Source organism: Bos indicus, chromosome 15 (genome assembly GCF_029378745.1).
Source record: "Bos indicus isolate NIAB-ARS_2022 breed Sahiwal x Tharparkar chromosome 15, NIAB-ARS_B.indTharparkar_mat_pri_1.0, whole genome shotgun sequence".
Classification (NCBI taxonomy): domain Eukaryota; kingdom Metazoa; phylum Chordata; class Mammalia; order Artiodactyla; family Bovidae; genus Bos; species Bos indicus.
In genome coordinates, this window is record NC_091774.1 from 17860410 (window position 1) to 18730776 (window position 870367).

The 870367-nt window shown below is 38.6% G+C and overlaps 7 protein-coding genes, 2 long non-coding RNA genes, 1 other non-coding gene and 1 pseudogene across 35 annotated transcripts; 6 read left to right on the plus strand and 5 right to left on the minus strand.

The window, feature by feature from the left end:
* The first annotated feature begins 13193 nt into the window (after nucleotides 1–13193).
* On the plus strand, nucleotides 13194–53727 carry RAB39A (RAB39A, member RAS oncogene family). Its single transcript, XM_070803363.1, has 2 exons — nucleotides 13194–13604; nucleotides 46619–53727. The coding sequence occupies exons 1-2, from the start codon at nucleotides 13378–13380 to the stop codon at nucleotides 47043–47045; spliced, it is 654 nt and encodes a 217-aa protein (XP_070659464.1). The 5' UTR covers nucleotides 13194–13377; the 3' UTR covers nucleotides 47046–53727.
* A 54618-nt stretch (nucleotides 53728–108345) lies between these two features.
* On the plus strand, nucleotides 108346–235775 carry CUL5 (cullin 5). Of its 5 annotated transcripts, XM_070767576.1 has the most exons (20): nucleotides 108360–108810; nucleotides 120282–120331; nucleotides 128347–128456; nucleotides 160691–160790; nucleotides 175199–175375; nucleotides 176656–176797; nucleotides 178098–178243; nucleotides 178326–178406; nucleotides 194609–194702; nucleotides 195957–196087; nucleotides 196341–196448; nucleotides 198889–198953; nucleotides 217843–217975; nucleotides 219848–219979; nucleotides 225232–225355; nucleotides 225974–226149; nucleotides 226710–226871; nucleotides 227604–227722; nucleotides 228301–228424; nucleotides 232187–235775. In XM_070767576.1, the coding sequence occupies exons 3-20, from the start codon at nucleotides 128386–128388 to the stop codon at nucleotides 232379–232381; spliced, it is 2280 nt and encodes a 759-aa protein (XP_070623677.1). In that variant the 5' UTR covers nucleotides 108360–108810; nucleotides 120282–120331; nucleotides 128347–128385; the 3' UTR covers nucleotides 232382–235775. The 5 variants fall into 5 exon arrangements, with proteins under 5 accessions (XP_070623678.1, XP_070623679.1, XP_070623677.1 ...); XM_070767577.1 differs by lacking the exon at nucleotides 120282–120331 and having other exon boundaries at nucleotides 108346–108500; XM_070767575.1 differs by lacking the exon at nucleotides 120282–120331.
* On the minus strand, nucleotides 234611–248386 carry LOC139176119 (uncharacterized). The gene is made up of 2 exons (XR_011560616.1): nucleotides 247841–248386; nucleotides 234611–244470 (listed from the first exon to the last, which is right to left on the minus strand). It is a non-coding gene; the product is annotated as an uncharacterized lncRNA (long non-coding RNA).
* LOC139176188 (U6 spliceosomal RNA) lies at nucleotides 244989–245095 on the plus strand. Its single transcript, XR_011560644.1, has one exon. It is a non-coding gene; the product is annotated as a U6 spliceosomal RNA (small nuclear RNA).
* A 93-nt stretch (nucleotides 248387–248479) lies between the features above and the next one.
* Nucleotides 248480–277620, plus strand: ACAT1 (acetyl-CoA acetyltransferase 1). Its single transcript, XM_019975363.2, has 12 exons — nucleotides 248480–248631; nucleotides 264571–264618; nucleotides 265952–266069; nucleotides 266343–266438; nucleotides 266645–266745; nucleotides 270089–270232; nucleotides 270666–270816; nucleotides 271814–271909; nucleotides 273748–273861; nucleotides 274698–274762; nucleotides 276575–276732; nucleotides 277243–277620. The coding sequence occupies exons 1-12, from the start codon at nucleotides 248575–248577 to the stop codon at nucleotides 277361–277363; spliced, it is 1269 nt and encodes a 422-aa protein (XP_019830922.2). The 5' UTR covers nucleotides 248480–248574; the 3' UTR covers nucleotides 277364–277620.
* A 23076-nt stretch (nucleotides 277621–300696) lies between these two features.
* NPAT (nuclear protein, coactivator of histone transcription) lies at nucleotides 300697–357030 on the minus strand. 3 transcript variants are annotated; one of them, XM_019975364.2, is made up of 18 exons: nucleotides 356810–357030; nucleotides 345243–345361; nucleotides 334454–334514; nucleotides 332742–332814; nucleotides 331122–331162; nucleotides 330392–330610; nucleotides 328916–328997; nucleotides 327911–327986; nucleotides 324040–324131; nucleotides 323871–323958; nucleotides 319545–319641; nucleotides 318594–318722; nucleotides 314375–316042; nucleotides 312758–312873; nucleotides 312574–312682; nucleotides 307416–307476; nucleotides 306158–307313; nucleotides 300697–305024 (listed from the first exon to the last, which is right to left on the minus strand). In XM_019975364.2, exons 1-18 carry the CDS (start codon nucleotides 356844–356846, stop codon nucleotides 304947–304949), a joined length of 4302 nt encoding a protein of 1433 aa, XP_019830923.2. In that variant the 5' UTR covers nucleotides 356847–357030; the 3' UTR covers nucleotides 300697–304946. The 3 variants fall into 3 exon arrangements, with proteins under 3 accessions (XP_019830923.2, XP_019830924.2, XP_070623675.1); XM_019975365.2 differs by lacking the exons at nucleotides 332742–332814; nucleotides 334454–334514; nucleotides 356810–357030; XM_070767574.1 differs by lacking the exons at nucleotides 331122–331162; nucleotides 332742–332814; nucleotides 334454–334514; nucleotides 356810–357030.
* A 136-nt stretch (nucleotides 357031–357166) lies between these two features.
* On the plus strand, nucleotides 357167–510293 carry ATM (ATM serine/threonine kinase). 11 transcript variants are annotated; one of them, XM_019975381.2, is made up of 65 exons: nucleotides 357173–357329; nucleotides 357513–357655; nucleotides 363270–363364; nucleotides 367975–368070; nucleotides 368153–368265; nucleotides 370740–370885; nucleotides 374282–374446; nucleotides 381794–381959; nucleotides 382616–382854; nucleotides 384433–384596; nucleotides 393500–393669; nucleotides 395051–395422; nucleotides 396200–396391; nucleotides 397130–397225; nucleotides 398291–398516; nucleotides 403063–403188; nucleotides 403739–403864; nucleotides 404757–404846; nucleotides 407140–407311; nucleotides 408141–408340; nucleotides 410620–410702; nucleotides 410800–410955; nucleotides 411763–411838; nucleotides 411970–412100; nucleotides 415516–415630; nucleotides 417270–417443; nucleotides 418287–418456; nucleotides 419871–420117; nucleotides 422976–423091; nucleotides 424128–424254; nucleotides 424729–424928; nucleotides 428954–429128; nucleotides 429678–429842; nucleotides 430648–430780; nucleotides 432094–432189; nucleotides 434662–434833; nucleotides 438951–439092; nucleotides 440692–440868; nucleotides 445304–445481; nucleotides 447353–447440; nucleotides 450032–450187; nucleotides 452761–452848; nucleotides 454719–454807; nucleotides 454906–455008; nucleotides 455649–455797; nucleotides 457128–457232; nucleotides 458481–458600; nucleotides 461603–461837; nucleotides 462781–462948; nucleotides 464746–464859; nucleotides 465395–465612; nucleotides 466103–466310; nucleotides 467302–467415; nucleotides 470618–470776; nucleotides 471225–471363; nucleotides 472405–472487; nucleotides 473942–474082; nucleotides 474870–474986; nucleotides 484991–485140; nucleotides 487812–487977; nucleotides 489301–489387; nucleotides 496484–496598; nucleotides 497311–497374; nucleotides 506074–506210; nucleotides 506305–510293. In XM_019975381.2, exons 4-65 carry the CDS (start codon nucleotides 367999–368001, stop codon nucleotides 506486–506488), a joined length of 9165 nt encoding a protein of 3054 aa, XP_019830940.2. In that variant the 5' UTR covers nucleotides 357173–357329; nucleotides 357513–357655; nucleotides 363270–363364; nucleotides 367975–367998; the 3' UTR covers nucleotides 506489–510293. The 11 variants fall into 11 exon arrangements, 10 of the variants coding, with proteins under 10 accessions (XP_019830936.2, XP_019830940.2, XP_070623671.1 ...); XM_070767570.1 differs by lacking the exons at nucleotides 467302–467415; nucleotides 470618–470776; nucleotides 471225–471363; ... (8 more) ...; nucleotides 506074–506210; nucleotides 506305–510293 and adding an exon at nucleotides 363972–364088 and having other exon boundaries at nucleotides 452740–452848; nucleotides 466103–466621; XM_019975377.2 differs by lacking the exons at nucleotides 467302–467415; nucleotides 470618–470776; nucleotides 471225–471363; ... (8 more) ...; nucleotides 506074–506210; nucleotides 506305–510293 and having other exon boundaries at nucleotides 357167–357307; nucleotides 452740–452848; nucleotides 466103–466621.
* A 13810-nt stretch (nucleotides 510294–524103) lies between these two features.
* Nucleotides 524104–639839, minus strand: C15H11orf65 (chromosome 15 C11orf65 homolog). The gene is made up of 9 exons (XM_019975666.2): nucleotides 639782–639839; nucleotides 596756–596845; nucleotides 575651–575743; nucleotides 560104–560157; nucleotides 559771–559971; nucleotides 557949–558079; nucleotides 537875–538045; nucleotides 527714–527769; nucleotides 524104–524723 (listed from the first exon to the last, which is right to left on the minus strand). Exons 2-9 carry the CDS (start codon nucleotides 596834–596836, stop codon nucleotides 524572–524574), a joined length of 939 nt encoding a protein of 312 aa, XP_019831225.2. The 5' UTR covers nucleotides 596837–596845; nucleotides 639782–639839; the 3' UTR covers nucleotides 524104–524571.
* On the minus strand, nucleotides 593477–594603 carry LOC139176122 (large ribosomal subunit protein uL30-like; annotated as a pseudogene).
* A 16909-nt stretch (nucleotides 639840–656748) lies between the features above and the next one.
* On the minus strand, nucleotides 656749–803772 carry LOC109569844 (protein O-glucosyltransferase 3). 10 transcript variants are annotated; one of them, XM_070803369.1, is made up of 12 exons: nucleotides 803522–803745; nucleotides 737719–737879; nucleotides 734129–734291; nucleotides 724411–724456; nucleotides 711820–711955; nucleotides 676580–676777; nucleotides 672209–672495; nucleotides 669121–669337; nucleotides 667226–667422; nucleotides 665615–665809; nucleotides 658440–658544; nucleotides 656749–657187 (listed from the first exon to the last, which is right to left on the minus strand). In XM_070803369.1, the coding sequence occupies exons 1-12, from the start codon at nucleotides 803638–803640 to the stop codon at nucleotides 657062–657064; spliced, it is 1950 nt and encodes a 649-aa protein (XP_070659470.1). In that variant the 5' UTR covers nucleotides 803641–803745; the 3' UTR covers nucleotides 656749–657061. The 10 variants fall into 10 exon arrangements, with proteins under 10 accessions (XP_070659470.1, XP_070659471.1, XP_070659472.1 ...); XM_070803370.1 differs by lacking the exons at nucleotides 711820–711955; nucleotides 724411–724456; nucleotides 734129–734291; nucleotides 737719–737879; nucleotides 803522–803745 and adding exons at nucleotides 693230–693283; nucleotides 693640–693882; XM_070803371.1 differs by lacking the exons at nucleotides 711820–711955; nucleotides 724411–724456; nucleotides 734129–734291; nucleotides 737719–737879; nucleotides 803522–803745 and adding an exon at nucleotides 693640–693880.
* On the plus strand, nucleotides 776837–788163 carry LOC139187129 (uncharacterized). The gene is made up of 3 exons (XR_011570768.1): nucleotides 776837–777482; nucleotides 786855–786972; nucleotides 787362–788163. It is a non-coding gene; the product is annotated as an uncharacterized lncRNA (long non-coding RNA).
* Nucleotides 803773–870367: the final 66595 nt, after the last annotated feature.

Sequence of the window (870367 nt, forward strand, 5' to 3'; positions counted from 1 at the left end):
AAATCATAAGGAATTTGATTTTGGTCATACCTGAATGGTCTAATAATTTTCTTACTTTCTTCAATTTAAGTCTGAATTTTGCAATAAGTTCATGATCTGAGCCACAGTCAGCTCGTGGTCTTGTTTTTGCTGACTGTGTAGAGAATATAATCTATACTATCTTCAGCTGCAAAGAATATAATCAATCTGATTTTGGTATTGACCATCTGGTGACATTCATGAGTAGAGTGTTCTCTTGTGTTGTTGGAAGAGGGGGTATGTTGCTATGACCAATGCATTCTCATGGCAAAACTCTGTTAGCCTTTGCCCTGCTTCATTTTGTACTCCAAGGACAAACTTGCCTGTTACTCCAGGTATCTCTTGACTTCCTACTTTTGCATTCCAGTTCCCTATGATGAAAAGGACATATTTTTTTGATGTTAGTTCTAGAAGGTCTAGAAGGTCATCATGGAACCATTCAACTTCAGCTTCTTCGGCATTACTGGTTGGGGCATAGATTTAGATGACTGTGTTATTGAATCGTTTACCTTGGAAAGAAACAGAGATCATTCTATCATTTTTGAGACTGCACCCAAGTACTGCATTTCAGACTCTTTTGTTGACTATGAGGGCTACTCCATTTCTTCTAAGGGATTCTTGCCCATAGTAGTAGATATAATGGTCATCTGAATTAAATTCACCCATTCTGGTTCATTTTAGTTCACTGATTCCTAAAAAATCAATGTTCAGTCTTGCCATCTTCTGTTTGACCACTTCCAATTTACCTTGATTCATGAACCTAACATTCCAAGTTCCCAAGGATTATTGTTCTTTACAGCAATATTGTTCTTTCCATTACCAGTCACATCCAAAACTGGGTGTAATTTTCACTTTGGCTCAGCCTCTTCATTCTTTTTGAAGCTATTTCTCCATTCTTCTCCAGTATCATATTGGCCACCTACTGACCTGGGGATTTCATCTCTCAGTGTCATATCTTTCTGCTTTTTCATACTGTTCATGCGGTTCTCAAGGCAAGAATACTGAAGTGGTTTGCCATTCTCATTCTCCCTCCAATGGACCATGTTTTGTCAGAACTTTCCACCATGACCCATCCATCTTGGGTGGCCCTACACGGCATGGCTCATAGTTTTATTGGCTTAGACAAGGCTGTGATTCATGTGATAAGTTTGGTTAGTTTTCTGTGTTTGTGGTTTCCTTTCTGTCTGCCCTCTGATGGGTGAGGATAAGAGGCTTGTGGAAGCTTCCTGATGGGAGGGACTGGCTGTGGGGGAATCTGGGTCTTGCTCTGATGGGCAGGGCCATGCTCAGTAAATCTGTAATCCAATTTTCTGTTGATGGGTAACTCCCTGTAGTTCCCTCCCTGAGGCCAAACTGTGGTAGGTGTAATGGCAGTGATGGCTACCTCCTTCAAGGACTTAAGCCAACACACCACCCACGCTCCCAGGACTGTTGTATTCAGTGCCCCTGACCCACAGCAGGCCACTGTCAACCCACATGTCCACTGGAGACTCCTGGACACTCACCGGCAAGTCTGGCTCAGTCTCTTGTGGGGTCACTGCTCCTTTCTCCTTGGTCCTGGTGGACATAAAGTTTAGTTTGTGCCCTCCAAGAGTCTGTTTCCCCAGTTCTGTGGAAGCTCTATAATCAAATCCCACTGGTCTTCAAAGTCAAATTCCCTGGGGGTTTTCAGTCCCTTTGCTGGATCCCCAGGTTGAGGAAACTTTTGTGGGCCTTAGAATTTTGCAACAGTGCAAGAACTTCTTTGGTATAATTGTTCTCCAATTTGTGAGTCATCTGCTCGGTAGCCCTATGGTGGGGCTAATGGCGACTTCCTCCAAGAGGATTTATGCCACACGCAGCACCTCTCAGGTCTACTGCAGCCAGAGGCATTGTCCTATCAAATTTGTTAGTGGAACACTTATGGGAGACATAAAAAGTGTGGCATCAGGCTGAGATTTCTGAACTGAGCAAGTAAAAAAATGGTGTTTCCATTTACTTAAGTGGTGAAGACTGAAAGAACAGCAAAATTTTTGTTGTCTTCTCACTTGTAAATCACAGCACACATGTATAGATTTAATGTAGCAAACATGGATACTGCATGGAGAATTCCTGAGCATTTTAAGAGAATCTCAAAGTCAGAAGATGCATTAAAAATCATCTAGCTTTTACAATTTTTTACTTTGACTCAAAAGAAATAAATTTTACATCTTGACCCAGCACAGACAAGTATGAAAATACACATACACACACACACACACACACAACACACTTACACACACACACACGTCACTGAAAGAAAAGGTTCATGCAACAAACATCCTTATTATGTATGATGTACTCTGGAGTTTTGTTTTGAATTCTGGTAGTTTCCCACCAGGTTGATTTTACCACCCCTAGCTTGAAAAACACTGATGCAACTCAACCCTTTTAGTGTCAGATGAGGAAATAAAGATCCAGAGAGAGTAAGTGATTTATAAAAGGTCCCCCAAACTTAGCGGCCATACTGGGATCAGAACACAAGTCTCCTAACTCCTGGTTAATAAACAACAAACAGAGTATTCTCCTTTCTAGCATTTTCCATATTTTCTCAGCAGAATGTCCTGAGTAGCAGCTTACGGCGTTTTCTTAAATTAAATTTTCCCTACTATCTGCCTTATTTTCTAAGCTTGCTGCTGCTACTGCTAAGTCGCTTCAGTCGTGTCCAACTCTGTGCGACCCCATAGATGGCAGCCCACCAGGCTCCCCCATCCCCAGGATTCTCTAGGCAAGAACACTGGAGTGGGTTGCCATTTCCTAAGCTTAAATGTCTACAAACATAACAAAGTATTTTATTAAAGTATTAAATTATTTGTACTCAGCTTACATAATTCAAATGTACTTTAAAGTTATTCATGAATTATTCAGAGACGAATTTTAGCAATCATAAAATTAATCAATTCTAATTCATCATGAACCTCATCGCGTTGTGTGCACACTGCATATGTTTAAAAGTTCAGGTTCATGATAATTATGGCTGACAATTCATTTTCACTCAATGAGCATTTATAGAGTACTACTATATAGTACTAGTATAGTACTGTATAGTATAGTACTGCTAGTTCTGTGTGTGCTGGGGAAATAGCAAAGAATTAAGAAGTCCCTCCAGCCTGAAGGAACTTACAATCTAGCAAGAAATAGTCAAACCATAACCATGATTCAATGAGATATCTTATAGAAGATATAAGAGATATTGTACAAGTACAGAGTACTCTTTGCTTACCTGCTTCAGTAACACAGATGAGCGACAAATTGATTCTCCTTGAAAGGCATAGATGGTTTAGAAAGACTACAAAGGAGCCTTTGGAAGATAAATAGAAATTTGCTAACTATATTTTCATCTGGTAAAAAGATATAAGGAAAGGGAGAACAGCAGGGGAAAAAAAGCTAGTATAATATAAATAGCATGTCATGTAGAGGAATTACTGATTAGATTACAGATATCACATTATTATTGGTCATACATGATACTATTAGGTATTTAGATTTTATCCTAGGATGAATAAGTCATTGGAGGTGTTTAATAAAATGGAGCCATCAGGGAAGCCCCAACAAAATAATTTTGGAAGCAGTGTAGACACAAAACGGGGGCCTGCTAAGGATTAAGTTGTTTTGAAGTCCTAACTTTCAGTACTTTAGATGTATATCTTATTTGTAAACAGTCTTTACAGATGATCAAATTAAGATGAGGCCATTCAGTCCAGATGGTGCTAGTGGTGAAAAACTTGCCTGCCACTGCAGGTTTGATCCATAGGTTGGAAATATCCCCTAGAGGAAGGGCACAGAAGCCCACTCCAGTATTCTTGCCTGGAGAATCCCATGGATAGAGGAGCTTGGCGGGCTATGGTCCATAGGATCAGAAAGAGTCAGATACAACTGAAGTGACAGCACACATTAAGTCATAATGCAGTATGACTAGTGTCCTTATAAAATAGAAAAAATTTGGAAACAGACACAGACATGTACAGAGGGAAGATTATGTGAAGAGACAAGGGGAAAATGACATGTGAAGGTGGAGAATTGGAGTGATACATCCATAGTCCAAGTAACTCCAAACAAAGATCACCAGTAAACCACCAGAAGTTAAGAAAGAAGGATGGAATATAGTCTTGCTCACAGCCCTAAGAAGGAATCAAGCTGGGACTTCCCTGGTGTCCAGTGATTGAGAACCCACCTTTTAATGCAGGAGACGTAGGTTCCGTCCCTGGTCAGGGAACTAAGATCCCATATGCTGTGGGGCAACTACTAAGACCACTCCCTGCAATGAAAGATCCCACATACGTCAATTAAGGCCCAACACAGCCAAATAAATACAATTTTTTAAAGGAAGCAACCAATTCTGCTGATACCCTGATTTTTTATTTCTAGCACTAGTACTATAAGCCAATAAATTTCTGTTATTTTGTTGTTGTTGTTCAGTTGCTCAGTCGTGTCCAACTCTTTACAACTCCATGGACTGCAGCACCTCACTCTTCCCTGCCCTTCATCATCTTGCAGAACTTGCTTAAACTCATGACCATTGAGTTGGTGATGCCATCCAACCATCTCGTCCTCTGTCGTCCCTTTGTCCTCCTGCTTTTTATCTTTCCCAGCATCAGGATCTTTTTCAATGAGTCAGCTCTTTGCATCTGGAGCTTCAGCTTCAGCATCAGTCCTTCCAATGAATATTCAGGATTGATCTCCTTTAGGACTGACTGGATTGATTTCCTTGAGTTCCCAGGGACTCTCAAGAGTCTTCTCCAACACCACAGTTCAAAAACATCAATTCTTCCATGTTCAGCTTTCTTTATAGACCAACTCTCACATCCATACATGACTACTGGAAAAACCATAGCTTTGACAATACAGACCTTTGTCAGCAAAGTAATGTTTCTGCTTTTTAATACGCTATGTAGGTTTGTCATAGCTTTTCTTCCAAGGAGCAAGCGTCTTTTAATTTCATGGCTGCAGTCACTGTCCACAGGGATTTTGGAGCCCAAGAAAATAAAGTTTGTCACTGTTTCCATCGTTTCCCCATCTATTTGCCATAAAGTGATGGGACCCGGTGCCATGATCTTCATTTTTTGAAAGTTGAGTTTTAAGCCAGTTTGTTCACTGTCCTCTTTCACCTTCACCAACAGCTCTTTAGTTTCTCTTCACTTTCTGCCATAAGGATGTTATCATCTGCATATCTGAGGTTATTGATATTTCTTCTGGCAATCTTGATTCCAGCTTGTGATTTATCCAGTCCAGCATTTTAAGCCATTCCTTTTGTGTTATTTTAAGCCACTCCTTTTGTGGTATTCTTTTACTTCAGGCCTAGGAAACTAATAGAGATGCCCTTGAGCAGTGTAGCCTAATGTGATAAGAGAATGAAATGAACAGACAGTGGGAAGTTCAGAAATGTCATAAATCTATAAAATACTGTTAAAATAAAAGCAACAAGACTTAATGATTGGTAGAATACAACAAAGAAGAGTGGAGATTCCAAGATAGATGAAGTTTTCATTCTATCTTAATGAACTGAATCTAGTGTCTAAATCCTTAGTGTCCTCATTAGATCTCTCCTGAGGTTGAGGACCTTATAAAAAGTCCCACGCTTTTCCTCTGGCTGGTGGTATCTAACCAAGCCATACAAACCTTTCTTTGGTATGGATTCCCAGTTTTCATTCTGTTAGCTTATAGCTATATCTGGTCCTTCTACCCATTTCTTCTAAGGCCTGCCTAAATTCCTTTCCATTTTAGTTTTGTTCTGGATACTATCTATCAGATTATTAGCTAATAATTAGCTCTACATTCTGCCACCTTTAGACCAATTTCACCTCTCCCCTTTATGCAACACAAACTCCCAGCCTCCTAATTCAGTACCAAAAACTTTCATGTGTCTAAGGAGCTAGGATAAATACTAACACCATTAACCAAATTGTAATACACAGCAAAAGAAAATAGCAAGAAAGCCACCGAATTCATCTTTGTCAGCAAATATGGAAAACTCAGCAGTGGCCACAGGACTGGAAAAGGTCAGTTTTTGTCCAAATCCCAAACAAGGGCAATGCCAAAGAATGTTCAAAACTACCGCACAATTGCACTCATTTCACATGTTAGCAAAGTAATGCTCAAAATTCTTCAAGCCAGGTTTCAACAGTACATGAACCAAGAAATTCCAGATGTTCAAGCTGGATTTAGAAAAGGCAGAGGGACCAGAGATCAAATTGCCAACATCCATTGGATCACAGAAAAGGCAAGAGAATTCCAGAAACACATCTACTTCTGCTTCATTGACTACACTAAAGCCTTTGACTGTGTGGATCATGACAAATTGTGGAAAATTCTTCAAGAGATGGGAACACCAGACCACCTTACCTGCCTCTTGAGAAATCTGTATGCAGGTCAAGAAGCAACAGTTAGAACTGGACATGGAACAACAGACTGGTTCAAAACTGGGAATAGAGTATGTCAAGACTGTATATTGTCACCCTGCTTACTTAAATTATATGTAGAGAACATCATAAGAAATGCCAGTATGGATGAAGCACAAGCTGGAATCAAGATTTCTGGGAGAAATATCAATAACCTCAGATATGCAGGTGACACCACCCTTATGACAGAAAGTGAAAAAAAATTAAAGAGCCTCTTAATGAAAGTGAAAGAGGAGAGAGAAAATGCTGGCTCAAAACTCAACATTCAAATAACTAAGATCATGGCATCTGGTCCCATCACTTCATGGCCAATAGATGGGCAAAAAATGAAAACAGTGACAGACTTTATTTTCTTGGGCTCCAAAATCACTACAGATGGTGACTGAGGCCATGAATTAAAAGACGTTTGCTCCTTGGAAGAAAAGCTATGACCAATCTGGGCAGTGTATTAAAAAGCAAAGACATTACTTTGCCGACAAAGGTCCGTCTAGTCAAAGCTATGGTTTTTCCAGTAGTCATGTATGGATGTGTGAGTTGGACCATAAAGAAAGCCGAGTGCCGAAGAATTGATAATTTTGAACTGTGGTGTTGGAGAAGATTCTTGAGAGTCCCTTGGACTGAAAGGAGATCGATCCAGTCAATCCTATTTTGAGTGCAAAGGAAATCAATCCTGAATATTCATTGGAAGGACCAACGCTAAAGCTGAAGCTGCAATACTTTGGCCACCTGATGTAAAGAGCTGACTCATTGGAAAAGACCCTGATGCTGGAAAAAATTGAAGGCAGGAGGAGAAGGGGATGACAGAGGATGAGATGGTTGGATAGCATCACTGAGTCAATGGACATGAGTTTGAGCAAACTCCAGGAGATGGTGATGGACAGAGAAGCATGGCGAGCTGCAGTCCATGGGTTTGCAAAGAGTTGGATATGACTGAGCGACCGAATAGCAACAACAGTACTCTGTAATGGCCTATATGGGAAAAGAATATAAAAAAAAAAAGTGGATACATGTATCAGATCAGATCAGATCAGTCGCTCAGTCGTGTCCAACCCCATGAATCGCAGCACGCCAGGCCTCCCTGTCCATCACCAACTCCCGGAGTTCACTCAGACTCACGTCCATCGAGTCAGTGATGCCATCCAGCCATCTCATCCTCTGTCGTCCCCTTCTCCTCCTGCCCCCAATCCCTCCCAGCATCAGCATGTTCCTCTTCTCCTGACCATATCTCTTTGGTATGAACACGTATTCTGAACTGGGTCAACCAGACTGTCTCTACAGAAAAATGGAAATTGATTTCCATATGTGTCTAAATATCTAACTTGGAAACTGAAGCAACTACAGTCTTCCATATGGACTAAGTAGCAAGGAAAGCTGATTTGCAGGGAGATAAGGATTAAGCAGATGTCAGACAGAAAGAAATATAAGAGAGACAGGGACACATGCTGCCTGGGTTCTTCAGATCTTTACCTTTCCTGGTTCCAACCCCTTCCTGATAACAGCTGCAGACCAGCCTGTGGATTCTGAAAATACCTCTGTACTCTTGTGATAAGCACACCTATCTTTTTATATCACCCTAACTAAAACTTTTTTCAAAGAATCCTGACCAACACAGAGTCAACTGTGAAATGTCTATATGACATCTAAGAGGAGAGGCAGTTTGAAATATGAATCTGAATACAGAGCAAGGGTTGGGGGAGGACATATGATTTTGATAAGGGAGTAACTGAAGTCACTAGAGTAGATTAAATCATGAGTAACAGCTTAAACTGAAGGAAAACAGGGGAAAGGGTAAAGAAAGGAAAGACAGATCTCTTATGAACTTTAATATGTAAGATATGGATCAAAGGAACAAGAAACTAAGAAAGAATGCTTCTGTAGAAACCAAGACATAAAAGTATTTAGGCTATCAGATCAGATCAGTCGCTCAGTCGTGTCCGACTCTTTGCGACCCCATGAATCGCAGCACGCCAGGCTGCCCTGTCCATCACCAACTCCCGGAGTTCACTCAGACTCATGTCCATCGAGTCAGTGATGCCATCCAGCCATCTCATCCTCTGTCATCCCCTTCTCCTCCTGCCCCCCAATCCCTCCCAGCATCAGAGTCTTTTCCAATGAGTCAACTCTTCGCATGAGGTGGCCAAAGTACTGGAGTTTCAGCTTTAGCATCATTCCTTCCAAAGAAATCCCAGGGCTGACCTCCTTCAGAATGGACTGGTTGGATCTCCTTGCAGTCCAAAGGACTCTCAAGAGTCTTCTCCAACACCACAGTTCAAAAGCATCAATTCTTCGGCGCTCAGCCTTCTTCACAGTCCAGCTCTCACATCCATACATGACCACAGGAAAAACCATAGCCTTGACTAGACGGACCTTTGTTGGCAAAGTAATGTCTCTGCTTTTGAATATGCTGTCTAGGTTGGTCATAACTTTCCTTCCAACGAGTAAGTGTCTTTTAATTTCATGGCTGCAGTCACCATCTGCAGTGATTTTGGAGCCCAGAAAAATAAAGTCTGACACTGTTTCCACTGTTTCCCCATCTATTTCCCATGAAGTGATGGGACCAGATGCCATGATCTTCATTTTCTGAATGTTGAGCTTTAAGCCAACTTTTTCACTCTCCACTTGCACTTTCATCAAGAGGCTACTGAGTTCCTCTTCACTTTCTGCCATAAGGGTGGTGTCATCTGCATATCTGAGGTTATTGATATTTCTCCCGGCAATCTTGATTCCAGCTTGTGTTTCTTCCAGTCCAGCGTTTCTCATGATGTACTCTGCATATAAGTTAAATAAACAGAGTGACAATATACAGCCTTGACACACTCCTTTTCCTATTTGGAACCAGTCTGTTGTTCCATGTCCAGTTCTAACTGTTGCTTCCTGACCTGCATACAAATTTCTCAAGAGGCAGATCAGGTGGTCTGGTATTCCCATCTCTTTCAGAATTTTCCACAGTTTATTGCGATCCACACAGTCAAAGGCTTTGGCATAGTCAATAAAGCAGAAATAGATGTTTTTCTGGAACTCTCTTGCTTTTTGCATGATCCAGCGGATGTTGGTAATTTGATCTCTGGTTCCTCTGCCTTTTCTAAAACCAGCTTGAACATCTGGAAGTTCATGGTTCACATATTGCTGAAGCTTGGCTTGGAGAATTTTGAGCATTACTTTACTAGCGTGTGAGATGAGTGCAGTTGTGCGGTAGTTTGAGCATTCTTTGGCATTGCCTTTCTTTGGGATTGGAAGGAAAACTGTCCTTTTCCAGTCCTGTGGCCACTGCTGAGTTTTCCAAATTTGCTGGCATATTGAGTGCAGCACTTTCACAGCATCATCTTTCAGGATTTGGAATAGCTCAACTGGAATTCCATCACCTCCACTAGCCTTGTTCGTAGTGATGCTTTCTAAGGCCCACTTGACTTCGCTTTCCAGGATGTCTGGTTCTAGGTCAGTGATTACACCATCGTGATTATCTGGGTCGTGAAGATCTTTTTTGTACATTTCTTCTGTATATTCTTGCCATCTCTTCTTAATATCTTCTGCTTCTGTTAGGTCCATACCATTTCTGTCCTTTATCGAGCTCATCTTTGCATGAAATGTTCCTTTGGTATCTCTGATTTTCTTGAAGAGATCCCTAGTCTTTCCCATTCTGTTGTTTTCCTCTATTTCTTTGCATTGACCACTGAAGAAGGCTTTCTTATCTCTTCTTGCTATTCTTTGGAACTCTGCATTCAGATGCTTATATCTTTCCTTTTCTCCTTTCCTTTTCGCTTCTTTTCTTTTCACAGCTATTTGTAAGGCCTCCCCAGACAGCCATTTTGCTTTTTTGCATTTCTTTTCCATGGGGATGGTCTTGATCCCTGTCTCCTGTACAATGTCACGAACCTCATTCCATAGTTCATCAGGCACTCTATCTATCAGATCTAGGCCCTTAAATCTATTTCTCACTTCCACTGTATAATCATAAGGGATTTGATTTAGGTCATACCTGAATGGTCTAGTGGTTTTCCCTACTTTCTTCAATTTAAGTCTGAATTTGGCAATAAGGAGTTCATGGTCTGAGCCACAGTCAGCTCCTGGTCTTGTTTTTGCTGACTGTATAGAGCTTCTCCATCTTTGGCTGCAAAGAATATAATCAATCTGATTTCGGTGTTGACCATCTGGTGATGTCCATGTATAGAGTCTTCTCTTGTGTGGTTGGAAGAGGGTGTTTGTTATGACCAGTGCATTTTCTTGGCAAAACTCTATTAGTCTTTGCCCTGCTTCATTCCATATTCCAAGGCCAAATTTGCCTGTTACTCCAGGTGTTTCTTGACTTCCTACTTTTGCATTCCAGTCCCCTATAATGAAAAGGACATCTTTTAGGCTATACTTATAGAAAATTCAATCACCACTGGCTTAAACAGGTACTGATTAATTTATCTCAAACAAGAAGATGTCCAGAACTGGTACCACAGATCAACAACTCCATCAGGGTCTCAGGTTGTTCCTCTCTCCTACCACCATCTGAAGCATCTAGCCTTCACCTCTATGGTCACACATGGATGTTACATTTTCCAGGTAGGAAGGAAAAAGAAAGGCCATAAAGTGATGGCCAGTAAGGGTTTTGTCATCAGAAAAACAAAAGCTTTATGTCTCATTGATTCCACCTCTGTCATTTGGCCATCCCTAACTGGAGAAGGACTAGAAGAAAGAAGACTGTGGTTTTAAGAGTTGAGTCAGCCAATTAGCTTTCAGCCAAAGAGTTTAATCAACAAAAACTACAGAGGGGTCAAGAATAACTAAAGACAAATGATGAGGTTGTTACCAAAAGGGTGTGGTGGGTGGGGAGTCATCGGGTCTGGCTGCTCAATGCTCAAAAGCCAAGAAATAGGCCAGCTTGGTGGAAAGGAAAGTTTGCTTTATTTCAGACACTGGCAACTGGACTGGGGGAGGGTGGTGGACACATCTGTGCAAAGGCTGACTATCCTCCCCACTCCCGACAAGTAGTGGGTGAGAGCTTTTATAGAGAGATAAGTGTCTAAGGCAGAAACAGCACAGTCATCTCTAACAGTTATCTTCAAATCGGTCATCAGTGGTCTGACTTGGTTGTTTTAGATACAGTTAATCTTTAGTTCCAGGTTCATTTGTTCCCATTTCTTTGCAGCCAGTTCTTGGAATTGTGGCAGGTCATGTCCTGGGTACAGGCTGGCCATCATGTAGCTAACTTCCCCACCTGGTGTTTTAGTATCTATAAGACAGCTCACAGGATATGGCTCATAATATTACCTATAGCCCTTGAGAAAAAGCTAAAAGTCCTTGACTATGCTTAATGACTACATTATTATTATTTAGTTTCCTTTGTTTTCCTTTGTTTCAGCATTTCTCACTTCTCTGATTAAACCTTTTCCTTGGCTAAAGTTTTCCTCAGACAACAGGCAGGCAGAGGACATGATGGGGCAGGCGCAAGGACCACAGAGTCCTGCTCCACTTCAGGGTGAGGAGGATTTGGTAGTTGGAAAGTCTCTGGCAACCTTATCAAAAGCAATAACAGGTACATATTGGGCATGCAGAGGGCTGAAGACTAACTGGTGGGTAAGAAATGGGAATAGATAGTTTTTTTTAACATTTGAAAAGGAGAAAAATGGACAAAACAAAAATCTAAAGAAAAGACACAATAGAAAGATGTTTTGCTTGGTTTCAGGATTGTGATTATTTGAGTATGTCCTTTGGAAGTACAAACAATTGGAAATGGGGAGATTTGAGGGATAAATGGTATGAAATAAAGACTACTTTCAAAAAAAAGGTTTTAAAAAGGATTAAACATATCTTTGAAAACAAAACTTATTCCTCCTAAATAAGAAAGGAAGTAAAGCTGAATAACGAAAGTATAAGTTTGGATGTGGACAAGAAAAAAGTTGAATTGTTAAAATTCTATTTTAACAAAAATTCACTTTAAAACTGCTTAACTTTTAAAAGATAAACCTTGAATTCATTATTAACCAGTTTGAAGAAAGGCATGAGAATCTCGCCAGAATTCAGGTGTGCTTTGTTTACTCAGATTCCTGACCAGAAACAAGGTAAGTAGAGAACACTATGGGATTTTTCCGACATGTATGTAGAACAGAGACTGAGAAGAATGGGAGCTTTTATGAACATCTCACTATTTCATTGTCTTTCCTTCTCTCCTTCCCCAAACTAAAGGGCCCTAGAGACGATGGAGGCGATTGGCATTTTTCTTATTCTTCCGTAGTAATGAAAGCAGTGAGGAAGAGACGGTGGTGGCATGAGCAACGGCCAACGTCCTTGCTTGAAGCATCCAGAACTTGCTCTGCAAATTTATTTCAACTTTGCTCTCAACTCCTTCACCTTAGAACACCTGGGAGGTGGCAGTCAACAAGGATGGAGAGCAGAAAGCCGCGAAGAGATATCTGGTTCAGCAACAGTGGTCACAGAGCTGGTCAAACCCGATGAAAGTGGAAACCACATTTTCAAAAATCAGAGCCGAAATCTGACGAGCCCGCCCTGACGCCTGTAAAAGAAAATGATTTTCACTTTTCATTGGCTGACCCTCCCAGAATTGAGACCTTGTTTCATTTTCATTGGTCATTGCTGCTGTCACGTCCTTTCACCACACCCAAAGCGCCCAGTGAGCTTTGGGGAAAACTGATTTACAGAGGTCGGGGGCGGGAATTCGCGAGCAGCTAGACTATTCCGCGCCCCCCGCCCGCCCCGCCGCTTCCTCCTCACGGCCCTGCCCCGCCCCCTGGCCTGAAGCCACGCCCCTTCCCCGGCCGGGCCCCGCCTCTCCCTCCAGAGAGGGCGGGGACCTGGTGGCGGCCGCAGCCGCAGGAATATGCTGGAAGCCGGCTGGCGGGCGCCGGGGAGGTGCTGAACGGACAGTTCCCGCCGCTTTATTTGCCCGGCGGCGGGTAGGAGGGTGGGGCGGCCTTAGAGTCAGCTGGGCACGTGAGCGATGGAGACCATCTGGATCTACCAGTTCCGCCTCATCGTCATCGGGGACTCCACCGTGGGAAAGTCGTGCCTCCTGCACCGCTTCACTCAGGGCCGCTTTCCTGGGCTGCGCTCCCCAGCCTGCGACCCCACCGTCGGCGTGGACTTCTTCTCCCGCCTGCTGGAGATCGAGCCCGGCAAGAGGATAAAGCTGCAGCTCTGGGACACGGCGGGACAGGAACGGTTCAGGTAGGACCCCGGGCGCTGGGAGCCCCCCCCCTCCCGCCCCCAGGGACCGCGCCGCCCCCTCCGTCCGCCTGGGGCCCCCTCCCTAAGCGTTGGCTGCACCGGCCCGAGTCGGGAGTAGATCTGGCCCTTCCCTCTCGAAAGTGCAAACACTCCATTCTCGCTTCCCCTTTGCCCCTCCTCTTCCAGGGACGACTTCCTCCTCCGCAATTTCTCACTTCTTTCTTTGGCTCCCATTTCCTGCGCCCCCTTTCCGTTTTTCCTTTCCCGCCTGAACCCAGGTTACCCTCACCAGCCCCTCTTACCCAGCGCTCTGGCCCTGCTGGCATTTTAATCCCCAACTCTTCGGTTCCCCTGCTGCCTTCTCCCCAAACTCAGCGTCCCTCGCTGCGCACGCCCTGACCTGGCTACCCTTCTCCAAGCTCCACTTTTCCTCCTCTGACCGAGCAGCTTCCCATCTATGCAGCCCCGGAGAACTGCATAGAAGGATTCCCAGATTCGTGATTGATTCGTTTAGCTTTACAGCAAGCAGTGCTCCAGCCCAGATTACAGCATGAGCTCATTGGGCACCGTGCAGACGGAGATGAATGCGGTAATGGTCTGAATATCTCACAGCACGGAATGTGGTCATCAGAAATACAGGGCCAGGACCCGTGAGAGTGTGTTTTGTACAGCAACCAAGGACACAGTCACAACTGAGGAGTTTTTGTTTGTTTCATTGTTATTGTTTTTTAAGGATTGAGTTGTCTTTAGAAGTTTGTCATCACTGGTGCTCTGATGGAGAAAAGAGAGATGTACATACTGAGATTTGTTAGGAACTTTTCCTTTATTTTATTTATAATAGGTACTTAACGTTCCAGGGTGATAATAGATCGGGAAATACTTTTCTACATGGAGGAGGAATACAAATAAATAGTCTCATTCTCCATGCTCACTGAAAGCCTGAAGGATTTCACAAAAGTGACTGCCAAATAAAAACTAAATGTAAATTGTATGCATTTCCTAGATATTCAAGATGGAATCAGATATGAAGCACATTTAAAATTTTTAGGATTCAAGAACATTTTTTTTTTAGAGGAGGGTAAGGGATCTGATATATTGTAGTGTTTGGGACTCTTTTAAGGTTCTATTATCAACTGGAACTCATTAAAGCAAACATTTGGTAGTCTTCTACTTTTGGAATCGGTACTTCTTAACCATACTTCCCAAACATGGCTCCCCCTCACCCCATCCAACACCCGTTCTGAGTGAGATCAGCCTACTTCTCTGAGAAAAAGAGAAAGAGCCTCCTTTAAAATAATTTTTCAAACTCTAATTCCTCATCTGTAAAATGGAGTCATTATGATCTCTAAGATTCATTACAGTTTTACCATTGTAAGGTTGACAGCAAATTCATTCACTTGTGATCTCAGTCAGAGATGAACATTAAGATATTTCATGGTCAGTAAAAAGCATTTACAGTAGATCTTGCTCTACCCTCTAAAGTGAAGTGAAGTTGCTAAGTCATGTCCGACTCTTTGCGACCCCGTGGACTGTAGCCCGCCAGGCTCTTCCGTCCATGGGATTTTCCAGGCAAGAATACTGGAGTGGGTTGCCATTTCCTTCTCCGAAGGATCTTCCTGACCCAGGGATCGAACCCAGGTCTCCCGCATTGCAGGCAGACTTCTTACCCTCTGAGCCACTAAAGTGAATATAGTAAAAACATGTTCTTTATACCTTAACTTCTATACCATAACTTTATACTTTAAACTTCTAGCAACTACTAATAATTAAGAAGGCAGTGGCACCCCACTCCAGTACTCTTGCCTGGAAAATCCCATGGACGGAGGAGCCTGGTAGGCTGCAGTCCTTGGGGTCGCTAAGAGTCGGACACGATTGAGCAACTTGACTTTTACTTTTCACTTTCATGCACTGGAGAAGGAAATGGCAACCCACTCCAGTGTTCTTGCCTGGAGAATCCCAGGGACGGGGAAGCCTGGTGGGCTGCCGTCTATGGGGTCACACAGAGTCGGACACGACTGAAGTGACTTAGCATAGCATTAGCATATGTAGTAAAATCTTCTTGAATCTAAAACACTTCCCTTAAAAGTAACTCTTTTTTAAAAAATTAATTTATTTTAATTGGAGGCTAATTACTTTACAATAGTGTGGTGGTTTTTGCCATACATTGACATGAATCAGCCATGGGTACACATGTGTCCCCCCCACCCTGAACCTCCCTCCCACCTCCCTCCCCACCCCATCCTTCTGGGTTGTCCCAGAGCATCAGCTTTGAGTGCCCTGCTTCATGCATTGGACTTGCACTGGTCATCTATTTTACATATGGTAATATACATGTTTCAGTGCTATTCTCACAAATCATCCCCACCCTGGCCTTCTCCCACATAATGCAAAAGCCTGTTCTTTACATCTGTGTCTCTTTTGCTGCCTTGCACATAGGATTGTCATTACCGTCTAAATTCCATTTATATATGTTAATATACTGTGTTGGTGTTTCTGTTTCCGACTTACTTCACTCTGTATAATAGGCTCCAGTTTCATCCTCCTCATTAGAACTAACTCAAATGTGTTCTTTTTTTTTATTGCTGAGCAATATTCCATTGTGTATATGTATCATAACTTCCTTATCCATTCATCTGCTGATGGACATCTATGTTGCTTCCATGTCTTATTTATTGTAAAGAGTGTTGCAATGAACATTGGGGTATACATGTCTCTTTCAATTCTGGTTTCCTCAGTGTGTATGTCCAGCAGTGGGATTGCTGAGTCCTATGGCAGTTCTCGGAGAATGCAATGGCAGCCCACTCCAATACTCTTGCCTGGAAAATCACATGGATGGAGGAGACTGGTGGGCTGCAGTCCATGGGGTCGAGAAGAGTTGGACACGACTAAGCGACTTCACTTTCACTTACTTTCATGCATTGGAGAAGGAAATGGCAACCCACTCCAGTGTTCTTGCCTGGAGAATCCCAGGGATGGGGGAGCCTGGTGGGCTGCCGTCTATGGGGTTGCACAGAGTCGGACACAACTGAAGCGACTTAGCAGCAGCAGCATGGCAGTTCTATTCCCAGTTATTTAAGGAATCTCCACCCTGTTCTCCATAGTGGCTGTACCAGTTTGCATTCCCACTGACAGTGTAGGAGGGTTGCCTTTTCTCCATACCCTCTCCAGCATTTATTGTTTGTAGACTTTTTGATGGCGGCCATTCTGACCTGTATGAGATGATACCTCATTGTGGTTTTGATTTGCATTTTTCTAATAATGAGTGATGTTGAGCATCTTATCATATTTTTATTAGCCATCTGTCTGTCTTCTTTGAAGAAATGTCTATTTAATTCTTTGGCCCACTTTTTGATTGGGTCATTTTTCTGGTATTGAGCTTTGTGAGCTGCTTGTATATTTTGGAGATTAATTCTTGGTCAGTTGTTTTGTTTGCTGCTATTTTCTCCCATTCTGAAGGCTGCCTTTTCACCTTGCTTATAGTTTCCTTCATCGTACAAAAGCTTTTAAGTTTAACTGGGTCCCATTTGTTTATTTTTGTTTTTATTTCTGTTACTCTGGGAGGTGGGTCATAGAGGATCTTGTTGCGATTTACATCAGAGAGTGTTCTGCCCTTGTTTTCCTCCAAGAGTTTTATAGTTTCTGGTCTTCCATTTAGGTCTTTAATCCATAAAAGCAGCTCTTAAACTTATTGTAAAGGATGGTTAAATTGTTAGATTTTAAAGATCTTTTCTGATAAATACATCATTGTTTTTTATTGCCTTTAAGAAAAATGTACATTTATTTTATAGATACTTTTTAAACTGGCTTCCCAGGTAGCCCAGTGGTAAAGAATCCACCTGCCAATTCAGGAGACAAGGTATCGATCCCTGGGTAGGGAAGATTCCCCTGGAGTAAGAAATGGCAACTCACTCCAGTATTCTTGCCTGGAAAATTCCATGGACACGGGAGGCTGGTGGGCTATAGTCCATGGGGTCACAAGGAGTCGGACATGACTGAGCACACACACACATTTAAATCAGACAGTAACACTCATAATAATGCAAGGACATTTAGGGAACATTTACTGACAGTGAGTCATACTATATTTTGTTTGGCTCTTTACCAATGATGTATTCCTAAAATCATATATATATCAGTAGCTACCTCCAAATACTTGCTTTTCTCTCATTTAGCAGAACAATTTCTCCATAAAATTGCATTAAACAGTTATTGTTAAATCATTCTGTACCTTCCCCTAAGAAAATACAGATACTTATTTTGAGTAAGTGCATTTGTTTCATAGAAAGGTACTATTCAGTTCATGAATGTATAGCCCTGTCATTAGTTGTAATCATACTGTTTAACTGTAATCAGGAATTTGTGGGAAGCATTCCATTTACATTCTATTTGAAGGTTTATTGGTGATCAGATATAAACAAAAACAAATCGGTTTTAGACAGTTTAGGAGATAGCTTAAAAGCATAAACAAATATGTTACAGGACAACAAAATAGTGAGCTGATGATTATGATATAAATAGCCTTAAGATATCTTTTTCTAGGGGGGGGTGGCGGGGCAGGGTCCAGCTGGTAAAGAATCTGCTTCCCCTGTGGTCCAGCTGGTAAAGAATCTGCCTGCAATGTGGAAGACCTGGGTTCGATCCCTTGGTTGGGAAGATCCCCTGGAGAAGGGAAAGGCTACCCACTCCAGTATTCTGGCCTGGAGAATTTCAGACCATGAGGTTGCCAAGAGTCAGAACAGGACTGAGCAACTTTCACTTTTCGTCATTTTTTTTTACCCAAATTTATTAAAGTAATAATTAATAAAGCCTTAGTTTTTAAAGTTCAGAGCATATATTAATATGCTTGTAGCCAGTAACTAGTCACAAAAAATAAAAGAGAACAAAATCAAAGTGAAGAAAGTTTAGAAAAATGATGAATATGTGAGCATCTTTAGGAGATCAGCCCTGGGATTTCTTTGGAAGGACTGATGCTAAAGCTGAAACTCCAGTACTTTGGCCACCTCATACGAAGAGTTGACTCATTGGAAAACACTCTGATGCTGGGAGGGATTGTGGGCAGGAGGAGAAGGGGACGACAGAGGATGAGATGGCTAGATGGCATCACCGACTTGATGGACATGAGTTTGAGTGAACTCCGAGAGTTGGTGATGGACAGGGAGGCCTGGCGTGCTGCAATTCATGGGGTCGCAAAGAGTCGGACACGACTGAATGACTGAACTGAGTTGAATACTCAATTGTTAAAGTTTTTGTTATTAAAACTGTGTTTTAGTCAGAATAAACGTTAAATTACTGTATTAAGGATACTTAAAATTACAGTGCCTTATTTAACGATAGTTCTCTCTTGTTTAATTAAGGATACTTAAAATTACATTGCCTTATTTAACGATAGTTCATTTCTCTCTTGTTTAACAGTCTCTAGGTAAGTGGTCCATCATTCAGGACCATCATTCAGATGCCTTCTACTCTCTTCCTATCCAGGCCATCATTCAGATGCCTTCTACTCTCTTACTATCCAGGGCGTCATTCAGATGCCTTCTCTCTTCCTTTCCTACCATCCCTAGAACATTATCATCATCTCTGTGGACAAAGCTGGGTTGTAGGCACACTGTGTGCCTGTTCAGGGAGAGGGGAAAGAAAGGATCTGCATCAAGGAATGTTGCTTTTAAGCAGGTGAGGCCAGTGTGGTGCAGATTACTTCAGTTCTCAATTCTTGGAGGAGAAAGAGGTCACAAGGCCACACTTATGCAGGGCTGCCACGTGCTCAGGGAAAGGGGAAGGTGGATTCGGCATTGCAGGCACTGGGTGAAACTAACAGTCACCACTTCTATTTTTCAGTCATCATAGTGGAAGAAGTTTAGCAGGAAAGGAAACAAAAATATTGTTTAACAGTATTAATAGGGATGAATAAGTGTAAATATGGCTAGACGTATAGAGAGCACCAAATGTAAGAAGATAAATTTTGAATTTTTCTCATGAAAAGCATTTAAGGCAATCTGAAGATAAAATGAGATATAGCAACATTAGCTGTGGGGATAGAAAATCTGAAGCTTCAAGCCAGATTTGGCCTTTTATTTCCTGTTGTCTGGCCTTTGGGGTATTACAATTACAGCCAGAGGTTGTAAAGCTCAGAGAATAATGGCCTCCTAGTGCAGTGCTTCTCAAAGTGTGTTCTGCAGAACACTCAGACCATGTGATTCTTCTTAAAGGATGGGTTCTCTAATCAAATATGTTTGAAAATCCTTGTATTCCATTTCTCTCTTACAAAATTCATATCAAAGACGCCAAGAAGTCTTGAGTAAAGAAACATATTTACCTTTGATTAAACTAGCATTTTCACCATTTATTTGAAGGGCTGTTCTTAAAATATGAAAATCTATGACTGGTAGTGTTCTAAGTATTATAATTTGGGGGAAACCCATTTGACAAATTGTTTTAGTCACATTCTTTGAGCAGAACCAAGTAAACTTTTGAAGTTTGGAGCAATGGAAAACCTTTTCCTCTAGCTCCTCTCCTATTGTGTATGTTTCTCTTCCTTATGTGTCTTACCCTTCCTTAAACTCCTTATTTTTTAATTTTCCTTTACCCTCTTCATCTGTCAGTTTCTACTCATAGTGTCCTCCCACCTTCTCTTCTTTCATTTCATTTTAATGTGTCTTTTTTGATCTCATTTCTTTTTAGCTTATTTCTCCTTATTTATCCCTCTGCCTCCCTTATGTCTCTGTTTTCTCCTTTGTCACTTCAAAACATTCATATGAAGTAAATATTTAAAAGTGGTTTGTTTTCTGTTCATAATTTTAAAAGTAAGCATCATGAACATTTTCTATTTTTCCTTAAGAGATCATTTAAGTTTTCTAAACTAAATGGGTTTTTCTTTTGTTTTTAATTAATTATTTAGTTGCAGCTGCACTGGGTCTTCACTGGTTTGCACAGGCTTTCTCTCATTGCAGCAAGTGGGGGCTACTCTTCATTGCAGCACACGTGCTTCTCATTGTGGTGGCTTCTCTTGTTGGCAGGAGCATAGGCTCTAGACGCGTGGACTTCAGTAGCTGTACCACTCCAGGCCAGAAGTTGCTGCATGCAGGCTCTAGGATGCATGGACTCAGTAGTTGTGGCGGCATGGGCCTAGTTGCTCCACAGCATGTGGAATCTTCCCAGACCAGGGATCAAACCCATGTCCCCTGCATTGGCAGGCAGATTCTTTACCACTGCACCACCCTGGAAGTCCTGTTTTTGTTTTTTAAGGAAACTTTATTTGATCTGCACCCTCCTTACTGTGGTTCATGATTGTCAATAGAGATTTTCTGATAGTGGATTGGTGGGCTCATAGTTACATAGGTAACAGAACAAAGATTGTTTGCAGTTAAGTGCTATAATCATTGCAGTCTGCTGTAGTTCCAAGTTATTAGAAACAATAGAAAGCTGGGCTCTATTTGTATTGAGTGATCAGATAATACAGTGTTTTGATTAAAATTATTTGTGTTGTAAGTAACAGAAATAAAGCCAAATTAGATTAGATATAAGGGATAAATTATAAATGATACCGATTTCATGAGAAGCAAAATCTCAATGAACATACAGGTGTTCTAACAACATGTGTTTGTGGATTTTCTCTCTATTTCCATTTATCCAGTGCTGTCAGCTCCCGACTGTGTCAGTCCCTGAGCTTCTTATTCAAATTCTTAAAAGAAAAAATATCATTGATATTTGATTGGCCAGTGAGTCAGCTCCCCTAGGGTTGGGTTATTAAGATAATATACACATAAAATACAAAGGAATTATACAAATATTGAGATATGTTTTATGAGTCATACAAAGCAGATGACTCTGTAGGAGTCTACTTTTGGGGAAAGAGAAGTTCACAGAAGAAAAAAGTGAGCAGTCACCCCAAAAAGTATACTTTCTCATGTTTCAGAGTAAAATGATATGTAAAAAGAAGCCAGCATCATTTCTAACAAGTGTAGCAGAATGTAGAAAGATGACCCTTGTAGCCAAGTATATTTTTATATGCTGAAATTTATTTTCACTGTCCATTCAGAACATTCAGGCCATTTTAAGTGATTGCATAGTCAGTACAATTAAGAAACTAGCCATTAAAAAAAGAAGACACTAGCCATTAATTTCAAAAATCTGTGATTAGTTTTCTTAATTTCCTTTTTCTTCAATGAATCAATTGATTTCTCCTATGTAGCCATAACCTCAATGACATATTGGTATATGAAGGTGATTATACATCCTCTTTAGTAACTAAATATTGTAAATAAAGTAGACTAAATATTGTACTTTAGTGTTTGAAGACCCTAGGCCAGCAGTAGGCAAAATTGCAAAATAAGTAGAATGCATTCTTAGGGCCTTTGGTGCTTGCCCACGTTTTCTTTCCTACTGTTTTTGAATAGTAAGATCTTGACCAACTCTTCTATTTTCCCTCACATCTCAGTTGAAAAGCCATTCCTTACTTCTCCATCCTAGCTTCAGAGAGAGAAGTAGCTGGAAGACCAAGAGATACAAAAATATTAGAAGAATAAGGGTTCTTCTAGGAGTATTTCTGTTCTAAAAGAGAATGACCACCTTGTATCATCTTGAGGTAATGTTTCCCTGTTGGTGGAGTTGTGAATCTGTGGCTGAAGGATGTTGGAGTTTCCTCTCATCATGCTGCGTCAGTGACCACCTATTCTGACATGCTGGCCCCACATTTAGCTTTCAAGGAAACAGCTAGAAAAAAAAATAGTAATGTTGTCAGTATATGGATCACTCAGTAAAGTTTTCCCATGAAGAAAAGTGCTTTTGCTTAGTCTCAGAGAAAGAGAGAGAATAAATTTCTACCCATTGTTGGTCAGTTTCGATAGCATATAAAGATTTCTTAACAACTTAGCCTCCATAGCCATTTTACTTAAAGTTTAAAGAGCAACTTCTTGGAATGATCAGAGATTATTTATTTTGATGTTTTAAAGAGCCAGTTATTCTTATCCTGAGTTAGAAGAAATCTGCATTCTTCCAGTTTGTTCTATGAAGTAGTGGAAAAGAAAGGTGAACCACTCAAATAATACTGAGGTACACACACACACACACACCAGAGAACATCAGATTTTACTTTAATAAAATATTTTCATTCTTTCTGAAGTGAAATCCTACAAAACCTATACTTTATGATACTAATAAATCTGCCTCCAAACATCAGTAACTTTTAATCAATTCTGACAATATGTAATTCAGAGTTTATTTAAAAATTATTACCCTACACAGTCTACCTCACTTATCATGAAACAAATATCATTAAAAACCCATTGTTTTCTGAAAGGAATCACTTCATGTAATAAAGTACTATTCTGAGCTATAGGAGTTCCAGAAAAATGTGAAACAGAGGTCCAGTACACTTCAAAGTTAAAAGTATATTTTTATTTTAAGCTGTGAAAGAGTTTCAAAGTAGCGATAGTAGCTCTGTATATCAGAGTCGGACACACCTGGCGCGACTTACCGTGCATGCATGCATTGGAGAAGCCAATGGCAGCCCACTCCAGTGTTCTTGCCTGGAGAATCCCAGGGACGGAGGAGCCTGGTGGGCTGCCGTCTACGGGGTCACACAGAGTCGGACACGACTGAAGCGACTTAGCAGCAGCAGCAGCAGCAGTTCTGTATATAAGCATGACTGAGAAACTGTAGATGGCTTGGTGGCATATTATTTTATTTTGGCTGAAAATCTTAGTGTTCTTTAAAACATTCTTAAAATGTACTGAATTTTGTTTTTTCTATTTCCTTCCTATGGTAATGATTCATTTTTAATTGAGGAATAATATGCTAAATAAACTTTATTTTTTACTGGGAGTAAGTCTTGAAGACCATCCACTCGTACCAATATCTAGGATATAAATAAACCATCAAAAATGTCACAATGCCAAAAAAATTGGTAGGGTAACAGAGACTTCTCTCCTAGGTTTATTTCCACTTCACTGGTATAATGAGTGCATTAGAGTCACCTGAGAAAGGTCTTTAGCAAGCCAGGCCCCAAAAGTTATCAGTGACTTTTCTTGGCAAAATATTATCCTTCTGTTGTGGCTCAGACCATAAAGAATCTGCCTGCAGTACAGATAGACCCGGGTTCAATATTTGGGTTGGGAAAATCCCCTAGAGAAGGGAATGGCTACCCACTCCAGTATTCTTACCTGGAGATATTTCCGTGGACAGAGGAGTCTGGTGGGCTACAATGTCTAGGGTCACAAAGAGTTGGACACAGCTGAAGCTATTTAGAATGCATGCATATGCCTATTTCTTCCCCTACTTTTTCTGTAATTGGTCAGAATCTCTGTCTAAATTATCTTCCTGTATCAAAAGTAGTTTTTCATCTGATTCTTCAGCCTTTGCAAATGTATTTCTGTTTTGTAGGACATAGTGCGATATGGCCTGAAACAGATAAAGCTAAAGGATAGCTTTAATAACAGACTCCTGCCTCAGAAATACAAAAGAATAATAGTGTGTGGCCTGAGCTGAACCCTCTTCTCTGAGGAGAGATCAAGAGAGAATACTGCAAATGAGAGTTAATAGATACTATGAACTTCTTGGCTATAAGAGAAGACATTAAAAAAAAAAAAAAAAAGAGTATAGATTCTCAAATTCTAGGCATTGCTTATCATTTTTCTTCAGAGTAGCATTTTTCAAAGTAATAGGTATAATTTGAGTAAAAGTTTCCTTGATCAAATACTGTTAGAAATGCTGGGGTTTTGCAAGATTTCTCAGAGCTTTAGTATAATACTAATATTCTAATATACTTTGTAAACACCCAAGACATACATAGTGTTTCCCAACCCAGAGTCCCATTATATAGAATGGGAAAGACTAGCGATCTCTTCAAGAAAATCAGAGACACCAAGGGAACATTTCATGCAAAGATGAGCACAAAAAAGAATAAAAATGGTATGGACCTAACAGAAGCAGAAGATATTAAGAAGAGGTGGCAAGAATACACAGAAGAACTATACAAAAAAGATCTTCATGACCCTGATAACCACGATAGTGTGATCACTCACCTAGAGCCAGACATCCTGGAATGCGAAGTCCAATGAGCCTTAAGAAGCATTACTACGAACAAAGCTAGTGGAGATGATGGAATTCCAGCTGAGCTATTTCAAATCCTAAGATGATGCTGTGAAAGTGCTACACTCAATATGCCAGCAAATCTGGAAAACTGAGCAGTGGCCACAAGACTGGAAGAGGTCAGTTTTCATTCCAATCCCAAAGAAAGGCAATGCCAAAGAATGTTCAAACTATCATACAAGTGCCTTCATTTCACACACTAGCAAAATAATGCTCAAAATTCTCCAAGCCAGGTTTCAACAGTACGTGAACCATGAACTTCCAGATGTTCAAGCTAGATTTAGAAAAGGCAGAGGAACCAGAGATCAAATTGCCAACATCCACTGGACCACTGAAAAAGCAAGAGAGTTCCAGAAAAACATCTACTTTTGCTTTATTGACTATAACAAAGTCTTTGACTGTGTGGATCACAACAAACTGTGGAAAATTCAAGAGATGGGAATACCAGCCCACCTGAATTGCCTCCTGAGAAATCTGTATGCAGGTCAAGAAGCAACAGTTAGAACTGGACATGGAACAACATTGGTTCCAAATAGGGAAAGGAGTACGTCAAGGCTGTATATTGTCACCCTGCTTATTTAACTTATATGCAGAGTACATCATGAGAAACATTGGGCTAGATTAAGCACAAGTTGGAATCAAGATTGCCAGGAGAAATATCAATGACCTCAGCTATGCAGATGACACCACCTTTATGGCAGAAAGCGAAGAACTAAAGAGCCTCTTCATGAAAGTGAAAGAGAAGAGTGAAAAAGTTGTCTTAGGTCATGGCGTCTGGTCCCATCATTTCATGGCAAATAAATGGGGAAAAAATGGAAACAGTGACAGACTTTATTTTCTTGGGCTCCAAAATCACTGCAGATGGTGACTGCAGCCATGAAATTAAAAGACGTTTGCTCCTTGGAAGAAAAACTATGACCAACCTAGACAGTATATTAAAAAGCAGAGACATTACTTTGCCACCAAAGGTCTGTCTAGTCAAAGCTATGGTTTTTCCAGTAGTCATGTATGGATGTGAGAGTTGGACCATAAAGAAAGCTGAGCGCCGAAGAATTGATGCAACACTATGGTGTTGGAGAAGACTCTTGAGAGTCCCTTGGACTGCAAGGAGATCCAACCAGTCCCTCCTAAAGGAAATCAGTCCTGAATATTCATTGGAAGGACTGATGCTGAAGCTGAAACTCCAATACTTTGGCTACCTGATGGGAAGAACTGACTCATTGGAAAAGACCCTGATGCTGGGAAAGATTGAAGGCAGGAGGAGAGGGGGACGACAGAAGATGAGATGGTTGGATGGCATCACTGACTCGATAGACATGAGTTTGAGTAAGCTCTGGGAGTTGGTGATGGGCAGGTAAGCCTGACGTGCTGCAGTCCATGGGGTTGTAAAGAGTCAGACACGACCGATCGACTGAACTGAACTGAACTGAACTGATTTTGGGAATCGATAGATTAGAACACTTCAAAGAAAGTAGGCAATTCCTTAAATTTTAGAATATATTTGAGAACCTCTCATGGTTTCTTCTCTCATTTGATTCTGTCTCTTTTTTAAAATTAGTTATTATTTTAGTTTTGACTGTGCTAGGTCTTTGTTGCTGCACAGGTTTTTCTCTAATTGCAATGAGCAGTCGCTACTCTTTAGTTGTGGTGCACAGGCTTCTTTCTCTTGTTGCAGCGCACAGGGTCTCAGGTGTGCAGACTTTGTACCTGAGGCACCTGGGCTCAGTAGTTGCGGCTCCCAAGCTCTCGAGCACAGGCTCAGTAGTTGTGGTACACGGGCTTAGTTGTTCCACGGCATGTGGGATCTTCCTGGGTCAGGGATTGATCCCATGTCTCTTGTACTGACAGGCGAATTCTTTAATGCTGAGCCACCAGGGAAGCCCTCTCTTTTGCTGGTGCTTCTAGATGACTTCGTCAGGTCTCCGTTTCAAAATTAAAAGGTTCCTTCACTTGTTTTAAGGGCTACAGAAAGGTTCTGGGAGTAGAAAATCAAAAGTTAATGAAGCAAATATGAGATGAAATTTAAGACATATTTGATAGTACTGGAGGATAGACTCTGAAAAGAGAATTAGAAGTAGAAGAGAAGGTATAACTAATTGTATAGGAGAGATCTATTGGAGGCAAGGTAAATTAATGAAGCAAATATGAGATGAAATTGAAGACATATTTGATAGGACTGGAGGATAGACTCTGAAAAGAGAATTAGAAGTAGAAGAGAAGGTATAACTAATTGTATAGGAGAGATCTATTGGAGGCAAGGTAAATTAATGAAGCAAATATGAGATGAAATTGAAGACATATTTGATAGGACTGGAGGATAGACTCTGAAAAGAGAATTAGAAGTAGAAGAGAAGGTATAACTAATTGTATAGGAGAGATCTATTGGAAGCAAGGTAAATTAGTTGAATTGAAAATAAAATCCAAGAAAATTCCATGGACTGTATAGTCCACGGGGTGGCAACGAGTCAGACACAGCTGAGTGACTTTCACTTTTCGGCTTCCCAGATAGCTAGTTGGTAAAGAATCCACCTGCAATGCAGGAGACCTCGGTTCGATCCCTGGTTTGGGAATATCCCCTGGAGAAGGGAAAGGCTACCCCCTCCAGTATTCTGGCCTGGAGAATTCCATGGACTGTGTAGTCCATGGGTCACCAAGAGTTGGTCATGAGTGAGTGACGTTGACCTCAGCTCCATGTAGCTTCTACCCTGAAAAATATTTTGTTTGTGTACAACCCCACCACACTCCCATCTCTATAGATCCAAGTTAATTACTGTGTCTACTCAAACCATTATTTTTCAGCTATATTCAGAAACAAAAGGAGAAACAGCTTTACAAAATAGAAGTGGTACTGATAACTGACAGCAAACACTTGTGGCTGCAACGACAATCAACTTTCCCCTGCATGCAGTACTCAGTGACTGCACTGACACACTTAGTAACAGGAATGAACCCAAACCACTGCAAAAGAAGAATTTATATGAAGTTTTTTGCCTTGATAAACACGGAAAGATACTGGGTATTAAGCAAGTTCAGTTCAGTCGCTCAGTCGTGTCCGACGCTGCGACCCCATGAATCACAACATGCCAGGCCTCCCTGTCCATCACCAACTCCTGGAGTTTACTCAAACTCATGTCCATCGAGTTGGTGATGCCATCCAGCCATCTCATCCTCTGTCGTCCCCTTCTCCTCCTGCCCCCAATCCCTCCCAGCATCAGAGTCTTTTCCAGTGAGTCAACTCTTCGCATGAGGTGGCCAAAGTACTGGAGTTTCAGCTTTAGCATCATTGCTTCCAAAGAAATACCAGGGCTGATCTCCTTCAGAATGGACTGGTTGGATCTCCTTGCAGTCCAAGGGACTCTCAAGAGTCTTCTCCAACACCACAGTTCAAAAGCATCAATTCTTCTACGCTCAGCCTTCTTCATGGTCCAACCCTCACATCCATACATGACCACAGGAAAAACCATAGCCTTGACTAGAAGAACCTTTGTTGACAAAGTAATGTCTCTGCTTTTCAATATGCTATCTAGGTTGGTCATAACTTTCCTTCCAAGGAGTAAGCGTCTTTTAATTTCATGGCTGCAATCACCATCTGCAGTGATTTTGGAGCCCAAAAAAATAAAGTCTGACACTGTTACCACTGTTTCCCCATCTATTTCCCATGAAGTGATGGGACCAGATGCCATGATCTTAGTTTTATGAATGCTGAGCTTTAAGCCAGCTTTTTCACTCTCCTCTTTCATGAACAGTATGAAAAGGCAAAATGATAGGGTATTAAGCAAAGCTACAAGCAAATACTGGCTATGGTGTCCTAAAATTTCAAAAGTACTATGAACTAGCTTTCTATTTTTTTTGAGAGAAACTGAAATCCATCAGGATGATGATTTACCCTTGGAAATCTATGCATTTATTTAAATTAACTGGGTACAAGTCACTATACAAAAATAGATGTAAAAATAAATAAGATGTAGTCTCACATTCAAGGCCCATGTTGTCTCTATACTGGATAGAGTACAGACTATATTGCAATTCAGAAACTGGCCAAATATGGTACCTTAAATGATACAGAATTTTGTTTCTGTCTCCCCTGTGTTAATGGTCCAGCATGAGCAGTTCTGGACTATTTAGGTGACTATGCCTCAGCATCAGTTTCCAGGGTTTTCCAGTCATTGCCATTCCTAACAAGCAAAAAGGAGAAAGAAGCAGCCTACGGTAAATGGCTTCTTTAAGCAGATGAACCTCAGACTGCACATGTAATTTATCATGTTCCATTGATCCAAACTTAGTGATATGCCAAAACTAAGAAAACTGGGGAAATATAGTTTCTATATGAGTTGCTGTGTGCAAGCAAAAACTCATGGAGTTCTATTACTAAAAGAAGACAGGGAGAATAGACCCTGGGGGACAATTAGAGATCTTTCTCACAGACTCATAGCAAAGGAAGATAATAAATAATTGGAATAAAGGCTGGTAAGTACTAAAATAAGTTCTGGTGGCAGAACAAAGGGAAAAATTGTCTTCTGTGTGTAGGGTGAGGGCTTGTTTCAGAGGATGTATCTGAAAGAATGTGGTCCTTGATGCTGAGACATGAAGGGTATGTCAGTAGTAAGAGAAATAACAATAGGAAGCAATAACAATAAACTGGAAGAAGTGGCTTCCAGTAATGACAGCAGATTGAATAATTATGCCTTTTTTAGCTTTTTTTCTGAAACCTCACCAAAGTGACAGTTTTGGTTTTTAACCATAGATCCTAGCAAGAACAGGTAACAAGACAACAGCAAAAAAAAATCTGATGGAGGAATGATACATGAATTAGCAATTTAAAGAAAATTAGCTTCTAAGCTAGGGGGTGGGAAAAGTGAAAAATCAAACCAGTATATATCATTGAGTTGTCTAAAGACCCAGTAAATGGTGACACCAAATACTTCTGAATTAGGGATACTTCTGAATAAGGATCATTGATTGTCAATCTGTTTAAGAAAGATTGGGTCCTCACATCTCCTCCACCATTCCATGCAACAGTTGACTTCCTCTTCCCGCATATCGGCAAAAAACTAGAAATTCATTCTTTGAAAAAGTTAAACATAGAATCTCTTACTGAAATGATTAGGCATAATTGAGGTTCGGATCCCTTATTAAAAGTAAGGACTTTAAGTGACTGTGTACATGTTGTATGCTAAGACTGTCTAGCCTTCTTCCCTGTCTTAGCTTCCAGAATGCTGACAATCAGACCTTCACCCTTCAAACAGAACATTGGTGAAATCATTTCAGAAGAATTTGACTAGGCCAAGAAGAAAGACTTACGATACCAGCATTAGCAATTCTTCAACTAAGTGAACCATCCTGATCATCTTATGAGTTAGGCTTTTAGTCTCAATGAAAGATTACAAGAAATATTAGGAAATCCAAAATAGAAATCTAGAAACTGAAATAAACAGAAGCCAAAAGCAACCAGAAAAACAAATTTGATAAGGGAGAAGGGAATGTTTCCGAAGTACAACCCCTCCCCCCCAAAAAAACCCCTGTCTTTTATTTTCTCAGAGAGAATAGGAAAATATTGAAATCATAAAAGAATAGATACTGTTTTTTCAAAAGAATATTCTGAGAAAAAAAAAGCTTTTGGAAACACAATAGAAAAAAATAAAACACAAAATAAAGTTGGGGAAGTCTCTCAAAAAATAGGACAAAAGGACAAAGACTTAGAAAATAGGAAAAAAAAAAAAATATATATATATATATATATTTTTTAGTTAGAGGACTGTTCCATTAGGTTCAATAAAAACACAACAGGCATTCCAGAAAAATGGAACAGAAAAAAAAAACAGAAAAGAAATGATCAATGAAGCAATTTAAAAAATACTTCCAAGATGTAGGGACCTGAGTTTTCAGATTAGAAGAGTCCAGCACAATAGATGAAAGTAGACACATCCTAAGGGACATTGTCATGAAATTCTAAACCCTGGGGCCACAGAAAAGTTCCTACAAACTTCTGGAGTAGGGCAGGAAAGGGATATGGGATAATAGGTAATAGGTCACATAAAAAAGATCAGGAATCAGATTGACTTCACACTTCCTGTAAATAACAATTGAACCTCGAAGGCAATGGAAAGATTTCAAAATTCTGAAAGAATTCTGTGTCTGACCATTCAACTGTGAAAACAGAATAAAAACATGCAAAACTTCAAAATATTACCTCATGCATCTTTTCTTCCTCATGTATCTTTTTTTTAAAGCTTTTTATTTTGTTTTAGGGTACAGCCGATTAACAATGTTGTGATTCAGATGAACAGGAAAGTGACTCATACATATACATGTACATATATGTACCCATACATATACGTGTATCCATTCTCCCCGAAACTCCCCTCCTTTCCAGGCTACCACATAACACTGAGCAGAGTTCCCTGTACTGTACAGTATGTCCCTGTTGGTAATCCATTTTAAATATAGTGTGTGTACCTGTCCATCCCAAACTTCATAACTATCCCTTCCCCTCATCCTTTCCCCTGGCAACCATAGTTCATTCTCTAAGTCTGTGAGTCTGTTTCCGTTTTGTAAGTAAGTTCATTTGTAGTATTTCTTTCTAGATTCTACATTAAGGGATGTCATATGATATTTCTCCTTCTCTGTCTGACTTACTTCACTCAGTATGACAATCTCTAGATCCACCCATGTTGCTGCAAATAGCATTATTTCATTCTTTTAATGGCTGAGTAATATTCCATTTTTTATATGTACCACATCTTTATCTGTTCCTCTGTTGATGGGCATTTAGATTGCTTCTATGTTTTGGCTATTGTAAACAATGCTGCAGTGATCATTGGGGTGCATGTATCCTTTTGGACCATGTTTTCTCCAGATATATGCCCAGGAGTGGGATTCTTTGGTTATAGGTGGCTAAAGTATTGTAGCTTTAGCATCAGTCCTTCTATTTCTAATTTCATAGCATTGTGATTAGAAAAGATGCCTGATATGATTTCAGTTTTCTTAAGCTAACCAAAGCTTACCTTGTGGCCCAGCATGTGGTCAATCCTGGAGAACCTTTCATGTGCACTTGAGAAAAATGTATAGCCTGCTATTTTTGGATGGAATGCTCTATAAATACCAATTAAGTTCATCAGGTATAAAGTGCCACATAAGGTCTGTGTTTCCCTATTAATTTTCTGTCTGGATGATGTGCCCATTGATGAAAGTGGTCCACTATTATTGTATTACTGTTGATTTCTCCCTTTATGGTTGTTAGTATTTGCCTTACATATTGAAGTGCTCCTGTGTTGGGTGCATATATAATGGTTGTATCTTCTTGGATTGATCCCTTGATCGTTATGTAGTATCCTTCTTTTCTCTTATAAGAGTCTTTGTTTTAAAGTCTATTTTGTCTGATATGAGTATTGCTATTCTAGCTTTCTTTTGATTTCCATTTGCATGAAATACTTTCTTCCATCCCCTTACTTTCAGTCTGTAAATGACCCTAGGTCTGAGGTGGTTGTCTTGTAGACCGCATATATTGGGTCTTGTTTTTGTATCCACTCAGCCAGTCTATGTCTTTTGGTTGGTGCATTTAATCCATTTACATTTAAGGTAATTATTGATATATATGATCCTATTACCATTTTCTTAATTGTTTGGAGTTTATTTTTTCTTTTCCTTCTCTTGCGTTTCCTGCCTGGAGAAGTGCCTTTAGCGTTTATTGTAAAGCTGGTTTGGTGGTGCTGAATTCTCTTAACTTTTGCTTGTCTGGAAAGCTTTTGATTTCTCCATCAAATCTGAAGGCAAGTCTTGCTGGGTAGTGTATTCTTCATTGTAGGTTCTTCCCTTTCATCACTTTAAATATATCATGCTATTCCTTTCCGGCTTAGAGGGTTTCTATTGAAAAATCAGCTGAAAGTTATGGGAGTTGGCTTATATGTTATTAGTCATTTTTCCCTCATTTCTTTTAATAGTTTATCTTTGTCTTTAATTTTTATCAATTTGATCACTGTGTGTCTCAGCATGTTCCTTCTTGGGTCTATCTTTCCTGGTACTCTCTGCACTTCCTGGTCTTAGCTGACTATTTCTTTTCCCGTGCTGGAGGAGTTTTCAGATGATTATCTCATCAAATATTTTCTCAGGTCCTTTCTCTCTCTCTCTTCTCCTGCTGGGACCCCTATAAATATGAATGTTGGTGCATTTAATGTTGTCTCAGAGGTCTCTTATGCTGTCTTCATCTCTTGTTTTGTTTTGTAATATACTTTTTTGTGGCTGTGATTTTTTCCTTTTGTCTTCCAGGTCACTTATCTGTTCCTCTGCCTCGGTTATTCTGCTATTGATTCCTTCTAGTATTATGCATCTCTGTTTGTTCTTGATAGTTCTTCTGGGTTTTTGGCAAACATTTCTTGCATCCTTTGCATTCTTTTCCTGAGATCATGGATCATCTTCACTATCATTATTCTGAATTCTTTTTCTGGAAGATTGCTACCTCCACTTCATTTAGTTGTCTTTCTGGGATTTTGTTGCTTCATGTGGGATATAACTCTCTGCTTTTTCATCCTAATTAACTTTCTGTAATGTGGTTTTTGTTCTAACCATTGTGGGATCGTGGTTCTTCTTGCTTCTTCTGTCTGCCCTCTGTTGGATGAGGCTAAGGCTTGTGCAAGCTTCCTGATGGGAGGTACTGATGGTGGGAAAAACTGGGTCTTGCTCTAGTGGACAGGGCTGTGCTCTTAATCCAAATATCTGCTGATGGGTGGGGCTGCACTCCCTCCTTATTAGTTTGGCTTGATGTTACCCAGCCTTAGAGTCTAAAGGCCCTGCATGCATGCCTTCATGCTAAGTCGATTCAGTTATGTCCTACTCTTTGCAACCCCATGGGCTGTAGCCCGGAGAAGGCAATGGCACCCCACTCCAGTACTCTTGCCTGGAAAATCCCATGGACGGAGGAGCCTGGAATGCTGCAGTCCATGGGGTCACTGAGGGTTGGACACCACTGAGCGACTTCACTTTCGCTGTTCACTTTCATGCATTGGAGAAGGAAATGGCAACCCACTCCAGTGTTCTTGCCTGGAGAATCCCAGGGACGGGGGAGCCTGGTGGGCTGCCATCTATGGAGTCGCACAGAGTCAGGCACGACTGAAGTGACTTAGCAGTAGCAGGGCTGTAGCCTGCCAGGCTCCTCTGTCCATGGATCTTCCCAACCCAAGTATCAAACCCACATCTCTTATGTCTCTCTCATTGGCAGGTGGGCTCTTTACCAGTAGAGCCACCTGAGAAGCTGCCATGGTAGGACTAATGGCAGCCTCCAAGAGGGCTCACACCAAGGGGCACCTCCTAGGACTACTGCTGCCAGTGCCCCCATCCCTGCAGTGAGCCACTTTGCAGGAGACCCTTTGCAGGAGACCCTCAAACACTAACAAGTAGATGTGGTTCAGTCTCCTGTGGAGTCACTGCTCCTTTCCCCTGGGTCCCGGGGCACACAAGATTTTTGTGTGTGTGCCCTCCTAGAGTGGAGTCTCGGTTTCCCCTCGTCCTGTGGGAGTCCTGTAATCAAATCCTGCTGGCCTTCAAAATCCGCTTCACTGGAGACTCCTAGTCCCTTTGCTGGATACCCAGGCTGGGAAGCCTGACATAGGGCTCAGAACCTTCACAACAGTGGCAGAACTTTTTTGGTAATATTGTTCTCCAATTTGTGGGTTTCCCAACTGGTGGGTATGAGATTTGATTTGATCATGATTGTGCCCCTCCTACCATCTTGTTGTGGCTTCTCCTTTGTCTTTGGTTGTGGGATATCTTTTTTGGTGGGTTCCATAATCTTCCTGTTGATGGTTGGTCAACAGCTAGTTGCAATTTTGGTGCACTCACAGGAGGATGTGAGCACTCATCCTTCTACTCTGCCATCTTGAACAAGTCTCCCTCATGCATCTTTTTTAGGAAGGCACTTGAAGATATGCTCTGTATCTCTCTATATATACATAGACAAGCACACACATGCATGTAAAAGAATAAACTAGGAATGAAGACGTGGGCTATGAGGAACAGGAGATTTACTTCTAAAGAAAAGCAAAGGAAATGCCCTAGAAAATGGTGAAGGGAGATCCAGGATGCTTTCTCTGCCCCAGATACCAAGGACAACCAGGCCTGACTGACTGGAGCAGGGCAGAAAATTGTAGGAGAGAATCCTCCAGAAGGTGAAATTGACAGAAGAGCTAACTGGAATTAACTTTCTAAAAGATGGCAACTGGCAGAGTTTGGGGTTGGATTATTGAGGCCTGCATGGAAAACTAGCAAAAAAAAAAAAGGAAGGAAAAAATGTGGTAGAGAGGGCTCACTCATTATCTGATGCTTCTTTTCCTCTGGACACATGGGAGGAATATATTTCCTTTCCCTCTTGCACTTAGAATCGTATGACTATTTCTGGCCAATAGATTTGACCAGAACTCACATGTGATAGTTTTAAAGTACAGCCCAGATTTTTTTTTTAACCTTCTTCCTATCAAGAGGTGGGTTATCTCTTGCTGTAGCATAGCCTGGTCTATCTTGATTAATATGCAAGATAGTTATCAACTCTAAGGAAAAAAAATCATAGTTTATTTCAGGGCTCAGCATTGAAAAGTTTACATGGTCAGAATAACCAAATGCCAAGAAATGATCTTTCTACAATTATGATATGATACAGTATTGGCAGGTTTGGGGAATGGGAAAAATAAGGATGTTCTATAAGTACACAGTTAACTTTGATGAAAACATGAATTTAGAAAAAGAATAGAAAAGAACCTATTCTAATTTCTTGAAAATAAAAGCTGCATAATTTCAGATACAGAATGAAATGAGAAAAGGATAAACACCAACATAAATTATAAAATATGGAGAGATATACAAAGCCACATGAAATGAAGCAATATTGAGAGAGTCATATGGAAGCAGACGTCACAAAATGGTAGGAGGATTATAGCCCAAGAGAAAATGTTCTTTACTTACATTAAATCACATAATGCATTATGTTACACGGAAGATCAAATATGAGACGCTATCATCATCTCATTTTTGTTCTGCAAAAGGATGCCAGAGAATAAGTGCTAGTCTTTTCTACACTTTCTGGTACCATACCAAATGGAAAATAAGCATCTTTCATTATTACCTTACAGACACATGGTGAAGCTAGAAACATTTCTCATTAATTTCTAAATAAATTATTTGGATTTTCACATGACATGTCTACCATCTAGAATCCACTACAGGGGACAATTTGAATTACTACCAATTTAAATACGGTAGTTCTTTAGAAAAGGTGAATGATTTCACCTATATGTTTATAGTGTGTGCTGCTATTCAGCCCTCTTCTCCTCTTTGTTATTTGGCCTATTTCATGAATCCCCACTATAAATATCTAAAGGAGATAAGCTCTTTTATATTTTCCTCTGTTATTCTCCCATTTGCTTATTTGCATGCTGCCTGGGCATAGCCTTACAGAGTCTCAACTTACTAATTCAGTTGTTTATTTATTTACAACTTGCAATAGGCCTCACACATGCCCAGTTTTGTTTTAGACACTAGGATGCTGCTGCTGCTGCTGCTGCTAAGTCGCTTCAGTAGTGTCCAACTCTGTGCTACCCCATAGATGGCAGCCCACCAGACTCCCCCGTCCCTGGGATTCTCCAGGCAAGAACACTGGAGTGGGTTGCCATTTCCTTCTCCAATAGACACTAGGCTACAATGCACCAAAAAATGAAAAAAAAAAATCTTTGCTCTTGTGTAGCTTGTCTTCTACTTAGGGGAGATAGGCTATAACCAAATAAGTTGGAAAAATTATATAGACATTAGAATGGGTTAATTACTACAGAGGAAAATAGAGGATACAGGGTGAATAGAGCATGCTTTGGGGAGGGTGATAAGAAGGCCTCACTATCATAAAATGATGATCTGTGGTAAAGGGGGGGAAAAAAAAGATGGTCACACGGGAATTAATTCCCATATCCAAAGAGAGAATGTGGCCATTGGGTATTGTAAATATTACATATAGCCTCCAAACCACAAATTTGATTTTTGATGAAAAGACCTTGGAATTATACAAAGAGAATTTTAATATTTATTTGTATGAAAAAAGATATCCTATAACCCCAAGTTTTAGAAGTCATCCCTGATAACTCAGACGGTAAAGAATCTTCCTGTAATGCAGGAGACCCTGGTTCGATCCCTGGGTCAGGAAGATCCCCTGGAAAAGGGAACAGCAACCCACTCCAATATTCTTGCCTGGAGAAGTCCATGGACAGAGAAGCCTGGCGGGCTACCGTCCATGGAGTTGCAAAGAGTTGGACACAACTGAAGCGACTTAACACATTTCAGAAGGCAAGAGCAGGGACTATTAAAGTCAGTAATAATAAGAGGAGGGGGGCGGGGGAGATGTGTTTGGGTGTCTTGAAAGCAGTCCTAAGGGCCTGGATTACAAATGAAGCAGGTAAGTAAAACATCAACACAATGACTATTCCCAGAAGGGCAATAAGAATGTAATGTCATGGTGAAAAAAGGCACTCCCAAAGCTATTGCATTTGTAGGCTGCTTGCTGCCAACAGCCTTTTAACATCAAAATACTTCCATCTTCCAAATGCCTATTTGGCAGTTGGCAAAGCCACAGGAAGGGCATTCAGAATGGAACAACTGGCTCATTTTACCCAAGTAAAGTCAGCAAGTGTTTTCTATGTTTTGTTGCTTTTGTAAGAGGCTAGTGCACATCCTATAAAGTTCATAATAATAACATATAAGATCTCATTTACACTTGGTTGCATTGTCCATATATTAAGTAACTCTATAAATGTAAGCTAACTCCAGTGCTCTCAAGTTCATTTGTCTATATGTATTTCAGGAAAAAAAATTAGAATGATTAAACAGTTTAAAATGTTTACATAAACAAGACAAACTTTTTCCTTTTCTATTCTAAAGTAAATATACATGTAGGAATAAATTTTGAGATGAATGGATAAAGAAAATGTGGTATATACATACAATTGAAAATCATTCAGCCATAAAAAAGAAAAAGAAACCCTGTCATATGCTATAACGAGGATAAATCTTGGGAGCATTATGTATTAATATGTGAAATTGAGACAGGAGAGAAATGGGCAGGTCACAATCTTTAAAAGAATGACATAGTCATTGAAGAGATGACGTAAACCGGTTAGAATCAGCTAGGCCAAGATTGCAGAAGATTTGACTTCCAACTGGGTGGATCACAATAAACTGTGGAAAATTCTGAAAGAGATGGGAATACCAGACCACCTGACCTGCCTCTTGAGAAACCTATATGCAGGTCAGGAAGCAACAGTTAGAACTGAACATGGAACAACAGACTGGTTCCAAATAGGAAAAGGAGTACGTCAAGGCTGTATATTGTCACCCTGCTTATTTAACTTCTATGCAGAGTACATCGTGAGAAACACTGGGCTGGAAGAAGCACAAGCTGGAATCAAGATTGCCGGGAGAAATATCAATAACCTCAGATATGCAGATGAGACCACCCTTATGGCAGAAAATGAAGAGGAACTAAAAAGCCTCTTGATGAAAGTGAAAGAGGAGAGTGAAAAAGCTGGCTTAAAGCTCAACATTCAAAAAACGAAGATTATGGCATCTGGTCCCATCACTTCATGGGAAATAGATGGGGAAACAGTAGAAAGTGTGTCAGACTTTATGTGGGAAATAGATGGGGAAACAGTGGAAAGTGTGTCAGACTTTATTTTTTGGGGCTCCAAAATCACTGCAGATGGTGATTGCAGCCATGAAATTAAAAGACGCTTACTCCTTGGAAGGAAAGTTATGACCAACCTAGATAGTATATTGAAAAGCAGAGACATTACTTTGCCAACAAAGGTCCGTCTAGTCAAGGCTATGGTTTTTCCAGTGGTCATGTATGGATGTGAGAGTTGGACTGTGAAAAAAGCTGAGTGCTGAAGAATTGATGCTTTTGAACTGTGGTGTTGGAGAAGACTCTTGAGAGTCCCTTGGACTGCAAGGAGATCCAACCAGTCCATTCTGAAGGAGATCAGTCCTGGGTGTTCATTGGAAGGACTGCTGCTAAAGCTGAAACTCCAATACTTTGGCCACCTCATGCGAAGAGGTGACTCATTGGAAAAGACCCTGATGCTGGGAGGGATTGAGGGCAGGAGGAGAAGGGGATGACAGAGGATGAGATGGCTGGATGGCATCACCAACTCGATGGACATGAGTTTGAATAAACTCCGGGAGTTGGTGATGGACAGGGAGGCCTGGCGTGCTGCTATTCATGGGGTCGCAAAGAGTCGGACACGACTGAACGGCTGAACTGAACTGAGACTTTAAGCCTCATTGTGTGCTCATTGTTATATAGTAGCATGCTAAATGACATACCCACAGGTGCCATGAAAATTCCCAAACTGACCATAAAAGACCAAAAAGTGGGCAGTGGTCCAACTCCTGGAAATCCTTGTCCCTTCCCTGAAAGAATTGGAATAATCCTCCTACTTGTTAGCATAGGTAGTTACTCAGCCCATAAAAACTCCCCATTTATCAGGGCCTCTTGACTTTTTAGATGGCCCACACTTCGTCTCTGTAGTGTGTATCTCCCAGAATAAACTTATTTTCACTTTACTATGGCTTACTCTTGAATTCTTCCCTGCCAAGGACACTTACTTGGTGGCCTGTCTCAGGGACTCACCTGAGACCTGGGACATGACTGTCCTCTTGTTCCCCATTTTCCTGCAGCAAAATAAGCCAGTCACAGAGGGACAAATATTGCATGATTCCACTTATATGAGGTATTTGCAGAAGTCAGACTCACAAATGCAGAAAGCAGAATGGTGGTTGTTAGGGGCTGGGCATGTGGGAGAGGGTAGGAAATAAGAAGTTACTGTTCAATGAGAATGGAAGTATCAGTCATGCAGGATGAAAAAGTTCTAGAGAATCTGTTGTACAACATTGTGCTTATAGTTAACAATACTGTATACTTTAAAGTTGTTAAGAGAGTAAATCTTAAGTGTTTTTTACCACAATTTTTTTTTTTAATGAATGAATTTTGGCTTCATAAAACTATGTTGAAAGTTTATGTTTGTAACTTTGTTTTCCATCATTCTTTCCTACAAAATATCTGTAGCCTCTGTCAATCAGATCTTTGGTTGCCAGCAGCAAATCAATTTGAGGACTTTAATAAAAAACAAAAGCTACTGGAAGCATGTCTGTGTCACAGAGCCTTGACAGGATAGCGGGGGACCAGGCTTGGAATGAACCCAAAGATCCCAGGGCGAGAACCATAAGAGGCCAGTGTGGTCCCCATGGTAGTTGCCCCTTTTTTTGCCTTTTCACCCATTACCATAAGAAACCCTGAATGGACAGTTGGCAGTCTCAGCTACAAATTCAATAGAAGTGTCACGAGGTTCTCTAGTGAAAGCGTTTCTCCCTTGGATGCTAAAACCTTTATATCAGCAGAGTTCAGAGTCACAGAGATTAGAAGCAACAAAAAATGTTAGTGACTCATTAAGTGTAATTGTGAAAGGTACCATCACCCCACTTTTACCCTTTGTTTCCCATACCACAACATCTTTTTATGGGGAAAAAATCACTACCTACTATATTCCTCACTAGCTTAGAACATATACATCCTGAAGGATCATGCTAAGATTTTACAGGGTGTCAACTCCTGGGCGTAAGCATAACCAAATCTTTTTTTTAATTGAAGTATAGTTGGTTTACAGTGTTGTGTTAGTTTCAGGTGTACAGCAAGTTGATTGAGTTTTTTATATGTGTGTGTGTGTGGTAGGGGGGAGGAGTTGTGTGTGTGTTCTTTTTCAGATTCTTTTCCACTTAGGTTATTGTAATGTGTATTGAATATTTTATTTATTTTTGGCTGTGCTGGGCCTTTGTTGCTTTGCCCAGGCTTTCTCTAGTCCTGGCAAGCAGGGGCTACTCTTTGTTGCAGCACACAGGCTCCTCATTGCAGTGGCTTCTCCTGTTGCCGAGCATAGGCTCTAGGTACCTGGGCTTCAGTAGTTGTAGCACGTGGGCTCAGTAGTTGTGGCACATGGGCTTGGTTGCTCCTCAGCATGTGGAATCTTCCTGGACCAGGGATCGAACCCATGTCCCCTGCATTAGCAGGCAGATTCTTATCCACTGTGCCACCAGGGAAGTTTATCTAAACAAATAGATAAACTTTTTGTTTATCTATTATACATATGTGTGTGTGTGTATCTGTTAACATAACTGGATCTTAATAACCCATTCCACAGTTTTATAGGTGTATGCCTCTAGGCGATTGTGACATAAGCTCATTGAATCTTACGGAATCAGCCCATTTCTTCCCGTTAACTGAAACCTTTTGGTCTGTAGCAAAGTGTGGGATATCATGACTCTATATAAGGCATTCCATAAATTCATGGATGGTGGTGCTAGCATGGCTTGAGTCCACATTAAATGTCTTTTACAGTGAGAACATATCAGTGTCCCCTTTGTGATGGTTTTCCCAGGTAAGGTACCATATTCAAGATATCATTAACTGCTAGAAAATTGAGTATTAAGCTATTAAACTTGAGATACGAGAAAGTCTATGCTGAGCCCAGTCAGCTTGCTACCATGATCACTTTGAGTCCAAAATAGGATAAAAATACCGACTGATGAGTGTAGGACAGGACATTTTGTTTAGCCGATTATTAAGAACTCCTTCACAGAGGAGGCTTTTGGTAAATATTTTCATTGGACACAGTATTTGCATACTCAAGACCCATCCACACATCCCAAATATCCTTATTATCAATCTTCTGATTTTGTTTTTTCCAACATACCTAACCCTTAGCCTCTGCTCATGAATTGATGTAGGTCCTTAACATACATTTCTCCATCTCTTCCTCTGGTGAAAGTTCCTCATTATGGAGGATTTCTCCTTTGGAAGAAATGGAAGGATTTCTCCTTTCCACTATTGAGTGGAATTGACCGATACCAAGATATTATTTCGGAGAAGGCAATGGCGCCCCACTCCAGTACTCTTGCCTGGAAAATGCATGGATGGAGGAGCCTGGTGGGCTGCAGTCCATGGGGCCAACTGTAAGGCAGACTTGAATTTTTTTCCTCTTTGATTATAGGGGAAATCCACATAAGGCTGTAGGTTGAGAGGGTGTTGCAGAAGTAGACATGCTAGATGTGTGTGCCCTGTTGCTCCAGGTCTCCTCAGGTTCCACCCCTATTCCTGCCTGTATATATGACTTCTGTTTGATGACATAGTTCCTGCCTATGAATCAGAACACCTAGCTCTTGATGAGCACTCAGATTGCACAGACACCTGTTGTTTGTTAATCTCTATCAAAGCCAGGTTTTAAGCCAAGAACTATTTCTCAAAAGCATAATAGCTCTTGACAAAAAGGGCATGTCTGTATTCTAAAATGTCATGCCTGTAATTGTCCAGTGGAACCTTTCCCAGGCTTTCTTTAAATCATTTATTCATTCAATGAGACTTTCAAAGCCCAGAAGGAAATAGATATAAAATAACATGCAAAAGATGTTGTTGCTTAAAAAAATTGTTACTCTTCATTCTTTACAACTCTTGGATTCTTTACAGGAAGACCTATCTACCTAGTTCTTTTAGGGTTTATTCCCTGCCTCCTTAAAACACCTTTAAGACATTCTGAAGACCTAGGTGTCTCAACCCAAGAGAGGAACTTCCAGAGAAAGATAGATGCCCCCTCATCATCTCTGTAAGACCTGACTCTCAAGTTCTATTTTTCAATCTTGAGGCCTGTCTCTTCCCCTAAATAATTGACAGCAGGGATATCCAATTATTTTAGGGAAAACCCCACTTCTTAGGACAACTAATTCTGAATTTGAAGCCTAACTATATCAGAATTCTAAATCTAATATCTGGATACAAACTGGAGATCAAGTTATTATATTGAAAAAAGGCAGATGTCCTATTGAGGCCTTTTATTTCAACTAATTATTAATAAGGGCTGTTTTATAGAATATGTTACATATATTTTGCTATTATTTTATTCTATAGAATGTTTTGCCAACTGTATTCCAAATATGTTTTCAAAATTAAATACAGAGTGCTAGAATATATAGCATTTCCTACAGTGTAAGACATGCCTCTGCCCAATAGACAAGCATTTCAGTGTTGAGTTTTTTTAATTAATTAATTTGTTTTAATTGGAGGCTAATTACTTTACAGTATTGTGGTGGTTTTTGCCATACATTGACATGAGTCAGCCACGGGTGCACATGTGTCCCCCAATCCTGAACAGTGTTGCGTTTTTAACCACAAAAGCATGTGGGTTTGGGCTTCCCTGGTGGCTCAAAGATAAAGAATCCACCTGCTCATGCGGGAGACATGGGTTCGATCCCTGACCCAGAAAGACCTCACATGCTGTAAAGCAACTAAGCCTACGTGCCACAACTATTGAGCCTGTGCTCTGGAGCGCAACAGCTGCAGCTTCTGAACTCCCATGCCTCAACTACTGAAGCCCATGTAGCCTAGAGTCCATGCTCAGCAACAAGATAAAGCCCCACAACAAGGAGCCCACGCACCGCTCCCGTCCCCACTTGCTGCAACTAGAGAAAGCCACGTGCAGGAACAAAAACCCAGCAGAGTTAAAAGTAAAAAAAAAAAAAAAAAATTTAAAGGCATATTGTTTTAAATTATACTGTTAGGAAATTAATTGGTGAAGGGGGAGTAATACAGACTTGGTTCTGAGTAAGTGAAAGCTTTCAATCTAATGTCAGCCTTATGTAGGTTTCCCTAAGACTCTGATGCTGGGAGGGATTGGGAGCAGGAGGAAAAGGGGACGACAGAGGATGAGATGGCTGGATGGCATCACCGACTCGATGGATGTGAGTCTCAGTGAACTCCGGGAGTTGGTGATGGACAGGGAGGCCTGGCGTGCTGTGATTCATGGGGTCGCAAAGAGTCGGACACGACTGAGTGACTGAACTGAAGACACTATGTGCTAAGTCGCTTCAGTTGTGTTTGACTCTTTGAGACCCTGTGGAACTTGACCTGCCAGGCTCCACTGTCCATGGAATTCTCCAGGCAAGAATACTGGAGTAGATAGCCATTCCCTCCTCCAGGAGATCTTCCAGACCCAGAGATCAAACCCCTGTCTCTTAGGTATCCTGCAATGGCAGGTGGGTTCTTTACCACTAGCGCCACCTGGGGAGCCCTGCTGCTGCTGCTGCTGCTGCTAAGTCAGTTCAGTCGTGTCCGACTCTGTGCAACCCCATAGACGGCAGCCCACCAGGCTCCCCTGTCTCTGGGATTCTCCAGGCAAGAACACTGGAGTGGGTTGCCATTTCCTTCTCCAATGCATGAAAGTGAAAAGTGAAAATGAAGTCGCTCAGTCGTGTCCGACTCTTAGCGACCCCATGGACTGCAGCCTACCAGGCTCCTCCTTCCATAGGATTTTCCAGGCAAGAGTACTGGAGTGGGGTGCCATTGCCTTCTCCCCTGCACATCTGCCTAAATTCCAGCATATATAGATGAGCAGTAAAACAATAACAAATTCGTTATCCCGCAAAATTAAAAAAGAACAGCAACAACTTAAATGAACTGCATCATTTATAGCCTGCCAGTGGTAATAGGAGTGTGCTTCCCAGGTTGCGCTAGTGGTAAAGAGCTCCCCTACAAATGCAGAAGTTGCAGGTTCAGTCCTTGGGTCTGGAAGATCCCCTGGAGAAGGGTATGGCAACCTACCCCAGTATTCTTGCTTGGAGAATCCAATGGACAGAGCAGCCAGGTGGACTGCAGTCCATAGGGTTACAAAGAGCTGGACATGACTGAAGCAACTTAGCACTCACACAATCATAGGGGGAGTTTTTTCTTACTGTCTCCAACTGTATGATACAGCAGTCCTTGAAAGAGGTTTTTTTAAGCAGTCACTTAAGAGCCTCTCTATTACGAATTCCAAGGAGAAGGGCAAGCAGGAGATATGCAGAAGTGAGGTAATCTTTCTTCAACAAATTGTACTTGTGGTATCCAGACACTGAACTGAGCTGTGATTTTAGCAATAAGGATAAAGAAGGTATGTAAAGTAACTGACACTTCACAAATATCTTTGGTGCCTCAGGCAAGTAACAGGAACACTTGTTTAAGGATGATCTAAATGCTTAAGATCACTGACAACTTGGGTAATTCCCTAACAGTGCAGTGTTTAGGACTCCATGCTTCCACTACAGGAGTCCCAGGTTTGATCCCTGGTCAGGGAACTAAGGACTTTCCAGGTGGCTCAATGGTAAAGAATCTACCTGCCAAGCAGGAGATGCAGGCTCAGTCCCTGGATTGGGAAGATCCCCCGGAGAAGGAACTGGCAACCCACTCCAGTATTCTTGCCTGGGAAATCCCAAGGACAGAGGAGCCTGGCCAGGCCACAGTCCGCGGGGTTGCAATGTCAGACACAACTTAACGACTAAACCACCACCACCACCAGGGAACTAAGATTCTGCAAGCCACGTGGCTTGACCAAAAAAAAAAAAAAAAAAATTACTGACAACTTGGAAGCTGAGACACTTATGTGATCTGTGGCTCATACAACATTTAACATGTTCCCTCTCCAATAAGATTAATTAATCCAATATAACAAATATTAAAGTACATCCATCACTTGTCAGGCAATTGTTAGATACATAGATGGAATATGTTTAGCCCTCAAGAAGGAACATATTTGTTGTTATGTCTTCATTAAGTAGAAGAAATACCAACAAATCCAATCAATACATTATGAAAATTGATAAATAATGGCAGTATGCCAAAGGTTCAATGGAGTTATTAGAGAAATACCTAAGAGAGGTAGAGGAGGAGAAGACAGTGACAAGGAAGGCTTTTTATATGATAGGATTTTTTAACTGACGCTCTAAAGAAGAAATGGGAGTTTGCTAGGCAAAGAAAAATGTAGAAGACATTCTAGGTAGAGAAAACAACATACATAAAGGCAAAAAATATAAAATAGTATGGCCTTGCCATCTTGCCTCTTGATTTAGTCAGGAAACAAATGGCATGCTTGAAAGGTTAACTGCAAAGAGTTTAATGAAGATGACTATTTCCAGAAATGTGGGCCATGTCAAGGGCACCAACAAAGAATGGTGAAGCATTCAGTGGGAAGCTATAATGCCGTGGCCAGAAGGGGCAGGGAAAGGGAATGAGACTGCCAGAACCTGCTGAGAGGCAGAGCCGTGGGAGAGGGACTACCCAACAGCAACCTCAGCAAGAAGCAGAAGAAAACAACCACTACAAAATCACAGCCTGGCAGAGAAAAAGGGAGGGGTAAACACCCTGTCCTCCCTTTCCTCCAGTCTCTAGCAGACCCCCCTCCTGCTAGCTGAACCCCACTGCAGGCCAGAGGCCAGAGGGGTTTGAGAAAGCTTCTGTAAAGGTTGGCTTTCTGAGGCCAGGAGAGCAGAGACTAGATCCGTAGAGGCCAACAATCATTAGTACATGCATCTCAGATTCATATCCTGTGTCTGAACAATTTCCTGCTTCTTGAACAGGTATAGCTAACCCAGGACTAAACCTCTAACTGAAGTGACGAGTTTGCCCTCGTTTCTTCTTCCTTAACTGACATAAGGAGTAGCTTGTTGACCTAAATGATAGGAAAAGAGTCTTAAGATCATTGTAACTTCTGCTCTGAACCAAAACTTTCTGTGTACATACTTTTAATCACAGTAATGTGATAATTATCCTATCGGATATTTAAAAATAAGTAATCCTGAGTGTGAGATGACATATAAGTGCTTATTTGTCTATCTAAAAATATCTACTTTAATATTGTCAGTGGATGAAACTAGCTTGCATATTAGTTTCATAGAATTTTTTTGTTCACTTGAGACACTTCATATTTGATTTATAAACTCTAGTTAACTCACAGTTAAAGTATCTTCAGATTTTGTTATGGTGTTACATTGTTTGAAATAGAACAAGTTGTCCTCTTACAACCTTTTTTTTCCTATTTATTTTTCAGATCAATAACTCGATCTTATTACCGCAACTCGGTTGGTGGATTTTTAGTATTTGACATTACTAACCGACGGTCTTTTGAACACGTGAAAGATTGGCTGGAAGAAGCAAAAATGCACGTACAGCCATTTCAGATTGTGTTTCTGCTAGTGGGACATAAATGTGATTTAGCTTCACAACGTCAAGTTACACGGGAAGAAGCTGAAAAACTGTCAGCAGACTGTGGTATGAAGTATATAGAAACCTCAGCAAAAGATGCTACGAATGTTGAGGAATCCTTCACTATCTTGACAAGAGACATATATGAACTTATTAAAAGGGGAGAGATTTGTATTCAGGATGGCTGGGAAGGGGTTAAAAGTGGTTTTGTTCCAAATACTGTGCATTCTTCTGAGGAAGCAGTAAAGCCCAGGAAAGAGTGCTTCTGCTGACTTCAAACATGCCAAAGAATTAAGAACAGATTGGGTGTCATTTCAGAATAAATACCAACATTAACAACAGAATGATATGATGAAAGCATTTTAAAAAGTTATAAACCCACGCTAACGCTGTTTTGTAAGGTATTTAATTCAGAGCAATATGCTAACTTGTTAAACTACCAGATTGGTATTTTGCTAAATTATCAAGCAAAGCAGACAACATTTTCTGGAAACTGGAGTGTCTACATAATTGCCTTCATTCTCATTTTGTTAGCATATAACTGACCATAATATCCAAATATGTCAATATTACTCGTCTTTCTTGATAGTTTGAAATGGATGTTTTATGCACACATATAATCTATTGGAAAGATTTTATCAGGAATTACATTCTCTAGCATTAATTAATATTAAATAGTAAAGTGGATTTAAAAGTGCACTGTTCATTTACAAAGTAAACAATCTCAGAGTTATTAACTAGGCCTAAAATAACAATTTCTTGCTTAAGGTGGCAGGTTTGTAACCATTCTCTGAAATATTCTCCCTTAATTTTGCCTGAACATGAAAAGATAAGTTTTATATTAATTTTTGTTCTCTGATTTATTGCTCCTGAAAATTTTATGTTTTATAGAGACATCTAAGGATCTCAGCAAAATATTTTATTATAAATATTTGTAAAAATCAAAATGAAGGATCACTATCAGCAAATGTTTTGTTTTTATAGTATACTGTCCTTAATAAAATAAGAAAAATGAATTCATATACTGATGACATTTTCAAAGAAAGTAAATTCAGTCTACCTTGAGTATTGTCAAAATTATCAATATAGGTAAGTGTAGAATATTTTTAATAATTGCTTTTTATGTTCAAGTGAATTTCCAAATTTCCCCATTTTCAATACAAGGAAAGTGTAGAAAATATTTTTCTGGGCAAGAAAAATTGGCTAGATGTTTGAAATAGCATTCAAATTTTATTTTAAAATATCATCAGTAAAAATAAAAATAAAATAATGAGTTAAGGCTATAAGATAATGTTTGAGTTTCCTAATTTTTAACTTGTTAATTAAATTCCCCTCCTGGAAGGGACATTTTTATGACAATGTCAAATATTTTATAATATACATTTCTATTCTGTTCTGTAAACCATTCTTGATCACAAAGAAACTGCTTTTTGGAATCATAAGGTCTTTACTGTTTAACTATAGTTGCTTCATTTGTTTGAAAACCAAATTTGTATAGTAGAAAGAATACTTAATGAGAAATCAGAAAACCTGATTCTAAGCTTGCCTTTGCTTTCCAGTATTCATACATGAGTAAGTAACTTAACTTCTGTTAGTTTTCTCATCTGTAAAACAAGGCTAATGACTTCATTAATTGTATTTCATGGAATTATTTTGGGAATCCAGTGAATCATTTAGAAAAGCTTTGTAAGTGCAGAAAGAATTATACAAATGTGAGATCAATATCAACTGCTGATGGGCATACTATTATACTTACAATGAATGAGAATTTGTACAATGGATGAGAATTTTTCCCATGTTCTTTTCCTTCCCTCCCACACAGAAGGAGCAAAGAAGGTATATGCTTTCATGGACCTGGTGCAGTTCTTGGTTTGATGTATTTCTGTAGACTGTTACCCTGAAACTCCACTCCTCTAAAGTGGAAATGATAGGCAAGAAAATCTGACGAGACTTAATTCAATCAAAAGTCATGTTTGAATGTGGTTTTTGTGCCTCTTTGAATGTTTAAATACTAGTACCTTTCTAGGTTAATGTAAGTATTTTTATAGTGCCTGTAGAGACTATAAATTATACCATCGCTATAATTTTTTGAATATATTGTCAATGTTTTCCTGATATCCTTGGGTTAATTTTACTTGAATAAGTTCAAACTATAACTGGCCAGATAAGACAATACTGTCACCCCTAATGTGAAGTAGTCTATTTTTATTGTTACAATTTAAAATCTTATAATTTTCATCAGTTCAAAGTAGCATAAACTCACATAGTGAATACTTAACAGTAGTTTAAAGTACGGTTATTTGTGGCTACTTGTAAAGTTAAACGGCTAAAATATAAAATGTGATTTAACTTTCAGTGGATACCCTTTGTAATACTAATGTTGGGATAGCACTCATGTTTGGTCAAAGCGTATGATGTGTTCTAAGATTTAGAATCGAATTAAGGAATCAAAAGAAACAAATGGGAAGGCAGGGTCCCATAAAGCTGATACTTAGCAGAATCACACATGAGCAGAAGCAAGCATCGAAGTGTAATTCTTATATCTTGGTTGGTATTCTTTCCATAATCATGCTGTGTCAGGGTGTGTGTGTGTTTGTGTGTGTGTGTTGAAGAAAAGGGGAAATGTTATCTAACTGAATCCACAAAGTCTCAAATTGGGCCAAATCATTATATTATAGAGGAGCTAAAATTTTTGAGTTCTTATACCAGATTGCCAAATATCTTTATAACCTTAGCCAGATATCTTTATCTATTTATCTGCCTATCTCCCTATACATATAAGTAACTGACCTATTTTCTTACACATCATTATGTAGCATAGGGATAATAATGCCAATGTAGTAAAGATATTAGCTCCAGGCAAAACATTTTGACTAAGGTTCTTATAAATCAAAAATACTCGATTTTACATTAGAATTATATAATTTAATATTTAATTTAAACCTTACTTAAATTAAAATTTTTAAAATGAACAATGTAGCTAATTTAATAATTAGCTAATTATTAAATATTTTAAATATGATTAAAAAGAAATGAAAAATTATCCAAGCATATAACAAATTTGTCCCTGAGAGAAATTGTTCATCTTGAGTATTATTAACACTTTCAGGGCATGTAGTGATATGTTTCATTAAATGGAAAGCTTAAGCCAAAATGATTATGTAATTGGAGTGTGGAGTGTGTAAATGTGGCCTTTATATACACGGTAGTAGCAAACAAGAGTTTTTGAGCCTGGACACTTGAGAGTTTACTCGAGGTTTCCCAAAGCTTCAAACCAGTTTTGGTTTGTTTGGTTGGTTGGTTAGTTGGTTTGGTTTGGTAGCAACCAAAGCAGTCATTTCTATTATTGTTAAGATAACTTGGGCAGTCTTTTTATCTAACTTTACATCATGAAAAAACTGAATCTATGGATTAATAAAATCATCTTCGTGCTGCTTTTGTCAGATTTTATATTGCCATTGGTTAAATTAGGAACAAAGCTTCAGGCTTCCTTGGTGGTCTAGTTGGGTTAAAAGTCTGCCTTGCACTGCAGAGGACACTGGTTCCATCCGTGATCCAGGAAGATCCCACATGCCGCAGGGCGACTAAGCCCATGTGCCACAACTACTGAATCCACGCTCTAGACCCTGTGAGCCGCAATTACTGAGCGCAAGCTCCTCAATTTCTGAAGCCCTTGTGTCCTAGAGCCTGTGCTCCACAAGAGAGCCACCAAAATTAGAAACCCGCACACAGCAGCTAGAGAGTAGGCCTTGCTCACCGCAACTAGAGAAGGCTTCATGCATGGTAATGAAGACCTAGCAAAGCAAAAATAAGAACATAAATGAAATTATAAAAAGAATATAGTTTCCTTTGACTTTGTGAAATAAAATTCACAGATATGGCAAGATAAGAAAAATCTAAACAAAAGAACTCTTCTCTGCCCTTTGGTCTCCTCTCTCCCCCACTGTGCATCAACCAAATCTCTTTCATCAGCAGGAATACCTGCTCAATCATTAAGAGCACCATTGGCCTAACATCAAAAAGACAACTCCTTAAAAGATAACATTCCTTCTTGGTCTTATAAAGGATCACATAACCTACCACGATGACACTTAGACCTGGATTATGTAAACTGTCACTAATAATATGTCATTTGATGTACAGCCTTCTGTCTCAAAGAACTATAAACTATGCCTTGACTTATAACAAGTAGAATAGTTCTCAGAGCTTTCTGAGATACACTTCCCAGGTTTTATTTCTCAAATTCAGCTTGAATAAAATTTTCCAATTCTTTCTTAGGTCGACTGAATAGTGTTTCTTCTACATCTTAAAAGAGTGCACTCTATTTCCTTACTTATGACACAGAAACATTCAAAAGACTAAAGACCTGTTTGATAAGCTAATTCATTTGTTCCCCAGTAACTGCCTGAAGAGATTCAGCTGGAAATGCAAAGGAAATCATTAAGAAAAAATAAAGTCTATGAAGGCTTTAAAGTTAGATTTTTAGTATTTTAAAATAGAATGGATTCCCAATCAGAACCTACTTTTGGATATTCCACAGCTGATAAACAACCATCTCTGCTTCAGAATCTTTCTAAATTCCAGTTTTCTCATTAAACTTTCCTGAGCAACTGATCTTAAAATAACTAACAAACTGTTCTCCTGAACCTGAATGAACTGCTACATGACTTGGTATTTCCAAAATCTTAATAACATATGAGTGATGAGCTATGACAATCTAATCAATTACTATACAATCTAATTCACATCATTATGATATAGAATAAATATAAAAGAAAAAATTTAAAGATATTAAAAAACTGGTATTCCTTGTTATGTCTCTGGGTAAATTTTTCATCATTTTTTTTAATAGTGCCTAAAACATTATCTATGTGACATTCAGTGACTATTAATTAATGATTATTATGTTGAGTTAATCCTATTTAATGTGGGATCCATATATTTATAGTTTATATATTCCATGGAGGAACAAACATGTTTTGCTACAATTTCTCTTGCAATTTTTTCAGAATGACAGCCAATGGAAGAAAAATATGGCATAGTTTTTGAAGTATGTTATTTGATTTTAAATAATGAATAAAAAGAATGAGAATGAGAACTCATTGTCACATGATTGTTACATTATCTATTTTTAGTGCGCCATCTTTAGCGGTGCTTTTAAAGCAGAAGCAACTACTAAATACGTGTGTGTATTTATTCACAAGTGAAGTATGAATAAGAATCTGAGATCTGAAATCTCTAATATATTACATAATACCTTGGCAGAGTGTGGGGTAGAACAGTATAATCAAGCATTAACATATATGCAGCAAAATGTATGAATATTCACACTAAAAAGACAAGTTTATCAATAACCAGATCAGGTCAAATTTTTGTTGCCAAATGAGTTATCAAAAGAATTTCAGATTTTCAGTTTTTTGGATTTCAGAATTGCAGAAAAGGGAACATGATCATCCACCTTGCTTTAACAGATATTTCAGAATTTGTGACTTTTTTGTAGTTGGTTCATCTTTGTCATGCTTCAGCCTCTCACATAGTAGGAACTTATTAGATTTTGAATTGAGCTGTTAAATCACACAAAATTTTCTTAACTTCAGCATACGTAAACAGTTTTACATGTAAAATATTTACAACAATGATTGGTACATAGTAGGCACTTGATAAATGTCACCTATAATTTTTATTTTATTTTTAGGAAAATTCTTTTAACTACAAACTTGCCGTGAAGCCAGTTTTAATCCATATGATGTGCCAGGAACTAATTGTTAATAACGGCTATCTCACTGGTCCGATTCTTGGAGTCAGAGAAGAACGCTTTAACAAGGATTGTTGGCGATCCCTAGCAGCATCTGACCAGATGGACAGGTGCTTGAATGAGCATAGGACATCATGCCTGTAAAGCAATTCTGGGAAGTCATCACCACCAACAGTGCACATGCACTCTGTGCTAAGAACTGCAGGTCAAAGGATTGGACTTCTTAGTTATATATAAAATGGTTATCAGCATTGTTTTTTAAAAGATATTTTGGTAACAGCTTTATTGACATAGTTTACAGACAAAACCCAAGTACACTCAAAGTTGTGCAGTCATCACTGCAATCAGTTTCAGAACATTTGTGTCACCTGAAAAAGGAAATTCTGTACTCTCTAGCTGTCACTCCCAATACCCTCCCCACCCCACACTACCAGAGTCCTAAACAAACATTGATCTACTTTGTGTCCCTATATTTGCCTATATTGCACATTTCATATAAATGGAATTGTAAAATATGTGGTCTTTGATGACTGACTTCTTTCAATTAGCATAATGTTTCTAAGGTAGTACCATCATTTTGGGCTTCCCTGATGGCTCAGACTGTAAAGAATCCGCCTGCAATGCAAGAAACCTGGGTTTGGTCCCTGGATCAGGAAGATGCTCTGGAGAAGAAAATGGCAACCCATTCCAGTATTCCTGCCTGGAGAATTCCATAGACAGAGGAGCCTGGCAGGCTGTGAGGTCGCAAACAGTCAGACAGACTTGACTGAGCGACAAACACACACATTTTAACAGAAGTGTTCCCATTATGTAATGAATACTAGCTAATTGTATAAAATTTGGAAAATATAGAAAAATAGAGTGGTGACAGAAGAATCACTGTTAGACTCATTTCTGAAAATAATTATGTCAATATTTAATTTATTCCATATTAGTAATGTAAAAAGAAATATATATATATATAGGAAGGGAGATACATAAAGTAGAAAATGAAAGGCTCCTTTTATCCTAAGTCAATTCCATTCTCCTTGAAGAGAAAATAACTGTTCACAATTTTATGTATATCCTTCATGTCATTTTCTTATGTATTTACCCATGCTATACACACATAGACAGTGGAAGAGGGACTACATAAATGAAATTCATTTATATTATTCTGTTACTTGCTTTTTACACATAATAAAGATCTTGGAAATTTCTTTCTGTTGACATACGTTGATTTTTCTCTTTGACAGCTTCATAGCTAAGCTAAGTCACTTCAGTCGTGTCTGACTCTGTGTGACCCCATAGACGGCAGCCTACCAGGCTCCTCTGCCCATGGGATTTTCCAGGCAAGAGTACTGGAGTGGGGTGCCATTGCCTTCTCTGACAGTTTTATAGAGTACCACAATATAAAGGGAATTATCATATCTACTTTTAATAGTAGAAATTTATATTTCTTCAAATTTTTCTACTATAAATAATGTTACAATGAACATATTAGTGAACATATTTTGGTGCAAATGTGTGGGTAGTTTATATGATAGATTCCTAAAAGTGTCCTTGCTGGGTCAAAGGGCATTGCACATTTTTCAGTAGCTATTGCCAAATTTCATTTAAAAAGAAGTCAGTGATAGTCTCAAAAAAGAAAACAACATCTGTTGGTAATTCCCTGCAAGTCCAGCGGTTAGGACTCAGCACTTCCGCTGCAAGGGCCAGGGTTCAGTCCCTGGATGGGGGAACTAAGCTACATGGCACAAGCTGCATGGCACAGCCAAAAAATTTGTTCCCCTCACATCTTTATTAATACTAAATACTGGAGAAAATTTTTCTCATTTTAATTTGCATTTTTCTGTCCTGAGGCTGAGCAGCCTTCATAAATTTATTGATCATTGATTTTTTTCTATGGTGAATTGCCTACTGATATTCTTTTTCAACTGGATTATTAGAATTTTTCTTACTGTTTTTTAAGTAAAGCTTTCTATAGTACAGATAAAAATTATTTGTTTTTATTTGATTTTGGCTGCTCTGGGTCTTCACTGTGGCACACGGACTTCTCTAGTTGCAGGACATGGGCTTAGCTACAGTATATGGGATCTTAGTTCCCCAACCAGGGATGGAATCTGAACCGCCTGCATTGGGAGCACGGACCCTTTTCCTGGACCACCAGGGAAGTCCCTTGTTTTGTGTGTTGAAGTTACTTTCTTCCAACCAGTTATTACTTGCTTCTGCTATCTTTGGAGAAGGAAATGGCAACCCACCCAGTACTCTTGCCTGGAAAATCCCATGGACAAAGGAGCCTGGTAGGCTGCAGTCCATGGGATCGCTAAGAGTAGGACATGACTAAGCGCCTTCACTTTCACTTTTCACTTTCATGCATTGGAGAAGGAAATGGCAACCCACTCCAGTGTTTTTGCCTAGAAAATCCCAGGGATGGGGGAGCCTGGTGGGGTCACACAGAGTCGGACACGACTCATGCGACTTAGCAGCAGCATGGTATCTTTTGCTGTAAAATTTTTGTTTTCTTTTGTGTTTTCTAGAATTTCTGTCTTGCGTAGGAATTTCTTCCCTGACCCCAAATTATAAAATACTCTCCTACATTTTGCTTTTGATGTTTATTCTTTTACATATCAGAACTTACCTATACATGATGGTATGACATAGGAATTTATTTCTGAATCAGTTCAGTTCAGTTCAGTTGCTCAGTCGTGTCTGTCTCTTTGCAACCCCATGAACTGCAGCACACCAGGCCTCCCTGTCCATCACCAACTCCCAGAGTTCACTCAGACTCACGTGCATCGAGTCGGTGATGCCATTCAGCCATCTCATCCTCTGTCGTCCCCTTCTCCTCCTGCCCCCAATCCCTCCCAGCATCAGAGTCTTTTCCAATGAATCAACTCTTCACATGAGGTGGCCAAAGTACTGGAGTTTCAGCTTTAGCATCATTCCTTCCAAAGAACACCCAGGACTGATCTCCTTCAGAATGGATGGTTTGATCTCCTTGCAGTCCAAGGGACTCTCAAGAGTCTTCTCCAACACCGCAGTTCAAAAGCATCAATTCTTCGGCGCTCATCTTTCTTCACAGTCCAAGTCTATTTAGTCTAAATAATCCATTGTTCCAATGTCATTCCTTCCTTTGTCCAAACATTTGAATTGCCATCTTTATCACATAGATTTACATTTCTATATTTTAGCACTGTCTATTATACAGTGGAAGTGAGAAATAGATTTAAGGGCCTAGATCTAATAGATAGAGTGCCTGATGAACTACGGAATGAGGTTCGTGACATTGTACAGGAGACGGGGATCAAAACCATTCCCATAGAAAAGAAATGCAAAAAAGCAAAATGGCTGTCTGGGGAGGCCTTACAAATAGCTGTGAAAAGAAGAGAAGTGAAAAGGAAAGGAGAAAAGGAAAGATATAAACATCTGAATGCAGAGTTCCAAAGAATAGCAAGAAGAGATAAGAAAGCCTTCTTCAGCGATCAGTGCAAAGAAATAGAGGAAAACAACAGAATGGGAAAGACTAGGGATCTTTTCAAGAAAATCAGAGATACCAAAGGAACATTTCATGCAAAGATGAGCTCGATAAAGGACAGAAATGGTATGGACCTAACAGAAGCAGAAGATATTAAGAAGAGATGGCAAGAATACACAGAAGAACTGTACAAAAAAGATCTTCATGACCCAGATAATCATGATGGTGTGATCACTCAACTAGAGCCAGACATCCTGGAATGTGAAGTCAAGTGGGCCTTAGAAAGCATCACTACGAACAACTCTAGTGGAGGTGATAGAATTCCAGTTGAGCTATTTCAAATCCTGAAAGATGATGCTGTGAAAGTGCTGCACTCAATATGCCAGCAAACTTGGAAAACTCAGCAGTGGCCACAGGACTGGAAAAGATCAGTTTTCCTTCCAATCCCAAAGAAAGGCAATGCCAAAGAATGCTCAAACTACTGCACAATTGCACTCATCTCACATGCTAGTAAAGTAATGCTCAAAATTCTCCAAGCCAGGCTTCAGCAATATGTGAACCGTGAACTTCCAGATGTTCAAGCTGGTTTTAGAAAAGGCACAGGAACCAGAGATCAAATTGCCAACATCCACTGGATCATGGAATAAGCAAGAGAGTTCCAGAAAAACATCTATTTCTGCTTTATTGACTATGCCAAAGCCTTTGACTGTGTGGATCACAATAAACTGTGGAAAATTCTGAAAGAGATGGGAATACCAGACCACCTGATCTGCCTCTTGAGAAATTTATATGCAGGTCAGGAAGCAAGAGTCAGAACTGGACATGGAACAACAGACTGGTTCCAAATAGGAAAAGGAGTTTGTCAAGGCTGTATACTGTCACCCTGTTTATTTAACTTATATGCAGAGTACATCATGAGAAATGCTGGACTGGAAGAAACACAAGCTGGAATCAAGATTGCCGGGAGAAATATCAATAACCTCAGATATGCAGATGACACCACCCTTATGGCAGAAAGTGAAGAGGAACTAAAAAGCCTCTTGATGAAAGTGCAAGTGGAGAGTGAAAAAGTTGGCTTAAAGCTCAACATTCAGAAAACAAAGATCGTGGCATCCGGTCCCATCTCTTCATGGGAAATAGATGGGGAAACAGTGGAAACAGTGTCAGACTTTATTTTTCTGGGCTCCAAAACCACTAGAGATGGTGACCGCAGCCATGAAATTAAAAGACGCTTACTCCTTGAAAGGAAAGTTATGACCAACCTAGATAGCATATTGAAAAGCAGAGATATTACTTTGCCAACAAAGGTCCATCTAGTCAAGGCTATGGTTTTTCCTGTGGTCATGTATGGATGTGAGAGTTGGACTGTGAAGAAGGCTGAGCACCGAAGAATTGATGCTTTTGAACTGTGGTGTTGGAGAAGACTCTTGAGAGTCCCTTGGACTGCAAGGAGATCCAACCAGTCCATTCTGAAGGAGATCAGCCCTGGGATTTCTGTGGAAGGAATGATGCTAAAGCTGAAACTCCAGTACTTTGGCCACCTCATGTGAAGAGTTGACTCATTGGAAAAGACCCTGATGCTGGGAGGGATTGGGGACAGGAGGAGAAGGGGACGACAGAGGATGAGATGGCTGGATGGCATCACTGACTCGATGGACGTGAGTCTGAGTGAACTCCGGGAGTTGGTGATGGACAGGGAGGCCTGGCGTGCTGCGATTCATGCAGTCGCAAAGAGTTGGACACGACTGAGCCACTGATCTGATCTGATCTGATACAAAAGTTGTTTCCAGACTTCAGTTTCATTAATTATTGTTCTATTGTTGAGCTTACCAAATTTTCATTTACCGAATTTTTATAATATAGGTGTCACAATGACGAAATCAGTTGCTCTCAGTCCTTCCCACATCCACCAACATCCAGACTCTGGTGTCCATGTACTATTTTGCACTGAAAAGAGCCAGGGCTCTTTTACGACATGCCTGATTCTTGGTCTGGAGCGGGAAATGAACAAAATGACCCTGGGTATCTTATCACATCAGAAAGTAAAAAAGCTATTAAAGAACACTGTGGACATAGCAAAGGGACTTGGAAGCAAATCTGAAGAGGCTAAAACTGGGACAATATGAGTGTCACAATGAATAATAGTGTAGTAAAATATTTTAAAATCTGTGAGTTAAATTGATAGAAAAACTCAATGTATAATGAAAGGAGTCACCCATACTTCTGCTTTGTGATTCCCAGACCCATGTATTCAGGATATAGGAAAACTATAGCACATAATGGTCTCTGATTCAGTGTGCTGCAGTCCATGGGGTCGCAAAGAGTCGGACACGACTAAGCAACTGAACTGAACTGATTCAAAGCATATACTTCATTCTTTAATATTGAACCTCATCCTTTTACATTTTGTCTCCTGTATGACTCTGTAACTGAGTCTGCAGTAAGCCATTTTACCTTTCAGTTAGGCCAGCTGCTTCTGGGTAATGAGGTATGCAGGAAGACCAAATAATTCCATAAGCATGAACCCAGTGCTGTACTTCCTTTGCTGTGAAGTTAGTTCCTTGATCAGACCCAAAGCTATAAGGGAATCTTTTGAGTTCAAGTATGGCCATGAAGCCAAAAGCATTGCAAACAGTGAAGGTAAAACCATACTCAGTATGTACCTATTCCAATGTGGACAAATCTGCATACCTTTCATGACTGTAAAGGTCCAATGTGATTATCCTTCAATGAGTGATCAGTCCCTGTCAAAGGGGACCTCCAAGACCACACCCAGTTTCAGTAATTCACAGAAAGATTCAGAGAACTCAGCAGATAATCTACTCATGGCTGTGATTTATTACAGCAAAGGATATAAAGCAAAATCAGCCAAGGGAAAAAAGTGCATGGAACAAAGCCTGGGGGAAAACAGTCACGAGACTCCAAGGGTCCTTTCCAGGTGCAATCACATAGGATGTGCTTAATGCCCCCAGCAAAAACTTGTGGCAACACTTAAGAAATGTCGATGATGGGAGCTCATTGAGACTCGGCTCCCAGAGTTTTTATTGGGGCTGATCACATCAGCAGCCTTTACCTGGCACATATTCAGCATAAACCACTTATTTGTACAGTTTTGGCATCATAAGCCGCTCTTATCAGTTCTGGGGATAATGAGAACCTTCCTGAAATCCAAGTTTCCAGATGCCAACCAAGGCCAACCTTGTAAGCAGATCTTTCAAAGCACAGTAGTCAGGCCTGCTATGTTATGTCCCCCATGGCCAATGGTCTTGAAATATATAAGTATTCCCTTTTCCCCTGGTCATAGTTACCCAAACAAATAGCTGTATGTTTTGAGGAGGAAGGGAAAGAGAAGCCATTACTATGTACATTTGCTGAGATGCTGCAGAGTGTGATGTGGAAAACCGCCTCTGTGAATTGGTGCCAAATCAAATCTCAGGGACAGAGTTTTGGGTGAAGGAGAAAAGAATAGCTTCATTGCTTTTTCAGGCAAAGGGGGACAGTGGTATACTATCATCCCTATTCCTGTTGGGAACCCTAGTTCTGTAATGACCTCCCTACCATAAACCCTAGCCTGCAGAGAAGAGCTAAAACTGAACTTAGTGACATAGGCGCCCTTCTTACCAGGACATTCATCTGGAGAATTTTCCCCTTTACGAAGTATATCCCCTTCAGCATGCTCTTTTTTCTGAGACTTTTATCCCTTCCTCTACCATCAGTCATGGTAAGTGTTGGATGTTACTTTTTCTATGTTTCTAGAAGGCATCCTGGGAGAAAGTTGGCACCACCTCCTGAGGTCTTTGCCAGAATTTTAAATATAATATCTGTGACAGTGTTCCCAAATCAATAAAATTTCCTTATCCAACCTTATATTCTGGCTTGCTGATCAAGCACCTTTAGACATCAATAGTATGTCTAATCCCTGAGACCCTGACAGCACATCCTAGAAGTCCTGCAGTTCCTTTTGGAATATAGTCTCTTTTTTTCCATTATCAGACTCAGCATATTCTTGACTAGGTTATATTGTGACTTAACCCTTGTTAAGGCTAAGAAGGGAGGCACATATTGCCTTATGAGGAAAAAAAAAAAATCAATATCATCAACAAGCCAAGGGAGATGTGTGAGTTCTTAATAGGGAAGTGTGGCCTTCTCAGCCTCAGAAGGTTCAGGGGAATTTGGTAATTCAAGATGTTTTAAGTCATCAAACTAGATGACTTCACTCCATGTGTCCATTCTTTCTCATTCAGGGCCTCAGGCCTGACCTTGGCATAAAAGACCTGCCTTACAGGGAGTTTAACTCTCTTGAAGCCCATTTACTTTAATGATTAAAATCTTGGCTTTCTCTATCCTCCGACTGTAAGAGATGAAAGCCTCTTTGTAAGGTATCAGAGAACCTTCTAGATTTCAAACTTAGTTTGCAATTGGCAGTTATTGCTCTCAGCTTTGCATTTTTATACTCTTGTGCTAAATGATAGCCACCCAATACCACTGTCCTTATCGGAGAAGGCAATGGCAACCTTAACTATAATTACCCGTATAGTTAGCACATATTACTCAAGTACCTTATATATCACACCAGCTGTTCTGTTCTAGCATGTATTCATCCCTGGGGAAAGTTTTAACCTTTGATGGTGTACTTCGCATACTAGTAAGAAGTGATTCCATTTCAAAACCTCATTTTAGTTGCTCTTCTATTGAAAACCTCCTGGTAGCAACTATCACAGGATGTATGACTGTGAAGCTGTCTGTGAGACAGGAAGGAAGCTGACTGTGAGATAGTTAAGCTGAGATGTTGAGGCCTTTATTCCTTTTTGTTGGTAAGTTGCCAGAGATGGGCCTCCCAGAGGAAGTGTGGCCTTGGGTATGACTTTGGGTGAGGTGGCTCTGCATCTGAGGCAATTCCCGCAGGAACTAACAGCTGAATGTAGTCTTCTGGAATGTTGGACAGCAGAGCTGGAGCAATAAGTTCTTCACAAGAGGGGATCAGGATGGGATATCTCAATGTCTACCATAGAACTTGTGAGTTAAAAGAGATTTAAGGGATATATTGATCGTATGTGTTATATTGATCATGTGAGCCTGTTTTAACTGTAAAGAAGCATTTTCTGACAGTCAAAGAAAGGTGAATATGAAACAGTGATATTAACACATTATGCTGAGTTTTAGGTGTGATAATGGTATTGTTATCAGAACCACTGACTGAAACCACCCACCCTGGCCAGGCATCATAGTAACCACTTGGATGAGTTATCTTCTAATAGGTGGTCCTTGTAAGGAAGAAGAACTAACAAGCTACCACCAACCAGAAGAATTTGGGAAAGATCCAAAGGAGAGAAGAGTCTTCAGTCCATATGTCCTACCAACCTTCCAGAATCCTTCTCACTGGAATTCATCTTGGCTGAGAGATGCGTGCACCAGCAGGTGGGACCCTGAGTGAGAATGATTGGCCAGAGACAGACTGGAAACTAATAACCGCACTACCATAATACCTGGGACTGTGAGTCACATGGCAGAGCAGTTCTCCTGCATTTCCTTATCCTGCTGCTGTCTGCCTAGGCTGCTCTTCCCAATAAAGTATCTGGCTTTGTCAGAACGGGTGTCTCCTCGAACAATTAATTTCTGAATATTAGACAAGAGCCCACTCTCAGGCCCTGGGAAGGGATCCCGCTTCCTGCAATAGTATTATAATGGTTTTTAAATGAGCTCTTAATGTTTTAGAGATACATACTAAAATGCTTATGAGTGAGACAATAGGCTGTGAGGAATTTGCTTCAAAGTAATAGATTAGAAGTGGATTGGAGTATACATGGGAAAAGAGTGACTATGAGTTGTTTCTGTGAACTGAAGACAAAATAATGCCTCAGATGTTCATGTCCTAACTTTGATAGGGTTAGACTAAGATAGTTATACAGGTAGTGGTAGAAGTCCCAGTGGGGGACTGTGAATAGATGGAAACAGGAAAATTTGGCAGATCACTGTAAGTTACGATTGCACCAAAAAGCTATCAGGGTGTCGTGGAACAAAGCAGACTTGTTTAACTATAAAACCATAAATAAAAGTACAAGATATTCTGTGGGTCATCAGGTGAAAGAAATATGTTGCCACCCTTCAACTAATTTGAATAAGTACCATGATAATCCTAGTAACATCTACTCAAAGAAGGCAATGTTTTCCCCCTTTCCCACTTTCCTTTGATTATAAAATTCAGCTGTCTTCATTTCTTTTCATCCTTTTTTCTATATTCTGTTCTGCAGCAGTGATTTCCACCATTTTGTCCTCCAGGTCATTTATTCACTTTTTTGCCTGCTATTGGTTCCTTCTAGTGTATTATTCCTCTCTGTTTTTTTGTTCTTTAGTTCTTCTAGTTCTTTGGTAAACATTTCTTGCATCTTCTCTATCTTTGTCTCCATTCTGTTTCCAAGATCCTGAATCACCTTCACTATCATTATTTTGAATTTTTTTTCTGTAAGGTTGCCTATCTCTACTTCATTTAGTTGTTTTTCTGGGGTTTTATCTTGTCCCTTCATCTGGGACATAGCTTCCTCTTTTTTCTGATTAACTCTCTGTAATGTGGTTTTTGTTTTAGTCACTATGGGACTGTGGTTCTTCTTGCTTCTTCTGTCTGCCCTCTGATGGAGGAGGCTAAGAGGCTTGTGTAAGCTTTCTGATGGGAGGGACTGGTAGTAGGAAAAACAGGATCTTGCTCTGATGGGCAGGGCCTTGCTCAGTAAAGTTTTAATCCAATTATCTGCTGATGGTTCCATGGTCGGATTAATGTCAACCTCCAAGACAGTTTATGCCAAGGGGGACCTTCCCAGACTGCTGCTGCCAGTGCCTCCATCCCTGTGGTGAGCCCCTGCAGACCCAATCCTCCATAGGAGACCCTCCAACACGTGCAGGTAGTTTTAGTTCAGTCTCCTGTGGGGTCACTTCTCCTTTCCCCTGAGTCTCGGTTACATGCAAGGTTTTGTTTGTGCCCTCCAAGACTGGAGTCTCTGTTTCCCCCAGTCCTGTGGAAGTTCTATAATCAAATCCTTCTGGCCTTCAAGGTCAGATTCCCTGGGGATTCCCAGCCCTGTTGTCAGAACCCCAGGCTGGAAGCCTGATGTGGGGTTCAGAATCTTCACAACAGTGGGAGAACTTCTTTGGTATTATTATTTTCCAGTTTGTGGGTCACCCACATGGCAGGTATGGGATTTGTTTTTACCGTAATTGTGTCCCTCTTACCACCTTGGTGTGGCTTGTTCTTTGTCTTTGTACATGGGCTATGTTTTTTTAGTGGGTTCCAGTGTCCTCCTATTGATGGCTGTTCAACACCGAGTTGTGATTTTGGAGCTCTCACGGGAGCAGATGAGCGCACATCCTTCTACTCTGACATCTTGAACCAGAAGCCCCTTTTTTTCCCCTTTGGGCTTAGTCGGGTTTCATGTGCCCACAGGGGGCCACATGCAGAGGCCTCACACCCTGCTCTTCAGACTGGAGTTCTTCCTGTGGAATGGCTGTTCCAGCACCACAGCTAAGTGGTTTTGCAATCCAAGATGGCGGTCGGGGCTGTGCTGTTGCTTGGTGACGACTCTTTGGGCACTAACACCTGAATGGGAGACCACATTGGAAGGGATAAATCTAAAATCATAAGTGCAAATCTTGACCAAATTGTGTGAATTTTGACTTAAGAGTGGAATTTTGGATAACATGGGAGTTAGAGACATCATCTCAGGTTTGGGTCTGAAGTGAGTCAGGCTGCATCAGGCCCAACCAATACCCCTCTGGGTCATATCCTCCAGAAGGGGAGAAGTTCAGACAACAGAAATTAAAAAGAAAAAAAAAGAAAGAAACGTATTAGGTTATGTAGGGTTCCCTGGTGGCTCAGATGGTAAAGAATCTGCCTGCAATGCACGAGACCCAGGTTTGATCCAGTATTCTTGCCTGGAGATTTCCATAGACAGAAGAGCCTGGCAGGCTACAGTCCATGAGGTTATGTAATCAGGTTTGGCCACAATATGAGTTACGAAGCCAAGAAAAGTGGCCACTAAACAGGTCCCTGAGTTATGACACTGTATTTCAGTGGTGGCTCAGACAGTAAAGAATCTGCTTGCAATGCAGGAGACCTGGATTCAACCCCTGGGTCAGGAAGATCCCCTGGGTCAGGAAGACTCCCTGGAAAAGGAAATGACAACCCACTCCAGTGTTCTTGCCTGGAGAATCCCACGGACAGGCCACAGTCCATGGGGTTGCAAAGAATCAGACATGACTGAGCAACTAACACTTTCTTTTATACTGTAGAAGGAAATTTAAATGAAATGAGCTTCTGAGTGTTCAAATTTTCATGGCCTTGTATTTAGACATTGAGACTGAAAAGGAATTTAAGGCACGTGTATCTTGGGGGATAATTCTAGCAAGGACATAGAAGACATTTTAACTCATCTACACCAAAGGGCCGTCAGATAATCAAACCCTCCACAAGAGGAGCTGCTCCTCCAGCTAGAGCTACTCCGCAATCACCAGGTGGTAGCCGCTATACCAGAAGCAGCTGTGGCTCCAACAAGGGCCACACCTCAGGTAGGAGCCCCCTCCAGCCGAGGCTGTTGCCCCAGGGGAAGACACAGCTAGGAATGAAAAGATATTTCCCCATATTCAGGATCCTCTTCTTTTTACCCTGAGTTTCCCAATGGGCCCATCCTTAGCCCAGCTAGCACTTGCAGCAGTGTAAGTTACCAACTGACTGCCCCTACACTTTTGCCTCTGAGAGAAGTTCCTGATGAAAATCAAGGAACAACAAGAATCCCTGTACCTTTCTCAATGCATGTTCTAAGTATGGCAGAAGACAGGTTGGGAAGTTTTTCTGAGGATCCTGAACCTCTTACAAAGGGGTTTACCTGACTAGTGAGATCTTTTGATCTCACCTTGGAGAATTTACAGACCTTACTGTCCCACTGCTGTACCCCTGAGGAAAAGCATCGTGTAATACTAGTGGCCAGATCCCATGCAGACCAACTAGCAGCTCAAGCCTGATAAAACTATGCAATGTATCCATTGGGAAATGATGCTGCCCCTGGGGCAGATCCCCAGTGGAATTACCAGGTGAATTCTATTGATAGAGATAGACAGGACCATATGATTATCTGTTTAATAGAGAGCATGAAGAAACTTAGAGTAAAACCTGTTAATGATGAAAAGGTGAAAGAGGTGCCAACAGCGACAAGATGAAAATCCTTCAGTCTTCCAAAAGAGACTAGTAGAAGCTTTTAAGAAGTATATAAACTTGGATCCCTCCTCCCTCAAGGGACAGGCCATTTTGGCTATGCATTTCATATCCCAGTGTATCCCAGACATCAGATGCAAAATTCAGAAAGCAACTGCTGGTCCTCAGATTCCAATGAACAATTTGCTTCAAAAGACTTTTTGGTTTTCAATAATAGGGATATGACCGAAAAGGTCTAATGCACCCAAAGAAATATGCAAAAGGCCCAAACGATTGCAATGGCTTTGTCTGCTCAGAGACCACCAACTGGGAGGCTAGATTTTCCAGGCCAGTCTGGCCCTGGCAGACCACAAGGCCCATGGGTACCTATACAAGGCCAGTGTACTCTGTGTGGACAGAGGGGCACCGAGGGAGGATTGTGATTGATGCACCCTTTGCAAACAGCCCGGACATTGGCAGAGGGAAAGCCTCAGATGCCAGAGAGTGACAGGGACCCCTCAGCCACTGATGGTTTTGCAATCAGAAGACTTACAGGGCCTATGGTTGAGAGTGGCTCTGTCTAGAGATACCATCTACATAACTAATGTCAAGCCTCAGGTGGTCATCGATGTGGCAGGCCACTTAATAGAATTTCTCATAGACTCTGGTGCAACCTTCTCAGCCTTAACCCAAAGGATTGGAAACGTTAGCAGTCATAAGGAATACTTAATGGGGTTGTCAGGCAAGAGACAAGAGCACACTTTCCTGGAGCCCCTTTTGTGTAACATCAATGGTTAGCTGTTTTTACATTCGTTTATGTGGGTGCCTGATTGTCCCATCTCTTTAATGGGAAAAGATTTATTAACTAAGCTAGGGGCCACTCTGTTTCTCAAGGGGCAAAGGAATGACCCTCACCACCAAATCATTTTAACAGAAAGCAGAAAGGAATAGATTGAATCTGAAGCTGAGATAAAAGCCTTAGTAGACCCTGGAACGGTTTACTGGTTTTGCATGTTTTATTGGTACTCTGTCAGACACACCATTGGTGATATTGTGTGTGTGTGTGTGTGCATGCACTTTGTCACTCGATCATGTCTGAGTGGACTGTAACCTACCAGGCTCCTCTATCCATGGAATTTTCCAGGCAAGAATACTTACAGAACGGGTTGCCATTTCCTTCTCCAGGGGATCTTCCTAACCCAGGGATCAAACCCACATTTCTTTCATCTCCTGCGTTGGCAGGCAGATTCTTTACCTGTGGGCCACCTGGGAAGCCCCAATACATTGATATTACCCATTCTTAGACCTACTGAGGAATATCTATTTGTACAAGATCTAAGGTTATTAATGAAGCAGTGGAACCCCTCTATCCTATTGTACTTAGTCCTTATACTGTCTTGACTTAGATCCCAGGAGAAACCAATTGCTTTACTGCACTAGACTTAAAGGATGCTTTCTGCATTCCATTAGCTTTCTGCATTCCATTATCCAAAGAATCTTAGTTTCTTTTTGTCCTCCAGTGGACAGACCCAGACAAAAAGAAACCCAACAATATCCTTGGACTTGACTCCCCCAAGGATTTAGGGATAGCCCACATATTTTGGGGAATGCCTTGGCACAAGACCTAAGAGAATTAAAATTAACAGATGGTGTTATTCTGCAATATGTAAATGATCTTTTTTTTTCTGACTATGTTTTATTTGTCCTTTGTCTTCAAACAGGATAACCAAAGATCCAGACAGTATTCAATAAAATAAAATAGATGAAATATAGACTGTGATGCCACATGCTACAGTTAACCTAATTTTTTTTTTTCATGCTTTCCTTGGAATGGGGAATAGATCATTCAGTAAAAACACAGAGTAAAAACAAAATATGGCTTATCACATACAACTCTGAAACTGTAATAATGTTGTACCTTAATTACTTCCATGAACACAAGTCTAACATTAGTTTTTTTTTTTTTTAATAAACACACTTAAGGCTTCTAGGGAAAAGACTTCTAGGAGCATTCTATAACAAAGTAATTCCTAATTTTTCTTTGTAGATATATCAAGCACCTCCAAAATATGAATTCCTATACACTGTGAGCACTTTACTTACAATGAATTCTTAAGTAAATTAAGGACAGCCTTAGGATAAGCTGACATTATATATTCAGCTAAGTAGGCAACAAACCATAGGCCAAATGGAAAAAGTGTATTTGCAAATAAGCTTCAAAAACGAAGTTTTTTATAATTAAATACAGAAAATATACTGATTTGCTAAAATAAATAAGATGTAATGTAGTAATACCTTACTATAAAGAATGCATACTTTTATTGTAAACTGTTCTTAATAAGATTCATTCACCATTTATAAATGCTCTGTAGATGATATTTTAATAGCAAATTTTTCAAAATAGGCATTAGATGAGAACACTGTTAAGATTCTAACTCATTTATGGAAAAAGGGTTATGGAGTGTCTAAGATGCAAGTTTCTAAACAGAGGTTTCATTATCTGGAATGCATGCTTACCCCCAGGGAAGAGGTCTATATCTGCTGATAGAATGGTGTTAATTCAGAGATTAAGGTCACCAAAAACAGTAAAACCACTTAGGGCCTTTTTGAGGGGTAACTGAATGTTGTGGATTTGGATTGCTGGTTATGGACTAGACACCAAACCATTATATGAGCTCCTAAACTATATGACCACTAAACTGGGGAGATATAGAAGAACAGGTCTTCCAAACTCTAAAATGAAAATCATTAGATCCCTCTGCTCTGGGATTGTCTAATTTAGAAAAAAAAAACATTTTTTCTCTTTGTGACTGAAGGAGGGGGTATGGCCCTTGGTGTGTTAACTCAGCATTTAGGACCCACATATCAGCCTGTTGCTTATCTATCTAAGAGCCTGGACCATACAACAGCAAGATTGCCACCTTGCCTACGAGCAGTGGCAGCAACTGCCTCACTAGTTATTAGAGACTGCTAAGCTGATGCTGGGCCAAAGGATGACAGTGCTCACAGACCATCAGGTGGTTTCTGTTTTACAAGCAAAGGGAAACCATTGGATGACCAGAGGATTCATCATTAAGTATCAGGCCCTTCTTCTAGATACCCAGAAGTAGATTTGAATGTATATCAAGCCTTAAACCATGCAACTTTTCTGTCCAATTTGCATGTATGAGGAGATCAGGAAGAGGAAGTTTTGCTTTGTGATGGTGTACAGGCTATTGAACAAGTATATTCTAGTAGGCCTGACTCAAAGGAGATTCCCCTTGAAAACCCCGATGTTGAATGGAATACAGATAGAAATAGTTTCATAGGAGAAGGAAAAAGAAAGGCAGGATATGCCATAATAAGTGCTTATGATACCATCGACTCAGGACCTCTACCAATGGGACTTCAGCTCAAAGGGCCGAGTTTATAGCATTGACCAGGGCACTTAAACTAGCAAAAGGAAAATGAGCCACAATTTATACTGGTTCTCAGTATGCTTTCTTGATCCTCCATGCTCATGCCACCACCTGGAAAGAAAGAGGTATGCTGAGCTAAAAAAATTTCCCTATTAAATATGGCAGAGAGATTCTTGAATTGTTAGAGGTAGGACAAGATCCTCAAGAAATAGCTGTTGTTCACTGTGTGGTTCAGCTGGTAAAGAATCTGCCTGCAGTGCGGGAGACCTGGATTCGATCCCTGGGTTGGGAAGATCCCTTGGAGAAGGGAAAGGCTACCCACTCCAGTATCTGGCCTAGAGAATTCCATGGACTAGTTCATGGAGTCACAAAGAGTCGGACACAACTGAGCAGCTTTCACTTTCACTCTTTTCACTGTACGGGACATCAGGCTCAGATTCTGGGTTTGAAATTGAAAAGAGAAATCCCCAAGTTGACCAAGAAGCAAAGAAAGCAGCTCGCATACCAGCAGATAGAATAGAGTCAGTTTTCTCCATCTATTAGTGTCCTCTTTGATTTCTTTCACCAGTGTTTTATAGTTTTCTATATATAGGTCTTTAGTTTCTTTAGGTAGATATATTCCTAAGTATTTTATTCTTTCCGTTGCAATGGTGAATGGAATTGTTTCCTTAATTTCTCTTTCTGTTTTCTCATTATTAGTGTATAGGAATGCAAGGGATTTCTGTGTGTTGATTTTATATCCTGCAACTTTACTATATTCATTGGTTAGTTCTAGTAATTTTCTGGTGGAATCTTTAGGGTTTTCTATGTAGAGGATCATGTCATCTGCAAATAGTGAGAGTTTTACTTCTTCTTTTCCAATTTGGATTCCTTTTATTTCTTTTTCTGCTCTGATTGCTGTGGCCAAAACTTCCAAAACTATGTTGAATAGTAATGGTGAAAGTGGGCACACTTGTCTTGTTCCTGACTTTAGAGGAAATGCTTTCAATTTTTCACCATTGAGGATAATGTTTGCTGTGGGTTTGTCATATATAGCTTTTATTATGTTGAGGTATGTTCCTTCTATTCCTGCTTTCTGGCGAGTTTTTATCATAAATGGATGTTGAATTTTGTCAAAGGCTTTCTCTGCATCTATTGAGATAATCATATGGTTTTTATTTTTCAATTTGTTAATGTGGTGTATTACATTGATTGATTTGCGGATATTGAAGAATCCTTGCATCCCTGGGATAAAGCCCACTTGATCATGGTGTATGATCTTTTTAATGTGTTGTTGGATTCTGATTGCTAGAATTTTGTTAAGGATTTTTGCATCTATGTTCATCAGTGATATTGGCCTGTAGTTTTCTTTTTTTGTGGGATCTTTGTCAGGTTTTGGTATTAGGGTGATGGTGGCCTCATAGAATGAGTTTGGAAGTTTACCTTCCTCTGCAATTTTCTGGAAGCGTTTGAGTAGGATAGGTGTTAGCTCTTCTCTAAATTTTTGGTAGAATTCAGCTGTGAAGCCGTCTGGACCGGGGCTTTTGTTTGCTGGAAGATTTTTGATTACAGTTTCAATTTCCGACACTAATAGATGGAGAAATATACCATGTTCATGGATTGGAAGAATCAATATAGTGAAAATGAGTATACTACCCAAAGCAATTTATAGATTCAACGCAATCCCTATCAAGCTACCAACAGTATTCTTCACAGAGCTAGAACAAATAATTTCACAATTTGTATGGAAATACAAAAAACCTCGAATAGCCAAAGCGATCTTGAGAAAGAAGAATGGAACTGGAGGAATCAACCTACCTGACTTCAGGCTCTACTACAAAGCCACAGTTATCAAGACCGTATGGTACTGGCACAAAGACAGAAATATTGATCAATGGAATAAAATAGAAAGCCCAGAGATAAATCCACGCACATATGGACACCTTATCTTTGACAAAGGAGGCAAGAATATACAATGGATTAAAGACAATCTCTTTAACAAGTGGTGCTGGGAAATCTGGTCAACCACTTGTAAAAGAATGAAACTAGACCACATTCTAACACCATTCACAAAAATAAACTCAAAATGGATTAAAGATCTGAATGTAAGACCAGAAACTATAAAACTCCTAGAGGAGAACATAGGCAAAACACTCTCCGACATACATCACAGCAGGATCCTCTATGACCCACCTCCCAGAATATTGGAAATGAAAGCAAAAATAAACAAATGGGACCTAATTAACCTTAAAAGCTTCTGCACATCAAAGGAAACTATTAGCAAGGTGAAAAGACAGCCTTCAGAATGGGAGAAAATAATAGCAAATGAAGCAACCGGCAAACAACTAATCTCAAAAATATACAAGCAACTCCTACAGCTCAACTCCAGAAAAATAAATGACCCAATCAAAAAATGGGCCAAAGAACTAAATAGACATTTATCAAAAGAAGACATACAGATGGCTAACAAACACATGAAAAGATGCTCAACATCACTCATTATCAGAGAAATGCAAATCAAAACCACTATGAGGTACCATTTCACACCAGTCAGAATGGCTGCTATCCAAAAGTCTACAAATAATAAATGCTGGAGAGGGTGTGGAGAAAAGGGAACCCTCTTACACTGTTGGTGGGAGTGCAAACTAGTACAGCCACTATGGAGAACAGTGTGGAGATGCCTTAAAAAACTGGAAATAGAACTGCCTTATGATCCAGCAATCCCATTGCTGGGCATACACACTGAGGAAACCAGAAGGGAAAGAGACACGTGTACCCCAATGTTCATTGCAGCACTGTTTATAATAGCCAGCACATGGAAGCAACCTAGATGTCCATCAGCAGATGAATGGATAAGAAAGCAGTGGTACATATACACAATGGAGTATTACTCAGCCATTAAAAAGAATACATTTGAATCAGTTCTAATGAGGTGGATGAAACTGGAGCCTATTATACAGAGTGAAGTAAGCCAGAAGGAAAAACATAAATACAGAATACTAATGCATATATATGGAATTTAGAAAGATGGTAACCATAACCCGGTGTACGAGACAGCAAAAGAGACACTGATGTATAGAACAGTCTTATGGACTCTGTGGGAGAGGGAGAGGGTGGGAAGATTTGGGAGAATGGCATTGAAACATATAAAATATCATGTAAGAAACGAGTTGCCAGTCCAGGTTCGATGCACGATACTGGATGCTTGGGGCTAGTGCACTGGGACGACCCAGAGGGATGGTATGGGGAGGGAGGAGGGAGGAGGGTTCAGGATGGGGAACACGTGTATACCTGTGGCGGATTCATTTTGGTATTTGGCAAAACTAATACAATTATGTAAAATTTAAAAATAAAATAAAATTAGGAGAAAAAAAAAAAGACAATTAAGAAAAATGAAAAAAAAAAAAAAAAAGAATAGAGTCAGTTTTAAAAGCCCTGGGCTTGATAGAGGAAATGCCACAAACTTGCTATACCAAGGAAAAAGAGGATTGGGCTAAAAATAGAGGGTTAATAAATCAAAGGGGATGTTACATGTTAAATGAAAAAATTATGATTCCACAAGCTCAGCAATGAAAAGCAACCAAGGCCTTACATGAAACCATCCACTATGAATGCGAAGCTCTTTGGAATTTACTGCAAAGTTTGTTTGTGGGTAAAGGAATAAAAATGGTGGTGGCCCAGTTTATCAAATCATGTGACACATGTTTACCAAATAATCCTAAAACAGCATCACTCTCTCCTCTATTGATTAAACCTGTTCAATGCCAGGGAAGCTACCCAGGGGAGAATTGGCAAATTTATTTTATATAGATGCCCAAGTCCAGAGGATACAAATATTTACTTGTAATGGTAGACACATGCACTAGATGGGTAGAGGCTTTCCCCACATGGACAGAAGAGGTAACAAAGAACTTGATTAAGGAGATAATCCCACATTTCAGAATATCTCAATCTATACAAAGTGATAATGGACCAGGCTTTACCTCTAAAATTACCCTTCAAGTAGCTAAAGCCTTGGGCATAAACTATTCCCTTCATGCAGCATGGAGACCCCAGTCCTCAGGGACAGTGGAAAAAATGAATGATACTTTGAAGCAAATTATAGTCAAAGTATGCCAAGAGACTCAGGAAAACTGGGTCCAAATACTACCAACTGGTCTAGTGAGAATAAGGGCATGCCCCCAAACAAAAGCTAAGACTCAGTCCCTATGAATTAATGTATAGGAAACCCTTCTTAATGAATGACTTTTTACTAAATAAATAGCTGTTATTAGAGATTATGCTGCAAACTTAGGACACGTACAACTGACTCTCATAGATTATGGGTAAAGCAACTCAATGAAATACTGTTAGCAACAACCCTGGAGATTGGGTTTTAATCAAAAGCTGGAAAGAAGGGGTCACTAGATGATCAGTTAGAACCAAGAAGGAAGGGTTCTTACAAAGTGATATTATCAACTCCCACTACAATGAAAATAGAGGGGCATCCCACTTGAATCCACATCTCAAGGGTTAAACCATATAACTCTTTTGAAATGAACCCGCTTACTCTTGTAAACCTGTCAAGATTTTAAATTCTTGTCCAAAGACAGCCTTAGATAAGATATGCAGATTACTTCTGGAATACCAATATGGATGGGAAAGATTCTCCTGCTTCTTGCTCTGTGATTCCTTCACTTACCTGGATATACTGATTTATTACAATTGCTGGAAGAGAACCAGAAGAGACCACATTACCACCTTCGAAACAGATAAGTGTTCAGCAAGAATTTCTATATCAGAAGCTATACTGTGGTGCATGGTTGTTTATACAGTGTTCCTTTGGCAAGGGCCAAGGTAAGTTCTATGTTTTCCTGACTTCGGCTAAAGCTTATGTGGATTTTACTAATAATTCCAGTTGTTGGCTATGTGGGCAACTTCCCCTCTCCATTGCCTCTGGATTGCCATGGTGGATTTCCCCATTCCAGGGGGCCGATTGGCTGGGATTAAGAGATTTAATCACTGAAGAGAGAAATGCAAGCATGACTTTGAAGGAGAGGTCCATTACTATGCAGGACCCTCTTAACTGGCATAGAGCCTCTATTGTACAAAATCATGGGCATTCTTTGAAATTCTCCCACAATAAAATGGTCACCCAAGCCCATCAGATAGCATATTCCATGGTCAAGGATAAGAACACAAGATTGTGGGAATACAATTTGATTCAGATTTGGTATGGATTCATTTGGTTCACTCCAGGACATGGTCGACCAAGTAACAGAGCTCCCTTATGTTGGAACAGAGAAACCATTCTTGAGTGCTCTGGGCAAACAGGACTAGAGACATGGGATGGTTATCTAGGGTCTCTTGTCACCACATTAGGATCCTTAGAGACATTGGCTAGGAAAATAACCAATGAGCGAGGAGACCAGGAATATACTGGATGTCTCCTAATGGCACCCAGTGAATATATGGCAGAAATATCTTGCTGTAGCTTCCACCAGGATGATTTATTCCAGAAAAATCTGCTGCTGCTAAGCTGCTAAGTCCTTCAGTTGTGTCTGACTTTGTGCAACCCCATAGATGGCAGCCACCAGCCTCCCCCGTCCCTGGGATTCTCCAGGCAAGAACACTGGAGTGGGTTGCCATTTCCTTCTCCAATGCATGAAAGTGAAAAGTGAAAGTGAAGTCGCTCAGTCGTGTCTGACTCTCAGCAACCCTATGGACTGCAGCCTACCAGGCTCCTCCATCCATGGGATTTTCCAGGCAAGAGTACTGGAGTGGGGTGCCATCGCCTTCTCCGATAAATCTGCTAATGTATCTCAATTACTGAGTCACATGCACAGATAGAGGCCCTAAATGACCCTCTCCCAGATTTAGGAACTATTTTGGGGAAATGGTTTGAGTCCCCAAGATCATGATTACAATCTCTCTTAATGATTCTTTTGATGCTCATTATTGTATTTCTCTTGATTTGTGTTTTTTATAGACTTATCCTACACTATTTAACCTCTATGATGGCTGTAAAAATAATGTTAACCGAGCAACATTGCCTTGCGAGTGGGCTAAGTTGCCTCAGTTGTATCTGACTCTTTGCAACCTTACGGACTATAGCCCACCAGGCTCTTTTGTCCACAGGATTCTCCAGGCAAAAATACTGGAGTGGGTTGCCATGCCCTCCTCCAGGGCATCTTCCTGACCCACAGACCGGACCTGTGTCTCTAATGTCTCCTGCATTGGCAGGCGGGTTCTTTACCATTAGTGCCACCTATGGCCCTCCCAAAAGAGAAGGGACAGTTAGCCAGGTGTTCTTCTGCTTTCCTAGTCAGGCCAACTCCAGACTCAGCAGAAAGTAGTTAATGAATGGTCATCACCCCATATTCCCCTTCAAGCATAAAGGGCTAAAACACTTGGCAGGTGGGGGGTGGGGAAATGATAGGGATAGAATAAGATAGGGATACAGGTAATTGTAGAAGTCCCAGTAGGGAACTGTGGATAGAGATGGAAACCTAAGAAACTTTGGAAACCCACTGTAAGTTATGACTGCTCAAGAAAGCTATCCAAACATTGTGGAACAAAGCAGGCTTGCTTAACTATAAAACCATAAATAAAAGCACAAGAAATGCCCCAGGTCATTAGGTGAAAGAAAAATGTTACCACCCTTCTACTATAAGCACTATGATAATCCTATGACCTCATAGGGTTAGACAATTTCCTGCCTGATACAAAGGAGGAGCTAGTGATATAAGCCTGACATCTACCGAAAGAAGGTGGTCTTTTCCCCCTTCCCCACTTTGCTTTGATTATAAAATTGTAGCCCACTTAATCTTCAGGGCAGAGCCCCTTCACCTGTCAGCTTGCATCTCTCACAAGTGTGTTCATTCCTCAGTCATGTCCGACTCTTTGCAACCTGATGGACTGCAGCCTGCCAGGCTCCTCTATCCACAGAATTCTCCAGGTAAGATACTGGAGTGGGTAGCCCTTTCCTTCTCCAGGGGATCTCCCTGACCGAGTGATCAAACCTGGGTCTTCTGCATTGCAGGCAGATTATTTACCATCTGAACCACAGGAGAAGCCCATCTCTCACATGTGTCCTATATTAAGAAATCTACTTCTTGCCTATTACTTTGCCTCTTGCTGAATTCCTTCTGTACTGAGACACAAAGAACCTGAACCTCAGTAAGTCCAGACACCGGGTGAGTGATTATAGTCAAGACTGTAGATTCAGGTCCCAATCACAATTTTGGCCAGGTTCAAGTCCCAATCTGAAGTGCATGGTTTCAATCTCCAGAACCTATGAATATACTATCTTACTTGGCAAGCAGAATTTTGCAGGCCAAGGATTAAGGATCTTGAGAAGGAAAGATTATCCTCACCATCCATGTAAGGCCCCATTGTAATCACAAGAGTCATAAGAGGAAAGCAAGAGGGTCAAAGTCAAAACAAAAAGAAGAGCATGTGGTCAAGGAAGCAAGAGAGAGAGAAGAGTCAAAGGGAGAAGATGCCATGTTGCTGGCTTGGAAGATGGAGCAAAGAGCCACCAGCCAGGGAAGGTGAGCAGCCACTAGAAGATGGAAAAGCTAAGTGAAGCTGAGTAAGACCCTATGGTACAAATGGTAGGACCTCCCTGGTACGAATCCTTTCTGCATCCCCCATTTCTTGTTGTAAGAAATAGGCTTCATTCAGCTTCCTTGACCTTCTCTTGAGTTCCAAAGGGCAGAGTCAAACAGTTGCTAATCAGGGAAGGGAGGGAATGCAGAAACAAGGGAAGAGTGGCCCAAAAACAATAGTGGTGGTCTAGTGGTTAGGAATCCACCTTCCATTGCAGGGGATACAGGTTCAATCCCTGGGTGGGGAACTAAGATCCTACATGCCTACAGGACAACCAAGCCTGCGCACCACAACTAGAGAAGCCCACACACTGCAATGAAGGTTCCCATAAGCTGCAACTAAACTGCAACACAGCTAAGTAAATAAAATAAGTAAATAAATATTTTTTAAAAGACATTTATAAAAAAGAAACAATAGTGAAACTTTGGGGAAAGGTCTCGGTTCCTCCTCAAGGAATACCGTATACATAACAGTGTCTTTGAGTTCTTTTGCAGGAACTAAGGCCCCCAGCCAGGTGGAAGATGGCAACTTCAGACTGAGCAAAAGATTCCTGGAGCACTGCTCACCACCAACCCATCAGAAGAAAGTCACACACTCTGAAGCCTTCACTCCACATTTTGTCTACAAAAACTCTTCCCCTGAAAACTATCAGGGAGTTTGGGGCTTTTGAGCATGAACTACCTGTTCTCTTTGCTTGGCCTAGCAATGAACCTTTCTCTGCTCCAAACTCTGACAGTTTGGCTGGCCTCACTGTGTGTCAGGCACACAAACTTATGTTCAGTAATATAAGGAACAGTTTCTTGCTTGAAAACTTTAGAAGAAATTCAGCCTTTCTAACACCTAGATTTTAGACTTCTGACCTCCAGAATTGTAAGAAAATAAATTTGTATTGTTTTAAGCCACTAGATCAGCCCTGGGTGTTCATTGGAAGGAATGATGCTAAAGCTGAAACTCCAGTACTTTGGCCACCTCACGCAAAGAGTTGACTCATTGGAAAAGACTCTGATGCTGGGAGGGATTGGGGGCAGGAAGAGAAGGGGACGACAGAGGATGAGATGGCTGGATGGCATCACTGACTCGATGGACACGAGTCTGAGTGAATTCTGGGAGTTGGTGATGGACAGGGAGGCCTGGCATGCTGCGATTTGTGGAGTCGCAAAGAGTCGGACACGAATGAGCGACTGAACTGAACTGAACTGAAGCCACTATAAGCCATTAAATTCATGGTAATTTGTTACAACAGCAATAGGAATCTAATAAAGTATGCACACAGAGTTTCATTGTGCTTTTTCCTCCTCTTATGATCTTTTCTTTTTATTTATTTATTTGGCTGCACCAGGTCTTAGTGTGGCACACAGGATCATCTGTCTTCATTGCAGCATACAAAATCTTTAGTTGCATCATGTAGGCCCTTTTAGTTGCAGCATGCAAACTTAGTTGCAGCACATGGGATCTAGTTACCTGACCAAGGGTTGAATCTGCCCGCCCCCCATTGGGCCCATGGAGTCTTAGTCACTGGACCACAAGGGGAGGACCTGAAATTTTCTTTAATAAGTTTTTTTAAAAAAGAAAAACCAGCATTGAAAAAGTAACACATCATTTGATATATAGTTGGACAAGTCCTCTTTTGCTTTTTAAAATTATTTTTTGTTGTTCTTTCACATTTTTACCTCTCAAACACATTTTAATTGGCTTGTCAAGTTTCTATAAAAATTAGGTATTTTATTACAATTTTATTGAATATAGAAATTAACTTGTGGAAAATCACATAAAAAAATAGATGTAACAGGATGTCCCTGCTAGTACAAGCTGATCCTTATATATTCCATGCCATCATTGCTTCTAAGTTGCAAGAGTTAAGGGAGGTCTGGAGTTCTCTAACTGCCCCACCTACAACTAAGTGGACAAGTTCTATTCAGAGAGAAGAGAGAGAAAAATAAAATAGTACTTAGCTTCCTTTCAAGACTCACTTTCCAGTATAGCTTTACCACCATGATTTAAATATTTCAAGATCTGTTTGTCCCCTTATATTTGTTCTCAGTTGGCTCCTAATCAGCATTTCTAAGTACATATATTCTCTGAAATCACCAATACATTGTAAGTAGTCAACTAAATGATGGACCTGAATGGACCTGAAGAACACAAGCAGAACTGATTCCGAACATTTTGAACCAAAACAAAATAAACAAACAAAACTGAGGGGGAAGAAGTGAAGGCCAGTGGAAGAAATGGCAAAATTTAGGTATTAATATTGATGTGCTGTCATTACTTAGACTTGTGATGCCTGGGAATATTTTAGGTTTATAAGAAATAAGTTACTAACCAAAAGTACAGCAGGACCCATCTATCATACTGTAATTACTAGGTTGCTTTGGCACAGCAAAAATACTCTGACAATTCACATATAATTCAGCTAAAAATTTGAGTTTCATGTAGAAGGTAACTTTCTAATTTTGATTACTAAAATATTACTTTCATAATCCATTCTTATAAATTGTCTAAACTGATAATTTAAAAATAAGGATTTTAAAAGATAGTTGCTTGAATTAAAAGTATTATATAATTAAAAAATAAAATTCTGGGACTTCCCTGGCAGTCCAGTGGTTGAGACTCCTGTGTAGGGGTTACAGGTTCAATCCCTAGTCAGGGAACCAGAATTCTGCATGCCACATGGCATGGCCAAAGGCATTTTTAAAATAAATAAAACTTAAAAAAATAAAATTCAGATTAGATTAAGTCTCCAAGTGATAGCATTAATAAAGTGTTATAACTGGCCAACATCTGCTAATTTTTGTTCTACCTAGCATTTGATTAGACAACATAAAGTTTTTTTCCTGGTATTGATTAAGTGAATAACTGTGTAATGATAACTGTCTAATAAAATAAGTATTAGAAGTGCCGGGATGTTTCTTCCAGAGTCTTTTATAAATCCCTTAAGGTGAAAAGTTAACGTGACCTCCTATGGCGGCTCCTGCCACTGTAGCTAACTGACATAGCGCTAGTGGAGAGATAGTGAGATGCTGTTTGTTTTAGGCTTGTTTGTTTGTGCCACACCACATGGCATGTGGGATCTTAGTTCCCCACCCAGGGTTGGAATACATGACCCCTGTATTGGAAGCATAAAGTCTTAACCACTGGAGCACCAGGGAAGCAGGAGATGCTATTGGAACACTTTCCATCACAGCTGCCACAAGCCCAACAGTGGTTTCTGGAGGCCTCCAGAAGGCAAGGTTAGGCAAGGTTAAGGATCCCAGAGTTAAAATCTCTGACTTGTCTTCTCTTTTCATGGAGGAGAGTTTGCAGCTACTGGTGCATCTACTTATTGGGAGGATAAGAGAGAATGGATAAGCTTGACTTGTGCACTGGAGGATACTGGAGGTCCAGAGGATACAAAAACAGGTCCAGGAAAAAAGTTCAAAATCTTGCAGCCATCTCTGCATTAGCCCCTCCTCTCCTATGTGAAGAGAGTTAGGGTACATTATCTGAGTAGGGCAGGGGAGATTCATTGCTGTGGACAGAGGGCAAAGAGGAACTAGAGTTCAAGCCTTCTGTGAAGCAACTGCAGAGGAGCCAAGAATCAGGTCCAGGAGTGAAAGTTCAGCCTCACAGGACAAGCAAAACATGCCTTGAGTATTTGTTTGTTTTTTTACCAAAATCATCCTTCAGACAAGAAAAACATTAAATCACAAATCTGAAGACTTGGATCTAGTCCCAGTTCTGTCAGTCAACAAAATCAGCTGATATGGTGGTTCATATGAAATGCCAGACTGGATGAAGCAAAAGCTGGAATCAAGTTTGCTAGGGAAAATATCAATAAACCTAGATACATAGATAACACCAACCTTATGACAGAAAGTGAAGAAGAACTAAAGAGCCTCTTGATGAAAGTGAAAGAAGACAGTGAAAAAGTTGGCTTAAAACTCAACATTCAGAAAACAAAGATCATGGCATCTGGTCCCGTTACTTCATGGTAAATAGATGGGGAAGCAATGGAAACAGTGACAGACTTTATTTTTGGGGGTTCCAAAATCACTGCAGGTGGTGACTGAAGCCATGAAATTAAAAGACACTTGCTCCTTGGAAGAAAAGTTATGACCAACCTAGACAGCATATTAAAAAGCAGAGACATTACTTTGCCGACAAAGGTCCATCTAGTCAAAGCTATGGTTTTTCCAGTAGTCACATATGGATGTGAGATTTGGACTATAAAGAAAGCTGAGAGCTGAAGAACTAATGCTTTTGAACTGTGGTGTTGGGAGAAGACTCTTGAGAGTCCATTGGACTGCAAGGAGATCCAACCAGTCCATCCTAAAGGAAATCAGTCCTGAATGTTCATTGGAAGGACTGATGCTGAAGCTGAAACTCCAGTACTTTGGCCACCTGATGCAAAGAACCAACTCATTTGAAAATACCCTGATGCTGGGAAAGATTGAAGGTGGGAAGAGAAGGGGATGACAGACGATAAGAAGGTTGGATGGCATCACTGACTTGATGGGCATGAGTTTGAGTAAACTCTGGGTGTTGGTGATGGACAGGGAGGCCTGGCGTGCTGCAGTCCATGGGGTCACGAAGAGTCAGACAAGACTGAGTGATTGAAATGAACTGAACTGAACTGAATGTGACCCCAAGCAAGTTCATAGGAAACAAGTTAGTCAACAGAACAAATTGGTTAAAATATCTATTTATTCTAGAAATCATATATCTGACTGCTGGTTTTTCAAGAATTGATAATTGTGAAGACTTACAGTATTTTTTAAACAATATTTTTAACCTTTGTATGCTTTTGCTATTTTTCAACATTCGGTGAATTTTTGGTTACATGAAGAGACTATTATAAACCCCATGTTATTTTTTAAACTGTTTATTTTATGTTGGAGTATAGCCAATTAATAATGTTGCAATAGTTTCAGGTGGACAGCCAAGGGACTCAATAATACACATACATGTATCCATTCTCCCCTAAACTTCTCTCTCTTCCAGGCTGCCACATAACATTGAGCAGAATTCCTTGTGCTATACAGAAGGTCCTTGTTGGTTTTTAAATATAGCAGTGTATATATGTTTTCCATCCCAGATTCCCTAAATATCCCTTCCCCTCATTCTCCACCCCACCCCACCCCCAGCGACCATAATTTTGTTCTCTTAAGTCTGAGTCCGTTTCCGTTTTGTAAACAAGTTCATTTGTATCATTTCTTTTTAGATTCCACATATAAGGGATGCCATAGGATATTTCTCCTTCTCTGTCTGACTTACTTCAGTCAGTGTGACGATCTCTATGTCCTTCCATGTTGCTGAAAATGTTAAAGCCCAGATCATTTAATTATTTAATTATGAATATAATTGAGGCATATGCTTTAGGCATTAGTTAGCAATGGTTAATGAAGGACCTTGAAAGAACAGGTGACTATTCACCAGTTGCTTTGAGAAAACTACGCCCAAACTAGTCATTAAAATTTGTTCTTCAGGGAATTCCTTGGCCGTTCTGTGGTATTCATCTATGCAAAGTGCACAGAGCAGTGTCTGACATATAGTAAGCATTATAAATGTATTAGGTCTTATTACACTTATTGAATTCTTACATGTGCAATATATTATAATACATTATACTTTACACATATTATCATATTTGATTTCTGCAATAACTATGATGCAGATGCTACTATTTCTATCCTAATTTTACAGATAAGGAAACTAAGACTCATCAAGGTTAGTAATGCACCCAAAGTCTCTTACAGCCCGTACATGGTCAGACCTGTTGGGTTCTAAAGCACATGTTCTTAAGCACATGTTCATCATTAGTACATATGAAAATCACCTGGGATACTTGGAATAGGCAAATTTGGGGCCTAATTCCTGGCCTATGAAATCAGAATCTTCACAGGATGAAGCATGGAGGTCTGCCTTTTTAATAAACACTCTAGGTTATTTTCCAGCAAATTTGGAAAACTCAGCAGTGGCCACAGGGCTGAAAAAGGTCAGTTTTCATTCCAGCCCCAAAGAAAGGCAATGCCAAAGAGTGTTCAAACTACCACACAATTGCACTCATCTCACATGCTAGCAAAGTAATGCTCAAAACTCTCCAAGCTAGGCTTCAACAGTACCTGAACTGAGCACTTCCTGAACTGAGATGTTCAAGCTGGATTTAGGAAAGGCAGGGGAATCAGAGAGAGATCAAATTGCCAACATCTGTTGGATCGTAGAAAAAGCAAGAGAATTCAGAAAAACATCTATTTCTGCTTTATTGACTACACCAAACCCTTTGACTGTGTGGATCACAACAACTGTGGAAAATTCTTCAAGAGATGGGAATACCATACCACCTTACCTGCCTCCTGAGAAATCTGTATGCAGGTCAAGAAGCAACAGTTAGAACCGGACATGGAGCAACAGACTGGTTCCAAATTGGGAAAGGAGTACGACAAGGCTGTATATTGTCACCCTGCTTATTTAAGTTATATGCAGAGTACATCATGTGATATGCAGGGCTGGATGAATCACAAGCTGGAATCAAGATTGCCAGGAGAAATATCAATAACCTCAGATATGCAGATGACACCACCCTTATGGCAGAAAGCAAAGAGGAACTAAAGAGACTCTCGATGAAAGTGAAAGAGAAGAGTGAAAAAGCTGGTTTAAAACTCAACATTCAAAAACTGAACATCATAGCATTCAGTCCCATCACTTCATGGCACATAGATGGGGAAACAATGGAAACAGTGACAGACTTTATTTTCTTGGGCTCCAAAACCACTGCAGGTGATGCACTGCAGCTATGAAATTAATTAAAGACACTTGCTCCTTGGAAGAAAAGCTATGACCAATCTAGACAGCATATTAAAAAGCAGAGACTACTTTGCCAACAAAGGCCCGTACAGTCAAAGCTATGGTTTTTCCAGTAGTCATGTATGGATGTGAGAGTTGGACCACAAAGAAAGCTGAGTGCTAAAGAACTGATGCTTTTGAACTGTGGTATTGGAGAAGACTCTTGAGAGTTCCTTGTATTGCAAGGAGATCAAAGCAGCCAATCCTGAAGGAAATCAGTCCTGAATAGTCATTGGAAGGACTGATGCTGAAGCTCCAGTAATTTGGCCACCTGATGCAAAGAACTGACTCATTCGAAAAGACCCTGATGCTGGGAAGGATTGAGGGCACAAGGAGAAGGAGATGACAGAGGATGAGATAGTTGGATGGCATCACTGACTCGATGGACATGAGTTTGAGCAAACTCTGAGAGTTGGTGATGGACGGAGAAGCCTGACATGCTGCAGTTCATTGGGTCACAAAGAGTTGGACATGACTGAGCAACTGAACTGAACCAGGTTATTTTTATTTTAACTGATATATTCACCACATTTAAGAAACTCCTTCATATATACTTAATGAATACACAGAAAACAAATGAGAATAAAACAAAAAGTTGACAGTGGATTCATTTCTTAGGAGGTGGGAGAGAGAGGAGACTATAAAAAATTTTCATTTTCTAACCTAGGCAGCATATCAAAAAGCAGAGACATAACTTTGCCAGCAAAGGTCTGTATAGTCAAAGCTATGATTTTTCTAATAGTCATGTATGGATGTGAGAATTGGACCATAAAGAAAGCTGAGCATTAAATAACTGATGCTTTTCAACTGTGATACTGGTAAGCCTCTTGAGAGTCCGTTGGACTGCAAGGAGATCAAACCAGTCAATCTTAAAGGAAATCAACTCTGAATATTCACTGGAAGGACTGATGCTAAATCTAAAGCTTTAATATATTGGCCACCTGACGCAAAGAGCCAACTCACTGGAAAAGACCCTGATGCTGGGAAAGATTGAAGGCAAAAAGAGAAGGGGGTAGCAGAGGATGAGATGGTTAGATAACATCATTGACTCAATACACATGAGTTTGAGCAAACTCCAGGAGATAGTGAAGGGCAGGGAAGCTTGGCAGTACTGCAGTTCATGTGGTCACAAAGTGTTAGACACAAGTTAGTTACTGAACAACAACAACAATAATTAGATCTTCAATGAGCAGGTTATTTTCAAAATATTTTAAATGAATAAAACATAAAATTTATTTCATTTTCTACCAAGCACATCTAAGCATTGATAACATATTTAAGATATTCTTACAGTTTCCCCCTATTCAGAGTAGGAAATAAAATTATAGCTCTTTTAATGTTAGAATCATAGTACATATGTGGATTTTTGCATCTTCTATTTTCATATATAGTTTGAGCATTTTCTCATGTAATTAGCCTTCTATGAGTTTTTAAATTTTATTTTTAATTGGAGTATAAATGCTTTACAATGTTGTGTTAGTTACTGCTGTACGACAAAGTGAATCAGCTATATGTATACATATATCTGCTCACACTTGGACCTCTTTCCCACCCCACCCCTACATCCCACCCATCTAAGTCATCACAGAGCACCAAGCTGAGCTACCTGTGCTATACAGCAGCCTCACACTAGCTGTCTATTTTGCACATGGTAGTGTATATGTGTCAATGCTATTCTCTCAGTTCATCCCACCCATGTCCACAAGTCCATTCTCTGTGTCTGTGCCTCCATTCCTGCCCTGGATACCATTTCCCTAGATTTCATATATGTGTGTATGTATGTGTGTGTATATATATATATATATATACACACACACATATATGTATTAATACACAATATTTTTTTTTCTCTTTCTGACTTACTTTGTAGAACAGACTCCAGGTTCATCCACATCACTACAAATGACACAATTTTTTAATATATATATGTACCACTTCTTCATCCATTCATCTGTTGATGGACATCTAGGTTGCTTCCATGTCCTGGTTATTTCAATGAACATTGGGGTACATGTGTCTTTTTGAATTATCATTTTCTCAGCATATAAGGATGACACAAACATTGAGAGATATACCATGTGCTTAGATTGGAAGATTCAATGTTATGAAAAATGACTTTACTACCCAAAGCAATCTGCAGATTCAATGCAATACTTATCAAATTACCAATGGCATTTTTCACAGAACTAGAACAAAAAAACCTTACAATTTGAATGGAAACACAAAAGATTCCAAATAGCCAATGCAATCTTAAGAAAGAAAAATGGAGCTACGGGATCAATCTTCCTGACTTCAGACTATACTACAAAGCTACAGTAATCACGACAGTATGGTACTGACACAAAAACAGAAATATAGATCAATATAACAGGATAGAAAGCCCAAAGATAAACCCATGCACCTATGGGCATCTTATCTTTGAAAAAAGAGGCATGAATGGAATGGAAAAAAGACAGCATCTTCAATAAGTGGTGCTGGAAAAACTGGATAGCTCTGTGTAAAAGAATGAAATTAGAATACTTCCTAACACCATACACAAAAATAAACTCAAAATGGATTAAATACCTAAATGTAAGAGCAGACACTATAAAACTCTTAGAGGAGAACATTCTTTCATTTAAATCGCAGCAAGATCCTCTTTGACAAACCTCCTAGAGTAATGGAAATAAAAACAAAAATAAACAAATGGGACCTAATTAAACTTAAAAACTTTTGCACAGTGAAGGAAACTGTAAGCAAGATGAAAAGACAACTCTCAGAATGGGAGAAAATAATCGAAAATGGAGCAACTGACAAAGGATTAATCTCCAAAATACACAAGCAGCTCATGTAGCTCAATATCAGAAAAGCAAACAATCCAATCAACAAATGGGTGGAAGACCTAAACGGACATTTCTCCAAAGAAGACATACAGATGGCCAATAAACACATGAAAAGATGCTCAACTTTGTTCATTCTTAGAGAATGCAAACCAAACTACTATGAAGTATCACTTTACACCAGTCAAAATGCCCATCATCAAAAAATCTATAAACAATAAATGCTGATGAGGATGTGGAGAAAAGGCAATCTTCTTGCACTGTTGATGGGAATATAAATTGATACAGCCACTATGGAAAACAGTATGCTGAAAAAGCAAGGAATAAATCTGCCATATAACCCAGCATTCCCACTACTGGGGATATAACCTGGAAAATCATAATTCAAAAAGACACATGTACCTCCAAGGTTCATTGCAGCACTATTTACAATAGTTAGGACATGCAAGCAACCTAGGTGTCTATCAACAGATGAATAGATAAAGAAGTTGTGGTACACATATACAATGGAATATTACTCAGCCATAAAAAGGAATGGATCTGTGTCATTTGAACTGAGGTGGATGAACCTAGAGTCTATTTTACAGAGTGAAGTAAGTCAGAAAGAGAAAAACAAATATTGCATATTATCACATATATATGAAATCCAGGAAAATGGTACTGATGAACCTATTTCCAGGGCAAGAATAGAGGCACAGACATAGCGAATGGACTTGTGAATACAGCAGGGGAAGGATGGAGGGGACAAACTGAGAGAGTAACATTGACATATATGCTACCATATGCAAAATAGCTACCTGGAAGCAGCTGTATAGCACAGGGAACTTAGCTCGGTGCTCTGTGATGACCTAGGGGAGTGAGGTGGACAGGTGGGAGGGGTGTATGTATCATTATAGCTGATTCATGTTGTACAACAGAAACCAATATAACATTGTAAAGTAATTATTCTTCAATTGAAAAAAATAAAAATAAATAAACTGAGACGGGAAAGCCTTGGGGAGATGAAAGATAAACACAAATGGACCAGTAAAAGTTATAGTAACGGCTGTTAGAGAAGAAAGAAGATTGGAAGTTACATTTTCCATATTGTCAAGGTGAAAAGACCATGTAAGGTAATTGATTTTACTGGGGCCACTGCAATGTGGGGAGCACTGCAAACCCGAAGATTAAAGGTGGTTTCTTAGGTTGATTTTGCCTGCAAGAGCAGCCAAACTATAGGTGAGGTGATTTTGTAACTAAGCAGAACCCTATCAGACCTTCCCAGAAGAGATCTCTCCCCCATATCCTCTGCTTTAGCTCGTCTCTGAAGTACGTAGATAATAGTGTCTGATGCATATTTCCTGAGTTGTTTAACATATGCTAAACCATTACCACGTGGAAGATGTTAACTATTTGATGACTATGAGCCTGTAGCCTCCAGACCAACTGGTGGCTATGGATTGATAATATTAACCCCTATGACACCGCCCCGTTACCATCAACCAATGACAGAACTGTGCATAAGCTGATCACATACCCTGGGATTCCCCTCCCTCACTTTGTCTTTAAAAATGCTTTGCTGAAACTCGTCCAGGAGTTTGGGCTTTTTGAGCACTAGCTGTTCCTAACACTTTGCTTGGTGCCCTGAAATACTGGGTTGGCCAGGAAGTTCTTTTGGAAAGCCCAAATGAATTTTTTTGGCCAACCCAATAAATGCTGCTCTTTCTTTCATCACAACCTGGTGTAAGTAGATTGTCTTTACTGTATGCAAGTGAGCAGACCCAAGTTTGGTTCAGGAATTATTTTACAGGTAGAGTTGTTTTTATAATCTGAGAATCTCTGCCAGTCAGCTAAACAAAAAATGTTTACCTCTGTGTCTAAAGACAGTTTCAACAGAGGACTAATAGTTCAGCTTATCCTTTATGAGATCAAGAATGTGAATTTTGTGTCTATGTCTGGCCTTATCACAGGTAAATGAGGCAGCCACCTGTGAGTCTTCAGGGAGTCATGAAAAAAGCATGGACACTGCTAGTCCAGTGGTTAAGAATCCCCCTGCCAATGCAGGGGACATGGCTTCTGTTACAGGGAAGAACAAAATGTGACTCCATGTTGGGTCTGTTTCTTTTACTTTAACCTTTACTTGCCATTGCTTTTATTCACTTAAAAGGATACTGTCCATACATAATGTCCTGCCTCAGAGAACCCTGTGCCTCTGCCTGAATGTTAAACCAAAGTGCCTTTGTTAAGGAAGCTGTCCACCTGTGGATGGCTACAGGAAGAAATTAACCCATTCCCTCCCTGAGGCTGGTCATTCCAGGAGATATTTGCAAGACTTATGATCTTTTGGGGCTTCCCCGGTGGCTCAGCTGGTAAAGAATCTGCCTGCCAATGTAGGAGATGAAAGAGACCTGGGTTCGGTCCCTGGGACAGGACGATTCCCTGGAGAAGGAAATGGCAACCCACTCCAATATTCTTGCCTGGAAATTCTATGGACAGAGGAGCATCTCCTCCCCCTCTGTGTTCTGTAAAAGAATCTGGCATCCATACCCCAGTAAGGTGGTTTTTTTTCGAGACACTAGTTGGCCATTCTCTTGGACTGCTGGCTTTCCAGATAAAGTTGTATTCCTTGCCTCAATGCCTCGTTTTTTATTCACTGGCCTGTTGTGCAGCAAGCAGAACAAGTTTGAAATTGGTAATAAATCTGATGAGCCAACCAGGAGACTTGCTGCTTGTGGCTAGTCAGCCCCAGTCAGGGAATATTAGGACAAGGCCCTAGTAGGTACTGGGACCATTTGTCCTGTGGTTCTCCCCTTCAAAATTCCCTAAAGGAGCACTGTCTGCCACAGCACTTGGCAATTGAAACAAAGAACCAACAAACTTCGGCAAGTCAATGGACTCAATTTTGTAGGGTACGTCTACCCATTTCAGCAACCAGTTTGTTGGTGTTATGTCTTGGTTTGTGAATCAATGGACCCCATTTTGTAGCATAAGTCACTCCAGCTCATGTGAAGAGTTGACTCATTGAAAAGACCCTGATGCTGGGAGGGACTAGGGGCAGGAGGAGAAGGGGACGACAGAGGATGGGATGGCTGGATGGCATCACCGACTCGATGGACATGAGTCTGGGTAAACTCCAGGAATTGGTGATGGACAGGGAGGCCTGGCGTGCTGTGATTCATGGGGTTTCAAAGAGTCAGACACGACTGAGCGACTGAACTGAACTGAACTGAAGTCACTCCAGTGGATACTGGGAACATAGTCATCCCTCAGTTTAGACTTTTTCTTTACGGAACAAGCCAATTTAGTTGTAGTACCCTGTTGGAGGGGCTTTCCTTGTGGCTCAGCTGGTAAAGAATCCACCTGCAATGCAGGAGACCTGGGTTCAATCCCTGGATTAAGAAGATTCCCTGGAGAAGGGAAAGGCTACCCACTCCAGTATTCTGGCCTGGAGAATTCCAAGGACTGTATAGCCCATGGGGCCACAAAGAGTTGGACACAACCAACTGAGCGACTTTCACTCACACACTCACTCACCCTTTTGGAGAGTGGAATTGTTGTTGGACTCTACCTGAGTTGGAACCAGTTCACTGGGAACTAATTCATTGTTTTTTATAGGGTAAGCCTACAAAACCGATTTGGGAACTAGTTCATTGGTTTTTGTCTTGGTTTTGTGTGCATCAGTGCTGAAATTTGTGCCTTTTGTATTGGAATTTCTTTGTGTCTTTTGTATTTTGGTGTTACCAAACTTATAAAATGGGAACTATTTAATCTTTCCTGAAGGAAGGCTCTTTGGGCATATGCTAGATATGTTAAGATCAGAAGAACAATGGCCCTTGAATGGCTTACTCAGTTATTGTACAATCTTGCAGTTAGAAGTGTTTTGCAAAAGAACAGGAAAAGGAAATGAGATCTCATACATAGAAACATTTATGCTATTGCATCTGGAGGAAAAGAAGTCAGAGGGCGCCCACTTTGGACCAGAAGCCACTTCCATGGCAGGACAATTTCTCTGTGCTGATATCCTGCATGAGGCCAGGTGTCTCCCCTGGACTTGAGGTGTCTGATTCTAATTTCACCACAGGAGCCCTGGGTAACTTTGACAGTAGGGAATAAGATGACTGACTCTCTGACACCACTCTCCTTTGTAAATTAAATGCTCAAGTAACATTTTTGCCAGAAGAGTTTGACATCAGTGTCCCACCAGGGCATTTTTGACCTTGTCCGATTTGGAGAACAGTTGCTCCAATTTGGGGGAACTTCAGTTCCATTTGGGGAGCTTTGGTTCCAATTTGGGAAGTTCTCCTCTGAAAGGAAACCCCATTTATTTGGCACTTTGGACAAAGGTCACAGGACTAATATGACTGGGAAGTCATGTTTGAGGCCTTTTTGCCATTTGACTTTGAGTGTGACTTTCTGATGATAGGGTTTTAGTTTGATCTGGTTACTTTGGTAATGAATGGACGTCTGGTACTAACTGCTCAAGCTAAAATGGGAAGTGCTTCCTCCAAGATTCCACCCTGACCTGGGAGCCCCTTGGAAAATTTTAAATGACTGATTGCCTCAAAAGTATTTGTAAATAGTTTACCAAAATGGGCTAAATGAAGAAAAATAAAATTTTCCAACATAGGTAAATATGACTGAGGTAGCCACTCAATTATTTTAAAAAAAAGAAAAACAAAACTCTCCTTGTTTTATAGTGGCAGTCTTTACAGGACCATAAGTATGGTTCCAAAATAATCCTAAACCCACCAATCCTTTTACCACTCCCAAAACCTTTCATGTTTATCTTAAAAGGCTTGTAAGTATTAAACAAAGGGGAAACAAAGTCATCCTAGGAGAAACATATTTTTGAGATGCAAATGTCCTATCTGGTCTTCTCAGGAACTCTAATTTTTCTGTCTTTTTAAAACACAAATTTTATTTTTTATTTTTTCAAGGGATCTAATTTCTATTTTTTAAATTAATTAATTAATTAATTTTATTTTACAATACTGTATTGGTTTTGCCATACATTGACTTGAATCAGCAATGAGTGTACATGTGTTCCCCATCCTGAACCCCTCTCCCACCTCCCTCCCCATCCCTTCCCTCTGGGTCATCCCAGTGCACCAGCCCCGAGCACCCTGTATCATGCATCAAACTTGGACTGGCAATTCATTTCACATATGATATTTTACATGTTTCAACGCCATTCTCCCATATCATCCTGCCCTTGCCCTCTCCCCCAGAGTCCAAAAGACTGTTCAATACATCCGTGTCTCTTTTGCTGTCTTGCATACAGGGTTATCGTTACCTTCTTTCTAAATTCCATATATATTCCTTAGTATACTGTATTGGTGTTTTTCTTTCTGGCTTACTTCACTCTGTATAATAGGCTCCAGTTTCATCCACCTCATTAGAACTGATTCAAAGGTATTCTTTTTAATGGCTGAGTAATACTCCATTGTGTACATGTACCACAGCTTTCTTATCCATTCATCTGCTGATGGATATCTAGGTTGCTCCCATGTCCTGGTTGTTATAAATAGTGCTGCAATGAACACTGGGGTACGCATGTCTCTTTCAATTCTGGTTTCCTCAGTGTATACGCTCAGCAGTGGAATTGCTGGGTCATATGGAAGTTATACTTCCAGTTTTTTAAGGAATCTCCACACTGTTCTCCATAGTGGCTGTACTCATTTGCATTCCCACCAACAGTGTAAGAGGGTTCCCTTTTCTCCACACCCTCTCCAGCATTTATTGCTTGTAGACTTTTGGATAGCAGCCATTCTGACTTGTGTGAAATGGTACTTCATTGTGATTTTGATTTGCATTTCTCTGATAATGAGTGATGTTGAGCATCTTTTCATGTGTTAGCCATCTGTATGTCTTCTTTGGAGAAATGTCTGTTTAGTTCTTTGGCCCACTTTTTGATTGGGTCATTTATTTTTCTGGAATTGAGCTGCAGGAGTTGCTTGTATATTTTTGAGATTAATTCTTCATCTGTTGCTTTGTTTGCTATTATTTTCTCCCATTCTGAAGGCTGTCTTTTCACCTTGCTCATAGTTTCCTTTGTTGTGCAGAAGATTTTAATTTTAATTAGGTCCCATTTGTTTATTTTTGCTTTTATTTCCAATATTCTGGGAGGTGGGTCATAGAGGATCCTGCTGTGGTTTATGTCGGAGAGTTTAAAACACAAATTTTAAAAGGAGGGTCAATTTGAACTTGACTTGTTTTCCATAAATATTAGTAAAAAGAGAAAAAAACCCTTAAAATTGCTTTCTCATTCCAACTGTTATTTATAAACTAGTGAGTTTCATATTGTGATATCTGATTCGTGACTAAGTTTGAAAAATGAAGCTATGTGATCTCCCATGTCTGTCTGGATATATATATGGCTCAGTATGTGTCTTTGGATATTATCACTGAGGATAATTTGTTAAAGAGCTCTATTTAATTGCCTTAATGAAAAGTAAGTGCTTGACTGTTTCTGAAGACTGCCTGCTAGGGACCTGGAGCTCAGCAGCACCAGCAGAGAATGACAATTCCCTGGGTTAATTCCTCTTTCCGGTCACATTTTACTATTCCCCAGCATCCCACCACCCTGCTTGTCCCTGCCAAAAAATCCCAGCCCCTAGCCTTCCCCAGACAGCTTTCAGGCCTGTCCTGCAAGCTTCCTTCCCCAGGCAAACCTCAGTCTCAAAACGGGGCTCACAGTGTGTGTAGCAGAAGGGTTGGTCATGTCAGTGCCACTTGATGTGGGGATGACCAGCCCCCGCCAGGCAAGGGGAAGGCCGGCCACATGTGGATGGAGCTGCAAATCCAGAGAAATGGAAACTGAGGCCCTGCTTCCCCTGCCCTTGCTAGAGGGAGACCGAATTCCCAACACCCATTGATGTGGAGCTCCTAAAGCATGGAATGCTGAGCTCAAACCCTGAACTTTGAAGTGGGAGCACTGACTCCAAGACCCTAAACTACCAGAGAACTAACCCTAGGGAGTATCAAATAGTGAGAACTCACACAAAGGAAACCACTTGAATACAAGACTCGGCATCACCCAACCAACCACCGGAAGCACCCAGTGCAGGATGCCTCAGATAAACAACAAACAAAACAAAAATATAAATCCAGTCATCATCAGACAGCATTACCACCTCACTCAGCCTTGCCCATCTGAGGAAAAACAAACAAACAAAAACTCAGCACAAATCTCACCCTATACGAAACTTACACAAACTGCTGGACCAACCTTAGGAGGGGAGAAACCAAAAGGAAGAACTCATTCATGAGACCTCAAATATAATAAGTTGAAAAAAATAATGAAAAGGCAGAGAAATACTACACAAATGAAGGAACAAACTAGAAACACAGAAGTCCAAATTAGTGAAGAGGAAATAGGCAAACTACCTGAAAAAGAATGCAGAATAATGATAGTAAAGATAATCAAAAACCTTGAAAATAAAATGAAGAAAAAGCAAGACTCAATTAACAAAGACCTAGAAGAATTAAAGAATAAACATACAGAGACAAACAATATAATTACTGAAAGCAATCAATCTATAAGGAATCAATAGCAGAATATCTGAAGTAGAAAAATGAACCAGTGGGCTGGAAGATAAAGAATCGTGGAAATAAGTTCTGAAGAGCAGAATAAAGTAAAAAGAATGAAAAGAATTGATAGTCTCAGAGACCTCTGAGACAATATCAAATGCACCAACATTTGAATTATAGAGGTTCCAGAAGAAGAAGAGAAAAAGAAAGAGTATGAAAAAAATTTTGAAGAGATTATAATCTATAAACTATGTTGAAAATTTCCCCAACATGGAAAAGGAAATAGTCAATCAAGTCCACAAGAAGTGCAAAGAGTCCCAAATAGGACAAACTCAAGGAGAAACACGCCAAGACACATACTAATCAAACTAACAAAGACTAAACACAAAGAAAGAATATTAAAAGCAGCAAGGGAAAAGCAACAAGTAACATACAAGGGAAACCCCATACATATAACAGTTGATCTTTCAGAAGAAGCTCTGCAGGCCAGAAGGGAATGGCAGGATACATTTAAAGTACTGAAAGAGAAAAATCTAAAACCAAGATTACTATACCCAGCAAGCATCTCATTCAAAACTGATGGAGAAATAAAAAGCTTTTCAGACAAGCAAAAGTTAAGAGAATTCAGTACCACAAAACCAGCTTTATAACAAATGTTAGAGGGACTTATATAGTCAAGAAATACAAGAGAAGAAAACAATCTACAAAAATCAACCCCAAACAATTAAGAAAATGGCAATAGGAACATATATATCAATAATTACTTTAAATGTAAATGGATTAAATGCTCCAATGCACCAAAAGGCACAGACTGGCTGAATGGATACAAAAACAAGACCCATATATGTGCTGTCTGCAAGAAACCCACTTCAGACCTCAAGACACATATAGACTGAAAGTGAGAGGATGGAAAAATATATTCCATGCAAATGGCAAGCCAAAGAAAGCTGGAGTAGCAATCTTCATATCAGACAAAGTAGACCTTAAAATAAAGAATATTACAAGAGATAAAGAAGGACACTACATAATGATCAAGGAATCAATCCAAGAGGAAGACATAGCAATTATAAATATCTATGCACACAACATAGGAGCACCTCAATACATAAGACAAACACTAATAGATCTAAAAGGAGAAATTGACAGTAACACAATAATAGTAGGAGACTTTAACACCCCACTCACACCAATGAACAGATCATCAAAACAGAAAATTAATAAGGAAACACAAGTCTTTAATCATACAGTAGATGAGATGAATCCCATTGATATCCTCAGGACATTCCATTCAAATGCAGAAGCATACACCTTCTTCTCAAGTGCTCATGGAACATTCTTCAGGATAGACCACATCTTGGGTCACAAATCAAACCTCCGTAAATTTAAGAAAATTGAAATCATATCAAGCATCTTCTCTGACCACAACACTATGAGACTAGATATCAATTACAAGAAAAAAACTGTAAAAAACACAAACACATGGAGATTAAACAACACGTTTCTAAATAACCAACATGTTACTAAGAAATCAAAAGGGAAATTCAAAAATTTCTAAAAACAAATGACAATGTAAACATGACAACCCAAAACCTATGGATTTAGCAAAAGCAGTTCTAAGAGGGAAGTTTACAATACAATCCTACCTCAAGAAACAAGAAAAACATCGAATAGACAACCTAACTTTACACCTAAAACAACTGGAAAAAGAAGAAGAGCAACAACAACAACAAAAGAAACCAAAATTAGTAGAAGGAAAGAAATCATAAAGGTAAGAGAAGAAATAAGTGAAAAAAGAAATGAAAGAAATCATAATAAAGATTAATAAAACTAAAAGCTGGTTCTTTGAGAAGATAAACAAAATTGACAAACATTTAGCCAGACTCATCATGAAAAAAAGAGAGAAGAATCAAATCAACAAAATTAGAAATGAAAAAGGAGAGGTTACAATAGACAATGCAGAAATACAAAGGATTATAAGAGACTATCATGAACAACTATATGGCAATAAAATGGATAACCTGGAAGAAATGGACAGACTCTTAGAAAAGTTCAATCTTCCAAGACTGAACCAGGAAGAAATAGAAATTATGAACAACCCAATTACAAGCACTGAAATTGAAGCTGTGATCAAAAATCTTCCAAAAAACAAAAGCCCAGGACCAGATACTTCACAGGAGAATTCTATCAAACATTTAGAGAAGAGTTAATGCCTATCCTTCTAAAAGTCTTTCAAAAATTACAGAGAAAGGAACACTCCCAAATTCATTCTACGAGGCCACCACCACCCTGATACCAAAACCAAAGACAACATCAAAAAAGAGAACTACAGGCCAATATCATTGATGAACATAGATGCAAAAATCTTCAACAAAATTTTAGCAAACAGAATTCAGCAGCACATTAAAAAGCTCACACACCATGATCAAGTTGGGTTTATTCCAGGGATGCAAGCATTCTTCAATATATGCAAATCAATCAATGTGATACACTCTATTAACAAACTGAAAGATAAAAACCATATGATAAACTCAATAGATGCAGAAAAAAGCCTTTGACAAAATTTAGCACCCACTTATGATTAAAAGTCTTCAAAAAATGGGCATAGAAGGAATCTATGTCAACATAGTAAAGGCCATATATGATAAGCCTACAGCAAACATTATCCTCAATGGTGAAAAATGGAAAGCATTCCCCCTAAGATCAGGAACAAAACAAGGGTGTCCACTCTCACCACTATTATTCAAAGAAGTTTTGGAAGTCCTAGCTACAGCAATCAGAGAAGAAAAAGAAATAAAAGGTATCCAGATCAGAAAAGAAGAAGTAAAGCTCTCACTGTTTGCAGATGACATGATATTGTACATAGAAAACCCTAAAGATACTATCAGAAAATTACTAGAGCTAATCAGTGAATTTAGCAAACTTGCAGAATACAAAATCAATACACATAAATCACTTGCACTTCTATATACTATAATGAAAAACCAGAATGAGAAATTAAGGAATCAACCCATTCACCATTGTAACAAAAATAATTAAATATCTAGGAATAAACTTACCTAAGGAGACAAAAGAACTGTACACAGAAAGTTGTAAGACACTAATGAAAGAAATCAAAGGCAACATAAACAGATCGAGAGATATTCCATGTTCCTGGGAAGGAAGAATCAATATTATGAAAATGACTATACTACCAAATGCAACCTACAGATTCAATGTGATCCCTATCAAATCACCAATGGCATTTTTCACAGAACTAGAACAAAAATTTCACGATTCATATGAAAACACAAAAGTCCCCAAATAGCCAAAGCAGTCTTGAGAAAGAAGAATGGAGCTGGAGGAATCAACCTTCCTGACTTCAGATTATAATACAAAGCTATAGTCATCAAGACAGTATGGTACTGGCACAAAAACAGAAATATAGACCAATCGAACAAGATAGAAAGCCCAGAAATAAACCCATACACCTATGGGTACTTTATTTTTGAGAAAGGAGGCTGCTGCTACTGCTAAGTCATTTCAGTCATGTTCGACTCTGTGCGACCCCATAGATGGCAGCCCACCAGGCTCCCCCATCCCTGGGATTCTCCAGACAAGATCACTGGAGTGGGTTGCCATTTCCTTCTCCAATGCATGAGAGTGAAAAATGAAAGTGAAGTTGCTCAGTCGTGTCTGACTCTTAGCGACCCCATGGACTGTGTAGCCCACCAGGCTCCTCCAGCCATGGGATTTTCCAGGCAAGAGTACTGGAGTGGGGTGCCATTGCCTTCTCCGGAGAAAGGAGGCAAGTATATACAATGGGGCAAAGACAGTCTCTTCAATAACTGGTGCTGGGAAAACCGGACACCTAGGTTAAAAGAATGAAATTTCAACACTTCCTAACACCATACACAAAGATAAACTCAAAACGGATTAAAGACATAAATGTAAGACCAGAAACTATAAACCTCTTAGAAGAAAACATAGGCAGAACACTCAATGACATAAATCAAAGCAAGATCCTCTATGACCCACCTCCTACAGTAACAGAAATAAAAACAAAAGCAAACAAGTGGGAGCTGATTAAACTTAAACGTTTTTGCACAGCTAAGGAAACTATAAGCAAGGTGAAAAGACAACCCTCAGAATGGGAGAAAATAATAGCAAATGAAACAACTGACAAAGGATTAACTTCCAAAATATACAAGCAGCTCATACAACTCAATACCAGGAAAACAAACAACCCAATCAAAAAATGGGAAAAAGACCTAAACAGACATTTCTCCAAAGAAGACATACAGATGGCTAACAAACATATGAAAAGATGCTCAACATCACTCATTATTAGAGAAATGCAAATCAAAACTATAATGAGATATCACCTCACACTGGTCAAAATGGCCATCACCAAAAAGTCTACAAACAATAAATGCTAGACAGGGTGTGGAGAAAGGGGGACACTCTTGCACTGTTGGTGGGAATGTAAATTGATACAGCCACTATAGAAGATGGTATGGAGATGACTTAAAAAGCTAGGAATAAAACCATCATATGACCCAGCAATATACCCCAGTATATCCCACTCCTAGGCATATACCCTGAAGAAACCAAAATTGAAAAAGACATATGTACCCCATTGTTCATGCACTATTTACAATAGCTGGAACATAGAAGCAACCTAAATGTCCATCGACAGATGAATGGATAAAGAAGTTGTGGTACATATGCACAATGGAATATTACTCAGTCATAAAAAAGGAATGCATCTAAGTCAGTTCTAATAAGGTGGATGAACCTAGAACCTATTATAAAGACTAAAGTAAGTCAGAAAGAGAAAAATAAATATTGTATTCTAAACCATATATATGGAATCTAGAGAAATGGTACTGAAGAATTTATTTACAGGGCAGCAATGAAGAAACAGACATAAAGAATAAACTTATGGACATGGGGAGAGGGGAGGAGAGGGTGTGATGTATGGAAAGAGTAACATGGAAACTTACACTACCATATGTAAAATAGATAGCCAACGGGAATTTGCTGTATGGCTCAGGAAACTCAAACAGGGGCTCTGTATCAACCAAGAGGGGTGGGATTGGGAGGGAGATGGGAGGGAGTTTTAAAAGGGAAGGGATATATGTATATCTATGACTGATTCATGTTGAGGTCTGACAGAAAACAACAAAATTCTATAAAGCCATTATCCTTCAGTTAAAATATAAAAAAAAAAATTTTAAAGTAAGTACTTGCAAACCGAACAATTCTAAACACAAGATAAATTAAGCTAAATGAACTAGGAAATAATTTAATACCAGGTAAAACTGTGGTGTTGGAGAAGACTCTTGAGAGTCCCTTGGACTGCAAGGAGATCCAACCAGTCCATTCTAAAGGAGATCAGTCCTGGGTGTTCTTTGGAGGGAATGACACTAAAGCTGAAACTCCAGTACTTTGGCCACCTCATGCGAAGAGTTGACTCATTGGAAAAGACTCTGATGTTGGGAGGGATAGGGGACGGGAGGAGAAGGGAACAACAGAGGATGAGATGGCTGGATGGCATCACTGACTCGATGGACGTGAGTCTGAGTGAACTCTGGGAGTTGGTGATGGACAGGGAGGCCTGGCATGCTGCAATTCATGGGGTTGCAAAGAGTCGGACACTACTGAGTGACTGAACTGAGCTGAACTGAACTGATTAATGTTTGTTTATTGATACAAAGTTGTCAACAAGAAAAATAACTTGATGTGAAGAAAATTTAATGAAAGAAAATGCAAATGAGATAAGCGATTCAGGTGAACTTTTAGAAATAATTATATTTTAGGGTCTCTCCAGATATTCGACAACTTGAAAGTTAGAATTGCGCTAAAGTAAGTTAAGTGATTTAAGTTTATGGACAGTGGACCTCAAAAAAAGAGTTCTGTACATGATCAGTCAGGACTAAGTTTAAAATAAGTTTAGTTGAGTAAATGAACTTTAAAAAGTAAACTGGTGCAAAACTTGAATTTGGCTTTTCTCTCTGTTAAAAAGACAAGTTTTCTTAAGATATTGAACAGATTTTAAATTTCTTTTCCTTTTAAGTGATCTCTTCTGAATTTGCCTTTGAAATCTTTATTATCACTTTGGCTAAGTAAACAACCATTGTTTCACAGTCATGATCCTGTTGTGTTTTAAAACCCTTTTGATTTTTTTGAAGTCAAATTATAATGAAGTTCCTTTGACTTCTAGCTAACTTTGGGATGCTTCAAAGAGCCCCTAAAACACCCGCAAAGGGAGATATTAAACTAATTCGGTCTACATGGTATGTTAAATTACATACCAAGTGTTGTCAAATGAGTGATAAATTTTTTCAATTACATTGTATGGTAAATGTTAGGTATTCTTGAGATTATATGGAGCCCCTAAAATATGATATGTCTTAGTAAAATAATATTTGAAGTGTGTTGTATGTAACAGCAGTAATTGAGTTATTAATACTTTGTCAATTGTGTTGTAATCAGATTTAAATATGACTTCTTAAGTCTTTTATCATTATAGACAGTTATGGTTTCACTTTGACGCCTTTGTAAAAATGCCTCCTGTTCAAGAAGATTTATAAAAAGGATTTTTGGATAATACAAGTTTCTGACTTTCACATCATAATGCTGAACTGGGTAAGAAATTGAAGAATTCTAATATAAAAATCTGATGGCTTCATAAAGCTGTTAACAAAAGGATCAGTTACATAGCACTTAGTCAACTGGTAAATATGGGTATAACTTTTATGATTTCTATCTAAAAAAAATTTACTGGTTTACATCTGTGTTTTCCAGGTATGGGGAAAACCTTCCCCTTTAATTATGACTTAACAGTAATTGAGTAAATTATACCTTTGTAAGCAGAATTGAAACATTTATATTTTTCTCTCTACCTGGTTGATTCTGCCAGTAGCACCTGCTTGTCTCAAAGATTAAGCCATACATATCTAAGTATGCACTTCCAGTACAGTGAATCTGTGGATAACTCATTAAATCAGTTATGGCTCAGTTGGTCACTCAATTATTGCAACTGGATTACTACTAGTCATACTAATCATTGTCTTAATTTGTTCTTTGTTTTCAAATTGTTTGTACTTTTGTGTCTCCCTGCTATACTGTCTTTGTCAATGTTACTAGCTGCATTACTTATATTCTCCTACTTTATGAGATCATTGTCTCTTATAGTACCCAGTATGTAATAAAGCCTCCAACAAAACTTTTATAGCTAAGCATTTTGAGGAAATGGATCACATTTATAATATAAAATAATGGTAATAGTGTGATTCTATGTATGGGAAGAAGCAACAAGAGAAAATGTTTCCTGGGTCATAATTAGACATAGGATCCAGAGGTGAAAGTGAAGTCCCTCAGTCGTGACCAACTCTTTGCAACCCCATGGACTGTAGCCTACCAGGCTCCTCCATCCATGGAATTTTCCAGGTAAGAGTACTGGAGTGGGTTGCCATTTCCTTCTCCAAATCCAAAAATTAACACTTGGATTAATATATCAAGAATTTTCATCTGATCTGGGATGAGCCTCCCACTGCTATGGGACAAAATTTGATCACAAAATGTCTCCTAAATATTGGTCAAATTCCTTATCACGAGGGGAGGATCTGAGAAATGGAATAGTTTCTGCCACTATAAGCCATCAGCGATCGCAGCCCTCCAATGTGAGCTGGTGAAACCTGAGGAAACTCAGGAAGGAGAATAATACCTGCCATCTAGCAGCCATCAGACTGCAGCCACTACCTATAGTGAACTCCGAGGAAACTCGGGATATGAGAATACAGGGCCCTAGATAGCTGAGGTGCATATCAAGGGAATGATTTCAGGGATCCCTGACACTTGCTTCTGTATGGGATACAGAAAAGTGCTAAATTCTTTAACTTGAAATGCTGCCTCCTGGGTCTGAAGTCCTCAAAATTCCCACTGAATAAAACATAACTCTTAACTTTTAGGTTGTGAATATTTTTACAGTCTACAGATGTAAAGTACATACTCTCCACATAGGAGCAAAAGAAGTAACATTTGGAACTCTGGTATGGATGATGGGACATTCCCAGAGAGATCCATCTGACAAGATACAACAGGAAGCAATTAGAATGGTCATCTCCCTCTTTTCCACAAGATTGTAGAATGGACATTGACAGTGGGGAATTGTTACAGGGAAGAACTGACTCCATGTTGAGTCTGTTTCTCTTACTTTAACTTTTGCCTCCCGTTGGTTTTGTTCACTAAAAGGATACTGTCCATACATAAAGGCCTGCCTTGAGGAACCCTTAAAAGTTAAACAAAAGTATGTTTGTTTAGGACTTCTTCTTCTAGTAGATGGCTATAGGGTGGAAGAAATTAACATATTCCCTCCCTAAGGCTGGTCATTCCAGGAAACATCTGCAAGACTTATGACCGTTTTACTTTCTCACCTCCTCTCCTTCTCTATTCTATAAAAGAACCTGGCATTCAGACTGTGATAAGATGGTTTTCTGGAAACACTAGTATGCCATCTTCTAGGTCTGCTAGCTTTCCAAATAAAGTCATATGCCTTGCCTTAACACCTTGTGTCTGACTCACTGACCTGTTGCATGGTGAGCAGAGTGAACTTGGACTCAGTAACAGTTCGATCCCTGGTCCAGGAAGATTCCACATCCTTTGGGGCAACTAAGCCCATGATCCACAACTCCTGAAGCCTCTACACCCTATAGCCTATGCTCAGCAACAAGAGAACCCACCACACGAGAAGCCCACATACCACAACTAGGGAGCAGTCCCTGCCCGCTGCAACTGGAGAAAACCCATGTGTAGCAACAAAGACCCAGCACAACCAAAAATAAATAAATAAATAAGAGAAAAATAATAGACATACAAAAAGAAAGAACGGATAATCTACGCCATATGCAGATGGGTCTTCCTTTGTAGTAAGCTGTCTCTGGAAAACAAAGTTTGGTAGGGGGATTACCTGCCACTGTTTTGTAGGAGCACCGGGCTCATGTAAAGATCAATGGTGTCAGTATGTTATACCTGAGATGTTTGTGAGATCCCAAGTAGAGAGGACAAGCATGTGACTGGATATACGAGTCAGGAATCCAGGAGAGAGGTTCAAGTCTGGAAATACATATTTGAAAGTTCAGTGTTATAGCTGATATTTAATATTATGGGACTTGGTATGATCACTAAAGGAGAAATTGTATATAAAGAAAAGAGGGACCAAGATAGAGCTCCAAAGAACTATAACAATAAAGGTTAAGTAGAGGAGAAGGGTACAATACGAAAGAGACATAACCGTAATGTAGGAAACAGGAGAGTTTGGTATCATGGAGGCCAAGAGAGGAAAGTATTTCAGGAAAGGGAAAGTGGAAAACTGCACTAAAAGATGTTGAGAATTAAAATCAGGGCAGTGACAACTAGAATGATGAGGGAGTTAAAGGAAGGATTTTTTTCTTTGGAGATGAAAGATGCTTCTGAACTTTTAAAAAATATATATAAGAATGAAATAAAATAGGAGAGGGGGGGAAAGAACTGATAATACAAAAAAGGTGAGGGATGGATGGTTCTTGAGATAGGATCCCGAATACAAGTAGAAGTACTGGGCTGGAGAGGGGCCCTGGCCAATAGCACAGTAAGAGAAAGGGATTAAAAGCTAGAAGGACAGAAGTTTTGATCTTGGAGAGACAGCAGTGAGCAGTGGTTTGAAGTGAGATCTTAGTTCTCCCCTGCCCAGGAGTAGGATCTAGGTAGTCTGGATAAAAACCAGGAATCCTAACCGCCAGTCCAGCAGGTGCTAGAGGCTGGAAGTAAAATTCCTCTGGCCTTTGTCTCCATTGAAAAATGCATTTCTCAAGAAGCCAAGACTGTAAAAGTAGGTACAAAGGCTATTACTAGATAGATATATAGTACATATATAGATAGATAGATAGCCTTTATACTAGGTATAAAGGCTATTTCCCACACAGCACAAGTGGGAAAGCACACAGAGAAACAGTTTAGTCAAGACAGAAGCAAGGCAAAGAGCAAGGATGGGGCACCCTCACTAATGAGAAGTGCAACCAACAGGCAGTTAAACCACTTATATAGGGCAGTTCTTCTGGATCTTTGTTTACTTTTGGCTAGTTGTCTGTTTCTTTTTTCCACACCTGACCCACCCTAGAAGAACCCTCCCCAACATGCAAGCACAAATATTTTCCAAGAAGTATTCCAGCCCAGAGGTCTACTATGGGGTGATGCTCCCTCCTTTTTGACCCTCAGGGGGCCTTTCTGGGCATGTGAAATGTCTCCCTTGCCTCAAGGAGGGGAAATATGTGAACTCTTGATCTTTTACTCAAACAGGGATTAGCCCCTCTCTGTACCTGCCGTAACTATTATCTCAAAGTGTCCAAAGGAAACAAAGCCTGTTTTTTTACCCTGTTTCTGTTGTTCTTTCTATTTCAAAGTGCAAACAGGAGGCTGACTGTAAATGCCTAACCTGGAGTTCACCTACCTCCTGTCTCAGGAAATGCAAACAGGGGGCTAGTTTTAAGCATCTTGCCTGAAGCCCATCTATCTCCTGCCTCAGACTGAAGATTTCATGGGAGAAAAGAAAGATGCCATTTATATTTGCAAGGAAGTAGAGATGGAGGTAATTCACTGCAGAGGAAGATGGGGAGTAAGTGCTTATAAAATGAAGTAGGCATACTAGGAAATGGAATGGAAGAGCAAGCCCACTAGAGAAAAATAGGACAGGATTGTTGGGTAGTGTTAAGTTCCCACCTGAGCTCTGAGTTTGAGTCTAAAGTAAAATCACACAACTCAGTTTTGAGCTTTTCTCTAGCAATGTTCAGCTACTTGGGTGTAGGCATGAAGAAGATAGAGAGGATTTATTGAAAGGTTGTTTTTACTACTTAAGTATGACAGAGGAGAAAAGGGACTAGGCTGTTGCAGATATTTTTAAGAAAGTGATTATTTAACATGTATAAATTAGACTGTGGGAATTTCACTCCTGACCATTGTCACATGGGTGAAAATCTCAGGATGGTTCTCTTCAGTTTCAATAAGTTGCTAGTAGGGATTTCACTTCCCTACCTCTCCATTCTCCAGCTACCCATCTTGTCCAGGGCCCTACTTTCTGAAAATAGGAATGGAGCTTAGGAATGTTTGGGGCCATGGAAGAGGAAGTCATCCTAACAGAGCAGTCCTGTGGGCTGAGCAGACTTAAGGTACAGGTGATTGCCAACAGGTAATACGGAGAACACAGCTGCCTCTGGGATATTCTCTCCCAACAAAGACAACTACTACACCTGTCTGCACTGGCAATGTGTGGCATCCTCTGGCACAGCAAAGAAGGAGTTTCTGGTTTAGGAATAAGGATAGAAATTGATATAGGAATACAGTTAGATTCCAGTTACTGTTAGGCTTACGGTTGGGTTTAGGGTTGGCTTTGTGGGTCTTCCTGGTGCCAGGCAGTCATACAGTTTTTAGGGTGAACTCTTCTTTTTCTCCATGTAGTACCCAGAGGTCTAGGAAGCCCCAGTAGCTATCTTCCTTCCTCTCCCACTCCAAAATCTTGAAAACCCTTGATGCTCCATCTACTGTTTTACCAGTTATTAATAGTTTTTTTTTAAATAATTATTTATTTTTGGTTGTGTTGGATCCTAGTTGTGGCATGCAGGATCTTCTTTGTGGCACGAGAGCTTCTCTCTAGTTGTGGCTCGTGAGCTCCAAAGCAAGTGCACTCAGCAGTTGCGGTATGAGGGCTTAGTTGCCAGGCAGCACGTGCGATCTTAGTTCCCCAACTAGGGATTGAACCCGTATCATCTGCACTGGAAGGTGGACTCAACCACTGGACCACCAGGGAAGTCCTTAACTAAGAGTTTATTGATTAAGCTTCATACACCACCTTTATATGTACAAAGCTTTGCTTTTTCTTCTTACAAATGAAAAGCTTTGAATTTATTATTGTGCTAAAAATGGACTTCAAGAGCCTATTTTGGAGGTAACAATCCCAAACTTCCTGGTAGTTAACAGATGCTTTATGGTCTGCCAGTCTTGCTTGGATTTCTATAAGGAAGTGTGAAAAAATAAACACGAATATATTTTTCAGATTTATATCATACAGCTGAGTGGGAAAAAAGATGTTAAGTGTGTAAGTGGTATGCCATTGTTTGTGGGAAGAGAAAAGAAATACACATATGAATGTTTATATATGCAGCAAATGTCCTAGGGATTCACAAGAAATTTATAATTGTTATTTCTGAGTAAGGGACAATGGTTGCCTGAGGGACTGTGAAGGAAGGGAGGTCTATTAAAAAAATTTCCCACAACATTTAATTATGAAAAGGGTTAAACATATAGATAAACTGAAAGATTTTACATAGAGGACACTAGTTAATCCATCCCAGATTCTGCCATTAACGTTTTTTACTATAATTGCTTTGTCAACTTTTCTATGCAACCATCAATCCATCTTATTTTTGATACATTTCAAAGCAAATGGTAAACACAACTTCAGTTATCCCTAAATTCTTCAGCCTGAATATCATTAACTAAACTCAAATGTTGTTTTGCTTTTTCTTTTGAATGAAATGCAAAAATCTTAATGGGTACACGGGCTGGGTTTTGACAAATAAACAGAGGTAAAAATCTGCCTGCCAGGCAGGAGACATGGCTTTGATCCCTGGGTTGGGAAGATCCCCTGGAGGAGGAAGTGGCAATCCACTCCAGTATTCTTGCCTGGGAAATCCCATGGACAGAGGAGCCTAACAGGCTACAGACCATGGGGTCACAAAGAGTCGAACATGGCTTAGTGTTTAAACAACAACACAATAACAATACACCTAAATAAACCAAATACCTACCACAATATAGAACATTACCCTAGGAAAGGGAAGGAGGCTTACTTTTAACTGTATTCCTTTTAGTACCTTCTGAATTTTATGTTATGTGATTGTGTTCTCTATCTTTAAATAAATAAAATATTTAAATGTTTTAATAATGATGGTTTACAGAAGCTAAACTGGGTGAGGAAGGAAGTGAAAAAGGAGGGAATGATAGAGAACAAGGAAATAGTGGGGTCAATGGAATGAAGAACTCATTTGAGGTCAGACTGTAGCAATGGGATTGCCAGAGCAAGCAAGTTTGGAGAAAGGAATGTCTTGTTAGACAGTGGGATATTTGAAACTGAAAATTCAGAAGTAGTCATAAGGTTCAGAGTGTGATCATAGGAATAGTACAGGATAGTAGTCCCTTCCAAACCATATGTTCAAAACTGCACATTTTATTTTACCCTTGCAGTATTTATCACAACTCCATTTCAGAAACATTTGATTCGTGTAACTATGCTTAATATCTAGCTCCCTTATTAGACTATAAGCTCCAAGAGGACAGAGGTCTTATCTGTCTCATTTAATCCTAGATTTCCAGTGCTCAGTACATAACAAGAAACTGGAACAGGCATTAGATATTTAATTACTTAATAATGAATTCTTTAAGAAGGATCATTAATTTATAACAAATTCAACTGTTACATTGCAGTTTGTTGCCTAACTTTTTACTGGTACATAGTTATAAATTAATCAACTTACACTTTGCAAATAAAGCAGTAGAGCTGGACTAGGGTTGAAGACAACCCAGTGTCACTGGAAAAGGGATCCATAATGATACACAGTTTATTCTGGACCAGACTTTTTGCCCCACCCAGTTGTGACCTTGACCAGAAAGAAGTTTTCACTTTCTCATCTGTAGAACAAAGATTGGAGAAGGCAATGGCACCCCACTCCAGTACTCTTGCCTGGAAAATCCCATGGATGGAGGAGCCTGGTAGGCTGCAGTCCATGGGGTCGCTAAGAGTCGGACACGACTGAGCAACTTCACTTTCACTTTCCACTTTCATGTACTGGAGAAGGAATGGCAACCCATTCTTCTTGCCTGGAGAATCCCAGGGATGGGGGAGCCTGGTGGGCTGCCATCTATGGGGTCACACAGAGTCGGACACGACTGAAGCAACTTAGCAGCAGCAGCAGAACAAAGATGACCTCTAAGAGTCATCCCCATGTTGACAGGACATTACAGACCTAGTGGCTCTTAATCCTTGTTCTACCATGTAGTCATTGTTTAATCATGCCTAGATTACTCTCTAATAAATCACTGCAAAATGTTGGCCACCTAGGTGGCATGATTGTGTCCATCGAATGAGATAATACAAAAGTTTTCTAAATTACCCTTCTCATTGGATTCACTACAGACCAATCACGTTGAAATGGGAGTCTGATCATACAACTCTGTTCAAAAACCTGCAATGATTGCCCATCTCACTGAGAATAAGAGCCAGTCTTTGCTGTGGTCTACAAGGCCCTATAAGGCCTTCTGCTCTTCTTTCTCTCTACTCTAAACACACTAACCTTCTAACTAACTGTTCCTCTGAAACTCTGGGCAACTTGCCACCTGTGTTCCCCCCTATTGGGAATGCTCTCCTCCCAAATATGTCCTGGCATTCTCCCTCACCGCTTTCAAGTCTTTTCGCTCAAATGCCATCTTCTCAGTGAGACCTACTTGGATCCTTCTGTTTAAAACTGCAAACTGCATCCCTCTTCTCTATTTTACTCTATAGCTCTAACTTATTTCTCACATATTATGTATGAACGAACAGTTCGGAAATGTGTAGAATACAATACTAGGTAGGTATTACATGTAGGTTCTACATATAAATTACTTTCCCTTTATTTGGCCAGTGGTTTGAGGTCTGAAGGGATAAAGCTTAGGGGTCTTACAGTATAGGATGTTCTGGTATACCTGATCAACCTCTTAGAGGTTATTTCAGTGCCAGGCCCTCTTGAGTAGAAATATTAATAGTTAACACGTTCGTGCGTGTATTCATTGATTCATGCACACAAATATTTCTTGGGTCCCTTCTATGCACCAGTTCTCGAAGACAGCTATTACAAGCATTTCACTCCGGATAATGTCTTTTTCGTAACCTCACCCCAGCACTCGGCGGCGGAAGACACATACTCCTGCCAGCAGAGGGCGTCCCCCTGCCCTCGCGGCGTGATCTCGGCCCACGACGCTTTCAGGCTCCCACGCTCGCTCCCGAGCGCGGCTCCGCCCGCCGCGTCACGTGACGCGGCCGCCGAACCAGAGCGGCCGGTCCCAAACCGAGCTAAATTCGTTGCCACTGGCCTCTGCGGGTGCCACCACAGAGGCTCATCTGAAGGAGTGGGGAGGCTCGTGGAGCCGATGCTTCCTCTTCCGATTTCAGGTCGGCTCCTGTTCCCTCTCACCTTTCGCCGCTGCCGTCTCCCTGAGTGTTTGCATGAGCTCTCTCGTTTGGGGAGGCCCCGGTGACCATGTAGGGAGGGAAGAGCGAGGAAGCTCCGGGAGTGAGGGACGAGGTCAGCGCTGTGTGCACGCCGGCGCCCACCTTATCCACAGTGCGGGCCCGGGGCCCCCTCGGCCCAGGTGGGAAACTCGGGCCTGCAGTAGTGGCCTGGCACGGAGCGCCACGAAATCTCGCGCGGTCTCGCGAGAGTCTAAGTTGAAGGAACATGGCGACGTCTAATCTGTTAAAGGTAAGACCCTCAGTCCGGCTTGGATTTCTACTCCGGGAGCGGTGGGTTCAGCTCTTGGGGAATGGCTCGGTTCTGGTTCAGCGGCGAAATGGGGGAGTGTTCAGGGGTTGTCTACCGGAAGGGAAGACGGGGAGGCAGCCGCCGAGGAGTGGAACGCGGTTCTCCGGCCTTGGGGTCGAGAGGCCCTGGTTGTCCCTGCTGCCGGTTGCCTGGTGGATGAAAGGCCCGGCCAAGGGCTTACGGCGGGCAGTGGTCTCAAGGGGCCAGCGCTGGCCCGGGACCCCGGAAGAAAGGTGATGCCGTGTCCTGACGGATCGGTCAGTTAGTGTCCTTAGGGTCTCAGTTTCTTCTGAAGCGCGAGTCTTGAGACGCATAAGAAAAAAAAAGAAAATCCCAGAAAATGTTGTTAACAGGTTTTAATGACTTGGACCTCCACCGCCTCAGTTTCTCTTCTCATTCTGTCTGCGCTGATTTCCAAGTCAGACGGCAGCGCCTGTAGCCCCACTCCCTCCCTTAACTGCAGGCTACACGTTCCCTTCTGTTCTTCCTTTCTTGAGTTCGTATTTTTACCTTTTTAACTTAGGAAACTGTTCCCCAACCCCATTACACCACACAACCAGATGACTATAGTGGAAGCACTGCCGTTGTTTTAGGGCTTAGGAAAGTTGCCTTATCAAAGACAACCGTTAAAGTTAGTTTTATGTATTTGGGATAGCAAGGGGGATCTAGGCCTAGAGAGGCAGATTCTCTACCATCAGTTACAAAGTTGAGAGGAGAAAGAGGAAGACATGACACTAGTTTCTTCTATGGTATGTTTGTAGTAGGCAATACTTTATACCTTAAAAGTATTACTGAAATGGGGGTAGTAGATGAACTACTTCTCCCTCAATTAGGCCTTCAGACAGTGTTGATAGAGAATAGAAAATATATTAAAACTTACTGTAACCTCACTCCTGTCTTCTTTAGACTACGGATACTAACTGTATTAGTCCCTCTAATTTTACTAATTTTAGAGGCAGTATGTCTTCTTTTGGAGAAGGGAATGGCAACCCACTCCACTGTTCTTGCCTGGAGAATCCCATGGATAGAGGAGGCTGGTGGGCTACAGTCCACGGGGTCGCAAAGAGTGACACGACTGAGCAACGAACAAACACATATACACCGCCCCGCCCCGCCACGCCCCTCCACCGTCCCGCCCCGCCCCGCCCCGCCCCGCCCCTCCTACCCAACCCCGGGTCATCTTTTAAAAGAGGGAGGAACCTAGAACTAGACCTAATTTCTGCTACTTAGAATTTCTGCTCCATGACTTTGGGCAAGTTTCTAAATCTCTCCGTTCCTGAGTTTCCTCATCAATATAATGAATTATCAATAGCACTTATTTCATAGGAACTTTGTGAAGATTGAGCTAGTATATATGTAATCTTAAAACAGCGACTGGATCTTAACTGGTATGCAATACACATAAATTACTACAGTTACCTCTGCTGTTTCTCTAAGAAAACAAGTTCATGGGAGTTGAGTAACTCACTACTTTTATAGCAGTATAGCAAAGTTCTAATATATTAATTCAGAAAGAAAACTTTAACTTGCAAAGACTCCTGTTAATGTATCCATGCATTTACATAACCAATAGTGTATGTTATTAATTGAAATGTGTTTAAGAAGTAATTGTGAATTTTTGACTTACTGATAACGTGGATATAAAGCAAAGTCTTTTTTCCTTCCGGATTTGTGTCTCAGGAAAGAGTGAGTCACTTTATTCTACTCCATACAAAGCCTTACAAAGCATTGTTTGGAGGAGATATAAGTCTGAAGCTCCTTCATTCAATACTCTTAAGTCGTTACCTTGTAGAGATTATCAATCTATATGTATAGCACACACCCACCTATAAACTGAAAACGACACCTGAATGTATAGAAATAGGTGCTTAAGACTTAGGTTAAAAAGATCATAATTCGAGCAGTTCTGTAACTCAAATAACTTTTATAAATAAAAGGAAAGTGATAATGTTTTGACAAAACTGGTAAAAGTCACAGTCTCTAGTGAATATGAAAAGATGACAGATACACTTGAAAATTTTCAATTATTTAATGAAATGTTGAAAAGGGGGGAAAAGAATTTCTCAATATTTTATGTAGTATGTGTTTTTTAAATACAACTAACAATGGATATTATAAGTAGACATTTGATTCTTTTATCTGTATCACCAAAAGTTTCCTTATTCACATTGGTCAGAAAACTTTTTTTTCTCTCTTCATTGAAGTGTGTGTATGGATGGAGGGATTGTCTTGTATTTATGCCTTTAGAAATAGTTAATGAAAAAGTAGGAAATTTGTTTTGGAGAAATGACAGGGAGACCGTTACCAGAATTCATAGGGTCATTTGAATTAAAGTCTGGAGGAGGTTGGGGGGAAGGGATGGACTGGGAGTTTGGGATTAGCAGATGCAAACTACTGTATATATAGAAAATAGAATGGATAAACAACAAGGTGCTGCTTACTATATACCACAAGGAACTATATTTAATATCCTGTGATAAACCACAGTGGAAAAAACATGGAAAGATTGTTTATATATATATGTATATGTATAACTGAATCACTTTGCTGTACAGCAGAAATTAACACAGTGTTGTAAATCAACTGTACTTCAATTAAAATATAAATAGATCAATAAATAAATTCAAGTTTGGTAATACCTTGAATAGTCATAGATCTGGCTAGGGAATGGCCAAGTTAGCCTCATTTCCTTTTTTAACAGGTTTAGTAGGCTGGTTCACTAGACAGATGTCTTGGACATGGTGCAATTAGATTTCATCAGAGCATATTTGACAGAATTACCATGTCTTATGCGGTTCATGGGGTTGCAAAGAGTCGGACACGACTGAGCGACTGAACTGAACTGATGGTCAAAATTGAGAAGTGTGGCCTAGAAGAGAATACAGTTAGAATTTGACTATCAGGTAAACAGCTGTATCTGAAGAATGATGAGTAATGTCATCAACCCTGAAGGGAGGCCTTTAATGTTCTGCTGAAAAATAATGCCCTCTTCCTGTGTACCAGTAAGAAGTTAAGTTTATTGAATTTGTGAATGAAGAGTTTGGAGGGATAGCTAATATGTTATGAAAGATAACATGATTCAGAACTTTGTTATGAAACTTAAAAGTAAGAACCTAATGCAGTAGAAACCACCTACTTTTTTCATATTGGAATTTGATTGTATTAATAATGTGTTCACTAAAGCAAGTAGACCTTTGCTGGATTTTAGAACTCTTTTGGATATACAAAGATTTTGTGTTGTACATTTTGACATATGCAATTACCAGTTGCTTATGGGCTTGCCTGGTGGCTCAGACGGTAAAGCATCTGTCTACAATGCGGGAGACCTGGGTTCAATCCCTGGGTCGGGTAGATTCCCTGGAGAAGGAAATGGCAACCCACAGTACTCTTGCCTAGAACATTCCATGGACAGAGGAGCCTGCTGTCCATAGGGTCGCAAAGAGTTGGACACAACTGAGTGACTTCACTTTTCTACGGGCTTGCCAGGTGGCTCAGTGGTAAAGAATCTACCTGCCAATGCAGAAGACACAAGTGCCTTGTGTTCAGTCCCTGAGTCGGGAAGATCCCCTGCAGGAGGAAATGGCAACCCACTCCAATATTATTGCCTGAACAATCCCATGGACAGAAGAGCCTGGTGGGCTACAGTCCATGTGGTCACAGAGTCAGAATGGACTGAAGTGACTGAGCATGCATCATGCATCTTACTCCGAATAGCTGTTCAAATATTTTTTGTTAAACCTAACAAAACTATTCAGTTCTTAGCACATTATCTAGCTATTTGAATGCCCTTAACTTCCTTGGTCAATAACACAACGTTTCCTAGTTTCCCCTATGTTCTCCTCTTTTCCAAGGCACCTGCTCCATTGCCTCCTTCCGCTTGTTCTTATTCAGCTTATGTTTTCCCACCAGGACTTAGCAGCCAGTTCCCTGTTATTTTGTTTCAGTCTTCTTTATCCTCACCTCTCTTGTGTTTTTCACCGACCTCCCTTCTCTCCTTTCCCAATATAATTATTTCGCAGGATTTAATCTCCATCTTTTCTCTATTTTTGTACCTTCCTCTCCACCCTCCCCACCCCCCAGAAGTCTTAACTCCCATGATTTCACTATTTTTATCTCTTAACTCTGATCTGAGAGCTAGGACAAAGCACAGTGCTGACTGTATCAGTTTCCTGCTCATATACCTTTGATAGTTCAAATTCTTCGAGATCTTTCTAGTGAGGTCTTCTCCTTAATTTCTCTCTCGTTCTCCTTCCCCTCTCTCCCCCTTCCTCCCACATGTGCATGGCCTTGCAGGAGCGCACACATACACATACATTCCTTCCCTCCCTCCTTGCTGGTTACTTTTTGGTTTATTATTGTACCAGAGTCTTCAAGACTTTTTATGTTTGCTGTTTCTTGTGTTAGGAATATCCACCGCCCCCCCCCCCACCCCACCCCACCCCCAACCTGTTAAAATCCTATTTAAGTCATCAAGACTCAGCCCAGATAGCTCCTTTTTTCTGAGAGCTCTCATTTGGAATTAGTTGTTGCCTACTCTGCATGACCATAGCACTGCATCAGTATCTTCGAGCATTTACGTTTTGCCTTTTATGTTAGTTACAGGATCTGTTTGTGTATCTTAACTCCCTTTCTGGATTGTAAGCACTGTTAGTGTAGGGACTTTATATTTGTTGATGCTTTTAACCATTTAGTGTGGTGATTATTCATGCTTCATTTCAGTTCAGTTGCTCAGTTGTGTCTGACTCTTCGTGACCCCATGGACTGCAGCACGCCAGGCCTCCCTGTCCATCACCAACACCCGTAGTTTACTCAAACTCATGTACATTGAGTCGGCGATGCCGTCCCCTTCTCTGTCACCTTCAATCTTTCCCAGCCTCAGGGTCTTTTCAAATGAGTCAGCTCTTTGCATCAGGTGGCCAAATTATTGGAGTTTCAGCTTCAACATCAGTCCTTCCAATGAATATTCAGGACTGATTTCCTTTAGGATGGACTGGTTGGATCTCCTTGCAGTCCAAGAGACTCTCAAGAGTCTTTTCCAACACCATAGTTCAAAAGCATCAATTCTTCGGCGCTCAGCTTTCTTTATGGTCCAACTCTCACATCCATACATGATCACTGGAAAAACCATAGCCTTGACTAGATGGACCTTTGTTGGCAAAGTAATGTCTCTGCTTTTTAATATGCTGTCTAGGTTGGTCATAACTTTCCTTCCAAGGAGTAAGCATCTTTTTATTTCATGGCTGCAGTCACCATCTGCAGTGATTTTGGAGCCCCCAAAAATAAAGTCTTCCACTGTTCCCTCATCTATTTGCCAGGAAGTGATGGGACCAGATGTCATGATCTTAGTTTTCTGAATGTTAAACTTTAAGCCAACTTACTCATGGTAGGTGTTCCATAAATGAGTGATAGTTGACTGAAAAGAGAAGTCCAGTGCAGTATCCATGCATTGTAGATGGCTCAGCAAATGAGCGTTGGTTGGTTAAAGGGAGGAATTTCTGGCTTTATTTCCTTCTAATTAGATCTAGAGAGAGGGGGAGAGAAGGGAGTAGAAGAGTAAAAGCAACGCACAAGACAGTCCAAACTTACAAGTGAAATGTGAAGCACTACTTTTTTCAGTGGAAACTTTCTTACTCTTTGAGAGGAAAGAAAATGGAAATACAAAGGAGTGGTTCAAAGTGCGTATAGAATTAATTTTTATTAAAATAATTTTATAGACTCATGTGCAAGGCACCAGGATATAAAGATAATGGAAAACAGTGTTCATGGTCTTAGGGAATTAACCAGATATTAAAGGTTTTAAGGCAAGAACTTTAGAAGTGTTACCATGTGTTGGATTGGTCTCTTATAGAAAGAGGAGATCACTTCTAGTGTGATGATCAAGAAAAGTTTTATTTAGAAAGTATTGGAACTGGATTTTGAAGAAAGGTAGACTTTTTGTTGGTGATGATGGGGGGAAACTTTGGTAGAACATGTTTGGCAGAGAATATGAATGTGATACCCAGATTTGAATAATGTCAGTGAATGTGATTAAGATACACAACTGGAATTATTTTTTAATGTCTATTTAAACATAAACGAGAGCCTTATTTAGAACCTAACTTTTCATTGGGTTGATGGAAATTGCCCTTTTGAATGAGCATCTAAGGGGAATGTGATCGTTAGGGCCACTGTCCTTCACTCCAGTGGCCTGACCTAGAGACCTGGTTGCATTTGACACTCACAGCTGAGGGAGAAAACCAATTCAGGGGTGCATATATTGGCCAACCAAGTCAAGGCTGCATATATTGGCCAAGGGTAGGGGTGGGAGTGGGAATAGAAGACTAAATCGTATACTTATTTTATGTGATACTTACTATAAAAGTGTGGAAATCTTTCATGTTTTGTGAAAATAAGTGAGTGAGCAGTTACATAATCTGGAGGTGATATATTGCTTAAAGCTACTCATGGGAAATGACAGTTTAAGATAAACTGTGAGAGATCCATTATTTATCAATGGATTAGAAGAGAGGAACTTTAGGTTGCAGTGAGGTTTCAAGAGGACGTTAGACATCCAGCTGGTGGATAGAGAAAAATGAGACAAAGACAGGTGTTTCTTATTAGGTATTTTGCAAGGGTCCTAGTGAACCTAGTTATATTATAGAAAGTCACGGCTCCTGCCTTGGTGTAGTGTATACAGTAAGTTGGTGCCTAATCAGTTCTGTTCACTTCAGTTCTTGTCTGACTCTTTGTGACCCCATGGCCTACAGCACTCCAGGCTTCCTTGTCCATCACCGTCTCTGGGAGTTTGCTCAGACTCATGTCCATTGAGTTAGTGATGCCATCCAAACCATCTCATGCTCTGTCATCCCCTTCTCCACCTGCCTTCAATTTTTCCCAGCATCAGGGTCTTTTCCAATGAATCAGTTCTGTCTCTGCTTTTTAATATGCTGTCTAGGTTGGTCATAGCTTTTCTTCCAAGGAGCAAGTGTCTTTTAATTTCACAACTGCAGTCACCATCTGCAGTGATTTTGGAGCCCAAGAAGATAAAATCTGTCCCTGTTTCTATCGTTTCCCCATCTATTTGCCATGAAATGATGGGACTGGATGCCATGATCTTAGTTTTCTGAATGTTGAGTTTTAAGCCAGCTTTTTTCACTCTCCTCTTTCACTTTCATCAAGAGGCTCTTGATTTACTCTTCACTTTCTGCCGTAAGGGTGGTGTCATCTGCATATCTGAAGTTATTTATATTTCTCCCAGCAATCTGATTCCAGCTTGTGCTTCATCCAGGCCGACATTTCTCACGATGTACTCTACATATAAGTTAAATAAGCAGAGTGACGATATACAGCCTTGTCGTGTATTCCTTGTCCAAATTCCATTCGCAATTTGGAACCAATCCATTGTTCCATGTCTGGTTCTGACTGTTGCTTCTTGACCTGCATACAGAGTTCTCAGGAGGCGGGTAAAGTGGTGTGGTATTCCCATCTCCTTAAGAATTTTCCACAGTTTGTTGTGTTCTACACAGTCAAAGGCTTTGGCGTAGTCAGAGTTCGAAAAAAACGTAGTCCACTGGAGAAGGGAATGGCAAACCACTTCAGTATTCTTGCCTTGAAAACCCCATGAACAGTATGAAAAGACAAAAAGATATAACACTGAAAAATGAACTCCCCAGGTCAATAGGTACCCAATATGCTACTGGAGAAGAGTGGAGAAATAACTCCAGAAAGACTGAAAGGACAGAGCCAAAGAGAAAACAGTGCCCAGTTGTGGTTGTGACTGGTGCCTGATAGGCTCTGAAAAGGAACAAGTTACAGCTCAGGTTAAAACATAGGTCATTATACTTGGAATACATAAAGGTAATATCAAGGATATTTGATCCGTACTGGGCTTGTTCATTCCACAAATACATTAGTATCTCCTCTCTGTTGCATACTATTTTAAGTGTCAGTAACACAGTAGTGAATATGATAGACAGGGTCCCCAGTTCTTTGGAGCTTATATTTCTAATGTGTAAATACACTAAAGGAATAAGTAACACTTTATTTATTAAAGTGGTGGTTTTTATAGTAATGAGGTCTGTGATGAAAACAGTATAATCAAGAGTGCTCAGAAGACGGTGCCAATATTTTGCTTCCTTATTTACAACAGAAAGTCATTTTTCCTGTAAATATAGCTTTCAGTTACGTTCTATTGAATTGTCTTTCCCTGCTATTTGATGACATTTCAGCCAGATCCCAGAGCTTTCTGGGTTTTTTTTTTTCCCAAGTACTATTTAGAACCCTGTGCTTCCACTGTCGGTGGGGGTGGGGTGGGGGCTGGGTTTGACACCTGGTCAGAGAACTAAGATCCCATAAGACGAGTAATGTGGCCAAAAAAAAAGTACTGTTTAGTCTGAATTAAAATTTCATTCTTATAGCTAATCAAAGTAGCTGTTTTACTGGCTTTAGATCTTGGCTCTGGATTTGCAGAAAGGAAAAGGGAAGGGCATTTTCCTTAGGTTGGCTTGAGAAGGCCTCTCTGAGGTGACACTGACCCTAGACCTGAATGATCTGCTTTCTAGGCAAAGGTCTGAGGTGCGGTGGTGAGCTTGGAATATTTGAGTAACACCTTTAAAAGGGTGGTGTGGCTGGAACATAGTGAGAATTGCCAGTACTCAAATACATACTGTAGTTTTGTGGTTCTTTTGGTTAATGGGGATTGCAAATGTGGTTTCAGATCACATAACTGAGAGCAATAGTGGCTTGTAGATGTTATGGGAACCCACACATTCAAATAGCTAGCCTCATGATTTACACAAAAGCCCTAAAATATACTGATTTGTTTCCTTTTGAAAGTTATTAGAAGGCCATCATTGGATATAATCCACATTCAATACACTGGGAACTTTTTTTTTTGGCCACACTGCGTGGCATGCAGGATCTTAGTTCCCTGACCTGGGATCGAATCCATTGCCTTTTACAGTGGAAGCAGCGAGTCCTAACCACTGGACCGCCAAGGAATTCTAAACCAGGAACTTCAAAGAGAGAACAAATACAAACATTAAACAACTAAGCTCCTTGTATTGTGGTACAAATGTTACAGGCTTGAAGGAATACAGGTGACAAAAAATAATTGCTATCAGTTGTGTGAATGTTATTTCTTGTCTTGGTTACAACTTCTCCTTAACTTTTCTTATATTTTTGTCATCCATGAAGATGTAGCAAGAAGACCTATAGCAATAATAATTACATTCTTTGTTTCCTTCTAAATATACAATGTTTGACATCATCATAAAATGTTGTGATATTGTTTGCACAATTTGATGAGGGTATGTATGTTTTGTCTTATATGTTGTATTAGGATTTTAGGACATTTTCAGGGCAAACTAATAGGTCAGTGTTTGTATTATTTTATTGGAAAGTAAGTGAGTAATTTAAAAATGACTCTGTTGGGACTTCCCTGGTGATCCAGTGACTAAGACTGTGCTCCCAGTACAGGGGGCTTGAATTCAGTCCCTGGTTAGGGAACTAAATCCCATATGCTGCAGCTAAGAGTTTGCATGCTACCGCTAAGGGACCTGAATGCCACAACGAAGATGGAAGATCCTGTGTGCCGCCACTAAAAACCTGGCATAGCCAACTAGATTTTTGAAAATCTGACTCTGTTACTTTTAAAACATTTTGCAAGCCAGTGGGGTTTTCTGTTTTTGTTGTGTTTACTGAAGCATTCCTACTTCTTAGCATGATACAAATTTTATATTTGTGCATAAGCAGTTACACATCTACTCTTTGTTGGGATTAAATAACATGGGATTGTAGTTGAACTCATTGCTTGAAAAAGCAGTTGTGAATTTCAATGGGAGGCGTGCAGATTTTTAAAGCGATGATATATTCTAGACAGATCTATAAAGCATCTTTCATTTCTGACCTGTAACACCTCCACCCACTCCAGGGCACTACAAAAATTTATTTATTTTTTCTGTAATTTATTTTCTAATGCTTGTTTGTTTCTTTGAAACAACCAACAGGGCTAAAAATATGAGATTGGGGAACTTCATTGTCAATCTGTTTTAGAACTGATTATTCTACTAGGCAGTGTTTTTCAGGTAAAGCTGAATGTACGTAATGTGAGTCTGGGCAGCCAACATGCTGTATTAAGAGATCCTGATTCTTTGTACTGAGTAGAGCGGGGAAAGGGAGCTGAACCTTTGCTCCCCTGTTTTTCTTTTCATCTTTATTTTAGTGTTTTTATTCTCTGTGTTCTAATTGTGAGAAACTTTACACTGATTTTTCCCCCCCTTAGCCCTCAGGGAGAGATCTTAAGTAAAAAGCAGTTCAGTAGTAGATAAGTTTTTATCTTATTTAAAATAAAGAAGGGAGAACACAGGAAAAAAGAACATGAAGAATTATAACTTCAGCATTTGCTTTTATTGGACAACATCCAAAATGCATCACCACTTACAAACCTTCCAATTCAAATGAGTTATTCTCCTGCCATTTCTTCTGTGATCAGTGATCCCACCAGCCATTCATTAAAGTCACAGACACTGTACTAGCAAGTGAATTACTTGAGAACCTTTCATTTATGTGTCCCAGTGACTAGCATAATTCTTCTACAGTAGGCACTCAGATGTTTGTTGAATGAATTAAGTGTAATAATAAATGATAAAGAACCCCAATAAGTTCACACTCTTTAATTAGTAGTTATTTTTTCCTCCTTAAAATTAGTTGTTTGGGTTTTTAAAAATATAGGCATCATCAGAATTTGTGTAAAAAAATTTTTTTTTTGCCTCTAGAAGAAACCTAAAAGCCTTTTTTCTTTTTTTTGACTCCCCGTTTATGGGTCAAAAGAAATGTAAAAGATTTAAAGGGGAGCATAATGTCAAATTTTTCATTTCATTGGGAAAAAAATTTTAACTTTTTGGAAAATAGTGTCCTACTCCCCCAGCAGGTTTAAAGAGAAATATGTCTTTTATGTATTGATGCTTTCACCTTGTGGCTTCTAGATAATTGCCACTAAATTTTTATATTCATAGATTTTCTTTTCCCTTCAATTTATAAGCCTGATGAGATGAAGCCAAGGGCTGAATCTGACCCATAGTTTAGAAGTCCCACCAGTCCTCTTCCAGGAAGGATCCAGGGAATGTTTAAGAATGTGACAGAACTAAACTGCTTGGACTTGGCCCCTTGCTCTGCACTTCGTGCTTGTAACCTGAGGGAAGTGATCTGACCCAATCTCAGGTTGCAGTGTACAGTTTTCTCACCTCTAAGTGTCACCTAACACACAGGGTAGTTGTAAAAATTAAATGAATTAATATTTGTAAGTATTCAGAATCGAACACATGATTAGCAATCAGATATTTAAAGTAAAATGATCACAGTGATGGGAGTGATCTATATTGAAGTTAAATGATAGAGGGTAAAAATAGCTGAACTCATATTTTTTTCCACAGATCTTAAATGTTTGAGCTACCCATGGAAATGTAAAGGAGACTATTTGAAGGTAAAAGGAAATGCTCTTTTGTACGACATTTATCACAAATACAAGATTTATTGGCTTGTGTAGCCACATGCCTTATATTTGTTTTTTTATTTATTTGGTTGTGTGAGGTCTTAGTAGTGGCATGCGGGTTCTAGATCCCTGAGCAGGGATCAAGCCCAGGCCCCTGCAATTGGGAGTATGGGGTCTTGGCTACTGGACCACCAGGGAAATTTTTTTCATTACAGTGTCAAGCATCGTATGTACTTTTACCTTTTTCTGTTTTTCTAACTCGGTCTAGTGCTCCTATTCTGATAATTCAGCTCCACTACAGTCTCCAACTCACTGATTCTACCTTATTGTTTAATGTCTTAAGTCTGTGGGTTTATAGTTTGCACCAAATTAGGAAACATTTTGGCCTTTATTTCTTCAAATATTCTCTGTACCCCAAGATTCTGGTTATATGTAGGTGAGGACATTTGAGGTTCTCTCACTGCTCACTGATATTCTTTTCATTTTAAATTTTATTTATTTATTGAAGTATAGTTGGTTTACCATGTTGCTTTAGTTACAGGTGATTCAGTTATACACACACACACACACATACTTTTTCAGATTCTTTTCCCTTATAGGTTACAAAATATTCAGTATAATTCCTTGTACTATAAAGTAGGTCCTTGTTGGTATCTGTTTTATTTATAGTAAGTATGTATATGTTAATCCCAGATTCCTAATTTATCCTCCCTGATACTTGTTTGAAAACATCTTTTGTTTTTGTGATGTTCACGCTTTCTACTATCTTCTTGTAAATGTGTGGAGTACGTGTATAATAGCTGGTTTAACATCACTGTCTACTGAAGCTGTCATCCATGTCATTTCTGGATCAGGTTCTGTGGTTTGGTTTTTCTCCTGATCGTGGGTTTATATTTCCCTGCTTCTTGTCTGCTTGATAATTTTTTTTTAACTTTTTTTTTTATATCGGAGTAGGTGGCTCAGTGGTAAAGAATCGCCTGCCAGTGCAGGAGAAACAAGAGATGCAGGTTCAGTCCCTGAGTTGGGAAGATCCCCTGGAGGAAGAAATGGCAACCCACTCCAGTATTCTTGCCTGGACAATTCCATGGACAGAGGAGCCTGGTAGGCTACAGTCCATGCATAGCCAGTTAATGATGTTGTGACAGTTATAGGGACTGTGACAGCAAAGGGACTCAGCCATATATATACATGTATCCGTTCCCCCCTAAACTCCCCTCCCATCCTGGCTGCCGAATAACATTGACCTGCTTAATTATTTTTGATTGGATTCCAGACATTGTGAGTTTTATGTTTTAGGAACTGGAGTTTTAAAATTTCCTTTAAATATTTTTAGGTTTGGCTATGACATAGTTAAGTTACTTGAAATCAGTTTGATCTTTCTAAAGCTTGCTTTTATTGATGAGTTTTGTTAGAGTGGGTCTGAACAACACTGAAGGTAGGGGTACATTGGTATCATTATAGATGGAGTAGTTTTCTGAAGACTGCTAGATAGCTGGCATGTTAAGGAGTGTTTCCACTCTAGCTGGTGGAAATGTGACCTATTACTAGGTCTGTGTGGACTCCGGTGATTGTTCTGTTTCTTTCAAACAGTTGTTTCCCCAGACTTTGATAGTTTTCTCACTCACACGTATGGGTCAATATTTAATAGTCAGAGGCTTGAAGGGACTCCTCTGCATATCTCCAGAGCTCCCTGTCTGTACGATTCCTTTTTTTGATACTCTGTGCCACACAGTTTCATCACTTTGGCCTCCCCAAACTCTGAACTCTGTCTCCGAATCTTAGTAAAACCACCAGGCTCTTTGGGTTCCCTCTGGTTATGCTCAGTCCTGAAAACTCTACTCATAGGTAGCATGCTTGGGCATTTGTAGGGCTCACCCCCATTTGTGTACCTTTTCAGGAAATACTGTCCTGTACTGCCCTTTGGCTTTCCAGTCGTTTAGGCAGGAGGGGAAGTCTGGCACTTGTTATTGCATCCTGGTTGGAAGCACAGGTCTCTGTCTTTCATCATCTTGTCTTTTCTCTTCCCCTTACCTTCCCAGCCTAAGTTTTTTATTCAGTCATTATAATCACTCCCTGAAATACACTTTGACTCCTTTGCTCCTCTCCTGTTTCACTGGGGAAAACCACACCTGGGTTCAATCCATCTCTTCACCTTTCAGTGCCAGCCTCTATGCAGTTGAATGTTGCAGGAGAAAAAGATCCACACCTGCTACTTTCACTTTAAATGCATAACCACAAACTATAATAGAGCCCAATCACACTACACTTCCATAGTCGTTTGTTCTTCCACTTTCCTAGATGTCTATTTCATATCTTTCCTGTCAAACCTTTGGCACCTCCCCCATCTTTCAAATGTGGTGCTGGAAAAGTCTAGAGAGTTCCTTGGACTGCAAGGAGATCAAAACTGTCAATCCTAAAGGAAACCAGCCCTGAATATTCATTGGAAGGACTGTTGCTGAAGCTGAAGCTCCAGTACTTTGACCACCTGCTGCAAAGAGCCAACTCATTGGAAAAGACCATGATGCTGGGAAAGATTGAAGGCAAAAGGCGAAGAGGGCTGCAGAGGATGAGATGGTTACATAGCATCACTGACTCAATGGACATGAATTTGAGCAAACTCAGGGAGATAGTAGAGGACAGAGGAGCCAGGCATGCTGCAGTCCATGGCATCCCAAACAGTCAGACACAGCTTAGTGACTGAACAATAAAAAGTCGGTTTACAGAATACTACCCTCTTTATTTTCTTGCCACCTCTCTGTTGCTTTCTTTTTCCTTTCCTAGTTCTTACTCTTCTCCCAACTCTTAATATTAAGTACATAAGGACTCAGGCCTGGTTCTTTATATTTACTCCCTTTGTGATCTCATCCAGTAGCAACTTTTAAAAACTTTCTGTTTTTAAATGTACTCTTGATGACTTTCAAATTTTTCTTTGCTGGCCTGATCTTTCTTTTAAATTCTATATTTACTTATTGAGCTGCCTAGTCAACATCTTCAAAAGACTGTTTGATAGACATGTCAAATGTAACTGTCTGACCTCCTGAGCTTTCCTTAAGCCTTTATATCTGCAGTCTTTTCCATTTCAGTTGATGGCAATGCCATATTTCTTGGACATGTCAAATCACAAAACTAAAACAGTTTACTAAGGAGTTTGATGTCCTTCAGTCAGAGGAAAATAATCAGTGGATTCGAGTTCCTAACAAGCAGTGGAGTACTCTTCCTGAAGGATTTTTATGGAGGAGCGAGTTTTATATAACATTAGAAGAGGCAATACAGAAACAAGGCATGATTGACTAGGAGGTCAGGGATTTCATTTTGAGGTAAGCTGGTGCTATTTTTTTAGATAAGGTTAGCTAGATAAAGCTGAGTTGAAGGATTGTGATTGGCATTATATTTTCTTGACTGTGAGATGTTTACCATGTGTGCGGGCTGATTTAGGTTTAGATTTTAGATGTGGTCTGGGCCAATAGGGTGGCCTCCCATTTTGTGGGTCCCAGTATACAAATTTATCAGACAAAAACCTGAGTCATGCTTTATTTCCTTCTCTCATCTCAGATACCTGCGGTCAGGAAATCTTGTTACCACTACCTTTAAAACATACAAATCTAACTGCTACTCCCCACCTCCACTGCTGCCACCCTGGTCTGTATCACTGGTATTTCTAACTTTGCCTCCTATACACAGCTGTAACACTTGCCTCTTATAATGTATTCTCAACATAGCAATCAGGAGATTTAAAAATATAAATCAATTCGTGTCACTTCTTGCTCAGAATCTTTAATGGTTCCCCATCTCACTTACAATAGAAGCCAAACTTTTACAATGGCCTTCAAGACCCTATAAGATCCAGCTCTGTGTTGCTTCTCTGACCTCATCTACTCTCTCCTCTGTCCTTACTTTTCTCTACCTTGAATATATCAGACATGCTTCTACTGTGGGATCTTTGCCATGGTTGCTTTCTCTGCCTGGTAAATTCTTCTAGTTATCCCCCATCGGCTTCTCCATGACCCATCTGAGGGAATTAGTTGTGTTGTAAGAAATGAAGGATAGAGGGACTGGGTTTTGGCAAATGTTGAAATCCTGTTGGTGTAAAAGAGCCAGTGGGTGAGAGAATCCTAGACTTAATAGCTATTCTGAGTGTAATGAAAGAATTAAAGCAGAAGAGACTTGTAGCACATCAGTAAAGGTGAGGCAGCCCTTAGTTAGACCTCGGAAACATTCATAAATCAGAGTTCATAGTTTGAAGGTGTTTTTGCTTATTAATATCTTTCGTAGATAGTAGGTTTGGTGTCTGATGCTTGGCTATGATTTAATGATGTGCTCTTCAGTTTGACAGAGAATAGGTCAAGGAACTACTTGAGCATCATTTTTGGAATCTACTATAAAAGCTTGATAGGAAAATTCAATTATTTAATTCCTCCTTTAACTGAGTATTAGATGGAAATGTTTCTGTAGTTAATCTTGTATGTTTCATCAAATAGGAGACTGTTTCCTGTCTTTTTGCTGATAAATTTTCCTGTCATTTTGCCATCACTGATAGATTTCAGAGCCTAACCAGTGTTTAACCAGTGTTTATCTCAGATACCTGTTTAGTCTTCTGTACCTTTTTGATTTTTAATTGCAGGATTTGTACTATGTTTCATTTTATAAGTTGTCAGAATTGCCTATGGAAATAGACTTAGTTGACATTATAAAATACTCTCTTTTTAAGAGGGTATTATGACACCACCCTTATGGCAGAAAGTGAAGAGGAACTAAAAAGCCTCTTGATGAAAGTGAAAAAGGAGAGTGAAAAAGTTGGCTTAAAGCTCAACATTCAGAAAACAAGATCATGGCATCTGGTCCCATCACTTCATGGAAAATAGATGGGGAAACAGTGTCAGACTTTATTTTTCTGGGCTCCAAAATCACTGCAGATGGTGACTGCAGCCATGAAATTAAAAGACAGTTACTCCTAGGTAGGAAAGTTATGACCAACCTAGATAGCATATTGAAAAGCAGAGACATTACTTTGCCAACAAAGGTTCGTCTAGTCAAGGCTATGGTTTTTCCTGTGGTCATGTATGGATGTGAGAGTTGGACTGTGAGAAGGCTTAGTGCCGAAGAATTGATGCTTTTGAACTGTGGTGTTGGAGAAGACTCTTGAGAGTCCCTTGGACTGCAAGGAGATCCAACCAGTCCATTCTGAAGGAGATCAGCCCTGGGATTTCTTTGGAAGGAATGATGCTAAAGCTGAAACTCCAGCACTTTGGCCACCTCATGCAAAGAGTTGACTCGTTGGAAAAGACTCTGATGCTGGGAGGGATTGGGGGCAGGAGGAGAAGGGGATGACAGCGGATGAGATGGCTGGATGGCATCACTGACTCGATGGACGTGAGTCTGGGTGAACTCCGGGAGTTGGTGATGGACAGGGAGGCCTGGCATGCTGCGATTCATGGGGTCGCAAGAAGTCGGACACAACTGAGTGACTGAACTGAACTGAACTGATGAGTCTTCATGTCATAGTCAAGAAAAGATTTACATGTCCTTTCTGTGTTTCTTCCATATTTGTTTATTTGCCCACTCTTCCCTCAGAGGGAAGAGTAAATGAAGAAGATGGTTATAGGAAACTAGTAACAGGAAAAATGAAACCAGCCATAAGATTAGTACACAAAGTATATACCATAGGATCACAAACCTGACTGAATTTCTCATTAACCAGTACAAAGAAAAGCAAAGTTACCTGCATGATTCACTTAAGTCCATAAGGTAAAAACAAAGTAGTTGTTTAGGGAAGCACAGCTAATCCCAGTACTAATTTTTGAGTATCTCCTGGGTCTTTATAAGAAGATTGTTTTGTGATAAAAGTAGGTACCTGGGGTGAGACAGTACAGTTACTTTTAGGATCACCTGTGTAGATGTAAGAAGAAGTATCATTTGCTTTCACAAAAGTTAAATGTTGGTAGTTCTTAATCTTCTTGGGGTCATAGACTTTGTAATGTTTTTATGTAGTTTTATCATGAATTTGCTAAACATGTAAATTCTGAACTCAAGAGATTTCTGATCCAGCAAATCTGTAATAGGTTTTATAAATATTTGTGTAATTACCACTCTACATGATCCTGGTGTAGATTCTTGTTAGACCATATGTTTAAAAACTGCTTCTGAAATATAATTTCAGGGAGTTTGAAGATTCCATTCAGTACATGGATCTTATCTGACACAAGGGAGCAATATTCTCAACAAACATATAGTAAAATCAGTAGTGAAATTCATAAGGGTGTTTGGTGCTGCCATATTAGAAAATTAATGATTTTTGTTGAAATTTATTGATTAAACCAAGTCATATGGCCATCAGTTCAGTTCAGTTCAGTCACTCAGTCGTGTCCTACTCTTTGTGACCCCATGAATCGCAGCACGCTAGGCCTCCCTGTCCATCACCAACTCCCGGAGTTCACTCAGACTCATGTCCATCAAGTCAGTGATGCCATCCAGCCATCTCATCCTCTGTCGTCCCTTCTTCCTCCTGCTCCCAATCCCTCCCAGCATCAGAGTCTTTTCCAATGAGTCAACTCTTCGCATGAGGTGGCCAAAGTACTGGAGTTTCAGCTTTAGCATCAATCCCTCCAGAGAAATCCCAGGGCTGATCTCCTTCAGAATGGACTGGTTGGATCTCCTTGCAGTCCAAGGGACTCCCAAGAGTCTTCTCCAACACCACAGTTCAAAAGCATCAATTCTTCAGCACTCAGCTTTCTTCACAGTCCAACTCTCACATCCATACATGACCTCTGGAAAAACCATAGCCATAGTTAACTTGAAAATGAAAAGTATTCATGACTAACACATATGGGGTGTCCCCCCCCCCATTTTAATAATGAATTGATTTTTTTCCCCTTAGATTGAACCACTTTCACATTACTGGAATAAACATGTATGATTATGAGGTATTATTTTTTTGATATGCCACTTAATTTACTAATATTTTTAAGAGTTTTACATCTATATTTTTAAATTAGATTGGTCTAGAATTACCATTTCTTGTTCTTGTCTCACAGTTTGGTATCAAGGTTTTGTAAGCATTATAAAATGAGATGAGTATCTTTCTGTTTTTTTCTTCCTTCCTCAGCTATCAGAGTTTATTTGGATTTTCAGTGTACTTTTTGTGAGGAGTTAGGGCACAGTCTCTAAACACAAGACCACCCTCACTTCTGACACAAGCTGCAAATTTGGGGGATTCCCAAAATACTGAGACTCAATAATTTGTTAGAGATATTCATAAATTTGTGAAAATAGTCAATAAGATCTTACTGAAAACTGCTCTGCTGATGGTTATGTTTATTAAGGGCCTTTTTTCAGCTAAAGGAAGAAACATATAGGCTGGTGTCCAGGAGGGTCAAAAACAGAGCTTCCCATGTCCTCGCTGGTATTGTCAGGTCTTCTCTCCTTCCCTCATTAAACGCAGGGCATACAAGTACTGCCAGTCAGAGAAGCTCACCCACACTTTGGTGTCCAAAATTTTTATTAAGGCTTCATCATGTAGGCATTGCTCATGTGGGTAATCTCAGTCTCCAGGTTGACCCCAAATCGCAAATGACCCCAAATCACAATGACCCCAAAATCTCATTGTTGGTATTTCTGGATTGACCAGCTCCCACCCTAAAACTATATAGGTTTACCAGTCCCCTCTCTAAATCACATTGTTAGATTATCCAGTATGACTCAAGGCCCCCAGGGACTCTCTTATCCCAACTTTCCCAGGACTCAGGGATACTGCTTACTAGAAGCCAAGGGCAAAGTCCAGACCTGCTCTTTGGAGAAGGCCAAATTCTTCACTATACCCTTTCATGTAACCTTTTTTTTTTTCTCTTATGGTGAGTTCTTCCTGTGATTCCTTGATACCAGATAAAGTTATAGGGATTCCATTATGGAAGTCTGACTCTTTTAAATTTCTCTGTTTGTCTCTTATGAGATAAAAATAACACACTTCTGATTTAACTGCCCTTCAACTACTCTGTCCTTTTTTTTTTTAGAATAAAGGTTCTCTTCAGTTTGAAGACAAATGGGATTTCATGCGTCCAATTGTTCTGAAGCTTTTACGCCAGGAATCTGTTACAAAACAGCAGTGGTTTGATCTGTTTTCGTAAGTAATCGGTTCATTCTAACTTTGTGCTAACATAAAGGAAATTTTGGTGGCTGTATTCAAATGGAATATTGGCTCCAGATTGGACTGCTTACCTGTTTGAAGTAATTACTGGTATTGAAAGTGAAAATGTTAGTCACTCAGTCGAGTTCAACTCTTTATGAGCTGTGGACTGTATCCCACCAGGCTCCTCTGTCCATGGATTTCCCAGGCAAGGATACTGGAGTGGGTTGCCATTTCCTTCTCCCAGGATCTTCCCAACCCAGGGATCAAACCTGCATTTCCTGCCTTGCAGGCAGATTCTTTACTGTCTGAGCCACCAGGGAAGCCCATTACTGGTATTGGGGTACCACCAATCACTGAACCATTCCTAGGCTTCCTTGATAGCTCAGCTGGCAAAGAATCCACCTGCAATGCAGGAGACCCGGTTCAGTTCCTGGTTTGGGAGGATCCCCTGGAGAAGGGAAAGGCTACCCACTCCAGTATTCTGGCCTGCAGAATTCCATGGACTGTATAGTCCATGGGGTTGCAAAGAGTCAGACTCGACTAAGCGACTTTCATTCATTAATATTTCATTGTATTTATGAACCACAACTTCTTTATTCATTTATCTGTCAGTGGACACATCTAGGTTGCTTCTGTTTCCTAGCTAATGTAAATAGTGCTGCTTTGAAGGTTGGGGTACATGTGTCCTTTTGAATTACTGTTTTCTCAGGGTATATACCCAGAGTGGGGTGGCTGGGTCATTTGGTGGTGGTTTTATTCCTAGTTTTTAAAGGAATCTCCATACTGTTTTTCATCATGGTTATATCAATTTATATTCCCACAAACAGTGTAAGAGGGTTTCCTTCTCTCCATATCCTCTCCAGCACTTATTCTTTGTAGATTTTTTTTGATGATGGCCATTCTGACTTATATGAGATAGTGCCTCATTGTAATTTAATTTGCATTTCTCTAATAATGAGAGATGTTGAGTATCTTTTCATGTATTTGTTGGCTGTCTGTGTGTCGTCTTTGGAGAAATGTCTGTTTTGATCTTCCACCCATTTTTTTGATTAGGTTGTTTGTTTTTCTGATGTTGGCTATGTGAACTACTTGTATATTTGGGGGATTAAGCTTTTGACAGTTGCTTCTTTTTTGATTATTTTCTCCCATTCTGAGGGTTGTCTTTTCATCTTGTTTAAAGTTTCCTTTGCTGTGCAAAAGCTTTTAAATTTAATTAGGTCCCATTTCTTTATTTTTGTTTTTTTTTTTTCACTACTCTAGGAAGTGGGTCAAAGAGGGTCTTGCTGGGGTTTATGTCAAAGAATGTTTTGCCTGTATTTTCCTCTAAGAGTTTTGTAGTTTCTGGCCTTACATTTAGGTCTTTAATCTATCTTGAGTTTATTTTTGTGTATGGTATTAAGAAGTGTTCTAATTTCATTCTTTTACTCATAGCTGTCCAGGTTTCCCAGCACTACTTATTGAAATGGTTGTCTTTTCTCCATTGCCCTCTTTGTCAAAGATAAGGTGTCCATAGATTTGTGGGTTTATCTCTGGGCTTTCTATCTTGTTCCATTGGTCTATATTTCTGTTTTTGTACCAGTACCATACTGTCTTGATTACTACAGCTTTGTAGCATAGTCTGAAGTCAGGTAGGTTGAGTTCTTCCAGTTTCATTTTTCTTTCTTGATTGCATTGGCTATTTGGGGTCTTTGGTATTTCCATACAAATTGTAAAGTTTTTTGTTCTAGTTCTGTGAAAAATGCCATTGGTAATTTGATAGGGATTGCACTGAATCTGTAGATTGCTTTAGGTAGTATAGTAATTTTCACAATATTGATTCATCCAGTCCAACTTTGTATCCTCTTTTATTTGTTTCATCAGTGTTCTATAATTTTCTACATACTGGTCTTTTGTGTCTTTAGACAGGTTTACTCCTAGGTATTTTATTTTTGTTTTAGTGGTGAGTGGGATTGTTCCCTCCATTTCACTTGCTGATTTTTCACTGTTAGTGTGTAGGAATGCAAGGGATTTCTGTGTATTGATTTTGTATCCTGTGACTTTACTAAATTCACTGATGAGCTCCAGTAATTTTCTGAGGGTATCTTTAGGGTTTTCTATGTGTAATATCATGTCATCTGCAGACAGTGAGAGTTTTAGGACTTCTTTTCCATTCTTGATTCCTTTTATTTCTTTTTCTTCTCTGATTGCCATGGCTAGGACTTCCAAAACTGTGTTGAAATAATAGTGGCAAGTGTTATCTTGTTCCTGATCTTAGAGGAAATGCTTTCAGTTTTTCACCATTAAGAAAAATGTTTGTTGTGGGTTTGTCATATATGACCTTTCTTATGTTGATAGGTTCCTGCTATGCCCATTTTCTACAGAGGTTGTCATCAGAAATCGGTGTTGAATTTTTTCAAAAGCCTTTTCTGTATCTATTGAGATTATCATATGATTTTTATCTTTTACTTTGTTAATGTGGTGTAACACCAAAAAAAGATGTCCTTTTCATCATAGGGGGCTGGAATGCAAAAGTAGGAAGTCAAGAGATACGTGAAGCAGCAGTCAAGTTTGGCCATGGAGTACAAAATGAAGCAGGGCAAAGGTTAACACTTCTGCCAAGAGAACACCCTGGTTATAGTATACACCCTTGTCCAACAACACAAGAGACAGCTCTGCATGTGAACATCACCAGATGGTAAATACTAGAATCAGATGAATTATATTCTTTGTAACCAAAGATGGAGAAACGCTATACAGTCAGCAAAAACAAGACCTGAAGCTGACTGTGGCTCAGATCATCACTTCCTTATTGCAAAATTTAGACTTAAATTGAAATAGGGAAAACCACTAGGCCATTCAGGTATGACCTAAATCAAATCCTTTATGATTATACAGTGGAAGTGACAAATAGATTCAAGGGATTAGATCTGATAAATGCCTGAAGAACCATGGACAGAAGTGTGTAAAATTATACAGGAGTTAGTGATCAAAAACATCCTCAAGAAAAAGAAATGCAGCAAGGCAAAATGGTTGCCTGAGGAGGCCTTACAAATAGCTGAGAAAAGAAGAAAAAGAACGGCAAAGGAGAAAAGGAAAGATACACCCATGTGAATGCAGAGTTCCAAAGAATAGCAAGGAAAGATAAGATGCCTTCTTAGGTGAACAATGCAAGGAAATAGAGGAAAACAATGGGAAGAAGAGAGGAAGAATGGGGAAGACTAGTGATCTCTTCAAGAAAATTAGAGATACCAAGGGAACATTTCATGCAAAGATGGGCACAGTAAAGGACAGAAAACATGAGGCCCTAACAGAAGCAGAAAAGATTAAGAAGAGGTGGCAAGAATACACAGAACTATACAAAAAGGCCCTGGATAACCACAATGGTGTGATCACTCACTTAGAGCCAGACATCCTGGAGTGTTAACTCAAATGGGGCTTCAGAAGCATTACTATGAACAAAGCTAGTGGAGGTGATGAAATTCCAGCTGAGCTATTTCAGATCCTAAAAGATGATGCTGTTAAAGTGCTGCACTCAGTATGCCAGCAAATTTGGAAAACTCAGCAGTGGTCACGGTATTGAAAAATGTTAGTCTTCATTTCAGTCCCAAAAAAAGGCAATGCCAAAGAATGTTTAGACTACTGCATAATAGCACTCATTTCACATGCTAGCAAGGTAATGCTCAAAATCCTTTAAGCTAGGCTTTAACAGTACATGAACTGAGAACTTGCAGATGTGCAAGCTGGATTTAGAAAAGGCAGAGGAACCAGAGATCAAATTGCCAACATCCACTGGATCATAGAGAAGGCAAGGGAATTCCAAAAAACATCTACTCTCTGCTTTGTTGATGATGCTAAAGCCTTTGTGTAGATCACAACAAACTGTGGAAAATTCTGAGAGATGGGAATACCAGACCACCTAACCTGCCTCCTGAGAAACCTGTATGCAGGTCAAGAAGCAGCAGTTAGAACCGGACATGAACAATGGACTGGTTCGAAATTGGGAAATGAGTACTTCAAGGCTGTATATTGTCACCCTGATTATTTAACTTAATGCTCAAACTACCGCACAATTGCACTCATCTCACACACTAGTAAAGTAATGCTCAAAATTCCCCAAGCCAGGCTTCAGCAATATGTGAACTGTGAACTTCCAGATGTTCCAGCTGGTTTTAGAAAAGGCAGACGAAACAGAGACCAAATTGCCAACATCTGCTGGATCATGGAAAAAGCAAGAGAGTTCCAGAAAAACATCTATTTCTGCTTTATTGACTATGCCAAAGCCTTTGACTCTGTGGATCACAATAAACTGTGGAAAATTCTTCAAGAGATGGGAATACCAGACCACCTGACCTGCCTCTTGAGAAATTTGTATGCAGGTCAGGAAGCAACAGTTAGAACTGGACATGGAACAACAGACTGGTTCCAAATAGGAAAACGAGTACATCAAGGCTGTATATTGTCACCCTGCTTATTTAACTTTTATGCAGAGTACATCATGAGAAACACTGGGCTGGAAGAAGCACAAGCTGGAATCAAGATTGCTGGGAGAAATATCAATAATCTGAGATATGCAGATGACACCACCCTTATGGCAGAAAGTGAAGAGGAACTAAAAAGCCTCTTGATGAAGGTGAAAGGGGAGAGTGAAAAAGTTGGCTTAAAGCTCAACATTCAGAAAACGAAGATCATGGCATCTGGTCCCATCACTTCATGGAAAATAGATGGGGAAACAGTGGAAACAGTGTCAGACTTTATTTTTCTGGGCTCCAAAATCACTGCAGATGGTGACTACAGCCATGAAATTAAAAGACCCTTACTCCTTGGAAGGAAAGTTATGACCAACCTAGATAGCATATTGAAAAGCAGAGATATTACTTTGCCAACAAAGGTCCGTCTAGTCAAGGCTATGGTTTTTCCTGTGGTCATGTATGGATGTGAGAGTTGCACTGTGAAGAAGGCTGAGCGCCGAAGAATTGATGCTTTTGAACTGTGGTGTTGGAGAAGACTCTTGAGAGTCCCTGGAACTGCAAGGACATCCAACCAGTCCATTCTGAAGGAGATCAACCCTGGGATTTCTTTGGAGGGAATGATGCTAAAGCTGCAGTACTTTGGCCACCTCATGCGAAGAGTTGACTCATTGGAAAAGACTCTGATGCTCGGAGGGATTGGGGGCAGGAGGAGAAGGGGACGACAGAGGATGAGATGGCTGGATGGCATCCCTGACTCGATGGACGTGAGTCTGAGTGAACTCCGGGAGTGGTAATGGACAGGGAGGCCTGGCGTGCTGCGATTCACGGGGTCGCTAAGAGTCGGACACAACTGAGCAACTGAACTGAACTGTAGAGTACATCGTGTGAAATGTTGGGCTGGGAGAATCACAAGCTGGAATCAAGACTGCCAGGAAAAAGATCAATAACCTCACATATGCAGATGACATCACCCTAATGGCAGAAAGTAAAGAGGAACTAAAGAGCCTCTTGAAGGTGAAAAAGGAGAGTGAAAAAGTTGGCTTAAAACTCAACATTTAGAAAACTAAGATCGTGGCATTTGGTCCCATTACTTCATGACAAATAGATGGGATAGAATGTGGAAATAGTGACAGACTTTATTTTCTTGGGCTCCAAAATCACTGTGTACAGTGACTGCAGCCATAAAATTAAAAGATGCTTGGTCCTTGAAAGAAATGTTGTGACAAACCTAGATAGCGTATTAAAGAGCAGAGACATTACTTTGCTGACAAAGGTCTGTATAGTCAAAGGTATGGTTTTTCCTATAGTTATATATGAATGTGAGAGTGCGACCATAAAGAACGCTGAGTGTGGAAGAATTGATGCTTTCAAATTGTGGTGCTGGAAGAAGACCCTTGGGAGTCCCTTGGATAGCAAGGAGATCAAAGTAGTTATTCCTAAAGAAAGATTCATTGGAAGGACTGGTGCTGAAGCTCCAATACTTTGGCCTCTTAATGCAAAGAGCCAACTCATTGGGAAAAAAACTCTGATGCTGGGAAAGATTGAGAGCAGGAAAAGGGGATGACAGAGGATAAGATGGTTTAATGGCATCACTGACTCAGTGGAAATGAGTGTTAGCAAGCTCTGGAAGATAGTGAAGGACAAGGAAGCCTGGCGTGCTGCAGTCCTTGTGGTCACAAAGAGTTGGACATGACTGATAGACTGAACAACAACAACAGATCACTTTAATTTATGTATATTGAAGAATCCTTGCATGCTTGGGATAAATCCCACTTGATCATGGTATGTGATCCTTTTGACATGTTATTGGATGCATTTGTTTGTGTTTTGTTGAGGATATTTGCATATGTAAATCAGTGATACTGGCCCGTAATATTGTGTGTGTTGTAGACTAAAAAAAATACAAGCAACCTGACCGTTGAGAATTAGGTTTTGTTTGGTGGAAATGTTAGGATGGTGGGAGACATCATCTCAAGTGACCCCAAGAAAGTTGACTCAGAGGAGGTGGGGGAGGAGCCAGGCTGTGTATAAGTTTGTAGCAAGGGGCAGGTAATCTGAATATTAAAAGATTACTGTTAATTAAGAGAAAACTAAATTTATCACATTAAGAGATTTAGCGATCTTCTATGTATGGGAAAATACAAGCGTCTGGGCTTGCTAAAATCATTTCTTTCATATGCATCTAGGTATTTGGGGCCAATCCTGCTTCCTTTATTGTTCACATACCAATTCCTTGTTTATGGTAAGAAATAGCATATGTGGTGGATGGCTGCCTCTCATGTTCCCCCAGCTCCTTAGTGCTCACAGGGGAGGAAGTAGCTGATAGCTTCCAAATAGCTGGCTTTGTTTCACCTGGACTCAGAAATCTGTATTTGGGAAAGGCTTGTGTATTGGTAGAAAGATAGTTGTTATTTGTTCTCTAAACATTTGATGGAATTCACCTGTGAAGCCATCTGCTGCTGCTGCTAAGTTGGTTCAGTCGCGTCCGACTCTGTGTGACCCCAAAGACAGCAGCCTACCAGGCCCCCCTGTCCCTGGGATTCTCCAGGCAAGGATACTGGAGTGGGTTGCCATTTCCTTCTCCAATGCGTGAAAGTGAAAAGTGAAAGTGAAGTCGCTCAGTCGTGTCCGATCCTCAGTGACCCCATGGACTGCAGCCTTCCAGGCTCCTCCATCCATGGGATTTTCCAAGCAGGAGTACTGGACTGGGGTGCCATTGCCGTCTCCCATGAAGCCATGTAGCCCTGGACTTTGGTTTTTGGGGAAATTTTTTGCTTACAAGTTTGATTTCAGTGCTGTACCTATTTTCAGTTGGTCTGTACATATTTTCAGTTTCTTCTTGATTAAGTCTTAGAAGGATATACTTTTTTAAGAGGTTGTCCATTTTATAGGTGTATACAATGTTGCTCATAGTAGTCTCTTAATGATCCTTTGTATTTCTGCATTGTGTGTTGTAACATCTCCTGTTTCATTTCTAATTTTATTGATTTGAGTCTTCTCCCTTTTTTTCTTAAGGAGGCTGGTTAATGGTTTGTCAATTTTCTTGAAAATTTTTCTTGAATTTTGAAAACTTTCTTGAAAACTTTTCTTTGAAAAGTTTATCTTTTCAAAGAAGCAGGTTTTAGTTTTATTGATCTTTGCTATTGTTTCCTTCAAAGGCATAAATTTGCCTAGTTAAAATTAATTCCTCCTAACCATGACATTTGTCTTAGAAAAACAGCTGTCTTTCTCCCTCAGTTTCTGTTGTCTGTTGTATTGTTTAGTCACTAAGTTGTGTCTGACTCTTTTGGGACCCCATGGACTATTGCCCCTCAGGCAAAAACTTTGGAGTGGTTTGCCATTTCTTTCTCCAGGAAATCTTACCTACCCAGGGATGGAACCCACATCTCCTGCATTGGCAGGCGGATTCTTTACCACTGAGCCACCAGGGAAGCCCTGGACGCTTTTTACATGCCTGAGGCGTTGAGTCAAGTAAAGTACAACTGTGGCCATAAAGTTCAATTTGACCTGAAAATTTTTCAGGGTTGAAGGTAGTGTCGTGATAGTCAGGGTACACATGAAAAGAAATACAGTTTCAGAGGATCCACATGGTACCCCTGGAAAGAAAAAGTTTGCATTTCTGGGTACTCCAGGCAAGACATAAATTAGATATTGGATTGGCCGAAAATTCCCTCAGTTTTTAAAGTAAAAATTGTTGTTGTTCAGTCACTTAGTCATATCCAACTCTTTATGACCCCATCGACTGCAGCACGCCAGATTTCCCTGTCCTTCACCATCTCCCAGAGCTTGCTTAAACTCATGTCCATTGAGTCAGTGCTCCCATCCAACCATTTTGTCCTCTGTCGTCCTCTTCTCCTGCCTTTAGTCTTCCCCAGCATCAGGGTCTTTTCTAATGAGTCAGCTCTTCGCATCAGGTGGCCAAAGTATTGGAGCTTCAGCTTCAGCATCAACCCTTCCAGTGAATATTCAGGACTGGTTTCCGTTAGGATTCACTGGTTGGATCTCCTTGCATTCCAAGGGGCTCTCAAGAGTCTTCTCCAACACCTCAGTTCAAAAGCATCAATTTTTCTTCAGTGCTCAGCCTTCTTTATGGTCCAGCTCTCACAACCATACATGACTACTGGAAAAAACCATAGCTTTGATTAGATGGACCTTTGTTGGAAAAGTAATGTCTCTGCTTTTTAATACACTGTCTGGGTTTGTCATAACTTTTCTTTCAAGGAGCAAGCATCATTAAACTTCATGGCTGTAGTTATCATCTGCAGTGATTTTGGAGCCCAAGAAAATAGTCTGTCACTGTTTCCATTTTTTCCCCCATCTATTTGCCATGAAGTGATGGGACCAGATGCCATGATTTTAGCTATTTGAATGTTGAATTTTAAGCCAGGTTTTTTCACTCTCCTCTTTTACTTTATCAAAGAGCACTTTAGTTCCTCTTCACTTTCTGCCATAAGGGTGATGTCATCTGCATATCTGAGATTTCTGATATTTCTCCCAGCAATCTTGATTCCAGGTTGTGCTTCATCCAGCCCGGCATTTTGCATGATGTACTCTGCATATAAGTTAAATAAGCAGGGTGACAATGTATAGCCTTGAAGTACCCTTTTCCCAATTTTGAACCAGTTCATTGTTCCATGTCCGGTTCTAACTGTTGCTCCTTGATCTGCATACAGATATTTCAGGAAGCAGGTAAGGTGGTCTGGTATTCCCATCTCTTGAAGAATTTTCCACAGTCTGTTATGATCCACACAGTCAAAAGCGTTAGTATATCAGTGAAGCAGAAAGTATATGTTTTTCTGGAATTCTCTTTCTTTTTCTATGATCTGACAGATGTTGGCAATTTGATCTCTGGTTCCTCTGTCTTTTCTAAATCCAGCTTGAACATCTGCAGGTTCTTGGTTCACGTACTGTTGAAGCTTATCTTGAAGAATTTTGAGCATTACTTTGCTAGTGTGTTGAGATGAGTGCAACTATGCAGTAGTTTGAGCATTCTTTAGCATTGCCTTTCTTTGGGATTGGAATGAAAACTGACCTTTTCCTGTAAAAATAAGAAAAGTATAAGTAAAAATAGAAGACATATTTTTCATTTCTGCCAAGAGCTTTATTGAACATCATATTCATTGTTTTGTTCTACTACCTTTTGCCATTTTTTGGGCAACATCATAATTCCATCCTTTTTGAGCAAAGAACTTTTGCAGGTGCCTTTCACAGTCTCCTAGGGAATGGAAATTTTTTTCATTAAAATTTTGTAAAGACCAAAATAAATGCACTTCCAAAGGTGCGATATCTGGTGTATATGGTGGATGAATCAGACCTTCCCAGCCAAGCTGTAACAGTTTTTGCCTGGTCATCAAAGGAACATGCGGTTTTGTGTCATCCTAAGGGAATATTGTGCATCTTCTGTTGACTAATTAAGGATACTTTAAGTTGAGTGCTGCTTCCAGTTGATTTTATTGGGATCAGTACTTGTTGGACTAATCATTTGTTTTTCTGGAAGGAGCTCATAAGACAGGATTCCCTCCCTCAGCAAACCACTTTGACATGTTGGATCAGTCACAGCACTTTGTCCATATAATGCACAAGTCATTTTTTTTCATTTTGTGTTTTAACTTTCTTAAAATAATAAAACATAGTATCCTGAAAATGTAGCTTTTTTCCTTCCATCTTCAATATTAAAATGGGTACACGAAAATTCACCAGTTTTGGTGAAATTTTAAAAAAAAATCCCTGCTGATATGACAGCTGTCACAAAATTGTTTCAAATAAAGTTAAAGACAACTAAGCACTACTTAAGCCATCTTACAGAAAAGATGGAACGAATCTTTTGGCCAACTCGATAGTGTAAGCTAACAGGCCCCCTCAGTATGTCATCCCATGGGGTCATTCACTTTAGCATTCTAAATTTAGTCTGTTTAATTTAGTTCATGACTTGTTCAGATGGACTGCCTGAAGGCAATTAGTTCCAATCAGTTTCTTTATCCATGACACCTTCTCATTGGTTTCATAGTGTGGACATCGTTTAGAGGTGTTCATTGTGAAAGGTGTAGCAATTGGAGCTGCTTCCTGCTATCTCAGAGCACTGGTAGGTATGATTGAAACATGGCATTCAGTTTGAATTGAAAGGACTCACTGGAGTGTGGGAAGCCAACCCCCAGAGTTTTCCTTCAGGAAGAAGGGAAAGATTTCAAGAATACTTAAGAAAAGCAAACATCAATGTCCTCCTCTCTGTACTTCACCAGGTGCTGTGTTTTATTTTTTTCTCTCTTGTAGGATCTGTGTGTCCCATTCAGCAATGAAGACTTTTCATTTTTCTCCCAATCACCCAGACCTGGAGGATGAACAGAAACATTTTTACAAAAAAAAATTTTTTATACAACTTAACTAGAAAGATATGTGATTTGGGATTAGTCTGTATGAAATCAAAAATTTTCAAAATAAGTTTATGTCACCTCCTATACCTTTTTTGTCCTGATTATTTACCTAGTGCAGTGTGTGTATTATGCTGGCTAAGTCACTTCACTTGTGTTCAGATTCTTTGCAACTCAGTGACTGAGGCCTGCCAGGTTTCTCTGTTCATGGGATTCTCTAGGCAAGAATACTGGAGTGGGTTGCCATTTCCTTCTCCAGGGGATCTTCCTGACCCAGGGATCGAACCCAGGTCTCTTACATCTCCTGCATTGGCAAGTGTTTTCTTTACCACTAGTGCCACCTGGGAAAAGATCAGTTCCTTTCTGGAGATAGCTGTGGTTAATAATGAAGCTGCCTTAATAAGTGTGTGTGTGCAAGGAATGGTAAGGTGAATGTGAGGGAAATAAAATCAAGTTATTAATTCATTCTTGAAAGCTGCAGCTAATCCAGAAAGCTGGATACAAGTCCATAGCAGTGAGACTTCCCTGAAAAGGAATCGTGACTCCAGTCTGTAACAAGTGAGTAGAGTGCATTCTCCCAACTTACAACTTTTGGCAGTAGTCATAAGTTAGGAATGTACTTTAGGCCTGTGTAACTGACAGCTTGATGGAGATGGCCCTGTCATAGAATGAGCCCTTTCCTATGGGCATCTGCAAGTGATTCAGATGGTCTAGCCAGAATCCATGATGTTTTCAATTTAGGCTTCAGAGAGGGTGTCTTAAATCTTCTACAGTCCTTAAGTCAAAGCCCTGTTCACTGAGCATATGCTTGCTTTAGTTCAGCACAGCTTGTGTTGAGGTTTAAATAGCCAGTATCAGACTATTGTCAGTTTTTAGCTTAGAGTCAGAGCCAAGTAATTAGGATTTGTGAATTCAGGATTCTGAAAAAGCCAGTGACTTTTCTTCAGCAGTGGCCAAGCCAAGATGCGGCAGAGCAGATAGTTATGTTCTAAGTCCAAGTGACAAGCAAGACTTTCCTATTCCCTTTTCATTTTCTTAGTCTCAGAGTTCAAATTAATCACTCAAAAGTAATGCATATCGTGCTGGAAAATCATCAGCCTTTCCGGATTAGATATCTGACTTCACAAGAGCTCAGTAACAACTAAAAACTGCTTTTTAAAACTCCAAAGGTGTATTTCTGCTTGGAAATTTCCTTTGTTTACATGTCTCCCTTTTCTCTGAGATGGCAATAAATAAAAATAATATTGGTTTGGCCAGAAGTTCGTTTGGTTTTTCTATAAGGTTTTGCCAACAAATGTCCGTCTAGTCAAGGCTATGGTTTTCCCTGTGGTCATGTATGGATGTGAGAGTTGGACTGTGAAGAAAGCTGAGTGCCAAAGAATTGATGCTTTTGAACTGTGGTGTTGGAGAAGACTCTTGAGAGTCCCTGGGACTGCAAGGAGATCCAACTGGTCCATTCTGAAGGAGATCAGCCCTGGGATTTCTTTGGAGGGAATGATGCTAAAGCTGAAACTGCAGTACTTTGGCCACCTCATGCGAAGAGTTGACTCATTGGAAAAGACTCTGATGCTGAGAGGGATTGGGGGCAGGAGGAGAAGAGGATGACAGAGGATGAGATGGCTGGATGGCATCACTGACTCGATGGACGTGAGTCTGAATGAACTCCGGGAGTTGGTGATGGACAGGGAGGCCTAGCGTGCTGCTATTCATGGGGTCGCAAAGAGTCGGACCCGACTGAGCGACTGAACTGAACTGAATGTCATTTGAAACAATTTTGTTAAGATTGTATTATAACAGCTGTCATTATCAGTGTGCATTTTAAGACACACTTATCAAAATTGATGAATTTTTATATATCCATTTTATTATTGAAGAAGAAGAAAAAACAACATTTTTGGCATATTGTGCTTTATTATTTCAAGAAATGTAAAAATGCAACTGAAACCCTAAAAAGGATTTGTGCATTATATTGAGAAGGTTTTGTGACTGATCCAACATGTCAGAAGTGGCTGGCAAAGTTTCATGCTGGAGATTTCTCCCTGGATGATGGTCCATGCTTGGGTAGGCCAGTTGAAGTTGATAGTACTCAAATCAGACATTAATTGAGAACAGTCATGCTGTATGATGACGGAGATAGCTGACATACTCAGAATACCCAAATGAAGCATTGAAAATCATTTGCCCCAGCTTGGTTTATGTTAATAACTTTGATGTTTGGGTTCCACATAAGTTGAGCAAAAAAACCTTTTTTTTTTTAAACCATATTTCCACATGCAATTCTCTACTTAAATGTAATAAAAATGTTCCATTTTTAAAACAAACTGTGATGGGCAATGAAAAGTGAATAGTGTACAATAATGTGGAATGGAAGAGATCATGGGGCAAAAGAAATAAACCACCACCAACCACACCAAAGGCAGATCTTCATCCAAGAAGGTGATTTTGTATATATGGTGAGATTGGAAGAGAGTTTTCTATTATGAGCTCCTTCAGGAAAACCAAATGATTTAATTCCAACAGGTATTGCTCCCAATGAGACTAAAAAGCAGCACTTTATGAAAAGCATTCAGAATTAGTCAACAGAGAACTAATAATCTTCCATCAGTATAATGCAAGACAGCATGCTTGATGACTGAACAAAAATTGTTACAGCTTGGCTGAAAAGTTCAGATTCATCTGCCGTATTCATCAGACATTGCACCTGTGGATGTCCATTTATTTTGTTGTTTTTGTTTTCTGCTGTGCCATGTAGCTTGTGGGATCTTAGTTTCCTGACCAGGGACTGAACCCTGGCCCTCTGCTGCTGCTGCTTCTAAGTCACTTCAGTCATGTCCGACTCTGTGCGACCCCATAGACGGCAGCCCACCAGGCTCCCCTGTCCCTGGGATTCTCCAGGCAAGAACACTGGAGTGGGTTGCCATTTCCTCCTCCAGTGCATGAAAGTGAAAGTGAAGTCGCTCAGTCGTGTCCGACCCTCAGCGACCCCATGGACTGCAGCCTTCCAGGCTCCTCTGCCCTCTGCAGTTAATGTGAAATCCTAACAAGTAAGACTGCCAGGAAATGCAGTGTTTTGGTCTTTACAAAATTCTCTTAATGGAAAATATTTCAATTCTCTGAAAGACTACAAAAGGCACCTGCAGCAGTTCTTTGCTCAAAAGATAAAAAGCTTTGGGAAGATGGAGTTATGAAGTTGCCTGAAAAGGGGCGGAAGGTAGTGAAACAAAACAGTGAATACAATATTCAGTCACGTTCTTGGTAAAAATAAAAATTGCATTTTTCATTTTTACTTAAATTGAAGGAACTTTTTGGCCAACCTAATAGTATCCATTATGGAGATTTATTTATTCTGTTTCTTATACTCAAACAGTTTAATTTTCTAATCCACTCACCAGCAGTGAAAAGCAAGCAAGGTATGTCTCTCTTTGTTTTGCAACTTTTCCTGATTGATATGATCCATCTAGCATTTATGAGAGTGCAAGCATATAATACTGTATATTTTTATTTCTCATACCTCCAGATGCAATAGCCACAAAATACAAATGCATCTTTTAAACTTTCCCTGCCTCTTTTTCTTATTGCATATTTATTCAAACTTCTAGCGATAAATTTAACATTTACAGTATTAACATTACAGTCGTTGGAAGTTCCTGACTGGAAAGTAGGAGGCATGGAGGGGTTGCTAAAGCAGCAGTAGTTAGGCTGAAGAAACAGCTGAAATAGTTTCCTTTCCTTTTGTTATCTAAAGCTTTCTCCAACCCTGAGACCTAATATAACTTTTAATTCCTCATGCTTGGAAGAGAGACCAACACAAGTGTTTAACAATTTTGGTCCAGCCAAAGCTTACCTTTGAGAACTTTGGGCCTTTTCTCCTGCGGTTCAGAGGTGAGAACAGAAACCAGAGGTATCACCTGTACTGTACTTTTTCTCTTCTCACTTCAGTCATCATGGCCAAAGCAGATTGAAGATTGAATGAGCCAACTCTCTTAGAGTTAGGTCTGTCATTTTCAAATTTCAAAAGTAACTTTTACCTCTCTCAACAGACAGCAACTCAGCTGCTGATTCATCGTGGGTAATTTCATAGCCATGCAAGTAACAAAGTTTCATCATCCTACCACTTCATCCTTCCTTTTCTCAAACAATGCTTTCACCATGTTTAATGAATCCCACTTCCTGACATCAGCCCTGTCAGTGGTCTTTAAGACCACTCCCAGGTTCAGTGATTGTTAGGAAGACTCATAGGACTCAGCATATAATTGTGTTCATGGCTATCATTATACAGTAAAGGGTACAAAGCAAAGTGCAACAAAGGTGCCTTTGGTAAAGGCCAGGAGAAACCAGATACAGGTTTCCAAGCATCTTCTTCTAGTGGAACATATCCTCTTAATTCCTATAGCGACTAATTGTGACAACACATATGAAATGCTGTCTACCAGGGCAGCTTCTTAAAGATTCAGTGCCCAGGGCTTTTAATAGAGATGGTTACAAAGGCAGGTTCTGCCTAAGGTGAACCAAAATCCTAGACTCCTAGACAAAAAGCAAGTGTTTGACAAAAATAAAATTTTTATGTAGCAGTTTAGGCACAGTGAGTAATTTTTATCAGGAAATGCTAAGAGCTCTTGCAAAACTCAAGTCCTGCCAGTCAAGAACTAATCTTGCAACCGTGTCTTCCTAAGGATAGTAGTTTCATACCTGGTATAATTTGTGTGTGTGTGTGTGCATGCGCACTAGTAAAATACTATATCAGTGAATTGTAGATGCATGACTGAATAATCCATACACATTAAGCTGTTCTCATTTTTTTTCTTTCCCTCATGAGAAAATAGTCTAATCTTAAATAACATAGAACTTCTTGCATTATATTAACCTATATCCATGATTTGGCCTTTTGAGAAGTTAGAATTTAGTAAGAAGCAGCTGAGACATTTAAAAACTTTATAGCATTCCTGTATATGTATATAAAAATAATTTATTTTTCTTAAATTATTTAATCAAATGTATTTTATGAACAATATATTGAATGTGTGGGTTTTTCTATTTTGTTTTGTTATTGCCACTTTGTTTGATAATTTGATTTATCATGTAGAATAATGCTTGATCTCTGTGCACTTCTGACTGGGAAAGTTAGCATAGTGTGGTGGTGTTTTCTGCTTAAACTATACATCTTAGCTGAAATAGTACTTGCTATTTAAATCCTTGATCTCCTTGGAGTTATCCAAGGCTGCTCAATATGTGTAATCCTTTTAGGTTAAAAGATTCCTATAGGGGACTTCCCTGGTGGTCCAGTGGCTAAAACTCAGCACTCCCAATGTAGGGAGCCTGGGCTTGATCCCTGGTTAGGGAACTAGATCGCGCATGCCACAACTGAAGATCACGCATGCTGCAAGGAAGATCGAAGGTCCCACATGCTGTGACTAAGACCCCTTGCAGCCTCACAAATAAATGAATATTAAAAAAAAAAAATTCCTGTATATCTTACCATGTCATCACCAACTGTAAGACCTACATTAATTAAAACCTTTCCAAATTTTAGCCTATTTAGCCTTGTTAGTTAATAACTTTTAGGTTACTTATAATCTTTCTAAATCTGAAGTACTAAAATAATATATTTGTATTGGACTGTATTGACTGTTTTCTCATAACTTGAATCATTTTTCAGTAGAGGTGCTATTGGTATTCTGGGTCATTATAAAAGATTGTTCTGCATATTGTGACATGTTTATTATCTCTGGCTTTCAGCCTCATAAACTCTAGTAGTGGATACTTTTTGTGTACACTTCTCCCCACCCCTCATTTATTAGAACAAAAAAAAGCTCTTATTTCCAAGTGTCTGAGGGTACAGTACCATCCTCAGTTGAGAGCTGCTGCTTTAGATATATATTGTTTGGTTTGACTCTGGTTTATGACATTGAGGCCAAAATTGAAAAATATTTTTAATTTGTGAGATTTTATTTTTAATTTTTTAATTCATCTTTAAATAATTTTGAAATGTTTTTCTTGTTCCTAAGTTGGTTTTTATGATACCACTTTTTCCTGTTTTTCTCCTATCTCTTGTCTGCCTCATCCCAGTCATGTTAGCTGATTCATCCCTTTTGTGCCGCTTAAATGTTGGTTTTTTGCCGAGTTCTGCTTTTTCTTACTCTTCTATCTGAGTTCTGATGTCTATGTAAGCAATCCAGATCAGCTTCAAAGTGGAACTTCCATATCCATGTGGCCTTTGTTTCCTGCATATGTCTGTCCCTTAAGTTCTGTAAGTACTCCAGGTACAGAATGATGAAAATCTGTCATTTGTAGTCTGAAATAAAGAATCTGGAAGCTTCTGTCAACTTCCTGTTTTTTCTTTTTACTCCTTCATATTCATGATTACTAGATTTCATAGATTTTTATTATCTCTTGACTTTCTTTCCATCCCATTTGTCTTTTCCCCCCACTGTCTTGCCTAAATGATTACAGTAGTCTCCTGCCTTCTTTGTTGTTTCTATTAGTTATCTACTGCCACAAAACAAAATATATTAGCCTATGAATTATATACACTAAAAATATTGTGTACTACAAAAGCCATTTTGTAATATTGGAATGAACTATGACTTGCATGGGTAGGATAGGTTAGGGGTGGTGGAGCAAGGTTTATCTTGCAGTTTCCCAGTAACCTTTCACATCTTAAACCAGAGAGAGCAAACGGGCCAATGAGTTCCGTTTAGCCTGTGCATGCATTTTTCTCACAAAGTATGATTATCTCTTGGTGATATAAAATTATTGCCACTACTTAAAGAGATTTTACATAAAATCCGACTTTCCAGATTCTCTTACAAAAATGCATGATGTGGCAACACAGGCACCACATTCCCATGTGGGAACAATTGACTAAAGCTGACTATTGTCTAGCGAGACATGGTCCCCACTTTCCGCACAGCTTCCTACTGTCTTATGTACCTCCATTCATTTTGCCTGTGTGACCCCTACCACTGCCTTAAGGGTTTCTCAAGGAGGCTTCAGGGCTCTAGGTCCCTTACCACCAAAACAGCCTCACTTTAATTAGTTTTATATATTGGCCTCCCAAATAAGATTTCTCTGAAGATTTTCTGCTTGAGGATTTAGATTAATAATTTAGATTAATAATAAATTTTAAAATGTAACTTTTGAGCACCTGAAGGTAGAGGAAAGCCACTTTAAAATTTTCTTTAGATAGAATTTATAGGTAATCTTGGAGAAGGCAATGGCAACCCACTCCAGTACTCTTGCCTGGAAAATCCCATGGACGGAGGAGCCTGGTAGGCTGCAGTCCATGGGGTCGCTAGGAGTCGGACACGACTGAGCGACTTCACTTTCACTTTGCACTTCCATGCGTTGGAGGAGGAAATGGCCACCCACTCCAGTGTTCTTGCCTGGAGAATCCCAGTGAAGGCGGGCCCTGGTGGGCTGCCGTCTATGGGGTCGCACAGAGTTGGACACGACTGAAGTGACTTAGCAGCAGCAGCCACAAAACAAATTACCCTGAAGTGTAGCAGCTTAAAATAACAAACATTTATTATCTCACACTTTCTGAGAGTCAGGAATCTGATTGCAGCTTAATTGAGTTACTCTAACTCAGGATCTCTTACGAGGTTGCAGTCAAGCTCCAGGCAAAGATCTAGGCCTATATTCAGCTAGGAGTGGATGATCTTCTTCAAAGCTTACCCACATGAGTATTGTCAGGCTTCAGTTCCTCACTAGCTGCTCAGTTTCTCACTGTGTGGAACCCTCCATAAAGCTGCTTACTGTTGCGCAGCTTGGTTTCCCTAGAGCAGGAGTGTTCCCAAGACAGAAGTCATGGTGGTTTTTTCTTGGCTGTGCTGGGTCTTCGTTGCTGCTCAGTTTTTTTCTCTAGCTGCAGCGAGCAGGCTTCTCATTGTGGTGGCTTCTCCTTTAGCGGTGCATGCGCGCCAAGGCACTTGGGCTTCAGTAGTTGCGGTTCTTGGGCTCCAGAGCAGGGGCTCAGTAGTTGTGGCGCACTGGCTTAGTTGCTTCGTGTCATGTGGAATCTTCCTGGACAGGGATCAAACCGACGTCCTCTGCATCGTAGGGCAGATTCTTAACCACTGAACCACCAGGGAAGCCCATTTTATAAATCTTGGAAATTACAAACCATCATCTCTCTCGCTCTCTCGCTCTCTTTTAATTATAGTTGATCTACAATATTGTGCTAGTTTCAGATGTATAGCGCAGTGAATCAGTTATATGAATACATATATCCACTCTTTTTTTTTTCTTTTTAGTTCTTTTCCCTTATAGGCAATTACATAATATTGAGTAGAATTCCCTGTACTACACAGCAGGTTCTTTAGACCATCATATGTTTTGTATACTATTGATCACACAGACAAATGCTTGTACACTGTTGGAGGGAACTTTTTTGTGGGTACAGATACCAATCAGGAGACAGGGATCATTGGGGGCCATCCTCAAGACTGTGTACCTCAGAGTAAGTAGATGATGAAAGGTTTAGAAGATAGCTCAAAAAACATTCTAGTTTATATCACTAGAGAGAAGTAAAATGAGAGAGACAACTTTGAAAATGAAATAGTCAAGATAAAGATCTTTATAATAAAAAATAAAAGTTAATTAATTTAAAAATACCGAATTAGTAGAAAAATAAAAGAGTTCCCTTTGAATGTAGACCAGAATGTGGAAAATTAAATAAAAATGAAGAAATACGAGAATGTCTTTAGAATTTGGCTAACTTAGAAGAAGAAGGAAAGAGAAGAAAATGGCAGCCCACTCCAGTGTTCTGGCCCAGGAAATTCCATGGACACAGGAGCCTGGCGGGCAACAGTCCATGGGATCGAAAGTCAGACACGACTTAGCAGCTAAGCCACCACATACTTAAAAGAGGTTCCAGAAGGAGAGGACAGAGATAGTAGAGGGGAGGATATAATCCCAAAGGATAAGAAGGAAATTTCCTGGGGCTGAAATCTTGTATCTCCCTACCTAACCCTACAGATCTTCCTCCTCTTCTTATTTTTTTTTCTCCTGTTTCTTCTTCTGTCTTTTTGACTGTTATACACACACACACACACACACACATACACACACACACATACACATATTTAAACAGCTTTACAGTGCTGTGTTAGTTTCTGCTGTACAGCAAAGTGCATCAGCCACACATATACATATATCCCCTCTTTTTTGGTTTCCTTCCCTATTAGGTCACCACAGAGCACTGAGTAGTTTCCTGTGCTATACAGTTGGTTCTCATTAGTTAGTTATTTTATAAGTAGTGTAAATATTGCCAATCCCAATCTCCCAATTCATCCCACTCCCCATCTTCATATTGAAAGTGCTAAAAAAAGTCATGCCTACACATGCCTTTAATTTCAGAATTCCAAGGATAAAGAAAATAATCTAATTCTTAGAAATTAAAAAAAAAAAAAAAAAACAGTTAACCTTTCAAGCAAAACAGACTGTCTGTGCACTTCGTTGGCCAAATTGAAAGGAGGAGGTTGACACATTTTTCTTTAAATATTTAAAGGGAAGTTATTTTGAACTTAGTGTTCTTTACCTAGTCAAGTTTTCAGTTATGTTCAAGACAAGATGAACATATTTTCAGACAACTAAATATTTAGTAGAAGATTTAAGGATTCTGCAGAAATGGAACCCTTTTCTCCACTGGTATCAACACTGGCCATAAAAGAAACTGGGCTTTACTACACTAAACTGAAGGAGGTGCTCTTGAACTAGGAATCCTGACCATAAAAGTGAAAGTCGCTCAGTTGTGTCCGACTCCTTGCGACCCCATGGACTACATAGTCCATGGAATTCTTCAGGCCAGAATACTGGAGTGGGTAGCCTTTCCCTTCTCCAGGGAATCTTCCCAACCCAGGAATCGAACCTAGGTCTCCCTCATTGCAGGCGGATTCTTTACCAGCTGAGCCTCAAGGGAAGCCCAAGAATACTGGAGTGGGTAGCCTATCCCTTTTCCAGGGGATCTTCCTGACCCAGGAATCAAACTGGGGTCTCCTGCACTGCAGGTAGATTTTTTACCAGCTGAGCCACAAGGGAAGCCCAAGAATATTGGAGTGGGCAGCCTATCCCTTCTCCAGAAGATCTTCCTGACCCAGGAATCAACCGGGGTCTCCTGTATTGCAGGTGGATTCTTTACCAACTGATCTATCAGGGAAGCTCTGACCATGAAATGAATGTAAATAGAAAAAAGCAGACATTACCTATCCAAAACTATTTTAAAAAGTACATAAATTATAACATTTTAGGTGATAAAAATTGTCCCACAGAAACCAGCTATGAAGTAGAACACAAATGCAGCACTTCAGATTGAGTTCTATGTTCTCACCCAACCATGTGCGGTTATAAAACAAACTTGAACTGAAAATTTAAGAGCTTAGGAGAGAAATCAACAAAAGTTGAGGAAATAATGAAATGAAAATTGAGCTCAGAAAACAAATAGAACAAGACAGAATAATATCAGAAATCAATCATCTTAGTAGATGGAGAAAAGACATAGGATCTTTCCAAAATGAAATATAAAAAATGAAAATATTATTCTTTAAACTGGTAAAGATCATCTATAAGTCTCTTAGCAGCTATATCCCAATAATAGTATGTTGGAAGCATTCAATTTAAAATTGGGACCAAGTATCTGTTTACACACCTCATTTCAGTTTCCGGTAGGTTTAGAAATTTGTTGCCTTAGAATTATAAGTAGTATGCTTATATTTTATATGTGGTTATATCTCACTTTTTATCCTCAATCCTACATATTTTTCTTCCATATAGATGTTAAGGAGTTGATCCATTTTATAGGTCTTTTCACATAATCAAGCTATAAAAATTACTTTGATACGATTTATCAAAATATATTAGAACCAACTGTGCAATACAAATTCATAGCCTTCAATTCATATATTACACAGAAAATGCTAAAAGTGCACAGTCTAAGTTTTTATTTCAAGAAATGTGGAAAAAAACGACAAACTAAACTTAAAGAAAGTAGAAGGAAGGAAAGACAAAAGACAAAATTAATGAAATACAAAATAATTGTAAATAGAGAAAAGAAAAAAGGGAAAAATTAGTTATTCAGAAAAAATAATATTCCTTTTTTGTTTTCTTTTTGGTCTCCAGTTTATTTTGTTCTTTGGTTTCTTAGTTCTTTTATTAGATTCTTAGTTTTTAAATTCTTTTCAACATTTTTCTTTACAATCAAAGCTTTCAAGTCATATTTTTTTCTTTAGTTCAGTTGCTTAGTTGTGTCCGACTGTTTGCAACCCCACCCCATGAACTGCAGCACACTAGGCCTCCCTGTCCATCACCATCTCCTAGAGTTTACTTAGACTCATGTCCATTGAGTTAGTGATGCCATCCAACCATCTCATCCTCTGTCGTCCCCTTCTCCTCCTACCTTCAGTCTTTCCCAGCATCAGGTCTTTTCAGATGAGTCGGCTCTTTGCATCACGTGGCCAAAGTATTGGAGTTTCAGCTGCAGCATCAGTCCTTCCATTGAATATTCAGGACTGATTTCCTTTAGGATGGACTGGTTGGATCTCCTTATAGTCCAGGGAACTCTCAAAAGTCTTCTCTGACACCACAGTTCAAAAGCATCAATTCTTCGGTGCTCAGCTTTCTTTATAGTCCAACTCTCAAATCCATACATGACTACTGGAAAAACCATAGCTTTGACTAGACAGACCTTTGTTGGTAAAGTAATATCTCTGCTTTTTAATATGCTGTCTAGGTTGGTCATAACTTTTTTCCCATGGAGCAAGTGTCTTTAATTAATTTCATGGCTGCAGTCATCATCTACAAATCTACAGTGATTTTAGAGCCCAAGAAAATAAAGTCAGCCACTGTTTCCTCTGTTTCTCCATCTATTTGCCATGAAGTGATGGGACCAGATGCCATGATCTTAGATTTCTGAATGTTGAGCTTTAAGCCAACTTTTTCACTCTCCTCTTTCACTTTCATGAAGAAGCTCTTTAGTTCTTCTTCACTTTCTGCTATAAGAGTGGTGTCATCTGCATATCTGAGGTTATTTGTATTTCTCCCAGCAATCTTGATTCCAGCTTGTGCTTCTTCCAGTCCAGCATTTCTCATGATGTACTCTGCATATAAGTTAAATAAGCAGGGTGACAGTATACAGCCTTGATGTACTCGTTTTCCTATTTGGAACCAGTCTGTTGTTCCATGTCCAGTTCTAACTGTTGCTTCCTGACCTGAATACAGATTTCTCAAGAGGCAGGTCAGGTGGTCTGGTATTCCCATCTCTTTCAGAATTTTCCACAGTTTATTGTGATCCACACAGTCAAAGGCTTTGGCATAGTCTTTCCCATTCAACTGTTTTTCTCTATTTCTTTGCATTGATCTCTGAGGAAGGCTTTCTTGTCTCTTCTTGCTATTCTTTGGAACTCTGCATTCAAATGGGTATATCTTTCCTTTTCTCCTTTGCCTTTTGCTTCTCTTCTATTCACAGCTACTTGTAAGGCCTCCTCAGACAACCATTTTGCCTTTTTGCATTTCTTTTCCCTGGGGATGATCTTGATCCCTGCCTCCTGTATTCTTTTCTTAATACTACTTTTATGGTCACCATAGGTTTTGTGGTATGAAATGTTTTTCTTTTTCTTTCTTGGTTGTTAGTAACTTTTGTTTTTTCTTTAATCCATGCATTATCTAGGAACTGAAATTTCCATATAGTGAAGTTTTAATTTAGTTATTTATGGATTATAATCAGTGAAACAGCCTATAAAATTATTTTTAAAAAATTTTGTGTGTTTGCCTGAGCTCTTAGGAAAAATTTATCTTTTTGTGAGTTGCAAGAATCTCTGCCTAGTAAGTCATAGACATTAACTTTTTTATTTTTTGGTCGTGCCCCTTGGTTTATGGGATTTAAGTTCCCCAGCCAGGGATTGAACCCAAGGCTTCAATAGTGAGAGCATGGAGACTGCCAGGGAATTCCTCGATAATTCCTGTGTGTCTTTAATTTTTTTCTTCTAGATTTTATTTTATTTATTTTTTAAATTTTATTTTTAAACTTTACAATATTGTATTGGTTCTGCCATATATCAAAATGAATCTGCCACAGGCATACATGTGTTCCCCATCCTGAACCCTCCTCCCTCCTCCCTCCCCATACCATCCCTCTGGGTCGTCCCAGTGCACCAGCCCCAAGCATCCAGTATCGTGCATCGAACCTGGACTGGCGACTCGTTTCATATATGATATTATACATATTTCAATGCCATTCTCCCAAATCATCTCACCCTCTCCCTCTCCCACAGAGTCCAAAAGACTGTTCTATACATCAGTGTCTCCTTTGCTGTCTCGTATACAGGGTTATTGTTACCATCTTTCTAAATTCCATATATATGCATTAGTATACTGTATTGGTGTTTTTCTTTCTGGCTTACTTCACTCTGTATAATAGGCTCCAGTTTCATCCACCGCATTAGAACTGACTCAAATGTATTCTTTTTAATGGCTGAGTAATACTCCGTTGTGTATATGTACCACAGCTTTCTTATCCATTCATCCGCTGATGGACATCTAGGTTGCTTCCATGTCCTGGCTATTATAAACAGTGCTGCGATGAACATTGGGGTACACGTGTCTCTTTCCTTTCTGGTTTCCTCAGTGTGTATGCCAAGCAGTGGGATTGCTGGATCGTAAGGTTGAGAGAGTCTCTGGCAGACACTGTTGATTGGCTAGGCCTTACTCCTTTGCCTTGTGTTCCTCCTACTATGGAGGCTGGATAATTTAATATTCACTTCTTGCTGCTAAGGTGGCTGGGTACATTACACATTCTGGCAAATACACCTATCAGAGGGCATCTAGGAACTTTTTTGCTTTCCAGATGAATTTAACTGATGTGCCTGGCACCCTCTTCCCTTTCCGCCTTTGACCAGTCATAGGTGAACATGCTAAAGTGACAAAACTGTAGAGAAAGGTCTTAATGAGTCTCTGAACAAAACACTAGCCTTTTCCTACTTCTAAACTTCTTGTTACATAAGAAAAAGAATCTAGTAATCTAAGCCATTGTTGATTGAGCCTAATGTTTTCATCCTCCTGATATAAGGATGTTTTAAAGTATTCAAATATGTCAAGTTTTTACATTTCTATTTGTTTTGCATTTTACTATGTATATTTTTGGTGTAAATAAATGGACATACATTAATAAATGATGCTTTTTTAATCATTACATGATGTTCCTATCACTAATCCTTGTAACTTTAAATTCTTCTTTGGATGATGCTAATATTGCCACTCTGCTTTCTTTCAGTTTATACTTGCCTAGCATCTCTTAAGCCATTAACTTTTCTTTTTTTTGGTAAAATTGTATGTTGCATAAAATTTATCATTTTAGCCTTTTTCAAGTGTATGATTCAGTGGCATTGAGTTCATTCATAATGTTGTACAAACACCAACACTCTCCATTTTTAGAACATTCACATCTCAAGCAGAGGCTCTGTACCAATTAAATAATACCTGTACCTCTTTCCCCCAGCCTTTGGTAACCTTCATTCTGCTTTTTGTCTCTGAATTTATCTATTCTAGGTACCTCACAAAGTAGAATCATAGTATCTGTCCTTTTGAAAGGTATATTCTCTTCTATTGGGATGGTTTATTTAGGTTTAATATTATAACTGATATACTTTTTATTCCTTCTATAATTTACCACTTTTTAAATACTATTGTTTCTTCATTTTTCCTTTTCCTTTTTTTGTTAATCTGAAAGTTTACTTCCATGAGTGGTTCCTTTCTGCTTTTCACTCTTAATCAGAAGTATATGGTATTGGACCTTCCCTCATGGTTAGGAGTCCATGCTTTCACTACAAAAGGTGCCAGTTCAAGTGCCGGTTCAATATGATCCCACATGTCCTGCCATGTGGCAAAAAAGAAAAGTAGTATATGGTACTACTGTTAATTAAAAGCAGCATACCTATTTTTTGCATCACGGTCACAGTATTTCTCTTGTCTTCTTAACCTGCTGCTGCTGCTAAGTCACTTCAGTCGTGTCCGACTCTGTGCGACCCCATAGACGGCAGCCCACCAGGCTCCCCCGTCCCTGGAATTCTCCAGGCAAGAACACTGGAGTGGGTTGCCATTTCCTTCTCCAATGCATGAAAGTAAAAAGTGAAAGTGAAATCGCTCAGTCGTGTCTGACCCTCAGCGACGCCATGGACTGCAGCCTACCAGGCTCCTCCGTCCATGGGATTTTCCAGGCAAGAGTACTGGAGTGGGTTGCCATTGCCTTCTCCATCTTTTTAACCTAAAGAAGTTGAAACCTTTGAAATACTTCTTACCTCTTGCTTCTTTTGTCATCCTTTCTGTCTCTCCACTTAAACCTTAAAAAAAGTTTTTACTTCATCATTCTCCCATTTCCCAGCTCCTTGACTTTTTTAATATACTTAAGTATTTAAAAACAATTTCCAGAGGGATGGTATGGGGAGGGAGGAGGGAGGAGGGTTCGGGATGGGGAGCACATGTATACCTGTGGCGGATTCATTTTGATATTTGGCAAAACTAATACAATTATGTAAAGTTTAAAAATAAAATAAAATTAGAGAAAAAAAAAAATAAAAACACACACAAAAAAAAATAAAAAAAATAAAAACAATTTCCTTTACTTTTAAAAAAATATTTAGTTTTTGGTTGCTTTGGGTCTTTGTTGCTGTGCATGAGCTTTCTCTAGTTGCGGTGAGCGCAGGATACTTTGTCGTGGTGCGGTGGCTTCTCTTGTTGTGGAGCATGGGCTCTAGGCATGCAGGCTCGTTAGTTACAGATCAAGGGATCATTAGTTGTGGGTTGTGAGCTCTAGAGAACAGGCTCAGTGGTTGTGGCACATGGACTTTGTTGCTCCACGGCAAGTGGGATCTTCTCAAGTCAAGGATTGAACCGGAGTCTCCTGCATTGGCAGGCGGATTCTTAACCATTGGACCACTTGGGAAGTCCACCAGGTCCCTTTTTAAAAGCACTTTGATTATCTGTTCCAAGACGGTGTGTTCTTATTCATTCAGACTTAATTTCAGATGTTTATTGCTCATCCATAATTCCTTCCCTTTTATGTTGAAGTACCACTTGATGTAACAGACGAACCAGAACTAATGCACTTTCATGGGTAAATATCAGAAACACGTTGAGTAAAAAAAATTATTTGAAAATATTATTTGATATATTTCTGTAATCAGAAACCCTCATAGTGTGTTGTAAAACTTGAAAACCTAAAACAGCAAATTCAGACTTAGTTACTTTTGGGGAGGAATGAGAGAGTAGGATTAGAGAGAGGAACATAAAGGGCTTTAAGGGTATTATCATATACTTTTCAAGAATTGGATTAGCCAAAAATTCTTCTGGGTTTTTCCATAATATCTTACAGAAAAAAACCCAATGAACTTCTTGGCCAGCACAATATATATTATATTCCTCAAAATGTGTATGAGAATTGGCCAGGAGCCTCAACATGTTCTGTCGTGTGGTGGTGAGAAGTATTGTGTTTCAAACAGGAAAGAGTGTATTGCCGATCTTCTTCCATGATGTAACAACATACAGAAGTACCTGGAAGTTGAGGAAAGGGAGCTGGAGAAGACATGTGGATCACAAGTTTGGCTCTTTCTTGGGTACCCAGTGCCACACCATTCTCTCTTGCCCTTATGAGACTCAAGTCACATTTGAGCCTTTCCAGCATGTGCCACAGTGGGTCTGAGTAAGCAGGGATACTAAGGTAGTCCTATTTTAGAGAGCTAGGGGACTCCGCTGACGAGTGACTTGTGCTCCAGAACGCTTCAAAACTTTCTTTACAAAATTTTCTTGAAACTGTAGTCTTAAGACTCTTGCTACTCAACCTTCTTTCTTCCTAGTCTTTCCCACAGGGCTCAGACTGGCATTGTGGGCTTCTCTCTCGCCCAGCTTCATGTAACTCACTTCCCATTGTCCCTCACAAACATTGCACGTGTGCTCAGTCACTCGGTCGTGTCCTACTCTTTGTGACCCCCATGGACTGTAGCCACTTCTGTCCATGGTAGTGTCCAGGCCAGAATACTGGAGTGAATTGCGATTTCTTTCTCCAGGGGATACTCCCAAGCCAGGGATCAAATCTGTCTCCTGCATTGGTAGGTGAATTGTTTACCACTGAGCCACCAGGGAACCCCTCACAGGCATTACCTTCAATAAATCTTTTGCCATGTCTGATCCCAGCTGTTTCTCAGAAGACCTAAACTAATACATAGGTCAGTATGTGTAAAGTCCTTGGCAGTCAATACATGCAAGTTTGTGTTACAGTAAATTAAGTAAGAGAAGATGGTAATTTTGACTGTGGTAGTGGTGATGGATGGAAATGTCCAAATTGCACAGACACTTAGGTGATGGATACAATAAGACTGAATGAATAAAAAAAAGTTTGCCCAGTTTCTTGCTTCACACTTGACATGCACATTGAGTGGTTAATAGTTCACTGTGTACACCCTAGTGATCTACAGTTCTTTACTCACATTGTGACTTTTTCATAAAATGGCCTTCCTTCACCCTCTTACACGTTTTTCTGGCAAAATCCCACTTGTTCTTTGAGATAAACTTAGAAATCATCTCTTCCAGGGAGTCTGCCCCTTTTCTCTTTACCTCTCATTTCCACCCTTTCCTTTTCCTTGGGTTCCTAAACCATCTTATGTTTATAGGCTTAGAAGTTGTAAACTTATTGAAATATAATCAATTTATATTTGTATCAGTTTTTTCTTTTAAACTCTAGATTTCTTTAGCCATGAGGTGAGATTGCAGAGGTATTACAGAGGTCAGTTAACTATTTTGTACTTTATTCAAAGAACAATAGTAAACCATTGGAAGATTTTAAATATAGAGGTGGACATGCTTGCTAAGCCACTTCAGTGTGTCTGACTCTTTGTGACCCCATGAACTGTAGCTTGACAGGCTCCTCTGTCCATGAAATTTTCCAGGCAAGAATACTGGAATGAGTTGCCATTTCCTCCTCCAGGGGATCTTCCTGACCCAGGAATCAAACCCCAAGTCTCTTAAGTCTCCTACATTGGCAGGCAGGTTCTTCACCTCTGGCACCTCCTGGAAAGCCACAAATACAGAGGCAATAAGATGTAATTTGAATTTTATGAAGGTCATTTTAGCTACTGTTGGACTGTTGGATGGTTTGGAGAGGTGCAAGAGTAAATTAAGAGAAAACAGTTTGATGTGAGCTCTGGAGCCCAGTTGCCTGTGTTCACTATATACTAGCTGTGTAATCTTGGGAATGTTACATAACCTTTCTTTGCCTCAGTTTCCCCATCTCTAAGATAGCAATAAAATTGTACTATATCAGAGTTGCTGTGAAAGTTGAGTTAAAATAGCTTAGAATAGTATTTAGCATATAGTAAGCAGTTGGGAAATAGATGGGGAAACAGTGGAAATAGTGGCAGACTTTATTTTGGGGGGCTCCAAAATCACTGCAGATGGTGATTGCAGCCATGAAATTAAAAGACGCTTATTCCTTGGAAGGAAAGTTATAACCAACCTAGATAGCATATTAAAAAGCTGAGACATTACTTTGCCAACAAAGGTCCGCCTAGTCAAGGCTATGGTTTTTCCTGTGGTCATGTATGGATGTGAGAGTTGGACTGTGAAGAAAGCTGAGCACTGAAGAATTGATGCTTTTGAACTGTGGTGTTGGAGAAGACTCTTGAGAGTCCCATGGACTACAAGGAGATCCAACCAGTCCATTCTAAAGATCAGTCCTAGGTGTTCTTTGGAAGGAATGATGTTAAAGCTGAAACTCCAGTACCTTGGCCACATCATGTGAAGAGTTGACTCATTGGAAAAGAGTCTGATGCTGGGAGGGATTGGGGGCAGGAGGAGAAGGGGACGACAGAGGATGAGATGGCTGGATGGCATCACTGACTCGATGGACATGAGTTTGAGTGAACTCCGGGAGTTGGTGATGGACAGGGAGGCCTGGCATGCTGCAATTCATGGGATTGCAAGTGAGAAGGCAATGGCACCCCACTCCAGTACTTTTGCCTGGAAAATCCCATGGATGGAGGAGCCTGGTAGGCTGCAGTCCATGGGGTTGCTAGAGTCCGACACGACTAAGCGACTTCCCTTTCACTTTTAACTTAACTGAATTAAAGTCAGTGTACCTTTCCCACGGAAAAGGAAATGGCAACCCACTCCAGTGTTCTTGCCTGGAGAATCCCAGGGACGGGGGAGCCTGGTGGACTGCCGTCTATGGGGTCGCACAGAGTCGGACATGACTGAAGCAACTTAGCAGCAGCAGCAGCAAGTCGGACACGACTGAGTGACTGAACTGAACTGAAGCAGTTGGAGGGCTTTCCCTGGTGGTTCAGATGATAAAGAATCTGCCTGCAATGCAGGAGACCTGTGTTCTATCCCTGGGTCGGGACTATCCCCTGGAAAAGGGAATGGCAACCCACTCGAGTATTCTTGCCTGGAAATCCCATGGACAGAGGAGCCTGGCAGGCCCCAATCCATGAAATTGCAAAGAACCTGACACAGCTGAGCAGCTGACACACTAGCAGTTGGATGAGGCTTCTCAGGTGGTGCTAGTGGTAAAAAAAAAAAAAACCTGTCTGCCCGTGCAGGAGATGGAAGAGACGTGGGTTCGATCCTTGGGTTGGGAAGATCCCTTGGAGGAGGGCATGGCAACCCACTCCAGTGTTCTTGCCTGGAGAGTTCCATGGAAGAGGAGCCTGACTGGCTATAGTCCATAGCGTCGCAAAGAGTCAGACATGACTGAAGCGATTTAGTACAGCATGAGCAGTTGGATGTTACCTATTATGTTGTTATTTAACAAGTATTTATGTGCTTAACTACATCTACTCTGGACCAGATACCACTATTAAGCTGAATTCAACAAATGATGAAAACAAGTTCAAATTAATATATAGGTGAAACTTTGGGTTATGATTATGCCCCTAAGAATCTGAATATAAAACCAACTATTTGGCCATTATTATATGTTAGAATTCTAGAGATAATTTTTTTGGCCTTTTTTTTTTAATCATAATGTAGATTTTAAAATGTATATAGGGCTCTATAAAGTACTGGGGAACATTTTTTGAGTAAGAGAATCCCCAGTATAAGACTATATTCCCTGGTGGCTCAGCTGGTAAAGAACCTGCCTGCCAATGCAGGAGACACAAGAGACTGAGGTTCAGTCCCTGGGTGGAGAAGATCCCCTGAAGAAGGAAATGGCAACTTTTCCAGGCAATTTTTGCCTGGAAAATTCTGCAGAGGAGACTGTGGGGCCCCAGTCCATGGGGTTGCAAAGAGTCAGACTCGACTAAGTGCTTGTGTGTGATTGCTTTACTGTAACTGTTTTACAGTGTTGTGTTTCTGCTGTACAGTAATGTGAATCAGCACCCATACACACAGTATGAGACTCTAGCTTTTAGTATGTTTCCCTGCTCTACTATGTAGTAATTAAAAAACTCATTCTGTGAACATGTATTAATATTAAATATGTTTCTATAATGAATGACCTTTTGGGTAAAATATGTCAGCTTTAGAGTTTAAAGAGCTTTTGTTTCTGTTTATTTTGTTGTTTAGTCGCTAAGTCATGTTTGACTCTTTTGCGACCCCACAGACTATAGCCCATCAGGCTCTTGTGTCCATGGGATTTCTCAGGCAAAAATACTGAAGTGGGTTGCCATTTCCTTCTCCAGGGGAATCTTCCCAACACAGTGATCAGACACAGGCAGATTCTTTCCACCAAGCTGCCAGAGAAGCCCACTATTTGTTTTTTTTATTTGAATCAATTATAGTTTTTTTTTTTCCCCCAAAAAAAGTTAAGTTTTGTATTTTGTTGTATTAGAAAGTTGAAATAGTCACTCTTTTCTTTCTTTTTTTCTTCTTAATTTTTTTAGATTTATCTTTTAAATGGACTGTAATTGCTTTACAATGTTGTGTTAGTTTCTGCTGTATAGTAACGAGAATCAGCAGTGAGTATATGTGTATTCTAAATAAAGGAGACACAGTGATAACTGCTGTGTAAATGTGATGAATATTTGGGAGAAATTTGGAGTTTTGTTGTAATAGTATTTAAATTACTAACTTTCTAAAAACGGATAGTTTATATGTATATATATATTGTGTTATATGTTAAAGAATTTATATTTGTCTTTGCACAAGAAAATTTTGGTAGTATTTAACTTTGGAAGTCTGATTAGGAGATGCTTTTGTAATTTATAAATTTAATCAATAAAGTGGCAAAGATTTAAGGAAAACTGTAACAAAGAAAATAAAAATAGAAGCAAGTGTACCTGTATGAGAAAGCTTACAAAGAATGCTTTGTTCATATGAATGGATTCAAGCACCCTTAGCATGATCCACGGAAACCGTATTGAAACAAAACAGTTTTGTGTTTGTTCTTGTTCCAGTGTTAATGTTTGTTTACCTGCTTTATTTTTTGCAGGGATGTACATGCAGTCTGTCTCTGGGATGATAAAGGCCCAGCAAAAATTCATCAGGCTTTGAAAGAAGATATTCTTGAGTTTATTAAGCAAGCACAGGCAGTAAGTTTTGTATCTATATATTGTTTAAGACTTTACTCAGTATCATCCTGAAGTAATTTTAAAATATCACATAAACTTTTGACACACTTGCTAGTTAAAATTTTTTAATGAAATGATAGTCATTTATTGTTGTCTCCTCCCACAGTGGCATTTCTTTCAAACGAATATTTAGTTACCTCAATTAAAAGATGCCATAAAGAATTTCATTCTTGTACATTCTTAAGAATCCCCCTACCATTATTATTGGCCACACATCAGTCCACATAAATCTTTTCTTTTCTCACAATTAATACCTGTTTTCAGGCTGAAAGTAGTTTTTTTCGATTCTGAATAATTGTCTGACTGTATAATTCTTGGACTGTCCTTTGCATTGCTCCTGATGAGCTGAAATTCAGTACTCTTGGGTTGGTACTGTGTACACATGTTTAATATTAAAATGAAGGCAGAGCTCATTTAGGTATTTGTTTGTTTTGTCTTTACTGACACTTTTTGTCTTTTGGGAAAAATTAATGCAGAGGTAAAGTTTTATTTCAGATCAACTCTGGCATCACTGATGCATTGTTTATCACTTTGAAGAAGGCCTAAGAACATAAGGTTAATTTCCTTTCTATAAAATAAAGTTTGAAAAATAGAGTTAGAATTTCTTATTCTTTATTTGAATTCTTGCATCATTATCTTGTACAACATTAGTAAAAGTCTGTTAGAAATTTTGTTGAATATTAATGTGTTAGCAGTTGGAAATTAAAAATGAATATATGACTTGAAGGAAGATACTGAAATTGAATATATGATTGGTATATATTTAATTCTGATGACATAAGGATGATGTCACATTGGATATTACTTACAAAATGAAATGTCTTGTTCTTGATACCATTAATCCTGCCATGTTGATCAGTGATTTTTTAAAAATTAGAGTTTTATAAGAAAATTATAAAATTATAAGAAAATTATCTTTTAATGAAAATAAATCATCTCAATTTTTCTAAAAAAATTAAATCTTTCAAATCATAATTTAATCAAAACATACATTTTTCTAGAACTGTTTAAGGAAAAATGGTTTCTTCTTGCATTGGAAAGCATATCAGCTTATCTGTTAATGACTTTTGATGAAGATAAATCATGTTTATTTCAAATCAATAGAGTATTATTCTTTAGTTTCTGGAAATGGGCTCAGAAGGAATCATCTTAGAAATATTTAGAAATATATTCCATACTAGAAAACAAAATATATTAAGTGTTTCACTGTAACTTGATCTGAAACAGTTTGGAATGTAGGCCTTAGCAAGAACTTGAAGCTAGGATTTAGCGCCAGTAATTCAGAGCTGTTAAATTTCAGGACCAGCAGTGCCAAACATAAGTATATAATTTTAAAACATTTTCAAAACTTTTAAGAAGATACAGCTTTGTGAGTTTAGTAAACTCAATTACTAGACTAATTGAGCTTATCTTGTTGCTGCTGCTGCTAAGTCACTTCAGTCATGTCCAACTCTGTGCGACCCCATAGATGGTAGCCCACCAGGCTCCCCCATCCCTGGGATTCTCCAAGCAAGAATACTGGAGTGGGTTGCCGTTTCCTTCTCCAATGCATGAAAGTGAAAAGTGAAAGTGAAGTCACTCAGTCGTGTCCGACTCTTCAGGACCCCATGGACTGCAGCCTACCAGGCTTCTCTGTCCATGGGATTTTCCAGGCAAGAGTACTAGAGTGGGGTGCCATCGCCTTCTCCGGCTTATCTTGTTCAGTTCAGTTCAGTTCAGTTGCTCAGTTGTATCTGACTCTTTGTGACCCCATGAATCGCAGCACGCCAGGCCTCCCTGTCCATCACCAACTCCCAGAGTTCACTCAGACTCACGTCCATCGAGTCAGTGATGCCATCCAGCCATCTCATCCTCTGTCGTCCCCTTCTCCTCCTGCCCCCAATCCCTCCCAGCATCAGACTCTTTTCCAGTGAGTCAACTCTTCGCATGAGGTGGCCAAAGTACTGCAGTTTCAGCTTTAGCATCATTCCTTCCAAAGAAATCCCAGGGCTGATCTCCTTCAAAATGGACCGGTTGGATCTCCTTGCAGTCCCAGGGACTCTCAAGAGTCTTCTCCAAAACCACAGTTCAAAAGCATCAATTCTTCGGTGCTCAGCTTTCTTTACAGTCCAACTCTCACATCCATACATGACCACAGGAAAAACCATAGCCTTGACTAGACGGACCTTTGTTGGCAAAGTAATATCTCTGCTTTTTAATATGCTGTCTATGTTGGTCATAACTTCCCTTCCAAGGAGTAAGTGTCTTTTAGTTTCACGGTTGCAGTCACCATCTGCAGTGATTTTGGAGCCCCCCAAAATAAAGTCTGACACTGTTTCCACTGTTTCCGCATCTATGTCCCATGAAGTGATGGGACCGGATGCCATGATCTTCGTTTTCTGAATGTTGAGCTTTAAGCCAACTTTTTCACTCCTCACTTTCACTTTCATTAAGAGGCTTTTTAGTTCCTTTTCACTTTCTGCCATAAGGATGGTGTCATCTGCATATCTGAGGTTATTGATATTTCTCCCATCAGTCTTGATTCCAGCTTGTGCTTCTTCCAGCCCAGTGTTTCTCATGATGTACTCTGCATATAAGTTAAATAAGCAGGGTGACAATATACAGCCTTGATGTACTCGTTTTCCTATTTGGAACCAGTCTGTTGTTCCATGTCCAGTTCTAACTGTTGCTTCCTGACCTGAATACAGATTTCTCAAAAGGCAGGTCAGGTGGTCTGGTATTTCCATCTCTTGAAAATTTTCCACAGTTTATTGTGATCCACACAGTCAAAGGTTTTGGCATAGTCAATAAAGCAGAAATAGATATTTTTCTGGAACTCTCTTGCTTTTTCAGTGATCCAGTGGATGTTGGCAATTTGATCTCTGGTTCCTCTGCCTTTTCTAAAACCAGCTTGAACATCAGGAAGTTCATGGTTCACGTATTACTGAAGACTGGCTTGGAGAATTTTGAGCATGACTTTACTAGCATATAAGATGAGTGCAATTGTGCGGTAGTTTGAGCATTCTTTGGCATTGCCTTTCTTTGGGATTGGAAGGAAAACTGATCTTTTCCAGTCCTGTGGCCACTGCTGAGTTTTCCAAATTGGCTGGCATATTGAGTGCAGCACTTTCACAGCATCATCTTTCAGGATTTGAAATAGCTCAACTGGAATTCCATCACCTCCACTAGCTTTGTTCGTGGTGATGCTTTCTAAGGCCCACCTGACTTCACATTCCAGGGTGTCTGGCTCTAGGTCAGTGATCACATCATCATGATTATCTGGGTCGTGAAGATCTTTTTTGTACAGTTCTTCTGTGTATTCTTGCCACCTCTTCTTAATGTCTTCTGCTTTTGTTAGGTCCATAGCATTTCTGTCCTTTATCGAGCTCATCTTTGCATGAAATGTTCCCTTGGTATCTCTAATTTTCTTGAAGAGATCTCTAGTCTTTCCCATTCTCTTGTTTTCCTCTATTTCTTTGGCTTATCTTGTTGCTGCTGCTGCTGCTAAGTCGCTTCAGTCGTGTCCGACTCTGTTCGACCCCATAGACAGCAGCCCACCAGGCTGCCCCGTCCCTGGGATTCTCCAGGCAAGAACACTGGAGTGGGTTGCCATTTCCTTCTCCGATGCATGAAAGTGAAAAGTGAAAGTGAAGTCACTCAATCGTGTCCGACTCTTAGCGACCTCATGGACTGCAGCCTACCAGGCTCCTCCGTCCATGGGATTTTCCAGGCAAGAGTACTGGAGTGGGGTGCCATTGCCTTCTCTGCTTATCTTGTTAGGAAGGACCAAATCTCCCAAATGGGACAGGTAGTGAGCCTTAAAATGTTTATTATAGCATTATTTTAAATGACAAAAAAAGGAAGTAAAAATAAATGTGCACTGCTTAGAAAGTTATTAGGATATTGAATTTTTTTCTTTTTTAAAGATTAACATAACTCTTGTATTTGTACGTAATTCTGTGACTTAGCATTTTGGGCTAGACTCACCTGAGTTTGCCTAAGCTTATTAATGTGGCAGCAATAAGGTGGTGGATCTGCAGGGACTGGATGGTCTAAGAGAGCTTTTTTCATATTTCTGGTGTTTAGCACTGTACTGGCTTCCTTCTGGGGCTTTTCCCCCTCATGTGGTTTCTTGTTCTCAAGGAAACCAGTCTTTGTGGTGATAGTGGAGTCTTGCAAACCTCTTGAGATCTTGGCTCAGAAGTATCAGAGTCACATCTGCAGCATTCTGTTGGTCATAGTTAATCACAGGACCTGCTAAAGTCCAGTGGAGAAATAGATTAGGATCTTTTTTAAAAAAAATTGAGATAAATTTGCATACCAGAAAATTCCTTTTAAAACGTGTATAATTTTGTGTGTTTTAGTATATTCATTAAGTTATATAACTATTGCCTAATTTTAGAATATTTTTATCAGCCCAGATTGGAGAAGGAAATGGTAACCCACTCCAGTATTCTTGCCTGGAGAATTCCATGAACAGAAAAGCCTAGTGGGCTACAGTCTGTGGGGTCACAAAGAGTCCGGCAAGACTGAGTGACTAACACATACATCAGCCCAGATATTAATAGAAACTCTGAACCCATTAGCAGTTACGCCCCCATAAACTCCCCCTTGCCTTTGGCAAGCAGTAATCTACTTTCTGTTCCTGTGGACTTATTTATCCTAGATATTTCCTATAAATGGAATCCTATAATATTTGTCCTTTGATGACTGGCATCTTTCACTTGGAGTAATGTTTTTCAAGTTTCATCTATGTTGTACCATTTAGCACTATTTCATTCCTTCTTATGGGTGAGTAATACTCCATTGTATGAAAGTGAAAGTGTTAGTCACTTAGTTGTGTGTCTGACTCTTTGTGATCCCATGGACTGGATGGAGCCCACCAGGTTCCTCTGTCCATGGCATTCTCCAAGCAAGAATACTGGAGTGGGTTGCCATTTCCTTCTACAGGGGATCTTCCCAACCCAGGGATTGCATCCAGGTCTCCCACGTTGCAGGCAGACTCTTTACCAACTGAGTCACCGGGAAAGACCTATTCCATTGTATGTGCTGTATTTTGTTTACCTATTTGTCATTGATAGACATTGGCATGTTACTACTTTTTGTCTATTTTGAGTAATGGTGCTGTGAACAAATATTTGTGTACAAGTTTTGTTTTAGATATAATTGACATACAACATTATGTTAGTTTCAGGTATACAACATAGTTATTTGATATTTGTATATTTTGTAAAATGATATGTACATATTGCAAAATGATCACCACAATAAGTCTACTTCATAACCATCACCACACATAGTTAAACAATTTTTTTCTTATGATGAGAACTTTTAAGATTTACTTTTCTTAGCAGCTTTCAAATGTGTACTCTATTACTAACTGTAGTCACCATGCTGTATTGAGTTGGCCAAAAGGTTCCTTTTGTTTTTAAGTAAAAAATAAGAGGCGCATTTTTCATTTTCACCAAAAACTTTATTGAAGAACGTATTCACTTTTTTCCATTTGTTGTTGTTGTTTAGTCGGTAAGTCATGTTCAACTCTTTGTAGCACTGTTGATTGGCAGGAGAATTTTTTATTGCTGAGCCACCAGGGAAGACCCTTTTATGCCAGTACCATACTGTTTTAATTACTAGCTTTGTAAAATAATTTGCAGTCAGGAAGCATGATGCCTCCAGCTTTGTTATTTCTCAGGACTACTTTGGCTATTCAGGGTCTTTTATAGTTCTACAAATTTAGTATTCTTGGTTCTATTTCTGTGAAAAATGTCATTAGAATTCTGATAGGTATTATAACAAACCTATACTACTTTGAGTAGTAGGGACATTTTAACAATCTGTAAGCACAGAATATCTTTTTATTTATTTGTGTCTTAGTTTCTTTTATCAGTGTTTCAGTGTAGGTCTTTTACCTCTTAAATTTATTAATATTCTTAGATATTTTGTTCTTTCAGATGAGATTTTAACTGGGATATTTTCCCCCTAATTTCTTTTTGATAGTTTGTTATTAATGTATAAAAACTCAGGAGATTTTTATATATTGATTTTTCTATCCTGCAACTTCACTGAATTTATTACTTAATGGAGTCTCTAGTGTTTTCTATATATAGTATCATGTCATCTACAAGTAGTGACAGTTTTACTTCTTTCTTTTTCCTAACTAATTGCTCTGGATAAGGCTTCCAGTAGTGTTGGATAGGAATGGTAAGAGTAGGCATCCTTGTCTTATTCCTGATTTTAGAAGAATAGCTTTCAACTTTTCACCATTGAATATAATGTTAGCTGTGGGCTTGTTCTTTATTAAGTTGAGGTACATTCCCTCTATACCCATTTTGTTTGAAAGTTTTTAATCGTAAATATGTGTTGAGTTTTGTCAAATGCTTTTTTCTGCATCCATTGAGATGATCATGGTTTTAATTCATTTTGTTAATGTGGTGTATCACATTCATTAATTTTTAAGTGTGAACCTATTCTTAAATGCCTGAAATAAAATCCTACTTGATCATGGTGTATGATGCTGTGGAATTTGGCTTGCTGATTTTTTTCAGAATTCCTTATATCGACATTCATCAGCGATTCTGATTTGTAATTTTCTTTTGGCATCTTTGTCTGATTTTGGCATTTGGGTAATGCTAGGCTAATAAATGGGTTTGGAAGTGTTCCCTCCTATTCTATTTTTTGAAAGAGTTTGAGAAGGATTAGTATTAGTTCTACTTTAAATGTTTGATAAATTCAGCAGTGAAACCATCTGATCTTGGACTTTATTTGTTGGAAATATTTTTTTCTACAAAACGCATTTGTAATTGGTGGATTAGAAGGAAAACGAAGTTTCCTTTTCCATTTGGATCTGTGTGTGAGCTTTTTTTTTTTTTTTAACTTTTTATTTTGTGTTGGGATATAGCCAGTTAACACTGTTATGATAGTTTCAGGGGAACAGAGAGGGACTCAGCCATACATATACATGTATCTGTCTCCTGCAGAGTCCCTTCCCATCCAGGCTGCCACGTAACATTGAGGAGAATTACACAGTGCTTTTTAGTAGGCCCTTGTTGGTTATCTATTTTATTATTTTTTAAAATGCATTTATTTTTAATTGAAGTATAATTGCTTTATAATAGTATGTGGGTTTCTACCATACATCAATACTATTTTAAATATAGCAGTGTGTATATGTCAATCCCGAAATATCTACTTATCCCTTCCCCACATTCTTCCCCTACCCACTTGCAACTTTAAGTTTGTTCTCTAAGTCTGTGAGTCTGTTTCTGTTTTGTAAGTAAGTTTATTTGTATCATTTATTTTATTTTTTTTAACATTTAGATTCTAAATCTTTATTAATCTTTTTAATAGTATCTTCCACCTTTCTTGTTTTGTTTGTAATGGATTTCTCCATCCAGAAACTGATTAGCCAGTTCTTTTTATTTTGGACACTTAGTTTATTTGGAATTTATTTTGAATTATACTTTGGAGTAAGGATCTAACTTCATTCTTTTTCAAAGAGCTAACCAGTTTTCTCAAGATCATTTTTTTAAACTTTTTGTTTTGTATTGGAGTATAGCTGATTAACAGTGTTGTGGTAGTTTCAGGTAAACAGCAAAGGGACTCAGCCACATATATACATGTACCTGTTCTTCCCCAAACTCCCCTCCCATCCAGACTGCCACAGAGTATTGAACAGAGTTCCACGTGTTATATAGCAGGTATTTTTTGGTTATCCATTTTAAATATAGCAGTGTGTACAGGTAACCATAAGTTTGTTCTTTTAAGTCTATGGGTCTTTCTGTTTTGTAAGTAAATTCATTTGTATCATTTCTTTTTAGAGTCCATGTAGAAGGGATGTGCTATGATATTTCTCCTTCTCTGTCTTCCTTCACTCAGTGTGACAATCTCTCGGTCCATTCATGTTGCTACAAATGGCATTATTTCACTCTTTCTAATGGCTGAGTGATATTCCATTGTATATATGTCCACATCTTCTTTATCCATTCCTCTGTTGACTGGCATTTAGGTTGGTTCCATGTCTCGGCTATTGTAAACAGTGCTTCAGTGAACACAGGTGCATATATCTTTTTGGATCATGTTTTTCTCCAGATACATGCTCAGGAATGGGACTGCAGGGTCATATGGTAGCTTTATTTTTATTCTTTTTAAGGAACCTCCATACTGGTCTCTATAGTATATCTACCTGTTTACATTCCCACCAACAGTGTAGGAGGGTTACCTTCTCTCCAAACCCTCGCCAGCATTTATGTTTATGGATTTTTTGATGATAGCCATTTTGACTGGTGTGAAGTGATATTTCATTGTAGTTCTGGTTTGCATTTCTCTGTAAATTAGTGATGTTGAACATCTTTTTATGTTCTCTTGGCCATCTGTATGTCTTCTTTGGAGAAATGCCTATTTAACTATTCTGCCCAATATTTGATTCGGTTGTGTGTTTTGATGTTGTTAAGCATCATGAGGTATTTGTAAGTTCTGGAGACTCTTGTTTTCCACATCATTTCTCCCAGTTTGTGGGCTCTCTTTTTGTTTTTCTATGGTTCCCTTTGCTGTGCGAACCCTTTTAAGTACATCCTGTTTGTTTATTTTTGCTTTTATTTCCATTATTCTGTGAGATGGATCAAAAAAGATATTGCTGCCATTTATGTTAGAGAGTGTTCTGCCTGTTTTCCTCTAGGAGTTTTATAGTGTCCGCTCTCACATTTAGGTCTCTAATCCATTTTGAGCTTATTTTTGTATATGGTATTAAAGAATTATCTAATTTTTTTTTTTTTTTTACATGTAGCTGTCCAGTTTCCCAGCACCATTTGTTGAACGGTGTCTTTTCAACATGTAGTCTTGCCTCTTTTGCCATAGATTAATTGACTGTAAGTGCATGGATTTATTTCTGGGTTTTCTATCCTGTTCCATTGATTGATATTTCTGTTTTTTTGTGCCAGGACCATACTGTTTGGATGACTGTAGCTTGTAGTATAGTCTGAAGTTAGGGAGTCTGGATTTCCTCTAGCTCTGTTTTTCTTTACCAAGGTTGCCCGGCTGTTCGGTATCTTATGTGTCTTTGTATAGTTTTTAAGATTTTTTTTGTTCTAGTTCTATGAAAAATATCATTGGTAATTTGACAGGGATTGCATTGGATCTGTAAATTGCCTTAGGCAGTATAGTTATTTTGACAATGTTGATTCTTCCAACACATGAACATGGTATGACTTTCCATCTGTTTGTCTTTTTCTTTCAACAGTGTCTTGCAGTTTTTGGGGTACAAGTCTTTTGTCCCTTTAGGTAGGTTTATTTGTAGGTATTTTATTCTTTTTGATGTGATGGTAAATGTAATTGTTTCTTGAATTTCTCTTTCCAGTCTTTGATTGTTAGTGTATAGAAATGCAACAGATTACTGTGTATTAATTTTGTAACCTGCACCTTTACTAAACTCAGTGATGAGCACTAGTAGTTTTTTGTTGGCATCTTTAGGATCTTCTATGTATAGTATTACGTCATCTGCAAACAGTGACAGTTTAACTTCTTTTCCAATTTAGAGTCCCTTTACTTTCTTTTCTTCTCTGATTACTGTAGCAAGGACTTTGAAAACTATGTTGGATAAAGGTGAGAGTGGACATCCTTGTCTTTTTCCTGATCTTAGAGGAAATACTTTCAGCTTTTCACCATTGAATATGATGTTACTTATAGATTTGTTGTATATGGCCTTTATTCTGTTCAGGTATGTTCCCTCTGTGCCCACTCTCTGGAGAGTTTTTATCATAAATGGGTTCTGAATTTTGTGAAAAATTTTCTGCATCTATTGAGATGATCATACTGTTTTTATTCTTCAACTTGTTGATGTGACGTGTCATATAGATTGCTGTGCAGATATTGAAAAATACTTGTATTCCTGAGATGAATCCCTCTTGATCATGGTGAATGATCTTTTTAATGTATTGTTGGATGCAAATTGCTAGTGTTTTGTTGAGGGTTTCTGAATCTTTGTTCATCAGTGATACTGGCCTATAATTTTCTTTTTTGTGTGTGGTATCTTTGTTTGATTTTGTATCAAGGCGATGGGGGCCTCATAGAATGAGTTTGGAAATTGAAAGTTTTCCTTCCTCATCAATTTTTTGGGAACAGTTTCAGAAGCATAGATGTGGACTCTTCTCTAAATGTTAATCTTCTCTAAATGACAGTCACAGTTGCAATTTCAGTGCTTGTGACTGGTCTGTTCATGCTTTCTGTTTCTTCCTGATTCAGTCTAGGGATACTGTACCTTTCTAAGAATTTGTCCATTTCTTCCAGGTTGTCCATTTTATTAGCATACAGTTGCTCATAGTAGTCTTATATGATCCTTGGTGTTTCTTTGGAGTCAGTTGTAACTTCTTTTTCATTTATAATTTTATTGCTTTGAGTCTTCAGCCTTTTTATATTGCTGAGTCTGGCTAAAGGTTTATCAATTTTGTTTATTTTTTCAAAGAGCCAGCTTTCAGTTCATTGACCTTTGTGATTGTTTTGTCTCTATTTTATTTATTTCTGCCAAGATCTTTATAATTTGTTTCCTTCTACTAACTTTAGGTTTTGTTTGTCCTCCTTTCTCTAGTTTCTTTAGGTGTAAGCTTAGGTTCTTTATTTGAGATTTTTCTTGTTTCTCGATTGTATTGCTGTAAACTTCTTTCTTAGAACTGCTTTTGCTTTATCCCATAGGTTTTGGATCATTGTGCTTTCATCATTATTGTCCCTAGGTATTTTTTAATTTTCTCTTTGATTTCTTCAGTGATCAATTGGTTGTTTAGTAACATATTGTATAGCTGGCACATGTTTGTGTTTTTTTACAGTTTCTTTTTCCCTTGTTTATTTCTAGTCTTAGAGTTATGATCAGAATAGATACTGGATATGATTTCAGTTTTCTTAAATTTACCAAGATTCACCTTGTGGCCCAGCGTGTGATCAGTTCTGGAGGATGTTCTGTGTGCACTGAGAAGAATGTATAGTCTGCTGCTTTTTGGTGGAATGCTCTATAAATATCACTTAAGTCTATCAGATCTAATGTGTCATTCTTTTAAGGCCTGTGTTTCCTTATAAATGTTCTGTGGATGATCTGTGCATTGATGAAAGTGGGATGGTTAAGACCCCTACTATTATTGTATTGCTGTCAATTTCTTCTTTTATGGTTATTAGTATTTGCCTTATATGTTGAGTGCTCCTGTATTGGGTGCATATTTACTTATAATTGTTATATCTTCTTCTTGGATTGATCTCTTGATCATTATGTACTGTCCTACTTTGTCTCTTACAACAGTCTGTGTTTTGAAGTCTGTTTTGTCTGATATGAATATTGCTACTCTAGCTTTCTTTTGATTTCCATTTGTATGGACTACCTTCCCCCATTTGTTTACTTTCAGTCTGTAAGTATCCCTAGATCTGAGGTAGGTCTCTTGTAGATATGGGTCTTATTTTTCTATTCACCCAGCCAGCCTGTGTCTTTTGCTTATGCATTTAATACATTTACATTTAACATAATTGTGAATATGTATGATCTTATTGGGCTTCCTTGGTGGCACCACTTTCTTAATTGTTTTGGGCTTATTTTTGTATGTTTTTTGTTTTTCTTGTGTTTCCTTCTTAGAGAAGTTTCTTTAGCATTTGTTGTAAAGCTGATTTTGTGGTGCTGAATTCTCTTAACTTTTGCTTGTCTGTAAAGCTTTGGATTTTTCCATCAAATCTAAACAAGATCCTTGCTGGGTAGAGTTTTCTTGCTTATAGGTTCTTTCCTTCCATCACTTTAAATATACTGTGCCACTCCCTTCTGACTTGCAGAGTTTCTGTTGAGAAATCAGCTGATAATCATATGGGAGTTCCTTTGTATGTCTTTTGTGCGTGTGTCATTTTTCCCTTATTGCTTTTAATATTTTATGTTTGTCTTCAGTTTTTGGCAGTTTGATTGCTATGTGTCTCAGTGTCTTCATCTTTGGGTTTATCCTGTCCGGGACTCTCTGCTTCCTAGACTTTGTTGACTATTTCTTTTCCCATGTTAGGGAGGTTTTCATCTGTTATCTCTTCAAATACTTTCCTGAGTCCTTTCTCTCTCTCTCTTCTCCTTCTGAGACTTCTATAATACAAATGGTGTGTTTAAGGTTGTCCCAGGGGTCTTTTAGGCTGTCCTTTTTTTTTTTTTCGTTCTTCTTTTTATATTCTGTTTTGCAGCAGTGATTTCAGCCATTCCATCTTCCAGGTCACTTATCCATTCTCTTACCACAATTATTTTGTTATTCTTTCTAGTGTGTTGTCTATCTCTGTTGGTTTTTAATTTAGTTCTTCTAGGTCTTTGGTGAACATTTCTTGCATCCTCTCCATTCTTTTTCCAAGATCCTGGATCATCTTCACTGTTATAATTCTGAATTCTTTTTCTGGAAGGTTGCTTATCTCCATATCATTTAGTTGCTTTTCTGGGGTTTTATCTTGTTCTTCATCTGGGATGTAATCCCCTGCCTTTTCATTTTATTTAACTTTTTGTGATTGTTGTTTTTATTCTGGAGGCTGCAGGATTGTAGTTCTTCCTGCTTCTTCTGTCTGCCTTCTGGTGGATGAGGCTGTCTAAGAAGATTGGGCAAGCTTCCTCATGGGAGGGACTGTTGGTGGGAAAAACTGAGTCTTGCTCTGGTGGGCAGCACCATGATCAATAAAACTTTAATCCCATTTTCTGCTAATGGATGGGCTGTGCTCCCTCCTTGTTAGTTGTTTAGCCTGAAGCAATGGAACCCTGGAGTCTATAGGCTCTATGGTAGGGCACATGGCATCCTCCAGTGTCAGTGGCACTTCCTAGGATTGCTGCTGTCAGTGCCGTGATGAGCCACTGCCACCTCACACCTCTGCAAGAGACCCTCCAACAGTAGCAGGTAAGTCTGGCTCAATCTCCTATGGGATCACTACTCCTTTCTTGTGGTTCTTTATGCACACAAGATTTTGTGTCTGCCCTCCAGGAGAGCAAAGTCTGTTTTCCACAGTCCTGTGGAAGTTCTATAATCCAATCCCACTAGCCTTCAGTTTCCCTGGGAATTCCTTGTCCCTTTGCCAGAATCTCCAGGCTGGGAAGCTTGATGTGGGGCTCAGAACCTTTACAATAGTGGGAAAACTTTTTTGGTATTATTGTTCTCCAGTTTGTGGGCTGCCCACCTCATAGGTATGGGGTTTGATTTTATTGTGATTGTGCCCCTCCTGCCGTCTTGTTGCAACTTTCCCTTTGTCTTTTGTATCTTTCTTTGGTGGGTTCCAGCATCCTCCTGTTGACGGTTGTTCAACAGTTAGTTATGATTTCAGTGCTCTTGCAGGAGGAGATGAGCACATGTCCTTCTACTCTACCATCTTGAACCAATCTCCCTTCTTGGGAATTTTTAAATTCTGAATGACATATTAATAACTTACCGGTAATCTGTGTACATTTCTTTTTCTTCACAAAAAGGTTTTGGTTGATTGTATGTTTCTAGGAATTTATCCATTTCTAGTAGATTGTCAAGTTTGTTGGTGGCATTTGGTAGTTCATAGTAGTCTCTTATGATCCTTTTTACATGTGTGGTATCAGTTGTAGTGTCTCCTCTTTCATCTCTGAATTGAGATATTTGAATCCTCTCTCTTTTTTTTTGGTAAGTGTGCATAAGTTTTTTGTGAACATTTTCTTATTTTGGTAGACAGCCATTTATAGTAGCGTTGTACATGATAGCCAAAAGTTGGAAATGATCCACATGTTCACCAGTGAATAAGTAGATAAATAAAATATGTTATGTCCATGAAATGGAATAGTATTTAGGAATAAAGTACTGACCTACAATACTACTTGGATGAGCCCTGAAAACACTGTGGTGTGTAAAAGAAGTCAGTCATAAAAGTCTACATATTATATAGTTTCATCCATATGAAAGCCCAGAACAGGCAAATATACAGACACAGAAAATAAATTAGTGATTACTTAGGGCTAGGTGAGGAGGGCGCAAGCAAGAAAGGAGGAGAGTAGGAACGTAATAGCTAAAAGGATATAGGATTTTTTTTTTAATTAAAATATAATTGACACATAACATTTTATTAGTATACCATGTAGTGATTCAACATCTGTATATATTGTAAAATGTTCATTATAGTAATGAACTATACTATAGTATAGTATAGTTTTTTTCTTGTGTATATACATAAGTTTTAATTTCTTTTAGGTATAATTTAGAGTATACAATAACTTAAATTTATGGCATGATATGTTTTTTTTTTCCTTGTGTGTATATATATATATATATATATATATGTTTTAATTTCTTTTAGGTATAATTTAGAGTATACAATAACCTAAATTTATGATGGCATGAATATGTTTTATTTTTCTTTTAGCACTTGTATTTATTTAAAATTGATTCTCTTTTTTTCAGCGAGTACTGAGCCATCAAGATGATACAGCTTTGCTAAAAGCTTACATTGTTGAATGGCGAAAATTCTTTACACAGTGTGATATTTTACCGAAGCCTTTCTGTCAACTAGAGATTACTTTAATGGGTAAACAGGGCAGCAATAAAAAATCAAATGTAGAAGACAGTATTGTTAGAAAGGTAAGTCAATTTCCTCAGTTTTCCCTAATATTCTTCAGAAATAGGATGAGTTGAAGACTTTCGAAATAAATTTGCACTGAAATGGGTTTTTCTACTTCACATATAAACAAACTCTTGTTCGGCTTTTGCTGTGTTGTATTGACTAATACTGCTTTTCTTTCATCTACTTTTAGTTTTAGTTCTCTCTTCTTTTATGTGGTCTTAAGCTGTAGATCTGTGTTCAGACATTACCGCCTTTGCTTTTCCTTTTCATTTTCTCCTTTTCTGTTTCATTTTCTCCTTTTCCTAGTTTTATTTTCAGAATTTTATTTTCTTTTTTATACTTTTACTTTTTTATAAATTAAATTACTTTTTTTCTGTTCAAAAAATCCTTCCATTAATATATTACCTTCTGGAATTTTTGTGTTTAATTGTGGCTAAACTGCTGTAAAAACTCTGTGCCCAGTGACAACTCATGAATTAATAGAAAGAACTCAGCTCTGAAATTGAAGAGTTCCAGATTTCCCTTTCAGTTCTTCAATCAGTTACAACCTAACTTTGCTGTCCTTGTTTTTCATATGTATTTAATACATATGTATTTCTACTTGTGAGAATCAAATGGAACCACAGATTTTAAAAGTAAAATATTCCGTTTGAACGTTGAACACCTCACTGGTTATAGCAACCAACATAGGCATTCAGAGTGGCCTGTACTTTGTTGCCTTTTCCCAGCCTTAAAGTTTGTGCTAATACTGACAGCATATTCATGAGTATGTATGTGCTCTTTCCATAAATAGAAAATTTATAAAGTAAATTTGTATATTCTTTTGTGATTTATTATCAAATGTATTTTCAATTTATCCTTTTCCCATTTATCATATTTTATACAGCTATGCATATGAATGTCCCAAACACATATCATTATTTCTAAAATTCAACCTTCGAACTATATAGAGAAAGTAACATTTTCCATGTATTACCATGTTTAATTTTGCAACAAACACATGAAATTTGTACTGTTATTTTCACTATTTTACAGTTGAGAAAGGAGACATATAAATAACAGCTGGAATTCAAATCCAGTTGTGTTTGACTCTAACAAACACTTGTTCTTTGCTGTTGTTTACCAGATGATATTTACCAAATTTAAATATATTGGTTTCCTATAGTATTCAAGTGAATGTAGGACTAAGAGTTTGCTTTCCTTTTTTAGCATTTGTACTTAAAATTTTTGTGTGTGTATATGGTACTTGGTATATTAATAATTAAAATGATTGCCTATTTTGTTCTTTTTTTCCTAGCTCATGCTAGATACATGGAATGAATCAATCTTTTCAAATATAAAAAACAGACTTCAAGATAGTGCAATGAAGCTGGTCCATGCTGAAAGGTTAGGAGAAGCTTTTGATTCTCAGCTTGTCATTGGAGTAAGAGAATCCTATGGTATGTTCTGAACTTTATGATCAAATATCCTCTTCATGGAAATTCTAAGACAATTATAGAATAGTACTATCACAGTTATGTTTGTTAGCATATAGTGACATCTGCTTTTAGTGCCCTATGCTTTAACAGTACAGAAAAGATATTCTTCAATGAAACCTGGAAAAATTCATATTTGTGTAGTTAATATTTATTTTCTCCATTTCACTCATCTCTTAGCTAGTAAATCTTTTTAGCTATGTAAATTAGAGAAACAGTCCTAAAATTCTAGCTTATAAAAAGTAACCATTTTTTTAACTTATATTTTTAGGGCATCAGTTAATTTCATGTGTGTACATTCCTTTCCAGACTTTTCTTATTCATTCAGTCAAATCCTCTGTTTCCTCATAGAGGTCTTTCCTAATTCCCAGACTAGGTTAGGTGCTTCATAGTACCTGTGCTTTCCTGTCATAATACTTTAGCATTTTTAACTGTGTTCTTGACACTGTATCTTTACTGATCATAGGATGTCTGACACAAACTAGTTTTCAGTAAGAAGATTTTATATTAATGAACCTTTGGTTATCTTTGACTTGCTTTCTGTGTTGTCCTTGTATTTCTTTAGATATAAAGTCTATATTTTCTTTAGCCATGTCCCTGAAATTTCTTCCTTTTTATTTCAATTGCCACCAGCTTAGACTTCTTTAATTTCTACTTCTAGACTTTTGAAACAGTCTTCTTATAGTGATACTGTTGCTATCATTGAACCCATATACTTTCACAAGATTAATTTTTAAGTACTGTTGTATTGGTATTACCCATTTAGTGGTATGCCATGCTAAATTTAGGTTACTTAGCCAGAGAGTTGAGGTTCTCCATAAGCATTCCCAGCTTGCCATTCTGCCTTATCTTCTATTAACCTTACAATCCATTCAGATAACCTCATTGTTTTATGTTGGTTTGATCTTGTATTGTTCTACTTCTGAGGATTTACTAACCAGTGTAAATACTAATTTGTTCCAAAAGACTGAATTCAGATCCCATCTTTTCTGTGAATGGTTTCTTGATCATCCAGTTATTCATCAGTCTTGTTCCTATTCAAAAACAGTTCACATTTTCTGTACTATATGTCACTTTACTCCTTTGTGTTTTTACCTTTTCAAGTTTTTTATAGAGAAGGATTTTGTCTTATATGACTGTGTGTTCTTATGGGCATGGTCACAGTCCCTTGAACATGACTCCTCAATATTTGTTTTTCATTTATTGTACTCAAAATACTGATTTCAATCATAATTAGAGTAAAATTTTATTTTCTGTTTTTCAGTTAACCTTTGTTCTAATCCAGAGGATAAGCTCCAAATTTATAGGGACAATTTTGAGAAGGCATACTTGGATTCAACAGAGAGATTTTATAGAACACAGGCACCCTCGTATTTACAACAAAATGGTGTACAGAATTATATGAAATATGTAAGTCAGAACCTAGTATATGTGATCATTTGAGCTGTTTTCTTGATGTTCTTAAAATGATTGCTATTTTGCTTCTGGACAGGCAGATGCTAAATTAAAAGAAGAAGAAAAACGAGCCCTACGTTATTTAGAAACAAGACGAGAATGTAACTCTGTTGAAGCAGTAAGTAATTTCGTAGTTGTTTGTTTTTTGACATTATTTAGAGTGCAATAGCACAAGGGTGGCAACTACATGATGCAGGTAACATTATTTATCATTTCTCACTCCTGTGACCAGTATTACTAATTGATTATAGTATTCTTTCCCACTGAGCCAAAGCACAGCTTCAGAAGGCACCTTATTCAGAACTCATTATTTTTCCACAGAGGTGATGTGCAAGATAAAATCTGTTTGCCATCCCTGCTCTAGACTTTTCTATATTTATTTAGTTTTTAATCAGTCACCTTTTATTATATTTTGTGCATACCTAAAGTTAATCATATTATGGATTTTCGGGTGGCAAGTAAAATATGCTCCTGAGAGATATAGTTAATTCTCACTATTCATGGTAATTACATTTTATAAAATAGTGGCTGCGAACATCAAATGAGTGAGCACCAAATCATTACTACAGGGGGATATTTCTTGTTACTATGGGAAGATGTTTTCATACTTCTCTTGTAGGAAATAAAATATTAATTACTTGATAAGAGAACATCAGTCTTTTATATAGTGTTTGTTTTATGTTGTAAGTTCCTCATTTTAAAAAAATGACCAGAGGTATTTGCCATGCTACAGTATATATTCTGGTGTTTTCTCTTACAGGGAGGGTGACAGTGTGCTTTGTTAAGCAATTTAAGAATCAAATTTAATGTAGAAGTAATATTTCCTCTAGTTCCTTTCAGTTTTTGGAGCCTACTAACTAAATTTAGATTTACATTCAAAAATGTAACATTCAAGTTTGCTTACAACCAGACTTTTGAACTACAGTTGGGATTTCTTTTTTCTTACTTCTGATTTTTCTTTGGCTTCTTCCATCTTGAGTGATAGTGATGTTTATTTGTTTAGTAATTGGACTGAGTTGGACCTTTTTTCTCTTGTCTGTTTTGCTTTTTATTATGTGCAATACATTTCCTCTTTCAAATAACTCTGATACTGGCAGAAAAGGGAGCATATGTAATGGTTGTTTTTAGAAGTTCTCTGTAGAGATTTAAAACCAGTCTTGGTAGCTCCTGGTAGGTCACCTGGTAAAGAATCCACCTGCAATGCAGGAGACCTTGGTTTGATTCCCAGGTTGGGAAGATCCACTGGAGAAGGGATAGGCTACCCACTCCAGTATTCTGGCCTGGAGATTTCCATGGGGTTGCAGAGTCAGACACGACTGAGTGACTTTCACTTGAGCTTCATTCAGAAGTTAGGGAAGGCCATTGAATATTTTTAAAACAAGTATGCCATGTTCAAAGTTATCCCTCAGAAAGATTAGTGACAATATGAAAGATTAATTGGAGTGGGTAATAGCTTGGGTTAGAAGTGGGAGGTTTTTGCAATAATTCAAGCAGGGTATTTGGAGTACCAAATAGGGTTATAGCAATGGAAATGGAAAGAAAGAGGGTAGAAACAGACTTCCCAGAGGTGGAACATTATGTCTTATGAATGGGGATGATATAGCTAAAATCAACAATGTTTCTGAGGTTTTGGCTTAGGAGAATTGTGCTGCTGCAGAGAGACTTGGTATAATAATATATCTTGGTAGTGAGGGAGAGAGATGAGTTTAGTTAGAGGGATTTGAATATTTTGAGTTGATTGGTCTGCATATATCACTTGATGGGGATGTTGTAATTTTATAAGGTAGAATTGTTCTTATACTATAGTTTATACATCTTAGTTGTATCATATTTATAGTAACCTGAACAGAAATTCAACTATAGAGGTCCAATTAATAGGGTGAATAAGAGAGAGGAAGAAAAAGAGAATGAGAAAGGTAGAGATAAACAAATACACATGAAAGCTTATATAGAGCAGTTAAATCTCCCTCTCTACTTTAAAATATGCATCTATACATTTTGGGAAAAAACTTGAGATAGAAGATGTGAACTTGCTCTTTCAAGGAATCCAAGTAGTATGAACATCTTATCACGCTGAATGATTCTAAAGTCTAAAGATACATTTTTGTTTTGTTTCAAGAAAGATCTAAGTGCAATATAATATGCTTGCAAACAAATGGTGCTTTACTGGGGAGATGAGAAGTCTGTTTGTATGGTTTGTTTTTATTTTCTGTTTATTTTTATAAATTAACTATTTTGATTGAAATATATATACAGGAAAGTGTACAGAAATCTGAGGTTAATAAGTGAATTATCACAAAGTGAAGGTACCTGTGAAATCACCAGAACAAGAATTATCAGCAGTTAAGAGCCTTCCATCATGCTCCTGCAAATTATTATTACCATCTTTTTTCCCCAAAGGTTATCACTTTTCTAACTTTTAGGAACATAGATTAATATTAATCAGTGACCACTTATATAGTTTGTACAGCAAAATTTGGTGCAGAGAAGACATTAAGCATGAAAACTGTGGACTTAACTAACACTGGGAATTTAGGCTTAATGCAGATACGTTATTATATATCTCATTGAGGTAAGGCTATTATACTACATATATAATATTTGTTATATATTTGTTAATTTACAGTTTCTGTTTCCAAGAGAAATGATGTGTTAAGATGAAATAAGTTCTAATAGAAGGAACAGTAAACCAAAAATCACCAAGTCCTGGGTTCTAATTTAAAATTCCACAAAGTATGAACAGTTTGAATCAGATCAGATCAGAAAAGAATTACTGCCATCCCTGAAAATTATTCAGACCAAATTTACTACCCTAAACTCTGTTTTAGAGGAATTATTAGCCATCAGAAAATGGTATGCTATATCTTAATGCTTTATTGATACTGATTTTAATCAAAACTTACCTGTTAGGCTATTCTTACTAGTGGAGGACAATTGCCTATCAGTTCATATGGGGATACGCGTATGCATAATGCATACACAGCAGTGCACACCAAAGTTTAATTTTAAAGTATGTACATTTTTGACATTTGTGTTTTCTCTGAAAATTAGGAAATTATTATGATATATGTTACCTTGTTTGAAAGTTGTAAGACTTAATCTTCAAAACCTTGCATATAATTTATATGCAAGAAAACAAATTTCTGGACTAGTATTCTATATAATAGAACAAGTCTTACCTAAGTAGTACCCAGTTATGAGGCCAGGCCTAATAAAGACCAAATACACATTTCAAGTAATATTCATATAGTGCTTAGCAGTTTACTGAATTCCTTCCTTATTTATAAGAGTTTTATTTTGTTCTTTGGGGTATTCCAAGCATCTGATTATATCTTTCTAGTATAAATACCTCATTTTTTTCCTTCAGTGGATTAAATCTGCTAGTGGTTTATTTTAGAAAAATGTTAATAATATTGGGATCTTTGTCTTTCAGTCTTTGAAAGGAGTGCTTCTAAATTTTCACCATTAAGCATGATGCTTCTTTTTGGCATGATGTATGCATTTTATGATGCTAATAAAGTATTCGGTTTACTTTTATTTTATTAAGAATATTATCAGGAATGTATCTACCTTAGCCCTAAAGCCAGTATCTTATTTTATGGAGAATCATAAGAGGCATTTCCATGAAGATCATTAACAAGGCAACTGTATCCATTATTTCTGTTGCTGTTTAACATTGCAATAGAAGTATTAGCCCATGAAACTAAATTACAGAAATCAATTAGAGGCAAAAGAATGGGTAAGCCAGAAGGAAAACTCTCACTTTGAAGATGATATGATAGTACTTTGGAAAAACTTCAGTTGATGATAAAACTAACTCAAATTGTAAAGTAATTCAGGAAAGTAATAGGATATAAAATTAACATACAAATATCAGTCTTCGTATATACAAATAATAAACAGAGGCTATAACATTAGGACAAACCTTACAGCAACAACAAAGAAAATTAAATACTTGTATAAAATTTAATAAATTTGTGAAACCTGTAAGAGGAAAACCTTAGACACTCCAAAGACACAAAAATAGATTTGAAAAAATGGGAAGATACCTCTTATTCTTAAATTTTGTTACTCAAAATGATATAGATGTCAGTTCTTCCTTAAATTAATTTATATATTTCCTGTAATTCCAGTAGAATGCCACAACTATTTCATGAAATTAGACAAGATAAGAAAATTCACATGGAAAAATAAACATGTAAGAATAGCCAGGAAAACACTGAGAAAGAAAAACTTTGAATAGAACTAGCACTATCAGACATTAAAACGTAAATTTTCTGTAATTAAGTAGTGTAGTATTACAATAAAAGAAACAAAAAGGTGAACAGAGAAGAATTACAAAAACAACTGAAAAACAGGTAATAAAGGGTCAGTAAGTACATGAAAGTGTTAGTTGCTCAGTCACGTCTGACTCTTTGTAGCCCCATGGACTGTAGCCTTCCAGGCTCCTCTGTCTGTGGAATTCTCCAGGCAAGAAGACTAGAATGGGTAGCCATTCCCTTCTCCAGGGGATCTCCTAGAGGTTGAACCCAGGTCTCCTGCATTACAGGCAGATTCTTTACCATATGAGCCACTAGGGAAGCCCCAGTAAGTGTATACATATCAATAATTACTTTATATGTCAGTGGACTAAATGCTCTGATCAAAAGACATAGGAGGCTGATTGGATAATAAACAAGACCCATCAATATGCTGCCTACAAGGGGACTGTAGTGAGGGGTTGGGTTAAGTATTTCATGCAAACAGAAATGACAAGAAAGCAAGAGTAGCAATACTCATTTCAGAAAAAATAAGCTTTATAACAAGGGCCATGATGAAAGACAAAGACAGGCATTATATAATGATAAAAGGTATGATACAAGAAGAGGATATTGCACTTGTTAACATATATGCACCCAATCCAGGAACATCTATATATAAAGCAAATAATAACAGATATAAAGGGAGAAATTGGCAGTAATACGGTAATAGTAGGAGACTTTAACACCCCACTGACATGGGTGGATATGTCATCCAGACAGAAAATCAGTAAGGCAACAGAGATCCTGAAAAAAGAATAGATGAGTTGGATTTGTTATCTACAGGATATTCCATGGGGGGGAAAAAGGCAGAATACATTTTTTTTAAGTGTACATGGGATGTCTCTAGGACGGATCACATACTAGGTCACAAGACAAACCTTAATTTGTAAGGATAGAAATTCTATCAAGAAGTTTGTTTTTTTTTTAATGACAATAGTGTGTAACTAGTATAACTAAAGAAAGAAGAATGGGAAAATAACAAATGGGAAGACTAAACAGCATACTCCTAAAACTTCAAAGAGTACGTGATGAAAATCAAAGAGGAAATCATAAAATACCTCTAGACAAATGAAAATCGAAACACAATTTTCCAGAATCTGTGGGAGGCAGCAAAAAGCAGTTCTAAGAGGGAAGTTGATGCATTTAAAGGCTTCCTCAAGAAATAAGAAAAATTTCAAACAGCCTAATTCACCACCTAAGAGAAATAAAAAAAGAACAAACAAAGCCAAAAGTCAGCAGAAGGAAGGAAATGTAATAATAAAGATCATAGAGAAAATAAAGTTCAAAATATTTGAAAAGATCATTGAATCCAAGAGCTAATTTTTTGAAAAGATAAGCAAAATTGATAAATCTTTAACCGGGTTCACAAAGAAGAAAAGAGATAGGGCCAAAATAAAATAATAAAAGAGGAGAAAGAACAGCTAAAACCATAGAAATAAAATAAGTTGAGTAGGAGGCAGTACTCCTAGATTCATTCTGTGAGTCCTCATAGCAAAGACATTACAAGAAAAGAAAATTACAGGCCAATGTCTTTGATGAATACAAAATGCAGAAATCCTCAGCAAAATATTAGCAAACCAAATACAATAATTCGTAAAAAGGATCATATACCATGATCAAGTTGGATTTATTCCAGGATCACAGTGATGGTTCAGTGTATGCAAATCAATGTGATAACACCACATTAAAGAAAGGAAAGATAAAAATCACAGTATTATCTCCATAGAAACAGAGAAGACATTTGAAAAAAATGAACATTTGTTCAAGGAAAACTCTTACCAAAGTGAGTATAGAGGGAGCAAAACAAATGCCATTTACAGTAAACCCGCAGACACCATAAAGCTGAAAGCCTTCCCATTACATTTAGGAACAAGATAAGAATGGCTATTCTAGCTGTTTCTGTTTGATATGATATTGGAAGTCCTAGCCACAGCAGTAAGACAAGAAAAAGAAAAAGATATTCAAATTGAAGGGAAGAGGTAAAACTGTCACTATTTGTAAATGACATGATACTTGATATAGAGAACCCTAATGTCTCTACCCCAAAACTATTAGAACCAAGAAATGAATTCAGCAAGGTTGCAGAATACAAGGTTAATGTATAGAAATCTGTTTCTTTCCATACAGTAATAATGAAATGTCAGAAAGAGAAAGTAAAAAAAAAAAAAATTTGAAATTATCAAGAAAAGTTTTAATTATTAGGAATAAACGTAACCAAGGAAGTGAAAGACATATACTCTGAAAACTATAAGCTGTTGGTAAAGAAATTTGAAGATGATTCAAGAAAATGGAAAGATATATCCCATGCTGGCTTGGATTGGAAGAATTAATACTATGAAAATGGCCATACTACCCAATCTATGCAATCCCTATCAAAATACCCATGACATTTTTCTCAGAATTAGAACAAATAATCCTAAAACTTATATGGAACTGTAGAAGACCCTGGATTTCCAAAGCAGTCTGACAGTCTCTTCAACAAGTGATGTCTGGTGAAACTATATTACCATGTTAAACCAAAGAGATGAGAACACTCCCTCACACCACATACAAAAATAAACTCAAAGTCATTTAAAAATATAACTGTAATACCTGAAACCATAAAATTCCTAGAAGAGAATATATTCAAGACATTTTGTCATAAATCATAGCAGTATTTTCTTGGATCAGTCTCCAAGGCAAAAGAAATGAAAGCAAAAATAAACAAGTAGGGCCTAACTAAACTTAAAAGATTTTATACAGCAAAGGAATCTGTCAACAAAACAAAAGCAACCTGGGAGAAAATATTTGCAAATGATACAGCTGAGAATGTAATGTCTGCAGTGTTGGAACAGCTCGTACAACTCAATATCAGAAAAGCAACCAAATCAAAAAAATGGGCAGAAGACATGAACAGACATTTCTCCAAAGAAGATATACAGATGGCTGAAAGACACGCAAAAAGATGTTCAACCTATCTAATTATTAGAGAAATACAAATAAAAATTACAGTGATGTACCACCTCACACCTATAAAAATGGCTATCATCAAAAAGTTTACAGATCACACATGTTGGCGAGTATGTGTAGAAAAGGTACTCTTGTACACTGTTGGTGAGAATGCAAATTAGTGCAGTCACTATGGAAAACACATGGAGGTTCCTTAAAAAACTAAAAATAAAGTTACATCACCATTTAGTAGCTCCGCTCCTGAGCATGTGTCTGGAAAAGACAAACACTTTATTTGAAAAGATACATGCATCCCAGTGTTCATTGTAGCATTATTTACAATAGCCAAGACATGGAAGCCATCCAGGTACCCATCAACAGATGACTGGATTAAGAAGATATGGGAGGGAGGGTGTGTGTGTCTGCACACACGCACACACCACCAGTGGAATATTACTCAGCCATAAAGGACAAAATACTGCTATTTGCAGCAACATGGTTGGACTTAGTATTAAGTGTTTGGTAATGGAAAAATAGTTACTATGATGGGCTTCCCTGGTGGCTTAGACAGAAAGAATATGCCTGCAATGCAGGGGACCTGGGTTCGATCCCTGGGTCAGGAAGATCTCCCAGAGAAAGGAATGGCTTATCCACTCCAGTATTCTTGCCTGAAAATCCCATGGACAGAGGAGCCTGGTGTCCTTGGGGTCACAATGAATCGGACATGACTGAGTGACTTTAACTTACTCAAGATGGAGAAACTCAAGAAACACTATCTTAATCAAGTGATCAAGATTAGCATCACAAGTAATAGGACATAGTGACATTATGTACCCCTTGATATGATACATTTAAGAAGAGTACAAAAATCATTTCTATGGAATTATTGTCAAAAATTTATAACTGAATAACTTATTCAAATGAGAGAATTCTAGACAATCCCTATTTGAGAGGCAGTCTACAAATAACTGGCTACTGTTCTTTAAAAGTATCAAGATCATAATACACACACACAGACCTAGGAATTGTCACAGGTTGAAGGAGACTGGGAAAACTAACAACCGAAAACAGCATGGGCTTATAGATAAGATCCTGGAACAGGAAAGAGACATTAGTGGAAAAACTGGTGAATTTCTAACAATAGTTAATTCATAGCGGTAAATCAATATTATTTTCCTCATTTTGATAGTTGTGCTATAGTTATGTAAAAAGTTACCATTATAGGAAATGGGGTGATGTATGTTTGGGCATGCTCTGTTATTTTTACTTTTATGTGCTAAAATGAAAATAAAATGTAAAAAAAAAGGATATTATGAAGAATGCCTTTTTTTGAGGGGAGATGGGAAGCATCAGTGGAGATGATCATATGGCATTTTCCTCCATTGAACTAATCAGGAAATTGAATTAACAGGGTTTCTAACATTATACCATTCTTTCATTTTAAGAATGAACACAAAGTCCCATTTTTAATGGATAAAAATTTATATCCCAAAGGGATTTTTACATGTATAGCCAATAAAAGTTACTCTCAAGATTTTTCTCTAACAGTTTTTTATATGTAAAATGTTTAAATTTTATGTTTAGTACATAATCACAAAAATATTTTTAGGATCCCCTTATAGATTTATCCTAATGTAACTTTCATTTTAATTTCTCTGTTATCAGTACAGCAGATTATAATAGATGAATCAAAGAAAAGTGAGTTATGCTGTGAATTGTTTAAATAGTTGTTTTGGATATTTTGAACTGAAATCTCTAGGCTAAAAGTTTTCAGTGAAGGTAGTGTCTACCTCCAGGAAGTGTGAATTTGTAGAGGCATTTTAATGTTCAGTGGTCCCACTGGCCACTCATGTAAGAGAAAATCTTTTTTATACTTATTTGAATCTAGAATTTAATTTTATTTTACTTATAAACCAAAACACTTTTGCATGATACTAGTAATACACCTCATTTTCTAGGTATGATATTATTTTGTAAATTAAAAAATGGTAATATAGTTTGAGTGAACTCCGGGAGTTGGTGGTGGACAGGGAGGCCTGGCGTGCTGCAGTTCATGGGGTCGCAAAGAGTTGGACACAACTGAGCAACTGAACTGAACTGAATATATATTTTGTTTGAAATCTTAAATTTTTTTCACTGTTGGATATTTATCTCATCTATAGTAGTAGTGTTCATGTTATTTGAGTCACCAGTGCACCTGTGTTGAATTGAAGTCAGGATCATGAATGCTGCCAGTTTGTCCCTCCGGTTTGTGACCTGAGAGGAGTCTTAACCCACTGGTTTTAATTAGCCTCACTCTAATTGGCCTAGTTTGGGCTGAGTGGATCATACACTTTGTGTGTAAGTGTGTCTTTGTATACATGTTGCAAGCATGCTTGAGTCATCAGTATATATGTGTTTGTAGTAGGTATTATATAGTGATACTTGACTCATCTAGAAGATAACCCATTTAGCAACTTTAGCTACTTGCAGTTCAGTGGAGAAACTAGAAAGTTAGGCCAAGAGTTCTGAGCAGCTGCATTGTATTAGATGTCTGATAGGCCTACTTCAACTTTTACTTATAGGAGAGCAACTTAATCCCACTTAGATCCAGTTATACACACAGTTTTAGTAAGATTGATTATCATTGATGGGCCTGTGGCAGATGAACAAAACTGGGTAAAAGACTTCAGAGCTCTGCTGCCTGAAGAGGTGCTATTGACCACAAAAAGTGACACTTAACAGTAAGAAAAGAATGAGAAAAAAACAGTCCCTCTAAAATGATGTTGCCATTCTTTCAAAAATTTTCACATTATTATGCATTAAAAAGTTGAGAAAATTAACACTGTTGGATTAAAAGTGTGGCTAATATTGTGACATTTTCCATTTTCTCCAAATTTAGAAATTTTATGGCAAATTTACTGATTATTAAGTAGATTAGAGGGCCTGGGACAAACTATTAACAAAAGCATGGCATTTGCCTACATTGTAGCAAATAGTGAGATTATTTACAATAATCTCATTGTAGTGAGATTATTCTTTTATGTAAAGTATATAAAGTATTTCCTTTTATATATCAATTCATGCCCAAAAGAATGAGAAAAAATATAGAAGAAAATAACTTGAAAAAATTTTTTTCTGAGGCAATTAGTATTGTAGGTGATAGTCTTATATACCTTGGTTTTACCTGAAGTCATATGTTTATTATTTATTATGCATCTGAACTATGTCAAGCCTTGTGATAGCAAGAATAAGAAGATAGAACTGCTTCCTGTCTTCAAAGTAACACTAGAGTTAAATGGAATGATGGAATAGAGAGAGTGAAATGGTGATGGTTAGTCTTCATTTCTTCACAGTGACCAAAACTCTGAAAGGGAGGCAGTGTGTTACACTGATTAGGGGCATACATGTTGGAAGAAGGTGAGGAGTTTAATTCCACTGTCATTTTACTAGCTGTGTGCCCGTTATCAATTTCTTCAAATTGTAAAGTGGGGTAATACCTACTTGTGTTTAATGCACTACCATATCCAAACATTTAAGTGCTGTGCCTAGGATGGTACTTTTACTTTTAGGGCTGTGGTTTACAGAAGTTGCTTACTTATTCTCAGACAGAAACTATTTTACTACATATGCAAAACATTGAGTAAAAAACTGAATTAGCAACAAGGTCACAAGTCATAAGTTATTAGCATTAAAGTACTTGTTAACCTTCAAGTATTTAAGTATATTAAGGGTGGTATTTAAAAAGTCAAGGTGAGTCTAATTGGCTTCATTGGTCTATAGAGAGTTACTTGTATAATTAGTTTAGAAATGAAGCAACTTAACACTGGTTATAAAGTTTTTTAAAAAGAAGTTAATGTTGAGAATAGCCATACATGGAATAAATGAATTCTTGAATACATTATAGATATCTTTGTATGGTTAAAGACCTGATAATGATAAAGTAGAATCTTAAGGTGGAGTAATCTAGAATAATTTTTAATTCGATGACTTTATTTTATAGCTCAGGGAAAAGCAAATTATTACTTGTATGAAATTACATAACAAAAGTCAGAACTGTTCCTATTGCTTTCATTAAACTTCAGTGAAGTAGCATTAATTGTGCAAATTGAATACCACTAAAAAAGACTCTACTATGTCAGTTAGCCTACCTATCCAAACTTTCATCTTCACAGACCTATGCATTCATTCATTCAACAAATACTGAGTGCCTGCTGTGTTTTATGGCAGGCATCATCTTTGAAGAGTTTTGCTATAAAGGAAGGTAAAAAAAACATCAAGCACATTGATAGTTAAAGTGTTTCACCTTGCAGACCTCTGGGGAGATTGCTATGGATTTAGAAGTTGTGCTCATCTCAGGCAAAATACAGGAATTGATGACATATGGCAAAAAGTTTTTTTCTTCACGGAAGCTAGCAAAAGGAGACAGAAAGGGAATACAAGGTGAGAGAGATGGTTTATCACTATCCTTTCCATTCAAGATGTATTTTTCAAATAACCAGTATATACTCAGGGTTGACTCTGTTTGTAGGACTTTGGTAAATGATGGGGAGAAAAATACAAAAGAGCAATAACATGGTCCCTGCCCTCAAGGATCTGACCCTCTTGTGATGGCGAGACTCTTTGGAAATAAGCAACTGCCCTTTCTTCTTTTTGCCTATATAAAGTAGTTTTCTAAAGGATTTTTCAATACACAGGGATCTATACCATAATTCTTCTCTCTTCTTTTAAAAAATTATTTGCTATGAAACTTTTCAAATATTTACAAAAGTAGAGAAAATAGTGGAATGAACCCCACCCTCCAAACTCAGCCAGCAGATTCAACAATCATCACTGTTTTGTAATACTTCGTTAAGATCTCTTTTTTCATTTCTTTCCTTTTCTTTTTTCCTTTTCCACCTTTCTTACTCTTTCTTTTCCTTCCCCCTCTTTTTTTTTTTTTAGCATTCAGGGTCTTAGTTCCCTGACCAGGGATCAAACCCAGGCCCTCAGAGTGAAAGTGCAAAGTCCTAACCATTGGACCACCAGGGAATTCCCTTTTTTGTTTCTTCTCTTTTTTTCCCAAAGTTTAAAAAAAAATATGATGTACATTGGTATGCTAAACACGTCTGTATTATAACATTATTTTTAATGCCTCTAAGTATTTCATCATATATATGCACTATAGAAACCAATTCTCTACTGATGGGAATTTTCATTATTATTCATTATTATTATAGATTATTTTTTATGAATAGTTCTTCCTGGAATATATTTACATGCTTATATCTTTATATCTTATATCCTTCTATATTTTTGACATCTTTATGCATACATCTTTCTTACATGTGGCATTCTCTTGGAATGGAATTTCCTGGAAATGAGATTGCTGAAGCAAAGAGTATGCACCTTTTACAGATTGCTATATAGTACCAAACTGATTTTCAGAAATATTGTTGTTAATTCTTATTTCCATTAACAGTATGCTTGTTTATTTTTGCTGATCTGAGTTTTGTCAGTCTATTAATTTTTCCAGTTTCCTGGTGTTGTAGATTTTAAAAGATTTTTTATGTGCATTTAAAACTTACTGGGGGACTTCCCTGCCAGTCCAGTGGTTAAGACTCTGTGCTTCCAGTGCAGAGGGCATGGGTTCCATCCCTGGTTGGGGAATTAAAATCCCACATGGTGTATGACATGACCAAGAAAGGAAGAAGAAGAAAAATTAATGAGGCTGAGCGTGTTTATTCTTATATTGAACCATTTGTATTTCTTCTTTTGTGAGTTCAGGCTACTCTTTTATAAGCATCACTTTCAATTTTTATTTATTCAGAAACCATAATATCATTATTTTCAAGGCCCTTCATAATTTGGTCCTAAGTTCTGTTTCCAACTTAATACTGTCCAATAAGAGTCATCCTACCCACTAAGAAATAATTACTGATTCATATACTTCATTCTGTTCATTTTTTTCTTGGATTCATGCTTTTAAGTATCGTTTTACTATTCTTTTCTTCCTGTTCAAATCCTTCAGAATTCTTAAAGCCCATCTTGCAGTAGTCTCTCTAAATACTCTAGCCTTCATCCGTTTTCTCTTATTTGAATTCCCACTGTAGCTATTGTTTCTACAACTTGATTTAGTAGCAGATTATAGGCTGCTTTATGTTATTTATCAAGCACTGTGTTGAGTCCATAAGTATATAGCTGGACAGAGCACAGTCTATCCTTGTGAAGTTTATAGTGTAGTAATAGTGTGTTTATTTCCACTTCTTTGCTTTATTGTAACTGAACTTTTCATATACCTCTGTTATGTATGAAGAATACATACATTTTTAGATATACTATAGTTGCATAACCCCAACTATATTGTGAGAGTATTGTGCATATAAACCATGTTTTATCTTCTCTATTTCTTACAACACTTAACTAATTTCTGAGCACACAGCCATTACTAAGTATATACTTGCTCTCTAATATAGTATCAAAAGTCATAGGCTTGGAGTAACGTACCTGACCTGATACTACAGCTCAAGATCTTATGAACTGTATAATATTTGAAAGTAACTTAGCCTCTCTAAGCGTATTTGCTCATATGTTAAATACCTGTTTCATAAGGTTGTCATGGGTTAAATGACATATTGGTATTAATCAGATAATGTATGTAAAGGATTTAGCACAATGTTTGGTACAGCATAGATTCTTATTAAAAGATATTAGTTATTGTAATAATTTGTTTAACCTTTCAAGCTAGAAAGTGCTTCAGTAACCTTTGTTTTTTGTCCTCAGTAACCTGTTATAACCCTAACTCCTGTCATCTAAGCAGTTACCAAATTCTGCTCAATTTACTTCAGCTATCTTGTCAATGTAGCCTCTCCTTTATTTTATTTATTTATTCATTTATTTTTTTGGTTGTACCACATGGCTTGCAGGATCTTGGTTTCTTGATTAGGAACCAAACCCAGGCCCTTAGCAGTGAACGGCTGAGTCATAACCATTGTACCACCTAGCCTCCCTAGCCTCTCCTTTTAATCCTCACTGAAACCCATAATAAGAAATACATTTTTTATTGTAACTTAGTATGTTCTTTGTTTATTTACTCATATCTGAAACAAAATTATATGAAATAATATTCATTGTTATTGTATGTGAAGCACTTTGATATTTTTGTTGTAGTTCTGTTCTATATTATTTTAAAAAGAAAAGCTGGTCACAGTCATTAAAACATTTCACAACAAACAGGTTGAAACACACAACTCTAGATTTTTTAGAGTCTGCAGAATTTGGACTACTCCAGAGCTAGATTATGTTCAAGTGTAAATTTTCAGTGAAATAGAAAACAGATGATTATAGAAAATAGAGCTTATTTTAGAAAACAGAGCTTATTCTGGTTGCACTTTCTTATTCATTATAAGTTATATATAGTTAGATTTACCTGTTCTCTGTTGAAAGTGGGAGTGTTCTGTTGTGCATATTCCAGAGCCGGTATAGAATGAAATTACTCAGCAGTTGGGTCAGAGCTCCCCACCTTGGCAGAAATTTCTCAACCACGTCATATATCTATTGCTTGTCTTAGGACAGAACTGACATACATGGACTTTAAAGTCATTAGCATAATTCTCAAAGAGGGAGGGACCTGAAAACTTTTATTGCAGAAATTTTTTTTAACATTTTAAGAAGTAGAAACAGTGGTATAATGAATCTCCATTCCCAAATTCAGCTTCAGTAATTAGCAACATTAAGTCAGTTCTAAGAGGAATTTTTAGCAAAGAACTTGTAAGGCACATATAATTCCCTTTCCTTAATACAGATAGCTGATCTATTTTAAGAAGAAGAGAGATATCAGCCTTAGTGTACCTTGTGTAGGTAATCACAACCTATTCATTTTGATACCTGCAAGGAGAGTAAAAATATATGACACAGAGGAGCAGTGATGGAGTGGGGTGGATTTTCCTGAGACCCAACCAGAACGTTACACCCTGATCATCTTACTTAGAATCTTTCAACAGCCTTGTTTGTCAGTCTCCCTACTACCACTCAGTACTACCTACCTTGTTGATCAGTTAGACTGATCCTTTAAAAATGACTTGGTGGGGGAATAGAAGTTCATTACATTTATCTTCTGTTTAAAACCTTTCATACCTATAGAATGGGCTTCCCTGGTGCCTCAGGAGTAAAGAATCTGCCTGGCAATTCAGGAGACACAGGTTCATTCCCTGGATGGGAAAGATCCCCTGGAGAAGGAAATGGCAATTCACTCCAATATTCTTGCCTGAAAAATCCCATAAACAGAGGCTCCTGGTGGGCTACAGTCCAAGGGGTTGCAAAAGAGTCAGACACAGCTTAGCACCTAAGCAGCAACAACAACCTTTGAAGTCCCAAACCTTAGATCTTTATTCGTAATCTCGCTCCAGTCTACCTTTCTAGCTTTCTCTCCTATTATCTCTTCACTGCCATAGTCAGTTTCATATTCTTAGAATAACCAATCCATTTTAAGACCTGTATTCACTTTTCAAGATCCAATTTAAATTTCATCAGGTGGATGAGACCTTTTTAACTACCCAGAAAAAATGATAGTTCCTTTGTTTGTATGTGTGTGTTTTGCCACTTAACTTAGTTTATTTATTAAAGTTTGCCCTTTATAAGATAGTGATCTTCTCCAGATCTGAGGTTATAGCTTTCTTTTCTTGGTATTCTAACACTTCTTTGGTGCCCACGGCAGTAATACCTACTATGAGTTGAACTGAATGTTCATACTTTTAGAATTTTAGCATCTAACTCCAACACAGGTTCTCTCCAGATAAGAGTTCATTAAAGTTTGTTTGTTTTTTTTTTAATTTGATTTTGTAGATTAAAAAATTTTTTCCTTCCCTCACTGGGGACTTTTACTGAAATTTCTATAGAGAACCTGAGTTCCTAGGCTTTTCCTTATGGGGGAGTATATTTGGTAAACAAATATAGAGTATCTATCTTCATCAACCCTCTAATAAAGGTAAGTAAAATCTACTTTCAGTATACTTAGTTTTTTGCTGTTGTTGTACAATGGGGTTTTATGGAACTGTAAAGCAAAATAGAGTGGAGTAGATTTGTGCTTTATTTGTGCTTATAATAGCCTTGACCAATTTTTGATATATTTCAGCTCATGGAATGCTGTGTAAATGCCCTGGTGACATCCTTTAAAGAGACTATCTTAGCAGAGTGCCAAGGCATGATCAAGCGAAATGAAACTGAAAGTAGGTAAAACAGTACATAAAGTTATACTTTTTTAATAGGATATCTTTGAAGCACATCGCTTTTAATACATTACTGTTAGATCATTCTTTTTATACATAGGTATTTTCATTATGGCAAACTGTGTAAAGAAAAGGATAAAAATATTTAGCATAGTTAGAAATGCTGTAAAGAAGATTATGAACTTGTATTTTAAGGATTTTTTTCTCCTTGGGTATCAGTATGTTTGTATGTGCTCATGTACATTTCAATTTGTTCTCAAAAGTAAGACTCTGCTTTTAAAGGCTAATTTAAATGATAAATGTACAGTATAGGATAGAACTAGGTAATTTGACTTTGGTGTGGAACTTTATGACTAATATTTTTAGAAAGCAATAAAACTCCCTGTGTTGGTAATCTTGATCCCTCTCCCCCATAAAGTTATATTTGGGAAAGTAGAAAGTATATTAATACCAAAAGAAATACATACCAAAAAGAAAAATTAACCCATATCCTTACTGCTCAGAGACAACCACTTTTCACATTTTGATGTATTGCTCTCTAGATTTCATGTTATAAAATTGCAAGGTCCTATCTAATCTCTAGTTGTGTTTCAAGTGTGTATTTCAGTTCACTTAAATCTATACATTCTTCAGAAGTATTTTTGTAGTAAAAGCAAGTTTCTCACTTGGTACAAATGAAATATTTGAATTTCTGTATGCCAAACTAAGTCGAGTCCACTGATCCAAGGTGGGGGTTAACAGGAGAAAATTTTGTAAACTGAAAAATGCTTTATGAATACAGTTTTATATTATCTTATCACTCTGAATAATCTAAGGACATGATTATTTTACCCCTTGATGTTGCTGTGTATCGTGTGTTTAATATTACATCTAGCTTATGAAATGTACTTATCTTCTGTGTAAACTTTTGTGTTTCTTAGAATAAATATTTTCCATTTTATTGAAAGTCAGATGACTCACCTTTTAAGAGGAGTTGGGTTTTACAGTATGTGATCACTTTATTTAGAGTTTCTTTTAAAAATAATTTGTGTCAGACTGAGAAGGTAGGTCAGGCAGTTATAGTATTATGCTTATGCTTATTATAACAACTCCTAAACTAATTGTACTCGCAGAATACTGTTAAAGCTGTCAACTTCCAACTAATATTTCCCCACACTCTTATTATCATAGGCTTTCTAGATCCATGATACAAATCAAAGAGAAAATCTGTTCTGATGGATGAAATGATTACATGAGTATGTCCTATCCTTTCAGAATTACATTTAATGTTTTCATTGATGGACAAAGTTCCTAATGGGATAGAACCAATGTTAAAAGACTTGGAGGAGCATATCATCAGTGCGGGCCTGGCAGATATGGTAGCAGCTGCTGAAACTATTACTACTGTAAGTTTCCCTCAATGACAATAATAGGTATATATCAAGGTTAATTTGTAAACGCAGGATCAGGTATTTAAACTAGTAATTGATGGCAAAACAGTGATGTTGGAACACCTTTCTTAAGAAAAAAATATTTCAGAAAATTTTCCAAATTTTAAAGCTATAATGATTTATTAAAATTATGTTTATATTTTCTTATTTTTTGTGTATTAGTCTCTTTTTTAAAACTCATCTTAATATAAAACACTTTATTTTTTAGGACTCTGAGAAGTATGTTGAGCAGTTACTTACACTATTTAATAGATTCAGTAAACTTGTCAAAGAAGCTTTTCAAGATGACCCACGATTTCTTACTGCAAGAGACAAGGTAATATTCCTGTATGTTAACACTATTGTCATAATTTAATTGTAGTAAGAAACTTGCATCATTATGCTATTAAACCACAAAGTAAAAAACCTAGCAACTCTTATTTTTCAACAGTGGAGGGCAACCGTATTACATATGGTTTCTTATATGCTTTTGTAAGGATTGGGTATGGTTGTGGACCAGAATTTAGCTAGAAATTAGCTCTCTTCCTCATTTTTTCAAGAATGTTTTCCTCTTTAGAATATTACTGATTATTGAATTCCTACTCATCCTTCCTTAAGACTCAGTTCAAAGTATACTTCTCTTGGAATTTCCTTGATACTCTGCCTCTTCCAACATCCTGTCCCAAGCAGAGTTGATTTCTTTGTCCTATTTCCTTTCCTACGGCTCTTATGAGAGTTATATCACATTTATCCCCGTTTTCCATACCTTATTTCCCATCATTATAGTCTAGGATAATGATAATGAAACATAATATTATCCTTAAAGTTGTATCTTTTTCAATGTCATAAACCTATCACTAGAAATTACCATTAGTTTTTCCACTCTTAAACTACCTTTCCTTACTTCCCAAGTGAAATATTTTTCTCGACTCTAAAAAGACAATCAGCTTTCTCCATAATAGCTTTCTCCACTATGTTTAGATAGATAAATGGATAGAAAGGTACATAGGTAAATAAAATATGAAAGGGATTTAAGGGAGTATGGAGGTAATAAGGTGGTTTGAAATATTAAATTGAATGGCCTGCAAAGGCTTTATTGAGGTGACATTCAGATTAAGATTGAAGTTGATTAAGAAATAAGTCACCTGGCTTTCTGAGGGAATAATGCTTTAGCCAGAAGGGACAGCACTTGTCAAGACTCTAAGGCAAGACTATGCCTGTCATGTTCCAGAACCAGAGAAGAAAGAGATCATTGTGGCCAGAGTGGATCGAGTGAGGGGGAGAATAGTAAGAAATCAGAAATGGGTAGTCAGGGATAACAGGAGACCAGATCATCAAAAGACTGTGAGAGCCATGGTAAGGAGTTTTATTTCTACTCTGAGTAGTGTAGAAACTCATAGAAAGATCTTAAACTAAATGACAGGATCTGACTTAATGTTTTATCAGAATCACCTGTCTTGCTACAAAAAGAATAGGCTGAAGGAAGCAAGGGAGGAAGCAAGATTATGGGTTAAGAACCTATTTAAGTAATTCAGTTAAGTAATGATGGAAGCGCAGCCCGGAAGGATAGTAGGTGGAGGTAGTCAAAAGTTGTTGGATTTTTACTGTGTTGTGAAAATAGAGTATATAGGACTTGATACTGGAATCAGATGTGGAATGTGATAGAAAGAGATCAGTCAAGGATGACACTCAGATTTTCTGATCAGTTAAAAGTATATGCTTGCTGAGGTGAGGGAAGATGAAGACTTTGAAAGAAGCAGGTTTCCGGGGAGATGGTTAAAGAGAGACTAGGAACTCGGTTCTGGACAAAGTTAACTTTGAAATGTTTATTAAACATCCATATGGCAACATCAGATCTGGAACTTAATGGAGGGGGTGGGCCTGCAAAAATAAAATTGGGACCTTCAGCATATAGATGGTTTTTAAAGCTCTGACACTTCAAATTAAGAGTGAGGGTAGCAAAGAGAAGAAACCCAATAGGAACCATCTTTCCTGAGGAGAGAGGAGAATGCTGTGCTAGAAAACAAGTGGGAAACACTCTTTGCAGGAGGAGGGCATGGTTTGCTGTTTTCAAATCCTGTTGACGGGTCAGGTAAGATAAGGATCTAACCGACTGTGGTCTTCAGCTACATGGAGGTTGTGAGTGACTGACAAGAATGATTGATTGGAGTAGAAGTGGTGAAAGCCTGATTAAAACAGTTTCAAATAAGAATGGTAGTAGTGAAATTAGTGACAGTGAGTTAGATAATTCTTCTAGAAGTTTAGCTTAATGAGAGACAGAGAAATATGGGGCGGTAGCTGAAGGTGGACAAAGCCAAGCGAGAATCTTTAAGATTTAAAATAATATATATGCATACTGAGGCTATAAAAATAATGGAGAAAGGGAAAATTGATGATGCTGGAGAAAAGAGGAGGGAATTCTGATCACTTTGGTTTTCTCAGTGAAATAGGAGGTCCATATCATCAGCTGAGAATATGCATGAGGGAGGAAATACTGGAGATTTGAAGAAAAAGGAGGTGATATGAAAATATTTTGTAGGAGACTGTGGACAAGAGACAATGTTATGGTTATCAGGCCGTATTAAGAGCTCACTTGAGAATAATGATAATCATAACATGACAAGAGCATGTTGAAATCCTTCACTTGAAAAATTCTATCAGGCCAGGTGCATCATTAAAAAAAAGCTAATTTGATTTTTTTAGAATTACAATAATTCCTCTGACTGTATTTTAAGTATTAAAACTAATGTTCATATCTTATTTTATATTATTTGCAGGCATATAAAGCAGTTGTTAATGATGCTACCATATTTAAACTTGAATTACCTTTGAAGCAGAAGGGGTAAGTGTTTTAAATCATGTTTATAATTGCATTTTATGGAGTGTGTTATATGTTATTGGACATGCATATGCAAAGTGCCCTATTTCCCTAACCCTATGAGCTTTATTTTTTGTTTTTTTAACTGTTATGGTTTTGCTGCCTTTGATTATTAAAAATTCTATCTTTATTTTAAATTTTATATTATTTCCTCTTGTAACCAAAGAATGTTAACCTTATTTTTTTAAGTTAAAAAAAAAAGTTTTGTTCTTTCAGATTCTTTGCTCATCATTTTTCTTCCTCATCATTCACCAGTTATTTTATAATGTATAAAAGCATAGAATAGGACTCTCTTCACCATGATGATTAAAAAAAGAGAAATTGGAACTAGTCCAGTGGCTAAGCATCCACACTTCCAATGCAGGGGACTCAGGTTTGATCCCCTGGTTAGGGAGCTAGATCCCACATGCTGAAACTGAGAGTTGGTATGCCACAACTAAAGATCCTGCATGCTGCAACTAAGACCTGGCACATCCAAATAAATACGTAAATTTTTTCCAAAGGGATATAAATTTTAATGTAAATGTTTATGTTACTATTTTTTTAAACTCATTGTTGGTGAGTTCTCATCTCAAGTAAGATGGATTTATTCATGCTAACAACTATTATAAAAAATCTGAAAATGAAAATGTAATCATCTATTCATTAATCTAAGCTAGTTATAGTATCTTTAGAGTAGTACTAAGTAGCACTAAAAGTTAATTTGAAAAATGATCTTTTGTAATTTTAAATAAATTATACATAACGTTAATATACTTGAAAATAGGGCTTTGTTTTTTGTTTTGTTTAAATCATTTTCATTTTGTCTTTTTTAAACCATATAAGTTATTTAAGTACTAGTACAGTGGAAGACACCTGGGTCATACACTTTTATAGTAATTGGCATTGTTTAGAAGGGCATTTGTTGTGTTCTCTTTATAAATATGAAACGTATAACCCTGCATCTTGGAGATTTCTTCATATAAATACATAAAGGTCTTCCTTATTCTCCCGTTTCCACCTTTTTTCAATGAAAATATTCAGACTTAAGAGTAAAGTCACCTCTGTTGCTTTATTAAATAATGTATCTCCCTGTATATCCATCAGTTAACTTTTTAAGTACATTTCAAAAGAAGTTGCAAGCATCAGTAACCATTACTCCCTAAACATTTTATCATGCAGTCATTAATTGAATATTGTGTTTGCTTTGAGATAAAATTGACCTACAGTCATATCTATAAATCTTATGTTTTTAATTTTGTGAGATCTGACAAATGCCTACATCCCTATTAAAATAAACATTATTTTCATCATCCTTGAGAGATACTTCATGTCCATTCCCAATCAGTCCCACCCCTATCCCCACCTTCTTCCAGAAGGCAACTGTTGTTCTGATTATTTCAACGTAGGTTAGGTTTGCCTGATCTAGGACTACATAGAAATTGAATTCATAAAATAGTGTATTATTTGTGTAAAACTTTTTTTCAACTCACCATAGTGTTTTTAAGATTTATCCATGTTTTTGTAAGTCACAGTGGTTTGTTTCCCAAAGTGGTTGTACTATTTTACACTCCCACTAGCATGATTTTTTCATATATTTCCCACCAGTTTTTCATGTATTTTTTTGGTATTCTTATATTTTTTGGGAATGAGGATTAAATGGTATTCTCATACATCCAGAATTGACTGGATGTATGTTCCGTTATCTCAGTACAGTTTTGTTTTATTAACTGCGCTGGGTCTCAGTTACGGCCTGGGGACCTTGTGTTGCAGCACACAGCCTCCAGTTGTGTGTGTGGGCTGCAGGGCGCACAGCCTGCAGTAGTTGCGGCCGTGGGCTTAGGTGCTCCGAGGCTTGTGGGACCTTCGTTCCCTGACCAAGGATCAGACCCAGGTCCCCTGCATCACAAGGCAGATTCTTAACAACTGGGCCACCAGGGAAGTCCCCTAAGTATATTTTTGATTCCCATTTCCCTCATGACTATTGATATTGAACAGTTTTTCATGTATTTTTGGGGTATTCTTACATTTTTCTTTATAAAGTGTTCAGATTTTTTGCCTGTTTATTAGTGAGCTATGAGTTCTTACATATTCTGTATATTGGTCCTTTGTTATATGTGTGCTTTTCTTTTGTGGATTTTGCTATGTTTTATCGAGGAAACCTCTGTCTACATCTACCACTAGGACAAGAAGATAATCTTCTGTTTTCTTTTAGAAGCTTTGTAATTTGTAGCTTTCACATTGAAGTCTAAGGGCCACGTTAAATTGATATTTGTATATAGTGTAAGTTAGGGGTTAAGTTTAATTTTTTTCTTTTCTGTATGGTGGCCAGTGGTTTCATCACCATTTATTGGAAATATTTTCCATTCCCCACTGCATTGTTTTGGTGCCTTTTATGAAGAATCAAGTGACTTAAAAATATGTATGTTTTTCTGGACTTTCTATTCTATTCCAGTGAATTAACTGAATATCCTTAGGCCATTTCAAATAGTTATGATTAATAAAGTTCTGCAAAAAGTTTAAGTCAGCTGGTATAACTTTGTTCTTGTTTTTTTCTTGAGTGCTTTTGATACTCTAGTATTTTGCTAGTATATAAAAATATGGTTGTTTTTTATAAATTGGTCTTATATTGTTAACCTTGTTAAAGTTATTAGTTCTAGTAGTTCTTTTATAGATTTCCTAAAATTTTCTATGTAAAAAATCATGTAATCTCCAAATAAAAGAGTTATTTCTTTTTATGGTTTGACCCACTGGATAGGATCATAAGTACAGAGGGATGGTATGGGGAGGGAGGTGGGAGGAGGGTTCAGGATGGGGAACACATGTATACCTGTGGCGGATTCATTTTGATATATGGCAAAACCAGTACAATATTGTAAAGTTAAAAAATAAAATTAAATTAAAAAAAAAAAAGAAACAGTGAGAGTGGGCGTCCTTACCTTTTTCTGCAAGCTTTGAGGAAAAGCCTTAATATTTTGTCTCTAAGAACAAAGTTAGGTAAGGATTTTTCATAGGGTTGCTTTTTATTCGTAATTTGCTGGAAAGTTTGATGGTGAATGGGTGTTGATTTACTATATGCTTTTCCTGTGTCAAATGACCATAAGGTTTTTCTTGCTTATTCTTTTTTCTTTTAAGTATTTTTATTTATTTGGCTGTGTCAGGTCTTAGTTGCAGCATGTGAGATCTTTCATTGCAGTGTGTGGGCTCAGTAGTTGCAGCACGTAGGCTTAGTTCCCCACAGCATGTGGGATCTTAGATCCCCAACCAGAGGTCGAACCGGAGTCCCCTGCATTGGAAGGGAGATCTTAACCACTGGACTGCCGGGGAAGTCTCTTTCCTTCCTCTTTTGATGTGGTGACATACACTGATGGGTGTTGGATTGCTGAGGATTGTTGAAGAGAGATGTATTTGAAGGAATTGGCTTATGTAATTGTGTTGTCTTGTGCTTAGTCACTCAGTCATGACCAACTCTTTGCAATGCCATGGACTGCAGCTCGCCAGGCTCCTATGTCAATGGGGATTCTCCAGGCAAAAATACTGGAGTGGGTTGCCTTGCCTTCCTCCAGGCATCTTCCCAACCCAGGGATCAAACCCAGTTCTCCCACATTGCAGGTGGATTCTTTACCATTTGAACCACCAGGGAAGCCCCTCAGTACTGTGTAATTGTAAAAGTAAAGTATTAGTTGCTCAGTCGTGTCTGACTCTTTGAGACACCATGGACTGTAGCCCACCAGGCTCCTCCATCCATGGGATTTTCCAGGCAAGAATACTGGAGTGGGTCACCATTTCCTTCTCCAGGGGATCTTCCTGACCCATGGATTGAACCCCAGTTTCCTGCCTTGCGGGCAGACTCTGTATCATCTGGTAGCTGTGGGAGTTTGTCAGGCAGGCTAGCAGGCTGGAAACTCTTGGGCAGGAGTTGATTCTACACTTGGGGCAGAATTTTTTCTTAGAAAGAAACCTCAATTCTGCTTTTTTTTTTTTTAAACTTTCTTGATGAAAGTGAAAGAGGAAAGTGCAAAATCTGGCTTAAAACTCAACATTCAGAAATCTAAGATCATGGCATCTGGTCCCATCACTTCATGGCTAATAGATGTAGAAACAGTGGCTGACTTTATTTTGGGGGGCTCCAAAATCACTGCAGATGGTGATTGCAGCCATGAAATTAAAATACGCTTACTCCTTGGAAGGAAAATTATGACCAATCTAGACAGCATATTCAAAAGCAGAGACATTACTTTGCCAACAAAGGTCCATCTAGTCAAGGCTCAGGTTTGTCCAGCAGTTATGTATGGATGTGAGAGTTGGACTATAAAGAAAGCTGAGCGCAGAAGAATTGATGCTTTTGAACTGTAGTGTTGGAGAAGACTCTTGAGTCCCTTGGACTGCAAGGAGATCCAACGAGTCCATTCTGAAGGAGATCAGTCCTGGGTGTTCATTGGAAGGACTAATGTTGAAGTTGAAACTCCAATACTTTGGCCACCTGATGTCAGAGCTGACTAATCTGAAAAGACCCTGATGCTGGGAAAGATTGAGGGCAGGAGGAGAAGGGGATGACAGAGGATGAGATGGCTGTATGGCATTGCCAACTAGATGGACATGGGTTTGGGTGGACTTTGGGAGTTGATGATGGACAGGGAGGCCTGGCGTGCTGCGGTTCATGGAGTCGCAAAGAGTTGGACATGACTGAGCAACTGAACTGAACTGATATATATATATATATATATCCATTCTTTCTCAGACTTTTTTCCCACTTTGCTTATTACAGAATATTGAATAGAGTTCCCTGTGCTTTAGAGTAGGTCTTTGTTGATTATCTATTTTATATATGCATGTGTGCGTGCTAAGTCATTACCAACTCTTTGCGACACTATGGACTGTAGCCTGCTGGACTTCTCTATCCATGGGATTCTCCAGGCAAGTGGGTTGCCATTTCCTCCTCTAGACAGTCTTCCTGACCCAGGGATCAAATCCACATCTCTTATGTCTCTTGCATTGGCTGACGGGTTCTTTACCACTATCACCACCTGGGAAACCCCATTTTATATAGAGTAGTGTGTATATGTTTGTTTTATAATTTTGTCTGGTTATTTTTGGCTGTGCTGGGTCTTCGTTGCTGTATGGGCTTTTCTCTAGTTGCAGTGAGCGCAAGCTACTCTCTAGCTGTGGTACATGGGCTTCTCATTGCAGTGGCTTCTCTTGTGGGAGAACGGGCTCTAGAGCACGTGGGCTCGGTAGTTGTGGCTCTCAGGCTCTGGAGCACATGCTGAGTAGTGGTGGTGCATGTGCTTAGTTGTTCTATGGCATGTGGGATCTTACCAGACCAGGAATCAAACCCATGTCTCCTGCATTGGCAGGTGGATTCTTTACACCTGAGCCACTAGGGAAGCCCAGTAGTGTATATATGTTAATCCTAAACTCCTGGTTTATCCTTCCCCACCCACTTTTCCCCATTCATAACCATGTTTGGTTTCAAAGTATGATTCTGTTTCTGCTTTGTGAATAAGTTCATTTGTATCTTTTTTTTTTTTTTTAGATTTTACTTGTAAATGGAATCATATGATATTTGTCTTTGTCTGACTTACTTTACTTATATGACAGATTCTAGGTCCATCCATGCTGCTGCAAATGGCATTATTTTGTTATTTTTCTGGTTACATGATATTCTGTTGTATACATGTACCGCATTTATTTATCCATTCCTCTGTGTATTCAGTCACTCAGTCATGTCGGACTCTTTGCGACCCCATGGACTGCAGCACACCAGGCCTCCCTGGCCATCACCGACTCCCAGAGCCTACTCAAGCTCATGTCCATCGAGTCGGTGATACCGTCCAACCACCTCATCCTCTGTCATCCCCGTCTCTTCCCCGTCTCTTCCCCGTCTCTTCCTGCCCTCAATCTTTCCCAGCATCAGGGTCTTTTCAGATGAGTCAGCTCTTCACATCAGGTGGCCAAAGTATTGGAGTTGCAGCTTCAACATCAGTCCTTCCAATGAATATTCAGGACTGATTTCCTTTAGGATGGACTGGTTTGGATCTCCTTGCAGTCCATTCCTCTGTCAGTGGCCATTTACTTAGGTTCCTTTCATGTCCTAGCTATTGTAAATAATGCTGCAGTGAATGTTGGGTTGCTTGTATCTGTCGAGACGAGCTGGACAAGCAGGGTTTCCGAAAGCGCAATACAGCGAGAGAATGAGAAACGAGACACAAGAATTAGAGAAAAGCAAGGATCAGGGGACCAACACCACTCCAAGGTGAAGGTGCCGAAACTGAATCCAAGCCAGCTTTATTAGACTTTCAGCCGTGAAGGAAAGAGTAAGCGGGGAGTTAAACTATAACTCTTGTGGCCTTCAGGGCCAAAGAACAAAATGATCATTAACCATTGAGTAATTAGGAAACAGTAATCAATAACAAATCAGTAACTAAGACTAATATTCTCATCTATAGATTTTTCACCAGATACGTTAAACATGTGACTCTGAGACGCCAGTTGAGAAACAGTCTGGGGTCGGTTTTCCGACCCTAGGATCATTCTTGTTTTTAAGATTATAAACTGTTCCCTCTGGACTTATTCCAGAGTCTCATGCCTTATAGCATCCAGTTTATCAATAATTATAAATTTCTTTTATTTATAAATAAATAAAAAATCTTTATTTATTAACAGGCCCTTGATGGGGCCTGTTTTTCTTTTATTCTTCCTGTCTCCTACAGTATCTTTTTGAATTATTTTTTTTTCTGGATATATGCCCAGGAGTGGGATTGCTGGATCCTATAGTAGTTTTATTTTTAGTTTTTTAAGGACTGTCCATAACAGTTGTACCAACTTGCATTCTCACCAACAGTTTAGGAGGGTTCTCCACACCCTCTCCAGTATTTATTGTTTATAGACTTTTTAGACATTTAAAAAAAAAATCATTTTATTTATTTATTTGCTGTGCTGGATCTTCGTTGCTGCACAGGCTTTCCTCTAGTTGCAGCAAGAGGGGGCTGCTCTCTTGTTGCGGTGCACAGGCTTCTCACTGCGGTGGCCTCTCTTGTTGCAGAGCATGGACTCTAGGGTGCATGGGCTTCAGTAGGTACAGCTTGTGGGTTCAGTAGTTGCTGCTTCCAGGCTCTAGGGCCCAGGCTCAAAAGTTGTGGCCCATGGGCTTAGTTGCTCCATGGCATCTTCCCAGATCAGGTGTTGAATCCATGTCTCCTACAGTGGCAGACAGATTCTTTATCACTGAGCCACCAGAGAAGCCCTATTTATATATAGAGTTTTTGATGCTAACCATTCTGACTGGTGGTGTGATACCTCATTGTATTTCGATTTGCATTTCTCTGATAATTAGCCATATTAAGCATCTTTTCATGTGCTTTTTGGCTATCTGTTGTCTTTTGAGAAGTGTCTGTTTAGATCTTCTGCCCATTATTTGGGGTTCCTTGGTGGCTCAGACAGTAAAGAACCTGCCTGAAGTGCAGGATACGCAAGTTCGATACCTGGAGGATCCTCTGGAAAAGGGAATGGCTGCCCACTCCAGTATTCTTGCCTGTGAAATCCCATGGACAGAAGAGCCTGGTGGGCTACAGTCAGTCCATAGGGTTGTGAAGAGTTGGGACACGAATAAATGACTTTCATTTCACTTCATTTCACTTCAGTTCACTTCCCTCTTTGGTGTCCCAGGTGGTGCTAGTGGTGAAGAACCTGCCTGCCAGTGCAGGAGACATAAGAAACGTGGGTTTGATCCCTGAGTTGGGAAGATCCCATGGAGAGGGCATGGCAACCCACTCCAGTATTCTTGCCTGGAGAATCCCATGGACAGAAGCCCATTATTCCTGGTGGGCTATAGTCCATAGGGTCATAAAGAGTCAGAAACAACTGAAGCAACTTAGTACACACGCATGCCCATCATTTGATTAGGTTGTTTGTTGTTTTGATATTGAGCTGCATGAGCTATTTGTATATTTTGGAGATTAGTCCTTAGTCACTTCATTTGCAAATATTTTCTCCCATTTTGTAGGTTGTCTTCATTTTGTTTATAGTTTCCTTTGCTATGTAAAAGCTTTTAAGTTTAATTAGGTCCCCTTTTTTTTTCCCCACTATTCTATGAGGTAGATCCAGAAAGATCTTACTGCAGTTTATGTGGTTCTGCCTGTGTTTACCTCTACGAGTTTTATAGTATGCAATCTTACACTTAGATCTTTAATCCATTTGAGTTTATTTTTGTGTATAATGTTAGGAAGTGTTCTAATTTCATTCTTTCGCACGTAGCTGTCCAGTTTTTCTGGCATCATTTATTGAAGAGACTGTCTTTTCTCCATTGTATATTCTTGCTTCCTGTGTCATAGATTAATCAACCATAGATGCATGGATATATTTCTAGGCTTTCTACCCTGTTCCATTGATACATATTTCGGTGTGTGTGTGTGTTTTTTTATATCAATATCGTGCCAATACAATATTGTTTGATGACTGAACTTTGTAGTATGGTCCAAAGTTAGCAGGAAGCCTGATTCCTTCAGCTCTGCTTTTCTTCCTCAGGAAACACTGAATTTTTTTAAGGAAACATTTAACCAAGTTTGAATTCTTGGCATAAATTCTACTTGGTGATGATGTATTAATTCTTTTTGTATATTCCTGGATTTAATTTGCTTATGTTCTGTTAAATATTTTTGTTTATTTTGGGGAATGATTCACCTCTTTCTGGCCTTTGTGCCTTGAATAATTTTCATTTTTGTGATATCTTTATTGTTTTCTGATTTTAGGATTATGTTGACCTCATAAAAAGGGTTGAGAGTTATTCTTTCCTTTTGTATGGTTTTAAAAGAAATAGGTTAATTAGTATTACTTCTCCTTAAATGTTTAGTAGAATTCATTGGTAAAACCATTTGGGCTGATAGTTTTCTCTGTGGGCAGATACTGACAAGTTCAATTTCCTTAATAGATACAGGGCTCTTCAAATTTTTAAATTTAATCTCATTTTAGTTTTGGTTGTGCTTTTTAAGGCATATGTTTTCTCAGTTGTCAAAATAATGTACACAAAGTTGGAAGTTTCATTATCTTTTTCTCTTTGAAAATATATTAAAACTTTTTTTCTAGAACTATTTGAGAGTAAGTTGTTCATTATTCCAAGTACAGTTGTGTATATTTTCTACAAATATAATCCCAATAGAGCTATCAAAATAATTAAAATTGACATTGATGCATAATAACCTTCTACTCAGATCACTAAGCTTATTGACCATATTGTATTCTTTGTAGCAGAAGGATCCAGTACACAATCGTGTTTTACATTTAGTTGTTATATTTCAATGGATGTGAGTTTGAGTGAACTCCGGGAGTTGGTGATGGACAGGGAGGCCTGGCATTCTGCAGTTTATGGGGTCGCAAGAGTCGGACATGACAGAGCGACTGAACTGAACTGAACTGAACTGACCCTTTTCTTTGGTCTGGAACCATCTCTCCTTTGACTCTTGTTACCTTGACATTTTTGAAGATTACAGTCCAGATTTTTTGTGGGATGTTCGTTAGTTTGAGTTAATCTGATGGGTTGGGTTTTTTTTTTTCTTAAGAGTCAGGTTTGCATCTTTGGCAGAAATGAAAGTCTATTATTCTAACTGCATTTTTTGTTTTTGTTTTGGCCATGCCACATGGCTTATGGAATCCTAGTTCCTCAACCAGAAAGTGACCCTTGTCTGTGAAACAGTGGAGTCCTAACCACTGGACCATCAGGGAATTCCCTTACTGCATCTTATCTAAACAACAGTGCATGATTTTGATTTATTGCAGTATCAGTTTTATTTAGTTTGGTCACCTGATTAAGTTGGTGCCTGCCACACTTCTCCACTCAGTTATTTCCTTTTCGTTTAGTAATTAGGTATTTGTTGACAAGTACTTTACAACTACGTAAAGATTCCATCAGTTCAATTCAGTTCAGTCACTCAGTCATCTCCAACTGTTTGTGACCCCATGGATTGCAGCACACCAGGCTTCCTTGTCCATCACCAGCTCCTGGAGATTGCTCAAACTCATGTCCATTGAGTCAGCGATGCCATCCAAACATCTCATCCTCTGTCATCCCCTTCTCCTCCTGCCTTCAATCTTTCCCAGCATCAGGGTCTTTTCAAATGAGTCAGTTCATCACATCAGGTGGCCAAAGTGTTTGAGCTTCAACTTCAGCATCAGTCCTTCCAATAAATATTCAGAACTGATTTCCTTTAGATCCCATCATTGCTTGTTAAATTTTCAGTTTGTACATTGATTTTTCTTCTTAGTATGGATTCAGTTTACTATTACTATATTTATTCAGTGGGTTCGCTATTTTTTTTGAGGCAGGGTGTTGTGCCACATGGCTTACAGGATCTCAGTTCCCAGGCCATGGCAGTTAAAACCCTGAATCCTAACCACTAGACACCAAGGAACTCTCATTTTGTTGTTGTTATTGTTCAGTTGCTAAGTCCTGTCAACTCTCTACAACTCCATGGACTAAAGGATGCCAGGTTCCTCTGTCCTCTACTATCTGACAGAATTTGCTCAAATTCATGTCCATTGAGTTGGTGATACAGTCTAACCATTTCATTCTCTGCCACCCTGTTCTCCTTTTGCCTTCAATCATTCCCAGCATCAAGGTCTTTTCTAGTGAGTCAGCTCTTCACATCAGGTGGCCAAAGTATTGGGGCTTCAGCTTCAGCCTCAATCCCTCCAATGAATTATTCAGGTTTGATTTTCTTTAGGATTGACTGGTTTGGTCTCCTTGCAGTCCAAGGGACTCTCAAGAGTCTTCTCCACACTTTAATTCAAAAGCATCAATTTGTCAGTGATCAGCCTTCTTTTTTGTGGTCCAGCTCTCACATCTGTACATGACTACTGGAAAAACCATAGTCTTGACCATACCGACCTTTGTCAGCAGTAATGTCTCTGCTTTTTAATATGCTGTCTAGATTGGTCATAGCTTTACTCCCAGGCAGCAAGTGTCTTTTAAATTCATGGCTAGAGCCAGTGTCCGCAGTGATTTTGGGACCCAAGAAAACAAAATCTGTCACTGCTTCCACTTTTTCTCCATCTATTTGCCATGAAGTTGTGGGACCAGATGCCATGATTTTAATTTTATTTGTGTTGAGTTTCAGGCCAGCATTTTCACTCTCCTCTTTCACCCTCAACAAGAGACTCTTTAATTCCTCTTCCCTTTCTGTTTTTAGAGTGGTATCATCTGTGTATGTGAGGTTGTTGATATTTCTCCCAGGAGTCTTAATTCCAGCTTGTGATTCATCCAGCCTGACATTTTGCATGATGTACTCTGCATAGAAGTTAAATAAGTAGGGTGACAATATACAGCCTTGCCATTTCCCAGTTTTGAACTATTCAGTTGTTCCATATCTGGTTCTAACTGTTGCTTCTGACCCTTATACAGGTTTCTCAGAAAACGGGTAAGGTGCTCTGGTACTACCATCTCTTTAAGAATTTTCCACATTTTTTTGAGATCCACACAGTCAAAGGCTTTAGCATAGTCAGTAGGTGTTTTTCTGGAACTCCCATAATTTGCTTTTATTTTTTATTTTCATTTTCAAATTATCCTAGGTTTCATAGTGGCAACTGGTTTCTGAGTCCTTTTAACAGTAAATTCTTCCTTTCTTTTTGGCACTTGAGGTTTCCAGATTCATTTTGCAATTTACGTTGCCTGGCCACAGGATTAGCCATTTTGGCAACTTTGACAAAGTCCTAGTTGATTTTAGTGGATGTTGGTATTTAGTGAGCAAAATCTGGTGCTGGGTGTATTCATTGGTATTGTTGCTTCACTGGTCTGGTCCCCCTCAGTTGGCAAACTAGGGTGGGTATACACAAAAGTATTTAAATCTATAGTACCTGGCCTTGTTTCTTTGTGGATACACGCCCCACCGTGCTAAGGCTCTGACTCCCCCAACTGGGCCGCCCCCTACATGAATGCCTTCCTCATCCAACTGGAGCCTTAACACTTCCCCTTTTGCCTTCCCTTTGCGTGGAAACCCTCCTTACCTATTTGTTCTCTCATCCTCCATACCTGGCCACTCCATCTCATCCATATATCCCTTGTCTGTTGGTTTTTGACACCTGGATGCTAGTCCTTTCTAGTGAACGTCTAATTTGCCAAGCTTAGGCTCTGACACCGGAGAAGGCTATGGCACCCCGCTCCAGTACTCTTGCCTGGAAAATCCCATGGGCGGAGGAGCCTGGTAGGCTGCAGTCCACGGGGTTGCGAAGAGTCGGACACAACTGAGCGACTTGACTTTCACTTTTTACTTTCATGCATTGGAGAAGGAAATGGCAACCCACTCCAGTGTTCTTGCCTGGAGAATCCCAGGGACGGGGGAGCCTGGTGGGCTGCCGTCTATGGGGTCGCACAGAGTCAGACACAACTGAAGCAACTTAGCAGCAGCAGCAGCAGGCTCTAACACTGCATGCAAGGCTTTAAACCCTGCAAAGATGGCTCTTCTAGTCTGCTTGGGCTTTCATGTTCTTGGTTAAGTTTACTTCTAGGTATGTTTTTCTTTTGGATGTTACTATAAATGAAATTGTTCATTTAATTTCCTTTGGATTGTTCACTGCTGGTGTGTGAAAGCACAACTAATTCTTGTGTGTCAATCTTGTACCCTGCAACTTTGCTAATAAATTCATTCATTGGCTTTAAGTAGCTTTTTTGTGGATTCTTTAATAACTTTATATATAGAAGGTCATTACATCTCTTACTAAAGATACTTTTATTTTTCTTTCTTTCTAATTTGGAAGACTTTGTTTATTCATTTATTTTTGCCTAATTGCTCTAACTGGAATTTCCAGCTCTAGATAGTGATGAACAGCAGTGGTGAAAGTAAACATCCTTCTCATTTTTGCTTAGCATGTTATCTGTAGTTTTCTTTTTTTATAACTTTGTTATTCTTAATAAAAAGCATGGTGTTATGACTGGTAGATACAGCATGTGCATGCTAAGTTGCTTCAGTCATGTCTGACTCTGCAACCCTATGGACCATAGCCTGCCAGACTCCTCTGTCCTGGGATTATCCAGACAAGGCTACTAGAAGGGGTTGCCATGCTCTTTTCCAGGGGATCTTCCCAACCCAGGGATTGAACCTACGTCTCTTTTTTCTCTGCATTGGCAGGCAGGTTCTTTACCTCTCGCGCCACCTGGAAAGCCCAGATACAGCATAGTTTATTTAATTTATCCTTTATTTATACACTAAGTAGTTTCTGATACTTTGCTATTTATTAATAGTGTTCCAGAGGATAATATTGTATATATGCCATTTTTTGTTTCTGTACTCTAAATTCCCAGAAGTGGGGATTACTGGGTTCCTGTCTATTATTTTTATTCTAAGGTGACCATGTCCTATCTTTAGGTCCACACTAAGTAGAAAATTTCTCCGGAATAAAATGAGTATTATTAGCTTATTCAGGCAGCAGAACATGAGTGTTGGGGCTGTTGGAGGTGCTTAAAGTAATTAATGTTCTAGGAGAATAAAGCTGCTAGAAACATCCAGGTTATTTGGAAGACTCACTTCTGAGGAAGAGTATAGTAGTCATGGTGAGGCAATGCTTCCACTGAGAACAAGCAGGAGAGTCAGGTAAACTTAGAAAATAGTTATTTTAATATAATATTATCAAAGAGCTACAGAAGCAACTAGAACACACTACTCAAAAGTTATAGAAATGAGGGATAACCTTTCAGAAGTTAGCTGAGTCTTTGTAGCTTTGTTTCAAAGAAGTATCTGAGAATCTAGATTGCGCTTAGACTGGGCAGTACCGCTAGGGAACAGTAGAGCTTTTGGTCGTCGCACAGCATTGAATGACAAAGCCCACTAGGCTCTCAACTGAAAGCCCGCAAGGAACATTCCTTAGACTCATTGGCTAACCAAATGTAGACCAGTTCTTCAAAACTACAAGTCATCATCCTTGAACCAAAATAGTTTGATTGGGTTAAAGTCATCAACCTCTTCCTTAGCAGAACAAAGGGTGAATACACTCTTAATGGAAGATAAACATCATCTGGTCCCCTGGCACGCTGCAATCCATGGGGTCCCAAAGAGTTGGACACGACTGAGCAACTGAACTGAACTGGTGGTGCCTCTGTGATTTTTTTTTTTAGTTGAAATACAGTTGATTTATAATGTTGTGTAAATTTCAGGTGTATAACAAAGTGATTGTTACACATATATATTTTTTTCAGCTTCTTTTCCCTTATAGGTTGCTATAAAATATTGTGTATGGTTCCCTGTGCTGTACAGTAGGTCCTTTTGGTTATCTGTTTTATATATAATAGTATGTATATGTTAATCCCAAACTCCTCATTTACCCCTCAGCCCCTCCTCCCCGATTCTTTATATGCAGTGCCTAGTATTCATTGCGACATTACTACTCCTAAGATGGCAGAGAAATTTATGGTCAACTAAGAGAAAAATAATTTTAGATGCAGACTCTCAGATGACCCCGTATTAGAGTTATCAGATAAGTACTTTAAAATAATTAAGATTAGGACTTCCCCGGTCGTCCAATGATTGAGAGTTCGCCTGCCATGTAGGTGACTTGAATTCAATTTCTGATCTGGGAAGACTGAAGATTTTACATGTCGTGGGGCAACTAAGCCTGTGCGCCGTAACTGCTGAGCCTATTCTCCAGAGCCCACAAGCCGCACCTACTGAAACCCATGCACCTAGAGCCTTTGCTCCAGAATAAGAGAAACCACCCCTTTGAGTAGCCCGTATATTGCAACTAGAGAGTAGCCCCAACTTGCTGCAATTAGAGAAAGCCCACAGATAGCAACAAAAACTCAACACAGCCAAAAATAAATAAACAAATAGATAAATAAAAAATATTTTTTAAAAAGTAATTAAATTGATAGCTTAACCACAGTGATATATACCACTAACACCCACTAGGATGACTGAAGTTAAAAAGACATTAACAAGTGTTGGTGAAGATGTAGAGAGAAATTGGAATCATATATAGTTGGTGTGTAGCTACTATCGAAACAGTTTTGTAGTTCCTCAAGAAGTTTAACATAAAGTTAACATGTGACCCACAATTCCACTCCTGGATATATACCCAAGAGAAAAGAAATTGTGCGTCTGCTAGAAACCTTGGAGATAAATGTTCATAGCAGCATTATTCTTAATAGCCAAAAAATGGAAAGAAACCAAGTGCCCATTATCTGATGAAAGGATAAGTAGAACGTGATTTGTCTATGCAATGGAAATATTATTTAGTTATAAAAGGAAGGAGATTCTGATATATGCTACAATATGAGTGAAATCTTGATAATATTTTACTAAGTGAAATGAGCCAGTCACAAAAAGAAACATTTTCTATGATTCCACTTACACAAGGTATCTAGGATAGGAAAAGTTATTGATACAGATAAGAAGGAATGGAAGATTATTATTTACAGGGTTTCTGTTTGGGATACTGAAAAAGTTCTGGACATAGTGATGATATTTGCAGAACATTGTGAATATGCTTAATGCCCCTAAATTGTACACTTAAAATGGCTAATATGTTAAATCTTTTGACCATGTTTAAAAGTAGAATTTTTTTGAAGGAACGAACTGATATGTGCTATCATCTGAATGAATCATAAAAACATCATCCTAAATAAGAGTTATCAGTCACAAAAGGGCACATATTATATGATTCCATTTATAGATGTCCAGAAGATACAGAAAGTAGATTAATAATAACCAGGGACTGAGAGGCAGGCATCACTGCAGAATGAGATTTGACTACTAATAAGTATGGGGTTTCTTTTTGGAGTAATAAAAATGTTTTAAAATTTTATTTTAATGATAGTTGTACAACCTTGTGAATATACTTTTAAAAACATTGGATTGCACACTTTAAATGGATAAATTGTGTAGTATGTGAATTATATCTCAGTAATCTTAAATAGGTCATAAATAATAAAGAGTAAATAATACATATGGATAATTAATAGACAAATAGGTGGAAATTGTTACCTGAGTAAAGGTGAAATATCTATAACAATATGTAATTGGAATAATAGAGAAAGGGAAAGGAGGCTTGAACTGTTGACCAAAATTTTTCCAAGTTGAGAGAGACGCCAACTTTATATTCAAGGATCTCTCTTTGATTCCCAAACATAATAGTTAGAAATTAAACCATTCCTAGCTACATCATACTAAAACAGCTAGAAACTGGAAACAGAACAAAGCACTAAAACATCTAGAGAGCAGAGAGAATGACACAGTACCTTCAGAGAAACAATAAAAGACTGACAGCTGTTTTCTCAACCTGTTGAATTGAAAGAAGGGGGATAGACCACTCAGCTATTATAGTAGTTCACACAAAAGCTAGGCATGGGCAGTGCAAATAGATCGGAGGAGATGAATAGATTCTTGTGAAGTAAGTTAGTGGCCTTCAGACTGGCTGTTTCTCCCTCAAGAGATACAGAAGGAATTCCCCAAAGTATGCCAATGTAGATACTTTTCAGGAAATCACTTTCTGAAATTGAGCCCTCTGGTGGAGGTATCATTGCAGTTTCTCCTTTCCACTTCTTTCTAGAATTACTCTTCCCTGTTTTGTAAACAAAGGAATATTTTGAAGTATTGGTACCATTGTACAGAAAATGAATTTCTGATGACCAAGTATTATATCTGTTTGCAAGATGACTTCTAATTGTTTGCTTTCAACACAATTGATGACTAATTTGATCCATTATTAAAAGTAACTTTTTTTTGTTAGATCAGTATGTGTTTTTTAACAATAATTCAGGAAAGGGTCAATGAATTGAGTAACATTGTAAGGAAAAATTCTTCTAGTACTATTCACTTACTTATGTGAATACGATTTTTTTGGGAAAATACATTAATTTATAAATATAATTTAGAAGTAAGGAACTTCCCTAATGGTCCAATGGTTAAGAATCCGCCTTGCAATGCTGAGGAAATGGATTTGATCCCTGGTTGTGGAACTAAGGTCCTACAAACAGAGCAACTAAGCCCACATGCCATAACTAGAGTCCATGCGCTACGAGGAAAGATCCCACATGACGCAACAAAAATCCCACATGCTTCAACTGAGACTTGAAGCAACCAAATAAATATTAAATATTTATGTATTTTTTAAAGTAGGTGTAGGACTTCCAGGTTGGAGAAGGCAATGGCACCCCACTCCAGTACTCTTGCCTGGCAAATCCCATGGACAGAGGAGCCTGGTGGGCTGCAGTCCATGGGGTTGCAAAGAGTTGGACACTACTGAGCAACTTCACTTTCACTCATTGGAGAAGGAAATGGCAGCCCACTCCAGTGTTCTTGCCTGGAGAATCCCAGGGCCGGCAGAGCCTGATGGGCTGCCGTCCACGGGATTGCACAGAGTCGGACATGACTGAACCGACTTAACAGCAGCAGCAGTAGCAAGACTTCCAGGTGGTCCATTGGTTAAGAATCTGCCTGCCAATGCAGAGAGCACAGGTTCGATCCCTGGTCCAGGAAGATTTCCACATGCCATGGGGCAACTAAGCCAATGCAAAACAACTACTGAGCCCACATGCGTTAGAGCCCATGCTCTGCAACAAGAGAAGCCACCACAATGAGATGCCCTCATGCTGCAGCTAAGTAGTAGCCCCCACTCCTTGCAATCAGAGAAAGGCTGTGTGCAGCAGCAAAGACCCAGCACAGCCATAAATAATTTTTTTTTAAGTAGAAGTAAAATTGATCATTCCTGAGTTTATAATTGGAAGGGGAAAAAACGTTACATCTACTTCATTAGACAAAAAAATTTTGCACATGCATGTTTTATACACATACACAATATAATTACATTGTTTTGTTATGTTGTGTACTTATAATTTCTGATAACAGTTAAATTTTATATATATACAATCTTTAAATCTTGAATTTTATTTACATATATAGCTTAGAGAAGTAGGGTAAAGAATAAAAGACTTTGAAGCATAAAATACAATACACTGGTTTTAAAGTTTTGTTGGGAAAGTGAAATAGTGATATAAGTTCATTGTTTAAGGAAAGTTTGTTTATAGTTTTTTTTTTTTAATGGATAATGATAGATATATTACTGTGAAATTTAGGTTACATTTGATATGTTTCAAAGAGTAAAGTAACAGTTTTATTTTAACCTATTTTTAATTGATGTTCTGAGTCAGGTCAGTGAAAAGCAGAAGAGGATATTGTGTGACATCTTGCTAATAAACTGAACACTGAGTGCTTTAAAACAAAAAAGTTTTAATTGTTAACTTATAAGTATACAAGGCTTCCCTGATAGCTCAGTTGGTAAAAGAATCCACCTAAAATGCAGGAGACCCCGGGTCTATTCCTGGGTCAGGAAGATCCGCTGGAGAAGGGATAGGCTACCCACTCCAGTCTTCTTGGGCTTCCCTTGTGGCTCAGCTGGTAAAGAATCTGCCTGCAATGTGGGAGACCTGGGTTTGATCCTGGGTTGGGAAGATCCCCTGGAGAAGGGAAAGGCTACCCACTCCAGTATTCTGGCCTGAGAATTCCATGGACTGTATAGTCCATGGGGTCACAAAAAGTCAGACACGAGTGAGCGACTTTTGCTGTGAGTATACAAGGATTTACACAGTTTTCAATACTATTTTAGCAGCATCTGAATAAAATCTTTTAAAGATTATTGGCAAAGCTGCCTCTAGAATGAGGCTAGGAAGCATGTAGCTCACAAAATTCAAGGAGATCTCTGTCAGTGTTCTGTAAGTGTACTTACAGGAGCCCAAGAGTGAGTGCCTTCTTGAGCTATGCAACCTCAGTGTAGACTTCCTCACCCTAGTCCCACTGGATTTATAGAACATAACAAATCTGTGAAAAATTGGCTTTAGAAAAAATATTTGCAGATTCAATCATTTTTAATCACCTGCTTTTAATGTGTTTTTTAGGGTAGGATTAAAAACTCAGCCTGAATCAAAATGCCCTGAGCTGCTTGCCAATTACTGTGACATGTTGCTAAGAAAAACGCCATTAAGCAAAAAGCTAACCTCGGAAGAGATTGAAGCAAAGCTTAAAGAAGTGGTACGTAATTTTTTCTAACTTCAAATTTGTAATTATCTTTGAATTTGTGTTTTGATTATAAAGCTTTCTGTGATAGCATCAGTTTTTCTTTAAAATATATACCTATAAGCAACTAATATTATGAAATTTTGCCAGTAAAGACCTCTTTGGTTTTTTTACTGAAAATGTTTACACTATAGCTGCCAGAAAAGGAAATAGCATTTAATTCTTCCCCTTTCTTGATTCTTTTTTAAAAGTCAATTAAATTCTAATTCCTATTAAAGGACAGCAAAAGGAAAAACAGAGCTAGCTGGTGGTGTTTGGATCCCCAATTGAGAGACTGGGAGTTTTTCACTTCTTTTTTGTGAGGGCCCAAAATAGATAACCATGGATAAATGAGTATAGATAAAAAGTTAGTTGCTTTTATATTTGTTTATCTCTGCTTGTTGTTGTAATATGATATAAGCCAAGGACATCAAAGAGGAAAAAATTAGTAAGTGAAGATGTAGAGAAAAGGGTTAGGGTTAGAAAGGGAATACCCTACCATTTCATGCCAGTCAGAATGGCTGCTATCCAAAAGTCTACAAGCAATAAATGCTGGAGAGGGTGTGGAAAAAAGGGAACTCTCTTACACTGTTGATGGGAATGCAAACTAGTACAGCCACTAGTATGGAGAACAGTGTGGAGATTCCTTAAAAAACTGGAAATAGAACGGCCATATGACCCAGCAATCCCACTGCTGGGCATACACACTGAGGAAACCAGAATTGAAAGAGACACGTGTACCCCAGTGTTCATCGCAGCACTGTTTATAATAGCCAGGACATGGAAGCAACTTAGATGTCCATCAGCGGATGAATGGATAAGAAAGCTATGGTACATATACACAATGGAATTTTACTCAGCCATTAAAAAGAATACATTTGAATCAGTTCTAATGGGGTGGATGAAACTGGAGCCTGTTATACAGAGTGAAGTAATAAGCCAGAAAGAAAAACACCAATACAGTATACTAACGCATATATATGGAATTTAGAAAGATGGTAACGATAACCCTGTATGCAAGAGAGCAAAAGAGACACTGATGAATAGAACAGTCTTTTGGACTCTGTGGGAGAGGGTGAGTGAGGGTGGGATGATCTGAGAGAATAACAATGAAACATGTATATTATCATATGTGAAACAGATCACCAGTCCAGGTTCGATGAATGATACAGGGTGCTCGGGGCTGGTGCATTGGGATGACCCAGAGGGATGGGATAGGGAGGGAGGTGGGAGGGGGGTGCAGGATGGGGAATACCTGTACACCCATGGCGGATTCATGTCAGTGTATGGCAAAACCAATACAATATTGTAAAGTAAAAAAAAATAAATAAAATAAATAAAAAGAAAAAAAGAAAGGGAATACCCTGGTGGTTCAGTGGTTAGGACTTACAGCTTTCACTGTCTGGGCCCAGGCTCAGTCTCTGGTCAGGGAACTAAGACCCCCACAAGCTGCACAGCACAGCCAAAAAGTGGGGTGGAGTGGTGGTTAGAGGGCAGATTAGTGTCAGAATAAAATGAAGAAGAAACATAGAAGAAAAAAATGTAGGGGGGAACTACTGATTTTCATATAAAGTTTTGTCACATATTATGTAAAATCACAAAAATTGATGTTTCTAGGACCTAAAGGCTATTTGGTTATAGTCTCAAGTTTGCTAACATCTTGAAGAAGTATTAAAGTAGTCTATCAGGACTGGTTGTTTTTCAGAGATGGGCAATTTAGTAGGCCTCTATCTGTATATGCTTATATAAATCTCTGAATTTTGACAACAAGGGATATAGAAAAGTCCAAGTGAGAAAGGAATGGCTAAGAGTGTGTGTATATTGAAAATAACTTTGTTTTCTATACAGCTCTTGGTACTTAAATACGTACAAAACAAAGACGTTTTTATGAGATATCACAAAGCTCATTTGACACGACGTCTTATATTAGACATCTCTGCTGATAGTGAAATTGAAGAGAATATGGTAGAGTGGCTAAGAGTAAGTAAAATTTTTAAAACTATTTGATTTTCTTAAGATAGCATATGGTTCATATGTATTCGTAAGTAATGAATTTTGGTGATATTTTAATATTGAAGAAATAGGGAACATTTTATAAGACTATAGCATCAATTATATAAAATAAAATATATTTTGTTAATAAAGAGCGAAGTGCCTTTGCTCTTCCTTTGCTTCTGTTGTTTCACTCTTTTGTATCTCCACCCTCATTGAACTGACCTTATTAAATAAGCTAAAGGACAAATCACTTCAATTTTAAGATAAGTTTAGTACTCAATGTTTAGCCAATTTTAAGATAAGTTTAGTACTCAATGTTTAGCCAATTTTAAGATAAGTTTAGTACTCAATGTTTAGCCATTGAGATGTTTGTAAATAAATACACCTATAAAGGAAAAGTTAATGAGTACTAATTATGGTCAAATTCCCATATTAAAATGCTTTAAATCTGTTCCTTTCAGTTCATTTTAGTGGAATTTGAGTTATATTAGCATACCATAAGTGAATGTCTTTGATTTATATACATGGTGTTATAAATATTATATTAATATATGATAGTAAAATATGTATATAATTGTATGCATGTTTGTATTTTTTATATATATATATATATATATATATATATATATATATGTGCTTTTCATTTATATGTGTATTTTACATTAAAGATTTGCAAATAGCCCTGCTTTGCATGGTAGTGTGGGATAGTAAAAATTACTGTGCAGGTTATCTTAATATAAACAATCACTGGGGAATTATTGGTGCCAATGTTTTATGACTTGGAAATTTTTGTCAAAATATTAGAAACTCTTATTATCTGTTATAAAGTATTTGAAATTCACATGTCTGATATTGTATCTAGAATATATAAAGAACTCTTACAACCCAACAGTGAAGACAATCAGTTAAAAATGGACAAAGTATTAGAATAGTATACATTTCTTCACAAAGATATGCAAATGTATAATAAGTGCATGCAAAGATGTTCAACATCATTAGTCAGTAGAGAAATGCAAATCAAAGCCACAATAAGATGCCACTTTACTTCCACTGGGATAGCTGAAAATTCAGACCATAACAAATATTGGCGAGGAAGAGGAGAAATTGGAACCCTCATGCATTGCTGATAGGAGTGTAAAATGGTGCAGCAACTTTGGAAAACTGACAGTTCCTCAGAAAGCCAAACATAGTGTTGACCTGGCAATTCTACTCCTAGATAATTCCGCTTATGAGAAATAAAAACATATGAACACATAAAAACTCGTACATGAATATTCATAGCATCATTATTCATAATAGCTAAAAAGTGAAAAGAACCCAAAGGTCAATCAGCTGATAAATAGATAAAATATGGTTTAGTCTAATATAGTGGAATGGTCTAGTGGTTTTCTCCACTTTCTTCAATTTCAGTCTGAATTTGGCAACAAGGAGTTCATGATCCGAGCCACAGTCAGCTCCCGGTCTTGTTTTTGCTGACTGTATAGAGCTTCTCCATCTTTGACTGCAAAGAATATAATCAATCTGATTTTGGTGTTGACCATTCTGGTTATGTCCATGTGTAGAGTCTTCTCTTGTGTTGTTGGAAGAGGGTGTTTGCTATGACCAGTGCGTTCTCTTGGCAGAATTCTATTAGCCTTTGCCCTGCGTCATTCTGTACTCCAAGGCCAAATTTGCCTGTTACTCCAGGTGTTTCTTGACTTCCTACTTTTGCATTCCAGTCCCCTGTAATGAAAAGGACATCTTTTTTGGGTGTTAGTTCTAGAAGGTCTTGTAGGTCTTCATAGAACTGTTCAGCTTCTTCAGCGTTACTGGTTGGGGCCTAGACTTGGATTACTGTGATATTGAATGGTTTGCCTTGGAAACGAACAGAGATCATTCTGTCATTTTTGAGATTGCATCCAAGTACTGCATTTTGGACGCTTTTGTTGACGATGATGGCTACTCCATTTCTTCTAAGGCATTCCTGCCCACGGTAGTAGATACAATGGTTGTCTGAGTTAAATTTACCCATTCCAGTCCATCTTAGTTCACTGATTCCTAGAATGTTGACGTTCACTCTTGCCATCTCCTGTTTGACCACTTACAATTAGCTTTGATTCATGGACCTAACATTTCAGGTTCCTATGCAATATTGCTCTTTACAGCATAAAACCTTGCTTCTATCACCAGTCCCATTCACAACTGGGTGTTGTTTTTGCTTTGGCTCCATCCCTTCATTCTTTGTGGAGTTATTTCTCCACTAATTTCCAGTAGCATATTGGGCACCTATCAACCTGGGAAGTTAATCTTTCAGTGTCCTATCTTTTTGCCTTTTCATACTGTTCATGGGGTTCTCAAGGCAAGAATACTGAAGTGGTTTGCCATTCCCTTCTCCAGTGGACCATATTCTGTCAGATCTCTCCACCATGACTTGTCGGTCTTGGGTGGCCCCTACAGCATGGCTTAGTTTCATTGAGTTAGAGAAGGCAGTGGTCCATGTGATCAGATTGGCTAGCTGTCTGTGATGCTTAAAATTCTCCAAGCCAGGCTTCAGCAATATGTGAACCATGAACTTCCAGATGTTTAAGCTGGTTTTAGAAAGGGCAGAGGAACCAGAGATCAAATTGCCAACATCCGCTGGATCATCGAAAAAGCAAGAGAATTCCAGAAAAACATCTATTTCTGCTTTATTGACTATGCCAAAACCTTTGACTGTGTGGATCATGATAAACTACGGAAAATCCTGAACGAGATGGGAATACCAGACCACCTGACCTGCCTCTTGAGAAATCTGTATGCAGGTCAGGAAGCAACAGTTAGAACTGAACATGGAACAACAGACTGGTTCCAAATAGGAAAAGGAGTTCGTCAAGGCTGTATATTGTCACCCTGCTTATTTAACTTATATGCAGAGTACATCATGAGAAATGCTGGTCTGGAAGAAGCACAAGCTGGAATCAAGATTGCTGGGAGAAATATCAATAACCTGAGATATGCAGATGACACCACCCTTATGGCAGAAAGTGAAGAGGAACTAAAGAGCCTCTTGATGAAAGAGGAGAGTGAAAAAGTTGGCTTAAAGCTCAACATTCAGAAAACAAAGATCATGGCATCGGGTCCCATCACTTTATAGCAAATAGATGTGGGAACAGTGGCTGACTTTATTTTCTTGGGCTCCAAAATCGCTGCACATGGTGACTGCAGCCATAAAATTAAAAGATGCTTACTCCTTGGAAGGAAAGTTATGACCAACCTAGACAGCATATTGAAAAGCAGAGACATTAATTTGCCAACAAAGGTCTGTCTAGTAAAGGCTATGGTTTTTCCAGTGATCATGTGTGGATGTGAGAGTTGGACTGTGAAGAAAGCTGAGCGCGGAAGAATTGATGCTTTTGAACTGTGGTGTTGGAGAAGACTCTTAAGAGTCCCATGGACTGCAGGGAGATCCAACCTGTCCATCCTAAAGGAGATCATTCCTAGGTGTTCATTGGTAGGACTGATGTTGAAGCTGAAACTCCAATACGTTGGCCACCTGATGCAAAGAGCTGACTCATTTGAAAAGACCCTGATTCTGGGAAAGATTGAGGGCAGGAGGAGAAGGGGACGACAGAGGATGAGATGGTTGGATGGCATCACTGACTCGATGGACATGGGTTTGGGTGGACTCTGGGAGTTGGTGATGGACAGGGAGGCCTGGCGTTCTTGGTGTCACAAAGAGTTGGACACGACTGAGCAACAGAACTGAACTGAGTTGAATATCTTTGGCAATAAAAAGAAATTAAGTACTGATACATGCAACATGGATGAACTTTGAAAATACTATGCTAAGCAAAAGAAGCCATTCACAAAACACCACATACAGTTGTTGTCTGTCACCCAGTCTTATCTGACTGTTTGCAACACCAGGCTTCCATGTCCCTCACTATCTCCCAGAGTTTGCCCAAGTTTGTCCACTGCATCGGTGATTCCATCCGGCCATCTCATTCTCTGTCACCCTCTTCTCCTTCTGCCTTTCCTAGTGAGTCTTTTTCACTGAGTCCGCTGTTCACATGAGGTGGCAAAGTGTTGGAACTTCAGCTTCAGTATCAGTTGTTCCAATGAGTATTCAGGGTTGGTTTCACATACAGTATGATTCCCCCAATACAAAGTAGCCAAATCTGTTGAGACAAAATATAAATAATTACCAGAAATGGAAGAGTAGAGGAATATGGTAGTGATTGCTAGTAAGTACAGAGTTTCTTTTGGTGATGATGAAAATGTTCTAAAGTTAGATACTGGTGATAGTTGCATAACTCTTTCAGTATACTAAAACCTGATTAATTATATACTTTAAAAGGGCAAATTTTGAGATAGATGATTTATATCTCAATAGCACTGTTACTAAAATGAAGAGTAGTTTGACTAGTACTTATTTTCTTGTCATGTGAGTGACAAGTTACTTAGTGAGCACCTTTTGTTTATTTTGAAGAGTTGTCATACTCTTTGTAAGTTTGAGTCACCTTCCAAACTTTTGATTTTACAGAGTTTTTGCTGGCATCACTTCCTCATCTATTTTTTTTTTTTTAGTCAATACCACTTTTTTCACTTATGTTGATTATTTGCCTTCATTAAGTTTCTATACCTATTTATCAACAGACATTACAGTCACTGTCAGCCCTTTCTTCTAAAGCTCCATTTACGTTCTGCTTTATTTTCATTACAACATTATTTTCTCTCTTTTTTGTCTGTATTTTTATCATCTTTCTTGACTTCTCTCAGTTACCCATTTTTGTAAAATATCACATGATTTATCAGTTGAGGACATGGGTGCAACAAAGCTACATCTTTGCTGTCTGTGGGTGAACTGAATAAACAGATGACTAACAGATTTTGAAAGAAATACTGTGATTAGTCATTGATGGATGTGCTCTTTGTTAGTGGTTTGTATAATGAAGAGCTAGAAGTAAAGTTTGAGCTTTATGCCTTACTCAAATTTAATGTATAATGGTAATTGAAAGTTGAGCAGTGTTGTTGAGGTACTGGTATTATTTCACTACACTGTGGTACCTGAAATTCATGCATTTTAGAATGGTGCACAAAAAGCCAGAATTGCCTGTATATTCTGTGTAGTCTCAAAGAATCAAATTTAATAGGTATTGGATTATAAATATAAATATAAGAGAAGAAGAATTTTGTATTAAAGCATATAAAATTTAGTTTTCCATTAAAATTTTTCCTAATATATCATTTATTACTTCTTCTGTCTTTGCTTTTCATAGGAAGTTGGTATGCCAGCAGATTATGTAAACAAGCTTGCTAGAATGTTTCAGGACATAAAAGTATCTGAAGATTTGAACCAAGCTTTTAAGGAAATGCACAAAAACAATAAATTGGCGTTACCAGGTATTATTTTATAATTACATACATTTAAAAAACTTAAAAAAAACTTTGTTTTCTAGTAAATTAAAAATAGACCTAAGCAGCAATCAATACAAGTATGTTTCTAAGTCCACATTCCTTGAAGATATCCTGCAAAGCAGAAATTAGGTTTACTAACTCTTCAGTTCAGTTCAGTTCAGTCGCTCAGTCATGTCCGACTCTTTGCGACCCCATGAATTGCAACACGCGAGGCCTCCCTGTCCATCACCAACTCCCAGAGTTCACTCAGACTCACGTCCATCGAGTCAGTGATGCCATCCAGCCATCTCATCCTCTCTTGTCCCCTTCTCCTCCTGCCCCCAATCCCTTCCAGCATCACAATATTTTCCAGTGAGTCAACTCTTCGCATGAGGTGGCCAAAGTACTGGAGTTTCAGCTTTAGCATCATTCCTTCCAAAGAAATCCCAGGGTTGATCTCCTTCAGAATGGACTGGTTGGATCTTTGAAACAAAAAGACACTTTTAACAAAATCTTTAGAGTACTGTTTATTTTACACCAAAGTTTACCCACTGTCTATGTATTTTGAGTTTTATCCATTGTTAAGATTATTTGCTTTATATTTTCTGACATACATTCCTATAGCTGATTCAGTTAATATAAAAATTCTGAATGCTGGTGCCTGGTCAAGAAGCTCTGAAAAAGTCTTTGTCTCACTTCCTACTGAACTGGAGGATTTGATACCTGAAGTAGAAGAATTCTACAAAAAGAACCATAGTGGAAGAAAATTACATTGGCATCATCTCATGTCAAATGGAATTGTAAGTAGATGGTGTGTTAGTTCAGATATTGGTTTGGTTGTAGCAAGACTCCAAATAAGATTTGTTCAAACAAGGTAGATCTTTCCTTTTCTTGCAAGTGAAAGTTTGATCAGGTATAGTGGATCTGTTCCATGAATTTGTTAGGGACATAAACTATTGGTTATAGCACCATCCTTAAGGTATTCCCTTGCCTGCAGAATCCAGTATGATCCTCTCACTATGTCTGTGTTCTAGGCCAACAGGAGACGAAAGATGTAATGGTATAATTTCCTTTAATGGCAACTTCTGGAAGATTCTCCTATTATTTCTACTCAAATCTCATTGGCCAGAACTTAGTCACATGGCCACATTTTGTGCAGGAAAGCTGAGAGATGAGCCTTTATTTTGGATAGTCATTAAGGTCTGCTGAAATTTTTATTACCATGTAAGAAAGGAAGAATGGATATTGGAAGATAACTACCAGTCTTTTATATATAATCTCATATAAGAGATATTATAGTAGATAAATGGTAATCCTCATAAAGAGATTCTTATTTTTAAAATTATTTTATCTATTATAGATAACATTTAAGAATGAAGTAGGCCAATATGATTTGGAGGTAACTACGTTTCAGCTGGCTGTATTGTTTGCATGGAACCAAAGACCCAGAGAGAAAATCAGCTTTGAAAATCTAAAACTTGCAACTGAACTCCCTGATGCTGAGCTTAGGAGGACTTTATGGGTTGGTTTGTTTTTATGTTTTTTTTTTTTAGTTGTGTCCTCTCACATAGCAGGAAATAGGTATTGTCTTGTGTTATAATAAATTTATGAATTCATAACAATCAAATGACTTTTAACCAAGAAAAGCACACTAGTGAATTACTTATGGAACAATAAGAAATTGAAAACATGAAAGTTACTGAGCCCGAATGGCAAAAAAGAGAGAGAAAGATTCAGTTGTTATTTAAATGTTACCTGTGAAAAAGCATGACCAAAGATTTCGTATTGAGAATGTTGTTCAGTGATTTTTATGATAACCAAAACTCTTAAGAATTAGAAAACTTTGGTTCTTTTGAGGCCCCGCAAAATGTACTTATTAGCCCTCCTGTTCAAAACTAAATTTTACCCCTAGTCCATATGCCTCTTAATAGTTGCAAAATAAATTACTCTCTAGAGAGAAACAGCTGGTTTGTAACTGACAGTGGTGTTTGCTGTGGTCATATATGATCAATCCCTTTAGTTTTGTTTTGTTTTTGTTTGTCTTATTGTAAAGAGAGCATTTATTGTTTCCTCATAACCAACTCTTTTTCTCATTCTCTTTCCTCATTATGCATGAACATTGTTATGTTTATGAAGTAGCAAATAAAAGTTTGAATTCAGAATTTGTGCTCATAATTTTTCTCATCTATATTGGTCATGTTTGAGAATTCTATAGTGTTGATAGAAACTATTTTTTTTTCTTTATTCTTCACAGTCTTTAGTAGCTTTTCCAAAGCTCAAACGGCAAGTTTTATTGTATGAACCTCAAGTCAACTCACCCAAAGACTTTACAGAAGGTACCCTCTTCTCAGTGAACCAGGAGTTCAGTTTAATGTAAGGTTTATGTTGGTTGATCTAAAATAAAAATAGCATGTTTGAATTTTGATATTTTATTGTTAGGAAAATAATTACCTTCTTTACATGATATTTAAAGCATATCTGTGTGCTGCCGTCACTTTAGATTTATGCCATTTAGTTGAATGAACTGGATACTTTTGGTGTCTGACTTTACACCATATTGCTTTTCATCTTTAAAATAAACATCCTTTTGTACTCTAAAGCAACTTTATCCACACAGAGAACTATTTCCTTGAGATCCCAATTAGAAGATAATGCTGAATTATAACTGATATATCTTCAATTATCTAATGACTTTCATGACAAAATAAATTATATTTACTTTGTTATTATATGGAGTGTACTCATACTTAAGTATTAACAGAGCTTTGATCATGTTTGAGGGAAAACATAGGGTTCATTTTAATAAAGCTATATGTTGTTATTTTTCCCTTAAGCAATGCTGAATATTAATTTTTAGAATATTTCTAAATATTTTCTCTTAGACATTGTTGCTATAAAATGATGTTTAAAAGACCTTTCACCGTAAAATATTTGATTTAATTTTTTTATAGAAAAAATGCAAAAGTTCAGAAAAGGGGTAAAATCAACTTGATTGGACGCTTGCAGCTCACTACAGAAAGAATGAGAGAGGAAGAGAATGAAGGAATAGTTCAACTAAGAATACTGAGAACCCAGGTTTGTAATGTTAAGATAGAATGTCTAAATTTTGAAAAAGTTGGTTGTTGTTTTTTTTTAATCATTAAATCTTTTTTTTTGTAATTAAAGAAATGTAGGTACTCAAACCTCTTGTAACGGGAAAGCTACTTCATTTTCCTGAAATTTAAAAATTATATTAATAGAATTCTCCTAGTTGCTGGTAGAGGTATTTGTATGACTTGATGGTCTATGGTAGATTCTATTGGTTGGGCCAAACCTTGGTTTTAGGTTATGCTTCTCTGACTGTATGTCAAAGAGAATATATATATATTATCAGTGACAGGTTACAATTCTAGGATTGAGTATTTTCATTTTTATTTAATCTTAAGATTTCTGATTCCATTGTAATGGGAAATGAGGGATTATTTTAAACATTTTAAAACTAGGATTTTGATAACCTTCTGAACATGATAAGAATACCTATTGCAAACTAATGAATGACTGTTTTAACTTTAGAACTAATTAAAACCAAGTTGTCCCACTTTTACTATTTTCATTTAATATTGTTTGAAACTATTGGCCAATGTAATCAAGCATGAAACAAAAAAGAAAAGATTAAAATTTTTCAGTACTTGTAGATTATATGATATAATAAAGGAGCAGAGAAAAGATAAGTAAAAATTAAATGCTTTTCTATTTGGTGATAAACATAGAATTCACAGACATTTCTTTAAAAAGTAGTTAGACCTATATGATGGAGAAGGCAGTGGCAACCCACTCCAGTGTTCTTGCCTGGAGAATCCCAGGGATGGGGGATCCTGGTGGGCTGCCATCTATGGGATCGCACAGAGTTGGACACGACTGAAACGACGTAGCAGCAGCAGCAGCCGCAGCAGCCGCAGCAGCAGCAGACCTATATGAAGAGAGGAGCCTTCACCTAAGAGATTCAAAAGGAGATTTGAATAAATAGATCATGTTCCTTTTTACTTACTGTATATTTTTTATTGAGGTGTAATTTACATACAATAGAATACACATTTCATAGTTTTCAATGTGTTTTGCTAAATGTGTATCACTGTATGACTGTCACCTCAATTAAAATATGGAACATTTCTATCACTCTTTCCTCATGTCTCTCATTCAGCCAATCTCCCCCTTCAACCTACCTGATTCCCGTCACTGTTGCTTAGTTTTGCTTGTTCTTCAGTCTTCATATACATGGAAGCAGACAGTATATGCTTTTGTATCTGGATTTTGTTTAATGTGAAATACCATATTTTTTAATGATAAGGCTGAATTAACCCCATACTAGTAATGAGTCTGCTGAATATCATATAAAAATTCAACTGAGGTTTTCCTGGTGGCTCAGTGGTAAAGAATACGCCTGCCAGTGCAGGAAAGACAGATTTGATCTCTGGTCCAGGAAGATCCCACATGCCATGAGACAGCTAAGTCCGTGTACCACAACTATCGAGCCTGTGTCCAGAGACTGGGAGCCACAACTACTGAGCTCATGTGCAACGACCACTGAGGCTCACATGCCTAGAGCCTGTGCTTGGCAACAGGAGAAGCCACTGCAGTCAAAAGTCTGCACGCTGCAACAGAGAACAGCCCTAGCTCGCTGCAACTGGAGAAAACCCGCACAGTCATCCAGCAAAGCCAAAAATAAATAAATTAATTAAATTTAAAAAATTTTCAACAAGGAATATTTTTGTAATTTTAAAAATGGATTCACAGTTTTACCAGAATAAATAGATGAGGGTGATTAAGAACCTTAAAATATAAAGTGTTGGTGGTGGAACTTGCCTTGCCAAATATTAAAACTTATGAAAGTATCTACAAATATGAAACAGTATAACAAACAGATTAACTGAAGAAAGTAACTCAGAATTAAACCTCCTATATAAGTGTAGATGAACTTTGCAATAAAGGAAATGATTTCTATGTCCCATGAAAAGGGAATGTATTACTCAGTAAGAGATTTCGGAAAATTTTACTTCTGGGAGGAAAAAGCATGACATAGTCCTAGTTTATGGCTACACCAGGGTAAATCCAGATGGATTCTGTTGAGATATGAAACGAAATGGGCAGGTATAGTCATACTATTAACATAAGATGTGCAGAGAAAATGAAGTTTTTTTGTTTTGTCTAAAACTAATTCATAATTATGGTCAGTCTACTAATCCAAGCTGTCCCTTTAAGTTATAGTTGGACTTTCTGTATTTCTCCCTGATTCTGCTCCACCCATCCCCCATTCTTTGCTATTTTCACAGAGGCATCTGGATGTACTGAAGTTGAGAAATTCACTTGACCTCATAGTGACAGTGAAGGGATTATCATGTCTATATGGTTGTGACAGTGTTCTGTCAGCTATAGAGGGCTTTATCTGTCACCTATGGAAATATAACTTTTTGTTACTATATATTGCTGATATCTGTAGCAAATGAACTATGGTTCATTTTTTTTTCCAGCAGTAAGACTGCATGGCCTCTTTTCCTGGTCTGGTTGCCTGTTGTCTGCTCTTACTGAGTTCCTGAGCCCTCTAAGGCTCTGTTACATATTCTTTGTGGCCTTTGGCTTACATGGCACACTGTTATTATCATCTGCTGCTACAGGGTCATGTTTTCCTGCCACTGAAGGCCCTGTGCCAGGTCCATGAGCTCTAAACTCTATCTATATCATATGGAAACTGAGAAATTCAGAATTGCAAATTATTTCCATCATATCATGCCACTTTTCAAGTGACCTCCAACATATTAAATGAGACCAGGGCCAGAACCCCTGTGATCTCTGTTTTTCTCTTAACATCTCTAACACAGCCATCATTTTCACCTCTACCAAAGCTAGAGTAAGAGAAATTAGAATATTTACAATTGTTCTTTCCTCCTTACTGGTTTCTGTAATGTACAAGTGCCTGAAGGAAGACATACTTTTTCCCTCTTCCTTCTTTCTCCCTGAACCCTTGACATAAACCCCTGTGATCCAGAGTGTGGATATGGACATACTGTTAGGAGTAATTCTTCTGACTTGCTAGTGGCAGTGTAGGAATTCTCATGTCTGTACAGAGGAAGTTGATGGTATACTTTTCTCATACTGAATAGTGCCTGAGTCCCAAGCCTATTGCCTTGTAGCAAATCTCCGTTTTTCAGTGTTTAAAAGCAAATATTAACACATTTCTGTTTTCAAACTTTTTATAATGAATTCTAATCTCCAGTAAGGCAGATGGATGCCTTTTGTTGACTAAGAAGAGACCTTGTACTGGAAAAGACAAAAGAGAGAATAATTAGTAATTTTCTAATTATCTATATTATATAGATTAATAGTAATTAAATCATCAAGGAAATTATTAATAAGATTGACTTAGATGAAAAGTGCTTACTCCTCCAGAAAGTTGAACCATTTAGTCGAGTCATTATAAACTGAAGGTACTTGAGAATAAGTACAGCTCATTAATCTGATAAGTATATAAAAAGTAATGATTATTAATTTTTAAAACAGCAACTAAAGCAACTGACTGCTACTACTATACAAAGAAGTAACTGTAAATACAAGGGGAAAAGTATGTAAAAAGGGATATGAGTAATTTTGCTTTTCCTTATTTTTCAGAATATCCATAATATGCAGATTTTGTTTTCCAGAGTGAAAAGAAGATACTTTTGTTTGTTACGGGTCTCAAGGTTAATCCAGTGATTGCTAATCCTTTGGATAGATGTTGGATAGAGGATAAAAAACATTAAAAGTCATTTTTTGTTTTGTTTTACTTAAAATAATTTAATACTTTATTTTTATTTTTTCTTTTAGGAAGCTATCATACAAATAATGAAGATGAGAAAGAAAATTAGTAATGCTCAGCTGCAGACTGAATTAGTAGAAATTTTGAAAAACATGTTCCTGCCACAAAAGAAAATGATAAAAGAGCAAATAGAATGGCTAATAGAGCACAAATACATCAGAAGAGATGAATCTGATATCAACACTTTCATATATATGGCATAATTTTGAATATCATGGACAATATTAAGAACCCAAATTTTGGAGTGCTTCGGCAGAAAGTTCTTACAGTTTGTGCTAGGGGAAGGTTTAGTTGGACTTTGATTACATAAATATTAAAATCTCTGCCTTACCTAACAAAACAACTATATTTTGCCAATCACATTAGTTAGCATGGTGGCATTCCTTTCATGTTGCACCACTCTGTTTTAACAGCATGCTGTTTTGTGGAGAAACTTGCATTCACAAAGAGCCCATTATGAGCTTTTAAAAACCTGATTTATACCCACCAGAAGAAATAACAGTTGGGAGGGTGAAAGTGGGGTTCTTGTTGCTTTTTTTTTTCTTTTTTTTTCCTCTCTTAGAAAAATGTATTTGCACAAGGAAGGATCTTCAGATGTTTGTGCACTGAAAAATGCTGTTGTGTTTTGTTTTTTTAAAAAATGCAATTAAAACTAGAAATAGCACTCTTGATTTCTTTTGATCAAAAGAGTGAGCTGGTCTACACAACATTGGGACAGGGCAGATATAGATGAAAAGTATTTAGTATTATCATATGTTCAAACACTGCTTCAGTATAACAACTGGATTTTAGTGGTGACTTCAAAGTGATAGTAAATTTTTCCACCTAAAAAATGTTGGCTTTCATTAAGCAGGAGACTACTGTTTTAGTTGTTCATTGTTAAATGGAGTGTTTTTTTTTTTTTTTTATCTTATATGGCCAGAGAGTTTGTTTTGAAAAAGTGAAGCTCATATTGTTATTTTAGTTGTTTAAAAAAATGTATGGAGATAGATCATTTCAACTTCAGAGTCAAAAATAGCAAAACTCGCGTATTAAGTGTTTACTAAGACACTTAATATTATATACCTAATATTTATTATGCTACACTCGAATTCATTAAAAAACAAGGCAGAAATCTCCTGCTTTAATATAATACAATTATATAACTGACCTCTTAATCTGTAGCATAGAAATACTTTGAAGTTTTAAAGTCTCATTATTAGGGATTTGTAGCCTCAGGTTTCTGGAAAGGAAGACATTCTGTTTTAAAAAGTAATAATTATCAGTCACCTAGGAGGTAAAGAAAAACCACAACATAGACCTGAAAAGCATAAGCAGAATTGTTGCAATCTTAATATGAACAATAAACTTGCCAAATAATATGTATATGTATATTTATATATTTTAAAAGTAAACATTTAAATAATGTTCAGAAGGCAACACTTAAACTTGTTTTTTTTCAGTCAATCCAAAGTAGCAACTTTTTAGTTGCTGGCAACTGAATACCCAGAGTAATGGAGATTTTTGGACTTGAGGACGTGAACAACTTAAAAAAGGAAAACTTATTCCCCACTGGGAAAGAATGGGTCAACATGGATTTTATTCATTGTGGTGCCCATTTCAAAACTTTTCTTGCAAATTATATTTTATTTGATATTAAGTAATATTTTAAATGATTTTGATGGTAGTAGAAAATGGAGTGCCAGAGTGTTGAACAGCATACAGTATTATTGTAGAGTGCTTTTAACAGCATTTCATGGAGTCTGTCCCCAGTCCCAAGAGGCTTTGTGAGATGGCCTGATGAAGGAAAGCAAACTTAAAACATTTAAGGTTTTGCTGGTTATAGTCAAAGACCTATTGTGAAATTCACAGGAAAATCTTACACTTGAACTCTTAGGTAGCATATGGCAATGACTAAGAATATTGTGAAAATTAGTCTAAATTAGTGCTTACTGTTTTCTTTGACTAGATGACTGTTAACAATGGAATAAATTTGAAATTAAAAAAAACTGATAATTTGGTAATAATTGTGGCCCTTATGTTTAACAAATAGTTTGGTATCGGCATATTTGCTTATCCAGTACAGGAACACCAAAGGAAGAAGCAATGGAAAGAAAAATTATAGTCTGTTTCTTAAAGTTTAAAATTTGTTGATGTTTTAAACCAGAATTGTTCTCAAAACTTGTTTGGAATTTCTAATCTTTTTCAGTCGTTTAAGAATGAGAGCCATGATATTTTGATTTATAAAGGTAAATTTAATGCAAAAGTGGGTAACTCTAAATCCATAGCAAAGTTTTCTATACAATTTTATAAATTTTTTAATAGCTTATTATGTCCTAGTTGTATATTGGGGAATAGAACAGCAGCAAATACTGTAGACTTACAGTTTTCATTATTTTTTTCTTTATGTATACAAAAGTTTATCTAACTACAATTTGGTGTTCATGAAAATCATTTAGTTGACAAGGTGCCTATTCCATTGTTGAATTTTCTTTAAATATATTTTGACAATAAATTTGCTAATTAAAAATTTAAAAAAAAAGGATCTGGAAACAAAAACCTACCAGCAATTTGCTAAAGGTACAGAATCACTGTTAGTATCCTTTATTAATAAGTCCCTTTTCTCTAATGTGAACTAAAAATTAGTGCTATCTGAGCAGGGATGAAATCTGACATGGTTAAGGGAAAATGTATACAAATATACGTATATATTTTTTTCATGAGCAGTATGGCAATAGGACACTTCAGAGGTTAATTTAAGATTTGAGCATTCATCTTCTAATATAAAGGTGAAGCCATCTTGCAAATGCTAACCTTTATTACCATCTCATTGCCAGAGTAAGGAGATATGAAGCAAAACTTTCCAAGTGAAAATATAGAACAATTTTAATGCTTACAATGAGTTAAATATTTAGAATATTACTGTTCCAGTGATTTAATGAGGATCTTGAAATAAATTCTGAAGTCTTCCAATTTTTACATTTATTGGAGGGATCCCTGCATTCTGGCAAACTTTATTTAAATCTCTTTACTCTTATTTTGTGCATAAATGTTAAAATTTCCAAAAAGGAAATGTTAGCTTTCTTAATAAATTACCTTTTATTAAATTTAATACAAAATATGACTGGACTAGTTTAAAAGTATTTTGCATTATTTGGAGTAGGATGTCATTGGCCCTGCTCAAAGGGCAAATTTTAAAAATTCAATTTGTGTGAAAGATCTGCTAGTTTTCCAGAAAGATTTGCTATCTTAAACTCAAGCTTGTTTTTTCTATTTTCATGTAAATGACTGGGATGCTGTCTTAAAAACTCTTCCAATGTTATGTTGGTGAAATAAACACTACAATGAGAGCTTTCCTGTCATCTACACTATATACGTTGTCTGGAGTGTTGAACAAATTTGAGTTCCTAAGTTGTAATCTATCCTCGTATGGTATATACGATTTTGAATGTGTGCCACTACATACTGAGATGATAATGCTGTACAATTTTAAATGGTAGCAGTTTCTGTATGTAGTAGGCTGAAATATTTTGATGAACTGCTTAATTTTTGGATTTTATTTTTTAAGTTGTATAATTTATTTTCTTGCAAAATAAAAATGTAATATAAAAGCTTTCACCTATCAAGAAAATGTTGATGTTCTACTGATAGTTTCTCAGTAGTTTCTCAGAGTTTAATTAAAATTTTTATAATAGGTGCATTTACATATTTCATGGTGAAATGGTAAATTTTAGCCAGGCTTAGGAATCAGAAATACAAAAAGTAACCCGCTTCTTTCTTTTAAATTTCAAATTCAAGTTCAAAAGGAAAGCTAACAGGAATATCTTTTCTGTTGATGATAGCATAGGGCTGTCATGCCTGGAGGAGGTCAGAATTTTAAACCTGAAACTGCATTCATTCATCTGTTTAGATATGCCGTGTCATTACCAAAATTTAAATCTTATATCAAAGTAAAAAATATAAAACTAATTATTTAATGTTTTGTGTGTATTTTGAAATTTTTGAAGTATTTAAATTTCAAACCTAGAGATAGTTTAGTAGTAAGTTTATGAAGACAGACTGTGTCTTAGTCTTGGTGGTTATAAAAAAGTACCGTGAACTGGATGACTTATAAATCAATACAGATGTATTTCTCATAGTTCTGGAGGTTCAAAGTCTGAGATCAAGGTGCCAGCATGGTTGGTTCTGTTGAGGAACCGCTTTCAGGTTGCAGACCGCTGATACCTCACTGTGTCCTCACATGCAGAAAGAAACTTTAAAGGGCTTTGGGTCTCCTTTATAAAGGCACTAATCTCATTCATAAGGGTTCCACTCTCATGACCTAATTACCTCCCAAAGTTAAAGGCCCCACCTCCCAGTAATGACACATCGAGAGTTAGGTTTCAACATATGACCTTTGGAGAGAAGCAGTCATTCAGTCTTTAGCACTTCATAATGACCCTAAATGGAGAAGGAAATGACAACCCACTCCAGTATTCTTGCCTAGAGAATCCTGTGGACGGAGGAGCCTGGTGGGCTGCCATCTATCTATAGGGTCGCACAGAGTCGGACACGACTGAAGCAACTTAGCAGCAGCGGCAATGACCCTAAAATCAACCTTGGACTTTTAACTGGGATTTGAGCAGTGAGTGGAAATTGACTTGGAAATGAAGGCAGTAAAAATTGTGACCTCAGTTTAAGATTCACCAGAATCTACGAACAGATTAGTCATTAGCTTCTGGGTCCCTTAGACCTCCCAAGGCCCTGGAAAGGGCACTAAGAGCTTTGTTACTTGTAATTTATATTTTGTTACTCGTAATTTATATTTTATTAGTTGTAATTTATATTTTTCTCAAAGAGATACCCCTAAATATCCAAAGTTGGATCCACTTGATAAAACAATGCATAAAGAAACAGTCTGGCTTTGAGATGTGAATTGAACAAATGAATGAGAGCATCTGTGCTTGAGAACAAAGTAGAGTTCAATACTTTTAAGTTTTAAATGGGAAGACTTTATTTTCTAATTCCTTATTCTTAGACAATAAAATCAAATATGGCTTTTGCATGTCACTAAACTTCTATTTTTAACCAATGGACAGTCTGAAACAGGTGCCTTAAACTGTTGAGGAGTTACAGACTTGGTGAGCATCTGATTAAAGAAAAAGACATAAAGATACAAACAATTCTGTGTAAATTTTAAGTATTGCAGATTAAAACATCTTTGATAGATCCACAGTGGGTAAAGAGAGTTAAGTAGCAGCCTGGTCTCCCAATTGGTAACATCCTAATGTCACAAGTGCTAATCCCAACTTGGGTCTACATTAGTTTTTGACTGTTTTTATCTAAAGAATGACTCTACACATGGACATCATCAGATGGTTACTACTGAAATCAGATTGATTATATTCTTTTCAGCTGAAGATGGAGAAGCTCTTTACAGTCAGCAAAAACAAGACTGGGAGCTGACTGTGGCTCAGATTGTGAACTCTTTATTGCAAAATTCAGGCTTAAATTGCAAAGGGAAAACCACTAGGCCATTCAGGTATAACCTAAATCAAATTCAAATCCTTTATGATTATACAGTGGAGGTGACCAATAGATTCAAGGGATTAGATCTGGTAGACAGAGTGCCTGAACAACTATGGACTAATTGTCATGGATCTGGTACCACCTCTATGAACTGGAGACAGGTTCATAATACTGTACAGGAGGTGGTGACCAAAACCATCCCCAAGAAAAATAAAGAAGGCAAAGTTGTCTGGGGTTGTCTGAGGAGGCCTTACAAACAGCTGAGGAAAGAGAAGTGAAAGGCAAAAGAAAAAGGGAAAGATGGACCCAAATGAATGCAGAGTTAAGAGAACAGCAAGAAGAGAGAAAGCCTTAAGTGAACAATACAAAGAAATAGAGGAAAACAATAGAATGGAAATGAATAGAGATCTCTTCAAGAAAATTGGAGATACCAAGGGAACATTTCATGCAAAGATGGGCACAATAAAGGAGAGAAATGGCAAGGACCTAAGAGAAACAGATTAAGAAGAGGTGGCAAGAATACACAGCACTGTGCAAAAACAGTCTTAATGGCCCATGTAACAACAGTGGTGTGGTAATTGACCTAAAGCCAGACATCCTGGACCTTGGGAAGCATTACTATGAATGAAGCCAATGGAGGTGACAGAATTTCAGCTAAACTATTTAAAATCCTAAAAGATGATGCTGCACTCAATATGCCAACAAATTTGGAAAACTCTGCTGTGGCCAGAGAACTGGAAAAGATTAGTTTTCATTCCATTCCATTCCCTAAGAAAGAAAATGCCAAAGAATGTTCAAATTACTGTACAATTGCACTCATTTCACATGCTAGCAAGATTATTCTCAAAATCCTTCAAGCTAGGCTTCAGCAGTATGTGAACCAAGAACTTTCAGATGTACAAGCTAGATTCAGAAAAGGCAGAGGAACCAGAGATCAAATTGCCAACATCCACTGAATCATAGATAAAGCAAGGGAATTCAAAAAAATATCCACTTCATTGACTACACTAAAGCCTTTGACTGTGTGGATCACAACAAACTGGAAGATTCTTCAAGAGTTGGGAATACCAGACCACCTTACCTGTCCCCTGAGAAACCTGTATGCATGTCAAGAAGCAACAGTTAGAACCTGACATGGTTCTAACTAATAATGGACAGGTTCAAAACTGGGAAAGGAGTACGTCAAGACTGTATATTTTCACCCTGCTTATTTAACTTACATGAAGAGTACATCATGCAAAATGTGGGGCTGATTGACTCACAAGCTGGAATCAAGATTGCCTAGAGAAATAACCTCCAATATGCAGATGATACCACTTTAACGGCAGAAAGCAAAGAGACACTAAAGAGCCTCCTGATGGAGTTGAAAGAAAAGAGTGTAAAAGCTGGCTTCAAACTCAACATTCAGACAACTAAGATCATAGCATCCAGTCCCATCACTTCATGGCAAGTAGATGGGGGAAAAATGGAAACTGTAGCAGACATTTTCTTGGGCTCCAAAACTCTGGACGGTGACTGCAACCATGAAATTAAAGGGTGCTTGCTCCTTGGAAGAAAAGCTATGACAAACCTAGACAGGGTATGTTGGCAAAGGTCCATATTGTCGAGGCTATGGTTTTTCCAGTAGTCACATACAGATGTGAGAGTTGGACCATAAAGAAGGCTGAATGCTGAAGAATTGATGCTTTTGAACTGTGGTGCTGGGGAAGATTCTTGAGAGTCCCTTGGACAACAAGGAAATCAGACCAGTCAATCCTTAAGGAAATCAACCCTGAATATTCATTGGAAGGACTGACGCTGAAGTTCCAATACTTTGGCCACTTTATGCAAAGTGCCGACTCCTTGGAAAAGACTCTGATGCTGAGAAAGATTGAGAGCAAGAGAAGGGAGGAGGAGAGGTTGGATGGCATCACGGACTGAATGGACATGAATTTGAGCAAACTCTGGGAGATAGTGAAGGACAGGGAAGTCTGGCATACTGCAGTTCACGGGGTTGCAAAGAGTCAGACATGACTTAAAGATTAAACAACAACAATCTAAAAGAATGACAGGAAACTTCCCTGGGTGTACTGAGGTTTGCTATTTTCACTTAATGATAAATGAGTTTTGTGTGTGTGTGTGTGTGGTTGCTGAAACAGACTGATACTACTTACAAGTTTCTTCAACAGTGTTTGATGTTTGAAGGGTAGCAGTGGAAAGTAGGAAGGCAGAGAATAAAGAGCCAACTTTCAATGAGCCAGATTTGAAAATTAACACTCCTGGTTAAGAGACTGTAATTCTCGTAACTCTAAGAAAAGGTGGGGCATGGGACTATTTTTACAAGGCCTTTTCCTATGGCTGCTAAGTGTAATTATCCTTCCCCCTACTCTACCTTGGCTCAGTGGTAAAGAATCCGCCTGCAATGCAGGAGACACAGGTTTGATCCCTGCATTGGGAAGATCACCTGGAGAAGGAAATGGCATCCCGCTCCAATATTCTTATGAATATTGGGAGAATCCCATAGACAGAGGAGCTCAGCGGGCTGCAGTCCTTGGAGTCACTAAGAGTCAGACACGACTCAGCGACTGAGCGCGCACACACACTCTACCTTACCTCCTCCGTTCTCAGCAGATGACTTTACTTTGAGAAAATAAGCAAAGAAAATAAGACTTTGAAACATGCACTTTCATAACCTGCTTCTCTGCCTCTAAACTTTACCTCTGGTAATGCACATCTTCATTGGCCTACCTATCTCAGAGGAAGGGCTGCCTCACTTCCTACTCAAGACCAACTGTTTTTATGCTTTCACTGAAGTGCTTCTGTGTTTTGCTCCAGGATACTTAACATTTCGTATATCTTCCAAACATCCTTCTATTGATTATTTCCTCCTTAGCCTACAACAGGGGTTCTCAAAGTTTTAGTCCACAGACCAACAGCGTTATCATCACTTAAGAACTTGTTGGAAAAGCGAAGTTCTTGAGTTCCACCCCAGACCAACCATTCAGTGTATGGGGGGCCAGGGAGCAATCTGAATTTTAATAAGCCTTCCAGGTGAGGCTGATGCACTAAAGTTTGTGAATCACTGGCTTACAAACATATTCAAGTATCCACCATTCTTAAAAAAAATTTCTCCCACCACCTTGGTCATGTTATGACCTTGTTTTACTCCCTTTATATTCTGCTAAACATCTTTAAAGAAGAGTACAGTCTGTCTCTATTTCTTCTACTTATTACTCATTGGCTTATGTCCCACTGGTCCTCTTGCCAAGGTCATCAGTGACCTCCTATTGCTTAATCAGAAGTTCATTTTCAATCTTCCTTTTACTTGATCTCCTTACAGCATTTGAACCTTGAACACTCCTGGTTGTTAATTTGTTTCTCAAAGATGCCATTCTCTCCTGGTCCCACATTTATCTCACTTAGCTTTCTCATTCTCTGGCTCTTCCTCTACCTGCACACCCCAGAATTTCATTTCCATTTCAACTCACTGAGCTACATGCTCTTCCTGTGTGATTTTATCTACCTCTGTGGCTTCAACCTCTGAATGTTGATGTGCCAGACTGTCTCAAATCGCTCCCAACTGATCAACATGTATTTCCAGCTATTTCTTAAACATCTCATCTTTTGTCACAGACTTGCTCCACTTAATAACTGTCTCCATCTCCCAGGTTAGCAACCATCATGCAACTGATTATTGCTTCCCTCCCTGTACCATATTATTGATTCTACTTGGGTAGTATCTCTAGAACCTGACCTTTGTTTGTGTTCACTTCTACTGTATTCACTGAATGAATAGGAACATTTCATAGTATGCGTATACCAGGCGAAGGAAGTCGGGACTAGCTGTTGGGTTGCTTCTTGGCCTATGTTTGGAAGTAGAATAAATGTTCAGAGTGGTAAGCAGTGGTCAGTAAGATTGTTTGCTTTCAATCCGTGGCATTTCTGGACCACTGGCCTATGTCAAATTTTTCTCTTGAGTTCATATCTCAATGGCTGAGGCCTAAGACACCAGCGGATATGAATTGAGTTATTCCTTTTAGCCTATGGCTGAGGAGCCACCCCAATCTAAAACATAAAAGATTTTCATAATTTAAAAAATTTCCCACATTTTTAGTGCAGTTCCTTGTTCAATGGGGACCCACTGCTTGTAAAATTGAAAGGCTTGGGAGCCACTGTTGAGCAGACCAAACCATCCTCAAAGGTGGAGGAACATGGAACAAGCTCAAAAGTCATTCTTGAGACAAGTAGGATTTCTGTCTTTAAATCACTAAGAATTTCCTAAAATATCTTTTGTATCTTTTTGTTCTAAATTCCAAGATAAATTATATAAAAGTTACTTCTAGGAACTCGCTACTATTCTGCATCTTCCTATTGTAATCATTTTCTTAACTCAAATACATGTCAAATGACAAAAATAAACTTAATAACAAGTTTGATATCCTTTATTCAAGAGAAAACATGCAGTTGCCATGGATTAGGGGAGTAGAGTGCCTCACAAGCAGTGGACCACTCTTGCTGAGGGATTTGGGGCAAGAGCAAGTTTTACAGAGCTTTAGAAGTGGCAACGTGGAAACCACATGATTGGCTTGGTGGTCAGAGATTTCCTTATAAGGCTATTAGGTCAATCAGGGAATAAGGAAAGAGTATTTGGCTTGAGTTTGTCTGAGGTTGCGTATCTGTTCTTACTTAGAAAAAAGTTATTAAAAATTCTTGCAATTGGGAATTTTCTGGCTTGATATACTCTATTTCTGGGCAAGTGGAGCATTTATAGGGACATGAATATTATATTATTTAAGTTTCAGTTTGCTGATTTGGCACCCAAGGCAGGAGTAGCTTCATACTGGGCTTAGAAAATTGTTTCAACGATGGAGTACAAACATTCCCAAAGGTCTGATGAAGCTTTTGACTCTGTCCTTCCCAGGATTTCACAAAATGTGGGTTATGGGTTATATAAATAAAAAAGATAAGGATTGGTTTTCTATGGCAGCCATAACTAAGTACCACAAACAGAGTGACTTAAAACAATAGAAATGTGTTTTTTCGGAGTTCTGGAGTCTGGAAGTCTGAAATCCAGGTGTTGGCAGAGTTGGCTCGCTCTGTAGGTTCTAAGGGAGAATCTATATTCCTTGCTTCTCTCCCAGCTTCTGGTGGTGGTTGGAACTCCTTGGTGTTTCATTTTTTGGAGGTGAATCACTCCAACCTGCCTCCTGCACATGGCTCTCTCATTTGTGTGTGCCCTCTCTTTTCATAAGGACATCAGTCATTGTATTTAGGACTATGACCTCATCTTTATTACATCTGCAGAAACCATATTTCTGAGTCAAGTCATTCACAGGCAGGATTTGTGGGGGACACTAGCCAACCTAGTACAATGAGTTATTCCAACAGACTAAGTATAATAGAAGTTACTTGTTGGGCTGTGCTGGGTCTTCCTTCAGCATGACTCACTTGTTGTGGTGCCTGGGGGCTCGAGAGCACGTGGGCTCAGTAGTGGTGATGCCTGGGCTTAGTTGCCGTATGTGGGATCTTAGTTCCCTGACTAGGGATCTGCACTGGGAGCACAAAGTCTTAGCCACTGGGCAACTAGGAAAGTCCCAGAAGTTACTTGTTATAGAAGAATTTAATGAGAAGTGAATAGCAAACCTCCTTGCATTTTGAATCTAACACTCACATTTTTCTAAACTCTTACATTTTCGTTATTTTCCTCTTTGTTCCCTGCTATGGGACTATTGTTCTAATGTTTCTGAAACTAAATTATACTTCTACAAGAGCACCCTGGGTCTTATGACTATAGTTACGGGTGTTTGCAAAGAGGAAGAGGCCAAAACATTTATTTTATCAATATTGATAGTATACTTTCCAAGACATAAGTCTCCACCTAACTTTTTGGCTAGGTTAACAACTGTAGTTAACTTAGAATCTAAGATGAGGTACATTTCAAAAGATGTTGCTCTTTATTAGTGACTCTGTGTCTGAACACTGTTATCTACTGTGACAGGAATAACTCAAAAGTTATAAGTTCATATATGAAAAAAAAAGCTTTAATCCTCTTTAAACTGAACGTCATTGCTTTCTTTTTTTAATTATCAAAAGCTTTATTTGTTGTAAAGCAATTATCCTTCAATAAAAATAAATTTTTTTAAAAAAGCTTTATTTGTGCAGTTAAGGGGTAATGCCCAATAAAAACAAGCCAGGGCCTTGACTCAAAACTGCAGAATGGAATGGATTCACATTGTGCAAGCTGTAGATCAGTCTGTGATTCAGAGGTTCTTACTGTGCCAAAGGCAGCATTGGCGTGAATAGTAACCTGTCCAAAGGTTATGGATCAAGACACAAAGAAAACCAAAGCCCCAGTCTTGAAAATTCTTGTCACTTGCCTTTCCATATTTTATTTTGGCTTCTTTGTTGTTATTTAGTTGCCAAGTCGTGCCCAGCTCTTTGTGATCCCATGGACTATAGAGGAGCCCACCAGGCTCCTCTGTCCATGGGATTTCCCAGGCAAGAATACTGGACTGGGTTGCCATTTCCTTCTCCATTGACTTAATTGTTTTTGTTTAAGCACTTCATTTCTATCTCATGGAAGAAATGTTAATCTAGTCATTTTCACTTAAACTCAGTCAAATTCAGTCATCTTTTAATACATCCTAGGTTAAAGGTTGCTTGGAAGATTGTTTGCTTCACGTCTTCTATCCTGGGTGTTATACCATCCCGCTCTGTCTCATATCCAGCATGGTAATGGCCCCAGACTTGTAGGGCCCAGTTTCCTGTAGTGGAGCCCCTTGAGGGTCACCAGCTCCAGTTCAGCTAACTTCTGTACTCTTCACAGCTATAACAGAAAAATCATCCATTTAGCTCTTTGAGGGGCTTTTGGTGTCCTGAGGACTTTCTGTAAGGCTACCTTAGGTTCCTCATATCCAAACACCCTAAACAACCACCTCAATCTTCCATTTAACCTTGAGTGCTCACGTGGGCTACTTTTTCAGATAAGCTGGTTTGAATCAGGGAACAGATCTTCTCTCCCTCATAATCCTGAATGTATCCTGTGTGTGTGTGTGTGTGTGTGTGTGTGTGTGTGTGTGTGTGTGTATGTGTGTGTAGAGGGGATGGTTCTGTCACATTCCCCTGTGGCTGGACTTTAGGAGGAGACAAGGATCATGGCCTTTTCTTGGGGATATTCATCAGTAGCTGATCCTCCCTCTGGCTTCCTCTCCAGCTCTAGCCTTTTTCTCCTGAATTCTACTTAACTAGTATTGGGTAGGGGTAGGAAAAATGGATTTTCAAATATTTCTTGTCTTCTACCTGAACTGTGACTTCAGAATTTTGGAATAAAAAATTTAGTATCCTGTGCTCGCTTCAGCAGCACATATACTAAAATTGGAACGATACAGAGAAGATTAGCATGGTCCCTGCGCAAGAATGACACGCAAATTCGTGAAGCGTTCCATAAAAAAAAAAAAAGAAAAATTAGCGTCCTGTTGTCTGTTTTCTTTGGATCTGTATCCCCTCAAGGCGGTTATTGCTTCACATCCAAGGTGTGAATGAGGAATTATCACAGGTGTGTAAAGAAGTGGAGGTGGAGAGTGCAGCATGGCTTAGCTCACAGAGTAATCTGGTTCTCTGACACCTTTCTTTTTATAATTCTTGCTCCATCTACTCTGATAAGTCCTTTTCCTCCACCTAAAAGTAGGTGTTCCCCAAGTTTTTTCTCTGTAGACTCTTTGGATAATTTCATCTACCTAATACCTTCAGTAATTACCTTTCTGCCCTAAGTCCCAATTTTATGCTTTAATCCTGAATTGGTTCCCAGTTAATTTTTTTTGATTAATGTAAATAAAGATCAGAATTAGATTTTATTTACTTAGGTTCTAAGTGTAAAGCACTCAAGTGCTTACACTTGCATTGCAGTGATTTTCCCTATTTTCTTAAAAAAAATTTGACTTTTCAAAATTCTAGACTCTTAAATGAAATTGTTAACTACATTTTGGCCTTCTGCTCATATTTATGTTGAATATGCTCATATTTTGAAGTTTGAAGGAGTTATCTGCTGTAGTTCAGGAGCATATTTGCTATCCTTCTCTCCCAACTGCCCCTAAGTCTCTTTGAACTGCTCTAGAAGTCATCCTGTCCAACATAGAGGCAATATTTCCTGATAGTGCTTTTGATAACAGAATTGCCAAGTCAAAGTTGACCCCCTGTGCTTCTAAGGGAATTCTCCTAAGGCACAGCTAATTTAGAGATTAAGACCCTAGTCCTGGCAACCAGACAGTCTGGGTTCAGATTGTAGCTCTATCACTAATTACTTGCTCTGTGACCTTGGACAATTTATATAACTTATCTGTTTCTTTATAGAAATGTGAGCAATAAAACTCCCTAATTCATGGAATTTTTGTGAGGATTAAGTTAATTAACTAGTGAAAGAAATGCCCCATACTTAGAAATATGTAAGGAGCTATTAATACAACCAGTCATCTTTTGCTTTTTCCATGTCTAGTTATCAGCCTTGGCCTTTGTTTATTAGGCCAGACTAGCTGTTTAATTTTCTGAGTTCTTTAAAAATTCAACTTTTTCAGATAAAGATAGGATATATCTTGTACATTTCACACAAACACACAAACACAATTAAAGAACTGGTACACATTGTAATGATTTCCTTTCCACAGCTATTATAGCAGTAGGTATGAAAATGTTTGTGCCTGGCCTAGAGTAGGGTCAGCAAGAGAGGAGATTTGAGTGTGACATTCAAAGGAAGGAAGCAGGATTTGATAGCCTATTGATATACAGAGGCATCACACCTCACTCTAAGGGACCAACCTTGGGTGACTAGGGAAGTTAGGAGTGCTGTATTTATCTATTACTATGTAAAAATGATCCCAAAATGTACTGGGTTAAAACAATAGCCATTTATTTTCTATCTTTGTTTCTGTGGATCATTAATTCAGACAGGGCAAAGGGAGGGATGGCTGGTCTCTGCTCCATGATGTCTAGGGTCTCAGCTGGGAAGGTTGGAGTCTGAGGACTGGAATCACTAGACAAACTTCTTTATCCATATTTCTGTCTAGACCTAGCCTGGGAGGACAGAACACAGACCCCCACCTCTACTTGGAGGAGTGAGCATAAGTCATATTGAAAGAACTTGTAGGGTGAACTAATTGTATGATTAGGCCACCCAAGATGGCTGTTCTCTTGCTGGCTGTACATCCCCTTCATAATCAGACCCTGCTTCAGCTACATCCTACTCACCTGACTTATCTTGCCTCTTAATCATAGAGCCTGATCAGTAAATGCCTACATAGTTGCCCCCACCCCAGCTACTGACTGTTGTAATCTTTAAATCAGAACAACTTCACAAAGATGGTTTATCAAAGGGGCAGTGAGGATTGTGCTCTTCTGCTGGTTTTCCTGGTAACCAATGAGCCATCCTGATACCAATTTTCTCTGTAACAATTCCCTCTTCTGACAGGGAAGACTCTTGCCACGGCCAACCTGCCATCTGTCACCCATAAGACTGTGTCTCTGTAGAACCCTCTTGCTTCTGGTAAGATTCCCTATCCAATAAACCATTGATATCTCTCTTGCTAACTCTGTGTTCCTTCCATCTTGAGGATGAGCAATTAAAAGGCTTTCAGCCCTGCCGGGTGCAGGTCAACCCTAACTTTAAGTGTGGTCAACTTTGAAAAATACAATCTCCCACTTGTTACAAAACCTAATTAAGGGTGGGGATTTTACTTTAGGAAAAACGTGGGTTTGCCTTGGGATAAGTGAAGTCCTCGTGACAACCTTATCTTCTGTGTAAAATAAATATAGACAATTCCTTGGTCCGCCCGTGGTTAGGACTCTGTACTTTCCCTACTAAAGGTCTGGCTTCAATCCCTGGTTGGTGAACAAAGATCCCACAAGAGGCACAGACCACGCCCCCAACCCCCCCCCCCCCCGCCCCCGGAAAAAACCCCAGACAACAACGACAACAAAAGAAATATAAAAAAATAAATAAAGAAAAATAATGTTACAAAGTAACAAAGTTTTGCTTTCTCCAGCTGAAGATCCAAAATTAAGCAATGGGTTCCCCAAATGTTAGTTAACAGTATTATCATTCTCTGGAAATATGTGTAAGAAAGCAATTCCACGTAATGATTCCAGTCCAGACCCCACCTCTACAACTTTCCACGCATGCACAAAAAAAATTAACTTCTTTGTACCTGAGCTATCTCATTAAAGAGTAGATGCTGCTGCTGCTAAGTCGCTTCAGTAGTGTCCGACTCTGTGCGACCCCACAGAGGGCAGCCCACCAGGCTCCCCCATCCCTGGGATTCTCCAAGCAGGAACACTCGAGTGCGTTGCCATTTCCTTCTCCAGTGCATGAAAGTGAAAAGTGAAAGTGAATTTGCTCAGTCGTGTCCGACTCTTAGAGACCCAATGGACTGCAGCCCACCAGGCTCCTCCGTCCAAGGAATTTTCCAGGCAAGAGTACTGGAGTGGGGTGCCATTGCCTTCTCCGAAAGAGTAGATAATAACATGTAATTTATGGAATTTTGATGAAGGTTAATATAATCTTGTTAATTGTTCAAAGTCATTAATGTTTTCTATTCCTCTTCGTCCTCCTACTTAAGAAGCAATTGAAAAATTATCATAAGTGAAAAGCTAGACTGGATTGCTTAAAAATATTTTCATAAATTTCCTTTGTGCTTTGCGTGTGTAAATGAGAAAAACAGGCTCAGTTTACACATAAACCAAAGGCCTCAGAACTAGTGGCTTCTGCACTGGCGCTGCGCCAGGCTCCGCCCGACCCCTCCTTGGCTGCTGGCCAATGGCCGCCGACCGTCGTGGTCCGAGGCTGCTATTGGAAGAGGCGGCGCAGCGGGAGGAGCTGAATCGGGGTCGCGCCGCGCCGCGCCGGCCAGCACTTCTATTTCGGAGAGAGAGGTCGGAGATCATGCCTGTGTTAGCGGCCCTTCTGCGGCGCGGCCCCCTGCTTCAGAGGCGGGTGCAGGTGAGAGGGGCTGGGACTCGCCTCGCGAGGCCTTGGCCGCGAGCGTGAGGCCGGAAGGAGCCCTCAATGAGGGCCTCGGGAAGACCCCCGCCCCCGCCCCGAACCCTGCGCTCGCGTCCAGAAGCGCAGGCTTCTACGCAGCGTTTCCATTCGCCGCGGCCCTGTCGGAGTGTAGACATCGCTTTCTAGTCTCTAGCGGTCAGGTGTTTTGATGCGCAGAAAGTCCGGGGCTTGGTCTCGACCTTGCCTGACGGGTAGCGAAGTCCGCTAAAACTGCTTCCCAGCTTTTTTTCGAAACATATTTGTGAACGTTACTGTCAAGAGGTTTTAATTTCATGCCGTAGGTGATCATTTTGGGCTTACAGAGTGATAATAAATCGATGTGTCAACTCGGAGCAACTTCAGGCCTATTAGGGAAAATAAATGGCTCCTCGGTTTCTTGATGACGTGCTGCGATTCATGGGGTCGCAAAGAGTCGGACACGACTGAGCGACTGAACTGAACTGAGCGCTTACGTACCAAGGGCGTCCAGAGCCTTGTTTCTGTTCTGGCTTCTTGTGCCAGAACAGAAACACAGGAGCGACAGCCTTGGAAGAATCTACAGTTTTCCATCCATCAGAGCAAGCTAGCTTGCACCACAGGTTTAGGGTCTGGCAAAAGCCGAGAAGTAGGTCTAGAATTTCAGGGTGTGGTTGTGAGGCGTGACTTTTCTAGTTTGGTTGGAGCAGTAAAGTTTGAAATCTAGTTCTATTGTTAAGAGTTTGAATTTGACTTAAGTCAGTGAGGACCGTTTATATTTTTGTTATTGTCATAGTTAGAGGTGTGGAACGATTTGAAGGGGGGGTGGGAATCGCAAGAGGGAAAATCACAAGAGATTGTGAAAGAATAAATGTAGAACTTGTCAAATGCAGAGTGAGAATGGAGAACCAACGGAGAAGGAAAAGTCTAAAATTAATCCTGGGTGACTGAGATAATAGAAGTCAGCACATCCTGAGTTTCAAACTAGAGTTTACTAGGTGAATTAGGTGAAAACTAGGTACGTAAGTTAGTAAAAAACAAAACATAAACGAAATGCAGAACCTTCTTAATTTAGTTTAATTAACAGCTCAAAATCAAACACAAATGTTGCTGATGAGAAAAATGAAGATTATATAGTGTGTGATTTGTGGTGTTCATTTGTTACTTAAATTAAGTGGTCATTTACTGAGGCATGGAGATACAGTTTGTTTTAACAGGGTTTTCAGTATTGCGTGCCATTTTGTGGAATGAAACGTAATCTCTAACCTATTAACTGGCTTTTTCTCGTTTGCCTTCGAAAACACACAGGTCTCCCTTAATCGGCAACAAACTTTTATGGACTTAAACAGAGCTTTTTGCTTTCCAACTGGAATTGCTTTTTTCTTATGGTCAAAAGAGTAGTCCTCCTTGTCACCCTTCTTTACATCCATTTCCCTTTAAACCTCTGCAGTTTGATTTCTATGCTACTCAACTGAAGAATACCAGTGCTTTTCATATCCTGTGTTTCTTCTTCTTGACCTTTATTTACACTGTATTTGACAGTGTTGATGGGGCCTCCCTGGTAACTCTGTGGGATTCTCTGGTAGTTCAGTCCGTAAAGAATCTGCCTGTAGTGCAGGAGACATGGTGTTCAATCCCTGGGTCAGGAAGATCCCCTGGAGAAGGAAATGGCAACCCACTCCAGTATTCTTGACATTGTTGATTATTCCCTCCTTTAAACTCCTGTCTTGCTGTTTTGAACCAAGTTCATTTTCTTTTTTTTTTTTTTTAACTTGGAGCTTTTTATTTTGTATTGAGGTATAGCCAGTTAACAATGTTGTGGTAGTTTCAGGTGAAGAGCGAAGGAACTCAGCATTGCATATAGGTGTATCCATTCTCCCCCAAAGCCCACTCCATCCAAGCTGGCAGATTACATTGAGCAGAGTTCCATGTACTACACAATAGGTCTTTGTCGGTTATCCATTTTAAATATAGCAGTATGTACATGACCTTCCCAAAGTCCCTATCTTCTCCCGCCCACCCCCCGCAACTAAAAATTCATTTTCTAAGTCTCTGAGTCTTTCTGTTTTGTAAGTAACTTCATTTGTATAGTTTATTTTTAGATTCCATGTATAAGGGATGCCATATGATATTTCTCCTCCTCTGTCTGACTGAGTTTTAGGTCTGTCCATGTTGCTGCAAATGGCATTATTTCATTCTTTTTAATGGCTGAGTAATATTCCATTGTATATCTTTATCCATTTTATCATTTTATCGTATCCACGTCTTCTTTATCCATTCCTTTGTTGACAGACATTTAGGTTTCTTCCATGTCTTGGCTATTGTAAACAGTGCTTCAGTGAACACTGGGATATGTGTATCCTTTTGGATCATTAATTCCAGCAGTGGAATTGGAGGGGCATATGGTAGTTCTATCTTTAGTTGTTTAAGGAACCTCCATACTGTTCTCCATAGTGGCTGTACCAATTTACATTCCCACCAACAGTGGAAGGAGGGGTGCCTTCTCTCCATACCTTTCCAACATTTGTTGTTTGTGGATTTTTTGACGATAGCCGTTTTGACTGGTGTGAAGTGATATCTCACTGTAGTATTGGTTTGCATTTCGCTAATAACTAGCAACATTAAACATCTTTTCATGTGCCTATTGGCCATCTTTTTGTCCTCTTTGGAGAAATGTTTATTCAGGTTGTCTCCCATTTTTTGAGTGGGTTGTTTTTTTGATGCTATTTTTAAGCATCCTAGGCTGTTTGTAAATTTTGGAGACTAATCCCTTAAAGGTCACATCACTTGCACATGTTTTCGCCCAGTCTGTGGGTTGTATTTTCATTTTGTTTATTGTTTCCTTTGCTGTGCAAAAGCTCTTGAGTTTAAGTAGGTCCTATTTGTTTATTTTTGCTTTTTCCCCCCATTATTATGGGAGACGGATCAAAAAAGATGTTGCTGTGAGTTATGTCAGACAGTGTTCTGCTTATGTTTTCCTCTAGGGGTTTTATAGTGTCCAGTCTCACATTTAGGTCTTTAATCCATTTTGAGCTTATTTTTGTGTATGAAGTTAAGGAATGATCTAATTTCATTTTTTTATATGTGACTGTCCAGTTTTCCCAGCACCCTTTGTTGAAGAGATTCTTTCCAACGTTGTGTAGAATCATCTTTGTCATAGATAAATTGACCATGGGCTTATTTCTGGGTTTTCTATCCTGTTCCATTGATCTATATTTCTATTTTATGCCAGTGCCATACTGTTTTGATGACTGTAGCTTTGTAGTATAGTCTGAAGTTAGGAGTCTGAGTCCTCCAGCTCCCTTTTTCTTTTTCAACATTGCTTTGACTATTTGGAGTCTTTATGTCTCCATACAAATTTTGAGATTTTTTTTTCTAGTTCTGTGAAAAATGTCATTGGTAATTTGTTAGGGATTTCATTGAATCTGTAGATTGCCTTGGGCATTAGTCATTTTGACAGTATTGATTTTTCCAACCCACTACAAGGGTATATATTTCCATCTGTGTATATCTTCTTTAATTTCTTTCATCAGCATCATATAGTTTTCAGAGTACAGGTCTTTTGTCTCCTTAAGTAGCTTTATTCCTAGGTATTTTATTCTTTTTGATGCAATGGTAAATGGAATTGCTTCTTGAGTTTCTCTTTCTGATCTTTTGTTATTAGTGTATAGAGATGCAACAGTTTTCTGTGTATTAATTTTGTAACCTGCAATTACCAAATTCATTGATGAGTTCTAGTAGTTTTCTGATGGCATCTTTAGGATCTTCTATGTATAGTATTCTGTCATCTGCGAGCAGTGACAGGTTAACTTCTTTTCCAGTTTGGATTCCCTTTACCTGTTTTTCTTCTCTGATTGCTTTAGCTAGGATGTCCAAAATTATGTTGAATAAAAGTGGTCCTTTGCCGGGGACCAGCACCGGCTGATCCAGGGTATTTGAAGGAGAGACGGTGTAGGCGAAGATCAGGAAACAATTGCTTAATTAAATGTTAATTAAGGATATAAAGACTAATAGAATGAGGATAGCTCAGTGAAGAAATTCAGTGGAGAAAAGAGGCTGAGTAATTCAGCCAGAAGGTAAGAGAAAGAACGACATGGTGAGACCAAGTTTCGGTGAACAAGGCCCGCACTTTATTTTCCAAAGTAGTTTTTATACCTTAAGTTATGCATAGAGGATAATGGGGGAAGGGGTAGAGTCAGGCAGCAAGCCAGGCTTTCTTCCTGCAAACTTATCATATGCAAAAGCTTAGGTGATTTGCATCATCTTCTGGCCCGGAGGCCTGTTAACATTTTAAGACCTTCTCTTCAGAAAACTTATTTTTCTCTAAAGGTGATTGGTCAGGAGCCACCCTCCAAAAGCATTAGATAAAGTTGCATTCCTACAGCGCAAAGGTGTGGTGGGCTACAACAAGAAAAAGAATTAACTCAAGGGTCCCAGGTTACAAACATTAAAGCTACTATTTACACCAATTATATTAATCAATACACTGCCAGGGACACAGCAGGTAAGGGATATGGAAACTTAGCAGCAAACATTGGCCCAACAAGTGAAAATCCCTTCACCAATACAATTTCTAATCAATCTTTTAACTACTCAAAAGAATCTGTGTTTAGACAGTTTAGAACATCTCCTGCCTCTCACAGTTGGGAGGCTCTGAACAATCACATGTGGCCGGAAAAACCTATTCAGGCAGGCTAGAGGATTTCCTAAGGAGTTTGTAGGTTAAACACTGTCACACCCAGGAATTATTAACTGGAGCTGATGTGTATTAACTGGAGGTAGTGGGAGTCAGAGGTGTAGGTGAAAGCACAAAGCAGAAAGTAGGCAGACTCTGGTTTTGGGTGTAAATGCTCGAGAATTTCCAGGGGGACTCCTGAGCCTCGATCCCGCCTTTGCGTGTGCCGAGCCTCCTTCCTCATGACCTTTGTCATGGGCGGAGTTCCTCACGCTGGCTACCGGCAGTGATAGAATTCCAGTTGAGCTATTCCAGATCCTGAAAGATGATGCTGTGGAAAGTGCTGCACTCAATATGCAATATGCACTCAATATGCAATATGCACTCAATATGCAATATGCACTCAATATGCAATATGCACTCAATATGCAATATGCCGGCTCCCGGCAGTCCTTTTCATGTTTGTCTTGTTCTTGGTCTTAGAGGGAATGTGTTTACCTTTTCACCACTGAGTTTGATGCTAGCTGTAGATTTGTCATATCTGGCCTGTTGAGGTATATAGCCTCTATGTCCACTTTCTGGAGAGTTTTTATCATAAATGGGTGATGAAATCAAAAACTTTTTCTGCATCTACTGAATGATCATATGGTTTTCATTCTTCAATTTGTTGATGTGGTGTATCACATTTATTGATTTGGGGATGTTGAAAAATCCTTACATCTCTCGGATGGATACCAGAGATCATGATCTCTGATCGCAGTGTATGATCTTTTTAATGTATTTTTGGATATGAATTGTTAGTATTTTGTTGAGGATTTTGGAATCTATGTTCATCAGTGATCCTGTCCTGTAAATTTCTTTTTTGTGGTATCTTTGTCTGGTTTTGGTTTTGGGGTGATGGTGGCCTCATAAAATGAGTTTGGAAGTGTTCCTTCCTCTGCAACTTTTTGGAACACTTTCAGAAGGGTAGGTGTTAACTCTTCTCTAAATATTTGATAAAAATTCAACTGTGAAGCTGTAGGGTCCTGAACTTTCGTTTGTTGGGAGGTTTTTAATCATCGTTTCAATTTTAGTGCTTCTGATTGGCCTGTTTATATTTTCTGTTTCTTCCTGGTTCATCTGAGGGAGACTGTACCTTTCTAAGAATGTGTCCCTTTCCTCCAAGTGTCTGTTTTATTGGCATACAGTATTTATAGTGGTCTCTTATGACCCTTAGTATTTCTGTGGAGTCAGCTGTAGCTTCATTTTCATTTTTAATTACTCTGATTTGAGTCCTCTCCCCTTTTTTTTTTTTTTTGATGAGTCTGGCTAATGGTTTATAAATTTTCTTTACCTTTCCAAGAACCAGCTTTTAGTTTTATTGATCTCTGAGATTGTTTTCTTTGTCTCTATTTCATTTAATTCTGCTCTGATCTTTATGATTTCTTTCTTTCTACTAACTTTATGTTTGTTCTTCTTTCTCTAGCTGTTTTAAATATAAGGTTAGATTGTTTAGTTGAAATTTATCTTGTTTCTTGGGGTAAGATTTTATTGCTCTAAACTTCCCTCTTAGAACTGCTTTAGCTGTATCCCATAAGTTTTGGACCATTGTGCTTTCATTTTCATTTGTCTCTAGGTCTTTTTGTTTTTCTTCTTCTTTGATTTCCTCAGTGATCCAGTGGTTGTTTGGTAGCACACTGTTTAGCTGCCAAGTGTTTGTGTTTCTTCGAGTTTTTTTCCTTGTTTATTTTTAATCTCATAGTGTTGTGATCAGAAAGGATGCTTGATATGATTTCAGTTTTCTTAAATTTACTAAGGCTTGCCTTGTGGCCCAGCATGTGGTCAATCCTTGAGAATGTTCCTTGTGCACTTGAGAAGAATGAGTAGTCTGCTGCTTTTGCATGGAATGCTCTATAAATATCAATTAAGCCTAATTCATCTAAAGTGTCAATTAAGGCCTGAATTTCCTTATTGATTTTCTGTCTGGATCATCTGTCCATTGATGAAATTGGGGTATTAAAGTCCACCCCATTATCATGTTACTGTCAATTTGTGCCTTTATGTTTGTTTGTATTTGCCTTACATATTGAGGTGCCTATATATTTATAATTGTTATATCTTATTCTTAGATTGAACCCTTAATCATTATGTACTGTCCTTCTTTGTCTCTTATAACAGTCTTTGTTTGAAAGTCTGTTTTGTCGGATATGAATATTACTGCTCTAGCTTTCTTATGATTTCCATTTGCATGAAATACCTTCTCCCATCCCCTTACTTTCAGTCTGAAAGTGTCCACATGTTTGAGGTGGGTCTCTTGTAGACAGCATAGATATGGGTTTTATTTTTTTTTATCCACCCAGCCAGTCTATGTCTTTTGGTTGGTGCATTTAATCCATTTACACGTAAGATAATTATTGATGTGTATGATCCTACATACATAGGACTTCGCAGGTGGCTCAGTAAGTAAAGAATCTGCCTGCAATATGGAAGACCTGGGTTCGATCCATGGGTAGGGAAAATTGCCTGGAAGAGGGCATGGCAACGCACTCCAGTATTTTTGCCTGGAGAATCCCCATGGACAGAGGAGCCTGGCGGGCTGCAGCCCATAGGGTCACAGAGTGTCAGATGTGACTGAGCAACTAAGCACACACAGCACATGATCCTGTTCAGTTCAGTCCTGTCTGACTCTTTGCAACCCCATGGACTGCGTACGCCAGGCTTCCCTGTCCATCACCAACTGCCAGAGCCTGCTCAAACTCATGTGCATCGAGTCCGTGATGCCATCCAACCATCTCATCCTCTGCTGTCCCCTTCTCCTGCCGTCAGTCTTTCCTGGAATCAGGGTCTTTTCCAATGAGTCAGTTCTTCACGTTAGGTGTCCAGAGTATTGGAGCTTCAGTTTCAGCATCAGTCCTTCCAGTGAGTGTTCAGGACTGAATTCCTTTAGGATTGACAGGATTGATCTCCTTGCAGTCCAAGGGACTCTCAAGAATCTTCTCCAACACCACAGTTCAAGAGCATCAGTTCTTCAGCGCTCAGCTTTCTTTACAGTCCAACTCTCACATCTATATAAGGCTACTGGAAAAACCATAGCTTTGACTATATGGACCTTTGTTGGCAAAGTAATGTCTCTGCTTTTTAATATGCTGGCTAGGTTGGTCATAGCTTTTCTTCCAAGGAGCATGTGTCTTTAATTAATTTCATGGCTGCAGTCACCATCTGCAGTGATTTTGCAGCTCAAGAAAATAAAGTCTGTCACTGTTTCCATTGTTTCCCCATCTATTTGCCATGAAGTGATGGGACAGATGCCATGATCTTAGTTTTTTGAATGTTGAGTTTTAAGCCAACTTTTTCACTCTTCTCTTTCACTTTCATCAAGAGGCTCTTTAGTTCTTCTTTGCTTTCTGCCATTACAGTGTTCTCATTTGCATATCTGAGGTTATTGATATTTCTCCTGGCAACCTTGATTCCAGCTTGTGCTTCATCCAGCTCGGCATTTCACACCATGGACTCTGCATATACATTAAAAAAACAGGGTGACAATATACAACCTTGACATAAACCTTTCCCAATTTGGAACCAGTCCATTGTTCCATGTCAAGTTCTAATTTTTGCTTCTTGACCTGCATACAGATTTCTCAGGAGGCAAGTAAGGTGGTCTGGTATTCCCATCTCTTGAAGAATTTTCCACAATTTGATGTGATCCACAAAGTCAAAGGCTTTAACCTCGTCAATAAAGGAGATGTAGATGTGTTTCTGGAACTCCCTTGCTTTTTCTGTGATTCAGTGGATGTTGGCAATTTGATCTCTGGTTCTTCTGCCTTTTCTAAATCCAGCTTGAACATCTGGCATTTTTTGGATCATGTACTGTTGAAGTCTATCTTGGATAATTTTGAGCATGACTTTGCTATCATGTGAGATGAGTGCAATTGTGCTGTAGTTTTAACATTCTTTGGCAATCCCCTTCTTTGGGACTGGAATGAAAAGTGACTTTCCAGTCCTGTTGCCACTGCTGAGTTTTCCAAATTTACTGGCACATTGAGTGCAGCACTTTAACAGCATCATCTTTTAGGATTTGAAATAGCTCAGGTGGAATTCCATGACTTCCACTAGCTTTGTTCGTAGTGATGCTTCCTAAGGCCCACTTGACTTTGCACTCTAGCTTGACTAGCTCTTGGTGAGTGATCATACAATTGTGGTTATCTGGGTCATTAAGATCTTTCTTGTATAGTTCTTCTGTGTATTATTGCCACCTTTTTTTTTTATTATCTTCTCCTTCTGTTAGGTCTGTATACCATTTCTATCTTCTAGGTGCCCATCTTTGCATAACATTTTTTCTTGGTGTCTCTAATTTTCTTGATGAGATCTCTGGTCTTTCCCATTCTACTGTTTCCCTCTGTTTCTTTGCATTGTTCACTTAGGAATGCTTACTTGTCTCCCCTTGCTATTCTTTGGAACTCTGCAATCAGGTGGATATATCTTTACTTTTCTCCATTTCCTTTCACTTCTCTTTTTTTCTCAGCTATTTGTAAAGCCTCCTCAGACAACTATTTTGCCTTTTTGCATTTCTTTTTTTGGGGTGGGTTTTGATCACTGCCTCTTGTACAGTGTCGGGAGCCTTGTCCATAGTTCTTCAGGCACTCTGTCTATCAGATCTAATCCCTTGAATCTCCCTTCTGCTGTATAATCATAAGGGATTTGATTTAGGTCAGACCTTAATGACCTAGTGGTTTTCCTTACTTTCTTCAATTTAAGTCTGAATTTTGCAATAAGGAATTCATGATCTAAGCCACAGTCAAGCTCCCGGTCTTGTTTTTGCTGACTGTATAGAGCTTCTCCATCTTTGACTACAAAGAATATAATCAATCTGAATTTGGTACTGGCCATCTGGTGATGTCCATGTATAGAGTCTGCTCTTGTGTTGTTGAAAGAGGGTGTTTGCTATGACCAGCACATTCTCTTGGCAACACTTTGTTAGCCTTTGCCCTACTTCATTTTGTACTCCAAGGCCAAATTTGCCTGTTACCTTAGATATCTTTTGACTTTGTACTTTTGTATCCAGTCCCCTATGATGAAAAGGACATCTTTTTTTGCTGTTGTTATTTCTAGAAAACCTTGTAGGTTTTCATGGAAGACCTTCAGCTTCTTCAGCATTAGTGGTTGGGGCATAGACCTGGATTACTGTGATATTGAATGGTTTGCCTTGGAAATAAACAGAGATGGTTCTGTCATATTTGAGATTGCACCCAAATACTGCATTTATGACTCTTGTTGAGAGCTACTCCATTTCTTCTAATGGATTCTTGCCCACAGTAGTAGATATAATGGTCATCTAAATTAAATTCTCCCATTCTGGTCCATTTTAGTTCACTGATTGCTAAAATGCTGATGTTCACTGTTGCCATCTCCTGTTTGACCACTTCCAATTTACACTGATTCATGGACCCAGCATTCCAGGTTCCTATGCAATATTGTTCTTATAGCATCACATTTTACTTTCACCATTAGACACATCCACAACTGGGTGTTGTTTCTGCTTTGGCTCAGCCTCTTCATTCTTTCAGGGGCTATTTCTCTGCTCTTTTCCAGTAGCATATTGGACACCTAGTGACCTGGGGAGTTCATCTTTCAGTGTCCTATCTTTTTGCCTTTTCATACTGTTCATGGGGTTCTCAAGGCAAGAATGCTGTGGTGGTTTGCCATTCCCTTTTGCAGTGGACCGTTATATCATATGTATGTATATGTAAACCATATATATCCATAATAGGGTGATACTGCTTAGGTTTGAAATCCCATGTCTGCACCTTGTTGGCTCTGTGACTCTAGGCAGGTTACTTGACCTGCCAGTGCTTACATTTCTTTACCTGTAAAATAAGAATAATGATACCCACCCATTAGCTTGTTCTGTATATAAAACATGCTCCATATCCATCTGTTTGTATCCACCCCACTTGTGACCTCCTAGCGTTTGCCACGTGAGCTCTTGCCCAGTCTCCTTCCCCTTTTCACTCCTGCTCCTACAGTTATTCTGTACACTTCAGCCAGAGTGGTCTTTTTATAATAGTAAAGCCTTCAGTGGCTTCTTGTTATACAGACTAGAGTCCAGACTCCTTCTCAGGCCCTGTTTGGTCACTGCTTGCTTCTTTAGTCTCAGCCAGACTGTCTGTTCTCTTGAGTATGTGGCTCCCACTACACGAGTCCACTTTTTCTACTTATGCATGTGTCACGTTTGTTCCTAAGTCAAGGCCTTTGTCCTAGTTCTTCCTAATGCCTCAGATGCTCTTTCCCTAGACTTTTCCCAGGCCGATTCTCTTAATATTCATTTTCTCAGCTCCAGTGACACCTCCAGAGAGCCCTTTTCTGACCATCCTATGTAAAACAGGCCCTCATTCTGTAACTCATTATCCCATTTTGTTGACTTCAAAATGTACTTACCCTACCTGAAATGTTTTTCAGAGGTACTAGTAAGACCAGACTTTGTTTATTTGTTAAGTGTTTCTTGTCATCATTGGGATAAAAAAATAAAATTAGTCTCTTCTTGAAACTCAAAGGCTGATAGGGAGACAGTCAGGCTAGTGAGGGAATTATATGTTCGGGAAAATAGAGCATGCTTATAGGTGTGCTGCAGAAGCTAAGATTGAAGTGCCTGCCTGCATTGTCAGGGGTGGTCTCTAGAGTGCTTGGAGCAGATGAGCTGTCCTTGAAAGATGATTGTGACATGCAAATAAAATTTAAGTGGCCATGTTCATTCATCATGTGTCTTGATCCTACTATAATTTTGCCATTCCTGGGATACTTAATGAGCTCTAGGCATTATGCCAAGTGACAAGGATATAACAGTGAGCCAGGAAGGTGGAAGAGAGGATTCTTGTATTATGTGCAGAGAAAATAAATATATACACCTTGTATTTACACAGTATGAGAAGTGCTTTAGAGGAAATAATCATGTTGAAATAGAAGCTGACTTAAAAGTAGTCAGGGAGAGGTACTGTGTGGTTGTGTTGTTTGAGCCAAATCTGAAGAACAAAAATGAACCAGGCAAGGCAAGCTGGAGGATTGTTAAGTGGTGGAGACACACTGTAAAGAGCTTGAGGTGGAAATGGGTTCAGAACAAAGAGGAGGCTGGTGTGGCTGGCACAGAATAAGAGTGGTATGGATGGAAAGAAAGTCAGGAGCCAGATCATACCATCCAGGTCATTAGGAGCTCCAGTTCCAAGAGCCAGGAATTTGTAGAGTAAGGGATAAACTTTGGATATCATTCCAAGGGCAGTGGAAAGCCATCACAGGATTTTAACCAGGAGAATGATACAAACTGATTTATGTTTTGCATGCACGTGTGTGTGTGTGTGTATGTGATTTTGCTTTTTGGTCCATACCATGCAGCTTATGGGATCTTAATTCCCTTGGGATCTCAATTCCCTGATCAAGGATTGAACCTGAGCCACAGCAGTGAAAGTGCCAAGTTCTAACCATTGGACCTCTAGGAAACTCCCTGATTTACGTTCTAAAAACTAGATGCACTGAAGAAGGGAAATCGGGGATGCAGGAAATGAAGTAGAGGCTGTAATAGTGGCAAGAAATGGTGGCTGTGCAGATGAAGTAAAGTGGAAGAATTTAGGTATATTTTAGACACAATATTGACAGTACCTGTGATAGAATATCTCTGACTATTAGGCTTAGATGGAGGGTGAGTCCTTAGATTTTTGGCTTAGCTCCTGGGCAGATTGTGATGTGATGTCCTCAGGTGGGAAATACTGGAAAGAAACTAGTGTTCTAGCGTGGCAGTTGAGAGCCATGTGCTGGACAGTAAAATCAGGCTAATCAAGTTGGCACTTGGATATATGAGTCTGGAGGTCAATTGAGTGGTCAAGACTAGAGATAGAAATTTGGAAATCATCAGGACATAATTGCTGTTTAAAGCCGTGGGGCTAGATATGATTATGGAGACAGTTAAGTTTGAAAATGAAAAGGGGCCTGGAACAAAGCCCTGGGACATTCCAGCAGTTAAAGGTTGGAAAGGGAATGATAGGGAGGCTGAAGAAAATAACTAGAGAAATAAGAGGTGGACCACAAGATTGTGTTAAGATGGAAGCCAAGAAAAAGGGTTTGGGTAATGGTTTATACATATTACCTCATTTCATTCTCACAACTACTTGTGCAGAGTATTTTAGAAAACCAAGGTTAACACTCAAGAATACTCAGTTTCTCAGTCTGTCGAAGGATGGGATAAGGGGAGGGGAGGGAGACTCAAGGGAGGGAGCATCACTACAAACAAAGCTAATGGAAATGATAGAATTCCAGCTGAGCTATTTCAAATCCTAAAGGATGATGCTGTTAAAGTGCTGCACTCAATGTGGCAGCAAATTTGGAAAACTTAGCAGTGGCCACAGGACTGGAAAAGGTCAGTTTTCATTCCAGTCCCAAAGAAGGGGAATGCCAAAGAAAGTTAAAACTACAGCACAATTGCACTCATCTCACATGATAGCAAAGTCATGCTCAAAATTATCCAAGATAGACTTCAACAGTACGTGAACTGAAAAATTCCAGATGTTCAAGCTGGATTTAGAAAAGGAGAGGAACCAGAGATCAAATTGCCAACATCCATTGGATCATAGAAAAAACAAGAGAATTCCAGAAACACATCTACTTCTGCTTTATTGATTATGCCAAAGCCTTTGATTGTGTAAATCACAACAAACTGCAGAAAATTCTTCAAGAGATGGAAATACCAGACCACCTTACCTGTCTCCTGAGAAATCTGTATGGAGGTCAAGAAGCAACAGTTATAACTGGACATGGAACAATGGACTGGTTCCAAATTGGGAAAGGAGTATGTCAAGGCTGTATATTGTCACCCTGCTCTTTTAACTTATATGTAGAGTACATCATGTGAAATGCCAGGCTGGATGAAGCACAAGTTGGAATCAAGATTGCCGGGAGAAATATCAGTAACCTCAAATACGCAGATGGCACCACCCTTATGGCAGAAAGTGAAGAGGAACTGAAGAGCCTTTTGATGAAAGTGAAAGAGAAGAGTGAAAAAGCTGGCTTAAAACTCAACATTCAAAAAACTAAGATCATGGCATCCTGTCCCATCACTTCATGGCAAATAGATGGGGAAACAATGGAAACAGTCACAGACTTTATTTTTTTGGGCTCCAAAATCACTGCAGATGGTGACTGCAGCCATGAAACTAAAACACTCTTGCTCCTTGGAAGAAAAGCTATGACAAATCTAGCCAGCATATTAAAAAGCAGAGACATTACTTTCCTGACAAAGATCTGTCTAGTCAAAGCTACAGTTTTTCCAGTAGTCATGTATGGATATGAGAGTTGGAGTATAAAGATGGCTGAACATTGAATAATTGATGCTTTTGAGCTGTGATGTTGGAGAAGACTCTTGAGAGTCCCTTGGACTGCAAGGAGATCCAACCAGCCCATCCTAAAGGAGATCAGTCCTGAATATTCATTGGAAAGACTGATCCTGAAGCGAAAACTTCATTACTTTGGCCACCTGAAGCGAAGAACTAACTCATTGGAAAAGACCCTGACGCTGGAAAAGATTGAAGGTAGGAGGAGAAGGGGACGACAGAGGATGAGATGGTTGCATGGCATCACCGACTCGATGGACACGAGTTTGAGCAAGCTCCAGGAGTTAGTGATGGACAGGGAAGCCTGGTGTGCTATAGTCCATGGGGTCTCAAAGAGTCAGACATAACTGAGTGACTGAAGTGAGGCAGACTCAAGAGACTCACTCATATATATGTAATTGTGACAGATTTGCATGGTTATATGACAGTAACCAACACATATCTTTAACTAATTTTCTACCAATTAGAAAAAAAAGAAAAGGGAAAACTTAGCTGGTAAACCCAGGCTCTTAACCACTGTGGGTGTTTCCCAAGAAAGAAAAGTGAGTCCCAGGTTGCCACGAGGATGAGATGAACATACCGAGGTCTTTATTGGATTTTGCTATCCAGATATTGTTAATCTTGCTCAAAGCCAACAGTAGGATAGATAAAAGCCAGACTGAGTGGACTGAATAGTAAATAGGAGGTGATGACAGGAGACATATTCTAGATAACTTGGAGGAGCTAAGAAATGGGGTGAACGCTCAGTGGAACTCTGGGTTAAGAGATGTTTGTTTGTCTTTAATTCTTTTAGTTGGGAGGAGCCAGAGACTATTACTGTGCTTGCAGAATAGTCGAGGAGTAAAGGGGATGAATGATGGAAGAGGGAATGGTTAACTGAAGATGTGGCACCTTTGAAAAAGCAACTGAAATGGGATCCTGGGCAAAGTGGAGAGGCCCAGGGAACTTAGTTAAAGAGAACCAGAAACTTTAAAGTGGTTTAGAAAAGGCTCTTTGATTGCAAGGAAAAATATCCACACTAGCTAAGTAGAAAGTGGCTTATTTGAAGATACACGCTAGGTAAGCTCTTGGACATCCAAAGTTAGGAAATAAAGTGAAGCTGGCCTTGGTGTGGAAGCCTATCTAGAAAATCATTAACTAGGTTACCTTGTTTTGTCTCTTGTAGTATGCCATGGTCTTTCCTTCCTTTCCGAGTGTATATGTTACATTCCCTTGCTTCTCTGGTTACTCATGGCTTTTCTCTTTACTGTAACCTCTGCTTTTACATGGCATTGGCCCTTTCACTTCCAGTGCCCATCCTCCAGATGATCAGGTTTCTCAGAGTGCTAGCTTAGTTCATTCCATTTGTGAAATGGGGCATAGTTCATTCCGTTTTTGGTCCATCAGCTCTGGCCAGTGGGAGGAGGATGGGAATCACCTTGTAGGTACTTAGGGCTGTCCCTCCCAGACTCTCTGAGTAAAGGGTGTAGTTGGAAAGACAATGACTGGCATGTTTACTACAAGTAGAAACTTAATTCAAAGTTTGGTCACAGATAATATGCTCAAATCTTTTAGTATAAGTAGGTTATATAAGCAGCAGCCCAATTTGGCTTACTTAATTTAGAACTCAGATTTAATTTAAAATTACATTTTATAAAGTTTATACTTAAAGGATTAGAAACTTTAATATGATAAACTTATCAGAAGTTAAAACATACATTTCCAATGAATAGTTAATCAGGTAAGCGTATTGCAAAAGTAGTAATATTTAAATTTCAACAGTAATATATGCTAACTGGAAAATTTAGAAATAAAGGTATAATGCATAAAAAAGAAATTACCATAATCCCATTACTGAGTAATATAAAGTGATATAGATTAATACTTTTTACATCATAACAGATATTTATATTACAGGAAATAAGGTATGCGGAGCGAAGTTATGTATCAAAACCCACTTTGAATGTAAGTATAAATTTAAATGTGCTTTAAAGGAAATGTAGTCAATTAAAAACTGCATATTCTTACTGCACGTATAGGTGAGTGTCAACTTGATAGTTAATTACTGAAACATTAAGTCAAACTCCCTTATTACCATAAAATTTTTTAGATCTAGTGCCCTGCATAATTTCTGCTTCTTCCCCAATCACTGTCTACTGTAAACAGCCTTCTCTAAAATTAGGCAGTGTTCTTCCTTTACTCTCGGGGACCCCTGGTATATTGTACTGGTACATTGCAGAGGCCACATGGAAGATACTAGAAGAAAGATGCTGAATGAGCTGGAGATTAGACAAGAAGAACCATTACTTGGTCACCTAATGCTTTCTGAAGGGTTCTCTCTTTGTTTCATAGGGATTCCTAAAAAGACTTAGTAATAAGCTCCAACCAGAATGTAGAAAATGGTTCTCTTATTATCTATGATAAATTATGTATGTATGTATTTAAGAGAAAGTAGAAAGCAAGTGTAAGGAGAGAATTGTTAAAATAGTGTTTTGCAGTGTTTAAGAGAGTTTTTATCTATTTTTTCTTCAATTTTATGTTGTCTTATTAATAGTTTAAGAAGTTATGCCTGTGCGACTTCCCTGGTGGTCCACTGGTTAAGAATCCACCTGCCAATGCAGGGGACAAGGGTTTGATCCCTGGTCTGGGAAGATTCCACATGCCGTGGGGCAAGTCAGCCCCTGTGCCAGAACTACTGAAGCTCGCACGCACTAGAGTGCATGTTCTGCAACAAGAGAAGCCACTGCAGTGGGAAACCCAGCACTGCAACCCGAGGGTATCCCCCATTCACCACAATTAGAGCAAGCCTGTGTGCAGCAGCAGAGACCCAGTGCAGCCAAGTAACAGATAAAATACAAAGAAATTATGGCTCTGGCTGTGTCCCAGTTAAGCGGTGTTGCCCCTACTAGCATGCAGGTTCTTAATTCCTAGCCTAGAGTTTCCTTTCAGTGAGGAAGCCCATTAATTAGGATTGTTTATTACGCAGTTCACAAGGGTAAAGTATTCATTTCTTAAATTTTGACTAAGTAATAGAATTGAAACTTATGCTTATGGTCCATGCCTATTTTAGGACTGGTTTGTCTTAGTTTTCTATTAGGTTTTAAGTCATAAAGTGCTAGCATTATACTGGTTTTAGTGCTGTTCAAATGCTGAGATTATTTTCATCTTTGATGAATAATTAGACATTCATAAAAGTCTGTTTCTTGAATAATGTATCTATGAATCATGTTTATTTATGAAAGATGATTTTGATGAAATATTTAAATGTAATAATTTTTACCATCTTCTGTCTTGCCAGGAAGTGGTCATAGTAAGTGCTATAAGAACACCCATTGGATCCTTTCTAGGCAGTCTTTCCTCTCTGCCAGCCACTAAACTTGGTTCCATTGCAATTCAGGGAGCCATTGAAAAGGCAGGTCAGTAGTTGCTTTACTTTTTGTGTTGAGAAGATAGTGATTCATTGGAACAAATGTTTATTTTGCACTTACTATATACATAACACTTAGAAATGAATTAATGAATGCATTTTTGAATTCTCTTGAAAAGAAGTCCTTGGACTACAGTGTTAGTAATAAAACTCAAAATTGACAAAAACCATTCCTGCTATATAATGTCATGTACTTTACTAGGTAATTACTAATTATTGAGTTGAATAAAATATGGAAATGCTTCTTGCTTTTTTAAAAAAGGGATTCCAAAAGAAGAAGTGAAAGAAGCATACATGGGCAATGTTCTACAAGGAGGTGAAGGACAGGCCCCTACAAGGCAAGCAGTACTGGGAGCAGGTACTAGGAATACATTTTTGTGTTTATACTTGAATGTTTGACATGGTGAAATGGAGGTCATTTCAGCTTAAATAGACTGTAAATGCATAATAGACTTATATTCACCAAAGAAATGTTTCAGATTACAGTTTAACATGCTCTATTTTTATCATAGTTGTATTTGAAAAGAATCTGTTTTTCAAAAGTATGATTTATATTGGTTTTAGGCTTACCTATTTCTACTCCATGTACCACTATAAACAAAGTTTGTGCCTCAGGAATGAAAGCCATCATGATGGCCTCTCAGAATCTTATGTGTGGACATCAGGTAAGAAATACCTTCTTTTCCACTTTATAATTAAAATAATATGCAGTGCTAAGAAAACACTAAAAACCTAAACATATTCGTACTTTAGAAGTGAAATTCTTTCTCGTAAGTGCAGTTCCTGTGTTGTTTCAGACACTGAGGAGTGTTTGGATTTCAGTTCCATTTGAAGTAGAGGTTAGATTGATAGCTGAAGTGTCTCGTATTAAAAGTAGTTTCCAGCTAGGATGTTTTAGTGCCCCCTTTCACTTAGAGATTCTGGGGGATTTAAGACATCATAAATGTTGTATTTGCTAGATTGAGAAGGGCTTTCATTATAAGTGAGAATAAGGTGCTTACCCTGGGGATCAAATCATTGATTGAGCCCAGAATTGATGATTGATTTGTAGTGCCTCATGTCCAGGTTTGGCTGTAAAATTGTGCGGCTTTCTATTGGCCTTGATGATTTTGATTTTGTTTGAGACTGGGCAAGAGACAGGCTGCTCAGCAAATAATATGTTGCATCAGGAGACTAGACCTAGACTCAGAACTAAGAGTTTATCAGATCCAAGCCCTTTTTTCAGTTGAAGAAAGAGGTTGAGATGACTACAAACATAGTTACAGGGCTTACATTAGAAAACAGGTGTCCCTATCCCTGTGTAGTGCATTCTGGCCTATCAGGGCATAATACACCAAGGTAAAAACCAGTTGTGAGGTGTCTGCAGATTATTTCTTATATATATATAAGAATCACAGTTTTGCATACCCTTGCTATTACTCGTCCCTTGCTTTGTTTCCAGTTGTAAGGCAAGGCAGAGGGGGGAAAAAAGAGAGTGATACCTGATACGTATGCTAAAAACTGAAACGGTTTAGAAAATTATAAAATGAAAAATCTTTCTTCTTACCCTGCTCTAAGTGTCTAATTTATTCATCACTTTCTTGTATATTCTGCCACCTAAGAGCAGAGAAACTTTGGGCAAGTTGCTTAGATTCTGTGCCTCATGTAATATCTTGGAGATCCTTCTTTATCAGCACCTGAGATAGTATTCTACTGAACTGAACAAGTATGATATATTCTGGGGGTCCTTATTGAGTGGATATCTAGGTTGTCTCCAGTTCTTCTCTGTTTTAAATAATGCTCCAGAGTACCCCTATGCGTGTATCTTTGTGTACCTATAAATACTTAAATCAACTCTTAATTCACTATACTAAACATTATAATGTAGTGGTTAAGAACAGAAAGTCTGGAGCCAGACTAATTTCAAATCCTAGCATTGCCTGTCATCAGCTGAGGAATTACATGTGGACATTCACTGGAGACAGGTGAATAAAACATTTTAAAAAATCTTATCATGTGTAGGTCTTTCTTTTGGAAAAATTCGTAAGAGGAGAATTCCAGAGTCACAGATTTCAAAATTTGGATATTTGCAAATACTTTCCATAAAAAAAGTTATGCCAGTTACATATTGTCCAAAGGTTGTGAGAGCTTGTTTGCTTATACATAAGGTAACACTGACATCAGGTATTACCAAACCAAACCCTAGTCAAACCAGTGGGTGAAAATGCTCATGAGATTGTTAGGTGTTTGAAAACTGAATGACAAGGATAATTTTGTCTCAGTTGATTCTTTTGTGGTTCTCTAGCAAATGCTTTTAGTTAATATTCTTGATTCATATCTATATTTTTAAAATTATCTGACTTAGAGGAATATTAGGAATTGCCTTATTTTGAATATTATCTAATGATCAATTTTATTTAATACTGTAGAACTGATAACGATTTCCATCACTTATTTTCATCATCCCCAGGAAATACTCAGTATTTCAGGATAACAGAATAAAACTTATATGAGAACTATTTGAGACTCTCCATATTTCAAAATAGGCAAAATATTTAGGTTTCTTTGGTACGGAGTTTCTGTTTGTCTTTATTCCTAATTAAAGATTGTGAGAATATAACGTTAGTTTTAATTTTATGTTTACATTTATCTTTTATATTAAACTTTGTTTCAAATTAGCCTTTGTAATGCAAACGAATTTTCTCTTGTTGATCTGTAATTACAGGTTAGTTGATTAATATTTACTAAACTTCTATATATGCCAGGCACTAGTTATATAAAAATAGATATGACAAAGTTTCTGGCCTCAGAGGAGCCAGAAAGGCCTCACTAGTTTAGTGAAAAGGTTTGACATATAAATATAGCTACAATACTGTGTAATATTATTAATAAAAGGAATACACAATAATTGGGGAACACGAAAGAAGGAAGGGAGACTATTCCAAAAACGGATAGGGGGGAAAAAAAGGGATAGAAATAGGTAGTCAGGGAAAGTGGCTGACAACCGATTTGTTGGGTTGAAGGGGCTGTGTCTTCATTAGTTTTAAAGGAAATGACAGTGTTTTTCTTGTTGGTGAATAGGTCAGAAGTGCAGAGGTGTGTGAATTAGCATGGTATCTTTGAAGACCTTGATTTTTTTTTTTTCCCTTCTTGGCCTTACGGCATGTGAGATCTTATTTCCACAACCAGGGATTGAGCCCATTCTCCCTACCGTGGAAGTGCACAATCTTAACTGCTGGACCACCAGGGAAGTCTGTTTGAAGACCTTTAAACAATTCTGTATGACCTCCACTCGTGTAGGTCCAGGCATGAGACTGGAAAGGGAGTGAAAAGTCAGATTGTAAAGAGTCTTATATACTATGCTGGGGAGTCCTTTACAGAGTGGAATGACCAGATTTAGTCTAGCCAGAATGACTCAGATGAGTGTAGATGACACTTGGATGCAAGGAAAGGCTTTCTGTCAGATGACCAAGTTAGAAAGTTATTATAGCTGTTTGGAAAGAGTTGATGAGGAGGATCACAATCAAGGAAGTAGGATTATTTCTGAGAACTGAGATTATATTTTTGGCAGTGTCAGTGAAATGAAGGATTTAGAAGAATTTCAGAAGATGGTTTTACATTAAAGATTCTTATTACTGTCTGATTCTGATCTTAATTATCATTACACATTTCAGACCATTTCCTTTTACCAGAATCAAGAGGGTACTTCTTATATTGACTGTATAGCGATGTTTCATAAAGTTCATGTAGAATCCTTGTTGCTGTGTAAAGGGTATAATGGATTTGCAACTACAGTTGATCCATGAACGTAGATTTGAAGTGTCTGGGTCCACTTAATGCACAATTTTTTTTTCAATAAATACGTACTGCAGTTGAGTCTGCGGATCTAGAACTGTGGATAAGAAGGGCCAACTGTGAAGTTGCACCCAGATTATCAAGTGTGTGGAGGGTTGATGTTCCTAACTATGGTGTTCAAAAGTCAGTGGTACCATTTGAATTAACCCTGGGTTTTTATGTGTTGCTGAGCAGGACGTGATGGTGGCAGGTGGCATGGAGAGCATGTCCAATGTCCCCTATGTAATGAACAGAGGAGCAACACCATATGGTGGGGTAAAGCTTGAAGATTTGATTGTAAAAGATGGACTAACTGATGTCTACAATAAAATTCATATGGTAATTATTGCTTTTTAGTGGAGAAATGCCATCTATACATAATACTGCTTGGTTAAAAAATGTTTTTGTTTTTGTTTTCAGAAACTGAAGGATATAAATATGTTGATTTAGCCATTCATTTTAGGAAAATGTTTTTCTATGCTTATTATATCAGTTTGGCTCAATGTTTTAATAAATTGCCCCACACTGACATAGTGCATTTTCTGACTTCTAATAATGGATACCATAACTATTTAATTATTTCTCCTCAAAATAGCAACTTCTGGGCTAATTCAAGTAGCTGAGATGTGAGTGAGAGAGTTACTGAGTACAGAAAGAAGTATATTTTAAGAACTAAATTTAACTGCTAACCACTGTTTTATGTTATAAAAAGCAAATGTTTTATAAGTTTTGCAGAGTTACTTAGATTCTTTAAAAATTCCAACTTTATCAGGGCAACTGTGCTGAAAATACCGCAAAGAAGCTGAATATTACACGAGAGGAACAGGATACTTATGCTCTTAATTCCTATACCAGAAGTAAAGCAGCATGGGAAGCTGGAAGATTTGGAAATGAAGTTGTTCCTGTCACAATTACAGTAAAAGGTTGAAGGATTATGTTCCAAAATAGATTTTAATTTTTAATAGACTTTACATGTTGCTAAACTTTTTTTGTTGTTGTTGTTGTTGCTAAACTTTTTATGTTTAAGTTTTAAATTGGTCCTTTTTAAATTTCAACTGAAAACACTGACACTGCTGCTGCTAAATTAGTAAAGGGAAATGTTGCTAGTTCAGAGATAATTAAACCCAATTTAATATCTGATTCCAACTCAATTGCAAATTCCACTATGCATATTTTTTTGAGAAATATATTTATTAGAACTCTTTCTAATATAACTGATAGACTGTTGAACACATGAAGTAAAAAGGGGGTATTTACTAGAAGGCTAGTTGGGTGTTTGTCCCAGAACTGAAAGATGTATGGCAGCAACCAGTCAGCCCTGGGAACTTCAGGGATTGGAAGAGAATGGGCAGCACCATTAGGACATGCTGTCTTGGCTTCTCAGTGCTGCTTTTGTGCTCTCAGCTTCCTCCACTGCTGCCTCCATCTCCAGAGTCCATCTGTAGGGCTCTCAGTCACAGAGGAAAGATACTTTCTCACCAACTGCAGCAGAATAAATCCACAGTATAGACACATTAACTTGGTTTAGGTTACATTTCCATTCTAGACATAATTACTGTGATGAGAATGATGGAAGACCCAAACTTAACCAAACTTACCCAGCCTGCGTCTACATTGGACATCTTCCCGTGGGGTTAGAAGAATGTCTATGATAGAGAATGAGCTCAAGAGAGAAGACAGTGGGATGTGGCTGAATAGAAGATTTAAATTGCATCAAGCTACTTAATAAACTCTTCTTGAAGATACTAACAAATTACAGATGGTAGATTCTTGAGTGGAATTTACTTGGGATGGTATAAGGTATGTGGGCACACAAAGGGAAGCAGAGACTATCAGGCACCTTTTGCACCGTTTCTTACTGAGCAGGTAATTATTGTCTTTACTGCAAAGATGACTTAATTTAAAAGGTTTTTGTTTTAGGTAAACCAGATGTAGTGGTGAAAGAAGATGAAGAATATAAACGTGTTGATTTTAGCAAAATTCCAAAGCTGAAGACAGTTTTCCAAAGAGAAAATGGTTAGTATGAAGAAATGAAGCATATGAAAAAAAAAGTGACAGTATACCATATCTAGTTGTAGAACTGCCTAAGGATTTTTTTTCTTTTTTCTTTTTTTTTTGCCTAAGGATTTTTAAAAAGTAATTCTAGAAAACACCTTGATGTTATTTAACATTTTCAGTGTATCAGGCTCAAATGAAATTAACAAAACATTTATTTATCCAAGGTATATTTTAAATTGTTTAATAATTAATACTTTGTTTTTGTGTATGTGTGTTTGAAGTTTTTAAAAATTATTTTTTATTGGAGTATAGTTGATTTACAGTGTCGTAGTAGTTTTTGCTGTACAACAAAGTGAATCAGTTTATATATATGTATATTCATTTTTAGATTCTATTCCAATTTAAGTCATTACAGAGTATTAAGTAGAGTTTCTTGTGCTATACAGTAGGTTATTAGTTATCTATTTTATATACAGTTAATACTTTTAATATTTATATATAGCCTCTGGAACAGATTGTAGATGACTGTATAATTCAGTTTTTCATTTGCATTTCATCTTGAAAGTTTTTTTGTGATATGAAAGTCAAGTTTACATATTATGTTAAATGTCTATAAGCCTCTGGAGAACTAAGCTGATAGCTCTTTTTTTACTGTTGTTATCTCTAGTCCTCAATAAATAAATGTTGAATGTTTATCTAAATGGGGTCCCAGGGTTCTAAATCCTTCGAGGAGAAAAGGTCACTTCTGCTTTTAAAATTGGCTGTATATAGCTGTGATAATAATCTGAAGTAACTTTTTCCCCCTTTTCTGACTGAGTTTCTCAATGCAAGCTATAGGAGTGGATCAATGTTTGTTTGTTTGTTTTTTAATATTGTAACGAATTTTCTTACAAGTTTATATTATAAGGAATTTTCTGTCAGTACAGTAGTTAGGACTCTGTGCTTCCACTGCTGGGGACATGGGTTCAATCCCTGGTCAGAAACTAAGATCCCACAAGTCTCATGGCTTGGCTAAAAAAAAAATTATATTGCCAAAGTATATTTTTATAATTTTGGCAGCAGTCTATAGTAGTATCTTCATTGGTATTTATAAGGAGACAGGTTAATTGACATATAATTTGTATACCATAAAATTCTCCTGTTTAAAATGTATAGCTTAGTGATTTTTAGTATTCATTTAACTTCAAGTGATTGTAGAGAAGAAGAAATATCTGATTTTGACACTGATTTGCAAAATGGGATGAGTGTCTGCTCTTTTGTGGATAAGGGAAGATGTAGAGTTAGGAAAAACATGAAGTGGTCCTTATCTTTGATGAATTATAAACCAGAATCAAGGCAATGGCACCCCACTCCAGTACTCTTGCCTGGAAAATCCCATGGATGGAGGAGCCTGGAAGGCTGCAGTCCATGGGGTTGCTCAGAGTCGGACACGACTGAGCGACTTCCCTTTCACTTTTCACTTTCATGCATTGGAGAAGGAAATGGCAACCCACTCCAGTGTTCTTGCCTGGAGAATCCCAGGGACGGGGGAGCCTGCTGAGCTGCCGTCCACTGGGTCGCGCAGAGTCAGACACGACTGAAGTGACTTAGCAGCAGCATCCAGTGCCGTTATGTATGCATTTTGAGCTAGCTTTGAATAAATACAAAAAACTAACATAAAAAGACATACTTACTTGCACTGTGTTATGTACACTTACACGTTTAGTTATGTATGTTTCCTGAGGGCAGGACTTATCTCCATCCATATCTTCATGCATCCAGCAACCCAGTCAGTATTCTGTAGGAATTTGTTAAATTGACCCAAGTGAATTCAGTGTGAAAGAATGTTCTGATGTCATGCTCATTGATACTTTCAGGTACAGTAACAGCTGCCAATGCCAGCACACTGAATGATGGAGCAGCTGCTGTGGTTCTGATGACTGCAGATGCAGCTAAGAGGCTCAATGTTAAACCACTGGCAAGAATAGCAGGTAGAAAATGTTCTGACCTTGTTTATTCTTAAACCCCTGTAAACTCTTCTTGATATTGAGATTCTTTCTCAGTAATACATAGAAGTTGGCTTACAGATTTTTATCTGTAAGTCTTACTTTTTGACATAATTTAGTACACATTTTAATTGAGATAGAATCTCCTTTAATATTTTTGTTATGATTTGATTTATATAAGAGAAAGTTTTCAAAAATCTTTTTCTTCTGGATGATGTGTGGGAGAGTACAAGGTACATGTTTTCCTTTGGCATTGTCAGTTAAAATAAAAAGAATATGAGCTTAGGAGTATGAAAAATGTAATAGTACTGGCATTTATTATTAACTATGTGGTCTCAGCATTTCCTCAGTCTCTTTAAGCATATTTGTAGCTGTGAAGTCTGCCTTGCCTTCTTCATAAGGAGTTAAACAGATACCGTTTTGTTTAGATCATGGTTTCTTAACCTCAGCAAAACAAATAATTGTGTTTTGGGCCTGTTCTATGCATTGTAGGATTTTTAACAGCATCTAGTTGGCAGCATCTTCTGCCCACTAGATACTACAATAAGTGGCATTCCACCTGTTGCAAGAACCAAAAGTATCTCTAGATAATGCCAGTGTCCTGGGAGGCAATTCCCTCTTAACTTCCTGTGTGTGAAAATCAATGGCTTAGATGATTGGTATAATTTTATAAAGTACAGAATCTTAGAAAAGGCACAAACAAATTTAAATATTTTAAAAGGTTAGGAAACTTGAATCTTTGCATTTATATAAGTTGTTAGATATAGCTTTGGGTACTTGTAAAAAAGATTTTAATGACCTTTTTTTGTATATATATAAAGCATTTGCTGATGCTGCTGTAGAACCTATTGATTTTCCACTTGCGCCTGCATATGCTGTTCCTAAGGTGAGAACAAAATAATAGATCATATCTCATTCTGCCAATTTCTGCTTTTGCTTATACCAAGGTTGCATGTTTTAGATTTTAAGTGTTATTCATCTGCCAAAGCATAGCAGTAGCTTAGTTTCAAATCTCACTTCTCCTGAAGAAAACAATGAAAGCAACAAGGATAACAACAAAAGTAAAAGAGCAGCACACAAACTATGTCTTCAGTGGAGCAGATAAAACTATATAATTGAATTCCTTATGCTGAACTCACACACCAAGAATGGTAACCACAAAGTGGGAAGTTGGTGTGGCAGAGAAAGGGGAACGTTGAGAGTCCAGGGTTCTAGAATTCAAAGCAGATACTCATTATTTAGAAGGAGCAGTCTTCTAAGAGGGGAACTGCTGGTAGCTGGTGTTAGAGTAAAACTACAGATAGCAAGCACTCTACTCCAAATTGTCAGTTTGAGTCTTTGTGGGAAGTTGCTAAGGGGTCACATGAAAAGACAAGAGTGTTTTTTTGGTTTAGGGGTTAAGGGATTTCAGAAGACTGCAGCAAATATTCCTTTTCAGAAGTAGAAGGCCACACCCTGAGAGAGAACTTCTGGGGGTAACATCCAGATTTAAAGAGAAAAAAACACCAGAGGGGAATAGGATAGCAAAGGATAAGGAACAACAGGGAGTGATGACGCTCTGTCCAGAGGTGGCAGACCTCAGAAAACCACACAGTTACACAGCTTCTGAAAGTGAATGCATCACACTGGAAAGGAGGGGTGATAAATAGTTCTCAGCTAGATTCTGAGAGTGAAAAAAGTGGCTGCACTTAGGTACCTGTTTTATCTCATGTTGTTGAAACTAGGGGAAGCTGTTTGAGCTCTACAGCTTTGAAAACTACCTGAGCCTGCTGTTAGAATAAAGCAAGGAGGAGGGAAAGTTTCATGTTAATTTTTTTGTTGCTCAGAACAAAAAAGTTCTAAAGATAAAGGGCTCTAGCAATATTTTATAAAGATAAAAGCATAAAGATAACATCTGCAATAGCTGAGGAACTATCAGAACAAGAAATCATAATAAGATTTTAAATAAATCATTCACAATGAAGACACAATAGCTCTGAATAACTGTGCCCCACATAACCCAATGGAACCTTTTATAAGGCAGAAACTCTAGGGGATGCAATGAAAAATTATTAGAGATTAATGGAACTCTTTTGACAGGTAAGGGCTTCACAGGTGGTACAGTGGTAAAAAATCCTCCTGCCAGTTCAGGAGACACAAGAGTCATAGGTTTGGTCCCTGGGTTGGGAAGATCCCCTGGAGTAGGAAATGGCAACACACTCCAGCTTTCCTGCCTGGAGAATCCCATGGACAGAGGAGTCTGGTGGGCTACAGTCCATGGGTTCGCAGAGTTGGACACGACTGAGTGACTGAGCATACACACACACACACACACACACACACACACACACACACACACAATACACCTCTCTCTTTGACAGATAAAGAACCTAGAACTAAGGAACATATAATCAGTAAAGTAGATCTTAAGAGTACATGTCAAGTATGTACCCCCAAATAAAGACTATGTGTTCTTTTCCATGGAATGTTCAAGATCGATGGAATGGTTAAGAAAATTGTTTTCTCTTTTCAAAATAGAAATATGGCAATGCAAATAAAGATGAGAAATTAAGGAATTTCCTGTTGATCCAGTGGTCAGATTCCACACTTCTACTGCTGGGAACAAGGGAGACACAAACGAAAATTGCAGAATTTTGAGAAGATAAAGTAGGTTTTGACTTAATTATCTGAACATAATCTTTATTTTTTTCAAATTCAGGTTCTTAAAGATGCAGGTTTGAAAAAAGAAGATATTACTATGTGGGAAGTAAATGAAGCCTTTAGTGTGGTCGTACTAGCAAACATTAAAATGCTAGAGATGGATCCCCAAAAAGTGAATATCAACGGAGGAGCTGTTTCTCTTGGACATCCAATTGGGTAGGTAAAATCATAAAGAAAAAGAAAGCTAGGTTAATGGCTATCTTTGTGTTTCTCTCTAAATTTAAACTGCTTCGTGATAATGCCTGTTGCTCTTGGTTTACCGTTTTTTCTTCCTTCTCATCCTTCATAAGCCAAATACCATTTCTGATAGGATCCCCTCTGAACACAGAGATCTGTCACACCTGTTGCTTGAAAACTAATGTTGTTTTATGCTGAAGAAGATAATTTAAGATTGAAGATTATGTTTGGGCTTTTGTGGGGCTTCCCTGGCTGTCCACTGTTTAAGACTCTGCACTTCCACTGCCATGGGTAGGGCTCAATCCCTGATTGGGAAACCAAGCTCCCACATGCTGCTCAGAGTGGCAAAAAAAAAAAAAAAAGCTGTAACCATTCTTGAAACAAGTCTCCCAAGTTAAAGTAGTTAAATTCAGCTATAAGTCATGGCTAATTTGGTTATTCACACAGTCTATAAACCATTAAAGTACCAAAATGCTTTCTTAATCCTAGGATGTCTGGAGCCAGAATTGTCGTCCATTTGGCTCATGCATTGAAGCAAGGAGAATATGGTCTTGCCAGTATTTGCAACGGAGGAGGAGGTGCTTCTGCCATGCTGATCCAAAAGCTGTAGACGACTTCTGTTGTCTAAGGCGACAACCCTATGTAGCTAGAAAGGCCTGCTATAATCAGGGTGACTTCTGTCAGAATAATCGAGTCTGCCTGTATCGAAACAATTTATTTAAATTTTGATTATTTTCAACTCTTTTTAAAAAATAAGGTAAAAAGATCAAATCCCAAAACCTTTTGAGATTATAGAAGTTTTTTCTTCTTCTTTACATTTTTGATAATGTTGAACAGATTTTTGTTATAAAGCTATATTGTTTGAAATACCATTGTGCATGATTGATTATGTTAGTGACTTATAAGTAGAAGCTTCCATGTTAGAGAATAAATCTTAATTTATATTTCTGAAGATTGTTAAAGATTAAGTGAATATTACCTGTCACTAATTTAGATTTAATAGACTCTTCAAAGTGAGAGTAATTATTCTGTGCAAACTAGGGATGTCTTATGTTATTAGTCAAGAAGCCAAAGACATTGTGTGTAGTGTTGCTAGAAATAAGAGGAACCCATGCACTCAGGTCTGAAGTGGGTGCAATTTCTCATAAGCTCATCATTCAGAATTTGTTGGGGGTGAGGTTAGGGATTTTATTTTCATTACTACAGCAGCACAGAGAGTGGGAAAGAAGGTGGAAACTAAATTGCTCAACGGAATGGATTTATGAAGAGAAGAGATTGTCATATTCAGGATGCTACAATGCCTGTTCTTAAGCAGAAAAAAAAATGCAGCATAAGTATCCTGTGTTGCATCTTATCTAGAAAAAAAAAAAAACACATTGTAGGCAGGGTCTATGCACACCGACCTCAGCTGTAGTTCAGAGAAGGGAAAGCTTCTGTCCAAGTTCATACTGACAATAGTGGATGATTGAGGGGACAGAAATGTGGTATTACAGATCTCTCATGGCAAGTAATTCACAGTGACTCCTTATCTTTGAAGGAACAAAAAGATAACATATGGAAAAAAATTGTTCCTAGGACTATGACAGGCTGCTTTCAAAAATTTCTTTGTAGTCGTTACAGCTAGCTCCCTTTTGTACATCATTGTGTGCTAAGTACTGACCTAGAGGCCTTATTTGTATTCACTCCCTTAATCTTTACAAAAATTCAATAGGGTAGGTACCATTGTTATCCCTCCTATATAAATAATGAAATTGAGGCATGAGTGGTAAAATGGAATTCCTCAGGTCAACTACCTGGTAAGCAGCTGAGATGGATTCAGTTCCAAGCAGTCTTACTCCAGAGCTCAAGTTCTTAATTCACTATGTTTGTCTCCTCAGTACTTTCAAATAAGTATCTGTCCTAACTATAACAGGAACTAGGTAAAATACATGGGGGAAAAAAAACAAATATAGAATACTTCACTGAAGATAATCATAATTAACATTGAATCCAAAAGTCAGTCATCTGGAAAACACCTGCAAAACTCTCTTAAATCTGGGGGAAAAGAAAATGAAAGAAAAATAAAAATAAAGGACCAACAAGTAAATGGTATTTATTAAAAAGAAAAATAAATGGCACTCTAAAGCAGTAATTAATATAAGATAAAAACTTAAGATTTTTACTAATTGGGCAGATTTAAAAGGCTTTGTTCCATTAAGGTGTCTTCACTAAAGAGATCAAACCAGTCAATCCTAAAGGAAATCAACCTGAATGTTCATTGGAAGGGCTGATGTTGAGGCTGAAGCTGTAATACTTTGGCCACTTGATGCAAAGAGCCGACTCTTTGGAAAAGACCCTGATGATTGGAAAGATTGAAGGCCAAAGGAGAAGGGATTGGCAGAGGAAGAGATAGTTAGATAGCATCACTGACTCAGTGGATATGAATCTGAGCAAACTCTGGGAGACAGTGAAGGACAGGGGAGCCTGGTGTGCTGCAGTCATTGAGGTAACAAAGAGTCAAATATGACTTAGTGACTGAACAACAAGAACAACTTCATTAACAAAATTAACAGAAATGTTAATGTTCTGGGGAAACGTAGTAAAGAAAAAACTCTTCGGACATCTAGGTAGAAAAATTGGAAGGCTTACTCCTTGTTTCTATTATATTAACTATCAGAAGACAAGTGAACAACGTCTACATACTTTTAATGGAATAAGAGTGATGAAGATGCTAGGAGTATCAAGGCATGCAGCAGCTTAGAAAATATAGTACTCTGCTGTTGCCTTCAAAAATGCCAGTTTTATACCAGCATGTGGAGAGAGTAATCATGAATTTTGGAATATGAAAGTTAAAATTTTAAAAAATGATTAAGGACTGAGTAAAGAGCAAGGGAAGGTAGGGGTAAAAAACATAAATATGCTAAATCCAAATGCCAGTGGAATGAAAAAAGGAGTTCCACATTTTAAATTACTGTGGAAGATAAAAGCTGGGAAACCCAGTAAGAGAAGACTGGCATATATCATAAATTATTAGACATCAATGCAGAAAGTGTTAAAATAGGACAAGAACTATTCTGTATAAGGACAATTACTCAAAATGAAGTTATGGAGAAACCGAAGATGGTCACAGAAGAATTGGCTCTTATGAAGGATGACACGAGAATTTAGCATGCATTTAGGAGCTGATTGGGACCCTCCCTGGAGACTGGGGAAGCCAGCAGATACCATCTATACCTTCTCACTTAAGCCCACTCAAGTTACTGTTATTCAATTGTGTCCAACTCTTTGTGACCCCCATGGACTGTAGCCCACTGTGTTCGTCTGTTAATGGAATTCTCCAGGCAATAATACTGGAGTGGGTAGCCATTCCCTGATCCAGGGATTGAACCTGAGTCTCCTGCATTGCAGGCAGATTCTTCACCATCTGAGCCATCAGGGAAGCCCTTTAGCCCACTTGTTGTTCAGTCACCCAGTGGTGCCTGACTCTTCGCGACCCCATGGTCTGCAGCACGCCAGGCCTCCCTGTCCCTCACTATCTCCTGGAGTTTACCCAAGTTCATGTTCATTGGTGATGCCGTCCAGCCAGCTCATCCTCTGATGCCCTCTTCTTCTGTCCTCAGTCTTTCCCAGTGTCAGGGACTGTTCCAATGAGTTGTCTACCCACTGCACATTGCCAGTATCTCACTAAAAGGAGCTTATACACATGTCTGCTGCCTCAACTTCTGTAGCTGCTATGGAAGGGAGAGGCCCCTGGATCACCTGGCTCAAATAGCCAGCAGGTTTTATGCTTATAGATGCCATGGAACTGTAGCAAAGAATCAGTTATTAATGGGTATAGCAGCCCTGCCCACACCTCACAAGGGTATATACCTGGGCTCAGTGTAGAGGGAACATGCAAGAAAGCCCATCACCCTGATTTCTCTGTAGGAGAGCCCTTACTACTTCTGCTGTTGCTGCCTACCAGTACAGCTTTCAGTCAGCTTGCATCCAAAGACTAACTGCAGTCTTCCTCTTTAGGATGACGACAGGTCTTACACATTCTGAACTACTGTGAGCCACTAAGAACAAAGAGGGCAGCATTGAAAATCACAAAAGTTTAAGACATGAAGAAGATCTGGCCAAGCTGATGTATAAGATTCCCTTATACAAGATCACTCTGTCAAGACTGAGAGAGTAGCTCTTTTATCTAAGATACCGAAGCCAACATAAAGAGTCAATGAAAATGAAAAATGAGGATATGTTTCAAACAAAAGAATGAGATAAAACTCCAGAAACAGACCTTAATGAAACAGAGATAAGTGATTTATTTAATAAAGAATTAAAAATAATGGTCATAAAGATGCTTACTGAGATCAGGAGAACAATGTTTAAACAAAGTGAGAATTTTTTTAAAAAGGTAGAAACTATAAGAAAGTACCAAACAGGAATCACAGAGCTGAAGAATACAATAACTGAAATGGAAAACTCAGGAGAGGAATTCAGCAGCAGACAAGTAGAGGAAAGGATCAGTGAACTCAAGGCAATGAAAATTCATCCAATCAGAAGAACAAAAGAAAAAAAATGAGTAAAAACACCTTAAAGGACTTAGGTGACACCATCAAGTGAACAAATATATGCATTATAGGGGGTTCCAGAAGTAGAAGAAAAAGAGAAGGGCGCAGAAAGCTTAGTCAAAGAAATATCACTGACAGTTTTCCTAACCTGATGAAAGAAACAGATACCAAAATTTAGGAAGCACAGAGAAATCCCCAAAAGATAAATCTAAACAGCTCCACATTGAAACACATTATAATTGTGAAATGTTAAAGGAGAGAACCTTAAAAGCAGCACGAAAATACTTGTTATGTTCAAAGGAGCCCCCATAAGACTATCAGCAGAAATTTTATAGTCCAGAGGGGTGTGATTTGATACATTCAAAAGGACGGAAAGATTTAAAAAAAAAAAAATAAATAACTGGCAATCAAGAATACTTTACCTAGCAAAGCTGTCCTTCAGAATTGAAGGAGATAATTTCCCAGATAAGCAACAGCTGGAGGAGTTCATTACCACTGGAGTAGCTTTACAAAAATGTTAAAAGGGACTTCATCCACCTGAATCAAAGGATGCTAATTAGTAACAAAGAAACCTTTGAAAGTATGTCTCACTGATAAATATATAGTGAAATTCTGAGTACACTACTGTTGTAATGGTGGCAGCTAAGTCCTTATAACTCTAGTATGAAGGCTAAAGACAAAAGGATATTAAAAATAACCATAGCTTAGATTTTTTAATGTTATACACAGGGTTAAAATATGTAAATTGTGACATCAAAAACATAAAATGGAGGGAGGAGTGTAGAAATTAAGTATTTGAAGTTGTTATAGCTTAAAATATACTGTTATAAATATGAGATGGTTTATATAAGCCTTCTGGTAACCACAAAGCAAACACCTATACTAGATACACAAAAGATAAAGGAATCTAAGCACACCCCTGCCAAAAAAAAAAAAAAGGAAGAGAGCAAGACATGAAGGAACAAAGGAATTACAATGCAGCCAGAGAATAATGAACAAAATGGCAATAATAAGTCTCTATCTATCCATCCATGAACTTTAAATGAACTACATTCTCAAAAGACAGACTGGGGAAAAAAAAAGAAGAACTGGACTGGCTTGATGGTGCAGTGGATAGGAGTCTGCCTGCCAATGCAGAGGACATGAGTTTGGTCCCTGGTCTGGGAAGATTTCCACACGCAACTAAGGCCATGTGTCACAACTACTGAGCTCAGGGCCCACATGCTACAACTACTGAAGCCCACATGCCTAGAGCCCAGGCTCCACAACAGACACCCCCACGGTGAGGAGCCCATGCACTGCAACCAAGAGGAGTCCTGCTTGCCATAACTAGAGAAAGCCTGCACAAGGCAACTAAGACTGAGCACAGCCAAAAATAAGACCTAATTATATGCTGCCTACACGAGACTCACTTAGGCTTTAAAGACATACACAGACTGAAAGTTGAAGGAATGGAAAAAGAGATCTCATGAATGGAAACCAAAAGAAAGCAAGGTAGCTATATTTATATTGGACAAAATAAGACACAGAATGTAATAATCTATAAAGGTCACGATTAAGGAGTCAGGCCAACAAGAAAAAAAAACAATTGTAAATATTTATTCATCTAACATGCTGCTACTGCTACTGCTAAGTCACTTCAGTGGTGTCCGACTCTGTGCGACCCCATAGATGACAGCCCACTAGGCTCCCCCGTCCCTGGGATTCTCCAGGCAAGAACACTGGAGTGGGTTCATCTAACATAGGAGCACCTAAATCTATAAAGCATATATTAACAGACCAAAGGGAATTCCTTGCTGGTCTAGTGGTTAGAAACACTCGGTGCTTTAAAAAAAAAAACTTGGTGCTTTTTAAAAAGTTTTAGTTATTTGGTTGCCTGGGCTCTTATTTGTGGCATGCAGGATGTTCTGTTGAGTGCATGGGCTCTCTAGCTGTGGTGCACAGGCTTAGTTGCTCTGTGGCATGTGGGATTTAGTTCCCTGGCCAGGGGTTGAACTTGCATCCCCTGCATTGCAAGGCAGATTCTTAACCAGTGGACCTCCAGGGAAATCCCAAGCCTTGGTGCTTCACTGCTGGGGCCTGAGTTCAATCTCTGGTTGAAGAACTGAGATCCTGCGAGCTGTGTGGTGCTGGTGGGAGAAAAAAAAAAACAGACCTAAGGAAGGAATAGATGGTAATGCAATAATAGAGGACCTCAACATCCCACTCAATAATGGATATTTCATCCAGATTGAAAAATCAATAAGGAAAGACTGAATTTAAATGATAGACCAGGCGGACTTAGATACATTAGAACATTCTATCCAAGGGCAGCAGAATACATGTTCTTCTCAAGTGCCTATGGATCACTCTCCAGGACAGAGCGTATGTTACACCACAAAAGTGCCCTTAATAAATTTAAGGAGACTGAAATTGCATCAGACATCTCTTCTGACCACAAAGGTATGAAACTAGAAATCAATTATAAGAAAAGTGGAAAATCCACAAATATGTGGAGATTAAAAACCATGCTACTGAACAACCAATGGGTCAAAGAAAACTGAACAAATAAATATTCTGACACAAATGAAAACAAATGCAACACACAAAAATATACAATGCAGCAAAGCAGTTCTGATAGGGAAGTTCATACTGCATTAAGAATCAAAGATCTCACACACTGGGGAGTGGGGAGGAGGGAAGTTGGGCTGGATAACAGCTCTGCCTAAGGAGGAGCTAAGCAGGCCCTGCGGTTAGAGGAAGACCAGAGGAACAGCTTTGTCCTCTGGTTCCCCTCAGGGAATAGCAGAGAGCAATTGGCCCTCTCTGCTGCTTGTATTTGTTAATATTAAAAAACAAAACAAAACAAAAAAAAAAAGATCTCACACAAACAACCTAAATTCACAGTAAAAGAACAAACTAAGCCCAAAGTTAGGAGAAGGAAGGGAATGATAATGATCAGATGAGAAAGAAATGAAACACAGATTAAAAAGATAATAGAAAAGAGAAGAGCTGTTTTTTTTTTTTTTTTTTAAAGAAAACACAAATTATTAGCTAGACCTAACAATGAAGAAGCCTCAAAATTACAAATGAGATATTACAACTATTAATAGTACCACACAATGAATTATAGGAGCGTATGCTGACCAGTTATACACTAAAAGACTGCACAAACTAGGAGACAGAAAAATTTCTAGAACCATATAGCCTACCAAGACTGAAGCATGAAACAAAAGCAAATCTGAATATGCTAATTACTACTGAGGAGATTGAATCTGTCATCAAAAACCTTCCAATTAAGAAAAGTCTGGGACCAGATAGCTTCAGATGGATTCAACCAAGCATTTAAAGAATTAATACTGCTGCTGCTGCTGCTAAATTGCTTCAGTCGTGTCTGACTCTGTGACCCCAGAGATGGCAGCCCACCAAGCTCCCCCTTCCCTGGGATTCTCCAGGCAAGAACACTGGAGTGGGTTGCCATTTCCTTCTCCAGTGCATAAAAGTGAAATGTGAAAGGGAAGTCGCTCAGTCGTGTCCAACTCTTAGCGACCCCATGGACTGCAGCCTACCAGGCTCCTCCGTCCATGGGATTTTCAAGGCAAGAATACTGGAGTGGCATGCCATTGCCTTCTCCGGAATTAATACTAATTCTCCTCAAATTCTTCCAACAAATAAAAGAGGTAGGAATCCTTCCAAACAATTTTATAGAACATCATTACCCTGATAACCACAAGCAAAAAATCCACTAAAAGAACAGAAAACTACATGCCAGTATCTCTGATGAATATAGATACAAATATCCTGAGCAACATATTCAGTTCAGTTCAGTCGCTCAGTCGTGTCCGACTCTTTGTGACCCCATGAATCGTGGCATGCCAGGCCTCCCTGTCCATCGCCAACTCCCGGAGTTCACTCAGACTCACGTCCATTGAGTTGGTGATGCCATCCAGCCGTCTCATCCTCTGTCGTCCCCTTCTCCTCCTGCCCCCAATCCATCCCAGCATCAGAGTCTTTTCCAATGAGTCAACTGTTCCCGTGAGGTGGACAAAGTACTGGAGTTTCAGCTTTAGCAGCAATCCTTCCAAAGAAATCCCAGGGCTGATCTCCTTCAGAATGGACTGGTTGGATCTCCTTGCAGTCCCAGGGACTCTCAAGAGTCCTCTCCAACACCACAGTTCAAAAGCATCAATTCTTCGGTGCTCAGCTTTCTTCCCAGTCCAACTCTCACATCCATACATGACCACTAGAAAAACCATAGCCTTGCCTAGACGAACCTTTGTTGGCAAAGTAATGTCTCTGCTTTTGAATATGCTATCTAGGTTGGTCATAACATTCCTTCCAAGGAGTAAGTGTCTTAATTTCATGGCTGCAGTCACCATCTGCAGTGATTTTGGAGCCCCCCCCCCCCCCGCCCCAAAAAGTCTGCCACTGTTTCCACTGTTTCCCCATCTATGTCCCATGAAGTGATGGGACCGGATGCCATGATCTTCGTTTTCTGAATGTTGAGCTTTAAGCCAACTTTTTCACTCTCCACTTTCACTTTCATCAAGAGGCTTCTGAGTTCCTCTTCACTTTCTGCCATAAGGGTGGTATCATCTGCATAGCTGAGGTTATTGATATTTCTCCTGGCAGTGTTGATTCCAGCTTGGGCTTCTTCCAGTCCAACGTTTCTCATGATGTAATCTACATAGAAGTTAAATAAGTAGGGTGACAATATACAGCCTTGACGTACTCCTTTTCCTATTTGGAACCAGCCTGTTGTTCCATGTCCAGTTCTAACTGTTGCTTCCTGACCTGCATATAGGTTTCTCAAGAGGCAGATCAGGTGGTCTGGTATTCCCATCTCTTTCAGAATTTTCCACAGTTTATTGTGATCCACACAGTCAAAGGCTTTGGCATAATCAATAAAGCAGAAATAGATGTTTTTATTGAATTCTCTTGCTTTTTTGATGACCCAGCGTATGTTGGCAATTTGATCTCTGGTTCCTCTGCCTTTTCTAAAACCAGCTTGTACATCTGGAAGTTCACGGTTCATGTATTGCTGAAGCCTGGCTTGGAGAATTTTGAGCATGACTTTACTAGCATGTGAGATGACTGCAATTGTGTGGTAGTTTGAGCATTCTTTGGCATTGCCTTTCTTTGGGATTGGAATGAAAACTGACCTTTTCCAGTCCTGTGGCCACTGCTGAGTTTTCCAAATTTGCTGGCATATTGAGTGCAGCACTTTCACAGCATCATCTTTCAGGATTTGAAATAGCTCAACTGGAATTCCATCACCTCCACTAGCTTTGTTCGTAGTGATGCTTTCTAAGGCCCACTTGACTTCACATTCCAGTATGTCTGGCTCTAGGTGAGTCATCACACCATTGTGATTATCTTGGTCGTGAAGATCTTTTTTGTACAGTTCTTCTGTGTATTCCTGCCACCTCTTCTTAATATCTTCTGCTTCTGTTAGGTCCATACCATTTCTGTCCTTTATTGAGCCCATCTTTGCATGAAATGTTCCCTTGGTATCTCTAATTTTCTTGAAGAGATGTCTAGTTTTTCCCATTCTGTTTTCCTCTATTTCTTTGCATTGATTGCTGAGGAAGGCTTGCTTATCTCTTCTTGCTATTCTTTGGAACTCTGCATTCAGATGCTTATATCTTTCCTTTTCTCCTTTGCTTTTCACTTCTCTTCTTTTCACAGCTGTTTGTAAGGCCTCCCCAGACAGCCATTTTGCTTTTTCACATTTCTTTTCCACGGGGATGGTCTTGATCCATGTCTCCTGTACAGTGCCACGAAGCTCCGTCCATAGTTCATCAGGCACTCTATCTATCAGATCTAGGCCCTTAAATCTATTTCTCACTTCCACTGTATAATCATAAGGGATTTGATTTAGGTCATACCTGAATGATCTAGTGGTTTTCCCTACTTTCTTCAATTTAAGTCTGAATTTGGCAATAAGGAGTTCATGATCTGAGCCACAGTCAGCTCCTGGTCTTGTTTTCGCTGACTGTATAGAGCTTCTCCATCTTTGGCTGCAAAGAATATAATCCATCTGATTTCAGTGTTGACCATCTGGTGATGTCCATGTGTAGAGTCTTCTCTTGTATTGTTGGAAGAGGGTGTTTGCTATAACCAGTGCATTTTCTTGGCAAAACTCTATTAGCCTTTGCCCTGCTTCATTCCGTATTCCAAGGCCAAATTTGCCTGTTACTCCAGGTGTTTCTTGACTTCCTACTTTGCATTCCAGTCCCCCATAATGAAAAGGACATCTTTTTTGGGTGTTAGTTCTAAAAGGTCTTGTAGGTCTTCATAGAACTATTCAACTTCAGCTTCTTTAGCCTTACTGGTTGGGGCATAGACTTGGATTACTGTGATACTGAATGGTTTGCCTTGGAAACGAACAGAGATCATTCTGTCGTTTTTGAGATTGCATCCAAGTACTGCATTTCAGAGTCTTTTGTTGACCATGATGGCTACTCCATTTCTTCGAAGGGATTCCTGTCCTACAGTAGTAGATATAATGGTCATCTGAGTTAAATTCACCCATTCCAGTCCATTTTAGTTCACTGATTCCTAGACTGTCGACGTTCACTCTTGCCATCTCCTGTTTGACCACTTCCAATTTGCCTTGATTCATGGACCTGACATTCCAGGTTACCATGCAATATTGCTCTTTACAGCATCGGACCTTGCTTTTATCACCAGTCACATCCACAACTGGGTATTGTTTTTGCTTTGGCTCCATCCCTCCATTCTTTCTGGAGTTATTTCTCCACTAATCTTCAGTAGCATAAAGGACACCTACTGACCTGGCAGTTCCTCTTTCAGTATCCTATCATTTTGCCTTTTCATACTGTTCATGGGGTTCTCAAGAATACTGAAGTGGTTTGCCATTGCCTTCTCCAGTGGACCACATTCTGTCAGCCCTCTCCACCATGACCCACCCGTCTTGCATGGCCCCACGGGCATGGCTTAGTTTCATTGAGCAATGTATTAGCAAACCAAAATCTACAGCACATTAAAAGAATTATGCACCATAATTAAGTGGAACTTATTCCAGGGATGCAATGATGTCTCAATATCCATAAATCAATGTTATTCCAGTTAACAAAATGAAGGATAAAAATTGTAAGATCTCTCAAGATGCAGAAAAAGCATTTGAGCATTTGATAAAATTCAACATTCATTCATAGTAAAAGAAGAAAAACTTCCAATATATGAAGTGTAGAAAGAATGAGATTCAACATAAGATATGTATGACAAGCCCACAGCTAACATCATACTGATGAAAAGCAAAAAGGTTTTCCTCTTAAGATCAGGAATATGTACTAGGAAACAAATATACGTGTAGTGGTTTGCTTTATTGCAGTGTCTGGAACTGAACCTTCCATATCTCTGATATATGCCTGTATTGAGATTTTCTGTTCTGTTTTTTAACAAATTGAAGCTTTACGGTAATACTGTACTGAACATTTCATAAGCACGTCTACCCGCATCATTTTTCCACAGTGTTCACTGTGTGTCTCTGTAGCACATTTTTAATTCTCATGATGTTTTAAACTTTTCATTATTGTTATATTTGTTATAGTGATCTGTGACCAGTGATCTCTGACGTTATTATTGTAGTTGTTCTGGGGCACTACAAACCTCACTGATAGGAAGATCAGTGTGTGCGCTCAGTCGTGTCCAACTTTTTGGGACCCAATGAACTGTAGCCCGCCAGGCTCCTCTGTCCATGGGATTCTCCAGGCAGTAATACTGGAGTGGGTTGCTGTGCCCTCATCCAGGGGATCTTTCCAACCCAGGAACTGAACTCACATCTCTTGTCTCCTGCATTGGCAGGCTGGTTCTTTATCACTAGCACTACCTGGGGACCCCTCTGATTGCTCCACCAACCAGCAAGTCTCTCATCTCTCTCCTCCCGGAAGGGAGAGAATATGCCTTCTTACTCCCTGAAACAATAATATTGAAAGGAAGCCAATTAATAACCCCACATGACCTCTAAGTGTTAGAGTGAAAGGAAGTCACATGTCTCACTTTAAATCAAAAGCTTGAAACAGTTAATCTTGGTGAGGAAGTCATGTAGAAAGCCAAGACAGTCTGACAGCAAGGCTTTTTGTGCCAGTTACCAAGCGCTGCTCCAGTGAACACAGGCATGTGAAGGGTGAAATAGCCTCGTTGCTAACAAGGGGCAAGTTTTAGTAGTCTGGGTAGAAGATCAAACTAGCCACAACATTCCGTTAAGCCAACTGCCAATCCAGAGCAAGGCCCTAGCTCTCTCAAGTTCTACGAAGGATGAGACAGGTCAGGAAGCTGCAGAAGAAAAGTTTGAAGCTACCAGAGATTGATTCATGAGGTTTAAGGTAAGAAGCCATCTCTATAACATCAAAGTGCAAGGTGAACCAGTAAGTGCTGATGTAGAAGCTGCAGCAAGTTATCCAAAAGATAATTCATGAAGGTGGCCCCATTAAATGACAGATTTGCAATCTAGATCAAACAGGATTCTATTTAAAGAAGATCCCATCCAGGACTTTTATAGCTTGAATGGAGAAGTCAATGCCTGGATTCAAAGCCTCAAAGGACAGGCTGACTGTCTTGTTAGGGGCCAGTGCAGCTGGTGACTTTAACTTGAAGTCAGTGCTCATTTTTCTGAAAATTTAAGACCTTTAAGAATTATGTTAAATCTATCCTGCCTATGCTTTGCACATGGAACGACCAAGTCTAGATGACAGCACATCTGTTTACAATATGATTAGCCAAATATTTTAAGCCCAGTATTGAGAAATGCTCGAAAACAAAATTCCTTTCAAAATATTACTGCTCATTGACAATTCGCTTGGTCACCCCAAAACTCTGATGGAGATGTACATTGAGATTAATATGGTTTTAAAGTCTGCTGACAGCATCCATTCTGCAGCCCATGGATCAAAGAGTAATTTCAACTTTTAAGTCTTATTTAAAAAGCATATTTTGTAAAGCTATAGCTGTCATTGTGATTCCTCTAATGAATCAGGAAGAAGTCAGTTGAAAATCTTTTGAAAAGCATTCTCTAGTCTAGATACCATTAAGAGCATTCTTGATTCATGCCAACATTAACAGAAATTTGGAAGTTGATTTTAACTCTCATGGATGACTTGAGTTCAAGATGTCAGTGGAGGAAGTAACTGCAGACATGGTAGAAATAGCAAGACAACTAAAAGTGAGGCCTTAAGATGTGACTGAATTGCTGCAATCTCAAGATGAGACTTGGGCAAATGATGAGTTGCTTGTTACGGATGAGAAAAGGAAGTGGTTTCTTGAGATGGAATCTACTTCTGGTAAAGATGCTGTAAAAACTGTTGAAATACAATTAAAGATTTAGACTATAACACAAACTTAGTTGATAAAGGAGTACCAGGGTTTGACAGGATTGACTTCAGTTTTGAAAGAAGTTCTATTGTGGGTAAAATGCTACAGAGAAATTGTTTATAAAAACAAGAGTCAAGTGATGTAGCAAACTTCACTGTTGCCTTAGAAACTGTCACAGCCATGCTAACCTTCAGCAACCATCATCCTGATCAGTTAGCAGCCATCAATATAGAGGAAAGACCCTCCACCAGCAAAAAAAATTATAACTTGCCAAAGGATCAGTTTTTAAAATTTATTTTTATTATTTATTTTAGATTATTCGATCTACTTTTTTCTTTTTTTTTTTTTTGGCTAAGTAGTATGGTTTGCAGGATCTCAGTTCCTCAACTAGGGATTGAATCTGGGCTATGGTAGTGAAAACCTGGAATCCTAACTACTAGGCCACCTGGCTGTGTGTGCATGCTAAACCACTTCAGTCATGTCTGACTCTTTGTGACCCTATGGACTGTAGCCTGTCAGGCTCCTCTGTCCATGGGATTCTCAAGACAAGAACACTGGAGTGAGTTGCCAGGGGATCTTCCCAACCCAGGGATCGAACCCTCATCTCTTATGTCTCCTGCATTGGCAGGCAGGTTCTTTACCACTAGCTCTACCTGAGAAGCCCTGGCCACTGGGGACTCCCAGCAAAAAAGTATTTTTATTTTTAAAGAAATATTTTATCTACTTTTAGTCTTCATTGCTGCATGTGGGCTTTCTCTAGTTGCAGTGAGCAGGGGCTACTCTTTAAGTTGCTGCCCAAAGGCTCTAAAGCACAGGCTCAGTAGTTGTGACACAAGGGCTTAGTTGCCCTGGGGCGTGTGGAATCTTCCCAGACCAGGGATCAAACCCATGTCCCCTGCATTTGCAGGTGGATTCTTAACCATTGGACCACCAAGGCATTTCAAGTATTTTTAAATTAAGGGATGTACATTTCTTTTTTAAGACATGATATTATTTTATAGGCTACAGTATAGTCCGAAGATAACTTCCATGACTGGGAAACCAAAACATTCATGTGACTTGTGTTATTGTGATATTTGCTTAACTATGGTCATCCATAACTAAACCTGTAATATTCCAAGGTATGCCTGGTACAAAAACCTTTTGCATTTATATACACAAATAATGAACTATCAGAAAGAGAATTTAAGAAAACAATCCCAATTGTAGCTGCATCAAAATTAATATACCCTAGGAATAAATTTAACCAGGGAGATGACAGATCTGGACACTGAAATGTATGACACTGATAAAATAAATTGAAAACATAAATAAATACAAAGATATTTTGTGCTCATGGACAGAAAGATTATGGTTAAAATGTCCATACTATTCAAACCCACCTATAGAGTCAATGCAATTCCTACCAAAATGCCAATGGCATTTTCTCAAAGAAATAGAAGACTAATTCTAAAATTTGTATGGAAACACAAAAGACCCTGAATTGATAAAGCAATCCTGAGAAAGAACAAAGCTGGAGAAATCATGCTTGTTGATTTCAAATTATGTTATAAAGCTATAGTAATTCAAACAGTATGGTATTGGCATAAAAACACAGATCAGTGGAACAGAATAGAAAGCCCAGAAATAAATCTATGCATATATGACCAATTAATTTACAACAAAGAAGCCTAGAATATACAGTGGGGGAAAGGACATGCTCTTCAACAAGTGGTGCTGGAAAAACTGAGCAGCCATTTGCAAAACAATGAAATTGGACCACTATCTTACATGATTCACAAATCAATTCAAAATGGATTAAACACCAAAGTTTAAGACCTGAAATCGTGAAACTTCAGAAGAATACACAGGAGGTAATATCCTTGAGATGCATCTTCATTTTTTTCTATATATATTTTACACCAAAAGCAAAAATAAGTACAACTAGATCAAACTAAAAAACTTCTACACAACCAAGGTAATCATAATGAAAAGGCAACCTCTGGAATGGGGAAAAATATTTGTAAACTATCTATAGACAGGAGGCTAATGTCCAAAATATGTATTGCATGCATGCATGCATGCAAAGTCACTTCAGTTGTGTCTGACTCTGTGCAACCCTATAGACAGCAGCCCATGGCTCCTCTGTCCACAGGATTCTCTGGGCAAGATTACTGGAGTGGGTTGCCATTATTAGAACTGATATAATTCAACAGCAAAAAAGCAAACTGATGAGAAAATGATCAGAAGATGAGAACATCTTTCCAAGAAGACATACAAATGGCCAGAAGGTGCATGAACAAGCAAGTACATAAAAATCCTTTGAGCTAGGCTTCAGTGGTGCATGACCCAAGAACTTCCAGATGTACAAGCTGGGTTTAGAAAAGGCAGAGGAACCAGAGATCAAATTGCCAACATCAACTAGATCATAGAAAAAGCAAGGGAATTAAAGAAAAAAAAATCTGCATCACTGATCACGCTAAAGCCTTTGACGGTGTGGTCACAACAAATTGTGGAAAATCCTTAAAGAAATGGAAATACCAGACCATCTTACCTGTCTCCTGAGAAACTTGTATGCAGGCCAAGAAGCAACAGTTACAACCGGACATGGAACAAAATCAGGAAAGGAGTACGTCAAGTCTGTATATTGTCACCCTGCTTATTTAACTTATATGCATCATGCCAAATGCCATGCTGGATGACTCACAAGCTGGAATCAAGATTACTGAAAGAAATATAAAAAACCTAAGATATGCAGATGATATCACTTTAATGGCAGAAAGCAAAGAACTAAGCCTCTTGATGAAAGTGAAAGAGGAGAGTGAGAAAGCTGGCTTAAAAACTCAACATTCAAAAAATGAAGATCTCAGCATCTGGTCCCATCACTTCATGGTAAATAGATGGGGAAAGAGGCAACAGTGACAGATTTTATTTTCTTGGGCTCCAGAATCACTGTGGATGGTGACTGCAGCCACGAAATTCAGACTCTTGTTCCTTGGGAAAAAAGATAAGACAAACCTGAACAGCATATTAAAGAGCAGAGACATTACTTTGCCGACAAAGGTCTGTATAGTCAAAGCTATGGTTTTTCCAGTAGTCATGTATGGATGTGAGAGATGGACCATAAAGAAAGTTGAGCACTGAAGAATCAATGCTTTTGAACTGTGGTGCTGGAGAAGACTTTTGAGAGTCACTTGGACAGCAAGGAGACCAAATCAGACAATCTTAAAGGAAATCAACCCTGAATATTTATTGGAAGGACTGATGCTGAAGGTGAAACTCTAATACTTTGGCCACCTGATGCAAAGAGTCAATCATTGGAAAAGACCCTGATGTTGAGTAAGACTGAGGGCAAGAGGAGAAGGAGGCGACAGTGGATGAAATGGTTGGATGGTATCACTGACTCAACAGACATGAGTTTGAGCAAACTCCAGGAGATAGTGAAGGACGGGGAAGCCTAGAGTGCTGCAGTTCAGGGGGTCTCAAAGACTCAGACATGACTGAGTAACTGAACAACAACATGAAAAGGTGTTCAACATTAGTAGTCATCAGAGAAATGCAAACCTAAACCAGAATAAGATATCACCTCACACATGCTAGAATGGCTATCATCAAAACGACAAAAGGTAAGTGTTCAAGATGTGAAAAGACAATCCTTATGCATTGTCGGTGGAAATGTAAAGTGGTGCATAAAGTACAGAAAACAGTATGGAGATTCCTTACAAAATGAAAAATTGAGGGATTTCCCTGGTGGTCACTGGTTAAGACTCTGCCTTCCATTGCAGGGGCTGGGTTTGATTCTTGGTCGGGGAGCTAAGATCCCCCATGCTTTGAGTCCAAAAAACCAAAACATAAAACAGAAGCAATGTTGTAACAAATTCAATAAAGACTTTAAAAAATGGTCCACATAAAAAACTTTTTTAAAAAATTGAAAAAATATGATTCAGCAATCCCAGCTCTGGGTATACATCAAAGGAAATTATATCTCTCTCTCTATATATATAATAAATATATATATTATAAATATATATATATATATATATATAAATCTACATCTCCATGTTCATTCCAGCATTATTCGCCATAGCCAAGATATGAGAAGATTTAAGTGGTAGTCAATGGATGAATCAGTAAAAGATATGGTAAATATATACAATAGAATATCATTTCACCAATGAGAAAGAAAGAAATCTTGCCATTTGTGACAACATATATGGATCTTGAGAATGATGCTAAGTGAAATGGGCCAGAAGAAAGACACATACTGCATGTAATCATTTACACATGGAATCTGGAAAAAATATTAAAAAAACACCAAAAAGAAGCCCCCAAACCAAATCAGTAGGACAACTAGGGGATGGGAGTATACAAGAAAAATAGGAAGAGGTCAAAGTGTACAAAATTTCAGTTATAACATGAATAAAGTCTGAGGATCTAATGTATATTATGGTGACTGTAGATAATGGGCTTCCCTGATAGCTCAGTTGGTAAAGAATCCATCTGCAATGCAGGAGACCCCAGTTCAGTTCCTGGGTCATGAAGATCCTCTGAAGAAGGGATAGACTACCCACTATAGTATTCTTGGGCTTCCCTTGTGGCTCAGCGGGTAAAGAATCTGTCTACAATGCAGGAGACCTGGGTTTGATCCCTGGGTTGGGAAGATCCCCTGGAGAAGGGAAAGGCAAACTGCTCCAGTATTCTGGCCTGGAGAATTCCAAAGAGTGGGACACAACTGAGTGACTTTCACTTTCATAGATGATAATACTGTATTATGAAACTGAAATTTGCTGAGAGTAGAACTCAAATATTATCCCCCTCCCCAAATTAAAGATGAATATGTGAGGTGATAGATGTGACAAATAACTAGTTGCGCTTTCAACAATGCATATGTAGATCAAATCATGATATACAGTACACTTTAAATATGTTACAGGTTTGCCAATTATCTCAATAAAGGTAAAAAAAAATGAAGTTATGCTACTTACAGACTATGCACTAATATCAAACAACTTAACTAAAAACTATATCCAAGATAATTATAATGGGAAATTAAATATTTTTATCAAGTATTAAAAGCAAAGTTAAATGGGATTTGATAGTAAACAATTAAATATCAAACTTTGTACCTTTATAAACCTAATACTTGTTTTTAAACACCTATAAAACACAGAAATTTTAACCTTTTAGCCACAACAATCAAAATACTATAATGTTTAAATAAAAAAGCATGCTACCTTATTCTAAGTAGATAGAAAAAAAAATGAAAATACAATGAAAGTAACTTTTTTCCAATTTTGATATATAAAGGTAAAATCAGAACTAAATTCTTAGTGTTTGTTGACTAAATGCTTAGGAAAGATAGGAAACAATAAGCAATTAGTGAATCAGAAAAAAAATTATTTTTAAGTGTCAAGAGGTGATTTTGTTAGGAAAAAAACACATGTAATTTAAACAGAACAAAAGCAAAAATTGAGAGAAAATATAATTTAATTCAGTAAAAAACTCATAAGTCTGACAAGAACAATCAGATTGAAAGAAAACTGGGGGAAAATAAACTGAACTGCTTCTGCAAAAGCTTTCAGTCTTGGATAATTTATTGGTGATTTAGTTTCAATTTTGTATTCCATTCTAAATACACTTACACCAAGATATGGAAGCAACCTAAATGTCCTTCTACAGATGGATAAAGAAAATATGATATATATATATATATATATATATATATACACACACACATTAGTTATTAAAAAGAAATCATGTTGTTTGCAGTCAACATGGATGGACCTAGAAATTATTAAACTAAAAGAACTAAGCTGAGAAAGAGAAAGACAAATATATATTGTTTATATGTGAAATCTTAAAAAAAAAAAAAAAAACACTAATGAACTACAAAACAGAAATAGATCCACAGACATACAAACTTATGGTTACCATAGGGGAGATGGTGGGGGAGGGATAAATTAGGAGTATAGGATTAACATATACACACAGCTACTAATAAGAGAGATAACAAACAAGGATCTTCTGTATAGCCCAGGGACCTATACTCAATATTTTGTAATAACCTGTAAGGGAAAAGAATCTGAAAAAAATATACATTCACACACACACATACATATATGACTGAGTATTTTGCTATACACCTGAAACTAGTGTAATATTGTAAACCAACTATCCATTAAAAACAGTCACAGAAAATAAAAATCAGCATCAGCTAGAGTAGCAGCTAGATGTTAAAATGCTTATTATGTTTCAGTGACCTAAATGCTTTACATATATTGTCTTATTTAAGTATCACATTAAAAATAGGTACCCTTTATTATTCCAATATTCAGACACATTAGAAAGTTTCAAGTTCATGTAAAATATTGGAATTTAAGCTTGAAACCAACATCAGTAAATATTTAAATAGAAATTGGGCAAATCAAATTTAGTTGTTTTTTTTTTCAAATTTAGTTCTGTTTAAAGAAACACTAAGACTGCAAAGTATACAATATTAGGGTTAGAAATAAAAAGAGAAATTCTGGATTTTTTATTTAATAAAAATAATTGATATTAGAAGAGCATCCAACTAGGTTGAACAGATAATCCTGATATAATTTTTTTACATTTTTCTTGGCTGGTGGCTCATAGGATCTCAGTTCTCTGACCAGGAATTCAAACCAGGCCATGGCAATGAAAGCCCAAAATCCTAACCACTGGGCCACTAGGGAACTCCCTTGATATAAATTCTTAAAACTCTACAAACAAAAGCCAAAATTATACTCAGCATTCCTATTAAAGAATAAGACAAGAAAGCCTACTTTGATCATTATTAGTTATAACAGAAATAACTATTTGTTGTAAGAAGAAATTGAAGCTGGAAAGAAAAGCTGAAGTTGATCAGTTTTATGAAGACTTACAAGACTGCCTAGAACATCAAAAAATGTCTTGTTCATCATAGTGGATTGGAAGGCGTAAGTAGGAAGTCAAGAGATACCTGCAGTAATAGGCAAGTTTGGCCTTGGAGTACAAAATCAAGAAGGGCAAAGATTAACAGTTTTGCCAAGAGAACACACTGGTCATAGCAAACACCCTCTTCTAGCAACACAAGAGATGACTTTATACATGGACATCAAAAACAGTCAATACCAAAATCAGATTGATTATATTCATTCTTTGTAGAGAAAGATGGAGCTCTATACAGTCAGCAAGAACGAGATCTGGAGCTGTGGCTCAGATCATCAGCTCCTTATAGCAAAATTAAGGTTTGACCTAACGAAAGCGGGGAAAACCACTAAGGCAGTCAGATATGACTTAAATCCCCTATGAATATTAAGTAGAGGTGACAGATAGATTCAAGGGATTAGATCTAGTAAACAGAATGCCTGAAGAACTATGCACAGAGGTTCGTAATATTGTACAGGAGGCAGCGAACAAAACCTTCCCAGAGAAAAAGAAATTTTCTTTGCAAGAAGGCAAAGTGGTTGTCTGAGGAGGCTTTACAAATAGCTGAGGAAAGAAGAGAAGCAAAAAGCAAGGGAGAAAGTCAAAGGTACACCCAACTAAGTGCAGAGTTCCAGAGAATAGCAAGAGACAAGAAAGCCTTCTCCAATGAATAATGGAAGGAAACAGAGGAAAACAACAGAAGGGGAAAGACTAGAGATCTCCAAGAAAACTGAAAATATCAAAGGAAAATGTCACCCAAAGATGGACACAATATAGAGAAACGGTATAGACCTAACAGAAACAGATCAAGAAGAGATGGCAAGAATATATAGAAATGTACAAAAAAGATTTTAATGACCCAGATAACCACGTGGGGTCATCCACCCAGAGCCAGACGTTCTGCAGTATGAAGTCAAATGGGCCTTAGGAAGCACTGCTGCCAATAAAGCTAGTAGAGGTGATGGAATTCCATCAGAGCTGTTTAAAATCCTAAAAGAAGATGCTATTAAAGTGCTGCCCTCAATATGTCAGTAAATTTGGAAAACTCAGCAGGGGCCACAAGACTGGAGAGGTCTTCATCCCAATTCCTAAGATTGCACTCATCTCCCATGCTAGTAAGGTTATGTTCAAAATCCTTCAAGCTAGGCTGGCTTCAGCAGTATGTGAACCGAGAACTTGCAGATGTTCAAGCTGGGTTTAGAAAAGGCAGAGGAACCAGAGATCAAATTGCCAACATCCGTTGGATCATACAGAAAGCCAGGGAGTTCCAGAAAAACATGTACTACTGTTTCATTGACTATGGTAAAGGCTTTGACTCTATGGATCATAATAAACTGGAAAACTTTTAGAGATGGGATACCAGATCATCTTACAGGTCACCTGAGAAACCTGTATGTGGGTCAAGAAGCAACAGTTAGAACTTATATGGAACAATTGACTAGCTCAGAATTGAGAAAGGCGTACAAGGCTTTTTATTGTCACCCTGTTTATTTAACTTATACACAGAGCACATCATGTGAAATGCTTGGCTGGATGAGTTACGGGCTGGATCAAGATTTCCGGGAGAAATACCAACAACCTTAGATATAAAGACGATACCACTTTAATGGCAGAAAGTGAAGAGGAACTAAAGGGCCTCTTGATGAAGGTGAAAGAGGAGTGTGAAAAAGCTGGCTTAAAACTTAACATTCAAAAAACTAAGCTCATGGCATCCTGCCCATAACTTCATGGCAAATAGAAGGGGACAAGATGGAGGCACTGACAGATTTCCTGCAAACGTCACTGTGGATGGTGACTGCAGCCATGAAAATACTTCTCGGCAGGAAAAAGCTACAGCAAACCTAGACAGTATATTAAAAAGCAGGGACATCACTTTGTGGACAAAGGTCCATATAGTCAAGGCTATAGTCTTTCCATTTGTCACGTACGGATGTGAGACCTGGACCATAAAGAAGACAGAGCATCAAAGAATTGATGCTTTTGAACTGTGGTGTTGGAGAAGACTTTTGAGGGTCCCTTGGACTGCAAGGAGATCCAACCAGTCAATCTTAAAGGAAATCAACCCTGAATACTCATTGGAAGGACTGATGCTGATGCTGAAGCTCTAGTACTTAGGTCACCTGATGTGAACAGCTGACTCACTGGAAAAGACCCTGATGCTAGGAAAGACTGAGGGCAGGAGGAGAAGGGGGCAACAGAGGAAGAGATGGTTGGATGGCATCACCAATACAATGGATATGAACTTGGGCAAACTTCAGGAGAAGGTGAGGGACAGGGAAGCCTGGCACGCTGGTCTGTGGGGCTGCAAAGAGTTGGACATAACTTGGTGACCGAACAACAACAAAGAAGAGATTAGAAAATAATTATATTGAAACCATTTATCTTTAGCAAATTAAAAATAAGCATCAGCAAAGTCATTAGCTCCATAAAGTCTATTCCGTAAGGGGTCCAAATAGAAAAAAAAGGACACAAAATAGACTTCCTATAGCACTTAAGGTGTTGCGCTACTGGTATATCTTTACAAAAACAGACCAATGAAACAGATTGGGAGTCCAGAGGCAAATCCACACATACTCAGTTTACCAGCTTATGACAGCATAACAGTACAACATATTTGGGAAAGGATAATCCTTCTCAATAAATGTGCTGGATATGCCATGCTGTTCTAAGTCTTGTCTCTTTGCCCACCCCATGAACTGTATCCCACCAGGCTTCTCTGTCCTTGGGATTTCCCAGGCAAGAATACTGGATTGGGTTGCCATTTCCTCCTCCAGGGAATCTTCCTGACCCAGGGATCGAACCCACATCTCCTGCATCAGTAGGTGGATTCTTTACCACTGTTCCTCCTGGGAATCCCTCTCAACAAATTGTAGTGTGTTAACTGGATATACAAATGGGAAATCCATTACAGATGCATTATTTATCAAAATATAAAAGGCTGAATAAAACTTAGAAGAAAAAATGGCAAAATATTCAGACTTTAGATGTCCATCTGAAAAAGAACTTATATCGACAGCGACTGACAACTGGAACTCTCCTTACACTGCTGACAGTCATATGACTTAGTATAGCCACTCTGCAAACTGAAAAATCTGAGTAAGGTTAGATATATGCAACCATATGACCCAACGCTCCCCTCCTAAATATATGTATATATATATATATATATATATATATACACACACACACACACAAGTGAAAAGTGTAATACATTCATCAAAAAATATACACAGGGATATTCACAGCAGTTCTGTTCATAACAGCTCCAAACTGGAAATAATCTATATGTTCAAATACACAAGAGATTAACAGTGGTACAATACAATGTGGATAAATACAATGAAAAATCACTACAATGATGACAACTGAATTAGATACGTGAATGGATCTCAACTTTGTGCAAGAGAAGTAAAACTCACTATATCCTGATAAGTCAATTTATGCAAAGGTAAGAAGAGCTAAAACTATAGTTTTAGAAGTCAGAATAATTACCTGTGGGGTTAGCAGTTAGTTACTAGAAGGAATATGGGGGGATTCTAGGGTACTGATAATGTTCTAGTCTTGACCTTGGTGATTTGTGTGGATTTGTGTACTTCTAGAAAATTCACTGAACTATATAACAATATTTTATGCACCTTTTCCCTTTTGCTGCTGCTAAGTCACTTCAGTCGTGTCCGACTCTGTGCGACCCCATAGATGGAAGCCCACCAGGCTCCTCCGTCCCTGGGATTCTCCAGGCAAGAACACTGGAGTGGGTTGCCATTTCCTTCTCCAATGCATGAAAGTGAAAAGTGAAAGTGAAGTCGCTCAATCGTGTCTGACTCTTAGCGACCCCATGGACTGCAGCCTACCAGGCTCCTCTGTCCATGGGATTTTCCAGGCAAGAGTACTGGAGTGGGGTGCCATTGCCTTCTCCGTTTTCCCTTTTAGGTTTTCATAAAATTTTTACTTAGTTAAAATACTGGAATGCAGTTCCCTAAAAATAGCAAAAAACACCATAATATCCAGTTTAACAAGAAATTTATGAGAATAGGGATAACTACAAAATTATGGATATATACCATATTACTGTTAGCCTCTTTCAGTATCATTAACTCATAGGGTTAATGTATTTCAAATGAATATTCAAGTATCATTTTAACTTGGAAAAAATACAAGTGATTCTAAAGTTAGTCTGGAAGCATAAGAGATGAATTCTTGAAAAAAATCAGAATAGTTAAAAAGACACAAAGCTATAATGCTTTCATCAATGGCACAAAATAATCTCTACACTATATACTGTATTTATATGTATACAAATTTATTAATAATATAGGTACAAAACCTTTGATTTTATAACTCTGGTTAACTGGGTGTCAGCATTCAGAATATTTAGAATTTTTTAGAAGTAGTGTATGTATCAAACACCTCCAGCTGAGTCTGAAACGGTGTACTAACTAAGCACATTACTATTTTTCCAGAAAAATATGAATATTCGTATCAAAAGATATAAAGATTCATGTAGCCTCAGGTCAAACCAGGTCAGATTTTGCCTTGAAATGAATTTTGATGCTAAACTTAAGGGAAAAAATTAGCTGTCAGAACATTTTGGATTTTAGAATTGTGAATAAAGACAGACTGGGAATCCATGTAGGATAAGAGACATTATACATGTGTGTGAAGAGAGAAACCTTATTTTAAGCAGTTATATGAGTCAAACGTTAAATATTTAGGGGAAAAGGTACTGATTCTTTCTTCGTATCAGATATCAAAACAAATTACATACGGATGAAGAGCTTATCCTAATTTTAACAAATCAAGAAGAAGTAAATAGAAACCAAAATGATACAGTTGAATATTATCTGTGGTAAGGGATAAGCATGTGCTATGGAAGAAATGACAATTTCCTGCCAGAAATATAAACTGAAAAAAGTTTTCTAAAGAATGTGGCAAAATGTATTGAGATCCTTGAAAAGATGTACACTAACTTTCTGACTTGGTAATTCCATCCTCTAAAATATTACCTAAGGAAATAATCGAAAACATAAATATTTATTTACAAACATGTTCACTGCTAGTTATTTTTTAATAAGAGCTAAAAACTGGATAATGCTTGATATTATTTGAAGTAAAAAAAAAAACCTAGGAAGTCATATTTACAGTTTTAAGTTCAATTATGTAGAAAAAATAATTTAGGACAAAAAGACCAGAAAGTATACAAAAATGTTATCTAATATTTACAAAAAGAGGAAATTCTATTACAAGAGAAAGCATCATATTAGTCAAAATTTGATACATAATTTCAGTAAGTTAAGTCTGAGACTGAAAAGATGGTGGTCTGAAAAATGATGAACGTAGAATATATAGCAACATGCTTTTAAAATGACTTCTTTTATCAAAGCTTAACCTTGGTCTTCCTACTAGTCATGACATCTAGCCTTTGGCTGAATGCTGATGGATGTTAACTTACGTACAATTTCAACATATTTACTAAATGGTTCTAACTAAAACAATCAAATATTTTAATTGTAAGTCTTCTAAGATTTGTCATACAACTGAATACACTAAGTAATGTCCAAAGAAACAGTGGATCCTTACATGTAGTTGCAAAAATACAGTACCAGGTACAGCAATTAAGTCTAGCACATTTTGACTTTTAAGGTAAAATCAGAATTATGGTTTTGTTCTTGAACATAAATGAAAGCTCTGAATACAGATTATCTTCATACTATTTATCTAGTGGATTCTGGCCAAGTGAGTTTATTTTACTAGTATATGAATTCTTAGTACTTAGCATATACAAATTAATTGAATGAGAAGAAAATTTATAATCTTCAGCATTATGTAAACTTCTGAAAACAACAACTGACTTGGAAAGGGATTTATTAAAAGTATCTAAACTAGAATGACTGCCAATATGAAAGAATTCAAACTTTTGAAGTTAATGAAAATATTTATTCAAACCTAACTGTACAAGCTTAGTTAAATAAACATTAACTGTATTAACTATCCCTGGTTCTTTAGAAACAGACCACTTCCACATTATAAAAATTTATTACAACACAAATTTCTGCAGTAAGGTTCAGCAAGTAAGACGTGATTTCCACATTGAGAACTGTTGTGTTAAAGTAGGATGTTAAAGGCCCAGTATTAAAAAAAAAAAAAAGTTAAGGAAAATGACTCATAAATATAGACATTTTCAGAAAAAACCTTGCATATACTGATAATAAACAAAACAGAAAGCACTTAAGAGAACATACTTTAATATCTAGGCACAATTGGTCAAATATGAATTATAATTTCTGTACTCATTTAAAGGTTTAAACCAATTCTTCAACTTGACTGATGTGTGTGAGTCTAACATACAGAAGGCACCTCTTTCATTCTCCTTAAGGACCTTTTGAGAATAACTCTATAATAAGGGGTACAGAGACAGCATCCTCTATCCAAGTGTAACACAGCCCATTTTAGGAGAAACTAAATTAAAATAGAAAACTATGATTTCTCTTTTTACATCTTATGATGGACATGGCTTTCTAAAAGGACAACAGAAGATAATCCTCCATACAAGCTTTAACATAGAACACAAAATTTAAATTAAATGTGCATTGGTCACTACTATGTAAGAAGTTTATGAATTAGTGCAATTCTTTAAATCCCCAGTATTTAGGGGAAAAGTATATACATACCAAGAAATTTCAACTACTACATAACCAAACTTTTTATGGCTCAATAGTCTAAACGCTTAAAGTTTTGTAAAAGATCTTACAAGTTATAAGTGAAAGATCAGAACACTTGAATGGTGTTCAAATGGCATTAATATTCTCTCCTTAAAACAAAGAGACCGGAACAACCAGAAGAGACAAAGTGTAAAATTTTAGGAGTACAATCTTTACTGCAATTCTAAGGAGTGGCAAAGTATTCACTCTAGGGAAAAAACCCAAATCGTTAATTTCTGGTTACTTTATTACCATTTGAATTCCTTATCACTTCTGCACTAATTACTGGCTGTCTTCAGATGTCTTGTAGGACAATTACTGAAGGCAATTTATAAGGAAAAGTGTAATTTTCCCACTCAAAGTGAGAAACTATTCCAGATGAGTAAGTTTCAAAATTAGAGATCATAAGAAACCAAAAAATAAAAGAACATCAGGCTGATTTAACCTCTATTTCAATAAGATTTACACAATATTAACAAGATGCAATTGTTAAAGCTATACAGTTTTGCAGATTGGCTTTACTTACATTTCTGCAAATGTTTTTTCCACAATACCAGGCACATCTATTTACAAATTAGGAAGCTGTTTTAAAACAGCATGATTTAGAAATAAAGTGAAATTTCAGTACAATGAAAGAAAGTGCAGGTCATGCTCTCAGATTCCGTCAGTATCTCATTCCCTACACTCGTAGTTTAAGGAACTGTAGTTTTAAATAGCCAATGTTCTTATATGTTCAGAATATTTACTCATCATAATGCAATGATAACAAAAATTTGTCCACATCCATTCCAGCTGGAAATGAACTGGGTAGCTTCTTTTTCTGTCAAAAAAAGAAAGAAAGAAAAAATGAACTAAGTTGACATATCAAACTTAAACAAGGCCCAAAAGCTAGCTTTCTTATTAAGTCATGTAGAACTTCATACACTACCAAAATTTTTGTCGGAAGTTTAGTTCATTAGAATTTTAGTTATACAGAAAGGTAGACACAATTTTTTATAAATCCAAGTTTAATAAAGTATACTTCAATGGCACCTCAATATTATTTTAGAGCACAAAACATTATACAAATTCAGTATATGAATGTTGAGACAAGATAGAACATGCTTTTTATATAAGGTACTCATTATTGCTAAACCGTAAACCTCAGAAAGCTTTACTAAGATTTTAAGAGTAACAAGTACTTTTCAAGTTCCAAATATTTAATATACTCCAGACACTTTACAAACACTACATTTAGTCTTACAGCCATTGGGTAAGATGTGTGTAACTTCATGTCCAATGATGCAGTTAAGACTCAAGGGATGTTACAGGCTATTTAATAATTAATGGTAATAGAACCAATAAGCAGGAGATGCAGGATTCAGCCCAGGCTTAGAAACCAGGATTCTTTCCTTGATATCATACTTCCTTTATGACATTTTAAACCTTTCTATTCATATTCCACTTACTAAATGGCTAAACAGATTGAGGAAAAATTACTTTATCAGTGATAATCCTATATTACTTTCCTCAGGTAAGCATGGTTAAAGACAGGTAAATTTAACTTTTACACTGCTCCAACATATTAGCAAGTATAACAATCTATGGAAGAGATGGCAGGACATGGGAAAGAAACCTAAGATGAAGGGGCTGCAAGCAGTTTTCACTTGATAATTACAAATAGTAGCTTCCCAATTTTTCATCTTATGTCATTCTTTCCACCAAATACCTTTTCCCAAGGAAGATGTTTATAAATAAATGCCTTAGCAATTGTTTGGAAAATGTTTCACCTAGTTAACTTCTGAGTACCACAATGGCTGAGAGATACTGCTAGAGAATGTATTTTATCAATCAAAACCCAAAGCTATCTTGGTTAAATGTTAAGTAGCTATGGCAAAAAATGATGAGACCTTTAACCTGAGCGCTCAAAGAAGGACAACGTGTGGTTTTGAAATTAAAGACTTTCAAACTTGCCTTAATTTTCTTCTTTTTCATTGGCATTGACGAATTTGCAAGACCTTTGTTAGAAGTGCGGGAGTTTCGCTCATGCTCATCTACTTCCTCAATTTTCCGCTTTTTTGTGGTGCTTCTTGAAGATGCTCTAAATTGTTGGGTATTGTCTTTTAGAGGAGTAGAGGAAGTAGTCCTAGAGATGGCTGCTCTGGAGAGAATCATTAATGTATGGGCGGCCATGTTCACACTGTTTTCACTCCCTGTTTCACTGGCAGGGCTGCAGGCAGGCAAGTCTGGTGTGACAGGAGGGACCATTACTTTGGGTGTGCTGTCTTCACCAAAACGCCTACTAGAAGGGACCTTAATACCATCTGTAGGTTCTTCTTTAAGTTTTTCCCCTGCTCCTGAGCTAGATGTTCGGGGTACAGATAAATCAGTACTATCTGTCAGTCTATTTACTGGGCTATGCCACTGAGTATCTTGTAACATTTCTGTGGTATGTTTGGTGAGTGGGTTAATCAAAGAACTGGCAGACCTGGTTTGATCTTGTTTCAAATCCTTCACAGGTGCACCTACTGAAAAGACATTTTTACTGTTTGAGGATGTGCCTTGTTTTCTGGTTAGCTCTTGAAGTGAAGTTACAGTTTTCTCATTCCGCACACCCCCATTTTGCTGCCCATTAGACAGTTTTGAAGTTTCTGGATTTTTCTGCCTTTCCACATCGCTGCACAGTTCATTCTCCTTATTAGCTGTTGCTTTATGGAAAGATTCAAGTATAGTTTCTGTTGGTGAAACTTTCTTTTCTGACGGAGTTTCTTTTATGGTGGCATGTCGGCCAATGGGAGTTTCTGATTTAGATAAAATTTTAGGCATAGAAGGTTTCTCCCGCTCTCTTCTGACAGCATTATTAGCAGGGGGTTTTAAGGTGGAGGACACAATGGGTGAGTCAAGGTTAGAAAATGAAATGTCATTTCTTTCCTTGCTTTGGGACACCAACTTTTGATTTGTCCCCTGTGTATTTGCCACAGGAGAAGCAGTGGTATCAAAACAGAGCACACGTCTGTGGCTTTCAAATGGCTTGCTAACTGGAACTGTACTTTCTACTGAGAAGGGAACTGTGGTTTCTTCCAATTTTTTCCCAAGATCTGTAGCCATAATCTTGTCAGAAACTTCAGTTCTACAAGAAAAAAAAATTTTTTTTCTTAGCCACATAAAGAAATTCTTTGTTTTTAACTTGAGCATTCAAATATTCTATGACAGAAACTATGTTTATGCTCACCGCTGTGCATGACATCCAACTGAGTGACTTGATGAATCCACCAAATTATTTACCTGTTTCCCTGGAATTATAAACAAGTTAATTAGAAAAGAAAAACATTCCTGAAAGTACATTTTTCTGAAAGAAAATAGAACAGATCACAGAATCTGACATCATGAGAAAAATTTAAGCTATAGCTAATGTATAAATGAAATACTTTAATATACTGGATCTAAAAAAACAGCTTGGTAGTATATACAAGATAATCATTTTACTGAAGAAATATGTAACAAATGACCTGCTTCAACTTCAGGTAAATATGAATCCAGTCTTTGATCTACAGATTACAATGATCAATGTAACAGTTAAGGGCAGTACTTAGATCCAAAAAGTTACTTAAACAAAACACTTTATTCCTATTTAAAAATTCTGCTTATTTAAGGTGTCATGTTTGCAAACCTATGTCACTGAGAGGACATGCTCTGGAGTTTTAATATCCATATTTTAATTTCCAAGGACTTCTGAGTTTATGTGGAAGGGCAGCAAGATATGAAGCTGGGAAGGAAAGCAAAGATGATACTGTGGAGGACTTTGTGTATTATTCAAAAGGTTTTATAGAGAATCTTTTAAGAGTTTTAACTAGGGATGATGTATGAATAGATTTGTTTTAGGACGTCACTCTGGAGATGGCACAGAAGATGAATTAGAAATAGGAATTCTACTTAGATGGCTAAAAATATTAGAGGTAGGAGATGATGAAGGTCTTACAGATGGGCACTCGCACGGATATGAAGAATAAATGAGGAATACATGTTGACACTAACCAAGAGGTAAAAGGTAGGCAGAGGAGGTTTTTGAGGAAGAAGAGAGACTTAGATATGTAGAGTATGTAGATCTTAAGTTACATAAAATTAGAAAGGGAGGAATGCATTCATTCTAGAAGCTACCAAGAGTATCAACTGTTAGACGGTAAAGTAAGAATGGAAAACATCCAATGGATATGGCAGTATTAGGAGGTCACTGGTGAGTTTAAACAGTTTTAGTAGAAACATGAGAAAGGACATAATATGGATGAACAAAGACTGGGAGATAAAGAGGGTTGGGGATAAAGGGCTGGCAGGTGGAAAAACCCTAAAGGAATGGTGGGAATGATCCTTGTATCGATAGTTGAATAGCCACAGACGGAAGGAGCCAAAGAAAGAAAAGATGAAGATACACAGAAGACAGAAGGTAGACTGCATTAACCTTAGAAAGAATGAAATATTTCTCTAAGAAAGAAGGGAAAAGGGAAGAATGATTTTAGATGAATGGGTACATATTTAGTGGGAGTGATGTGAAAAAATGGACGTTACTATTGATAAAAATCAAAATCATTGGCTTAGAGTGAGGATAGTAGTGACTGAATAGATGTGAGAAAACCTGTGTAAGTATGAAACAGTATGAAGGAGAAATGGGAAAAAAGAAGACAGGTAAGCATTTAAAATGATCACTAAATGGCAGTGAGGGTGAGAAAATTTTAAGTGTTACTGAATGGCATCACTTCTGCAGTCATTAAGTCATGTTTGACTTTTTGGGACCCCATGGGACTGTGGCACATCAGGCTTCCCTGTCTCCCGGAGTTTGTGAAAATTCATATCCATGAGTCGGTGATGCTATCCAACCATTTCATCCTCTGTCGTCCCCTTCTCCTCCTGCCTTCAATCTTTCCCAGCATCAGGGTCTTCTCCAATGAGTCAGCTCTTTGCATCAGGTGGCCAAAGTACTGGAGCTTCAGCTCAGCATCACTCCTTCCAATGAATATTCAAGGGTTGATTTCCTTTAGGATGGACTGGTTTGATCTCCTTGCATTCCAAGAGACTCTCAAGAGTCTTCCCCAGCACAATTTGAACACATCAATTCTTTGGCACTCAGCCTTCTTTATGGTCCAACTCTCACATCTGTACATGACTACTGGAAAAACCTTAACTTTGACTATACGGATCTTTGTCAGCAAAGTGATGTTCTAAAGCATTGCTAAGAAGCCCAGGTATAAAGGCAGAGAATCTCTGGCTGCATAGATCCATGACTAGAGGGTATCAAGCAGACATGTTAGAAGAATGTGAATATGAAAGTGTTTAGGAATAGTGGGAAAAGTGGCTGATGTGGTAGATTCTGGGGTTTAGCCTAGATAGGGAATGAAATGAACCCAAGTGAAAATTCAGGTAAAGGTAAGGATTCAGGTAGTAAGAGCTCTCACTGGTTGAAGACAGATTCAATGGTATATCCATGAAAATGAGAGTATTTAGAGAGAGGTTACTGTTCAAAATTACATCAGATCAGATCAGATCAGTCGCTCAGTTGTGTCTGACTCTTTGCGACCCCATGAATCACAGCACCCCAGGCCTCCCTGTCAATCACCAACTCCCGGAGTTCACTCAGACTCACGTCCATCGAGTCAGTGATGCCATCCAGCCATCTCATCCTCTGTCGTCCCCTTTTCCTCTTGCCCCAATCCCTCCCAGCATCAGAGTCTTTTACAATGAGTCAACTCTTCGCATGAGGTGGCCAAAGTACTGGAGTTTCAGCTTTAGCATCATTCCTTCCAAAGAAATCCCAGGGCTGATCTCCTTCAGAATGGACTGGTCGGATCTCCTTGCAGTCCAAGGGACTCTCAAGAGTCTTCTCCAACACCACAGTTCAAAAGCATCAATTCTTCGGCTCTCAGCCTTCTTCACAGTCCAACTCTCACATCCATACATGACCACAGGAAAAACCATAGCCTTGACTAGACGAACCTTTGTTGGCAAAGTAACGTCTCTGCTTTTGAATATGCTACCTAGGTTGGTTATACCTTTCCTTCCAAGGAGTAAGCGTCTTTTAATTTTATGGCTGCAGTCACCATCTGTAGTGATTTTGGAGCCCAGAAAAATAAAGTCTGACACTGTTTCCACTGTTTCCCCATCTATTTCCCATGAAGTGATGGAACCGGATGCCACGATCTTCGTTTTCTGAATGTTGAGCTTTAAGCCAATTTTTTCACTCTCCACTTTCACTTTCATCAAGAGGCTTTTTAGTTCCTCTTCACTTTCTGCCATAACGGTGGTGTCATCTGCATATCTCAGGTTATTGATATTTCTCCCGGCAATCTTGATTCCAGTTTGTGTTTCTTCCAGTCCAGCGTTTCTCATGGTGTACTCTGCATATAAGTTAAATAAACAGGATGACAATATACAGCCTTGACGAACTCCTTTTCCTATTTGGAACCAGTCTGTTGTTCCATGTTCGGTTCTAACTGTTGCTTCCTGACCTGCATACAAATTTCTCAAGAGGCAGATCAGGTGGTCTGGTATTCCCATCTCTTTCAGAATTTTCCACAGTTTATTGTGATCCACACAGTCAAAGGCTTTGGCATAGTCAAATAGATGTTTTTCTGGAACTCTCTTGCTTTTTCCATGATCCAGCGGATGTTGGCAATTTGATCTCTGGTTCCTCTGCCTTTTCTAAAACCAGCTTGAACATCAGGAAGTTCACGGTTCACATACTGCTGAAGCCTGCCTTGGAGAATTTTGAGCATGACTTTACTAGCATGTGAGATGACTGCAATTGTGCGGTAGTTTGAGCATTCTTTGGCATTGCCTTTCTTTGGGATTGGAATGAAAACTGACCTTTTCCAGTCCTGTGGCCACTGCTGAGTTTTCCAAATTTGCTGGCATATTGAGTGCAGCACTTTCACAGCATCATCTTTCAGGATTTGGAATAGCTCAACCGGAATTCCATCACCTCCACTAGCTTTGTTCGTAGTGATGCTTTCTAAGGCCCACTTGACTTCACTTTCCAGGATGTCTGGCTCTAGGTCAGTGATCACACCATCGTGATTATCTGGGTCATTAAGATCTTTTTTGTACAGTTCTTCTGTGTATTCTTGCCATCTCTTCTGCTTCTGTTAGGTCCATACAATGTCTGTCCTTTATCGAGCTCATCTTTGCATGAAATGTTCCTTTGGTATCTCTGATTTTCTTGAAGAGATCCCTGTCTTTCCCATTCTGTTGTTTTCCTCTATTTCTTTGCATTGATGGCTGAAGAAGGCTTTCTTATCTCTTCTTGCTATTCTTTGGAACTCTGCATTCAGATGCTTATATCTTTCCTTTTCTCCTTTGCTTTTTGCTTCTCTTCTTTTCACAGCTATTTGTAAGGTCTCCCCAGACAGCCATTTTGCTTTTTTGCATTTCTTTTCTATGGGAATGGTCTTGATCCCTGTCTCCTGTACAATGTCACGAACCTCATTCCATAGTTCATCAGGCACTCTATCTATCAGATCTAGGCCCTTAAATCTATTTCTCACCTCCACTGTATAATCATCAGGGATGTGATTTAGGTCATACCTGAATGGTCTAGTGGCTTTGCCTACTTTCTTCAATTTCAGTCTGAATTTGGCAATAAGGAGTTCATGGTCTGAGCCACAGTCAGCTCCTGGTCTTGTTTTTGCTGACTGTATAGGTCTAATAAAACATTAAAGGTAAAGGTATGGGAGGGATTGGCTGAAAAGAATATTAAAAAAGACTTAGAAATGAAACTAGTCAAAAGTTCCTAAGGTCAGGCATTTTGTCACCCATGAAGATTAAAAAGTCTGAGCTAGAGAAGTTTGAGAACTCAGCACAATATTCATAAAGGTCTTGAATGAAAATCTCATGTTACTTTGCATATGCTGTCTTTTATTGTACTAAAAATCATTTACTTTAGAGTAGTCAGCATTATCAAATTTTTTCCATTTATAAATTATTCTTTTTTAATTTTTCAAAAGCAATCCTTTATTTCAGCCCTCATTAGGATTCTTCTATATTTTCTTTTATTATTTGTTTTGCTGTTCACTTTTACCTGTTAATCTTCTTGGAATTCCTAATTTTATATACAGTGTGAGGAAGAGATTATTTTTTCCCTGTAATACATAATAGCTGGTAGATTTCATTTATTAAACAAACCATTCTGTTTCTTCTGACTTTTGATGTTATCTCTACTACATACAAGTTCCTATAAATACATGATCTTTCTAAATTCTGTTCTGTTCCATTTTTTTTTCTATTTACTGCAAAAAACTTTAAGCAAAGGTTAGACAATCACAGTTAAGAAAGCTATTAATATTAAAGAAAACAAAAAACAAAAAGATTACATAAAGTTGACATGAATCAACTCAAAAACATACCTGTACCAGGTTTGTTTTTTAGTCCCTGACTCTTCAAAGATTTTTGAGGGATAGGGAATTGAGAGATACTTCTATTGCATACAGGTGCTGCCAAAGGCATATGAAGGACCTAGAAGAGAAGAAGCCATTAACTGTATTTTGTTTGAAAAGTGGCACTGAGCCATTTTCAGTTCATAAATCTTACCTGCCGAGGAGGAGCAGAAAAGGTATTTCCATTCTGTCCAACCACAGACACAGGAATCATTCCCACCATTCCTTGCAGTACAGGTTGGACCGGAGAAGCGATTATAATGGCAGATCCTTCAAAAACAATGATGACAACAAAAAAAACAATTCTCAATAAAATGAGATTTTTCTTTCATAAATACAAGGCACCAAAGTAATTATTAATTTGAAATAAATTCTATACAATTATAAATTCCTTTTTATATAAATCTACTCTCCTTAAAAAAATTAATTTAGGGACAACAGCAAGACTAACAAATTGAGAAAAAGTCAATATGAAGTAAAGTATTCTATGGCATTTAGTGAAGCTAAACGTCATGAGTAAGCATAAGACTCTATAGCCAGGAGATCATATTACAGTTGTAACCTTGATTCCCCTCTAGAAAAAACAGTGAAAATGATTGAAAAGTTGGTAGTACAGGTTTCAAGTCTGAATCTTTTACCATAAAATTATGTCCTAACTGAAGACTGATAAATCTAAGATTTACTCACAAACCCAAACTATTATCTCAGTGGTATTTGTCCAAAAAGGTCCAGATAAGTGAGCAACAAGTCAAAACTGTGGGGGAAAGTACAATGTTCACAAGGAAACATCAACCATATAGTCTACGGCTATTATAATTCATTTAATCCTGTCCTATAAATGAATCTTTTCCTAATAAATTCATTAACTGTTCCTGTAAGTTTGATCTCCTCACCTTCATGAACACTTTTCAGTCTCTCAAATATCCACCTATCCTTGTGCTGCTTAAGATTCCCTTCCTTTTACTCCAAATACTACTTATTTCTCCAAGCTTCGGCTGAAGACCCACACGGCCTACTAATTCTGACCCTTTCTTTAACTTTAGATCCATCAGGCTTGATACTTAACTGCTAATATTTAATCTGCTTTAACTGTATGCCTAAATGTAAAAAGAACAAAAAAAAGAAGGGAAAAGAGCTTGGGAATCAATAAATAAGAAGTATAGATGAATGTGCCACAAACTCCAACTATAAGGAACATACAATCAAGAATGACCATCATGACAGGCATTCAATCAGGAACTACATATAAAATGGCATGTAATAAATGCCACAAGTCCTCCTATAAACAAAGAATTCAAAAGACAGGGATCAATTTTCAAAGGTGGAAAATAGTGAGAAATTACAGAGTATTACAGAGGGAGAAATTCAAGTTTTTGTCTTGGAAGTCTGTCCAAATAGGTAATAAATTGCTGGAAAACCAAGACTCTAAACAGCTATTTAAGAAAAATCTCCCACAACATTGGGTTTTAGTAGGTATACAGCTTTTTGATGAATTAGTCTCCCCACTGCTCTTTTTCTTATAGCTTAGACACGGATTGAGAAGTGTGGAAAGAAAAAGAAGTGAAACACTAAACCACTGAATTTCATAGCTGAGCAGTAGATTAAAAAAGAAGTATGACTGAATTCTCTAAAGTACAGAAGGCATAATCACAAATTTCTGAATCTTATACCATCATCCATGATTTATTACCTTCTAGTCAATCATTACACACACAAACTAAAGTAGATCCCGTTCCAGAGAAATGAACTTCACTATGATGTTCTTAGTTACCTTGTGAAAAGTTGGGTGACACAGCTTGATTGACAGCAAATACACTATTTGACCTTGGGGGTGTCTGTAATTGAGATAGTGGAGGTTGAGCAGTCATAGGTGCAGAATTTCCAGGCAACACCACAACATTTGACTGACTGACAGTTGTTCCTAAGGCTGTTGGATCAGTTACACAAGTAGCTATCAAAATATTACTTGAATTGCCAAAAGTTGTGCTCGTAGCTGGCATTAACTGTATGTATCCTCCATCCTTGGAAACACATGGCGTAACATTGGTTGAAAGAGCAATGCTGTCTTCATTCTGCATGTTGTTTACTTTAGAGTCCTCAGGTTTGAGTGCTAAAAGGCTCTGTTCCATTGAGGCTGAATCCCCAGTTCCTTCAGCAGATGAGATAGCACCTGTGGTTTCTTCGGAAGACAGGCATTTAACTAATTCTGCATTTCTGGCAGGTGATTTAGCAGGAGAAGACAAAATTATAGTTGGCAAGTTTTCTCCACTGATACTAGAAACTGCACTGTTAAGTTCAGTATCTGAGGAAACAAATGGATCATCACTGATGATAATTTTGAGAGAGACTATATTTGATGCATCTATCTCTGTAGATTTGTCGTTAGCAGGTTTATTATTAGTATTCTGGGACTCAGGATGAGACTCCCTCATTGAAGAACACACAGATTCTGAAGGAAGAGAATGTCTATCTTCTATAGGATTACTTTCTGAAGGCATCAGTGTAACTTCTTCACAGTTATTTTCACCTAAAGAGAGAAAAATACTATCTCCATCTTCTTTTACAGAAGATGAAGGCTCTTGTGAATCCAAAGCAGCTTTCTCAGACTTGGAGGACTGAGTTTCATGTATTGTATGATTTAACTCAACAGATGATGAATCATTAGACGGTTGTTTAATTGAAGATACAGAATCTTCAAGGTGAATTTCTCCTTTTTGTTCAGATACAGTTAAACCCGAATTTTCAATAGACGCAGGTAATATCTGAAGCGAAGAATTATCTTGGCAATCTCTAAGATGCTGTGATGTAACTGGTAACACATTATTAATTTCAATTTTATTCTGATGAATTTCTCTAGAATCTGGTGACTTGGAATTATGGAAATCAGCTTTAAGTCTTCTTGTATCATCAGAACTTTCACAAAATTGACCTTTTTTAGATGCCTTTCCAGCTAATGGAATATTTTGGGGTAAAAGCTGAGAAGTTTTTCCAGAAAGAATTAAGTTCTCACTGTTAGTTTCACCACCAAGGGAAACAACTGAACTTATTGGTATAGGAGACTGATCGGGCTGTAACTGAGATTCATTCTGTACATTGGGAGATAAAGAATTCTTTTCAACTTCCAGAGCCATTTCAGTCTCAGTGGACATCTGACTGGTGTATAATTCAGCACAATGCTGATTACATTCAGCATCAGAGTTTACTCTTTCATTAAAGTCACTCAAACTGGGCACAGACTCAAAGGTAATATCAAGGTTACACTTCTGTTCAGTAGATACAACTGTTTTAAACGCCTTTTTCTGGATGCTAGAGTCTATGTGGGAAAAATGTTCCTGGGCTTCCTGTCTAAGCTCATCATGGTTGCTGCCATTCTTCAAAATATTTGATGTGTCTTCATTTTGATAGGAAGTACAAAATGAGGGTTGACCAGATGGATCATCTGTAAAATATCAGGATGGCAGAAACATATGTTGAGTGTATATAACAGCCTGAGGTAGTCATCTTTAGTGTTAAACATATTTTCCAAGGAGATAACTAATCTTTGACATACCAGCAAATGGAAATATGATAAATTCTCTCATTTTTTTGAGTACCAAAAAATTTACAGATACTTCTCTTATCACTGATGCCTATTTATACAAGTGTCAAATTGTTTTTCAAGCTTTTTAGAAAACAGATGACACATGAAGAAAAAAATATATACTTTTAAGAACATTTAATATGTACCAACATATAAAAACTGGCTACAAACACAGTTTTTTCAAAACTGCTGACTTTTCAACTTCTACCATACTATTTGATATATTCATTAAGAAGGTGAAATGGGGCCAAGTACATTTTGCATAACTAACATTTGATGTTATTGTGTACTGTTTAAGATTACACACTGAATAGCAATCATATGATCAGTACTGGGATATAAAGATGAATGACCCAATTTGCCTTTGGTGATTTAGAAAGGGAGGCAGATACAGAACAGAAAGTCATAATAAAACATGCTAATAACTGTAACAGTATAGAACAAAAGGCACCTTTTCGAGCCTATGGAATGTGAGAAAGTTATAAAGAAGTATGTCATGAGGAGACCTTGACAAATAAAAGAAGTGCAATAGTTAGAAAAAAGGGCATATGAGAAAATACTTATATACTGTCATAGATCATTCACAGTTTAGAAAATATTAACAATATGAAATATATAATGGGAAAAATCTAGAAAAATGTATAGCAATCATTATCAAATTCTGTTAATGTGACACTGGTAACATAATAATGGGTATGGAGCACGTGAAAATCCTTATTGTGGGGAAATCAGTAAAAATTACATCCAGGTAGTCAGTTTCAATGGAGAAGGCCATGGCACCCCACTCCAGTACTCTTGCCTGGAAAATCCCATGGATGGAGGAGCCTGGTGGGCTGCAGTCCATGGGGTCACTAAGAGTCGGACATGACTGAGCGACTTCACTTTCACCTTTTACTTTCATGATTTGGAGAAGGAAATGGCAACCCACTCCAGTGTTCTTGCCTGGAGAATCCCAGGGACGGGAGCCTGGTGGGCTGCCGTCTATGGGGTCGCACAGAGTTGGACACGACTGAAGCGACTTAGCAACAGCAACAACAGTCAGTTTCAATCAAGTGGGAAGAGACTTTCTTAGAAAATAGGATTTCAAGTTTCATTTTGTGCAGGGCAGGGTACAATCTTCCACACATAATATATATGAGAAAGACATCCTACTACAATTCAACCTAAGAAGAAATGGAGGATTGGGCTTGGGTACAGGCAAAGGACTCTCAGTAGGAATGTAGTCTGACATATTCTAAAACTAGGTTTTGGAAGACATATTGTGAAACTTGGAAGTCATGAAGTTTTTTGACGAAGTTGGAAGGAGTAATGGCATTTAAGAACAGATGAACAGAAAAGATTACGTTGGCATACCTTGGTGTAGACAAAAACAGACAGAGTGGTACCAAACAGGCATAAAGTTTAGCAAGTGTGAGATGCCAGGATAACATGAGAGAAGCCAGGATAATGGTTATGAAAGGAATAGTGGTTGGGAAGGGATACGAACAGATGTTTTTGTGGTGCTGGCGGTATTCTATTTTTTGACCTGAGAGATTGTTATGTGGGTGTTTCCTTGCTGATAATTCAATGGGCGAAGTACATTTTTATTGTACAACATTTCTGCAAGTGTTACAGGATTCCCAGGTGGTACTAGCGGTAAAAACCTGCTTGCCAATGCAGGAGATTTAAGAGACATGGGTTTGATCCCTAGGTCAGGAAGATCCCCTGGAGAAGGGGATCTAGTATTCTTGCACCCCACTCCAGTATTCTTGCCTGGAAAAACCCATGAACAGAAGAGTTTGGTGGGTTATAGTCCATGGGTCACAAAAAGTCGGACATAACTGAAAAGTGACTTAGCATGCATCACATAAATGAAATTTTGAAAAACTTGGCAAAATTTTAAAAGATCTGAGACAGACATATTCACTGCCTGACCTCAGTTACTGTAGGACAATTATGTGCCATACTGGTATTCCATGAGAGGCAGAAACATAAGAAGTGACTTAGTAAACATACAGGAATATGACCTAAAACCTCAAAAATCTATTAATTCAGGACCATCAGCAGAGTATACAACCTCCTCTAAATAAGAGGTATAGATACTGAGCACTCAGCTGTATTTGCTTACTAGGCTGGATATTAATACCACAAATCAACCTTATATATGGGATTTATTCTGAACATGTGCCTCAAAAAATTATGTTTGAAGTTATAGACTTTGGTTGAATTGGTCAATACTAGTCATACCAAATTGTGCATGTCAAGTCTATTGTATCATGAAGGAATGAATAATAAAAATTCATCATTTAATCAAAGTACTAAAAGTGTGGGAATAATTCAAACAATTTTCAAATTAAACAACATTTTCTGCCCTAGAGATTTTCGGATTGATATTAGGATTTAGACTGATATTAACACATCGCATTCTTACCAGATTCTTCTGTTTCAAAAGTACCTTTAACTGCTAGATTAGTTTCACCTGCTAAGACTACACTGGGATTGGTTTCCATATGCTGACTGCAAATGCCTTGTGATATATTTTTATTATTCTTTGTTTTACCTGTTAAAACAGGAATAGGGAAACAATTGGTTAAATGACCAAAATAAAAATAAGCATCAATTAATACATCTTGACAGTGGTCAGCAAATATTAAAGTTTGGTTTTAATTATAGTCCTTTGATTATGGTTTTTAACATGTTGCCTTATATATCATTGACAAGTATGATTTTTCCTCTAGACCAGTAGTTCTTATACTTTACTGTATATCATAATATACAGGTCCAAGAATTTGCATTTTGAACATGTTCTCAGATAATTCTGATCTGCTGGTTAGGAGACTACACTTTTAGCACTACTGCACTAGGCCGTAAGATGGAAGGCAGTGGCCAAATATTTTTATTTCTTTTGTGTTATCCAACTGTGTTTAGTATAATATGTGCATAGTAGTAGACCACATTTTTTTTTTTCACAACACATTTTTGATGACTGGAAATACTGCTCACAACTATCCCTCTCACCCACAAGACTGCTCTCTATTTTTACAGCTACTCTTTAAGAGAAACAAGACTTTCCTGGTGGTCCAGTGGTTAAGAATTAGCCTTCCAATGCAGGGCATGTGGGTTCTATCCCTGGTTGGGGAACTAAGATTCCATATGCCTCAGAGCAGCTAAGCTCACATGCCACAACTAGAGAGCCCCACGCACCACAATGAAGACCCAGTGCAGACAAAATTAAAGAGAAAGAAAAAAACTCTTTCATATGAAAAAACACGAACTTTCTCCAGATGCTCTGGGAAATGTTATTTCACCATTTAAGCTACTTCTCCAAAGAAACTGGAGAAACATTTTTTCTGAACTATCTTGAAAGAAATGGTCTACCTACCATAGTCAAATAGATCAAAGAGTGCCTGAAAGGCTGGATCTGATTCTGTCTGCTCCAATATATCCTGTATAGCTTCTTCAGACATATGGATCTCACTCTGCAAAAACAAAAACAAATAAAAGTGACTCCAATTGAATTGATATGGTTTAATACCAAGGAAGTAATTACAGGACATCTATTCCCTTCCAAGAAAATTTTCTTCTGATTATAACACTATTCACTCAAATTAAAACAAGAAGACTAGCAAATAGAAAGTGAATGTTCCCCAATTCTACTATTTAATCACTTTGGTGAATATATTCCCAAACATTACAATAAAATAAATCTAAGAATATTTATGAATACAAAGTAATATCAAGCTGCAATGTTCATACTTGAGATACAGCACTGTGTAAGTTTAAGTTATACCATGTAACTTGATGTACATATACTGTGAAATGATTACCAAAAGAAGCTTACTTAATATTCATCATCTCATACATATTTTTTAAAAAGAAAAAAAAAAAAAGTTTTTTTTTCCTTGTGAGAACTCTTAGGATATACCCTCTTAACTTTCAAATACTGTTGACTGTTGAACAACATAGGTTTGAACTGTGCAGGTCCACTTATATGCAGAATTTTTTCAATAAATATGTACTATAGCCCTACAAGGAGAAGGAAATGGCAACCCACTCCAGTACTCTTGCCTGGAAAATTCCATGGATGGGGGAGCTTGGTAGGCTACAGTCCATGGAGTCGCAAAGAGTTGGACATGACTGAGTGACTTCACTTTCTTTCTTTCTATAGTTCCTTTTGGAGAAGAAAATGGTAACCCACTCCAGTGTTCTTGCCTGGAGAATCCCATGGACAGAGGGGCCTGGTGAGGCTGCAGTCTATGGGGTTGCAAAGAGTCTGACACGACTAAGCAACCAACACAGAGCCCTACAAAATCCAACTTTGGCTGAATTTGCACTTGTGGAACTGATACATGAAGGGCTGACTATAAGGTTTGAAGTGGGCTTTTGATTGCATGTGGGGTCAGCACCCCTAACCTCAAGCTGTTACAGCAGTGTTAACTGTAGTCACTGTGTTACACACTGCATCCCCTGCACTTATAACTGAAAAGTTGTACCTTTTGACCACCTTTGTCCAGTATTCCAACTTCATATCTCTTTTTCTATGAGTTTGGTTTAATAATGTTCTTTAATCAGCTTTCTTCATATTAGTTTGTTGTACACTGCTTTCTAGATCCTCCAATATAAATCTATCTCATTCTTTTTATCTGCTTGTTTTTGTCTCATTTTATTTAAAAATTTTTTTTACTTTTTTTGGCTGTGCCACGAAGCATGTGGGATCTTAGTTCCTTCATTGGGGGTGGAACCTGTGCCCCCTGAAGTGGAAGCAAGGAGTCTTAACTCCTTACTGCCAGGGAAGTGCCTGTATCCATATTTTAAATACTTCCTCTAAATGTTGGACAATCCTTTCTTATGTGCTCATCCTTAAAAGCAGCATGCCAAAAGCTACCTTTAAATTCTGTTTAAATTCTTCAATTTTGGTGAAGCATACATTTGGATCCCAAGGGAGAGGAAATTCATGTGGAGCAAGAGATAAGGTGGAACTCTCATGAAATGATTAAAAGCTTGCATTTTTAAAATAAAAATGGCCATAAAATGAAAAGAGAAACTAAAGAACCAGTTAACCTTTGACAATGAAGATGTGCAGAGACCATCAATAATTCTTGATGAAATGTGATTTAGAAGAAAGCCAGGAGCTTGAACAAATACTTCTTTATCTATGAACTTGAAAAATCTATCATAATGTAAATAATGTCAAGAATCAACAATCCAATGTTAATCAAACTATGAAGTGGTACATAACCTCTTCAAAAGTTATTGCTGAGGAAAAGCAATTTTCTAGTAAATTTCTCATTACATTCAAACTTTAAAAATAATAATTGAAAGAATCCTGAAATACATGTTCCAAACTTGTCAGTCTGCCTTTTAACTTTAATGATGCTTTTAAAAAAATAATTTCTAAAACTTAAAACAATTTGTATTTATCTTTTATTTTTGGCTGTGCTGTGCTGTTGCTGCATGGGCTTTTCTCTAGTTGCAGCAAGTGAGGGTTACTCTTTAGTTGTGGTACACAGACTTCTCTTGTGGTGACGCATGGTCTCTAGGCTTCAGTATTTGTGACTCGTGGGCTCAGCAGTTGTAGCTTCTGGGCTGTAGAGCACAGGCCCAGTAGTTGTGGTACATGGGTATATGGGATCTTCCCAGATCAGTTATCAAACCAGTGTCTCTTGTATTGGCTGGTGGATCCTTTACCACTGAGCCACCACGGAAGCCCCTTTAATGTTGCTTTTAATAAGCACATATTTTGAATTTAAGGAAGTCTTAAAAAAAAATCACAGTCAGTGATTTGTATAACCCAAGATATCTTGCCTATCCCAAGGTTACAAAGAAGTATAAAAATATTTTTAAAATTTACCTATTTGTACAAGTGGCTCTGTTCTCTTAGTGAAGCTGATGCATGTATTACTCCATTGCTGTTCTTTCAGTTATTGAAATCTGAATTTTAAACTTTTCCCCAGTATACAATATTATGAATACCATGAACAGAGGGCTGTGTCTTCATTTTCTTTTAACCTCTCACAGTATCTAACAGAGTGTCTTCATTACAGTAAGCACCTGATGTATTTGTGGAGAAAATATAAGCAAGGAGTTGAAGATTATAAAAATTTAGAATAGGGGATATGTTAAACTTTAAGACAGTGGAAGACTACTAAATAATTTTAAAAGTGAAAGTGAAAGTTGCTCAGTTGTGTCTGACTTTGTGACTCCATGGACTGTCCATGGAATTCTCCAGGCCACAATCCTGCAGTGGGTAACCCTTCCCTTCTCCAGGGAATCTTCCCAATCCATGGATCAAACCAGGGTCTCCAGCATTACAGGTGGATTCTTTACCAGTGGAGTCACAAGGAAGCCCAAGAATACTGGAGTGGGTAGCCTATCCCTTCTCCAGCGGATCTTCCCGACCCAGGAATCGAACTGGGGTCTCTTGCACTGCAGGAGAATTCTTTTACCAACTGAGCTATCAGGGAAGCCAGGTTGCTTTCAAAAAGCTTGTTCATATTTTGTTAAAATTTACTGAATTATAGGAAAATGTATAAAAAGTTTTTTTTTTTTTAAGTATTCTGAAGGAAGTGATTAAAAAAAAAAAAACAAAACTGAGTGGTTTTACTCAGAATTCATCATCTAAAAATAAACTGCTATCATGAATTCATTATTATGAATTCATTTGGTGGTATAGCAACAAAATGACTACATTATCTCAGAGTCTAAGTAAAAGCATATGCAACAACCACAATCTCAGCTGCTTTTCAAAAAGATATTTGCAAATCTTAAAATATGTATTGTTCAATTCTTCCTTTACCAGCTCATCCTCTTTCATCTTCACTGTCACTGGACTGCAAGTGATTATAGCCCCTATTTATATACTCTCAGCAGTAAATCTCACAGACAAGTATTCATTTAGTTAGTAACTTCTTTTTAAAGTGTCATGCTCACTTTATTTTGTTAAATATTACTTGGATTCTTCACATAAATTTAACATATCATTTCATTGTTTCTTTACTTTTTATATAGTTTGTGCACGTGCAGAAGAAATGTAATTTATTTTATATACATTGTTCAGTACTGCTTACTGAACAAAAACACATCCACTGCTGCTGCTGCTGCTGCTGCTAAGTCGCTTCAGTCGGGTCCGACTCTGTGCGACCCCATAGACGGCAGCCCACCAGGATGCCTCGTCCCTGGGATTCTCCAGGCAAGAACACTGGAGTGGGTTGCCATTTCCTTCTCCAATGCATGAAAGTGAAAAGTGAAAGTGAAGGCGCTCAGTTGTGTCAGACTCTTCGCGACCCCACAGACTACAGCCTACTAGGCTCTTCTGTCCATGGGATTTTCCAGGCAAGAGTACTGGAGTGGGGTGCCATCGTCTTCTCCAACTAGATGGGTTAAGAATGTCTTATTCTACCATCTCAATAAAGCAATTTTAACATATTTAAATCAAATCATTGTACTGCATGCCTAAACTTATACAGTGATGTATACCAACTATTTTTTAATAAAACAGGAAAAACTATTGCAATTTTGATACTGAAAATTCGCTAACACATTTTCAGGAACAGATTACATTTGGATAATGAAGGAAATCTGTATTTTAATTATTATTTTAAAGCATCTTATACATATGGTTAGCCATGGCTTTGAAATGAAACCAGAATACTATCAGTTTTAATGATGAGTATACCTACTGCACACACACATACACCCTTAACCATACCTGAAGTCCCAGGAGTTCATCAATTGAAGTCTCTGGTTCACTAGGGTTGCTATCTGTTTGCTTAGGTACTTGAGCAATACTGTTGTCACTGTAATACGCAAAGGAAAACTTTTATTGTAGTTCTCAACTAGGCAAAAACAATTAGGTATTTTAGACACAAATATTTTACCTAGTCAAAAATTTATTAATGTTTTCTGCAAGCTTTTCTTGAAGAGACTTGTTGCTTAGTATCTTTTCTCGTGCATTTTCAATAACCATTTGCTGAAAAAGAAATCAGTATTAGTAAAAGCACAAGATGGAGTATTATGTTATTTGTCTAAAAAGAATCAATGGAAGCTGGATAGTTTTAATGAATCTAGGTAGAAACTCAAAAGTTATGGTGGTGCCTTCCATATTAATACCAGATTACTATGTTAACCACTTACAAATATTTTCACAGATCCTTCACCAACTTCTTTTTCACTTTGGAACTGCATAGTTCCAAACTCTTTAGCTTTTCATACAAGGTTTTAAATAAGCTGACTCTATTCTGGAAAAATGTCCTATTATATTGCATAATCCAGCAATAACAGTGTATTTACAGTTTCTTCAACATACTTCTGTTTCTTACTTGGTGCATTTGCACGGGTTAGCTATTCTGACTGGACTGTTTCTTACTGGTAAATATCCCTACAGTCTTAATGATGTTCTTCAGTCCCTTAAGTTGTGTACTATTCTTTGCGCCACCAAGGACTGCCAGCATGCCAGGCTTCCTGAGCCTTCACTATCTCCTGGAGTTTGCTCATATTCATGTCCATCAAGTTGGTGATGCCACCTAATCATCTCATCCTCTACTGCCTCTTCTCTTTTTGCTTTCCATCTTTCCCAGCATCAGGGTCTTTTCTAATGAGTTGCCTCTTCACATCAGATGGCCAAAGTATCAGAGTTTCAGCTTCAGCATTAGTTCTTTCAATAAATATTCAGGGTTGATTTCCTTTAGGATTGACTAGTTTGATCTCCCTGCAGTCCACGGGACTCTTAAGAGTCTTCAGCACCACAATTCGAAAGCACCAGTTCTTTGGTGCTCAGCCTTCTATATGGTCCAACACTCACATTCATTTGTACAGGACGACTGGAAAAACCACAGCTTTGAGTATGCAGACCTGTGTCTGTTTTTTAACATGCTGTGTAAGTGTGTCACAGTTTTGCTTCCAAGGAGCAAATGTCTTTTAATTTCATGGCTGCAGTCACCATCTACAGTGATTTTGGAGCCCAAGAAAATAAAGCCTGTCACTGTTTCCACTATTCCACCTTCCTTTTGTCATGAAGTCATGGGCTGTATGCCATGATCTTAGTTTCTGAATGTTGAGTTTTAAGCCATCTTTTTCACTCTCCTCTTTCACCTTCATCAAGAGGCACTTCAGTTTCTCTTCATCGCCTGCCATTAAAAGTGGTACCATCTGCATATCTGTGGCTGTTGATATTTCTCCCAGCAATCTTGATTCCAGCTTATGCTTCACCCAGTCTGGCATTTCACATGATGTACTCTGCACACAAGTTAAATAAGCAGGGTGACAATATACAGCCTTATTGTACTCCAGTCCCAATTTTGAACCAGTCCACTGTTCCATGTCCAGTTATAACTGTTGCTTCTTGACCTGCATACAGATTTCTCAGGAAGCAGGTAAAATGGTCTGGTATTCTTTTTTCTTAAGAATTTCCCAGTTTCTTTGTGACCCTTACAGTCAAAGGCTTTCACATAGTCAATGAAACAGCAGTAGATGCTTTTTTTGGAATTCTCTTGCTTTCTCTATGATCCAACAAATGCTGGCAATTTGATCTCTGGTTCTGCTGCCTTTTCTAAATCCAGCTTTTTCATCAGCAAGTTCTCAGTTCACATACTGCTCAAGTCTAGTGTGAAGGATTTTAAGCATAACCTTGCTAGCATGTGAAATAAGCGCAACTGTATGGTAGTCTGAACATTCTTTGGCATTGCCTTTCTTTGGGATTGGAATGAAAACTGACCTTTTCTAGTCCTATAGCCATTGTTGACTTTTCCAAGTTTGCTGACATGTGTGCAACACTTTAACAGCATCATCTTTTAGGATTTGAAATAGCTCAGCTGGAATTCCATCACCTCCACTAGCCATGCTCTTAGTAACGCTTCCTAAGGCCCACTTAACTTCACATCCTAGGATGTCTGGCTCTAGGTGAGTGACCACACCATTTTGGTTATTTGAGTCATTAAGACTTTTCCTATATAGCTCTTCTGTGTATTCCTGCCAGCCGTGCTTAATCTCTACTGCTTCTATTAGGTCCTTACCATATTTTTCCTTTATCATGCCCATCCTTGCATGAAATGTTCCCGTGCTGTCTCCAATTTTCTTGAACAGATTTCTAGTCTTTCCCATTCTATTGTTTTCCTCTATTTCTTTTGCCTTGTACACTGAAGGCTTTCTTCTCTCTCCTTGCTATTCTCTGGAATTCTGCATGCACTTGGCTGTATCTTTCCCTTTCTTCATTGTCTTTCACTTCTCTTTTTTTCTCAGTTATTTGTAAAGCCTCCTCAACAACCACTCTGCCTTCTTGCATTTCTTTTTCTTTGGGATGGTTCTGGTCATTACCTCCTGCATAATGTTATGAACCTCTGTCTGTAGTACTTCAGGCAGTCTGTCTCCCGGATCTAATCCCTTAAAGTATTTGTCACCTCCACTGTATATTCATAAGGAATTTGATTTAGGTCACACCTGAATGGCCTAGTGGTTTTCCCCACTTTCTTCAATTTAAGCCTGAATTTTGCTACAAGGAGCTAATGATCTCAGCCACAGCCAACTCCTGGTCTTGTTTTTGCTGACTGTATAGAGCTTCTCATTTCTGGCTGCAATGAATATTATTTATCTGATTTCGGTATTGACCATCTGGTGATGTCCAGGTGTAGAGTTTTTTCTTGTGCTCTTGGGAGAGTATGTTTGCTATGACCAGTGTATTCTCTTGACAAAACTGTTATCCTTTGCCCTGCTTCATTTTGTACTTCGAGGCCAAACTTGCTGTTACTCTAGGTATCTCTTAACTTCCTACTTTTTCACTCCAATCCACTATGATGAAAATGACATCTTTTTTTGGTGTTAGTTCTAGGTCTTCTAAGTCTTCACAGAACCAGTCAACTGCAGCTTCTTTAGGATCAGTGGTTGGGGTATAGACTTGGATAACTGTGATACTGAATGGTTTGCCTTGGAAACGAACCAAGATCATTCTGTTATTTTCGAAAGTGCACCCAAGCACTGCACTTTGGACTTTTTTGTTGACTATGAGGGCTAATCCATTTCTGCAAGGGATTCTTGCCCACAGTTATAGATAAAATGGTCATTTGAATTAAATTCCCCCATTCCCATTCTAATTTTAGTTCACTGATTCCTAAGATGTTGATGCTCGCTTTTGTCATTTCCCACTTGACCACATCCAATTTTCCTTGATTTATGGACGTGACATTCCAGGTTCCTATGCAATATTGTTTTTTACAGCATTGGACTTTACATTCGCCACCAGGCACATCCATAACCGAGTGCTATTTGTGCTTTGGCCCAGCCTCTTCATTCTTTCTGGAGCTATTAGTAATTGCCCTCCATTCTTCCCTAGTAGGATACTGGACACCTTCTGACCTGGGAAGTTCGACTTCTGGTATCATGTCTTTTTGCCTTTTTTTACTGTTCATGTGGTTCTTGTGTTAGTAATATTGAGAGGTCTGCCATTTCCCCCCACCTCTAGTGGACCACAGTCCACAGTTTTGTACTTACAGTCTATCCCAAAGCAATTCTACGACAGTTTTTTTTGTGTCACATCATATGGCTTGCTGGATCTGCTTCCTGACCAGGGATTGGATCCTTGAAGTGGCAGTGTGGAGTCCTAAACACTGGGCTGCTAGGGAATTCCCTCAACTGTAGTTTTACAGAAATAGTACATTTTACACAGACACACACTATATATTTATATAAATCGTATACATATGAATAGTTATAAACTCAGGAATATCTTAAGTTGCAAAGTTTGGGAAGGTCACTTACTTTTTCTACTACAAATGCATTTGGATCCTGCAAATTTCGTATTGTTGAATGAGGCCCAGACTTCCGTTGAGATTCACTGAAACACATTTTAAAAGCTTATCTTTTAACTAGTATGAATAATCCAATGATCATTACATATAAAGACAAATCTTAGTCATGGTGGAAAAGATATTTTCTCTATTTGTGGTAGGAACAAAGGGCAGTAGAGTTGAAAAGCATTAATAGTCTTGAATTGAGAAATGAATCTGAGATCTAGCTTTATTATTTATTAACTATATGGTCTCTACCAGGTACCCTCTGACCTACTTTATAATGGGATAAAACTAAAGCTTTACAGGGTTAATGCAAGAATTCAATAAACATAAAGTATATGTAAAGACTTTATAAAAAGGTCAAAGTTCTTATAAATGTTAGATATTGTTACAGTACTTTTATAATTTCATGTGGTTAAGTGTGAAATCTTGCCAAAGAGGCTGAGGTCAGCCTTGAACGAGAGACAACCAATAGTAAACATTCCAACAAAAATACCCAGGGCATGGCAATTGAGAAAAAGCAAAAACATTTTAAACTATTATCTCTCTTTTCTGAAATATTCTTCAAAAAAAGACACATGGGCTAAATAGGACAGAAAGAGTACTTCTCAGAGAATGTCTGAGAAGATTTATAATTATCAGTTTAGGAGTTTAAATATATGTTTGTAGACCCTAAAATATGCTGATAAAAAATGATTATTTCCAAAAATCTGAGTTAACATTAATTTTAATGTTTTTCTATACTACTACAGAAAAAACACTTCTAATGAAACACATTCCTAGATCATTGATTTCTGAAACAATCTGATTTCAGGGAGATTATAAAGTAAAAAAAAGAAGTGCTTTGAAACAGCTATAATAGTAGAGTCTCAAGTACTTAATGCAATTTTGTTACTTTATTCATAATGTAAGTATCCTTGTGCAATTTTTTTGTAATGGTTACTGGAAACATGTCTTTTTAGAAAGCATTTACCTTTTGCGTCTACCAGGAGACATTAAACTGGCATGATTTTTCCTTTCCTGAGCACCAGTATTATTATTTAAAGCCTCTCCAGCTGTATTTCAAGAGAACAAAACAGTAAGTCAAGGAAACAGAATAGTTTTTTAAAACTTGAATTAACTGAATAAAAATAGCACTACATAGTGATTATTTTAAATTCAGTTAGTATATATTGAGTGCCTACTATGTGCAAGGCACTACAGAAGATATTGTGTGTGTTAGTTGCTCAGCTGTGTCCCACTCTTTGCAACCCATGGACTGTAGCCCACCCGGCTCCTCTGTCCATGGAATTCTCCAGGCAAGAATCCTGGAGTGGGTTGTCATTACCTTCTCCAATAGAAGATATTAAGATACATAAAATATAGCCCCCATGACTTAAGGTTTTACAGTAAAATACAAAGTAGAGTATACAGAATAGTTTCAACAAAAAATGCCATGGCAGAACAAACGAACTGTAAGAAGTATAAACTAAATATACTGCTAAGTGTTTTTACCCAGAGGTGTTAAAGAGATTGGAGCAAAGATGGAAATAAGGGAGAATGTAATGGTTGTCAATACATTTTACATGCACAAAGAGAAAAAAAGACTGGTCTAAGAACCGAGAGGGGTGACACCTCAATTCTAATCCCAGTTCTGTTACTAACTAGCCTTTTGCTCCTAAATATCATGTGCTTTTAATACTATCAAGTATATAACAAACAAGAAGTACTAGATGACCTCTAAGTTTATTCTTAGCTCTAAGATTCAGCCAGGAATACGTAGGATTTTCAACATGTAGAGATGGAGGTTAACCAGAAAAACATTCCTCATTTCAGCAGGACAGACTACTATGAACAAAGTGTTCACATATAATGTGCATTCCTTTTAAAAGCAAATAAGAGGGTTTTTTTTTCCAATTAATGCAGATAAGTGAGAACTAGAAGAGACTTCAAGGTTGGACATCAGTTAGAACAGATAAAAGAATCCCAGATTAACACATCTCACAGATTTAATAATATGCTTAATGGCAAATTGAACAAGTGAGCACGCACATATTATCTAAATTTACCCACTTCTAGCCTCTTATCTTGGAGAAGGCCATGGCACCCCACTCCAGTACTCTTGCCTGGAAAATCCCATGGACAGAGGAGCCTGGTAGGCTGCAGTCCATGGGGTCGAGGATACGACTGAGTGACTTCACTTTCACTTTTCACTTTCATGCACTGGAGAAGGAAATGGCAATCCACTCCAGTGTCCTTGCCTGGAGAATCCCAGGGACAGGGGAGCCTGGTAGGCTGCAGTCTATGGGGTCGCACAGAATCGGACACAACTGAAGCGACTTAGCAGCAGCAGCAGCCTCTTATCTACTTTTTGCCATATTTTATACCATGAATATAAAGATATTATCACATCATCTCATTCACACAATTTGATTAAAACAAAATTTAAAAGCACAAAATGTAAACTTACTGGTCATAGTGTCTTGTGACTGTGAATGGTTGACCACTACAAAATCTGACCTCAAAGGAGCTGAAATTTGGCCAGTTGGCCTAATAACTTGTGTAGCTGTCAAAGGAGAATTGGTAAATTGTCCTAAAAGATACGGTAAAGGCTCTGAACTGACAGGAGCTGCTTGAGATGCAAGCCTTCTCTGACGTTTGATTTCTGCAATCCCATTTCTTGTTCGGGCTGAAACACACAAGCATTTAAAAAATTAACTCAATGTCAGAGTAGTTTGGGAATTTTAAGATGTCTATACAATATATGTTCTACACATTTAACAGTGAACCTAAAAAATAGCCCCTAGAATTATCACCTGTTTATGTGATAATTTCACAAGAAACAAACTAAAATTGAGTACACTTGAAATTTTAAAAATCCAAGAATACATTTCTTCTGTAATAATTAAAACTGATAACATCTCCACAATCAGGAAAACAAATTTATGGAATGAGAATTAAAGATGTGAATACATGAGAGCCAATGAGAAAAATAAGATATACTATTTTAAATGCATATTTTTACAATTAATGAAAATATTATTTTCTAATATGATAACGGTACTTAGAAAAACAGAAGTTTAAACAAAATGTAAATGCAGCACACATGTATTGTTAACAAAAACGCTCATCTGACATTAAATTTGAGTTAAAGTAAAGTAATTCTGAACATTATTTAGAGTTTAAAGTTGAATACCAACCTCTCTGACTGGCAGCAAACCCTGGGGAACTTTGCATGCTCCTAATAAACAAAAGTAGTTAGACATTAAAAAATTTCTGTTGCTACGATACATTCTGATTTAGTTACAGTCAGACCTGAAGTAAATTATGAGTTAAAAGGCAAGAAATTTCTCTCAGATAAAAAAGATAAGCACTTTTTTTCTGGGTAACCAAATCTTATCTGCTTTAGGAAAAAAACAGTGGCATATAAAAATGCAAACATGTATAATTTTATTAATCAAGTTTCTATCCAATGCAGTAAGCAAGAGCTTTGAAATACCATTAAGAATACAATTTGCCTTGAATTTAGGAACTCAATATATTTAAGAAAGTTATATATAATATTTTATAATTTTCAATTATCTTTTATAACTATAAAAATGCCTTCCCAGAGAAATTCTGATTTTATATAACTGCATACATAAATACTTCAGAATCCAAGTTGATTTCAAAAGAGATCCTGCTTTCATCAAATTTATGACTATGACATTGTTTCACCAAACTTCTAAAGAAGGAACAAAGCAAACAGGTAAGAAAATTCACAATATAAACTGATTCTCCTTTTGCTATGAATTGGTTACCCATGTATTTTGTAAACAATCAGATACTGTGCCATTTTCCTCAGAAATCTGTCAAATAAGTGTCTGCCAACAAGAGCCACAAAACTTACTGAATCAAATAAGCATTTTTAACAGCACACAAACCAACCTTGGAGAACACCTGGCTAGGAGGTTTCTTTTTTTATGTAATACCTTGTCAGTAAAACACTGCAGTAACTTATAAATACTTCATAGGTGTTAAGTTGTGAATGTCTTTGAAGACTGTTTGCAAGGGAATGAAAGAGGAAAGGGAAGTCAGGAAAGGGGAATAAAAGTAAGACTACCAAATAAAATGTAGTACAGAGTCACACAAAAAGCACTTGGAGCCATTCTAGCAGTTTCAGCTGAGGAAGGAAAGGAGGCCCCTGCTGAAGTGGGGTATTCACTTGTAGCTCTGGGAGAAAGTGTAAGAAAGGATGGTTTTCATACTAGACTCAAGTTGAGTAAGATATGTTATAAAATTGATTCCTATTCTAAAGATAGTGAGACTAGCATTCCAAGGCCATGACATAGTTAAGTTCTAAAAGCAGAAGTGTTATTATTCGGGTTTGTTCCTTTATCCAGTAGTGTTATTATTCGGCTTTGTTCCTTTATAAGGGAAGAACAAAAGTGGCATGGATTACACATATCAATTTTCTGCATGTGTAATGAAGATGCAACTGTATAAGGGAAGTCACATGGGGCTTGAGTTAGTAGATTTCTATCCATGAAGACTGGACTAGATTTGTATTCAGCCAGAGATCTGCCTCTAAATTGTTACGGGAACCTGGGAATATCATTAATTTCCTCATTTCTAAATATTTTATTAAAGTACACAACTTATTTAAAATCATCTAATCAAAGACAAATATCAATAACCTGTAGCATAATTTCAAAATTAGATCAGTGTTAAATGCACAGTGTGGGTCATAAGATTTAAATGTGAAGTGACTCTTAATTGTGCTTGCATTCCAAAATTATTATGCACATTCTGATAAGCTGATGGTATAAGCCTTTTATTACCTGATCTGAGAAAGTGTATGGTCTAACTTCTTCCACAGAGATGACATAATTGCTGGGACATCATTTGATGTTTCTAAATCATAAGAGGAAATGTTTCATAAAAAATCCATCATTTAATTTGAACAGACACAGAAAATCAATAAGGAAAACTTTTCTCTCAGCTGCTGATATTATGTTGGGAACTGAGAAATAAGCCTATTTTGTAAAGAACTGCAAAGCTATAATGATGTTGCTTTTTTGGCTCAAGTCACTGAGAATCAGATACAATATGAGGGAAAAGGAAACTTGTGAAAACTATGAAGTTTTTTTAAGATCAATAATCTTGTATTTTCTTTGAATAAAAAGACAAACTATTTTAAATCTTTGTTCTACTTACGTGAAAGTAGTAGAATAAGTAGTAGTAGAATAAGTAGTACTTATTTCAAAGTCAAAATAATTTGATTTATAAATTTATAAAATTATACAAACTCATGTAAATATAGAAATTAGTTTTCTATATCCAATGTTTTCAGGTCCAAATCACCGTGATTTCTCAGCAACTCCTTGGTTACTCAGAATTACAGATAAAATTCTGCAGGACTAATCAGTCAGAATTACAGATAAAATTCTGGAGGACTAATTAGTCTTTTTCAGGATGTGTTCTAAAGCCACACTGATAGGAAATTCAAGGTATTTATATTCTTTACTATATACTTCTAAAAAGCTCAAACAAGAGAAAGTTACCAACATAAAAGTGGGATATAAACCTTTGTACTGCAGTAACATATTGTTTCTGAGGTCATTTGTATTTATATTCTGAGGTCTAAATATTCCTGTAAGATAGTTAAGATAGTCTGGGAAAAGAAAACCTTGGTAGAATGATCAAATAACCTATTTAAGAGAAAGAAATGAAATTCACACTTTGAAATTCTAGGCTTATTACTTTCTACAGTTTCTAGTTTTGTGATATTAGAAAAGTTATCTGGCTTTCTAATCCTTAATTTTCTGACACTAGGTCTAGTGAACTTCCCTGGTGGTCCAGTGGTTAAGAATCTACCTTGCAATGCAGGGAACTTGGGGAGGATCCCTGCTGGGGGAACTAAGATCCCACATGCTGTGGAGCAACTGAGCCGATGCACAGCAACCACTGAGCCTGAATGCTCTGGAGTCCCTGTGCCACAACCAGAGAACTCTACAGTCCTTGCGCCACAACCCGAGAGTTCTGTGAGCTGCAATGAAAGATCACACGTGATGCAACAAAGATCCCTTCTGCTGCAACTAAGACTTGATGCAGTCAAATAATGAATAAATTAATAGATCTAAAAAATCAATACCTCTCATTGGATTATTTTAAGGACTGAAATAAAACCTCTGAAAGAACCTAGCACAATGTTGCAATAAACAGTACTCAATAATGTGAAGCTTCCATTTTAAAATGTTATCAACTGTACTACTTAATTCTTTACTGCTGAATCTTTTCTTAATATGTTGCAAACTATGGAAATAACGAATATGAGAGAATAAATTTAACTTTCCTCTTCAAGACACTAATTTAGGAAAGTATTAGTTATATTTATCACTCAATATAAACAGACTTTAATTGGCTATCTCTCAGTGAATTTTTAAAATTATTTCAAAATTTAAAAAATCACTAATTAAAACAATTAGATAAATGCTGTATAAAACTGACAAAAAAAAAAAAAAAAAAACACACCCTGAACCTGAATTCTTACCTTTTGCTTTCATAGCTACATATTCATTCAAAATTGTTGTCAAATTTTTTCCAAATAAAGACTGAAAAGAAAAAGATCAAGCATTACCAAAACCATAAAATACTACCAATAATTTCCCACTATGAAATATTTCACCATAAAAGTTACTAAAAGATATAGATTAAAAATTAATCGATAAGGAAATGGTAAAGAGTAGGTCATCAAAGGACTTCCTCGGTGGGTTAGATGGTAAAGAACCTGCCTGCAATGTGGGAGACCTGGGTTTGATTCCTGGGTTGGGAAGAATCCCTGGAGAAGGAAATGGCAACCCACTCCAGTATTGTTACCTGGAGAATCCCCACGGACAGATGAGCCTGGAGGACTGCAGTCCACAGGGTCGCAAAGAGTTGGGACACAACTGAGTAACTAAGCACAGCTGCTGCTGCTCCTGCTGCTAAGTCACTTCTGTCGTGTCCGACTCTGTGCGACCCCAGAGATGGCAGCCCACCAGGCTCCCCAGTCCCTGGGATTCTCCAGGAAAGAACACTGGAGTGGGTTGCCATTTCCTTCTCCAATGCATGAAAGTGAAAAGTGAAAGTGAAGTCACTGAGTCTGTCCAACTCTTAGCGACCCCATGGACTGCAGCCCACCAGGCTCCTCCATCCATGGGATTTTCCAGGCAAGAGTACTGGAATGGGGTGCCATTGCCTTCTCCAAATAAGCACAGCACAGGTCATCAAAAATGAAAACAGTCACTCCTCAAGGACTGAATTCTTCTGTGGGTAAAGAAGCTTGTCTATTGAATAAGATATCGTGACTATGTTTCTTTAGCTAAGATAGTACAATAGCAGGAATGCAGGTTTCAGTTTGGGAGGTAGGGATCCAGTCAAACAGATAAGGACCTACTTCTTTCTGCCCTTTTAATGCCAAAAAAAGCAAAAAACCTGAGTGTAAGACATATCCTTTCCAAGGATCAGTACCTTTTCTATTTTCACTTCTATCATCTCATAAAGTCACCCCATCCCCCACCACCTTTGTATCAATAATAAAGGGCAGGTTTTAATCGACTCAAGTTTGAGGTCATATAATAGAACAGGGAAAAGCAAGGATTTTTTAGAACAGACAGTTCTGGATTTAGGTTCTACATTTACCGTATGTGTGAAAAATTACCCAGATTTTCTAAGGCTTACTTTCATATATAAAAACAGACACAGGACTTTTTAATTAATACAATTTTTTTGTGTGTTGAAGATTGAGGATATACGTAATATATCTAAGACAATGTCTAACACATAGTAGCTAATTAGTTTTCTTTCCTCTCCCGAACTTTCATTGCAGATTCCTATTTTATTGTTCTGTATTATTAAAAAAAATGATTTTATATTGGAGTATAGTTGATTAACAATGTTGTGCTAGTTTCACATGTAAAATGATTCAGTTATACATATACATGTAACTATTCTTTTATAAATTCTTTTCCCATTTAGGTTATTAAAGAATATTGAGCAGTTTTTCCTGTGCTATATAGTTCCTTGTTGATCAGATCAGATCAGATCAGTTGCTCAGTTGTGTCCGACTCTTTGCAACCCCATGAATTGAGGCACACCAGGCCTCCCTGTCCATCACCAACTCCTGGAGTTCACTCAGACTCACATCCATCGAGTCAGTGATGCCATCCAGCCATCTCATCCTCTGTCGTCCCCTTCTCCTCCTGCCCCCAATCCCTCCCAGCATCAGGGTCTTTTCCAATGAGTCAACTCTTCGCATAAGGTGGCCAAAGTACTGGAGTTTCAGCTTTAGCATCATTCCTTCCAAAGAAATCCCAGGGCTGATCTCCTTCAGAATGGACTGGTTAGATCTCTTTGCAGTCCAAGGGACTCTCAAGAGTCTTCTCCAACACCACAGTTCAAAAGCATCAATTCTTCGGCACTCAGCCTTCTTCACAGTCCAACTCTCATATCCATTGATAATCTATTTTAATTACAGCATTGTGCACATGTCAACCCAAAACTCCCAATCTATCCCTCCTCCCCACCTTCCCCCTTGGTAACCATAAGTTTGTTCTCTAAGACTGTGAGTCTGTTACTAAGTAAGTTCTCTTGTACCATTTTCTTTAGTTTCCACATATAAGTGATATGTTTGTCTTTCTAACTTACTTAGCATGGTAATCTTCAGGTCCTTCCACATTGCTGCAAATGGCATTATTTCATTCATTTTAATGGCTGAATAATATTCCATAGTGTTTATGTACATCTTCTTTACCCATTCACGTGTTGATGGACATTTAAGTTGCTTCTATGTCTTGACTATTGCAAACAGTGCTTTACAAAACATGTGGTGCACCTATTCTTTTGAACCATGTTTTTCTCCAGATATATGTTCAGGAATGAATTTTCTAGATGGTAATTCTATTTTTAGCTTTTTTAAGCTCTATTTTTAGTTTTTCTCCACTGTTGCTGTACCAATTTATATGCCCATCAACACTATAGGTGGGTTCCCTTTTCTTCATACCTTTTCCAGCATTTGCTTGTAGATTTTTTGATGATGGCTAGTTTGAGGTGATATCTCATTGTAGTACTGACCTGCATTTTGTAATAATTAGCAATGTTGAGCATGTTTTCATGTGCCTCTTAGCCATCTTCATGTCTTCTTTGGACAAATGTCTGTTTAGATCTTCTGCCCATTTTTAGATTTAGCTGTATTATTTATTGACTGAATGAACTATTTGTAAATTCTGGAGGTTAATCCATTATCAGCTGCATTGTTTTCAAATATTTTCTTCCATTCTGGGGGCTGCCTCTTCATTTGCTTATGGTTTCCTCTGCTATGCAAAAAGCTTTAGAGTTTAAGTAGTTCTCATTGTTTTAATTATTGTTTTTATTTCCATTACTCTAGGAGATGGATCCAAAACAATACTGCTGCCGTTTATGTCAAAGAGTGTTCTGCCAATGTTATCCTTTGGGAGTTTTATACTATCTGGTCTTACATTTAGGTCTTTAATCCAGTTTATTTTTTTTATATGGTGTCAGACACTGTCTAATTTCAACCCTTTACATGTAGCTGTCCAGTTTTCCCAGCACCATTTATTGAAGAGATTCTCTTTTCTCCATTGTATGGTCTTGCCTTCTGTGTCATAGATTAATTGACCATAGGGTTTATTTCTGGGCTTTCAATCCTGTTCCATGGAGCTATATTTCTCTTTCTGTGTCAGTACCATACTCTTTTGATGACTCTAGATGTCTAATAAGAGTCAGGAAGCCTGATTTCTCCAGCTGTTTTTCTTTCTCAAGACTGCTTTAAGCTATTCAGGGTCTTTTGTGTTTCCATAAAATTAAAAATTTTTTTGTTCCAGTTCTGTGAAAATGCTACTGGTGGGACTTCCTTGGTGGTCCAGTGGTTAAGACTCCATACTATCAATACAGGGGATATGGGTTTGATCCCTAAATTACAGAAGTAAGATCCCATATGTCCCAGGGAGGAAAAAAAAGCCACTGGTAATCTGATAGGTATTGCATCAAATCTATACATTATATTGGGTAGTACAGTCAATTCTGACAGTACTTGTTCCTCCAATCCAAGAACATGGTTGTATCTTTCCATCTGTTTGTGTCTCTTCTTTCATCAGCATCTTACTGCTTTCAGAATATAGGTCTTTTGCCTTTGTAGGTACGTTTATTCCCAGGTGTTTTATTATTCTTTTTGATGCAATAGTAAATGGGATTGTTTCTTTCTTTTTCTGATCTTTCATTATTAGTGTATACAAATGCAACAGATTTCTGTGTATTGATTTTGTACCCTGCACCTTTACCAAATTCATTGATGAGCTCTAGTTTTCTGGTAGCATCTTTAAGATTTTTATGTACAGGATCATGCCATCTGCAAACAGTGATGGTTTTACTTCTTCAATTTAGATTCACTTCTTCTCTGACTGCTGTGTGTAGGCCTTCCAAAACAATGTTCAATAAAAGTGGTGAGTGGACATTCTTGTCTTTTTCTTGATCTTAGAGAAACTGCTTTCAGGTTTTCACTGTTGAGTATGTTAGCCGTGGGTATGTTGTATATGGCCTTTATTAGGTTGAGATAGGTTCTCTCTATGCCTGCTTTTTGGAGAGTTTTTGTCATATTAATAAATGGGTGTTGAATTTCATCAAAAGCTTTTTCTATATCTATTGAGATGATCATATAGTATTTAATTCTTCAATTTTGCTGACGTGGTGTATCACACTGACTGATTTGTGGATATTGAAAAATCTTTACATTCCTGGGATAAATCCCACTTGACCATGGTATATCATCCTTTTACTGTATTGTTGGATTTAGTTTGCTAGCATTTTGTCGAGAATTTTTGCATCTGTGTTCATCAGTGATATTGATGTGTAATTTTTCCTTTTAGTGGTATCCTTATCTGGTTTTGGTATCTGGGTCATGGTAGCCTCACAGAATGAGTATGAGAATGTTCCTTCCTCTCCAATTTTCTTGGAATAGTTTCAGAAGGATAGGCGTTAACTCTTCTCTGAGTGCTTGATAGAATTCACCTGTGAAGCCACCTTGTCCTGGACCTTTGTGTTTTAGTCAGTTTCAATTTCAACTCTTGTGACTGGTCTGTTCATATTTTCCATTTTCTCCTGGTTCAGTCTTAGGAGATTGTACCTTTTTGAGGATTTTCCCATTTCTTTTAGGTTGTCCATTTTATGTGCATATAGTTGGTTGCAGTACAGTAGCTTTTATGTTATTCAAAGTCTGAGAAGTTAAGGAATTGCCTAATACTAACCTAGTCATTATAACTTGCTTTTAGTAGCTAAAAAATAACTGAATGAATGCTATATAATGAATTATGTCCTCATAAACTCATATAGCGCTTCTCTGGTGGCTCAGAGGGTAAAGGATCCTCTGGTTTGATCCCAGGGTGGGATCAAATGGGAGGCCCTGGTTTGATCCCAGGGTGGAAATATCCCCTGGAGAAGGACAAGGCAACCCACTCCAGTATTCTTGCCTGGAAAATTCCATGGACAGAGAAGCTTGGTGGGCTATAGACTATGGGACTGCAAAGAGTCAGACATGACTGAGCGACTAGCACACACAAACTCATGTGAGGTCACAGCAAAAAGGAGGTTGTCTATAAGTCAGGAAGACAGCCTTCACCAGGAACTGAAACAGGAGTACTTCATCTTGGTCTTCCCAGCCTCCAGAACAATGAGAAGTAAGGATTTGGGTGGTAGATTTGCTGGTAGTTACTAGGTTATCACTGTAGCTAGGACCCCACAGCACACAGTGCTACACAAACAACACAGACAGGCTACTCCACATTATTTCTGAATACATCTGTACATATATTAAAATAAACATTAATTTGTATTGATATCTCTGACTGTATAATTTAACACCACAGGTCTCATGCTTATTTGTATTTTCTTTCTCACAGAGTGAGAAGCTTGGCCCCCACTGTCTGTATGAACTTACTTGTTAAAATTGCCTACTTAGAAGAACTAAGAAGAATTTTAAGATTTGTTCATGTTATTATATGAGTCATCAGTGCTGCTTTTTACTGCTTAGTAAGAAGAACACACCAGTTTATTCACTCACTTGTTGAAAGACATCTTGGTTATTTTCAGTTTTTGACATCACACATAAACAGTATGTTTTTGTGTGAATATAAGTTTTCCATTTCACTTGGATAAATATCTGGGTATATGAATGCTAGGTCACATGGGACTCGGTTGTTTAACTTTAAAAACAACAGCCAAGCTGTTGGGGAAAGCAGCTGTATGATTTTGCAGCAATTTAAAAATTATTTTTTATACTAGCCATTCTAACATGTATGTATTGGTATCTGCTTGGGGTAGTAACGGTCATTTTCCTAACAGCTAATAACGTGGAGTACTTTTTTCATTTTATTGCCAGTCCTATAGTTTTGTGGGGACAGGTCCTCAGATCTCTTGCCCATTAAAGAAAAAATTCAGTTAAAAAAAGTTTCTTATATATTCTACACACAATCCCTTTTTCAGAGCTGCAAAAACTTTTTCTTACTCTATAGCTATCATTCTTTTAACAGTGTTTTTTATAGAGCAAAAATTTTAAATTTTTATAAAGTTGAATTTATCAAATTTTTATTTTACAGTCAGTACTTTTTGTATCATGCCTAAAAATTCATTACCAAAACCAAGACTGCACAAATTTTGTTCTATGTTTTTTCTGGAAGTCTTACGGTTTTATGTTTTACAATTTTGATCTATTATCCAGACTGGTTAACTTTTTATGAGGTATGTGTAAAGGTTCTTTTTTTTCTTTTTTAAATCTGGTTGTCTAATTGTCCTATCACCATTTGTTGTTAAGATTGTCCTTTTTCCAGTGAATTATCTGAATTTTTGCCAAAAATCACATTTGAAGTTTGTATTTTGTTTCACTGATCCAATGCCTAACCATTTCCTAATGCCATTCAATCCTGATTACTATTGCTGGTTAGTTAAGTCTTAAGATCAAGCAATGTGAGTCCTTGAACATATCCTTTTTAAGAACTATCTGGGTTATTTTTCCACAATACTACTTCAGTGGTACCCGTGCTCCTCCTCCAAGGGACCAGCATTGCTCATCAGCAAGCCAGCAACAGTAGTGGCTGGGCCTCAGGCCCCTGCTCACCAGCACACCCACAGCAGTTGCAACTCAATCACAACAGCAAGGTGCACACAGCCCACACAATGCATACCCTTAGAGCACCTGGCTTTGGTGACAGGGGAATTGTACTACTGAGCCCACAGGACACCTTCTACGTTAGGCCACTCTTTCAAGACCAGAAAACACAGTTTATACACCTAATAATAGAAACAAATACAGAAAGTTAGGCAAAATGAAGAGACAAAGAAGTACCTTTCAACTTCAGAAAATGAACTAATTAACAAAACAGAGATTATCAGTTCACCAGATAGTTTATTATAATAGTCAAAAAGATGCTCACTGAACTCTGGAGAAGAATGGATGAACTCAAGGGAGAACTTCAACAAAGAGAAAATATAAGAACCAATAAAGACTGAAGATCACAATAACTAGAGTGAAAAGAACACTACAGAGAATCGACAGACTAGAGAATGCCAAAGAATGGATCAGCAACCTGGAAGACACAGTGAAAATCACCCAGTTAAAAATGAAGACTGAAAAAAATGAGGATAGTTTAAAGGATCTCTGGGACACCATCATGCACACTAATATTCCCATAACAGGGTTTCCAGAAGCAGAAGAGAGAAAGAAAAGAAAACCTATTTAAAGACAAAATGGCTGAATACTTGCCTAATTTGTCAAAGGAAAAGACATCCAAATACAGAAAGCATATACTCCCATACAAAATGAAATGAAAGAGACCCACACCAAGACACAATATAATTGCCAAAAGTTAAACAGAGAATCTTAAAAGAATCAAGACAAAAACAGCTCGTGATATACAAAGATGATCAGAGGATATTTCAGCAGAAAATTCACATGCCAGGTAAAGGAGAGATACGGTTTCCTAGACGTTCAAAAACCAAAGGAGTTCATCACCACTAAACTGGCCTTGTAAGTAATGTTTAAAGGGACTTCCTTAAATGGAAAAGTAAAGGCCATAGCTAGAAATAAGAAAATTATTAAAAAAAAAAAAAAAAAAAAACCTCACTGGTAAAGAAAAACACATAGTAAAAGTAGTGGATCATCTACTATAAAGCTAGTATGATGGTTATATGCGGGTACGTGCTGTCTACAAGACACTCAGTTCAAATCGAAAGACACATATAGACTGAAAATGAAGAGATGGAAAAAGATATTCCAGGCAAATGGAAATGGAAAGAAAGCTGGGGTAGCAATACTTTGATAAAAGAGACTGTATAACAAAGACAAAGAAAGGCATTACAAATAATAAAGGGAAAAATTATCTTTCATTTGGGTGCTACTTATAAAAAAATCAACTACTGGCAATTAACCAATTCAATATAAACCAATCTGATACTGGAATATAAGTTAATGTTAAAAATGTGATTAGGACTTCTTTGGTTTTTTGGAACAATGTTTTTTGTAGTTTGACAAATAATTATATGAAGTATTTGGCAGGAAGGATAAATTATTTCTGGAATAAACCTTATTTTATGATGTGAATTCTAAAAAGTTTACTGAGTAATTTTCCCTGAATACTCTCATTCTTTAAAAGTACTGTCATTAAATAAATGAAGAAGCCAAGAGTATCAAGTCATTGGCAGTGAAGACCCCAAATCCCTGAAACTGTTGGGATTATATGTGCTATTTAATTTTTAAAAGCATCTAATGTTCACAAGAAAATTGAGAGGAAGGTATAGAGATTCTCCATAAACCCCTGCTTCCATATATGCAATGCCTCCCCCATTATCAGCATCACTCTTAAATGTGTTTTAAATTTCAGATTATGGATATAAACTGCATATTATGTATAATATGATACATATTATATAAACTGCAGAGTTATGTAATAACTGTTGGGATTGGGGCAGTATCCCACAATATAATATTAACATTTCTACAACTAAATGGATAAACAGTTACACAGACTTAGACTTTTAAAAAGGGCTATGAATATCAGTTTAAATGAGGTCCTGCTGTCAAGAGCTGTCGATATGTATAATTTATAAGATGTTATCATCAGTTTACCAATGATGAGTACGTTCCTGGCAGATATTTCGTAAATTAGGAGAATCACATCCTAATTGGTATCAAAATGAAAGCTGATTACATTAAGTCTCCTACGTGTGAATGAGTTCCATTCCAAGAGCATGTTTGTAAGTCCAACAAAGTTAGCCTAGGTACCCAATTAACACAATTGGCTATATAGTACTGCACTGTGATAGGTTTATAATACTTTTCACACAAATAATACGTAAAAAATAAACAGAAAGAAAACAGTTTTGAGTTTACTTAAAAAAAAAAAAAAAAAAAAGGAAAACATTTTCAATCTTATACTACAGTACCTTGAAAAGAACAGTAGTACAACAGCTGGCATGGAGCCAAAAGGCAAGAAGAAAGTTACTGACTGGAGGAGGAAGTGAAGGTGGGATACAGTAGAGCTGAAGGATTGTCAGTAATAGATGGAGGGAAACCTGCAATTTCACTCACACCTGACTTTGAAGGCGCAGGTTCTGGTTCCTTGATGGATTCAATTTTATTTGCTCTCTTGAAAAAAATGGTCCAGTGATATCTTGGTAGTAAGTGGCATGCTTGCATCTTTGAAAGTTTGCAATTTCAAGGTTTATATGTAGAGGACTTATTATATTTCCCTTAGGCAGACACAAGGACTTGTGTGTCACATTGTTAGACACACTCCCCTTAAGCAAATGTGTTAGATATAGTTTGTCTGTTTATTCTTGAAAAAACTGTGTAAACAGCAAAAGGATGTACATGGTACCTTGCAGGCAGATATATTCAATAAACGGCCATTTCAAAACAAACAAAAAAATTACTTGTTGGGATTTTAACTGTAATAAATGTATAGATCAAAATGTAGAGACTGGACATCTTAATAGTACTGAGTTGCTCATTCCATGAACACAGTGTATTTTTCCTTTTATTTAAGTCTTTGAATTCTTTCATACAAATTTTAGCATACAGAGTCTATGGATACTTTGTTAGCCTTATTACATAAGTATTTTATTTTTGTTTGTTGAGTGCTACTGTAGATGATATATATATATTTTAAAAATTGTTCATTGTAGGTATAAAGAAATATGATGCACTTTTATATACTTTGTATCCTCTGACCTTGCTAAAACTCTGGCAATTTTACAGGTTTTTTTTTAAGGTTTCCTCCATAGATGATCATGTTGTCTGTGACAGCTGAAATGAATCTAAGGATCTATGTTTAAAATAAAACGACAAAATACCATTTCAAATAATGTAGTTCTAGCATATATCCACCAATACCAACAAACAATGCTCTATTGGTCTAGTGATGTTTAAAAAACAGGTGACTAGATATCAAAATATCTGTTTTATACTTTTCTGAAGTAAGCAACTACAGGAAAGCCAGATATAGGAAAGACTGGACTGCTATATAACGTCATAGATCAGGTGGCTTAAATAACAGACATTTTTTTCTCATTGTTCTTTCTGAAGGCTGGAAAATCCAAGATCAAGTTGCCAGATGATCTGCTTCCTGGTGAGGACCAAATTCCTGGCCTTATTCCCCTTCTTGATATGTGTTCACATGGCCTTTCTTTGGTGTGTGCAGAGATTTCTCTTTCACTTTTCAAACCACATCATGAGGGTCTCAACTGCATGACCTAATCCAAAACTTAATACTTTCTAAAGGTCTTACCTCTAAGTACCATCACACTGAGGGATGGGATTTTAATATGTGAATTATGCAGGGATACAAATATTTAGCCCCTAACAGGCAATAAACAAGTGAGCCCCAGGACAAGCAGTTGTGAAACTAATTAGAAATGAGGGTGTCACTTTAAAACTGATTCTCAAAATCAAAGTTGTAATTCACTTCCCAGCTTTGACATAAATGTGGGAAAAGAAGCTAGTCTTCTTTGGGTCTTTCCACTTACGCATGAATACAAACTATCAAATTTCTGCCCATTTGGTTTTTGCTAATGAGTTGATTTTTAACACAATATCAGTCAGACTCATATTAACATGTATTTTGTTACCTGAATACTATTGACAGGAGCGTTTCAATATTGACTTACATAACAAATCGCTGGCCAAAGGAATTAGTTTCTGCAAAAATCCTATGGTCAATGTTTGTTAAGACGGTGTTTATAGTGTCTTATGTTGGTCAATGATGAAATACTTCCTTAAGGAACAAATCACTCACCAGTAGGCAGGCTGGGATAAAACCTTCATCTGTACAGTGTTCTGCATATTCTTTTAAGTCTGAACTTTCCAAAATAAAAGCCTGGCAGGTAGAAGTAAGGTTCTCCTGTTGTAAGTATCCTAAATGAAAAATAAAATGGAATTCAGTAATATCAGTAAATTCTGAACTTTTGATTAAAACTGCTGTTTTAAACACTATAGCAATTTCATATCAGAGATGCAACTTCAGATGAACATTATGGAATTCTGCAGCCTTGCCAGAAACACCAATTTGTGCTGAAGTACAAAGCAGAGATTATAAAATAGCTGTTTAAAAGAAAAACTCTAGTTAATAGGCTATAAAGTCATAATTAACAGAGTATTTAGTATGGTACTGGCATAAAAATAGACCAGGGAACAGAATTGAGAGTCTAAAAATAATCCCCAGGATATACGGTCAACTAAATTTGAGAAGGGAGCCAATAATACTTAATGGAGAAAAGACCATCTCTTCTATGAATGGTGCTAGGAAAACTGTATATTCACATGTAAAGGAGTGAAACTAGACCCCTGTCTTACAATACTCATGAAAAGTAACTTGAAAGGGACTGACTTAAACATAAGACCTGAAAGCATGAAACTCCTAGAAGAATATAGGAAAAAGCTCCCTGATATGGGTCTTGGCAATGATTTTCTGGATTTGACACCTAATGCACAAGTAACACGGAGAAGGCAATGGCACCCCACTCCAGAACTCTTGCCTGGAAAATCCCATGGATGGAGGAGCCTGGTAGGCTGCAGTCCATGGGGTCGCTGGGAGTCGGACATGACTGAGCGACTTCACTTTCACTTTTCACTTTCATGCATGGGAGGAGGAGATGGCAACCCACTCCAGTGTTCTTGCCTGGAGAATCCCATAGACAGAGGAGCCTGGTGGGCTGCCGTCTATGGAGTCGCACAGAGTCAGACACGACTGAATCGACTCAGCAGCAGCAGCAGCAGCACAAGTAACAAAACATAAAATGAACAAGCTGATTACATCAAATTAAAAAGCTTCTGTACAGCAAAAGAAACCATCAACAAAATGAAAAAACAACCTGTGGAATGGGAAAAAGTATTTGCATATATCTGATAAGGGATTCATAACCAAAATAAAGAACTCAATACAATTCAAGAGCAAAAAACCAAATTATCCAGTTAAAAAGTGGGTGAGAGACCTGAAGAGACATTTCTCCGAAGAAGAAAGGGAAAGGTCAACTGATATGTGAAATAATGCTAAACATCACTGCTGCTGCTGCTTCTGCTAAGTCGCCTCAGTCGTGTCCAACTCTGTGCGACTCCACAGACAGCAGCCCACTAGGCTCTCCCGTCCCTGTGATTCTCCAGGCAAGAACACTGGAGAGGGTTGCTATTTCCTCCTCCAATGCATGAAAGTGAAAAGTGAAAGTGAAGTCGCTCAGTCGTGTCCAACTCTTCTCGACCCCATGGACTGCAGCCTACCAGGCTCCTCCATCCATTGGATTTTCCAGCCAAGAGTACCGGAGTGGGGTGCCATCGCCTTCTCCTACCCATTAGGAAATACAAATAAAAACCATGATGAAAGCATTTCATGCCTTTTTAATGGCCATCACCAAAACAGACTCACTTAATATGATAATCTCCAAGTCCAGTCATGCTGCTGCAAATAGCATTATTTCATCCTTTTTTATGACTGAGTAACATTCCTTTGTATATATGTACCACCAGTCATCTGTCAGTGGACATTTAGGTTTTTTCCATGTTTTGGCTGTTGTGAATGTGCTGCTATAAACATAGGCATATGTGTTATCCTTTTGAATTACCATTTTGTCTGGATACATGCCCAGGAGTAGGGTTTCTAGATCATATGGCAATCCTATTTTTAGTTTTTTGAGGAAACTCCATACTGTTTTCCATAGTGGCTGCACTGACCTACATTTCCACCAACCATGTAGGAGGGTTCCTTTTTTTCTACACCTTCTCCAGAATTTGTTGTTTGTGAAACTTACTAATAATGGCCATTCTGACCAGTGTGTGAGAAGGTACTTTATTTCTTAATAATTAGTGTAGCAATATTGAACATCTTTTCAGTATATGAATGCTCTTATTTCAAGAACACTGTATGTGCTATTGCCTTTGCTTGGGCAGCTTATCTTTTCTTAGCTTGCATGTGAATGTTAGTCGCTCAGTTGTGTCTGACTCTGCAACCCCATGGCTGCAGCCCATTAGGCTCCTTGACTGGAATTCGCCAGTCAAGAATACTGGAGTGGGTATTTGTTCCCTTCTCCAGGGATTCTTCCCAACCCAGGGATCAAACCCAGGTCTCCTGCATTGCAGGCAAATTTTTTACCATCTGAGCCACTAGGGAAGCCGAAGAGTACTAGAGTGGGTAGCCATTTCCTCCTCCAAGAGATCTTTTTGACCCAGGGATTGAACCCATGTTTCCTTCATTGTAGGCAGATTACCATCTGAGCCACCAGGGAAATTCCAAAGGGAGAGGCTGGTGTCATTGCTGTTTTTACTTGCTAAGTTTGTCGACTCTTGCAACCCCATGAACTGTGCATAGGATTTACCAGGCAAGAATACTGGAGTGGGTTGCCATGCCCTCCTCCAGGGGATCTTTCTGACTCAGGAATTGAACCCACAGCTCCTGCTACATCTCCTGCTACATCTCCTGCATAGCAGGCAGTCCTTTACAGCTGAGCCACTGGGGATGTTCTTTCTTAGCCTAGCTAATTCCAACTCATTCTTCAGGTCTACTGAAGTAATTATCACTTCCTCAGAGAATTTTTTCTTTGAATTCTCTATATATCATACTCCTATTACAAGATGCTCGATTCCCTTTATAATATATTTACCTCAGTATCAGTATCAGTTCAGTTGCTCAGTCGTGTCTGACTCTTTGCAACCCCATGAATCGCAGCACGCCAGGCCTCCCTGTCCATCACCATCTCTTGGGAGTTCACTCAGACTCACGTCCATTGAGTCGGTGATGCCATCCAGCCATCTCATCCTCTGTTGTCCCCTCTTCCTCCTGCCCCCAATCCCTCCCAGCATCAGAGTCTTTTCCAATGAGTCAACTCTTCACATGAGGTGGCCAAAGTACTGGAGTTTCAGCTTTAGCATCAGTCCTTCCAAAGAACACCCAGTGCTGATCTCCTTTAGAATGGACTGGTTGGATCTCCTTGCAGTCCAAGGGACTCTCAAGAGTCTTCTCCAACACCACAGTTCAAAAGCATCAATTCTTTGGCTCTCAGCTTTCTCACAGTCCAACTCTCACATCCATACATGACCACAGGAAAAACCATAGCCTTGACTAGACGGACCTTTGTTGGCAAAGTAATGTCTCTGTTTTTCAATATGCTATCTAGGTTGGTCATAACTTTTCTTCCAAGGAGTAAGCATCTTTTAATTTCATGGCTGAAATCACCATCTGCAGTGATTTTGGAGCCCCCAAAAATAAAGTCTGACACTGTTTCCACTGTTTCCCCATCTATTTCCCATGAAGTGATGGGACCAGATGCCATGATCTTAGTTTTCTGAATGTTGAGCTTTACGCCAGCTTTTTCATTCTCCTCTTTCACTTTAATAGTTAATAACTACTAAGCCAATTTTGGGGCTTCCCAGGTGGCGATAATGGTAAAGAACCTGCCTGCCAACCCTGGAGACATAAGAGACATAAGTTCAATCCCTGGGTTGGGAAGATGCCCCGGAGGAGGGCATGGGAACCTATTCCAGTATTGTTGCCTGGAGAATCTCATGGACACAGGAGCCTGGCAGGCTACAGTCCAGAGTCGCACAGTCGGATCAACTAAAGTGACTTAGCATGTGTGCATGCAAGGCAATTATTACTAAGGTTTTTCTCAACTTTAAAATTATAAAATTTACCGACAATAATATCTTTAACCAGGCCCTACAAGTCAAAAAATTGAGAAGCCCTGCAAAATTATTATATACGAGCATTAAAAAAAGAAAAGGGCAAGGAAATCGTCCCATTTTAGGGAGAAGGAAATGGCAACCCACTCTAGTATTTTCACCTGGAAAATTCCATGGACAGAAGAGCCTGGGGCCCTACAGTTCATGGGGTTGAAAAGAATCAGACACTACTAAGCGCACACACATATGCACTGGCTGGGATGCTGGCACCCATTCATCAGTGGCTCAGCAGTAAAGAATCCACCTGCATTGCAGGAGACACAGGAGACCCGGGTTTGATCCGTGGGTCGGGAAGATCTCCTGGAGGAAATGGCATCCCAGTCCAGTATTCTTGCCTGCAGAATCCCACGGACAGAGAAGCCCAGTGGACTCAGTCCACAGGGTCACAAATAGTCGGACACGACTGAAGTGACCATGCATGCGTGCAAGCACCAGTTTGTACTCACTGCTGATGAATCAGTTTTCCAACCTCTTGTTAATTAATGCTATAGAAGAAATAAACATACCAAAGACACTGTGGTTTGGAGTGTGCAAAAACACTTAGAAATCAGAAGAAACCCTTTATTTCAGATACTACTATTTCAATATCCCCATCACTGAAAATATAAAATCACCTTTGATGTGAAATTAGGTGGATCAAAGATGGCTATTTCCCTTTTTTTTTTTTTTCATTTTTCACAAATAAAACAATCCAATATAAACCCTCATAAAACTATAGCCAGCTGAAATCAGTTTTTATGATTGGCTTTCTGACAGTCACATTACTTGGAGTAAGTTAAGTCAGCCACCACTAGGGTTTCATGAATTTAGAAATTTAGACCACTATAGTCCACTATAGCCTACAGACCACTAGAGTCATCGTGGAAACAGGGCAGTCAGTGCTTTTTCTTTATATGCTTCAAAATTTAAATCAAAGACCCCAAACTGTTTCTTTTTACGGTAGAAAGTTTTAAAAGTACTAATCACCCCAGATACACTGGTAATCACTTGGGGCTTGTAATAGGTAATGGCATGAAATCTAACTCCTTAAAGTAGATTTGCTTTTCTCTAAGACCAGGTATTCTCAAAAACAGTGACACAGCCCCAACGGGGTGACAACTGGTACTGGGGAGGAAAGAGAATGAATTAAATATGTCTTTTATGCATAAATCACAGGTATACATACAATATGTAAACAGTCTATTTGTAACTTGGCTTAAAACATTAAAAAAACTAAGATCATGGCATCCAGTCCCAATACTTCATGGCAAATAGATGGAACAAATAGGGGAAACAATGGAAACAGTGACAGACTTTATTTTCTTGGGCTCCAAAATCACTGCAGATGGTGACTACAGCCATCAAATTAAAAGATGCTTACTCCTTGGAAGGAAAGTTACAACCAACCTAGACAGCGTATTAAAAAGCAGAGACATTTCTTTGCCGACAAAGGTCCACCTAGTCAAAGCCTGGTTTCTCCAGTAGTCATGTATGGATGTGAGAGTTGGACCATAAAGAAATCTGAGCGCTGAATTGATACTTTTGAACTGTGGTGTTGGAGAAGACTCTTGAGAGCCCCTTGGACTTCAAGGAGATCAAACCAGTCCATCCTAAAGGAAATCAGTCTTGAATATTCATTGGAAGGACTGATGTTGAAGCTGAAGCTCCAATACTTTGGCCACCTGATGCAAAGAACTGACTCCTTTGAAAAGACCCTGATGCTGGCAAAGACTGAAGGCAGGAGAACAGGACAACAGAGGATGAGATGGTTGGATGGCATCACCAGCTTGATGGACCTGAGTTTGAGTAAGCTCCGGGAGTTGGTGACGGACAGGGAAGCCTGGTGTGCTGCAGTCTGTGGGGTCGCAAAGAGTTGGACACAACTGAGCAACTGAACTGATACTGATATTTATAACACTAAAATTTCATGCAAGGGGTACTTAGGGAAAATAGCAAAATAAGGTTTGAGAAACACGGCCCAAGACTGAATGTAATGATATACAGTTAACTTTTCTAGAAAATATGGTGGGAATTCCCTGGTGGTCCAGTGGTTAAACTCTGTGCTTTCACACTGATGAGGTCTGGGGTTCAATCCCTGTTTGGGCAACCAAGATCCTGCAAGCAGTGCGGCCAGAAAAAAGAATCACCAAAGCTCAGACAGTTTTTGTCTTCTCATATTATAGTTTTGTATAGTCTACACTTGAGCAAAGGCTTTGTTAAAAAGATAGAATGTCTTTTAACAAGTGTTTAAAAAGTTAAAATGCATCTTTAAGTAGCAGTATCTGAGATGTATGTCTTCTGCTCTTAAAAAAAATAAGCCCAACTTTGGACTATCTAGAATATCCATTTCAGGCTTGATGTATTCTGGTTTACTTTTGTCCAGAAAGTTCCAAAATAAGGTTAAAGTGACAGCTGATTGCTTTATGCTCATTTATTATTACATTTACATTGCCTACAAAAAGCTTATTTATCATCCTTACGTACCTATTGTACAAGTTCTCAATCAGAACAATGGGGGAAATTTTAGGTACAAATTATCTGAACTCTAAAATGCTACAATGAAAACACAAAATATAGACCAATTATCTTTTATCAAAAAAAAACAATTACTCTTCAATCAAAATGTTTTAATTTTTCTTTTTATTCCTTTAAAAAAATTTAGAGTAAGATAACTACATCTTTTGTATAAACTTACTGGCCTATGTTCAAATAGGTAACTTGAATTTCTTTTTTTCTTAATATTGTCCTGTGCCTGCTTTTCAGTGGAGGTAATGACAAAATAGACTGAAGGGAAAACATAACTGAAAAAGAAAAGGTAAAATCCGAGCTATATCTAGGGTTCTGAATTTTCGAAATTTGGATGCCAAGAGTCTGCCTTCTCTTATCCCTATTTATAGAGAGGAAACGATAAATTGCCATGCCCTCCTCCAGGGAATCTTCCCGACCCAGGGATCAAACCTACATCTCTTGTCTCCTGCATTGGCAGGCAGGTTCTTCTTCACTAGCGCCACTTGGGAAGCCCCCAGTAATGAGTAATAAGATAGACTGAAGGGAAAACATAATTGAAAAAGGAAAAGACAACATCATAGCAAAATCTAGGGTTTTGAATTTTAGGAATGAGGATGCCAAGATTCCGCCCTCTCTTATTTATAGAGTGGGAAAGATAAAGAGAGATGCATCTGATGAAGAAACCAAGAGTGAGCTAATCCCCTTATCTGAAAATATTTCCTTTACATATTGTAATAGTTTCCTCAAAATATCAGTAGTTTGAGATTCCCCCATCCCCACCACCCCTCCATGCACCTTGTGAGATTTTAGTTCCCTGCCCAGGGATGGAACTGTGCTCCCTGCAATGGAAGGGTGGAGTCTTAACTGCTGGACTGCCAGGAAAGTCCTTAAGATCTTAAGACTTAACTTCCAGTGCTTTATATTACTAGATCCACAAAAACAAAGAAAATCTCTCCAAAAGAAGCTATAGTCTACAAGGACCCAGAAGATATATATGCAAATAACTGTAATAAAAAGCAAAGGTGGTAAGACAATTAGACTTATTTTATAGGGGCTAGAGAAAGTATAAACTGACTTGGGGAATATTACACACGTTTCAAGGAAGAGATGAGTCAACCAAGCTGATGGAAAGCATATATGGAACATGTTTGAAGAACATGCCTGGTTTGAATGAAGCACAGAATCTATGATAGAGAACAGTTGGAAATACAACTGAAAACACAGAAGGGGTGAGGATCATAAAATGCTGTAAATGTCAGCAATGACATATGATTATGAATAAATAACAGAATCTGAATAAGTGACAGATATTATTCAGTCGACAAAGGGGAAGGTCATGATCACAGCTACACCTTTGTAAATATTTATTAAATATCTATGTCTTAGTGATACAGTGATGCAAAGGTGAATAGAACCAGTGGCTCTTCAACTTTTGCAGGGTATGCCAGTCCTGGTTGTTTGCCTTCAAATCTACTCTGCCTGCTTCCCCTGCTCTGTACTGGAGTTCAGGAAACCTGACCCCCCTGCAGACAATTTCCTGGGTTCCATGTCAGCTGGCTTCTGACTGGGTTCCATCAATGGGAAGCACCAGTGGGAGACTGGAGGGCAGTTGTTAGGAGCCATGGTTTTTTCCTCCCATTTCCTCTTTACCCTCGTAGAATTTCCTCTACTACTGCTCCCATATAAGACAAGTCTACCTTCTAGTTTTCACATAGTGAAACCAGCCTCTGGGTTTCATCTCTACTTGTCCTCCTGATATCAGAGTGGTTTCCTGCTTACTGCCCTCCAGGTTGGCTCATGTAAGCTGCTCATTTTCTTAGCTTTTCACCAGTGTAACCAATTCCTTCATTAAATTCCTCCATGCTAAATACTCAGATTAGTTTCAGTTTTCCTGAATGGATGCTGACTCATACAGAAAGGAACAAATTTATTTAGGAATCTACAGAAAGTTCTGGATACCTTACCTCTAAAAAATGCCCCACCTGTACATAAAACTTTACAGATAGTTTGGGGCCTCCCACAACTCTTGAAGCCTGTACATTAATTCTAGAATAAAAATACTGAATGGAGTAGCAAATGGCAACTCACTCCAGTATTCTTGCCTGGAAAATTCCATGGGCAGAGGAACCTTGGCACGCTATAGTCCATGGGGGTCACAAAGAGTTGGACAGGACTGAGCATGCACAAACAAAGAATACTAAATAGGTCAAAAAGTAAGTTTTGGTTTGGGAAGGCAAAGTTCTACAAGTGAGATGGTGATGGTTACAGAAAAATATGATTGTACTTAATGCCACAGAATTGTAAAAATGGCTGCTGCTGCTGCTAAGTCGCTTTAGTCACGTCCAACTCTGTGCAACCCCATAGACGGCGGCCCACCAGGTCCCGCCGTCCTGGGATTCTCCAGGCAAGAACACTGGAGTGGGTTGCCATTTCCTCCTCCAATGCATGAAGGGTTAAATTTCATATTAAAAAAAAAAAAAGAGTAAGTAAACACACAGCTACAATAAAACAAAGAGAGTATAATACAAGTAATCTACAATGCCACCAGAGCATGTAAGGAGAAAGTACTAACTGTACCTGCTGGAAACAGTTTGAGATTACAATTGACCTGAACCTTAAATACAAGTGTACTAGGAAGAGAAGGAGAAAAATATTGCAGGCAGAGGGAACAAAATACATTAACAAGAGTATCTGGAGAAACTGCAAATAGTTTGGAATGCCTGGGGCATAGGGCATATGTTGAGAACTTGAGATCAAGCAAAAGAGACTTGTAGGATCAGGTCTGAAGAATACCTTGTATGACATAAAAACCAAAACTGGTGGCCCAGAAACAACAAATGGCATTTTGACGTATATATTTTGACCTGTACAATATTTAAAGAAATTCTAGCAAGGCAATAGCTGGATATGGCCGAGTAGCAAGGCTATTTAAATGGAGTAGTGAGGTATAAAAGTCAGTGTAGTATGTTGAAGAATGAAAGTTAAGTAAGGAAGTACAGTAACTAAGCAGAGCTTATTCTTTGAATAAATTTGACTTGTAAAAGGGTAACATAGAGCATTAGATAAAATAAGAGGTGGGGGTCTAGGAAAGTGTTTTGGTATGTGTGGTAAGGGTAAAAAACCTAATTATGTAAATTCTAAGGGGAGAACTCTATTTTTAGCAATTGGCACAGTGCCTGGAACATACTAAGCAACCAAAGATTTGCTGCAAGAACATGATGAACAAAAGGGGCAACAATGAGAAGGAGTGAAGGAGTACTGAGAGGGAGGGAGTACTGACAGAAGAATCATGGCAAAGAATAAAACTGTTAATTTTTAAGCCACTAAGTTTTGTGATTCATAGATCTCCGTGGTGACATGATAATGCTAAATGAAAAAAGCAAGAGTGGTGATATTTGCTTTTTTTGGTAGTATATATTCTTTCGCACAACTTGAAATTTCTGGTAAGTGCACAGCTCTTTCAACTATTAGAACTGGAGGTGTAGTGTGAATGCTTTAGGCAGATTTTTGTAACCACAAATAAGATGAATTACAAGACTATATGAGAAACTATGAAAACAGTCCAAAGGAGAAATGGGACGCATACTGTTAGGACTGGTGGCAATAAAAATGGAATGTGAATGACAAGAATTTTAGGATAAGAAACAATGACTGTAATTTTTATCCATTTTTAAAGAAAAAGGAAGTCTAGGAGAATACTCACAAGTTTGTTTAAATTACTCCAGTTAGAAAATCGTACTGCTTTCTTAAGGCCAGTGGTCCTTGCCCTTCAGGAAATATACTGGCAACATTTGGACACTTATTCTCACAGCTGGGTGAAGGCGGGAACTGGGTCCCTGCTGGCATCTAACGGATAGAAGCCAGGGATGCTGCTAAACATCCCACAAAGCAAATAGGACAGCTACCATAATAAAGTATGTCAGTCTTATTGTGAATTTTGTGAAAGTCTATTTTGGATCTGTTTACAAATAAGCCTAATTAATATAACAATTACAAGATAGACAGCTTTCTTCTTTCGATGTAGGTTAACTGTTGATATTCAGTTTTGATAAAGTGGGCAAAATATTAACCAAACATTAACAAAATATGAGTTTAAATTTAAGTGATTATTTTCTCCAAAAACAGATGGTTAGAACCATTACCCTCTAAAGTTTCCTGCAAAATGTGCCTGTCAAGATTCTGTGCGTAAAAACTTTCTTCTTTTTTTGGACAGGGCAGAATACTTTAAAAAGGGAATAAGAAATGAATTTTTCTGACAGTAAAATAATGTTAGTAATGGCCTTTGGATACCAAGGGAAGTTTTAGAACAAATGTTTACCATTTAACCATTCACATATGATGTCTGTAAATCTGGCTCGGTTTTGAGTTTTATGTGGCTCTCATTCCCAGCAATACAATACTCTTTATTCTTTCAGGGGACAAACAACAAAACCCGTTTCCTGCACAGACAATACACCCTGACAACTGGCAGTGTCACTCTTCAAACTGAGGAAAAACTAGGACTAGAATACGTTCAACTGGAAGGCATTTCCAGTGAAAAGTCTTGCTAATTAAAAAAAAAAAGGAATTGCTGCTGTCTTAAAAGTATGAAATTGGCGTTTCACACCTCTACATTCTACGACTTCTTGCAGGAGGTTGGGGGACAGAGAGGCAGGATCACTTCATTCGTTCCAAATTCGTCGCTCTAAAGGCAAGTTATGAGAAGGCCGTCAGGAAGGTCCTTCGCTAAAGCTAGGTGGCTGGGGAAGTCTTTTATTTTTCCTTATTCGGCCCCAGCTCTGACACGGGAAAGTGAGCCCAAGCTTGAAGAACACGCAGTCCATCCATCACGTAGGCAACTCCCCTGCAGGATTCTAATTAAATGTGCAGGCCTGACTTTCCCTCCAAATCCGGGCCTCAGGTGTTCCACCCGGAGTTTCTCTTCAGCCGCCCCTCGCCAGAGAGTCTCGGAAGAGAGGAGCATTCACATATAAAGAAACTTAAACCGCCCGAGCCTCCCACTGAAGAAGATTCACCGCTAGTCTGAACTTGTAGGTGGGGAGGCAAAGCCCCAAAGCTTCCCCTCCCTGGGAAAAACCTCTGGCTCCAAAGGTCCTTCCGTCCGGCTTAGCATGATCCAGTACCCCTCCCTCCCGCGCCGGCGCTTACCCAATACCAGCCGGGCTACATCCGAAGGTAACAGCATGATCGAAGCCGCAGAAGAAACCGTAGTGAGAGACGAGACTCGGGTAAAAACCAACACAGCGACAGCCCCTGCGCCGCATCTCCCAGTTCCAGTGGCGGCACTGAACCCGCGGCAACTTGTCCCGCCTCTTTCGCTCCCCGCCAGCCAATCGCTTCCGCCGGAGAAAGAAAGGCGCCGAAAAGAAACCCGCCTCCGTTCTACTTGGAGCTGTCGTCACATCCGCCCTCACATTTGGATGGGGGCGGGGCGGGAAGGCGGGAGCAGAGAGGCAGAGCAGGCGCTAGAGGGCGAGCGGCGGACGCAGGGCCGCACGCCATTGGCTGACAGGGCGCACGCGCGTTTCCCTCAGATGAGCGCTGTGTTTGGGGAAGCGAGTCTTGGGAGCGGAGAGCGTGCGTGTTTGGCCAGCGTGGGCAGACGGTGCCCCGGCGCCAGTCCGCCTTAGTGCTTCCTTTGGAAACGTACGCTGTGCGATCATTCCAGGTTTGATCCGGAAGCCAAATAGTGCTTGGACAGCCGGCTCGGGCCTTGGGGGAGGCGGGTTGAGCGGGCTTGTAGGCTGCGGACATCACCGCTTACAGAGATTCCGCTTCGGCCGAGTCCAACGGTAGGGCGGCCGAAGAAGCTGGCTTGACTAATCATCTTTTTCTCCCCTCTTATAATTAGCAGTTTTAATCACCGAGCAATTTGTAGAGGCTTAAACTGCAGTCTCCTGATTAACAGCTTGGGCTTTGGAATCACTCTCCAGTTCAAAATTCTGACTGTCGGCTGACTGTGTACTATCTTCCCTGTGGTAATTTTATCCTGTGGTAAGTGTCGTGGTCTGTGTGGGGGTTGGAAAAGAATTTCGAGGCATGAGGCAGAATGAGGAGGAGGATAAACTTTATTAGAGTGGGAGCTGCTGTTAAAACAGCTGGCCATTTCAGGGGAGAGCCAAATGCTTTTGCAGGCTTACAGCCAGTTTCCATAGCCTTAAGACAGAAAAACTTCCCACTGGAATGGTGGCATTAGATGATTGGTTAGGACGCTATAGGAGAAGGCAATGGCAGCCCACTCCAGTACTCTTGCCTGGAAAATCCCATGGATGTAGAAGCCTGGTAGGCTGCAGTCCATGGGGTCGCTAAGACTGAGTAGCTTCACTTTCACTTTTCACTTTCATGCATTGGAGAAGGAAATGGCAACCCACTCCAGTGTTCTTGCCTGGAGAATCCCAGGGACAGCGGACCCTGGTGGGCTGCCATCTCTGGGGTCGCACAGAGTCGGACACGACTAAAGTGACTTAGCAGTAGCAGTAGGATGCTATAGGATGGACAGTAGGGTGGGTATCTTACATATTATGGGGTTAGGGTACTGGCCGGTTTAGATCCGGAGGGTCATGGCAACAGTTTGCTATGGGGCTTGGTCAGTTCCAGAGATTTTTTTCCTGTGACCTTGGTATAGGGCTCCACATTCCCCCCTCTTTTTATTTATGGGCCACACTTTGGCCGGTTAACACCCTGCTCACGACTACCTGTCTACCTACCTATCCTTGTCTCAGGCCGCAGGGACACAAGTCACTGGGGAATGGGGCAATGACCACTCTGGCTTCTTCAAGCCGAGCAGGGACATTGTGGGGTCCTGAGTCCCAGTGCCCACTTTCTGCCAGGGTGCATTTACAGAAGGAGGTGAGAGTCCACAAAATGATAAGGCAGCTTGTTCCAGCATTGTCTGGATGTTGGTTGGGGGATATTCTAGTCGTATTACTATTTGGAGATGTATTTGTTGTATTCTAGAAGAAACAAACTTAACAAGAAAGTTAAAGAAACATGGCCTAAAGCTTAAAAGAAGTAGAAAAACTGCTGAGGGGCTCACCAGGAGAACCAAGACCAAACATTGGTCCGTAACGTTAGTGTTTCTCTAGGTATGAGAGGATGCAAGAATTTGGGCTCATAAAAATCTTGACCTGAAAACATCTGACTATCTGAAGGCCTGTTCTTCCAGTTTTTCACAGAACACAAAGTGCCTTATTTCTGATCTCTACCCTGAACTTCTTTTAGGGGCTGTTGAAGCTCAGCAGCTTGCAGTGGTCATGATTTAATTTTTGTAGAGGCATCTGGCAATTACCAATGTCCAGTCAGCAGGTCCCCTTCATAGCCACATTTTTGACCGTGTTTTGGAGGCATTTCATGGCCACTGTGTCCCACAATGCGGGGAAGGCTCATTCCCAAGTCTAGTGAAGATTCCATTGATAGGTCACTCAGTGTACTGTTACTAGACCAGGCCTTGTGAGTAGCAAAAGTCTCTGGACCATCCATGTTTTACTGGCCTCTTGGTCCAGGAAAATATTCCCTCCTGTTACTTCTTCCCGTGTCTAGAGTTACATTATTAAAATAGTTGATCTCATATGGAACTGCATATCAGCATTTTATCATAGGCTTAGTCATTCATTTGGTAACATAAGAAACAAGTTTCTGAAACAGGTGACATAGAATATAATATACCTAGCAGCAGCAGCAGCAGTTGTTAGTAAGATCATAAGTAAGAATTTAAGTCAAGAACTTCCATTAGGTATAGCATGGTATATGCCCAGGTCATCTGACTTAGTTGTTAAATGACTATAGCTTCAGTTCAGTTGCTCGGTTGTGTCCAACTCTTTGTGACTTGATCAACTGCAGCACGCCAGGCCTCCTTGTCCATCACCAACTCCCAGAGTCCCCCCAAACCCATGTCCATTGTGTTGGTGATGCCATCCAATCATCTGATCCTCTGTCATCCCCTTCTCTTCCTGCCCTCAATCTTTCCCAGCATAAGGGTCTTTTCAAATGAGTCAGCTTTCCGCATCAGGTGGCCAAAGTATTGGAGTTTCAGCTTCGACATCAGTCCCTCTAATGAACACCCAGGACTGATCTCCTTTAGGATGGACTGGTTGGATCTCCTTGCAGTCCAAGGGACTCTCGAGAGTTTTCTCCAACATCACAGTTCAAAAGCATTAATTCTTCAGCACTCAGCTTTCTTCACAGTCCAACTCTCACATCCATACATGACTACTGGAAAAACCATAGCCTTGACTAGGCAGACTATAGCTTGGTGGCAATCAAATTAAGCCTTTTAGCGATATAACAACTATCTCAGAAGTGAGTGTTAGTAAACAGACCTTAGTAAACAAAGCTAGAACTTAATATTCAGTGAAGCATATTTTTTTGTTTTTTTGTTTTTTTTTCCTCTATTGTGAGGACATTAACCCTGTAGCCAGAGAAGGCTTTAACTCATCAAATAAAATGAGGTTTGTCAGGGACCTGGGAAAATCCAAGTGGTCATCTTGGATTTACCTTAGCCCTGACTCTGAGTAGCAGCTATTCACCAATTTTTAATTCCCCAATTTAGGAGTAGACTCAGTTCAATTCAGTCACTCAGTTGTGTCTGAGTCTTTGTGTTGACTCTGAGTGGAGTGCTACACTCAAAGGGTGGATTTGAGTGGACCATTCTTTGAGTGGATTATTGCCATGTTTTAAATTGACAGGGGTTAATTTTTGCAGAAGCAGAATAAGCTTTGTCTACATCTACCATAATTTTTATAGATCATGGTGAAATAATGCTTATTTAACAAAGGAACAAAAGATTTTAGAAACAAATATAAATCACTTAAAGGCAAAGAAATTCACAATCTGTGATCAAAAGCTGTATTCTAAGAAAACTTTTTCTCTTAACAGAGAGAGACGACCAAATTCCAGTCTGGTACCAGCTTACTGTTAATAATAAAATATGTTTATTTGGTTAACCTTAGAAAAGTCTTTTCCATAAATCTTGAAGTAGCAGTATTCTTGCAAAGACATCAGAGTGAAACTACAGAAGACATGTTTAAAATTTGGTTAACTTGCCATTGACAAAGAAACCTGGTCATTGCTGTGACATGTAACACTTTAACATGGTAGGTAACTAGAATTATAACTGACATTTTACCAGGACATATCAGATTTTCATGTATTCCACATAATTTTTAGGATATCTGCAGTAGAAGCATCAACCATACAATATAACCTGAGATGATTCATCATTCCTCCAACAGTACTTCTCATATAATTTAACATGTCAAATGAACCCAAGTAATTTAATATCTCTTTTTGGAACATCTCACGGGCCCTCTGAAGCATCCTAAAGTTAGCTAAAAGTCAAATCATTTGGAAAGTTTTGTCAATAAATATCAAAAGGGTTTATAACAGTCAGATAGGCTCATATTGGTCACTGTGAAACAATAGTTATTCACTTAGCCAAAGTAGCAAAAAGGATTTCAAAGGCAAATATAGAACAGATCAATTAAGAGGTAAAGAAACTTAAATTTATTATTGGAAGCAGGACATACTTTCTGAAGAAAGTATGTCCTCTTAACAGAGAGAAAGGCCAAATTTAAGTTTTTGCACCAGCATTTAAATTCATTTAAAAGCAAATTAAATTTATTTTAAACTTAGTCCTAACCATGCACAAAACTTTTCTCAGGGTCCACTTTCCACAAAACTTCTTATCACTTTCTGTACCCATTACTTTGTTCTCCCATCCTGAAGCAACCACCTGTAAGTCAGACTTACTTCCTTTTCCCTTCATAAAATGCAATTTCATTCCTCATACCTTCTTTATTAAAAACATTCAGCCTACTTTGCTTAAGCAACCAAGAACTGACCTTTATATTAGCATTCTGTAGATTGGTGAGCATAATTTCTAAAAAAACCTTTGCTTTCTTATAGAAAATATCTCAGAGTAGCACCAAACATATTTATGAATAGTCCCAAATCTCTTTAGTTTCTCTGTAAAAGGAAGTTAGCGTTCAGTGATGAATATTTCAGAATCTTATTTGGAAGTGACCTAGGTATTCAATAAACTTCTGTCACTTAGTTTAGGACAACTGTAGACATTCAGGTTACCAAAATCTGGAGAGATTATTTTAGACAGACATTTCTAAAGTATATTTATTCCTAATAGAGTTTATCTAAAAGCTCATATCATTTGCATATTATTTTTTAGAAGTTTCTTTACTCGAGATATTTTCCTCATTGACAAACATGTAACAGATATAAAATATAACTATTTAACATGTTAAACCTAGGCACAATGAAAACATTATTCTTAATGTTAATGACTTGACATGTCTATATTAGATTAGCAAACAAACATTAATACTAGATACTTAATATTGAATATTTCCCAGCTCACGTGAACGTCAGATTCATTCAGTTAAGTTTCTCTTGTATTTAGAATTGTTTGATTTGTAAGCAATTACTTTTCTTTAGGCCAATTAAATTAGAGCTCATTTATATCTTAACTTCAGTATTATCGAAAAATATACACACTGAGAAATACATAAGTCCAGATGGACAGATAGAGATCTCATAGTTTTCCAGTTGAGATTTAAAATGTCTCTTTGACACTTTTTTTTTCTTGGCTTGAAGTTCTAATTTGACCAAGGCTGAGGTCTCAGGCAAAGTGGGCTGTGTATTTCAAAGACCTGGCAAGGGTTAACATCAAGTTTTCCCTAGGCAGGCCTTTTTAACAAGCTAGTTGTTTTTAATTGCCTATCCAAAAAGAACTGTTTTTGCAAGTTTCCAAGAAAAAAACTTCATTTTAACCAGTTTTCTCCAGGGTCTAAACAATATACGGCCATCCGTGTCAAAAAGTCATCTTTCCTTTCTGCAATGATAGTTTTATAACTAAAATATAGACCAAATAGTGCTCAAATTGACTCTCATGTCAGAGACAGACAGCTGATGAAAATATTGGATTGCCTGTCTGGGAGAAGTGGGGTCTTGTTTGATCAGAAGAATCTGAAGGAGTAAGGGAATTTGCAAGGGTAGGGAAGGAAGCTTGGTCCCTCCCCACCCTGAGAGACAGGAGTAGCTAGAAGGGAATTCTCTAGAATGTTCAGGAGAGTTTTTGATCCCTCAAGCTTTTGGATATAGGAGAAAGACCTGGACCAAAGGGAACCTCAGAATCCTTTCCTAGTCTCCAACAATAGATATCAAATGGGGATAGGAAAGGTTGAGTACGGGTTGTCTAGGAAATCTGATGGAGAAGGAGGCAGAGGGGGATGGGATAGGGAGGCAGCAGAAACACACATGTAGCATGAGTCCCTCAAATCCAGATTCTAAGGGCCATGAAGGACTGAACATAAGGGAACTCTGAGTCCTTTCCCTGATTTTGGCAAAAGAGATCAAGTTGAAGGATTCTGCTACAATCTAGTGTTTCATTCAGAGGATATTTTTTTTGTTCCCCCAGTTTGTATTGGGTCTAGGCCTTTTGCAGCGTCAAATTTTTCCAGTTCCAGAGAATGTAGCCAAGGGGTGAGTCTGAAACAGAGGCTCCCAGGACGTACCAGAACCCACTGTTAGCCTGCATGCCATAGCATGGGGGTACTGAGAGTCACCAGCTGACAGAAAGGCGTCTCTTTTGTTCCAGTGATCTCTCCGTGCGACTGATGGCACAAAATGGCTGACCGTCTCAACAGGTGCATCGGGCAGTGAGAGGTGACCCCTGAGAACGGTTCAGCTAAGGTACCGTGTGATCCAGGCAGAGAAAGAGATTCTCGGGAGCGACCATGGTTGACTCACCATTTGGCATTTCCCTGAAGTGTGGAGGGCACTCTTAGAATGGCTCAGAGGCAACACCTAGGCTCCTGTAAATCAATCTGGACTAAAAAGGAAAGAAGTGAAAGTGACAGGGAAGATAGGCTGAGGAATCCAGCTTACAATCCTATTGGGGAGGCGGTGGCCAGCGGACGATGGGCTCTATGTTTTGATTCAACCACTATGTGCCTAACATGAAGCATGGAAGTTGTCTTGCTAGGGGGTAGATGCCCTTGTGGTGTGATTCATTCCATGATTCCCTTATCCTCACATGGGTATCTTCATGTGGCAGACACCATAGTGGCTTTTAAGTGCCTGGCCTGTGCCCACACAACCTGGCCTGTGCCCACACAATGTTGGTTGGCCTAATCCTCAGAAAGGAGTCAAAAGGAGAGACCTTCACCCATCTAGGTGGCAGCTACTGGGATGCAGTGAGCAGTGGGAGCCTTCCAGACAGAAAGTAAAGTGCATGTAAAGGCAAAGAGATGGGGAAACAATGGAAACAGTGACAGACTTTTATTTTCTTGGGCTCCAGAATCACTACAGATGGTGACTACAGAGCCATGAAATTAAAAGATGCTTGCTCCTTGGAAGAAAGGCTATGACCAACCTAGACAGTGTATTAAAAAGAGACATTACTTGGCTGACAAAGGTCTGTATAGTCAAAGCTATGGTTTTTCCAGTAATCATATATGGATGTGAGAGTTGGACTATAAAGAAGGCTGAGCACTGAAAAATTGATGCTTTTGAACTGTGGTGTTGGAGAAGACTCTTGAGAATCCCTTGCACTGCAAGGAGATCCAACCAGTCCATCCTAAAGGAAATCAACCCTGAATATTCATTGGAAGGACAGATGCTGAAGCTCCAATCCTTTGGCCATGTGATGCGAAGAGCTGATTCATTAGAAAAGACTATGATGCTGGGAAAGATTGAAGGCAGGAGGAGAAGGGGATGAAAGAGCACAAGATGGTTGGATGGCATTACCGACTCAATGGACATGAGTTTGAGCAAGCTCTGGGAGATGGTGAAGGACAGGGAAGCCTGTTGTGCTGCAGTCCCTGGGGTCGCAAAGAGTCGGACACAACTGAGCAACTGAACAACAACAAGGTTATGCAGCTTTTAAGTGGCAGGACCAGGATATGAATTAGTACAGTCTGACCACAGAGCCCACACTTTTACCATTAAGATGAGAATGGCATGCCAAGGGCAGAATTAGATCCAGGAAGATCAGTTATAAACATCATTGTCAAATTATGCAAAGGGATCAACTTGATTGAGATCAGCAAAGGACAATGGATTTGCCAATTCAGAAGCTATTACTTAAGAAATATGTATCCATACCAGTTGCATGTTGGGACTGGAACCTAAATTGTTGTGGATTAATATATTAATTGAATTAAACTCTATCTAGTGATGCTCTTACTCTAGCTAACTACTCTAGTTCCTCTAGTTATCTTAAGTTCCTCCAACATTCTCTGCCTTTTCCATCTTAGGAACCTTTGGCTAGGCTAGTCTCCTTCTCTAAGATGTTAGTTCTCTTAACTCTTTCTGTGATTGGCATCAGTTCATACAGATCTTGGCTTTATTGTAAGCTCCTCTGATACATTTTCTTTGGTAGTTTATAAAAAGTAAATTTTACTTATTTTTTTGTTGTTTTCGGTCATTAAGTCATGTCTGATTCTTTGCGACCTCATAAACTGCAGCACGCCAGGCTTCCCTGTCCTTCACTATCTCTGCTGCTGCTGCTGCTAAGTCGCTTCAGTCGTGTCCAACTCTGTGCGACCCCATAGACAGCAGCCCACTAGGCTCCTCTGTCCCTGGGATTCTCCAGGCAAGAACACTGGAGTGGGTTGCCATTTCCTTCTCCAGTGCAGGAAAGTGAAAAGTGAAAGGGAAGTCGCTCAGTCGTGCCCAACTCTTAGTGACCCCATGGACTGTAGCCTACCAGGCTCCTCTGTCCATGGGATTTTCCAGGCAAGAGTACTGGAGTGGGGTGCCATTGCCTCACTATCTCTAGATTTGCTCAAACTCATGTCTGTTGAGTCTGTGGTGCCATCCAATTTATCTCATCCTTGTTGTCCCCTTTTCTTGCCCTCATCCCACCATCAGGGTCTTTTTCAGTGAGCTGGATCTTCTCATCTGGTGGCCGTAAATAGTATTTGCTTCCTTTGAGGCATATGTCACAATTTGGAATTATGCATTGACTTATCAGTGTACTAGTTTATTGTTACTCTCCCCAACTAGTTATGACTCCATGAAGGTAGGATTTGTTCTTTAAGTTTCTACCCCTAGCGTAGTGCCTTGAACACAGTAGTTGCCAAGTAAATATTGTTGCTTGTATCAGTGAAGGAACATTTCCTATTTATATAGATAATACTGAACTATTTTGTTTTCTTGAAAATAATCAATCTTTGAGAGATGGATAGGGAGAAGCAAAGTCAACACAGCTTAAAAAAAACACTTTAGAGCTACCATGTCTTGAAAGTGTCACATGTTCAGTAAGCATGCATTTTTTTCATATTACAAATAACATATTAGCAATATAGGTACCTGCCTGTATGGTTCTTTGGATGTTGCTAAGGTGTTTTCATTGGTTCAGTTCAATTCAGTCGCTAAGTCGTGTCCGACTCTTTGCAACCACATGAATCGTAGCACGCCAGGCCTCCCTGTCCATCACCAACTCCCAGAGTTCACCCAAACTCATATACATCAAGTTGGTGATGCCATCCAACCATCTCATCCTCTGTCGTCCCCTTCTCCTCCTGCCCCCAATTCCTCCTAGCATCAGGGTCTTTTCCAGTGAGTCAACTCTTCACATGAGGTAATCAAAGTATTGGAGTTTCAGCCTCAGCATCAGTCCTTCCAGTGAACACCCAGGACTGGTCTCCTTTAGGATGGACTGGTTGGATCTCCTTGCAGTCCAAGGGACTCTCAAGAGTCTTCTCCAACACCACAGTTCAAAAGCATCAATTCTTTGGCGCTCAGCTTTCTTCACAGTCCAACTCTCACATCCATACATGACCACTGGAAAAACCATTTCATTGGTTAGAATCCCAATTTTATTTTCATTATTGACTCAAAAGGGGTTAAACTAAGATTGAGCAAGAAGAGAGAGTTCTTGATAAAACTATAACAGAAAAATGAAAGCAACAGTTCTTGTCTTCAAGAAGTATACAGTCAAATGAAAATGGCTATCAAGTAATCAACAGCCTATATTATACAGCACAGTAAAGGAAGTTGTAAAAGTAAAAGAGGATGATATGGTTGGATGGTATCACCAATTCGATGGACATGAGTTTGAGCAAGCTCTGGGAGTTGGTGATGATCAGGGAGGCCTGGTGTGCTACAGTCTATGGGGTCGCAGAGTGTTGGACATGACTGAGACTGAGCTGAACTGAACTGAAAGGAGGTTGTAATAACTCATTTATTACTGTAACTGTAAAGGAGGGGTAAAGGAATCAAAACAACTGTTGAATATAAATGGAGAAGACAACTAGAGCTATCTGCCAATAGAGGTAGTTCTGAGTGTCTAAAGAGACAGTAGTAGTTTTGTTGGAGAAATTTCTTCCTTTATAGGAAGTTTGGACATGGTCTCTCAATTCCTCCCAATTTTAAGATTCTGTGAGGTATTGCAGGGGGAGAAAAATATGCTTGATCTTGAAAGATTGAGTAGAACTTAAACGTGAAAAGATGGGGAAAGGACTCAGCCCTCCTTTTTTCCTCTTGAGATGTATATGTAGTGTAGGTATAATAGACAGACATAGGGACATTGCTTTTTTTGTTTATAAACATTTCTACTAATAATGAAGCTTCTTTGTAAAAAGGCTCAGAAACACTAAAACAGTGCTTTTCTTGAAAGATTATTTTTTAAGTTTATCAAAGAAAGGTTTGAGTATATCAAAAAATCTGAAAGGAAGTCTACTGCAATGGCATTAAGGTATAGAGTAAGCTATAGTTGACCTTTGACATTTACAAAGCTGTCACTAGAGCATGTAATTTCCTTCATTTCCTTGTATAACAATAGTATCATTTCCCTCTATTTTTATGTATTAAATGAGAACCATAAATCCAGTTGAGATGTAAGTGCTCGGCGGGGCTAACTAGCTCTGAGAACCTCTTAACATATCAATGCGAAAACACAATTTAAGCTTTTGGTTCAGGAAAATGGCAAGTCACTATCTATAAAAAAGGGTGCTTTTGAATAGTTCAGTCAATGTTAAATCCTCAAGTGCTCTTTTCCTTATTCTTTGCCTGACAGTTTTCTTTATTCATCTTTTATATTTTAATATAAATGTCAGGTTTCTTAGAAGAGGTCTCAAAACAATAAAGTAAATTATACATTTCTTATTTTTATCCTACTGCACCTTCAATACATTTGCATGTTAAGGCTTTGTTTTGATATATTCTAAGAAAATCATTTAAATATGGAAATATTAAGAAAAATCATTATGCTTTGTAATATGTCTCTAGTTATAGTTAGATCTAACTATATAATACCACAATCAAATAATTTTACATATATATGTATTTTTTTACAGATACGTTTTCTGAAATTCTGAATCATGAGTCTAGCACTTAATGATCTGCTTATTTGCTGCCGTCAACTAGAACTTGATAAAGCTACAGAGCGAAGGGTAGTAAATTACTTAAATTTAATCTTTCTTTGAAATGAATGTGTGATTGGTAACTCATTATTTTGTTCTTTTTCATTTTCAGAGAGAGATTGAGAAATTTAAGCGCCTGATTCAGGATCCTGAAACTGTTCGACATTTAGATCACGATTCAGATTCCAAACAAGGGAAATGTTTGAATTGGGATGCTGTTTTTAGGTATTCGATTCTAATTTTTTTTTTCTGTCTTACTTTTCTCTTTCCTTTTTATTTCTGTTGTGATATTTTTGTGTGTATATAGGTCAACTTATCTTTGCTCCTTGTATATCGTTGTGCCTTGCATAGGAAATTGATGCTCGATATTTATCTGAAACATAATTTTTAAAGGATGTTCATATAAAAAAGTTAAGATTTTTGAATTATTTGTTCAATAAAATGTCTTTGACATATCTCACTCAAGATGAGAATTTCTTTCATATCACTTTTTTCATAAGACTTTATTTCAAATTATAGAATAAAATTAAGTTATATTAAGTCCTTTATAACTTTGACATCTTTAAATATTGCTCTAAGTAACTGCCATATATAAACATAATAAAAAAGTAAAAAGGAATTTTAGAAAAATTCCATATGATTTCAGTTAACAAACAAAACTCATGCTTTGGAAAGACACAATTCATTACTTGACTGGAGTGGCAAACAGAATTGATGCTTTTATATAAAGGCATAATTTTCAGTTATGAAATCCATTCATAACTAGAAATAGGTGGTAAGACTTAGGAAAGATAAAGTATTTTAAAGTAACGTAGAATACTGATAAACTTGAAAGAACATTTTCAGTCTAGTGAAATATGAGTATATATTCATTCTTGAGTGTTTAGAATAGATAATCTATTTTATTTTTTAGTTTTTATTTGACACTAGACAGACCATTGAGGATTTCATTGTGGATAACATGAAAACACACTTCTTTTCCTGTGGTTCCTTACTGTATTTCAGATGCCACAAATAATTTTTGTTGTTTTAGTCACTTATTCCTGTCTCTTTTGTGACCCCATGGACTCTAGCCCACCAGGCTCCTCTGTCCGTGGGATTTCCTAGGCAAGTATACTGGAGTGGGTTGCCATTTCCTCTGCAGGGGATCTTCCTGACCCAGGTTTTGAATCCACATCTCCTGCATTTGCAGGCAGATTCTTTTCCACTGAGTCCCCAGAAAAGCCTACTACAAATACCGTTATTATCTAAAGATGAATATTTTGCATTAGCAGATCATGTAGGCCATCTGTGTACCTAACACTTCCAGCTAATCATGAATATCTTATAGGCAGACTTCATTTAAATTAGGGCTAGAAACCTTACCAACTCTTTAGGAAGGAGGTTCCTATTTTGCTGAAAGTTTTACTTTTGTTTTAGGTTCAAAGGATTTGTTAACAAAAGAAATCACTTGTTACAAATCAATAAGTTCAACTTTTAATAGATGATTATTTAACTTAATTTCAGTTCAGTTTAGTAGCTCAGTTGTGTCCGACTCTTTGCAACCCCATGAACCACAGCACACCAGGCCTCCCTGTCTATCACCAACTTCCAGAGTTTACCCAAACTCATGTCCATTGAATTGGTGATGCCATCTAACCATCTCATCCTCTGTCGTCCCCTTCTCCTCCTGCCTTCAATCTTTCCTAACATCAGGGTCTTTTCAAATGAGTCAGCTCTTCGCATCAGGTGGCCAAAATATTGGAGTTTCACCTTCAACATCAGTCCTTCCAGTGAACACCCAGGACTGATTTCCTTTAGGATGGACTGGTTGGATCTCCTTGCAGTTATTAAAAGAACAGAAATAGAAACAATAGAGAAGAGTAACAGCACATACATCACCAAATTGGGCCAACCGACATTCAGACTTAAACAGTGCTGGGAAGTCCCTTGTTAACAGCAATCTGGAGTCCCAATTGGGAAAAGGTCCTGGGCTGTACGTCCACCCCAAGGGTGAGACTTCAAGTTGCTATTTTAGGGGCTCTCATTTATAATCCCAGGCCACTAACTGATATCATCTTCAGTTTACATGCACAAATGAAGCTCTGATTTAATTTTTACAATGTGGTTTCACCTTGTGAGTCATAAGACGTTTTAGACCCTGGGGGACTGGCCAGGTCCTCAGGGGCTTAAGAGATTCCAAGACCCATTCCTTTCTTATATCAAGTGCCCCCTGACTTGCTATGCTTGCAGGCAGGTATGAAATCCAGGCAGTGTCCAGGCAGATCAGAAGCAGGTGACAGGCCTACTCTGTTGCTTCTGAATTTGGAGAAGACTTCCTCCATTTTAATTTCCCTAATAGTAGGTCATGTAATACACACACACACACACACACATACATGTCATGTACTAAATAGCAGAAAGAGGTGAGAAAGAATTGAGAGCTCTTAATTGTATTGCAAGCTTTGATGATAAATGAGAAAGCAAGCAGGAAAACAGTAGAAAATCATGGAAGTTAATAGATTAAGAACTTTGTAGACCAGACTTTAAATTGGTGTTGAGGGCTTGGCCTTGGAAATGTAATTGTTTTGGTTAGTGTACCTTGTTTGAAGAAGTGTGGTTTAAAAGCTCTTTATGATGGCATGAAGAACATTTTGAAACTATTAAAAAATAATGTTAGTATTTAACAAATTTCTGGAATTCCATTTCATTTTTTGAAGGTTTTTACAGAAATATATTCAGAAAGAAACAGAATATCTGAGAACAGCAAGACAAAATGTATCAGCCTCGACACAAGCCACTAGGCAGAAAAAGATGCAAGAAATCAGTAGCTTGGTCAAGTACTTCATCAAATGTGCAAATAAAAGTAAGTGCTGTTACTTAGCTTAATGGGTTATTGTTTCATGAGTTTGGTCTGAATATGGTGAGATAAAGTTGAGTACTAACTCTGATTTCTAGTACATATAATGATTTTTAATATTATAGCTTCAAATATTTGGAGGAATTTATACAAGCATAGTGAAAAAGTGAAAGTGAAAGTCGCTCAGTCATGTCTAACTCTTTGCAACCCCATGGACTATACAATATTCTGCAGGCCAGAATACTGGAGTAGATAGCCCTTCCCTTCTCCAGGAGATCTTCCCAACCCAGGGATTGAACCCAGGACTCCCTCATTGCAGGTGGATTCTTTACCAGCTCAGTCCCAAGGGAAGCCTGTTATACAAGCATAGAATGATAGAATCTCAGGGTTGAAAGAATTAAAAGATAGTATTTCTGGAGAAGGAAATGGCAATCCACTCCAGTATTCTTGCTGGGGAAATCCCATGGACAGAAGAGCCTGGCCATCTACAGTCCATGGGGTCATGAAGAGCTGGATGTGACTGAGTGACTAAACAACATTTTTTTGTTTTACTCTAAAGATAATGTCATGGTTTTCAAAGGTGCTTTTGTAGCTGGAGGGATGGTTTGATGCCTTTCAAATCTGAACACTTAATGCACTTCTCAGCTCCTCCTGGATCCCCATCCCTTTGTCATATGCAGGTGTCTAGGCTGCTGGCGGCCGCTGGGTCTGGAATGCAATCTCCATTGCCTCCGCTTCCGCTGGCAGACAGAATACATCCTCCTTTTTTTCTGTATCACCTGCAGTTTAGAAATGAGTTTCCAGAGGCTACTGAAACAGGACCTTAATTATGGACTTTACATGGCAGGAATCTACTCGTTAGAGCTTGGAAAAAAAAATTATTTCATCTACCCATTTTTCTTGAATCCCATCTATATATCCCTGGCACTTAGATAGTCTCAATGATTAAACATACCTTTGAGACTTTGTTTTCTATCTTTGAGTAGTTCTCATAGTAGGGAAAACTTGTCTGTTTGTTACTGCTTCTATTTTCTGAGATAATACAGAAAAATACTAATCTTTTTAATATGATGTCCTTTGAGATAATTGAAGTTAGACATGATATATCCTGAGTCCTCTTCTATAAGCTAAACAGACCTACTTCCTTTAGCTCGTATGGCCTACTTTTGTGTCACTTTTGTAAACATTCTTCAGTTTTATTCTCTCTCTTAAAATGTGTGGGACTTAGTCTTATAGGCATATTCTGATTGGTATGGAGTGGAACAGGGCTTGGATATCTTTTATTCTATACTTTAATTCATTCTAAGATCAATTAGCTTTCTTGGCAGTCAGAACCCATACTCAACCAGCACCGTGCTTATTATAAATAAATAAAAAACAAAAGACAAGTTCTTTCTTGCTCCTGATGAGCCGCATAGCTCCCATTTTATACTTACACGGTTGATGTTTTGAAAAGCTAATATTTTTGAACCAGAATGCAGAAATTGCTTTCTATAAGGAAATGGTTGTCATACAGTGCTGAAAAGCTAGAAGCAGAAATATTTGTTTAGGAACTTGGACTCAAACTGTTTACTCTTCAGAAAGTGGCTTTGTGATGCCAAGTTTAGTTTAAGAATCAGAAAAGCCGAATATGGGTAAACGTTATTAAGTAGAAGGATATAGAATTGTTAGTAAATGATACTTCAGAATGATAGGATGCAAGTTTAGTCTAAAGACAATGGCTTTAGCAAAAATTTAGTTTTCTGTCTCCTCTGAGATGCCATTTCATGTGAATAGCTCCAAGTCCTGAGAAGAGACTCCAGCCATAGACAAAAGAAAACCACACTGAAATGTTTTTGCACCTGCTTTTGCTCTGTATCTATTAAAATCTGTGTTCTTGGCTACTACTGCTGGGCTCTTAATAGATCTTAATATGGTCTTACAGAGTTTATGATTGAATGAAAGATACTTGTAGCTCATTCATAGCCCATCAGAAAAGTATGCAGCTTAGAATTTTGCTTTAAAGTGAAAAAAACCCTTCTATTGCAAAATTAGCAATGGGGATCACATTTTAAAGTATATTTTTATTTAAGACTTTTTTTTCTTTGGAGTTTTACTTTGTAACTTAAACATTGTTAATTTCAGAGCAAGACCAGGCTGCTACTATCATGTTATCTCACTTCTTAAATTTTTTTTCAAACAGTTTGAGGGTTAATGGGAATTTAACACATGTCTAAATCTTGCCAGACTTGCTTAACATCTAAGGTTTGATGAAAGAAACAGAGATGAGAAAAAAAGAGGTATCTGGAAAGGAACCAGTAAGCAAATATTGTTCAACTATGACAGAAGTTATAGTTAAGAAAATATTACAAATACTATAAGAGAGAAATGCACAGGTTGTTACAGCAGAGGATATTGTGATTGTACATTTCATCATTAGCCAGATTTCTAAAATTATAATGCAAGTCATTAGTAAAAATAATATTTTAGGCAAAAGGCCAAGGAGCAATGATTTTTTTAGTTGTATCAGTGTATTTTTATTTATCATACTTCTATACTGAATACAACTAGTCTTATCACAAAAAACTCTAAACTAGTATATATTCCGATGTACATAATGACTTGCTCATAGCTCACAGCAAAATATATATATGCAATTTTAAGGTTGTTAGTAGTGAAATATGAAAAATTTCAACTGTGACACCAGCATGATTTACTGTAACAAAAGTAACTAAGTAATTTTTAAATGTATGTTGTTACCTTTAAGAATATATCCATTTTATATATATATGTGTATATATATATATATAATGTATTTATGTGTATATATATATACACATATATATATATAAAACTTTCAGGACCTCTAATAAACAAAACTAAAAATTATAGCCTTATATATTAGTATGCAATAAATGCTATTATAGGACTTGAAAATAATTTTCTTTTCAAAGTAAATAATAGTCTCCTTAATATCTTATTCTAATATATTCATATTTTTATTAAAAACACCGAGAAACTTTGAATCATTTTAGGTCTAATGTCAGAAAGTGTGAATTATTAAGGATAGAGTGAATGATTGTTTTTGTTATATAATCCTGCAGATTTGTCAGACTAGCAGATTGGTAAAGGGACCAGATATAAATGTTTTTGACTTTTGCAGGCTATATAGTCCCTGTCTCAACTACTCAGCTTTGCCATTTTAGCATGAAAGTAGCCATAAACAATATGTAAGTTAATAGATATGTCTGTGGTCTAATAAAATTTTGTTTTCAAAAACAGATGATTGGCTGAATTTTGCCCGAAGGGCCGTAATTTTCTGATCACTCTTTTATGAGAAAGAGGTTCATACAGTTGCTGTTTCAAGCATCCTTAACATATTTTTCTTGAGATTAATGTTTCTGCTTGTTTATTTTTAAATAGGAGCACCCAGGCTGAAATGTCAAGAACTGTTGAATTATATCATGGATACAGTGAAAGATTCATCCAGTGGTGCTATTTATGGAGCTGATTGTAGCAATATATTGCTGAAGGACATTCTTTCAGTGAGGAAATACTGGTGTGAAATATCTCAGCAACAGTGGCTGGGTATGTTTTGAAGTTTATTGCTTGTGATTTTTTCCTTGTGAAATGAAATTTTGCCAAAAGAGCATTGAGAGACTATATATATCTCCCAAATGACCTCACAGTTTAACAGTACCTTGGTAAAATTAAATGGTTATAGATTTTAACAGTTTTTATGTATTATTTACTTCCTAAATTATTATCACTAATAATGTATTTGGTGCCTGCTATCAGAACTTAAATTGCAGAATTGAAAGATGCCATATCTCTCCTCAAAGGCTTGGCAGTCCAATGACAGAAAAAAACAAAGTAAACCAAAAGTTAGAAGGAAGTGAGTTCACAGATCAGTAACACCTAAACTCAACAATGATTCATAGAGTAGAAAGAAGAAAACAGAGAGAGGTGTCATAAAAGGGAAAGCAAGAGAGTTTCAAGTTGGAAGAGGTGTGTTTCAAGTGTTGTAGAGGTAGTAAGACACAGAAGTATCAATTGGATTAGGAAGTTAGCAGGTTACTGGTAAGGTGCTGTGCTGTGCTCAGTCACTCGGTTGTGTCCGACTCTTTGCGACCCCATGGACTGTAGCCCTCCAGGCTCCTCTGTCCATGGGGATTCTCCAGGCAAGAACACTGGAGTGGGTTTCCATGCCCTCCTCCAGGGGATCTTCCCAACTGAGGGATTGAACCCAGGTCTCCTGCATTGCAGGTGGATTCTTTATCAAAAACTACTATAATAGAATATATAGGAGTCAATGACTTAGAAGGTAAGTAGAGTGGGATGGATGCCAGCGAGGAATTGTTTAGTTTCTAGGTGAGAAGTACTAAGTGACCACAAAGGAAATTTGGTCAGAGACTGAAATTTTTGAGTTTATTGATTTCAGAGGTAGAGTATTTCTGGCTCTGGGTGGGCTTAGTGGGTGGGAATGGTATTTGGCTTTAACGAGGTGACTTTAAGCCAGCTGTCAAAGTCTTCTAATATAGCTGCCTCTGAAAATTTAGAAACTCAGTATTTTTCATTGAGAAGTATTCAAGATAAGTTGTGATAATTTAATAGACATTTATCTATATTTTGTTACTGTCAGTTTATCATTTCAAAATAAGATGTTTGTGGACTGTAAAACCATGACCTAATCGGTGCCCTGAGCTGTATTCTACTGTTCCTACATGAATAAAGGTTTTCTCAGCTATTGGTTAATTTCTTATCTATCTGGGGCCTTTGCTGTTTTTCTGAACACAAAGGAAGTTGTGTCTCAAACAGGGCCTCAGAAAGCCTAGAAGCAGCCTTTGGAGAATAGGCCAGTGATGTCTAGGATACTCCAACACATCTGTCACCAAAATAGTTCAGCCTAAATATTTAGGATTTTGTACATTTTAATTATTACTTGTAACAATGGGTCTCTCTGAAAAATAGACAGTCATTCCTCTAGTCTCTGTATAATGATTCCATCATCTGGCACGTTCTCTGAAATTCTCTGTATTTTTAAGGAAACTACCTCCACTTACAATAATCAGTCTTTTTGTTGAATTTTTCTAGTTAGTTACCTTCTCTGAAATTTACTTCTCTAATTGGACTTCCCTGGTGGCTCGGTAAAGCGTCTGCCTACAATGCAGGAGATCCGGATTCAATCCCTGGGTCTGGAAGATCTCCTGGAGAAGGAAATGGCAACCCACTCCAGTATTCTTGCCTGGAAAATCCTATGGATGGAAGAATCTGGTAGGCTACAGTTAGTGGGGTCGCAAAGAGTTGGACACAACTGAGTGACTTCACTCAATGAAACTCTGCTCAAGAGGTGTTTACATTCAAAATGTGTTTGGTAGAGGTGGCTATTGAAACCATTGTTATGGATGAAATTGTCTAGGTAGAGAGCTTAATATGAGATGAGAAGATGGCCTAAGACTAAACCAACATTTCTCTATATATTTTGGAATCAGCATGTTAACTTCTACAAAAAGTTCTGCAGCAGTTTTATTTGGATTGTTTTGACCCTGTTGAACAATTTAGGAGAGACAGACATCTAAACAACATAGACTCTTCCAGTCCATGAGCATGATATATCTCTCCATTTATTTAGGTCATTTTTGATTTATCAGCATATGCAGAATTTGTATAGTTTTGTTAGATTTATACTGCTGTAGTTGGTAAAGTTTACTGTCTTTTAAAAACATTTTCTTTTCCATATTGTTCAGAAATACCATATTGATCGGGAACCTTGCTAAAATCACTCACTTATTAGGTCTAACACCTCTTTTGTTCATTCTGGGGAATTTTCTGTTTAGACAGTCATGTCATCTGCAAGTAATAGAGAGTTTTACTGAGCCATGTGGCCTGATTTCTTTTTTCACCTTATATTGGCTAAGACCTCAGTATAAGTATTTTTTAATGATAAGATATGCATAACATAAAATTTACTGTTTTAACCATTTTAATGTATACAAATCAGTGGTATTAAGAATATTCATTGTTGAGCAACCATCACCACTCATTTCTAGAATTTTTTTCTTCTTCCTAAACTGAAACTCAGAGAAGGCAATGGCAACCCATTCCAGTACTCTTGCCTGGAAAATCCCATGGACGGAGGGGCCTGGTTGGCTGCAGTCCATGGGGTCGCTAGGAGTTGGACACGACTGAGCGACTTCACTTTATTTTTTCACTTTCATGCATTGGAGAAGGAAATGGCAACCCACTCCAGTGTTCTTGCCTGGAGAATCCCAGGGGCAGGGGAGCCTGGTGGGCTTTCGTCTATGGGGTTGCACAGAGTCCGACACGACTGAAGCGACTTAGCAGAAGCAGACTGAAACTGTATCCACTAAATAAGAACCTGCCCTACTTCCTCCTCCAGCTCTTGGCAACTATTCTGCTTTCTGTCTCTGAATTTGACTATTCTAGCTACCTCCTATAAATGAAATTCTACAATATTTGTCCTTTTCTGAATGACTTATTTCACTTAACATAATGTTCACATGTTGTAGCATTCATCAGAGTTTTCTTCCTTTTAAAGTCTTAATGATATTCCATTGTTTATATATACTACATTTTCTTTACCCATTCATCTGTCATTGGACACTTGGGTTGTTTGTATGTTAGGCTTCTGTGAATAATGCTATTATAAACATGGGTGTACAAATAGCTCTTTGAGTCCTTGCTTTCAGTTCTTTTGGGTATATATTCAGAAGTGAAATTGCTGCATCATGTGGTGATTCTATGTTTAATTTTTTAACTACTCACCATACTGTTTTCCACAAGGGCTACACCATTTTATATATTCACCAGCAATGGACAAGTGTTCCAATTTCTCCACACCCTCACCAGCACTTCATTTTCTTTCTTTTTTTTGATAATAGCATTCCTAATGTAAGGTAAATATATGGGAAGTGGTATCTCATTGTAATTTTGGTTTACATTTCTTTAATGACTAGTGATGTCAAACTTTTCATATGCTTATTTGGCCATTTGTATATCATCTCTAGACAAAAGTCTATTCAAATATTTTGCCCAGTTTTTATAAGGTTGGCTGTTGTTGGATTGTAGGAGTTCTTTATATACTTTGAATATTAATCCCTTATCGGATATATGGTTTGGAAATATTTTCTCCCATTCTGTTGCAGGAAGGGGGACCCCTTCCAGGGCCCAAAAGTGGGCTCTTATCTTAACACTTGGAAATGAATTGTCCAAGGAGACACATGTGCTGAAAAAGCAAGATATTTAATTGGGAAGATGTGCCCAGGCAGAAAGCAGCAGGGTAAGGGAACCCAGGAGAACTGCTCTGCCACGTGGCTCACAGTCTTGGGGTTTATGGTGATGAGGTTAGTTTCTGGGTTGTCTTTGGCCAGTCATTCTGACTCAGAGTCCTTCCTGGTGGCACAAGCATTGCTCATCCAAGATGGATGTCAGCAAGAAGGATTCTGGGAGGTGGTTCGACACGTGGTGTCACCTTTTGACCTTTCCTGAACTCTTGCAGTTCAGTTCAGTCGTTCAGTCATGTCCAACTCTTTGCGACCCCATGAACTGCAGCACACCAGGCTTTCCTGTCCATCACCAGCTCTTGGAGCTTGCTCAAACTCATGTCCATCGAGTCGGTGATGCCATCCAACCATCTTATCCTCTGTCGTCCCCTTCTCCAACGGACTCTTCCAGTTGGTGGTGGCTTAATAGCTCTGTGTTCCTTACCAGGACCTCCTTCATAAAACAACTCATGCAAATGGTTGCTATGGTGTCTGGCCAGGGTGGGTGGTTTCAGTCAGTGTGCTTCCCCTAACAATTCCTTGTTGTTTAGTTACTAAGTCACGTCTAACTCTTTGCAACCCTAAGAACTGCAGCATACCAGGCTTCTCTGGCCTTCACTCCTGGAGTGAAGTTTGTTCAAACTCATGTCTGTTGACTCAGTGATGCCATCCAGCCATCTCATCCTCTGTCGTCCCCTTCTCCTCCTGTCTTCAGTCCTTCCCAATATCAGGGTCTTTTCCGATGAGTCAGTTCTTCACATCAGGTGGCAGGCTATTGGAGCTTCAGCTTCAGCATCAGTCTTTAAAATTTAATATTCAGGTTTGATTTCCTTTAGGATTGACTGATTTGACCTTCTTGCTGAAGAAGGGACGCTCAAGAGGCTTCTCCATCACCACAACTCGAAAGCATTAATTTTTCGGCCCTCAGCCTTTGTTATGGTCCACCTTTCACATCTGTACATGACCACTGGAAAAACCATAGCTTAGACTATACAGACTTTTGTGGATTGCCTTTAATTCTGATGATAGTGTCCTCTGATGCACAAAAGGTTTTGATTTGATGAATACAGTTTATCTATTTTTTCTTTCGTTGCCTGTGCTTTGGGGGTCATTTCCAAGAAATCACTTCCAAATCCAATGTCATGAAACTTTCCCCCTCTATTTTCTTCCAAGAGTTTTAATAGTTTTTCCTCCAATATGATTTTGATTAGGAGTGGTGAGAACAGACATCCTTTCTTGTCCTGTTCCTGGTTTTAGGTGGAAAAATTCAGTGTTTGCTCATTAGCATGTTAGCTATTAATACAGGCTGAGGACATTCCCTTCTATTCTGGTTGCTCATGGTTTTTTATCATGAGTGGTTATTGAATTAGGTTAAATTTTTTCCTGCATATATTGAGATAATCATAGAACTTTTTGTCTTAGTTTATTGATAATAGTGAGTTATGTTGATTAATTTTTCATAGGTTGACTCAACCTTATGTTCCTGCTATATACCCTACTAGGGCATGATGTATTATCTATTTTATATATTGAATTTGAAGGTCATGGTTGTTGTAAGGTTTTTAACTATGAACTCAGTTTCTTTAATAGATGTAAGATTTAGGTTATGCAATATAGATGCAATATATTTAGGTTATATATTTCAGTGATATTTGATTATTTGTTTCTTTAAGAATTTGTCCATTTCATATAAGCTGTTGAAAGTATGAGTGTAAAGTTCTTAAATAGTGTCTTACTATCCTTCTAAAATGCTTAGGCTCTGTTGTGATATTGCCTCTTTGATTACGGATTCTGATCTTACATTTTTAGTTCCTTCTGTTTGTTTTGGGTTTCATTCTCTAGTTTCTTAAATGTAGATCATTAATTTAAGAGCTTTTTTCCCAGTACATGCATTTAATATAATATATTTTTCTCTAAACACTACTTTAGTCACATCTCACAAATGTTGACAATGTTGAGAGAGCAATTTATAGCATTAAATGACTACATTAGAAAAGAAGAAATATATCAAGTATATATATGTAAGTATATCAATATATACCTTAAATTCCAAGTATATCAATATATACCTTAGATTCCATCTCAAGAACTAGAAAAAGAAAAATCCAAAGACTTCAAGCAGAATAACAGAAATCAATGAACACAGAAAACAATAAAGAAAAATTATAGAAACAAAAAGGTGACTCTTGGACTTCCCTGGTGGCTCAGTGGTAAAGAATCAACCTGCCAGTGCAGGAGACATGGGTTCAATCCCTGAGCTGGGAGGATCCCACATGCCACACAGCAGCTAAGCGCATGCACCACGACTGCTGAGTGGGTGCTCTAGAGCCTGGGAGCTGCAACTCCTGAAACCCACACACCCTAGGGCCTGTGCTTTGCATTAAGAGAAGCTACTTCAGTGGGAAGCCCGCTCGCTGGAATAAGAGAGTGTCCACTGCTCGTATCAGTGAAGACGCAGCACGGCCAAAAATAAATTTAAAAAAAAAATAAAGATATTCTGGTTACTCATGGGCTACTCTATTCATTCTGGCTACTCTGAATACCCATCATTGCTGTGAGAAATTGTCCTTTTTCTCTGATTAGGAATCTCATGTCTTCTGTCAGTATCCATAAAACTGGTATTCTAATTTTTTTTTTACATTTATCTGACTGCTGCTGCTAAGTCGCTTCAGTCGTGTCCGACTCTGCGCAACCCCATAGACTGCACCAGGTCTTAACTGTGGCACATGGGATCTTCTGTCTTCCTTGCGACATGTAGGATCTTTTAGTTGTGACATGTGGGATCTTTTTAGTTGGAGCACGTAGTATCTTTTCAGTTGTTGCATATGGGATCTAGTTCCCTGACCAGGGATCGAACCTGGGCCCCTGCATTTGGAGTGTGGCGTCTTAGCCACTGGACCACTGGGAAGTCCCCTGGTATTTTAATTTGTTAGATTGCAAATAGCGTAAAGTCTCAGTCTTTTCACACTTCCTGACACACTATACACACATTATTAGGCAACTAGCATAGAACAATATAAAACTATGGAGAACACACTGTCTCAAGTGCTTTCTTGGGCCTAGCCAAAGGAATTTAGGAATAGAGAAATTAAGTCTGAGGTCTGGCTCTTAAACTGGTGTTCACATACTTTGCTGCCTATAGTTGTTCCTGTCTTTTTTTTTTTTTTAATGATTTTTATTTCTTTATTTTTGGTTGTGCTGGGTCCTTGTCTCTGGGGGACTTTTCTCTAGTTGTGGTGAGCAGAACTACTTTTTAGTTGCTGTGCCTGGGCTTCTCTTCACGGTGGCTCCTCTTGCTGCAGAGCACAGGTTCTAGGCATGTGGGCCTCAGTAGTTGTGGCACATAGGCTTAGCTGCTCTGCAGCACGTGGGATCTTCCTGGTCCAGGGATCAAACCTGTGTCTCCTGCACTGGCAGGCAGAGTCTTTACCACTGAACCACCAGGGAAGCCCTGTTCCTGTATTGAAGACAGTTTAATTTATAAAGTTAAATGTTGATGGGATTCTTTAACTGTATTAAATATAAATTAGTATAATTTTTAATGTTTTGTTTATGGGATTACCGAAATTTGAATTGTGGCATTTAATTAAATGTTTTGATAGTTTTCTTTTTAAAAACATAACTAATACTTTTTTTTTTTTTTTTTTTTAAGAATTGTTCTCTGTGTACTGCAGTCTATATCTTAAACCTTCACAAGACATTAATAGAGTTTTGGTGGCAAGAATAATTCAAGTTGTGACCAAAGGATGCTGTTCACAGACCGATGGATTAAATCCCAAATTTTTGGATTTTTTTTCTAAGGCTATTCACCAGGCACGGTAATCTGATCTATTTTTGTTTTGTATTGGAAATCCATCTGATCCTTTTTACAAGACTGTGTTTTATATTCAGTGACTACAGTTTTTTAGCAATCTTAAGAAAGCGTTGGACCTGTTATAGTAGAACTAGTGGATTCCCTAAGAAAGTGTTAGGTCCAGTACTTCCTGAATATTTAGTATGCAGAACGTGAAATAATGTTCTTGAGTGGGGAGATGTCTTGCTTTTTTAATAACAGGGAAAGCTTTATGGCCTCTAAGTATTTTTATTTTCCCCATTTTCGAAGATAAGTATAATGCGCTAAGAATAAAATGAATTGGGGATGTGTTTTGGAAATATCAACATCTTATTGTGCTGCATTACCCAATTTATAATGTGAACTATTTTGTAAGTGGTAGGTATTATGGATTAGTTTATTTTTAGACAGTGCTTTAGCAGTAGGGAGAGAGAACAGATCTCTTAGTGCCAATTAAGAACTGTTTTTTGCTGTTGCTATGCAATACTGCTATGATTTTATTTTATTTTATTTTTTCCTGAACAAGTCTGAAAGTAAGATTATTTGGATGTCAAATTTTTTCTTTCAGTGTGCAACTTCATAACTGTCTTCAGTTTGTGCATTTTCCCCTGTTGTATTAAGTCTTTTTATTTTATGTTACAGCCAAGAAAAGAGCCCTGCAGGTCTAAATCATATCTTAGCAGCATTTATTATCTTTCTCAAGACTTTGTCTGTTAACTTTCGAATTCGAGTATGTGAATTAGGAGATGAAATTCTTCCTACCTTACTTTATATTTGGACTCAACAGAGACTTAATAATTCCTTAAAAGAAGTAATTATTGAATTATTTCAGCTACAAATTTATATTCATCATCCAAAGGGAGCCAAAACTCAAGATAAAGGTATAAAGAAAGTTTTTTCCTATTTTGAATTTGTTTTTTCATTGATATACAAAGGGTTAAGTATGAAATCTGTATGATCAGGAGGTTATGACCTTCCTCTGGATTGTTATGCATGGTAATATAATTAGTCATGAGGATATCTTTCACTTTCTTAGAAAAAAATTGAAACTGTGGTAGCAAATCATATCATGCATTGCCATTTGTTTAGTACAGTTCTGCATTTTATGAGGAGTACAAAGATGAGACACTGTTTCCTCTAGGAGGTGATTATGTAGTAATAATTAGGCGCTAAGAGGTGTGACACAGAGAAAGCAAGATCTTGTTTATCTACATATGTATTGCTTTTATTAGAAAAATAAAATAGATAAATATGGACTGAACCAGCTAGATGTCAGTTCCCAATGAAGATAAATACATATTGCCTCAAACCTCATAGTTATTCCAGGCTTCTGTTTGCTAGGAAAACTGAAAATAAATGACTTATCCTCCCTTCATTCCTTTAGGTTAATCTTTCACCAAGAGAGTATTGCTTGGATGGTGTAGTTCCATTCAGTAGACAAGAATTTTAGTGGGTAGAACCAGAATTGAATGAGTTCACTCATGATTAGGCTATGTTTTGACTCTTGCTGATACTAGCTTTTAAGTCAATTCATCATGGTTAGTATAATGACCTTACTTTATCACAATCAGCTGTGTGTGTTTTGTGCGGTCTTCTAGTATACATAGTTAGATGTATTTATAGCCCATGAAATGACTATAGGTCAAATAATAGTGACTTTTCTCAGTTTTTCATCTTTCATATAGCTCTTACCAGAATGAAAATTAGGCTTATTAGGGCATGGTGTGATATGTTTAGGGTTTTAGTTAAATGCATGTTTAGGATGAATTGAAAATCGGCAGATGATAAGGCTGTCAGAAATGCTAATACAGTTTTAGGCTACATTAATAGATTATATTAAGTTTTTAAATAGATTAAATTAAATTCATTAATAGGTTTTAAATAGGTTATTTGTTTGTGGAAAGTAATAGCCCCACTGTTTGTTCCTCATACTTATTAGATCAGAATTGTGAGTATTCTGGTATGCTCATGAGATTTTGTAGAATAAGCATTTTTAAGAGACATAAGTTGACTGGAGTAAGTCTAGGGAAAGAGGAGAGATGACGATATGGTGTCTGGATAACATGTTATTTGTACACTTGTTGAAGAAATTGGTAATGTTTTTCTGTTAAACAAAGGCCTGCAGAGAAGCTGGTTCTCATAAAAGAGGGGATGTACTAATTGTATTGTTTTTTTAAATTCTTCCATATTCTTATCAAACTTTCTCTAGCCAATTTAATCAAAATCTCAATCAAACTTTTATTTCTTCTCTCTTCAAAGCATATACAGTTAACTGAGTGTGAGGTGGACATCATTAGGAAGTAGAGCTTGTCAAGGATATAGTCAGAGGAGCCATTAGTAGTAAATAGACTGCACCAGATGTCTTCTAATGTTTCTACCTGAAAATGGTTTTGTGGAAGTTGGCAGTACAAATGGATTGTATATATAGATGATATTTTAATTATTTTTTAATATTACAGGTGCTTATGAATCAAGAAAGTGGAGAAGTATTTTACACAACCTGTATGATTTGTTAGTTAATGAAATAAGTAATATAGGAAGCAGAGGGAAATACACTTCAGGATCTCGTAATATTGCTGTTAAGGAAAACTTGATTGAATTGATGGCAGATATTTGTCACCAGGTATAGTAGATCTTGTCACATTTTGAAATTTTCCATTCATTTTCCTTTTTATTAGGCCTGTAAAAAGCTTATAAATTACTCTGTACATGTTGATTCCTTTCAAAGCACCATAAATATTTAGAATTGCTCTTCTAACTTACAAGATAACTATCTTACAAATATAAACTTAGTAAAAACTGATGATGAACTTTTCCATTCTTAAAAAAGTTATCTATAGGAAATAAGGTTATCCTAACCCTATATGTTTTTTTTTTTCCCTACTGATTTAAAAATTATATGGCATAAAATTCATTATTTTAAATAGTATATATAATTCAGTGGTTTTTAGCATTTTCACTGTGTTGTGCAACCATCACCACTAATTCCAGAGCCTTTCCATCACTGCCAAAATAAACTTTGTGCCTATTAGCAGTCAGTTTCAATTCCCTGCTTCTTCCAGTTCCTAGCAGCCAGCCACTAATCTACTTTCTGCCTCTGTCGATTTGCCTGTTTTGGTCATTTCGTATAAATGGAATCATATAATGTGCAGTCTTTTGTGTCTGGCTTCTTTCACTAAGCATAATATATTCAAGGTTCTTCTATGTTGTACCATGAATCAGTATTTCATTCTTTATGACTGAATAATATTCAGTTGTAAGGATATATTACATTTTGTTTACCAGCTCATCAGGTGATGGCTTAGTGTTTGCTTTTTTTCTCTGTAGAAGAATTTTAAAAAATTTTTTATTTTCAATGCAATTTTTAAAGGTTATATTCCATTTAAAGTTACTACACAATATTAGCGGTATTTCCTGTGTTGTATAATATGTCCTTACAAACTCCCACTCAGTAGTTTGTACACCTCTTCCCTGGTGGCTCAAAAGGTAAAGAATCTTCCCACAATGCAGGAAACGTGGGTTCAGTCCCTGAGTTGGGAAGATCCCCTGGAGAAGGGAATGGCTGCCCACTGCAGTATTCTTGCCTGGAGAATTCTATGGACAGAGGAGCCTGGTGGGCTACAGTCCATGAGGTTACAAAGAGTTGGACACGACTGAGTAACTAAGACACCCTACTTGTAACCACTAGTTTGTTCTCTGTATCTGTGCATCTGCAGCTTTTTTATTATATTCATTAGTTTGTTGTGTCTTTAGAGTCCACATGTACTTGATATCATACAATATTTGTCTTTCTCTGACTTATTTCATTTAAATGCCTTCCAAGTCTATCTGTGTTGCTGCAAATGGCAGACCTTTCTTTTTTAATGACTGAGTAGTATTCTTTTGTGTGTGTGGGTGTGTATCCATTCATTTCTTGATGGACACTGAAGTTGCTTGCATATCTTTCAGTTGTAAGTAATGCTGCTGTAAACGTTGGTTGCATATATGTTTTCAAATTAGTACTTTTGTTTTTTACAGCTACATACCCAGGAGAATTTTACTGGGTTATAGGGTAATTCTGATTTTAGTCTTTTGAGTAACCATCAAACTGTTTTCCACATTAGCTGCCCCAATTTACATCCCACCAGCAGTGTAAAAGGGATCCCTTTTCCCCATGTCCTTGCCAGCATTTGTTATTTGTGTTCTTTTTGATGATAACCATGATAAACATTGTGACAGCGATGAGGTGATATGGTTTTGATTTGCATTTCCCTGATAATTAGCAATGTTGAGCATCTTTTCTTCTTCCTGTTGGTCATCTGCATTTCCTCTTTAAAAAAATATCTGTTCAAGTCTTCTGCCTATTTTTAAAAACTTACTTATTTATTTATTTTATTTTTGGTTGCACTGGGTCTTTGTTGCTACACATGGGCTTTCTCTGGTTGTGGTGAGCAGGGGCTACTCTTCATTGCAGTACACTGGCTTATCACTGTGGTGGCTTCTCTTGTCACGGAGTATGGACTCTAGGTGCATGGGTTTCAGTAGTTGCAGCACACAAGCTCAGTGAGTTGTGGAGCAAGGCCTTAGTTGCTCTGTGGCATGTGGAATCTTCCCAGACTAGGGATCGAACCCATGCCTCCTGCATTGGCAAGCAGATTCCTATCCACTGTACCACCAGGGAATTTCCCCTTCTGCCCATTTTTTAATCAGGTTGTTTGTTTGTTTGATAAGTTGTATGAGTTGTTTATATATGTTGGATATTAACCCATTACTGGTCATATCACTTGCTAACATTTTCTCCCGTTCAGTAGGCTGTATTTTTGTTTTGTGGGTACTTTTCTTTGGTGTTCAAAACTTGTGTGTTTAATTAGGTCTCATTTGTTTATTTTGTTTTTATTTCCTTTTCTTTAAGAGACAGATCAAAAAAAAGTATTGCTATGATTTATATCAAAGGGTGTTCCGCCTGTCTTTTCCTCTAGGAGTTTTTTAGTATTCAGTCTTTTAGGTATTTAATCCAACTTTTTTTTTTTAATATGGTGTTGGAGAATGTTCTAATTTGATTCTTTTACATGTAGCTGTCCAGTTTCCCCAGCACCACTCATTGAAGAGACTGTCTTTTCTCCATTGTATATTCTTGTCTCCTTTGTCATAGATTAACTGACCATAAGTACAAGGGTTTATTTCTGGACTATACACTGTTCCAGTGATCTATGTGTCTGTTTTTGTGCCAGTTCCATACTCTTGATTATCAACCTTTGTAGTCTGTATGGTCTGAGGGCAGGGAGTGTGATTCCTCCAGCTCTGTCCTTTTTTCTCAAGACTATTTTGGCTATTTGGGGACTTTTGTGTTTCCATGCAAATTTTAAAGTTATTTGTTCTGGTTCTGGGAAAAATATCATTAGTGTCATTTTATTTTGGCCACAGACAGCATGCAGGATCTTAGTTCCCCAATCAGGGATTGAACCCATTCCCCGCTCCGGCCCCCAACCCCTGCAGTGGAAACATGGAGTCCTAATCCCTGGACTACCAGGGAAGTCCATCATTGGCATTTTGATAAGGATCATGTTGAATCTACGGAGAAGGCAATGGCACCCCACTCCAGTACTCTTGCCTGAAAAATCCCATAGACGGAGGAGCCTGGTAGGCTGCAGTCCATGGGGTCGCTAAGAGTCGGGCACGACTGAGCGACTTCACTTTCACTTTTTACTTTCATGCATTGGAGAAGGCAATGGCAACCCACTCCAATGTTCTTGCTTGGAGAATCCCAGGGATGGGGGAGCCTGGTGGGCTGCCGTCTATGGGGTCACACAGAGTCGGATACGACTGAAGCGACTTGATGGTGGCGGTGGCGGCGGCGGTGTTGAATCTATAGATTGCCTTGGGTAATATGGTCATTTTAATAATATTGATTTCTCCAATCCAAGAATACAGCATATCTTTCTGTCTGTTTGTGTTGTGTTTAGTTTCTTTTATCAGTCTTACAGTTTTCTGAGGACAGGCTTTTTGCCTCCTGTAGGCAAAAGGTTTATTCCTAGGTATTTTATTCTTTCTAAGGCAGTGGTAAATGGGATTGTTCCTTAATTTCACTTTCTGGTAGTTTGTTATTAGCGTATAAAATTGTAACAGATTTCTGTATATTCTTTTTATATCCTACATCTTTACCCAGTTCATTGATGAACTCTTGTAGTTTTTCTGGTGACATCTTTAGGATTTTCTATATATAGTATCCTGTCATCCACAAAAACAGTGACAGTTTTACTTCTTCCTTTCCAATTTAGATTCCTTTTTTTTTTTTCTGATTGCCATGGCTAGGACTTTCAAAGTCATGTTATATAAAAGTGGTGAAAGTAGACATTCTTTTCTTTTCCTGATCTCAGAGGAATGCTTTCAGCTTTTCACCATGTGTTTCCTCTATGTCTGCTTTCTAGGAAGTTTTCATTATAAATGATGTTGAGTTTTATCAAAAGTTTTTTTATATTCTATCTATTGAGATGATCATATGGTTTTTATTTTTCACCTTGTTAATGTGGTATAATATATTACTGATTTTCTTTTTCTTTTTTTTTTTTAAATTTTATTTTATTTTTAAACTTTACATAATTGTATTAGTTTTGCCAAATATCAAAATGAATCCGCCACAGGTATACATGTGTTCCCCATCCTGAACCCTCCTCCCTCCTCCCTCCCCATACCATCCCTCTGGGTCGTCCCAGTGCACTAGCCCCAAGCATCCAGTATCGTGCATCGAACCTGGACTGGCAACTCGTTTCAAATATTGAGAAATTCTTAAATTTCTGGGATAAATCCCACTTGGTCATAGGGTATGATCTTTTTAACCTATTGTTGGATTTTTTTTTTACTAGTATTTTGTTGTGGATTTTTGCATCTGTTCATTAGTAATATTGGTCTGTAGTTTTCTTTTTTATGATATATTTGTCTGGTTTTGGTATCAGGGTGATGCTGGCCTCACAGAATGTGTTCAGAATTGTTTGTGGCTCCACGGTTTTTTGAAATAGTTTCAGGATAGGTGTTAAGTCTGTAAATGTTATAGAATTCACTTGTTAAGGCATCTGTTGCTGGACTTTTGCTTGTTAGGAGCTTTAAAAATTACTGATTCAGTTTCATTGCTATTTATTGGTCTGTTCACATTTTCTGTTTCTTCCCAGTTCTGTCTTGGGAGATTGTACCTTTCTAAGAATTTGTTTTTTCTAGGTTGTCCATTTTATTGGCATATAGTTGCCTATAGTAGTCTCTAATGATCCTTTGCATTTCTGTGGTGTTAGCTGTAACTTCTTTTTAATTTCTGATTATACTGATTTGGGCCCTCTCCCTTTTTTTTCTTGATGAGTCTGGCTAAAGTTTTATCAATTTTATTTGTTCAAGAACCATCTTTTAGTTTCAATGATGTTTCTATTATTTTTTTTAGTCTCTATTTCATTTATCTAAAACCTGTTGGAGGACTTTCCTGGTGGTCCAGTTAAGGTGGTTATGAATCCACCTGCCAGTGCAGGGGTCACAGGTTTGATCTCTGTTCCAGGAAGATACTACATGCCTTGGGGCAACTAAGCCCATTGGCTAAAACAACTGAACCCACACATTGCAACTACTGAAGCCCACGCACTCTAGAGCCCATGCTTTTCAATATGAAAAGTCACCACCATAAGAAGCTCTGACACCTCAACTAGAAGAAGGTCTGACACCTCAACTAGAGAGTAGCCCCTGGTTGCCATCACTACAGAAAGCCTAGGCATAGTAACAAAGACCCAGCTCAGCCAAAAATAAATAAATAAAATAAAATAAAAATAAAACTGGGCTTCCAGTTCAAGATGGTAGAGTAGAAGTACACGCACGCAACTCCTCCTGTGAGAGCACCAAAATTACAACTAAGTATTGAACAACCATTGATAGGAGTATGCTGGAACCCTCCAAGAAAAGATATCTCATGTCTAAAGACACAGAAGAAGCCCCAGCAAGACAGTAGGTGGGGTGCAATCATGGTAAAATCAAACCCCACATGTGCTGGGTGGGTCACCCAGACTGGAGAACAGTAAAACCAAAGTTGTTCTTGCACTGTTGTGAAGGTTCTGAACCACAACTCAGGCTTCCCAGCATAGGGATCCGACAAAGGGACTGGGAATTCCCAGCAAATCTGGGCTTGAGGGCCAGCAGGATTTGATTATAGGCCTTCCAAAGGAATGAGGAAACAGAGACTCCAGTCTTGGAGGGCACAAACAAAATTTTGTGCTCACCAAGATCCGTAGGAGTGGAGCAGTGACCCCATAGGAGACTGAACCAAAACTACCTGATGGTGTTGGAGGGCTTTGTGGGTTGGCAGGGACTCACTACAGGGACAGGGGCACTGGAACGTTCCACCTTGACATCAACCCTCTTGGAGTTCACCATTGACCCTACCATAGGGCCCATAGACCCTAAGATTGGCTTGCCTCATGTGAGCAACTACCAGTAGGGAATGCAGCCCCACTCATCAGCAGATAATTGGATTAAAGCTTTACTGAGCAAGGCCTTGCCCACAAGAGCAAGACCCAGTTTTTCCCATCACCAGTCCCTCTCATCAGGAAGTTTACACAAGCCTCTTAGCTTCATCCATCAGAGGGCAGACAGAAGAAGCAAGAAGCACAGTCTCACAGCAGCTAAAACAAAAACCATTTTACAGAAAGTTAATCATGATGGAAAAGCAGAAAGTTATGTCTGAGAATTAGGAACAAGATAAAATCCCTGAAAAACAACTAAACGGATGGGAGATAGGCAACCTTCCAGAAAAAGAATTTGGAATAATGATAGTGAAGATGATCTAGGATCTCTGGAAAAGAATGGAAGAAAAGATTAAGAAGATGGGAGAAATGTTTACCAAAGACCTAGAAGAGCTAAAGAACAAATAGAAATGAATAATACACTAGAAGGAATCAAGAGCAGAATAACTGAGGCAGAAGAATGGATAAATGTCCTGGAGGACAGAATGGTGGAAATCAATGCCACAGAACAGAAGATAAGGGGAAAAATCAAAAGAAATGAAGACAGCCTAAGAGTCCTCTTGGACAACATTAAATGCACCAACATTCATATTATAGGGGTCCCAAAAGGAGAACAGAGAGAGAGAGAAAGGACCTGAGAAAATATTTGAAGAGATAATAGCTGAACACTTCCTGAACATGGGAAAGGAAATAGTCAACCAAGTCCAGGAAGCACAGAGAGTCCCAGGAAGGATAACCAAGGAGGAACACACCGAGACAGTAATCAAACTGACAAAAATTAAAGGCAGAGATAAAATACTAAAAGCAACAAGGGAAAACAGCAAATAACATACAAGGAACTCCCATCAGGCTATCAACTGATTTCTCAATAAAAACTCTACAAGCCTGAAGGGAATGGTATGATGACGAAAGGGAAGAAAGGAAAGAACCTAACAACCAAGAATATTCTACGCAGCATGACTCTCCTTCACATATTATGGTGATATCAAAAGCTTTCCAGACACACATAAGAGAACTCAGCACCTCCAAACTAGCTTTACAACAAATGCTAAAGGAATATCTCTATGCAGGAAACACAAGAGAAAGAAAAGACCTACAGAAAATAAACCCCAAACAATTAAGAAAACGGTAATAGGATCATACATATTGATGGTGGTGGTGATGGTGGTGGTGATGGTGGTGGTGGTTTAGTTGCTAAGTCATGTCCGACTCTTGCCACCCCATGGACTGTAACCTGCCAGGTTCTTCTGTTGATAATTACCTTAAATGTAAATGGATTAAATACATCAACCAAAAGATACAGACTGACTCAGTGGATGAAAGCATGTGCATGTATGCCCTTCTACTTATCTCTGCTTGACCCCCCGTAAATTGTATGTAATTATTTTATATTGTTAAGTTAATCATGTTCCCATTAGCGCTTGCAATTGTAATTATCTTATATTTTATGTCTGGCTATTAATTGTGAAGACTTCCCTGGTGGCTCAGATGATAAAGTGCCTGTTTACAATGTGGGAGACCCGGGTTCAATCTCTGGGTTGGGAAGATCCCCTGGAGAAGGAAATGGCAATCCACTCCAGGACTATTGCCTGGAAAATCCCATGGACAGAGGAGCCTGGTAGGCTACAGTCCATGGGGTTGCAAAGAGTCGGACACAACTGAGCGACTTCACTATTAATTGTGAAAACTGATAAACATCTTTTACTATTGTGATTATGTAACTATTACTCACTTAATACCATTGTATCACGATTGGTCCATAGAAAAGTAATAGAATTCTGTATTATCAAAACTAGGATCTAGTAGAAAAACCTGTTATTTCTTTTTAAAATCCAGTTGCATATCAGAATTATCTTCAAATATTTTGAAAACTACAAGTGCTCAGATGTATCTTTTTTTCCTCCAGAGCTCCAAATAAGTTTATAAGAGCAGTCATGTTTAAAAGCAACTGGACTATTCAATGATCTTTTACTTTTATCTAGTTTGTTTCACTTTTTCTATTTCATAATCACTGTTCCCGTTTCCTTTAGTTTATATTCTCCAACTCCTCTTTTTTTATGTTCTTTCTGAAGCCTTTATCAATGTAGTAGAAAAGCTTTTGTGTGTGTATATATATATATATACACACACATGAATATTTATAATATATTATCTAATATATATACTTTTAAATATTTATAAATATAAAAAATTTAGAAAACATGCATCTTTGCCTGACTAAAAAAATTGTGAAATTTTGATTCCATTCGTTTGACTTAATATAAATAGAATGGTAGATTTGTAATTAAAAAGTACATATGTAGCAAGCAAGAAAGGTTCACTGTATAGCATAAGGAACTATAGTTAATATCTTGTAATAACCTATGATGGAAAGTAATTTCAAAAATAATATATGTGTATTTGTATAACTGAATCACTTTGCTGTGCACTTGAAACATTGTTAAGTCAACTATACTTCAATAAAATGTATATATTTAAAAAATAATAAAAACAAATAAAACCTATGAGACACATCTAAGTTTATAGCAAACAAGCTTACTTCAGAAAATAAGAAAAATCTCAAATAAATAGCCTAACCTTATACCTAAAGGAGGTAGAGAAAGAACAAACAAAACCCAGTTAGTAGAAAGAAAGAATTCGTAAAAATTAGAGCAGAAATAAATGAAATTGAGCCTTAATGTTTCTTAAGTAAAGATTTTCCCTAGAGATTTGGGTACCATGCAAGGATGATTTCACTTGTCAAATATTTTCTTAACACTAAATTTATGATTTAATCCTTTTGAAAATTGGAATTTTTTCTTTACTTTTAGATGTTTTGGTGCTTTCAGTAAATTTTCCCACACAGTATAGCTAATATTTTACTTGGTAATGTCTGCTTTCTAGACAGCCATTATTATCTGCAAAATGTTTATTTCTATATGTCATATCCATATATTTCAGTAATTTGTTACTCGTTATGACTAACCTTATTGTCAGCTGAAGAGGAACATTTTTTTCTATTGAACTATTAGAAATAATAGCAATATTAAATGTATTTTCCTTTGTTATTTTTCAGGTTTTTAATGAAGATTCCAGATCTTTGGAGATTTCTCAGTCTTACACAACCACACAAAGAGAACTTACTGATTACAGTGTACCTTGCAAAAAGAGGAAGATAGAATTAGGCTGGGAAGTAATAAAAGATCACCTTCAGAAGTCACAGAATGATTTTGATATTGTACCTTGGTAAGTGTTCTTTTTTTCTCTTTCAGTATCATTTTAGTCTCATTAATTTTTCTCACAAGACCTCCAGTAGGTTCCTTTACCTCATTGGCCTAGCCAGAACTAGGTCACACTTGTCCACACCCAAAGCAGTTACTGACTAAAGGGGAATGTCATGCTGAGATAACCACCTGCTGAGATAACCAGGACCTGCTCAGATAACCACCTTCATGACTATCTCCTGAGGCCAGAACTAGGGCCTTTCCTATGCATATTCCCTATGCATATGCACCTTTCCTATGCCTATTCCCATAGTAAGAAGGAAGGGAGAAATGCCTGATTGGTGGGCAATCTGTACAGTGTGCCTCTTGGAATTCACTGAGTTCTATACCTCAACACAAAGAGATTTTACCATGCATAGTACCTTCTAATATAATTAAATTAGGAAGAAATTAAAGATAGCATTCAGAATTTGGAGAGTAATTTGAACCTTATGCCATATTAAAGGCACTTTTTATTATTTGCTCTGTTCTTTAGTCTTATATAGCATTCACAGTTATTTAAGTAATTATATAAATTGTGGAATTCTGTGAAATCACAAAGTTTTAGGTCTAGAAGGAATCTGTAGAATTCTTACAGTTCAGCCTTTTTTGCTTTACCAAAAAGAAAACTGCAACTGAAAAAGGTTGAGCAGCTTGCTTAAGAACAGTTACATAACAGAACAATTCATAGACTAGTCATACTTTTACGAATAATGTTCTATGATTTTTTCCCATGTCAATGTAATGTTTAAATATAGTTGAGTTGTTGGGGGGGATATATATATTGATTTTGATACTTACTGCTAAATTCTTGTTTATTTCCTATAGTTGATGGTACCTATTTCATATTCTTTAATTTATCCATTTAGTGAGGTCATTTATTGAACACCTACTATGTGCCAGGCATAAGGGGTAGAGAGTGAATAAGTTGCAGTTTCTATTCTTGAGTCGCACACATTCTAGGGCACTCACAGCAAATACTTAATGAATTAACTGAATTAATGTCGGGGAAACATTTTTTTTTGGTTTTTGTTCTCAAGGTATATTGTTGGTGGCTGAAGGGCAGGGAAGTGTGCAGTAAGAAGTAGAATATTGGTAATTTAGTTATTTATAAGCAAATTTAGTTATTTGTAAGCAAAATATGATAGCTTACCCAGCTAGCCAAAATGCTGTCAATCTTCTTGCCACTTTAGGAAGTAGGACCAAATAATTACTAACAGCCAGTTTATTTTGAGGGTAGTCTGGAAAATGATGATGACAATGTTCTAATTAGGATATTGTATGAGTACTATGTCTATATTTATTTTCTTTTGGCACCTTAATGGAGTAGAATAATTTTCAAATTATTTGTACTTTTTTTTTAGGTTACAAATCGCAACTCAATTAATATCAAAATATCCTGCAAGTTTACCTAACTGTGAGTTGTCACCATTACTAATGATACTATACCAGCTTTTACCTCAACAGCGACGTGGGGAACGCACACCATATGTGTTACGATGTCTTATGGAAGTTGCATTGTGTCAAGGCAAGAGATCAAACCTAGAAAGCTCACAAAAGTCAGATTTATTGAAAATCTGGATTAAAATTTGGTCTATTACTTTTCGTGGTATAAGTTCTGAACAAATACAAACTGAAAACTTCGGCTTACTTGGAGCCATAATTCAAGGCAGTTTAGTTGAGGTTGACAGAGAATTCTGGAAGTTATTTACTGGGTCAGCCTGTAGACCTTCATGGTAAGTTGTCTATTAATTATATTTTGCAGCATATATATTTCCTGATTTTTGTAATTTCTAACTTCAGTTAAAAATATGTTAAATTCTGTTTCAGATTCTTTTGTTTGTTAAGGAAGTCTTAATAAGTAAGTTTGAAATATGAAGAGATTACTAAGCCCAGTTTTAAAGATGAAGTATTTAAATTTCTTTTATTTGTAATTAGCAATTATCTGTTTGCTCATAAATAGAATAAACTTTATTTCTCTTAGTATTGCATACTGTTACAATAAGATAGTACTAAGTCAAGAATTTTCTCAAATGTAGTTGGATTTTTTGTGCTCATTTAGTCCATAGAAGTTTATATATCTACCGTGTGCCAGCACATGTCCTAAAAATTGACCACAGAGTAGTAAAAAGATACACATGGTCTCTGTCCCTCTAAGAGCCTAACTGTTTTAAAATTGAAGTATAGTTGATTTACAGTATTGTGTTAGTTTCTGGTATATAAGCAAAGTGATTCAGTTTTTTCTATATGTGTGTGTGTGTGTGTGTGAGTGTGTATATGTATATTTTGTTTCATATTCTTTTCTTATGGTTTATTACAGAATATTGAATATAGTTCCTTGTGTATACAGTAGGACCTTGTTGTATATCTATTTTACACATAGTAATTTATGTCTGATAATCCCAAATTCTTAATTTATCCCTCTCCCACCTCCTTTTCCCTTTGGTAACCATAGTTTGTATTCTATGCAAAAAGTTTACTTTTAATATTAATTGTCTTTTGTTTTGCGACAGTCCCGCAGTATGCTGTTTGACTTTGGCACTGACAATCTGTGTAGTTCCAGAATCAGTAACAATAGGAATTGAGAAAAATATATGTGATGTAAGCAGAAATTCTTTAAAGGAATTGATAATGAAATGGCTCTTATTCTGTCAGTTAGAGGATGACTTTGAAGACAGTACAGAACTACCTCCAATTCTTTGCAGGTAATTTGAGTTCCTTAGCATGCTGCTGCTTTTTAAATTTATTTTGTAAGGTGCTCTCCATTTCTTATTTGATACTAGATGGCTTTATTTTGCAGTCATCTTCTAGAATTTTCCAGAATTAGTCCTAACTATTAAACAGTCCTTTTGTTTCATAGTGGTCTGTGTCTTTGTACCTGAATCTTTGCCCAAGTTCTTTTACTTTTTTTTCTCTCACTGCCTAGACAGTGAGAGTTACATGGTGATGATTGTCCCTAAATAGGTCCGTCTGAACATATATCCACTCAGGTATATTGTGGAATCATAAGGAGAATGCTTTCTGGGCTAAATATGTTAAATTAATAAGGGAAAGAAATTAAAAAGACAAACTGGGACTTAAGCACTAAAATGGGGAGCAACTTGCCCACTTAACCTGTCCTCAGTCAGTAATTGGAACTGAGTGATTGAAGGAGTTCCTCTGGATCCTAGTGATTTGACTTGAATTTCATAGTTGTTTAGGCTCTTTGAAAATTGAATATGGCCCTACATCTAGAAGTGTTGAAAATGATAGTAACATAAAATTTATGTTCCTTAAGTACTTTTTCAGTTGTTAAGAAATTTAGTATAGATGGAAACAGTTTTAATTTGGGGTCCAAATTTTAGAGATCAATATTTTTAGTTAAGTGTGGGCGTTTAAGTTTAAAGAATGCTTTAAATGGCTTTTGGTCTTTTAAGTAAAGATCTCTATTTTTTACTTCATAGTAATTTTCCTCATCTTACCCTGGAGAAAATTCTCGTGAGTCTCACTATGAAAAACTGTAAAGCAGCAATGAATTTTTTCCAAAGTGTGCCAGAATGGTATGTTTCCTAATGGAGTTCTGTGTTGTTTTAATTAACAAAGATAATAATTTTAGCAGAGTGGTAGCTACATCTTAAAAATTGTGAACCAAATTGGTCAATTAAAAAAATTATAACTGTTAGCAAGGGAAAAGTTTCTTTAACTTCAATAATTATAATTTATGTTCTATAATGTGTTTATGATGGGATATTAACATAAACACATGGAAAAGGCTTCTTTTATATGTCAAATAAAATCTGAATGACTACTTTAAAAACTAATGATAATTTAGTATAGGGAAAACAAAAATCCAAAAACCTCATTTTAGTCGATTGACTTCAGAGGCTTATGTTTATCACTGTGACTGAAAATGATTCACTGGCATGAAGTTTTCTAGTCTTTCTCAAGAGGGCATAATACAAAAAAAATCTACATTTTGGAGAAATGTAAAAAAAAGGGAAAAGTTTTCAGATAATTTGGTTTTCATTTTCTTTTTTTTATTTATTTGAGTACCTCAAGTCTGAGTTGCGGCACGTGGGATCTTTCATTGTAGCATGCAGACTCTTGAAGGTTTGGCATGTGGGCCCAGTAGTTGAGCTCTCTAGTTGGCAAGCAGGCTCTGGAGTGCACAGGCTTAGTGCTTGCTGCGTGAAAGCTTAGTTGCTCCACTACATGTGGGATCTAACCAGGAATCAAACCTGTGTCCCATGCATTGCAAGGCAGATTCTCAACCACTGGCCCACCAGAGAAGTCCCTCAGATAATGTTATTCTTAATGTTTATATCTGTTGTTAATTGATGTTTTTTTTAATACTTCTGAATTTGCCTTTTAGATTGAATCTTTTATTTCTCTTGTCCATTTGTTAGTGAAATTGCTACTGAATAATGAAATTCAATGTAAGTAGTTATAAAAATCCAAAGAAAAGCATTTAAAGAATAATTCACTAATTACATGAGCAATCTTTGAATAACATAGATTCAATGTTAATGCTAAGTTAATGTTTTATTTGTGATAGATAGATGCTATATAAAGGTAAAATAGTTGACAATTTGATCTTATAAATTGAAAATCTTACTTCTTTAAAGTGAGCAACACCAAAAAGATACAGAAGAACCTTCATTCTCAGAAGCTGAAGATCTGTTTCTTCAGACAACTTTTGACAAGATGGATTTTTTAACCATTGTGAAAGAACATATAATAGAAAAGCACCAATCCAGTGTAGGCTTTTCTGTCCACCAAAACCTCAAGGAGTCACTGGATCGCTATCTTCTGAGACTGTCAGAACAGCTTCTAAATAACTACTCATCTGAGGTGAGATTTTCAAGAAGAGCTAAAGCCTGTGTTTGATTCTACTTTGGTAGACTGTTAGGAAGGAGAAATATGTCAGGAAAGGCCCTCAGGATGATGAGAAGCTTAATTTTAAAAGCAAAGTAATAGCACATGCCTACAAATTGCAAAAAAACTTAGAATGAAAAAAGTAAAACTGAAGAAAAAGAATTACTTTTTTAACCAGAAATTCTTACAGACATTAAAGAAGTAGATTTCTTTGGGTAGGTTAATGGGCAGTAATAATGGTTTTGAACATACAGATTATTTGATGAAAAAGAACCTTAATTCAGAGGAGGGAAATTTTACGATAACAGAAAAGTACATAATTTAAACTAATCTAATAGATTTTGGTTGCATGAAAAGTGAGAGAAGTCATTGATAAATGAACTAACAGTCACCCATATTTAAGCAGTCATTTAGTGATGTCTTACATATTATTTCCGTTGTCATCTTAAAATCAAAAAATTCTCATTGTGTGTGTTGTTCTCTTATCAAAACTCCTATGTCTTTCTACCCATTTCTCTGTGTTCAAATAATCCACATGTCAAAATCCTCACGAAAGCCTTTTTTGATAATCTCAGCCGTATATCTTTTAATTTTCATGTTGTTGTTGTTCAGTCGCTAAGTCGTGTCTGACTCTTTGCAACCCCATGGAGTTGCATGCTAGGCTTTGCTGTCCACTGTCTCCTGGAGTTTGCTCAGATTCATGTATGTTGAGTCAGTGATGCTGTCTAATTTTCTCATCGTCTTTCTCATCCCTTCTCCTTTTGCCTTCAGTCTTTTCCCAGCATAAGGGTCTTTTCCAGTGAATCAGCTCTTCACATCAGGTGGCCAAAGGATTGGAGCTTCAGCTTTAGCATCAGTTCTTATAATGAATATTCAGGGTTGATTTCCTTTAGAATTGACTGGTCAATCTCCTTGTTGTCCAGTGGACTCTCAAGAATATTCTCCAGTACCACAATTCAAAAGCATCAGTTCTTTGGCATTCTATATGGTTTAGCCCTTACTCTGCACGTGACTCCTGGAAAAGCTGTAGCTTTGACTATACAGACTTTTGTTGTCAAAGTGATACGTCTGCTTTTAATAAGCTGTCTAGGTTTGTCAAAGGAGCAAACGTCTTTTAATTTCATGGTTGCAGTCATCATCTGCAGTGATTTTTGGAGCCCAAGAAAATAAAATCTGTCACTGATTCTACTTCTGTTTACCATGAAGTGATGGGACCGGATGCCATAATCTTCATTTTTTGAATGCTGAGTTTCAAGCCAGCATTTTCACTCTTCTCTTTCACTTTTATCAAGAGGCTCTTTAGTTCCTCTTCGCTTTATTTGCCATTGGAGTGGTATCATATGCATATCTGAGACTGCTGGTATTTCTCCCAGCAATCTTGATTCCAGCTTGTGATTCTGGACCAGCGTTTTGTATGATGACCTCTGCTTATAAATTAAATAAGTAGAGTGACAGTATACAGCCTTGTCATACTCCTTTCTCAATTTTGAACCAGTCAGTTAGAACCATGTCTGGTTCTAATTGTTGCTTCTTGATCTGCATACAGGTTTCTCAGGAGATAAGTAAGGTGGTCTCGTATTTACATCTCTTGAAGGATTTACCACAATTTGTTGTAATCCATACTGTCAAATAGCTGAGAAAAGAAGAGAAGGTGAAAGGCAAAGGAGAAAAGGACAGATATACCCATCTCAATGCAGAGTTCCAAAAAATAGCAGGAGAGATAAGAAAGCCTTCCTAAGTGAACAATGCAAAAAAATGGAAAATAACAGAATAGGAAAGATTAGAGATCTCTTCAAGAAAATTGGAGATACCAAGGGAGAATTTCATGTAAAGATGGGCACAATAACGGATAGAAATGATAATGGGCCTAACAGAAGCGGAAGATGTTGAGAAGAGGTGACAAGAATACACAGAAGAACTACACAAAAAAGATCTTAATGACCTGGATAACCACGATGATGTGATCACTCGCCTAAGCCATACATCCTGGAGTGTGAAGTCAAGTGGTCCTTAGGAAGCATCACTGTGAACAAAGCTAGTGGAGGTGATGGAATTCCAGCTGGGCTACTTCATAGCCTAAAAGATGCTGTTAAAGGACTGCACTCAATATGCCAGCAAATTTGAAAAACTTACCAGTGGCCACAGAACTGGAAAAGGTCAGTTTTCATTACAATCCCAAAGAAGGGGAATGCCAAAGCATGTTCAGACTACCGCACAATTGTACTCATTTCACATCCTAGGAAAGTAATGGTCAGTATCCTCTAAGCTAGGCTTCAACACTGTGTAACTGAGAACTTCCAGATGTACAAGCTGGATTTAGAAAAGGCAGAGGAACCAGAGATCAAATTGCTAACATCTGTTGGATCACAGAAAAAGCAAGAGAGTTCCAGAAAAGCACCTACTTCTGCTTTATTGACTACTTCTGCTTTAATGAGAGTTAGACCATAAAGAAGGCTGAGCACCAAGAATTGATGCTTTTGAACTGTGGTGTTGGTGAAGACTCTTGACAGTCCCTTGGACTTCAGGGAGATCAAACCAGTCAATCCTAAAGGAAATTAACCATGAATATTCATTGGAAAGACTGATGCTGAAGCTGAAGCTTCTAGGACTTTTGCCACCCAATGAGAAGAGCTGACTTATTGGAAAAGACACTGATGCTGGGAAAGATTGAAGGCAGGAGGATAAGGGGATGACACACGGTGAGATAGTTGGGTGGCATCACCAGCTCAGTGGACATGAATTTGAGCAAGCTCCGGGAAATGGTGAAAGACAGGGAAGCCTGGTGTGCTGTAGTCTATGGGGTCTCGAAGAGTTGGACCCAACTGAGCAACTGGCCTTAACTGAACTGAATACTGTCACAGGCTTTAGCATAGTTAATGAAGCAGAAGTAGATGTTTTTCTGGAACTCCCTTGCTTTCTCCGTGATCCAACGAATGTTGGCAGTTGAATCTCTGGTCCTTCTGCCTCTTCAAAGCTTACGTTTTACACCTGAATGTTTCCAGTTCACATGATGTTAAAGTCTAACTTGAAGGATTTTGAGCATAACCTTGCTTGCATGTGAAATGAGTGCAGTTGTATGGTAGTTCGAACACTGTTTGGCATTGCCCTTCTTTGGGATTGGATGAAGACTGACCTTTTTCAGTCCTATGGCCACTGGTGAAATTTCTGAATTTACTGACACTGAGTGCAGCATCTTAACAGCAGCATCTTTGAGGATTTGAAGTAGCTTAACTGGAACTGCATCACCTCTACTAGCTTTGTTTTGTAGAATGCTTCCTAATGATATCCGGCTCTAGGTGAAGGATCACACCATCGTGGTTATCCAAGTCATTAAAACCTTTTTGTATAGTTCTTCTGTGTCTTCTTGTATAGTTATTCTGTTTATCCTTGGACAAGAAAATGGCAACCCATTCCAGTATTCTTGCTTGGAGAATTAATGGACAAAGGAGCCTGGCAGTCCATAGCATTGCAAAATGTCTGACATGACTGAGCAACTATCACTCACTCACTCTGTATTCTTGTCGCCTCTTTTTAATGTCTTCTGCTTCTGTTAGGTCCTAGCAGTTTCTGTCATTTATCATGCCCATACTTTTATGAACTGTTCCCTTGATATCTCCAATTTTGTACCATATGCACCAATATCTCTTAAACTATGCTAGAAGCTCATTAAAGGGCATGTATAATTTCTCTTGATCTTTGTATCTTCTTCAATACCTTATTATATGATAAATGTTTAAGTATTTGTTGACTAAAATAAAACCTACAAGCTACTATGGCTAGATTCAGTAGCCATAACTTATGATCCAAAGAACCAGAGAGAGGACAACGTGCCTATTTGATCTGTCTTGCTCTTAATTACTGTCTTTCTTCTGGATTATAGTTATAACTACTTTCATTATAGAGTAATGAGATCTCCTGTGTTTTTTCCTAAAATGCCATTTCATATAATATAGGAACAGAAAAATCTGAAAATCTTTTTTTTTATTTGTAAACATTTGCACATTTCTTACATAATTCTATAAAATTGGTTGACAATAGCTATTGATAAAAATATCTTGTACTTGTCTGTGGAGTTTGAAAAGCTGAGTAAATCAAGATCCTTATCTCTTAGAAACTGAAAATGTCATTTTAATGTCTTTTTATGAATAAATCTGATTTCTGCTCACATTCTAAGAATTATAGATTGTTATTTGCCTATCAATTTTTTCTTTCTTTCTTCCTTACCTCAGATATTTAAGGACGTATGTGTGCAATACACTGAGCCACTTTTGAAAAAGATGTGTTACTTGGCCATCAGGACATGCTTCTGTATTTCCTGAGAACCCTGGTTATTACAGCTCTGCAGGGATCCCTTAGATGTTTTTTAGAGATGATCAGAATTATGGCACTATTAATTTAGTTAACTGTAGTTTTTTAATGTGAAGACAAAATTTGCTCTTGCAAAAAACAATAGTACTCCAAATGATTTATGAAATATATAAAAACTTTTTATTCTGTACACTTAAACTTTTTATATTTTAAGACTTCAAATTCAGAGATGTTTGTCCGGTGTTCAAGTCTTCTGGTGGGTGTTCTTGGCTGCTATTGTTACCTGGGTGTCATAGCTGAAGAGGAAGCATACAAATCAGAATTATTCCAGAAAGCCAAGGTAGGAAGATTTATATCAATAGTACTTTGGATTAATTTAAATGAAATATATTCCTGGGAAAATTGGTATATTTGTTTGGAAAACAGACTATTATATAGGTTAACTGTTTCATTTATGTAGTCTGAGAGGAGATAATACTGTGTCTCTTTTCTTAAGATTTGAAATTATTTTAAGCCAATATAAATGCAGCAATTGAAATAATATCATGTTGAAAATCAATCTCATTAACAAAAATAAGGATTTTTATCTATCCTTTTAAAAAGTTTTTCCTGAAGCAATTATCCTAAAGAATTCTTAAAAGCATTAATCAAATAGTCTTTCTAAGCATGAAATTAACTAACTCTGGGTATTGTTTTGTCAGTTGTGTGATTTGTAAAGATAACATGGTATAAAATTTGTTGTTTTTAAAAAATTGTTCATTTTTAATTATGTACCCAACATAACTTCTTGAAAGGATTAATTTTACCTGTTAAGTAAAATTAAAAAAAAACCTTCAACAAGCTATGATTTTACCTGAAGTTTGGATTTTTCCTTCTTTTTTTCTTAATAGTCTCTAATGCAGTGTGCTGGAGAAAGTATCACTTTGTTTAAAAATAAGACAAGTGAAGAATCTAGAATTGTTTCGTTGAGAAATATGATACATCTATGTACAAGTTGCTTACATAACTGTTCCAAGGTAAGATGTTCTTCCTGCTTGACAGTGTAGCCTCTCCAGGAGGTTGATAATTGGTTGATGTCCTTACTGTTTTGGGGATCCATTCATAAGTAGATATACTGATTTTAAATTAAATTGATAAATTAAGATAGTACTCAGATGAATAAAGCAACAGGTAATCTGAGTTTCTCATGAAACTTTCAGGAAAGTTTCTGAGATTGTCTTACTCCTTTTATATAACAGCTAAGTGATAACTTATTGCCAGTGTACTTTCATTCATTTAATAAAAGCTTTTTGACTACCAGGTATGTGGTATGCATACCACTACCCAAGGGCTTGTGGACACTGCAGAGATAAACTATTCAGGCACATATGTTACCCTCTTCTGCCCAGATAGACTTACATAAAATTTGGTGGAAGGATTGCTGCTATGTGTAATCTTTGTTTTGATTTGAAGGAGGCCTGAGGGGTAGTCAGGCCAGAGTATTGATAATAACCGGAAACATCTTTTAAAGCTAATGTTAAGTACATGGCCATATTAGCAGTATTATCAACATGTATTTTTAGAAGTGTTTTTTTGGGGGGATAAGAGGAGAAGGAGAGAGTGGAAGAATATACTGTAAGCTATGATTATTGCCTGTGTATGTTTAGGGGCAGTAGCTAGTATTTTACTTTAATGTTGTTTATGTCCAATAAAAGATATTTGCTACAGTTATTATTACTTTAAGAAAGAGGTAAGTATATTTGAAGCAATGTATGTCTTGTTCCTAATAGTAAACTATTTATCCATGCTTATTCTGATAGAGAATTTCCAGTATAAAAGAACATCTACATTTTATTCACTAAGAGAAAATATTATATGTGAAGAATAATTGTTTTTATATTGTTGCTTGCTGTTTTGTCTTAATTACAGCACAGTCCAAATAAGATTGCATCTGGCTTCTTCTTACGATTATTAACATCAAAGCTAATGAATGACATTGCAGATATTTGTAAAAGTTTAGTAAGTATGCTTCCTGTTTTACTATGATATTTCATTGACTCTAACATACTTTATGTAACTTTGAAATTTCTTTGAAAAGGGATGTATCACTTCCCTTTTCCATGTATATGGAATCTTATGCTTTAAAAATGTGGAAATTTAATAAAGTTATTTGGTTTGCAGGGGAGAATGTATTTGCTTCTTATTATCAATACCATATGCTTGTCTGTTAATTTCTCAATGAATAATAATAGACCAAGTGTTTGGAAATTAATCATTCAGACTCAGTACTTTTTTCTGTATAACGTCAGTTCAGTCGCTCAGTCGTGTCTGACTCTTTGCGACCCCATGACCCACAGCACGCCAGGTCTTCCTGTCCATCACCAACTCCTGGAGTCCACCCAAACCCATGTCCATTGAGTCGGTGATGCCATCCAACCATCTCATTCTCTGTCATCCCCTTCTCCTCCTGCCCTCAATCTTTCCCAGCATCATGGTCTTTTCAAATGAGTCAGCTCTTCGCATCAGGTGGACAAAGTATTGGAGTTTCAGCTTCAACATCAGTCCTTCCAGTGAACACCCAGGACTGATCTCCTTTAGGATGGATTGGTTGGATCTCCTTGCAGTCCAAGGGACTCTCAAGAGTCTTCTCCAACACCACAGTTCAAAAGCATCAATTCTTCGGCATTCAGCTTTCTTTATAGTCCAACTCTCACATCCATACATGACCACTGGAAAAACCATAGCTTTGACCTTGGTTGACAAAGTAAGGTCTCTGCTTTTGAATATGCTGTCTAGGTTGGTCATAATTTTCCTTCCAAAGAGTAAGCGTCTTTTAATCTCATGGCTGCAGTCACCATCTGCAGTGATTTTGGAGCCCAGAAAAATGAAGTCTGACACTGTTACCACTGTTTCCCCATCTATTTGCCCTGAAGTGGTGGGACCGGATGCCATGATCTTCGTTTTCTGAATGTTGAGCTTTAAGCCAACTTTTTCACTCTCCACTTTCATTTTCATCAAGAGGCTTTTTAGTTCCTCTTCACTTTCTGCCATAAGGGTGGTGTCATCTGCATATCTGAGGTTATTGATATTTCTCCTGGCAATCTTGATTCCAGCTTGTGCTTTTTCCAGTCCAGTGTTTCTCATGATGTACTCTGCATAGAAGTTAAATAAGCAGGGTGACAATATACAGCCTTGACGTACTCCTTTTCCTATTTGGAATGAGTCTGTTGTTCCATGTCCAGTTCTAACTGTTACTTCCTGACCTGCATACAGGTTTCTCAAGAGGCAGGTCAGGTGATCTGGTATTCCCATCTCTTGAAGAATTTTCCACAGTTTATTGTGATCCACACAGTCAAAGGCTTTGGCATAGTCAATAAAGCAGAAATAGGTGTTTTTCTGGAACTCTTGCTTTTTTGATGATCCAGTGGATGTTGGCAATTTGATCTCTGGTTCCTCTGCCTTTTCTAAAACCAGCTTGAACATATGGAAGTTCACGGTTCACGTATTATTGAAGCCTTTCTTGGGGAATTTTGAGCATTACTTGCATATAATGTACCAAAATTCAAAAGAATTCTCTATTCATAAAAACAAAAACCTTACCAGACAAGCAACATATATTTTTCTTTTTCATATCAATGGCTTGCATACTTCTTTGTCTGGAACAGTGCCTGGCACATAGTAGATATTCAAATATTTAATGAGTGAAAGAATATTCTGTAACTTGATTGTTTTCATTTAATGATAAATCTGAGTCATCTTTCCGTGCTGCTTTATAGAGTTATACCTTACTGCCTTACTTGTTTTTTTGTTTTGCAGCAATGTGGTGTTTCTATATTATATACGAAAATAGCATATATGTATTTTAACCTAACTGATCTTAATTAAAATTGTAAATGTTTGTTTTTTTCCTCCAAAGAATTGCTGCAGTAAATTTCTTAGTTTTGTCTTCTTCTTTTTGTGCCTCTGAAGGATGTAGGAAAATTTTACAAATGGAATTTCTTGTTCAAATGGAATATGAATTTTATTGATACTTTTTGATAGATATTGTCATTGTCCTCCAAAATAGTCATTCTGTCCTCTATATAGTCAAGTTATAATCTTGCCTTCACCTTCATCAGTTTGCAGCAGTATGAAGTTTCTTAATGTAAGAAGTCACTTGTAAAGATTGTGCATTATTCTGCTATATTGACAGTGCAGATTATATATCCATTTTATACACCTGATTCTTGAATTGTTTGATTAGGTCAATTTTAACTGCAGAGTGCTTCTGAAAGAAGCCAGCTTGAAACATCTTTCTTTCTCTTGTTTGAAGGCATTCATTATCAAAAAGCCTTTTGACTTTGGAGAAGTAGAATCACTGAAAGAAGATACTGATGAAAATCTAACGAGGATGGAGGATCAGTCATACACGAGTTTATTTAATGATTCCCCTGCTAGTAGTGTTACTGATACAAATGAATCTGGAAAGAGCCAAATTACTACTGGTAAATACATTTTATTGCATGAGATTTTTTTTTTAACCTAGTATTATTTGATATTATAAAAGCCTTCATATATATTATTTTATGCTCATTTTATTTCCTTTTTGTGTAGTCATTTAGGATTGTTCCCTTCCATACAGTTTAGAATTATCTCACATTTAATTGAATTTATTATCAGTTCCTATTTTATCCTTCATCAGCGAATTTAAAATAATTGCTAAAGAAATAACAACATTTTTGGATAACTAAACATATTGGTTATTTGGAAATAATAAGCAGGATGTGCAAAAGCACCCATAATGCAGTCGTTGTTTACCTTTTTTCTATTATTTCTGCATAGACCCATATAATTCAAAATTATAATCAGCATCAATATTCAGATGCCTTTTTATACCTTTGTCTGTTTTCTTTTAACATTAACTAGAAGCAGTTTTTTCATTTAGGTACTTGTGCTGTTGATAATCATACTTTTTAATGGCTGTATAATAGCATATTTAACATACATACTGTAATTTACTAGGCCATTTTGTTTATTGTCAGAAATTTAGATCCCTTTCTAATGATATTGCAGTGACTATTTGCCCATGTATATTTTTCCATATATTATTTTTTGATGACAGAATCCTAGAGTAACCTTTTATAAAGAATTTTGAAGCTTTTAGTGTGTAATCAAATTTATTATAGTTTTGCTTTCCATATATTTTTATTTCTTTTTCTGTTGTTCAGGGAAGATACTTGTGTTAATGTTCAATGTATGTGGTTGTTTTACACCTTTGTTAGTCTTTTTTTTTCCCCATCTCTCTTAGTCTTAATAAATGCTTTTTATTTTTAGGTGCCATGAATCCTTTAGCTGAAGAACATCTGTCAAAGCAAGATCTACTTTCTTTAGACATGCTCAAGTTCTTGTGTATGTGTGTAACCACTGCTCAGACTAACACTGTGTCATTTAGGGCAGCTGATATTCGGAGGGAATTATTAATGTTAATTGATTCTAGCATGCTAGACCCTACCAGATCTCTTCATTTACACATGGTGAGTTCAGTGAAAGAAGTGCTTTGAGTGTACTTGATCTTGCTAGCTAAATGTAATGGACTGACATATAAGAATCACATTGTACCTTTGACGAATTGAAATTGCTTCCTTAAGAAATGAATCTGAGACTGTTATAAAATATACTTTTAATGTGCTGTAAAAACATTTAAGTGGATACTGTAACATTAAGACTTGAATGGACTTTGGATAGATTTCTTTGCTTTGGGTATAATTTTTATAAATTATTTTAAACCAGGCCAAGAAGCACAGACTCTGAATATGAAAATAATACATAACATTGTTATTGAAGTCTGAATCTTGCCTTGACCTTGGTTTGTATGCTTTAAAATGTTTTAATGTAATTTCAAAGTGGCTATAAAGTTAAAATACTACAGAATGTCATATATTTCATTCCTAAGCCTCTGTAATTAACATTTTGCTACATTTGACTTATCTTTCTCTGCATGCTATACCCATACACAAACACACACACACACAGACACATACTTTTTTTCTGTACCATTTTGACATTAAATATTCAAATATGATGCCCATTTACTTTAGTGTATATGTCCTAAAAACAGTGATGCTCTCCTATATAACCACAGTATCATCATCAAGAAATTAACATTGTACAGTTAATTATACATCAATTAACATTGATGTATAATCATCAAGAAATTAACATTATATCATGTTAACTAATAAATATGATCGTTTATTAGTTCCCAGGTCTGTTCACTTTCTTTCAGTGTGGAAGAGTTCTTTACTCTTTCCTTATCTTTCATGACTATTTTTGAATAGTATAGCCGCTGTATAGAATCCTACTGTTTGAATTTGTCTCATGTTTCCTCATTAAATTTAGATTTAAACAAAAGGAGAGAGATTCTCTCCTTTGCTTCCTTCATCAGCCTACTCATTTACAGATAGATACCTCCAATTCCAATCCAGCACTGTAGAATTTATTTTTCTCTGTCCATATGTGTAGCTCCCTTTCCAAGAGTAAGAAATCTGGCTTTCCACTTAACCTCGATGGATTTGTTTACTTAATATTATTACAAATAACTTATCTCCTGACCATGGGTGCTTAGCCCCCATGTTGGTGAACATGTGGTGGGAGCTCCTATCTCAGTGAGTATGCTGGATGAGTCTATGGTCATATCCCTAGTCACAGGCAGCAAGTTGGCAAACGTGTTAGGTGATTTCCCCAGCCATGGGAAACATGCCAATTAGAATCCCTTGGAAATATTGAGGTTGAGTCCCTGATAGAATTTCTTGTCATATTCTAGCTTTGGTGAACATCCTGGCTGATCTCCTAGCTCTGGCAAATATGTTAGGTTGAGTCCTGTTTGATCCCTTGGTTTCCAACCTGGCAACACTCTAGTAATGTCTCTAGCCCCAACCAGCTGGGAGAGCTGTATCCTTTTCTGGGGCTTTGATGTTAAAAAGTCATTTCAAGACACTCACTAATATCACACATGACTCTCATGGCGTATATTTAAAATGGTCCAACTTAATGTTCTTTTTATAACATCAGAAGGAGTAAGAAACATTTTTCTACATATAGATGATGGCGGTGGGGGAAGGCTTCTGATTCTTAATACAGCAAGAAAATTATTTGACATGTCAGAAACTGGCTGCCTAGTTATAACTTACCATTATACTAGTGGTTGCTGAGAAGCCCTTTATATTGTACCATAGAGAGCCTACAGGACGATAAGTCAGGGTATTTGGATTATTCACTGTGCATATTTATCTCTGCTTTCTAAAATTCATTAATAGAATAGGTTTTAACCATTGAAGTTTTAAACCTCAAGTATTGTTTTCAGAGGTGGTGACATAGTTTCAGACTCTTGCTCAGACGGTTAATCCCAACAGTGGTAACAGCTGTCACTCACTGAACGCTGTCAAAAAAATTTAGACCTTTACATGCATTTCCTTTCATCTTCACAGTAATCTGGCCAGTTAAGTGCTGTATCCTTATTTTACAGCTGAGAGTACAAAGAGGCAGATGACAAGGCAAGTGTTAAAACCACACAAGTAGTAACATTGTGGTGCTAGGATTTGTGTCCCACTCTCTTTGACTTCAAACTCTCCTGCTATTGCCTGGTAAAAAAATTCACTGCTCAAGTGTGTATGTGTAGGCACATGTGTTTATATATATGAATTTATGGTTTGCATATATGTATTTATTTAAGTGAATGATATATAAATATCATTTGAACAAAAAAAAACTAATTCTCCCCCCTCCCCCCGCCCCGCTCCACCCCCTGTCTTAGTATCTAGTGCTTTTAAAGGCGCTTCCTGGAGAAGAATACCCCTTGCCAATGGAAGATGTTGCAAAACTTCTAAAACCACTACCGTAAGACATGAAAACCATATAGAATATTCACTCTAAATTTATAAACCAAACTGGTGTGTTCTGTTATGCTGATAAAGTTAAATTTTTTCCACCACAGCAATGTGTGTTCATCTTATCACCGTGACCAAGATGTTTGTAAAACCATTTTAAACCATGTCCTTCACGTAGTGATGAACCTGTGTCACAGAAATATGGATGATGAGAACACAAGGGATGCTCAAGGACAGTTTCTAACAGTGATTGGAGCATTTTGGTGGGTGTAGATTATTTTATGAAGTTCGTGTTTTTCTTTTGCCACTTTTGCATGCAAATGCAAACTTTGCATTTCTACTTTAGTGATTTTCTTCTAATCCTTGAATGTAGCTATATATGTTTTTTAACAATAGTGAAATGTAAGTTGTATTTCCCTTCTTAATTGCTTGAAGAACTACGTTGTTTTCTGCTTAAGGCTTGGCTTCCTAAAGTGAGTTTAGTGTATTTCTGTTTGAATTCTGAACCACTTAATAGTTTGACAAGTATGATGAATTAAAGCAAAGTACAACAAGTCTAATAAATCAGTTGAGTAGTTTATATTCCTAAAGTGAACAAGTTGGCCTTGTCAGTATCTGATTGTTTCATGCACAGAATCACAGTGTGAGATAATACTATTATAGAGGAGCATATATATGTAATTCAGGACCCTCATACCATTTGGTGGGTAAGGATTTCTGAATCAGTACAGAATATGGTTTTTTAAATCTTTGATATACAACACTAAAAATGTTTTCCTTTTCAAGCATGTTTTCAATAACATGGTTAGCTGAAGTGTGATAGCCCCCAAATGAGGTATAATCATATGACACAAATACATTAAAATAAGCTGCTTTTCAAACCAATTTATTTTAGCTGGAATTTTTGAAAGGTGAGAAAAATGGCATATACTGCATAGTGAGAATTAAATTTATCATGGAAAGTAATTTTGGAAGCTGCCTAGAATAATCTTAATGTCCAGTAATTTTTTTTTTTGACTATGCTTTTATTGGAATAATTACTTGATATTAAGACATGTACTTTATTTCAGGCACTTAACAAAGGAGGGGAAAAGTACATTCTCTGTAAGAATGGCACTAGTAAAATGCCTTAAAACTTTGCTTGAGGTAAGTTATTCCACTTTAATTATTAGTAAGGTCTCCAGTGATGTTTTAAAAGCAGTCTTTATTTCTATTTGTTAATGGGTAGTTTTTCTCTTGGTATTTTACATTTAACCTCAATTGATCTTTTCCCATAGGCTGATCCTTATTCAAAATGGTCTATTCTGAATGTAAAGGGAAAAGATCTTCCTGTAAATGAAGTATTTCCACAGTTTCTTGCTGATAATCATCACCAAGTTCGCATGTTGGCTGCGGAGTCAATCAATAGGTAATAGGTCAAGTATTCATGAAGTATCTGGAGTGCTGCAGATAGCAGTTCAAGGTCTAGCACAGTCATAGCTCACTAGGGGTGATAGTAAAAATAATGATTACTAAGCATAGACTGTATGCCTGGCATTTTTGTTTTCTCTTAATTCTGACAACTCTTTCACTTAGATATGATTATTTTATCTAATTTAGTAATGAAAACTCTGTGGCTTAGACAGATAAAGTAAGGCGATAAGTGCCATACATCTAGTAAGTGGTTGAGATGAATGAGATGTGTCTACTCCCAATTAGAGATACAGGGCTTTTAGGTATTAGATTTTACATGAGTTTATAAAATGAAAATTATCACATTTTACATTTTGCTAGTTATAATCATATTTATTCAAGTGAACATAAAATTAGGCATTGGAGTGATTCTCCCACAAGAATGTGTTATGTTTGAGTACTAAAGAAGCCTTTGACTGTGTGGATTACAACAAGCTGTAGAAAATTCTGAAAGGGATGGGAATACCAGACCACCTCACCTGCCTCCTGAGAAACCTGTCTGCAAGTCAAGGAACAGCAGTTAGAACCAGACATGGAACAACGGACTGGTTCAAAATTGGGAAAGGCATACATCAAGGCTGATTATTGTCACCCTTCTTATTTAACTTATGTGCAGAGTACATCATGAGAAATTCTGGGCTGGATGAAGCACAAGCTAGAATCAAGATTGCCAGGAGAAATACCAACAACCTCAGATGTGCAGATCGCACCACTCTAATGGTAGAAAGCAAAGAGGAACTAAAGAGTCTCTTGATGAAGGTGAAAGAGGAGAGTGAAAAATTGGCTTAAAACTCAGCATTCAAAAAACTAAGATCATGGCATCTGGTCCCATCACTTAGGGCAAATAGATGGGGAAAAAGTGGAAACAGTGACAGATTTTGTTATCTTGGGCTCCAGAATCATTGTGGACAGGGATTGCAGCCATGAAATGAAAAGATGCTTGCTCCTTGAAGACAAGCTATGATAAACCTAAATAGCATATTAGAAAGCAGAGACATCACTTTGCCAACAAAGGTCTGTCTAATCAAAGCTATGGTTTTTCCATTAGTCATTTATACATGTGAGAGTTAGACCATAAAGAAGGCTGAGTGCCAAAGAATTGATGCTATTGAACTGTGGTGTTGGAGAAGACTCTTGAGAGTACCTTGGACAGCAAGGAGATTCCTAAAGGAAATCAACCCTAAATATTCATTGGAAGGACTGATGGTGAAGCTGCTTTGGCCACCTCATGCCAAGAGCTGACTCATTGGAAAAGAACCTATTGTTGGGAAAGATTGAGGGAAAGAGGAGAAGGGAGCAACGGAGGATGAGATGTTTGGATGTTATCACTGACTCAATGGACATCAGTTTGAGCAAACTTAGAAAGATAGCTAAGGACGGGGAAGCCTGACGCGCTGCATTTCATGGGTTCACAAAGATTCACACATGATTTAGCGACTGAGCAACAATAACAACCTGAAGAAGCAAATATTAAATTTTAGCAACTGTATATTTAATGGGTTATTAAGTTAATTTTAAAACTCCAGATTGTAACCTACCTCTGCCTTTTCCACCTCACTCTCCTATAAACAAAATCTCTCTGCTCTATTTTTCTCTATAGCATTTATCACCAGTTGAAATATTATATTTTAATACATTTATCTAGGATATGAGCTCCAGAGAGTGTTTGTCTCTTTTCCTGTGTACTTAGCACCTAAAATAACACTTGGAATGTATCAGGTGTTTAATAATTTGTAAAATCAATGAATATTTGAAAAAAATTACATTATGCTTAAAACATCAAAGCTAAAAATCATTTGAGCAGTTTTTCTGTTCAAATGTAGATGACCAATAAAGAACACTGAAGAAATTACCATGCAGTCACATAAATACACACATTAGAAAACATGATGTGTCCAAAATTTTGATATTCTGAAAATAATGTTTTCATAGGTCAGAAACATGTCTAACTCCTCAGGTTTAGGACTATTTTTAGTAAAACCACAGTGCATTGTAATGTTTGCTGATGTGTGCTTTATTTCAAATACTTAGAAAATATGTACAGAAATTAAAGATCTGGGGTGACAGGATAACAAGTTGAATATAATAAAGCAGTGTAGTGCTGACATTTAAAAAATCTCTTAGGATTCAAAAATGCATAAATTCATGAATGGCATGAACATATTTATTTACTTATTGGTTGTTTACTTGTTAGATATTTAATATTAAGCTGCTGAAGAGAGATTGGAGAAACTGAGGAATGAGAGAAATACCAAAAAGTTGATACTTTCATATGTTTTGATTAGTATAAAAGACAAAATTGGCTAAAGAGTTGTCCTTAAATATGACGGTTGCTGCTGCTGCTAAGTCACTTCCGTCGTGTCCGACTCTGTGCAACCCCATAGACGGCAGCCCACCAGGCTCCCCTATCCCTGGGATTCTCCAGGCAAGAACACTGGAGTGGGTTGCCATTTCCTTCTCCAATGCATGAAAGTGAAAAGTGAAAGTGAAGTCACTCAGTCGTGTCTGACTCTTAGCGACCCCCTGGACTGCAGCCTGCCAGGCTCCTCCGTCCATGGGATTTTCCAGGCAAGAGTACTGGAGTGGGGTGCCATTGCCTTCTCCGAAATATGATGGTACGTTATGCAAAAAAGCACTAATCAGCTCTCCTTTACCACATAAACATAATTTTAATTGAACATCAAGACATTAAAGCTAATACCTTTTAGAAAGTGAAAGTCGATCAGTTGTGTCCAACTCTTTGTGACCCCATGGACTGTACAGGCCAGAATATTAGAGTGGGTAGCCTTTCCCTTATCTAGGGGATCTTCCCTACCCAGGGATCGAACCCAGGACTCCTGCATCACAGATGGATTCTTTACCAGCTGAGCCTACAGAGAAGCCCAAGAATACTGGGTAGCCTGTCCCTTCTCCAGCAGATCTTCCCAACCCAAGAATTGAACCGAGGTCTCCTGCATTGCAGGCAAATTATTTACCAACTGAGCTATCAGGGAAGCAATAACTTTTAAGTTGTGATTAAATGTTAGAGCAGGTTGATATAAGAGCCTGTGGCTTCTTCTTGTTGGTATTTTACCAGAGGACAAATTTTTTTTCTGGTTAGTTTGCATTCAGGGATATTCAAGTTTGGGCAATAAGCTAAGAGATCTTTTGAGACACTTTTCAGTTCTAGGAGAATATGGGTTGTTTGGTAAAGATCCTGATATTAGTAGCTTTGAACCTACTAGACTTAAATTTCCTTGGTCTTTTGAAGGAAGACCTAATATGTTAGTATGTCTCACAAAGTGATTTATTTTTGCCCTGTAAATATGCTTTGGGAAGTAGAGTTTAAGATTAAAAATCATTTCACTCTTGGCTTTTTTTTTTTTTTAAAGATTGTTTCAGCATATAAAACGAGGTTCTTCCACATTGAAAGCACTTCCTTTGAAGCTTCAGCAAACAGCTTTTGAAAATGCATACTTTAAAGCTCAGGAAGGAATGAGAGAATTGGTAATTTTATTAATGTATATTTGTTATTACATATACTTTCTATAAATATGCCATATGTTATTTTACCAAGTTTGGCCTAAGATAGTTTATATCTATTGTTCATAGTTAGAGTAGAACAGCTATATGAATTAATTGAAATTGCTTCATTTATAGGTCAAAATTGGTTTAATAATGGCAGTTTCTTTTGGTTCAACTTATATGCAGCATTTTTGTGGGAAAAACAGAATTTACTGAGTTTTTATGGGAGTATAAATGGCTTATTTTTTAGCTTAAAATTTTATTTCATAAGATCTGATTAAAAGCTAATTCACAACAGGTAACAAGAGAAAGAAATGGATTGAGAAGAAAATGTTCTAATTGGGAAGATCAAATTATCTTTGTGCTCTCTAATAAACCTTATTATTTTCATATTTTTCTGTAGAATAATATCTTTTCTTAAAACGGCAGAAGTTGTTTTAGTGGTAGAATTTATTCATTCATATATGCCTTGATTGGTTCATTAAAAGTATGTGAAGCAGTTACTCAAATGATTATATGTTCTATAACAGAACAAAACTGAAAAGGAAAATCGCATGAAAAATAAAGTGAATTTTGAAAAAGATTTCAAGAGGTTACAAAAATGAGTATAAATAATATAAAATTTACTAGAGATAACGTATATTATGTATTTTAAAATCAGCATGTCATGTACAAAAAGAGAAAACACTGACCTGACAGCAGTTTATTTGGAGAAAGATCTAAGAAATTTTACATCTTGAGAGCATAATATGAACCAACATTGTAATGGTTAAGCAAATTCCATCTTAGATGTCAGTAATAGAAGCAGACTGTAATGAGCTAGTTTATTAGAAGAACTTGAATCTTCTATTCATTTTAGAGGGTAGCTGGTTTTGTTCCCAGTAAAAGTAAATCTCTAACTAAAATGTTAGAGAGTCTCTAGACCTATCTCTCATACAGAATAGGTAAAGGAGTTGACTTCCTGGGAAGATCATAACTATTTTTAAACATGTCAATGATTGCCATTTAGTAAAGGAATTAGGTCCTTACTTTTTCTTTTACCAAAAATAGAAATAGGATCAGTGACTGGCCATTTTTTCTAAAAGTGAAGATAAACTTCTATCAATTATAGTAAGTCAAAAAATGTTTATGTCTGTTGGAAGAGTTTGATGATTGATTGTTAAGCTAGAAGCATGTATCATTTTTTATCTAGTAGTATGACTTTATTAGGTTTTTTTTGGTGATATCTATGATATTTTTAAAGGATAAAGAGCTATATATATTAAGTTATAATGGTAATAAGATGATAAAACATCTTAGAAGGTAATACTTGGTAGTTGATGAGATTTAGTCTTGCTCACATTCCTGTAGTTACTTTTTTTCTCTTCTTTTTTCTTCAAAGTGCTTTATACTTCATTGAAATGTTTGACAATTCTTATTCTATGAGGTGTTATAAACAGCAGTCTTTCCTATTGTAGCAACTTTGGTCCTTTCTCATAATCTCTTTAACTCCATCACTATAGGATTTAAAACTGTTCACTGGCTGTTTAGATGTTGTTGTGGTATTCTTTGGTGTTAGCCTGGTTGGTTTATTTGGAATATTTAAATATTTATATTACCTATTGTTTTAAAAATTCTAAAGTCCCACAGAACTGAAAACTCCGAAACTTTGGATGAGATTTGTAATAGAAAAGCCACTTTACTGATGATGATAGCTGTGGTGTTATACTGTAGCCCTGTCTGTGAAAAGCAGGCTTTATTTGCCCTATGCAAGTCTGTGAAAGAGAATGGACTAGAGCCTCACCTCGTTAAAAAGGTATATATGTATGAATATTTTTATTATAATTATCCTTTGATAACTTTTAAACAATTAAAGCTAGATTTTAAATATGGCATTTATTAAAGAGTTGAAGATGGTTTTATTTTTTAGATTTGAAGAGAGTGTATTTATTTGTATACAGTGTCATTTTTTACATTCAGTTTAAGAGCATTTCACAAGACTGTCATTGAACTAATAAGAGTGAGTGACCGGTCATCATTCACACCAGACCCTCTTGAATAGTATTTTTTGGGGGAAATGCATGGAGATAAAAAAGCAGTATGTATTTTGCCTGGTGGATTCTGGAGCACGACCTTGGAATCCAGTGGGGCGAGAAGTCAAATTTTAGATATGGAAAGCTTTTAAGTTGCATGATTAGAAAGACCAGAGTCCAGTGTTGTAGAACGTTTACTCCTGCCCTGGTCCAACACCTCAGCACTCTTGGTTTGAGAAACTCCAGGCCTTTCCATCCTTTATTTTTACACGATAAACCAATGACTGATCATGGCTTGATGTAACTAGCATGGTTTCCAGTGGAACTTTTTCCCCAGGTTTGATCTCTGGGTGGGAAAAATCCCCTGGAGAAGGACCTTCCCCACCCAGTATTCTTGCCTGGGAAATCCCATGGACAGAGGAGTCTGGTGAGCTACAGTCCATGGGGTTACAAAAGAGTCAGACATGACTTTGTGACTAAATAACAAACAACAACAGCATAGGTAAGTTAATCAAGGGATAGAAAAGCTACATGAATGCTCAAAGCCATACTGTAAATAATATTAAGGATGTAAGTGATTTATTATTTCACTATTAAAACATTAACTTCTTTTTTGATTTGTACAGGTTTTAAAGACAGTTTCTGAAACTTTTGGATATAGATGTTTAGAAGATTTCATGGCTTCTCATTTGGATTATTTGGTATTGGAATGGCTAAATCTTCAAGATCCTGAATACAGTGTATCTTCTTTTCCTTTTATTTTATTAAATTACACAAACATTGAAGATTTCTATAGGTAGGTTTGCATATGGCACATGTGAAAGATGTTTAAAATTAGGTATTAATGATATTATGAGAATCAAGACAGCTTTTATAAATGAAAGCATATTGAAGATTATCAGTTAACTTAGGATCTGGTCCTAGCTGTGCCAGTAAGCCAGCTACATGACTTTAGGCAAGCCACAAGAACACCCACTGGGTCTTGGTTTCTTACTGTAAAGTTTCTTACTAGAGTTATTGGAGTAGAAAATGTCAACCCTCTTCAGTATTCTTGCTGGAAAATCCCATGGACAGAGGAGCCTGACAGGCTACAGTCTATGGGGTCTCAAAGAGTTGGACATGACTGTGTGCACACACAAGGATGTATAGAGATCTTTAAGGTCCATTTCAGCTTTAATATTTAATCATTTTCCCTGTGAAAAATCAAAGATAAATTATTGGTGGCTGATTATTTTTACCCTGTTTTTCTTTTCTCCTGTTTGAATGTGGGCTATTTAATTATTTCTGTATGATTTAAAGTTTAATATGCAGGTATTTATTTTGCTAACTCCCAAGTCTGGAGAAGAGAATTTTGAAAATGGAGAGGTTTGAAACAACTAAATAATAATGCTTAAATATCAGGATATGGGAAGGCAATCTGTAATTGTTTAATAGTCCTTATTCAGAGAAGGCAATGGCAACCCACTCTAGAACTCTTGCCTGGAAAATCCCATGGATGGAGGAGCATGGTAGGCTACAGTCCATGGGGTCTCGAAGAGTCAGACACGACTGAGCGACTTTACTTTCACTTTTCACTTTCATGCATTGGAAAAGGAAATGGCAACCCACTCTAGTGTTCTTGCCTGGAGAATCCCAGGGACGGGGGAACCTGGTGGGCTGCCGTTTATGGGTCGCACAGAGTCGGACACAACTGAAGCGACTTAGCAGCAGCAGCAACAATAGTCCTTATTGTTTGTTCATTTTGCCAATATCTACATTTATTTTTTGAATTTATAAATTGCTTTCACCTTTCACTATATAATAATTTTGCATAAAGATTATACAGAATAAATAAATATAAATTCATTTTCACTTGTTTTTCATCTTGCCTTTAGGGTGATAATACTCTTAAGACCTCAGTCTTTTTTAGTGTGACTATTTAAAATTTACTTAACTTCATGTCTTCATTTATAGAGTAAGAATGCTTAATGATCTAGATAAAGTGATGCTCTAAGCTTATTAAACTGTTTTATTTATTTTTTTGCCCACACCACATGACTCAAGGAATCTTTACCTTCCTGACCAGGGATTGAACCCATGGTGGAAGCATTGAAGTCCACTGGAACACCAGGAATTTCCAAAACCATTCTGTTATTTTAAGGACCATATTATAAAGTTTTACTTTGAAAAGTTATATTTTTAATGTATGTTTTTAATTTTTATATTTTTAGGTCTTGTTATAAAATTTTGATTCCACCTCTAGTGATTAGAAGTCATTTTGATGAAGTAAAGTTAATTGCTAATCAAATTCAAGAGGATTGGAAAAGTCTTCTGACAGGCTGCTTTCCAAAGATTCTTGTAAATATCCTTCCATACTTTGCTTATGAGGGTACAGAAAACAGTGGGATGGCACAGCAAAGAGAGACTGCTACCAAAGTCTATGATATGCTTAAAGATGAAAACTTATTAGGAAAACAGGTATGACTTCAATATTTACAATACCTTTTATCCCATAATTGATCTGAGGTGTAACTTTAGGCTATTCATCACTTATGCAATTAAATTTAATATTTTATGATAATCACTATCTCATATAGGCAATCCATTAATTTTTTTGTTATTGTACAGGGTTCTCTCCTTTTGATTGGTTTTTAAATGTTTTTAATCAGGAATTTTCTTTTTAACTTTGGAATAATTTTACCACCTTTTCCTTGTAAAATATTGTTTTAATTGGCAGTAATACATGAATACAAACTGGTTATTAAATTCAAGCAATGCTGAGCAAGGTATAGAAAATCTTCACTTTCTCTTGACTATCATTAAGCCCTTCATTTTTCAAGGAAAAGTACAATCCCATGTTCCTATTCTCTGCTTTTTCCATGGCATTTACTACTTTTTAATGTATGATGTAGCTTACTTATGAATTATGTTCACTGGTTTTTATCAACCTTCTCCACTATAAGTACTTGTAAAGGTTGGATTTTTCTTTCTTCTTTTTTCTGATGTATCCCAACTATCTAGTATATATCAAGTACTCATTATTTGATGAAAGATGGAGTCAAGTTAAAAACGACCTAACAACTTGTTTCTTTTATAGTAATTTATACATATCTAAAATTATTTGAGACAACTTATATTCAGATACATATATAAACTTTTTAAAGTGAAAGAAAATTGGTCACTCCACTTTTTAATATAAGCAAAGGATGACTAACAAAGCTTGGTCAATGTTAGTATTAAAATTGGATAAACTTCAGTAGACTCTTTTTTTCATTGCCTAGTTATCTGTGAACAGCAAGTCTCTTAGTTGCTTGCTGCTGCTGCTAAGTCGCTTCAGTCGTGACCAACTCTATGCAACCCCATAGACGGCAGCCCACCAGGCTCCCCCATCCCTGGGATTCTCCAGGCAAGAACACTGGAGTGGGTTGCCATTTCCTTCTCCTTAGTTGCTTAGGTGAGCTATTCCTATTCAGAGCTGGTTGTAAGTCTGTGGTCTGGAGGCTTCCAACTGCCTCCCTAAAAGGCAGTTGGAACAGAATGTTGGCTTGCCAATGGGTATGGAATTTATGAGAGGCAGTCTGCTTCCAGACCCTTTCACCCAATCTTCCAGCTTACACTGCTGAGCAGGTCTACTCTTAGTATTCCTCTTTATGTATTCAAATCAAAAGAAAGCAAGTTTGAGTCAGAATAAGTCTAGATGGGAAATGTGATTATATTAAACCCTGATTAAAACACTAGTCTCAAGAACAAAGAGAGCTAAAAATTAAAAATAATTTCTTAGCTTCTTTGTTAAAGACATAAATTTTTATTTGTCTCAGTTTCATTTAGCATCATTTTAAGTTAATTTTTTCTCTATTTCTCTAATATGCAGCTTATCTAAATCAATCCACATTCTTTTTTCTATGGATAAGTGATGGTACCACTATTATCAGTCTTTCAGTCTTCTATAACTGTCAGTTGTTGAATGCGTAAAATGTATAGTTATAAGATTGTTTAGGTATACCTAGATATCTGAATTTTTTTTGAATTATTTTTATGTACGTTTAGCTTAAATATTAGAGATTTGCTTGTAAGAAAATTATATAAAATTAAGGAAGTCAGTTGTCGCCGATGTGCAGGGAAACTCACTAAGTTTTCCTCTGATATTAATCAGAGTTGGCCAGTTTGTCTTACTAATTCCAGATATACTGGAAATAGGGTTGGATTTGTAAAAGGGCTGAAACCTTGGAATTGATGATATGATGTAACTAATGTTACATTACAGGGAAAGGCTAAGATCTTTACATTAGATTTCTGTTGTGCCACATTCCAGAATATTTTTGCTATTAGGAAGGGTTTCCAAATCTCTGTGTGGAAGAGGTAAAGATAGTAAATGAGCCCATTTGCCTTTTGGTTTAAAGCACTGTAGTTCATTACTTGGAGACCTAACAAAAAACACGTTTTAAGACTTTATAGTTCTCATTCATTTGGCTGAGGCGTAATGTAGTACACCCACTCTTTTTATTTAGAGAACTTATGCCTTTTGTGAGGCTGCCTGTAGCAAGAAGTGGGTAATGAAGAGTCTGCTCCCGTCCAGGAGGATTTTTACCTAGTATTAATGACTCTGATGCTGGGAGGGATTGGGGGCAGGAGGAGAAGGGGATGACAGAGGATGAGATGGCTGGATGGCATCACTGACTCGATGGAGGTGAGTCTGAGTGAACTCCGGGAGTTGGTGATGGACAGGGAGGCCAGGCGTGCTGCGATTCATGGGGTTGCAAAGAGTTGGACATGACTGAGCGACTGAACTGAACTGAACTGAACTGAATGACATGTGGATAGCAGCTAGCCTCAGAATTTGGGATATCAACCAAGTTGGAATCTGGGGGAAAGATATGCAGGGAACAAAGGGTTGATAATTGCCAGTCATTGGGAATCCTTACTAGTAAAGTTCTCTAAGATAGTGTTCTCAAATAAAGGTAAAATGCAGGTTGATGAGCAGTATAGATCAGTGGGGAATTTGGTTGACAGGAAAGTGATTAGGTTGAGGAATTTCAAGCTAGACCTGAAGCCTTGCTCATTAAAGTGATTCTTTAAAGTTAAATGAAAAAGTTGGATTAAGAGAGTCCTGTTTGATATAATTTCTCTGTTTTCCTTTGAGTCTGTAGGTTGGCTGCATAGCAGAAAAAAGTGGTGCTAGTTGCATGTTTTGCAGGTCTTAGATCTTTGATAACTATTTCCTTCTGTAATCACTGAATAATTTTGGAAATGAGACAATAACGTGAGCCCCTTAAACTAGCTGACTTAAAGATCACAGACAGGAAAACTTAAATATATTTTATTTTGTATCCTTGCAGATTGATCATTTATTCATTAGTAATTTACCAGAGATTGTAGTGGAGTTATTGATGACGTTACATGAACCAGCAACTTCTGGTGCCAGCCAAAGCACTGACCCCTGTGACTTCTCAGGGTATGGATATTTTTAATTTAGAGGATTAGCTGCAATTTCATAAGGTCCTTGGGAAGTTTATTAGTTGACACCTTCAAATGTCTATTTCAGTTATTAGACATGTACTGTGCTTTTAAATTCTGTTTCTTTTAAAATAGTTACCTTTGAATTGAAGTTTCTGCCGTACTGTAGCCTCTTCATAGTGACTGCTCTTTTGATTACCACTTTGTTTGAAAATTCAGTAACCTTTTTATTCTCAGTCTGTTTGTAATATTTGAGCATTGTGCCATCTCCTATCATGAAATTTTCTTCTGTGACTTGGCTTTCTGTATCATCTTTTTTTTTAAAAAGCATTCTCCTTTGCTAGTGGAATTTTACTATATTGCAATTTCATTTGCATGTAAAACCTACTTGTTGTATATGAATGGTAGAGTTATTCATATACATTGTTACTCATTTACCTTGATTGTAAAGTACTTAAAAAACATCCTTTTTTTATATACTATGCAATACTAAGCATGTAAAACAGTAATAATATCTATTAAAATATTTTTGCATGTGTAATTTCATTTGGTATAGAATTTGATTGCTGTCTTGAATGTTACTGTGTTTATGTGTGTACCCATGGCTGATTCATGTCAATGTATGGCAAAAACCATCACAATATTGTAAAGTAATTATCCTCCAATTAAAATAAATAATTTAATTTTAAAAGATATTATTGAGTTTAAAGTACTAGAATAGAGCTTTAATTCATACCTTAAGTAAAGTGATACTAGGTCTCTTTTTTATAACTGCTGTTAACTTTATAAATGATTTTTTAAACAAATTATTGACTACCTCCTAGAAAGTTATTTAGGTATTCTGATAGATGTATATAGACTGTAATATGTCATTTGTGATTTTATTAAGTCTAGTTTTCACCAAGAAAATAACTAAAATTTGGGGTATTATAATCTAAATTTTTCTTTTGAATTTTCACTAATCTATCAAGAAAATGTTTTTTCTTGATAGTTTTATTCTGAAAATGGTGACTGATTTTTTCTATAACTCTTAGGGATTTGGATCCTGCTCCTAATCCACCTCATTTTCCATCACATGTGATTAAAGCGACATTTGCCTATATCAGCAATTGCCATAAAACCAAGCTTAAAAGCATTTTAGAAATTCTTTCCAAAAGCCCTGTAAGTATACTTTACTAGGATAGTACCTGAAGAGAGAATTCCATCTTTTTCAGCTAGAAAATCTGTTTAAGTACATTTTATTTTTATTTTTTCATAAGTATAAGTACATTTTAAAAAGAAAAAAGTAAACAAATGGAACACTTATTTTACTTGTCAGTATTAATTGAAATATGTCACATATGAGGACTGAATTTTGTGACATTTTAGTCAGGTTGGCTCAGGATTTGTGTATATATGTATTTTTTTAAGAATATACTACTAAATATAGTTTACTATCTGAGAACAAAATAAATTGACAAGTTTTTTAAAATTTAAGATAGTAATTTTCTTAATGTGATATTTTGCATTTGATATCAAAACCGCAAGCAAAATTTTGAAATTTAGAATTCTGTAATTTGAATATAAAAATGTATGTATTATGTCTGAGTATATGTGGTTAGGCAAGGTTTTACTAAATGTATCTTTATTTTCTAGGATTCCTATCAGAAAATTCTTCTAGCCATATGTGAGCAAGCAGCTGAGACAAATAATGTTTACAAAAGGCACAGAATTATTAAAATATATCACCTGTTTGTTAGTTTATTAATGAATGATATAAAGAGTGGCTTAGGAGGAGCTTGGGCCTTTGTTCTTCGAGATGTTATTTATACTTTGATTCACTATATCAACCAAAGGTAAATAATATATTTAGACCAATATATAAGTTTTTCTACCCTCATCTTAATTGAAAACTTCTATGCTTCTACAGGGTAGAAGCCAGAGTATTATTTTCTGAATTTTGCTTAATATATATATATATATATATATATATACACACACACACACACACACTTCTCCAGCTACTTCTCCAGCTCTAGAAGTCTTTAAAATATTAAAGATCTTCTCTTCAACATTTTAAATATACTAATTTTACATGGCCATAAATACATGGTACCATAGCAGTTCTGCTCACCACTTCCAGTGTGTGGTAAGGGTTCGGAAGGGGGATTCCCAGTGCACACCCAGGGTATTCTTCAGACATCAGCTGGTACCTGCCTGTAGATAGTGTCAGATCCCACAGGTTAAGAGCTCAGTCCTATAAGACTACCCTCTCTCCAGCCTCATCAGACTTCAGTTGAAAACTATAGATTGGAGGTTTCAATAACCCCCTTCCTTGGGTTTGATTATTTTGCTAGAGTGGCTCACAGAACTTAAGAAACCTATTTACTCACTAGATTGCTGGTTTATTACAAAAAGAAATAACTCATGAACAGCCAAATGGAAGAGATACATAGGGCAAAGTATGGGGAAAGGGCATAGAGCTTAAGTGGTCTCTCCAGTCACTTCATTCTCCTCATACCTGCAAATGTTCACCAACCCAGAAGCTCCTTTAACTCCATCCTTTTGGGTGTTAAGAGAGGAATCATCAGCCATTGGTGACTGATTGAAGGGAAAGCCCTTCTTGATCAGAGAGGTGGGACAGAAAGTTCCAACCCTCTAATTATAGGGTTGGTTCTTTTGGCAACCAGCCCAGATCCTTAGAGGCTTCCCCAAAGATACTTCATCAACATAACAAAAGACTCGTTTATTGCTCTCATCACAGGAAATTCCAAAAGTATTAGGGACTCTGCCAGAAATGGGGACAAAGACCAAATATATATTTCTTATTATAAATCACAGTATCACAATTACTATAGATTGGGGAATGTATGTTCTTTTTAGCATCTCCTTTCCATTGGTTTTAATAATGATTCTATTGTCTATTGTTTTCTTATTAGTAGATAACATTGTAATCAAATAAATTTAAGCCCTCAAAGCATATGAAGATATCTATTTCCATTTTGTTTTCTCATATTCTTTTTTGCTTTTTAAAAATTTAATTTTAAGTCATATGTATGTGTGTGTACTTTAAGTCATTCAGTCTTTTTCCTTCACTTTTTTTTAGGTTTTATTATGGTGTTAAAATATATAACATAAAATTTCTCATTTTTAACTATATTTTAAGTATCCAGTTTAGTGCTATTATGTTCATGGTATGCTATTAATTTTTATTTCTGTCATTGCAGTTTCCAAATCCAACTTATTTATTACCTCAAATAGAACCTTTCTATTCATTAAGCAATAACCACACAGTTGCTCTTCTCTATAGCCCTTATAGCTTCTAATCTACTTCCTGTCTTTTTTAATTTCCTTGTTTTAGGTATTTCATATAAGCAGAATCATAATTTCTTTGCCCTTTCCTGTTGGCTTGTTTCACTTAGCATGTCTTCAGTGTTTATCCAGCATCATGCTTTTTTGTGGCTAAGTAACATTCCATTGGGTTTCCCTGGTGACTCAGATGGTAAAGAATCCTCCTTCTATGTGGGAGACCTGGGTTTGATCCCTGGGTTGGGAAGATCCCCTGGAGAAGGGCATGGCAACCTACTCCAGTATTCTTGCCTGGAGAATCCCCATGGACAGAGGAGCCTGGCGGGCTACAGTCCATGGGATTGCAAAGAGTCGGATACAACTGAACGATTAAGCCCAACAACATTGGATATATGACACTTTTTTTTTAATCCATTCATCTCATGATGAACACTTGGGTTGTTTCATAGGCATGAAGTGGTATCTCATTGGGGATTTGATTTTGCATTTTCCTACTAATTACTCATGAATATCTTTTCATGAGCTTATTGATGATTTGTATGTCTTCTTTGGAGAAATGTCTATTTAAATCCTTTGCCCATTTTAAAAATTGGATTGTCTTTCAAATCAAAAACTGATTTGAGAGAATAGCATTGAAACATGTATATTACCATATGTGAAATCGATCACCAGTCCAAGTTCAATGCATGCAACAGGCAATCAAAGCCAGCGCACGGGGACATCCCAGAGGGATGGGATGGGAAGGGAAGTAGGAGGGGGGTTTGGGATGAGGGACAGTACAATAAAAAAGAGAAAAAAAATTGGATTGTCTTTTTGTTGTTGAGCTGTAGGAGTTCTTAATATATTCTGGGATTGAACTCAGTGTGTAATTTGCAAATATATTCTGGATATTGAATTCATATGTGATTTGCAAATAGTTTTTCCCATCCTATAAAATTTTTACTTTCCTGATAATGTCTTTTGATGAGCAAATGTTTTTAATTTTGATAAGGTCTGATTTATCTAATTTTTCTTTTGTTTCATGTGTTTTTAGTATTGTAGGTAAGAATGCATTGGCAAATCTAAGGTCATGGAGATTTACCCTTAGAGTTTATTCTAAGAGTTTTATGATTTTAGCTCTTAGATTTAGGTTGTTGATTCATTTTAATTTTTATAAATAGTGTGAGTTAAGGGTTCAGTTTTATTCTTTTGCATGTGGAAATCTAGTTGTCCCAGCACTATTTATTAAAGACTATTCTTTCACCCTTGTCAAAAATCAGTTAGCCACTGATGTATGGGTTTATTTCTGGATTCTCAGTTCTATTCCACTGGTCTTTCCTTATGCCAGTACCATGCTGTGTTGCTTGTTGTTGTTCAGTTGCTAAGTCATGTCCAGTTGTTTTCAACCTCAGGGACTACAGCATGCCAGGCTTCCCTGTCCTTTGCTATCTCCCAGAGTTTGCTCAGACTCATGTCCATTGAGTCAGTGATGCTATCCAAATATCTTATCCTCCGTCGCCCTCTTCTCCTCCTGCCTTCAATCTTTCCCAGCTTCAGGGTCTTTTCCAGTGAGTCGGCTCTTCACATCAGGTGGCCAAAGTACTGGAGCTTCAGCTTTAGCATCAGTCCTTCCAATGAATATTCAGGGTTGATTTCCTTTAGAAATGACTGTGTTGCTTACTGTAGCTGTATAGTAACTTTTGAAATCAGGAAGTGTGAGTCCTCCATTTTTCTTCTTCTCTTTCAAATTGTTTTGACTGTTTGGATACCTTGTAATTCCATATGAATTTGTTGACCAGTTTTTCCATTTATGCAAAAAAAGTGCTGGAATTTAGATGGATATTGCATTCAATATGTGACTATTTTAGATAGTGTTAATATCTCAACAGTTTGTCTTCCAGTCCATGAATACAGGATGTTTTTCCATTTAGTTGGGTTTAATTTCTTTCATCCATGCTATATAATTTTCATTGTACAGGCGATTCACATCCTTGGTTAAATTTATTCCTAGATGTTTAATTCTTTTAGGTGCTATTGCAAATGGCAACCCACTCCTGTACTCTTGCCTGGAGAATCCCATAGACAGAGGAGCCTGGTGGGCTACAGTTCATGGGGTCACAAAGAGTCGGACATGACTGAATGACTGTCACTTCACTTCTGCTCCATCCAAAACTAAGGACCAGGATCCCATATTAGAAACGGGATCTAAAGTTTTCATGAATATTGCCAGGCTGAGGACGATGTGAGGCAAGGACAAGTAAAATCACCACAAAGCTTTCCTAGTTTTTAAGTTTCCTTTTTCTTGATTCAGTGATTGCTTGATTGTTGCTGTTTTACAGAGTTCTAACAAAGTTCATACAGTTTGCTCGTTTTTCACTGTTTCTGTCAGGGGAGCTTGGAGCTGCCTACTCTGTCATTTTCTTGATGTCGCTTCTGTTTTTGGCTTTTAAACATCCAGTTTTAAAGAATTAGATGTAAAACTAACTTTTATGTCATGCCACATCAGAATTAGAGCTGTTGAATAATAATGACCTTTGAACAATTTGATATCAAAGTAGTGTCCTGTAACTTATTGTTTTTTCCCCCACATTAGGCCTTCTCGTTTCATGGATGTGTCATTACGTAGCTTCTCCCTTTGTTGTGACCTATTAAGCCGGGTTTGCCACACAGCGGTAACTTACTGTAAGGATGCTTTAGAAAGTCATCTTCATGTTATTGTTGGTACACTTATACCCCTTGTGGATGATCAGATGGAAGTTCAGGAACAGGTAATTTCCCAAATCATGTTCAAAATGATATTTGAAATATATATTGATAAAGTATTCTTGGAAAGCACTGTTTTTTTATGTTTACTTGGTGTAATCAGTAATTTTAGTGAAAATAGTCTTTGAAAAATGACGGGGAAAACATTCTCAATGAATTAATCCTTGTAATCTTTTTGTTATAGAGCACCTAGTAATTTTGATCTAATAAATAACCTGATTTCTTTCTTATTTATACTGAAATGTAGAGGTAGTCAAAACTAGGGATCCAGTTCACACTACTCTAACGGTGTAAGAGATATTATATGAAATGCTTCAGTAATATTGACAACCGTGTTCCTCAGTGTCCATCCCACAGTAAAGGCCCTACATGTTTGCTGAATTATTTGAAAGCCCAGAAACAGTAGTAGCTAGGTGCCTTAGTAGTGATTAGAACATTTTATCTAAACCAGGTTAATAGAGTTTTTATCATTTATCACAGTGGGTTTCTTTGTTTTACTTTAACATAGAATTAATCCATTTCTCTTGATTTTTTTCTTTTTTAATTATGTTTAGGTATTGGACTTGTTGAAATTCTTAGTGATTGATAACAAGGATAATGAAAATCTGTATATCACAATTAAACTTTTAGATCCTTTTCCTGACCACGTTGTCTTTAAGGATTTGCGTATTACTCAGCAGAAAATCAAATACAGTGGAGGACCCTTTTCACTTTTGGAGGTAATAATTATTCTGTCATCTTGCTATTTTGTATTAGAGAGGATAGTAGTACTTTCTGGAAGCCTCTAATCCTCTCAGAGGAAAAACTGGTCTTTTTAAAAAATTATGATTAAAAAAGCGTAACCTGAAATCTGTCCTCCTAACAGATAAAAAACTGAATTTTTAAATATACTCTTGCTTTGCACTAAAAGTATAAATATCAAAGTTTCTTGGTAAAGATCTGAATTTAAATATTAAAGAAGTATAATATAAAATATGCTTGATGAAATATACACATAAGATTCATTAATGTCTCAAAATTACCATCTGATCCTCTGAAGGAAAATATAATGCTTGAATTAGAGATGGTATGTAACTTTTTGAAGAGTTTTTCAGGTTGTAATCTTGTTTAACCCTTATAAATTTCAAAACTATGTTCAGATGTTTTCCTTATAAATCTTACTATAACTTTACTCTGTATTTGGCTATAATCAATATGAAAATATAGTTAAATATATTGAGACATAAAACTAGAATTGTAGTGATAAATAAATACAAGTTTAAGTTTTTCCCTCTAATTGAGTATGCTATAACAATCTTAAACTCTAAATATTTTATCATGAGAGAGTCTATTAGAATTTAAATGATTAAAACACTGTAAGATTTGAAGTGAAATAAGTAACGTATTTCCACCTTGTTTAGTAGTAACAGTGATAAGAATCAGTGTCTGTGGAAGGCATTAACTGATTTTTAGAAATTTTATTTTACAGACTCAACCAATAAGTGTCAAAAGCAAGTTACATTTTTAGCTGATTTTCTCTTTTAGGAAATTAACCATTTTCTCTCAGTAAGTGCTTATGATGCACTTCCATTGACAAGGCTTGAAGGATTGAAGGATCTTCGAAGACAACTAGAGCAACATAAAGATCAGATGCTGGATCTTATGAGAGCATCTCAGGGTACTCATTTTAATGACTTGGGTTATTTGTATAAGTTTCTTTTTGAAAGAATCTCTTAAAATTCTTGCTCTTGGTTTAATTGCCACAGATTTAGTTCAGACCCTAATAATTTCTCATCTAGTTATGAAAGACTTTCTAAGTTGTATCCTTACCTTGAATTACTACCATTTTATCCATGTAAATGTGGACCTGTGCTGGAATGTCCAAATTTATTCTGCCGCTTAAAAAAATGTTAACAATTTGCTACTGCCCAAAAGAAAAATTTGAGTTCTTTAAAAGGAAGCATGCAAAGTAATCTCTCTGCCTACTACCCCAGTTTATTTAAATAAAAAAAAACATTTCATTTTAAGCATCTTAGCCATGTATGTGTTTTGTTTGTATGTATGTATGTGTCTGTTTTGTATCTACACACATATTTGTATGTGTTTCTACCTTTTTTTTTTAACTTAAGAAAACTTCCATTTTTAAGTTGATTTGATTTTAGTTTTTAGGTTACTACAGTACTGCACTTGATGGAAATATTTTCTACTTATGTTTTGATTTTCATCATCCTGTGCTCATTAACTTCATATTTCTATTCTGTGATTTTTGTCCTCAGTACTTTTAAAAATTAATTTTGTTTTGACCATCTGAATTCTGAGTTTCTAGAATATTTGTTCTTGAGGTATATAAATGTATATACATGTATATATATATGAAACATGAACTTTCTCTTTGTATATCTAATTCTTGGGTATTTGGGTATTTTATTGATTCATACCAATATAGCCAATAGATGTTTGTAGCTATTTAAATTTAAATGACTTAAAATTCAGTAAAATTTAAACTTCAACTTCTTTATTGTATTAGCACATGTCAAGTTCTAAGTAGTAACATGTGGCTTGTGGCTGTCATTGGACAGAATGGATTATAGACCATTATCACCATTGCAGAAAATTCTATTGGACAGGGCTGGTCTATTCTAAATGCAAGAGGCTAAAAAACCAGGCATTCTCCCAAGGTTCCTTCTAGTTTAATGCTGAATAATTTTTGTGTTTCTAAATGTGATTTTGCTAAAGGTCTTGATTTCTCTGCACAACTTGTTAAGACATTTTTCTCTCTCTGTCTGCCAAATATTGCTGCTAAATGTTTTTACATAATTCTATTGAAGAAGGAAATTCGGATACATTCATTTACTTTGTATTTTTAAAGCGCCCACAATTTAAAATCTTTATTAAAGTTTTCTAGTCACACAATTTAATATATGAGCATATTATAAAGGAAAGTGTTGTCTCCACCATAACTTAAACTAGTTTTTTCAAAACCGCTTCTAGATAACCCTCAGGATGGCATAATGGTGAAGCTGGTTGTCAGCTTGTTGCAGTTATCCAAGATGGCAGTAAACCACACTGGTGAAAGAGAAGTTTTAGGTAATCTATTTGGCTTAGTGAATATGAGTTTTTTTGTTTGAGTGGTCATCTACATAGCAATTTAAAAATCAGTAAAATTTGTTGTCTGAAATACTGGGGAAATGTGAGGTGCTAGTTCGATTTCTGTTTAGTTCAAGTATCCTTAAGCAGCCCTCCTTTCATATTTTCCTTCCTTAGACATTCATATAAAGTAAAAAGTTAGTAATTAATATATGTGCATAGCTATTAATTTGAAAATGGCTTGTACATATTTACTGGAGAGGGGAATGGCAGACACTTCATTATTCTTGACTTGAGAACCCAATGAACAGTATGAAAAAGCAAAAAGGTATGACACTGAGAGATGAACTTACCAGGTCAATAGGTGCTCATTATGCTACTAGACAAGAATGGAGAAACAGCTCCAGAAAGAATGAAGAGGCTGAGCCAAAGTGAAAACAACACCCAGTTATGGATATGACTGGTGATGGAAGTAAAGTCTGATGCTGTAAAGAACAATATTGCATCCAAACCTGGAATGTTAGGTCCATGAATCAAGGTAAATTGGAAGTGGTCAAACAAGAGATGGCAACAGTGAACATCGGCATTTTAAGAATCAGTAAACTAAAATGGACCGGAATGGGCAAATTTAATATGGATGACTGTAATATCTACTACCGTGGGCAAGAATCCCTTAGAAGAAATGGAGTAGCCCCCATAGTCAACAGGGCTTCCCTTATGGCTCAGCTGGTAAAGAATCCACCTGCAATGCAGGAGACCTGGGTTCAATCTCTGGGTTGGAAAGATCCCCTGGGGAAGGGAGAGGCTACCCACTGCAGTATTCTCCTCTGGGGAATTCCGTAGACTATACAGTCCATGGGGTTGCAAAGAATCGGACACGACGGAGGAACTTTCACTTTCACTCATAGTCAACAAAGAATCCGAAATGCTGTGCCTGGGTGCAGTCTCAAAAGTGACAGAATGATCTCTGTTCATTTCCAAGGCAAACCATTCCGTATCACAGTAATCCAAGTCTATGTCCCAACCACTAATGCCAAAGAAGCTGAGGTTGAATGGTTCTATGAAGACCTAGAAGACTTTCTAGAACTAACACCCAAAACAGATGTCCTTTTCATCATAGGGGACTGGAATGCAAAAGTACGAAGCCAAGAGATACCTGGAGTAACAGGCAAGTTTGGCCTTGGAGTACAAAATGAAGCAGGGCAAAGGCTAACAGAGTTTTGTGAAGAGAACACACTAGTCATACCAAACACCCTCTTCCAACAACACAAGAGACGACTCTACGCATGGACATCACCAGATGGTCAATACTGAAATCAGATTGATCATATTCTTTGCAGCAGAAGATGGAGAAGCTCTGTACAGTCAGCAAAAAGAAGACCAGGAGCTGACTGGCTCAGATCATGAACTCCTTATTGCAAAATTCAGACTTAAATTGAAAATCTATAGGAAAGCTACTATCAGAAAAATAAGTGGATTCAGCAAAATTGCAGTATACAAGATCAACATGCAGAATTCATTTGTGTTTCTCTACACCAGCAGTGAACAATCTAAAATGGAAATTCCATTCCATTTACAATTCCATTTATAATAGCACTTAAGAGAATTACATACCTAGGGTAATTTTAGTTAAGGAAGTGAAAGACTTATACACATTCTGTTTTTTAGAAGTAAGTCACTAAGTACAGCCAACACTCAAGAGAGGAATAGGCTCCACCTTTTGAAAGGAGAATTATCAATAATTTTTTAACATATTTTATTAAATACCATAATGACAGGGGAAGAACATGAGGCAGCCCTCTGGCATCCTGAAAACATCTATCTTCATTTGGGTAGTGAGAATATAGGTGGAAAGAAAATATATGTGCCTGCATGTATATGTGAATTTTCACTGAACTGAGTGTGTAAAATTTATGAACTTTATGTAATACCTCAAAAAAAAGTGGATACATACAATGGCTATTGGAGAAGGTAGTGGCAACCCACTCCAGTATTCTTGCCTGGAGAATGCTTTGGACGGAGGAGCCTGGTGGGCTGCTGTCCATGGGGTCGCACAGAGTCAGACATGACTGAAGCGACTTAGCATGCACGCATGCATAATGGCTATATTTAGACTTCCCTGAATATCTACATTTTACTAGTTAATCTATCTCTTGGATATGATTTTATAAGGGAAAATATTACCCACATGGATGATATGTAAAGGAAATGATACAATATTTTGTAGCTTCTTGAATCTATTGAACATCTATGAAGTGAAGTGAAGTCGCTCAGTCATGTCCTACTCTTTGCGACCCCATGGACTGTAGCCTACCAGGCTCCATCCATGAGATTTTCCAGGCAAGAATACTGGAGTGAGGAAACATTTAAATGTTAAAGGATGACAAAAACATATTTTTGAAATTAGAAAATTTCTGTTTTATATATGATCTCTTAGCTATAACTTTACTGAATTGGAATTTCTATATGTAGAGGCTGTTGGAAGCTGCTTGGGAGAAGTGGGTCCTATAGATTTCTCTACAATAGCTATACAACATAGTAAAGATACATCTTATACCAAGGCTCTTGAGTTATTTGAAGATAAAGAACTTCAGTGGACCTTCGTAGTGCTGACTTACCTGAATAATACACTGGTAGAAGATTGGTGAGTATTTAATGATACCTTGTGTCTGATAGCACTTCCTCAATTTGACATTCAAGATTGATACCTGATATAAATTAACATTTCCAATAACTAAAGCTTTCTCCTTTAAGTTGCCATACTTTTGGTCTTAAATATTTAGTCAAAATCATTGTATTTTTATTAATTCACATAATTACTAAAACCCTATCTGCCAGGTGTTTATTATCATGATGTATATACGAGACGAGGTGCATGTTAAATTTTAGTGAGAGTGAAATTGAAAGTCGCTCAGTCCTGTCTGACTCTTTGCAATTGCATGGAATAGTCCATGGAATTCTCCAGGCCAGAATACTGGAGTGGGTAGCTGTTCCCTTCTCCAGGGGATCTTCCCAACCAAGGGATCAAACCTAGGTCTCCCGTATTGCGGGCAGATTCTTTACTGGCTGAGCCACCAGGGAAGGGTAGACTAGACAAATAAATAGTGCAAAACTACCAAGTGGTTCCACAGAAAGCATTAGGATAGGGGAATATAAATGGGGGTATTTTGGGCACTTGTCGAAATCAAAGGTACCACTTTCCTCTCAACTAGACGTTTTGATTCTTTTTTTAAAAAAAGTTTTATTTTATATTGAAGTATGCTGGATTAACAATGCGGTGATAGTTTCAGGTGGACAGAAAAGGGACTCGGCTATATTATATCCTTTCTCTCTCAAACTCACCTTCCATCCAGGCTGCCATATAACATTGAGCAGAGTTCCCTGTGCTTTATATACAGTAGATCCTTGTTGGTTATCCACTTTAAATATAGTAGTGTGTATGTGTCAGTCCCAAACTCCCTATCTCTCTCCTTCATCCTTCCCCCTTGACAACCATAAATTCCTTCTCCAAGGCTGTGAGTCTGTTTCTGTTTTATAAATAAGTTCACTTGTATCCTTTTAAAATAGGTAATAGAATGGGAATTACAACTCCAAAAGTTTTAAGCTAATCAGACAGGGCTTTCTTTTTCCCATTAATGCTCAATACAAAACAAAATGGCAACAGTTAGTATAATTTCAGCTTGCTGATTATGAGATTACTTTTGCTTTCTCGTCCCCTCCCCATTTATCTGTTTGCCGTGGAGAAGGCAATGGCACCCTACTCCAGTACTCTTGCCTGGAAAATCCCATGGACGGAGGAGCCTGGAAGGCTGCAGTCCATGGGGTCGCTGAGGGTCGGACACAACTGAGCGCCTTCACTTTCACTTTTCACTTTAATGCATTGGAGAAGGAAATGGCAACCCACTCCAGTATTCTTGCCTGGAGAATCCCAGGGATAGGGGAGCCTGGTGGGCTGCTGTCTATGGGGTCGCACAGAGTTGGACACGACTGAAGTGACTTAGCAGCAGTAGCAGCAGCAGATGGTAAAGCGTCTGTCTACAATGCGGGAGACCTCGGTTCAATCCCTGGGTTGGGAAGATTCCCTGGAGAAGGAAATGGCAACCCACTCCAGTACTCTTGCCTAGAAAATCCCATGGACAGAGGAGCCTGGTGCAGGCTATTGTCAGTGGGGTCTCAAAGAGTCGGACACGACTGAGCAACTTCACTAACTTACTTATGTATTATTTACAGACCCTTGAACAATGTGAGGGTAAGGATGCTTTGCTTAGTGGAAGGTTCATATATACTTACAGTTGGGGCTCTCTATCCATGGTTCTGTATCTGAGGAGTCAACCAACTGCAGATAGTATAGTATTTGCTATTGAAAAAACTCTGTGTATAAGTGGATCTATACAGTTCAAACCCTTGTTGTTCAAAGGTCAAATGGATTTATTTTTGATATATTTGAGCATTTCATCACCACCATTTTTGGGGACTGGGTTCAAACGATTTTTGCCCACAATTGGGCATGTTTCTAAGGTGAATAGGGCTTCCCAGGTGCCTAGTGGTAAAGAATCCACCTGCCAATGCAGGAGAAGCAGGTTCAATCCCTGGGTCAGGAAGATCCCCTGGAGAAGGAAATGACAACCCACTCCAGTCTTCCTGCCTGGGAAATCCTGTGGACAGAGGAGCCTGGTGGGCTACAGTCCATGGAGTTGCAAAGAATTGGACATGACTGAGCAGGCATGAACTCCCATACTATGGTGAAAAGGTATTTTGCATCTGTTTCCCTGTAACACCCTCTCCTTCTCTTGGGGAATAAATGATTGGCAATAATGTCTACTTGCTATGTTTTCATTGTTGATTTTAAGGACATGTATCTTTCTCTCTTGTATTGTTGTTGTTACAGTGAAAGGGCTGGCATGGTTTCCTTCCCAACATTTTGTTAGAAAAATTTTCAAGCATACAGCAAAACTGAAAAAATTTTGCAGTAAATACCCATATAATTACCACCTAGATTTTTACTATATTCTGCCATTATTATCCTTATTTTATCACATTTAGCCATTTTTCTATTCATTTTTTAATTCATCTCATTCTAAAAAATATATATTTCAAAGTATATCTGATACAGATTTTGAAGAGATTTTCCACAGAAAATTTGCAAGCTTTGTGTTTCACTTGTTACACAGTAATTTGCAATTGATTTTTCAGAAAAAGGTGCACAAAAATACCAGTGTAACTTAAACTTGAGAACCGCGGGGAATAGGTACAGTTTGTTTTTCCTGTCTTTTTTGTAAGAGGAAAAAAATCATTACATGTTTGAGGGACCTCAGGTATACAAAGGGATGTTGACTAAGGAATTCACAGAATCATGGAAGGCTTCTGTGAGGAAATGTAATTTAGTGGATCTGAGTGTTGAGGAATTAACTGGAAGATGATTAGGAATAAAACATTCCAGGCAGGGAATAGCTAGAGTAGAAAGAAGCTTCATGTGTTTGAGGATCAGAAAAAGCCTGGTGTGGAAGAAGATGATGTGAAATTAAATTAGAAAGGTCTGACTAATTCTGATTAATAAATTTGATTTTATTTGAAATACATAAGGAAGCTATGGAGTTTTAAGCAGTGTAATCATGATGCAACTAATCCTTTTACTGGGACTTTTATATGGCAAGTGGCTTGTGATAGGGCAAAAATGGAAATAGGATGCCTGATTATGAAACTGTTGCAGTAATCCAGAGGAAGGGTGGCAGAAGGCAGGCTTCCCTGCTGGCTCAAATAGTAAAGAATTTGCCTGCAATGCGAGAGACCCAGGTTCGATCCCTGGGTCAGGAAGATCCCCTGGAGAAGGAAATGGCAACCCACTCCAGTATCTTTGCCAGGAGAATTCCATGGACAGAGGAGCCTGGTGTGCTATGTATGGTCCATGGGGTCACAAAGAGTTGGATGAGACTTTCACTTCACTTTCAGTGAAGATGAAATGGAACCTGGGGATATTTTTAACACAGAGCAGCAGAATCTGCTGATGAATTTAATTTGGAGGAGATAGGGAAAGATAGCAGAATGAAGGATGAATTCAAGTTTAGGGTTTATGCTTCTATGTCTTAAATTGAGACTCCTAAAAGGACTTAAGCCTTTACTTGATAGCTCATTATCATATATAGTATCAGGCTTTAAGACATTTTATGTCAGCTTTCATATTTTCAGTACTGTTGTATTACAGTCCCCTTTTTCTTAATTTTTTGAAAAAGAGAAGGACCTTTAATTTTTTATTAGAGATTATAGAGTCTTACCTAATAATTCCAACTAGCTTTTCACTTACAGTTTATTTAAAATTGCTCTAGACAATAATGTTATCATTTGTAGGGAAATTCCATTCTCTGTTACCCCAAATTATTTGTTCCTCATAGAGAAAATGTTATCAAAATATTTTTTGTGGGTGATTAGTATTCTGTCATTCTCATTCATCATTAGTCAATATTATTTTCAAGTATTTCTTTTTATGAGACTTTTAAATTTATAGTAAGTCATAAACTTTCTTATAGTGAATGAAAGGAATTGCTGTTACAGTGATTAGTAACTCAGGTTTACTAAAGGAATATTAAAAAGTGCTTGGTAATTGTTTGGTATTACCCAATTTTTATAGGTATAAAATTTCCTAATAAATGCAAAGGTTTCCTAATATAATTTAAGGTTTTAATTTTTTCATAAGGAGTTGCTTCACATTCATTAAGATTAATATTGATATATTTTGTGGTGTTTGAATTATATGTGTTTTTCAGTGTCAAAGTGCGAGCAGCAGCTGTTACCTGTTTGAAAAGCATTTTAACCACGAAAACTGGACATCGTTTCTGGGATATTTATAAGGCAACAACTGATCCCATGCTGATCTATCTACAGCCTTTTAGAACATCAAGAAAAAAGGTCTCTCAAATAATGAATGTTTATTGATTACCCACTATATCTAGAACAGTTGTATTTGCTGTGGGCTATGAATGTCATATTGCTTAATTATGCTAACACTTAATGTTTTTTGGAAATAATTTCAGCTATAATTTGAATCCAAGGGATTTGTATTTTTAGTTATGGCAGTGTGGAAAATCTGAGAGAGGTAGCCTAGAGAAATTATGGTTGATTTGGGGGTGCATAGGAGGAGTTCTTAATGACAGGCTTTTTTTTCAAGGAGTGGAAAACCCCTTTCTTTGACTAGATACAAGCCATTGCTCCTGGTGTGGTTTATAGGTATTGTGATAATAAGTTAATGTGAAATTTAAGATGACATAGATTTCTCCCTTTTTCATATTGATGTCAGACATAACAAGGTTCCACTGAAAGGACTCTATGAAAGCGACTTAAGAACCTTTACTTTATTAATCTAAGCATTTTATAGCTTATTTAAAGCATTCTTTAATACTTTCTTTTCATAAAGCAACTGAGAAATATGCCATTGAGTTTTTACCAATTTAACTTCAGTAACATAATGTATCATAAATATAATTTTGGTCTTAATGAAATTATTGGCAGTATAAACTTATTAATCATCCCTGAATATTATAAATTATAAAATTATAAGTAATATTATAAATTATAAACTATTATAAAGGAAATCAGTCCTGAATAGTCATTGAAAGGACTGATGCTGAAGCTGAAGCTCCAGTACTTTGATGTGAAGAACTGACTCATTGAAAAAGACCCTGATGTTGGGAAAGATTGAAGGCAGGAGGAGAAGGGGACGACAGAGGTTGAGATAGTTAGATGGTATCGACAACTCAATGGACATGAGTTTGGGCAAACTCCAGGAGTTGGTGATGGACAGGGAGGTTTCCCGTGCTGCAGTTCATGGGGTTGCAAAGAGTCAGACACGACTGAGGAACTGAAGTGAACTGAATATTGTAACCTGTTAAACATTGCAGTTTTAAGATTTTAAAATTTCATTTCATCCTGAAATCAGTTCTGTATGGTAGATACGGACTGGTTACATATATAAGGCAAAGAGTCTGTGATTCAACATACCACTAATAAACTGAGAGTAGAAGTTTCCTCCTGTTTAGATCAGTAAATTTTCACCAGATTCTACCTTTCATAAGCATAATTGTCTTTTAATTTTTAAAAGTAACTGATGTATATAGATTTAGTTTTAACTATATTTAGTTTTATTTGGCAGAGAATGCAATGGCACCCCACTCCAGTACTCTTGACTGGAAAATCCCATGGATGGAGGAGCCTGGTGGGCTGTAGACCATGGGGTCACTAAGAGTCAAACATGACTGAGTGACTTCACTTTAGGAAATGGCAACCCACTCCAGTGTTCTTGCCTGGAGAATCCCAGGGATGGGGGAGCCTGGTGGGCTTCCGTCTATGGGGTCGCACAGAGTCGGACACGACTGAAGTGACTTATTAGCAGCAGCAGCAGCAGTTTTATTTGGAAACGTGTTTGTTTATGCCTAGATATTTGTTTGGCACAGGAAAGATAAAATGTGTTTCTGGTTACTGTATTTACGTTTTCTTATCACTTCTTTCTAGTTTTTAGAAGTACTAAGACTTGATAAAGAAAATCCTTTAGAAGGCTTGGATGATACAAGCCTGTGGATTCCTCAAAGTGAAAATCATGACATTTGGTTAAAGACACTGACTTGTGCTTTTTTGAATAGTGGTGGCACAAAAAGTGAAGTTCTTCAGTTATTAAAGCCAATGTGTGAGGTAAGAAGATTAGTCTGACTCATACCCTTTCTACTTCTGTTTTTTTCATTTGAGCTTTCTCATCATAATTTTCTTTGCTTGTCCCATTCCATTTTGCTTTTTTGTTCATGTTCATGGCCTATATATAAAGAAAGAGTTCTGTGTATTGCACACCACCTTCATGCAAAATAGCTTATACTCAGCTGTTGTGAACCCATTCAACAGAGCATCTTTTTATATAGGACTTTTCAGCTGTGAGGTAGCTTCATTTCAGAAGAGTTCCAAGGGTGTGTCATAAATAACATGTTACTAATGATAGTTAAAATACAGATGATTAGAAATTATTTGTGTTAACCAAAGGTCTGTTCTAACTTTTTAAATTTACTTTTATTGAGGTCATTTGTCATTAACTTTCTGTGATGGTTTTTTTTTTTTTTTTTAATTTTTATTGAAATATAATTGGTTAATGATGTGTTGATTTCTGCTGTACAGCAAAGTGAACCAGTTATACATGTACCCACTCTTTTTTAGATTCTTTTCCCATGTGGATCTTTAAAGAGTATTAAGAAGAGTTCCCTGTGCTATACAATAGGTCCTTATTAGTTATCTGTTTTATATATAGTAGTATGTGTATGTCAGTCCCAGTTTCCCAGTTTATACCCACCCCCTGTTCTGGAACCATATATTATATTCTACATCTGTGACTCTGTTTCAATTTCGTAAATAAGTCCACGTGTGCCTTTTTTTAGATTCTACATAAAACCTATGATATTACCTTTCTCTGACTTAAGTCACTCAGTCTGACAATCTTTGGGTCCATCCAGGTTGCTGCAAATATCATTATTTTGTTCTTTTTATGGCCAAGTAAAATTCTATTGTATATATATGTACCACATCTTCTTTATCTGTTCCTCTGTTGATAGACATTTAGGTTGCTTCCATGTCCTGGCTGTTGTAAATAATGCTGCAGTGAACATTGCAGTGCATGTGTTGTTTCGAATTATAGTTTTCTCTGGATAAATATGTCCAGGAGTGGGCTTTCAGAATCATATGGTAGCTCTATTTTTAGTTTTTTAAGGAACCTCCATACTATTCTCCAATTGACTATACCAACTTATATTCCCCCCAATAGTGTAGGAGGCCACACTTATTGTTTGTACGTTTTTTGATGATGGACATCCTGACTGTTTGAGGTGATACCTCATTGTAGTTTTGATTTGCATTTCTGGAAAAGGTCAGTTTTCATTCCAATCCCAAAGAAAGGCAATGCCAAAGAATGCTCAAACCACCGCACAATTGCACTCATCTCACACGCTAGTAAAGTAATGCTCAAAATTCTCCAAGCCAGACTTCAGCAATATGTGAACTGTGAACTTCCTGATGTTCAAGCTGGTTTTAGAAAAGGCAGAGGAACCAGAGATCAAATTGCCAACAACTGCTGGATCATGGAAAAAGCAAGAGAGTTCCAGAAAAACATCTATTTCTGCTTTATTGACTATGCCAAAGCCTTTGACTGTGTGGATCACAATAAACTGTGGAAAATTCTTCAAGAGATGGGAATACCAGACCACCTGACCTGCCTCTTGAGAAACCTGTATGCCCGTCAGGAAGCAACAGTTCGAACTGGGCATGGAACAACAGACTGGTTCCAAATAGGAAAAGGAGTAGGTCAAGGCTGTATATTGTCACCCCGCTTATTTAACTTATATGCAGAGTACACCATGAGAAACGCTGGACTGGAAGAAACACAAGCTGGAATCCAGATTGCTGGGAGAAATATCAATAACCTTAGATATGCAGATGACACCACCCTTATGGCAGAAAGTGAAGAGGAACTCAGAAGCCTCTTGATGAAAGTGAAAGTGGAGAGTGAAAAAGTTGGCTTAAAGCTCAACATTCAGAAAACAAAGATTATGGCATCTGGTCCCATCACTTCATGGGAAATAGATGGGAAAACAATGGAAATAGTGTCAGACTTTATTTTCCTGGGCTCCAGAATCACTACAGATGGTGACTGCAGCCATGAAATTAAAAGACCCTTACTCTTTGGAAGGAAAGTTATGACCAACCTAGATAGCATATTCAAAAGCAGAGACATTACTTTGCCAACAGAGGTTCATCTAGTCAAGGCTGTGGTTTTTCCTGTGGTCATGTATGGATGTGAGAGTTGGACTGTGAAGAAGGCTGAGCGCCGAAGAATTGATGCTCTTGAACTGTGGTGTTGGAGAAGACTCTTGAGAGTCCCTTGGACTGCAAGGAGATCCAATCAGTCCATTCTGAAGAAGATCAGCCCTGGGATTTCTTTGGAAGGAATGATGCTAAAGCTGAAACTCCAGTACTTGGGCCACCTCATGCGAAGAATTGACTCATTGGAAAAGACTCTGATGCTGGGAGGGATTGAGGGCAAGAGGAGAAGGGGATGACAGAGGATGAGATGGCTGGATGGCATCACTGACTCGATGGATGTGAGTCTGAGTGAACTCCAGGAGTTGGTGATGGACAGGGAGGCCTGGCGTGCTGCGATTCATGGGGTCTCAAAGAGTCGGACACGACTGAGCGACTGATCTGATCTGATCTGATGTATAGTATCATGTCAACTGACAACAGTACTGTTTCACCTCTTCTTTTCCAATTTGGATTTCTTTTATTTCTTTTTTTTTTCTCTGATTGCTATGGCTAGGACTTCCAAAACTATGCTGAATAAAAATGGCGAGAGTAGACATCCTCATCTTGTTTCTGATCTTAGAGAAAATGTTTTCAGTTTTTCACTGTTGAGTGTGATGTTAGTTTTGGTTTTGTCGTACATGGCCTTTATTAGGTTGAGGTAGGTTCCCTCTATTCCTGCTTCCTGGAGAGTTTTTGTGTGGTGTTGTTTTTTTTTTTTAAATCATAAATGGGTGTCAAAAGCTTTTTCTGCATCAAATCTGTGACATGCTTTCTTTGTTATTGTTGCTCAGTCACTGACCCAGTCTTTGCAACCCCATGAACTGCAACACGCCAGTCTTCCCTGTTCTTCACTGTCTCTTGCAGTTTGCTTAGACTCATGTCCATTGAGTTGATGATTCCATCCAACCATCTCATCCTGTCCTTCTCCTCCTGCTCTCAATCTTTACCAGTAACAAGGTCTTTTCTAATGAGTTGGCTCTTCACATCAGATGGCCAAAGTATTGGTGCCTCAGCTTTAGCATCAGTATTTCAAATGGATATTCAGGGTTGATTTCCTTTAGGGTTGACTGTTTAAATCTCCTTACTGTCTAAGGGTCTCTCCAGAGACTACTCCAGCATCACAATTCGAAAGTATCAATTTTTTGGTGTTCAGACTTCCTTATGGTCCAGCTCTCGCTTTGATTATATGGACCTTTGTCAGCAACGTGATGTCTCTGCTTTTTAATATGCTGTCTAGGTTTTTCATAGCTTTTCTTCCAAGGGGCAGGCGTCTTTTAATTTCGTGACTGCGGTCACCGTCCGCAGTGATTTGGGAGCCAAAGAAAATAAAGTCTGTCACAGTTTCCATTTTTCCCCCATCTGTTTGCCATGAAGTGATGAGACTGGATGCCATGATTTTTTCCCCATTCTCTTGTTTTCCTCTATTTCTCTGGATTGATCACTGGGGAAGGCTTTCTTATCTCTTCTTGCTATTCTTGAAATTCTTCATTCAGATGGGTATATCTTTCCTTTTGTCCTTTGCCTTTTGCTTGTCTTCTTTTCTCAGCTGTTTGTAAGACCTCCTCAGATAACCATTTTGCCTATTTGCATTTCTTTTTCTTGGAGGTGGTTTTGATCACTGCCTCCTGTATAATGTCACAAACCTCTGTCCATAGTTCTTCAGGCACAATATCTATCAGATCTAATCTCTTGAATCTATTTGTCACTTCCAGTATATAATCATAATGCATGTGATTTAGGTCATACCTAAATGGCCTAGTGTTTTTCCCTACCTTTTTTAATTTAAGCCTGAGTTTTGCAATAAGGAGTTCATGATCTGAGCCACAGTCAGCTCTGAAATTAGGGTTTATTAAAAATGTAAACTTTTAAACATGACTGTTAGAGCTCTTCATTCTATGTAGAAAAAGTGCTAAAATCCTATTTTCAGCTTTTTTTCTTAAATGTTGATCCTCATTTTCCCCTTTGTCAAATCGATTATTAGTAACACTTTTCACGTATCAAGTATTTTTTACAATAGTCACATAGTAATTTTATTTGTAAGCAATATCCTATTTCATTATATGCAAATAGCTTCAACTGGAAATGAACTACTTCAGTGTGACATATATGTTCTATATAGATATTCTAGGTTAGTTTGATTAAAAAAAACAACACTACCTGGTACATATTTTTTTTGTATATTTTTTAGTAGTATATAGAGTTCATGACTTATGTCATTAACAGGGAATGAATATTTTAAGTAAAATGTTTTTACTCAAAACTATTGACTGGATATGTTTGTATATTTTAGGTGAAAACTGACTTTTGTCAGACTGTGCTTCCATACTTGATTCATGATATTCTACTACAAGATACAGATGAATCATGGAGAAATCTCCTTTCTACACACATTCAGGGATTTTTCACTAGCTGTTTCAAACACCCTTCACAAACAAGCCGATCCACAACCCCTGCAAATTTGGATTCAGGTATTCTGTTAAATTTCTCAACTTCATACTGTTAAAGTCTCAGTTCTAGAGAAAGATATTGTTTGAGTCCCATCAAGGCATTTTGTAGGCTTAATCTCATAACCTCTAAACATCTATTCTGCCATCTGTAAAATGGAGTTAAAAGTTGTAACAAGTTTTCTATGAAATATTGTGTGTAAAACACCTAGGATAATACTTAATGCATAGTACCCTCTCATTAAATATAGACTAATATTAATGGAGCAACTGATTGAGTATTTAGTGCATATTAAACACTGTGCTTATTGCTGCCAGAATTACTCATAGTTCTGTGATCTGGGATTACTACAATTAACATTTGGCATATATATTAGTTTTGTTTTTAAAGAAAAATTGGACTATGTTTTCCTTAAACTTTTATAACTTACCCTCCTTCCATGCTGTTGTATAAGAAGTATCTCCCATGCTGAGAGGTTATTAAGGAGAAGTTAAACCAAGAATTGAATACGCATGGGCTTCCTTGGTGGCTCAGTGGTAAAGAATCTGCCTGACAATGCAGGAGATGTGAATTCGATCCCTGGGTTGGGAAGATTCCCTGGAAAAGCAAATGGCAACACACTCCAGTATTCTTGCCTGGTAAATTTTATGGAGAGAGGAGCCTGGTGGGCTATATATAGTTCACGGTGTCGCAAAAGAGTCAGTCGTGACTTAGCAACTAAACAATAGCATCAATACATTGTTGAGGGCTCATTGTTGGTCAGTTTTTCAAACCTAAATTTGAGAAAAGGAAAAGATTTATAGATCTGTGATGTTAACTTACAGATTAATACGCCCTGAATATGTATTATTAATGTATTTTATGTACAAACATAAAACTAGGTACAAATTCACATACTGTACTTCAAGACCAGTACAGTTGACTAAGACTTTTTTTCATCTTTATCAGTTGTTTATGCATGTTTGTACTATAGCCTTTCAAACATAAAACCGGCCAGTTTTATTTTATGCCAATATTTTTATTGTTGTAAATTAAAGTTTAAATTTCACATGTAAAATCTACTATTGGAAAATATATAGATGTCTATCAAATAGTTTCTTTTCTGGTGTCTGTAAGTCTCACTGCCTTCATTTGAATGTAGTCCGAAGGTAAATTTATCATCTTTACCTCCGTCCCCCAGCCTCCTCCTTTCAGGAAAGAGCATGCAGTGGTTTAAGCCTGAAACCTTTCTCACATGTCTCATCTGATTACCAAATCCTGGGAGTTCTGTGTTATAAATAACGTTATTTCATCTATTTTTCTTTGTCCACAGCTGCTTTCCAGCTTTGTGGTTCAATACAGTGAAATATTTCAGTAAATCCTCCATGTTAGCTCTTGTTTCAGCCATCTCACTGTTGTCTGGAACACTATTCTTTCTTCCTCTCCAAATGAAACATTAGTTTTTCAGATACCATTCTTTTCTGTGAAACTCTTCTTGTCCAGAGTTATTTTTTTATATGCCTCTCTGGTATTCTAAACTTTCTCTATCATTACACACATCACACTATGTTAAGAGTGTCTTAGGCTAGTCGTTGAGTTCCATTTGGTCAGAAATAGTCTTTCTTATACCATTGTAAACTGAGCACCTACCTAGTACATTAAAAAGTCCTAACTAAATCAATGAATTAGTCCTCTTCAGAAATAAAATATAAATTACAGTTAAATTCTTAATAAGCATATAGTTGCTTTTAAAAGAAAAAGAAATGTCATTAAATTCCATTTGTTGATTCATATTTATTAAGAGCCTGTTTTGTGCTAGAACCTTATAGTGTAGAGGGAGACAATCCCAGACAAAAGGAAGAGGACGCCTAAGCACACCTGTCTGGGACTGATGGGACATCTCTTTCTTTGTCAGAGTCAGAGCACTTTTTTCGATGCCATGTGGATAAAAAATCACAAAGAACGATGCTTGCTGTTGTGGACTACATGAGGAGACAAAAGAGGTAATGTGACTACTGGTTCTTGAGTTTGGGTATTTAGAAGTGTAACTTGTTATTGCTGACTGAATTTTAACATGATTATTTGAGGTAATGCTGTTGCAAGGTGCTGTATTTAGTATGTGTGGTGCTTATATCTCCTTGAAATAAATCCATATGAATAAATCCATATTCAGGGTGGAGCTTTGGTGAAATCAATGTCAGGAACTCTCAATACTTTTTTAAGTGAAGTATAGTTAATTTATAATATTGTGTTAGTTTCTGGTGTTCAGCAAAGTGATTTAGTTATGTATATGTTTTTTTTTTTTTCAGATTATTTTCCAGTATAGTTATTACAAGATAAATTACAAGACTTTGAATACTGTAGGAACTCTGAATTCTTGGAGAAGGAAATGGCAACCCACTCCAGCATTCTTGCCCAGAGAATTCCATGGACAGAGGAGCCTGGCAGGCTACTGTCCTTGGGGTCACAAAGAGTCGGACACAACGAGCGACTGAGCACTGAATTCTAGCCCCAACTATAAGAGTAACAGTGTTATCTTTGCTAAATTATTCAGTCTTTGGGGGCTTTAGTTTATTTCATTTATAGTAATGGAAAAGGAATAGTGATTTTCCAGGTTACTTTTAGTTGCATTGCTCCTCTTTTAACTTTTTTCTTTACTTTTGTCTCAAAAGTAGTTAGAATTATGTAAAAAAGTTCCTTTATTTATCTTTATTACGAAGCACAAGTTTCTTTACTGTGTAACATGGTCCTCAAAATCTGTGCTTCTATATAGTAATACTGTCTATAGCAGTGTTTATTTTCTTGATTCTGATAAATTGCTTTATAATTCAGTATTTTTGTTCCTATTAATTTTTTTTTTGAGATGTTTAACAATGAGTACAGGAATTGATAGAGAGGATGGTTGACAGATTTGTACTGCTCCAGAGTTGACCAGAACCTTAAAGAAATAATGTAGTAGGCCTATAACTTGAATAGGTAGGCATTGATGTCTCATTAGTTTGTACGGTGGTAATGGCAGTGACTGATAAAGAATGAGAGGGAATAGTGAGAGAAAAATAAAAAATTGGTAGTGGAATTTGGAAAATTTTTTTGACCGAAATGCATTTACATCTTAAAAATTTACTCCCCCTGTATCCTCTTCATCCTTGCTATCTCATGCTTAGAAAAAGAAGTGTTAGGCCTTTCGGTGTCTGTGTTTCTGGTTAGAAAGTTACTGATTCACTATATTGTTTTGTATTGAATCCTCTTGTGAGAAAAACTGTTCAAAACTTTAACTGGCAGCATCTCTTTTCTCAGTGCTGGGATGCAGCTTCACCTCTGAATTATTCATTTTATATTTACCATTGAGTTAGAGTAGTATTTACTTTGGTTAGCCTTCAAGAAGATAAAATTTCTCAATATTAAGTTTTTATTCTAAATAAGGCCTTAAGATTCTTGAGAGAATATGGCTGGGACATAGAATAAAGCATAAGGACTTGAGTTCAGGTTCATGTTTCTCAGAATCAGTTCAGTTCAGTCGCTCAGTCGTGTCCAGCTCTTTGTGACCCCATGGACTATACCATGCCAGGCTTCCCTGTCCATCACCAACTTCCGGAGTTTACTCAAACTTATGTCCATTGAATCGGTGATGCCATCCAACCATCTCATCCTCTGTCGTCCCCTTCTCCTCTCGCCTCAATCTTTCCCAGCATCAGGTTTCTTTCAGATGAGTCAGCTCTTCGCATCAGGTGGCCAAAGTATTGGAGTTTCAGCTTCAACATCAATCCTTCCAGTGAACACTCAGGACTGATTTCCTTTAGGATGGATGGACTGGTTTCTCAGAATAGCAATAGTTAAGTCTTGGCTATGTGATAGGCACTTTATTCATCAGCTTTGTAAGCATTATTTGCTCATTATAGCTGTTCTCTGAGGTATATATTGTTTCTTGGTTTTGCAAATGAAGAAACTGAGGCTTAAGAGGTTAATTTGCCAAAATTCATACAGCTTGTAGTAGGTAATCCAGCTGGATTTGAACTTAGCTAGTTTCCTACTTTAATACCAATTTTCTTAACTACTGCTTTGTCAGATTTCTATGAAATTGTTTTGAGAAAGATAATGTCATCCCTTCCGGTTAGGCCTACTGTTATCACCGTGGAAGATTTTTGTTAAATAACCTCAACCTAGGCAATTAGCTCAGAAGAAAATTAACTGCAATAGAAAGACATGTAAATGTGTCTTAGAAGAAACAATGTTTTCATTAAATTGATCATTTAAAAACACTTGTGTATGTATTTTTACTGTATACTGTATAGCCTATTCTTAGCCTATGGATCCCTCAGTGGGGGGCAAGTATGAACCTCAAATTTTTATGGGATGATGGCCCATAGCTTTTATCAGATTTTCTAATAGGTATGTGATCCAAAAAAAGTGCTGGAACTCTTTAGCTATGTTATTTTAGGTGTTTATTGTTATATATTGGGGATTTGTGGTTTTTGGTTATTTGAATGTAATTTTCATTTTAACTAGCATTCGCTACCATTGTATTCTATATCAACTTACTTTTGGTATGTAAGTCAAAGAAATGGACGTGACTATATTTAAATTTTTTCTTTAGACCTTCTTCAGGAACAGTTTTTGATGATGCTTTCTGGCTGGAGTTAAATTATCTAGAGGTTGCCAAAGTAGCTCAGTCTTGTGCTGCTCATTTTACCGCATTGCTCTATGCAGAAATCTATGCAGATAAGAAGAACTTGGATGATCAAGAGAAAAGGTAATGGGATTTGGAAGTTTTGGTTTGTAAAATTGGTGTCGACATTGTTTCATTAAAGGTATATATTAAAGATGTGTTTTACTTCCACTCTCCCATTTAAAAGATATTTTAAATAAACACTTTCTACCTTTTAAGGAGAAATGATAATAAAAGTATGTTAAAGAAATAAGCAGTTCTGCCCTGAACTAGAGATGTTTATTACTCAATAATTATAAAAATTACACAGATAACAAACTTCTGGAGGACAGAGATCATCCTTATTTTTCTCTGTATTCCCCATAGTAACTAGCATTGGGAACTTTATATAAGTGATCACTAATTATTTTTCAAATGGTTGAATGATTCCATAATTTTAAATTAAGTTTACCACTGTTCCCTCACTTTATTCAAGATCCATTTTACTTATTGACTAGAAGTAATGTAACCTGATTGCTTTCTGTGACTAAATTGTTTTCATTGTTTTGGTGTCTACCTGGATTCCTGCTTCTTTACTGTGCTTTTCCTCTGAGTTAGAACTCTCATAAGAGTTTAACAGGTATAATCTTAGATAATAGAGAAAAGCAAAAAATAGCCAAGAAAGTTGAAAAGTAAAAAATACTGTTTACTGTCCTAATGGCCTTCCTCAAATCTTTGTTCATTTGAAATAGCTTAGTGTTTATTTTTTTAATTAATTAATTTTTAATTGGAGAATAATTGCTTTACAGTAAATATTTATTTTTATAGTTAGCCTCACTTTCCCACCATGAAATCACTCATACTACAAAACTGAAATAGCAAAGAAGTGTTATATTGATGCATTTCTTATGCTTGCTACCTATAATTTCTATTTTGGATTATCAGTAAGCTGAAAACAGTATGGTTTTTGGATTGTGGAAAACCAGGCACCAGAGTTCAGATCCTAGTTCAGATATGATTAATTTAGTAGACTTGGACTGGTTTGCTTAATGCTCTCATTTGTTTTAATTTCTCCTTTTCAATTAAAAACTGTTAAAAATCTACAGTGTGATCAGTATACCCTTATATACCAGTATACTTATCAACTGTAGCGTAATAGAATTGGAATGTAATTTCTAGATTTTACTAAAATACCCCCAAAAATCGACAGTGTGTAGATCATGTGTATAATGTGTAATTGACATATTTGTGAGCACTTAAGACTTTGTACAAAGACAAGTAAAATGACTAAGAAATTGATTTTTGACTACTTTAGGTCTTAAAAATTTGGCAGAAACCCTGCATACTTTGTAGTAATTTTAATCTGAGTGCACCTCAGTATCTTGGTTCCATAGAATAACATTTTTTACTAATCAGGGGTTAATAACAGTTCTTATCTGAGTATAAATAAAAGCTCTTTTAATTTGAGAATAAGTGATTGTATAGAATGTGGCAAATTTTTGCAAAATTGCTTGTTTAACAAGCAAAGGTGCCTGGATTTTATTTTGGTTAGCTTTAGGGGAGAAGTGCTTCAATTAAATGGGACTTGCTCTTTGCTTTGACAATCTGACTTTTTTTTTCAAATGCCTAATGGACAGGGGAGAGCAAACAGACATGAGGTGTATAGAAAGGGTGGTGGTAGTTTAGTCGCTAAGTCGTGTCCAACTATTGCAACCCCATGGACTGTAGCCTGCCAGGCTCCTCTGTCCATGGGATTCTCCAGGCAAGAATACTGGTGTGGGTTGCCATAGAAAGGGTAGGGAATGCTGATTTTCTTCAGTGACTCAGGTGAACTGATACTTTGGTAAATCTAAAGTGGTCAGGAAAAGTATAAAAGCAAAATACAAATCAACAGTTTACAAACACTATCAGGTCAAAAAAGTGAATTGCTCTCTTAGGTTTCCTATTCAAGTTAGTTAATAGCAAAATGTAGACAATTCTAAGTCTGTCACTTATTACCTGTGATTCTACTGGTCCACTTCCTTTTCAACACTATCAGATTTCTTAAGTTTTGCCAAATTATCAAGTGTTAAGTAGTATCTCAGGTGTGGTCTTAATTTGCATGCCTGTGTTTATTAATGAGGTTAAGTAAGTAAGTGTTAAGTCGCTCATTCGGGTCAGACTCTTTTGAACCCCATGGACTATAGCCTGCCAGGCTCCTCAGTCTGTGGAATTCTCCAGGCAAGAATACTGGTGTGGGTAGTCATTCCCTTCTCTGGGAGATCTTCCCGACCCAGGGATCAAAACCCAGGTCTCCCACAGTGCAGGCAGCTTCTACCCTCTGAGCCACTAGGGAAGCCCCAGTGAGGTTAAACTTCAGGTAAAATCACTGACGGACCATTTAGGAATTGAACTCAAGGGCTTCTGCTCTATGTTTAAGCTCTGTAAAAAATAAGCATATTTTGGCATATAGCTTTTCCATAAATGAGACTGTGGTTAAAATGTAATTCTCATTCAAAGACCTAATACTCACAAATTCCTTTTCTATTCTAGGCTTGGTATTGTTTTCAAGTATAAATGGTTCATTATATTTTATTTGTAACCTTTGTTAGTTTTTTCTTTCAAAGTTTATGGTATACATATTAGCAAGCCTCAAAATAGTATATTCCCATTAAAAGAGATGCTCTTGTGACAAACAGAAGTCTTACATTTGAAGAAGGAAGCCAAAGTACAACTATTTCCAGTTTGAGTGAAAAAAGTAAGGAAGAAACTGGGATAAGTTTACAGGTATATATTATAGACTTTATTATAAATGTTAATATTTGTTTTACACTTTGGACTATTGTGTTATAAAGACTATATAGATTTGTCATTTGATTTTCAAACGGAAGTTACCTTTTGGACTGTCAAATATGTTAAATTCATGTATTGAAGCTTAGGCCTTGGATTAGGCAAATGAGTTCTATCCTTATTCAACCACTTAGTTGTTTAATCTTCCAGAAATTACTTAATCTTTTCAACTTTGAGTTCCTTTATCAGAAAGATGAAAGTACAACCACCTATCTCATAGGGTAAATTATACCATATATTTTTCTGCTATAGTACTCTTTATTTTCTTCATAGCACTTAACATTTATATTTTTGTTTACTTGTTTAATGTATATCACATCTCAGGGCAGATTGCTTCTTCTGTAAATGTTTAAATTTAAAAATTTAAATTTGACTCTTAATTTGACCTATTCTTCCTTTAAAATGATTTTCTTCAGTCTGCTTACACCTCTGATGTTCTCTCCTCTGCTTTCAGTGCGTCTCCTACTTCTTAGACAAAATAGGGGACATAGATAGGAAGTGCCACCATATGACACTGTCAAACATAGAAATCTTCCTGCATCTGTTCCCACTGTAATCTTTCCTTTTGTTAAAGCAGAGGAACAGTTTCTCCTGCTGCCCGTTTTTCTGTGCTTTGTTTTTCAACTGTCAAGAACTTTATTTTTTTATTGTGCCATGCTTCTCAATATATTCAAACATTTCAGACTTTTCTTATTAAAAACATTCTCCTTCAAATGAACACAAATCATTTCCCTTTTCCTTATGTTCTCTTTAAGGTGACACCCTTTTTTCTCCCTTCCCATCACAGCCAAACCTTGTGAAAGAATTTCCACTGGATAGCACCTGCTAATGTCACTCATAAACTTGATGTTGCTAAGTCTAGCCCTCACCTTTCGTTCAACCTCTTCCTTCATGTTTCATCAACACTTAAGACCGTCAACTATGCCTTACTTGAAATACATTCTGTCTGCCTTTTTGATATTGTTTTCCTAATTTTTCTCCTTCCCTATTTTGCTAGTTTATAGTTTTACCCTCTTTTCTGAGGTTTTGGAGTATCCTTGTGCTCCAGGTACTGTGCTAGCTTCAGGACTAAATGTTCCAACACTTGAGGGCTTGATTTCACCCTTATGAATAGAAACAATTTGATTAGAATGATAAACATGCCAATACCAGTTTGTGTTTAGAAAATATTTCCTGGAGCAACTACCATTAAGATAAGTAAAGTGCTTGATCAATTTTCTATACAATGCCATTTCTCTTTGTTTTCTTTTTCCTTTGCTTCTTTCTGTTCTGTCTTCCGTTTTCACTTTTATTTTACTGAGGTTATTTTAAAGAGAATCAATTCTTTCCCGAGTAAATTTTATTGCAAAGTTTGAATCATCAAGCCAATTCTTTATATCACATTTTACCAATTACTACATAATGCAACTTTGAATATTCTTTCAAAGAAAACCTTACAAATTTTTTTTACCAAGTTCAGTTTTGAAGAGTAAGACTTTGCAGAACTTCGTTTTCCCATGTACTGGTTTAGCTGTTGACAGGATTGTTTGTTTTTGTTTTCATGGGTTTTTTTGCATGTGTTAGAAGCATCATAGGTTGAGATTTATATCTTATCTAATTCATTAAATTGTGAGCAATTCTCTTCAAGTAGTCCATAGTCATTCTGTTGTCTCAGATCAGTTTGTTGTGTTGGTAATCCATATCTTTAGTATATATTTCAGTATCATTAATTTTACCTTTATAACATGTTATATAATTTAAATTTCCTAAATTCATAAACTGATATTTTTTCCCTTCAATTAAAAAAAAATTTTTTTTCTGTTTTTAGGATCTGCTTTTAGAAATCTACAGAAGTATAGGAGAGCCAGATAGTCTTTATGGCTGTGGTGGAGGGAAAATGTTACAACCCCTTACTAGGTAAATTGTTTTTTCATAGATAATGCTATAGTAATTCTGTTACGAGAGAAGTTACATGCATATAGAACTCAAGGCATTTAAAAACTCTTTTCTTATAGACTACGAACATATGAACATGAAGCAATGTGGGGGAAAGCCCTAGTAACATATGACCTTGAGACCACAATCTCCTCATCAACTCGTCAGGCAGGAATAATTCAGGTACTTTTTTTTCTGCTTTAGTAAAGCACTACTTGTGTAGCGCTCAGATTATTTCAGTATATCAGTGGACTATTTACACAAACAGATAAACTATAGGGCTAAGACTGAGGTTATTTTTCTTTCACTGGGATTAAAACTCAGAAGGATACACAGGTAAATTGGACAGATGACTGACCAGAAAGATAGTATAGATTTGTTGGTCATAATCTTCTTAGCTAACAATAGAAGACATTTCTTGAACTGTATACAATGTGCCTGGTCGTGAATTAAGTCCTTTGTATGGAAAATCTCATGTAAACTATTTCTCATAGTTTGAACTAGAGTTTGTCCCAGAAGTTATCATTTCTGGGTATCATTACTAATGATATCATTATTAATAAGTATCATTAGTAAGTATGGTAAGTATCATTACTAATATTCCTGGCTAATATTTCTTAACCATTCTTTTATCAAATATCAGAGCCCTTTGAGCTCTGTCTTTGTGTTTTAGGGGGAACACACAAACAATATTTTGGGAATTTAAGTGATATTGTGAACTACTAAAATTTTGAAAGTTACTTTTTATGTTTGATTGCTGTTTTTTGTTTCTCTAGTATTGTTATTTTTTTACTTTTCTTTTTTTTTTTTAACTCCTGCTCAGGCCTTGCAGAATTTGGGACTCTGCCATATTCTTTCCATCTATTTAAGAGGATTAGATCATGAAAATAAAGAGTGGTGTGCTGAACTACAGGAACTTCATTACCAAGTAGCATGGAGGAATATGCAGTGGGACCACTGCATTTCTGTCAAGTAAGAACAATTTAGACATTTAATATTGCCATTTCTCTAGTTACGAACAATGAGCTGTTTTTATAGTGGGAGTTGTGTTTTTATGTTTTGTAGATACTGTTAAGCTAAATGCTTGAATAACATAGCAATAAGCAGTGTACATAGGCTTGAATTTCATTCTGTTTCCACCTCTACCCTCATGATATTTTTGAAAAGAGAAATATAAAAGTTATTTTCTCATGAGAATCTTCTCACGTATTGTTTACAAATCCAAAGAGAAAGTCAGGCATTTCCCTTCTCTTGCTGCAAACATTTTATTTATTCAGCTGGCACTTTTATTGGCTGGATGATACACAAAAGACTGTTTATTTGTGAAATAATTTATATAAAAAACTGCTAAATCAATAGCATAGGAAGATAATGACTTTAGCCTACATGTAAGGTCCCCATGTGTTGTGAATGAAAAGCCAAGCTCCTAATCTAATAAAAGATTGTGTATTCATGTAAAAGTCTTTTGATGATATAAACCAAAGAATAATTAAATCACAGTAATTGTATGTTTAATCACTTTCATAGAAAAAAAATTCGTTAATTAGAATGTCTTTCAGATTTCAGACTGTTAGATTGCTGTAAAATCAGGGGTATGCAGTCATATTTTAGAAACAGTTTACTCTGTGAATTGATTGCTACTTGCCTCTGAATCTCCATATGCTATTTTTCTCCTTGCATACTATATTTCTGCCACATAGTGCTCCTTGTGTGTTTTTTTTTTTTTTTTTTCCATTAAGCCAAACTGTACCTAAAAGCCTTAAATATATATCTTCTTTTTTCTCCTCTTACCATGAAGGTGGCTACTTGTCAGAATTTTTCTGACCTTCCATTCTAAAGTAACCACTCAGTCATTTGTTTTGTTACCCTGTTTTACTTTTCTACATGTCCTTTGTCCTGGTATTTTTCTTATTTATTGTCCATCTCCAAACCAGAACATAAACTCTGTGAAAATGGGGGCCTAATCTGACTTGTCTGCTAATGAACTCACTGCATCTAGAACCTGGTGACTAGTACCTGGCACATAGTAGGTGTTCATCTAATAAACAAATGGGAATATAACATGTTTAGAGCCTGAAAAAAAAAATCTGAGAAATTTACTTTTTTTTCTGCTTGAAGAATTAAAAGATCCACAGAATTCTTCATGATTCTTACCAAATTTTCTAGAAATGCATTTTTTAAATGGAGATAATTCTAATTGTAGTTTAAAATGTTGCCTCTTGGTGAAACTGTTTATACACACACACCAGGATTCTCTGTTTTTAAATACATTTTTTTCTCTAATTGTTTAATTATTTCACAGCAAAGGAGTGGAAAGAACCAGTTACCACGAGTTGTTGTACAATGCTCTGCAGTCTCTAAGAGACAGAGAATTCTCCACTTTTTATGAAAGTCTCAAACATGCCAGGTATTGTAAAAAGAAAAAGTTATTGTATTTTAACATTGCTTCTTTTCTGAAAACCTGAAGAATAATTTCAGTACAAAGATTTGCAGTGGTGAAAGGAGAGGACCTGATAGCTTTGGTCAGGTTGTTTTTTGTCATTCCCTTTACTCCCTTAAAAAAAATTCCTTGTGTAATTCATAATTCATACCAATCAGTGTTGAAACTCAGAATTTCCAAAGTGGGAGGAAATACTCAACAGTTGACAATTTCATAGCTTTTCCACATCTGAGAAGTGAGTGCTCAGATGAATTTTATCTTTTGCAAACATGTTTGCATAAGAATTACAAGTGTTTCTGTTTTAACAATTGTTTTCTGAATCTTCATATTTTGAATGCTTTATATGAAAGAATTCTTTGACATACACTTGTCAAAATATATATACATATATATATACACACACATGTATGTGTACACACAAATGTTTATGTATACCTTTAAATTTTTTGTTTTAAATGTAAGAGCATTCTCATATGTTAGGTACTTACATAAGCTTTTTTTTTTTTTTCTTATATAATACATTTTTCTTTGCTTATGTGGTTCAAATATATACTATCTTTAAAAATAAAATTTCCTTTTGGAACCATGATCAATTTATGCTGAACCCTGAAAAGTCTTATTGTTTCCCATCCCTTGGTTCTCTTCCTGGACAAATGTACTGAGAATTTTAATCTTGTCTCTAGTGGTTGTGTGTCATTTACCTCTCTTAGCATTTAATGTTCTTTTTGTAAAATGGTGATTAGTACTTACAGGCTCGGTCTGAGGCACAAATGAGATAATACACAAAAAAGAGCTTAACTATAACAGGCTAGATGAATGTAAGACGTTTTTTGGTTAACAGTAGTTGTGACCTAATAAATCCTGTATTTTTTTACAGAAGTAATACTACCATTTAAGTGCTTATGTGGTGGCTACTTTGTTAGACTTTTTCTGTATGTATTCTCTAACATTTAAAATAATTCTGGAAGTGAAAAAACTTTGTTTCAGAGGAATCCAGTAATTGCCCAAAGTTATACAGTCATTACTGGCAAAACTGGGATTTAGATCTCAGTCGTACAATTCCAAGGCTTACTTTGTTTTCACTACCTTATGCTGGTGCTTCTGAATATTGCTATTATTAAATCAACACAAAGGTCTATAATGAGAACTCAACTTTTATTTTCTATAAAAAAATTTTATCTTAGTTTTCAAGTATCTTGTCTTTTCTGCTACTAGAGTTAAAGAAGTGGAAGAGTTGTGTAAGGGCAGTCTTGAGTCTGTGTATTCCCTCTACCCTACACTTAGCAGATTGCAGGCCATTGGAGAGCTTGAAAACATTGGAGAACTTTTCTCAAGGTATGTGATTCAAGTGACTGTGTATCCCAAAGCACAATCTGTTACCAAAGTGACTTTAAAAAATAAAAACTATATAGAGGCCAGCCATAGGTTCCTCTCCTTTTATCACAGTATAAGTAAGTTGACCAAAGAACTGTGATCTTGTTAAAATAAACATTTTCAAAAATATTCATTGTAAAAATTCAAGTTTTTAAATTTAACTTTGTGTTTTTCTCTTTACAGCTTTTCCCCTGTTCCACCCTAGATGAAATTATTTCTCATGTTTTTCATCATAGCATATTGTATATACTCCACTGTTTTAGTACTGCATTGCATTATTGTTACTTTATATATACTCTGCCATGCTATACTATGCTATGGTATGCTAAGTCACTTCATTCTTGTCCAACTCTGTGCGACCCCATAGACGGCAGCCCACCAGGCTCCCCCGCCCTGGGATTCTCCAGGCAAGAACACTGGAGTGGGTTGCCATTTCCTTCTCAATGCATGAAAGTGAAAAGTGAAAATGAAGTCGCTCAGTTGTGTCCGACTCTTAGCAACCCCTTGGGTTGCAGCCTAACAGGCTCCTCCGTCCATGGGGTTTTCCAAGCAAGAGTACTGGAGTGGGTTGCCATTGCCTTCTCTGATGCTATACTAGAAGGTTCCTAAAAGTGGGACTTATTTCTTCTTGTATCCCTAGTGCTATTTCGTGGTGACTAATTCTTAGTAAACAGTCAATGTTAAAGAATATGGAGTGTTTAAGGGAGACTGCCCCTTTTAATGATGGAAAGGAAGTCATCTCACTTTGCAGTATTTCTGGATCTTTCTCTGCTAGGGAATTTTAAGAAAGAAAAGTTTGACGAATTGGTAACACATACTTGTGTTCTAGGATAGCAGTTCACAAAATGTAGTGTAGAGATCCTGCAGGCCCTAAAATCCATTCAGGGGTTCATGAAATTAAAACTATTGTTAAAATTATAGAAAAATCTTATTATTTTTTTTTTTGCTTTCATTCTTTCATGAGGTTTAATGACGTTTTGGTGAGGTATCAGAGAATACCTACAATTATTTGAAAAGACTGTTACCATATTCCTGCCTTTTCTGTATCTGTATGAGGCTAGATTTTCTTCACATTCTGTAACCAAACATCATAGCACAGCAAACTAAATGCAGAATCTGAGATGAGAATTCAAGTGTCTCCATTAAGCCAGACATCGAAGAGATTCATAGAAATGTGAATCTCACTAAGTTTTGTGTGATATATAGTTGATTTATTATTCTTATTTTAAAATAAATTTTAATACATGTTACATTTTTCTCAGTTTTAGTTTCTAATAAAGTAAATATTAATAGTGAAAATGTTTAGTCACTCAGTCGTGTCTGACTCTTTGTGACCCCTTGGACTGTAGCGTGCCAGGCTCCTCTATCCATGAAATTCTCCAGGCAAGAGTACTGGAGCGGGTATCCATTCCCTTCCCCAGGGGATCTTTCTAACGCAGGGATTGAACCCAGGTCCCCTGCACTGCAGGCAGATTCTTTACCATCTGAGCCACTAGGGAAGCCCAAATGTTAATAAGTATCAGGGAGGCCTGGCGTGCTGCAATTCATGGGGTTGCAAAAAGTAGGACATGACTGAGCCACTGAACTGAACTGTAAATGAAAGCTCTTTAGGAGTCTTCCTTAATTTATAAAAGTGTAAACCAAGGGTCCCCAAACCGGGCTATGGCATGTTAGGAACCAGGTCACGCAGCAGGAGGTAAGCTGGCAGGCAAGCAAGTGAAGCTTCATCTGTATTTACAATCTTTCCCCAAGGCTCGTATGCAATAGCCTTAGATTCTCATAGGAGCACAAACCCTACTGAACTGCACATGCAAGATATTTAGGTTGTGAGCTCTTATGAGAATCAACCCCAAACCATCCACCCCACCAGCTCCCCAGTTTGTGGAAAAATTGTCTTCCACAAAAACCCATCCCCTGGTACCAAAAAGGTTGGGGACTATTGGTATAAAGGATTTCCTGAGATTAGAAAATTTGAGACCCGCTGCTCTTAAGATCATTTTGGGAGGAATTAAAGTTTTGGTTCCTGTGAATTTGTGTTACTGTTTCCTTCTTTATCAAGCAACTAAAAGAACTTTCATTTCCTACATCACCATAAGGTCATCTTCTGAGTTTCCCTGCTTCAAATGGCAACCCACTCTAGTACTCTTGCCTAGAAAATTCCATGGATGGAAGAGCCTGGTGGACAGTCCATGGGGTCGCAAAGAGTCGGACACGACTGAGCGACTTCAGTTTCACTTTTCTCCCCATATAGTACTCCTGAAGGATTGCACAGTATTGCTTAATTTGAACATCTGGGAAGCACTCTGCTCGTATGAACTAATTGTACAAGATGTATTTTCTCTTCCTTTAATAAATAATATTGGTATATGAAACCTTTGCCAGATGCCAGCATTTCCTTCATTGAATTGTGCTTTCTTTAACAGCTTTGCAGAATCATGCCCTGTGCCTGATGGGTACGGTAGATAATTAATGAGTTTATTTCATTTCCTTGCTGACTGTCCTCTTTGAAGGATCATTGAAGTTGTACTAGAGGTATAGATGTTCTGAGTGAGAGGCCTGATAAATGTGTTCTCATTTCAGAAGAATGTTAATTTAGAAGTGCTGCTTTTTGTGAGGTTGAAGAGTATTTTTAAGAATATCTTGAAAGTAGCATCTATAAAAATATTGACTCGCTCTCCTATATACCTGAAACTACTATAATATTGTAAGTCAACTGTGCTTCAATTTTAAAAAAGAAAATTTTTAAATGTTCATCATCTGTTCTCTGCTGACTGACCCTCAGAGGTCTGACCATATTGTAGGTTTCTAAACTTTGATTCTTATTTTCGTTTATTTTAGGAGTTCCAATCATGTTGCTGCAAAAATTCCTTTAGTGTTTATTAAATCTTAACTTTTAGAACCTGCATAATAGCACCTTTTTTTCATTTCTGTTGTTAATGTGAACCCTGTGATTTGGCTTTCAGATCAGTAACAGATAAGCAGCCCTCTGAAGTGTACATGAAATGGTGGAAACATTCCCAGCTTCTCAAAGACAGTGATTTTAGTTTTCAGGAGCCTATAATGGCCCTACGCACAGTCGTTTTGGAGATCTTGATGGAAAAGGAAATGGAAAACTCCCAAAGAGAGTGTTTTAAGGACATTCTCACCAAGCATCTTGTAGAACTCTCTGTATTAGCTCGAACTTTCAAGAACACTCAGGTAATCAGATTTAAAACTATGTCATCTCACTCATTGACCTTGCCTTTTAATTACCTAGAAAATAGAAAGCATAAGTAAAAAGAAATGTCATTGAGAGACAGATTGCTATTATAACATTGTATAGCATAGTTGTTAAGATTTTCCCTTTTGGAATTAGACCTGAATTTGAGTCTTGCACAAGTCTTTCTCTAATCCTCAATTTCCTGGTTAAATAATGAGAAGCTACCTAACTTACTATATGTATAACATTTCAGTGACTGTATATACTGTGTATAAACACACATAATTATATATGTCTTTATGTAAAGAGAAAAACAGGCAGATATGGGGGCTGGGGAAGGCAGTGAGAGATGCACTTAAGACAGTCTTTTTTTTTTTTTTTTTTAATTTAATTTTATTTTTAAACTTTACAATATTGTATTGGTTTTGCCAAATATTCGAAATGAATCCGCCACAGGTATACATGTGTTCCCCATCCTGAACCCTCCTCCCTCCCCATACCATCCCTCTGGGTCGTCCCAGTGCACCAGCCCCAAGCATCCAGTATTGTGCATTGAACCTGGACTGGCGACTCGTTTCATACATGATAGTATACATGTTTCAATGCCATTCTCCCAAATCTTCCCACCCTCTCCCTCTCCCACAGAGTCCATAAGACTGTTCTATACATCAGTGTCTCTTTTGCTGTCTTGTATACAGGGTTATTGTTACCATCTTTCTAAACTCCATATATATGTGTTAGTATACTGTCTTGGTGTTTTTCTTTCTGGCTTACTTCACTCTGTATAATAGGCTCCAGTTTCATCCATCTCATTAGAACTGATTCATAAGACAGTCTTAAAAATTGTCAAGTCCTTAGTGAATGGTGGTGACCTCTTTTATTAGTAGAAGTAGTAGTAGTAATAGTAAAAATATTTATTTCCATTTGTTATTTTCATTTCAGCTCCCTGAAAGGGCAATATTTCAAATTAAACAGTATAATTCAGCTAGTAGTGGAGTCTCTGAGTGGCAACTGGAGGAAGCACAAGTATTCTGGGCAAAAAAGGAACAGAGTCTTGCCCTGAGTATTCTCAAGCAAATGATCAAGAAGCTGGATGCCAGTTGTACAGAGGTTCACAATTTTTCTATTGGTTGAATTAGTATTTGCTGTAATAAGAAAGATTACTGTGCTTTATAATATTTTAAATAAATTTTAATATAATTACTAATTTTATTAAAGATTTGAAATTACTGATCCATGAACAAGAAATTATAAAAAGGAGTCTTGAAAATTAGTATTTGTAAAAGTTTAGGCAGCATTCATTTTTCCTATTTACAACATTTCCATCAGTCCATCTCATCATAGATTAATTTATCCCAATGATAAGCCTTATTTTTTTAAAACTTTCTACAGTATTCAAGGAGGGTGTGTGGGAAACAAAGATGAAGTAGCTACTATAGATTTGAAATGACAAAAAAATGCAAGAGGAAATGCATAAGAGAATAAAACTTTTTAAAAGGCAAGTTGAAATAATTGGGTTGTTAATCCAAAGACCTTGAAAACATCACTTCTGATATTTTATCTACCATTACCTATAATGTACATATATATTTTATATTAGTTATTATAAACTTGATTGCTTCTTCAACTCTGTCTCCAGCATATGATGGACAAATTTAGCAGCATTTGTAGGAATCATGAAGTATTTTAAAGGTTTGGACTCAATGATGTCCCTCTGACATACACCTACTAGGTGAATATCAACATTTTGTACTTTTGGATAATGGAAACTTGTATAACATCCTCCGTTATTAGAAAATTTATCATTATACCAAGTCCTGGGAGCTCACATGGTATGATTGTTTAAATATTGCTTAACAGGATGGACCCTGAAAACTAAGATCATGGCATCTGGTCCCATCACTTCATGGCAAATAGATGGGGAAACAGGAGAAACAGTGTCTGGCTTTGTTTTTGGGGGCTCCAAAATCACTGCAGATGGTGATGGCAGCTATGAAATTAAAGACCCTTGCTCCTTGGAAGAAAAGCTCTGACAAACTTAGATAGCATATTAAAAAGCAGAGACATTACTTTGCCAACAAAGGTCCATCTAGTCAAAGCTGTGGATTTTCCAGTAGTCATGTATGGATGTGAGAGTTGGACTGTAAAGAAAGCTGAGGGCCAAAAGTTGATGCTTTTGAACTGTGGTGTTGGAGAAGACTCTTGAGAGTCCCTTGGACTGCAAGGAGATCCAGCCGGTCCATCCTAAAGGAGATCAGTCTGAGTGTTCATTGGAAGGACTGATGTTGAAGCTGAAACTTCAATACTTTGGCCACCTGATATGAAGAACTGACTCACTGGAAAAGACCCTGATGCTGAGAAAGATTGAAGGCAGGAGGAGAAGGGAATGACAGAGGATGAGATGGTTGTTGGATAGTATCACCGACTCAATGGACAGGACGTTGAGTAAACTGTAGGAGTTGGTGATGGACAGGGAGGCCTGGTGTGCTGCGGTCCATGCGGTTGCAAAGAGTCGGACACAACTAAGCGAGTGAACTGATGGACCCTGAAGTTACCTACCCTCTTTGTACTTCAGTTGTAGTTTTCTAATTAAGGATAATAATTGTTCTTATATCATAGGATTCTTGTGAGGATTCAATGAATTATTATATATTATTATATATAGTAATAATGCCAAGCATATAAAAGTACTCAATAAATGTGAGTTGTTTCAATAATAGTAATAATAATAGTAATAGTAGTAAAGAATGATTATTTTATAAAAGTAAATATTGGAATTATTAAAATAATCGTAAGTTGAAAGCCAAAGAGGAAAGACATTTTTAACCTGTTGTTTTCCTACATGGAAGATATTTTTGTACAGTCATTATAATGAATTACATTTTAAGACTTTGCTTTCCTTCACAGAATGATCCCAACTTAAAACTTATATACACAGAATGTCTAAGGGTTTGTGGTACCTGGTTAGCAGAAACTTGCTTAGAAAATCCTGCAGTCATCATGCAGACCTATCTAGAAAAGGTAAGGTTTTTGAGGAACCCTAATAGAGTTGCTTAGCATGAATACATTTGATCTTTTCATTGAAATGAAGTGAAGTGAAAGTTGCTCAGTGGTGTCCAAGTCTTTACAACTCCATGGATTGTAGCCTGCCAGGCTCCTCTGTCCATGGGATTCTCCAGGCAAGAATACTGGAGTGGGTTGCCATGCCCTCCTCCAGGGCATCTTCCCAATCCAGTGCTTCTACCACCTTTGAGCTTCCTGTTTCTCCCTTTTATTCATATAGTTTAATTTTAAAAATAGCTACTTCACTAATAAATGAACATGAAAAGCCTAATATGTTTTTTTAGTTCTACCATTCTTCACATATATTAGCTATTTCAGTTGTTTCTGCTCTGTCAAAATTGTTTTGAAAGCTCAAAGAAATAATGTATTTTGTATAATTTAGCTTATATACATATATATATGTTAATTTTACTGTGGATATTTCTTTGATCTGAGTAATTCTTTAGATGCATTTAGTATCTGTAAATATAAATGGATTTTTTTTTTCTTGAAGGCTGTGGAAGTTGCTGGAAATTTTGATGGAGAAAGCAATGATGGGCTCAGAAATGGAAAAATGAAGGCATTTCTCTCATTAGCACGGTTCTCAGATACTCAGTACCAAAGAATTGAAAACTACATGAAATCATCAGAATTTGAAAACAAGCAAGCTCTCCTGAAAAGAGCCAAAGAGGAAGTTGGCCTACTTAGGGAACATAAAATCCAGACCAACAGGTAACTGAGGGTCTACAAGTAACAAGATATACAGTATTTATACAGGTATACAGAACCAGATAGGAATTCATGCTGTGGCTCTGTACTAATTGTGGAATATACTGGTGTTAACTTTGTTTTGCTTTTTTAGTTTGTTTGTTGGTATCCTAGTTGAAAAAGAGATATGTGTTAAAATTAGAGAGAAGTTACTTAGTTTGATGTAATTAAATCCTTTATTCAAACCTGCTTTTCATATATATATTTTAGAGTAAGTAGAAAATAAAGTTAATGAAACACCTTGGCTAGAGTCCACTTTGGTTGCCTAAAATAGCTTTTAAATTGCAGAAACTTAAAGACAAAAATAAGTTTATTCTGTTTATAATTCTTAGAATTTTGCTTTTTCTCCTAAGATGGACACCTGATTTTTCATTTATATTGTATGTCTTACTTGATTTTGTAATTCTATAAAATTTAACAGCTTTTGTGTTTTATTTTAATTATCCAATGTAAGATACACAGTAAAGGTTCAGCGAGAGCTGGAGTTGGATGAATGTGCACTCCATGCATTGAAAGAGGATCGTAAACGTTTCTTATGTAAAGCAGTTGAAAATTACATCAATTGCTTATTAAGTGGCGAAGGGCATGATATGTGGATATTTCGTCTTTGTTCTCTCTGGCTTGAAAATTCTGGAGTTTCTGAAGTCAATGGCATGATGAAGGCAAGTTTTCTTTTTCAACCAGGTATTCTAGCCTGTGCTTTAAAAGTTAAGCCATTAGCCCCTCAAATGTCATGCATTTTGTATACTTTGTATCCTTGGCAGTTGGTTTAGGGCTCTACACACAGATACTTAACTAACTCTAATGATGTAGGTTTATGTGAATATGAGAAAATTAAGCCAGTCTTTTCCCATAGCATTGCAATTACCATCGGAAAGTACCCAGAATGCTAGATAGGGAGATTTGGAAAGCAGTTAAAGATGATGTGATCACAGGTGGTGTTTTTTTTCCCCCTGCTTTATTATTTTCTGTTGATTTTTTTTTACAAAAATAAATTATTTTTGTAAATGGAAAAAAAAATTTAAGAAAACATTAAGGCAGTAGAATTTTATAAATTTTTATTTAAAAAATCTTGGGTTTTATTAATGACATCTAAATGTCATTATGATAACAAATGATATGATACTATCATTATGATAGTATGCCTATCATTTATTAATGATACTTAAATGATAACCTAAATTTATTAATGATACTTAAATGATACCTAAAATTATGTTGTCAATCAGTTTGAAGTTTAAAAGTAAAATAGTTCTGGCTGAAGCAAATGTTAATATTCATAACAGATACAGCAAATTTCTGCTACTAGTGTACATTAAATCCTATTACTTTTAGTATGTACAGAAAAATAGTTATTCCATTTTATTCACACTGACTTCTCAGGGGTCAAGATTACAATAGTCCTTAGATCAACATTTGTCCTCCTTGGATTCACTGGAATATAAGCAGTACCAAGTATTCCACTTCTGAATGCAATCTGATACATGTTCAAACATGATTTACCAGTGAGTCAATCTAGACTTTGAGATAAATAATAAGGAAAAAATATGTCTGCTTGATGATTGCACTAATAGAGGAGCATTTTGTATTTGTTGAGATGTGAGGGCTAGTTGAAATGCATTGCTTTTTAATTTTGTAATTTTTAATGGGCAGAGAGATGGAATGAAGATTCCATCATACAAATTTTTGCCTCTTATGTACCAACTGGCTGCTAGAATGGGGACCAAGATGATGGGAGGCCTAGGATTTCATGAAGTCCTCAATAATGTAAGTAAACATGAAAATCAAACCACAACTGCTTTTCTTTTATATTATTGTATATTACTGTTCCGCTCCAGAAAGTGGCAACACAAAATTTTCAGTCAGTCATTCAGTTCAGTCACTCAGTTGTCTCCGACTCTTTGCGACCCCATGAATTGCAACACACCCGGCCTCCCTGTCCATCACCAACCCCTGGAGTTTACTCAAACTCATGTCCATCGAGTCAGTGATACCATCCAGCCATCTCATCCTCTGTCGTCACCTTCTCCTCCTGCCCCCAATCCCTCCCAGCATCAGAGTCTTTTCCAATGACAAAACTCTTCACACGAGGTGGCGAAAGTATTGGAGTTTCAGCTTCAGCATCAGTCCTTCCAATGAACACCCAGGACTGATCTCCTTTAGGATGGACTAGTTGGACCTCCTTGCAGTCCAAGGGACTCTCAAGAGTCTTCTCCAACACCACAGTTCAAAAGCATCAATTCTTCGGTGCTCAGCTTTCTTCACAGTCCAACTCTCACATCCATACATGACCACTGGATAAACCATAGCCTTGACTAGATGGACCTTTGTTGGCAAAGTAATGTCTTTGCTTTTGAATATGCTATCTAGGTTGGCGTAACTTTCCTTCCAAGGAGTAAGCGTCTTTTAATTTCATGGCTGCAGTCACCATCTGCAGTGATTTCGGAGCCCCAGAAAATAAAGTCTGACACTTTCCACTGTTTCCCCATCTACTTCCCATGAAATGATGGGACCAGATGCCATGATCTTCGTTTTCTGAATGTTGAGCTTTAAGCCAACTTTTTCACTGTTCTCTTTCACTTTCATCAAGAGGCTTTTGAGTTCCTCTTCACTTTCTGACATAAGGGTGGTGTCATCTGCATATTTGAGGTTATTGATATTTCTCCCAGCAATCTTAATTCCAGCTTGTGCTTCTTCCAGACCAGCATTTCTCATAATGTACAATTGCATATAAGTTAAATAAGCAGGGTGACAATATACAGCCTTGACGTACTCCTTTTCCTATTTGGAACCAGTCTGTTGTTCCATGTCCAGTTCTAACTGTTGCTTCCTGACCTGCATACAGGTTTTCAAGACCAGGTCAGGTGGTCTGGTATTCCCATGTCTTGAAGAATTTTCCAGTTTATTGTGATCCACACAGTCAAAAGGCTTTGGCATAGTCAATAAAACAGAAATAGATGTTTTTCTTGAACTCTCTTGCTTTTTCGATGATCCAGCAGATGTTGGCAATTTCATCTCTGGTTCCTCTGCCTTTTCTAAAACCAGCTTGAACGTCTGGAAGTTCATGGTTCACGTATTGCTGAATCCTGGCTTGGAGAATTTTGAGCATTACTTTAGTAGCATGTGAGATTTAGTAGCATGTGAGTGCAATTGTGTGGTAGTTTGAGCATTCTTTGGCATTGCCTTTCTTTGGGATTGGAAGGAAAACTGACCTTTTCCAGTCCTGTGGCCACTGCTGAGTTTTCCAAATTTGCTGACATATTGAGTGCAGCACTTGCACAGCATCATCCTTCAGGATTTGAAATGGCTCAACTGGAATTCCATCATCTCCACTAGCTTTGTTCGAAGTGATGCTTCCTAAGGCCCACTTGACTTCACATCCAGGATGTCTGGCTCCTGGTGAGTGATCACACTGTTGTGATTATCTGGGTCATGAAGATCTTTTTTTGTACAGTTCTTCTGTGTATTCCTGCCACCTCTTCTTAATATCTTCTGCTTCTGTTGGGTCCATACCATTTCTGTCCTTTATTGAGCCCATCTTTGCATGAAATGTTCCCTTGGTATCTCTAATTTTCCTGAAGAGTTCTCTAGTCTTTCCCATTCTGTTGTTTTCTTGTATATCTTTGCATTGATCGCCGAGGAAGGCTTTCTTGTCTCTCCTTGCTATTCTTTGGAACTCTGCATTCAGATGAGTATATCTTTCCTTTTCTCCTTTGCTTTTCGCTTCTCTTCTTTTCAGAGCTATTTGTAAGGTCTCCTCAGACAGCCATTTTGCTTTTTTTGCATTTATTTTTCATGGGGATGGTCTTGATCCCTGTCTCCTTTACAATATCACGAACCTCCGTCCATAGTTTATTAGGCACTCTATCAGATCTAGTCCCTTAAATCTATTTCTCACTTCCACTGAATAATCATAAGGGATTTGATTTAGGTCATACCTGAATGGTCTAGTGGTTTTCCCTACTTTCTTCAATTTAAGTCTAAATTTGGCAATAAGGAGTTCATGATCTGAGCCACAGTCAGCTCCCAGTCTATATATAGTCAGTCTATGCTGTCTGTATAGAGCTTCTCCATCTTTGGCTGCAAAGAATATAATCAGTCTGATTTTGGTGTTGACCACCTGGTGATGTCCATGTGTAGAGTGTTCTCTTGTGTTGTTGGAAGAGGGTGTTTGCTATGACCAGTGCGTTCTCTTGGCAAAACTCTATTAGCCTTTGCCCTGCTTCATTCTGTATTCCAAGGCAAAATTTGCCTGTTACTCCAGGTGTTTCTTGACTTCCTACTTTTGCATTCCAGTCCCCTATGAGAGTCCCTTGGACTGCAAGGAGATCCAACCAGTCCATTCTGAAGGAGATCAGCCCTGGGATTTCTTTGGAAGAAATGATGCTAAAGCTGAAACTCCAGTACTTTGGCCACCTCATGCCAAGAGTTGACTCATTGGAAAAGACTTTGATGCTGGGAGGGATTGGGGGCAAGAGGAGAAGGGGACGACAGAGGATGAGATGGCTGGATGGCATCACTGACTCGATGGACGTGAGTCTGAGTGAACTCCAAGAGTTGGTGATGGACAGGGAGGCCTGGCGTGCTGCAATTCATGGGGTCGCAAAGGGTCGGACATGACTGAGTGACTGATCTGATCTGATCTGATCTGATTATGAAAAGGACATCTTTTTTGGGTGTTAATTCAAAAAAGTTTAGTCGGTCATATTTAGTATGTTATATAAGGGCAAGAATATTCTCTTTTGTCTCCTTTCATACTCCACTTGTTACTCACTTTCTCTTTCTTTTTCCTCATATACTTCTCTCTCCCATACATTCCCGCACCACCACTCCCGCCCCCCACACACAGTCCACCCACTGCTGCATCTAGCACAGTAAAATGTATCTTAATGTTAAGTAAAAGTTAAAAGGTTATGGATTTTTAATTTTTTTCTTTCCATAAAATTAACAGTTCTTAATTTTCTGACAGCTCATCTCTAGAATTTCAATGGATCATCCTCATCACACTTTGTTTATTATATTGGCTTTAGCAAATGCAAACAAGGATGAATTTTTGACCAAACCAGAGGCAGCCAGAAGGAGTAGAATTACTAAAAATGCACCAAAACAAAGCTCTCAGCTTGATGAGGTATTTGAATTGAACTTTTTGAGTTGCAATATTCATTTTTTCCCCAAAATATTCCTTTCTTAAGTCCCAGGAATTCAAAGAATATGTATTGTTGACAATATTCAATTTGTAAATCCTTTGTTATTATGATGCTACCTAAAATTGGTTCAAAATTCCTGAATATTTCTCAAAGCATAAGAGATACCAAAGGTATTTTACTGTTTTTCCTCAAGTAATGAGCTAAGAAAAAAATAGATTTTACAATGTACCCAAGTCATTTACTCTTGAGATTATTATACCTTTGATATGTTTCATTCATAATATAGTGACTGCTTTGTCTCTGAGGGATTATAGTCCTTCCATTGTCTAGATAAGTGCATAGATTCCATTTTTTGTTTTTATAACTGTAAAAAGTTTTAATGTCACATGTTTGCTTTTGTAATATTTTTTGTTTGTATTTTATTTATAGGATCGAACCGAGGCTGCTAACAAAATAATACATACTATCCGAAGTAGGAGACCTCAGATGGTCAGAAGTGTTGAGGCACTTTGTGATGCTTATATTATACTAGCAAATTTAGATGCCACTCAGTGGAGGACTCAGAGAAGTATGCAGTTTGAAAGAATGAATGTTGCATTCTTGCTGTGTTAATCTCTGTTGTTTTTAGGTGCTAAGTCACGTCTGACTCTTTTGTGACCCCATGGCCTATAGTCTGCCAGGCTCTTCTGTCCATGAGATTTCCCATTTTCCCAGGCAAGAATACTAGAGTAGTTGCCATTTCCTTCTCCAGGAAATCTTCGCAACCCAGGGACTGAATCTGTGTCTCCTGCATTGCAGGCGGATTCTTTACTTCTGAGCCACCAGGGAAGCACACTTATTCTCTGTAGGGATATTTTAATTACAAAACAGAATGTAAATCTGCTCAACTCACATACATTAATTATAGATACAAAAGTTTTGATGATTACAACTCACACATGATTCAAAACTTAATTTTTATCTAAAAAGCTTCAATACCCCGCCAGTTACTTTTTCACTTAATATCTTGTGGAACTGATAATAGATAACTGCACTCTAGGACTTAAAAATGAAAAGATCTTATCATTTTCTCCTTCACTCTTCTTGCTATGTCTCTTTAAATAATTACAAGCTGCTATATTTGGTTGTGTGTATCTGTCTCCCCATACTTTAATAATTAGGTTCTTTTTTTCTGTTCAGGATCATATCTTCATATTTAAATTCTTACTATTTTAAAATAAAAATGAGGCTTCTCATAGTGTTCCTCTAAGCAAACAGAATACTGTCATGTTGTTTAGTCGCATTTAATAGTAATGTGTATACCATTATCTATGTGCTGTTCATACTATTATATAATTATCTTAAGTTGTCCAACTTGGCACCTCAGGTGGAGTCTGGTCTAATTACCAGTGCCAGGTAACCTGCAAATTCATTTGTAAGCCACATTACTCATTGCTATGCCCTGACCCTGAGCGGCACTGTGTCCCAGGTCTTTGGTCTTCATTTCTAAATCAGAACCACAGATTAGCCATAGTTTGGGTTTATGGTATCTGCTGAATTCTCCTCCTTTACCTTCAGTACTGTTGCTCAATTTGTGGTTGTCACTGAAACTTCTTTATTTTAAATACAGAAGGCATAAATATTCCAGCAGACCAGCCCATTATCAAACTTAAAAATTTAGAAGATGTTGTTGTCCCTACTATGGAAATTAAGGTAATTTACTATTAATTGTTTTGATTTTTTTTGTTTGTTTTTGTTTTGATTTTTTAATTAAACTAAATTACTTTTTAGCAAATTAAACCGTTTGAAATAGCCTTTTACTATAGGTCAAAAATGGTTAATTATTGGCAGTTTCATTTGTTTCAACCAATAGTTTTTTCTTTATTGGATTCCCTTTGCCCAAGACTTAAAATACTTAAAGATCTCTCCTGCTTTCTTTTCTATTGCCTCCAGTTTTACAAATGTCATCTTTCTTATGAATAAGTCTGTAGACTGTTATTGATAATTTTACTGGCCAAAAGAAAATATTTTGTGTGCTTATGTCAATATTTTTAACTGAGCAAGAAAGTCCCTAATTGTTTTATATTGATTTTTAAGATTCTGTATGCATTAGAATATTGACTGTGATGTTTTACAATATTAAATAATATAATATGTATTACAGTATTGACTGTAATATACATGACACTTTCAGCTGTGTCCTAATGGTTTTTTATTGCTGGGAGTACAATGTGGGCAGGGATAAATATAATAATAAAGGTTGTTGTTTGGTCACTAAGTCATGTCCATCTCTTTTGTGACCTCATGGACTGCAGCACTCCAGGTTCCTCTGTCCTTGAAATTTTCCAGGCAAGAATACTGGAGTGGGTTGCCATTTCCTTCTCTAGGGGATCTTCCCGACCTCGGATCTAACCCACATCTCCTGCATTGGCAGGTGGATTCTTTACCACCAAGCCACCAGGGAAACCCATAATAAATAAAGATTACAGTTTAGAAAATCATCATTTTAACTACATTGTAAAATCTGTCCTTTGAGTTTGCCTTTTAGTGTTTAATATGAATGGTTATTTGATGTGAAATGTAGCTTCATCGTGTGAATTAACCTATCAGCAAAGTTACTTATTTAAATATCTTGTGAAACTGCCAGATTTAGCAATTAAAACCTAGAAAACTCCTCTCTGTACTTTTCTAAAATTTCCCTTATTGTTTTTGTGAAGAGATGACTTAATTTATACTGATGACTTAACATATACAGATCAATGGTAACACCTGAACCAGGGTTATTGAATAGTTTTTTCAGCAACACTAATTGAACTTCTTTTATTAGGAGATATTTAAGGAGGTAAATTGTATTATCTATATTGCTTTTTGAAGCCTTTCCAATGTCAAATCTCCTTTCTTTCATTTATTTATTTATTTATTTTTATTTTTTTTTTTTTTGAACTTGGGACATAAAAATTTAGTCTATAGCACAGAGTAACTTTGGGATCTTCTCTGTAAGTTCTATAGAAATTTGTCTGGCTTCAAAAACCAGAAGTTACCATTTCTGTTCTTAACCAACAGCACATTGTCATTCATTCCTTTGCTCAGTATTAAAATTGTCATTTAAAATTAATTTTTCTTTAAATGCAAATTGAGTACTAAGGTATTGTCATATACTTTATTAGGTGGACCCCACAGGAGAATATGGAAATCTGGTGACTATAAAGTCATTTAAAGAACAATTTCGTTTAGCAGGAGGTTTAAATTTACCAAAAATAATAGATTGTGTGGGCTCTGATGGAAAGGAAAGGAGACAGCTTGTCAAGGTGAGACTTTGCTTTTGTGGTGTGGTTCCTAGTGGATTAATGGAAAACATCAAAGAAAAACTAACAGATATTTTCTTCTTATTTTGGCTCTTTGGTTTTGTTCTCAGTAATTACAGGTGAGGAAAACAAAGTAGAAATAAATTGTTTTCTAGAAGCAGAATGCTTTTCCTCATGGTTTTGTGTGTGTGTCTTTAAGACCAGCCTTATTTTAACAGTTGGTTGAAGTGAAAGAATACTTTTTACATGTATAGACATGGTGAGGTTTAACCATCAGCCTACTTGTTATGAAAAAAATTTTTTGAGTGTTGCTTACTTTCTTGAATAGTTCAAGTTGAAGGCCCGTGCTTCAATGTCCTGGATCTGACATTGTGCTAAGTGCTATTTTAAACATATCCGAAAAGGATAGCACTCCTCCCTTACTCTGCTTTTACGCTTTGGGCCTTGCTGGGAAGTGGCAGAGAGACAACAGTGCTCCTTCACCTTGGTGCTTTGCAGTGTGCCCGTAAGTGTAGGCATTCCAGTTATTTTAGTCACAAAAGCAGCTGTGACGGGGAGTGGGGAAGGGTACTTCTTTTTTCTAAATTGGTCTACAGTGACATCACTGTATTCTAAAACTTTTCTTTTGTTCGTGTGTTTGTGTGTCTTAATTACTTAAGAGACTAAAGGGGAGCACAGATCCTCAGACTGATTTCCACGTGCCCTTTGGCTGTCCTCAGATGATTTTGTGTGATTTTATAGTAAAGAAAATGAACTATGCTTAGTTATTTGTGTTTTGATTATTCTGAAGGGCCGTGATGACCTGAGACAAGATGCCGTCATGCAGCAGGTTTTCCAGATGTGTAATACATTACTGCAGAGAAATACTGAAACCAGGAAGAGGAAATTGACTATTTGTACTTATAAGGTAACTTTTATTTCTGCTGCTTCATAAAGGACATACAAAAGACGCCATTATTGAGGTAGGGGTCAGCAAATACTTTCCTGAAGGATAATATTTTAGACTTTGTGGGCCACATACATAGGTCTCTGTTGCATATTCTTTATTTATTTTTTTCCTTGATAGCCCTTTAAACCTGAAAGACCATTCTTAGCTCACAGGCTATACAAAAATAGTTTGGGACTGGGTTTGGTACAAAGGCCATATATTGCTAAAGCTCTGATTTAAACAGTATTTTTCTTTTGTAAAAGTATACATTAATGTTAATTGCAGCATTTTTTTGTTTCAAGAAATCTTGTTCTTATAATCAGCTAAAGTATTTTCCCTTTATGTTTGACCATTTAGCCTATTTCTGATATAAAAGTGCTCTTTAGAAGAGAAATGATGTTAAAAAGAAAATACTGATTCAGTGAAAAATATATTATATAATGTAGAGTTTTAAAATTCTAAATATGCTAGTTTGTTTTTTGTTTTTTTTTGCATTTGTTTTTTTTTTTTTTTTGTCTTTTTTTTTTTTTTTTTAATTTTATTTTATTTTTAAACTTTACATAATTGTATTAGTTTTGCCAAATATCAAAATGAATCCACCACAGGTATACATGTGTTCCCCATCCTGAACCTTGACTAGGTAATACATTTGCATGGTTCAAAAATCCAATAATAGAAAAAGGTATAAAAAGGGAAGCCTTCTCTCACCTTTTTCCCTTTCGCTGTAAACCTCATGCCCCACCATCTCTTATTCTTATAAGTACCATTTTCATTTGTTTCCAGTGTTATACAAATAGAATATATGAATATAATTCCTTGTTTTCCCCCCTTTCCTAGAGACAACAATATTTTTTTAACTCAGCAATATATTATAGAAATTTTTTGCTTTTTTAACAACTGCTTTCTGCATTAGTACAGAGTTATCATAAAAGTCCTTATCATATAAAATAGGCATTTGGGTCATTTATAGTCCTTTACTGTAGCAAGCAGTGCTGTGCTGCAATAAATAATACTGAACATATTTCATATATGTACTGGTGAATCTGTGGGATAGATTTCCTAAAGTTGGACTGATGGGTAACAGTAAATGCACCTATAATTTGGTAGATATTGTCAGATTACCTTTAATAGAGGGATGTCCCAAATGCATTTCCTCCAGTATTTTGCCTGAGAAGATAATTCTTAAGTCACATTATTCTATTAATTTAATCATTTTTGACTCTTACATGAATGCTCATCTAGCACATTTGCATTTTTAAAAATTGCAATAAACCTCCATTTTGAAGGATGTGTTTTCTATCAGATCAGATCAGATTAGATAAGTCACTCAGTCGTGTCCGACTCTTTGCGACCCCATGAATCGCAGCACGCCAGGCCTCCCTGTCCATCACCAACTCCCGGAGTTCACTCAGACTCACGTCCATCGAGTCAGTGATGCCATCCAGCCATCTCATCCTCTGTCGTCCCCTTCTTCTCCTGCCCCAATCCCTCCCAGCATCAGAGTCTTTTCCAATAAGTCAACTCTTCGCATGAGGTGGCCCAAGTACTGGAGTTTCAGCTTTAGCATCATTCCTTCCAAAGAACACCCAGGGCTGATCTCCTTCAGAATGGACTGGTTGGATCTCCTTGCAGTCCAAGGGACTCTCAAGAGTCTTCTCCAACACCACAGTTCAAAAGCATCAATTCTTCAGTGCTCAGCCTTCTTCACAGTCCAACTCACATCCATACATGACCACAGGAAAAACCATAGCCTTGACTAGACGAACCGTTGTTGGCAAAGTAATGTCTCTGCTTTTGAATATGCTATCTAGGTTGGTCATAACTTTCCTTCCAAGGAGTAAGCGTCTTTTAATTTCATGGCTGCAGTCACCATCTGTAGTGATTTGGGAGCCCAGAAAAATAAAGTCTGACACTGTTTCCACTGTTTCCCTGTCTATTTCCCATGAAGTGGTGAGACCAGATGCCATGATCTTCGTTTTCTGAATGTTGAGCTTTAAGCCAACTTTTTCACTCTCCACTTTCACTTTCATCAAGAGGCTTTTGAGTTCCTCGTCACTTTCTGCCATAAGGGTGGTGTCATCTGCATATCTAAGGTTATTGATATTTCTCCCGGCAATCTTGATTCCAGCTTGTGTTTCTTCCAGTCCAGCGTTTCTCATGATGTACTCTGCATATAAGTTAAATAAACAGGGTGACAATATACAGCCTTGACGAACTCCTTTTCCTATTTGGAATGAGTCTGTTGTTCCATGTCCAGTTCGAACTGTTGCTTCCTGACCTGCATACAGATTTCTCAAGAGGCAGATCAGGTGGTCTGGTATTCCCATCTCTTGAAGAATTTTCCACAGTTTATTGTGATCCACACAGTCAAAGGCTTTGGCATAGTCAATAAAGCAGAAATAGATGTTTTTCTGGAACTCTCTTGCTTTTTCCATGATCCAGCGGATGTTGGCAATTTGATCTCTGGTTCCTCTGCCTTTTCTAAAACCAGCTTGAACATCAGGAAGTTCACGGTTCACATATTGCTGAAGCCTGGCTTGGAGAATTTTGAGCAGTTTTCTATAGGTGTTCCTTTCTGGTTTCATTCCTATATGTCCTATTTGCCCTTTATTTTCTGTCACTGCTGTAACAAGGCTTATTTATTTATTCGTTGTTTCTATTTCTGTGAAGATATAAACAAATTACGGTAATTACTGTCTATTAATAGAAAAGCAGTCTTTCAGAGACACTTAGGATAGCCCCATATCTGTTTCCTAAACCTGCAAAATGGTATATAAACAACAACTGTTTATTTTTTCCAGCAAGTTAACCCTACTTAAACTCGAGGTATCCCAACCATCAACTAAAATTAGTTTAAAAATATAATTAAAAATACAATAATGTTTATAATGTGAATAAGCTGCTTAGGATTAATGATAATAAGAAAGATGCAAGACTATATGAAAAAAAATTATACAAATGTAACAAGAAAGAAAAAAGGAAAAAAAAAGTACCACATCATAAATGGGAAGACACTTAAAAATGTCAGCTGATTTCAAATTAGCATAGACAATGAAATTCCAGTAAAAATTTTGTAATGTGGAACCATGATATAAAAGTTTATCTTGAAAAATATATTGGTGAGAATGACTAAAATGTCTTTGATAAAAGCAATACGTGAAAGTGGACACTGTCCAGTCATATGAAACCAAAGTAGCCTTGACAGATGTTTATATATACATGTGTTAGAAATTAGTATATAGCTTTGACATAAAGTTCCTTAAATGCTATTAACTCTGGGTATGATGGGATTATGGGTAGTACCTGTTTTTTAAATATATTTTGAATTGCCCTCAATGAACATTTTTTTAATTATAAAAATTATTGTTAAATTAAAAACACCAAAAAAATAAAAAATAAAAACACCAAATAGGGGAGCAGGGAAAAAGAAATTAGATCTACCCAGCAAAATTCTGATTGAGTTAGGCTATTGTAACTGGAGACTGAGGTTGTAACTGAAAACTGAGGGGTTTTTTTTAGAGCTTTTTAACTTCCTACAGAAATAGAAATATAAAACTCACTTATTATTTAGATGAAGTTGAAGAGTGGGAAATCATTTTTAAAAAGCACACTTTTTTCTTACTTGCAAATTTGTGAGCAATTTGTCACATGAAACTTTATTGTTAACTTGATGCTTTCTAGTACCAGTTAGCAAAAAGCGAGTTCTCATGGAATGCTAAGAGCAAAAGTTAAAATTAAAGATCTTTGAAATCTGATCTTTGATGTGGTTTAGATCAGTGCTACTCAAATTTAACAGGCATTCTAGTCCCTGGAAGGGTCTGTTAAAACGCAGATTGCTGAGCCCCTAAAATTTCTGATTCTAGGATGGAGCCTGAGAATATGCATTTCTACCAGGTACCAAGTGATGCTGATGCATCTGCAGTTTAGGAACCACACTTTGAGACCCAACAGTCTAGTTAATTTGCTATCTATTGATTTAGCTTCATTGTAGGACAAAGTTGATGAGTTGTTAACTGTCTCCTCTGACTGCTCAGACGTTTTTAGAGGGCAGATATTCAGTAACATGAGTGAAAGGGAAGTTTTGTGCTCTAAGTGCTAGACTTTTAGATGGCAAAAGCGATGAGTAGAGAGCTGGGATCCGATATTGTAGCTGTGAGTGCTCAGTCACTTCAGTCGTGTCTGACTCTTTGCAACCCCATGGACCATAGCCCGCTAGGCTCCTCTGTCCATGGGGTTTTCCTGGCAAGAATACTGAAGTGGGGTGTCATGCCGTCCTCCAGAGGATCTTCCTGACCCAGGGATCAAACCTACATCCCCTGCATTTCAGGTGGATTCTTTACCACTGAGCCACCAGGGAAGCCCTTGGGCTATAGGATCACCTGGTTTTCTCAGAAAGCAGCTCAGGCTTCCAAGCAAATAACACAGTTTGGCTTCCAGAGTTCATTGCTATAAAGCATGAGAGAAGACCTTAACCTAAAATATTTAGAAGGCAAAAACAACTAAACTCCATCTCTACCTGGTAACTTTTTAAATATCTGATTTTCACAGAGAACTCTTTTACCAATTAAATAGTGGAATTATTTAATGTTATATATTTGAATATTAAAAAATGTCCTCTTGGAAGACTGTGTGCTCCCAAGGCAGGGGGCACGGGTTTAAGCTCTCTCAGGGAACTGGATCCCACAAACTGCAACTAAGAAAGTGTCCACATGTCACAGCTAAGAGTTTTAACATGTTGCAACTAAAGATCCTACCTGCCATAATGAAGATCAAAGACCCCATGTGCTGCAACTGAGACCTGGCACAGCTAAGTAAACTAAAAAATAATAATAATAAAAATTTTAAATGACCCCTAAATATGAGAGTTTGGGTTTGACTTTATTGTTTAGAATTGTATTATTGGGCCAATAGATCTATATTATTTTGAGATTACTCCAAAAATGTGAAAGCTGTGTTGTAGCTTTGTTGCTAGTTGTTCTTGATTTCAGTTAAAGGTTCCTGGAAGTACTGTATTGTATGTAGTGAAGTAGTCAGCCTAATCTTCTTTGGAGTCATTCCCAATCTGTCATTCAGGCTTCTTGTGACCATTGTAACAACAAGCCGGGTCATTGACTGCCTGGAATTAACACTTGGTACGCAACTGTGGCTCAGTGGTAAAGAATCTGCCTGCCAGTGCAGATGTGGGTTTGATTCTTGAGTCAGGAAGATCCCCTAGAGAAAGAAATGGCAACCCCCTCCAGTATTCTTGCCTGGGAAGTCCCATGGACAGAGGAGGCTGGCAGGCTCTGGTCCACAGGGTGGCAAAAGAGTCAGACACAACTTAGTGACCGAACAACAACAAAGACAACAACCCAAATGTCAAAATGCAGCCTCAAAGGAGAGACTTGTATATTGAGGAACACAAGATATCAGAGAGAATCACATGGAGATGCAGGAAGACAAAGTTCATATTGTATTTGCTGGCACTGAGACATGGCCCTGTGATAACCAGGATTCGTGTGACTGGGCTAGTTTATCTCTACCAAAACTACATTTTTAGAAAGTATGTTGAACAACTAGCCTGAAATCTTAGATATGAGAGGATTCATTTTTTAAAATCAGTGTCTTACAAACAATATTTAAATGCTGAAAGAAGCTTTGTACTTAATTCTTCATTATGCCTTATGAAAAACATTGCCATTTGCCTTTTGAAACTTGAGTTCAATGTTTTTACGTCACCCAACATCTCTGAAATGAGATAGAAAGAAGCCAGCCTACTCCTTTCTCCATCAGTCTCTTAACAAAAGAAGGGTTTGATTTTTTTTTTCCCCCTCATAACTAGATAGTAATAGACAGTAATTTTAGAAAAGGGATCTTTGATGGAATATATTAGGAGGTAAGGATGTTAATGTGATCAAGCATTAGGGTCACAGCTAGCTCAAAGTCAAAGATAAAGCTGGATTTTCTGGGAGGAAGGTATTTAGAGGTACTTAAGCAGGAAGGAAAATAAGTTGGAAAGACTATGAGATCTGTTCATTCATTTGTTCACTAATTGTTTATTTACATGCCTAGTGGTGTATTAGATACTCTACCAGGTGTTGGGGATATAGAAGTAATACATAGTCTTAGTTCTTAAGAAGTTCATAGTCTACCATGAGAAACAGACAGATGATTACAATACAGAGTGTTAAGTGCATTTTTGAAGAATGAAAAGAGCTGAAGATGGAGAAATCATACTTATCTTTAACATCACTGGGGAAGACCCAGGCTGAGGGCAGGAACAGGCTCCAATGATGCCTGGGGAGAGAAAAGGGAGAGGCTTGGCCAACAACTCCCAGTGGACCCTCAATACAAGGCCATCACCCCCAGGGTCACTGTGACTTACTGGAGCAAGTGCAGTCTTCTGAGCCAGGGTTCTTCTAGCTCCTTTTTCTTGTACCCAATTAGGAGACCTTCCCACATTAACAGGCAGCCAGAACCTGTTTAATTGTTGCCTACCAAAATGCCTGTGATCTAGCACTGCTTCCGAGATTATGGCCCTGCCCCTAAAGAGAGGGCCTTGTTTTGGGAGCTTCTTGGCCCTGAGAGTGAGCACAGGCTTAGGAAGGATACACAGCATGGGACTCACAATCATTTGCCTCCTCCTACTGCTGGAGACAGTTTAACATCTGAGGGAGGATGGGAAGAAAGGAGGGGCCAGCCCTCTCTGCCCTGCCTCATTTGCTCCTGGTTATGCTCCTACAAGAAAAGTGATGAGTAGCCTAAGACCCACGGTACCTGGGCCCTATTCTGTGTCCATGATCCTTGGCAAACCCTTCCACTCACCCCTTTAACCAGGGCGGGTGGGCACAGGGCAACAGGAAGCCTGAAGCCGTGAAAAAGGCTTTAAAACACAAATCTTTTGCAGAGGCTCCTCTTAGGAACCTCAGGGCATGGTTCCTGTTCTGCCAGACTCCAGGGCTTAGGCCTGTGAACATCTGGGGGCTTAGGGTCTTAGGATCTGAGCAGCAGTGTTTTCCTCCACCAGCTAGCTCATCTAGAACTAGCCTCATTTTGGTGTCTTTGAGACAGGCCCTGAGCCTACTCATCCAGAGAGGACAATCAGAAAGGATTCAAGGCCCAGACACTGTAAAAACTGAGGGGGAGCCCACATGGGAGGGGCATGCACCCTGCTGTGGGATCACAGCTGCAGGGGACCACTTCAGGGGAAGGGCAGGGGGGCAGAAGACAGTAGGGGCATGCGCAGGCAGGGGGTGGGGAGTGGTGGCTTAGGACTGAAGCACCTTAAGTGCCAATTTTGTTTCACTGCAGAGCTTTTCACTTCCCTCTGCCTATAATACTCTTTCTTCAGATCTCTGCATGAACTTTTCCCTTAGGTTATTAGTCTTTCAGGCTTTTCTCCAGTGTCACCTCTTCAGAGATGCCTTCTCTCACCATATAGAAAAGTCTCTGTTACTTTTTTAAATGTCTGTTTTGTTCTATTATACTTGTTATCTGGCATCATTAAATGTCTATTAGTGTATGTGTTCCCACACTAGAATGAAGCTTTATAAGGACATGTTCTTCATCTGCCTCATTGCCGCTCTATCCTCAATGCCCTAGCATCATGTGTAAGACATAATAGACTCCCAAAAAACATAGTTAATAAATTAATGAAATCTCCTCCATGTTAAGACACAGAACATAAAATAATAAAACACTTGAGTATATTAAAATTAAAAATGTATAGAATTAAAGATACTATAAAGACAGGTGGCTGAGAAAACAAATTTTAAAATGTTGATAACAAAAAGGATTGTTATTAATAACAACAGGGATTTATGTACAGAATATGGATATAGCTATTACAGACCAGTAATAAAAAGAGAGCCAGTGAGAAAATGGGTGAAGAATACAAACAGGCAGTTCACAAGAAGAAAACATTTGAATAGCCAATAAGCCTGTCAAGTTTTACTCAGCTTTCCTGGGAATCTGGAAAATACAAATGAAAACCACAATAAGATACTGTTACACACCTCTTGGATTGACAAAATGTGGAAGTCTTGATAAATACTACATGTTGGGAGGCTATACAATAGACTCTGCTAATGGGTATATAAATTGGTACAACTACTTTGGATAGTTATTTGCCAGTATATGTTAACTAAGTTGAAGATGCATATCCTGAATGACCCAGCTCTTCAACTTCCAGGTACATGTACACCCTAGAAAAACTGAAATGTATTCATTATTAAACTAATAGCATTGGGGATAGCAGCATTGGGGAAATCTGGAAACAATGTAAATGTTAATCAGTATTCCAGTCATCCAATAAATTGGATGATTATGGTATATTTATACAATGCAGAGTTGTTAAAATGAATAACTTAGAGTTAAATGTACTAATATAGTTAAAGGTATTAATAAAATAGTGTTGATTGACAAAAAAGCAATTGCAAAACATACATATGGTATAAATTATTTAAAGCTTCAGTTCAGTTCAGTTCAGTCGCTCAGTCATGTCCGACTCTTTGCGACCCCATGAATCACAGCACGCCAGGCCTCCCTGTCCATCACCAATTCCCGGAGTTCACTCAGACTCACGTCCATCAAGTCAGTGATGCCACCCAGCCATCTCATCCTCTGTCATCCCCTTCTCCTCCTGCCCCCAATCCCTCCCAGCATGAGTGTCTTTTCCAATGAGTCAACTCATGAGGTGGCCAAAGTATTGGAGTTTCAGCTTTAGCATCATTCCTTCCAAAGAACACCCAGGGCTGATCTCCTTTAGAATGGACTGGTTGGATCTCCTTGCAGTCGAAGGGACTCTCAAGAGTCTTCTCCAACACCACAGTTCAAAAGCATCAATTCTTTGGCGCTCAGCTTTCTTCACAGTCCAACTCTCACATCCATACATGACCACTGGAAAAACCATAGCCTTGACTAGACGGACCTTTGTTGGCAAAGTAACGTCTCTGCTTTTCAATATGCTATCTAGGCTGGTCATAACTTTAAAGTTACATATATATATATATATACGTGCTATGCTGTGCTAAATTGCTTCAGTCGTTTCCGACTCTGTGCCCCGCTATAGACTACAACCTTCCAGGCTCCTCTGTCCATTGAATTCTCCATGCAAGAATACTGGAGTGGGTTGCCATGCCCTCCTCCAGGGGGGTCTTCCCTAGCCAGGGATTGAACCCACAGCTCCTGTGCCTCCTGCATTGGAGGCAGATTGTTCACTGCTGAGCCACCAGGGAAGCCATATATATATATAAAGCTTTGAAATACACCAAAATATGTGAACGTGATAAGCAAGGTAGCAGTCATCTTGTTGGTATGGAGGGGCACAGGGTCAGTGAGGAGTAAAAGAGAGTTTTGTCTCTTTCCCAGCAAATATGAAAAATCTTAGATTTCGTAAAGCAGTTTAGTAGGTAAAAGAGTGTTTATATTATTTTCTACTTTTACGTATATTTATAATGTCATAATTTTCAATCATTTTAATCTTTGGTAAAAGTACTCATTTTACAGTATGTTTAGGAACACATTTCCTCTTGAATAGCTAACGAGACTACAAAGCAAGAATACATACACTTTCAATTATTAAAGTAAAAAAAATGTATTAAAGTATACCCAAATTAAGACTACATTTGATGTCTTCCAAAGTGAAATTCTTTAAATTTGATTTCGAAGTCATAAGGAAAGCAAAGTTAATTCCTCTGCTAGATGGAGTAACCTAAGTATGGCTTGGTCAATCACAAATGATGAGTACAATTAACAGTATTGACCCCTTAGAGAATCCTGAAGAGTGAGAGAAGAGCACGTTCTTAGAAGTCTAAGCATCAGGCTAGAAAATCTTACTGTTTGAGCTCATTTATTTTCAGTTGCTTTCTTCCTATGGACATTCTGTAATGCAACTTGTAGTGCAACTTGAAAAAATGCTTCACACTGACTCTGATAATTAAATAATTTTCATATGCTCTTTAATGCCAATCCATAAACAAAAGGTATTTAATCTGTAACTTCAGGTGGTTCCCCTTTCTCAGCGAAGTGGCGTTCTTGAATGGTGCACAGGAACTGTCCCTATTGGTGAATTTCTTGTTAACAATGAGAATGGTGCTCATAAAAGATACAGGCCAAAGGATTTCAGTGCCATTCACTGCCAAAAGAAAATGATGGTGAGTAACATTCAAATATATATGTTATTACAAGATTATCTGGTAGCTTATTAAAATTGACAGTTATCAAATATTTTGGAATGTAAAAAATTTTAATTTCATCAGGTAATTGTATAAGACAGTATGCTCACTAGAGTGAAAGTTTGTGTGAATGAAAAAGGACAGTTTTTAAACTACGTTGTGTCAATCCTTGTCCCATGAGAAATGTAACTTTATTCAGTGTTTGCCAGTTTGTTTCCAATTTGGGGTAAGGTAGTTCTTAACAAACAAAATACTAACTAAAACCAAAAGAGAAAAAATTATGAAAGAGAGAGAGACCTTCTAAGACTTTTGCCACATCACATCACACTGGCCATCTGGTCTGACATTCATTGACCCAATCAGTGACATTTATTGAATGTCTCCTCTTTATCAGGTTCTATGGTAAGACTTCACAAATATGAGTAATCACTATCATACTTATCCCATTTTAAGATGAAAAGAAGTTCTGAGAATTTAGCTTCCCCCACGTCAGTGAACTAATAAATAATGGAACAAAGATTTAAACCTTGTCTGTCCAACTCTAAAATCTATTTACTTTTTCTTTTGTTGTGCTTTCTGTTATACATTTTAAAAAATGTATGGTAAAGCACTGTAGGGATTGTGAGGGAAGGGTTTGTGAAGGGACAGAGGAGGAAGTGATCCATTCTACCTGGGACAGGAAAGAGTGGAGAGAATCAGATTCAGCACTTGGTGGTGCAGTGGTTAAGAATCCGTCGTCCAAAGCAGGGGATGTGGCTTGATCCCTGGTCTGGGATCTTAAATCCCACATGCTGATGGGCAACTAAGCCCATGTGCCACAGCTAGAGAGAAGCCCTCTTGCTACAATGAAAGATCCCACGTACTGCAACTAAGAGCTAACTGCCAAATAAATAATAGACAAATATTTATTTATTAAAAAGAAAAAGACTTCATAGAGGAGATGGTGTTTGAGGTGAGTTTTATAAATGAATTGGTTTTCTAGGAAGGAGGAACATAGAAGCAAAAGGGAAGGAGGCACGAACAGGCAGGTAAAGATGGCATAGGCTTAGTTTTTGAGGAGGAATAGATGAGACTGAAGCAGTAGTCATTAGTCAAAAAGTGGAGGGTTGCTTCATGAAATGTTAAGAAATTTGCACTTTATCCTGTAAGCAATAGAGAACCCTTGAGAAGTATAGTAATATCAGATTGGCATTTTAGAAAACTAACTCTGACAACACTTATATTTTGAGAAAGCTGACTAGAAGCATGAGATTAAGTCTGAGAGTAATAACAGTAGGAATGGAGAACAGGCAGTTCAGTATCAGTGGTGCCCAGTTTCTAGATGGAGAGGCTATTTACCGTGTTGATGAATAAAGGAAGTAGCTGAGGTTTGCCAAATCTGAGAAGGCGAATTAGTTTGGATTTGGAAGTGATCCAAGTGAAGATATTGAGTGAAAATTGGAGAGGCACATCAGGCTGGAGCTTAATAAAAATACCTGAGCCAAAGACACAGATGTGATTTGCATTTCTCTAATAATGAGGAATGTTAGGCATCTTTTCATGTGTTTCTTGGCCATCTCTATGTCTTCTTTGGAGAAATGTCTGTGTAGGTATTATTGCAGGGCAGCAGTGGTGTCACAGGCTTAGAGAAGACTTGTGGACACAGTAGGGGAAGAAGAGGGTAGGATGAATTGAGAGAATAGCAAGAAAAATAGATAGCCAGTGGGGATTTGCTGTGTGACACAGGGAGCTCAATCCAGTGCTCCCTGGCAAATTAGAGCTATGGGATGGGGTGAGACAGAAGGAAGTTCAAGAGGGAGGGGGTGTATGTGTACCTGTGACTGATTCATGTTGATGTATGGCAGAAACCAGCACAATATTGTAAAGCAATTATCCTCCAATAAAAATTTTTTTAAAAGGAGGGGACATATGTATACCTATGGCTGATTCGTGTTGATGTATGGCAGAAATCATCACAATATTAAGTAATTATCCTCAAATTAAAAATAAAATAATTTTTTTTTAAAAGATACAGATTTGGAAGTCATTAGTCCATAGGTGAGAATTGAGCCCTTTGATGTAAATAAGCTTTGCTTCAGAAAGTTATTATATAGAAAGGAAGTGTTGAAGGACAGATCTGAGATGTTCGGCTGCCCTGCTGCCACAGTCAAGAATCAATCAACCCATGATTGATTCTTCCTTTTTCTTATCACACCCCTAGATCTGTGATATACCTAATAATATATGGAGCTATCTTTGGCATTTTTGTGTTTACTTCCACATAGGTTACAGAATCACTCAAATTACAATTGAATTAAAACAAATTACAGTCACTGTTGGTGTGCCTCTTTCCCCTAAAATTAACATGAAAACCCCAAAGGGATTATATTTTGTTATTAATTGCTTCCCTGACCAGACTTGTAGCTTCGTGTGTGTGTGTGCTTAGTCACTCAGTAATGTCCAAGTCTTTGTGACCCCATGGACTGTAGTCTGCCAGTCTTCTCTGTCTATGGAATTTTCCAGACAGACAAGTTTCTTGTAAGCAAAGATAATGTCTAGTTCTTCTTTTTATTACCTTTATACCTACTGTTCCATTTTCTTATTGAAACTCCTAGTACATATTAGTTGAACACAATACTGAGAAAATAATTTTATATTTTATCTATTAAAGGATATGCAGAAAAAGTCTTTTGAAGAGAAATATGAAACTTTCATGGAGATTTGCCAAAATTTTCAACCAGTTTTCCGTTACTTCTGCATGGAAAAATTCTTGGATCCAGCAGTGTGGTTTGAGAAACGATTGGCTTATACTCGGAGTGTGGCTACTTCTTCTATTGGTAATCTTCTTCTACATTTTAGTAGATTCAGCACTTCCTACATTCTGTGTTACAGGGAGATAATGATGGTGATCATGGTTTTTACCAAGCCACCATCATTAGATCATTGTGTTTCTTGTTGATCCTGATTCTTAGCTTCTAAATATAGCTCTTCTTATTTTGGCAGGAAAGAATTTCTTTTTTTCCAGGAAGAGAAGTAACACTGATTATTTTTCCTCTTTACTTAATAATGAATATGTCTTATTTTCTCTTCCCTCAATGTATTATTTTCTGGGATTTTCTTTGGAAAATAAAACTCATGATAATTCCATTTAAGTTATTTCCTTTAATTGTTACTGGTCTTTTGCATACAACCTTTATAACACAATGATATTAACACCCAATGATTGATTCTGTTTAATAGGAATAGGAATAATGATATATATTTAAATATTCTGTGTACAATATATATTTTGACTTTTTAATTTGTAAGAGTTTGGAATTAACAGTTAGTTAACAGTTAACAATATCTTAGAGTAAGGAAACTTAACAGGAATATCAGTGATCTATTGTTTTTAATAAAAGAACACTCTTTTCATCACTTAGGTACAGTATACCAGGAAGGCAGGACATGTATGTTTTGAAAAGTTTCTGGGTAATAATGAAACCCTCTTTTTCTACATTGAGAATCATGAATCTGATTCAACTCGTTTTATGAACAGGAAAGTAGGCCCGGTTAATGACAGAGCTAGCCAGGCATCCTGACACTCTGTTCACTATTTTTTCTGTAACATCTCATGGTGTTTTTCATTAGGTTAAAAACATTTCGAAGCATGCTATCATCTGTCTTAAAAATAGAAATGTGGTTTTTCTTGGATATATACCTGATTAAATGAATTAATGATTAATTTGTATTAAATATAGTTGATCAAGCAGAAGAAAGTTTCACTGAAGAATTAAGAATTTACCCCATAGGCATCTCAATTTAAAAGTATACTTAATAAATATTTGATTATATATAATGTACTGCTTGGTAAATAATGGGTCTCAATTTTAACCACACTTATTTTGAAGTACAAATATTTGAATATATGTACGTATTAGTAAAGGAAAAAAAATTTAAAAAGTCATCTGGGATTTGTAAAATGCAGTATAAATTAGAATAGCTGGCAAGATTTGACTTAAACTGAGCATGGCCAAAAGGAAATGTACAAAATATACAAAATTTCCTTTAGTAGGCACAAAAGCCTAATAGTCAATAGTATTAGTTCAAATTATGGCTAATTGTGTTATAGAAATAGATGATATCAGTGATTTCAGGGTTTCTTTGTTTTTTTTTTCTAGTTGGTTACATACTTGGACTTGGTGATAGACATGTACAGAATATCTTGATAAATGAGCAGTCAGCAGAACTTGTACATATAGATTTAGGTAAGTAACCAAAGATATATTTCTTTGTTCAGTAAATATTTGGTCATCAAGAAATTTTTGTTGTTGTTTGCCTACCAGGATTGCAAGTATGAAAGAGAGACGGATATATCAAAACAATAAATATTGTTTTTTTTTTTTTAAAACTTAAACACAGTGATACTGGAAGGAGTAGCTAGTTCTGCCTCAGATAATGAGTGACATTTAAGCCAGGTCGAAAAGAAAGAAAGGATAATCTAGAGAGAAGATAGAGCAGATAATGAGGGGAAGGATATTGAAGATATAGCATGTTGTTGGAATGGGAAATTAAGAGTGGCTGGAGTGAAGTTTGTATGTAGTTGAGTAGCTTGAGATATAGACTGGTACGAGATTATAAAAAGCCAGGCCAAGAAGTTTCAACTTTAATCTTTTAAACAATGGAAAGTGAATGAAGATATATTTGATGAGGACATAATCCTGTTTATTGGAAAGATAATTTGGAGAACAGTATTAGCAGTAGGAATACAAGTTAGGGGAGATTATAATAGTTTAGACAAGAGATAATTTGGACTAAAGTTGTATGGACCATGAGATTGGATTTAGGGACATTTTTGTAGTAATTTTGCACCAGTGATGTAAGATGTGGAAATGAAGAGAGAGGGGACTCCAAGATAATTGAAGCTTCTAACTAAGGAGAACGGCAGGTTTTGTGGAAAATAAGAAGCTGGTGAGCTTAGTTTTGTGCGTAGTTTTGAGATATTAATGGCATTTCCAGGGGAAGTAGGCATTTTAATATATAGGAAAATAAAGATGTTGAAAATAATAAGAGATGTAGAACCTTAAGCAAATAGAGTACAGTTAGTCACTGGACTAGAGGAGGTTCTAATCTTATACATCATTCTTGATGAAGAAGACTAAGGATAGAATTGTAAGGAATACCAACATTCAAAAGTCTGAGTCTTTGATATTCCCCAGTGGTCCAGTGGTTAGGACTCAGCTCTCTCACTGCCCAGGGCCCAGGTTCATTTCCTGGTTGGGGAACAAAGATTCCACAACCTACACAGCAGGCCCCAAAAGAAAGAAGGGGAAGAAAAAGGCTGAGTCAGAAAAAAAAAAAAAAAAAAAAATGAGGAATAACCAGCAAGTAATAGAATCATAGAAATTAGAAGTAAGGCTATCTTGGAAGCCAAGAGAGAATAAATTTTCATGGACGAAGAAGCGATGTGCTCAGTAGTATCTGATGCAGAAAGGTCAAATAAGATGAATGCTAAAAATAGGCCTTTGAACTTAATTAATCAATCTTAGTAAACTTTGGATAGAATGGAGGAAGTGAGATTGTGAAAAGGTAAGGATTGAATGGAGGTTTGGAAGTTAAGGACATGTAATAATAATGTGGAACTGTTCTGCAAGAAGTTTAGAAGTAAGAGAAGAATGAAGAGAAATTTGTTACAGAGATGGGAGGTACATATTTGGCCCCCTCTCCCACCCATGTTTGGAATTTTGAGGTGTTTTTATTCTTATTCATTTGCTCTCTTTCTTTTTTTGGCCACACTGCATGGCTTGTAGGACCTTAATTCTCTGACCAGAGACCAAACCTGGGCCTTTGGCAGTGAGTGTGTGGAGTCCTAACCACTGGACTGCCAGAGAACGTGCTCATTTGCTTTCTTAAGATGGGAGGTACTTATAGGAGAGACAAAAAGATAATTAAAATAGCAAGGGAAATCATAAAGTATGAGTGTGTAGAATCGGCTTAATACTGGAAGCATGTGGAAGAAAGGATGAACACATTATCATTAGGCAAGTTTTTGACCAGAGGGGAATTTGAGAAATTATATTTGCTATTGAGAACTGAAAAACATGTTTATTTGCTAAGAATTGGAGGGATGGTAACTGACCCTAAAAGAACAATAAAAATTTTTAAAGGGGTACCATGAAAATGAGACCACAAGTTGACTAGAAAGGGATATATAAGACTTGCCAAGCATTTTAAGGGATGCTTTCCTAGGATAATAATCCTAAATTTGTAGTATCATCATATGATTTCTTCCAGCAGTCCTCAATATCCTTAGAGTTAAGTTCTACTTTGAAATGGTAAGCATAGAGGAACAAGGGGCCAGGAAGATTTAAAGAACTAGTAAGAGTAATCAACTTTGCAGGCTATACCCTGAGCTGAGTAGGGAAACAAGAGAGACTAACAGACTAGAAATCTTGATGAGTTTGAAGATTATTTAATAAGAATAAAGGGATAGAAAGAGAAGAGGTTTTGATTAGAATGTAGAATTTAAGATTACTTAGGAAGTACTGTTTTAGGATATGGTAAGTTTTATAGTCCAGATGTTCCAGCTGGATTTAGAAAAGGCAGAGGAACAAGAGATCAAATTGCCAGCATCCATTGGATTGTAGAAAAAGCAAGATAATTCCAGAAAAACATCTACTTCTACTTCATTGACTATGATAAAACCTTTTACTGTGTGGATCACAACAAATTGGAAAATTTTTAAAGAGATGGGAATACCAGACCACCTTACCTGCCTCCTGAGAAATCTGTATGCAGGTCAAAAAGCAACAGTTAGAACCGGACATGGGACAATGGACTGGTTCCAAATTGGGAAAGGAGTATGTCAAGGCTGTATATTGTCACCCTGCTTATTTAACTTAAAGACAGAGTACATCATGCAAAATGCCAGATTGGATGAAGCACAAGCTGGAATCCAGATTGCCAGGAGAAATATCAATAACCTCAGATATCCAGATGACACCACTCTTATGGCAGAAAGTGAAGAGGAACTAAAAAGCCTCTTGAAAGAGAAGAGTGAGAAATCTGGCTTAAAACTCAGCATTCAAAAAATAAAGATCTTGGCATCCGGTCCCATCACTTCATAGTAAATAGATGGGGAAACAATGGAAAAAGTGACATTATTTTCTTGGGCTCCAAAATCACTGCAGATGGTGACTGCAACCATGAAATTAAAAGATGCTTGCTCCTTGGAAGAAAATCTATGACCAACCTAGCAACAGCATGTTAAAAAAGAGAGACATTACTTTGCCAGCAGAGATCCATCTAGTCAAAGCTATGGTTTTTCCAGGAGTTCTCACATCTCCAGGATGTGAGAGTTGGCCCATAAAGAAAGGTGAGTGCTGAAGAATTGATGTTTTTGAACTGTTGTGTTGGATAAGACTCTTGAAAGTCCCTTAGACTGCAAGGACATCAAACCAGTCAATCCTAAAGGAAATCAACTCTGAATATTCATTGGAAGGACTGATGCTGAAGCTCCAATACTTTGGCCACCTGATGCCAAGAGCTGACTCATTGGAAAATACCCTGATGCTGGGAAAGATTGAGGGCAGGAGGAGAAGGGGACAACAGAGGATGAGATGGTTGGATGGCATCACCAACTCGATGGACATGAGTCTGAGCAAGCTCCGGGAATTGGTGATATACAGGGAAGCCTGGCATGCTGCAAATCCATGGCATCACAGAGAGTTGGACACGACTGAACTGAACTGAAGTTTTATAGTGTAAGTTTTCACTTAGCAGTTTGCTAAGAGAGAGTAAAACTGAATTTCATTAGAACAGATAAGATCAAGGATATTATATGATTTTCCCCAGAACAAATTCCAGAGTTAGGACAGAGAGAGGAAGATCGTGAGCTAGATCCATGTCAACATTCAATGAATTTGAGAGTAATTCTTAGAAGCTGGGGTATAGTAAATACGAAAATGAGTGGAGTTGTTGGAGCCTGAATATGGGAACTCAGTAGAGGAGTGAAATTTTGCATAAGAATGAAAGGACAGTGGTCTGGAAGGGACAAAGTAGAGATAGTAGTATGCCAACCTATGTTCAGGCCATGCTAAATGCATCTATAAGTGAGAAAGGTAAATTGGTATAGCTACTTTGTGATACTGTTTGGGATTATCTGCTAAAGCTGGGAGTTGTGACCCAGCAATTCCATTGCAGTAGAAATACACACCATGTGTATAAGAATGTTCATAGTAGTACTATTCATAATACCCCAAACTGGAAATAGCCCCAATCCCCATCACAAATAGAATGAATGAATAGTTTATAACCACCCTGAATGCGTCCAGTCTTGTCTGATCTTGGAAGCTAAACAGGATTGGGCCTGGTTAGCACTTGGATAGGAAAATGGATGAATGAATTGTATTGTATTCATTGAATGAAATACTATATAACAATGAGATTGGATAAACTATAGCCACACACAACATGGAAAACTCACAAATACAATATTAAGTGAATCTAGATATGAAAAAATATATACTGTATAATACTGATAAAATTAACCTACAGTGTTAGAAGTCAGGATAGTGGTAACCCTTTGAAGAGGTAGTTCATGATTGTTAGGGAGATGGGGTGGGGCTTCTGGAATGCTGGCTACATAGATTTGTTTTGTAAAATCTCAATAACCATACACTTGAATGACTTTGTTAATTGATTCACTTTTCTGTGTATCTCTTTGACTATCCATTGCTGCATAAGAAACCACCCTATACTTAGTAGCTTAAAACTACTATTATTATCTCTCATAGTCTATGGGTTGACTGGACTCAGCTGGACGGTTCTAACTTAGGATCTTTCATACTATTGTAGTCAGAACCTGGGGCTGAATTTGCCTTAGGGTTAAACTGGGCCAGTGTCTAGGATGGCTTCTTACATGTTTGATGCTTCATTGCTCCTCCATGTGACCTTCTCTGTATAGCAGAGTAACCTGAACTTTGTGTGTGTGTGTGATTAAAAGTATATTAGTTTTTTTAAAAGTTGCTCTCCCTAAGATTTGTTCATATTTGCCTGAGGTCTTTTTTTTTCTTTTTTTCAATTGAAGGATAATTACCTTAAAGTATTATGTTGGTTTCTACCAAACATCAACATGAATCAGCCATATAACCTGAATTTCTTATAACACATCTCAGGGCTCCAAGAGGAAGGAAGTGGAAGTTAAGAGCTAGCATGCAACTGGCACAGTGTCACTTCTATATTTTAAGTCATAGTAATGTCATAGTACCCATCCAGATTCTCCCCTCTCTTTCTGGGACTCCAATAACAATATATTAGACCATCTCACTGTAACATATATTCTGTTTACCTCCTTGTCTATATTTTTCAAACCTTGTTTTTCCTCCAGCTCACCTGTGGTGTCAGTGGAAACCATACAGGAAGCCTGGACTTCCAGTCTCACCCAGCTATAGCAAGGAACCCCCTCTCCCCAGTCTCACCCAACTATAGCCCGGAACCCCCTCTCCTCTTGGATGTCAGAGGAGGGCAAGTGAGGAATCTGGTCTTCTATCATCACTTAGCAGTTACTTCAGTATGGTTACTTCAAAAGGCAGCAAAAGCAGAAGTATAAATCCAGAGTCTCGTAATATACAGAAAGGTTGATTTCAATTGAAAATCATTTGTCAGGAAAATCATAGTTTGAATGAAAAACAATAAATATCAGCACTAAGATGACAAAGGATTATCTGAAAAAGATTTTAAAGCAGCCATCATAAAAATGCTTCAAGGAGTAATTGCAAACATGTTTAAAAGAAATGAAAAGGTAATAAGTCTCAACATGGAAGCAGTCTCAGCATAAAAATAGGACATATGAAAGAACCAGGTGAAAATTTTAGAACAGTAAAATGCAATAATTAAAATTTTTTAAAACTCAGTGGTTAAGCTCAAGAAGCAGAAGAAAGGATCAGTGAACATGAAGACAGAAGAGTAGAAATCATCCAGTATGACAACAGAGAAAGAAAAGAACATCTTCAGCAACTTGGGCTAGACAAAGAGTCCTTAGACTTGACACCTAAAGCACAGTCCCTAAGAACTCTCAAACTTCACCAGTATAAACAAAACAAAAACAGTTATTAAATGGGTAAAAGGCATGAATAGACATTTCATCAAAGAAGATATACAGTTAGTAAATTCAGCACACAAAAGGATACTTACCTATACCACCAATTATAGCAGATTTCTTCGTAATAGCCCCAAATTGGAAGCAATCCAGATGTCCTTTAAATGGGCAAATGTTTAAGCAAAATGGTACATCCATACTGTGGAATACAACTCAGTATAGATGACAGTTTGGATGATTCTCTTGAGAATTATGTTGAGTGAAAAACTAATCCCCAAAGGTTACATACTGTTTAACTCCATTTATATAACATGCATGAAATTACAAAATTATAAAAATGGAAAACAGATTAGCGATTACTGGAAGAAGAGAGAGTAGAGGTAGGCCTTGGGAGGTAAATAGATGTGCTTAATATAGCATAATCTAATATAGCAGAGCGCAAAGAATTGATGCTTTCAAACTGTGATGCTGGAGAAGACTCTTGAGAGTCCCTTGGACAGCAAGGAGATCAAACCAAGTCAGTCTTAAAGTTAACCCTGAATGTTCATTGGAAAGACAGATGCTAAAGCTGAAGTTCTGATACTTTGGCCTCCTGATATGAACAACTGACTCATTGAAAAGACCCTGATGTTGGGAAACATTGAAGACAGAAGGAGAAGAGGGCAACAGAGGATGAGATGGTTGGATGTTATCATCAATTCAATGGACATGAACTTGGTCAAACTCTGGGAGATGGTGAGGGACAGGGAAGTCTGGTCTGCTGCAGTCCATGGGGTCATGAAGAGTCAGACAGCTTGGCGACTGAACAACAGTAATATAGCATGAGAGATCCTTATAGTGATGAAAATATTCTATATCTTCATTGTATTAGTGTCAACATCCTGGTTGTAATATTGTACTATAGTTTTTTGCAAGATGTTACCATTGGGGGAAAATGGGTAAAATATATATATATACATATCTTCTGCATTTTAAATTCTACCCTTCACTACCTCATTCTTAAAAGTCACCCTTTAATATAGGTTTCTCTGATTATATGTTAATAAATAATTTTTAAACTTGTTTTTTAAAATTTGAGGTTGATTTTTCTGGAGCATTTTGAAGATAAAGAAGGCAGACAGAGCATAGAACAAATGACTGTTTGTTCTAATACTGATTGAATATTGGTGACAAGTTATTTGGTGCCTCTGCAAAGTTCACAGGCCAGTTGAGAGGAAAGAAATTAGCTCTGTGACCTCCTAACCTCACTATATTTTTTACTTTAGGAGTTGCTTTTGAACAGGGCAAAATCCTTCCTACTCCTGAAACAGTTCCTTTTAGACTTACCAGAGATATTGTGGATGGAATGGGCATTACTGGTGTTGAAGGTGTCTTCAGAAGGTAAGCCAAATAAGGTAAGGTAGGGTAGATGATTTTTGGTGTAAAAATTATTCAGATTATTGATTTCTATAGATTGTAGAATTCACTGCTAGAATTACATTCCAGTGCTTTACTAGTACTAAGGAAAAGACTATGGGTAAAAACAGTAATTTCCCCTTCCTTCAAACCACCTAGGATGTCACTCAATATAATACACATACTGTTCTCCCTTACTACCTCTGAAAGCAGCCTGCCTTTAGTTTTCACACCTCTGTCCTAGCTAAATCTTTCTTTATTGATCAGAACTTCTATTAGGTACTCATTCTTGGGTGCATAATTTATTCTAAAGAAGTTTATGGTCTGATACCAATTCCTGCTTTCCCAGCATAGGTCTACATACTCAATATTCTTTCTTTAGTCTACACACTCAACTTTTAACTTGGCAGATTCTAGTGAAAGTAAACTATTGATTACCATAATAATCAACTGAAAGAAGTGTTTCATAGTAGTACCTTGTTATTCTTATAAATGCTAAGCTTATATTCACATACCTATTTATATTCTTTTCAGAAACATCTACTGAAAACTCACTCTGCCAAGTACTGTGCTCTTTGAGACATTAGTTTGGGAATTATTAACAAAAATAGTTTCAGCACACTAGACAGGAATATATAGGAGATAAAGATACATTGAAAATGTTCATGTAAAATTCATATTTACAATGTGTTTGTAGATGCTGTGAGAAAACCATGGAGGTAATGAGAAATTCTAAGGAAACCCTGTTAACCATTGTAGAGGTAAAGTATATTATTAGGAAAATTTTATTTCTCTACCTAATAGACTGCTGTCTTGTTGGGAGGGCACTGATTTGAGGTTCAGTACTTTGTTTTAAAGATGTGGGATGATACTGGCAGCAGGAGAGTTAATAGTGGTTTAGAAATGCCTTCAGTCCCCTCAAGTTTCTTGGAATGTACAGCACTATAAATAACCTCTAGTCTTCAGTACATACATCAGCACTGACATCTTAGTTATCTTGTATGGTATTATTTCCAGAATGGTTTCCTTTGGAGTTTTAAGAGAAATCAGTAAATTATATCTCCTTTCTGCTGCCCAGGTTCATAACCATGTAGTGAGTCAGATGGAGATCAGAGTGTCAGCACTGTTACTGCAGGAACATGACTGAGGAGTGAGGGCCAAGCTGGCTTGCTACTGGTGCCACCTCAGTGCCTCTCTACTTTCTTAATGTGGGGACAGCCCACTGAGTGGGGTTTGGGCCTACAGGGCCTAAACACTCCATCAGAATTACTGCTTCATGTTGATCAGGGCAGAAAAGGAAAGAAGTCCAGCGAATTTCCAGTGCTTATGACATTAATTCTACCCAGGTGAGAATCGAGTACCCGAGGCAGTCCTTTTCTCTCCTAGTACAGGGTACGGGGGGCAAGAGACCATGAGAGTATCCTCCGCAGAGAAGCATAGAAGTAGAGTTCTGTTAAACAGCATCGATGTTGACCAAATTTGAACTTCTAGGGATGAGGCAAGAACACTTGTATTTTAGAAAAGCTCTCCTACTGGCAGCCAAGGTTGAGAATCTCTGCTAATTCACTGGCATTAACCATTAAACCTGTGATCAACAACGAGCGGAACTATATGCCAAGGAGGGTGAAATTAATAGTCTTTTAGGGTGGTCCTATGTCTGCAACCTTTATAAACCAAAGTCCTCTTCATAGATCTTTCAACTGCTGGTGGCAATATAGGTTTTTGGTACAAAGAGTGTTAAAATAGGTCCCAATACTATGTTGATAAAATTAATTCCAAGGATGTGCTGTTCTCAAGGCTGGAAAAGCTTTCCTTTTTCCCATATTATTTTTATACATGTTATCATTTATTACAGTTTGCCATTGGTTCTGCAGCAAGAATAAATGATAATATGGATGCCTCAATAATGTGGAAATCAAGTTCTAAAGTTAAATTATCTTGCTTTTTTGCATTTAAGCCATAAAAAATCTAAACTTTTCAAATTGATTTAAGATCCAAAGAAATTTAATATATTCCCCAGTATTTTACTCTGCTTAGTCTCAATCAAAAAGTTTTTTGTGCCTGGGTAGATTTAGGGGTTCCTGGCTTCCCTCGTGGCTCAGAGGTTAAAGCGTCTGCCTGCAAAGCGGGAGACCTGGGTTTGATCCCTGGATCGGGAAGATCCCCTGGAGAAGGAAATGGCAACCCACTCCAGTATTCTTGCCTGGAGAATCCCATGGACAGAGGAGCCTGGTGGGCTACAGTCCACAGGGTCATAAAGAGTCATACACAGCTGAACGACTTCACTTTCACTTTCACTTTTGGTATTTGAATCCTGAGCTACCGCTTGGCGGAAGAGGGTAATTCCCTCAATGCCTCAGAAGTTTTACTGGTTGAATGCCAAATTACTCAGGAGCCTCATTGTTCAAAGAGTAGTAGAATATAAAATTAGATAGGTAAGAGTGAACAGATTATCTAGGGATTCCTAATGAGTGTGAGTACTTTAGATTTTACTAAGTAAGATGGAAACTGTTGGGGAGTTTCAGACTTGAGAAGTGATCCGCATCTCCACCTGCAATAACTGTGTAACATAAGCTTTATAAGCTTTGTGTATTTTACACTGACCTGCCTACTCTATCCTCTGTAAATCTGTCTGAATTTCCTCAGATTATTTGGTGTGGTTGTCCCAATCTTCAAGAGTAGTTTCTCAATTGACTTCACTATGGACTTTGTATCTTCAGCTTTATCAGGGTACTTCTCATGAGTTTTACTGGATCCCAGTCCTCTGGAATGTTATTGTAGTCTATTCTCCTGTCATTATGTTTACAAATTATTTTGGTACTCAAATACTACTCCATATATCGATTTCAGAATGCCAGCCATAGCAGTAGACCTTTGGTTCTGAGAAGTTTTCAATAAATTATACCTTTTTTCTCTTATCCAAATTTGGAACTAAGTGAAAAAGAAAGGGCCTTAAGAATAATATATAGAAGATGGCGAGGAATAGGACAGGGAGGTAGATCACTTTCTCACCCACAAATACATCAAAAGATCATTTGAACGTGGAGCAACTTCCACAAAACAACTGAACACTGGTGGAGGACACCAAACACCCAGAAAGGCAACCCAAAAGGAGATAGAACAAAAGATAAAAGACGAAGAGAGAGACAAAGGACTTAGGGACAGAGACCTGTCCTGGGGAGGGAGTCATGAAAAAGATTCCACACAAGAGGAAACCCTCTCACAGGAGAGATCAGTGGGGAGCTCTGGAATCTCAGAGGGCAACATAACCAGAAAATAAAACACCAAGAATACACATCTAACCACAATTACTGCAGAGAAACGGCTCAGGTGATTGTGTCTGCCTGCAGCAAATAGGGGCTGGGCGTGGAGGTGTGGGCTGCATCATTGGTCCTTACGATAAGGACTGGGCTTGAATGGCCTGAGGACAATCTAAGGGGGCTAAAGGGACATAGCAACCCTAACCATAGGACTGCCAGATAGACAAAAAAAAACTGAACCTTTCCTGCAGGAAGGCTCTAATTGGCACAGTGACACCTGGCATGCTTGCGCCCTAGGGAATACCAAAGGAGAGCAAGCCTTCTACCATTTACAATCCTCCCTTCCTGGAGGCAGAGAGGCAGGAGTGCGGCAACCAGAGGCAGAAGGCAAGGGGCCACTGCAGTCTCGGCCCCGAGATCGCATCTCCCACCAAACTGAGCAGGCTGCCAGTCACAAACCACATCTTTCTGGGATTCTGGACAGATCACATCTGCCAGGAGTGTCACAGCCTGAGACCAGCTTTCCAGAAGAGACACATAGCGCACCTGGGACTGTGCCCTTGTGGCGCACCGGGGAAACCAAGCGGCCAGGACTGGGCGGGTGTATGAGATTCATGGCCTACCTGGGACAGTGTGCTTATTGAGCACCCGATCACCTGAGCAGCTTGGACCTGAGAAGTGCACAAAACGCAGGATCCACCTGGGACAGTGCCCTCGCAGAGCACCTGGGAGCCTAAGCACTGTGGACCCGGGAAGTACATGCCGCTTTGGGCTGCTGCAAACAGTGGTCCATCCACTGTGAGCACTCCCCACACATACCCACATACCAGCCAATTTTGTTTGCAGTGTCCCTTGCTCTCCACAGCACAACTGAGCAACTGAGCATGAATAAGTGGCCACCTTCACCTCCTCGTGCCAGGGCAGAGATTAGACACTGAAAAGACTTGCAAACAGAAGAAGCTAAGATAAGCAAAGAAGCTCTGTGGGTGGAGAAATCTTGAGGCTACTAAGAGGAGAACCAAAACCCAAAGGCAGAAGGCTCAACTCCAGAACTTTAGACCATCATAGAACTCCTGATGCCAGCGAATGTTAATAGACAAAAGCCTACCCAAAAGTCCCCATACCTACACTGAAACCAAGCTCCACCCAAGAGCCAGCAAGTTCCAGTGTGAGACACTTGACACTAATTCTCTAGCAAAACAGGAATGCAACCCTGAATATTAGGAGTCAGGCTGCCCAAAGCCATACCAAACCCATAAACATCACAAAACTCACTGCTGCTACTACTAAGTTGCTTCAGTCATGTCCGACTCTGTGCGATCCCATAGACGGCAGCCCACCAGGCTCCCCCATCCCTGGGATTCTCCAGGCAAGAACACTGGAGTGGGTTGCCATTTCCTTCTCCAATGCATGAAAGTGAAAAGTAAAAGTGAAGTCGCTCAGTCGTATCCAACTCTCAGCAACCCCTTGCACTGCAGCCCACCAGGCTCCTCCGTCCATGGGATTTTCCAGGCAAGAGTACTGGAGTGTACTGGACACTTAATTGCACTCCAGAGAGAAGAGATCCACCTCCATCCACCAGAATACAGACACAGGTTCCCCCAACCAGGAAACCTTGATAAGCCACTGGTCTAATCCCACCCACAGGGAGCAGACAACACAATTAAGAGGAGCCATGACCCTCCAGCCTGCAGAAAGGGGACCCCAATCAGCAATCTAAACAAAATGAAAAGGCGGAGAAATACCCAGCAGGTGGAGGAACATGATAAAAACCTACCAAACCAAACAAAAGAGGAGATAGGGAGTCTGCCTCAAAAATAATTCAGAATAATGATAGCAAAGATGATCCAAAATCTTGAAAACAAAATGTAGTTACAGATAAATAGACTGGAGACAGGGATTGAGAAGATGCAAGGAATGTTTAACAAGAATATAGAAGAAATAAGAGAGTCAATCAGTAATGAACAGTGCAATAACTGAGATTAAAAACACTTTGGAGGGAACCATAGTACAGTAACTGAGACAGAAGAAAGGATAAATGAGGTGTAAGATAGAATGGTGGAAATAAATGAAACTGAGTGGAAAAAAGAATAAAAGGAAATGAGGACAACCTCAGAGACCTTTGGGACAATGTTAAACACCCAAACATTCAAATCATACGTGTCCCAGAGGAAGAAGAAAGGGCATGAGAAAATACTGAAGGAGATAATAGTCAAAAACTTCCCTAAAATGGGGAAGGAAATAGCCACCCAAGTCCAAGAAACCCAGAGAGTCCCAAACAGGATAAACCCAAGGCAAAAAACCTCAAGACACATGTTAATCAAACTAACAAAAACACAAAGAGCAAATATTAAAAACAGCAAGGGAAAAGCAACAAATAACATACAAGGGGATCCCCATTAGGATAACTGCTGGTCTTTCAATAGAAACTCTTTAGGACAGAAGGACATACTTAAGTGTCCACTCTCACCACCAGTACTGAACATAGTTTTGGAAGTCCTAGCCACAGCAATCAGAAAAGAAAAAGAAATAAAAGGAATCTAGATTGGAAAAGAAATAAAACTCTTCACAATGTTTGCAGATGACATGATCCTCAACATAGAAACACCTAAAGAGGCCACCAGAAAATTACTAGAGCTAATCAGTGAATATAGTAAAGGTTCAGGATATAAAATTAATATACAGAAATCCCTTTCATTCCTATACACTAATAATGAAAAATCAGAAAAAGAAATTAAGGAAACAATCCCATTCACCATTGCAATGAAAAGAGTAAAATACTTAGGAATAAATTTACCTAAAGAAATAAAAGACCTATATATAGAAAACTATAAAACACTGATGAAAGAAATGAAAGATTACACAAATAGGTGGAGAAATATATCATGTTCATGGATTGGAAGAATCAGTATAGTGAAAATGAGTATACTACCAAAAGCAATCTATAGATTCAACACAATCCCCGTCAAATTGCCAACAGTATTATTCACAGAAACAAGACAAATAATTTCACAATTTGTATCGAAATACACAAAACCTCAAATAGCCAAAGCAATCTAGAGAAAGAAGAATGGGAGTGGAGGAATCAACTTTCCTGACTTAAGACTATACTACAAAACCACAGTGATCAAGACAGTATGGCACTGGCTTTGTGTCAGAAATATAGATCAGTGGAACAAAATAGAAAGTCCAGAGTCAAATCCACATACTTATGGACACCTTATCTTTGACAAAGAGGCAAAAATATACAATGGAAAAAAGACAGCCTCTTCAATAAGTGATGCTGGGAACACTGGTCAACCACATTTAAAAGAATGAAACTAGAATACTTTATAACACCATACACAGAAATAAACTCAAAAGTGGATTTAAAAGACTTAAATGTACCACCAGAAAATATAAAACTCTTAGAGGAAAACAAGCAAAACACTCTCTGACATAAAATCACCTGAAGATCTTCTCTGATTACTTCCCAGAATAATGGAAATAAAAACAAAAATAAGCAAATGGGACCTAGTTAAGCTAAAAAACTTCTGCACAACGATGGAAACGATAAGCATGATGAAAAGACAACCTTCAGAATGGGAGAAAATAATAGCAATTGAAGCAACTGACAATTAATCTCCAAAATATACAAGCAATTCATGAAGCTCAATACCAGAAAAATGAACAACCCAATCAAGAAATAAGTAAGAAAACTAAACAGACATTTCTCCAAAGAAGACATACAGATGGCTAATAAACACATAAAGAGATGCTCAAGATCACTCATTATTAGGGAAATGTAAATCAAAACCACAATGATGAATTGTCTCATGCTGGTCAAAATGGCTATCATCAAAAAGTCTACAAATAAATGCTGCAGAGTATGTGGGAAAAAGGTAACCCTCTTACACTCTTGGTGGGAATGTAAACTTATACTACCACTATGGAGACCAGTGTGGAGATTCCTTTAAAAACTGGGAATAGAACTGCCATATGACCCAGCAATTGCACTGCTGGGCAGACACCCCAAGGGAAACAGAATTGAAAGAGACACATGTACCCTACTCTTCATTGCAGCACTGTTTTCCAATAGCTAGGGCATGGAAGCAGCCTAGATGTCCATTGGCAGACAAATGGATAAGGAAGTCGTGGTACATATCCACAATGGAATATTCAGTTCAGTTCAGTTCAGTCGCTCAGTTGTGTCCGACTCTTTGCCACCCCATGAATTGCAGCACTCCAGGTCTCCCTGTCCATCACCGACTCCCGGAGTTCACCCAAACCCACGTCCATCAAGTCAGTGATGTGACCCAGCCATCTCATCCTCTGTCGTCCCCTTTTCCTCCTGCCCCCAATCCCTCCCAGCATCAGAGACTTTTCCAACGAGTCAGCTCTTCGCATGAAGTGGTCAAGTACTGGAGTTTCAGCTTTAGCATCATTCCTTTCAAATACCCAGGACTGATCTCCTTTAGAATGGACTGGTTGGATCTCCTTGCAGTCCATGGGACTCTCAAGAGTCTTCTCCAACACCACAGTTCAAAGCATCAATTCTTCAGCACTCAGCTTTCTTCTCACATCCATACGTGACCACTGGAAAAACCATAGCCTTGACTAGACGAATGTTTGTTGGCAAAGTAACGTCTCTGCTTTTGAATATGCTATCTAGGTTGGTCATAACTTTCCTTCCAAGGAGTAAGCGTCTTTTAATTTCATGGCTGCAGTCACCATCTGCAGTGATTTTGGAGCCCCAAAAAATAAAGTCTGACACTGTTTGTACTGGTTCCCCATCTATTTCCCATGAAGTGATGGGACCAGATGCCATGATCTTAGTTTTCTGAATGTTGAGCTTTAAGCCAACTTTTTCACTCTCCGCTTTCACTTTCATCAAGTGGCTTTTTAGTTCCTTTTCACTTTCTGCCATAAGGGTGGTGTCATCTGCATATCTGAGGTTATTGATATTTCTCCCGGCAATCTTGATTCCAGCTTGTGCTTCTTCCAGCCCAGCATTTCTCATGATGTACTCTGCATAGAAGTTAAATAAGCAGGGTGACAATATACAGCCTTGACATACTCCTTTTCCTATTTGGAACCAGTCTGTTGTTCCATGGCCAGTTTGAACTCTTGCTTCCTCACCTGCATATAGGTTTCTCAAGAGGCAATGGAATATTACTCAGCTATAAAAAGGAATGCAGTTGAGTTAGTTCTAATGAGACGGATGAAACTGGAGCCTATTATATGAGTGAAGTTAAATCAGAAAAAAAACACCAATACTGTGTATTAATATAAATATATGGAATTTAGAAACACAGTAGTGATAATTCTACATGCAGGACAACAAAAGAGACCAAATGTAAAGAACAGACTTTTGGACTCTGGGAAAAGGCAAGGGTGGAATGCTCTGAGAGAATAGCATTGAAACATGTATATCACCACATGTAAAACAGATGACCAGTGCAAGTTCGATGCATGAAGCAGGACACCCAAAGTCAGTGCTCTCTCTGGGCCAACCCAGAGGGCTAGGATGTGGAGGGAGGTGGGAAAAGAGTTCATAATAGGGGGACACATGTATACCTCTGGCTGATTCATGTTGATGTATGGCAGAAACCATCACAATATTGTATAAAGTAATTATCCTTGAATAAATTTTTTTTAAAAAAGTATAGTCTGAAATTGAGTAAAGAATAGCTTTAAAGTGTAGAAATATAATAAATTAATTAGATTAAATAATACTAAAAAAAGTAAGAGATTGGAATGTCAGGTTTATCACTGATACAACTGTTGGAGAATATGGCTTAGAAGTAAGGTCCAAATAGACTTGCTTCTGCTGTCCACCGCCCACAACCTAATCTGTCCCTTGGTCCAGCTCACCTGGAGAATTGGGGCCTGCAAACAAATGTTCTTACCCAGGGCCATACTCGTCAAGAGGTGAGAGAGAAGGAAAGAACGTGACTAGTGCTTATGACCTTTTAATTGATCAGTTTCTGTCAGGAACCATGGGTCAGACAATGTCACAGCCCCCAGTTGGGAGGAAGAATGGATTCAGATGGGAGGAGAAGCCCAGAGCATCGTGTTAGTGCAGTTTTCTCCACAAGGAGGCATGAAGCACATGTGATAAATTTGCCCCTCCATCCCAGTCAGCTGCCGTGTGGTTGGTCTCTATTATAATACTGTTCAGAGTGCACATTGTTCTTCTAATGCATATGTTCTCTATCTAGGTCCTCCTATATGATCCTCTCTTTGACTGGACCATGAATCCTCTAAAAGCTTTATATTTACAACAGAGGCCAGACGATGAAAGTGAGCTCCACTCCACTCTAAATGCAGATGACCAGGAATGCAAACGAAATCTCAGGTGAGCAGGACCTGTTGACAGTTGTTCCGATTCTCCTGTTCCCAAGACCCTTTAAACTGTTCTACCTCATTAAAATCTTTGTTTTTGTTATTAGTGATATTGACCAGAGTTTCAACAAAGTAGCTGAACGTGTCTTGATGAGACTGCAAGAGAAACTAAAAGGAGTAGAGGAAGGAACCGTGCTCAGTGTTGGTGGACAGGTGAATTTGCTCATACAGCAGGCCATGGACCCGAAAAATCTCAGCCGACTTTTCCCAGGATGGAAAGCTTGGGTGTGATATTATGCATGTGATTGCCTTGGATTCAGCCTTTATAAATTGTATTTTGGCCTTCATTGTTAACCCACCCACATACTTTGAATAAGTATTAGTATTAATATTGAACTAAGTGAATTACTGTGTTTTTTAAAAAATGTTTAATACTTGCTTCAATTCCCTAAAGCTGCATTACTAGTCTCAAGCCCTTTAGACATAACTGTCAATCATGCTCTGCTGCTGCTGCTGCTAAGTCGCTTCAGTCGTGTCCAACTCTGTGTGACCCCATAGACGGCAGCCACCAGGCTCCCCCGTCCCTGGGATTCTCCAGGCAAGAACACTGGAGTGGGTTGCCATTTCCTCCTCCAATGCATGAAAGTGAAAAAGTCAAAGTGAAGTCGCTCAGTCGTGTCCGACTCCTAGCAACCCCATGGACTGAAGCCTACCAGGTTCCTCCGTCCATGGGATTTTCCAGGCAAGAGTACTGGAGTGGGGTGCCATTGCCTTCTCCAAATCATGCTCTAATCATGCTAAATATTTGTTTTTTCTTCTCAAGTACATACTTGTATCAGTTTCAGTAGAATCACTGAATCAGTAAAATCACTGTTATAGTCAGAACAAACATATACTGCTAACTTTGATGAGGTTTTAATTAAAACTTGTTTCCCAGATATTATATATGAATGATTAATTATTTAATATTAGTCTATAAAAGGAAGGAAAAACTTTAAAATTGTAACCATCTATATACCATCGTAAGTAAATATGTTGGATTTTCAATAGTAAGGTCACATTCAGTGCTGCTCAATAATGAAGATGTTACAATATGGAGAACAAATTTCACAGATACAGTATGGTTACCTTTTTTTTAGAAATGTTTATTAGACTTTCTCATTCTATTCTCTTTATCTTTTAAGCTCTCTGTGTTTCCAGTACTTTATCTTTCTATAATGCCTTCATATCTGTCTTCTAGTTCATGAATTCTCTTGTCGCTTGCTATATAATATCCTTTTTAAACTATTCACTAGATTTTTCCTTTTAAAAGTTGTTATTCATTTCTAGGTATGTACCATTCTTCAGATTTTCCTATTATTTGTTTCATGATGTCCAGTTTGTTTTTTTTAACTTTAGGTTCTGTTTGTATCTATTGGTTCTTATCTTTGGTGGACTGTTTATCCATGTATTATGTGATTTTATAAGGTGAGCTTATTTTCAGTAGGACCTTCTCATGGGAATCTTGAGTGACCTGGGTTAAGAATAATTCTTTCCAGAAAAGCTTTATATCTGGTTATGTCATAGTTCCAGGGCTATCACTGACAGAGGACTACTCTTACTTTAATTTCTTGGCTTCAGGGTTTCCTGACCTGAAGAGAACCATACACTTACTGAGGGAAGACTACCAGGCCAAAACAGACATTTTCCCTCATTATGTCCCTGTGCTAGTGGGCTGGTATAAACCTGCGTGTGTCCCAGCTTTACTGTGGACACAAGGGGAGGTGCATTTAGTTATTGCCCACTGCCCTTTTAAAGTCCTCTTAGAGATGTTACAGCTGAATTCATAGATTAGTGAAACTGGCAAGTTTGCTCTGGTTTTTAGTTTCCTTCTGAAACTGAAAATTTCTGACCATAAGAAATTCCTCTTTCTTATAACTTCTGTTATGCATTTAAAAATCATTTCTTGTATCTTATCTAGCATTTCTGTGTGTTTTGTTGGCAGGGAGGGGTTTAGGTATCAAGTTTGATATATAGCTAGAAACAGAACCCTTCTGTCCATATACTGTCATTAGACAAACAAGTAAAACTACTGACTTGTCTGATTATAATCCATCCTTAGGAAACTGTCCGTATCTGCAGAGATTAAGAAATGGGTGGTAGAGCTTTCTTTTTATCTGTACCTTAGGTGGTTATGTAAGCAGTTTCTTCTGATGACAGGTTCGTATTTGTTTCTTTTGCCAATGTCAGGTTCATTTGATCTCTCCACCTTCTCTTTTCTCCAAAAACAATCTCCAGAACTTTTCATACTATAAATTTCTTAGTTTGGTTTCTGGGAAACTGTTTTTAAATTTTCTATTTTGCATTTGAAATTAGAAGCTTATTGTGATATGTATTTTTTTTCTTATAAACTTCCTAAATGAATATTTAATATATATTGGTAGGTTTATTACCACAGTGAATCGAGGGAATACAGTAAACTTAGGATGTCTTTAAGAAAGCCTTGAAAAGTAAAAACGTTTTTAAAAATTAAAAAACCTTGAAATATTGATGCGTGGAATAAGAAATGATCAGCTAGATGATAGTATAGGTAAGTGAATTAATTGCTGATTCTTACTAATTGATATATCCAGATAGTTTTGAGTAACATTATTAATCTACTTTTCAACCTTGAGTGATATGCTGTAAAACTCCTGTCTTATTCAGGCTATGAAAAGCTTGCCAGATAACAACCAGAGGGAATAGCTAATTCATAGGTGATAGAATTAAGATTCTAAAAATTATGACATCAGGAACACTATTTGGAAATGAATAAGATAGAAATTTACTGGGAACAAATAAGGAGTGGTTGAATTTCTTAAATATTTATGATAGAATATTTATTGTATCCTGAGTACCTGACATACCTTATATGCAGCATCTTTTGCAAGATTAGTGATATTATCTCAGCTTACAGCTGGGGAAATAAAGTAACTTGTCCAAGACCCAAATATAATAAACTGAAGAAGGTACAGGTTTAATACAGACAGTCTTTAACATAGAAATCTTTCAAGTGAAAAGAATTTAGGCTTCACCAGTCAGTTGCTCATAAGGTCACTGGAAACCAAGGAGAGAAGCTACTAGAAAAGCAAATAAATTATAGACTTAAGAGTTGTGTTCAGATTAAGGGAGATAATATCCCTTCCACTATTCTCTGTGCTGATCATACCACCCCAAAATATCTTCCTAATTAGTAGGTAAAATAAATCCATGGTCATTATAGTATATACTTAAAATATATATGCTTAGAAATGGCTAAAAATTTAAATATGGCTTAAAGCAAATAAACACAAAGAGGAAAAACTTTGGTCTTTTTAAAGATTAAAGTAGGCTAGTCTTTAATTACCTAAAAGCTAGTATACTGCCTTGAAATGTGGACATATATGCCACTTTAAATATTTTAATTGCATCTTAATGAAATTACATATTTTTTTGTAGATTTATTTCAGTACTGTTGAATGTATATCTTTATTATTCTGTTCTGTTCAGTTCAGTTCAGTCACTCAGTCATGTGAAACTCTTTGCAACCCCATGGACTGCAATGCATCAGACTTCCCTGTCCATCACCAACTCCCAGAACTTACTCGTATGTCCGTTGAGTCAGTGATGCCATCCAACCATCTCATCCTCTGTCATCCCCTTCTCCTGCCTTCAGTCTTTCCCAGCATCACGGTCATTTCCAATGAGTCAGTTCTTCGCATCAGGTGGCCAAAGTATTGGAGTTTCAGCTTTAGCATCAGTCCTTCCAATGAATATTCAGGACTGATTTCTTTAGGAGGGACTGGTTGGATCTTCTTGCTGTCCAAGGAACTCTCAAGAGTCTTCTCCAACACCACAGTTCAAAAGCATCAATTCTTCGGTGCTCAGTTTTCTTCATGGTCCAACTCTCACATCCATACATGACTACTGGAAAAACCAGAGCTTTGACTCCATGAACCTTTGTTGGCAAAGTAATGTCTCTGCTTTTTAATATGCTGTCTAGGTTGGTCATAACTTTTCTTCCAAGGAGCAAGTGCCTTTTAATTTCATGGCTGCAGTTATTCTGTTACCTGTTTTAAAATAAATCTTAAAAAAAATATATGCTGACTCATTCATTGTATTCAAATATTTTGAGTGTTTTGTGTGCCAAGCATGGTGCTGGTTCATAGGGAGACAGCAGTAACCTGCTGCTGCTGCTGCTGCTAAGTCACTTCAGTTGTGTCTGACTCTGTGCGACCCCAGAGACAGAAGCCCACCAGGCTCCCCCATCCCTGGGATTCTCCAGGCAAGAACACTGGAGTGGGTTGCCATTTCCTTCTCCAATGCATGAAAGGGAAAAGTGAAAGTGAAGTCGCTCAGTCATGTCTGACTCTTAGCAACCCCGTGGCCTGCAGCCTACCAGGCTCCTCTGCCCATGGGACTTTCCAGGCAAGAGTACTGGAGTGGGGTGCCATTGCCTCCTTCGCAACAGTAAGGTAGAAGGGCATAACCATCCCTGTAGAACTCCTAGTCTGGAGTATATAGGCAGTTTACAGTGTAGTGTGAACTGGGAAGTCTGCTACACAGGAACAGACCAGTATGATGTATCTCTTTCTAAATAGTTTTTCTTGATTACCTTGTGACAGAAAGCCAAATGAATGCTCTTTTTTGGAAGCAGAGGCCAGAGAGTGATCTAGTTGACATTTCTGCAGTCTATAAGAAATATACTACAATATGACAGACACAAAGATTGTGATACTCTAAATGTGAAGTTTGCATTCTGCGTATTTATCATTTTTAAAAAATCAGTAACTTTGGTCTTCTCTTAGAGTTTCAAGTTCCTTTGTCCAGTTTCTGAAAAAGTGAATTTTGCATAAATATAGTACAAAGTTTTTACAGACATTAGACTCTGAATTTGATGAATAAGGCAAAAACCTAATGAAAATTATTCCCTGAAAATCACTTTTCCCATGAGGTACAGCATGTATAATTTTTTTTAACATACAGCAATATGTAAAAGTACATACTTTTACACTAATGTACAATGTGTAATTCTAAAGCAGTAGATCTTAGGAGGTTATTTTACTTTCCCACTGCCCCCATTTAGCAACATCTGAAGACATTTTTTGTTGTCACTAACATGGTGAGAGCATGAAACATTGACACATAATGTTCAAAGTGTAAGGTTAGTACATATTTCCAAACCAGGAAAGAAATGGTCATGATGTGGCTTATAGATCTTGCGTTGCTTGTGTGTGTTCATAGCTGGTCACCTATTAATGTGATTTGCTATTTTTTAAAATTGTAAAATAGATGTAACATAAAATTTACCATCTTGACCATTTTTAAGTGTACAGTTCAGTAGTGGTATAGTACATTCATACTGTAGTCCAGCCAATCTACAGCATACTTTTCACCTTGTAAAACTGAAGTTCTGTACACATGCACAGCTCCCCATGCTCCCCTGTGCCCAGCCCTTGGCAAACACCATTCTATATTCTGTCTGAATTTCACTGCCCTTGCCACCTCCTATAAGCATTTGTCTTTTTGTGACTGAATTATTTCACTGGTTTACTATTTCACCTATTATTAATGTTCATTCCTGTTGCTGTATATCATAATTCTTTTTTTAAAGACTGAAAGTATCCCATGGTATGTATAGATCGCATTTTTGTCTATCCATTTATCTGTTTATAAACATTTGAGTTACTTTCCTCTTTTTGCTATTGTAAATAATACTGCTATTGAGCAGGGGTGTACAAATACCTCTTTAAGAGTCTGTTTTTAATCCTTTTGGATATGTACCTAGAATTGAAATCACTGGATCATATGGTACTTCTATTTTGGATTTTTTGATGGAAACACCATGTTGTTTTCCATAGTGGTCAAAGTGTTTTGCATTCCTACAAACAGTGCCAAAGGGCTTTGATTTCTCCACATCCTCACAAACACCTGCTATTTTCTGATTTTTTTGTTTCAGTTGTAGCCATCTTAATGCATTTTCTGTCATCATTGCAAGAAAAAAATTGTATACTTTTTATAAATCCAATGAGTTATTTCAAGGAACAACCAGTCTTAGGAGGAAAACAATTGTCTGCTGACAGTTCTGAAAACCTGGTTCTGCTTTGCTTAATGTTAAGTTATATGAAAACCACCCCAAAATGTTGCCTAGTATTAGAATATTCACTGTAGATTTATAATTCTTTGTAAATACTTAATATTTCTTACTGCTTAAGCAGTATTTAAAAGTTTTATCCATGATTGTGAAGAGTTGGAAGAATTTTAAGAGAGAAAATGGTAATCACTCAGCTGGTTGCAGATTTTTTTTGGGGGGGGGTTTGTTTGTTTTGTTTTTACTTTATTTTTTTCAATTGAAATATTGTTTATATACAGTATTATGTTAGCTTCAGGTGTACTCAATGGTGATTTGACATTTGTGTACATTATTAAATCACTTGCATAAATCTGATAACCATCTGTCCCTATATAAGGTTATTACAGTATTATTGACCATATTCTTTATGCTGTATATTATATCCCCCAGGTTTATTTATTTTATAACTGGAGGTTTGTACCTCTTAATTTCTCTTCACCCATTTTGCCCCCTACACCGTCTGCCCTGTGACAACAGCCTATTCTCTGCATCTGTGAGTCTTCTTTCATTTTGCTGTGTGTTGTTTTTTAGAATCCACATGTGCGTGACATAATGCACTATTTGTCTTTCTCTGACTTATTTCACTTACTATACTTACTCTACCCTCTAGATTCATCTGTGTTGCTGCAAATGGTGATATTTCATTCTTTTCTTAATGGCTGAGTAGTATGCCATTATATATATGCCACATCTTCTTTATCCATTCATCTATTGCTTGACACTCATGTTGCGCTTATTTCTTAGCTATTGTAATGCTGCTATGAAAATTGCAGTTCGTATATCTTTTTGAATTTTGTTTTTTGTTGGGGGTAGACATCCAGAAGTGAAATTTCTGGGCCATATGTCAGTTCTCATCTTAATTTTTTGAGAACCCTCTAGAACTTTTTCTCATAAAACAGTGCACCATGGTTTCCTTTTCCTCACATCCTTGTCATCAACACTTGTAATTTGTTGTTTTTATGATGATGGCTCTTTTGAGAGGTATGAGGTGATAACTCATTGTGGTTTTGTTTTGCATTTCCTTGATGATCCGTGATGTTGAGCATCTTTTAATATGTCTGTTGGCTATCTGTATGTCTTCTTTGGAAAAAATATCTATTCAAGACTTCTATCTTTTCATTGGGTTGTTTGGTTTTTTGATGTTTAGTTGAGTATATTTTGGATATTAACCTCCTATTGGATTTGTCCTTTCCAAGTGTCTTTTCCTTTGCAATAGACTGCCTTTTCATTTTGCTGATAGCTTTCTTCTTTAATATAATCATGTTAGTTTATTTTTTTGTCTTGCTTTCCCTTGCCTGAGGAGACAGATCAAAAAAAGGTATTACTTTTTTTTTTTAAGATCGATGTCAAAGATCATACTGCCTTTGTTGTCTTCTTGGAATTTTATGACTTCAATTTTTAATTTAGTTTGAATTTAGTTTTGTATATGGTATAGAAAAATAATAGTCCACTTTTATTGTTTTGCATGTAGCTATCTGATTTTCTCAACACCATTTATTGAAGAGGCTATCTTTTCCCATATTTTTGATTCTTTGTTATAGATAAATTTACCAAAAGTGTGGAGGTTTATTTCTAGTCTTTCTATTCTGTTCAATTGATCTGCCTGTTTTTATACCAGTACCATCCTGTTTTGATGACTGTAGCTTTGTAGTGTTGTTTGAAATTGGCAAGCATGATAACCACCAGCTTTGTTCTTCTTTGCCAAGTTTGCTTTGGCTATTCTGGGTCTTTTGTGTTTCGATACAATTTATAAAATTATTTGTTTGGGTTCTGTGAAAAATGCCCTTGGTATTTTGATAGGGATTGCATTAAATCTGTAGATTGCCTTGGGTGGTATAGTTATTTTAATAATATTCTTCTAATCTATGAGCACAGTATATCTTTCCATTTGTGTCATCTCAATTTCTTTCAATAATGTATTTTAGTTTTCTAAGTATGTTGGAAAAGTTTTACCTCCTTAGATTTTTTCCCTAGGGATTTTATTCTTTTTGATGTAATTTTAAATGGAATTATTCCCTTAACTTTTCTTTTTCATATCTTGTTTTTAGTGTACAGAAACAAAACAGATTTCTGTATATTAATTTTGTGTCCTGCAACTTCACTGAATTCCTTTATTAATTCTTATAGGTTTTTGGTGGCATCTTTAGGATTTTCTATATATAGTATCAAGTTATCTGCAAACAGTGAGAGTTATTTCTTCCTTTTCAGTTTGGATTCCTTTTATTTCTTTTTCTCATCTTACTGTTATGGCTATGAGTTCCAATACTGTGTTGAATAAAAGTGGCAAGAATGAGCATCCTTGTCCTATTCCTGATCTTAGAGAAAATTCTTTCAGCTTTTCACCATTGAGTATTATGTTGGTAATAGGTTTGTCATATGTGGGCTTTATTATGTTGGACTATGCTCCCTCTGTCCCACTGTCTTTGGACTTTTTATCATAAATGGGTGTTGAATTTTGTCAAAAGTTCTGTGTTTATTGAGATAATCATGGGATTTATTCTTCAATTTTTTAATGTGGTATATTTCATTGATTTGTGGGTTTGGAATTGTCCTTTCATCCCTGTATAAGTCCCACTTCATGGTATATGATCCCTTTAATATGTGGTTGAATTCCACTTACTAATATTTTGTTGAGGATTTTTGCATCTGTATTTGTCAGTAATTTGGTCCTGTAATTGTGATGTCTCTGGTTTTACAGAGTGATGCTGGTCTTACAGAGTAATTTTAGAAGCATCCATCCACTTCAGTTTTTTGAAATAGTTTGATAACAGGTGTATATTTTTATTTAAATGTTGAACAGAATTTAGTTGAAGTTATCTATCTGGTCCTGGACTTTTGTTTGTAACTTCTCTTCCTTAATTTCTGGTTTTATTTATTTGGGCCTTTCTTTTTCGTGATGATTCTGATAAAAAGGCTTGTCAATTTTATCTTTCAAAGAACTACCTCTTAGTTTCACTAATTTTTTTTTTTTTCTTTAAATCTCATTTCATTTATCTCTGCTCTGAGTTCTATGATTTCCTTCCTAATAACTCTGGGTTTTGTTTGTTCTTTTTCTGATTCTTTTAGATCTAACTTTAGATTGTTTATTTGAGATAATTCTTGTTTCCTGAGGTAAGATTGTATTACTATAAACTTCCCTCTTAGAGCTGCTTTGCTTTTTTTCCATAGATTTTGGATCATTGTGTTTTTATTTTCATTTGTCTTCGGGCAGTTTTTAATTTCCTCATTGATTTATTTAATGACTCATTGGTGGTTTAGTAGCATGTTGTTTAGCCTCCCCGTTTTTGTGTTTTTTGTAGTTTTTTCTTGTAGATTGATTTCCAGTGTCATGCCATGTGATCAGAAAAGATACTTGATACAATTTCAATCTTCTTAAGTTTATTGAGACTTGTTTTCTGGCCTAGCATGTGGTCTTTCCTGGAAGATGTTCCACATGCACTGAAAAGAATGTATATTCAGCTACTTTTGATGGAATGTATTGTATATGTATTGTAATCTATCAAGTTCATCTGGTCTAATGTGTCATTTAAGGCCAGTGTTTTTCCTTACTGGTTTTGTCAGATGATCCATCCATTGATGTAAATGAGGTGTTAAAAGTCCCCTTCTGTGTTATTACCAGTTTCTTCCTTTATGTCTGCTGATGTTTGCTTTATGTATTTAAGTGTTCCTATGTTTGGTGCACCCCGACAGTTTTACCCTTTTGGATGGATCCCTTCATCATGTAATGTCCTTCTTTGTCTCTTGTTACAGTATGTGTTTTAAAATCTATTTTGTCTGATATAAGTATTGGTATCCTGGTTTTCATTTGATTTCCTTTTGCATGGAATACCTTTTTTTCATCTTATGACTCAGTCTGTGTGTGTCTGTAGATCTGAAATGAGTCTCTGGTTGGCAGCATGTATGGGTCTTGTTTTTCTGTTCTGTGTCTTTCAACAGTCAACATTCAACTGTTCTGAGTCTTTCGGTTGGAACATTTAGTCCATTTACATTTAAAGTGATTAGTGATATACATGTTTTTATTGTCATTTTGTTAATTGTTTTCTGGTTGATTTTGTAGTTACTTTTTGTTTCTTTTTTCTTTTGTCTTCTTTCCTTGTGAATTGATGGTTTTCTTTAGTTTTGTGTTTAGATTCCTTTATGCTTCTTGTGTGTCTATTATTGGTTTTGGTTTCTGGTTACCACAAAGCTCCCTATAACATATAAATATAGCCAGTTTCATGGTGTTGAACCATTTTAGCTTTTGTTTGTCCTTGAAACTCTTTATCTCTCCTTTAGGTCTGAGGGACAACCTGCCAGGTAGGGTATTCTTGGTTGTAAGTTTTTGCCACTTAATCACGACACTCCCTTTTGGCCTACAAAATTGTTGCTGAAAATTCAGCTGATTCCCTATGGAGGTTTCTTTGTATTTTACTAACTGCTTTTCTCATGCTGCTCCTGAAATTCTCTTTACATTGCATTTCTGTGATTTTAATTAAAAACTTTTTTTTTTCTTTTGGCTGCACTGGGCATCTTCTGGGATCTCAGTTTCCTGACCAGAGATTGAACCCCAGGCCACAACAGTGAAAGCCTAGAATCCTAACCACTAGGCCACCAGAGAACTCCCTTTGCAATTTCAATTATGATGTGTCTTTATATGGACTTCTTTGAATCATCTTGTTTGGGATTCTCTGTACTTCGTGAGGAGAAGGCAATGGCACCCCACTCCAGTACTCTTGCCTGGAAAATCCCATGGACGGAGGAGCCTGGTAGGCTGCAGTCCATGGGGTCGCTAAGAGTCGGACATGACTGAGCGACTTCACTTTCACTTTTCCCTTTCATGCATTGGAGAAGGAAATGGCAACCAACTCCAGTGTTCTTGCCTGGAGAATCCCAGGGATGGGGGAGCCTGGTGGGCTGTCATCTCTGGGGTCGCACAGAGTCAGACATGACTCAAGCGACTTAGCAGCAGCAGCAGTGCTTCGTGAACTTTGATGTCTTTTTCTTTCCCCGTGTTAGGAAATTTTTCAGTGATTATCAGGTAAGTTATCTTCCCTTTTCTGTCTTCTTCTAGGACCCCTATAATGTGAATGCTATTAATAGTATGTTCTATGTTGTCATAGAGGTCTTTTAAACTATACTCATTTTCTAAAATTATTTTCTCATTTCTCTGTTCAGTTTGGGAATTTCTACTACTTTGTCTTCTAATCTGATGATCCATTCCTTTGTATTATCTAATCTACTGTTAATTCCTTCTAGTATGTTTTTTATTTCAGTTATTTTATTTGTCAACTGCTTTTGGTTTTTCTTTATATTTTCTAATTCCTTGCTTAAATCGTCATGGTGTTCTCTGTTCTTCTCCAGAGTTCAGTGAGCACATTTACAATCTACCTTGAACTCTTTATCTGATAGATAAATATTTTGTTGTTAGATAGATAGATGTTTAGTTCTTTTCCTGATGTTTTGTCTTATTCCACTATTTGGAACATAAATTTCTATCTCCTCATTTTGCCTAATTCTCTGTGTTTATTTCTATGTACTAGGTAGGTTGGTTAGCTTTTCCAATCTTGGTGAAGTGGCCTTATTTAGAAAACTTCTAGGGCGCCTAGCAGCACACTTTCTCTGATTCAGTTCAGTTCAGTTCAGTCACTGAGTCGTGTCCGACTCTGCGACCCCATGAACTGCAGCACACCAGGCCTCCCTATCCACCACCAACTCCCAGAGTTTACTCAAACTCATGTCCATCAAGTCAGTGATACCATCCAACAATCTCATCCTCTGTCATCCCCTTCTCCTCCCGCCTTCAATCTTTCCCAGCATCAGGGTCTTTTCCAATAAGTCAGTTCTTTGCATCAGGTAGCCAAAGTATTGGAGTTTTAGCTTCAACATCAGTCCTTCCAATGAACACCCAGGACTGATTTCCTTTAGGATGGACTGGTTGGATCTCCTTGCAGTGCAAGGGACTCTCAAGAGTCTTCTCTAACACCACAGTTCAAAAGCATCAATTCTTCAGTGCTCAGCCTTCTTTATGGTGCTATTCTCACATTCATATGTGACTACTGTAAAAACCGTAGCTTTGACTAGACGGACCTTTGTTGGCAAAGTAATGTCTCTGTTTTTTAATATGCTTTCTAAGTTTTCCATAGCTTTTCTTCCAAGGAACAATACACTAGAAGGAATCAGTAGCAGAGTAACTGAGGCAGAAGAATGGATAAATGACCTGGAGGACAGAATGGTGGAAATCACTGCCACAGAACCATATATAGAGAAAAGAATGCAAAAGATGAAGACAGCCTAAGAGACCTCTGGGACAACATTCACATTATAGAGGTTCCAGAAGAAGAAGAGAGAAAGGACCTGAGAAAATATCTGAAGAGATAATAGCTGAAAACTTCCTGAACATAGCAAAGGAAATAGTCAACCAAGTACAGGAAGCACAGAAAATCCCAGGAAGGCTAATCCTAAGGAGGAACACACCAAGACACATAGTAATCCAACCAATAAACATTAAAGGCAGAGATAAAATATTAAAAGCAATAAGGGAATAAAGACAACATGCAAGGGAACTCCCACCAGACTATCAGCTAATTTCTCAGTAGAAACTCTACAAGCCAGAATGGAATGGCATGATATATTTAAAGTGATGAAAGGGAAGAACCTACAACCAAGAATACTCTATCCAGCAAGACTGTCCTTCAGATTTGATGGAAATATCAAAGGCTTTCCAGACAAGCAAAAGTTAAGAGAATTCAGCACCACCAAACCACCTTTACCACAAATGCTAAAGGAACTTCTCTAGGCAGGAAACACAAGTGAAGGGAAAGACCTACATAAAATAAACCTAAAACAATTTTAAAAAATAAAAAAGACAATAGTATCGTATATATTGATAATTACCTTGAAATGTAAATGGATTAATGTACCAACCAAAAGACATAGACTGTTTGGGTAGATGAAAACTTATGCATGTATTCACGTTCACATATTACCACATTAGTCTGCTTGACCCCCAAATTATATGTAATTATTTTCTATTGTCATGTTCCCATTATGGCTTGCAATTATAATTATCTTTTATTTTTTGTCTAGCTATTGATTGTGAAAACTGATAAACATCTTTTACTATTGTGGTTATGTAACTATTACTCACTTGATACCATTGTATCATGATTGGTAAGAGAAAAATAACAGTACTCTATATCACCAAAAATTTATAACACCAAATTAGAAAAACCTGTGGTCACTTTTTAAAATCCATATGCATATCAGAATTATCTTGAAAGTTTTAAAAAAATACAAATGCCTAGTTATTGCTTTTTTCCAGATATATTTCTAGTGAGCAGCCATGGTTAAAAACAACTGAGCTATATGATGATCTTTTATTTTTATCTAGTTTGTTTCACTTTTTCTATTTCATATTCAGTGTTCTCATTTCATGTAGTTTATGTTTTCAGATTTCTCCATCTCTTTTTGTTTTTTGATGCTTTTTCTCAAACCTTTATTAAGCATAGTCGAAAAGCTTTTGTACGCATATATAGACTCTTGAGAGTCCCTTGGACTGCAAGGACATCCAACCAGTCCATTCTAAAGGAGATCAGTCCTGGGTATTCTTTGGAAGCAAGGATGCTAAAGCTGAAACTCCAATACTTTGGCCACCTCATGCAAAGAGTTGACTCATTGGAAAAGACTCTGATGCTGGGAGGGATTGGGGGTAGGAGGAAAAGGGGATGACAGAGGATGAGATGGCTGGATGGCATCACCGACTTGATGGATGTGAGTTTGAGTGAACTCTGGGAGTTGGTGATGGACAGGGAGGCCTGGTGTGCTGCAATTCATGGGGTTGCAAAGAGTTGGACACAACTGAGCGACTGAACTTATGACCAAGCTAGACAGCATATTAAAAAGTAGAGACATTACTTTGCCAACAAAGGCCCGTCTAGTCAGTACTATGGTTTTTCTGGTAGTCATGCATGGATGTGAGAGTTGGACTGTGAAGAAAGCTGAGCACCAAAGAATTGATGCTTTTGAACTGTGGTGTTGGAGAAGACTCTTGAGAGTCCCTTGGACTACAAGGAGATCCAACCAGTCCATTCGAAAGGAGATCAGTCCTGGGTGTTCATTGGAAGGACTGATGCTGAAGCTGAAACTCCAGTACTTTGGCCACCTGATATGGTGAACTGACTCATTGGAAAAGACCCTGATGCTGGGAAAGATTGAAGGTGGGAGGAGAAAGGGACGACAGAGGATGAGAGGGTTGGATGACATCACTGACACGATGGACATGAGTTTGAGTAAGCTCTGGGAGTTGATGATGGACAGGGAGGCCTAGTGTGCTTCAGTCCATGGGGTCGCACAGAATTGGCCATGACTGAGCGACTGAACTGAACTGAACTGATATAAATAATATGCATAATATATATAATAGGAAAGTTATGAATTTTTGCCTAACTAAAAACTGTATGACATTTTGATTCCACTTATTTGACTTAGTATAAATAGCATGCTAGATTTCTAATTTTAAGAAATGGATATGCAACAAGCAACAGAGGTTTACTGTTATCACACAGGGAACTTATAATATCTTGTAATATTGTAATAACTTACAATATCTTGTAATAACTTATAATGGAAAATAATTTCAAATATATGTGTACATGAATACTATTTTGCTGTGCACCTAAAACATTGTAAGTCAGCTATACTTAAATAAAATGTATATATTAAGAAAAAATTATGGATAAAGGTATGTATAAATGAACCATTTGATGTATATCTGAAACAAACACTGTAAATTAACTATACCCCAGCATAAAATAAAAATTGAATTAAAAAAAGAAAAAAATGTTAACTTGAACTCCGTTAAATACTTTTTATCCTAAAAGACATCGTAAAAGAAAATGAAAACACCACTCACATTGGCAAAATAGTATCTGATAAAGGGTTTGTTTTTAGAAAATATTTTAAAGTATTTTAACACAATAATGGAAAAAACAATTTAGAATTGGCCAAAGATTTGAAGAGACATTTCACCAAAGAAGATACCAAATGGTGGATAAGCATTTTAAAGTTCTTCACTATCATAAGTTATTTAGAAAATACAAACTAAAATCACAATGAGAGGCTATTCACTCTACATCCCCTAGGATAAACATTTGCTAAAATGACCCTGGAGGAGTAAATTACAACCCACTCCAGTGTTTCTGCCTGGAAAATTCCATGGATAGAGAAGCCTGGCAAGCCTCAATCCATGGGATTACAAAGCGTCAGACCCAACTTAGACAATGTGCACACATACACAAAATGACCATGCTATTTAAGGCAATATACAGATTCAGTGCAATCCCTTTCAAATTTCCAATGGTGTTTTTCACAGAACTGGGCCAAAATTTTTTGTAATTTATATGAAAACACAAAAGACTCTGAATAGCCAAAATAGCCTTGGGGGGGTGGGGGATGGGGGCGGGAAGAATGGAGCTGGAGGAATCACATTCCCTGATTTCATACTATAGGATGAAGCTACAAAGCCACAGTAATCAAAACAGTATAGTACTGGCACAAAGACAGACAGGTAGATCAATGGAACAAGATAGAAAGCCCAGAAATAAAGCCAAGCATTTATGGTCAATTAATCTATGACAAAGGAAACAAGACTATACAATAGTGAACAGTCTCTTCTATAAGTGCTGCTGGAAGTCCTAGACAGCTACATGTAAAGGAGTGAAATTAGAACAGTCTCTAACACCACATGGAAAAATAAACTAGATTAAAGACCTAAATGTAAGCCCAGATAATATAAAACTCCTAGAGAAAACAAGGAAGACACTCTTTGCTATAAATTGTGGCAATATTTTTCTGGATCTGTCTCCTAGAGTAATGGAAACAAGCACATAAATGAGACCTAGTTAAAGTTAAGAGCTTTCTCACAGCAAAGGAGATCATAAAGTGAAAAGACAGCCTACAAAACGGGAGAAGATGTTTGCAAACAAATGCAAGTGATAAAAAGTTAATTTCCAAAATATACAATTTATACCATTCAGTATAAAAAAATCAATACGTAGAAGACCTACATAAGCATTTCTCCAAAGAAGACATAAAGATGGCCAATAGGCATATGAAAAGATGCTCAACATCACTAATTATTAGAGAAATGCAAATTAAAACTGCAATGAGGTATCACTTCACACTGCTCAGAATGGCCATCATCAATAATCTACAAATAATAAATGTTGGAGAGGGTGTGGAGAAAAGGCAACCCTCGTACACTGATAGGAATGTACATTGTACAGGCGCTATGGAGAACACTGTGGAGATTCCTTAAAAAACTAAATATAGAACTACCAGTGCCACTCCTGGGCATATATCTGAAGGAAAACATGGCCCCCAAAGATACATGCACCCCAGTCTTCACTGCAGCACTGTTTACAATAGCCAAGACATGGAAGCAACCTAAATGTCCATCAACAGAAGAAGATGTGGTACATATATACAATGGAATACAAGCCACAGAAAAGAATGAAATAATGCCATTTGCAGCAATATGGATGGACCTAGAGACTGTCATACTGAGTGTTATAAGTCAGAAAGACAAACACTATATATCACTTATATGTAGAATTTAAAATGACATGAATGAAATTATCCACAAAACAGAAATAGACTCATTTAGAAAACAAAAAGTCGTTTACCAAAGGGGAAGGGAGGAGGGATAAGTTAGGAATTTTGGATTAACAGATACACACTACTATATATAAAATACACAACGACCTACTGTATAGCACAAGGAACTATATTCAATATCTTGTAATAAGTATAATGGAAAAGAATCTGAACAAATATACACATATTGATATATATCTGAATCACCTTGATATATACCTGAAACATTGTAAAGCAAGTATACATCAATAAATAAATAGATAACTAAACCTATAGTTATTATTTGCCCTAGCAATTCCACTCCCCATTATTTCAGTAATGATCCAAAACTGGAAACAACCAAATGTCCATCAATCTTGTGAATGGATAAAGAAATTGTAATATAGCCATGTAATGGAACAGTAGTCAAAAAAGAAAGAAACTACTGAAATATGCAGCAACAAGATTGAATTTCAAAAGCATAATCATAAAGAAACAAGACCAATAATGACTACATATAGTATGATTCCATTTATGTGACAGTTTAGAGAAGGCAGAATAGTAGTGATTGAAAGATCAGTCATGTTCTGTGGCATGACATGGGGTGGTGAATTGACTACAAAGATGTACATTTTAGGGGTGATGAAAATGGATTGTATCTTGATTGTGGTGGAAATTGCATAACTTTATACATTTGTCAAAACTCAAACTGAATACTCAAAATGGGTGAATGTATATGTAAATTATATGAACAAATTTGTTTTCCTTAAATATACATTGGGGCTTCCTGGGTAGCTCAGCTGATAAAGAATCCGCCTGCAATGCAGGAGATCAAAGTTTGATTCCTAGGACAGGAAGTTCCCCTGGAGAAGGGGTAGGCTACCCACTCCACTATTCTTGGGCTTCCTTGGTGGCTCAGACAGTAAAGAATCTGCCTGCAATGCAGGAGACCTGAGCTTGCTCCCTGGGTTGGAAAGATCCTCTGGAGGAGGGCATGGCAACCTACTCTAGTATTCTCGCCTGGAGAATCCCATGGACAGAGGAGCCTGGCAGGCTGCAGTCCATGAGGCTGAAAAGAGTTGGACACACCGGGTGACTAATCATAGCCATTCCCTTCTCCAGGGGATCTTCCTGATCCAGGCATCGAACCTGGGTCTCCTGCATTGCAGGCTGATTCTTTACCATCTGAGCCACCAGGGAAGCTGGCTTTCAGATTCTAATAAAAGGAGAACTTGCTACACTGCCCTTTTTCCTTTTTTAATGAAAAAAGGGCTCTGCTCGATAGAAATGCACAAATAATGAATGCTTTACATGAAGAAGAAAAACAGTCTGACTGAGGGGTTTTTTTTTGCACCTAAATATATTTTTATTTAAGTGTAATTGTTAGACTACAGTTTCTCAGTTTCTCAGGATAACAGGATTAATTTCTACATTTTCCATGACTACTGTATTCAGTCTGGTGTTCTATTTCTGTTTAATCTTCCTTACTTAATTGGGTTAGAGTCTGTGTCAAGAATATAGAAGTCATTCCAGCCAGAATAAACTATCTCTTGACTGTAACTGATGGAATCAGAGCTGAAGGGTTATAGCTCAGAAAGGAAATTATAGTTTATAATTACATACTTTTATATAATTATATTCTATAAGTGGAATCAGGCTTTAGTCTAGTAAAATGAGGCTCTTCATAAATAGTTTCAAATGAAGTATCTTTTTGTGTTTCCTTTGCCTCTTCCAATGTATCTTCATAGTCATGTATTTTTTCTTGTGCTTTCTCAAACCTGAAACCTAGAGAGGAATGACAAACATTTAGAAAGATGCCAGACGTGACAGGATATAGCTCATTCAATATGCTACTGTGTGCCAGGTAAGGTCTATTCCACATTCCTTCTCACCACTCTTAGAGCAGATATCTTTGTATCCTGTATTTCTGAGATCATTCTACATTTCATGACCATGTTTCATTGTCCATCTTTAAAAGTCTCTGTAGGATCTGTGTTTGAGGTTTGATCTACTACTAGATAGCCATATATATATATATATATATATATTTTTTTTTTTTTTTGCTAGCTCTGTAATTTAAAGCAAGTTACTTAACCTCTGTCTCAATGTCCTCATCTATAAGATAGGAATAATAATAGCACATGCCTCGGCTTATCTTTGTGAGAACTAAGTGTGATGGTGAAGGTAAGGCATTTAGTTAGTGCTCCACAATCAACCATTAGCTAACAATTCTTTATTTACAAAGAAAAACCTTTTCTGTCCCTAGAGCTAAAGTTTTTTCAAATTCTGAATTTTGATTTCCTCTTGCTTCTTGCAGAAGTGGCACATGCTCTCTCCCCTTTTTACTGCCAGCATCTGCAATGTATTACCTGCCTTCTGTTCTGATGCAGATCTCCATTACTTAAAACTGCTTTCACATGCTCTTATGCTCCTTCCAATTAGTGTTATATCTTTTCTCTTTTTCCCACAATAATCTTTTAGCCCAGTAAATAATATTCTCTGCTTCCATTTTGTACTTGTCACTCTTTTATATTTTTTTATTTGCCTTTGAGACTCTACTGTGTTCTACACACTGGGAATTCAGTAGCAAACAAAACAGATAACTTGCCTTCAAGTAAAGATAGTTGCCTACACCTGTTCTCCAGAAGGCCATCAACTGCATGAAGCCCCTGAAGTGAAGCCACAAAGTGTGCTTGAGGACCAGGCAAGATTGCAGTGATGCTAAGTTGTTGTGAGTGAGGGGGAGAGAGTGGGACGTGTTAAGGATGAAAAGCTAAACCAGAGCCGGAGTGCCATGATAAAGTTAGGGTTTTATTCCAAGTGCAGTGGAACACTAAATGGCAGCAGGGGTAGTCATCATTAAGACTATGGTGTCTAGAGAGTATGGTTTCTAGAGCTACCCAGTCTCAGTTCAAATCCTGGCCCTCACAGGGACTGTGTGACCTTGAGCAAGTAACTTGGCATCTCTTTAAAATGTGGATAATAGAACCTGTCTCATTGGGTTGTTCTGAAGATCAAATGAATCAATTTTATAAAGCACTTTACGTTATGACCAACCTAGATAGCATATTCAAAAGCAGAGGCATTACTCTGCCAACAAAGGTTCGTCTAGTCAAGGCTATGGTTTTTCCTGTGGTCATGTATGGATGTGAGAGTTGGACTGTGAAGAAAGCTGAGCGCTGAAGAATTGATGCTTTTGAACTGTGGTGTTGGAGAAGACTCTTGAGAGTCCCTTGGACTGCAAGGAGATCCAACCAGTCCATTCTGAAGGAGATCAGCCCTGAGTGTTCATTGGAAGGAATGATGCTGAAGCTGAAACTCCAGTACTTTGGCCACCTCATGCGAAGAGTTGACTCATTGGAAAAGACTCTGATGCTGGGAGGGATTGGGGGCAGGAGGAGAAGGGGACAACAGAGGATGAGATGGCTGGATGGCATCACTGACTCAATGGATGTGAGTCTGGGTGAACTCCAGGAGTTGGTGATGGACAGGGAGGCCTGGCGTGCTGCGATTCATGGGGTCGCAAAGAGTCGGACACGACTGAGTGAACTGAACTGAACTGAAGACAGTACTTAAACATGGTAGTTGCTAAAGAAAAGTTCGTTAAATAAGAGTTTTGTTTTAATTATGCTGGTTTAAATTTGTAGATCACTATCTGTTGCATGGGGAATGGATTGGAGGAGAATAAATTTGGAGATGTTGCAGAAGCCCACAGAAAACGATGGCAACTTGGACTGTGGTGGTGCCAGCGAGCTGGAAATAAGTAGATAGGTTAAGGGCCTCCCTAGTGGCTCAGTGGTAAAGAATCCACGTGCAATGCAGGAGACTTGGGATCGATTCCTGGGTCAGGAAGATCCCCTGGAGAAGGCAATGGCAACCCACTCCAGTATTCTTGCCTGGGAAATCCCAAGGACAGAGGAACCTGGCGGGCTACAGTCCATGGAGTCACAAGAGCTGGACACAACCTAGCGACTACTCCACCACCACCACCGAGTGCACACTATGCACCAGGCACTATAATAAGCTCTTTACACGTGTTATCTCATGACCTCACAGCAATCCATGAGTTAAGTGCTATTGGTATTTTCATTTTATAGATGAGGAAACTAAGCTAGTAACTTGCCCGAGATTATACAGCCAGGAAACAACAGAGCAAAAAATCAAAACCAGGAAGTCATGAATTCCACAATTAAAGCCTCTTTGTTTTACTGCCAGTCACAGCTGACAGAGGGACAGAACTCATGCACTCAAATTATATAAAAACTATAACTAGGCTTTGGCTATGTTAGAAGTACTCATACTTCTGGAATAGCATGTATTTTGCCAGGTCAAATTTGCTCATTAAAAATTATTACTGAAACATGAGATATGCAACATTTTTAAAAGAGGATTCATTTTTTTAGAAAATAAAAATTTTATCCAACTCTAAACAAAATGTAAAATTTCCTTCTATTTCCAAAGAACAGTTATATATATAAAGGCAAAAATGACTTGGTAAATTTATTTATCTGTATAGTGTGCTGAGTACAGAAGTGTTTGTAAGGTACTTCGAAATATGTACATGTGTGGAATGTATTGTTTTGGTTTATAAGAATTTCCCATTGGAGAAGGAAATGGCAACCCACTCCAGTAGTCTTCCCTGAGAAATCCCATGGACAGAGGAGCCTGATGGGCCTGGGGTCACAAAGATTCATACTTGACAGAGCAACAAACCACGCGCGCGCACACACACACACACACACACAATTTGCCATTATTGCTAAAAAACCACCTACTTTTGAAGTTAGCTGAAGAGTTGCTTGTAGCAATTTCCTTCCAGTTGGCAATGTACCTAAGCACATTATATAGGCATTCATTAAATTAAGTCAACTTATTAGTAAATAATAAAGTGGTTCATTAGTACATACTTGGACTACTTCTAAAATTCTACTTTCTCTATGAAACCATAGATTAATGATGATAAATTCACTAGTCCAAATGCTTAATTTCTTGACTTCTCATCTCAAAGTAGCTCTCATGCACCTGAGGCAACCCCTAGGACAAGGAGTTGTAAGAGGTATGAAAATGGTGCCCACCATCTACCATATTGGTGCCCTTTGGCCTCCCTCCAGCACACATCTCCTCATGTTATACTGTTCCATTCTGCTAGATCATGTCCTCAACTGAGTGACAGCTAAGATGTTGGTTAACTTCTAAATTCAAAGTATGAAGGGAAAATTTTTGAAAGTCATGGGAAAACTTCAACAACAAAACTTTATCCTTGGTTCTGGATTGCCAGACCTACTGTCTCTGACATGTAAATTTAAATCATTTGGTTTATGATCTTCTTAGAGCAATGATGCTGCCTTTGCTGTGTCCAGTAAACAGGAGATCATATTCAAGCAGGGTATGTGCAGCTGCTACTTGAGTTCCTTAAACAGAGACTGACATATGGAGACCAGAGTAGCCTGAGAAGAGGTGGACAGGGAAGGACAAGTATGGTGAGCTGAGGGAAAGCTCCAAGGGCCAGGTTTCCTGTGACTTATTCCATCTCATTTTAGGCTCTGTATCCCCCTTTCCCAAACTTCCTTTCTTATGACTGTACCCAAGAAATCAGGTAAGAAGTTGATCACAGCAGGTGCTAAAAAGAAGTTGTTTGAGAAAGGAGGAGGAGGACTGAAATTGTCATGTAATTCAGAAAAGGCTGATTTTCACTTGAATTACTTTTACTCTTGTTAACATTGTATTCCTGAATATTTTGTTATGTGAAGGTATAAATTATGCAACAGTGTTTAATTGTAATTAAGTACTGTGTCTAAGGGCTTCCGGGTGGTACTAGTGGTAAATAACCCACCTGCCAATGCAGTAATTGAAAGAGACTCGGGTTTGATCTCTGGGTTGGGAAGATCCCGTGGAGGAGGGCATGGCAACCCACTCCAGAATTCTTGCCTGGAGTATCCCAGGGACAGAGGAGCCTGGTGGGCTACAGTCCACGGGGTCACAAGAGTCAGACATGACTAAAGTGACTCAGCACACATGCAGTGTGTCTAATGTCATCCTCTTCTTGTTACTACTGCCTCTTTTTGCTCCAAGAATTCTATGGTGGCAAGTGGAATACTCTGCTGCTGCTGCTGCTGCTGCTAAGTCGCTTCAGTCGTGTCCGACTCTGTTCGACCCCATAGACGGCAGCCCACCAGGTTCCCCCGTCCCTGGGATTCTCCAGGCAAGAACACTGGAATGGGTTGCCATTTCCTTCTCCAATACTCTGGGTCACTGTTAAATGAAAAGATGCAAGATAATAGCAGGTAGTATAAACCCCTTCCAGGATCTTCAGCAGTATGTGAACTGAGAATTTCCAGATATACAAACTGGATTTAGAAAAGGCAGAGGAACCAGAGATCAAATTGCAAACATTCATTGGATTATAGAAAAAGCAAGGAAATTCCAAAAAACAGCTGCTTCATTGACTACGCTAAAGCCTTTGACTGTGTGGATCACAGCAAACTGTGGAAAATTCTTAAAGAGATGAGAATACTAGACCACTTTACTTGTCTCCTGAGAAACCTCTATGTAGGTCAAGAAGCAATAGTTAGAACTGACAGAACAACAGACTGGTTCAAAATTGGGAAAGGAGTACATATATCAAGGCTGTATATTGTCACTCTGCTTATGCAGTGCACATCATGCAAAATGCCAGGCTAGAATCAAGATTGCCAGGAGAAATATAAGAAACTTCAGATATGTAGATGATACCGCCTAATGGTAGAAAGTGAAGAGGAACTAAAGAGCGTCTTGATGAGGGTGAAAGAGGAGAGTGAAAAAGTTGCCTTAAAACTTAAGATTCAAAAACTAAAATCATGGAATCCTTCATAGCAAATAAGGATGGGGGAAAGTGGAAACAGTGACAGACTTTATTTTCTTGGGCTCCAAAATCACTGCAGATGGTGACTGCAGCCATGAAATTAAAAGGTGCTTGCTCTTTGGAAGAAAAACCATGACAAACCTATAACAGCATATTAAAAAGCAGAGGCATCACTTTGCTAATAAAAGTCTGTATTGTCAAAGCTATGGTTTTTTCCGGTAGTCATGTACCAATGTGAGAGTTGGACCGTAAAGAATGCTGAGCGCCAAAGAATTGATGCTTTCAAACGGTGGAGAAGACTCTTGAGAGTCATTTGGACTGCAAGGAGATCAAGTCAGTCAATCCTAAAGGAAATCATCCTAAATACTCATTGGAAGGACTGACCCTGAACCTGAAGCTCTAATACTCTGGCCACCTGAAGCAAATAGCCAACTCATTGGAAAAGACCCTGATGCTGGGAAAGACTGAGGGCAGAAGGAGAAGAGGGTGACAGAGGATGAGACGGTTGGATGGCATCACCAAATCAATGGAAATGAGTCTGAGCAGACTCTGGGAGATGGTGAAGGACAGGAAAGCCTGGTATGCTGCAGTCCATAGGGTTGCAGAGTCAGACACGACTTAGCGACTGAACAGCAACAACAGGATCTCTTAGTTGATGGTTCAATCTGGCTTAACCTTAAATTTAGGCAGACTTTGTGCTTTCAGTGGCTGCTCAGGAGCACTAAGAGAAGGGGGTATCCATCACCATACTTCCTTAGGTTTGTATACTGAAAGATCTTTATTTCATCTTCAAGGAGCCAAGATAAAGGACCTTTGATTAACTATACGCTAAGGCAGTGGAGAAGGCAATGGCACCCCACTCCAGTACTCTTGCCTGGAAAGTCCCATGGACGGAGGAGCCTGGTGGGCTGCCATCTATGGGGTTGCACAGAGTCAGACACGACTGAGCGACTTCACTTTCACTTTTCACTTTCATGCATTGGAGAAGGAAATGGCAACCCACTCCAGTGTTCTTGCCTGGAGAATCCCAGGGATGGGGGAGCCTGGTGGGCTGCTGTCTATGGGGTTGCACAGAGTCGGACACGACTGAAGTGACTTAGCTTCAGCAGCAGCAGCAAACCCTGGCAGTGTGGGGCACGAACATATGCTATATTTAAGGGTGATTACTGACCCTACTTTACCTGAGACCAAGATATGAATTTATTCAATTCTTTAAAAAGTACTTCTCATAAGGAATATGATAGTAGTAACCAATAAGAAATCAAATCTTTACAAATAGAAGCAACAACTTGATTGTATCATTTTCATGCTGTTTATATCATAAAATTGATCTCTCTTTCTAAGAAATTTTTGGATTTTTTTTAAGATATTAGCAAAGTATAGACTGGTTGGATCTCTTTGCTGTCCAAGGGACTCTCAAGAGTCTTCTCCAACACCACAGTTCAAAAGCTTCAATTCTTTGGCAATCAGCTTTCTTTATGGTCCAATTCTCACATCTATACATGACTACTGGAAAAACCATAACTTTGACTAGATGGACCTTTGTTGGTAAAGTAATGTCTCTGCTTTTTAATGTGCTGTCTAGGTTGGTCATAACTTTTCTACCAAGGAGCAAGCATCTTTTATTTTTTTATTTTTTATTTAAATTTATTTATTTTAATTAGAGGCTAATTATTTTACAATATTGTATTGGTTTTGCCATACATTAACATGAATCCGCCACAGGTGTACATGTGTTCCCAATCCTGAACCCCCCTCCCTCCTCCCTCCCCGTACCCTCCCTCTGGGTCATCACAGTGCACCAGCCCCAAGCTTCCTGTATCCTGCATCGAACCTGGACTGGCGATTTGTTTCTTATATGATATTATACATGTTTCAATGCCATTCTCCCAAATCATCCCCACTCTCCCTCTCCCACAGAGTCCAAAAGATGTTCTATACATCTGTGTCTCTTTTGCTGTCTTGCATACAGGGTTATCGTTACCATCTTTCTAAATTCCATATATATGCGTTAGTATATTGTATTGGTATTTTTCTTTCTGGCTTACTTCACTCTGTATAATAGGCTCAAGTTTCATTCACCTCATTAGAACTGATTCAAATGTGTTCTTTTTAATGGCTGAGTAATATTCCATTGTGTATATGTACCACAGCTTTCTTATCCATTCATCTGCTGATAGACATCTAGGTTGCTTCCATGTCCTGGCTATTATAAACAGTGCTGCGATGAACACTGGGGTACACGTGTCTCTTTCAATTCTGGTTTCCTTGGTGTATATGCCCAGCAGTGGGATTGCTGGGTCGTATGGCAGTTCTATGTCCAGTTTTTTAAGGAATCTCCACACTGTTCTCCATTGTGGCTGTACTAGTTTGCATTCCCACCAACAGTGTAAGAGGGTTCCCTTTTCTCCACATCCTCTCCAGAGTTTATCGCTTGTAGACTTTTGGATCACAGCCATTCTGACTGGCGTGAAATGGTACCTCATTGTGGTTTTGATTTGCATTTCTCTGATAATGAGTGATGTTGAGCATCTTTTCATGTGTTTGCTAGCCATCTGTATGTCTTCTTTGGAGAAATGTCTATCCTAAAGGAAATCAGTCCTGAATATTGGAAGAACTGATGCTGAAGCTGAAGCTTCAATACTTTGGCCACATGATGCAAAGAACTGACTCATTGGAAAAGACTCTGATGCTGGGAAAGATTGAAGGAGGGAGGAGAAGGCGATGACAGGATAAGATGGTTGGATGGCATCACCGACTCGATGGACATAAGTTTGAGTAAGCTCTGGGAGTTGGTGATGGACAGGGAAGCCTGGCATACTGCAGTCCATGGAGTTGCAAAGAGTCAGATATGACTGAGCAACTGAACTGAACTGAACAAGGGTTGGTGAGACTGTGGAGAAATTTGAACACTCCTATATTGCTGATTACTCAGCCACTTTGGAAAGCATTCTGGCACTTCCTCAAAAAGTGCCATGTGACCCAGCAATTCCACTCCTAGATATATACCCAAAAGAATTGAAAACAAGTGTTCAAATACTTGGACACAAACATTCATAACAGCCCCATTCACAAGAGCCAAAAGGTGGGGAAAAAACAAATCTCCATCATCTGATGAGTGGATAAACAAAATGTGGTCTTTCCATACAATGTTAACTCTAATAGATATAGTGCTAAATGTTATACAGCCATAAAAAGAATTGAAATCCTGATACATGCTACAACCTTGAAAACTTTATGCTCAGTGAAAGAAGCCAGACACAAAAGACCACATATTGAATTAATCCATTTATATGAAATGCCCAGAATAGGCAGATCTAGAGAGACAGAAAATCTCTAAAGCAGGGAGGATTGAAGGGAAATAGGGAGTGACAGCTAATGGGTATAGGATGTCTTTTGGCGGTGATGAAAATGTTCTCAAATTGATTGTGGCAACAGTTACACAACCCTGTAAATATACTAAAACCCACTGCACTGTATGCTTTGAATGGGTGAACTGGATGCTAGGTGAGTTGTATCTCAATAAGAAAGCTGTTATTAAAAACACACCTAGCTAAATTGCACACTATGACTAGAGAAAAGTACATGCGTAGAGAAAAAAAAATTCAAATTTTAAAATGCTTTGTAATGTGATCATATAATTATAATGACAGAAGTTTTTAATGAACCCAATTAATGGAGAGCAATTAGCACAGGAATTTCCAAGTTAATTTTGTGAGCATTCCATGTGGTCTTCAGTAAAGATTCATTTTATCACTTTGAAGCCAGACTTAGAACATCTGGAGACAAGGACTGAAGAAGTAGGAGACAACGTTCCCTGAAAGTCCAGTGTAGAAGACAGATTAGGAAGGTGACTGGCAAGCACACAGTAGGTCTGCATTCATATTAGCCAAGCAGAGATTTCTCGTGTTACATCTAAGCCCCTTCTCTCTTCTCCCTGGCAGTTTCATTCTCTCCTGTAACTTTGACTTCTTCTGAAGTCATGATCCCAAGGCTGTTTCCAGCATGAAGCTCTTTCCTGGCTTTCAGACTCCTGTAGCTATCTGCCTCTTGTAAATAATAAAGCTTATTAATAAACTGCATTCGTTGCTATTAAAAAAACAAAAAGATATTAGCAAAGTAAAGTGTATGTGGGATCTATCACAGAATTTAACATCTTAATGGCCTGGGGAAAGTCCCTAGCCGAGAGGTAATATAACCACTTGTCTTAGAAGTCAAAGGGGCAAGTTCAGACATAGACATTACCCATTGAGAGCTCTCGCCAAATAGAACATCAGAAAATTATTTAAGAAAGCCTAGCTGCTGATGACTTAATGTGTTATGTTAAACTTCACTTGCAGTTTGAAAACTATGAAGATTCTGGAAGAGAAACATCTATCTCAATAGAAAATATGCCCCTGAAAATCCAGCGGGATGAATGCCATGAGAAGCAGAGTGGCCACTGTGTGATATTGTAGGTGACTCAATAACGGCAGTGCAGGCATTGCTTTTTATTCTAAGTGCCTGCAGCAATGTGCCTCTGGATACTACAGAATTTATGAGGGTACTCGTCACTGTCCTTGATTCCAAGAGTGAAGTTGGCCTTTCCGTTCTTCAAAATTATAATAGTATTTCACTCGATTGCTCTTGTTGCCCCTGCTCGTCTGGAGATGTACACAGTCTCTTTCCAGGAGAGATCCATCTGCCGTAAAAAGGGTCTAGCACAAAAGCCTTTGGGAAGAAACTGGTTTGTATCGCTCAGTATCAGTGTTCAACACATTTATGTCATTCTAATGGTCCAACTATCAAAAACTGTCTATAGATTTTGAAAGATTCTCTCCAAGGAATTAGTGGCTGCCAATTCAGAGAAAATTCAGTCTTTGAAATTCTCTTCAAATAAGGTTTTATCAAGCCAGTTACAAATATCTAGAGAACTACAAAGATCTAAGAGGAAAGTGGACTGTGGAGACCATAAATACACCGGGAAGACGGTATTTATACCTAATGTCTGCTCTTGGCTAGGGGCAAGTCTTTGCAAATTTTGATCTTACTTGAGATAATCAGTAAGTTGTGGTCTGTGAGAGTGTTAATCACCGTCATGTCCAACTCTTAACAATCCCGTGGCTGTAGCTCAACAGGCTCCTTTGTCCAGGGAATTCTCCAGGCGAGAATACTGGAGTGGGTAGCCATTTCCTCCTCCAGGGGTCTTCCCGACCCAGGGATCGAACCCAGGTCTCCTGCACTGCAGACAGTTACCATCTGAACCATCAGGGAAGCCCCTGTGGTCTGTAATACTACTGAAATATTCCCAAATAGGATTCCATTTGAAATTTCTGTTGTCCGGAGCTTATTAGAAAAACTTGCTTTCTAACAGTTCCAAGTTGGTCCCAAATTATGCTCAAGTCATAGACTGAACTGATAGAAGTATATAATTTGGAAACATGAGTAATCTACATTTTTTACAATGGAAAATTAGAGTAGTGTCACCATATCAAAACTAGATGTGATTGTCCTACTCCATATACAGTACGTGATACCAGAAAACCACTTCAGGTCTTCCTGGTTTGGTCTGTTTTTATTCTTTTCTCCACAATGGGAAGCCATTAGGAAACTTCTTCACCTACCAGTGAAGGGTGTTAAGGGATAACAGCGGGGAAAGTCTTGTGTAGCCTGAGATGTCTATTTCTTTCTTTCCTTTGAACTCAATGGTTTTATTCTTTTTTTTTTTTTTTCAAACTTTAAACCTTTTATTTTATATTGGGATATAGCTGATTAACAATGTTGTGGTAGTTTCTGGTGAACGGTGTAGGGACTCAGCCACACATACACATGTATCCGTTCTTTTCAATATAGGATAGTAGATATGGATTATTTGTAATCTTTCACTGAAGCTTGCTGGCTCTTTGCTGAATTAGTCAACTGTATAAAGGAAAAGCAGAACAGGATTTCAAAAGTTTACCTGAGAGAATTCTCTATCCTGCCCTTATAAATTCAATCAAAATGGACCTCTCCTACCTCTCTCTCTACCTTCGTAGGAAAGCAAAAAGTACAGCATCACATCTCATTCTTGGATGTCATTTCTTGCCTCATTATTACCACTTGTATTTATTCAGTGCTCCAGAAACCACAAATGTGCTGTCTGTAAGGAATCTCAGTACTATGTCTGGATGAGATAATGGGGTTATTGAGTCATAAAACCTTTGTACTACTTATTAAAAAGTACTTTAGCACATCTGTTATGGATAATTAGCTCTTTATTCCTTCTCATGTTTTCTTTTTATTTTTCAAGGTATCTTTCCCATAATTATCATTTTTTCTGTGTTTGCATGTGTGTTAGTTGCTCAGTTGTGTCCGACTCTTTGAGACTCCATGGACTGTAGTCTACCAGAGATCCATGGGATTCTCTGCGCAAGAATATTGTAGTGGGTTGCCATTTCCTTCTCGTATATTCTTATTTTCTCATTTTCTTTTTTTGTTAGTCATTCTTCCCCTTTTTTCTTCTTTCCTCTTGGCTTTTCTCATTGTTTTCTTTTCTGCTTCTTCTGGCCTCTTTTTCTCTGGTTTATGTTCAATAGTGTGAGTGCATGCTCAGTTGCTCAGTCATGTCTGACTCTTTGCAACCCCATGGACTGTAGTCTGCCAGGCTCCTTTGTCTACGGGATTGATTTTCCAGGCAAGAATACTGGGTTGGGAGCCATTTCCTCCTCCCTCCAGACCCAGGGATAGAACTGGTGTCTCCTGCATCTTCTGCATTGGCAGATGGATTCTTTACCACTGAGCCACCTGGGAATTCCCTGTTCAATGGCAGTCAACCTAGTTTTTCCTATTTCATGTTTTTATCTCCCTCTTCCGACTTTCTTCCTTTGTCTTACATTTCTTTACTTACACTATCTTTATTTTTTCTGATTCTTCATCCATACAGTATTCACATCATTATTGTAGCTGAGTAAATACTGAATATTTTTAAAGCTTTATTGAGATATAATTCACATACCATAAAATGTGCCCATTTAAAGTGTACAATTCAATGGCTTTTTAGTGTATTCAGAGAGTTGTGCATCCATCACCATGATTGATTTTAGAACATTTCATTACTCCAAAAAGAAACTTCACACGCCTTAGCCACCACTTCCCAATCCCCACAAATCTCTAAGCCCTAGGCAACCACTAATCTACTTTCTATCTCCATAAATTTGCCTGTTCTGAACATTTTATACAAATGGAGCCATACAATATGTGTTCTTTTGTGACTGACTTCTTTCACTCAGCAGGTTCATCAAAGTTGTAGCATTTATTTTTATTGCCAAATAATATTTCATTATTTGGATATGTCACATTTTAATCATCAGTTCATGAACAGATTGTTTCTAATTCTTGGCTATTATGAATAACAATGTTATGAACATTCATGTAAAGTTTTTATGGACATGTGTTTTCATTTCTCTTGTGTATATATTGAGGAGTAGAAATGCTGGATTATATGGCAACTCAAGTTTGAACCATTTGAGGAACTTCCCGATTGTTTTCCAAAATGGCTACACCATTGTACATTCCTACAAAGATATAAGGACTTCAATTTCTCCAAATTCTTGCTAATACTGATTACCATGTCTTTTTAATTATAGTTATAATTTTGATTTGCTTTGCCCTAATGGCTACATGAAGTATTTTTTAATTTCCATCACACAAAAAAATCCTAAAAATGTTTTTCAAGGGCCAAAATATGTCACTAAAAAATAACTCTTTAATGTCCCACACAGGAAGATTAGGGAATACAGATTAAGGAAATTCTTTATATTATTAATTTCATGTTCTTGGCTTGGTTTCTGTATCCCAAAGTAAGAGTAAGACAGAGTTAAACTAAGGCATAAGAATAAAGTCTGATAATAAAGAACACCTAAATCTATTTTTCTTTTTTCTATTTTCAGATCATACCTTTTTATATTTCTCTCTCATTTCCTCTTCTTTTCTTTCTATACAGATAATAAATATGCAAGGGGTTTTTAAGAGTATGTTAGTGGCCCCCAAGATCCAAGTGAGAAATATTAGAAAAATATTGACTGCCCCGACACCTGATGTATGCCCTTGCTCCCCAAGAATAGCAACATATATTTACTCATCAAAGTTGAGTGTGTTTGTCCAGTTCAGCACTTCATCCACTTCCCATTCCATCACAGAATCTATTCCACCATCTTCAATAGTTCTTAATAGGCCTTTTGTTGCTGTCTGAATTAAACCTACAGTTTCGTAATTTGTTGACTTAGCCTCCAGGTTTCCTGCGTAGTACCTACATATAGGAAAGGAAGAGTGATGTAAATCCTTTGAATTAGGTGACTGCAAGTGGATGCAATTAATATACATTATTGCTGTCAAACTATTTATATTGTAAACAAAGTTTTCATCCTATTTAATTTAAATACATTTAAGCCAAGTTGTATGTGATGGGATCATCTGGGAAAAAACAAAGCAGCTTAATCAACCACACTAACTAGAGAAGCCTCATTTCAAAATCACCTCTCAGTAAGTATAGAATTACAGAGTCAAAGGATCTTGGAGACCAAATAACTATCCCATTTGTTTCACAGGCAATGCAATAAACCCCGGAAGAGTAACTTTTACAAAGTTACATGGCTAATCTAAAAACTAAAACAAATTAAATATATGTAGTAAAACAAAAACAGACCCACAGATGTAGAGAACTAGCTGGTTACCACTGGTGACAGAGAAGGGGGAGGGAGTTCATACTACCATGTACAAAATAGATAAGCAACAAGGGTAGTATATTGTACAGCACAAGAAAATATAGCCAGTGTTTTATAATAATATTAAGTGGAGTATAATCTTTAAAAATATTGAATCATTATGTTGTACACTTGAAACTAATACAGTATTGTAAATCAACTATACTTCAAAAAAAACCCCACTACTTCCTCCTATCTTTCTTGAGAGGTTTAGAAGTGTAAATCCCTGTAAAACATTTAGGACAATGACTAGCACATAGTAAGCATTCAGTAAAAGAAAGCTTACATAATCCTGTGCCAAGAGATAAGACAATGACAAGACACGCCCCTGCACTCAGGAAGCTTCCACTTTGTCAGCCTTTAAATGGATAATAATTAATGAGAAAGAAAGAAAGAAAGTGAAGTCGCTCAGTCATGTCCAACTCTTTGTGGACCCCGTGGACGTAGCCTAGCAGGCTCCTCCGTCCATGGGATTTTCCAGGCAAGAGTCCTGGAATGGGTTGCCATTTCCTTCTCCAGGGGATCTTCCCAACCCAGGAATCAAACCCGGGTCTCCTACACTGCAGGTAGATGATTTACATTCTGAACCACCAGGGAAGCCCCAATAATCCACAAGAACTAATGTATTTTATTTTATTTTTTAAGAACTAATGTATTTTATAGAAGCAGGAACATACCTCTTGATTTATATTGTTTAGTAAGAGTACAAGTTATAATAAGCTATGATTTCACAATTTTTCTATAGGTCTTTGTTCAGTTATTCATTTAATATTCATTTAATATTGAGTGCCAACTGTTTGCAAAGCATCATGTACAGAGGTGAAATTCCTTCATAAAACTTGCAATCTTCTACTCTATCCTCTATTCCCTGAACAAATAGGCACGTATTTTAAATGAATGAATGAATGATGGTATCCACTGGCCCAGATTTATTAACTAATTCTCATGTCATAAGAAAAATACATTTAGAAATTAAAAAATGCTGGAAGACTGGGGGTGAATGTATTTTTTATCAATTACTCCATGTTTTACCTTTCCACATATACAAACGCTTAAGATCAGATCTGGAAACTTGGATAATATTCCTTTTTTAAAATATAATAGACAATTCAGATATCTATTTTTGCTCTCATACTTTGTTTTACAGAGAGTTAAGAAATTTTTCCAATAATAAAATTCTGTTTTGAACTCTTTAAATATTAGTCACTATTAGGTGGGCTCTAACAATCATAAAAACAAGCTAGCCAGTACAAACAGAATTGCAAATATAATAGTGATCAGAAATAAAGACTGCTTTATAATAATCATAACTTGTTTTATAGGGTGGTGTTTTAAAAGAAAACAAAAAATATAAAATTTGACTTTATAAGTGGTATTGCAATATATTCCCTTAAAATGTCATCCTTTCTAAACTAAAAAATTTCATGTTTAAATTTTTTAATTAAACTTTGTCTAAATATCATGATGGGAGAAGGCGATGGCACCCCACTCCAGTGCTCTTGCCTGGAGAATCCCATGGATGGAGGAGCCTGATAGGCTGTGGTCCATGGGGTCGATAGGAGTCAGACACGACTGAGCGACTTCACTTTCACTTTTCACTTTCATGTATTGGAGAAGGAAATGGCAACCCACTCCAGTGATCTTTCCTGGAGAGTCCCAGGGACGGGGGAGCCTGGTGGGCTGCTGTCTATGGGGTCACACAGAGTTGGACACGACTGAAGTGACTTAGCAGCAGCAGCAAATATCATGACAGGGAGAGAAATTTAAATGCAAAGACCTAGTAACAACCAAGGTTGAAACTGGAAATGAGGTTGAGGAGACCTAAAATCTGTAGGTACACAGGAAAGGACCTGATGTGAAGATCAAAGTTCTTTTAGTAAGACAGAGGTTTAAAAAAAAAATTAAGATTTTGTCAACTATTGATTATCAGCAACAGTCAAATATAAGTATTTAAATACCATAAGTGACCAAAGCACACAAAGCAAAATTTCTCAATCATCCCTTGCAACCCTAAAAAAAGGAAACAACACTCAGATATAAGGATTAATGCATTCATTCACTCAGCAAGCAAGCAACATATATTCATTAAGCATCTAGTGGATCTGAGGTCCAGTAACTAAGTTAATAGAACAGAATTTCTCTTCTTTAGGGGCTAAAAATCTAGTGGAGATGGCAGACAAATAGATAATCACAAAATCATTACAACTGAGTATATAAAAGATCTGTGGGGCACTTCAAGAGGAAGTGCTGAACTATGTCTAGGTAAGTCAGGTGGAACTTCAGAAGGAGATATTTGAGCCAAATATCAAAATATGAAGATCTTGTTGCCAGGTTGCTGAGCCAGAAAAGAGCAACCTAGGGATTTGGAGAAGGCCATGGCACCCCACTCCAGTACTCTTGTCTGGAAAATCCCATGGACGGAGGAGCCTGGTAGGCTGCAGTCCATGGGGTCGCTAAGAGTCTGACACGACTGAGTGACTCCACTTTCACTTTTCCCTTTCATGCATTGGAGAAGGAAATGGCAACCCACTCCAGTGTTCTTGCCTGGAGAACCCCAGGGACGGGGGAGCCTGGTAGGTTTCCGTCTCTGAGGTCACAGAGTTGGACACGACTGAAGCAGCAGCAGCAGGGATAAGGAATATCACTTGGGATGTAAGTGATGCGAAGCCCCAAATAGGTTTCAGGTAAGGAACTGATTTAATCAGAAATATCACCTCAAGATTTATATAGAGAGGAGCCCAGCGGGCTACAGTCCATGGGGTCGCAAAGAGTTGGACACGACTGGAGTAACTAAACAACAAATAAACAGAGGAGCTATTATCGACAAAGGGACCAACTAGAAGGACTTGCCCGGTAGAGTAGAGTTGAGGATGATGAAATGCTGCAATTGGCAATGGAGAAGTGCCAGATTCGGGAGATACTTTGGAAGCACAATTAATAAGACCTAACAATGGGTTACCTACAGGAGTTTATGAAAGGTAAGAAATGTAGGGCAACATCCGCATTTCTGGCTTGGATGACTAAGTAAATGATAGTGTCATAAACTGAGGCCGGGGGGAATACTGAAAAGAATCCCCTTTTATGATGGGAAACATAAGAAACTGAGCTTTGGACTCATTGAATTTGAGATGGAAACGACCATATAATTAGAAATACAGAGCTCAGTTATGGATGAGGACTGTTTTGAGAATAAATAAACAAAAAAAAAGAATAAATAAAATAGGAAATTATTATTCATCTGTATTAGCTTATTACGAGATGGCTCCTAGCTGGTGCTATAGCTGACTGTCAGCAAGTCTTACTGCCATTCTGTCAAAGTCAGCTGTTTCTAGGTAATGATGAGTGTACTTTGCTGTTCTGAGCCCACGACCACAGTTCCTTTGCTGTACATGGGTCGCCTGGTTGTAGAAAGTGTTGTATGGAATAAAATGATGATGGATAGGCATAACGTAATAAACGGTATTGCTGACAGAGTGATGGGGCAGAGAAATAAAATATAATACATGTTATGTTTATATATACATGAATGTTATACATGAATGTTTATCATTCTGAAGACAGAAGGGTTCCTCCTGTATTATGGGAAGGGCCCAGTATAATTAGCCCACCACTGAGTAGCCAGCATATCCCATTATGGAGGGCAAAGCTATAACTTTTGCTATACAGTCAGCTGTGACTATATAGCCAGAATGGCCTTAGTGAAGAAAAGATTACTCCTTGGAAGGAAAGTTATGATCAACCTAGATAGCATATTCAAAAGGAGAGACATTACTTTGCCAACAAAGGTTCATCTAGTCAAGGCTATGGTTCTTCCTGTGGTCAGGTATGGATGTGAGAGTTGGACTGTGAAGAAGGTTGAGCGCTGAAGAATTGATGCTTTGAACTGTGGTGTTGGAGAAGACTCTTGAGAGTCCCTTGGACTGCAAGGAGATCCAACCAGTCCATTCTGAAGGAGATCAGCCCTGGGATTTCTTTGGAAGGAATGATGCTAAAGCTGAAACTCCAGTACTTTGGCCACCTCATGCGAAGAGTTGACTCATTGGAAAAGACTCTGATGCTGGGAGGGATTGGGGGCAGGAGGAGAAGGGGACGACAGAGGATGAGATGGCTGGATGGCATCACTGACTCGATGGACGTGAGTCTGAGTGAACTCCGGGAGTTGGTGATGGACAGGGAGGCCTGGCGTGCTGCAATTCATGGGGTCGCAAAGAGTCGGACACGACTGAGCGACTGATCTGATATGATCTGATCTGATGAGTCTAAGTATAGCTTCCATCCCTGTAGCCTGAACAATTTGAGCAGTCATTGAGTTGTTTCTGTTGTTCAGTCGCTAAGTTATGTCTGACTCTTTGCAACCCCACGAACAGCAGTATGCCAGATTTCCCTGTCCTTCACTATCTCCCAGAATTTGATTAGACTCATGTCCATTGAGCAAATGATGCCATCCAACCATCTCATCCTCTTCTGCCCCCTTCTCCTCTTGTCCTCAATCTTTCCCAGCAACAATGTCTTTTCCAACGAGCTGGCTCTTTGCATTAGCTGGCCAAGGCATTGGAGCTTCAGCATCAGTTCTTCCAATGAATATTCAGGATTGATTTCCTTTAGGATCGACTGGCTTGATCTCCTTGTAGTCCAAAGGACTCTCAAGAGTCTTCTCCAGCACCACAATTCAAAAGCATCAATTCTTTAGTGCTCAGCCTTCTTTAAGGTCCAACTGTCACATTCATATATGACTACTGGAAAAACCATAGTTTTGGCTATACTGACTTTGTTGGCAAAGTAATGTCTCTTCTTTTTAATATGCTGTCTAGGTTGGTCATAGCTTTTCTTCCAAAGAGCAAGCATTTTTAAATTTCATGGCTGCAGTCACCATCTGCCATGATTTTGGAGCACAAGAAAATAAAATCTGCCACTGTTTCCACTTTTTCCCATTTATTTACCATGAAGTGATGGAACCAGATGCTGTGATCTTAGTTTTTGAATGTTGAGTTTTAAGCCACCTTTTTCATTCTCTTTCACTCTCATCAAGAGGCTGTTTAGTCCCTCTTTGCTTTCTGCCATTAGAGTGATATCATCTGCATATCTGAGATTGCTGATATTTCTCCTGGCAATCTTGATACAACTTGTGATTCATCCAGCCTGGCATTTCGCATCATGTACTCTGCACAGAAGTTAAATAAGCAGAGTAACAATATACAGCTTTGACGTACATACTGCTTTTTCCATTTTTAATCGGTACATTGTTCCATGTCAGGTTCTAACTGCTGTTTCTTGTTTTGCATACAGGTTTCTCAGGAGACAGGTAAGGTGGTCTGGTATTCCTAGCTCTTTTAAGAATTTTCCACTTTGTTGTGATCCATACAGTAAAAGGCTTTAGTGTAGTCAATGAAGCAGATGTTCTTCTGGAATTCCTTTGTTTTTTCTATAATCCAATAGATGTTGGCAATTTTCTCTCATTTCTCTGCCTTCTGTAAATCTAGCTAGTACACCTGGAAGTTCTTGGTTCATGTACTTCTAAAGCCTAGCTTGAAGGATTTTGAGCACTAGCTTGCTAGCATGTGAAATGAGCACAATTATATGGTACTTTGAACATTCTTTGGCATTGCCTTTCTTTTGGAATGGAATGAAAACTGAACTTTTTCAGTCCTGAGGCCATTGTTGAGTTTTCCAAATTTGCTGGCATATTGAGTGTAGCACTTTAACAGCATCATGTTTTAGGATTTGAAATAGCTCAGCTGGAATTCCATCACCTCCACTAGTTTTGTTTGTAGTTCAGTTCAGTCGCTCAGTCGTGTCCGACTCTTTGTGACTCCATGAACCGCAGCACACCAGGCCTCACTGTCCATCACCAGCTCCTGGAGTCCACCCAAACCCATGCCTCATCTAGGCCCTTTGGAGGGCAGTCACAAGGACATGAATATATTCAGTGCCCATTCTTAGCATCTGTCTCTGCAGACCTAATTAGACCTAATCACTGTTTTCCAACTTAATTATTTTCAAGGCCCCAATCAACTGAGAAACTTTTAGTTACTGCTCATAGTCAATAAGATTCTACCCCCTACTCATATATGAAGAGTAGCTTCCTTCAGTTGTGCTCATTGGGTGAATATCCTTTGACCACTTTCTGGGCTAACTGAGGGATTGTAATCTAGTGGCTGTCTATTTTTGGATGTTCCTAACATCCTGTGCAGATTCATGGTGAATTAGACCAAATATACTCTCCCTCTGGTAACACGTCACAACTGACTCCCGGTGAAGCCAAAAGTATGGCGATGAAGAGGAGCCAATGTAGCATAAGTAGGTGTTGAAGAAGTCTGAGCCACCTACTTATGTATCTTCCTTTGGGCTTCTGGACCTTTCAGACCCATTCTCATATATACTGGATCTACTTTATACTGAAATGATGCTGTATACTCTGTTTCACAGTTCAGTGGATTAGATAAAATCCACGTCGGTTCTTAAACATAGCATTTGGTATCCTACCGACAAGCTTCCAGTCTCTACTAGGGCCCAGTAGCTAGCCCAGAACAATTTTTCAAGTAGTTTTTGACAGAGAAAGGCACTACCTTACTCCTAAACCCTAGAAGTCTGTGCTATGATCCTCCCATTAGGATGCTTTAGAGACCTCACACAGTCTTTCACAGTCAGAGATATTTCCAACACTGTTGGGACTGCTGGGCTATGAAGCCCAAGGGGTAGGGCAGTTTGCCCCACATTATGAACCCACTACTGTGTTCTTTCTTACACCATGTCTCACTGGTGCCTGCTAGCCTTATTAGTTATCTAGTATATGCGTTGGAGCCGCATGCCCAAATGTGACATATTTTATCTCCCAAATCTAGAGAGTGTTTGTCTTCAAGGTGGATGGTGCAAGGTATAGCATCTTGTCTCTTACTTTAGAAAGGATATCCCAAAATGTCTGTGAGCTTCAGCTACGTGGCAGACCCTTAACTTTTGGCCAAGTTTATCTCCCGCCCTGTAGTGTATATTTGTCCTATTAAGTCATCCAGGGCAGCGGTCCCCAGACTTTTTGGCACCACCTCAGCTCTTCCTCAGATGATCAGGCATTAGAGTCTCATAAGTAGTGTGCAACCTAGATCCCTTGCGTGTGCAGCTCACAGGAGGGTTCATGCTCCTCTGAGAATTTAATGCCGCCACTGCTCTGACAGGAGCTCGCCCTCCACTCACCTCCTGCTGTGGGACCCGGTTCCTAACAGGCTGGGGACCACTGGCAATCTATGGCCCGGGGGATGGGGACCCCTAATCTAGGGAGTTGTTAGTTTCTCCTAACCGTGGTCAATTAGTATAAGGTCACCAGTGTAAAGGACAGGCATGATGTTCTTTGAGCACTGAGGTAGCATGCTCCTGGGGATAAGAGCAAGAGAGCTGACAGAGGTCTGAGAGTAAGATGTAAAGACACACTGTTCTTTCCATTTAAATGCAAACTCCTCTCTTTGCTTACTGATCGGGATGGGAAAGAACACACTTGCTAAGTCAACAGCAGCCTAACATATGCCAGGGACAGTGTTGATTTGTTCCATTAAAGAAACCACATCTGGAGGAAGCTTAGCTGCAATTTATGTCACTTCCACCACTTCAAATTTCCATTATTCCCAGTGAACTACAGGAACCAATTCCAGGGGAGCTTTCCCCACTGTCACCTACACTCTATAAAGAAATGGCCACCACAAGTTCATTAAGAATTCTGCTGCTCCCCTCATTTCCTAATGATTTGATGAAAAGCATTTCCTCTGGGACCTCCTGGGTTGCAGCTAGTGGGTGGTTGAGCAGATTGCATATAAAAGGAACAAACATATGCTTTACCCAAGCCTCTTTTCGAAGTCCTTTTCTACAGAGTACTCGAGAAGTTCGGGCATTTTCTAACTGTAGAGCTTTGACTGAGTTCAGGCTTTGTTAGGCCAATGTAAACACTATTTCTGGTTATTTTTTTTTTAATGTGTTTGTTTTGGCCGGACCACATGGTTTGTGGGATCGTAGTTCCCCAACCAAGGACCAAACCTGTGCCCCCTAAGGTTAAAGTGTGGAATCCTAACCACTGGACAGCCAGGGAATTTCCTGAACACCATTTCTGGATACTCAAGCCAACACATTAAATCGCTAATCTCAAGTGAGTGTGGTCATATCATTAAGTTCAGCCCAATCAACTCTTGAACACCATAGAATCCACTTTCACACATCCTTCTGAGCTCCTGTCAACACAGATTGGTAAATCCTCAGAACTCTTTTGGTTAATAAATAAGTTAGCTCCTCTTGTAGTCTACCTTATACCTCTCTGTACTGTCCTGAGATATAAGTCTCATTGTGGGCTGGAGGCAATGAGGAAATGGTTCTGGGGGAATCCTAAGGAGAATCAGCACAAGTGTGTGAGGCAACTGAGCCAGGTACAGTCATTGAAAGGCCTTTATGCAGAAAAGGGCTTGTTCCCTCAAAATACAGAGGAAGAGTTTCCTTCACCAACAGGAGAGTTTGAAGGCTCAAGCTTCTCAGGCCTTATCTATGTCTGCCCAAATAAGAGGAGAGTTAAAAAGTTGGCTTAAAGCTCAACATTCAGAAAACTAAGATCATGGCATCTTAGTTTATTCCCATTACTTCATGGGAAATAGACAGGGAAACAGTAGAAACAGTGTCAGACTTTATTTTTCTGGGCTCCAAAATCACTGCAGATGGTGATTGCAGCCATGAAATTAAAAGACGCTTACTCCTTGGAAGGAAAGTTATGACCAACCTAGATAGCATATTCAAAAGCAGAGACATTACTTTGCCAACAAAGGTCCGTCTAGTCAAGGCTATGGTTTTTCCAGTGGTCATGTATGGATGTGAGAGTTGGACTGTGAAGAAGGCTGAGTGCCAAAGAATTGATGCTTTTGAATTGTGGTGTTGGAGAAGACTCTTGAGAGTCCCTTGGACTGCAGGGAGATCCAACCAGTCCATTCTAAAGGAGATCAGTCCTGGGTGTTCTTTAAAGGAATGATGCTAAAGCTGAAACTCCAGTACTTTGGCCACCTCACATGAAGAGTTGACTCTTTGGAAAAGACTCTAATGCTGGGAGGGATTGGGGGCAGGAGGAGAAGGGGACGACAGAGGATGAGATGGCTGGATGGCATCACCGACTCGATGGACATGAGTTGATTGAACTCTGGGAGTTGGTGATGGACAGGGAGGCCTGGCGTGCTGCAATTCATGGGATCACAGAGTCAGACATGGCTGAGCAACTGAACTAAACTGAACTGAGGTCTCATGGTTCCACTTCTCCAATAATGCCCTTAGCTTAGTGCACAAGACCTGTTTAGTTTTTTCATTACATTGCAAGCACTGTTTGTGACCCTTTCAGTCACACCTGGATTGCCTCCAGCTCACCCTGCAACCACAGGAGATGAAGGAGTACTCCATGGACATCTTCTGATTGCCTGAACATGTTCTTTTAACATTTTTTACAGCTTATTGAGCATAAGTGATAAATAATAAATTGTGTTTAAGCTCTACAATTTGAAGAGTTTTGAAAAGTATGTACTTGTGAATCCATCACTATAATAAAAGAAATGAATATATCCATCACCCCCAAAGTTCTTGAAGTACTTGGTATCCTTCCTGCCCCCTTTCCCCAACCCTCATCTCCAGATAACTTCTGATCTGCTTTGTGCCATTCTAGATTTGTTTGTATTTTCTATGCTGCTGCTGCTGCTAAGTCGCTCCAGTCGTGTCCAACTCTGTGCGACCCCATAGACGGAAGCCCACCAGGCTTCCCCATCCCTGGGATTCTCCAGGCAAGAACACTGGAGTGGGTTGCCATTTCCTTCTATAATTTGATATAAATGAAATCATTTATGTACTCTCTCTCAACTGATTGCTTTCATTCAGCATCACCATTTTGAAATTCATCCATGTTTTTATGTATGAATAGTTCATTCCTTGTACTGCCAAGTAGTATTCCTTTGTGTAGATACATCATAATTTGTTTATCCATTGACATTTGGGTTGATGGGTTGTTTCTGGTTTGGGGCTATTACAAATAAAGCTGCTATGAACTTGTATTACCATCTTTCTGTAGACATATGTTTTATTTCTAGTGGGTAAATAACTGAGTAGAATGGTTGGATGAAATGGTAGATGTGTGTTTAACTTGTAAAATTAAAAAAAACAACAACTGTCAAACTGTTATCCAAAGTAGGTGTACTAATTTGCATTTGTTCTGTATCCATGCCAAAAATTGCTAGGACAGAATATTTTAGCCATTCTAGTGGTTGTATAATGTTTTCTCACTACAGCTTTGGTTTGCACTTTCCTAATGACTAATGATGATTGTCATTAGTCACTTGTACTTACTTTCTATCTGCATATTCATTGGTAGTGTTCAGATCATTTGCCCATTTTAAAATTAGGTTGTCTTCTTATCACTAAATTTTGAGTTTTTTTTTACATATTCTAGTTACAAGACTTTTATCATGTACATATTTTGCAAATGTTCTCTTCCTGTCTGTGACTTGCATTCGTATTTTTGCAAAAATGTCTTTAGCAGAGCAAAAGCTTTTAACATTGATGAAATGCAATTTAACGCTCTTTTCTAATTCATGCCTTCTATGTCCTACTTATGAAATCTTTGCTAGAACCATAGACACTAAAGTTTCCTTGTTTGCTTACTTTTGGATAAGTACTTACTTGGTGTTAACACTCACTTTTTTAAGGTCTCATAAAGTGCTTTTTTTTTTTTCAGAAAAATACATACTTTTCAGATTATTTTGCATTATAGATTATTATAAGATATTGAATATGTTCCCCTATGTTATACAGTAAATTCTTGTTACTTATCTATTTAATATATAATATTGGATGCTGGGGCTGAAACTCCAACACTTTGACCACCTCATGCAGAGTCGACTCATTGGAAAAGACCTTGATGCTGGGAGGGATTGGGGACAGGAGGAGAAGGGGATGACAGAGGATGAGATGGCTGGATGGCATCACCGAACTCGATGCACATGAGTTTGGGTGAACTCCGGGAGTTGGTGATGGACAGGGAGGCCTGGCATGCTGTGATTCATAGGGTCGCAAAGAGTTGGATACGACTGAGTGACTGAACTGAACTGATTGTATCTATATGAATAGTTTGTATCTGTTAATCCCATTATCCTAAGTTATCCCTCCCCACATTTTCTCCTTTGGTAATTGTAAGATTGTTTTCTATGTCTGTGAGTCTGATTCTGTTTTGTATGTAGTTTCATTTGTATTATTATTAGATTCCACATATAAGTGATATCATGTAATATTTGTCTTTTCTTTATCTGACTTACTTCACTCAGTATGGTATTCTTCAGGTCTATCCATGTTGCTGCAAATAGCATTATTTTGTTCTTTCTTATGGCTAATATTCCATTTTATATATATATATATGTATACACATATATATAGTATATATACATATACCATACAAATCAGTGGCACAGTGGTAAAGAATCTGTCAGTGCAGGAGACGCAAGAGACATGGGTTTAATCCTTGGGTTGGGAAGATCCACTGGAGTAGGAAATGGCAACCCACTCCAGTATTCTTGCCTGAAAAATTCCATGGACAGAAGAGCCTGGCAGTCTACTGTCCATGGGGTCACAAAGTGTAGGACACAACTGAGGGACTGAGCCCACACACACACATATAAATGTATACCACATCTTCTTAAACCAATTATTTACTGATGGGGACTTGGGTTGCTTCCATGTCTTGGCTATTGTAAATAGTGGTGCTATGATCATTGGGGTACACGTATTCTTTCAAATTAGCATCTCTGTCTTTGCTGCATACATGGCCAGGAATTATGGGATTGCTGGATCATATGGTAGCTCTATTTTTAGTTTTTTAGGGAACCTTTTTACTGTTTACCATAGTAGCAGCACCAATTTACATTCCCACTAACAGTATTAGGAGGATTCCCTTTTCAACACACTCTCTCCAGTATTGACTATTTGTAGACTTTTTGATGATTGCCATCCTGATATGTGTGAAATGATACCTCACTGTGGTTTTGATTTGCATTTCTCTAATAATTAGCAATGTTGAGCATATTTTCATGTGCTCACTGGCCCTCTGTATGGCTTTGGAGAAATGCCTATATAGATCTTCTCATTTTGTGATTGGATTGTTTGTTCTTTAGATATTGAGTTGTATGCACTATAGAGTTCATTCTTATATTTAGATCTATGATATTTTTCAAATTAAGTTATATATGACGAAAGGGCTCCAGGTGGTACAGTAGTAAATAATCCACCTGCCAGGCAGGAGATGCAAGTTCGATCCCTTGGTAGGGAAGATCCCCTGGAGAAGGAAATGGCAACCCACTCCAGCATCCTTGCCTGGGAAATCCCATGGACAGAGGATATATGGGATCCTCTGTCCATGGGGTTGCAAAGAGTTGGACACAATTTAGCGACTAAACAACAATATGAGATAAAGATCAAGATTTATTTCTCTGCATTTGAGTATCCAATTTGTTGAAAAGAATATCCTTTACCAACAAAATTGCCTTGGTATATGTATTGAAACTCAACAACATGTGTTTGGGTCTATTTCTCAACTCTCTATTCTGTTCCATTGATCTGCATGTCTATCTTAAAGCCAGTACCACCACATCTTGATTATAGTAGTTTTATAATAAGTCTTAAAATGAGGTAATGTAAGTTCTCCAATTTTTTTCCAAAATTATTTTGATTATTCTAGTTCCTTTGCATTTACATGAAAGTTTTCAAGTCTACTTGTCAATACACATACACACAACCAGCTGGAATTTTTGATTATGATTACATTGACTATATACATCAATTTGGAGAGACTGATCTTAACAATATTGAGTCTTCTGATCCATGAATATCTTATAGCTCTTTGTTTAAGTCTTTAAGTTTTATGAACAGTGTTTATTACTTTTCAGTGTACAGGTCATATAGATTTTTCCTTCAATTTATGCCTAGGTATTTCATATTTGCTGATGCCACTGTAAATTTTTAATTTTGATTTCTAATTGTTTGCTGCAATACAATTGGTTTCTGTATCTTACAACCTTGATAAATTCACCTGTTAGTTCCAGTAGCTTTTTAATAGATTCCTTCAAATTCTGTATTTAGATGGTCATATCAATTTAGTTAAGGCATTCAGCTGTGTCTCTTTGCAACCCCATGAACAGCAGCACTCCAGGCTTCCCTGTCCACCACCAACTCCCCAAGCTTGCTCAGACTCATGTCCATTGAGTCGGTGATGCCATCCAACCATCTCATCCTCTGTCATCCCCTTCTCCTGCTTTCAATCTTTCCAAGCATCAGGGTCGTTTCCAATAAGTCAGCTCATTGTATCATGTGGCCACATTATTTGGAGCTTCAGCCTCAGCATCAGTCCTTCCAGTGAATATTCAGGGCTGATTTCCTTTAGGATGGACTGGTTGGATCTCCTTGTAGTCCAAGGGGCTCTCAAGAGTCTTCTCCAACACCACAGTTCAAAAAGCATCAATTCTTCTGTGCTCAGGTTTCTTTACCTTCCAACTCTCAAATCCATATACGACTACTGGAAAAACCATAGTGTTGACTAGATGACCTTTGCTGGCAAAGCAGTGCTTCTTCTTTTTAATATGCTGTCTAGGTTGGTCATAGATTTTCTTCCAAGGAGCAAGCATCTTTTAATTTCATGGCTGCAGTCACCACCTGCAGTGATTTTGGAGCCCAAGAAAAATAAAGTCTGTCACTGTTCCCATTGTTTCCCCATCTATTTGCCATGAAGTGAGGAGACCAGATACCATGATCTTAGTTTTCTGAATGTTGAGTTTTAAGCCAGCTTTTTCACTCTCCTCTTTCACTTTCCTCAAGAGGCTCTTTAGTTTTTCTTAACTTTAAGCCACAAGGGTGGTATCATCTGCATATCTGAGGTCATTGATATTTCTCCCAGCAATCTTGATTCCAGCTAGTGCTTCATCCAGCCCAGTATTTCAAATTGCCAACATCCATTGGATCATAGAAAAAGCAAGAAAATTCCAGAAAAACATCTACTTCTGCTTCATTGACTATGCTAAAGCATTTGACTGTGTGGATCACAGTCAAACTGTGGAAAATCCTTAAAGAGTTGAGAATACCAGATCACCTTACCTGCCTCCTGAGAAACCTGTATGCATGTTAGGAAGCAAAAGTTAGAAGTGGACATGGAACAATGGACTGGTTCCAAATTGGGAAAGGAGTACGTCAAGTCCATATATTGTCACTCTGCTTGTTTAAGTTATATGCAGAGTACATCATACGAAATGCCAGGCTGGATGAAGCATAAGTTGGAATCAAGACTGCCATGAGAAATATCACTAACCTCAGATGATCATGTCAACTGTAAATAAAGATTATTTTAGTTCTTCTTTTCCAATCTCAGTGTCTCTCCCACCACTTCACCCTGCCACCCTTATTGCACTAACGAGGACATCCAGTGCAATGTTGTGAAGAAGTAGTGAGTGCAGACATCTTTGTTTCTGATCTTAGAGAGAAAGCATTCAGCCACTCACCATTAAGTATCATGCTGGCTGCAGGCTTTTCATAGATGATCTTCATCAAGTTGAGGAGGCTCTCATCTATTCTTAATTTGCCAAGAATTTTAATTACAAATGTTAGCTAGACTTTTGTAAATACTTTTTCTGCATCTTTTTGAGATCATCATATCCAGTTTTCTTTTTTAAGTCTGCAAATTTGGTGAATTGCATTGATTGATTTCCAAATGTCAAACCAATCTTGTATTCCAAGGATAAACTCCATTTGTTTATAATATTACTTATTATCATGTTCATGAGAGAATATTGGTTTGTTATTTTCTGTAGTTTTTCCCCCTCATAAACCTTGAGTAGTTTTTTATCAGATAACACTAGTCTCATAGAAAATGATATAAATTTTCCTGTAAGTACTTCTTTAGCTGCATTCCCCCAGTTTTAGTATGTTGTCTTTTCATTTTTTGTTAAACCAAAAATATTTTCAAGTTTCTTTTGTGACTTCTTTGACTTATGGATTATTTGAAGATATGCTGTTTAATATCCAAGTATTTGGAGGTTTTCCAGAAATCAAGAAATGTTTCTGTTATTTTACTCTGTTTTAAATAATTTTTAATTTCATCATGATTAGAAAACTTCCTTTGTATGATTTTAATTCTTTTAAATTTGTAGGTATTTATTTCATGGCCCAGATATGGTATATTTTGGTGAAGGCTTTTCATGTGCACTTGAAAAGAATTTGTTTTCTTTGGTTGAGTTCAGTGCTCTATAAATGCCAATTATATCAAGTTGGTTGGTCGTGTTACTCCAACCTTCTATGCTGCTGCTGCTGCTAAGTCGCTTCAGTCGTGTCTGACTCTGTGCAACCCCAGAGACGGCAGCCCACCAGGCTTCCCCGTCCCTGGGATTCTCCAGGCAAGAACACTGGAGTGGGTTGCCATCTCCTTCTCCAATGCAGGAAAGTGAAAAGTGAAAGTGAAGTCGCTCAGTCGTGTCCTACTCTTAGCGACCCCATGGACTGCAGCCTACCACGCTCCTTGGTCCATGGGATTTACTGTCCACTTTAGGCAGACTTTCTCTGGTTGTGGCCAGCAGGGGCTACTCTTTGTTGCAGTGTGTGGGCTTCTCATTGCTGTGGCTTTGCTTGTTGTGGAGCACAGGTTCTGGGTACACAGGCTTCAGTAGTTGTAGCTCACAGGCTCAACAGTTGTGACCTGCATGCTCTAGAACGCAGACTCAGTAGTTATGGCACATGGGCTTAGTTGCACCATGGCATGTGGAATCTTTCTGGACGAGGGATTGAACTTGTGTCTCTTGCATTGGTAGGCATTTCTTATCCACTACACCACCAGGGAAGTCCAGTAATTATGTAATGTTTGATGAAGTTTTTCAATATAAGAGAAAAAGAGTATAATTGTGGAATCAGATACTTAAGTATAACTTGATTGGCAATATCAATATTAGCTCATTACTTTGCAGTATAAAAATGTTCAGTTCATTCGCTCAGTCGTGTCTGACTCTTTGAGACCCCATGAACCACAGCACGCCAGGCCTCCCTCTCCATCACCAACTCCCGGAGTTCACTCAAACTCACATCCATCAAGTCAGTGATGCCATCCAGCCATCTCATCCTCTGTCGTCCCCTTTTCCTCCTGCCCCCAATCCCTCCCAGCATCAGAGTCTTTTCCAATGAGTCAACTCTTCGCATGAGGTGACCAAAGTACTGGAGTTTCAGCTTTAGCATCATTCCTTCCAAAGAACACCCAGGGCTGATCTCCTTCAGAATGGACTGGTTGGATCTCCTTGCAGTCCAAGGGACTCTCAAGAGTCTTCTCCAACACCACAATTCAAAAGCATCAATTCTTAGGCGCTCAACCTTCTTCACAGTCCAACTCTCACAACCATACATGACCAGTGGAAAAACCATAGCCTTGACTAGACGGACCTTTGTTGGCAAAGTAACGTCTCTGCTTTTGAATATGCTATCTAGGTTGGTCATAACTTTCCTTCCAAGGAGTAAGCGTCTTTTAATTTCATGGCTGCAGTCACCATCTGCAGTGATTTTGGAGCCCAAAAAGATAAAGTCTGACACTGTTTCCACTGGTTCCCCATCTATTTCCCATGAAGTGATGGGACCAGATGCCATGATCTTAGTTTTCTGAATGTTGAGCTTTAAGCCAACTTTTTCACTCTTCTCTTTCACTTTCATCAAGAGGCTTTTTAGTTCCTCTTCACTTTCTGCCATAAGGGTGGTGTCATCTGCATATCTGAGGTTATTGATATTTCTTCTGGCAATCTTGATTCCAGCTTGTGCTTCTTCCAGCCCAATGTTTCTCATGATGTACTCTGCATATAAGTTAAACAAGCAGGGTGACAATATACAGCCTTGACGTACTCCTGTTCCTATTTGGAACCAGTCTGTTGTTCCATGTCCAGTTCTAACTGTTGCTTCTTGACCTGCATTCTCAAGAGGCAGGTCAGGTGGTCTGGTATTCCCATCTCTTGAAGAATTTTCCACAGTTTATTGTGACCCACACAGTCAAAGGCTTTGGCATAGTCAATAAAACAGAAATAGATGTTTTTCTGGAACTCTCTTGCTTTTTCCATGATCCAGTGGATGTTGGCAATTTGATCTCTGGTTCCTCTGCCTTTTCTAAAACCAGCTTGAACATCTGGAAGTTCACGGTTCACATATTGCTGAAGCCTGGCTTGGAGAATTTTGAGCATAACTTTACTAGTGTGTGAGATGAGTGCAATTGTGCAGTAGTTTGAGCATTCTTTGGCATTGCCTTTCTTTGGGATTGGAATGAAAACTGACCTTTTCCAGTCCTGTGGCCACTGCTGAGTTTTCCAAATTTGCTGACATATTGAGTGCAGCACTTTCACAGCATCATCTTTCAGGATTTGAAATAGCTCAACTGGAATGCCATCACCTCCACTACCTTTGTTCGTAGTGATGCTTTCTAAGGCCCACTTGACTTCACATTCCAGGATGTCTGGCTCTAGGTGAGTGATCACACCATCATGATCATCTTGGTCGTGAAGATTTTTTTTGTACAGTTCTTCTGTGTATTCTTGCCATCTCTTCTTAATATCTTCTGTTTCTGTTAGGTCCATACCATTTCTGTCCTTTATCGAGCCCATCTTTCCATGAAATGTTCCCTTGGTAGCTCTAATTTTTTTTGAAAAGATCTCTAGTCTTTCCCATTCTGTTGTTTTCCTCTATTTCTTTGCCTTGATCGCTGAGGATGGCTTTCTTATCTCTTCTTGCTATTCTTTGGAACTCTGCATTCAGATGCTTATATCTTTCCCTTTCTCCTTTGCTTTTTGCTTCTCTTCTTTTCACAGCTATTCGTAAGGCCTCCCCAGACAGCCATTTTGCTTTTTTGCATTTCTTTTCCATGGAGATGGTCTTGATCCCTGTCTCCTGTACAATGTCATGAACCTCAGTCCATAGTTCATCAGGCACTCTATCTATCAGATCTAGTCGCTTAAATCTATTTCTCACTTTCACTGTATAATCAAAAGGGATTTGATTTAGGTCATACCTGAATGGTCTAGTGGTTTTCCCTACTTTCTTCAATTTTAGTGTGAATAAAAATGTAATACCTATCATTTAAAAAATTGTGGTACAACCAACATAAACTTTATCATCTTAACTATTTATCTTGACTATTTTCAAGTGTGTAGTTCATTAGTTGGTTAATTACTTTTTAAAGAGGTTTAAGTAGTAAGAAGAAAATTCTGTACATTTACTTAACACAGTTACCATTTTTGGTGTTCTTCATTCCTGTATGTATCTAGATTTTTACTTAGAATCACTTTTCTTCTTCAGCTTTTATCTATCTGAAAAGGTTTCCTACCTTTTTGTTTTATTTTTTAAATTAATTAATTTATTTTATTTGAAGACTAGTTTACAATATTGTAGTGGTTTTTGCCCTACATTTGACATGAATCAGCCATGGGTGTTTTGCTGAGTTGGCTGATATTATTTTTTCTTCTCAGGGGTCTATTTTCCTGCTTCTTTGAATGTGTGGCAATTGATTACTACATGGTAGACATTGTTAATTTATATGATTTTGAGTACTAAAGTTTTTTTTTATTCCTTTAAATATCTGGGGAGTTTGTTCTTGTATGTATGTGGTGTGTGCTCAGTTGCTCAGTCATGTTTGACTCTCTGCATCTCCCCGGACTGTAGCCCACCAAGCTCCTCTGTCTGTGGGATGTCCCAGGCAAGAATACTGGAGTGGGTTGCCATTCCCTTTTCCACTGTTCTTATATACTGTCAAGTAAACTTGGATATGATTTGATTCCTTTGAGACTTGCTTTTAATATTTGTTAGATAGGTCCAGAATGCCTTTTAGTGTAATCCTTACATGTCAGTTTCTTTAGGGGACAAAAAAAGGTTGAGAATGGTATACAGCAAGTCTAGAAGATACGGAAGTCACTTCAGTCGTGTCCAACTATTTGTGACCCCAAGGACTCTAGTCTGCCAGGCTCTTCCGTCCAAGGATTTTCTGGAAGAATACTAGAGTGGGTTGCCATTTGCTTCTCCAGGGGATCTTCCTAACCCAGGGACTGAACCTGGTTCTCCCTCATTGCAGGCAGACTCTTTACCATCTGAGCCACCAGGGAATGCCTATGCCTGGCGAATAGGTCATATTAATCTCACATATAAAAGTAAATGCTGATTTTCATCTCATGTGGCAAAGACTGTGATTTCCTTGAGGTCAAAGAGAATTTGTCTTTTTCCACTTATATCTTAGATATTAACAGTCTCTAGCAAGCATTTATTAAATATTTGCTTTCATTGTATTTTTAAAAAATAACTGTAACCTTTCATCTTATTTTTAAAATAACATGTGATTATTTTTACTAGTGATAGCAATTTTTGAAAATATATACTTCTTTAATAATTCTAAGTATTTCATCAACCTACATTTGCTGCATCCATTGTATTTTTCTAATTTTTCTTTTCTTTTCCATATCTTGCCTTCTCTTCAGTTTGGAGAAATGGAATTCACTTTCCTTTTTGTCTCCCATCATCACATTTTCAGTAGGCCTCCAAAACTATTGAGAAATAAAAAATGAATACACAAAATATTAAATTACTGATTGTGAGGTTATCTGACTATAAACAAGAACTTCTGTGTGTTCAGTAGGAATATACCAAGGTAGAAATAGAGGAGAGGATAGACCCTTTTAAGATATTTCTAATTAAGTGAATAGCACATTGAGCCTTAAGAGACACATGCCATAGAAAAACTAAAGAGAATTAGTGTACTGAGGTAGTATTTAATAAGTATTTGTTGAATGAATAAGTGAATAGATATATTCTAGGAGTGTTTTAGTTTCTCATAAGAACAGAGCTGACCAGTAGGTGCTACTGACTTTTGAAGACTCTAATCCTCAGTACTTTGGCCACCTGATGGGAAGAGCCAACTCACTGGAAAAGAAAAGACCCTGATGCTGGGAAAGATTGAGGGCAAGAGGAGAAGAGAATGACAGAGGATGAGATGGTCAGGTGGCATCACTGACTCAATGGACATGAGTTTGAGCAAACTCAGGGAGACAGTGAAGGACAGGGAAGCCTAGTGTGCTGCAGTTCATGGGGTCACAAAGAGTCAGACACAACTTAGCAACTGAACAGTAACAACAAATCCTCAAGGAATATGGGCACCCTCCAAGAATACAGAAGTCTCACCATTGTATCTTAAGACTTCGTGATTTCCCCATATGATGCTTATACTAGCTGGTTGCTTGTTTTCTTATTTCCAGTTCATTCCTCCTCCCTCACCACATACACATTAAATAACAAAGAGGAGAGTTTATCCCCCACAACACTCTGAATTTGCCTATTAAAGCACTGTACTGAAATATCCTGTTTACTTGACTCTCTCCTTAATTAAAAGGCAAACTACTTCAGTGGAGGAATATTTTTATTTACCATTGCTTATTAAGCATCTAGTAAAATGCCATATATCTGACTGGTATGCAACAAACTTTGTTGACTGAATGAATTCACACTTTGATCATTTTTCATACTTAGTATATCCAATATACCACATTCTACAATTTGTATATCAGAGATTGAGGGATTTGAATGAAGATACTTGAGCCATATAAACAAACATCCAGAACTATACAACCAGATAATGTTAACTTTTAAAATATAAGTTAACAAATATCCTTGGATAAAAAATATTTCCACAAAAAGGAGATTAAACAAACATGTCTATAGAAAAATTCTCAAATCATATATATGCATTAGAAACCATGTATATTTTAAATCATTCTGTTTAGTTCATATAAATACATGTTATATTTTTCAACACCATGAAAACCCAAGTGATTTCCCACTAGGGTCTGCTGTTACAAGCTCTGTACAAAAAATGGGATATTACTCTCAAGAACACCCACTTCTTGTCCAGGGATTAATTACAGTCAGTAACATCTTCAGATTTGCTTTATTATAAAGATGGGTAATTGCTGAGTGCCAGAGAGTATCTAAAGATGGTCTAGACTCAAAGCTGATTATTAAAAGCAGAAGTAGATGTTAAAAAAAAAAAGATATATTAAAAAAAAAGATATATTGCTGAATCTTGAAGTATACTAGTTGCCCCAGAGTAGTTAAGCAAATTTTATCAGTTAAATTAGTAGAATTTATTATTTTTTAAAAAATCTGAAAATTAACTTTCAGAAAGACAGATAGGTTTCTAAGCATATAACATAAAAAATTATTAATATTTATCTGTTCTTACTGTCTCACAAACAGGCCTCCAGCCATTGTTCTCTATACGACGATACCAGCCACTGTAATCCTCTTCCTGAAGATCATCACTTTTAATATGAGATCTATGTTTTGCTGGAAGTTTTGTGTAGTCTCTAGGGCTATTAGCACACAGATCTTCAATATGTCTGTGAGTGAAAATTTTATAGTATATTTCAGGTGGAAATTTAACCTGTAGATGGAAAAGTTAAAAGAACCATATCAATTTAATTAGGAAAATGGTCTATGTTTTTTAAAATTACATCTTTTAAATTTTATATAAATGTGCTTTAATACTACTAAATAAGAATGTATTCATACTTACACCACCTAATCTGAATCGTACATTAATACCAGCAGCAGCATCTAGAAGTTCTGCCTATAAAAAAAAATTAGTTTTCAACATTCTATATATATCAGTTCATAATTTCTCTATTATATTAAATAGCTACTGAATATTGATTACTTATGAAATAGATGAAGTGAATAAACCTCAAATAGTTAATTTTAAATTAGAAAGTATCCGAATTTATTTTTTTATAGATACTCAATAAGTAAAACAATTTACATGATAACTGGGAAAATGATACCAAATTATGTTTCCTTTCTATGTAATGTAAAAGTTTAAGTGCCAGGTGATTTATAGTCATAAAATGGATGAGTTTTTTTTTACACGCCTCAAATATATTTTCATATTAAATATTATCTTCTAGGTTGGGAAGATCCGCTGGAGAAGGAAAAGGCTACCATTCCAGTATTCTGGCCTGGAGAATTCCATGGACGGTACAGGCCATGGGGTCACAAAGAGTCAGACTCAATTGAGCGACTTTCACTTTCACTCTAGGTAGATTCAGAGAAAAAAATGTGACTAGTGAATCTGAGTTTAATACCAGCTGACCTTTCCTAGCTAGCTTTTGATTTTAAATCAAAAATCCATGTTTAAATTTTGTAAGAATTGTATATAATTGGTCTTCTAAAATTTAGTGCCCCACATCAAATGGAAAATAGAGAAAAAAAATCTTGGTCCCCAACCTGTCTCCTGATTATATTAAGTTAGATGAGAAAACAGATGTTATCTTAAATTGTTCAACCTGAAATACAACATTAGTTTTGCATAATTTTCTAACTAAAAAATTAAATACATGCACACACACATGTTCCCTGATTTATGACTGGTTTGACTTACAATTTTTCATCTTTATGATGGGTGTAAAAGTGATACACATGCAGTAGAAACCATACTACTAATTTTGAATTTTGATCTTTTTCCAGGTTAGTGATACACTGTATGATACTCACTCTGTCCTGTGATGCTGGACAGCAGCAGTGAGAGAGATAGAGTATACGAAATACTAATATCAGAAATGAAAGACGGGCCATTACTACTGATTCCATGGACACTAAAAGGATAATGAACAAATATGAACAACTTTATGCCTCAAAATTTGATAACCTAAACTAAATGGATTGATTCCTTGAAAGACACAACCTATCAAAACTCACATAAGGAGAAATAGACAATCTGAATAGATCAATATCTATTAAAGATATTGAATCAATAATTAACCTTTCAAAGTAGAAAACACCATGCCTATATGAGTTCATGGGTGAATTCAACCAAAAATTTAAGGAAGACAGGGTAGTGGAAATCACCAAGCTGAACAGAGAAAACAGAAAAAAAATTTAAATAAGGATAGCTTAGGAGACCTCTGGGACAACATGAAGCATACTCACATTTGCATTATAGGGATCCCAGAAGGAGATGAAGGAGAGAAATTGGCAGAGAATTTATTTAAAGAAGTAATAGGTAAAAAATTTCCCTAACCTGGGGAAAGAAACAGACATCAAGTTTCAGGAAGCATGGACAGTCCAAAATAAGATAAACTCTAAGAGGTCCACTACAAGACACATTTTAATTAAAATAGCAAAAATTAAGGATAAAAGGGAACCTTAAAAGCAGAAAGGGAAAAATAACTAGTTACATGAAAGGAATTGCCCATAAAACTACCAGCTGACTGTTCAGCAGAAACTCTGTAGGCCAGAAGGGTGTGGCACAATGTATTCAAAGTGATAAAAGGAAAAAATCTATAACCAAGATTACTCCACCTGGCAATGCTATCATTCAAATTTGAAGTAGATACAGAGGTTTACAGGCAAGCAAAAGCTAAAGGGGTTTGGCATCACGAAACCAACTTTACAATAAACGTTAGAAGGACTCCTCTAAGGAAAAACTAGAAACATAAAAACTATGAAAGAAATATAAAAATTATGAAAGGAAAAATCTAATTCTTAAAGACAAACGCATAGTAAAGGTAGTAGATCAACTACTACTAGGTAGTAGGGAGGATAAAAGACAAAAGTGGCAAAATATCTAAATTAACAATAAGGAGTTAAGGGATGTAAAAAAAAAAAAAAGCTGTAAAATATATCAAACACATTAAACATAAGGGAGTAACAAGTACAAATTCAGGGTTGTTAAAATGCTTTCAAACTTAAGAGATCTTTAAATTTATGTGTGTGTGTGTGTGTGTGTGTGTGTGTGTGTGTAGACACACATGCACATCTCATGGTAATCACAAGCCAAAAACTTATAATAGATACACAAACAAAAAAGGAGAAAGGAACCCAAAATAACATAAAGATAGCCATTAAATCACAAGGGATTAGAGCAAAAGAAGAAAGGAACAAAAAAGAACTATAAAAACAATCAGAAAATAATTAACGAATGGTAATAACAACATGCTGCTGCTGCTGCTAAGTCGCTTCAGTCGTGTCCGACTCTGTGCGACCCCAGAGACGGCAGCCCACCAGGCTCCCCCGTCCCTGGGATTCTCCAGGCAAGAACACTGGAGTGGGTTGCCATTCCCTTCTCCAATGCATGAAAGGGAAAAGTGAAAGTGAAGTCACTCAGTCGTGTCCAACTCTTCACGACCCCATGGTCTGCAGCCTACCAGGCTCCTCTGTCCATGGGATTTTCCAGGCAAGAGTACTGGAGTGGGGTGCCATTGCCTTCTCCAATTAACAACATACTTATGAGTAATTACTTTAAATGCAAATAGACTAAATGCTTCAATCAAAAGACATAGGATGGCAGATACAAAATGGATACAAAACAGGACTCTACAATAGATCTACTTAAGATCTAGAGACACATCCAGACTGAAAGAGAGGGGATGGAAAAAGGTATTCTGTGCAATGGAAATCAAAAGAAAGTCAGGTAGGAATACTTGTATCAGACTCAGTTCAGTTCAGTTCAGTCGCTCAGTCGTGTCCGACTCTTTACTAAATAGACCTTAAAACAAAGACTGCATCAAGAGACAAAGAAGGACAATGCATAAGGATAAAAAGGATCCATCCAAAAAGAATATAAAACAATTTTAAATATAAATGCACTCAAAACAGGAACACCTAAGTATATAAAGCAAACATTAATGGATATAAAGAGAGACATGGACTTTAACACTCCATTTTCAAGAATGGACAGATCATTCAGACAGAAGATCAGTTAAAAAACACTGACCTTAAAGAGCTCTCTTTTTCTCTCGATGTGTCTGGATAATGTGTCATCAGTTTAGTGTTTTTCAAAGTACCACCTCTTAGTTTCATTAATCTTTCCTGTTTTTATTTTTGGTTTCTATTTCACTAATTTCTGCTCTGATCTTCATGATTTCATTCCTTCTATTAATTTTGGGTTTTTTTCTTTTTCTAGCTCTTTTAGATGTAAAAGAAAAGGTGCTCAACATTGCTAATCATTAGAGAAATGCAAGTCAAATCCACAGTGAGATATCCCACACTATCAGAATGGTAGTTCTTCTTCAAAAAAAAAGGGACAAGGTAAAATCAACAAAATTAGAAATAAAAAAGGAGAAACTACAAGTGAATCCTTTGCAGAAATACAAAGGATCATAAGAGACTACTACAACTATATGCCAATAAAATTGACAGCCTGGAAGAAATGAACAAATTCTTGGAAAGGTACAATTTTCAAAGACTGAACCAGGAAGAATTAGAAAAGATTAACAGACCAATCACAAGTAATGAAATTAAAACTGTAATTAAAACTCTTCCAACAAACAAAAGTCTAGGACCAAATAGCTTCACAGGAAAATTCTATCAAACATTTAGAGAAAAGCTAACACCTATCCTTCTCAAAGTCTTCCAAAAAACTACAGAGGGAGAAAAATTCCCAAACTCACTCCATAAGGCTGTTATCACTATCACCCTCATAACAAAAGCAGACAAACATATCACAAAAAAGGAAAATTATAGGCCAATAATACTAACTAATATAGATGCAAAACCCCCCAACATAATACTAGTAAACAGAATCCCACAGCATATTAAAAACATAGTATACCAAGATCAAGTGGGATTTATCCAAGGGATGTAAAGATTCTTCAATATATGCAAATCAATCAATGTGATATACCGTATTAAAAAGTAAAGATTAAAAACAATATGATCATCTCAAGAGATGCAGATGATACTTTTGACAAAATTTAACACCTAAGACTTCCCTGGTGGCTCAGACGGTAAAGCGTCTGTCTACAATGTGGAAGACCCGGGTTCAATCCCTGGGTTGGGAAGATCCCCTGGAGAAGGAAATGGCAATCCACTCCAGTACTATTGCCTGGCAAATCCCGTGGACAGAGAAGCCTGGTAGGATACAGTCCATGGGGTCGCAAAGAGTTGGACACGACTGAGCGACTTCACTTTCACTTTCACTTTCAACACCTATTTATCATAAAAATTCTCCAGAAAATGGGCATAGAGGGAAACTACCTCAATATAATAAAGGCCATATACAACAAACCCACAACTAACAACATTCTAACTGGTGAAAACTGAAAGCATTTCCTTTAGGATCAGGAACAAGAAAAGGATATAGACCTTTGAACTTTTTTTTGAAATAATTTTAGAAGTCCTAACCATGGCAATTGGAGAAGAAAAGAAATAAAAGTAATCCAAATTGGAGAAGAAGTAATTGTCGCTGTTGCAGATGACATGATGTGACACCTGGAAAATCCTAAAGATACCACCAGAAAACTACTCAGCTCAGTTCAGTTCAGTTGCTCAGTCACGTCCAAATCTTTATGACCCCAGGGACAGCAGCACATCAGGCTTCCCTGTCCATCACCAACTCCCGGAGTTTGCTCAGACTCATGTCCATCCAGTTGGTGATGCCATCCAACCATCTCATCCTCTGTCGTCCCCTTCTCCTTCTGCCTTCCATCTTTCCCAGCATCAGGGTCTTTTCCAATGAGTCAGTCTTCACATCAGGTGGCCAAAGTATTGTAGCTTCAGCTTCAGCATCAGTCCTTCCAATGAATATTCAGGACTGATTTCCTTTGGCATTGACTGGTTGGATCTCCTTGCAATCCAAGGAACTCTCAAGAGTTCTCTCCAACATCGCAGCTCAAAAGCATCAATTCTTGAGTGCTCAGCTTTCTTCATGGTCCAACTCTCACATCCATACAAGACTACTGGAAACAACAGCTTTGACTAGATGAACGTTTCTTGGCAAAATAATGTCTCTGCTTTTTAATATGCTGTCTAGGTTAGTCATAGCTTTTCTTCCAAGGAGCAAGTGTCTTTTAATTTCATGGTCTCACTAACTATCTGCAGTGATTTTGGAGCCAAGAAAAATAAAGTCTGTCACTGCTTCCATTGTTTCCCCCATCTATTTGCCATGAAGTGGTGGGACCAGATGCCATGATCTTAGTTTTCTGAATATTGAGTTTAGAGCCAGCTTTTTCACTCTCCTCTTTCACTTGGCTCTTTAGTTCCTCGTCACTTTCTGCCATAAGGGTGGTGTCATCTGCATATCTGCAGTTATTGATATTTCTCCCGGCAATCTTGATTCCAGCATGTGCTTCATCCAGCCTGGCATTTTGCATGATGTAGTCTGCATATAAGTTAAATAAGCAGGGCGACAATATACAGCCTTGACATACTCCTTTCACAATTTGGATCAAGTCCTGGTTCTAACTGTTGTTTCTTGACCTGCATACAGATTTTTCAGGAGGCAGGTAAGGTGATCTGGTATTTCCATCTCTTGAAGTATTTTCCACAGATTGTTGTGATTCATACAGTCAAAGTCTTTGGCATAGTCAATAAAACAGAAATAGATGTTTTTCTGGAACTCTCTTGCTTTTTCTATGATTCAATGGATGTTGACAATTTGATCACTGGTTCCTCTGCCTCTTCTAAATCCAGCTTGAACATCTGGAAGTTCTCAGTTCACATACTGTTGAAGCCTAGCTTGGAGAATTTTGAGCATTATTTTGTTAGTGTGTGAGATGAGTGCAATTGTGCAGTAGTTTGAATACTCTTTGGCATTGCCTTTCTTTGGGATTGAAATGAAAACTGACTTTTCCAGTCCTGTGACCACGGATGAGTTTTCCAAATTTGCTGGCATATTGAGTGCAGCACTTTCACAGCATCATCTTCTAGGATTTGAATAGCCCAACTGGAATTTCATCACCTCCACTAGCTTTGTTTGTAGTGATGCTTCCTAAGGCCCACTTGACTTCACACTCCAGGACATCTGGCTCTAGGTGGGTATTCACACCATCGTGGTTATCTGGAAATATCATGAAGATATTTTTTGCATAGTTCTTCTATGTATTCTTGCCACCTCTTCTTAATATCTTCTGCTTCTGTTAGGTCTGTACCATTTCTGTCCTTTATTGTGTCCATCTTTGCATAAAATATTCCCTTGGTATCTTTAATTTTCATGAAAAGAACTCTAGTCTTTTCCATTCTATTGTTTTCCTCTATTTCTTTTTATTGATTACTGAAGAAGGCTTTCCTATCTCTCCTTGCTGTTCTTTGGAACTCTGCATTCAAATGGATTTATCTTTCCTTTTATCCTTTACCTTTAGCTTCTCTTCTTTTTTAGCTATTTGTAAGACCTCCTCAGAAAACCATTTTGCCTTTTTTCATTTCTTTTTCTTGGGGATGGTTTTGATCACTGCCTCCTATACAATGTCATGAACCTCTGCCCATAGATCTTCAGGCATCTGTCTATAATATCTAATCCCTTGAATCTATTTGTCACTTCCACTGTATAATCATATGGGATTTGATTTAGGTCATACCTGAATAGTCTATTGGTTTTCCCTACTTTCTGCAATTTAAGCCTGAATTTGGCAATAAGGAGTTCATGATCTGAGCCACAGTAAGCTCCTGGTCTTGTTTTTGCTGACTGTATAGAGTTTCTCCATCTCTGACTGCAAAGAATATAATCAATCTGACTTCAGTATTGACCATCTGGTGATGTCCATGTGTAGAGTGTTCTCTTGTGTTGTTGGAAGAGGGTGTTTGCTATGACCAGTGCATTCTCTTAGCAAAACTCTTGTTAGCCTTTGCCCTGCTTCATTTTTACTCCAAGGCCAAACTTGTCTGTTACTCCAGGTATCTCTTGACTTCCTACTTTTGCATTCCAGTCCCCTAAGATGAAAGGACATTTTTTTTTTTTTTTTTTTTTTGGTGTTAGTTCTAGAAGGTCTTGTAGGTCATTATAGAACCATTCAACTTCAGCTTCTTCAGCATTCGTGGTTGCTGAATCCAAGTGGCATAGACTTGGATTACTGTGATACTGAATGGTTTGCCGTGGAAATTAACAGAGATCATTCTGTCTTTTTTGAGATTGCAACAAAGTACTGCAATTCGGACTCTTTTGTTGACTATGAGGGTTATTCCATTTCTTCTAAGGCATTCTTGACCTCAGTAGTAGAAGTAATGGTCATCTGAATTAAATTCATCCATTCCAGTCCATTTTAGTTCACTAATTCCTAAAATGTCAATGTTTACTCTTGCCATCTCCTATTTGACCACTTCCAATTTGCCTTGATTCATGGACCTAATATTCCAGCTTCCTATGCAATATTCTTCTTTACAGCATCGGACTTTACTTCCATCACCAGTCACATCCACAACTGGGTGTTGTTTTCTCTTTGGTCCTGTCTCTTCATTCTTTCCGGAGTTATTTCTCCACTCTTCTCCAGTAGCATATTGGGCACCTACCAACCTGGGTAGTTCATCTTTCAGTGTTCTATCTTTTTGCCTTTTCATACTATTAATGGGGTTCTCAAGGCAAGAATACTGAAGTGGTTTGCTATTCCCATTCTCCTTCCAGTGGACCACATTTTGTCAAAATTCTCCATCATGACCCATCCGTCTTGGGTGGCCCTACATGGCATGGCTCATGATTTCATTGAGTTAGACAAGGCTGTGGTCCATGTCATCAGTTTGGTTAATTTTATGTGACTGTGGTTTTCTTTCTGTCTGCCCTCTGCTGAATAATGGTAAGAGGCTTATGGAAGCTTCCTGATGGGAGAGACTGTGGGTAAAACTGGGATTTGTTCTGATGGGACCATGCTCAGTAAATCTTTAATCTAATTTTCTACTGATTTTTCTCTTGATGGGTGGGGCTGTTTTCCCTCCCTGTTGTTTGGCCTGAGGCCAAACTGTTGACCAAGCCTCCACTGGAAACTCCTAGACACCCACAGGCAAGTATGACTCAGTCTCTTGTGTGGACACTGCTCCTTTCTCCTGGTGCACACTAGGTTTTGTTTGTGCCCTCCAAGAGTAGGTTCCCCCAGTTCTGTGGAAGTTCTGTAATCAAATCCCACTGGCCTCTGAAGTCAAATTCCCTGGGGGTTCTCAGTCCCTTTGCCAGATCTCCAGGTTGGGAAATCTGTTGTGGGTCCTACAGCTTTCTTAAAAGTGTGAAATTTTCTTTGGTATAATAGTTCTGCAGATTGTGGATCATCTTCTCAGAGGCTCCATGGTGGGTAACACTGCATGACCCAGGTCTTCCACAGCCAGTGACTCTGTCCCTGAGGCAGGCCACTGCTCACCTGTTCCTCCACAGGAGACACTCAAAGACTCAAAGGTAGATCTGACTCAGTCTTTGTGGGACCTCTGGGTCCTGGTGCACATAAAGTTTTGTTTGAGCCCTCCAAGCGTTTCTGGCGGGTATGGGGTTTGATTCTAAATGGGATTTCACCCCTCCTACCGTCTTGTTGGGGCTTCTCCTTTGCCCTTGCACGTGGAGTATCCTTTTATGGTGGTGTCCTACATTTTTCTGTCAATGGTTGTTCAGTAGCGAGTTGTAATTTTGGAGTTCTTGCAGGAGAAGATGAGTGCATGTCCTTCTATTCTGTCATCTTTCTGCTGTAAAACTACTCAGTTCAGGTCAGTTCAGTTCAGTCGCTCAGTCGTGTCCGACTCTTTGCAACCCCATGAATTGCAGCACACCAGGCCTCCCTGTCCATCACCAACTCCCAGAGTTCACTCAAACTCACATCCATCAAGTCGGTGATGCCATCCAGCCATCTCATCCACTGTTGTCCCCTTCTCCTCCCGCACCCAATCCCTCCCAGCATCAGAGTCTTTTCCAGTGAGTCAACTCTTCACATGAGGTGGCCAAAGTACTGGAGTTTCAGCTTTAGCATCATTCCTTCCAAAGAACACCCAGGGCTGATCTCCTTCAGAATGGACTGGTTGGATCTCCTTGCAGTCCAAGGGACTCTCAAGAGTCTTCTCCAACATCACAGTTCAAAGGCATTAATTCTTCGGTCCTCAGCTTTCTTCACAGTCCAACTCTCACATCCATACATGACCACTGGAAAAACAATAGCCTTGACTAGACGGACTTTGTTGGCAAAGTAATGTCTCTGCTTTTGAATATGCTATCTAGGTTGGTCATAACTTTTCTTCCAAGGAGTAAGCGTCTTTTAATTTCATGGCTGCGTCACCATCTGCAGTGATTTTGGAGCCCAAAAAGATAAAGTCTGACACTGTTTCCCCATCTATTTCCCATGAAGTGGTGGGACCAGATGCCATGATCTTAGTTTTCTGAATGTTGAGCTTTAAGCCAACTTTTTCACTCTTCTCTTTCACTTTCATCAAGAGGCTTTTTAGTTCCTCTTCACTTTCTGCCATAAGGTAGTGTCATCTGCATATCTGGGGTTATTGATATTTCTCCCAGCAATCTTGATTCCAGCTTGTGCTTCTTCCAGCCTAGCGTTTCTCATGATGTACTCTGCATATAAGTTAAATAAGCAGGGTGACAATATACAGCCTTGACGTACTCCTTTTCCTATTTGGAACCAGTATGTTGTTCCATGTCCAGGCTGCAACGGTGCATAAGCATGGCCAAGAGAAGCTACCCCACGTCCGAGGTCAGGGGCAGTGGTCTAGAGTGCCAGGCTGCGACAGTGCAGGAATGGCCGAGAGGAGCTACCCCACGTCCGAGTTCAGGGGTGGTGGCCGGGAGGAGCTATCCCACTTCCGAGGTTAGGAGCGGTGGCCAGGAGGAGCTATCCCACTTCCGAGGTCAGGGGCAGCGGCCGAGAGTAGCTACCCCGTGTCTGAGGTCAGGGTCAGTGGCCCAGAGTGCCAGGGTGCAACGGTGCAGGAACGGCCGAGAGGAGCTACCCCACGCCCGAGGAAAACTACTAGAGCTCATCAATGAATTCAGTAAAGTTGCAAGCTACAAAATTAATACACAGAAATCTCTTGCATTCCTATATACTAACAACAAAAGATCATAAAGAGAAATTAACGAAACAATTCCATTTACCATTGCAACGAAAAGCATAAAATAGCTAGGTTTGCCGATAAAGGTCTAGTCAAAGCTATGGTTTTTCTGGTAGTCATATACAGATATCAGTTGGACCATAAAGAAAGCTGAGCTCCAAAGAATTGATGCTTTTAACTGTGGTGTTGGAGAAGACTCTTGAGAGTCCCCTGGACTGGAAGGAGATCCAACCAGTCCATTCTAAAGGAAATCAGTCCTGAATATTCATTGAAAGGAGTGATGCTGAAACTCCAATATTTTGGCCATCTGATGCGAAGAACTGACTCACTGGAAAAGACCCTGATGCTGGAAAAGATTAAAGGCAGGAGGAGAAGGGAGCAACAGAGGATGAGATGGTTGGATGGCATCACTGACTCGATAGACATGAATTTGAGCAAGCTTTGGGAGTTGATGATGGACAGGGAAGCGGGGCATGCTGCAGTCCACGGGGTCACAAAGAGTTGGACAAGACTGAGTGACTGAACTGAAATGAACTGATACCTACCGAAAGAGGCAAAAGGCCTGTGCTCAGAAAACTATAAAACACAAGTGAAAGAAATCAAAGATACACAAACAGATGAAGAGACATACTATGTTCTTGATTTGGTAAAATCAGTATTGTGAAAATGACTATACTACCCAAAGCAAGCTACAGATTCAATGCATTCCCTATCAAATTACCAATGGCATTCTTCACAGAGTTGGAAGAAAAATTTTTACATTTTATATGGGAACACAAAAGATCCTGAAAGTCAAATCAATCTTGAGAAAGAAATATGGAACTTGAGGAATCAGGCTCCCTGACTTCAGACTATATTACAAAGCTACAGTAATCAAGACTGTATAGTATAGGCACAAAAACAGAAATATAGATCAGTCGCCCAAAATAGAAAGCCCAGAGATAAACCTGCACATATATGGTCACATAATCTACAACAAAGGAAGCAATGATATACAATGAAGAAAATACAGCCTCTTCAATACATGGTGTTGGAAAAACTGGACAGCAACATTTAAAAGGATGAAAGTAGAACACTACATAACACCATACACAAAAATAAACTCAAAATGGATTAAAGACCTAAATGTAAGACTAGATACTATAAAACTCTTAAGAGGAAAATAGGAAACCTACTCTGTGACATAAACCACAGCAAGGTCTTTTTTTTTTGTTTAATATATATATATATTTAACCTTTTAATTTATTTATTTTTAATTGAAGGATAATGATTATTACTTTAAAATATTTTGTTGATTTCTGCCATTTATCAACATGAATCAGCCATAGGTATACCTATGTTCCCTCCCTCTTGAACTTCCCTCCCACCTCCCACCCCATCTGACCCACCCCTCTAGGTTTTCAGAGGCCTAGATTTGAGTCCCTCTGTTATACAGCAAATTCCCACTGGCTATCTATTTTATATATGGTAGTGCATGTTTCCATGTTACTCTCTCCATTTGTCCCACCCTCTCTTTCCCTCTCCTGTGTCTACAAGTCTGTTCTCAATGTCTGTGCTGCCATTAGTTCAGTTCAGTTCAGTTCAGTCACTCAGTCATGTCCGACTCTTTGTGACCCCATGAATCACAGCACGCCAGGCCTCCCTGTCCATCACCATCTCCTGGAGTTCACTCAAACTCATGTCCATTGAGTCCGTGATGCCATCCAGCCATCTATCTCATCCTCTGTCATCCTCTTTTCCTCCTGCCCCCAATCCCTCCCAGCATCAGAGTCTTTTCCAATGAGTCAGCTCTTCGCATGAGGTGGCCAAAGTACTGGAGTTTCAGCTTTAGCATCATTCCTTCCAAAGAAATCCCAGGGCTGATCTCCTTTAGAATGGACTGGTTGGATCTCCTTGCAGTCCAAGGGACTCTCAAGAGTCTTCTCCAACACCACAGTTCAAAAGCATCAATTCTTTGGTGCTCAGCTTTCTTCATAGTCCAACTCTCGCATCCATACATGACCAGTGGAAAAACCATAGCCTTGACTAGACTGACCTTTGTTGGCAAAGTAATGTCTCTGCTTTTGAATATGCTATCTAGGTTGGTCATAACTTTTCTTCCAAGGAGTAAGCGTCTTTTAATTTCATGGCTGCGTCACCATCTGCAGTGATTTTGGAGCCCAAAAAGATAAAGTCTGACACTGTTTCCCCATCTATTTTCCATGAAGTGATGGGACCAGATGCCATGATCTTCATTTTCTGAATGTTGAGCTTTAAGCCAACTTTTTCACTCTCCTCTTTCACTTTCATCAAGAGGCTTTTTAGTTCCTCTTCACTTTCTGCCATAAGGGTGGTGTCATCTGCATATCTGAGGTTATTGATATTTCTCCCAGCCACTGCTGCCCTACAAATACGTTCATCAGTACCATCTTTCTAAATTCCATATATATGTGTCCATATACTATATTTGTTTTTCTCTTTCTGACTTACTTCACTCTGTATAATAGGCTCTAGGTTCATCCACCTCATTAGAACTGACTCAAATGCATTCCTTTTTATGGCTGAGTAATATTCCATTGTTTGTATATACCACAGCTTCTTTATCTATTTATCTGTCCATGGACATCCAGGCTGCCTCCCTCTTCTAGCTATTGTAATAATGCTGCAATTAACATTGGGGTACATGCATCATTTTCAATTATGCTTTTCTCAGGGTATTTGCCCAGTAGTGGGATTGTTGGGTCATATGATACTATTAAGGGCTTCCCAGGTGGCACAAGTGGTAAACAAACTGCCTGACAATGCAGGAGACATAAGAGATGTGGGTTTGATTCCTGGGTCAGAAAGATCCCCTGGAAGGGGAAATGGCAAACCACTCCAGTATTCTTGCCTGGAAAATCCCCATGAACAGAGGAGGCCAGAGGGCTACAGTCCACAGGGTCACAAAGAGTTGGACAAGACTGAAGTGACTGAGCACTCAAACACCCATGGTAGTTTTATTCCTAGTTTTTTAAGGAATCTCCATACTATTCTTCTGAAACTCCAATATTTTGGTCACCTGATGCGAAGAGCTGACTCATTTGAAAATACCCTGATGCCAGGAAAGATTGAACGCAGGAGGAGAAGGGGACGACAGAGGATGAGATGGTTGGATGGCATCACCAACTCAATGGACATGAGTTTGGGTAAACTCTGGGAGTTGGTGATGGACAGGGAGGCCTGGCATGCTGAGGTTCATGGGGATGCAAAGTCAGACATGACTGCGTGACTGAACTGATACTGTTCTCCATAGTGGCTGTATCAATTTCAGTTCAGTTCAGTCGCTCAGTCGTGTCCAACTCTTTGCAACCCCATGGACTGCAGCACACCAACTTTCCTGTCTATCACCAACTCCCAGAGCATGTTCAAACTCATGTCCTTTGAGTCGGTGATGCCATCCAACCATCTCACACTTTGTTGTCCCATTCTCCTCCTGCCTTTAATCCTTCCCAGCAACAAGGTCTTTTCCAATGAGTCAGTTCTTCACATCAGGAGGCCAAAGTATTACATTCCCCCCAACAGTGCAAAGGCAGGATTTTTTTGACCCACCTCCTTGAGTTAGGAAAAAAAAATTTTTTTAATGGGACTTAAAAGCTTTTTAACACAAAGAAAACCATAAATGAGATGAAAAGACAATCCTCAGAATGTGAGAAAATATTTGCAAACAAAGCGATGAATGAAGGATAAATCTTCAAAATATACAAACAGCTGATGGAACCCAATATAAAAAAAAAAAAAAAACCCAATCAAAAAAATGGGTGGAAAACTTAAACAGACATGTCTCCAAAGATGAGAAACCGATGACAAAAGGCACACAAAAAGATGCTCAACAACTGATAATTATTAGAGAAATGCAAATCAAAAGTAAAATGAAGTATCATTTTATACTGGTCAGAATGGCCATCATCAAAAAAATCTACAAACAATAAATGCTGGAGAGGATGTGGAGAAAAGGGAGCTGTTGATGGGAATGTAAATTGATATAGCCACTGTGGAGAACAGTGTGGAAACTTAAAAAGCTCCACTTTAAAGAGCTAAAAAAGAACAATCATATGACCCAACAATCCCACTACAGGGCATATACCCAGAGAAAACTATAATTCAAAATGACACATGTGCTCCAATGTTCACTGCAGCACTATTTACAATAGCCAGGATATGGAAACCTAAATGTCCAATGATAGATGAATAGATAAAGAAGATACACTACATATAAACAGTGGAATATTACTCGGCCATAAAAAGAAACAGAATTGAGTCATTTGTAGAGATGTGAATGAACTAGAGTCTGTCGTACAGAGTGAAGTAAGACAGAAAGAGTAAAACAAATATATTAACGCATATACGTGAAATCTAGAAATGTACAGATTAACCCAGTTCCAGGGCAAAGGTAGAGATGCAAATGTAGAGAACAGATATGTGAACACAGGGGGAATGTGAGGGTGGGATGAATTAAGAGATTAGGATTGATGTATATACACTATCTTGTGTAAAATTGATAGTTAATGGGAACCTGCTGTACTCCACAAGGAACTCAGCTCAGTGCTCTGTGATGACCTAGATAGATGGGGTTGGGGGATGGGGCGGGAGGAAGGTCTAAGATGGAGTGGATATATGTATACTGCTGCTGCTGTTGCTAAGTCGCTTCAGTCGTGTCCGACTCTGTGCGACCCCATAGACGGAAGCCCACCAGGCTCCCCCGTCCCTGGGATTCTCCAGGCAAGAACACTGGAGTGGGTTGCCATTTCCTTCTCCAATGGATGAAAGTGAAAAGTGACAGTGAAGTCACTCAGTCGTGTCTGACTCCTAGCGACCCCATGGACTGCAGCCTACGAGGCTCCTCCGTCCATGGGATTCTCCAGGCAAGAATACTGGAGTGGGGTGCCATTGCCTTCTCCGGGATATATGTATAGGCAATGGCACCCCACTCCAGTACTTTTGCCTAGAAAATCCCATGGACCGAGGAGCCTGGTAGGCTGCAGTCCATGGGGTCCCTAGAGTCAGACACGACTGAGCGACTTCACTGTCACTTTTCACTTTCATGCACTGGAGATGGAAATGGCAACCCACTCCAGTGTTCTTGCCTGGAGAATCCCAGGGACGGGAGGCCTGGTGGGCTGCCATCTATGGGACGGTAAATCAGTGGACACGACTGAAGCGACACAGCAGCAGCAGCAGCAGCAAAGCTTATTCACTTCGTTGTACAACAGAAACTAATACAACATTGTAAAGCAATTATACTTCACTTGAAAAGAATAAAAAATAGACGTATTTATACATCATGAAAAAAATATAATGTCCTTACCTCTTTAGGATTAATATATCTCACTATCTGACGTGGCTCCCCTTGTCTTCTTATGTTAATCAGACGTTTAAAGTGTTGGAATACAGCGACATTCTAAAGGTTCAAACAATAGGATTTTACTGTTAAAACTGGGTTTCCTACCTCTAATTAGCTTTTTGCCTAATTAGGGAAAAATGAGTGAAAATCATGAGATAGATTTTACTGTTGTGAAATAGATTTTAGAAATATTATCCAATCACGGTTTGCTTTCACAAGCCAGGTAATATTGGTATTATTCTCATAGGGGTTTACCCTTAAATTGGTAATTCTATTGCAAGGAAGTGTAAATAAAATGTCCAAAACTTTAGTTGTATCACTTTTGTATAGTCCAGAGTAATGTAGAAGAAAGACAAAACACAGCCTAGAGGTTAAGCACACTAAGTATGGCATGATATTGTCTGGGCTCAAGTGCTAGTACTTACTAGCTGTGTAAGTACTTGATCCTGAACAAGCTGCTTAACCTCCATGCTCAGTTTCTCATCTAAAATATGGGAATGACAGTACTGTTTCATACAGCTACATTTAGGAATAAATGAGTTAACATTTGTAAAGCATTTAGAATAGCTTCTGGCACAGAAGAGCATTCAACAAATATTATCTATTATTATCATTACAAAAGCCTCCTTATTCCTGTAGTAATTCCACTGATTTACCAACCTTATCTTCTTCTCATGTTAGTGCAAATTTAGTCAAACTACTCCAAGCAATTCTTGTATCCTGGAAAGCTATCTTTGGTAACTTTCCTCTCATACCTTATTCCTCCCCAAACCCTTAATAACTCTTAAAATGTTCCCCATCCGCTCCTTTGCTTATATTAAATCAAATCAAATAAAGCCAAGTTGAAGTAATCCTTAAAACCAGTATCACAATATGAAGTCCCACCACAATTGCTTGTGGGAGATGGTGCAGCCCATATCAACACAAATACTATTCTTTCTGAAAGGAAGATGTAATATTCTTAAGTAAAACCCCAAATTGAGTATCAAGAAAAATTTATGATGGTTTGAAATCTGAACAGTATTTTCTAAATTTGTATATTACTGTATCAAACCACTCTCAAATTTAACGACTTAAAGCAAAAACCATTTTTCTGTGGGTTGAAAGAGAACTTCTATTTTTGTGTGGAGTCATGTATTTGGGCCTAGTCATTTGCTAGATCAGATTGGAGTTAGGTGATTTAATATGGTCTCACACACTATCTGGGTCTTCAGCTTGGATTGTTGGAACATCTGTGGTGGCCTGGCTTCTCTCTCCACATACACTTTCAGTTAGAGTTTCTCTGCAGTGTGTGGGTTTCAAAGTATGAGAGATATAGACAGAGAGAGAGAAATTGCAAGGCCTTGTCGTGGAAGTCACACAGCATCACTTAGTTAGAATTCTATTGGTAAATTCAGGACCTAGCAGGTCTCAGGAGGTCTAGTGCAAAGTGTGACCCATAGAAAGTTCCATATATGTATGGAACCTCGTCCAGGAGTGGCTCAGAAGAGAAATACTTATAGGGGACAGAACTTCAAGCATCATACCCATTGTATACTATGCCTGGAAGGAAAGATGGCCAGTGATACAGATCTAAAGATGGAGAATAACTGATGGTTTGGCTGGATCGTCAGGGATTTGGAAAGAAAATTGTTTTTTGGTTAGAAAAATTGTTGGGGAAGAGGGAAGACCCCTCACACTTGAGCACCAACTGTGAAGATATTCGTATCCCATATCAATTCTCAACAAAAAGCAATCTCAGCAGAGAAGAATATTAATAATCAAGTGTGCAAGTTGACCCATTCAGTCAGCCTTTTTGCCCTAGCCGCTGTTCTTGTCCAATGGGCTCGTGAACAAAATGGCCATGCCAACAGGAATGGAGGTTATTCGTGGGATAAACAACATGAATTTTCACTCACTATATCTGGCTACTACGACTGCTGAGTGTCCACTTTGTCAACACTGAGAGCAGCACTGATCCCCTGATACAGTCTCATTCCTTGAGGAAATTAACCAGGTTTCTTGTGGGATATCAGTTAGTTGGAACACTTGCATTACAGAAGGGCTAACACTTGATTCTCACTGGAACTGATACTTTATACTCCTGGATAGCTCTACATAGTCAGCAAAAACAAGACTAGGAGCTGACCGGGGCTCAGATCATGAACTCCTGATTGCAAAATTCAGATTGAAATTGAAGAAAGCAAGGAAATCCACTAGACTATTCAGGTATGACCTAAATCAAATCCTTTACGATTATGCAGTAGAAGTGACAAATATTTTCAAGGGATTAGATCTGACAGACTAAATGCCTGAGGAACTATGGGCAGAGGTTGGTGACACTGTACAGGAGGCAGTATTCTAAACCATCGCCAAGAAAAAGAAAGGCAAAAAGGCAAAATGGTTGTCTGAGGAGGCCTTACACATTGCTAAGAAAAGAAGAGAAGCAAAAGGCAAAGGAGAAAAGGAAGATATACCCATCTAAATGCAGAGTTTCAAAGAACAGCAAGGAGAGATAAGAAAGCCTTCCTAAATAATCAGTGCAAAGAAATAGAGGAAAACAATAGGATGGGAAAGGTTAGAGATCTTCTCATGAAAACTAGAGATACCAAGGGAACATTTCATACAAAGATGGGCACAATAAGGACAGAAATGGTATGGACCTAACAGAAGCAGAAGATATTAAGAACAGGTAGCAAGAATATACAGAAGAACTATACAAAAAAGATCTTAATGACCCAGATAACCATGATGGTGTTATCACTCACCTAGAGCAAGACATCCTGGAATGTGAAGTCAAGTGGGCCTTAGAAAGCATCACTATGAACAAAGCTAGTGGAGGTGATGGAATTCCAGTTGAACTATTTCAAATCCTAAAAGATGATGCTGTGAAAGCGCTGCACTCAATACACCAGCAAATTTGGAAAACTCATCCGTGGTCACAGGACTGGAAAAGTCAGTTTTCATTTCAATCCCTAAGAAAGGCAATGTCAAAGACTGTTCAAACTACCACACAATTGTACTCATCTCTCACACTAACAAAATAATGCTCAAAATTCTCCAAGCTAGGATTCAACAGTACGTGAATTGAGAACTTCCAGATGTTCAAGCTGGATTTAGAAAAGGCAGAGGACCCAGCAATCAAATTGTCAACATCCACTGGATCATAGAAAAAGCAAAAGAGTTCCAGAAAAACATCTATTTCTGCTTTATTGACTACGCCAAAGACTTTGACTGTGTGGATCACAACAAACTGTGGAAAATTCTTCAAGAGATGGGAATACCAGACCACCTTACCTGCCTCCTGAAAAATCTGTATGCAGGTCAAGAAACAACAGTTAGAACTGGGCATGGAACAATGGACTTGTTCCAAATTGTGAAATGAGTATGTCAAGGCTACTTACCCTACTTATTTAACTTATATGCAGAGTAAATCATGTGAAATGCTGGGCTGGATAAAGAAGAAGCTGGAATCAAGATTGCTGGGAGAAGTATCAATAACCTCAGATATGCAGATGACACCACCCTTATGGCAAAAAGCAAAGAAAAAACAAAGAGCCTCGTGATGAAAGTGAAAGTGGAGAGTAAAAAAGTTAGCTCTAAACTCAACATTCAAAAAACTAACATCATGGCATCTGGTCCCATCACTTCATGGGAAATAGATGGGGAAACAACAGTGACAGATTTTATTTGGGGGGGGCTCCAAAATCACTGCAGATGGTGACGGCAGCCATGAAATTAAAAGACGCTTGCTTCTTGGAAGAAAAGCTATGACCAACCTAGACAGCATATTAAAAAGCAGAGACATTACTTTGCCAACAAAGGTCCATCTGGTCACAGCTATGTTTTTTACAGTAGTCTTATATGGATGTGAGAGTTGGACTGTGAAGAAGGCTGAGTGCTGACAAATTGATGCTTTTGAACAGTGGTGTTGGAGAAGACTCCTGAGAGTTCCTTGGACTGAAAGGAGATCAAACCAGTCAATCCTAAAGGAACTCAGTCCTAAATATTCATTGGAAGGACTGATGCTGAAGCTGAAGCTTCAATGCTTTGACCACCTGATGTGAAGACTGACTCATTGGAAAAGACTCTGATGCTGGGAAAGATTGAAGGCAGGAGGAGAAGGGGATGACAGATGATGAGATGGTTGGATGGCATCACCAACTGGATGGACATGAGTTTGAGCAAATTCCAGGAGTTGGTGATGGACAGGTAAGCCATGGCATTGCAAAGAGTCAGACATGACTGAGTGACTGAACTGTCTGATTGACCTTGTTCCCCATTACTCTAAAACACCTAGCCTGATAGAATGTTGGTCTGGCATTTTGGATACTCAGTTGCAGTTATAGTTTCAGTGACAACACTTTTCAGACTCCAGTGATGTCCTTCATGTTATAGAATATGTTCTGAATTAATAGCCAACCAGAGTTTATGAGTTTGAAATTTAAAGGGTGTAAATGAAAGTAGCTCCCTTTCAATACTGTCTCTAATAATCCACTAGTGAAGATTTTACTTCTCATCCTTGTGCCTTTGTTTTCTGTGGATATAGAGGTCTTTGCACCCACAGGAGGCTTCCCAGGTGGCACGGTGGTAAAGAAACTGCCCGACAATTCAGGAGGCACAAGAGATGTGAGTTCAATCCCTGAGTTGGGAAGATCCCCTAAAGGAGGAAATGGCAACCTGCTCTAGTATTCTTTCCTGAAAAGTTCCCTGGACAGCAGAGCCTGGCAGGCTACAGTCCATGGGGTTGCAGAGTTGGACATGACTGAGCAACTGAGTACACACACCCACCACAGAGGAATGCTTCCACCAAAGCACACAACAAAAAGTTCCGTTAAAATGGAAACTGATACTGTCACCTGGTCATTTTGAGTTCCTCATGTCAGTGAATCATCACACCAAAAAAGTAGAGGGGAGCTTAAGTGGAAAGAGTGGCTGTATAAATGAAAAAGGGAACAGCAGAGTAAGCATTAAAGTGATGTAATGTGAGACATATTTAGTAAGTTCTTGTTGACTTTGAAGATGGAAGGAGGCCATGAGTCAAGGAATGTGGGCAGTCTCTAAAGCCTGGAAAGGGAAAGAAAACAAATTCTTCCCTAGAGTCTACAGAAAGAACACAGTATTGCTAATATCTTTAAATTTTTGTTGTTTAAAGCTACTGAGATTTTGGCAATTGTTTTAGCAGCAGTAGGAAATAAATATAAGTGCTTAATCTTTTACCTAGTATTTATATTAAAGATATCTTGGGCAGAGTATGACTCAGCAGGAAGAAGAATAAAAATCATTAAAAGATAAAACTCTTTGATGTACTCTGCATCATATGAAATGCCGGGCTGGATAAACCTCAAGCTGGAATCAAGACTGCCAGGAGAAATATCAATAACCTCAGATATGCAGATGAAAACTTGAAAACATTATACTAAATGAAATAGCCAGAGACAAAAGGACAAATATAGAAATTACCTAGAATAGACAAATTCATAGATACAGAAAGTAAAATAGAGGTTACCATGGCCTAGTGGGCAGGGAGGATGGAGAGTTATTGTTCAGTAGCTACAGGAGGTTCTGTTTGAGGTGATGTAAAAGTTCTAGAAACAAATAGTGGTAACGGCTACGTAACATTGTAAATGTAATTCATGTCACTAAATTGTACACCTAAAAATGGTTATGGTAAATTTTATGCTATGTATATTTACAATAAAAAGTGAATACTAATTGTTTAAAGCAATAAAAATAATGTCTTCTTATATTTAAAACAAAAACGTAAGTGAAAAATATTTGACAACAAAAAGCACAAAAGGGGAAGATGATAAAGGGAGCTAACCTGTTTTAATATTCTTGCCTGTTCTGGAAAGGGTAAAATTACTAACTTAATGTAGGTAGAAATTAGTCAAGGATACATATTGTAAACTCTAAGTCACCCCATTAAAATAATATGTAACTTTCATGATAATCTATTGCTACATAGCAAACTACCCCCAAACTTTCTGATGTTGAAGAACCACCATTTTATTATGCTCAAAATTAAGGGTGGCAAATTGTGGTAGGCCATAGTAAGGACGGAGACAGCAATGGCACCCCACTCCAGTACTCTTGCCTGGAAAATCCCATGGACGGAGGAGCCTGGTGGGATGCAGTCCATGGGGTCGCGAAGAGTCAGACACGACTGAGCGACTTCACTTTCACTTTTCACTTTCATACATTGGAGAAGGAAATGGCAACCCACTCCAGTGTTCTTGCCTGGAGAATCCCAGGGACGGGGGAGCCTGGTGGGCTTCCGTCTATGGGGTCGCACAGAGTCGGACATGACTGAAGTGACTTAGCAGCAGCAGCAGCAGCAACATAGGAAGGATGTCTGGTTCTCACTTCCAGAATGATTGAGACTTCATCTGAGATGGATTGCAAAGCTGGGATTGGCTGATATGACTTAAGTTGGGTCTTATGTCAGAGGCCTCAATTCTAGCTATCAGTCATGTTTCTTGGTTCTTTTTATGTTACATCTGCTGGGGCTGGAACATTGAAAATGGCTTTTTCATTTATGTATCTTGTAAGTGGAAAGAAATAGGTGATAAATCTCGGATGGCCCATTACTATTCTCTATAGGTAGCCTTTCCATTAGGCTAGTCTGGCATGGCAGTTTCAGGACTGTGGTATCCTGAAACTGCCATGAGCAGTTTCAATCAGAATGAGCATTCTATGACACAGACATGGAAACCACAATGCTTCATCTTCTTCTTCTTCTTTTTTGACTGCCTCATGTAGCTTGCAAGACCTTAGTTCCCTGGGCAAGGAACAAATCTGGGCCCCCTGCAGTGGAAACTAGGAGTCAACCACAGGACCACTGGAGAATTTCGTGTTTTTTTTTTTTTTTTTTTTCTTTCTTTTTTTTTTTTTTTTTACTGTAATGCTTCTTGTTACCTAGACTCAAAGGCCCCAGAATGTCACATTCTATTTCATTTATTTTAGTGGTAAAGCCTAAAATAGCCTAAATTGAAGAAGAATAAAGAATGTCACTTACCTCTCAATAGAAAGAATAGGAAATAATTTATGATCATTTTTAATCAATCAAAATAACCAAAAAGTTAATAGAAAAGAAAAAAGGTATTAAAATGCAAGGAGATCCAACCAGTTTATCCTAAAGGAGAGCAGTCCTGGGTATTCATTGGAAGGACTGATGTTGAAACTCCAATACTTTGGCCACCTGATGCGAAGAGCTGACTCATTTGAAAAGACCCTGATGCTAGGAAAGATTGAGGGCAGGAGGAGAAGGGGACGACAGAGGATGAGATGGTTGGATGGCATCACCGACTCAATGGACATGGGTTTGGGTGGACTCTGGGAGTTGGTGATGGACAGGGAGGCCTGGCATGCTGCGGTTGACGGGGTCGCAAAGAGTCGGACACAACTGAGGACTGAACTGAACTGAACTTTCTATATAAACATTTTTTAAATGGACACACAGCACTAATCATAAATAACAAGTGATAAACTGGATTTTGGCTTCTGATTTAAGATGGCAAAGAAGAAGGATGTGTGCTTATCTTCTTCAGTGAGAAAACCAAAGCTGTTGAACAACCATTGACAGAAGGATGATGGAACACACCAAAAAAAAAAAAAAAAATACCCCACACCCAAAGACAAAAAAGTCACAGAGAGACAATAGGAGGGGTGCAATCACGATAAAATCAAATACCATACCTGCCAGGTGGGTGACCCACAAACAGGAGAACAATAATACTAAAGAAGTTCTTGCACTATTGTGAAGGTTCTGAACCCCACGTCAGGCTTCCCAGCCTGGAGAATCTGACAAAGGGGACTGGGGAATCCCCAGGGAATCTGGCTTTGAGAGCTAGTGGCATTTGATTATAGGTCTTCCAGAAGACTGGGGGAAACAGAGACTACAATCCTGGAGGGCACAAACAAAATTTTGTGCACACCAAGACCTAGAGGAGAGGAGCAGTGACCCCACAGGAGACTGAACCAAACTATTTGCTTGTGTTGAAGGGCCTCCTGTGGAGGCATGGGTTGGTAGGGGCTCCCCACAGGGATGGGGGCATTGGAAGGTCTCCCGTGGTGTAAACCCTCTTGGAGTTCACCATTAGCCTTACCATAGAGCTTACAGACCCTAGGGCTGGTTTGCCTCAGTTCAAACAACTATCAGGAAGGGAGTGCAACCCCACCCATCAGCAGATAATTGGGTTAAAGCTTTACTGAGCAAGGCCCTGCCAACCAGAGCAGACTATTTTTCCGAACACCAATCCCTCCCATCAAGAAGCTGACACAAGCCTCAGCTTCACCCATCAGGGCTCAGACAGAATAAGCACAGTCTCACAGCAGCTAAAACAAAAACCATATTAAGGAAAGTTAATCACAATGAAAAAACAGAAAGTTATGTCCCAGACACACGGACAAGATAAAATCCCAGAGAAACAACTAAATGAAGTGGAGATATGCAACCTTCCAGAAAAAGAATTCTGAATAATGATAGTGAAGATGATCCAGGACCTCAGGAAAAGAATGGAGGCAAAAATTGAGAAGCTGCAAGAAATGTTGACCAAAGACCTAGAAGAAATAAAGAACAAATAAACAGAGATGAATAACACACTAGAAGGAATCAATATCAAGACTAACAGACAGAAGAAGGATGGATAAATGACCTGGAGGACAGAATGGTGGAAATCACTGCCACAGAACAGAACATAGAAAAAAGAATAAAAAGAAATGAAGACAGCCTAAGAGACTCCCTGGACAACATTAAATGCAACAACATTTGCATTACAGTGGTCCTAGGAGAAGAAGAGAGAGAGAAAGGAGCTGAGAAAATATTTGAAGAGGTAATAGCTAAAAACTTCCCGAACATAGCAAAGGAAATAGTCAACCAAGTCCCGGAAGCACACAGAGTCCCAAAAAGGATAAACCCAAGGAGGAACACACCAGGACACATAATAATCAAACTAACAAAAATTAAAGACAGAGATAAAATATTAAAAGCAACAAGGGAAAAACAATGAATAACATAAAAGGGAACTCCCATCAGGCCATCAGCTGATTTCTCAACAGGAGCTCTACAAGCCAGAATGGAATGGCATGATATATTTAAAGTGATGAAAGGGAAGAACCAACAACCAGGAATGCTCTACCCAGCAAGACTGTCCTTCAGATTTGATGGAGAAATCAAAAGCTTTCCAGACAAGCAAAAGTTAAGAGAATTCAGCACCACCAAACCAGCTTTATCATAAATGCTAAAGGAACTTCTCTAGGCCAGAAACACAAGACAAGGAAAAAATCTACACAAAGTAAAACAAAAACAAGTTTTAAAAAATGTTAATAGGATCATATGTATTGATAATTACCTCCAATATAAATGGTTTAATGCACCAACCAAAAGACACAGACTGGCTGAGCATATGCAGCATATGACTGAAAACATATGCATATACGCACCACTTACCACATCACTCTGCTTGACCCCCTCAAATTGTATGTAATTATTTTACATTGTTAAGTTAATCATGTTTCCATTATGGCTTACAATTGTAATTATCTTTTTTGTCTGGCTATTGATTGTGAAAATTAATAAACATCTTTTACTCTTGTGATTATGTAATTATTAGTCATTTAATACCATTGTATCATGCTTGGTCAACAGAAAAATAATATAATTGTGTATCACCAAAAGTGGGATCTAAATAGAAAAACCTGTAATCACTTTTTAAAATCCAGATGCATGTCAGAATTATCTTGAAATTTTTTGAAAATACAAATGTTCAGGTATTGCTTTTTTCTCCAGAGCTCCAGATATGTTTCTAATCAGCAGCCATGTTTAAAAACAACTGGACTATATGATGACCTTTTACTTTTATCTAGTTAGTTTCACTTTTTCTATTTCATATTCAGTACTCCCATTTCTTTTAGTTTACATTCTCCAATTTCTGCATCTCTTTTCTTTTTATGTTCTTTCTCAAGCCTTCAAGTGTAGTAGAAAAAATTTTCTATACATATGTATAAGTATGTATAATATATATATTTTAGAAAACTTATAAATTCTTGCCTAATTAAAAAAATTATGACATCTTGATTCCACTTATTTGACTTAATATGAATAGAAGGCTAGATTTCTAATTAAAAAATAGATATGCAACAAGCAACAAAGACTTACTGTAGAGCTTAGGCAACTATAGTCAATATCTTGTAATAACCTATGATGGAAAATAATTTCAAAAATAATATGTGTATTTGTATAATTGAATCACCTTGCTGTGCACCTGAAACATTGTAAGTCAACTATACTTCATATATATACTTCAACTATATATATAAAATATATATAGAGAGAGAAAAAAATGGATTTTATTAAAATTAAAATCTTATCAAAAACACCTTTACAAGAGAAATGAGGTACCCTGGAAAATATTTTATATCAATAAAGGATTTGTATTCAGGAAATTTGAAAAACTCCTCCAAGTGAATAATGACAAATAGAGGTGATGTAACTTGAGGATTAGAATATTGGAAGAAATGTGAAGAAAAATTTAGGGATATTTATATCCTCATCATATATAATGAGGAGTCAAATGATCCTGTGTACTATGATGGAACAAGAAACAAAAGTCTTTAAAGAAACAAGGTAAGAAATAGAGGGTTTTAAGTAATGACTTATGATACTGAGAGGGGAGGTAAGCAGGGGTTTGGAGGATAAGTAAGATAAAGATAAATTCTTGATTGTCTTTGCAGAAAGTCAACAGTTCGCTTCTAAAGCTGATAAGTAAAAGGTAATAGGCACATTATTTAGAAACATAAAACTAGTGACTAAAATATCTAAAATAAAACATAATTAAAACTGGTTGCTTTTAGGGCAAGATGGTGGAAATAAGTGAGATGGGGCAAAGACTTGCTTTTTAGTGTAAATTCTACATTATTTTGCTTATTGTAAAGAATTACACATATTACTTTTGATAAAGATATTTAAAGTTACAGAAAAATTCTGTACTCACATTACTATGATTGGGCAAATTATTCAATTATAGGGCCACATAATATACTAAATTATGCAATCCTTATTAAGAAGTCACCTTCTGGGACACAAGAAGTATCTAGAATCAAGATCAAGTGTATTCTCCTTACATAGAGAATTCAGTTCAGTTCAGTTCAGTTCAGTCACTCAGTTGTGTCCGACTCTTTGCAACCCCATGAATTGCAGCACACCAGGCCTCCCTGTCCATCACCAACTCCAGGAGTCCACCCAAACCCACGTCCATCGAGTTGGTGATGCCATCCAGCCATCTCATCCTCTGTTGTCCCCTTCTCTTCCTGGACCCAATCCCTCCTAGCATCAGAGTCTTTTCCAATGAGTCAACTCTTCGCATGAGGTGGCCAAAGTACTGGAGTTTCAGCTTCAGCATCAGTCCTTACAATGAACATCCAGGACTAATCTACTTTAGGATGGATTGGTAGGATCTCCTTGCAATCCAAGGGACTCTCAAGAGTCTTCTCCAACACCACAGTTCAAAACCATCAATTCTTTGGTGCTCAGCTTTCTTCACCATCCAACTCTCACATCCATACATGACCACTGGAAAAACCATAACCTTGACTAGATGGACCTTTGTTGACAAAGTAATGTTTCTGCTTTTTAATATGCTATCTAGGCTGGTCATAAAATTCCTTCCAAGAAGTAAGCGTCTTTTAATTTCATGGCTGCAATCACCATCTGCAGTGATTTTGGAGCCCCCCAAAATAAAGTCTGACACTGTTTTCACTTTTTCCCCATCTATTTCCCATGAAGTGATGGGACCAGATGCCATGATCCTAGTTTTCTGAATGTTCAGCTTTAAGTCAACTTTTTCACTCTCCTCTTTCACTTTCATCAAGAGGCTTATTAGTTCCTCTTCACTTTCTGCCATAAGGGTGGTGTCATGTGAATATCTGAGATTACTGATACTTCTCCCGGCAATCTTGATTCCAGCTTGTGCTTCTTCCAGCCCAGTGTTTCTCATGATGTACTCTGCATATAAGCTAAATAAGCAGGGTGACAATATACAGCCTTGACGTACTCCTTTTCCTGTTTGGAACCAGTCTGTTGTTCCATGTCCAGTTCTAACTGTTGCTTCCTGACCGGCATACAGGTTTCTCAAGAGGCAGGTCAGGTGGTCTGGTATTCCCATCTCTTGAAGAATTTTCCACAGTTTATTGTGATCCACACAGTCAAAGGCTTTGGCATAGTCAATAAAGCAGAAATAGATGTTTTTCTGGAACTCTCTTGTTTTTTCCATGATCCAGCAGATGTTGGCAATTTGATCTCAAGTTCCTCTCCCTTTTCTAAAACCAGCTTGAACATCTGGAATTTCACGGTTCACGTATTGCTGAAGCTTGGCTTGGAGAATATTGAGCGTTACTTTACTAGTATGTGCTGCTGCTGCTAGTTGATTCAGTCGTGTCCGACTCTGTGCGACCCCAGAGACGGCAGCCCACCAGGTTCCCTCATCCCTGGGACTCTCCAGGCAAGAACACTGGAGTGGGTTGCCATTTCCTTCTCCAATGCATGACAGTGAAAAGTGAAAGTGAAATCGTTCAGTTGTGTCTGACTCTTAGCGACTCCATGGACTGCAGCCTACCAGGCTCCTCTGTCCATGGGATTTTCCAGGCAAGAGTACTGGAGTGGGTTGCCATTGATGAATGCGATTGTGTGGTAGTTTGAGCATTCTTTGGCATTGCCTTTCTTTGGCACTGGAATGAAAACTGACTTTTTCCAGTCCTGTGGCCACTGCTGAGTTTTCCAAATTTGCTGGCATATTGAGTGCAGCACTTTCATAGCATCATCTTTCAGGATTTGAAATAGCTCAACTGGAATGCCATAACCTCCACTAGCTTTGTTCATAGTGATGCTTTCTAAGGCCCACTTGACTTCACATTCCAGGATGTCTAGCTCTAGGTGAGGATCACACTATCGTGATCATTGGGGTCATGAAGATCCTTTTTGTACAGTTCTTCTGTGTATTCTTGCCACCTCTTCTTAATATCTTCTGCTTCTGTTAGGTCCATACCATTTCTGTCCTTTATCGAGCCCATCTTTGCATGAAATATTCCCTTATTATCTCTAATTTTCTTGAAGAGTTCTCTATGCTATGCTATGCTAAGTCACTTCAGTCATGTCTGACTCTGTGCGACCCCATAGATGGCAGCCCACCAGGCTCCCCTGTCCCTGGGATTCTCCAAGCCAAGAACACTGGAGTGGGCTGCCATTTCCTTCTCCAATGCATGAAAGTCAAAAGTGAAAGTGAAGTCACTCAGTCGTGTCCGATTCTTAGCGACCCCATGGATTGCAGCCTAACAGGCTCCTCCGTCCATGGGATTTTCCAAACAAGAGTACTGGAGTGGGGTGCCATTGCCTTCTCTCCCATTCTGTTGTTTTCCTCTATTTCTTTGCATTGATCGCTGAGGAAGGCTTTCTTATCTCTCCTTGCTATTCTTTGGAACTCTGCATTCAGATGCTTATATCTTTCCTTTTCTCCTTCGCTTTTCACTTCTCTTCATTTCACAGCTATTTGTAAGGCCTCCTCAGACAGCTATTTGTATTTCTTTTCTATGGGGATGGTCTTAATCCCTGCCTCCTGTACAATGTCACGAATCTGCACCCATAGTTCATCAGGCACTCTATCAGATCTAGTCGCTTAAATCTATTTCTCACTTCCACTGAATAATCATAAGGGATTTGATTTAGGTCATACCTGAATGGTCTAGTGGTTTTCCCTACTTTTTTCAATTTCAGTCTGAATTTGGCAATAAGGAGTTCATGATCTGAGCCACAGTCAGCTCCCGGTGTTGTTTTCACTGACTGTATAGAGCTTCTCCATCTTTGGCTGCAAAGAATATAATCAATCTGATTTCGGTGTTGACCATCTGGTGATGTCCATGTGTAGAGTCTTCTCTTGTGTTGTTGGAAGACGGTGTTTTCTATGACCAGTGCATTCTCTTGACAAAACTATTAGCTTTTGCCCTGCTTCATTCTGTACTCCAAGGCCAAATTTGCCTGTTACTCCAGGTGTTTCCTGACTACCTATTTTTGCATTCCAGTCCCCTATAATGAAAAGGACATCTTTTTGGGGTATTAGTTCTAAAAGGTCTTGAGGTCTTCATAGAACCGTTCAACTTCAGCTTCTTAAGAGTTACTGGTTGGGGCATAGGCTTGGATTACCGTGATATTGAATGGTTTGCCTTGGAAATGAACAGAGATCATTCTGTCATTTTTGAGATTGCATCCAAGTACTGCATTTTGGACTCTTTTGTTGACCATGATGGCTACTCCATTTCTTTGAAGGGATTCCTGCCCAGAGTAGTAGATATAATGGTCATTTGAGTTAAATTCACCCATTCCAGTCCATCTTAGTTCGCTGAGTCCTAGAATGTCGACGTTCACTCTTGCCATCTCCTGTTTGACCACTTCCAATTTGCCTATGCCAAAGCCTTTGACTGTGTGGATCACAATAAACTGTGGAAAATTCTGAAAGAGATGGGAATACCAGACCACCTGACCTGCCTCTTGAGAAACCTGTATGCAGGTCAGGAAGCAACAGTTAGAACTGGACATGGAACAACAGACTGGTTCCAAACAGGAAAAGGAGTACGTCAAGGCTGTATATTGTCACCCTGCTTATTTAACTTCTATGCAGAGTACATCATGAGAAACGTTGGGCTGGAAGAAGCACAAGCTGGAATCAAAATTGCCAGGAGAAATATCAATAATCTCAGATATTCACATGACACCACCCTTATGGCAGAAAGTGAAGATGAAATAAAGAGCCTCTTGATGAAAGTGAAAGAGGAGATTAAAACAGTTAGCTCTAAACTCAACATTCAAAAAACTAAGATCATGGCAACTGGTCCCACCACTTCATGGGAAATAGATGGGAAAACACTGGAAACAGTGTCAGACTTTATTTTTGGGGGCTCCAAAATCACTGCAGATGGTGAGTGCAGCCATGAAATTAAAAGACGCTTACTCCTTGGAAGGAAAGTTATGACCAACCTAGATAGCATATTAAAAAGCAGAAACATTACTTTGTCAACAAAAGTCCGTCTAGTCAAGGCTATGGTTTTTCCAGTGGTCATGTATAGATGTGAGAGTTTGTGAAGAAAGCTGAGCACCGAAGAATTGATGCTTTTGAACTGTGGTGTTGGAGAAGACTCTTGAGAGTCCCTTGGACTGCAAGGACATCCAACCAGTCCATCCTAAAGGAGATCAGTCCTAGGTGTTCATTGGAAGTACTGATGCAGAAGCAGAAACTCCAATACTTTGGCTACCTCATACGAAGAATGACTCATTGGAAAAGACCCTGATGCTGGGAGGGATTGGGTGCAGGAAGAGAAGGGGACGACAGAGGATGAGATGGCTGGATGGCATCACCGACTCGATGGACATGAGTTTGGGTAAACTCCTGAAGTTGGTAATGGACAGGGAGGCCTGGCGTGCTGCGATTCACGGAGTCGCAAAGAAAAGACACAACTGAGCAACCGAACTGAACTGAACTGAACTGAATTTGCCTTGATTCATGGACCTAAGATTCCAGGTTCCTATGCAATATTGCTCTTTACAGCATCAGACCTTGCTTCTATCACCAGTCACATCCACAACTGGGTATTGATTTTTTTTTTTTTTTTGGCTTTTTTTATGTAGCCAAAGCAAAATCGTAGAGAATTAGGACTATATTAATTTGCTTTATATTTGCAGCATCACTTTCTTAGTTCTTTTTTCAGAGTTTCTAATCTCTTTTTAAATTCAGCTTCTCAAACTATCACATGGGATGCCATTTCATCTCCAGATACAGTCCTCTGAAAGCCATTCAACATGTTGATCTAAGCTAAATTGATTACCATTTTTATTTCCTTCAGATTCTGTTATTTCTTTGTCTGTTTCTATATCACTGGTTTTCCTTAAACATCATTCTACATCACTGGTTTTCCTTGAATGCCAGGTGATTGCCCATTAGTAGTGAAGGATGAAGGTATGTGTCAATTTTTCTAGGGAGGTAGTATAAATAGTCTGTGCTTTTATGTAAGTCTACTGTTTTCCCACTGTTCATACTCATGAATGAGAAGAGTGCCTTGGAGATTTGTGAAGTGGGTGGAATAAGTTAATCACCAGACTTTCTCAAAGAAAGTACAGTCAGGTAGTCAGTTATTAAGCCAGGCATCTCTCAAATACTAGAATTCAGAGGGTTTTACTACAGAGTATCAAATTCATGCTAGAACTAGCTTTCCCAGATGGTTCATGCAAATTTTTTAAAGAGATAAGCTTTCAGCATTTGTTTCTTTTGACTATGCCTTGTGGCATGTGGCATCTTAGTTCCTCAACCAGGGATCACACACACAACCTCTGCATTGGAAGTGGGGAGTCTTAACCACTAGGCTGCCAGGGAAATCCCTTTTTTTGTTTTTTTTAATTTTATTTTATATTGGGGTGTATTTGATTTACAATGTTGTGTTAGTTTCAGGTATAAAGCAAAGTGGTTCAGTTATACATATACATGTATCCATTCTTTTTCAGATTCTGATTTGGGTTTTAAGAAGAGGACTGATCACCAGGGAAACTGGAAAATTCCATCTCAAACCCCAGAAGAGATAAGTATTGGGCATTTCCCAGTCATACATGGCATAGTGAAAAGTGAAGTGAAAGTCGCTCAGTCATTTATGACTCTTTGCAATCCCATGGGCCACATAATCCATGGAATTCTCCAAGTCAGAATACTGGAGTGGGTAGTCTTTCCCTTCTCCAGGGGATCTTCTTAACCCAGGGATCAAACCCAGGTCTCCCATATTGCAGGCAGATTCTTTACCAGCTGAGCCATCAGGGAAGCCCAAGAATACTGGAATGGGTAGCCTATCCCTTTTCCAGCAGATCTTCCTGACCCAGGAATTGAACCATGGTCTCCTGCATTGCAGACAAATTCTTTATGGCTGAGCCACTGGGAAAGCATAGGACTACCACCATGTTCTTAACAGGAAACACCCCATTTGGCTTGAAGGGAAGACAGCCATTTTGGTAACCTTTGGTCTTCCACAGCGCATGGAGCCAGAGGAAACTGGCATGGTCAGAGTCTGGGTAAGTGGCAAGTAAGAGACTGGGCAGGTCAGAGTCAGAGTGCAAGGCTTCTTCACATAAGATGCCTGGGTCCCTGAGAAGGATCTACAAATACCCTAAACTTCCAAGAAAAAACTGGAGTATATGCATGTTTTCCTAGGGAAAAGGTCCATCCCTTCTCATAGAGCCAAGAGTAGGTTAAAATTCTGAGATCTAGAACAGCACTAAGCCAGTTGGAGACAAGAATGAGGAAGCCACCAGATACACCACCTAGAGCCAGCCATATCTGAGAGCTTGCCAAGCTGTCACTGAAGTTAGAACATGGACTCACAGCAGAGACAGTCAAGCATTGTTTTTCTGCACTTCTTTCTAACTGTACATCAAGTTCTTTCGAAAACAAGGCCTGGGCTTGGTCCACTGCTATCTTGTATTCATTCTTGGGTATTAATTCACCAACATTAAACCCCAGGATAGAAGATGTGATAAGACAAGACTCCCTCCCCTACAGAGTCTTTTGCTGGTTTCAGTGGTGGACAGTGGTCATCACAGAAAACACACAGGAACTTTTCCCTGGAACTGAAGTGGGATGAAAAGTGCCTGCTGTGAATATTATCATCTTTTTCCTTGACCCGTGACCTCCAGTTTCTGAAGATATAGCAGAAAATAATCTTCCTTGAAGATAAAGTGTAACAAATTCATAAAACAAAAACACAGTCTTCCAAAGCCCTGTGCTTTCAGATATTCTGGGTTTAGTTCAGCTGCCAGATAAAGTGATTGATGCATTCATCGCGATAGCCAGGTAAGCCCACTTTGTACTGTGATAGGCCACTGAGAGCTGGTAAGGGCACTGGAACCCTGATATCACCTGAAAATCCTTTCCTGGGAAGACAGTTTCATGAATGAGATCTTCCAAGCAAATGACACCAAACTTCCCCAGGTGCTCCTCAATCTCTGTGTCAGAGAGATGACTTTATTCTTGACCTTGGCTTGTCTGTGTTTCAGGATGAGCTCCTGAACAGGCTTCAGATCTGGAAATCCCTAGGTCACCTGGGCTTCCCTGGTGGCTCAGATGGTAGAGTCCACCTACAATGTGGTAGACCTGGGTTTGATCCCTGGGTTGGGAAGATCCCCTGGAGGAGGGCATGGCAACTCACTCCACTATTCTTGCCTGGAGAATCCCCATGGACAGAGGAGCCAGGTGGGCTACAGTCCATGGGGTCACAAAGTTGGGCACAACTGAGTGACTAAGCACACAGCACAGGTCACGTAAGTTTCCACTACACAAAGTTTTTTCATGGTTTAAGGGGTTACTTTCATAAAGATACCACTGAAAATGTTCTTTAGATGAAGTCTTGCAATGGTCCTCTGCACCAGTAAATTCACCCCATTATTCCTTTGGGTGCATACAACAAAGACCATGGAATGTTTATCTGGCGCTTCCAAGCTGTGAAGTTTCACTTCTAGTCTTTAGAACCACACTCTGTCATGCAGTTGATGCCAGGAATTATGTAGGAACCATTCTAGTTGCTTATATTTGAGCTCTTTTTCTTTTCTTTGCTCTTTCCTTTGCAAAAGCTCCTCCTTTGCCTGGGTGACTCTGAGGGCCTGATAAGCCTTCCTCTTTTTCAGGACATTTTCTGGAACCAAAGAGATCTTTCTTTCTTGGCTCTTGCTACACCATCTTCCCAACACTTCAGGCTGCTCAGGGTTTGTTTCTTCTTATCCCCAACAGTTAATATCCATCTACCAGCGGATAGTTGACTAATAAGACATATCCACCAGCCTGCAGCTTTTAGTCTTGAAGTGACATTGGAGACAACTGGCATAACTGTTACATGTACAGACTTTCAATTAGCCTCATTGTCTATAGCCATTTTCCTTTTAGCTCTTTAGAATTACTAAATCCTAGGGTTCCAATGACAAACAGGCTATCTCATTAGTGCCTCTTTAAGTATGTCTAGGTAAATATTCTACATAGATATGTCCAATAAGATACTACCATTTATTTTTGGTTTTCCAGACTAAGATAAAATTTATTTACTCATGAACTCCCTTCTCTCTGTTATGGGTGAACTTTCAATATATTGTCACTTCATTTGGATTCTAGAGGGATAGAAAGTGAAAATGTGTGCTCAGTCTACCATTTTATTAAAACACACACACACACTTGTTTACATACAAGGCTTTTCTACTGAAGCTCTTTAAATTCAAGGATGTATTTTAAAGAGCCTAGCAGTGTGTCAGGAATGTAATGAGTGTTCAAAGGTATGTGGCTGATTGGATTTGAATGTGGAAGAGAACAAATTACAAAATGACAGAAAAACTTAGGCCTGGACAACAAGCATGCTGTTAGATACCAACAAAGGAATAATAAATTTTAAAGAAAAAAAATTTTTTAGTGTTGGAAATCTATTGTTATGCCCTAGCATAAGAAGCAACAGTTAGAACTGGACATGGAACAACAGACTGGTTCCAAGTAGGAAAAGGAGTACGTCAAGGCTATATATTATCACCCTGTTTATTTAACTTATATGCAGAGTACATCATGAGAAACGCTGGACTGGAAGAAACACAAGGTGGAATCAAGATTGTCAGGAGAAATATCAATAACCTCAGATATGCAGATGACACCACCCTTATGGCAGAAAGTGAAGAGGAACTAAAAAGCCTCTTGATGAAAGTGAAAGTGGAGACTGAAAAAGTTGGCTTAAAGCTCAACATTCAGAAAACAAAGATCATAGCATCCGGTCCCATCACTTCATGGGAAATAGATGGGGAAACAATGGAAACAGTGTCAGACTTTATTTTTGGGGGCTCCAAAATCACTGCACATGGTGACTGCAGCCATGAAATTAAAAGACACTTACTTCTTGGAAGGAAAGTTATGACCAACCTAGATAGCATATTCAAAAGCAGAGACATTACTTTGCCAACAAAGGTCCATCTAGTCAAGGCTATGGTTTTTCCAGTGGTCATGTATGGATGCGAGAGTTGGACTGTGAAGAAAGCCGAGCACCTAAGAATTGATGCTTTTGAACTGTGGTGTTGGAGAAGACTCTTGAGAGTCCCTTGGACTGCAAGGAGATCCAACCAGTCCATTCTGAAGGAGATCAGCCCTGGGATTTCTTTGGAAGGAATGATGCTGAAGCTGAAACTCCAGTACTTTGGCCACCTCACGCGATGAGTTGACTCATTGGAAAAGACTCTGATGCTGGAAGGGATTGGGGGCAGGAGGAGAAGGAGACGACAGAGGCTGAGATGGCTGGATGGCATCACTGACTCGATGGATGGGAGTCTGAGTGAACTCCGGGAGTTGGTGATGGACAGGGAGGCCTGGCGTGCTGCGATTCATGGAGTTGCAAAGAGTCAGACACGACTGAGCGACTGAACTGAACTGAAGCATAGGCAAATAATGGAAACTATTTTTCAACACATCATTAACTGTTATTAAGTTATTTTTGTGTGCTAGAAACAGACACACCACTTTTACAGAGTGTTGATACTATCCTAGAGAGAAGAGAATTCATTTTACCTCTTGGCTCTCACCTAATCCAGTAAATCAACTTGGAATATTCCTTATTGGATAAGAAAACCACAGAGCATACTGTAACACAGCAAGAAACTACTACATTGATCCAGATATGCATTATGTCCTCAAGAGTAGGTACTCAATAAATATTTAATGAGTGAATGTATCCCTAACACTTGCTTGCAAACCTGATTCCAGAGTCAAGAAATAAAGTTTTCAGAGGTGAAAACCAAATAAGTGATGATTTCATTATAGTGGCCATTATCAAAGTACCTGACCTAGATCAGAAACTCAGTAAATATTTGTGAGGCTAATAAGATAATTACTGTTAACTTTTTCAAACTTTAAAAAAGTCTACTTATCAAGCAAATGCTGGTGTATAACTCTTTAATATAGTAATACTGAAAGCCATTGAATTTTATAAACAGTTGAACTATGTATCAATTATATCTCAATAAAGCTGCAAAAAAAGAAAGAAACTCACAAGAAAACATTTCCAGGCCTTCTGAATGACTCTGGCAGCTCTGTCTTTCCTTTCAAATTCTGATTCTTGTTTCAAAGCCATGTGAAAGTCCTAAAATAAAATAAACAAAGGAGTATAATTTTAAATTATATACTCCATCATGAAACTGTCACTAGAACTACATGAAATTCAAATAGAAAGTACAAAGGAAATACTGAAAATGATATTTGGCATCAAAATAACTAAAATAAACATTAAGACTGACACCTTTAACTGATAGCCTCTGTTCCATTTTGCTTTTTATTGAAGTATAGTTGATTTACAATATTATATTTTTTTCATTATTTTTAAAGATTATACTCTATTTAATGTTACAAAATAATGGCTATATTTCCCTGTGTGTAAATTATATCCTTGTTACTTTTCTACTTTATGCATAGTAATTTGTATGTCTTAACCCCCTACCCCTATTTTGTTCCTTCCCTTTTCCCACTCTTCACTGGTAACCATTAGCTTGTTCTCTGTACCTGTAAGTGTGTTTCTGTTTTGTTATATACATCATTTGTTTTAGTTTTTAGATTCAGCACATAAGTGATAATATAGAGTATTTGTCTTTGTCTGACTTTTTCACTAAGCATAATAATCTCTAGGTCCATTCACATTGCAAATGGCAGAATTTGTCCTTTTTGATAGCCAAGTAATATTCCATATATATATATACATACCACATTTTCTTTATCCATTTATCTGTTGATGGACATGTAGGTTGATTAACTATCATGGCAATTATAAATAATGCTTCTAAAAATAGCGAGGTGCATACATCTTTTTGAATTATTGTTTTCATTTTCTTTGAAAATGAAACTCAACAGTGGAATTGTTGGATCATATAATAGTTCTATTTTTAGTTTTTTGAGGAACCTCCATACTGTTTTTCACATTAGCTGCACCAATTTACATTCCCACCAACAGTGTATGAGGGTTCCCTTTTCTTCACATCCTCACAAACATTTGTTACTTGTAGACTTTTTGATGATATCTGGCATCTGGTCTCATCATTTCATGGGAAATAGATGGGGAAACAAAGGAAACAGTATCAGACTTTAATTTTTGGGCTCCAAAATCACTGCAGATGGTGATTGCAGCCATGAAATTAAAAGACGCTTACTCCTTGGAAGGAAAGTTATGACCAACCTAGATGGAATATTGAAAAGCAGAGACATTACTTTGCCAACAAAGGTCCGTCTAGTCAAGGCTATGGTTTTTTCCAGTGGTCATGTATGCATGTGAATTGAACTGTGAAGAAAGCTGAGCACCAAAGAATTGATGCTTTTGAACTGTGATGTTGGAGAAGACTCTTGAGAGTCCCTTAGACTGCAAGGAGATCCAACCATCCTAAAGACCAGTCCTGGGTGTTCATTGGAAGGACTGATCCTGAAGCTGAAACTCCAATACTTTGGCCACCTCATGCAAAGAGTCGACTCATTGGAAAAGACCCTGATGCTGGGAGGGATTGGGGGCAGGAGGAGAAGGGGACGACAGAGGATGAGATGGCTGGATGGCATCACCAACTCGATGCACATGAGTTTTGGTGAACTCCGGGAGTTGGTGATGGACAGGGGGACCTGATGTGCTGTGATTCATGGGGTTGCAAAGAATTGGACACGACTGAGTGACTGAACTGAACTGATCCTGATAGATGTGAGATAATATTTCATAATTTTGATTTGCATCTCTCTGATGATTACCAATGTTGATCATCTTTTCATGTGCCTGTTAGCCACCTATCTGTCTTCTAAATGTCTATTCAGGTCTTCTGCCCATATTTTAAATTGGATTATTTGTTTTTTGATATTGAGTTGTATGAGTTATTTACCTATTTTGAATATTACTGCTATTGTTTATACCATTTGCAAATATTTTCTCCCATTCTGCAGGTTGTCTTTTAGTTTTGTTGATGGATTTTTTTTGCTGTGCAAAAGCTTTTAACTTTAATTATGGCCTATTTGGGGTTTTGGGGTTTTTTTGCTTTTATTTCTTTTGCCTTAGAAGAATGATCCAAGAAAATATTGTTATAATTTTTATCTAAGCATGTTCTGCCTATCTTATCTTCTAGGAAATTTATGATTTTAAGTTTTACATCTAGTTTTTAAACCATTTTGAGTTTTTGTATACGGTGTGAGGAAATGTCCTAATGTCATTGTTTTACATGTGACTGTTCAGTTTTCCCAAAATAACTTGTTGAAGAGACTGTCTTTTCTTCATGGTGTATTCTTGCCTCCTTTGTTGTAAATTAATTGATGGTAGATGTTTGGGTTTAATTCTGGGCTCTCTATTCTTTTCCATTGATCCATATGTCTGTTTTTGTTCCATTATCAAACTGTTACAATGACTGTATGGTGTATCTAAGGTCTGGAGGTTATGCCTTCAGCTTTATTCTTTTTTTTCAGGATTGTTTTCAGAATTCAGGATCTTTTGTGGCTCCATTTAAAATTTATTTTAACTTTTTATCTTGAAATATAGTTGATTAATGATGTTGTGTTAGTTCTAGGTGTACAACAATGTGATTGAATAATCAGATCAGATCAGTCGCTCAGTCGTGTCCGACCCTTTGTGACCCCATGAATCGCAGCATGCCAGGCCTCCCTATCCATCACCAACTCCCGGAGTTCACTCAGACTCACGTCCATCGAGTCAGTGATGCCATCCAGCCATCTCAGCCTCTGTCATCCCCTTCTGCTCCTGCCCCCAATCCCTCCCAGCATCAGAGTCTTTTCCAATGAGTCAACTCTTCGCGTGAGGTGGCCAAAGTACTGGAGTTTCAGCTTTAGCATCATTCCTTCCAAAGAAATCCCAGGGCTGATCTCCTTCAGATTGGACTGGTTGGATCTCCTTGCAGTCCAAGGGACTCTCAAGAGTCTTCTCCAACACCACAGTTCAAAAGCATCAATTCTTAGGCGCTCAGCTTTCTTTATATTCCAACTCTCACATCCATATATGACCACAGGAAAAACCATAGCCTTGACTAGATGGATCTTTGTTGGCAAAGTAATGTCTCTGCTTTTGAATATGCTGTCTAGGTTGGTCATAACTTTCCTTCCAAGGAGTAAGCGTCTTTTAATTTCATGGCTGCAGTCACCATCTGTACTGATTTTGGAGCCCAGAAAAATAAAGTCTGACACTGTTTCCACTGTTTCCCCATCTATTTCCCATGAAGTGGTGGGACCGGATGCCATGATCTTAGTTTTCTGAATGTTGAGCTTAAACCAACTTTTTCACTCTCCACTTTCACTTTCATCAAGAGGCTTTTGAGTTCCTCTTCACTTTCTGCCATAAGGGTGGTGTCATCTGCATATCTGAGGTTATTGATATTTCTCCCGGCAATCTTGATTCCAGCTTGTGTTTCTTCCAGTCCAGCATTTCTCATGGTGTACTCTGCATATAAGTTAAATAAGCAGGGTGACAATATACAGCCTTGACGAACTCCTTTTCCTATTTGGAACCAGTCTATTGTTCCATGTCCAGTTCGAACTGTTGCTTCCTCACCTGCATACAAATTTCTCAAGAGGCAGATCAGGTGGTCTGGTATTCCCATCTCTTTCAGAATTTTCCACAGTTTATTGTGATCCACACAGTCAAAGGCTTTGGCATAGTCAATAAAGCAGAAATAGATGTTTTTCTGGAACTCTCTTGCTTTTTCCATGATCCAGCGGATGTTGGCAATTTGATCTCTGGTTCCTCTGCCTTTTCTAAAACCAGCTTGAACATCAGGAAGTTCACGGTTCACATATTGCTGAAGCCTGGCTTGGAGAATTTTGAGCATTACTTTACATATACATATATCTATTCTTTTTCAAATATTTTTCCCATTTAGATTGTTATAAAATATTTAGCACAGTTCTTGATGCTATACAATAGGTCCTTGTTGGTTATCCATTTAAAATATAGTAATGTGTACATGTCAATAAACTCCCTAACCCTCCTCCACCATCCTTCCCCTCTGGTAACCATAAGTTCATTCTCTAAGTTTATGGATCTGTTTCTGTTTTGTGAATAAGTTCATTTGTATCATTTTTTTTTTTTTTTGGATTCCACATATAAGCAAAATCATCCAATATTTGTCTTTCTCTGTCTGACCTATTTCACTCAGTACGACCTACTTCACTCTAGGTCCATCCATATTGCTTGCAAATGGCATTATTTCATTCTTTTTAGTTCAGTTCAGTCGCTCAGTCGTGTCCGACTCTTTGTGACCCCATGAATGACTGAGTAATAGTCCATTGTATATATGTACCACATCTTCTTTATCCATTCACCTGTTGAGGGAACATTTCTATTGCTTTCATGTCTTTGATATTGTAAAGAGTGCTGCTATAAACACTGGGGTGCATTAATCCTTTTGGATATATGTTTTTATCTGGATGTATGCCCAGGAGTGGGATTGCAGGATCATGTTAGCTCTATTTTTAGGTTTTGAAGAAACTTCCATACATTCCCACCAACAGTATAAGAGGGTTCCCTTCTATCCACACCTTCTCCCACATTTATTGTTTTTGTTTTTTAACGATAGCAGTTCTGACTGGTGTGAGGTGACATATCATTGTAGTTTTGATGTACATTTCTCTAAGTTAGTAATGTTGAACATCTTTTTATGTGCTTCATGGTTATAGGTATGTGTTCTTTGGAGAAATGTCTACTTAGGTCTTCTGCCCATTTTTTGCTTGGATTGTTTGTTTTTTGATATTAAGCTCCATGAACTATTTGTAAATTTTGAGACTAATCCCTTGTTGGTCACATCATTAGCAAATGTTTTTTTCCCATTCTATAGGTTGCCTTTTTGTTTTGTTTATCATTTCCTTTGATGTACAACAGCTTCTGAGTTTAATTAGTCCTATTTATTTTTGGTTTTATTTCCATTACACTGGGAGACAGAAAAAAATTCTGCTGCAATTTATCTCAGAGTATTCTGTTTAGGTTTTCCTCTAAGACTTTTATAATGTCTGGTCTTACATTTAGATTTTTAATCCATTTTGACTTTAGTGTATGGTGTTAGAGCATGTTCTAATTTCATTTTTTTGTTTGTTTGTTTTTACATGTAACTGTCTGATTTTCCCAGGGCCATTTATTGCAGAGACTATCTTTCCTTCATTGCATAGTCTTGCCTCCTTTGTTGAAGATTAAATGATCATAGGTGTGTGGGCTTATTTCTAGACTTTCTATCCTGTTCCATTAATCTCTATTTCTATTTTTGGCCAGTATCATAATGATTGGATGACTACAGCATTGTAGAGTCTGGAGTCTCTTATTCCTCCAGCTCTGTTTTTCTTTCTCAATATTGCTTTCACTATTCAGAGTCTTTTGTGTCTTCATACAAATTTAAAGATTTTTTTTTTGTTCTAGTTCTGTGAAAAACGCCCTTGATAATTTTATATGGATTCCCTGAATCATTAAATTTCCTTGAGCAGTATAGTCATTTGGACAATATTGACTCTTCCAATCCTAGAGGATGGTTTATCTTTCCATCTATTTTGTCATCTTTGATTTCTTTCTTCAGTGTCACAGTTTTTGGAGTAAGGGGCTGTTGTCTACTTAGGTAGGTTTATTCTTAGGCATTTTATTCTCTTTGTTGCAATGGTAAATGGGATTGTTTGCTTCATTTCTCTAGTATATAGCAATGCAACATATTTTTTGTATTAATTTTGTAACCTGTAACTTTACCAAATTCACTGATGAGCTCTCATAGTTTTTGATAGTGTCTTTAGGATTTTCTATATATCGTATCATGTCATATGCAAAGTGTGACAGTTTAACTTTTTCTTTTCCAATCTGCATTTCCTTTATTTCTTTTTCTTCTATGATTGCCATAGCTAGGACTTCCAAAACTATGCTGAATAAAGGGGCAAGAGTGGACTGTTCCTGATCTTAGAGGAAACTCTTTCAGCTTTTCATCATTAACTATGATGCTAGCTGTAGGTTTATTGTATATGACCTTCACTGTACTGAAGTAGGTTTCCTCATGCCAACTTTCTCAGTTCAGTTCAGTCGCTCAGTCCTGTCCAACTCTTTGTGATGCCATAGACTGCAGCACACCAGTCTTCCCTGTCCATCACCAACTCCCAGAGCTTGCTCAAATTCATGTCCATCGAGTCGGTGATGCCATCCAATCATCTCATCATCTGTCGACCCTTTTCCTCTTGCCTTCAATCTTTTTCAGCATCAGGATCTTTTCCAGTGAGTCAGTTCTTCCCCTCAGGTGGCCAAAATATTGGAGTTTCAGCTTCAGCATCAGTCCTTCCAATGAATATTCAGTACTGGTTTCCTTTAGGATTGACTGGTTGGATCTCCTTGCAGTCCAAGGGACTTTCAAGAGTCTTCTCCAACACCAAGTTCAAAAGCATCAATTATTCAATGCTAAGCCTTTTTTATGGTCCATACATGAAACTGGAAAAACCATAGCTTTGACTATATGGACCTTCATCAGCAAAGTAATGTCTCTGCTTTTTAATATGCTGCCTAGGTTGGTTATGGCTTTTCTTCCAAGGATCAAGAGTCTTTTAATTTCATGGCTTTCTGCTATAAGGGTGGCATCATCTGCATATCTCATGAATTCTGAAAAAGTCCATGACTCTCAACAGTCTACTCCAACACCAAAGTTCAAAAGCATCAGTTCTTCGGCGCTCAGCCTTCTTCAGAGTCCAACTCTCACATCCATACATGACTACTGGAAAAACCATAGCTTTGACTAGACGGACCTTTGTTGGCAAAGTAATGTCTCTGCTTTTTAATATACTGCCTAGGTTGATCATTGCTTTTCTTCCAAGGAGCAAGCATTTTTAATTTCATGGCTGCAGTCACCATCTGCAGCGATTTGGAACCCAAGAAAATAAAGTCTGTCATTGTTTCCATTGTTTCCCCATCTATTTGCCTTGGAGTGATGAGACCAGATGCCATGATCTTGGTTTTCTGAATGTTGAATTTTAAGTCAGCTTTTTCACTCTCCTTTTTCTCTTTCTTCAAGAGGCTCTTTAGTTCTTCTTTGCTTTCTTCCATAGGTGGTGTCATCTGCATATAGAGTTTACTGATATTTCTCCTGACAATCTTGATTCCAGCTTATGCTTCATCCAGCCTGGCATTTCATATAATGTACTCTGCATATAAGTTAAATAAGCAGGATGACAATATACAAGCCTTGATGTACTCCTTTCCCAATTTGGAAACAGTCTGTTGTTCCACGTCTGGTTCTAACTATTGCTTCTTACCGATTTCTTATGAGGCAAATAATGTGGTCTGGTGTTCCTGTCTCTTGAAGAATTTTCCACAATTTGTTGTGATCCACACAGTCAAAGGCTTTGGTGTAGTCAATAAGGCAGAAGTAGATGTTTTTCTGGAACTTTCTTGATTTTTTGATGATCCAATGGATGTTGGCAATACGATCTCTGGTTCCTCTGCCTTTTCTAAATCCAGTTTGAACATCTGGAAGTTCATGGTTCATGTACTGTTGAAGCCTGGCTTGGAGAATTTTGAGCATTATTTTGCTAGTGTGTGAGATGAGTACAACTGTGTGGTAGTTTGAGCATTCTTTGGCATTGCCTTTCTTTGGGATTGGAAGGAAAACTGACCTTGTCCAGTCCTGTGGCCACTGCTGAATTTTCCAAATTTGCTGGCATATTGAGTGCAGCACTTTCACAGCATCAAGTTTCAGGATTTGAAATAGCTCAACTGGAATTCCATCACCTCCACTAGCTTTGTTCATAGTGATGCTTCCTAAGGCCCACTTGACTTCACATTCCAGGATGTCTGGCTCTAGATGGGTGATCACACCATCATGGTTATCTGGGTCATTAAGATCTTTTTTGTACAGTTCTTCTGTGTATTCTTGCCACCTCTTCTTAATATCTGCTTCTGTTAGGTCCATACTGTTTCTGTCCTTTATTGTGCCCATCTTTACATGAAATGTTCCCTTGGTATCTCTAATTTTCTTGAAGAGATCTCTAGTTTTTCCCATTCCATTGTTTTCCTCCATTTCTTCACATTGATCACTGAGGAAGGCTTTCTTATCTCTCCTTGTTATTCTTTGGAACTTTGCATTCAACTGGGTATATCTTTCCTTTTATCCTTTGCCTGTACCTTCTCTTTTCAGCTATTTGTAAGGCTTCCTGAGACAACCATTTTGCACTTTCACATTTCTTTTTCATGGAGATGATCTTGATCACTGCCTCCTGTACAATGTCATGGACCTCTGCCCATAGTTCTTCATGCATTCTATCAGATCTAATCCCTTGAATCTATTTGTCACTTCCACTGTATAACTGTCAGGTATTTGATTTAGGTCATACCTGAATGGTCTAGTGGTTTTCCCTACTTTCTTCCATGTAAGTCTGAATTTGGCAATAAGTAGTTCATGATCTTAGCCATGGTCAGCTCCTGGTCTTGTCTTTGCTGATGGTACAGAGCTTCTCCATCTTTAGCTTCAAAGAATAATCAATCTGATTTCAGTATTGATCATCTGGTGAAGTCCATGTGTAAAGTCATCTCTTGTGTTGTTGGAAGAGGGTGTTTGCTATGACCCATGCATTCTCTTGGCCAAACTCTGTTAGCCTTTTGTACACTGAGGCCAAACTTGCCTGTTATTCCAGGTATCTTCTGACTTTCTGCTTTTGCATTCCAATCCCCCATGATGAAAAGGACATCTTTTTTTTTGGTGTTAGTTCTAGAAGGTCTTGTATGTCTTCATAGAATTGTTCAACTTCAGCTTCTTCAGCATTAGTGGTTGGGGCATAGACTTGGATTACTGTGTTATTGAATGGTTTGCCTTGGAAACGAACAGAGATCATTCTGTCATTTTTGAGATTGCACCCAAATACTGCATTTTGGACTCTTGTTGACTATGAGGGCTACTCCATTTCTTCTAAGGGATTCTTGCTCACAGTAGTAGATATAAAGGTCATCTGAGTTAAATTCACCCATTCTAGTCAATTTCAGTTCACTAATTCCTAAAATGTCGATGTTCAGTCTTGCCATCTCCTGTTTGCTACTTCCAATTTACCTTGATTCATGGACCTAACATTCCAGGTTCCTATGCAATATTCTTTTTTACAGCATCGGACTTTACTTCCATCACCAGTCCCATCCACAACTGGGCGTTGTTTTTGCTTTGGCTCTGTCTCTTCATTCTTTCTGGAGTTATTTCTCCACTCTTCTCCAGTAGCATATTGGGCACCTACCGACCAGGGAATTTCATCTTTCAGTGTCATATCTTTTTGTCTTTTTATACTGTTAATGGGGTCTTAAGGCAAGAATACTGAAGTGGTTTGCCATTCCTTTCTCCGGTGGACCAGTTTTGTCAGAACTCTCCACCATGACCTATCCATCTTGGGTGGCCCTACATGGTATGGCTCATATTTTCATTGAGTTAGACAAAGCTGTGGTCCATGTGATCAGTTTTCTGTGATTGTGGTTTTAATTTTGTCTGCCCTCTGATGGATAAGGATAAGAGGCTATGGAAGCTCCCTGAAGGAAGAGACTGACTGTGGGGGAAACTGGGTCTGGTTCTGTTGGGCAGGGCCATGCTCAGTAAATATTTAATCCAATTTTCTGTTCATGGGCTAGGCTGTGTTCTCTCCCTGTTGTTTGACCTGAGACCAAACTATGGTGGAGGTAATGAAGATAATGGCGACCTCCTTCAAAAGGTCCCAAGCACGCACTGCCACACTCAGTGCCCCCGACCCTACAGCAGGCCCCCTGCAACCCACGCCTCCTCCGGAGACTCCTGGATACTCACAGGCAAGTGTGGGTCAGTCTTTTGTGGGGTCACTGCTCCTTTCTTTTAGTTCTTCTAGGCCTTTGTTAAACATTTCTTGCATCTTCTTGATCCTTGCTTCTATTCTTTCCCTAATATCTTGGATCATTCTCACTATTATTATTCTGAATTCTTTTCCTGATAGATTGGCTATCTCCACTTGACTTCGTTGTTCTTCTGGAGTTTCATCTTATTTATTCATCTGGGACATATTCCTCTGCTGTCTTACTTTGACTAACTTTCTGTGATTGTTATTTCTGTTCCAGAGCCTGTAGGTTTGTAGTTCTTGCTTCTACTGTCTGCCTCTGTTGAATAAGGTTGTCTAAGAGGTTTGTGCAGGTTTCCTGATTGGATGGGCTGATTCCTGCTCAGTGCTGGGTGCAGTTGGGTCTTGCCTCTTTTGCTGGCAGGGCCATGCTCAGGAAGAGTTTAAGCCACTTGTCTGCTGATAGGCGGGACTGTGTTCCTGCTCTATTGGTTGTTTGGCTTTAGGTGACCCAGCATTGCAGCCTACAGGCTGTTTGGTGGGGCTAATGGCACATTCCAGGAGGGCTCATGGCAATGGGTACTTCTGAAAACTGCTACTGCCAGTGTCTTTGTCCCTGCAGTGAGCCGCAGCTACCCTCCACCTCTGCAGAAGGTAGGTCAATATTCTTATGGGTCACTTTCCCCCCTGTATTTCAGTGCACATGAGACTTTGTGTGTATCCTCTAAGTGTGGAATTTCTTTTCCCAGAAGTTCTGTGGAAGTCCTATTATCTAACCCCACCAGCCTTCAAAGCCAGATTCTCTGAGGATTCCTCCCATTGCTGGATCCCCAGGCTGGGAAGCCAGACGTGGGGCTCAGCACTTTCACTCCTGTGGGATAACTTCTCTGGTACAATTGCTTTCCAACTTGTGGGTAGTCCATCAATGGGTATGGGATTTGATTTTATTGTGATTGTGCCTGTCCTACCATCATGTTGTGGCTTATTTATTTTTTTAAAATGTAGAGTATTTTTTTTAGTAGGTTCCAGTAGTTTTTTCCCACCTGATGGTTATTTAGCAGTTAGTTGTGATTTTAGTGTTTTCATAAGAAGGGAGTGGCTCATGTCCTACTCTATCATCTTGAGCTTTCAACATCTGTATATAAATTTTAGGATTATTATAGTTCTATGAAAAATGTCATGGGTATATTGATAGGGATTGAATTAAATCTGTATATTGCTTTGGGTAGTATGGCCACTTTAACAATATTAATTCTTCCAATCCAATACCATGGTATATCTTTCCATTTCTTTGAATCATCTTCAGTTTCCTTCATCAGTGTTGTATAGTTTTCAGAGTATAGGTCTTTCTGTGGAGACTGTCAGAGTATAGGTCTGCTTGGTTTAAGTTTATTCTTACATATATATATATATATATATATATATATATTTTTTCCTTTGGATGTGATTTTAAATGGATTTTTTCCTTTCAGTTTCTGATATTTCAGAAATAACAGATTTCTGTATACTTCTCTTATATCCTGCAACCTTGCTAAATTTGTTTATTATTCTAGTAGTTTTTGGGTGGAGATTTTAGGATTCTCTATGTCATTTGCAAATAGCGACAGTTTTACCTCTTCTCTACATTTTATTTCATTTTCTTATCTGATTTCTGTGAATAAGACCCACCAGGGAAGCCCCAAGGACTTTCAACACTATGTTAAATATAAGTGGTAAGAGTGGGCATCATTTTCTGGTTCCTGGATTTAGTGGGAAGTCTTTCAGATTTTAACCGTTGAGTTTGATGCCAGCTGTGGGTTTGCTGCAAATATTATGTTCTTTATGTTGAGACAGTTTCCCTCTATCCCCACTTTGGAGAGAGTTTTTATCCTGAATGGATGGTGAATTCTGTCAAATGCTTTTTTTGCATCTAGTAATCTTTTTACTAGGTAATTAAAAATTTCCTAACAAGTAATAGCCCTGGACCTGATGGCTTCACTAGTGAATTCTATGAAACATTTAAAGAAGAACAAATTCTTCTCAAGGTTTTCCAAAATATTGAAAAGGAGGCCTAACTCATTCTGGGAGGCCAGCTTTATCTTGACACCAAAGCCAGATAAAGACACTACAGGAAAAGAAAACTATAGACCAGTATCCCTATGAATATTGATGCAAAAATACTAGCAAAGAGAGTATAGCAGCACATTAAAAGTATGACTATTGTCACAATGAACAAACTGGATCTATTCCTGGAATGCAAAGATAGTTCACAATAGAAATATCAATCAATGTTCTCAACAAAGCCAGTATCAGTTCAGTTCAGTCACTCAGTCATGTCTGACTCTTTGCAACCCCATGGACTGCAGCATGCCAGGCCTCCACGTCCATCACCAACTCCTGGAGTTTACCCAAACTCATGTCCATTGAGTTGGCGATGCCATCTAACCATCTCATCCTCTGTCATCTCCTTCTTCTCCCGTTTTCAATCTTTCCCAGCATCAGGGTCTTTTAAAATGAGTCAGTTCTTCGCATCAGGTGGCCAAAGTACTGGAGTTTAGGTTCAGCATCAATCCTTCCAATGAATATTCAGGACTGATTGCCTTTAGGGTGGACTGGTTGGATCTCCTTGCAGTCCAAGGAACTCTCAAGAGTGTTCTCCAACACCACAGTTCAAAAGCATCAATTCTTCGGCACTCAGCTTTCTTTGTATTCCAACTCTCACATCCATATGTGACTACTGGAAAAACCATAGCTTTGACTAGACAGACCTTTGTTGGCAAAGTAATGTCTCTGATTTTAAAAGCCAGTATAGAGAGGAACATATTTCAATATTATAAAGGTCACACATGACAATATCACAGCTAACATCATACACAATAGTTAAATGCTGCAAGCATTTTATTAAAGATCAGGAATAAAACAAGGGTGCCCATAATCCTTAAGGATGCCCATAAAGGATGAATAATCAGTGCTGATTATTCAACATAGTATTAGAAGCCCTAGCCAGAGCATTTAACTAAGAAAAGAAATAAAAGTTATCCAAATTGGAGGGGAAGAAGTAAAACTGTCAGTTCACACAGATGACATGATACTATATGGTATTATACAAAGAAAACCCTAAGATTTCACAAAAAGATTGTTCAGATCAGTTCAGTTCAGTCGCTTAGTCATTTCTGACTCTTTGCGACCCCATGGAGCACAGCACGCCAGGCCTCCCTGTCTATCACCAACTCCTGGAGTTTACCCAAACTCATATCCATTGAGTCGGTGATGCCATCCAACCATCTCATCCTCTGTCATCCCCTTCTCCTCCTGCCCGCAATCTTTCCCAGCATCACGGTCTTTTCAAATGAGCCAGCTCTTCACATCAGGTGGCAATAAGATTGGAGTTTCAGCTTCAACATCAGTCTTTCCAATAAACAGTCAGGACTGATCGTTAGGATGAACTGGTGGGATATCCTTGCAGTCCAAGGGACTCTCAAGAGTCTTCTCCAACACCACAGTTCAAAAGCATCAATTCTTCAGTGCTCAGCTTTCTTTATAGTCCAACTCTCACATCCATACATGACTACTGGAAAAACTATAGCCTTGACTAGATGGACCTTTGTTGGCAAAGTAATGTTTCTGCTTTTAGAAACAGCATATTAGCTGTCTAGGTTGGTCATAACTTTCCTTCCAAGGAGTAAGCGTCTTTTAATTTCATGGCTGCAGTCACCATCTTCTGTGATTTTAGAGCCCAAAAAGTAGAGTCAGCCACTGTTTCCACTATTTCTCCATCTATTTGCCATGAGTGATGGGACGGGATGCCATGATCTTAGTTTTCTGAATATTGAGCTTTAAGCCAACTTTTTCACTCTCCTCTTTCACTTTCATCAAGAGGCTCTTTAGTTCTTCTTCACTTTCTGCCATAAGGGTGGTGTCATCTGCATATCTGAGGTTATTGATATTTCTCCCAGCAATCTGGATTCCAGCTTGTGCTTCTTCCAGCCCAGCATTTCTCATGATGTACTCTGCATATAAGCTAAATAGGCAGGGCGACAATATACAGCCTTGACATACTCCTTTTCCTATTTGGAACCAGTCTGTTGTTTCACGTCCAGTTCTAACTGACCTATATACAGATTTCTGCATACCTGCATACAGATTTCTCAAGAGGAGGTTAGGTGGTCTGGTATTCCCATTTATTTTGGAATTTTCCACAGTTTATTGTGATCTGTATATAAACATATATATATATAAATAAATAAATATATATAATATATATACGTTAGAAAACTGATGAATATTTGTTAAACATTCATGACTTTGATTCCACTTGTTTGACTTAGTATGGATAGAATGCTAGATTTCTAATTAAAAATAGATATGCAACAAGCAACAAAAGTTTATTATATAGTATAGAGACCTATAGTCAATATAATAACCTATAATGGAAAGTAATTAAAAATAATATATGTGTATATGTAAAACTGCATCACCTTGCTGTGCACCTAAAACATTACAAGTCAATGATACTTCAATGAAAGATATATATTAAAAAGAAAACCAAACAAAATGGATTAAAAGTTTGAACATAAGATCTGAAACCATAAAACTCTGGAAGGAAACACAGGTGGTAAGATCCTTGACATAGGTTTTGGGAACGATTTTTGAATATGACACCAAAAGCAACAAAAAAGCAAAAATAAACAAGTGGGACTATATTAAACTAAAAGCTTCTGAGCAAAGGAACCATCAACAAAATAAAAAGGTAAACTATTGAATGGGAGAAAATATTTGTAAGTCATATATCTGATAAGGGGCTAATATCCAAAATATGTTTAAAAACTCATATAACTCAATAACAAACAAACGATCCAATTTACCAGTGGGCAGAAGATCTGAAAAGACATTCTCCCAGAAGAATACAGATGGCCAACAGGTACATAAAAAGATGCTCTACATACTTCATCATCAGGGAAATGTAAATCAAAATAGCAATGAGATATCACCTTACACCTGTTAGAATGGCTATTATAAAAAAGACTAGAAATAGTAAGTGTTGGTGAGGATGTAGAGAAAAGGGAACCTTTGTGCACTATTGGCAGAATGTAAATTTGTACAGGCACTATAGAAAACAGTATGAAGTTTCCTCAAAAAAATAAAAATATAACTACCATATGATCCAGCATTTCTACTTCTAAGCATTTGCCTGAAGAAAATGAAAACACTAACTCAAAAAGATATATACACCTCATGTTCATTGCAGCATTATTTACAATAGCCAGGATGTGGAAACAACCTAAGTATTCCATGGTTGGATAAAAGGATAAAGAAGATGTGGATATATACACAATGGAATATAACTCAGCCATAAGACAATAAGAACATTTTGCTATTTGTGACAATATGAACAGACCTCAAGAGCATTATGGTAAGTGAAATAAGTCAGACAGAGAAGGACAAATACTATATGATCTCTCTTATATATGAAATCTAAAATAATAATAAGTAAATAATAAAACCAAGCTTATAGATACAGAGAACAGACTGGTAACTTCCAGAGGTGGAGAGACAGTGGAGTGTGGGAGAAATAGGTTAAATCACTTTTTGGCATTTTTTTTCTTTAGTTTACATAAAGTGAATTGTAAAAAAATGTATGCATTTTCACTTAGAACAATGGATTATCCCATCTGATAGTTGTCATATGACAAGATGTAATCTCTGAGTCCTCAATTAGTAGAGTGTGTGTGTGTGTGTGTGTGTGTGTGAAAGTCGCTTAGTTGTGTCTGACATTTTGCGAACCCATGGACTATAAAGTCCATGAAATTCTCCAGGCCAGAATACTGGAGTGGGTAGACTTTCCCTTCTCCAGGGGATCTTTCCAACCCAGGGGGCCAATTAGTAGAAAAATATACAAATCAGAAAGCCCAGAAGGTCATGTAATGGAAGTTTTAAGATGAAGTCCTATAACATCTACCTCAGTCTGGATTGGAATTAACATTAGGGATGTAGGGACGGTGTCTACCTCTAAGCATAATCTTAGGATCTCAACTAGTATTGATCTAACCACACCTCAGATGGTAAGTATTGTATTTCCTGTAGGCTACCATTGAAGTTTTATTGATTTCATTTATTTATCTATTTTTCCTATTAGACTGTGTTAAAAATCAATCAATATAGAACATTAACAGAATGAAGGAAAAAACCTACATAATTATCTCAATTTATATAAGAAAAACATTTGATAAAATTCAACATCCTTTCATGATAATAATAGTCAATAAATTTGGAATAGAAGAAAACCAGCTCAACATATTAAAATCATAAATTAAAATTCCACAGTGTACATTATACAGAGTGTACATTAGACTCAGTGGTGAAAGGCTGCAACTACTGTGAAACCAGGAATAAAGCAAGGATATCCAATTTTGCCACTTTTTTTCAACATAATACTCATAGTTCTAGCCAGAGTAATTTGGCAAGATAGAGAAATACAGGCATCAAATTGGAAAGGAAGAAGTAAAATTATATCTGTTCACAGAAAACATCTTATATGTATAAAACCTTAAAGATTCCACAAAAAAATGCTTCTGGTTCTATTAAATAAATTCATCAAAGTAGTAGGATACAAAGTCAGCACACAAAAGTCAGTTGCATTTCTATTAATATACACTAACAATGAACAGTCTGGAAAGGAAATTATAAAAATAGTTATTTACAACTGCATCAAAGAGAATAAAATATTATACTGAGGAATTAACTCTACCAAGGAAGTTAAAGACTTGTTCATTGAAAACTACAAAACATTGCTGAATGAAATAAAAGAAGACATAAATAAATGGAAACACTGACAAATTTTATTTTCTTGGGCTCCAAAATCACTGTGGACAGTGACTACAGCTACGAAATTAAAGACACTTAAACCGACTCGATGGACATGAGTTTGGGTAAACTCCAGGAGTTGGTGATGGACAGGGAGGCCTGGCATGCTGCGATTCATGGGGTCACAAAGAGTCGGACACGACTGAGTGACTGAACTGAATTGAACTGAAACCTTGGAATAAAAGCTATGACAAACCTAGATAGCATATTAAAGAGCAGAGACATCACTTAGCCAACAAAAGTCCATATGGTCAAAGCTATAGTTTTTCCAGTAGTCATGTGAGAGTTTGACCATAAAGGATGCTGAGCACTGAAAAACCGAAGCTTTCAAACTGTGGTGCTGGAGAAGACTTTTGAAAATCCCTTGGACAGCAAGATCAAACCAGTCAATCCTAAAGGAAATAAACCCTGAATGTTCATTGGAAAGACTGATGCTGAAGCTGAAGCTCCAATACTTTGGCCATCTGATGCTAAGAGTTGACTCATTGGAAAAGACCCTGACACTGGGAAAGACTGAAGGCAGGAGAAGAGGATGAATTGAAGATGAATTGGTTGGATGGCATCACTGATTCAGTGGACATGAGTTTCAACAAACTCCAGGAGACAGTGAAAGACAGGGAAGTCTGGCTTCCTGTGTTAATTCATGCAAAATGGATAATTTCCCTCAAAACATTCTCAACTGTAGCCAAAGAATAGCTGATCAATAAATAATATTCTGGTTAACAGAATAGGAAGTTGGTTAAACAAATTATGATGCTGTCATAACAATAGAATTCTATGAGAATATTCAAAATGATGCTGTAAATGTACACATTGACATGGAAAATGTTTCATATTATGGTGTCAATTTTCAAAAAGCAGTTTATTAAACAGCTGTAAAAGTTATGCATGCCAGCTTCTCCCTGCCCTATTTAAATAGATAACTGTAGGTGGTACAGTGGTAAAGAATCCACCTGCCAATGCAGGAGATTCAAGTGTCATGGGTTCAATTCCTGGGTTGGGAAGATTCTCTGGAATAGGAGATGGCAACCCACTCCAGTTTTATTGCCTGGCAAACTCTGGGGACAAAGGAGCCTGGAGGGCTATAGTCCATGGGGTTGCAAAGAGTTGGACAGGAATGTGCAACTGAGCATAAACACATGTATATGTACAGCTATGTACATGTGAATATGAATGTTGACAGTGGTGATAGAATTAAGGAGGAATTTAAAATATGTTTATTTTCATTTACTTCTGTAATGAACATGTACTACTTGAATAATAAAAATTTTAAAAAATTAGTTCATCACCAGCAGGAGAGCAATTCACTGCAGGCTTAACTTGAACAGTTAGCAGAAATAGGATGGGGGAGGGAGAGGGCATGAGGGATTTGAGTGAATCTCCTGTAGGTAGATCCCTAAAAGCTATGATATTTTGAATGTGGTCCATAAACCTATGCCAGTCTCTGAGCTATATGTTACCAGAAGAAACAAAGACAGAAATCAAGTACTTTGAAGATTTTATAGCAATTTGACATTATTGTGGTGTGTGTGCACATGCGTGCGCGCACACACACACACATACACAATCAATACGTTTGTAGATCCTTGTTATGTTTTTCTTTTTTGAGTAATTCATTTTTATTTTATTTTCAAAACCAATAGTCTGCAACACATTGGAAATAAAATTTTCAAAAGTTTCTTTACCACTGAAAATTGATCTTGGAGTCAAGGTCAGGAGTTTGGTCTTGGAATCAGGTTCAGGTGCTAGTTTAGTTACATATATTTCATGTAATGTCAATAGCATTTGCTTAACATTCTAGAAACTGGAGTATATAAATTGGAATCTACCAATCTAGAGGCATCTACAGATGCCTCTGTACACATATCAGACACCACTCATAAGGATCTTAACCTTTTGAATAATCTTGTTCTTAGTGCTGCTTTACTATTCTTGTCTAGACTGAGCTTAGTAGGATGGATGTTGGGGATTAGAGGCAGATTTTAACTTTTCATTAATATCATGTACCGGTTAAAAATAGTTTTAAGTAAATACCTATTAGTGGGAATAATATAATAAATGACAAAGGAGGCTAAAAACTCTACATGTGTGTGTGCATGCTAAGTTACTTAAGTCGTCTCCGACTTTATGCAGCCCTATGGACCATAGCCTGCCAGGCTCCTCTGTCTATGGAATTCTCCAGGCAAGAATACTGGAGTGGGTTGCCATGCCTTCCTCCAGGGGATCTTCCTGACCCAGGGATTGAACCACATCTCTTACATCTCCTGCTTTGGCAGGCAGGTTCTTTACCACTAGCACCAACTGAGAAACCCCCCAAATTCTGTATTAATTCATTGTTGTTTAAAGCAGAAACTTGAATGAAGTGGAGTGAGCTATTTATATATACAGAGTGTTTTAGGAAGATAGAACAGCAAGTGTGAAGGCAATGAAATAGGGCGTTGGAACAGGAAGAATGACAGTGTGACTGTAGCCAACTGTAGAGAAAAAAGAGTAATAGGTAATAAAGCAGAGAGGTAGTGGGATTACATAGTACATGCTAAATGTTATAATTTTATTGCAACTGTGAAGGGAAGATACTGAAGGGTTAGACTAGAGGAGTAACATGATCTGACTTAAATTTTTTGAATGTCACCCTGAAAGGGAGTAAAAGAAAACAAAAAAACTAAGCTATCTCTATGACTCAACATGAATAATTATGAATAAATCTATTACTATGTGAATATTAATCCTCCAAAAATATATGATACAACAGTAATACTCCATAATTATATACCCTATGATAATGCCAACCACCCACAATAATATGAATTTGGAGGTAACATGATTGGTCATTGGCTTCTGACTCCAAAGAAGGCTTATTCTGGACATTTAATTATAGTTGACCCTTGAACAACATGGTTTGTACTGTGTGGGTCCATATATATGCAGACTTTTTTTCAACAAATATATTGGGAAAAGTTTTGGAGATTTACAACAATTTGAAAAAACTTACAGGTATGTTTACATGGCCTAGAAATATAAGAAAACAAAGAAAAGGGTATTGTCATGACAGCATTAAATATATGTAGATACCAGTTTATCTTATCAATTTGCTACCATAAAATACACATGAATCTATTATAAAAAGTTAAAATTTATGAAAAGTTATGCACGCATAGACTGAACATGGTATCATTTGCAGTTGAGAGAATTGTAAACAATTGTAAAGATGCAATATTACACATACCTGCATATTGTAGAACATACTTTACCATGGTAATCGATTTATAGTCACCTACTATTGCTACTGCAGAGAGCTCAAGTGTTGTGAGTATCTGCTTAATATGCTGTGGTGCTAATTATCGCCATGTGAGTAATTCATCTCTTCAGCAAATTGCATATCACAATGAAAAGTGATCTCTCATGGGTCTCATGTATTTTTCATCATGCTTAGTGTAAACCCTGAATAACACCCATACAAAATGCTGCTAGTGATAATGAAAGTGTGTGTTCCCAAGAAGCAGCATTCATGACATTACAAGAAAAGTTGAATAGCTTAATATATACTGTACAGTGAGGTCTGCAGCTGCAGTTGCCAGCCATTTTAAGATAAATCAATCCAGTGTAAGGACAACTGTCTATGCCCCAACCACTAATGCCAAAGAAGCTGAAGTCAAATGGTTCTATGAAGACCTACAAGACCTTCTAGAACTAGCACACACAAAAAAGATGTCCTTTTCATCATAGGCGATTAAAATGCAAAAGTAGGAAGTCAGAAGATAACTGGAGTAACAGGCAAGTTTGGCCTTGGAGCAAAAAATGAAGCAGGGCAAAGGCTAACAGAGTTTTGCAAAGAGAACACACTAGTCATAACAAACACCCTCTTCCAACAACACAAGAGATGACTTTACACATAGACATCACCAAGTGCTCAATACCAAAATCAGATTGATTACATTATTTGCAGCTGAAGATGAAGAAGCTCTATACAGTCGGCAAAAACAAGACCAGGAGGTGACTGTGGCTCAGATCATGAGCTCCTTATTGCAAAATTCAGACTTAAATTGAAGAAAGTGGGGAAAACCACTATGTCATTCAGGTATGCATGCATGCCAAGTTGCTTCAATTGGTCTGACTCTGTGTGATACTATGGACTGTAGCCGCCAGGCTCCTCTGTCCATGGGATTTTCCAGGCAAGAATATTGAAGTTGGTTGCCATGCCCTTCTCCAGGGGATCTTCCTGACTCAAAGATTGAATCCAAATCTCTTACATCTCCTACGTTGGGAGGTGGGTCCTTTACCTCTGCTGCTGCTGCTGCTAAGTTGCTTCAGTCGTGTCCGACTCTGTGTCACCCCATAGATGGCAGCCCACCAGGCTCCCCCATCCCTGGGATTCTCCAGGCAAGAACACTGGAGTGGGTTGCCATTTCCTTCTCCAATGCATGAAAGTGAAAAGTGAAAGTGAAGTCACTCAGTCGTGTCTGACTCTTAGCGACTCCATGGACTGCAGCCTACCAGGCTCCTTCGCCCATGGGATTCTCCAGGCAAGAGTACTGGAGTGGGTTGCCATTGCCTTCTCCGCTAGCACCACTCAAATCCCTTATGATTATACAGTGGAAGTGACAAATAGGTTCAAGGGATTAGATATGATAGAGTACTTGAAGAACTATTGATGGAGTTTCATAACACTGGAAATACAGGAGGCGGTGATCAAAACCATCCCAACGAAAAAGGAATGCAAGAAGGCAAAATGGTTATCTGAGGAGGCCTTACAAAAAGCTGAGAACAGAAGTGAATGGCAAAGGAGAAAGGGAAACATATACCCATCTGATTACAGAGTTCCAAAGAATAGCAAGGAGAGATAAGAACCCCTTCTTACGGGTACAATGCAAAGAAATAGAGGAAAGCAATAGAATGAGAAAGACTAGAGATCGCTCCAAGAAAATCAGAAATATTAAGGGAACATTTCATCCAAAGATTGGCACAATGAAAGACAGAAATGGCAAGGACCTAACAGAAGCATAAGACATAAGAACAGGTGGCAAGAATACACAGAAGAACTGTACAAAAAAAGGTCTTAATGACCCAGAAAACCACAGTAGTGTGGTCACTCACCTAGAGCCAGACATCCTGGAGTATGAAGTCAAGTGGGCCTTTGGATTCATTACTACAAACAAAGCTAGCAGAGGTGATGGAATTCCAGCTGTCCTATTTGAAATCCTAAAAGATGATGGTGTTAAAATGCTGCACTCTCCAAACATGCCAGCAAATTTGGAAAACTCAGCAGTGGCCACAGGATGAAAACAGGTCAGTTTTCATTCCAATACCAAAGAAAGGCAACAGTAAAGAATGTTCAAACTACTGCACAATTGTGCTCATTTCTCATGCTAGCAAGGTAATGCTAAAAATCCTTCAAGCTAGGCACAACAGTACATGAACCAAAATATTCCAGATGTACAAGCTGGATTTAGAAAAGGCAAAGGAACCAGAGATCAAATTGCTAACATCCATTGTGTCATAAATAAAGCAAGAGAATTACAGCAAAACTTCTACTTCTGCTTTATTGAGTATGCTAAAAGCCTTTGCCTGTGTGTATCACAAATTGTGGAGAATTCTTAAAGAGATGAGAATACCAGACCACCTTACCTGCCTCCTGAGAAACCTGTATGCAGGTCTAGAAGCAAAGTCAGAACAGGAAATAGAAAACCGGACCGGTTCTAAATTGAGATGTCAAGGCTGTATATTGTCATCCTGCTTATTTAACTTATATGCAGAGTACGCCATGTGAAATGCCAAGCTGTATGAACCACAAACTGGAATCAAGATTGCCAGGAAAAATATTATCAACTTCAGATATGCAGCTGATACCACCTTAATGTCTGAAAGTGAAGAGGAACTAAAGAGCTTCTTGATGAAGGTAAAAGAGGAGAGTGAAAAAGCTGGCTTGAAAGGCAACATTCAAAAAATTAAGATCATGGCATCTATGTCATCACTTCAAGGCAAATAGAAGGGAAAAAATGGAAATAGTGGCAGATTTTACTTTCTTGGGCTCCAAAATCACCGTGGACAGTGACTGAAGCCATGACATTAAAATACACTTGCTCCTTGGGAGGAAAGCCATACAAACGTAGACAGTGTATTAAAAAGCAGAGACATTACTTTGCTGACAAAAGTCCATATGGTCAAATCTATGGTTTTTCCAGTACTCATGTATGGATGTGAGAATTGGGCCATAAAGAAGGCTGAGCACCAAAAATTGATGCTTTCAAACTGTAGTGCTGGAAAAGACTCTTGAGAATCCCTTGAACAGCAAGGAGATCAAACCAGTCAATCCTAAAGGAAATTAACCCTGAATATTCATTAGAAGGACTGAGGCTGAAGCTCTAATACTTTGGCCACCTGATGCAAAGAGCCGACTTATTGAAAAAGACCTTGATGCTGGGAAAGATTGAGGGCAACAGAGGATGAGATGGTTGGATGGCATCACCGATTCAATGGACATTAGTTTGAGCAAATTCCGGGAGATAGTGAAGGACAGGGAAACCTGGTATGCTGCAGTCCATGGGGTCACAGAGTTGGAAGTGAGTTAGCTACTGAACTACAACAAGGACCATTGTTAAAAACAAAAGGTGGAGGGGGGAAGAAATTTGTGAAGTTCCCACTCCAGCTTTAACATCAGGTGTGAAAACCTTGCACTTTGTGCAAAATACCTTCTTGTCATAAATTGAAAATGCAGCTTTTCTGTGGGGGCAGGATTGCTATAAGAAGTCATACCTAAAGACTCTAATGTGATTCAAGGAAAAGTGAAGTCATTACATGAAAACATAAAGCAAAAGAATCTAAAGCTGAAAAACTTTAATTCCAGCAAAGGATGGTTTGATAAGTTTAGAAAAAGGTTTGGCTTTAAAAAATGTAAAGATAATAGAAGCAGCAGCTTCTGCCAACTAAGAGGTGATAGACAGGTTCAGAAGCCCACTGAAGAAAACAGAAAGGCTATCTGCCTCAACTGGTTCTCAGGGCAGAGAAGAGTGCCCTATTCTGGGGGGGAAATGCCACAAAGGATACTTATTAGTAATGAAGAAGAGAAGTAAGCACCAGGACACAGGGTAAGAAGGGATAGGCTAACTCAACTGTTTGTACAAATGCAGCTGAATTTATGATCAGGACTGCCCTTAACTATAAAGCTGTTAACCCCTAAGTCTTAGAGGAAAAAGATAAATACTAGCTGTCAGTCTTTTAGTTGTACAAGAAGAAGACCTGGACAACCAGGACACTTTTACTGAATTGATTCCATTGATGCTTTGCCACTGAAGTCAGGAAGTACCTTGCCAGTAAAGGACTGTCTTTTAAAATTATTTTTATATTGGACAATGTCCCTGGTTACTCAGAACTCTATGAGTTCATCACTGAATGCATCAAAGTGGTCTACCTGATGTGAAAACACAACATCTCTAATTCAGTCTCCAGATCAGGGTGTCAATAAGGACATTTAAATCTCATTGCACATGGTACTCTATGAAAAGGACTGTCAATATTCTAGCAGAGAACCAAATAGAACATCATGGAAGTCTGGAAAAATTACACCATAAGAGTTGTCATCATGGTTATAGAAAAAGCAATGAAAAAGCCATCAGGCCTGAAACAATAAATTCCTGCTGGAGAAAACAGTTTCCAGATACTGTCCATGACTTCATAGAACTCATTACAGAGACAATCAAGGAGATCATGAATGGGATTGTGGATGTGGCAAAAAGGTAGGAGGTGAAAGGTTTCAAGATATGGAACCTGGAGACATTCAAGGGCTAACAGACACCACATCAGAGGAATTAGAAGGCAACTTGATGGAGGTGAGTGCTTCTGAACTAGTTCCAGATGATAAGAAAGAAAATATAGAAGAAGCAGTGCCAGAAAATAAATTGACATTAGACAATCTATTGCAGCAGAAGAGTTCTTACTATTCAAGACTGCTTTCAACTTCTTTTACAACATGGAATCTTCCATGCTACAGGAACTGAAACTAAACAGTGGAAGGACTGGAGCCACGTAGAAACACTTTTAGAGAAATGAAAAAGTAAAAAGTCAAGCAGAAACTATGACATCTTTCATAAAATTGCACTGGGCATGCCTGCCTCTCCTGCCTCCCCCTTTACCTCCTATACCTCTTTCACCCCTGCCAATCTGGGAAAGGAAATAACAATCCCTCCCCTTCCTCGGTCTATTCAATGTGAAGATGATGAGGATAAAGATTTTTATGATCAATTTCCACTTAATGAATAGCAAACAATCATGCTGTATACTTAATAAACTTATCTGCTGTGTGTGTGGTTGTCTTTGTGTGAAAATCTAGTAACCACAATGGTGTGCCTCACTCTCCTGTAATTGGAGAAACTGAATATGAGTGTATCACCATCAGTTCAGTTCAGTTCAGTCGTTCAGTCATGTCCGACTCTTTGTGAACCCGTGGACTGCAGAACGCCAGACCTCCCTGTCCATCACCAACTCCTGGAGCTTGCTCAAACTCATTTCCATCCAGTTGGTGATGCCATCCAACCATCTCATCCTCTATCATACCCTCTCCTCCTGCCTTCCATCTTTCGCAGCATCAGGGTCTTTGCCAATGAGTTAGTTCTTCCCATTAGGTGGCCAAAGTATTGGAGCTTCAGCTTTAGCATCAGTCCTTCCAGTGAATATTCAGGACTGATCTGCTTTAGGAGGGACTGGTTGGATTTCCTTGCAGTCCAAGGGACTCTCAAGAGTCTTCTCCAACACCACAGTTTACAAGCATCAATCCTTCAGTGCTCAGCTTTCTTTATAGTCCAACTTACATCCATACATGACTACTAGAAAAACCATAGTGAATTTAATTCAGAAAACCAGTATATCTACTACTGTGGGCAAGAATCCCTTAGAAGAAATGGAGTAGCCCTCATAGTTAACAAAGAGTCCAAAATGCAGTACTTGGGTGCAATCTCAAAAATGACAGAATGATCTCTGTTCGTTTCCAAGGCAAAAAATAAAGCACAGTACTGTAAATGTATTTTCTCTTCCTTGTGATTTTAACAACATTCTTTTCTCTAGCTTACTTTATTATAATAATATAGTATATAAGACATATAATATACAAAATATGTGTTAATCATCTGTTTATGTTACAGTAAGGCTGCTGTAGTTAAGTTTTGAGAGTCAAAAGTTATATTTGGATGTTCAAGTGCATGAGGAGTCAGCACCCTTAATCTCACATTGTTCAAGGTTAAGTGTACTTTGTAATAACTCCTCCTTATATTGAATGGATTAAAATCTTGAAATCTACTTAGTGTTATGACATGGTTTTTTTTTTAATTAGGAAGATGAGCATAGAAGACCAGTGTGTATATGTACATATGGTTGGTGTAAGAGAGCTAATTTCTCATTTTATATTGTAAGAGGCTATCAGAAAACAGCCACATCTAAAAGAAATCAAGATTGACATATACACACTACTATATATAAAATACATAACTAATAAGAACTATTAAAATATAGCACAGGGAACTCTAGTCATTACTTTGTGACCTATAAGATAAAAGAATCTAAAAGAGTGGATATATGTATAACTGACTCACTTTGCTGTACAGCAGAAACTAAGGTAACGTTGTAAATCAACCATATTCTAATAAAAATTAATTTTAAAAATGGAAAAAAGAAAATAAAGATTTATTTTAATAAATATACATTAAAGTAATATACAAAAAGTAGAATAACATGCTATTTAAAATATGGAGGTAAAAACCAAAACAAGTGCATGTGCAACAACGATAAAACAGAGTAGGGATAAAGAATGACCAAGGGATATTTTAATACAAACAGCCAAGGACAGCCTCTCTAATTAGGAAACCCTACTTTTTTATTATGCAAAGAGGGAACCATGGGAAAATGGTAGAAGAGGGTTCCAGACACAGGGAACAAAAGATAAAAATGTCTTTAGATAAGGAGGTTGGTGTGTTCAAGTGGTAGAAAAAGAGAAAACAGTGCCCTTGGAGTTCAGAGAAGAGGCAGAAGAGCGGGAGGTAAAAGAAATAGGCAGGAGCCACACTATCATTATATGGAAAATTGGCTGGCATGGTTTGGCAATGTACTAGAGCTGACTTGTTTCATTAGAGTCAAATTTTAAATTTTTGAGAATTTTGTGAGCTAGTTTTTATACACAGTCATTATTTTAAAATTAAATTACTTAAACTTACAATCAAATAAAATAAAGGTAATATACACTCAAAACTCATCATTTAACTATTTACCTTCCTATTGAAGGGGATCAGAATATATCACCCCCAAATATGCTACTGTCAACTACAAATTGGCATTTGCCATTGGCACTTGCCATCGACCTCTACAAGGATTAAATCATGTGCTGCTACAGCTGCTGACCTTCAACACCCCTTGAAGGGAGTTCAGGGTATAGAGCAGAAATGAGGCACTCTGCTCTGGAAAAACTGGCAGAATAGGTCTTCAGATAGTTAGATATTTTCAGGAGCTGACTTTATGAGCCCAATTCTTGCATCTTCTCATATCTAGAAAAGCATTAAATTCCTTCATGGTGACTTCTGCTCCTCCTGATTAGCAGAAATCTTCTGCAAAAATATGCACTTGATTGCATGCACTCCCTCTTCACAAAAATGATATATATATATATATATATATATATATATATATATATATATATATACTGACTACTCCCCTACCTATTTGGAGCAGTTCCTCAGAGCTATCTGAAATGCTGTCTTCTGGGTTATAGTCTTCATTTTGCCCCAAATAAAACTTAACTCGCACCTTTCATACTGTGCACTTTTTCGGTTAGCAGTTATGGTGACTATGAAGGGACCCAGAGTGGATTTCTCTGTTTCACCTGAACTCTACAAAAAAACAGAGCCTTGCTTCCAGAAAAGGGCCCTTTCACCTATCTGCCTCCTTGGAGAGTCCAGGTAAATTTAACTAAGTGTCTCCTGGTTCTTGGATCTCCCATATTGGATCTCCTGAGCTTTATTTGGCTGTGAATAGCATGTACCTGCCCCCTGTCACCCCACTCAGGTGAAAGATACTGGGAGAGGTGGTTAAAAGATACCAGGGTTTGCAATTATAGGAGACAGTGGTCTGTCTTGAGTGGTTAGGTAAGAGGCTGATCTGACACAATTCCTCAATTCAGTTGCTTTAATAGAATTGGCAGGATAAAAGTGAAGATACTACATAAGAGTTTTGCTCTGAAGAAAAGGGACAAGTCTCCTCCCGGTCAGTTATGGATTTCTCGGGCTACTGAGAAATTTACAGGAGTGGTGGGTGCAGAGTTTTCACACCACGGAGTGGTCCCACAGGGAAACCCACTCACTAATTAAAACACTTGTTCATTCAGGGGTCATGAATAAAAATTGGCCATTCAGTGATCTGAGCACCTGTCGTGGTCTTAGACCACCAAAGGGAGAAACTGGAACTTGTAAGAGGGCTGAGACAACTCTAGGTTGACATCAAGAGAGTTAAGCTCACAAGCAGCACACTGGCCCACTGCATGACTTCACTAGTAAATTGTACCCCTGACATATTTAAGATGGGAAATAGAGCCTCTCAAACACTGAAACAAGGGGCATCAGAAAGCCAGTCTCTAACATACCAGCCAGGTTTATGCACAAAACAAAGCTCACACTTGCCAAGTGTCTACTTAATTGGGGAAATTAAAGGAGATCTCAACCTAAAATGACCACATTGGAGTTTTTCTGATATTCCAGAATTTATATTTTGCACACACAGTTAGAAAAAAGGCCAGCTCTAAGATCAAACAACTGAATGGAATGATTACTTTGAGTGGTATCTAGAAGCTTCTAAAAGAGATCTAGAAGCTTCTACAAGAGGAAATGATAGCATAACTTCTTTGCAGGAAACCAACAATTAATTGTTTGAAACTGTATCAGAACTAAAAAAAAATCTGCTATGTACTCTGACTCTGTCTGTCTCTCTCCCTCTCCCTCTGCTTTTCCCATATGTCCTCTTCTATCTGGATTGCCTGGCACAGATGCTCTCTCTTTCTCTTCCATCTCCTCTGCCTCCTACTTCTCCCTCTTCCCCAATAAGGGGAAAAGAAATCAGAAGTGATTATAGCTCCTTTAAGGAGAAATGTATTACAGGGAGAGGTGAACCATCCTTGGTGGTTATGTACACATCCCGGACTCAAACAGAACTTAGATTCTTAGCTAAGGAATTTCCAAATCTAAGTCATGATCCATTGTTGTTGTTTTTTTCCCCAATTGGGTTTTGCTAAGGAATCTGAGTTAACCATCTGAACCAAAAGCCCAGGTTTTCAAACCTATATTAATAATACAGCTGTTAGTTTCTGAAAGCAAAGCAAGGGAATGAATAAAGCAGAATGAAAACATCATTTCTTGGATTCTGAACCATAGGCTTACAATGAATGCAAGACATTAGCTCAGAAATTGTTTGAACTTATGCCAGAGCATTTTCCAAAAATCATACACTGGACAGAGATTCAACAGTTGCAAGCAAAGATAGAATGAATCAATTATGGACTATTATGAAAAGTTTGAAAGAAACTTTCAAGCAACATTCTGACTTGACACCTGAATTATTCCTAACCTCCAAAATAATCCTTTGCTTAACTTTGCCTTTTTAGAATGTTTAGATGAGGATTTGGCTACTGTAGTCAAAAGCCACAAGCCAGGTTGGTCCAAGTTACACACAAATGCACTTGCTATACTGGCTAACCAACTTTTCAAAACCATTGTTGTTCAGTCGCTCAGTCATGTCTGACTCTTTGCAACCCCACAGACTGCAGCATACCAGGCTTCCCTGTCCTTCACTACCTCCCAGAGTTTGCTCAAACTCTGTCCATTGAATTGGTGATATCATCCATCATCCTCAATTCATCCCCTTCTCCTCCTGCCTTCAATCTTTCCCAGCACAGGGTCTTTTACAATGAGTTAGTTCTTCACATCAGGTGGCCTAAGTACGGGAGCTTCAGCTTCAGCATCAGTCATTCCAAAGAATATTTCAAGGTTGATTTCCTATAGGATTGACTGGTTTGATCTCCTTGCTGTCCAAGGGGCTCTCAAGAATCTTCTCCAGCACCATAGCTTGAAAGCATCAATTCTTTGGCTCTCAGCCTTCTTTATGGTCCAACTCTCACATCCATACATGACTAATGGAAAAACCATAGCTTTGACTATACGGACCTTTGCTTTTTAATACACTGTCTAGGTTTGTCATAGCTTTTCTTCCAAGGAACAATAGTTTTTTTAACTTCATGGCTGCAGTCACTGTCTCCAGTGATTTTGGAGCCCAAGAAAATAGTCTGTCACTGTTTCCATTTTCCCCCCATCTATTTGCCATGAAGTGATGGAAGAAGACTCCATGATCTTAGTTTTTTAAATGCTGAGTTTTAAGCCAGGTTTTTCACTCTCCTCTTTCACTTTCATCAAGAGGCTCTTTAGTTCCTCTTTGCCTTCTGTCGCTAGAGTAGTATCATCTGCGTATCTGAAGTTGTGGATTTTTCTCCCAGCAATCTTGATTCCAGCTTGAGATTCATCCAGCCCAGCATTTTGCATGATGTACTCTGAATATATGTTAAATAAGCTGGGTGACAATATACAGCCTTGATGCACTCCCTTCCCAATTTTGAGCCAGTCTGTTGTTCCATGTCTGGTTCTAACTGTTGCTTCTTAACCTGCACACAGGTTTCTCAGAAGGCAAGTAAGGTCATATTCCCATCTCTTTTAGAGTTTTCTACAGTTTGTTGTGATCCATGCAGTCAAAGACTTTAGCATAGTCAATGAAGTAGATTTTTTCTGTAATTCTCTTGCTTTTTCTATGATCCAGTGGATGTTGGCAATTTGATCTCTGGTTCCTCTGCCTTTTCTAAATTTGGCTTATACATCTGGAAGTTCTCAGTTCATGTACTGTTGAAGCCTAGCTTGAAGGATTTTGAGCATTACCTTGCTAGATGTGAAGGAGATATCTATGAAAATTATGAACCTTCAATTGTGCCAATTAAGTATACAGCACCAGTCAAAGGTTAACCAATCTCTGTTTAATCCCCAACAAGCAGAGAAAGCTAGCTTGAAGGAAACAATACATCTCTTCAGAATTCTGATCCTGAGGAATAAATACTATGAGGAGAACCTGATTTTCTCTACCTGTGCCTTGAGACCAGAGCTCTCAGGATCACTCATTTAGCTCATCTCTAATTCTAAGACTAAAAAAAGGAGTGGAAAAAACTCTTTTTAAAATTTAACTTATTCCAACTGTTTTTACAACTAGTAAGTTTTATATTGTGATATCTGATTCATGACTAAGTTTAGAAAATGAAGCTATGAGATCTTCCATTCTCTCTGATAGTACGTTTGCTGCTGCTAAGTCGCTTCAGTTGTGTCCAACTCTGTGTGACCCCATAGACAGCAGCCCACCAGGGTCCTCTGTCCATGGGATTTTCCAGGCAAGAGTACTGGAGTGGGGTGCCATTGCCTTCTCCGGATAGTACGTTTATGCATGCACTATTTTTGTTCTTACTTTGCATGGTTATAATCAAATTTAACTTGTAAGTAAGCTCTACTTAATTGGATTAAAAGAAATTAAACACTTATGTGAAAGTGTTAGTTGCTCAGTCATGTCCAACTTTTTGTGATCCCATGGACTCTAGCCTACCAGGCTCCTGTGTCCATGGAATTCTCCAGGCAAGAATACTGGAAAGGGTTGCCATTTCCTTCTCCAAGGAGTCTTCCTGATCCAGGGATTGAACCTGAATCTCTGACATTTCAGGCAGATTCTTTACCATCTGCGCCACCAGGGAAGCTGTACTTATAAAAATTTTTTAAAAAATAAAAATATAGAAGGTAACTGGCTAGAATTAACTTCAAGTTCGTGTGAACTGTAAGGTATTCAAAATTCGATTAATACCTGGTATTAATGTTTAAGTTTGTTGATCTAATTAATATAGACCTGTGTTTAGAATCATCAACATTAAGTACAATACTTCCATTGTGTCTATATTTAATATAAGCTAAATAAAATCTTGTATCTTTTAGAAATCTGTTAGCAAGGAAAGTGACTTGATGTGAAGAAATGTTTAAGGAAAGAAAATGTAAAGGGGATAAGAGCTTTTAGATAAACTGTATTAAGAATAATTATGCTTCAGGAATGTCTATCTAAAATATTCTCTCTAGATCCTGATAACATGAAATTCTAGAGTTGTGCTAAATTAAGTGATTTATTGAGGTTTATTGAATAGCTAGGTCATTCACAAACAAGATACTGAAACATTAATTGTCAAATGGTTTCCTTTTACAGAGAAACAAAAGGTTTAGAACTATTAATAAATGTTTGGTGCCACATTGAGACATTTTATATAAGAAAGCACATTTTTCAAGAAATTATTTGGATTTATGTTTCATGGATGCTTAAGAAAAGTAGCGTGTATGATTTTAGTAAAGGAGGTATGAGGAAAGGAATTGCATTTTATTAAGGGAAAAGGACGTAGGGCTGACTTATAGGCGGCTATTTCTGGATGGAATATAATAAAGTGATGGTACAGAAAGCGGTGAAAGATTTATGGAAAGTTGACCCCAAGAAAAGAGTTTTATGCATGGTCAGGATTGACTAAGTTTATTTATTTATTTTTTTAATTTTTTGATTAAGTTAAAAATAAATTTGAGTAAATGAATTTAAAAGTAGGCTGGTGCAAAATTTGAATTGGGCTTTTCTCTCTGACAAGTTTTCTTAAGATGTTGAACTTCCTTTGATAATAAATTTTAAGTTCTTTACCTTTTAAGTGATCTGTTCTGTATTTGCCTTTGAAATATTTTATTATTACTTTGGCTAAGTGAATAACTATTATATCACAGTGACTATTGTATCCTATGAGTGTTCTAAGCCCTTTTGGTATTTTCTGGCAAAATTTTCTAAATCAAATTCTAATGAGGTACTTTTGACCTTTAGCTAACCTTGGGATATTTAAAGGGCCCCTGAAGCATCCCAAAGAGAGATATTAAACTGCTGCTGCTGCTGCTAAGTCTCTTCAGTCATGTCTGACTCTGTGTGACCCCATAGATGGCAGCCCACCAGGCTACCCCGTCCCTGGGATTCTCCAGGCAAGAACACCGGAGTGGGTTGCCATTTCCTTCTCCAGTGCATGAAAGTGAAAAGGGAAAGTGAAGTTGCTCAGTCGTGTCCGACTCTAAGCGACCCCATGGACTGCAGCCCACCAGGCTCCTCTGTCCATGGGATTTTCCAGGCAATTGGTGTGTAAATTGAATGAGAAATTTTGTCAAGTGAATGATAAATCTTCTCAGGTTATAAATGCTTACTAGAAGGCAATGGCACCCCACTCCAGTACTCTTGCCTGGAAAATCCCATGGACGGAGGAGCCTGGTGGGCTGCAGTCCATGGGGTTGCTAAGAGTTGGACCTGACTGAGCGACTTCACTTTCATTTTTCACTTTCATGCATTGGAGAAGGAAATGGCAACCCACTCCAGTGTTCTTGCCTGGAGAATCCCAGGGACGGGGGAGCCTGGTGGGCTGCCATCTATGGGGTCGCACAGAGTTGGACACGACTGAAGTGACTTAGCAGCAGCAGCAGCATTAGTAATACAGATATACCAGAAATTATATAGAATTCCTAAAGATATGACATGTTCTTATAAAATGTTATCAGTAATAATTCTAGTTATTATCCCAAACTGTTGTGCGTCACAGCAGTAACAAAGTTTCTTTGTCAACTGCATTGTAATCAGATTTTAAACATACCTACTTAACTTTTGTCATTATAGACAGTTATGGTTTTATTCTTATGCCTTTGGGAAATGCTTCCTCTTCAAGATTTATAGGAAGAAATTTTGGATAAATGTAAGTTTCTGACCTTCAGACTATAATGTTGAACTGGGTAAGAAATTAAAGAATTCTAATGGGAAACCCAATAGCTTCATAAAACTCTTAACAAAAAGGATTAGTTACATGAGACTGAATGAACTGGTGAATATTGTTATAAAATTTATGGCTTTTTATCTGAAAAATTACTAGTTTAAATCCGTGTTTTCCATGTATAAGGAAACCTTCCCCTCCAACTAATTATGACTTACAGTAATTTTGGTAAATTGTAACTTTATAAGCAGAATTAAGAGATGGGAATACCAGACTACCTGACTTGCCTCTGGAGAAATCTGTATGCAGGTCAGGAAGCAACAGTTAGAACTGGACATGGAACAACAGGCTGGTTCCAAACAGGAAAAAGGAGTACATCAAGGCTGCATATTGTCACCCTGCTTATTTAACTTATATGCAGAGTACATCATGAGAAATGCTGGGCTGGATGAAGCACAAGCTGGAATCAAGACTGTCAGGAGAAATATCAATAACCTCAGATATGCAGATGACACCACCCTTATGGCAGAAAGAGGAGAGTGAAAAAGCTGGCTTAAAGCTCAACATTCAGAAAACTAAGATCATGGCATCTGGTCCCATCACTTCACAGCAAATATATGGGGAAACAGTGGAAACAGTGGCAGACTTTATTTTGGGGGGGGCTCCAAAATCACTGCAGATGGTGACTACAGCCATGAAATTAAAAGATGCTTACTCCTGGAAGGAAAGTTATGACCAACCTAGACAGCATATTAAAAAGCAAAGACATTAATTTGCCAACAAAAGTCCATCTAGTCAAGACTATGGTTTTTCCAGTAGTCATGTATGAACGTGAGAGTTGGACTATAAAGAAAGCTGAGTGCCGAAGAATTGATGCTTGTGAACTGTGGTGTTGGAGAGACCCTTGGACTGCAAGGAGATCCAACCAGTCCATCCTAAAGTAGATCAGTCCTGAAAATTAATTGGAAGGACTGATGTTGAAGGTGAAACTCCAATCTTTGGCCACCCGATGCAAAGAGCTGACTCATTTGAAAAGACCCTGGTGCTGGGAAAGATAGAAGGTGGGAGGAGAAGAGGACGAAAGAAGATGAGATGGTTGGATGGCATCACCAACTCAATGGATATGAGTTTGGGTAAACTCCAGGAGTTCGTAATGGACAGGGAGGCCTGGCATGCTGTGGTCCATGGGGTTGCAAAGAGTCGGACACGACTGAGCTGAACTGAAATTTGTTTTGAAGCTATCTCATTAATCTATCTTTGGATGAAAATCAGATGCCCCAAGCCTGCAACCAGGGAATTATTTATATTGGAAAAAACATCATTTAAAGGACTCTCTACAACCCAGATGGAAAGGCCCTCACCAAGTATACTTAACTAGCTCATGTGCAACAAAACTAAAGGGAATTGGATTCATATTTCCCACTTAAAAAGGACCCTTGCACTGGACTGTATGGAGAGGTATGCTGACCTCAAACTCACCTAAAATTATGCTCAAAGAGAGGAGAAACTACACTCACATCAGGAAGAGAAGAAGGCAACATCAGAGATAGGTTATCTAAGATGCTGGGCATGATTTATATGATCATTTATAATGTTTTCATGACTTCTTGGACCTTTGTATATAAATCAAATGTTTTTCTATCATTGACACCATCCTATAGCAGTTTTAAAAATCAATCCAATTATTGGTTATGTGGCTAATTACCTGTGTCTAAGTACTTCTGGATTACCTTGGTGAAGATTTCTCCACTCCAAGGCCCTGACTGGATGGCTTTCAGGAAATTTATTTTAGAAGAAAGAAAGTTCAGTTGTATTCAGGCTACTCTGGGATCCTCTCATCTGGCCAATTAATAATACCTGCTCTGACCCTGGCCATACATACAAATTTTCTTTTAGGGTCACTCAAGCTCAATCAGAACAATAAGCTAAGTCTCAATCAAAAATTGTAACCTCCTGTTGAGGCTTCTGGTTCAGATGACAGAATAGAAGGACGTGCACTTATCTCCTCCTGTGAGACCACCAAAACTGCAGCTAGCTGAAGAAAAACCACTAATAGGAGGATGCTGGATGCCACCAAAAAAAGATACCCACATCTGAAGATGAAGAAGAAGCCACAGTGAGACAGTAGGATGGGCACAATCACAATAAAATCAAATCCCATAGCCACCAGGTGGGTGAATAATAACCCACGAACTGGAGAATAATAATATCAAATAAGTTCTTGCACTATTGTGAAGGTTCTGAAGCCCACATCAGGTTTCCCTGCCTGGAGATCTGACAAAGGGACTGGGAATCCCCAAGGAATCTAGCCATGAGGGCCAGTGTGATTTGATTATAAGACTGCCAGAGATCTGGGGGAAATAGAGACTCAAGCCTTGGAGATCACAAACAAAATTCGGCATGCACCAAGACCCAGAAGAGAGCAGTGACCCCACGGGAGACCGAACCAAAACTACCTTCTAGTGTTGGAGAGCCTCCTGTGAAGGCATGGTCTGCAGGGGCTCAGTGCAGGGACAGGGGCACTGGAAGGGCCCCCTTGGTGTAAACCCTCTTGGAGTTCACCATTAATCCCATCATAGAGCCCACAGACCCCAGAGCTGGGTCACCTCTGGCCAAACAACTATAAGGGAGGGAGTGCAACCCCACCCCTCAGCAGATAATTGGATTAAAGCTTTACTGAGCAAGGCCCTGCCCACCAGAACAAGACCCAGTTTTTCCCATCACCAGTCCCTCCCATCAAGAAGCTTGCTGCTAGGTCGCTTCAGTAGTGTCTGACTGTGCAACCCCATAGACGGCAGCCCACCAGGCTCCCCCGTCCCTGGGATTCTCCAGGCAAGAACACTGGAGTGGGTTGCCATTTCCTTCTCCAATGCATGAAAGTGGAAAGTGAAAAGTGAAAGTGAAGTCGCTCAGTCGTATCCGACTCTTCCCGACCCCATGGATTGCAGCCTGCCAGGCTCCTCCATCCATGGGATTTTCCAGGCAAGAGTACTGGAGTGGGTTGCCATTGCCTAAAGCTTTTAGCTTTATCCATCAGAGGGCAGACAGAACAAATAAGAAGCAGAGTCTTATAGCAGCTAAAACAAAAATCGTATTACAGAAAGTTAATCATGATGAAAAAGCAGACAGTTATGTCCCAGATGAAGGAACAAGATAAAATCCCAGAAAAACAACTAAACGGAGATAGGTAACCTTCCAGAAAAAGAATTCGGAATAATGATAGTGAACATGATCCACGATCTCGGGAAAAGAATGGAGGCAAAGATTGAGAAGATGCAAGAAATGTTTACCAAAGACCTAGAAGAAATAAAGAACAAACAGAGATGAATAATACACTAGAAGGAAGCAACAGCAGAATAACTGAGACAGAAGAATGGATAAAATGACCTGGAGGACAGAATGGTGGAAATCAATGCCACAGAACAGAATATACAAAAAAGAGTGAAAAGAAATGAAGATAGCCTGAGAGACCTCTGGGACAACATCAACATTCACATTATAAGGGTCCAAGAAGAAGAAGAGAGAAAGGACCTGAGAAAACATTTGAAGAGATAATAGCTGAAAACTTCCTGAACATGGCAAAGGAAATAGTCAACCAAGTTCAGGAAGCACAGAGTCCCAGGAAGGACAAACCGAAAGAGGAACACACCAAGACAGATAGTAATCAAACTGACAAAAACTAAAGACAAGAGATAAAATATTAAAAGCAACAAGGGAAAAATGACAACATACAAGGGAACTCCCATCAGGCTATCAGCTGATTTCTCAAAAGGAACTCTACAAGCCAGAAGGGCATGGCATGATCTATTTAAAGTGATGAAAGGGAAGAACCTACAACCAAGTCTTGCTACCCAGCAAGACTCTCCTTCAGATTTGATGAAGAAATCAAAAGCTTTCCAGACAAGCAAAAGTTGAAAAGAATTCAGCACTACCACACCAGCTTAACAACAAATGCTACAGGAACTTCTCTAGGCATGAAACAGAAGAGAACGAAAAGACCTACACAAAATAAACCCAAAATAATTAAGAAAATATTGACAATTATCATAATATAAATTAATTCAATGTACCAACCAAAAGACATAGACTGGCTGGGCAGATGAAAACGTGCATATATGCACTTCCACTTACCACATCACTCTGCTTGCTCCCCTCAAATTGTATGCAATTATTTTATATTGTTAGGTTAATCATGTTCCCAATATGGCTTGCAATTGTAATTATCTGTCTGGCTATTGATTGTGAAAACCGATAAACATCTCATACTCGTGATTATGTAACTATTACTTACTTAATACCATTGTATCATAATTGGTCAATGGAAAAATAATGGAACTCTATACACCAAATTAAGATCGAATAGAAAAAAGTGTAATCACTTCTTGAAATCCAGATGCATATCAGAATTATCTTGAAACTTTTTGAAAAATACAAATGCTCAGGTATTGCCTTTTTTCTCCAGAGGTCCAGATGTTTTTAATGAGTAGTCATATTTAGAAACAACTGGACTATAGGATCTTTTACTTTTATCTAGTTAGTTTCACTCTTTCTATTTCATATTCAGTACTCCCATTTCATTTAGTTTATGTTCTCCAACTTCTCTATCTCTTCTTTTTTAATGTTCTTTCTCAAGAATTTATCAAGCACAGTAGAAAAGCTTTTGTATACATATGTATGCTGCTGCTGCTAAGTCGCTGCAGTCGTGTCTGACTCTGTGCGACCCCATAGACGGCAGCCTACCAGGCTGCCCCGTCCCTGGGATTCTCCAGGCAAGAACACTGGAGTGGGTTGCCATTTCCTTCTCCAATGCATGAAAGTGAAAAGTGAAAGTGAAGTCGTTCAGTCATGTCTGACTCTTAGCGATCCCATGTACCGCAGCCTACCAGGCTCCTCTGTCCTTGGGATTTTCCAGGCAAGAGTACTGGAGTGGGGTGCCATTGCCTTCTCCGATACATATGTATAATACATATATTTTAGAAAACTTATGAATTTTTGCCTAACTAAAAAAAAATATGACAGTTTGATTCCATTTGTTTGACTTAATATGAATAGAATGCTAGATTTCTTATTAAAAAATATATATGCAATAAGCAACAAGGGTTTACTGTATAGCATAGTGAACTATAGTCAATATCTTATAATAACCTACGATGGAAAATAATTTCAAAAATAATGTATGTGTATTTGTATATCTGAATCACCATGCTGTGCACCTGCAACATTGTAAGTCAACTATACTTCAATAATATATATATATATATATATATATATGTATATTTTTTTAAAGATGATAAACCTGTGACATCAGGAAATTAGACAATACCTATATATTATTACCCTTAGAGACAGTGATTGGTATGGACCTAACTGGGTCAGATGACCAGAGGTTCACTGGGCTGCACTTAATGGAACTCAGTGAATTTGTGGTACTAATTTATGATCTTGGCTTCCACCAGGATGGATAGGAAGATGCATCCTGGGATTCCCATGGACTCAAGGTCATATGTAACAGATATCTATCATTTGTATGAGTCTGATGGGCCAAGAGATCTGTCTTCCACTAGAATGACCATTTAGCAGCTATTTTTGTGCCTTCAAAAGGACTGGGGAATGTAATGGGCCATATCAAAGCCTTAAGATTCACTCCACAGGCTTTAAATGATAGTAACCAGGCTATTAGCCTATTGAATTCTGAGGTGTCTATGATGAGAAAAGTGGTGCTACAAAACCACATTGACCTTTAGATCCTTACTGCATCTCAGGGAGGGGACCTGTGCCATAATTGAGACTGAATGCTGTGTTTTCATACCTGACGATTATAATGCTTCAGTATATAATTAGTGAACCATATGAAAAACCTGATTTCTGCCTTAAGTGACCAACTCCCTAATCTTGATAACCTCTTCAAAAACTGGTTTGGTGTGGGAAGTTCTTGGCTTAAATATTTACTATAACTCTATTAATGCTATTAGCTATAGTTTGTAATTTGCTTATTTTACAAGATTATCATTTCTTGTATTACCAAATGTGACTGAGCCTCTGACAAAAATAATGACGACTAGGTGACTTGAAGCAGTTGGTCAAATACATAATTTTGTATCCAATCAATGATTTTAATAGTGTACTCTAGATATGGGAAGATGCAGTAAGAGGGAATTTTTTCCTGGACCATAATAGATTAGAAGATAGGTGGTCCAAAGATCTTTAATTATTGTTAATAAGACCTAATCCAATAAAAGCACATGAGTGGCCTATTAGTAAAGTCTTCACCAGACCTAGGAATGAGCACCTTGCGAAGAAATGGTTATGAAATGCCTCCCAAAGCATGGTCAAATTTATGACCATGATGGGCCCCTGTCAACTTCATAAATTGAAGTGGCAAACTGGCACTTGCCATCTACCTCTACAAGGATTAAATCATGTGCTGCTGCAGCTACTGACCTTCAATACCCGCCTGTAGGGAGTTCAGGGTCAGGAAAGGAGACACTCTGCTCTGGAAATAACGGGCAGAATAGGTGTTCAGATAGTTAGATATTTTCAGGAGTTGATTTTATGAGCCCAATTCTTACATCTCATATCTAGAAAAACACTAAATTCCTTCCTGGTGACTTCTATTCCTCCTGACTAGCAGAAATCTTCAGCAAAAATAAGTGCTTAACTGCATGAATTCCTCCTTCATCAAAATCATATATATACTGACCTCCTACCTCTTTGGAGCAGTTTCTCAGAGATATCTGAAATGCTGTCTCCTGGGCTATAGCCTAGTCCTCATTTTGTCCCAAATAAAACTTAACTTGCAACTCTCAAGTTGTGCTTTTTAGTCAGCACTACTTTGGCATAAAGTATTATTTTAAATTTATGGCAGCTGAGAAATAGCCGATGTAGGACAAGCTCTCTATTCTCCCCATATGTACCTAAAAGGAGGATATGTATTTCCCCGTGTGAAGGTGCTCCCCATCTTCTTTCCCATATCATTATCACTGGAGGAAAATAACCATTATCCCTGGATCCAAAATAATCATTATCACTGGCACTGAGATGCATCTGTACAAACAAATCTTACTTAAGTAACCCTTAACCTCCATGAGTTTTCCCATGTACTAACCTTACAATATATAAGGTAATTTATCACCTATAGAAGCTCAAATTTCTTTGGCTTTATTTTGTCACTTCACAAGTTTATTACCTTTTGTTAAAATAGTATACAAGCTCCCAAGGCTAAGCACCTCTTTGGGTTTCACTTCCTTTCCATGTATGTAAAATTAAAATATTAACATCAAGTAAATTTGTATCACTTTCTCCTGTTAATCTGCCTTTTGTCAGTTTAATTTGCAGGTTCCAAGCACCAAAACCTAAGAGAGTACAGAAAAAAATTTTTCCTCTCTTACACTATATTTTACTAGTATTTGTTTCCTTGTGGTTATTATTTTTATTTCACAGTTCCTCAACAGTGACCCAGAGATGCTCTGGGCTGGGCTTTTTGTTGTAAGGATTGTTCTGTGCCTGTAGGCTGTTTAGCAGAATCCCTGCCTTCTACTCATCAGATGCAGTAGCACAGGTGTGACAAGTGAAAATATCTCCAGACATTGCCAAATTTCCCCTGGGAAGCACAATCATCCAAGGTTGAGACCTACAGGTCTCTGCAGATTATCTACTAGCACCTCCATGGTGGTAACTATATTATGGTGCACTGCAGGACATATCTTTCCAATTCCTGAGGCATGTTGGTAGCTTGAAACTGACCAGTGTGGGAGTATTTACATTATAGGCGATGACAAACACTACAAATTAGGGGTTGATTTTTGTTGTTGTTGTTGGTTGTCTAGAGTAAAGCTGAAAATGTTAATGTAGACTAATTCCGTATGTCACCATTACACTATGAATACCACAGAACAATGATGAAATATCTTACAGTATTTACAATTATTATCTGATTCAGAAATCAGTTGCATTATTGAGGAATAATAAAGTTATATTTCAAGAACAAAAAGTGCTCAACTGGGGAGGGTCAAATAAATTGAGAATAAAGAATTAGATATGGTCAAATAAAGTTGCTTATTGGAATAGCAAGTAAGAAAGCTTGAGATGTGTTAAGGAAGCGGGAAAGTTGAGAAATGACTATTCAAACAATTCTTTGAGTGCTGAAAGGGAACAGAGATAGGAGTATTTAGCTGGAAGGCAGGAAAGGCTGAATTCATGAGTTTTTTTTTTAATATATGGGAGATAATAAGGCACATTAAGATATTGTTTTGTATGAAAGGTAAAGTCTTTTGTATGTTTAAAAGGACAAGGTCCAGAGAAGAAAAGGAGTAGGGACAATTGCTGGCCTCAGATAAAAAACAATATATATGTTTATTATGAAGTGCCAAATAAATTAATCAATGTGAAAATACCTCAGAAATATATAGTACTAACAAGTTGTTATATACTAACAAGTACTATCAAGCCACTGTTCAGGTCATGATGGTTTTGCTATATCCAGGTTCCACTTGCAAATTCAGAGTGAAGAAGATCAGCCCTGGGATTTCTTTGGAAGGAATGATGCTAAAGCTGAAACTCCAGTACTTTGGCCACCTCATGCGAAGAGTTGACTGATTGGAAAAAGACTCTGATGCTGGAGGGATTGGGGGCAGGAGGAGAAGGGGACGACAGAGGATGAGATGGCTGGATGGCATCACTGACTGGATGGACACGAGTCTGAGTGAACTCTGGGAGTTGGTGATGGACAGGAAGGCCTGGAGTGCTGCGATTCATGGGGTCGCAAAGTCGGACACGACTGAGCGACTGAACTGAACTGAACTGAATCACAAATTTCTATTATAGTAGATCATGGTTCCGCTGATCTATTTAGGCTCAAGACAAAAACCTTACAAAGTAAATCTTTGAAGTCTCAGTTCCATTTACTCATTTAAAAGTTTGAAAACAGTATTCAAATTAACTTGCTGAGATCAGACCCTATACTTCCCGTTTTGTTTTCCTACTGTTTCATTGAATAAACAAATGTGCTTTGTGATCCTTATCAGTTTTGTAATTTCGCTTTTCCTTTTTTCCTGTGGCTCTTTATACAAAGAGCAGAAGAGTTAAGACAACCGATAGCCTCGTCGTTAAAAACGATTTAAAGACGGAAAAGCATTTCACGGATCGAACAGGAAAAAATTCTAGGAAACAACGTGAGGTAGGTTAACAAGTACTTCCCGCCAGGCCTGAAGGTGGATGAGACAGTATCTCTGCGCAAGGAGGGGGGCCCAGAGAGCACGAGAAATAGGCAGTGAGCTCTTGTCAACCACAGCGACGCCAGTTCACCACGGGCGGGTAGAGGGAACGCAGGGCAAGGGGTTAATCCTGGGCAAGATAGTACGTGAAAGGCTGCACGCCCAATGGGTCTCGGGGAAAGGAACCGTCATTAAGGGGGCTGGATGGGGCGCGGACCGCAAGAACATGGGGCGTTCAGCACACTGAACGAGAGGAGCCTCAGATCCAGTCGTCACACACGCAAGCCGAAGGGAAGCAGTATCGGCTGTGGCGGACGGGATACCCTTTTCCCTTCACCTGCCTATCGCCGCCGGGTGGGGCTCCGCAGGTGCCTTCCCTAACGCCGCAGACGGAAATGACGTGACCCAGTTCCGCTTTGTTCGTCTTGGCCTGGCCCTGTTAGTCCCGCCTCCCGGCCCCGCCTCTCCGCTCCCGGCTATTGTGCCTAAGTTTTGGCTACGTGAGTGTGAAAGAGCTTGGACTGTCAGAGCTCTCCGGCGATTGTCAAATGCGCAGAAGCAGAGGGTTTGGGACAGCAGGCAAGCCGAAGGGACATTCTGAGAGTTGGGCTCAACATTTTGTAACACCCGGTTACTTCAACCAAGGACTTGAAATATTGGAGAAATGTGGTGAAAGCCTTTCTACTGACTGAATTACAGTTCAGTCGCTCATAAGCGACTCTATGCGACCCCATAGACTGCAGAACGCCAGGCCTCCTTTCCATCACCAAAGCCCAGAGTTTACTCAAACTCATATTCATTGAGTCGATGATGCCATCCAACCATCTCATCCTCTGTCGTTCCTTTCTCCTCCTGCCTTCAATCTTTTCCAGCATCAGGGTCTTTTCCATTGAGTCAGTTCTTCGCATCAGGTGGTCAAAGTATTGGGAGTTTCTGCTTTAGCATCAGTCCTTCCAATGAATATTCAGGACTGATTTACTTTAGGATGGACTGTTTGGATCTTCTTGCTTTCAAAGGGACTCTCAAGATTCTTCTCCAACACCACAGTTCAAAAGCATCATTTTTTCTGTGCTCAGCTTTCTTCAGAGTCCAACTCTCACATCCATACATGACTACTGGAAAAACCACAGCTTTGGCTAGACAGACCTTTGTTGGCAAAGTAATGTCTCTACTTTTTTGGAGGGAGGGGGGCTCTTTTTTAAAAAAAATTATTTTTTTACTTTACAATATTGTATTGGTTTTGCCATATATTGACATGAATCCGCCACAGGTGTACATGTAATCCCCATCTTGAACCACCCCTCCCACCTTCCTCCCCATCCCATCCCTCTGGGTCATCCCAGTTGCACCAGCCCTAAGCACCCTGTATCATGCATTGAAACTGGATTGGCGATCAGTTTCACATATGATAATATACATGTTTCAATGCCATTCTCCCAAACATTCCACCCTCGCCCTCTCCCACAGAGTCCAAAGTTCAGCTCAGTTCAGTTGCTCAGTCGTGTCTGACTCTGCGACCCCATGAATCACAGCACGCCAGGACTCCCTGTCCATCACCAACTCCCGGAGTTCACTCAGACTCACGTCCATCAAGTCAGTGATGCCATCCGGCCATCTCATCCTCTGTAGTCCCCTTCTCCTCCTGCTCCCAATCCCTCCCAGCATCAGTCTTTTCCAATGAGTCAACTCTTCGCATGAGGTGGCCAAAGTACTGGAGTTTCGGCTTCAGCGTCATTCCCTACAAAGAAATCCCAGGGCTGATCTCCTTCAGAACGGACTGGTTGGATCTCTTTGCAGTCCAAGGGATTCTCAAGAGTCTTCTCCAACACCACAGTTCAAAAGCATCAATTCTTCAGCGCTCAGCTTTCTTCACAGTCCAACTCTCACATCCATACATGACCACTGGAAAAACCATAGCCTTGACTAGACGGACTTTGTTGGCAAAGTAATGTCTCTGCTTTTCAATATGCTATCTAGGTTGGTCATAACTTTCCTTCCAAGGAGTAAGCGTCTTTTAATTTCATGGCTGCGATCACCATCTGCAGTGATTTTGGAGCCCCAAAAATAAAGTCTGACACTGTTTCCACTGTTTGGCCATCTATTTGCCATGAAGTGATGAGACCAGATGCCATGATCTTAGTTTTCTGAATGTTGAGCTTTAAGCCAACTTTTTCACTCTCCTCTTTCACTTTCATCAAGAGGCTTTTTAGTTCTTTTCTTCACTTTCTGCCATAAGGGTGGTGTCATCTGCATATCTGAGGTTATTAATATTTTCCCCAGAAATCTTGATTCCAGCTTGTGCTTCGTCAGCAGCGTTTCTCATAATGTACTCTGCATATAAGTTAAATAAGCAGGGTGACAATATATAGCCTTGACGTACTCCTTTTCCTATTTGGAACCAGTCTGTTGTTCCATGTCCAGTTCTAACTGTTGCTTCCTGACCTGCAAATAGGTTTCTCAAGAGGCAGGTCAGGTGGTCTGGTATTCCCATCTGTTTCAGAATTTTCCACAGTTTATTGTGATCCACACAATAAACTTTTATTAAAGTCAAATAAAATATGACTTTATTTGGCATAGTCAATAAAGCAGAAATAGATGTTTTTCTGGAACTTTCTTGCTTTTTCCGTGATCCAGCAGATGTTGGCAGTTTGATCTCTGGTTCCTCTGCCTTTTCTAAAACCAACTTGAACATCTGGAAGTTCACAGTTCACGTATTGCTGAAGCCTGGCTTGGAGAATTTAGAGCATTACTTTACTAGCGTGTGAGATGAGTGCAATTGTGCGGTAGTTTGAGCCTTCTTTGGCATTGCCTTTCTTTGGGATTGGAAAGAAAACTGACCTTTGCCAGTCCTGTGGCCACTGCTGAGTTTTCCAAATTTGCTGGCATATTGAGTACAGCACTTTCACAGCATCATCTTTCAGGATTTGAAATAGCTCCACTGGAATTCCATCACCTCCACTAGCTTTGTTCGTAGTGATGCTTTCTAAGGCCCACTTGACTTCACATTCCAGGATGTCTGGCTCTAGGTCAGTGATCACACCATCGTGATTATCTGGGTCATGAAGATCTTTTTTGTACAATTCTTCTGTGTATTCTTGTCACCTCTTCTTAATATCTTCTGCTTCTGTTAGGTTCATACCATTTCTGTCCTTTATCGAGCCCATCTTTGCATGAAATGTTGCCTTGGTATCTCTAATTTTCTTGAATAGATCTCTAGTCTTTCCCATTCTGTTGTTTTCCTCTATTTCTTTGCATTGATGGCTGAAGGCTTTCTTATCTCTTCTTGCTATTCTTTGGAACTCTGCATTCAGAAGCTTATATCTTTCCTTTTCTCCTTTGCTTTTTGCTTCTCTTCACAGCTATTTGTAAGGCCTCCCCAGACAGCCATTTTGCTTTTTTTGCATTTCTTTTCCATGGGGATGGTCTTGATCCCTGTCTCCTGTACAATGTCACGAACCTCTGTCCATAGTTCATCAGGCACTCTATGTATCAGTTCTAGGCCCTTAAATCTATTTCTCATGTCCAATGTATAATCATAAGGGATTTGATTTAGGTCATACCTGAATGATCTACTGGTTTTCCCTACTTTCTTCAATTTAAGTCTGAATTTGGCAATAAGGAGTTCATGATCTGAGCCACAGTCAGCTCCTGGTCTTGTTTTTGTTGACTGTATAGAGCTTCTCCATCTTTGGCTGCAAAGAATACAATCAATCTGATTTCGGTGTTGACCACCTGGTGATGTCCATGTGTAGAGTCTTCTCTTGTGTTGTTGGAAGAGGGTGTTTGCTATCACCCTCTTGCGTGCGTTCTCTTGGCAGAACTCTATTAGCCTTTGCCCTGCTTCATTCTGTATTCCAAGGCCAAATTTGCTTGTTACTCCAGGTGTTTCTTGACTTCTTACTTTTGCATCCAGTCCTCTATAATGAAAAGGACATCTTTTTTGGGTATTAGTTCTAAAAGGTCTTGTAGGTCTTCATAGAACTGTTCAGCTTCAGCTTCTTCAGCATTACTGGTCGGGGCCTAAACTTGGATTACTGTGATATTGAATGGTTTGCCTTGGAAACGAACAGAGATCATTCTGTCGTTTTTGAGATTGCATCTAAATACTGCATTTCGGACTCTTTTGTTGACCACGATGGCTACTCCATTTCTTCTAAGGGATTCCTGCCCACAGTAGTAGATATAATGGTCATCTCAGTTAAATTCACCCATTCCAGCCCATTTTAGTTCACTGATTCCTAGAATGTCGATGTTCACTCTTGCCATCTCCTGTTTGACCACTTCCAATTTGCCTTGATTCATGGACCTGACATTCCAGGTTCCAATGCCATATTGCTCTTTACAGCATTGGACCTTGCTTCTATCACCAGTCACATCCACAACTGGGTATTGTTTTTGCTTTGGCTCCATCCCTTCATTCTTTCTGGAGTTATTTCTCCACTGATCTCCAGTAGCACATTGGGCACCTACTGACCTGGGGAGTTCCTCTTTCAGTTTCCTATCATTTTGCCTTTCCATACTGCTCATGGGGTTCTCAAGGCAAGAATACTGAAGTGGTTTGCCATTCCCTTCTCTAGTGGACCACATTCTGTCAGACCTCTCCACCATGCCCGCCCATCTTGTGTGGCCCCACAGGGCATGACTTAGTTTCATTGAGTTAGACAAGACTGTGGTCCATGTGATTAGATTGACTAGTTTTCTGTGACTATGGTTTCAGTGTGTCTGCCCTCTGATGCCCTCTTGCAACACCTACCGTCTTACTTGGGTTTTTCTTACCTTGGACACGGGATATCTCTTCATGGCTGCTTCAGCAAACGCAGCCACTGCTCCTTACCTTGGACGAGGGGTATCTCCTCACCGCCGTCCCTCCTGACCTTGAATGTGGAGTAGCTCCTCTCAGCCCTCCTGTGCCCACGCAGCCACCGCTCCTTGGATATGGGGTTGCACGTGCCGGTGTCTTAGGGTAGGGCTTTTCATGGGATAGCTATCCCACAGTCTAGGTTGTTATCTCAAGCTAGTTCCCTCAGATTGCCCTCGGGGCATTCAGGCCCAGTCCTTACCCTAGGCAAAGCAGCCCCACCTCCCTGTCCAGCCCTGGCTTTCTAGTGGTAGATTCGAGTGTCTGAGCTGCTACTCCGATGGGAGTTGCTGTTAGGCACGTAATCTGTGGGTTTTAATTATTTATTTATTTTTCCTCCCAGTTATTTTGCCCTCTGAGATTCCAAGGCTTGCCACAGATCAGCCAGAGAGAGTGTTTCCTGTTGTTTGGAAACTTCTGTCTTTAACACTTCCCTCCAGGGATGGATCTCCATCCCTACCTCTTTTGTCTCTCTTTTTATCTTTTATATTTTGTCCTACCTCCTTTTGAAGACAGTGGGCTGCCTTCCTGGGTACCCGATGTCCTCTACCAGCATTCAGAAGTTGTTTTGTGGAACTTGCTCGGTGTTCAAATGTTCTTTCGATGAATTTGTGGGGGAGAAAGTGGTCTCCCTGTCCTGTTCTTCTGCCATCTTAGCCACTGGCTGTCTCTGCTTTTTAGTATGCTGTCTAGGTTGGTCATAACTTTTCTTCCAAGGAGCAAGCATCTTTTAATTTCATGACTGCAGTCACCATCTGCAGTGATTTTGGAGCCCCCAAAAATAAATGACTGAATTTATTCTTTTGTAAATAAAAGAACTGACTCTTCTAGCATCTTGACAGATCAATCCTCCACAGGATCAAAGAGTAAGTGACACGTGACTGCAGTCCAATGCTATTTCTAAGTTTAAGCTCTTTAGCTAAACCGATTTTTAAGTGAAAAGAGATGATCTCCTAAATGAATTCCTAGGTAAATTTAAACTATACAAATGCTGCAGATCTAAGCCATGTTTGCTTTGCTTGAGTTTCAAATGTTTCACTCTTGGCAATGTTTTAGTTTGTCATTTATTGCAATGTCAGGTATCTTGTTTGGAAACTGCCCAGTTTTGCCATTTTCCTCTTGTGCTCATGCACATAATACCATTAATTTGTAATTAATTGTTGGAAAGTTAACGTCCAGGGGAATAAACAGCTGAAGAAAATCTTCCCTATATAATATGGAATTATACAGAAGAAATTCCCTATAGGCTAATTCATTGACTCATTGACTTTCCAGAGTTCTTTAAAATCATTATTGCAAATCAGAATAAACAGATGTGAGCTTTAGTTCCCTTTTATGTAGTTACCTGATGCATTAATACACAGTAGCTATGAATAATAAACTGTAAAGATACAGTCATGGAAACATTAGGTATAATTGTGCTTTTTATTTTACTTTAAAAATAAGTCCCACATATTTTTAGTAAAGTGCCAGTCAATTATAATGACTATTTGAGCATGTATTATTTTACCATTAACCTGATCTAGAAAAATTCAGTAATTCCTTAGTAGTAGGCTCAGACCTTTTTCTATTGCTCTAATATACGTAAAGGGCTTCCTACCAGGGTCCATCCCCAGTGGATCCAGGGAATTCAAAGCGGGGACAGTGTCGGTGAAGATCAGGAAACAATTGCTTAATTAAACATTAATTAAGGATATAAAGAGTGGTTAAATAAGGATAGCTCAGTGAGGAAATTCAGTGGAGAAAAGAGGCTGAATAATTCAGCCAGAAGGTGAAAGAAAGAACGACATGGGGAGACCAAGTTTCGGTGAACAAGGCCTGCACTTTATTTTCCAAAGTAGTTTTTATACCTTAAGTTATGCATAGAAGATAATGGGGGAAGGGGTAGAGTCATGCAGTAAGCCTGGCTTTCTTCCTGCAAACTTATCATATGCAAAACTTTAGGTGATTTGCATCATCTTCTGGCCTGGAGGCCTGTTAACATTTTAAGACTCTTTCTTCAGAAAACTTATTTTTCTCTAAAGGTGATTAGTCAGGCGCCACCTGGCAACCCACTCCAGTATTCTTGCCTGGAAAATCCCATGGACGGAGGGTCCTGGGGGGCTGCAGTCCGTGGGGTCGCTAGGAGGCAGACACTACTGAGAGACTTCACTTTCACTTTTCAGTTTCATGCATTGGAGACGGAAATGGCAACCCACTCCAGTGTTCTTGCCTGGAGAATCCCAGGGACGGGGGAGCCTGGTGGGCTGCCATCTATGGGGTCGCACAGAGTCGGACACGATTGAAGCGACTTAGCAGCAGCAGCAGCAACCCTCCAAAAGCATTAGATAAAGTTGCATTCCTATAGGGCAAAGGTGTGGTGGACTATAACAAGAAAAAGAATTAACTCAAGGGTCCAAGGTTACAAACAATAAAGCTACTACTTACACCAATTATATTAATTAATACACTGCCAGGGACACAGCAGGTAAGGGATATGGAGACTTAGCAGCAAACATTGGCCCAACAAGTGAAAAACCCTTCACCAATACAATTTCTAATCAATCTTTTAACTGCTCAAAGGAATCTGTATTTAGACAGTTTAGAACATCTCATGCCTCTCACAGTTGGGAGGCTCTGAGCAATCACATGTGGCCAGAAAAACCTATTCAGGCAGGCTAGAGGACTTCCAAAGGAATTTGTAGGTTGAAACACTATCACACCCAGGAACTTTATTAACTGGAGCTGTAAGTTAACTCCTTTTTTCAGAGAGAGGTAGTGGGGGACAGCCCCCTGTAAAGTCAGAGGTGTAGGTGAGAGTGGTAGACTCTGGTTTTGGGGGTAGATGCTCGAGAATTTTCAGGGGGACTCCTGAGGCTTGATCCCGCCTTTGCGTATGCTGAGCCTCCTTCCTCATGACCTTTGCCATGGGCAGAGCTCCTCATGCTGGCTCCCAGCAGCGTCCCAAATGGCACTAGTGGAAAGGAACCCATGTGCCAATGCAGAACATGTAAGAGACCAGAGTTCAGTCCCTGGTTGTGCAAGATCCCCTGGGAGATGGCATGACAATCCACTCCAGTATTCTTGCCTGGAGCATCACACGGACAGAGGAGCTTGGCGGGGCTACAGTCCATGGGGTCACAAAGATTCAGAAACGACTGAAGTGATTTAGCACACATGCAATATATGTAAAAACATTTGAAATTTTTTTAAAGAAAGAGTTTCTTTAGTCACAAAGGATTACTAAGACTTAAAACCATCAGTTTTTCTGTTGATTTATTTATAGGCACCTGCTTAAATCTAGGAACAATTAATTAGGAAACAGAACTCAGAGGAACTTCTGGGTGGTTTTACAAACTTTCCTTCCTTCACTCTGTTCCCCATATCCCTCCTTATTCTCCTCTTTCTCCCCACCTCTTCTTTTTATTATTATACAGCAGTTATTATTATACTAATAAAATTAATATTTTTGCTTTCTAGTTAGAAGGCAAAGATTTATAAGCCAAGTAAAGACAAGAGATAAGGAAAAAAACTGAATTAATCTGAGAAGAATATTTTGTGCAGAGGTAGAGGAGTCGCAATTACATGCTATTTCTTTCCTCTACAACTTAGACACTGGAACAAACCTCAACAGTGGACAAGCCTGCCCCCCATGTTAGCATGGGGTCTTTCAAAAATACCTAATATAGTAGAAAAACCACAATGTCACACATGAGGAGTGCATGTGGATCAAAGGCACAGTCTTGCAGTGGCCTAAAAGAAGCCAGAGGGGGTTAGCCGGTGAAAAATGATATCAAGATATCTAAATTAAATAGAATTAGGAGACCAGTAGTGGGAGCCCTCACACCCATCCCAGTAGTAGAGCCCAAATGGAAGAAGGGGCTTCTTTTCTGGCAAGGACTCAGCCAATGAAAGGCCATGGACTCTTGGTTTACTGCACCCCTCCCAACTACATTTTCCTCTTTATAAAAGCATTCTCCTTTCCTTGCCCTTTGGGACTTGCATGTATCTCACCTAGGTTGCACGTCTGGTTTGCAGATCTCTCCTCAGTTCAGTTCAGTTCAGTTCAGTCACTCAGTCATGTCTGACTCTTTGCAATACCATGAACCACAACATGCCAGGCCTCCCTGTCCATCACCAACTCCCGGAGTCCACTCAAACCCATGTCCATTGAGTTGGTGATGCCATCCAACCATCTCATCCTCTGTAGTCCCCTTCTCCTCCTGCTCTCAATCTTTTCCAGCATCCGAGTCTTTTCCAATGAGTCAGCTCTTTGCATCATATGGCCAAAGTACTGGAGTTTCAGCTTCAACATCAGTCGTTCCAGTGAACACCCAGGACTGATCTCCTTTAGAATGGACTGGCTGGATCTTCTTGCAGCCCAAGGGACTCTCAAGAGTCTTCTCTAACACCACAGTTCAAAAGCATCACTTCTTCAGCACTCAGCTTTCTTTATGGCACTCCACTCCAGCACTCTTGCCTGGAAAATCCCATGGATGGAGGAGCCTGGTAGGCTGCAGTTCACGGGGTCCCTAAGAGTCAGATACGACTAAGCGACTTCACTTTCACTTTTCACTTTCATGCACTGGAGACGGAAATGGCAACCCACTCCAGTGTTCTTGCCTGGAGAATTCCAGGGACGGGGGAGCCTGGTGGGCTGCCGTCTATGGGGTTTCACAGAGTCGGACACAACTGAAGCGACTAGCAGCAGCAGCAGCAGCAGCTCATATCCATAAATGACCACTGGAAAAATCATAGCTTTGACTAGACAGACTTTTGTTGGCAAAGTAATGTCTCTGCTTTTTAATATGCTATCTAGGTTGGTCATAACTTTCCTTACAAGGAGTAAGCATTTTTTACTTCATGGCTGCAATCAACATCTGCAGTGATTGTGGAGCCCAGAAAAATAAAGTCAGCCACTGTTTCCACTGTTTCCCCATCTATTTGCCATGAAGTGGTGGGACCAGATGCCATGATCTTAGTTTTCTGAATGTTGAGTTTTAAGCCAACTTTTGACTCTCCTCTTTCACTTTCATCAAGAGGCTCTTTAGTTCTTCTTCACTTTCTGCCATAAGGGTGGTGTTGTCTGAATATCTGAGGTTATTGATATTTCTCCCGGAAATCTTGATTCCAGCTTGTGCTTCCTTCAGCCCAGCATTTCTCATGATGTACTCTGCATATAAGTTAAATAAGCAGGGCGACAATATACAGCCTTGATGTACTCCTTTTCCTATTTGGAACCAGTCTGTTGTTCCATGTACAGTTCTAACTTGCTTCCTGACCTGAAAACAGATTTCTCAAGAGGCAGGTCAGGTGGTCTGGTATTCCCATCTCTTGAAGAATTTTCCACAGTTTATTGTGATCCACACAGTCAAAGGCTTTGGCATAGTCAATAAAGCAAAAATAGATGTTTTTCTGGAACTCTCTTGCTTTTTCCATGATCCAGCAGATGTTGGCAATTTGATCTCTGGTTCCTCTGCTTTTTCTAAAACCAGCTTGAACATCTGGAAGTTCACAGTTCACGTATTGCTGAAGCCTGGCTTGAAGAATTTTGAGCATTACTTTACTAGCATGTGAGATGAGTGCAATTGTGTGGTAGTCTGAGAATTCTCTAGCATTGCCTTTCTTTGGGATTGGAATGAAAACTGACCTTTTCCAGTCCTGTGGCCACTGCTGAGTTTTCCAAATTTGCTGGCATATTGAGTGCATCACTTTCACAGCATCATCTTTCAGGATTTGAAATAGCTCCACTGGAATTCCATCACCTCCACTAGCTTTGTTCATAGTGATATTTCATAAGGCCCACTTGACTTCACATTCCAGGATGTCTGGCTCTATGTGAGTGATCACACCATTGTGATTATCCGGGTCATGAAGATCTTTTTTGTACAGTTCTTCTGTGTATTCTTGTCACCTCTTCTTAATATCTTCTGCTTCTGTTAGGTCCATACCATTTCTGTCCTTTATCAAGCCCATCTTTGCATGAAATGTTCTCATGGTATGTCTAATTTTCTTGAAGAGATCTCTAGTCTTTCCCATCCTGTTGTTTTCCTCTATTTCTTTTCGTTGATCACTGAGGAAGGCTTTCTTATCTCTCCTTGCTATTCTTTGGAACTCTGCATTCAGATAGGTATATCCTTCCTTTTCTCCTTTGCTTTTCGCTTCCCTTCTTTCACAGCTATTTGTAAGGCCTCCCCAGACAGACATTTTGCCTTTTTTTGCATTTCTTTTTCTTGGGGATGGTCTTGATCCCTGTCTCCTGTACAATGTCATGAACCTCTGTCCATAGTTCATCAGGCACTCTGTCTTACTGATCTAGTCCCTTAGTCTATTTCTCACTTCCACTGTATAGTCATAAGGGATTTGATTTAGGTCATACCTGAATGGTCTAGTGGTTTTCCCTACTTTCTCCAATTTAAGTCTGAATTTGGCAATAAGGAGTTTATGATCTGAGCCACAGTCAGCTCCCGGTCTTGTTTTTGCTGACTGTATAGAGCTTCTCCGTCTTTGGCTGCAAAGAATATAATCAATCTGATTTCGGTGTTGACCATCTGGTGATGTCCATGTGTAGAGTCTTTTCTTGTGTTGTTGGAAGAGGGTGTTTGCTATGACCAGTGCGTTCTCTTGGCAGAACTCTATTAGCCTTTGCCCTGCTTCATTCTGTACTCCAAGGCCAAATTTGCCTGTTACTCCAGGTGTTTCTTGACTTCCTACTTTTGCATTCCAGTCCTCTATAATGAAAAGGACATCTTTTTGGGGTGTTAGTTCTAGAAGGTCTTGTAGGTCTTCATGCTGCTGCTGCTGCTGCTGCTAAGTCGCTTCAGTCATGTCTGACTCTGTGCGACCCCATGGACTGCAGCCTACCAGGCTTCTCCATCCATGGGATTCTCCAGGCAAGAACACTGGAGTGGGTTGCCATTTCCTTCTCCAATGCATGAAAGTGAAAAGTGAAAGTGAAGCCGCTCAGTCGTGTCTGACTTTTAGCAACCCCATGGACTGCAGCCTACCAGGCTCCTCCATCCATGGGATTTTCCAGGCAAGAGTACTGGAGTGGGGTGCCATTGCCTTCTCCGTGTAGGTCTTCATAGAACTGTTCAGTTTCAGCTCTTCAGCATTACTGGTCGGGGCATAGACTTGGATTACCGTGATATTGAATGGTTTGCCTTGGAAACAAACAGAGATCATTCTGTCGTTTTTGAGATTGCATCCAAGTACTTCAGATATGCAGGTGACACCACCGTTATGGCAGAAAGTGAAGAGGAACTAAAAAGCCTCTTGATGAGAGTGAAAAAGTTTGCTTAAAGCTCAACATTCAGAAAACTAAGATAATGGCAACTTGTCCCATGGCAAATAGATGGGGAAACAGTGGAAACAGTGTCAGACTTTATTTTTCTGGGCTCCAAAATCACTGCAGATGGTGATTGCAGCCATGTAATTAAAAGACGCTTACTCCTTGGAAGGAAAGTTATGACCAACCTAGACAGCATATTGCAAAGCAGAGATATTACTTGGCCAACAAAGGTCCATCTAGTCAAGGCCATGGTTTTCCCAGTGGTCATGTATGGATGTGAGAGTTGGACTGTGAAGAAAGCTGAGCACCGAAGCACTGATGTTTTTGAACTGTGGTGTTGGGGAAGACTCTTGAGAGTCCCTTGGACTGCAAGGAGATCCAACCAGTCTATCCTAAAGGAGACCAGTTCTGGGTGTTCATTAGAAGGACTGATGCTGAGGCTGAAACCACAATACTTTGGCCACCTCATGCAAAGAGTTGACTCATTGGAAAAGATCCTGATGCTGGGAGGGATTGGGGGCAGGAAGAGAAGGGGACTACAGAGGATGACATGGTTGGATGGCATCACCGACTCGATAAACATGAGTCCGGGTGAACTCCGCGAGTTGGTGATGGATAGGGAAGCCTGGCGTGCTGTGATTCACGGGGTTGCAGAGAGTTGGACACAACTGAGCAACTGAACTGAACTGAACTGCATTTTGGACTCTTTTGTTGACTATGATGGCTACTCCACTTCTTCTAAGGGATTCCTGCCCACAATAGTAGATATAATGGTCATCTGAGTTATATTCATCCATTCCAGTCCATCTTAGTTGGCTGATTCCTAGAATGTCTATGTTCACTGTTGTCATCTCCTGTTTGACCACTTCCAATTTGCTTTGATTCAAGGACCTAACATTACATGTTCCTATGCACTATTGCTCTTTACAGCATCGAACATTGCTTCTATCACCCGTCACATTACAACTGGGTGTGGTTTTGCTTTGGCTCCATCCCTTCATTCATTCTGGAGTTATTTCTCCACTGATCTCCAGTAGCATAATGGGCACCTACCGACCTGGGGAGTTCATCTTTCAGTGTCATATCTTTTTGCCTTTTCATGCTGTTCATGTGGTTCTCAAGGCAAGAATACTGAAGTCATTTGCCATTCCCTTCTCCAGTGGACCACATTCTGTCAGACCTCTCCACCATGACCCGTCTGTCTTGGGTGGCCCCACATGGCATGGCTTAGTTTCACTGAGTTAGACAAGGCTCTGGTCCATGTGCAGATCTCTCCTGATGCTGAATAAACCCATCCTTGCTGGAGAAATATCTGGGAGTCTATTGTGTAAGGGCATCAGCAGTTTGAAGAGGCTGGGAGATAGGAATGGGCATGTTAGCTGATTCTTTGGACAGAAATCTGTCTTCCTTATCCCCAGGACTTGTTGAGAATTGCCCTGTTGCTTTGTTTTTTCTTTTAAAAATTCAATTGATTTATCCAGGGCTTGCCCTATGGGTATCCTTTAAAATGAAGTGGTAGTCATTAAATATAGCATTTTCCTGAGTTCTATGAGTTGTTTTAGAGAATTATTGAACCTGAGGGCTATCATGGGCACCTCTAATTTAGCAGCCAGTTGATCAGAAGTGTGGGTAGCCTGGGAACCTAACTTGTGCCTGGTGTCTATAAAGACAGTCTTGTGGAACAAGGAGCCCTAAACCTGTAGGATCTGATGCTAAATCTGGGTGGTTAGCATCAAACTGTATTGAAGTGTACATCCAGTTGGGGGTGAAACAAAACAAGTAGCTCATGAAAATATTTCTTCTTTTCTAACTCTCTTTCCTCACTTCTGGCAGTCATAACTCCCTGTACATAAGTTGCCCCTACCCTAACTGTGCACACTTCCAGGATTTGCAATTTCTTTCCATAGAATAAACAAACTCCAGTTGTTGTTTTTTCCCTGTGTTTAAGAAATGTTGCAGTGTTGCTTATCAGAGTTTAGTGTGGCTTCCTCTTCCATATAGCTCTATAGAGAGAACTTGGCTTAAAAAAGAAAACTTTGATCTCAGTAACTGGAATGGTTCCATGAGAGGTTGGCATAGTTAGGGGCAGCACTGGTTGGGATAGGATAAACTCTGGTTCTGTGCATAGAAGATCTGATTCTGTTCATAGAAGAGGGATTTTTACTGTCTAGTTTTTTCTCAACTAATGGAAGTCAAACATAACTCACCACCACAAGGATGATTTCATACCCCTCTAAATAAGAAACTTATATTTCTTCTTACCTTGGCCTTATGTCAGGAGAGAATGTTTCCTCTCTCTGCCCGCTATGGACTGAAAGTTTGCCTGTACCCGACCCCCCAAATTAATATGTTGAAACCCTCATCCCTAATGTGATGGTATTTGGAGACAGAGCCTTTGAGAGGTAATTAGGTGATGAGGGTGGAGTCCTTGTGATGCAATTAGTGCTCTTATAAGAGAGACAGGAGAGAGTTGCTTCCTCTCTGCTTTGTACCATGTGAGGATACAATGAGAAGGTATCAGTCTGCAAACCAGGAAATGGGCTCTCACCAGACTTCAGTCTGCTGGCAGTTTGATTTTGGACTGACTGCCTCCAAAACTGTGAGAAATAAATATTTTCTGTCAAAGCCACCCAGCCTATGGTAAATTTTTTATAATGGTAGCATGAACTAAGACACTGCACTTACTATATTTTCACCTGAAATAACAGAAAATAATAGTGTCAAGCCCAAATATCTTTTCCTTCAATATTAATTTCTACTCACTAGGGATTCAGTGTTGGTGATAGAAGTTTTAATTCATTCATTCATGAAGACATAATAGAATTAAAACTAGACCAACCCAGTTACAGAAATACCAAAACTATAGGTGGTTCAATCCTCTTTCTTAAAAAACAAAATTTATCTTTTTCAAATTTCTTTAGAAAGTGTACTTTATTTAAAAAGTGTGAATAATATATCCCATGATACAAAATTCTAGACATAGTAAATTTTAAAATAGCACAAAGGAGATATAAATATTCATTTTATCTTCTTATATATATCTTTTATGCATTTATTTTCTTTTCCTAGGTTTGTATTTTTCATTGTTGTCCAATCTGACTCATACTTACAGTAAAAACATTTTAAATACCATAGACAGGTTTAAGGCAAAAGTAAAAATTCCCTTCTCTCCATTCCCTCCTCAGATATTGGTGAATATCCTTTCAACCATATGGATACATTTTGTTTTTTTACATATATGGTGTCACACTATACATGTTCTTCTGTAACTTTTTTCACTGAACACTGTCATGAAACGCTTTCATGATGGTGCATTTAGAAGTAATTCATTCTGCAGTGGCACCCTACTCCAGTGCTCTTGCCTGGGGAATCCCATGGATGGAGGAGCCTGGTGGGCTGCAGTCCATGGGGTCGCTAGGAGTCAGACACGACTGAGCGACTTCACTTTCATTTTTCACTTTTCACTTTCATGCATTGGAGAAGGAAATGGCAACCTACTGCAGTGTTCTTGCCTGGAGAATCCCAGGGATAGAGGAGCCTGGTGGGCTGCCATCTATGGGGTCACACAGAGTCGGGCACAACTGAAGTGACTTAGCATAGCATTCTGTTTAATGGTTAAACTGTATTCCTTGATGTATAGATATCTATTTAGCCAGCTCCCTCATGATGACTAACATGTTTCCAACATTTTATTGGGGTTTTTCTGGTGGTTCAAATGGTAAAGAATCCACCTGTAATGCAGGAGACCTGGGTTTGATTCCTGGGTTGGGAAGATCCCCTGGAGAAGGGAATGGCTACCCACTCCAGTATTCTTGCCTGTAACAAAATGATGATAGCTTATTTTTGATAAATGTAGTTACTATATTAACTTACATACAGTCCATGGGGTCGCAAAGAGTTGGACACAACTGAGCAACTAACACTCTCACATATCCTCACAGCCATCTCCTCCACAGGATCCAGTCACTGCACAGCTTGCCCTTTATTTCACACTCATGCACTGGTGCTTTGAGCAGCTGGTGTGTAGTAGTGTTTTCCATGGACAGATGCTGTAGGTGCTCGGTTGTATCCAACTTTTTGTGACCCCATGGACTGTAGCCCGCCAGGCTCCTCTGTCCATGGGATTTTCCAGGCAAGAGTACTGGAGTGAGTCACCATTTCATCCTCCAGGGGATCTTCCTGACCCAGGGATAAAACCCACATCTCCTGCATCTTCTGTATTGCAGACAGATTCTTTATACTGGTGAACACCAGGGAGGCCTTGGTTTTGATTACACTGTTATAAAATGTGGTTTTGCTTTCATCTAGTTTAAAAAAAATTCTGTGTCCCTATTGATGTTCAGTAAAGAATAGATATGGCTAATTTAAAGTGGTCACACTGTTTTCCAGGTTAGGTAAATATTTCAATTAGAAGAGTAAATATTTTTAAATTGGGAGTGTGGGTATTTCCTGTTTGGGGAGTGTGTTCTTTAATGAACTGAGTTTCAGATTGGTGATATTACAAGGAGTGTGTAATGAATTTCTGGGCTGTAAGTCTTAATACTACACCCTGTCCTAAAAGGTAAAGTAAATTTCCAAAGTTGTTATCTTAGTAATATAGCACAGTGAGATACAGAAGGGGTACAGTGAAGAATAGATGCTTGCTTTTGTCATTAGCTTGTTAGTGAATCTTAAGATATCAGGCTTCCTGGAGCTTGTTGGAGAGGTATTCAAGCATCCCTTTTAAAGATTAAAAAGAATTAAAGATCCCTACATGGCTACAGTTATCATTTATCTATTCAAATATATAGATAATGAAGGTACCCATAGGATTCTCTCATCTATTTAAAAAAATTGGGTGGTCCTTGATGGGTGTCCAATTCAGATCGACTGGGAATTATTAGCTTAAGGCACTATCTCTGCTTAATTTTGTCTTGGACCTTGAGTAAAGCTTAGTTAAAAGGATATGAATGAGCTTTAAAATAATTTCCCTCCACAGTATCCAAGCTACCTTTAATAACAGAGTCATTCTCATCTTCCTTAATTATTCATATCAGATCTTCCAAGAGGAAACTTGCTATTACTGAATACCAAAAGCAGCTTGTAGTGCCCTGCAAAAATATATTTGCTTCATAACTGGAAGGGGAAGAGGGAAAGTGAAGAAGGGATGGAAAGAAACCAATAAATACAGTGTAAATAGTTTCATAGAAAGTTATTTATATTTTGGCAAGCCTATCTACTATGATCCCCAAGTTTTCTTCTTAGAGAAACTATGATGATGATGATGATAATAGCAGTTTTTACTGAAAAGATATTGATATACTAAGATATTTGGTAATACTTACTCTAATATTGCCCTGTCCATCCACATAGCATGAAACCATAAAGAGAAGCAGTCCCCTGCATCCAGCCTTCCAGGGTGTCTTCACAGTCTTCACAGCTGAGATTCCATGTGTATGCTGCCATGAAAGTTGCTGCTGGCACACATAGGAGCGTGAATCTGGACTAACTTAGAGCTCTTGTCTTAAAGGCCTTTTCCTGTGGCATTGGCACAAAGATGCACTGTCACCTGGCTGGGGAACAAGTTCCATTCCATCACGTACTTCAGGTTTGCTCAACTGGCGTTCAGCGTATTTCTGGAATGTGGAAAGATGAGTCCAAACTTCATTCCACTGAATCATCCCCACTCATGCTATTGTTTCTAGTTGCTGTGTATCTTCAGACTAAAACCAAAGGTCTGATTTATTTCCCTCCTAAAGTGACATTTTAACTTTAGTTATGATAAGCACGTGTGTGCTATTTCATAATCTTACAAGGAGCCCCAATCCACTATTGTATGCATAAGTAAGAATCCTCTTGGAAAGGGACATCAAACAAAGTGTCCCTACTTGAACAAGAGCACTTCTTGAATTCATCCTCCACATGTTAATAAATAATTAACATTGTTGAATATTCAAATCAGTGAACAAAGATGATAAGCATCTCAAAGTAAAGTCTGTGGTTTTTATACATCCTTCCCTTTAGGCCTGTAGTCATGTGCGTTTTGCAAATGGTGATGGGACTGAAATGTCCCTCCACTTTGGCCACTGACTGAAATATTCCTTTACATCGGATTTTTCAGTTCTGTGGTTCCTCAGTACGCATGTCCTCAGATCGTGCAGTGCTGTAGTGTGCCTGTGTGTGCTCAGTTGTGTCTGACTCTTGTGACCCCATGTAGCCCACCAAGCTCCTCTGTCCATGGGATTCTCCAGCAAGAATACTGGAGCAGGTTGCCATTTTCTTCTCCAGGGGATCTTTCTGATCCAGGGATCAAACCCACGTCTCTTACATCTCCTACATTGGCAGACAGGTTCTTTATCACTGAGATACAAGGGAAGCCTCAGTACTGTAATATTTACTACTAAAAAAAAAATCTACCTATAAATGGACCTGCATGGTTCAAACCCATTTTGTTCAAGGGTCAAGGATCAACTTTTCATGTTTGTTTTATACAACAAATTAAATATTTGCTTTCCACCCTGTACTGACAGCAAAAGCATGAATCCTAATTAATAAGGAGAATGAAGAGGTGGATATTTTGAGCAGAAAGAGATGTTAATGACCTCGAGTCTAACCCTCCTGTTTTCCATATGAGGAAAGATATTCTCTGAGGTTCAGAGCTTTGAATCTATATTTGTAAGGTCTCTATAAGCATTGTTCTTCTAAAAACTGAATGGAGATAAAAATATGGTGGCCACAAAGGGACTTAGCACTATCTTTCTATAGGTTGGTTCCTCAGTGTAGCCAGAGTTCCACAGGCTGACTCTTGACCCCCTTCAGGAAGCAAGGACTCAGGCCATTTTTTGGCCTGAGGACATTCAACCAAGCAGGTGGATCCTCTGAACTGACCTGTAGTACTGTGTAATAGTAGCAGTAAAGCCGGTGTGGCTGTAGCAGATCCCTAGCAGTCAACTGTCCTTCTTTTGCAATCTTCTTGGCTTCTTCGTCATTTTCCTGAAAAGTTTAAAAAGAAACAATGAATGAAAATTACTCCTGCAACCCACAAAGAAAGCTAAGTGGGAGGTAGGACAGATGTAGGGTTGAACGTGAACATCATGGGAGAGATGAAACGTGATGAAAATATAACTTCAGAATGAGGCTATGGAAACAGACAAAGTACTTTCCTGGACATCTCTGCTATATATGGAAATAATCGTGCATGGTTGGGATCCCCCTAGTGCAACAATCCACATACAGCCCCTATTGTGACTGTCTTGGTACTTTCCAAGCTACTCAGGGAATCTGGGGCTCATCATCTGTTCCCTCAGTCTAACTCTGCTTGATATTAAAATACAAACTAGAATAGAGTTAATTGGTTTTAAGGGAATTTCCATAAGGATAACAGCTGATCTTTCAATAGAAACTCTTCAAGCCAGGAGGGAATGGCAAAACATACTTAAAATGATGAAAGAAAATAACCTACAGCCCAGATTATTGTACCCAGCAAGGATTTCATTCAAGTATGAAGGAGAAATCAAAAGCTTTTCAGACAAGCAAAAGCTGAGAGAATTCTGCACCACCAAACCAGCTCTCCAACAAATACTAAAGGATATTCTCTAGACAGGAAACACAAAAAGAGTGTATAAGTTCGAACCCAAAACAATAAAGTAAATGGCAACGGGATCATACTTATCAATAATTACCTTAAACGTAAATGGGTTGAATGCCCCAACCAAAAGACAAAGACTGGCTGAATGGATACAAAAACAAGACCCCTACATATGTTGTCTACAAGAGACCCACCTCAAAACAGGGGACACATACAGACTGAAAGTGAAGGGCTGGAAAAAGATTTTCCATGCAAATAGAGACCAAAAGAAAGCAGGAGTAGCAATACTCATATCAGATAAAATAGACTTTAAAACAAAGGCTGTGAAAAGAGACAAAGAAGGTCACTACATAATGATCAAAGGATCAATCCAAGAAGAAGATATAACAATTATAAATATATATGCACCCAACACGGGAGCACCGCAGTATGTAAGACAAATGCTAACAAGTATGAAAGGAGAAATTAACAATAACACAATAATAGTGGGAGACTTTAATACCCCACTCACACCTATGGATAGATCAACTAAACAGAAAATTAACAAGGAAACACAAACTTTAAATGATACAATAGACCAGTTAGACCTAATTGATATCTATAGGACATTTCATCCCAAAACAATGAATTTCACCTTTTTCTCAAGCGCACATGGAACCTTCTCCAGGATAGATCACATCCTGGGCCATAAAGCTAGCCTTGGTAAATTCAAAAAAAAAGAAATCATTCCAAGCATCTTTTCTGACCACAATGCAGTAAGATTAGATCTCAATTACAGGAGAAAAACGATTAAAAATTCCAACATATGGAGGCTGAACAACACACTGCTGAATAACCAACAATCACAGAAGAAATCAAAAAAGAAATCAAAATTTGCATAGAAACGAATGAAAATGAAAACACAACAACCCAAAACCTGTGGGACATGGTAAAAGCAGTCCTAAGGGGAAAGTTCATAGCAATACAGGCACAAGAAACAAGAGAAAAGTCAAATAAATAACCTAACTCTACACCTAAAGCAACTAGAAAAGGAAGAAATGAAGAACCCCAGGGTTAGTAGAAGGAAAGAAATCTTAAAAATTATACAGAGTGAAGTAAGCCAGAAGGAAAAACACCAATACAGTATACTAACGCATATATATGGAATTTAGAAAGATGGTGACGATAACCCTGTATACGAGACAGCAAAAGAGACACTGATGTATAGAACAGTCTTATGGACTCTGTGGGAGAGGGAGAGGGTGGGAAGATTTGGGAGAATGGCATTGAAACATGTGAAACGTCATGTATGAAACGAGATGCCAGTCCAGGTTCAATGCACGATGCTGGATGCTTGGGGCTGGTGCACTGGGACAACCCAGAGGGATGGTGTGGGGAGGGAGGAGGGAGGAGGGTTCAGGATGGGGAACACATGTATACTAATTTAATAATTTTCTATTAAAGAAAAAAAAATTAGAGCAGAAATAAATGCAAAAGAAACAAAAGAGACCATAGCAAAAATCAACAAAACCAAAAGCTGGTTCTTTGAAAGGATAAATAAAATTGACAAACCATTAGCCAGACTCATCAAGAAACAAAGGGAGAAAAATCAAATCAATAAAATTAGAAATGAAAATGGAGAGATCACAACAGACAACAGAAATACAAAGGATCATAAGAGACTACTATCAACAATTATATGCCAATAAAATGGACAACGTGGAAGAAATGGACAAATTCTTAGAAAAGTACAACTTTCCAAAACTCAACCAGGAAGAAATAGAAAATCTTAACAGACCCATCACAAGCACAGAAATTGAAACTGTAATAAAAAATCTTCCAGCAAACAAAAGCCCAGGTCCAGATGGCTTCACAGCTGAATTCTACCAAAAATTTAGAGAAGAGCTAACACTTATCCTGCTCAAACTCTTCCAGAAAATTGCAGAGGAAGGTAAACTTCCAAACTCATTCTATGAGGCCACCATCACCCTAATACCAAAACCTGACAAAGATCCCACAAAAAAAGAAAACTACAGGCCAATATCACTGATGAACATAGATGCAAAAATCCTTAACAAAATTCTAGCAATCAGAATCCAACAACACATTAAAAAGATCATACACCATGACCAAGTGGGCTTTATCCCAGGGATGCAAGGATTCTTCAATATCTGCAAATCAATCAATGTAATACACCACATTAACAAATTGAAAAATAAAAACCATATGATTATCTCAATAGATGCAGAGAAAGCCTTTGACAAAATTCAACACCCATTTATGATAAAAACTCTCCAGAAAGCAGGAATAGAAGGAACATACCTCAACATAATAAAAGCTATATATGACAAACCCACAGCAAACATTATCCTCAATGGTGAAAAATTGAAAGCATTTCCTCTAAAGTCAGGAACAAGACAAGGGTGCCCACTTTCACCATTACTATTCAACATAGTTTTGGAAGTTTTGGCCACAGCAATCAGAGCAGAAAAAGAAATAAAAGGAATCCAAATGGGAAAAGAAGAAGTAAAACTCTCACTACTTGCAGATGACATGATCCTCTACATAGAAAACCCTAAAGATTCCACCAGAAAATTACTAGAACTAATCAATGATTATAGTAAAGTTGCAGGATATAAAATCAACACACAGAAATCCCTTGCATTCCTATACACTAATAATAAGAAAACAGAAAGAGAAATTAAGGAAACAATTCCATTCACCATTGCAACGGAAAGAATAAAATACTTAGGAATATATCTACCTAAAGAAACTAAAGACCTATATATAGAAAACTATAAAACACTGGTGAAAGAAATCAAAGAGGACACTAAAAGATGGAGAAATATACCATGTTCATGGATTGGAAGAATCAATATAGTGAAAATGAGTATACTACCCAAAGCAATATATAGGTTCAATGCAATCCCTATCAAGCTACCAACAGTATTCTTCACAGAGCTAGAAGAAATAATTTCACAATTTGTATGGAAATACAAAAAACCTAGAATAGCCAAAGCGATCTTGAGAAAGAAGAATGGAACTGGAGGAATCAACCTACCTGACTTCAGGCTCTACTACAAAGCCACAGTTATCAAGACAGTATGGTACTGGCACAAAGACAGAAATATAGATCAATGGAACAAAATAGAAAGCCCAGAGATAAATCCACGCACATATGGACACCTCATCTTTGACAAAGGAGGCAAGAATATACAATGGATTAAAGACAATCTCTTTAACAAGTGGTGCTGGGAAACCTGGTCAACCACTTGTAAAAGAATGAAACTAGAACACTTTCTAACACCATACACAAAAATAAACTCTAAATGGATTAAAGATCTAAACATAAGACCAGAAACTATAAAACTCCTAGAGGAGAACATAGGCAAAACACTCTCTGACATACATCACAGCAGGATCCTCTATGACCCACCTCCCAGAATATCGGAAATAAAAGCAAAAATAAACAAATGGGACCTAATTAACCTTAAAAGCTTCTGCACATCAAAGGAAACTATCAGCAAGGTGAAAAGACAGCCTTCAGAATGGGAGAAAATAATAGCAAATGAAGCAACTGACAAACAACTCATCTCAAAAATATACAAGCAACTCCTACAGCTCAACTCCAGAAAAATAAATGACCCAATCAAAAAATGGGCCAAAGAACTAAATCGACATTTCTCCAAAGAAGACATACAGATGGCTAACAAACACATGAAAAGATGCTCAACATCACTCATTATCAGAGAAATGCAAATCAAGACCAGTATGAGGTACCATTTCACACCAGTCAGAATGGCTGCGATCCAAAAGTCTACAAATAATAAATGTTGGAGAGGGTGTGGAGAAAAGGGAACCCTCTTACACTGTTGGTGGGAATGCAAACTAGTACAGCCACTATGGAGAACAGTGTGGAGATTCCTTAAAAAACTGGAAATAGAACTGCCTTATGATCCAGCAATCCCACTGCTGGGCATACACACTGAGGAAACCAGAAGGGAAAGAGACACGTGTACCCCAATGTTCATCGCAGCACTGTTTATAATAGCCAGGACATGGAAGCAACTTAGATGTCCATCAGCAGATGAATGGATAAGAAAGCTGTGGTACATATATACAATGGAGTATTACTCAGCCATTAAAAAGAATTCATTTGAATCAGTTCTAATGAGGTGGATGAAACTGGAGCCTATTATACAGAGTGAAGTAAGCCAGAAGGAAAAACACCAATACAGTATACTAACGCATATATATGGAATTTAGAAAGATGATAACAATAACCCTGTGTACGAGACAGCAAAAGAAACACTGATGTATGGAACAGTGTTATGGACTCTGTGGGAGAGGGAGAGGGTGGGAAGATTTGGGAGAATGGCATTGAAACATGTAAAATATCATGTATGAAACGAGATGCCAGTCCAGGTTCAATGCACGATAGTGGATGCTTGGGGCTAGTGCACTGGGACGACCTAGAAGGATGGTATGGGGAGGGAGGAGGGAGGAGGGTTCAGGATGGGTAGCACATGTATACCTGTGATGGATTCATTTTGATATTTGGCAAAACTAATACAATTATATAAAGTTTAAAAATAAAAAAAAAAGAATTAATTGGTTTTTATGCTATAACATCTTATTTAAATATTTAGCTTGAACCAAAAAGTTGTTCTAAAAGGGTACTCATGAAAGACTATGTTATTGTTGTAATCAAAAATTCAGTTATTAGTACTCACCAGCTATTCCTTCAATACCAGGAATAGTCAATATTCCTAATTATACTTTTATAAAATATCTAATATTATATGATGCTGCTCCCAGGAAAAGCCATTTGCAAGCAATTCTGAGTCTTTATGAAGGGTCACAAAAATATTCTGTGTCAGATATCCAATTGTTTCCATAGCCACATTGCTCCTCAGAAACAGAATAAAGACTTACAATGGAAGGGTAAATTTTATAATTTCACAATAAAATACAAGAGCTTTTTAGTATTCTTCCTTTAAAAGAAAGAATTCTTATTTTATGGAAAGCTTGTGATTATTGGGATGTTGTACAGCATGCATTCATTAAGAACTTGTTATCCCGAGAAAACCATACATGCATCCCAATGTTCATTGCAGCACTATTTTTAACAGCCAAAATAGGGAAGCAACCTAAGTGTCCACTGACAGATAAATGGATAAAGAAGATGTGGTACATATACACAATGAAATATTACTCAGCCATGCTGCTGCTGCTAAGTCACTTCAGTCGTGTCCGACTCTGTGAGACCCCATAGACGGCAGCCCACCAGGCTCCCCCGTCCCTGGGATTCTCCAGGCAAGAACACTGGAGTGGGTTGCCACTTCCTTCTCCAATATTCCTCAGCCATAAAAAGCAGGAAATAATGCCACTTGCAGCAACATGGATGGACATAGAGAGTGTCAATACTGAGTGAAGTAAGACAGAGAAAGACAAGCATATGATAGCATTTATGTTTGGAATCTAAAAAAAAAATGATACAAATGAATCTATTTGCAAAACAAAAATAGAGTCACAGATATAGAAAACAAATTATGGTTTCCAAGAGGGAAAGGGGAGGGATAAATTGGGATATTAGGATTGACATATATGCAGTATAAAATAGATAACTAACAAGAACCTACTGTGTAGCACAAGGGATTCCACTCAGTCCTCTGTAATGACCTATATGGGAATAGAATCTAAAAAAGAATGGATATATGTGTATGTATAACTGATTTACTTTGCTGTTCAGCAGAAACTAACAACACTGTAAATCAACTTTACTCCAATAAAAATTAATTAAAAAACTTGTGCCCTTTTTTCTGACTGGGGAAAACAAAAGGGTACCATAATTGCTTTAAATATTTTCTTGTGCATAAAGCACTTTAACCCTGGTCTTTTTAATATGTAATTTGCATTTGGTGTATGTTATTTGTATTTGGTGTGTGTGCGGGAATAGTGATCCTTTAGAAAAACCTATATTGTATGTAACACTGTACTTCAAATCTTCTAAAAATCCTCAAACATATTGATGCTGCTAAGTAACTTCAGTCGTGTCCGACTCTGTGCGACCCCAGAGACGGCAGCCCACCAGGCTCCCCCGTCCCTGGGATTCTCCAGGCAAGAACAGTAGAGTGGGTTGCATTTCCTTCTGCAATGCATGAAAGTGAGAAGGGAAAATGAAGTCACTGAGTCGTGTCCGACTCTTAGCGACCCCATGGACTGCAGCCCACCAGGCTCCTCCATCCATGGGATTTTCCAGGCAAGAGTACTAGAGTGGGGTACCATTGCCTTCTCCGCAAACATATTGATAGGGGGCATTCAAAATGGTCCTGATGTTGATTCTTCCTGATGTTGATTTCAGGGAAACAAAAATTTCACAAAATAACATTTAATTTACCTAAATTATGTCAAATTGTGTTATGATGAAACTTGTGTAACTAAATACTGGTGAACTTGTTATTGCCTAAAGAAATTAAAATTATGGAAAGCATACCTTGGCCCATTCAACTTTCTCTAGTAGATCACTAAGATTTCTTTTAATTGGAATATAATGTTTCCACGGCTTCAGTGCCATATAGAAATGTTCATAATATGGTGAGTCCTGCTTCAGAACCAAACTGTCACCAAGCATGAGATATGGATATCTATAAGCAGCCACGGTCCCATCCACATTCACTTGATACTTGTACTAAAAGATTAAAACAAACATAAAAGTTTTAGCAGTCATTTGCTTCACTTCTGTGTCCAGTCAACATTGTAATATTAAATATAAAGAAATTATTTTCCAAGATAATATTTAGAAGCTTTACATTTTATTTTGTAACACACATCTTCTCTTTGTATTAAAATCATAAGCAGCATTCATCAGGTCAATTTTAAGAAATACAACATATTTAAAGATAAGGTGATAAATAATTTTAGGAAATAGGAACGGCTATTTTAACTATGTCTATGTAATGGGGAATTCAGATTTCTGTAACCAGGTGAGAAAACTACTTCCAAAGCTCTATATTTATTCAAGCTTAATATTGATAATAATTTACACTTTATTTATACATTATTTCAGTTTTTCCTTACACCCACGTAAGTATGAAAAGGGAAGGCATTATCTCAAAGTTTGGTTTTAGAGCTGAGGAAACAGAAACCTGGAGAAGACTAAGGACTAGTGTGATGCTGGTGACACAGTACATATACTGTCGACATGTTTGTTGGATTAATAAACAAATTACATTTGTTTTTTAAATGATTTTGATTTATATTTCAAAATCATTTTTCATTCAAGTATAATAATGTGAAGCAGATATTATCATCTCCTTCTTTTTTATAAATGATAACACTCATTTCAGAGATCTTTATAAACCTCTATTGTATGAGGCCAAATCCCATGCTCTCTTCATTATACCACATTGAGAGGAAGAGGACATACGGATTTGGTAATTAATATTTTCTTTTTTTTTTTTCCAGGAATTTTTTTAAATTTTATTTTATTTAACTTTACAATATTGTATTGGTTTTGCCATATATCAAAATGAATATTTTCTTAAATAATTGGTACCAAGGGCTTTAGATTTTGTCACAGCCAGTTAGTTTTTGTCATGTTATTCACATCTCTATCTCCGTGAGCCTCATATACGGTGCTTTGAAGGAGCTGGGCAGGCTCACATATGTTAGAGGCGAAAGGTGCTAAACAGATGATAGCCCCAAAGTTAGTAGTAGAGGCAGGACTAGAGGTGGGACTTGAACATCATTTTACTAGCATGAAATTCAAACTCTTTTTATTTACAAGATCATTTTATGTGAGACATTTATATTCCCAGTTTATTAAAAAAATACAAAAAAGAGAAAAACATGGAAATATACCAAAATCCTAAACTAATCCTTGTACTATATTTTGAGTACTAAATACAGTTCTGAGCTATTTGTAGACAAAGTTAACAACAAACGAAAAAGAAATTGCATGAGTTTTGTAATTCTCTGTGTCTGAAAAGAACGTGTGTGCTGGGTCATAAAACCTGGGTAGAAATCTGCCCAACCCCAGCTGTTTGTTTGACTTTTAACACAAGTTCATCACTTTATATCTATCCAGGAAGACCTAATCACATACCTTAAAGAAGTCAAAGAAACCTATCAATTTAGCTTTTCCAAGCTCCTTTTCTTTCTCTTGGAAGAAGAAGTATCCTGTGATTCCTGCATCTAGTAGCTGTGGATTTTCCTTGGACAGCTGCACCAACTGGAGCCTCTCCTCTCGGCTATCTCTACCTCTGAAGAAAGCTTTCTCTGTTTTGTTGATCCAGGAAGGTCCTAGATGTTTGAGACCATAAAAAAAATACTAATATGAATCTGACATTTTTGTATTATGGTAAGTATAGTCATCTTTAATCTACCTTTGTTATTTAAGATGCTAAAGCTCTTTTATCATCAATACATCTTCTAAAGTAAGTGTAACTTCTGAAAAATATGCTCTAATTTTTATCCTTTTGTGTACTAATGATAACTCCCTCGAAAGGTTGAGTTCCTGTGGTATGACTTCAGGAATTATCCAAAACAATGCTGGATCAAGTTAAAAGCAAAAAGAGATTCCATGACTTGGTTCACATTAGTTTCTTCACATTAGTTAACACTTCTTTTGTGCTTCATACACACACACACACGCACACACACACACACAGACTAGACTGTCATTCTTAGAGTGACTATAACAAACTATACAATTAAGTAACACCCACACAACTTTAATTCTTAGGTCACTCAGAATTTTGAGCACATCAATTAGAATACACTGAAGAATTTTTCTAATAAGCTGTTAAATGAAAATACATATGTATAACTAAACTATGTATATATATTTATATTCTCTCTTTCCTGGGAGGGAAATAATCAGGAAGAATTAATTTAGATCTCTTTCTATCATTTTAAAAAAGTCATTAGTTAACACTTCTCAGTGTTCTAAGGGATAAATCATAAATCACAGAAACTAGGGGGTGGTCAACCGCTTTACTATTTTAGTACATTTTTCAGGAATTTACCGATATCAAATAAGAAGTAGGTCAGTTTTCATTTCCCATTATCTTTAGAGACTTTACAAGGAGTCTCTAGTCTTGTCTATAAAATAAGTCCACTTGAACTGATCTAAATAGAAATGAACCCTTGTAAAGACAGGTAGTGTTTTTTTCTACTCAGGGAGTTCAGTTTAATAAAATGGTGTGTATTACCATAAACCTAAGGACATTAAATAGGAGGGAAGGAATTCAGATTGTAAAGGATCAAGAGAGACAGAAACAGGGAAGAGAATTTCTTACTGGAGGCTGTAATATCCAAATTATATCATAATTCTCTTACATATGAATAAACTTTATATTTTTCAGAATTCTCCCTTATTTCATCCAGCAATATAAAGGCACTGGAGTCACCATTAAGTGAAAGTTTTACCAAATACGTATTTTTATGGGACTTCTCTGGTGGTCCAGTGGTTAAGGATCCACCTTGCAATGCAGGGGGGGCAGGTTTGATCCCTGGTTGGGGAACTAAGGTCTCATGTGCCACAGAGCAACTTAGGCCACGCAGGAGAACTGCTGAGCCTGTACACCACAACTAGAGAGTCTGAGTGGCAACAAAAAATCCTACATGATGCAATGAAGATCCCCCATGTTGCAACTAAGACCCAATGCAGCCAAATAGATAAATAATACAATTTTAAAAAGAAAATGAACAAAAAAATTTTAAAAATATATTTTCAAATGGTATTTACATGTGACCAACTCAAAGGAGACTCAGTTACAGTAGATTTTGGACATTACTAGCCCAGCTCATGTATCTTTGATTTTTGAATTAGAAGAATCCTAAACAAAAACCACTTTAGAGTTCAGACTGCTGTTTTCCTCTTTTCCTGGTTAGAAAAGAAGAACAATGGTTATTTAAATATATAGACGTACTCTCTCTGAGTGAACATTCCTTTCACCTTTTTAACTTTTAAGCTTTTTCTTAGAGAATGACTTTTACCTGTATTTCCCTGAATAGACAGGAGATCATTTGTAACACCCCTCAAAGCTTCAAGTGTGGAGTGGGTGATGTCATATGTTGGAAGAATAACATCTTGTGAATCCAGAGAGCCACACCATGAAATGATAGGTAAAGGGCCAGGGGTTTCATTGACTTTTCGATGCTCCAAAGGCCAGTCTCCAAGATTAACATAAAATTCTAAATCTGGGAGAAGGACCTAAATAAACAAAAGAATGTTTATCAGTGTCGGGAAGACCTCAGTCTTTGATACTAAATGCTTTGGTTCTTCGACTTTTAAAATTTTCTGATAAATTTGAAAATGGAAGAGAGAAGGATGCTTCTCAGTCATCAGTAGTATCAGATAATCAAGGGGCTTCCCCGGTGGCTCAGTGGTAAAGAATCTGCCTACCAATGCAGGAGACACAGGTTCAATGCCTGGGTAGGGAAGATCCCACATGCTGCAGGGCGACTAAGCCCATGGGCCACAACTACTGAGCCCACGTGCTGCAACTACTGAAGCCTGCATGCCCTATGGCCCGTGTTCAGCAACAGGAGAACCCACAGCCATGAGAAGCCTGCACACCACAGTTAGAGAGTAGTCCCCGCTCACCACAACTAGAGAAAAGCCTGTGCAGCAACAAAGACCCAGCACAGCCAAAAATAAACAAATAAATAACTTTTTTTTTTTTTTTAAGAAGGAAGAAAATCCAGAGTGAGGATGATGCATGACAATTCACTTAAGCAGGAAGTAGCCACCTCTCTTCAGAGCTGGCATTTAAAACTTGTGTGTATGTAACTATAGGTATGGAAACTTTGCGAAAGGCGTGAATGAATGGCTTCAAGCACCCTTTCTGCCAGCAGCCTAAGTGAGAATCTATAAAGTTAGACCCAAGCCCTTGTTTTCCTTCACTATCAAAACTCTTTATAACAACCGTGTTTGTTTTTGGAATCTGCTATCCATTTCCATCTTCATGCTCAATGCCGTAGTTTAGGCCTTTATCATCTCTTCCCTAGACTGTTCCAATACTTGTCCCTTACTAGATGTTCTGATTCTAGCCTCTCCTGCTGTCCACATTGTTGTTCAAATTTTCTAAAACCCAAATTAATGTTACTACTAAGCTTAAGAGTACCTTAATCCTATAGGACAAGGTCTAAACCCCCTGGCTGGAATTCAGGCCCTCACTATCTTGTTCCCGCTTAGCTTTGAATCTCATCTTCCATCTGCCCAAGGACCAGAAAACTTTACTCTCTAAAAACGCCACACACCTTAACATGTAATTCTCTTTACTTGGAATGCCCTTCTCCTACTTATTCACTTGGCAATCTCTTTTCATTCTCCACACCCAGAGCAAATATTACCTCCTCTATGACTTGCCTTCCTCGGACATTTTAACTCTGGGTTATCTACTTTTTTTATGTGCCTATCATGTTGTGGTATAATGTTGCTTGTGTTCATATCCCATCCTCACTTCCAAATAACAAAAACAAGTTCCCTAGAGTGAGCTGTTCAATAACCAGAGGTGAGTCTCATTTATCTTAAATCCCTTTTTAGTCACTGGGCAAAGAACCTGGAACAAAAGGGAAGGGCAAAGGGATATGATTCTTCACCCTAGTGCTCCCCTACTATCATTTAGTAGCTTATTTAATAAGGGATTCCCTGGTGGCTCAAACCGTAAAGAGCCTGCCTGCAATGCAGGAGACCTGGGTTCGATCCCTGGGTTGGGGAGATCCCCTGGAGAAGGAAATGGCAACCCACTCCAGGATTCTTGCCTGGAAAATCCCATGGACAGAGGAGCCAGATGGGCTGTACAGGCCATAAGCTCCACATCAGAAGTTTTCACTGTAGAGGAGGATTTCTCAATCTTGGCACCACTGACATTTTGGTCTGGGTAATTCTATCCTGAGGGCGTTGTCCTGCACATTGTAGAATTAGCAGAATCCCTGGCCTCTAGCCACCAGGTGCAGTAGCAAGTCCCCAGTTGCAACATTGCCAAATTCCTCTCAGAGGCAAATCATTCCTAGTTGAAAACCACATAAGCACAGAGATAAGGAAACACAGGGCAGAGTGGACTGGTGGTAGTCCAGGAAGAAGGAACCGCCTTTAGGATCAGATGCCCATAATATGCTCATATGACGGGCTGATGGGGAGGCAGGAGGCAGCTGCTATTTAAAATAAGAATTGATTGCAATCCCATATTTCATATGCTTGGGAATATATAACTCATATCAGGAAAGGTGGCGTTTGGGTAAGAAAACTACCTTCATGGCCTTTCTAGATGAGAAAGGTAAAAAAAAAATGCCCATTCTTCCTCCTTTATTCTGCACGATTGGGAATAAAGAATAACAAAAGGTAGTTTGAATTGCTCTGCTTCAGAGGATTTATAGGAGTTTTGTAAATATGGAAAGAAGGGCTGAATAGAGGGATAGAAGGAGGAGGTGCTGGGGATATGAAATCTTTTGGAAGACAGAAGCTCCAATCATGTTTCATAAGAAGCCTAGACATGAAGATCAGGGTCAGCCAGTGAGAAATTCCCAGAGGTAAGGATGACTGAGAGTCTTATTTTACACAGGGATGTCTATTTTTACATGTTAGGATTTTTGTTTTGCTTATTCTTCATTGGCACAAAATAACCTCTCTCTAGTACCTCAACATTCAACAAAGTGTACCATGCACACGATCTTTTAGAAGCACTTAGGATTAAAACAACGAAAATGTGTCCTAAGTTCAACTTATTTTGAGGTGACAAGAAGAAAACTGCTGCAGGAAGTGAAATCTGAATGGAAGGAGTATTCAGCAGGAACGGGGAAGCTCAAGAAGTCACCTTGCAACTATAAATGTCTGGGAGTTCACAGAGGACTTGGGAGAGTGCTATACGGTCTACCTACCTGAGATGAGGGCTCAAACTATTTAACTTAAGTATTAAAGGAAAGAGAAATCCAACTGATCCATACTTAGGTGGTAGACAGATGTCCATTTGCAAGCCTGGAATCCATTTTCATTCTTTACCATTATTATTCTAAGAATTAAATGTTACAAATAAATACTTAAACTATTTTGGTTTTGGAATCAATGAATTCATTCTCATACCTTTCTTGCTAGTGACAGCAAAATCTCATCTGAGAACATTTTGAAGTCTGTGTATTTCCCTAAAGATCTTCGGTAGATGTTGTTATTGAGAATCGTGTAATGAACAATAGCACCCCTCTCATCCCCAAACCTTTTCGGAACTTCAATTAGCATCTGCTGGAGATTAATGCTGGGGAAAGAAGCAAAATCTTTTTCAATCTGTGGTTCCTTGTCTGGACAAGACAGAGTTTTCTGCCAGGCCTGAGGATCCTCTTCTGGACACTCACAGTACTCATGGTACACTGGTCCTAAGGAAAGCAAAACATGTGGAATGCCAAGCTCCATTAACAAGCAATGCAACACAGGGAGTTGCTTCTGCCACTACTGTGAGCATGGGATGACTTCTTGGTAAACTCTAAGATTATCCAGACAGGGATAATCTACTGTAAACAAATCAGTGGTAAAAGTAATGTCAGAGTCTTGTGCTCTTACCTTCTGTCCCGTTTTCACCCCACCCTAGATAACCTAGTATAGCATATACTCTCTCAATGTAACATATAGCATATTATCTCCCAGTGTAACCTACTCATTCAATTCATTGATAAATTTATTTCCAATGAGCTATAAATGGCTGATGAGCATAAAACTTACCTTTCAACAAGGAAAAAGAGAATGTATTCCTTTTTAGGCATGATTATGTAGTAAGGCTGGTGATTTTTAAAGACAAGATAAGGTCTCTTCCTCTGAATTCCTAAAATTACCTCCATCAGCACATCTCAAAAAGGAAATATGAAACTCAGGGACATCTTGAAGTATAAGCTTAAAGTGGTCAGACATAAGTATGAAACTATTCTGAAGACTCATTTAAAAAAGAATTTGTGTAAAATTTATCTTATTTCACAATATATCCATATTTAATATAAAAATAATTTTAAAAGCTATTTAATTTTCTTGAAGATTTCTACTTCAGACCAGCATAAGAAATAGGGATCAATTTAAGCGTCCTACCAAAAACTACAAAAATATGGATAAAATATATGAAACAATAGTTTTTTAAGACATTGGCCATCAGGCAATGGATAGAGTTTGAGAGATGACAAACAAATGAGGTAAACTCTATAGTTCTTCAAGTTTACTGCCCAAGGGAGTTTCTAGGTTGTGCAACAGGCAGGAACAACCTGGGCAGAGCCCAGAAGTCTCACTGAGTTGAGACAGAGCTGAAAGTCCAAGGCAGCTAGAAGTTGTAGAATATACTGCACAGAGACAGAACTCCATAGATCTGTACAAGGTTCCTCTCAAATATTTAAGGCATACTGATCAATATGTATGTTTGAATAAACTGTCCAAAACAAAGAAAGAACTATCCATAAGGCCATAAGGATTAGAGGCAACAATACCCATGGTTCATACAGGGCTGGAAAAAGTGCCTATTCATACAAACCAAACTGGAAAGCATCCTAATTCATAGAGGTTGGACAGAATATGCAGAGACGTATTGCCTGAGTAATAAGGAATAATTAGCCCTAGACTAAACATGGCTCTGGGCCTGCCTAATAAATTGTAAAAGAAAATTTGAAGGATCAAGTTACTTCCAAACAACTTAATTGCATCCTAGAGAAAATCTCAAGAAGATGAGAAAGCATTGAGCAATGAGAAATACACTGGATAGAATTAATGACAAATTGAACATAATAGAAAGATTGTAAACTTAAACATATAGAAACTATATAAAATGAAATGGACAAAAATATAATTTTAAGTGAAAAGAGCTTAATCGAGTCATGGGGTAATTTCAAGCCTAATGTACGGGTAATTAGAATTCTTGGAAGACAGCTGAGATAGAACAGAAAAAATATTTGAAGAATTTATGGCCACTTTTATGCTGGATTTGATGAAAGCTATAAAATGAAAGATCCACAAATCTCAAGCATAAGAAATATGAAGAAACCTACACCAAAGCACATAATAATCAAATTGCTCAAAACAACTGATAAAGAGAAAAATATTTAGCAGGGGATCAAAGATATAGAAAATGGCAGATTTATAACTGGAAATAATGCAAGTGAGAAGATATAGAAGATAACAGAACAATATATTTCAAGTACTCAAAGGGGGAAAAAAAAAGTCGATCGAAAGCAAAGGAGAAAAGGAAAGAATAATCCATTTGAATGCAGAGTTCCAAAGAATAGCAAGGAGAGATAAGAAAGACTTCCTCAGTGATCAATGCAAGAAAACAGAGGAAAACAATAGAATGAGAAAGACTAGAGATCTCTTCAAGAAAATTAGAGATACCAAGGGAACATTTCATGCCAAGATGGGCACAATAAAGGACAGAAACAGTATGGACCTAACAGAAGAAGAAGGTATTAAGAAGAGGTGGCAGGAATACACAGAAGAACTATAAAAAAAAGATCTTCATGACGCAGATAACCATGATGGTGTGATCACTCACCTACAGCTAGACATCCTGGAATGCAAAGTCAAGTGAGCCTTAGGAAGCATCACTGCGAAAAAAGCTAGTGGAGGTGATGGAATTCCAGTTAAGCAGTTTCACATCCTAAAAGATGATGCTATGAAAGTGCTGCACTCAACATGCCAGGTAATCTGGAAAACTCAGCAGTGGTCACAGGACTGGAAAAGGTCAGTTTTCATTCCAATCCCAAAGAAAGGCAGTGCCAAAGAATGTTCAAGCTATTGCACAGTTGCACTCATCTCACATGCTAGCAAAGTAATGCTCAAAATTCTCCAAGCCAGGCTTCAACAGTACATGAACTGAGAACTTCCAGATATTCATGCTGGATTTACAAAAGGCAGAGGAATCAGAGATCAAATTGCCAACATACATTGGATCATAGAAAAAGCAATAGAGTTCCAGAAAAACATCTACTTTTGCTTCATTGACTACACTAAAGCCTTTGAATGTGTGGATCACAACAAACTGAGGAAAATTCAAGAGATGGAAATACCAGACCACTTTACCTGCCTCCTCAGAAATCTGTATGCAGGTCAAGAAGAAACAGTTAGAACCATACATGGAACAATGCACTGGTTCCATATTAGGAAAGGAGTATGTCAAGGCTGTATATTGTCCTCCTGCTTATTTAACTTATATGCAAAGGACATCATGTGAAATGCAGGGCAGGATGAAGCACAAGCTGGAATCAAGATTGCTGGGAGAAATATCAATAACCTCAGATATGCAGATGACACCACCCTTATGGCAGAAAGTGAAGAGGAACTAAAGAGCCTCTTGATGAAAGTGAAAGAGGAGAATGAAAAGCTGGTTTAAAACTCAACATTCAAAAAACAAAGATCATGACTTCCAGTCCCATCACTTCATGGCAAATAGATGGTGAAACAATGGAAACAGTGACAGACTTTATTTTCTTGGGCTCCAATATCACTGCAGATGGTGACTGCAGCCATGAAATTGAAAGTTGCTTGCTTCTTGGGAGAAAAGCTATGGCCAACCTAAACAGCACATTAAAAAGCAGAAACATTACTTTGCCAACAAAGGTCCATCTGGTCAAAACTACGGTTTTTCAAGTAGTCATGTATGGATGTGATAGTTGAACCATAAAGAAAGCTGAGCGCTGAAGAATTGATGCTTTTGAACTGTGGTGTTGGAGAAGACTCTTGGGAGTCCCTTGGACAGCCAGGAGATCCAACCAGTCAATCCTAAAGGAAATCAGTCCTGAATATTCATTGGAAGGACTGATGTTGAAGCTGAAACTCTCATACTTTGGCCACCTGATGCGAAGAACTGACTCTTTAGAAAAGACCCTGATGCTGGGAAAGATTGAAGGCATGAGGAGAAAGGAAGGACAGAGGATGAGATGGTTGGATGGCATCACCGGCTTGATGGACATGAGTTTGAGCAAGCTCCAGGAGATGGTGATGGACAGGGAAGCCTGGCATGCTGCAGTCCACGGGGCTGCAAACAGTCAGACATGACTGAGCAACTGAACTGAACTAATAATTCTACCGGGCAAAATATCTCTCAAAATAAAGACAACATAAAGATATTTTCAGATAGCTAAAAGCTGGAAGAACTAATCACCATCATCCTCACATTAAATGAAAAGTTAATAGGAATTCTTTAGGTAGAAGGCAAATAGTACTAAATGAAAACATGTACCTATGCAAAAGAATGAAGAGTACTAAATATGGTAACTACCTGGGTAAATACACAAGAATGTTTTTGCTTGTCATTTAAATCTCTTTAAATTACTTAATTTTTCTCTCCCCTAAGATATTAAGAGAATTGAATTCCAGGAGGTACATATATCACATTTATCCTTTTGCACATGTCTTTAACATCATCATAATGCAATCTGAAAGCCATGGGTTCTACACATAAGGTTGGCTCTGGTTTATGTAATAATTACTTACCTTTCAAAATATAGGGAGACTGAGCAACATGTTCATCACCATAAAGGACTTCTATTTTCAGCCCTTTACTGACAGTTTCATACATCCTATATCGCATCAAAAATGTTCCATCATTCCTGTCCAAAGGTTTAGGGACATGAATCCGAACTAACTCTTTAGGTGACAGAGATTTGATTACTACTCTGAATAGTGTTTGACCTGGAAAAAAAAAAAAAGTATAAGTATTTCTATTTCATGGTTCTGTTTCACAGAAGTTTATTTTTTCTTCTATTTAACTTTCACAGAAGTTTATTATTTTTACCATTTCATCAATGGTAAACAAAATTATTTTAGTTTTGAAGATCTTTGACACCAGTAACTATATTTGGTTTAGGTCTTCTAAACCAAGCAACTGAGGCCTGCAGCTCAAGATAGCAGAATAGAAGGATGTTTGCTCATCTCCTGTGAGAGCACCAGAATTGCAACTAGTTATTGAAGGAGTACGTCAAGGCTGTATATTGTCACCCTGTTTATAACTTCTATGCAGAGTACATCATGAGAAACGCTGGAGTGGAAGAAGCACAAGCTGGAATCAAGATTACTTGGAGAAATATCAATAACCTCAGATATGCAGATGACACCACCCTTATGGCAGAAAGTGAAGAGGAACTAAAAAACCTCTTGATGAAAGTGAAAGTGGAGAGTGAAAAAGTTGGCTTAAAGCTCAACATTCAGAAAACTAAGATCATGGCATCTGGTCCCATCACTTCATGGGAAATAGATGGGGAAAAATGGAAACAGTGTCAGACTTTATTTTTCTGGGCTCCAAAATCACTGCAGATGGTGACTGCAGCCATGAAATTAAAAGACACTTACTCCTTGGAAGGAAAGTTATGACCAACCTAGATAGCATATTAAAAAGCAGAGACATTACTTTGCCAACAAAGGTTCGTCTAGTCAAGGCTATGGTTTTTCCTGTGATCATGTATGGATGTGAGAGTTGGACTGTGAAGAAGGCTGAGCGCCGAAGAATTGATGCTTTTGAACTGTGGTGTTGGAGAAGACTCTTGCAAGTCCCTTGGACTGCAAGGAGATCCAACCAGTCCATTCTGAAGGAGATCAGCCCTGGGATTTCTTTGGAAGGAATGATGCTAAAGCTGAAACTCCAGTACTTTGGCCACCTCATGAGAAGAGTTGACTCATTGGAAAAGACTCTGATGCTGGGAGGGATTGGGGGCAGGAGGAGAAGGGGGCCACAGAGGATGAGGTGGCTGGATGGCATCACTGACTAGATGGACGTGAGTCTCAGTGAACTCCGGGAGTTGGTGATGGACAGGGAGGCCTGGTGTGCTGCGATTCATGGGGTCGCAAAGAGTCGGACATGACTGAGCGACTGATCTGATCTCTGATTGAAGAATCACTAACAGAATGCTGGTACCCAATAAAATAAGATACCCCACACCAAAAGACAAAGAAGCAGCTGGAGTAAGATCATAGTAGAGGTACAATCACGAAAAAATCAAATCCCATACTGACCAGATGGGTGACCGACAAACTGGAGAAAAATAATACCAAAGAAGTTCTCCCACATTGTGAAGGTTCTGAATCCCATGTCAGTTTTCCCAGCCTGGATATCTGACAAGGCAACTGGGAATCCCCAGGGAATCTAACCTTGAAAGCCAGCAGGACTTGGTTATAGGACTTCCACAGGACTGGGGGAAAAGACTCCAGTCTTGCAGGGCACAAACAAAATCCAGTGCGCACAAAGACCCTGAGGAAAGGGGCACTGACCCCACAGGAGACCGAACAAAACTACCTGCCAGTGTTTGAGGGTTTCCTATAGAGGTGTGGGCTGGCAGAGGCTCACCACAGGGATGGGGGAACTGGCGGCAGCAGTCCCAGAAGGTTCCTCTTGGCATAAGCCCTCTTGGAGGTTTCCATTAACCCAACCATAGACCCCAGGGTTGGGTCGCCTCAGGCCGGACAACTAATAGGGACGGAGCACAATCCTACCCATCAGCAGATAATTGGGTTAAAGCTTTACTGAGCAAGGCCTTGCCCACCAGAGCAAGACCCAATTTCTCCCACCACCAGTGACTCCCATCAGGAAGTTTACACAAGCCTCAGGCTCCTCCAATGGCACCCCACTCCAGTACTCTTGCCTGGAAAATCCCATGGACAAAGGAGCCTGGTAGGCTGTAGTCCATGGGGTCGCTAGAGTTGGACACGACTGAGAGACTTCACTTTTCACTTTTCACTTTCATGCATTGGAGAAGGAAATGGCAACCCACTCCAGCGTTCTTGCCTGGAGAATCCCAGGGACAGGGGAGCCTGCTGGGCTGCCATCTATGGGGTCACACAGAGTCGGACACGACTGAAGCGACTTAGCAGTAGGCTCCTCCACCAGAGGGCAGACAGAAGAAGCAAGAAGTACCACAATCCCACAGATGTGAGAAAAAACCATATCACAGAAAGTTAATCAGGATGAAAAAGCAGAAAGCTATCTGTCAAATGAAGGGACAAGATAAAACCCCTGAGAAAACAACTAAATGAACTGGAGATAGGCAACCTTCCAGAAAAAGAATTCAGAATAATGATAATGAACATGATCCAGGATCTTGGGAAAACAATGGAAGAGATGCAAGAAATGCATACCAAAGACCTAGAAGAACTAAAGAACAAAAAATAGAGATTGAATAATACACTAGAAGGAATCAAGAGAAGAATAACTGAGGCAAAGAACAGCTAAATGACCTTGAGGGCACAATGGTATAAATCAATGCCACAGAACAGAATATAGAAAAAAGAATTAAAAAAAAAAAAAAGGAAGACAGCCTAAGAGACCTGTGACAGAACATTAAATGCATCAACATTCACATTATAGGGGTCCCATAAGGAGCATAAAGAGAGAAAGGACCTGAGAAAATATCTGAAGAGACAACAGCTAAAAATTTTCCTAACATGGGAAAGGAAATAGTCAACAAAGTTCAGGAAGCACAGAGAGTCCCAAGGAGGAACACACCAAGACACATAGTAATCAAACTGACAAAAATTAAAGACAGATAAAACATTAAAAGCAACAAGGAAAAAATGACACATAACATACAAGGGAACTCCTTTCAGGTTGTCAGCTGATTTCTCAACAGAAACTCAAGCCAGAAGGGAATGGCATGATATATTCCAAGTGATGAAAGGGAAGAGCCGACAACCAAAAATACTCTACCCAGCAAGTCTGTCCTTCAGATTTGATGGAGAAATCAAAAGCCTTCCAGACAAGCAAAAGTTAAGAGAATTCAGCACCACCAAACCAGTTTTATCACAAATGCTAAGGAACTTCCCTAGGTAGGAAACACAAGAGAAGGAAAAGACCTACAAAAAATGAATACCAAATAATTAAGAAAATGGTAACAGGTTCATACATATTGATAGTTATCATAATATAAGTGAATTAAATGCACCAACCAAAAGACATAGACTGGCTGGACAGATGAAAACATGTGCATGTATGCACTTCCACTTACCACATCACTCTGCTTGACTCCCCCCCAAATTGTATGTAATTATTTTCTATTGTTAGGTTAATCATGTTCCCCATATGGCTTGCAATTGTAATTATCTTTTATTTTGTGTTTGGTTATTGATGTGAAAACTGATAAGCATCTTTTACTATTGTGATTATGTAACTGTTACTCACTTAATACCACTGTATCATGATTGGTCAACAGAAAAATAATAGAACTCTATATCACCAAAAACTAGGAACTAATAGAAAAACCTGTAATCATTTTTTGAAATCCAGATGCATACAAGAATTATCTTGGTTTTTTCTTGAAGAATACAAATGTTCAGGTATTGCTTTTTTTCTCCAGAGCTCCAGGTATGTTTCTATTGAGCAGCCATGTTTAAAAACAAATGGACTATATGATGATCCTTTATTTTTATCTAGTTTGTTTTACTTTTGTCATTTCATATTCAGTGCTCCCATTTCATTTACTTATGTTTCCCAATTTCTCTATCTCTTCTTTTTTTTTTTTTTTTCTGAAGTGCTTTCTCAAGCCTTTATCAAGCAAAGTAGAAAAGTTTTTGTATACATATAAATAGTATGTATTATATATATTTTAGAAAACATGAATCTTTACCTAATTAAAAACTGTATGATATTTTGATTTCACATGTTTGACTTAGTGTGACTAGAATGCTTGATTTCTAATTTTAAAAATTAGATATGCAATAAGCAGCAAAAATTTACTGTATAGCACAGGAACCTATAGTCAATATCTTATAATATTCTACAGTGGAAAATAATCTGAAAAATAATATATGTGTATGTGTATAACTGAATCACCTTCCTGTGGGCCTGAAACATTGTAAGTTAACTATGAGTTCAGTTCAGTTCAGTTGCTCAGTCATGTCAGATTCTTTGTGACTCCATGGACTGCAGCACACCAGGCCTCCCTGTCCTTCACCATCTCCCAGAGCTTGCTCAAACTCATGTCCATTGAGCTGGTGATGCCATCCAACCACCTCATCCTCTGCCATCCCCTTCTCCTCCTGCCTTCAATCTTTCCCAGCATCAGGATCTTTTCTAATGAATCATCTCTTTACATCAGGTGGCCAAAGTATTGGAGGTTCAGCTTCAGCATCAGTCAACCCAATGAATATTCAGGACTGATTTCCTTTAGGATTGACTGGTTTGATCGCTTTGCAGTGCAAAGGACTCTCAAGAGTATTCTCCAACACCATATTTCAAAAGCATCAATTGTTCAGTGCTCAGCCTTCTTGATGATCCACTCTCACATCCAAACATGACTACTGGAAAAACCATGGCTTTGACCATACAGAAGTCTGTTGCAAAGTAATGTCTCTGCTTTTTAATATGCTGTCTAGGTTGGTTATAGCTTTTCTTCCAAGGCGCAAGCAACTTTTAATTTCATGCCTGCAGTCACCATCTGCAGTAATTTTGTAGCCCAAGAAAATAAAGTCTGTCACTGTTTCCGTTGTTTCCCCATCTATTTGCCATGCAGTGATGGGACCAGATGCCATGATCTTTGTTTTTTGTATGTTGAGTTTTAAGTCAGCTTTTTCACTTTTCTCTTTCACTTTCATCAAGAGGCTCTTTAGTTCCTCTTTGCTTTATGCCATAAGGGTGGTGTCATCTGTATATAGAGGTTACTGATATTTCTCCTGGCAATCTTGATTCCAGCTTGTGCTTCATCCAGCCTGGCATTTCACATAAAGTACTCTGCATATAAGTTAAATAAGCAGGGTGACAATATACAGCTTTGCTGTACTCCTTTCCCAATTTGGAATTAGTCCATTGTTTCATGTTCAGTTCTAACTGTTGCTTCTTGACCTGCATACAGATTTCTCAGGAGGTAAGTAAGGTGGTCTGGTATTCCCATCTCTTGAAGAATTTTTCACAGTTTGTTGTGATCCACACAAAAGATTTAGCATAGTCAATGAAGAAGTAGTAGATGTTTTTCTGTATTCTCCTGCTTTTCCTATGATCCAACGGATGTTGGCAATTTGATCTCTGGTTCCTCAACCTTTTTCTAAATCCAGCTTGAATATCTGGAAGTTCTCAGTTCATGTGCTGTTAAAGCCTGGCTTGGAGAATTTTGAGCATTTCTTTGCTAGCATGTAAAATGAGTGTAATAGTGCATAGTTTGAGTATTCTTTGGCATTGCCTTTCTTTGGGATTGGAATGAAAACTGACCTTTTCCAGTTCAGTGGCCACTGCTGAGTTTTCCAAATTTGTTGACATATTGATTGCAGCACTTTCACAGCATCATCTTTTAGGATTTGAAATAGCTCAACTGGAATTCCATCACTTCCACTAGCTTTGTTCATAGTGATGCTTCCTAAGGCCCACTTGACTTCACACTCCAGGACAACTGGCTCTAGGTGAGTGATCACACCATCGTGATTACCTGGGTCATTAAATATTTTTTGTATGGTTCTTCTGTGTATTCTTGCCACCTCTTCTTAATATCTTCTTCTTCTAAGTCCATGCCATTTATGTCCTTTGTTGTGCACATCTTTGCATGAAATGTTCCCTTGGAATCTCCAATTTTCTTGAAGAGATCTCTAGTCTTTCCCATTCTATTGTTTTCCCTCCATTTCTTTGCATTGGTCAGTTAAGAAGGCTTTCTTACCTCTTCTTGTTATTCTTTGGAATTACATTCAGATGGGTATATCTTTCTTTTTCTTCTCTGCCTTCTCTTCTTTTCTCAGCTATTTGTAAGGCCTCCTCAGACAACCATTTTGCCCTTTTACATTTCCTTTTCTTGGGGATGATTTTGATCACTGCTTCCTTTACAATGTTACTAACTTGTCCATAGTTCTTCAGGCATTTCTGTCATCAGATCTAATCCCTTGAATTTATTTGTCACTTCTACTGTGTAATTATAAGGGATATGATTTAGGTTCTACCTGAATGGTCACATGGTTTTCCCTACTTTCTTTAATTTAAGTCTGAATTTCTCCTTTGGGTAGGTTTAAAAGCCCATTTCAGTTCAGTTGCTCAGTCGTGTTTGATTGTGACCCCATGGACTTCAGCATGCCAGGCTTCCCTCTCCTTCACCATCTCCTGGAGCTTGCTCAAACTCATGTTCACTGAGTCGGTGATGCCATCCTACCATCTCATTCTCTGTCATCCCTTTCTCCTCCTGCCTTCAGTCTTTCTCAGCATCAGGGTCTTTTCCAATGACTCAGTTCTTCGCATCAGGTGGCCAAAGTATTGGAGTTTCAGCTTCAGCATCAGTCCTTCCAATGAATAATCAGGACTGATTTCCTTTAGGATTTACTAGTTTGATCTCCTTGCAGTCTAAGGAACTCTCAAGAGTCTTCTCTAACACCACAGTTCAAAAGCATCCATAAACTTTTACGATGGCATAGCTCTAAGGAAATTCCACTTTCTCCTTATAAAGTATGAACAAGCCTTCTTTGTAATCCATTTTAATACCTAATAGCCCTTAATTCTGAAGAAATTTTCCTTCCATTTCCTTAAGTAGAGAGAGATTATAGTTATTTATTAGATTTGCACAAATGCAACACACTCACCTACATACAAACTCACACACCTTGTAAATACTAGATGTACCCCTCTAAGCTTCTTTCCTAGAATTGAAATGAAACAGTTACATTAGGTTACTCTATCATTCCTTTCAACTGACAATACCTACTTAGTAAACTTTCCCTTCTCTTTTTGCAGTGTATTTTTTAGGCTTTGAAACAATACTGTTGCAGGAATAAACATTGGGACTTCTTTCTTTAGAGAGGATAGTGGACATACCTGCACTCAGTGCAGATCTGATCCTCAAGCACTTTGACAACAAGGAGCAGTGAATATCCTAATCACAGTTTATTACCATATCAAAGCAAAATGTTTAAAGAAAAGTGGTGAATCTTCTGAAATACACAGTCTTGGTAAACAGCAAATTGTGATCAAAGAAATCTTTCATATCTATCTATATTTAATAATATTCAAATATTAAACATATTTAACATATATTTTTGAAATTACTGAAGAAAAAATTTTATTTTTCCTATTCTTAGTTTCTGAATCTAGTGAGTGATGTTTCTACATTTTTTGATCTTCAAAGGTTTTATTTTTTTTCTTGTGGGTCAGAAAAAATGTTTCTTACTCTCTTCAGTTTAGTAATAGTAATGTAGTGTCTGATATATTGCTAGTAAATAATTAAGTACCAAACACATACATTTTAGGAGTTTTGAAAAAGTGTGATAAAATTATGAAAGATATCTGCCTAAATAAATGAAATGAGATAACTGTAAGGGATGTTGTAAAAAAAAAAAGGGTAATAATGTGAAATTATTATAAACGTTGGTCAATCACCTGAAATGCTTAATGAAACATATAAATCATTGCTTTGTGTTATTTCCCACTTAGTTTCAGAAAGGCAAAGTGATGTGGCAGACTGAAAATCAGGAAGGCAGTGCCTGGGGACTAAAAAGCCATTTCCATCATTCTCTCCAGATTGGAAACAGGACAGAAAAGCTTCTTATCACCTATCAAATGGTTCTATCTTCCATAAGTTTATGATTTTAAATAAAACACAGATAGTACAAGCATATTAATAACTATGTGACACTTTGAAAGAAGCTTCGCTTACAGAAGAAATCTCCAGAACACTTCATTAATGTAAAATTGATCAGGACTAAATTAGAAATAAGCAATCCTACCCTCATAAAATATTGAAAAGCAGAGACATTACTTTGCCAACAAAGGTCCGTCTAGTCAAGGCTATGGTTTTTTCAGTGGTCATGTATGGATGTGAGAGTTGGACTGTGAAGAAAGCTGAGTGCCGAAGAATTGATGCTTTTGAACTGTGGTGTTGGAGAAGACTCTTGAGAGTCCCTTGGGCTTCGAGGAGATCCAACCAATCCATTCTGAAGGGGATCAGCCCTGGGATTTCTTTGGAAGGAATGATGCTAAAGCTGAAACTCCAGTACTTTGGCCACCTCATGAGAAGAGTTGACTCATTGGAAAAGACTCTGATGCTGGGAGGGATTGGGGGCAGGAGGAGAAGGGGACAACATAGGATGAGATGGCTGGATGGCATCACTGACTCGATGGATGTGAGTCTGGGTGAACTCCAGGAGTTGGTGACGGATAGGGAGGCCTGGCGTGCTGCGATTCATGGGGTTGCAAAGAGTCGGACATGACTGAGCGACTGAACTGAACTGAACCCTCATAAAAGAGAAAACAATGCTATGCTATGCTATGCTATGCTAAGTCTATTCAGTCGTGTCCGACTCTGTGCGACCCCATAGACAGCAGCCCACCAGGCTCCCCTGTCCTTGGGATTCTCCAGGCAAGAACACTGGAGTGGGTTGCCATTTCCTTCTCCAATGCATGAAAGTGAAAGTGAAAGTGAAGTCGCTCAGTTGTGTCGGACTCTCAGCGACCCCATGGACTACAGCCTACCAGGCTCCTCCGTCCATGGGATTTTCCAAGCAAGAGTACTGGAGTGGGGTGCCATTGCCTTCTCCAAAAAGAGAAAACAAGAAGAGTGTCATTTCAAATGGCTTCAAATAGAAGGAATGTGAATTTTAATTTGCCCTGGAGGCTAATATAATGGAACAGAAATGAAGTGAGCTTGAGCTTTTTTGTTCTATAAATTCACACTTCTTTATGAAAGATAGCAAATTGAATAAGAATGCAGTGACTAAAGGAGACAAAAGAGGTTGGCAGTATCAAAACTTTATATCATTAGACTTGGAAATTTTGAAAACTTTTGATTGGGAAAGAAAGCATTTTTTAAAAAATTCACTTACTTAGGGGGACTGTGCCTGTCCCTGAGCTTGAGATTTTCATATCTCTTATTTATTTCCTCCAAGAACTTGTGAGAAAGGTATTTGTCATCCTATATTACAGATCAGGAAGCCAAAGGCTATCATGAAGAAGTTCAGTAACTTCACCAAGATCTCATATATATGAGTAGCATAACCAAAATTTGCACACAGCTTGACTATTTCTTCCTTCAAAGTCCATATTGAATCCAATTTGTCACACTGTGTAAAGTTGATATATAGATTCCCCTTCATGGATCACAGCACTGTCATGGTGAAGAGGCTTGTATAACTCAGTGAAGCTATGAAGCTATGTCATGCAGGGCCACCTAAGACAGATGGGTCACAGTGAAGAATCTGATAAAACATGGTCCACTGGAGAGGGAAATGGCAACCCACTCCAGTATTCTTGTCTGGAGAACACTATAGACAGTATGAAAAGGCTAAAAGATATAACACCAGAAGATGAGCCTCCCAGGTAAGAAGCTGTCCGATATGGGTAAGAAGCTTCCCAATACTAGTGAAGAGCAGATGGCAATTACTAGTAGCTCTAGTAAGAATGAAATAGCTGGGTCAAAGCAGAAATGACACTCAGTTGTGGATGTGTCTAGTGGTGAAAGTAAAGTCTGATGCTGTAAAGAATATTGCATACGAACCTGGAATGTTAGATTCATGAATCAAGGTAAATTGGACGTGGTCAAACAGGAGACAGCAAGAGTGAACATGGACATCTTAGGAATTGGTGAACTAAAATGGACAGGAATGAAAGTGAAAGAAAGTGATGAGGGGCTTCCCTGGTGGCTGCAATGGGGGAGACTGGGGTTCAGTCTCTGGGTCAGGAAGATTGCCTGGAAAAAGGAATGGCTACCCACTCACTCCAGTATTCTGTCCTAGAGAATTCCATGGACACAGGACCCTGGCAGGCTACAGAATGGGAGAATTTAATTCAGATGACCATGATATCTACTACTTTGGGTGAGAATCCTTTAGAAAAAATGGAGTAGCCCTCATAGTCAACAAAAAAGTCCAAGAGGCAGTACTTGGTACCTGGATGCAATCTCAAAAATGACAGAATAATCTCAGTTCAGTTCCAAGGCAAAGCATTCAATATCACAGTAACCCAAGTCTATGTCCCAACCACTGACACAGAAGAAGCTGAAGCTGACCAGTTATGAAGACCTACAAACCCTTCTAGAATTAACATCAAAAAAGATATCCTTTTCATCTTAGGGGATTGGAATGCATAAGTAGGAAGTCAAGACTTACCTGGAGTAACGGGCAAGTTCGGCCTTGGAGTACAAAATGAAGCAGGGCAAAGGCTAACAGAATTTTGTCAAGAGAACACACTGGTCATAGCAAAAGCTCTTTTCCAACAACTCAACAGATGACTCCACATATGAACATAACCCAGATGGTCAATAACGAAATCAGATTGTTTATATTCTTTGCAGCCAAAGATGGAGACAGTCTATACAGTCAGCAAAAACAAGACCTGTTGCTGACTGTGGCTCAGATCAGCAAAATTCAGGCTCAAATTGAAGAAAATAGGGAAAACCACTAGACCATTCAAGTATGACCTAAATCAAATCCCTTATGATTATATAGTGGATGACAAATATAGTCAAGTGTTTAGATCCAGTAGACAGAATGCCTCAAGAACTAAGGATGGTGGTTCCTAACATTGTATAGTAGGCACTGACTAAAACCATCCCAAAGAAAAAGAAATGCAAACAGGCGAAGTGGTTGTCTGAGGAGGCTTTACAAAGACCTGAGGAAAGAAGAGAAAAGAAGGGCAAGGGAGAAAGGGGAAGATATACCCAACTGAATACAGAGTTCCAGAGAATAGCAAGGAGAGATAAGAAGGTGTTCTTCTATGAACAATGCAAAGAAATAGAGAAAAACAATAAAATGGGAAAGATTAGAGATCTCTTCAAGAAAAGTGGTATCAAGGGAACAATTCATGCAAGGATGGGCACGAGAAAGGACATAAACAGCAAGTAGACCTAACAGAAGTAGAAGAGTAAGAAGAGGTAGCAAAAATACACAGAAGAACTATATAAGAAAGGTCATAATAACCCAAATAACCAATGGTGTGGTCACTCACCTAGAGCCGGACATTCTGGAGTGTGAAGTCAAGTGGGCCTTAGAAAGCATTGCTACAAACAAAGTTAGTGGAGTTTACAGAATTCCAGCTGAACTATTTAAAATATTAAAAGATGATGCTGTTAAAGTGCTGCACTCAATATATCAGCCAATTTGGAAAGCTCAGCAGTGGCCACAGGACTGGAAAAGGTCATCTTTCATTCCAATTCCACAGAAGGGCAATGCCAAAGAATATTCAAACTAATGTACAATTGTGCTCTTTTCACATGCTAACAAGGTTATGCTCAAAATCCTTCAAGCTAGGCTTTAGCAATATGTGAAGCAAGAAATTCCAGAGGTACAAGCTGGATTTCCAAAGGGTAGAGGAACCAGAGATCAAATTGCCAACATCCATTTTACCATAGAGAAAGCAAGGGAATTCCAGAAAAACACCTACTTCCACTTCATTGACTAATTTAAAGCCTTTGACTATATGGATCACAACAAACTGTGGAGAATTCTTCAAGAGATGGGAATGCCAGACCACCTTACCTGTCTCCTGAGAAATCTGTATGTGGGTCAAGAAGCAACAGTTAGAACCAGAACAATAGACTGGTTCAACAGACTGGTTCAACATTGGGAAAGAAGTACTTCATGGCTGTATACTGTCATCCTGCTTATTTAACTTATAAGCAGTTAAATATGACCATATTTAATAGTTAATACTATGACCAGTGTGTTCTCTTGACAAAATTCTGTTAGCCTTTGCCCTGCTTCATTTTGTACTCCAAAGCCGAACTTGTCTGTTACTCCAGGTAAGTCTTGACTTCCTGCTTATGCATTCCAATCCCCTAAGATGAAAAGGATATCTTTTTTGATGTTAATTCAAGAAGGTTTTGCAGAGTACATCATGCAAAATGTCATGCTGGATGAATCACAAGCTGGAATCAAGATTGCCTGGAGAAGTATCAATAACCTCAGATATGCAGATGATACCACTGTAATGGCAGAAAGTGAAAAGGAACTAAAGAGCTTCTCGATGAAGGTAAAAGAGGAGAGTGAAAGAGCTGGCTTGAAACTCAACATTTAAAAAACTAAGATCATAGATCAGGTCCCATCACTTCATGGCAAATATAAGGGGCAAAAGCAGAAACAGGGACAGATTTTACTTTCCTGGGCTCCAAAATCACTGGGGACAGTGACTACAGCCATAAAATTTAAAGATGCTTGCTCCTTCAAAGAAAAGCTATGACAAACCTAGACAGCGTATTAAAAAGCAGAGACGTCACTTTGCCAACAAAGGTCCGTATAGTCAAAACTATGGTTTTTCCAGTAGTCATGTATGCGTGTGAGAGCTGGACCATAAAGAATGCTGAGCATCAAAGAATTGATGCTTTTGAATTGTTCTGGAGAAGATTCTCGAGAGTCCCTTGGACTGCAAGGAGATTAAACCAGTCAATCCTAAAGGAAATCAACCCTGAATATTTAATGGAAGGACTGATGCTGACGCTGAAGCTCCAATACTTTGTTTTTGTTTCGATGTTCCAATACTTTGGCCACCCAATGTGAGAAGCCAGCTCATTGGAAAAGACCTTGATACTGGGAAATATTGAAGGCAAAAGAAGGGGACAACAGAGGATGAGATGGTTAGATAGCATCACTGACTCAATGGATATGAATTTGAGCATATTCTGGCAGATAGTGGAGGACAGAGGAGCCTGGCGTGCTGCAGTTCATGGTGTCACAAAGAGTTGGACATGACTTAGTGACTAAGAACAACAAGGTTCTCAAAATTCATAGTTGGAAAAATAACCTCTGTCATTCCTGTTACAATGGAGTCTTCATCTCCCTTTTTGTTTAGGAATTTTATTAATGCTCTCTACGCAACAAAAGGGCTGACTCCACCTGGCCGAGGGAACAGTCCTGAAGGCCAACTTGGTACAACTTGAGGCTAAATGGAAATCCTCCCAAATGTATGAGTGCCTGCTAATTGGGAATATTCTACAGGAACCTATTGAAAACAGTGATCTTATTAACAATACCAGTGATTTGATAAAAAAGAAAGACCATGAATGAGGTATTGAAAGCGTTGGGAATCTGGACATGACTTTGACATTTATCTACTGTGGAACCACAGGAAAAATATTTATTTTCACTAAGCTTGTTTCTTACAGGAATTGTGAAGAGAATAATACCAGTCCTTCCTATCCTAGTGACTCAGACAGTAAAGAATTTGTCTGCAATGAAGGAGACCTGGGTTCAAACCCTCGGCCGGGAAGATCCCCTGGAGAAGGGAATGGCTACCCACTCCATAATGTTGCCATGGACAGAGGAGCCTGGTGGGCTACAGTTCAGGGAGTCGCAAAGAGTTGGACACGACTGAGTGACTAACACTCTTACTAACTCACAAGATGATTAAGGAGAGCATATGAAACAAAGCACAACTCAAAACACTGAAGTGCTACATAACTAGGAGGTAAGATAATTTTACGGAGGTATTACTGATGAAGGCAGAGGACGACTGAGTAGAAAAGAGTCCTGGTATCTTCTATCTAGACATACTCCAAACACCCTCTCTCCATCTCTTTCTTTTCTTCTACAATAATTACTGAGCAACTCTGCCAGGCACTGTGTTAGATGCTGGGAATATAACAATGTCAACAGGTTTTGCCTACATTCATAACAGAAGGAAGTACTCAATTTAAGTCAGAGGTTACTGAAAATAAAGATATAGATTGGTTTCTTCCTCATCCCAAATCACGGACCCCCAAATTTCTGTCTGTGAACTCCTGTTTGAAATCCCCCTGTTTTAGACCATTCAAGTTCACGTTTGCTATCTAGGTTCCTGGAGACATGCGGCATAATAATAGTACTCAGATAAGTGTAACACTGTTAAATGAGAGTGCTAATAAGGGAATCTTGCTAAGTCATGTAAGATTACAGTTTGAGAAAATTTTCCGTATTTTTCATTTAGTTCTTGGAGAAAGAAATTTTTCAGGACTTGAAAGTGAATGATGTTAGCAGAAAATGTAAAGACAGGTTGGGTGAGATTTCAGAAATATAGGGCAGGTTTTTAAACGGAAGCCAGGAATCATATCCTGAAAGGAGAACCTAAAGGAATAAAAGTGAGGTTGTTTGAAAACACTTGGTGAAAGTCTTTAGTTTGTTTCCTTATGACTTTTCTCTTGATTATTAAAACATTATGTTCGTTTGGGGGTAAAAAAGAAGAGTGAAAAAAAAATGTGTTACTGTCTTGCTGTGACCACCAATAATCCTGATGTATGAGGTACAGGTTCATTTATTTATTATGACTTGGAATAAAACTATATAATTTGTTTCCTGTTGCATCCTTAAACTTGTATGCTGCTGCTGCTAAATCGATTCAGTCGTGTCCGACTCTATGCGACCTCACAGATGGCAGCCCACCAGGCTGCCCCGTCCCTGGGATTCTCCAGGCAAGAACACTGGAGCGGGTTGCCATTTCCTTCTCCAATGCATGAAAGTGAAAGTGAAAGTGAAGTCGCTCAGTTGTGTCCGACTCTTAGCGACCCCATGGACTACAGCCTACCAGGCTCCTCCGCCCATGGGATTTTCCAGGCAAGAGTACTGGAGTGGGGTTCCATTGCCTTCTCTGTAAACTTGTATAAGCATTACTAAATAATATTTTAAAACATCAAAAATTTTACTGTGATTTGAAACACACAAAACTGACCATCTTAACCATTTTTAAGTGTACATTTCAGTAGTGTTAAGTGTATTCACATTTTTTGTGCACAAACTAGACCTTTTTCATTTTGGAAAACTTGAAACTCTGTACCATTCAACAACTTCTCATCTCCCTCTTCCATCAGCCCCTGGCAATGACCATTTTCCTTTCTCTTTCTTTGAATTTGACTACTTTAGATACCTTATAGTGGAATGAAAGTGCTACTTTAAATAGCTGTTAAATATTCCATCACATGAATGTACCATGCTTTGTTTAACAACTATCTTATAGCTGCTCTTTAAAATATTGTAATAAATAATCATAATGGGGCAAGAATATCCTTGCTCATAAGTCTTTGACTACATGCTGATCATTTTCACAGAAGTCTGATTATCAGATTAAAAGGCATGGACATTTTTCATAAATGACTTTTTTTTTTTCATTTTTACATATTCATTTCATTTCATTTTTACATTTTTTAACTGTTGAGACATATATTTTGCACATTAGGTTTGTAAATGTTTAAGATTCTTCATGGAAAATTACTTTCTAGAAAGATTTGACCAATTTGCTCCCACCAGCAGAGGATGAAGGTCATTGTCTAAGAGTATTCATTAACAGCTTCTGAGTATTAGCAGTTAAAAAAAAATGCCATTATTTTTATATTAAAAATGGAATAAAAATATAATTTTATTTGAATTTATGCACGTGTGTTAGCTAAGTCCAACACTTTGTGATCCTATGGACTGTAGCCTTCCAGGCTCCTCTGTCCATGGGATTCTCTGGGCAAGAATACTGGAGTGGGTTCCCATCTCTACTCCAGGCGATTTCCCCACCCAGAGATGGAACCCACTGTCTCTTAAGTCTCGTGCATTGCCAGGTGGGTTCTTTACGAGTAGTGCCATCTGGGAAGCCTATTTGAATTTATAGTTCTTTCATTAAAAGTAAGATTAACAGTATTTTATTTTGGATCATATAACTTCCCTTTTTCATGCATCAATTAATTTTTTCCTTAGTTTTCCATCTTTTTTCTAAAGCCCCCCGCCCCCATTTATAACATTACAAAATTAATTTTAGAAAACAAAGAAAACTATAAAGAAGAAAATACACTCCGTGATGAAAGACTAAATCGGGGTTTAACGATCTTCTTATGATCCTTAGGGCCATGGAGACTTCTTAAAAAAAAACAACAACAAAGTACTCAGTTTTCCACTGGTGGTGGAAGGGGCACTGGGGATTCTGACTGTCTCTTTGTTGACAAAACCGGGTGCCAGTTGACAGGAGATAAATCAGCAAATCCTGACTGGCAACAACTCGAACTAGCAGGACAAGCTGTTAAGAAGTTGCAAACTTAAGACACTAAGGAGAACCTGGGAGCACGACTGGGCAGAAGGGATTCAGGACAGGACCAGAGGGAAAACCTAGTAAGTTCCGAGTTTCACTAACTCCTGCGACCCGCTTTCAAGAACTCGAAACTCTAAGAAAACAAAAATCTAGCCTGCAAAACTGCCTCCCAAATTGCCTGCTACTCTGACATCTCCTTTTTGTAGGATCAGGCCTAAACAACGCACCCCGATCCGATTCTCGGGCTGGATGACTCAACGCGTGAAGGCACTCCCTGCAAGCTGTAACAGATCAAACATCTCGTCAGGCGTAGAAAGACCACCTCCAACTTGTGACTCACACTGCTTTCATTAACACCCCGGGCGCCCTCCTTACGGATTAGCAGTCCCCGCACGTTAACTGCGGAAGGGCGCTCGGAGTTCATTTATTCATTCAGTAGACTTGCGTTGCAACTCCCTCCCGCCTTTGGGTCTGGGAGGGGAGGAGAAGAGGAGGTGACCAGAGCCGAGGGAAGGACGCCGCGCGGGCGACGGGCGGCGGGAGGGTTCCCGGTGAGGGGCGCGCGGTCGAGGACGGGACTCGCGGAGGGGACGCGAGGAGCGGCCGCAGGGCGGGGAGGCCCGCGGTCGAACGCTACCTGGGGGCGAGCGGGTGAGGTTTTGGCCCTCCGGGCTGACAGCCTGCAGGTAGAAATAGCGGACCGGCAGAACGACGCCCGCCTGCAGCCCGGGGCCCCACACCAGGCTCCGCTGCGCGCTGAGCGGCTCCTCCGGGGCCCCCGAGGCCACTAGCAGGGCGAGCTGCAGCGCCAGCAGCCGGGCCCGCGGCAGACGGCGCATGGCGGCGCCCAGCTCGGCAGCGGCTGCGGGGCGGTGCCGGGCGCACGGCTGGCCGGAGCGGGACCCACCCCGGGGCGGGCTTCGCTCCACCGCCCGCGGTCCGCCCCCGGTTCCCACCCGGCCGGAAGGCGAGGGCTAGCCCGCCGCAGAGGGGCCCGGCGCGGCTGCGCGGCCGCAATGAACTCGGCTCTCCCGCTCCAGGCCCAGCAACCGGCGGCGCGGGTCTGAGGACCAGGGCGGAGGGGGCGCTGCTGAGACCAGCGTGCTTGAGGCTGTGCCCCGCCGCCGCTTCTGCTGCTGGAGTTTGGCAACTCTTCAGAGGAAACTGTCATTTTTAAAGGACGCACAGGGTGATTGCTGTAGAGAAAAGGCCCAGTGGCGAAGAGCTTACGCGAAAGCCTTCAAACAACGAATTTCACTGGGTTTAAAAGACGCAGAGCAAAATGTCATTCCCCTGATTCCCGTACAAGGCCAACTCTCCCAGCCCTTCCGTTCACAACAGCACCCATCAACTATATTACCTGTCTTGTTTTCTGCTCAGCAGTCTCCCTCACTGGACTGTAACTCCCTCCAGTCTCCCAAATCCCCTAAACCCTATACTTCCCTTCTGTCAACAAGTGTTTGTTCATCCTTCACTGAGTTGGGGCCAAGCCTCAAGCGAGGAACCAAGAGTTGCGCTCAGTAGTAGGAATCAGATTTGAGGCTGGTGGGTGAGCATCACCTCAGAGTCAGAAACTGCTGTCCCCTGTAACCCATGGGGGTTGACTGGTCTTGAATGCTCCTCGCTCCTCAGATGCTGGAAGTTGGATATGGGGAAAGACTGGCAAGGACTCTGGTAGAGGGAAGTCAATGTCTATCTCTTCCCACCATTTTGATCTTGGATGGGCAACAGTAAGTTTCAGTGTCCCGAAGAGAGATCTTAGTTCCCTGCACAGGAAATGAACCAGGGTAACCTAGATGAAAACCAGGAATCCTAGCTACTAGACCACCAGATAGAAATAAACTTAAGTGCTCATGCTCATAGAGGTAGAAAGGACAGAGGACCCATCCCCCCACCTCCCAGCACCTTCTGGACTTCCTGTTAGGTGAGAATGATAAACCTCCTATTTAATTTAGTGAAGTCACTCAGTCGTGAGGGATTCTTTGCGACTCCGTGGACTGTAACCTGCCAGGCTCCTCCGTCCATGGGATTTTCCAGGCAAGAATACTGGAATGGGTTGCCATTTCCTTCTCCAGGGGAATCTTCCCAACACAGGGATCGAACCCTGTACTCCCTCACTGCAGGCAGACTCTTTACTATCTGAGATACCAGGGAAGCCCAGGAGCTAGAAGCTAAAAGCAAAGTGGCTCTTACTCTAATCTGAAAGTTTCAAGGAGGTAAAAACTAAAAAAGGTACAAAGTTTATTATTAAAGACACAGCACAACAAGTGGGAGAGCACAAAGAGAAGCAGTTTATTTAAGTCAGAAACTAGGCAGAAATATACACTCGAAGAGAAAAGCTATGAAAAAAAAGAAAAGCTATGGACAACCTCTCTAATGAGTAAACAGGTAAAGTAAATCACACATATAGGACAGTCCTGGGTCTTTGTGGTTTAGTCGCTAAGTCTGACTTTTTGCAACCCCATGGGCTGCAGCGCATCAGGCTTCCCTGTCTTCACTATCTCCTGGAGTTTGCTCAAACTCATGTCCATTGAGTCAATGATGCCATCCAACCATCTCATCCTCTGTCAACCTGTTCTCCTGAGCTCAATCTTTCCTTTCATCAGGGTCTTTTCCAATGAGTTGGTTCTTTGCATCAGATGGCCAAAGTATTGTAGCTTCAGCTTCAGCATCAGTCCTTCAGGGTTGATTTTCTTTAGGATTGACTGGTTTGATTTCCTTGCAGTCCACAGGACTCTCAAGTTTCTTCTCCAGCACCACAATTTGAAAGCATCAATTCTTTGGCACTCAGCCTTCTTTATGGTCCAGTTCTCACATCTGTACATGACTACTGGAAAAATCATAGCTTTGACTATGGACTTTTTTTGAAGTGATATCTCTGCTTTTTAATATGCTGCCTGGGTTGGTCATAGCTTTTCTTCCAAGGAGCAAGAATCTTGTAATTTCATGGCTCCAGTCATAATCCCCAGTGATTTTGTAGTCCAAGAAAATAAAGTCTGTCACTGTTTCTATTTTTTCTCCATCTATTTGCCATGAAGTGAGAGGGAGACCTGGCATGCTGCAGTCCATGGGGTCGCAAAAAGTCAGACACCAATGAGCGACTGAACTGAATTGAACTGATGGGACTGGATGCCATGATCTGTCTTTTGAATGTTGAGTGTTAAGCAAGCTTTTCACTCTCCTCTTTCACCTTCATCAAGCAGCCCTTTAGTTTCCTCTTTGCTTTCTGCTATTACAGTGGTATTATCTGCATATCTGAGGTTGTTGATATTTCTCCTGGCAAACTTGATTCTAGCTTGTGATTCTTCTAACCTGACATTTTGCATGATGTACTCTACAAACAAGTTAAACAAGCAGGGTGACACTATATAGCCTTGATGTACTCCTTTCTAGATTTGGAACCAGTCCATTGTTCCATGTCCGGTTCTAACTGTTGCTTCTTGACCTGCATGCACACAGGTTTATCAGGGTCTTGGTTTACTTTTGGCCAATTATCTTGTTTCTTCACTCCTAACTGGTCCTAGGATCCTCCCCAACATGTGTGTGCGACTTTTTACTGAGATGGATCCTACCTCAGAGCCTGTGGGTGCATGTCCACATACTATGGGGTGGTTCCACCTCCTTTTTTGACCCCCAAGGAGCCTTCCAGCACATGTGCCGACAGGGAAGTTTTCCTTGACTTCAGGAGTAGGCACCTTATCTATTTATTCTAGTAGCACTCTGCTTTTGCTGTCAGCTTTGTCCTTGGAGTGTCTGGGTGAGAACAAAGCTTTAATTTTATTTCACTTTACAAATCCCAGCTGACTGGCCCAGGGGCCCATCTATCTCCTACCTCAATTTTATCTATATTAGTTAATTATTTGTTCTTCTTTTATCCTCTTATGGTTTTAATCTATTCAAAGGAAAGAAAGTTCTTCACAGGCTGTGTGAGTCTGGAGAAACTCATGTCCTGGTATGGACACAGGATTTCTGCATTCTGCTGGCAGTTTCTTGAAACAGAGTTGCCAGAATCAGGCCCTGAGAAGCCACCTGTTCATCTCTTGGCTTTAATTGGGCTGCTCAGCATTCTTGCTATAACCAAAGTTTATCAGAGCAAAATCCTTACCATATTTTCCCCAGTTCTCTTGACCTGCTTTAGGAATGCTGAGCAGAGTTTCTAGACAGTGTTCTTTATACTTTAGAAAGATTTTTAGGAACTGGTGGTAAATCACTGATAAATTGTAGAGCTAAAGTGTAGCATTACTTGGCATTACTTTCACTGCTAAATTTTATTTTGTGGGAGTGTCTGCATACTTTAAATGGAAAGTTTTGCTGTGCTCTAGCTATCACTTAAAAAGTTGTTTGGAACACATTTTGTTTGCATTCTTTCAAAATATTAAAGTTTTTTTTCAGAGAAATAATCTGAGAGTCAGCTGGTACTGGATGATAGTAAAATGTCACTTAATAAATTATATAACACATGATAACACCTGGTATTTTTGAGAACAGATCAGAGAAGTCATATAATTGTATCTGAACACTTGTTTAGCTGTATTGAATCCCTACCAACCTGTTTTCTTTCTCATCCTAACTCATACCTTAAAAAGTATATTTCTTCACATGATCCAATGCCTTGACTAGATTCTTTATAATAAATCAAATTTCCTTCACTCAACAAACACTTGTTCAATACTTACTATGTTATAGACATTATACTTTGACTTCACAGCTCCTGTGGTTCATTGGCCAAAGAGGCAATGGACAAAGACAAAGAGGCAATGTAAATAGTGTTATAGGTGCTAAAATATGGGTGTCAAGGACTGTATAGTGTCTAGGATGTTCCTATGTGAGCTTCCCTAGTGGCCCAGTGGTAAAAAAAATATCTGCCTATCAATGCAAGAGACACAGGTTTGATCCCTGGTTGGGAAGATCTCCTAGAGAAGGAAATGGCAACCCACTCCCGTATTCTTGCCTGGAGAATCTCATGGACAGAGGAGCCTGGTAGGCTATAGGCCATGGGGTTGCAAGAGCTGGACACAACTTAGCGACTAAACAACAACAGCATACTTCATATAGAGATGCTAACCCCAGTACCTCAGAATATTACTGTATTTGAAGATGGGTGGGCCCTAAACCAATCTAACTACTGTTCTAAGAAGAGGAAATGTGGGCACACAGAGACACCAGGAATGCTTGGGTACAGAAGAAAGACCATGTAAGGATGCCATGAGAAGGTAGCCATCTGCAGTCCAAGGAGAGAGGGGTCAGGAGAAATCAAATTTGTCAACATATTGATTGGACTTCTAGCCTCCAAAACTGTGAGAAAATAAATTCTGATATCAAAGCAATCAGTTTGTGGAATTTTGCTGTGACAGCCCTAGCAAACAAATACCTCTCACCCTACCTTCCCATACCCTGCCCCCACCCACCCAGCCACCCACAAAAGTCTGTAGGGATGATGCAAAATGCTTATCATAGATGCCTGAAGTGAGTTGCATTATAAGAGGTACACTCGAAGTTTAAGGGCTTACCATTTTTAGGGTAGGGGTAATTATGTCTGCCCTTTGTCAGTGGGGAGATGTTATCTCATTCCTCTTGTGTTTGATGGCTGCATACACACCCTGAAAAATGGCATGAGTAAACCATGGTCGAGAACTTACATTTTTGGCATACCCAGCAACAAATATCCAGGTATGTCCAGGCCCCTTGGCAGATTGCCTCTACCAACATAAGTACACTGTATGAGGTCCAATTAACCCAACCTTGAGAGATGCTTTCTGAAAGAGATGACATCCATGCTGATCATGAAGATGGTCATCTAAGCTGATCTATTTTTATCATGAAGGTCAGATAAGAATCTGCTGCAAGAAGAAGGGGAGAAGGGCATTGCAGGTAGGAAAAGGATTATAGTGTCTACAACTAAAAACCCTAGCTGATCTAATGTATTTTAAATTTTAATAAAGGACAGTATAAATATTTTGAATAAAATACTGCTCATATTCAAGCTGACAACACTCTCTTGTCCTTGGTAGAAAGATGACTTTGGGTTCCTTTTCTAGAAAAGGTAAAGATTAGTACAAATCTACTCATTTGTTTAGCAGGAATTAACATTTCAATATTAACATATCAATGAACATTTAACATTTCAATTGGAAAGATCTGCTTATAGTACTACTGGGAAGCAGATGACCCAAACCCAACGCCACTGGGCTTCCTCTTCCTTAATAAATATGACAACTTTCAGAGAAAAATGCCAGACCGCCCTCACTCCTTCTGTCTTATGCAGCTTATGCAGCCAGGGACACTGACTTCCGTTGTTGGTTGATTGCTTTTTGATACAAATGGAAGGAGAAGACAGGAGTCATTTTCCAAAACCACTCAAATGGGTGATCTTATTCAATATCCACCAGAAAAATTTGTTTGAATAATTTTGTCCATCCCACTCCCCTTTTTGTATTTTTCTGGAAACTTTCACACTTAAAAACAATGATTTGAGAATGAGAATAAAAGTCAATCAAATAATGCATCCATTTAAATCATTTATTTCAACACCAGCATTGTTTAAATTTGCACCTTGTCTTGTAACATATTTCATACCTGGAGAAGAAGTTTGATAGCAAGTACATAAAAGGATTATTTGACAACATTTTAAACAATAGTGCTTACGGGTTATTATATGTTTCAGAAACACAGAAATGCCAGTCAAAAAGAGACTCAAAGTAAAATATTTACATATTTACACTATACATTTAAATTGGATATTCTGAAGCATTATTACTGACAATAAACTCTTAGAAATAAGGCCTCTTTAACCTTCTGGCATTCAATGGACTATATAACTTTTAAATAGGTGTGGATTTTCCAGTTTGATACCTATCTTCACCGTAAACTTAAGTGGACTTTCACCAACCCTAGACAGGCACAGGCACCCATGTACTTCCTATACAAAGTAGTTTTTATTACCTTATCATCAGTCAAAATCTTATTAGTGGCTGTTGGAGTTTTATTAATAGCAATGTATTGACAATGTAAGGGTATAAATTATTTAGAGGAAAGTCTCTGAATATTAATCTCATTGAGCCTTATTTTAAATGGAGTTTATACATAAAATTTATGGTTGTATAAGTCTATTATTTAAATGAACTAGTAATTTACCAGTAATTATTTGCATTGATTCCCTCATTAGTGACTCCATTTATGTGAATAATTACTTTAATGATGATTATGTATTAGAAAGCAAGTTATGAGTATAAAAAATGACTAGTATAAATTACTATAGCTATACCAAAAATGAATATTAAAAAGCAGTACTTTGTATGTTAAAATACATAGGTATTTGCTATACTTCTTTAATGAAGTGTTTTATAAAGGTATAAAACTTTATAGAAGGTGCTATTTTCATAAATTTTCTGTTTTCTTGATTCTTGAGCCACACCAACAAGCAAACATTACAAATGGTGCAAGTGAGCACTGGCCATCAATTACCTTTAAATTCAGGTGGTAGATTCTAGTACAGAGAATCAGGGCCTAAAAGTAGTTGTTTAGCCTGATCTTAACTTACCTAACTGCTGATAAAGGCTAAATTCAGTGAAAAATAAGCTAACTTCATTTCATCTTTTGTAACATACATGTAGGCTCAGAGTGTTTACCAAAACAGAACTTGCAACCTGATCATTTAAAAAACCAAGAATCTTAATATTAAAATATTAACTTTGAATATTTTAAAATTAAATAGAAAACATAGGTTATGGTTTATGAAGTTTTAATTAAATAATCAGATAAATAGAAAAAGGAAGGTAGAATGTACAAACATACACGAACAAAGAATAAAATGTTACTTATGCGTTACCATACAAATTTAAATGGAAATATTTAGAACAGTTCATTTAAAATTCTACTATCAGTCTTTTTGAGAATTGGTCAGAACTTGAAGTTTAAGACAATTTATAGGTTTAAGAAATAGCTTTCATGTAGTTACCTTATTTTCATCAGTTTTGAGTGTCATGGGACCAGTATAAACTAGCTCTGGCATTTAGCTTCTAGACAAGGTAGTACTGGAGAGGATAATAACAATGTGGTCCTTTCTTGCATTTCTATCAGTTCCAGATCTCTGTACATTTCCCCAACTCCTATCATTATCCTTAAATGGATGAAGCAGACTAGGTGAGAAAAATGGAAACAAAATCAGGCCAGGAAGCAAATATAGACCAAACAAGATAAAATCCATTCATGTTGACCCTCTCAATACTAAGAACTAGGATGGTGTGTTTTCTGTAGTTCTATCAGGTTAGCTTCGCTGCTGCCTGTTTATTGGTCTTTCCTGATTCGGAGAAGAGAAATCTCCAGAAGGTCTGCATGGCAAATTAAAGAGTTAGCAAAGCCAAGTTATCAGTGGGTATGACAAGCTATTTAGCCTTGATACAATTATTGAAGGAATCATAGTGACAAGCCTTTAGAAGCTCTGCCTTCTAACTTCTAAGGGTTTGGTAAATCTGGCAAAGAAGGCTGTGAATCTCAAGGTGTTAGATCTAACATGATAGTACTTTAGGGACTTGACCATGGCTATCGCTTGTGACTAAAATGTCTCATATGGAAAAAAGTGTTCTATCCTGCAAATAAAGAAAAGTTTTACATGAATATCTCTGGAGAAAAACAGAAACAAAGCAACAATAAGAAAAACAAAAACAGTTGCTGAAAGAGCTGCATTAAGGATGTCAATCACATGAAGGGATGTCTGCTTATCTCCACCCCACAGATGTGTTCCTTTCCTAAGCAGAAATTCTGTGGCTAAGCCACCCTCTGTACCATCCTAGAAACTATTTCAAATGAATTCCTTTGCCAATGGTCTGCATAGTCCAAGCTATGGTTTTTCCAGTAGTCATATATGGATGTGAGAGTTGGACCATAAAGAAGGCTGGGTGCCAAAGAACTGATGCTTTCAAATTGTGGTGCTGGAAAAGACTCTTGAGAGTTCCTTGGACTGTAAGAAGATCAAACCAGTCAATCCTAAAGGAAATCAACCCTGAATATTCATTGGAAGGACTGATGCTGAAGCTGAAGCTCCAATACTTCGGTCACCTGATATGAAGAACTGACTTATTGGAAAAGATCCTGATGCTAGGAAAGATTGAGGGCAAGAGGAGAAGGGGGTGACAGAGGATGAGATGGTTGGATAGAATCACTGATTCAATGGACATGAGTTTGGGCAAACTCCAGGAGATAGTGAAGGACAGGGAAGTCTGGCGTGCTGCAGTCCATGTGGTTGCAAAGAGTTGGACATGACTGAACAACAATAACAATGTTCTTTGGCTTACTAGAGATTCACCTCTTCAAAATAAGCACTTCAAATATGTGCCTCCCTTCTCCACTATGGATAAAACAGGATGTCCTTATGGAAATCCCCTGATCTTTGTTCAAGAAAAAACAAAACAAAACAAAACAAAAACCCAAACTCTGAATCTTCTAAAGGTTGATGAGTCAAACAGGATAATACTTATTCCATTGTTATCATCCCTACATTTTATTTAACAATCATGAATATGGACTGGAAGATGCAATACAGAGATTTGCTGTTGTGCTGGGATAGGAAAGGTGAAAGAAAGTTTGGGGGAATATAGAGCAGACAGCCAAAACTGGATCATGAATTAAGAGATTAGTTTGGGGCTGAGTGGCAGAAGACCAAGCATATATACAGAGGAAGAAAACACTAAACAAGAATTCATTGCTCTAGGATTCAGGAAGTCTCTACATAGAGGGGGGGTGGGGTGGGAGGGGAGAGAATTTGGATTGTTTCACAGCAGCTAGTCCCCAGACTGGAGAAGGCAATGGCAAACCACTCCAGTACTCTTGCCTGGAAAATCCCATGGACGGAGGAGCCTGGTGGGCTGCAGTCCATGGGGTCGAGAAGAGTCGGATACGACTGAGCGACTTCACTTTCACTTTTCACTTTCCTGCATTGGAGAAGGAAATGGCAACCCACTCCAGTGTTCTTGCCTGGAGAATCCCAGGGACGGCGGAGCCTGGTGGGCTGCCGTCTATGGGGTGGCACAGAGTCGGACACGACTGAAGTGACTTAGCAGCAGCAGCAGCAGTGCCCAGACTAGATTTTTTTTACTATCTGTCCTTTCCATAGACAAACATATTTACACTGTATTTACATTATAAACTTTTGGTGAAAAGGCTATACATTTCATTGAAAAAGGCTCACAGTTCTGATTCTTTGTCATTTTCATCCAAGTAGTATTCGTCATCCGTGGTCGTGTCTGTGTCACAGTCTGAGTCTACTGGATCCTCTTCATAGATATTAAGTGGCGCACTTAGAGATAAGCCATCCTCTGGCCTCTGGTTACTAGGAGAATTTGAAGTCAATGACTCTGTCGGGTTAGCAGGGTTAATTACATCATCTTTCAGGAAGCCAGGGTTCTTAAGAAAACTTGGTTTCCATAATCTCCCTTGTGTGAGTGACCTCTTTACATTCTCCAAGAAAGCCAGCTGTTGTTCTTTCCCAAAAATCCCATAGTCAATAGGCCTGGATATAGATGTTGCAGACCTAGGACCCATTTTTGTCCTGCTGTTGTTCAAAGCCCAACTTTCATTTTCACCACAGGAGGGAAGTTCAGAAAAAGATTTAAATCTTCGATTGTACCCGCTGTTGTTACAGAATTCATTCCCAAGGGTCAGTCGACTCAGGACATCATCAATAGAAGTGCTTTCAGAGAAATGGCGCTCTCTGACTTTTGGAGGATGACTTATTCGTAGTATATCACCATGTACGTTGACACTTTTTAAGCTCTCTGATCGATAGGGGTGTAGCTGACGTTCACACTCCAGAGATGAAGCACTGCTTTGTCCTTGCTGACAACTGGTCAATGGGATGCAAACCGTAGATTTCTCTACAGGCTCCAGTTGAAAAGGGGGTTTCGACCTCCTCTGATGGTCAGGGACGTCTGCTTCCCTGAGGCTGATCAACGTGGGTTGGGCCAGGGCTCCTGATTCTCTTTCCAAAATCTGAGCTACTGTTACATCCTCAGAATTCTCACACTTTGGTTGTGATTCTGAGATATTTTTAAACTCGTTTTGATGTAGTTGTGAAATGTTGTTGGACTTCTGATTACTTAAGGGTGTAGAAGCTTCTCTATTGGATACTGCAGTAAGCTGGAGAGGGTTCTCGGATGTCTCCACATTTATTCCATCATTGCTTAACCTGCATTCATCTGTGGTTTCTGTGGACTTTAAAGTAGGCTCAAGGGACGGTGGGTTGCACTCTGTTGTGTCAAGGGACAAACTGCTAAAGCCAGAACTGTTCCTACTTTGGGGAAAGATAGTAGCTACATGTCTTCTAGGGTATAAATCTTTAGCTGGAAATTTTCTGCTGCCTTTGGACATAGCTGTCAATCTGTGTTTAACTGAAGATCTGCTTTTCCCTTTTTCTAGGTCAGCCAAGCCTTTTTTACTTTTATTACTTCCTTCAGGAAGTGAACATTGATTCCATGCCAACTTTTGCATTTCATCTTTAGCCTTGCTCTCTGTCGTATTTACCTCCTGTCTTCTTTCAGGTAGCTCCCTGGGTTCAGACTGTGAAATGTCTAAATCTTGTTCACTTGAACAAGTCTCCTCATCAAGCTGTAGTTTACTCAAGGCTGGAGTAAGAGCAAAGACTTGGCTTTCTGAGTCAGAAAGTGGTTTCTCAGAGTTTTTTGGGAAATCTGTTCTAATTTCCCCTCTGACTTCCCTAGGCTGCAATCCATTGGAGCTCTCCTCTGTAACTACACCTGCAATATCTTTTTGAAGACTTCCAGTAGTTGTAATGGCTGTATCACTACCTGTATGCTCCCCAGAACTTCTTATGATGTGGACGTTTTCAACATTCTCTTCTGAATGGGCTGGGAGGTTAGAAAAACCACTGTAATCTGATTTAATGGATTGCGGACAATTTTCAGATTTCTCTCTTGTAACTTTTTTTTCCTGAAGCATGGGTGAAGTAAACACAGTTTCACTTTGCAATTTTTTCTCTTTCTTTTTCCTGCTTTGTGAATTAGATGGAGGTGTTGTAGCTAAGTTGTATGGGGAAATTTCTCCAGTTTTAGGTTCTCGTTTATGAAGAGAAACATCTGTTTCAATAGAAGCCATTGCCTGTAATGTAGATTCTGAGGACTCAACACTTGGTAATTGTAAAACAGTCATATTTTCAGTGATATGAGAAGGATGGCTGGTCTCCTGAGCAGAGGTATCTTTAGACAAAGGTGTTCCTGACTGGCCTTGCGCACGACAATTCAGTTGGTCTTTTTCTAAAGCATTAGGAGATGTTTTAGTCCCCGCTTTAATTGATTCTGTAAGTGAATCGATGTTTTGTGTATACTTTTGAAGAAGGTCACAGAATTTTTTGCTGTGCTTCCTCGGTAGGGTATAATATATTGAAACCACCTCAAGACATTTCACATTATCTTCATCACCAGAAACAGAAAACATACTTGTAGTCTTAAATTTATGTAAAGTTTTCCCACTTTCTTGTCCTGACATATCTGAAGAAAAAGGTAAAGGGTATTCATTTGGATGGGAAAATATGCCTGTTTTGGAGGCAGAAATTTTATCATTCTTTTCAGTATATTCTTGTAAGTATTCCTCCTGGTGGTGTTTCTTGCTTAAAGAACACTCACAAACAGATGAGTCACTTCCCAGAGGGTTAATGAGTCTCTCCCAAGGCCTCAGTGTTACAGGAGAAGCATATGTATTGGATACCAAGCATTTATCTCTTTCATCTCTTCCAGTTGAGGCATAAAGCACTTCTGAAGGACATGACACAGCCCTCTTGATGAGGACTGGAAGTGGCCCTTTTCTAACAGAAGTAGATCCAACGTTTGTCATATTTGTCATCCCTTCTGTGGCTTCAAGTGCTACTGAGACTGAGTCTGAAACTACTTTGGAACATTCGCTCTCTGATTCACAAGAACTAGGACTGAATTTTTTTGTTGTGTTCTTTCCTACTGGATCTTCCACATCATTTTTGATTTGTAATGCAACTGGCTCGTTCCTGAACAAAGAAGGCATTATCGTACTTTCAGGCTCCCTGTTATCGATGAGAAAAACAGCTGATTTTCTTGGTAAAGTACAGTAAATTGTATGAAGCTCAGGAGAATTGGAACTGCTTTGAGTTCCCTCAGTGAGACTGCTGTTGTCAGTTGTAGGCACTGATCTACTCTCTGTTTTGCTTAATTTTTCGATGTAGGATATGCGTTCTGTTATTTTTCCTTTTCCCTTTCCACCCTTGAAGAGAGGGTGTGACTGGCATTTGACAACATTAACCTCTTCATTACGTACAGGTGTGCGATTATCATTACTCTTTTGGTTTTCTAAGTGGCTTAGGGAAAACTGACTATTTTGGTTCTTGTAATCAATGTCTTCTCTTTCTCCCAGAGATGGGTCTTTGTTTGAAGGACATTTCCAGAACACTGTGGTAGAAGGAATTACTGGAGCATCAAGGCAAGAATCATTTGATGGTGAGGAATCTGGTAGTGCCCCTGAAGACAGATCTAAAGAATTACGAGGCAGGTTGTGATCAGCATCTGACTTGCTACAGCTGCTAGAACAAGTCGTGATACTTTGTTCTCTCTTGGTATCTAAACAAGCAGGCTTTTCTGGAGACTGTGAGTATTGATTATCAGTATGTTCAGAACTCCCGTGGTTCTTTTTAATAATGCTTGAACTATCTTCATTACTTACTGTTAATTCCTGGTGACAAACTTGACTTGGGCTGAGAAAAAGTGATGTTGTTCTGCTTTCCTGAATGAAAGGAAGGGAAGTTGTTGAGTCAAGTTTTCTGTTCCCAGTATAACTCTTACCTTTTTTTAGTTCATTGGCTTTATGAATTTTGGAGGTATCTCTCCTGGAAATGACTCCAGGCAGCCTTTTTGAACTTACTGTGGTAGATGCATTAAAAACAAATCTGTTGTTCTTGTCTGAGTCCTGGGAAAGGGAATTCTGAACATCAGGTAAAGGGTTAGAAATTACTGTCTGTGAAACAAGTTGGGGTATTTCACCTGCCATGTTTGTCTGATCTATCTTGTTTATTTTTTCGTCTTTTTCCAAGACAGATGCCTTCAAGTCTTTCTCATTATTTACTTCTGTGACCAAGATATTGGCTTGGCTTTCAGTCAGAGGTGGAGAATCAACTGAAACATTGTTGGTCACAGTGACTTCTGTATAGTTTCTGTTTGGAAGAGAGGCCGGCTTAATCTTCTGCAAAGTGACTGTGGGAATCTGAAAGTTAGGGCTCTGAGGATTCCCTCTGTCATCAGGAATGTGCAGGAAGGTACTTTTGAATGGGGACGCTCGAGTTTGAGCAACTCCAAATGAGTAAGGTTCTTTGTTTACATGTACTTCCATAGGAGAACATTCTAACCCACCAGATTTCATGTGATAGCTTGCATCAGTCATGGAACAAACATTTTCTGGGCTGAAATGAGTAGACTGGTTCCCATTACCTTGTGACACTTCCATGCTCTCCAGTGCGGATGTCTGAGAATCAAACTGCCAGGAATCTGGTATCTGTTGGTTTCTGGAAATATTTGTTCTATAACTAGAAGAAAATGACCCCCAGTGTTGAGAAGGAACACTATGGCCATGACCAGCTAGTGCACTGTTTACTTCAGTGGAGATCATTTCAAAGTCTCTGTCAGAAGAAGTAAATGGTTTCCTGCTTTGATGAAAGTCAGAGTGTTCTTCCTGTTGGCCCCAGAAAGGATTTTGTTCAAATCTCTGTACCCTGCTCCGTCCAAAGGTATTGCTAAAGAAAGACCTAGTAAATAGGTTATCTTCATGGTAGAATGGCATATTTTCTGAGTTCTCAAGTGGGTCAGGACTCATTGCATTATCTACAGGAGCATTTAAACCAAAACTTTGGTAAACACTCTGTGAATGGTAAAACTCACATCTCCTATTCGCCTGGAAGCACCTGGGAAACATATACTGGTCAGCAGGGTCAATCTCCATTGGTGACGGTGCCTCCAGGAACTCTTCCCAGTTCTGCCTATCTCTAGAAGAATCTGATCTATTCCATATGATAGATGATAAAGGAGTTCTCTTTGGGCTCTGTTGGTGGCTTGGTGATATAAACCCAGTCTTATTCTGAGTTGTGGCTGGAAAATATAAACTTCTTGCTTTGAAATACCCTGTAGCTGATGAGGCTAATCGTTGCCTGCTGTCAAAACACAGAGAAGTACTACCAAAAGTATTCTTTTGCACATAATCTTCTTTTAAGACTCTGGGTTCCCTTGTCCTATACATATTGTAGATTGTCCTTGTTCTAGGAGAAAAGGTTTGAAAACCTTCCCTAGGGGTTCCTGGTCTTAAGACATCATAGATAGACATATTAGAAGTTTCATTATAGCAATTTTTGTGCCTTCCTGTGATATTATTGTATTTGCTCCCACTGGAGTAAAAACGAGTGAACTGTGTTCTTGATCCAATGTTGAGAGGTGTTCTGGTATTCACTGAGCTTGGAGATTGTTCCTGAGCCAGTTTGCTATCCAAATCATCTAAAACTAAAAGGAGAATATATGTCATTTTTTTTTTTTGTAAAAGATTTTACAGTCTAATAATATTTTGAATTGTTGAAAGTCCTTCTTGAAGAAGCATAATGACATAATTTTTAGATCATATCATCATAAACATTATGACATTAACTGATTATGTCTTTAAGATAGTTTGACTCTTACAAGGCTGCAATGGAAGTTTCTTTTTCATACTTTTTCAAAGTTAACCTTCCATAATGCCTTCAAAACATAAAGCTACATTGTTTTTCACCTAACAAGGATTGTAATCATGATTTCTTTTAGTGCATCTTTTGTGTCCCTAGGTAGCTATAATGTTTCCAACTGTGTTTACATCAGGGGATTGAAAAGAAATGAAAGTCTATAAATAGTATGTGAGTTGTACTTAGCTGTACATTACTGCCAAAAGTTTGGCACCCAGTTTATAAACATACTTATTCGGGTGAATTTGAGCAATATGTAAAAATTTAAGTTCTATGAAATACTATCAAATGATATACTGATGGTAGCTTGCTTCCCCTGAAAAAAATATGACTCAATAGACATTTATATGTGTCTATCAGGTACAGTTCTAAGCACTAAATAGATTAACTCATTAAATCCTCACATAATCTTGTAAGTTTAGTAGTTAGTATTCTCATTTTATAAATGGGGAAACTGAGGAATGAAGAAATTAAGTAAGTTGCCCAGCTTATACAGCTAGGAAGTGGATCCAGGCAGCCTGTCTCCTGAGTCCATACACGCAACCACTGTGCCACAAAAGTTCACTTTTCATTTTTTCTTTTAATGAACTAAAGATGATTTCACTATGAGCTCATTATGCTACAAGGATGTGAAGTTGCTGTTGTCAAACAATGTTTACTTTTCTCTCAGTAGCAAGGTCAGAGAGTGGTATGTAAGTCAGGCCCAATGACCTCCCTATAATTCCGAGGACCTAGGCCAACCCATGGAGAAGGCAATGGCACCCCACTCCAGCACTCTTGCCTGGAAAATCCCATGGATGGAGGAGCCTGGTAGGCTGCAGTCCATGGGGTCGCTAAGAGTCGGACACGACTGAGCGACTTCACTTTCACTTTTCACTTTCCTGCATTGGAGAAGGAAATGGCAACCCACTCCAGTGTTCTTGCCTGGAGAATCCCAGGGGCAGGAGAGCCTTGGTGGGCTGATGTCTATGGGGTCACACAGAGTCGGACACGACTGAAGTGACTTAGTAGCAGCAGGCCAACCCAAGACCCAGGGCTCATGCTTCCTGGGACCACTGTCTCTGTGATCTCAGATAAGTCACAGGGTATTTTCACTTGGTTGGTTCTTCCTTGAATTGTTTAGTGAATCATATTTGACATCTTTTCCTCAATAAAAACCTGTTAGAATTTAAACAGAATCAAAATCTTTTAAAGTTTTAAGATGCCCTAAGACCTATCTTAGAAATTCCCTGGTGGCTCAGACGGTAAAAGCAACTGCCTGCAATGCGGGAGACCTGGGTTCGATCCCTGGGTCAGGAAGATCCCCTGGAGAAGGCAATGGCAACCCACTCCAGTACTCTTGCCTGGAAAATTCCATGAATGGAAGAGCCTGGTGGGCTACAGTCCATGGGGTTGCAAAGAGTCAGACACAACTGAGCTACTTCACTTTCTAAGACCTATCTTATAATATATATTTCATCATATTCATGTTACAATAGATGAGTAGATGTGTATTTTGAAGAAATGTTCATTAAAAAATAAAATCTGACGTGAGAGATAAGCTATGGAAATTATTTAAATTGTTGAAGAAGTTTTTTGTTTACAGAATCTTTCCTTCTGATTTGCATAAAATGTTTCACTCTTTGTTGTCGTTAAAAATTGTAATTTTAACTCTTCAATGACAGAGAAAATGAGGTGCATCAGTATCTGAGTGAATGTAAGTGAGATGTACTTATAATATGCCAATTATTTCAGGACAGGTATTGAAGAAGTTTTTGATATCCACTCTGGATTTTCTCTACCCTATTTTATTTGTTAGTTTGTACTATTAAGTTTGCATAGCCAGCAAAAGAACTAGTCCTGAGCGTTAAATATCTGTAACTAAGGAGTTCTTTAAGGAATCATCCTGTTAATGCTTTAATGGAAAAAAATTAGTTTTCCCCTGTCCCTAAATAACTTACTCACTATATCCACAGATAAAATAAGCAATGCCAAAATATAAGGCAGGGCAAAACAAAAAAAAGTCTTCATGAATCTGTCTTTAAAACAAATTATAATGAAATCTCTTTGATTTCTGTTTTCTCTTTCAACTTGTTCATAGTATTTTTTCCTCATTAAAGTCTTTTGCTGACCACAAAAATATGTTGTTATAATAGAAAATACAGGAAAGTATAACAAAAGAGGTAAAATCACCTAGAGTCCTTCTTCCTAGAGATAACCACTCTTAACACTTGAATCCCAATACTGCTATTTGACTCACAACTCTGAAGGTGAAAAAGTCTGCTGTTCTTCTCCTTTTTATTTTCAGAGCAGTCATTTTATTTCTTCACTTCATGAAAAATAGCTCTCCTCTACTAGGCAAAACCTTTGTTTTGGAACAGAAATTTTCCTCTGGGTCTCTTTTCTCTGAAGCAAGTTCTCTGCCAGGAACCATTTTACTGAAAGGAGTGCCCAGACAGAACATCCAGCTGGAGGTCTCTCAGTGACCACACCACTTGTCCTAACTATAGGGCTGAGCTGATGTCATTGCCTTTGCAAACTGAATTTAGTTCCTCAAGGTGAAGCTGGTGAATGATTTCAGATTTCATGTTTCATATGGCCAGGTTTATTTTAATACAAAAAAACTATGTCAAGGTGAGTGATGCTTACATAATAAGATCCATGGGTATATAGTACTTTTGGAATCTGTTTTAGTCTTTATTGTTATCTATTGTACAAGGTTAATAGTTTAACAACAATTAGATTTCATCACTGCATTTAGGCCCTAATCAGGAACAATAAAAGTCTATTAAGGATAGTAAACTTTATAAATATATGTCTAAAGATATACCCTTTTATCTTTTTACTTGAGTTTATATATTAACATTATTACCATTCCATAGATTTATCAGGCCTTGATCCAAGAATATTTACTTACATTATATTTAAATATAAGATTTTTAAAATATTTCTTTTAATAGCATGTAACCCCATCCTCTTCAGGTGAGGATAACAAGAGGACTTCAAAAATAAAGTACAAGGGCTTGAGCATTTTAGCATAAACTATAATCATTATTTGCTTTCCTTTAGTGCCGGGAATTCCAAAGGAAATTCAGTGCAGAGACTTACCTTGGAAGAACTCATCCTCTAGCAGTGAACCATCCCACGGAGGGACAGTACTTCCCTCCCTCATGCTTGCTGGCTTGGGGACAGTTGCACTGTCAGTGGGTTGGCTTTCCGGAGGTGAACTGTATATTTTTGCCTGCTAATTTTAAAATAGAAAATGTAATATTATTTTTGGACCTTCTTTAGCCAACATGTTCCCACAAAAACATCCCAAGCTTAATAGTCCTAATCTAAGGACAACAAATCAATTTTCCTACCATTTATTTATCTAGTTGTAATGTTTTGTTGTTTTTGCAGTTTGCAAGTGATCACAAACTTCCCCATGCTTATATTAATTCCATTTTGTATAAGTTTTCAGGCAAGATATCTAGGCTGTCTCTGCAAAACATGCCTACAATTTACACAGCACTACAGGAATCTTAGAGAGCTTGTTGGGAAATGGAAAGAAATTTACTTCTCTTGAGTGGGGAATGTTGTTTGTCTGGCCCAGTGGCTGAAATTTTAGGTTTCTTAACATTGTACCTATTTTCTATCAAGAGGCAGTTAGCTGAAACTTGTACTGGATCATAAGATTTGTGAACTTAATGGATTTAGAAATTAAAACAAAAATTTTTTTTAATTCTAAAATTTTTTAAATTTTCCATCCACAGAAATCATGTAAAATGGTAGAACCTCCCAGACACACATAAGGAACTGATTAATAGTTCTGAAAAAAAGGTGCTGAAAAGCATGACCTTGTATATATATTTTAAATCTTTGCTAGTTTTATAGGACTTATGAGAATGATGTACAGATGGAGAGCTGTTTACCTTCTTTACTAGCAAATTTTATCTTGATTTCATTAAATCTATCACTGCTCTTTTAAGTTTTAATTTGTCTTTATAACCTTGGGGAATTATCCACTCCTACCCCTTTACTTCCTTCTGCCAAAATTCTATTTGCATTTCTTCTGTCAAACTGGCTCTGCCACTCCTGACTTCACTTTAACTCATTCTGCATGAATTAAATGGCCTCCACAAGGCGATTTCCCATTCCAATTGCTTTATTTTCAGTTCATTTTCTTTTTTTTTTTTTGGCCACTCTATTTTTTTAATTGAAGGATAATTGCTTTACAGAATTTTTTAGTGTTCTGTCGTATACCAATAAAAATCAGCCATTAGTACATCCGTGTCCTCTCCCTCCCTTCCCTCCCACCCTTCTAGATTGTCACATAGCCCCTGACTGAGTTCCCTGAGTTACACAGCAAATTCCCATTGGCTATCTATTTTACATATGATATTGTAAGTTTCCATGTTATTTTCTCCATACATCTCACCCTCTCCCTCCTCCCGTCCCCCTGTGTCCACAGGTCTGTCTGTTCTTTATGTCTGTTTCGTCATTGCTGCCCTGCAAATACATTCATCAGTACCATCTTTCTAGATTCCATATATATGCATCAGTACGATGCTTTTGAACTGTGGTGTTGGAGAAGACTCTTGACAGTCCCTTGGACTGCAAGGAGATCCAATCAGTCCATTCTGAAGGAAATCAGCCCTGGGATTTCTTTGGAGGGAATGATGCTGAAGCTGAAACTCCAGTACCTTGGCCACCTCATGCAAAGAGTTGACTCATTGGAAAAGACTCTGATGCTAGGAGGGATTAGGGGCAGGAGGAGAAGGGGACGACAGAGGATGAGATGGCTGGATGGCATCACTGACTTGATGGACGTGAGTCTAAGTGAACTCTGGGAGTTGGTGATCCACAGGGAGGCCTGGCGTGCTGTGATTCATGGGGTCACAGAGAGTCGGACACGACTGAGTGACTGAACTGAACTAAACACGATACTTATATTTCTCTTTCTGACTTACCTCACTCTGTATAATATGCTCTCGTTCACCTCATTAGAACTGATTCAAATGTGTTCCTTTTTATGGCTAAGTAGTATTCCATTGTAGATATGAACCACACCTTCTTTATCCATTCATCTGTCAATGGACATCTAGGTTGCTTCCATGTTTTAGCTATTGCAAATAGTGCTGCAGTGAACATTGGGATACATGTGTCATTTTCAATTTTGGTTTCCCCAGGGTATATGCCTAGTAGTGGGATTGCTGGGTCATAAGGAATCTCCATACTGTCTTCCATAGTGGCTGTATCAATTTACATTCCTACCAGCAATGCAAGAGGGTTCCCTTTTCTCCACAGCTTCTCCAGCATTTATTGTTTGTAGACTTTTTAATGATGGCCATTCTGACTGGTGTGAGGTGGTATCTCATTGTAATTTTGATTTGCAGTTCTCTAATAATGAGTGATGTTGAGCATCATTTCATGTGTTTGTTAGCCATCTGTACGTCTTCTTGGGAGAAATGTCTGTTTAGATCTTTTTCCCACTTTTTGATTGGGTTGTTTATTTTTCTGGTATTGTATGAGCTGCTTATATACTTTGGAAATTAATTCTTTGTCAGTTGCTTCCTTTGCTATTATTTCCTCCCATTCTGAGGGCTGTCTTTGCACCTTGTTTGTAGTTTCCTTTACTGTGCAAAAGCTTTTAAGTTTAATTAGGTCCCACTTGTTTATTTTTGTTTTTATTTCCATAACTCTAGGAGGTGAGTCATAGAAGATCTAGCTTTTGATTTATGTCACTGAGTGTTCTGCCTGTTTTCCTCTAGAGTTTTTATAGTTTCTGGTCTTACATTTAGGTCTTTAATCCATTTTGAGTTTATATTTGTTTGTGGTGTTAAGAAGTGTTCTAATTTCATTTTTTTGCATGTAGCTGTCTATTTTTCCCAGCACCATTTATTGAAGAGGCTGTCTTTCCCCATTGTATATTCTTGCCTCCTTTGTCAAAAATAAGGTAGCCATAGGTGTGTGGGTTTATCTCTGGGCTCTCTATCTTGTTCCATTGGTCTGTATTTCTCTTTTTGTGCCAGTACCATACTGTCTTGACTGTAGCTTTGTAATATAGTCTTAAGTCAGGAAGGTTGATTCCTCCAGCTCCATTTTTCTTTCTCATGACTGTTTTGGCTATTTGCAGTCTTTTGTGTTTCCATATGAATTGTGAAATTTTTGTTCTAGTTCTGTGAAAAATGTCACTGGTAATTTGATAGGGATTGCATTGAATCTGTAGACTGCATTTGGTAGTATAGTCATTTTCACAATATTGATTCTTCCTGCCAGGAAAATGGACTATCTTGCCATCTGTTTATGTCATCTTTGATTTCAGTTCACTTTCTACCCAGTCCCTGCCTCTTGAATCTTACTTGATATTCACTATCATATTTCATCTCATCTTGAACGCTTAAGACCACATCTCTAATTTTTCCAAATCTCCACCTTTTTAACTTCTCCATCACAGGTCTGTCCAAATCTAAAGCCTAGGTTCTTTTAATCCTTGCATTTCCCATAATCTAGTATAATATTTTTATACTTGTCTGCTTTCTTTCTCAAGATCTAGATCAGTTACTCCTTATAGAAGAAGCCCTGCTTAAATTTCATTGACTTGCCCATTAAATTATGGGCAAGCCATAATTTAATATATACAAAGGAGATTTATTAATAAGAAAGAAATAATCCAATGATAGTTTTTTGGCTATTGGATATAATTTAACACACTTATATTAAATTCAGAACTAAAAAAATATTAGAAGCACATTATAACTATAGGGATATACCAATTGGAGATAATAAAACCAGAAACTAATCAACTGAGAAATCAGATCAATTACAGTTACACTTTTCTCTCTACAGTGCATCAAGGTGTTCTCTCCTGTGCCCTACCTACTGTCTTTTTTCAAGATTTATTTATTTGGCTGCCTTGGGTCTTAGTTGCAGCACATGGTATCCTCATTGCATCACATGGGAACCTTCATTGAGCTGCATGGACTCTCTGGTTGGGTTTGTGGGCTCCAGAGTTCTCAAGTTCAATAGTTGCAATGCTTGGGCTTGATTGTATCCCAGTATGCAAGATTTTAGTTCTGCAACCAGGAATTGAACTTGAGTTCCCTGCATTGCAAGGCAGATTCTCACAATGGAATCCACTGGACCACCAGAGAAGTCTCATCCAAATCTTTATTTGTGCTAATAACATTAAGCCATGAACTTATAAGTCCGTTCTTCCCAAACCTGCAGTTTTGGTACTTGTTGCAGAGTAGATATATTTGATTAAGAGACAGTAAGCAATGTTGTCTCCCAGTCATTTTAACATTCAAATGAACTTCAGATTTCCTTTAAGTAGACTGGAGTACATTCTTCCTGGCCTCCTGGATAACCTTCTTTAATACTGAATTTATAATGAAATGAAAAGTACCTGAACTGAACAGTCAGGTGAAGAGCAAAATTTCTTCAGGTGGGAAGTATTTCTATCACCTATAGACTGTGAATATAACCTCTTTTGGTTAGATTTTTGCCCAGATCTACTTCAAGGTCAACCCTATTCACCCAAGATACTAAAGATGTTTCCCACACAGTTCAGTTCAGTTCAGTTCAGTCACTCAGTCGTGTTTGACTCTTTGTGATCCCATGGACTGCAGCACATCAGGCTTTCCTGTCCATCATCAACTCCTGGAGCTTGCTTAAACTCATGTCCGTTGAGTCGGTGATGCCATCCAACCATCTCATCCTCCGCCGTCCCTTTCTCTTCCTGCCTTCACTCTTTCCCAGCATCAGGTTCTTTGCTGATGAGTCAGTTCTTCACATCAGGTGGCCAAAGTATTGGAATTTCAGCTTCACCATCAGTCCTTCCAATGAGTATTCAGGATTGATTTCCTTTACGATTGGCTGGTTTGATCTCCTTGCAGTCCAAGGGACTCTCAAGAGTCTTCTCCAACACCACAGTTCAAAAGCATCAATTCTTCAGTGCTCAGCTTTCTTTATAGTCCACCTCTAACATCCATCATGACTACTGGAAAAACCATAGCTTTGACTAGATGGACCTTCATCAGTAAAGTAATGTCTCTGCTTTTTAATATGCTATCTAGGGCTGGGAGGGATTGGGGGCATGAGGAGAAGGGGACGACAGAGGATGAGATGGCTGGATGGCATCACTGACTTGATGGACGTGAGTCTGAGTGAACTCCGGGAGTTGGTGATGGACGGGGAGGCCTGGCGTGCTGCGATTCATGGGGTCGCAAAGAGTCGGACACGACTGAGTGACTGAACTGAACTGAACTGAACAGACTGAGGTCTGTCATAGCTTTTCTTCCAAGGAGCAAGCATCTTTTAATTTCATGGCTGCAGTCACCATCTGCAGTGATTCTGGAGCCCAAGAAAATAGTCTGTCACTGCTTCTATTGTTTCCACATCTATTGCCATGAAGTTATGATACCAGATGCCATGATCTTCGTTTTTTGAATGCTGAGTTTTAAGCCAGCTTTTTCACTCTTCTCTTTCACTTTCATCAAGAGGCTCTTTAGTTCCTTTATGCTTTCTGCCATAAAGGTGGTGTCATCTGCATATCTGAAGTTATTGATATTTCTCCCTGCAAATTTGAATCCACCTTGTGACTCATCCAGCCCGGCATTTTGCATGATGTGCTTTGCATATAAGTTAAATAAGGAGGGTGACGATATACAGCCTTGACCTACTCCTTTCCCAATTTAGAACTAGTGTGTTTTTCCATGTCCAGTTTTAACTGTTGCTTCTTGACCTGCATATAGATTTCTCAGGAGGCAGGTAATGTGGTCTGGTATTCCCATCTGTTTCAGAATTTTCCACAGTTTGTTGTCATCCAGACAGTCAAAGGTTTTAGTGTAGTCAATGAAGCAGAAGTAGATGTTTTTCTGGAATTCTCTTATGTTTTCCATGATCCAATGGATGTTGGAAATTTGATCTCTGATTCCTCTGCCTTTTCTAAATCCATCTTGAACATCTGGAAGTTCTTGGTTCATGTACTTGAACATGAAGTTGAAGCCTAGCTTGGAGAATTTTCAGCATTACTTTGCTAGCGTGTGAAATGAGTGAAATTGTGCGGTAGTTTGAACATTGCCTTTCTTTGGGATTGGAATGTAAACTGACCTTTTCCAGTCCTGTGGCCACTGTTGAGTTTTCCAAATTTGCTGGCATATTGAGTGAAGCACTTTAATAGCATCATCTTTTAGGATTTGAAATAGTTCAGCTGGAATTCCATCACCTCCACTAGCTTTGTTCATAGTGATGCTTCCTAAGGCCCACTTGACTTCACATTCCAGGATGTCTGCTCTAGGTGAGTGATCACACCATTGTGGTCATTATATGGCTAAGAAAGTTAAATCCTCTGGGGCTCACAGCACATATTGGTCTTCAGTCAGGGATGTCTTGGACTCCAAATTTTCCTCCAAAGAGTGTTTCATTGCCATAGAGTTATCATAAAAGATTAAGCCTGTTTCCCATACCTGGCCTAGAGGATGAGGCCTCCAAATAGCAAAACACCTCCGAGTAGCAAAACAGTGTCAAAATCCTTTTCCAAATTTTGATTTAAGCTTTTTCTCCCCAATTATCTTTAACCCCCATGTTCCAAACTCTCTACACACAGTTCTACAAAATGTCAAGCACTTTTCTTTTCAGTTTCTCTTGATTTTATTGTTCTTTTAAAAAATTAAAAGTATACTTTTGAAGACTCAAAATAAAAGTATACTTTTGAGGACTCCGTGTCTCTGCTCCTGATCTTTGCTCTCTCTTTTCTTCTCCTGAAAATATCCTTCAGAGTCTAGTTCCAATATCATCCTCTCTGTGAGTCCTTCTCCAGTTCTCATAGGAAGAATTAATTACCATAGTATTTTTAATGTACCTCTGATATTATGCATATTATTTCATATCAAAGTTGTTTATATTCTTTCTACTTTTACTTTATCACTAGATTTTTACCCTTCCTCCCTGAATCAGACTTTTTAATTTCTACTCTGATCTAGGAAACCAGGGATTCACAGACATATAAATAATGACCCTGGAAGTGATCCACTTTCTAAAATAACTAAGAAAGCATACTATTCTCCTTTGTATCCTGAGCACTTAACAGCATCAGCATATAAGAGATTGATTCATATTTAGTGAACCGAATTCAAAGACTATGCTTCCCACAATAATATTTCCTACTTTTGAATTCCTCCAATACATTGTGTATTATCTTTTATCTGAACAAAATTACTCATTTTTTCAGTTTTCAATATATTTAAAAAATATTTTCTCTTATTTGATCTTTAGAACAGATTTGTGAAATCGGTAGGGATGTCATTCCCACTTTGCAGATGAAGAAACTCAGTCTCAGTTAAGAACCTTATTCAAGCCGCAGGGATAACAAAAGGTGATGCTGACTGCTGACACTCATATGGTCTGATTTCTAGTTCTGTTTTCTCCACTACGTTTCTTTGTATTGTTACTTTATGAATGTTGAGATCTTCAGTTGAGTGGTAAACTCTCTGAAGCAGGAACCTTGCTTTAAACATTCCATGCTGTCCATGCACAGTTATGGATTGATTTTTTTCTATACCAAGGTAGAAAATTATATATATAAGATTTTTAGTGAAGATTATTACAGAAATTGAGACACTGAGTATTTAAAATATTAGGACTCAGTACAGCATGTCTGAGGTAGGAAAGCATAATGGTTAAACATATGAATTTTACACAAGTCCAAATCCTGACATGAGACAAACAAATCTCTGTCATAGAGTAACCTCAAAAGCTGTACAACTTTGGGCAAGTTGCTTAACCTTTCTGTCCTGTGCCTTATTTTCTTTCTTGGAATAATGAGAAAAAAAGAGAATACAGTAACAACAATACCCCTCATATAATAATGTTGCTTGGAGAAGGCAATGGCATCCCACTCCAGTACTCTTGCCTGGAAAATCCCAAGGATGGAGGAGCCTGGTCCACGGGGTCGCTAAGAGTCGGACATGACTGAGGACTTCCCTTTCACTTTTCACTTTCATGCATTGGAGAAGGAAATGGCAACCCACTCCAGTGTTCTTGCCTGGAGAGTCCCAGGGACGGGGGAGCCTGGTGGGCTGCTGTCTCTGGGGTCGCACAGAGTCGGACATGACTGAAGTGACTTAGCAGTAGCAATAATGTTGCTGTGAGAATTAAATGAATTAATATTTGTAAAACACTTTAGAACGGTGCGTGTGTGCATATTCAGTCATGTCTGACTCTTGTGACCCCATGGACTGCAGCCTGCCAGGCTCCTCTGTCCATGCAATTTTCCAGGCAAGAATACTGGAGTGGGTTACTATTTCCTTTTTCAGGGGATCATCCCAACCCAGGGACCAAATCTGTGTCTCCCTTAGCTCCTGCACTGGCAGGCAAATTTTTTACAACTGAGCCATCTGAGAAGCCCAGAATGGTACTTAGCACTTAATATTAATAATTCCTTATCATTAGCCATTACTAGACTTCTGTGGTTAGAGAGGATTTTCTGGTAGACTTTGGCTGGTGCTCTCAGCCTAATGAGTTAGAGAAATATCCTAAAAGATTAGAGGCCAGAGACTCAAAATGCTGGCTTTAGGGTTTGTTAACAATCTTAAACATAGTACATAGAACATGCTGAGCAAAGTAAGGCTGTTTTTCCAACCTCAACTCACTCTACTAACGTTTGCAGTGCTGACATGAGACAACCAGATCTCTGTCACAGAGTAACCTCAGATTATCTGACTACTTTTAGGGCAGCCAAACCTGTAGAACAGCTGTCAAAACTGAAGCTTAAGGTCATGGATGCTACCAAATGCCTTGTTAAAGTCAACAAATTAATTTTTCAAGGTATTCTTGAATTTACTCTGCATCGGTTTTCCTGCAAGGTCAAATCCAGCATTGCACCGTGTGGCTTAAAAACCACACATTCATTTCTTCTTTCAGTTTTGGAGTTCTCACACTGTGCCGGAAGTGGGGATACACAGGTGAGCAGGCGTGGTCCCAGCCTCAGGGAGCTCACACCAGCCTAGTGTGGATAGTGCCACGCTGGAGGTATGTTTCTAGGGGTACAGAGTGGGCGTATCACCACCAGAACGTGCTCGGAAATGAGGAGTGGGTAAGTGGCCAGAGCCGTACGGTTTGTCTGTGCTCAGAGATGGTGACCACTTGGATTTTGGATTCCTCACCTTTAAGGAGATGGTTCTCAACTGGGGGCAATTTGCTCCTCAAGGAACATTTGGAAAATTCTGGAGGTATTTTTTATTGTCACAGTTGAGTGGAGGTGAACTACTGGCATCTAGTAGGTAGAGGTCAGGGATTGCCACTAAACATCCTGTAATACATACGAGAGCCCCCACAACAAAGAATTATTCAACCCGAAATGTCAGTAGTGCTGAGGTGGAGAGAACTCCGAGATAGAAGATTTCTAAGTTTCTCTTGTCATCCTAAATGAAGGCATAAGCTGAGGCAGATTAAGACATGAGTTTATTTGGCAATGCTAATGCTAATGCTAATGCTAAGTCACTTCAGTCGTGTCCGACTCTGTGCGACCCCATAGACGGCAGCCCACCAGGCTCCCCCATCCCTGGGATTCTCCAGGCAAGAACGTTGGAGTGGGTTGCCATTTCCTTCTCCAATGCATGAACGTGAAAAGTGAAAGTGAAGTCACTCAGTCATGTCCAACTCTTAGTGACCTCATGGACTGCAGCCTACCAGGCTCCTCCTCCCATGGGATTTTCCAGGCAAGAGTACTGGAGTGGGGTGCCATTGCCTTCTCCATTATTTGGCAATAGAGGAATTGCAATTTGGGACATGCAAACCATAGTAAGCACAAGCAAGTGTGCTGAGGATTTGGGGCAGGCTGTATCTGAACAGGGAATGAGTTCAGTTAGAATGAGGGGAGAGTCCAGTGAGAGTCTATTTAAACAAAAAACAAATGAAGACCAGCTTTAAAAATTTCCTAAGCAGACAAAACCAGTCCAGTCATACAAACAAAACTCAATTCAGCTTATTTTGTAAGGCCAACCTGATCCAGGTCATTTCTTGTTCATGCCCCTGGAAACCATAAGCTAAACTTCCCATGGCTGATATGAGGCAATCCCTGACCAACTGTCTATCATTTAAGAAAATTCTAATATTATTATCAGTTTTCTGTATATCAGGCATTTATGGGGCATGCATAAGATTTTCCATTTTATATCTCCTGTTCCATTTTAGATTGAAATTCTTTCATACTCTAGCACTAAAAATTCTGTTTTTCTGAAACCCTTGGCTTCTTTTAAGCTGATATAAATGTTTAAATAGCAGCTTCCTTCTCTTTGAACAGAGGATCATCCAAAAATGTAGTACAGCCTCCTATAAAATATTGGAATCCCCTTTGTACCATACCTGCTAGGCTGCCAACCAAATGAGAGGAAGTTCATTATCTTAAGTCTTGGCAAGAATCCCTGTGGCATCACTGGCCAACTACCAGCTCTTTGCCGTTTAAGGGGATAGGACTTTTATGGATAAATAATGGAGCTCTACATGTTATACTTGTCTTCAAGTTTCATTATTTTTTTTCCCTTACTTTTTAAATAGTTATTAACTGGGAGCTACATCATTGGCTTGACTTTCACTTATATTCCCAGTTCTTATCTTTTTAGATTGACATGTTCTGAGAAGTGAAATTGTTAAAGGCAAACAGCAATTATGAGTGTCAAAGAAGAGGGTATCTTACTAGTCCTCAGACTGGACTTTGAAATCCCAAGAACTCCAGATTAGCTCTCCTGTTTTATAACTTCTAGGTGCTTGCATTTCTTTTTATGCTCCTTACCTGTTTCAGACACCACCTCTCTTAAATGGCAAAGGATGGTTAGCTCTGAGCACTTCTCTGAGGAAAAGTCACGAGTACAGAAGCATCCTGGAGTAGTGTTAGGTGCTCAATCATGCCAAACCCTTTGCGATCCTGTGGACTGTAGCCTGCCATGCTCCTCTGTTCATGGAATTCTCCAGGCAAGAATACTACTGTGGGTAGCCATTCCCTTCTCCAGGGGTTCTTCACAATCCAGGGATCAAACCTGGGTCTCTTGCATTGCAGAAAGGTTCTTTACCATCTAAGCCACCAGGGAAGCCATCCTGGCATAGGGTTCTGTTCTTTTAGAGAACAAAGCTGTATACATGCCAGTTCAGTCCATTTCTCGGTTACAGGCAAGCCTACAGGTAGGGAGCAACAGCGGTTCATAAGCACACAGGGCTTTGGGACTGATGAAGCTGTAGGCATTTTTGACTTCTTGTGGTAGAGTTACAGAGACCTGGGTTTTCTAATCCTGACTCTCCCAAGTATCAGTGTGACTTTGAGCATGATCTTTAAATTCTCTGAACCTCAGTTTTTTCATCTTTAGGTGGGCATAATAATAATACCTACTTCATATATTACCTCTGGGTATTAAATAAAATGATCTATGTTAAGTGCCTGGATGATGATAAGCTCTCCATGAGAGTGTAGCAGTTGCTCCTGGTGTCATGACTGGGGCTCAAGCATATAAAAGAGAGAGATAGGGTTCAATGTTACTGAGAAAGAAGTAGCATTAATCTTGAAGAAGAAAGGAGGCTCACTTTTGTTTGTGAAACCAATCACAATTGGGAAACTTGGAGCTCTGTGGGAGATTCTTTACTTGACAAACAAAAGTGAGATATATGCACTCCTCACCAGAATTCTATCCCATGCTTTTTGAAAAAAGAAGAGAGAGAAAGGTTTAAGTGTTAGTACTACAGGCAAAATCTATTGAAAAATGCCTCTACCTTCCTCCTGCACTCTTAGGTGCCTTCAAAACTCTTTCTTCCATCTCCAAACCATATATGAGTTGCACAGAAAGACAATGGTGTGTGTAGATCAAAATGCAAGAGGGCAAAAAAAGTAAGAAACAGAAAACAAAGCTTCTCAATCTTATAAACATGTGAACTCAGAGAAATTGTGGAGGTCCTGTTTGGTCAGTGCCCTCATGTAGCTTGTTCTGTCCAGATGCTTTTCGCCTATCAGTGGCTTCCTCTTTGACTACAAATGATGATCTTACCCAGAAGAGGTCTTATGCAGACCCACCTTGGTTTGCAAGTTTATTTGGAAATTTTCAAAGCTGGTTTCCATATGCTTTTGATTTTGACAGAATCAAACTGAACTCTCCCCTTTTTACATTCCCTGCCCAAATACAGCCTGCCCCCTGGAGGAGAAGGGGACAACAGAAGATGAGGTGGTTGGATGATATCACTGACTCAATGGACATTGAGTTTGAGCAAACTCTGGGAGATGGTGAAGGACAGGGAAGCCTGGCGTGCTGCAGTCCATGGGGTTGCAGAGTCAGTTGGACATGATTGAGCAACTGTAAAACAACAATAAACCTTCAGCAGTCTTGCCTACAGCTTGCTACAGTCTGAATGTCTCAAATTGCGATTCCTCTGCTACTTTCAAATAAACTCTTCCTCCATTCAACATTTTAGGGCTGTATAGGACTGACAGGTGGTAAAATAGCAGAGACAGTGGCAAGGTCTCAGGCAGAGGCTGCTGTTTGAGCATTTCAGTACCACAGCCAACTGGAAACCAATCACAATTGGGAAACTTGGAGCTCTGCAGGAGAAATCTAAGCTTCTAAGGTAAATTTAAGACTGTACCAAGGAGAATTCTGTTTAAATATGTAATCAACCAGGAATTACATTAATTCTGAATTATTCAGCATAACCTTTAGTTCTTTGGTTACTTACCAAAGCGGTTCCCCTCACAGACACAGAAGGTGTGTGGCCATCACATCTGTGGAAAGAATTTGAAATAACTTCTTTGAAAAGAAATGCCTAAGTTTTGGAAAATCAATAGCACATTTTCTATTATATCTCCATATCTTGAGAAGATATATTTCTGATGCTCAGTAGGGAGATCTTTCACAGTGCACTGCTGAAAAATCTCTCAGAAACATTTTCTTGTGCTTGCTTAGGATCAGTGTTTTACATCTTTGTCACTCAGGTAGCCAAGAAAAAAATACATAATAGTGGCTTTTTACTTGAACATAGCATTAAGACTTAGTAACAGAAATAGTTACATTTGTGAGTACTGTGTGCCAGGCAGTATTTGTATGCTCTATAGACAAGTTACCTCATTTAAACACATCACTCTTGTCAAGTGGATGCTGTGACAGCTCTCATTTTACAGATCAGATGGTGGAGGTGCAGAGAAGTTAGAAGACACTATACAAGGTACATAGTGGCTGAACTCAGAGCTGGCCACAGGCTGACTGAATCTAGAGGTCTCCTTGATCAGTATGGCACATAGAGTATTCTTGCAAATGGGAAACAGATTTTCTGCTTCTGTATATTTTTATTTTAAAGAGATACTAAGTCAGAACCAGACCACAATTAATAAGGGGATTTTTTCAAAAGGCAAACCTTACAAAGATGACTTCAGGATGCTTATTTTTATAAGTATGTCTTATTTATTATTAGAGCATCTTCAGTTCAGTTCAGTTCAGTCACTCAGTCGTGTCCAACTCTTTGCGACCCCATGAATTGCAGTACGCCAGGCCTCCCTGTCCATCACCAACTCCCAGAGTTCACTCAGACTCACGTCCATCAAGTCAGTGATGCCATCCAGCCATCTCAGCCTCTCTTGTCCCCTTCTCCTCCTGCCCCTAATCCCTCCCAGCATCAGAGTCTTTTCCAATGAGTCAACTCTTCGCATGAGGTGGCCAAAGTACTGGAGTTTCAACTTCAGCATCATTCCTTCCAAAGAAATCCCAGGGCTAATCTCCTTTAGAATGGACTGGTTGGATCTCCTTGCAGTCCAAGGGACTCTCAAGAGTCTTCTCCAATATCACATTTCAAAAGCATCACTTCTTCGGTGCTCAGCCTTCTTCATAGTCCAACTCTCACATACGTAACCACTGGAAAAACCATAGCCTTGACTAGACAGACCTTTGTTGGCAAAGTAATGTCTCTGCTTTTCAATATGCTATCTAGGTTGGTCATAACTTTCCTTCCAAGGAGTAAGTGTCTTCTAATTTCATGGCTGCAGTCATCATCTGCAGTGATTTTGGAGCCCCCCAAAATAAAGTCTGACACTGTTTCCACCGTTTCGCCATCTATTTGCCATGAAGTGATGGGACCAGATGCCATGATCTTCATTTTCTGAATGTTGAGCTTTAAGCCAACTTTTTCACTCTCCTCTTTCACGTTCATCAAGAGGCTTTTTAGTTCCTCTTCACAAGAACAATTATGCTTTTACTATTTATATGGCTTCTCCAAAATTCAGTAGAAGGTGAAAAAATTTTAAGACCTAGGTCCAAAATTGAGATGAATTTTGATTTTTTAAATCTATAATCCTAAGTAAGGGTGTGCAGCCTGAATTGCAGAGTAAGAGTTAATAGAAACTAGGAAAGTAATGCTCAAAATTCTCTAAGCCGGGCTTCAGCAATACATGAACCATGAACTTCTAGATGTTCAAGCTGGTTTTAGAAAAAGCAGAGGAACCAGAGATCAAATTGCCAACATTCACTGGATTATCAAAAGAGCAAGAGAGTTTCAGAAGAACATGCATTTCTGCTTTATTGACTATGCCAAAGCCTTGACTGTGTGGATCACAATAAACTGTGGAAAATTCTGAAAGAGATGGGAATACTAGACCACCTGACTTGCCTCTTGAGAAATCTGTGTGCAGGTCAGGAAGCAACAGTTAGAACTGGGCATGGAACAACAGACTGGTTCCAAATAGGAAAAGGAGTACTTCAAGGCTGTATATTGTCACCCTGCTTATTTAACTTCTATGCAGAGTACATCATGAGAAATGCTGAGCTGGAGGAAGCACAAGCTGGAATCAAGATTGCCGGGAGAAATATCAATAACCTCAGATATGCAGATGACACCACCCTTATGGCAGAAAGTGAAGAAGAACTAAAGAGTCTCTTGATGAAAGTGAGAGAGGAGAGTGAAAAAGTTGGCTTAAAGCTCAACATTTAGAAAACTAAGATCATGGCATCCAGTCCCATCATTCATGGCAAATAGATGGGGAAACAGTAGAAACAGTGGCTGACTTTATTTTTCTGGGCTCCAAAATCACTGGAGATGGTGATTGCAGCCATGAAATTAAAAGACACTTACTCCTTGGAAGGAAAGTTATGACCAACCTAGACAGCATATTAAAAAGCAGAGACATTTACTTTGTCCACAAAGGTCCATCTAGTCAAGGCTATGGTTTTTCCAGTGGTCAGGTATGGATGTGATGTGAGAATTGGACTATAAAGAAAGCTGAGCGCCGAAGAATTGATGCTTTTGAACTGTGGTGTTGGAGAAGACTCTTGAGAGTCCCTTGGACTGCAAGGAGATCCAACCAGTCCATCTTAAAGGAGATGGAAGGACTTTCATTGGAAGGACTGATGCTGAAGCTGAAACTCCAGTACTTTGGCCACCTGATGTGAAGAGCTGACTCATTTGAAAAGACCCTGATGCTGGGAAAGATTGAGGGCAGGAGGAAAAGGGGATGACAGAGGATGAGATGGTTGGATGGCATCACCGACTCAATGGATATGGGTTTAGGTGGACTGCGGGAGTTGGTGATGGACAGGGAGGCCTGGCGTGTTGTGGTTCACAGGGTTGCAAAGAGTTGGACACGACTGAGTGACTGAACTGAACTGAACTCTTGTATGACTCAGAGCTCTTGTATGAAGTCAAGTCCTCTCCTTCATTAAGAGCACAGAAGAGGGAATCAAGAATTAAATAAACTCAGACTAGGTCAGATCAGTTAAAATTGTCAAGATGCAGTTTTCCTTCATTCAAAGCCCTAACTGCTTCGTGGCTCTTGAAAGCTGAGCATAAAACCTAGGAGGCCAAATAATTTTACATTTAAAATATAACAACATGTATTAAACATGAAATTAAAAGATGCTTGCTCCTCAGAAGAAAAGCTATGATAAACTGAGACAATGTATTAAAAAGCAGAGATATCACTTTGCCAACAAAGGTCCGTATAGTCAAAGCTATGGTTTTTCCAGTAGTTACGTAAGGAAGTTAGAGTTGGCCCATAAAGAAGGCTGAGCAGAGAAGAATTGATGCTTTTGAATTATGCTAGAGAAGACTTTTGAGAGTCCCTTGGACAGCAAGGAGATCAAACTTGTCGATCCTAAAAGAAATCAACTGAGTATTCATTGGAAGTACTGATTCTGAAGATGAAGTTCAATACTTTGGCCACCTGATATGAAGAGCTGACAATGGGAAAGACCCTGATGCTGGGAAAGATTGAAAGCAAAAGTAGAAAGAGGCGGCAGAGGATGAGATGATTTGATGGCATCACTGACTCAACGGATATGAGTTTGAGCAAACTTAGGGAGATAGTGAAGGACAGTGAATCCTGGTGTTCTTGGGGAGTTCATGCTGCAATTCATGGGGTTGCAAAGAGTTGGACACTACTTAGCAACTGAACAACAACAAACAAAAACAGCATATATTTTATAGTTTAGCTCAAAATTTAAACAGAAATTAAAATTAACATGGATTGTTCATATTATTCTGAAGTACCAGCTCTATACTAATAATATTTAGAAGTTAAAATATTGCTTTTATTTGTACTCTTCCTTTTCATACGTCTTTATTGAGCCTGCCTGCCTTCTACATGCTAAGTACTATTTTGAGTGGTTTGAAGGAAATAAATATGACTGATATAGAGACTGTTCTAAGAGGCTTTGTGACAGGAAAGATTAGGTACATAAAGAGCCAAAAGGCAAGCCACAATGTTATAAGGACAATACAGGGGCTTAAGTAAAATGAAAATGCAGAGGGGCTGGTGAGCACTTGCCGGGACGAACTGGGAAAGTAACAGGGAGAGAAGGTGCTGGCTGAACAGGTATGAGAGCCTAAGAACACCAGGAGCACAAGCCTGGAGATGTAAGACAGCAAGGAAGCTGGGAACTGACAAGTAATTCCATTTGCCTGCAGCCAAGAGAACGTGCCTGACTGTGAAGATTCTTCCCAAAGTCCTGCGGAGAGGCCAGCCTCTTGGTGTCCCTGCGCAGCTCAACATTCTCATCAGCTGATCGGGGCCCTAGCCTGACTTGGAGTGAAGGGGAATTCCTAAGGATGGCAGGTGGCACGACTGGGAAAGAGTGTCACTGAGAGTGAGGGTGTGCTGTGAGTGCAAGGATGCACACTCCCTGACAGTGTGCAAGGCCGTGGGAGCCACTGTGGATCGAGGTAGCAGGCAGGGTGTAGGACTCAGGAGGCTTGGAGGCCCAGAGTCTCCACAGTCACTTCCAGGCCTGCTGTAAATGTATGTTATAATACTGTAACATATTCCAGTTAGTGTATGTTTCTGGTGTGAAGGGCTTCCACTTGGAGACTGACTAAAACAACAGTGCCGTCACAAAAACCACGCTGGTTAAAGTCCTCTGGATTTGGGTGATTTCAAGAGATAGAAAGCTATCTCAGATGCATTTGTTCATAAGTCCTACTAAGCCATACCCTAATGATCTCTCACGTATATTCCCACACTGCCAGCTATAGACAGAGCAGTTTCTCAGCCTTGGTACTACTGGCATTTCTTCAGTGTGGTGGTTTATCACATGCATTATATGATGTTTAGCAACATCTCTGACCCCTACCCACCAGATGCCAATAGCACCACCCTTCAGCTGTAGAAACCAGAAATGTCTTCAGACATTGTCAAATGCCTTTTGGGGTGTAAAACTGCCCCTGATTGCAAACCACTGAGCTAAAGTGAGTATCTCATTATGTCACTTTTCGGTTTAATGAAAAATATAAATACAATATGCACATGTGCACATGCATGAAATACACCAAAATATTAGTGCTTGTTCAGGTCAGTGGGTGAGAGGGGTGATATATATATATAAAATAAGGAACTATTTATACATATACAGTACATATAATAAGGAAAATAATGGTATTCTTAGAAAGGGATGAATGTCTCCCTGCTGTCTACAGGATCAAGACCAAGCTCCTTAGCATGTATAAGGTTTCCACATTCTGGCCTCTGCCAAATACTCCCACCCCACCTCTTATCAGTCTCACCTTATACTGGGTCACTGAACCTCAGTGACCTAGATGGATTCTTGCTTTTTTCTAGTTTCTGAATCTTTGTTGTGTCATTCTTTCTGCCTGGCACAACCTCCCAATTCTAAATTGCCTAGCTCAGTCCTATATGTCCTTCAGACACTGGCTCTCTTTTTCCAGGAATGCTTCTGGTTCTCCAGTCTGAGTTAAGTGCTTCTCCTATAACAATCTCATGGCATGAATGCCATGCATCTACCACAGCACTCACCATATTACACCATAATCATCAGTGTATTCACTGATGTCACTCAGGTTGCAGCTAGGCCAGAAGGCATCTCTTCTCAAGATCCTTACTGTCATTTGCCTGAAAATCACCATAATGAATATATGAATCCATGATGATTGTAATGTGATTGTCACTTCCTAGAGTTCTGCCCAACTGTGCACAGTCATCTGGTGTTCCCTGCTAGATTTTAAAGCCCTCCAGCTGAGGACTTTGCCTTGTTTTCACGATTTTATCTCCAGATCTAAATGCAGTATCTAATCAACAGAGTAGGACTTTGATGAATAAGAGAAACTATCACATGCCAGGAATTCTGACGGCCCTTACCATAGTGGGGGGTAGGAAGCTCTGCTGCTGTAGCTCCCAAACCTGGATAAACATCCGAATATCCTAGAGAAATAAAAATCAAGGGCCCCACTTCAGACCTGAGTCAGAATCATAAGGCTGGGGCCTGGTAATCTGTCATTAGATTTAAGTGCTGGTGAAATTCTAATAATGATCAACCAGATCAACTGGGAACCACTCCCTGTGTCTTGCTTCTCCCTCCTGTCACCACAATGGGTGCCACACCTGGGATCACTGAAGGAGCATTTCCAAAGAAGGATTTGCCTTACTCTCATTTCGCCTTTGATCTAGGTGTCTTACATTCCTGTGTCCTCCAACTCAAACCTAGGTACTTGGCAGGAAGAAGGAAGATGGTATAGTAGGACATTTGGAAAGAGAGAAGGAGGAAAAGAGAAAGAGAGACAGAAAACAGAATTCAGGGAGAAAAAGTTACCTGCTCTTTAAACTTTCCAAAATTGCATTTGAACTTTTTGCTTATGTAAACAGAGGTTGCAACTAGACTGCTGGACTGCTGTGTACATCCTGTGATAGATCAGACAAATTTGGGCATGTCTGAAGAGCAGCTAGGGGGCCTGGATCGATCCACCAAAACACTTTGCATCCTCAGGTGAAAAAACCATCCTAAAGGGACAGGGTAGTCAGCATGCGCGCCCTCACTCCAGGAGAGCAGCTGTCGCTCTCTGATCGCAGCATTGTGCTGAGTGCTTACTGTATGCTACACACCGTGCAGGTCCTCAAAGGAAAGAGGTCAACTTAAATTTGACTGCGCATGTTACTCATGAGCCTTATGAGCTATTTCTCTTGTACTTCCTCTTTGCTCTAATCCTTGGGACTACAACAAAGGGAAGAGTAGAGGGCAAAACAATGCACCGCCCGAAAACCAGCATAATGAACTGGGGGCACGTGGCTTCACAGCTTCGAGAATTTGTAGGCACAAAGATAAAGGGCCCCCTTGCAGGATGACTTCATGGTGGAGTGTGTTGGCTCATAGGACAGAGGGTGGCACACCACCTATTCACGGAGGGGAGTAATCAGTGGGATAATGGGGGATCTGGAACAAGAAAAAGTAACTGGAGATACTATCGGGCCGCCAGGAAAGCTGCATTTATAAGTTCATGGCATACACTGTTAGGTACTTGCTGAACTACGTGGAAGGCATTTGTGAGGCAACGGAGTTACTGAAATTCTGCGGTGGGGGCTGAGTACCATATGTCTCAGATAATAAACGCCCCCAAACAAGATGCGAGAAAACATAACTTACAGGGAAATGTTAAGAGAAAGATCTGCAATCCTGTAAGCCCTCGGTATCTGTGGGTTCTGCAGACTCAACGAGCCATGGATGGAGCCCCCATTGGCTGAATCTGTGGATAGAGAGCGCTATCTGTACATTTTTAATAAGATACTCGAGCATCTGTGGGGTTTGGTATCTGCAGGAGGTCCCAGAACCAATCCCCGACAGATACCAAGCTACAATTGTATATGTATACTTTTCTTGAATTTGCTGGCTAGCAATAAATGATTAAAGCACTAGTGGAAATTATTTCTTTGTTTCTGGGGTTGTGGTAGAGTCACAGAGAGTACAGTTTAATTATTTACAAATAGGATTAAAATAATAATGGGATAATTAGGTAGTACATAAATTTGGGAGGAGAAACTTCAGTAGTCATATTTGAATCAGAAATGGCAACAGTTTTTGCCTTTTTGTTAATTAATGAAGTCACTATGTTCCCACAGCTTTCTGGGGGTTGGCCTTCTTTCTGTGATTTGCAGAAGATCCTCTAAAACTGCTTGGCTAACTTGTTCTCCAGAGGACCGAGTGTGACAATGTCGAGTTTTGATGGCTTCAGCAAGTAGAAACCTGACTGCTTCCCAGCGCAGGATGACTGTGCTTCCCCCGGGGCCTTTGTCAGTTCCTCCCACTGTGCTTATAGGCAAGGAGCCGCTCCTGTCTGATTCTGAAGCTTGCTTCTGTATTTTGAAAAAGATCAGAACTGCTGAACGAAAAAAGCTCCACTTAATAATAAAGAGCCCCTCAGACTGTATGACCATTTACTGTCCTACCACAGTCCTACATACCCTTAAAAACAACCTCTCCCCCAATACACACATTCAAATTCAGGATTTAGATCCAAATATTTAGGTCATGCTCATATTTAAAAATAAAAAGGGTGTATTTTTATGCTTTATCTTCTGAAACCTACTAGGAGCAAAAAACAGTGTATTTGTTACATTTTAAACCAGCACAATTACAGTTTGAAAATAAAATGTATTTAAAGATGGCAAATCTGAAAACTGTGAAACATAAACATATGCTTAAAGGATAAAATTTGTTTCATTTTTATATGTTGTGTTTGTCTGGTTAAATAAGTCATTTTGGTATTTAAGAAGAACAGTTGCTAAACAGAATTTTGCAAGAGTTTCATTAAAAAAATTTTGATCTATAACCAAAATCCATGATACCCAGAATGAAGACTGTTTTTTTTACCTTCTTTGATTCACTTTTGCAGCAACTTACAATATGAGCTTGAAATTAACTTGTCGGTTACCTCAACTTTTCCTAGTTTACTAATGTTACATTGTTCAGCTACAATAAAACTCTGCCTTAAAGAAAATTACCTGAAACACAAATTACATCATAAGCCCCAACCACCCCTCAAATTAAGAATATTTCTATTCTCTTTAAAAGAAATATTTCTTATAAAGGAAATACTCAATTTTAAATTGTCAAATGAGAGAATTACTAGTGTTTTAAACATTTTTACAAAGAAAAGCAACTCACCGGTTTGAAGAGTATTTCCTTGTAAGCAACTCTCGTAGAAAACAATCACAAAAATCTACACTTTGTTCAGCTCTTCAGTATTTTGTCAAGGACAAAAACAGCCTCAGCTGAAAGCTGGAAGTAAAAACCTTCCATTCCCCTAAGAGGGGAGGACAGAGCTGAGTGAGTCTCAGAAACTCTTCACATACCTCGCCAGCTGCTTGCTGCCTACTGTTTTTCAGCAAGAGTGACCTCCAACACCTTTTACTTAGCACTGCAGTGCACACTTAATGGCACACAAGAAACATATCACGTGCCAAGCCAACACCTTAAGAGGGTGGGAAGCTTTTCAACCAGGAAGACATGCTGAAAATACTTAGCAGTCAGCTCAATTGCACATAAGCAAAGACTTGCTTGTTTTTCACAAAACAATCCAACAGCATAATGAGTCAAGACGAACTGATTTACAGTTTTCAACTGGGAATCAACTGGAACCATACCTCCATTGCTCTCAAAGCTTCCCTTTCTTCACTTGAAGTTTAAGTTCCAGGCAACTACAGAAGAATGGCTGCTCTGAATATTTGTAATGATGGTAACATATTTTTCTCTGCTTCAAAATTCAGATTTTCTCTACTCTTTGTTCATCTGATTTACGTTCATTTACTCTTTATGCCCCAACTCTCCTGACACACATACTCCTCCAGTAAGGAGTAGTTTTGATTTAAATGTATCTTCATGACCAGGAGATAGACCAGGCTCTTGGAGCAATGGAAAAACTGTCAATAATTGTTTCTCAACATTTAACCCATTATTCACCTTGTCCACCTCCTGGGACTTGTGCCATTGGTTAGAAGTTGGATTTCAGACAAGCTCAGTTTCAAAGTTTCATAAGGACTTTGTCCCTTACAGAGCTCAGCCCCGTTTCCTTTGTTACTATCTGGAATTAAATGCTAAGAACAAACATTAAACATTCTGAACACAAAACAGGCTGCTGGCCTCTGGGATCCGGTAACTAATGAGCTGTCACATGATCTGAGTTTACTCACCCTGTCTGTCCCAGCGATTGAAGCTTTGAAGTCTCCTTTCTGGATTTTCTGAATGAGAACAAGGAAGCAAATGATGATCTGAAGCTCAGCCGAGAAGGAATGGATGTTGGGTTTCTTTGACTGAATATATTTTTAGATCTTGATGTTTGTAATTCCACAGGGTCTAAATGAAAATTATAAAAATTTTGCATGACTAAAATATTTTCAGGTAAATATATTGGAGAACTAATCTCTCTTCACCGCCCCCCCCCACCCCACGCAGTCTAGAAATGCAGGCATCCCTATATGAACTGGGGGGTGGGGGGTTCATCTCTATATGAACCTCAGGAACTAGGGGCACTCCTGTGCCATGGACGGTTCTGCTCATTGGGAAAAAAACCTCACAAAAAGTAGGGAGTCTTTCGATATGTATTGTGGACTGCAGTTCTATAGAACGTCCCTCCCCCTATTCCAGCTTCAAGGCTTTCTCAATGTATCTTCCCCATGGCAAAGCAAAACCAAAACTTTGTTAGGGACCTCATTCAATTCTCATGCCACTCTTAACTAACATGTCCTTTAGAAATCTTTATTTTGGTGCTTTAAAACCATCGTGAGACACTACATAACTTTTCATATCAAAGAAAGTAAAGGAAAAGCATATTAGACCCTTCAGAGTATTTCTTATTCCCATCAAAAATCTATATCTGTGTATATGTATTTGCTACATATATACTTTATATGTGGGTAAGCATGTAACATAAATATGTATAATATATGTACAGATAATATATAGTATTATTTATGAGTACTAAAAATTCTAAGGCAAGAGCTCAGCTCAGTCAGTTCAGCCGCTTAGTTGTGTCCAATTCTTTGAGACCCCACGGACTGCAGCACGCCAGGTTTCCCTGTCCATCACCAACTCCTGGAGCTTGCTCAGACTCACATCCATCAAGTCAGTGATGCCATCCAACCACCTCATCCTCTGTCATCCCCTTCTCCTCCTGCCTTCAATCTTTCCCAGCATCAGGGGGTTTTCTAACGTGTCAGTTCTTCTCATCAGGTGGCCAAACTATTGGACCTGCAGCTTCGGCATCAGTCCTTCCAATGAATATTCAGGACTGATTTCCTTTAGAATGGACTGGTTGGATCTCCTTGCAGTCCAAGGGACTCTCAAGAGTCTCCTCTAACACCACAGTTCAAAAACATCAATACTTCAGTGCTCAGCTTTCTTTATGGTCCAACTCTCACATCCATACATGACTACGGGAAAAACCATAGCTTTGACTAGAGGGACCTTTGTCAGCAAAGTAATGTCTTTGCTTTTTAATATGCTATCTAGGTTGGTCATAGCTTTTCTTCCAAGGAGTAAGCGTCTTTTAATTTCATGGCTGCAGTCACCATCTACAGTGATTTGGAGCACAAGAAAATTAAGTCTGTCACTGTTTCCATTGTTTCTCCACCTATTTGCCATGAAGTGATGAGACCACAAGCCATGATCTTTGTTTTTTGAATGTTGAGTTTTAAGCCAGCTTTTTCACTCTCCTCTTTCACTTTCATCAAGAGGCTCTTTGCTTTCTGCCATATGGGTGGTGTCATCTGCATATCTGAGATTATTGATATTTCTCCTAGAAATCTTGATTCTAGCTCGTGATTCATCCAGCCCAGCATTTCACATGATGTACTTTGCATATAAGTGAAATAAGCAGGGTGACAATATACAGCCTTGACGTACTCCTTTCCCAATTTGGAACCAGTGTGTTGTTCCATGTCTGGTTCTAACTGTTGCTTCTTGACCTACATACAGATTTCTCAAGAGGCAGGTCAGGTGGTCTGGTATTCCCATCTGTTTCAGAATTTTCCACAATTGGTTGTGATCCACACAATCAAAGGCTTTAGCATAGTTAATGAAGCAGATGTTTTTCTGGAATTCTCTTGCTTTTTCAATGATCCAGCGGATGTTGGCAATTTGATCTCTGGTTCCTCTACCTTTTCTAAATCCAGCTTGAACATCTGGAAGTTCTCGGTTCACATACTGTTAAAGCCTAATTTGGAGAATTTTCAGCGTTACTTTGCTAGTGTGTGACATGAGTGCAATTGTGTTGTAGTTTGAACATTCGTTGGCATTGCCTTTCTTTGGAATTGGAATGAAAACTGACCTTTTCCAGCCCTGTGGCCACTGTTGAGTTTTCCAAATTTGCTGGCATATTGAGTGAAGCACTTTAATAGCATCATCTTTTAGGATTTGAAATAGTTCAGCTGGAATTCCATCACCTCCACTAGCTTTGTTCATAGTGATGCTTCCTAAGGCCCACTTGACTTCACATTCCAGGATGTCTGGCTCTAGGTGAGTGATCACAAGATCGTGGTTATCTGGTCATGAAGATCTTTTTTTGTATAGTTCTTCTGTGTATTCTTGCCACCTCTTCTTAATATCTTCTGCTTCTGTTAGGTCCATACTGTTTCTGTCCTTTATTGTGCCCATCTTTTTTTTCTTTAAGTGTTTTTTTATTTCTGGCTGTGCTGGGTCTTCGTTGGTGCTTGGACTCTTTTCTTGCTGTGGTGAGCAGGGGCTGCTCTCTCGTGGTGGTGCGCGAGTTTCTCACTGCGGTGGCTTCTCTTGCAGAGCACAGGCTCTTGGGTGATCAGGCTTCAGTAGCTGCAGCACGTGGGCTCAGTAGTTGTGGTGCATGGGCTTTAGATGCCCTGCTGCGTACAGAGTCTTCCTGGACCAGCGATCGAACCTGCGTCCCCTGCACAGACAGGAAGATTTTTAACCACTGGACCACCAGGGACGTCCTATTGTGCCCATCTTTGCATTAAATCTTCCTTTGGTATCTCTAAGTTTTTTAAAGAGATCTCCAGTCTTTCTCATTGTATTGTTTTCCTCTATTTCTTTTCATTGATAACTTAGGAAGGCTTTCTTATCTCTGCTTGCTATTCTTTGGAACTCCTCATTCAGATGGATATATCTTTCCTTTTCTCCAGAGCTACATATATCAAGTCCATCATACTGTAGTACTTTAGACATGTTGACATGCTGGTAGTTACAGTGTTAGAATGTCTATGGAAGACATTTGTTTGAGCTCATTTATGGGGTTTAAGTTACCAAAGTACCAGAAGGGTGGAAGCGTCTCTACCACCTGTTCTCCTCATTCTCTGTTCTCCTTTGCCTCCCCTCCTTTGTCTCCCCCTCCTTCTGCACCATCATTCCATTTATTTAAATGCTACCATGTTAGGACTCAGTACTTTATACATATTATTTTATTTAATTCTCAATAACCACCATATGATGATCATACCCATTTAAAGATGTGAAAATTGAGGCTTACAGAGAGTCACATGAATTCTGATAGAATCGAGAGGAGAGAGAGAGAGAGAGGATATTTGAATCCAGCCCTTTTTGATATTGATGCCTGTGTTCTTAACCACAGTGCTGTCTTGCATGACTATAAAAACACCCGCCCCCACCAAGACATCACAGTACCTTTTCAGTTCACTCTTTTTATTGTGCACTTTTGTCCCTTATGATTTAAAAATAGTCCTAAACACGGATTGGTTAAATTGGAGATCCACTGAACCTTTATCTACAATGAAGAGCCATAAAGTCTCACCATTTTCTGCCATCCCCTTTCTCAGCCTATGTGTAAGCGGTTGTTTTAACATTTGGCTAACATCTGTTTCATTACAAAACTTTTTCCTTTGAATTTCTTCAAACCATTCACCAGTCACTCCTTGAAGCCATCTGATATCCCTCTTTGTCTTCTGGAGTTTGCTGAAATAAAACAAAAATACACAGGCTTTAAATTTCTTCACATGAAGTGCAAACTCATGTGATGGGTTAAACTTTACCTGGTGGAGGAGTTGCATAACCTGTAAGTCCAGGGGAAAATTGGCTCTAGTTCAAGTTTCCTTTTCACTACCCTACCATGTATGTATTTTGACTGTAATCATCTAAACACGATGACAATCTTAAAGTTTTTCCTAGTAGTTGAAATAATCAAGTTGCTGAGGACATTGTGGGTTGAGCATTGTGCAAACCTGACCTGATAATGCAACTGATTGATAGATAATTTTAATGACATGGAGAAACTAGAACACTCTAGTTCTGTTTACTCATTCATTTATTTGTTAGCAATCAGATGTTTATTGAGCAATGTTTACGCAACAGGTCCTATAACAGATGTCAGCAGCAGTTCTTGGTTGCTTAGTCATGTTCAACTCTTTGCAGTCCCATGGACTAGAGCCCACCAGGCTCCTCTATCCTTGGAATTTTTCAGGCAAGATTACGAGAGTGGGTTGCCATTTGGGTCCTTATTTGCCCATCCAGTGGTCAAGAAGAAAAGCTTACATGGAGAAAAGAAATTGCTAAATGTAATGGTCTTAGATAATGCAATTCTTTAAACACAAAATCACAAAAGCCTGTGATGAGGGCGTGGCTAATGCTCAGTAGTAAGGGAAAGTGTGATTTGAATTTAATAGGAAAAGTTATCCAAAGCACAAATGTGTCTGACCCGTACTTCCAGAATGTCAGAACTGAAATTCTGCTATTGTTTCTTTTTCCTTCTCTCCTGTCCTTATCTACTTAGTCTTCTTTCAAATGAAAATGCTGCTCTAAGTTCTTAGTTAAATCATCAGTTTTGACTTTTTTTTTTTTTTTAAAGCAGATCATTTTTTCCATTTGAGGAAGACCCTAGAACTGTTTGGAAATGAGAGATGTTTAATCCAGAGGGAGACTGCCTTGGACAGAGGTAAATAAAGCAGGAAGGGGAGTCAGAAGAACCTAATGACAAATTTCATCAAAGGGTCAGGTTGACAAACTTCTGAAGAAAAAAGCCAGGCTTCTTGTTGGGCTCCAAGCTTGGGAAATTCTGCTGCTTTGGAAAGAATTTCTTATGACTCCACAGTTGCTCTTTATCCAGGGTCCTCTGTGAAGCACAAATGTTAGAGACTCTGTACTCCTAAGAAAGCGGTGTGCAAGACAGCTGCAGAATGGCTAACTTGGGGTTAAAGGCAATGAACTGTAATGGTTGCAAGTCAGGTTCCTGCTTAGGGCTATGATACTGTCATCTTATAAAATAATCAAGAGGGAAGTCAGAGGCCATCCTGTCCAGACTTGCATTTTGAAAAGCATTAAGCAGCAATCATCACATCCTGTCCACATACTTTGCATTAGTCCCTTCTATTTTGCCATTGCTACCCCTCTAACACGTAGTCACTCCTGTCATTCTTACAGACTAAGATACTACAAGTACCTGCTTCTAACCAGTACTGACTGCTGTCAACTTATCCATACCTTATTTATTACTGTCTCACTTTTTTTTCCTTTTTTTGGCCATGCCACACCGCTTGCAGGATCTTAGCTTCCCAACCAGGGACTGAACCCTGGATCCAGGGAAGTGAAAGTGCTGAGCCCTAACCACTGGACTTCCAGGGAATTTATTATTCCATGTTTATACATGACCTTTAGTGTCTCAAAGCCCTCCCAAGTGATCAGACCACAACATTCAGCAGCACCCCTGCCCACTTCTCAAAACATCCTTCTCATTTCAGAGGACAGTCAAGCTACTTGACTTGGGAACTTTCTAGTCTTTATTTTCTTGGGCCCCAAAATCACTGAAGATGGTAACTGCAGCCATGAAATTAAAAGATGTTGCTTCTTGGAAGGAAAGCTATGACAAACCTAGATAGCATATTAAAAAGCAGAGACATAACTTTTTCAACAAAGATCTGTATAGTCAAAGCTATAGTTTTTTCCAGTACTCATGTATGGATGTGAGAGTTGGACTATAAACAAGGTTGAGCACTGAAGAATTGATGCTTTTGAAATATGGTGCTGGAGAAAACTCTTGAGAGTCCCTTGGACTGCAAAGAGATCAAACCAGTTAATCCTAAAGGAAATCAATCCTGAATATTCATTGGAATGACTGATGCTGAAGCTGATATAAGCATCTGAATGCAGAGTTCCAAAGAATACCGAGGAGAGATAAAAAAGACTTCCTCAGCGATCAATGCAAATAAATAGAGGAAAACAACAGAATGGGAAAGACTAGAGAACTCTTCAAGAAAATTAGAGATACCAAGGAAACATTTCATGCAAAGATGGGCTCGATAAAGGACAGAAATGGTATGGACCTAACAGAAGCAGAAGATATTAAGAAGACGTGGCAAGAATACACAGAAGAACAGTACAAAAAAGATCTTCATGACCAAGATAATCACAATGGTGTGATCACTCACCTAGAGCCAGACATCCTGGAATGTGAAGTCAAGTGGGCCTTAGAAAGCATCACTACGAACAAAGCTAGTGGAGGTGATGGAATTCCAGTTGAGCTATTTCAAATCCTGGAAGCTGATGCTGTGAAAGTGCTGCACTCAGTATGCCAACAAATTTGGAAAACTCAGCAGTGGCCACAGGACTGGAAAAGGTCAGTTTTCATTCCAATCCCAAAGGGCAATGCCAAAGAATGCTTAAACTACCGTTCAATTGCACTCATCTCACATGCTAGTAAAAGTAATGCTCAAAATTCTCCAAGCCAGGCTTCAGCAATACGTGAACTGTGAACTTCCAGATGTTCAAGCTGGTTTTAGAAAAAGCAGAGGAACCAGAGATCAAATTGCCAACATCTGCTGGATCATCGAAAAAGCAAGAGAGTTCCAGAAAAACATCTATTTCTGCTTTATTGACTATGCCAAAGCCTTTGACTGTGTGGATCACAATCAACTGTGGAAAATTCTGAAAGAGATGGGAATACTAGACCACCTGATCTGCCTCTTGAGAAATCTGTATGCAGGTCAGGAAGCAACAGTTAGAACTGGACATGGAACAACAGACTGGTTCCAAACAGGAAAAGGAGAACGTCAAGGCTGTATATTGTCACCCTGCTTATTTAACTTCTATGCAGAGTACATCATGAGAAACGCTGGGCTGGAAGAAGCACAAGCTGGAATCAAGTTTGCCGGGAGAAATATCAATAACCTCAGATATGCAGATGACACAACCCTTTAGGCAGAAAGTGAAGAGGAACTAAAAAGCCTCTTGATGAAAGTGAAAGAGGAGAGTGAAAAATGTTGAGCTTTAGCTCAACATTCAGAAAATGAAGATCATGGCATCTGGTCCCATCACTTCATGGCAAATAGATGGGGAAACAGTGGAAATAGATGGGGAAAAATAAACAGACTTTATTTTTTCGGGCTCCAAAATCACTGGAGATGGTGATTGCAGCCATGAAATTAAAAGACGCTTACTCCTTGTAAGGAAAGTTATGACCAACCTAGATAGCATATTAAAAAGCAGAGACATTACTTTGCCAACAAAGGTTCGTCTAGTCAAGGCTATGGTTTTTCCAGTGGTCATGTATGGATGTGAGAGTTGGACTGTGAAGAAAGCTGAGTGCCGACGAATTGATGCTTTTGAACTGTGGTGTTGGAGAAGACTCTTGAGAGTCCCTTGGACTGCAAGGAGATCCAACCAGTCCATTCTAAAGGAGGTCAGTCCTGGGTGTTCTTTGGAAGGAATGATGCTAAAGCTGAAACTCCAATACTTTAGCCACCTTATGCAAAGAGTTGACTCATTGGAAAAGACTCTGATCCTGGGAGGGATTGAGGGTAGGAGGAGAAGGGGACGACAGAGGATGAGATGGCTGGATGGCATCACCAACTTGATGGACATGAGTTTGAGTGAACTCTGGGAGTTGGTGATGGATAGGGAGGCATGGCGTGCTGCAATTCATGGGGTGGCAAAGAGTAGGACATGACTGAGCAACTGAACTGAACTGAACTGAAGCTGAAGATCCAATACTTTGGATTGCATTGCTGACTCAGTGGACATGAATCTGAGCAAACTCCAGGAGATGGTGGAGGACAGGGAAGCCTGGCGTCCTGCTGTCCATGGGGTCACAAAGAATTGGACATGTCTTAGTGACTGAACTGAGCTCAATAAATATAACTGTTATTTTTTCTAAAGCCTCCATATAACACTAACTCTCTTTAAAATAGTCACACTTCATTTAATTTCATCTCAAGCATTCATTCCACACTGGCACTCAAATCCATCACTGCCTGTTTCTTTTTAACATCTGGCCACTGAAGTCAGAAATCTGTACCTCTATGTGAATACTCTGTGTGAGTCTTACTCCAGGAAATGGATCTTAAAGAAATAGCCCTTCTCCAAGGTACATTAATTTAACTGAACATTATGCAGTTGCTAAAAATTACTTGGGCAATGTAGTGTCCTGTGAAAATGCATGTGACATAGCATGAAGCAGAAAAAAAAAGTATAACATTTTATCTATAGTTATAGCTATGTGAAAAATAATGCACCTATTTGGACACACTAGAGAAAGAAAAATAAACACCTGATTTCTTAAAATAGAATAATTACAGGTATCAACTCCACTTTTAACTTCTATAAAATTATGTTTATTCAGGAAGTACAATATATTTTTCTTTTTGTTTAATTGTGAATTTTAATTTATATGATCATTTTCCATTATAATTTTTCTTGTAGATAGAGAAAAATCAATCATCGTATTTTCACAATCCTAATGCAATCAGTATTTCCCTTTTGATGTGATATTTTTTCTCTGCATTTCTCATATGGTTGTAATAAAGTGTATTAAATATACACTTGTGGAAAGCCTCCTAGAGAGAAGATACAGAGATACAATGGTGAGCAGAGCAGATATAGCTACTATCCTAGAGAGCTTAGTGTCTAATGGGAGAGGCAGATATGAGTCAAATAATGATACAAACATAAGATAACAAATAGTGGTAAATATGATTTCTTCATTCAAAACAAATCTGAACTCTGGGCAAAGATCAATGAATAAGTCAAGTCCTTGCCATCATGGAATTTACAATCTGCTGGGGTAGGAGTGGAGGCAAACAATAAAAAATTAAGCAGGTGTTATGAGAGCATATAATAAGGGGATCTGGTTATGTGAGGTGGAAGTAAAGATTTCCTTAAGAAGATGACATATAGCCTGAAGGATGAAGCAAAAAGATGGTGGGTGGACAGTTCTGGGGGAGAGCTTTCCAGGCAAAAGAGTAGTAGCTGTAGAGTAAATGCCCCCAAGGAAAGAAGCAAGGAACTGAAACAAGGCTGGCCTGGCTGGAATGTGGAGATGGAAAATGAGACTAATTAAAGGGGAGAGCAGAAAGGTAGCTGCTATATCATGCAAACTTGAGGGTTGGGTTAAGCAGTTTGACCATTAGTCCTGGAGCAGTGATAAAGCATCAATGACAGGGAAGGAGCATGACACATCAGATTTGTACTTTAGTTTTATTTTATTGATTGATTGACTTTTGGCTGTGCTGGGTCATTGTTGCTGGACAGGCTTTTTTCTCTAGTAGTGGAGAGTGGGGGCTATATGGGCTCAGCAGTTGCAGCGCATGGGCTTACTTGCTCTGTGGCACAAGGGATCTTCCCGGGTCAGGGGTCGAACCCGTGTCTTCTGCATTGGCAGGCAGATTCTTTATCACTGAGCCACCAGGGAAGTCCCCAGATTTGTACTTTAAAAAGATTTACCTGGTGGTCCGGTGGTTGGGAGTCTGCCCTCCAGTGTAGGGGACACAGGTACAATCCTGGCTGGGGGACTAAGATCTCACATGCCACAGAGCAACTAAGCCTGTGAGCAGCAGCTAGAGGGCTCTCATGCCACCACTACTGAGCCTATGTGCTCTAGGCTGTGCTCTGCAACAAGAGAAGTCTGTGCACTGCAACTAGATAAAGTTCATGTGGCACAATGAAGAGTCCACACACCACAGTGAAGACTCAGTACAGCCAAAATAAAAAAAAAGATCACCCTAGACTAAAAAGAAATCCAACAAAATGAAGAGGCAACCTACTGGATGGGGGATGGGGTGGGTGGGATATTTGCAAATCATATTTTATGATAGGGGTTAATTATCAAAATATACAAATCACACATAAAACCCAATAGCAAAAAAAAAGCAAAGTATGTGATTTGGGCAGAGGATCTGAACAGACATTTTTCCAAAAAAGACATACAGATGGCCAACAGGCACATGAAGAGATATTCAATGCCACAAATTATCAGGGAAATGCAAATAAAACCACTTCTTACCTGTCCGAATGGCTATTATCAAAATAAGAAATGACATGTTGGTGAAGATGTGGAGAAAAGGGAACCCTCAATGCACTATGTGTGGGAACACAGTTGGTGCAGCCAACGGAGACAATATAGAGGTTCCTCAAAAAATTAAAAATAGAACTACTATGTCATCCAGCAATTCCACTTCTGGGTATTTATCTGAAGAAAGTGAGGACACTAATTTGAAAAGATATGTGCATTCCTGTATTCACTGCAGCATTATTTTCAATAATTAAGATAGGGAACAACCTAAGTGTCCATTGATGAATGAATGGATAAAGAAAATGTGACTTCATACACACAGCCATAAAAAGAAGGAAATCTTGATGAAATCTTGCCATTGACTATGACATGGATGGACCTTGAGGGCATTATGCTCAGTGAAATAAGTCAGAGAAAGACAAATACTATATGACCTCACTTGTATGTGAAATTTAAACAACAAAACCAAGTTGATAGATACAGAGAACAGATTGGTGATTGTCAGAGGTTAAGGGGAGGATGCCAGGGTGGGACAAATGTGTGAAGGAGGTCAAAAGGTACAAAATTCCAGTTATAAAATAATTATGTCATGGGGATGTAATGTACAGTATGGTGATAATAGTTATTAATACTGTACTAAATATTTTGAAGTTGCTAAGAATAGAGATCTTAAAAGTCTTCATCAAAAGAAAAAAAAAGCTTATAACTATGTGTAGTGATGGTTGTTAACTAGATTTATTGTGATTATCATTTCACAATTTATACAAATATTGATTATTTTGTACACCTGAAATTAATGCTGTAAAATAATTTTAAAGGCTTTTTACATTAACGAATAATGTCAGTTACACCTCAATAAAAAAAAATTTTTTTTTAAATATCATTCTAGCAGCAGGTGGAGAAAAGATTCCAGTGGGGAACAGAAGAGAGTGGTCAGGGTACTTACAGGGGTGAGGAGAGAGAGACCCTGTTTACTTGGACAAGGATAGTCGTGGTAAAGTGGAATAAAAGTAGAAAGTACTCAGAGCTACTAAGTGGGTAAAACTGTCAACCAAATGATTAAGTGACCTTGGAAGGTTAGGGACACGGACATGTCAAGAAAGATTCCTCAATTTCTAATTTCCGTAGGTGCATAGAAGTCAGTCTTCAGATAATACATATATAATCTTCAAAAATTATATATAAAACACCTTCAACATTACTTATTTTTGGAGCAATCATTAAATATTTACATAATATTCAAACTACTATGATTTCCATAATTTATTTTCTGTTCTTCTGGTATAGAACATTGTTATTTTCCTTATAATATTGCTTAATGAACATCACTGCACATTTTCTATTTTCACAGTGCCCTGACAGGTGCTGAAGTAGAATTATCGATCAAAAAGTCAAAGTGTTTTTATGACTCTTTATTTTTATTTTTTTCAAAATGGCTGCAGCAATATTACTTATGCCAGCAATGTGTAAGACTACTAGTGGTCATCCTTGGAAGACTAGATATTATTATTTTGATTATTTTTACTTCCTGAATTTTATACTTTCAAGGTACCAAGTTTATAATGTGGGCAGCTATTTTTTCTTTAAAGAATTTTTTTCTCATCTTAAAAAATATGCTATAAAAAAAGCTACATTTCTTTGATAAGAACTTTGAACACTTTCCCATATGTCTGTTTACTAATTATATTTTGTGTTTGGCAATTGTACATTTCATCAATTTCTAAATCAATGTCTCAGAGTTTTTCACTGTAATGTGAGAAACTAGTTATTTCCCCCAGGTTTTTAAAATTCTGATTAAATTTTGAATGTTGAGCCATATAAACCTCATTCTCTCTCAAGGCTTAGAGTAGGTTAAAACATATTTAATCTGTAAGTTTATGCTAATATTTGTCTCTAAAAGAATAAGAAATGAAATGTGGATAGTGGTTACATGTAGATAAATGAAAAGGCAAGATTTTGAAGAAATCCAGTGGCTTTTAAATCAGAAGTATTCCAAGGTTGTTAGGAAAATGGGTGAATATGGCTATGATTTTTCCTGTGGTCATGTATGGATGTGAGAGTTGGACTGTGAAGAAGGCTGAGTGCCGAAGGATTGATGCTTTTGAACTGTGGTTTTGGAGAAAACTCTTGAGAGTCCCTTGGACTGCGAGGAGATCCAACCAGTCCATTCTAAAGGAGATCAGCCCTAGGATTTCTTTGGAAGGAATGATGCTAAAGCTGAAACTCCAGTACTTTGGCCACCTCATGCGAAGAGTTGACTGATTGGAAAAGACTCTGATGCTGGGAGGGATTGGGGGCAAGAGGAGAAGGGGACGACAGAGGATGAGATGGCTGGATGGCATCACTGACTCGATGGACGTGAGTCTGAGTGAACTCCAGGTGTTGATGATGGACAGGGAGGCCTGGCATGCTGCGATTCATGGGGTCGCAAAGAGTCGGACATGACTGAGCGACTGATCTGATCTGATCTGATGTACAACCAAGAGTGAGAAAATTCAATGGTAAGACAGTAATTTTATTCTGAATTAATTAATTCTTAATTAACTGAATTCTGCCAAGAGAATGCACTGGTCATAACAAAGACCCTTTTTCAACAACACAAGAGATGACTTTACACATGGACATCACCAAATGGTCAATACCAAAATCAAATCGATTGCATTCTTTGTACTTGGAGAAGCTGTATCTAGACAGCAAAAACAAGACCTGGAACTGACTATGGTTCAGATCATCATCTTCTCATGGCCAAATTCAGGCTTAAAGTAAAGAAAGCAGGGGAAACCACTAGACCAGCCAGGTATGACTTAAATCAAATCCCTTATGAATATGCAGTGAAGGTGATGAACAGAGTCAAGGGATTAGATCTAGAAAACAGTGTGCCTGAAGAACTATGGACAGAGGTCATAATATTGTACAGGAGGCAGTGAACAAAACCATCCTAAAGAAAAAGAAAAGCAAGAAGGCAAAGTGGTTATCTGAGGAGGCTTGACAAATAATTGAAGAAAGACGAGAAGTGAAAAGCAAGGGAGAAAAGAAAAGGTTCAGTTCAGTTCAGTTCAGTCGCTCACTCGTGTCCGACTCTTTGTGACCCCATGAACTGCAGCACACAAGGCCTCCCTGTCCATCACCAACTCCCAGAGTCTACCCAAACTAATGTCCATTGAGTCGGTTTTGCCATCCGGCCATCTCATCCTTTGTCGTCCCCTTCTCCTCCTGCCCTAAATCTTTCCCAGAATCATGGTCTTTTCCAATGAGTCAGCTCTTTGCATCAGGTGGCCAAAGTATTGGAGTTTCAGCTTCAGCATCAGTCCTTCCAATGAACATTCAGAACTGATCTCCTTTAGGGTGGATTGGTTGGATCTCTGTGTAGTCCAAGGAACTCTCAAGAGTCTTCTCCAACACCACAGTTCAAAAGTATTAATTCTTCGGCACTCAGCTTTCTTTATAGTCCAACTCTCACATCCATACAGGACCCCTGGAAAAACCATAGTCTTGACTAGATAGACCTTTGTTGGTAAAGTAATGCCTCTGCTTTTTAATATGCCGTCTAGGTTGGTCATAACTTTCCTTCCAAGGAGCAAGCATCTTTTAATTTCATAGCTGCACTCACCATCTGCAGTGATTTTGGAGCCCAGAAAAATAAAGTCAGCCACTGTTTCCACATCTATTTGCCATGAAGTTATGGGACCAGATGCCATGATCTTAGTTTTCTGAATGTTGAGCTTTAAACCAACTTTTTCACTCTCCTCTTTCACTTTCATAAAAAGGCCCTTTAGTTCCTCTTCACTTTCTGCCATAAGGGTGGTGTCATCTGCATATCTGAGGTTATTGATCTTTCTCCTGACAATCTTGATTCCAGCTTATGCTTCTTCCAGCCCAGCATTTCTCATGATGTACTCTGCATATAAGTTAAATAAGCAGGGTGACAATATACAGCCTTGACGTACTCCTTTTCCTATTTGGAACCAGTCTGTTGTTCCATGTCCAGTTCGAACTGTTGCTTCCTGACCTGCATACAGATTTCTCAGGAGGCAGGTCAGGTGGTCTGGTATTCCCATCTCTTTCAGAATTTCCCACAGTTGATTGTGATCCACACAGTCAAAGGCTTTGGCACAGTCAATAAAGCAGAAATAGATGTTTTTCTGGAACTTTCTTGCTTTTTCCATGATCCAGCGGATGTTGGCAATTTGATCTCTTGTTCCTCTGCCTTTCCTAAAAACCAACTATACCCAACTAAATGCAGAGTTCCAAAGAATAGTGAAGAGAGACAAGAAGGCCTTCTTCAATGAACAATGCTTAAAAATAGAGGAAAACAACAGAAGGGGATAGACCAGGGATCTCTTCAGGAAAATTGGAAATACTGAAGGAACATTTTGCCCAAAGATGGGCACAATAAAAGGACAGAAACAGTGGAGACTTAGTAGAAGCAGAAAAAATCAAGAAGATATGGAAAGAATACACAGAAGACCTGTACAAAAATGATATTAATGACCTGGATAACCACAATGGTGTGGTCATCACCCAGAGCCAGACATTCTGGAGTGTGAATTCAGGTGGGCCTTAGGAAGCACTACTGTCAATAAAGCTAGTGGATGTGATGGGATTCCATTAAAGCTATTCAAAACCTTAAAATGATGCTATCAAAGTGTTGCACTCAATATGTCAGAAAACCTGGAAAACCCAGTACTGACCACAGGTCTAGAAAAGGTCAATCCTCATTCCAGTTCCCAAGAAGGGCAATATTAAAGAATGTTCAAAATATTGGACAATTGCACTCATCTCCCATGCTAGTAAGGTCATGCTTAAAATCTTGCATACTAGACTTCAGCATTACTCGAACCAAGACCATTTTACCTGTCTCCTGAGAAACCTGTATGGGAGTCAAGAAGTAACAGAACCCTGTATGGAACAACTGATTGGGTCAGGATTGAGAAAGGAGTATGACAGGGCTGTCTGTTGTCACCCTGTTTCTTTAACTTATATGCTGAGCACATTATGAGAAATACTGGACTGGATGAGTTACAATCTGGAATCAAGATAGGTGGGAGAAACACAAACAACCTCAGATATGCAGATGATACCACTCTAATGACAGAAAGTGAAAAGGAACTAAAGAACCTCTTGATGAGGGTGAAGGAGGAGAGTGAAAAAGCCAGCTTTAACTAAATATTAAAAAAACTAAGATCATGACATCTGGCCATTACTTCAAAAGGTGGAAGCAGTGACAGATTTCATTTTCTTGGGCTTTAAATCATTGCAGATGGTGACTACAACCATGAAATCAGAAGATGATTGCTTCTTGGCAGGAAAGCTATGACAAGACAAAGCTATGACCTAGACAGTGTGTTGAAAAGCACTCTGCTGACAAAGGTCCATATAGTCAAGGCTATGGTCTTCCCACTGGTCACATACAGTTGTGAGAGCTGGATCATAAAGAAGGCAGAGTGCCAAAGAATTGATGCCTTTGAACTGTGGCATTGGAGAAGACTCCTCAGAGTCCCTTGGACAGTGAGATCAAACCTGTCAATCTTAAAGGAAATCAACCCTGAACACTCATTGGAAGTACTGATGCTCAAGATGAAGTGCCAGTATTTTGTCACCTGATGATGTGAACAGCTGACTTATTGGAAAAGTCCCTGATGCTGGGAAAGATTGAAAGCAGAAGAGGGTGTCAGAAGATGAGATGGCTGGATGGCATCACTGATATAATGGACATGAACTTGGGCAAACTCCAGGAGATGGTGAGGGACAGGGAGGCCTGGTGTGCTGTAGTCCATGGGGTTGCAAAAAGTTGGACATTACTGGGCGACTGAACAACAACAATGGCATTATGTTTACTTATTACTAAATAAGTAAACATAAATAGCTCTGGCCCTTGAAGTAAAGATAAACCAGTAAGGGAAACTATGAATGACATAAAAGTCTAAATAATTTGCTGCTGCTGCTGCTGCTAAGTCTCTTCAGTCATGTCCAACTCTGTGCGACCCCATAGATGGCAGCCCACCAGGCTCCCCCATCCCTGGGATTCTCCAGGCAAGGACACTGGAGTGGGTTGCCATTTCCTTCTCCAAGGTATCAGTAATTTAACTCCTTAATGTTATATACCCACAAGCCCTATAGTCTATAAAATAAATACAATCTGTATACTTATAGAGGTTGACTGAGCTTCTTACATTAAAAAGAGCACACCAGTTATAAACTCATTCATTTACTTAAAAAATAAAATATCAAATTAGCTCAACACTAGCAAAAAAAAAAAAAAAAAAAAAAAATCTGAACATAAAGCAGGGGTACCTTGATGTGTGAAACTTAAAAAGACATTGTTTTAAGTTTTAACTGGCCTCAGTCTAAGAGATAATATTTGCTTGCAAGTAGAATTCAACCAATTTCATGGCCAGCCTGCACAGGGCTCTTCCTCATCTATTTTGGTTTGTTATATATTCAGCCAGTCATTTCAAGCACACAGTTCACCTTATGCCCAAGAAAATAACCTCAATGTTACAAAGGACATGCATATAGACAAATCACCAGTATACAGCTTTTTTGCTTCATTAGCCCAGCTTGACTCAGCATATCACAAGGGACTGCTGTCTACACATGAAATTTGTCTACCCCCAGGCTGATTAACTTGACTAAACAAAATCAGGTCTTTTCTTGCAGTCCCAGCCTTCTGTTCCAAGTCCAAATGCTCTTCCTTCATTCATAGGAATCAGTCTGCCATGTGCTGCCTTCAATTCCATTCTAGAGCCTGCAATGAGGCTGTCCTCTGAGGTTCCTCCTTCTATGTTAAATTTCTTTCCCTTTTTCATCTTTGAGTAATAAACCCATCTCCCCTGTCCTCCTCTTTGTACTCCCCCACTGTGCCCCTGCTGACCGTTGCCACTTACTGTTCTTTGCCCATGTTTTTCTGAGCAGATCTCTGTCCTCATCTCTATTTTCATGACTATGTACTAACCATTGAGAATGTATTCTTCATCTTGCAGTCTTTGGCCCCACTTGTCTGCTCCCTGAGAACCAAACCCTGGCCTGTTCTTGAGCTGCCCTCAGATGGTAGAAAGAGCACAGAATGAGGGTTAGGTTCTAGCCTAATGGGTGATCTTGGCCAAATATTCAACTCTCTTGGCTTTGTTTTTCTCGCCTGTGAAAGAAGATTCAACGACACTGTAGGTTTTTACCAAGCAGGCCTGCACAGTTCCTTTCAAGGCTGAAGGCATACTCCTTTGTGGAGTGATTTTGTTCCTCCTCTGCCTTCTTGAATCTGGGCTGGCCTTATGCTTGCTTAGACCAACTGAATGTGGTAAAACGAAATTTGAGACTTTTGAGTCTAGGCCTCAAGAAGCCTTGAAGCTTCTGCCTTCTCCCTCTAGGAATCTTGATTCTCTGGTTTGAAGAAGGCCCAGGCTAACCTCTCCTAGAGGATGCATTCATGTGTAGAGAAGGACCCAGCAGAGTGCTCACCAATTGCCAGAGATGTGAGCAAAACTTTCTTAGACCATCTGGACACTGTGAAATGAAATATTTCCTGCTATATTGGTGGGCAAGAAATGTCACAGCCATCAGTGATTCTGGCCCTCCAAATGTGAGTGAGGGCTCCCAAAAGGGAACACAATGCCTGAGATCTAGCAGATGCCATCACCCCCCACGGTGATTGCTGAGGAATTGGTGGAATGCAAGAAGCAGTCATTCACCACATTTGCCACTCCTAGCAGTGAACAAGGAATTAAGGATGCAAACAATCAGAAACAGGATTTGGCCCCAGATAGCTGAAGTACATACAAAAGGAATGAATTCAGTGAGCTCAGAGGCTTGCATCTTCTCATACAAAGAAGATAGGTTGCTAAATTCCTGGTTTTTCTTACTTAACAATAGTCTTTGATGTTCAGACTGCCTGCCTCCTTTGTTTCAAACTAAGCCTGCTCCCTCACTTGACTTCTAGGAACAGTATTCTCAGGAGATGCTTCCTCCAGGGCTCAGAGTCCTTAACATTCCCCCCAAATAAAATAACTCTCTACTTTCAGGGTGTGACTATATTTTTTAGTAAACAACACCATCTAGCTGCCAGATGAATGAAGCCAAATGAGTAATCCGAGCCCAGACCAGGAGAAGCACCTAGCTGAGCCCAGAACAAAGGGCTGTCCCTTATAATAATAAATGAATAGAAGTTATTTTAAGTCTTTAAGCTTTGGGATGGTTTGTACACAAAATTTTTTTAAAAGGACAAAGATAAGATTATTTGGAAGATATCTTCTGGTCTGAAATGTATAGTCAAACAACTCATCATTCTCACATTTAATTGAATCATTGAGAAATCATATAAGAACTGAAAAGGGGCTTAAAGCATAATCAGGTCAAGCTCCCTGTCTTTAGGTGAAATAACAGCAATAAGAAGCAATAAGGCAACATACTGTGTACTGAACACCCACCATCTCCCAGGATTCAGCAGTCATCCTCAGAAAGCTGCACAGGTATCATTGCCTTCATTTACAGAGACCAGCAGGCTGGGGCAGAAGAACTGGGATGGGAGCTCACGCCTCACTGGAAAGCCAGTGGCAGCCTGACCTAGCTCTCTGTCTCTGGGTACTATGAACCTCATTAATAAACAAGGCAACCAATACAAGCTCAAAGGGACTTTTGCCAATTAAAAAGGTGACAGTGTGTATTCAAATGTGATTGAGGAGAGAGCGGTTAGATAAATGTTGAAAGCAAACAGGTCCCCGCAAGCCAGAAAACAGGAATTACAATTGCCATTTTATTGTCAGAAAAATCTCCAATTTCTCAAAATAGTTTCCCTTATCATTACCTCTTGCCAAGGGCATCAATTCCTCTTTTGGCTGTTTTCACCTCCCTTTTCATCTCCTCAGCACACATCTTTTCCCTCTACTTGTCTTATTTCCTTGGTTTCTACACACTGATCAGTTTCCTTTCACAGCTGACATATCTATCTTCTTACATCGTTTTTGCCTTCCAGGCAGCTAAGCATCCTGATCTCTATCAAGCCTTGACTTATTCACAGGGACCTGTTACACATCCTCCCCAAACCCCCCACCTTACCATAGTCTCACTGGCTCAGTTATCAGTAAACCCTAGAACAAATTGCTCAATTACACTGAATCCTGTAAAAGTGTATTTGTCACTTGAATTAGAGGAGATCAAAGCAGCATTAAAGTTTTCCTCTCACAGAGGAATTCAAATATATTTTTGTTTTATATTGCCTAGCAACCACAACACACAGAAAAGAAAAACCACAACATACATGAGGGCAGGTGGGTGGGAACTGTGTCTGAGTCAAAGCCTAAACATTGAGTTAGTGTAATAGCAGACATAGGATCAGTCTGTTCAAGCAACGGCTTTTCCAACCCTGAAATCCCAAGGAAACTCACCATTTGGGGAAAATGTTGCCTTTTGTTTTCCTGTGCCAAAGGTGATACTTCCAGGTCTAGATTTCTCATCACTTATGCTCTAGGGAAAGCTTTAGGACAACTACTGTGAGTTCTCAGCCAGGAAGAGGCTGAATAAAGAATGCAAAAGCCCTTGTTCAGTGGCTGTAACTTAAGCTTTACATTTCAGGGCCTGGCCGCTCTTCTCTTTGTTTGCTCTTTTGAAAAGATTTTTTTTTTAACAGCCACTGCCCCTGATATCAGAGTCTATTTTTTGGCTCAGTCCAAGGCCAAGACTCAGAAAGGGACAGGGATTAGGTTAAAATGGGCAGGTGTATTGGAAAAATATGTCCTTTTGATCACAGTAAAGTTAAACCATAGAAGGAAGTCTGAGGAAGGAAGCTCACATAAGGAAAAGTGATAAACAAAAGCAAGCAAGAGATGACAAAAACAATAAACATTTAGAACTCTAAGAGTGGTAGGAAATAATGGCACCAGTATTCAAGCCAAGCTAGATAATAAAGTCCACTTAATATCCCTGAATGGCTGTGATTGATCCAACCTAGAATAAAAGACCGGAGAAGGCAATGGCACCCCACTCCAGTACTCTTGCCTGGAAAATCCCATGGACGGAGGAGCCTGGAAGCCTGCAGTCCATGGGGTCGCTAGGAGTCGGACACAACTGAGCGACTTCACTTTCACTTTTCACTTTCATGCATTGGAGAAGGAAATGGCAACCCACTCCAGTGTTCTTGCCTGGAGAATCCCAGGGACGGGGCAGCCTGGTGGGCTGCTGTCTATGGGGTCGCCCAGAGTCAGACATGACTGAAGCGACTTAGCAGCAGCAGCAGCAGCAGCAGCAGAATAAAAGACAACCTTTTCTATATTTTAAAAATTAACCTGTGTAAATCTTCTTGAATGCTTATTCTCATGTGATACAAAGTCACAATAAAAGATAAAAATGATCTAAGTAATACGAAGGATGTGTAATTCCTTTACTGGTTCAGATCACAGCAAGTCATTTCTTATTGATTAGTCACCCTAAGGAAGGCACCTAGAAAAGACCAGCTGTCCACAGCAAGGCCTAACTAAGAGCTTAAGTGCCATCCCCTCATCTGGCCTCATGGGTTTCTGTCTTTCTAGTTTTGTCTTATCTCTTTCTTAACCTATTTATGGAGTAGGAAATGGCAATCCACTCCAGCATTCTTGCCTGAAAAATTCCATGGACAGAAGAGCCTTGGTGGGTTACAGTCCATGGGGGTCACACAGAGTCAGATACAACTGAGTGGTTGAGCACACACACAATTCATTTAAACCTTTTACCCGAATCACCTGGGAAAGCATCCAGTGTCACCTCTATAATTGCCAAATCATATTGAATCGCTCATCATGCTCCTGTTTGTTTCACTAGCTATCAGCTCCTTGAGGACAAGTATGGTGTCTCATTTCTCTTAATGTATGCAGGGCCTAGCATGGTCTTGTAACCAAGCAGGATCCTGTGGGTACCTCTGTCAAGTTTATGATTAACCTTCTCATCTGACCCTTTATTCCTTTTCTTATTCAACACTTGTTCTCCTCAAGATTGAGGAGTATCAAAGAAAAGGAGGGTAATTATAGCCAGGCAGGACACCATGGGACATTCCAAGGACAAGCCTTCTCTCATATCCTCTGCTTTAGCTCCTCTCTGAAGTACCTAGATAATAGTATTTGATGCACAGTTCCTGAGCTGTTTTGCAGATATTAAAAAAAACAAAAACAAAAACAAAAAACTCCCCCTTTCCAATAAACCAGTCAATCCTAAAGGAAATCAATGCTGAATATTCCTTGGAAGGATTGATGCTGAAGCTGAAGTTCCAATACTTTGGCTACCTGATGGGAAGAGCTGACTCATTGGAAAAGACCCTCTTGCTGGGAAAGATTGAAAGCAAAAGGAAAAGGGAGTGGCAGAGGATGGGATGCTTAGATAACATCACTGACTCAATGAACATAAATCTGAGCAAACTCCAGGAGACTTGAGCTAAAGTAGGACATGACTTCATGACTGAACAACAAAAACAACTCTAACAAATGGAAGATGTTAACTACTTGAAAACCATCAGCACATAGTCCCAGACCTCCTGGAGCCTAAGAACTGATCATGTTAACCCCTGTGACACCAACCTGCTACCTCACCATCAGCCAATCAAGAGAATTGTGCACAAGCTGATCACAGACCCTGAGACATCTTTTTCCTCACCTGGCTTTTTAAATTGTGCTGTGGAAACCCTCTGGGGACTTCGGCAGTTTTAGGGCATGGGCCACCTGTCTCCTGGCCTGGCCTTGCTCCAAACTCTGACATTTCAGCTTGTTTGGCCTCACTGTGCATCGGACACACAAAATTCCATTAACAGTGTCTTAGCTGGGATCAATCAATACATATTTGCTCAACATTTGGAGTAAGGAATGAGTGCTATGTTCATCATTGTGAAGCAACTCAGTCAGTATTTGACATAAGTGAGAGACATGATCCTGCACACACAAAACGTCACGTATGCAGGAGACTGGTTCAAGATGGCAGAGTAGAAGGATGTGCGTTCATCTTCTACCAGAGCTCCCAAATCACAACTACCTGTTGAACAACCATCATCCACTGAAGAAGTGAAGTTGCTAAGTCGTGTCTGACTCTTTGCGCCCCCGAGGACTGTAGCCTACCCGTCTCCATTCATGAGATATTCCAGGCAAGAATACTGGAGTGGGTTGCCATTTCCTTCTCCAGGAAATCTTCCCGACCCAGGGATTGAACCTGGGTCTCCCATATTGTAGGCAGACACTTTACCATCTGAGCCATCAGGGAAGTTCTCATCAACCACTGGAACCCACCAAAAAAAGATACCCCACATCCAAGGACAAAGGAGAAGCATAACAAAATGGTAGGAGGGGTACAATCACCATAAAATCAAATCCTGTACTCACCGAGTGGGTGACCCACAAACTGGAGAACAATAATACCAAGGAAGTTCTTGCACTGTTGTGAAGGTTGTAGGCCTCACCTCAGTCTCCCAAGCCCAGGGGTCTGTCCAAGGAACTAGGAATCCCCAGGGAATCTGACTTTGAAGACTAGCAGGATTTGATTACAGGACCTCCACAGGACTGAGGAGAACAAAGACTTCACTCTTAACATAACATAAATAAAACATTGATTGCACTAGGATCCAGGAGAAAAGAATACTGACTCCACAGGAGACTGAGCCAGACCTACCTTTGAGTGTTTGAGGGTCTCCAACAAAGGCGTGGGTTGACAGTGGCCCAACACAGGGACAGGGGCACTGGTACAGCAGTTCTGGGAGATGCGTCTTGGCATAAGTCCTCTTGTAGGTCACCAATAGCCCTACCATAGACCCTGTAGACTCCAAACAACTAACAGGGAGGGAGACAGACCCACCCATCAGCTGACAATTGTGTTAAAGTTTTACTGAGCAAGGCCCTGCCCACCAGAGCAAGACTCAGTTTTCTGCACAGCCAGTCCCTCCAAGCAGGAAGCTTGCACAAGCCTCTTATTCTCATCCACCAAAGAGCAGACAGAAGAAATAACTACAATTCCAGCAGCCTCTAGAACTAATACCACACTTACAGAAAGCTAACCAAGATGAAAACAAAGGAGTATGTTCCAGATGAAGGAACAAGACAAATCCCCAGAAAAACAACTAAATGAAATGGAGATAGGCAATCTCCCAGAAAAAGAATTCAGAATAATTATAGTGAAGATGATCCAGGATCTTAGAAAAAGAAGGGAGAAGATGCAAAATACGTTTTCCAAAGACCGAGAACAACTAAAGAATAAACAAATAGAGATGAATGATACATTAGAAGGAATCAATAGCAGAATAACTGAGGCAGAAGAATGGATAAGTGACCAGGAAAACAAAATGGTGGAAATCAATGCTGCAAAACAGAATACAGAAAAAAGAATGAAAAGAGATGAGGACAGCCTAAGAGACCTCTGGGGAAACATTCAACACACCAATATTTGCATTAAAGGGGTCCCAGAAGGAGAAGAGAGAGAGAAAGGACTTGAGAAAATATTTGAAGAGATAATAGCTGAAAACTTCCTGAACATGGGAATGGAAATAGTCAACCAAGTCTAGGAAGCACAGAGACTCCCAGGCAGAATAAATCCAAGAAGGAACACTCTGAGACAAATAGTAATCAAACTGACAAAAATTAAAGATAGAGATAAAATAGTAAAAGCAACAAGGGAAAAAAGACAAATAACATACAATGAAAGTCTCATAAGGTTATTAGCCAATTTCTCAACAGCAACTCTACAGGACAGAAGGGAATGGCATAATGTATTCCAAGTGATGGAAGGGAAGAACCTACAACCAAGAATATTCTACCCAGCAAGACTGTCCTTCAGGTTTGATGGTGAAATCAAAAGCTTTCCAGACAAGCAAAAGTTAAGAGAATTCAGCACCACTAAACCAGTCTTACAACATATGCTAAATGAACTTTTCTAGACAGGAAACATAAGAGAAGGAAAAGATCTACAAAAATAAACCCAAAACAATTAATAAAACAGTGAGAGGATCATGAGGTTCAGTCGCCCAGTCATGTCCAACTCTTTGTGACCCCATGGACTGCAGCATGCCCTGACTCTCTGGCCCTCACCATCTCCCAAACTTTGCCTAAGTTCATGTCCATTGCATTGGTGATACTATCTGGCCATCTCTTCCTCTGACACCCTCTTCTCCTTCTGCCATCAATCTTTCCCAGCATCAGGGGCTTTTCCAATGAGTCAGCTGTTCACATCAAATGACCAAAATGCTGGAGTTTCAGCTTCAGCATCAGTTCTTTCACAGAGTATTCAGGGTTGATTTCCCTTAGGATTGAATGCTTTCATCTCTCTGCTGTTTAAAGGGACTCTCAGGAGTCTTTTCCAGAACCTCCGTACTTCGAAGGCATGAATTCTTCAGTGATCTGCCTTCTTTACAGTCCAGCTCTCACAACCATATGTGACCACTGGGAAGACCATAGCCTTGACTATATGGACCTTCATTGGCAGAGTAATGTCTCTGCTTTTCAACACACTGTCTAGGTTTGTCATAGCTTTCCTGCCAAGAAGCAAACATTTTCTGATTTCATGGCTGCAGTCACCATCTGCAGTGATTTTATTTATTTATTTTTTTTTTTACAGTTTTTGACTCTAGGGCAGATCATTTTTTTAAAAATTTTATTTAACTTTACAATATTGTATTGGTTTTGCCATATATCAAAATGAATCTGCCACAGGTATACATATGTTCCCCATCCTGAACCCTCCATCCTCCTCCCTCCCCATACCATCCCTCTGGGTCGTCCCAGTGCACATCGCAAGCATCCAGTATCGTGCATTGAACCTAGACTGGCAACTCGTTTCATATATGATATTATACATATTTCAATGCCATTCTCCCAAATCTTCCCACCCTCTCCCTCTCCCAAGAGTCCAAAAGACTGTTCTTATACATCAGTGTCTCTTTTGCTGTCTTGTATACAGGGTTATTGTTACCATCTTTCTAAATTCCATATATATGCATTAGTGTACTGTATTGGTGTTTTTCTTTCTGGCTTACTTCACTCTGTATAATAGGCTCCAGTTTCATCCACCTCATTAGAACTGATTCAAATGTATTCTTTTTAATGGCTGAGTAATACTCCATTGTGTATATGTACCACTGCTTTCTTATCCACTCATCTGCTGATGGACATCTAGGTTGCTTCCATGTCCTGGCTATTATAAACAGTGCTGCGATGAACACTGGGGTACACGTGTCTCTTTCCCTTCTGGTTTCCTCAGTGTGTATGCCCAGCAGTGGGATTGCTGGATCATAAGGCAGTTCTATTTCCAGTTCTTTAAGGAATCTCCACACTGTTCTCCATAGTGGCTGTACTAGTTTGCATTCCCACCAACAGTGTAAGAGGGTTCCCTTTTCTCCACACCCTCTCCAGCATTTATTGCTTGTAGACTTTTGGATCACAGCCATTCTGACTGGCATGAAATGGTACCTCATAGTGGTTTTGATTTGCATTTCTTTGATAATGAGTGATGTTGAGCATCTTTTCATGTGTTTGTTAGCCATCTGTATGTCTTCTTTGGAGAAATGTCTATTTAGTTCTTTGGCCCATTTTTTGATTGGGTCATTTACTTTTCTGGAATTGAGCTGTAGGAGTTGCTTGAATATTTTTGAGATTAGTTGTTTGTCAGTTGCTTAATTTGCTATTATTTTCTCCCATTCTGAAGGCTGTCTTTTCACCTTGCTTATAGTTTCCTTTGTTGTGCAGAAGCTTTTAAGTTTAATTAGGTCCCATTTGTTTATTTTTGCTTTTATTTTCAATATTCTGGGAGGTGGGTCATAGAGGATCCTGCTGTGATGTATGTCAGAGAGTGTTTTGCCTATGTTCTCCTCTAGGAGTTTTATAGTTTCTGGTCTTACATTTAGATCTTTAATCCATTTTGAGTTTATTTTTGTATATGGTGTTAGAAAGTGCTCTAGTTTCATTCTTTTACAAGTGGTTGACCAGTTTTCCCAGCACCACTTGTTAAAAGAGATTGTCTTTAATCCATTGTATATTCTTGCCTCCTTTGTCAAAGATAAGGTGTCCATATGTGCGTGGATTTATCTCTGGGCTTTCTATTTTGTTTCATTGATCTATATTTCTGTCTTTGTGCCAGTACCATACCGTCTTGATGATTGTGGCTTTATAGTAGAGCCTGAAGTCAGGCAGGTTGAATCCTCCAGTTCCAAAATCTGTCACTACTTCTACCTTTTACCCCTCTATTTGACATGAAGTAATGGGGCAAGATGCCATGATCTTAGTTTTTTTAATATTTAGTTTTAAGCCGGCTCTTTTACTCTCCTCCTTCACCCTCATCAAGAGGCTCCTCAGTTCCTCTTCATTTCCTGCCATTAGAGTGGTATTATATGCATATCTGAGGTTGTTGATGTTTCTCCCACCTATCTTGATTCCAGCCTGTAACTCATCAAGCCTGACATTTCTCATGATGTGCTCGGTGTACAGCTTAAACAAACAGGGTGACAGCAGACAGCCCTGTCATACTCCTTCTCAATCTCAAACCAATCAGTTGTTCCATACAGGGTTTTAACTGTTACTTCTTGACCCATGTACACATTTCTCAGGAGACAGATAAAATGGTCTGGTATTCCCATGTCTTTAAGAGCTTTCCACAGTTTATTATGATCCACACAGTCATAATAAGTCCTTATGATCTGCACAAGAGGATCATACACATCAATAATTACCTTAAATGTAAATAGATTAAATGCACCAACCAAAAAACATAGACTGGCTAGGTGGATACAAAAACAAGACCTATATATATGTTGTCTACAAAAGACCCACTTCAGACCTATGGACACTTTCAGACTGAAAGTAAGGGAATGTGAGAAGGTATTTCATACAAATGGAAATCATAAGAAAGCTGGAGTAGCAACACTCCTATCAGACAAAAAAGACTTTAAAATAAATACTGTTATAAGAGACAGAAGGACACTACATAACGATCAAGGATTCAATTCAAGAAGATACAACAATTATAAATATATATGCACCCAACATAGGAGCACCTCAATATGTAAGGCAAATATTAACACACATAAAGGTAGAAACTGACAGTAACACAATAATAGTAGGGCACTTTAATACCCCACTTTCATCAATGAACAGATCATCCATACGTAAAATCAATAGGGAAACATAGACCTTAAATGACAGTTTAGATGAGTTGGACTTAACTGATATTTATAGAGTATTCCATGCAAAAGTTGGGCTTCCCCAGAAGCTCAGTTGGTAAGGAATCCACCTGCAAAGCAGAAGACCCTGGTTCAATTCCTGGGTCAGGAAGATCCCCTGGAGAAGGGACAGTCTACCCACTCCAGTATTCTTGGTCTACCCTCATGGCTCAGGTTGCAAAGAATCTGCCTGAAATGTGGAGACCTGGGTTTGATCCCTGGGTTGGGAAGATTCCCTGGAGGAAGGCATGGCAACCCACTCCAGTATCCTTTCCTGGAGAACCCCCATGGACAGAGGAGCCAGGCAGGCTATAGTCCATGGGATTACAAAGAGTTGGACACAAATGGGTAACTTTCACTTCACTTCACCTCCATGCGAAAGCAGCAGACTACACATTCTTTTCAAGTGCACCAGTAATATTCTCCAGGATTGACCACATACTGGGCCACAAGGTGAGCCTTGGTAAATTATGAAAATGGAAATCATATCAACTTTTCTGATCACAATGCGATGAGATTAGAAATAAACTACAAGAAAAAACTCGAAGAAACACACTCATGGCAGCTAAACAATATGCTGCTAAACAACTATTGAATCACAGAAGAAATAAAAAAAAATCTAGAGACAAATGAAAATGAACGTACAATAGTCCAAAACTTATGGGATGCAGCTAAAGTCATTCTAAGAAGAAACTTTACAGCAATACAATCTTACCTCAAGAAACATGAAAAATCTCAACAAACAACCTAGCCTTATACCTGAAACAAGTAAAGAAAGAAGAACAAACAAAACCTAAAGTTAATAGAAGGAAGGAAATCATAAAAATCAGAGCAGAAATAAATGAAACAGAGACAAATAAAACAATTGCAAAGATCAATGAAACTAAAAGCTGGTTGTTTGTAAAGATAAACAAAATTGATAAACTTTTAGCCAGATTCATCAAGAAAAAAAGGGAAAGGACTCAAGTCAGTAAAATTAGAAAGGAAAATGGAGAATTTACAACTGACCCTACAGAAATTCCAAGGATCACAAGAGACTACTATGAACAAGTGTATGCCAATAAAATGGACAACTTGGAAGAAATGGACAAATTCTTAGAAGGTACAATCTCCCTAGATGGAACCAGGAAGAAATAGAAAATATGAACAGACTGATCACAAGCACTGAAATTGAAACTGATTGAAAACCTCCCAGCAAACAAAAATCCAGGACCTGATGGCTTCACAGGTGAATTTTATCAAACATTAGAGAAGAGTTAACACCTATACTTCTGAAACTTTTTCCAAAAAGTCACAGAGGGAAGAAACTCCCCAATTCATTTTATGAGGCCACCATCAACCAGATACCAAACCCAAATATACCACAAAAAAGAAAATTACAGGCCAATATCACTGATGAATAGATGCAAAAATCCTCAACAAAATACTATCAATCCATATCCAACAATACATTAAAAAGATCATATACCATGATCAAGTGGGATTCATCCCAGGGATGCAAGGATTTTTCAACATCTGCAAATCAATCAATGTGATACAGTACATCAGAACATTGAAGAATAAAAACCATATGATCATCTCAATAGATGCAGAAAAAGCTTTTGACAAAATCCAGCACCCATTTATAATTAAAAAACTCTCCAGAAAATGGGCATAGAGTCTACATACCTCAACATAACAAAGGCCATACATGACAAACCTACATCTAGCATCATACTCAATGGTGAAAAGCTGGAAGCATTCCCTCTAAGACCCGGAGCAAGACAAGGATGTCCACTTTCACCACTTTTACTCAACATAGTTTTGGAAGTCCTAGCTACAGTAATAAGAGAAGAAAAAGAAATAAAGGGAATCCAAATTGAAAAAGAAGAAGTTAAACTATCACTATTTGCAGATAACATGATACTTTACATAGAAGATACTAAAGATACTACCAGGAAACTACTAGAACTCATCAATGACTTTGGTAAAGTTGCAGGTTACAAACTTAATACACAGAAATCTGTTGCATTTCTATACACTAACAACAAAAGACCAGGAAGAGAAATTCAAGAAGCAATTCCATTTACCATTGCTTCAAAAAGAATAAAATACCCTAGAATAAACCTACCTTAAGGAGACAAAATACCTGTACTCTGAAAACTATATGATGCTGATGAAAGAAATCAAAGAAGACATAGACAGATGGAAAGATATACCATGTTTGTGGATTGGAAGAATCAATATCGTCAAAATGACTATACTACCCAAGGCAATCTACAGATTCAATGCAATCCCTATCAAGTTACCAGTGGCATTTTTCACAGAAATAGAACAAAAGTCTCAAAATTTGTATGGAAACACAAAAGACTCTGAATAGCTAAAGCAAAGAATAAACAGAGCTGGAGCAATCAGGCTCCCTGACTTCAGACTATATTCCAAAGCTACAGTCATGAAATCAGTATGTTTCTGGCACAAAAATAGAAATATAGATCAATAGAACAGGATAGAGAACCCAGAAATAAGCCCATGCACTTATGATCAATTAATCTATGATAGAGGAGGCAAGACTATACAATATTGGGAAGACAGTCTTTTCAAGAAATGGTGGGAAATGCTGGGAAAACTGGACAGTCATGTGTAAAAAAATGAAATTAGATCATTCCTTACTCCACACACAAAAGTAATCTCAAAGTGGATTAAAGACCTAAATGTGAGACCAGACACTATAAAACTCCTAGAGGAAAATATAGGGAGAACACTCTCTGACATAAATCACAGCAACATCTTTTTCAATCCTCTCTCAGAATAATGGAAATAAAAGCAAAAATAAACAAATGGAACCTACTTAAACTCAAAAGCTTTTGCACAGCAAAGGAAACAATAAACAAAATGAAAAGACAACCCACAGATTGGTAGAAAATATTTTTAAATGATGTGACTGATAAGGGATTAGTCTCCAAAATTTACAAACAGCTTATGATGTTTAATACCATCAAAAGAAAAAAAAAAACACTCAAAAAATGGGCAGAAGACCTGAATAAACATTTCTCCAAAGAGGACATACAGATGGCCAATAGGCACATGAAAAAATGCTCAACATCACTAGTTATCAGAGAAATCCAAATCAAAACTAAAATAAGATATCACCTCACACCAGTGAGAATGGCTATCATAGAAAAATCCACAAACAACAAATGCTGGAGAGGGTGTGGAGAGAAGGAAATCCTCCTGTACTTTTGGTTGGAATGTAAATTTGTACAGCCACTGGAGAATAGTATGGAGGTTTCTTAAAAAAATAAAAATAGACTACCATATGACCCTGCAATCACACTCCTGGGCATATATCGAGAGAAAAGCATGACCTCCAAAAATACATGCACCCCAATGTTCTTTGCAGCACTGTTTTCAATAGCCAAGCTGTGGAAACAGCCAAAATGTCCATCAACAGAGGAATGGATACAGAAGATGTGGTACATATACACAATGGAATATTACTCAGCCATTAAAAAGACTGAAATAATGCGATGTGCAGCAACATGGATGGACCTAGACAGTGTCATACTGAGTGAAGCAAGTCAGAGAGAGAAGGAGAAATTACCATATGGTATTTCTTGTAAGTGGAATCTAAAAAGAAATGGTACAAATGAACTTATTTACAAAACAGAAAGAGAATCACAGGCTTAGAAAATGAACTTATGGTTGCTGGGGAGAAGGATAGTTAGGGACTTTTCAGAAAGTTATGTACACACTGCTATATTTAAAATGGACAACCAACAAAAACCTACTGTATAAGACATGGGGCTCTGCTCAATGGTATGAGACAGCCTGCATGGAAGCAGGGTTTAGGGGAGAATGGATACACGTATGGCTGAACCCTTTGCTGTTCACCTGAAACTATCACAATATTCTTAATCAGCTATACCAAATACAAAATGTTTTTGGTGTTAAACAAAGAAATTAAAATAAAAAACAAACAAACATAAAAACCAAAAAGTCATGTAAGCAAAAAGTAATTTTTCCATAGGGATAACACTAGAAACTTAGTCACAGGTAAGATTTGTGCAATACTGATTCTAGGCTAGGCATGATTACTTATACTAACTTATATTACCTATATTATAATATATAATATATATTACTATATGATTCTAGGCCAGGCATGATTACTTAATTTAATCTTTACAAAAACTCTATGAGGAAGATATTTTATTTCATTCTAGAAATGAGGAAATTAAAATACCGAGAGGATAAATTAAAGTCACACTGACTGGTTGGAATGCAGTCCCTGATCATGTGATTTAAACCTTTCTCTGCCTCTGTTTCCCCATCTGTAAAGAAGGGATAAAAGCAATAACAATACCTCATGGGGTTTTCCTGAGGATTAAGAGATTAATGCATGTAAGGCCCATATACCTGTTCTGGCACAAATGAAATGCTGAGTGAGGGTGATCTGCAAAATGACAGAACAGGCAGTGATGGGGTGGATGGATGGAGACTGGGGAGTGGAACTTGGGTTATCTCCTTCCTCAACAGAGGTGGATGGCTGGCAGTAAAGAGAATTTCCCTTAGGCTTTTCCATTTCCTATAAAGAAACTCAGAAGCATCAATTGTTTATTGTGTGCCAGCCACCCCTCTTGAATCTCCAAGTTGCACTTAAATTTATAGTAGGATTGTGAGAAAACCAAACCTTGCATTGTAGATTTCACAAAAAGCCTAAATGCCATGCTCAAGACAGCAGTGGGGGTATAGGGTATGAGGGGCGCTGGGTAAGACTCACTGACGTCACTGGACTGGCCCTCACACTGCACTGAATGCACTGGCTGATGCCAGGACTTGGGCACACGATTTGCTAAGCACGCTGCATCAATTTTAGTAGAAGATCTAAAGAATATTTATTGTTTTAAACTCTATTAAGGCAAACATACATGAACTAAGAAGAACTTGTATTTTTAGTTCTGTTAAACCTGATTCCAGTCTAACTTCAGAAAGTGATTATTCATTCAATGATTCAACTAATATTTTTAAAGTACATATTATGTTCCAGGCACTGTTCTGGAAGCCTGGGATACATAAGTGCACAAAAGAGACAGATCCAAGCCTTCCTGAAATTTGTAGTCTTTCTACCAGTATTTCCAAGGCCACCTCCTTGGCCCAAGCCACCACCATCGCTCACCAGGACAAACCCTCCATCCAGCTTGCACACAGCAGAGTGATGTTTTAAAAATGCTAGTTAAATCATGCATTCTACTTCCCTGCTTCAGTCTCTCCAGGACCTTTCAATCATGCTTAGAATTCCAAACTCCATGGTCTTCAAGTCTGTACAGTATCTGGCCCTTGGCCTTTTCTTCAATTTTCTCATACTCCTTTCCCCACCACTCAGCACTTGGCCTTCTTTCTGTTCCTCCAGAAAGCCACTTGCCATTTCCTTCACATGGTATCAGTTCAGTTCAGTTCAGTCGCTCAGTTGTGTCTGACTCTTTGCGACCCCATGAATCGCAGCACGGCAGGCCTCCCTGTCCATCACCAACTCCCGGAGTTCACTCAGACTCACATTCATTGAGTCAGTGATGCCATCCAGCCATCTTATCCTCTGTCGTCCCCTTCTCCTCTGCCCCCAATCCCTCACAGCATCAGAGTCTTTTCCAATGAGTCAACTCTTCGCATGAGGTGGCCAAAGTACTGGAATTTCAGCTTTAGCATCATTCTTTCCAAAGAAATCCCAGAGCTGGTCTCCCTCAGAATGGGCTGATTGGATCTCCTTGCAGTCCAAGGGACTCTCAAGAGTCTTCTCCAACACCACAGTTCAAAAGCATCAATTCTTCAGCGCTCAGCCTTCTTCACAGTCCAACTCTCACATCCATACATGACCACTGGAAAAACCATAGCCTTGACTGGATGGACCTTTGTTGTCAAAGTAATGCCTCTGCTTTTGAATATGCTATCTAGGTTGGTCATAACTTTTCTTCCATGGAGTAAGCGTCTTTTAATTTCATGGCTGCAGTCACCATCTGCAGTGATTTTGGAGCCCAAAAAAATAAAGTCTGACACTGTTTCCACTGTTTCCCCATCTATTTCCCATGAAGTGATGGGACCAGATGCCATGATCTTCGTTTTCTGAATGTTGAGCTTTAAGCCAACTTTTTCACTCTCCAATTTCACTTTCATCAAGAGGCTTTTTAGTTCCTCTTCACTTTCTGCCATTATGGTGGTGTCATCTGCATATCTGAGGTTATTAATATTTCTCCCTGCAATCTTGATTCCAGCCTGTGCTTCTTCCAGCCCAGCGTTTGTCATGATGTACTCTGCATAGAAGTTAAATAAGCAGGGTGACAATATACAGCCTCGACGTACTCCTTTTCCTATTTGGAACCAGTCTGTTGGTCCATGTCCAGTTCTAACTGTTGCTTCCTGACCTGCATATAGGTTTCTCAAGAGGCAGGTCAGGTGGTCTCGTATTCCCATCTCTTGAAGAATTTTCCAGTTTATTGTGATCCACACAGTCAAAGGCTTTGGCATTGTCAATAAAGCAGAAATAGATGTTTTACTCTTCCCTATTTTGTCTCATGGCGGTTCCTTTGTGTCATTTAGGCCTTAGCTAAAATGTCACAACCTTAGAGAGGCCTTCCATGACCCTCCAAAACTACAATCATTTTCTATCAAATTAATTGGCTTACCTTTATTAATCTCATTTATCATCATATGAAATCATCTTCTTCATTTATTTACTTTTTTATTGATGAGAATATAATCCATAAAAGGAAAGACCTTGCCTGTCCTGTCTTCTGGAATGATGTCTGATATACAGCAGGGGCTCAGTAAGCCCTTGGTGAACAAATGAATATGAATATATTTCTTCTCTGTGGACCAGAACTTCTTCTTCTGTTATATTAGGGATTTGAACTAGATTTTCTCAAGGATGCTTTCTAGTATTTTATCATGCTAAGGCTGCATGAAAAATCTTGCCTGTGGTTGTACAGTGGTAAGTGAAAGAGCTAGGCTTCCACCTAGGCTCAGCTCCTGCTACCTAGCATAACATGTGTTGAGTGAATACAGTTATTTCCAGATTGTTTTCCAGAGTCTGAATTATCAGTGCTCACTTGTCTCTGAACTTTTTTTCCACAATGGGTGTCTTATCACTGAATTGCCATCTCCCTAAACAGAGTCCCAGATATTCTGAATACACAGCAAACAATGATGAAGTATTTGTTGAATAACCCAACAAAGGAATACAAGAGAATTAAAAACTAGAGTTTATAGCCTTTGCTTCTCCCTTATTCTCTTTACACAGATGCTCGGACATCTGCCACTGGAACTTGTAAGGCAACTGTTAATTAATCCAAGTTGACTGTTATGGTTTTACAAGTATAGGAAAGTTGCTCAGAGCTACAGAATCAGATACGAATGCCTCTTGTAAGGCTGTTGTGTTACTAGGACAACTGCAAGGCAGGTTAGAGCCAATAAATTCTGATCAATAGATAAAGTATATGATCGCAACATCTAGATTTGTTTCTTATATTATTCATGGCTTCTTCCCGAAAACAACTAATCCTAAATTCTGACCACACTCTCTACACTGCTAGTTATGTAGCAAGACAACTGTACTCATGCAAATCTGGTGCATCCTTCCTCCATTTTCATGAGTGAGAATGCAGAGCATGTTTTTTCTCATATTCAGACAATTTAATGCTAATTCTTGTAATGTGTCCTGACAGGAAAAAAATACAGAAAGAGAAACGGTCTCACAGGAGCCTAGGTATGTCTTAGAGGAGCCTAGGCAGGAGTCTAGGCATTTCTTTCTTTCCACGAAAGAAAATGATGCCCTCATAGTTTCATTCTGGGTCCAGACAGAACAGTCACAAGGCTATATTGCCTTCACTGTAATTAATACCCATAATTATCATACTTGACTAATTAATTCTCTGTATCATAAAAGCTTAAAGATGTTAGAAAATCAACTCAAATCCAGTATTTTGGAAGTATCTTTAGCTTCAAGGAACTTAATGCTACTATATGAGACTCTCTCCCCTAGACCCCTTCCTACATACTGACCAAATAAGTAAGCGAAAGGGGAAAGAAAGATAGTTCTCAAATGGTTATTCACTTTTTGCTTTGGGACACAGAACTTAAAGAAAATGCTTGAGGTTTCCTAAATGCCACCACCATGAATGGCCCCTGGGTTCTCACCAGGTATAACGGAGGTTCAGAAAGTCCATGACTTGCAAACCATTACCCACTGGAGGATTCAAAGAAAGTTTGACACGGACATCAGTTAAAGTTCATTGGTTTGGATTACAATTTGTAATACAGTCTGAAGTAACCCTTATTCAAAGGGCTGCTGCTTTTCCAAGTCCTCCCTAGCAAACTTGCCTCACAATGATCAGCTTGGGTTTAAAGGGCTTTCCTCCATCTACTCACCTGACTAACCAACATTCCATTTCATCAGAAATTACTGCAGAATTACATCCCAAAGGGCTTTACTTTGAACATTTCCCCTTGAATCCTTGTGCTGAATATTATTAATGATAATTATTATTATTATGATCAGTTATGTCTGCTTTCATATGGTATTATTCAGATCTTATTAAGTTTTGTCTTTAGACTTAGTTTCATTTATTTACCCAAACATACACCTGAGAAGCACTCCTAGAATTATTCCATAATAAAATCAGTACCTGGGGTGAAATGAAGCAATGCCAGCAGTACAATTATTTGTCTCTACTCCAAATTATGTAACTTATTTATGGAAACTTAACACTTAGGTAAAAGGAATTTTATTGGCAATACTGTTATTATGCATTATTTACTATCATTTTAACTCAGATTCTAATGTCTAAAATTTTTCTTTCTCATAACAACAAACAAAATTCTGATCATTCTTCATAATGTATTAAATGCTTTATCATAAAATCTCAATGGTCTTTGGAGAAAAGGCCTAAATAAAGCTTTGTTCCACAATAAAAAGGACATTGTACATCAGAGGCTGAAGTGAAGTGAAGTGAAATTTGCTTCAGATCAGATCAGATCAGTTGCTCAGTCGTGTCCGACTCTTTGCGACCCCATGAATTGCAGCACGCCAGGCCTCCCTGTCCATCACCAACTCCCGGAGTTCACTCAGACTCACGTCCATCGAGTCAGTGATGCCATCCAGCCATCTCATCCTCTGTCGTCCCTTTCCCCTCTTGCCCCCAATCTCTCCCGGCATCAGTCTTTTCCAATGAGTCAACTTTTCGCATGAGGTGGCCAAAGTACTGGAGTTTCAGCTTTAGCATCATTCCTTCCAAAGAAATCCCAGGGCTGATCTCCCTCAGAATGGACTGCTTGGATCTCCTTGCAGTCCAAGGGACTCTCAAGGGTCTTCTCCAACACCACAGTTCAAAAGCATCAATTCTTCGGTGCTCAACCTTCTTCACACTCCAACTCTCACATCCATACAAGACCACAGGAAAAACCATAGCCTTGACTAGACGAACCTTGTTGGCAAAGTAATGTCTCTGCTTTTGAATATGCTATCTAGGTTGGTCATAACTTTCCTTCCAAAGAGTAAGCGTCTTTTAATTTCATGGCTGCAGTCACCATCTGTAGTGATTTTGGAGCCCAGAAAAATAAAGTCTGACACTGTTTCCACTGTTTCTTCGTTTTCTGAATGTTGAGCTTTAAGCCAACTTTTTCACTCTCCGCTTTCACTTTCATCAAGAGGCTTTTTAGTTCCTCTTCACTTTCTGCCATAAGGGTGGTGTCATCTGCATATCTGAGGTTATTGATATTTCTCCCCGCAATCTTGATTCCAGCTTGTATTTCTTCCAGTCCAGTGTTTCTCATGATGTACTCTGCATATAAGTTAAATAAACAGGGTGACAATATACAGCCTTGACGAACTCCTTTTCCTATTTGGAACCAGTCTGTTGTTCCATGTCTAGTTCTAACTGTTGCTTCCTCACCTGCATACAAATTTCTCAAGAGGCAGGTCAGGTGGTCTGGTTATTCCCATCTCTTTCAGAATTTTCCACAGTTTATTGTGATCCACACAGTCAAAGGCTTTGGCATAGTCAATAAAGCAGAAATAGATGTTTTTCTGGAACTCTCTTGCTTTTTCGATGATCCAGCAGATGTTGGCAATTTGATCTCTGGTTCTTCTGCCTTTCTAAAACCAACTTGAGCATCAGGAAGTTCACAGTTCACATATTGCTGAAGCCTGGCTTGGAGAATTTTGAGCATTACTTTACTAGCGTGTGAGATGAGTGCAATTGTGCGGTAGTTTGAGCATTCTTTGGCATTGCCTTTCTTTGGGATTGGAATGAAAACTGACCTTTTCCAGTCCTGTGGCCACTGCTGAGTTTTCCAAATTTGCTGGCATATTGAGTACAGCACTTTCACAGCATCATCTTTCAGGACTTGGAATAGCTCAACTGGAATTCCATCACCTCCACTAGCTTTGTTCGTAGTGATGCTTTCTAAGGCCCACTTGACTTCACATTCCAGGATGTCTGGCTCTAGGTCAGTGATCACACCATTGTGATTATCTGGGTCATGAAGATCTTTTTTGTACACATCTTCTGTGCATTCTTGCCATCTCTTCTTAATATCTTCTGCTTCTGTTAGGTCCATACCATTTCTGTCCTTTATTGAGCCCATCTTTGCATGAAATGTTCCTTTGGTATTTCTGATTTTCTTGAAGAGATCCCTAGTCTTTCCCATTCTGTTATTTTCCTCTACTTCTTTACATTGATTGCTAAAGAAGGCTTTCTTATCTCTTCTTGCTATTCTTTGGAACTCCGCATTCAGATGTTTATATCTTTCCTTTTCTCCTTTGCTTTTTGCTTCTCTTCTTTTCACAGCTATTTGTAAGGCCTCCCCAGACAGCCATTTTGCTTTTTTGCATTTCTTTTCTATGGGAATGGTCTTGATCCCTGTCTCCTGTACAATGTCATGAACCTCATTCCGTAGTCGTGTTCAAATCTTTGTGACCCTGTGGACTGTAGCCTGCCAGGCTCCTCTGTCCATGGAATTCTCTGGGCCAGACTACTGGATTGGGTAGCCATCCCCTTCTCCAGGGGATCTTCCCAACCCAGGGATCGAACCCAGGTCTCCCACTTTTCAGGCATGTTCTTTACCATCTGAGCCACCAGGGAAACCCACCATCAGAAGCTATTATGTACTTTACATGAATATGTCTCAGTGTATCAAGAAGAGGTACAGAATTATTCTCAATCTGTAAACAATCAGTGGTCAAAAATGAAAAGAAATCTAAGTTGTAATTAAGCAGTAATTCCAGATGTGTTTTACAGAAGAAAAGTAGAAATGAAAATAACTTTTTACTTGGTATTGTAGATGGGTATGGCCTATTCTTTATTAAGAATTACCTTAGATTTAAAAAGTTATTCTCTGGTTTTGAATCACTTTGAATCCACTTTTCAGCTTGGTGGATTGGCACCAGAATGTTGCTATTTGCAAAAATGCTTGTTTTCTTTTAGGTAGGATATGATGAAATAATGTAAGAAATCTAGATATCTGGTTTTCTCCCTCTTGTTTTGCTTTGTAAATTGTGGAATGGACGTTTTACTGATATCCAAAAATAGGACTCAAGCCATAGACGCAATGAATTAAACATGGTGGTAGATATGTCTGAAAGACATAGACTGCTCTTCTAGCGTACAGGCAGTCCATGATGTGTTGGCAGCCTGATCCACTCATAGCAAAATAGTCATGGGTAGTTGCTGTGCTTTGGCTCATGTGATTCAAAATTCTTCACATTCCTGGCCCTAATCTACTAAACCAGGGATTTATGCTTGACCCCAAAGCTAAACATTAGCAAGAATGCTGTCTAACTGATGTGTTCTATTTTGGAAAGTGATTAATCACATCCTTCTTCTTAATACGTCTTGAAATCATTATTACAAGTAAAACAAACTAAAGTGACACAAAGACTGAGATACACAGTGACAAGGTGTTAAGCAGTACCGTGAGTAGAAGCCATGAGGCAACAGAATCTGGAATAGGCAGAAGCCATGCAGCAGAAGGGAAAGTGGCAAGAAGAAAATCAGCTGTGGCCATGGATGTGATCAGGCAAAAGCAGAGCAAAGGAGCTGAGCCACAAGTCTGGTAGCTTTTCAGCTTGGTGGATTGGAACCAGAATGTTGCTATGCTGTAATCACTGTGTCTATTCCCAAGGACTGGTTGTACAGGGTGAGCCAGTTTTTTCCTTACTTCCCCACTGCAGACTTACAATAAAGTGTCATTCATCACTTATGATAAATTAGAGCAAGCTCCTTGTCATCTGAAAGAGTATAATGAAAACAGCCAGCCATAGCAACATGTAGGAAACTGTTTACAAGGGTGGGGGCAGGAAATTTCAAATGTCAACAAAACTGACTTTGATTTGCTATTATATAATTTTTAAGTTCAGTTTTTTTCTAATTCAGTTCAATTCAGTCGCTCAGTTGTGTCCGACTCTTTGTGACTCCATGAATTGCAGCACACCAGGCCTCCCTGTCCATCACCAACTCTCCGAGTTCACTCAGACTCACGTCCATCGAGTCAGTGATGCCATCCAGCCATCTCATCCTCTGTCGTCCCCTTCTCCTCCTGCCCCCAACCCCTCCCAGCATCAGAGTCTTTTCCAATGAGTCAACTCTTCTCATGAGGTGGCCAAAGTACTGGAGTTTCAGCCTTAGCATCATTCCTTCCAAAGAAATCCCAGGGCTGATCTTCAGAATGGACTGGTTGGATCTCCTTGCAGTCCAAGGGACTCTCAAGAGTCTTCTCCAACACCACAGTTCAAAAGTATCAATTCTTCATCGCTCAGCTTTCTTCACAGTCCAACTCTCACATCCATACATGACCACAGGAAAAACCATAGCCTTGACTAGATGGACCTTTGTTGGCAAAGTAATGTCTCTGCTTTTGAATATGTGAAATTACACTCAGTTCAGAAGACTTGAAAATTGCAGAAAAGCTTGGGGGGGAAAATGTCACTCAGTTTCCACAACCAGAGGTACTGCTGTGTGTGCATATGTCCACTGAGCATTTTAAAGCAGGGGTAAAAGGATGTTACACTTGGACTTGGCCTGTTTTAGTTTTAGCTGAGCCATGAAAGCAACAGATTCCACATACCCACGTGAATTGTGAGAAGACTAGTAAGGAGAATTTGCTTGGTAGGATTTATAATAACAAAGCAAAAAAAAAAAAAAAAGCCAAAGACTTTATCTTATGTTTTCTTCTAGTTTTATAGTTTCCAGTCTTATGTGTAAGCCATTTGAGTTGATTTTGAGTTGATTTTTGTGTATGCCATAAGGCAAGGGTTCAATTTCATTCTTTTGCATGTGGATATCCAGTTTTCCCAACATAATTTATTGAATAGACTATCTATGCTTCATACCTTGTGTATTCTTGACACTCTTGTTGACATATATGCATAGATTTATTTCTGGGCTCTTTGTTCTGTTCCATTGGTCTATATGTATACCTTTATACTAGTATCATCGGAGAAGGCAATGGCACCCCACTCCAGTACTACTGCCTGGAAAATCCCATGGACAGAGGAGCCTGGTAGGCTGCAGTCCATGGGGTTGCTACGAGTCAGATACGACTGAGCGACTTCACTTTCACTTTTCACTTTCATGCATTGGAGAAGGAAATGGCAACCCACTCCAGTGTTCTTTCCTGGAGAATCCCAGGGACGGGGGGGAGCCTGATGGGCTGCCATCTATGGGGTCGCACAGAGTTGGACATGACTGAAGTGACTTAGCAGCAGCAGCAGCATACTAGTATCATACTGTTCTAATTACTGTAGCTTTGTAATATATTTTAACAACAGGACGTGTGATATGATTTCATGGATATGGCACCAAAAGCCAACAAAATATAAATATAGCCAACAAAAGCAAAAGTAGACAAGAAAGACTTTATCAAAATAAAAATTTCCTGCACAGCAAAGGAAACACTCAGTAGATTGATAAAGTAACCTATGGAATAGGAGAAAATATGTGCAAATTATATTTCTGATAAAGGGTTAAAATGTCTAAGATATATTGCTGTTGGTGAAGGTCAGGTCCCTGGGATTTAGGGCCTGACAAAACGTGGTCCACTGGAGAAAGGTATAGTAAACCTTCACTATTGCTGCCTTGAGAACCCCATGAACAGAATGAAAAGATATATAAGGAACTCCTAAAACTCAATAGCAAAACCCCTAATAATCTAATTTTTAAATGGGCTAATGTCTTGAATAGACATTTGTCCAAAGAAAGCATACAAGTAAATTATAGGTATATAAAAAGTATCTCAGTGTCAACTATCATTAGGCAAATGCACATTAAAACCACATTGAGATATCACCTTACACCTGTTAGGATGGCCATTGTAGTAACAGTAGTGATGGTGGTGGTGGTGGTGTAATAGTAGTAACGATAGGTACTAGTAGCAATAGACAAGTGTTGGCAAGGATGCAGAGAATTTGCAACCCTTGTGCACTATTGACGGGACTCCAAAATGGTGCAGTTACTATGGAAAACAGCATGGAGGTTCCTCAACAAAATTTAAAAAATAGAATTATCATATGATCTAGCAATCCCACTTCTGTGTATTTATCCAAAGTAATTGAAATTAGAATCTAGAAAAAAATATTAGCATGCCCATGTTCACTGCAGCACTATTCATAATGGCCAATATGCAGAAACAATCTAAATGCCCATCCATAAAAGAACTGGTAAAAGAAAATGCGGTATATACATATAATAGGATATTGCTGCTGCTGCTAAGTCGCTTCAGTCGTGTCCGACTCTGTGCGACCCCATAGATGGCAGCCCACGGGGCTCCCCTGTCCCTGGGATTCTCCAGGCAAGAACACTGGATATTATTCAGCCATAAAAAGAAGGAAATCCCACAATATGCAAGATGGATGAACCTTGAGAACATTATGAAATAAGCAAATGAAATAAACCAGTCACAGAAGGACAGATAATGCATGATTCCACTTACATGAGGTTTCTAAAATAGTCGAACTCATAAAAGCAAAGAATAGAATAATGGTTGCCAGGGCCTAGGGGAAGGGGAGATGAGGAGTTGCTAATTAAAGGTATAAAACTTCATTTATTTATGAATGAATATTTTCTAGAGGCCCACTGTATAACACTGTGCCTGTAGATAACAATACTGTACTATGTACTGAAAAATCTGTTAAAGAGAGTGAATCTCATGGTGGCAAAACTAGTCCCTTTACCCACCCATGCTGGTTCAGAAGAACAGAGACATGGAGTCTTTTTTTTAAAGACAGACTTCAACAGTACCACTGAAAGAGCTTAATATATGTCCCGTAGAATTTTGGGGAAAGGACAAATGGTGTCAACTCCTGCCTGAGAAGCAGGAGTTTGAGAAACTGGGGCCAGCCAGCCAGCCCAGAATGAGGGAAGTGACGGAAGATGGAAGAGAGATTGCTCAGTCCTTACTTCCAGAGTTTCTCACGCGCAAACACTTCTATGCGTTCCAACGGATAAGACCTGGACCACAGGAGAGGTTGGCTGGGGGGTAACGAAGTTTGTCTTCATTCACGTCTGTGAGAGTCGGCTCAGGAGGTGAAGAAATCTTAGTAGAAAGGCTGTGAGTCACAGGATTCCTAGGGACATGGAGGAGTTGGCAGAGAGCAGGGGAGGGCATATCGCTGCATCAAGAGAGCTGCAGCACAGAGCATGAAAACCCCACCTGAGCTTACAAGAAGCAAATTTAAACATCCGCCCAGCTTCAGAGAGCGTGAAGCCACGCTACCGCTATCCCAGGCAAGCAAGAGCTTTCTAACATACACCCTGTTCCCACCCAAACATGTACCTCTCCTCCCATCCACCCTCTATTTCAGCTCTGGAACGGTCAAGAGCCATCTCTGAGAGGATGGAGGGGAGAGGCTGACAGGGTAAGGTAGGATCAAACTCTCCCTCACCGTCCCCGGCTTCTCACTGCCGCAAGCTGTCGCTGTGCCGGGGGAAACGGCTGCTCTCTGAAAGACACTGGAATTCATTAGGGACTGGACAATCTAACCATCGTATTGAATTGAGGCTGTGTTTTGTGTCCTCAAGTGACCAAAGGATGCTTATCACCTGAGAGTGGGCGGAAAAGTCATGGGACAGCCCAGGTTGTTATTCAGTGGCATTTCAAGGCAAAACGAAAGGTATTTTCTCATTCTATTCTGTGAGTCTTGATTGCTCAACATGCCTGTTATACATGTATGTGTTTTTTAAAAATGTTTTTAAGCTACAAATACTTTTTTTGCAGCCAGCACATCCCACTTAGCATTATATTAAGAATGGTACATTACATCAGTATCCTTTTACCATTGTGACTTTGTGCCATAGGGTATGTACCAACTTCCCTAACATTATACATGTGAGTTATTTCTAAGTTTTCATAGCCATAATGTTGAAGTGAACAGCATTCCAACCTAGCATTGTGCACCTCTCTGATGAATGTCTTAGGATAAATTTCCCTGAAGTAGAATTGCCAGAAAGGATAAGCACCCTTTAATGACTAATGAAACATATTGACAAATTGCTCTGTGGAAAGCTTATACCAATTTTTTCTCCAATCAGCAGATTCTATATCTGAATCAATTATCCCATGTTTTTGCCAACAGTAGTTATTATTGTTATTAGTCTTGATAATCTGATATCTAATAAGGAAAAAGAATTTTTTCACAAAAATTTTTCTTTGATTATTGGAGTTGAACTTAATTTCATATGTTTATAGGCTCTGTGTCATTTTTTAATGGCTTACCTGCTTAACACCTTTGCTTATTATTTGTAATTAACAGGTGTCATTGAAAATATTAGTTCTTTTAAACTCAAGGCAAAGGCCAAAAGAATGGCAGAGCTGGTAATTCTTGGTGTTTGCTTCAAAGCGTAGCTCACAGACCAGTCTGAGTATCGTAAGTGGAGCTCAAGTTGGCCACCACGACATGCCACAGGGCAGTGCAAGCTGTTGTCGTCAATGCACCTAATTTTCTTGGTTGTTTGCCTCCTATTGCTCTTGCTTCTGTGGTAGTACAAAGAGCAGCATCATGCGGCCCAATGCCCAGACATTATTGCCATAGATACTCTCCAGTGCTATCTTCATCTTTTCCCAACCACTCGCCTCAGACTGGCATGGTTGCATAACATCACTGTCTGCGCTTATATAAAAGTGCTGGGTTTGGATGGTGGGGACAGTCAGATGATGGGTTCTGATCCCTTTGTTGCTGGGGCTGATCAAATAATATCTCTGTGTCTCATTCTCCTCATCTGTAAAACTTTATGATCAGATCGCATGATTACCTATCTGGACTAGTTTTCCATTACGCTGTCATTTAAATCCTATGTGCCAGCCATCCTAAACTTTTTGCCGTGCTCTGTGGGCTGTTTTCCAAGTTTCTCTTCTGTTTGCAATGCCCTTGCTTACACATTTTTTATTTGGTCGCATGACCAAAAAACTGGGTTGGCTGTTAGCTAAATGTTTGAAAAATATTCTTTGAGTGGAGAAGAAAAGAATCCAATTAAACTATAATGAGAATCTAAATTTGTAAGAATGATTTGAAGACACTAGGAAATTTAAGATCTATCAGTGGGAAAAGATACACACAAAATAGCTGTGATATAGACCCAATAGATTCTCTATTCACAGCACTTCTGATAATAACCCCCTTGAGTTAGTGTAGACCCCACAAGTCAAGGGCTCAGTCCCACAAAACTAACTCCACTTCAGACACCAACCTCATGTCCAGACTTCCAGTACTTCTGACTGATTGGCTAAATTGGGGGTTCCCAAAATCCCCTCTTAAGGGTTGACAATTTATTAGAACAGCTTACAGAACCCAGGTAAATAAAGTTTACTTACTATCATTAATTTATTACAAAGGATATTTTAAAGGATACAAATAGATAGCCAGATGAAGAGACACATATGACAAGATCCAGAAGGGTCCTGAGCACAGAAGTTTCTGTCCCCAAGGAGTTTAGAATATGCCACCCTCCTGGCATGCAAAGGCATTCTTGTTCACCAACCCAGAAGCTCTCTGAACTTTGCTGTTTATTGTTTTTATGGAGGCTTCATTATGTAGGCATGACTAATTAAATCACCAGCCATGGTGATTAAGTCGGGGGGAGGGGAGCAACTAGGGGGATGGCTAAAATTTCCAGCCCTGTAATCACATGATTGGTGCCTCTCGCAGCTAACTCCCATCCTCCAAGAGTTACCGCATTGTGTAAACTCAGATGGTTGAAAGGGGCTTATAATGAATAACAAGAAATACTCCTCTTGCCCCTCCCACCCAGGAAATATCAAGGGTTTTAGACATTCAGTGCCAGGAACTTTGGATGAAGACCAAATATATATATATATATTTCTTACTATAGCACAATCACATAGTAGAAAACCAAGACTCTTGGTTTGGGATCATAAAGAAAGATAAGATTAATTCTGACTACAGGCTGGAAAAACATTCCTGAAAGTGGATCTTAAAAGACAGGTAGAATACAGATTCGGAGAAGGCAATGGCACCCCACTCCAGTACTCTTGCTTGGAAAATCCCATGGATGGAGGAGCCTGGTAGGCTGCAGTCCATGGGGTCGCTAAGAGTCAGACACGACTGAGCGACTTCACTTTCACTTTTCACTTTCATGCATTGGAGAAGGAAATGGCGACCCACTCCAGTGTTCTTGCCTGGAGAGTCCCAGGGATGGGGGAACCTGATGGGCTGCCGTCATGGGGTCGCACAGAGTCGGACATGACTGAAACGACTTAGCAGCAGAATACAGATTGGAGAATAAGCCCTGTTAGGGCAGAGTCTGAATCCATGGTTGTTCCGTTGTTCTTTACTAGTGAAGCTCATTCCCCAATGAATGATGGAATGGTTTGGACACTACTGTGTCCAGGGTGTGTGTGTGTGTGTGTGTAGAGCCGGGGAGGGAAGATGCACGCAGACCATCATTGGCAGAAAGTAATCTGAGCAAAAGACACGAAGTAGGAAAGTAAAGAACTTTGGGTTTTTTGTTTGTTTTATTTTAAATGGTCATAGGGAGTTTACATTTGCTGGCCTTACATCAAGAAAGATTATCCAAATTTACTCATGGAGATCAACCATTATCTATTAATATTTTTAATACTGTCCTGGTCATTGGATTATAAAGAAGAATTACCTGAAATTCTCTCAATTCTTTTGTACATATACACATAAATTTCAATACTAAGATCATGCAAGTCTTGTGGAGACTCCTATGCTCTCATGTAAAGAACAGGCCTTGGAGGAGAAGCTAAAGATTTCTTTTTGTGGCCTCCAGCCTATCACTTACACAGCTAGTGATTGCTCCCTGATGTAGCAGATTCAGCTGAAAGCCTGAGATATGGAGAAAGTGATGTCTAACCCTTTCTCCATATCTTCTGATAAGACAGAAGTTTTATCAGAAGTGATTTTGTGCTGCTCTGCTATTTATCATACACATAAAAAATATAAAGTTAACCTAAATCTCATTTTCCATGCAAAAGATTGCTAAAAATTAGTGAACGTTCAGCACAAGTTGCCAACAATGAATAGATCTCTGGGGAGGAGAAGGAAAGGAATTCAACTGACAGAATGCCCTAGCAAGCCAGCGGTTTCCCACAATACATAAACATCAGCCTTTTTCCTTACAACTTTTGTTTCTAATATTGACATGAATAGCTTTCCTGAATTGAAGATTTACATATTCCAGCTAGAAATTAAAGTTCAAGTAGTTTGTTATGTAGATTTGATTCAATGGAAGCATTAACAGGTCATAATCAAAAATTATTCTCCCTTTATACACCTTCCATTTATCCACATCCAACCACCCTTCAAGGCCAGTTTCTTTTTTAAGTCTTTCCTAATAACTTCAGCTACTATCCATCTTTCTCTCGTGCTAAAATCCTACTGTCTGTACCACCCATCAGGTACTTAGTCATGTGTAACCTTATAATATTATTTAAATTTTCACAAATTGTCTGCCCAAATGATAGGTTATAAATTTCTCGGGTTCTGTACTTTGCATTTACCAAAGAAGTTTGCATAGCCCATACAAACAGTAGGTCTTCAAAATATTTGTCAACAATTTCTTATTTTAATAAAAATATCACTAATCTTGATCCTAAAACATGTTGGGATTTATTTAAATAAACTACTGTTATGATAAACTTGGAAAGGGGTATACTTTTTCTTTATCATCGTTCCTGCTGAAGACACCATTCTCAGTCTTGCTGCTTTGAACCGAGAGGTGTGCGTTCAACATATTCAAGCAAAGTCTGAAAGACCCAGGGCCAAATGGTCTGCCAGGGCCTTCAGCCTGGTGTACAGTGGCTTACCTGATGGGTGCTGAGTAGCACAAGGCAGAATGATGGCTTTGCCTCTCTCTTCAGTGACTCTAGACAGCTTCTGGACAAGATTTCCAATGCCCTAGGCTGGTGGGCAGGGCACATGGAAGACAGGGGATCATCCCCCACTTGCTGAAGGTGAAATACGCTTCTGCCGAGTCCAGAATGAAGAGAATGGTGCTGCTGAACTTCTCAGAGGGAAACAGACACTGGAAATAAAAGGTCTTGCTTCTTTTTGGAAGGGGAGAAGAAGGTATTTTAACGATCAGTCAGTCTTAATTATTTTTACTTGCAATGGGAGAGAAATAAACCTCCTGACAGAAGTCCAGAGCTGAAGGGGAGGAAATGAAACCCCTTGTAGCTTCCTCTGCTGGCTGAGCACCTGCTGTCGTGCAGGCTGTTCACCCTGGCTTGGCCATGGTGTGGCTCCTGTAGGCCAGTCAGTCCCCTCCTCTCCTGCTTTCTCCTTCTCCCCAGATTCCTATACAGGCCATCTGGAGCACGGGAATAAGTTTCAATCTCCCTTGTTCAAAACAGAATTCTGTTTTGAAATCTGCTTACTCCTCCCTTCACCCCCAGTCCTGGTCACAGGCCCAAAATGAATTTAACTGTTAGGAGATAATACTCATCAAGAGATAATGTATCTTTTGTTTCTTTAGGTAAATTTACTCCTAAGTATTTTATTCTTTTCATTGCAATGGTGAATGGGACCATTCTTAATTTCCTTAATTTCTCTTTCTGTTTTGCATTGTTAGTATATAGGAATGCAAGGGATTTCTGTGTATTAATTTTATAGCCTGCAACTTTACTATACTCACTGATTAGCTCTAGTAGTTTTCTGGTGGTGTCTTTAGGATTTTCTATGTAGAGGATCATGTCATCTGCAAACAGTGAGAGTTTTACTTCTTCGTTTTCAATCTGGATTCCTTTTATTTCTTTTTCTTCTCTGATTGCTGTGGTGAGGACTTCCAAAACTATTTTGAATAGTAGTGGTGAGAGTGGGCACCCTTGTCTTATTCCTTATTTTAGAGGAAATGCTTTCAATTTTTCTCCATTGAGCATAATGTTTGCTGTGGATTTGTCATATATGGCTTTTATTATGTTGAGGTATGTTCCTTCTATGCCTGTTTTCTGGAGATTTTTTTTTTTAATCATAAATGGGTGTTGAATTTTGTCAAAGACTTTCTCTGCATCTATTGAGATAATGTTTCAATTTGTTAATATGGTGTATCACATTGTTTTGTGAATATTTAAGAATCCTTGCACCCCTGGAATGAAGCCCACTAACAAAGCAACTGACAAAGAATTAATCTCCAAAATATACAAGCAGCTCCTGTAACTCAGTACCAGGAAAATAAACAATCCAATCAAAAGGTGGGCCAAAGAACTAAACAGACATTTCTCCAAAGAAGATATACAGATGGATATTAAACACATGAAAAGATGCTCAACATCACTCTTTATCAGAGAAATGCAAATCAAAACCACAATGAGGTACCATCTCACGCCAGTCAGAATGGCTGTCATCAAAAAGTCTATAAACAATAAATGCTGGAAAGAGTGTGGAGAAAACGGAACCCTCTTACACTGTTGGTGGGAATGCAAACTGAAATGAATGAAAGCCACAATGGAGAATAGTGTGGAGATTCCTTTAAAAACTGAAATTAAAACTGCCATATGATGCAGCAATCCCACTGCTGGGCATACGCACCAAGGAAACCAGAATTGAAAGAGACACACGTATCCCAATGTTCATTGCAGCACAGTACTGTTTACAATAGCTAGGACATGGAAGCAACCTAGATGTCCATCAGAGGATGAATGGATAAGGGAGTTGTGGTAGATATACACACAGAATATTACTCAGCTATAAAAAAGAACGCATTTGAGTCAGTTCTAATGAGATGGATGAAACTGGAGCCTATTATACAGAGTGAAGTAAGTCAGAAAGAGAAACACCAATATAGTGTATTAATGCATATATATGGAATTTAGAAAGATGGTAATGATCCTAAATTCAAGACAGCAAAGAACAGACTTTTGGACTCTGTCGGAGACGGTGAGGGTGGGATGATAAGAAAGAATAGCACTGAAACATGTATATTACCATATGTGAACTAGAGGATCAGTGCAAGTTCTGTGCATGAACCAGGGCACTCAAAGCTCTGGGACAACCCAGAGGGTGCAATGGGGAGGGAGGTGGGAGCAGGCTTAAGGATAGGCAGACACATGTGCACCTGTGGCTGATTCATGTCCCTGTGTGGCAAAAACCACCACAATATTATAAAATAATTGTCCTCCAATTAAGATAAATTAATTTTAAAAATTCACAAGAATCTAAATAGCATAGTGATTTGGTACCCATGTCCAACTGTTTAAAAATAAGTCTTCCCTGAGATCACACATAGGGTTAAATGACCTCTTTGTCCCTGTGTTAAAGTGTCTTATTATCCACCACATTATAGTGAATATACTATTTTCAAATACATCTCCTTCATTACATTAAGAGACTGTAGAGAGAACTTTAGTATGTTTGGTACTAAGCCCATGGTAGGATCATAAGTATTGTTGTTCAATCACTAAGTCATGTCTGACTCTTTGCAACCCAATGGACTGCAGCACACCAGGCTTCCCTGTCCTTCACTATCTCCTGAAACTTGCTCAAACTCATGTCCATTATGTCAGTGATGCCATCTAATCATCTCATCCTCTGTTGTCCCCTTCTCCTCCTGCTCTCAATCTTTCCCAGCATCAGGATCTTTTCCAAGGAGTCAGCTGTTCACATCAGATGGCCAAAGTATTAGAGCTTCAGCTTCAGCAGAAGTCCTTCTGCTGAATATTCAGGGTTGTTTCCTTTAGGATTGACTGGTTTGATCTCCTTGCAGTCCAAGGGACTCTCAAGAGTCTTCTCCAGCACCATAGTTCAAAAGCATCAATTCTTTGGTGCTCAGCCTTCTTTATGGTCCAACCCTCACATCCATACAGGACTACTGGAAAAATCATAGCTTTGACTACATGGATCTTTGTTAGCAAAGTGATGTCTCTGCTTTTCAATATGCAGTGGTTTGTCTCAGCTTTACTTCCAAGGAGCTTCTTTTAATTTCATGACTGAGGTCACTGTCTGCAGTGACTTTTGGAGCCCAAGAAAATAAAGTCTGTCACTGTTTCCACTGTTTCCCCATCTATTTGCCATGAAGTGATGGGACCTGATGATTTGATCTGAGTTTTTTGAATGTTGAGTTTTAAGCCAGCTTTTTCACTCACCTCTTTCACCTTCATCAAGAAGAGCTTTAGTTCCTCTTCACTTTCTGCCATTACAGTGGTGTCATCTGCATATCTGAGGTTGTTGATATTTTTCCTGGCCATCTTCATTCCAGCTTGTTATTCATCCAGCCTGGCATTTCACATGAGGTACTCTGCATATGATTTAAATAAGCAAGGTGAAAATATACAGCCTTGACGTACTCCTTTTCCAATTTTGAACGAGTCTGTTGTTCCATGTCTGGTTCTAACTGTTGCTTCTTGACCTGCATACAGGTTTCTCAGGAGGCAGGTAAGGTAGTTTGGTATTCCCACCTCTTTAAGAATTTTCCACAGTTTGTTGTGATCCACACAGTCAAAGGCTTTAGGGTAGTCAATGAAGCAGAAGTAGATGTTTTTCTGGAATTCCCTTGCTTTTTCTACAATCCAGTGGATGTTGACAATTTGATCTCTAGTTTCTCTACCTTTTCTAAATCTAGCTTGTACATCTAGAAGTTCTCGCTTCACATACTGTTGAAGCCTAGCTTGAAGGATTTTGAGCATTACCTTGCTAGCATTTGAAATGAGCATATTTGTATGGTAGTTTGAACATTCTTTGGCACTGCCTTTCTTTGGGATTGGAACAAAAATGCTTTTTCCAGTCTGGTGGCCACTGATGAGTTTTCCAAATCTACTGGTATATTGAGCGCAGAACTTAAGCAGCATCCTCTTTTAGGATTTGAAATAGCTCAGCTCGAAGCCCATCACCTCCATTGCCTTTGTTCATATGAATGCTTCCTAAAGGCCCACTCGACTTCACACTCCAGGATGTCTAGCCTAGGTTAGTGACCATGTGCTTATCCAGGTCATTAAGGCCTTTTCTTGTATAGTCCTTTTGGGTATTCTTGCCACCTCTTTTTATTCTTTTCTCCTTCTGTTAAGTCCTTGCTGTTCTGTCCTTTATTGCACCCATTTTTGCATGAAATGTTCCCTTGGTATCTCTAATTTTCTTGCAGAGATCTCTAGTCTTTCCCATTCTATTGCTTTCCTTTATTTCTCTGCATTGTTCACTTAAGAAGGCTTTCTTATTTCTCCTTGCTATTCTTCGGAGCTCTGCATTCAGTTGGGTATGTCTTTCCCTTTCTCCTTTGCCTTCTGATTCTCTTCTTTTCTCAGCTATTGGTAAGGCCTCCTCAGACAACCACTTTACCTTCTTGCATTTCTTTTTTTTTTTTTGGCATGGTTTTGGTCACCGCCTCCTGTACAATGTTACAGACCTCCATCCATAGTTCTTCAGGCACTCTTTCTACCAGATCTAATCCCTTGAATCTACAAATGACTGTTGCTACCTAACAGACATGTTGTTGAGTCAACACACCGGGAAAAAAATTCTATTCTATGGGGCTTTCACTCTTGAAAGGATCACAGAGGACCTGACTCTGAGTTCCGATGCTGTGAGGTGCTTTGAGAAGAGTCCTGAGGCAGCGACATATTCCCAAGACTGTTGACGTAATGTTGCAAACAGAAGCTTGTCATATCTGGCAGGTCCAAGAGAAAGAGGTGAAATTGCAATGCTACCCTCAACACTTAAATTTGACAGTTGTCTGCTCTACAATAATAAAAAGAAAACCCTGATGGCAACCAATCTCCTAAGAAGGCAGGCAGATCCAAATGAGACCAAGAGACTTAGGCTCCTGGAGGTGTAGAATCATTCGTCTTTAGGGATTGCTACCTGTAAGCGTCTATAGCATAACAGAGATAAGCTCCAATGAGGTAAGGAGAGAAAAGCACTTTAAGCACTTTGATGATAAAACTGTAATTGTTTTGCAGCACTGTTTGGAAATTGTGACACAATACTTCCTTGGCTTTTAGACAACTTAAAATTGCTTATAATTTTTTTTTAAATGTACATTAATGTATCATTTTGTTCCCCCTGACTCTCCTTAAGGATCTGGGAGGCTCAGAACAAGATGTTTCAAGATGATACAAGAAGTGAAAAAAGCTGGAGTAGCAGCTGGAGCCAGAGCTCAGGGGAACTGGCTGTACAAAGTGCAAAGTAGACCTAGGTAAGGGTGGGGATTGTGTGGCTTTGAAGGTGGAGACAGCTACCCTGGAGGGAATGTGTTACTCATAAACCTTTTAAAGAGTTTTGCCTGGATTGCAGCTGCAAAGCAATTAAACAGCTGTGGACAGACAGACATGACCTAATTCATTGGCCTTTCCTGTTGTCTTTGATGCAGCCGGTGCTATAGCCTAACCTGCAACTAAGAGTGTTTGGTGGGGTGCAAGGTTGCAGGTTGCTGAGAATAGGGGAGAAACTGATGTCCTTGAGGAAGAAGAGGCACTAAACCCAAGCAGGACCCCATGGGGCCTTCCCAGGACATGGGGCCTTCTCTAGCTCCTCTCTCAAGTACCTAGATAGTATTTGATACACATTTCCTAATTTGTTTTGCAGATATAAACAAAAAAAAACTTCCCCCTCTTCAACAAACAGAAGATGTTAACTACTTGACAACCATCAGCACACAGCCCCAGGTCTCTTGGAGCCTAAGGACTGACAATGTTAACCCCTGTGACACCACCCTGGTACCTGTCCATCAGCCAGAGAACTGTGCACAAGCTGATCACAGACTCTGCTCCCTCACCTGGCTTTTAAAAGTGCCTTGCCTAAGCCCATCGTGGAGTTCAGGGTTTTTAGGGCATGAGCCACCCATCTCCTTGCCTGGTCTTGCAATAAACCTTTCTCTGCTCCAAACTCCAAAGTCTGCTTGGCCTCACTGTGCAACGGGCACAGAAACCTGCATTAACAGCACAAGCAAGCAGGCCCAGTGCAGGGAAGGCCAGACCCTCCTGACCCACTCCCTCACTGAGAAAGCCATCATCAGCAGGCTCCTTGCCAAGCCCCAGCGATTCTTCCGCTCTGAGGAGTGAAGGACCCAACACCAGCTACTGAGGTGACAACTTTCAGCAGACAGAGTTCTCACTTGGCCTTCAGTGATCCTGAAGGGGGCTGTAAAGTGTAGGCTCAAGTGCCAATGCAGTGATTTAGCAACTCAAGTGTGGATGATCCAAAAGTCATGAGAATCTACCTTATGGCATCGGGAAGAAAGGAAGAGGACCACATGTAAAATACATGAGAGAAATTTTAAAACAGATTACAAAGAGTTCTGCAATTTAAAAACTGACCAATGAAAAGAAAAACCTTTGCTGCTCTCTGGGCTCTGACATCGTTTAAATCAAAATGCTGGCTGTTTAGAGGATTTAATGGGGACCCCTAGGACATTCCTTAGGCCACTCTGGAGCCTTTGGGGGTTCTGTCTGCTGTACTCCTTGGCCCCACGGTCACTCCTGCCTGTCTCAGAGCCCCACCTCTGGGAGGGTCATCCAGGGGCTGAAGAGCAGCAAGCCATCGGCAGCAGAAAAGGGGGTGGGGGTCTTGTCAAGAAGCTGTGTCACATGGACTGCACTTGGGTCTCACCTAGACTGTGGGTTTATTTGATGCGGCTGTAGAGGTGGGGGTGAGGGGGATCACAGGGGTCCCACACTGACCTGCACACATCATCACAGTCTAGGATCATAACACACACATTCTCTCAATGGCCATTTAACTCCCTCAAAGCTAAGGCATTAACTTCCCTTTGAATCCACACATCTCCACTGTTCAGTGTCTGGGTCAGTTCACCCATAAAGCCACAGGATACATTGCACAGCTGCCAGAGGGCACAGTCTTGTGTTCCAGTCTCACATCCACCCTTGGTGGTACTATGGTCTTGAGATATTTTGAGAAAAGAGAAAAATAAGGATAATACTATCTCACCTGGGAAAATAAGGAAATGATATCTGCTCTTTCTACTTTGTGTTCAGTCGCTCAGTCATGTCCAACTCTTAGTGACCCCATGAACTGTAGCCCACCAGGCTCCTCTGTCCATGGGAATTTCCAGACAAGAATACTGGAGTGGGTTGCCATTTCCTTCTCCATCTTTCTACTTTCAAGGATATTTGAGAGAATCTGGTGCGTATGGGAAGCTTTAAAGTACTGTATACATTTAAAATGTTATCGATCACATATTCCTGAATAATCACAGAATCAGCAAAGAAAGAGATCTAATTCCTTCCTCTTTCTTTTGACCAACTTGTAGTGAAAGCAGGATGCTTTACCTTTTCAGAAACTCTTCGGACTTCCGTGTTGTCCTTCTTTAACTATGTCCTATTCTCATGTTGAACATAACCACTCAACAATCAATGTGAAGTATGACCAGGGCTTGGTTCAGGGAAGGGAGTTCACAGCCAGGAGCTAATCAGCTCCTGAATATTATAGCAATTGTATTGTGTAACCACACAGTGGGCAGTAAAAGAAAACAAAAACAGCAGAAAGTGAAAAAGAAATTCTTCCAACTGTCAGACTAAACAGCTTCAGGGACAGAAGGTCCTTTTGATCCTGCCAAGTAATTTTTAAGTGGGAAAGTACTAGAAATGAGGCTTTTTACATTTGTCAGGCATAGCCCTCCAAGACTCCAGGCTTTCCCCTCCCAAACCACAGGACTTCCTGAGAAATCAACAGTCCCTCAACTTATGTCAAGGAGTGGCTTGTAGGGAAGAGGTGACAGGTGAAGTCACAACCTAATGTCCTGGCAACCAAGATGGGATCTCTTATGCATATTAGAGTCATCTGGAAGCTCTGAAAAACATCCATGCCTCCCTGATCACAGACCAATTTGGCTGGAATGTCAGGGTGGGACATGGCATCAGGTGCTTTGAGAGTTCCCCAGGTGACTGTCATTTTAGCCAGGGTTGAGAATCTCTGCCTTGGCAGAGCCTACAGTTCAAGACTTGTCATCACAGAAGCCAAGCAGACACATCGAATGTATCTTAGTGCCCAGGTAGGCACACAGAGAGGAGACAGAGTGAGTACAGAGAACCCAGGTGCAACCCCCTCCAGACAGGTGAATCTTAGTACCTACCAAGTCGACATTTTATCACCTTGAGCTGAACTGGAATGGTCTACAGCTCCCACTTAGGAAATCCAGCAATAAGTTTTCCCTAGGAGGTGCCACAGGTTGGATTCCTGATCCTATGGCAGCCCATTCACAGGCAGGCTAGAGGTGCATCAGGTGACCTGCCATAATGGCCATGAACATCAGAATCTGACCAGAGAATGTGTAGAGTCAGCCAGTTGAAAATGCACAGCATGAAGTGAGGGAATCAAAGACATCCTAGAAGAAGGACAGGCTCTGAGAGGCAAGCAGCATAGCTGGTCCCTAGAGTTGCCTTGGTTTCCCAAATCCTTCAAATTCCAGATTCAGCCCACATGTAACCTTTGGGCAAAGCCCTCTCTATCTAAGGGGCCCTGAGTGACTCCTCCTTTCCATCCAAAGACCCTGACTAACCTGAGCGTGTTGGAGACTGACCATGGCACCCAGAAGGATGGGGAGAAGCAGAAGCACAGAGAAGCAAGAGAAGAACAGGGCAACTCCCAAAAGATGCTGAAGCAAGAGACAGAAACTGTGAAAGGGCAGACGGGGCATGAACAGTGAGTGCAGGATAATCAGAAAGAAAACTGAAGGGAATTTTCTGGCAGGGAAACAGAGCCTTAGCAATATAAGGCTGGGAAGTGAGAAAAAGCAGAATATACAGGATGATAGAAGAGGGCAACCGGGATGGAAGACAAAAGAAGAGGACAAGAAATTTCTTTCCCTGCTCTGCGCTGTTGGGAGATGACCCCTATAAGTAGATTTCTCACGCTCAACTAGAAGTTAAAGACTTCCAGCTGGCTTCAGCCAGGCACTGGCAGGAACTGGAAGTCTAGAAGGGAAAAGTCAGGGTATTTCTCCTCCTCCCTCTGCCTTATGAAGAACTTCCGGTAGGGACTGTTTCTCCCAGGTTTCCAAATCCCCAGACAGGTCTGCCAAGGTCCCAGTTTCTCTTGAAGGATCCTAATCTGTAGGGCTTGGCTAACCCCGCCTGCTTCTAAAAAAACAAAAAGAAAAAAATGTAAACTTAATTGTTCTTCAGTCACTCAGTCCTGTCCAACCCCACAAACTTTAGCATGCCAGGCTTCCTTGTCTTTCACTATCTGCCAAAGTTTGCTCAAACTCATGTCCATTGAGTCAATGATGCCATCCATCCATCTCATCCTCTGTTGCCCACTTCTCCTGCCCTCAATCTTTCCCAGCATCAGGCTCTTTTCCAATGAGTCAGCTCTTCACATCAGGTGGCCAAAGTATTGGAGCTTCAGCTTCAGCACCACCAGTCCTTCAAATGAATATTCAGGGTTGATTTCCTCTAGGACTGACTGGTTATATTTTATTATATAAAGATTTTTAAAAATCCTTTTCTTAGATAGGTAGAAATTAAGTGCAATGAAATCTGTGAAATATATTTGTCATGCTGCTGCTGCTGCTGCTGCTAAGTCACTTCAGTCGTGTTCGACTCTGTTCGACCCCTTAGATGGCAGCCCACCAGGCTCCTCTGTCCCTGGGATTCTCCAGGCAAGAATACTGGAGTGGGTTGCCATTTCCTTCTCCATATTTGTCATAAATAGGACAAAAGTCAATTTCCTTCATGTATAGAGAAAAGCAATAAGAAAAAACCCCATTAAGACTTTGTGTCATAGTGGTGTTTGCTTTCTAGAATCCATTCCCCTAGTTTCCCCCCTTTTTAATTTTGTTGTGGCATCAAAATGTGCAGTCCTAGAGGATGGATCACAAATGATTTAAGTCTAACATTTAAATCCGACTCCTTGATTTTCAATTCCCTTGAAGCAACCAGTGGCTTTATGACCTGGATTTGGTCAATGAGAGTTAAGGGGAGGTGTGCGGGATAGTATTCAGCAAAGCTTTCACTTTCATAATCGAATGGACAGATGTAGTTGGCTGCACCTTTATCCCCTCTCTCCCACCTTAAACATGGATGTGATGTTTGGAGCAGTTGTAGCCATCTTTCATTACAAAGGGACCAAACTGACGTCCTAAACCACTAAACCAGCTAGCAGACCTATTTCCAGATACTTTGTTATTTCCAAACAATTTATTCCCAATGGATTAAAGCCATGATTAGATTTGTTATTTGTGACAAGAAGCATTCTGAGTATAAATTCTGAAATACAAATAGGCAAAGGTATAAATAGATAATTCATAAATTATGAAATGTAAATTAATAGTAAACATTTGAAAAAAGTTCAAATTCATTATAACCACAGTTTCAGAAATTAAATCTAGTATAAGAATTTTTAGCCTACAAAATTAGCAAAGATTAAAAATAATAATACAATTCAGTCCTGGGAAGGACAGTTTCTGCTGCAAGTCAAAGTACAATTTGGTAGAACTTTTTGGAAATCATTTCCCAACATATAACAAGAATTTAGAAAATATTTATATTATAGAATAATGATTCTACACTGTGGAATTTACCTGGCTGTGCTTAGTCGCTCAGTTGTGTCTGACTCTTTGCGACCCCACAGACAGTAGCCCTCCAGTCTCCTCTGTCCATGGGGATTCTCCAGGCAAGAATACAAGACCCAGGTCTCCCGCATTGCAGGCAGATTCTTTACCATTTGAGCTATAAGGGAAGCCCAAGAATACTGGAATGGGTAGCCTATCGCTTCTCCAGGGGAACTTCCCAACCCAGAAATCGAACCATGGTCTCCTGTATTGCAGGTGGATTTTTTACCAGCTGAGCTACCAGGGAAGCCCATAATTTATCTGAGCGACACACTTCTAATTGAATTAAGGATGTAAGCACAAATTTTGTAATGACATTATTTAACATACTGTAACACAGCATGACAAACCTGACTCCATATTGAATCTATTCCTTTATCTCTAATCTTTGTGCTCTGTTGCTTGTGCTTAGTTATGCTGGTTCTGAGCCATTTGTAAAATAATGTTGCCTGTAACTTGAAATATACAGGATAGCCCCTTCTCAAGACTCTTATCTTTAAAGGCATAACACTTTCCCCACTCATATAGAGATAAAAAGCTGCAGAACAGAGAATAATATTTGTTTTGTTGGAGGTTTGTAAGAACATTGTGATCACACCTAAATGTACAGATGCAAAAACAAAGAATTCTGGCATCAAGAAGTCTGCAACCAGCCACATCCCCTCCCCTCCAGATATAAAAGAAGCCCGAATTCTAACTCAGGTAAGATGATTCTTTGGGGTACTAGTCCATCATCTTCTTGATCTGCTGGCTTTCTAAGTAAAGTAGCCCCAACAACTCATCTCTCAATTTATAGGCCTGCAGTATAGTAATCAGTATGAGCTTGAACTTGTTAACAATAACGAGAAACAAAAAAGAATAAGAGAAAATTGAAGCACCTAAAATATTGGAATGATTAATTAAATTATAAAATACACGTAGAAGAATAGTATACAGCCACAAAAAATGTTGACTAAGAGTCTTACATTTGAAGGGGTTATTTTTATGTCAGATATTACACATAAAAATATACATAATACTATTACAATTATATGAAAGTGAGTGTGGATGAAAATAGTTTTGATGGTTCCTAAAAAGTTAAACCCAGAATTAACAAATGTCACAGTAATTCCACTCCTGGGTATACACCCAAAAGAAAGGAGAACAAGAACTCAAAATCCTTGTAGATAAACGTTCATAGCAGCACTACTCACAATAGACAAAAGTGGAAACAACCCAAATGTTTATGAAGAATGAATAAACAAATTGTGGTATATACATATAATGAAATATCATTCAGAACAATTTTAAAAAAGAATGAAGTACAGATAGATGCTACAAGGAAGACAGACATCAAAACATGCTGAGTAAAGTGGGCACCAAAGGTTACATATCACATTTGTTGCTAAGTCACTTCAGTTGTGTCCGACTCTGTGTGACCCCATAGACGGCAGCCCACCAGGCTCCACCGTCCCTGGGATTCTCCAGGCAAGAACACTGGAGTGGGTTGCCATTTCCTTCTCCAAAGCATTAAAGTGAAAAGTGAAAGAGAAGTCGCTCAGTTGTGTCTGACTCTTAGCCCACCAGGCCCTCCATCCATGGGATTTTCCAGGTTAAGAGTACTGGAGTGGGGTGCCATCACCTTCTCCAACATATCACATGGAACGTTCTATTATATGAAATGTCCAGTAGAGGTAGATACATATAGACAGAAAGCTGATTGGTGGCTGCCAGCAATTGGAGGGAGCAGGAATAAAGAATAACTTTAAAAAAATTAATTTAATTGAAGTATAGTTGATTTACAATGTTGTGTTAATTCTGCTGTTAATATACCAAAGCAATTCATTATTTTTCATATTCTTTTCCATTATGGTTTATCACAGTTTATTGAATACAGTTGCCTGTGCTATACTGTAGGACCTTGCTGTTTATCCATTCCATACATATAAATTTGCATATGCTAATCTGAAACTCCCAGTTCATCCCGCCCCCACCCCTCTCCCCCGTGGCAACACAATCACAAGTCTGTTCTTTATGCCTGTGAGTCTGTTTCATAGATAAGTTCACTTGTGTCATATTTTAGATTCTACATATAAGTGATAGCATATGGTATTTATCTTTCAAAGAGTAACTATTTAATGAGTTTAATTTTGAAGTGATGAGATTTTTTTTGGCCTTGTGTCCAAGTATTCCAACACCATTTGTTGAAAAAGACTATCCTTCATTGAATTGCTTTCATACCTTTGTGAAAAAAATCAATTGGCTGTATTTTGGGGTTCTATTTCTGGACTATATTCTGTTCCATTAAATCATATAAATTTTCCCCTTCACAAATACTATGCTATCTTGATTACTATGACTTTATAGTAAGTCTTAAAATCAATTAGTGTGATTCTTTCAAATTTTTTTTTCAAAATTGCTTTGTCTATTCAGTTCCTTTGTTCTTCCATAAAAATTAGATTTCTAATTGTTCATTATTAGTATATGGTAATACAATAGGTTTTTATATATTAATCTTGTATCCTACCACCTTGTTAAAGTCACTTATTAGTTCTAGGATTTTTTTCCTTTTGGTAGATTTTTTTCTTTGTAAACAATCATGTCATTAGCAAATATGGATAGTTTTATTTCTTCCTTTCTGATATGTGTATCATTTACTTCCTTGCCTGGCTAGGACCTCAACTATGATGTTAAGTAGGAACAGTAAGATTGATTGTACATCTTGTCTTGTTTTCAATCTTAAGGGGGGAAGCAGTCTTAAACCATTAGGTATTATGTTAGCTAAAAGATTTTTTGTAGATGCCTTTTATCAGGGTCTATTCCTTCCTTGCCAACAGAGTTTTTTTTTCAAAGCCCTTTCTGCATCAATTGATATGATCACATGTGTTTCTTCTTTAGATTGTTGATATAGTGGTTTACAGTAATTTATTTTAAAATAGAGAACAACCTGTACTGTTTTGTATTAAATTGTGTCCTCCAAAAAAGATATGTTGGAGTCCTAACCCTTAATACCTTATTTGGAGACAAGGTCTTTACAAAGGTAATCAAGCTAAAATGAGGTCTTTAGTGTGGGCTCTAATTCAGTATGATTGGTGTCCTTATGAAGAGGGCAAAATTTAGACAGCAGAGGCAGATGCACACACAGGGAGAATGCCATGTGAAGACTGGAGTTACAGTGCCACCAGCCCAGGAACCAGCAGAGTTCCTGGGAGAGCCCTGGGACAGAGTCTACTCAAGCGCCTTCAGAGGGCGCGCCCTTCCTGACACCTGGAGGCCAGCTCTTTACCGCAGATCTACACAACAGAGCAGTGGTTGCCAGGTTACCCTCTCCCAGCTCAGATCAGACCGCTCCCTCCTCCACTGCCACTCCATGTGTTGTTTTAAAGTTGAAACCAAGGCAAACTTGATATAAATATAAAACACCACAGCCTTTCTTTGGAAAGTGGTGAGTTCGGTGTCGCTGTAGCCCCTAATTTCCTCTTTCATCACTAGAAAGTCTAACACACAGAGGAATGAGGAAGCTGGCTCCTGTGGTATGCCAAGTTGGTGTTTTGAGTACAGCCTTTAGATAGGGCCACTGGCAAGGCCAATAAGGAAACATTCCTGGGCAAAGTGAAGCGAGCCTAAGGCTCTCAATATTATGGCCTGTGCAGTAACTAACTGCGGAAAAACAGACCCGAGTTGCTTCAGCAAGGCTCTTAGCCAACTTAGCTCAGTTTTAAAACTCAAATATGTTAATAGGAAGAAAAATATTTTCCGACTAACCTTAACTTGACCTTCTTTGCCCTTCATGTCGTATCCCCAGATCTATCCTTCTCTCACTTTGTGTTCCCTCACAGAAGTAAGTTAAGGTTCATTTAATTAGGAATTGAGTACCTACTAGGTGTATGAGGCTCTCATCCCTGAGCCAATCCTTGACCACAGGAACTCGAGACTGATGTACAGAAATGAACTTACCCATGAATACATTAACATTACAAAATGTATAAAACATTATCAAGAAAAGGGCAGAAAAAATTCAGATATTTAAAGTCATACTTATGAAGGAAAATACAGTTATTTTGTATCTCTTGCATTTCTTTATTATCAAAAGAAATAATAAAAAAATCTATAATAATTTTAAGGAATAAAATAATAATAAAATGGTTAGAGTTCCTATAAATATCACACCCAAGAGATAACCATCTTAGTAGTTTACAGTATTTCCTTACAAAATGCATATATACTTTTTAAAAAAGCAAACAGTGATAAGAGAAAATTTCACATACTGAGGTACGGAGAAGTCATTCTGGCTTATACATGAGTAAACTTGAACTTTGTGCTAACTAAAACAGTCTGTGTGTACAGACATTGTATATCTGCTTTAATTATTAAAGAAAAGGGCAGAATGTGCAAAAGTAAAGAATGTGCATGTTAAAAATAAAGATTAAATGCTTCTCTTCCTGGGATACCAAAACTAGTACTATTTAAATGATAAGACTCCTTTCCCAGGTGCTAAGGCTGTACTGACTTGCTATGTACATGCTGATCTGTTTTCTTTTTTTTTTTTAACTTGAAGGAATGTATCCTTGACTTGTTTGATGTTCTTTGCTCTGAAAATACACAAAACTGTGTTGAAAACCATGCTTCTCCATAGAAGTTCTTCAGAGTTATCTGAGAAGCTGTTTGGGGGGCTATAAGTCCTGCTGCTGCTAAGTCGCTTCAGTCGTGTCCAATTATGTGCGACCCCATAGACGGCAGCCCACCAGGCTCCTCCATCCATGGGACTTCCCAGGCAAGAGTACTGGAGTGGGGTGCCATTGCTTTCAAGGACACATGATTACCTAGAATTGTATGTTCTCTATTTTCATGGTCAATGAATAGCAAGATCTGTAAGTGCAAAGACCTCAGTGCTGGTTCTGTTACAAGCTACGTGACAATGTGAGGATAATCACTTCAACTTCATTGTAGAAAGCAGTACTGCACAGTGATGTAAGTGCTGATGGAGTCCACAAATCCAGTGCTTCTTAGCAATATTATCTCAATCAAGTTACTTATCCTCCCTAAACTTCTTCTGAATGGAGACTAAATGCCTGCTTTATTAGTTTAGGATGAGGATAAAAACTAACTTTAAGAGTTATAATGTCACAAAACCTAACTAGGGCACTAATCGTCAACCTTGGGATTTGTTGTTGTTGTTTAGTTGCCAAGTCACGTCTGATTCTTTTGCGACCCCATGGACTGTAGCCCACCAGGCTCCTCTGCCCATGGGATTTTCCAGACAAGAATACTGGAGTGGGTTACCATTTCCTTCTCCAGGGGATCTTCCTGACCCAGGGATTGAAACCATGTCTCCTACATTGGCAGGCAGATTCTTTACTGCTGAGCCACCAGGAAAGCCCTTATTTACCAGGCTCCTGTCATTATCTGCTAATACCACTCTCTCAAGCAGACTTCCCACATGGCTGCATTTCAGCCCTTTTCATTGTAAGAACGAAATGCAGCCAAGCATATTCTTTCATCTCTCTTAAGTGTCTCAACTTTTTTTCCACTCTCAGTTGAAAAGACCCACATCTAACTTTTGATCTACTTAATATATTTTCAGTTTGGCTATATTTTTTTAAAAAACTCAAAAAGTAAAAATTATGAAAGGTCAATAATTCCTAAGGTCACTAAAACAAACTCACTTGTACAATAAGCTGTAAACTCACCTTGTTTGGTTATTCTGAGCATTAACTCTTTGAATTATTTTGACAGATTAGGTGTGGAACTATAATAGTAGAGTAGTTCCAGATGTATTGCCCACAGAGACCAATCTAAGGAGCAATTAGACAGGAGAATCTGCTTGAGAGAAAGCTTTCCTCTCAATTTAAAGGAATTAACTAAACTGGATGTTATTGAAAAGTACAGACACCTCAGAGATCCATGATGTTGACCCCATTCTTTGTTACATTATCAGAACACTCCAGCCTATAGGGCATCCCTATGACCTCCATGCAGTTCTCACGGTCCCTTCCTCAGCCATGCAGGGCTCCATGAGAGCAAGCTACATATATATGAACTCTTCATCTTACAGGGTTTACCACCAACCAAAAACTTTCATAGATTGAAGCCATTTGCAGCAGAATTTCTTTGCTGTATCCTCAAGGTCAGCACAGTGTCTGGCACATAACAGATGCCCCATAAATAGGTATTCGATGCTTCTTGAGTCTGTCCTTGTCAGAGGCAGATTTTACCTGCTGCGAGAGGAGAAAGCAGGCAGAAAGCCTAAGAGACAGGAGACCTGTGTATCTGGCTTTTAATCTCAGCAGGACGCTACAGTTGCCACCAGCTATCAATTACTTCACCACTTTGATATATACAGACCTCCTCAAGACTGAGCCACAGCTCAGGTACACTAGTGTAAATCAATTGAAACAGCTAAGCATGGGAAAACCATCCTGGGCTGCAATCTTGCCACTGGGCAAAGATAGTCTAAATCTGGATATGCCATTTTTTAAACTTAATTACATCAGGTGCTATAACGTCGTATACTTTGTAAGTTTTCCGCAATAGAAAAAAAAACACACATTTTGGTTATTGTTGTCTCTTCAGTGTGCTGACTACTTGATATAATCTCTTAGTACTTTCAGTCACACTTATGAGATGGGCGTGGTGAGGGTGATAGGTAGTTGGGTTTTCCAAAGACTTTTGTAAAGTGTAAGATGCTTTTCACATTTTATTCTATGTATCATATTTATGTATATATATATGTATATTTATGTATGTATACACACAGATGTATATTTTCTCCAAGGTGTGAGAGCAGTAAGGGGAAATTTTTCACTTGCCAATCGTGATTTAAACTCTCAGCCATTTCTCTTCACTGCAGCTAGAACCACAGACTGTACCAGGCCCAAAAAGTCATACCCAAGTTAATACTTCCAGGAAAAAAAACCTTTCCACAATCCAAAATGAAGTGTAACTGACAGACTGGAATTTAAGTTGTAATTTTCACTTCTATTATGGGATCTCAGAGAATTTCTGTAGCTCAGATCCCAAACTCACAGGATTGAAGAGGACACGTGTAACAGAGTGGTTGTAGTCCATGACAGGGTTCAGGAGGGAGAAATCCCATCCTGCAGAGGGTACTGGGCAATGAAAAGAAGGTGAAACAGAGACTGAGAAATGGGAAGAAAAGCAAGGGACTGCAGAAACCTCTGACTCCAGCCAGAGCAGACCATTAATTCCTTCATCAAGTATTTACAAGGGGCTATACAGACAGGAACCTTGTGACTAGGGCCTCCCTCTCCTTTAAGCCATGAAATCCTACACCCTTCCCCTCATCTGCCTTCCCAGAGCCAGGTGGCATGTGCCCAGGATTCTTGCATCCTTACCCGCAGGTCTGCCTTCCCATCTTGGCAGTGTTGGGCTTGAGGGCAGTGGAGCCCAGCCCCCAGCTGTCAGGGCAAGCCCACACCTTTCAGCAAACATTTACTGAATGTTCCCCATAGGCCAAGAGCTATGGCAGGCCCTAGAGAGTCACAGAAAGGAGATGAACAAATTTTTACTTATTTTCTTCTGGTTGCTAAGCACGTGCCCAGATGCCCAGAAGAAACTGAAATAATAACATAAGCAGTATTTTGTGTTCTGCTTTTTCACAGAACAATGCCTCATACATTTTTTTCCACCACTGCATCCATGAAAAGCTTGAGGTGCATACAAAACAACCAAGGTAGTCAGAAATATGGAACTAAAATATCACACTGGATGGGACATAATGATGTCTTCATAACTGTCCTTTGTAATGACTGCACTCTTACTTAGATTTGAAAATTCCCACTCTTTTGCTTACAGGTAAAACTGCAATATCTGAGAGTATATGTGCTGTTTTTCCTCTAATATAACATAACTTATGCTATGTTTTAAGTTGTTTCCAGCTTTGTGAAATGGAATTGTGTACCTGAGGTTATTGAGAGGATTAATTAAATATGTATAACATGTTTAATACAGTGCCTAGTATATAGTAAGAGACCAATAAATGTTAGCTATTATTATTATTATCACAATAATAACTATTATTACCTAAAAGGAAGCATTTAATAAATGTTCGTGTGGTCATCTTCTCCACCTCAATCTCCTACTAATGAGAAACATCCAAGAATTGGATGACTAGGTCAACAGCAAGTCATGTCTTCATAGGTATTGGCATATTGTTCACCAAAACGATAGTATTCAATTTCGAATGCCACTAACAACAAGCAGAATGTATCCATTTCACTTCACCAAGTCTTTTCTGTTATTTTTAAAGGTGCAACACGGTATCATGAGATTACTTCAATTTTCTTCTTTTAAAATTGCTGTTAGGATGAACATTTTCCCATATGTTTTGTTTACTGTTTGGATATATTCCAAACAGTAGTATAAATGACTTATTTCTATGTTTTGCCTATTTAACAACTTGAATCTTCATGTTTTCTTAAAAATTTGAATAAACTCTTCATATATTTGAAACATTATAATATTTAATGCAAATACTTCCCCAGTAAGGTGGAGTCAGAGAGTTCTGGTACCAATGAAGGAAGATCAGGGGAAGCTCACTTCTGTAGGTGGGGCTACAATCTCCTGCACAGTGAACTCAGCTAGTTCTATGCTATTAAGATCCACCTCTGGATACCTCTGGCCTTGCATGATACTGTAGTCCTGTATTTCTAACTGTAGGATACTTCTTAGTTGTCTTGTAGATAGCTCAATGCTATCATAGATAGGCCTCAACCAGCAAACATTCCAAGCTTCAACATTTAACCCCTTCTCTTTTTGTCCTGGTCAAGAGATCTGGAGGCTGTTCCTCAGTATAGTTAAAAAGGCCTCTGAGCATCTCTTGGGACTGTTGTACTTTCTCCCAATAATACCCTTGATTTATATGTCATGTGTCTTGACTTTCGATTAGGAAAATGTGATGATAAAAAATTGAGTAGAAGAACCAAGTTGATATGTCATTGCAGGGCTTTTCTGCATGCCAGTATCCGCTACTAAAACTGATGCATGCGAGCTCATTAGCAGAGCAATCCCATGGAGACCGCTATCCAATGATAGGTATTTGACAATGGGACACAGGAATCAACCAGGGGAAAATAAAATACTAGAAATAATTGCCTCGAGCATTGGGCTCAAGTGTCTGCTTTCCTTAAATTATTTTTCTGTTTTAATGGTGTCATTTAATTATTTATTATTATTATTTTTCAAATTTTGTTTAGTAGTTAACAGTATTGATTTTGTCTTTGCATTATGGCTTTTTCTGCTGATGTTCCAGTTAGGATATGAGTGCCATGAAGTGTGTTTTAGGCTTCCTTCTAAGGCCTAGCCTAAAGGCCTTTGCCACCCAAGTGTAATTCTACTTCCCTCTAAAGTCAGCTGCCATGGGTACCATAGGCTGCTATAGAGAAAATACAATAAGGCAAGCATCAGGTCAAATTCAAAAAGTCAAAATTTCCTTGAATTTTAAAATAAATGACATTACTATTTCTAAAAACTATACTTCATGAACAGTTAGCAGGATGTTGATAACATCTTCAATGGAAGCTACCCTCCACATTATTTCCTAATTCTACCCTCACTTTCCCCCCAAATATACTGGGTCCACTTAAGAAGTCCAGTCCTCTCCAGAAACAACAAACACTTCCAAGAACACACACTAAGAGCAACCAGTTTCTTAGTCCTTTTGGAGTATGTGTTAAAAAAAAAAAATAATAAAACTGCGTGCAGTTCTAAAGCTCTCCTTTCCAAGGTTGGGTGTGCCTGTGTACACTGCATGTGCCCACATGTGGGTACAAGCGTGCGTGTGTGTGTGTGTGTGTGTGTTTGTATGGATATACTGGGCTCAGGAGGGCACACTTCTGCAGTTTGAGGAAATGATAGAGCCTGTTTTTCTAATGGCAGATTATGATGGTATGAAATACACATCCTTAAACTTCAAATGTTCATTTCTCCCCACAGGAGTCATTTCTAGGGTCTGGGGGTGGGCTTAGCCATATCTGGTGAAGACAGGGCTTTGGGCCCAGTGTATTCTAATTGCTTCTAAAAAACCAGCAAGGGTTTCCCTATGTGAAGAGTATCTTTGGAGGTTTTTTTGCTGGGGTGTTTGTGGGTGGGTAAGTGTGATGCCTGGAGAAAGTGGCAACACAGAACTTAGACCACCACCAAGTTGTTCACAAACAAAACGGCTTTCTAAATTCCAATCAATGCCACACTTTTTGGTCCGAGACTGATACTTTGAATTTTCTTCCATAGTCCACTGGAGAAGGCCTTGGGTGGGTTTAATCCAAGACAGATGAGAAAGTCTTTAATTGATTCCAGGACTTATCCCACACTTCCCCAGCAGAAAAAAATGGTTACTTTACATCTCAGGCAACTATCTCCGGATTTCATTCCCTGGTAACTAATCCCTCACCTGTAACACCGCACAATAAGGTGAAGGGTCAAGGTCTGCAGCAACTCATCTTCCCCAAGCACCACACACGAGGGGATCAAACCATTCTAGCGACCCCAAGCGTCCCCAGTTCCAGCTAAGTTCACTGCACACCCTTTGGCTAGTTTCTCGAACTCCATCCAGCTCTTGAGGCGGGAAACACTTGACCTTCAGTGAGGTGCCAGCTCTCCTGGGCCTCGCTGACTGCCCCCGTGGGTGGAGAGGGGAAGTTTCTCCAAGAGTGTGTGCGGCGAGAGTGGACGACCCGGAGGACTCTACAAGCACGTGGTTCCGCGCCGGCCAAGACCGCGCTACCCCCTGCCCAGTCTCACGGGTCCGCCCTGCCCACGCCACGCGGCGGCTTGGAGGACACCTGACCGACCTGCCCCCACCCTCGGACGGACCGTAAGCAGCGACTGCTGCCCACGTGTCGCGGTCGAGGGGCGGGGCAGCCGCGCGGGACCCACGCTGAGAGAAGCGCGCCGAGGCGCCCGGCCGCGCGCCGAGGGCAGGGGCGCGCCCCCCGCGGCGGGAGCGGAGCTCGCCGAGCAGCAGGCCCGGGAGGCGGCGTCTGGAAAGACCACTCGCCAGGCCTCCCGGGTTCTTCAGATTTCCCCCTGCCGCGCCGCGCGCCCCGGGCGGAGGCTGCACGTCCCCGAGCTTCAGACAGGTGCCCGGCGAAAGCTCCGCGCCCGCCGGGCTCGGTGGACGCCACGGACGCCCCCCTCAACTGTGCACCAGACCCGGGGGAACAAAGAGTTAGCTCGGTACCTGATCCTCTCCTTCTCTGCTCTCTGGAGCTCCTCATTTCTTTCCAGCACCTGAAGGATCTTCCTGGCTTCTTCATCGTTTAGGAAACTGCAATCAAACCCCTGAGGAACTTTCGTCATTTTCTCTACTGTGTGTGCATTACCCTTAAGCTCCTTGGCGCCTCCTGTTACAATGACATTTCTCAAGCTACAGAAGACCAGTTTCAGGTACTTGATTCCAGAGCCAATGAAGCCCGTCCCTTTGAAAATCTAAAACCTAGGGAGCAGCCCACACCTACAGGACTAATTTTGATGACACCTTAATGACATATTTCTCTCAGCGTATCCAACCGAGATGCAAAATGAACCGCTGAGGGAGAGAGGGAACCAATCCCATCCCGAAGGGGCGGGCCGTTCCGCGCTCCTCCCTTTCCCTCCTCCACCTGGTATCAAACTTGTTTAACTAACAAGCCTACACATAATTTAGCCCCGAAGTGGGGTGGAGGCTTGAGTGTTGGCTCCAGCGTATTTATTTTGGCTGTTGTTGTTTGCCCACAAAACTTGAACTTGACTAGTAGGCGTGAAAAAGAGAGTTTCACGACTAATTCTCGTTTCTAATAAAGAGCCCATAGGAAATAGAATTGCGGGTGGCAAAGAGTCGGGCGCGACCGAGCGACTTCACTTCACTTAGGAGCTTTAGAACTGGCAGAAGGGTTATTCCTTTTAGAAAGACCCAGAAGAACCCTTCTGGGTTCAGCCCACAAGGGTTTGCCGAGTCTCCCACCTCTCAGATACCTGCAACTCATTGTTTCACAAAGTCATTCTCAGACTTTGGAAAAATCAAAACTGTTTATGGTATTTCAGGAGAGGACATACCGAAAGGATGGTTAAAAAGCACCTGTTTGTAGTTTTCTATAAGATTTGATAAACTTCTTAATAAAAAGTTTCAGGGAAGTAATAAAAGTGCCACTTTAAAACATCTTAATCCTCTGACTAGAGTAAAATGTAATCCTATGAAACCACAGAAATCCCTTTCCCTAGAAAGCATTATTCCAAGATCTGATGGAAATTTCTAAATATATTCAAAAATATACACTTTTAAAAGTATCAAATCTGTTTCAGAAAACAGTTTGTTTCTTTGGCTTCACTTTGCACACAGTAACTTCATGAGATCAACTTTACTGCCCCAAAGCCTTAATTTGGTCGCTTCTTATGTCGTGGTGATGGTTACTAACATTTAAATTTGCTTCCATGTGCATCATCCCTTTTCATGGCAAAAACCATAATAAAGATTTTGTATCTGTAACAAAAACATGTCAGAAATGGTTATTTATGTTTTGGCCTCACCTTATTTAAGATATGTCTAGGCAAGTCACCATTTAAATAAATTTTCGTGGGTGTCTATCTGTTACTTCTATGAAGCAGGAACTAATTCAGCTCACTAATGTACAACTCACAGAACTCCTTTATAAATAATCTCTGCATTAATGATGGTTTAGGAATGTGTCTCCTTCATGATGTTCATATTTTCTCCTCTTTAGTGTGTTCATTTATTCAGCATAATTATAGGAGTTTTAAAATGTGGGCACAGGCTGTTTGTTCCTGGTGTAGCAATTAATTGATTTCCACCTACTATAAGGAAGCACCATACACTTTGAATTTTGCAATAAGGAGATTCTTATTTTGAATTTGCAGTCAACTTGAATTTCATTTTTACTTAAATTGAAAGTAGGGAAAACTATCATTCACATATGACTTAAATCCCTTATGATTATACAGTGGAAGTGACAAATAGATTCAAGGGATTAGATCTGATAGAGTGCCTGAAGAACTATGGACAGAGGCTGTGATCAAAACCATCCCCAAGGGAAAAAAAAAATGCAACAAGGCAAAATGTTTGTCTTAGGAGGCCTTACAAATAGCTGAGAAGAGAAGCAAAAGGCAAAGGAGAAAAGGAAAGATATACCCATCTGAATGTAGAGATCCAAAGAAAAGCAAGATGAGAGAAAAAGGCCTTCTTAAGTAAACAATGCTTAAGAGGAATGAAATGGAGGAAAACAATAGAATGGGAAAAATAGCAATCTCTTCAAGAAAATTAGAGATACCAAGGGAACATTTCATGCAAAGATGGGCAGAATAAAAAACAGAAAAGGCAAGGACCTAACAGAAGCAGAAGAAATTAAGAAGAGGTGGCAAGAATATATAGAATAACTATACAAAAAAGGTCTTAATGACCTGGACAACAATGATGGTGTCGTCACTGACCTAGAGCCAGACATCCTGGAGTATGAAGTCAAGTGGGCCTTAGGAAGCGTTACTAATGAACAAAGCTAGTGAAGGTGATAGAATTCCAGCTGGGCAGGAGAAGAAGGGGACTACAGAGGATGAGATGGTTGGATGGCATCGTCAACAATGGATATGAGTTTGAGCAGACTCCGGGAGATAGAGAAGGGTAGGGAAGCCTGGCGTGCTGCTGCAGTCCATGGGGTTGCAATGAGTTGTACATGACTGAGCAACTGAACAACAATATACACTGTGAAGAAGATAATCCTTGTCTTTAGGAAGTTTATAATACAGTGAAGGAGATAACACAAATGGAAAAATGACTCCATAACAAAGAAGAACATAATAGATGTATAAAGTAAGTCCTATTACAGCACAGAAGGAAGAAGTTAGTTCCAACTGAGTGCTTCAGGGGGAGGAAATGGTATTTGAGTTACAACATGAAGGGTCATATTTCAGTAAGAAGAAATGGAGGGTAGTGGCGGAGATGTGTGACTATTCCAGGCTAGGGGAGCAGGGCACCGAATACCAGAAGTAGATTCTAGGAATTTTCTCATAGTCCCTCAACTCTTTTGGCTAATGGCCAAAGTGAGTAAAAATTTGGAAGCTAGAAAAAACAGGGGCATATTCAGAGATTGGAAAATGATGTATTTTGGTTAGAGTATGCATTCTAAATAGGAACAATATTGTCCTAGTGGAGCAATAATTGGTTCTTAGAGGGCAGAAACATCTTACTTTTAAAATGTAAAGTACAGAGACACACCCAGTTCATAAACAGACAGTATGGGCTATAGCATTAAAATGTCATGAGAGGGAAGATTAAGAAAAAAGAAAACCTTAAAAGACCCCTTGGGGGACAATAATTGTAAAGGTTGAAAAACCCCTGAGGTAGGACATGGAACATAGAGTAAAGAAGGCTGAACCCTGATGATGACTGCCATGCTGAAAAATCTGGACTCTACTATGCAAGCAATGAGTAGTCAATGCAGGTTTTAAGGATGACAATGATAAAGTTGAAATTGAACCTTGGGATGATGATTCTGGCAGCAGTTGGTAAGAAAAAGTAGAGGGAGGGTGGTGGCAAGAGGCCCTGTTGGATCGGAATGCGGATGCAGACGAAAGGGGAAGGAGGATCAGAACTAAGTGGTGGAAGTGGGGATAGGAAGAAGGATGGGAGTCCAAAGATAACGGTTGGACTTGGTAACTCATTAAATATTGGAGTTAAGAAGAAAGAGGCCAAAGATGATGCAAGGTGTCACGAGAAGTATCTTAAAGTAGAGTAGTCTTTTTGATTATGGGGGAATCATAAGGCTTTTAAAAAAGATCCAGAGTTCAGTTTTAGACTTAGAGTTTGAGCTACTTGCAATTTATCCATGTGGAGATACTGAGCAAAAGTGAAAAATGTGGGATTGGGAATTCTTGACACAGGGATGGAGAAGTAGATTTGGCAGTCATCTGCTTAAAGATGATTGCCAAAATTCTGAGACTAGATAAGATAGCCAGAGCAAAGGATAGACAGAGAGTAGGAGTTGTGTTCAGAACCTCGAATGGCCACTGTGGACATCAACACCCAGGCATGTTTCAGCCCTGAGTTATGGCATAAGGAGGCATATGATGGAGAAATTTTTATACTGAGGTTTTATGCTGAGAAATTTATAAGGCATTGAGGTTGCCTTGGAAACCATACAGGCAGTTTCTGTGGAACTATAAATTTAGTGCTTAGTAAATATTGTATAGTAAAGTAAAAGTAATTCTCAATGGGTTGTTTTATGGGCTCAGCCAGCTCCAAACAGCTGTTGTCATCCTTGGTATCTGGTAAACCTGACAACCTCCTACCCAGCCTTTCAGCTAGAGAGGCCGATCAGTTTGGTTTTTTATTTAAAAACTGCTACTATTAGTAGCAGCTAGATAGATAGCAATGATCTTTTGAAATCTTTCATTGTCTCCTGTTTTCTCCAATCTCTTGGCCAAATCTCCAGCAGAAGGCTTGGTTTTGTTTGTTTGTTTTTTCTCTTCACTGACACTTACTTCATCCAGCCAAGAGAAGTACAGATCACATACTTGCTTGAATTTCTGAATTTTTGATACCTAAAGTCACTTATGCCTGCAGTAAGCCATTTAAAATCATCTCTGTAGATTTTAGATAGGTTTTTCTCAGAGGTATCTTCTCTTTCAACAGACAGGCCTTTATTAGTAAACAAGAGATGGAAAACTCTGAGAAGGGAGTTACCAGGAGCTCACACAATTGTTCATTTCAGTTTTCACTATACTAATTGTCCAGTGAATAGTGTTGCAAATCTAGGTAGGAAATTCCCTTTTGGTTCACCCTGAATACACAATTACAGAATACAAATTAGAACAGTCACTTAAACTCTCCGAATGCTAGTTTTTGTTGTTGTTGTTGTTTTTATAAAAACAAGGATAGTAATAGATCCAGCCTTATATGATTATCTAAAAAATTGCTGCGAAAATACACATAAAGCAGGTAAAAAGGTTGATGCTCAATAAATGGTACCTATTAATAACGTTCACACACAGAGCTGCCCACAATTTTAAAAGTAACATTTTCTCTGACAACAAAAGTACTATCTATTTATTGGGGTTTGGGGAAAACTGAAAAATAAAAATAAGAATACAACAAAATCTCAGCTTTTTTTCTGCTAAGTTGATGGAAGAATGCCTCTTAGTTCTGCAGCCACATGGGCTCACTAGTACCAACGTTTCCAAGTCTCATCCTTAAGGCAGAGTGACAGAGGGAGATTTGGAGCTGGGGAAAGGATATAATTGATGCTAGGAAGGTTGTAGGGAGAATGCCCACCAAATGCTTAAGGCTTTCTAATGAAATAGTTTCATCAAGTCAAAAAGCATGGATCAAGGAATTCTAGACATTACCATACCTTCATGGATCACAGCCTTATCATGGCAAAGGGGCTTGCATGAGTTAATAAAGCTATGAGCCATGACTTGCAGGGCCACCAAGACAGATGGGTTATAGTGAAGCGTTCTGACAAAATGTGGTCTACTGGAGGTTTGAATGACAAACCATCCAAGTATTCTTGCCATGAGAAGCCCATGAGCAGTATGAAAAGGCAAAAAGATAGGACACTGAAGATATGCCATCCAGGTTGGAAGATGTCCAGTATGCTACTGGGGAAGAGCAGAGGGCAAGTACTAGTAAGTCCAGAAAGACTGAAGTGACCGGGCAAAGCAGGAATGACACTCAGCTATGAACGTGTCTGTGGTGAAAGTAAAGTCCAAAAGAACAATACTGCATAGGAAACTGGAATGTTAGGCTGGTAAATCAAGGTAAATTGGACATGGTCAGGCAGGAGATGACAAGAGTGAGTATCAGCATCTTAGGAATCAATAAACTAAAATGGACAGGAATGGGCAAATTTAATTCAGGTGACCATTCTATATACTACTGTGGACAAGAATCCCTTAGAAGAAATGGAGTACTCCTCAAAGTGAATAGCAGAGTGCAAAATGCAGTACTTGGGTGCAACCTCAAAAATAACAGAATGATAGCAGTTTGTTCCTCAAGCAAACCATTCAAAATCACAGCAATCCAAGTCTATGCCCCAGCCACTGATCCTGAAGAAGTTGAAGTTGAACTGTTCTCTGAAGACCTGCAAGGCCTTCTAGAACTAACAGCCAACAAAATGTCCTTTTCATCATCAGGGATTGGAATGCAAAAGTAGGAAGTCAAGAGATACCCAGAATAACAGGCAAGTTCAATCTTGGAGTACAAAGTGAAGCAGGGCAAAAGCAAGCAGAGTTTTGCCAAGAGAACACTGGTCATAGCAAACACCCTCTTCCAACAACAGAAGAAATGACTCTACACATGGATGTCACCAAATGGTCAATACCAAAATCAAATTGATTATATTCTTTGCAGCTGAAGATGGAGAAGCTCTATACAGTCAGCAAAAACAAGACCAGGAGCTGACTGTGACTCAGATCATGAACTCCTTATTGCCAAATTCAGACTTAAATTGAAGAAAGTAGGGAAAACCACTAGGTCATTCAGATAAGAATAAATCAAATCCTTTATAATTATACACTGCAGGTGACGAATAGATTCAAGGGATTAGATCTGATAGACAGAGTGCCTAAAGAACTATGGACAGAGGTTCCTAACAATGTATAAGAGTCAGTGACAAAAATCATCCCCACAAAAAAAGAAATGCAAGAAGGCAAAGTGGTTGTCTGAGGAGGCTTTAAAAATAGCTATAAAAAGAGGAAAGGTGAAAGGCAAGGGGGAAAGGGAAAGATATACCCAACTGAATGCAGAGTTCCAGAAAAAAGCAAGGAGAGATAAGAAGGCCTTCTTAAATGCACAATGCAAAGAAATAGAGCAAAGCAATAGAATGGAAAAGACTAGAGATCTCTTGAAAAAAACTGGAAATATCAAGGGAACTTGTTCTGCGAAGATGGGCATAATAAGGACAGAAACAGTAAGGGCCAAAGAAAAGCAAAAGAGATTAAGGAGAGGTGGCAAGAATACACAGAACTACACAAAAAAGGTCTTAATGACCTGGATAACCACGATGGTGTGGTCATTGATTTAGAGCCAGACATTCTGGAGTGTGAAGTCAAGTGGCCCTTAGGAAGCATTGCTACAAACAAAGCTAGTGGAGGTGATGGAATTCCAGCTGAGTTATTGCAAATCCTAAAAGATGATGCTGTTAAAGTGCTGCACTCATTAAGCCAGCAAATTTGGAAAACTCAGCAGTGGTCACAGGACCAGAAAAGGTCAGTTTTCAATCCAATCCCAAAGAAAGGCAATACCAAAGAATGTTCAAACTACCACACAATTGCACTCATTTCACATGCTAGTGAGGTAATGCTCAAAATCCTTCAAGCTAGGCTTCAACAGTACATGAACCAAGAACTTTCAGATGTACAAAATGGGTTTAGAATAGGCAATCATGTGCTTAGTTAGTTCTTCAGTTGTGTCAGACTCTTTTCGACCCTGTGAACTGTAGCCTGCTAGGCCCCTCTGTCCATAGGGATTCTCCAGGCAAGAATACTAGAGTGGGTTGCCATGCCTTCCTCCAGAGAATCTTCCCAACCCAGGGAACAAACTCAGGTCTCCTGTATTGGAGGTGATTCTTTACCATCTGAGCCATAGGAAGCCAGGGAAGAATAGGCAGAGGAACCAGAGATCAAACTGCCAACATTTGTTGGATCACAGAGAAAACAAGCGAATGCCGGAAAAACTACTTCTGCTTCATTGACTATGCTAAACCCCTGACTGTGTGGATCACAATAACTGTTGAAAATTCTTAACTGTTGACAGTTCATTATTGATGAACTGTCTTTTTTTTTTTTTTTAAACTTTACATAATTGTATTAGTTTTGCCAAATATCAAAATGAATCCGCCACAGGTATACATGTGTTCCCCATCCTGAACCCTCCTCCCTCCTCCCTCCCCATACCATCCCTCTGGGTTGTCCCAGTGCACCAGCCCCAAGCATCCAGTATCATGCATTGAACCTGGACTGGCATCTCGTTTCATACATGATATTTTACATGTTTCAATGCCATTCTCCCAAATCTTCCCACCCTCTCCCTCTCCCACAGAGTCCATAAGACTGTTCTATACATCAGTGTCTCTTTTGCTGTCTCGTACACAGGGTTATTGTTAGTATCTTTCTAAATTCCATATATATGCGTTAGTATACTGTATTGGTGTTTCACTCTGTATAATAGGCTCCAGTTTCATCCACCTCATTAGAACTGATTCAAATGTATTCTTTTTAATGGCTGAGTAATACTCCATTGTGTATATGTACCACAGCTTTCTTATCCATTCATCTGCTGATGGGCATCTAGGTTGCTTCCATGTCCTGGCTATTATAAACAGTGCTGCAATGAACATTGGGGTACACGTGTCTCTTTCCCTTCTGGTTTCCTCAGTGTGTATGCCCAGCAGTGCGATAGCTGGATCACTTGTATGCAGGTCGAAAGCAAGTTAGAACCGGACATGGAGCAAAATGACTGGTTCAAAATTGGGAAAGAAGTATGTCAAGGCTGCATATTGTCACTTGTTTAACTTATATGCAGAGTTGTTGTTGTCCAGTATCTAAGTCACATCTGACTCTTTGCAACCCCATGAACTGCAGCACACCAGGATTTCCTGTCCTTCACTATCTCCCTGAATTTGTTCAAGTTGTCCACCGAGTCAGTGATGACATCCAACCATCTCATCCTCTGCTGCCCCCTTCTCCTCTTGTGATCAATCACACTCAGTCTTCTTTATGGTCCAACTCTCACATCCATACATGACTACGGGAAAAACTGTAGCATTGACTATACGGATCTTTGTTGGCAAAGTGATGTCTCTGCTTTTTAATACACTGTCTAGATTTGTCATAGCAGAGTATATCATGTGAAATGCCAGGCTGGAAGAATCACAAGCTGGAATCAAGATTACTGGGAGCTATACCAACAACCTCAGATATGTAGATGATAACCACTCTAATGGCAGAAAGTGAAGAGAAAATAAAGGGCCTACTGATGAAGGTGAAAAAGGAGAGTGAAAAAGCTGGTTTGAAACTCAACATTCAAAAAAAATAAGGTCATGGCACCAGGTCCCATCACTTCATGGCAAACAGATAGGTAAAAAGTGGAAGCAGTGACAGATTTTATTTTCTTGGTCTCCAAAATCACTGCAGATGGTGACTGTAGCCATGAAATTCAAAGACACTTGTTTCTTGGAAGAAAAGCTATGACAAACCTAGACAGCATATTAAAAAGCAGAGACATTACTTTGCCAACAAAGGTTCATATAGTCAAAGCTGTGGTTTTTCCGGTAGTCATGTATGGATGTGAGAGCTGGACCACAAAGAAGGCTGAGGGCCAAAGAACTGATGCTTTTGAATTGTGGTGCTGGAGAAGACTCTGAGAGTCCCTTGGGCTTCAGGGAGATCAAACCAGTCAATCCTAAAGAAAATCATCCCTGAATATTCATTGGAAGGACTCACGCTGAAGCTGAAGCTCCAATACTTTGGCCACCTGATGCGAAGAGCTGACCCATTGGAAAAGACCCTGATGCTGGGAAAGACTGAGGGCAGGAGGAGAAGGTTAGATAGCATCACTGACTGAATGAACATGAATTTAAGCAAACTCCAGCAGACAGTGAAGGACAGGGAAGCCTGGCATGTTGCAGTTCATGGGGTGGCAAATTGTGGGACAGGACTTAGTGACTGAGCAGTAACAACAGTGTTTGTGTGTGCTCAGTTGCTCAGTCATGCCCGACTCTCTGTGACCCTGTGGTCTGTAGTCTGCCAGACTTCTCTGTCCTTGGAATTCTCCAGGCACGAATACTGGAGTGGGTTGCCATGCTCTTCTCCAGGGGTTTTTCCTTTCCAGGGATGGAACCCACATCCTCTGCATTGCAGGCAAATTCTTTTAACCCCTGGGCCACTGGGGAAGCTCAGCAACAACAACAATCTTCTAACCAGATGATTTGCTTCTCCATCTACCCTAAGAAGGAGTAAACAAATATCAAGTAGAGAGGCTGGGAAGTTATTTCAGTCATGGAAGTTCCCTCATAGAAAAGAGAAGGAATGATTGTTCCCTCAAATGTTGTTCATTGTGTAAGAATATAAGAGTATGGAAAAGTGAAAAAAGAGTATAATTATCTATAATCCAACTACTATTATTTTTTAAATATTATTTATTTATTTTTATTGGAGGATAAATGCTTCACAATGTTTTAGTGGTCTCTGCTATACATCAGTGTGAATCAGTCACAACTACACATTTAATATTTTTATTTATATGTTTATGTATTCCCTCTTCATATATTTATATATTCATGTAGTTGGTGATGGACAGGGAAGCCTGGTGTGCTGCAGTCCATGGGATCGCAAAGAGTCGGACATGACTGAGCAACTGAAAATAACTGATATTCTCCCTTGCCATTTATATCTAATGTATGACACTGTATTGAATAGTCTTCTATAATGTCCCTTTACATGGCTGCATACAGCTACCTAGGATAATGTGGTATCATGGCTCTTGGGGTAATAGAAACACAATCCAAAATTTATAAAGACTCCTGGAGTATTTAAACAAGTCACTGAAAACTGCTAGGACTGATAGCAGAAGTATGGTCCTGATTCCAAAGTATAATGTAAGGCAAAGGGACAAGAACCTCCTGTTCTTTCATGTCAGATTTCAATATATGTGAGACCTAGATGTCAAAATTTAGGTGATAAAACTCAAAAGACCTGCCAAATCAAGACACAGAGCAACACACACACTTATTATTCATCCTAGTCCTGAACATTCTGCCTCACCCCACATCCTTATGGAAGGGGCTTTCATTGTTCCCATCCTACCTGAAGGATGATGGAGGGGAGCAGTGGGCTCTGAGACTTGTACAAACAGCTGCGACTCTGCCCAAAACTCAAAAGAGGTAAAACACATACCAGGACGTTACATGGATCTACTGTGATCCTGACAGTAATATCTGAGACATCTAGGTCAACAAACAAAAAAACAAGACTGGACAACTTCCCTTGTGACTATAGAAGTAGAAAAAATTCCAAAGAAAAATGCCAGTAAATCAAACATAGCAATATATTAAAGGATTAAGTAGAATTTATTCCAGATGCTGCTGCTGCTGCTGCTGCTAAGTTGCTTCAGTCGTGTCTGACTCTGTGCAACCCCATAGACAGCAGCCCACCAGGCTTCTCCATCCATGGGATTTTCCAGGCGAGAGTACTGTGGTGGGGTGCCATTGCCTTCTCTGATTCCAGAAGCAAGAATAATTTAATATTATCATAGTTTATTAGGAGTTCAAAGTAAGTATCGATTTAACGTTTGATCAAAAGTTCTCTGATAAAATTCAAGACTACTTTTTGTTAGAACTAAGCTAATTATTTAAACTGGACTTCCATCTTAATTCTTAGGATTAGGAGCCTGTTCCCTTTAATATGCTGTGGTAACGAATGTCTGTCCCAAATAATACCAGTGTCATAATCAGTGGTGAGTAACCGAAGCAAAAACAAATCAAAGGTACCTACAATTACCTATATTAGATAACATTATTCTGGTAGTTCTAGCCAAATACAATAAAGGAAGAAAAAGTAAAACATTCAGAACGAAAACTGACTATAAGTGATGATTGTCTATTTAGAAAGAATCCACAGGAAATCCATTTAAAAACTTTAAGAATTAAAACTAGAATACATGTCAGTGTACTGATTCATTCAACAAATATTTATGGAAAGTCTAGTATGTGTTAAGAAATGTTCTAGAAACTACATGTACAGTGTTAAGATAAAGATGTTCCTGCCCTCAAGAACATTACATTCTAATGAGCAGAGGGGAAAAATAAGAAACAAATCAACATAAATTTAGAGTGTGATTTTTGTTGTTGTTCAGTTGTCAAGTCATGTCTGACTCTTTACGACCCCGTGAACTGCAGCACGCCAGGCCTCCCTGTCCCTCATCATCTCCCCGAGCCTGCTCAAACTCATGTCCACCAAGTCAGTGATGCCATCTCATCCTCCGTTGCCCGCTTCTCCTCTTGCCCTCAATCTTTCCCAGCAGCAAGGTCTTTTCCAATGAGTCGGCCCTTCGCCTCAGGTGGTGACAGTACTGGTGCTTCAGTTTCAGCATCAGTCCTTCCAATGAGTATTCAGGGTTGATTTCCTTTAGGACTCACTGGCTTAATCTCCTTGTTGTCCAAGGGATTATCAAGAGTCTTCTCCAACACCACAACTCGAAAGCATCAATTCTTCGGCATCAGCCTTCTTGATGGTCCAACTCTCACACCCATATACAACTACTGGAAAAACTATAGCTTTGACTATATGGACCTTTGTCAGCAAAGTGATGTCTCTACTTTTTAATATGCTGTCTAGTTTTGTCATAGCTTTTCTTCCAAGAAGCAAGTGTCTTTGAATTTCATGGCTGCAGTTACTGTCTGTAGTGATTTTTGGAGCCCAAGAAAATAAAATCTGTCACTGCTTCCACTTTTCCCCCATCTCTTTACCATAAAGTAATGGGACCAGATACCATGATCTTAGTTTTTTGAACGGTAAGTTTTAAGCCAGCTTTTTCACTCTCCTCTTTCACCTTCATCAAGAGGCTCTTTAGTGCCTCTTCACTTTCTGCCATTAGAGTGGTATCATCTGCATATCTGAGGTTGTTGATATTTTTTGATGTTTTTCCTACTTGATATTTTTCCTACTTTGATTCCAGCTCATGGGTCATCCAGCTCAGCATTTCCCATGAGGTACTCTCCTTATAAGTTAAATAAGCAGGGTGACAATGTAGAGCCTTCTGAACCAGTCCATTGCTCCATGTCTGGTATAAAATGTTGCTTCTTGTCCTGCATACAGGTTTCTCAGAGGACAGGTAAGGTGGTCTGGTATTCCCATCTCTTGAAGAATTTTCCACAGTTTGTTGTGATCCACACAATCAAATGTTTTTGTGTAGTTAATGAAGCAGATGTTTTTTGGGGAATTCCCTTGCTTTTTCTATGAGCCAGTGGATGTTGGCAATTTGATCTCTGGTTCCTCTGCCTTTTCTAAACACAGCTTGTATATCTGGAAGTTCTTGGTTCACATACTGCAGAAGCCTAGCTTGAAGGATTTTGAGCATAATCAAAGTCAAGAGGTACATGCCAGTAACAGGCAACTTTAACCTTGGACTACAAAATGAAGCAGGGCAAAAGCTAACCGAGTTTTGCCAAGAGAATGCACTGGTCATAGCAAACACCCTTTTCCAACAACACAAGAGAGGACTTTATACGTGACTCTATACAGATGGTCAATACTGAAATCAGATTGATTATATTCTTAGCAGCCAAAGATGGAGAAGCTCTATATAGTCAACAAAGAACAAGACCTGGAGTTGACTGTGGCTCAGATCATCAGCTCCCTACTGCAAAATTCAGGCTCAAATTGAAAAAAGTAGGGAAAACCACTAGGCCATTCAGGTATGATATTAATCAAATCCCTTATGATTATAAAGTAGAGATAACAAATAGATTCAATGGATTAGATCTGGAAGACAGAGTGCCTGAAGAACTATGCACAGGGGTTTATAACCATCTCCAAGGAAAAAAAAATACAAGAAGGCAAAATGGTTTTCTGAGGAAGCCTTACAAATAGCTGAGAAAAGAAGAGAATCAAAAGCCAAAAGAGAAAAGGAAAGAGATACTCCACTGAATGAAGAGTTCCAGAGAATAGCAAGGAGAGATAAGAAAGACTTCTTCAGTGATCAATGGAAAGAAATAGAGGAAATCAGTAAAATGGGAAACACTAGAGATTTCGAGAAATTAGATATACCAAAGAAATATTTCATGCGAAGATGTGTACAATAAAGAACAGGAACAGCAAGGACCTAACAGAAGCAGAAGAGATTAAGAAAAGAATACACAGAAGAACTGTATGAAAAAGATCTTAATGACCTAGATAACCATGATGGGTGGTCATTCACCTAGAGCCAGTCATCCTGGAGTGTGAAGTCAAGTGGGCCTTGGGGAGCATTCCTATGAACAAAGCTAGTGGAGATGAAGAAATTCCGAGTGAGCTATTTCAAATCCTAAAAGATGATTCTGTTTAAGTGTTGCATTTAATACACCAGCAAATTTAGAAAGCCCAGCAGTGACCACAGGACTGGGAAAAGTCAGTTTTCATCCCAATCCCAAGGAAGGGCAATGCAAAGAATGTTCAAATTACCATACAATAGAATGTGTTACTGGAAGGACTGATGCTGAAGCCGAAGCTCCAATACTTTGGCCACCTGATGCAAAGAACTGACTCATTGGAAAAGATCCTGATGCTGGGAAAGATTGAAGGCAGGAGGAGAAAAAGGGGACGACAGAGATGAGATGGTTGGATGGCATCACTGACTCGCTGGACGTGAGTTTGAGCAAGCTCTGGGAGTTGGTGATGGCCAGGGAAGCCTGGCATGCTGCAGTCCATAGGATCACAAAGAGTTGGACACGATTGAGTGACTGAACTGAACTGAGGTGTGATAAGTGATCCATAATAATAGTGTGGTTATGGATGGACAGATATCCTGGCTCCAGTGAGAATGATCAGTGAAAGCTTGAGTGAGGTACCATTTGAGCTGAGGTCTGAAGTCTTAGAAGCCATATTTGGAAAGAACTGGGAAAATAAATATACAGATGTCCTCAAAGTAGTTTAAATTTGAATAAATTTTTGGTAAAATGTTGGTAAAATGTAGATTTACTAGCTATTTACAAAAATTTTTGAACCTATGTCATCTTCATGCAAGAAATAATCTATTAGATTCCCTGCCCCAGGTAGTGTGACTTGGTGGTTAAGCATTTGCTTAACTGTATTTGCTCAACTGCTGTGTCAGGCCCAGCGCCAGGTACTGGAAACAAAGAGGTACAGAGACAAGAACTCTGTCCTCATGGACGTTGCATTTCTGAGAGAAGAGACAGACAATACATACATATATAAATAAAAGAGTAACCAAATGTGGTAAGTACTTTGAAGAAAATGAACAGGGTGATGTGATGAGCAGTTTTGGGGAGGAGTAGGACTCTGGAGGGCCAACCTGAAGTTATACATAATGGAAATCTGAAGGTGACATGAATCCAACCTTGGAGAGGAGCAGGGAGGAGAGCTTTACATGCAGAGGCAATTGCAGAGATGCTGAGGCAGGAGAGTGATTGACACCCCCTGGCCAATGTCTCTGAATTGAAGTAAATATGGGAGGAGCATGGGGAGGAGATTGGAGAAGGAAATGGCAACCCACTCCGGTGTTCTTGCCTGGAGAATCCCAGGGACAGGGGAGCCTGGTGGGCTGCCATCTATGGGGTCACACAGAGTCGGACACGACTGAAGTGACTTAGCAATGGGGAGGAGAGTAGGGAAAAGGGACATAAAATGAGGTTAAAGTGATAGGTATGGGTCTGATAACAAGAAAGTTCAAGGCAAGGGATTTTAAATCTTATTCTCAGGGCATCAGCTGGGAGACCTTGGTTCAGGCTCTGGCTACATAGTCTGCTAGATATGTGATCTTGCAAAATAAGAGTAATAATAGTGCCCGCCTTGTAAAGTTGTGGAATTAAATGCAATGATGTATGTGACGTGCTTAACACTTAGTTCAGTTCAGTTCAGTTCAGTCGCTCAGTTGTGTCCAACTCTTTTCGACCCCATGAATAGAAGCACACCAGGCCTCCCTGTCCATCACCAACTCCCGGAGTTCACCCAAACTCATGTGCATTGAGTCGGTGATGCCATCCAGCCATCTCATCCTCTGTTGTCCCCTACTCCTCCTGCCCCCAATCCCTCCCAGCACTTAGTTAGCTCTAATGAAATAATGTATGAAACAGAAAAGGTCAGAAAGAGAGAAAGAGACAGAGTATGCTCCTCAGACAGGTGGCCTGTTGCATTCCACTCTGATTTCTCTTTGCCGGCTGGCTTCTGGGATAAGAAAGGATTTTCAGATGCCATCTCTTCCTATCTGCAAGATGAAGGAAATCTTACTTGTGGATAGAACTTACCTCAAAATATTTATGATATAAGAATTAAAATTGTTTTTAATTGAAAATAAAGCAAGGAGACAGTGAAGTAGTAAAATAGAAAGAAAGATTTAACAATCTTATTATTATAATTCAAAGACTATTTTCCCACATTTGATTATTATCCTAAAGTTCTTTCTCATATGCGTATATATATATAGTTAGATAACAACAGACTGGTTCCAAATAGTAAAAGGAGTACGTCAAGGCTGTATATTGTCACCCTGTTTATTTAACTTCTATGCAGAGTACATCATGAGAAACACTCGGCTGGAAGAAGCACAAGCTGGAATCAAGATTGCTGGGAGAAATATCAATAACCTCAGATATGCAGATGATGCCACCCTTATGGCAGAAAGTGAAGAGGAACTCAAAAGCCTCTTGATGAAGGTGAAAGAGGAGAGTGAAAAAGTTGGCTTAAAACTCAGCATTCAGAAAATGAAGATCATGGCATCCGGTCCCATCACTTCATGGCAAATAGATGGCGAAACAGTGGAAACAGTGTCAGACTTTATTTTTCTGGGCTCCAAAATCACTGCAGATGGTGACTGCAGCCATGAAATTAAAAGACGCATACTCCTTGGAAGAAAAGTTATGACCAACCTAGATAGCATACTGAAAAGCAGAGACATTACTTTGACAACAAAGTAGGTCTAGTCAAGGCTATGGTTTTTCCAGTGGTCATGTATGGATGTGAGAGTTGGACTGTGAAGAAGGCTGAGTGCCGAAGAATTGATGCTTTTGAACTGTGGTGTTGGAGAAGACTCTTGAGAGTCCCTTGGACTGCGAGGAGATCCAACCAGTCCATTCTAAAGGAGATCAGCCCTGGGATTTCTTTGGAAGGAATGATGCTAAAGCTGAAACTCCAGTACCTTGGCCACCTCATGCGAAGAGTTGACTCGTTGGAAAAGACTCTGATGCTGGGAGAGATTGGGGGCAAGAGGGGAAAGGGACGACAGAGGATGAGATGGCTGGATGGCATCACTGACTCGATGGACGTGAGTCTGAGTGAACTCCGGGAGTTGGTGATGGACAGGGAGGCCTGGTGTGCTGCAATTCATGGGGTCGCAAAGAGTCAGACATGACTGAGCGACTGAACTGAACTGAACTGATAGTTATAATCACAACTGTGTGTACATATATATTCACACTCTTAACTCAATGGTAATCACAGTATGCATATTTGGATAAAATCTTTAAATATTGTTACTGAAAGACTTCTATGGAAGATGGTTTCACAATCTAGAGGAATCAAAGAACAAATGTTGAAGGTTCTTCAAGAACTTTAAAAGTGTTTCATAAAAATAAGGCCACTGATGTTTCTTACATAAGCAACCAGTTTTGATACTTTTCAATACTCATTCTTTAGACATTCCTCTGAATAGTGATTCTGCCTACTTCCATTATGGTTGCTTTTCCTTTTAAAAGACAGTGCCCTTTCTGTAACAATCCTTATGCATGTATCAAGGGATAACTCAAAAATAAATCATTTTTGTTTGTTCTCAGAGCATCTTCTTATCTGTAAATAAATTAGGGTAAGTGAGAGGACCCACAATGATGGTGGGATGGAGACTTTGATAGCCACTGCCAATCCAGGGGAAATAATGCTATCCCAACTCTCAGTAGATTCTTTAAAAAGCTCTGAATAATCAACTTATTCAAAATCAAGGACTTATACTTTTTGGCTTCCATGGTGCTAATCCATCGAAAATGACATTAATCTTTGAGTTCAGGAGATTGCTCACTAGGTAATTTGGAAAGTACAATGAAGGTGAGAAGAGAACACTTTTCTATTTAACCCCAGCTTGATTTCATGGACAGGTGGGAAAAGTGAAATAGAAAGAATAAAGGAAAATTCTAATATAGAAAAGACAGAGTTCAGTTCCTTCCAAGCTGGGAAGAAACGTCCACTCGGAGTGAAATAAGCAAGATTGAGAACTACATATTCCTTTCCCCAGCAGCTGCTACACAACAGCCTCTTGCAACCTCTAATTAACTGAACCATTATAGTTAATTAATACATGCTTAAATCAAATGGTGGCTCAGACTAAACTGAAGGTTTTTTTCTTTTGTACATTTTAAAGAAAGTTTATTTGGATTTTTTTTTTCTCTTTTGATTCAAAAATCCTAGGTTTTACTAGGAATAAAACCACCATATGACCCAGTAACCCCACTCCTAGGCATATACTTTGAGGAAACCAAAACTGAAAGAGACACATGTAGCCCATTGTTCATTGCAGCTCTATTTACAATAGTTAGAACATGGAAGCAACCTAGATGTCCATCGACAGATGAATGGATAAAGAGGTTGTGGTACATATACACAATGGAATATTACTCAGCCATAAAAAGGAACGCATTTGAGTCAATTCTGATGAAGTGGATGAACCTCAAACCTATTATACAGAGTGAAAGGAGTCAGAAAGAGAAAGATAAATACTGTATTCAAACATACATATACGGAATCTAGAAAAATGGTTCTGAAGAATTTATTTACAGGGCAGAAACAGAATAGACTTATGGACATTGGGAGAGGGGAAGGGAGGGTGAGATGTATGTATATTTTACAATATGTAAAGTATATAGCCAATGGGAATATGCTGTATGGCTCAGGAAACTCAAACAGGGGCTCTGTATCAACCTAGAGGGGTGGGATAGGGAGGGAGATGGGAGGGAGCTTCAAAAGGGAGGGGACATATGTATACCCATGGCTGATTCATGTTGAGGTTTGACAGAAAACAGCAAAATTCTGTAAAGCAATTATCCTTCAATAAAAAATAAATTAATTTAAAAAATAACAACAACAAAAAATCCTAGGTTTTAAACTGGACAAAATCGTTTTCTGTTTAGTGTAACTAGCACAATACCAAGACTGCGTGGGTGTGTCTGTGTCTTAGGCGCTCAGTCGTGTCCGACTCTATGCTACCCCATGGACTGTAGCCCACCAGGCTACTCTGTCCATGGAATTCTCCAGGCAAAAATACTGGAGTGGGTTGCCATTTTCTTCTCCAGGGGATTGTCCCGACCCAGGGATTGAACCCAGGTCTCCACATTACAGGCAGTTTCTTTATCATCTGAGTCACCAGGGTTCTTTAAAACTTGTATTGTGATTTAAGAAGGCAAATTTCTATGACACAAAGTTTGATAATTTCATTTCTTGTTTCTAAATTCATTATCAGGACCAAGCTAATGTCTGGTTGCAAGATTTTAGGCAAACCTAAATAAAATCCCCTACCCCATCCCCAACCTAACCTCCTTAACTTAATTTGGATGTATTTTAAGTACATTTTGATCCTTCTTGCCTTTACTCGTCATTTGCTCTAATTTATGGGACATACTTCAAATAGTATATAAACTACACAAATTTCAGGATTTGACCCACCTTGACTATGTCAAAGCCTTTGACTGTGTAGATCACAATAAACTGTGGAAAATTCTGAAAGAGATGGGAATATCAGATCACCTGACTTGCCTCTTGAGAAATCTGTATGCAGGTCAGGAAGCAACAGTTAGAACTGGACATGGAACAACAGACTGGTTCCAAATAGGAAAAGGAGTACATCAAGGCTGTATATTGTCACCCTGTTTATTTAACTTATATGCAGTGTATATCATGAGAAACACTGGGCTGGAAGAAGCACAAGCTGGAATCAAGATTGCCAGAAGAAATATTAATAACCTCAGATATGCAGATGACACCACCCTTATGGCAGAAAGTGAAGAGGAACTAAAAAGCCTCTTGATGAAAGTGAAAGAGGAGAGTGAAAATGTTGGCTTAAAGCTCAACATTCAGAAAACTAAGATCATGGCATCTGGTCCCATCACTTCATGGGAAATAGATAGGGAAACAGTGTCAACAGTGTCAGACTTTATTTTTGGGCCTCCAAAATCACTGCAGATGGTGATTGCAGCCATGAAATTAAAAGATGCTTACTCCTTGGAAGAAAAGTTATGACCAACCTAGATAGCATATTGAAAAGCAGAGACATTACTTTGTCAAAAAAAAGTCTGTCTAGTCAAGGCTATGGTTTTTCCCGTGGTCATGTATGGATGTGAGATTTGGACCATAAAGAAAGCTGAGTGCAGAAAGATTGATGCTTTTGAACTGTGGTGTTGGAGAAGACTCTTGAGAGTCCCTTGGACTGCAAGGAGATCCAACCAGTCCATTCTGAAGGAGATCAGCCCTGGGTGTTCATTGGAAGGACTGATGTTGAAGCTGAAACTCCAATACTTTGCCCACCTGATGTGAAGAGCTGACTCATTGGAAAAGACTCTGATGCTGGGAAAGATTGAGGGCAGGAGAAGGGGATGACAGAGAATGAGATGGTTGGATGGCATCACCAACTCGATGGACATGGGATTGGGTGAACTGCGGGAGTTGGTGATGGACAGGGAGGCCTGGCGTGCTTCGGTTCATGGAGTCGCAGAGTCGGACACGACTGAGCGACTGAACTGAACTGAACTGTTCTGTGGCACCTGATTGTTTCCCTTGGTTTTGTTTATTATTTCATGTGGTTTTGGCAACCCACTCCAGTACTCTTGCCTGGAAAATCCCATGGTAGACTATAGTCCTTGGGGTCTCAAAAAGTCAGATGTGACTGAGTGACTTCACTTCACTTCATTGTTGCTACAAACCTAATGTTTATGTCCCCCCAAATTTTATATTTTGAAACTAAATCCCCTGTGTGATGGTATTAAAATGTAGGAATGTGGGGAGGTGATTAGGTCCTCATGAATGAAATTAGTACTCAGGGAAAGAACCCCCAGAGAGCTCCTTGGAGCCTTCCACTCTGTGGGAACAGAGAGAATATGGCAGTCTATGAACCAAGAAGTGGTCCTCTCTAGACACTGAGAATATTTTGACGTCTTGATCTTGGACTCCCCAGCCTCCAACACTGTGAAAAGTCAATTTCTGTTGTTTTAGGGCCCTCAGTATTTTGTTGTAACAGCCCGAACAGGCTAGGACAATTGTTAAGTGACAAGTTGGATGTAACTTTGTACAAGTAGAATGTTATCAAGTACCTTCAAACAGGATAATGATACATAAGCTTCTAAATATGAGCTGTTGAAAGAACATAGCTAAGAAACATGCTGAATCCTTTAGCTAAGACTGTGGAGAAGGCAATGGCACCCCACTCCAGTACTCTTGCCTGGAAAATCCCATGGACAGAGGAGCCTGGTAGGCTGCAGTCCACGGGGTCGCTAAGAGTTGGACACGACTGAGCGACTTCACTTTCACGCACTGGAAAAGGAAATGGCAACCCACTCCAGTGTTCTTGCCTGGAGAATCCCAGGGACGGGGGAGCCTGGTGGGCTGCTGTCTATGGGATCACACAGAGTCGGACACGACTGAAGCAACTTAGCAGCAGCAGCAGCAGTGGATGGGTAAATATTGTCTGCAATAGAGGACCTCCCTGTAGTTAATAGCATCTTCCTGCAGTAGATTAAAAATATGCCATATATACTGATTGTCCCGGAGTTGGAATGTCTAAATTGAGGATAATGGAGCTGAAACGAGTACTCTTTTGGAATAGAGTAACTTCTAGGTCATGTGAAATCCTATTAAATTAATTACTGTGTAGATGAAAATGTGCCAGTGCTTTAATTAAGTCTATGTTATAATACCAATAATCACCTGATGGTATGTATCACATTAGATTTTCTTCTAGTCAAGGGGTTTACTAGATAATTTTTTTCTGGATAGACAATTCTAAAAAATTAAGAGCATACTTCAACTGACAGTCATAGGAGAGAAAAATGACTCCACACACAAAGAATATACAAAGTAGGAATAGTATCACAAGGCTGACTAAGAAATGGTCATGTAAATTTATGACTGCGTGAGGAGCAATATAAGCTTATAAACAATAATGTATGTAATAACAGATGCCATTCTACTTCTGGGATCTTTTTTAAGACCTTAAATACTGGAATTCAACCAATATTTTTTCCTTGAAATTGTTTTCTCCAGGTATAAAGTATCCCCCTACTTTTAAATTTTTAAATATGATAACAGCAAAAGCTATGGAGACTTTGATCCTTTGTGTACAGTGTAAATATTTGAATACAAAATGATAGATTCTTTACATCTCTTTCCTGTTTGTTTTTAAGGCTGGCCCAACTGCAGTGACACAGTAAGCATTTACTGTGCTTTTCCTCACGGCTTATCAAATTGTTCGCTTGAAACATCCTCCTTGCATCCTGCATCTGTCTCCATTGCATGCATGCATCCATTCATTCTGACTTATTTCATTAATTCACTTAGGATTAGTTTTGTTCATGTATTCATTCAACAACTATTTATTGAGTCAGGCATGATTCTTAACATCTTAATTTTAGTTTCTATTTTTAATTTCCTCCAAAATCCTTCTATGGTCATTTTAAGCAGTTATTTGCCCCAAGATCCTACACCTCTCTTTTTGAAGGGTGTATTCTATATGGATCTATGTTACCTCACAGTTTTCCAAAGAGGCAGGTTACCTCGGTTAGATGGGGTTCCTCCCATTACTCATTGTCATCTTTGTACTCCCACTTCAACTAAAGCCATCCTATGTTATCCAGTGAGTTACAAGGTACTAGTAGGATGAAATGGAGAAGGCAATGGCACCCCACTCCAGTACTCTTGCCTGGAAAATCCCACGGATGGAGAAGCCTGGTGGGCTGTAGTCCATGGGGTCACTAAGAGTCGGACACGACTGAGCGACTTCACTTTGACTTTTCATTTTCATGCATTGGAGAAGGCAATGGCACCCCACTCCAGCACTCTTGCCTGGAAAATCCCATGGATGGAGGAGCCTGGTGGGCTGCCGTCTATGGGGTCTCACAGAGTCGGACATGACTGAAGCGACTCAGCAGCAGCAGCAGCAGCAGCAGTAGGATGAGAAAGGAAATTTGAAACTGAATGCCTACTGCAAATACTGTGCAAACCATGTATAGTTTCCCAGGTTGATGTAAAAGTCATACTTCAATGGAGTGCTAAAAATGTTTTAGAATTAGACATAGGTGGTATGTATACAGCATGGTGTGCACTAATTGTCACTGAATTATTTAATTTAAAATGGTTAACTTTATGTTATGTAAATTTCAACTCAATAAAAAAATTTTTTTGTCCATGTTGATAAAATTGTGAACCTCTCCATCTTCACCTCAATAGTCTAGAGAATGATCCAAATATAAACTCAGTGTATCAAACATAATGTCATTGTTAACTCAGTTTTTTCAAAATATGAAGCTTAAGTTTAGTCCAGCAGATTAGCCTTAAGTCAGAGGAGCTGTAAATACTTACAAGGCACACCTGCTCTAGTCTGATTTTATAGCCTGTTCCTTCCACATGACTCTGAATGCTGGAACACATATGATCTCCGCCTGTGGGTGAAGATAGCTGTTCCTAATGATACCTAATAACCATAAGGAGCAAGACTTTATGGATTGATATGGAGAAAAGAAAGGCTGTTTCTAGAAAAAGCAAGACTGATCTAAGAGATTTAAGGGAAAAGGTGGTTGGGATTCTGGAATGATGTTGGGGAAATATGACAATGCTATTAGTATAAGTAAATATGCACTTGAGATGTGCCTTATGATTTAGGACAGAAGATAAGATGTTCTGTTGGGTTGATCTGGTTTAGACTAATTTTTGAATGTAGGCAATGATTTTTGCTGCATGAAATTGGGGTAAGGGATGAATTTTTTTTTTAACTGATTAAAAAGAACCTATTTTCCTTTCAATTCATCCTTCGCTCATATCCTACCCAACCTTTTGATTTTCTGTATTTCTTTCAGGTATATCATTATTGCAATTTAGAATTCAGAGAGATTTTTCTACTGAGGAGGTTTGGCCCAATCCCTTTTCTATAAGCAAGTGTCCTGGTTTATAGAAGATGAGAAGGGAAGACAGTGTGAACGTCCAGAAGAGGACTTTTAAAGAAGAGGGTACCGAAGAGAGGCAGCCAGAAAAGTGGTCTGGAAGTGGATATGGAGGTCAATTGAATGCAAATGCCTGAGGGTTCTGAGATCCCAAAGTCAAAGGGAAGAATTGGCTACTACCTCTGGTCAAAGAGGAAATTTGGGTCATGAGGACAAAAATCAGTTTTTATTAAAGAGGAAGGAAGACCCAAAATTCGTAATTGTATAAGAAATTTTGATAAAGTTAATCAGGGTTTCAGAGATCATATAGTCAAGTTAGAGAAATAAGGCAATCGTATGAAGCTAAGTTGAATGAAACTAACTGGGAAGGGATTGGGAATTAAAAAGAGATCATAAAGAAGATAAATAGGATAAAGAAAGAAGATAAGGATCACAAATAAAGAAGTGAATAAGAAGGACATGCTTCAAGAGCAAGATCACAGGGACTGAGATGGGGTCTCAAGGAGCAAAAAAAAAAAAGAACCAAAAACTTTCTAGGACAAGAGTATCAAGCTAATCATCCCCACAATTCCAGACAGAACTAGTATGTCAAGATGAGACACCATGAAATGATATTTCAAGGAAGAGAAACTTTCACTGGTAATGAATTTTAGCCATCCTTTCCAAAATGACTTGATCACAAAAGCAGTGACCATGCTGTCTAGGTTCTTTCCATCCTTCGAAGACTCAGTGTCTGATGGCACTTGCTGAAGGTTTACAAGCGAAAGTAATGGAAAGTATCTGCCTAGTTGAAGCATAGGAGGAGATGTTATTCTTATAAAAATTGAACTGTATGATATATTAGAGCAGTGGTTCTCAACTATTTTGCTGCCCCCAGGGACATTTGGCACAGTCTGGAGACATTTTTCATTGTCACAGCTGGGGATAGGGGTGCTGCTGGCAACTACTACAGGGTCAGAGATGCTGCTGAAATCCCTACAATGTACAGGACAGCTCCCCACAACAGAGAATTATTTGGTCCAAAATTCAGTCAATAGGGCTGAGGTTGAGAAACCCTGTATTAAAGTGATTTGGACTGAAAAACCTGGGTTCTGGGACATGCTGCACTCATTGCTAATTCTCTGTTCTTTGAGAAAGTGAAGTCGCTCAGTCATGTCGAACTCTTTGCAGCCCTATGGACTGTAGCCCGCTAGGCTCCTCTGCCCATGGGACCCTCTAGGCAAGAACACTGGAGGGGGTTGCCATTTCCTTCTCCAGTCCTTTGAGAAACTACTTGGCTTTTCTGATGGATCAGATAAAGTTGCTGGACATATATATTGGGTTGGCCAAAAAGTTGGTTCAGATTTTTCTGTAACATCTTATAGATGACATGAATGTTGATGCATCATTCTGAAAAGTATGAGGAGAAATAGGAATGTAATTATTCACCACCAGAGGCAGTGACTGACAGTCCCCTCCTACCCAGTTCTTTGCTGCCGCCCCTTCTCAGGCCCTCAACTCCTCCCTTTTGGAGGATTGCAACAGCCTTTCTGCTGCCCTCCTGGATTCCACTCCAGGCTCTTTTGAGTCCATTTTCAAAATGGAAACTAGACTTGTTTTCTTGAAGTGTTGCTTTTCGCATATGATTTCTTGGATCAGGAATCTGTTCTACATCAGTTTCCAAACTGCCTACTTCTAAAACCCCATCTTGATCTGATCTTGCTATTCCTCCAAATGTGCTCTGGTCACTTGTTTCCTCATGGTCCCTGTCTTTGCTCAGTCGCTTTCCCTGCCTGTGTGCCTCCGTCTCCTCCACTGTTAATATATATCCTGCTCATCGTACGGTTTGCTTAAGTTTACTTTATATCTTCTGTTTGCACCTTCTCCAACCTATCTGCCCTTCTTCTCCAAAAGCTTTGAGATCTATTAATCAGTCCCACACAACTTAATGCCATATTATTCACTACTTTTTCATATATTTAGAATTTTGATCTCTGAGGAGATTATAAACCTGATGATTTTAAATCTTTTAAAAACAGAGTTTCGTTTTAAAGACTCAGCTCGCTTTGCTCATGAGACTTCCTGAGCTTCCCCATGTGATTCATCCCTGCCTGATGATGCCCTCCCTCAAGCCTCATTCTACCCATACAGACCTTTACCATAGCCCTGGAATTAATTTTTACTGTACTTTTTGTTTACATACCTTTCTCCCTTAGCTAGATGGTAAACTATTTTGGTAAACCTTGTGGAGCAGCAACTGTATCTTAATTATTTTTATTTTTTTAAACTCATACATTCTTCTCTAGGTTCAATTTTTTCATATAAAATTTATTGATTTTTAAAATTATAAACAATTGAGAGCATGAGCATTTCCATTTAACTTTACAGACAAAAATCTTAGATGATGACTTTGCATTATGGCCATCTAAGAGTTATCATATTAAAGATCAAGAGAAATAGGAGAGATTAGAAGCTCTAAAAATAGAGGCTCTTCTCCTGTAATACCTTGAACTATGAATCTAAGAATGAACAGAAGCTGTTCCAGACAGTAGACGAATACAACACAAATACAAAACGTTGCTAATGACAATATCACTAACATAAGATTTTTTAAAAAGGGAAGAAAAGTCTCATAATCTGTCTGTTTCCTTTATCACATGCTTGTTACTTACATGCCTTGAAAAGTGGAAAAACTGGAAGAAAGATAGAAGGAAGAATTCTAGAATTCCCACTTAATATTAACACTGAGAATGAGAATTAGTTTAAAAACTTCCTTAGGCCTGTATTTATTAAATGTCATATTGTTTTGTGTGGGGAGTCTATGAAGTCAACTGGAAAAGACTCCATCATAATTTTTCTTTTTTCAAAATACTCTCTAAATGAAACATTCTTGCCTCCCCACACGACTGTCAGAGCATCAAACAGTTGGAAGCCATGTCATTACTGGTACTTACATCTTAGCAGCTGGAAATGATGGTGTGACTGGCATGGTGGCTCAAGAATGTGCTAACAATTTTCTTTGTTTTGTTGGCTCTTATATATATATATACACATATACTCTTCTAATTTGCATGCATAATTGCCTAAATGCTAAGCAATTACCCAGTTTCCTAAGTGGTGATTTATGCATGTGAAGAATCCCTCCCCTTTAGTAATCTTTCACACCTCCACCCACAGGTACATCAAACAAGGTCCCATGTATGTCTACCTATTGCCTTCTCTTAGATCGAATATAGAGTCATTTTTGTAGCCCTTGAGATCTGTCCTATTATTTTTCAGAGCTTTCTCCCTATGAACCAATTTTTTAATCGTTCTCTACTGAGAGTTGTATTTTGGCATTTCTGGCAAATCATACATTTCTAACTGGCCTCAGTGAATCCTTATAGTTATCTCCTTTATAAATTAGTATTTCTCAAAGAATAATCTGAAGATTATTCTGAAGATCAGAATCAGATCTTGAGTTGCTTATTAAAAATGCAGATTTATGGACCATTCAGAATCAGAATCACTAGTTGTAACCAGGAATCTGATTTTTTAAATTTAGTTTTTTAAATTATTTTAAAATTGTGGTGAAATGCACATAGCATAAATGTATCATTTTAACTGTTTTTAAGTGTAGAGTTCAGTGGCATTAAGAATATTTGCATTGTTGTGCAACCATCACCACCATCCATTTCCAGAACCTCTTCCATCTTGCAAAACTGAATGCTATAATAACTTCCCTTTCCACTTAACCCCAGCCCTGACAAGCATCATTTAACTTTCTGTCTCTATGAGTTTGGCTATTCTAGGTATCTCATTTAGGTGGAATCATATAGTACTTTTTTTTTTTTAAGATACTTTTTGATATGAACTATTTTTAAAGTATATATTGAACTTATTACAATCTTGTTTCTGTTTTATATTTTGATCTTTTGGCCATGAGGCATGAGGCATCTCCAACCAGGGATGGAACCCACACTTCCTCCATTGGAAGGCAAAGTACTAACCATTGGACTGCCAGGGAAATCCCAAATACTTGCCTTTTTGTGTCTAGCTTATTTCACTAGCATAATGTCCTCAAGGTTCATTCAGGTTATAGCATCTGTCAGAATTTCCTTATTTTTCAAACTGAATAATATTTTATTGGATGTTTATAAGGAATCTGCATTTTAAACAAGCACTGTAAGGTAACACTTATGCACACTAAAGTTTGTAACCACCACGAAGTTTTGTGATGTTCAAATTTTACTTCCCTAAAGATTCCCAAGGTTCTGCTCATCACCTTACAACAGTGTACTACAAAAGAAAGGTACTTTTGTGGTTATAGAATTCTCAAAATAGACATTCAGGACAGGCTAATAATATTCTGGAAATAGAAAAACCTTCAAATACACCACTATTAAACTCAGTTCTTCTTAAAAGTCCCTCTCCCCACTAGTGAATGCACATTCATGGAGTACAGAAGGAAGATGCCCTGCGTGCTTTTCTGCAGTTCCTTCCCAGCAGCTAGGAGAATTGGCCAATGTGTAACTTTGATGGTATAGGAAAGTGCTTTATAGAGATTGCAAAGACTTCTGTCTTGGAGGGCTGCTCCCTTGAGACCAAAGTTTCATCCTCAATGCCAGAGAGAACGGGAGAACAAGTGAGTCTAGGGTTGAAGGCTAAAACAAGTAACCACTGTCCCTGAGAATTATTCCTGAGTGAATTAGTCATCCACACTCAGAGTTGTTTTGGGCTCTTGTTATCTCACCAAGATCTATGAACTGATTTATTAGTGTTATCCTATGTAACTGGTCCTTAACTAGTAGGGATGTTTTGCCTCCCAGGGGACACTGGCAATGTTGGGAGGCATTTTTAATAGTCACAGCTCAGGGATAGGAGTGGGAGATGGGGGGCATGGGTAATACTGGCATCTAATGGGTAGAAACCAGTGATGCTGCCAATCACCCTTTAAGCACAGCATAGCCTCGGAAAAAAAAAGAGAATGATTTAGCCCTAAATAGCAATAAAGAAAATCGATGAGCTTTGTTCTATTCGATGTTATCCTAGGTACTATCAGAAAGACAGCAGGCATAATAACTGTTGTCATTGCCTGCTTGTGAGCAAACTTGATTATTACTCCTGGTGGCGTGAGAGAGTCATCAAAGCATGACTTGGAAGAAGATTCTGAAAGCCATAGTGGAGGTATCTTTTAAGAAATAACCATCTTCAAGGCTCATGATGGCATAGAGGCCAATATTGTGTAGAAAAAAGGAGACGTCTATGACTTGGAGTCAAAGGTGATTCAGAAAGGTCTCACTATATAAAATTTAAGGAATATTTTTAATTTATTTTGCTAAGTTTTTCTTTTTATCTCTGGATCAGGGTGGCATATGATTAAAATTGCACAATTTAAAGAAACTTTTTCAATAGTCTTGAAATAAAATTTCGACATTACTACTAGAAAGCATTGTGTATAGTTGGCAATGTTTTCTTACATTACGTGAAAGAATGTCTCACAATACACAGAATGATCTAATGAAATGTATGATCATTTTCCTGTCAATAAAGAAAAAGAGCCTTAAAGATGTTAAGTGTCTTGCCTAAGGTCACACAGCTAAGCAGCAGAATGAGGATGTGACCCTAGTTGTCTCTAACTCCAAAACCTATTCTTTATTCCCACTACATTTTGTTACTCCTCTACTGAATTTTTCTTAAACATCATAGGCTTGTTTGCTTTCACAAACATTTATTTCTTTAAATGAATTAAATTTATTTTGGCTGCACTGGGTCTTCGTTGCCTTTAAGTGGGCTTCCTCTAGTTGTGGCGAGCGGGAGCTTTCTTGGTTGCAGGGTGCAGGCTTTTCATTGCAGTGGCTTCTCTTGTTGCAGAGCACAGGCTCTAGAGTTCAGGCTCTGTCTTTTTGCCCACAGGTGTAGTTGCTCTGCAACATGTGGAATCTTTCTGGACCAGGAATTGAAACCACATTCTCTGCATTGGCAGGTGGATTCTTATCCACTGCGCCACCAGGGAAGTTGTGTTTTCACTAATATTTTGTGGCTCTAGAACTAGGACATTTACTTCTTAAAAAAAAATTTTTTTTTTTTTAATTTTTTGGCCACACCATATGTATGTGGGATCTTAGTTACCCGACCAGTGATCAAACCCAACCCCCCTGCACTGGAAGTGCAGAGTCTTAACCACTGGATGCCAGAGAAGTTCCATGCTGTGCTGTGCTGTGCTTAGTTGCTTAGTCATATCCGACTCTTTATGACCCCCATGGACTGTAGCCCACCAGGCTCTTCTGTCCATGGGGATTCTCCAGGCAAGCATACTGGAGTGGATAGCCTATCCCTTCTCCAGAAGATCTTCCCTACCCAGGAATCTAGTCCAAGTCTCCTGCATTGCAGGCAGCTTCTTTACCAGCTGAGCTACCAGGGGAGCCCAGGGAAGTTCTGTACTTCTTTTTAAATCTTTCTTATTTCTTTTACAATGTGATGCATGAACCAAATAAGTTTATTAATGACTTTTGACTTTGTGGGAGCAAAATATGACTCTGTTTCTATTTTTACTAGAGCTTGTCAAAACATTTTACAATTTAAAAGAAGGAATAAACATTTATTGGGCTCCATGGTTCCAAATAGGAAAAGAAGTAGTCAAGGCTGTACATTGTCACTCTGCTTATTTAACTTATATGCAGAGTACATCATGAGAAATGCTGGACTGGAAGAAACACAAGCTGGAATCAAGATTGCCAGGAGAAAGATTAATAACGTCAGATATCCAGATAATACCACCCTTATGGCAGAAAGTGAAGAGGAACTAAAAAGCCTCTGGATGAAAGTGAGAGAGGAGAGTGAAAAAGTTGGCTTAAAGCTCAACATTCAGAAAACAAAGATCATGGCATCTGGTTCCCATCACTTCATGGGAAATAGATGGGGAAACAGTGGAAACAGTGTCAGACTTGATTTTTCTGGGCTCCAGAATCACTACAGATGGTGACTGCAGCCATGAACTTAAAAGACGCTTACTCCTTGGAAGGAAAGTTATGACCAACCTAGATAGCATATTGAAAAGCAGAGACATTACTTTGCCAACAAAGGTCCGTCTAGTCAAGGCTATGGTTTTTCCAGTGGTCATGTATGGATGTGAGGGTTGGACTGTGAAGAAAGCTAAGCGCAGAAGAATTGATGCTTTTGAATTGTGGTGTTGGAGAAGACTCTTGAGAGTCCCTTGGACTGCAAGGAGATCCAACCAGTCTATTCTGAAGGAGATCAGCCCTGGGTGTTCTTTGGAAGGAATGAAGCTAAAGCTGAAACTCCAGTACTTTGGCCACCTCATGCGAAGAGTTGACTCATTGGAAAAGACTCTGATGCTGGGAGGGGTTGGGGGCAGGAGGAGAAGGGGACGACAGAGGATGAGATGGCTGGATGGCATCATTGACTCGATGGACGTGAGTTTGAATGAACTCCGGGAGATGGTGATGGACAGGGAGGCCTGGTGTGCTGCAATTCATGGGGTCGCAAAGAGTCAGACACGACTGAACAACTGAACTGAACTGAACTGATCTTCACTAGGCCCTGTGTTTTTAGGATAAATATTATTATTCCCATTTTAAAGAGGAGGAAACTGATTCTCACAGAAATTAAGTAACTTATCAAAGGACAAACCAAGTAAGTTGATAAAGCTTAGACTTTAAGTTCTTTCTGAGTATGGTTGTGGATTTCTCTTCCCAATGCACAAAAACAATAAAATGTATTCTGCACCATTATTAGATACTATTGAATAAAGTTACATTTGTCTAGTGAGGAGGAATTAAATAATGCACATCTATCCCTTATATGAGCTTCCCGGTGATGCCAGTGGTAAAGAACCTGGCTGCCAATGCAGGTTAGCCATAAGAGACAAGGGTTCAATCCCTGGTTTGGGAATATTCCCTGAAGGAGGGCATGGCAACCCACTAAAGTATTCTTGCTTGGAGAATCCCATGGACAGAGGAGCCTGGAGGGCTGCAGTCCATAGGGTCACACAGAGTCGGACATGACTGAAGCAACTTAGCACACATCATATATATATATATATACACACATGTATAATGCTATACCTTACTATGTTAAGTAGTAGTGCTGCTTCTTCCCAGGCAACCTCAACCAGATATAAAATTATTTCAGCTACTAACTCCTTAGGGGATACACATGGATTAATGTTGCATTAGGTTACTTGGCATCCCTGCTTCCACTGGTAAAGGAGCAATTTCTCCCTATCTTCCAATGAGATACTTTAAAGAGACCCATGAAAATGAGCCCTTCAAAGAGCATACTCAGAGATTCTGAATTAGTAGTGGTTCTTCAGGACTGTCATTCTCTGATTTGACAGAGAGACAGGGTCAACTAATCACTCTACCCTCATTTTTCTCCACTTTTATTGAGATATAATCATTGTATAACACTGTATTAATTTACATTGTATTAATTAAAGGTGTACATAATGATTTGACATAGGTATATAATGTAAAATGTTTGTGCCACCCCTCATTTTTTATGAGCATCCCAAGAACATGGTCAGGAGTTATTCAATTATTGTTTCAAGCAGTACACAGAAAAGATATCTTAAAGTTTTTACAAATTATATGAATTTCTGAACTAGTTTTTCAAAGCAGTCAGGCTATTAGTTCTTGTACTTGTTATTATCAGAATCAACTTTATTTTTATTTTTTAATAAATTTATTTATTTTAATTGGAGGTTAATTACTTTACAATATTGTATTGGTTTTGCCATACATCAACAAGAATCCGCCATGGGTGTACATGTGTTCCCCATCCTGAACCCCCCTCCCACCTCCCTTCCCATACCATCCTTCTGGGTCGTCTAAGTGCACCAGCCCCAAGCATCCTGTATCCTGCATTGAACCTGGACTGGCGATTCATTTCTTATATGATATTATACATGTTTCAATGCCATTCTCCCTAATCGTCCCACCCTCTCCCTCTCCCACAGAGTCCAAAAGACTGTTCTATACATCTGTGTCTCTTTTGCTGTCTCGCATACAGGGTTATCATTACCATCTTTCTAAATTCCATATATATGCATTAATATACTGTATTGGTGTTTTTCTTTCTGGCTTACTTCATTCTGTATAATAGGCTCCAGTTTCATCCACCTCATTAGAACTGATTCAAATGTATTCTTTTTAATGGCTGAGTATCAACTTTAAAAGTCTATATATTTCTGGATTAAAAACTTTAAAAAATATTTACCCAAGTAACAGGAAGATTAAGATGACGATATACAGAGTTTTGTTAGTAAATTTTAAGTAAATAGTAAAATTTAAGTAGTTCCTGTGGTCAGTTTTCACTACTGTACTGATGCCCATCAAAACATGCCAAATGAATTACTACAGGGTTTCCCAGGTGGCACTAGCAGTAAAGAACCAACCTCCCAAAATGCAGGTAGACATAAAAGACACCGGTTCGATCACTGTGTTGGGAAGATCCCCTGGAGGAGGCCATGGCAACCCACTCCAGTATTCTTGCCTGGAGAATCCTGTGCACAGACGAGTCTGGCAGGCTGTAGTCCATAGGGTAACAGAATTGGACATGACTGAAGCGACTTAGCATGAACAAATTAACTTACAACAGCATATGTCAGTCTAATTGTGTTGATGGGTCATACTTTTTAAGTTTCCATTTATATTAAAGCATATCAATCAGACATTCTGTGACCACTGAATTAAAACCAATAAAAAACATTACAGCCATAATTGAGAGGGAAGAATCATGGTTTGTGTCCTATGCTTATACTGCTTAGATCATTATAGAGCCAGATGACCAGAGTGCAATGTAAGAGTCTAGTCTGGGACATACCCACAGGGATGTGTTGCTTATCTGGCAACTCTCAAGATCAACAGGTGGCATGAGGAGAAGCTACTTCTGACAGAGGTTTTGAGAATCACATCAAAGCAGTTTGAGAAGTTTATATGGAAGGCCTACCGTAAATCCAGCCCATTTCAAAGTCGAGAGATGCATTAATTAGCTCATCTACTTGCTCATCAAATGTATACTGGATACTCATTGCGTGGAAGATACTCTGTGGGAAACCAAAATTCTTAAGGATGTTAGCTGGCAGAGGAAGTTTGGTCATGCCAAGGGCGACATACACATAGAAGCTGAAATGCTTAAGAGAGAGAAGTAGCATATTTCTTTCTTGCCAAAAGCCAGGAGAGAAAGCTTTATTTATCAACCACAGTAGCAGCCAAGAATCTCTTTTAATATTGTGACAATGCTTTATCAGTTATATTGCTTAACACATAACAGAAGTCATGTTATCTCAAGGGTAACTGTTACACCAGTTATGATAGTAAAGGCTCTCCTGGAGGAAAAACTGTATTCTCCCATCCTCACTTCAAATAGCTATTCACGACAATTTAGGATGTGTTGAGTGAGTATTTAATTTGTAAATAAATCTAATTCCTAGGACTGCATACTAAATGTTTATAAAATTAAAGAAAAATGTTTATGATTCATTTCATTTCTTCCATAGTTAAAAAAGCAAAATAGATTTTTGTATAAAGAGTATTTAGATAAAAAAATAATCAGTATCTTTTTTGTCAATACTTAAGGTGTGTTGCTCATTTTCTAACTGATGATCAAAACAGTCAGGACATTCAAGCTTAAGACATGACTCTTATGATTCAATTGCTGCTTGACTTGTCTAATGGTTGCCTCATTGGGATTTTATGAATCAGCTTGTCTTCCGTGTGTTGACTAACTAGAAGAAGGTCTTCTGGTTTCTCCTGAGAGACAGTTTCCCTTTGCTGTGGTCAACATCACCATGATGCTTGGAAAGGATGATCACATTCCAGGGTACTGGGTGGTGTCCCAAGTCGGAGGCTGAATTAGGAATAGCACAGTTCTGTCCTATCCCTTAAATATTTCATGAGCATCCACTTAGTGTAGTGCTTAATACTGTAGTCCTTTGCCTTTAAGACTTTACAGCCCAGTAGAAGAGTAGAAAATATAAGAGCACAGCTAAATAAAATGGGCCAGAATAGAAGGTTTATCATAAGCAAACTTGGAAAATTCAATGTTAATTAAGGTCCCTCTTAAATTGACACCTGAAGACTGACATAAACCAAAATACTCTTCCATCTGGGAGTAGGAAATCCTTAAATAGCTCCTAGGGCTTCTGTTTTTTTCTTTAATGATAATATTCTATGAGTATTGCTTGTTAATGGATCATCATGTTTGGGGACAAAGGTAGATAGAGGGAAGAGGAAAGGGAAGAGAAGGAAGATGACTAAGGTCTAACCCAGGAATACTCCAGTGGTTCAGAAAGAGGCAGAAGATTTACCTCTTTACTGTGACCTTGTTTGTCTAGGGGTGCAGACGTTGTTTGTGGGTGTGAAAAGCTGAGTCGCCTTGCAAAGGTGCAGATGAGGCAAGGCCTTTTCTCTGTATCCTTTCTGCATTTTCTACTAACACCAGATGTACACCAGAGCAGATCTAGACAGTAGTTAACCGTGGGATTGTATTTGACTAGTGAGTAATTAATGAATTTATGGCAGATTTGGGGAAAATTGAAAAAAAGACAGTATTTCTAAGTACAAGCAACCTAGACCACTTAAGGATGATGCTTTGGACGTGTCTAACCTGTCAGAGACTCCTACGACTTGTAACCCACCCCATCTCTTTCCTCAATCTTATAAGTTCATGTGGCAGAAGAAGACTGTTTTTATTTTTAGTATATATGTTTGTTAGAGTTATTAATAAAATACAAATCAAAAGAGAACACTTTTAAAAACAATGCAGATGTGGGCACAGTTCTTGAGATGCTAGTGTGTTCCCCCTTTGCCTGGCAAAGTAGCAAAGCCATTCTTTCCTTCTGCACCATAAAAAATGCAGATGTGTTTGAGTAGACAAAATAAGGAAGCATTTGCTTAGGGATTTAGCAGTGAGGTGGTGTGTGGGTCTGTGTGTGTGCATGTGTGTGGCCACACACTCATTTTCTGAATTTGTCATCCATTTTTGAGGGGGATTAGGTGCTCAAAACACTGAGAAATATTTCTGCCAGATACAGAATAGAGTATTCCAAGAAGAATATTCTCAGACAGAAGTCTACATTTGTGGCTGCTTCCACTTAGCTACTGAAATATACAAATTCTAAATGGAAAAAAACCCTCCCATTATATAGTCTTCACACGAGAAATAATCACATTCAGTTTTCACTGTAGTTTCTGGAAAATCTGGAAATCTCATACTTACATCTCTAGTTTTATCCAGAATTAAACAGAAAAACTTTATAAAAAGACTTGAATTTTAAAAGGTAACTATCTATGTTCTGTTCTCTCTTCTACTCCTTACTTCCTCTCACCTTATATAAATAAAATTGATAGCATCACAAACAGTAGTCATCTTCTTGTGGTAAATATGATTCATGTCCACAGCAACCCCTTGCGAAATCTCATTTCATGCTCCCTCCCTGTTCCTCATGGCTGTCCAAAGTTGGTACTTGAGATATTATTATTATCCCTGTACCTCAACTTTAGATCTGAATCTGGTGTCATCCTGGCCACAAATATAAATGTATACTGAAAATGACAAGCTAACCTTATCTGGTAATTCTTAATTCCTTATGTTCAGGTACACCTTATTGTTCCCTCTACTGTGTGTCTGTAAATATTTTCTTTGTCTTTGATCTGTCAGTTTATATAATTTTTACATTTATGTCCATGTCTTTATGTATAAATCTTATATATCTGAGCATATATGCAGATGTATGATTTTTCATCCCAAATTCTTACAATTTGCATCCAATATTTAGGAATCTTGTCTGATAACTTCTTGTTATCTGTCCACTTTTATTTTCTATTGAGCATAGACTGTCTCCCTTTTCCACCAAATTAAGATCTTACAAATACATCAGTTGCTTATAAAAATGATAGTCATTACTACTAAAAATTAGTTTATCCTGGAAATAGTGATAGTGTAAGTGTCAGCTTCACTCTCTCTGACCAAAAAGTGGGCTGGATCTCTGTGGTCTTTCCATGAGGGTATCTGTCTTGCTTTTCTTGCACTTTGTAATACTGCTAATATTTTGGCTTTCATTAGAGTGGCATTTGGTAGCTCAGTCTGGAAAGAATCTGCCTACAGTGCAGGAAACCCAGGTTAGACACCTGGGTTGGAAGATCCCCTGGTGAAGGAAATGGCACTCATTCCTGTATTCTTGCCTGGGAAATCCTGTGGACAGAGGAGCCTGGAGGGCTACAGTCCTTGGGGCTGGACATGACTTAGTAACTAATCTACCACCACTACAGTGGCATTTATAACAATGATAGAAACATTTAGTCCAGCAATGAGTTAAGAATAGAAAGAACGGAAACTCTTAAGCCTGGAGAAGCTGACTCTGAGGTTTGTGTTGGGGAGCAGCTGGAACCTCCACTCTTCTTGGGCAAGTTTCACTTTCAGTTAGTTCTGCTCTGCTCTCTTCCCTAGTAGTTGGGGGCACCAAGACATCCCACTTGTTCAGAGGAAACACAGCAATTGTCTGCTTAGAAAAGCCTCAGATTCCTTGGAACATATCCCTAAGGGGGAAAAAGTGACTTGATCTATATGAAACTGTAAAAGAAATCCTATTCCAATAGATAAACAACTACTTTTTGAGGCAAATCAGATCTATTTTCTCTATTCTACAGATGAGAAAGGAGGTACTCAAAGAGGCTAAATTTCTTCCTCCATGTTAAAAAGCAACTCTGTGTCATTCCAATTTTTGTAACTTAAAAAACACACAACCATATGTGAATTTCATATAGTTCAGCCTAACAGAAAACCCAAGCTTGCATGCAGGGATTCTGTCTCCCACTCCAGAGTCCAATTTGATACATCACTGTTTCTTACTTGGATCCTCAATGATTACTTCAAGTGTGTTTATTTAAAGGTCACTTAAATATGTACAAACATAAAGCTAAGCATAAACCTCTGAGTTATGTAGCTTTATTAAACTACATGAGCAACAATTAAAGGAAACATTCAATTAAATAGTGTTTTCCCTTACAGTACTAAGAAATAAAAACACTCTTTAAAATTTTTTTCATTTCATATTACCACTACACTTAATGGTCCTGAACTCTTGAAAGCATCTATGTAAGAAGATGGAATTTATGTAACACAACTGCTGTTTTATGAAGACATGCACTTTATAGCATTTGCTATGTGATGACTCAGTTCAATTCTACCACTTGTCTCTATTTGTACAACTTGTAAAACTCTACCTCACTTAAACAATAAGCTTCCACTTGGATTGAACCTATCATTGATGATTATATTTGCTCCCCATGTTTTTTTCTCTCATTGGCCTATAACAATTTAAGAATTTAGTTCATAACTCCTCTGCAGCACATAATTTTCATACAAACAAATGAGGGTCTTAATGGATTGACTTTTCTATGAAACCAAAGTTGTTTTTCTATGAAATGTCTTTTAATTTTGAATTATCATTCCATAAAAAGAAGTTTGACTCTGGTAAAAGCATTAAGCATGAGTTTAATTGAATGGGCTATTCGAACATGAGCTTGAACACATAGCTATTTGAGCTATTTGAACACAGCTCTGCCTGCAGTGGCAATGGTGAGCAGAGGTAATTTTCAGACTTGGCAATTAACTCTAATATTTAGGGACATGGATTTTAAACCTATGCAGGGACACTGAAAAGGATGTATCTCTGTGAAAGGACTAGAAAAACTTCCCACTGTCTCAGGGAGACTCAAAGGGAATTGTCAATGCCTAGGTCTTTAGGTTGGATAAGGCAATGGCATCCCACTCCAGTACTCTTGCTTGGAAAATCCCATGGATGGAGGAGCCTGGTGGGCTGCAGTCCATGGGATCGCGAAGAGTCGGACACGACTGAGCGCCTTCACTTTTACTTTTCACTCTCACGCATTGGAGAAGGAAATGGCAACCCACTCCAGTGTTCTTGCCTGGAGAATCCCAGGGACAGAAGAGCCTGGTGGGCTGCCATCTCTGGGGTTGCACAGAGTCGGACACGACTGAAGTGACTTAGCAGCAGCAGCAGCAGCAGGTCTTTAGGTATGAACAAGAAAATAAACAAGAAATCAAAAATCCCAAGTTTACTCCATGCATAGATTTGGAACTTCTAGAATGGCCTAGGAAAACGTGCCTTGCTTCCACTCCTCAAATGGAAAAGTTAATGTAAAAACTGCAGTCCATGGGGTAGCGAAGAGTCAGACGTGACTGAGTGACTTAACTGAACTGAATGTAAAAACTTGTCCCCAATTGTGGTACCACTCAGTAGTCTGGAAAAAGCAAAAATTAAATGAACAAATAAACTACTTTGGAGGGTACTTCCAAATCCAAGTCTTCACCAAAAAAAAAAAAAAAAAAAATCTCCACTGAAGATAAACCCTAATTTTTAAAATTATTAAACAAAGGAGGAAACAACTCACCATTTGTGAAAGTTATCAGATTCAATAAACAGCAGATTGAAACACTGTCAAAACTTCCCTTCCCCAAATTTCAGCTTATAGCACTACAAAATACAAATGTTTAAAATAGTTTAAGAGATAAGAAAAAATAGAAAGCATAGGGAAGTGAGATACTATAAAAGGCAAGCTTTAAAAATAGAACTTCTAAAATAAAAATTGAAAAAATGGTTGTAACTTGAAAACTGAATTCCCTAAATAGAGATTTTATGCCCTAAGATATAGATCTAAGGAAATATATACAGAATATAGACCTAAGGCAATAGGATAGAAAGTTTGAGAGACATGGAAGAGAGAAAGGAGATATCCAGTGTCTAATAGAAATTTCCAAGGAGATACTGGAGAGTGAAAAGGAGGCAGTATTTCAAAAGATAATGACAAAAACTTCCTTGAATTAGTGAAAGACATGAATGCTCAGGATAAAGAATTACAGAACACTTAAAAAAAGAAAATATTAAAACAACCAGAAAATTTTTAAAAATTACAGAAAGTGAACATAAGTTAAAATGACAACAGATTCCAACAGAACAAGGTCAGAGTTAATGGAATAATTGTTTCAAAACTGTCAACTTAGAATTCTATCCAAATCTAAATTATCATTCAGTTGGAAGGCTTAAATAAGGTAAAAATCAATATATTTTAAGACAAAGTGACTAAATTTACCACTCATAAAAGAACTCCTAAAAGATTTATTCCAGGAAGAAGCAATTTGAATGGAGAAGAAAGGAACAAGGAGGAGTGAGGTTTGGGAGACCAGTGAGAAGGACACAGTGGTTTCTGACCTCTTGCCTCATTCTTCCACCTCCTTCCCTTTCCAGAGGTTTCTGCTTCCCTTCCTAATCTTGAAGTAAGTAGCCTGCCAGCCTCTTCTGTCCATGGGCTTCTCCAGGCAAGAGTATCAGAATGGGCTGTCATGCCCTCCTCCAGGGAATCTTCCAGACCCAGGGTTCAGACCTGCATCTCCTACTTTCCTGTTTTGGCAGGCAGGTTCTTTATCACTAGTGCCAGCCGGGAAGCCTGCTGTCTGTCATATCCTCCCTATTTTACAGAATTTTCTTCTAGTTTGTACCTTCTTTCCTGGGGGGCCATGTGGCTTAGCATGAATATCTTACTATTGTAAGGTACTGGGAAACATGATTAATTAGGAAAACAAAAATATAACCTGGTAAATATTTTCAAAATATTATCCCTATAGAGTTTATATTGGAGAAGGCAATGGCACCCCACTCCAGTATTCTTGCCTGGAAAATCCCACAGATGGAGGAGCCTGGTAGGCTTCAGTCCATGGGGTCGTGAAGAGTCGGACACGACTGAACGACTTCACTTTCACTTTTCACTCTCATGCATTGGAGAAGGAAATGGCAACCTACTCCAGTGTTCTTGCCTGGAGAATCCCAGGAATGGGGGAGCCTGGTGGCTGCCGTCTATGGGATCACACAGAGTCAGACACAACTGAAGCGACTTAGCAGCAGCAGCAGCAGTGTTTATATTAATTTTTAGTCTATCATTGAAATGAAAATATGAAAAATTTTAAATAATGTTTACTTATTTATTGATTTTTGAATTCTCTTGCTGTGGTGAGCCGGCTTCTCATTGTGGTAGCTTCTCTTGTTGCGGAGCGTGGACTCTGGGCATGTGGGCTTCATGTTGCGGCTCCCAGGCTCTAGAGCTCAATAGTTGTGGTGCACAGGCTTAGCTGCTCCTTAGCAAGTGGGATCTTCCTGGACCAGGGATTGAACCCTCGTCTCTTGCATTGGCAAGTGGATTCTTCACCATTGAGCCACCAGGGAAGCCCCAAAATATGAAAATTTAAAGACCTGTGTTCAAGGTCCCCAAGGGTTCAAGGATGCCAGCTTGCAAGATTTGTTTGATAACATCTGTCTTCTTAACTCATGAAAGTGTCCAAAGTGTTAGTTGCTCAGTTGTGTCTGGCTCGGTGACCCCATGGACTCTAGCCCCCCAGGCTTCTCTGTCCATGAAATTTTCCAGGCAAGTATACTGGAGTGGGTAGCCATTCCTGTCTCCAAGGGATATTCCCAACCCAGGAATCAAACCCTGGTCTCTTGCACTGCAGGCAGATTCTTTACCATCTGAGCCACCAAGGAAAACCTCTTAACTCAGGAGTGTTCTAATTTTTTCTTAGCAGCAGGCTCATTTTCATTGTGATTATAGGCTTTTCACAAGCAAACAACGCAATGTATAATTGTCTCTTCAGAAAGTTTTTCATTTGAGGTGGAGTTTGTATATTAGGGGCTTCCCTGGTGGCTCAGACGGTTAAGCGTCTGCCTGCAATGCGGGAGACCCAGCTTCGATCCCTGGGTTGGGAAGATCCCCTGGAGAAGGAAATGGCAACCCACTCCAGTATTCTTGCCTGGAAAATCCCATGGATGGAGCCTGGTAGGCTACAGTCCATGGGGTCGCAAAGAGTCGGACACAACTGAGCGACTTCACTTCACTTCACTTTGTATATTAGAGATATTGTCATGGTGTAATTGAGATTGTTATGAAAGACGGACTTCAAGAATCAACACAATTGTACTTAGCATGCCTTCTGGGTGCAGGGTTTACATTGGCATATAAATCCATGGAAAGCTTAGGTTCCATGTCCTTGTTCAGTCATATTATAATCACAAATGTTTGATTAGCAATAAAGTTGTTTTATGGCTAAATAGCAGCTTTTATGCTTTAAGAATTAAGCATTTTACTGGTTCTTTTAGATTCATTCAAAATGTTCAAGAAGAAAAGGGTTCATCTCTTGAATCTCTGCTTCTGTGAGGTGGCTAAGGACATAAATTGAGACTTAAATGACATTTAAGATTCTTTGGTTTCAAAACCCTTGTCTTCTCCTTTTAAGTTGCCTTTGCTTTGACACCGTGGGTGGGAAACCGGCAATTCAACTTAACCCACAGTGAGCGATGAAATACTTATGTCAATATAAGGAACTGGAAACACTGTCATCTATGTAAGCCTTAAGGTAAGTTGCCCAGTTGACAATACTTTGTTGTTTCTATAGAAAGCATTTTCTCAAAAGGCCTCTTTTCACAATGCAGCATAGATTCCTTGGCCTGATCTGATAAAACATATTCAGTGAGATCAATGTTGTGGTTCCTGTTTTACAAAAAAGACAGGCACAGAGAAATTAGGGGCAGCAATAGCATTGGTAAAGTGGATTGCCATCTATTTTGTGGGTAACCTGAAGTATCCTGGCCCGTGGTTTCTTCTCCAGTGGCCCTGCTGAGGTGGTAGGTGAGGACATGCAGAGAGGAGACCAGTTCACAGGGGTGTCCATGAAATGACACATGAGAAACTTGACCTTAACTCTGAGAGAATTACAGAAGGATGTCAGGGACTGTTTTTCATTGTCAACTAAATTGGTTTTTCTTCATAAAACATATTTTCTTTATAAAAATGATATACAGATAATATTTGCAATATAGTTTCATTAAAGAGTGGACTGAACACATCCCTTTTACCATTACTCTCTCCTAAATATTATTTAACATAGCCCCAAATCTACAAGGACAAAAAAAAAAAATCAAGAAACAAAAATTATTTGAAAATTCTGGAGGCTGGAAAGCAAACAGACCAGTGTGAATTGTTTTCACTGAAGCAAGAGAAGTAAAACCTATGAAGTCAGGGAAGCCAAGAAGCAAGTTGCTTCACACTGCAGAACCACAGAAAAGCTACAGTTGGAGGTGGTGGGTACCCTTAGTTGAACATCAATGTAAGAAAAAGCCCAGTTATTAACTTAAGGGAAAAGAGAAAGTTATACCAGAAAGATAATACTCATGGCTTCTCTGTGAATTATATTTGCATGGACATAATATTACACAGAATATTGACCTAACAAAGTTATATGCATTGTTAAAGTGGTAGCAGCTTTAAAGATATTCATCTTCCACGGTAGAAATTAAAGAGATAGTATCTAAAACTGAAAATTAAGAATTAGCTATATAAGCATGTTTGAGAGGGAAAGAAATACAAGGTAAATACTAATAGAAACAGCTATGAGTTTAAAATGGCTGCTCCTGGGAAGTGAAAAAATTAGAAATGTATGTGGAAAGACAAGACTCCTCTTCTCAGTACACCTTGTAGAACTCTGACTTTTACTACTATAATATATTTAAGTGGTAAAATTCTAATAATAAAACATTAGCCACACTCATCTCATGGGTTATTGTGAGGATTGAGAGTAAGGTATGAAATTCTAATCCCAGAAGTTCTAGCTCATAGTAAGTGTGCATTACATGCTAGTGTTTCTGTTATTGAGTTTTTTTTTTTAAAAATGGACTTCACTTTTTAAGTTTTTTTGTACTTAAAAAATTTTTTTTATTTATTTTTGACTGTTCTGGATCTTCGTTGCTGTGCAGGCTTTCCTCTAGTTGCAGCAAGCGGTGGCTACCGTCTAGCTGTGGTGCTCGGGCTTCTCATTGCTGTGGCTTGCCGGGCTCAGGCTCTAGGGCATGGGATTCAGCAGTTACGGCACGTGAACTCAGCAGTTGCAGCTCCTGCACTCTAGAGCACAGGCTCAATTGTTGTGGCACACGGGCTTAGTTGCTCCTCGGCATGTGGGATCTTCCCGGATCAGAGATTGAACTCATGTTTCCTACACTGGAAGGTAGATTATTTACCACTGAGCCGCCAAAGAAGGCCTCTATTGTGGTTGATCAAAAATAATTTTAAATATTAAGCAGTAAAGAAAAGTACAAAGAAAAAGTAATGAAATAAAAATTCCACTGTCCAATCATAAGCAGTGTTTCACTGGGTAATCAATGTATATTTCAAATAAAAGTATCTTTTCATCTCTATATAAAAATCTGTTGTTTAGTTGCTAAATCCTGTCTGACTCTTTTGTGACCCCATGGACTGTAGCCTGCCAGGCTCCTCTTGTCCATGGAGTTTTCCAGACAAGAATACTTGAGTGGATTGCCATTGCCTACTCCAGGGGATCTTCCCAATCCAGGGATCAAACCTGCATCACCTGTGTCCCCTGGATTGGCAGGCAGATTACCCCTGTGCCATCTGGGGGGCCCACCTCTTAACTTCACAGAGTTACCTGGGGGAACGTGTAACCGAGTAGGATCCTATGGGCCGTCTCAGGACAGATCCCCAACCCTCAGTGTCCTCTGCCTGCCTGTAGTTTGTAGAAAAGCTTTAGTCTCCAGGCCTCCCCTGAGTCACAAAATCCTGGCTCAAGAATTAATGACTGAAAGAATGTGAACATGTAGTAACAAAAATTAGCAATTGGGCTAGGGAAACTGGTAACAGTTTAAATAGAGCAGCCATATAGCAGTCATGGAATCTTTGTTCCAACCTGAAGGACATACGGTCTGATGTACATTCCTAAGTTGTTTTGCAGATATTGAGACCTCTGCCAGAAAGAAGCAGCTATGTTGCCTGATGACCGTAAGCACATATCCCCCAGACCACTGGTGCCTGAGGACTGATGATGTGAACCTGTGACACCACTCTACTACCTCCCCGTAAAGCAGAGAATTGTGTAGAGTTGGTCACGCACTCTGCCACTCTCTCCTTCACCTCGCCTTTAAAAACGCTTCCCTGAATCCATCAGGGAGTTTGGGGCTTTTGAGCATTAGCTGTCTGCCTGGACTCCTTGCTTGGCGGCTGCAATAAACGTTGCACTTTTCTTAATCACAACCCCAGCGTCAATAGATTGGCTTTACTGAATTGGTTTGGTAATAAAAGGTCAAGTGGAAAAAATAAACAATAAGCACAACAGTTGAGTACATTTTGTAGTGTGTTATAGGGTGGGAGGAAAAGAAACACAGTGGGAAAGTTGGAGCAGGCTAAAAGGATTCAAGAATGGGAGTTGGAAGCTGTTGCTATTTTAAGCAGTATGATCAGAATAGGTCTCATGGCTGGGGTCTGATACAATGTTCCAGGTGGAGGAAGCAGTTAGTGATAAAATACTAAGGCAGGTGTGATGGTTGATTTTATGTCAACTTGGCTGGTCCACAGTCATCCGGCCAGTTGCTGACCTCCTCCAGGCAATAGGTAACTCTGCAGCAGGTGGCCTTCAGACTTCACCTGCAGCATCAGCTCTTCCCTAGAGTTCTAGCCTACTGAAGATCTTCAAGGTGGGCCATAATTGGTTTTGCTTCCATAATTGGTTTTGCTTCTCTGGAAACTCTAATAGAACAAGTTTAAAAACAAAAAGATAAGATGGCCAAAGGGCTGAAGCAGTACTAAGACATGAGGTTCAGGGGTAGCAGGACTTGGTAAACATGCCAAGAAATCTATATTTTTCCTGAGTCCTGAGTGAAATGGTGAGCTTTTGAAAGGCTTTGAGGAGAAAGTAATTTACCATTTACTTCTTCCTATGACTGTTGAGGTAATTTGTACCCTCACACTTCTTTCAATGTTCCGTTCTCCAAACCTCTAATTTTTGTTTGTTTTTGGCTACACCTCGAGGCATGTGGGATCTAGTTCTCTAACCAGAGATGGAAACCATGCCCCCTGCATTGGAAGTGCAGAGTCTTAACCACGGGACTGACTGGGAAGTCCCAAACCCCTAATTTTTGTGGCTGATGATATTTACTTTTCCTACAATCACGGTTCCTCAGTTTTTAGTTTTAGTCTTTGTATAAGTTGATCAATATCAGGTTTGTTTGTTTTTTAACAATGATTTCTTCCTCTAAGTTTCTTCCATTTAACTCATGCTTTGGTTGAAGGTATTTTATTGTCCCCTTTGCAAGAACAATTCAGGGATATTCTCCACTTTCCTGGAATTCTCTCACATTTGAGAATGTGTACCTCTTGACTTTAAATTGAACAAAAATGTGTATTACAGTAGACTGGGTCTTCCCAAGGAAGAATACTTTCTCTGCCTCAGAATGTTGTTAAAAAATTTCCAGCCTCTAGCACAGGTATTGATAGGAGAAATCTGAGGCAGTCTTTGTTCTCATCTTTGTGAGTTATTTTTCCTTTCTGATGGCCCAAAGAATTAATTCTTAATCCCTTAAATTTAGCAATTTGATAAAGGTAGGACTTAACATTAACAGGTCTGTGCTAGTCTTTCCTGTATATTCATCTCAAGAAATTTTCCTGTATTAAACCTCTGAAAACATTTTTGTTGTTGTTTTATTTGTTGGTTTCTCTACTTGAGCAACAATTATTTTGATCATTCTTACACTCTATCAATCATCATATTTCAAATTGTTTTCATCTTCTATTTTGTCTGAATTCACTGTAATTATCTCAAGTGTTTCTGCTACACGGTTAATTAAATTTTCAACCAGATATATTTTATTCCAGTCAAGTTCTAACTTGTCTATTATTTCGGTAACAGCGCTACTTGGTGTGGGGAGAGAGCAAATTAGCCAAGATGGCGTGGTCAGGCTCTCTTGCTCCACGTTTTGTAAATGACTATGTAACAGCTGAGCTCACTTAGAGCACTGTGCATGCCTGTCACGGGGTTTATGTAACAGCTGAGCTCACTTATGGCACGGTGCATGCCCGGCATGAGGTGCTCGCTGGGTCACGGGATAATTTGTGCCGTATGCCGGTGTGAGCTCCACCTAGAAAGCGGCAGCCTTACTGCTGTGACACGGCTGTGTTCTTTGGGTCAGCTGGGAGAGGAGAGAATATAGCGTGTCTATTGCTGCGGCTGCTGCACCAGCCAGGAGAGAGGTTGTACTGTGTTAGGTTATGTTACTGCTGCTGCTGCTGCCGCTGTGCCAACCAGGAGAGAATAATCGTGTCTGCAGTTGCTACAGCTCCTTGGATCTCCTTCCAGCCTCTGATCTTGTGCTTTGCCTACCCTGGCTTTAACGAACAGTGTGCACAGTGAGATACAGCAAGACAATTGGCACAGTGAACAGGATCAGCAATACCATTGGTGTAGTCAGCAGGATGAAGCGTCATACATTCGGCTTCTTAATTTTTTCCCTTATCTTGGCAGTCTCTCATTTCACCTCAAGCTGTGGTTTTATCACCCTCCCCTTTTCAAGTTCTTGCTCACTGAGTTTGTGCGTTTATTTTAAATTCTTTTGCAACACAAAGGTCACCCACGGAATATGCTTCTGTGGCTTTTCCTCAGTTATTTTATTGTTAGATTTCGTCTTTTGAATGTCGCCTTTCATTATTGCTCCTTTATTGGAGTGCATTGTGTTTGTGTGGTTGCCAGGCAGTTTCTTTTTAACATTGATGATGTTGAACATAGGCAGCTGTGTCTTGACCTCTTACTCTGACAGAGTGTGAGTGAATTGTCTTTCCACCTAAAGGGATCCGTTTGTTTTCCTGCCTCCATGCTTCAGTTTGGGAGCTGGATGTTGCTTTTAAGCTATGTTTCTCTGGCCTGAGGTCATGCTGATGGGTGAGGAGAATGCTTAGCTGGGGCTGAGAACGTCCTGTTTTGTGGACCTAAGTTCTGCCTTCTCCTGGAGATTAAAAGCCTTATACCAACTAGGGGTATGTCTAACTCTCGGGATCCTTAGTTCAGCCAGGGACTCTCCAGTTTTCTGCAGTCCCCACCTAGCCACTTGAAGATTTATCTTACCAGTTTGTTACCTATAGGTATTTGAGTGTGACATTCCCGCTTCCATGAATCCTATGTGGCAAAAGTACTTATTATCCCTTGAAACATCTCATGTTTTCCCACCAAGAGGCCTTCTTGCCCATACCTTGCCCCTTCACATGGACTGCTTCCATTCTCTTCTCTCTCATCTTTTCTGCCCCTAAGCATTTCAAGCCTATTCCTTCCTCAAATATTCAGATAAAAATCCTAAATTTTTAATAAAAATTTTCCCAAAGCTGGAGCACATCTTTCTCAAGACTTTGTTGCTTGTGTGATACATTTGAAATACATCAAATTATAATTATGTAGCTTTCTTTCAATGTACATATGTTGCCACTCCTTGCTTGACTGAAGGTCATTAAAAGCAAGTATTACATCTTAAAACTTTTTGCATTTCCTCATTTCAGTTGAGAGAACAAGAACTAGGGAGAGCACAGATAACCAAATGATTAATTTTACTTAATGACATCAACCTTCTATTATACAAAAATGGAAAGAAAAAGAAATGAATAATTATGAATAATTAGTTTATCAGATTCTTATTGTAGATGCCTATTGTGTAATCTTAGAATCTTTGAACTTTTTTTCCTTTGTTACTGTTGCTGTTTAGTCGCTAAGTTGTGTCCAACTTTTTTTAAAACCCCATGGACAGTAGCCCTACAAGCTCCTCTGTCCTTGGGATTTCCCAGGCAAGAATACTGGAGTGAGTTGCAATTTCCTTCTCCAGAGGATCTTGCTGACCCAGGGATTGAACCTGCATCTCCTGCCTTGGCAGGTGGATTCATTATCACTGAGACACTAGGGAAGCCAATCTGTACTATTATATAAGGATAAAAAATCAATTTAGACAAAATCAGAAACCAAATGAATTGGTATATTTGGACACTTCTTTTGAAAGTTGACTTTAAACATTTTTTTCCCTTCTCTTTCTAAGAATGTTAGAAATGTTTCTTTCTAAACATTTTCTCTCCTTTTCTTTCCTTAAAGCAGAACAGATTTTCCAAGTAAAAGAAAATGATAATAGAGACAGAGCCTAGGTCAGCAAACCTTTTCTATAAACAGTCAGATAGTGAAGATTTTTGGCTTAGATGGCTCCTCTTATAATTTTAAGTTCTGTCTTTATATAAGCCATATATAAACAACCACAATTATTCCCCCAAATTTTATTTATGGACACCAAAACCCGTATTTCATGTAATATTTTTGTGTCACGAAATCTGATTCTTTGATTTTTTAAAAATGTAAAAACGTTAGGTGGGTTGGATCTGGTCCAAGGACTGTGGTTTGCTGAGTCCTGGTATAAACTGTTTCTTGCACAGGGTCTTATTGCCAGCAGTAGAATTTGGAATAGTTATTCACAAAAATATATTGTGCCTATATCCTCTGAACTAAACCAGCTGCTACAATAAACAAGGAATTTTAAAATTTACATGAACAAAGAGAGGGAATAAAAGATGAACAAGTGGGCGAAAAAAATGAAGGTTTTGTGAGATATATGGCCATTATAATAAAGTCTCTGAAAAAAATTGTTTTTGGATAACATTACATAAATTTTCACTTCCAGATAATTTTTCTATTTAATGATATAAAATTCATAGGATTTTTAGCAGTTAAATGGGCAAAAATCTCTTTAAGGAGTTCATACCTGAAGATGACAAGTCAGTTTCTGTTTTAGGAATAAACTCCTCTTCCCCTTGGAAAGTAAACCCAGGTCTCTTCGGATAAGATCCCTGCAGTTTTGCTGAGCACTGTGGCAGGGATTCTCCTCTGGGAGGAGGGCCCACAGGAGCCTGAACCCTTCTACTACCCTCCCCTTTCTCCTCTCTTGGGGCAGCTAATTATTCTAGGGAACTGAGAGAAGTGACCCTGACTCTCTGTGACCTCTCGGAACATCTCTGGACATTTGTTTTGGAAACTAAAAATCCAGAATTTAACTCTTTTTGGTGTGTTCTGAGAAGGCAATGGCACCCCACTCCAGTACTCTTGCCTGGAAAATCCCATGGACCGAGGAGCCTGGTAGGCTGCAGTCCATGGGGTCACTAAGAGTTGGACACGACTGAGTGACTTGACTTTGACTTTTCACTTTCATGCGTTGGAGAAGGAAATGGCAACCCACTCCAGTGTTCTTGCCTGGAGAATCCCAGGGACGGGGGAGCCTGGTGGGCTGCCGTCTCTGGGGTCGCACAGAGTCAGACATGACTGAAGCGACTTAGCAGCAGCAGCAGAGGCACCAGCTTTCCATGTAGATAGTAAATGTAGAATGCTGTAGTTGCCTATGCTGCATAAGGGGTTGAAGTGCAAGAAATGAAAGGCAGGGTCAGTATCTCAAAATATTATTCTATTTCTTGCATACTTGAATCTGAGGGCTAAAATTGGTAGCTATGCATGTCTCTTAAATGTTACTTTTTCTTAAGGATATCTTTCTCCAACAGTGCGTCTCTGTGTGTCCTCCTCTGACAATCCCATCACTCTATGATGGCTTCCAGATCCTTCCTCCAGTCTTTGACTTTAGACAATTAGAACCACTGACTTCTGGATATAGCCTTTGGATGGCCCATTGGGCACCCCTGATTCAGTGTGACCAAGACTGAACCTATGATCATCATCCACAAACATTTTCCTTAGTGTTTCCAACTTAGTTGGTGACACCATCATTTTACACAGTCACTCACATTGAAACTCTGAGCTTCATCCTTTTTTCTCAAATTCCATATCAAATTCACCTCCAAGTCTGCAGATTTTATATCCAAAAGGCTTCCTTACAGCCACTGTTCTTTCTCATAGCCTTTTTATGTTATGTCTGGTTTTTATTTCAATAACCTCCATTAAAAGATAAACTGAGGCATATTAAAATTTTGAGTTTATTTGAGCAAAATCAGAGTTGAATTGGGGCAGCATCAAATCTATGAGATAGAAAGGTGCTCCAAGAAGAGGTATGAAATGAAAAACTCTCATAGGCAGAAGGGAGCAGGAACAAGGAAGTTACACTGAGAAATAAGTAGGTTGGTTGTTGTAAAGTTACTTTCCTTTAGGGAATACCAGGATTCTATGGGGCTTTCCAGGTGGTAAAGAATCCACCTGCCAATGCTGGAGACTTAAGAGACACAGGTTCCATCCCTGGGTCAGGAAGATTCCCTGGAGGAGGGCATAGCAACTCACTACAGTATTCTTGCCTGGAGAAACCCATAGACAGAGGAGCCTGGCAGGCTACAGTTCATAGCGTTGCAAAGAGGACATGACTGAAGCAACTTAGCATGCATGCAGGGTTCTGTGAGGCAGATTATCTAACTAGTGCTGATTAGATGATTCCTGATTGACTGGTTTACATTTCCATTTCTTGGAGATCCAAAATTGTAATTAAATCAGTTTGTTGACATTTGACTTGGCTTAAGTAACTCCATTTTGGGCCTATTGTCTAGTTTTTAACGGCTCCAAGCCATGTCCCTACTTCTGGTCCTGCTCACCCAGAATCCACTCTCCACATTGCAGATAAAGTGACCTTTCTGAAACGTAAAAGCCCCATCTCCCCCAGTTTTTACCACTTGCAGTTAAGCAGTTTGGTGTTAGTCTATCAGGCTTGCTGTCTGGCCTGTCTTTCTAAGCGATGTGAGACACTGCTCCGGCTGGAACCTCTAGGGAGAGTTTGAAGCCCAGATGAAAGTGAAACTGGAAACAAGTTCCAAACAGCAGGCAGAAAGCAGAGATGAGATAAAATTTGGAGGGAGAAAGAGATGATCCTGTGGCTGTGAGAGACAAAGATGGGAAGAATCCCTCTAGGCAACAGTACCCAGTGGGAGGGAGATGTTTATGCAGTGGAAATAGTCCCAAGGGAGCAAAGAGCTTAACAGAAGTGCCATGGAGATGCAGGGAGTTGGCGCCTTTCCTTATACATTTCCTCCTGTGTTTAAATTCCAGTCTTCATTTAAGACTTAGATAAAATAATACTTCTTAGGGAAACCTTCTGTGACCCTACTTGTTGATACTGACACATCAAAGCTTCCAAGAAAATCTACAAACTTCTAGAGCTACTATTGAGTATTCAACAGTTACTGGGCTCAAGACCAACATATATGAATCAACAGAGAAAAACCTTCTTTACAACAGAAGAAACCTTGTGGAGTATCTTACAGTGAGGTATACAGTACAGCGATCAAAATTGTTTAAAAAAGTTTATCAGTATATCATTTTTATTTAAAAGTATCTCACAAAACAACAATGTCAATATTCAGAAGATAGGAAAGCAGTAATAACAGTACTCAGGGTTGAAGCACACACGCTAAGAGGCTTTGGGCATTATCTCAGTTAATGTTCACGAAATACCCAGGTATTGGAAACTGTCCCCATTTAACAGATGAGGAAAAGGTTTAGAGAGATTAGATCACGCTGGTAATTACATGGCAAATATGAACTCGAGCCTGCCTTATCTGACAACGAGATACAGAGTGTAGTGATTAAAACAGTGGAGCTAGACTGGGTATGTGGTCTGGACTGCAGCTCTATTTTCTAGGCAGGTTTTGATAGCTGTTGGCTTTCCTACTCAGACATAGTAAATGTTTGTGTTTATGCTGAAGTGAAAATGGCACCCCACTCCGGTACTCTTGCCTGGAGAGTCCCATGGATGGAGGAGCTTGGTGGGCTACAGTCCACGGGTCGCAAAGAGTTGGACATGACTGAGCGACTTCACTTTCACTTTGTCAGTTAAAGTGATTTGGGGAAGGTTACGTTGTCTTCCATGCTTTTATCCTCAAATAATTTCATCTCTTCATAAATATGAGACACTCCTTTTGAGCTACTTAAGTTCTCCTTCCCCCAGGGTTTACATGTCATTGAAATCCATCTGAAATTATTTTTTGTTTGTCTTTCCAAATAAAAGATTTCTGGTTCATCTCCAACGTCTTAAGTTTCACCATATATAAATGGAGACTCCAACACAAAGTCCCCTGTTTTGCTTTCAATATTACCACACTCATATTTTGCTCGTTTACAACATCTTTGAAGGAGGATGAGATTTATGTTTTTGCAGCATGTGTCTGACCCCTTACATGTACACTGGACTGAAGTACAGGTACTCCTTGTTTAAAGGGCTTGTTATGTGTGACTATTTCAGAGACCTTGGTTTGATGACCTTGTGGTGTGCTGTGTGCCCAGATAGTAAAGAATCTGCCTGCAATGCAGGAGACCTGGGTTCAATCCCTGGGTTGGAAAGATCCCCTGGAGAAGGGAATGGCGACCCATGCCAGTATTCTTGCCTGGAGAATTCCACAGACAGTCCATGGGGTTGCAAAGAATAAGACATGACTGAGCAACTAACACTTTCACTTAAACTTGTATTCATGTTTTCTGTTTTATAGAAAAAAAAGTACCTTTCACCATTTCAAGTAAAGTGATGCAATGCGTGAATCAAGATACTAATATTTTTGATTAAAACTATTATCTATGTAGCTTTCATACTCATCATTAATAAAAATGAAGCTGACTCAGTTGATGCCTCGTGTCAGTGCCCAGAGGCTGTGTGGTGCATGTCCAAGGTATAAGGCTACCAGCCAAAGCTTTTCAACTGTTATTCTTCTCAGCATTCCTCCTCGCTCCAGGAGAGCATTCCCAGAGAAGAGATACTTGAGAGATACTTGAGAGATAAGGTAAAGTGAAAGTTGCTTAGTCGTGTCTGACATTTTGCAATCCTGTGGACTATACAGTCCATGGAATTCTCCAGGCCAGAATATTGGAGTAGGTAGCCGTTCCCATCTGTCTATGATGTGGGGAGACACAAATTCAGTTTCTCAGCTTCCTTGTCTCCAAGGAGGGTCCTAAGGTGGCATGCAAGGTAAAGAAAATAATTACACATGGAAGCATCCACTTTCTTTTCCTTCTCTATTCTCAGTTTCAGCAGAGAAGCAGACAGCTGACACCTCCCAAATGCCCTCCCTTTCTCAACAAAACAAAACTCTTCATAGCTTAATCAAGCTCATTTCCCCTTCTCTCAAAAGAAAGTAGTGCTCCTTTTTTTCTATTATATTCAGAAGGGTTCACATTAGATTTAGCATAAGCAATTAATTTGATTTATTGACCTCTGATTTCTATCACTTTTCTCATTTAAATCCTAAACTCCATGAAGTAGTTTTTAGGGTTTCTATCAGACTCAGAGCAGTTGAGTGCTCAGCTAAAGTCATATAAACATTGAACAAAAAGGCAGAACTCAGACTCCGATCATCTTCAGCTGCAATTATAACAGTCCCTAGTTCCTAAGAGAGCACTTTGGGTAAATTCTTAACCTTCCCTGTAGCTGTTCTCTTCCAGGATCATGAGTATCTTGGACATGGACTCCTAGTAGCAGAAGACAGTTATTCCTCTAGGTTTCTGTACTTTCCCGGGGTTACAAAGAATGTGTACTTGGGTGTGAGCCATTCTACATACTCTAGCATATGTTGAGGCAACTTTCTCAAAATTTTGGAAAACATTCTTTCAAAAATATGATAGGATATATATGTATATTTGTATTATAGATACATTCTAAATAGAATCTATATTCATCTGGTGGTCCTTCATAAGACTATTATAAGTATTGCAGTGGTCCCAATATCCAGACGTTTGTTATCCTTGGCTCTCTAAATAAGAATCTGACTCAAGGCATTACTTTCATGTCAGTAACAAAGATAACTTGATATCACATGATTTAAACTCTTATGACAGTTCTCAGGTGTCATTATCTTTTAAGGTGACTCTCTTGAAGAATCAGTGCTCCTCATCTTTGACCCCCCCATAAGAACCTTGAAGTAAGCCTCCACAGCCCAAGCAGGATTTTAAATGATGTTCAGATTATCAAGGGCGAGCACTTCTCATGTTCTAGAAGGTCAGGGAGTAAGAGTGAAAAGGGAGTCCTTGTCTTCTAACTGCATTGAATGCAAGAGGAAAGCCAGCAGTGCCATTCTTTGTCTGGAACATCATCATCAGTGGCTCAACAAAGTTCATGTCCAGTTAGAGAAAAATCTAGAAAATCTAGACTGTGCCAGTAATGATTTCAGTCAGTCACTCAGTCATGTCTGACTCTTTGCGACCCCATGGACTGCAACACACCAGCCTTACTTCTCCTTCACCAACTCCCAGAGCTTGCTCAAACTCATGTCCATTGAGTCAGTGATGCCATCCAACCATCTCATCCTCTTTCGCCCCCTTCTCCTCCTGCCTTCAATCTTTCCCAGCAACAGGATCTTTTCCAATGAGTCAGTTCTTCACATCAGGTGGCCAAAGTATTGGGGCGTCAGCTTCAGCATCTGTCCTTCCAATGAATATTTAAGATTGATTTCCTTTAGGATTGACTGGTTTGATCTCTTAGCAGTCCAAGGGACTCTCAAGAGTCTTCTCCAATACCACAGTTCAAAAACATCAATTCTTTGGTGCTCTACTTTCTTTATGGTCCAACTCTCATACATGACTACTGGAAAAACCATAGCTTTGACTAGATGGAACTTTGTTGGCAAAGTAATGTCTCTGCTTTTTAATATGCTGTCTAGGTTGGCCACAGCTTTTCTTTCAAGGAGCAAGCGTTCTTTTAATTTCATGGCTGCAGTCACCATATGTTTTTGGAGCCCAAGAGAATAACTAATGATAGCTTGTGTCTGTTTGTATTGCAGATGACTAGTAGTACAACAACGCAGAAACTAATAATGCAGGCATGCAAACTTTTGCTCACATGCATTTTTGCATGTAGAATGACTCCTTTTCTATGCAACTTAAAAATTCAATCTCAAAGGTTCAACTGTGGTACTATTACCTTGAGATATTCAGGATAATTTACTGATGCATATGCAAATTCTGATAAAGACTTTTAAAATAAACTTTTACCTTTAGACCAGCTTTAGATTTACAAGATTAATGTGAAGATGGTACACAGAGTTCTTACATATACCACACTCAATTTCCCCTATTATTAGCATATTGCAAAATATTTGTCACAATTAAAAAACAACATAAACTAAACTACCATTATTCAAATCTCTTCAGTGGATGTCTGTTATAGGATCCTATCTAGGATACCACATTGCAATTAGTTGGGATGTCTCTTTATGTTCCTGTTGGCTGTAACAACGTCTCAGACTTTCCTTATTTTTGATGACCTTGACAACTTTGAGGAGTACTGGTCAAATATTTTACAGAATATTCCTCAGTTGGAGTTTTACTGATGTTTTCTCATGCTGCTAAGTTGCTTCAGTCGTGTCCGACTCTGTGCGACCCCATAGACTGCAGCCCACCAGGCTCCCCCGTCCCTGGGATTCTCCAGGCAAGAACACCGGAGTGGGTTGCCATTTCCTTCTCCAATGCATGAAAGTGAAAAGTGAAAGAGAAGTCACTCAGTTGTGGCCGACTCTTAGCGACCCAATGGACTGCAGCCTACCAGGCTCCTCCACCCATGGGATTTTCCAGGCGAGAGTACTGGAGTGGGTTGCCATTGCCTTCTCATGATTGGACTGAAATTATGCATTTTTATGAGGAAGAGTATACAGTAAAGTGCCATTCTCCTTACATCACATCAAGTGTGAGTGCGTGCCTAGTAGCTCAGTTGTGTCCAACTCTTTGGAACCCTTTGGACTGTAGCCCACAAAGCTCCTCAGTCCCTGGGATCCTCCAGGCAAGAATACTGGAGTGGGTTTCAATGCCTTGCTCCAGGGGATCTTCTGGAGCCAGGGATCAAAACTGTGTCTTCTGTGTCTCCTGCATTGCAGGTGGATACTTTATCCACTGAGCCTTGAGAGAAGACCCACATCAAGAGTATCTACTATGAATGTGACATCGCTGTTGCTGTTAATCTTGATCACCTGGCTAAGGCAGTGGTTATCAGGTTTCTTTACTGTAAAATTACTTTTTTCTCTCCTTTTCCATGCTGTACTCTTTGGAAAAAAGTCACCATGCACAGTGCAGATTTGAGTGGAGAATTATGCTACATCTCCTTAAGGGTAACTACCTACTTAAATTATTTAATATTCTTCTGCATGGGAGATTTGTCTATTCTCCTCCATTTATTTATTTATTCTATCAAGCAATCATTTATTTGTATCAGAAAGGACTTGTGGATATTTATTTTATGCTTTGGGTTACTATCCAATACAACTTTATTTTTGCTCAAAATTTTCCAGGTTTGACTGTTGATAAGCCTTTCAGTTGACTCCTGTATCCCTTTGATATACTCCATCATTCGGGGGTTTTGTTTCGTGTTTTGTGCACTTGCTTACTTTCTGATCCTACAAGATGCTCCAGGCTCATCTTGTCTATTTCTTGCCTCACTTCTAGAATAGCCATTTCTCCAAGGGGCCTAGTTACTTTTACTGAAAAAAATATTAGAAAAGAATATATGAGAACTAGGTGTGCCATTGAAGTGTCTCTAACACTAATTCATTACAATCAGATTATTCTAGCTTCCTCCCATACAACAGTGAGAAAACTGGTTCCTAATATCCACTGCAAATTTACTTAATTGCTCATTTCCAGTGTACATGTACAGTGGTTTCAGAATTGTTAACCTGCACTCCTGTGGGCAGCAACTTGATACACTGGAGTATAGTCTTTATGTACAGTTCCTTTTGCCAAAGAGTCGGACACAACTGAATGACTTCACTTTCACTCTCCTTTTGCCTTAGATTTGCAGACTCCATTTCCAAAGTTCCTTTGGTCAGCACCTTTCTCACCTACCCTCTTCAGTGAGATTGTTTTAAACATTTGTAATACATTTAGATTTTTTTGGTCACATTCTGCAGTCCATCTGGGATCCCTCTGCCTCCCCATTTTAATTTTTCTTTTGCATACATTTGATGTTTACTCTTTGTGCTGTAAAGTTCTATGAGTTTTGAAAAATTGAGATGATATAGTATGTAGCCTTTTCAGATTGCCTTCTTTCACATAGATAGTACTATGCATTTAAGATTCATCCATGTCTTGTGACTTGAGAGCCCATTTCTCTTTTTTGTTGAATAGTATTCCATTGCAAGGATTTACCAGTTTGCTTATCCATTCATCTATTGAAAGATATCTTGATTGCTTCTAGTTTTTGGCTGTTATAAAAAATACTAAATATTTACATGCAGGTATTTGTGTGAACACACGTTTTCAAATCAGTTGAGTAAATACCTAAGAGTACAATTGCTAGATTACATTGAAAGACAACATTTAATTTTATCAGAAGCTGTCTTCCAAAATAGTTGCACTATTTTGCACTTCCACCAGCAGTGAATGAGAGTCCCTACTGAATCTTCCCCAACAGTTGGTATTTTGGGTTTTTTTTAGATTTTGGCCATTTTAGTATAATGGCCTGTGAAAAAAGCTGAGCGCTGAAGAATTGATGCTTTTGAACTGTGGTGTTGGAGAAGACCCCTGAGAGTCCCTTGGACTGCAAGGAGATCCAACCAGTCCATCCTAAAGGAGATCAGTCCTGAGTGTTCATAGAAGGACTGATGCTGAAGCTGAAACTCCAATACTTTGGCCACCTCATGTGAAGAGTTGACTCATTGGAAAAGACTCTGATGCTGGGAGGGATTGGGGGCAGGAGGAGAAGGGGACGACAGAGGATGAGATGGCTGGATGGCATCACTGGCTCGATGGACGTGAGTCTGAGTGAACTCCGGGAGTTGGTGATGGACAGGGAGGCCTGGCGTGCTGTGATTCATGGGGTCGCAAAGAGTTGGACACGACTGAGTGACTGAACTGAATTGAATGGTATCTTATCGTTGTTTTAATTTGTAATTCCTTAATATTAAATGATACTGAGCCTCTTTTTATATGCTTTTTTAAAAATCTTGTGTCTTCTTTTATGAGATGTCCAAGCAGATCTTTTTCCCACTAAAAAGATTAAGATATTTTATCATTTAGTTTAAATAATTATTTATATATTTTATTTTTATTTCGACATTTTAAGTATTTTACCCTACTCTCTTCTTACTTACAAGATTTCTAATGAGAAGCTATACTTCTTACCCTGTTCCACTATACAAAAAGTATATTTCTTTTTTCCTCTGACTTCTTTGAAGATTTTCCCTTTGCCTTTGGTTTTTTGCAGTTTTATTACATATGCCTACATGTAGCTCATTTGTTTGTTTGGTTTTGGTATTTATTCTACTTTGTAACTCTAAACTTCCTAGATCTGTGGTTTGGGGTTTTTAATTTTGGAATGTTGCAGCCATTATTACTTCAAATATTTCTTCTATTCCCCTTTCTTCTCCTTCTGGCATTCCAAGTGTTCATATGTGATATCTTCAAAAGTATTTGACATTTTTAAAATTCACTTTTCTGATTGTCAAGTTTTGTCTCTATTCAGTTCAGCATGGAGAGCTTTTATTGACTTATCTTCAAGTTTTTATTGACCTATCTTCTTCCCGTGGCTGTCAAATCTGCTGGTAAACCCATCAAAGACATTTTTTAAAAGTTTCTCTTAAAATGATTTTGATTTCTAGCATTTCCTTCTGCTTCTTTCTCAAAATTTCTCTCTGTCTGCTTACATTATTCATCTGTTCTTGCATGTTGTCTGCTTTTTCGATTAGAGACTTTAACATATTAGTCATAGTTATTTTAAATTCCTTTTCCGATCCTTGGAACATCTGATTCATATCTAAGTTTGGTTCTGATGCTTGCTTTGCCTCTTTGGACTTTCTTTTCTTGAATATTGACATTTCTTTTCATTTTTTTGTTGAAAGCCTAGTGTGTCGTATTAGGTAACAGGAGCTGAGGTGTGTGAGAATTTATGGTCATCTGGCTAGGAGTTGAGCTTTGTTTAATGTTTGCTGTAGCTATAGGTGCCGAAGGAATCAGATTCCTCTAGTGTTCTTGATTTTATATATTCTGTTGACCTTGGTCTGCCCTAAGTTCTCTCAGAGAAGAACTTGTGTCTTGCAGTTTTTTTCAGTTATAACCCATTATTATTACACTGGAGCCTTGCTGGAGTAGTGGTAAAGTGTAAGGAAGGGGGCGTGGTGTACAATCTTCCAATCCATTGTCAACCTTTTACTGGGCCTACGTCTCTTGCCCATGATTTTCGCAAGTATTTATTCTTAGATAGCCTTTACCTCACTTTAGGTGAGACAGGAAGATGAGAAGGCTGGAGTGAGAGGAATGTCCTTCCCTCATGAACCTGGGACAAGGCTCTGGTAAAGTTGTTATAATAATTATGCTTCCCTAACCCTGGCGAGACTCACAAGGGCATTTTCCTCAGATCTTTACTTTGAGAACCCAGTGGGATTGGCCACCTCCCCTGTTCCCCACCCTCCCTTCTGCCCCCTACCCCCTAGGCCTTTTGCCTTGAGACTGTGGCTCCTACTTATGCTAGTCTGCATTCAGATTCCAATAATTCACCAAAATCATGAGCTAAGTTTTCCTACCAGTTTTTATGACTTTAGCAGCTTCTGCTTCAGATAGGCAAATCTTGGCTATGAATCTTTGGATTTGTCTGTTTTTCCATATTTCAGGCTGCCAGTTTGCTCTGCAAACTCAGTTTTATCGTGGGTCCAGGAAATGTAATAGATTTCACTTTGTTCAGCCTTTTTGTCAGTAAACCTGTCCAAGCTCTCTACAGAGGTGAACTGGTAATTTCCTGATAAAGATTCTTATTTAACCTATACAAAATGTAGAAATATGCAGAAATAGTACAAAAGTAGTACAAAGTGAGTGGATCCACTCACTGGATCCAACCAGTCCATCTGAAAGGAAATCAGTCCTGAATATTCATTGGAAGGACCGATGCTGAAGCTGAATCTCCACCTGGCCACCTCATGCGAAGAACTGACTCATTGGAAAAGACCCTGATGCTGGGAAAGATTGAAGGAAGGAGGAGAAGGGGATGACAGAGGATGAGATAGTTGGAGGGCACCACCGACTCAATGGACATGAGTTTGAGTAAACTCCAGGAGTTGGTGATGGACAGGGAGGCCTGGCGTGCTGCATTCAATGCGGTTACAAAGAGTCGGACATGACTGAGTGACTGAACTGAACTGAACTCAGTAGACAATTAAATTTGAGATCATCTTAAGTAACCAAAGTCAGTTTCATGTTAGGAATAATAAGATTAGCTCCAGGTGAAGATAAACTACTTGTTGTGAAGCTCTTAATTCTTCCTAGAACAGGTTATGTTAGGGGAAATATACTGATTGAAACCGCCCAACCTGGCCAGGCACCATAGTAACCATTTGCATGAGTTGTTTTATGACAGGAGATCCTGATAAGGAATACGAAACTAATAAGCCACCCCCAACCGGAAGAGTTCGGGAAAGGTCTAAAGGAGACATTGTGTGTCCGTCCACTTTGCAGAATCCCTCTCGCTAGCATCCATCTTGGCTGAGCGATGCGTGTGACACCAGGAAAGACTCTGAATTAGAATGATTGGCCAAAGACCACCTGGGAACTAATCCCATCACCATAAAACCTGAGACTGCGAGCCACGTGGCAGAGCAGTTCTCCTGGGTTCCCTTACCCTACTGCTCTCCACCCGAGTGCCCTTTCCCAATAAAATCTCTTGCTTTGTCAGCACATGTGTCTCCTCAGACAATTCATTTCTGAGTGTTAGACAAGAGCCCAGTTTTGGGCCCTGGAAGGGGTCCTCCTTCCTGCAACAGTTAGATTAAAGGAGTTCAGTGATAATACAGATAGAAATTAGAAATATTTTTCAGTGCCAAACTGGAATACAATACCAGTGGTCGGTGACCCTGGACATGTCATTTAATCTTTCTAAGCTTCAGTTATTGGAGAAGGCACTGGCGACCCACTCTAGTACTCTTGCCTGGAAAATCCCATGGAAGGAGGAGCCTGGTAGGCTGCAGTCCATGGGGTTGCTAAGAGTCGGACACGACTGAGCAACTTCACTTTCACTTTTCATTTTCATGCATTGGAGAAGGAAATGGCAACCCACTCCAGTGTTCTTGCCTGGAGAATCCCAGGGACGGGGGAGCCTGGTGGGCTGCCGTCTACGGGGTCGCACAGAGTCGGTCACGACTGAAGCGACTTAGCAGCAGCAGCAGCAAGAGAAAGATAGCACGTGGTCCTAGACTGCCACCTGCTGGCCATGACCAACTAGCTGCTGCTGCCGCCGCCAAGTCGCTTCAGCCGTGTCCGACTCTGTGCAACCCCATAGACCAACTAAAAAGACCTAAATTCCAATTTCTCACTAAGTGAAAAATGTGATAGAGGATTACTTCCTTTCAGACAAATGATTAGAGCATGAACGCTCAAGTATTTTTATTAGTAGACTTCTTTATCAGAATCCTTATGTGTGAGAGCTAGTAAGTTTTATTGATAACATCCCTGAGTGGAGATGGTTTTGTTAGGCTGTTAGTATTTTCTATGGCTCAAATGTGATTCAAGGGCATATGGAGACTATTAATTATTATTTTCTTTTCATATGTTAATCTTTCTGAGTTTTATTATGGTGCAACCTCAGTGGCATTAAACTGGAATTGATTCAAATTATATATATATATATATAATTATAATCAGCTTCAATTATTATGAAGTGAAGTGAAAGTCGCAGAGTTGTATCCAGCTCTTTTCGACCCCATGTACTGTAGCCTCTCAGGCTCCTCTGTCCGTGGAAATATGCAGGCAAGAATAATGGAATGGGTTGCCATGCCCTCCTCCAGGGGATCATCCTGACTCATGGATAAAACCCGGGTCTCCCGCATTGCAGGCAGATTCTTTACCATCTGAGCCATCAGGGAAGTCCCAGTTGTTATGATTAATTATAATCTATTAGACCAGAGGTTCACAAAAAGCAATGTGCAGACTGGTTGATCTGGCTGATCACTTCAGATTGTTTAGTTTCTACTTCATACTTGCAGAATTAGAGTATTTTTTAGTGTTATTTATTTATTTAACACCAAAAACATTTTGTATTGGGGGGTAGCTAATTAACAATGTTGTGATAGTCTCAGGTGATCAGTGAAGGGATTCAGCCATACATATACATGTATCCATTCTCCCCCAAACCCCTCTCCCATCCAGTCTGGCACATAACCTTGAGCAGAGTTCCATGTGCTATACAATAGGTTTTCATTGGTTATCCATTTTAAATATAGGAGTGTGGACATGACCTTCTCAAAGTCCCTAGCTATTCCTTCCACCTGGCAACCATGAATTTGTTTTCTAAGTCTGTGAGTCTCTTTCTGTTTCATAAGTAAGTTCATCTGTATCATTTCTTTTTAGAGTCCACACAAAAGGGATGTCATATTATATTTCTCCTTCTCTAACTTACTTCACTTAGTATGACACTCTCTAGGTCCATCCATGTTGCTGTAAATGGCCTAATTTCATTCTTTTTATGGCTGAGTAATAGTCCATTGTGTAGATGTATCACATCTTCCTTATCCATTCCTCTGTCAATGGACATTTAAGTTGTTTCCATGTCTTGGCTACTGTAAACAGTGGTGCAATGAACAGTGAGGTGAATGTATCATTTTGGGCCATGTTTTTCTCTGGATATATGCCCAGGAGTGGGATTGCAGGGTCATATGGTAGCTCAATATTTACTTTAGTCTATTTAGACCCTCCATACTGTTTTACATAGTGGCCGTACCAGTTTACATTCCCACCAACAGTGGAGGAGGGTTCCCTCCTCTTCACACCCTCTCCAGCATTTGTTGTTTGTGGATTTTTTGATGATAGCCATTCTGACTTGTGTGAGGTGATATCTCATTGTAGTTTTGATTTGCATTTCTCTAATAACTAGCGATGTTGAACATCTTTTCATGTGCCTATTGTCCATCTGTATCTCCCCTTTGGAGAAATGTCTATTCAAGTCTTTTGTCCATTTTTTGAGTGGGTTGTTTATTTTGATGCTATTAAGTATCATAATCTGTAAATTTTGGAGACTAATCCTTTATCAGACACATCATTTGCAAATATTTTCTCCCAACCTGTGGGTTCCTTTTCTTTTTGTTTATTGTTTCCTTTATTGTGCAAAAGCTTTTGAGTTTAAGTAGGTCCTATTTGATCATTTTTGCTTTTATTTCCATTATTCTGGGAGATGGGTTGAAAAAGATGTTGCTGTTATTTATGTCAGAGTGTTCTATGTTTTCCTCTAGGAGTTTTATAGTGTCTGGTCTCATATTTAGATCTTTAATTCATTTTGAGCTTATTTTTGTGTATTGATACAGAATGATTTAATTTCATTTTTTATACATATAACTGTCTAGTTTTCCCATCACCATTTGTTGAAGAGACTGTCTTTCCTGCATTGTGTAGTCTTGCCTCCTTCCTCGTAGATTAATTGACCACAGATGCATGGGCTTATTTCTGGGTTTTCTATCCTGCTCCATTGATCTATATTTCTATTTTTGTGCCAGTAGCAAATTGTTTTGATCACTCGAGCTTTGCAGTATAGTCTGTAGATCAGGAAGCCTGATTCCTCCAGCTCTGTTTTTCTTTTTCAAGATTGTTTTGGATATTTGGAGTCTTTTGTGTCTCTATACAAATTTTGAGATTTTTTTGGTTCTATTTTTGTGAAAAATGCCACTGGTAATTCGATAGGGATTGCACTGAATCTGTAGATTGCCTTGGGTAGTATAGTTATTTTGATTGAGAAATAACTTAATAATCAGTATTAAGGATAATACTGATTCTTCCAATCCACGAACATGGTATATCTTTCCATCTGTTTATGTCTTCTTTAATTTCTTTCACCAGCATCTGATAGTTTTCAGAGTACAGGTATTTCTCTCCTTACGGACAAATGTGTGCATAGACAAGCTAATTGATTCATGACTCCTGACTGTGGCTTGCAACAGAGCGGCTGTGGTGGGCCAGAACTTCTTGGTCTTCTGTTAAATAGTGTATGTGTTCTAGCCAATTAGACAGATATATTTTTGTTGTTGAAAATGTCAGAGAGGTTTCATAACCTCTGGCTCTCTGGGATTAAGGTGATTGCAGGTTGGCTCTGCCAAGTTTTAGAAGATATGAATTAAAGAAGATGGAACCAACTTAAGATGCAATTTCTGAAATTCCAAAGAAATATTGTGCCCTAAGAATGACTTCAAACTGATGATGTTGATAAGATACAAAGAAACAGAGGGATTTCTTTTTCTGAACAAACATATGCTTTGTTAATTTCCTTTTCAGTAAAAAGCTAACATATAATTGAATTAATTTACCATAAATTGCTATTTTTACATGATAAGAGGACTTAGATGGAATCATGTTTTAGCTTCCTAGGCCAAGTTATTCAGCTGTTGTGGGACTCTCTTGAAATTAAATAATATTTAATTTCAGTAACAATGTAAAGAAGCAATTACATTATAGACAGAAGAAAAACTTAAATAAAAAACTACTGTTAAAGAGATTCTGTGCCTGGAAAAAAATTGATTGGTAGCAGTTAACTCTGAAACGTATTTTAGTAAAACTATCAAGTTTTTAAAATTGAAGTATCACTGATGTACAATATTATATAAAGGTGTACAATATAACGAGTCACAATTTTAAAGGTTATACTCCATTTATAGTTATTATAGAATATTGGCTATATTTCCTGTGTTGTACTTGTGGCTTATTTTAAACCTAAATAGTTGGTGCCTCTTAATCACCTACCCCTATGTTGCCACTCTTCACTTCCTTCTCCCCCACTGGTGACCACTAGTTTGTTCTCTATATCTGTGAGCCTGCTTCTTTTTTATTTTATCCACTAGTTTGTTGTGCTTTTTAGATTCCACATATAAGTTATATCATACAGTATTTGTCTTTCTCTGACTTATTTCACTTAGCTTAATGTGCTCCTAGTCCATCCACGTTGCTGCAAATGGCAAAATTTCATTCTTTCTTTATGGCTGAGTAATATTCCATTGTATATGGATGGGATATACATTGTATGTGTATATTCCATCATATACACATATGTGTTTGTGTGTATATATATATATATATACATATGTATATGTATGTATGTACACTACCATTTGTTATTCATTCATCTCTTGATGGATATTTAGGTTGCTGCCGTATCTTGACAATTGTGAATGATGCTGCTATGAACATTGGGGTGCATGTATCTTTTTGAACTAATGTTTTTCTTTTTTCCAGATACATACCCAGAAGTGGAATTGCTGGGTGCTATGATAGTTCCATTTTTAGTTTTTAGAGAAACCTCCGTAATGTTTCCCAGCTGCACCAATTTACATTCCCATCAACACTGTATGAGGGTTCCCTTTTTCCTACATTCTTACCAACATTTGTTATTTGTTAAAACTCAGATTTGTTTTTTAAACAAAGTGGGGGGAATCCTCTGATTCTGCAGTCAAAACAAGATCCCCAAAGTACATATTTTATCACAATAATTTAGCAATTAGATGATTATGTAACAGTGCATGTTTCCTTGTTCTCATAAAATGTCATTAGGCAAAAATAGTCAATGTTGAAATTTAGCAGTTTTTTGGGGTATATATTCTTTCAAACTTTTACACATTTGAGATAAAATACAAAGCTTTTACGTTATTTCTTGCAATGAAGACCCAACACAGTTAAATAAATACATATTAAAAAATAAAAAGCAGCACAGGTGGAAGTTTTGGAAACTTTTTTAAAAATAGAAACTTTCTAAAACAGTGAAAACTTACTAGTTCTGTTTATTGTACCTTGAAGGAATTTGTTCTTATTAAAAACTATCAATGAATGAAAAAAATGCAAATGGGTGCAAAGATTGGTATTTATCATGTTTCAAGAAATGATAAAGACAATGAAAATGTATGTCAGCAAAATGTTAACCATTCAAAATTGAAGTTGGATTTCAAAAGCATACATGCAACTGTTAGTGCTATGGAATAAAGACTATGTACGTGCTCACTCGTTCAATCGTGTCGGACTCTGCGACCCCATGGACTGTAGCCCGCCAAGCTCCTCTGCCTATGGGATTTTTCAGGCAAGAATACTGGAGTGGGTTGCCGTTTTCTGCTCCAGGGGATCTTTCCGACCCAGGGAATGAACTTGCGTCTTCTAAGTGTATTCTTTAGCACTGAGCCACCTGGAAGCCCCATAGACTCTATACTTAGAGGGTAAAATATTAAAAAACAACAACAACAAATAATTAACACAACAGCAAATCATTCCGCTCCCTGGGCTGAAACGTGCAAAATGAGGATCACAATTCTAATCCACAGATTTTGTGTGCGTGTATACTGGGGTTTGGGGGGTGTGTGTTAGCCTGCGGTTTGCCAAGGAAAAGGCAGGGCAAAGTAACAGCCTTATAAGAGTTAAGTTGTATGACGTCACCATAG

Coding starts and splice junctions, on each gene's coding strand:
- RAB39A (XM_070803363.1), top strand. CDS start 13,378: ATGGAGACCATCTGGATCTACCAGTTCCGCCTCATCGTCATCGGGGAC. Junction 13,605..46,618: donor GCGGGACAGGAACGGTTCAG/GTAGGACCCCGG, acceptor TTTATTTTTCAG/ATCAATAACTCGATCTTATT.
- ACAT1 (XM_019975363.2), top strand. CDS start 248,575: ATGCCTGTGTTAGCGGCCCTTCTGCGGCGCGGCCCCCTGCTTCAGAGG. Junction 270,233..270,665: donor TCTACAATAAAATTCATATG/GTAATTATTGCT, acceptor CAACTTTATCAG/GGCAACTGTGCTGAAAATAC. Junction 274,763..276,574: donor CTGCATATGCTGTTCCTAAG/GTGAGAACAAAA, acceptor TTTCAAATTCAG/GTTCTTAAAGATGCAGGTTT.
- ATM (XM_019975381.2), top strand. CDS start 367,999: ATGAGTCTAGCACTTAATGATCTGCTTATTTGCTGCCGTCAACTAGAA. Junction 395,423..396,199: donor TCAGCCTGTAGACCTTCATG/GTAAGTTGTCTA, acceptor GTTTTGCGACAG/TCCCGCAGTATGCTGTTTGA. Junction 462,949..464,745: donor TGGATGCCAGTTGTACAGAG/GTTCACAATTTT, acceptor TTTCCTTCACAG/AATGATCCCAACTTAAAACT.
- LOC109569844 (XM_019975589.2), bottom strand. CDS start 803,640: ATGACGAAAGTTCCTCAGGGGTTTGATTGCAGTTTCCTAAACGATGAA. Junction 737,880..803,521: donor GCAGAGAAGGAGAGGATCAG/GTACCGAGCTAA, acceptor GTTTTATTTCAG/CAAACTCCAGAAGACAAAGA. Junction 708,521..711,819: donor AGAGGATGAGTTCTTCCAAG/GTAAGTCTCTGC, acceptor TTCTCCTTTTAG/TTTTAGATGATTTGGATAGC.
- CUL5 (XM_070767575.1), top strand. CDS start 108,787: ATGGCGACGTCTAATCTGTTAAAG. Junction 176,798..178,097: donor TGGAGTAAGAGAATCCTATG/GTATGTTCTGAA, acceptor TCTGTTTTTCAG/TTAACCTTTGTTCTAATCCA. Junction 198,954..217,842: donor TTACCTTTGAAGCAGAAGGG/GTAAGTGTTTTA, acceptor TGTGTTTTTTAG/GGTAGGATTAAAAACTCAGC.
- C15H11orf65 (XM_019975666.2), bottom strand. CDS start 596,836: ATGGCTTTGAAACAAGAATCAGAATTTGAAAGGAAAGACAGAGCTGCC. Junction 559,972..560,103: donor TACGATTCAGATTAGGTGGT/GTAAGTATGAAT, acceptor TTCCATCTACAG/GTTAAATTTCCACCTGAAAT. Junction 524,724..527,713: donor CTCTTCAGCTAACTTCAAAA/GTAGGTGGTTTT, acceptor ATTCCTCTCTAG/GTTTCAGGTTTGAGAAAGCA.
- NPAT (XM_019975364.2), bottom strand. CDS start 356,846: ATGCTGTTACCTTCGGATGTAGCCCGGCTGGTATTGG. Junction 330,611..331,121: donor GTTTGCTGCCAGTCAGAGAG/GTTGGTATTCAA, acceptor TGTGTGTTTCAG/CCCGAACAAGAAATGGGATT. Junction 316,043..318,593: donor TTTTGAAACAGAAGAATCTG/GTAAGAATGCGA, acceptor GATATTTTACAG/ATGATCCATCTGGTCAACCC.